This window comes from Microcaecilia unicolor, chromosome 4 (assembly GCF_901765095.1).
Source record: "Microcaecilia unicolor chromosome 4, aMicUni1.1, whole genome shotgun sequence".
Taxonomy (NCBI): domain Eukaryota; kingdom Metazoa; phylum Chordata; class Amphibia; order Gymnophiona; family Siphonopidae; genus Microcaecilia; species Microcaecilia unicolor.
The window spans coordinates 207,024,152-208,173,229 of NC_044034.1; the positions used below are offsets into that span (position 1 = coordinate 207,024,152).

At 43.3% G+C, this 1,149,078-nt stretch overlaps 2 protein-coding genes and 1 long non-coding RNA gene across 3 annotated transcripts; all 3 read right to left on the reverse strand.

Annotated features, from left to right (window-relative positions):
* Positions 1-56,384: 56,384 nt before the first annotated feature.
* On the reverse strand, positions 56,385-881,171 carry SYT7 (synaptotagmin 7). Its single transcript, XM_030201170.1, is given in 15 exon segments — positions 56,385-57,814; positions 66,831-67,030; positions 68,386-68,500; positions 71,787-71,956; positions 81,237-81,507; positions 210,285-210,420; positions 246,683-246,805; positions 297,048-297,425; positions 319,396-319,614; positions 320,275-320,406; positions 323,578-323,596; positions 325,427-325,474; positions 325,477-325,486; positions 403,346-403,449; positions 880,753-881,171. Coding segments are annotated over 15 exon segments (2,190 nt in total). The 5' UTR covers positions 880,913-881,171; the 3' UTR covers positions 56,385-57,709.
* LOC115468967 (protein canopy homolog 1-like) lies at positions 213,948-214,629 on the reverse strand. Its single transcript, XM_030201171.1, has one exon. The coding sequence runs from the start codon at positions 214,303-214,305 to the stop codon at positions 214,027-214,029; it is 279 nt and encodes a 92-aa protein (XP_030057031.1). The 5' UTR covers positions 214,306-214,629; the 3' UTR covers positions 213,948-214,026.
* Positions 881,172-1,062,217: 181,046 nt separating the features above from the next.
* LOC115468003 lies at positions 1,062,218-1,084,022 on the reverse strand. The gene is made up of 3 exons (XR_003941800.1): positions 1,083,875-1,084,022; positions 1,075,370-1,075,377; positions 1,062,218-1,062,227 (listed from the first exon to the last, which is right to left on the reverse strand). It is a non-coding gene; the product is annotated as an uncharacterized LOC115468003 (long non-coding RNA).
* Between the last annotated feature and the right edge of the window lie 65,056 nt (positions 1,084,023-1,149,078).

Sequence of the window (1,149,078 nt, forward strand, 5' to 3'; positions counted from 1 at the left end):
ACGAGTCCACACCCCATGAGTACAATTAGGAAGACAGGGAAAATGTGACCAAATGGATGAAAACACAACCAAACATTATTCAGAACACTGGAATCCCAGTGACGGGCTGCAAGAGGCATATACAAGACCAATGAAGAAAAGAAAAGAACCCATGGATTTCAGGACTATAGGAAGCAATACCATGAGAGACATGAAAAACAACTTCTGACACTCACACACACACATGCACACTACATACAAAAATCTTACCAGAGAACAGACCTGGGAGGATAACACATAAAACTGAGATCAACCTCAAAATGGCCAACATAAAGACAATAACAATATGGATAGTAGGATTAAAGGCCACCGTCCCCAATGAATGGACCAAAATCACTGTACGCATCTCGGCCAGACAAAATTCCCATCACCAACTGGAACAACCTAACTACAACCATCACAACAAACCAGAAACCAAAACAACAAACCACCACAACAGACCAAAAACCAAAACAAGAACCAAAAACAAAAAGACAAGCCTGAACAACAATAAAAATGACCACAACCCCAAAAAAGATAAACCACACAGACAAATTCAAAACATTAAGTGTATCAACACCAAACATGATACCTATGATCCCATAACCATAGGAGACATAAATGCATGATCAGTGGTAAACAAAACAGAAATAATAAGAGACTGGATTGGAACAGAACAACTAGTACTACTGTGCATGACAGAAGCATGGCTAAGTCTTAAGGACGACCCGGTATTGTTTGACATTTGCCCACCAGGATACAAAACAATGCATATCAATAGAACCAAAAAGAAAGGAGGCACAATTGCACTAATATACAAATCCTCCTTGGCAGTTGAACTCATCGCCAAACACACATCTTCAGCAATCGAAATCTTGGCATGCCAAATCACAGATACCACACTAAATGGCCAACTATGCGTCACACTGCTCTATCGCCCCCCAGGAAGCTGGACCGATGCTCAGAAGGACATCCTAGACTTCATATCAAACATCTGCACAAACCAAACAGAAGTTCTACTACTCGGAGATATCAATCTACACCTAGAAAAACAGCATGACACTAACACCAAAAGTATAATGGATTTCCTAAACCAGTAGAATTTCATAACAACACAAGCCGCGTCATCCCACACAAAACGGCACCTACTAGACATACTAGCCCACAGATTCTCAGACAACAACCACAACATACTAGAAAACCACAAATGGGAAGAAGTAATATGGTCAGACCACAGAAAACTCACACTTGCAATACAACGGAAAAAGAACAAAACAAAAAGAAAACCTAGTACACCACAAACCAGAGCAGAGGTGGACTGTCAAACCTTCTGGACAACAGTGTTAGATGAACATAAATAAATAAATAAACATAGCAAAATAGCACCACTCAAAAAGAAAATAAGAATAAAAAAATAACCACGGCCATATTTTAATGACGAGTTACTACAAATGAAAAGACTATGCAGAAAATTAGAAAGAAAATGGACCAAAGCAAAAGAGAAACAAACAAAACCATATGGAGGAAAGCAATAAGCGACAAAACAGCGAAGATGACTAACAAAAATGAAAAAAGGAAAAAAATAAAAAAGGAAAATAAAAATTGAATATATAAAAAAATATATAAAATAATAGATGGCACTTAAAATGTAAAAACTTAAAAATATTTATTAACCATAAAAAATAGGGAGAACAGGACTCGACACAGCTGTGTTTCGGCCGGTCAGGCCTGCGTCAGGAGTCTATGTAAAACAAATCAAAACACATTCCATTAAATTGTAATATTCGACAGTAAGTAGACCACATGAACGTCTAAACTAGTATTTGGTGGCAAAAACTATTCTCTATGTATATGATATTAACAGTGATAAGTCAAATACAACACAAAAGTTTCAATAAATATGATGATTAATCTGTCACGAACTTATCTACAGTGACAAAATATTCAAAATAAGACATATATGCATGGTTCAGAACATAGTAAATAACATATAGGAGTCAGGGAGGACTCATAGCAGGAGATTCCCCTTTAAGAGAAAAGGCACCCAGGAGAAGGTTCTGGACCCTTCCAGAGCTAGGAGGAGGGGCTCAGAAGGGGAGTGGTGTCCTATTAGCAGTCCTATAAAGAGCACTTCCAGGAAGAGCTCAAGCGGAGACCTCCAGGAGCAGGAAGGATGGATGATGAGTGACTTGTAAGCAAACTCCCAGGAGATGGACCAAGGTGGGCTGAAATCCCCGGGGATCTGACCCCAAAGAGAAGATCCATAAGGAATGAGAGGAAAGGACACCAGAGAGTGAGCGAGCGAGCATCCAGTCAGGCTCAAAGTTCCGGGGCACGGCCTCCGAAGGAACAGATCTCTAAGAAACAAAGTATTTACCTTGAAATTGTGATAATGAAGTAAATGATTGTTGTGAATTAAGAATTGGAGGATATGAAGTAAGAACTGGAATAACAGCCGTGGGGTGGAGGACAGGACTGTAAAGTTAAAGTAAGAGTGGAAAGTCCTTTCCAGGGGAGGAGGCTGTTGTAAATTGAGACCTAGGTCCCATATTAAGTGGGCTCAGTTGATCAGTAATTTAAGAAACTGTTTGCTGAAAGAAAAATTCCCTGCTTACATGAGTAAGGAATGCTAAGGGAATGGTAATTTGCCTAAGAGGTGGTTAATTTGCATATCCTGCTGAATCCTGATAGTAAAGCGTTGTGTTCTCCAGAAAAGGTGCAGGAGATTGAGGCACAAGTATATGGGAACTGCAACCTGTTACCAGGGAACCTCGAAAGGCAGGGGCAAGAACAGGAAGGCTGATAACTGAGGAGCAGTCACCCTAAGTTTAAAGAGGAGCCCAAACATTGAGACTGAGATTACAGCATGTTATAGAGGTGAATTGTCTCTGAGCCTTTCTTAGAAGCAAAGCTCTTGTGAGCCCTGGTGGTACATCACAAGAGCCAATAGGGGGTTTCCACACATAAGTATCCTAGGGGAAATGTGTTGACAAGTGAACTGACCATAGTCTGGACCAAGGAGAATCAGAGAACTGTGTAAAGCCTCTGTAGGATGAAAAGGTCATCGGCATCCTGAAAGAGTCTCCAGGGAGAGCAGAGATTGTACTGCTAGGGGTCAGGCTTCCATATATGGGTAACAGCAAATGCTATGGACTTCTGAAGTGAATGGTAGTTTGTCCGTTTTCATAAAATAGCCCACAATTGTGTCTGCACTGCAGTTCCATCAGTTTGGTCTGCAAACCACTATTTTTCCAGCTGAAATATTATTATCAGTGGAAAAAGTTTAGTACATAAGTATTGCCATACTGGGAAAGATCATCACGCCCCGCATCCTGTTTCCAACAGTGGCCAATACAGGTCACAAATACCTAGCAAGATCCCCAAAAAGTACAACACATTTTAAACTGCTAATTCCAGAAATAGTGGATTCTCCCCAAGTCCATTTAATAATGGTCTATGGACTTTTTCTTTAGGAAGCTGTCCAAACCTTTTTAAAACTCCGCTAAGCTAACCACCTTTACCACATTCTCAGGCAATGAATTCCAGAGTTTAATTACACGTTGAGTGAAGAAATATTTTCTCTGATTCATTTTAAATTTACTACATAGTAGCTTCATCGCATGCCCCCTAGCCCTAGTATTTTTGGAAAGTGTAAACAGATGCTTCACATCTACCCGTTCCACTCAACTCATTATTTAGACCTCTATCATATCTCCCCTCAGCCGCCTTTTCTCCAAGCTGAATAGCCCTAGCCGCTTTAGCCTTTCCCCATAAGGAAGTCATCCCATCCCCTTTATCATTTTTGTCGCCCTTCTCTGCAACTTTTCTAATTCCACTATATCTTTTTTGAGATACGGCGACCAGAAATGAACACAATATTCGAGGTGCGGTCACACCATGGTGCGATACAAAGGCATTATAACATCCTCATTTTTGTTTTCCATACCTTTCCTAATAATACCTAACATTCTGTTTGCTTTCTTAGCCGCAGCAGCACACTGGGCAGAAGGTTTCAACTTATCATCAGTGACGACACCTGGATCCCTTTCTTGGTCTAACGTGGAACCTTGCATGATGTAGCTATAATTCGGGTTCCTCTTTCCCACATGCATCACTTTGCACTTGCTCACATTAAACGTAGTCTGCCATTTAGATGCCTAGTCTCCCAGTCTCGTAAGGTCCTCTTGTAATTTTCACAATCCTCCCGCGATTTAACGACTTTGAATAACTTTGTGTCATCAGCAAATTTAATTACCTCACTAGTTACTCCCATCTCTAGGTCATTTATAAATACATTAAAAAGCAGCAGTCCCAGCACTGACCCCTGGTGAAGCCCACTAACTACTCTTCTCCACTGAGAATACTGACCATTTAATCCTATGTCATGTCCCCTACCTGAACGCAAGCGGCGTCCTCAGGCTGCGCGGGGTCATGTCGACATGCACACTTGACTGGCACTACATGTGTGTGTAGTCCTCTCTGGGTTTGTTCAAAGAGCGGTGGTTGCAGGCTCCTTAATTGCTTTGCTTCCATGTACCTGTTTCTGCTCTCTCTCTCTCTCTCTCTCTGCCTGGCTTCCAGGCTCCTTGATTGCTTTGCTTCCACCCACCTGGGTCTGCTCTTCCTCTGCCTGGCTTCTCTTGCTTCTCTCCTATTGGCTTTCCGGTTGCTGTGCCCCTTCTCCCTGCTGTTGTCAGACGCCAGCACTTTATCAGCTCAGCTCTCCCACCCAAGCACCAGGCTGGACTCCCACCCAAGCACCAGGCCGCCCTCCCTCCCTCCCACCCGGCACCAGCCCGCGCGGCCTCCATCCCTCCCTCCCTCCGAGCACGACATTTAAAAGTTTTCCCTTGTCCGAGTTAAGGCGGCATCAGCAGTAGCAGCAAAAAGCGTGCTGCTGGCTCGGCGCGCCTCCTTCAGCCTTCCGTCTCTCAAACTCTGGTCCTGCCCTCATTTCCTGTTAGGGCGGGACCAGAGTTTGAGAGACGGAAGGTTGAAGGAGGCGCGCCGAGCCAGCAGCACGCTTTTTGCTGCTACTGCTGACACCGCCTTAACTCGGACAAGGGAAAACTTTTAAATGTCGTGCTCGGAGGGAGGGAGGGATGGAGGCCGGGCGGGCTGGTGCCGGGTGGGAGGGAGGGAGGAAGGAATGCTTGACGCTGGGTGGGTGGGAGGGACGACGGAGGGCTGGAACGGGCTGAGGCGACCGGCGGCGTGCGTGCCAACAGAGAGGGCTCTGCGTGCCCTCTCTGGCACGCGTGCCATAGGTTCACCATCACCATGCTAGGATCTATTGCAATTAGCCTTTGCACTGTTTTTATGTAAGATACCCAGAATGCTTTTCAGGGCTAGGTTTTGTGCAGTATTGGTCTTATTGCTCCCAGGGTAGGGAAACAGAATTCTTGGCAGTACCAGACTCTATGTAATAAGTCAGCTCTTGAATTGTTTTTATGAGAGGTACTCAAATTGCTTTACAGTGCGAGGGTGTGCATAAAATCTGCTACATCACTCTCGGTACTGAAGGAACAGAAAAAGATTCATAGTGCCAAGGAATGATATTTGTACTGTAATCCAATCCTACATCTTCAATGGCTATCTGTACAATACTGCAGTGCCAAATCAAGCAGAGGGTCTAATCCACTGTTAAAGTAGGTACCCATAATTCTTTGCAGCATCAGTCAGATATCAGAGCAGTAAATCAGCCTCACTGACCCCAATAAACTACAAGATGTTACCTGCTCTCCAGTACATTTTTTGCCATGTTGGCACACTTTGAATGTTACAGTAGACTAACAAAGTAAAGCATTTCTGTACCCTACGAAGCAGATCACAGGAATATAAACAGAGAAGAAGAATTCTTGTGAGCCTCCGGTAGCCTTTCAAAGGTAAGGCAGAACAGGGAAAGCCCTTGACCACTCTTATCTCATGCAACAGAAGCTTGCAATATTTTAAGGAACAATGATTGCTGAGATAAAGGTGGGGGTGTGCTGAGACTCTCCATTTGATAGACTGATTGCTGTGAAGTCAGTCGACTTTTGCAGACCATATAGATTGACTTTCTCCAGAATGTCCTGTTTTCTGTTTGTATGTGGAGATTTGTTAATGGAGCATTCTTTGTTGTTGTGATTGTTTGAATCCATCGTATTGCTTGTCTTCCATACCCTCTTTTTTCCTTTTCTAGCATGATTGCCTTTTTCATGGACTCTAGCCATTGCATAATATGGTCAAAATATGATAGTTTCAGTATAGTCATCTAGTGAGGGCTGCCCCAAGTTACGATGTGATCAACGTGAGAAGACTTTTAGAAATGAATGAACATCACGGATGAATAACCGTCTCACTACAAGAACTACTACTACTACTACTACTATTTAGCATTTCTATAGCGCTCCAAGGTGTAAGCAGCGCTGCACAAACATAGAAGAAAGACAGTCCCTGCTCAAAGAGCTTACAATCTAATAGACAAAAAATAAAGTAAGCAACTCAAATCAATTAATGTGTACAGGAAGGAGGAGATGAGGGTAGGTGGAGGCGAGTGGTTACAAGAAAAGGTGGGCCTGCCTGTGAAGGGAAGCTGAAAGTTAACTGAACCCTAAGAATGAATTGTACTTTTACTGGACATTGTTGTAGGTGAGCCAATTTGGGAATAACGTCAGGAAATGCTTTTTCACAGAGAGGGTGGTAGATGCCTGGAATGCCCTCCTCCGGGAGGTGGTGGAGATAAAAACAGTAACGGAATTCAAAAATGCATGGGATAAACACAAAGGAGGCATAGAATCAAACAAGCTTAGCAGTGATTAGATGGCAACACCAGTAACTGAGAAGCAAGGCCAGTGCTGACCATACTTCTACAGTCTGTGCCCTGATCGTGGCTAGACAGTTTCAGCTTCAGTGATTAGAGAACAAGGCCAGTGCCGGGCAGATTTCTACACTCTGTGCCCTGATTGTGGCTGGACAGATTTGGATGGACTAGAGTGGGGCTGTAGACTTCTAATGTCTGTGCCCTGAAAGTGGCAAAGACAAATCAAGATCAAGTGTATGCATATGTTCTGCTCTCTCTCTTGATAGGCTCTCTGTACTCAGGAGGTTAGCGTACAGATAACCAGCGTATACAACATCACTGTGAAGACTTAGAACTCTTGAATGAAAATCTTCTATAATGAAAATTCAAACAAAGAGAAAAAACTTACAGTTAGATGTGCTGGACAAGAGTCTCTGCCTTGCAGAATAGGGAGTCTGTTCTCTACCAGCTTATCCTGTATACTAGGGGAGCCAGGAGATCTCAGCACCAAGCTGAGAGAGTAGTTGCTGTGAATACTTATATATAACAACCTGCCTCCATGAATATGGGGGCAGAACATATGTAGTACCATATCATACCTTATGCTATGATTTTATCTATTGGGCAGACTATATGGGCCTTTATCTGATATCATCTACTATGTTACTATGACTAATAGACATAAATATAAACAGATACTGCTACTACTGGAGGTATAGCCTAATGATTAGTGCAGTGGCCTGAGAAACAGGGGAACTGGATTTAATTCTCACTGTAGCCCCTTGTGACTCTTTCAAGTCACTTAACCCTGCTCTGATTGTAACCACAGAGAGGCGATATATCAAATCCCATCCACTTACTACTATTTATCATTTCTGAAGCTCTGCTAGACATACACAGAACTGCACATATACTCAAAGGGATGGGCTGTCATTTGCAATGACACTGGAAATGTCAACAACATATCCCATGTTAAAAAATGAAAATGAGCAGAAAAAACACTGATACTCTTGTTTTTCCATAGTGCACACTCTTCTTAAAATGTATGCACTATTTACAAAGAGTATGCTCTCTTTTCTTGATAATGTGCACATGTATGATCCATTATGCATGCGTGAAATATCACACATGTGTACTATGGCCCCGATGCTCAAAGCTCCAGCGCTGTACTGAACAGCACTGGAACAGCGCATCCGAACATCCCCCTAATGCTGAACACTAATGAGATGCAAATATAGGCATGCTCATAGCATTGAGCATTAGGGAGTAGTTTGGAAGTTAGGGGGAGGATGGTGCTTGGCAAATGTGCTCAAGAGCTATGCAATAAGCACAGCTCTTCAGCACATGCCCAGAACACCAGAGAGGAGGAGGAACAGGGCCAGTTGCTGGTCAGTGCAGCTGGGAGGTTCTTAATAAGGAAATCATCTATGTTAATGATATTCTTTACGGCTATTGTACCACTTGTTTTCTGGCTTCAGAACCACTCTTCCCCCCTACATGGCTCTGAATTGGAATAGAGCACAGGAATTTGTGCTTGCTTCTTGTTGGGAGCCACATGCAGTCTGCATGCCCCTACACAGTGTAGGTACAGCAGCAGCATAGTAACATAGTGAATGACGGCAGATAAAGATCTGTATGGTCCAACCAATCTGCCCTACAAGATAAACTCATTTTACATGGTATGAGATACTTTATACCCGAGTTTGATTTGTTCTTGCCATTCTCGGGGCACAGACCGTATAAGTCTGCCCAACACTGTTCTTGTACTAAGTTCTGAAGTTAACGTCGAAATCACTTAAAATTTACACTCCAGCCCATCCCTATCTATTCAATCACAATCAGGGCGTAGACTGTAGAAGTCTGCCCAGCACTGGTTTTGCTTCCCAATTACTGGCGTCGCCACCTAATCGCCGTTAAGATTCTGTGGATCCATTCCTTCTAAACAGGATTCCTTTGTGTTTATCTCACGCATGTTTGAATTCCATTACCGCTTTCATCTCCAACACCTCCTGCAGGAGGGCATTCAACATATCCACCACCCTCTCTGTGAAAAAATACTTCCTGACATTACTCCTGAGTCTGCCCCCCTTCAACCTCAATTCATGTCCTCTAGTTCTACCGCCTTCCCGTCTCCGGAAAAGGTTTGTTTGCGGATTAACACCTTTCAAATATTTGAACGTCTGTATCATGTCACCCCTGTTTCTCCTTTCCTCCAAGGTATACATGTTCAGGTCAGCAAGTCTCTCCTCGTATGGTTTGCAACGCAAATCCCATATCATTTTTGTAGCTTTTCTTTGCACCGCTTCCAGTCTTTTTACATCTTTAGCAAGATATGGCCTACTACTACTACTACTACTTAGCATTTCTATAGCGCTGCCAGGGTTACGCAGCGCTGTACAAGTTTAAACATGGGGAGGGACAGTCCGTGCTCAAGAGAGCTTACAATCTAACGGTCTCCAAAACTGAACACAAGTGGGGCCTCACCAAGGACTTGTAGAGGGGCATCAACACCTTCTTTCTTCTGCTGGTTATACCCCTCTCTATGCAGCCTAGCATCCGAGCCTGCATACCCCCTCATACAGCAGAGGTAGCCTGGAGTATAATCACAGGAGGCACTTGTGTGTTGGAATCTCCTGGTCAACTTTCTGGCTGTCTGGTAAGTGTTTATTGACATATGGCAGTCACACACATCCCCCAGAGGCAGAAAATCCTTTCTTAAACAACCCTAATGCTAACTCTGAACTGCTAGGTTCCCAGCAGTAATGGTGCGCCTGGAGTGAATCGCAAATGACCTAATTTAAATGCAATTAGCATGCTATTTGTGCTACCCTTTGGCATGCTCCTTTTTCCCCATGCTAGTGCCCTCTGAGTATTCAGCACTAGAAAATGTGGGCCTAGTCTGGTGCCAATGGCCTCTAGTGCCTGCATTTGCTTCTGAGCATCAAAGCCTATGTAAAATAGAGTGTGCATGCTTTGCAAAGAGTACGCATTCTTGACATCATAGCTCCTGTAACAAAAAGATGTTCAGCAAAAAAGAAACATTCCCAGAAAAGACAAGAAAAATGATACAAAATGAAAACTTTCTGGCTGCCAACCCTATATATAAGATGGTCACTTCTCTGTGAAGAATCTATTCAAGAGAGGCAAACAGGATAAATAAGAGAATTGGGGAGTTTTATTTATTAAAGAAATTGTTAAAAAGCTTGGGTACGAACAGGAAAATAAGGGGTTAAGATTTAAAAGCAGCCTAAAAATTGTGGACTTTTTGGCGGAATTTGAGTATGTCCAGAGAAAGAGCTTTATCTACTGATTCAGTATTTCAGGCATACGGCACAGCAAGGTAGAAAGACTGGATTCTGGAGTTGACAATGGAGGTGAAGGACACAGATAAGACAGACTAACCTAACTAGTTGAGTTCCTGAAGAGGGGTTTATAGGGAGAGAGAAAAGAGGAGAGGTAATGAGGAGCAGAAGAATGAATGTGCTTGTAGGCCAGTAAGAGACATTTAAACTGTATGTGGAAATGGATAAGGAGCCAATGAAGTGACTAGAGAAGAAGGGTTGTAGTGTAGTGATACTGGTGGAATAGAAGCTAAGCAGCAGAATGTTGTACAGATTGAAGTGGAGAGAGATGGTTCAGTGGGAGACCTGTGAGGAGCAGGTTGCAGGGCTCTGTTCTTTCATCCTTCTTATTTAATCTCTTTCTCTGTCCTTTGGATACCCTTCTCCAAGACTTTAATATTCACTTCTTTTTCTATGCAGATGATATTCTTCTTTTTCAAACTTATTTCTAATCCTTGACCTTGATCCCTTCAGGACCTTTCAGACTGGCTTTTGGTCCATACCACTACTACTATTTCTCTGCCTACTGGATTACCGGCACTCACCCCACTCCTTCCATTCCTCTGATGCTCTTCAACGCTCATCTGAAACCAGTTTCTTCCTTCCAGTACTTAGGTGTTATTATTGATTCTGCTCTGTCTTTTGAACACTAAGGGGCTTATTTTCAAAAGAGAAAAACATCCAAAAAGTGGCATAAATTTGCATTTGGATGTTTTTATCACAAAAACATCCAAATTGGTATTTTCAAAACCCATTTTTAGACCTTTTTCTATGAAGTCCATCTGAAGTGCATTCAAATCACAAGAGGGTGTATTAGGGGTGTGTTAAGGGTGGCATTTGGGCATTCCTAACACTTGGATGTTTTTCAGCCATAATTGAACAAAACAAAACTGTCCAGGACTAAAACTAAGATGTTTTGAGCTAGACCTGTTTTTATAACGAATAAGGCACAAAAAGGTGCCCTAAGTGATCACTGGAGGGAATCAAGGATGACCTCCCCTTACTTCCCCAGTGGTTACTGATCCCCTTCCACTCCCCAAAAATGTGACTAAAACATTACTTACCAGCTTCTATGCCAGCCTCAGATGTTATGCTCTAGTCTATTAGAGCAGCATGCAGGTCACTGGAGTAGTCTATTGGTGGATGCAGTGTACTGTAGACAGGTGGATCCAGGCCCATACCTCCCCCTACCTGTTACACTTGTGGTGGAAACTGTGAGCCCCCCCAAAGCTTACTAGAAGCCCACTGTACCCACATATAAGTGCCCCCTTCACCCATAAGGGCTATTGGGGGTAGTAGGTTTTGGGGGACTCAGCAGACAATATAGAGGAGCAATGGTGAGATGTGTACCTGGTAGCATTTATTTGAAGTTCAGTAGTAGTAGTGTAGTACCCCTAGGGTGCCCCATGGCTCTCCTGGGATGTCTTTGTGGCCATTTTACTAAGAAAGTTAGCTCCTCCTACATCCCAATGGCTTGATTTTGTGCATTTTCACTTGGATGTGTTTTTTTTTTTTTTTTTTTTTCCAAAAATGGACCAAAAAGATAAATGCACAAAAACATCTAGTAAATAGCCTTAAAAAAAAAGATGTTTTCCTGTTTTGAAAATGGCTATATTCCCCACTTGAATTTTGGACTTTTTTGTCATGGATTCTGGGATGGTGAGCCCTTGGACTGCAGCCAGGGCTGCATCAGACAAGTCTTCTGGAATGGCCTAGGGCACAGTGGACAAAGCAGAGGCAGGACGTAAGCTGGATCCAGACAAAACAAGGAAGCGAAGCAAAGGGTAAGAACTGAACCCAGACAGGAACCCTGCAGGACACAGGACAAGACTACAACTGGGTTCAGACATAGCAAGGCAAGGCACAAAACACAGCAAATAATGCAGTGTAAACTAAATACAAGGCAGGGACATAGCTTGGCTGTATCAGGAACCAGGAACGGAGCTTGGTTGTAACACTCAGCAAGTCAAGGGTAAAAGGGAAACTACACAGAGAGGACTCAAACAGAAACCAAACAGAGAGACAGCTCAGGGCTGGGCTAGAAGCCACAGCTAAACAGAAGAGCAGCCCACTCAGACTCAAACAGAAACCACACAGACAGGGAGCTCAGGGCTATGCTAGAAGCCACAGCTAAATGGAACAGTAGCCCACTCATGCCACACAGAGAGGCAGCTCAGGGCTGTGCTAGAAGCCACAGCTAAATGGAAGAGCAACCCACTCAAACTCAAACAGAAACCAAACAGAGAAGCTCAGACTGTGCTAGTAGCCACAGCTAAATGGAAGGGCAGCCCATCCATGCCACACACCTCAGGGCTGTGCTAGAAGCCACAGCTAAACAGAAGAGCAACCCACTCAGACTCAAACAGAAACCACACAGAGAGACAGTTCAGGGCTGAGCTAGAAGCCACAGCTAAATGGAAGAGGAGCACAGTCATGCCACACAGAGGCAGCTCAGGGCTGTGCTAGAAGCCACAGCTAAATGGAAAAGTAGCCCACTCAAACAGAAACCAAACTTAGAGGAAGCTTAGGGCTGTGCTAGTAGCCACAGCTAAATAGAAGAGCAGCCCACTCAGACCCACACAGAGAGGCAGCTCAGGGCTGTGCTAGAACCCACAGCTAAATGGAAGAGTAGCCCACTCATACAACAGACTCGAAAGTAAAGGGATAAAGGGAACCATACAGGGGAACAGCTCATGGCTGAGCTATTAAGCACAGCTAAATGGAGAAGCAAGTTCTCACAGACACTAGCAGCAAATACAGAAAGAAAAGTGTTAAAGGCTAACCACAACAAAAAAGTAAGGCTTCAGGAACAGGGTTTAGAAGCAAAGCTTACAGGTACATGGATTCAGAGGCAAGTCACACAGGAACAAAGATTCAAAGACAAGACTCACAGGAACAAAGCTAGACAGGAATCAAGATATGCAGGAATAAAGCTAAGCAGGAAGTGGATCCAAACAGAGAACATGAAAACAAGGTTAAAAGACCTGTTACAAAGGGAAAGCATGAAAGTTCCAACAAGGTGTTTTATGAGGGACTTTACTGATGATGTCACAACTAGGAATGAGGCTTGACTGCAGGAACACCAGATTAAGGCTTGACTGCAGAAACACTAGAGCGAGGCTTGGCTGCCAGGGAAACTTGCAGCAGAAGCAGCCATGCAGGAAAAAGGCAGTCTAGAGATACACAGAGCCAGATTATTGGGACAAAAATGAATCTGGATGCGGGGTATGGCCACAGCTGTGATAGTTTTGAGCAAAACGTCAAACTTGGACTTAGATGTCATATCGAAAATGCCCCTCCAAGTGTCTCAGGTTGTAAAAATGGGTTTCTAATGGCTTCGCCGGCTCTGATCCGTCAGTAAACTTCTCAACTTTGCTTCTCTTCACACCCTTATACACATTTTCATTATTTCACGTATTGATTACTGTAACACCTGTCTATGCCAGTATCTCTCCAACACCTTCAGACACTCCAAAATTCAGCTGCCCACCTTCTCTTCTGTGCTAAGAAGTTCAATCACATCACTCCACTCTTTCTACAGGTACACTGGCTTCCTATTGCTTTTAGTTCATGGTTTAAGATCCTAGTCATTACCCATAATGTTTTACATTTTGGTATTCTTTCCTATCTTTCAGCCCTTGTTATCCCCTACACATCTTCCCATTCCCTTTGGTCTCTTGATGCTCACAGGTTGGTTCTTCCCTCCTCAAAACTTGCACATTATGAATCTACTCGCTCTTCTGCTTTCTTTTTCCTTGTACCGAAACTCTGGAATGATCTTTCCCCTGAACTTAGGTCTCTGTTATCACTTCCAAAGTTTAAATCTCTTCTCAAAGCCCATCTGTTCAGACATGCCTTCAATGTACCTTTAAATTGAATTCCCTGGCAGCAAGATCCTGCTACTGGCACATTGCTTTTATTTTTTAGGTATGTGTTCAGCTCTTGTATAAGTGACGTCTTTCCTTTAAACACTTTGTAGTTCATTTCCTACCAATTAATTTTAAATTTTTTGTACACCGCTTTGACCTTCTGCCATAAAGGTGGTATATTAAATAACGAATAAACAATAGTTTAAGTGGGAGGTTAATAGTGTTCTGCTCTCCTGATAGGCTCTCTCTACTCAGGAGATTAGCATGCAGATAACCAGAGTATAGAACATCACTGTGAAGACTCAGAACTCTTGAATCAAAATCTTCTTTTATGGAAATTAAAAGGGAAATAACTTACAGTTCAATGTGCCTTGCAGACCTGTAAGTCTGTTCTCTACCAGCTCACCCTGTATACCAGGGGAGCCAGGAGATCTCAGCACCAAGCTGTGGAGTAAATGCTGTGAAGAATACTTTTAAACTGGTAGAAACTTGGTTATTTTACAGTTGCTTGAAAAGGGAGTATGCAGCAGGTACAGCAAAGTCAGCTTACAGTTCTTAAAAAAACATGCTGCAGACACACTCTCAACCCCAAACTGGAAGAGAATGGACAAGCTACAACCCAGCATACACAGGGACAAAGGGCTAGCTAATAGGAAAAGTACCGCAAGGCATGGGGAACAGGTGCTCATGAACAGCCTATCACAAGAGAACTACAATTACATCACTTTTGTAGTCCTATACTATTTAATAACAAGCACCCTGCCTCCATGAATATGGGGGCAGAAGTTAGATTGCGGATAAGAGATTTGGTAGTGTGTTCAGAAAGAAAAGGATGAATTTTTGTGATATTATACAGAAAGAAACAATAGGGCCAATATTCAGACCACGGGAGGGTGCCTGGCTAACTCCCACGGTCAGCTGTCAGCACGGATATTCAATGCTGGGCCGTTTCCTGTGACCAGAATTGAAAATCCAGTTTATTTTTAGCTGGTTTAACCAGCTAAGTTAGTATTCAAAGATAACCGGTTAACTTTAAACTATACCAGCTATTTAAGCGGCAGATTTGGCTGTTTACAATAGTTGGATATGAACTGAATAATTTGGGAATAGCCAGTTATATTGCGTGATATAGTCGGTTATCTCCTAGGCATTAATTGAGAATAATCAGCAGGGGATACCCAGCTATCCTCCTCTAAATCACGCTGGATAGTCAGTTAAGTGCTATTTAACCGGCCTAGTGCAGTTCCTGGCTGGTTAAATGTTTTTAAATACTGGGGGGAATAGGTTTCAGCAGCATGCTGGATTTGTGTAAAAGGAAGGCCGGGCAGAGGGTACTGGAGGATGCCATTGTTAGCCAGAAAAATAGAGAAAGGGAGAAGAGGAGAGGTGGGTTTAGGGGGAAACACAATTGCACCATGATTAATGACATTGCAGCTTGTGATGTCACAATTATTTTATCATATGACAGTGGTTCCCAAACCTGGTCCTGGAGGTACCCCAGCTAGTCAGGTTTTCAGGATATTCACAATGAATATTCATAAGACGGATTTGCATGCATGCACTGCACTCATGAATACTCATTGTGGATATGTTGAAAACCTGACTGGCTGGGGTACTTCCAGGACCAGGTTTTGTGTTCAGAGCAGGTTCATTTATTTACATGTATACAGTTCTTTCAGTAATAGACACTGCCTTATTGTTATGCACATCACAGTCCTTCCCCCTTCCAACCTCAGTTCTGTGATGAGGGTTATTTCTGTGGGAAGGAGGGTCAGATCTTAATGCCTCACTGAAATAGATTAATGTTTTCTTTGAGAATAGCAGGAAAATAGTGTTTCTAATATCAACATGCTTCTCTGACTCTCCTTAACATGAGGCAATTCAGAGTTTTAGCTGATTGAAATACACCAATGTATATTTTCAATGCATGATCTGGTAAAGTTAGGAGAGGAAAGGGTGAGAGACAGAACAGAGCGAGAGCGCAGGAGACAGAGTACCACAGAGCCTTTCATCTGTCAGCTTCATCTTTAAGATGAAATGAGTAATAATATTTCTAGTTATATCTTAAATTGACAAGGATCCTCAAGCTTTAATGAAGCATGACCTGGAAGACTATGGGAGGCTTCCAAGGATCAACCTCTGCCACTGTCACTCATTTCAATAAGTGAACTTGCAAAGCCGCCTCAATCTGCTTTCTGAAGTGCTGTTTAGGTTGTTTAAGAGGCCCATTACAATGTCACAGCCAGAGAATGTAATTTAGCCATCTATCACCCTGTGCAATCACCGCTGCCTCCAGGCTGCCAGAAGAAATGATACTTTAGGGGGAAGAACAATGCCATTCATTTTCATATTTTCAATATCCTTGAAATACAGAAAACTGTATCCCACTGATAACCAGAATGCCACTCCTCTCCCTCCTTCCCCTCTTTCTCTCACTCCCTCTGTTTCTCTTCTTCTTTCTTTCTTCCCCTTCACATCGAAAGGTGGGGAAATTTGCTTGGAAAAGCAGTGTTTCCTGTGAACAAGCTGTAGTCATAGAATTACAATCTTCACAGATACCTTATTTAACCTGCACTGACTTTGGTGTAAATATGCATTGTACTATCTCTCTATGTAATAACTGGTCAATCTGCGTCCCTGGATGGCTGGTTGGCTGGGTTTGTAACCGTATGCTAATGAGCTTACGTCAGCTCGCCTCCAGCGTTCCCTTCCCTCTCAGTGTTCCGCCCTCACGGAAAGACGAAATGATGTCAGAGGAGGGTGGGACACTGAGAGGGAAGGCAAGGGAAGGCTGGAGGCGACGCGAGCCGAGCCTGCCACCGCTGCGACCTCAGGTATGGAGGGGAGGGGAGGGGAGAATTGCTGGACATGGATGAGATGAGAGGGCAGAGGAGGGCAGGGGAGAATCGCTGGACATGGAGGGGAGGGCAGGGGAGAGAGACGAGAACACGCTTAGACGATACCCTTGCTAGCGCCCGTTTCATTTTTTCACGAAATGGGCTTTTTTGCTTGTGCACATAATAATTGGGGGTAATTCTCTAAAGTGAGAGCCAACATGGGTGCCAAGCATAAAGCTCATAAAGCATTACACTCTGGTTCTGATAAATAGTAGTAGTAGTTCTCCTGAATATATGTCCTCTTATGTAATACCTTACACTCTGACCCATCTTTTACATTCTATTAACGACCATAGACTGATCCTACCAGGTCCAGCCAAGGTAAGATGGAAGAGTGCTAAGAATAAGCATTCTTTTTTTCTAACCCTTTTCTTTGGAACATTCTACCAATTCTGCTCTGCTCTGAACATATTTTAAGTTGTTTTAAAGCACTGTGAAAATCTATTTTTATCAGTGTATGGGAACATTAGAGGGAGGAGGGGTCCGTGGCAGATGGTGGACTTGGTTGATGTAATTGTGTAGTAGTTTCCTTGGAGGTCCTTTTTGTTGTTGTGTACGTAGTTCTTGAGATGGATGTGTCTTTCCTGTTTTTATTGGTGTTTCATTTCATTATTTTATTATAATTTAATTTAATTTGGCATTTATAACCCGCTTTACTGACAAGTTCTAAGTGGTTTACATTTAACAGTATGTCATCAAAAGATTAGCTAACATTAATTAGTAATAACTTACAATGGAACTGTTCAGTATACATTACAGCTTATTAATTAGCTAGACATGATTGCGCATCATTGTTTATGTAAGATCATATTTAATATGAAACTTGATAGTCTTTGGAACTCATATTCTATAATGTAGACTCTTTGCTATTTTTATCAGGACAGGTTTAGGTTAGTTTTAAGTGTTAATTTTATTATTTTTTATAAACCACCTATCTGAAAAAAGATACAGCAGAATTAGAAAAGGTACAGAGAAAGGACTCGCACTTATTTACTCATATATCTCCGGTGTTGTTGTGAGCATTTACACCTGCTTTATGGCTGGTGTAACTCATGCCTAAAGAGATCTCTCTGAGAAGAAATGATATTTTCAGGCCCCTACTGTAAGACTACCTGGGTTTAGTCCCCACTATTATGTTTAGGGGGCCTCCTGGAACCTTGCATGGGGTGGTTGTAGTCGGGTAGAGGAGACTGCGTGGGAGTTGGCAAGGGCGGGCCTAACCCTCTGGGGAATAGTCAAACAACTCCTGGGAGGGGAAGAGGTTTAAAACTGAACAGCTGAGAGTTGGAAGAGACTGGACTCATTTGTATGAGATTTGCATGGATGAATTATATGAAGAACTTTGAGGGCTGACAAAACACTCTGGGAGTTTCAGAGAAAGAGACCAGGTGCTGGAGAAACTGTTGGGACTCTTGGGGGTTTCTCCCCAGCCAGAACACAAGGAACCTTGGGATTGTATCCCCCTCACCCTGAGAGTAAAGAGGGCAGTGAGACAGGACTCTCTGACATCCTGGGGTTGGATTTGGGTTGCATTTTTGGCAAGTGATGCTTGGATTGAATTCAGCTTCTACATTGGCAAGCAGAGCTGTGGATTGAATTTGGCTTGCGTTTTCAGCAAGTGGTGCTTGGATTGAATTCAACTTGCATTTTTGGCAAGTGGAACTGTGGATTGGATTCAGCTTGCATTTTCAGCAAGCAGCACTGATTGAAATCGGGTTGTACTTAGACAAGTGGAACTCTGGATATGGTAGCCCTTGGCCTATGCTTTTGAGTAGGTGGTGCAAGACGACTTCACAGTATGTAGAGGTGCCTTATTTTAACCTAAGCTGAGTTTGGTTTATGTATGTACCATACACATAATCTCCAGGATTCTATATATGGCACCCAAAGTCGGGTGTACTTCCGAGATGTGCACACAATACATGGATAATGAGCTGAGTCATTGGTGCTAACAACCAATTATTGATGTTAATTGGCACTCATTAAAATTTGCACATGCATCTAGCTGTGCGTTATTCTATAATATAGCAACATAGTAAGTGACGTCAGATAAAGGCCTGAATGGTCCATCCAGTCTGCCCAACAGTCACTCTATCAATTCTTGATTAAATCAACAATGAATGTGAAATGATATACTTCATCTTGGTCTTTCTTTGGTGTTTCTGGGATATAGACCATGGAAGTTCACCCAGCTCTATCCTTATGTTCCAACTACTGGAGTTGCTGTCAAAGCCCACTCCAGCCTATTTGAATATGTCTTGTCATTTGCAGGATCCAGACCGTAAAAGTCTGCCTAGCACTGTCCTCGGTTCCAGCTACTGAAGTTGCCATTGAAGCCCTTTCCAGCCTATCCTACACAGGATTGCCATATACAGACACAGACCTACAAAGGCACCAGCCTTAGTTCTTCACAGCCAATCGCCATCCCAGCATCACTCCCACATCCACATGCAGCCATTTACATTTTTTTTAATACTATCTATTTTCTAAATAGAGATCCTCTGTGCTCATCCCATATCTATTTGAATTCCATCACTGTTTTTATCTCTACCTCTTCCCTCATGAGGGAATTTCAGGCATTGACCACCCTTTCTGTGAAAGAATTTCCTGACATTACTCCTAAATCTACCACCTGCAAACTCAGCTCATGTCCTCTAGTTTTACTGTTTCCCCTTCTCTGGTAAAGATTTGTCTGTATATTAATACCTTTCAAGCATTTAAACACCTGTATCATATCTCCCCTGTCCCTTCTTTCCTCTAGGCTATACATATTCAGGTCTTCTAGTATCTTCTCATATGTCTTCTCATATGCCCTGTATCATTTTTGTCGCCTTCCTTTGGACTGCTTTTAGTCTTTTTACATCCTTAGCAAGATATGGCCTCCAAAACTGAACACAATACTCCAGGTGGGGCCTCATCAGTGACTTGTACAGGGGCATCAACACCTCCTTTCTTCTGCTGGTTACTCCTCTCTTGATGCAGCCTAGCATCCTTCTGGCTACAGCCACTACCTTATCACACTGTTTTGTTGCTTTAAGATCCTTGGACAACATCACCCCACGGTCCCACTCCCTGTCTGCGCATATCAGCCTCTCACCTTCTAGGACAGTGATGGCGAACCTTTCAGAGACCGAGTTCCCAAACAGCAACCCAAAATCTACTTATTTATCGCAAAGTGCCAACAGGGCAATTTAACCTGAATAACAGAACTTTAAAAGCATTTGCCATGCTTTTGAATAATTAATGTGATTTTTGCTGTTGCAAATTAAATGATCCCAGGTTCCAATCTAATTAATATTTAATGTGGGATAAAATGCCATAAATAAGTAAATAAATAAATATAAACTTTTAAGGTTGAGCACCTGATTCTCAAAGTGGACATTTTCCAAACACTATAATGAAAATAAAATGATTTTTTTTCCACCTTTGTTGACTGGTGACTTTGTTTTTCTGATCATGCTGGCCCAGTATCCAATTCTGCTGTTATCTGTCCTCTTAACTCCATTTCCAGGGCTTCCTTTCCATTTATTTCTTTATTTTCCTCCTTTCTTCTTCATTTCTTGCCCTACATCCGTAAGTAAAAGCTGGGTCCTCCGCAGACTTGACTGTCCAGTGGATCCAGCTTCTGCCTATTTTCTTCATCCATGTGCAGTTTTTCTCCTCTCTTCCTTTTCCCTCATCTCATCTCCTTCCTCACTCTTCCCTCCCCTCCATCCACCCATGTCCAGCAACCCTCCTCTCCCCTCTGCCCTCCCCTCCATCCACCCATGTCCAGCAATTCTCTTCTCTCCTCCCTGCCCCCCTCCAGCCACCCATATCCAGCGATTCTCCTGTCCCCTGCCCTCCCCTCCATCCACCCATGTCCAGCGATTCTCTTCTTTCCCCCTGCCCCCCTCCAGCCACCCATATCCAGCGATTCTCCTGTCCCCTGCCTCCCCTCTCCAGCCACCCATACCCAGCGATTCTCCTCTGTCCCCTGCCCCCCCTCCAGCCACCCAGGTTGTCCAGTGGATTCTTTGGGGCAGGCAGGAAAGATCCCCAGTCTTGCCTGCCCGCTGCTGGCGCTGACTCTCCCACGGCGCTACTGCATCGCTCTTCAAAATGGCCACCGAGACTTACAAAGGCGGCCTCCAAGACTTCAGCAGAAGTCTCGGTGGCCATTTTTAAAGAGTGATCCAGTAGCGGGGGAGGGTCAGTGCCGGCAGCGGGCAGGCAAAACTGGGGATCTTTCCTGCCTGCCCCAAAGAATGCCTTCTTCAGGTATTTGGAGGGACCCTGTAGCTCGGGGGAGGGAGGGAGGAGAGACGGCTCACTCTCAAGAACAACCGGCTCTTGCGAGCTGGTGCAAGCCGGCTCCAGCACACCACTGGGTGGAGGGGACTGTGGTGCAGGCCCGGGGAATTTTGTCCCCCCTGCACCCCACTCTCAGCGGCCCTGGCAACGACGCACATGCCAACAGAGAGGGCTCTGCGTGCCCTCTCTGGCACACGTGCCATAGGTTCGCCATCATTGTCCTAGGACATACGACTCCCTTGGATTTCTACTCTCCAAATGCATCACTTTACACTTCTTTGCATTAAAGTTTAATTGCCAAACAGACCATTCTTCTAACTTTTGCAGATCCATTTTCATGTTTTCCACTCCCTCTGGGGTGTCCATTCTTTTACAAATCTTGGTATCATCCGCAAAAAAGCAAACATTACCTTCTAATCCTTCAGCAATGTTGCTCACAAAAAATATATTGAATGGAATCAGCCCCGGCATCAATCCTTGAAGCACTCCATTACTCACTTTTCCTTCCTCTAGTTTCTAATCCAGTTCACCACTTTGGGTCCTAACTTCAACCTGTCAAGTTCATTTAAGAGCCTCCTAGGAACCTAACTCCCATGACATGTATCTCAAAGGGGGTGTGGCCACGGGCATGTTGGGGGCATTCTGAAAGTTTACATGAGGAATTACAGAATACTAAACTTGGGAACCAGCATTTACACCAGGGTTTAGCAGGTGTAAGTCTGGCGCCCAAAAGTTAGGCATGGGATTGACACTAAATGCTATTCTATATAAGGCACATGCCCTTTATGAAATAGCGCTTAGTGCTGAGTTTTTTTGGCACTTAAGTTTTGGCTCTGTTTATTGAATCTGTCCCAATGTGACTGAGCAGAAAGCATTGATCCACAGTAATACTTCTGTATAACCTATAGTGGCATTTTATAAACAAAGTCTCAAACTTGACATACTGTAACTTTGAAATCAAGAGAGATTGGATTAATAAATAAGACGTTAAACCACAGACTGAGGGTAGCTACTCAGAGGAGAGCAGGAAAGATTAATCAGAATGCACGCCAAGAATGAACACACAAATTTTCCTGAAGAAGAATTGAAAATATAAAAGATTTCCTCTTAGGCTGTACCTTTTTCATTGATATAAGCATGCAGTTAGTTGTTGTTGGCAGCAGGATGGATTAGTACCTGGAGGATGTATTGCAATGTGAGTTTGTGGTCTACACATGGAAAACACTGACCAGCTAACAAGTTGGGGAAATGAATAAATTTGTGCTGCAAGATTTCAGCCTGGCCAGGCCTGACAGAACAGCTGCTGCTGCTGCCCTCAGGATGTCTTCATGGGCTGGTAGCAAGAAATGGAAATTTTTTTTTTTTTTGGGGGGGGGGGGGGGGGTGAGGGGCAGAAGAGGGAAAGTGTGGCATGGGGGGGGGGGGGGAGGAAGCATCAGCTAAGCCACTTCAACAGGTATCTGTCCTGCCCCCACCCCTCTACAGGCACAGGATAGCCTCTCTGGGCTCCCTTTGGTGTGCATGTCCCATCTGATTGTAAGCATGCATACCTAACACATGTACAGACATGGTGGTTTAAAGATGTGTGCTTGAGGAAGAAAAGGCATCACACTTACCTCTTTTTGTGCCACATCAGGTGCCACACTGCTATGTCTGGTTGAATTAGTTTCATTTTTTGTCACAGTTTTATTTTCTATCATTGTCTTAGCATGTATATGGGACATGTACCTATTATTGCTGTGGCTCAAACAGATGAGTTAAGCTTCAAAAGCACTTATGCAGATAATAGCATCTGCTAGCTGGATAAGCACTGCTGACTGACCTAGACAGTGTCTCTGAACATCCTTACAGACTGCCTCTGGGGTAAATTCTCCAAAGGTTGATGAAGTGTAGGTGCCAGGATGATGTGTGCTAAGTACAAATTCAATACATCGCTGTCTTTATAGAATATTAGCATACCACCGCATTTATCATCTAACTTTAGGCACGATGCTTACGCCAGGTCAATGGCTGGTGTAAATGCTCATGCCAAACTGTAGGTGGTTAGGGGCATAAATGCAGGTATTCTATAACCTGTGTGTAACTTCCTGACCCACCCATGCCCTCCCAGGTCCACACCACCCTTGAAGTTGTGCACTCTGGAATTTGAGCATGGCTTAAGGCCTGGCTTTTTACCCAAGCTTTTGGTCCTGTCGGGAAGTAGCCACTAAGCTGACCATCACTATCCTGTATACTACTATCCATTCTCTCCAATCCTCCCCCCCCCCCCCCTTAGGCTTTGTACTATTTTCCTTTTTCTACTTTCTTATCTTTACTCTTTAGCATGATGTATGTTTGAATTTCTTTCCTGTCAACACAGTGTAGTTCTTTTCCTTTTCTGTGCTTTTTGATTTTGTACATGCTGTGATCTGCAAGTTAGTCTTAAGCGGTATAGCAAATCTCAATGAACTATAACTATAACTTATAGAATACTGACTGTCACAAGTGCAACAGCTAATTATTTCCAATTAGCACTAATTATGACCAATTATAGTCAATAATTGTCTATTAACGCCAATTAACATCCAGTTACTGAATTAACTTACACATGCAACTGACTGGTTATGTGGAATGCACTTCCATCAGAAATGCATCAAATTGTTTCATTATTGCCAATGTTTAAGAAACAAAGACTTTCTTGTTTTGTGAGGCATTTTGCTGATTATGTAAGTAATTTTATACTATATTTTGTTGCCAGTTTTGGGGCTGTTGTATGTTTTCCACTATCTGTTTTATTGTAGTGTGTGTTGAACGTAGGTGGGATATAAATTTGACAAATTAACTTGTGTGCATCATTTTGTGAGCTAGTCGGAAATTTGAGCGTGCAAGTTTATAGAATTAGGGAGTATGTGGTCAGTGCTGTCGCAGAGCATAAGCAGAGCCAAGAAAGTCCTGGAACTTATCTGCAGAGTGGCAATGTCCAGTTTGTTATCCAGATAACCTAGGACAGATAGAAAGCTATCCTAAGCTATCCAAATAGTAGACAAATATGACCACTCTCTGGATAAGTTCTAGTGCTGTCTGCCGTATCTGGATATTCAGGGTCAGCCACTAACTAGATAGCGGCATTGAATATCCAGATATTTTCTGACCACTGCAGTCAGCATTTTAAAAAATCCTGACCACAGCGGAAGCACTTTCAAGACAGAGGATAATGAGATTTCTGGTATCCAATGGCTTGCAGGACCCGAGGCAGTATGGTTTTGCTTGTTTTGTTAGATGAATCTGATTAAGTTCTTTGACCAGCTGTCCAGTTGGATCAAGGAAGACGCTAGATATGGTATACTTAGATTTTAGCAAAGACTTTGGCACAGTTCCACATGGACAGCTTATAAATAAACTGAGTACTTTTAGTATAGAACCTAAAGTGAGTAGGTAAGAAACTGAACGGAGGGTGGCAAAGGGTAGTGATAAATGGAGTTCACTTTGAGGAAACAGATTATCAGTAGCGTACAGCAAGGCTTGGTTCTTGGCCCAATTCTTAACATTTTTGTGATATTATGGTTTATTCAATTTGTTATACCACATAAAACTGATGAGCAGACCAGGGTGGTTTAAATAAAATATATATATATATTGGGTAGGGCTGGTAAGGTTTGTCTCTTTGTGGATAATTCCAAAATATGCAATAAGGTAGACATCCATATGGATTGGATAACATGAGGTGGAGTTTGAAGAATGGTCCAGAATTTGGCAGCTAAGATGTAATGATAAAAAATGCAAGGTCATGCATTTGGGCTGCAATAACCGAGGGAAAGCTATAGTATAGAGACTGAACACTTCAGTGCATGAAAGAAGAGTGGGGTGGGGTGATTGTGTCAATGATCTTAAGGTAGCCAAACAGAAAAGGTAACAAGAAAAGCCTGAAGGATGCTTGGGTGCATATGGAGAGGAATAGCCAGCAGGAAAAAAGGAGGTGATAATGCCTCTGAATAAGTCTCTGGTAAGACCCTATTGAGAGTACTGTGTACGATTTTAAAGACTGATGAAATTGGTCCAGAGGGTGGCTATTAAAATGGTTAGTAGTCTTCATCGTAAAGAGTATGGGAAGAGATAAAAAGATCTCAATATATATTTTGGAAGAAAGGTGGGAGAGGGGAAATATGAGAGACATGTAAATACTTCTGTGATCTAAATGCACAGGAGACAAGTCTTTCAATTGAAAGGAAGCTCTGGAATGAAAGAGTATTGGATGAAGGTGAAACAGGATAGTCTCAGGAGTAATCTAAGGAAATACTTCTTTATGGAAAGGATTGTGAATGCATGGAATGCTCTCCTGGTGCAGGTGATGGAGATATATACTATATCTGAAATCAAGAAAGTGTGGGACAAGTACATAGAATCTCTTTCAGAAAGTGGAGAAGAGAACCGACTGAAAGTAACAAGATGAAACATAAGGAATGCCAAGCCAAATGCAAAGCGGAGATAAGGAGGGCAAAAAAGGACTTTGAAAAAAATTTAGCGTTAGAAGCGAAAATACATAGTAAAAACGTTTTTAGATACATTAAAAGCAGGAAGCCGGCTAAAGAATCGGTTGGGCCGCTGGACGAAAATGGTGTTAAAGGGGCGATCAGGGAAGACCAAGCCGTAGCGGTCTTCACTGAGGAGGATTTGGGAGGGACACCGGTGCCGGAAAGCGTATTTGAAGCAGGCGAGTCGGAGAAATTAAACAAATTCTCTGTAAACTTGGAGGATGTAATGGGCCAGTTCTGCAAACTGAAGAGTAGTAAATCACCAGGACCTGATGGTATTCATCCTAGAGTATTAATAGAACTGAAAAATGAACTTGTAGAGCTACTGTTAGTAATATGCAATCTATCCCTAAAATCGAGTGTGGTACCGGAAGACTGGAGAGAAGCCAATGTTACGCCGATTTTTAAAAAAGGTTCCAGAGGAGATCCGGGAAATTATAGACCGGTGAGTCTGACGTCGGTACCGGGCAAAATGGTAGAGGCTATTATTGAGAATAAAATTACAGAGCACATACAAAAACATGGGCTGATGAGACAAAGTCAGCACGGATTTAGCGAAGGGAAGTCTTGCCTCACCAATCTACTGCACTTTTTTGAGGGGGTGAACAAACATGTGGACAATGGGGAGCCGGTGGATATTGTGTATCTGGATTTTCAAAAGGCGTTTGACAAAGTGCCTCATGAAAGACTCCTGAGGAAACTGGAGAGTCATGGAATCGGAGGTAGGGTATTACTAATGATTAAGAACTGGTTGAGAGATAGGAAGCAAAGAGTAGGTTGAATGGTCAGTATTCTCAGTGGAGAAGGGTAGTTAGTGGGGTCCCGCAGGGGTATGTGCTGGGACCGCTGCTTTTTAACATATTTATAAATGACCTAGAGATGGGAGTAACAAGTGAGGTAATTAAATTCGCAGATCACACAAAGTTATTCAGGGTCGTCAAGTTGCAGGAGGAGTGTGAAAGATTACAGGGGGACCTCGCAAGACTGGGGGATTGGGCGTCCAAGTGGCAGATGAAGTTCAATGTTGACAAGTGCAAAGTGATGCATGTGGGTAAGAGGAAGCCGAATTACAGCTATGTCATGCAAGGTTCCGCGTTAGGAGTCATGGACCTAGAAAGGGATCTGGGAGTCATCGTTGATAAGACGTTAAAAACTTCTGCTCAGTGTGCTGCGGCGGCTAAGAAAGCGCACAGAATGTTGGGTATTATTAGGAAAGGGATGGAAAACAAACACAAGAATGTTATAATGCCGTTGTATCGCTCCATGGTGCGACCGCACCTCAAGTATTGTGTCCAGTTCTGGTCGCCGCATCTCAAAAAAGATATAAAGGAATTACAGAACGTGCAGAGAAGGGCGACGAAAATGATAAAGGGAATGGAATGACTTCCCTATGAGGAAAGGCTGAGAAGTTTAGGGCTCTTCAGCTTGGAGAAAAGGCGGCTGAAGGGTGATATGATAGAAGTCTACAAGATAATGAGCAGATTAGAGCGGACAGAAGTGAAGCATTTGTTTACACTTTCAAACAACAACAAAATCAGGGGACACAAGATGAAGCTAGAATATGGTAGATTTAAAACAAATAGGAGAAAGTTTTTCTTTACTCAGCGTGCAGTTAGACTCTGGAACTCGTTGCTGGAGAATGTAGCGACAGCAGCTGGTCTTACGGAATTTAAAGGGGGTTTGGACAGATTCCTGAGGGAAAGGTCCATTGAACATTATTAATTTTTTTTTTTTTTTTTTTTTTTTGGGGGGGGGGTTTAGTACTAAAGGGATAATAAGCGGTATGGATGGGCAGACTTGATGGGCCATATGGACTTTATCTGCTCTCATTTTCCCTGTTTCTATGTTTCTATATTGACCTGAGACTCCATCCTTTTCCTCCTTTTCTGAAATCACTGATGAGGAAACAACACATCTTCTCTCCTCCTCAAAACTAACTACCTGTTCCTCTGACCCCATTTCTACCCACCTTCTTAATACCATCTCTCCTACTCACACCCCTTTTATCTACCATATCCTCAATCTTTCACTTCACACTGCGACCGTTCCTGATGCCTTCAAACATGCCGTGGTCACACCTGTCCTTCCAACTATTGACCCATCTCCCTCCCCCCCTTCTTCTCCAAGATACTTGAACGTGCCGTTCACCGCTACTGTCTTGACTTTCTTTCATCTCAGACTGTTCTTGACCCATTCCAATCTGGCTTTCGCTCTCTTCGTTCAACAGAAACTGCACTTACAAAAGTTTCCAAGGACCTGTTACTGGCCAAATCCAAAGGTCTCTATTCTATCCTTATCCTTCTCGATCTATCCGCCACTTTTGACACTGTTGACCACAGCTTACTCCTGGATACGTTGTCTTCACTTGAATTCCAAGGTTCTGTTCTTTCCTGGTTCTCCTCCTATCTCTCGCTTCACACCTTTAGTGTACACTCTGGTGGATCCTCTTCCACTTCTATCCCACTACCAATCGGTATACCTCAGGGTTCTGTTCTCGGTCCTCTCCTGTTCTCTATCTACACTTCTTCCCTTGGCTCTCTGATATCATCCCATGGCTTTCAATACCATCTCTACACTGACGACTCCCAGATCTACCTCTCTACTCCCGACATCTCAACCAGCATCCAGACCAATGTATCAGCCTGCCTATCTGATATCGCTACCTGGATGTCTCAACGTCATCTGAAACTTAACATGGCCAAAACCGAGCTTCTCATCTTTCCCCCCAAACCCACCTCTCCTCTCTCCCCTTTCTCTATTTCTGTGGATGGCACTCTCATTCTCCCTCTCATCAGCTCATAACCTTGGGGTCATCTTCGACTCCTCTCTCTCCTTCTCTGCTCACATTCAGCAGATTGCCAAAACCTGTTATTTCTTTCTCTATAACATCAACAAAATCCGTCCCTTCCTCTCTGAGCACTCTACCAGAGCCCTTATCCACACTCTTATCACCTCTCACCTTGATTATTGCAACCTGCTTCTCACCAGCCTCCCACTTAGCCATCTCTCTCCTCTTCAAACAGTCCAAAACTGTGCTGCACGACTCATTTTCCGCCAGAGTCGCTACACTCACATTAGCCCTCTCCTCAAGTCACTTCACTGGCTCCCTATCCGTTTCCGCATTCAATTCAAACTTCTCTTACTGATTTATAAGTGCCTTCACTCTACTGCTCCCCAGTACCTCTCCACTCTTGTCTCTCCCTATGCCCCCTCTCAAGTACTCCGTTCTGTGGATAAATCTCTCTTGCCTGTCCCCTTCACCTCTACTGCTAATTCCAGATTCCGTTCCTTTTATCGCGCCACACCTCACGCCTGGAATAGACTTCCCGAGCCTGTACGTCTAGCCCCGTCTCTTGCCGTTTTCAAATCCAGGCTAAAAGCCCACCTCTTTAACTCTGCTTTTGACTCCTAACCTCTACTCACTTGCCCTGTACCCTTCTATCCCCTCCTCTTTAATTCCCCTACCTCTTACTTGTTCTGTATGTTTACCTGTCCAATTTAGATTGTAAGCTCTTTGAGCAGGGACTGTCTTTTCATATATGGTGTACAGTGCTGCGTATGCCTTGTAGCACTATAGAAGTGATAAGTAGTAGTAGTAGAAAGTATACAGGGGGTTATGGTGGGAGAAGGGGGGTCAAGCAATGCGCTTTGATCTAGAGAATTGTTGTTTATTCTGATATTCTTGTATCTGACAGTTGCTTTGGTAAATGATGCTTTAGAGGGCACAGTAAATTGAATTTCCTTTTCCCTGGGAGATTTTTGGTGAAGGTGCCATGCTTAGATTGAGGCAGGACCTGGGTGATTGATCCTAGTTTTTCTGTGAAGGTGACTGTGAGAGAGTCTATAAGATGCTGCCACTTTCTCTTGATAACACTGCCTCACAGTGTCAGAACCACCTTAAGACTCATAGTCTTGCCTAGGGGAGAAGTGACACGGGAGGGGCGGAGCTAGGAGGACATGGCCCAGGAAGTATAAAAGCTAAGACCACAGCTAGGTTGAGGCACCCCACGGCATACACCTCTACCACCTATGTGTGAACTGCAACTGCTAAAGTTAAGTAGGCCAAGCTCCACCTGGAACCTTGAAGCTTTTGTATTTTGACTCAAGTAATTGCAAGAGATTTTCTTTGGAAACTTTGTGGAACCAGACCAGGGACAAGTAAAGCATGCTGCTGTACTGAGAGGCAGAAAGGTACACAGTGGCCTGCAGGCACATGGCATAGGAGGACATTTTTTCCATTTATAGACTAGTTTTATGTTGCCTTTCCTACCTATGAATAGAACACATAGGACCTGATCTAACAGGTTTAATAAATGTTAATTTCCTTTACCTGTAACTGCTGTGTGGCTCTCTTACCTGAGCTCCAGGCCCACCCTAGTTCACGTTACCACAGTGCCACTGATTGATTCTTGTTCTGTCTCCAAGAAGTGGTATATTTTGAAGACTTATTTATAGATGAAGGCCTGGATTTACTTTTTAAATTTCAAATCCTGGCTCCACCCTAGGGAAGGAGTTAATTTAACTCATCTAGTGCTGCTGGCTGTAATGCTTTCCATTAGCCTAAGGAGAGGAAACTGAGGGATGGTAATAACAGTTAAATCAATCTAGGCTCCAGCGAAAAGATATATTTATAAAACAGAAGGTTCTGAAATCTTGTTTCTCCATTTGCCAAAGTGGGAAATTAAGTCTATTTTTGTAACATTCATTTTATTAGATTACCATGTAAAGATTACAGAATTTCTCTGAAAGATCATGTTAAAATTGTTTTAAAAAACACATTTCAAACTCTCCCCATGAACACCATGGCTCCAGTTTTTCATCCTTTCCATTTCAGCAAAGCCACCTCTCAAGTTTGACCCTTCATCCTGGTAGCTAAAGAAATTCAATCTTCAAGAAAGGAATCCTCCTAAACCTTCCTATCGGCCAATTTTTTTGTGATGCCATTACAACTCATTTAAATCCTTCTTCTGCACTTCACGAGCCTTCTTAATTAATACCCTGTACAGTATATAAGCGTTCCCAGCATCCCACAGAATACTAGCTTTTGTGTCTTCCAGATCATTCATTTCTATGTACTGTGCCTACTCTTTTTCTTTTTTTCTTTTTTGACTGTTTTTAAGACTTTGCAATTGTTATCATTTATTTCTTTTGTAATAAACTAACATTAACCTGCCATCTTCTTCCCATATAGGCCACCTGTAGTTGCTTTAGCCTGTATTTCTACTGACATAGCATGATCAGAAATAATAATGGGATGAATCTTTATTGAACCAAAACATGCATTCTGATGTCTTCTTCCCAGCATGTAGTCAGTTCTTGAGTCCGTGCCATTTTTATTAGAGTAATAGGTGTAGTCTCTAATTGATTCTGCTTTCTCCACAACTACTTCCATGGCCAATTCCACCTCCTCTCTTTTTTTTTCCAGTTGGACCCCATACCCGACCTGCCCCTACAATCCATCACATAGTTAAGATTTCCCTCTTTTATCTGTGCTCCTTGAGCTTTTCCTTCAAAATCCAGAAATGATTCTTTAAAGAAATTCCTTTTCCCCGTTGGGTGTATATGGATTCCAAATGACCAACTCTGTTTGATCTACTCTTCCCATGACCCACAAAATTCATCCCAATGTGAGGTGAGGGTCTATTCTATATAGACACTTTGGCAGCCAAATGTCCTTATTGAATACTAGTGTGCTTTTGGGTGCCCATCTTAGTATACATTTAGACACTCCTATTTACACCTGCCTTAGACCTGGCATAATGGGGGTGCCTAAATGGAGCAGTTGCCATTTGAGTGCCTATTTGTAGAATACCAATTAGATGCCCACATGACACGAGAAGGGGCATTTTCAATATGATGTCCAAGACCAACTGTAGATGTTTTGCTGAAACATCTAAAATTCTCATCCTGAACATTGTACATTAGCCATTTCTATCCCACATAGCCATAAAGTTCAATGTGGTTTACAAATCAGTAAAAATTGTCATAGCATTTAGTATGACAGAACAGAGCAATTTTTGAACCAGAACGACATCTATTTTTTTGTTTCAAAAATCATTATTTTCCAGACATTTTTGTGCCCAGTTCGTATTTCTTTAGGTACCATTAAAAAAAAAAGTCCTAGGGAAAAATGCACAGAAAGTATTCCAAATTCCAACTTCTGTTCCTTTCTTGTATGCAGTGCTGTGGTTCAAACTCGGAGAGAGGCTGAGAGAGTTGATAGGAATTTTTATAGGTACCATTAAATTCTTGTGGGGACAGGTTAAATTCTTGCAGGGATGGGTAAAGTTGCTGCTGGGATGGGTGGGAATGGGTTAGATTTCTGTCCCTATGCAGCTCTTTAGTGGACAGTGCATGGGCAGAGCAAAGATGGAGAAGTTATCTGGATAACAGCAATATTCAAATCACTATTCAGATAATAAGTATCTGTACAAAGTTAGGATAAATGAGCTATGTGAACAATGGTCTGAATACCACCAGTAAGAGGACAGCTCCAGTGCTGACCACTAATTGATTATAATTAGAATTTACACGTGCATCTTGCTAGGCGCTATTGTATAAAGATGCGTATGTAAATTCTTGAGTGTGGATCTCAAAAGGGGGCGAGGCCATAGGAGGGGTATGAGTGGGTCATGGGCATTCCAAGAATTTATGTGTAGAATTATAGAATTCAGGGGATCTGTGCTTGCTTTAAGCATGGGAATTTATACCAGGTTTAAGTTTATGCAAATCCTCACACCTAAAAGTTAGGTGCGAATCCTAGCACTAAATGCTGTTCTATAAACAGCACCCAAATTGGAGCACAGTTTATAGAATAGCATTTAACGCCCATTTTTCAGCACCATATAGAATTTGGTCCTATATCTGGATATTCAGTGCTACTTGCTGTCCAGATAGTGCCACTGAATAGCTGTGTTTTATTTAGCAGGCTGAATATTTATTTAAAGGCTGAATAAGAACATAAGGATAGCCATATTTCATTAGACCATCTATCCCAGTATCCTGCTTCCAACAGACCTGAAGCAGTTTAAACACATTTTCTAAGTCACAGTATTCCTATTACAGTGTTAGGTGAGTGGGTGAGCAGTGGCTGAGGTGGGAATCAAGCCCAGTTCCCCTGGCTCCTAGGTCACAGCCCTAACCAGTAGGTCACTTCCCAGCGTGTAAGGTAACCTTCAGCTGCATGAATGATTTCACATATGCTGTACGACAAACAATTTCAGTAGCCTGGGTAATCCTTGGTGTCAGTGTGAGATATGTTGACTGTTTCAAGAGGTTGAAGTGACATTGAAAGCAGAGAATTTTATTCAATCAGCAAGTACAATGGAAAATGCTTTATGAGGTTTTGGAAAGAGCAATTTGTGTGGTGCTAAGGAAGAGCCAGTATAATTATATATGAAATGCTGCTGAGGATTGGGATAAAAGGCTTTTGTAGTGATATCATTTTAAAATAAACCCTTTACTGATGACATAAAACTGACAGTAACAACTGGATATGCTGGAATTTTGTGCTTTATGGAGTGCTTCGATGCATCAAGAGTCTATATGAATTTTTTCATTGACTGCCTGATTTTAAATAGGCAGTCAGTACTATTTGCCAATTTATGCAAACTATATTTAAGGCAATATTATAAAGAACTGAGTAGGTAAATATTAAAGAATTGATTTAAAATGTATTATTAATCACACTGGGATAATGATAGTAAAAGTTATAAAATCAGCGTGGAGTGGGACATAGTTATGCACTTTCGAAGGATGAAAATCCTGGTCTCTGATTTGGCATTTACAAACTGTTCTGATTGGATGAGTTGGCAGGAGAATATGATTGGGGTATTTGAATGACTGTTTGTATTTACTGATGCAGGTGCCATATTTTTTTTATTCAAACTATAGGCAAGAGCCAGAAGAAGTCCTTTGACTAGTAGGGCAATGTGAGTACATATAATTAAAAAGGAAAGGTTAGAAGAGCAAATGTAAATTGATTTTGTGTTTCCAGCTTATGTGCTTATTTGAAGAAATATATATGTTCCTGAAGCAGTTGTCTATAAAAATATTGACCAGTATTGGACTGTGTTGGTTTGATGGAGCTATTTGGATTGTTCTGATGAATTTTTGGAGAAAAAAAATCAGTTGCCACAGGCAGAACTGGAATATTTCATGCACTGGGGAATATTTTTGGCCTGAGCAGTTTGAGATAGATAAAAGTTTAGGAGGTTTTTATAGTCCAATGACTAAACTCTTGGAGGGTTTTGGGGTAAGGGATGTCATTCTGGGTCTTCATGGCGGGGGATGTCATTTGAGGAGGATTTGGGGCTGGGGGGATTGCATTGGGGGACCCTGAGGGGGGGAATACTTGGGGGGGGGGCTTCTGGGTGGGAAGTGGCATTTGATGTGGTCTTCTGGGTGGGAGTGATGTCATTGAAGGGGTGGGGGCAGCCCCTTTAAGATGTGCCCAGGTGCACCAGGCTATGGCTTTGTGGCCTGATGGTCCCAGTATGGAAAAATGCCACAAGTGTTTTTGAAGATGGTATTTTCCAGTAATAGTGCAGCTTCAAGCTATGTTGTTTAATTTGCATAGTAATAAGCTGTTTTGCATTCATTCGCATGCCTTGCATCTCAGTCCTATGTAACCTGCTGTATCTTATATTAATGTGTATTAATGTTCTTTAACATGTGGACTGTAACACACCTTAAGTACACCCCTAATTGTCCTACGCAAACATTCAGCCTTGTGCTGCTCACCCCCAGTTAACCTTTAGGCCCCTCCAACAATCATGATACCATCCATCCCAGAATAATCTGGGTAAGTGGGTTATTTAAAAACTGTCCACCCTTCGTCTTGGTAAAAGTGCTTCCTGTTCATTCTTTGAATTTGTCATTGTCAGGAACTATTGTTTTTCTTTGACTACACTGCTTTTTGCCCCCTCCCCCCCAAAACCGCTGCCCTTGAAGTGTGCCTAGTCTTGCCAAATGGGTGGTTGACCTGGCCCTTCCAGAGTTAATTAAGACACTGCATTTCCAACACAAAACAAATCAGCAGTGTAGAATTATGAACACAGTCATGCACTATGGAATGGGTCAAAAGGCCAGAGATTGATAAGCCTGTGTGACTCTGGAATTTATGGTCTATTATGATACCCTTATGGGCAAGCATGCTTGGGAAAGAAACTAGTGTAAACAGAAGGGAGAATGTGGTTTAACATGTTAAGGAAAGCAGATGGTGAGAACCAGATAATAATCTATGAGAAGAATGATTTGCAGGAAGTCATGTAAATCATTGTCTGAAACAAGCTATATAAGCTGCTGAATCAGAACAGTATTTCAGAGAAGCAGTCACAGTGAACAGCTTTTTATGTAACTGTACTGATCTCTCATGAGAAACTATAATTGTACCTATATTTGGTAAGAAAATAAAATAATTGACTTTCTCATATGCACGTAGCCCTGGTTTCTTTTGACTTTCTCATATGCATGTAGCCCTAGTTTCTTTTATCCCCCCAAATTATTGATGGCTGGTACATGCTAATTTGGGAGGGGTACAAGGGGCCTAAAAACAGCAGACAAGGAGAAATGAAGAAACCACTCTTGTTTTTTCTTTTTATATAAAATTATTTCTGCTTCATGAATTAACATAAATATCTTTAATCAAACACGATAAAAATGTAACAGCGGAATCTACCCGCACTGCTGCTAGGAAATATCTGCCTATAGCATTTTTAAATATTTTTTTTGTACACCATTAAATGGTCAACACATGAAAAGATACCTGAACAAGATACAATTAATAGCTTCAGTCTGTTTTTGTTGTTTTAAATGATCAGACATTTGATAGAATGAGAGAAGGCTCTCTCTTTACAAAGCAACCAAACTGCAAGTCCAGCTGGAGGGTTTGGATTGCATGCTCCCAGCCAATAATCCACTAGAATACCGGGGACCCTCACTTTGAGCAAGCCAATCGCATAATCCTTAGAAGATAAAGCTCCTGCCTTAGGAAAATGCCAATTGAACTATCAGTTCTACTGGATCACTTCTCAATGGAATGTGTGTGCTTAAAAAGACTCTTCTTATTCTACAAGTTTATTAACGCTCCTTTAAAAACAAAACAGATAAGTCAAAACAATGCATGGGTACAACATATATTTTAGTTTGAGGATTGCCTATTATTAAGTTAAAGTAATTTGTCCTTGTGTCGGATTGACTGAGAGATGCAGTAGTCCTTGTGTCGGATTGACTGAGAGATGCAGTAGGTGGAGCTCTCAAGTAAAAGGCTATGTAACCACGACCCCACTTCAATCCAATTTGAGGGCCTTTTTACTAAGGTGCGCCCAAAAGTGCCCTGCTCTGGTGTAGGCACATGTTTTGGATGTGCGCTAGTCCATTTCCTGAGCATACCTGGAAAAAAGGGGATTTTTTAATGTGCCGGAAAATGGACATGCGGCAAAATGAAAACCAGCGTGCATCCATTTTCAGCCTGAGACCTTAATGCCACCCATTGACTTAGTGGTAAGGTCTCGAATGCTAACTGAGTGGTAAGCGTGCAGCATGTGCCACCTGCCAATTACCGCCGTGTAAGGGCCCTGTGGTAGAAAATAGAAAATATTTTCTACTGCATGTTTTGGGCGTGCACCAAAAATGGAATTATTGCCCGGGGCACATGGTAGCTGGGCGGTAGTGTCAATTTGATGCACGTTGGATGCACATAGGCGCCTACATGCCTTTGTAAAAGGGATCCTTGGTTTTGATGGTTTGATGACATTCCCCTGTTAGTGATCATATGCCACTTTTTCTTTCTCTTGTTTTGTTTTCTCTCAAAACAGATAGGGAAAATATTACTTCACACTTAAGAAATGACCTGAGTGAAAAACAGTGGTGCAAGTGAGACACATTGGAACAATAAGCCTAGCATCCTCAGTTCATTATCACTACTTCATGTGTACAAAAGAAATGAATTCAGATCTTCCAGGTCCTAAGGTCATTGTAAGTCAAAATGCTTTCTGATCAGCAGTATGAACAGCAAAGGAGAAAGGGGAAGGAGAAAGCAGGAAGGGGTGTGTCCAGATGGAGTGGGAAGTTGATGGTTCACTTTTCTCTAAACACATTTATTGTTTTCTGTGCTCCCCTTTCCTGCTTTATATTTGTTAACAGCGGTCATGGTCTCATGTCTTAAGGAATAGACCACTCCGCTCTTAGTTTTAACCTACTGCATGCCTGTACTTCTTTAAAAAGAAGCAGAACTTTAAGTCCATGCAAGTAATAGAGTAAAACCAAGAGGGGAGTAGCCTATACATTATGACCTGTATCCACTGGAAAGTTTCTGAGTAGGGACAATTTTAAACCGGGATAAAACCAAACCAAACCAAAAAAACATAAAACCCAAAAGAATACAGGGCATAAACATCCTTTCTTTATAACAGGGGTCTCCAGTTACTGATATTATTTGAACACTCAGTTCCAACTATTGAGTTTCCAATTGCACACAAAAGTGATTTAACACTCATTCTTGATGTCTACTGACTCTTAATAATAAAGGTGGGTCAAAAATTGTGATAAAGATTATGTCTGCAAATGCAGGTCAGCATTTTTGGCTCATCTCTAGACCACTAGCATAGTTGCATAAAACATACGTTAAACTGCTTAATATTCATGAATGTAATATGTCATACTAGTAAAGACACAGCACATGTAAATTAATCTAGGGAGAATCTACTTTAAAATGCTGGAGGGATACAAACCTCCTTCATTGCATCCCCAAGAAATAATAATTCTGTTTCAATCACTTTTGCTTGCTTATGTCTCATGATCCTAATGTCACATGGCATTGCAGCCTCTCTTCTTGTGCATCCTATATGAGCTACTCTGAGAAATATGAAACACCTGGATCCTGTTGAGTTGACATATATAGGACTGACTTGTAACTAATCCTCTGTCAGCAGGAGATTCATTTCTATCATAATACTTGATATTTTCTTCTTATTATGATAGAGGTAATTCTTCTGCTCAGAAAAGATGAGTTGGTTACACCTTAAGTGGTTATGAACTGGTTCCATATATCTCAGCTCAATCTTATGTTACAATATGTCAGTGTCTCTATCATTTTATATGAAAATCATTACCATGATTCATAATTTGGGGAGTGGGAGAGTGCTAGATAAGATGCCTTTAGCTTGCTGATTCACCAACAAGAGAAATTGTGTGGTTTTGAATCATATTAGATAAGTTTAATTCTGGTATCAAGGAAGATATTGGTATTATCTCTGTGAAAGGGAATAGTGCTGTACCGTGAAATGAGAAAAGATTTAAAATTTTAAAATCTTCAAGATGAAGTTAATATTTAGCAGTTATGGGGAAGCATTCATAACCTCCAGTAAACTCCAGTAGTAAAATTTTGTGAATTTTGTGAATTGAAATTCTGATACTCCTGATTCTTCTCTCTCTTGATATACTGGGCCAAGAAACACATAAGAGAAAATTGAAATCTCAATCTTTCTTTTACCCATTTAAATTAATCTCTTTGTGACAAGAATTTTTCTTGAAAAGGTTAACATGCTCAGACATATCATCTTGCCAGGTCCTGTAGAAATGCATTAGCAAGCACTGCTTACCCTGGGCTATGCATAGGGATTCTTTTACAGTGACATTTTTGGAAGCCAAGCAATTTCATGGATCAAAGTTTAGAAATCAAAACTTTTGTGCATTGGAAAATAAAGAAACCCTGTGGTGTCTAAGCTCCTGCAGTGTTAATTGACAGCGCCTATACTAGGTATCCTAATTTCATGAAAGGCTTTTAACCAGACGCAGAGATGCCGTTACCTAGGTCAGTGCTGGAGATTTTTGGACAATACTGGATTTCTAACCACCCCATCCTGATCATTATGGAATTTGCAGCACTGATCTCAGTGGTTAGGATCTAGCACTACAAATTTCACACAGATTTGGGAAACAGCATCTCTGCAGACTCCTGAGGTCTGGGGCCCACTGCTGAAGTCTAAGAGTCTGGGTGTTGTGAGAGGAGCAAGATGAAATATGTTTAATAAAAATGTTCTCCCCTCTATTGTATATGTTAGCATTTGAGGAAGAAAAGAATGATGCCTTATTTTCTCATGAAAATGAATAAATGCATGCAGACTTTGAGGAGAAATGTATCAAAGCGTATTTTCATCAAATAAGTTTTCTTCTAAAGCAGTACAGCCAATCGATCATCGTAGTTAGGTCTATAGCACAGAGACTTTGCATAGTTGCCAATTCTCCTGCTTGTTGAAGATGACTTCTTTTCTGCCCATATAATTTTTCTTCTCTCTCTCTCTCTCAGGCATTAGACTGAGAAATGTAGGCATTTCCCTCAGAGACAACATTAAGGGGTGGCTGGTAGTACAACCACTCTGGACCATGGACTCAAAGGGGCCCCTTGCTTGCTGCTTCTTTGTAAAACAAAAGAGTAGGTGATGCTTAACATGCCAATCAGAGATTAACATATAATTAGACTCCACTAATTATGGGAAATCACAACAGGCTAATTAACTGGGAGAATGAAAAAGAGGAGAAAATCCTCAGCACCCACAGATGCAGTCAGAGACGAAGAAAATGAGGCAGAAAGGTACAGAAATTATCCCCATTGTATTTGCTGGCCTGATTAAAAAATTTCAAAGCATTTCTTAATATATTGCCTATGCATATTGCACCTTATGAACCCAGAAGGAAGCTTTTTTTTTTTTTTTTGGAACAATGCAAATGTTGAGATGAGCATTAGCAATGAATCTGAGACACTGAGATAAGCTCTAACATCTCCGAGCATAGAGGTGAGATTCATTTCTGTCATGGCATGTGCAAAATTAACCCATTTGGATACTATCCTGCTTATTTTCAAACGAGAAGGCCGGCAATCTTCCGACACAAATTGGGAGATGCCCGGCCATCTCCTAAACCCGGCCAAATCGGTATAATCAAAAGCCGATTTTGGCCGGCTTCAACTGCTTTCCGTCGCGGAGCCGGCCAAACTTCAAGGGGGCGTGTCGGCAGGGTACAGAAGGCGGGATGGGGGCGTGGTTATGAGATGGCCGGCTTCGCCCGATAATGAAAAAAAGAAAGCCGGCCCTGACGAGCATTTGGCCGAATTCACTTGGACCCTTTTTGTTCACGACCAAGCCTCAAAAAGGTGCCTCAACTAACCAGATGACCACCGGAGGGAATCGGGGATGACCTCCCCTTACTCCTCCAGTGGTCACCAACCCCCTCCCACCCTAAAAAAAAAATTAAAAAACATTTTTTGCCAGCCTCTGCCAGCCTCAAATGTCATACCCAGCTCCACGACAGCAGTATGCAGGTCCCTGGAGTAGTTTTTAGTGGGTGCAGTGCACTTCAGGCAGGTGGACCCAGGCCCATCCCCCCTACCTGTTACACATGTGGTGGTAAATGGGAGCCCTCCAAACCCCCCCAAAACCCACTGTATCCACATGTAGGTGCCCCCCTTCATCCCTAAGGGCTATGGTAGTGGTGTACAGTTGTGGGGAGTTGGTTTTGGGGGGATTTGGGGGGCTCAGCACACAAGGTAAGGGAGGTATGCACCTGGGAGCAATTTTTGAAGTCCACTGCAGTGCCCCCTAGGGAGCCCGGTTGGTGTCCTGGCATGTCAGGGGGACCAGTGCAGTGCAAATGCTGGCTCCTCCCATGACCAAATGCCTTGGATTTGGCCGGGTTTGAGATGGCCGCCATTAGTTTCCATTATCGCTGAAAACCAATGCCAGCCATCTCTAAAGCCGGCCCAAATGTTGAGATTTGGCCGGCTCCAACCATATTATCGAAACGAAAGATTGCCGGCCATCTTGTTTTGATAATACGGTCGGGACACCGCTTTATGTGACCGGCCTTGAAGGTGGCCGCCCTTATAGATGGCCGGCCCCGTTCATAAGTACATAAGTAATGCCATACTGGGAAAAGACCAAGGGTCCATCGAGCCCAGCATCCTGTCCATGACAGCGGCCAATCCAGGCCAAGGGCACCTGGCAAGCTTCCCAAACCTACAAACATTCTATACATGTTATTCCTGGAATTGTGGATTTTTCACAAGTCCATTTAGTAGCGGTTTATGGACTTGTCCTTTAGGAAACCGTCTAACCCCTTTTTAAACTCTGCCAAGCTAACCGCCTTCACCACGTTCTCCGGCAACGAATTCCAGAGTTTAATTACGCGTTGGGTGAAGAAAAATTTTCTCCGATTTGTTTTAAATTTACTACACTGTAGTTTCATCGCATGCCCCCTAGTCCTAGTATTTTTGGAAAGCGTGAACAGACGCTTCACATCCACTTGTTCCACTCCACTCATTATTTTATATACCTCTATCATGTCTCCCCTCAGCCTTCTCTTCTCCAAGCTGAAAAACCCTAGCCTCCTTAGTCTTTCTTCATAGGGAAGTCATCCCATCCCCGCTATCATTTTAGTCGCCCTTCGCTGCACCTTTTCCAATTCCACTATATCTTTCTGGAGATGCGGCGACCCGAATTGAACACAATACTCAAGGTGCGGTCGCACCATGGAGCGATATAACAGCATTATAACATCCTCACACTTGTTTTCCATACCTTTCCTAATAATACCCAACATTCTATTCGCTTTCCGAGCCGCAGCAGCACACTGAGCAGAAGGTTTCAGTGTATTATCGACGACGACACCCAGATCCCTTTCTTGGTCCGTAACTCCTAACGTGGAACCTTGCATGACGTAGCTATAATTCGGGTTCTTTTTCCCAACATGCATCATCTTGCACTTGCTCACATTAAACGTCATCTGCCATCTAGCCACCCAGTCTCCCAGTCTTGTAAGGTCCTTCTGTAATTTTTCACAATCCTGTCGCGAGTTAACGACTTTGAATAACTTTGTGTCATCAGCAAATGTAATTACCTTACTAGTTACTCTCATTTCTAAATCATTTATAAATATATTGAAAAGCAGCGGTCCTAGCACAGACCCCTGAGGAACCCCACTTACTACCCTTCTCCATTGTGAATACTGCCCATTTAACCCCACTCTCTGTTTCCTATCCTTCAACCAATTTTTAATCCACAATAGGACATTTCCTCCTATCCCATGACCCTCCAATTTCCTCTGTAGCCTTTCATGAGGTACCTTGTCAAACGCCTTTTGAAAATCCAGATATACAATATCAACCGGCTCCCCTTTGTCCACATGTTTGTTTACTCCTTCAAAGAATTGAAGTAAATTGGTCAGGCAAGATTTCCCCACTATATTATGCCCCTCTATATTCCATGAGAGATTTTGGCCAGAAGTTTAGAAAACACTGATGGAGTAAATCCGAAGTGGTACTCTTTGTTGAGTTCTGAAAAACATTCATGCATAATTGTTTTCCTAGCTCTAAGATATATATTGCTATGACATATATCAAATTTAGATGTGCTCTTGAGTTGAACTGACTCCTGGTGACCACACACTGGAGGACCCTGCACCTTGTGGTTTTCGTGGCATGATACATGAGTAATTTGCCATTGCTTGTTTCTGTGCAGTGTGAGGCACCACTATGTTGCTGCTGCCCAACATTGGGGGGGGGGGGGGGGTATGACCCAGATTGGCACTGCTGCTAGAGCCTGCCCAGCAAAGGACCCAAGGCAATGGAGGGTTAAATGACTTGCCTAAGGCAACAAAGAACTGCTGTGTGATTTGAACCCAGGCCTTCCAGTTTCCAGCCCACTGCACTAACCATTAGGTTACTCCTCCATTCTGTAATAACGAATATAGGACTTGCAAATGGAATGGCGCAGTTAAAGGAGCAGGGAGAATATTTTCTAAGCCAGCCACCTGGCCAGAACAAGTACACAAGCATGATTTCCCATCTCAGGAGAAGGAGAACAGTTGATAGGTACAGGTGGTAACAATCAATACTGTGGCAGAATTTAGGCATACAGTGAAACAAGGGCTGATACTTTAGTAAAAGACTTGGCTATAGGTATAAGTTTGGGAACTTGTATGCTCACCTACCCACTGGTAAAGGACTAAAGAAGGAAGTCAATAAAACTAACATGGAAAAGAATGATAGCTTACAGAAGGGCAGACTTGTATCATTGGCAGCTGGGATATACCTGTAGAAGTGGGAACAACTAGGTAAGCAAATTGATCCTTCTCTACCATCGTCAGCTATGCTGCTAAGTTTCATTTCTCTCTTACTTAAAATAAAAAATGTGGCAATATTATAAATGTTCTACCTTTTTAAAAGTTCCCTTGCATCAAAATATTTTAGTGGGAAATGAAGGTCTCATTGCCTTCCAGATCACCTAATTCTGACTTTCAAATATTGCCCTGTGTGTACAGATCCACAGGAAATAGCATGTGTAATTATATACACGGGAATGGAAGAGATCCTTCCAGAACTCCATCTCCTGGATTCTGTATAACTCACCCAAATTTGAGTGTGGATCCTAGATCCGCTGAAAAACTAATTAGTCAATTATCAATTATTGGAGTTAACAAGCACGTAATTGGCAGTAATTAGGAATTATGTACAGATCTGCCCTATGCCCTATTCTATAACATGTGTACCTGAATTTCAAAATTTCATAGTGTGCAACTCCAAATGGGGTGTGGCTATGGGAGGGGCATGGGCGGATCAAGGGCATTCCCAGAATTTAGGCGTGATGTTATAGTTGGGTGTCAGCATTTACTCCAGCCTTTGGCAGATGTAAATATTCATGCCCAAAGTTAGGCGCGAAATGAGCACTAAGCTAGTAGTCTATAAAGGATGCTTTACACAGAGTGCCCTTTACAGAATACCAGCTTAGCGTGGATCACTAAAGGGTCCTTTTACAATGTTGCACTAGCGTTTTTAGCATGTGTGTTAAATATGCATGCGCTAAATGCTAGAGATGGAATCTCTAGCATTTAGTGCATACTAAAAACTCTAGCACGCCTTTGTAAAAGGATCACAACGGGTGCCATTTATTGAATCTAGCCCTATATGAGCATCTCATTGGTACAGTAAAATGCTGTAGCATGAACAAAGACAAACTGGAAGAGTTTTTCTTTCTAAAGAAAGGATGTGTTCCATTTGGATAATTTTTAGGACGGCAATTGTGTTGTAATGTTTCATGTATGGTCACAAGTCTTTCAGACAGTGAACTGGAGAGCTCCAAAGGGCCTTTTAAGTTATTGTTATCCTGGGTCAAAGTTAAATAAGTAGTCAGCCATTATAACTGGAATACCCTAGGATGATATTGTAGCTCTGAGATCAGAACTTTCACTAGAGCCAGACTGCTGCAGAAGTCTCTTGGGGAAAAAGGGAAGTATGTTTTCTGGTTTCATGGACCTAAAAATGCTTAACTTGCTGTGAAAGGAGGGCATAGTGGAGGCTAGCAGTTGCTTCTCAGGTAACAATTGATCTCACTTAGAAACTGAACAACTCCACTAGCTTGTATAGACTTAAGCCTCATTTTTTGCAGCTTTGCTTAATTCTAAGTTGCCCTTTCCTGAATTAATCTAACCTAGTTTGGTTCTTTCCAATCATGACCTTGCTGTTTTAACTCAAAGTTTTATGCAGAATATAAAGATCTGAATTGTGCAGAATATAAAGATCTGAATTGAGACGTCCAGGTTGAAACATGTTCAGTTCCGATGGTATTTTAGAAAAGGATCTGCCAACACAGAGCCTCTTCTAAAATACCTGCAGGATCGCATGTGTATGGGAGCAGCTAATTCACAAAAATGAACTGCACAGACCCTTCCACATGGAGGTTTTGGCATTTACACACTGAAGTGGCGATTTCACAGCCCTGTTTGGGGCTGTGTAATCGGCCTATTTTATAAAGTCCACAAACACAAAGAAGAGGTGTGAAAAGTCTGCAGCAAACAGAATGTGCAGGAACAAAACAGAGTCCAGAAGAATCTTGTCCAAAAGGACCCGACGTGGCCATGTTTCACCAATAAAAGCTGTATCAGGGGTATAACAAAATACTAGCAAAATAAAAATATATGCAAATGAGTAAAGCATAAAAATGCACATATCAAATGAAACCAAACAATAAAATCAAGCAATAAAACCAAAGAATTAAAAAAAGCAAAACACATACATATACTGTAATAAAAAATCAAATCTGCATAATAACATGCTTGATTTTATTGTTTGGTTTTATTTGATATGTGTGCTTTTTATGCTTTACTCATTTTCATATGTTTTTATTTTGCTAGTATTTTGTTATACCCTGATGCTACCTTTATTGGGGAAATGTGGCCCCGTCGGGAACTTTTGAATAAAGATTGTTTGGGTCCTTTTGGAGAAGATTCTTCTGGATTCTGCTTTGTTTCTGCCCATTTTAAAAAGCTACATATAGTACCCCCCAAATTCTATAAAAGTTGCTAAAAATTGTGCACGTAAATTTAGGCGCATGCCCAATTTGCAATTTAATTCAATAACAAGCTAATTAGCACCAATAACTGGCTTGTTAACAAGCATTATTGGTAATTGAAATATGCCTAAATTTTATACGCGAGTTCAAAAAGGAGGCACAGAAACGGAAAGATCATGGGCGGAAAGGGGGGGTGGGGAATTCTTAAAATTTATGTGTATATTATAGAATAAGGGAGATACTTGCCTAATTTAGGCACAATGATTTACACCACATTTCAGTTGGTGCAAATGGCCATGCCTAAAGTTAGGCGCGATTTCCATGCGTAAGTGCTATTCTCTAAATCGTACCTAACTTTAGGTGCAGGGTTATAGAATAATGTTTTTTTGTGCTGATTTTTTTTTTTGGCGCCATATATAGAATTCACCCCATAATACCACCAATTAAGTATCGAGGCTACACTTTTTACTTGGTTTCATTTGAGGAAGAAATAAACTACATTGGGCAGATATTCAGACCGCTGGAATTAGACCGGCTATCTCTTGCATTCGGAGTTAAGCCCAGATATTCAATGCTGGGTTGTTTCCGGTGACTGGCATTGAGTTGAAAGAGATTATGTCAAATTCAGACTTAGCCAGTTATCTTTAAACTGGCCAAAGATATACCAGGTTTTCATGCGGCCAAATATGGCCATGAAACCTGGTTTAAAAATCAGCAGATAGCTAGTTATATCAGCCGATATAACCGGCTAGCTGCTAACCGGGGTTTTTCAGTGGGGGATAACTGGTTATCCCCTGCTGAATATCGGTGGATAGCCAGTTATGTGCTACTGCTCTAACCGGTTAAATAGTGCTGAATATAGGAGGGCAAGGGATTAAGGAAAATGACTTCCTTAATCTCTCATGTAAACTCCTGGTCAAAATGAGTACTTCTGTAAAACCTTTGTGTGCCATTGTGCTGCTATAAAACCCGATGTGGACATTTTCCCCCAGACATCTGTGCACTCTTTGCATAAGGGGGAATACACATGTAGTTCAAGCCAATTCACTCCCAAACCACACCCCCTTGAAATCTCTACCCCAAATTCTACAAAGGTAACCCAAAGTTGGGCATGGATTCCAGATCAGCATGCAAACTAGTTAATGAGCATGTGTGGATCTGCCTATGTGCTGCTCTATAACACTGCATGCCTAAATTGTCTCATGTGCAACTCAAAAGGGGGTGTGGTCAGGGGAGGGGCATGGGCAGATCAGGGGTGTTCCCAAAAATTTGGCCCAGTGTTATAGAATAGGTGTATGTGCCAACATTTACATCAGGTTTTAGCAGGCTTAAGTCCACATGCCCAATGTTGGGCATGGGAATCCTCATTCAGTGCTATTCTATAAGGGTTGCTTAGGGCTATAGAATTGGCAGTTGGCACGGACCTTCCCAGCGCCTAACTTTGGGCACCAATTACTGAATTCCCCCCTCTGTATGGTGTAAATCTCTACGTGTAAATAGCGGCTTTTTGAAATCAGTTATTAACACTTATGTACAATACACACATGTAAATGTAATTATTGATACGTTGATATATGTCTAACATAATGGCCAAAATCTCTTTGTTTTTGTCTGAACGTCTTGACTAGATCATAAGATCCAAGGAGCAGGAACTTTAACTTATGTTTCTCTGTGTATCACTAGATCAATGACAATAATAATATACCTATACTGAGCCACACATTCATATTAAAAACTTGAATTAATGGAAATGTAAACCACCTCTCCCTATTTAAGGAATCTGTTACAAAACAGTACTGAATACAACATTGCATGATATGTAGATGTAAGATTTGTCCATCATGTCATGTCAAGTGTGTTTCCAAACAAATTAGGTTCTCGTTGGATCAATAGCATATATAATTAATAAATTGTGCTTCTTACACATTTCTAAACTCATGGATTTTTATAGCAGTGTAAAATGGACCAGGTGATTCCTAAAGAAGCACTGAAAGCAAGTTATTCTAAAAGCAGCCTAGGTTGATATGTTGCCTGAGGATATGAGTCAGAATGATATGAAATTCAGGTCCTATTTTCTCCTAAGATGCAAGAGCTTTATAATTAAATGCTTTTTTGTAGAAAACCTGTAAAGGACAATTCCATAAGCTGGTGCCTTCATGCATAGGGTATAGAATTCTAGCATGTATGTGTATCATTGTCACCAGTAATTGGCAGTTATGTGTGTAAGTGCTTGGCGCTATTCTATAAAATATGCACCAAAATTGCTTAGTAACGGCAAGGAGGACATACATGTGGGTGGCGCATGATATGGACATGTCACCAACAGGGACATAGCCAGCCCTCCATTTTTGAAGGGTCCAGAGGTGAACTGGGATGGGGCAAGAGGGTGGCTATTCATCTCATAAACTAAAATTGAATCCTGACAAGACACAAGGCATCATATTTTCTTGGAAAGATGACCTGGAACCGATAATTCCCATTAGTATTGCAGGATCCACAGTTGCATCTCAAGTAACCATCAAAGTTCTAGGTGTTATTTTAGATCAGCACCTAAACCTCAGGCCACAAATATCCAATACTGTATGTTCTTGCTTCAATAAACTACGGATGCTGCATTCCAGAAGACATTTATTCAGTCAGGGAGTTCTTTGGGTATTAACTAACACCTTCGTGATTAGTAAAACTTGACTATTGTAACGTCCTCCTACATGGAGCCTGTACTTCTGATATTCAATGCTTACAAATTGTGCAAAACTCATCTGTTAAACTTATTATCAACTCTTCAGAGTCGACCATGGAACTCTTTTACTATTCCAGGAGCACTGGCTGCCAGTTGCCTACAGGATAACCTACAAAATTCTTGCTCTCACCCATAAAATTTACCATTCAGAATAACCATTGTATCTTTCTTGCCTACTGACTCCTTATATTCCTTCATGATCTCTTAGATCATCACAACACAAGCACTTTGTCATTCCTTTTTTCTGCATAATAGGTCTAGACACCATTTGAACAAGAATCTTCAATATAACAGCTCCCACACTTAGGAATTCCCTGCCAGTATCCTTGAGACTAGAATCTCCTCATTCAACACTCAAACTAGAATTAAAAAAAAAAAACCCCTTTTTATTCTGTGACACATTCCACAACTAAACCTTATTGGACCCAGACATATTCTTCTCCTACCTTTGACCCTCTTGAAGATTGGGGTATTAACCTCCACCAAAGCGTGTGCCTGTGTTTTTTTTCCACTCATAATTTTATAACACTTTCCATTTGGCTGTCTCTTTCCTATCAATGTTTGTAGTTCATTTTCATACCTTCATACTAGAACCTTATTAATTTAATTGTTAACCACTCAGACAGTTTGCTCTTGAGTGGTATATCAAGACATAAATAAGCTTGAAACTTAATACAGAATTCATGTCATCCAGGTGCCTAAATTTATGCATTTTATAGAGAATTATCTCCTATAAGATGGGGAAGGGGAACATCTAGGGACAGAGTTGTAGGGTTGCTAACTTCTCAGAAATCTATCTACTGTAACCTTGGGGATCATTGCCCCAGCCCTTCTGGTCAAACGTTTGAGGACCCCTTCCCTAGCTGGTAAGCACAGCCTGCAGTTCATGCAGGGAAACGTGCTGACTTCTCCAGATCCTACTGAAGCCTTTCAATCATTTCATCCCATTTGACCTTGTCTTCTCTCCTTGAAAGCTTGATAAATCTGTACCATTATTCTGTGCAAGTTGATTTTATTTCTTCTTTTTAATCTTCTTCTTATTGATTTCTGTGCTGTCCTCTGTATCTGTGCAAAAATTCTGTCCCTGTTTAATTTCTACTTTCTCTGTTAGTAGGCTGTTCCAGACATCCAGCACCCTTTAGGTAAGGAAGTATTTCTTCATATTTCCTCTAAGCCTTTCAGCTTCATATCATAACCCATTGTCTTTGAAGTTCCTTTTTTCAGACGGAAAACACTGCCTTCTGGTACATTATTGAAGTTTACTATATATTTGAATGGTTTTGCTACATATGCACTTTCCCATCTGTCTTCCAGAGAGAACATTTTGAGTTGATTAAATCTCTCTGTGTGTTGTATACCCTCTGCTATATTGATAGCCCTTAATTAAACTACTTCTACCCTACCTTGCACATGAACTGACCAGTTTTGAAAGTGGGAAGTGGGGTCTCATTTGTGACAAGGAGTAATATTTCATTCTCTTTCTTACTGATACCCACTTTTATACATCAGTGCATGTTGCTGCAGTATTTACTCTGACTGGCAACCTTTAGGTCATCCAATATCACTATACCTAGATGCCTTTCTTGTTTGATAGTTTCCAGTTCTTGTTTTGTCACTTGATAAGTTGTTAATGAATCGTTACAGATGATTGTGTCATCTGCCAACATAGGCAAGATGCCTTAAAGGGCTAGGCAGACACATAGTGCAAAATGGATTCTACTTAGTATACCTGGAAACTAAACAGGTCAAACAATGAAGTAACATGGTCAACAGGACACTTCCAAACAAACCAAGGAGATGACAGTAGCTGCAAACAGTTTATTCCATAAAATATTTTGACTCGACACAGTACCGTGTTTTGGCCAGATTGCCTGCCTCAGGAGTCTATATGTAGATTAGTTGTCACTTTTGGGTTTTTTTTTAAAGTTTCACAAAGATGCTAACAATGGATACAGTCTTTAAAGAGATTACAGATACTTAGCAATGAGATATGTTCTTGTAATTGATGTACAAATATTATGGTAAAAGAAGATGATCTGAGTAGATAAAGACTCCTGAGGCAGGCACTCTCACTGAAATATGGTGCTGTGTTGAGTCAAAATATTTTATGGAATAAATTGTCTCCTTGGTTTGTTTGGAATGTTCTGTGTACGTTACTTCATTGTTTGACTTGTTTGTGTATATAGTGGTCCAGGTTTCTCCACTTCGGTGGTTGCTTTTCACATGGAAATTAAACAGAACATGGTCTTCATTTAGAGAGGGGAAGAAGCTCCAAGTGATTTTCCTATAATATGTGAGTGAGTTGCATGCTCTGATGCCTCCCCCTCCACATTTCTTTAGGAGTATTCCTTTGAGTGATGGAGGTGAATATCAGGGATGCCAGACAAGAGCAAATTTCCTGTACAGGACAGGACAGGTAACTGTATAAACTGGCATTAGATTTTAGAGTATTTTTTTGAATTAGTACTGAATTCTGCTTTGTATGAAAACAGACATCCCTTGTTCCCCAAAACTCAAGTGAGATCAAAATAACAGATGCTTTGTTCTGAAGCGCATCCAACAATACAGAGAGGGAGAATCATAGCTTACTGAGCAGAAGGCTATGTAGGGTAAATATAGAACCAATTAACAATCAATAACGGGCTCAATCAATTACCGACATTCATTGGCTCTAATTTGGATATAGCAGAAGGCTATGCAGGGTAAATGTAGAGCCAATTAACAATCAATAATGGGCTCTTAACAATCAATTACCGACATTCATTGGCTCTAATTTGGATTTGCATGTGGATCTGGCTGTGCATGATTGTAAAAGGATCCACGCCCAAATCCTCACACCCAAAAGATTTATGCATAGTTATAGAATTTGAGGGCTGTGCACCCAAGTTGTCCACAGAATTTACACCAGGTTTCAGTTGGTGTAAGTCCTCATGCCCAAAGTTGGGTGCTAGAATGTGCACTAAGCGCTTTTCTATAAAGAGCACTCAGCCTGGAGCATGCATTTTTCCTGGCACCTACTTTTTGGTACCACGTAGTGGCTGAATGCAAGAATCTCACGGGGAATGCAACACAAAGCCAAAAAGCAGGAAATAGAAGGCCCAGCAAACAATGGGAATTAACAAGTATAAAAAAGTGCTTTTATTCATATAAAACTCTTCTTTTGCTGCTCTTAAATAAAAAGAGCATGTTCATATAAAAACATGGCACCGTGTTTCAGCTTAGAATGCCTGCCTCAGAAGTCTTGCAATTGTATAATGAATGGTACTTAACAGCTACATATATTATCAGATGGTCTTTAAAAAAAAACGTGATCAGAAACTGATATACTTTCCAACAAATCTCTGGAAGAATCATGGAGAAAAGAAAAAAATGCTCCTCTGCAGTCTATTTGAACCACTTCATATGGAAACGACAATATATGTAGCTATTTAGTACCATTCATTGGACAATCACAAGACTCCTGAGACATGCACTCTAAGCGGAAACATGGTGCTGTGTTGAGGATTTTTATATAACAGCAACAAAAGAGGAGTTTTATATATAGTAACAACAAAGAAACTCATAAGTACATAAGTAGTGCCATACTGGGAAAGACCAAAGGTCCATCTAGCCCAGCATCCTGTCACCGACAGTGGCCAATCCAGGTCAAGGGCACCTGGCACGCTCCCCAAACGTAAAAACATTCCAGACAAGTTATACCTAAAAATGAGGAATTTTTCCAGTCCATTTAATAGCGGTCTATGGACTTGTCCTTTAGGAATCTATCTAACCCCTTTTTAAACTCCGTCAAGCTAACCGCCCGTACCACGTTCTCCGGCAATGAATTCCAGAGTCTAATTACACGTTGGGTGAAGAAAAATTTTCTCCGATTCGTTTTAAATTTACCACACTGTAGCTTCAACTCATGCCCTCTAGTCCTAGTATTTTTGGATAGCGTGAACAGTCGCTTCACATCCACCCGATCCATTCCACTCATTATTTTATACACTTCTATCATATCTCCCCTCAGCCGTCTCTTCTCCAAGCTGAAAAGCCCTAGCCTTCTCAGCCTCTCTTCATAGGAAAGTCGTCCCATCCCCACTATCATTTTCGTCGCCCTTCGCTGTACCTTTTCCAATTCTACTATATCTTTTTTGAGATACGGAGACCAGTACTGAACACAATACTCCAGGTGCGGTCGCACCATGGAGCGATACAACGGCATTATAACATCCGCACACCTGGACTCCATACCCTTCCTAATAACACCCAACATTCTATTCGCTTTCCTAGCCGCAGCAGCACACTGAGCAGAAGGTTTCAGCGTATCATCGACGACGACACCCAGATCCCTTTCTTGATCCGTAACTCCTAACGCGGAACCTTGCAAGACGTAGCTATAATTCGGGTTCCTCTTACCCACATGCATTACTTTGCACTTGTCAACATTGAACTTCATCTGCCACTTGCACGCCCATTCTCCCAGTCTCGCAAGGTCCTCCTGTAATCGTTCACATTCCTCCTGCGACTTGACGACCCTGAATAATTTTGTGTCATCGGCGAATTTAATTACCTCACTAGTTATTCCCATCTCTAGGTCATTTATAAATACATTAAAAAGCAACGGACCCAGCACAGACCCCTGCGGGACCCCACTAACTACCCTCCTCCACTGAGAATACTGGCCACGCAATCCTACTCTCTGCTTCCTATCTTTCAACCAGTTCTTAATCCATAATAATACCCTACCTCCGATTCCATGACTCTGCAATTTCTTCAGGAGTCTTTCGTGCGGCACTTTGTCAAACGCCTTCTGAAAATCCAGATATACAATATCAACCGGCTCCCCATTGTCCACATGTTTGCTTACCCCCTCAAAAAAATGCATTAGATTGGTGAGGCAAGACTTCCCTTCGCTAAATCCGTGCTGACTTTGTCTCATCAGTCCATGTTTTTGTATATGCTCTGCAATTTTATTCTTAATAATAGCCTCCACCATCTTGCCCGGCACCGACGTCAGACTCACCGGTCTATAATTTCCCGGATCTCCTCTGGAACCTTTCTTAAAAATCGGAGTAACATTGGCTACCCTCCAGTCTTCCGGTATTACACTCGATTTTAGGGACAGATTGCATATTTCTAACAGTAGCTCCGCAAGTTCATTTTTTAGTTCTATTAATACTCTGGGATGAATACCATCAGGTCCCGGTGATTTACTACTCTTCAGCTTGCTGAACTGACCCATTACATCCTCCAAGGTTACAGAGAATTTGTTTAGTTTCTCCGACTCCCCCGCTTCAAATATTCTTTCCGGCACCGGTGTCCCCCCCAAATCCTCCTCGGTGAAGACCGAAGCAAAGAATTCATTTAATTTCTCCGCTACGGCTTTGTCCTCCTTGATCGCCCCTTTAACACCATTTTCGTCCAGCGGCCCAACCGACTCTTTGGCCGGTTTCCTGCTTTTAATGTATCTAAAAAAGTTTTTACTATGTATTTTTGCTTCCAACGCTAATTTCTTCTCAAAGTCCTTTTTTGCCCTCCTTATCTCCGCTTTGCATTTGGCTTGGCATTCCTTATGATCTATCCTGTTACTTTCAGTTGGTTCTCTTCTCCACTTTCTGAAGGATTGTTTTTTGGCTCTAATGATTTCCTTTATCTTACTGTTTAGCCACGCCGGCTGACGTTTAGTCTTTTTTCCCTTTTTTCTAATACGTGGAATATATTTGTCCTGAACCTCCAGGATGGTGTTTTTAAACAGCATCCACGCCTGATGCAAGTTTTTTACTCTGCGAGCTGCTCCTTTCAGTCTTTTTTTCACCATTTTTCTCATTTTGTCGTAATCACCTTTTCTATAGTTAAACGCTAGCGTACTTGATTTCCTAGTTTCACTTCCTTCAATGCCAATATCAAAACCGATCATATTATGATCACTGTTATCAAGCGGCCCTCGTATCGTTACCCCCTGCACTAGATCATGAGCACCACTAAGGACTAAGTCTAGTATTTTTCCTTCTCTTGTCGGCTCCTGAACTAGCTGTTCCATGAAGCTGTCCTTGATTTCATCAAGAAATCTTATGTCCCTTGCGTGTACAGATGTTACATTAACCCAGTCTATATGCGGGTAATTGAAATCCCCCATTATTATTGTGTTGCCCAGTTTGTTTGCGTCCCTGATTTCCTTTAACATTTTATATGTTATACGAATAGAAGTACTGTTTTATACTTTTTAAGTCCCAGCCTTCTTCTGTTTCCCGCTTTTTGACCTACATGTCAGCCCTAAGTGACAGGTTACTCACATGAGAATGTAAACATAAGACTATTTTAAAGTGAAAAATACCTTTTCATCCCCTATAATATTCATTGGGAAGTGTTAAAGCAGGACTGTACAGTCAAGAAAATTAATTTTTCATCGTAACTTGTTTGGTAGAAATCAGGGGAATTGAAACTAGCAAATATAAAATGTTCTATATAAGTATGTATATAAAAAAAAAAACAATAACAAAAATCAACCAACAAACAGCTAAGGAAAGTTTTCTATATAAAAACTGGCATAAAGATTGCAATTTCCTGCAGATGTTGATTATGTGAAAATTGCTCACACTGAAACAACCTATTTTTGTATTTTCAAAAGCAAACATGTCTTGGTTGAAAAAAGTACCTGCTGAAAAATGAGGTGCAAATGTCAGCAGGTACTTTTTCATATTGAAATACAGTACATACTTTTTCATATTGAAGTACAGTACATGCAAATTCATACTTTGAAAACTGGTGCAAAGTCTGCAGGCAGTATGAAAATTGCCCCTACATATAGTAAAAATATATTCATTATGCTAGTGGTGCTATTAATGAGATTTTTTCCCTATTTTAGTCTAAACTTTCATCTGTTACTCAGATGACTTAGCTGTGCTCAAGAGCTGAGATTTAAAGCCTGAACGAACCTTAGCATAATTTATTCTGATCTAAAAAAATGTAACCATCTCTGGCAAAAGATGGCTAAAGTCACCAGAAACAAAAAATGAGGTTTTAATTAGGGCTGTACCAAATATTCAGATTCGATTTGATTCGGCCCCAATTCAGTGAAATAGTGATTTAAATTTGAATATGAATAATCTGAGGATCCACGGTACTCGATCTTATAGAAATAAAAACTTGATCTCTGATTTCACATTGCTTCTTTTATTATTTATTATGTTAAAGCTCAGTGCTCATTATTTGTATTTTGTATTTGGCTGAATAATATTTTTCATTATTTGTATTCAGCTGAATAGTAAACTATGCTATTTGGTACAGCTCTAATTTTAATGAATTCTGTTACAGCAAACAATTTGTAATCCAACAGTCCAAACTGCATCCTTTTATATGAAAAAAATAAAATAGTTACATAAGTTCAAACGTATAACCTTTTCAGACTGCTTATGGACCCATGACGTGAAAAATCAGCCATTCTCAACATTTTGGATCTGCTACTTTAGTCACCTTTCCCCAGAGACAGTCACAAATACTGTAGGGAAGCTGATATCTCCACCAATACTATCCTCTCAGTAGGAATTACTAGACAGGTGAAGGAATGTTGTTTTGGAAGGGCTCAGGAACAACTAAGAGTAGGGTGTAGCAGGGGCGTAGCCAGACCGGCAGGAGGGTGGTCCAGAGCCCGAGGTGAGGGGGCACATTTTAGCCCCCCCCCGGCGCCGCCGACCCCCCCCCCCCGCCATTGCCGACACCCCCTGCTGCCGCCAGCACCACCACCACCAACTTTGACCCCCCCCCCGCCAACGACCCTCTCGGCCCGCCTCCCCGCCCGCCATCGCCTACCTTTGCTGGCGGGGAACCCCAACCCCCGCCAGCCGAAGTCTTCTTCCTTCATTTGGTTTCTGAGTCTGACGTCCTGCACGTACAACATGCAGGACATCAGACTCACAGAAGCAGAATGAAGCCTTGCGATCTGCAGGGCTTCATTCTGTTTCTGTGAGTCTGACGTCCTGCACGTTGTACGTGCAGGATGTCAGACTCCGAAACCAAACGAAGGAAGAAGACTTTGGCTGGCGGGGGTTGGGGTCCCCAGCCAGCAAAGGTAGCAGACAGTGACAATGGGTTGACAGCGGGTTGGCGGTGGGAGGGGAGGTTGAGAGGGTCGTTGGCAGGGGGGTCCAGGGCCAAATCTACGGGGGCCCACGCCCCCGTGGTCCCATAGTAGCTACGTCCCTGGAGTGTAGAGAGTGGTGTTGGAAAGTGAGTGCAGAAAAACATTAGCTAATGTAGTAGAAGAGTGTTCTATGAGTAAATTTATATTTACTTCACTCTAGGGGAACTGATGAGAACATGTTTTTGTTTTAATAGAAGTACATCTCTAATTGTTACTCTTTGTACATCTATCAAACTCAAAAATAAAAAAAAATTAGGGATAGGACATCTTAAGTCATTTTTGATCTTTACTCTAGAAGTTACAAATCATTTTGTGGTTGTATAATTTCCAGATAGACAGCACCAAACCAGGAATTACCATCTGTCTACCAGTTCAGATAAAAATAATCCATATTGCAGTGGGAAGATTATTTCCACCACAAACAAGATGGAGTCACTGTAATGGCTGTCCTGTTTCTCCTGCAGTGAGAAGGATGGGAGCCATGTTTGTACTACGTCTGTACAGATCCTAACAGAAGCCTCCTGGATTCCAAATACATATCCCTTCAGGACCCCTAGGGAGCTTTTTTACAATTTATATCAAGATTGCTAGATGATGCTAGGCATTTTCAAATGTTTATTTTTGCAAAAATAGTTCTTGACTATCTTCACTACTTCCTACGAGCTACTGATTCAGAATACCAGAAGTGATTAATAACTGTTTTGTAGTATAGATTTCAATCCATTGGCTGCCAGTGGGGTCAATCAGGTAAATACTGATGGGACACCAGTTGTTTTCTCTGTAGCTGCATTATGGTTGAAAACAAAAAAACTGCTTTTGCTACCCATCTCTATTGTGACATAAGCTCTCCACTAAATCTAGAAAATGCCATTTCTATTTAGATAAAAAATAATAACACAAAAAACTTTTCTTACATTAGATGACTGTACAAGAATGGGTAGCTGTACCTGACAGTCCATGGAGAGAGAAGGAGGAATAGCCAGATACAAAGAGACACTCATTCACCCACACGTGGCCAGTTACACACATATTAAACATTGGAAAACACACACACACACACACACACACACACACACACACACACACGGGAATGGACAATCTATTGACCCAGATCTTGAACCCTACCTCCATCTCTTCACTAAAATGTCATCCAGAATGGAGGTTTGTTTTTATAAACATATTATCTATATTTTTCTTATTACTGCTTTTTGAAAAATAAAAACATTTCTCTAGAAGTTCTGTCTTCTACATCTGCACCAGTGCAAGACTACAAACAACTGTCTTTACTGGAGATCCTTTTCTCCAGAGAGAACAGCAGCCAATGGTAGGTCTTCTCCACTGCCTTTCACTGGAAGAACTGGAGGGTACCTACAGTCTCTTCAGCAGAGCTGCTGCTCCTTTCCATTTCTCCTCCTACCCTGCAGGGCTGTTTGCCAGAGAGCATTGTGTCAAAGAAGCAGCTCTCATGGGTCTTGCCCTACCAAAAGGAATTTTCCAGTTGTGCCAATATTTTTTAACAAGTTGAAGGAAAGGTTAAAACAGAATTTGGCCCAGAATCTGGTAATAAAAAGCATTGCAACACTGTACTGATGGGCACAGCTGTGCAGATGCCAACCCCGAATCCGAAGACATCTGATCCACAGAATTTCAAAGCTAGAAACTATCTTCAAAACAGTCCATCTGATTAGTCCTGGCTTCATTTGTGCATAAAGTTATAGAATGGCCAATACATTAGTCTGGTTATTGAAAACCCAGAGAACAGCACACTGTGTTGGAGTCTTCTTCATTTGCTCTTCAGGCCTTCAGTTGATGCCACTGCGCTACAGCTTGCCTGGGATGGGCAATCATATCTTTCCAGTGCTTAACTTCCCCAGGGCCACTTTTCCAAGACAAATAGATCTACAAAGAAGAGCAAATGCATTTATAAATATCTGGAACATCCGAGGAGTCCTCCTTTCAGACAACGCTCCTTACCAAGCTATTCTTAAATCAGGAATTTAAAGGCTCCTTCCCATTCTAAAAACCCTCTGCTAATGAACCAGGCAGTGCAATTTGCCTTGACAAGTCTGTCTATCTATACAAGTCTGTCTCAAACAGAAAATTATGAATGCACTTAATATAACACCGTTTACTAAGGCCCTATTGCTGGGCATAACCAGCATTTTTTTTAGTATATATTGCATGTGTGTTGAAAGGTAATGTACCCATATATGGAAAACAAGGCTTAATTAGTCACTATCAAGCTATTTTTGAAGACCGAAATAGCTTTTCTAGCATATCTAATTTAGCCCATCCTTGATGCTTCAATCAACTGACAGGATGCTAATCTTGACTGGTTCAAGGATTCTCCTTCTCTGAATATATGTATTTTAGAGGAAAGGAAGGAAATGGGAGATATGATACAAACATTTAAATACAAACAAATCTTTTTCAGAGATGAGAAATCAGTAGAACTAAGGGGCATGAATTGAGGTTGCAAGATGGTACATTTAGGATTAATATCAGGAGGTACTTTTTCATGGAAAGGGAGGTGGAGGCCTGGAATGCTCTCCCTGTGGATATGGTGGCGCCAAAAACAGTGATAAAATTCAAAAATGTGTGATAGAAACACAGAGGATCCCTATATGGAAAGAGGGTCACCTAATGAATGGAACAAAATCCTCATACGCATCACTGACAAATGAAGACCCCCCCCCCCCATCAACTGGAAGAACCAACATATAACCCTCACAACAAAATATAAATTAAACCAACAACTAACAACAAAATGACAAGCCAGAACAACACACAACAAGGCCACAACATTAAAACAGACCACACAGATAACTACAGATTATCAAACACACCGTGATCAGCGGTGATACATACACCAAGATACCTATAGGATATATAAATGCATGATCAGCAGTCAACAAGACAGCCCTACTGAGAGACTGGATTGAAATGGAAAACCTAGGACTACTACTCATAACAGAAACATGGCTACACCTAGAACATGACCCAGTATGCTGAACCTATGCCCACCAGGTTACAAAACAATACACATAAATAGAAATGAAAATAATAGAAAGGAGGGGGCTGCAATTATATACAAATCCACTAAACATCACTAAACAATCGCTAAACATCTATCCCCAGTGATTGAAATATTAGCATGCAAACAGGCTCATTTTTGAAAGAGAAGGATGCCCATCTTTTGACACAAATCGGAAGATGGGCGTCCTTCTCACAGGGTCGCCCAAATTGGTATAATCGGAAGCCGATTTTGGGTGTCCCCAACTGCTTTCTGTCGCAGGGATGACCAAAGTTCATGGGGGCATGTTGGAGGCGTAGCGAAGGCGGGACTTGGGCGTGCCTAACACATGGGTGTCCTCGACCCATAATGGAAAACAAAAGGGCGTCCCTGACGAGCATTTGGATGACTTTACCTGGTCCTGTTTTTCTTATGACCAAGGCACAAAAAGGTGCCTGAACTGACCAGATAACTACCAGAATCAGGGATCACTTCCCCTTACTCCCCCAGTGGTCACTAACACCCTCCCACCCTCAAAAAATATCTTTAAAAATCTTTTGTGCCAGCCTCAAATGTCATACTCAGGTCCATCACAGCAGTATGCAGGTCCCTGGAGCAGTTTTAGTGGATGCAGTGCACTTCAGGCAGGCGGACCCAAGCCCATCCCCCCCTACCTGTTACACTTGTGGTGGTAAATGTGAGCCCTCCAAAACCCACCACAAACCCACTGTACCCACATCTAGGTGCCCCCTTCACCCATAAGGGCTATGGTAGTGGTGTACAGTTGTGGATAGTGGGTTTTGGAGGGCTCAGCACACAAGGTAAGGGACCTATATTCCTGGGAGCAATTTATGAAGTCCACTGCAGTGCCCCCTAGGGTGACCGGTTGGTGTCCTGGCATGTCAGGGGGACCAGTGCACTATGAATGCTGGCTCCTCCCATGACCACAGGGCTTGCATTTGGTCATTTCTGGGCGTCCTTGGTTTTCATTATCGCCGAAAATCAGAAATGACCAAGTCTAGGGACGACCATCTCTAAGGATAACCTAAATGTCAAGATTTGGGCATCCCCGACCATATTATCGAAACGAAAGATGGACGTCCATGTTGTTTCGATAATACGGGTTTCCCCACCCCTCCACCGGGACGTTTTGCGAGGACGTCCTCATCAAAACTTGGGCGTTCCTTTTGATTATGCCCCTCACAATCACACAACACTCGTAGACCAACTATGTATCACACTGTTCTACCAACCCCCAGGTAGCTGGACAAGACAATTTCATGAACTTCATATCAAACACCCACACAAACCAACAAAATGTCCTACTAATTGGTGATATCAATCTGCACCTAGACAAACAGAATGATAATAGCACCAAAACTCTAATGAACTTTCTAAACCAATGGAACTTCACTATAGAAAAAGGCACCTCATCCACAGAAAAGGCCACCTACTGGACATACTAACCCACAGGCTACCGGCAAACAATAGAAAACTGCAAATAGGAAGAGGTACCATGGACAGACCACAGCAAGCAAACTTTTACATTGCAATGGAAAGCAAACGGAAAGAAGAGAAAGCCAAGATCATCACACACAATTACTACCACACCTTCTGGAGAACAGTGGGAAACGAACATAGAGACCTAGAACTGAATGACATCCATTTCATGAGGAACTGGGATGAAGCATGAGCAAACACACTAGACAAAATAGCACCATTCAAAACAAAAACAAGAAATAAAAAACAACTGAGATCCTGGTTCAACGATGAGCTAATGCAAATGAAAAAACTATGCAGGAGACTACAAAGAACATGGGCCAAAAACAAAACAGAAACAAACAAAGACATATGGAGTAAAGCTATAAGAACATACAAACATAATATAAAGAAAGCAGAAGCGGAACACTACGTATACAAACCCAGAACAGATTAATGCAAAAAAAATATGCAAACTCATGAACAACCTAACGAAAACACAGGACATACTGGCATCAACTGAAACACCACCTACTGCAGATGAACTAGCTCAAAATTTTGAACAAAAAATAGCAAAGACAAAATATAACCTTGCAAAACTGCAAACCTCTATCAGTGACTTCTTACAAGACTGCAAAACCAACAACTCCTATGTCACTGCAAACAGAATCTGGACTGCATTTGAACCACCCAAAATGAGCAAAGTAAAGGCACACTGACAAAATACGCACATGTGAAATGTCTGCTAGACAAATGCCCCAACTACATGATGAAAAACCAACCAGAGTGGTTCATCGAATGCACCACCAAACATATCACATATATGCTAACAGAAGGGAATTTCCAAAAAGATAAAGGCGAAATCATACTCACTTCAATCCCCAAGAACACAACCAACAAGATCAGTGATCTTACAGACCAGTTGCCTTAATACCATTACTGACCAAAACGATGGAGGGATTGGTAACAGAACAACTAATGGAATACTTAACAAAATTCTCAATCCTACATAAATCCCAATCAGGATTCAGACCACAACACAGCACTGAAATGGTCCTAGCCACTCTGAAAACGAAGTTCAGAAGCTTAATAAGCCAAGGTAAGAACATGCTATTAATGCAATTCAAAATGTCAAGTGCGTTTGACCTAGTAGGTCTTGCAACACTGATGACCCTGCTCGATTACATAGAAATCAGTGGTGCAGTGGCTGCATGGTTCAACGGCTTCCTAAAGACCAGATCCTACATTGTTAAGATGTCCAACCAGCTATCAACATCCTGGATCTCCGATTGTGGAGTACCGCAGGGCTCTCCAATATCAATATCAATGTACTGATGGCTCCACTTGGAAAAAAACTGGAGAAAATGGGCTTCAACCCATTCTTCTATGCAGATTATGTCACTATTTACATACCTTTCAACAAGATTATCACAGAAATAATGGACAAAGACAAAACAGGATTGGACCTCATGGAAAACTGGGCAGAAACATTCAAATTCAAATTAAACAGAGACAAAACCAAATTCCTGGTTCTGTCAGTCCTGCACAACCCCACAGCCTATCAAAACTTCATAATCAACCACCAGACATACCAAATTGAAACACAGTTAAAAATACTGGGAAACATTCTCTACAAACTCCTAACACTAGATAGTCAAATATCAGCAGTAACTACAAAATGCTTCAGAACACTATGGAAACTGAGAAGGATCAGAGACTATTTTCCAAGACAATCATTCAGGTTAATAGTACAAGCGACGATACTATCACAGCTAGACTACTGCAATGCAGTATACGTTGGTTGCAAGGAAAGTGCACTGAAATCACTACAAACCGTCCAAAATATGGCAGCAAGGCTAATTTTCAAGAAGTTGAAATGCAAAAGAGCCACCCCATTACTCAAAATACTACACTGGCTGCCAGTCAAGGCAAGACTGTTCTTCAAAGTGAGCACCATCATCTACAAAACATTATTCAGTCTGTCACCAGAGTACATGCTAGACTTGATAGAACTATCACCAAGAAACATGAGCCCAGAAACCAGAAGCTACCTACTTCGCCACCTACCAAGTTGCAGAAACATAACCTACAAATCTATCTACATGGCCAGACTTAACTGCCTGGGTTCCAAATGGTGGAACTCAGTACCAAATATCACAAGAAGCATCACAAACTATCTTCAATTCAGAAAAGAACTGAAAACATACCTTTAAAAAAATTCTACAACAAATAATTTAGCCATTGACGTCCATTCTGATTACTAATCATAAACTATCATATAAATCCCAATCAAAACATAAACTGCACTTGTATACCATCACTATAAGTCACAACTAAACTGTTTAATGTAAACAAATACTGCAAATGTTAACCAGAATGTAATTTGTAAGCCACTTTGAACTGAAACTTGTTTTTGGATAACAGTGGAATACAATAATGCATAAATAAAAATAAATAAATAAAATAAGAAAAACAAAACATAAATGATCTCTTGGCTGTTGATGTGTTATGATGGCAGGAGTAGTGCTTAGACAGCTACTCCAGAAGTTGAAAAGAAAGGTCAGTGCCAGTCAGACATCAACTGAAAATGGTAAAGACAAGTTGGGATCAAATATATGCATTTTATATCACATTTATATCATATGCTATGGATGTAGGCATTACGTACCAATCTGGAGGAGGGGAATACATCTTAAGGTTGAAATTAGAGAGTAGAATGGTCGGATTGTTGGCTTAATTGTTATTGATAATATGCAACTGTGCTGAGGCCATAATAATAAAACCACTCTTCAGACTACTGGCATGGTGGTATGATGTTGCAGCATCATATAGAACTGCCTATATATGATAGGCATGGAAACATACAGAACTGCCAATATGTGATAGGCTTGGTAACATATAGAACTGCCTATATGTGATAAACTTGGTAACAAATTGCCAACTGCCCTCACTGCCACTATTCAATCATACAGGAGTGTAACAGTGCCACTCAGGCTGCCTTGTTGGGCAGACTGGATGGACCAAGCCATCATTAACTGTGTTGCATGCGTTCTGTGTTGACATGCAATCAGTTAAATATGGATGGAGAGACAGTTTATGGGGCCTTTCCACAAATGGGCCTTTCCCTTTTTAGAGCAAGACTGTCCAATGAGTAGCCAGAGACCAAATGTAGTCCTCATGACCTTGGGATGTGGCCCATTTGAGATTTTTAGAAAAACAAATGTTTAAACTAATTAGCTAGCACACAGAACTTTGAAGGATTGTAGAACTATTTGGAGGATATGAAGTCACAATTTCACAAGACAGTCACATTTTTATGAGTACAAATCTTGCTATAACAGACTAAGATATTCATGTGGCATACACACACACATGGATTTCTGATCATGTGACCCATGATTGAATACACGTGGGAGTAAATTCAATAAATGCCACCAAAATTTAGCTGTTATGCTAGTATTCTATAAGTCTCCATCTATGTGTCTAACATTAGGTGTGAGCACTTTAGCCAGCTCAAAGACTGGTGTACGAGGTTGCGCCTAATTGTAGGCATTTAGACACATAAATGATAGTATTCTGTAACCTGCATGCCAAACTGCCTGCCATGCCCCGACCCACTGATAGCCCTCCCACATCCTCACCCCCTTTAAAGTTGCATACTCTGGAATTTGAGCACACAACTTATAGAATAGCAACTAAGGACCCAATGCTCAAAAGTAAATGTGGGCGCTAGAGGCTATTAGCATCATACTAGTGCCCACATTTACCTGTGCAGAACATTCAGAGGCTCAGAGTGCAGCAACAAATGAGTACGCAGATGAATAGCATAAATGGAATGCTAATGCAGTCAAGCTCAAGTAAATTAGGTCATTTTGTATTCCTCGCCAATGCTTAGAAAAGAGAACCCGAAACAAAACTGCCTTACCGCTGTAAAAAATAACGCCAGGTCAGAAGTGTAGCCAGGTTGAGGGCACGGGGGAGCAGAGAATGGACTGCCAACAGTGCTGGCACATATTTTAAACATGACAGATTGTGTGAAAAATAGGCGCCGGTTTCATCGGAAGTCCATTTGGGGGAGCAACTGCTCCCCTGGCGACTCACCTAGCTATGTCTCTGCATCAGGTTGGAGCAGGCATTAGGGCATTAGAAGATAGGATTTCTCATGATTTTCATGCTTCTCTCATGATTCTTTCTACAAAATCTGCTGGTTTTGATTGCTTTTGGGAGCAGAAGGAAGCCCATGCAAGCTCTTAAGTGCTGGACATGAGAAACAGCAGCCCCATGCAAAAGCACATGTTGGCATCTGTTTCATGCATCTAAATTTAAAGCATTCATGTAAAAAAAAAATGAAAAATGCCCAATGAAAGCACACATTGGTGTTTATTTCCTGCATCTAAATATAACCTTCCAAGCTAAAAAAAAAATTAAAAACGCTTATATTTAGGCCACATTTGGGTTTTTACCAGGCATATGCGCACAGGAGCCGAGCTTACCGTGGAACTTTATGTGCATGCGCCAAGCATAATCCTCCCATGCCAAAGCACAGTCCTCTCGCCAAACTCCCTAATGCTCAATGCTATGAGTGCACCTATATTTGCATCTCATTAGCGTTGAGCATTAGGGCATTGTTCTGTGCTGTTTCGACAGTATTTTTATGGCGCTATTTTGTACAGCGCCAGAGTTTTGAGCATTGGGGCCTAAGTGCTTGTACTGCTAATTGTTGCCAATTAGCACCAATTTATAGCCAATGATTGACTGTTAACTACAATTAACAGCCAATTATTGAATTAAGTTGCTCACAACTGACCTTATTTTACAAATTGCATGCACAACTTTGTACGCTAAGCCTAATGTTGGACACCCAACTTTATAGAACTAGGGGGTTAGCCATCCCTGACCTATAATCAAAGCCTTTTCTGAACCAGCGAGGTGTCAGAAGAAGGGGAGAAGTCTACCTGCATCCTACCACATCACCAATCTACTTAAGAACTTTGACATGCACAGTATAGCTAGTTTTAATGTGCTCTGTATTACACAGACCCTAAAGTTATTATTGCTTGACAATAGTTTTGTACATATTGCAAAACTAGCAAGTCAAACTAATCACTGATTCACATATTTTTCTCTAACAAGGAAAACACTCTCATTTACATACCAATGAATTTAATTTGGTTTGAAATGTGGACTGCACTTGTTCCATAGTGCCCTTAGAGCAGATTTTTAATCTGCAATTATTGCTTATATGTGTTGTCTTGTGTGTATGATCTTTTGAATGTATTTTATTGTGATTTGCCTTAAATGCCTTGTTGTGGAATGGCAGAATGTAAGAAATTGCTAAGAAATATACAAAATATCCTTCAACTTCAGTGCAAAAAATGCAAGAAATACAAGGATAAACATTTTGAGCTAGTGGCCTACAACAGTGATTTATTATAGCCTGTGGTCTGAGGACCCCTGGGGGTTTGTAAGACCATTACAGGGGCTCCATAGGACACAGAGAAAAAGAAATTGTCTTTAGATGATGTGGAAGCTGGAAGCAGGAGTGCTGGAACCAGCATTTGCCCAGAGGGCTTGGGAATAGCAGTGCAGCATCAACAGGGGAGGAGAGGGAGATATTCTGAGGACTAGCTGAAATGAGAGAGGGAGACTGATTGGTAGGGACTGACCAGGGGTGGTGAGGAAGGGGGTGTGTGGAGGGAGAGAGAGAGAGAGAGAGACTGGTAGGGACTGGCTGTGGGGGGTGGGAGGGGGGGTGGGGAGGAAGAGAGACCGGTAGGGATTGGCTGGGTATGGGTGGAGGGATAGCGACACTGGTAGAAACAAGAAAGGGAAGGGAAAAAGAGGGCTGGTGTGGATGGGCTTGGTACTGAGGAGAGGGGGTCTGGAAAGAGTGGTAAGAATGACCAGTGACTCTCCTCTCTCCCCTCCCCTCCCATCCATGTCCAGCGATTCTCCTTCACCCCCATGCATCCTTCCCTCCCATTCCATTCCACCTGCTCGCCCTCTCTCTGACGGCAGCGCTTCCCGGATGCTGCCTACCGCCGCCACGATCGCACGATCTACCTCCTCCCTCTGTCTCACTCTCAACAGCAGCGGTAGCGATTCAAACACGCTACCGCCTGCTTCTAACCTGGAAGCGTCTCCGCTGCTGTTGAGAGTGAGACAGAGGGAGGAGGTAGATCGTGCGATCGTGGCGGCGGTAGGCAGCATCTGAGAAGCGCTGCCGTCAGAGAGAAGGAGGCAGATGCAGGATCAGTGCTGCCTGCTCCCTCCGCTCCGCTGCTGGGTGGGCCTGAACCCAAACTGGGTGGGCCTAGGCCCATCTAGGCCCACCCGTGGCTACGCCCCTGCCACACAACCAAAAGGCTAGGATGATGTAGACTAAGTTCAGTATGTACATCACCAGCTCCTTTGTGCTCCTACCTTCCCAATAACATCGTTTCGGCTGAGCTTGTCCTTGTCCATGACGGTAATGATGATGGTGGTCTCTCTCAGCTTTTCTGTTGGAATGTCAAAGATGAAGGACTCGTTGAAGATAGGATTTAGGCAGCGCTTCATGACCACCGTCTTCTTTTTCTCCACTCTTTTGTCTTTATACATCAGCCATACTTTTACATAAGGATCTAGGAATCAAAGAAAGAACAGAACTGGTACTGCTGCAGAATGCTTCTTGTTTATATTATTGCCTTTGAACCCAGAGGACTTTCAGGCATGCTTCATTTTCTGCTAATAATCAGCAGATATCTGGCTTATGTATTGCCCACAGGTGATAATTATCTAGTCTGTACGTATTGCAAAGAAAACACTTCTGAAAACCACCTAAGTTTGTTGTATCCTGATAACATTGGCTTGGTAGTTTACAATCAAGTGTGTATCTTCTTTGCTCTTAAAAGTGCATTGCTAGATTTGAAAATTTAAAAATCAGATGCAAGGCTGTGATTGTTCACAGACACTGAAAGGAGGGTGGACAAGGAGATGTGCTAATGGTCATGTATATAGGCAGCTCAAGGACAATATAGTCAAAGTTCTAGGTAGTCTTGTTGTATATGCACTTGACAAGTAGACAAGCTAGTTGGGATAGAAGGAATTAAAGAACCAGCAAACATTATAGGTTTGCAATGATTTTCTTCTTTTAATGGAAGGTTTAATCCTTTGGCCACAGGAGTACTGTAATTGTGTTCTCATTGAGACAGGGTTGCCCTGGACATTATACAAACTTCTCACTTAACTAAAAGGCCAAAATGGGACAGCTTCAACATACAGTTTAGACCTTACATTTGTTCTTTGGTGGAAAATTGTATCATTTGTAAACTGCTCTGAAAGAGCACGAATCGGAGAAAATGTTCTTCACTCAACTTGTAATTAAACTCTGGAATTCGTTGCCAGAGAATGTGGTAAAGGTGGTTAGCTTAGCGGAGTTTAAAAAAAGGTTTGGACGGCTTCCTAAAGGAAAAGTCCATAGACTGTTATTAAATGGACTTGGGGAAAATCCACTATTTCTGGGATAAGCAGTATAAAATGTTTTGTACATTTTTGGGATCTTGCCGGGTATTTGTGACCTGGATTGGCCTCTGTTGGAAACAGGATGCTGGGCTCGATGGACCTTTGGTCTTTCCCAGTATGGCAATACTTATGTACTTATGTACTTATTACTAAAGGATGGTCAATCAGGAACTCAATAAACTTGGAGACTTTGCATTGTTGGCTTTGTGAACTGTAATCAGCTTTGAGTTTTATTTAATAAAGCAGAAAATGAAATCAGATAAATAAATTTAAAAAAATCCTAGATGTGATCAGGTTGCAAATGAATGATATAAAGGAGTTGTTAGTGATTATTCCAGAAAGATTCCATCTTGCCATCCTAGTCCTCCTTCTCAAACAGCTACAGCTGATGAGTGAGCTGGCGATCATAATTCCTGTATTGTGAATGACTGAGCATATGGTTGACTTTTTGCCAAACCAAGTTACACTTTAGTACCTGATGTTCCTCCGATATCCATTGCTTTAAGATTCCGTGCTTTGATAATATTCACGATGATCGAATTTGCAGATGGGTTGTAGCACAGTGACAGAAGCAGCTCTCCCCGACTTCCCTAAAAATATAAAATAAAGTAGACTCAGTTTCTATCTTCTGGCCTTAGGATTTGCATTTTTTTTTGTCATTTCAAGTAACAGACAGAGCATAATCTTATTTGTCTGGTGGTCAGTATCATGCTGAGTTCCATGTACAAAATGATCTTTTTATTTCTGTTTCTTGAGCACCACACTGATAGCACTGGAGAATAACTCATCCATTTATCAACAGACCAGGTGCAGTAATGGCATCAGCAATATCTATTGTCTCCCACTGCTCTACCAATATGCCTCAAACCACTTTTGAAGCAACTGGCAGTTCAGCTTCTCTGCCTATTCTCTGTGGATCTCTTTCCCGAATCAGCTCTGCAATGCAGATTGCAGATTCCTGTCTGCCAGGGGCTAAAGGTGTACTCGGAAAAATGTTTTGCTTGGTTTTGATTTTATTAGTTTCCATTTTATTTGATGTTTATTTTGGTTTGTTCCACTTATTATAAACACAATAAACAAAACTGGAAGAACAAACAAAAAAAAAAAGAAGAAAAGAAATGAAGAGCAATTTTCAATGCATGTGAATTGACTGAAAATTGCCCATCTCTAATATGGCTAAAGGTACCACAGATGCAAGAGGAAACATTCCTGGAGAAATGCATGGAAGAAAAGACTTCATTTTCAACCCTAAATCAGTACTAGCAGGTGCAAAAGTCCATAGGTACTTTATATTCATGCCGATTTGCAAAATGCAATTATGCACATACTAACTTGCTCTTTGAAAATTGGTGCAATGTCGACAGATATAAAGTATGCTTTGTTCCAATGGGAACAATATGAAAACTGCCTTCTCACTAAAACAGTTCATTGTGCTGTAACTAATTTTCCAGTGGGGAAAAAAGATCTAACACTCATCTAAAGAAGCAGCTACTCCTGGCTGAGTGAGAAGAAGAATCTTAGTCTGTACTAAATTGAATCAGCCATCGATTAAGGTTAATGCACCAATTGTAGTACTTGCATTAGCTGTGCATTTAACACTTGATGTGGTAAAGGGAATAAAGGCTTTACTAACAGGGACTTTACAAGCAGAGTGTGATAGATGCTAATGACTTTCTATTACTGGTAACACAAAACTTCATTATACCTAGTGAGGCTAACATAACTTACAAAGGAAGGCCTCATTTCCTCTCCTGCTAACACATAAGAAAAGTGACCAGTGGAATCTGATCCCTCGATAAACCTCCTCTAGCTCATGTCCTTAGCTAAAATCCCCAGTAAGGCATCACTTTTTTTTTTTTTTTAGGAATTCCTCCCGCTGTGAAGAATTACCCCCTGAAAATAACTCCCCATGAGGCAGCAACCCCAACAGAATGCTCCTCAGGAGGCAACCCTCCTCTGAAAAAACCCTCATGAGACAGGCCTCTCTGACAGAAACAACCCCCCCCCCCCCGTGTCAGTATCTGTCTAAGCTCTATTCTTTCTAATGCCTTTTCAAAGAAGACGGAGGTGGGAGAAGCATTATAAATTATAAAAAGTACCAGCAAGGCAGGAGGGACAGTAGCTCCCTCCTTCCTCAACCTTTTTTAAGAAGACATCAAAAAAGGTTGGTCCTGGAAGGAGGAGTTTCCTTTGAGATGGTCACCTCATAGAGGGCCCCTTTTACAAAGGCGCACTAGCATTTTTAGTGCAAGGTAAAAATAAGTGTGCACTAAATGCTAGAGATGCCCATATATTCCTATGGTTGTCTCTAGTGTTTAGCACATGCTAATCATTAGCATGTGCTAAAAATGCTAGTGTGCCTTTGTAAAAGAGCCCCAGAAAGATTAGCCAGGGAAGGGGGGGGCGCTTACTCATGGGGAAATCAAGTAGGCAAAGACCTATGGGGGAGAGGCTCCTTAGAGGAGACAGTTGCCTCATTCAGGGGTTCTCTTAGGGGATGCCTCATGAAAATTTTTCTATTAATAGAGGTCTGCTTAGGAGGCAGAGCCAAGCAAAGTTGGATGAAGGCTTACTGTTCCATTTTCTGTATATCAATGGGTAGGGCTAATATAGAATCTTAAGTATATCTCCCAGAGATGTAATTAGTTTTGTATTGACCACCATGTTAGTGCAGATTGTATTACTTTACAAGATTGGTGCTAACCCTGATTATTTATTCATGAGTTGCATAGCATTCAAATACAAACAAACTAGCCAATTGCAATTTTCAATATTAGGCTGCTTCATATCTATGTTAATAGTAATGTAGACTAATGTGTTAATTTGCATGGGTTAGCATTAGCTACTAAAAGCACTGACACATCTTAGAGCTTATATTACTCTCAATGCTGTTTAATATTCCTTGACTATTTTTGGGTTCAATCACTGGCTGATTGTTAGGTTATTTGTTTGTTATTTTGTTATTAATGTTATTGTTTATAGTTTGTAATAATTTTAGTATACTAAATATTTTGGAAAGATGGTCAATACATATTGGTAGATAAATCAATACATAAATAGCACATATAGTTGACTCTATCCCTTTCCTTATTTCTCTTTCACAGAATACTCTTGGTACATGATTGAAAGCATTGCAATAATGGGCATAATATTACTCAGTTATTCAATAAAGTGTTAAGTATGATACTACTGGTTTCTTTGTTCTCCTAGGATTCTGCAGCTGGTGTTATGATTGTTGCAAGTTGTCCAGATTTTGCCACATCTGCTTAAGTCAAACAGACGTTTCGCCCATCATGCTGTAGCTTTCTTAATGGGATGCTGTGAGGTCAGAAGTTTTTGTCTTTATATATAGTGGGCTCTCAAACCTGATTGGCTGGGGTTTGAGGTGGCAGGAAGGAAGGAAATTTCAGCAGGAAATCAATGCAGAAAAGTCTGTTGGTCACAAATTTGAATTTTGGAGGGAAAGTTCATTGATCAGAATTTTAAATTCTGGCACTTGGGACAGTTCTGCTTGGGGGAGGGCGGAGGGAAGGACCTACAAAAATGTTTTTTGAAAATTAGCAAGAGGAAAGTTGAAGTGAAAAGCCTCCATATAGATTGCACCTGTTATTTGGGCAGGTACTAGTGATGGGAGGGGTAGGAGTGAAATTGAATGTACATGCTTTTCTTCCCTCATTTTAGCTTCAAGTATGTGTGGTATGGAACTTGTGCAAATGTTTTGCTGTATTTGAGATAGTCAGATGGCCTAGCTGGAAATTGCCCTGGATAAATGCTTTTCAGAAATGAATATGGAAATGGTTTGGACTACTAAAACCCTGAAAGGACAAATATAGGATTCACTTAATTAAAACAAACAAACAAACAAACACCACTTACACTTCCATCACTACATGGTTTCAGCTCTTTCCAAAATGTTTGCATCTGTGTCAGGTCCACCTTATTGAGCGGTATTGAAACTTCTCCAATGGGGTCATTGCGACTGAATCTATCATAGTCGAGGACTTGAAGATACAGGACTCGCTGTACCACTTTTTCATATGGAAAGCCTAGAAGCAGTGAAAGAAAAATATGGGAAGTTTACAATGAGACAGCATCCAGCAGGGCCAGTGCAAGGGTATAGTCGCCTTTGGCAAACCTTCATCTTGCACCCCCACCAATTAACTTTAGGGCCTTAACCCCCTCCCATCAATAATGATCACCATAACACCATCCTTCCCAGAATAATCTTAGTAAGTGGGTTATTTGGAAACTGTCCACCCTCCCTGCTGGAAAGGTGCCTCCCATCGTTTCTTTGAGTTTGTATGGTTATCAGGACCTATTGTTTTGCTTTGATTCCAGCTGCTTTTTGATGCTCCATCCAGAAGCTGCTGCCCAAGGTGATTGGTTGGGTTGGCCCTAGGATCCAGGAAAAAGTAATAAAACATGACTACATTGTGTGTCTAGTTCAATAAGGTGAATTAACAGCATCCAACAACTAATTATTAGGTGCTGACCAATTAAGCATTAAAGGGTCGATTTTATAATGGGTTCCTATTTGAAACTTATTTCATAAAGGCAACATACAGGGGAATAATCGAACAGGGGCGCCCATCTCTAAGGATGGCCCTGTAAAGGAGCGGGGCAACCCGTATTATCGAAACAAGATGGACGTCCATCTTTCGTTTTGTTAATACGGTTGGGGATGCCCAAATCATGAAATTTAGGTCAACCTTAGAGATGGTCGTCCCCGGTTTTCGGCGATAATGGAAAGCGAGGACGCCCATCTCAGAAACGACCAAATCCAAGCCATTTGGTTGTGGGAGGAGCCAGCATTCATAGTGCACTGGTCCCACTAACTGAATGGAAAAAGCCCTTCCCTTACCGATCTGGAAAGGAACGGGCATGCATGAAGGAAATTGCATGCAAATGAGCTGCTCACTGTTAGTTCATTTGTACACTATTTGCTTCCTAAGGAGGAGAAGTGACGGCAGTTGAGGATGTCCAAAATGTGGGTGTTTCTGTGAGAAGGATGTCCATGCCTTTGACACCCTCTTTATTTATTTATTTGGAGTTTGGATCACAAGTAGCAGCAGTGGGATTTGAACCAGCCACCTCTAAATTGCAAGACCAGTGCTCTAACCACAAGGCCACTCTGCCACTCCTCCATGCCACCCCCGTGAAATTTTGGCCGTCCCTGTGGGGGGCAGTTGAGGACATCCAAAATGTTTAAAAGAAGGACGTCCACGCCTTCGTTATTATTATTATTACATTTGTACCCCGCGCTTTCCCACTCAAAGCAGGTTCAATGCGGCTTACATAGTAATAGGGATTACAGGATATTGATAAAGAAAATAAAAGTTAAATATAACAGAATAACAAAAGTGATACGTAGGTAGAGAAGGACAGGGGTGAAGGAGTAGGAGATGTATGAGCAAGGGTAGAAGAGGCAGGAGGGGGATGGATTACAGGATAAGCATACGGAATTTTGGTGGGAAAGATAGTCAAGGTCATTGTCGTTGTCTCCTGGATATGTGATGGGTAGTAGAATTCATAGAATTAGTTTGGGTCATTAGGATAGGCTTGCTTGAACAGATGGGTTTTTAGTGATTTCCAGAAGGATAGATAGTCACTGATTGATCTGATAGGTCTTGGGAGGGCATTCCAGAGTTGGCTACCTTAGAAGGAGAAATTGGATCCATAATAGATTCTATATGTTCAGGTACCTTCGTTATGCCTCCGCTGACATACACATACCTCCCCACCCCCCCACCCCAGGGACCTGCATACTGCCCACCCCCATAGGGATGGCCAAATTTCAAGGGCATGGAGTGGCCTAGTGGTTAGAGCACTGGTCTTTCAATCCAGAGGTGGCCAGTTTAAATCCCACTGCTGCTACTTGTGATCCAAAATCCAAAAAAATAAATAAAGAGGGCATCAGAGTAAGTAAAGGCATGGATGTCTTTCTCACAGAAACATCCACATTTTGGACATCCTCAACTGCTGTCGCAGGGACGGAGGCATAGCGAAGGACATACTCTAAAAAAAAAAAGACAAGAGTTTTTGAAGTTGTTTTTTTTCGGGGTGAGAGGTGGTTAGTGACCACTGGGGAAATCAAGGGAGATCATCCCCGATTTCCTCCGGTGGTCATCTGGTCAGTTCAGGCACCTTTTTGATGCTTGGTTGTGAAAAGAAATGGACCAAGTAAAGTCGTCCAAATGCTCATGAGGAACGCACTTCTTTTTTCCATTATCGGCCGAGGATGCCCATCTGTTAACCATGCCCCCGTCCCGCCTTGGGCATCCAAGTGGCAGATGAAGTTCAATGTTGACAAGTGCAAAGTGATGCATGTGGGTAAGAGGAACCTGAATTACAGCTATGTCATGCAAGGTTCCGCGTTAGGAGTCATGGACCTAGAAAGGGATCTGGGAGTCATCGTTGATAAGACATTAAAAACTTCTGCTCAGTGTGCTGCGGCGGCTAAGAAAGCGCACAGAATGTTGAGTATTATTAGGAAAGGGATGGAAAACAAACACGAGGATGTTATAATGCCATTGTATCGCTCCATGGCGTGACCGCACCTCGAATATTGTGTCCAATTCTGGTCGCCGCATCTCAAAAAAGATATAAAAGAATTGGAGAAGGTGCAGAGAAGGGCGACGAAATGACAAAAGGGATGGAACGACTTCCCTATGAGGAAAGGCTAAGTCGGTTAGGGCTCTAAAGCTTGGAGAAAAGGCGGCTGAGGGGTGATATGATAGAAGTCTACAAGATAATGAGCAGAGTAGAGCGGACATATGTGAAGCATTTCTTTACACTTTCAAAAAATAATAGAACCAGGGGACACACGATGAAGCTAGAATATGGTAGATTTAAAACAAATAGGAGAAAGATTTTCTTTACTCAGCGTGTAGTTGGACTCTGGAACTCGTTACCGGAGAATATAGTGACAGCAGCTGTCCTTATGGAGTTTAAGGGGGTTTGGACAGATTCCTGAAGGAAAAGTACATTGAACATTATTAAATATATATATATATATATATATATATATATATATATATTTGGGGGGGGGGGGGGGTTGCCGGGTTTTTGAAGTCTAGATTGGCCGCTGTCGGAGACAGGATGCTGGGCTTGATGGACCCTTGGTCTTTTCCCAATATGGCGATGCTTATGTGCTTATGACACACACCCTTGAACTTCGGTCATCCCCGCGACGGAAAGCAGTTGAGGACGCCCAAAATCAGCTTTCGATTATGCCGATTTGGACGACCTTAGGAGAAGGACGCCCATCTCCCGATTTGTGTCGGAAGATGGGCGCCCTTCTCCTTCGAAAATAAGCAGGATAGGCTCCAGGTCTAAGACCATATGAATAGCCATACTGGATCAGACCAATGGCCCATCTAGCCCAGTATCCTGCTTCCAATAGTGGTCAATCCAGGTCACAAGTACCTGGCAGAAACTCAATTAGTAGCAACATTCCATGTAGCATCTCAAAGAGTAGCAATATTCCATGCTACCAATCCCAGGGCAAGCAGTGGCTTTCCCCATGTCCATCTCAACAACAGAGTATGTGCTTTTCTCCAGGAACTTGTCCAAACCTTTTTTAAAACCAGATACGCTAACCACTGTTACCACATCTTCTGGCGAGTTACAGAGCTTAACTATTCTTTGAGAGAGAAAAATATTTCCTCCTATTTGTTTTTAAATTATTTCCATGTAATTTAATTTCCCCCGATATTCAGCGCTATTTAACTGGCAAGAAATGCTGCTGAGCAGTTAAACAGAGCTTAACCGGCTATCCACTGATATTCAGCAGGGGATAACTGGCTATACCCTGCTTAATATCCCCGATTAGTGGCTAGTCAGTTATATTGTGTGATATAACCGGCTCTCTGCCAGTTTTTAAAGGGAGTTTAGCAGCCATATTTGGCCACGTGAAAACGTAGAATATCTTTGGCCAGTATTAAAATAACTGGCTAAGTCTGAATGACTTATCTTGAAAACAGCCAAAAATAAACTGGATATTCAATGCCGGGCACTGGAAATGGTTTGGCATTGAATATGCAGGCTCAGTACTGACCACAGAAATTATCTGGTATAACTCCCACAGTCTGAAAATCAGTCTCTGAGTGTCTAGTCCCAATAGGGTCCAGGTGTAAAATGTGTGTTTGTATTCTACATCTGAACTTGTGAATTGAAAAAAATAGGTTCATACAAGACAACTCCGCACCTACTTTGCCTAAACCCCTAGGAATGGCTACACATGGACGCCTTTATTTTAGAAGCCCTATTTGCATTTGCACCTGTAAATATTGGCATTTACATGTGCATACTGAATAAATGTAGAAACCTCAATTTTAGGATTTATAGGTGCAAGTCACAAATATGTGCATATGGCAAGAAGGCATAGTTTGGGCAGGGTTAGGATGAGACTAAGGTGAGGCCAAAAAATACACATGTACTCCTTGTTCAGATGAGAAATGCATGTCTGTGCTTATCATTTTAAATGTCAGGAATTACAGCTTCTTCCAGGGATGTCTAGGTTTTGTGAAAATACTTTTTATTGGGCAGCGCTCTATAGGATGGTTTAGGGGAGGTAGCTTCCTTAATCCACCTTAATGCTCCCCAAATCAATTTTGCCAGGTAAAATTGGTGGGTATGACATTTTATTTCTGTTTCCTTGTACCCCACCCCTCCCCCTCCCAAGTGAACTTAAAATTTAAATACCTTATCAGGTAGGGCCCCACCAGCCTGCTAGCCCAAGACATATACAACTCCCCAGCCCCACCCTTGAGATTGCCTTCCCTCAGTCTGGGTATGCATACAAATTTAGCTGCATATTGACTGTGAAAGCCTGTTTCTCCAGGTAAAGTGCCCTCCCTATATTAGAAGCCTGCAGTGCATGCAAAACCACCAAGCCCCAGTGACCTAATGGTTAAGGAACTGATTTCTGGAGCCAAAGCATGTGGGTTTATGTCCCACCTGGGGTGGAGTTTATTTTGTGAACATAATTTCATGAGAAGAGGAATTAATTTGTCATGTTCCAGTTGATTTGAGAGTAGACAATGTTGGAGACTGAAACAGAAGTACCAAGTCACAAGTAATCACATGCTGCCACTCTTCCAGGACAAAACGGTAGGGTTCATATTAAGCATTATTTTAAGTAGGCAGGAGATGTATCACATAATCAGATAGTGTTGCTGAGTATTGTCTCCAACCACAGTACTCTCCAGTTAGTCAGTTAGTGCTGGGAGTCATAGGGGGGGGGGGGGGGGGGGGGGGATTCAGTGAAGGCCATCAAAGTTAGGCCTCAGGATGACCTGTACATCAACAATCTTGATTGCTTAGGCCTGGTGTGCTCCAGTGAGGTGCCTCATTTTATCTGAAAATTTCTTGTAAATGCATTAGGCAATCTGAATCTAGTAAATATATTTTTTGGGAGCCATCACACCTTACTGCTTTTTTGGCATCTATAAAGACAACACTGTTGGCGAAGGATGCTTTTCTTTGTGTGTTTTATGCCTGTATTAAGTCTTATCACTGTGCATTATTCAATACCTGATAACATGTATTTGGAGAATCTTTTTTTTCTTTTCCTCGTCAATAAAGAACTTAAAAAAAAAGACAACACCGTTTGCTCCACTAGCTACAGTTGTGGAAGATCCATATTGAATGTGTGCTCTGGTACCTGTTAACATTAGGCCTTAGTTAGATTTCCTTTTGATATTTAAAGTATCCTCCAGTTGTATTGGATCCAGGTAGCTCTATAGTTGACTATTTGCAAATTTGTGTTATCATTTCTTTTTTTTACCTGGCGCAATAGGGAAAATATTTTACAGTCTCTTATTTTTTGTTATAACTTATTTTCTTCAGATTGGCAACTTTCTGTACAAGTATTATATTTGCTCGATTATATGTGTTTGAAACTTTTAAATTAAAAAAAACAAACCAGGATGATGTGTACAAAGCATGAATTCTGTAAAGCCAGTTCTGCATGGTATTGTCTGTATAGAATACTAGCCTAACACCAATTTTGCACCTAACGTGGGGTGTGAGAACTTATGTTAGCCAGAGGCTGGTGGAAATGTTTGTGCCCGACTACTGTCAGTTAGGTGCGGAAATGCAAATATTCTATAACTGCGCGCCTAAATCCTGGGAATGCCCTTGATCCACCCATGCCCATCCCCTGGCCATGCAAGCTCTGGAATTGTGCATGAGATAAGATAGGCACGCAGGTTGTAGAAAAGGGGTGTAGGACAGATCTATGCATAACTACTAATTAGCACTTGTTAATGCCAATAATAATTTTTTAACACTTATTTAGCCAATTAATGTGTACATGAATTTCTGATTTGCACCCAAAATTGCCTGCCCAACTTTGGACAGCCTATAAAGAAACCAGGGGTATGTGGGCACTGGTTAAATTCAGCGCTAGTGTCTGTATAGCTAACTGCTCAAACCTGTGTAACTGTGATGCTGCACTGATGGCTGAACCTGTATAACTTTGTGGTACTGGCCACTGATCTGGTTATTCATTGTCGGTGCTCAGATATGGCCTGCACTGAATATCCAGGTCTACATTAGCCAGCTGTAATCAGCATTTATAGAAACATCATCTACTACTGGCTCAGTGTGAGTGCAGGGCTGCCGAGAGGGGGGGCAGGGGGGACAAAATTCCCCGGGCCTCCAAGGGGGGCCTGGCACCGGGGTCTCTTTCCTTCTCCTGCTCCCAGGCTGTTGGCGCTGCAGTCCCCGGTCTTACCTGCCTGCCCTTGGCTCCGTCTACAGCACCCCTTCGTCCGCCACCGGGCCCCCTGCATTCAAATTGGCAGCGCCTCACCTCCATGTGAAAGCAGCAGATCGCCTCCCTTCGGGCCTTCCCTCACTGTGTCAAGGGCAGGGCACAGTGAGGGAGGGCTCGAAAGGGAGGCGATCTGCCGCTTTCACACGGAGGTGTGGTGCTGCCGATTTGAATGCAGGGGGCCCGGTAGCAAACGGAGGGGGACTGTCGACGGGGCTGGGGATGAGCAGGTGGAGACTGGGGACTGCGGCGCTGGCGGCCTGATTGCAGGAGAGGGAGGTGACAGTGGTAGTGATTGGGGGGTCGGCGGGGGCCCCGGGGGTGGCCTTGCCTCGGGCCCGGCTCAGTCTCTCAATGGCCCTGGTTGAGTGGAGTGTAAGGAAGCACATGGAGAGAATCAGAATGGGAGTGCTGCCATGAACTGACCAGATGGGCCAAGGAATGAGACGCTGCTGCTAGCAATGTAGCCATGTACTAAGGAGAGCCTGAAAAGCAGGGAACACCAATCTGATAGCGCACTAGTGTGATCTGGAATCAGCACTGCTGCACTTCCTCTCTGATGCTGCCTGTTCTGCAGTCATGAGTGACCTCATGCTTTCCTGCTCCAGAGAAGCATGTGGCAGTGCAAATAAAAGCTGAAGCTGGTATAAATGTTTGCACCTGGGTTGCTAGAAAAACATGTATATTATAGTATTCTATATTTTACATGTGCAATTCTGCATCCCGCCCATGCTCTGCCTGTATTCTACCCACATGTATGCCCACTTCAAAATACACACCATTGCGATTAGGTGCCATGTTATAAAATAGAGTTTAATCAAATTATTGGCATTTACATGGATTGTGCACATATACGTGTGTATATGCATTCTTGGCACGTAAATATTGGTGCCCTCCAAAGTTCCCTCTAAGATGAGCAAGTATCCTCCACCTACAGTCATGCCAGTGGGGGGTTTCACTATCACATTTTCAGTAGTGATGGAAGGCAAGCTCTATAGGACTCCAACCTGTCTGTCCCAGTGATTGAAAATGAAATATTGAAGCACTACCCATTATTGGCAGCAGTGCAGTTGGAGGGCTCTCTCTCAGCTTAGAGGGAATAGTGTTGCCCTCTTTATTTATTTATTTATTTATTTGTTTGTTGCATTTGTATCCCACATTTTCCCACCTATTTGCAGGCTCAATGTGGCTTACATAGTACCGGAGAGGCGTTTGCAGACTCCGATGTGCACAAATACAAAATGATATTGTGGTGGGATAGGTTCTCATGGAACAGTCTTATTGGGGTATCATAAGGCGGAAGGGTTGTGTAATGACCGTTGCGTACTTAGGTTTTGATTTATAGAATTACCTCCTTAGTGCTGGAGGTTGGATTTGTCTCGATACCATCTCCAGTTCCCTTGTAACTTGGCTGCATATCTCCTGATGATTTCTGTCCTGCCCTGCAGTCCCCCTTTCTCCATGAGACACTATCTGGGTCTTGTTTGGGATGCTTTCCTGTTGCCACCCTATAGTGTAATTCACTCTTCTGGTAGTTGAGGGCTTCAGGCTGCTTCCGACTTTCTGGTCATGTCTTCAGGGGTGGTGGTGCTGGAGCCACCCATGTACTCATTTCAGAAGCTCCAGTGCAGTAAGCCAGACAATGAGTACTCAGATTAGGGAGGTCACCAGGGAAGATTCCTGTTTCCTCTTACACATTAAGCAAGAGGCCTGTCTCCAGCCAACGTTACAGTGACTGATATGCAAGGAGGTAGGGGAGCACTAACAGAGGTGCATGCCAGAGCTAACTATAGTGAGAGGGCATAAGAGAATGAAGGAAGTGTGTGTGTGGGGAGGGGGAGGGGGGAGAGATGCGAGAAGGCAGAGAGATGCGTTAGCAGAGTTGTATAGATCATGCAGCTGAGAGGTCTGCTAATGCATCTCTGGTCTCATGCTCTCAGATAGGGGATGAAGCATTAGGACAGAGGTGCATTAGTAGAGTGTGGGGCCACAGATGACAGATGAGCATACACACAGCTACAGATGTATGGAGGGGTGTGCAAAACACTAAGACAAAAGGAGAAGCACATTTTTACAAGGTTTCCAGTGCCAGTCTATCCATGTTAACAATTACATTTTTATGAGTAGTAGCTATTTTATTCCATAGTGTTTTTTTCCACAGCTTTTACCTTTGTTCTTAAATGTTCTTGTGAAAAGTCATTAATAGAACACGTAGTTATAAATAATGCATGACTTACCATCACAAATGTTAATTTGACATTTTCTACAGTTTGTGTACTGACTTGACAAGCTTCTCTTTGTGTGTTTTGTATCCAATTTTCATGTGGAATTGAAGAATTACAATTTAAACACAACCAAAGACAGCTAAATATTTGTGGTACTCCTTTCATTTGCAAACCAATACAACACAGAAATTGGTCCAAATGTATACCCCTAATTCACTGTGAGAAAAGCCTCACTTGTTGGGCTTCAGTTTAACTCACTGGGATGGGTCACCCTTGGCATCTCTGGTGAAGAAAGATTAAGAGAGAAAAGATTGAGTGTCTTACCCTCAAAGAGAAAGGTCTCATTCCAGTGGGGATTGAGATTCTTCCGTTTCACCTTGGTTTCCAGTTTGTGCTTTTTATCTGGTAGCAGGTAGATCTTAACAAAGGGATCACTTGTGCCACTAAAATCCTTGGCTGGAAGTTCCTGTGCCTTTAAGATCTTGACTGTGAGTGTTGATTCTTGGAAGTTATAGCCAACACTAAACTGAATTCGTCCAAGATTCTCCCTACCAGAGCTTTCATGTCCTTCATCTTCGTCAGACCCTGGTGAAAGCTGAGGAATAAAATAAAAAGAGACCGCTTATAGCAATTCTCACTTTTTTTTGCTAAAATATACTCCCCCTGATGTTGAGCCCACAGCGGTCCTCATGTTTGTAGACACAGGCCACCACAGGTAAAATAGTTCAGATATTCCGCTGCTGCTGAATATCCAGAGTCTGCACTGAGCGGTTGTGTATCTAGTGATATTCAGACCACTAGCTGGATAACTAACTACATGGAGTTAGGACATCCTTTTTGCTGCCCTAACTTTATAAAGGTAGCTATTTGGTTAGCAATCTGAATATCACTGCTAACTGTATAACTTCAGTCTTTGCCCACAAACGGCCTTGGAACTATCCGGAAAGTGCAGAGGTGGTTAGAAAAAGTTGCCAGAAATATCAATGACACTGGCTGCTGACTATCCCTCTCATTCACACTGATCTGTGAGCTTAAAACATAGACACTCATTCCTCAGTTCAGAAGAGGATGGAACATCTATATCCGAAGAGACTGATGTGGGGTGTTAGACCTGCTACCTTGGACGTCTCTCTTAGGAATGAATAGTAAGTGTTTGCACTTACCCCATTTTTACTGCAAAAGATAATGCAGGGTAAGTGCAAAGCTTGTGCATTACATTCAGGGTATGTGCCCAGCATCTGCCCTGCATGTACTGCAAAGGGCATTTATCACACCCAATCCAGTCAAAACACCCATAAACCCAAGAGGTACACCACCCCAAACTAATACAGCTCCTCCTGACACCCTCTGGCAGGTCCAAACCTCTCCCACTCACCCCCACCAAGAATACTTGAGCCACATCTTGACACACCCATGCGCCAATCCCCTTAGAGAAAACCCCACCCTGAATGAAATAGCCACAGCTGCACTGAGCCCTACTCTCCCCCACTCTACCAGGGTTTAGATTGGGCCTATCAATGTTCTTAGGTGGCAGCAGTTTGCCTCCAATGTTGCTCAGAACGGTGTCAGTTTGCAAGATGACACTGCTGCCTCCTAGCTGTTCTAAAAGGCAGAGGTGCTGTTTTGGATCTTGGCGCCATCCCAGATAGCAGCAGAGGGGGAACACGGCAACTCAGGAACACTTGCAGGTCCAATTTAAACCCCAGGTAGGTCCCGGGGGGGGGGGGGGGGGCACAACTACTTTATCTGGGGTGGAGTTTTCTCTAGAGGGGATCGGCACTAAATAGGGTGGGAGGAGGATCAGCATATGGGGGGTGGGGCCTACTCGTGTGACAGTTGGGGCTACTATGAACATCTATCTCATAATGTGGACTAATATTTAGATTTTGTTTTTCTTGTAAGAATTGATTTTTTAAATATGCATAACTCATACTTTGTTGCTGTGTTATATGTACAATAATTAAATAATTTTAATTAAAAAAATACACATGTACATAAAGAATATTTGCACTTGACTTGGAGGCTCCAGTAGTCCAGTTGGAGCAGGAGTAGGTTTGTGTGAGATTTGTGCCACTACTGGGCTAGCTCTGGGAGTAATTTTATAAACACTTATTGTTTCCTTTCTTAGAGAAAACAAGTTTTCAGTCAGTACATAATTAAGTGCCAGAATTTATTGTTGGAGGGTGTGGTGAAAACAGAATAGTTGGGTTTAAAAAAGGATTGGATAAGTTCCTGGAAGAAAACTCCATAAATCATTATTAATAAGGTTGACTTGGGGAAAGCCACTGCTTATTTCTGGGTGTAAGTATCACCGAGCCTTGTGACCTGGACTGACCACTGCCACAAACAGGATACCGGGCTTGATGGAGCTTTTGTCTGATCCAGTATGGCAGTTATTATGTTCTTATTGGCATACACAGGAAATCTGTAAGTTACACCACTCAGCATCAGAATTACTTGGGAGAAACAACGGTACCTAAGAATGATAAAAATGATCGAGATGATGGAAACTGATGGCTACCCATGAGTGAAAGAGAACTAAATATAAGCAGGGAGAAAGGGAGAGAGAATAAAAAAAGAGTGTCTTTCAATACCATCACCAAAAAATAAGCAATAATTCAAGCCACTAGTCAATAACTCATCAACGAAGTTGTGAAGTGTGGAATATCCATCGACCTGATTTTATTAGCACAATACAGTACAGTTTTGAGAAATGTTTTGCACATTAATAAGTGCAATGGAAGGGAAGGCTTTTCACTCGGTGTCTATTTATAAATGAAACACATTTCTCTCCCTATGATGTTGGGGAAAGGTAAAAAAATAGTTCTCCATCCATTGGGAATTAAAATAACTTGGACTCAGGACTCAGCTGTTATATTAGTAATGTGGCTGTAGGATCAAGGAATATTTATGTTGAATAATTTATTAGTGGCTGCACGCATACAGAAGACTTAAAACAGCAAGCCTGACAGAACTACTTTTTACACATATGTGCATATACTCCCTAATTCTATAAAAGTCACCAATAATTGCATGCACCCAATTTGGGCATGCAATTTAATTGACTAGCAAGCCAATTAGTGCCAAAAATTGGCTTTTTAACAAGCAATTATTGGCGCTAAGTGGATTCAATTAAGATGCATACACGTAAATTTATGTTTGTGATCCGGCCCTAAATTTTACACATGAACAGAAAAGGGGGGCATAAAAATGGGAGGGCCATGGCTGGTTCGGGGCAGATTGTGGGCATGGCTTTGAGTTACACACACAATTATAGAATAAGAACATAAGAATAGCCATAATAGGTCGGACCAATGGTTCATCTAGCCCAGTATCCTGTTTACAAATGTGGCCAATCCAGGTCACAACTACTTGGCAGAAACCCAACTAGTAGCAATATTCCATGCTGCCAATCCCATGTTTGTCTCAAATGGAGACTATAGGCTTTTCCTACAGGAACTTGTCCAAATCTTTTTTTAAACCCAGATATGCTAAGTGCTGTTACCACATCCTCCAACAACGAGTTCCTCCTATTTGTTTTAAAAGTATTTCAATGTAACTTCATTGAGTGCCCCTAGTCTTTGTACTTTTGGAATGAGTAAAAAAATCGATTCACTTCTACTCATTCTACACCACTCAGGGTTTTGTAGACCTCAATCACATCTCCACAAGCTGAACAGCCCTAACCTCTTTAGCCTTTCCTCATTTGAGAGGAGTTCCGTCTCCTTTATCATCTTGGTTGTTCTTCTTTGAACCTTTTCTAATTCCGCTATATATTTTTTTAGATATGGCGACTAGAACTGAACACAATACTCAAGATGAGTTCGCACCATGGAGTGATACACAGGTATTATAGTATTCTCATCTTATTTACCATACCTTTTCTAATAATTCCTAGCATCCGGTTTGCTTTTTTGGCCACTGCCACACACTGGGTGGAAGATATCAGTGTATTGTCTACAACAACATCTAGATCTTTTTCTTGGGTGCTGAGCCTCAAAGTTGACCCTAGCATCAGGTAACTATGGTTTGGATTATTCTTCCTAATGTGCATCTCTTTGCATTTGCCTCATTAAATTTCATCTGCAATTTGGATGCTCAGTCTTCCAATTTCCCAAGGTCTTCCAGGAATTTTTTCACAGTCCACTTGTTTTAACAACCAAGGGGGTTCCGTGTGTAAATTTAGGCGGGGGCATTTGCACCATGTTTTCGTTGGTACAAATGGATGCACCTAAATTTAACCACAACCCCTGGAACTTAAGTGCTATTCTATAAACCATGCCTAAACTTTAGGCATGGCTTATAGGATACCTCTGAAGTGGGGTTTTTTGCACTGATTTTTTTAGGTGTGATTTATAGAATTCATCCCACCCGGGCAGTTCTACAACTGGGCAACTCCACTAAGGTACCCCAAGCCTTTTCCATAATGGAACCTAATTCATAATGGAACCTAATCTGGAGCGGGCGCCAGCGGTAGTTCCAACTATAGGTAGTTTGTGTGCTAGGGAAAATCAGCCTATACTTTTTAGTGTGGTACTAACCCGGTGGTAGTCAGGCAGCCCTGCACACTATCTGGTTACTGCCAGAGCCCTTACCACTACCTCAATGGGTGGTGGTAAGTACTCCCCCTCACATGGCCATGCTGTAAGATCATGGGCTCTGTTGGTATTGCCGAATGGGTACTGCTAGCGTGGCTTGATAAAAGAAGCTCTAAATGAGGCAGGGACCCATACTCCACTCCTTTGTATGTCTCCCTTGCAAATACTAGCTTTGTAAGTTAAGTGAGTATTTGCAGAATAGCGCCTAGGTGTCCTGCTAGCACTAAAGTGGTTATATGTGAAAATAAATAAAAGTACTAGTTTTCTAAACATTTACATGCACAGGGGTAAATTCAATAAATGATGACACAAGTTAGGCAGCAAAAAAACTTGCATGGCAAGTGTGAATTTACTGCATGGCCATTTCATTTTTGGCCATTTTTACCCACTGCAGTAAAAGTCGCCGAAGCGCATAGCAAAAATAGCCGCTACTGTCAGTGCAGGGCCCTTTTACCAAAGCTTAAGAAAAGGGACCCTATCTCTTTCAATAATTTGGTGTCCCTATGGTTTTTCTTTTCTGTTACTTCAGCTGTCAAACCCCATACTGTAAGGACAGCTTGGCTAAAGCCTTGGGTAGAACAAATTTAGGTTTTAGATGGAGTTTCTTTGCAGGATCACTCTCAGCTATACAAACTGAATCATATTTTTGTAGAGCTTTTTGGGAAGCAGTGCTCAGCACAGACACAGTATCATGCAAGCAGCACACCCAAGCTGATTGGTGGATCCAACGACTTTTGCTTTATTCTTATGAAAGATGCATAGGATGTTAACTCAACATCTGAGGCAGATGATGTTTATAGTCCTTTTGGTTATATTTACTCACTATTCTCTTAGTTGCCTTGAGTTAGGGTGATTTCTTTAAGCCAGAAATAGCTTCCACAATAGATATTCAATGGAAAAAATAGAGCAAAGTGCTCACGCAGACCTCCAGAGTCCTCTGACATTACTGATTATTTATTTAGATACTCTCCCACTCACAAGCAACAGACACAAGGGGCAGCAGCCAAGCAGCTTCCCACAATTTCCTTCCAGAAAACTTTCCATAAGAACATAAGCGTTGCCATACTGGGACAGACAGACTGAAGGTCCATCAAGTCCAATATCTTGTTTCCAACAGTGGCCAATCTAGGTCACAAGTACCTGGCAAGATCCCAGAAGAGAAAAGCAGGTTTTATGCTGCTTATCCTACAAATAAGCTGTGGATTTTTCCAAGTCCATCTTAGTAATGGCTTATGGACTTTTCTTTTAGGAAATTAGCCAAGCCTTTTTAAACCCTGCTAAGCTAACTGCTTTTACTACATTCTCTGGCAATGAAATTCCAGGGTTCTATTACACATTGAGTGAAGAAATATTTTCTCTGGGTTGTTTTAAATTTACTACTTAGTAGCTTCATTGCATGCCTTTTAGTCCTAGTGTTTTCGGAAAGAGTAAACATGTGATTCATGTCTACCCGTTCCACTCCACTCAATATTTTATAGACGTCTATCATATCTCCCCTGTCTCTTCTCCAAGCTGAAGAGCCCTAGCTTTAGCTTTTCCTCATAGGGAAGTTGTTCTATCCCTTGTATCATTTTGTTGCCCTTCTCTGTACCTTTTCTAATTCGGCTATATCTTTTTTTGAGATGTGGTGACCAGAATTGCACACAGTATTCAAGGTGCGGTCGAACCATGGGGCGATACAAAGGTATTATGACATTCTCATTTTTGTTTTCCATTTCTTTCCTAATAATTCCTAATATTCTCTTTGCTTTCTTAGCAGCTGCTGCACACTGAGCAGAGGGTTTCAATGTATCATCAATGATGACACCTAGATCCTTTTCCTGGGTGGTGACACCTAATGTGGAACCTTGCATCACATAGCTATAGTTTGGGTTCCTCTTTCACATATGCATCACTTTGCATTTGCTCACATTAAACATCACCTGCTATTTGGTTATCCAGTCTCCCAGTCTCCTAAAGTCCTCTTGCAATTTTTCACAATCCTCTTGTGATTGAACAACTTTGAATAACTTTGTGTCATCAGCAAATTCAGTGGCCCTTTTACTAAAGGGCAGTAGGGCTACTGCTGCATTTGTGTGTGGCAAATCGGGCTTACCACCTCTACCGTGCGCCAACTCCAGTGCTAGAAAATGCTACAAAATGCACAAGAGCTCTTGCTGCCTCCTAAATGGGTGGTGGTAAGGGTTTCCCTGGGAAGTGGCAGAGCAGCAAGTGGTTCACCTACACAGGACCATTTCCCTTTTAAAAGAACCCAACCTTTTACCTGCTGAAGTAAAAGGGGGCCTCGGTGCATGGCAAATTCATGCCCTGACGCTACAGCATGGCCTGTTTTACTGCAGCTTCGTTAAAGGAGCCATTAATTACCTGACCAGTTACTCCCATCTCTAGATCATTTATAAATATGTTAAAAAGAAGCAGTCCTAGAATAGACCACTAGGGAACCCCACTATCTACCCTTCTCCTTTGAGAATACTAACCATCTAACCCTAATCCGTTTTCTATCTTTTAACCAGTTCTTAATCCACAATAGGACATTACTTCCTATCCCATCTCTTTCTAATTTCTTTAGGAGTTGTTCATGAGGTATTTTGTCATATGCTTTTTGAAAATACAGATACACAATATCGACTGGCTCACCTTTATCCACATATTTATTCACTCCTTCAAACAAATGTAATAGATTGGTGAGGCAAGATTTCCCTTGACTAAATCCATGTTGGCTTTCAGGGGCATTTTCGAAAGAGAAGGGCGCCGATCTTCCAACACAAATCGGGAGATGGGCATCCTTCTCTCAGGGTCGCCCAAATCGGCATAATCAAAAGCCGATTTTGGGTGCCCTCAACTGCAGTCCATTGCGGGGACGACCACAGTTCACGGGGACGTGTCAGAGGTGTAGCGAAGGCGGGACTGGGGCGTGCTTAAGAGATGGGCGTCCTCGGCCGACAATGGAAAAAAGAAGGGCGTCCCTGATGAGCATTTGGTTGACTTTACTTGGTCCATTTTTTTCACGACCAAGCCTCAAAAAGGTGCCTGAACTGACCAGATGAACACTGGAATCGGAGATCACCTCCCCTTACTCCCCCAGTGGTCACCAACCCCCTCCCACCCTAAAAAAAAATTAATTTTTTTTTTGCCAGCCTCTATGCCAGCCTCAAATGTCATACCCAGCTCCATGATAGCAGTATGCAGGTCCCTGGAGCAGTTTTAGTGGGTACAGTGCACTTCAGGTAGGCAGATCCAGGCCCATCCCCCCCTACCTGTTACACTTGTGCTGGTAAATGTGAGCCCTTCAAAATGCACCCGAAACCCACTGTACCCACATGTAGGTGCCCCCCTTCACCCATTAGGGCTATGGTAGTGGTGTACAGTTGTGGGGAGTGGGTTTTTTTTGGGGGGGGGGGTTGGGGGGGCTCAGCACCGAAGGTAAGGGAGCTATGCACCTGGGAGCAATTTGTGAAGTCCACTGCAGTGCCTCCTAGGGTGCCCGGTTGGTGTCCTGGCATGTCAGGGGGACCAGTGCACTATGAATGCTGGCTCCTGCCATGACCAAATGCCTTGGATTTGGTCGTTTTTGAGATGGGTGTCCTCGGTTTCCATTATGGCCGAAAACCGGGGACGACCATCTCTAAGGTCGACCATCTCAACATTTAGGTCAACCATCTCTAAGCTTGACCTAAATGTTGAGATTTGAGCGTCCCTGATTGTATTATTGAAACAAAAGATGGATGCCCATCTTGTTTTGATAATACGGGTTTCCCCGCCCCTTCGCAGGGACATCCTTAGAGATGGGCGCCCTTAGAGATGGTAGTCCCCGTTCGATTATGCCCCTCCACGTCTCATTAATCCATGCCTATGTATATGCTCTGTAATATTGTTCTTTATAATAGTCTCTACCATTTTGCCTGGTACCAACGTCAGGTTCACTGGTCTATAATTTCCCGGATCACCTCTGGAACACTTAAAAAAACTGATTTTATGTTGACCGCTCTCCAATCTTCCAGTACCATACTAACAATAGTGCAAATGCATGTTTCAATTCTCTGAGATGTATACCATCCGGTCCAGGCGATTTGCTACTCTTCAATTTATCAAATTGCCCCATTACATCTTCCAGGTTTCTAGAGATTTGTTTCAGTTTCTCTGACTCACCAGTATTGAATACCATTTCTGGCACTGCCATCTCCTCCACATCTTCCCGAAATTTGTCCAAACCTATTTTAAAGGTAGACCTGGAAAAAGCCACTGCTTATCCCTGGGGACAAGCAGCATGGAATCTTGCTGCTTCTGGAATCCTGCAAAATACTAGTGACCTGGATTATCTGCTGTTAGAAACTGGATGCTGGGCTAGATGGATCTTTAGTCTGACCAAGTATGGCAATTCTTACATTATTATGGAGGGATGGACAGGAAAGTGGAGGTGGTGGACTGGGGAGGTGGGGGAAGGGTGCATGGCTGAATGTTCACCTATGGCAGGGGTCAGTACTCATGGTCCACAACCCAGTCTGGTTTTCAGCATTTCCACAATGAATATGTATGAGATCTATTTGCATGCAATGGAAGTAAATATATTTCATACATATTTATTCTGGAAATTCTGAAAACCAGGCTGGGTTGTAGACCTCAAGGACTGGATTTGAGGACCTCTGACCTACTATATCAGATACCCGTAGGCTTGTTCTGACCAGATGCAGATCCTTTATATTTCAATTACATAATTTTAAAGGATATAAGAATTTTATATCACCAAGGGAGGACCAAATCAATTTCCAGATGTGAATGTTCCAGTTTTATTTGGAAATAGTTAGACTGTGATTTAAAGCAAACAAACAAAAAAAAAAGATAAAGAAAAGCATCATAGAAAAGAAGTATATTATGGGCTGGGAGTCTAAACATAAACCAGGGTTACTTCTTTACTAGCCAAGAAAAACCCAAAGCAGTCTTCAATAAATTTGCTTTTCCTATCCAATAAACCCATGGTTGCTTGCTTTCAATCTTCCCTCAATCCACACTATGTTTTCTGACCTTCAATTTTCCATTAACGTCTTGCCAGCTCACTCGCCAAGTGCCAGTAATTTGACCTTTTGTTAGCAAAAGCGGTATATCAAATTCTAGAATAAGCATAAACATTAATTTAAAACCTGCACTTTTAGAGTTTGGCTCTTTTCAGCTAGTCTGCTAATTTCCTGAAGTCTTGTTTGGTAGCAAAAATAAATTTAATGTTAGTATGTCCCAAATCAAGTTTGTATTTTATATTTTCTGCGAGGGCAACCAAACAGTTGTATAATATATAAACAGCACAGCACAATCAATCATCACATCTATATGGACAAAGGGATGACCTGTGAATAGAAGCCTCAGCAGTGATTCATTTCACGCTGGGATCACTGCCCAACGGCTCACTTATCTTATCATTGCCCTCAATATTTTCACAATGATCTACCCATCAAATTTATTATTTCATAGAAAATATTCCTTTTTTGGTATACAATAATAAAACTCTTGTGAAACTTATCTTAATCTCTCTCAATCAACTTCTTAATCATCTTGGACCTACACCAGGAATATTTTCTATGAAATAATAACTTTGATGGGTAGACCATTGTGAAAATATTGAGGCTGATGATGAGATAAGTGAGCTGTTGGGCAGTGATCCCGGCATGAAACGAATCACTGCCGAGGTTTTTATTCACAGGTCATACCTTTGTCTGCATACATATGATGACTGATTGCACTGGGCTGTTTATATTCTATACAACTGGTAGCAAAAATAGTTACTTAAAACAGGGTAAATGTCCATCATTATCTAGGACCCTGTAAGGACTGTAAGCATACCTTTCCTGAATTGAAGCACCAGAAGACTTACTGAAATCCACAAAGGAAATGAGGTCAAGGGTTTGAAAGCCTGATGGAATTTGCAGTCTTCAGGTATCCTGAGCTAAGGTGATTTGGGGGAATTGTAAATAGATTTGAAAAAGCTAAAGTGCTAGGAAATGCGGAGAGCAGCAGGTGTGGTGGTGGCTAACCAAGGAATTACTCCTGAGTGTGGTGGATTTTGTTTACTTAGTTGAGAAGAAAACTGGATATCTCAGCAGCCTAAGGGAGAATTTCATTTCTGGAGGTCAGGTTAGACTGTACTTGTATTTCTATGCATCAGTTTGGAATGCCTGCTGACCTAAGCCACTGAATTGAACACTGCGCTGTAAAGATTGGATTCCTAAGTGAGAATAAACAGACAAGCCTGTGCTTAACAGTTATGTCTCACATTTCAGGAATGGATCCAACCCTAAAGACTTTACTGGGAATCAGCATTCTGTTAAAAAGCTTCAGATTCCCACAATGCCCTTTAGGAGATGATATAGAACAGTGTTGGGTATGATAAGTACATATGTCAGGCACAAAGAGAGAGAGAGAGAGAGAGCAAAAGACACAGTGAGAAGTCTTCTGAGAAATGAACAACTGATCTTGGAAGGGGATGGCTCTTGGTATCCCTTGAAACAGGAACTAATTTTGACACTGTAAAATATAGCTTCCTAGAAATGACCATCTTGAGTAAAGTGGTGTGGTAGCTGTGTTAATCCACTTTTAAAGGTAATAAAAATAAAACAAAAACAAAATAAGATGATACCTCTTTATTGGACTAGTATTAAGTTAGTCCAATAAAAAAAAGGTATCATCATATTTTCTTTTCTATGTTTTGTTTTATTTCTATTTATTACCTAGAAATGATCAGAATGTTCTGTATTCAATGAAACAATATCCAGCTAGCTGTACTGCCTCATCAAAGGTATCAAATTACCACTAATGCTTTGTGTAAGATGTAATGCAGTGAAACAGTTTAGAAAGCTTTAAACAGAAGATCATTAAGCAGAACTAAAATAAACATCCTCCTCTCCTGGGATGGATCAAATATTAAAGGAAATGGGAGACGTTCCCTTTAACAAGCTTAGTATGCCCAATTTTCTCTTGCTATTGACTGAATGATGTTAAACATCTTGTGCCTCAAATTCTTGACATTCTCATTAGGAAAGTTGCTGAATCTAAACAATATTAGAGCTGAGGTGCCGGTATGAAGTAATGTCTTTAATAACTGTGCAGCAAGACCCTCCAGGCACTTTCTCTAATCTAAGTGATTGCTAAACTAGGCATCTTTTTTTTTATTTTTACATTTTATTTCTTATGATACCATCTCAAATCAGATTCATAACTTAACCTCATTCTAATTGTTCTTCCTGGTAACAGCTGCTCAATGATTAAAGCTAAACTTATTATATACTTAATATTGCACAATAGATACTAGTGCTATTGTAAGATTCCCTTAAGGTCTACTTATTTGATTAGCACTCATTTATAACCTGTAAAATCCAAAGAAATTAATTTATTTAAGAACAGGTAGAAACTTTACTTACTTTCAAAACCAGATTAAATGGGGGATGGGGGTTGGAGGATTTTGATGGCTGCCTGACTATATTTATAAAGAGTACTGCTAGCCATTGGTTTCAGTTCATTGCCCAGTTGATAAGGTATTCACATTACTTTTAAAAATCATTCCCGTTGGGCAATAATTAGTATCCTAATTGCCTGCCTCTGCAGAGTGGCCGAAGACTAAATTATTCTCTTCTCTCTATCTGTGGTCCCTCCAGAACACAATGGCAAGGCCATGTGGCAGTTTTCATTGTTGCTGCTCTGTTCTACCTGTTCTCTGGAAAAAAGTAAATAAATAAATAAATTAAAAGTAAAATACAATACTGATTGTAGTCATGCAAAAACTAGAGGTCTTCAGTTCCAAAGTCTGTCAGTCCAGCACCTTTCACTGGCTCTAACTTTTCTAAAAAAAAGAAAAATGTAAATAAATTAATTAATTAATTAAAAGTAAAATAGAATACCAATTGTAATCAAGCAAAAACTTATCAGAAAGCAACCTAGTACCTAGATTATAAGATGGCGACCTGAGCTGCGCTCCGAAGCCTGCCTCAGATATCGGATATAAATACAAAAAGAAAGCACAGTATTTCTTCCTTAATCCGTTCTACAATACCTGTCAGCAAGGGCCACATCTGCCAAGCCATTCGTATGAACCGATAGTGCTGAACTGATAGAGCCCACTGGTCTCTCCACATGGAGAACCGACACAACAAACTCCTTGATAGCACTGAACTGACAGCAGCCACTGACCTCCGGGTCTGCTGGACCATGGCCCGCTGCCCACGCTGAGCCAGGATATGCCAAGAGCTCAGCAGGTCTCTCCACAAGGAGGGCCTTCTGAACCAATCCCCGATCATGCTCTTGGGAACTGCCATGACTCTTGGATCTACTGAACTATGACCTGCTGCCTGCTGAACACACTCCCAACCCACCCACCTCCGCTGAGAGGCTCCAGTAATCAATGGGTCGGGAGTCGCTATACCCTTACTGTGCTTCCAGCTGAGGAGACTGCGCTCTGGAGAACACAGAGCTCAACACTGTGAGGAGGCACTGAGGCACAGTACTTTTCCTGGCATAGTAAGGCATAGCAAGATGGCAGAACACCAAGGTACCAATGGGAATGAGCAGCTCACAGAAGAAAACAGGTAGCTGGCCTGAATGCACACTGCTTAAAGCAAAGAAACAGCTGACTGAACCACAGGACAGATTCCAGACTGCTGCAGATCAGACTAAAGGAATCTGCTCAAGCCCCACATCCAGCCTCTGCTGGGCATGGGACCCAAAGAGGCTGCCACTGCACCAAAACCAGCCACCACCCTCAGGGTAGCAGAAACACAGGCAGAACCAAATCATAGAAATGGGCTGCACACAATGGCTGGTCTACTATCTAATAACAACAGGGCTAATCTACCAACAGACATATTGCCTATAATGGGGGCCAAAGCATACCAATTCTAATAACATCCAGAGCCTAGCCAAGAAAAATAACCGAGATATGTCTCTTCGCACACACACGACACAAAACAACCATCGCCAATTGAAAAGTGGCCTCAAGAAATGATAATAATGGGTCAAATGTCAACTAGTTTGCATTGACTGCAAGAAATAACATATAGAACTTTCACTACTAATACCCATTGGTTACATCAACCCGAGGTCCATAGTAAACAAATCAGAAACTATCAGAGACTGGTTAGAGGAGGAACAACTGGGTCTGCTCTGTATAACCGAAACATAGCTAAGATCCCTCGATGACCTGGTGATAAGAGACATATGTCCACCAGGTTACAAAAACCTACATCAAACTAGAACCACTAAGAGAGGAGGAGGTATCGCCATCCTCTAAAAATCCTTCTTCAACCTCGAACTCACATCATACCTCATAACCCCCTCTCTGGAAATCATGACATGGAAGCTCAACGACCAAACACTCCAGGGAAACACTGTTTCACCTTATTCTATCACCCACCTGGAAAATGGACAGATTCACATGGAATTTCTCTCACACACCTGCACTCACAATGACAATGTGATTCTACTGGGTGACACAAACCTACACTTGGACTGTCAGAATGACAAAGACACCCAGAATCTAATGGACTTCCTGGAAATATGGAACTTCCAACATCAAACCACAGATATCACTCACAACAAAGGACACCAGCTAGACTTACTAGTCTACATATTAAAGAACCATCATAAGATGAAAATCAGACACACCCTATGGTCTCCAGCACCATGGTCAAACCATAATAAATTAATGTTCGTCCTGGAGTGGCCAGAATGAGATAAAGAGAGACTCTACAATGCGAGTTCCATCACATAAAAAACAAGAGGAAAAATCGACACCAAAGCCGTGTGCTGGACTGACATGACATAACTACCTTCCTGAACCTATAGGACGAGGATAGCCACAAAACACTGGACAAAATAGCACCAGAAAAGTAAAAAAAAAAATCATTGAAAAAGAACAATCCTGGTTTAAACAGGAACCAGCACAGACGAAAAAAGCCTGCAGAAGACTTGAAAGGAAATGGATACAACCACAAAATTGATGAGAGCAAAGTGCAATTATGAAGATAAGATAGGTGGTCAACAACCAAACTTAAAAAAAAAACTCTTCAGCCTAGTAAATGATCTACTGAACACACAAGATCTAACAGCAGACAACAAACCACACCCCTCAGCCCAAAAGCTGGCCAACTACTTCAAACAGAAAATCTCTACCATCAAAAGAGGCCTACCCACCCCCATGACTGATATAAGAGAATACCTAGATGTAAGAAGAAGCACAGAGGACCCCCTGCCAGCAGACAGAACATGGACAACCTTCACAACTGCCTCCACCAACATGGTCAAAAATCTTGTGAACAGATAATTTAAATCACAATGAGGGGCATAATCGAACGGGGACAACCATTTCTAAGGGCGCCCATCTCTAAGGACATCCTGGCGATGGGGTGGGGAAACCTGTATTATTGAAACAAGATGGGCGTCCATCTTTCTTTTCGATAATACAGTCAAGGACGCCCAAACCTCAACATTTAGGTCGACCTTAGAGATGGTCAGCCCTGGTTTTCAGTCATAATGGAAACCAAGGACGTCCATCTCAAAAATGACCAAATCCAAGTCATTTGGTCATGGGAGGAGCCAGCATTCGTAGTGCACTGGTCCCCCTGACATGCCAGGACAGTAACTGGGCACCCTAGAGGGCACTGCAGTGGACTAACTGATGCACTAACTGAACGGAAAAAGCCCTTCCCTTACCGATCCCTTAGCGATTCGGAAAGGAACGGGCATGCATGAAGGAAATCGTATGCAAATGAGCTGCTTGCTGTTAGCTCATTTGCACATGATTTCCTTCCTAAGGAGGGGAAGCCAGTGCCAAAGACGACTTCATACATGCAGAGAAGCTGCGTGTATAATAGCTGTCTACAACCTTAAATAAATTGCCATCTACAACCTTAGAAAAATACAAGTCCAGGTGAAAACGTCCAAGTGCTCGTCAGGGATGTCTTTTTTTTTTTTTTAGAGTATGGGTGAAGGACGTCCTTTGCTATGCCTCTGTCCCTGCAACGACAGTTGAGGATGTCCAAAATGTGATGTTTCTGTGAGAAGGATGTCCATGCCTGCTATGCCTCTGACACCCCTTTTATTTATTTGGATTCTGGATCACAAGCAGCAGTAGTGGGATTTTGAACCAGCCACTTCTGGTTTGCAAGACCAGTGCTCTAACCACTAGGCCACTCCTCCACTTAACTGCACTCCACTCCCTTGAAATTTGGCAATTCCTGTGTGTGTGGGGGGGGGGGGGGGCAGTTGAGAACGTTCAAAATGTTTGAAAGAAGGACGTCCATGCCTTCGTTATGCCTCCGCTGACACACACATACCTCCTCCCCAGGGACCTGCATACTGCCCCCCCCCCCCCCACAGGGACAGCCAAATTTCAAGGGAGTGGCATGGAGTGGAGGAGTGGCCTAGTGGTAGGAGTACTGGTCTTGCAATCCAGAGGTGGCTGGTTTAAATCCCACTGGTGCTACTTGTGATCCAAAATCCAAATAAATACAGTGGGTGTAGGAAGCATAGCAGGCATGGATGTCCTTCTCACAGAAACATCACATTTTGGACATCCTGAACTGCCGTTGCAGGGACGGAGGCTTAGCGAAGGATGTACTTCACCCATACTCTAAAAAAAAAGACAAAAGTTTTTAAAGTTGTTTTTTTCAGGGTGGGCGGTGGTTAGTGACCACTGGGGGAGTCAGGGAAGGTCATCCTTGATTCCCTCCGGTGGTCATCTGGTCAGTTCGCACACCTTTTTGAGGCTTGGTCGTGAAAAAAAATGGACCAAGTGAAGTCGGCCAAATGCTCATCAGGGACGCCCTTCTTTTTTCCATTATTGGCTGAGGACGCCCATCTCTTAAGCACGCTCTCGTCCCGCCTTCGGTACGCTGCCAACACGCCTCCTGGGAACTTTGGTCATCCCCGCGATGGAAAGCAGTTGAGGATGCCCAAAATCGGCTTTCGATTATGCCGATTTGGGCGACCCTGGGAGAAGGACGCCCATCTCCCAATTTGTGCTGGAAGATGGGCGCCCTTCTCTTTCAAAAATGCCCCTGAATGCCTACTGGACACCTGTCTGAACTAACTGCTAAAAAATGCCCCAGATGAATTCATAAACTGTTTAAGAAAATACATCACATCCATGTTTCATCAGGGCCACTTCCTAATGGAGAAACGAGGCATCGTCCTAACCCCCATCCCAAAAAATAACAAGATCACATGAAACGTAATCTCTAACTACATACCTGTAGCCCCCTACTTACCAAGGTAATGGAAGGCATAGCCACAAACAACCTCACGGAATACAAGACACACTTTTCCATACTGCACAGCTTTCAACTGGGCTTCCGCCCAGACCACAGCACAGAAACCGTTACTATGTCCATGGTGTCAGAACTGAGATCAGCATGGGAAGGAGGGTCTTTCAATTTGACATTTCTTCAGTATTTGACTTGATAGATCTTGGATTGCTATTAAACTTGCTAGGACTAGGAGGCAAGGTCCTATCCTGGTTTGAGGGATTCCTGAGCAACAAATCCTACAAATTGAAGATGCCATGATTCCTATCAAAGGCATGGATGCCAGAATGTGGAGTACCTCAAGGATCCTCCATCTCTCTGTCAATATTTAACATACTGATAGCCAGCTTGGGCCACAAAATAGAAACAAACAGTTTCAAAATCTACATAGGGAAAGAAGCAACACAATTTGCGAAAGAAGACAACAATCTCTTTAAATTATTTGATCAGCAAATGAGGAAAAATGAGTGGCAAATGTATAACAGGAAATACAAAGATATTAACAGGATAGATTCGGTCCATAGGGCAGTTACTAAAATGGTCAGTGGTCTTCATTGTAAAGCATATGGGGACAGACAGACTTAAAGATCTCAATATGTATATTTTGGAAGAAAGGTAAGAGAGGGGAGATATGATAGAGACGTTTAAATATCCCCATAGCATAAATGCAGAAGAAACAAGTCTCTTTCAATTGAGGGGGCATAGAATGAAGGAGAGGTGTGTGGAGGGTGGAGAATATGTATGAATCTAAGCAGGTATAAATGCCATCAGGTAAAACCAAAAAGGTATACATATTTCTATTCTAAAATATGATATACATATAGAAAATCCCTCCTTTTCGATAAGGAGAGCAAAGATGGCATCAGGAACAGACATGTGGTGACTCAACTCTTCCTACTTAGTCTTCTGGCTGGTGTCACACTTCCTAGGTATGGGAAAGCAAAAATGCAAGACCTATGTTTACCTTCCAAGTGGTGGCCAAATGCCTTGCTTGGCTCATACAACTTTGGCCGAAAGTGGCTCATTTGCTTGTGCAGGTGATGCTGCTGATGTGGAGGGGCATTTTTGTTAGATCATCTAAATCAGATAGATGTCTATCTTTTGTGTTTGAAAATAATATGGACGTCTTGTGATTTGGACATTTTGTGATATGGACTTTATTTTTTGGTCCATTTTCGAACAAAAAAACTTCCAAATGCAAAGCATCCAAACCAAAAGAAGAGTGGCTTAATGGTTAGTGCAGTGAGCTTTGATCCTGGCAACATGGGTTCAATTCCCACTGCTGCTCCTTGTGGCTTTGGGCAAGTCAAATGCCCAAGCAGCATTTTTGGATATGACATCTGAGTCTGAATTTGGATGTTTTTTGTAAAACGTCCAAAATCAGAACAGAAAAGGTAATTGTCTACAAAAAAGTCTATCTTTTCCTTTTGAAAATGCAGTTCGGAAAAACATTTTGTGATTTGGACGTTTTATTGTTTGGTCCATTTTCAAACAAAAAACGTCCAAATGCAAAACGTACAAAATACACAAGAAAATCTACAATAGAGTGAAACCATTCACAAGTTTTAATTGTGGTAAAAGCTTTGGTTGTAATGTAAATCTCAAAGCACATCAGAAAGTCCACACAGGAGAGAAACCACTTGCATGTATAGAGAGTCTGGTAAAAGCTTTGACCAGAAGGTAAACCTCACAATGCAGCAGAGAATACACACAGGAGTGAAACCATTTACATGTCCTGATTGTGGTAAAAGCTTTGGTTGGAAAGAAAGCCTCACACAGCATCAGAGAATCCACACAGGGATGAAACCATTTTCATGCACTGAGGAGGTAAAAGCTTCAGTTGTATTGGGACAGGTAATTAGGGAATGTACACGTTTGCTGTGAAGTAGGGAAAAATAGCACTCTGGTATTTAGATATATATAATAAGACCTTCTTTTTATCTATATATCTGAATTCAAAGCCCAAATCTACTGATAAACAATAGGCACAAGGCTAAGATGTTACAAAAAAAAAAAAAAAAATAGAAAGCTTGGAATCAGGTAGAATAGTGGAAAAGTGACATCCCAGGAATGTAATAGGGCATCCTTGGGGGCATTGCAGTGGACTTTATAAAATGCCCCCAGGTACACATCTCACCATTGCTCCCTTATCTTGTCTGCTGAGCCCCCCAAACCCACTACCCCCAACTGTACACCACTACAATAACCCTTACAGGTGAAGGGAGCACCAATATGTGGGTACAGTGAGTTTCTGGTGGGTTTTGGAGGACTCACAGTTTTCTCCACAAGTGTAACAGGTAGGGGGAGGTAGAAGCCTGGGTCCACCTGCCTGCAGTGCACTGCACCACTACTAGACTACGCCAGGGACCTGCATGCTATTCTAATGGACCTGAGTATAACATCAGAGTCTGGCAAGTAATATTTTTAATCACATTTTTGGGGGGTGGGAGGGGGTTAGTGACCACTGGGGGAGCAAGGCACCTCTTTGTGTGGAGTGGAGGAGTAGCCAGTTAGTGCAGAGGATTTTGGTCCTGGGGTAGTGGGTTCAATTCCCACTGCAGCTGTTTGTAATAAAAACAGGTCTAGCTCAAAATGTCTAAGTTTTAGTCCTGGACATTTTTGTTTTGTTCCATTATGGCTGAAAGACGTCTAAGACTTAGGAACACCCGTCCCGCCTTGAACACGCCCCTGGCACACCCCCTTGAGATTTAGACGTCCTTCAGAGAAAAACATCTAAAAAGAGGTTTCAAAAATACTGATTTGGACGTTTTTGTGAGATAAACGTCCAAATGCAGACTTATGTCACGTTTTTCTCATTTGAAAATGAGCCCCTTAGTGAAGTTGGCAGGAAAAATTGTGAACCTTAGTGCAGGTTGGGTCTCATTGAATCCTGAGCAAAGAATGGCACCTCCAAGACCTAGAAGTGATGCAAATGTTGGGGTAGTGTTTAGCTTAATGGCAGAGGAGAGTGCAGTGCTGTTGCCTGGATAAGGAGGGCTGTTGAAACCCAACAAGTTTTGGTTTGTGAGGTTTTACTGCAGGAGGGAGATCTGCTCCAGGTTGCAGGGAGGGTTCCTACTCCATTAAGGTAAACTCTGTTTTTGGGCAGATGAAGAAGCTGGCAATAGTAAATATGGATGTTTTATGAGATACCATCAGAACTTTAGATACATCTGTCAATACTGTTTTTGTTAATCTGTACGTGAATTTTGGTGAAGTGGTGACTAAAGTGGATGTGCATGAAGAGAAGTTTATAGACGGGAACTCAGATGGGAGAAGTTAGGAGATTGAAATTGGCCTTCATACAGGATAAGGAGACTATTGGGCTCATTTTCGAAAGAGAAGGACATCCATCTTTCGACATAAATCAGAAGATGGACGTCCTTCTCTCAGGGACTTCCAAATCGGTATAATCGAAGCCTGATTTAGGATGTGTCCAACTGCACTCCATTGCAAGGACGGCCAAAGTTCAAGGGGGCGTGTCGGAGGCATAGCGAAGGCGGACTAGGGCATGCCTAACACTTGGATGTCCTTGACCCACAATCGAAAAAAACAAGGACGTCCCTGATGGACACTTGGACGTTTTCACCCGGACCTGTTTTTCTTACGACTAAGGCACAAAAAGGTGCCGGAAATTACCAGATGACCACCGGAGAGAATCGGGGATGACCTCCCATTACTCCCCCAGTGGTCACTAATCCCTTTCTACCCTCAAAAAACATCTTTCAAAATATGTCATGCCAGCCTCAGAAGTCATACTCAGGTCCATGACAACGCATGCAGGTCCCTGGAGCAGTTTTAGTGGGTATTGCAGTGCACTTCAGACAGGCGGACCCAGGCCCATACCCCCCCCCTACATGTTACATTTGTGGAGGAAACAGCAAGCTCTCCAAAACCCACCACAAATCCACTGTACCCACATATAGGTGCCCCCTTCACCCGTAAGGTCTATAGTAGTGGTGTACAGTTGTGGGTAGTGGGTTTTGGGGGGCTCAGCACACAAGGTAAGGGAGCTATGTTCCTGGGAGCAATTTATGAAGTCCACTGCAGTGCCGTCTAGGGTGCACGGTTGGTGTCCTGGCATGTCAGGGGGACCAATGCACTACAAATGCTGGCTCATCCCATGACCAAATGGCTTGCATTTGGCCATTTTTGATGTGGACGTCTTTGGTTTCAAAAATTGACGAAAGTCAGAAACGTCCATGTCTAGGGACGACCAACTTTGAGGATTTGGACATCGTCTCTGATGGCATTTTTAAAACAAAAGATGGACGACCATATTGTTTCAAAAATACAGGTTTCCCCACCCCTGGATTTCGCCATTTTGCAAGGTCGTCCAAATCGCAACTTGGACGTCCCTTTCAAAAATGCCCCTCTATGGGTTGTAAGGTGGAGTATATAGAAAATCAGCAGAAAAACAATTTCAGATTTTTAAATTTCTCCAAGTCTCTATTGACACCCCTGTGGAGGATGGTCTAGAAATAACTTCAAGAAGTCCCTTTTATTCCATCTGAGACCACGCAACCTGTAGTAAGAGTGCAATATTTGTCTTGGAGAAAAGCTTTATCCTAGCCCATCAGGAAGAAATTGCCTTTGAATGTTTGGATGTCACTGCTTTTCTTGAGAGTGTCTTTAATGTTATTACTGATGGACTACTCTCCTTGTTTATTTTTTGCTCTAGAACCAGATACGCAATCTAACTCTTCATCTGTATTTTTATCATCTTCATGAACAGTTTTTCATCTCTTCTGTCCAAATATCTTCCTGATCTTGTTCAAATGTCACAAATGCGCTGTAAGGATTTTTGGGTCTTGAAATTATGAGTACTGGTGCTTGGTACAATATATATGTTGAAATTTCCTGCTCGATGTCATATTTTATATGCCAGTAAAAAATTATATTTTCTTTGAGCCCAAACAATTGTGGGAATTCTTAGTGGCTTGAGAGAGAAATGGGCGTATTGGTGATGGGGAGTTCCACAAAGGTTGGAGGCACATCTCTTTCCACTTCCTGAATGAAGATAATTTAATTTTCTTTTTTGTTTAGATTGAGATTTAGAGGCCCTTTTACTAAGCTGTGCTAATAAGTGGCCAGCTATCCTCTGTGCGGAACTTTCCCATGCGATAAGGCCACTTTTAGTGTAGTGTTAAAATACCCCCATTTTCCCTATTAATGGTCATGCGCTAATTTTCCCATTAGCACATAGCCATTAGTGCATGAGCACTTATTGACACCTATTTTCTAGGCAGTAAGGGGTCACACACTAATCATGCATTAAGGGCCTTATTTTATAAAGGGTATGCTCCTAAATTATGAGCGTAATCTATTTTGGAGCATAGATTAGGTTCATAATTTAGGAGCATACATTTTAGGAGCATAAATTTAGGAGCATAAACTTTAGGAGTGTAGATTTAGAAGCCTAAGCTTTATAGAATAAAGCCCCTAATTGGTTAGCGTGCGGTGATGTAGCTGTGCTAACCGATTAGCACAGAACATACCTACTCTCTGTCACCAGACATGTCCCCAGCAATAAAAAATAAAATCTATATTTTAACATGTGGAAAGTACATGATTATCTCAAAACTACTGCGGGACATCAGACCATGCCCTGTGGTAGTGGTTTTTAACATGTGGTATGCATTCATTAGTGCTTACTGTAGCTTAGTAAAAGGGCCCTTTACTGTCTAGTTATTTCCTGTTGGTCCCCTCATATTTTGTGTGCTAATAGGATTCTTTTCTTATTTCTAAAAATTTTTGTATTTTTTTCTGATTTCTGTTTTCAAGTGGAATTGTATAAATGAAAAATAAAACAAATCTCTCCTTTTCTTATATTTCAATTTCTGTATGCTGTCCTATAGATGTATTAGTAGCCCCTTTTCTAAAACCAATACTTACATGTATATGTTGGTTTATATGTACAAATCTGTTTTATACATGTAAACAGTACCTAAGATTTTAAAAATTAAATTCTAATTTTCTAACATGCCTTACACTACAGAGAAGAATTTCTGCAGATGAGTCAAGGAGGCCTGAATCTTTTGTGCAAAAACTTTTTCTTGGCTAAACTGGTGCATTTCTATATGGATGTAGAGCAAGCCAATAAATGCATTTTGTCAGCAGAAATATTCTTTTCTCCATTTATGTTCAACTTTCCATATGTGGTGGTTGTGGTAGAGCATCTAAGCTACTGGAGAGGGTTCATAATTCTGCCTGAGTCAAAATTCTCATTCTCTAGCAAACGTAACCAATGTATTTCAAACTTGTACAATTCACTTGGTCATGCCATAAAGAAATAGATAATACAGGAGGCTGCTTACAAAATTGCCCAGACAAATAGTTTAAACATAGTCATCAAAATGATTTAACCAGCATACTGAAGTCAGTGAGAGGCTGTCAAATTGACTCTGTAATTGAAGGAACACTTGGAGAAAAACCAAATCAAGGGTGTGCCCAGAATCATGAGTAGTTAGAGAGATCAACTAAGAAAACTCAATCAAGAACATCATCCATAGAAACTCATCTATCAGGACCTAAGATACTTGATCTACATACAAGTTGAAATCATCTAAATTGCAAGGCTCTTGTGATTTATCTATCATCACCATAAACAACTCAACTATATCCAGGGGGGGTCAATCTCTAAAACTCCTGGAGGTTGTATTGCTAAATGCAATTTTTAATTTCAGTTTTCAATTTTAAAGTACTTAAAAAGTATCACGAAAATGCAAACAATTTTGAAGTGCAGACAATAAGAAAATTAGACGTATAGGACTAAATTCTATATATGGTGCATGAAAAATTGGTGTGAACATATTTCCACCTAGGTGTATTCAGTAAACCATGCCTAGATTTAGATATAGTTTATAGAATACACCTAGTCAGTTTATAGAATATGCCTGGCAGCCATGCCTGCCCCTAACTCTAGGCGTGTAAGTTTACGCCAAGTAAAACTTGGGGTAAATACTGGCACCTAATTTAGGCACAGAGCAGGTGTATTCTATAACTATATGTGTAGATCCTCGGAACACCCATGGTACGTCCATGGCCACACCCCCTTTTTGGCAATGCACATTAGAATTTATGTGCATCACTTTACAGAATACACCTAGCAATTTGTGCATGTAAATTCTAATTAATGCCAATTAGTATCAATAATTGCTTGTTAAGTGGTGATTATTGGCACTGATTGGCTTGTTAAGTAATTAAATTGCACACGCAAATCCAGAATATGACCGAATTTGCACAAGTTCTTTTGGTCACACTACATAGAATCTGGGGGATAGTCCACATTATGAAAAAGCTCCAATTACACAATAAGCACCAAAATAAAGAAATCTAATATGAGACTGAGTGCAATAAAATATCACAGAACCCTACTACTACTATTTAGCATTTCTATAGCGCTACAAGGCGTACGCAGCGCTGCACAAACATAGAAGAAAGACAGTCCCTGCTCAAAGAGCTTACATTCTAATTGACAAAAAATAAAGTAAGCAAATCAAATCAATTAATGTGTACAGGAAGGAGGAGAGGAGGGTAGGTGGAGGTGAGTGGTTACAAGTGGTTACGAGTCAAAAGCAATGTTAAAGAGGTGGGCTAATTAGATGGTCTTATAGACAAGTGAGCTAACCCTCAATTTTGACAATTTGCAGTTTTTTTAGATCTAGTACATCAAGACATAAATATTTATCTATGGACAAGTGGACTAAGCTAAAAGCCAATGAATTTCACAGATTTTTGCACATGATTGAATGAGCTACTGGGCCAATCAACTCAGGTTTGAAAAATGGCTTAGGCCCCTTGTCCATAAGACCATCCTATTATGATTCTCATCAGTTAGAATTTAGGTAACATTTGCTTGAACAATGTTCTGTACAGAATCTTTTGCAACAAGAAAGTTCTCTAAATGACTGGGGTGAAGGAACACATATTGATTGTTTTCAAACATGACCACACAGTTACAAGGAAATTGAAGAAAAAAGGATGCTCCTGTGCCAAAACCTTAGATTTTAGCAGTAGGAAAGTCCTCCTCTTTAATTGCATAGCTGTGGCCACATCCAGAAACATTGTAGTTTGATCACAGAACAATGTCTGTTTGTAAATGAAATAAGCCTTAAGCACTGCTAATTTCTGCTCCTCAGATTACAGTTAATGTAGCTCTTTTAGCAATTAAATCCTGAAATGATGCTAGAAATTTAGGCAAATCCAAACTATCTACTGAGGCAATAGAGTCTTGAGCACCTTCATCGTTAAATACTCTAACACCCCTAGGAAGATAAAAAGTATTCATTATTCCCATAGACTCAGGGTATGAAAAAAAGTAATATTTCTTGCAAGTACAACTTCAATAAATCCATGGGTGCAAGGTAGTGAATCACAAGAAAATTCAAAATACACAAATTAGGTCCCCTAGATTTATTCTCTAAAGCCTCTAACTTCATATGAATCATTAAATTATCTTTCACAGCGGAAACAGCTACATTTTGTATTGTAGATAATTGAGACTCCAGAGATTTTACATGCCATCCCAAGGATATTACTTTCTTCTGTTCTCTCATTTTCTCCAAGGAAACCTTAGTAAATTTGCAGAGCTGGGATAAAATGCCTTGTAAACTATGTCCATCCATGTCACTGCTATCAAAATGTCTTTTATTTTCTATCAAAATGTCCTTTAAACATTTCATTTTTATCAGAAAGTAGAGTCTCAGTTCCCGACTTAGGGCAAGATGCACTAAAAACTTGTTAAAGCCCTTTCCTTACCGATTCCCTTAGTGACTCGGTAAGCAACGGGCATGCATCAAGGAATAGGAATGCAAATAAGCTGCTCGTTGTAGCTCACTTGCATTCTCTATTCTGTCGTTAAACAGTCGGATAGTCGACCGGTCGAGCATGCGCAGAGCAGCCAAGCGTTATGCTGACTGCTCTGCGCATGCTAAATACACCTCCCTGTGCTGCCCGAAGAAGCTGCGCTGCTCACCCCCTCCGATGCGGCTCGATCCATGACAGTGCAGTTGAGGACGTCCATCCGAAAAACCCGTCCATTTTGGCCCCCCCTAATAATAAAAATGTCTTTTTTTTGCAGTGCTTCAATCAGCTGAGAGACCAGGAAGTCTCTGAGCCAATCACAGCGCGTTTAGCTCGGCTGAACACGTTGTGATTGGCTCAGGGACTTCCAGGTCTCAGCTGAGTGAAGCACTGCCAAAAAAGACGTTTTTATTATTAAGGGGGCCAAAATGGACGCTTTTTTTGGATGGGCACCCATTTTGGCCTCCTTCCCCCTTTGCAATAATAAAAACGTCTTTTTTGTCAGTGCTTCACTCAGCTGAGAGACCAGGAAGTCTCTGAGCCAATCACAGCGCGCTTAGCTCGGCTGTTTTCAGGACCAAAGGTTATTATTAGCACACACGAGGGGGCAAAATCTGAGAGATTTGTTGGTTCCTTCAGCTCTCCCATAGAAAAACATTTGACAGCTATAAAATATTTTAGATGTGGCAGCTGTATTTTATGTAAACAAATGATGGTAACAAACATTTTTTCACCCATTGGTTCTTCAGTTCATGTTAAATTGCACAGTTTTTCTAATTGCAATAACATCAATATCATTTTTCTAATCCTTTGTCCTTGTAATTAGGAAAATAAAGCGCAAATTACGTACACGTTTGGCTGAACACAAATGTTTGAAAAATGGGTATCTTGATAATCCTTTGGTAACACATTGTCAAGCTGTGTTTCATATTTTTGAATACGGTAAAGTCTATGTAGTCCTTTTACTAAGGTTTGCTAATAGATTTAGCGCACGCTAAATAAGATGCCCATTATATGCCTATAGGCATCTTATCATTTATCGTGTGCTGATCAATAGCACACACTAAATCTGTTAGCGCACTTTAGTAAAAGGACTCCTGTGTGTTACATGTTTTGTCTGTGTCCTGGTGAGGAGGCAACATTGATTGCTATCTATTGCAAGAAGTACAGAGATTGATTTTTGATCTGAACACTGTACTAGCCTATTTCTTAAACCAAGAGATTGAACTTACTGTTGTTCAATGAGGTGTATTAAGGCAGGGGTGTAGCCAGACCTGACATTTTGGGGTCCCAGAGTTAACATGGGAGGGCACTAGGCATATAGGCATGAGTAGTGCTTGGCATACTCCTAAATAATGCCTTAGAGTGCACTTGATAATAGATTTCTAAGTAAACAGTCTGTCCTGCATCAACATAAACCACAAGCACACTTATGGAAATCTTGGACACACTGACATTTTAAAATGAAGTTGCATTATCACATAACTAAGGGGCCATTTTACTAAGCCGCGTAGGCATGTATGAGTGTCCTACATGTGTCCTGGGCGGTAATTTCATTTTATACGCACACCCGCTATACCCGCTGGAAAATAATTTTTATTTTCCTGCACGTGACGGATTACTGCATGGTTACCGTATGAGACCTTACCACTAAGTCAATGGGTGGCGGTAAGGTCTCAGACCCAAAATGGATGCGAGCCAATTTTTATTTTGCTGCATGTCCATTTTTGGCAAAAGTAAAAAAAAGGCCTTTTTTACAGGGGTGCTGAAAAATGGATCTGTGCGCACCCAAAACACACGCCTACACTAGCCAGCCCATTTTTCATAGAGGGGCATTTTTGAAAGGGACATCCAAGTTGCGATTTGGACGACCTTACAAAATGGCGAAATCCAGGGGTGGGGAAACCCTCAATATTTCAAAACAATATGGTCGTCCATCTTTTGTTTCAAAAATACCATCAGAGACGTCCAAATCCTTAACTTTGGTCATCCCTAGACATGGACGTTTCTGACTTTCGGTGATTTTCGAAACCAAAGACGTCCAAGTCAAAAATGTCCAAATGCAAGCCATTTGGACGTGGGAGGAGCCAGCATTTGTAGTGCACTGGTCCCCCTGACATGCCAGGACACCATCCGGGCACCCTAGGGAGCACTGCAGTGGACTTCATAAAATGCTCCCAGGTACATAGCTCCGTTAACCTTGTGTGCTGAGCCCCGCAAAACCCCCGCAAACCCCCCCAAAACCCACTACCCACAACTGTACACCACTACTGTAGCCTTTACGGGTGAAGGGGGCACCTATATGTGGGTACAGAGGGTTTCTGGTGAGTTTTGGAGGGCTCGCTGTTTCCTCCACAAATGTAACAGGTGTGGGGGGGGGGGGGGTATTTGCCTGGGTCTGCCTGTCTGAAGTACACTGCAGTACCCACTAAAACTGCTCCAGGGACCTGCATGCGCTGTCATGGACCTAAGTATGACATCTGAGGCTGGCACAAAATATTTTCAAAGATGTTTTTTGAGGGTGGGAGGGGGTTAGTGACCACTGGGGGAGTAATAGGAGGTCATCCCCGATTCCCTCTGGTGATCATTTGGTCATTTTGGGCACCTTTTTGTGCCTTATTCGTAAAAAGAAAACACGTCTGGGTGAAAACGTCCAAGTTTTACTTTAGGACATCCTTGCTTTTTTCGATTATGGCTCAAAGACATCCAAGACTTGGGCACGCCGAAGTCCCGCCTTCACCACGCCCCCATGCGATGGACTGCAGTTTGAGATGTCCAAAATCAGGTTTCGATTATACCGATTTGGACGTCCCTGGGAGATGGACGTCCATGTTCCGATTTATGTTGAAAGATGGACGTCCATCTCTTTTGAAAATGAGCCTGTGTGTGCAAGCTTAACAGCACCAATTATGAACACACAAATATCAGTAACTGTACCTTTAAAAAGGCAGCAGTGAATGTACAGAACTACAATATGCTTCCTTTTGGAAAAGTCACCAAGTCAAATTCTTATGGATCCACACATGAATTATATACCGGCAGAATCTCTCACCTTGGTCACCCACAGAACACAGACCAATCCTCACCAATTACAGAATAGAGGACCAAAATTAGAAAAGGAAACCCTGAGAAGTACAGCACAGGAGAAATAACAATAAAAAGGAATTATCTACTGTAGGGAGCAAAATACTAGATCACTTTCTACCCACAAATAAAACCCACAAATACCCTTTAAAAGTTAAAACCTGTGGGATAACAGTAAGCTACCTGTATTTTCAAAGCACTTAGACTTACAAAGTTATGGAACTTTGTAAGTCTACATGCTTTGAAAATGAGCCCCAATATCAATCGGTTCCCCTTTGTCCACATGTTTGTTTACTCCTTCAAAGAATTGAAGTAAATTGGTCAGGTAAGATTTCCCCACACAAAAGCCGTGCTGACTTGGTATCAGTAATCCATGTCCTCGGATGTGCTCTGTAATTTTGTTTTTAATAATAGCCTCTACCATTTTCGTCAGCACTGACGTCAGACTCACCGGTCTATAATTTCCCGGATCTCCCCTGGAGCCTTTTTAAAAAATCGGCGTTACATTGGCCACCCTCCAATTTTCCGGTACCACGCTCGATTTTAAGGATAAGTTTCATATCACTAGCAGTAGCTCCGCAAGCTCATTTTTCAGTTCTATCAGTACTCTAGGATGAATATCATCCAGTCCAGGAGATTTGCTACTCTTCAGTTTGCTGAACTGCCCCATTACGTCCTCCAGGTTTACCGTGAAGTCAGTAAGTTTCTCCGACTCGTCCGCTTGAAATACCATTTCCGACACCGGTATTCCACCCAAATCTTCCTCGGTGAAGACTGAAGCAAAGAATTCATTCAGTCTCTCCGCTACGTCTTTGTCTTCCTTGATCGCCCCTTTTACCCCTTGGTCATTCAGCGGCCCAACTGATTCTTTTGCCGGCTTCCTGCTTTTAATATACCGAACATTTTTTTTTTCTGTTTTTTTGCCTCTAATGCTATCTTTTTTTCGTAATCCCTCTTGGCCTTCTTTATCTGCGCTTTGCATTTGCTTTGACACTCCTTATGCTGCTTCTTGTTATTTTCAGACAGTTCCTTCTTCCATTTTCTGAAGGCGTTTCTTTTAGCCCTAATAGCTTCCTTCACCTCACTCTTCAACCAGGCCGGCTGTCTTTTGGACTTCCATCTTTCTTTTCTAATTCGCGGAATATGTATGACCTGAACCTCCAGGATGGTATTTTTGAACAGCATCCACGCCTGTTGTACAGTTTTTACTCTCTCAGTTGCCCCCCCTAAGTTTTTTTTTACCGTTCTTCTCATTTTATCATAGTCTCCTTTTTTAAAGTTAAACGCTAACGTATTTGACTTTCTGTGTACAGTTACTTCAAGGTTGATATCAAAACTGATCATATCAGGGAAGGCTTCTGGGCTGCCGAAGGCCAGTGTGCTTATCTCACTGACGCTGCTGGTGGCCTGGAAAATTGAAGCACAGTAGTGCAGGGAGCAGTGAAGGACAGCCATGCAGAGAGTGGGACAGCGGTGCAAGGAGCAGTGAAGAATAGTGGTGCAGGGAGCAGAAGGGCAGCCAATAGTGCCTAAAATACAGGCACTTGACTGGCCACTTGGGTTGGGGGGCCTGAGGCTGGACTGTGGGGGCCTTGCCCCCCCTAGCTATGCCACTGATATAAGTGGACATTGTGACCTCAAATATGCACTTTTATGTTTTGGAGCTCATTTTCAAAACAAAAAAAAAACATCCAAAAATGTCATAAGGTGGTAGATGGACATTTTTCTCTCAGACACATCCAAGTTGCAATTTTTGACACTCCAATTTTGGATGGTTTTCTCCACAATTCATCCAAATTTCAAGGGAGTGTGTTGGTGGGGGGTGTTTTGGTCGGGGCCTGGGCAGGACATGAGTGGCATCATAAGATAGACTTTTTCTGCAATAATGAAACAAACCCAAAATGTCTAGGGCCAAAATTAAGACTTGTCTAGACCTCTTTCAATCACGAATAAGTGACAAATAGGTACTCTAATTAACCAATGACCACTGGAGGGATTAAGGCATACCCTCCCTTTACGCCTGCAATGGTCACTGACCCCCTCCCACCCACCCCCTTAGAGGTGAGAGTGACAGTACATACCACGCTCTATGAAACCTTCAGATATGATGGCCATTCTTGTTAAAGCAGCAGGCATGTCCCAGGAGTAGCTAGTGGTTGGTGCCGTGGACTGTAGAGAAGGGGACCTAGGCCCATATCCCACTCTAACTTATTTGCTTGTGGTGGAATGTGTGAGCCATCCAAAACCTACTAAATACCTACTGTACCTGGGCAGACTTATACGGTCTGTGCCAGAGCCGGTGGTGGGAGGCGGGGCTGGTGGTTGGGAGGCAGAGATAGTGCTGGGCAGACTTATACGGTCTGTGCCAGAGCCGGTGGTGGGAGGTAGGGCGGGTGGTTGGGGGCGGGGATAGTGCTGGGCAGACTTATACGGTCTGTGCCCTGAAAAAGACAGGTACAAATCAAGGTAAGGTATACACAAAAAATGGCACATGTGAGTTTATCTTGTTGGGCAGACTGGATGGACCGTGCAGGTCTTTTTCTGCCGTCATCTACTATGTTACTATATAGCAGTGGAGGAGTGGCCTAGTGGTTAGAGAACCAGACTTGACATTCAGAAGTGGCCAGTTCAAATCCCACTGCTGCTCCTTGTGATCTTGGGCAAGGCACTTAACCCTCTATTTCCTCAGATCTAAAATTAGATTGTAAGCCCTCCAGGGACAGGGAAATATCCAGTGTAAATCAACTTGAGCTACTACTGAAAAAGGTGTGAGCAAAATCCAAATGAATAGGTGATACCTCATGTTTGAGGGCTACTATAGTGGTGTGCAAAGAGGTACAGTACATTTTCTCTGTTCTTGGAGGGCTCACAATACAGTATAAGGGGGTTATGATGAGATGTATACCTGGGGCCTTTTATATGAAGTCCACTGCAGTGCCCCCTAGACTGTTCCACTGCTCTATTGGGAGGTCTGTATGGGCCAGTGGTGGCCCCCACACATCTCAATGACCGGTTTTTGGGCATTTTTCTCTTGGACATTTTTTCCCCAGAATGGTCCCAAAAGACAAACACACTGAGCACAAAACATCTAGAAAAAGGTAATTTTTGAACTAAAAGACATTTTTCAGGTTTGAAAATGGTTATGTTCGCCACTTGATTTTTGGATGTTTTTAGCAAAATGTCCAAAATTGAACTTGGACATTTTATCAAAAATGCCACTCTTTATGTGTTATTTACTTCCCTTATTGGTTCTTTTAAGTATTTATTTTATATGTGTTATTTTTATTTCTGATTCAACATGGTTTTTGATATTTTGTGGCATGTAAGTTTATGATTTTTCCAATGATTTTACATATTTATATGTTTTATATTTTAATAGTATTGTTTTGATTTCACTATGATAATGAACAGAGATCTGGTGTTTTGTTTCTTCCACTATCTCATTCTCCTCTTCCCCCATTTCCCCCTTTAATTTTTTTCCCCCCTCTATCCTCTCTCCCTCTTCTCTCACTTAGGGGCCCTATTACTAAATGCATGCACTCATGGATATTAGTGCACACTAAATGCTACATGCGCGCACTAAGCTTTAGTAAAAGGGCCCCCTTAATTTTAGTATGTTGCTTTTGTTCTTAATTAATTATTATCCAATTTTTAATTTTTTAGGGCCTCTTTTACTAAACCACGCTAGCGATTCCCGGTGTGGCAAATGCACCGCAGCTCATTCAATTTGCATTTGCCATGTGGGATTCGCTAGAGTGATTTAGTAAAACAGGCCCTTAATATTTTATTATTACACTAGTAAAAAAAGGCCCGTTTCGGGAGCCAATGAAACGGGCGCTAGCAAGGCTTTCCTCTGGCCCCCCCACCCAACGCACCTTCGTTGTTAGTGATAGCATTGCCGGCGTGGTCACCGTCGATGTGTGACTCTGCCCCCCCACCTAACACACCTTTGTCGTCAGTGACACCATTGCGCCACCCTGGCCACCGTCAATGTGAATGAATTGCTGATAATCGAAAAAAAAAAAAAAAAGGCGTTTTGACCGCGATTTTGGGTCACTTTTTTGGACCCTTTTTTCTCACGAACAAATCCTAAAAAAGTGCCCCAACAGCCCAGATGACCACTGGAGGGAATCGGGGATGACCTCCCCGGACTCCCCCAGTGGTCACTAACCCCCTCCCACCAAAAAACCCCCCACTTTAAAAACTTTTTTTCCAGCCTGTATGCCAGCCTCAAATGCCGTACCCACCTCCATGACAGCAGAATGTGTTCGATCCTGTCACAGCCTTTCCCTGGGTCAGATGTGGCTCTCGGGTGCAGTACAGGGTCACATCAGCATTGCATTGTGGTGGGTGTAGGGTAATGGGCTCCATGATTTCATTAGCTTGTGTTACAGTCTCACGATGTTGGTAGTTGGTAGGCTTTTCTCCCATGGTGCTTTTCCCCCTGCCTACTGGGTCAGAGTGTGCCCTGTTGTGTTTCCTGTTGTAGTCCATGCGGTAGTGGCCATTTTTGTAAGCCAGTTTTAGTTCCCTTTCCTGTGTTAGAGAACTTAGTTCTTCCCTTGAATGTGGCTGAAATAGGGCATTGTACAGCATTCTGCCAGCTCTGACCTACTGCTAATCTCAGTACCAGGGAGACTCGTTGCCAGTGGGGCACAACCTCTGATCTGCAGTTAACTATGAGTAAACGCGGTTATTCCAATAAAGGACGTTTTCGGAGAGATTAGTCTTCAGGTGTCAACTGGTGTGCCAATGTTATACAGCAGCAACAAGTCCTAGAGGCCTGCGTGTATGCAGGTCCCTGGAGCACTTTTAGTGGGTACCGCAGTGCACTTCAGCCAGGTGGCCCCAGGGCCCCCCCCCCACCTGTAACACTTGTGCTGGTAAATGGGAGGCCTCCAAAACCCACTGTACCCACATGTAGGTGCCCCCTTCACCCCTAAGAGCTATGGTAGTGTTGTACATTTGTGGGTAGTGGGTTTTGGGGGAGGGGGGTTGGGAGCTCAGCACCTGTGGTAAGGGAGCTATGCATGTGGGAGCTTTTTCTGAAGTCCACCGCACTGACCTAGAGTGCCCAGTTGGTGTCCTGGCATATCAGGGGGGCCAGTGTACTACGAATCCTGGCCCCTCCCACGACCAAATGGCTCGGATTAGGACGTTTTTGAGCTGGGCGTTTTTAGTTTCCATTATTGCTAAAAAAACAAACAAACGCCCAGCTCAAAAATGGCCATTTTTTCGAAAATACGGTTCGGCCCGCCCCTTCACGGACCCGTTCTCGGAGATAAACGCCCATGGAGATAGGCGTTTGCGTTCGATTATGCCCCTCCACGACTCTTCAGGTGAATAATGTGCTAAGAAATTATTTTTTTGTTGTTGAAGAAGTTGAGAGCTCTTCACAAATATTTTGATCAATCAACGTTTAGACTTCTTGTCCAAGCTCTGGTGTTATTACAGCTTGATTACTGTAACTCGGTCTAAGTTGGCTGTTCATAGTCTTTGAAACAGAGGCTGCAACTGATACAGAATGCAGTCATTAAAGTTGATCTTTTCTGCAATCTAAATATGAGATACTTACACAGTTGTTTTTAGAATTACATTGGCTTCCGATAAATGTTAGACTATATTTTAAAATGTGTATTTGAACTCATAAGATGTTGTATGGTAATCTGCCTGAATATATGAAGTCTTATCCTATATAATAATTCTCACCACCAACGTTCCAATGAGCCTGCCTGTGTCCGTGGTGCCTTCAGAGTTGCTGAGCTAGGCTCCGTAGCCAGGCTGACGTCACTCACAGCTGATTTCTAGGCAGGGGGAGGAACACGCGGAGCAAGTGGCAGGGAGCGGCGCATCAAACAATGACCCTCCTCTCCCCTGCTCCCCCTACAGCCACTCATATCCTGCCACCCTCCTCTCCCCCTGCCCCCCCTGCAGCCACCCATGTCCACCGACACTACTCTCCCCCTGCCCCCCCTCTAGCCACCCATGTCCAAAGACCATGCTCTCTCACCTGCCCCTCCTTCATCCACCCAGGTTGTGTAACCAATTCTTCGGGGCAGGCAGGAAAGGTCCCCGGTCATGCCTGCCCGCTGCTGGTGCTGAGACGCTCCCCCGCTGCCAGATCACTGTTCAAAATGGCCGCCGGTACTTACAAGGGTGGCCTCCAAGACTTCAGCAGAAGTCTCACGAGTCCACCGTTGGAAGTCTCGGTGGCCATTTTGAACAGTGAACCGGCAGCGGGGGAGCATCTCAGCACCAGCAGCGGGCAGGCAGGACCGTGGATCTTTCCTGCCTGCCCCGAAGAATTGGTTACACAACCTGGGTGGATGAAGGAGGGGCAGGTGAGAGAGCAGGGTCATTAGACATGGGTGGCTGGAGGGGGGGCAGGGGGAGAGTAGGGTCGCTGGACATGGGTGGCTGCAGGGGGGGCAGGGGAACAGAAGGGTCGCAGGACATGGGTGGCTGGAGGGGGGGCAGGGGAGAGGAGGGTTGTTGGACATGGGTGGCTGGAGGGGGGCAGGGGGAAAGTAGGGACGCTGGACATGGGTGGCTGCAGAAGGGTGGGAGGGAGACCCTGAAACTCGGAGGGAGGGGAGACCCTGATATTCGGAGGGAGGGAGGGGAGACCCTGAAACTCGGAGGGAGGGGAGAGACCCTGAAACTCGGAGGGGGGGAGACCCTGAAACTGGGAGGGGAGGCAGGGGAGGGAGGAGGGGGGACTCTGGCGGGGGGGGGAGGGGGGGCTGGCACACACTCTCATTCTCACACACTCGCACCCAGTCTCAATCTCTCTCTGTCACACACATACACTCACACATTCACTCTCTCTCACACAGTCACTCTCACACACACTCTCTCAAACATACACACTCTGAGGAAAACCTTGCTAGCGCCCGTTTCATTGCTGACAGAAACGGGTCTTTTTTACTAGTTTTTAATATTTGACTGGCAATGTGGTACATGGTCTTAGGAATCAGTTATTGACTTTTCTCGCAGGCATCTGAAATCTAAAAAACAATTTTTAATGCAACTTTGTCATGTCAGGCTGCTCTGTCTTGGAATGCACTACCTTTGTCTCTTAGATCTGTCAGGAACTTTTATTAGTTCAGGAGACAACTTACGACATTTTTATTTGTTAAATTTGTAATTTGATTTGGGGTGGGTATTCTTGGTTTTTATTGTATCGTGACTTCCTAGAGCAGTGGCTCCCAAACCTGGTCCTGTAGGCACCCCAGCCAGTCAGGCTTCCAGGATATCCACAGTGAATATTCATGAGAGAGATTTGCATGCACTGCCTCCACTGTATGCAAATCTATTTCATGAATATTCATTGTGGATATACTGAAAACCTGACTGGTAGCGGTGCCTCCAGGACCAGATTTGGGAACCACTGTCCTAGAGTATGCTCTAGTGCTCTTTTGTTACCTGCATTTAACTGTATAGATATATGAGGGCTAGAAGATATAATATCATGTCATGTCATGTCATGTAATGTATCTTCTATTTTTGAGTGGAATATATTTTAGTGATATTTATTTTTACTTTTTGTGTTTGGACAATGATTAACTAACACACACACACACAGCTTTTGTTTTTTTTGAGACCTTACTATCTGATGATTTAGAACACCAGCAAAAACAATGAAGTTGATAAGGAGTGGGACACAGAAAGCAGCTTTATTGAAGACCCTATAAACAGTTTACACAGACATACATATACATGTGTGCATGTGGGAATATGTTCGTATCAAACACAAACAATGGAAATGCCTTGCTAAAGAAAAACTAGGAATACATATTCCATTTCTAGTTATAGATTTTCTGTATGCCAACCTCCTTACCACTAATGAATAAGCATAACCACTTCAATCTCTATGTCGAATATGGTCTCTCCATAGTTGATGACCTAAAGAATGATACAACCCAATTTCGTACTCAGGAACGTTCATGTATTACCAGTGCTTTTTTTGTAGAAAAAAAGGTGCCGGTACTCATTATGGGCGGGGTCACCACATATGGCTCCACCCCTATGATAGCCACACCCACATTGACCACACCCCCTATACCAGCCATGGCGCATATAAACAGACATCATTGAAAATATTATAGTACTATAGGAGAAAAAAATAACGTGATTTTTTTTCATGATAAATAATCTCTGTAAGCTCTTATAGCTCCAGTATACCCAGTGCAAAATAAGACAGCCAATGTAAATTCTCAAATTGGACTATTACAAACACTAAAATGAAAATAAAATGATTTTTTTCTACCTTTGTTGTCTGGTGCCTGTTTTTCTTTCCATATTGGTCCCAGTCTGTGATTCTGCTTTCCTTTGTTTTCGCTTAACTCTTCTGTGCCATTTGTCATTTTTGTCTCCTTTTTCTTTGCTTTCGTCAATATTTTTCAGGTTCTCTCTCTGTCCAGATTTAATTCATTCTTACTATTCATTCTTTAATTTCCTTCATCTACCTGTGGCTTTTCATCTTTTCCTCACCCTTGTTCTCCCCATGCCCCTTCCTCTTATTCTCCAGTCTTTCTCTATTCCCCTTTTCCATCCAGCAGCTCTGCTTTCTCTCCCATCCTTCCAGTGTCTCCCCTATTTCTTTCTGCATTCTTCCATCCAGCGTCTTCCCTCTTTCTCTCCCCATCCTTCCGTTTTCCCTCTCTCTCTCCCCATCCTTCCATCTGTTTTCCCCCCTCTCTCTCCCCATCCTTCCATCTGTTTTCCCTCTCCCCATCCTTCCATCTGTTTTTCCCTCTCTCCCCAATCCTTCCATCTGTGTTTTCCCTCTCTCTCCCCATCCTTCCATCTGTTTTTCCCCTCTCCCCAATCCTTCCATCTGTTTTTCCCCTCTCTCCCCAATCCTTCCATCTGTTTTTCCCTCTCTCTCCCCATCCTTCCCTCTTTTGGTTTCCCTCTCTCTCCCCAATCCTTCCCTCTGTTGGTTTCCCTCTCTCCCCAATCCTTCCCTCTGTTGGTTTCCCTCTTTCCCTCTCTCCCCAATCCTTCCCTCTGTTGGTTTCCCTCTTTCCCTCTCTCCCCAATCCTTCCCTCTGTTGGTTTCCCTCTTTCTCTCTCTCCCCAATCCTTCCCTCTGTTGGTTTCCCTCTTTCTCTCCCCAATCCTTCCCCCCCCCCCCCCGCGACACTCCGGGCGAGTCCTGCACTTAGTTTTTTTTTTTAAAGACTCAGAACGTGCGAACGATGCAGCCGGCAGCGATTGAAAGAGGCTGTCTGGGCTGGCATCTGCGTCGGAGCTTCCCTCACCCTCTGCGAGTCCCGCCTTCGTTGTTACAACTTCCTGTTTCGCGGGACTCGCAGAGGGTGAGGGAAGCTCCGACGCAGACACCAGCCCAGACAGCCTCTTTCAATCGCTGCCGGCTGCATCGTTCGCGCGTTGTGAGTCTTAAAAAAAAAAAAACTAAGTGCAGGACTCGCCCGGATTGTCGCGGGGGGGGGGGGGGGGGGCTAGCAAAAAAAGGTGCCGGTACGCCGTACCGTTGCGTACCGGCACAAAAAAAGCACTGTGTATTACCATAATTTATTCTTCCTTAACATATATATGCACATGATACAGTGGGGGAAATAAGTATTTGATCCCTTGCTGATTTTGTAAGTTTGCCCACTGACAAAGACATGAGCAGCCCATAATTGAAGGGTAGGTTATTGGTAACAGTGAGAGATAGCACATCACAAATTAAATCCGGAAAATCACATTGTGGAAAGTATATGAATTTATTTGCATTCTGCAGAGGGAAATAAGTATTTGATCCCCCACCAACCAGTAAGAGATCTGGCCCCTACAGACCAGGTAGATGCTCCAAATCAACTCGTTACCTGCATGACAGACAGCTGTCGGCAATGGTCACCTGTATGAAAGACACCTGTCCACAGACTCAGTGAATCAGTCAGACTCTAACCTCTACAAAATGGCCAAGAGCAAGGAGCTGTCTAAGGATGTCAGGGACAAGATCATACACCTGCACAAGGCTGGAATGGGCTACAAAACCATCAGTAAGACGCTGGGCGAGAAGGAGACAACTGTTGGTGCCATAGTAAGAAAATGGAAGAAGTACAAAATGACTGTCAATCGACAAAGATCTGGGGCTCCACGCAAAATCTCACCTCGTGGGGTATCCCTGATCATGAGGAAGGTTAGAAATCAGCCTACAACTACAAGGGGGGAACTTGTCAATGATCTCAAGGCAGCTGGGACCACTGTCACCACGAAAACCATTGGTAACACATTACGACATAACGGATTGCAATCCTGCAGTGCCCGCAAGGTCCCCCTGCTCCGGAAGGCACATGTGACGGCCCGTCTGAAGTTTGCCAGTGAACACCTGGATGATGCCGAGAGTGATTGGGAGAAGGTGCTGTGGTCAGATGAGACAAAAATTGAGCTCTTTGGCATGAACTCAACTCGCCGTGTTTGGAGGAAGAGAAATGCTGCCTATGACCCAAAGAACACCGTCCCCACTGTCAAGCATGGAGGTGGAAATGTTATGTTTTGGGGGTATTTCTCTGCTAAGGGCACAGGACTACTTCACCGCATCAATGGGAGAATGGATGGGGCCATGTACCGTACAATTCTGAGTGACAACCTCCTTCCCTCCGCCAGGGCCTTAAAAATGGGTCGTGGCTGGGTCTTCCAGCACGACAATGACCCAAAACATACAGCCAAGGCAACAAAGGAGTGGCTCAGGAAGAAGCACATTAGGGTCATGGAGTGGCCTAGCCAGTCACCAGACCTTAATCCCATTGAAAACTTATGGAGGGAGCTGAAGCTGCGAGTTGCCAAGCGACAGCCCAGAACTCTTAATGATTTAGAGATGATCTGCAAAGAGGAGTGGACCAAAATTCCTCCTGACATGTGTGCAAACCTCATCATCAACTACAGAAGACGTCTGACCGCTGTGCTTGCCAACAAGGGTTTTGCCACCAAGTATTAGGTCTTGTTTGCCAGAGGGATTAAATACTTATTTCCCTCTGCAGAATGCAAATAAATTCATATACTTTCCACAATGTGATTTTCCGGATTTAATTTGTGATGTGCTATCTCTCACTGTTACCAATAACCTACCCTTCAATTATGGGCTGCTCATGTCTTTGTCAGTGGGCAAACTTACATAATCAGCAAGGGATCAAATACTTATTTCCCCCACTGTATATATCTATACCATGATCTGTTCACGTATGTTATGTTACATGTATGTTACCATGTATGTATGCAACTTAACACATTACCATTTGTAATTCTGTTACCCGGAAATGGCAACCGCCATTACGGCAAATGTAAGCCACATTGAGCCTGCAAATTGTTGGGAAAATGTGGGATACAAATGCTACAAATAAATAAATAAATAAATAAAATTTTGATTGACTATTTTAATTATAGTTTAGATTGTTGTACAGTAGGCTGCGATAACTAACATTGTACCTAGTAACCTAGACTGTTCCAACTATTGATTGTCTACTCCAATTATTGCTTGTCTGCTCTTCTTGTCCGTCTTGTCCTCTAGATTGTAAGCTCCTTTGAGCAGGGACCGTCATTCTTTGTTTATTGTACAGCACTGCGTAACCCTAGTAGCGCTCTATAAATGTCAAATAGTAGTAATAGTAGTAGTAGTAGGCTGCGATAACTACATTCTTTTCCTTGTGACATCCATTATTTGCGGTTGGATTTTGCCTGTTCCTGCTTTTGAGCAATTGTGAATATCTAGTTCAAAGATTTTCCTGCATTGACAGAAGGACTTTCTGAGTTCCAGCTACTGCATGCTGTCAGTTATGGTTTTCTTATTCTTGGAATAAACGTGTCAGTGTTGGGTAAAATAGTGGAAACTATTATAAAGAATAAAATTATGGAACACATAGATAAACATGGTTTAATGGGATAGAGTCAGCATGGTTTGAGCCAAGGGAAGTCTTGCCTCATCAATTTGCTTCATTTCTTTGAAGGCGTGAATAAATATGTCAATAAAGGTGAGCCAGTAAATAAACATGGTTTAATGGGACAGAGTCAGCATGGTTTCAGCCAAGGGAAGTCTTGCCTCATCAATTTGCTTAATTTCTTTGACGATGTGAATAAACATGTCGATAAAGTTGAGCCGACTGATGTAGTGCATCTAGATTTTCAGTAAGCTTTTGACAAAGTTTCTCATGAGAGACTCCTGAGAAATTTAAAAAGTCATGAGATAAGAGGCAATGTTCTGTTGTGGATTAGGAATTGGTTATTGGACAGAAAACAGAGGGTAGGGTTAAATGGCCGTTTCTCTCAATGGAGGAGGGTGAATAGTGGAGTGCCAGAGAGATCTGGACTGGGACTGGAGCATTTAATAAATTTATAAATGATCTGGAAATCAGAAAGACAAATGAGGTGATTCAATTTGCAGATGACACAAAACTATTCAAGGTTGTTAAAACACATGCAGACTGTGAAAAATTGCAGGAAGACCTTAGGAAATTGGAAGACTGGGTATCCAAATGGCAGATGAAATTAAACGTGGATAAATGCACATTCAAATCATAGTTACTTGATGTTAGAGTCCACTTTGGGGGTCAGAACCAAAGAAAAAGATCTAAGTGACATTGTAAATAATATGTTGAAATCTTCTACCCAGTGTATGGTGGTGGTCAAAAAAGCAAACAGGATGCTAGGAATTATTAGGAAAGGGGTAGTAAACAAGACTGAGAACACTATAATGCCTCTGTATCGCTCCATGATGTGATTGACCTCACTTTGAGTATTGCATTCAATTCTTGTTGCTGTATCTCAAAAACGATATAGTGGAATTAGAAAAGATTCAAAGAAGAGTGGTCAAAATGATACAGGGGATGGAACTCCTCTCTTATGAGGAAAGGCTAACGAGGTTAGGGCTCTTCAAATTGGGAAAAAGATGACTAAGGGGATATATGATTGAGGTCTACAAAATCCGGAGTGGTGCTGAAGAAACAGAAGTGAACAAATAGAAGTGAATTGATTTTTTACTCTTTCAAAAAGTACAAAGACTAGGGAACACAATGAAGTTACATGGAAATACTTTTAAAACAAACAAGAGGCAATATTTTTTCATTCAACAAATAGTTAAGCTCTGGAACTCTTTGCTGGAGGATGTACTAACAGTGGTTAATGTATCTGGGTTTTAAAAAATGTTTGGGCAGGTTTCTGGAGGAAAAGCCCATAGTCCACTATTGAGATAGACATGGGGAAGCCACTGCTTGCCCTGGGATTGTTAGCATGAAATGGTGCTACTATTTTGGTTTATGCCAGGTACATATGACCTGGATTGGCCACTGATGGAAAAAGGATACTGGGCCAGATGGACCATTGGTCTGGCCCAGTATAGCTATTCTTATGTTCTTATGTTAAGGAAAACAAAGTCTTCCTTCTAGATGTTGAGCTGCTGGTTTAGCTGGCTATCTAATAATACAATGCATTGAAGTGGAAGAAATATTTCTGCTGGCATAGCTTTGAAGATAAGTAATCAAAAAAATATTTGGGACACGGTTTGATTTGATATTCACCAGAACACTTTTTTGGACCTATGAGTGAAATTTGAGAGTGCTTGGCAACATTTAAACTCACTGGATGTAATTTGTTGGCTGTCCTCTCTGCTGATGGTCCATAATAATTTTTTATTTGATTCTAAAAGAGTTGTTTGGTTATGTGGTGATTTTGTGGATGGTAATATTTTATTTCATTGCATGGGATTAGTTTGGTACCCTTTATAAAATAGGCATAAACTGATGTGGTAGCCATGTTTGTCCACTTTTAAAATTAATCAATAGAAGTAAAACAAAAGGAAGAAGATAAAATACCTTTTTTTATTGAACTAACAATACATTTTTTTGACTAGCTTTGGGTCAGAAATGAATAAAAGATGACAAATCTAGAATATATAAGTGAAACAAGTATTCCAATAACAGTCCCAGGGGAAAGGTAGAGTTGGGGGGGGGGGGGGGGGGGGGGGGACAGGTAGAGATGGATAGATAAGATTACAAACTGAAGTGTTTTGGAGGGGAAATTAACTTTGCCTCCTCTCTGCAGTATTGACAAAAGGGAGCACAGGGCTTCTGAGTCAGTAGTGTCTTGGGTGCTGAACAAGGCCCTGGACAAAGTAAAAGTGAGGGAGCACTGGCTTTGTCTCTTTGCCGGAAGAAATTCAAGGGTTGCCTGGAAGCCTATGACCAGTGGGACTACATTGTAAGAAGAGGACATCCAGCCTGAGAAATTTCTTTGGGCAAATCATGCAACCCTCCATTGCCTCAGGTACAAATTTTGGGGTTGATATTCAGTGTGGTTTTAGCGGGTAGCAGAAGCTCTTGCATACTTAAACCACACTGAGCTTGCCGGCTGCCAATATTCAATAGCACTTAACCAGATAGTGATACTGAATATCAGTTCTGACCACCTCAAGCACCATCTGGGATGGTCTGGGAGTAGAGTCAGGATGGGTCCAGAAGTTATGTGGGTGCTGGAAATGTTCAGGCAGATAGAACCGTTTAAAATACAGCCCTATCTTTGCCTGGTTAGGTCGGTAGCTATCAGCACTGAATAACAGCTGGCACCTGCATAACTTCTGGGTTTGCTGAAGACCCAGATATTCAATGCTAGAGCCTGAATATGGCTCAGCATTGAATATCCAGATCTAGTTTAGCTGGTGGCGGTCAGCGATTAAAACAAATACTGACTGCCTCTGGCTGAATATTAACTTACTAGACTGTATGCTCTCTAAGGACAAGAAAATACATAGAAACAGAGAAAATGTAGGCAGATAAAGACCATGTGGCCTATCCAATCTGCCCATCCATGCCAACTACTCTTCCTATCACTGCCTTAGAGATCCTATATACTTGTCCCAAACTCTCTTGAATTCAGACTATTGTTTTTGTTGCCACCACTTCCACCGGGAGGCTATTCCACGAATTCACCACCCTTTCTGTGAAGAAGTATTTCTTCAGGTTACTTCTGAGTCTGTCCTCTTTCACCTTCATCCTATGCCCCTTCTTTTCAGAGCTTTCTTTCCACTGAAACAGACTCGCCTCCTGTGCATTTATGTCATGTAGGTATTTAAATGTCTCTATCATATCTCCCCTCTTCTGCCTTTCTTCCAGTAGGAAAAAGGATTATGCTTCAGAGAAGCCTCAGCAGAAGAAAAAGGAGTTCAACAGAAAGACATCAGAAGACTCACCCTAAATACAGCCTTCTCAGTGACGTAGTAAGGGGGGGCGGGAGGGGCGGTCCACCCCGGGTGTCAGCTCGGGGGGTGGGGGTGGTCCCTGCCAGCTCCCCCCCCCCTCGGCGCATCGACACCCCCCCAGTGCCCACCCTCCTCCGTCCAACCAGCTCCCCCTACCTTTAAAAAAATATCAGAATCTGAAGCGAGGCGCAGCGCCTCGCGCCTGCATGTAAAAGAAATGTGCAGCATCTCATCAGGCCTTCTCTCGCTCTGTCTGTCCCGCCCTTGCGGAAATAAGAAGTTGCGTCAGCGGAGGGCAGGACAGATAGAGCGAGGGAAGGCCCGATGAGATGGTGCACATTTCTTTTACATGCCAATATTTTTTAAAGGTAGGGAGCTGGTTGGACGGAAGAGGGTGGGCACTGGGTCGGGGGGGTGTTGATGCGCCGAGGGGGGGGGGGGGTATGTCATCGTGCTGCACCCGGGGGGGGGGGGTGCAACGGCGAACCACCCCGCCCCGGGTGGCAGCCCCCCTCACTACGCCACTGAGCCTTCTAGTCTGGTGATATCCAGACCTGCCCTGGTGAATCCTCAGCTAGTCAGTTTCTTAGGATACCCACAATGAATATGGATGAAATAAATTTGCACATTACAGAGGCAATATATGCAAATATATCTCATGCATATTTGTTTCTGCTAATGATTAACACATTCTCTTTATAGCATCTCTAACAGTGTGCTTTCTGCTATCATTCTCTCTCAGACCACATACATACCACTCATTTCATACCACTTATTTGTATAATTATACTACAGCAAGAGGCCCTCACTGGATGCCCACCGGAAGGGTGGAAGGCCAGATTTTAGGACTCAGGCTGTAAAAATACCAGCTAGGTTTAAAAATCTATGACTGGCTGAGCAAGGACTTGCTTTTCCTGCAAGTTAATATGTGTTCTAGCTTAAGACCTATCCACTGGAATAGTGGTGGGCCAAGCTACATAGCTTTAAACAGCTGAAAAGCACTGACTAGGCCTGATAACAAGATGATGGCCTTATAGCAGAGAGCCTGCAAGAGCAAGGACTGCTTGGTGAGTTCTAATGAAACCTGGTGCAACTTCCAAATTGAGTGTAACACACATGATGTAGAAATTAAAGACAGAAATGATAAGAAGTTTGGTTCATAACACGGAGTCTGTCTTTAATAAGTTGGCACCCAGATCACAAGATGTTATGAAATTGATATATCCATATTTAGATATCTTCATAAGAACAAAGTGTTTACAAAAAAGGAAATTACACAATAGCTTGCAATAGCTAATGTTTGGATGTTTGGATGTCCGTATCTAGGGAAGTGTTTACAAAAACGGAAAGAGGGGCACCTGACCGGAGGGCATGACTCATAGATTGAGCAAGATTAGAAAAAAAAGTCCCTTCTCATAGACTTGTATTAGGACCAGATACTATATAAGAGAAGGGCATCAGATAGATCGTTGGAGGATCTAGGACGCAGAGCTCCGGTCAGCTGAATCCAGAATTTGTCTGATGAATGTATCTGATTAAAGTCTGATTGGTAAGAATAAAAAGACTATTTCTTTAACTACACTGTTTCTGTCCTTGCTTCAATTTATTCTCTATCTTCTATCTGTTTTGCAAACTAACACACACACACACACACAAGTAAGATTTCTCACTGAACATAAATAGCCAAAGATTCATTTAGATCCAAAGAGACAGAGAGCTGTGGTCATGGGTATAAGATCTGAACTGAGCCTTCTGATGCCTCCCCAACAGCGATACCCATGGGCAGGAGTGTCGCTGCAATTCAGGGAGGCGGTCCACAAGATCATAGAAGAACAGACCCTCTGTACACCTCCGTGTGGAAGGATCCCACGGGGGTCTATAGAGGGGTAATTAAACAGTGGTGACCGCCGTCCGCTTTGGTCTTATTCCTTGTTCCATACTTTCCTATCTCTTTCTTTTATTTTTCATCTTGGCCGCAAGAGGGGAGATTCTATGCGTCCAAGATCTACTTTTTCCTTTCCCCTCCTTTCCGTTCTGAGTATTCTCCTTTTCTGTTTTCTACTCTGTCCATTTTGCAGTTCTTACCTCTCCTACCTGCCCTCTCCGTCTTCTCCTGTTCTTTTCTTGTCTCTAAGGGTTCTATGATGCCCCATCTCTGTCTTCCTTTATTCTCCATCCTCCTCTCACTGCACCTGTATTAGGGCTGTGCAGTGTTTACTCTCTGTGACGCCTTCCCCATGCTTATCTGTCTGTAGATCTTGGGGAAAAACTAAGATCAAGAATTTTCTCCCCGTTGTCTCATGTCCCTTATTATAGCAGTCTGCTCTTCTCTCTCTAAGCTTTCATTCTTTCCTGTGGTTAAGCCACTTCCGTTATTCTTTCCTATCGCAGTCAGTGAACTCTGTCCGCCCTCTCGTCCTGTGCCCTCATTTACGGTTTTTGTACTCTCTGCCCCGGTTGCCCGTTTCTTTCTCCCTGTTCTCCTGTCCACCTTTATCTGTTGCTCTTGTGACAGGGTCTATCTTCCTACTTATCTGTTTTTACGTCACTTGCGTGTACTTTCTTCGTGTGCTTATCTGTTTTATTCTTAGTACACTTCTGTGCGGCGTTGCACTCACAGATTGCACTATCTGTCCTCTGTCTGTCTGTTTCTGTAGAGACTGTTCACTAGGAGGTTATCTTCAATTCCATCCTCCCTTCTGTCTCACCTGCCTATTCTGTGTATTCCCGTTATGTTTCCCTCCATTCCTATCTGTAGATTCACTGCAGTTCCCTGCATTCCTTTAAAATCATTCTGGTTTGAGTGTTTTCAGAACTATGCTTCAAAACTGACAGGCTTGCCCCCACCTCCGTTCTTGCTCGTTTTTGCCTATACACTTCTGCTTTTTTCCTCCTTTTGTTAGTGCGCCACAGTCTTTATATCTCATAAAAGGATGTTTAGGACGTGTCCCATTTTATTTTCCCCTTGCATCTTTTTGTATGTATTCTCACTCGTATATTTTAGTCCAAATCGGGCTACACTTGGTGTTAGAATGAAGTAACTTGCTCTCACTGTTGTCTGAAAGCTCCGGTTTACGGTGCTCAGCATTCTAGCCACTCACGGGCATAGTACTTCTGCCTGTTTCCTATCTATGGCTGTGGGTTTTTGTCTGCACTATTTTGTTCTTTTCTCTTGCTCTTTTTAGTGTCATTCTCCCAATTCCTCCCCCTTCCTCTATCTAGATTTCTTTTTTCTATCTTTGCATGCATTTGCGGTCCCATTTACAAGTGCGTAGCTGTTTAACTTTCTCTTTTCTTCTGTAAGTGCCTGGCTCCTTGGGTGGTGCCCACTTCCTTCCTCTTCTCTGCATTTTCTCCCTCTCGTATCTGCTAATCTCTAACTTTGGAATCTATCATTAAATCCTTTTCTAATAGTCTTCTTGAATAATGTCATGTTCGGTACTTTGTGTCAGCCTCTGTTGGTTATTACCACGGCGCCTTTCTTTCTTTCTTATTGGCTATGTTCCCCGTTCAAGCCTGTCACTCCGTTATGTCTGCACGTTTTCTTCTATGTTAGTTATTTCTCTGCCATACCATTTTGTCAGTTATTTCTTCGATTATAAATATTCCCTATGACAGGTCTGTTACCAGTTCTAAGTATTGTTAACCGGTGTCTCTATTTTGCAAGCACGCCTCATGCCTTGAGAGCTTGCTGTCCGTTCGTGCGCTGTAAATGTTTTGTGCCATTACTTTTGACAGACTGTCACCATCTTCCGCTCTGATAATTCTTTCTGCCCCCCCCCCCTTCCTTCCTGTCATACAGCTTTATACTTGATAAACCACACTTATTTCTATGCCTGCCTGCTTTGGAAACCCCCGTCTGAAATTTTCATGATATTATAAATCTCCGCTTGAGAAGTCCCGGTCTGTATTCCGTCTCTGTTCCCCGTAGCCACTTTAGCTGCACTTCTGGGTTTAATTTTCGCTGCATAGACCCCGTCTCTGCCACTTTCGGCACCTTTCTGTCATACTCACTATATATGAAACTGTTACTACGCTCTAAGTCTTCTACCTTTGTATTTTGTCTTTGCTAAAAGTCCCAAAAGTCCTGCACTAATCCTGACAGTTGTCTGCCTTAAGCTCCCGTTGTTACTGCTTCTCTGAGTAAATATGCCACTTTTTTCTGTACCCCTCTTTCCTGTCACAGCCTCGGCTGTAAGACTGTTAAATTTATCTCACTTCCACCTATACTTTCTCCTTGCAAAAGGTCTCTTGGCTACTATTTTCAGTTGTAATTTTAAATTTGTACTTGTCCTAGTAGCTGTTATCACACCCTTTTAATTTACAATTTGTTTTGGGACAATGTTATACTTTTAATTAATAATGTTTAAGGTTTGTCATTTATTTTCCCATTTGACATTTGCTTTTGGTCATTTCTAGCTTGTGTAATCGGTTCTGAATTCACTTTTATATTAAGGTTTCCTGTTGCTGACAATGCCAGCCGATGTTTCTTTCTCCCAAGCTGTGCATAATTTCATATATAATTGCTGAGGTTTTCCTGAATTTGTAGTTTGAAATGGGGCTCTATTATGACATAATTAGGAAACATGCCTTTACAGTTTGCTGTTTAGACACTATATAGATTATATCCTGCTCTCGTTATAAGCTAGGCGCTATGCTGTCCCCGCCCATCAGCTTCTATTGCTTGTACTATATATGGACATTTTACTGTTTGTATTATACTGCGCTAGATATGAGGAGATCTTATTCACTCTCGAGATAAGATTCTCATATGCATAGCATTTCCGATACTCATATAGTTCTGGTTTCTTGTGCTCTGTTTTAATGGCGTACTCGTTTAAAAGAAATATACGTTGCAGCCCCAGCACCATACTATCGTGTTAGTTAATGGTTTGACTTTAAATAATACCACAAGTCTGCTTATCTTCAGGAAACATGGGTTTTTGAATCCTGGTTTTGAACAGTATTATAGATTGTCAGAATTATAAATTGTCCTCATATTTAAGTCTCATTTGAAGGATGCTTTTTGATAATTTTAATAACCGGTGAGCCTGACTATATTATAACGTTATCTACAGGAAATACTGCACTTCCTCGCTTGCATTGTGGTTTTCGTCCTCCGAGTGCATACAGCCTGGACTGGCTTATTTTAAACACTTGCAGTAATGACTTATGTTATAAAGTTTCCTAATGAATATTTCCACGTCCTGAGAATGACCATCACTTTTAAATAATATGGTTCTATAAAGAATTAAATTGTGTAAGTCTTTATAACAAGTTTTCTGTTTTTACTCGACAGCATTGTGAACTAGGATCCAACACAGAAAGTCACATGAAATTACAATGGTTTATTGTTACATTAAGAGTTAGATAACCCCTTGTATAACTTATATGATAATAGAAGTATTATGTACTATATAGAAACATTTCTTTGCTTTTACCTTAATAGATATGTATATAAAATAAGTTTTACCTTTCCGGTTGAGAAGATGATGGCTGCGTGCCATGAGAATACAGCGTTGCTTCACTTCTTCAGTTATTTCCTGTTGGTTCTTTATAACCCAACCCACCTTCTCTTTCCTTCTAATGCTGCAGCTGTTCTGTTTGTCATCATTTAGACATATCATTTCAGTCACTGATTAGTATGTATGTTTTATGCCGTATCATTGGAAGTTCTTGGTGTAAGAATCACATGCTTTAATTTGTTTTTTTCCCTTTCACCTGTTTAGGCACAAAAGCTTCCTGCCATCGCATAAGGGTTTATTTTATTTACTATATTCCTTTTCTGAGTGTATGGGTATTAATTTGTTATATTTAGGGTATTAACTTGTCATATTTGCACCACGATTCTGGTGTCCTGTTTCACAATTTATTATAATATATGCTTCTCTTATATTTTCCTGTTTAGATGCTACCTCCAACCTATCCGGTACCCGCCCCAAAAGCATTTAATATGTATTTACCTTTATTTCATTTATTCTAGGGGTATAGCTCTGGACTACACCCGTTACAATGTCTTTCTTGCCTTTTGTTGAAATCAGTGTTTCAGTAACATATATGGTTATCCCCTGTTACTCTTATTATAGTATGTAGAAGTTTCATGTCTTGTTTAATGTCTATATTTTGTTTCCATATACAGCTCCCAACCTACCCTTACAGCTTATTTTTGCCTTACATTACAAATTGGGTAGGCCCAGTTTTTACCATATAATATGTACACTTTATTTTTATTTCGCAGCTGGATCCTTCAAGTCTTCAGAATCGGCTGCCGCCCTTAAGGTGCCCTACAGTTCGTCCCTCATATACGTAAATATACAGACATGATGCCAGGCTCTGCTGTTACAGGCTGGAGATTATTGCCAGGTCCTTGTTTACATTTTGTAATTTAAATTTGGGAAATTTTTACTCCAATTCCCTATACTCTATACCTTTTCTATTTCTATATCTTTATCTTGCAATAACTTAGAACAATTGACAATTACTGGTACTGACTGGGATTGCGGTAAACCACCCCATATTGGGACTAATATCTGCCATAGGCAGGTTAACCGTGGTTGGGGTGACAGTAACTAAAAATATAGGTTTTGTAATATACACCTGTTTTAAGGTGTCCTCTAGTGAGGTGTTTGATTTTGCGTAACTGGTATATCTGGCCCCCTTGGATATACTTATAGCTGGTGTCGATCAGTTGCTTGGGTTTCACTACTGATCTAGAGGTTAGTCGGGAGGGTGCCTGTCCTAATTCCGGCAGGGTATATCCTGGATTTCTGAGTCTAGAACGCTTAGGAACGTTAACTGGGGGTGTGTATAGGTCAATGACTAGAATGTACACTATGTATAATCCCTAATCTTCAAACTTTTTTTCTTTAACACTTTTACTAATTTTAACGCTGATATTGGGTTGTGAGCAAATGTTAGTTCTCTGTCTCTCCGAATTATGGGGATTCCTTTACCATCCATTTTGTGAGTAGTTAAATCTTGTACAAGTACTTTGATGGTGGAGTGAGTTCCTATTTCTTTGGACAGACTACATAATGTCTAGACATTAGAAGATATTTGAGTTATGGTAGATACATAAGAGTTATTGGATTTATTACTGAAGATACATAAGAGTTATTGGAGTTATTACAGAAGATACATCAGATGTTTGATATAGTGTAGAAACAGTTAGATAGAGTTCAGGGACTGATGCTCTGCGAGGCTTCCACTTGCTGAGGGGCAAATTCTTGTGTTGTCCCTATGGTAGGTGACAGTGCCTAGTTAGGGGTTTAGATACAGCTAGGGTACTAACACAAACATAGTTTTAGGGACATGTAAATACTTGGATATAGCTTAGGTACTAACCCAGATTTAGTCAGAAATAGTGTAGGGAATTTAGCGAGCATGGTTAGAGTAGTTAGGGAATGACGGAATGGACATTTGAGTCCTTTAGCATAGATTTTGCATGGTGCGTGTCCCCCGCCGTATATCTATCTGTCTACCCAGCGCAGGGTAACACAGTAGAGGGGGTGTGCCGTTAAGGTATCCCCACCGAGACGTTGGAGTGACCTTTCGGATTTCCTCCGTGTTCCTGTAGTTTATTGTCACGTTAGTTGTGATAACCTACGGAGTTGGTGATTTTTAGTTGTATTCATAGTCGGATTTCTATTGGCAATTTTATATTCGGATTTCTTGTGGCGATAATAGTAACAGATAGTAGTGTATAAGACTAGATTTGCCAGTACAATTTGACACAACCCAGATATCGGTGTTCTACCATACCAGAGTTCTGGTACCCAATTCATTATGCTGCCTCTTGAGAGAGTGATAAATCACTTCCCAGGAGACCACATAAATCTTATAAAGTTTTGCCAAATATGGCATTCCTGGAATAAGTTTCAGCCTGGACTCTCGTGGCCCCGTAAGGGCACCTTTAATACCAAAAATCTGCAAAGGTTATTAGACTTTATTTACACATACACACCCGATTCCACCCGTCATCTCCACTATCAGATTCTCAGTAGATGGGTATCGACTATCACTGATCACGTGATCCCAGACACTGTCGATCTGACATCGTTATTGATACCTGGTGAGGTCAATCTTAATCCGCGGCCTAGTAGACGGCCCCCTGCAAGAGCCGATTCATTCATTCCACATAACTCCAATGCTCCTAGTGCTAACAATCAGTGCCGGGACTATCGCTCTCAGCCTACTCCCAGCCACCGAGCTGAAGTACAGTGCAACCGTTGTTTCCAATTGGGACATTACGCCATGGAATGTCCATGCTGGCACTTTCCTCATAGTCAATACCGTCAACCTCCTTCAGACTCCCCATCGCTACGTGTCTCCCGGATGCAGATACGACAGCCACAGAGAGACCGCAGGCAACCGAGTGACCTCCCCTCGCTAGATAACCCACATCGCCAAAACTGTAGGAATGATTACCCTGATAATCGTGGCCGCCGGTCTCAACTTGAAAAAGGCCCACCCATCACTAATATACGATCTAGAGACTACCATTCTGGCCCTAGTCCTGATCGCTATGCCAATGTCCAGTGTTATCGCTGCCAGCAATATGGCCATTATGCCTTTCAGTGTTCTCAACCACCACATAATCTGCCCCGAGCTCAAGTTCGGGCAATGCGGCTATTACGCAACCGTCTGTCCACGACCACGACTACGCGTACCTATAAAACACAGATCTGATTTTGTTGCTCTCAGTTACTCATACTACTCAGCTCCTCATTTGATATCCAGAAACCATTTATCTGTATATGTGTTGGTGTGATGTTTCTGTTTCTATTACAGGTGACATGTTTTTATTTTATATTTCTCTTGGTTTAATTGCAAGTGTATATTTATGGTACCATACAAATGACCTAACTGAGTCAGCAAGTTATTTATTTGCTTTTATGCATACCTTCCCTGGGGAGTTCTTATCAACTGCAGGGATGAGCGATCCCCAGAGGATGTTCATTTTATGTTTTTTATATATACCTTAACTGACTTATTTATGCCATTTTACTTTATACGGGATCCCTTTTAAATAAAAGCTGTGTATTGCTCATTGTTAAAATGTTTGCTGCTTTTACTGTTGCTGTTTAAGGACATTATAGATTCATATTTTGTTTTATTTTTAGTTTAGCAGTAATCCTGTCTATATATTGAAAAGGTTTTATTTTTATTTTCCTATTATTTCCTTTATTGTTCTAAATGTTTTTCTAAGAGTTTCCCCGTTATTTCTGTTTATGTAATTTAAATTGAAGTTGATATTGCTCAGATACAAGGGTAACATCAAACCCTAATACTGGCTATGATATCATAATGTAGGTGTAAACCCTGTTAGTATCAACCAGTTATGCAATTGTTTAACTTTGGTGTAGGCTTACTTAAGCTGCATGTCTTTCTGTAGGTTTGACTGAGCTCCAAGTGGGGTAGCGGATATATAAAATGCTTCCCATACTTCCAGGTCATTATGCATATGTCAAGATCCATGATCCATGCATGACCTTTGTTAATATAAATTTTCTTAGGATTGACCATTTTTTTTGCTGTATAAGGCAACCACATACTTGCTATCCACTTTTTAGTGCTCATGATTGGATGCTAATGATGAGTAATAGTAAGGTCCAGGCACTCCGACCTGTTTAAGGATTCTGAATACCTACAACCTAAAACAGCCTGCAATCTGAGTACTAACCATATATTTGTTGAGCCACCATAACAATGCTTAATCAAAACCACTATTCCTTCCGAGGACCACTGAGATAGATACATTAGATTATCTCCCCATGTACTATGCAACAGATACAATAGAAGTCATAGCAAGACCTGAAAGTGTTTATTAGTATGATCCACCTGAAATTGCTATTACCTCAAGAGGGGTAACATCAGGATTAAGCCCAAGGGGTTGGGTAATATAGAGGGAATTCCATATGCCCAAAAATATACCACCTGAGAATGAAGTTTCCTGTCTTGCACCATACCTTCTAGCAATTTGTAAGACCAAAACTCCCCCTTTAGTTTGATAGCTTGCCACCTTCTGGAATGGATGATGGCAAGCTTGACGAGCTTTGTGTCACCCCTCCTCAGAGGGGGTGACAAGTGGGGAATGTATAATTATACTACAGCAAGAGGCCCTCACTGGATGCCCACCGGAAGGGTGGAAGGCCAGATTTTAGGACTCAGGCTGTAAAAATACCAGCTAGGTTTAAAAATCTATGACTGGCTGAGCAAGGACTTGCTTTTCCTGCAAGTTAATATGTGTTCTAGCTTAAGACCTATCCACTGGAATAGTGGTGGGCCAAGCTACATAGCTTTAAACAGCTGAAAAGCACTGACTAGGCCTGATAACAAGATGATGGCCTTATAGCAGAGAGCCTGCAAGAGCAAGGACTGCTTGGTGAGTTCTAATGAAACCTGGTGCAACTTCCAAATTGAGTGTAACACACATGATGTAGAAATTAAAGACAGAAATGATAAGAAGTTTGGTTCATAACACGGAGTCTGTCTTTAATAAGTTGGCACCCAGATCACAAGATGTTATGAAATTGATATATCCATATTTAGATATCTTCATAAGAACAAAGTGTTTACAAAAAAGGAAATTACACAATAGCTTGCAATAGCTAATGTTTGGATGTTTGGATGTCCGTATCTAGGGAAGTGTTTACAAAAACGGAAAGAGGGGCACCTGACCGGAGGGCATGACTCATAGATTGAGCAAGATTAGAAAAAAAAGTCCCTTCTCATAGACTTGTATTAGGACCAGATACTATATAAGAGAAGGGCATCAGATAGATCGTTGGAGGATCTAGGACGCAGAGCTCCGGTCAGCTGAATCCAGAATTTGTCTGATGAATGTATCTGATTAAAGTCTGATTGGTAAGAATAAAAAGACTATTTCTTTAACTACACTGTTTCTGTCCTTGCTTCAATTTATTCTCTATCTTCTATCTGTTTTGCAAACTAACACACACACACACACACACAAGTAAGATTTCTCACTGAACATAAATAGCCAAAGATTCATTTAGATCCAAAGAGACAGAGAGCTGTGGTCATGGGTATAAGATCTGAACTGAGCCTTCTGATGCCTCCCCAACAGCGATACCCATGGGCAGGAGTGTCGCTGCAATTCAGGGAGGCGGTCCACAAGATCATAGAAGAACAGACCCTCTGTACACCTCCGTGTGGAAGGATCCCACGGGGGTCTATAGAGGGGTAATTAAACATATTTCAACTATAAGCAAAGGTAATCACATGATACTAGACTATAGCTCCCCATATACAGATTGACAACATAAAAGATGATTCTTATCAAAATCGCTACAACACCAGCGAAATATAGTGTCACTTTTCTTCTCAAAGTTGCTAAGACGCTGGCATCATTACGTTAAGAAAACTTCAGACACATATCGCTTATTTGAAAGCCAGAGTTCTTAGCACTGTTATTGTCTCCGTCCATTTTGAATGGCAATTCTTCTAGCCTCACAGTGGGTAACTATTAGTTACTTGTATCACGGTTCCTTCTTAGAAATTCTCTGATTGGCTCATTACATCATCTTCAGTAATGGTCACAGATATACATTCAGCACCAGGTATATTCCAACTCGTCGTGCTGAATGTATATCTGTGACCATTACTGAAGGTGATGTAATGAGCCAATCAGAGAATTTCTAAGAAGGAACTGTGATACAAGTAACTAATAGTTACCCACTGTGAGGCTAGAAGAATTGCCGTTCAAGTGGACGGAGATGATAACAACGCTAAGAACTCTGGCTTTCAAATAAGCGATATGTGTCTTTGAAATTTCTTAACGTAATGATGCCAGCGTCTTAGCAACTTTGAGAAGAAAAGTGACACTATATTTCATAGACTCAATTATTATGGTCCCATGAATAAAATAAAAATACTAAAATTTAAGAATAAAAGCATCATTTTGACATTATTTGTATTCACTACTATTTTGAACATTGATGAGGATTTGGGCTTTAATCTTCGACATTTTGAACTGCTGTCCTCCAATGTTTTGTGCCACGTGAAAGATTTCTCAGTTGCTTTTCTTGCTGTAAATTTCTGAGATGAGTCGGAGGAGATAAGGGCTGGGATTAAGTGGGCTCAGAAGCTTGCAAATATGATTGAAGATGTCAAATAGAATCTATGCAGATTCCATTACTTTTACCAGCATAAACTGCTATGAAATTAGTATAGCTGGCTGTAAGTGAAGAGAAAAGAGTTGAGAAGGGTGATAGATAAAGCAAATCTGAAAACAAAGAAAGACAATCCTCAGGCAGGGCTGACCTAGCCATTAAGAGAGACTAGGCAGTCAACTAGGAAATCTGCTTTGGGGGAGGGGGAGGGGGAGAGAGGTGGGTACATTCAAAGCAAAACCATAGGCCCTCATCATTATACAAACAAAAACAGGGAGTACTTTACCAGGAAGGGTTAGTATTTGAGTGATTATGATTTTTTTTTTTGGGGGGGGGAAGAGGAGAAGGACCAAGGGGCTTGAAAGTTAATTGAGAGGGGTACAAAGCGGAAGGTTTGCCTGAGATGCCTAATACCATTGCACAGCCATGGAGTGGAGAAGTAGCCAGGGCTGTGAAGTCAGTACACGCAGGGCCATGCTAACCTGGTAAGCGAGGTAAGCATGGCAGGGGGGCGCTTCCCTCTGGGGGGCGCCGCCGCACCATGCTCACCTCGCTCGCCCTCCCGCAACATCCCTTTTCTTTTTTTTCTTTTTAAATTTACCTCCGTGGTGGCGGTTCTGGCAGCGCAGCGTCAGGAAAGGAGGCAGCGCTCCCAACGTCTCTAGCCTTCCCTTCGCTGTGTTTCGCCTTCTTCTGACGTCAAGGATGACGTCAGAAGAAGGCAGAACACAGCGAAGGGAAGGCTAGACGTCGGGAGCGCCGCCTCCTTCCCTGACGCTGCGCTGCCGGAACCGCCACGGAGGTAAATTTAAAAAGAAAAAAAAAAGAAAAGGGATGTTGGGGGGAGAGAAGAGGGTGGGCAGTTGAACAATGGGAGCGGGAGGGCAGGGGAGAAATGATAGCATGGATGCGAAGGGGGGGGAGAAGAGGGCGGGCCAGGCTGGGACATGGGAGAGAGAGGAGCATGGATGTGAGGGGGGGTTATGGAAGGGAGAGAGGGGACTTGCTGGAAAAGGATGAATGGAGGGGGCAGGGGACAGAGGAGCATGGATGGGCATGGATTGGGAGGGCAGGGCTCAGGGAGAGAGGGGAATTGCTGGAAAGGGATGAATGGAGGGGACAGAGGAGCATGGATGGGCATGGATTGGGAGGGCAGGGCTCAGGGAGAGAGGGGAATTGCTGGATAGGGATGAATGGAGGGGACAGATGGGCATGGATGGATATGGATTGCAGGGCAGGGCTCAGGGAGAGAGGGGAATTGCTGGATAGGGATGAATGGAGGGGGCAGGTGACAGAGGAGCATGGATGGGCATGGATTGGGAGGGCAGGGCTCAGGGAGAGAGGAGAAATTGCTGGACATAGAGGGGAAGGAAGAGAGATGAAGGAGATGAAATGAGGGAAAAGGAAGAGAGGAGAAAAACTGCACATGGATGAAGAAAATAGGCAGAAGCTGAGGACCAGAAATGAAGAAGAAAGGAGGAAAGGAAAGAAATAAATGGAAAGGAAGCCCTGGAAACGGAGTTAAGAGGACAGATAGCAGCAGAATCAGATACTGGGCCAGCATGATCAGAAAAAGAAAGTCACCAGACAACAAAGGTAGAAAAAAAAATCATTTTATTTTCATTTTAGTGTTTGGAATATGTCCACTTTGAGAATTTACATCTGCTATCTTATTTTGCAATGTATAGCAATTTCTTTCTAAGAATATTGCTGACAATTCCTGTCAGTGTGGCAAGTGGTGAGCGATCATTTTCACAGGGGGGGGGGGGGGGGCGCCGCCGCCGCCGCCGCCAACTGATAGTCTGCAGGGGGGGGCGCCAACTGATAGGCTGCAGGGGGGGCGCCAGAGACCCTAGGCACGGCCCTGAGTACACCAACTTTCAACTCTATTTTTCTACTGTCTGACAGATATTAGGTTTTAATTTTTTTGTTCTGGATCTAAAGTAGTGATAAATATAACTTTAAATCCAGGACAAAAATATCTATCTATCATCATAAATTTACCACATATTATAATTTTTTTTTAATTTTGAAGCTGGAGTAGGTACATTTTTACTGATTCTGACTCCATCAAAAATTGCTTTTCACTCTGACTCCATGACTCCAAATCCAACTCCATCTCCAAATCCACAGCCCTGGGAGTAGCCTAATGGTTAGCACAGTGGGCAGAGAACCTGAAGAACTAGGTTCAGTTCCCATTCTAGCTTCTTGTGATCTTGAGCAAGTCACATATCCCTCCATTGCCCCAGGTACAAAAACAGATTGTAAACCCACTAGAGATAAAGAAAATACCTGCATATAATAAATGTAAACTGATTATACTACAGAAAGACTGTATATCAAATCCATGAGCCTTTACCCTTAGCTATGTTTGCAAGTATAGAAATACATTACCACAAGTGGGTGTTTAAATTCCTAATCATGATCTATTCTTCCTAATGAAAAACTGAAGGTTATTATTCTGCCAGCTTGGAATACTCCAGCATGAACTTCTATACTGAAGTTCCCTGCTAGACTCTATCCTAGACTAGAGTTTACTTCCTCACTACCTTAGTCGCCATGATGCCAGTGATGGATCTTCTGCAACTTGGCTCCTGTACAGCACCGTGAGAAAGACTTTCAGATGCAGCATTCTATCCATGCTATAGAGATTGTCTTATGTACTCTGAATCCTGCTTTCAATAACGACTCCATCTGTCCTGCATTTGAGGGATGAAAGGTTTGCGGTTATACTGGGATTCAGAAAAAGGCTCTAATTCATTTTTCAACACCTGACTTCACAGCACTGTTCTTTCTGTAGCTCCATTAGCTCAGCTTGGCTGACCTCAGAGATCATCTTGTCAAAGCATCACCGCACCTTTATGAAGATTGAGGCAGATGGCAGGGAGGAGGGGAGTTCCTCATCCTTGTAACACCTTCTCCTCTGTATAGGAAATTTGAACAGTAATCTGAAATGCTCTCTGGAAAGTCTCAGGTGAAATAAGCCATGATTAACTCTCTCTCCCCTTCCCCCCACTGGATTTACTTTCAGTGTCAACACCGACAGATGCTGTTCCACCCATAAGGAGGCGCAGGACCTGGGACAAATCTCCCAGTACAGACCCCCCCCCCCCCCACCTGAGGTTGAAGAACAGGAGGGGCTGGTGAAAGGGTGGGCACCACGGAAATTGAAAAATGACAGGGGGCCCTCTGCCATTATACCTGGGGTCTCACTATACTGCATGGGCTGCAACTCCAGGTCCACTAGTGCTTAAAAATTGGAGTTTATTTATTTTATTTATTTGTTACATTTGTATCCCACATTTTCCCACCTATTTGCAGGCTCAATGTGGCTTACATAGTGCCGGAGATGTGATTGCAGACTCCAATGTAAACAAATACAGAGTGATGTAGAGATAAGATAGGTTCACGTGGTATAGCCACATGAGATAGGATAAGGTTCATGTGGCATGGCCACATAGGGACGTCGTACTCGGGAGAATTGTGTTGTATCCATGATATATTTTGTTATTATTGTGTCCATACTGTGTTTTGGTTTTGTTGTGCCCATACTGTATTATGATTTTGTTGTGTTGCAGAGGTCAGGTTTTTATGTTGGGTTGGTAGGGAATGCCTTTTTGAACAAATACGTTTTTAGTGTTTTCCTGAAGTGTGGGTGGTCGTATATAGTTTTTAAGGGTTTTGGAAGTGCATTCCACAGTTGTGTGCTAATGTACGGAAAGTTGGATGCATAAGTTGATTTGTATTTGAGTCCTTTGCAGCTTGGGTAGTGCAGGTTTAGGTATGTTCGTGTTGATTTTGAAGTATTTCTGGCTGGTAGGTCAGTGAGGTCTGTCATGTATCCTGGGGCTTCACCGTACATAATTTTGTGAACCATTGTGCAGATTTTGAAAGCAATATGTTCTTTGATTGGGAGCCAGTGTAGTTTTTCACAGAGAGGTTTTGCGCTATCAAATCGGGTTTTTCCGAAGATAAGTCTGGCTGCTGTGTTCTGGGCGGTTTGGAGTTTCTTTAATGTTTGCTCTTTGCATCCCGCATAGATTCCATTGCTGTAATCCATGTGACTTAATACCATTAATTGTATCAGGTTGTGAAATGTTTCCCTGGGAAGAATTGTTTCACGCGTTTAAGTTTCCACATTGAGTAAAACATTTTCTTACTTATGGATGTCACTTGTTTCTCTAGTGTTAGGTTGCGGTCTATTATAACGCCAAGGATTTTCAGGCTGTCTGAGATAGGGAGGGTGTGATCTGGGGTGTTGATAATTGTAAGGTTGTCCGCGCTGTATTGGGATGAGACAACGAGACAGTGTGTTTTTTCTTTGTTTAGTTTTAGTTGAAATGCATTTGCCCAGGAGTCCATGGTGTTCAAGCTGCTCTTGATTTCATTGGAGATTTCTGTCAGATTAGATTTGTAAGGAATGTATATTGTGATGTTGTCTGCATATATGAAAAGGTTTAGGCCTTGGTTGGATAGGGTCTTGGCTAAAGGGGTCATCATTAGGTTGAAGAGAATTGGTGATAGCGGTGATCCTTGTGGTACTCCGCAGTCTGCCTTCCACGGTGACGATACAGTTGATTTTGATTTTACTTGGTATGTTCTTGTGGTTAGGAAACCATTGATCCAGTTAAGTATGTTGCCACCAATCCCAAACTTATCTAGTAGTCTTAGTAGTATATTGTGGTTTACCATGTTGAATGCACTAGACATGTCGAATTGGAGGAGGAGGATATTGTTACCCGTTGCTATTTCCTGCTTGAATTTGGCTAGGAGAGTGAGTAGTACTGTTTCTGTGCAGTGTAGTGGGTGGAATCCTGATTGTGATTTGTGTAATATTGAGAATTTGTGTATATAGTCAGTAAGTTGTTTGGCTACCATGCTTTCCATCAGTTTGACTGACAGTGGGATGGATGCTACTGGTCGGTAATTGGTGATTTCATTTGCTTTTTTCATGATGTCTTTTGGTATCGGGGTGAGTAGAATGTTGCCATTTTCCTTTGGGAAGAGACCTTGTTGAAGCATGTAGTTTAGGTGGGATGTGAGCAGTGGCATTCCTAGCCTGGATGACACCCGAGGTGGATCGGCGATGCGCCCCCCCCCCCCCCCGCGAAATGACACCTCCCCCCGGCGAAATGACCCCCCCCCCACGGGTGCACGCCGCTGGGGGGGGGGGGTGCCGCGGCACGCGCCTGTCAGCTCCGAGTTCACTAACTTCGCTCGTTCGCTGCAGCTCCCTCTGCCCCGGAACAGGAAGTAACCTGTTCCGGGGCAGAGGGAGCTGCAGCGAACGAGCGAAGTTAGCGAACTGGGAGCTGACAGGTGCGTGCCGCGGCACCCCCCAGCGGCGTGCACCCGGGGCGGACTGCCCCCACCGCCCCCCCTTGGTACGCCACTGGATATGAGGTCTGCGATGAAGCGGTCAGGGGCGGATTTCATTAGGTAGTTGACACAGGTGTCTAAATAGCAGTGAGTGTTGAAGAACCTGCTGATTGCCTGTGCCACCGTATCGACGGTAAGGGGGGCGAAGTTTAGCCAGGTTCGGTCAGCCGGGTATTCTCCATCAGTTGGGTCCAGTTTATTGAGGAAAGTTTCTATGTCTGGGCTGACGTGAGGTAGCGTCTTGCTTAGATTTGCAATTTTTTCATTGAAATAATTGGCATTTTTATCTGCTGATGGGATGTCTGTATTCGATGAAGTGACCAAGTTGGTGCCTAGGAGTTTGTTCACAAGTTGGTATAATTTCTTTGTGTCTTTGTAGTCTGTCCCTATTTTGGTTTTATAGTAAAAAACTGACTAATTGCTAGTGAACTAAAGACACCTTCAGCAGGACGGGCGTGCCTGAGAAGGAGCCTTTTGCACTGCATTTGATCAACCGGAGAAGGCAGGCTTGTGAGGAGAGCAGATTGGAGCAACACGGTCTTAATAGAAACTACAGGAAATATATATCATAATGAATACCCTCAAACTACTCCTAATAATCTACTCCCTAACACTGATCCACTTAACACTAACCACCCCACTTGCAGAAAACAATATCATACCCATACTACACAATCATCATAGATTGATTAAATACACCACGCCTCACCAAACTGTTAACAACCTAAACAAAGGAAGAACACTTACATGCGAACAACCACAACAGAAGGGAAAGAAGGGCCCAAACAAACTCACCTCAACAAAGAAATGACAACTAACAAAAGTCCACTTAACACCAAATACAGAAGACCCATTCCAAACAATCCAAGTGGGCTACGTCAACACCAGATCTGCTGTAAATAAAACAGCAATACTAACAGACTGGATCATGTCAGAAAACCTCGACCTACTCTTCTTCACTGAAACTTGGATTCATGACCAAAAGGACCCTATAATCCTAGACCTGTGCCCTCCAGGATACAAAATCACACACTGGACCAGAAAAGAAAAGAGGCATAGCACTAATCTATTGGTCCCACTTTACCACCGAAACCACTGCCGAGTCCATAACACCTCAACTTGAAATTGCCTCAATCAGAATCCACAACAAAATCCTACGCGATCATGTGAATTGTGTCTTGTTTTACAGACCTCCAGGTAATTGAAACAAAGGCCAGACCAACTTCATTGACTTCATTTCAAACACTCGTGTAACCAACTCCAATATACTAGTATTAGGAGACATTAACCTCCACCTAGAAAACCAAAACTCTACCAACGCACGAGAATGTAAGGAATTCCTCCACTCATGGGATCTTAAATGGCCACACATGTAAGGAACCCATGTCAAAGGGCACACACTTGACCTCATCTCACACAATTTGTCCACAGACCAGAACCTAATAATACCAGAAATTAAATGGACAAAAACACCATGGACTGACCACTACAAACTAAACCTATCCCTAAAATGGCGGAAAAAGGGTTCACACTGTATACAAGAACACACAACCTACAGCACAAGAGGCCAAATAGACTTGGAAACATTCTGGCAACAGATATACAAAAACAAATGGACAGCACAAACGGACTCCATATACTACCTCTCAGAATGGGATAAAAGATGCAGAAGCATACTAGACGAAATAGCACCCTTACAAACAAGAACCTCACGTAGGCATAACTCGATACCGTGGTTTAACGAAGAACTGAAAGAAATAAAAACACAGTCCAGGAAACTCGAACGAGTTTCCATGTGTTGAGTATGTATTCATCTTTTATTTTTTTCCATGCTCTTTCAAGTTTCCTGGTTTGTGTTGTTAGTTTTTTCAGTTCGTCCTTGAACCAAGGTATCGAGTTGGGTTTGCGTAATGTTTTTGTTTGTAAGGTGCTATATCATCTAATATGCCTTTGCATCTTGTATCCCATTCCAAGAGATAGTTTATGGAGTCTGTTTGTGCTGTCCAGTCATTGTTGTATGTCATTTGCCAGAATGTTTTCGTGTCTACATGACCTCTTGTTCTGTAGGATGTGGGTTCTTCGTGTGATCCCTTCTTCCGCCATTGTAGGGAGAGGTTTAGTTTGTAGTGATCATACCAGGGTGTTTCTGTCCATTTAATATCTGTTATGAGTAAGATCTGGTTTGGTGACATTTTATGTGAGATGAGATCCAGTGTGTGCCCTTTGACGTGGGTTGCTAGCATTTGAGGCCATTTGAGATCCCATAGATGGAGTAATTCCTTATATTCTTGTTCATTGATTGAGGTTGAGTCTTCTAAGTGAAGATTGATGTCTCCTAGTATTAGTACATTTGAGTCGGCTACACATGTGTTTGAGATGGAATCCATAAAGTTTGTCTGAACCTCGTTCCAGCTACCTGGAGGTCTGTAAAACAAGATACAATTCAAATGGTCGCGCAGGCTTTTGTTGTGGATTCTGATTGAGGCTATTTCAAGCTGAGGTGTCATGGACTCGGCATTGGTTTCGGTGGTGAAGTGGGATCTATAGATTAGTGCTATGCCTCCGCCTCTCTTTTCCTTTCTGGTCCAGTGTGTGATTTTGTATCCTGGAGGGCACAGGTCCAGTGGCGTAGGAAGGGGGGGGGGGGGCGGTGGGGCGGTCCGCCCCAGGTGCACGCCGCTGGGGGGGGGGGGGGTGTTGGCTCCACTGGTTCACTGCTTTCTCTGCCCCAGAACAGGTTACTTCCTGTTCCGGGGCAGAGAGAGCAGGGAACCAGCGGAGCCGAAGCAGCTCCCAGCGACGTGCACTTGGGGCGGAGCGGCCCTCCCGCCCGCCCTCTTTGGTAAGAATGCGCTCCAGGGGTGTGTGTGTGTGTGCGCAAGTGCCGAGGGGGGATGCGTGCCTGCACCGAGGGGGGATGCACCGTGCTGCACGGGGGCGGGTGCAGAGCGGCGAACCACCCCAGGTGTCAGCCGCCCTTGCTACGGCACTGCACAGGTCTAGGATTATGGGGTCCTTTTGGTCGTGGATCCAGGTTTCGTTGAAAAAGAGCAGGTCCAGATTTTCTCTCGTGATCCAGTCTGTTAGTAATACTGTTTTGTTTACTGCGGATCTGGCATTGATGTAACCCACATGGATTGTTTGGAATGGGTCTTCTGCATTTGGTGTTGTGTGAATTTTTATTAGTTGTCGTTTCTTTGCTATGGTGGATTTATTTGAGCCCTTCTTTGCATTCTGTGGTGGTTGTCCGCATGTTGATGTTCTTCCTTTGTTTAAGTCATTATCAGTTTGAAGAGGTGTGGTGTGTCTGATTAGTCTTTCGTGAGTGTGCAGTATTCATATAGTATTACGAGGGAGGAGTGGTCTAGTGGTTAGGGTGGTGGACTTTGGTCTTGAGGAACTGAGTTCGATGCCCACCTCAGGCACAGGCAGCTCCTTGTGACTCTGGGCAAGTCACTTAACCCTCCATTGTCCCAGGTACAAATAAGTACCTATATACAATATGTAAGCCACATTGAGCCTGCCATGAGTGGGAAAGCACGGGGTACAAATGTAACCAAAAAAAAAATTATGTTTTGTGAGAGGGGTGGTTAGTGTAAACCAGATCAGTGTTAAGGAGTAGATTATAAGGAGTAAATTGAATATATTCATTCTGGTTTCTAATTATTGTGGTCCAAAGGTAGTACCTTGCAGCACTAGTGGCACCTAAAAGCCCACCTTTTTGATGCTGCTTTTAACTCCTAACCCTTATTCACTTTGTTCAGAACCCTTATTTTATCATCCTCACTTTAATATTCCCTTATCTCTTGTTCTGTCTGTCTGTCCTAATTAGATTGTAAGCTCTGTCGAGCAGGGACTGTCTCTTCATGTTCAAGTGTACAGCGCTGCTTACGTCTAGTAGCGCTTTAGAAATGATAAGTAGTAGTAGTAGTAAAGTCCCCTTGTTCTCATCCATTTTCTTCACTGTGCAGCCGCTTGTGGTCTGCTTAGAGTCAGCTGTTCCTGAGGTGCTGGGACTCTGGCTGCTTCCGTGGTGGACCGGGCTTCTCCTACCTCGGGGGCTGGCAGGTGCGGTGCGGAGCAGCGTGGATGGCCACGAGCTGGTCGGGACCCCCACGTTGCCTCGGGATTGCCGCAGTGACTGCCTCTCCTGTCTGTCCTCCCCTTGGGATCGTCACAGGGACTGCTTTCCCTGTCTGTCCCCCCCCCCCCCAGCTCCATGCCACATGTGACACTCTCCCCGCTCTCCTCCTCACCCTGTCGTCCTGGGCGGCCATCCAATCGGCCAGCGCTCCTTACAGCGATGTTGAGGCGCGAGTGGGTGCCAAGGCCCAGCAGGGCAGTGTTGTTCCGAGACGGGAGGGGGGGGGAGGGGATCCGCGTTTTCATTCGGCGGCTCTCACCGAATCGTCCAGCTGTTTCAGTCCCGGAGCAGCAGTGCGGTGAGCAGCATGGTCCAACAATATGGTGCAGCTCTGTCTGGAGGAGCTGATCCCGAGATGCCTTGGCACCGTGGAGTCCTCCACTCAGTCCTCAGTCCGCTCGGTCCACTGGCTACTGTGGCCTGCCCGGGGGTCACACGGCCCTCTGCTCGATCCTCAGGCTGGTCCTCCACTCGGCCCTCGGCCAGTCTGTTGGCCTGGATTGGCAGCGGCCAGTCCGCTGACCTCCATGGCCCGCCCGGGGGTCACATGGCCCGTTCCGAGCCGATTGATGTTAGTACAATGCTAAAATGGCAGCCCTCTTCTCCATTCCAAAATAACCATTCCAGATTCAGATGTGACCTCAAGTTGAACTGACTCCAGATGACCACATCAAGCCAACAGCTGGTATAAATGTCCATGCCTAAATGTTACAGCTGTGCGCGTAACTATCGGCATTCTGTTACCTTCGCATGTAAGTGTTGGGCACGTCCCTCACCTACCCATGCCATGTTCACATCCCTCTTGCAGTTATGCTCTAAAGAATTTGCAAGCTAAGGTTATTGAATACTGACTAATGCCTCGATGCTCAGAAGTAAATGCAGGCGATAGAGGCCATTAGCGCCAGACTAGTGCCTGCATTTACCTATGCAGCATGCTCGGAGGTCCTCACCAGGAAAATATTGAGTGCAGGAAGGGACAACTCAAATGTCATGCTAATGTATGTAGGAAACTGTAAATGGAGGTCATCACTTATTCCCTCCAGTGTTCAAAGAACAGCACAGGGGAAAAGGGTGCCTGTACCGCTGCAAACTCTATGCCTGCTCAAAACTGGCATTAGATTGTCCAGCGGTCCCTATTCCATTAAAAAAAGCCCAGCCTGGCACTGGTGGTTCTGTGGAACCCAGACCCCCACCATCCTAGAGACATAAAGCCTTGGTGGTCTGGTGGACCCTAGACCCCCCATCCCCCAAAGACCTAAAGCCCTGATGGTCCAGTGGGACCCCTGGCCATGACTCCCCTGAAGACCACCCTGGTGGCTTAATGATGGCCCACAACCCCTCATACCTTGAAGAAGGAAGGAGGAGGAGTTTTACTCTTGCCTCCTGCTGGGTGCATCATCAAAATTGCCCAGTGCATCCCGGGATGCACTGGGTGGGGCAGGGTGCCACCATTTTGATGACGCACCCAGCAGGAGGAGGGAGGACTCCTTCCCTCTTCCTTCTTCAAGGTATGAGGGGGTTAGGGGGGGCCACTTGTAAGTTACCAGGATAGTCTTTGGGGGGTCCTGGCCAGAGGTCCCACTGAACCACCAGGGCTTTAGATCTCTGGGGAGGGGGGGGTCTGGGGTCCACCAGACCACCAAGGCATTAGGTCTTTGGGGGATGGGAGTTCTGGGGACCACTGGAACACCAGGCTAGGGCAGGCCTTTTTTTTTAATTTAAGAGGGAAAGATTGGGGTTAGAGCCGTGACATGCTCTTGTGCACATGCCCAGACACTAATCTCCCACCAATCTCCCTTATGGTTAACACTATGAGCGCGCCTATATTTGCATCTCTTTATTTATTTATTTTATTTATTTATTAGGATTTATTTACCACCTTTTTGAAGGAATTCACTCAAGGCGGTGTACAGTAAGAATAGATCAAACATGAGCAATAGGCAATTACAGCAGTAAAAATATTCAACTAACAATACAAAGTATGTCATGGTATACTACTTGCAATGTTAACACAATATGTAATACAACATTATAATAGATAGTGAAGGGTAAGGAAAGTTGTAACATATAGATGGGTAAGAAAGTAGGAAGAGTTAGAAAGTAAGGTGACTGATTTGAAGAAAGTTGCACATGAGGTCAGAGAGATGGTTAAATATTATCTCTGCTAGGGTAGGAGTGGAGAAACATGTTCCGCTGCAGTATGTGCAGCCCGAGTCACTCCTTGTGTGTGTGAGACTAACAAGTTAGTTACTTCTTCCATTAAAGGCCTGGTTGAACAGCCAAGCTTTCACCTGCTTCCAGATGTAGAGATAGTCTTGTGTTAAGCAAAGCCTTTCAGGCAATGCATTCCAGAGTGTGGGGGCAACTCTGGAGAAGGCTCGCTTGCGGGTATCACATCGTGTAATGTCTTTTGGAGAGGGTGTGGTTAGTGAAAGTCCTTGGGAGGACCTTAGTGTCCTTGGTCAGGGCCTTGAAGATCAGACATAGAGTTTTAAATTTAGCCCTGTATTGTACTGGTAGCCAATGAAGTTTTTGCAAAAATGGTGTGATGTGGTCACGTCGCTTGCAACCTTCTGTGAGTCTTGCTGCTGCATTCTGAATCAGTACAGTACAGCGCCGGAGTTTTGAGCATCGGAGCCTATGTGCAGTATCGTGCCAATTAACTCCAATTATCACTGATAATTGGTAGTCAGTACCAAATAGCAGTTAATGTCAATTAACTTACACACATGACTGTGAGTATTCTATAACCTGCTGCATAATTTTACACGATAAGAATAAAATTGTGTGCACAACATTATAGAATGAGGGGGTTCATACGTATCCATTATAGATAACCTAAAAACAGATTTGGGGGAGAAGGAAAGTAGTGCTCTAAACCAAGCAGGAGTACCAGTATGCACACTTCCTGTGATTGCTCAGCTGATCCTTCCCCTATTTCTGACGCTGTTGCCCACCATAGGTAAAGTGTAGAGCTGTCAGCTCTTGTAGTCTTCTGTCTAGCACCATGCATGCTAGACACAACCTTCATGGGAAAGAGAAACCTGAGAACATAGGAGCCAACTTTTCAAAATGATTGGGGGTGCTGAAATATTTTTTACAGGTGGTGCATTCCCCGCCCCCTCCCCCTCCCTCCACATTCCAGCCCCCCCTACCTCAGAGTTCCAGTCCCTCCCACCCACCCTCCCAGTTCCAGGGGCTCGCCCTTCTTCTCTCTCCTTTCCCTCCCCCCTCTCTCTCACCTTTCCCTCCCTCCGAGTTCCAAGGCCCCCTCCCTCCGAGTTCCAAGGCCCCCCTCCCGGCCCCCGTCCGAGTTCCAAGGCCTCCCTCCGAGTTCCAAGGCCCCCCTCCCTCCCTCCCTCCGAATTCCAAGGCCCCCCTCCCTCCGTCCGAATTTTAAAAAGCCCTCTTCTTACCTTGCGTCAGTGAAAATCGTGCACTGTAGGCTCGTTGGCGCTTCAGCCTTCCCTTCTGTCTCTTGGCTCTGGTCTGGTCCCGCCCTTGCGGAAACAGGAAATGAGGGCGGGACCAGAGCTGAGAGACAGAAGGGAAGGCTGAAGCGCCGACGAGCCTGCAGTGCATGCTTTTCACTGACGCGAGGTAAGAAGAGGGCTTTTAAAATTCGGACGGATGGAGGGAGGGGGGGCCTTGGAACTAGGACGGAGGGGGGCCTTGGAACTCGGACTCGGAGGGAGGGGTGGCCTTGGAACTCGGAGGGTAGTAGAGTAGTTTTAAAATTCTGGCTGGGCTGGAAGGGAACTTCCGGTCCGTAAAATATTGGGGGTGCTCGAGCACCCACAGCACCCACGGAGTCGGCGCCTATGCCTGAGAACACAAGAGAGAGGTGCTGTTGCTGGGAGATTTCAATCTGCCGGATGTAGATTGGAAGGTTCCCTCTGCGGAATCGGAAAGAAGTAGAGGGATCGTGGATGCTTTCCAAAGTGTTTTGCTCAGACAAATGGTGATGGAACCCACGAGGGAGGGAGCGACACTGGATCTAGTGCTCACAAATGGGGATAGCGTGTCAAATATCCGAGTGGGTGCCCACCTGGGCAACAGTGACCATCAAACGGTTTGGTTTGATATGACAGCTAAAGTGGAGAGCGGCCACTCAAAACTCAAAGTCCTGGATTTCAAACGTGCTGACTTTAGTAAAATGGGGGAATACCTGAGGAAGGAGATGATGGGCTGGGAGGAAATACGAGAAGTGGAAGGACAGTGGTCCAGGCTGAAAGAAGCTATAAATAGGGCCACAAACCTTTATGTAAGGAAAGTAAATAAAAGCAAGAGAAAAAGGAAACCAATATGGTTCTCCAAGCAAGTGGTTGAGAAAATAAAGGCTAAAGAGTTGGCGTTCCAGAAATACAGAAAAACTCAAGAAAAGGAACACATGGAGGATTAACAGATGAAAATGAAAGAAGCCAAGAGAGAGATACGACTGGCAAAAGCGCAAGCGGAAGAACAAATGGCTAGAAATGTAAGGAGGGGTGACAAACATTTCTTCAGGTATATTAGTGAAAGGAGAATGACTAAAAAGGGAATTGTGAGACTAAAAGATACTGCGAACCGCTATGTGGAAAATGATGAAGAAAAAGCAAATTTGCTAAATAGATACTTTTGTTCTGTTTTCACAGAAGAAAATCCTGGAGAAGGACCGCGATGGACTGGAAATAATACAATTGAGAATGAAGTGGATACAGCACCGTTCACGGAAGAAAGTGTGTATCAACAACTTGAAAAGCTAAAGGTGGACAAAGCCATGGGACCGGACGGGATCCACCCCAGGATATTGAGGGAGCTCAGAGAGGTTTTGGCGGGTCCTCTTAAAGATTTGTTTAATATATCCTTGCAGACGGGAAAGGTTCCGAGGGATTGGAGAACGGCGAAGGTGGTCCCTCTTCACAAAAGTGGTGATAGGGAAGAAGCTGGAAACTACAGGCCGGTAAGCCTCACTTCAGTTATTGGAAAAGTAATGGAAGCGATGCTGAAGGAAAGGATAGTGAATTTTCTCGAAGCCAATAAGTTGCAAGATCCGAGACAACATGGCTTTACCAAAGGGAAATCGTGCCAAACGAATCTCATTGAGTTCTTTGATTGGGTGACAGGAGAATTGAATCAGGGACGAGCTATGGACGTAATCTACTTAGATTTCAGCAAAGCTTTTGACACGGTTCTCCACAGGAGGCTCTTAAATAAACTGGAGGGGCTGAAGATAGGACCTGAAGTGGTGAACTGGATTAGGAACTGGTTGACGGACAGACGCCAGAGGGTGGTGGTGAATGGAATTCGCTCGGAGGAAGGAAAGGTGAGTAGTGGAGTGCCTCAGGGATCGGTGCTGGGGCCGATTCTGTTCAATATATTTGTGAGTGACATTGCCGAAGGGTTAGAAGGTAAAGTTTGCCTATTTGCGGATGATACTAAGATCTGTAACAGAGTGGACACCACGGAGGGAGTGGAAAACATGAAAAAAGATCTGAGGAAGCTAGAAGAATGGTCTAAGGTTTGGCAATTAAAATTCAATGCGAAGAAATGCAAAGTGATGCACTTAGGGAATAGAAATCCACGGGAGACGTATGTGTTAGGCGGGGAGAGTCTGATAGGTACGGGCGGAGAAAGGGATCTTGGGGTGATAGTATCTGAGGATTTGAAGGCGACGAAACAGTGTGACAAGGCGGTGGCCGTAGCTAGAAGGTTGTTAGGCTGTATAGAGAGAGGTGTGACCAGCAGAAGAAAGGGGGTGTTGATGCCCCTGTATAAGTCGTTGGTGAGGCCCCACCTGGAGTATTGTGTTCAGTTTTGGAGGCCGTATCTTGTTAAGGATGTAAAAAGAATTGAAGCGGTGCAAAGAAAAGCTACGAGAATGGTATGGGATTTGCGTTACAAGACGTATGAGGAGAGACTTGCTGAACTAAACATGTATACTCTGGAGGAAAGGAGAAACAGGGGTGATATGATACAGACGTTCAAATATTTGAAAGGTATTAATCCGCAAACGAACCTTTTCCGGAGATGGGAAGGTGGTAGAACGAGAGGACATGAAATGAGATTGAAGGGGGGCAGACTCAAGAAAAATGTCAGGAAGTATTTTTTCACGGAGAGAGTAGTGGATGCTTGGAATGCCCTTCCGCGGGAGGTGGTGGAAATGAAAACGGTAACGGAATTCAAACATGCGTGGGATAAGCATAAAGGAATCCTGTGCCGAAGGAATGGATCCTCAGGAGCTTAGTCAGGATCGGGAGGCGGGGCTGGTGGTTGGGAGGCGGGGATAGTGCTGGACAGACTTGTACGGTCTGTGCCAGGGCTGGTGGTGGGCAGCGGGACTGGTGGTTGGGAGGCGGGGATAGTGCTGGACAGACTTGTACGGTCTGTGCCGGAGCCGGGGTTGGGAGGCGGGGCTGGTGGTTGGGAGGTGGGGATGGTGCTGGGCAGCCTTGTGCGGTCTGTGCCGGAGCCGGTGGTTGGGAGGAGGGGCAGGTGGTTGGGAGGCGGGGATAGTGCTGGGCAGACTTATACGGTCTGTGCCCTGAAGAGCACAGGTACAAATCAAAGTAGGGTATACACAAAAAGCAGCAAATATGAGTTATCTTGTTGGGCAGACTGGATGGACCGTGCAGGTCTTTTTCTGCCGTCATCTACTATGTTACTATGTTACTATGTGATCTACCACATTGAATGCTGCCAATATGGTGGGAGGGTTCAGTACAGAGGGAAATAGGGAGCAAATTGTACAGATGTGAGCCTACATGCCCGAAGGTAGTGTCTCTGATGATACCATACCAAATGTAAGAAGGTGGTGGGAGGATAAGCAGTGAGGCCTGGGATGAACACAATATATGAGACAGTGCATAAAGAAAAATAGATCTGCCAGATAGGAAGGGGCAGAGGTTCCACAACCTTTAAACACTAGAGTTAATATTTTAAATTTAGCAGAGATTGGGAGCTAGCTGTAAGGAGAAGGGTGACAGGATTAAATCATCTCAAGTTGTGGAGAAGCTTAACAGGAGTGGATTGAATAAGTTGAAGCTTCTTAAGAGAGGTAAGAGGGGACTGTTATAAAGAGAGTTACAGTAGTTAAGTTTGGAAATTACAGATGCAAGGATAACATTTTGACCTGTGGACAGGCAGGAGAGATTTGACGGTGTAAATATGGTGTAATGCAAAAAATCAAGAGAATGTGGTAAAGGCGGTTAGCTTAGCGGAGTTTAAAAAAAGGGTTGGACGGCTTCCTAAAGGAAAAGTCCATAGACCATTATTAAATAGACTTGGGGAAAATCCACTATTTCTGGGATAAGCAGTATAGAATGTTTTGTACTTTTTTGGGATCTTGCCAGGTATTTGTGACCTGGATTGGCCACTGTTGGAAACAGGATGCTGGGCTTGATGGACCTTTGGTCTTTCCCAGTATGGCAATACTTATGTACTTATGTGACAGACTTAATTTGTGGAATAAATGTCAATTATGAGTCAAAATACCCCCAAGGATGTGAACAGAACCCTGATAGGGGAGTAGAGAGTGCCAGATAATTAAAGCAGTGGTGTAGCTAGGTGGGGCACAGGGGGAGTGGTCGTGCCCCCAAATAGATGTTTAGAAAAAATGGCACCTATGACCCTCGTGCCAATAAGTATTTTTTTCTGCTCCCTCCCTCCCGAGTCTTTAATCTTTTCCTGTCTCTTCTGCCTGTCTCTCCCAGCCGCGTGGTCACTTATACTTCCCTGAAGCGTTCTCCCTCCGGCACCAACAATTTACAGTCAGCCTTCTGCCAGCATCGGGGCCTCTCCTCAGGCACATCCCACCTCTGCGGAAAACAGGAAGTTGCATTAGAGTAGGTGGGACGTGTCAGAGGAAAGGTCCCGACGCTGGCAGAAGGCTGACTATGAATCGCCGGTGCAGGAGGGAGAAGGCTTCATGGAAGTAAAAAGTGACCGTGTGGACAGGAGAGACGGGCAGAAGAGAGGGTGAAAGATGCAAAACTCGGGGGGGGGGGGGGGGGGTGCTGAAGAAGGGAGAAGCTGCCCAGGGAGGTTTGATTGACCGGAGTGGAAGTGAGCCTATCTAGTCCACTTTAACAAGGAAGCCAATTTGGGTAATCTGTTTCCACCTCCCCCCCCCACCGCGCAGCTGTTGTTGCCGTTCAGTTCAAAGCAAGCAAACTTATGATCTGCTGTATACACGTTGTCGTTCTTTATTGTTGGTCCATCTGTAACAATGCTAAAGCTGTTTCAGTTGGATAGGCAGGGCCTTAAAAGCTGGAGGAGTAAAGAAATAACAGTTGAATATCACTAAAACAGCGTCAAAAATTATTGTTGCTGGTAGAATATGGTAATACCAGAGCCCAGTTAAGGAACAAGTTATTTTGAGTTAGTCTTCACTGGACCAAACTTGCTTTCCTTGTGCCATCACTATCCAGCAGGATAGGCAGTGTCTTGAAAGGTGGAGGAAAAGGATTATTATCCCAAGCAAAGTCGGATTCAGTGTGGCTTACATTTGAAAATACAGTGAGACAGAATAATAGAATGGGAATAAATAGATGGATATGTCTGAAACTTTTAACAAAGTTGAGATTAGCATATATACCCAACTGGGCATTTAAAAGTTTGTCCTTTATTGATACATGGACAATACACAAGATAATACATGGAGAAGCCCCTGAATACATGCTTAACCTAATCGATCTGCCATCTAGAAATGCCCTGAGATCTGCAAGGACCTACCTCAATCTTCATTACCCCACCTGCAGGCATGTAAAATACAAGACTCTCTATTCTTCGTCCTTCCCCTACATCAGTCCACAATCCTGGAATGTTCTGCCAAGACAGCTTAAAGAGCTCATCGACCATCAACAGTTCAAGAAGTCCTTAAAAACCTTCTTATTCGCCAAGGCTTATTCCCCTGGCTCCTCCACTGTTTAACCTCTCTCTCTTGTTGGCTCTTCTCCCCTGTCATTTACCTGTGTCATTCCGTGTACCTTCCCCTCCTGTCACATTCTGTTTCTGTGCCATCTCTGTGTTGAATTGTATCCTTTTGACTTAATGTAAGCCACATTGTGCCTGCTTATGTGGGAAAATGTGGGGTAAAAATGCACCAAATAAATAAATAACACATGTTCAGAAATCATAGCCATAAGTATAAACAGTTATTCAAAGATTATCACATGCACACACCAGAGCAGGCATCCATCACATTGCAAAAGTAAACAACAACTTCTACAGAGTACATCCAAAATTAAATTTTTATTTCCTTATTTCCATCTTCCAAAATTCCAGACAGCAGATGTACAGATCAGCAGGACCCAAAGCAGTCCAAAACAAGTAAAGTCAGAAACAACACAGTTTATACCTAGTTGTTCACCACCCTTAGGATTCACCTTTGGGTTTAAAAAGCAAACCATATGTATGTAAGGTCTAGATAAACAAATTAAAACAATCAAAGTTTAAAGCAAATACCCATATATAATATGTGGTAGCAATAATGAAAGAATGATGGAATATTCACATAGCAGGCAGACAGAGCCAACAGATTTATTTTCTGCTGCACATAATTAACTTTGTCTAAACTTGGCGGCTAATAGTGTGCTGAACTGGACGATGTTGGCACATTTAGACTGACTCTGGACTTCTGCATGAAGGCAGCTCTCTCCTCATTATTCAATACCTGTCTTTTAAATAATAGTAATAAAAATATCAACTGCATTTTTATAATATACCTCTGCAATCCACAAAAAGAGCAAGTTTTCACATGCCATCCTTTTCTTTTGATGTAAGCACAGGAAAAAAAAAGAATTAAAATGCTCCCAGGTTTCAACCTAATTCATGATTAATGTGGGGTATAAATGTAATACATAAATAAATAGATAGAAAAACTGAATGTTGAGCACCTGATTCTCATAAGATGACGTCTGTTTTAGTAGCCTTTACCAGGAGAAAAAAATCTCTGCACGAATATAACATATGCTAGAGTGTCCCTATAACCAGCCCTCCAAATGACACATTGATTACGATTCATAACAAATTACTACTCTTCCTATGAAAAATTATTCTGTTGTTATACTTCTTCTGTGTACATCCGTATACTGCACAAATCAACATGTTTGAAAATATAAGTGAGATTTAATACAAATGCTACCAATAATAAAGAGTGACAATGTGGATGCAGCAACTCATAGGTTTGCTTGCTTTCTTTTGAGAGTACGGCGATGACAGCTGCGCGGGGAAGGGGAAACTGAGACTGGCCTAATTGGTTTTAACATTTTGACGTCACTTGGTCTCCTATCCATTAAAACCTCCTTGGAGCTGCCAGAGGATAGACCGTGGGAGCAGGCCAGGGAGATATGTGGCCCCAAGGAGGATGGGGAGCACTGAAAGAGACGGGGAAGAAGGTTAACATGGGGAGAGAGAAGGATATAGTAAATGCTGGAGGGAGAAGAACACAGAGTCAATACTGGACAGGGAGAAGGTAGGGACATTGGAATGCAAAGAGGCAGTGCTAGAAAAAGAAGAAATAGGGACACAGGGCACTATGGAAAAGGGGGAGAGATAGGGGCTCTACTGAAAAGGAGGGGGATAGGGACATAGGGGCACTACTGGAAAGGGGGGGAGGAGATAGGGAAACAAAGAGGGCACTATTGGAAAGGGGAGGAGGAGATAGGGACACAGAGTGGGCACTACTGGAAGGGGGAGGAGGAGACAGGGACACAGAGAGGACACTACTGGAAAGGGGGGAGTAGTAGATAGGGACACAGAGAAGGCACTATTAGAAAGGGGGAGGAGACAGGGACACAGAGAAGGCACTACTGGAAAGGGGAGGAGATAGAGACACTACTGGAAAGGGGAGGAGGAGATAGGGACACAGAGGGGCACCACTGGAAGGGGGAATGGGGATATGGGGACAATGGTGAAAAAGGGGTGAGATGGGGACAAAGAGGTAATGTTGGAAAAGGGGGAAGATGGAGACACAGGACAATGTTAGAAAAAGGGAGAGGTGGTGACACCGGGACAGCAGATGCTAGAAAGGGGGAGATGAGGAGACCAGGTGGGCTTGTGCTGGGAGATGGGGACACAGAAAGGGCAGATTCTCTTAAAAGGCATTGTCCTTGACCAACTTTCTATCTTTAAACAACAGTCTTATTGTTCACCCATGTCAATCAGGCTTCTGAGCCAAGCAGAGCACCAAAATGCCCCTTATTATCCTACATAATGAGATCAGATGCTCACTCAACCACTGCAATTCTGTCATTCTTGTTTCATTAGACTTTTCTTCAATATTTGATCTGATCAATCATGACCTTTTCCTTTCATGTCTTTTGGACATTGAGATCTTTATGCTTCTCACTCAGTTTTTATTGTGAATCACCAAGGCTGGGTAATCTCAAACTGTGCAATAAATCAAATTTACAAATAAATATAAACATAAACATCACAGGTTCAGTACACTCATGATTTCAGTGTTATCTCACTAACAGATCACTACAGGTTTCTGGTAACTTATTCTTCCTATTCTGCTCCGTATCCCTCTCACTGTGGTGTTCCTCAGGGTTTCATATTCTCCTAATCTTTTCAATGTCTTTTAAGCTCCCTGTTACTTGTCATTCGGTCTTCAGGAGGAAGTCCATTTTGTTATGCCAATATTACAGTGGGACTTAGAGAAGTGTTTCCCTAGGTGGTCCTCAGGGTACCTCCTTGCCATTCAGGTTTTCAGTCTATCCACAATGAATCTGTATGAAAAAGATTTGCATGTAATGGAGGTAGTATATGCAAATCAATGTCATGCATATTTATTGTGGATATCCTGAAAATCTGACTGGCAAGGGGGTACACCAGGACTGCCCTAGAACACAAAACTTACCACACCATAACAGCCCTAACTCACCTATCAGAAGACAGTGCTATATATATTACACTGGACTCTGGAGCGCCAATATATCTACTATTGGGAAACTGGAACAAGCGGCACTGTTACACATTCCTACACAGATACTACATGCTAGCAGAATCCTTCACCTCAGTCACACATGCAGAACATGGACAGACCCTCATCTATATAACATAAGAGTAGCCATACTGGGTCAGACCAATGGTCCATGTAGCCCAGAATCCTGTTTCCAACATGGCTAACCCAGGTCACAAGCACCTGGCAGAAACTCAAATTGTGACAACATTGCATGCTACCAATCTAATGCAGAATAGGGAGCCAAAAAAAAAACAAAAACAAAAAAAACCAACAACAAAAATTGAAATAGAGATCCCCCCCCCCCCCCGCCTAAGGAAGCCAGACTCTAAATAGTGCAATACTTGTAAAAAAGAGACATAAATGCATTTTCTCCTGTACTTTGCAAAATAAAAATAGCAAAAATTTACATTTTACAAAGCAGGTACATCCCAGTCCTTACAAAGTATTAAATAAGATAACTTTTTTCTACCTTTGTTGTCTGGGAATTTGGCTGGTCCTAGTCTTTTTTTCCATGTTCCATGACCATGAGTCAGCCTTACAAATTCTTTTCCAGTTTGGCCTTTCCATTTCTTCTCTCGCCTCTTGTCTTCTTCCTTTCCTTCTCTACATCTGTTTGGCACTGATCTTTAGTTTTATGTCCCCACTATCAAATAGCTGTGTATAGAGTTGCCAAATGATCCAGTTCTAGAAGAGAGATTTTTCAACCAGTCCTAGTGTGAACTCACATCCCAAATTAGTACATAAGTACATAAGTACATAAGTAGTGCCATACTGGGAAAGACCAAAGGTCCATCTAGCCCAGCATCCTGTCACCGACAGTGGCCAATCCAGGTCAAGGGCACCTGGCACGCTCCCCAAACGTAAAAACATTCCAGACAAGTTATACCTAAAAATGCGGAATTTTTCCAAGTCCATTTAATAGCGGTCTATGGACTTGTCCTTTAGGAATCTATCTAACCCCTTTTTAAACTCCGTCAAGCTAACCGCCCGTACCACGTTCTCCGGCAACGAATTCCAGAGTCTAATTACACGTTGGGTGAAGAAAAATTTTCTCCGATTCGTTTTAAATTTACCACACTGTAGCTTCAACTCATGCCCTCTAGTCCTAGTATTTTTGGATAGCGTGAACAGTCGCTTCACATCCACCCGATCCATTCCACTCATTATTTTATACACTTCTATCATATCTCCCCTCAGCCGTCTCTTCTCCAAGCTGAAAAGCCCTAGCCTTCTCAGCCTCTCTTCATAGGAAAGTCGTCCCATCCCCACTATCATTTTCGTCGCCCTTCGCTGTACCTTTTCCAATTCTACTATATCTTTTTTGAGATACGGAGACCAGTACTGAACACAATACTCCAGGTGCGGTCGCACCATGGAGCGATACAACGGCATTATAACATCCGCACACCTGGACTCCATACCCTTCCTAATAACACCCAACATTCTATTCGCTTTCCTAGCCGCAGCAGCACACTGAGCAGAAGGTTTCAGCGTATCATCGACGACGACACCCAGATCCCTTTCTTGATCCGTAACTCCTAACGCGGAACCTTGCAAGACGTAGCTATAATTCGGGTTCCTCTTACCCACATGCATCACTTTGCACTTGTCAACATTGAACTTCATCTGCCACTTGCACGCCCATTCTCCCAGTCTCGCAAGGTCCTCCTGTAATCGTTCACATTCCTCCTGCGACTTGACGACCCTGAATAATTTTGTGTCATCGGCGAATTTAATTACCTCACTAGTTATTCCCATCTCTAGGTCATTTATAAATACATTAAAAAGCAACGGACCCAGCACAGACCCCTGCGGGACCCCACTAACTACCCTCCTCCACTGAGAATACTGGCCACGCAATCCTACTCTCTGCTTCCTATCTTTCAACCAGTTCTTAATCCATAATAATACCCTACCTCCGATTCCATGACTCTGCAATTTCTTCAGGAGTCTTTCGTGCGGCACTTTGTCAAACGCCTTCTGAAAATCCAGATATACAATATCAACCGGCTCCCCATTGTCCACATGTTTGCTTACCCCCTCAAAAAAATGCATTAGATTGGTGAGGCAAGACTTCCCTTCACTAAATCCGTGTTGACTTTGTCTCATCAGTCCATGTTTTTGTATATGCTCTGCAATTTTATTCTTAATAATAGCCTCCACCATCTTGCCCGGCACCGACGTCAGACTCACCGGTCTATAATTTCCCGGATCTCCTCTGGAACCCTTCTTAAAAATCGGAGTAACATTGGCTACCCTCCAGTCTTCCGGTACTACACTCGATTTTAGGGACAGATTGCATATTTCTAACAGTAGCTCCGCAAGTTCATTTTTTAGTTCTATTAATACTCTGGGATGAATACCATCAGGTCCCGGTGATTTACTGAACTGACCCATTACATCCTCCAAGGTTACAGAGAATTTGTTTAGTTTCTCCGACTCCCCCGCTTCAAATATTCTTTCCGGCACCGGTGTCCCCCCCAAATCCTCCTCGGTGAAGACCGAAGCAAAGAATTCATTTAATTTCTCCGCTACGGCTTTGTCCTCCTTGATCGCCCCTTTAACACCATTTTCGTCCAGCGGCCCAACCGACTCTTTGGCCGGTTTCCTGCTTTTAATGTATCTAAAAAAATTTTTACTATGTATTTTTGCTTCCAACGCTAATTTCTTCTCAAAGTCCTTTTTTGCCCTCCTTATCTCCGCTTTGCATTTGGCTTGGCATTCCTTATGATCTATCCTGTTACTTTCAGTTGGTTCTCTTCTCCACTTTCTGAAGGATTGTTTTTTGGCTCTAATGATTTCCTTTATCTTACTGTTTAGCCACGCCGGCTGACGTTTAGTCTTTTTTCCCTTTTTTCTAATACGTGGAATATATTTGTCCTGAACCTCCAGGATGGTGTTTTTAAACAGCATCCACGCCTGATGCAAGTTTTTTACTCTGCGAGCTGCTCCTTTCAGTCTTTTTTTCACCATTTTTCTCATTTTGTCGTAATCACCTTTTCTATAGTTAAACGCTAACGTACTTGATTTCCTAGTTTCACTTCCTTCAATGCCAATATCAAAACCGATCATATTATGATCACTGTTATCAAGCGGCCCTCGTATCGTTACCCCCTGCACTAGATCATGAGCACCACTAAGGACTAAGTCTAGTATTTTTCCTTCTCTTGTCGGCTCCTGAACTAGCTGTTCCATGAAGCTGTCCTTGATTTCATCAAGAAATCTTATGTCCCTTGCGTGTACAGATGTTACATTAACCCAGTCTATATGCGGGTAATTGAAATCCCCCATTATTATTGTGTTGCCCAGTTTGTTTGCGTCCCTGATTTCCTTTAACATTTCCGCATCCGTCTGTTCGTCCTGGCCAGGCGGACGGTAGTATACTCCTATCACTATCCTTTTCCCCTTTGCACATGGAATTTCAATCCACAGTGATTCCAAGGAGTGTTTTGTTTCCTGCAGAATTTTCAATCTATTTGATTCAAGGCTCTCGTTAATATACAATGCTACCCCTCCACCAATCCGATTCACCCTATCACTACGATATAATTTGTACCCCGGTATGACAGTGTCCCACTGGTTATCCTCCTTCCACCAGGTCTCAGAGATGCCTATTATATCTAATTTTTCATTTAGTGCAATATATTCCAACTCCCCCATCTTATTTCTTAGGCTCCTGGCATTCGCATATAGACATTTCAAACTATGTTTGTTGTTCCTAAGTACATCATGCTTAGTACTTGACAGTATTAATTGGCAATCTTTTGTCTGATTTTTATTGTTATTTAAAGATACCCGATCTACTACAATCTCTTTTGCAACCTCACTATCAGGATACTCTATCTTCCCTGTTATGGTGATATCTTTGAAAGATACCTTATCCCGAACCATGCTCTTTTGAGCGACTGTCGGCCTTCCCCCCATTTCTAGTTTAAAAGCTGCTCTATCTCCTTCTTAAACGCCGATGCCAGCAGCCTGGTCCCACTCTGGTTAAGATGGAGCCCATCCTTTCGGAATAGGCTCCCCCTTCCCCAGAATGTTGCCCAGTTCCTAACAAATCTAAAGCCCTCCTCCCTGCACCATCGTCTCATCCACGCATTGAGACTCTGGAGCTCTGCCTGTCTCTTGGGCCCTGCGCGTGGCACAGGTAGCATTTCAGAAAATGCTACCCTGGAGGATCTGGATTTCAGCTTTCTACCTAAGAGCCTAAATTTTGCTTCCAGAACCTCTCTCCCACATTTTCCTATGTCATTAGTACCCACATGTACCAAGACAGCCGTCTCCTCCCCAGCACTATATAAAATCCTATCTAGGTGACGCGTGAGGTCCGCCACCTTCGCACCAGGCAGGCAAGTCACCAGGCGATCCTCACGTCCACCAGCCACCCAGCTATCTATATGCCTAATGATCGAATCACCAAGTACAACAGCTGTCCTAACTTTTCCCTCCCGGGCAACATTTGCAGTCCCTGATTCTACCCATCAAAATCTGTGCTGCAGTACGTCCAAAATGACTTAAGAAAATGCACTCGGACCCCTCTACTGTTGTTTGAACAATTTATTTTCTCATTTGCTTTGGTCCCACTGTCTCTTTTCTGTTTTTCTCTGTTTCTTCTGCCTTTACAGGGTCTCTTGCCCATCTGACATTTCTTCTGTCTCCAAGTGCACCATCCTTTTTTCCTCTGCACCACTATTTATCCTGTCCAGCATCTCCCTTCTGTGTCCCTTGCCCCTATCCTATGGTTTGTTAGCAGCCCTAGTAACATTAGCAGAAAAATGAGACTGCTTGGCCAACCTGATTCCAGCATAGTACTCATAGTAAGATCTGTGAAAAAGATGATGTGAGGAGGAAGATTGACACTTCCTCCAGATATATTCAGCATGATGCATTTGTTTTAAAGCAAGCACCAACTTGAGTGAATTCAGGGTGAATGGGAACATGAAGAGGAGACCTGGAGTACTGGAGCTAGGATATTTGAGAGTGAAGTCAATGAGTTTTGAACAGCAGAAAGATTCTGATTGAGGGAAACCTCCTTGAGAGGTAAACAGAGGTGATATGCAGTTCCAAAACTTCAGTAAACTATGATAAAATGAAGAGAATGGTAAAACAAAACAAAACAAAAAAACACTTAGAGGTGCAGCTGCAAAGGTCAAAAATTTAGATCAGGCGTGGACATAGACGGTCGGTAGCCCAACTGTTTGGGGAGGCTAAAGGGGGCGGAGCTTACCTCCATACGCTCCGTGGCAGCGACGTCAATGAAGGAAAAGACTACAGGCTCACCGCCAGCTTCTCCCTTCTTTCTGCACACAGTGTCCCACTCTCGCGGAAACAGGAAATGCATCACCGCAGAAGGCGGGACACTGTGTGCAGAGAGAAGGGAGAAGCTGGCGGCAAGCCTGTAGTCTTTTTCTTCATTGATGTCGCTGCCACGGAAATAAAAGATCAAAATGCGCGGGGCGGGAGGGTGGGCTACATCACAAGTGGAAGTCCACGATTGGGCTGGGGAGGCTTAGCCTCCCCAAGCCTCTTATACGGGGCACCTATGGGCGTGGATGCTATTCAAAAACACCATCCTGGAAACCTAGACCAGGATATATTCCAAGTATTAATAAAGGAGGAAGGAAGACTAAACGACAAATGGCATGGTTAAAAAGTGAGGTGAAGGAAGCTATTATAACTAAAAGAAAACTGTTCATAAAATGTAAGAAGGATCTGACTGAAAATAAAAGGACACAGCATAAGGAATGGCAAGTCAAATGCAAAGCGCTGATAAGGAAGGCAAAGAGGGACTTTGAAAAGAAGATTGCATTGGAGGCAAAAATGCATAGTAAAATCTTTTATGTTTCAACATTTTTTATTGATGACATTTCAAAATAAACACATCCAACACTATAAAGATACCGAATTTCAAATATCAAAATATACACAATAAAGACATAATATTAATGCAGTCATCAAACTTTTAACACTTTTATCCACCCACCCCTATCCTCTCTTTTTTACATAAATAATTTTTATTGAACACATTAACCGGTATACATTAGTACAACCTAAACATCTATTGTTCAATGGTCCTACCATTTTTAAGTACACTCTGTTTTGTTACATGAAGCAATAGCACAGATTTCAATTATTTCCATGTATTCCTAGTTAGATAGTATACTTCCATTTACATAGCAGTCTCCTATGTATTATAATTAGAACAAATTCCTTCAACATCCCTCCCCCTCGCCTTGTTCCCCCCCTAGAAGCCCCCCTCCCTCCCCATCCCCTTATAATGACATGGAGTTCAGAATTAAGCTGCGAGCTCTTCCTGACAGTGACTGGAGATATGGTTCCCACACCTCCAAAAACTCTTTTTTACGTTTAGGTGTTTTCTTAGCTCCTCTGGCTTCCAACACCAGCAAGCTATGGAATGCATTCCTCCATTCCCAATACGTTGGAGCATCCTCCTTTGTCCAATGTTGTAAAATACACTGTTTTCCCACAATCAGAGCTTTAACTATCAAAATATATGCTACCCGCCGCAACATTAGCCTACCTCTCTCCACTCCCAAACTTACATCCTGCGGTCTAAGTCGAATCTCTTTGTTAAGCAGCATCCCACAGTATCCCTGGATCCTGTTCCAAAAGGTCACCACTCGAGGGCATGTGTATAGCATATGAAGTAGCGATCCTCCCTGATCTGAACACTTGATACACGCTGGGGTGTCTAGACGCCCCGCATAATATGCCTGCTTTGGGGAAAAATATGCCCGAGTGATAGTTCTAAATTGTATTTCTCTGTGTCGTGCACTATATACCATATTGTGTATCTCCTTGAGTCTGCGTGCTACCGTTCCCTCCCGAACCGGCATTTGCAGTTCCTCAGCCCATTTCTTCTCTATGCCTTCATACATCTGATGCATGTGGAAATTCCCCAATGCTCTATGAATCCCCGAGACGGTGACCTGCTCTACCTCCGATGGTTGAAAAAATTCCTCCACCATCTGATATACTCCCCTCGAACAATTGCTCCCCATAGCCTGACGCATAAACGCCTGGGCCTGGCCATATGTGAACCAATCTACCTGCTCTTTACCTACTAAGTCCTCTAAATTCTCTCTAGTTCTTATGTCCCCTGTGTCCATCAACATGTCTGCAACATATACTATGCCATGTTTTGCCCATTCTTTAACTTTCCCCTGTATTAATCCCAAGCCAAATTCCTGATTCCCTATTAAGGGCATCATGTCTGTATTCACAGGATTGTTCCCTAGATGTCTCATCAAAAAGTGCCAAGCACGTCTCATTGGTTGCAGTAATATATGATTTTTCCACTGCTTTGGTGTGTTCGTCTGTGTAAGGTGTATCAAATAGTGTGGGTGCAGCGGATGAAATAACTCCCTTTCCAAGTCCCAAGGTGTATATTCCTCTGTACCTAGTATCCAGTCTGCCAGATGTCTTAGTAAACATGCCCAATTGTACCAACTCATATTGGGTAGTCCAAGTCCTCCCTTTTTCCCCCCTCCGTAGAGCCGCTCCAGTTTAATCTTGGGCTTTTTACCTCCCCAGCAATACCTGGTCAGCAAGGATCGGAGCTTACCCAAATCCTTCTGAGTGAGACATATTGGCAATTGTCGCATCACATATAGCCACTTAGGGAATACTATCATGCCATATAATGCTATCCGTCCACTCAACGAGAGTGGTAGGTTTTGCCATTGTCTAAGAGTTTGTCCTGTGTCTTGTATTAGAGTTGTGACGTTTTTATTATATAGATTTCTGACATCTGCTGTTAACCATACCCCTAAATATAATATTTCTTTATCTGCCCATTTTAGAGGGAAATCTCCTCTCCAATTATCTCTTAGTCGTTTGTTGATTGCTAGGCCTTCCGATTTATGGGTATTTAATTTAAAGCCAGAGAATGAACCATATTCAGTAATGCACTCCATTAACACTGACAAAGATCGCATTGGGTTAGACAGATATACTAGTAGATCGTCAGCAAATGCTGACACCTTAAATTCCCTCGTCCCTATCCTTATCCCCTCTATTTCGGGGTTCCTTAAAATCTCCCGTATTAATGGATCTAACGTTAATGCAAACAGCAACGGGGATAAAGGGCATCCCTGACGGGTGCCCCGGCATATCGGAATTGATTGCGTGTAGTTGTTATTAACCCAAATCCGTGCCTCTGGTCCATTATATAAGGTACGAATAGCTTGTTCAAAAAACCCCTCCATCCCATAGGCCTGCAATGTCTGAAATAAGAAGTCCCACTTCACCCTATCAAACGCTTTTTCAGCGTCGAAACTTATAAGTAGGGAGTCCTGCTGCGTATACTGCATATATTGCATCGATGCCAATATTTTCCTAATATTTTTAACCGGCTGTCTCCCCTGAATAAATCCCACCTGTGGGTCAGCAATTATCTCTGTTAACACCCCTGCTAGGCGGTGGGCTAAGATACCCGCAAATATCTTTGCTTCATAATTTATTAAGGATATAGGACGATATGATTCAGGTTTATTCTGATCTTTATTTGGTTTTAAAAAGACTGTTATATCTGCTACTTTTAGCGTTGCAGGAAGTTCTCCCTTTCCCACTGCCGCATTAAACAGTTCTGTCAGTGGCTGTGCTATATCTGTGACTAACAGCTTGTAAAACTCGGCCCGGTACCCATCCGGTCCTGGCGCCTTATTCAGTGCACTTCTCTTAATTTCTCTAATGACTTCCTCTATATCTATAGGCTTGTTTAATCGTCCCCGTTGACTCTCTGTAATCTTTGGCAACTCTACCCCATCTAGATACAACTGTGGATCTAAGTCCTCTTGATTATCTTCCTCATATAAGGTCCTATAGTAATCATGAAATATCTGTTGGATCTCTTCTTCCCTGTGGGTCAACCTCCCCGCAGCATCTTGCAGCGTCAGTATTTTTTGTATACCTGTCTTTTGTCTCGCTAGCCTAGCCAGCATTCTGCCCTGTTTGTCCCCATATTTATAAAGTTTATATTTAAAATATTCTGTCGATTTCACCGCCCTTTGCTGTAGTAATTCATTTAGGGCAGCTTGTGTAGCCAGAAGGCGCTCTCTACACTGTTTCGACGCTGCGGGCCCATATGCTCTCCTCAGTTGTGTGAGCTGTTTCCCCAATTGTATTATTTCTTTATCCCTACTTTTCCTCTTCCAAGCGTGATATGCAATTATCTCCCCTCTCATGACCGCTTTCGCTGCCTCCCAGTACAGTTCTATATTACGCCTATGGTATAGTAAAATCTTTTTTAGGTATATTAGAAGCAAGAAGCCAGTAAAAAAATTAGTTGGACCACTAGATGACTGAAGGGTAAAAAGGGCACTCATAACGGAGAGATTAAATGAATTCTTTGCTTCGGTTTTCACCGAGGAAGATGTGGAGGACATATCAGTGCCCAAAATGGCATTCAATGCTGATGAGTCAGAGAAAATGAAACAAATCTCTGTAAACCTGGAAGATGTAATGGGGCAATTTGACAAATTGAAGAGCAGCAAATTGCCTGGACAGATGGTATACATCCCAGAGTACTGACAGAATTGAAAATGAACTTGCAGAGCTATTGTTAGTAATATGTAATTTATCTTTAAAATCCAGCATGGTACCAGAAGACTGGAAGGTGGCCAATGTAACACCAATTTTTAAAAGGGCTTCAGGGGCTTCGATGTTAACTTCAGAAATTTTAGAACAAGGACAGTGCTGGGCAGACTTCTACAATCTATGTCCTGACAGTGGCAAGGATAAATCAAGAGCAGGTATACATATGAAGTTATCACATACCATATGTAATGAGTTTATCTTGTTGGGCAAACTGGATGGGCCCATACAGGTTTTTATCTGCTGTCATCTTACTTACATGTTACTATGTAAATTATAGACTGGTGAGCCTGACATTAGTGCCGAGGAAAATGGTAGTGACTATTATCAAGAACAAAATTACAGAGCATATACATATCCCAGGATACTGAGCGAGATCAGAGAGGTCCTGGCAGGACCTCATAAAGATTTACTTAATAGATCTTTAGAGACGGGAGAGGTTCCTCAGGATTAGAGATGAGTGGATGTGGTCCCTCTTCACAAAAGTGGAGACAGGGAAGAAGTAGGAAACTACAGACTGGTAAGTCTCACGTCAGTGGTAGGAAAAATAATGGAGTCGCTGCTGAAAGAAAGGATAGTTAACTTTCTAGAAGCCAATGGGTTACAGGACCCGAGGCAACATGGCTTTACCAAAGGAAAATCCTTCCAAATGAATCTTATTGACTTCTTTGACTGGGTGACCAAAGAACTAGATGAAGGACGTGTGGTAGATGTAATCTATTTGGATTTCAGCAAAGCCTTTGATACAGTCCCCCACAGAATAAGCTGAAAGGGCTGAACTTAGGACCGAAAGTGGTGAACTGGATAGGAAACTTGTTGACCAACAGGTGGCAGAGGGTGGTGGTAAATGGAATCTGCTCAGAGGAAAGGAAGGTGAGCAGTGGAGTTCCTCAGGGGTCGATGTTGGGGCATATTCTGTTTAATATATTTGTAGGAGATATTGCTGAAGGGTTGGAAGGAAAGGTTTGCCTTTTTGCGGATGACATGAAAATAGCCAATAGAGTGGATACCCTGGAGGGAGTAGAAAACAATGAGAAGGGATCTTCGAACATTAGAATAATGGTCGAAAGTCTGGCAGTTAAAATTTAATGACTATTGATACACTCAAGCTTACCAATACTCGTCTTCGGAGTGTAGCAAATGAGACACACAAATATGTAGAGGTCTTGTAACGGCAGCAGATGAGACTATTGGAATTAAAACTTTACAAGCAAGTGAAACCCCTGAGGCAGCAATAGGGAAACGGGGACTCCCTGTTGGGTTATGACTGAAGCTACAGACCTAGGCCCAGATGCATCAACCAAACGTTAAAAAATCAAAAACGTAAAAGTGCTTAACGAATATGAAAAAACGAAGAATGCTAAAAAAAAAACGCTACAGAAATGTTCGGTGCGGTATTGAAAAGTAGGATGTATCACACATTCGCAATCCCCGTCGTTAATCGAAGTATGCGCAGAGCAGCCAAGCGTTATGCCGGCTGCTCTGCGCATGCCGCAAATGTCAAAACAAACAAAAAAAGCCACAACACATACACGTGGCTACCCGGTCTGCACCAATATAAAAGTACAAAGAAAAAAAGGATCGGGAGGGGGGGCAAGGGTGCTCGTGTGGTGGGATTAAGATAAGTGATCGGTAGCTTCATTAGAGCACTAACTTGTAAATTGTAAAGCACACAATAGAGACATATTCTGAGAGATCGATTGATTCTGTGATCTCATGACTTTGGATATAGGCATTGGTCTAACTTTGATTTTTTTGGACATTCAACTAAGTGTGGAGTTTTTTTGGGCCACATGATGCTGCATCGGTCCCATGCCTTATAGTCCGATGAGCTTGGGCTGGCTGGATGGAGTTACTGAATTCCCTTTTTTCTCCACTTTATATGTTGATTGTTTCTTACTCAATTCGGAGTGATACTGGTTCCTATATCCATTGCTATACACAGTGAGTGTGAAGCTATGGTTTTGGAGTTTCAAGTTAAAATTTAATAACATCTACTAAAGTACACTAGTTTATATATGCTTCACATGTGAATGAATCAATTCCATCATTAAATACATGTATCGGCTACTGTATATGATATTATTAATGCTTTATCTCAGTCATTAAATACAAGTACCACAAACAAACTGTGCTTGTGGAGTGTCCGCTACTTCACTTCTCTGCAGGGACGGCTTCCAAATAAATTCTTCCCTCGGAGGCTCTCATGGGCAGTCAGTATCACATACTGGTTCATCGCTTGCTTTAATGTCCATTTCCAGCTGTATATGTCCAAAAGGAAGGGTTGACACTACTTTAAGGTATCACACTGTCACCAAGGAAGTTATGATGTTCCGTCTTCAACTAGTAGTAACTGATGTTCCATAGCACTTAAAGTAGTTTTGAACCCCCCTAGTGCTAATACTCCTAGTCTGCCACTAGGGGTCTGTGGCATCATTTTGGAGAAGGATCTAGAAGAGGGGTGTCCAAACTCAGCCCTCGCCAGGTCGGATTTTCAGGATTTGCCCAATGAATATGAATGATCTTATTGCATACAATGGTGCATGCAAATAGATCTCATGCATATTCAATGGGGAAATCCTGAAAACCTCAGTGGATTGCAGCCCTTGAGGACCGAGGTTGGACAGCACTGCTCTAGAATAGGGTTGAGCAACCTTTATACATAGAGGGCTGCATGAATATCATTGCTGTCCCTAGCAGTCCAAAAATGCACAGAGCTCCATAGACTTTCTATAATAAATAAATAAATACATAAAAATTTAGGGCTCCTTTTACCAAGCTGCGGTAAAAGGGGCTCTGCGGTAGCATCAATATGTGGGTAAAAGGCAGAAAAAGGGAAATGGTTGTGCAGTAATTCACACTTGCTGCATAGCCATTTCTGGGGGAGTCTTTACTGTCACCCATTTAGGAGGTGGTAAGGGATCCCATGCTAACCCGGCGGTAACCTTACCACTAGGTAAGCCCGTGGCAGTAAAATAACCAAAAAGTTCCTGTTGTGCCAGAAATGGAGCACGATGGGGGCAGCACTACTGCCGGCTCCTGCTGGATTGGCATGCAACAACGCTCAACCATGCATGGGCGTAGTTCAGGGGGGTAAGGGGGCATTGCCTCCCTAATGCAGGGCCAGCGCAGCACTGAAGGCAGCTCTCCCTCCGTCCCACCCTCAGCTCTCAGCTCCGCAACCATCAGCCCTCCTCTCTGTTCCTTCCCCCCCCCCCCACCCGGCACGTTTAACCTTTTATTTTCAGTGGCAGCGACGGCAGTAAAGAAGAAAGCACTGCAGGCTCGCCTCCAGCTTCTCCCATCCCTCACACAGTGTCCCGCCCTTGCTGAAACAGGAAATGCATCATTGCAGAAGGCGGGGCACTATGTGAGGGAAAGAAGAAGCTGGAGGTGAGCTCGCAGTGCTTTCTTCTTTACTGCCGTCGCTGCCACTGAAAATAAGAAGTTTAAATGCAGCGGGGGGGGGGGGGGGGAGAAATGGAGAGGAGGGCTCTCGGGGAGCTGAGGGAGGGCAGGGAAAATCACTGGACATGGATGGGAGGGGAGGGCAGGGGGAGAGAAGAGATTGTTGGACATGGAGAGAAGTGGAGGATAGGGCAGGGGGAGAGAAGAGATCACTGGACATGGAGAGGAGAGGAGGGCATGGGGAGAGAAGAGATCGCTGGACATGGAGAGGAGGGGAGGGCAGGGGGAGAGAAGAGATCGCTGAACATAGAGAGGAGGGGAGGGCAGGGGCAGAGAAGAGATCGCTGGACATGGAGAGGAGGGGAGGGCAGGGGGAGAGAAGAGATCGCTGGACATGGAGAGGAGGGGAGGACAGGGTGAGAGAAGAGATCGCTGGACATGGAGAGGAGAGGTCAGGGGGAGAGAAGAGATCGCTGGACATGGAGAGGAGGGGAGGTCAGGGGAGAGAGGAGAATTGCTGGTCATGGAAGGATGAATGGGGCAGGGGAAAGAGGAATTTTGCTGGATATGGGTGGATGGAGGAGAGGGCAGGGGAGAATGGAAATTTGCTGGACATGGATGGATGAATGGGGGCAGGTGAGAGAAGAATTTTGCTGGATATGGGTGGATGGAGGAGAGGGCAGGGGAGAATGGAGAGTTGCTGGACATGGATGGATGAATGGGGGCAGGTGAGAGAAGAATTTTGCTGGATATAGGTGGATGAAGGAGAGGGCAGCGGAGAATGGAGAGTTGCTGGACATGGATGGAGGGGAGGGCAGGGGAGAGGAGAATTGCTGGACATGGATGGATGAATGGGGGCAGGGGAATGAGGAATTTTGTTGGATATGGGTGGATGGAGGAGAGGGCAGGGGAGAATGGAGAGTTGCTGAACATGGATGGATGGAGGGGAGGGAAGTCAGGAAGGAGATGCACATGGATGGAGGGGAGGGAAGAGAGGAGAAATGCTGGACATGGATGGAGTGGAGGGTAGTTAAGAGAGGAGAAATGTTGGACAAGGATGGAGGGAAGGAAAGACAAAGGAAGGAGATGCACACAGATGGAGGGGATGGGAGAGAGGAGAAATGCTGGACATGGATGGAGGGGTGGGAAGACAGATGAAGTAGATGCATATGGATGGATGGAGGGGAGGGAAGTGAGGAGAAATGCTAGATATGGATGGAGGGAAAACTGCTGAATTTAAGGGCTGGATCGGAACACTTTGAGGGCAGATACTGAAACTCGAGGAAGGACAGGGACAGGGCTACAGATGGTAGACAGGACGCATTAGGACACAGGAGGATGGTGGACATGGTGAATGAAAAAATATAAAATGGAAAGAAGACACTGCATAAAACAGAAGACACTGGGACCAAAGCAAATAGAAAAACCAAATGCTCAGACAACAAAGGTAGAAAAAAGTATTTTATTCAGAATGTATTAATTGGAATGTCAGCTTTTGGAAATTTGCATCTGTGATATTTTGCATGTAAGTTTCAATTTTTCTAATATTGCTGTATGCCAAGTCTAACTTCTTGAGGTAACTTTCCAGTTCAGTATTTTGCCTTCATATTTTTTTATTTCTAGTTCCTTGTGTCATATCTGTTGTCATGTGTTTTTCATGTGTGATCAAGGTGCAGTATTCTGCTAGTGTGTAGTGTTTGCAGCCCTTTTTGTTTTTCATTAGGTAGTGTACTGGTGTTTTAGAGCCCGGTGTAATTACTTTATTTATTTATTTATTTATTTATTGCATTTGTATCCCACATTTTCCCACCTCTTTGCAGGCTCAATGTGGCTTACAATACATCATGAATGGTGGAAATATAGAAGAAAATAGACAATTTAGTATTACAGAAGGATCTTGGGTAACATTATAATGATAAAGCATGATAGTAGAATAACAAGTAGATATTTAAGACAATTCTGGATGTATGTGGAGGAGTTCACATTTGCTGATATTTGTGGTATACCTTGTTAAAGAGATGGGTCTTCAGTAATTTGCGGAAGTTAGTTAGTTCATAAATTGTTTTTAAGTTGCGCGGCAGCGCGTTCCAGAATTGTGTGCTCAGGTATGAAAAGGTTGACGCATGCGTTAGTTTGTATTTTAGATCTTTACAGTTGGGGAAGTGAAGATTAAGGAATGTGCGGGATGATTTTTTAGCATTCCTGTTACAGTGCTGCCTTTCCACGCATAAGGCTGTAGCTCATCGTGTCCTTGGAATTAGTTCTGTTATGGTTTGGTAAGGTTATGAGTGGGTTTTTGTATAGTGTTTGTGTATAGTGTTTTGCACTGGAGAGATTGTGTGTTGGCCTTACTGAGGTGGCACCAAAACATCAGAAAGGGTGTAGAGCCTAAATCATGACATACTACCTCTTGAAGGATCTACATATAGAGCTTATGCATTTCTAAGGTCTACACTGGCATGGTATGGGAAAGGGGGTGGGGAAATACTACTAGAGAGGAAGAGGGAGTGCTGGGTAAGGAGGAAAGGAAGGAGAAAGAGCTGGATTTTTTGGGAATAACCATAATATATATGTATGGGTTATTCCCCAAAAAGCCAGTTCTTTCTCCCTTCCTTCATTCCTCCATATTAGCATATTCACATATATATATATATATATATATATATATATATATATATATATATATATATATATATATACACACAAACTATGCCCATGCAACCAAGGCATTGTAAAAGGGACCCTTAACTAAAAACAATGGAGACAAACTGTCTCTCAACCCTCTCCCAGACCCTGTACATAAGTACATAAGTATTGCCATACTGGGACAGACCGAAAGTTCATCAAGCCCAGCATCCTGTTTCTCACAGTGGCCAATCCAGGTCACAAGTACCTGGCAAGATCCCAAAAAAGTACAATACATTTTATGCTGCTTATCCTAGAAATAAGCAGTGGATTTTCCCCAAGTCCATTTTAATAATGGTCTATGGACTTTTCCTTTAGGAAGCCATCCAAACCTTTTTAAAACCCTACAAAGCTAATTGCTTTTACTACATTCTCTGGCAACAAATTCCAGACTTTAATTGTACATTAAGTGAAGAAAGATTTTCTCTGATTTGTTTTAAATTTACTACTTTGTAGTTCATCGTGTGCCCCTAGTCCTAGTATTTTTAGAAACAGCAAACAAGTGATTCACGTCTACCTGTTCCATTCCACTCAGTATTTTATAGACCTCTATCATATCTCCCCTTAGCCATCTTTTCTCTAAGCTGAAAAGCCCTAGCCACATTAGCCTTTCCTCATAGGGAAATCTTCCCACCCCCTTTCTCATTTTTGTCGCCCTTCTCTGTACCTTTTCTAATTCCATTATATATTTTTTGAGATGCGGCGACCAGAATTGTGAACCAGTATCTCCCCCTTTCTCAAACCCCAAGGGTCCTGCAGCTTCCCCCTCCCCTGATCTGGCAGAGCCCCCTCTCTCAAGTTCCTCCAGCTTCCGTGGTCTGGCAGCTCCCCCATCTACCTTTAAATAAGTAACACTCTCTTCTCTAGTGGCGGCCAGCAGCATTAGTGATGCACCTAAGGCTGTCAGCACCATGCCCAGAGCTTTCACTTTGCCACATTCAGCCCCTGCAGAAACAGGAAATTATGTTGGGAGTGGGAGGATTTGGAAAAGTGCAAGCCCCAGACACAGGCAGCCTTAGGTGCATCACTAATGCTGCCAGCCTATGCTAGAGGAGAGGCTCTTATTTAAAGGTAGACAGGAGGAGCTGCTGGAGTGCAGGGACTTAGGTGGGAGCTTGAGAGAGGAGGTGTTACTGGATTACAGGGTGGGGTTGTGAAGAAAGAGGGTAAGCCTGAGTAGGAGTGGGTAGCCGAGGGGAGGGAAGTACAGGGGAGCAGGTGAGCAAGGCTTTTGGTACTCTTGTGGCTTGCTCACCTGATCCATATGTTCAACAGGCCCTGGTCCAGCAAAACAGACAATGACCACATCTAAATTACATGCAAATGAGTTATAATACACCAAATTTGCATGTAATTTAGTTGTGGTTATTGTCTGTTTTAGTGATTATTTTATCTGTATTTATCTGTTTCATTTATTTGTATTTATTTTTATTAAGATACCCCTGACGAACACCGTGTTTGTCGAAATCAGCCTGTGTTGGTTTATCCTATCAGCATTTATTTTGAAGAATAAAACTCTGGTCTTCTGAACATTTTGGTTGGCTTTCTTCACTTCTTTGGTTCGTTCTCCCGACATACAGTATGTTCTAAAAACTGAGAAATGAATGTCCATGTGCTGGTTAAATCCAGCTTGATTAACCAGTTTATATACTGAAACATCCAAACTATGAACAAGTAAAAGAAGGGGCATGGATGTCATTGTGGCAGCATAGGAATGTCCATGCCATAAAATGGCCACACATGCACTCATGTAGAGTGGATGAGTAGCCTAATGGTTAGGGTAGTGAGTTGAGAACCTAGAGACCCAAGTTTAAATCCCACTGTAGCACTTCGTGATTTTTGTTTTTAAATTGGGAGCCCTCCAGGGCCACAAAAGTACCTATTGTACCTGAATCTACACTGCTTCAATAGCCTTTGAGCTTGCAGGTGGTATATAAGAAATTAGTTTAAACAAATTTTGGTACCATGAGCATCCATAGTTCCTGAACCTGTCACAAAGCCCAGTATCCCTAAGGTGGTGACTTCCCTCAGTACCTCCAGTGGACAATTGCTCAATTGTAGGCATCTGGTACCAGATCTAAATACCAATGTTCATCTTTTTGGACATAGACATCCCTTCCCCTTCTGAATTCAGAGCTGGATATCCACATTGTGGCTCTTTCCTAGTCCTGCCCAAAACAAGCCCAGATCATGCCCCCTTGACATAAGGATGTATTGGTGTTCTAGACATCCCATGAATATGCATGAGATAGATTTGTGTACAGTGGAGGTACTACAGAGACATTTATCTCATGCATATTCATTGTGGATCCTGACTGGCTGTGTCTGTCCTAAGGATTGGGCTGAGAACCCCTGCTCTAGGGTATACGTATTGAGGTCTTCAAAGTCTCTTCTTATATGTCTTTTAGTCTTGTTCACACTGCAAAGGTATATTCTAGCTACCAGTCATAGAGCATGACTGATTGTAAAATTTCTTACCTTATTCCACATTGATATTGTTATGGTTCTAATTTGTACACTATTACCTTGGGCAGATGAGCATACAGATTCTCTTTTTAATTCACACCCAGTTCCTCCTCCATTCCCATGTCCAAACACCAAAATTTGCAATAGCCACCAGTACTAATGTGGCCTGCCAGATGCACCTTGCACTTCTGCTAGGACTTCTAGTTTTAATACATCACATTTTGCATTACATTCCATGTCTTATAGCCTGCAATTACCTTTCAAGTTCGATGTGGATAACAAATAAAAATAAACTAGCACATAAACTAGGTATTACAGTTTATATCAGCAGATGCCCATTAGTGCACATCTAGGAAGAATATCCCCTATCACTTAGACAGAATACATTTCTTAAATAAGAAAGATTTTAATGCTTTCCTAAGTAAAAGATAATTTCTCTGCTGTCAAATTGAGGATTGAGAGGATTCGAAATCAAAGCTGTTTGGGAAGATAAAGAAGACTTTTAAAATATAGAAGACGTAAATCTTCTTAACAGAGGGGAAACTGTAATAGAAACTGGTTTTGAGAAACTCGTAGGGTATTTCCACTCAGGAACTGAAAGGAATCAATCATATGTTCAGGAATAGTACCATGTAATGACTTGAAGATAAGCGTTTATAATTTGAAATGCACTCTTGCTTCAATAGGCAACCAATGCAATTTACAGAAAAATGGTGTAACCAAATCATATTTTTGATCAGAAAAAAATGAACTTTGCTGCTGCATTTTGAAGCATATGAGGGGCCTTCTTTAGTTAGCTACGCTAAGGGCGCACTAGTGTTTTTAGTGTACGCTAACCATTTGCACGCGCTAAATGCTAAAGACACCCATAGGAATATATGGATGTTTATAGCATTTACTACACGCTAATTTCAGCACGTGCTAAAAACGCTAGTGCGTCTTAGTAAATAGGGCCCAAAGTTTGTTAATTAAAGTTCTAGAACAACCAATATAGACAATGTTGCAATAATCTATTTGAGATAAAAATAAAGTTTGAACAATGAGTCTGAAAGTAAAGGGTTCAAAATATTTCCGAATAGTTCAGTGTTTCTTTAATGGTGTAAAATAATTTTTTATTACCTTATTTACCTGAAGGTCCATGGAAAATTGACAATTGACTTCTACTCCTAAAATCCTGGAGGAAAATTCTAATTCACAATTTACACCTCCAATAGGAGGAAGAGAATTACTCTATTGTGTATTAAGGGGTCCTTTTACAAAGCCATGGTAAAAACTGGCCTGCGGTAGTGTGGGCTTGTCTTTGGGGTGTGCACTGGGCCACTTTTTAATTTGGCTGGAAAAAAGGTAATTTTTTTAATGGGTCGGGAAAAGGGCGCATGCAAAAATTAAAACTAGTGCACACCTATTTACGGCTTGAGCCCTTACCACCACCCATTGACTTAGTGGTAAGGGCTCATGCATTACCTGTGCGGTAACCATGCAGCGTGCGCCAACGTGGCCATGCTGCTGATTACTACGAGGAACGCCCCTGCATTAGAAAATAGAAAAATATTTTCTTCTGTGGGATTTGGCATGTGCCAAACTCGGAACTACTGCTGAGCGCATGCGTTAGCCCTCTCAGAGCTTTGTAAAAGGGCTCCTAAATGACCTATCCACAAATATTTTGTTTTCTCTCTGTTTAGTTTCAACTTGTGAAAGTAAACCCAGGTTTCTATTAATTCTAGGCACCAATGAAATCTATTTAAGAAATCATTAATGCCCATTGATATCAGAATGAAAACTGTTATATTTTCTGCATATATAAATACTTTCATATTGATTTCCTCAAGAGCACCTCCCAGTGACTGCATTAATACGTTGAACAATGTAGATGAAAGTGGGCAACCTCGAGCAAAACCACAGCTGTCATTCCATGTCAGATAGAAAACTTGGCATCTTCACTTTATAAGATCTTTCGGATAAGAAACCATGGAACCAACCTAGAACTTTGTCATGAATTCCAAACTGATTTAAAGTTTGTAACAAAAGGCCATGATCTACAAAATTGAAAGCACTTGACAAATCACACTGAATAATCATGGAATTTTGCCCTTGACTTAACAGACTGGTCCCAAGCACAATCAGAGAGCCCACACAGTTTCTGTGCTAAATACTTGACAGAAACCTGATTGGGAATTATGTAAAAGTTCAAATTTGCCAAAATAACTTTCCAGTCGATTAGTGACCCAACCTTCCATTACCTTAATGAGAAGTGGAATGGAGGCCACTGATCTATAGTTAATCTCTTGAACATCTCCTTTAGAATAGCAGCTAACACTATATCACCATCCAAAAAGGTACCAGACTGTATCCAATTGGTAACTGCCTGCAAAAATGATAAGGAGGGTGCTTTCATTAAATAACCAGGGCCCATGTCCAACACATAACTTGATGTAGCATATTTTCCTAATACCTTTCTAACAGCCTCCTCTGTTATTATATCAAATTGTTCTCAGATTCTATCAACCAGAATCTCAAAGCTTTTTTTATCCCAATTTTCATCTGATTTCTAATTTCCTCAATTTTTCCTTTAAAATAAGATGCTAAATCTGAAGCACTAGGAAGATTAGATCTGTTCACTGATGTCAAATCATCCACATTACTTAAAGAGTTTACTAGACTGAAGAATTTCTTAGAATCCAATTTATCAGTTCCTATTTATAATAGTCTTTCTTTGTATGAGCTATTTGAAATTTGTAAGTTATAATTGCAGTCCTCCAGTTATTTTTATTTCTGCCAGGGGGGATTTCCTCCATTTCCTTTCTACTTTCCTACACAGTCTTTTTAACTATAATAGTTTGCTACTGAGCCACTCATCAGATTTCCTACATTTTTAAAAACATTTTCTTAGTGAGAGAAGCAATTTTATCTTATATTTTTCTACTAATATGATTCCAATTGTGAAGCAGGTCCTCTATCTGAGCTGTATCAGAAAGCAACAGCTCATCTACCTTATGTCAAAATTGAGTAGAATCCACCTTCCTCCTAAAATAGCAAGAAGACTCAGAGTTCCCTTTCTGTTTACCCCTATCCTACCAGTTAATCACAAAATGCACAAGGGAGCTATGCAAGTCTGAATAAGCCTCAACACCCTAGAACTGTACATAAATACATGGTCTTGATTTAAATGCATGCTCCACTCACAGCAATAATTTATCGCTTGGCTTTGCTTTGCTTTATACATAAGGTAACTGAACTGCTCTGTTCTAATTGTAAAGTAAGGGGAAAAAAAAGCTATATGTACTGCTTACAGCAATGATTCATATGTAGCTGCTATGCTTTGCCGCTCACAGCAATGATTTAAATGTAAATACTAGCTGTGCTTTGCACTGTTCTAATCTATGACAAATGAACTATTAAACCCCAATTTAAGGTATTGGGAATAACTGCTTAAAATAATGCTCACAGCAATGATCTATATGTAAGTGCCTTCCTCTGTCGCTCATAGCAACGATTTAAATGTAAATGCTGGCTTTGCTTTGGTTTGCTTTAATACAAGGCAAACAAGCTACTCCATCCTTGTTATAAGGTAAAGAAAAATAATTGCATGCATAGCTCACAATAATGACCCATTTGTGATTGTTCGGTCCTGCTTCCCGAACTTCCGTAAACTTAAAACAACTAAGTGATCACTTCAATTGAGTTAGTGTAAATGCTTCTAATGCTCTGTTTTACTTATCCTATACACTCCTGTTTTAGAAATTGCTACAGTGCCTACATACGGAGATGAACCCCAGCAAACCTCTCTTAATCATCTACTATCTCACCCTAACCCTACACGCATATACAACCTTCGATACGGATAACAACAACCACACAACTTACAAATCACACATCACTCACATACGCAGAATGCCCGCCCAAACAAGTAACAAAAACCAACACAGAATACCAAAAGAAGACTCCAAACCAGCTCACCAAGACAACAGACAATTGATAAAAATCACCACAAACCCGAACCCAAGAAAGAAACAACAGTTAATACAAATAGGATACACTAACGCCAGATCTATAATCAGAAAAACCACTTCGATAACCGACTGGATAACGGAAGTTCACCTTGACCTCCTTCTCATCAATGAAACTTGGATACATGACTCTAAAGACCCAATAATCCTAGAGCTTTGTCCACCAGGATACAAAATCACTCATTGGACGAGAGAAGGAAAAAGAGGCGGAGGTATAGCTATAATCTATTTACAATTACAACTACAGCCGAATCGATCCTCCCTCAACTCGAAATAGCCTCAGTCAGAGTTATACACCCTAACCTGCAGGATCAACTAAATATAATCCTATTTTATAGACCTCCGGCTAAGTGGCAAGAAGCACAGTTACACTTCACGGACTTCATATCAAAACACTTGTCTATCATCCCAAAATATCATCATAGCAGGTGACATTAATCTCCATCTTGAAGACACAAACTCAAACAATGTACACGAATGCAAGGAATTCCTCCAACTTTGGGAGTTCCACTGGCCTAACATGCAACCCACTCACAAACAATGACACACACTGGACATCATAACTCACAAATTTTCATCAGACGCGTACCTCACATTCAAGGACACAAAATGGACAATCACACCATGGATCACTACAAAGCAAATACTTCCCTCCTCTGGAAAACAAAAGAGACACAACAAAAACAGGAGAAAAGAACCTACACTACGAGAGGCAAAATTGACCCTTTAACATTTTGGCAACAAATATACACCGCCGAATGGACAACAACCACAGAATCACCCCAATTCTTACAAGAATGGGACAATAGATGCAGAACAGTCCTAGACAATATAGCTCCGCTCCAAACCAGAACTTCGCACAGGACTAACTCAATCCCATGGTTCAACGAAGAACTGAAAGAACTAAAAACAAAGGTCAGAAGGCTAGAAAGAGCATGGAGCAAAAAAAAAGACGAACACACACTTAAAGAGTGGAAACAGTTACAAAGAAAATACAAATACAGCATCAGACATACCAAAAGAACGTATTACAAAACCATAATAGGACCAGATTACAAGGACACACACAAGCTCTTTTCACTCGTAAACAATCTCCTAAACACCACACGGGTCACCTCGAATAGCACAGACACCCCATCGGCAACCAACCTAGCGAAATATTTCAATGAAAAAATTACAAAGCTCCGACGCATGATACCAAGTAACACCATTGAATATTCAACCATCCTTGAATGCCTAGACCCAATACCCGGGGAATACCCAGCTGACCGATCATGGACTAACTTTGACTTAATTTCAGTAGATGAACTCACACACTGGCTCAAAAAATATGCCAAATCTCAGTGCAAACTTGATATGTGCCCCACCAGCCTAATAAGAGCTGCACCCAAACAATTTAAAAAAGATCTCACGGACCAAGTAAACTACAGACTCTTACACGGTCTCTTCCCCACGGAAAATGGAAACATACTACTTACGCCGCTGCCAAAGGATGCCAAGAAAAGCACAATGGACTTAACCAACTACCGACCAGTTGCCTCTATCCCACTCACTACAAAGTTGATGGAAGGCATAGTGACGAAGCAGCTCACAAATTACTTGACCAAACACTCAATTCTGCACGAATCACAGTCAAGATTCCGATCGAATCACAGCACTGAAACCGTACTAGTATCCGCAATGAACTCCTTCAAAAAAACAATTGCAACCGGCAAGAACATACTTATATTACAGTTCGACATGTCCAGTGCCTTCGACATGGTGGATCATGAAATACTATTACACATACTAGAATACTTCGGAATTGGAGGCCCAGTTCTCCAATGGTTTAAAGGATTCCTCACCACTAGATCCTACTAGGTTATAACGAACAATGCCAGATCACCGCCTTGGACACTGGAATGTGGAGTCCCTCAAGGATCCCCCCTTTCATCTACAATCTTCAACCTTATGATGATACCACTAGCCAAACTCTTGGCCAATCAGAACCTTAACCCCTACATATATGCCGATGACGTCACAATCCACATTCCATTTAAGAAGGAATTAAACAAAATAACCAACGAGATCAGCCAGAGCTTCCAGATCATGCACTCATGGGCGGACTCATTCCGGCTAAAGCTCAATGCCGAAAAAACCCAATGCCTAGTTCTCACCTCTCAATTCAATGCAATTACTCCACTATAACCACACCTTACTGCACACTTCCTATATCAGAAAACCTGAAAATTCTCGGAGTCACCATTGATCGAAACCTCACACTCGATACCCACGTGAAGAACACAACAAAAAAAATGTTTCAATCGATGTGGAAACTCAAAAGAATTAAACCTTTTTTCCCAAGAAACGTCTTTTGCACCCTAGTACAGTCACTAGTCATAAGCCACCTGGACTACTGCAATGCCCTGTACGCAGGATGTAAAGAAAAGACCATTAAAAAACTCCAAACAACCTAAAACACGGCAGCCAGACTCATCTTTAGAAAACCTAAATATGAAAGCGTGAAGCCCCTAAGAGAGAAACTACATTGGCTTCCGCTCAAGGAACGAATTGAGTTCAAGATCTGCACAACCATGCACAAAATCATTCACGCAGATGCCCCACTCTACATGCTAAACCTAGTGGACCTACCACCCAGAAACGCCAAAAGATCAGCCCGCAAATTCCTTAATCTGAATTTCCCCAGCTGCAAAGGAGTGAAATACAAACAGGCTTATGCTACGACCTTTGCATACAAAAGCACACAGTTCTGGAATGCGCTACCCAAAACCCTGAAAACCATGAACAATCTAACCAGCTTCCGCAAAGCTCTGAAAACACACCTCTTTAATAGAGCCTACAAAAGTCACCCTCAATGATACAATTCATTCCCAAATCACCTGAACACACCTAAAACACTTTGCACACAATTCATTCCCCAAATCATCCGAACACACCTAAAATACTCGCACACAACCTACCCAACATCCACCCATCTACTACCTCTTTTACATCAGCTTAGGATCAACTGTATTTAAATCATGTATTGACTTGATCATAACCTTTTACATTAGCCTATGATCAACTGTATTTAAAACATGTATTGATTTTAACATAACCTCACTATGTAAGCCACATTGAGCCTGCAAAAAGGTGGGATAATGTGGGGTACAAATGCAATAAATAAATAAATAAATAAATAAATAAATAAATATAATGGTCAGACCAAGGGCCAGGCTAACAGAGATTTAATTGAAATGAAAGATTCTGAGACCAATGATTGCAAAAGATCTAAATGATGGCCCTTTCCATGCGTTTTTTGAACTTTAGGTTATTCAAATCCTAGTGACTCTAGGAACACCAGGAAGTCTGCAGATTTTGAGTCCGAATCATTTTCCAGGTGCAAACTGACATCTCTTATCAGCAAACTATAACCATAGATCACAACATTTTTTGCAATAAAATCATAAAAGCCCTCTCTTGCAGTACTCTATTTCCCTGGTTGACAATAAAATAGGATTCAACATAAAGGACTAGATTCAGTAAATGGTGCCTAAGTTTAGGCACTGAAAAAAATCTGCATGAAGCGCTATTTTATAAAAGTTGCTCTGAGTTACACACCGATTATAGAATAGTGCTTAGATCCGATTTCCACACCAAACTTTGGGCACGAGGATTTACATCATCTGAAACCTAGTATAAATCCTGGCATGTAAGTTAGGCACGAATCCCCAGCATGCATCTTTAGTAAATGCCCCTAACCCACCCATGCCCCTCCCATGGCCTTCCATACTTTTCAGTTGTGTGCTATAAAATTTGCACATGGATCTTTATAGAATAGTGCTTGGCAAGGTGCACACACAAATCTAAATTATTGCCAATTAGCACCAATAATTGATTGTTAGCACCCAATTATTTTTTTCAAGATATTTTATTAGTTTTCCAATTGCATAAGAAGAAGAAAAACAGTACAGGTAAGGAAAGAAATTAGCCAATTTAGTTGAGAGTGCACCTCAGAATAGTGTGCAATTTTGGGAACATAATTTTGAGTGTCCTTCCCAATTCTATAAATGGTGCTAAAAATTGCACATGTAAACTTGGGCACGCCTCCAATTTGCACATGCAATTTAACTGAATAACAAGCCAATTTGTGTCAATAATTGGGCCCTAGCAATGAATTATCTGTGCTAATTGGCATTAATTGAAATTTATGCATGCATATTTATGTGCCAGGATCCACATGCAAATTTTATGCATGGCTCCAAAAACAGGGCATGGCCATGAGAGGGTCATGGACAGATCAGGGGTGTTCCCGTAATTTATCATTTATTATTTATTATTCTTGCTAGCAAGCCAGAATGGATTACAATACACAATAAGGTACTAAGAGAACTCCATAAATCAAAATAAAATCAAACAGTATAGCCCAAAATACATCACAAACTTCCCTAATGGTTACTCACTGCAGGAACACTGTCCAGACAAATTAGTAAAAAGAACAATTAGTAAGAATCAAAGGGCCCTGTTTACTAAGCCATGCTATAGGCGTGCTAGAATTTTTAGAACACGCTAAAAATTAGTGTGCACTAATGCTAGAGACACCCTTAGGACTATATGAGTGTCTCTAACATTAGCCCATGCTAATTTTTAGCATGCATTATAAACGCTAGTGCACCTTGATAAACAGGGCCCAAAGGCCAATTGAAAGAAATGTGTTTTCAGAGCAGTGCAAAAAAGCGGATAGGATTTCTCTAACCTAATAGATTGAGGTAATGAATTCCACAGTGCTGGAGAAAGAAAGAAGAAAGCTGAAGCACATGCGGATTCCTAGCCTTAGAAGGATGTGGAAGAACCAATCTATTATCCGTGAGTGAATGTGAAGTGAAAGTGGTGTATAAGGAATAGTAAGAGCCGCCAGATAAGAAGGAGTAGCAGTGTAGAGAGTCTTGTGTGTCAGGCAAAGAATCTTAAATTTGATTCTATATTCTATGGGAAGCCAATGTAAATGTTGAAGATGAGAAGTAACTCTATCATACTTGGAAGGTCGACAGATGTTGCGAGCTACAGTGTTCTGAAGTGTTTGCAGTCGCTTTAAATTTGCCTTAGTAATACCTGCATAAACAGTGTTGCAGTAATCATATCCATATCGAGTACTAATATAGGCATAAGGTAAGGAGCACAAAGATTCAAAATCAGCCAAATTTCTAATGGATCTGAGCTGATGAAGAAAGAAGAAACACATCTTCAAAACCGAAGAAACCTGTAGGTCAAAGGAAAGAGCAGAATCGATTATAATCCCTAGGTATTTGAAAGATGCTACGGAATGATCTATCAAATAAGATTGGATTTAATGAAGGTGTTGGCAAAAGACCTGTAATCCAAATGCACGCTGTTATAGAAAAAGAGGGTCCGCGCCTAATTTAGTCATGAGGATTTACACTAGGGTTCAGTTGGTGTAAATGCTTGCACCTAAAGGTACTTGCAAATCCTGGCGCTAAGCGCTAGTCTAGAAATGGTGCCTAACTTTGAGCGCCACTTATAGAATAGGGCTAAGTGTTTTTTTTTTGTTCAGCACTGATGTTTTGGTGCCATTTAAAGAATTTGGTCCCAAACATAGAATCTGGGGGAAAGCACCTATAAAATCATTTTCTTTGATCTCACAGTCACAGAAAAGAATCTCATGAGAAGAAGGGCTCCTAGAATCTAGTATTTTGATGTTAAAGGAACTTTTATAATTAATTGCAATTCCTCCCCCTCGCCTATCAAGTCTTGACAAATGTAAGATTTTATCAACAGCTGGATAAAGGTCATAGTCTGGGATCATGTTTATGATATTATTGTAGAAGACACTATTTTTGATCCATCCATTTCTTCCCTCAGTATAGCTAAGTAATTGGAGAAAAAATCTGTAATCTAGCAACAAATGCCTATGTAAGCAGTAGCAATCACCTTTGTTTGCAAATTGCATTATGCAAACAGAATTCACGCTGAGGCATTAGTTAATAGAATTCCTAAAGATCTAACAATCAAAACTAATTTTTGTAATAGAAATACAGGTTCCCTGTTTTTTCAGTGAACATTTTCCTCCTAAGCAGTTAGATATTCCATGGGCTATATTACATGAGCGCCTCTGCAGTTAAAAGAAAGGACAGTCAAAAAAGGCCATTTGACCTCTCTGAAGTCTGGCTCCTTCTCAAGGCAACACAAATGTCTGATGATTATTTCAAAGTTGTTTCTTTTCAGCCAGCATTATTGGTGTGGATTAAATTTGTCAGGATGAAGGTTCTGCAACTGGTCTACAGTGGATGTATGGTGCATCCACTGTAGAGATCCAGTGAGGGTAAGTGAAGCAGAGACCAGTAAAAACAGGAAGGCACCTTTAACATAGAAGCTAATGTTTAATTCCAGAAAAGTAAATAAACCATTAATAGTTTCGGACAAAAATAAAACAATAAAGAGAGATGTCAACACAGGAATGAGCTTTAAAAAATAATAATCCATAAGACTATCTTGAGAAGAATAAAATCACTGCTGCTCTGTTTGCAGAATTTGTAATGGATTTTCTCCTTACCTGTTCTGTTAGTCACCTGGTTCATCAGCTACTTAGGGAACATGTAGAAGGGGATAAAAAGCATCTACAAAATGTAATAGAAAGCAGGAAAGCTTGTGTATTATAGTTTAGAAAGATTTTTCATGTTAACAATCTTACTAGTTAATCTAGGTAGAAGGGGAGGGGTTTGGAGGAAATCCCTTCTAACCTTCTAGAATATTACTTGGTTATTAAAGAGGCAGCCTCGCAGTACTTCAGCTGTGAGAGGTTGTGGCAACCATTTTCTAGAGGCAGCCACTAAGAGAAGGAGCGAGTGGGGTTCACTTCTGCTCCCATTGCCCCCCACTGGACCATCAGGACTTTAGGTAGGCCCAGGGGGGGGGGGGGGCTATCATGAGTGGAGGGGGTGGTGTGGGAGGGGGTATAGACCTGGGGGGCTGGGATGGGAGTCTAGCCTCATTGGAAGGGTGGCAGGGAGGGAGGGGTATTGAAAGGAGGGTTGTGTGCTTCCAGGGAATGGGGATGGGAGAGAAGGAGGTGGATGGTAACATATTTGGCCAGGACCTGGAAATTAACTGGGCACTGGCTGATATTTAGATTGGTGCTCAGTTAACTTCCTGCATAAAGTTAGGAATTTTCCCCTGGATTTTATATAGGATGATTTAAGTTGTGTGTGCAAACCCAGTAATATTCTGGATTTGTGTGAGTAGCTTAATTAGTTAACAAGCCAATCAGCAACAATAATTGACACTTAAGTGATTATTGACACTAATTGGCATTAATTGGAATTTATGTTCAGAACTGCCTAAGCGTATTCTATAACGTGATGTGTGTAAATTCTAAGTCGCATAGTTGAAAAGGGGGTGTGGCCATGGGCACGGAATGGGCAGGTTATGGGCATTTCTAAAATCTATATGCATTGCTATAGAATACATCCAGTCTGCATGTAATTTAGGCATCAGCATTTACACCAAGTTTTACTTGGCTTAACTGCCCATGACTAAATTTAGTCGCTCATATGGGCGCTTGGTATATTTTATAAATTGCATGGAAATTTAGGCTTATTCTATAAACTACGCCTAAATTTAGGTGTACTTTATAGAATACGCCTAGGCGTATTTCGTTTCAGCACCAATTTTTTAGGCATGATATACAGAATCGAGTCCTTTATGCGATTGTTCTGCCAGTTATGAGACTGCAAATTGCCACTAACTGGCTAAGCTTCCGCTCTGCCATAACTCTGCCCCTGGGCTCCCACAAACTAGCCGTTTTCAGCATGGGTTGTTAGAGGGGATATTCAGTGACAATATCTGGTTAAATAACATAGTAAGTGAGAATAGATAAAAACCTGAACGGTCCATCCAGTCTGCTCAACAGAGGTAGCCCCTCAGAAGCTATTTAAATGGCCACTGACTGGTTAGATCGCTTGATTGGGGCTAGCCACAAATTTTCAGTGGCACTTAACAGGCTAAGGGCCGCTGAAATTTGTGGTTAGAGTCTAAGTCAAAGCTGGCTATGTTGGGGATGTTCCGAGGACAGAGTCAGCACTTGGCACTTAAGGGGTCCTTTTATTAAGCTGCAGGAAAAAGGGCCCTGCAGTAGTGGCAGGGGCCATTATTCCCATGCACCAGGGCAATTTTTACTGCAGCAGGTAGAATTCCCCCCCCCCCCCAAAAAAAATAGTCATGCAGTAACATAGCTCTTACCATGTGGCTATGTGGTGGGGAGTACTTACCACCACCCACTGAGGTGGCGGTAAGGGCTTCTGCAGTAACTGGGCACGCAGCGATGCCCGATTACTGCTGGATTAGCACCGCGCTATAAAAACCTTTTTCCTGGCGCATTGGAAATGATGTGTACTGGAGCCAGAACTACCGCTGGCAGCCATGTTGGGCTGGCAGTAGTTCTGGAACAGCATGCAGTAAGCCCCTGTTGGCCTTACCGCTGTTTTATAAAAGGGCCCCTTTCTGAGAAGTTCTAAGAGAAGAGGACATTTCTCTGGTAAGTGAACGCTACTTTGCTTGTGCTTTGGGAACTTAAAGGAGGAATTGTAGGTTAGTGTTAGGCAAAATTAAAAAGCAAATTTTAACAGCTAATCTCCATAGTCTTTTCCACTTAGTTTTAAAAGCTTTGGACCACAGCATTAACAGATAGAATCTAACAGCCACTGTAGGATCTAATTTAGTATTAAGGGCGAATAAAAAGAGAGAGAGAGAGAGAGAGAGGGAAAAGCAAGCAGGACCTAGTTTTAAGGGGGGAATAAAGAGAGAGAGAGAGAGAGAGAAAAGCAAGCATCATTAACTAGTTGCCATAGTGTGTAAACCCTTTCCCCATAGTTTTAAACTGAATTTTTCTGTAGAAATAGGCATTTTCCCCATAGTTTTAAACTGAAACCTTTTCTAGAGGTAGGAACTAAACAGCCAAGAACTCCTTTGTTCTAAACGGCACTTATTTTCTTTTCCTTGGCTGCTGGAGAGTTAGCTCATCCAGTGACCTCAATTAAGTGATAATTAAGGTGTGGGGGAAGTAGAATACTTGCATAGGTTGCTGAATCAGATAAAAGAGCCTGTTCAAAAGAGGCCCCTTAGATTCAAAAGCATATAAAGAGGATAGGTCCCACTGAACTTTCTTTCTGAGAAGTTCTGAGAGAAGAGGACATTTCTCTGGTAAGTGAACGCTACTTTGCTTGTGCTTTGGGAACTTAAAGATTGGGGTTTAAAGGAGGAATTGTAGGTTAGTGTTAGGCACAATTAAAAAGCAAATTTTAACAGCTAATCTCCATAGTCTTTTCCAAATAGTTTTAAAAAGTCTTGGACTACAGCATTAACAGATAGAATCTAACAGCCACTGCAGGATCTAATTTAGTATTCCCCACCCACCCACCCCTAGGACAACTCCTCATTTATAGTCAGTTATTGTAATTAGGGTAACAAGCAAGGAGTGCTCTTACAGAGTTTTAAATACATTTCATTACCATCTAAGAAGGAAATACTAAATAAATCATACAATATACTATATAAAGTAAAAGACACTTTTATATTAGGCTAATATCCTTAATACTGTAGCAAGTTTTAAATTATTGAAAAACTCAAAAAACACTAAGATGGAGTCAGCAGTCCAGCAGCGAGAGGGGTGCTATCCAGTCTTTTGCATTGAGTGTCACATGTATGATTATCTCCCAGTTGGTGAGATGTCATATGTTTGCGCCCGATGCAAAGAGCTTGTAGCTCTTAGAGAACGTGTCCGTTCTCTTGAGGCTAGAGTAGCAGACTTGGTGGAGCTGAGGGAGACTGGGAGGGGCATAATCGAACAGAAACGCCTATCTTCATGGGCGTTTATCTCCGAGAACGGGTCCGTGAAGGGGCGGACCCAAGCGTATTTTCGAAAAAATTAGACGTCCATGTTTTATTCGCCAAGTTATGAGCTGGGCGTTTTTGCTTTTCAGCGATAATGGACAATGAAATCGCCCAGCTCAAAAACGAATAAATCGAAGGCATTTGTTCGTGGGAGGGGCCAGGAGTCGTAGTGCACTGGTCCCCCTAACATGCCAGGACACCAACCAGGCACCCTAGGGGGCACTTTTACAAAAACAGAAGAAAAGGTAAAAGAGCTCCCAGGTGCATAGCACCCTTCCCTTGTGTGTAGAGCCCCCCAAATCCCCCTCAAAACCCACTGCCCACAAGTCTACACCATTACTATAGCCCTAAGGAGTGAAGGGGGGCACCTACATGTGGGTACAGTGGGTTCGGGGGGGTTGGACGACTAAGCATTAAGCAGCACAATTGTAACAGGTAGGGGGGGGATGGGCCTGGGTCCACCTGCCTGAAGTCCACTGCACCCCCTAACAACTGCTCCAGGGACCTACATACTGCTGCCAGGGAGGTGGGTATGACATTTGAGGGTCAAAATAAAAAGTTGTGAAACATCATTTTTTGAGGTGGGAGGGGGTTTATGACCACTGGGGGAGTCAGGGGAGGTCATCCCCGATTCCCTCCAGTGGTCATCTGGTCATTTAGGGCACTTTTTGGGGCCTTATTCGTGAAAAAACAGGGTCCAGGAAAAGTGCCCTAAATTCTAGCTAAAAACGCATACTTTTGTCCCATTATCTGTGAAATGTGCCCATCTCTGTTCGGCAGATAACCACGCCCCAGTTCCGCCTTCGCCACACCTCTGACACGCCCCCATAAACTTTGTCCGCATCAGCGACGGAGTGCAGTTGAAAACGCCCAAAAATCGGCTTTCGATTATACCGCTTTATTCGTTTTTGTGAGATAAACGTCCATCTCCCGATTTAGGTCGGAACTTGGGCGTTTTTCTCGTTCGATTATAAGTTGGAGAGAGGTACATAGAGGAGAACTACAGGGCTGTTGTAGAGAAGTCCCACTTCCAGTCTAGTAGCCCTTGTGCTACCTTGGAGGAGGGAGGTCTCCTAGAAGGAGAGCATCACCCTGGTGAAATAGGAAGTACTCCTGTAGCCAGGACCTGCCCACCAAGGGATGTACTATCCTCTCGCACCGAGGATATGTCTCCAAGTGCTGCCCGGGAGGGAAAGATTAGGACAGCTGTTGTAGTTGGTGATTCGATCATTAGGCATATAGATAGCTGGGTGGCTGGTGGACGTGAGGATCGCCTGGTGACTTGCCTGCCTGGTGCGAAGGTGGCGGACCTCACGCGTCACCTAGATAGGATTCTAGATAGTGCTGGGGAGGAGTCCGCTGTCTTGGTACATGAGGGTACCAATGACATAGGAAAATGTGGGAGAGAGGTTCTGGAAGCCAAATTTAGGCTCTTAGGTAGAAAGATCAAATCCAGATCCTCTAGGTGCTACCTGTTCCACGCGCAGGGCCCAAGAGACAGGCAGAGCTCCGGAGTCTCAATGCGTGGATGAGACGATGGTGCAGGGAGGAGGGTTTTAGATTTGTTAGGAACTGGGCAACATTCTGGGGAAGGGGGAGCCTATTCCGAAAGGATGGGCTCCACCTTAACCAGGGTGGGACCAGGCTGCTGGCGTCGGCATTTAAAAAGGAGATAGAGCAGCTTTTAAACTAGAAATGGGGGCGAAGGCTGACAGTCGCTCAAAAGTGCATGGTTCGGGAAAAGGTATCTTGCAAAGATACCTCACAACCAGGGAAGATAGGGTTTCTGGATAGTGAGGTTGCACAACAGACCATGGTAGGCCAGGTGCCCTTAAATACAACTAAAGATCAGACAAAAGATGGCAAATCAATAGTGTCAGGTACTAAGCATCATGCAAATAGGAACAACAAACATACTCTGAAATGTCTATATGCAAATGCTAGGAGTCTAAGAAATAAGATGGGAGAGTTGGAATATATTGCACTAAATGAAAAATTGGATATAATAGGCATTACTGAGACCTGGTGGAAGGAGGATAACCAGTGGGACTCATACCGGGGTACAAAGTATATCGTAGTGATAGGGTGGACCGGACTGGTGGAGGGGTAGCATTGTATATTAATGAGAGCCTTGACTCAGATAAGAGTACAAATTCAGCAGGACACAAATCACACCTTTGAATCATTGTGGGTTGAAATTCCATATATAAAAGGGAAAAAAAAGGTGATAGGAGTGTACTACCGTCCGCCTCGCCAGGATGAGCAGATAGACGCAGAAATGATAAAAGAAATCAGAGACGCGAACAAAATGGGCAATGTGATAATAATGGGTGACTTCAATTATCCAAATATAGACTGGGTAAATGTAACATTGGGACATGCTACAGAGGTACAATTCCTTGATGAAATCAAGGACAGCTTTATGGAGCAGCTGGTGCAGGAGCCGACGAGAGAAAGAAAAATTCTAGACTTGGTCCTTAGTGGAGCGCATGATCTGGTGAGTAACGTTATGGTACTGGGGCCGCTTGATAACAGTGATCATAATATGATCAGTTTTGATATCGACCTTGAAGTAACTGTACACAGAAAGTCAAATACGTTAGCATTTAACTTTAAAAAAGAAGACTATGATAAAATGAGAAGAATGGTAAAAAAAAACTTAGGGGGGCAACTGAGAGAGTAAAAACTGTACAACAGGCGTGGACGCTGTTCAAAAATACCATCCTGGAGGCCCAGGCCATACATATTCTGCGAATTAGAAAAGAAAGACGGAAGTCCAAAAGACAGCCGGCCTGGTTGAAAAGTGAGGTGAAGGAAGCTATTAGGGCTAAAAGAAACGCCTTCAGAAAATGGAAGAAGGAACTGTCTGAAAATAACAAGAAGCAGCATAAGGAGTGTCAAAGCAAATGCAAGGCGCAGATAAAGAAGGCCAAGAGGGATTACGAAAAAAAGATAGCATTAGAGGCAAAAAAACATAGTAAAGATTTTTTCGGTATATTAAAAGCAGGAAGCCGGCAAAAGAATCGGTTGGGCCGCTGGATGACCGAGGGGTAAAAGGGGCGATCAAGGAAGACAAAGACGTAGCGGAGAGACGGAATGAATTCTTTGCTTCGGTCTTCACGGAGGAAGATTTGGGTGGGATACCGGTGTCGGAAATGGTATTTCAAGCGGACGAGTTGGAGAAACTTACTGACTTCACGGTAAACCTGGAGGACGTAATGGGGCAGTTCAGCAAACTGAAGAGTAGCAAATCTCCTGGACCGGATGGTATTCATCCTAGAGTACTGATAGAACTGAAAAATGAGCTTGCAGAGCTACTGCTAGTGATATGCAACTTATCCTTAAAATCGAGCGTGGTACCGGAAGATTGGAGGGTGGCCAATGTAACGCCGATTTTTAAAAAAGGCTCCAGGGGAGATCTGGGAAATTATAGACCGGTGAGTCTGACGTCAGTGCCGGGGAAAATGGTAGAGGCTATTATTAAAAACAAAATTGCAGAGCACATCCGAGGACATGGATTACTGAGACCGAGTCAGCACGGCTTTTGTGTGGGGAAATCTTGCCTGACCAATTAACTTCAGTTCTTTGAAGGAGTAAACAAACATGTGGACAAAGGGGAACCGGTTGATATTGTGTATCTGGATTTTCAAAAGGCATTTGACAAGGTACCTCATGAAAGTCTACAGAGGAAATTGGAGGGTCATGGGATAGGAGGAAATGTCCTATTGTGGATTAAAAACTGGTTGAACGATAGGAAACAGAGAGTGGGGTTAAATGGGCAGTATTCACAATGGAGAAGGGTAGTTAGTGGGGTTCCTCAGGGGTCTGTGCTAGGACCGCTGCTTTTTAATATATTTATAAATGATTTAGAGATGGGAGTAACTAGCGAAGTAATTAAATTTGCTGATGACACAAAGTTATTCAAAGTTGTTAAATCGTGACAGGATTGTGAAAAATTACAAGAGGACCTTACGAGACTGGGAGACTGGGCGGCTAAATGGCAGATGACGTTTAATGTGAGCAAGTGCAAGGTGATGATTGTGGGAAAAAAGAACCCGAATTATAGCTACATCATGCAAGGTTCCACGTTAGGAGTTACGGACCAAGAAAGGGATCTGGGTGTCATCGTCGATAATACGCTGAAACCTTCTGCTCAGTGTGCTGCTGCGACTAGGAAAGCGAATAGAATGTTGGGTATTATTAGGAAAGGTATGGAAAACAGGTGTGAGGATGTTATAATGCCGTTGTATCGCTCCATGGTGCGACCACACCTTGAGTATTGTGTTCAATTCTGGTCGCCGCATCTCAAGAAAGATATAGTAGAATTGGAAAAGGTGCAGCGAAGGGCGACTAAAATGATAGCGGGGATGGGACGACTATGAAGAAAGATTAAGGAGGCTAGGGCTATTCAGCTTGGAGAAGAGACAGCTGAGGGGAGACATGATAGAGGTATATAAAATAATGAGTGGAATGGAACAGGTGGATGTGAAGCGTCTGTTCACGCTTTCCAAAAATACTAGGACTAGGGGGCATGCGATGAAACTACAGTGTAGTAAATTTAAAACAAATCAGAGAAAAGTTTTCTTCACCCAACGTATAATTAAACTCTGGAATTCATTGCCGGAGAAAGTGGTGAAGGCGGTTAGCTTAGCAGAGTTTAAAAACGAGTTGGATGGTTTCCTAAAGGACAAGTCCATAAATCGCTACTAAATGGACTTGGGAAAAATCCACTATTCCAGGAATAACATGTATAGAATGTTTGTGCGTTTGGGAAGCTTGCCAGGTGCCCTTGGCCTGGATTGGCCCCTGCCGTGGACAGGATGCTGGGCTCGATGGACCCTTGGTCTTTTCCCAGTATGGCATTACTTATGTACTTATGTACTTATATGCATGAGATAGGTGTAGAGAATAGGGTTGCAGTTTGTTGGTGAAGCTTTGCCACCACATGCATTGTACTTGGTGTGTACAGACAGCAGCTTACTTTCTAGTATTGCTAGTTTGGCACTAAATTAAACAAAAATTTTGACAACTGAAAAAAGAGATAAATTTATAAAAAATGAAAAAGAAAAAAACCAAAAGTAAATTAATGTATCCAAAGTATCTACTTTCAAAGTTAATATTAAAAAAAAAATCTAAGATGATAGATTAAAGGTCATGTTTGAACTGAGTTCCGGAATAAGAAAACATGTCTCCCAGAAATTTATTTTGGAACTGAAAATCTGTTTGGCTTCTGGCACTCAAGGGTCACATCTACCCCTGCAATAGCTGAAAGCTTAAATGTCACTAACCTTTTGGATTCACACAGTATGCCGTGAATCTTCACTCAGAGGCATTGTGCCAAAAGCTTTCTCCAGGCATGGAGCTTGTATGGGGGGATAAACATACATCAGTCCTTTCTTTTTGGAAAACAAAACAAAAACAGAATAAGAGAAAGAAAAGAATCAGCCCAGAGCAGGCAATGACCTTTCCCTTCTTGTTCCTCACTCTTCAGACAGCAGGGCTCCAGCCGACTCCCTGAATCTGCTCCAAAACAAATTTAAAGAAAGGCTCCTGAATGTTCACCTGATTCCAGAAGACCTTTTTAAACAAATACTTCTCTCTCCTACCATCAATGAACAGTTTGCATGCAGCACATTTTAAAACATATGAACAAATGGCTCTGCGTCTATATTTATCACCATGCAGGAATACTATCTTTCATCTCCATTGAAATAGCTTTATTGGAAAAAGAAAAATCTTTAGAGAAACGTTTTAAGAACTTCTCTTGCTTATTTGATTTGGAAAAGAGCCAGAGAAAGCTCAGTTCCATCAACTCTGTCTTTCAATGGTGAACAGATCGATAGGAGGCTGGGAGTACCAAAATAGCATCAGATTCTGAGGCCAGAACAGCATTGAAATCACCCATCTGTGTGACCATTGTATGCCACATGTGAGGGGTTCTCGAATCTGGACATTGAGGTCCAGTTTTTAGAAGTTCCACAGGGAATCTAGAAACTCCAGAAAATGTGGCTATTATAGTTCTCCTAAAAACCTAACCTGTTCGTGACCTGTCAAGGTCAAAGCTAAAAAGACCTGGTTGACCTGTATCTGGTAGTATAAAATTGTCTCTGCAATGTATACATAAAGCATGCTGTCTGTAGTGGTTAAAATAATAGATAATAAATTCATGATTAATGTTGCTGCAGGCTGTATTATACTACTACTACTACTTAACATTTCTAGAGCGCTACTAGGGTTACACAGCGCTGTACAGTTTAACAAAGAAGGACAGTCCCTGCTCAAAGGAGCTTACCATCTATAGATTATAAGCTTTGGTTGTGCCACTTTTTTGATAAAATTATTATTTTTTAAATATTTCCTCCAAAATACAGGTTTTATTTTGTGGCTATGCAGAATTATGCCTTTAACTTTTTATGTTATACATGTTAACATTTCAGCACGGGTGTTTCAAAGATTATAGGGTGAGCTGACAGTATTCCAGTATTCACTTTTATCCTTATCCTGTTTCTTACATCATTAACACTAGAATTCCTATTTTGTTTCAAAGAAAAGTGCACCTTTAATACGTACCTTACTCTCCTCTTCCTAACACACACATCCCTCCCCAACTCCATACTGCTCACCTGCTTCTCTCACACATACATCTCTCTTCTCCTTCCCTTGTTTCTTTTTCATCTCTTTCCTTCCTGCCATTCTACTACTACTATTTATTATTTCTATAGCGCTACTAGACGTATGCAGCACTGTACACTCATTATGTCTATCTTCCACTCTCCCTCCTTCAGTTTTCCTCCATATTCTCCTTCATCTCTAACACTGTCCTCCACTCCTTTCCCTTCATCCCTCATCTCTCCTCCCTCACCCCATCCTCCCACCTCTTCTTCACTCCTTTCTTTCCTTCATCCTCCCTAGGGTTACCATATGGCTCCAGAAAAAGGAGGACGGATTGAGCCAGCCGGGTTTTACTTCCATTGCTTTCAATTCCTCCCACCCCTTCTTCACTCTTCCTTCCTTTCTCCTCCCATAGGAGCCAACTTTTCAAAATGCTTGGGGGTGCTGATTTTTTTTTTTACAGGGGGTGTATTCCCCCCCCCCCCCCCCCCCCCGGTACCTTAACATCCTGTCTGCTGCAGTCTTCACCTGGGCAGTGGCAGCACCACTCAAAGGCTGCCTGCAACCTGCACCAGGACATCTTCCCTGAACAGTCCCACCCCTGCACTGTGCAAACATAAAGAGATGCACATTTCAAATACTGACATATTTCAATCACTATACTATAGGTTAACAAATACAAATAAAATAAAAAAAATGGAAAATATGATAATATCATTTTATTGGACTAAATACATTTTTCAAATAGCTTTCAGAGGCCAAAACCTTTTTCCTCAGGTCAGGACAGTATACTGCTGTTATGGTATTCTGTTCTGACATGAGAAAGGAGGGTTTGGTCTCCAAACGTTAGTTAAAAATGTATTAAAATTAGTCCAATAAAGATATTTCCTTATTTCTATTTTCTGTATTTATTAACACAGCTACCACACTACTTTATCCTAAACTAAAAATAAAATTAATTTTTTCCTAACTTTGCTGTCTGGCCACCTACTGTTTCTAATTGTGTTGGTCCCAGTCTCTTGTTACTTCTTTCCTCGATCTTAACTTTCCCCCCTTTCCATCCAGCGTCTACCCCCTTTCTCTCCCCTTTCCATCTAGCATCTGCCCCCCCTCTTCCCCCTTTCCATCCAGCATCTATTTTCTCCTCTTTTCCCTTTCCCTCATCTCTGTCAGTATGCATCTCCTTCCTCTTTCTTCCCTCCCCTCCATCCATATGCATCTCTCTCTTCCCTCTCCTCCATCCATGTCCAGCATTTCTCCTCTCTCTCCGCCCCTCCATCCATGTTCATCTCACTTCCTCTCTCTTCCCTCCCCTCCATCCATGTTCATCTCACTTCCTCTCTCTTCCCTCCCCTCCATGTCCAGCATTTCTCCTCTCTCCCCTCCATCCATGTGCATCTCCTTCCTCTGTCTTCCCTCCCCTCCATCCATGTGCATCTCATCCTCTGTCTTCCCTTCCCTCCATCCATGTCCAGCATTTCTCTTCTCCCCTCCATGTGCATCTACTTCCTCTGTCTTTCCTCCACTCCATGCCCAGCATTTCTCCTCTTTCCCCTCCATCCATGTACATCTTCTTCCTCTGTCTTCCCTTCCCTCCACCCATGTCCAGAATTCCTCCCTTCCATCCATGTGCATCTCCTTCCTGTCTTCCCTCTCATCCATCCATGTCCAGCATTTCTCCTGCCCTCCCCTCCATCCATGTCCAGCAATTCTCCTCTCTCCCCTGCCCTTCCCTCCATCCATGTCCAGCAATTCTCCTCTCTCCCCTGCCTGCCTCTTCATGTCCAGAGATTTCTCCTCTCTCCCCTCCCATCCATGTCCAGCGATTCTGCTCAGCCGTCTCCTCCCATCCATGTCCAGCGATTTCTCCTCTCTCCCCTGCCCTCCCCTACCATCCATGTCCAGTGATGCCCTAAACCCCACGGCCCCCCTTTTCAGCCCCCCGAGTTCAAGTTCCAACCCCAGCCTGACCTGCCTGCCCTCTTCTCTCACAAAACAGCCTTCCTGCCACCCAGCGTTTAAAACTCATTTTACTTCAAGTTGCAGCGGCAGTGAAAGGCGCAGGCTCGCCTTCAGCCCCCCTTCCCTCTCAGCGTCCCATCCTCATTTTCTGTGTCTGCGAGGTTGGGATGCTGAGAGGGAAGGGAAGGCTGAAGGCCTGTTCCTTTCACTGCCGCCGCGACTTGAGATAAAATGAGTTTTAAATGTTGGGCGGCAGGAAGGCAAGGAGGGCTGTTTTGTGAGAGAAGAGGGTGGGCAGGTTGGACTGGGGTTGGAACCGGAACTTCCGACAATGCATTCTGTTTGGGTGACGGGTCGCAAAATATTGGGGTGCTCGAGCACCCACAGAGTCGGCGCCTATGCCTCCCCCTATCCTCTCATTCCTCCTCCACTCTTTTCTTTCTGTCATCTCTCCTCCCTCATCCTATCCTTCCACTCCTCCTTCATTCCTTCCTTTTCTTCATCCTTCATCTCTCCTCCCTCACTCTCTTCTTCCATTTCTCCTTCACTCCTTCCTTTCCTTCATCCCTCAACTCTCCTCCCTTACCCTATCCTCCACCCTCCTTGACTCTTGTCTTTTCCCCTTATTATATTCTCTTCCATTCTCCTTTTTATCCTTCCTTCCTTCCCTTTCTCCTTTTGTTCCTTCTTTTTCTCCCTCATCTTTTCTCTTCATTACTCTCACCTCTTTCTTTCTTTCTTTCTTTCCTTCTTTTCCTTACTTATCTCTGCTTGTCCCTCCTTTCCCTTAATCACTTTCTTCTCATGCATTCACCACAACCCAACATCATAACCCTTTCCTGTGGTTTTTGCACAAAAATGTAAAAGTATTACCTTCAGATAAAATCTCTGCTTTTTTTCTCAACCCGCTGAATCCCTCTTCTGGCCTCTCTCCTTCACAAAGTCCTAAAGATATCTTACTGAATTCCAGGTTCCAGCCTATGCAAATATGTGACTGAAAGGTGGTGGGGTAGCATAGCGCTTCTCTGTTTTGTTGGTGCCAAACATGTTCTCTGGGTGCTCCTTAATTCAGAGGAATTCACTGATGACCTCTATCTCATCATTCTCCCAAGATCTCTCTGCCCACCCTGACACCTCTCTGCTCTCCACACACATCCATTTCTGCCACCTTCTCCCTTCTATCATTCTTCTCATATTCATACCCTGCCGCTCTAACAAAGACTTCAAGATTCAAGGCCACCAGTAGTTTAAATAGAAGTGCTGAGATTGCATGTTAGATGCACAAATTGGGATAGCATGGACACTTAGTACACTGTTTAATATAGTAATGTAGTATGCTAAATGTTTGCATTTACCATGTGTTAGGTGCAAAGATTATGCTGGTAAATGCAAAGCCTGCAATAACTGTTGGGGGGGGGGGGGGGGAGAGGGGGAGGAGATGGCCAGCATCTGCTCTGTAGTTATTACACCGGGCAGGCATTTATTGTACTATCTGCTGATGCATTTAACATACAGTAAGTGCATCTGTGCCCTCTGCATGCAGTTACCATGGAATCTACTGTAACCCAACTGGCCCATGTAACCTCCATAACTCTCTCTCCTTCCTCCAATGAGCATCCAAACTCACTCCCCACTTCCAATCGAATCCCCAAACCCACTGATCAGCCTCCATAACCCCCCCCCCCCCCAAGGAGTGTCCATAACCCACCCCACCTCCTGGTACTTACCAATGATGTTCCTGGTGGTTTAGTGGTGGTGGGTGGGGTGGGGGGCAGGGAGGAGAGGAATAATCCCTTGACATTCTGGCCTCATCACTGGTGGTTGTAACTCTTAGTGGGGTGGGGTGGTTGGTGTCAACTCTATGAACATGTTTCAGTCTTGTGAGGATGCTTATTTGAGGAATGGGGGGAATTATGGATGCATATCTGGGGGTAGGGTGTTATGGAGATTGATCAGGGTGGGGGGGATGGGAGGTTATGGAGACTTATTAGGGTTTACTTTTACAGTTGTCACTATGGTAAATGCATGCCAATAGTGTAAGTGCAAAGAGAGTAAATGCATCTACCCTATCAGCAGCCATGACAGCTAGTGCACGGTAATATACTATGCACCCACTCAACATTCAGTCCACTCTTCTTCTCCACCCATAACCTGCCCTCTTCCCAGCCCATAACATGGCATGCAGCTAGCACATGAATTTAGCAAGTGCTGTCATGTCAGTGCAGTAACAGCTACTATGCTCATGCACTAACAGCGTGTGCTAATTCACAACTAACTGCTTAGTGCACTTTGGTCACCAGTGTGGTAGTGCAGAAAATAGACTTCCAAAGCCGAGTCTCCTACTAAATATGGAAGCCTTGGCAAGTCTGTTCCCCTCTCCTCAGCCTCTTATGCCTCTCTGGCATCTAATCCCATCCTATTGCATCTACCTCAGCATGTTCCCTCTGTCTCTCCTAGCTACATCTACTCAACTGAGGCACCTGTGTCATCGCTGCCACCATCCATTATCTGTGACAACCTCACGAGCATGTTCAGATTTTGTGGCCTCTCGTGCATTGTAAGGTCATTATACAAGAAGTGCCAGCCTGCAATTGAAAAAGATCTAATATTTTGCAGTACCATTGGGCAAAGATGTGACCCCAGCTATATACATTCCCTCTACCCTTTCTCTGTAGGCATGCATTATACAGATACAGGTATAACAAGTTTTGTTGTGAACGCAAGGCTTCAATTAATAATTATCAAAAGCCACTTTTGCTGTTATCTGCTTTTTCTTGATCTCATTATGTTCAAAGTCCGCACATTTACATTTGCTTTCAAGGCAAAGGTGTCCTTTAATGTTCTGACAGGCAAACATCAATTAATACAGCAGAACAGCAAAACACCTAGTCAGTAGTTATTGAAGCTGAATTTCTCTTTCCATAAATCACTGTTTTAAGTGGTGCTGGGAATCTTCTTAGAGGGCTGTACTGAGGCTGTGCGAGCAGCTGCACAAAGCACACGAGAGGTGGAGGTGCCAAAATTGCTCCCTGTCCACTGTTTCGATCTTGGCACATTGAGTGGGGTGGGGGCACCAGGGGGTGTGTCTCATAGGGTGTGATTCCTGCTCAGTACAGACCTTATGCCATCCTAACAGCTTTTTCTTTCATGCCTTCATTATTCGAACCTTTCAAACTTTTTCTTCTAAGAGGAAAATGAAGAAATTGCCCTTTTTGATCACTACCTTCTCCACCACCTTATAAGGCATCTCTCCTTTTTCCCATTCCCTATCTTCAAAGCAGTTCCTCTTACTTTAACAGGAGTCCCAGACATCATGCCTTCTACAAGGACAAACACTTGTCTAAATACGCTCTTTTGTTCAGGGTTCCAATCACATTACTTCCAGCCTCATTTCCCTACAGTAACAGTATCAATAATGCATTTGCTTCTGGTGTAATTTCCCTCTGGCTGATATTCAAAGCAAATTATGCATTTGCCGGCAGGTGAGATGTCCAAGTCGGGATGTTCACTTTTGCTTCCAGCATTTTACGAAAGGCTTTGCCAAACAAAGAGCCTTTTGTAAAATATGTATAAAGACATGCAGGAGTGCATATGTATTTGCTGCCTGGGGCACACAGCGAGATCGTCTAAAAACGTATATGTACAGAAAAAGAGCGGCATCACTCGGGGCTGATCTTGTAACATAGACGTGTATGAATAGTCTATTTTTTTTTCCATTTCCTCCATACATTATTATTTATAACATTGTAAACTACCTAGAAACAGTGGCGTAGCAAGGGTGGCTGCCACCCGGGGCGGGGCGGTTCGCCGTTGCACCCCCCCCGGGTGCAGCACAATGACACCCCCCCTCGGCACATCGACACCCCCCTCCCGACCCAGTGCCTACCCTCCTCCGTGCAACCAGCTCCCTACCTTAAAAAAAAATATCGGAATCCTAGGCGAGGCGCAGCGCCTCGCGCCTGCACGTAAAAGAAATGTGGACCGTCTCATCGGACCTTCTCTCGCTCTGTTTGTCCCGCCCTTGCGGAAATAGGAAGTTGCGTCAGTGGAGGGCGGGACAGATAGAGCGAGGGAAGGCCCGATAAGACGGTCCACATTTCTTTTATGTGCAGGCACGAGGCGCTGTGCCTCGCCTCGGATTCCGATATTTTTTTAAAGGTAGGGAGCTGGTTGGATGGAGGAGGGTAGGCACTGGGTCGGGGGGGGGGGTGTTATCGTGCTGCACCCAGGGGGGGGGGAGCTGGCAGGGAGCACCCCCCCTGAGCTGATACCCAGGGCGGACCGCCCCTCCCGCCCCCCCTTGCTATGCCACTGCCTAGAAAGTCCACTGATTGGGTGGTATATCAAGTACCGAATAAAACTTGAAAATTGTTTAGCACCAATTACCTGTTTACACGTATGAGAGGAGACTATTAGACAGCCAAATGAAATAACCATTTTAATGAACAGGTGAGGTGGTGTTAGGCACATTTGCTCCCTGGTCCAGATGATCAGGTAGTTTGCAATTGTACCTCCATAATGGCAGATAACACAGAAGTAGTTAACAATACCTTTCAAGGTTTAATTGAATTTTCACTTTATCTGCAGGCTTTGCAGTTAGTGTTAGCTATTGAGTGTACTCCTCATCTCTTTCCAACCCCCTTCTCTAGATGTGGAGGAGTGGCCCAGTGATTAGAGCAGTGGTTCTGATAACCAGAAGTGGCTGGTTCAAATCCCCCTGCTGCTCCTTGTGATCTTGGGCAAGTCACTTAATCCTTCCTTGCCTCAGGTACAAAATTAGGTTGTAAGCCAGATGATCAAAAGCCCTACGCTGTTCCAAACAGCGCTCTAAAATAGCACTGGAACAGCGTGGGGTGCTATTAGACCTAGGATCAGAGATAATGCATGCAAATTTAAGCAGCGCAATTATCTCTGATTATGGGGTAGAAGTGTGGGAGAATTGTGCCTGAGCACGTGCTCAGCACAATCCTCCCGCACTTGTTTGACAGGTCTGGGCTGGAGACCAATAAAAAGAGAAGGACGCCCATCTTTAAATCGGAAGATGGACGTCCTTAACTGCCCTGTTGCAGGGACGGCCAAATTTTAAGGGGGTGTCGGAGGTATAGCGACGGGGCAGTTGAGGACGTCCAAATTTTGGACGTTTCTGCACTGGGCAGTTAAGGACGTCCAAAATTGGATGTTTCTATGCTACAGCTGCCAGCTTTAGTCCCAGTTATTCATGTTCAGGCACTGGTAATGAATACCCATGTATATGAGGCCAGATAAAACCTAGGTGGTTATCCTGCTTATAATCGAACGAGAAAAACGCCCAAGTTCCGACCTAAATCGGGAGATGGACGTTTATCTCACAAAAACGAATAAAGCGGTATAATCGAAAGCCGATTTTTGGACGTTTTCAACTGCACTCCGTCGCGGATGCGGACAAAGTTGATGGAGGCGTGTCAGAGGTGTGGCGAAGGCAGAACTGGGGCGTGGTTATCTGCCGAACAAAGATGGGCGCATTTCACCGATAATGGGAAAAAAGTATGCGTTTTTAGCTAGAATTTAGGACACTTTTCCTGGACCCTGTTTTTTCACGAATAAGGCCCCAAAAAGTGCCCTAAATGACCAGATGACCACTGGAGGGAATCGGGGATGACCTCCCGACTCCCCCAGTGGTCACTAACCCCCTCCCACCACAAAAAAATGATGTTTCACAACTTTTTATTTTCACCCTCAAATGTCATACCCAGCTCCCTGGCAGCAGTATGCAGGTAACTGGAGGAGTTGTTAGGGGGTGCAGTGGACTTCAGGCAGGTGGACCCAGGCCCATCCCCCCTACCTGTTACAATTGTGCTGCTTAATGCTTATTAGTCGTCCAACCCCCCCCAAACCCACTGTACCCACATGTAGGTGCCCCCCTTCACCCCTTAGGGCTATAGTAATGGTGTAGACTTGTGGGCAGTGGGTTTTGAGGGGGATTTAGGGGGCTCAACACACAAGGGAAGGGTGCCATGCACCTGGGAGCTCTTTTACCTGTTTTTTTGGTTTTGTAAAAGTGCCCCCTAGGGTGCCCGGTTGATGTCCTGGCATGTGAGGGGGACCAGTGCACTACGAATCCTGGCCCCTCCCACGAATAAATGTCTTGGATTTATTCGTTTTTGAGCTGGGCGCTTTCATTTTCCATTATCGCTGAAAAACAAAAACGCCCAGCTCACACATTGTTGAATAAAACATGGGCGTCTATTTTTTCCCAAAATACGGTTCGGTCCACCCCTTCACGGACCCGTTCTCGGAGATAAACGCCCATGGAGATAGGTGTTTTCGTTCAATTATGCCCCTCTATGTGCAATATTCAACACTTAACTGGCTATGATGAACCACATAAAGATAGGATTGTGTTTTATGTGATCCTATTTATGCGATTATCCTAGATGGTTAAGTGCTAAGTATTGGGACTTAACCAGCTAAGTGCTGACTCCACTCCTGGAATGCCCACAAAGTAGCCGGTTTCAGCTTAGGAGCTAACCCGTATATTCAATGGCAGTATCTGATTAAATGCTGGGGAATATGCCCAGTTAGCCCTGGTCAGGCAATTTAAATGGCCAGGAGCCATTTCTGGCTGTTTAAATCACTTTGCACAGTGACCCCAAAATGTTGTGTTTTTTTTGTTCTCATCTTTGTGTATTAAGGAAATGCAATGCCATGGGATGTGCCACTGACATTTCCTATGTTATTGCAAATGACGGCCCATTCCTAGTATGTACTTCATTACAATTTTTAAAGCACATTAAGAGGATAATTTTAGAACAGGGTTATTATCTGGGTTTATAGGGCTTGAAGGCACCTATTTGTAACCTATTTGATAAAGACATTTAGAAGGGGCATTTTCAAAAGGATGTCCAAATTAGAATTAGGACATCCTGCTCATAAAGTCCAAGAAATGTCCATCTCACAGTCATTTTCGAACAGGAAAAACATTGGGGTTTCCTGTTTGAAAATATATGAGAACATCCAAAATGAACAGCCACTTTCCAAAAGAAATTGTCCAAATTATGAACCTGAAAAAGGACATCTGTCTGGTAGCATTTGTACAAAATGGCCACAGAGACATCCTTGTAGAGCAGAGGGGCAGCCCAGTGGTCAGTGCAGTGGACTTTAATCCTGGGCACCCATGCTCATATTCCAATGCAACTCTGTTATTTTAAATGGTGGTGAGTCCTCCAGAAACAGAGAAATACCTACTGTATCTGAATGTGCGCTTCCTCAATATCCCTCAGGCTTGCAGGTTTAATAATAGGTACAGTAGGTATATCTCTGTTTCTGGAGAGTCCACTGCACTGGCCACTACCCTTCAGACCTGCTTGCTGCTGTGTTCAGAATGCCCATAATACCTGATACTGTCAGGGAGTCTAGTTTCTCTTTCTGGTGTCACATTCAGAAGAATTCCCTTTCCCTTTCCTTCATGCCTTAAATCTTCCAGGGGTCAGCTACTCAATCAAGGCACCTTTTTATACCCTGCATATGACTGAAACAGGTCTAACTTAGGAAGCCCTTCTTTTTTGACTTGGACGTTTCTTTCCGCTTGATTATTACTGTTGGATGTCCTAAATTTGGGCCCTCCCTAGTTCCACCCTAAACACACCACCTTGCTGTTTGGATGAACTGCAGTGTAGGATGTCCAGATTGTGCCTTTCGAAAATCACAATTTGGAGATTTTTGGAAGATTAACATTTTTTGACCAAATTGAAATTTCCATCTGCTTTGAAAATGAGCACCTTAGGTGTATATGTATCTTCATAGAATACTAAATACTTTAGGCTATAAAGTTGACAACTTCAGCAAGGGAACAAGAACAGGCCATTCAAATCACCTTTCCCTCTGCAAAATAATATTTCAAATGGATAGTATGCACTCTTACTATTTCTATAGAATATATTTTTAAGGTTTTAAACCGCTGCAGAAATAGCTCTTAGATTGTGAGAACAGGCAAAAATGTTACCATATAAAGCAGTGGTCTTCACTCCCAGTCCTTGAGGGCTGCCAACAGGTCAGGCTTTCAGAATAGGCCTAATTAATATGCACAAGATACATTTGCATACAGTGGAGGCAGTATGCATGCAAATCTCTCTCATCCATACTCACTAGCTATATTCAGAAAAACCTAACCCATTGGTGGCTTTCAAGGACTAGGAGGAAATTTTTCTTCACTCAACGCGTAGTTAAACTCTGAAATTCGCTGCTGGAAAAAGTAGTTAAGGCGGTTAACTTAGCGGAGTTCAAAATAAGGTTGGACAGCTTCCTGGAGGAAAAGGCCATAGAATGTTATTGAATGGACAAGGGAATAATACACTATTTCTAGGAAGGGCAGGACAAATTGCTTGTTCTTTCGGTGACAGGGAGCTGGGCTCGATGGACCCTTGGTCTGTCCTAGCATGGTGATGTTTATGTACTTATGTAGGAGTAAGCACAACTGGCATAAAGTATAGAGCTGTATTTTGTACAATATGTACATACATTGCAACTCCGCCCATGCTCTATCCAAACTCTGCCCTTCAACACACCTATATCACCACATATACTTTCAAGTGTGACCTAATTTTTCAAGACATCTTTTACATTTGAAGAAGATTTATAAAATGACCTCCAATGTGTTTTAACATATGTTAGTTACCATGTCAAACTGCTAACATGGAATTTAACTGAAGTGAGGGGATGGTGGGAAAAAGTCTCCTAAACTCGGTGAATATGTTTGACAGCAATGATTCTACATCTTGAATTTGGATAACTGAAGTCTTCGGAATGTCTGGAGTCTGTTTAATATTCACACTGTTACCTAGAACAATAATAGTCTTCAGCTTACCCTGCCTGGTCTCTCTATTCCTGGCAAACTGCTTCAGACTGTCTCAGTATCATGCTTTCTTTCTTTTCCAAACCCGGGATTGCTCTATGCAATTGAAAGATTTTAAATGTAATTCTTAGCACATAATGCATCTTCTCCCTGGGTCAGGAATTCACTAAACTGGGTCTTTCTGTGTAGCATTGCTGTTAATAGTACTAGATTGGATGGTTAAGGCTTTATAAGTTGAAACAATGTTATCAACCTCCAGCCTCCAAGGATTCATTTCAGCAGGAAGACATGCTGTCCATAATTTCTTTCAAATTCTCTTTCATAACAACTTTTAGGGAAAAAAAAACCCTAATTATTCACAACTCTGTATCCTCTCTTTTTAACACACTCAATGACTTCTTAATACCCATTTCAGAACTGCTGATCTGGTTGTCACATTTCTAGCAGCACTGGTCTCACACTGGGACTAAATTTCATAGGCAGTAATGACAGTCAACTGCAGTGTGAAATTTACCTGGCAAAAGGCTGTTATCCATTAGTGTCATTTCTCATTAAGAATAAGCATCTCTACCCTAAACAACGGTAAAAGATCCTGACTGTGGATCAGTCTGTGGGACCAGCCCTAAAGGGTTTACTGTAATGAAAGTGTGGTAGGAGGTAACAGTTCATTCAGTCTCCTTGTAGCGATGGCAGGAGAGACTGGTTTGGATAAGCTGAAAGCTATACTTCTCTCAGTTTCAACACAGAGAGGGTAATTTGAAAACTAGGAGTCTGATATTCAGCCAGAGGTGATCAGTGTTTGGCTGCCACCAGCATTATACCCAGAAATTCAATGTTAGACCATGATTGTGGAGTGGAGGCATGGCCTAGTGATTAGAGAACTGGTCTTTTTTTTTTTGTTACATTTGTACCCCGCGCTTTCCCACTCATGGCAGGCTCAATGTGGCAGGCAATGGAGGGAACTGCCTGTGCCGGGAATCAAACTCAGTTCCTCAGTTCCCCAGGACCAAAGTCCACCACCCTAACCACAAGGCCACTCCTCCACTCCATCCCCTCTTGACATCCAGAGTTGCCTGGTTCACTTCCCACTGCCACTCCTTGTGATCTTGGGCAAGTCCCTTAACCCTCCATTGCCTCAGGCACAAACTTAGATTGGTAGCCCTCCTGGGACAGAGAAACACCCAGAGTACCGGAATGTAACTCACCTTGACCTACTACTGAAAAAGCATGAGCAAAATCCAAATAAATAATAAATGCAATATTCAGCACTTAACTGGCCATGGAGAACCACATAAAGATAGAACTGACTTTTATGCAATTATCTTAGCCAGTTAAATGCTGAAAATTGGCACTTAATTGGCTAAGTGTAGACTTCACCCTCAGAACACACCCAAAATAACTAATTTCAGCTTAGGCGCCATCCAAGTGCCACTGAAAATGCCCAGTTAGCCCTGGACAGGCCTGGCCATATAAATCATTTTGAATATCAGGCTGTGGGCTCCTAGGCATGGAAACCATGTAGGTGCATATTCTATATACATTTTACCAAGGCAATCAGTGTGTTCTATATGTGTTCATAGTTTACCCAAATGCTCCTACAGGAATAGCTTTGCGAGTACATGTGCCAGTAGAAATCAACACATATGCATGGGTGCTCAGCTGCTGTGGTTGGTGTTTTTTTTTTAATGCTCGCTGTGGCAGGCAAAAAAATATCTGGATACTCAGCACCAGTCACCACTGGAACTTATCCGCATAGATACAGTCTGCTATATGGATAACTTATCTGGATAACTTATAGCAGCCTTCGATCTGCCCTAAGTTACCTGGATAGGAGATCGAATTATTGCCACGATCTGGTTAAGTTTTGGGACTCCTTGGCTCCATCCACCCTCCTCCTGACTATGTGCTCAAGCAGCTTATAAATTACCCCTCAGCAGCAGCAATATAACAACACAGGGCAGTGCTTCTCAACCCAGTCCTCAGGACATATCCTGCCGGTTGGGATTTCAGAATATCCATAATGAATTTGCATGAGAGAGATTTGCATACTAAGGATGGAGTGCATGCTAATCTATCTCATGCATATTCATTGTGGATATCCTGAAAATCTGACTGTTTGGTTGTGTCCTGAGGACTTGGTTGAGAAGCATTGACATTCAATCACAGGGGCCACTCTCCTTTAATTTCATTCAACTTTACCTATAAAACATCTTTTCTATGTTAATCCTAGGGGCAAATGGATTAAGAGTTCACACACTGCTCCAGGTTTTTCACTTAGAATAACATATTGGATAATGAAGTAAATGGCCCTAAAGGCACATCTTTACTCACCATTAACATCTCACTAGTGAGGGAATTAACAAGATCAGAAACTGAAGAACGAGAGTCGGTTTTTCGGTTGGCCTCGTCATGTTGCATCTGTCCTGGCATTGCTGCTGTATTTACCATTTTGCCACTGGCTGGTAATCTGAAAGGAAGGAAGAAGGTAAGCCATAGAAATAAGACTTCTCAGCTAATGATGAAATCATATTCAATGACGTCTTTCCCATAACACAAGCGTGGATTTAAATCTGTGCAAATGAACCTGAAAAATGCAAGTCTGAGACTGAGTATTATTTTCCATTTCAGTTTCTCATTATAGAGAGACATATACAGTATGTGAAGATTACACTGGTGCTGGGGACAGCATCATCTGATCAAAATGATTTATATTCATGTGAAAGCTGAAAGGAATTCTTCTCCGCATATCTGCGTGACAGGCAATAGTGATTTGTGCCTACAATCTGCCTCTCTGAGGTCTGAATAGAATAGCTATGCAACCTGTTGCTATTTTATACAAAGGAAACTGCTGTAGCAGTTCCCATTTCTCATCCAGATTTCTAACAGTTTCACTGTGTGTCATAATACTCCAGCTCTCATAAATAGGAACGAGAGAGAGAAAAAAGAAAACTGTAGCACCGGAGCTGCATGGATTCTGCTGTGCACACATAGAGATTGATTTTCAAAGGATTTATGCTCCTAGCTTTGAGAGTTATGCTCCTAAATTGGCCTCTTTGAACATTTGCTGGGGCTAAGGAGGAGATGCACAGAACTCACAGCGCCGGAAAAAAACGAGTGGAGCACCGATATTTTTTTTTTAGAGACCAATTCTCAACACTAACAGTTTGCAAATTATATGCATGCTGTTAGTGTTGAGCATTGGTTGATAAAGGGCTTTGAACTTCCTGGTGCATGCCCACAAGAGCTGTGCAGTAGACACAGCTCTTGTGCGAATGTCCAATGAAAGGAGGAGGGGGGAAGCAAGATAACCTTTTGGCGGTGGCTAGAAGTAGGAAGCGACAGGGTAAGTGTGCGAGGGAGAGAAAAAAGCTGCTGCTGCCTCCTGAGGAGAAGTTAGGAGGCAAGCGTGGTTCTAAAAGTCACCCTGCCCTAACATGTAAAACCTACCGACAACTCAGGAGCTGTTGGTAGGTTTTAATCATTACGGCAGGGAGTTTCTGTGCACCGTTGTTCTGAGCATTGCACAGAATTGCTAATGAGCTCATTTTAATACAAGCAAGCTCATTCGCATAAGACTTTTGGTCACTGCTTCCGAGCATGGTGAAGCAGTAGCCAAAAGCCTCTGTGCATTAGCAGCAAAAGAAAAAAAAATCATTTAGCGTGACTAAAACCAGTCTAAATGAAATGATGCAAGTCTGGTTTGCTTTCAGCCCTGAGTGCCTAACTTTATACACAAATCCCCTAATTCTATAAAAGTTGCCAAAAATTGTACATGCAATTTAATTTTAATAGCGAGGTAATTAGCACCAATAATTGGCTTTCTAACAAGCAATTATTGGCACTAAGATTTAATTAGTGCGATTTGAAAAAAGGGGGCTTGGAAATGGGAGGGTCATGGGTGTAACAGGGGCATGTCTAAAATGAATGCACATTGTTATAGAATAACAGGGATACATGTCTTCAGGCACAGGAGGCTGCTGGACCCTAGAGGACTTCTGAAACAGAGAACACCTCCTGTTGCTCTGTCTCTTGAGTCATAAAAGAAGTGGTGGATCTCAGTTCCAGGCCATTGCCCCTCTTTCCTGGTTATACAGTGTGTTGTACCAAGTACAATATATAATAGTACCCACAGAGTATATGCATGTGACCCCTGAAGCAGGCGGTACACCCGCCGAAACACGGACCAGTGTTGGGTCACCATTGTTGGTGCTACAATAAAGATGTTTTCTCCAAAACTCCCTGCCTGAAGGTCATGTGTCATCCTCTACTTCTCTGGTGTCTTCCTTAGATTGTCGTAGGGGAACTTCCTATTTCTTTCTTTGCATACATTTGCACTCATGTTTCAGTTGGTACAAATGGCCATGTCTGAAGTTAAATACGATTCCCGGACATGAGCACTATTCTGTAAATTGCACCAAACTTGAAGTGTGGCTTATAGAATGTTTTTTTTTTTCGGGGGCACCAATTTTTTGGGTGCCCATAAGAGGCAATTCTGTAAAGTAGTGACTAAATATAGGTGCCTCAAGGGGGCATGCTTAGCGCAAATTCTACAATGGCATTAGGGCATGCCTAACCTGCTATGGAATAGAAACACAAAGCTGCTTTGGTGTGCCGAAAACTAGGTGCTACCACTTATGCCAGGTGAATGGCTGGCATACGTTGGTGCACCTAAGTATGCCATGCAGCATATGCAACTAATAGTATTGTATAAGTTGTGTGTGTCATACTCATGATCCTCCCATGCTTATGGCACAATTTCAGGAATACACTATGCGAGTGGCGTGCCAAGTTTATAGAACAGCGCCAAACTGTTATGGGCAAAAGTGCCAATTAATGGGGCCAAAAATCCCACTTAGGAGTACTTCTATTCTAACGGCATCTTACTGTAGGCATGCCTTATACAGTTGCCCTTAAAGGGTCCAATATTAAAAGGATTTGTGTAACTAACTTTGGGGCCCTTTAATAAGCTGCAGCAAAAAGTGGCCGTATGGGTTTTTCTTGCCCTCTAAGTCCATCATTGGTGCAACTATAAAATGGCAAATTTTCCATTTTTTGTATTAGTGGCCATACACTAATGTTACCATTAGCACACAACCCATAATAAAAATTATGGCATAAGCACTTACCACCACCCATTTTGTAGGTGGTAGAGACTCACATGGTAATCCAGCGCTAACAAGCTAGCGTGTGGTAATGCAGCTGCACTGATTAGTGTAGAAACACTTCCTGACATACCCCCTCCCAAAAATAAAAGAAAAAAAATTTTAATGCATGGATTAACGTGTGCTAAAATGACATGCTTGAGTGTCTCATAATATGCTATTTTAAGATGCATTAGGCATGTGTTAGCACCTAATACAGCTTAGTAAAAGGGCCCCTTTGAGAGTTATGCTCCTAAATTAGCCTTTGAAAATGTACTAGGGCTGAGTACCTACCTTTAAACTCAAAATATTACTAAACTTTAGGAGCATAAAAAGTGGATGGCAACAGAAGTTGATTTAGGATAGGGAAAAGAAGGTAGGAGATTAGCACTGATTTTCAGCATTAGGCTTGTAAATCTAGGCAAACATAGTAACATAGTAAATGATGACAGATAAAGATCTGAACAGTCCATCCAGTCTGCCCAACAGTCACACTCATTATCATGATAAACCAACAATGAATGTGATATATAATACTTGATCATTGTCTCTCTTTGACATTTCTGGGACATAGACCATTGAAGTCCGCCCAGCATTGTCTTTAGGTTCCAACTACTGAAGTTGCAATCAAAGCCTATCCAAATCCATCTTATCATTTGTGGGACAAAGACTATAAAAGTTTAGGTGGGCCTAAATTTATATGCATAGCTTTCAAGCTCCTAAAAATTAAGATGAATTTTCAGCTTAAAATTTACACTCTTTTTTTTTTTTTTTTTTAATATTTTAATAGGAAATTTTTCCTACAAAGACAAATGATTTTATTCACAGGAAATATAGATGTAAATACTGCACACAGAAGCATACTGTTCATATAAAATGGCAGAGATTTTTTTTTTGTTTGTTTTCATTCTTTTCACAAATTTCTTTTAGTTTTAGAGTTCAGAATGAGAAGAAACTTGGCAAAAACCTGTCTTTTCACTGCACAGCTTGCCAGCCAGAGAGTCTGCCTCCTGGGCAATAAGTGAAAGTATTTCATCTTCATGTTTCTCCACTACACTTTCACACACAAATTTCAAATAGTTAGAAGTATCAGCATTAAACTGAAAGTTGTTGAAATCTATTGCGCCAATTTGTTCACCATCCCTTGGAGCAAATCTCTTGTATGACTTCTCCTGTGTCTCTGGATCCACGTGAAGGTTATAGTCATTCATTCTATCACAAATGTTTTCCAATACCTCAGTTAAGTAGCTTTCAGACTTTGCTAAAGGAATCTTATTCTTTTCCTGTGTTCCATCAGGACTTATTCAGAATGACCCTACTTCAGTAGTCTTCTTTGGGTTCACTTTCTTAATTTCATACAGCAGTTCATCTACTAATGCCCTGCAGGCTCCACAGTAAAGCACAGGGTCTCGTTTTCCTTCCACACTGTAATCAGGTAAGAGCGCTAGCAGTAGCCCAAACTGAAGCATAAACATCTCTGTATTTACTATCTGATGCTGCCCACTTACAACAATCCCACAGCTATCCTCTTTAATCCCCCGCCCCCGTCCATGGTCCAGACAACTTTAAGTTCTCGCACTCTTCAGTTTGGAAAATTCACTGGACTGGTCTGATAGGGCAGACGAATCTCCTGTAGAATCATCACCCCTTTGGCTAGGAGCACTTCTTTGCAAGAAGACATTTCCTGTCCAAACTTTATTATGAAAATGTGCAAGAACTTCCCTTTCACACTGAAGGTAAGAAGCCTAAAGTTGATGGCTTTGGCCTCTTACAATAATAAACTGAAGCTCCTGATGATACAGTCAGGGTTCCTACTCATAGACTACTTCAGGAGCTACCTTAAATTATGGATAGTGCTGTTGTTGGCATTTTATGACATATACACTTTATTAATGTATTTCCACTATACAATAAATTTGCTGTTTAGACATCTATGATATATTGAGTGTGCCACTCCTGATGCAGTCTTTTAGCTGAAACACCATCTGTGTTGGGCCTGTCAATAAAATTTGCTGATTTCAATCAGTGGACTTTATATTTCTAGAGGCCAGCTTCACTCCTTTGGTATATTTCTGTGTTTATGTTGCTATTTCCCTCTGTTTACTGTCCTCAAACCTTTTGTTGATAATCCAGCAACGATCAGAAAATGTGATGGTCTATCAGAATCTGAGAGAAATGAAGATGATACCACTGTTTTATTATTTGTTTTTTTTTTATCAGGGTTTTAGAAATGACCGAGTCTGCCCGCCACTGGAGAAGGCTGGTTGTGCTTTCTGTTTCTATTTGCAAATAGTGATTCATCCTCTATATAGGAAATCCCTCTGATTCACTGTACTCAGAGTCCTGTAACAATACTGTACTTAAGTACATAAGTAATGCCAACTGGGAAAAGACCAAGGGTCCATCGCGCCCAGCATCCTATCCACGACAGCGGCCAATCCAGGTCAAGGGCACCTGGCAAGCTTCCCAAATGTACAAACATTCTATACATGTTATTCCTGGAATTGTGGATTTTTCCCAAGTCCATTTAGTAGTGGTTTATGGACTTGTCCTTTAGGAAACCGTCTAACCCCTGTTTAAACTCTGCCAAGCTAACCGCCTTCACCACGTTCTCCGGCAACAAATTCCAGAGTTTAATTACGTGTTGGGAGAAGAAACTTTTTCTCCGATTTGTTTTAAATTTACTACACTGTAGTTTCATCGCATTGCCCCCTAGTCCTAGTATTTTTGGAAAGCGTGAACAGATGCTTCACATCCACCTGTTCCTCTCCACTCATTATTTTATATACCTCTATCATGTCTCCCCTCAGCCATCTCTTCTCCAAGCTGAAAAGCCCTAGCCTCCTTAGTCTTTCTTCATAGGGAAGTCGTCCCATCCCCGCTATCATTTTAGTCGCCCTTCGCTGCACCTTTTCCAGTTCCACTATATCTTTCTTGAGATGCGGCGACCAGAATTGAACACAATACTCAAGGTGCGGTTGCACCATGGAGCGATATAACGGCATTATAACATCCTCACACCTGTTTTCCATACCTTTCCTAATAATACCCAACATTCTATTCACTTTCCGAGCCGCAGCAGCACACTGAGCAGAAGGTTTCAGTGTATTATCGACGTCGACACCCAGATCCCTTTCTTGGTCTGTAACTCCTAACGTGGAACCTTGCATGACATAGCTATAATTCGGGTTCTTTTTTCCTACATGCATCACCTTGCACTTGCTCACATTAAACGTCATCTGCCATCTAGCCGCCCAGTCTCGTAAGGTCCTTCTGTAATTTTTCATAATCCTGTCGCGAGTTAACGACTTTGAATAACTTTGTGTCATCAGCAAATTTAATTACCTCGTTAGTTACTCCCATCTCTAAATCATTTTTAAATATATTAAAAAGCAGCGGTCCTAGCACAGACCCCTGAGGAACCCCACTACTACCCTTCTCCATTGTGAATACTGCCCATTAACCCCCACTCTGTTTCCTATCCTTCAACCAGTTTTTAATCCACAATAGGACTTTTCCTCCTATCCCATGACCCTCCAATTTCCTCTGTACCCTTTCATGAGGTACCTTGTCAAATGCCTTTTGAAAATCCAGATACACAATATCAACCGGCTCTCCTTTGTCCACATGTTTGTTTACTCCTTCAAAGGAAGTAAATTGGTCAGGCAAGATTTCCCCACACAAAAGCCGTGCTGACTCGGTCTCAGTAATCCATGTCCTTGGATGTGCTCTGTAATTTTGTTTTTAATAATATCCTCTACCATTTTCCCCGGCACCGATGTCAGACTCACCGGTCTATAATTTCCTGGATCTCCCCTGGAACCTTTTTAAAAATGGGCATTACATTAGCCACCCTCCAATCTTTCGGTACCACGCTGTGAAATATCAATACCGTGTTCTCCCTTCCAGGCTATCAGCATTCCTGAGAGTTTTCATGAAAGTCTAGCATTGGTAACAGCAAACCTAACTAGACAATTGGTTGATATGGAAGCTCATTTTCAAAGCACATAGACTTACAAAGTTACTGTGTAACTTTATAAGGCTATGTGCTTTGAAAATGAGCACCAAAATGTCCTCCCAAGAGGCCAGACTTTCCAAGACATGACTCACCTTCTGGAATCATTGAGCTTCATCATAAAATTACCCCTAATTGAGCTTACAGTGATGTCAACACTTCCAATACATTGGAGACCAGCATGACTTTCCTTATGCTGAGCAAGCACAATCATAGATACCACCAATGTCTTAATGAGCAAAACATACTCTTTTACCATTCAGTCATAGTGCTATGTGATCATATGGCAGCCACAGTTCATGACACTCCATATGCATCATCTATAGTGGTTGCTCAATTTCCCAATGTAATCAACTGAAACAGCCACTTTCTTACAGATAGAAAAAAAATATCTGGGAACAGTATTCCTGGTATGATGGAGGGACTGGGAAAATCTGAAATAGATTCTTCCATTTCATCAATCATAACACCAAGAGGTGTTAACTACGGACATGTAAGTCATAGGATGGGGAGTGCATATAGCCTCCCTCCACATACAAGTTACATGGACTAACAGTAAAATGATATCAAATCAGTCTTCTAGAGCTAAGGGCAATCTTCAGTACTCTCAGAGCATTTGCCAGCCATCTGTGAGGAAAGAGAGTCTTAATCCAGACTGACAACTAAAGGAGGAACAGGTTCAAACATTGCAGGAAAATTCAGAATCTGGAACTGTGCAATGTCTTCAGGAATGCACCTGCCAGCAATGTACCTGCTGGGAGAGCAAAATGTGATTGCAGACAAACTCGCTCGTTATCATTAGCCTCAGAATGGTTCCTGGATCAGCAAATTCTTCAGAATGCTTTCCAACAGTGGGGAGTCCCAATGCTGAACCCATTTGCATCATAAAACAATAAAAAGCTCAAGCAGTTTTGCCCCAGAAGGCCAGCAATGCACAGAATAGCATCAGATGCTTCCAATATACATTGAGGAGCAGGGCTTATCTACACCTACCCACTTCCTCTAATTTTCAGACAAATGCAAAACATGCAACAAAACAGAACTTCTGTAACCTTCATAACCCTGTTTTGGGCTTGTCAACTCTGGTCTCCTGTATTAGCTGTCAATCAAAACTTGGATTCACCAAGAAGAATCTCCTTACCTATTAACTAAAGCTAGGTGAAAAATTCACCAGCAAAATACTTATTTGCTAGTGTTAAACAGATAGATGTTGAGCACTCATTAGTGATGTCTTTTTAACTCTGGAAGGTAGAAGTAGGAAAGAATCAACTAGGCAATCATAACATTTCAGATGGAAAAGATTTCCTTGTAGTGGGCTCAGGGGAAATTGGATCTGTTTACCCGTATTGCATAGAACCTGCTAGACTATTTGTTTCATTTGCTATCCTCCAGCCAAAGAAAATCCTCTGTGAAGGTACATTTGAGTGCGATGGCAGCCAATGTTAATGGAAATCTGGTTTTATTTCATCCATTAGTCTCCAGGTTTATCAGGGGACTCTGGTATATGAAGCTCCCAAGCAAGAAACCATTAGTACCAACAGCTTATGAAATCTAGATCTAAATCTTCTAGCTTGAAAAGTTCTCTCAGTGGCAGTAACATCAGCCTGGAGAGTAAGCAGATTCCAGAAGCTCCATATCTACAGCTCTTCTACAACAGAGTAATGTTTTAAACTCATCCCAACTTTTTACTGTGGGGGTGTCCACATTTCATATCAATCAATCCAGACTACTCAGTGGTGTAAATTCCACTGGGGCACAGGGAACGGGGAAGATGCCTTTTAGCTATTTCCATATCTTCTGAGGAGGATCCCCATGCGTTGGGAGCCATTTTTAAAATTTTGCTTGAGGGCCTTTTATTTGAATTTGCGCCACTGTTAGTGCTATCCATACCCCCTCCCCCCACCCAAGGCTCTTATGTAAAAGTTCCTACTGGTAACAGGTGTTAAATATGTGAGAAGAACATAACCGTATTGCTAGTCCACAAATCTTTCATATCCTTTGATTTTGACAGACTAAGAATTGCAGTTTGCTATAAGAACGTCATCTGATGGTCTAATGAACTTGCATTTTACACCACTATGGCCTAGAAGAATTTCAACTAACTGCTACAATGGAAGAACATCTAATCAGCATCTGTTGCCCATTTTCATTCTCTTTTCACTGAAGAAGTACATAGAGCTGGTCATTCATTCACACCTTCACTTCCCAGTACTGTCTGGATCATTTGGAGAAACAGTTTTTTTTTCCAAGGACTGTCAACTCCCTCTAAATAATGCCCAGGATTCCATGCAAAATTTCAGATCAGGTCCCAAACAGGATATCACTTCACAGTGGTGTAGCAAGGGGGGCTGCCACCCGGGGCAGTTCGCCGTTGCACCCCCCCCCCCCCGGGTGCAGCATGATGACATCCCCCCCCCTTGGCACATCAACACCCCCCCCCCGACCCAGTGCCTACCCTCCTCAACTTCATCCAACCAGCTCCCGCACCCTACCTTTAAAGAAATCTCAGAAGCCGTGGCGAGGCGAGGCGCAGCGCCTCGCGCCCGCATGTAAAAGAAGTGTGGATCGTCTCATCGGGCCTTCCCTCACTCTGTCTGTCCCGCCCTTGCGGAAATAGGAGGTTGCGTCAGCGGAGGGTGGGACAGACAGAGTGAGGGAAGGCCCAATGAGACAATCCACACTTTTTTTACATGCAGGCGTGAAGCGCTGCGCCTCGCCTCGCCATGGCTTCTGAGATTTCTTTAAAGGTAGGGTGCGGGAGCTGGTTGGACGGAGCTGAGGGTAGGCACTGGGTCTGGGGGTGTTGATGCGCTGAGGGGGGGTGTCATCGTGCTGCACCCGGGGGGGAGCTGGCAGGGAGCATCCCCCTTGAGCTGACACCCGGGGCGGACCACCCCCCCGCCCCCGCCTTGCTACGCCACTGTCACTTCATTATAGCATTCCCCACTTTCATAGCTGATTCCTCCTACTTGTCAATGAAAAAAGTTTCATTTTATAGTGCTTTTTCATGAAGAGGAAATGTTAAATTGCCAGTACTTGCCCTGCCTGAGTATCCAGTTTGCAGGACAAAAACTTGCACTCCAATAGCCATAATGTCTTTGCTTTTCATTTCATAAATACAATCTTTCACTGACCAAAAAAAGATATCTATTGAGTTTTTCTTCATACATAGAACCATATGGATCTGATTTTCAGCCATGGCAGACACCATTTAGAATTAAGTACTGGCCTTGGCATTTAACTTTATGTGATTCCATAGCACTATCACTTTAAGGAGTGCCATCCTATATAATAATTCTCACCTCCAACGTTCTATTGGTCTTGCTGCCTGTGTTCATGACTTCTTCAGAGTTGGTCTGCTAGGCTCCTTAGCACAGGCTGACGTCACCATAGCCATTATGATTTCAAATTCAGAACCCGCGAAAAAAGGCGCCCATTGGTCACGGTGACGATGGCTGAGCAGGGGAAGAAGATGAGCACCGTCAGCAGCAGCAAGTAGGGCACATTGCTGGCGTAGTCTGGGTTACAGAGCAGCGAGGCCCACAAGAAGTAGACGTGGCTCACAGGGCCCCTGGGGATGGTGATGGAAAACAGCAGGGCAGGCGGCAGCAGCCAGGCCGCAGCAATCAGGAGCCGCACCCGCTGCCAGCTCATCAGACACCCATAGAACACTCTGAGGGAGGGACCCTGAAACTCGGAGGGAGGGAGGGGACAACCCTAAAACTCGGAGGGAGACCCTGAAACTCGGCGGGAGGGAGGACCCTGAAACTTGGAGGGAGGGAGGGGATGGCCCTGAAACTCGGAGGGAGGGAGGGGATGACCCTGGAACTGGGAGGGAGGGAGGGAGGGAGGGAGGGAGGGAGGGGGACGACGACCCTGGAACTTGGAGGGATGGGGGACCCTGGAACTGGGAGGGAGGGAGAGTGGGCCCCTGACACACACTCTCATTCTCACACACATACTCTATCTCACAGACACACTCGCACCCAGTCTCACTCTCTCTCTGTCACACACACACACACTCGCACATTCACTCTCTCTCTCTCATAGTCACTCTCACACACACTCTCTCAAACATACACACTCTGAGGAAATCCTTGCTAGTGCCCGTTTCATTTGTGTCAGAAACAGGCCTTTTTTACTAGTTAAATATAAGTATAGCTAATGACTGCTTCAGTGACTATCTGTTTAATTTTGGCCTGCTATTTGGCAGACCCAAACTAAATGGACAACTTATTGGTTGAGTGGCTGAATATTGCTGCCAAAGGATAGTTGCTGGCTTCACATCTGCCCCTTGTTATCCAGTTAAAATCTGGCCATTTAGTGAGTTAAATAGTCCAGTTTTATCTGTATATAGGAAGAAAATAACTCGATAGGTGACATATGCATTTACTATGTGTCGGCAACTGAATTTTAACATTTGGGGTCGTTTATCATTTATTAAACCTTGATATATTGCCAAATCTACAATAGGTCTAGGCAGTTTATATCATCATAAAAACAGCAAGGTAGAAAAGAACTACAAAAATCAACAGGAAAGCACTGAGATACATTCACCAGAAGTACTCACATTCACTCACAGGTACCGTCATGTTGCACTGGGATCCAAAGAAGCCTCTCCAAAAGCCTTCATAAAGGAAGATGGTTTCAATGGGGTTTTACACTTTTTATAGGAAGCTTGTGCCTGAATTGAAATAGGAAGCTGATTCCAAAGAGCTGTGTCAAAGTGTCGTATGATGTATATTACAAATAGGTCCATTATTGGCCAAGGTACTGAGCTCTGGAAGAAGTTATCCAAGAAGTTTAGAGAGATCACTTGTTACCATAGTTTTAGAAAAGCAATAAAACCTTTTTTGTTTCACCAATATTTAATGGACCTGTAAGTTTTGTATGACTAATCTTTTGTAATTCGGTGGGAGTTGCTCACCTGTCTCTTGTTTATGGGATCCACCTTGAGTCATATAGGAAAAGCAGAATATAAATGCCCAGATTAGATTAGAAAGAGCTGGGGCAAGCCAGAAAAAGGCTCTCTCCCAGGTAGACATCAGACAAGTCATAGCAGAAGCAGGAATGGCCAACTTAGCTGTGAATGACCTAAGAGATCTGTCAGGCAAGATGCTAAAAAGCTGGAATCTTCTCATGCAAGACTTTATGTGCGAGAGTAAGAACCTTAAAATCTATTCTATCACAAATCTGAAGCCATTGATAGTGCACAAAGCCGTCACATGACTGAATTTATGCACACCTCCCAAGAAATATATTGTTGCGTTTTGAAGTATCTGCAAATGCTTTACTGAATATTGGCAAAGACCAGCATAAACCACATTGCCCCATTGCCATGGTCCTCATGATATCAACAAGGTACGAAGTAATGTTGGCAGAATAGCCTCATCAAAGTAGTCTTGAACGAGCATAATGATAGAATATATTGGAAGATGAGGACCATTTGGCCCATCTATTCTGCCAAATTGTATTCCTGTGGCATTGTCATAGACCCATTTCATGTCTGGCTTTCCCTTCATTTCTTCACAACTATGGATCTTCTCTGTTCTTCCCTGGCTTTCTTGAATTGAATTTGTGTTTTCTTTTTCCACCATTTCCATCAAGAGGTCACTCCATATGTCCACCATCCTTTCCACAAATAAATATTCACCAATGTTGCTCTTCATTCTTAGCCATGCATTATATCTTTGAAAAATGCTTGCTTCTTGTGCATTATTGATATCATTGAATGCCTCTGTCATCACTCTCTACCCCCCACATCTCCATTTCTCATCTCCTCAACTATATCCATATAAAGGTCCTTAAGTATCATTTCATACGGCTTTTGGTGCAGCCCATGTACCATTTTGGTAATATCTTTCTGCACTGCTTCCACCCTATTTCTTTTTGAAGGTGAAGGCACAACCTCCAGAATTGGATACAAGGTTGTTTGTTGTCCAGTATTCTTAAAGAAAACTTAACTTAGGTGCTTCGTTAATCACAAAAGAATGCTTCAGTACTCTTTATTTGCAATTCATAATATAATTCTGGGAATAATACACATTTTATATAAACTTTACCATTCCTCAGAATATTAATGAAACGCGTCATGCTGCGATGTGAATCTACGAATAAAAGCATGAATTAGCCCCTGCTCTAATGCCACACTCCTACACTTGATAGCGATTTATACTCCTTTCCCTTGAGAAAGCCTGTGATGGCGAAACAGGACACCGTCGGGCATATCAGAGTGAAGCTAAATTGCAACTGCATGGGTGGCACTAAAGATAAGTGTTTGTCAAATGTGATGTGATTGTTGTTTTGTTGATTAAAGTTATGAGGCGGTTTTTTTAGCCTATGAAGATTCTATCCTGATTTAACAGACACGAGCATGTACTGAAACGGGAATACAGAGGCTTTTTTCCTCCTCACATAAGATGAATAGCAACTGTTAAATGATTGAGCCACTTTGGTTGGTAAAATTGCATTTGTTTCAAACATAGTGGCATTGTCCTATTTTGATTTGAGATATACTTGTATACAATGGAGGCAGTGCATGAAAATATCTCTCATGAATATTAGGATGGTTTGACTATCTGACTGGTTGAAGCCCTCCAGGATTGCAGTGACACCTGTAACCTAAGGAGTTCAAGCCTTTAATTTTTTAAAACTTTATAAATCGCCTTCTTGATTCAAATGAATAGCTGAAAGTCTTTTCAGCAGCCATGCTAAGAATAGCACAAGAAGAATCATGTGTAAATAGAGAACTCACTAACTCAGCATTTCTAGAGTTGCACCTGTGATACTGACCCCTTATGAGCTACTGGCGATGGTACTGATAGAACTATACACTTAAAAATAGGCCAAGTTAAAAAAGAACTCTTAAGCCATTTGCACAGAATGCTATTTAAGAACATTTACTTTACAGGCAGTTCTGAACATGTTTGATTTCCTGTAAAAGTGTTGTCGATAAGCACACACTGTTCAAGTTCTCAGCAGAAGCCTAAGGCGGTAATATCATTAAGCTCATAAAATCAGCTGCACCTTCTTTATCCAACTGCTTAATTTGTTTCCTACTTATACAAAGCTAAGCATTTCTCTGGTGGGGGAGAAGATTACCTTTCTGGTATCTGCAAGTGCAAGTACATTTTGAGGTGTATTTTCAAAGCACTTAGGCTTACAAAGTTACATAGGGGCTTGTTTTCAAAAGAGAAAAACATCCAAAAAATGTTATAAAGCACCATTTGGATGAATTTCTTCTCGAAATGTCCAAATTGGTATTTTCAAAACCTATTTTGCAGAGGTTTATCTATGCATTTCGCCTGCAATGATTCCAAATCACACAGGGGCATGTCAGGGGCGTTTCAAAACTCACTAAAAAAAACCCACTGTACCCAAATATAGGTGCCCTCTTCATCCATAAGAGCTATTGTAGTAGTGTACAGTTGGGGGTAGTGGGCTTTGGGTGGGTTTTGGAGGGCTCAGCAGACAAGGGAGCAATGGTGAGATGAATACCTGGGAACATTTATATGAAGTCCACAGCAGTGCCCCCTAGGGTGCCTCACTGCTCTTCTAGGATGTCTGGGGGACCAGTCTGCTAAAATTGCTGGTCCCTCCTACATCCCAATGGCTTGATTTTGTGCATTTTTAACTTGTGTTTTTTTTTCTGAAAATGGCCTAAAAAGATAAATGCACAAAACCTTGTTTGAAATGGTATTTGGGGGGAAAAAAAGATATATGTTTTTCTTTTTTTGAAAATGGTTACATTTGCTATTTGGATTTGGGACAGGTAGCACAAAATGTCCAAAGTCCAACTTAGATGTCATATCGAAAATGCCCTGCCATGTAACCTATGGAACTTTGTAAGTCTAAGTGCATTGAAAATGAGCCCCTTTGACAACTGCCCACTTCATTGTTTCTCTCCGCTTTTGACTCCTGACAAATTCATGCTCAAAGTTTCTTTCTAGTTACAAAAAATCAGAGGGCCTATAAGAATATGATGCCATATTCATGGAGGCCTTGACTAGTCTATGAATTACATGTACACTGGCCTGAGAATTCCATTCTCTTTTTGAACTGGACAATAAGAACATAAATCACCAATAAAAGTGTGGACTAGTTGGGATGACAGGTAGAGATGCAGAGCAATGGTTCACTGTAAAAGAAAATATACAGTTAATTAAGTAGAAATCATTGGTATTATGGTTACTAGGTGGAGTCTTGCTTATCGAATAATTTAAGATCCCCCAGTGTTTGAGGATTTTCTTTCTTCTTGTCTCCTGGACTAGGCTTCTTCATCTACTCCTTTCCATTTTTCTCTCAATGGGTGTCCAACAGACATCCCCTTTTGATAGTCTCCTTGCTCTTTCATAGCTCTCTGGAAGGTCAAATACTCTTGTACTAAAGAAGATAGAAGCAACACCAAGGAGGTTTGATGACAGGAGATGACATGAGCCTATCTGGCTCACTATGTGGGCTGAAGCCAGTAGGTAGAGTGTGTCGCCCTATCAATTTCATTGCTTTGTGTGTACTAAGATGGTGGTGGCTGCATTGGAGAAAATTAAAACTTCCTTGGGTGGAGTGGGTGGAGACCGTCTTCAGCCTTGTGACATCATGCTGCTTGTTATCAAACCTCCTTGGGCAACACTACAAGACAGCTAATAGTGATGCTTTTGGATCATCAGCAGGTACCAGTCATGAAACTGTCGGTATTAGTAACACCTCCAGTCCCAGGACCAAGACAGCACGCTACATTGGTCTTTCCTACTTGTTCATTTTGAGTGCTGTCTAGCCAGGTATTCTGTTCTTCAGGGAATCAGTCCTTACTCAAATCTATTTCAAGGACTTATACAATTACCAAGGTTATGCAGACTAACTTGGTACTGCCTCAACCTTTCATTTGTCACAGTGCCTGTTTGTAACACTGAACTCTTACAACATGTTCACCGTTGATCTGTTGCTCTATGTGTGAAATTCTATAACTCATCAACTGTGGATTGAATCACTCAAAAGAGAGAGATCAGGTAAGTAGCATAGCAACATAATTAATGTTGGCAGATAAAGACCTGCATGGTCCATCCAGTCTGCCCATCAGGCTAGCGTTGATTCAGACACTCTGCACAGGTTCCACTTCTTTATGATTAAATACTGGTATACTTAATCTCTGTCTTTCCATGCCAATTTTGGGGCACACACCATAGAAGTCTGCCCAGCATCAGTCCTACTTCCCAACTACTAGAGTTGCTGTTGAAACCCCACTCCAGCCTTGATCCTGATCTATTTTTGACATTTACGGAACCCAGACCATAGAAGTCCGCCCAGCACTGGTCATATTTCCCAACCTCTAAAGCTGACATCAAAGCTCTCCAGTTATGAGGTCATTTAAGTTTTGCTTTAATTGGATTCCATTCCTTTTCTATATAATGTTCCTCTGTGTTTATCCCACACATTCTTGAATTCCATGGGATAAACACAGACTCAAATTTCACCATCATGTATTGATATAGCAGGACAGGAAGATTTCATGAACACTAAAGATTTTTGTAAATCAAGACCATTAGATAAATAGCAAGCTGGATATTCAAAGAGTTTTGTATATATTGGAGCAGCTGCTAAATTTATAAATCTCTTGTGCATGAATTTTGAGTGGCATTATATTGATCGTGCCAATGGACATTCACTTTAACTTCTCCAAAACTATCCGTATACCCCCAGATTCTATATAGCCTGCCTAGAGATTTGCACTGAAATCCAAGCATATTCTATACCAATGTGCATAACTTAATTGGCTTAAGTTAATCAGAATTGATAATAGCTCTTAATATGTAATAATGAGCACTAATTGGCAGTGCGCCTAAATTTTAATGCGTGCAGGCAAAAAGGGGTGTGGTTATGATTGGGGAAATGGGAATTTCATAGGCATTCTGAAATTTACGCACATAGTTATAGAATATGACTCAGTGCGCCTAAATCTATGCAACAGGATTTATACCACATTTTCATTGGTGTAAATGGAGGCACGTAGATTTAGGCACTGATATATCAACTAAGTGTATTCTATATTCTAGGTGCCGCTTATAGAATACGCTTAATCAACATTGATTTTCACACCAATTTTTTAGGCATCATATATAGAATCTCCCCCATTGTGCTAGAGCGAGGGCGTTTCACCGTACAATACAGAGAGCAGTGATATGCAGCGAAAAAAGTTGTCATAACTGAAATCACTCAACTATATGACGAACAGCTGAATATCACTGCTCTCATATCGTGGTGGTGGGTGGCACTGTCTATGTACAGCTTCTATAAATAGCAGTGGTGCACATACATGAACTATTTAAACACTGCAGCCATTGTTTTAAACATTAACCAAAAAAGGAGGAAAAACTATACACGTTCCCAAATTGGAAAACGATAATCAAGAATCAGGGAAGATCCTGGCTTCTTAAGGTTGTATCAAATCAAATAATCAGGTGTACTTTCTTTCACTTGGTCTCCTGGCTGTTGGGTCCCTCAGGGTTCCCCTCTTTCCCCCATCTTGTTTAACATTACGCTGATACCTCTTGGTCATCTTTTAGAAAATTATATCTAACCCTCACCATCCTATGAATCTTAGTAACTTTACTATTAAGACCAAAACCTATTCCCTTCAACATGGGATTAGTGCATGCTGATGGGCACACTACTGCAGAATGCCTCAGCATGTCCCCCGAAAGTGCTTTTTGTCACATGGTAGGCATGCGCTAGTGCCTACTGCAGCTTAGTAAAAGGACCCCAGAGTATTCTAGAATTTGTACATATAAGTGTGTGCCCCATCCATGTGAATGTCCACCTGCAAAGTACAAGCCATTGAAGACTGGCGTATACATACAAAATAGTACATAGTCAGATTATTGTCATGTGTAAATGACTAGAATAGCAGCATTTATACACATGCTTGCCACTGAAATCTAAATAGCTCCTTATAGAATAACCCCCCCCCCCCCCCAAATGTAATCACTCACATGTCTATTCCTTAAACATTATGGGGTGAATATTCAAAGGATTTATATTCCTAACTTTGAGAATTATGCTCATAAATTGGCTTTTTTGAAAATTTACTAGGGCTGAGAGCATAAATTTGTACTCAAAATTTCACTGAACTCTTAAATTTAGGAGCGTAAAAAGTGGGTGGCATTTAGGGTGGGGAAAAAGAGCTTAGCACTAGTTTTTGCATTAAGCCTAATATATTAGGCTCATAAATCTATGCATATGAATGGCAGGTCTAAATTTATGAGCATAATTTTTAAGCTCTTAAATTAAGATGAATTTTCAGCTGAAAAGTTACGCTTTTAAGTTTGGCTGAAAAATAGGGCACAAATTTAGGAGACTAACAGGAGCATAAATGTAGGAGCCGAGCATTTTCTGAATTTTAAGTCCTAGGTTCTTTTCCTTCTTAAAAGTGCCATGTGCTACGTAACCCTTCCCTGCCTCAGTGGTTTTCACTCTGTCCTTATGGACTGCAAACAGATCAAGTTCTCAAGATATCGCTATTGAATTTGCATGAGATATACTTGCATGCATACCATTGTATTCAAATCTCTCTCATGCATGATCATTATAGCCATTCTGAAAACCTGACCTGTTTGTGGTCCTCACGAAGTGGAAGTGAAGACCACTCCTCTACCTCCTCTTGCATTTGTTGTCATGCATGTATGAAGATTTGAAAAGTATTTTTTCTTTGAACAAGTATCTTCCCTGAGCATGGAATCTATTTCTTTGCAGGTTTGGGGCTGGTACAGCAGCAGAATTAATCTTTTAGCCATGCTGTTGTCGGTTCTAATTGTGCCATCGCCCTATTTGCACTCAGCAGAATCTCTCTTTTGGAAATGAGGTTAAAGATCTCTATTCTCTTGGGCTGAGCCACTTGTACTAATAAAGATATATTGAGGATGACAAGCAATCACATAGTCTTGATAGTGTATGCTATGGTTCCATTGCTGCCAGCACCTTCCCCTTGATTATTACACCAATCAAAACTCCCACAAGTCTGTCTCCGGAAAAGAAAAAGGAAACCTGTGGGTTTCATTTCAGCAGGCCACCACTGGGAGATATCTTTATGGGTCAGTGTTTAGGAAACATCATCTTCTGTAGATGGGCTATAATCTGTTTAATTTTCAGCTGGTCATTGATAGGATTTGATCTGTAGATAAGTGAGAAACAAAAATCTTTGAGCAGACAAGAACAGGTGAGCAGAAGCAAAACAAAACAGAACAAAAGCCCCCAAAACATCCTTCACAAGAGCTTGGAGAAAGCAGCACACTGGAAGGGCAGAGACCTGCATGCAGAGAGCCAAAACAGACTGAAATTACAAACCAACAGTGAGAACAGAGAACAAAAAAAAAGAGAAGGCATAAAAGAGTAGACAACAATTGCAGTTAGCTTAAAATTAAAGGCAGAGATGACAATAGAAAACTTGAGAAAAGGCAGTTATTAAAGAAGTCAGCACTTGGATTTATCTCCATGTAGGGCTGTGGCTGCATAGCTGGGTAGGATTTGGTCGCAACATTGAAGCTGTTAGAAGCAGAAAAGAGTGGGTGAGACGGATGAGACGGAAAACATCCTTTGCTGAAGGGAACATGAGCTGTGTCCTGTGAAAATCAGACCATACAGACGGAGAGGGGAAGGAGGGACAAGAACAGAAAAGGGAGAAGACAAAAGGAGTTAAAAGGAATGTCTCGAGATTAATTTTAAAAAACAAAGTACAAACAAGCAAATTAAGTGAACAAAACTATGCTATGGACTAGTACTGTAGCTAAGGACAGGAGCTGGAAAGTAGACAGACAAGGAGCAAGATTGACCAGTAAGCTAGAGAGGAACAAAAAATACAGGATATGGGAGGTAGGAGTTAGAGACAGATGTTCACTACAAATCCACAGAAAACAGCAAATTTCAGCTTCTGTACCCCACATCTCAAGAGTTCATCTTCTCACTCTATAAAGCACAGGCCTCCTTGCCTATTACTTTTAACACTAAAACCATATAATGAGCTTTCCTGCACTATCATCTTATAAGAGTGTCCCCAACACACATCAAGATATTTGTACAAATTGAAATAGATAAAATACCTACCTGATATCTAAAAACTCCCCACAAGGATAGGCTATGCCAAAGCGACAGCAGAACGGTGTAAATATGATGAAACATCTTTATTGCCCTAAAATTCCCTAGAAGTACAGAAATGCTATGGAACATTTTTAAAGAGCATTTGGTGAAGAAACATTGGACCTGGGTATGAACCCCAAAAAAGGAGCATGGGAAGCAGGAAGGGCTGGAGTTTTGAAAGGAGAATTCCATGCTTTGGCAAATGTTAGTTTTCTGCTTCTATCATCTTGGGTCCTGCTCTTTTCCTTTGTTCTCCATAGAAAACACATGAAAGATTTATCCACTTTGCTGGCTAAAAAGAAAGGCCATCCCTTTATGGATATTAATACACCTTTCTACCAATGCTGTTTGAACATTTTCCTTTTATAATGTTCGTGAGCCAAATAGTTCTGACCTGTGTTGCTTCTGACGCACTTTATGGGTGGATGTAAAACTTTCATTAAACTAAATATGAGGAATTTATTTCTTTTCACTGTAGACAGAACATGGAGACACCCTTTTGGAAAGTACTGGTGGTACAGTGGTGATCGCAATGCACAGCTGTACACTTGGAGACTATAATCCACTACCAATTGGTATGTTTGGAAACTTTACCTCTTCTTCTTGGGAAACTTGAGTAAAGTGGTGTGCTAGCCATTTTAGTCCACTTTTAAAGGTACTAAATAGAAATCAAACAAAACATATAACTACCACTACTACTACTACTACTTAACATTTCTAAAGCGCTACTAGGGTTACGCAGCGCTGTACAATTTAACATGGAAGGATAGTCCCTGAAAGAGCTTACAATCTAGGAGACAAGTGTACAGTCAATCTGATAGGTCAGGCAGATTGGGGCAGTCTATATGTTCAAAAACATATAAAAGAAAATAAGAAGATACCTTTTTTATTGAACGCGCGGATGGATTTTAAAGTGCCCTGTTTAGTTTATAAGATCTTCACAGGTGATTGTCTAATTTCTCACAATCAGTTATTAACTTACCCTTCTAGTAGAATGACAGTTCGTTCTACCTCTTTTTTAAGATTAGGTTTTCCTTCAGTAAAAATATGCAATATAAAATTATACATGATAGTTCTTTTGCTTATCAATCTTGTAAGATTTGGAATATTATTCCTGTCTTTATTCAAACAATTCCAAATTATTTAAAGTTTAGGAAGGCTTTGAAGTCCTATTTGTTTGATAGATATTATTTTATTAATTTAGTATATCTTTCTGTAAACCACTTTGATTCCTTGGTTGATTTAAGCGGTATATAAGCAATGGAATAGAATGGAACAATTTATTTTTTGAAAGGTAACCCTTCTTCTTATTTTCTTTTCTTTGTTTTGTTTGATTTCTATTTATTGTCTTGGAAACTTAAGACTGAAAACTCTCTGGACTGTGTATTACCTTGCACAGCATATTAATGGTCCTGTTAAGTGATAATTATGATGATTAAACTATAGTCACAGATCATCAATTCAGTCCTGCCCTGTAGCTCTATCCTTTCTTAGAATATCAGCACCGGTAAATGACAGCTATAGTTAAAGCCAACAATTTATAATGCAGCATTTAATAAAAACATCCAGTTGCGGCATGGAAAAGATTACTGCTGTCAGACCATTTTCATTATGTTTTTTTTTCTTTGTGACTCTGGAAATCAAGGCCCGGTGCTACAGTCTTCTTTGCTTTACATTGTTAGAGATCAAAGCTGGGAAGAGATAAGATAGTGTGCCACTCACAGATGAACTGCAAAGGATCCAAAGCTGTAGAGGGTATCTTTAACATATTGTTTATTTTTTGCTTCCTATCTTGAGTGGATTCACTGGAGATTCATAGGAGTCTGATCTCCTTTTGAGTCTTATGCGGATTTAAAAAATGCATAGAGCTCCTGAGTTTTGTGTAAGAGATTCTGGTATCCAAACTCAGTTATATCAGGGCTGCTGATCCCCTGCTGATGTCTCTTTGATAGAGCAAGATGAGGTCTCTAAAGGTGACAAGTAATTGAGAATACAGCTCTGCTTCATACAGAAAGCAATTGCTCCACAGAAATATTCTCCAAGTAATATCAAGGTTTCTGATTTTAAAAATGACATTTGAAGATGTGCAAATCATATGCATTCATTTATTAAGAGTAATTATGAAACATACGTTGCCAGTCTGTTTATGAGAAACAAGATTTTTGTACAGGGCAGGATTAAGGCATAGCAAACCAGGCATTTGCCTAGGACCAAAAAGTATATATATATATATATTTTTTTTTGGGGGGGGGGGGGGAGGGACCTGTCACATATGCGGATTTGGTGATTATGAAGGCAGAGCTGTGCCATGGTAGGTCAGCTGCTAACAGAAAGGGGCTGGCCAGAGTCCCTGATGCCGGCAGAATTTTCCTCACCTCCTGTGCATTATCCTTCAGTGGAAAGGAGAAGTTTGTGAGCAGAGCTTCTTATCTGCTACTTCCTTCTCTGCAGTTTTCCTATGCATTCAGAAGCACTTGGAATTCCATAGTGTGCTAAGATCTGCTGACACCCACATGCAGAAGAAAGGGAGGTAGCAGCTGATAAGAAGTGCTGCTTGTCAATTCATTCCAGCTGGAGGTGATCGGATGGGAATGAGGATGAAGGGGAAAATGGTGAAGGTGATTAGGCCAGGGGTTAGGGTGGAGACCAAGGGCCAAATATTATATATTATGCCTGAAAAATTGGTGCTGACTAAAGATACGCTTTGCGTGATTTTAAAATGAGTGCACACATCTTATTTATTTATTTATTTACATCCCACATTTTCTAATAAATATTTTCAATGCGGCTTACAGAAATAATACAGTGGTTACAATAGGGTTGAGTGTTATTTGCATATGCATGAGACCTATAGTTGGGTGTATCAATTGGATTTACAATGAGGTAGAGTGGTTCAGTAGGGGGCTATTTGCCTGTTTGTGGATAGAAGCATAGAGTGTAGACTAGTTATGAAGAATAAGTTTACAAAGTACTTTCTGATTTACTTGGCTGATGTGGAGTTCCCCCTGGAGCAGGGGCGTAGCTACGGGTGGGCCTGGGTGGGCCCAGGCCCACCCAGTTTAGCCTCAGGCCCGCCCAAAAGAAGATCCTTACCCTCTCCCACCCGTGCCGCAGAGCTTCTTTAAATGCTGTCGGCCACTGTCTCCCACCCCCGTGGCGGCGCTTACATTTCGCTATGGCACTGCCTGCCAGCAACTCTACAGATGCGTCACCGACGTCCGACGTCCTGCTCCGGGGCCTTCCGCGTCCAGCCTCCGTAAACAGGAAGTTACATCAGCGTGACAGAGGGAAGGTCCCGGAGCAGGACGTCAGATGTCGGTGACGCATCTGTAGAGTTGCTGGCAGGCAGGCAGGCAGCGCCATAGGGAAGTGTAAGCGCCGCCGCGGGGGTGGGAGACTGTGCACAGCAACCGACAGCATTAAAAGAATCGCTGCAGGGGTGGGAGAGGGTGAGGAAGTCAGGGTGCTGGCCCAGGAAGGAGAGGGAACAGAAGGGTGAAGGGTGCTGGACTTGCCAGGGGCAGAGGGTTGGGATTTGCAGAGGGGAGGTTGGAAGGAAGGGGAGAGGTTTGGGATTTGCAGAGGGGAGGTTGGAGGGAAGGGCAGAGGTTCGGGATTTGCAGAGGGGAGGATGGAGGGAAGGGCAGAGGTTTGGGATTTGCAGGGGGTGGTGGAGGGAAGGGGAGAGGTGCTGGATATGCAGGGGGGGGTGGAGGGAAAGGGGAGATGTGCTGGATACGCAGAGGGTTGAAGTGAAGGGGAGAGGTGCTGGACATGTAAGGGGGCTGGATGAAAGGGAAAGAGGTGCTGAACACGTAGTGGGGGGCTGGATGAAAGGGAGAGATATGCTGGACATGTGGGGGGGGGGGGGTGGATATGCAGATGATGGCTGAAAGGAAAGCAGACAGATGTGGACCTGCAAGGAGGGCTGGAGCAAAGGGAGAAAGGTGCTGGACCTATGGGAGGGGTTAGAGGGAAGGGAGAGAGGTGCAGGGAGAAAGAGCCAGATGCATAAGGGGAAGGAAAGAGAGGAAGAGAAGCTGGTTGGGGGGTGGGATCAGAGAGGAGAGGGACACATTAGTGTGGAGGAGGGAGAAAGGGGACATAGGGAAGTATACAGATACAGAAGGGAGATGATGGGCATTAGTTGGGAGCATGGGGACAGGGACACAAATGTGAGATGCTGTATGGGGATGGCACATGGGCACAGAGGGGTAATGCCTGACAAGGGGGGGACGGGGATATGGAATAGAGATACAATGCTGGACACTGGAGAGGGGGGTATATGGACACAGAGGTGGGGAGAGATACCAGACAAGGGGGAGAATAGGAACACAGAAGGGATATGCTGGGCATGGGGTGCATAGGTGCACAGAGGAATGATGATGGATGAGGGGATATGAACACAGGGGAGATACTGGACAAGGAAATATAGGAAAACAGAGATGGGAGATGGATGATGGACATGAAGAAAGAAGAAATGTCAAATAGGAGACACTAGCAAGTGAGTTAAGAGAAGACAGAGGGAAGCAGAAATCAGAGCCTGGGACCAATATGATTTGAGAAAAAATGACCAGACAACAAAAAGGTATAAAAAAATATTTTATTTTCAATGTTGTGAATATAACATGTTGGATTTGAAATGTACATCTTGCCAAAGTTGATGTTAAACATGGCTGGGGTCCAGGACAGAAATCTAGGAAAGGACCCCAAAGTCCATTACCAGGCTGCGCCTTCAGCTTACAGCATGCAGGCTTTCTCTAGCCAAGGAACCAAGCACAATTGCCCTAGTTCCATCCCCTAACACCATCCCTGGCATGTGCCATCTTTATTTTGCACAGGAGCAAATGCCTTTCTTTCTTGTTTCTCTGGTGTTGTACTACATGCAAGGTCTAGTTTCTTGGGGTTTCCGTTTAATTTATATTTCTAGAGTTTGTGGTCACTTATTCTGTATTTGGCATTTGTGTCTTGTGTGTGTGACTGAGGTATTCTGTTAGCATGAAGTTTCCATGTAGCATTCTGTAGTAATTTGGCTTGTTCAGCTTTCCTGATAAATGTATTTGTATTTTAGGGCCCTACTATAATATTTAAGGCACTTCTTTTTCATAGTTAGGATCTTTGTTTTTGGAAGTTAGTGTTGGCATGGTAGATTTGCTCTAGGTTCTGAGTGACTTTTGTTTTATAGATTTTTTTAAAGTTAATTTATAATATGTCTGTAATTGAGATTACACTAGAAAACAAAATTTCTTTGTATGATGAGTTTTATGGAGAATTGTCCTTGCTGTGCTCTGTATCCATTGTTGGTGGAGAGCCAGGAGGTTCTCTGGATGCAGAATGTGTGGCTCAATGGGGCTGAATAGTGCAGTCTATTGTACTTCCCTTAGCTCTCAATTGGCCTGCAGCCACTGAAGCCTGCACTGCAACCCTCATTGAAGTTATGGGGAGTGGGGTAGGGACAGAGCATGGGTGCATCAGGTTGCTATTTTTTCTCTTTCAAAAAAGTTGGCAACTTTAGTGCCCACCCATCCAACCTGTTGGCCCACCCAAAAATTGCCTTCTGGCTACGCCACTGCCCTGGAGTCTTCATAGAAGAACTTAATTGAACAAGCTAATCAGCGTTGATAATTGGAAGATAACAATCCATTATCAGCACTAATTGGCAACAATTAGGATTTAGGTACATATCCAATTCTATAATGGATTGGGTCTAAATCCTATTACACATAACAATTTAGGGGTGCTGTTAGGGGGCATTCCTGGATTTTATACAGAATCATGCCTAAGTGCACCTAACAGTTAGGTGCACCTTAGTGCTAAGCAAGAATCTATTAAGGGAGCATACTCATAATAGAATTGCGCTAAGCATATCACATTATCGATGATGATTTTTAGGCGCTACTTATAGAATTTTATTTACTACTAAAAGTGTTGGTGTTCACACACTTTGAGGGGTTAAAAAATGCATTTATGTTATGGCAGGGTGCTCAATTTCCTTGTTTGCCCTGGACCCTGCGTCAGTAGGGTCCTTCAGTATCTACTCTAAGGGCCATGAATGCAACTATAAGTGGCCTATCCAGGTCATAAATACCTGGCAAGGTCCCAAAAAAGTAAAAAACATTTTATGTTGCTTATCCCAGAAATAAGCAGTGGATTTTCCCCAAGTCCATTTTAATAATGGTCAATGGACTTTTCCTTTAGGAAGCCGTGCAAACCTTTTTTAAACCTCGCTAAGCTAACTGCTTTTACCACATTCTTTGGCAACAAAATACAGAGTTTAATTAAATGTTGCCATTGGAGGAATTAATCCCCTAATGGCTGCTGCCCCCTTTCCTCTCCCTTGAAAGAGGATATCAGGCTCTGGATAATTCATTCTTGATAGAGCCTGATTACTAAGGAGTTTTCCTATTCTATGTTAATGGAAAAACAGCTTGCACATTCAACCTATATATACACTCCCAAAGGGATTTTGTGTGCTAATGGACCTTAGCATAGTCCCCAAGATGACTGCTGACTTTGGAACTGTTTCCATCTACCCGTGTACTCTATGGTGAGTAGGTTTGATCCAGCCTTCATACTCTCCAGGAATCAAGGACGGTTAGTCATCCATGTTTGTTATGCTTCCTCAATATAACTTTAGGGCTTATTTGCATAACACCCTGCAACTGAAACTTGGGTCTCTATTTAATAGTTTGATTGAAACTTGAAAGTAAAGCACCATCTAACAGCCTCTTCTCAAGGACTTAAAGTGCTAGTGCTATACAGCCATACTAAGGATGACATTGCAAACTCAAATTAAACTGGGGTGGCCGGAGGAACTGACAACCCAGAGGTCATATCAGAATGTGTGGTCGCACCCTTGTACATCTGCAGCTCCAATCAACAGTTCCACACTAAGGTCACAGAGTTTCTGCTGAGTGTGAAAGTGGTATAATAAAATGACAGAGCAGATCCTAGGGAGAGAGGACAGAAATAGCTCATTTGTACCAGCAGGGGCTGCTCTATCCTTAAGTTGAACAACAACTTTGCTGAACTGTTGGCAGAGCCTGAGACCTGGGAATTCTATTCTGCCTGATGCAAAGGAAGTATTTTCAGCAGGCTGAGAGATATAAGGACAGAACAACGGGAAATGAGTGCTTAGTATAGAACTGTATAGGTAATGGAAATATTCCACTGGTGCCAGGTGTCTTCTCCCCGGGTTATAGCTCTGTGACACCACAATAAGCTGGTATCTCTCTCGCACAAGGCAGAAGTATGTACGTGTTTGGAGACTACTAGGAGTAGGTAGGTAGGTGTTGTGCTATATTTTGTTGAAGATCTTGCATTCTGCTCTTTTTTTTTTTCAAGAGCTTGAAAAGAACATAGCCTATGTAACTTGATGAGAGCAAAGAGAAAAGTGTTAAAATATGTAGTGAAATATAACCATAGCAAACTAAAAATAGTCCTGGGAGTGAAAATTGGGCCAGTTAATTAGCACATTGGTAATGTAAAGTCTTGATTTCAGTCACACAGCCTGCTCTTTCTTTTCACACTTTCTCCAGGCAAGGATGAATTTAGCATACTTGAGCCTTATTTACTAAGGAGTTTTACCCATTCTGTGTCCATGGGTGTGTGTGTGGGGGGGGGGGGGGGGGGGGGATGCTTAGAAGATCTGTCTCACATGTTCTTTTTCTATCTCTTTCCTTTATCTGAACCTTATAAGCTCTGTCCTAGTCACCACCACTGTCCCTTGTCATACTCAGTCTTAGCCCTGTGCCACCAGCAGCCTCTCATCCTTATCATACCCTAAGCATGAACATGTAAAATGATGACACAATCTGATGTGACCTTGAGACCTGGATGTATTCATCCTCTCTGTGGATACTCTCCATATGATATCGTGCAATATCATTGGTCCAACCAATTTGTAATGCGGTATTTCAGGCCAACACTATTTCAAAAATGATGTACCAAGTCTTCAATAGTTCCAATACGCATACAGAAAGTATCAATTATGTTTCAAAAATCTAAATTCAATCAACTTAACTTCAATGCCAAGCTGACTTGATATCATGTTTCAAGCAGACTTCACTTCAGGGTTACTTATTATTTCATATCATTCATGGTCCATAGATATTGCCACCACACTACTTACATCTCACTGCTGTTATGCCTTTATGAAACATCCTACAGGTACCCAAAAGCTCCTGCAAAAAGTTGCACCTGTTCTGAGGCAGGACTAGCATTGTACATATGTGCCAATCCTGTTTCTGCTCTGTCTATTCTCCTCCCCCGGAAACACCTATGAATATTCTGTATAAAAATAGACACCTGAGCCCAGATGCTCAAAACCTAGTGCCAGCACTAGGAGTGGTTAGTACTGGAACTGCGAGTATGTTAATATGTGCAGCATGCACAAAACCCTCCAGGGCATGTACTAATCTGTGCACTGAAGATCAGTGCAAATTGTATTTAAATGCATTAAATGGATTAAAATCAGATAATGCTCAGAAGATAGCGCAGAAATTAATGCTGGCCTTAACGCTGAAAGCACACCTCCAGGTCGGGGATAGCGTTCAGGTTTTGAGAAGAAGATTTCTTCTGCATTTTTCATGTTAAATGTCCAGTTTTTGACTTCTTTTGAAAGGAGAAAGAAGCCCTTGCAGCTTGTAGTGCTGATAGTGAGAAAAACACATAGCTGTGAGTCTGAGGAAAGCTGGGGGTGAGGGCAGGCATTGGTGCCTATTTTCCTATGCTTTGGTTTGAGCCTCTTAGGTGATTTAAACTGGGGGGGGGGGGGGGTTATATTTCATGGGGTTATATTTCATGGTGCAGTGGAAGGGTCCTCATGTGCTCTTGCACTTCCTGTTCTGCCTGGTGCAGTGCACAAGAGTTTTGTAGTAATTGCAGTAGTAATTGCAGCTCGTGTGTGGATGCATCAATCATGTTCCTCCCCCTTGCTTTCGCTTTACTAACATGCATAAAATTTGCATCCCATTTGCTTTGGGCATTGGAAGGCTAGTTTTCAGCACTGTTCTTGCACTATGGGATGTATGCTCTTGCCTCTAGTGCCAGAGTTTTGAGAATCAGGCTTTTCTCTGAACATTCCTTTTATGCCTGTATATCCCTAGCAAGTACTTATAAAATTGCACCTTTTATAAATCACTTTGGCAACACGTGTACAAACTGTCATGCCAATAAAGTTCCATGAATTTGAATCTGTGCCGGCTACTTTTATAGAAGCTCTGAGCTTAGAACATGGAGACATACTTGTGATTTATTTTGAAAATTTTATATACTGCTTATCCAAGCAAACCTTCTCTAAGCAGTTTAGAACAGTACATTCATCATCATACATTTAAAAAAAAGAAAAACAACATTAAAAAAAACTGTGAACACAAACTGCAACATCCTACTCTCTAATCTCATTATGGGAGTAGTCTTTTTGAGATTGCACACTTGGATTTTTGACCCAATGTTGGAAACAATCGATAAACCACATGTGGTAGGGGTCAGTCTATACAGAAAGAGGTAGACGTGGAGGGGCATAATCGAACGGAAACACCTATCTCCATGGGTGTTTATCTCTGAGAACGGGTCCATGAAGGGGCGGACCGAACCGAATTTTTGAAAAAAATGGACGTTTTTGAGCTGGGCGTTTGGTTTTTTTTAGCGATAATGGAAACTAAAAATGCTCAGCTCAAAAACGTCCTAATCCGAGCCATTTGGTCGTGGGAGGGGCCAGGATTGGTAGTACACCGGCCCCCCTGATATGCCAGGACACCATCTGGGCACCCTAGGTCAGTGCGGTGGACTTCAGAAAAAGCTCCCACATGCATAGCTCCCTTACCACGGGTGCTGAGCTCCCAACCCCCTCCCCCAAAACCCACTACCCACAAATGTACAACACTACCATAGCTCTTAGGGGTGAAGGGGGCACCTACATGTGGGTACAGTGGGTTTTGGAGGCCTCCCATTTACCAGCACAAGTGTTACAGGTGGGGGGGATGGGCCTGGGGCCACCTGGCTGAAGTGCACTGCGGGACCCACTAAAAGTGCTCCAGGGACCTGCATACACACAGGCCTCTAGGACTGGTTGCTGCTATATAACATTGGCACACCAGTTGACACCTGAAGACTAATCTCTCCGAAAACATCCTTTATTGGAATAACCGCCTTTACTCACAGTTAACTGCAGATCAGAAGTTGTGCCCCACTGGCAACGAGTCTCCCTGGTACTGAGATGAGCAGTAGGTCAGAGCTGGCAGAATGCTGTACAATGCCCTCTTTCAGCCACATTCAAAGGAAGAACTAAGTTGTCTAATGTGGCTAACACAGGAAAGGGAACTAAAACTGGCTTACAAAAATGGCCACTACCGCATGGACTACAACAGGAAACACAACAGGGCACACTCTGACCCAGTAGGCAGGGGGAAAAGCACCATGGGAGAAGAGCCTACCAACTACCAACATCGTGAGACTGTAACACAAGCTAATGAAATCACGGAGCCCAATACCCTACACCCACCACAATGCAATGCTGATGTGACCCTGTACTGCACCCGAGAGCCACATCTGACCCAGGGAAATGCTGTGACAGGATCGAACACATTCTGTTGTCATGGAGGTGGGTACGGCATTTGAGGCTGACATAGAGGCTGGAAAAAAAGTTTGTAAAGTGGGGTTTTTTTTGATGGGGGGGGGGTTAGTGACCACTGGGGGAGTCCGGGGAGGTCATCCCCGATTCCCTCCAGTGGTCATCTAGGAAGTTGGATCACTTTTTTGGGACTTGTTCGTGAAAAAAAGGGTCCAAAAAAAGTGACCCAAAATCGCCGTAAAAACACCTTTTTTTTCCAATTATCAGCTAAAGATGCCCCTCTCTCCTTGGCTAATAACCACGCCCCAGTTCCGCCTCCACCACGCCTCCAACACGCCCCCATCAACTTTATTCGTTTCTGCGACAGAGTGCAGTTGGAAACGCCCAAAATCGGCTTTCGATTATACCGATTTGGGCGCCTTTGCGAGAGAAACGTCTATCTCCCGATTTAGGTCGCACTATAGGCGTTTTTCTCTTTCGAAAATAAGCTGGATATTGATCACTTATTTAAAGGTTAGACATGACATTTCTGAATCACTATCCTTACTCTGGAATTGTTGCTGGACAAGGTATGAAAACAATAAAACCACATGTGGTTGGGGTCAGTTTATGGAGAAAGACGTAGACATTGATTCTGAAGACATTTTTGTAATGTTGTTTGTATGTCTTAGGTTGTTTTTATGTTATGTATGTGATTATGTAATCCAAAGAGTACTTTGGATCTAGCATAATAAAAGTTTTCAAATAAATAAAATTGATTTCAAAGTTAGACATGACATTTCTGAATCACTATCATTACTCTGGAACTGTTGCTAGACAAGGTAGTATCATATTGGTAGCAGTAAGAGTACAGGCATGAAAGCTGGGTATTTCTTCAGCTTCAAATATATTCAAGGGCTGAACCTCTCATTTTCTTATAGGATGTGGGCCTCAAAATACACCAGGGGTTATTCTTTCTTATTCCAATCCTATACCTTTTGCATCCAATAACATAACATATGGAAAGATTGTGAAGTGGTAGATAGCCAATAGGAAATTCTTCGCAAGGCTGGTTTAACCACCAGGCAACTAGGTAGTTGCCTGAGGCAACAGTTTCTCTGAGATGGCAGAGAATTGCTGAAGTCACAGCACAATATTGGGTCCTGAAAACTACATGACAGTGGACAATTTTCCAATAGTGTGCCCACCCAGGTAAATGGATTTTATACAGATATATAAAGGCAGTAAAGTTTAATATTCACAAGTCTGATGTTTGTCCAGTTTTTCATTCTAGTTATCTTGATCATGACATTAGTAAACAAAATCTTCAGGACCTATGGATCTAAAGTTTAATTGAGGGGTGGCACAAGGCTGAAGGTTCACCTAAGGTGCCTAATAGTAGCTTTGATCCCTCCCATATAGCTGCAATATAGCTCGAATTTCAGGAAGTACTTGAAGGAATGTATGGTCCAATTTATTCTGAAGCCAGAAATCTGTCCTCTTATAGTTCCATGCTTAGCTAGCATATTTCATTTTTCCTTTGCACAAAATAAAGTAAATTAGCCCTGAAGAAAGGCAGAGTGCATTGAAGCTACAGATGGCACAGAGTACATGCTTTTGCAATGTCTGAGTTCCGAACGATAATTCCCTTCCTGCTAAAGGAGCAAATGGACACATACCTGACATAAGAAATGGAAACATGCAATCAACAGGAGAACATTTCAACCTCCCAGGATGCTAGTTGACTTTAAGATTGCCATGCTCCTATAGAGAAACTTCAAAGGGTGAAACTACTGAACTAGAACTAACCAAGAAGCTAGATACCATTACCACAGACCTGAAAAAGGACAGTAGTTTCATGGCTCTCCGCAGGTATGAAATGATTTAGCTATTCTCAGATTATCATATTAATGATTTCTCTCATTTGCTACAGGAGTTTATTAGCTTAACTATGCCTGCTATACACTGCTCTGCACTCTTTAATATCCCCTCTGCACTTTGTATCCCACCAACCATCAGCCTCATCTTCAAGTATATATACCCACCTTCTCTACTACACTTCATGCATCTAAGTGAGTTCTTTTCCTCAAAAGTTCATGTCTTACTAGATCTGTTAGTATATAAGGTGCCACCATCCTCTCTGTCATTTTTTTCTCCTTTTTTGATATGATTCTTATGCCAGAAAGAGAAAGAGTCTTTACTAAGCTGCTTTCCAAATTCATAATTCATGTGTATCTCTGGGGTTTTCATTAGTCTGAAGTACCGCTTTAATTTTGCCATTGTTGTGTCCGCTCTTTAATCCCTTCACACGCCTCCTGTATTTCTTCTTGTATATATGAGATAGTGGAGTTCACTTGTTATAAAAAAATATTCTCACATCATAAGTCTAATTGGAAAAAGATATATTTTTCATAATTTATGATCTATAGTTCTGTTTCTTATTGTGTATGTGTAGCAATGTTTGAGGGTTTTCACTTTCTGACTGGATGAAACATATTTCCTAGTTTTCCTTGTGCTCTGAGACCTCTATATAGAGTCCTTGTATAGTTACATCTGATCTCTGCTCAGCTCTTGCAGCAGCAGAAAGCTTGTTTTCCACAGTCTTTCAAATGCTTTTTAATATTAAAGTCAGCACAGCATTTCTGAAGGGCTTAAGCTCCATGGTAACTGCCCAATCTTTCCCTGTAGCAAATGGCTTCAGTTCTCACCCTCAAGAGACCATCTGCAATGTTGTGGGTGGACTTCATCACTGGCACAATGAGATCATTACAATATTGACCCGAGGCTCATCAAAACAAAATGAGAAGGCCTCTGCTTCAACCAGTGTTTGAATTACATTTTCTGCATCCTAATCAAGGATTCTTTTTTCCTTAGCTTTTCCACACAATATATACAGGGCATGTATCATGTGAAACTGATGCTCTCCCATTGCATGTGCATCCAATCTTTGTTGTTGCAGTAAGTGGGAAGAACACTGGAGTTAGCACTGCTAGTTATACAAATAACTGGATAAGAGCTGGTACTTCCACACCCCAATCCTCCTCACCATTATTCATTATGATATATTCCCCCACTATTTATATACCAGCTGATTAGAAAACAGAACGCAGATGCAAAGAACACATTTTGATGCATCAGCCCCCCCAAAAGTGGGTCACTTTAAAGGGTGCTCACCATTAAGAACTATGAGCTATTGCCAGGGACAGTGTAAACAGAATAGTATAATGCATGTTACAATTAGTGATACACATATCAATAACATGCTACTGATCACACTTACAGGGTAGTAATCAGCCAGTGGCAGTCAGCAGTTTTAAAAACTCTGACTGCCACCACCAAAATTTTGCCTAAATATTCAATGCTGGGCCATGTCTGGGTACCGGCATTAAATATCCGGGTATATGCAGCTGTCCAGCACTTAACCAGATAAGTGCCAATATTCAGCCCATAGCCAGGTAAATTAAACCTGCTGTGCTATTATGTGGTCCTATTTGTCTCGTTACCTTAACCGATTACTCCCAGATTCTATAGTGAGTCTAGATATCCACGCCCAAATCTGAGAGTATTCTGTAACAATACGCATAAGTTAATTGTCTTAACAAGCCAATCAGTGTTGTTAACAGCAGTTAACAAGCAACAATGACCACCAATTGACAATAATTAGAATTTACGCACACAACCTGCTAAGTGTATTCTGTAACACACTGCGCCTATATTTTAATACACGCAGGCAAAAAGGGGTGTGTCTATGGGTCGGGAAATAGGCATTTCAAAATTTACACAAACTGTTATAGAATATGGCCCTCTACGCCTAAATCTACGTGCCAGAATTTATACCATGTTTGGTTTAAATGGAGGTGCACAGTTTTACGCACTGGGATATCAACTAAGCATATGCTATATACCGTGCCTAAATCTAGCCACCGCTTACAGAATACGCTTAGTCGGAAATGTTTTCTGCGTGGATTTTCTATACATAGAATCAGGCCGTTAAGGGCTAAACATTGGCTCTTACATAGTCAAGTGCTGACCCTGTCCCGACTCCACACCCGGACTGCCCATACACTAGCTGGTTTCAGCTTTAGTGGTTAGAAGGGACATTCAGCAGTACTATCCGGGTAAGTGCTGCTAAATGTTCCCTCAGGGCTCAGTCAATGCAAGTTAACCAGATTAAGAGCCCTTATTAACCAAATAACTCACTTTGAATATTGACCCCTTCATTTTTCCAAGTGTTCCCCCTCCCCCCCCAAACTCTTTGGAGAAGTTAGATTTGGAAGAGTCGCTAATTCCATGACACCATAGTGTTACTGATGGGATCATGCAATATGTGAAAGTATTCATAACAGCACAAGCACAATGAACCAAATTCTATACCTCCGAAGTATTTGTGACTGTTAAATATGCATCATTACTTCTTAACCAATTCAACTAAATTAGCAATCTATTTGTAATTTATAAAGGGTATACAAGACTATTTGTCATACATATTTTTAACACTGAATATTTGTCGTCTATATTAAAAAACAATATCAAGATGCTTCAGAATATCAATTTCCCTTTTTCACAGATATGTCACTTCCTTTTTGGATATGCTCCTTGGTCTTTTTTTTCCTGTTTATATCCTTATCCAGGTAGCTCCTCTTTTCCCCTTTTATTTCCAACTACTGGAATCCTGACACCTTGAACCTTCATTCACAAGTATCAGAGGATTATTTCTTCTCTCCTTACATCGCCTCCCCACTATCCCTACTCTGTTCATTATAGTAAGACCCTGAGGCCAGAATCCATGCTCAATGGCTCCTTCTGGAACCCTGTATCATGGGCTCTAAACCTAGCCATCAGGTGTATCTTTTACAGATGAATACTGCCTTCCTGCCAGTGATTGTGACTGCTACGCTGGTAACACCCTCAGCCCCAGCTAACCCAGGGGATGGAAGCCCTGATCCTGGGAATGAATCAGGGACCCATTCTGTGGCCACTTAGTCACCAGAGCCCTTCCTCCTTTCCTTTTCATCTAATGTTTCATATCTTTTATTGTCACAGTTTTTGGATTCAGGGGGGCAGAGGTGTTCTGCTATTTATATGGTATTTGGATTCTGCATGCATCAGGGAGATGCTTGGTATATTTTGTGTCAGACTTGGCTCAGCCAGTGCCCCATTTACTTAGCATTCTACTAAGAGAAGATCTTTTAAAAATGTAGAACAATGTTGCTTCAGGAATTATGCTCTTCTTGATGTTGTATTCATTAAAGGACAACTGTAGTGTGAGCAATTGTTTTGTTAACATTACAGCCCTAAATCCTTGCATCTTCACTCATAAGGAAGACATGAGTTTGACCACATTTCATAACAATGGCTGACAGCATCCTAGTCTTTTTTTTCATCTCTCTCTTTCTCACCTAATTGTTCCCTTTTCATTGTTTTTTAATCCTGCTATTGCCCAGTTTTGTTTTGTTTGTTTTTTATCTACAGTATCTCTTTCACATATTGCTTTAATTCTGGGCATCTATACTAGCCACTTGTTCATTTTCTCCCCATTTTCAAATCACCCCAGGTCTGTTTTTACCTTTAGGGACATGTCATGCACCAGTTCTGTCAAGCAATAACGGGTTAAGAGAGTAGTGCCACATGCTTACATAGATGAGGCATCATCTTCTGAAATGAAACAACGTGGAGGAAAAAAAACCTCAATATTTAGATCCTGCCAGTCCTGATGGATAAAGGCATCAAACCTAACCTCTACTGGTATTTAGATGGTATCATTGCTTAGTATCATTCTACACTTTGTTCTGGTACATACATTGTCTGGTACATACCAGGTACTTGCAACCCTTCCATAACACCTACTCTTCAAATAACGCTGCCCTCCTTAGTGTGCCCTCTCTCCTGCTCATACCTCTTGTCACCCTGACAATTCTGGTTCTGCTGGTTTCCAGTGCCTTGCAGATCAGGAATATTGGCAAAGTCGTCCTGCTCCGAGAGCCCCAGAACCAAGGACAGCACCACCATCCTGCCTTCCCTGTCCAGATGGAAGCCCGCCGGTATGAAGAGGTATATGCCCCAGATTCAAGAAGCATGTGGAAGGAAGGAAAGAAAAAGAAGAAAAAGAAAAAGCATAAGGAGCAAGCAGAAGGAAAAAAAGGAAAACAGAAGTCTAAAAGCTCACATAGAAAGAAAGACAGTTCTCAGATTTTAACAACTTTGAAAAAGATTCATCATTACTTGTTGGACTTAGACATACATATATTCCCTAACATTCTATAGTCACCCAGAGTTACAGCCAATATCATGTGTACAATATGGAAAACTAGAGAGAAAGCCCTAGGCAGATTAGACAGCCGGCACAATTTTAAGGGTAGCACAAGGAACAATTCAATTAATTTACAATTATTATTACCAGTTGCTTTGGCTTGGCAGGTTTGAGGAAGCACAGAGTGGTTCAATCAACTAGTAGCCACACACCCCTCCTTGCAAGGGTGGGACCAGATATCATACTAGAGCAGATACTGCAGGTTTGGCACCTTCTGCTTTCTTTTTAATTACGTTTTTACAAGTCCCAGCTGTGCCTTTTCTTTCAGTTTTTCCTTGGAGCTCAGTCCCTCCATCTGTACTTCTTTTGAAAGCTAATGACAGGGCAGTTTTAAGTTAATACTAAAAAGAAACATGAATGGAGAGACTGTCTGAAGCTGATAAGTTCTAGAGAGGAAAGTGTTACAGAAGGCATGCACTTAAGTTTGTCAGTGTTACATGTTGCTTATGATTTGGTTCTTCAAAATATTTCATAGATTAATAAACAAAACAAAATGAAACAAACAAGCCTACCCAAACGTCCCTACTTAATTCCCAAACCTAAGCCACACCACTAATACTTCCCATGCTCCAATCCTTTCCCCACGTCTCTTCACACTGTCCAACTTTATTTAACTGTGTTATCTCTATGATATATTGCACCATACGTTGTATTATCTCTATGATTCTTTGTATCGCACTTTTGTAAGCCGCACTGAACCTGCTATCAAGCGGGAAAGAGCGGGGTATAAATGCTACAAATAAATAAATAAAGCATATCAGTATAGCAGGACAATGGAATCCTAAACAGGGAAAAGACAAGCAAGCCTACCAGAAGCAGCAGGAAGCAAAAGCGAAGGGTGGGAATGACCAAAGCAATAAAACAGAATGTAATATAAACTCTTTTATTGTAGGCATCCACATAGAAGGTAGCACAAATTCAAAAGCAAGGACAGTCAAGCACTGAATCATGGACTCTATACAGTCCATGTTTCAGCCACGGCCTTTATCAGGAGTTCAGACAAATGATCAGAGATTTATCAGAGTAACAATCAGGTATTGACGCCAATAGTCAGCCAAAAAAGTAAGGTGCTGAACCGAAAGGGAAGATGGAATAAAACTATAAAGCATTTCCACTCAAAGCAAAGCTGGGATGTGTACAATTATGATATATTTTTAAAAAGGATCTGCTGATGTTGAGCCTTTTCTAAAATACATGAAGGGATGTATGTGTATGTTGCAGCTATGTGTGATGTCGAGCATCCATTTTACAACTGTCAGTGTAGAAAATATCAATGGAGGGAGTTCAGCGGCCAAATTAATAGGGGGAGGATTTTGGTTTGAACATGCTACCCCATTCTTGAAACATTTACACTGGTTCTCCAGTAATGCCAGGGTCAAATTTAAACTTCTGATTATGATCTTTAAAATTCTTTATGGTTTGGTCCCCTCTTATCTGCAAGATTTTACCCAATCACATCAACCAAAGAGGGCTCTTAGGAGTCCTTTTACTAAGCTGTGGGACAAATGGCCCTGCAGTAGTGTCAGGGGCTATTTTTCCCATGCACCAGGGCCCTTTTTACCACAGCAGGTAAAAAGCACCCCCTCCCCAGTTACCGCCAGGCTAACATGGTAATCCTTACCTGTGGCCATGCAGCGAGGAGCACTTACCGACACCGGTAAGGGCTCCCATATTAACCTGGCGGTAACCAGGCCGCATGTGGCGACGCCTGATTAACGCCGGGTTAGCACCACACTAGACAAAAAAATCTCCACAGTGCCAGAAATGGCATGCACTCCAGCCGGAGCATTGGACCGACAGTAGCTCTAGGTTAGTGAGTGGTAATCCTGCAATGGGCTTATCGCCGCTTCATAAAAGACCGCCTTAGATCTTTAAAGGATATTAGAGTGGTAAGCCCTGCTGTCTTGGAATACCATTTGAAAAAGGCATTTAACACTACTATACTTGGAAGAGGAGCAGAACTTTGGAATTCTTTACCTCTGGGAACTAGATTGACAATAGACTATCCCTCCTATTTCCTAAATTGCACTAGTGGGGATAGTCTATTGTCAATCTAGTCTTGCGTTTTAAGTTTACTGCAAAAAATATGACTTCTGCAACTCAGTGGAAAAATGTTAAGTGGTCTTTAAAATGACCGTGTGTAAACAAATACTGCACTCCTCAAAAGGATAGATTGTTCTGGGTTAAGTAGTCCTGAGCGAGCATGGTCAGTGCTGTGAGTGTGTAACCCAGTACAATCTATCCTTTTGAGGAGTGCATTTTTCCACTGAGCTGCAAAAGACATATTTTTTTCAGAAAACTTAAATACAAGACTCCTGAGGCAGGCACTTCTGTGCAAAAAGGCAGTGCCGTGACGAGTTTTTCATATTACAGCAATAAAATTAGTTTGTTTATCCAATTGTCTGTTCAGCCTACTTCCTTCTCCTACCTTTTAGTCTGTTCTCATTACCCCGTGGGTTTACTTCATTTCATTATCTTTCGGTTCTTGCCATTTTCAGGGCACAGACTATAGAAGTCTGCTTGGCACTGTCCTTGTTCTAAAATTTCTAACGTCATCAAAGCCCCTGAAAAGCTCCACTCCACTCCATCCAAATCTATTCAGCCACGATCACTGCACGGACCATAGAAGTCTGCCTAGCATTGGCCTTGTTCTCCAACTTCTGAAGCTGAATTTGTCCAGCCAGGATTAGAGCATAGATCACAGAAGTCTGCTCAGTACTGGCATTGTTTCCCAATTACCAGTGTTATGTCTGCCATTTCAGAATTTTACACGTTTAAATGCTCCTAATTAACTACATAGGCTGCAGTCTTTTTGTGCTTTCAATCTGACAAGAAAAAACAATGGGAGATTAAGGAGAAAACCTCCCTTAGTCTCTCTGTAAAAGACTGCCCAAAATGAGCACTTTTAGAAAACCTACATGTGCACAGGAGCAGCTATAAATCCCAAAGCTGATATATTAAGGCATCTCGTGCATTCCCTTTCTGAAATGGAAAATGCACATGTAGGTTTTGCCTCTGCTCAAACCATATCCAAGCCCCAACCCTTGCCAGCTGCATATAGGGGGTCTTTTACAAAGGTGTGGTAGTATTTGTGGCATGCATTGGAGCAACTCTGTGGGTGCTGTGGGTGCTTGAGCACCCCCAATATTATGAAAGTGGAGGAGTGGCCTAGTGGTTAGCATGGTGGACTTTGGTCCTGGGGAACTAGGTTCAATTCCCACTGAAGGCACAGGCAGCTCCTTGTGACTCTGGGCAAGTTATTTAACCCTCCATTGCCCCAGGTACAAATAAGTACCTGTATATAATATGTAAGCCACATTGAACCTGTTATGAGTGGGAAAATGTGGGGTACAAACATAACAAAAAAAAATGAAAGTTCCTTGTATGTGGCCAGGGAGGGATTATTTTCATTGGGCTTAGCACCCCCAATAATTTTGAAAAGTTGGCTCCTATGGTGGCATGCACTAAATGCTAGAGACACCCATAGGAATATATGGGCATCTCTAGCGTTTAGCACATGCTTATTTTTAGCATGCGCTAAAAACTCTAGCCCGCATTTGTAAAAGGAACCCATGATGCAACTAGACATGTGTAAATACCAGTTTTCTAAAATAGGGTTTCCCTTATGTATCTGAGATATACTTGTAAATACTGGTTTTTAAAAGTGTACATTGCAAATAGGGTCTCTAAAGTAACCAGTTTAATACAATAAATTACTTTATCTATTTATTTGGTATCCAAATAAGTGCTTAATTACAATAAACCCACTTGATAAAGCTCCCATTATAAATAAGATCTACAAAGGCGGATATGCTGGATTAAGTAATGATAATGGCAGATCCACAACAATAAACCATTGAGTGCTGCACTTTATGTATTCATGGTTTCTCTGTTTCTTTTTCTAAAAAAATGGGAGAAAATATCCATTTTCTGGAATGGTCTGGGGTTTTGCTGGATTCTAACTTAAATTTTCTGCACATATCTTGTCACTACTTAAATCTGGCTTTCTAGCTTTATGCAGGCTAAGATCTGTTAGAGGGTTCCTAGATCATGACACCCTACATACCTTATACCACACTCTTGATTATTGCAACACAATTTATGCAGGTGTATGTAAATTTGAAATAAAGCAACTACAAACTCTCCTAAATATAGGTACACTAGGAAAAAAGGCCCATTTCTGACACAAATGAAACAGGCACTAGCAAGGTTTTCCTTGGAGTATGTATGTTTGAGAGAGTGTGTGTGAGAGCATAGGCACCCGGTATAGGAGGCTTGGGGAGGCTAAGAGGCATATTTTCAAAGCACTTTGGGAGGCTAAGTTCCATATGTTTCTATGGAACTTTGGGAGGCTAAGTGCTTTGAAAATAAGCCTCATGGTCTCCCCAGCTGAGGTCTGCTCACTTGCAAGATCTTTTACCTGAAGTTGTGATTTTCCTCTCTTCCCTGCCCAAGTCGTCCTGGTGAACTGGAAGTGAAGGCAGGGCAGCAATGCTCACTGAGGCAGGCATGCTCTGCTGAAGTTGCTTAAAAGAATACAACCAGTGCTATATATGTCTTTGGTGTGGGAAGCACTTCTCATTCGGGGTGAGCTTGAAGTGAACAACATTCAAATTAAAGAGAACAGGTTTGGAGGGAGGTGTGCAAGTGAAACTGGGGAGAAATAAAAAAAATAGTGTAATTGTTAAAATATTTAAATGGTTCAAAGTTGTTATTTTTTTTTTTCTGAGCATGTACACCGAGAGGAGGGCATGACTGCAATGATGTGTGCATAATTATTAGGTAACCTGGGATATCTACAGCTAAAAGCCATTTCATTGGCTGATGGTTCCAACAGTAGGTTCAAAGAGGAATAAGGAAGGGAAGGACTGATGCCAGGCTACAAGACAATTTCTGATTTTTGGTCCTTAATTCTATAATTGATGAGGGTTGGTCTGTGTTTTGCATGTGAACCAGCAGGTGAGAGATTTTGCTGGCATGTAGTTTGTGTGGGGGATCTAGGAGTCTGACTTATCTGGCCTTTCCAATGAGATGGGTATTGCTGTTGTGTGTATTCACTGCTGCCTTTTTAAAGGTACTGTTATTGGCATTTGTATTCAGAATTGGTTAAGGTTTGCAACATAGACTCAAGAAGCTTCTTTGCAGGATTTTCTGTTACTTCACAAAGTACCTGGAGGTGAAGGGATTTTGTGTTGTTATTATTGAGGTGCTACCCGAATTTAAATACATTTTTCCTATGGAAAGCTATAAGAGGAAACATTCTAGCTATGTCCTCTATATGCGACAAATTCCATAGTAGGTAGAAAAGGAAGAAGTCTTCAAAGGTATATTTACCAAATTTTAAATGTTTGATTAATACAGCTTAATAAGGCATAAATATTTATTATAATGTAAAGTTGAAGGATATGTACCAAACCGTGGTCATTTTATTTTGCCAGCATCAGAAGGGAGATAGAGTAGAGCTAGTGGAAGTGAAAAAGACTTCAAAGTTTACTCACCGGCCTCCCACTTAGCCATCTATCCCCCCTTCAGTCTGTTCAGAACTCTGCTGCACGTCTCATATTCCGCCAGAACCGATATACTCATATCACCCCTCTCCTCAGGTCACTTCACTGGCTTCCGATCAGATACCGCATTCAATTCAAGCTTCTCCTTCTTACCTACAAATGCACTCAGTCTGCTGCCCCTCACTATCTTTCTACCCTCATCTCCCCTTACATTCCTGCCCGTAACCTCCGTTCACAGGATAAATCCCTCCTCTCAGTACCCTTCTCCACCACCGCCAACTCCAGGCTCCGCTCATTCTGCCTCGCCTCACCCTATGCTTGGAACAACCTTCCTGAACCCTTACGCCAAGCCCCCTCCCTGCCCGTCTTCAAGTCTTTGCTTAAAGCCCACCTCTTCAATGCTGCGTTCGGCACCTAACCCTTACCGTTCGGTGAATCCAGACTGCCCCAATTTGACTGCCCCTATCGGACCGACCGTTCACTTGTCTATTAGATTGTAAGCTCTTTGAGCAGGGACTGTCTCTCTTTGTTAAATTGTACAGCGCTGCGTAACCCTAGTAGCGCTCTAGAAATGTTAAGTAGTAGTAGTAGTAGTAGTAGTAATCAGGCATTTGTTATAAAGCAAAGTTTGAAGGATCTATGCTATTGCTGTAATTATATTGCAGGATCCTGTCATGTGTATTGAGATGTTTGCCATTATTGCAGACTTATGTCTGGTCAAGTTTAAGATATGGGATAATGTAACTGTATTACAAATATCTGTTTTTCTATTAAGTATATATGTGGTTTATATTGATGCAGGGCAGCTGTTGGGCAGACTACTTAGAAATCCATCATTAAGTGCTACACATACCTATATACATAGTGCCCACCCATATTAGCTCCAGGCCCACCCAAAATGTCAGGTCTGGCAACGCCACTGTCTGAGAGTAGACCAGTCGACTGACTCCAGTCCTCTCTCTTCTTTGCAGTGCTGCCGGCTCACCATCACCTGAGCGCCATGCCCATGCCCAGTTCCGCCTGCCTGGGGCTACTCGGTCTCTCACCGGCGTGCTGCGTCCCTCCTCCTCCTCTTTTTGCCTCCACACCGCCGATCCGCCTTAAACCGGCTTCGGGCTACCCAACATCACCAATTGTCATCATGATGTTCTTCTTCATCTCAGGCTCAGCCAGTCAGAGTCAGCCTTCCCTACGAGAGCTCCCGTCCCGTCATGATGCAACTTACTGTTCTGCATAGGCGGGAATGCGCGGGAGGGGCCGTCACTGAGTAGGGAAGGCTCAACTGAGTAGGGAAGGCTCAAGGCTGGTTAAGAGTGGCTGTGTGAGGTATTCCCACTTCCTTCCCAGACCCAGACCATAATAATTCAAGGAAATTGTGGCACGCAGCACACGTTGAATTTCAGGAGAGGTAGGTGCTGACTCTGAAGGGTTTAAGTCAAAATAAAAAAATTAATATTTTGTTTCATGCAGATCTCTTTTGTTTAAACATAACTAAAAGGGCTATAAGCCCCTAATGATTTTGGTTTTCCTATATTTTGTTTGTGATGACTTATACTGTGCCAAAATTGAAATTTGAAAACTCTTATCTCTATCTGGTCATTAATAAAAGGAGCTCATTGTGAACACTATCCACCCTAAAAGGGTGTTTTGTGGCTCTACATGAGAATTGTGATATTATGATCCCTTGTTTCATATTGTTGACGGTCTGCATTTTCCGTATGGGTGGTATATTGGTGTATTAAGGTCTGCTCAGTGTAATATTTATGGTACAGTAAGGTTCTGAGTGTGTTTTTGCACAAAGTTGTGCATAGTGTTTTGCAGTTGAGTGATTGTGGTTAGTATATGCTTTGAGCAACCACTTTATTCTTTGACATATGATACATATCTAATATCTAAATTTAATAAAAGGTATTAATTGTGACTATTTTATTTTTACTTATTTTTTTTTCTGTGTGTTGTCAGACAATTATGGATGTAAGCTCCGCCCCTGACCACACCCCCTAACCCCACCCCCTTTAGCCTCCCCAAACAGTTCGGCCACTGACCGCCTATGTGTGAGAGTGACTGTGTGTGAGAGAGAGAGTGAATGTGCGAGTGTGTGTGTGTGACAGAGAGAGAGTGAGACTGGGTGCGAGTGTGTCTGTGAGAGAGTGTGTGTGTTAGAATGAGTGTGTGCGAGTGCGTATGTGAGACAGAGCGAGTGTGAGAGAGAGTGTGTTTCACACAGATACACTATGTGTGAGAGAGAGTATTTGTGAGACAGAGAGAGTGTGAAAGAGTATGTGTGCGATACACAGACTCTCTGTGAGACCGAGTGTGTGAGACAGAGAGTGTACGAGACCGAGTGTGTGAGACCAAGAGTGTGTGTGAGACCGAGAGTGTGTGAGAGTGAGTGTGTGACACAGAGAGTGAATGTGATAGAGTGTGAGACATAGAGGGGCATAATCGAACAGAAACGCCTATCTCCATGGGCGTTAATCTCCGAGAACGGGTCCGTGAAGGGGCGGAGTGAACCGTATTTAAAAAAAAAAATAGACGCCCATGTTTTATTCGCCAAGGTGTGAGCTGGGCGTTTTTGCTTTTCAGCGATAATGGAAAATGAAATCGCCCAGTTCAAAAACGAATAAATCCAAGGCATTTGTTCGTGGGAGGGGCCAGGATTCATAGTGCACTGGTCCCCCTCACATGCCAGGACACCAACCAGGCACCCTAGGGGGCACTTTTACAAAAACAAAAAAAAAGGTAAAAGAGCTCCCAGGTGCATAGCACCCTTCCCTTGGGTGTTGAGCCCCCCAAATCCCCCTCAAAACCCACTGCCCACAAGTCTACACCATTACTATAGCCCTAAGAGGTGAAGGGGGGCACCTACATGTGGGTACAGTGGGTTTGGGGGGGTTGGACGACTAAGCATTAAGCAGCACAATTGTAACAGGTAGGGGGCGATGGGCCTGGGTCCACCTGCCTGACGTCCACTGCACCCCCTAACAACTGCTCCAGGGACCTGCATACTGCTGCTTGGGAGGAGGGTATGACATTTGAGGGTGAAAGTAAAAAGTTGTGAAACATCATTTTTTTGTGGTGGGAGGGGGTTAGTGACCACTGGGGGAGTCAGGGGAGGTCATCCCCGACTCCCTCTGGGGGTCATCTGGTCATTTAGGGCACTTTTTGGGGCCTTATTCGTGAAAAAACAGGGTCCAGGAAAAGTGCCCTAATTCTAGCTACAAACGCATCCATTATCGGCGAAAGGCGCCCATCTCTGTTCGGGTGATAACCACGCCCCAGTTCCGCCTTCACCACGCCTCCGACACGCCCCCGTCAACTTTGTCCGCATCCGCGACGGAGTGCAGTTGAAAGCGTCCAAGGTTCGGCTTTCGATTATACCGCTTTATTCGTTTTTGTGAGAAAAACGCCCATCTCCCGATTTAGGTCGGAACTTGGGCGTTTTTCTCGTTCGATTATAAGCTGGATAGTGTGAGAGTGAGAGAAAGACACTGACTGTGAGAGAGAGAGTGTGTGTGTGTGAGAGAGAGAGTGTGTGTGTGACAGAGATATCTCCCACCCTCCATCTGTGGTCTCAGGACTCCCTTCTCCCCCTCTGGTACGAGGACCCCCTCCCCTCTGGTCTCAGGATTCTCTCCCCCTCCCAGGTCTTGGGACCCCCTCCCCCTCCTCCCTCTCAGGTCTCGGGACCCCTCCCCCCTCTGCGTTTCCCTCCCAATAAAAAGGTATCACTTTATATATTTTTGTTTGTTAACCTTTATTTCTGTGCATTCACGTGTACTAACATGATAATAACATTGATTTGTCTATAAAAAGCCAGCATATTCCCCAAGCTAAGTGTACTGAGTATGTCAAGAACACAGAAAATGTTTTCCTCTTTTCCTGATTTGTGTCAACATATTTAATGTTTGAGGTTTATTTCCTATCCCAAGTGATTCAGTTTTATATATCTGTGTCTCTTCATCCTTCAGGTCAGCCATTCATTCTGCCAAATCCAAGTTATGTATCTCCTGCCAAAGAGAAACCCATCATAATAATAATAGTAGTAGTAATAATAATCTCTACTATAATAAAACGCACCTGCAATGTTGTGAAGCTGACACCGTGGCTTCATTGAAGGGTTCGTATCATTCGTAAGTCTGTCACATCTGTCTGTGCCCTGCCCTCGCGTCATGACGTTTTGACACGTTTCCTTCTGATAGGTCTGCCGCCCTCGACGTCATGACATTTTGATGTGAGGGCGGGGTAGACATTTTGTCCATTAGATTGTACGCTCCTTTGAGCAGGGACTGTCCTTTTTTGGTAAACTGTACAGCGCTGCGTAACCCTAGTAGCGCTTTAGAAATGTTAAGTAGTAGTAGTAGGTAGAGAGAGATGTGACATACTTATGATGTTACGAACCCTTCACCGAAGCCACAGAGTCAGCTTCAGAACGTTGGAGGTGCGTTTTATTATAGTAGAGATGACTGCTCTGTCATGCTAAGTGAAGAGATCACATTTCTTCACTACTCATTAAACTTCATTGGTTACTGAAGGGCCCTTTTACAAAGGTGCGTGAGGGCTAATGTGTGGGTAACATGTGCCAAATCGGCACTACCGCTGGGGTAGCATGTACACCCAGCAGTAATTCTGAGTTTGGTATGCGCCAAATCCCGCAATAGAAAATAATTTTCTATTTTCTATCTTGGGGGGGGGGGGTGTTCTTGGTGGTAACCAGCAGCGCATTCACATTGCGTAAGCTGCATGGTTACCACGTGGGTAGCGTGTGAGCCCTTATCTGTAGGTCAACAGGTGGCAGTAAAGGCGTAAATAGGTGCACAATAGTTTTAATATTAGCACACGCCAGATTCCCGGCCCATTAAAAAATAGCCTTTTTCCCAGATGCAGTAAAAAATGGCCCAGCATGCACCTTAAAGATGCGCCCACACTCCACAGGCTACGTTTTACTGCAGCTTTGTAAAAGGACTCTGAATGAGCAGAGAGTTCAGTTCAAAATTCTTCTGCTTTTCTATAAGGCTCTTCACATCGGTGTACCTGATTTGGCTAGGCTAACACTTCTGTATGTCCTAGTTCAATCCTTGCAATCAATGAATCAGTTATTTCTCCCCAGACCCTTCCAGGTTTATTGGGAATCCACTAGGACGAGTGCATTTTACTTTTAAGTACCATTTTTGTGGAATATCTTTCTACTTCCACTTTGCTCAGAACCATCTTTTTAGAAATTTAAGGTTGTTTTAAAATCCTGTCTCTTCACTCTGGCCTTTTAGGAGTCTGATGGGGGCAGGGTAAGGTCAGTCTGTTATGCTATGTTTGTTACACCATTAATAAGAAGCTACAGCCAATAGCACTTTGGCATGACTGTTGTACTAAATGAATGTTCTTTTACCTTTTCTATCATTATAATGGAGTTCTTTTCTGGACATTGATTTTAGTACACATCGCATTGACTTACATAGTTAACAAAGGTGGTTTGATCAAATATTAATAAACTATAACTATAAACCTGCAAATTCAATATAGTGCGACTAGAGTTGTGTATGCAACTCAACTGGTTAACAAACCAATCAGCACCGATAATTGGATGCTAAGCAATTATTGGCACTAATTGGCACTAACTAGAATTTATGTGCACTATTCGCTAAGCGTATTCTATAAAGTGGTCCATGTAAATTCTACCATGAGGATCTCAAAAGTGAGCTTGGCCATGGGAGCATGGGTGGCTCATAGGCATTCTTAAAATTTACATGCAGTGCTATAGAAGAACCTGTTCTGCTCCTAAAGGTAGGTGTGGGTGTCTACACCAGCTTTTCATTGGTATAAATAGATGTGCCTAAATTTTAGTTACATTGACGGTGCTATATGTACTCTATAAACCATGCCTAACTTTAGGCACAGTTTATAGAATACACATATGGTGCATTTTCCATTCATGCTGATTCTTTTGGCACCAAATATAGAATCAGGCCCAAAATGCATTAGCGCGCTTTGTGGTAAATGTTTTTGTACATGCTAGGTGTGTGCGTTAGGCCTTAACACCCTCTAGTGGACATACCCCTAAGTGCCAGTAAACAGAAGCCAGGAAGGTAGAACAGATCAGGGAGTCTCCTGCCTAGAGGTTTCTAGAGCTAATATGCAAAGGAGTAGATACACAAGAGATGAGAAAAGTTGCAGGAAGAGTACAGTGCTACATCACAAAGGAAGAATGGAGCTCTGAAAAAGTCTGATTTAAACCATAAGTTGAAAATAATGGACCTAAGTCCCCTTAAAGGGAAAGCAAGTTATTCAGGGAAGAGATGGAAGACAAGACTAGGTTGAGAAGATAAAAGAGGGTGAGAACAGAAAAGTCTATAACATATGCAGAATAGAGGAAGGTGTGAAACAAGAAATGAAATCAGAGATGCAGAGCAGAAGAAGTCTTTTAAAGAAAGAAGCAACTCTAACTAAACATGGAAATAGATGAGGAGCAAGTAAAAAAGATATGAAAGTAAAGCAGAGTGACTGACCCAGGGAGGAAAGCTAACTATTGAATAGGATGTTGGTATGAAGATGAAGTGGTGTGGAAAGTAGTTCAAAAATAGGCTGGTGTAAGCCAAGCAACATGGCAGGATGGTGGTTCCAGATTTGTAAACTCTCTCGTTCAGGGCTTATCAGGACTGTGTGCATAATGAATGTAGTTCACTCAGACCTACAGGAGGAAAGATGAGGGCTACCTCAGTGGCAGCTCATGTCATCCAAAGAGCAGCACTGACAGGATGTGTGGAGCAGGCAGGCACGCCTCCAGTTCTCAAACCAGCAAGCTACCAGTACATGCATCTGGGGAGGAGAGAGTGGCAGAGAAAAATGAAGAAAAAAGAGGAAAAGGGAACAAAGCTGATATAGAAGATAGAGGTATGCAGCAGTTAGGAGTGTATGTTGTTATTGCACAATGCAAATAAAGCTCATGTTGTACTGCCCACGGGTAATCAATTTTGTGCTGCAAGGCAAGTGATATTAGTTGAACAATAAAACTTGTCATGTTAAATCAGTGGTGAATGCTGCATCTTATTTAGGAACAAGGTGAAGAGGATAAGGAAAAAGAGACAAGGAGGGGAAGGCATGTGGTTTTAGGTATTAGTAATTCAGCTCATGAATGCATAGAGAATTAAAGAGCTACATGCAACTTGAAAAAGAACATGAACACACACACACACACCAAAAATATGTTGGAAATTAGCACTCAATAAAAACAATGCCTTTGGAAACTGTGTGTACTTCAGAGAAACCCTTTTCTAATTTTGTTTGTATAAGAATGAGGATTATCAAAAGGGGTGGGCAAGCACAGCAGGTACCAAGCTTAGGATGAGGGGGGATGCCGCACGTTGATTTTAAGATTCCCTTGAAAAAGAAAAATGGTGCATGAACAATATTTCCATAAATTAAAAAACCAGGCAAATTCCCACATGCTTCGGAAAATTCCTCACTAAGAGAGACAACCAAGTAAGTATATCTGAGAGCTAAGTAATATCTGAAAACAATGAAAAGTACTTAACAGTAAAACATACACAATAAAAAACATACACAAATAAAACTCAATCTTACATCAGTCCAAAAAAAAAAAAAAAGAAATCGTAGCTGTGATGGTTCATAAAGCATACACACCTGGATTCTATAAAGTTCCATGCCCAAATTTCAGACTAGTGTGAAATTTGGGCAGGCAAGTTATAGAATGGTGCTAGATGTGCACCTAACAATTGTTAAATAGGTGTCAATTGCCATTAATTGCTGCTAATTGGCACTAATTTGTTGTTACACGTGTAACTAAACTTAGGCAATCTATGAACCTAGAGGCCCTTTTACAGAGGCGCAGTAAGCCTAATGCAGACTTACAGCTCAGTATTCTGGGAATACCATCGCCCAATTTGGCTGCTGGTGGTAGTTCTGGGTTCAGCACATGCCATTTCTGGGGAAACAAAACCCCAGAAATGGTTAGCATGGTAGTAACCCGGCAGTAATTGGGCATCACTGCACACTGACCAGTTTCTGCCAGGTTACTGCAGGAGCCCTTACTGCCACCTCAATGGGCGGCAGTAAGGGCTCCCCGCCAATGGCATTGTGGAAAGAGTTTTCTTACCACATGGCCATTTTGTTTTTGCGGCTTTTTACCTGCTGCAGTAAAAAGGGCCCTGGCGCATGAGAAAAACAGTCCCCGCTACTACCGAAGGGCCCTTTTTCCTGCAGCTTGGTAAAAGGACCGCTTAGCGCCTAAATGCTACAGCACGCAACTACAAAGGGGGCATGTCTTACAGTTGTGCATATACATGATAAAATGCTATGACTTATGGGAGAAACTGCCAACTGTACACAGGATACCAAAACTAAAAATGGTGGAATAAATATCTCTTCTAACCAGAAACCTTCAATTCCATAAATATGCAAGAGGAGCAAAAAATGGAGGAAAAATAAAACCTCAGCTGGCTGTGATCCTTTCTTAACAATGTGTTTGCTGATCCTGCAACAGGACAGCCACTCCTTTCATGCACAGCCCACAGTTTCAATCATTGGTCAAAAACTTCCTTCAAATTTTCATTATAATGCTCACTCATGCATACATACTATTTATCATTGATTATCATTAATTTTCATGCTCGTCGACTGCTACAAATGTCTTCATATTTTAACATTAAGAAGAAAAACTTAGCTTCGGCAGCAGGAGCAGTCCCAACGGGGACCCATTTCACCTCCCAGGCTTGCACCATGCTGATATTGATAACTGCAGTCCTTCTATCTTGAACCTACACTGATCATGGCTGGCTAAATTAGCCCTGGATATTCAATGGCAGGCCATGTGCAGGCTCCAGAACTGAATATCCGGGGCTAATTGGCTCACTGCTAGCTGCCAGACCAACATTCGGCCACTTAGCTATGTGGCTGCAGACACTGAATATCGGTTGGCACCTGCGTAACTATTTAAAATCTTTTGGGAGCCCTCCAAGCCCCCTTCCACCCCTGAAACAGACCCTCCTTCCCTTCCCCCTCCCTGCCCCTAACCTGCCCACTTTTTTATGGATGGTCAGAACCAAAATTCAGTGCCATTGCCCAGTAAACTGCTGCTGTACATCAGTGGTTGGGTGGCACTGAGAGATTTTAACGGGCACAAACCTCTCTTGCCTGCTTATATCACTTTCAATAGCGACCCACAGATATTCAGTGCTGGTATACAGATACCAGTCAGTCCTGAATATCTGGGAATCAACACTGACCAGCGTTTCTGCCTAGTTAGTGGCTATATTCAGATCACTAACTGGCTAGCTAACCGGATCAGGTCAGGACAGCAACCCCTGGACCTGTTTTGTATTATTTTTGCACTCCTGTCTTGATCTGGTTAGCTATCTGGTTAGAGATCTGAATACTGCCGCTAACCAGATAACCTCTGGCTTCTGTTCAAGCTCTGCCCACAGACTGCCCTGGCACTATCCGCATAGAGGGAAATTCTATATATGGTGCCTAAAAAAATGGGTGCTGAAATCAGTGCCGACTAAGCGTATTCTATAATCGGTGCCTAGATTTATAGAATATGCTTAGTTGATATTTCAGCACTAAAATCTATGTGCATCCATTTACACCAATGAAAATGTGGCGTAAATCCCAGTGTGTAAATTTAGGTGCACTAGGCAATATTCTATAAATAGGTGTGTAAATTTTGGAACACCCACAAAATGCCCATTTCCCTGCACATAACCATGCCCCTTTTTGTCTGCACTCATTAGAAGTTCGGCGCACATCATTACAGAATACACTTAGCAAGTTGTGCGCCTAAATTCTAATCAGTGCCAATTAGTGCTCATTATTGCTTGTTAAGTGCTGTTATCAGCGCTCATTAGCTTGTTAAGCTTGTTGTTATGCATATTGTTATTGAATCTGCACCAATTTCAGTGTGGATTTCTAGGCACGCTATATAGAATCCAGAGGATAGCGGTGAGGCATTCACTGTGGTATATTCAGTGACACTATCCAGCTATTGCTTCTGAAAATTCCACTGGCCGGTACTTATCTGGTTAGCAGCACCTGCTAACCACATAAGTGCCTTTCAATATTGATCGGATAGTGAACATCAGAATTATTTTCATAAACATTTACATGGAAATCAAATCACCTCCAAGGTCCCTAATGAGACAGCCTCTTCCTTCATGCTAGAAATATACATTTATGCTTTTGTGTACTCCTACCCAAGTCAGGAAAGATCCAAATTGTATGATCCATAAACAAAGGCAGTATGATTATTAAGGAACAATCGTAAAATGTCATGTGGACATATGGACAAAGAACAATCTTTGGATGTTTTGAAGAGAGTTGTCTAAGCTTGATAAATGCTAAGTAAAATATACAATAGCTTTTTTTCTGAAAGCTCAACATGAACTGCTTTTGATTTAATAAGCATTTTAATGAGAGTTTTTTTTATGCTGAAGATAAGACTAGAGCTGTTTAGTAGACTTATAATATTGAGTCTGGGCTCTTTCAGGCTTTTTCCTGTTATTTGTTCCTTTTGTGATACGTTTGACACTGTTGCTGTGTTTTTGGGGTGGAGGTTTAAGTGTTGGTACAAATTTGAAAAACAAAGGTAACCAAAAATTAGCTCTGTTCTTCTCATCATCAGACCTTTTCAAGAAGGACAAAGGTCTAGACTATCAGTAAAGAGAGTTGTCATCTTCATATTCTGCTTTGATCTCAGACCTCCTCCTAGTAGGAACAGAAAAACCTTAGCAACAGGGAGAAGATTCTTATCTAGTATCTTTAACCCTGAGCTGAATAGTTCTTAAACAGGCTCATTGGACTTGATGGAAATAATTTTGTAAAGTCATTTTCATGCACAAGTGACCAACTACATACATTGTAGGCATGTACAGAGGAAAATGTTCAGGTGGAGTTCATAAGTACAATGTAGATTATAAAAATGTCACAAGATAAATAACAGTCTGATCATAGTACTGGCCAATTAAAGCCAAAAGGTATCCTTTATAACAGTGCCTCTCAACCCAGTTCTTGAGGCACACCTAGACCCATCAGGTTTTCAGGGGAGGAGCACTGCTTTAAAAAATGGAAAGCTGACCCTAACCAGGCAAGGTGGATAATACTGGCAAATTAACCTCCCTGTTTACTAAGCCACGCTACTGGCTGCCACGTAGCAATGCTGACACAGCCCAGTCAAAGTGAATGGGCTGTGTTGGCATTAGTGCACGGCAGCCGCTAGCGTGGCTTTGTAAAAGGGGGTAAATGTAAAACATTAATAAAACAGGCCAAGAGAAAATTTGAAGTGACACCAAAAGAGGCAAAACTTAATAACAAAAATATTTTCAAATACATTATCAACAAGAAATCAATGAGAAAGTCAGTAAGGCAATTAGATGATGAGGTATTAAAAAGGATGGTCAAGGATTATAAGGCCAGAGCATCAAAAATCTAAATGAATGATTTGCTTTGATCTTTACTGTGGAGGATATTGGTAAAATACCCACACTGTAGGTAATGTTTTGAAGGAACTAAAATGCATTGAAATCCTCAGCTAAGTGTCAATAAATTAAATAGAATGTCTGTGTATTGATCAATGTGGGTATTAGTGTATAAAGAACTGTGTAAAATCAAATGCTGATTTTCAAAATACTGGGTAGATAAATATATAAGCTTCATTTTCTCTTTTCTGTGGCTATGTCTGTATTTGTAAAACCAATTCTGGTTGAGTAAGAGGTTTAGCCTTTTGCACACAGTCTATAATTTGAAGTACGCAGGGCTGCCTCACATTACAGAAACCAGGCAAATGCTCTAGTCCCAGCTGGAGTATTTTTTCCACTGAATTGCATTGGGTGTATGATACACAGTCTGCACCAGTGCTCATTACAGTTCAAAGACTTAGTCGCATGGTGCCTTTAACATTTGAGAACTTGCAATGGGTCAGCGCTCTTTCCTGACTTGAAAGGGTGCAGAAGAGCTACAGGCACCATCCTTATATAATTAAAGATGAAGCCAAACCAGGCTGTCTGGTTCAGTCAATCATGTAAAAGCGGAGAAAGCATCATATGGAGCATAAAAGTTGCAAAAGAGATGTCACAGAATATGACTTCAAACACCTAACTGATCTGTGAGAACTGATTGAAAAAAATGTTAGTCTTTTCCTACCTCCCTGTAGTTTGAAATATGTCACCATTTCATTGCACACACAGATTGTTTGCCATTAACCTTGAAACCTCATGGAAAACACAGGTAGCAGACAAATTCATTTAATTAGCAGCAGAGGAGGCTAATAGTAGAGGGGATTTTATTTTGTCGTAATTCTGTATTCATTAGGGGAGACAGGCTGGTGGGGCCAACCTGGCCATTGGAATAACTTGTTTCATAGAAACAGTCTCGTAACGTACATTCTTATAATCAATTTACCCACAGAGGGCTAGATTCTATATTTGGTGCCTGAAAATTCTGCATGGAAAAAGATATGTCTAGGCCTATTCTGTAAAGTGCACCTAAATTTGATAGACTAGGCATAAATTTCTGTGCAGTATATAGAATTATGCTGAGCGCCTCTCCACATGACCAAATTTAGGCATAGAGTGGGTGTATTCTAAAACAATGTGTATAGATTTTAGAAACGTTCACTCCCCGCCCGTGCATCACATTGCAGAATATGCTTAGCGAGTTATGTGCATCTTAATGGCAATTAGTGCTGGTAATTGCTTGTTAACATCCAATTAACAGCACTGATTAGCTAGTTAAACAATTAAGTTATATGCATTGTTATAGAATATGCTTCGATTTCAGTGTGGAAATTAAGGCGCGATATATAGAATTCCAGGGTGAAGGGTAATTTTCAATGGCATTTCAGCAATTAAAACAGCATTTTACACATGAAAATGGTCTCGTCTAAAATTGTACTGGAACAATTAATAAAGGATAGCATAGGAGGTATGATCATGCAACCAAAAACACAAAGAATAGAATCAAAATATTTTATTAAAGAAGAAAAGGACCTCCTGACTTAGGAGCAATGTCAAAAAATACTTTTTCACAAAAAGGGTGGTGGATGTCTGGAATAGAGGTTGTGAAGACAAAAACGGTGACGGAATTCAAGAATACATGGGATAAACGCAGAGGATCATTATATAGGAAAAACAGTGGAATCCAATTAAAGCAAAACTTAAATGACCTCATAACTGGAGTGAGATTAGATAGCAGCTTCAGAGGTAGGGAATTAAGGCCAAAGCTAGGCAGACTTCTATAGTCTGGTTCCTGTAAATGACAAAAGAGATCAGGATCAAGGCTGGAGTGGCCTTCAATGGCAACCAGTTGTTGAGAAGCAGGACCAATGCTAGGCAGACTTCTACAGTCTGTGCCACAAAATTGGCAGAGAGAGACAGAGATTAAGTATACCAGTGTTTATTTGAGAAGAAATGAATCTGTGCAGAGTGCCAGATTCAAATCTTGCCACCTTGTTGGGCAGACTGGCTGGACCATGCAGTCCTTATCTGCTGGCATTTGTATGTTACTATCAGGCTTATTTTCAAAAGAGAAGGACGCCCATCTTTCGACACAAATTGCAAGATGGGCGTCCTTCTCACAGGGTCGCCCAAATCGGCATAATCGAAAGCCGATTTTGGGCATCCTCAACTGCTTCCCATCGCAGGGACAACCAAAGTTCACAGGGGCGTGTCGGAGGTGTAGCGAAAAGGCAGGACTGGGGCGTGCCTAACATATGCGCGTCCTCGACCGATAATGGAAAAAAGAAGGGCGTCCCTGACGAACATTTGGACGACTTTACTTGGTCCTTTTTTTATGATCAAGTCACAAAATGTGCCCTAAATGACCAGATGATCACCGGAGGGAATCGGAGATGACGTCCCCTTACTCCGCCGGTGGTCACCAACCCCCTCCCACCCTAAAAAAAATTGTAAATATATTTTTCCAGCATCTATGCCAGCTTCAAATATCACACCCAGCTCCATGACAGCAGGATGCAGGTCCCTGGAGTAGTCTTAGTGGGTGCAGTGCACTTCAGACAGGCGGAGCCAGGCCCATCCCCCCCTACCTGTTACACTTGTGGTGGTAAGTGTGAGCCCTCCAAAACCCACCACAAACCCACTGTACCCACATGTAGGTGCACCCCTTCACCCATTAGGGCTATGGTAGTGGTGTACAGTTGTGGATAGTGGGTTTTGAGGGGGGGGGGGTTGGGGGGCTCAGCACACAAGGTAAGGGAGCTATGCACTTGGGAGCAATTTCTGAAGTCCACTGCAGTGCCCCCTAGGGTGCCCGGTTGGTGTCCTGGCATGTGAGGGGGAACAGTGCACTACGAATGCTGGCTCCTCCCACGACCAAAGGGCTTGGATTTGGTCGTTTCTGAGATGGTCGTCCTCGGTTTCCATTATCGCCGAAAATCGGGGACGACCATCTCTAAGGGCGACCATCTCTAAGGTCGACCTAAATTTCCAGATTTGGGCGTCCCCGACCATATTATCGAAATGAAAGATGGGCGTCCATCTTGTTTTGATAATACAGGTTTTCCCGCCCCTGTCTGGGGACGTCCTGCGAGGACGTCCTCAGGAAACCTTGGGCGTCCCTTTCGATTGTGCCCCTCCATGGCACTCATTTTCGAGGATGTTGGATGTCTCAAAAGGCCAAAATGGATGTTCATGTGCTTGAAATGTCCAAATCCTGATTTTGCAAAGGCAGAATAGGGACATTTGAGCCAAATGATTTGACACTGCAGTATGTCCAAATAACAAGAGGGCATGTTCTGGCTGTGTTTTGGGTGGGACTAGGGAGGGCCTGAAATCTGGATGTCCAACAGCAATTGCTGAAGGGCGAGAAACGTCCGTGTCTAAAAAGAAATATGTCCTTATTTAGACCTGTTGGAACATCCAGTTAACAGAAAGGTGCTCTGATTGAGCAGCTGTCTATTGAAGGAATTAAAAATCAAAATCAAATCATCATCAAAACATAAAATCACACAAAATCTCAAAAGAAAGCATGCTGAGTCTTTCAGTTGCTTTCTAGAAAATATTTTTTAAATATTTTCACTAGCGCTGGAAATGGTGCGTGCTGGGGGTGGAACTAACATTGGCACCCACATTGGGGTGTTAGTAGTTCTGGGTTGCCACGCAGCAACCCTTTAGTAAATGGGCCCCTGAGTTTTAGCCACATTTAAACCAACCAATTTGCAGTCATCCAGGAGTGAATAGTCCTAATATTAATTTCTACAAAACCAAAAGCTACCTCAATGCTTTTGGAGGTCCTGGGAACCATTTTGATGCAGTAGTCAGCATGGGCAAGGAGAGATTTGGGATCGCTCCTGCTCCAATTAGCCATCAATGACACAGTAGGACTGGGAGGGTCGCTGATGGGTGGGGGACTCTTTTTGGTCAGGGAAGAGGGAATAGGTGCTGCTCAGGGACTGGGGTAGGCTACTTTCATTTTCAGATTTGGGTTTGGCTGAAACTGAGCAGCCAATTTGACCACAGATTTGATTTCATCCCTGGTTTTGGCTGGGCTCTATCAAAGGCATTCCTGCAGGCAGGCTTGGGTGGAGTTGGTTCCACAAGGGTCCAGATATAGACAAATAGACTGGTGTAATCACAATAACAGACAGTGAGCTAAATTCCACTAATGGCATCTAAAAAGTGCTTAGTGCTATTCTCAGTGCTTTTTTTGTGGCCGGTACGCAACAGTACGGCGTACCGGCAACCTTTCCCCCCCCCCCCCCCCCCCACGGCGAGTCCTGCACTTAGTCCCAAGTCTCCCTGCAATTAGGGTTACCCATATGGCTCCAGAAAAAGGAGGACGGATTGAGCCAGCCGGGTTTTACTTCCATTGCTTTCAAAGCAATGGAAGTAAAACCCGGCTGGCTCAATCCGTCCTCCTTTTTCTGGAGCCATATGGTACCCTACCTGCAATGGCACGGCACCGCAGACAGCCATCAGGCATTGGCTGTCGGCTCTGCAGCCGCTCCTCCTCTCACCTCCACGTCACTGCCCCTGAAGTAAGACCCCGGAGGAGCGCAGTGATGTGAGAGGCGAGATGAGGAGCGGCTGCAGAGCCAACAGCCAATGCCTGATGGCTGTCTGCGGTGCCGTGCTTGATGTTTAAAAACATGTTTGATCTTTTTCTTTTTGTAGCGGCCGCTGCTGCTCAACAGGAGAAGCAGCAGCGGCTAGAAATGGGAGCTGGTGCCATGTACTTCGCGGGAGACTTGGCAGGCAGGCATGTAGGTAGGTGGGCAGAGGGGGCTTGGATGGAAAGAAGGGGATAGAGAGAAAGACATGATGGAAGATCGGGAGGGGGTAGGACAGAAGGATGGGGAGAGAAAGAGGGAAACAGATGGAAGGATGGGGAGAGAAAGAGGGAAAAACAGATGGAAGATGGGGAGAGAGAGAAGGAAAACAGATGGAGGATGAGGAGAGAAAGGGAAACAGATGGAAGGATGGGGAGAGAAAGACACTGGATGGAAGGTTGGGGAGAGAAAGGGGAGATGATGAATGGATGCAGAGAGAAAGGGGAGAGTGGAAGGATGTGGAGAGAGAAGGGACACTGAACAGAAAAGGGTAGAGAGAGAGAGACACTGGATAGAAGGAGGGGGAGAGAGACATTAGATGGAAAGATCAGGAGAGAGGGTAGATGGGTGGAAGGATGGGGAGAGAAAGAGGGAAGATGCTGGATGGAAGGGTAGGGAGAAAGAGGAGACAATGGATGGAAGAATGCAGAAAGAAAGTGAATGATACATACCTGTAGCAGGTGTTCTCCGAGGACAGCAGGCTGATTGTTCTCACGACTGGGTAACGTCCGCGGCAGCCCCCACCAACCGGAAAAGGCTTCGCGGGACGGTCGGCACGCAGGGCACGCCCACCGCGCATGCGCGGCCGCCTTCCCGCCCGTGTGCGACCGCTCCCGCCAGTTGAATGACAAGCAATAAATATGGGAAAAAACACAACTCCAAGGGAGGAGGGAGGGTAGGTAGAACAATCAGCCTGCTGTCCTCGGAGAACACCTGCTACAGGTATGTATCATTCACTTTCTCCGAGGACAAGGCAGGCTGCTTGACTCACGACTGGGGTATCCCTAGCTTTCAGGCTCACTCAAAACAAGAACCCAGGTCAATTGAACCTCGCAACGGCGAGGGTACAACAGAAATTGACCTACGAAGAACAACTAACTGAGAGTGCAGCCTGACCAGAATAAATTCGGGTCCTGGAGGGTGGAGTTGGATTTACACCCCAAACAGATTCTGCAGCACCGACTGCCCGAACCGACTGTCGCGTCGGGTATCCTGCTGGAGGCAGTAATGTGATGTGAATGTGTGGACAGATGCCCACGTCGCAGCCTTGCAAATCTCTTCAATAGTGGCTGACTTCAAGTGGGCCACTGACGCTGCCATGGCTCTAACACTATGAGCCGTGACATGACCCTCAAGAGCCAGCCCAGCCTGGGCGTAAGTGAAGGAAATGCAATCTGCTAGCCAATTGGAGATGGTGCGTTTCCCGACAGCGACCCCTAGCCTGTTAGGGTCGAAAGAAACAAACAATTGGGCGGACTGTCTGTGGGGCTGTGTCTGCTCCAAGTAGAAGGCCAATGCTCTCTTGCAGTCCAATGTGTGCAACTGACGTTCAGCAGGGCGGGTATGCGGCCTGGGGAAGAATGTTGGCAAGACAATTGACTGGTTAAGATGGAACTCCGACACCACCTTCGGCAGGAACTTTGGGTGGGTGCGGAGCACTACTCTGTTGTGATGAAATTTGGTATACGGAGCATGAGCTACCAGGGCTTGAAGCTCACTGACCCTACGAGCTGAAGTAACTGCCACCAAGAAAATGACCTTCCAGGTCAAGTACTTCAGATGGCATGAATTCAGTGGCTCAAAAGGAGGTTTCATCAGCTGGGTGAGAACGACATTGAGATCCCATGACACTGTAGGAGGCTTGATAGGGGGCTTTGACAAAAGCAAGCCTCTCATGAATCGAACGACTAAAGGCTCTCCAGAGATGGCTTTACCTTCCACACGATAATGGAAAGCACTAATCGCACTAAGGTGATTCCTTACTGAGTTGGTCTTGAGGCCAGACTCTGATAAGTGCAGAAGGTATTCAAGCAGGTTCTGTGCAGGGCAAGAACGAGGTTCTAGGGCCTTGCTCTCACACCAAACGACATACCTCCTCCACTTGAAAAAGTAACTCTTTTTAGTGGAATCCTTCCTAGAGGCAAGCAAGACCCGGGAGACACCCTCAGACAGACCCAACGCAGCGAAGTCTATGCCCTCAACATCCAGGCCGTGAGAGCCAGGGACCGAAGGTTGGGGTGCAGCAACGCTCCGTCGTTCTGCGAAATGAGAGTCGGAAAACACTCCAATCTCCACGGTTCTTCTGAGGACAACTCCAGAAGAAGAGGGAACCAGATCTGACGGGGCCAAAAGGGCGCTATCAGAATCATGGTGCCGCGGTCTTGTTTGAGCTTCAGTAAGGTCTTCCCCACCAAAGGTATGGGAGGATAAGCATACAGGAGGCCGGTCCCCCAATGAAGGAGAAAGGCATCTGACGCTAGCCTGCCGTGTGTCTGAAGTCTGGAACAGAACAGAGGCAGCTTGTGGTTGGTCTGAGAGGCGAAAAGATCCACCGAGGGGGTGCCCCACTCTCGGAAGATCTTGCGTACCACTCTGGAATGGAGCGACCACTCGTGCGGTTGCATGACTCTGCTCAGTCTGTCGCCAGACTGTTGTTTACGCCTGCCAGGTACGTGGCTTGGAGAAGCATGCCGAACCGGCACGCCCAACGCCACATCCCGACGGCTTCCTGACACAGGGGGCGAGATCCGGTGCCCCCCTGCTTGTTGACGTAATACATTGCAACCTGATTGTCTGTCCGAATTTGGATAATTTGGTAGGACAGCCGATCTCTGAAAGCCTTCAGTGCGTTCCAGATCGCTCGGAGCTCCAGGAGGTTGATCTGCAGATCCTTTCCTGGAGGGACCACAGACCCTGGGTGTGAAGCCCATCGACATGAGCTCCCCACCCCAGGCGAGATGCATCCGTCGTCAGCACTTTCGTGGGCTGCGGAATTTGGAATGGACGTCCCAGGGTCAAATTGGTCCGGATGGTTCCACCAGAGCAGTTGAAGTGTCGGCAACTGGTGGAGAGGCGGATGACATCTTCTAGATTCCCGGTGGCTTGAAACCACTGAGAAGCTAGGGTCCATTGAGCAGATCTCATGTGAAGACGAGCCATGGGAGTCACATGAACTGTGGAGGCCATATGACCCAGAAGTCTCAACATCTGCCGAGCTGTGACCTGCTGAGACGCTCTGGTCTGCGAAGCCAGGGCCAGGAGATTGGTGGCCCTCGCTTCGGGAAGGTAGGCCTGAGCCGTCTGGGCATTCAGCAGAGCTCCTATGAATTCCAGAGACTGTGTTGGCTGGAGATGGGACTTTGGGTAATTTATCACAAACCACAGCAGCTCCAGAAGTCGAGTAGTGCACTGCATAGACCGGAGGGCTCCCGCCTCCGAGGTGTTCTTGACCAGCCAATCGTCGAGATATGGGAACACGTGCACTCCCAGCTTGCGTAGGTAGGCCGCTACCACCACGAGGCACTTGGTAAACACTCGTGGGGCAGAGGCGAGCCCAAAGGGCAGCACACAATACTGAAAGTGCCGTGCGCCCAGGCGGAATCTGAGATACTGTCTGTGAGCTGGCAGTATCGGTATGTGCGTATATGCGTCCTTTAAATCCAGGGAACATAGCCAATCGTTTTTCTGAATCATTGGCAGAAGGGTGCCCAAGGAAAGCATCCTGAACTTTTCTTTGACCAGGAATTTGTTCAGGCCTCTCAGGTCTAGGATGGGACGCATCCCCCCTGTTTTCTTTTCCACAAGGAAGTACCTGGAATAGAATCCCTGCCCTTCCTGCCCGGGTGGTACGGGCTCGACCGCATTGGCGCTGAGAAGGGCGGAGAGTTCCTCTGCAAGTACCTGCTTGTGATGGGAGCTGAAAGATTGAGCTCCCGGAGGACAATTGGAGGCAGGGAGGCCAAATTCAGGCGTATCGCACCGCCACTATTTGGAGAAACCCACTGGTCGGAGGTATGAGAGGCCACCTTGGTGAAAAAAACTTAACCTCCCCCCAACCGGCAGATCGTCCGGTACGGGACACTTTGAGGGCGGGCTATGTTCCCGTGGGATCCAGTCAAAAGCCCGTCCCGGCTTTGCTGTGGAGGCGCAGGGGGCTGCTTAGGCGCACGCTGTTGACGAAGAACAGAGCGCGCTGGGGCTGTACCTGTGCCTGGCGAGGCCTTCGGGGCCGGCTGGTTGTACCTACGCTTTGCAAAAGAATAGGGTGCAGCCTGCCGGGCCCGGAGAAAAAACGTCCACTGCTGAGGTGGATGCTGAAGGCGCCCGGTGGAGAGCTTGTACAGGGGGTTTCGCCCGCTGATGCAGTTGGTCCACCATCTGCTCGACCTTCTCACCAAAAAATGTTATCCCCCCGGCAAGGGACGTCAGCCAGTCTCTGCTGGGTGCGGTTGTCCAGGTCAGAGGCACGCAGCCATGAGAGCCTGCGCACACTATACCTTGGGCCGCAGCACGAGATGCCACGTCACAGGTTGTCATAGATACCCCTGGACAGGAACTTTCTGCACGCCTTCAGCTGCCTGACCACCTCCTGATAAGGCCTGGACTGCTCCGGCGGGAGCTTATCGACCAGGTCCGCCAGTTGTTGCACATTAGTCCGCATGTGGATGCTCATATAGAGCAGGTATGACTGGATGCGGGTCACGAGCATGGAGGATTGGTAGGCCTTCCTCCCAAACGAGTCCAGAGTGCGAGACTCCCGCCCCGGGGGCGCCGAGGCGGTATCCCTCGAACTCCGTGCCCTCTTGAGAGCAGAATCCACGACCGCCGAGTCATGGGGCAGTTGGGGCCGCATTAACTCTGGGTCAGAGTGGATCCTGTACTGGGACTCTGCTTTCTTGGGAATGGTGGGGTTAGTTAACGGTCGCACCCAGTTCCGAAGCAGTGTCTCCTTGAGGACATTGTGCAGCGGCACCGTGGAGGACTCTCTAGGTGGTGATGGATAGTCGAGGACCTCGAGCATCTCGGCCCTCGGCTCTTCCACAGAGACCACGGGAAAGGGAATGCTAATAGACATATCCCGCACAAAGGAGGCAAAGGAGAGACTCTCAGGAGGTGAGAGCTTCCTCTCCGGTGAAGGCGTGGGGTCCGAGGGAAGGCCCGTAGACTCCTCTGAGGAGAAATATCTAGGGTCCTCCTCTTCCCCCCACGAGGCCTCATCCTCGGTATCGGACATAAGCTCATGTAGCTGAGTCCTGAACCGGGCCCGGCTCGACGTCGAGGCACCGAGGTCTCGGTGTCGTCGAGCGGTGGACTCCCGCGTCGGCGGGGACGGAGCTCCCTCCATCGACGTCGACGGGGACTCCACCTGCGTGGCGGTCGAGACCGGCGCCGCAAGCGGCGGCGGTGTCGACGGCCCCGGTGCCGGGCTAGAGCTCGCCGGCGCCACAGACATCGGCGCCGAGGGCGCAAGCACCCCTGGCGCCGGCACAGCCTGGCGCATCAGCCCTTCCAGGATCCCCGGAAGGATGGCTCTGAGGCACTCGTCCAGGCCCGCTGCCGGGAAAGGCGGTGGGGCCGGTAGGGGTGTCGGTGCCAGAAGCTGATGGGGGCCAGGAGACGGCACCGAGGTGCCGGAACCCTGACGCGTCGGTACCTCCACAACCGACGGGGACCTCTCTCGACGATGACGCTTCGGCGTCGCCTCCTCTCCGATGTCCGGATGCACCGAGGGCGACCGGTGACGACGCTTCTTGTCCTTCTTTCGATGCGCGTCACCGGCGCCGGGAGGTATGGAGGAGGAGGAGGACGATCCCCCTCGGTCTCGAGGGGCCGGGTCAGACAGGGTTCGGTCCCGTGGACCACGGGCTGAGGGAGTGACCGGGGCCGACTGCCCACGCGGCCGCTCACCTCCACCCTCGCCGGCGGACCGGCGGGCCGACGGGACCTGTTCTCCTGGGGTTGATGCCATCGGTGCCGATGTCTCGGGCATCGATACCGGTACCGAAGGACCGGGCGTCGATACCGATGCCGTCGAGGTCGACGTCAAGGGGCCGGCGCAAGTTCCAAAAAGACGGTCCCGCAGAACTTGCCTCGCAACTTGAGTCCGTTTCCGGAGACCGAGACACAGGGAACACGACTTGATATTGTGCTCCGGCCTGAGGCACTGGAGGCACCAAGCGTGGGTGTCGGTCTGCGAGATCGGCTGGCCGCAGCGACCACACTTTTTAAATCCACTCGGGACCTTCGAGGACATCGACGGAAAAATCGCGTCGGCGAAGTCAAAGTCGTCAATGGTGGCGAAAATCACACCTCGAAAAAAGAAAACGACCGTGCAGCCACTAGGCCGCAACGCGGCGTCCCCGCTGGAAACGAGGGAAAAAGGGAGCGCGTGCTCCACACGCTCAGGTTTTTTATTTATTTATTTTTTTTGAAAAAGAAACCGGGCGGTAACAAAAACTAAATAGAAAAAACAACGATCCGCGTAAACGCGATCGACTTTCCGGCGGCTGAAAGCAGAGAGAGCGGCAAAGCACGACTCTCTCCAGACGCGGAAAAAAAGGAACTGGCGGGAGCGGTCGCGCACGGGCGGGAAGGCGGCCGCGCATGCGCGGTGGGCGTGCCCTGCGTGCCGACCGTCCCGCGAAGCCTTTTCCGGTTGGTGGGGGCTGCCGCGGACGTCACCCAGTCGTGAGAACAAGCAGCCTGCTTGTCCTCGGAGAAATAGGGGAGACACTGGAAGGATGGAGAGAGAAAGGAGAGCTGCTGGATGGAAAAGGGGAGTAGAGAAAGACTGGAGAATAAGAGGAAGGGGCATGGGGAGAACAAGGGTGAGAAAAAGATGAAAAGCCATAGGTAGCTGAAGGAAATTAAAGAATGGATAGTAAGAATGAATTAAATCTGGACAGAGAGAGAGGCTGAAAAATATTGAAGAAAGCAAAGAAAAAGGAGAGAAAAATGACAAATGGCGCAGAAGAGTTAAGCGAAAACGAAGGAAAGCAGAATCAGAGACTGGGACCAATATGGAAAGAAAAACAACCTCACCAGACAACAAAGGTAGAAAAAAATCATTTTATTTTCATTTTAGTGTTTGAAATATGTACAATTTGAGAACTTACATCTGCTGTCTTATTTTGCACTGGGTATACTGGAACTCTAACGGCTTACAGAAATTATCTCTAATGAAAAAAATCACGTTATTTTTTCTCCTATACTAGTATAATATTTTCAATTATGTCTGTTTATATGCGCCATAGCTGGTATAAGGGGTGTGGCTAATGTGGGTATGGCTAGCATAGGGGCGTAGCCATATGTGGTAACCCCACCCATAATGAGTACCGGCATCTTTTTTTCTACAAAAAAAGCACTGTCTATTCTATAACCAGCGCTTAAAGTTTGGGGCCATTTATAGAATAGCACTTAGTGCTGGGAACTGCGACTATATTCAGGTATGACCATTTGCATCAACAAAACCTTGGTGTAAATCCCTGTGCCAAAATTAGGCATGGATCCCTGTTATTCTACAACAATGTGCATAAATTCTGGGAAACCCCCCAATCTGCCCATGTTCCTCACATTACCATGCCCCCTTTGGACCCAGGCCTAAACTTACATGTGTAAATTTTAATTAAATCCACTAGCACCAATAATTGCTTGTTAGGAAGCCAAGTATCAGTGCTAATTAGTTCATTATTCAATTAAATTGCACATGCAAATTGGGCATGTGCCCAAATTTGTGCATGCAATTTTTAGTGGCTTATATAGAATTTGGGAGTATATGTTCCCTTAGGCTATGGGCAGGCATCAGGATCATTGTGGTTGTCTGAGGCTTGCCATGTGCAAGTAAATGGAAACACACATTTCAGCCATTTGTACCTTGGCTTTCTTCAGGGCATGCTATTGTCTCGGTCTTGCTGCATCTGAGTAAGTGGAACCAATGTTTCAGCCATCGTGCTGTGGCTTTTCTTCAGGATGTGCTGTGAGGTCTGCAGTTTGTCTTTATATAGTGGGTTCTCAAACCTGATTGGTGTTGAGATTTGATGTGGTTGATTTCCTCAGAAAGGCAGGAGATTTGGTGGAAAAATTGAGGAAGGAAAGTCCATTGATTACAAATTTGAATTTGGTGGGAAGTTGGTTGCTCACAAATTTAAAGTTTGGCAGGAAATTGAGGCGGGAAAGTTGTACTAAGCCTTTTGTCTCGCTGCAACCCTATGCCTGGAATAAACTTCCTGAGCCCTACGTCTTGCCCCATCCTTGGCCACCTTTAAATCTAGACTGAAAGCCCACCTCTTTAACATTGCTTTTGACTCGTAACCACTTGTAACCACTCGTCTCCACCTACCCTCCTTTCTTCCTTCCCGTTCACATTAATTGATTTGATTTGCTTACTTTATTTATTTTTTGTCTATTAGATTGTAAGCTCTTTGAGCAGGGACTGTCTTTCTTCTATGTTTGTGCAGCGCTGCGTATACTTTGTAGCGCTATAGAAATGCTAAATAGTAGTAGTAGTAGTAGTAGTAGTAGTAGTACATACAAGATGATATGGAGGGTCATTTTCGAAAGGTCATACAAGTATGAATTAGGGTGTCCCCGCGAAGTCGTCCAAAATCAGGTAGGTATATTCGAAAAAATAGTATGGACATCCTTAGACATTCCATTATCACAGTGCGAAATGCCCAAATCAGGGATGCCCAAAGTATAGTAAAAAGGACGCCCATCTTCCAGAACCGCGAAAGGATGTCCCTAAAACATTCACTGTACTTGCCCAATTTGTCATATCAATGTCCTTCGCTGGTTCTATGAGAAAGACGTCCTTATTACTATACTTTGGACTTCTCTGATGTACCTGGTTGTTCCACATGTAGTTGCGGACATCCAGGTGCAGGAAATATAAGGAACATTCATAAATTCAAAGTACAGTAAAAAAGACGTGTTTCTTGCAGAATCGCCAACTGACGTCCATCTTACTAGGCCCGCTGAAGGACGGCGGGCCTGTAAGAGGGACGTCCTTCGGCAGTTCTGTGAGAAACGTTATCATTATGAATTTTTTTTATATTTCCCATACCTGGATGTCCGCAACTACATGCGCTGTACTTGTGGAACATGGAGCTATGGGAAATATAAGGAACATACATATTTTATTGTGTATATATGAAGAGGTTCGCACACTTAATAATGATCCATATAAGGAAGGTTCTGCACGTGTGAATACGTACTCATCCAGATAAGACCCCGCACGCGTGACAATGGTCCATTTACGTCATGGACATCAAGCGTGATGGTTGTCCACGTGTGGACCCATTATATATGCCAGGATGTCACGTGCTGACCCGCCCATATATGGATGGTCATCCATTTATGGACATGTGCATGTAAGGACGTCCATCACGCATGGACATCCATATAAGGCGATGCACGTTTTTCCAATGGTTATTCCCTGGACAAACATGCCTGTGCGCCGGGAGGCCTAATTTCAGCCTCACGGAAAAATCTTCATTTGATTGAGCTGTGCCTAAGGCACCGACGGGTACTATTTATTGCACCACCACCACCTGCCTCCCAGGACTGTCTCTATAAGAGCCTGGAGTCATATAAGAGGACAGATTACAAGTAACTGTTTGTTTCCACCCCCCCCCCCCCCACCCCCCACCCGGATCTTGGCCTATCAGTCCCCCTCCTGTAGCTACAATATAAGAGCTCCCTCCGCATGTAAGCACTAACTGTAGTCTGCATTCAAGGGTAAACAGTATGTGCACACCCACATTCATTAATAGAATCACACAAACGGTACTCTCTGTCCTCATGTCCACCTCAATGACTTCACCTGTACCAATGTCATGTACCCCCACCCCCCCCATCATCCGTGTTGTGTGTCTCTACAATGTGGCTGCCAAATGATTTTATGTTGAGAAGGCAAGAAGGGCCATCCCCTGACTCCTGGTGTACAAACTTATCTATTTATTTAGATTTTGCTCACAGCTTTTTCAGTAGTAGCTCAAGGTGAGTTACATTCAGGTACACTGGATATTTCTCTGTCCCAGGAGGGCTCACAATCTAAGTTTCTACCTGAGGCAATGGAGGGTTAAGTGACTTGCCAAGATCATAAGGAGCAGCAGCAGGATTTGAACTGGCCACCTCTGGATTGCAAGGCTGGTCCTCTAACCACTAGGTCCAATCCTCCATAGACGTTTTGGAATCAGGAGGGACCTGGAGTCCCTGCCGGTTCCAGCGCATATGGCGGGACCACCCTGATATAATTAGGAACGTGTGACGGCGCCTCAGGGCTCGATGTAATTATTACAAACAGGGCACCTGTAGTCCTTTGCAAATGTATTTATTTAATGTTGCAAATTTCATGCTCAGTTTCCACGTGGCTAATAGGCAAATATTAAGTCATAACACCTCTATCCCAGATCAAGATCTGAGGTTGCAGCTACCCTCCCATGAGTGTGGCTGTAACTTCCAACTAACCTCCTCTGAGATGAATGAGATGACAAGCCTTACTTCTGTATCCCCCTTTCTGGGGTGCATACTGTTTCATGGTATTCTTGCCTGATGTCCTACTCTTATTGGATGTCATAACATGATTTGAAAGTAATGTAAAGAAATTATTATTATTTATTTATTTATTATATTTGTATCCCGCACTTTCCACTAAAAGCAGGCTCAATGCGGCTTACATAGTAATAGGTAACACAGAATTTTGTTATGTAAAGTAGGAAATTAAGTATAACATAATAGAAGGATGGATGGGTAGTAAATGGATGGGGTAGGTAGGTAGAGACAGGTGACAGAGAGAGGAGGGTAAGGTGGGAGATAGATTCTGGGTCAATGTCGTTTTCCTCTTCAGTATATGTAAGGTAGATGGGTTCATGAGATTAATCTGGGTCTTTTGGGTAGCTTTTGTGAATAGATGTGTTTTTAGTGCTTTTCTGAATGGTAGGTGGTCATGGATTGCTCGGATAGGTCTAGGGAGAGCGTTCCATAGACGGGCTGCCCAGGAAGGAGAAATTGGATCCATAATAAGTTTTGTACTTGAGACCTTTACAGCTGGGGTAGTGCAGGTTGAGGTACTTTGTGAGGATACAGACATGTTTCTTGCTGGAAAGTCAACCAGATTATCATATAGTTCGGAGATTCTCCGTGTATTATCTTGTGGATTAAAGTCTGGGCTTTGAAATTGATATGTTCTTTGATTGGGAGCCAGTGCAGTCTTGCACGGAGAGGAGTTGCACTCTCAAAACGTGATCTGCCAAAGATGAGTCTTGCTGCTGTATTTTGGGCGGTCTGAAGTTTTTTTAGGATATAGGCTTTGCAGCCTAAGAAAATACTGTTGCAGTAATCAGCATGGGTAAGTACCGTGGATTGCAACTAAATTCTGGAATGTTTTCTGGGGTAGATATGGTTTTACCGCGTTTCAATATCCCCCCCCCCCCCCCCGGTGAAACGACACCCCCCCCCCCGGGTGCATTTTTACCTGCTGGGGGGGGTGCCGCGCGCCTGGCGGCTTCGCTCGTTCTATGCTCCCTCTGTCCCGGAACAGGCCTGCACCCGGGGTGGACCGCACCCACCGCCCCCCCCCCCCCCCCCAGGAACGCCACTGCTGCTGTTTTCACTGCCGGTTTGCTGTGACTTCAGGTAAACAAAAGTTTTGCAATGCAGGGAGCACGGCCGGTTGCACGAATGGAAGGGAGCGGGCAGATGAGCTGGACCACACCAACAAAGAGATGCCAGTACGCCGTACCGGTGCGTACCTGGCACAAAAAAAGCACTGCCTGTAGGACTTCTGTGACCTGACTTAGCACATCAGTACACACACTAGGTTAGTGACCAATATGATTGAAAGCTGCCTGCATGTCTTGTTATCTCAGCACACTATACAGTACATAAGTATTGCCATACTGGGACAGGACCAACAGGCTCATTTTCGAAAGAGAAGGACGCTCATCTTTCGACACAAATTGGTATAATCAAAAGCCGATTTTGGGCGTCCCCAACTGCTTTCCGTTGCGGGGACGACCAAAGTTCACGTGGGCGTGTCGGAGGCGTAGCAAAGGCTGGACATGGGCATGCCGAACACAGGGGACATCCTTGACCCATAATGGAAAAAAAAAGGGCGTCCCTGATGAGCACTTGGAAGACTTTACCTGGTCCTGGTTTTTTTATTGACCAAGGCACAAAAAGGTGCCCAAACTGGCCAGATGACCACCGGAGAGCATCGGGGATGATCTCCCCTTACTTCCCCAGTGGTCACTAACCCCCCTCCCACCCTAAAAAAATCTTTAAAAATATTTTTTTGCCAGCCTCAAATGTCATACTCAGGTCTATCACAGCAGTATGCAGGTCCCTGGAGCAGTTTTAGTGGGTGCAGTGCACTTCAGGCAGGCGGACCCAGGCCCATCCCCATCCTACTTATTACACTTGTGGTGGTAATAGTGAGCCATCCAAAACCCACCATAAACCCACTGTACCCACATCTAGGTGGCCCCCTTCACCCCGTAGGGCTATGGTAGTGGTGTACAGTTGTGGGTAGGGGGATTTGGGGGGCTCAGCACACAAGGTAAGGGAGCTATGTACCTGGGAGCAATTTCTGAAGTCCACTGCAGTGCCCCCTAGGGTGCCCGGTTGGTCCTGGCATGTCAGGGAGACCAGTGCACTACGAATGCTGGCTCCTCCCACAACCATTTTCGTTGCCCTTCTCTGTGATGAGTCATCAGGAAGTACTAATGAAGATACAATCTCAGCACCAGTACCGCAATACTACAAGTAATCAGGTAAGTACTAACACAATCAGAATCTCAGCACAGAGCAAGGATCATACAAGTTATCAGGTCAGTATCAATGCAGATACAATGCCAGCACATTACAGGGATACTACAAGCATCAGGTACATAGTAACACAAGTTCAATCTCAGAAACGGGGGGAAGGCTGACAGTCGCTCAAAAATGCATGGTTTGGGGATAAGGTATCTTTCAAAGACATCACCAAAACAGGGAAGATAGGGTATCCTGAGGTTGCAAAACAGATCGTAGTAGATCAGGTGTCCTTAAATAAAAATAAAAATCAGACAAAGATTGCAAATTAATACTGTCAAGTACTAAGCATCATGTAAATAGGAACAACAAACATACTTTGAAATGTCTATATGCGAATGCCAGGAGCCTAAGTAATAAGATGGGAGAGAGAATATATTGCACTAAATGAACAATTAGATATAATAGGCATCTCTGAGACCTGGTGGAAGGAGGATAACCAGTAGGACACTGTCATACCGGGGTACAAATTATATCGTAGTGATAGGTTGGATCGAATTGGTGGAGGGGTAGCATTGTATTTTTATTTATTTTTTATTTATGTTAATTTATATACCGTATCGTATTGCATCTGCAAAACAGAACGGTTTACATATATATAAAAAAAAATTGGTATATACAAATAAACAGACATAGGAATTCCATTCATGACAGGAAAGCACAGCAATCAAGATAAACTACATAATAAATCAATACAAGTTAAAAATCTAATATCCAGTTAAGCTATCCCATTTTTCTTTGTCTTTTTGACCTTATCTCATTATGCTAAGTTCTGTTCTACGTAGCTTATAAAGAGAAAGGTTTTCAGAAGTTTTCGGTAATGGAGATAAGATTTTCTTAATCTGATCTCCTTTGGAAGGCTATTCCAAAGTGAGGGTGACAGGTAGAAAAAAGCCGATCTCCGTGTAGATTCCCACCTAGCCTTAGTAAGAGGGGGAATGACTAACCTGTTAATCTGTTAGGATCTGAGAGTTCGCATAGCGGTGTAGGGGATTGTTAAATTCGACAAGTAGCTAGGGTTTAATGTGTGAAAGGCTTTGTGTGTCAGGACAAGAGCCTTAAACTTATTTCTTGCTTCGACCGGGAGCCAGTGCAGATGATGCAATAAAGGTGTTGCTCGATCATCCCTCCGGGCCCTACAGATCAATACGTGCTGCTGTATTTGAATTCTTTGTAATCGCTTTAAGTTTGCTTGAGTAATCCCAGCATATACAATGTTACAGTAGTCTAAACGTGAAGTAATATATGCCAATGTCAGCGTTTTGAGAGAGTCCTTACTTATTGAATTCTGACTGACCGAAGCCGTCTCAGATGAAAGAAAGATTTTTTTCACATCACTCGGATACTGTTCCTCAAAGGTTCAATGCGGAATCAATAATGACCCCGAGATATCTAAAAGACTTAACTGTTGGAATATTCTGACCAAATAGCACAGGTAACCACAGAGGGATATGTGCCTTGCCCTACTATCCAAGATGTAGTAGTCTTATCCGGGTTCAGTACCAGCTGATGTGTTGTCAACCAGTCTGCTACTTTATCCAAGCATATTTGAATGGGTGTAAGATCTATGTTCGATGGTCTAACATAATGGATAAGCAAAAAATCATCTGCATATGAGTAAAAACTTATACCCATTGTTTGAATGAAGAGCGCCAGGGGACTGATGAATAGGTTGAACAGTAGTGGAGATAAGACCGAGCCCTGAGGAACTCCACATGATAAGTTGTAGGATGTAGAACAGGATTGCTGCTGAACTACTTTAAATGAACGATTCGTTAGAAAGGATATAAACCATTTCATAATTGTCCCTGAAATACCAATCTCACTCAATCTATCAATGAGTAAGTTGTGATTGATTAGGTCGAAGGCCGCAGACAAATCTAATGAAACTACCAGGGCAATATAACCGAGTTCTAATTTTGCATGGATTTCACTTAACAGTGAAGTCAGACTAGGTCTCTGTACTGTGACCTTTCCTGAAACCCCGATTGTCTGGGATGTAACAAATTTTTGAATCTACATAAGTTTGCAACTGTCTAAATACTACTGTCTCTATAACTTTGGATAGAAAAGGAAGATTAGAGACTGGTCTATAGTTAGAAGGTAATAAGGGATCCAATGAGGCTTTCTTTAGACTAGGTTTACTAGCGTTTCTTTCAAAATAGGTGGGAACTATCCCTCAGAAAAGGCTCAACATGACAATGAGTACATAAACTGCTGGACTTCTAGCGAGTGTTTTTTCAACCATGCAGAAGGTATAGGATCCAACGAACTGTAAGTAGGAGATAAACCTGCAACCAAGGTATATAATGATTCGGCAGACGGGAATTTCAAAATCCTTCCAAGGTACCAATAGTTGTGAACTTGGGGAGTTGTCAGAATGACCGAGCCTTGGTACCTTGGGAAGAGGGCTCTTAGTTTCTCGAATTTTAGAGCTAAAGAACTTGCTAGAGTTTCAGAGTCAATAGTAGGCGATTCTCTCTTTTCGTTAGTTATGTTGTCAAACGTTTCATAATTTGAAACAGTTTTTTCTGCGAACTGGCTGCTTCTTTTATCTCTTTGAGAAGAACGTAGTTTTAGCATCCTTTAATTGTGATAAATAGTATTTTTTACACTGTTTGCACTTTTCTTGTAATTCTGCGGTCTTATGCTTACGCCATTGGCGTTCAGCTCTACGTACCTGTTGTTTACATAATTTTAATTCCTGGATGGTACCAAGGTTGGGAACGTTTCATTGTTTTATTAATTGTTTTTTCCGGTGCAATATCGTCAAGGGCTGCTGAAAGAACTTGGTTCCATATTTTGATTTGGTTCATCTATTGGGGTGTATCAAAATTAGTGGGAACTTATTTGCTAAAGAAGGTTAAAGATGTCAAATCGATTTTATTTAGACTCCTGGTTTTAATTTGAGCTGGTTCAGCATTATGTAATAACTGTGGTATTATAAGTAGAATTGAAGAAGGTAATGGTCTGACCAAGATACCGGAGTTAGTACGATTTTTGAACATTTCACTTCATCCAATTGTGTGTCATTACCAAATCTAATGTATGACCCGCGATATGAGTTGATCCATTCACATGTTGTTTAGATCAATATCATGTAAAAAATTGAAAATCTAGCTGAACGCGGGTTCGATTTGTCATCTAGATGAACATTAAAATCACCTAATATTAAAAGATTTGGGAACCTGATTGCAGCATCTGCAAGTGATTGATAGATGTGGTCCCACCCCACTGCCGTAGTGGACGGAGCACATATATATACGGAGCACGTATATTAACGAGAGCCTTGAATCAAATAGATTGAAAATTCTGCAGGAAACAAAACACTTCTTGGAATCACTGTGGATTGAATTCCTGTGTAAAGGGAAAAGGAAAGTGACAGGAGTGTACTACCGTCCGCCTGGCCAGGATGAACAGATGGATACAGAAATGTTAAAGGAAATTAGGGACGCAAACAAACTAGGCAACACAATAATAATTAGTGATTTCAATTACCCCGATATTGACTGGGCAAATGTAACATTGGGGCACGCTGGGGAGGTAAAATTCCTTGATGAAATCAAGGGCAGCTTTATGGAGCAGCTGGTACAGGAGCCGACGACAGAAGGAAAAATTCTAGACCTAGTCCTTAGTGGAGCGCATGACCTGGTGCGGGAGGTAATGGTGCTGGGGCCGATTGATAACAATGATCATAATATGATCGGATTTAATATTAGTTTTGAAGTAAGTATACATAGGAAATCAAATACATTTGATTTAGAGTTTAACTTTAAAAAGAGACGATGATAAATGAGAAGAACGGTGAAAAAAACTCAGAGGAGCGACTGCGAGGGTCAAAAATTTACATCAGGCGTGGATGCTGTTCAAAAACACCATCCTGGAAGCCCAGGCCAAATATATTCCGCGTATTAAAAAAGGAGGACGGAAGACCAAATAACAGCCAGCGTGGTTAAAAAGTGAGGTGAAGGAAGATATTGACAAAGTACCTCATGAAAGACTCCAGAGGAAATTAGAGAGTCATGGGATAGGAGGTATTGTTTTATTGTGGATTAAAAACTGGTTAAAAGAAAACAGAGAGTAGGGTTAAATAGTCAGTACTGTCAATGGAGAAGGGTAGTTAGTGGGGTTCTCCAGGGGTCTGTGCTCGGACCTCTGCTTTTTAACATATTTATAAATGACCTAGAGATGGGAGTAACTAGTGAGGTAATTAAATTTGCTGATGACACAAAGTTATGCAAAGTTGTTAAATCGCGGGAGGATTGTGAAAAATTACAAGAGGACCTTACGAGACTGGGAGTCTAAATGGCAGATGATGTTTAATGTGAGCAAGTGCAAAGTGATGCATGTGGGAAAGAGGAACCCGAATTATAGCTACATCATGCAAGGTTCAACGTTAGGAGTCACGGACCAAGAAAGGGATCTAGGTATCGTCGTTGATGATGCGTTGAAACCTTTTGCTCAGTGTGCTGCTGCGGCTAAGAAAGCAAATAGAATGTTAGGTATTATTAGGAAAGGAATAGAAAACAAAAATGAGGATGTTATAATGCCTTTGTATTGCTCCATGGTGCGACTGCACCTCGAATATTGTGTTCAATTCTGGTCGCCGCATCTCAAAAAAGATATAGTGGAATTAGAAAAGGTGCAGAGAAGGGCGACGAAAATGAGGAAAGGCTAAAGCTGCTAGGGCTCTTCAGTTTGGAGAAAAGACAGCTGAGGGGAGATGTGATAGAGGTCTATAAAACAATGAGTGGAGTTGAACGGGTAGATGTGAAGCGTCTGTTTACGCTTTCCAAAAATACTAGTACTAGGGGGCATGCAATGAAGCTACAATGTAGTAAATTTAAAATGAATTTGAGAAAATGTTTCTTCACTCAACATGTAATTAAACTCTGGATTTCGTTGCCAGAGAATGTGGTAAAGGCGGTTAGCTTAACGTAGTTTTAAAAAGTTTGGACGGCTTCCTAAAGGAAAAGTCCATAGACCATTATTAAATGGGGAAAATCCACTATTTCTGGGATAAGCAGTATAAAATGTTTTGTACTTTTTTGGGATCTTGCCAGGTATTTGTGACCTGGATTGGCTACTGCTGGAAACAGGATGCTGGGCTTGATGGACCTTTGGTCTTTCCCAGTATGGCAATACTTATGTACTTATGCACAGTACATGGATACTACAAGTCATCAGGTAAGTAGCAATGCAGATACAATCTCAGCACAGGACAGGGGTACAAGTCATTAGGTAGGTTCTAATGCAGGTTTGATGAAATTGAATCTCTGTCCCCTTCGGGCGGCACAAAATAGTTTTAGCAACATTTGTATCATTCAATTAGATTGTGCTTTGAATGTTTTCTGATAGTTTTATGGTATTCTAGGAGCATAATTGATGGGTATAAATGCAGCAGTAGGGTTATACAGTGGTGGAAATAAGTATTGATCCCTTGCTGATTTTGTAAGTTTGCCACTGACAAAGACATGAGCAGCCCATAATTGAAGGGTAGGTTATTTGTAACAGTGAGAGATAGCACATCACAAATTAAATCCGGAAAATCACATTGTGGAAAGTATATGAATTTATTTGCATTCTGCAGAGGGAAATAAGTATTTGATCCCCCACCAACCAGTAAGAGATCTGGCCCCTACAGACCAGGTAGATGCTCCAATCAACTCGTTACCTGCATGACAGACAGCTGTCGGCAATGGTCACCTGTATGAAAGACACCTGTCCACAGACTCAGTGAATCAGTCAGACTCTAACCTCTACAAAATGGCCAAGAGCAAGGAGCTGTCTAAGGATGTCAGGGACAAGATCATACACCTGCACAAGGCTGGAATGGGCTACAAAACCATCAGTAAGACGCTGGGCGAGAAGGAGACAACTGTTGGTGCCATAGTAAGAAAATGGAAGAAGTACAAAATGACTGTCAATCGACAAAGATCTGGGGCTCCACGCAAAATCTCACCTCGTGGGGTATCCTTGATCATGAGGAAGGTTAGAAATCAGCCTACAACTACAAGGGGGGAACTTGTCAATGATCTCAAGGCAGCTGGGACCACTGTCACCACGAAAACCATTGGTAACACATTACAACATAACGGATTGCAATCCTGCAGTGCCCGCAAGGTCCCCCTGCCCGGAAGGCACATGTGACGGCCCGTCTGAAGTTTGCCAGTGAACACCTGGATGATGCCGAGAGTGATTGGGAGAAGGTGCTGTGGTCAGATGAGACAAAATTGAGCTCTTTGGCATGAACTCAACTCGCCGTGTTTGGAGGAAGAGAAATGCTGCCTATGACCCAAAGAACACCGTCCCCACTGTCAAGCATGGAGGTGGAAATGTTATGTTTTGGGGGTGTTTCTCTGCTAAGGGCACAGGACTACTTCACCGCATCAATGGGAGAATGGATGGGGCCATGTACCGTACAATTCTGAGTGACAACCTCCTTCCCTCCGCCAGGGCCTTAAAAATGGGTCGTGGCTGGGTCTTCCAGCACGACAATGACCCAAAACATACAGCCAAGGCAACAAAGGAGTGGCTCAGGAAGAAGCACATTAGGGTCATGGAGTGGCCTAGCCAGTCACCAGACCTTAATCCCATTGAAAACTTATGGAGGGAGCTGAAGCTGCGAGTTGCCAAGCGACAGCCCAGAACTCTTAATGATTTAGAGATGATCTGCAAAGAGGAGTGGACCAAAATTCCTCCTGACATGTGTGCAAACCTCATCATCAACTACAGAAGACGTCTGATCGCTGTGCTTGCCAACAAGGGTTTTGCCACCAAGTATTAGGTCTTGTTTGCCAGAGGGATTAAATACTTATTTCCCTCTGCAGAATGCAAATAAATTCATATACTTTCCACAATGTGATTTTCCGGATTTAATTTGTGATGTGCTATCTCTCACTGTTACCAATAACCTACCCTTCAATTATGGGCTGCTCATGTCTTTGTCAGTGGGCACACTTACAAAATCAGCAAGGGATCAAATACTTATTTCCACCACTGTATGTATACAATGTGGGTATAGGTGGTATACAGGTCTGGATTTCTCATCATTTAGACAACTTTCTACAGGTGGCAGGCTGAATCAGACAGCTTCTCTGCTCCAGAAGCACTTTCTGTGAAACGTGTCTGGCAAAAGTGCCCATGTCCTGCTGGACCTAAGCTTTTAAAGGTATAGGACTAGAATGGCAGCATTTGAGGCAGTGGTGTAGCCACAGGTGGGCCTGGGTGGGCTGGGGCCCACCCACATAGGGCTCAGGCCCACCCAACAGTAGTATACGTTTAGCGGTAGCTGGTGGGGATCCCAATCTCTGCCAGCTGAAGACTTCCCCCTGATGGTAACAAAAATGCCGCTCTCCACGATACTGGCACCTACGCATGCTCAGTTTTCAGCGCATGTCTGCTGCAGACTGCCAAGGTGGAGATAAGCATTTTTCCACCAGTTGAGATATTTTTTTTGGTGCGGTGGAGAACACTTGGTGCCCACCCACTTCTGGCCTAGGCCCACCCAAAATCTGCTGTCTGGCCATGCCCCTGATTTGAGCCACAGTACAAGCATGGCCAACCCAACCCTGCTCCTTAATGGGGGCAGATCTAATGGGATAGTTCTATTCCTGCTGGGTAGCTCTTGATTAGGGGCTACCCTGTGAAGAGGATATGCCCCTTTCACTGCCGGGGGACCTTCCCTTCTCGCAACCATGTCCTTGGAAGGGACTTGTTCCCCACCCAGAGTCATGGAGACGTTAAACCTAGTACTGTATGTATGTATGTGTGAAAGAACATTAGCTTATGTTATAAAAGAAAGTATTTTTACAGTGTGACTATTTTCCAAATATCCTTTATGCTAAATGCTGTTTGGGAAAACCTGAATATTCATGGATATTTACTTGGGGGAGGGGGGATTTAAAAATTGTGGGGGATGGGGAAAGATGCCAGTACCTTGCATCACACATTTGCATGACCTGTTCAGCTAATTTTCTGTGTGAATAAAGCAGTGAAGCGAGGGGGTCCACCTGTAATTTATGTAAACTATCTAGAACCCAAGGGGTTAGTCAAAGACTAAATATGAAACAGGAGACCAGACATTGTTTAAATTATTATGAGAGGCAAAGTATAGATGTGAGGATGCATTCCAGCAAGGCCACCTGTGAATAACACGGTGCTTTAAATAATGAAAGACAAGTAATGGCTTTTAGCATTTCTTTGTTGGGGTGAAGGGGTCACTACTTTGCTATTTCTGATGCTATGAAACACAGCAACATGAAAATAATGCTATTTGGTGAAGGGCATGCCCTGTGAACCAGTCCTATAAAAAAGGTATCATCTTACTTTTTGTATTATTTTTGTTTTATTTCTACTTATTACCTGTGAATCAGAAACATAACCTACTTTAGCAATTACCATCAGATACTCTACTGGCTGTTCTGAGAAATATCTGCACATGGATGAGAAGGCATTCTCTTTCAATGCACTGTTGGAATCACACAGTGGGGCCTCAGGGTGGACAGGATGTCCCTATTAGGTTTCCAGATTGCTTGATATAGTGATTGGAAGACTACAATTGTTATTCTGTTAAAATTTTATGATGTGTATTTTGTAGATTGTGAACCACTTCTGATCATATCATTTAAAAAAATATAAATAAATCAAATACTCACAGGTACATTAGGCTGCAGTCTTAAAATGTGTCTTTGATCTCCTTTCACTAGGCTCCCAATGTCTGTCTTGTTTATTCATAGGGTCTTTATACTCACTAAAATGTATTTATTTATTTACTTATTTATTTAAACTTTTATAGCCCCATATTAACTAGGCGGGTAACAATATACATACACAATCATTAAAACAATCACATAAAATATGCACATATAATCATCATTAAAAATTCAAAAACACTGTCTCTTCAATACTTGTAGAAAAACACAGACTAATCTAAGTCCCAAAATATGCCTGTGCAAATAAAAATGCCTTTAACTGTTTCCTGCAATAAACGCAGTCTCAACGGCATTTCATTCCACCTAATTGGATCCACATAAGAAATGCTGTCCTTGCAGTAACAGAAAAATGCAACCACCTCAATAAAGGCACAATCAATTGCTGTGGTCGCAGATCGCAACATTATTAAAATTAAAACTGCCTTTATCTGTCAGTCTTTAATGAAAATGGGCCAGATCTAGTGTTCCTGAAAAGCACTGTGGTGAAGGGCAGCACACTGATTTCTAATGACAGTCAGGTTTAAGTCATGCCAATATGTTCATAAAGTTAAACAACTTGAGAGTGAGGCCTGAAGTCCATAGATAGCAGCCCTGATTACTTAAGTTATTAATTTAACTTCAAACTGGCCAATATTCAGCCCACAGGAGCCAGGTTGGCTAAGTCCTGCAAATGGTGCTGAGCCTGGATATTCAATGCTGGGCTATTTCTGGTGACCGGCATTGAATATCTGGTTTTTTTTTTTTCCAGTTAAAATTTAACCAGACAAGTTAATATTCAGTGCTGGCCAGTTAAGTTTATGGCAGCCATAGATAGGACTACTATTTAGGCTGTCTTATTTGGCCAGTAAACTTAGATGGTGATGCACTGAATATATGAATATATCGAGTGATATAGCCGGGATAGCTGCTATGCACTAAGGTCAGATTCTATATATGGCACCTGAAAAATCCGAATGGAACAAATTTCTGCCTAAGCATATTCTATAAGCGGTGCATATTAGTCATGGTATATAGAATATTCTTAGTTGATATCCCAGCTCCTAGAACTATGCGCATTCTTTTACACCAAGGAAAACATGGCATAAATACCAGCACATAGTTTTAGGCACAGGGAAGCATATTCTATAATAGTGCACATAAATTTTGGAACACCCACAAAATGCCCATTTCCATGCCCATAACAATGCCCATTTTTGGCTGCGTGCATTAGAATTTAGGCGCTCTGCGTTACAGAATACACTTAGTAAGTTGTGTGTGTAAATTCTAATTGTTGCCAATTAGTGCTCATTATTGCTTGTTAAGTGCTGTTATCAACACTGATTAGCTTGTTAAGCCAATTAAGTAAGATACACTGTTATAGAATATGCTTGGAGTTTGGCACAGAACACTAGACATGATACATAGAACCTGAAGGTAAGCACTAATATTCAGCGAAGATAACCAGATATCTTGCACTGAATATTACCGCTTATCTCATAGGCGGTCGGTGGCCCAACTGTTTGGGGAGGCTAAAGGGGGTGGGGTTAGGGTGAGGTTGAGGGCGGGGCCATAATTGTCTGACAACACACAGAAAAAAAAATAAGTAAAATAAAATAGTCACAATTAATACCTTTTATTAAATTTAGATATTAGATTGTAAGCTCTATTCAGCAGGGACTGTCTCTTTGTGTCAGGTGTTCAGTGCTGCGTGTGTCTGGTAGCACTATACAAAAGGTTAATAATAATAATAATAATAATATTAGATATGTATCATATGTCAAAGAATAAAGTGGTTGCTCAAAGCATAAGCTAACCACAATCGCTCAACTGCAAAACACTATGCACAACTTTGTGCAAAAACACACTCAGAATCTTACTGTACCATAAATATTACACTGGACAGAACCTAATACACCAATATACCACCCATACGGAAAATGCAGACCGTCAACAATATGAAACAAAGGATCATAATATCACAATTCTCATGTAGAGCCACAAAATATCCTTTTAGGGTGGATAGTGTTCACGATGAGCTCCTTTTATTAACAACCATATGTAGATCCTTCAAGAGGTAATGTCATGATTTAGGCTCTACACCCTTTCTGATGTTTTGGTGCCACCTCAGTAAGGCCAACACACAATCTCTCCACTGCAAAACACTATGCACAAACTTGTACAAAAACACACTCATAACCTTACCAAACCATAACAGTATTAATTACAAGGACAGGACGAGCTACAACCTTAAGCGTGGAAAGGCAGCACTGTAATTACACTGGGCTCTAAAACACCAGTACACAAGCTAGTGAAAAAAATAAAAAGGGCTGCAAATACTACACGCTAGCTGAATACTGCACCTTGATCACACATGAAAAACACATGACACAACAGATATGAAGGCAAAATACTGAACTGGAAAGTTACCTCAAGAAGTTAGACTCAGCATGCAGCAATACTAGAAAAATTTAAACTTGCATGCAAAATATCACAGATGCACATTTCCAAAAGCTGACATATTCCAATTAATAAATTCTGAATAAAAAAATGTTTTCTACCTTTGCTGTCTGAGTATTTAGTTTTTCTGTTAGCTTTGGTCCCAGTTTCTTCTGTTGTATGCAGTGTTTTCTTTCCATTTGATATTTTTTCTCTCACCATGTCCACCATCCTTCTGTGTCCTTATGCGTCCTGTCTACCATCTGTAGCCCTGTTCCTATCCTTTCTCCAGTTTAAACATCTGCCCTCAAAGTGTTTCAGTCCAGCCCTTAAATTCAGCAATTTGCCCTCCATCCATATCCAGCATTTCTCCTCACTCCCTTCTGTCCCTGGATCCACAATCTCCCTCTTTTTCTCTTTCCCCTCTAGTGTATATCTATCCCTCCCTCTCATCCATCCCCATGTACAACCTCTCTTCCCTCCTTCTTCTCGCCTACTGCCCACATCACTCTCAGTATCTCCCTTCCTTGCACCCTGGGCCCAACATCTATCTCTTTCTTCCTCTTCCTTCCCCTCAGGGGCGTAGCCACGGGTGGGCCTGGGTGGGCCCAGGCCCACCCACTTTCCGTCCAGGCCCGCCCGCCCACGTCGGTCACAGAAATTCGTTCTCCTCCCCGCCAGCGCTGCATTCTTTTCTTCGATCGTCGCCGGCAGCGCTGCCATTCACACAGGCAGCTCCGCCCCCCTTTGCTGCGTCCATCTGGCCCTACGTACACAGGAAGTGCATCAGAGAGTGGGCCGGATGAACGCGGCAGAAGGGAGCGAAGCTGCCTGTGTGAATGGCAGAGCTGCCAGCGACGATCGAAGAAAAAAATGCAGGGACCGAAGCTGCCTTCTCTCTTCTGCTGCGCTGGTTCAAAGGGTTGCTGGCAGCGTGTAAGAATCACTGCTGCTGGCTGAGTCTGACCTGAAATCCGTGCAGCAGAGGGAAGGCTTCTGGGTCATCAGCAGCAGTGCAGCAATTCTCTCTTACATGCTGCCAGCAACCCTTTGAAACGTGCTGCGGTGCCGTGATGCTCCTGATGCTGCATGGAGGGGGGGTTGGAGAGGATAAAATTGTTGGGCTGCTTGGGCATGGGAGTGGAGGGGAGGGAAAGAAAAGAGATGCTACACAGGGGGTGTAGGAGTGAGGGAAATTGTTAGGGAGGGGAGGGAGAGATGCTACACAGGGGGTGTAGGAGTGAGGGAAATTGTTAGGGAGGGGAGGGAGCGATGCAGGGGGGTGTAGGAGAGGGAGACATGCATGGGAGAGTAGAAGCAAGGAGATCATTATTGGGATATGGGGGGAGAGAGAGGGATAATTGCTGGATGTAGGTTAGGGTGGGGAGGGAAGGAGGGGTGAATGACAAAAGAAGGAGAAATGTTGGACCTGGGAGGGAGGGGAGGAAAAGGTACTGCACAGGGGAGAGAGGGATGAAGGAGAAATGTTTCATGGTGGTGGAAGAGATGCTGCAAGGGAGGAAACAGATGTTAGACTTGGGATGCAAGGGTGAGAGAGAAGAGGAAAAGAGGGAACAATGTTGAACATGAGGGCGGAGGAGGGGGAAGAAGGAGGGAGATGTAGGATCCAGGGGTAGAAGACAGTGAGGGAGAAATGCTGGAATGTGGGTGGGAGGAAAGAGGGGGAGAAATGCTGGCCCCTGGGGGAAGGGGCAAGAGGAAAGAGAGAAATGACAGGAAGATGCTAGGAGGGGATAGAGGGTGGAGAGAGGAGAAAGAGGGAGCAGATGTTGGGCTAGAAGGGTTGGAAGGAGGCAGACACTGGGATGGTGGAACCATGTGGAAGGCCAAGGGGGTGGTAAGGAAATGAAAGAGAGAATGATAGTGATTACGGGGAGTAGATTAAAGATGAAGGCTGGAGAAGATGGGGAATAGGAGAGCTAGTGGGTGAAAGAAGGAGATGGAAATCAGATAGGTATCTGAAAAGTAAAAAGGAAAAGGATTAGAAGATGAAATTTGAGTGGACAGAGAGCAGGAAAGAAAGAAAAAAGATAGGAAAGAGCTAAAATGAAACAAACATCAATATGTCAGTGTAGTGAGGGAATGGAATAAGAGTGGAGAAAAGACAAATGAATAGCAGCTGCTTGAAGGAGAATTAACAGAAAGACAGGAAAGTGGAAAAGAGAAACTTGAACCAACATAGTGGAAAAATAAAATGACCAGACAACAAAGGTAGGAAAGACATTTTATTTTGAATTTATTAACTGAAATTTGTTAGCTTGAGAAATGTGCAGAGCGGATATCATTTTATTGTGTTCAGTAGAAAAAAAGAAATATATTTCTGATTTTATTTCTCCACTGTAACATACCGAGGTTCCGAGTTCAATTTTTGTAAACATATTTTTATTTCTAATTTGTGATCCCTTGTTCTGTATTTGGTGAGAGTCTGGGCCCTAGCATGTCTAACACTAGTCCCGACCCTTGCTGTAGCTGGTGGGGATCCCCAACCTACATCAGCTGAGGACCTCCTCTAAAAGCAGCTAAAACTCCCTTCTACTAAGCTTGGCAGATGGCGGCAACATCCTTGAGCCACCGATAACTAAGCATGCATGGGGTGCCAGCATTGGTGACTCAAGGCATTGTTGCTATTGCTGCCTGCCAAGCTTGGTAAAAAGGATTTGTGGCTGTCTTCGAAGGAAGCTTTCAGCTGACAGAGCTTGGGGATCTTTATGAGCTAAATTATATTTTGAATTGGGAGGTGCCAGGGAAGATGAGGAGAGTGCGGGGAGGAAGGGGGCAGAGACAGAGAAAATTTTGTGCCCACCCACTTTGGGCTCAGGCCCACCCAAAATTGGCCGTCTGGCTACGCCACTGCTTCCCCTTATAGCATCCCTCCCATCCCCATACAGCATCTCTCTCTCTCTCTGTCTCCCTCCCTCCCACTTCCATATTCAACATTTCCCCTTTTCTCTTGCTGTGCATCTGTCCCTCCCTCCTCCGTCACATCCAGCATTTCTCCCTCTCTCTCCCCATGCATCTCCCCCCACCAACATTTCCCACCTCCCTTGCTCACCTCTTCCTAGCATTACCCCATCACCCCAACAGTGCTCCTTTCTCTCCCTGTCTCCCTGCCACCAGCCAGCATGCTGCCTCGGTCTTCCCCGCCGGCGCTGCCTCGGTCCCTGACTCCCTGCAGCATTCTTGTCTTCACCCGTACCCGTCAGCGCTGCCATTCATTCTCACAGGCAGCTCCATTCCCGCTCCCCTTTGCCGCGTCCTCCGGCTCTCTCTGATGCACTTCCTGTTTAACAAGAAGTGCATCAGAGAGAGCCGAAGGAGTGGACGTTTCATCAGCCTGACCTATGCCTTTCATTTATCAGTCATTTATTTGACAGTTATCACTTTTCATTGTTTGGTGTTTCTCTGTCCACAATATCTGCTCACATAATTATAATATATTAACATTTTTTTACATAATTTATCATTATAAATTTACAAATGTGCAATACTATTATGAATGCCCGTATATGTTTGGCCATATATTTTATTAAGGCGGATATATTTTATTTGAAATCTCTTAATATTATGTTTTTAATTTGTCCTGTTTTTTTAAGAAAGTTGATTGTGACCCCTGAGGCAGGCGCTTTGGCGCCGAAACACGGACCGTGCCGGGTCCTTGATATTGATATGAATATTCTGAATAAACTGGTTTTTTATATTATCTCCCTATTGGTTTGCGCATTTGTCAGCCTCTACTTTTGCTGTTTTGCATCAACAGTAAAATAACATGTTTTAACAATAGCCCACATTGATAAATTCCCCCGTAAATGCCCTCTTTTTACACATAAATTGGGAGAGATGCTTCAAAGGGGGGCAATTTGCCCCAAACACCATCGTCAAGAAAAAGATATCTATTGTGGAATTTGGTTAAAGAAAGCCACAGTTATGAAACAAAAACATTCTTGTGATGGCAAAAACAGTTAATGAAAGAGATACTTAATTGACGTAACAAACAACCTTAGGAATTATTACATCTATATTCTTCCTCTACCCCAAACATAAGCTTTTACTGCTTATAGAAGTAATGGCTTTCTCTCAAATTTCAACAGATTTATACAGTGAATAAGATAATCAAATGGTCAAACTCCCATCCCTTCCACCAAAAAATCTACACTTTTTGAGAAACAGCTGAGGCCTGCCTGGAAAGCCTGAACCAGCTCTTTGAAATAACTAAAACAGCCCTTTGGAAATAAACTTATTAGCAACTAGGACAGAAAAAGCACAAATAGATTTGCTCTGTACATGTGTCCTGAGGAGGTTCTCTCACTGGCATGCAAACAGATATCATGATCATCAGTTTAGTAAAATGCCAAATCAGAGAAGGCAGAAAACAAAGACAAAGAAATAAAGAACAAAGAAGAAGAAAAACTTACAGGAAAGATTTCATGTCCAGCCCTCGATTCCGGATCTGCCCAACCACGTACTCCCAGCTGCCTGGGTTGGAGCGGCTTCTGCCACCAGCAGTACGGTATTTGGAGCCAGCTGAGCTTCCTTGACGTGCTGGGCCGCTGCGTTGGCCCCGAGGGTTGCCGCTGCTGGAGGAGGTAGTTTGGGATTGTGATTGAAGTTGCAGCTGGCCTAGACTCTGGCTGGTGGTTGGTTGGCTGTGGCTCTGTTTCTGATGCTGACTCAGGGGCTGCTGTAGGCTTTGCTGGCGTAGTAGGGTACGTGGGCGCTGGTATTTCGGATCTCCAACTGAGGTGGGGATATGGTCAAGGGTAGTGGCTGCAGACAAGGTAGGGTCGTCAAGACTTGGGAAGGGTAAAGAAGAGAAGTATAAGCAAAATGTGAAGAGACAAAATTGAAGGAAGGAAAGGAAGACAGTTAGAGAGAAGACAGCTAACTGCAAAGATTTCTCTCTGTATCCCTTTTGGGAATCTTTCCTTAAAAACTTCTTCAAGACTATCAGGTTCCTGCTTCAGCTGTTCTTTAAGATACAGTGTAATCCCAGCTTTGTCCAAACACCTGCCACTTGGAGTGGTACAATAGTTTTTGGAACTCAAGAGCTGTCCCCATTCCAATCTGCGCTTAGCAAATTAACTTTCTTAATAGAATTATAGAACATAAAGATTGATTGGCTATCTCCTACACAAATTAACCTACTTGAAAGTTGTCAGTGTTAAGTTCCCAACTGCATTGAACTGTGTTTTATAAAAGAAAAGATTTTTCTATTTCAATGGAAAGTAGTTTATAAACCAGTGTACCATGGGGGAAATTGATTCATTCATTCATTCATTCAAGTATTTATATACCGCTTAGGTCTAAGTGGTTTACAGTTTCATTTTACAGGTATGTACTACTGTTGAACCTAGGGCAATGGAGGGTTGAGTGACTTCCCCAGGGTCACAGAGCTACAGAGGGAATTGAACCTGGTTCAAGAAATAGCATCAAAATTTAGGTGCTGGAATGATCAATGCTCGGTGCAAATTCTATAACATCAGTTCCACCCAGAACTGCTGATATAGAGTACTAGTGTCACACCTTATCTACACACCTAATGTTAGACGCAAGCACTTATGTCAGTTCAAAGGCTGGTGTAAATGCTCACACCCAACTGTAGGGAGTTTGGTGTGTAAATGATAATACCGCTAGCCTGTGCATCTAACTGCCTGATACACTCCTGACATGCCTATGCCCCTCCCATGTCCATGCCCCCCTTGAAGTTGCATGTTTTGGGATTTTAGCATACAAACTATAGAATAGCGACCAAGGGAAACTGTGCACGTAACTACTAATTGTTGGCAATTAGCACCAATTAAGGCCAATTATAGCCAATAATTAACACCGATTAACAGCCAATTCTAGAATTAAGTTGTGTGTGCAACTGACCTTGTTCTATAAATTGTGTGTGCAACTTTGTGCGCTAACCCCCCTAATTCTATAAAAGTCACCAAAATTGTGTGTGTAAATTTAAGCATACCCCTAATTTTCACTTGCAATTTAATAGAATAGTGAGCCAATTAGTGCCAATAATTGGCTTTTTAACAAGTAATAATTAGCACTAATTAGATTTAATTGGAACTTACACGCCTAAAATTTATGCATAGCCCAAAAAGGGGGTCTGGAAATGGGAGGGTCATGGGTGTTTTGGGGCGAACCGGGGGCATGGAATATGGGTGCTCGATGCATAAATTTAGGTGTAGGCATTTGCACCACATTTTCATTGGTGCAAATGGCAGCACCTAAATTTACATGTGACCTCTCCACTTATGTGTTATACTGTAAACCACACCAAACTTTAGATGCGGATCATAAAATACCGTTTAAGCATTTTTTCGGCACTGATTTTTTTAGGTACCATTTATAGAATTCACCCCTAAGTGTAAAGTTGGGTGCCCAACTTCACAGAATTTGGGAGCAAGTGTGTACTGTATGTCTTTTATCCTTATAGTACACAGGAAAGGATAAAGAAAAAGAGGGCAGGAAGCCTAAACGACTAATCACTGATGAACCATTGAAAAGTCACCTCATGGACTTTAATTTCCTATAACAGCTGTTGTAGCAAAGAATTTTGATTCATATTTCCTGAACAACTATGACCACTTTAGCTGCAATATAAAGACAACATGAGGGCTGTTTAAAACTGATTTAATAAATTGTTGGTATTTTAATTTTTAAAACTCTTTTAATAAATGTTTGCAGCTATTGCAGTGCATGGTTAATTTGGGAGCATTTTATCAAAAAGGCTAATAAATGTTTAGCAGTTTAACTTGTTTCAGAATTGATAGACTTGCTCTATGAAAATTGAGAAGAGGTCACCACATTTCACAAAGATTTGGCAAAATCCACAATATAACTAGCTTTCACAAGGATCAGAGTCCAATCTATGGGGCCCTTTTACCAAGCCATGGTAGGCACTTGCATGGGACATGCTGAGGCATCCTGCAGTAGTGTGCTGATCAGCACATGGTAATCACATGCTGAGAAATATGGATGGAGACTAGGCATGCCCTGTGCAAATCAAGTAGTGCAGGCACATTGTCACACACTGTCCAATTACTTTGGGAGTCCTTAGTGCCTACAATATAGGTGGAGGTAAGGGCTCCCACAGCAATGGGCATGTGTTAATTAGTAAATTAGCCCATGACCATGAAAGAAAAATATACAAATGTGGCTATTTTACCACCACACTAAAAGTGGCAGCAGCATGTGGTAAACCCACATGTGAACAACAACACCGGCCACTTTTTAGCATGACTTAGTAAAAGAGCCCCTATATTTCTAAACTCATAGTCATAAATATTCACTGTCTGGGCTGTCTTACTTATCACAGAAGACCAAGAAAAGGGATATTACTGTAGAAGAACAAATTGGGATATGCATATCCATTTACAGTGATGTAATTTTCCCTACATAAATACAAACTTTCATATGAATTTGTTTCTGATCTCATAGGCCAATGATTTGACTGGAGACATATGTATCTGCTAATCCAAAACAGCTTTTCCATTCAGCTAACAGGAAATCAGTAGACCAGAATTACAAATGTTTAGTGGGAAAGAATTGGGGGGAGGGAAAGGAAGTACATTAAATCCTGTTTCATTGTTTTTCACTACTGTGGTCAGCTCCTTTGACAAACAAAAACAGTTGGGATTTGTTATACTGCCTTTCTGTGATTACAAAGGTAATCAATAGAAATAAAACAAAATAAAACATGGAAAAGAAAATAAGATGATACCGCTTTGTTTGTAATCCTGTCCGTGACGCCACTTGTAAACCCCCTAGTGGTGGAGCGGGTAATTACAATAAGTAAAGAAATAAATATATAGGAATGTCACAGTTTCAAATAGGGTTCCCAAATAAACTCCACGCAACCAAGGGATTTGACAAGAAAAATATTAAATAGTTTATTAAATGGTAAAATAAATAGAAACATTTGGATATGTTCCTAAATGTTGGTACCAATGGTTAAAGTTTGCTAGTCTCTATATATAAAACGCACCGCGAACGTTCTAATGAAGCCTCAGCCGGAAACTTGAGGTGGCATAGATATCCGTTTGGCCATGAGTGTCAGCCCTGCCCTCGCGTCACAACCTGATGACGTCGAGGGCGGAGCACTGACACTCGAGGGCCGAAACGGACAAGGCACAGGCATGGAGGCAGAGCAACAAAAACAAAACCAGCATCCCGAAAAAACCGGCGTCGCGAAAAAAAAAGTTTCATCCGTTTCATGGACAAAGCCAGCCACAACGTGCGAGGTAAGGAGGGAGGCAGGTAGGCACGCAGCCAGCCTGAACGTCAGAGGGTGGGAGAGAGGGACACAACTAGCCAGCCAGCCAGCCTCTCGAGTGCTGAAAGACACAAGGCACAGGCGCGGAGGCGGACCACCAAACATACACAGACCGTCCCCACACAAACAAGCGTCGCCAAATACATAACACTCGACCCTGGAACAATGTGCGAGGGAGGGAGGGAGGCAGGCAGCCAGACAGCCACAACGTCGGACAGTGGGAGGGAGGGAAACAGGTAGCCAGCAAGCCAGCCAACCAGCCTGAACGTGGCAGCCAGGGAGCCAGCATGAACGACGGTGGGATGAGCATTGGTGGGTGGCTGGAAGGGGGTCAATGGAAAATAGAGAACCGCTGGGTGGCTGGAGGGGGGGCAGAGGAAAAAGGACAATCGCTGGGTGGAAGGAGGGGGGCAGGGGAGAGAAGACAATCGCTGGGTGGTTGGAGTGGGGTGGGGGTGAGAGGAGAATCGCTGGGTGGCTGGAGTGGGGGCAGGGAGAAAGGAGAATCGCTGGGTGGCTGGAGGGGGGCAGGGGAGAGAGGAGCATCGCTGGTTGGCTGGAGGGTGGGCAGGGGAGAGAGGAGCATCGCTGGGTGGCTGGAAGGGGGGCAGGGGAGACAGGAGATTCACTGGGTGGTTGGAAGGGGGTCAGGGGAGAGAAGAGCATCGCTGGGTGGCTGGAAGTGGGTCAAGGGAAAATGGAGAACCACTAGGTGGCTGGAGGGGGGGGGGCAGAGGACATAGGACAATCGCTGGGTGGCTGGAGGGGGACCAGGGGAGAGAGGACAATCGCTGGGTGGCTGGAGTGGGGGCAGGCAGGGGAGAGAGGAGAATCACTGGGTGGCTGTAGGGGGAGCAGGGGACAGAGGAGACTTGCTGAGTGGCGGGAGGGGGGCAGGGGACAGAGCAGACACGCTCCCACCCAGCAATCTTACTCTCTCTCTGTCACACACACACACTCGTACATTCATTCTCTCTCACACACAGTCACTCTCACACACAATCTCTCAAACATACACACTCCAACAAAAACCCTGCTAGCGCCCATTTCATTTGTTTCAGAAATGGACCTGATTTACTAGTGTATTCTATAAGCTGAACCTAACTCTAGGCGGGATTTATAGAACAGCACTAAGCATGGTTTTTTTTCTGCACCTTACATAGATTTATCTCCTTAATGTATTTCTTTTTCAATTGTTCACATTTCTAATAAGGTACTGTAGTCCTCACGAAAATGTTAAATTAGCAGCATTAGAAATTGTGGCCTTATTGGCATAACACATACCACAACTGAATAAATTAGATTGTGATGTATATTCTGGTTTGGCTACTTTGCAAAGACTGAAGACTATACCAAATACACCTGGCAGTTTCCTTCTGAACATTTGGACTTCTAGCTCAAATGGAACCAGTGCTAGGATCCTAGTGCTATGATCTTTCATTCTTAACTACTTGGGGACTTTGTATCTATTATTCCTCCTCCACAATGTACCTAATTTGGTCATTCCATTGACAGTTCACATCTAGGGGCAATGCACTAGGGCTCCCTCCAGAGCCTGCAGTTGTGGGCCCTGAATCTGGCTACTAGGTCTCATCTTTGAATGATGACTGACTTTCTTCCTTCCTCCGCCCCTCTCCCCCCCACCCACAAGGATCATGAACACTGCCTTTGAAATAATGCCAGCCTTATTTAACTTCAGGAGTGGAAGACTCAACTCAGGGATGAAACTGGGGACCTTCTGCATTGTACAGCAGTGCCACTGGAAAGGTCTACTACTTGTTTTTCTCATTTTACTAATGTTAACTCCTGATTTTCAATTTGACAAACATTTACATTTCCATTCTGACCTGAAAATATCTTTGAGAGAACCACAAAAGTGGAAATAAGTCCCTGAAGTAAGCCAGGCAAAAACAAAGAGTGGTAACGGATCAGGCTCTTCAAAACAGACCAAAGACTCTCAATGTGAAATTAGAAACATTGATTAAAGATGACTGGACACGGTACCATGTTTCGGCACATACGTGCCTGCTTTTTTTTATTCTTCACAGTGGCATCTACAAGCAATACTGCTCCATACACCCATCAACAGTCTTTTTAAAAACCAGCTTATGTTTACATCCTAAGACATCTCGCCGTGAATACATGTGATTATCAAACACATTTATCAAGACTCCTGAAGCAGGCATGTATGTGCTAAAACACGGTACCATGTTGAGTCATCATCAATAAATGTTTCTAATTTCACATTGAGAATCCTTGGTCTGTTTTAAAGAGCCTGATCCCATTCCCACTCTTTGTTTTTGCCTGAAAATATCTTAACATGTTCATTACATGGTGGGTTGAGCCATTCCTGGTTTTTTTTTTCATGAGCTGAACTAACCAAACCTGAGAAAATAGCTTTATGAAAAATAAACCCCGACAACTCAACTCAGGTGTGTCAAAGACTAGAGTCTTAAAACAGTTCCTTATGAATTACGAATGCACTTTGTATCTCAGACAACCATAATGTACTTTGCTCATCTCATATTTTGTTTACAAAGAGGTTAAGTGAACTCTTCAAATGGTTGTCAGTTTTGCTGTTTGTTATCAGAATTGCATTTGTAATATCATTGACTGCTATGGAGCCATTTTAGTCTGGGATACTAAGCACATCTGATTGATAAGATACGGTCTGATGCACATTTCTAGCTGCAAAGTGGTATTTAAAGTTCTGAACCAAAGAGGTTGATGGAATACTTCCTGAAAGTTTATTAAATGCTCACTCAACTAAAGAATTTCTTTTTGAGCTGGATTCACTCAAATTGTTTTTGGCCTCTGGAAGGCAAATAGTAGACAAACCTGTTGACATTCCATTAGTGCCCTCCACTCTGCCCTCACCCAAATATATGTTTATTCAACTCTAGCACCCTTTGCAAATATTATTGCTGCTTGAGGCTAGTGTACAATACAGCCATCATACTCCTTCAGCCACAGTTCTCCAATTATTTCCTATGGGAGCAATTCTGACACACATAAAAAAAAAATTATATTGGGGAATTGAAAAACTAGCTGCAACAAGCACACATCTTTCACTTTATCGCAAAGGGAAAAAAAAGATTTGCAACCTTTCTCTTATTTTTAAATACTGGGTACAGTTTCCAATTTTAAAGTGGCTTTTAAAGGACCAGTACCATTTTTGCTGCCAAAAATCATAGCACTTATCTGTTAAAAATCAAATAAGCCTACCCTAATGTTACAATAGTCTTTATGATGGTCTTATCACCTCTATCATTTATGTAATTATTTCTCTTATTCTGTGTCTAGCTTTACTTGTAGTTACTCAGGGCCCCTTTTACAAAGCAGTAGTAAGCCCAATGTAGGCTTACCACTTGCTAAACAGGAAGTACCGCCGGGCTACCGCAGCATCCCGCTGGTACTTCCTACCCCTAGTGCGCCATCATATCCAGCGCTACAAAAATATATTTATTTTTGTAGTGCTGGGTGTGCCCGGCGGTAATCAGGCAGTGCCACCAGGTTAGTGCAGGAGCCCTTACTGCCACCTCAATGGGTGGCGGTAAGTGCTCCCCCTCGAAATGGCTGCGCGGCAAGTGCTTTACTTGATGCATGGCCATTTCCTGCAGAAAAAAACCTACTCTTTTACCACCTGCGGTAAAAGGAGGCCTCCACACGCATTAAAAACACATGCTGATGCCAGCGCAGACCCCCTTTTGCCGCAGCTTGGTAAAAGGGACCCTCAATTGGATAACTCACAAATGGGTCCTTTTACAGAGGTGTGCTAGTGTTTTTGGCATGCGCTAAAAATAAACGTGCACTAAATGCTCAAGATGCCCATATATTCCTATGGGTGTCTCTAGTGTTTAGTAAGCACTAATCATTAGCACACGGTAAAAACACTACCGTACATTTGCAAAAGACCCTCATAATCACACCTCATACACTCACACACTCTACAGACTTTCTATATGCATGCACCACCCTTACACATACATACTTACCCTGGGATTCTATATATCGCACCTTGATATCTGTGAGGAAATCGAAGTGTATTCTATAACAATGTGTATAACTTAGTTAACAAGCTAATCAGTGCTGATAATTGGATGTTAACAAGCAATTATCAGCACTAATTGGCATTAATTATAATTTATGCTAAGCCTATTCTGTAACATGGTGCATGTAAATTCTAAGTTGCATAGTTGAAACATGGGTGTGGTTATAGGAGTGGAATGGGCGGATCATGGGCATTTCTAAAATCTATGTGTGTTGTTATAGAATGCACCTGATCTGTGCCTAATTTACATGTCAGGATTTACACCAAGCTTTACTTGGTGTAATTCACAGTGACTAAATTTAGTCACTCAGAGCAGCACTCAGCATATTCTATAATGTAGGCCTAAATTAAAGTGTACTTTATAGAATACGCTTTGATTTCTGTATGGAAATCGAGGCTTGATATATAGAAACTAGACCTTTCCCATCCATAGGATTATAAATTGCTTTAATTTTATGCTTTGATCTGTTTACCCACATATCTGCCAGTGGCACATGTTTCTAGGGGACTTTGTGACTCTTGATGCAAGCATAATTTCTGAAATCCTTGGCATTACAATGGACCACAACTTAACAATGGAGACTCAAGTGAAATCCACAACAAAGAAAATGTTCCACTCGATGTGGAAACTCAAATGCGTGAAACAATTCTTCCCGAGGGAAACATTTCGCAACCTGACACAATCAATGGTAATAAGCCATGTAGACTACTGCAATGGAATTTATGCGTGATGCAAAGAACAAATTTTAAAGAAACTCCAGACCACTCAAAACACGGCAGCTAGACTTATATTTGGAAAAACGCGATTCGAAAGCGCAAACCCCCTCCATGAAAAACTACACTGGCTCCCAAACAAAGAACGCATTGCTTTCAAAATCTGCACCCTGGTTCACAAAATTATCTATGGTGAAGCCCCGGGATACATGACAGACTTAATCAACTTACCAACTAGAAACACATCTGAATCAACACGAACATACCCAAATCTGCACTACCCAAGCTGCAAAGGACTTAAATACAAATCAACCTACGCATCCAGTTTCTCCTATATAAGCACACAACTGTGGAATGCATTACCAAAAGTTTTGAAAACAACGTACGACCACCTAAACTTCCGGAAAACACTAAAAACTAACCTGTTTAAAAAGGCATGCCCTACCGATCCAACTTGAATGCCTGATCTCGGCAACACAACAATACTAAAGTATGTAATGGACATAACACAACTCTCCCACTGTTCGATTCCCTAATGTGGCTGTGCCACATGAACTTTATCTTACCACAACATCACTTTGTATTTGTTAACATCGGAGTCTGCAAACGCCTCACCAATACTATGTAAGCCACATTGAGCCTGCAAATAGGTGGGAAAATGTGGGATACAAATGTAAAAAGTACCAAATGCAACAAAAGGGAACACTCCGCTATAATTTGTGGATAAAAAAAAGCAGTGGGTAGCGGGTCTAATCTCACAGAGTGTGGGATGTGGAATAATATGTGGAAGGAGGGAAGAGACCTCAGACAGGTGGAATTCCAGCACAATTGCTGACAATACTCATATTAGAGTATCACCGTAAATTAATCATTGGTCTCAGCCCCACCTCCTCCCTTCATCCTATATAATAAAAAGCACCTCCAACATTCTGAAGCTGACTCCTTGGCACTGTGGCAGTGTAGGGTTCGTAAGTCTGTAGTTCAGCGTTTCATTGGCTCTCACTGTCCCCGCCCTCACGTCGAGGAAACGGAATGCTGCATAGTTGCCAAGCAAACAAACACGACATCACAGGAACGAAGAACCAATCAGACAGAATGGAACTTGGAGGAGGGAAGTGGAGTGGATTGAATCTCTAACGAACAATCATATACAGGGAGGTACGAACATCAGTGGAGGCAAGTGCACAGAACGGAAGGGAAGACAAACATTTAATCACTTTGTCACTCACACACACATACAGACATCACACACACACACACACACACACACACACACACACACACACACACACACACACACACACACTCAATCACTCTGTGTATCTCTCTCTTACACTGTCTGTAAAACACACTGTCACTCTCAGTTTCTCACATGGGCAACTGTATGTTGCATTCTCACGAGTAAGGAGCTCTTCTGATGTGATTGTTAAACTGATTGAAGGGCCTGAACAAGGAAACCTTTTACCACATTGTAACACAGTTTACACAAAAAATATTGTATATAAAGAAATCTTCCACATGTAAACAACAATTATATTCAGATTACAACCGTGGAAACATTATTAATTTATTTATTTATAGTACATTTCTACCCCACATTTTCCCACGCATGCAGGCAAAATGTGGCAAACACAGGATAAGTAAAAATGACAATACAATAAGAGAAATGGTAAGAGACAAAAATTAGGCAAGGATGGCAGGAACTCATTACATTGCTAGCGCCCATTTCATTGCGTTAAGAAACGGGCCTTTTTTACTAGTGTGGACATATATCTTTTTATGAATTTTTTAAGATCTATGCTATATCCACTGTGAGTCACACAACTTAAAAAACAGTAAAAGCATGATTTAGCTTGCTGCAGCTTCGGAAATGGGGTTCCCTGCCCAACGGACCCGTTTCGCCGGAGTGGCTTCTTCAGGGGAACACGAACACCCAATTTGACCGCACTGCTGAAGTGGCAACATAGAAATCATTTGAATGAACAGAGTGCAGCCCGACTTTGAACTTTGAGTCTGTTCGTTCAAATGATTTCTATATAGCAGTAAGATGGGTGGCTATCCCAGGGTTGGAAAGGCGATTTTATTTGATAGCAAACACCACATGCAATAGTGAAAGGGTTATATATTGTATTACATGCCCTTGTCCGCTCTACTACATAGGACACACAAAAAGGAAACTTAAGAACAGATTAGCGGAGCATTTTAGCAATATAAGAAATCATAAAAAAGAAGCTCCGTTAGTTAACCATTGGTTAAGTAAAAATCACAATATTGAAGATCTAAAATGTGTGTTTTAGTACAAACAGCACACCCCAAAGGAATATAGAACAATGATATATTTTTGAATGGGCTACGGTGGCCCCAAATGGTCTCAATCTTGAGATGGAATGGTTGTAGTGAGTACATGTCACCTGTAGGGGTGGGGCTTATAGGCTATTTAAATCTCAGTAAAGTGGACTATGGTATAGCGTTTGAGGGCATGGGTCACAACCCTGACTTGGAATAGAGTCCTGATGGTAAGCAGCCAATATTATTGTATGATGATAATGAAAATATCACAAAGTTATGCAGTATAAGGACAGTGTCCATCTTTGTTCATGCATATATGTATATTATAGAATCTGATGTATGGTTCCTCCTGATGAAGGAATGTTTTGAAATGCAGTCTCGCATTGAGGACCAGGATGATTTAAGGGCAATCAGCTGAATTGAACTTATATGAACAAGTTTTTTCGGTAGCCATTCTCTGGCCGCATAGCTCTTCCCCAGACGAGTCTCTTTGGAACTGAGAGAGGGATGCTTGTATTTATGAGCCTGGACTGGAAATACAGCATTTGAGATACTTGAACAAACAGTAATGATACCAGTATGGTTTTAACCGGTAATGGTAAAGAACTGATTTAACTGGTTTAAACTCTGCTGAAGTGAGATCTAATTGTATTAAGCAAGTAATTGTCTTTTGAATAGATCAAATGTGGTGGAATGAGTGATAATGAGTGAGCGAATATGAGTTCAGATATATTCATTATGTGATGGGCAAATGGTGTTAAATAAACGTTTTGAACAAATTATTGTTCTAAGGAGTACTATATATGAATGTAATTGTTGAGCCTGTACTCTGATTATAGATTTTGAACCCTATATTGATATAATAGTTCAAATTTAATGCCAAGAAGTGTAGAGTGCTGCATTTGGGGTGCAAAAACCCAAAAGAGAGATATCAGATAGGAGAGGAGAGATTAGTAAGCTCGACTCAGGAGAGAGACCTTGGGGTGTTGGTGTCTGAGGTGAAGAAACAATGCGACGGCCGTGGCCAGAAGGATGCTAGGCTGCATAGAGAGGGGTATAACCAGCAGAAGAAAGTCATTGGTGAGGCCCCACTTGGAGTATTGTGTTCAGTTTTGGAGGCCGTATCTTGCTAAAGATATATAAAGACTGGAAGCGGTGCAAAGAAAAACCACAAAAATGGTATAGCATTTGCGTTGCAAACCGTATGAGGAGAGACTTGCTGACCTGAACATGTATACCTCGGAGGAAAGGAGAAACAGGGGTGATACGATCCAGATGTTCAATTATTTGAAAGGTACTAATCCGCAAATGAACCTTTTCCGGAGACGGGAAGGTGGTAGAACTAGAGGACATGAATTGAGGTTGAAGGGGGGGGGGGGGGGGGGGGGGCAGACTCAGGACTAATGTCAGGAAGTATTTTTTCATGGAGAGGGTGGTGGATATGTGGAATGCCCTCCTGTGGAAGGTGGTGGAGATGAAAACGGTAATGGAATTCAAACATGCATGGAATAAACACAAAGGAATCTGGTTTAGAAGGAATGGTTCCATGGAATCTTAGCGACGCCGGTAATTGGGGAAACAAAATGGGAGCTGGGCAGACTTCTACGGTCTACACCCTGATCGTGACTGAATAGATAGGGATGGGCTGGAGTGTAAATTTTAAGGGGCTTTGACGTTAGCTTCAGAACTTAGTACAAGAAGTGCTGGGAAGACTTCTATGGTCTGTGCCCTGAGAAAGGCAAGGACAAATCAAACTCGGGTATACATATAAAGTATCACATACCATGTAAAATGAGTTTATCTTGTTGGGCAGACTGGATGGACCGCACAGGTCTTTATCTGCCGTCATTTACTATGCAATGTGAGCAAGTGATGCATGTAGGGAAGAGGAACCCAAACTATAGGTATGTGATGTAAGGTTCCACGTTAGGAGCCACTGCCAAGAAAAGGATTCAGGTGTCATTATTGATAAAACATTGAAACTCTCTGCTCAGTGTGTACTGGTAGCTAAGAAAGCAAACAGAATGTTAGGAATTATTAAGAAAGGAATGGAAAACAAGCCTTTGTATCACTCACTCCATGGTGTGACCGACACCTCAAATATTGTGTGCAATTTTGGTAATTACATCACAAAAAGATATCACGGAATTAAAAAAGCTACAGAGAAGGAAAATGAAAATGATAAAGAGGATAGGGCAACTTCCCTATGAGGAAAGGCTAAAGAGGCTAGGGCTCTTCAACGTGGAGTAGAGACAGCTGAGAGGAGATATAGATATTGGAATGGGTAGATGTAAATCGCTTGTTTACTCTTTCTAAAAAAATACTAGGGGGGCAAGCAACAAAGCTATTAAGTAATAAAATTAAAACAAATCATAGATCTTCACTGAATGTGTTATTAAACTGTGGGATTTTCTGCCAGAAAATCTGGTAAAAATCAGTTAGCTTAGCAGAGCTTAAAAAAGGTTTGGACAAGTCCCTACATTAAACTTTATAAGCCATTATGAAGTTGGACTTGGGAAAATCCATTACTTATTCCTGGGATAAGCAACATAAAATCTGTTTTTACTTTTTGAGATCTTGTCAGGTACTTGACCTGGATTGGCCACTGTTAGGATACTGGGCATCACAGACTTTCGGTCTGTCCCAGTATGGCAATGCTTATGTTCTTATGTAAAATGGGATGCAACATTCCTCGTTAATATTTCCAGAGCTGATAGTAGAAAATGGGAAGGTACTGTGTCTAGGAGGGGTAAAAGGGATGTGTACTGGCAACAAATTTTCAATTCCTTTTTTGGAAAGATTGGCATTCTGCCCCAATTTTCATTATTTTTTTCATTTCTTTTCAAGTATTTATGTTGAGAAACATTTTTTACTCAGCATTAGAACTTTATATGTGAAAATTGATTGAATATGCACTAATTTGTAGGTTAATGTGCATTAAATTGATTTTGTGTGCATTAAAATTTTACGACACTTTAATGAACCAAATGCAGGGTAATGAACACACATCCCTAGAGGGCAATTTTAATGGCATTTAAGCCACATAAACCAGCTGTCTGAAAACACTATACACAGTACAACAATGTATACAGACATTCTTAGAGGCAGGGGCTGAAACAACATGTCAATTTTTTATTTTGAACAGTACACATGTTTTTCTTTAGCTGAACAAACTATCTATGCAAAAATGCAATTTCAAAGTTGAAAATGCACACATACTTTTGCTTTGAAAATTAGTGCAAAATTTGAGGGGAGCCTATGAAGAAAAGGAACATAGGGGTCTATTTTCCTTCATAAAATGCTAACATAACTGTGAAAATACATGTCCAATGGTTAGGTCTGTGCTCTTACTTTAACCACAGAGCTGGCATAAACATGTGCACCTAAGTTTCAGAGATACATGTGTAACTTAGGAGTCCTTTTACTAAGTATGGAACTACCGCCGGGCTACCGCAGGAGCTCAGTGGTACTTTCCACCTCTAATGCACGTCATTTCCAGTGCTATAAAGCGTCATTTCCAGTGCTACAAAAATACATTCTATTTTTGTAGTGTCAGAAGTTAATTGTTGCACTGCCCTTACCGCTATCTCAATGGGTGGTGATAAGGCCTCCCCCCTGAAATCGCCGCGTGGTATTTCACATACCGCATGACCATTTCTTTTCTTAAAAAAAAAAGACTGCCTTTTACCTGCTGCGGCAAAAGGGGGCCTCAGTGTGTGTCAAAAACATGTGCTGATGCTAACACAGGCCCACTTTTACCGCAGCCTAATAAAAGGGCCCCTTAGTGTTTTATGTGAGCTTGCCCTTTCTTTACCCAGTCTCCACCTGTGTGAATGCCTACCTGTAAAAATGCGCACTGTGTAAGATACATGTGTATACCTACAACAGCGCTTAGGTACAATTTTGGCAGGTATGTGCACATGTACGTGTGTATAAAAGCAACTATTCTAGTGAAATGCACGTCTAGTCAGCGTGTAATGTGAGCATGTTCTTTATAGAATTGTCCTGATAATGAACATTCATACTTTGGAGTTATGCAGGTGGTTTGAAAATTACCAACCCCCCCTTCTTCTAATCTAATCTAACAGAGGCATTTATTAACCGCCCATTCCAAAAGGTCCTAAGCAGTATACAAAGTATCTGCTACGGATTATAATCATTCCAAAAATAATATAAAAATTAAAATATGTCTAGCCAAAAGACATATTAACTGGAGATATTATTGGTTAAAAACTTATCAAAAAGAAATGTCTTAAGTTTTTCTGGAAAACAATTTGTAGATTTCTGATTTAGCCTCAAGAGGTAAATATTTCCAAATAGTTGCCGCTTGGAAGGGGAAAGCACTATTGAAATGTTTGTTTTTTATTTAAGAAGGACAGTTTTTGTCAAAGGAAAATTTAACATTTAAAATTTCACTCTGTAAGTATGAAATGATAATCAATCCATCCTCCATATATACATATACACACCTTACACATCTCTCCCTTTGCACACATATATCTCTTTCCCCGTACACAACTTCATACGTAAGCCAAAATCTCCAACCTCATTCATATACAAAGACCACCACCCTTCATATTAGTTTTTTTAAGCAGATACTCAGGACCAATTTATGATCATTCACTATAGCTCTACTCTGCAACACAGGCTACAAAGCAGTCAGAAGATAACACAAATGTTAAGGCTTAAACAGAATCTGAATGCAACTCTCTGAGCCTTGTTTTATTGTGAGAATACTGGATGAGCAATGTGCCATTGACATATAAATACCCTCTCCTACACAGTAAAAGCTGTATCCCACCCTCCTTGGAACATTCTCTTTATGTTCAGCATATATAAAGCCCTCTCCCTATAACCCATCCAGTATTCTTCCTGTTTAAACACACCATATATTCTACATCAATATATAACTGACCTTTCATTTTAATAACACAGCATGGTATTCCTTTGGGAGAGTTATTCCTATTTCATCAATGGAGTTGGGAACCACAGCATGACAACCTTCTCAATAATTTTATAAAAATCTTCCAGGTCAAGATATACCTCTTTGGAGGGAATCTTCAACTGCAGCAGATTGGAGGTATGCAGGAATAAACAGTCAAACCAGGGACATGCAGTGTGAGCTACGATTTCTACACATGAATCTTTTCAAGGTTCTACCTGTATATTCTGAGCCCAGTTTATGTGACTGCCCAGCCCAACACATTTCTTTGCTTAAATGGTTAAGACCTCAAATTATAGTACAAGAATGGACAAACCCTAGTACAGTCCCAAAAGAGATTAAGAGAAAGCATGTTAAAATATAGCTAGGCAAAAGACTCACAGGCAGAACCCAGACCATTATAGGAGAGAAAAGGCCAGAGAAAGAGAGAGTGTGAAAGGAAGATCCGGCTTTGTGTTCATTTTCTTTTCCTGACACAGTGATTGCACTGGAGACAGTAAACCTCCTCTCTCCATCTCCCCAACCCCCATTTCAGCATCAGCTCAGCTGAACTCTTAAGATCTGCTGCCTGGGATCAACTAAGAGGCAAAGGCAGCCTGCTGGCTTTTTGTTTGTGACCTATTTTCTAAGCACTCTCAGTTCTTGAATTAGCTCAATTTATGACCTCTCAGTCAAATCAAACTCAAATTGGGTTCTCCAAGCCCAGAGTTGATAGAAGCATGCCTTCCCATAAGCTGTAATGTTTGCAGGTAAGTAGCCTCTCCGTTGGGGGGAGACTATTAAGGTGATGCAACTGCAGGGGTTGCTGTCTGGTACCAATTCCTGAGCAACAGTAATAAGATGGGATCAGAAATGTCAAAAGTCTGGTACATGCAAATGTTAGTAAGTAGGTACCTGTTTTCCTTCATTGAACCCTTTCCCTAGAAACATGACATTTTCCTTCCAGACTAAGATGCATAAATGGTCAGTGAGAGGGCAATTCTCTAGATAGCACCTAGAGGGCACTTGGTAGGCACTGTTCCCTCTAAGCTGAGCGGGAGTCTTCTACCTACAAATCTGCCAGTGGGGGTGCTATTTCACCATCACATTTTCAATACTGAAGGATAGGCAAGTTCTGCAGAGCTTTAGGGAACCCGTCTGTCCCTAGCAATTGAAAATACAATGTTGAAGCACCACCCCCTACTGGCAGCAATGCAGCTTAGTGGGAACAATGCTGGTAGGAACCTATTCTATAAAGGAATGTAGGCACCTACTTTCCTTTATAGAATACTAGTGTAACAGAGAATCGTAAAAGGAAGTGGAGCTGGGGACTGGGAAATTAACTTGTGTTTTGAGGAACAGAGCCTGAACTTTTTACTTTCACTTTATGTAGTCTTCATGGTTATTTTGAAATAGGGAAATGCATATTGACATTTCCACAAGGAGGGGGTAGTACAGAGTGTAAAGCAATAGCAATGTGAACATGATAGGTCATTTCTAATAGTTAGTGCACAACAATAGCTAAGGATGTAAAGCAGGGGCATAGCCAGACAACAAATTTTGGGTGGGCCCAGGCAAGAAGTGGGTGGGCACCAAGTGTTCTCCCCCCTCCCAACCACCACCCAATAAATATTTCAGCTGGAGGGAAAATGCTTCTTTCCACCTTGGCAGTATGCAGCAGGCATGCGTTGAAAACTGAGCATGTGCAGGTGCTACTATCGTGGAGAGTAGCATTTTTGTTACCATCAGGAAGATGTCTTCAGTTGGCCGAGCTTGAGATCCCCATCAGCTACCACTAAATATGTATTACTGTTGGGTGGGCCTGAGCACTATATGGGTGGGCCCCGGCCCACCCAGGCCCACCTGTGGCTACGCCACTGATGTAAAGAGAGGTGACAAGACCCTTTTCAGATATATTGGGGAAAATAGAAAAGATAGAAATGGAATTGTAAGACTGAAGGATGCTGAGAATAGCTATGTGGAGAGTGATGAGAATAAAGTGAACATGCTAAACAAAATACTTCTCTTCAGTGTTCATAGAATAAAATCCTGGAGAAGGACTGCAGTCAGCTGCTGAGGGAATATCTGGGAATGAAGTGGATATTGTGCCATTCATGGAAGAAAGCATTTATAAACAGCTTGAGAATCTGAAAGTGGACAAAGCTATGGGGCCAGATGGGATATATCTCAGGATACTGAGGGAGCTCAGAGAAATCCTAGCTGCACCTCTTAAGGATTTATTTAATAGATCTTTAGAGAGGAGAGAGGTTCCATGGGATTGGAGATGAGCTGATATGGTCCTTATTCATATACGCAGAGATAGGGAAGAAGTGGAAAACTACAGGCCAGTAAGCCTTAAGTCAGTGGTAGGAAAAATAATGGAATCACTGTTGAAGGAAAGGATAGTTAACTTTCTAGAAGCCAACGGGTTACAGGATTCGAGGCAACACGGCTTTACAAAAGGAAAATCCTGCCAAACAAATCTGATTAACTTCTTTGAGTCTGTTTAATATATTAGTAAGAGGCCTTGCTGAAGGGTTAGAAGGAAAAGTTTACCTTTTGCGGATGACATGAAGATAGCCAATACAGTGGATACCCTGGAGGGAGTAGAAACCATGAGAAGGGATCTCCAAACGCTGGAAGAATGGTAAGGTTCTGACAGTTAAGAACTCTGCCAAGAAGTGCAGAGTGATGCACTTGGGATGCAAAAATTTAAAAGAGATGTACCATATAGGAGGGGAGAGATTGGTAAGCTTGGCTCAGGAGAGGGACCTTGGGGTAATGGTGTCCGATGATCTCAAGGTGACAAAATAATATGACAAGGTGGTAGCCACAACCAGAAGGATGCTAGGCTGCATAGAGAGGGGTATAACCAGCAGAAGAAAGGAGGTGTTAATGGTGTTCAGTTTTGGAGGCCTTATTTTGCTAAGGATGTAAAAAGACTTGAAGCGGTTCAAAGAAAAGCAATGAAAATAGTATGGGGTTTGCGTAGCAAGACATACAGAGACTTGCTGACCTGAACATGTATACCCTGGAGGAAAGAAGAAACAGGGATGGTATAATACAGATGTTCAAATATTTGAAAGGTAGTAATCCGTAAACAAACATTTTCCAGAGACAGGAAGACGGTAGAACTAGAGGACATGAACTGAGGTTTCTGACTCAGAATAATGTCAGGAAGTATTTTTTCACCGAAAGGGTTGTAGATATCTGGAATGCTCTCCCTTGGGAGGTGGTGAAGAAGCAAATTGTAACGGAATTCAAAAATGTGTGGGATAAACACAAAGAAATCCTATTTAGAAGGAATGGATCCAAAGAAGCTTAGCAGAGATTAGGCAGCAACACCAATAATTGAGAAACAAAGCCAGTACTGGGCAGATATCTATGGTCTGTGCTCTGTTTGTGGCTGATTAGATTTGGCTGGAGTGGAGCTTTTCAGGGACTTCAATGACAACTTCAAAAATTTTAGAACAATGACAGTGCCAGGCAGACTTCTACAGTCTATGCCTTGAAAATGCCAAGGACAAATCAAGATCAGGTATATATATGAAGTATCACATACTATATGTAAAGTTTATCTTCTTGGGCAGACTGGATGGACTGTACAGGTCTTTATCTGCCATCATCTACTACGTTACTATCAGGCTCATTTTCGAAAGAGATGGACGTCCAAAAAGCGACATAAATCGGCACTTGGACGTCCATCTCACAGAGACGTCCAAATCGGTATAATCAAAACCCGGTTTTGGACGTCTTTATCTGAAGTCCGCTGTAAGGACATCCAAATCTCAAGGGGGGCGTATCAAAGGCATGGTCGAGGCGGGACTTGGGTGTTCCTAAAACTTGGACGTCTTTGAGCCATAATGGAAAAAAGCTAAGACGTCCAGGACTAAAACACAAACCCCTTCCCACCCTCAAAAAACATGATTAAAAATATTACTTGCCAGCCTCAGATGTCATACTCAGGTCCATGACAGCACATGCAGGTCCCTGGAGTAGTTTAGTAGTAGGTGAAGTACACTTCAGACAGGTGGGCCCAGGCCCACACTCCCCCTACCTGTTACATTTGTGGAGGAAACAGCGAGCCCTCCAAAACCCACTAGAAACCATCTGTACCCACATCTAGGTGCCCCCCTTCCCCCGTATGGGCTATGGTAGTGGTGTACAGTTGGGGGTACTGGGTTTTGGGGGGTTTGGGGGGCTCAACAGAAAAGGTAAGGGAGCTGTGTACCTGGCAGCAGTTTATGAAGTCCACTGCAGTGCCCCCTAGGGTGCCTGATTGCTATCCTGGCATGTCAGGGGGACCAGTGTACTAAAAATGCTGAATTTGGACATTTTAGACTTGGATGTCTTTGGTTTCGAAAATGGCTAAAAATCCAAGGTATTTTCGAACACAAAGATGGACGCCCATCTTTTTTCGAAAATGGCCTTTTCCCCACCTCCGAATTTGGACGTTCTACAAAGACGTCCAAATTCCAGCTTAGACGTTTCTTTTGAAAATGCCCCTCTATGTACTGTAGCAGGGAACATTTTATTCCTACAGGTCCTGTAGAAGATAAGGTGTGCTAATTGAATTAGTACGCAATAGCCATTATTAAATGACCCCATAAATATGTGTGTGTGTGTGTGTGTGTGCGTGTGTGTGTGTGTGTGCGTACACAGTTTTAAAAATGTTATTTATTTTATTATCCAGAATTATTGCCTCTGCTCTAATAATAAAATATTTGCAAAATTCTAAATATGTAGAGTTTACAGAAATTAATCAAGGAGTGTAAAGTAAACAAAACACCCTCTGAGGGGGATTTTTGAATTTATTATAGGCGTGGATATATTCTATGTAAGGGTTATAACCTCACCATTTGTTCTCTAAATATATCTCTCCTTTTCTTTTGTCCAGGAGCCTAATTAGGTCAGTGGGAAATAAATGTGTGAAAATAAATAAAATATGAAATCCTGAACTATGAAGAACAACATAGCCTTATTGCTATTGTTTTTTAATAGTACTCCCTCCTAACAGCCTAAGCTCTCTTTTAATAAAATATCCTTGTACAAACCTCATTCTGATCTTCAGAGGTGTAGATTTATTCTTGAAGGACTTAAATAGAGCTTCTCTAAAGGATCCTAGAGACCCCAAAGTCATCTGGATTTTCAGGCCCTCCACCATGAATACGCATGACAATAAGCATGCATTGGGTTCAATGCATACTTATTGTCATGCATATTCATGGTGGATATCCTGAAAATCCAACTAACTGTGGGATCCCCTAGGACAGGTTTGGGAAGCCCTGGTTTATACAGCATTCAGACACTATCCTTTTGTCTGTTGCTATGGTTGGTGATGGCAAACTTGCAGCATCTGGAAGGGCAAGGCATATATCAACTAGAATTTAGTAAAGGAACACTTTTGAATATATTCTGGAATATCCTGATGTGAACTCAGATATTAAGAGGTGTGTGAACCTGGCACCAAAGATTTGCAAAATCGTAGCTAATGATTTTGAACTTTTTGTATTCAGAGCTCTAGACCCTACTATACATTCAGGAGATCAGAAAAAAAGTTTGAAGATCTTAGTTGTTCCTAAAATGTGACATCATTACAGATCCTCAAATATTTGTTTATACATCTAGTACTCTGCTACAGACGATTCTAGGATCTGTTACTATACCAGTAAATTCCTAATTTTGTTCACTAGATTAAAGTCAGAACCCAGCCAGGCCAGAGCCTGCTGGTAAAAATGTTGTCTCTTTCTTTAGCTTAACTCTGAATGTTAAGACCCCAGGCATTTGATCCAAGTGTGCTATAAATGATTGGTTTCTCAAAGTGTACAGAGGTGATGAAAGGGGTTGAATATTCCAGGTAGGGTCTGATTCACTGAGCTCTTTCTTCCATTCTGTAACAAGCTTAGTGAAACATGCCCATTGTCTAACTCTTATTCTAGCAGCCCATTGACAGGACTATGGATACAGGTACTTCATCTACTTGCCAAGAGGGTGCTATGAATTCTTAAATGCTGGCAAAAGATATGGAAATATAGTACCAAGAATGAAAACCAATGCTGGTAGTTACATCAGCATTGCAAACAGTTTGTGGGCTAGCACTGAATTTGTATTTTGGACATAGGCCAACCCTAGAAAAAGATTCAGCAATAATAAATTTAAGTAGACCTGCTTTCAGGTGTGTGATAGCTGATGTGTCACTCTACCCCAACCACAGCATCATCATAATAGTCCTATGTAATAAGATTGTGCTGATAGGGTTGGGATGTATAGCACTATATGATGCTATATTAAATGAGGTGCTTAACAATGTGTTTTTAGCTTGGATGAATGAAACAAAGTATTTAATTGGCATTCAAGGAACCTTCATAATATCTATGAAACTATATTGGAGGGAAAAAAACCCTTCTTTTATTTAAACCTGTAACTTACTTTCTCCTTATAACCTTGATTTTGTCTTGTATTTTGATTCATATGGACCTCCAAAGGTCCCTGGTGCCATATGTGCCAGTAACTCACTTGCTTCGGCTGAGCTTTCCTGCTGCCAAGTGGCTTTGCACAGTATGCCAGCGACCTCTCCCCGGCTTCCCATTGATGGGCTCGCTCTGGTGACTTTGGGAAGACATGCTGCTCTTCATACTCTCCCTCCGGATCTGCTTCTCCCCTTGGCGGCCGTCCTTATCCATCAACCCCGAACTGGCACAGGCAGCTGACTTACTACCAGATAGCACCGAGCCACTGGCATGTGCCCATATACAAAAGAAAAATTAGACACAAGCACGGACATACAAGGAGAGAAAAAACAGAGATATAGAAAGACAAGACAGACGGACAGGAAAAAGAGAGAGAGAAAGACATCAGCACTGCAACCAAAAAGCCAAAGCATCTGTCACAGGAAAAGGAAAAGCAACTGCAGCCCAGATTTTGAGTTATGATGGCAGTAAGATTCATATATTTCACAGTTCAAGAAACAACAAAGGGTTAAACATGGAGAAAACTGTTAGGAGAAGCACCATACAGTCAGCCACAGGAAGAAAAAAGCCATGTTAGTGAGTTTTACCACACAGTGCAAATGCAGAGTACACTCGGAGTGACCAAAAACGGGCAACCCGTCCTTGCATTAGAAGGGGAGGATCGGGGATACATTGGGAAGGCAGAGGCATTTGGGAGAGTTCCCAAAGTTGACAAGTCTGTGAGTGGTGGAGTTTTACAGAAGAGGAGGAGAGGGCAGGAGGGGTTGCTCGTCTCCATGGTCTGTTTGCCCATGGGAGTGGAGTGTAAGGAGAAGTGCAGCGAGAGGGAAAGGAAGAGGTGGTTAACTGATAAGGGGGAGAGGTGCGTGAGAGGGTTTTACATACTCACTACATATGATCAAAACCACGGTAAAGAAAAACTCACTTGAGGGACAGCCTTGGATCGCCGTATGGCGCGTAAGGTGACATGTTTAGAATAAACTCCTTGGGAGGGTAGGAGCTCCATTTCTGGTGAGCTGTGCTGTCATTGTTATTCCAAAAGTCTTTGTCTAGATCACTAGATTGGCAGAAAGAGAGAAAACAAAAAGGAAATACAAGAAAAAAACTGAATTCCTAGAAGGGAGGGAAGAAACACAAGAACGTGTATTAGAGTGACAGAGGGCAACCGACACGGTAACCACCCACAGTAGGCAGGAGACCGAAAGAGAGATGAAAAAGAAGAAAATCCTGTGAAAGAAACTGGGTTAACATCGCCAGGATCTTGGAGGAAAAGGGCAAGACAGTTATTTCATTTCTTTGCACGTAAGAATAAGTAGAAGAATAGAATGACTCAGATCCTGTGAAGCTGTCATACAGCAAGAGAAAGAGGTGGCTTTATGTTAGAGAAGATGCACTTAGCACACCTTAGCTACAAACAGGCACTAGCCCTGTGGAGGGGCAGGGGATGAATAATTAATATATATGGTGGGGCTACTCCATCATCCTCTACCAGCGGAATCAGCTGAAAACTTCTCTCACTGCCACTTAGAGTTCCTTCCCAAAATCTTGACCTGCAAAACAAACTTTCCAGAGCCTCTTTGGCCACACAGAAATAGCACAGCTTCCCATCATTGAATATAACATTATGTTGGGATGCATTTTTGCTTTGTTCATTAGAGAAGGTTCTTCAGGTCATTAGCCAAGATGGAAGTCAACAAAGCGATGTTGCCTCTTCAATCTGTGGGTTGAATGAAAACTGCCTGAATCACAGAAGAACCCCATGGAAGGCTTTACAATACTGATAAAATATGTAATGACTCCTGCATCAAAAAGAAGCACAGATGGAGGATGTTGAAAAAGAAATGCTAGAGAAGTGTGTTACAGAATCAAGGCTCTACTATCACTTTGGTCCTGTGATAAATTAGCATCCTTAGGCTCCAAGTACTGGGTATGCAACCAAGGTTTCTTATGAATTGAAGCTTAATAGTATCATACATTAAACAATATGACCTTTATCATGTTCTGTCACAACACGTAGCATCTTGGGGGGGGGGGGGGGGGGGGGATGATATGCAGACTAATTTCATTTAGAATCTCCAGATTAGATTAGCCAACCTATGCTTTTGGATTTTAGAATCTGTCTCTTTTCCATAAATGTTCTAGACCTCATCTGATAATACAAGAGAGTGGGAGTAGGCTTAACACCTAAAAAATAAGAATGGGCACATGGATGACAGTATCATTACGTATGTAGACTTGATAGCTACCATACTGCACCAAGACTATCTGAACAAACATATAATCAAATCTTCATTTTCTGAAGGCCAGTAGAAACTAAAATCACTGCAAAGTGGTAGAATTATTAAGGCAGTTTTCTACCTAGAGGGTAATATAATCTATCTTAGGAAATAGGGCAGATGGAGATGCTTTAAATAACTCTTTGGGTTGATAGCAAGTCTGTTTCCTCTTAGTGACATGATCCACTTTTGTCTGAATGTTTCCAGAGTATGCTACTGGAAATACGAGATTGTGGCTCTATAGGACACCAGCAATCAGCATAATCGTAGACAGCGGCATTCTCTTTTGACTTACATTACTGAGTCCTTTAAATAGGTTATATAATCCCAATGAAATATCAGGTAAACAAGTACAGTCTAAGCATTAGCAGGTGGCTTTACAGAACCCACATGTTTCCCTGTGTTTATTTCCTAGGACATATGAGATCACTCAACTAGCATCTTTGAAGTCAAGTGGTACAGAAGCAAATTTATTTGAGACTTCAAAGGCTCCCACCAGGCTGAGAGGTTGTACTCCACTCCAGATTCCTAATTAATTCCATCATTCCTCCCATGGCTTCAGCATGAAAGAAGCTTGTCAAGCCCACATGAAACTGAGAAAGACAGATGAAAGGCCAGAGCGAAGGCCTGTCTGTGCATATATGTGCCTGCACTTGAGGGCTTCTTGTGCCTCACTTGATGAAATGAATCTAAGAATATGATAAGGAAAGAATCAGAATTACAATGTGAAGCAATATACCCCTATAACTTGGTGAAGTTAGCAAATATCCAAATCTCTCTTTCTGTCCCTGCCTCTTGATCCCTGGCAGGCTGTTCCTTCTCATGTCCCATGAACTATATTTACATGTTGCTCATGACAGTTTCTGTCTCACACTATTGTTTCCCAAAAGACTGAGATCGTGACTTGGGCTATATTAATTTTGGGATGAGTGAGGTCCCTGGGGTGAAACAGGCATATTAAATGTATTCTGCAGTCTGTAGAGTAATTGGCCAACAACAGCATAAACTGCATTCTGTGGAAGGGGGTAAGGGCCACATTCAGGGAGGCAGCTATCCATGTCTTTGAAACATGTTACAGCAACAGACTTACATGGATAACAACTGTAACCCTTGGGACTAACCTATAATAACATACCAAGAACATTTATTATTTAACAACATCTTTGTACACGAAACTTTAGAAAATAATTATCATGGTTATTACATCTGAAGATTTTGCATCCTGTTTGAATGTGAAGGACGGTAAATGATTTGCTCAGTGTTACACAGAGTATTGGATAGCCAGACTCTGGGTATCAGGAACAAGAATGCCAGGATTGTAGAATTACTATTGGGACTTGAAGTAGCCTCTAGATCCTCTATTGTCACAGAATTGGAACTGTATAGCTGAAGCAGGTGTTTTGTCATGCAAACAGAAATTCTAGTTGTTAGATGTTATGGATTTGGTTCTATGCATTCGATTTTCATATAGTACTGCACAAACTGCCAAAAATATTGTACTATATATGACACTTCACTGCAACTGATCTGTCACTAAAGTAGGATAATGCTATATAAAGAAAAGCTCCACAAGGATGACTTTGTGAAACACTGGCTTTCCAGTTTCAGGGGACTAGACACATCTCTCAGCAAGGAAGAGATAATTTTATGTATTCTGGTTTTAGCTATTTATTATTGCAGTTCCTTTTCTAACAAGAGTGAAGCATGTATTCTTCATGAAAGATGAGTCTTTAGCCTGTTGTACATATTTGCCACCTCACTACACTTTTCATCTTCACTCCTTCCTGTTACTAAAGATGGCCCGCCGGTATTAATAGATCAGAAAAGAACCTTGAAATCATTCCATGTTATATGCTGAAGGTGCTGAGAAATCAATAGCTAAGTTTTTATGTCCATATCCAAGAGGTCTTTTCAAGAAATTCTAAACAATGATATACACCAGAAAAGGACACTTCAGATCTTTGTGTTCTACTTTCTTCACATATACATTTTCAGAATTGGTTGTGTCTGAATCTATAGGTAAACTGGTAACTATTCTGAGCTTTCACAGCAGCACTTTCCAGCCAAAGGTCAATAGTTGATTGACTTTCACACAAAAAGTTAAAGATAACCAGAACACTTTCTGTATGACAGAATAAATTAAAAAAAAACAAACAACCATTATTCATTTCATCTTTTTTTTCAGTACGGGGGGGGGGGGGGGGGGGGGTGCATAGAAGGCAATAATTTCAACCAGAGGAGACTGGGGTGGATTACAGGAAGAGATGTGTTTAGGTAAAAGAAACAGACATTGTACCAAAGGTGGCACCTGGAAAATAAAAGTGTTTCATGCGGTTAAGAAATCCTTTAGAATATCACATGTGAAATTAACACTATTCCCTGTGGTAAAACTATGCTGTTATAACTCAGACCTAGAGGAGGTTATCTTTGGGATGATAAAATGGAGGAAAGATGAAGAAACTATTTTACAATCAGATTTTCCTTCAACAGAAGAAGGTTCAACCATGGCACAAATGTGGACTTCTCTCAGTTTCAGAGCTGGTAGACAATAACTATTTTCCCTAATAGCCCATCATCTGGAATGTACCTGACAAAGGGAAATGACTTACTAACTTTTAAATTATTACACTTCATTTGGGTTTTAGCCTTTGGTAGGACCATTTTACTCTTTCCTTCTTCATAACAGTTGACTGATAATATCTGATTTTTGATTTAAAAGGACGGTTCCTACACAGCATGGGACAAAGAAGGTTTTGTGATAACACCCTCAATAAGAAAAGGGCTGGAACAGTATCTCCTGTTCACGAATGGGAAGTCCCAGTAGCACTAGAATTTGAGATGGTGAAGGGAACCCCTCTGGGGAAAAATGATATTCAGGGATAGCATCCTTTTCATGTGAAGCTCAGGACCTAGCACTCTTCTGCAGTGAAGACAAACACAGTAGGGATGTCTAAAAAATGGGAATGGAGAAACCTGGTCTCATAAATATCTGGGAATATCCGGTCTAAGTGAATTCGACACAAGCCATGTTTTGAAAATACTGCCTACATCAGGAATCCAGTGGTTCTGCAAAGCAACACAGCTGGTATTGGATGAATACTATGATATTCTAAATCATCTGACGGGGACAATAATTGCTCCCACTGTGAAGAGCATAGCAGAACCATTGGGACTCCTGATACAGGAAGTGCTGAAACATGGCTGGTGTCCAGTCTGCTTAGGCCTGATGTTCCAAACTTCCTATTCCAGTAAAAGTTTCTCCATTCTCATTTGTTGGTCATCCTACTGAGTTTGTTTGCTTTCACATTCTATGGGTTATTTTGTTTTCAGCTTCGGTGTTTGAATCTTCTGGAGTGAGATAACACTGGAATGCTGTTAAACAATCTTTCTGCCAAGTCTGGAACTACAAAAAAAAGAAAGGGAAATCAGTTATAGTGGTAGCTGAACTAATTTGACCTGTATGTAACAATGCTGACTCCTAATAATTAATCAGCTCCCTATTCCATAGAAACATTAATTCTCATAAATGCCAGTATAAGCATTCCACTTCTAATACCATCAAGCCAGATCTCCGGCTCGGAATGACCAGATCAAGTTGTCCTGTGAGCTCTGTCTGTTTCATGATATGAGGAGATATTTTCTGGAACTAAAATGTGATCAAAGAATACATTTGCATAAGGAATCTGCATTGTTGAGGGACTGTTTCTGTTATTTGATTCCTAGTAACAGCCAGCTTCTTTCCAGTGCTGTCTCATGATTTCCCAGTTCATGGAACTACTTGATTGGTTTTCTTTTCATTACGTCCTCCTCGACTGGAATCAGGGGTTCCAACAGTCTCTAGTGAATTTTGTAGCGTTTCCCCTACAAATAAAATAAAAAACACACATTTAAAATTTCTAAATTATTATTATTATGTTTTAATAAAAATGTTGTTTTGCAGACTGTTTTAGGAAAACCCTTTGGGAGCCAAACAACTACAGCCTCTTCATTTCTAGAAAAGCCTCAGACCCATATGGAAAACATTCCATATAAGGAGAAGCAACAGAAAAAGATTAAAGACAGATAAACAAAGTGGATGCAGCTGAGGGGAGACAACAAATTGTTTGCACAATTTATAGATTAGGGTCAGTTATGTGCATAACTTAATTAAAGCCAATTAGCAGTTCATTAGCTATCAACCAATTATTGGGTGTAATTGGTGTTAATTAGTGCTAATTGACAAACATAGAAACTGAGAAAAATGTAGGCAGATAAAAACCATATGGGCTATCCAGTCTGCCAATCCATGACATTTATTCTCCCTATCACTCCCTTAGAGATCCTATGTACTTCTCCCAAGTTCTCTTGAATTCAGATACTGTTTTCATCTCTACCACTTCCACCAGGAGGCCGTTCCATGAATTCACCAGCCTTTCCATGAAGAAATATTTAGTTTGGGTTGCTTATCAAAACACAGAAAAATGTTGGCCCCTAATTGGTATTCTATAACCCACGTGAACAATTCCAGAACAAACAACTGCAAGGGGTGCATGGATCTGGGAGGTGCATGGCGGGTCAGGTGCGTACCTAGCAATTACGCAGGTGGATTATAGAATACTTGCAGTTTTGTGCCTAACTGTCTACAGTTGGGCTCGAGCATTTATACCAGCTAGTTAGTGAAGCAGTATAGTAAGTGTCTGTAAATAATTAATTAAATAATACAAATGCCACTATTAAGTAGCCTATGACGTAACACAAAACCTTGCAAAAACACCCTCTGCACATTCAGGGTGAAGCAAAAAAAGTAACCCCTAGAGTTTTTTCCTGTTTTCTCAGCAACCACTTGGAATTTCAATGTGAAATTGTATAGCTTTATTTGTTGTTACTATCTACGTTTATATGCTGAGTGGAATGAGATAATCTTTAAACACAGTGAAGTTACAGACTTTTTAGCATGACCATGGTTTTCACGCATTCAAAAATGTTTTGCACTGTAAAACTGTCACGGCCGCTGCCGTAACTCACACCCATGCCCTGACTCACCTTCCACTTTCGGGAGGGGGGTGCTAGGGTCAGGGACCATGACACCCCTGGAGCCTCAAACGTTCCTACGGGACAGCGGGTCAGCCACGTTGTTTGCTCCAACACTACACGGCTGCTGCAAGCCTCATTCTCGGTGTACGTGTTTGCTGCTATCCAAGGTTTTTAAAGGGCAAATGGTTTAAAATCCTGCAGGATGCCTAGAGATGACATCACTGGCCAGGCATATTTACAGCAGCTCTGTATACTCCAGCACTGCCTTTGCAACAGGTCTTCTTATCTCCATTGCTGCTTCAGCTTGGTCTGCCTTGTCTCTAGTCCTACCTTGTCTTCAATCCCGCCTTGTCTCCAGCCTGACCTCCACCTGTTCCTTTCTTCAATCCCAGGTCCTGGTCCTGCCAGCCCTGCTCCCAAGGGCTCTTTTCAAAGCCCCCAAGTCCCAGTCCTACCGGGCCTGCTCCCAAGGACTCTTTACAGAGCCTCCCAGGTTCCAGTCCTGCCTGGCCTGCCCCAAGGCTCTTTTCAGAACTGCCCCAGGTCCTGATTCAGTCAGGTCTGTCCCCAAGCGCTCTTCTCAGAGCCACCCGTAGCCACTACTCTTCTAGAAGTGACTTGGCCTGTCATCAGCCAGGGCATAGGCGGTCGGTTGACCCAACTGTTTGGGGAGGCAAAAAGGGGTGGGGTTAGGGGTGGGGCCAGGGGTGGAGCTTAAATCCATAATTGTCTGATCACACAGAAAAAATAAATAAATAAAAATAAAAGTCACAATTAATATCTTTTATTAAATTTAGATATTAGATATGTATCCTATGTCAAAGAATAAAGTGGTTGCTCAAAGCATATACTAACCACAATCGCTCAACTGCAAAACACTATGCACAACTTTGTGCAAAAACACACTCAGAACCATACGGTACATAATATTACACTGGGCAGAACCTAATACACCAATATACCACCCATACGGAAAATGCAGACTGTCAACAATATGAAACAAGGGATCATAATATCACAATTCTCATGTAGAGCCACAAAACATCCTAATTCATGTTTAATGTGGATAAAATGCATAAATAAGTAAATAAATATAAACTTTTAATGTTGAGCACCTGATTCTCAAAGTGGACATATTCCAAACACTATAATGAAAATAAAATTATCTTTTCTACCTTTGTTGTCGTGGTGACTTTGTTTTTTCTGATCATGCTGGCCCAGTATCCGATTCTCGCTGCTATCTGTCCTCTTAACTCCGTTCCCCAGGGCTTCCTTTCCATTATTTCCGCCTTTCTTCTTCATTTCTTGTCCTACATTCATAAGTAAAAGCTGGGTCCCTCCGCAGACTTGACTGTTCAGTGGATCCAGCTTCTGCCTATTTTCTTCATCCATGTGCAGTTTTCTCTCTTCCTTTTCCCTCATCTCATCTCCTTCCTCACTCTTCCCTCCCCTCCATCCATGTCCAGCATTCTTCTCTCTCCCTTCCCTCTCCTCCATCCATGTTCAGCAACTCTCCTCTCCCCTGCCCCCCCTCCAGCCACCCACACCCACCCAGCGATTCTCTTCGTTCCGCTGCCCCCTCCAGCCATCCATACCCACCCTCAACAATTCTCCTTGCTCCCCTGCCTCAATCGCAGCAGCCGCAGTGAAAGCCTGTCTCTAGCCTTATAAGCCTTTCCTTCATTTCCGTCAGTGTCCCGCCCTCGCGGAAAGAGGAAATGATGTCAGAAGAAGGCGGAACACTGACAGGAACAAAGAGAAGGCTTACAAGTGAAATATTCAGATCCTTTTCTCAATAGAGAAACCTCAAACTTGTAAATTTCCACCAATCTCTTTTCACATATTTTCTCATTTACCCACATAATCAGGCACTCTTTTATAATTTCAGTCAACTTAGATCAAACAACAATTCCTTTCTTTCCTTTCTTACACACGGAGCTCAAAACATGCAGATCCTGTCTCAGTCAAATCTCTCTATTACTGGGCAGATTTTCTAACAGGAGCTGCTCATCCATCAGAGAGCTCTATTTGAATGCAGATTAACATACACTCTAATGGGAATATTTAGTTAAAAACACTAGATAAATCCTTCGTTTTTTAGATCAAACTTCACATTTTTGATCAGAGCCATGCTCTAACATTAAGGCTGTAAACATTTCCAACCATTTTTAACCCATAAATATGCAAATGAGAACCGCCCAAAAAGTGGACTAACTTGCATATGGCTTGAGCAAATTTGAGTACATAGCATACCAATCTCACTTCCTAGCACCTAAATTCTGCAATTAGAATTTAATGCAAATACTTTTAAAACTTATTTTTAGCACTTTTAAAATTTCAGGGGTCAGTGCAAGTCTCTTTGGTGTGAACTGCTCATGTGCAGGAATTCATGATCCTAGTTAAATATCTCCCTGGCAACCCAGGACACACCTCCAGCCGACACCTCCAGCCAACCCCCCCTGCTCTCCCAGCAGTAAGGTAATCAAATTACACCAATTTCTACAACTGGAAGGCTAGAGACAGGCTTTCACTGCAGCTGCTGCAATCAACAATTTAAACCCCCTAGCCTCCCCAAGCCTCTTATACGGGCGCCTATGAGCCAGGGCCCTCCTGACCTTCGTGTTGGGTGGGCAGTGTTTGCCCATCTGCAGCCCATTGAGAGTCGTGACAATACCAGCTTAATGATGTTATAGAGATGTAGACTTTTGTCTGGGGAGCAATGTTGGAGGCCTATCACATGCTCCACTCAAAGCCACAAACAATTGCCGCACTCAAGGAAACACTGTAGATGATCTGGGACAGCCCACAGGCTGGTAAGTACTTCCAAAAACGACTGAAGGCTTACGTTAAAGCTGGGGGTGGACACTTTGAGCATTAACAGTGATTGTGAAATTCTGATACATTGTTAATTGTATCATTTGAATGACGTTATTTTATTGTGTTTTAGCTCAAACATTTTTAATGTGCAAAAATTGATAGGTAGTAATGCTAAAATCAGCTTAGAAAATGTTCCATTCAATGTGGAAGCTCAAATGATTCAAACCTTTTTTCCCAGAGAAATATTTCGCAACTGGTTCAATCCATGGCACTAACCAGCTTATTTTTGAAAGAGATTGCGCCATCTTCTGACAAATCGGGAGATGGCCGGCCATCTCCTGATAGCTGGCCAAATCGGTATAATCGAAAGCCGATTTTGGCGGGCTGCAACTGCTTTCCGTCGCCGGGAGAGCCAAAGTTCCGGGGGCATATCAGAAGGGTAGCAAAGGCGGGACAGGGGCGTGCTGGGGCGTGCTTAAGAGATGGGCGCCCTTGGCCGATAATGGAAAAATGAAGGGCGTCCCTGGCGAGAATTTGGTCCACTTTATATGGTCCTTTTTTTTTCAGGTCCAAGTCCCAAAAAAGTGCCCGAACTGACCAGATGACCACCGGAAGGAATCAGGTATCACCTCCCCTGACTCACCCAGTGGTTACTAACCCCCTCCTACCCTCAAAAAAACAACTTTAAACACTTTTTTTGCCAACCTCTATGCCAGCCTCAAATGTCATACTCGGTCCATCGCAGCAGTATACAGGTCCCTGGAGCAGTTTTAGTGGGTGCAGTGGGACTTCAGGCAGGCAGACCCAGGCCCATCCCCCCCCCCAACTGTTACACTTGTGGTTAAAAATGGGAGCCCTTCAAAATCCACCCCTTCACCCATGAGGGCTATGGGTAATGGTGTAGATTTGTGGGGATTGGGTTTTGGGGGGATTTCGGGGGCTCAGCACCCAAGGTAAGGGAGCTATGCACCTGGGAGCTATTTTTTTTAATTATTTTTTTGAAGTGCCACCTAGGGTGCCCGGTTGGTGCCTGGCATGTGAGGGGGACCAGTGCACTACAATGCTGGCTCCTCCCACAACCAAATGCCTTGGATTTGGCCGGGTTTCAGATGGCCGGCCTCAGTTACCATTATCAGTGAAAACCGAAGCCAGCCATCTCAAACCCGGCCATCTCTGACATTGGTCGGCCTGAACCGTATTATCGAAACAAAAGATGGCCGGCCATCTTTTTGGAAATACGGTTGGCCCCACCCCTTCGCGGCGCCGTCCTCGGAGATGGGCGCCTTTAGAGATGGGCGTCCCCATTCGAAAATGCCCCTCCAAGTCACCTAGACTACTGCAACGGAATCTATGCGGGGTGCAAAGAACAAATTATTAAAAAACTCCAAACTGCTCAAAACACAGCAGCCAGGCTATATTGGAAAAGCAAGATTCGAAGTGTCAAAACCCTATGAGAAAAACTGCACTGGCTCCCAATCAAAGAACATATTGCATTCAAAATCTGCACCCTGGTTCATAAAATCATCTATGGCGAAGTCCTGGGATACATGACAGACCTCATAGACCTACCAACCAGAAATACAACAAGATCACTAGAACATATCTAAATCTCCAACTCCCAAGCTACAAGGGCCTCAAATACAAATCATCCTATGCATCCAGCTTCTCCTATATAAGCACACAACTATGGAACGCACTACCAAACTGCCATGACAGCAACATATGACCACCTAAAATTCCAGAAACTACTAAAAACTAATCTGTTCAAAAAGGCATACCCTAACGATCCAACTTAAATGTCCTAACTCTGCAACACAACGTAACCAAAGCTCGTGCAGGACATAACTCAACCTTCCTCCCTACGATTACCCAATGTGTCTGTCACACATTACTCTACACAACATCACTCTGTATTTGTTCATACCAATATTGGTGATCACCTGAACGGTAACATGTAAGCCATAGGTGGGAAAATTGGGGATACAAATGTAACAAATAAAATAATAAATAAATGTTGTTTAATAGTAATATGTAAGTATGATGACTAAACAAGTACGTATAATTCTCATTGAAATTAAGAGAGATTGCTGAGAAAATGGCAACAAACCCTAAGGGCTTACTTTTTTTTTTTTTTTGCCTTGCTCTGTATGTACCAAACTTAACCTAGAACAGGTCTAACTTCTCTGAAACAGTAACAGCTACATTTATGAAAGACAGCTCTACAAAAATCACACCAGCCCCTAGAATACCAATATACCTCCTGCTGGGAAAACAGAACAAACCAGACTGCTGCAGAATTCCTAGCAGAAATCCTCTCACCTCAGTCACACATGCACAACACAGTCAGTACCTTACCAACTACTGAGTATGTTGGCCATAAATTAGGAATAGAAAATTGAAGTGGAAACCCCAAGGAAGCAGACTCTGCCAGCAGTACAATACCAGGGAAATAGAAACAGATATACATTTCCTTCTACACTTTAAAATACAAAGATATAAGAGATGCACATTTCTCAGAGCTTGACAGAGAAAATAAAATGCTTCCCATAAAAGAATGAGCAGGAAATATTCTGCAAAATCCTTGGGGAAATAGGAGAAAGATGTATGTGCCATATCCTGCCATCAGGATAGAAACATAATATGAACAAAGACTACTGGAGACCACTAGGATCCAGGAATTATCTTTGTTGTTTCTCTGTACTTTGTGATTACTTCACTTTACCATCTTATGTATGATTTAAGCAATACCTGCACCATTGGAATGGCAATGTATCTTGAATCTTGAGAAATGGGGGAGAAGGAGAGGGAATAGAGAGAGATGAAATGTATACTGGTTACAGAAAGAGAAAACAGATTAGCATTTCCCCCATCCCCACTTTCTACATTGACCAGTTTTTTCTAAATGGTTTCCAAGGATGGGCTAGAAAGTGTCAGTGCTGCATCCCAGACCATAAGGCACCTAGGCAGAAGATCACAGCTATTGACTTAGGTGTGCCCTGTTTGAAGGGCAATGCCGGGAAGTATGAGGGGCCCAAAAAAACAAAAGCAGTACTGAAACATTTCATTAGCAGTGAGGCACCAAAAAAACTATACACAGCACCAGAACTTTCAATAAATCCTATTTATATAATAAAGAAAATGAAAAGCTAATATACAGGGCATGCTCGCCCCTCTGGCAGACTGCATAATAATTAGCTGATCTGGTGCGGTAAAGCCAGGGATGAGTGGATCATCTGAACCACAGCAGTTCAGCAGCATGCTATCAGACTTACAGGGGCACACAAAGAATAGAATTCTCTGCTGCCAGTTTACTAAATGTTGGTACAGATTATCAGGCATTAGTACGTGTTATCTGCCACTGCACCCACAAGAATAACATGGACATGTGGTGGCAAACAGTGTGCACTAATGCCCATTAACAGACCTTTTAGTGGTACACAAAATTGTCACAGACTTTTACTTTATAGGTAAATTAATGAGGACTCGATGCACAAAGCTAACTGTGCTTGCAACGTTTGCTTTAGATCGGTTGTAGCCAGTTTTAAAGTAAACGTTATTTAGCGTCTAATGCACAAAGGAGTTCTGCGTGGCTTAAACCGCTCACTGTAGCAGCTACCGATAATTCAATGCAACTCTATTACAATGAGCTCATTAGTATTAAAATGAGCATTCCATGCAATGCACAGAGAGGAAGTACCTACCTTTAAAAGTACAACATTTTCCAGCAGGTCTGGAGCTGCCCTTGTATGACCTGATCTCTCTGCTTACCTTTACCCAGGGGGTTTCTTTCTCCTCCTTGCTGGAGAGATTCCTGGAGGAACATAATCGAAGGGACCTCCAAGTTTTGTTGAGAACATCCGCGCAAGACGTCCTGGTGGAGGGGCGTGGAAACCCGTATTAATCGAAAGAAGATGGATGTCCATCTTTCGTTTCGATAATACGGTCGGGGACGCCCAAATCTTGAAATATAGGTCGTCCTTAGAGATGGTCGTCCCTAGACTTGGTCATTTCTATTTTTGGCGATAATGGAAACCAGGATGCCCATCGCAGAAATGACCAAATGCAAGCCCTTTGGTCATGGGAGGAGCCAGCATTTGTAGTGCACTGGTCCCCCTGACATGCCAGGACACCAACCGGGCACCCTAGGGGCACTGCCGTGGACTTCATAAAATACTCCCAGGAACATAGCTCCCTTACCTTGTCTGCTGGAGCCCCCAACCCCCCCCCCCCTAAAACCCACTACCCCGAACTGTACACCACTACCATAGCCCTTATGGGTGAAGGGGGCACCTAGATGTGGATACAGTGTGTTTCTGGTGGGTTTTGGAGGGCTCGCTGTTTCCTCCACAAACGTAACAGGTAGGGAGGGGGATGGGCCTGGGTCTGCCTGCCTGAAGTGCACTGCACCCACTAAAACTGCTCCAGGGACCTGCATACTGCTGTGATGGACCTGAGTATGACATCTGAGGCTAGCAAAAAATATTTTGAAAGATGTTTTTTGAGGGTGGGAGGGGGTAAGTGACCACTGTGGGAGTAAGGGGAGGTCAGCCCCCGATTCTCTCTGGTGGTCATCTGGTCATTTCGGCCACCTTTTTGTGCCTTGGTCATAAGAAAAACAGGACCAGGTAAAGTCGTCCAAGTGCTCGTCAGGGACGCCCTGTTTTTTTTCCATTATGGGTCGAGGATGTCCTTCGCTATGCCTCCAATATGTCCCCTTGAAATTTGGCCATCCTTGCGACAGAAAGCAGATGGGGACATCCAAAATCGGCTTTTGATTATACCGATTTGGACGACCCTGTGAGAAGGACACCCATCTTCTGATTTGTGTCGAAAGATGGGCGTCCTTCTCTTTCGAAAATGAGCCTGCTGGACTCTCCTATGTATTGAGGGATCTAGGGAGAAAAGACACCCTCACACACCAGAGGGACCCTGGAGAGAGCAGCTAGAATATACAGTGGTGGAAATAAGTATTTGATCCCTTGCTGATTTTGTAAGTTTGCCCACTGACAAAGACATGAGCAGCCCATAATTGAAGGGTAGGTTATTTGTAACAGTGAGAGATAGCACATCACAAATTAAATCCGGAAAATCACATTGTGGAAAGTATATGAATTTATTTGCATTCTGCAGAGGGAAATAAGTATTTGATCCCCCACCAACCAGTAAGAGATCTGGCCCCTACAGACCAGGTAGATGCTCCAAATCAACTCGTTACCTGCATGACAGACAGCTGTCGGCAATGGTCACCTGTATGAAAGACACCTGTCCACAGACTCAGTGAATCAGTCCAGACTCTAACCTCTACAAAATGGCCAAGAGCAAGGAGCTGTCTAAGGATGTCAGGGACAAGATCATACACCTGCACAAGGCTGGAATGGGCTACAAAACCATCAGTAAGACGCTGGGCGAGAAGGAGACAACTGTTGGTGCCATAGTAAGAAAATGGAAGAAGTACAAAATGACTGTCAATCGCAAAGATCTGGGGCTCCACGCAAAAATCTCACCTCGTGGGGTATCCTGATCATGAGGAAGGTTAGAAATCAGCCTACAACTACAAGGGGGGAACTTGTCAATGATCTCAAGGCAGCTGGGACCACTGTCACCACGAAAACCATTGGTAACACATTACGACATAACGGATTGCAATCCTGCAGTGCCCGCAAGGTCCCCCTGCTCCGGAAGGCACATGTGACGGCCCGTCTGAAGTTTGCCAGTGAACACCTGGATGATGCCGAGAGTGATTGGGAGAAGGTGCTGTGGTCAGATGAGACAAAAATTGAGCTCTTTGGCATGAACTCAACTCGCCGTGTTTGGAGGAGAGAAATGCTGCCTATGACCCAAAGAACACCGTCCCCACTGTCAAGCATGGAGGTGGAAATGTTATGTTTTGGGGGTGTTTCTCTGCTAAGGGCACAGGACTACTTCACCGCATCAATGGGAGAATGGATGGGGCCATGTACCGTACAATTCTGAGTGACAACCTCCTTCCCTCCGCCAGGGCCTTAAAAATGGGTCGTGGCTGGGTCTTCCAGCACGACAATGACCCAAAACATACAAGCCAAGGCAACAAAGGAGTGGCTCAGGAAGAAGCACATTAGGGTCATGGAGTGCCTAGCCAGTCACCAGACCTTAATCCCATTGAAAACTTATGGAGGGAGCTGAAGCTGCGAGTTGCCAAGCGACAGCCCAGAACTCTTAATGATTTAGAGATGATCTGCAAAGAGGAGTGGACCAAAATTCCTCCTGACATGTGTGCAAACCTCATCATCAACTACAGAAGACGTCTGACCGCTGTGCTTGCCAACAAGGGTTTTGCCACCAAGTATTAGGTCTTGTTTGCCAGAGGGATTAAATACTTATTTCCCTCTGCAGAATGCAAATAATTCATATACTTTCCACAATGTGATTTTCCGGATTTAATTTGTGATGTGCTATCTCTCACTGTTACCAATAACCTACCCTTCAATTATGGGCTGCTCATGTCCTTTGTCAGTGGGCAAACTTACAAAATCAGCAAGGGATCAAATACTTATTTCCACCACTGTATACCTACAAATTCACATCTCAACTCTAACCCAGGATAAGGAAGCAGAATATACGGTGAGAATTTTACAGATCCCAGGGTCTGATCCTGGAAACCGATAACTCAGGATCCTATAGGCACAGGCAAGAAAGTGAACCCTGGATTTGGCAGGCACAGGCAGGATCTGAGCCCAGGTACCAGCATATCATGCAGCAGCAGGACAAAATGATTCCTGGGCATGCATAGAACATGGACACTTACTGAGAGACTGTTCTGCGCATGTGCTAGGCACTTTCTCTACCAAGCCGCATGCAGAATTTCTGTACATCTAATTTGCATGCAATTCCCTTTGAGCATCGGTTGCTGTTTACAAATTGGTAAGTTCAGCTGTGGCTGCCATATGTTACGGCGATCTTTGAGTATCGGGGCCTTAGTCTTGTACTTGTGTAAGCTTTCAGAGAATTCTTGCAACTCTTTGATCTGATTTTTCTAAACTGCAAATCTTCAATCACTCAATGTAAATATGCTTGCATGTATAAATATTTCTTTTTCAGCTTTGATTTTTTATTTTTGTTTTCATACCTGTTACTAATATAAGCTAATCCATTCAGATATATTTTTAAAACCGTGTTACGTTTGCATCAAGTTTGAAGCAGACAAATAATCTGAGCAAGTATGAGTCAAATATTTTGCAAATCCACATCTGAATGTAAACCACACTGGAAGATTTATCCTTCCCCTGTCACAACCTTTGTTCTTTCTTTCTTTGTAAATAAGACCAAGTCAGCAAGATTTATTTATGGTGCCTAGGATCTGTCTGATGCAGTAAGGAAAAAGGTTTAAGAATGGCAAAGGGCCTGTTAGTCGGGAAGGATTCAATTTCAACTTTACAGTAGAACTTACAGGGGGAAAACGTTTTAAAGAAATTTGATTCTGATAATAAGTGCAGTTAATTTAGATTTAAGATGTTCTATCCAATCTGATGGTTGGCTTCACGGCAAGCAACAAGATGATTAATGTTCATATTTAACAATTACTAGCTATGTTCACCCTCTGGAAGCAGGAGATGAGAGCAAGTTGGGGGTGGGAGCAGGGGGGGAGGTGTTGAGCAATGCACTGTGGATTAGGATTCTCTAGCTCTATCAGTGATGATTTTCTGTAATACCCAGGGAGACCAAAGAATTACCTGTTACATCATAATAGATTTATGGAACTGTTAATTCCCTGAACAAAGAAAGTTTGATTTAGTTTATTTGTATTTTTTATACTGCCTTTGCTAGCTAGCAGGTCAAAGTAGTTTACAATCTAAAACACTTGGTAATCAGAAAGGAACTACAAATTCGAGACAGAAAAGAACAGCCATACTACTACTACTACTACTTAACATTTCTAGAGCGCTACTAGAGTTACGCAGCACTGTTTTTTAGTACAGCCATACAAACAAGAACAAACTCACCATGAAAGTTTAGTAGGGATAGGTAAAATAAGAAAAGATAAGAGGAAAAAGTCAGGGAAAACAAAACAAAGCAGGAAGAGTGAGGAGGGAAAAATTAAGGGATAGGGAAAAGGTTGGTGAGAATGAAGTTCTCCAATGCCTATGAGATGACCGCTGCCCTCTTAGGCAAGGTGAAAAAGTAGGGTTTTATGGGCCGACTTAAACTTATTGAAAGATGCTTCAGCCAGGAGCTCTAATGGGAGTGAGTTCCAGGCAAAAGAGGCAGCAAAGAAAAATGCCCAGTGGTGGGTAGATTCCAAACTAGCCTGCTTGAGACCTGGGAGCACAAAATGGTGGCCATTATTTGAACAAAGTAAGTGGACTTTTAAATAAGAAGAGAGATGCTGTTAACATAAATTTTATAATGGCATCTAGGAGTGCAGATTCCGTTACAGAATACCAGCACAAGCTGCCATTAGTGTGCCAAAATGTACACACGCCACTAACAAGTCAATGGCTAGTGTGAAAGAATGCACACAAATGCAGCAAGCAATGTGCACATCTTATAGGATTTTATAAGCTGTGTGCATCAGTAGAAGACATGCCCTTATCCTATCCAAGCTCCACCCATGTGTACGCCCCCCCCCCCCCATAGATGTGTGTGATGTCATACACATCCCTCTAGATTAGTGCTTAGGGCAAATGCGTAAGTGGCAATTAAGGCGTCATTCACACGTGTATGTGACACCTAACCACTGGCACACAGTTCAAGACTTATCCTTAATGCCTTATACCTCTTATCTCCACTGTTCCCTCTAAGCTGAGTGGGAGTCCTCCATCTACAGTCCTACCAGTAGGAGGTGCTGTTTCACTATCACATTTTCAATAGTGAGGGACAGGTAAATTCTGCAGGTCTCCAGGGAACCTGCCTGTCCCTAAAGACTGAAAACATAATATTGAAGCACTGCCCCCCACTGGCAGCAATGCATTTGGAGGACTCTTGCTCAGCTTAGAGGGAACAGTGCTTATCTCTTTTTGAACTGTCTCAAGAGGTCTGATATATCCCCAGGAATTTCTCCAAAACCAGATCACAGTTTCATAGCAGTTAAGGATTCATAGATTTTCGTTACTGCAAATAGCTTCTCCTGAGACTGGAAATTTGTAATCCACCCTGAACTCTGAGGGTTGTAGCAGAATAAAAATGTGCTTTTACGTTAAATTGAATTAAATAATTGCAAAATTGAAGTTCTATTGATAAACAGGTCTTATCAAAGCAAAATCTTACCTTGTGCTTCAATATTTATGAATGTTGTGATGGAATTCACATGGATTTATCAAAAAAACACTACAAGTCTTTAATTACCCATACAGTGAAAATCAGTGTACTGCACGTCAATGTTGCTTTGGTGCAGCAGTACTGCCAATTGGTTATAAACCTCTCCCATCACTCAATTTTAAACCCTTGTGCTGTGCGATCACCTCCTGTCTTCCCTGGAACTCTGTGCTAAACTGCAGCTCTGAGCAATTACTTCCACAACACTTGAATGTAAATACCAGCACTGTATAATCATCCCCCCCCCACCACAAATATTATATTATATACCCCAACATTGTGCAGTCACCTCACTCCCATGCTCTGTTAAACCCAACAATTTGGGCTCACCTCCCCCCAAACAGCCAGTTAAAAAAAAAAGCTAACATTGCATAGTCACTTCTCCCAGACCCTCAGTTACTCAATAATAGTCTCTGTGCTCAGCGTTACTCAGTAATCTTATAAAACATCGAGTTTAAAGCCCAAATTATTGATGCCTGCACTATAGGCTAACATCCTCTACTGTGTTATAATCTCATCATTCTTCTATGTGCTATGAGTCTGCATATATTCTTAATTAAAAACTGAGTTACCACTACGAACCAGCTCAGAAGGGTCTAGACTCCAAATCCAGTGAAAATTTCCTCCTGTCACCTTCTCTGTTGCTGACTGTGAATTAATCCCAAGGATTAGTTTGCCAGCAGGGAGGCACAGCTGGGACCATGCATCTGAAGCATGAACTCTACCAGTAGGTTGTGAATTAAAATAAAGTCAGAGCTATGAATATTCAACATGTAGAGAGTTGTGAATACAGGATACGCAGATTCCGCTAACACCCAACCACTCACCCATTTTACAGTGAAGCACTATGTATTAAAAAATAATGAGACAAAGATTATATTGTAGCATAACTTGGATTTGTCATGTCATGCCCTGACCAAGACTGTATGCTAAGGAATGTGAATGTATGAGACCTGTGGGGAGAGGAAAGGGCAGAATGTTGCCAATTTACGCTCTCATTCTGCAGAACCAGTAACCCATAAGTCCACCAGATGTTACATTTACAGTGGAATTCTAGCTTTTGTCCTCACTAAACATGTACAAAAATTATAAAAGACCATTTTCAAAGCTATTTATGGGGGTGAGTAGTAATTTACTCAAGGAAACTGACCTCTGAAAATTGTGCTTTCTAAGCACAGGGGTTTTCAAGGCAATCCGTTGTCATATGTGAAGTACCTATAAGATGGCATCCCCACCAAATCACCTAAAAGAGAGGGCCCCTTAGAGCCCCGGTCAGGAAGCAACGTAGGAGAGAGTCCCCCTCACACACACACACTCTGAACACTGTTTAGGCAGTTGCTGCAACCAAAATGATAAAACCACTCTTTCAAAACTGTGTCAAATATAGCTGGTTGGTACTGTGGCAAATTGCTGACTGCCTTGTTTGTGATGCCAGCATTTGATCATGAAGGAGTGTAATCTGCACAGAGTGGTAGGTGCCTCTCTGGCCACCTTGTTGGGCAGACCAGATCAATCGTGTGGGTCTTTATCTGCTGTCATCTACTATGTTACTATTGGGCTTATTTTCAAAAGTAAAGAATGTCCAAAAGTGACATAAAAGGCACATAGACGCCTTTCTAAAAGAAAGGCGTCCAAAGCCAATAATAAAAAAAAGAGACGAAAAGACGTTCTAACCACTAGGATGTCCAAGTATAGATGTCTCCATAAGGGGCGTGTTTAGAGGCGTGTTTTGGGCGGCCTTAAGAAATAACGTCTCTAGCGTATAACGGATAGCAAAATGCTTTCACCTTGGTGGGAACGTGGACTTACCCAGTTAGACCTGATATAAGCTGTCTTTAGACCCATTAGCAATTTTGTAGAGTTGGAGAGTGGAGGAATAGTTGGTTTGAGAGTAAGTTGAGAGTTGTTCCATGCCCTGTTACCTTTGTCTGTGTGCCCTAGTCTGAACGTTTTCACCCTCACTAGCCTCTTTTGTGTTTGACCTTTTCAGCTTTCCTTACCCTTCTAGCCCCCAACCCCAGCTACTACTACTCCTTCCTCTAGCTCCCCAATCCCTTCCCCATCCTTCTCCATTCACTGTCCCAAGTTCACATTTCATTCATTACATTCCCATGCCTGTTTGTTGTCTGTGGTTCTCTCTTTGTCCTGTGTGCTGGTGCTGTGTGTGTATTTGAGAAGACTGTCGGTGGCTGCTTGGAGAGTGAGTGGCTAGAGGGTGTGGCAGGAGAGTATGCAGTGGATGAGAGTGATTGCTGTTTGACTGTGCTGTGTGTGACTGCATTGTTTGTCGGTGGTGGGAGAGCTTGTGTTTGTTGGTGGTGGGTTTCATCAGGTTGGTAGGGAGAGGTTAGCACTAGTGTCATTGTGTTGCACCTGTAGTGTGGGGAAATGGAGGCACTGAATGCACAAGTGGCTCACATGTTGGAGGAAGAGGAGAGGTGCTCCAGGAGATACTCACATCTCAGAGTTTTCAGGCCCTGAAGCAGTTTCCTAGACCTTACTGACCTGCAGTATCTCAATAAGTACCGCTTTGACAGGGCTCCCATTCAGCACCTTTGTGAGCAACTCCAACCCCTCCTGCAGGCCAGGACCTGCAGGAACAATCCTATCCCTGTGCACCTCAAGATCACTGCTTCTCTCTCTTTTTTTGGCCACTGGGAGCTTCCGGTCTGTGCTAGCTGTTAACACGGGCCTCACCTAGCCTGCCATTTCTAACTGCCTCACCCAGTTCCTTGATGCCTTTCTTACTCACACCTCAGAGTACATCACCTCCCCCCCCCCCCTCCCGGCCCTGCAGAACAATATGGCTCACTTCTAGGCTATAGCTTGCTTCTCCTCGGTCATAGGCGTCATTGACTGCACACATGTTGCAGTCAGAACCCCCCGGGCATGAGAGGCCACCTATAGGAACAGGAAAGCATTCCACTCTATGAATATGCAAGTTGTATGTGACGCCCAGGGGGAGATTGTAGATGTGTGTGCCCGATACCCAGGTTCAACCCATGATGCCTACATATTACAGCACTCAGGAATCTTCCACAGGTTTGACCGAGGGAAGATCACCAGAGGATGGTTCCTAGATAAGTGCTACATGGATCAGGCAAAACTATACCTCCTCCATCGGGCAACTCTCAGCACTGTCTTCCTCCAGGTCACTCCACAACCCACTATTCCCACCCCACCTCCACAAGGTACCCCACTCCAAACAATACACACTCATCTTTCTCATCCTGCTTCTCCCCAAAGGTGACAGAGGCTACCCACAGCGGAGTTGGCTCATGACCCCCATGGTGCAACCACAAACAGGGCCAGAGGGAAATACAACAGCAGACATTGGACCACAAGTGGCATCATAGAGTGCACCTTTGGACAACTGAAAACAGGTTCTGATGTTCTGGGGGGGGGGGGAGCTCCTGTACTGCCCCCAAAAGGTAGCTAAGATCTTTATGGCCTGCTGCATGCTACATAATTTGGCCCTGTGCAGAGGACAGGCCCTCCTAGAGGAGCCACAGCAACCAGAGCAGCAGGCCCCAGATCAAGATGATGAGGAACCCCCTCCGTACATAAGTACATAAGTATTGCCATACTGGGAAAGACCAAAGGTCCATCAAGCCCAGCATCCTGTTTCAAACAGTGGCCAATCCAGGTCACAAATAATGAGACAAAGTACCTCATGAAAGACTCCAGAGGAAATTGGAGAGTCATGGGATAGGAGGTAGTGTTCTATTGTGGATTAAAAACTAGTTAAAAGATAGAAAACCGAGAGTAGGGTTAAATGGTCAGTATTCTCAATGGAGAAGGGTAGTTAGTGGGGTTCCCCAGGGCTCTGTGCTGGGACCGCTGCTTTTTAACATATTTATAAATGACCTAGAGATGGGAGTAACTAGTGAGGTAATTAAATTTGTGACAACACAAAGTTATTCAAAGTCGTTAAATTGCGGGAGGATTGTGAAACATTACAAGAGTACCTTACGAGACAAGGAGACTGGGCGTCTAAATGGCAGATGACGTTTAATGTGTGGCAAGTGCAAAGTGATGCATGTGGGAAAGAGGAACCCGAATTATAGCTACGTCATGCAAGGTTCCACGTTAGGAGTCACGGACCAAGAAAGGGATCTAGGTGTCGTTGTTGATGATACGTTGAAACCTTCTGCTCAGTGTGCTGCTGCGGCTAAGAAAACAAATAGAATGTTAGGTATTATTAGGAAAGGAATGGAAAACAAAAATGAGGATGTTATAATGCCTTTGTATCACTCCATGGTGCGACCGCACCTCGAATACTGTGTTCAATTCTGGTCACCGCATCTCAAAAAAGATACAGTGGAATTAGAAAAGGTGAAGAGAAGGGCGATGAAAATGATAAAGGGGATGGGACGACTTCCCTATGAGGAAAGGCTAAAGCAGCTAGGGCTCTTCAGCTTGGAGAAAAGGCGGCTGAGGGGAGATATGATAGAGGTCTATAAAATAATGAGTGGAGTTGAACAGGTAGATGTGAAGCGTCTGTTTATGCTTTCCAAAAATATTAGGACTAGGGGGCATGCGATGAAGCTACAATGTAGTAAATTTAAAATGAATTGTAGAAACGTTTTCTTCACTCAACGTGTAATTAAACTCTGGAATTCGTTGCCAGAGAATGTGGTAAAGGCGGTTAGCTTAGCAGAGTTTAAAAAAGGTTTGGATGGCTTCCTAAATGAAAAGTCCATAGACCAAAGACCTTTGGTCTTTCCCAGTATGACAATACTTATGTACTTATAACACTGAAGCACAGCACTGATCAAACTGTGTCTGCAACCCCGATATCATGGATACAGAAAATGAATAATCCCCAGAGGCATAGGCTAATGATGTCTCTATGAAGGGCCTAGCCAGGGCACAACCCTAAAGGAGTCATATCTCCCAGTTTTGAAAGCACAGTTGGAGCAATTAAATCATTTAGCCTAGGACTGTAATATAAAAAAAAATACTCAACCCAAGTCTATACACTGGACCATCATAGTGTTAAATGTAAATATATATTCTCCATCCAAAGAAACCCCTCTCACCTACCAATAGGTACAGAGCAGAACCTGGACATTTGTCCATAGAATTCACCATACATAAAGAACATTTTTGATTCTGGTATCATCTCAGTAATAGCAATATAAAACTTCACTACTATTGGACATATAATGAAGTAATACAAACCCTTACAAAAGTCATTTAGGGCCTATAGAGCAAATCTAACATACCATAACAGCACTAATACCCAGAAGTCACATAAGGATCTTACCTGGGAAAAGACAACACTGTAAATTTTGCAATAAGCCCTAGAACATCAATACACCTTTTGATAAAACTGAACAAGCTAGAGTACTACAGATCCTCATATAGAAACAGGGCTGATGTTAGAAATGTAGGGGTCTGCGAGTACAACACTTCCAAGGTAAAACTTCGGTGAATAATGTGGTTCCCCAAGCACAATCAGGGAATGCTATGAACTTAACATCTTTCTTGGAATCTTTGATGGAAGTCGTTTCCCAAAGAACCACTGCTGTGGTAACATTTGCCCTGGAAATGGACAGGGATGCTGCTCTGAGACTTTTCTTTAGAAATTTGGACTCTATGTTTTTAGGCTCAAAATTAGAATATATCCTGATTTAGCTAGAGAAACGCAGAAAAGGCGTAAAGCCTTTTTGGCGCTCTGTCAAAGGACTGTGGCCCTAGGGGCCATTTTAGTACTTAAATTTCCTTGTTTATGTTGTATTTCATTTCAAGCTAAGAATTTCCAATTTTTTGACCCTAAACAACTGGAGGAATTTTTGAAATCGAAAGAGGAATGAATGTGAATATCATAGTTTGAGAATCAGATGTACACTGTTTAAGATATATTGGGAAAAGCGAGTAGGTTGTGTGCGATTCCCTTATAATAACTTTTTTCAACTATAAATATTTCATTTTCTTGGATCTTTATTTCTGGAAATTATTTTTATAGGTCGATAGAATTAGATATATTTCAAACTTATGTTTGTAAACATTTCTTATGTTTTGACTTAAAAATTACAATTGCTATATTATCTCTGATATGTGTATAATATAAAAAATCAATAAAGATAAAGAAAAAAGAAGAAATGTAGGGGTCAAAGGCAGAAATTTTAGACATCAAAACTAATTGTCAGGCAGTATCCTCTTCTGTGCTGGGCAGGATTGAAGTGCCTTGGTTACACCCCCTATCACCAGCCCTGCATAGAAACTCCATACCACCAGAATATCGTATCTCAGTCACACACACAGAACACAGAGAGACTCTCACCAAGTACAGAATAATGGATCACAAGCTAAAAAAATAGAAATATGTAGACAAAAATTAAATTGAAAGTCCAAGAAGACACACTCTGCATCAGAGAAATAGAGACACACTGCATTTCCTCTTATATTATACAACATATAAAAATAGCAAATGGAGTTCCAAAAACTGACATATTCCAGTCACAAAGGGGGAAATTATTAACATGGGCTACCATTAAAATGTGTTATTTTACTAGGTCTCATTGTATAAAATGGGGCCTGTACTAAAATACTACAGTTAGTGGTGAAATTTTAACAGCAGACCATGTTGATAACTATGCCCCTAAATTGGAAATAAAATTCTTTTTACTAACTTTGTTGTCTGGTGATTTTATTTTTTTGATCATTTTGTGGTCCCAGTCACTGGTTTCTGCTCTTCTATGTGTTTTCTCTTAAATCTACTTGCAGTGTCTCCTGTCCTTCTGCCATTCTTTTCTCTCTGTCTTGTTCACTTCCTCCCTTAAATCCACTTCTGAGAATGACTTTTCAAGTTCAGCTTTCTAATGTCTATTTTTCCTACTTTGTGCACTCAGATGTCACCACTTCCTCCTCCTCATCCAATCTTTAAGCAAACTCTTTTTAGTGTATCTACTTGCAGCTTTCCATCTCTTTCCCCAGTCTTTCACTAGCTTTTTCCTCTCTTTTCTACCCCTTTTATGTCCAGTATCTCTCCCTCCATCTCCTGCACTGACACTCCCCATATCTCCCATCCCCATGCCCAGCATTTCCCTTGTCTCTAGTGCCCTCTCCTGTGCCCAGGAACTCCTTTCTCTCTCTTGCTCTAGTAGCTGCCAAGGGTGACCCACCCCAAAGAGAGAGAGAGAGATCAGACAGTGTCCAGGCTATAAATCTAGAAAGATTTGTCATATTGCTTTGCATATGAAAACAAAATAGCTTATAAAATGATATTTACTTTACTTTGGTGCCTCTGAGAGGATATAAAAAGAGAGAAGGCAAAATGAGACAATTTTCAAAGGAATTTGTCCAGGTAACTAAACAATTGCCTGTGTAAATTTTCCAGGCTGAAAAATGTCCTTCACTCAGTAGCTAGAAGTATATGCTAAATTAGATCTGGATATTCAGAGCTGGGTTATGTCCAGGTGTTGGTATTGAATATCTGGGTCTAATTGGACATGTGCTGGCTTAAAAGCCACTGACTACCACTGGCTGAATATTGACCTGGTAGAGCTTTGGGAAGGTGGCAAACTATCCAGTCTCACCATATGTAGTTAGAGAGGATATTCAGCAACACCACCTGGTTAAGTGCCAATGAATATCCCTGGATATCCTTGCACAAGTGATTTAAATGGCCAGGAGACTCCTGGGTGTTTAATTCACTTTGAATATGCCCCCCCCCCCCCAATTTTATCCAAATAGATAACTGGACAACTGGTAATTCTGCCCTTGTTTCATCCACAGCATAAACAGTATATACACAGTGACCTGACATAACCGTGTTTTGGCACAAACATTGCCTGCGTCAGGGGTCTATACACTCTTACAGTGATTGCATTTGTGGTTTGATGCCAAAATAAACACTGGTCAAAAATCCTCAGTCAACTGGCACACTAGGATACCAGAGATATGTCCTCTTCTCCTTTCTGAGAAGTTCTGAGAGTGTGTAGACCCCTGACGCAGCAATGTTTAAAACATGGCCATGTCGGGTTGCTGAGTATATGCTATTTAAGCTGGCAATACAGTTCCTTTGGTTCCACGAGTGGCTCTTGTTCTTCATTGTTGTTTTACTCCTGTTGACCTTGGTCGTGTGTATTGTTTCCTTCTTTGACATTTCTTCTTCCACCCACAGACTGCCCTGACAGTATCCAGATAGTGCTGAGGTGGTCTCTGAGGATATTCAGTATATTGTCCTGAGCTGGGGAAGGAGATTGTGTCCTCCAAAACTGGTCAAAATATGCATTAAGTTAGTCCAATAAAAAGGTTATTGCTTTGTTTTCTTTTGTTATTGTTGTTTTCTTTTTTTTATTTAGTCACTTTTAAAGTGGACTAACACAGCAGCCACACTGCTAAATATCCTTGCTATCCAGCGAGCAGGTGCTATTAACCAGATAAGTGTTGCTGAATGTTAATGTATCCATTCTTAGATTGTTTGGAAGAGGAGATATAACAAGTTTAAAATCAATAGTTAAAGACTGTGCTATTATCTCATAGTAAAATGATGTTGGGAATGAAATTGTGCTGCCTTCATCTCATTGTGGACAAAATTATCCCTAGGAAGAAACTGGCCCCTGCAGGGGAAATATTGGTGCATCCTGAGGGGGTAATAGATTTCTTTCATAAGACTTAATTATAGTTGATAGTTATAAATCATTATTACCAAGGAGACAAGGAACTCATGAGAAGATGTAGTGAAGCGTTCTGCTGTCACTGACTCGCTGGGTGAACCTGGATAAGGCACTTTCTTTCTCTAAGCTTTCATTTATGAACCTGTAATTGGTTTTGTTGTTATTAATATTCAATCTTCCTTGTCTTGTTTCCTTTCACTGTTGGAAATGCACATGAAACTCAGGCACTGGAAATACACTGCCAAGCTTTCCTTCCCTGAATGAAGCACAGTTCAAATTGTTTATTGTTCATTGTTACAGTACGCTTAATATACCACTAGTGGTTTGCAGTCTAAATTCAGAAAAGAAAAGGAATGCCATCACATATAAGGAAAGAGAAAGAAAAGGGAGAGAGAGAGAGAGAGAGAGGGAAAAGAAAAAGCAACTCGATCAATACTTGAGCCACAGAAACCGCCGTCGCTACACCATGGGAAGGGAAGGGAGATCAAACCTAGTGCTTATGGTGTTAAAGGATAACTGGAAGAGATGAGTCTTAGGAGCAGCCTTAAATATGAGGTAGGAGGGCTCCCTATGGTGGTCAATGGGAAATGAATTCCAGAGAGCAGGGGTGACACAGAAAAAAGCTGAATGACATGTACATTTGAATTGAGAGTGGATCACTGAAGGAACACAGAGACTACTCATAGGTACAGCACATGGGGCAAACTGAACAGTGTGGGGTGATAAGAGAGAATAGGTATGCAGGGGTAGAATTGAAGAGGCTTTTATGAGTTAGTATCAGAATTTTGAATTGGACTTTATAGAGGATAGGTAGCCAATGGTGCTGGATCAGAAGTGGAATTATTCTATCAAATTTCCTTGCGCAGATGAATATGTGGATAGCAGTGGTTTGTATAGACTAAAAGCATTTCAGTTGCCTAGAGTTAAGGCCAACTTAGATCACATTGCAGTAATCAAATCTGGAGACGACAATAGAGTAGAGAATTGACATAGAAGCCTGAGGAACAAAATATTTACAGATAGCACAGAATCAGCGTATTGCGAAAAAACATGATTTCACAACCGATTTGTTGAAGAAAGTGGAGCTACAGCTAAATAATGAAAAGAAGTGATCAAAGAAATAAGCAAAATAAAGATCAAGGGGGTAGAGTTAGAGGAGATAAGCCAGCAGGCCAACAATTTAGATGGATTTAGGGCCAACTTGTTGTAGAGCTAGGAGGAGAGAGTATCTAAGCAGGACTGAATGTTAGCAAGGTCCAGACAATCAGGATCATGATAAGAGAGCAAAAGGATGTCATCTAAATAATTATAGATGGAAACGTTATGATTTTGAATTAAAGTGAGATTAGGACTTAGAAAAATGGTAGGTAATGGGAGCAAGAACAGAGCCCTGAGGGACACTATCAGGCTTATTCTCGAAAGAGATCGCCGGCGATCTTCCGACACAAATCGGGAGATGGCCGGCCATCTCCTAAAACCTGCCAAATCGGTATAATCGAAAGCCGATTTTTGGACACACTCGCCGGCATTCCGTCGCAGAGGCGGCTAAACTTCAAGGGGGCGTGTCGGCAGGGTAGTGAAGGCGGGATGTGGGCATGCTTACGAGATGGCCGGCTTCAGCTGATAATGGAAAAAAGAAAACCGGTGATGACGAGCATTTGGCCGGTTTTACTTGGTCTATTTATTTTCATGATCAAGTCTCAAAAAGATGCCCAAACTGACCAGATGACCACCGGAAGGAATTGGGGATAACCTCCCCATACTCCTCCAGTGGTCACCAACCCCCTCCCACCCAAAAAAAACCCTTTAAAACATTTCCTTCCTAGGAGGGGAAGCCAGTCGGCCAGCTCATAAAAAAAAAAAAAGGATCTTGCTGATCAGTTATGTTATGACTTACTTGTTCTGGAGTGCTGTATTTTGTGATACTGTTTTGAGAAATGTTCAAGAAAGACTTCATACAAATTTAAAAAGTCCCTGACGTGCACTTCCCTTAATAGCCGTCTTTCTCTTGATGGCCGTCTTTTTCTCCGAAAGTGCACTTCTCTTAATGGCCGGCTTTCTCCCCAAAGAGGGAAATCAAAACAATTTTTGCTTACAGTTTTTTTAGTAGTAACAGTGGGATTTGAACCAGCCACCTCTGTATTACAAGAGCCATGATGTAACCACTTGGCCACAGCTCCACTTACTTGGCTGTCCCTCCCTTTTGATTATACCCCTTCAGGTCTCTCTCAGCCAATCACAGTGATCTGGAGGGGTATAATCAAAAGAGAGGAGCACCCAAATAAGTGGGGCTGTGGCCAAGTGGTTACATCACTGGTTTTGTAATGCAGAGGTGGCTGGTTCAAATCCCACTGTTACTACAAAAAAAGCAGTGTGCAAAAACTTTTGATTTCCCTGTTCAGAGAGAAAGACGGCCATTAAGAGAAGTGCACGTCAGGGACGGCCATCAAGGGAAAATGCACGGGAGGGACTTTTTTCATTTGTATGAAGTCTTTCTTGAACATTTCTCAAAACAGTATCACAAAATACAGCACTCCTGAACAAGTAAGTCATAACATAACTGATCAGCAAGATCTAAACATCCAGAAGTACCAGTGCACTACGAATGCTGGCCCCTCCAATGGCCAAATGCCTTGGATTTGGCTGGGTTTGAGATGGCCGGTTCCAGTTTCCATTATCGCTGAAAAACAAAGTCGGCCATCTCAAACCCGGCGATCTGTGGCATTTGGCCGGCCCCAACCGTATTATCGAAACAAAAGTTGGCCGGCCATCTTTTCGATAATACGGTTCCGGCACCGTTTGATTATGCCCCTCTATAGGGAAAGGAGTAGGGTGATGAGGTGCTTGCAGATATGTTTACAGTGTAGGTGTGATTTTCTAGATAAGAGTGGAACAATCTAAGTACTACGCCAGAGAGGCCTAGAAAGGACAGTCTATAAAGAAGAAAACTATGAAAATCATAATCTTAGATTTACTAATTTTCCTCGACTTCAGAATGTAACTCCAATAGATATGTTGAAACGCTATATGCGTGAAAATTTATAATTCCGGAACAGAATCTGCTCCAATGTCTATGGTTTACTATATTCCTGGGAAAGGAACCTCTGTACCTGAAGCCCCGATTGATATTTCCTTGTTACTTGAAACTCTGATACTGAACTGGCGACTGCGGCTACGTAGTCGCCACAGTGGTATTATTACCAGATAAGAATTTGCTCTTTCGTTTGTTTTTCCGTAATAAAGATAAACCCTTTTTGGGTTTAAAGTTTTACTTTTTCCTGATGTCTCTAAGGAGACTCGGCCGACGAAGGAAACAATTCTTACTTCTTAGGCCTGAGGTGTTGCACTTGGGGGGTACTTTTTTTTTAAGGTACCCCTGCAAGTGCATAATAAGGTTTAAAGAAAGAAAATATGTATTTACACAGCCGTTGCATGTGTCTTCGCTCATAACCTCAGTGAAAATGGAAAAGCGTTAATTATATTTGTGCTCTTCTTAGCAGCTTTTGTATAATCTTTATTAATTCCTTATACTTTGTCTCCGTAATTTTCCTGGAATCTTGGATCACATTTATGGACTTGAGTATAAATTTTCCTAAGTGAAGGTTTATTTTCACGTTTCTTTTTTCCTTTTTTTATTATTATTATTTTACAATATTGTAAATTACTGTATACTATACCTGAACAAGAAATGTCTTGTAATATAATGGAAAAAGTTAATAAATATAAATTAAAAAAAAAAAAGAAGAAAACTATGATCGACCAGGTTAAACCAGAACTGAGATCTAGAGAAATGGCCAGAGCCACCTCTCCTTATTCAAAGCCAACATGTAATGCACTAATCAGAGCAGTACTGTGGAATGGGCAGAAACCAGACTGGTAAGGATGTAATAGGTGAGTTTGGTCAAGATGTTGAAGTAGCTGAGGTAGTACCCTTTTCTCAGGGAGTCTGGAAACAGTGGAAGATTGCATATTGATCTATAGTTAGAGGAGTTTAGAGAATCTACATTTTGCTTCTTTAGAGTTGGATACACAGTGGATGACTTCCAGACATCAGGGAAAGTCCCGGTAGAAAGGCTAATAGCCATCATGGACAAGTAGGCAGGAAGGAGTCAATGTTTAACATAACATAATATAACCATATAACTTATATTCTGCCTGTACTTCACGGTTCAAGGTGGATCACAATAAAATAAACTGGTCATGTCCAGGAATCTACATAAAAATTACTCCTACCTAAGTATGAGATTGAGTAACAAATTTCTGAAACAAATAAGTTTTTATAGTTTTTCAGAACTATAAATAGTTTGTTGCAGAAAGTAGTAGGGTTATAATTTCATTTTCAAGACGAGCTGCTTGAAATGAGAATAAAGTGTCAAAAGCAATAAACCTTTTTGTATTTTTAAGAAAACAAAACGTAAATAAGGTTAGTGATCTCATAGTTCTGATTTTCCTAATAAAAATAAAATGGTCTAATAAAGAAAATGTTGCTAGTCCATATAGAACTTTATAAGTGAAACAATAAAATTTAAATTGTATTCTTGCAAAGACTGGTAACCAGTGATTCCTAATAAAGAATTGAGATAATCTATAGGATTTTTTCAAAGAGTAAATCAAATGAAGTGCCATATTTTGAATAGTCTGCAAATGCTTCATTAATTGCTTAGAAACACCAAGATAAACAATATTGCAATAATCTAACATACTCAGTATCAAAGACTGCACTAATAAACAGTAATGATCCTGTTCAAAGTATTTATGTAACCGCCTAAGGTTATGCATGGTAAAAAAGGCTTTTCGTGTCAACAAATGAACATGGGGATCAAAGAATGACTTAGAGTCTAGTAGAATACCTAGAACTTTTAAAAATAGAGAAAATTGATGTGATGTCTGATTAAATCTAACATTATTCTCTTCTTTCATAACTGAGTGACTAACCAATAGAAATTTTGTTTAGTCTGTGTTTAACATAAGTTTATGCATTTTCATTCATGATTCTAAAGTAGCCATGGCAAGATGCTACCATAGAGTTCATAGGATCATGATTGTTATGTCATCCTCATAACTATAAAAGTGGACTCCCAGTTTCTCTATGACGTACCCCAATAAATACAAATAAACATTAAACAAGAGCGGAGACAATGGTGAGCCCTGTGGCACTCCACAAGGATTTGTCAGTTTCGCAGAATATGTTTCATCTATCTTAACTGTATAGATGTGATATTTCAAAAAATCAGAGAACTAGTCATACACCTTCCCTGTAATTCCCAGTTCATTCAATATCCTTAATAAGATCTCATGATCCACCAGATTGAAAGCACTCGATAGATTGAACTGCAACACCAAGGCCTTCCTACCCTCACACAATAGTTTACGAATATTATCAGTTAGAGAGCCAATTACTGTCTCAGTGCAGTATTTTGACCTAAACCCTGATTGGGAAGAGTGTTAAAATACAATGATGCTCCAAATACTCAGATAATTGATAAGCAACTATTCCCTCCATCAGTTTACAGAAGATTGGAATTGAAGCTATTGGTCTGTAATTTGTAGTTAAATCACTAGAGTCTTTAACATTTTTCATGATTGAATCTTGAAGTAGATCTTGAAGGGAAGTAGTCAGTCTGGAGGAGCAAAAAAGCTTTTTCAAGGGAAATAAGTGAAGGCAAATTAAAGTGGTCCCATTTGGACTATACGACTATAACAGAGGTGCTGGAAGATGGAGTGGGTTCAGGGTCATGGTGGGCAGTGTGGGCAGTGATGGGAAGGAACTATGGAAAAAGGGCAGCTAGTGCATCAGCAAATAGAGACAAGGGGATATTGGACTCTGTAGCCAGCAAAGAAAGTGGACAGACAAGTTTAAATACTGTTTTAGTGCAGTTGGATGATGGTGTGATTAAATGTATTTATTTTTATTTATTTGTTACATTTGTATCCCACATTTTCCCACCTATTTGCAGGCTCAATGTGGCTTACATAGTACCGTAAAGGCATTCGCCAATTCCGGTATGAACAAATACAGTAATGTTGTGGTACAATAAGGTTCGTGTGTACATACACATTAGATGATTATAAAATCACATTTGGCTTTTTTAATGGTGGAGTGAAAATGAGTGCACAGTTGCTTGACATTGAGGAGAGAGGAAGGGAAAGGATATTTGTGCTAGAGGCACCCCGCATGTCTCGCTTCTTGTTTCAAAAGGTGGAGATCTGTGTGAAACCAAAGAGAGCGGATGTGATGATGAGATGAACGGAGTAAGCATAGGCATCGGTTGCAGTGTGAAGGAATGTGATCCACTGGGCTACTTGCTCTTGTACTAGTAAGGTTAGAAAGCCTTGGGAAGAATTTGGGAAAGAGGAAGGCTAGAGATGGGGTTGATACCATGAAGAGATCTAGGTAGGCAGTCAGGGGGCTAATCTGATTGAATGGGAGGCAGAGGATGAGTAGAGGAAAGGGAAAAGGAGACCAAGAGATAATCAGACCAAGCAACAGCTTTGAGATGTGAACAAATAGAAATGGAAGAGAAAATTTCTGAAGGTAAGTACTAAGTCCAGGCTGTGACCCGCACAATGGTGGCAAAAGGGACATGCTGAATCAAGGAGAAATCAGATAATAGCTCAAGAAACTGCTAATCCTGGGCTGCCATCCTGTGGGCAGACTGAAGTATCGAAATTGAACTTAAAGTCTCCTAAGATGAGAATGTTGGGGTAGCAGGCTACAGCTTCAGAGAACATGGTATGTAGGAGATCTGAAAGACTGGTGTCAGCAGATGGAGATGATCTTGGGCAAGTCACTTAACTCTTCATTGCCTCAGGTACAAATTTAGATTGTGAGTCCTCCAGGAACAGGGAAATACGTAATGCACCTAAATGTAACTTTCTTTGAGCTACAACTGAAAAAGGCATATGCTAAATCCAAAATTCCATCCCTTCTTTCTGAAGAATTTAATGCCAATGAGTTCACTACAGTCCTCTATGGATAAAAGGCGAAGGGAGGGCAACATTCAGAAGGCCATTTACCCAGGTAAACTGGTGTTTTGAAACTTGCTCACCCTGTATGCAGGTAAAAGCAAACCATGCGTGTTGTTGCACAACATGTACATTTACCTGCACTTTCATAAAGGCATATCTAGGAAAGAGTTAGGTCAAGGGATGAAAATAGTATTATATTTTCAAAACTATGGACATTGTTCTTCAAGGAAAAGCTCTTCAGAAAACAAGCAAGTGCACATCTCTGCAGGTATTTTTTCCCTAGACAATTTCCCTTTGAGAGTTGGGTAACAAAATCTGGGGGAACATTACTTATAAACTTTTACAACTGCAGAAGTTTGAAAATTGGCTTCTATGCAAATCTAAATGATTATGTTTCCTTCAAGATGTACCAGAGAGATAGACATTAACCCCTGAATTCTATAAAAGTTGCTAAAAATTGCGCATGTAAATTTGGACGCGCATGCAATTTGCACATGCAATTTAATTGAATAATGAGCCAATTAGCGCCAATAACAGATTATTGGCACTAATTAGATTTAATTGGAATATACATGTGTAACTTTTACATGCAAGCTCAACAAGGGGATGTGGAAATGGGAGGGTCATGGGCAGAACAGGGGTGTTCTTAAAATTAACGTGCATAGTTAATAAGGGGGAAATGAAGATTTACACTATGTTTCAGTTGGTGCAAATGGCTGTGCCTAAAGTTAGGTGTGATTCCTGGGTGTAAGTGATATTCTATAAACAGCACCTAACTTTAAGTGCGGCTTATAGAATAGCGATTTTTTTTTCAGCGCCTTTTTTTGGTGCCATATAAAGAATTCACCCCTACAGTCACTAAAAGTTAGGCATCAAAAAACTAGGTGCTCATCAATTTCTATTAGGCAGAGTTGCATGCCAAATCTGTTATAGAATACTAGTGTAAGTTGTGATTACATGCCAAACTTTAGGCATGACAACTTGTGCCATGTCTATGGCTGGCTAAATGGTAGTACCTAAATACAACAGTTGGGCATGTTAATTCAACTATTCTATAAAGTATGTGCAAAATAGTTGGAACATCCCTGACACACTCATGCCCCTCTGTTAATGTCCCCCTTTGCATTAGTGCATAAGATAAGTTAGGTGCGTAGTTTATAGATTAGGAGTAAATGTCTGTTAGGTGTACAATGGCAAATTGGCACCAATTAGTGCTTGTTAATGCCTATTACTGGTATTTCTCAATTATTTGCCAATTTAGTGCCAATTAATTATATTATTTGCATAACTGGCCCTATTCTATAACTGTGCCCGATTGCGCACTTTGGGAGCCATTTATAGAATTTGTGGGTATGAGATTTATATTGAAAAGGTTTTCTGCAGCAATGAGAATAATTTTTTAAGAGGTGGTGGTGCTAAATGTACATCGAGCGCTCTTGCTGCCTGCCATTCTAAGTATAGTTACAGTTACAGTTTATTAAATTTGCTATACCGCTTAGCTTTTTACAATAAAAAGATCACAGCAGTATACAATATTAAAATCACATAAAACATAAAACACCAACAAAGGACTACAATAATCAGATAAACATACACTCAAGCAATACATTCACTGTAGGTATAGCTAGGCAGTTTAACTTAGGATGGCTTTTTCTTTCCTAAACTAAACTACTTATTTACATGGATAGTGGTTGAACACCACTGCTGTATGTATAGCTAGGCAAAATGTCTTTGCTCTGGCCCAGTGCTATACAGATAGTACTGGAATGGATGGAGGGGATTTTCAGTGCCGCTGAAAATTCATGGATGAGGGGCTTCCCAAATGTAGGTTCCTATCTCCCCAAATTGTGCCACTTATATGTCTCACTGTGCTATGCATACAAAATTCCTTTCCCTATGCTTGGAAATTAGAACGTATGGGGCTATTTTTGTTTTTTCTCTCTTATTTATAAATGTATATATATTTAATTTTTACATTTTACATAATGTTATATCAATATATCTCAAAACAGTGTAGAAAAACAAACTGAAGGCATGATACAATGAATTAAAAACAATATAAAAGACTAGATAGCCCATGTAAGCTAAAAACTCCAATCCACAGAGTCACGGATTGTCTCCATAGGCTTCCACAAATAAGCATGTTTTACAATTTTTCCAGAAACTTAAGATATCCTTAAGACTCCGCATGTCACCTGGTAACCTGTTCCACATGGCTGAACCCAGTGCCATAGCGAGGGCTAATGGCACCCGGGGCGGGTCGCCGCTGCGCACCCCCCCCCCGGGTCCAGCACGGCGCGACCCCCCCACCTCTGCGGCGCAACCCCCCCCCCCCCCGGATCGCATTCTTACCTGCGGGAGGGCCGATCCGTCCCGAGTGCACGTCACTCGGAGCTGCGTCGGCCCCGCTGGTTCCCTGCTCTCTCTGCCCCGGAACAGGAAGTAACCTGTTCCGGGGCAGAGGGAGCAGGGAACCAGCGGAGCTGGCACCTCCCGAGCGCGTGCACCTGGGGCGGACCGCCCCTCCCGCCCCCCCTTCCTACGCCACTGGCTGAACCCACAGTCCCACACATGAAAACGCTCATTTACTTGTTTCTATCAGAGACATACTTCCCACGCTATACACAACATCCTGTTCTGCTGTGCAGAGACATCTCTAAGGTGTATATTTCCTAATACAGGGGGTCTTTTACTAAAGCTTAGCTCAAGTTATCTGCAGCAGGGTCCATGTTATTCCTATGGGCTAAAAGACCCCCACATTGCACTGAGTCCTTTAATCAAGCGTCTATAAAAAGTGGCCGTAGCACATCCTTATACAGGTTTTTTCCCATGCGCTAAGACCTTTTTAACACAGCCAGAAAATGGCCAGTTTTCTATTTTTTCCTATTAATGCCATACACACTTAATGCCTGCAGTGGCCAGCTGCTCAGTCACATGTGCTATTTTTCAAAGAGCCCATTTACATAGAAACAGAGAAAATGACAGCAGATTATGACCATGTGGAGGGACATTTTCAATATGATGTCTAAATCTGACTTTGGACATTTTTCTGAAAATGTCCAGAAATCAAGTAGTGAAAATGACCATTTTCAAAGTAGAAAAACGTCTTTTTTCTTTGAAAATGACAATTTCCTAGATGTTGTTGTGCTTAGTGCATCTATCTATTTGGACCATTAAAAAAAAACTCCAAGTGAAAAATGTACAAAATCAAGCCATCGGGACGTAGGAGGATCCAGATTTCTTAGTAGACTGGCCACACAGGCATCCCAGCAGAGCAGTGGGACACCCTAGGGGACACTGCAGTGGACTTCAAATAAAAGGTTCTAGGTACACATCTCACCATTATACCCTTATATTGTATAGTAAGCCCTTCAAAACCCACAAAAAAACCCTACTTTACCCAACTGTACACCGCTACAATAGCCCTTATGGATGCAGGTATCACCTATACATGGGTATAGTAGGTTTTGAGATGTTTTTTTTGGGGGGGGGCTGACTTTTTCCACCACAAGTGTAATAGTTAGAGTGGATTGTGGGCGTGGGTCACCTTCTCTACAGTACACTACACCGACCAGTAGGCTACTCCAGGGACCTGCTTACTGCTCTAATAGGACTGGTCATAACATCTGAAGCTATAATAGAGGCTGGTATGTACTGTTTCATTTACATATTTGCAGGGTGGGAGGGGGTCATTGACCACTGAAGGAGTAAGGGGGTGTCATTCCTTTATTCCTGCAGTGGTTATCTGGTCATTTAGGGCAGAAAAAACATCCAAGTGTTGGGAACGCCCAGATCCCGCCCTTAACACATCCCTTACATTCATCCTTATAAGTACATAAGTATTGCCATAATGGGAAAGACTAAAGGTCCATCAAGTCCAGCATCCTGTTTCCAACAGTGGCCAATTCAGGTCACAAATACCTGGCAAGATCCCAAAAATGTACAAAACATTTTACACTGCTTATCCCAGAAATAGTGGATTTTCCCCATGTCCATTTAATAATGGTCTATGGACTTTTTCTATAGGAAGCCGTCCAAACCTTTTTTAAACTCCGCTAAGCTAACTGCCTTTACCACATTTTCTGGCAATGAATTCCAAAGTTTAATTACACGTTGAGTGAAGACAAATTTTCTCCGATTCATTTTAAATTTACTACATTGTAGCTTCATCGCATGCCCCCTAGTCCTAGTATTTTTGGAAAGCATAAACAGACGCTTCACATCTACCCATTCCACTCCACTCATTATTTTATAGACTTCTATCATATCTCCCCTCAACCGCCTTTTCTACAAGCTGAAGAGCCCTAGCCGCTTTAGCCTTTCCTCATAGGGAAGTCGTCCCATCCCCTTTATCATTTTTGTCGCCCTTCTCTGCACCTTTTCTAATTCCACTCTATCTTTTTTGAGATACGGTGACCAGAATTTAACACAATATTCGAGGTATGGTCGCACCATGGTGCGATACAAAGGCATTATAACATCCTCATTTTTGTTTCCCATTCCTTTCCTAATAATACCTAACATTCTATTTGCTTTCTTAGCCGCAGCAGCACACTGAGCAGAAGGTTTGATCTGAATGCACTTCTGACAAACTTCATAGAAAAACATCTAAAAATTGATTTTGAAAATACCAATTTGAATGGTTTTTTTTTGTGAGAAAAACATCCAAATGCAGATTTATCCCACTTTTTGGACATTTTTCTCTTTCAAAAATGAGCCCTATAGTCTAACAAGCCTGTCCCACAGAAAGGCAGTACATCAAATCTCATTACCCTTCAGAAGACAACTTGCACATGACCATCAGATCTGGAAGTGAGTGAAAGGCAATGCAGGAACCTATGTGCCTTCATAAAATAGAACTAACCCCATCTGGGACAGTGCAAGTACCTGAATAGTTATATATGTAAACTGCCTTGATTTGTGCTTCAATAGAAGGCGGTTTATCAAAAACTGATAGACTTAGACTTAATAGTGCTCATATTCTCTGGCACTGCTTTGAAGAATGTGTACTTTATAAAATATGATTGTACATCATGACTCCAACCCAGCTCCAACCCAAACTACACCTCCAGGAATGCTTATGCATGGGTTGTATAAAAATAGACACTTGCTTACAACCTTTATCTATTAAATTAAATATGTGTAAAACATGTTTTTAAACATGAAGCTCCTTCTGATCTTGGACAAGTTTTGGACTTAACCCTCCATTGCTCCAGGTACAAACTTGTGAGCCCTCCAGGGACAGAAAAATACCTACTGTACCTAAATGTACACCACTTTGATAACTTTTTAGCTTTACCTCTAAGACAATGGTTCACAAGCTTGTCCTTTGGGCTGTCAGGTTTTTAAGATATTTATAATGAATATTCATAAGAGAGATTTGCGAGCAGTAGAGGCAGTGTATGCAAATACCTCTCATGAATATTCATTGTGGATATCCTGAAAAACCTGACTGGCTGGGAAGTTCCCAGGATGTGTTTGGGAGCCACTGCTGTATGTGATGCTATTATTTATTTATTTTAATCTCGCAGCAGATCACAATAAAAACATACATAAATTTAATAAAACACCACAACAAACATCAAACATATATATATATATATATATATATATATATATATATATATATATATATATATATATATTCAAAACATTTGCTCTGTAGCTCAACCCCCTCCCTCCCAAAAATTGCCTACAAATATATGATTATAAGAATAAATGCACTGTGCTATTACTTCAGCCTTGATAAGCCTATTTTATTTTACTTTGATTTTGCATCCTACACTTCTAGTTAAGAAAGACCACTCAAACTGACTAACAAAAAAAATCCATTTTTAAAAATATTTACAATTCATAAAATACCATTAAAAATGGTGGCTGAAGCTTCCCTCCTCGCAAGGCTGTGCTTCCTCTGCAGCATCACTAGCTGACTCAAGAAGCCAATCTGACTCGTCCCTTTATATGGCAGCATGTAGCACTGTTGCTGAGCTTCTGGGTCAGCTTCTTATAAATTATTGAAGCCTGCTAGATATGTTAATGTTTCTATCATACCTCCTTCTCCTGTCTTTCCTCTAGAGAATACATTTTAAGTCTCTTTGCATATCGTGAGGAGCTCTTGGAATCCAAATGTAGATACAACCTTGCAGCTGCACTTCCATTTAACAGACAAAACAAATGTGAGAAATTGAATTAACAAGCTGAACAGGTCCAAAGATTTCAATAAAGTTAGCAGCTATGGTTATAGTTTAAGGACAACTCTTTTAAGGCGGAGAACCATGACATAAAAATATAAACTAGGTCAGACCTAAGGTAGCATTGGTCAGCCTTGCTAAAAACTATGAGAGTGATTTAAGTGGGCATGTGATGCTCCTGCCAGGTTTTGCAACTGGTTCGCTCAGCACGTTCACTCCCTAGTGATTTCTGAACTCAATTATTGTAACTTCCTTCTTAGAGGTATACCCCGTCAGTTGAGGAGACTGCAGATTGTTCAAAACACTGTGGTAAAACTAATTCATGGTGCGAAAAAATTTGATAGAGTCATGCCACTTCTCAATGCTGAGCATTGGCTCTCGATTTCTTTTTGTATTGCTTTCAAAAACCTATTCTTAGCCTATCAGATTATGCACACTGGCTCTCCATCTTTCTTCTGAGCCATTTAACTCCTTATACTCCACTGTGTAATCTCCATTCAGTCCATCAACATGCACTCATTATTCCTACTTTTCTTTAAATCTGGTCTCATTTTGCCAGATAAAGACTAGATAAAGTCCATCCACGACATAGGAGCCAACTTTTCAATGATTGGGGGTGCTGAATGAACGCAACCCAATATTCTCCTGCCACCTGCCACTACCAAAAAAGAAATAGTCTTAGATTACATTCACCTTTCTTTTGTTTTGGTTTTTTGAAATATATTTTATTGCAACAGTCAGATAAAACAATAACAACAGAGCAATGCCAAATCGAAAATGATGGTGTGCAAAATGAGTCTACTGTCTAAGTAGTTGCAGGGTACAAGTGTAAAAACTTGCACCACAGCATTTCTTATCATCAGCTGTGGGAGACAGTGGGACTGCTGTGCTGATAGATCTTAAGTTCAAAACAGGCCATTTCTCTCTTATTGATAAACCATAGCTGCAGATAGTGGTGGTGAATCTTCTGCCACCCAATAGGTCAGAATCAATTTCTTGATGAGCAAAAGAGCATTATAAAGGAAGTAGCACTGCGAGGCCAAGATGCCCTGTTCCACCAAGTGGTCCTAAATACCCAAAAGTAAAGAGCCGTAGTTCCACTCGGGGAAGCACTGGACAACTCATGCCAACACCAACAGTCTTGCCAAACCTGAAACAATATGTTATCAAAATCTCAGAACCTAACAAACAAATCCCTATTCAGACACTTGGCCTTGCGGTCAGGAAAGGAATGGAAAACAAAAATGAGGATGTTATAATGCCTTTGTATTGTTCCATGGTGCAACCGCACCTCGAATATTGTGTTAAATTCTGGTCCCGCATCTCAACAAAAGATATAGTGGAATTAGAAAAGGTGCAGAGAAGGGCGACGAAAATGATAAAGGGGATGGGACGACTTCCCTATGAGGAAAGGCTAAAGCAGCTAGGGCTCTTCAGCTTGGAGAAAAGGCGGTTGAGGGGAGATATGATAGAGGTCTACAAAATAATGAGTGGAGTGGAACAGGTAGATGTGAAGCGTCTGTTCACGCTTTCCAAAAATACTAGGACTAGGGGGCATGCGATGAAGCTACAATGTAGTAAATTGAAAATGAATCGGAGAAAATATTTCTTCACTCAACGTGTAATTAAACTCTGCAATTCGTTGCCAGAGAATGTGGTAAAAGCGGTTAGCTTAGCGGAGTTTAAAAAAGGTTTGGATGGCTTCCTAAAGGAAAGGTCCATAGACCGTTATTAAATGTACTTGGGGAAAATCCACTATTTCTGGGATAAGCAGTATAAAATGTTTTGTACATTTTTGGGATCTTGCCAGGTATTTGTGACCTGGATTGGCCACTGTTGGAAACAGGATGCTGGGCTCGATGGACCTTTGGTTTTTCCCAGTATGGCAATACTTATGTAATTATGTACTTATGCACATGGAGAACAGAGAGGGCCCCAGTCTACAAAAATTAACCTGAAATCCTAAGAAGCTAGACTCTGCATGCAGCACAATTCCAGAAAAACAGAAAGAAACACATTGCTATACACTGCAAAATAAGACAACAGATGTAAATTCTCAAATTGAACATATTCCAAACACTAAAATGAAAATAACATGATTTTTTTCTACCTTTGTTGTCTGGTGACTTTGTTTTTCTGATCATGTTGGTCCCAGTCTCTGATTCTGCTGCTCTCTATCTGTTCTCTTAACTCCATTCACAGGGCTTCCTTTCCATTTATTTCTTTACTTTCCTCCTTTTTTCTTCATTTCTTGCCCTACATCCATAGGTAAAAAAGCTGGGTCCTCCGCAGACTTGACTAGAGAAAGTATAGAGTGGATCCAGCTTTTGCCTATTTTCTCCATCCATGTGTAGTTTTTCTCCTCTTTTCCCTTTCCCTCATCTCCATCAGTATGTATCTCTTTCCTTTTTCTTCCCTCCCCTCCATCCATATGCATCTCCTTCCTCTCTCTTTCCTCTCCTCCATCCATGTCCAGCATTCTTCCTCTACCTCCTCCATCCATGTCCAGCATTTCTCCTCTCTCTCCACCCCTCCATGCATGTTCATCTCACTTCCTCCCTATTCCCTCCCCTCCATCCATGTCCAGCATTTCTCCTCTCTCCCCTCCATCCATGTGGCATCTCTTTCCTGTCTTCCCTTTCCTCCATTCCTGTCCAGCATTTCTCCTGCCCTCCCCTCTATCCATCCATGTTTAGTAACTCTCCTCTCTTCCCTGCTCTTCCCTCCATCCATGTCTAGCAACTCTCCTGCCCTCCCCTCCATCCATCCATGTTCAGCAACTCTGATGTAATTTCCTGTTTCCACAAGGGCGGGGCACTGAGAGGGAAGGGAAAGCTGGAGGTGAGCCTGCTGCTTTCACTGCCACCACGACTTAAAGTAAAGTAAGATTTAAATGCTGGGCAGCAGGAAGGAAAGCAGGGTTGTTGTGGGAGAAGACGGTGGGCAGGTCAGCTGGGGTTGGAACTGGAACTTCCAATGTGTTCTGGTTGGGTGATGGGTCCCAAAATATATTTGGGGTGCTCAAGCACCCACGGAGTCAGCACCTATGATCCACTCTGTCCAACAAGGTGGCCAGAGCTGTACCTACCACTCCATGTAGGTTACACAGTGGTTAATGATTAAACACTGGTATCACAAACAGGGCAGTTGGAAATTTGCCACCTTACCAACCACATATAGGCAGTTATATATGGCACAGTCTTAGAACAATATATGTTTAAACCAACAATATTTTAAAATTTAACTCACCAATTTTATTATTAAGATGTCTTTCCCTCCCCCCTTAATGCACAGCACTCATATTCATAGCATATGCTATTAATATGATATAAATATACAGACATGATCTTCATCTATTTTTTGCCATTTATAGGACACAGATCATAGAAGTCTGCCCAGCTGGAGTTGCCGTTACAGTTTACTCCAGCCCATCCTGATTGGTCCTTGCCATTTATTGAACACAGACTGTAAAAGTTTGTCCAGCTCTGGCCTTAGTTCCCAACTACTGGAGGTGCTAAACTTTCATCTGTCCTTTGCCATTTATGGGACAAAGACCACAGAAGTCTCTCTGACACTGGCCTTATTTCCCAACTACTAGAGTTCCTGAATAAGCACCACTCCTGCCATTATAACACATCAACAGTCATGATTTTTGTTCCATCCTATTTCTATTTAGGGATCCTCTGTGTTCATCCCATGCATTTTTAAATTCCATCACCGTTTAGGTCTCTATCACCTCTACCAGGAAGGCATTCCAGGCATCTAGAACCCTCGCCATGAAAAAGTGAGGGTGTTGTCTGAAACATCTGGTCACCCCATACTTGATGTTATGGTTGTAACATATCCTTTCTGTGCAGGGTACACCTACTTTGTTGTAAGCCTGATGCAATCACACCACCGTTAGAGCTGTAACTGTGGTTGCTCTGTGCAGGTGACCCTTCCCTTCTTGGAAGCTAGATACACCCATACTGTTGTTGTCTTTTCATCGTCTTCAGTCCTCTAGACATTGAGCCAACCCAGCATTACTACTGGAAACATTAAAGATGTGGGGTTACTTTCTCATATAGCCCTCATGAAATAGAACCAATTGCTGCATAATTTTTTGAGGGCCATTGTTGATGTGCTCTCATAGGGAGTCCTGGTTAATTAGCACTTGCACAATAACTTATGGAACTTCTTTGTACACAGATGTGTTGAAGCTAGGTCAGGAGATCATGTGTGTGTGTGTTTAGCAATCTCTAAGTACTGGAACTGTACAAAGATATAAGATAGTTTCAGGGAACAAGATGAAGAGTGAACGTCTTTCTAGACTAGCACTGGACCCGGTCTGGTCCTACTTACTACTTCTAAACCAAAACAAAAAAAGCACACAGGGGCCTTCAAGACTGGGACAATAAAGAAAATTTATTCAGAATGTGACCCAACATAGGCCGTATTTTGGCGTAAATACATCTGCGTCAGGGGTCTATAAAATAATAACAGAAAAAATATCATATATTGATATATCACAGATTTAAAATATATTACAATGAATTCCTATAAATAATTAACATAAAAGGATAATAACACAAATTAACATAATAAAAGAGAATACATAGAAATTTTAAAACATAATATTGCCAAATGATACTAAGATAAACAAACATATTACAATGCTGCCAATCTTACCAGAAACGTCCCAAGTTTCTTATTGTTTCTTTCATAGTAATTGGAAAAACTGGGTGAGAAAATGGAAAACTAAATAAAGAAACTGATCACATGAATAAAAATATGAAATTACCATATGCAACACAAATACCGTGTGTTACTTACACAATGAAGTGTGTGTGATGACATATTCATCAATACTACCAGCAGATCCAGAAACCTGTTCTGGTGTCAGCATCTAAACAACCCAAGTACAAGTATTTACCAAAGCTAGTATGGAAGGGATTCAGGAGCTCCTAGTTAGAATGCCTTGATATTTGACACGGCCAGGTAATGTGAGCCTATCAATCAATTCCTGGAAGCAGAAACTCAGCCCTCTGCTACAGTTACACATGAGGTAGGTGCCTGTGAGTCTGGGCTTTAAGCTGACATAGCTTCATCTAAAAAATCTACTATTAGGTAGTAATGTTTTTCTTTACTGCTGCTACAAGGCTCTGATGCTCAGAAGCAAACATGGATGCTATAGGCCATTAGTGCCAGACTAGCGCCATTAGTGAGTGCAGAATGCTCAGAGGCTCTAGCGTGGGAAATAAGTGCACCAAAGATTTGCGCAAATAGGATACTAATGTAGTCAAACAGATGTTGATGAGATTACTTCCTATTCCCTCCCAAAGTTCAGAGAACAGCACACCAAACAAAACCACCCTGAGAGATTCAAGATGACTGACTACCTCTTTTTGTTGAGATTTCTTGTGGACTCTTTAGCCTCAATTTGAATGCCTAAGAGATGGGGATGAGTGAGGATTCCCTTTCCAACCTCAACACCGACTCCAGCGGCTGTAGGACAGAACACCATCGAGCAGTGTATTGCAGCATCCTAGCCCATTTTGGCCACTCTTGCTGTGGCAGGCGGGACAGAGTCTGCCATGCTACTGGGCAGTGATGCGTCACTGAGTCCGATTTCTCTACCACTGTTGCAAGCTCTGCAGAATCTGTCTGGGAGTCTGGAGCAAGCAGGGCCTGACGTGATGGCCTCGGCTTTGGGTGAGACACCTACTCAGATGACTGTTCCAGGAGGTGTGACATCAGTAGACTCCCCGAGAAGTGGAGAACCTGTGGATTCTCTAGTTGGGAGAGGCGGTGTTGTGGTGGCTAAATTACCACCTTTGACTGCCCCCCCCCCCAGGTTAAGCCTGCAGTTGTTACCATCGAGGAGTTATGGAAGGCAATGGATTCTATGCACAAACTCTGTGGAGTTTTTGCAGAGTTTGCTTCACAATCTTTGTCTAAAGTACAGCTGGCTGAATCTGGGACAAACATACTTAAGGAAAAAGTTTTTTCGCTGGACCAGGAGGTACAAGGTATTAAAGGTACACAATCTTCTCTGGTAGTAGATAAAATGGCTATACATCAGAGATTAGAACTTATGGAAAACAAAGCTAGGCCTTTAAATTTGTGAATTTGTGTTTTCTCTATGACCCCTAGGGAAGTTTTCCATAAGTACTTAAAGGATATTTTGAAATTTCTGGGTGAGACTAAAGTACACATCCCCATTAAATAATATTTTTTTATGTTTTACCTCTTGGAAAAAACCAAGGGAGGCCTTTACAGACTGAAGATATCTCACTTGATGTTTTAAGCCTACTAGAAACTTCTGGGGAGTTTGTGTCTGGAACTGCAACTTTGCTGGTGTCATTTGCTTTTGCTCAAGATAAGGATTCAGTTATGCGCTTGCATTTTTGTTTTCAAAATGTGGATTTCCTTGGACAAGATTAGAATTTTTCCTGACGTATGTAAGCAATCTCAGGACCATAGGGTGCAGTTTCTTGATTTGAAGCAGGAGAGTTTGACCCTGGGGGCAAGATCCCTGTAAGTACAAGATTCAGCTGTGTGAGGCTTCTTATACTTTCTATGAACCATCTCAACTGCAAAGTGCTTCATTTATAGTAAGAGATCTGGTATAGGGACAATCACAATGAAGGTGTGAGTAATGGAGAAGTTAATTTCTTTTTCGGCTGAGTTCAGCGTATTTTATTGATTGTTTATTTATTCAATTATATATTCTCTGAAATTTTTCTATTCTTGGAACTCTCCCTATTGTGGACTGCAATTTCCTTTTGACTAATGTATTGATTGCTAGTTATATTTTCACTTCTATTTGATTTTTTCTTGTATTGTAAAATTTCTATTCAAGTTTGTTTTCTTGATGAAAATAAATATTTAAATATGAAAAAAGCCACCCTTACAGCTGAAAAAAAATGCCAGCTCAGAGCAGGCATGAAGAGAGGATTTCTCATGATTCTTTCTTTTAAATCTGCCAGTTTTTCTTTAATTTTGAAGCAGAAGGAAGCTCGTGCAAGCTCCTAAGTGCTGATAGTGAGAAACAAATGTGTGCGAATCTAAGCAAACCCAAAAATGAAAGCACATATTGGCACCTGTTTCCTGCGCTAAAATATAAGCCTTCCAAGTAAAAAAAAAATTTGAAAAGCTTATATTTAAAGGCACAGAGGCCAATGTGTGCTTCACGTTCAGGTTTGCCTGCTTGTAATAAGTAAAGGACGTGTCCTGAACTGATCTGACCACTAGAGGGAGTCCTGCTTCAGAGAGAACCCAGACCCAGCTAATTGGGGGGGAGGGACGTAGGATACTCTTGCTAAATGGAGAAGGGGAGGGCCCTGGTAGAGGGAAGGAAGTAGTTCCCTGTAGGAGATAAGCCCACTGGAGGCATTTCTGGACTTTTCCAGAACTTGTAGGAGGAGCCCAAGAGGGGTAGGTTTAGGCTGCCCTTTATAAAAGCACTTCCTCAGGAGGAGGTCAGAAGGGGAAGGGGCCTTCAAGAAGAAAGGACACTAGAGAGAGAGAGAGAGAGAGAGAGAGAGAGAGATCAAGTTGGACTGGAAACCCTGGGGCCCAGTCCCCAAAGGAAAAGATCCATAAACAACTGAAAGACAAGGGGGGAAAGAAGAGATGGCTCCTCAGGTGAAGATAACATGGAGCCAGCTGAACTCAGAATAATATCTGGACTAACAGTCAGGGGTGGAGGACAGGACTGTAAAGTTGAAGTGAAGTAAAAAGTCCCATCCAAGGGGTGGAGGCTGTTCTTCACTGAGATCTAGGTCTCAAGAGGACTCAGTTGAAGAAAGTTAGATGAACTGCTTGTTGAAAGAAAAATAACCCCTACAGTGTGGGAAGTGTACTCTAGTTGGAAAGTGTTTGCATATTGAAGGATTAATTTGGATATCCTGTGAAGCCTGCTCGTCAAGTAGTATTCCCCAGACAGAGAGAGTGCCAGGTGGCACAAGAAGGGTAACAGAGCTGTGACCTGTTACTGGGAGAAACTTTGGAGGGGGATGTTGGATGGAATGACAAATATTATGAAGAAGTTGCCCTGAGGGAATGGAGGACCCCTATCCCTAAGACTGAGCTGTCTCTGAGCCCTCTCTTAAAGGTGAAGTTTTCTGGATGGTTCTGGGAAGTGTCCTGACCCTGGGACTAAGGACCAGGATACCCCAAGTTGGTTTATTGTACTTTTCTACTGACTGTGTGGGTAGAAATTTCTTGATCTAGAACACCTCCTATTGGAAACAAAATAGCATTACAAGTGTGTCTCCTGTTGAAAAGGGGAGAGCATCGTACTACTGCATGCACACAGAAGTTGGGCTTACCTTGAAACTCTTCTGCGCATGCAACAAGCATATCCCCCCCCCCTCCTCCTTGCTTTCACTTTAACACCATGCATACCATTTCCTTTCAGTACTGGTGAGCTAATTTTCTGCGCTGATCTGGTGGTATAGTTTCAGGCCTGTTAGCTTATCACAGGAGTTCTGAGAATCGGGGCACAAATATTTGAAAGCATGAAGCAGATATTTATTAAGTTAGTTTGTTATACAGTCATTCGTAAAAAAACATAATAGCAGTTTACAAGACACTGGCATAAACAGATTCTAAAATTTTTAGTCCCCCCCCCCCCCCCCCCCCCCCCGTAAAACCACTACAATTAAAACAAAGTCAATAGGGGAATCACAGCAAGTTGAGGAGCCTGAATAGCACAATACAATATTATCCAAGAAACAATGCCACCACCTATACATTTATCAGAAAACAAAAGAGGGTCACGTTAAATAGCAAAATTGAACTTCCGGAAAAAAGAAAAAAGACCATTAATTGCCCAGAGATCTTAAAATCATATATCAGTCAGAACAAAAGCTTGGGAAATGATCCAAATCTTTGGGGCTGCCTTAAATTTGCCTTCAGAAGGCTCTTTCTAAATGCAAGATAGGAGGATGGGTTTTCCAGAGAGTCAGACAAACACAACAAAACACTGAAGAATGAGAAAAGTCCAGACAAAGCTTAGTATAAGGTGGGACCAGGGCTTTTTTTGAGGGGGTACTTGGGGGTACTGAGTACCGGCACCTTTTCAATTGTCTGCTAAAATTGACCCATTGTCCCCAAGTTTTAATGAAAAAGATCAGGCTCTACACAACAATTCTGCCTTGCCATAGATTCTGTGACTGGTTGCAGGGGAACTGGTTATTGGGGGGTGGGTCCCTCAGTGATCACCCCACCCCTGAAGGGTGGCCTGGCATTTGAGTACCGACACCTTTTTTACTAGAAAAAACGCACTGGGTGGGACAAAAAGATGGTTTTTATTTGAACATCTGAGCAAATGAGCAGGATTATAAGGAGAATGCATGGAAGACAGAGGAGAACAGTAGAAAAATATGCACAATGAGCAAGCCAATAACATGGAGGGGCAAAATGGAAAGATCGTCCAAGTACGAATTAGGGCGTTCTTACGATAACGTCCAAAAATAGACCTGTATAATGGAAAAATAGTGTGGGCGTTTTTCGATAATCGATTATCCCTGTAAGAAAACAATCAAATGACGAGCGCAGAAGCGTGACTAAATTGGGCGCCCTAAGATGGTCGATTATTGCAGGTGCAAATGACCAAATCACGTGGTGTGTAAAATAATGTACAAAGGTGTATCGCAAGTACAGTACATGTTGTTCAGGCCATCCGGGTACGGAAATATATGAGGAACGCATATATGTGTCAACTACAGACATATCATGCTGCTCCACCCATACTTTCATCATATGTGCCCATCTGAATGTCTGGATCTGCATGCACTGTACACCTACTGAACATGCAGTAAATGCATATTCTGTATATGTGAAAAGGGTCGGGTGGGGTGCGTCATACTCATCTATATAAGGCACGTTTCACACTCCTGCAGGCATGTGCACGTCAAAGACGTCTATGCTTACGAGGGCGTCCACGTGCTGATAGGGGCCATATATGGAATGGTCATCCATATATGGAGCTGTGCATGAAACGACGTCCCTCACGCAAGGTCGTCTATATAAGGCACTTCTTTTCCAACACGTGGAAAAATGGCACACCGGCGAGAGCCCAATTTTGGCGAGGAGGAGAGCTTGCTGCTCGTCCGGCTGTGCCTAAGGCACCGGCATCGCCTATTTATCCAGCACCACCACCTGCCCCCCAGGCTGCAGGCCATGCGAGCCTGGTCCCGCATCCGGGAACGATTAGAAAGGTAAGGTTATGGCCCAACCCCCCTCCCCTCCTGTACCTACACATATAACAGCTCCGTCATCAATGTTACCAGCAGTAACTGGAGTGTCCATGCAAGGATCATGAGTAATATAGGAACATGCACAATCACTAATAATTTGTATGTTATTGAAACGACCACCATTCCCACATCCCTACAAGAATGTATTTCGTTAGGTTAGGTATGTGACTATGCTATTAGTGTTATGTGACAATTTCGTTAGTTATGTGAAGGCCACATTTTCCAACCCCTCTTTGCAGCCAGTGGGTTACAACGTCTCCGAATAGTGGAAGCATGAGACCAATGAAACCTATACCATACTTTATAACATGGTCATGATAACACATATAAAGTAGTTTAACAAGCATACATTATAATGTATACAAACGGTACTGTCTGGCCTCATGCCCACCTCTCTGGCATCATCTGCATAGGAACCAACTCGGTGGCTGCTGTGGGTGCTTCACCACCCCACCCCCAATATCAAATATGTATGGAGGGAGGGGTCATCTCCACTGGGGGTTCCACCCCCCAAAATGGTAAAAAGGTGGCTCCTATGATTCACTACCAATGGAGGTGCCCCCCCCCCAACACTGTAGACCCTCTCTCTCTGGTATGTGAATAGCAAATGAATGTGTGCAGAGGACAAAAAGGACCAACACCCCTGACCCCTGCTCTACAAACTTATATCTTACAGACGCTTTGGAGTCCACCGGGACCTCGAGTCCCTAAGGAGGCAGTTCCGCCGGGTAAGGCGGGAGAGGCCCGACCTCATCCGGGCGGTGCGAAGGCACCTCAGGGCTCGCCGTAAGTATTCAAAAACAGGACACCTGTACACATTACTACATACATTTCATGAATAAAGCAAATGTGTTGTACAATATCACTTCCCATGTGCCTAATAGCCACCTAGTAATACCATATCTGTCCCAGATCAAGGATGCAGGTTGCAGGGGTTCTCCCATGAGCGTGCTTGCAACGTCCGACCATCCCCCCAAGATGAATGAGATGATATGCCACACTTTACTATTCCCCTTATTGTGGTGGCTGATTACTGTGTCCTGGTACAGGTGCCTGAGGCCCTACTTTTACTGCATGTTATGGCCTAAATCACATAAAAGAATTGTGCTCAACACCCTTCCCACTGCCCCCCCCCCCAATAACTCCTACAACAACTGCCCATCAACCTCTCGTTGCATCTCACAATGCAAACATGCTGGTCAGCAATGAATTTGGTATGCCCACATGTCCTGCGTGGTGTGTGTCAGAGGAGGGTCCAGGGTTCTGTTTCATGTCATCTGATGCAGCTCATTCCCCGTGGGCATAGGCTACGCCTTACCACACCCTGCCCCATCCCCTGCCTCACGCCACCCAGCTACTGCACTATGCAAGCCATGGTGTATGAACTGATCTCAATCACACTCCTTTTACATACACAGGGCTCCACCAGCAGGAAGTTGAGCGGCAGGATGAGGAGGGCCACCACCTCCAGGAGGAGGAGGAGGAGGAGGAGCAGGAGGAGCAGGAGGAGGAGCAGGAGGAGCAGGAGGAGGGGCACATGGAGGAGGAGGAGGAGCAGCAGCCAGGCCAGGAGGCGGGCCACCAGGGAGAAGAGGAGGAGGAGGACTCGGAGGAGGGAGTCCTCATCATAGACATTCCTGAGGACCCCTCCCCACCTGCAGCTCCTTATGAGGGCTCTCCCTCCCCACCTGCAGCGCCATCGCCTGGCCCACCTCCATCCCCTGGGCCAGCTTCTGTGTCCCCTGGCCCACCTCCATCCCCTGGGCCATCTTCCGTGTCCCCTGGCCCACCTCCAGCCTTTGGCCCGGCTACGGTAGTGCGCCTCCTGCAGCAGCTGGTAGATGGCCAGCACCAGTTTATAGTTGGCCAGCAACAGCTGCTGCAGGAGGTGACAGCCCTACGGCAGGGCAATGAGCAGCTCCAGGGCCCACTAAGGGTACTGCTGGGGCTGCTCATTGCCCTGCTACAGAGGGCCTTACTAAGAGGGCGTGGCCGCCCTTAATTTAAATAGGGGGGGCCTGTTGGGGTTGTGTGTGTGGGGGGAGGGAAATGTTGGGGTTGTGTGTGTGGGGGGAGGGAGGGAATTGTTGGGGTTGTGTGTGTGGGGGGAGGGAAATGTTGGGGGTTCTGTGGGGGGTGGGGGAGGGAATTGTTGGGGTGTGTGGGGAGTTGTGGGGGGGAGGAGGGCATTGTTGGGGTTATTTTGTAGGGGTGGGGGTGGGGGGGAAATAAATGTTTGTTATAATATAACTATCAGGGTGTGTGTGTGTGTTTGTCTCCCTTGTGCATTACATATCACCAAATGGTGCTGTTGAGTTGAGAGGAAGGAGGCAGCAATATGCATAGCATTAAATGTGCTGTGTGAATGAGAAGGTGATGTATGTCTGAGAATGTTGGCCAGACAGAACGCCACCTGTTCATTCCAACCTGCATGGCTATATATGTGCAGGGGGGTTGGGCCGGGGAGGCTGGCTGGATATTTGTGTTCATGAATAAAAATGGCCAGCCAGCATCTCTCTCTCCCTTCCTCCCTCCCCTCCACCATACTGACCCACAATACAGAGTGCCATCAATAAGAGATGAATATTGTACCACGTGTGATCTGCCAGGTACACACTTCCACATAACTCCAGGTACCACATACACAGTGTTTGCTGTCTGATGGACACATATCCTTACCCACAAGCCACATTGGTGGGGTGGGGGGGGGGGGGGCCCAAGAAGGACCTACAAACAGCTGGCTCATATTTTCACATTGAATACATCAGCTATGGTATATAATGCTGAGGAGCAAAAGGGAAACAATGGGAAACCCAATAGATGGATGGTTACTTCATCACAGTTGCAATGTAATACTTGTGTTAGGGTGTTAGGGAAGGGACAAATAAAAATGGTGCTCATTATTTGCAGGTGTGATCACACTTTCTCCAGTAGTTGATCAAGGTGTGCTACATTCAAGTATTCTGGGTTTGTGTCAAACTTTGTCCCTGAAGTGACTTGCCTTAGGTGGGATTTGAACCAGCAACCTTATGATTATAAGGCTGGTGCTCTAACCACTAGGCCACAGCAGCCACCAGGCTTTAGCCACCACCAGTTACTTTGGGTTGGTACCTGTACACACACCCCTCTCCCTCACCACCACGTCATAGGCCTCAGTGGCACTACCTGTAGCCACCTCGATCATTTTGTCCAGGCTACCGATTAAAAACAATGTAATGTGCATGTTCCCTACCCTACTACCTATGGAGCAATTTAGGAAGGTGTTCCATAATGTGCTATACACATCCATTGCATTAATCATTCTCCCCTCCCCCGCCTATGGACCTTGAGAATGGGTGGCCACTTCATAAATGGGGACTGGGGTACACCACATAAACAAGGAAGATGGAACCTACCGGGAACCAATACAGCACCTCCAACAGCTGGCCCACACCACTGAGGACCTGCCAACCCCACAGTACAGTGCACAGGAACCTGGTGAAAACAGAGCTACCTAACATCTGACTCCAGACTACATACATACAGTGAATGCACACTCCTTGACTATGAGCACAAAGAGAAGAGGTGGCAGACAAATGAGAGCTTACCATGAACGTCTGTTTCAAGACTGTGTAGTGCGCCTTTTATCTTCTGGAACATTAGCTGCACATCTCCCTGATTGAAATGACCGTTACCGAGGGGTGCATGATTTGGGGTGAGTGTAGCAAATTCGTGGCCCCCACACACTGCCTGCTACAACCAGGCAGAGAGAATGGGAGAAAGGAAGGGAGCATCAGGCGATGTGGAAGAGAGGAAACGGAAGGCGTGGTGGCTGAGGGCCAACAATAATTCCCCCCCCCCCTAAATACACAGGTGTACCCAAGCATGCTAAGTGAGGGTAAAACCCTGTAAATGATTATTACGAACAACCGGCAAGGTCTCAGTGCAGGAAATGGCAGGTAAAATGGCAATGAAGAAAGGGAAGGCAGGTGGAGACGCCCATACTTTACTACTCATAATCGAAACCATGTGTTCCTAATCGCTATCTGAGCTGGGCACGCTTAGGAATTATGTGTATAATGGAAAAAGAAACGCCCATATCAGAATCGCCTATTCCCCCGTCTCAATGGGCGTTCTTGGCGCCCATATAAACGCCCACTCCGTATTTTCGAAAATCCCATTGGTACAATGCCACCACGCATGCCGCCGACCCGGAAGGGTAATTTTCTCGAGGCAGAGGTGGAGCTCCTGGTGCAAGAAATTGTACAGCGGCACCGGAGTCTGTTTGCTCCCACAGGGCAGAGGCTGGCAGCAACAGTAAAGCAGCGGGAATGGGAGGCAGTACGGGACAGCCTGAATGCTGTCTTCCATGCTGGGAGAGACGTGGAGGACTGCAAGAGGAAGTGGCGGAAGCTGAGGAGGGATGTTCGGAGGAAGGCGGGGGCCAATCCCCCAGGCAATGACACTGCCAACCTTACACCCATGGAGCTGATGGTGTACTCCCTCCTACCCCAGGAGGGCATCCACGGGATTGGCTCCATGGACACCTCGGGCCAGGCTGAGGACTCAGGTAGGTGTTTCATTATGCAATTGGGGTATCTGTTGTGCTGCAGTACACTTGTGTTATAGAAGTTGGGGTCAGGGGGAGGGAGGTGAGGAGTGGGGGGCAGGAGGAGGGAGGGAGATAGGTGGGGGGGGGGGGAGTATCTCTGGCTGTCTTTATGTATATTAACAGGCCACCTTTATGATGCTGTTTTGACCTGGTAACCCCTACTCACTAGCTCTCTACCCTTACTCCCTATCCCTACCATTGTCATTGGGTTTCCTCTTACTTGTCCTGTGTGCCCATATTTATAGAATTAATTGTAAGCTCTATTTGAGTAGTGGTAGTGGTCATGTGTGTTATAGGAGCAAGCAGACAGGGTGGGTGCTGTGTGTGTGTGTGAGCACCCCCAATATTGAGGAAAGATCATGTAGCTGTGCAGGGAGGAGTGTTGGTCACTGGGCTTAGCACCCCCAATACTACTTTCCAGTTGGCTCCTATGGGTGTGTGTAGGTTACTACTGTGGCAGAACTCTGGGGGCCGTCCTTCCCTACTACTCCCTCCTATTTTCCCATTACCAAACTGTGCCTAGTTCCTCCTGTGACCTCTGTGCTCTACTGAGTGTGGGCCACATGCATTCAACTGAAGGAGCCTGTAATGGGGGTCATAAAGCAGTTCTATGCAGTTTAGCAAGTCAGTAGTAACACAACACATGCTGCAATGTTGTTCAATTTAACAATTATACAACTAACAGCTTGTGCACAACGTTGTGAGTGGTGTCCTTCTCTTGGCTGCTCATCCACCACCTCTACCCAGCTGCCTGCGGGCCTCTCTCTTTCGTACCCGTGTCAATTCCATTCCTCCTCACCATCTCTTTGCTGGGTCATCAGGTTGGGGGACATACCAATGTATATGAATGCTGAAAGACAAAAGTGGGTTATTTGCACCAACACTATTCCTCACTCTTGTGCTATACAGGTGAAGACTCAGAGGAGGCTGGCCCTAGTGGCCTGCAAGGCCAACGCCCTACACCATCCGTCCAGCCTCAACCTCCACAGCCTGCAGCACCAGCAGTCCAGCCTCCACCACCTGCACCAGCTGTGCATCCTCCGCGTCCACCACCACCTGCACCAGCTGTCCAGCCTCTACCACCTGCACCAGCTGTGCATCCTCCGCGTCCACCACCACCTGCACCAGCTGTCCAGCCTCTACCACCACCAGCTGTCCAGCCTCTGCCACCACCACCACCACCTGCACCAGCTGTCCAGCCTCTGCCACCACCTGCACCAGCTGTCCAGCCTCTGCCACCACCACCACCACCTGCACCAGCAGAGGCCGCACCTCCAGCACCGGAGGACTTTGTTGAGGAGGAGGAGGGCCCAGCTCCCCGCCAGAGGCCATCCGGCCAAAGGAGGCAACTCCTGCGGCTGGCCACGGAGCTACTCCGCCACAACGTGCGCTTGGAGGAGTACCGCCAGCAGAAACTGGAGCTGCAGCGCCAAGCACTGGAGGCACAGCAGCGAGCACACCAGGAACTCCTCCAGGCGCACCGTGAAGGCCACCAGGAGGTGCTCCAGCAACTGAGACGGCTGGAGCAGAGCATCCAACACCTGCGCCCTCAGGGCACCGCGCCTACTCCAGCCCCCGTGCTGCTGGAGCAGCCCCTGCCATCAACATCCTCCTCCACTGACCACCAGCAACCACCAGCTAAGAGGTGGGCATTGCGCTCCTCAGCCTCCGCACCCACTCCTGCAGCACCCGCGAATTCTGCTCCCATTCTGGGTCCTGTGGCCAGACCACTAGAAGCAAGAAGGTGGCCCGATTTCCACGGTGCAGCCGAAGCCGCAGGCTGCCATGGGGATAGGGAGGAGGACACTGGGAGCAGCAGCTCAGAAGAGACTTCCCATGCAGCACCAGCTGCAAAGGAAGGGCGTGGGAGGGGTAGGAGGGGACGGGGGAAGGGAAGGGGAAAATGATGGGACATGCTGTAGGGTGAGGGTTGGTGGGAGGGGGGTGGGTGTGGGAGGGGGGTGGTGGTAGTGGTGGTGGTGGGGTTGACCAAACACATATGCACTGTATGTAAAAAATAAATGTTCACTTACATTCACCTAAAACTTGTTTCAATGAGTCTTTGTCTTGCTCTTACGCCAAGCTGGTAGGCATTGAGCTCTGCTCTGTGGGCTGGGGGTGGAGGGGGCTCCTCTTCCAGCTCATCTGGGGCCTCTTCTGGTGGTGGCTGTGGCTCCTCTGGGAGAGGCTGTCCTCTGCGCTGGGCCAAATTGTGTAACATACAGCACGCCACAAAGATCTTGGCCACCTTTTCTGGACTGTAGAGCAGCTCTCCTCCAGACCGGTCCAGACAGCGGAAGCGGTTTTTCAATAAACCAAAGGTGCGCTCAATGATCCCCCGGGTGCTGCGATGTTTCCTGTTGTAGGTTTCTTCTGCCCCTGGTTGTGGGTGGATCAGGGGGGTCATGAGCCATGTCCTCTGCGGGTAGCCTCGGTCACCTTTGCAGAAAAGCAGAATGAGATAGATGAGTGTGTATCGCTTGGAGCAGGTACAGGGGGGGCGGGGGGATTTGGATAGTGGGTTGTGGTGGAGGAAGCCAGGGCGGAGGGTTGCCCAGTGGAGGAGGTCTAGTATGGGTGGTACATGCATGTTGCACTTACCTAGTAGCCATCCACCAATGAACTCCCCTCGCTCGAACCTGCGGAAGATGCCCGAGTGCTGTAGGATGTAGGCATCGTGGCTGGAGCCGGGGTACCTGGCACACACGTCTAATATCTCCCCCTGGGCATCACATACAACTTGCATGTTCATAGAATGAAATGCCTTCCTATTTCTGTAGGTGGCTTCGTGTGCCCGGGGGGGTCTGAGGGCTACGTGTGTGCAGTCTATCACACCGATGACCGAGGGGAATCTAGCAACAGCATAGAAGGCGGCCATGTTGTTGTGCAGGGCCTGGGGGGTGGTGGGGAAAGTGATGTAGTGTGAGGTGTGAGTTATGAAGGCATCCAGGAACTGGGTGAGACAGTGTGAAATAGAAGCCTGGGTGAGGCCTGTGTTAGCAGCTAATACGGATTGAAAACTGCCAGTGGCCAGGACAGAGAGAGCGGAAGTGATTTTGAGGTGGGCAGGGATGGGGTTATTCCTACGTGTCTGGGGCTGAAGGAGGGGTGTCAGCTGCTCACACAGCTGACGAATGGTGGCCCTATCAAACCTGAACCTTGTTAGACACTGCTGGTCAGTGAGTTGTAGGAAGGTGGTGCGGGGCCTAAACACTCGGGGCCGTGAATACCTCCTGCGGTGGGTGGCCTCTTCGTGTAGCATGCATGCCACAAGTGCATTAAGTGCATCCATATCCCCACCACCAGTGCAAGTATTAGGACTAGTAGTCAAACAAACAGCAACACACACAGATCTGTCACTTCCAGCCACCACGCCCTCTGGCCACTCACTCGCCAAACAGTACAGGCACACAGAGACAAACGGAGGTCAGGGAATAGAGTATACACGTGGGAAGAGTGAATGGGGAGGGATAGGGGGAGGGGAAGGGGGCGATGGAGCAAAGGAGTAGGAGTAAGGAACGGTCAAAGGGTAAGACACAAAAAGAGGCAGGGCACACAGACGACCGTCACAGGTACTGAACACGCTCGGCTTTCTCTCTGCAACCACCACTTCAGCTCTTCCACCAACAAGATCGCCACTCTCCAACTACACACAATCGCTAATGGGTCTAAAGACGCTTTCCCCCTTGCTCTGGTCGCTTTTATTTCGGGTCCATCATATTACGCCCATCTTCCCGCTCAACCAGAGCCATTTCGCTATTCGTTATACGTTGTACCCGTCCACGTCGTATCACCGCCCCTAACACGCCCCCGACACGCCTCTTATTTGGGCGTTTTTACGTCCACGTACGAGCGACACGGACGCACTGAAACATTGCTTTCGATTATATGGATTTACTCGTTTTTGTGAGATTAACGTCCATCTCCCGATTTAGGTCGGCTCTTGGGCGTTTTTTTCGTTCGATTATAAGCAGGATAGTAACATAGTAGATGACGGCAGAAAAAGACCTGCATGGTCCATCTAGTCTGCCCAAGATAAACTCATTTCTTGAATTTGTACCTGTCTTTTTCAGGGCACAGACCTTATAAGTCTGCCCAGCAGTATTTCCCGCCTCCCAACCACCAGTCCCCACCTCCCATCACCGGCTCTGGTACAGACCGTATAAGTCTGCCCTCCCCTATCCTAGCCTCCCAACCACCAACCCCTCTTCCCCCCACCTGCTCCGCCACCCAATTTCAGCTAAGCTTCTGAGGATCCATTCCTGCTGCACTGGATTCCTTTATGCATATCCCACGCATGTTTGAATTCCGTTACCGTTTTCATCTCCACCACCTCCCACGGGAGGGCATTCCAAGCATCCACCACCCTCTCCGTGAAAAAATACTTCCTGACATCTTTTTTGAGTCTGCCCCCCTTCAATCTCATTTCATGTCCTCTCGTTCTACCGCCTTCCCATCTCCGGAAAGATTTTTTTGCGGATTAATACCTTTCAAGTATTTGAACGTCTGTATCATATCACCCCTGTTCCTCCTTTCAATGTTGCTCTATCAGAGGTGGAGTGGCATAACCAAGCTTTTGCATTCTCTAATAGCTTTACATTTATTGGGAAATTTCCCTGTTAATTCTCCAGAAGAAGCTTGAGAAAAAAATAAATGAAGTCAGACAGGGATAGAGGATTCATCTCTTTTTGGCTGTTGTCAGCAGAGCAGAGAAGGTTAGAGGGCTTTTACCTTACTGGCTCCGTTTCTAATTTTAGCTGCGTGTAGCAGTTAATCGTTCATTAAAATTCCAGGCTGCATGTGCGTTATTGTATGCGCATAACAAGTAACTGCACAGTCTGCGACCTTCTGCTGCCAGCATTTATTCTTCCTCTGGGAGATTAAAAGCAGATGGCAAATATGAACCGCTGACCTAAGCCCTTGAGTGGTCATCATGGAAGCAGAAAGCAAGTCTAACACCTCCACACCCCTGTAAAATAGATCAGTTCTTAACCCAATTTTCCAGGGTTTATCTTTACCAAGATAGGGCACAAAATCACACAAACCAAGCAAATATGTTATCAATCATCAGCAAAAGTGTTTTCTCCTAGGACAAGCAGGATGCCTCAGCCACATATGGGTGATGTCATCTGACAGCCCATTGGACGGAAATGTCTCCAATAGAGCTCAAAGAGATTTTTTTTTAAATCCCTCTGAGCATGTGCAGAAGGTGCCCCTACCGGGCGAGTCCCCTCACTCCCACTCAAAGATGCTAGATGGGCAGTTTTCCCGCCCAATTGGGCGGCTTTCCATGACCCACTGCGGGAAATTTTTGCCCACTGCAGGTCGCGTTTTTTTGGGCGGCTTTCTTTTGCATTGGGCGGGGTTTTTTCCTCGCTGGCTGCGTTTTTTCCCCCCGCGGGGGGCGTGGTTAATGACGTTGGGGGTGGAGCTGTTGACATCAGGGGTGAAGCTGTTGACATCGGGGGCGGAGCTGTTGACGTCGGGGTGGAGCTGTTGACGTCAGGGGCGGGGGCGGGGTTGGTGATGGCAGGGGCGGGGTGTGCGGTTTTTGGGCGGGTTTAGAGGCTGGTTTGGGTCGGAAAAATTATTTAAATCTGGCAACCCTGCTCCCACTTCCTGCCTTAGTCTAAGTTTTCCGCCGTACCCAACGGTCGGATTTTTCAGCTCTCCACCAACAAACTTACAACATCGCTAGAACATCAAGATACAGCATCTGGGATACAGACACCGATATGAAGGTGCTAAAGCCACAAGGAGAAAGTCTGGTCTATACTTCACCTTGCCTGTTTGCTCTATGTGGCCGCTTAGCGCCCACTTGCACAGGCTGCCTGTCTGCTCTATGGCCGCACGTACTGTGCCCACATGCACAGGCAAGACTCTTTCTCCACAACACTGTCACTGCAGGAGGTGATACAAAACCCTGCATCAGCAGCAACTTTTCCCTGCTCCACAGCCAGCTCATGCCTCAGACACCAATGGTCACTCGGACAAAAATGGACATCAAGGTAAGCCCCCTGCCTTTGCCCCTCATGGTATTTTGCCAAGTACTCAGCAATAGTCCGTCTCTGAGTTGGGGTCACGTCGGGGAGGCTTGGCTGTAGCCAACATCTGCTCACACACTCTATCACCGGGAACCCGGAAACAGTCCTGGGCTGAGCGCAGCACCCATCGGCAGCCTGGAGCCGCACTGAACCCTGAAATGGACCCGGTCCAAGGACAGCGCACATGGGGGTCCTGGCGCCTGAGCTGCATCGGGCGCCTGTTCAAAGGTGCAACCAGCAGGAACTCTGAAATGGTCCCGGTCTAAGGAGCAACACAAATAAGACTCCACCACCAGGGAAACCTGAAAGGACCCGGGGCTGAGGAGCAACATACATTGGGGGACCTGTCCACACTGGCGCCATTAACAACACAGGTCCTAACTCCTGCCCAGCCCCCATGCCACTTTAGGCCTCAACACCGCTCCCTTCAGCGGCAACCCTGGGCTTCCAGGCCCCCCTCCCACTGTTTCTCGTCAGCACTGCTGCTCCTATGGGCCCCGCCCATACAAGCGCAGGAGGGAACTAGACCCAACCCTTAGGCATTCTACAGATCCCAGATACCCTAAATTACAAACATTGCGAGATTGCGCCAATGGGCACTGCCCCCCCCCCCCCACACGGACATCAGAAGGGAGATGGGACACGGCAATACAACCTACCTCACCTGGCTCCACTCTCCTCATATGGAAAATCCACTATTTCTGGGATAAGCAGTTTAAAATGTTTTGTCAAACACCAGCAAGATAAAAATTCTTTAGCTGCCCTCCTGCCTACGTTTGGTCTAAACACCAACCACACAAACAACTACAACAGAGGCACATACAAGGATTACAAAAAAAAAAAAAAAAAAAATTCTACGGTAGGGTAGAAGTTGTTTATTATTATTACTATTATTATCAATCATGCTGGCGACAGCACCACCTTGCATGAACTCTGAAGAAGGCTGCTCTGGCAATTAGGGAACAATCCCTAGCAACCCCAAGGCACAGCTTACAGCCCTCACCGGGCCCTGTCTCATCTCAACCTAAACACCACCCAAGCATCGTACATACCACTGCGACTCTGAGGAAGCCGTGCATCAACAAGCATGGCCAAACTCGAGCTCAGCCACCTTCTACCCTGCCAGTACTTGTGCTTTTGGTGGAACACTACAGAAATAGGACCCGAGACGATAGCCCCTCAGTCGGTTCCACTACGGCAAAGCTGTTGTGTATCCACACATCAGGGGAAGAAGACACTAAGGGAGACTGGCAATGAGTTGAGCACAAACTCAACAGGGTGAAAATCCCATTGCTACCCTTGCGGACCCTGCATGGATCAGTGGACCCTGCATGGATCAATTTAATTCTCCGTGACCTCAAGCACAACCTTAATTCAGACGAAGTTTCTCGCTGACCTATACCAGCCTCCCTGCCTTATAATCCCCCTGAAGTGAGGCTATTCAGGCTATTCTTGGGGACCTAACACAGTCTGTCATACTTCCAAGGCTGGGAAGCCTTCGGCATGTACCAACCTAAGGCCAAAGCATCCCTGGCCCGATATTCAAAACAGACTACCTAACAGACAAATAAAACTCTACACATATACAAGAACTCGGCTACTCACTATTACTATAACGGTGCAACTACCCTTCCATTAAGGGAATGCTAGCTCAGCTGCTACATACACAACCTAAAAAAAAAAAAAAACATTCAGGGGACCCAAATACCTAGTTCCCCAGTCAACCTTCTGTTGCAGCCTACCGTATCTAATGGCAGACCCAGCATAGGACAAACCTGAGGGCAAACCCTCGGGCTTATACCATTCACGCCCCAGGTAATTCCTATAGCCCCTTTTTTCTTTTAGCCCAGGACATGGCCTATTGAGCACATCTAAATCCTGACACACAATCCTCTGATATGATTTGCTCCCTCCAAATGGCATAGACTATGCAACTCTGCTTCCATCCATCTGCTGCACTGATCCACTTGGCTCTACACATACTAGGCCCAGTCTGCAGCAGGAGGGGACCTTCACCAGGGTGAACAAATAAATAACTTCCTAGGGGCCAAAGACAACTGTGCACACCCAGGGAAACCAAGTCCTGCTCCAGGCATTTGCAGTTCAGCTAGTATCTTAGGATTTTCCTATGCAGAGTCTGTTCTAAAATACATGGTGAAATTGATGTTCACGTGCCAGACACTTGCAGATGAACATTCATTGTAGAAAAAAGCTTCTAAAATATCAACGGAACAACATAGAAACCTGAACTTTGACAGCATATGAAGTTTATGAACATCTCTGTTATGAAATGGCAACGTAGATATTTATAGTTATTTATTTATTTGTACAATTTGGTATACCACAAAATCAGCTATCGATGTAGTTTACAGTAAACCTTTTAATAAAAGAGATACTCACATTAATTAGATAAAATTAACACAATATTAATTTTGGAATAGAAATGGAATATAAATATAAATGGACTACAAATGGTTAAGTCAGCCATTTTAGAAATATAGATGTCTTTTTCTCTGGAAGCTATCACAGACCCCAATATTCCTTGTCAGTATCACTTTCAGGGGGTGGGGGAAATCAGCCACTGGGTGATGAAGGAAGTGGCCTCCACTGTTTCCTCTAAGCTGAGCAGGAGTCCTCCAACTGCTTTGCTGCCAGTAGGGGGTGGTGATTCAATATTGTGTTTTCAATGGCTAGAGACAGGTAGGATTCACTGGAGTCCTGTAGAGCTTGCCTGTGTCTCACTAGTGATAGTGAAACAGCACCAGGGCCACAAAGAGACACAGCTGGGTCCGGGGCAGGACTAGACTGCTGTGCCCCCCCATCCCCACACCTTTTTGTATCTAAGTCACTGCTGCACTGCTCCCTCGCTCTGTCCTCCCCTGCTCCAATGCTCCTGTGGGTTGGAAGTCGGGATCCGGATGATTGCATTAACATGATATCATGTTAATGTAATCAACTGGGTCATGGGCAGCTCGCAGGATCAGGCGAGGACAGACCCGGAAGCAGGCAGGAAGAAGCTTGCTGGTGCTGGGCCGGAGCCTGCTCCCCCCCCCCCCCCTTGGAGGCTGGGCATGGGGAATTTTACTCCTACTCTCGGCGACCCAGACCAGCACCACCCACTGGCAGGACTGTAGGTGGAGGACTCCTGCTCAGCTTAGAGGGAACAGTGGTGCCTTCTCCAAACCCCTTCAGTGGAGCGCTGCTCAGTAGGAGCACTTCTATGAAACTGTCAGGGCTTCAAAGCAGGAACTAGGTTAGTGAGCCCTTGGGCCACTGCCGAGGAGCGGCAGTGGCAGGCAAAACCACCCCACACCAGGAACAAGACAGAACTCAGATAGGAACAGCAAGACTTCACCTGGCACTAGCTGCCCTTCCCCAGGAGTTGAGCCTCTGGCTGCAGGCGGCCAACAGGACTTACAGGACAGGGTAGGAACTGGAAGCTGCAAGCAGCCACTAAAACAGGGAACAAACACTGACAAACACGAGACATAACTGAAGCTGCCAAGCAGCCACTGAACAAGAAACACAGACAAACAGAAACTAAACACAAAAGACAGACAAGGAACAAGTCTAGGAAACAAACAATAACCCTAAGCTAAACTACACACAGACTAACTAGCATCAGACAAGGAACTAGAATAAAAACCAAGCTAGGCAGAAGTGCAACAAGCACCAACAAACCAGGGCCTTAGGCGATGCAAAGGCAAAGCAGAGAGTTTCCAAATGGTTAATAAGCCCAGCAGCAGCTGAGATTCACTGCAGCAATCACCAGGCAGCTACAGGTGCTGTGCAGGCTCAAACAAGACAAGCAAGTCTGGCAGGCCAGAAGAAACTTGACTTGGACTCAGCATCTTGGCTGGAACTGGAACTCGGCTTAGGCGCAGCATCTAGGCTGGAACTGTGACTCGGTCTGGACTCAGCATCCACTGGAACTCAGCCTGGACTCAGCAGCTTGACTGGAGCTGGAACTTGGCTTAGGCTCAGCATCTAGGGTAGAACTGTGACTCGGACTGGACTCAGCATCTTGGCTGGAGCTGAAACTCGGCTGGGACTCAGCATCTTGGCCAGAACTGGAACTCGGCTTGGACTCAGCATCTTGGCCGAAACGAACTCGGCTTGGACTCAGCCTCCTGGCTGAAAATACAACTCGATCCAGACTCAGCATCTTGGCTGGAACTGCAACTCGATCCAGACAGCATCTTGGCTGGAACTGAAACTCAGAGTGGGCTCAGCATCATCTTGGCTGGACTTCAAACTCGGAGTGGACTCAGCATCATCTTGGCTGGATTTCAAACTCAGCTTGGGCCCAGCGTCTCGGCTGAGACTCAGAACAGAAGCTAAACTGGGCCTCCAAAAAGGCAGCAGGCGAGCCAAAAACTCGGGACTTCTAAGATGTCTTCTTTCAATGGTAGCTTCTGGAGTATTTCGCAAGCCTGGATCGGAAATAAGTAGGTTGCGGTACTTGAAGAGCGAGGTCTTAGGATCAATGGCGGAAACTGGGTTTATACGGAAACCAAGCTCCCCCGAGGCGTTCCTTCTCAGCAGCAGCTTCAAGAGTATTTTTCAAGGCTGGATCAGAGCAAAGTCTATCACGGTCATCCTGGAGCGTTATCCCACAATAAAGGTCAGAAACTGAGTCAAGACCGGAATCCGAATTGGAACTAAGAGCTGCCCTCGGCCAGAACCCCGGAGTGCCAACAAAGGAAAAAGTCATAGGCCGGAGACCCAGCAGGTAGGGTGATTGTGCCGAGCAGCCGAGCTCATGGCCTTTGCATTCTGTCAGGGCTTCAAAGCAGGAACTAGGTTAGTGAGCCCTTGGGCCACTGCCGAGGAGCGGCAGTGGCAGGCAAAACCACCCCACACCAGGAACAAGACAGAACTCAGATAGGAACAGCAAGACTTCACCTGCACTAGCTGCCCTTCCCCAGGAGTTGAGCCCCTGGCTGCAGGTGGCTGACAGGACTTACAGGACAGGGTAGGAACTGGAAGCTGCAAGCAGCCACTAAAACAGGGAACAAACACTGACAAACACGAGACAGAACTGAAGCTGCCAAGCAGCCACTGAACAAGAAACACAGACAAACAGAAACTAAACACAAAAGACAGACAAAGGAACAAGTTTAGGAAACAAACAATAACCCTAAGCTAAACTACACACAGACTAACTAGCATCAGACAAGGAACTAGAATAAAAACCAAGCTAGGCAGAAGTGAAACAACCACCAACAAAACAGGGCCTTAGGCGATGCAAAGGCAAAGCAGAGAGTTTCCAAATGGCTAATAAGCCCAGCAGCAGCTGAGATTCACTGCAGCAATCACCAGGCAGCTAAGGGCAGGCTCAAACAAGACAAGCAAGTCTGGCAGGCTGGAAGACCCGGACTGGACTGGGCTGAAGTCTGGAACAGGAAACAGCACACAGACAATCCAATGCAGCCACTAGGTCTGGCCACCAGGGGGCGAGATGACTGAGTGCCTGAAACCTGGGCACAACCGTGACAGAAACCTTTATATCCCAAGTCACAGATCTGTTGATGTCCGGATGTTCATTCCCTTCTGAAGTGGGGAATTAATATCTATTTTTCTGGCCAGACTCCCAAAACACGCTCAAACCACTCCCCCTTGCCATTTGGATATTCTTCAGTTTTAGACATCCATATCCCAGCTTGTAAAATTGCAACTTGATGTCTATGGATGATAGACATCTAAGCGCTTTTTTATAGGCATTTAAAATACAAATGGCTCTTCTATAATAAGCACCCTAGTCACCTGAAATAAAAAAAATATATATATAATAAACATTTTTGGAAAAAGGATCAATAATGATGATGTCCTTAGGATATAAAGACCACATATGCCTGTATGTGCCTTTGTAAAACAGGCTTTTTGGATAGTCCCCAGTAGCTCACAAATGCTCCTGCTCAACTTACTACTTCTCCAAGGTAGGTGCAACTTTCTGTGTATGTAATAAAGTATGATCATACCTGGCAGCTCTGCCCCAGCTCTGTCCATATTCTGACCCCAGGAATGCACAATTTTGTATCAGCTGTTTTCTGCATGTGAAACATACTTTACATTTGAAAAATGCTGTAAAATATGACTCCCCTAAAAGTAGTTTTTAAAGGTATTTCTATATGATTACCTATTGTTTCAAGATGCCTTCCCAGGGATGAGAGAAAGATATGAGCTAATTCCAAAATGAAAAAGGATGGGGAGAGGGAGATATATATATATATATATATATATATATATATATATATATATATATATATATACACATACATTACCAACTTTCTCAGGAATAAGAACCTAGCAGGGACATGAGAGGCAGAAAAGCACCCATATGGCAGCACAGTGGTGTGGCTAGGACTGAATGGGCTCTGGTCAGAAAAATTAAGATGGACCGGGGACATCATCTCTCCCAAGGTAGTAGTGACTTGGGGGGAGGAAGGGGAACCCCTCTCCAGAGCTCCAGAAAACAAACACTACAAAAAGCAAACACATTCCAAATCTATATAGAAAACCTGTCATAATAATAGAAGAAGAAACTGAAATGCAAGGTATCAGAGATACACATTCCCAAAGCTGACATATTACAATTAATATATTTTAAAGTATGTGAGGGTTTTTATTTTTACTTTTGTTGTCTGAGCATTGCTTTAGTCCCAGTGTCTCTTTTCTGCTTTTCTCTGAACTCTCTTTTCAGAGTCTTCTAACCTTTGGACATTTCTTTTCTCTCTAAGTCCACCATCCATTTTCCCTCTGTGTCCCTTATCTGTCCTGTCTAATATCTTCTGTGTCCCTGTCTTTCCCCCATACTCAGCATCTCAGCTCCCAGTGTTCATATCCTTCCCCCATATTCATCATCTCCCCTCCATGTCCCTATCTTACTCTGTCTAGCATCTCCTCTTTGTGTTCCTATCCCTTCCCCTATGTCCAGCATCTCCCCTCTGTGTCCTTGTTTCCATGCTCAGCCATACCCAGCATCTCTTCTCTGTGTTCCTTCCCTACCCATGTCCAGCCTATTCTCTCTCTTGTCCCTTCCTTCTGCACTCGCTGTCCTTCCTGGTTCAGTATCTCTCTATTTCCCCCCCCCCCCGGGTCCAGTCTCCCCCCCCCCCCTTGCAGGTTCAGCATCTTTCTATCTCCCTCCTCGCTCCACTCTCCCCCACGTGCATCCAAAATTTGTCCTTTCCTCTCACGACCCTCCTCCCGTGTGTTTGGTATCTATTTCTAGTCCCCCCACTCCACCCCTCATGGTCCTCCAAACTTGTAATGGGTTGCCAAAAGTGGCAACAATGAAAATGTTGGTGCAGCCAGCACAAAGCAGTTTGGTTTCTATGCTGCCACTACCAGTGACATGTTGTGAGTCTGGAAGACATGGGGTGGGGGCTAGAAAGAGATACTAGATACACATGGGGGAGGGAGAGGAAGGGAGAAATGCTGGACTTATGGCGGGAGGGAAGGAGAAGACAGAGAGATGCTGGACAGTAGGGATGGAGTGCAGTATAGAAGCCAATCTGTTAGAGGGCACTTCAGTTCAACAAGAGATAGACTCAGGTTTTTTGCTGGACTCACACAATGGTAGCTATGCTTCTTTAGCAGGATTTTGATGAGACAGAGGGTGTAGAAGTGACACAGTGTCCTATCAGTCCCTTGCGTGTGTAAACTAATTGGCTCAATTGGTGCTTAATAGGTGATAACTATTAATAATTGACCTTAACAGCGTCTAAATGTATTTATTTACAGAGACTTGATATACCACCTTGTGCTAAAAATGCCAGTAGATAGGTGCAAGCATTTACGTCAACCTCTGGCTGGCGTAAATGTTTATGCCTAAAATTAGACGCAAGAACATGGACTCAAGCTAGTATTGTATAATGGTAGGTTCGTGCAAAACTGCTGTTCTAGAATTTGCACTTAGCACCCTGTTTCTTGCCATCAGGTGCCATTTAGTAAATCTACCCCACACTGTGGTATATAATCAGGGAGCCAGTTCTAGAAGATGACTGCTTCAGAGAGTTTCATCATGCTTTGATTTTGAAGATATAATGCTATATTCATCTGGTTTTCCATTTCTTTAGATGGAAGAGTTCCAGAGAATATACCCAGGGAAATGGGATGGGGAGATGGGGAAGGTTAACTGAAATAGAGCCCATCAAGGACTGGAACCCCAAGTGCTGAATGAGATTTTCAGAAAAATGGAAGATAACAAAAACGGTGATGAACTAAAGATTCTCTCGCAGGCCAATGCTCATAACTCCTGCGGTAAAGCCAACAGCATAGAACCCATACCACCAGAATAGCACAGAAAACATGCTCACCAGTGCTCAAAGGAAATGGTATTCAAATTATATGCATGCTGTAAAAGCAAAAGCAAGGGGAAAAGTGCTTGGTGCATGCACAGAAGAATTTTGTGGTCAGCTCAGCTCTTGTGTACTTGTGCCAGGCAAACCCTTAAATGAATCACTCATTTGTGCCTGTTTTCTGCACCTTTACATATAAGCTTTTCAATTTTTTTTTTTTTTTACTTGGAAGGGTTATATTTAAAAGCAGGAAACAGGCACCAATCTGTATTTTCACTTTTGAGTTTGCTCTGGCTCGTACACATTTCTCTCTCACTACCAGCGCTTATGGACTTCATGAGCTTCCTTCTGGTTCCAAATTAAATATAAACTGAAAGCTCCAAGCTGGTGTTATTTTCTCAGTGGTAAGGGTGGCTATATTTTGTGCGCTGTTCTCTGAGCATTGGGAGAGAATAGGAAATGATCTCATTAACATCCATTTGACTACATTTGCATGCTATTTGTGCTAATCTTTGGCGCACACATTGTCTCCCATGCTACAGTCCTGCGTATTCTGTACTCACTAATGCCGGCGTTAGTCCAGCGCTAATTGCCTCTAGTGCCAGCATTGTGTTTTGAGTATCGGCCCATCACTGATTTCTGTTTGCTGCAAATTCTTTGCTCTGTTTGTCTGGTCTGATTGTTTTTTTAGCATTAATTTCCTCCCTGCCCTGTTAGTCCAACAGCACCTGTGCTAGTTTGTTTGCTGTAGAACAGAGACCCACAGCTAGCATAAACCACAAAACGAAGTTATTTACCTGTAACAGGAGTTCTCCATGGACAGCAGAATAAGTCAGCCACATATGGGTGATGTCATCCGACAGCCCATTGGACGGAAATGCTCTCCAATAGCTCAGAGAGATTTTTTTTTTTTAAATCCCTCTGAGCACGTGCAGTAGGTGCCCCTACCGGGCGAGTCCCCTCACTCCCACTTCCTGCCTTAGTCAGTCCCTAGCAAGGAGCAGATCCTCCTAAGGGGAGGTGGGTGGGTTGTGTGGCTGTCCACGGAGAACTCCTGTTACAGGTAAGTTACTTTGTTTCATCCTAGGACAAGCAGGATGCGTCAGCCACATATGAGTGACTCCCGAGCCAAGGGGCGTAAAGAGGGTTAGGTGCTCCAGTAGGTTTTCAGTCCTTACGGCCCTTGATGTGCTGTGGTAGGAGGGTCCGGCCCCAGCCACAGGAGCAGGGAGTGAAAAAAGGAGTTGGTCCTACCAAGTTTGTTGGCAGTAAATGGTCATGAAGGTTTGCGGTAAACATGGTGCAGTAAGTACACTGGAGTGTCAGCGGTTTGTGGAAAAAACAAACAGCCTGAATTTAGGCAAATAGTCCATATGATGGTGACTGCCATTGATAGTGTAGGCATGAAGTCCGTATCATGGCGACCGGCAGTGATAGTGTAACATGTAAATGTGAAACAGGGATAACACGGCATTGTGGAACAGGAATACAACAGGTTATTATTCTTATTCCTATGTGACCGCTAGTGGTAGTGTAGGCACGAAGTCCATATCAGGGTGACCGGCATTGATAGTGTAACATGTAGAAGTGGAACAGGAAGAATGTGGCATTGTGGGACAGGAATACCATGGGCCATTCTTCTTCTTCTTCGTCTTAATTTTATTTATTTATTTCTTTGAATGAATGCTGGTGCAATGATGAGTACCAGAACCGTTAGACCGGAATACCCACGACACCTTAGTGTGAGGACCAACGGGATCGGTGGTGGTAATGAACTGTGGAGGAGAAGGTCAGGGAACTGCAGAGCTCTGGACGGCGTGGTATGCAGTTGATTTGGTCGTGAAGGGTTGAAAGTTGATTTTGGGGTGGGCTGTTTTTTTTTTTGGAGGTAGTCCTGAACTCTCATTAGTCAATATGAGAGCAGATGGAGCATGCGCGAGGTGCCTAGGAAATAGCACAAAAAGCCTTGAGGCATATGGAACCCAGCATGATGATTGTGTCCGCATCCAAAAATGTGGGGGCTGTGCTGTTTCGTGATCACGGTGCTGACTTGGTTGTTGTCTTTATCCCCATGTACCATGAATATGAGTTGTCTATGTATGTAAGTAGCTGGTCTGAGTGAGTCAGCGAATCAACTGCTATTTGAGGGCCAAGAAATAGCCAGAGTAGTGTGGGATAGGGTCATTCCAAACATAAAGGGTCCTGTTGGTACTGATAAGTGGTAGGTCAGTGATTTTGTGAGAATGTGGTTTCAAGAGCAAAGACCACTTTGGCATTGCTTTTTGTTATGTCGTTGACTTTGAACTATTCTAGTTGGTGTTCCAATATATTTGCTGGTATATATATATATATATATATATATATATATATATATATGTGTGTGTGTGTGTGTGTGTGTTTGTCTGTATAATCTATCTGTACTAGAACTAATTATATAGAAGGTCAGCCTTGACCCTTCATGGTAACAGGTCCATTTACTTGCAGGTGGATCCTAATTATATTTGCTTTCTGGTGGAAGGGGGGGGGGGGAGGCTCATAGCCTGCAGCCCCTTTTGTGATGAACCTAACAGGATCTATGTTTCTGTGGCCCTAAAGGAATGGGCTTAGGGTTAGCAAGGAGTTGACGCAGTGGGTCAGGCCCTTTCCTACTGGTGGTGGAATCTTTGGAATTAGGTTTGTTCTTTCTTTTAACGTCTTGGAAAGAAAACTTCCTACATTTTGGAGTAACCTATCTTTACAAATTAGGCATAAAATAAGTGTGATTTAAATTTTAGTTTATAGGCACCTTATTATAAAATTACCTCCTTTACGTGTTGGTTCCACAATATCTTATGTGAATAGAAGATGACTTCTAGATTTTTTTCTGAGAAAACAAACTCAGGCATAGCCTCATGGTTAGAACAGTGGGCAGAAACCCAAGGAAGTCAGGTTTAAATCTTACTGTCATCCTTTGTTATTTTGGGCAAGTCAATTAAATCTCCATTTCTAAACTACAAATTTAAAGGGCAATTCTATAACTTGGCACCTCCAGCTAGGTACACCAAGAAACTGTTATAGAATATTAACATAAACCCAAATTGGCATGCCTAAATTTAGGCTTGACCATTTATGCCAGGTGAATAACATAGAAATATAGAAAAATGTAGGCAGATAAAGACCATATGGTCTATCCAGTCTGCCCATATATGCCATTTACTCTCCCTTTACTCCCTTAGAGATCCTATGTGACAACCAAGCTCTCTGGAATTCAGATACTGTTTTTCTGTCCTGATTTGGATATCCTTTCTAAAACACCATGTCCACATATAAAAATGTCTTTTTAAGTGTGAAAGAGCATTTTCTATATGACGCCTAAGTCCGACTTTGAACATTTTGCTCAAAATATCCAGAATCCAAGTGGCAAATATAGTGATTTTCAAAACAGCAAAACACCTATCTTTTCTGGGTTTTTTTTCAAAAATGGCCACTTGCTAGATGTTTTTGTGCTCTGTGTGTTTATCGTTTTGGTCCATTTTCATAAACAAAGCATCCAAGTGAAAAACACACAAAATCAAGCCATTGGGATGCATGAGGAGCCAACATTCTTAGTACACTGACCACACAGACATCCCAGCAGAGCAATGGGGCCCCCTAGGGGGTACTGCAGTGGACTTCACATAGAAGCTCCCAGGTACACATCTCACCATTACCCCTTATATTGAATGGTTAGCCCTCTAAAACCCACCAAACACCTACGGTACCCAACTGTACACCACTAAAATAGCCCTTATGGCTGCAGGCAATGGCTTACCTAGGTTGGCTGCCACCCAGAGAGGGACATCACTATGCCCCCGCTGCATCGCACCTCCCTTGGCACATCACTTCCTCTCCCTGAAAAACATCACCCACCTTCACCTTGAAGTGCATCATCCTCACCATCTGGAGGAGCATGGAGCAATTGTGCTGCTTTCAGCTCCACCTGTTCTTTGCTCCAGAACAGGAAGTAACATCAGAGGAGGCAGGGAACCAGCAGAGCCGACAGCTGTGTAACTGCTCTGTGCACCCACTTGCTGCCTGCACCCAGGGTGAACTGCTTCCACCGCCCCACCCTTGGTATACTAGAGGCTACGGGTGTCATGTATATGTGGGTACAGTAGTTTTGTGGTGGATTTTGGGGGGCTCACACTTTCCACCACAAGTGTAACATTTAGTGTGATCTGAGCCTGTGTCCCCTTCTCTACAGTGCACTGCACCAACCACTAGGCTACTCCTGGAACCTGCTTGCTGCTCCAGTAGGACTGGCCATAGCATCTAAATCTGTCATAGCGGCTGGTATGTACTGTTTTTTTTCACATCTTTGGGAGGTGGGAGGGGGTCAGTAACCACTGGAGCAATAAGGGGATCGTGAATTAATCCCTTCAGTGGTCATCTGGTCATTTAGGGCACCTTTTTCTAACTTATTTGTGATAAAAACAGGTCAAGACCAAAACATTTAAATTGTAGCCCTGGACGTTTTTTCCTTGTTCTAATATGGCAGAAAAAAGTCCAAGTGTTAGGAACTGTAGGAGTATTTACCTGAGATCTCACCTTTGCTGGTGTTGGCCTATACAGCCATTATTATAACAATATGGATTACAGCTTGTGGCATGTATGCATCAGTAACCAGCTTTACTGCTGAGCATAGAAAGATGACTTCATCCAAGGACATATTCTGTGTTGCAAACTAGCCAGTTATCTCCTGGGAAGATTGGAGGAGAAAGACACCCATGGCTCCAGGAGTAAGTGAGCAGACAGGGAGGTTTGCATGCCATGGAATAAAGGCTCGCTTCTTGACCATGAAGCTGGCTGGACAGTATTGCACCATCTGTGATTGGTCCACAGGTATCATCTGACCCTTGGATACCAAAAGTTTGGACTGAAGAGGAGAAGGAGAGGAGACGACCAGAAGACTTGCAGGTGGATAGAAGGCTCGAGAATAGCCAGAAACTGATTTTCCTAAACACCGGTGAACTGCATACCTTGTAACAATCTCACAAGGTTAGCTCAGCTATAATATACGGCCTTATCTAAGACTGTGCCCTCTGCATCCAAAATACAGATCTCGGACTTTGTTCCTGGACTGAGAGACTCGCTGAGTCTTCAGCTTGAGTATAAGAGGAGGAATCCGCTTCTTTACCATTGGAAGTCTGCCACAGACTGCAGGGTGAGATAACAGAATTTACTACCTATGGTCATGGGGATAATTAGTCCTTGGCTTTTGTCTGTGACATCTGACAGCTAAGTACCTCTGGATGTATATTAGGAGTTGTCCTCCTGTATATGTATACCGACATAGTGGGGGCTCGCCCTTTCTTACAGAACACCCTGATCCTGCCCTGACACACCCCTCGTGATTTGGATGCACTGCAGGTGAAGATAAATGTCTGCAAAATAGGTTTCAAAAATAACAATTTGAATGTTTTGGCAAGCAAAATGTCCAAATGTTGCTTTATGCAACTTTTTAAACATTTTTCTCTTTCAAAAATGAACCCCAAAGTCTCCTAAAATGAAAAAAAAAAATTATAAAAGGTTTTGTTTTGGAAAAGGATCAGTGACAACTATATGGTGATGATGTCTTTAGTTTTGTTATAAGATACCTATCATCTGATGGTCCAATTAAATATTTTCCTACTGGTGGTGGAATCTTTGGAATTAGGTTTGTTCTTTCTTTTAACGTCTTGGAAAGAAAACTTCCTACATTTTGGAGTAACCTATCTTTACAAATTAGGCATAAAATAAGTGTGATTTAAATTTTAGTTTATAGGCACCTTATTATAAAATTACCTCCTTTACATGTTGGTTCCACATTATCTTATGTGAATAGAAGATGACTTCTAGATTTTTTTTCTGAGAAAACAAACTCAGGCATAGCCTCGTGGTTAGAACAGTGGGCAGAAACCCAAGGAAGTCCGGTTTAAATCTTATTGTCATCCCTTGTTATTTTGGGCAAGTCAATTAAATCTCCATTTCTAAACTACAAATTTAAAGGGCAATTCTATAACTTGGCACCTCCAGCTAGGTACACCAAGAAACTGTTATAGAATATTAACATAAACCCAAATTGGCATGCCTAAATTTAGGCTTGACCATTTATGCCAGGTGAATAACATAGAAATATAGAAAAATGTAGGCAGATAAAGACCATATGGTCTATCCAGTCTGCCCATATATGCCATTTACTCTCCCTTTACTCCCTTAGAGATCCTATGTGACAACCAAGCTCTCTGGAATTCAGATACTGTTTTTGTTTCCACCACCTCAACCGGGAGGCCGTTGCATGAATTCATCACTCTTTCCATGAAGAAGTATTTCATCAGGTTACTTTTGAGTCTATCCTCTTTCACTTTCATCCTATGCCCTCTCATTCCAGAGCTTCCTTTCAATTGAAAGAGACTCACTTCCTGTGCATTTATGCCACATAGGTATTTAAACATCTCTATATAACAAACCTAAGTGTTACATGCAAAGCTTGTTACCTATACTATTCTATAAATTGCATGCAAATGTTGAAGACACACCCATACCCCTTACATCCTCCACCCACATGTACACACCCCTTGCAGGTATGTGCTATGGCACTTATGCACTACCTTATAGAATAGTGCGTAGTACACATACACACGTACATAAGTACATAAGCATTGCCATGCTGGGACAGACCAAGGGTCCATCGAGCCCAGCACCCTGTCTCCGACAGCGGCCAAAAGAACAAACAATTTGTCCCACCCATCCCAGAAATAGTGGATTATTCCCACATCCATTTAATAACATTCTATGGCCTTTTCCTCCAGGAAGCCATCCAACCCTTTTTTAAAGTCCGCTAAGTCAACGCCTTAACCACTTTTTCCGGCAACGAATTCCAGAGTCTAACTACGCATTGAGTGAAGAAACATTTCCTCTGATTCGTTTTAAATTTACTACACTGCAGCTTCATCGCATGCCCCCTTGTCCTAGTATTTTTGGAAAACGTAAACAGACGCTCCACATCGACCCATTCCATTCCACTCATTATCTTATAGACCTCAACCGTCTTTTCTCCAAGCTGAAGAACCCCAGCCTCTTCAGCCTTTCCTCATAGGGAAGTCGTCCCATCCCCTGTATCATCTTTGTCGCCCTTCTCTGCACCTTTTCTAATTCCACTATATCTTTTTTGAGGTGCAGCAACCAGAATTGAACACAATAATCGAGGTGCAGTCGCACCATGGAGCGATACAACGGCAGAATAATATCCTCATTTTTGTTTTCCATCCCTTTCCTAATAATACCCAGCATTCTATTTGCTTTTCTAGCCGCAGCAGCACATTGAGCAGAAGATTTCAACGTATCATCAGCGATGACACCTAGATCCCTTTCTCGGGGATATCAACTGGCTCACCTTTGTCCACATGTTTGTTTACCCCTTCAAAGAAATGCAGCAGATTGGTGAGGCAAGACTTCCCGTCACTAAATCCATGTTGACTTTGTCCCATTAGTCCATGCTTTTGAATGTGCTCTGTAATTTTGTTCTTGATAATAGTCTCTACCATTTTGCCCGGCACCAACGTCAGACTCACCAGTCTATAATTTCCTGGATCTCCTCTGGAATCTTTTTAAAATATCGGCGTTACATTGGCCACCCTCCAATCTTCCGGTACCATGCTCGATCTTAAGGATAAATTACAAATCACTAACAGTAGCTCTGCCAGCTCATTTTTTAGTTCTATCAATATCCTGGGATGAATACCATCCGGTCCAGGAGATTTGCTACTCTTCAGTTTGCAGAACTGCTCCATTACATCTTCCAGGTTTACAGGTATTTCATTACGTTTTTCCGACTCATCAGCCTCAAATACCCTGTCCAGAACCGGTATCCCTCCCAAATCTTCCTCAGTGAAGACTGAGGCAAAGAACTCATTTAGTTTTTCTGCTATTTCTTTGTCTTCCTTGATCGCCCCTTTTACACCCCGGTCATCCAGCGGGCCAATCGATTCTTTTGCCGGCTTCCTGCATTTAATGTATCTATCGCTATCTTTCTTTCAAACTCCCTCTTTGCCTTTCTTATCAGCGCTTTGCATCTGACTTGACATTCCTTATGCCGCTTCTTATTTTCTTCATTCGGTTCCTTCTTCCATTTTCTGAAGGATTCCTTTTTAGCTCCAATAGCCTCCTTTACCTCATTTTTTAACCACGACAGCTGTCGTTTAGTTTTCCGTCCTCCTTTCCTGATACGTGGAATATGTTTGGCCTGTGCCTCCAGGGTGGTGTTTTTAAATAGCATCCATGCCTGTTGTAGGTTTCTTACCCTCTCAGTCACTCCTCTAAGTTTTTTTTTTACCGTTCTTCTCATTTTATCATAGCTTCCTTTTTTAAAGTTAAACGCTAACATATTTGACTTCCTATGTTTACCTTTTTGAAAGCAAATTTCAAAAGCGATCATGTTATGATCACTGTTGTCAAGCGGCCCCCGGACCGTTACCTCCCGTACCAGATCATGCGCTCCACAAATGACTGTCTAGAATTTTTCCTTCTCTCGTTGGCTCCTGTACCAGCTGCTCCATAAAGCTGTCCTTTATTTCATCAAGGAAGTTTATCTCCCTAGCGTGCCTGATGTTACATTAACCCAGTCTATATGGGCCGAGATGAGGCAGTTAACGCGGTGAAGTGAGAAGCATGGGAGGTAGCTGTCTGTGATAAAGTTTGGCCCTTGAAACAGCCTGATAGTGGCGAAACAGGGTCTCCTGTTGGGCTTCATGAGTACCGTATGAGACAGTATGGATTGACAGCAACAAGAATATTTAAGTTAAGTAACAATTGTTTCACCGGATGTATATAGTTGGTATAAGCCTCTACCATAGAGTATTGTGGAAGGTGTATGTGCATGTATTGCATGAATAAGAAGAGTGGAGTTTTTTTTGTGAAGACTAGTGATTGAAGAAGAGGAGTACTCTAAAAATTGAAAGGTTGTTCCTGCATAATGAGTATTTTCCATGGTTTCTGAAGTCTTTTTTTCTCCACATTTCATGAATAATAGTGATTATACACCTCCAATACTGGGTTGTATTGCAGTAGAATTTTGTTGCAAGTGGTAATTAAAATCACCCATTATTATTGCATTGCCTACTTTATTAGTGTAACTAATTTCCTTTAACATGACTGCGTCCGTCTGCTCATACTGGTCGGGTGGATGGTAGTATACCCCTATCACCGTCCTTTCCCCCTTAACACTTGGAATTTCGATCCACAATGATTCCAAGGGGTCTTTTGTTTCCTGCAGAATTTTCAATCTATTTGAGTCAAGGCTCTCGTTAATATACAGTGCTACTCCTCCCCCAATTCAGTCCACCCTATCACTACGATATAATTTGTACCCCGGTATGAAAGTGTCCCACTGGTTATCCTCCTTCCACCAGGTCTCAGAGATGCCTATTATGTCCAATTCTTCTTTCAGTGCAATATATTCCAATTCTCCCATCTTATGTCTTAGGCTCCTAGCATTTGCATATAGACACACGTAAGTGGTGCTTTTCATAGTAACATAGTAACACAGTAGATGACGGCAGAAAAAGACCTGCACGGTCCATCCAGACTGCCCAACAAGATAAACTCACATGTGCTACTTTTTGTGTATACCTTACCTTGATTTGTACCTGTCCTTTTCAGGGCACAGACCGTATAAGTCTGCCCAGCACTATCCCCGCCTCCCAACCACCAGCCCCGCCTCCCACCACCCACTAGGTCAGTCTGCCACTCCTCCACTTCAGTTCCTTGAAACCTGGCCGTCCACGTAGGGGGAACAGTTCAGGCTGTCCAACCCCCCCCCCCCCCCCTCACACAGTGACAGCCAAATCTCAAGGACGTGGAGTGGAGTGGAGGAGAAGAGTGACAGACTGACCTAGTGGTTGCGAAGGATATACTCTTAAAACAAAACAAAAAAATGCTGGTCATGTGCTGCCGGAAATTCCTCAGCATGTCGATATCAAAGCTCCATCCGCAGGACTCAGCACTTAGAGAATTATACCCACAAAGGGACACTCTGCCCAACTTACCACCGCCAAAGCAGGGGAGGGGAAATATTCCAGCGCACCACTGCCGGGGCGGTGGGCGGGAAACCACACCCACCGACGCGGGGGGAACTGGCTTATCCTGCTACTGCAACTGTGGGAGGAGCTGGCTTACCCTAACACCGCCGAAGCGGGAGGGATACAAAGCTACTCTACAGCTGCACGAAGCGGGAGGGAGCGCCGGCATAATTTAGTTAGCAATCCAGCCACTGCCGAAACGGGGGGAGAGGAAGCAGCAGCTCACTGTAACACAAAATCGTCTCAACTCGAAGAAACTCCAATTGGAAGAACACGACGTCCTCGTGAACAGGAACTGAAGACTGAACTTGAACCTGAAATATAACCAAACAATACAGATATCTGGGAGGGGCTATGGATTGATCGGCTATGATTAAGGGAAAGAAAATTATCAGGTATGATACATAATTTTACCTTCCCTATCATCAAGCCGATCAATCCATAGACTGGTGGGATGTACCGAAGAAGTACTCACCCAGGGCGGGACATGGAAATCTCTGAACGCAACACTGAAGCTCCAAACTGGGCCTCGGCCCGAGCCGCCACATCCAAGCGGTAATGTCGTGAGAAGGTATGAGCCGACGACCAAGTAGCCACTCTGCAAATCTCTTCCAAGGAGACAGATCTGGACTCCGCCATCGAGGCTGCTTGTGCTCTAGTAGAGTGTGCCTTCAGCTGAATAGGCGGAATCTTCCCTGCCACCACATAAGCTGCCGTGATCGTCTCCTTGACCCAACGTGCCACCATAGGCTTAGATGCCTGCAGACCCTTACGAGGGCCTGCGAACAGCACGAACAGGTGATCCGATTTCCGGAAATCATTGGTCACTTCCAAGTATCTGATGATGACCCGTCTAACATCCAGACATTTGAGCGCAGGGTACTCCTCTGGGTAATCCTCCCTACGAAAGGAGGGTAGGCAAAGCTGCTGATTCACATGGAATTGAGAAACAATCTTGGGCAGGAAGGAAGGCACTGGGTGAATCGACACTCCTGCCTCAGTGAATAGCAGGAACGGCTCTCTACACGAGAGCGCCTGGAGCTCGGAAACTCTTCTGGCTGAGGTGATAGCCACCAGGAAGACCGCTTTCAAATTCAGGTCCTTCAGCGATGCCCTTGGCAAGGGCTCGAAGGGCGGCTTCTGCAAGGTCCATAGCACCAGATTGAGATTCCACGTAGGCACTATCGAGTGCAGAGGAGGGCACAGGTGATTAACTCCTTTGAGAAAATGCACCACATCTGGCTGTGAAGCCAGGGAAGCCCCCTTCAGACGACTCCTGAAGCAAGCCAGAGCCGCCACCTGGACTTTCAGTGAACTGAGCGACAGGCTTTTCTCCAGCCCCTCTTGCAGGAATGCCAACACTGAAGATATTGGAGCAGTGAAGGGCGATACAGAGCCTGCCTCGCACCATGACGCAAAGGTACGCCAAACCCTGGCATAAGTGGTAGAAGTGGAGCGCTTCCTCGCTCTCAGCATAGTGGCGATGACCTTGTCTGAGAAGCCCTTCTTCCTCAGCCGCTTCCGCTCAAGAGCCAGGCCGTAAGACCAAAGGGGGAGGGATCCTCCATCACCACGGGACCCTGATGCAAGAGGCCCCGCTCAAGGCATGCGTAACTGCATGCATCCTCTTATAGAATTGCTCTCTTAGATTGTAAGCCCCCTAAGGACAGGAAAATACCTACAATACCTGAATGTAAACCTCCTTGAACTTTTGAGAAAGGTATGAATCCAGAGTAAAAGAAGAAGAGTAGAGGGGTTACATTTAGTACCAATCGATAGATACAGAGGAGACATTTGGGTGATATGACAACATGAGTATTATGCATGGATATGTCCTCAGCAATAAGGACCTAGTAGAGATATAAGAGGCAGAAAAAGCACCCATTTGGCAACATCTTGATGAGATAGAAGAGGTAGGAGTGACACATTAGTGTCCCATCAGTACTGAACATAGTGAGAAGACTAGATATCATATTTGTGCAACTCCTGAGAATTAACTTATGAAGAACAGAGGGGGGGGGGGGGGGGATAAATGGCAATGGAAGAAATGTGGGAGGGCAGAAATATTTATTCTCTGAGCAGTAACTCTAGCATAGGAGTGGAAGGGTATAATTTATTCAAGAGTGTACTCAACCTAGTGGCTGCAAATGGCTCTAGTTTTCAGAATATCTTTAATGAATATGCATGAAAGAGATCTGTACAAAATGGAGCTGGTATGCTTACAAATCTATTTCATATATATTCATTAGCGAAGTCCTGAAAACCTGACCCATTTGTGGCCCTGTAGGACTGGGAGCGATTACCACAGTCTATGCAAAGACAGAAAACTGTGCATTAGATGACAGTATGCTCAATATTGTGTCTTACTACTGTACTTAAAAGAAGAAGAAGGGCTTTCCATTCAGGATAAGTTCTGGGTCACACATTCACAATCTGCCTTTAGCAATGACTCTCTGTGGGGCTATCAGCAAGTTACTTTATATCTCTGTGCCTCTAGGATCCAGTTAAGAAGAATATATTTGTCTTAATTGGAATTTCCAGACGAACAAATAACATTTTATTAGAATAAAATTAATGCTGAAAAATGCTCTTGAGCTATTGGTGCTAGACCTCGAAATACTTTGGTTCCCTTAAAGTCATAGAAGTAGATCCCTAGAAATAATACAGCTGTTGTCAAAACTGAAGTCCCTCTGTAGGTGAGGGTGCTGAGGGCTGGGACATCCATACATCAAGATTAGGTAATCACACTGTACCTGCAGTTCCCCGGCACTTATTACCACAAAGCTCTGTCCCTAATCTGGACACTTTAAAACACCAGGGAATAATTCTATAACCAGTTGCCACAATTTATGTGGGCTGTGAGCCTATTCTACAATGGCAATTGCTTGTGTGTCACAGGAATCCTCTATGGTATATGCCATCAACCAAGACTCAAGGAAAAAGAGTATCTAGCCAATATTTCTCTCATTCTCTACTTTCCATCTTCCTACACACCCAGCAATTTGCTCGCACCTGCCTATCTGTGTATATATTTTCTTTCTCTCTTCACACAGACTCAAACTTTGACAATAGGCTGCAGGTGATAAATTGAAATGACCTAATGAAAAGAATACAACTTTCCAAAGTTAGCCGCTCAACCACAGAGTATCACCTTGAATGTCCTTTTTGGCGTTTATTCCTATATCTATGCTGTTGGTGGGTTGTTTTTATAGGCTACTTTAGACACCATCATTCTTCAACAGTGGTTTGGCATGGTGAGAAGTGGTAATCAGTAGAGGATCAGTGAAGGAAAAGGGAAAACATTCTGCTCTACATCTTCTTTCTGAAACTGTCACAGTCTTGACAGTTCTGATTAAGTTTTCATCCTTCTATGGTAGATACAATAAGCACAGTTGTAATTGTGTCAAGAAGAGATTTATGTAATCTATACGGCCTTTCAGAGACGAGAGCTTTAGTAAACACATTAATATTAAATTTGTCTTCATTAGCAATGAGAGATGTGCAATTTCTCTAGAACATACAACATAGCAATGCCCAGAAGAGCTGTTACTTACCAGTTTACGCTGACACCACTGGCAAATTCCACACATGAGCAAGGTGACACTAAGGCTTATGGTGAGGATGGCAGAAACCAAGACAATGTCAATGGAGGGAGCTCCTGGGAAGGCAACAACAATGAAAATAAAAAGTTAGTTTCAAGTATTACCACAGATTTAAGAACAAGACCAGGAGTTAGTAAGGAAATAAGAAAGAAATGACCTACGAATAAAGTTTATCCAGGCTATATGAGACAAATTGCCAGACAGAATCATAGAAAGAGTTCAACATAATCAGGCTATGAAGCACCTTAGCTGCAAAATATAAATATGAAAGATGGTCTAAAACAGACTGTTAGCAAGCTTGAATTTACACATAGGTCTACTAGGTCTATGCCTAGTGTGGAAATGCTGTATTTTGAGGGATGGGTTGGGGGAAGGCCTCCACTTCCCTCAGATCTCGACTCAGCCACACCTTCTGGACTCTTCTAGCCCTGCTGTACTGTATCCCCTACACCTCTAAAGCTCTTCTCTCACAAATTATTCTCTGACTGAGGTGACTATACATAGGGGTAACAGTAAGGCTTCCATGGGAGGTGGAAGCAGAGCCTAGAAACTCAGGGCAACTTAGTTCTCACATGCACTCACTACTATTAGTGGTTATATCGTTGCAGTGGAGCTCCTGAGGGTGGCAGACGGTGGAAAGGGAAAGGTTCTGAGGTCCCTGGGTAAAGGGAGAGGCATCAGCAACAACGATGGCAGCAACATCGCCTAGGGGTTGCATTTGATGAATTCTTTCAAAGACCATGAGCCTGAACTGGAAATCAGAGGCACTTTTAACACAGGCAATCATTAATGAGACACAGCATGCCTCACGCTTCAAACCTGACTGAAGAGGTCCTTTACACTATGATCCAAAAGAGATTGTGCCTGGTCCTATCAGTCATAACATATATTCATTGCTTGCAGAGGCAGAAATCTGGCAACAGTAGAACTTTTAGCAATAAATCTGAATCATACAACAACCAGATTCAGAAATTAAAAATAGATATGGAACTCTATCTTTTAAGCATTTTCCCATAGATACAAATTGAGATAAAACCTTAGTAATAGGCCCCATAGTAATATAGATGATAGCAGAAATAGATCAACTGACCCATTCAGTCTGAACAGTTATTTCTGCCCACACTGCTAAGAATATGTCCCAGCTGCCACATATAGAAGCTTCAGAGCTTGTTGGATATCATTTCTTATCCAAGTCAGTGTTGCTGTGCATATGGCAGCACAAAAGAAGATCAGTTGGATATCTGCTCTGAACCGAGAAACATACATTTCACAGATTTCTCTCCACCCCCTCACCTCTGCTAGTTCACTCATCTCTTCTACATCAAGCTCTCTGCAACTTCTCCCAAGCCAATTTTAAAACTAATTCCCATTTCCCTGGGGAGGATGAGGTTATGGTGTCTAAATATTATCCTCCTGTGCTCCAGCCTCTTCCATTCACAGAGGGGCATAAAAATACTGCTGTCCTCATGTTACCCATACTCATATTCACACTGTGCTGTACATGGTCAAAACCACAGTGCCCCAAGACTTCTGTACCCATTTATCGTTACTTAGACTCCTTCTGCCCTACTCTCTTTCACGCTTGTCTCATTGATTATATTCTGTTTGTAAATGTTCTTTTCACAAGCATGCACATCATTGCAGCATCCTATTTTGTGATCTCTGAAGAGTCAATTTGTATTTGTGGAGGAAGGAGAGGCTTCAGAACTAGTAGAATATGGGAGCTGATAGTGTATGAAGTCTGTTCCCCCTGCATGCAATTCAAAGATGGGGGGGGGGGGGGGGGGGATGTTTTTTTCTTCATTCTCACTTGGCACTAATGTTAATGAGATCAGAAATGTCATCATTTCTGTGGGCAGGGGGATGGAGGGTTGGCTGATTGATTATTCTTTAATTCTTTTTTTCTGCTTGAAGAGTTTGCTCTATTGATTTTGAATTGGAATTCCTCCTGTACTTTGTGGGCTACTAGAAGTAAGATGACTGTTTTTTTTTTTTCTTTTGAGACAATGTGATCCTTTTCTTTTGATATTGCTGGTCATTAATATTTGTTTCCTTTTTAAGAATTAGTTGTCTTGATTGAAATTGCAGGGGTTGATATTGAGCTCACACCGATCAGTGTTTTTTTTTTTAATGCTGGCTGCTGTGGGCTGGATATTCAGAACCAGGCCAAACCCTGACAGTGGCACTGAATATCCAGCACTTATACAGGTACTGGTATAGGCAGCGGAATAGGGTGGGCCATGGCTCTGCCAATATTTTGCCCAACACAGCATCAACAACTAGAGCGCTTGGGAGCAGGACCAGAGATTGGTTCTTTTGGCCCCTCCAACCATAAAGGTGTCCCACTTCCCTTGGGTACTGATGATAATCAGACCAGCACCTGGAAATTCACGCGAAAAACACAACCAAGAAGATGTTCCACTCAATGTGGAAACTAAAAAGAGTAAGACCTTTCTTCCCAAGAGCCATCTTCCGTAACCTGGTACAATCAATGGTACTCAGCCACCTAGACTATTGCAACGCACTCTATGCTGGCTGCAAAGAGCAAATAATCAAAAAACTTCAGGCAGCCCAGAACACAGCAGCTAGACTCATATTCGGTAAAACAAAATATGAAAGTGCTAAACCCCTACGAGAAAAGCTACACTGGCTACCACTCAAAGAACGCATCACGTTCAAAATATGTACCCTGGTTCACAAAATCATTCATGGAGATGCCCCAGCCTACGTCAGACCTGATAGACCTACCACCCAGGAACGCTAAAATATCATCCTGCACATTCCTTAATCTTCACTTCCCCAACTGCAAAGGTCTAAAATACAAACTAACGCATGCATCTACCTTTTCCTACTTGAGCACACAATTCTGGAACGCGCTGCCGCACAACTTAAAAACAATCTACGAACTAACCAACTTCCGCAAACTACTGAAGACCCATCTCTTTAACAAGGTATACCACAAAGACCAACAAATGTGAACTCCTACACATATAACCAGAATTGCCTTACGATATTTACTTGTTATACGAATATCATGCTTTCTCACTATCATGTTACCAAGATCCTTATGCAATACTAACTATCTATTTTCTTATGTATTTCCACTACTCATGATGTAATGTAAGCCACATTGAGCCTGCAAAGAGGTGGGAAATGTGGGATACAAATGCAATAAAATAAATAAATAAAACTACTTAAATAAGATTAGGACAACCTTTTTACTGTCCTGAGTAGTTATCCAGTTAGTGGACTGAAAATTGCTACTAACCAGATAACGCTTACCTCCACCTAAATTCTTCTACCTAGTTAAGTAATGCTGGACATTGGGCCTGTAATTCTTCACAACACTTAAATTAAAAAGAGAAATGTAATCACTTCCTTGCCAAAGATTTTGAGGGGCTGAGTATCCAGTAAGGTCAGATAATCATTTTGATGACGCTGTAAATGTGTCACTGGAAGTGAAAGGAACTTTCCTGGTCTACAATGAAAGTTTTTCTAAATAACCCTCTGAATGTATCTTAGCGCCCCCCCCCCCCCCCCCCATTATGTGTAAATACCTTTGAATCTTGAGCCCCATAATATTATTTGGATACATATAGCAGCAGACTTAACCAAATAAGTTTTGCTAAATATTTCCAAAAGAAGTTATATAAATAACTTTATCTGCTAGGTGTTTTAAAAAAAAAAAAAAATAGACCTATTTGGGATCACTTAAAAAAAATGCTTAGCACATCACTTAGGCACCTGAGTTTTAAGTGGCTCAAATTTAGGACAATATTCAATTGAACTTAAGTGCCTAGATTTCAGCTGAAAATGTGCCTACAGTTAAATACCTAACTTTAGGCCTGCAATTTGATTTGCTACAGTTGGGGTCCTTTTACTAAGCCGCAGTACCAAGCAATGTATCTGCTTTACAATGAGACCAAAGTTTCTGTGTATCAGGACATTTCTACTTACAAGCTGCAAGAACTTTGGGACCTGAAATCAGCTCTGGAGTTATTGACTGCGGCTCATATTAAGTATCGCTGGTTTCCCCTTTTGCTTTAAGTTTTGTGATAACAGGCAACTGCATGAGGTGCACAAGTTGAGGGATGCCTGGAAACTCCTATATGAAGCTGACCTGGGTACATCAATGATCTTAGTAGGAACAGTGTTGAGAGACTACAGTACTGTAAACAATCTACCCCTCACTCCCTAAACAAAGACAGAAAGAGAAGTTAAAATCAAAGAGTGGCAAAGAAACAACCTACAAATACGGCAGACCATTGGATAGCTGATTTGGTAGTAGTAGGCTACAACTTCCTAGAATCTAATTAAGATTGTGCCAGCAGATTGGCAGTGGCCAAGTATCTTCCAGTAAGGCCTCAAGGACCTAAGAGGTAGGATGTTTAAGAAACAGCCTCAGTAGTTTTGGAAGCTGGTTAGATTATTAGAAAGCTTGGAGGTAAGGAATGGGAATGGGGGCTTGGCTAAAACTGGATGAAATAGGTGCTTATATAGCCAGGTTTGTCTGACAGGCTTCACAGAGGACATCAGAGACCAGGGGTTAGATATTCAGCTGGCGGCAATCACCATTTTGCTGACAGCCACCGACATTGCTATGTCCAGGCTTCGGCATTGAATTTCTGGGTTTCCAGAGCTGGCTACACCATAGCCAGTTAAGTGTGATATTCAGAACTTAACCAGCTATGAGTCACCACATAAAGATAGGGCTGACTTTTATGCTGTCTATTTATATGGTTACCCTGGCCAGCTAAGTTCTGAATATCAGCACTTAACTGGTCAAGTGCCAACTCTACCCCCAGAATGCCCTAAATAGCTGGTTTTGCTATAAGCGCTAACTGATTATTTTCAGTGGCACTAACCAGTTAAGTGCTGTTGAAAATGACTGGTTAGCCCCGAAAAGGTGATTTTACTGGCCAGGAGCTGTTTCTTTAAATATCAACTCCCAGATGTTCCGGCAGTAACCACCTTAGTCTGCAATGACAGAAGTAAACTAGCTGTTTGATCTGTCTGGCAGGTTTTGAAGGGGACATGAGAGACCTGATGTTCAGGCAGCAGTCACAGCAGTCTGCAATGATGGAATCCAGTTATCAGTTAGGTCTGTCTACACACTATAAGTACAGTAGAAACTATGGGATCAGTATTTAAGCCCCATGGTCAGAGGGGTTTTTAAATGCTGGCCACAACATTTATATTCAGCTCCATTATCCATAGAAGCAGTAGTACTGAATACCTATCGAGTGGTGACCTTCATTGCTCTACACATAACCAGTGATATCCAGTTACTATCCATAGAGGTAAGTGGTTTAATTTCAGATAGCCTTTTCTCAGACTAAAATTAAACTGCTTAGCTAAATGAATAGTGGCTATCCATGTAGTTTGGTGGAACCATCTAGATAACACCACAGCTTACAATTAGTAAGGCTTACAAATGGATGCCCAGTGATGGAATAATACCAGTTACACATGGAGGAACATTTTCAATATAATGTCTAAATCCAATTTTGGATGCTTGGCTGAAAACATTCAAAAATCAAGAGGGGAACATCGCGATTTTTGAACCAGAAAAATGTCTATCTTTATCTTTTGAAAATGTCCATTTCCTAGACATTTTGTGCTCAGTGTGTTTTTCTTTTGTGACCATTAAAAAAAAAAGTTTAACTGAAAAACACACAAAAGCAAGCCATTGGGATGAACAGGGGGGCAGGGGCAGCATTCTTAGTAGACTGGTCACACAGACATCCCAGCAGAGAGTGGGACACCCTAGAGGGCATTGTAGTAGACCACATAAAAGCTCCCAGGAACACATCTCACCATTACCCCCTTTTATTTTATGAGGAGCCCTCTAAAACCCACCAAAAACCTACTATACCCAACTGTACACCACTACAATAGCCCTTATGGTTGCAGGTGTCACCTATATGTATGTACTGCAGGTTTTTGGCGGGTTTTGGAGGGCTCACAGTTTCCACCAAAAGTGTACTAATTAGAGTGGGATATGGACTTGGGTCCCCTTCTGTATGGTGCACTACTCCAACCACTAGGCAGGGACCTGCTGTTGTTCTAATAGGACTGGACATAACATCTGAAACTGTCATAGAGGCTGGTATGTACTATTTCTTTCACATCTTTGGGGGTGGTAGGGGGGGGGGTCAGTGACCAATGGGGGAGTAAGGGTCATGCCTTAATCCCTCTAGTGGTCATCTGGTCATTTAGTCATGCTTGAACAAGATCTAGAACAAAAGGTTTAACTTTTAGCCCTGGACATTTGTTTTGTTCCATTACGGCAGAAAAATGTCCAAGTTCTGGGAATGCCCAAATCCAGTCCCAACACGCCCCTGACACATCCCCTTGTGATTTGGATGCACTTCAGAAGACCAGCCTAGACAAATGTCTTTAAAATGACTTTTGAAAATAGCAATTTGGACTTTGTGAAGCTTTTTGGTCATTTTTCTGTTTCGAAAATAAGCCCCTTAATTAGGTAATTGGCGCTAAATTGGCACTCAATTGGTGATAAGTATCAATAATTGGCTTTAACAAGTATTAACTGGCACTAACTTGCAGTTACACACATAAAGACCCATCTCTTTAACAAGGCATACCACAAAGACAAACCAATATGAATATACGCAACTCCTCCACATAAATTCAGAACTATCTTACAATATCTGCTTGTTATAATAATATCATGTTTTATCATTATCACTGTTGCCCAAGATCCTTTTCTATTTTCTATCATATTTCCATCACTCATGATGTATTGTAAGCCACATTGAGCCTGCAAAGAGGTGGGAAAATGTGGGATACAAACAGTGGTGTGCTGGTAAATGTTTAAGAACAGGCTGTCTCCCCAGTCCCCCTCTGCGCCCCCCTTCCCCCTCTGCGCCCCCCCTTCCCCCTCTGCGCCCCCCCAAATTACAGAGCTGGCTATAGCTGGAGAGAGAGCCTGGGGGGGGGGGGGCAATGCATTACTCCAGTAAAAAACAATTAAATGATCCCAGGTTCCAATCTAATTCATGTTTAATGTGCGATAAAATGCCATAAGTAAATAAATAAATATAAACTTTTAATGTTGAGCACCTGATTCTCAAAGTGAACATATTCCAAACACTATAATGAAAATAAAATTATTTTTTTCTACCTTTGTTGTCTGGTGACTGTTTTTCTGATCATGCTAGCCCAGTATCCGATTCTGCTGCTATCTATTCTCTTAACTCTGTTTCCAGGGCTTCCTTTCCATTTATTTCTTTCCTTTCCTCCTTTCTTCTTCATTTCTGGTCCTCAGCTTCTGCCTATTTTCTTCATCCATGTGCAGTTTTTCTCCTCTCTTCCTTTTCCCTCATCTCATCTCCTTCCTCACTCTTCACTCCCCTCCATCCATGTCCAGCATTTCTTCTCTCTCCCCTCCTCTCCCCTGCCCTCCATCCACCCATGTCCAGCAGTGACCCTCCTCTCCCCTGCCCTGCATGTACCCATGTCCAGCGACCCTTCTCTTCCCTCATCCACAAATGCCCAGCGACTCCCTCCTCTCCCCTGCCACCCCCTCCTGAGTTGTTCCACGAATTCTCCTCCCTCCCTCCGGATTCGGTCCCTCACCGACTCCTTGCCCTTCGCATTCTTCAGGGCAGGCAGTCTTGCCTGCCCGCTACCAGCGCTGACTCTCCCCCGCTGCCGGTTCGCACTTCAAAATGGCCGCCGAGACTTCAGCAGAAGTCTCGCAAGGCCGCCTCTGGAAGTCTCAGCGGCCATTTTTAAAGCGCGAATCAGCAGCGGGGGAGAGTCAGCGCTGGTAGCAGGTAGGCAAGACTGCCTGTCCCGAAGAATGCGAAGGTCGGTGAGGGACGGATCCGGCGGGAGGGAGGGAGGAGAGCCGGCTCGCGGTGTTTAACAACTGGCTTGCAAGTTAGAAGGAAAATTAACAACCGGCTCTTGCGAGCCGGTGTGAGCCGGCTCCAGCACACCACTGGATACAAATGCAATAAATAAATAATAAATAACTGGCTTAAAACTTTATTCTATAAATTAGCACCTAACGTCTATAGCGCACAACTACCAAAGGGGTGTTGACATGGGCGAGTCATGGGCTGCTCACTCATGTACAATATTTATAGAATATTGAAAGTTTTGTGTGTATGTGTCAATGTTTAGGTGTACATTTATACCAGCTGAAGAAATGGCATAAGTGGTTGCACCTAAATTTAGTTGTGTTGCTGCCGAGTAATGTTAGTATTCTATAATGGACTCTGGGCTTCCTTATGCCCTTATAGCAGGGATGTCCAACCTCGACTCTCACCAGGTCAGGTTTTCAGGATTTCCACAATGAATGTGCATGAGATCTATTTGCATACAGTGGAGGCAGTCCATGCAAATGGATCTCATGCATATTCATTGGGGAAATCCTGAAAATCTGACTGGATTGTGGCCCTCGAGGTTCACAGTTGGACACCCCTGCCTTATAGAATACAAGCTCAGCACCCATTATTTTAGCACCTTAAATTTTTGCACCTTCATAGAATTATCTACTTTAAATCTTAGCAGAAATTTAAGTACTTATATAGTCAAGCCAGGTAAAAATTATAGTTGTACTGGGTGTTATTTAGATCAGTTGTTTTCAACCCAGTTAGATTTTTAGGATATCCACAATGAATATGCATGAGAGAGATTTGCATGCCCTTCCTTCTAAGTATGCAAATCTCTTCCATGCGTATTCATTGTGGCCATCCTGAAAAACCTGACTGGTCAGATGGCTCCTGAGGATTGGGGTTGAAAACCACTGATTTAGATCATTAGAAAGCCTTTTGATGAGACAAAGGAGGGGGTTAGACACAAGCCAGCTGTAGGGGGCACTGTCAGTAGGAAATGAGGTAAATTAGCAGAGCACTAGACAAGTTCTTCTTAAAGCCCATTTCTTTTGACTTGCTTTTAATGTTTCTTTAGATTCATTTCTCCAGCAGAGCAGTGACTCCTGGTATTGACTCAAAACTCAGGTCAATCTATCATTTTATTTAATCCTATTTTTATAAATTTTATTATTTTAAAGGTGTGTTTTGCTTCTTGTGTGAGCATTCTCTCTCCTATCCAATTTGTAGTTCCTTTCTGTATATTTTATTAATATTTTATTTGTACACCGCTTTGACCTTTGTTTTGTAAAGGCAGTATATTAATTAACAATAAACATACACAAGTGATTCAGTACTAGACTAGCAGGGTTACAACAAATCAGGAATGAGGTGAATTGGGAGAGTTATGTGAAAGGAATCCATTATTGCTACAACAGTAGAGGCCATAAATCAGAAATGAGGTGCATTGGCACAGGTATTAAAAATGGACAGCAGGGATGCTGCAAGTCAGGACTTAGGTCTGTGTGAGGGAGCCCAGAACTGGAATGAAATAAGGTCAGGATTTTGGAGGACAGTGATGGGGTCCTTGTATGGCACTGGGGGGGGGGGGGGGGGAGGCAGAGCTGTAAGAAGCATCTATTGTGACTCAAAACCCGGTTCTACAGTCCATCAAACAGGACTATCTCACTCAGCAGCTTGAAGAAAAGAACAAAAAAAGTGATGAGGCGACTACAAAAAGCCAATATAAAATGAAGTGAACCCAACGGAATTGAAAACACTCTGTAAATATGCTTACTGCCAACTGCTAGCAAAGCAGTCACCACCCCAGAGCCCTCAGGCCACAGCACAGCAGGGACACCTGCTTGGCACATGACTGGGGAAATATAAATAAAGAAGCAGAGAATATGACACAGATAAGGAATAAAAAGCTCTAACCTGCCGCTTGAGGCAATGGATGAGATGGTGCCCCCGACCCCCCCTCCCTTCACACTTTCTCTCTCTCTCAAGTCCTCCCCCCCCCACCCCCCCACCCCCCCCGGCCATAGTCTGGTATCTTCCCCCTTCCTTCCTCAACCCCCTTCCCTGAGTCTATATTCATTCTTGTTTTCCAAAAGGTGGCAATTGCAGCGATGCTCATATACTGCCCTGCCACTGGCACCAGCTTATTCTCTGTACTGCGACCTGCTCCTGAGCAAACAGGAAGTTACATCAGAGAGGTGGGCTACAGTACAGAGAAGAAGCCATTTCTGGTGGCAGAGCAGTGTCGGAATTGCTGCCGCAATCAACTTTTGAAAAACAAAAAAAAGAAGGTAGACTCGGGAAAGGGGTTCACAAAAGAAGAGGAGAGAAGCCAGACTGCAGCTGGTGTGGGGAGTGGAAAGGAGCAATACCATGAAGAGTGCCACCTGAGGCCCCCGCATCAGTTTGCCTAATGGTAGGGTCGCCACTGCTTATTTACAACCAATATGAACCAAAAGTCTGTGGTTCTCAACCCAGTCTCAGAGACCGACTCGTCATTCTGATTTTTACAATATGAAATATATCTGTATGCTCTACCTCCATTGTATGCAAATATATCTCATCTATATTCATTAGGGATGCTCTGAAAACCTACCAGGTGGTCCTTGAGGACTGCATTGAGAACCACTTCACACTGAGGCAGAGGTATAGAGAAGGACCCTGGAAGAAAACAATCCGCCACAGAAAAAGCATTGTGTCCCCTCTTCCCAAAGGTACCAGGACTACAAAAGAGATTATTTATGACCATTTAATAAGGACATTACTGCCTTAGAAGAAAGAGATAATACTAAATTGCAACATATACCAACAGAGTTTATTTTATTTCATTACACCTGTTCTGCCAATTTATTGATTTGGTTTCTATTTAAATTCTAGGAACTTGTGAATGCATTTGGCAGAACTAATACCTTGATCTTGCCAATAATTAATTTGGAATTGAACTGAAAAGCTGCATTAGGAGAGAAGAGGTGGGGAGGGGGTAGGAGAGAGAAGAGTGTGATGAAGAGAGGAGGGTGAGAGAGAGACAATGCTAAAGTAGAAAGAGGGAAAGTAAAATTAAACAGCAGCAGGAAAAAACAGAGAGAGAGAGATGGATAGAAAGCACTGTCCATTAGGGATTGACATTTTTAGCACACATTTAGTTTGATAGTAAATGTTTAAAGCATTAGTACATGTAAAATTTATTTATTTATTGCATTTGTATCCCACATTTTCCCACCTTTTTGCAGGCTTAATGTGGCTTACAATACATCTTGAGTGGTGGATATATATTAGAAAGTAAACATTTCATGTTACAGAAGAATCTTGGGTAACATGATAAAGGTAGAACATGATAGTAACATAACAAGCAGATATTATAAGACAGTTCTGAAAATATGTGGAGGAGTGGTGTATGTTCACATTTGTTGATCTTTGTGGTATGCCTTATTAAAGAGATGGGTCTTTAGTAGTTTGCGGAAGTTGGTTAATTCATAAGTCGTTTTTAAGTCGCGTGGCAGTGTGTTCCATAACTGTGTGCTCAAGTAGGTAAAGTTCGACGCATGCATTAGTTTGTATTTTAGACCTTTGCAGTTGGGGAAGTGTAGATTAAGGAATGTGCGGGATGATCTTTTAGCATTCCTGGGTGGTAAGTCTATCAGGTCTGACATGTAGGCTGGTGCTTCTCCGTGAATGATTTTGTGAACTAGGGAGCATATTTTGAACGTGATGCGTTCTTTAAGTGGGAGCCAGTGTAGCTTTTCTCGTAGGGGTTTAGCACTTTCATATTTTGTTTTTCCGAATATGAGTCTGGCTGCAGTGTTCTGGGCTATCTGAAGTTTCTTGATTATTTGCTCTTTACAGCCGGCAGTAGTCTAGGTGGCTTAGCACCATTGATTGTACCAGGTTACGGAAAACCGTTCTTGGGAAGAAAGGTCTTACTCTTTTTAATTTCCACATTGAGTGGAACATCTTCTTGGTTGTGTTTTTCGCGTGGTTCTCAAGTGTTTGGTGTCGATCGATGGTAACTCCAAGAATTTTTAGGGTATCCGAAATTGGAAGGTTCAGATTTGGTGTGTTGATGGTGGTGAATTTGTTCCTGTTACGTTGAGAGGTAAGTATTAGGCATTGGGTTTTTTCTGCATTAAGTTTCAGCTGAAATGCATCCGCCCATGAATACATGATATGGAGACTTTGGTTGATGTCATTGGAAATTTCCTTTAAGTCTTGTTTAAATGGGATGTAGATCGTTACGTCATCTGCGTATATGTATGGGTTGAGGTTTTGGTTTGTTAATAGTTTGGCCAAGGGTGTCATCATTAAGTTGAATAGAGTCGGTGAGAGGGGGGAACCCTGTGGGACTCTGCATTCAGGTATCCATGTGGCTGAAGTAATTGAGTTAGATGTCACTTGGTATGATCGTGTGGTTAGGAATCCCTTGAACCAATTGAGAACGTTACCTCCAATTCCGAAGTACTCAAGGATATGTAGTAGTATTCCATGATCAACCATGTTGAAAGCGCTTGACATGTCAAATTGTAGGAGTAGTATGTTTTTTCCAGTTTAAATCATTTGTTTGAATTTAGTCATGAGTGTAACTAGTACTGTTTAAGTACTGTGGTTAGACCTAAATCCTGACTGGGAGTTGTGGAGTATTGAGAATTTATTTAAATAGTTTGTGAGTTGTTTGGTCACCATTCCTTCCGTTAGTTTGGTTATTAAGGGCACACTAACTTATGAAGTGCAATGTATATAGTTAAGTTCTATGAGTTAAAATGTTGCAATGTGAATTTAAACATTTGGAATTGACAAATAAGCTTGAATCAAACTTAAAAATCTAATAATAACCATAAAAGAAACAAATAAAATACTTCTGTGAACATTCCTGCTGCCCATTCAAAAGTCACACTCAACACAAGCTATGCCAACAAATAATCCAGTGCTAGGACTCAACAGACAGTGACTGGAACTGATTTTCAAACTGAGTCAAACGAGGCTGCAAAGCCCCACTCTTCTCAAGGGACATCACATAATGACCTAAAGGCAGAGGCAGGCATCACGCTGGAAATTTGTTTTTTTAAAGTAATCTTGAAAATTACCTCTAAAATGAGCATTTTCTTTTCTTCTGTATTGCCTAAAATTAATTAGGAGAAGTCTTCCTGTATTAAGGAGCAACTATACCAGCTTAGTTCAATTAATTTTAAACAGTAGGATTAAGACTGAGAAGTTCCTTCCCCCCTCCCCCACTTCAATACACACACACACACACAGCCAAAATTGTTTACCATTGGGAACAGAACATTAGGGTGGGAGCATTTCAAGGCAGCAGATGGTAGATCATCTCCTCATCCCCACTTCTCTACCCTGGTTCTGTGTCCAGCACAGTGGCATAGCTAGGTGGGCCACAGGGGCCTGGACCCCCAAAATTTGCTCTGGGTCCCTGGTTGGCTGGTGGGGGTCCCCAACCCCCGCCAGCTGAGAGCTTGGTCCAGCATGCTCAGTTTCACTAAAAGGAGTGTGCCAGACGTGAGGGGAAGAGAGAGCAGGGCAGGCAATGCAGCGGCACTGGAGACCAGCACTGGACGAAGTCTTCAGCTGGTAGGGGTTGGGGACCCCTGCCAGCCAAGGTGTTACAGCGGCGGCAGTGGGTGGAGGAGGGGGGCGGCAAGGTGGCAGGGGGGTGGCAGCAGAGGGGGGCAGTAGGGTGGCAAAATGTGCCCCCACCTTGGGCTCTGGCCCCCTCCCACCTTGAGGTCTGCCTACGCACCTGGATGAGCATCTCCCCCCTTCTTCCCTCATCCCTACCACTGCCATTCTATCTCTTTCCAGGCTGAAGCTCAAAAGGGACTCAGTACTGGCATGGGACCATTCAACACAGGCCTGCATTCAAGCACTACTGAGTTCTGCCCTTTTCCCAACAGGAAACCCCATATCAGGGGAGAAGGCAGGATATAGCAGGATTTGAGTGAAAGCCTATGGTCCTGGAAGTAGGGCAGTGGTAGTGGAAAGCGGATGGAGGAAGGGAAGGGGAAGAGAGGATTTCAGGGGGAGGGGAAATGAAGGGTGGAAAAATGAGATACTGGACCTGGGGGGTTGTAAAGAGGGGAAGGGGAGATACTGGACTTTAAGGGAAATAGAGAGCAAATATGCTGGGCTGGGGAAGATGGGGATGGGAGAGAAGAGAGGGGAAAGGAGGTTGCCAGTCATCTGGGTGGGGGGAAGGGGATGCTGGCTACCATGGGAAGAGGAAGGAGAGATGCTGGAAAATAGTGTAGGGGTAGGCCTTCAGCTGCTTCTGCGGGGTAGGAAGAGAAAAGAAGAAAATGTTGGCTGCTGACCATCTGGGGGATGAAAGGAGGATGCTGGCTCCTTTGGGGTGAGGAAGGGGAGATGCTGGATAATGGGTTGGGGTAGAGCCCTGAGTTGCTCCTGGAGGGGGGAACACATGGCTGAAGGTTTGCCTAGGGTATAAGATACCCATGGGCTGGCTCTAAAGAGCTTCTAAAATAACTTCTCTTATCCTCCCCCCCCCAAAAAAAAAAAAATGAATTGTTTGCTTCAGTGCTGATAGCAGAGGCTGGGTTTTCTATACCAGTGATGAGAGTGCAAATCTTGTGCAACACTTTTACTGTGACAGTGTGGGGCTGGAGATATAGCAGCCAATAATGTTCTGTTTGGTTAAGCATCAGAGTTTCCTAGCATTGAGATCCAAGGCAGCAAAGATGCCACAGCCTCCTTGTAGCCCAGCACAGCAAGAAAATGATAGATTTCACAGTTTATTATAAATTAATGGGAAAAAATGATGGAAACAGCAATCCATTTATCTGGTGAAACTTAGGCGGATGGCTGAGGGATCGATATTTCATGCTGTTTTCCACTAAATGGTAAATAATTTAAATAAATGAACAGCTATGAAGTCGGATGGGAAACTTCTATTTCACAAGTGGGCTGAGCAGACCTGCCTCACGGAATAAGAATGACTAAGCTTCACTGCGCTCTCTCTCTCTCTCTCTCTCTCAGTTCACTACAGTTCTCCTCCCTCCCTACATCTCTTTCTGGCGGGCAGTACAGAAAAGCTATGAACAAAGGGTCAAGGTGTGAAATCTAAGGCTGGACAATACAATTCCTAAGACTGTAGTCCTTTATTGCAGACTTGCAGTACACCTCTCCCTTCTGTGGGCCTTGGCTACAGGGTATGTAGTCACACCTGTGGAACTGCTACCTAGCTGAACAATATCTATGGAACATAAGGTGCTAGGAAGGAGGGAGCTCAACCCAACAGGGTACAATGCACTCCAGACTCCAAAACGCTTTAATTTCCTGTACAACAGTCTGGCCCTGCCCTATATAGTGGAAATTTTCTTTGTTAATTAGACAGTGGAAACACAAACAGTAAATTGTAGTCTTCTGTGTCCCTGTTGACCAGGAGCCTGGGCAGTACAGCAGTTGCCTACACTTTTCATATCTTGTTTACGTTGACAAGCTGAACTTTCCACTGGTTTCAATCTGCTTGTAGTGCTAGAATTACTAAAGCACGCTGATGCTGTCAGCATGCATTATTAGTAAAATAGGACCTGTGGTAAAATAATGCAGATTAACACTATTAATGCAATAACTTGAAAGAAATCATATGCCTATGTTTTCTGCCAAAATAAATTGGATAATCAGCATAAAATAGAAAGAAATATGGGGAGTGTAGTAGCAAGTATACACTAAAGGCCACTGCGGGCATACAGGAGAGGGTCTGTGCAGAAAAAAATGAGATGGTCACATAGAAGTTATTTAAATAACAGGGTGTGTTATGTAAAATACATGGCACGTATAGCTGGTACAAACTAGTTTTGAGCAAAATTTGTTTTCCTCAAAAGTGTGTGAAGATGTAAGAGATCAGGTATTGACCTCCTCAAGCTACCCTTTGACTGACTTTTGCAAACTACGCACGTCTGGCCTGTATCATTTTATGCACCTTCTGCCAAAAAAATAGTGGAGGGGCATAATCGAACGGGGACACCCATCTCTAAGGACGTCCCAGCGAAGGGGCGAGGAAACCCGTATTATCGAAACAAGATGGACGTCCATCTTTCATTTCGATAATACAGTCGTGGACGCCCAAATCTCCACATTTAGGTCGACCTTAGAGATGGTCGTCCTTAGGTCATCCTTAGAGATGGTCGTCCCCGGTTTTCGGTCATAATGGAAACCGAGGACGCCCATCTCAAAAATGACCAAATCCAAGGCATTTGGTCGTGGGAGGAGCCAGCATTCGTAGTGCACTGGTCCCCCTCACATGCCAGGACACCAACCACTCTAGGAGGCACTGCAGTGGACTTCACAAATTGCTCCCAGGTGCATAGCTGGGAGCAATTTGTGTGCTGAGCCCCCCAACCCCCCCCCCCTCAAAACCCACTCCCCACAATTGTACACCACTACCATAGCCCTAAGGGGTACAGTGGGTTTCGGGTGGGTATTGAAGGGCTCACATTTACCAGCAAAAGTGTAACAGGTGGGGGGGATGGGCCTGGGTCCGCCTGCCTGAAGTGCACTGCACCCACTAAAACTGCTCCAGGGACCTGCATACTGCTGTCAGGGAGCTGGGTATTACATTTGAGGCTGGCAAAAAAAAAATTAAGTTTTTTTTTTAGGGTGGGAGGGGGTTGGTGACCACTGGGAGTAAGGCGAGGTCATCCCCGATTCCATCCGAGGTCATCTGGTCAGTTTGGGCACCTTTTTGAGGCTTGGTCGTGAAAGAAAAAGGACGAAGTAAAGTCGAACAAATGCTCATCAGGGATGCCCTTCTTTTTTCCATTATTGGCCGAGGACACCCATCTCTTACGCCTCCGACACGCCCCCGTGAACTTTGGTTGTACCCGTGATGGACTGCAGTTGGCGCCCAAAATCGGCTTTCGATTATGCCGATTTGGGCGAACCTGAGAGAAGGACGCCTATCTCCCAATTTGTGTCAGAAGATGGGCTCCCTTCTCTTTCGAAAATGCCCCTGACAGTGGAATTACAGAGAAGGGCAACAAAAGTGATAAAGGAGATGGGACGACTTCCCCATGAAGAAAGGCTGAAGCATCTAGGGATCTTCAGCTTGGAGAAAAGACAGCTGAGGGGAGATATGATAATGAGTGACGTGGAAAAGGTAGACTTGAATCATTTTACTCTTTCCAAAAATACTAGGACTAGGGAGCATGCGATGAAGCTACAAAGTAGTAAATTTAATACATTTAATTAATTTAATACGTGTAATTAAAATCTGGAATTCATTGCCAGGGAATGTGGTAAAGGCGGTTAGCTTAGTGGGGTTTAATAAAGGTCTGAAGCCTTCCTAAAGGAAAAGTCCATAGACCATTATTAAATTGACTTGGGGGAAAATCCACTGCTTATTTCTGGAATAAGCAGCAAAAAATGTATTGAACTTTTTGGGATCTTGCCAGGTATTTGTGACCTGGATTGGCCACTGTTGGAAACAAGATGCTGGGCTTGATGGACCTTTGGTCTGTCCCGGTGTGGCAATACTTATGTACTTATGTAGGTAGTGCTAGAAGGCATCATTCATTTGTGAAAGGCAGTTAGCAAGATTAGCAAGTGTTCTGTTGCTAATCATTATTCTGGAAATCACAGTATTGTAACACTATATAAGAGACAGCACAAAGTTTGTAAACAGACAGAGAATCTGATTGCTGAATCCCATATCTCTCAGCACCAGATACAATAAGCACTTTCTTATAATGCTATGAGAACTGGTCATTTAATTCTTTACCAGTTTTGAAGAATGGGAATCTGGAGACTTTGAATTAGACTGTTTTGAGTTGCTCAGAGATACCGGTTATCGCTTGGCGCCATGTAAGACAGAAACTGTGACAAGGAATTTGCCTCAATACTAGTGTTCTCGATTTCTTGGTAGCCCTCGACACCGTGGACCATAATATCATGCTTACAAGACTGGCAGAAACAGGTATCAGTGGCATAGTATTTACTTGGTTCAGATAGACAACAATCAGTTCTGTTTTGCAACAGCACATCATCACCTTGCTTAGGCACTGAACTACGGGGTTCCATAGGGATCCACTGTCTCCCATTTTTATTTAGTATCTACCTCAAGTCTCTGGCTGAGCTGTTTCAGTCAATGGGCACAAGATTCTACATCTGTGCTGATGATGTGCAACTAGTCATATCCATTGAATGAGATCTACCCACAACTCTGAGTAAACTGACTGCCTGCCTAACTGCAATTCAGGAATGGGCAAACAAGAACAAACTTTGCCTGAATCCAAATAAAACAGAGATTCTTTGGGTACCAAACAAAGTGGGAAAAAAAACCTGACTTCAAAATACCTTATGGGAAGGATGAACTCCCCCTAAAATCACAGGTCAGGAATCTTGGGATACTGCTAGACTCATCACTCACTCTGATCCCACAAATTCAAAAAACCTTCAAACATTTTCTCTATTATCTACGGCAGCTATGAAATTTCTTTCCATATATTGAAAAGACAAGTCTGACCACAGTGGTCCATGCTATGATAACATCATGACTAGACTAATATAATGCCCTGTACACTGGCCAAACCAAAAAGAGTTTGTATCAACTCCAACTAATTCAGAATGCTGCAGCACGAACGATAGAATGCTGCAAGTGGTGTGACCACATCATACCCTTCCTGCAAAAACTACACTGGCTACCAATAAATTACAGAGCTAAATTTAAAACTCTGTTTGATTTTCAAGGTCCTCAGACAAAATGGGCCAGAGTACTTAAAGAATAAGTTAGCTAAGACCTCTAAGGTCCTCTTAAGGATCATCACTGTCTGTACCTTCGTCAAAAGAAATTTTACGATGTGATACCCGCTAGCGAGCCTTCTTAGGAGTAGCACCCATGCTCTGGAATTTACTCCCAGAGGGGCTATGTATAACTTGAGACTACCTCTACTTCAGGAAGCAGGTGAAAGCCTGGCTCTTCTCCCAAGCCTTTAATACATAGGGTGACTAACTATACACTCACTCTGCACCTGGACTAGCTTGCTACACACACTGTAACCTAGATCAGTTCCTTATCTCTTGCTTAACTATACAATGAACTTGCCTTAACTTTAACTAACCATCAAATTATCCCAACTTACTCTGTACCACACATCTTCTTCCCATCAAAAAACTGCTTGTGGTTCCCCAGCTATTTGGTAAGCCATATTGTAGAAAATCTTTAGCATCATATCTATGTTAGTTGAATGTTCTAATCAGTGCATTTTTTCTAGTGAAAAAGGTGCCGGTTCTCAAATGCTAGGCCATTCTTTTAAGGGTGGGGTGATCACTGAGGAACCCACCTCACAATAGCCAGGCCCCCTGCAACCAGTCACAGAATCTATGACAAGGCAGAATTGTTGTGTAGAGCCTGAGCTCTTTCATTAAAACTTGGGGACCATGAGTCAATTTTAGCAGACAATAGAAAAGGTGCCGGTACCCCCAAGTACCCCCTCAAAAAAGCCCTGGTTCTAATGCATGTTTATTAGGTGTATCATTAGTATTATGCTAACATTGTATTATATCTCTGGTATTTGAATTCCAGTGCTGTTAAATGTGTATATTTTGATACTATTTTACGGTAGTTCTATTATTATGTTTCAATATACTGCTTTCAAGTGTACCTCATTTATTGTATTTATGTTTATTCTTGGCTATTTTACTATTGTTATGCTGTTAACAAAATTGTAAGTTTTATGTTAAAATGTACCTGTTGTACACCACTTTGGGTGAATCTCTTCATAAAAGCAGTTAATAAATCCCAATAAATAAACAGAAATGTGTTCAGGAAACCAGTACACCCCAGAATATTCAATCAACCCAGTACTAATCAACACACTAAAAATGCTTATTTTGGACATTTGCTACACACCAAGGGGTTCATCTTATAACAGGGTGTCTACAAAAGTTTCCAAAAATGTATGTATTTTATAAAGGCTCGATATGAGAGATATTTGGACTTTAAAGCTGGTGGTTGCACTTGATAATATTCCTCAGCTGCTTTAAGATAAGTTCAACTTTTTTTGTTGTGGAATAAAATGAAATATAAGGACTGATGAATGATTACTGAGTAGCTAACAGAGTGTGTAACATGGAGGGGCATAATCAAACATCGCCGGCGATCTATTTTGGCGGCGGCGTAACAGCTGGTCGGAACTGTATTATCGAAAAATATGGCCGGCCATCTTTTTTTTCGATAATACGGTTTAGCCTGGCCAAATGCCAGAGTTCGCCGGGTTTCAGATCGCCGGTTTTGTTTTTCAGCGATAATGGAAAAAAATGCTGGCCATCTCAAACCCGGCGAAATCCAAGGCATTTGGTCATGGGAGGAGCCAGAATTTGTAGTGCACTGGTCCCCCTGACATGTCAGGACACCAACCGGGCACCCTAGGGGGCACTTCTAAAAATGTTTAAAAAAACACAAATAGCTCCCAGGTGCATAGCTCCATTACCTTGGGTGTTGAGCCCCCCAAATCCCCCCCAAACCCACTCCCCACAACTCTACACCATTACCATAGCCCTTATGGGTGAAGGGGGTACCTACATGTGGGTACAGTGGGTTTTAGCATCACAAGTGTAACAGGTAGGGGAGGGATGGACCTGGGTCTGCCTGCCTGAAGTGCACTGCACCCATTAAAAACTGTTCCAGGGACCTGCATACTGCTGTCAGGGAGCTGGGTATGACATTTGAAGCTGGCATACGGGCTGGGAGGGGCACCTTTTTGAGGCTTGGTCGTGAAAATAAAAGGACCAAGTAAACCCGGCAAAATACTGCTTAACACCGCTTTTTTTTCCATTATCTGCGAAAGCCGGCCATCTGATAGCCACGCCCATGCCCGCCCATGTCCCGCCTTCGCTACACCGCCAACATGCCCCCTTGAACTTTCGCCGGCATGGCGATAGGAAAGTGGCGATGGTGTAAAAAAAGCCGCTTTCGATTATACCGATTTCGTCGCTTTTGAGAGATCGCCGGCCATCTCCCGATTTATGTCGGAAGATCGCCGGTGATCACTTTCAAAAATAAGCCTGATAGTAACATAGTAAATGACGGCAGATAAAGAGATGTACAGTACATCTAGTCTGCCCAACAAGATAAACTCATTTACATGGTATGTGATACTTTACCTGAGTTTGATTTGTCCTTGCCTTTTTCAGGGCACAGACCTTAGAAGTCTACCCAGCACTGTTCTTGTTCTAAGTTCTGAAGCTAATGTCGAAGCCCCTTAAAATTTACACTCCAGCCCATCCCTATCTATTCAGTCACAATCAGGGCATAGACTGTAGAAGTCTGCCCAGCTCCCATTTTGTTTTCAAATTTCCAGCGTCACTACCCAATCTCTGCTAAGATTCCGCAGAACCATTCCTTCTAAACAGGATTTCTTTTTTTTAATCTCACGTATATTTGAATTCCATTACCGTTTTCATCTCCACCACCTCCCGCGGGAGGGCATTCCACATATCCACCACCCTCTCCGTGAAAAAATACTTCCTGACATTAGTCCTGAGTCTGCCCCCCTTCAAGCTCAATTCATGTCCGTGTATAAGCATTTCCGTTTATAAGCTTCTCTACTGATGGTCCTCGTCTTCTTTTTCTGTACTATATTTGTGAGATTTTATTTTTATTTACATGGGGTCCCTTTTCAAAGTTGTGGCAAAAGGTGGCCTCAGGGCCGTGCCAACACAGTAAGCACGGTAAGCGCCGCAGGGGGGGCGCCTGCCTTCAAGGGCGCCGCGCCGTCGAGCTGTATTTAAAAATAAACTTACTCCTCTGCTCCATCCCCAATTCCCGGGCGCTTTAAATTTACCTGCGCAGCGTCAGTGAAAGTGCTGCCTGTCTGACGTCTCTCCACCAGCCTTCCCTTTGCTCATTTGTTCCCTCTGTGTCCCGCCATGAAGGAAATGACGTCAGAAGAAGGGGGGGCACAAGGGAATGAACGAGCGAAGGGAAGGCTGGTGGAGAGACTTCAGACAGGCAGCGCTTTCACTGACGCTGCGCAAACGTTGGAGCTGGAGAGAGGTAAATTTAAAGTGCTGGGAATCGGGGATGGAGCGGAGGAGGCTCAGGCCAAACCCAGCCATTTCCTCCATCGCACCCCAGACGTGCCTTGGAGCCAGGCAGGTCCGAAGGGGGGCGCCAACTGATGGTCTGCAGGGGGGTGCCAGAGACTCTAGGCACGGCCCTGGGTGGCCTTAGCTCGCCCTAACATGGGTCTTTCCTGTGCTAAGACCACTTTTTGCCATGGCTGGAAAAAGGCCGATTTTCCATCTTCCAATTTAATGGTTATATGCTAATGTTGCCATTAGTGCGTGGCCATTAAGAAAATTTAGCACATGAACCCTTACTCCCACCTATTTTGTAGGTGGTAAGGGCTCACACACTAATCCTGTGCTAATCAGTTAGGGACCCTTTTACTAAGCAGCGGTAGAGCTAATGTGCGGGTAGCATGCACCAAATCGACACTGTCGCTGGGGTAGCATGGGCGCCCAGTGGTGTTTTAAGTTGGCACGCACTGCTTCCTACGGTAGAAATATTTTTCTATTTCTTCCGTGGGGGCATTCTTGGCGGTATTACCCAGCACAGCCATATTGGGGTGCGCTGCAAGATTACTACATGAGTAGCATGTGAGCCCTTACAGCTAGGTCAACGGGTGGTGGTAAGGGCTCAAGCAGTAAATAGCCACGCACTACTTTTAATTTTAGCACATGGCCATTTACTGTCCCATTTTAAAAAGACTTTTTTCCCAGCCACGGTAAAAAATGACCCAGTGCATGCTAAGGGCCCCTTAGCACGCGGTAATGCAGCTACACTAACTGAATAGCTCAGAAAGGCCCATTTTTCGCTTCCAGAACCACTGTTACATCTAAGCTGAGTAGGAGTCCTCCATCTGCATTGCTGCCAATAGGGGGTAAGTGCTTCAATATTGTGTTTTCAGTTGCTAGGGACAGACAGGTTCCTTGAAGTCTTACAGAGCTTACCTGTCCCTCACTATTGAAAATGTGATAGTGAAACAGTAGCTCCTGCTGGCAGGACTGTAGGTGGAGGATTCCCACTCAGCTTAGAGGGAACAGTGCCAGACATGCCTCCTTGGCTAAAAAATAAAACAATATTTTTTAGTGCATAGGTAGTGCACGCACATTTGCAACTTACCACAGGACGCTTCAGCGCACCTCATGGTACACCATTTTAAGCTGCACTAAGCATGCGTTAGTTCGAATGCGTTAGTTCTTATAGCTTAGTAAAAGGGTCCCATGGTGTTTTATAAAGGTAATATAAGGGTCTTTGTGCCTTTGTAAAATAGGGTCTCAGAGCTGTCCCCAGTAGCACACTAGTGCTCTCATACAAATGCACACCTGCTTCAAGGCAAGTGCAAATTTGTGCATGTGCTCTATGCATTTATGTGTATGTTTTATAAAGCACCTGTTTAAATGGCAGGTCTGATTCTGCTCCATCAAACTACACTCCAAGGAACATCTATTCATATGTCACATTAAAGTAAGTGCTATGCTACTGTGCACCTATTATTTATGTGTACATAATATCCATTTTCTGCATGTAGATTATGCTTCACACAAAGAAAATACTTTTATTACATTATACTGCAAGAGCTTCTGCCCATCTCGATGATGAACAAACTGGTTACGCACTGTATCACTAGCTTTCAGCTGTTCACACTGCTGAGCAAACCAACCGACATCAGCCATCTTGAACCAGTAAATCAGTTACACAAGATCCCTGGGCTGAGCAAACAGTTATACAATTGACAGTAAACAACTCTTCCAGAGCTAAGCAGAACAATTACACAGCACTGCCCAGCAACCACCTTGGTGCACTCCTCTGTTCCACTACAACCCTTAGCTGTCACTTTATTGTCGTTTAATTGCACTGATTGATTCTGAACTTAGAGCTCTTCCAATTTGATTTTCTTTGACAAAGAATGAGCAGCTTGTCTAATGTAAACAAATTAATATACAGTGTAGACCCCCAAATAACATTGATATTGGGGTCCAAAATATTTGACTGAATTATGAGTGCATCCATGTTACATGGGGTCTACAATGTAATATTTAATAGCAAAAAAAAAGGGGGGGGGGGTTCAACCCTTGACCATATTATAAGGGATCCCACACTATATCAAGCCGTGTTATATAGGGTCTACAACATGTTAACCAAAATTTTCTTCTCATTTCTTTAGCAAAATTTGGCTGTCAATGGAAGTGGTCATTCAAAAACAGTCTTCTAAAGTCAATGTCCTTGTCCTTGATAATCCTAGAGAGGCAGTTGTCAGGCTTGTGAGTTCTTGTACCAAGTAGAGTGCTGCTGAGCCCTGTCACTCGGGACCAGGTTCTGCTTGGCGGCCGAACAACCCTGGGTTGCACCTGCGCTGACACCGTTCCCCAGAGGTTGAGCCCCTAGGTGGGGGCGACCTGCAGGACTTACGAGATGGAGCTGGAAGCGGGGTGGTGAATGTATTGGCCAGGCAGGCAGCAGGCAAGTGAGTGATCCAGGTACAGGCAAAGTCAATAGGCAGGCAGCAGGCAGGGGAGTAATCCAGGAACAGGCAATGTCACAGGCAAGCAGCAGGCAGGGGAGTATCCAGATACAGGGCAACTCAATAGGCAAACAACAGGCAAAAGTGTAATCCAGGCACAGGTAAAGTCAGTAGGCAGGCAGCAGGTCTAGAGAGTAACCCAGGTACAGGCAAAGTCAGTAGGCAGGCAGCAGGTCAAGAGAGGAATCCAGATATAGGCAAAGTCAGTAGGCAGGCAGAAGGCAAGAGAGTAATCCAGGTACAGGCAAAGTCAATAACGAGGGACAAGTAGATAAGAAACAAACTACTGAACAAGTAACACCTACCAAAGTAGAAGCCGAAGCATGGAGTCCAGGAAGAGCTCAGCTGATAAAGTGCTGGCGTCTGACATTGGCAGAAACCAGCAGGGAGAAGGAGCATAGCCATAGGACAAGAGCAGGGAAGGAGGAACCGGAAGACCCAATAGGAGAGAAGCAAGGGAAGCCAGGCAGAGTGAGAGCAAACATAGGTGGGGTGGAAGCAAAGCAATCAAGGAGCCTGGAAGCCAGACAGAGAGAGAGCAGACACAGGTACATGGAAGCAAAGCAATTAAGGAGCCTGCAACCACCGCTCTCTGAATAAACCCAGAGAAGAACTATACACACATGGCTCAGGGCAGTGCCAGTCAAGTGTGCATGTCGACAGGACCCCACGCAGCTAGGAGACATGACAACAGTAGGTTGTGGGTAAAGTGGGTTACATCTCCTTGTTTTCATGGGTGAATATCTACAGATCCTTGGGGAAAGGACTTGTTTTGCTACTGGCAAGGCCTATTTGAACTTAAAATAACAAGCAGGGCAGGCCCACCACTAGATGGAGGTGGTAAACACAAGTTGGGAGGTGGTACAAGGCTGACATCAGCTTATTAAATCCATGCATGCTCATCTCATCTCACCCCCTCCAAAACAGGAAGTTCAGAAGGGAAGGGACTCAACAGCAGACTATGATAAGGCTTCTTTAAACAAACTGACAGCGGCCTTGGTGCGACCCCAAAGGAGGTAGGAATAAGAAACTTCTGAATACTTTTTTTTTAGGGTGGGGTAATAGAAGATGCTGGACATGGAGTAGGGAGGACCTTAAGCCTCCTCTAGGTGGGAGATACATGGATGAAGGATTACCTAGCATGGCAAATACCCTTGGACCAGCTTTAATAATAATAATAATTTTAAAAAAGATGGATTCTGAAATAAAAGTGCTGCAACATAATGTTGAATATTTACTGAAGCAAAAGGAAAATAAGAAATTAAGGTAACTTCTATGTTCCCCCACCACCTAAAATATTTTTCTACCAATAGAATACAACCTATCTTTACGAATATAAGTGAAGATCCATGTTTACACCTGCACCATCGAGGTAATTCACTCTTCCTAGAGGACGTGATATAACAAACAGAGGAAATGGTCTCAGCAGAACATAAGTTCTGGAGCCACGTTACTCTTCCAAGTCTATTCCTGCTTTGTGTTGGAATCTGCAGAAGACGAGAAACAAGACAATCACCGATGGTTTCACTTTACAGATCCCCAATAAATGAATGCACTTACAGAGAAAAAGAAAAAGAACTATTCCGAAATCCCTAATCTTTACAAGAGGAACAAAAAGAAGCAGCACTACTAATTCCAACCACATAAACATCCTTATGGTTGTGTCCACAATCAGCATATAATGAATTTACCAACTCTGCCTTTCTTAATTAAACTTATTTACGTTTCTTGATTGATCAAAATAATGAGATTAATGACCTAAGCAGTGGCTAGCTATGGGAGGGGGGCTCAGGGGAGTGCGGGGCGGATTTGTCGAGAAACCTGGACAAATCAAGGAAATGCTGAAATCCGCCACGTGTCAGCGAAAATGGCACACGTGTCAATGCTGACACGCGTGTCATAGGTTCGCCATCAGGGCCCTATATGTTTCATTGGTGTTAGTATTAAAGGAAGGTGGGGGGGGGGGGGGGGATAATGTTTGATTGGCACTTTTGGGTTCCCCTACCCTTCCCCTGATTTTACCTCCGATCAGATTGATAGATCTGGTTGGGCAAGATATGCTTTATTTTTGTTACAGGTGTAAATGTTTGGAATATTAGCATATAGGTGCACATTGTGTCCACTTTCACATGCATAAGCTAATACAGCAGAAGTCCCAAAACTGGATGTCAGAAATCTGGACTTCCTGAGAACCCAGACCCTAAAAACTGTGGTATCTGGACCACTTGAGAATCTGGACTATACCTTCTCCCTCCCTCCCCCCTCCAACCATGGTCCGATGTCTCTTCCTCCGCTCCTGCTACTCTCTCTCACTATCTTTTCAGAAGTTTTCTGTGCCTCAGCACTAGTGGCAGCCTTACTCATAGGCTGCCTCTGGCCAGCACTGGGCCTTTCCCTCTGACCCGTCCTGCCGAAAACAGAAAGTTGCAACGGAGGGGGCAGGATGGTTCAGAGGAGAAAGGCCCGGTGCAGGCCGGAGGCAGTCTGTGAGTAAGGCTGCCGCTGGTGCTGCAGTATGGAAGACTTATGAAAAGGTACAGTATTGTACACCAGAGAGTGAAAGTGAGCTGCGAACAGGGCTGAGAGGGGAGGGAGAGATGCCGGACCCTGCAGAGGGGAGGGGGAAGGAGGGAGGAGGGCCATAGCCACGGGGGGGGGGGGGGGGGGGGGGTGGGAGGGAGGCCTTGGGGGCCAGGCTTCCTTCTTTTGGCATTTGATGGGGAAGAGAGACACAGACCCTCAAGGGAAAGAGAGATGCTGGATGGGGAAGAAAGACACAGATGCTGCATTGTGAAGAGCGACACAGACGCTGCATGGGGATGAGAGATGGTGGATGGAGAAGAGACACAAACGCTGAATGGGAAAGAGAGACACAGACGCTGCATGGGGAAGAGTGATGCTGGATGGGGAAGAGAGATGCTGGATTTCAATTTTAAAAGTAGTGCCTGAGAATCCAGAAAATCTGTAAATTCGGACTGACCCAATCCCGATGCAGTCCGGATTTTTTGACTTGTACTATATGCTTTCCAACTGCTACTTGCAAATACGTACATGGCACATCTTTGCAGAATATATTTAAACACTGTGGCTGGAGACACTGTGTCCCACAAGTTTTTAACATTTCATGGTATCCAGATAATTTATTTGTGGGTTTTATTTTGGGGTAGAAAGGAATCATTATTTTGCTCCCTACAGTAGATAATAGTTTTTTATTCTTATTTCTCTTGTGCTGTACTGCTCATAGAGAATGGTGATTTCTCAGTGTTTCCTTTTCTAATTTTTGGTCTTTTATTCTGTAATTGGTGAGGGCTGGTTTGCGTTCTGTGAGTGACTGAAGTAAGAGATTTAATAAGTAAGAGATTTAAATATGTCAGTGTTTCCAAAGTTTCCATAAGTGTCAATGTGGTTTATGTTGATGCTGAACAGACTGTTTACTTAGAAATCCATCATAAAGTTCACAGTGAGGTATTGTTTAGGAGCATACCAAGCACTACTCACACCTATATTTATTTATGTATTTATTTATTAGCATTTGTTTACTGCCTTTTTGAAGGAAATCACTCAAGACAGTGTACAGCAAGAATAAGTCAAACATAAGCAATAGACAATTACAGCAGTAAAAATATTCAAACAGCAATACAATGTATGATATAGAGGAGCATTTTTGCAAGAAACGTCTAAGTTGGGATTTGACGTCTTTGTAAAACGTCCAAATCCGGAGGCAGGGAAAAGCATGGAGATAAAGATGTTTGTAATCTTAGGTGCAAGGAGAGTGAGTTCCAAATATGTGGTCCTATACAGAAAAGATTGAGGCTCTAGTATGTTCATGAACTAGTCTTTGTAGGTGGGTATTGAGAACTGGTTTTGAGCGAGTGATCTGAGAGAGTGTGGGGGGAGATATTGTATGAGATGGCGTGAAAGATATGTAGGTTCACCTGAAGCAAAAGTTTTGAATACTATAAGAAGTTATTTATAAGTGATCCTGTGGGTTACAGGAAGCCAGTGGGCAGTTGTTAAAAGAAGAGTAATATGGTCAAATTTGTCTGCTTTATTGATAATATGGAGAGTAGTATTCCTGAACTAATTGAAGTCTTCACATATCTTTAAATCCTTATACCTTTGTATAGTGAGTTGCAGCAGTCTGGGAAATTACAAAGGGGATGATGAGGATATGTTAGCGCTGAGGGATGCAATAAAGATTGAATCAATCTAATCAACACAGAGCCCTATAAAAATGTCCATCAAACTACCGGTCCGCTATAGCGATAGACTGTTGGGTGTTTTAGGAAGGGTATGGAGTCCAGGTGTGCGGATGTTTATAAGGCCGTTGTATCGCTCCATGGTGCGACCCGCACCTGGAAGTATTGTGTTCAGATTACTGGGCTCCGTATCTCAAAAAAAGATATAGTAGATTGAAAGGTACAGCGCAAGGGCGACGAAAAATGATAATGGGGATGGGACGACTTTCCTATGAAGAGAGGCTGAGAAGGCTAGGCTTTTCAGCTTGGAGAAGAGACGGCTGAGGGGAGATATGATAGAAGTTTATAAAATATGAGTGGACTGGATCGGGGGGATGTGAAGCGACTGTTCACGCTATCCAAAATACTAGGACTAGAGGGCATGAGTTGAAGCTACAGGGGTGGTAAATTTAAACGAATCGGAGAAAATTTTTCTTCACCCAACGTAATTAGACTCTGGAATTCATTGCCGGAGAACGGTACGGGCGGTTAGCTTGACGGAGTTTTAAAAAGGGGTTAGATAGATTCCTAAAGACAAGTCCATAGACCGCTATTAAATGGACTTGGAAAAAATTCCGCATTTTTAGGTATAACTTGTCTGGAATGTTTTTACGTTTGGGGAGCGTGCCAGGTGCCCTCTGACCTGGAGTTGGCCACTGTCGGTGACAGGATGCGGGCTAGATGGACCTTTGGTCTTTCCCAGTATGGCACTACTTATGTACTTATGTACTTATATAGTTAAGATCCGTGTCTAATAAGACACCAAGAATACGAGTGGAAGTTAGTTGTGGGACTGGACAGTTACACAAATAAATGAGTTGGCTGAAATGTTTAACCATATAGCACCTTTTGATCCCCCAATCCTGTGATCTGATCAGACAACCCTCCAATCCCCTCTCTCTGATAAGCTCCTGCTGACTCAAGCCCCAGCATCAAGGAAACCCTCCCCTTAGCCTCCCTCACCCCCTGGTCCCTCCTACCATCCCCAGGATTTACAGGGAGGTGATCCTTGGTAGTTTAGTGAGCTGGGAAAGGAGCGGTCCCCCTCAGCTCCCACCCTGATGGCTCCAGGAATCAAAATGGCCATCTTGGCCCCGAGTGGTACTGCCTCTAAGGAGCATCTTACTTGCATTAAGCATCTAGGATCAGATTCTACAAATGGCACTGGACATTCTACACTGATAAAATTTGCAGCTCAACATTATTCTATAATGTGACTCTATAGAATAGCGTTAAGTGCTGAATTCAGTGCTCAACTTTGGGGGCTGAATTTGGCACTCAACTTTCGGTGCGAGGACTTACACCGGCTGAAACCTGATATAAACCCTGGTGCGCAAATTGTGGCAGATCCTCACTATTCTGTAATACTCTGTGTATCTTTTGTGAATACCCTTGACCTGCCCATGCCCCTCCTATAGCCACACCCCCTTTTGAGTTGCACACAATCCAATTTAGGTGCCCATTATTACAGAATAGCATGTAACTAGATTGGTGCTCAGATCATAATTAGTGCCAATTAAGTGCTTGTTAGCTCCAATAATTAAATCATTGGAGCCCATTAACTAATTGTTTTGGATGCTGATCTGGAATCTGTGCCCAAGTTTTGGTGACCTTTATAGAATCCAGGGGCTAGTGTAGCTTTTGTTCTGCACTGTAAAACCCATATTAGCTACTGAAAGAGCCCCTATGAGTCTCAAAATATATTTAGCTCAATGTGGGTCTCATTCTGGAGACTCATCTTCCACAATGTGGTCAGGGCCCCTCACGCTGGAATCAGAGAGATAGTTCAGGTCCTGTCCTTACTTTATATTTTAATGGCATTCAGACTGATGCTGGCACCTTCTGCTGGTGCCAGAAAGATAACTCTATTCTCTGAATTCATTCCTGAAGATTCTTCTTTTCACTGTTTTCTCTTTATTATTTAAAATTATATTTTCCCATAAAGAAACCCCACATTCTGTTCTTTTCTCAATGTGCCACTTCTCTTCCCATTTGTGCTTTAGTCATTACCAAGGTTGTACATTTTCCTGGAATCCTGTCACTTTATGAATTAACTTTCAGCCGTTCAATGAACACACACATACACAGCATGACCAGCTGGATGCCTCCTATGGCTCCCTCTATGCCCTTCTCAAATGGCAAATAGCTATTTGAAAACAAAGACCATTAGAGTTAATACCATAGAAATTAAAAAGCTACTGCTTGTAACATTACAAAGAATATGACATTTTTAAAGAACGGTTGTACATGTTAGCAGCACATTAGGATACAGTATGGGTCCTGTATGAAATATATATTACTTTGGCTGTGAAGTGAAGGTGGCATATGTAATTAATGTTTATATATGTGTTAAATTATACTTGCCTAGTTTGCTATGAGTAGTTAAGTGGATTATGAATATGTCCCAGTTTCTGCCTGGTCATACTGAACTCAGTTAATTTCCACCGACTGCTGCAAGCCTTGATCTTACTGCTTTGATTCAGTAATGTCTTTATACACAACCTGATGGAGGACCCACACCCTTGGCTACTATTACCTCAAAAGATGGCAGGAGCCTTTTACTATTACTCCTCACTTCTATAGCTACTAGATGTACACAGCACTGTACACATTATCCCTCAGATTCTATATAGCTGTTACCACATCCTCTGGCAATGAGTTCCACATGTTAACTATTCTTTGAGTGAAATTATATTTCCTCCTATTTATATTTTCTTCTCCTCCTATTGGTTGTTTTTTAAGAGTTTTCTCTCACCTTCCGCTGAATCTCTGACATTTATCTACTTAGGATTAAGTGAGGAAATGAAGGCTAATGGTGCTCAGGACACCAGCTCTCTCTGATTCTGAGGCAGTCAGACAAAGCCCGAGTGACTGGTAGAACAGAATGTTGCATTTGCTCAGTAAAAGGTAAATGTTTAAATTTGCTATTTTCTAAAATATCCAATTCATTTGGTGGTTTCTTCACTTCAAAATAAAAGAAAAAGTACATATCTCCTGACATTTTGAAATACAGCCTAAATTATAGTAAGCAAATGAAGACAATATTTCCCTTCTGTTATAAGAAGGCTGCCTCTTCCCACTTGGCACATTTTAGGAGATAGGAACAGACTGCAGAATATATTTCCCTCTGCTTCCATCAGATTGCTAAATGGACATTTCAAATGCAAAACAAATCTTAAAAGAAAAATTGATCTATTGGGTTTTGTATTTTACTATATATGTATGCTTCCTTTAGTATTTTAGAAAGGTAATTGTTAAATCAATCCTCATATTCCTCCTCTCTTCTTCCCCTGCAGGACTCTACTTTCTTTCCTCCTCTCCATCCCTCCTTACCAGCCCTCTCATTTTCTTTCCAGGCCCTAGATTCTTCTTCTTATCCTCCCAGGTCCCTAATTTGGAATGAAAACACTGCTATCAGCTTGCCCACTCCCAGCTCCCGCACCCAGACCTCGACCAGGGCTAAAAGGCACTTCTGAAGGCTCCCCCTGCTCCCAGGTTCACCAGCTGAGAACTTGCCTCAGGTAAGTGGGTGAGGACATTTTTTTTGAAACCTTGGCTATGTGTAAAACCCAGCAGTTCTTCCTTTCCTGTTCCTTTTTTATTTAATATACCGCTAAATGTTATGTACCATCATAGAGGTTCACAACATCAATAAATGGAAGAGCCACAGTTCCTGCCAGTGACTGTTTACATTCCTTTGTTATTCCTGCTTCTCCCTGGCCTTGACATTATCAGGCCAGCTCTCCAAGGGCCCTCTCAAGGGCCATCCACTGGTCCTGACTCCATCAGGGCAGATCCCAAGGGCCCTCTTAAGGGCCATTTCTTGGTTCTGACTCCATAAGGCCAACTCCCAAGGGCCATCTCATAAGGGCTCTACTGAGAGCCATCCCTTGGTCCCTGCTCTGCTGGGGTAAGACTCGCCTGCCACCAGTTGGGGTCTACCTAGCCTTCGGGCTGTATGGGTAGTGCAAACTCAACTGTGGCCTAAGGGCTCACCTACTTCGAGTGTGACAATATCTCACATATGAGTTTACCTTGTTGGGCAGACTGGATGGGTCATGCATGTCTTTATCTGCCATCATCTACTATGTTACTATCGGGCTCATTTTCAAAAGAGAAAAACGTCCAAAAAGTGACACAAGTCTGCAATTTTGAAACCTATTTTTAGATGTTTTTCTCTGAAGTCCGTCAGAAGTGCATCCAAATCTCAAGGGGGAGTGCCAGGGGTGTATTCAGGGCGGAACTTGGGTGTTCCTAAGACTTAGATGTTTTTCAGCCATAATGGAACAAAACAAAACCGTCCAGGACTAAAACTTAGATGTTTTGAGCTAGACCTGTTTTTATTACGAATAAGGCACAAAAAGGTGCCCTAAGTAACCAGATGACCGCTGGAGGGAATCAGGAATGACCTCCCCTTATTCCCCCAGTGGTCACTAACCCCCTCCCACCCCCTAAAAATGTGATGAAAAACATTACTTGCCAACCTGTATGCCAGCCTCAGATGTTATACTCAGGTCCATTAGAACAGCATGCAGGTCCCTGGAGTAGTCTAGTGATGGGTGCAGTGCACTGCAGACAGGTGGACCCAGGCTTCTACCTCCCCCTACCTGTTACACTTGTGGAAGAAACTGTGAGCCCTTCAAAATTCACCAGAAACCCACTGTACCCACAAATAGGTGCCCCCTTCACCTGTAAGGGCTATGGTAGTGGTGCTGGGGGTAGTGGGTTTTGATGGGCAAAGCACACAAGGTAAGGGAGCAATGGCAAGATGTGTACCTGGGAGCAGTTTATAAAGTCCACTGCAGTGCCCCCTAGGGTGCCCTATTGCTGTCCTGGGATGTCAGGGGAACCAGTCTACTAAAAATGCTGGCTCCTCCAACAGCCCAATGGCTTGATTTTGTGCGTTTTGCACTTGGACGGTTTCTCTTTTCGAAAATGGACCAAAAAACAAAACATCTAAATCACAAAACATTGTTCGGAACAGTATTTTCGAAAACAAAAGAATATTTTATAATATCAAAAATTGCTTCAATATATAAAAAATATATATATAATTTAAGTGTGATGTGCTCAGAAAATGGTCAATCAATGTACAGAATATCCACAATAGCAAGCCACTGTCTATCATTGCACATATACTGCCTGATTCTATATAGTGCACCTAGAGATCTGTGCAGAACTATACGCGTAACTTAATAAGCTTAACAAGCTGATCGCTGATAACAGCGCTTAACAAGCAATAATGAGCATTAATTTGTACTGATTAGAATTTACGTGCACAACTCATTAAGTGTATTCTGTAACAAAGTGCACCAAAGTTCTAATGTGCATAGTTCAAAAGGGGTGTGGTTATGGGCGGGGAAATGAGTATTTCATGAGCATTCCAAAATTTACGTGCCTATTTATAGAATGTGGCCCAGTACAACTAAATCTATGTGCCGGGATTTTCACCATGTTTTTGTTGGTGTAAATGGATGCGCATAGTTTTAGGCACTGAGATATCAACTAAGCGTATTCTATAGTCAGCACCTAAATCTAGGCGCAAATTATAGAATACACTTAGTCGACACTGATTTCAACACCAATTCTTTTTAGGCACCATATATAGAATCTCCCCCATAGTGTCACTTGCATATTATGTTCATAAACTTATTGCTATAAAGAGCACTTATCTTGATAGAACACTTATCTGTGCAGCTGTAACTTTATAGCTGTATCTTCCAAAATCATCACATAGAACTGTGCTCAGTATGTCCATCCATTTCCAAAAGGAATCACTCCATACTGGGATACACTTATGGAATCAAAAAATGCATAACCACCGATAACAAGGCTGACGCTCCCAATTTGGATCCAAGTTTTGCCTAAACAGGCTTCTTCAGGGGATCTCACCTAAACAGCCTGCTTGCTCTATCTGCTAAAACATGGTTGAGTATATATTCATTACTACTACTACTACTACTTAACATTAGAAATGTTAAGTAGTAGTACTACATTTACCTAGGTTTTTAACAAATAAGGCATTTATGTTGTATCTCCCAAAATTTGTTTAAGATTAAGAAAACCTTTACATCAGCAGATCCTTTTCTAAAGTCCCGCTGGAACTGGACATGTCCCGACATGGATTTCTCAATTCCAATATCTATGTTCTATGTAATCAATAGAAATAAAACAAAATAAAACATGGAAAAGAAAATAAACATTTGCTTATTTCCGATCTGACGAAGAAGGGCAACCTTCAAAAGCTAATCAAGAAATGTATTAAGTTATGTCCAATAAAAAAGGTATCATCTTATTTTCTTTTCCATGTTTTATTTGTAAAATAGGCTTCATGTGCCTTTTCAGGGTTTCTGTAGGACTGGCTTTGAAAGAAATCTTACAGTTGATCATTCCATTGTTTACAAACCTCTACGCAAAATGTTACTACAGATGGGAGAGCAAACAGAAACCCACTGTTCGCATGACACCTCTAAACTGATGTTTGTTGAGCACCAGATAGGGTTCAGTGGATTGTGATGCCAGCTCCAAATAAAGCAGTTAAAAAAAATTGGAAATAGATTTTAGATTGTAATCAATGACTACACCACAACCAAAAGAAAATAACCAAAGTGAAGAATGGAGTTCAGACATGATAAATTTTGAGCCATCTATTCTACAGGTGAAACTTGCTATTATCATACAGCTTTGAGCAGCTGGCATGCCCAGAGTATACAATAATCTAATTCTAAAGGAAAAAAAATGATTTTCAAAAATAAGAGAAAACATATGTTATCTTTAAACAAAGAAAATTGAGTAAAAGTGTCCGGCAAAAATAAGAAGTGAATTCTGCAGGTTGTGATACTTTTTACAGGAGAAACAGAAAAATTATCCAAACTGATATGGAGGGGCATAATCGACTGGGGACGTCCATCTCTAAGGATGTTCCAGCGAAGGGGCGGGGAAACCCGTATTATCGAAACAAGATGGACGTCCATCTTTCGTTTTGATAATACGGTTGGGATGCCCAAATCTCAACATTTAGGTCGACCACTGGGAAAGTAAGGGGATGTCATCTGGTCAGTTCAGGCACCTTTTCGAGGCTTGGTCATGAAAAAAAAGGGACCAAGTTGGCCAAATGCTCGTGAGGGATGCCCTTCTTTTTTCCATTATCAGTCGAGGATGCCCATCGCTTAACCACGCCCCCATCCTGCCTTCCATACACTGCCGACATGCCCCCGTGAACTTTGGTCATCCCCGCAACGGAAAGCAGTTGACGCAAAAAAATCGGCTGTCGATTATGCCAAATTGGGCGACCTTGGGAGAAGGAATGTAGCCCATGTTAGGAGTTACGGACCAAGACAGGGATCTGGGTGTCGTCGTCAATAATACACTGAAACCTTCTGCTCAGTGTGCTGCTGTGGCTAGGAAAGTGAATAGAATGTTGGGTATTATTAGGAAAGGTATGGAAAACAGGTGTGAGGATGTTATCATGCCGTTGTATCGCTCCATGGTGTGACCGCACCTTGAGTATTGTGTTCAATTCTGGTCGCCGCATCTCAAGAAAGATACAGTAGAATTGGAAAAGGTGCAGAGAAGGGCAATTAAAATGATAGCGGGGATGGGACGACTTCCCTGTGAAGAAAGACTAAGGAGGCTAGGGCTTTTCAGTTTGGAGAAGAGACAGCTGAGGGGAGACATGATAGAGGTATATAAAATAATGAGTGGAGTGGAACAGGTGGATGTGAAACGTCTGTTCATGCTTTCCAAAAATACTAGGACTATGGGGCATGCGATGAAACTACAGTGTAGTAAATATAAAACAAATCGGAGAAAATATTTCTTCACCCAACGCATAATTAAACTCTGGAATTCATTGCCAGAGAACGTGGTGAAGGCGGTTAGCTTGGCAGAGTTTAAAAGGGGGTTAGATGTTTTCCTAAAGAACAAGTCCATAAACCACTACTAAATGGACTTGGGAAAAATCCACAATTCCAGGAATAACATGTATAGAATGTTTGTACGTTTGGGAAGCTTGCCAGGTGCCCTTGGCCTGGATTGGCCGCTGTCGTGGACAGGATGCTGGGCTCGATGGACCCTTGGTCTTTTCCCAGTGTGGCATTACTTATGTACTTATATTTATTTTTGTAGTGCTGGGGTGTACCCGGCAGTAATTGGGCAGTGCTGCGTGCTGCCTGGTTGCCACTGGGTTAGCGCGGGAGCCCTTACCACCACCAAATGGCCGTGTGGCAAGTGCTTTACTTGCCAGATGGCCATTTCCTGCAGGAAAGAAAGACTTACCTTTTACCCACTGCAGTAAAAGGGGGCCTCGGTGCGCGTGAAAAACACGCGCCAACACCAGTGCAGGCCCCCATTTGCTGCAGCTTGGTAAAAGGCACCCAATGTTAGATGTGGTATATAGAATAGTACTTAAGCCTGGGAATTCAGCCTGCAAAGAGGTGGGATAAGGTGGGATACAAATGCAACAAATAAATAAATAAAATTGTGCCTAACTTTAGGCGCAGCCATTTGCACTAACTGAAACATGGTTCACACATTAGACACGTATTTTATAACAAAGCATGTTCATTTTAGGAATGCCCCCATTATGCCCATGACCCTCCCATTTCCATATCCACTTTTTCAGATCATGTGTACATTTTAGGAATGGGTCCCGTGCATAAATTTACATGTGTAAATGCCAATTAAATCTAATTAATGCCATTAACCACTTGTTAAAAAGCCAATTATTAGCACTAATTAGCTCATTATTCAATTAAATTACACGCAGAATTTTTGGCAACTTTTATAGAATTAGGGGGCATATGCGTGAAAATATGGTAACTACCAATGGCAGTAATTCATCAGTGCACACAGATGTACATTCATGCAGACTGTTGTGCATTAACATATATTAGTAAGTAGGCCCCATTATTATTATTATTAGCATTTGTATAGCGCTACCAGACGCACGCAGCGCTGAACACCTGACACAGAGAGACAATCCATGCTCCATAGAGCTTACAATCTAAAAAATACAGACAGACAAGACAATTAACATAGTAACATAGTAGATGACGGCAGAAAAAGACCTGCACGGTCCATCCAGTCTGCTCAACAAGACAAACTCATATGTGCTACTTTTTGTGTATATCTTACCTTGATTTGTAACTGTCATTTTCAGGGCACAGACCATACAAGTCTGTCCAGCACTATCCCTGCCTCCCAACCACCGGCTCTGGCACAGACCGTATAAGTCTGAAAATATTGTAACTACCAAAGGCAGTAATTCACCAGTGCACACAGATGTACATTCATGCAGACTGTTGTGCATTAACAAATATTAGTAAGTAGGCCCCATTATTATTATTATTATTAGCATTTGTATAGCGCTACCAGACGCACGCAGCGCTGAACACCTGACACAGAGAGACAGTCCCTGCTCCATAGAGCTTGCAATCTAAAAGTACAGACAGACAAGACAATTTTAGTACTGGGTGAGAAAGGAACAAGGGGAGGGCAATTGAGTAGTGGCTAGGAGCCAAAAACAGTGGTGAAAAAGTGGGTTTTCAGCATAGATTTGAAAACACGTAGAGATGGAGCTAGACGTATAGGCTCAGGAAGTCTATTCCAGGCATAAGGTGCCGCGAGGGAAAAGGAATGAAGTCTGGAGATAGCAGTGAAGGAGAAGGGGGACGACAAGAGAGATTTGTCCAGTGAGCGAAGTTCACGGGGAGGAATGTAGGGAGAGATGAGAGTGGAGAGGTAATGGGGAGCTGCAGAATGGATGCATTTAAAGGTCAGTAAGAGAAGTTTGAACTGTATGCGGAAGCGGACAGGGAGCCAGTGAAATGACTTGAGGAGTGGGCTAGTGTGGGTGTAACGATTTTGGCGGAAAATAAGTCGTGCTGCAGAATTTTGGACAGACTGAAGAGAAGAGAGATGGCTGACCAGTGAGAAGGAAATTGCAATAATCCAAGCGAGAGGTGACAAGGGTTTGGATAAGGGTTCTGGTAGCGTATTCAGAAAGGAAGGGGCGAATTTTGCTAATGTTGTAGATAAAGAAACGACAGGTTTTGGCGATCTGTTGAATATGCACAGGCTGTGTTTAAAATCAGCCCATTAGCATGTAGGTTCCAACAGTTGGTAGCAGAAAAACACCTGCGCAGATCATATATGCTGTTCTAAAATGGCTGCCGTATAGAGGACTCAAGAACCGTTAGCTCCTGACCCCCTCACTGAAACGGACCGCTGTTTGGCTGTAACTGGCCCTACCTTTTTGGCAACTGCCCCTTCAAATGTTGCGGAACTCCTTTCATCATCTGTTCGCCTCCTGTCTCTTAAATCATCCTGCAATCGTCCGTCCTCAGTGACCACCAGCATCTGGCAGGGGATTTGTGCATTGAGGGCGCGGTGGTGGGTGCCGGAGAGCACGGCCCGGCTTTGATCCACTCAGCAGGGGCCAGGTCATTGCAGGGGGCTCGATCGGGCCAGTGATTTCGGGCTTCCTTTTGTTCATCCGGGCCGCTGACTTCCTCTGCGGGTATCCCCCCAGCGTGCTCTGTCTGCGCCTACTGTCGCTCAGCCTGCCGCTCGACCTCCGACTGTTGACCACTGCCGTTGGGGCCTCTTGAGGATGCGTTTCATGGTGTGGAGCCCTGTTTCCTCTGTCTTGTCAGTTCCACTTGACGAGGTTCGCCTGCTTTAACTGCCTGCAGTTCGTTGGCTTCCACTACTTGATCAGCTGCTTGTCGTTGAAGATGCCCGATAGTGAGTGGATCGCTGCATCGGGGGCTGGAGTAGACGGATGGGTGGTGCGGATCTTGGCACCTTTTCTGCGGAGCAGGGCTGTCGTGGTCTGCTCGAACAACTCGCTTCTCTTCCTGCCAACAATGATGATTCTGATTGCAGCACGATTTTATCAACTTGTCTGGATGGGTATCATTACAACCCCGCTGAAAGCTGCTCACATCATTCCACAACATCTCAGCATCGGGAATTTACCTCAGGCATTTGCGGGAAATACAAATGCAGTCAATGTTGTTAATTGCAAGCTCCAGCATTCCATCAAAGCAAGATTCCTACGGTTTGTTCCTTCCTGGGTATTACTACAGTTCCCAATTATGGATTATCTTGCCGAGAGCTGTTCAAGCCACCCTGATCCATCTCAGCATCTGGTCTTCCACAGTCTATTTTAGAATCTCTTACCCTTTCCCTTTTACTTCCTACCCTGTTCCTTTTACCCTATCTAATGTAATTGTATTTGATTCCTGTACATTGTAAGCCACTTTGAGTCTGCTTAATGTGGAAACAAGTGGGGTATAAATGTTCATAAATAAATAAATAAAAAATAAATAAATTCTAATAATGCACATTAGTGGAAAAATGTTACCATGACCCTAATTTTAAAATATCTAACAGCAATTACTTCTTTATACTAAAACAGCTAGAGACAACAAAATATAGGCTAACACTTAAGTCTGCCTGGATGTTTCTGAACTTCTATGTTGCATGACATGCTATTTCCATTGCTATTCCAGCAGAGTTTGGGATGCTTCATGATGCATCTAAAACCCAAGGAAAGCAACACTGTAAAGTCCTTTTAAGAGTTCAGGCAACTTAGATGGCCATTTTTCAAAGATATTTCCACAGTTGTTTTATCTATGGAAATGGACTTTTAAAAGATTCTCTTCCTTGTATGCAGGCAAAATTATATGTACGCAGTCTATTTGCATGCAGTATTACCCAGATTGAGTGGAGATATCCCCAGTCATAGAAACAGCCAAGGTGTCTGGTAAAAAAAACCGCCGCCATCTTCACTGCCCCACAGTGCAGTGCAGGAACTCTGGTGTAAATTTTGCAGTCTTGCCAGACTTTCCTGCACTAACCCCTGGATTCTATATAGTGTGCTTAGATTTGGGTGCCAAAATTGGCACGGATTCTATAACACCATGCATAACTTAATTGGTTTAACAAGCTAATGAGCACTATATTAGGAATGGAGGAGTGGCCTAGTGGTTAGAGTGGTGGACTTTGGGCCTGGGGAACTGAGGAACTGAGTTTAATTCCCACTTCAGGCACAGGCAGCTCCTTGTGACTCTGGGCAAGTCACTTAACCCTCCATTGCCCCATGTAAGCCGCATTGAGCCTGCCATGAGTGGGAAATTGCAGGGTACAAATGTAACAAAAATAAAATAAATATATCAGCACTTAACAAGCAATAATGGGCAATAATTAGAATTTAGGCACTCAGCTTGCTAAGTGTACTCTGTAAAGATGTGCACCAAACTTCTAACACAAGCAGGCAAAAAGGGGCATGGTTATGGGCAGGAAAATGGGCGTTTCATGAGCATTCCAACATTTACAACCTAGTTATAGAATATGGCCTAGTGTGCCTAAACCAGTGTACAGGGATTTACTGGTATAAATGGATGCGCTCAGATTTAGGCGTTGAAATATCAACTAAGTGTATTCTATAATCGGCACCTAAATCTAGGTGCCGATTATAGAATACACTTAGCACTGATTTCAGCACTAATTTTTTAGGCACCATATATGGAATCTCCTCCTAAGGGGGAATTCTATATATGGTGTCAAAAATTGTGCATGCAAATTTGGCAGTGCGACCAAATTGCGCATGCATCTTAATTGATTAACAAGCCAATCGGTGCTGATAATTAGTCAATAACAAGCAATTATTGGCACTAATTAGAATTTACATACAACTTTCTAAGTGTATTCTGTAAAGTGATGCATGTAAATTCAAATGCATGGATCTCAAAAGGAGCATGGCCTTGGGAGGATCATGGTCCATGGACATTCCTAAAAATTACACTCACTGTTATAGATCGTGCCCGATCTGCACCTGTTAGGCGTGGGCATTTACATCATGTTTTAGTTGGTGTAAATGGCTGTGCTTAAATTTTAGTCACTAGGATGGAACTACATGTATTCTATAAACCACACATAATTTTAGGTGAGGTTTAGAGAATAGTACTAAACGCACTTTTTCCTGCACCATATATAAAATCCCCCCCCTCATGTGGATTAAAGGTAAAGAGCTGAGTAGCACCTGCAGACAGGACTAGTGCGGTAGAAGCAATAAGATGCAGTTTGTGGCTGGTTTTTGCACTGCCCAAAAGTCGCTGCCTCTCTGCTGTCCTTATCACGCACAACAGGTTATGCTGGCCTTGTTCCCAGGGCAGAATTGGGGTAGATTTTGCATTTATATGTATATGTTTGAAATTTTAATCATATGCAAATTAACCCTGAAAATTTGTGTCTGCCACAGAGCAGGAGTAAATATAAGTCGTTTTCAAAGCAGAAGTGCACCCATGCTTTGGTTTCCAAAATCAAAGACCACATAAAGCATGCATGCTGTTTTTACCTGTGCCTCATTATAAATTTACCCCTACACCCCCAGATTCTATATATTGCGCCTTAATTTCCATGCAGAAATTGAAGCATATTCTATAACAATGTGTGTAACTTATTTGGTTAACTAGCTAATCAACGCTGTTAATTGGATGTAACAAGCAATTATCAGTACTAATTCTGTAATGTAGTGTGCTTTAATTCTAAGTTGCATAGTCAAAAAGAGGGCATGGCAATGGGTGGAGGTATAGGCATTTCTAAAATCTATAAGTGTTGCTATACAATACACCCACTCTGTGCCTACTTTAGGCATCGAAATTTACACTAAGTAAAACATGGCATAAATGGCTGCAACTAAATTTGGTCACGCGGAAAGGTGCTTAGCATATTCTATATATTGCATGGAAATTTAAGCCTATTCTATAAAATATAGGTGCATTTCACAGAATATGTCTAGGCATTTTGGGATAGATTCTATATATGACACCTAAAAAATCAGTGCTGAAATCAGTGCCGACTAAGCATATTCTATAATTGGTGGCTAGATTTAGAAACCAATTTTAGAATATGCTTAGTTGATATTTGAGCGCCTAAAACTACGCACATCCATTTACACCAAAGTAGTAGCATAGAGTTAGGCGCACGTAAATTTTGGAATGCTCATGAAATGCCTATTTCCTCGTCCATAACCATGCTCCTTTTTGCCTGCACGTGTCACGATCTCTGGCTTCTCTGACACTGGGATAAATGTGAGCCCTTGGGCTACTGCCATAAAGCAGCAGCAGGCAAAACCCCCCAACCAGAACTGGATTACCAAACAAACAAAGACAGGAGCTGCAGATGCAGACAAAAAAGGCAAGAACACACAGGGCTAGAGATTGAAGTGGAACTAAGCTATAGGCAAGCAAAGCTGGAAAAACAGGACTGGACCAATTGGGCTTCACCTGCGGTGGCTGCCGTTCCCCAGAGGTTGAGCCCCTAGGTGCGGGTGGCCTGCAGGACTTCAGGATTCCACACAAGACACACGGTACAGGAACAACCTAGACTGAAGCAGTTATGGTTCAGAGGGGAAAGGAATAAACATGAGAGGCAAGGCAGAATACTAGGCTAGGATTCACAGACAAATAACACAACACTAGGCAGAAAACAGACAGACTAAGGAACAGGGACTGAAATCTGTCAAGCAGCCACTAGGAGAGATACAATCAATATGCTAAAAGCTAAACTACACACAGACTGAACAGGAACCAGGCAAGACAAACAGACAAGAAAGAAGACTAGGAAGTAATAAAACTAAGCTAACCAACACAGACTGAACAAAAACCAGACAAGGAATTCAGACAAAAAGCTAAACTAGGCAGAAGTGCAACAGAGCACACCAACTCACCCAGAGACCTTAGGCAATGCAAAGGCAAAGTAGCAAAGCCCACAGGTGCTTAATAAAGACCATCACCTGCTGAGGCTCACTGCAGGAATCCCAAGACAAGTACGGGTGCTGCTTATGGACAAACAAGGCAAGCAATTCTGGCAGACAGAAAGATCCGGCCCGGACCGGCCTCTGACACAGGCTTGGGAAACAGCAACAGCTAGTCTATAGCAGTCACTGGTACTGGCCACCAGAGGGTGAGGGGAGCACAAACCAGGAAAACAGTCATAATCATGACAGCACGTGTTAGAAGTTCGTGCTCACTTCATTATAGAATTCATTTAGCGAGTTGTGTGCCTAAATTCTAATCAGTGCCAATTAGTGCTCATTATTGCTGGTTAAGTGCCGTTATCAGCACTCATTAGCTTGTTAAGGTTGTTGAGTTATGCGCTTTGTTATAGAATCTGCTTGGATTTCAGCACGGATCTCTAGGTGCACTATATAGAATCCCCAGATCTTTGTTTCATGTGGAATTTTCAGGCACCATATTTAGAATCTAGTTCATATTGACTCATATCCCTGTTCCTCCAACATTACAAGTTGCATCTTCGTAAGTCTGATGTAAGAGAGAGCTCTGAATAGCTCATGCTATTCACACCACCTACCATGCCTTTAATACTTATTTATAGGCTAAATCGAATAGAAACCAGGCAATAAGACAGAAAAGCTCACAGAGAATTAATCCCTTATACATGCTCTGGTTTAATGGCAAAGCTATTTGGAATATTCATGTAAACTGATTTTTGATATCCTAAACAAATGCTGAATAAAACCTAAGACAAGCACATTTTAGTTAGAATATCCCTGCTGGATATAAATAAGTGATAGAAAAGGGTTAATTAGCCCACTGTGGGACTCATTTTCGAAAAAGAAAAACATCTAAAATGTGGCAAAAAGCAGCATTTGGACGGTTTTCCCACAAAAGCATCCAAATCAGTATTTTATAAAGCTATTTTTAGATGTTTTTCTATGAAATCCATCAGAAGTGTGTTCAAATCACAAAGGGGCATCTCAGGGGTGTTTTAAAGGTGGGATTAGAGCATGCCTAATACTTGGATGTTTTACAGCCATAACGGAACAAAACAAAAATGGACAGGACAAAAACCAAAACCTGTGTTCAGAATTAATAAGGCACAAAAAGGTGCCCTAAATGACCACTGGAAGGAATCAGAGGTGACCCCCCCCAATACTCCCTCAGTGATCACTGACCTCCTGTCAGTCCCCCAAAATTGAAAACAAATATGACTTACTAGCCTCTTTGACAGCTGCAGGTCTATTACAGCAGCATGCAGATCCCTAGAGAAGTGTAGTGATCAGTGCAGTGCACTATGGAGTGGGAGTTTCAGGTCCCTATCTCCCTCTACCTGTCCCACTTGTGGTGGAAACTGTTACCCCACCCAAAGTCACCACAATCCTACTGTACCCACATATAGGTGCCCCTTCATGCATAAGGGCTATTGTAGTGGGGGACAGTGGATTTTGTGTGGGTTTTGGAGTGCTCAGGGGACAAGATAAGGGAGCAAAGGTGAGATGTGTACCTGGGAGCATTTTTATGAAGTGCCCTCTAGGGCCCTGATGGCGAACCTATGACACGCGTGTCAGTACTGACACGCGTAGCCATTTTCGGTGACACGCGGCCACATGTGGCCGCATACAGAGAAGCAGCGGAGTTCCTTGCTGACACCCGGGGCGGATCGCCGATGCGCCCCCCCCCCCCCCGGTGCAGCGCGACCTCCCCCCCCCCCGGTGAAATCACCCCCCCCCCCCCCCGCTGGGGGGGTGCCGTGTGTGCTCCTATTGGCTCCCTCCCTGCTGCTCCCTCTGCCCCGGCTCCTGCACGGCCGTTAGGGGATCTTTGACCTCACTTCCGGCCGGCGGAGCAGAGAGCAGAGAGCAGCGGAATGCCGTGGGGGATGCATCTCTGAGGGCCCTGTGATCACCATTACCAGCAACCATCATCCAATCTACTGTTCTGGGGTGTCGTGGATTTGTAATTGACCATCATTACTGAGATAGGTGAGGGGGAGGCTGGGAGAGGCGAGGGCATGTGCTATGGGTGCCGTTTCCCGCCATTAGAAATAGCGGCAGCCATCTTAATTTACATAAGGTGGTCAGTTAGGCTAGTTAACCCCTAATTGCCTGCAGGGCTAACAGGCTATCTATAATTCTATCTTCTGTCACTGCCCCCCTGATGGAGAACCCAAAAAATAAAAAACCAAGGTTAAGTAAAGGAAGTGGTAGTAGCAGTAGCCGACCCTTTCAAGAGACATGGACCGAGATGTATGGCATTACAGAAAAAAATGGCAGATCATTTTGCGTTCTATGTACTGAAACGGTAGTAAGCAGAACGTGGAATATAAATAGACATTTTGAAACTAATCATTCCCAGCTCTTGAAAAAAAGTGAGGATGAAAGGAAGGAATACATTTCCAGGCAGCTACACTTTTATAAGAGCCAATCTAATTCCATCCTTAAATTTGTAAAAGGTTCTACAAATTTAACATCTGCAAGTTTGAGCATTGCTCACTCCATAGCTCAGCATGGAAAAGCACTCAGTGAGGGAGAATTTATTAAAGAAACTCTCCTAAGATGTGCACCAGTTCTATTTCACGATATGCAGAATAAAGATGCAATTATTAAGAGAATTCTGAGTTACCACTCAGTAGAATATCAATTGAAGATTGTAGCCAATGAAATTCAGCAACAAAAAGTCACTATAGGCAGATTAGCTAAAGAATTCCCCCCTCCCCCTCACTTATCTTAGTTCACGGCACCCCAACACAAGTAAATAATATCAAGACCAACAAAAGAAACCGACTGACAGATGACAAGAAGTCACTAAGTTAAGTAATTAGTTTTTGGTTTATTAAATACAGTTTTATATGACAATTATACATTTTTTTTATTTAACTATAATATCGCGAAATTATGTTTTTTTTCTCGGACGTGACACACCACCCGAGTTATGCTCGGTTTTTTGGCGAATTTTGACACACCAAGCTCAAAGGTTGCCCATCACTGCTCTAGGGTGTCCCATTGCTCTCCTGGGATGTATGGGGGGTCCATTCTTCTAAAAATGATGGCTCCTCCTACATCCCAATGGTATGAATCTCTATGTTTTGCACCTATTCTGTTTCTTTTTTAAATGGACCAAAAAACATAAACATCCAAATCACAAAACCTTGTTCAAAACAGTATTTTTTTATTTAAAGATAGACATTTTTCTTTTTTGAAAAATAACCTTCTTTCCTATTCAGATTTGGATGTTTTGTGCACAACATCAAAAATCGGACTTAGACTTCATATCAAAAATGCTCCTCAGAGTCTGTCTACTTATCTCTGATCATACTTCAAGGATATATCCCAGCTTCCAGCCATAGAATATGATTGCTTATAGGACATCACTCCTGATCAAAGACAGTTTTTATCCTCTTCCTCCTTTGTATGATACTGTGATAGAGTGTAGAGGAAGTTGAACCTTGGAGTAAGAACTGATAAAAGAGAACAAAGAAGAGGGACAAACTCCACACCTTGAAGGCACAACAAGAAAAACAGTGAAGATGACCAAAAAGATCAGAGTGTAGCCAAAGGAAACAGTTCTTTTATTGCACTCTGCTCACATCAGTATCCTAAACAAATGCAACTTGCTCAGTGGACTCAACACGTCCTGTTTTGGCTATATTGCCTGCAGCAGGAGTCCAACAAACAATCAACAGGGTGCATGTATGAGGTGTACACAAATGTACCACCTCCTCAAAACACAGGTGAACTCCATGAAAATCCCATGAAATCCATGTCTACTCTATTGATGTGGAAACAATCCAAAAAACAGACACTGTGTTAGCAGTTACAATAGCAACACTCTCCCAATGCCCCTTTAAGATATGCCTGGGAGTACTGAAGCCATGACTTAGCAGCCTGATACTCCTGGGCTGCAAAAAATCTCAGCTTTTAACTGAGGTTATTTTACCAGCTATAATGTAGCTTGCAGTGGCTTACCCACCACCAGTGTTAAACCAGATATATCAATACTGGGTCATTTCAGCATCTAGTATGAATATCCTTTTTTTTTGGCCAATAAACACTTAACCAGTTAAGCCGATATTCTTCGAATGACTGGTTAAGATATAGCGGTTATAGATAGGACTTCTACTTATGTTGTCCAATTTAACCGCTAATCTTATTCCAGTCTGGTGCTGAATATCCACACCTAATGAGAAAAGTCACATGATATAACCAGTTTAGCAATAGGCACTAACTGTGAATATTTAGTGGGAGATAAAATGCTATTTAACTTGTCAACGGCGGTTTATGACTGGTTAAATTGCAATGAATATTGGAGGCAATCTAAAGAAGAGCAGAACACATGTCTAATATGATAAAAAGGCTTTATTTGTGCCACTCTGTAAAATGTCCCGATGTGGCTACATTCCACCTCACTAGAGACCGCGACAGGGGCTAAAACAGCTGTGTGGGTGAAACATAAAAATATACATATATCATATATCATATAACTTAAAACACCAATCCAGAGTTATCAAAAACTATTAAAACATCTTCATAAAACATGAGTTAGGAACAAAACACCAAATTAGTTATTAGAGGTAGGGTCAAGCAGCATAGGTTAGTTATTACATACAACCAATAGATAATAAAGCTAACATACAGGTTAAATAAAACCTTTAGAGACATACTATTAAGCATGGCTGCTTAATAGGGCAATATTATTAAAACTTATAGGGGAAATATTAATATGTAAAACAAAATAATGTGCAAAAAGGCATAACAAAGACGGACACAAAATTATTGCATCATACCAAACTAATACAGACCAAATGTTAGAAGTGCACAGACCATCAAATCAAAGTTTAATAAAACTAATAAGAACCAATAAAAACCAGACTATACTACTAGTGGAGGAGTGGCCTAGTGGTTAGGGTGGTGGACTTTGGTCCTGGGGACCTGCGGAACTGAGTTCAATTCCCACTTCAAGCACAGGCAGCTCCTTGTGACTCTGGGCAAGTCACTTCACCCTCTATTGCCCCAGGTACAAATAAGTACCTGTATACAATATGTAAGCCGCATTGAGCCTGCCAGAGTGGGAAAGCACGGGGTACAAATGTAATAAAATTAAAAATGAAGGCAACTCACAGAAACTTGTACAAAAAGAAACAGAATGAACAAGAAAAGAGGACACATACCTATTGCAGTCCCAAAGGGCACATACATTGAATAGAACTAATTTCCAATGAAAGCAGCAAACAAACAGCCTTGCTAGAAGGATAATTAAGATAAGAGCACAAAAAACAATCAAAAACAACTAAAACCAGAACAAAATGGCCAAAAAATAAGTATCCTGTGTGAGGGCACTGAGAGAAGTAATAGAGTCCTTTAACATATGTTAAGGGCAAATAACATGGATTAGTGTCCTATAGCTTGATAACTCCCCCCCACCCCCCGCTTTAATTTGGGTCCCTACCCAAGGACATTGGAATCATAGAGAGAATGCAAAATGTATTCTGTTCCAAGTAGGGTGTTTTTTTTGGAGACTTGATGGGGTTAACTTTGAAATTTCCAAGTATTGCCCAAGAGCTCCAATCACAATTGTTATTACCATCAAATCTGTTTGCTCCAAAGTCTTTTCATTTCAGTTGTAAATCATTGGTATTTTATAAAATTTCCAGGTATTTTTCATCAGTTATAATATCACCGGGTGTTGCAATATTTATAAGCGATACATTTTTTCCTTGCTATGACAATGATTCAGGAATGCTGTCTACCAGTGCCTGTCAGTTTGTATTTTAAAGTCTCACAGCTCTTGATCTGCTCATTTCTTTAACCTTTTCAATGGGATTATTCCAATAGTTGTTTGCTACAGTAAAACCATACATTTACAGAGACTCAATGGATTAATTTAGCTACTTGATCATGGTATTGTTATAGTCAATTGGGCTATTTTCTACAGGTCTTGGTTAGATGATCTACAGTTTCATCTTTGGCTTTCCCTAATCAGCATTTGCTGTAATTTGAAAATTTTTCAATCTTAGGGCCCTGTTTACTAAGCAGTGCTAAAAATTAGTGCACACTAATGTTAGAGACACCCCATATATTCCTATGGGTGTCTCTAGCATTAGCATTTGCTAATTTTTAGTACGCGCTAAAATGTTTGTGCATCTATAGCGCAGCTAGTAAAACCGGGCCCTTAGCTTTATATCATTTGTTTGGAATGGTTGTTCATAAGCTGCCTAACATAATTCCTTCAGTTTCTTTTTTAAATGTTCCAATTTTCAGCCATTGCCATTGATAGGCTTTTATCACATTGCCATCAGTATCTTTCATTTATTGGCCAGCGGGTAGCCTCTCTTTCCAGTTGTAGAACCTACGTTCCTTTTTTTTTTTTTTGCTTTTATAATATTACTTCTATTAATTATGGAGGGCTGCAAAACTAGTCAGATTTTCAGGATATACCTAGGAACATTCATGAGATATATTTGCATACTATGGAGGCATGCAATAAAATCTAGGTATAGCTGATTTCAGTCCTCAGTTATAGGGCATTCCTCCATTTTATACCTGTGACATTCATACCTCCTATGGATTTTGGTTGTCATTGTCACAATTGAGAAAGGTAAATACAGCAAATAATCAGTACTTTTTTTAACCATCCAGTTCTGTCCCTCAGTCAATAAACTTTGAGATTTTGTATATATGATTAATGCATCTGCACTGATTTCTAGCACGAAAACAAGGACATTCTCAATTCTATTGCTAGCATATTTAGACAGACTTAAATTACTTTTCATATTGATCATTTTGTTTACAGGGTCCTTGGTATCTTTATATAGAGTTAGGTGGGTGTTGGAATTTGTCCAAACAAAAAATTAACTAGTCCATTGTTAGTTGACTCATGAGATCTGAGTCTAGAAATAAATCTGAGCATCTCAGCTGGCTGAGAGTTTTCTCTTTATAATGTGGTTATTTACAAACCATTCATTTCTACATTAAGTAGAGTCTGTTGTATGAGACCCAATAACAGTATGTTGATTTGGTATAATAACAAGATTTAAACAGTGGTTAGGACCCTTGATTCTCCTAAAACTTTACTACCAGGTTTGCAGGGGTGGAAGGAACTAGACTGCAATGATCTCTTCATTTTACTAGTTCTCAGATTGATACTTGGGAAGTTCTTGTTCTCCTCGCTGGAATAGGCTGGTCTATCCCTTTAAATAGCTTAACAGATCAGTTTCTAATCCTCTACTTACTTCCCTTTGCTCTCTCAGCTGTAAATCCCTATAATTCATCTGCACATGGCTAGCTTCTCAATAGGCAGGAAAAGGACCAATTCTCTGAACCCAGAATAATCAAGGAGCACAAATGTGCTGCATATAATTGAAAAAAAATTTAAGGCATTAACGAGTACATAAATGGAAGTGGATCAGGACTGCAGGAAGAGCAATGGTACAATAATCACTAATAGAAAAATAACTTTAAGAGCCATCTTCTGCAGGGAAGGTTATCTATGAATAAGCCTAAAGCATAAATCACTTAAAAGCTAGGGTCGTCACACCAGGGGTGAAGCTTTCAGTGCCATAGATTATGAAGAAAATGACAGCCATGTATATGATGCAAGGCAGAAATCACACTAACAGTCAATGACTGCTGAGCCGCAAGGAGAAGCGTGATCTGTATAGTTCAGCAATTTGGGGAGGGGAGAGAAACAGTGGATACAGAGAAACTGTACAACTAAGGAGAAATAAAAGAGGAATACAGACTTGATAAAAGATGGTAAACAAGCCAGGGAGAAAGCAAGGCAAGGTGTAATAATAGGGAGATTATAAAGAGAAGGGAAGTATCAGTGTGTGAGGGAGAGCAAAGAGATGGATTTATAGTAGTACCAAAAGAATGGCAATTACAATATGCTAGACCCAATGTATAAAAGCAGATTAATTACACAGAAGACCACAATGCTTTATCTGCATGCAGAAATATCTCAGATCATGTGTCCTTAGCACAGTGCAAAACCTAGTGTTCTTTTAAATAGTGAAATCTGTTTCAAAAAGCATGAATGTAAGTGGCAGCAACATATTAGCATAGCTCTGGAACTATTAAGATGATAACTGTACTGCATTCCTGGTGTTTCTATCAATGTTGCTATTTCTCCTACTAGCCAAGATGTCTACATTTAAGGAAAGCAAAACTCAATCACGTCAGCAATAACAAGTCTTAGTGTAAAACACACGTAGCAACTGTGCCTGGAAGGGAATTGGGACCAGCCCTTCATTCAAACATTCATATCCTGAAATCAATAAGCTGCTAAAATGTTGTGTAAGGCTGAACTTGCACACCGGATCAGGTTTGAAACGCCCTCAAGGGATGTGAACTTTAAACAAAGACCTGTTGTACCTGATTTCTGAACTTGTTTCTCATAGACCAGAATGGAAGCCAAAGACTTAGCAATCAAGCCAGAGACTTCATTTCTAGAACCTCATCTGCAAGCGGTGGATCTAATATTCAATAGTAGGAGGCAGTAGGAAGCAGCAAACTCTGGGGATTTCTAGTGTCTGAACTCTGTCTAAGGTGCTGAATTATAGCTAATGATTGTGAAAAAAAAACACTCCACTACTTATCCCGGCAATGGAATAGGAGGGCAGCGAAGGTCACTATCCATGGTGCTGAATTTTCGAGCTTGCCATTTAAAGATATATTTGGATTGAGCTCACATCTTTTTCTGTACGTAGTATGCTCAAACCTGAACATTCAGGTAACATGGTAACATAGTAGATGACGGCAGAAAAAGACCTGCACGGTCCATCCAGTCTGCCCACCAAGATAACTCACATGTGGCCACTTTTGTGTATACCTTACCTTGATTTGTACCCGTCTTTTTCAGGGCACAGACCGTATAAGTCTGCCCAGCACTATCCCCGCCCCCCCAACCACCAGCACCCCGCCTCCCACCACCGGCTCTGGCACAGACCGTATAAAGTCTGCCCAGGCACTGTCCCCGCCTCCAAACCACCAGCCCCGCCTCCCACCCACCGGCTCTGGCACAGACCCCCACACTCACCTCATTTGGGAATCTGCTTCCATTATACTTTGCTCTTGTATAAGCTCTTTTAATTAATGAAGAATGATACCCTCATGCACTCAATCACTCCTTCAAAATATGACTTCGATTCTTAAATTGCTTATCTGAGGAACAAATTCTTCTATATCTCACTTTGTGGCAAACTTTTGTTTAAAGAAGGAAGTATATAACATAATATTCAACTGATTAATGTCACCTGCCCTCTTGCAGCAGTAGTTCCATAGTCACTGGCATTATATTTACCATATCTATGTTATTGAATATTCTAATGCAGTGGTCTTCATTAATTTTTAAGCTGGGGGCCACTTTGAATCCAGATGAGCTGAAGGGGAGCAGCAAAACATCTTCCCATGTGGGCCAGCCTGGCCGCTGAGAGGGGAGGCAGGGGGGGGGGCCCAGTGCCGGGGTCTGTATCTCTCCTGCTCCTGCAATCACCTGGGTCCCAAGAGGAGCAGAAGAGAGACAGACCCCGGCGCCAGGCCCCCCTTAGAGGCTAGAGAGGAACAAAACAGGATTCTAAATTGAGGCCCCTGGTTTGGCCGCCGGGGGTCTGAGCAGGCAATGAACAGAGAACAGCGCTGCAGAAAGGCTTCTGCTGCCAGGGCTTGGGACCTAGCCAGCTAAGGTATTGAGTTGCAGTATTTCTCTGTCCATGGAGGCTTTACAATCTTAGGGGCCAATTAACAAAACCGACCACCAGCGTTAAGGCCAGTTAGCGCCGGAATAGTGTGCATATTAATCTGTGCAGAACTCGCTCAAAGTGCTTTGGCTCCGCAAACAAGGACATGTTGTGTGCCAGATATGGCCACAAATTGTATTTCAATGTAGTCAAACAGAATGTTAATGACGGTCATTTGCTATGCCCTCCAAATGCTGGCAGAACAGCTCTTACTGCTGGAAAACCTACTGCTAGCTCAGGAGCTTGCATGGGGTTTTGAAAAAAGGATTTCTTTTGATTTTAGTTTAAAATCTGATGATTTGATTTATTTTGGAAGCAGAAGAAAGCCTGAGCTTGAGAAGAAATGTGTGTGAATCTGAGCAACAAACTGGAGCCCGTTTTTTGCGCTTAAATACGTCTTCCAACTTACAAAACATTTGAAAAACTTATATTTAAAACACAAAGAAGAGTGACGCTGATGTGTGCTTCACTTTCGGGTTTGCTTGATGCATGAGCACAGAGCTGTGCTTACCACAAAATGCTTCTGCACATGTGTCAAGCATGTTCCCCCTTGCTTCACCTTTATAACATACATATAATTTGAATACCACTTCCCTTTATCATTGGTGAGCTAGTTTTCTGCACTGCTCTGGCAGTATGGGGTGTGCGCTGTTGGCTTGAGCATGGGAGTTGTGAGCATCGACCCCTAGGTTTGTACCTGAAGCAATGGAGAAATAAGTGATTTGCTAAGATCACAAAGAACAGCAGCATGATTTGAACAGGGTTTCTCTGATTGTCAGCCCAGTGCTGTAACCGTTATGCTAATTCTTCACACCACTCAGTTTGGATTGTATGATGCAAAGCCTACTTGAATATTATTTATCGATGTAAATCATAAATTAATGAGGAGAGAGTAAGGATTTAGGTTCAGGGTATTGTGTTTTTGGGAGCAGGGGGATTGCATTTTTATGTTTATATTTCACATATTTTTAATGTTTGATATTGATTTAATATGATATTCTATTATGTATTTGGTCATCTATTTTGTGATTTGCTATGTAATCAATAATTGTTTTATTATATTTATATATATTGATTGTGACACACTTTAAGTACTGGTTTCCTGCAGAAAGGTTTGCCTAAATTTGAATTTACATCTGCACAAATATAGCTGGTTAGATACACTACAGTGAACACTCTGTTTTGAATAAGAGGGCCTAAAAATGTATGTTATGGGAATGCATTCAGACTCTCCTTATGCATATAAAAACATAGAAAATGATGGTAGATAAAGATCATAGACCTTATCCATCTGTAAATTCACACCTAAAAAATTTGCACCCAAAAACTTAGCACTATTCTATAAACCATGCTTAAATTAGGCATGGTTTATGGAATAGCACTTAGCTCCAAGAACCATGACTACATTTAGGTGTGACCATTTATATCAATGAAAACTTGGTGTAAATCCCCTAATTCTATAATAATGTGCATAAATCACAGGAGCACCCCTTACCTGTCCATGCTCCTCCCATGACCATGCCCTCTTTTCAGGTCCATGCACTAGAATTTACATGCACCTCTTTATAGAATATGCCTAAAAAGATGCTCTCATAAATTCTAATTATTGCCAATTAGAGCCAATAATTGTTTATCTCCCAGTTATTCACACTGATTGACTTGTTGTTCGATTAAGTTGTGCATGCAAATTGTACAAGCATCTGAATTTATGTGCACAACTTAAAACACCATATATAGAATCTGGGGATAACTGCTCATCTCTACAATCCATTCCTTTCACTTAGAAGTCATGTTTTCATGAATTCAGACACTGTCTTCATCTCTACCACCTGCAATGGAAGACTGTTCCATATATCCACCAACTTTTCTGTTAAGAAATATTTCCATAGATTACACCCTTTCACCCTCATCCTTTGAAGCCTTGTTTCAGAGTTTCCTTTCCACTTTCAAAGGTTTGACTCCCATGTATTTATATTGAAGAGGTATGTAAATTTCTTTATGATATCTTCCCTATCTCACATTTCTTCCAGAGTATAAATATTTAGATTTTAATTCTGTCCTCATATGTCTTATGATGGAGACTAGACCATTTTAGTAGCCAACCCCCTGGACTGATCTCCTCTAGTTTATATCCTTCTGAAGGAGTGGTCTCCAGAATTGCACCCAGTAATCCAAATGAAGTCTCACCAGAGATTTATACAGAGGTACTATCAGTTCTCTTTTCTTGCGGGCTATTCCTTTCTCTATGCACACAAGCTTCCTTCTGGCTTTGCTATCACCTTATCTATCTGTTTGGCTACCTGTAAATCATTAGATATGATCACCATTATATACCACTCTGGTGTATAAAAGAACTTCACCCTTATATTGTATAGCTCCCTTGAGGTTTTCAAGCCCTGCAGAACTGACTCAAATGTGGTCAACTGTATTTTCTCTATATAGATGGTGACTAGATTTACCCTAGAACTGCCCATCACTCCAATGCTGTAAATACCTTAAAATGTTCAAATAGAAATATAAAAACTGCCAAACTGATTCAAGAGCAAAGGTTCACCTAGTCTAGCATCCTGTACCCAGACAGGCAAACAGAAGGTAATTAAAGGATTCTATAAATAAATTCTGTTGTCCCTGTATCAGCACACCTAGCTTCAAATGAGTTCCAATGAGTCCCTCAAGGGGTTGGGAATCTGTCATTCTGCATCACTGCATTTAAGAGCAAAACCAACAAACTTAATGCAATTGTCTAACTTGAAGATATTCTATTGGGAAGGTCAATATATTCAGTCCCTTCTACTGACAAAATATCTCAACAAAATAATTGTATTATCAAATTTGGTTTTACTGTTCTTATTAACATAAAACTTTGTGTGGACATTTTGAAAAGAGAAAATATTAATGAAACATTGTTGTAATAAACGAATGGAAGTGTCAACCTGAGAGATCTGATTGGTAGAAAATGCTGCACTACAGCAATTGACCAGAAGAGGGGAGCTGTGTTCTATTATACTACAAGCTCAGAGTGACTCACATAATCCCTTTTGCTATGGAAGCAAGCTAATACAAATGGTTATTAACTGTACCCCATTAGAATGATGGGGATTAAAGACAGAACAACAAACATTTCTAGGAATAATGAACTAGGAAAGCAGATATTACTCGGATCACCTGGGTGAATGGAAGGAAGAGCGGGAGAAAGAGGAGACAGCAGTGTGGAACTGCAAGGTGAACTGCCAATAACTGACATTTCACAATTGATCTAGAAGGGCCAAGCCAACTGATATGAATTAAAATGTAACCACTACAAAATATAAACAAAACTTATAAATTATAGGCACATTCATGACTGTTGTAAAATGCAGCTGGGAATATTAAGGTCTGGTATTAGACAAAGAAAAGAATATTACCGTACTAGTTAGAACTGAACTACAATGCTGCAGTTGAGTGGAGATATACAGTTATACAATGTCATTACACAAAGTTCTTAAACACAATTCCCATATTACATAGAACTCCCAGACATAGGACAGGTTTTATGGAAACACAAATTCCATTATTTTAACCTTTCTAAACTACCTCAGCAGTAGGTCCTTAGAAATGACAAAGGAGATAGCAAAAACTAACACTGTTCTCATAAAGAAATTGGTCTCTCAGTGGAAAAATGTTTTCATAGCCCCGAAATAGCATTCCCCTTGATCAACACCTAACACCTAAGTAGATAATCATACACAAATGATCTATTTATGCTGCAGAAACTCATTCCATTTCCTCTGAAACATATTCACATGCTGCTAGGACAACTTTCCCCAGAACCAAATTTTCCAGTTTCTACATGCTCAAGAACAGCCTTTGATGATAATAAAATCTGTACCAACTCTCAGAGAGTACCCATTTTTCCTGTTAGCTGCACTAGGGCATTGGTTTTTCAACTCTCATTCTATAAGCATTTCTATAATTTCTGGGAAGGAAGATGGAATGGAAAGTTAGGTTTTGTCTAATTTCTTCTTATGTTATAATAAGATTCCTTGAGCTAATAATGGTTGACTCCCACTTCTTTAGGGATGAATGACTCAGCTGAAAGATCCTTGTATGACTCTTTGTTGTATCTGTAAGGTATTATTTTATTTTATCTCTAATTTCTTTTTTCTAAGGGCTCCTTTTACAAAGCTGTGCTACTGATTAGCAATGCTCTGAATGCAAAGAAACCTGGTGGCTAATCAGTAGCACAGCTTTGTAAAAGGAGCCTTAAAAAAGCAGGCTAGCCCATCAGTACCTTCTTCTTGGGTTGACATGGAGGGGCATAATCGAACGGCGCCGGCCAAATAGACGGCCGGCCATTTATTTTGGCCGCGCCGCAAAGAGCTGTCCGGAACCATATTATAGAAAAAGATGGCCGGCCATCTTTTGTTTCGATAATACGGTTGGGGCCGGCCAAATGCCATAGATCGCCAGGTTTGAGATGGCCGACTTTGTTTTTCAGCGATAATGGAAACTGGAACCAGCCATCTCAAACCCAGCCAAATCCAAGGCATTTGGCCATGGGAGGGGCCAGCATTCATAGTGCACTGATACTTCTGGATATTTAGATCTTGCTGATCAATTATGTTATGACTTACTTGTTCTGGAGTGCTGTATTTTGTGATACTGTTTTGAGAAATGTTCAATAAAGACCATACAAATTAAAAAAGTCCCTGACGTGTACTTCCCTTAATGGCCGTCTTTCTCCCTGAATGGGAAAATCAAAACTGTTTTTGCTCACAGCTTTTTTAGTTGTAACAGTGGGATTTGAACCAGCCATCTCTGCATTATAAGACCAGTGATGTAACCACTTGGCCAAACGGCCACTTACTTGGATGTCCCTCCCTTTTGATTATGCCCCTCCAAGTCTCTCTCAGCCACTCACAGACAGCTAAACGCGCTGTGATTGGCTGAGAGAGACCTGAAGGGGTATAATCAAAAGGGAGGGGCATCCAACTAAGTGGAGCTGTGGCCAAGTGGTTTCATCACTGGTCTTGTAATGCAGATGTGGCCAGTTCAAATCCCCCTGTTACTACTAAAAAAGCTATGAGCAAAAACAGTTTGGATTTCCTCATTCGTGGCCATTAAGGGAAGTACACATCAGGGACGGCCATCAAGGGAAAATGCACAGCAGGGACTTTTTTAATTTGTATGAAGTCTTTATTGAACATTTCTCAAAACAGTATCACAAAATACAGCACTCCTGAACAAGTAAGTCATAACATAACTGATCAGCAAGATCCTTTTTTTTTTTTACGAGCTGGCCGACTGGCTTCCCCTCCTAGGGAAGGAAATTCGCGTGCAAATGAGAAGCTCATTTGCACGCGATTTCCTTTATGCATGCCCTTCCCTTACAGATTCACTAAGGGATCGGTAAGGGAAGGACTCTTCCGTGCAGTTTAGTGCACATGGCTTTAAATCTGCTACAGGGACCTGCATACTGCTGTCATGGAGCTGGCTGGCATAGAGGCTAGCAAAAAAATGTTTTAAAGTTTTTTTTGGGTGGGAGGGGGTTGGTGACCACTGGGGGAGTATGGGGAGGTCATCTCCGATTCCTTCTGGTGATCATCTGGTCAGTTTGGGCACCTTTTTGTGATTTGGTCGTGAAAATAAATGGTCCAAGTAAAATCGGCCAAATGCTCGTCATCGCCGGTTTTCTTTTTTCCATTATCAGCTGAAGCCGGCCATCTCGTAAGCACGCCCATGCCCCGCGTTTGCTACCCTGCCGACACACCCCCTTGAAGTTTGGCCACCTCGCGACAGAATGCTGGCGAGTGTGTCCAAAAATCGGCTTTCGATTATACCGATTTGGCGGTTTTAGGAGATGGCCGGCCATCCTCCCGATTTGTGTCGGAAGATCGCCGGCGATCTCTTTCGAAATAAGCCTGATGGTGAGTCGGCACTAGTATCACACATTGCTATGTGGAAAGTTTGTGGTTGGATCCCAGAGTCATGAAGGAACGGGATAATTGGGAGACAGCTTCTCAGACCCTGGAGGGTAGTCTTTTCATCACTGAAAGTGGCACCTGGTAGTCAGAATTAGAGCCCATAAGAAAAAAAATCCTGGTGCCTGGCTCTAGCACTCAGAAAAGTAGGAAAATTAGTCTAATGGAAAGAAGAAAAATCCCCAGGTTGATCGGAATGAAGGGCTCATACTAATAGAATCCCAACACTGGTTTCCAATTCAAATGAAGAAAATGGGGAAAGTGTGAACTACCAGAAAAAGAGAAAAAAAAATCCACAAAACTGTCATGCAATTTTGGATTTAGATTTAACTCACATTTTTTTCCCAGTAGTAGCTCAAAGTGTATTGCGTTCAGGTACACTAGGGGGCTCATTTTCAATGCACACGGCGTCTCAAATAACAATAAAAAACCCATCCATCTGTCAACAAGTTCAGATTGCAATTTGGAATGGCAGACTTTGGGGGTGTGCTGTGGCTGTGTTGGGGTGGGACTAGGGAGAGGCCCAAACCTAGGAAATCCAAGCCTAAAAAGAAGGCCATTTATTTGACCTCTTTCAGTTATATCCAGGGTACAAAAAGGTGCTCTGATTGAGCAGCTGACCATTGGAGGGATTAAGACATGTCCCCCAGTGGTTATTGTCCCTCTCCCTCGCCCCTGAAAGTGAAACCAGAAAAGAATACCAGGCTCTGTGACAGCATCAGGTACTATGGGTATTCTGAGGAGCAGCTTAGTGGTCAGTGCAGTGGACTGTACACCAGGGGACTCAGGTTCAATTCCTACTTCATCACCCTCTTTTTTTTTTCTTTAAATTGTGAGCCCTCTAGACACAGATATATACCTACACTATCTAAATATTTGATATCTGCAAGCCTGAAGGCTATTGAGGTGGTGTACAGTCAGGTACAGTAGGTATTTCCCTATTCCTGGAGGTCTCAGCATTTAAAATAAGAGTTGTAGGGGGACATTAACCTGGTTGCCCTGGTTTACTGCACTGACCATTAGGCTGCCCCTCTGCTCTGCAAGGACATCTGTGTAGCCAATTTTGTAAAAATGCTTCCAGACAGATGTCCTTGTCCATAGATTTCTGGCATTCATAATTTGCATGTTTCAGTTTGTAAAATGGCTGTTCATTTTGGACGTTTTCACATATGTTCAAACAGGAAACCCTGACATATGTAATTTCCTATTCAAAAATGGCTGTGAGATGGATTTTTTTTTAGACTTTATGAGCAGGATGTCCCAATTCTGACTTGGATGTCCATTTGAAAATGCTCCTCCATACATTTTCCTATCCCTGGAGGGCCTAATGTCATGAAGGGCAATCTGTAACTGTGCACTAGTTGTTAGATTCTACATGCACATGTGAATGGTGCCTTAATTGCCACTTCCACTTGCCCTAAGTACTAATCTATAAGAGCGTACAAAGGTGGCATTGCATATATCTGTGAGGAGGGGGCAAACCCATGGGTGCAGTTTGAGTGGGACAGGGTCATGTGTCCCACTGATCTGTGCATCTTATAGAATAGTATAAGACTGGCATGTAACTTGCTGCATTTATGCATGCCCATTTATGCCAGCCATCGACCTGTCATAAGTGGGCATGTGTACCAGTTTGAACTACTATTCTAGAGATGGTATAAATCATGCTGCATCAGGGCACACAAATGTGGCCACCAATTTATAGAATTTCCACCTAGCTTTGTACCTGAGGCAATGGAAGGTTAAGTGACTTCCCCAAAATCACAAGGAGTAGCAGCAGGATTTGAACCAGTTTTCCCTGGTTGTCAGCTCAGTGCTCTAACCATTAGGTTACTCTTCTACTCTTTGTTGCTCTGTAATTTAGTTTGTTTTCTAGATCCTTGATATCCTTCCTAATGTTGAAGTATGAAATCTAGAGTGGAGTTGAACGGGTAGATGTGAAGCGTCTGTTCACGCTTTCGAAAAATACTAGGACTAGGGGGCATGCGATGAAGCTACAATGTAGTAAATTTAAAACAAATTGGAGAAACTTTTTCTTCAATCAACATGTAATTCAACTCTGGAATTCGTTGCCAGAGAGTGTGGTAAATGCGGTTAGCTTAGCAGAGTTTAAAAAGGTTTGGACGGCTTCCTAAAGGAAGAGTCCATAGACCGTTATTAAATGGACTGGGGAAAATCCACTATTTCTGGGATAAGCAGTATAAAATGTTTTGTACATTTTGGGATCTTGCCAGGTATTTGTGACCTGGATTGGCCACTGTTGGAAACAGGATGCTGGGCTCGATGGACCTTTGGTCTTTCCCAGTATGGCAATACTTATGTACTTATGAACTTATGTAGAACTGTAGCCTATACTTCATGATTGGCCCTATAAGGCCATAAATAATGGCAGAATAGAAAATATATTTATACTTCCATTCCTCCTCTATATTTAATGCATGCTAGTACTTGTCCAGTATTACTGACCATGCTGGCTTTGCATATTGTCTTAATTTGAAATTTTAAATCATTTTCTTGGATAGGAAAAGCAGTGATAAATCCAATTTTTATTCTGTATGTTCATACTTTTGACCCTGTTTACATCATCATGTGATTGTCCATTCTGAATTTCATCTGCCACTGATTTGCCTATTCCTGTAATATTGTATGTAGGAGGAATGTACTCTGAGAAGTGGTTATAACACTGGCACCATAACTGGGCATGACATATACCCCCTAATTCTATAAAAGTTGCTAAAATGTTTGCACACGAGTTGAAAAAGGAGGCATGGAAATGGGAGGGTCATGAGTAGAACGGGGCATTTCTAACATTTACACATGTTATTATAGAATGAGGGGAGATATCCAACTTCGCCCGCCTCACTGTTGAAACAGTCACCTAGGCGATTAGAAGGTTCACCAACACGCACTGTACACTACATACCTACCCCAGCTACCTAATAAAATCCACCCCTGATGGCTTCATAGCAGACCTCACATCCCACCTAAATTACATGCTTCAGCAAGGCCTCACCCCAATACCAAAAGACACCAAGAAAAAAAACAAATGAAATCACCAACTACCGTCCAGTAGTATCTATCCCACTGATAATCAAACTAATGAAAAGCATGGTAACCAAACAACTTACTGATTTTATAGGTACATTCTAAATATTACACAAATCCCAATCAGGATTCCGCCCCCTCCACAGCACTGAAACAGTACTAATTACTCTCCTAGCCAAATTCAAGCAAGAAATAGCAACAGGCAAAGCATCCTTCTCCTCCAATTCGATATGTCTAGTGCATTTAACATGGTAAACCATAACCTACTACTAAGACTACTAGATTATTTTGGGATTTGCGGAAACATACTTAGCTGGATCAAGGGTTTCCTAACCACAAGAACATTTCAAGTGAAATCAAGCTCAAATATATCATCACCGTGGAAAGCAGACTGCGGAGTACCTCAAGGATCACCGCTATCACCGATCCTCTTCAACCTAATGATGACCCCACTAGCCAAGTCATTATCCAACCAAGGCCTGAACCCTTTCATCTATGCAGACAATGTAACAATACGCATTCCTTACAAACATGAACTGACAGAAATCACCAACGAAATCAAGCTCAGCTCTTGAACATCATGGACTCATGGGCAAATGCATTTCAATTAAAACTCAATAAAGAAAAACACACTGTCTCATCCTCTCATCCCAATACAGCACGGACAACCCCACAAGTATCAACACTCCAAACTACACCCTCCCTATATTCAGACAACCTGAAAATCATTAGACCGCAACTTAACACTAGAGAGCCAAGTGAAATCCACAACAAAGAAAATGTTTCACTCAATGTGGAAACTCAAACACGTGAAACCATTCTTCCCGAAGGCAACATTTCACAACCTGATACAATCAATGGTACTAAGCCACATAGAATACTGCAATGGAGTTTATGCGGGATGCAAAGGACAAACTTAAAAGAAACTTCAGACCGCCCAAAATACAGCAGCCAGGCTTATATTCAGAAAAACGTGATTTGAAAGCGCAAAACCTCTCCGGGAAAAACTACACTGGCTCCCAAAGAACACATTGCCTTCAAAATCTGTACCTTGGTTCACAAAATTATCTACGGTGAAGCCACCAGATACATGACAGACCTCACTGACATACCAATCAGAAACATATCCAAATCAACACAAACATATCTAAACCTGCACTACCCAAGCTGCAAAGGACTTAAATACAAATCAACTTACGCATCCAGTTTTTCTTACATAAGCACACAACTATGGCATGCATTACCAAAAGCCTTGAAAACAACATATGACCACCTAAACTTCCGGAAATCACTAAAGACTAACCTGTTCGAAAAGGCATACCCTGCAAACCCAACTTAAATGCCTGAACTCTGCAACACAACATAAGTAAAGTACGTAATGGACATACACAACTCTTTTGTTGACTGTGCCACATGAACTCTGGCTTACCACAACATCACATTGTATTTGTTCTCACCGGAGTTGCGAACGCCTCTCCGGTACCATGTAAGCCACATTGAGCCTGCAAATAGTTGGGAAAATGTGGGATACAAATGTAACAAATAAATAAAATAAATAAATAATGTAGACAAATACATTTGCGCCATGTTTCAGTTAGTGCAAATAACCACGCCTAAAGTTAGGCATGATTCCTGGGTGTAAGTGCTATTCTATAAACAGTGTCTAACTTTCAGTGTGATTCATAGAATAGCAATTTTTTCAGCACCAATTTTTACAGTACCATCTATAGAATTCTCCTATAATGCAAGCAATCTCTTCTTCTAGGCTGTTTATGAACAAGTTAAATAGCATCAACCTTTAAGGCATATCTTTGGTTACTACACATCACATGGATTAATTTGATTAAAAAAAAAAACATCTATACAAAATCAGAAAGACCCTGTTTTCTTTACCTTTTAAAATTGCTTATTAAGCAGCCCTTTGTCAAAACTTTAGCAATGTCTATATGAATTTTGTGTGTCTTCATTCTAGAAATCTACGCACATTGTTGAAAACTCTGAGGTTGGGTTTGCAGGATTTATTGATTATGCATATTTTCCCATAACTTTCAAGTTAGTTAACCAGTCTTTTATTTAATATATGCCTCCAGTACCTTTCCCAGCCTAGATAATCAAATTTACTAATCTACAATTACCTATTTTATTTTTAGAACCATAGTCATAAATAAGTATCTCATGAACTTTACAGCAGTCCATGGGTATCTCATTTGTATTCAGCAAACTCTTGAGGATTAAGTATGTGAATCTTGCAAGGACTATGAAGGATTTGAGAATCCTTTGGAAAAATGCCACCTGGCCCATATACATAATGAACTTTGATACAATTCAATCTTTCCCCTAGCCTCTCTTCATTAAAATCTATGCCCTTCAATTTTTTATCCTGTATTGTTTTTATACTGTGTTATGTCCTGTTAATGGCTTTTCCTTTAATATACAACCAATAGCATTTTTAGAAATGCACTTTTGCATTCTTTTCATCTCCCATAATCATTCACCCTCTCTCAGAACTGTGCAGCTATATACATCTGCTAAGCAATGTTTCATGCACTACATACAACTACAAAACAATTTTATAATACTATGTAGAATTAGAAATCAATGTTAGAACACTTATGATTTATAGAGCAGAACATTCCAGTACTATGAAAAAGCTATAGTATATAGAAGCCAGTTTTTGATTTTTGGGTTTTTAAAAGTAGTCTTCATATATATTTTTCTTTCACATAAGATATCAAGGGGGGGAGTTATCAATGTGGGCTACTGTTAAGACGTGTTATTTTATGGTTAACCCCAGTTATTAGTAACTAGCAGGGGCGTATCTGCTTGGGGCCTCAGGGGCCTGGGCCCCCGCAGATTTCGCCCTGGACCCCCCTACCGCTGCCAACCCTCCCCCTCCGTTGCTGTCGCCTACCTTCGCTGGCGGAGGACCCCAACCCCCGCCAGCCGAGGTCCGCGTCCTCCTTCCGCTGCCGGCTGCCTGTAAAAGAATTCCGTCAGCTGGCGGGGGACCCCCAACCCCCGCCAGCCAAGCCGAGGTCCTTTCATTTCTTCCACTAAAGCTGGCGCCGAAAGTTTCTTCTGAGTCTGATGTCGCCAGCTGACGGAATTCTTTTACAGGCAGCCGGCAGCGGCAGGAGGACACGGACCTCGGCTGGCGGAGGTTGGGGTCCCCCGCCAGCGAAGGTAGGCGACAGCAACGGCGGGGGGAGATTGGCAATGGCAGCGGCTGGGGGGAGGGGGATCGGCGGTGGCGGCGGCGGCAGGGGGGGGGCTATAATGTGCCCCCCCCACTCTGGCCCTGGCCCCCCTACCGCCGCAGTTCAGATACGCCCCGGTCTCATTGCATAAAATGGGACCTGTGCTAAAATAGCACAACTTGTAGTAAAATAACATGTTTTAACAGTAGCTCACGTTGATAACTTCCCCCCTTAGTGTGAAGAGTTTCAGTCTCTGGTAACCTCATCATTGATGTCACAATTGCTTGATTGTCCTATACTTGGCTCATTTTATTACATACTGGTAAAAAAGGCTCGTTTCTGTCAGAAATGAAATGGGCGCTAGCAAGGTTTTCCTCGGAGTGTATGTCTGAGAGAGAGTGTGTCTGAGAGATGGAGAGTGTGATAGACAGAGAGTGTGTCATAGAGAGTGTATGTGAGAGACAGAGAATGAGCGTGAGTGCCCCCCTCCACCCTCCCTTTATGGTCTGAGGCCCCCCTTCCACCCCCACTTCCTCTCCCCTGCCCCACCCTCCAGTCACCCATGTCCAGCGGACCCTCTCTCCCCCCTGTCCCCCCTCCAGCCAACCATGTCCAACGACCCTCCTCTCCCCTGCCCCCCCTCCAGCCACCCATGTCCTGTGACCCTCCTCCCCCTGCCCCTCCTCCAGTCACCCATGTCCCAGTGTCCCCACTCTCCCCCTGCACCCCCCATCCAGCCACCCATGTCCAACAACCCTGCCCTCTCACCTGCCCCTCCTTTATCCACCCAGGTTGTGTAACCAATTCTTCGCAGCAGGCAGAAAAGATCCCCAGTCCTGTCTGCCCGCTGCTGGTGCTGGTGTGGCGCTGCTACTCCCCCGCTGCCGGATCACTGTTCAAATGGCCGCCGAGACTTCCAATGGCGGACTCGCGAGACTCTGCTGAAGTCTTGGACGGCCGCCCTTGTAAGTATCAGCGGCCATTTTGAACAGCGATCCGGCCGGGGGAGCATCAGGCCAGCAATCGGGCAGGCAGGACCAGGGATTGTTTCCGCCTGCCCCGAACAATTGTTTACAAACCTGGGTGGATGAAGGAGGAGCAGCTGAGAGAGCAGGGTCGTTGGACATGGGTGGCTGGAGGGGGGGGCAGGGGGAGAATAGTATCGCTGGACATGGGTGGCTGCAGGGGGGGCAGGGGGAGAGGAGGGTCACAGGACATGAGTGGCTGGAGGGGGGCCAGGGGACAGGAGAGTCATTGTTTGACTGCGCTGCTCCCTGCCACTTGCTCATCCATGTTTCCCTATTCCTCCCCCTGCCTGGGAATCAGCTGTGAGTGACGTCAGCCTGGCTACGGACCTAGCTCAGCTGCCTGGGAATCAGCTGTGAGTGACATCAACCTGGCTACGGAGTCTAGCTCAGCAACTCCGAAGGCGCCACAGACACAGGCAGACACATTAGAACGTTGGTGGGGAGAATTATTATATAGGATAGCAGTGATCTTGATTTCTACTGATTTTTTTTTTAATTAAGGGGGGAGTTATCACCCATGGGCTACCTTTAAGATGTGTTATTTTACTGGCATTGGCATTCTTAAAAAATGAGATAGAGCAGCTTTTAAACTAGAAACTGGGGGAAGGCCAACAGTCGTTCAAAAACGCATAGTTTGGAATAAGGTACCTTTCAAAGATATCAACAAAATGGGAAAGATAGGGTATCTGGATAGCAAGGTTGCAAAACAGACCATAGTAGATCAGGTGTGCTTAAATAAAATTCAGACAAAAGATTGCAAATTAACACTGTCAACTACTGAGCAAGATGTAAATACAAGATGTAAATACAAACAACAAACACAGTCTGAAATGTGTATATGAGAATGCCAGAAGCCTAAGAAATAAGATGGGAGAGTTAGAATATATTGCATTAAATGAAAAATTAGATATAATAGGCATCTCTGAGATCTGGTAGAATGAGCATAACCAGTGGGACACTGTCATACCAGGGTACAAATTATATCTTAGTGATAGGGTGGATTGAATTGGTGGAGGGAAAGCTTTGTATGTTAAGGAAGGCCTTGAATCTAATAGATTGAAAATTCTGCAGGAAATAAAATACATTTGGAATTCCTATGGATTGAAATTCCATGTGTAAAGGGGAAAAGGATAGTAATAGAAGTGTATTACTGTCCTCCTGGCCAGGATGAACAGATGGATGTAGAAATGTTATCGGAAATTAGGGAGGCTAACAAATTAGACAACACAATAAAAATGGGTTCATAAGTACATAAGTATTGCCACACTGGGAAAGACCAAAGGTCCATCAAGCCCAGCATCCTGTCTCCAACAGTGGCCAATTCAGGTCACAAATACCTGGCAAGATCCCAAAAAAGTACAAAACATTTTATACTGCTTATCCCAGAAATAGTGGATTTTCCCCAGTCCATTTAATCATAGTCTATGGACTTTTCCTTTAGGAAGCCGTCCAAACCTTTTTTAAACTCTGCTAAGCTAACCGCCTTTACCACATTATCTGGCAACAAATTCCAGAGTTTAATTACATGTTGAGTGAAGAAAAATTTTCTCTGATTCATTTTAAATTTACTACATTGTAGCTTCATCGCATGCCCCCTAGTCCTAGTATTTTTGGAAAGCATAAGCAGACGTTTCACATCTACCCGTTCCACTCCACTCATTATTTTATAGACCTCTATCATATCTCCCCTCAGCCACCTTTCCTCCAAGCTGAAGAGCCCTAGCCGCTTTAGCCTTTCCTCATAGGGAAGTCGTCCCATCCCCTTTATCATTTTCGTCACCCTTCTCTGCACCTTTTCTAATTCCACTATATCTTTTTTGAGATGCGGCGACCAGTATTGAACACAATATTTGAGGTGCCGTGGCCCCATGGAGCGATACAAAGGCATTATAGCATCCTCATTTTTGTTTTCCATTCCTTTCCTAATAATATCTATTTGCTTTCTTAGCCGCAGCAGCACACTGAGCAGAAGGTTTCAACGTATCATCAACGACGACACCTAGATCCCTTTCTTGGTCTGTGACTCCTAACGTGGAACCTTGCATGACGTAGCTATAATTCAGGTTACTCTTTCCCGCATGCATCACTTTGCACTTGCTCACATTAAATGTCATCTGCCATTTAGACGCCCAGTCTCCCAGTCTCGTAAGGTCCTCTTGTAATTTTCACAATCCTCCCGCGATTTAACGACTTTGAATAACTTTGTGTCTTATACATATAGTAACATAGTAGATGACGGCAGAAAAAAGACCTGCACGGTCCATCCAGTCTGCCCAACAAGACAACTCATGTGTGCTACTTTTTGTGTATACCCTACTTTGACTTGTACCTGTGCTCTTCAGGGCACAGACCGTAAAAGTCTGCCCAGCACTATCCCCGACTCCCAACCACCAGCCCCGCCTCCCACCACCGGCTCTGGCACAAACCGTATAAGTCTGCCCAGCACTATCCCCGCCTCCCACCACCAGCTCTGGCACAGACCATCAGCAAATTTAATTACCTCACTAGTTACTCCCATCTCTAGGTCATTTATAAATATGTTAAAAAGCAGCGGTCCCAATACAGACCCCGGAGGAACTCCACTATCTACCCTTCTCCATTGAGAATAATGACCATTTAACCCTACTCTCTGTTTTCTGTCTTTTAACCAGTTTTTAATCCACAATAGAACACTACCTCCTATCCCATGACTTTCCAATTTCCTCTGGAGTCTTTCATGAGGTACTTTGTCAAACGCATGATAGGCTGCAAATATCGCAGGATACCAAACCCCTATTGGAATCTTTGTAGATCAAAATTCCATGTGAAAAGGGGAAAAAATAGTGATAGGAGTGTACTACCGTCTGCCTGGCCAGGACAAGCAGACGGACGCAGCAATGTCAAAGGAAATTAGGGAAGCGAATAAAATGGGCAATGTAACAATAATGGGTGATTTCAATTATCCGGATATAGACTGGGTTAATGTAACATCGGTACATGCCAGGGAGATAAAATTTCTTGATGAAATCAAGGACAGCTTCATGGAACAGCTGGTTCAGGAGCTGACAAGGGAAGGAAAAATACTAGACTTAGTCCTTAGTGAAGGTCATGATCTAGTGCAAGGGGTAACGGTGCGAGGGCCGCTTGATAACAGTGATCACAATATGATCAATTTTGAAATTGGCATTGAAGGAAATGAACTTAGGAAATCAAATACACTAGTGTTTAACTTTAGAAAAGGTGATTATGATAAAATGAGAAAAACGGTGAAAAAAAGACTAAAAGGAACAGCTCGCAGGGTAAAAAACTTGCATCAGGCGTGGATGCTGTTCAAAAACACCATCCTAGAGGTACAGGACAAATATATTCCGCGTATTAGAAAAAGAGGAAAAAAGACCAAACGTCAGCCGGCGTTGCTAAACAGTAAGGTAAAGGAAGCCATTAAAGCCAAAAAACAATCCTTCAGAAAATGGAGAAGAGAACCGACTGAAAATAATAAGATAAAACATAAGGAATGCCAAGCCAAATGCAAAGCAGAGATAAGGAGGACAAAAAAGGACTTTGAAAAAAAGTTAGCGTTAGAAGCGAAAATACATAGCAAAAGTTTTTTAGATACATTAAAAACAGGAAGCTAGCTAAAGAATCGATTGGGCCGCTGGACGAAAGTGGTGTTAAAGGGGCGTATCAGGGAAGACAAAGCCATAGCGGAGAAATTAAATTCTTTGCTTTGGTCTTCACCGAGGAGGATTTTGGGAGGGATACCGGTGCCGGAGAGGGTATTTGAAGCAGGCGAGTCGGAGAAACTAAACGAATTCACTGTAAACTTGGAGGATGTAATGGGTCAGTTCTGCAAACTGAAGAGTAGTAAATCACCAGGACCAGATGGTATTCATCCCAGAGTATTAATAGAACTGAAGAATGAACTTGTAGAGGTATTGTTAGTAATATGCAATCTATCCCTAAAATCAGGTGTGTTACTGGAAGACTGGAGGGTAGCCAATGTTACACCAATTTTTTAAAAGGTTCCAGAGGAGATCCTGGAAATTATAGACCGGTGAGTCTGACATTGGCAAAACGGTAGAGGCTATAATTAAAAACAAAATTACAGAGCATATTCAAAAGCATGGATTAATGAGACAAAGCCAACATGAATTTAGTGAAGGGAAATCTTGCCTGACGTCGGTACCGGGCAAAACGGTAGAGGCTATTATTAAGAATAAAATTACAGAGCACATACAAAAACATGGGCTGATGAGACAAAGTCAGCACGGATTTAGTGAAGGGAAGTCTTGCCTTACCAATCTACTGCATTTTTTGAGGGGGTGAACAAACATGTGGACAATGGGGAGCCAGTGGATATTGTGTATCTGGATTTTCAGAAGGTGTTTGACAAAGTACCTCATGAAAGACTCCAGAGGAAACTGGAGAGTCATGGGATTGGAGGTAGGGTATTACTATGGATTAAGAGCTGGTTGAAAGATAGGAAACAGAGAGTAGGATTGAATGGTCAGTATTCTCAGTAGAGAAGGGTAGTTAGTGGGGTCCCTCAGGGGTCTGTGCTGGAACCGCTGCTTTTTAACATATTTATAAATGATCTAGAGATGGGAGTAACTAGTGAGGTAATTAAATTTGCAGATGACACAAAGTTATTCAGGGTCGTCAAGTCGCAGGAGGAGTGTGAAAGATTACAGGAGGACCTTACGAGACTGGGAGACTGGGCGTCTAAATGGCAGATGTCGTTTAATGTGAGCAAGTGCAAAGTGATGCATGCGGGAAAGAGGAACCTGAATTATAGCTACGTCATGCAAGGTTCCACGTTAGGAGTCACAGACTGGTCGCCGCATCTCAAAAAAGATATAGTGGAATTATAAAAGGTGCAGAGAAGGGCGACGAAAATGATAAAGGGGATGGGACGACTTCCCTGCGAGGAAAGGCTAAAGCGGCTAGGGCTCTTCAGCTTGAAGAAAATGAAGCTGAGAGGAGATATGATAGAGGTCTATAAAATAATGAGTGGAGTGGAACGGGTAGATGTGAAATGTCTGCTTATGCTTTCCAAAAATACTAGGACTAGGGGGCATGCGTTGACAAGACATTGAAATTTCTGCTCAGTGTGCTGCGGCGGCCAAGAAAGCGCACAAAATGTTGAGTATAATTAGGAAAGGGATGGAAAACAAACACAAGAATGTTATAATACCATTGTATCGCTCCATGGTGCGACCGCACCTCGAATATTGTGCCCAAGTCTGGTCGCCGCATCTCAAAAAACATATAAAGGAATTGGAGAAGGTGCAGAGAAGGGCGACGAAAATGATAAAAGGGATGGAGCGACTTTCCTATGAGGAAAGGCTGAGAAGGTTAGGGCTCTTCAGCTTGGAGAAAAGGCGGCTACAAAATAATGAGCGGAGTAGAGTGGACAGATGTGAAGCATTTGTTTACACTTTCAAACAATAATAGAACTAGGGGACACAAGATGAAGCTAGAATATGGTAGATTTAAAACAAATAGGAGAAAGTTTTTCTTTATTCAGCATGTAGTTGGTCTCTGGAACTCGTTGCCGGAGAATGTGGTGACAGCAGCTGGCCTTACGGAGTTTAAGGGGGGTTTGGACAGATTCCTGAAAGAAAATTCCATTGAACATTATTAATTTTTATTTTTGAGGGGGTTTTGCCAGGTTCTTGAAGCCTGGATTGGCCGCTGTCAGAGACAGGATTCTGGGCTTGATGGACCCTTGGTCTTTTTCCAGTATGGCGGTGCTTATGTGCTTATATGCCTTCTGAAAATCCAGATACACAATATCAACCGGCTCACCTTTATCCACGTTTGTTCACCACTTCAAAGAAATGTAGTAGATTGGTGAGACAAGATTTCCTTTCACTAAATTCATGTTGGCTTTGTCTCATTAACCCATGCTTTTGAATATGCTCTGTAATTTTGTTTTTAATTATAGTCTCTACCATTTTGCCTGGCACCGACATCAGACTCACCGGTCTATAATTTCCCAGATCTCCTCTGGAACCTTTTTTAAAAATCGGCGTTACATTGTTCACCCTCCAATCTTCGAATACCACGCTCAATTTTAAGGATAAATTACATATTACTAACAATAGCTCCGCAAGCTAATTTTTCAGTTCTATCAGTACTCTGTGATGAATACCATCCGGTCCAGGAGATTTGCTACTCTTCAGTTTGTAGAACTGCCCCATTACATCCTCCAGGTTTACAGAGAATTCATTAAGTTTCTCCGACTCGTCAGCTTTGAATACCATTTCCGGCACCGGTATCCCACCCAAATCTTCCTCGGTGAAGACTGAAGCAAAGAATTCATTTAATCTCTCCATTACAGCTTTGTCATCCCCGATCGCCCCTTTTACTCCTCGGTCATCTAACAGTCCAACCGATTCTTTTGCCGGCTTCCTGCTTTTAATATACCTAAAAATAATTTTACTATGCGTTTTTGCCTCCAACACAATCTTTTTTTTCGAAGTCCCTCTTAGCCTTCCTTATCAGCGCTTTCCATTTGACTTGACATTCCTTATGCTGTTTCTTATTATTTTCAGTCGGTTCCTTCTTCCATTTTCTGAAGGATTTTCTTTTAGCTGTAATAGGTGTGGATGCTGATTAAAAATACTATCCTGGAAGCCTAGGCCAAATATATTCTGTGTATTAAAGAAGGAGGAAGGAATACCAAGCGACAGTTGGCATGGTTAAAAAGTGAGGTGAAGGAAGCTATTAGAACTAAAATAAAATCCTTCAGAAAATGGAAGAAAGAACCAACTGAAAATAATAAGAAACAGCATAAGGAATGGCAAGTCAAATGCAAAGCGATGATAAGGAAGGGTAACAGGGACTTTGAAACAAACATTGCGTTGGAGGCAAAAACACATAGTAAATTTTTTTTTAGGTATATTAAAAGCAAGAAACCGGCAAAAGAATTGGTTCGACCACTAGATTACCAAGGGGTAAAAGGGGCACTCAGGGAAGACAAAGCCATAGTGGAGAGATTAAATTAATTCTTTGCTTTTGTCTTCACCGTGGAAGATTTACTTTTTTTTCTTGATAGAAGTTTAACTTATTAACTTTAGCTCTTATCATAGGATGAACTTTCCTCTTGTAACCTAACCTAATCTGCCCTTTACCCCAACTATGTATTTCTCCTATCCGGATCTGGTAATCACCACTTACGGAATTATGTAAGCCACATTGAGCCTGCAAATAGGTGGGAAAATGTGGGATACAAATGTTTTAAATAAATAAGATTTGGGAGAGATACTGGTGCCAGAAATGGTATTCAAAGCTGACGAGCCACAGAAACTGAATGAAATCTCTATAAACCTGGAGGATGTAATGGCACAATTTGACAAATTGAAGAGTAGCAAATCTCATGGACTGGATGGTATTCATCCCAGAGTACTGATAGAATTGAAAAATGAACTAGTGGAACTATTGTTAGTAATATGTAATTTCTCTTTAAGATCAAGCATGGTACCAGAAGATTGGAGGGTGGCCAATGTAACGCTGATTTTTTAAAAAAGGTTCTAGAGGAGATCCGGGAAATTATAGACTGGTGAGCCTGACATCAATGCTGGACAAAATGGTAGAGACTATTATAAAGAACAAAATTACAGAGTATATTCAAAAGCATGGATTAATGAGACAAAACCAACATGGATTTAGTGAAGGGAAATCTTGCCTCAACAATCTACTACATTTCTTTGAAGGGGTGAACAAACATGTGGATAAAGATGAGCCGGTTGATATTGTGTATCTGGATTTTCAGATGGCGTTTGACAAAGTACCTCATGAAAGTCTCCAGAGGAAATTGGAGAGTCATGGGATAGGAGGTAGTGTCCTATTGTGGATTAAAAACTGGTTAAAGGATAGAAAACAGAGAATAGGGTTAAATGGTCAGTATTCTCAATGGAGAAGGGTAGATAGTGGAGTTCCCCAGGGGTCTGTGCTGGAACCACTGCTTTTTAACATATTTATAAATGATCTAGACATGGGAGTAACTAGTGAGGTAATTAAATTTGCTGAGAACACAAAGTTATTCAAAGTTGTTAAATTGCAAGTGGATTGTGAAAAATTACAAGAGGACCTTACAAGACTGGGAGACTGGGCATCTAAATGGCAGATGACATTTAATGTGAGCAACTGCAAAGTGATGCATATGGGAAAGAGGAACCTAAATTATTGCTATGTAATGCAAGGTTCCACATTAGGAGTCACCGACCAGGAAAGGGATCTAGGTGTCATCATTGATGATACATTGAAACCCTCTGCTCAGTGTAAACGGCGGCGGCTAAGAAAGCAAATAGAATGTTAGGTATTATTAGGAAAGGAATGGAAAACAAAAATGAGGACATTATAATGCCTTTGTATTGTTCCATGGTGTGACTGCACCTCGAATATTGTGTTCAGTTCTGGTCACCACATCTGAAAAATGATGCGGAGGGGCATAATCGAACGGGGCACCCAAGTTTTCCTGAGGACATCCTCGCAGGACGTCCCCGCGAAGGGGCGGGGAAACCCGTATTATCAAAACAAGATGGGCGTCCATCTTTCGTTTCGATAATACGGTCGGGGACGCCCAAATCTCAACATTTAGGTCGACCATAGAGATGGTCGTCCCCGATTTTCGGTGATAATGGAAACCGAGGACGCCCGTTTCAGAAACGACCAAATCCAAGCAATTTGGTCATGGGAGGAGCCAGCATTCATAGTGCACTGGTGCCCCTCACATGCCAGGACACCAACCGGGCACCCTAGGGGGCACTGCAGTGGACTTCAGAAAAAGCTCCCAGGTGCATAGCTCCCTTAGCTTGTGTGCTGAGCCCACCAACCCCCCCCCCCTCCCCACAACTGTACACTACTACCACAGCCCTTAGAGATGAAGGGCTACCCCTACATGTGGGTACAGAGGGTTTGTGGTGGGTTTTGAAGGGCTCATATTTACCACCACAAGTGTAACAGGTGGGGGGGATGGGCCTGGGTCCGCCTGCCTGAAGTGCACTGCAGCCCACTAAGACTGCTCCAGGGACCTGCATACTGCTGTCATGGAGCTGGGTATGATATATGAGGCTGGGATAGAGGCTGGAAAAAATATTTTAAAATTTGTTTTAGGGTGGAAGGGGGTTAGTGATCTCTGGGGGAGTAAGGGGAGGTCACCCCCGATTCCCTCCAGTGGTCATCTGGTCATTTAGGGCACAGTTTTGTGGCTTGGTCTAAAAAAAAAAGGACTAAGTAAAGTCGTCCAAGTGTTCGTCAGGGATAACCTTCTTTTTTTCATTATCAGCCGAGGACGCCCATGTGTTAAGCACGCTCCAGTCCTGCTTTCGCTATGCTTCCAACACGTCCCCGTGACGGAAAGCAGTTGAGGACGCCCAAAATCGGCTTTCTATTATGCCGATTTGGGCAACCCTGTGAGAAGAATGCCCATCTTCTGATTTGTGTTGAAAGATGGGCACCCTTCTCTTTCGAAAATAAGCCTGATAGTGGAATTAGAAAAGGTACAGAGAAGGGCGACAAAAATGATAAAGGGTATGGGATGACTTCCCTATGAGGAAAGGCTAAAGCAGCTAGGGCTCTTCAGCTTGGACAAAAGACAGCTAAGGGGAGATATGATAGAGATCTATAAAATATTGAGTGGAGTGGAACAGGTAGACATGAATCGCTTGTTTACTTGTTCAAAAAATACTAGGACTAGAATAGAGATCCAAGATGGCTGCACTCTACTGAGACGCTGCGAGTCTCGATCCTAACGATGCCAAAACGTCGAGGGAGATTGACGGCCAGGGCCTCGCCGCTAACCCCCTCCTTACCTGGTCCTCTCGACCGCTTTTTCAGACCGCAGGAAGTTAATCAAAATAGCGGAATGCTGCTAGCAGGGAGTACCGGCGATTTGGGAGAATCGGTCTCCCCTAGCCTTGAAACCACGCTGAGCCCGCTATGCGAACTCCACCTCCCCAGCCGGTAGGCACAAGCTCCTTCCTCGCTGACTCGACGGGGTCTCCCTGTTTAGGTGTTATGGACCCGGAAGAACGTCGAGACGAGGTCTTGCTTCCATTAGAGAAAGGAGAGATGCCGCCACAAATAGAAGGGAGAGGAGCCGAAGGACAGAGTGAGCGTGTGAAAACTTCTGAAAGGTTTGAAATACCGAAGAAATTATTAGTTAAACCGAAAGAGGTTACACTGGACACTTTATGGGACTTAGTTTCTACCCTGGGTCAAACGTTCCTGAAACAAGTTAATGAAACTGCACCTAAAATGAAACTATTAGAGATTGATTTACAAAAAACAGAGGAAAAGATTAAAGTTATAGATGAAAAAACTGAAAAAATGGAACAAAGCATTATGAAATTGGAAACGATTCAACCTTTAATGACTAATGACTTGACAAATCTTAGAAAAAAGATGGAAATGTTTGATAATTATACAAAAAAATCATAATTTAAGATTTGTTAATTTTCCTAGAATAAAAACTGTTTCTCCTCTTGATATGTTAAAACGTTACTTGCGGGACATTTTGAATATACCAGAGCAGAATTTGCCACCGTTTACCTTGGCATATTACATCCCAGGAAAAGAATTGAATCAAATGCCTGAAACTCCATTGGATATCTCTCTTTTGCTTGAAACTTCTGATTCCGAATTAGCAACTGCTGCGACTTTGGTTGCGACAGTTGCATTATTGCCTGACAAGGATTGGATCTTCTGCTTATTTTTCCGTAATAAAGATAAACCCTTTTTGGGATATAAAATATTATTATTTCCTGATGTCTCTAAGGAGACTCGTAAGCGGAGGAAACAATTCTTGCTCCTTAAGCCCGAAATATTGCACTTGGGGGGTACCTTCTTTTTAAGATACCCCTGCAAGTGCATAGTCAGACTTGAAGAGAAGAAATATGTATTTACAGAACCAACACATGCATCAGCTCTTATAGCCTCGGTGAAAAAGGATAAGCGTTAAGGAAAAGATTAACTCCTTCTAGTAGAGATTGTGCTATCCTTATTAATTTCCTTTTTTTTTCTTGCTCCCCTTGAATTCCTAATTTTGGATCTCTAATTTATGGACTTGAGTATCAATATTTACCTGTTTGATTGTTAATTTCTGTTGATATACTTTTATTTTTATGATGCTTTTCCATTCAAGAAGTTTCTTGTATATTTTTTTTAATTGAATAAAATAAAATAAAAAAATATAAAAAATACTAGGACTAGGGGCACGCGATGAAGCTACAAAGTATATTTAAAACGAATTGGAAAAAATATTTCTTCACTCAATATGTAATTAAACTCTGGAATTTGTTGCCACAGAATGTAGTAAAAGCAGTTAGGTTAACGGGGTTTAAAAAAGGTTTGGCTGGCTTCCTAAAGGAAAAGTCCATAAACCGTTTTTAAAATGGACTTGCGGAAAATCCACTGCTTATTTCTAGAATAAACAGCATAAAATTTATTATACTGTTTTGGGATCTTGCCAGGTACTTGTGACCTGGATTAGCCTCTGTTGGAAACAGGATGCTGGGCTTGATGGACCTTCTGTCTGTCCCAGTATGGTAATACTTATGTACATATGTACTGTTAACCCCAGTTATTAGTAACTAGGTCTCATTGCATAAAATGGATCCTGTGCTATAATAACGCAAGTTAATGGTAAAATAACACTACTTAACAGAAGCCCACATTGATAACTATGCTCCTAGGTAGAAATTGGAACATCCAAATCAAGGTGCTCACAATTCCTTGAGTATTTTACAAAATGCTCTGATAACTGTGGATCCTTTTGTAAAATACATATAAAAATGCTGGCAAATGCAGGTATATATTTTGGCACATATAGCTGGATCATCTATTTTGCAAAAATAACATGTTAAAATGGCATCAAACAGCACTTTACATATTTAAGTGTTTTGCTCCCACAGTTGACTATCCAGCTTATTTTCGAAAGAGAAAGACGCCCATATTTCGACCCAAATCGGGAGATGGGCGTCTTTCTCCCGTGGGCGACCAAATCGGTATAATCGAAAGCCGATTTTGGGCATCTCCAAATGCAATCTGTCACGGGAACGGACAAAGTTGACGGGGGCATGTCGGAGGCGTGGTGAAGGCGGGACTGGGGCGTGTTTATCGGCCGAGGAGAGATGGGCGCGCTCGGCCAAAAATCGAAAAAAGAAGGGCACCAGAAGCAAGAATTTGGGTGTCATGTCTGTGGCCATGACCCCTCTCAGACTCACCTTATGTCCGGCGGTCAGCTTCTGAGCTGGCTCCTGTCTGTTCCTCCTGTGTTAGTTCTGTCTCTGTCTCTGTGTGCTGGCTGCATTGGATTGTCTGTGTGCTGTTTCCCGTTCCAGACTTCAGCCCAGTCCAGTCCGAATCTTCCGGCCTGCCAGACTTGCTTGTTTTGTTTGAACCTACACAGCACCCGTAGTATCCTGGTGATTGCTGCATCTGAGCCTCAGCTGCTGCTGGGCTTATTAGCCATTGTGAAACTCTCTGCTTTGCCTTTGCATCGTCTAAGGCCCTGGTTTGTTGGTGCTTGCTGCACTTCTGCCTAGTCCAGTTTATAGTTTGTATTCTTGTCTGATTCTAGCTTAGTCCTTTGTGTAGCTTTGTGTTCGGTATTGCTTGTGCCCAGTCTTGTTTCTTGTTGTATGTCTTTGTCTAGTGCTAGGTTGTCTGTGTCTCTTGTTCAGTGGCTGCCTGGAAGCTTTCAGTCTATCTCTTATCTATCTGTGTTTGTTCCCTGTTTCAGTGGCTGTTTGCAGCTTCCAGATCTGTCCCTTGTCTGTCTGAGAGTCCTAGTCTAGTTTTCTGCCTAGCCTCCCTGTGTGCTCTAGTCTCTGTGTGTATCCTGCTGGTATCTAGTCTCTGCTCTGTCCGGTTAGCCCTGCCAGCCACCTGCACTCAGGGGCTCAACTCCTGAGGAACGGTGGCTAAGTGCAGGTGAAGGCTAGCTGGCCCTGTCTGAGTTCTGCCTTATCCCTGTGTGGGGTGGTTTTGCCTGCCACTGCCGCTCCTCGGCAGAGGCCCAAGGGCTCACAATCCGAGTTCCTGCTTTTGGAAAGCGTGACATTGGGTCACTTTTTCTGGACCCTTTTTTCTCACGAACAAGTCACCAAAAAGTGCCCCAACTGCCCAGATGACCCCGAGGGAATCGGGATGACCTCCCCTGACTCCCCCAGTGGTCACTAACCCCCTCCACCCAAAAAAAACCAACTTTAAAACTTTTTTTTTCCAGCCTGTATGCCAGCCCAAATGTCATACCCAGCTCCATCACAGCAGTATGCAGGTCCCTGAAGCAGTTGTTAGTGGGTGCAGTGGACTTCAGCCAGGTGGACCCAGGCCCATCCCCCCCCACCTGTTACACTTGTGCTGGTAAATGGGAGCGCTCCAAACCGCCCGCACAACCCACTGTACCCACATCTAGGTGCCCCTCTTCAGCCATAAGTGCTATGGAATGGTGTAGAATTGTGGGCAGTGGGTTTTGGGTGGATTTTGGGGACTCAGCACCCAAGGTAAGGGAGCTATGGACTTGGGAGGTATTTTAATTTTTTTTTAATTGTTACAAGTGCCCCCTAGGGTGCACGGGTTGGTGTCCTGGCATGTGCACTACGAATCCTGGCCCCTCCCACAACCAAATGCCTTGGATTTGTTCGTTTTTGAGCTGGGCGCCTTCGGTTTCCATTATCGCTGAAAAACGAAACCGCCCAGCTCAAATCTGCCCAAATCCGATGCATTTGCCTGGCACAAACCATATTATCAAAAAAGAAGATGGACGCCCATTTTTTTTTGAAAATACAGTCTGTCCCGCCCCTTCACTTACCCGTCCTCGGAGATAGACGCCCATGGAGATGGGCGTTCTTGTTCGATTTTGCCCCTCCATGCGTATTGTATTTGTACTATATAATGCAAAGTAGCATCAGCTTCCTGGTAGGAACCATAATCTTTGTTTGGATAGATCACCCTTTATATGTGACCCATTTCACTGTGAACATAGTAGGTTCTGGCATAATTCCCCCCCCCCCCCCCCCCAAGCACATGCTCTGACTCTATTGGTTTTTCCCTCAGCCCTTTAGTCTTATAGGTATTCTCTGCACTTCTCCCCTGCACAGCAAAATTCTCCATCTTTGGCTCAGGAGCAAGTTGTCCTCCACACTATGTTTCTCTCCCTCTTCAGGAGAAAGCATCCCTTTTTTCAGCATCCTCTCCAAAGATACTCAATGTCCTTCCCGCATTGAACCCTGCATCTATCCATTCAACAGACACCACCTTTTTCACTAAAGCTTAACATCCACCTCTGCAATAATTCAGAATCCATCTCTCCAGCCACTTAACATCTATTCTTTTGGGCTGTTTCAAGGACTCCTGTTTCAAGGGACTCATCCTGCCTGGCAGAACTCTTGCTTGTCAACTATCTGCATGCAGTAAGTTATCTGTTTAACTTATATACAATAAAGAGCTGAAAATTAAGAAAGCGACTCCTCCTTTGGGTTTTGACTTACATATATGAGGCATATTTTCAAAGCACTTGGGAGGCTAAGTTCCATAGGTTTTCTATGGAACTTTGGGAGGCTAAGTGCTTTGAAATGAGCCTGAATGTAAATAGTAGATGACGGCAGAAAAGACCTGCATGGTCCATCCAGTCTGCCCAACAAGATAAACTCATATGTGTATACCTTACCTTGATTTGTACCTGCCTTTTTCAGGGCACAGACCGTACAAGTCTGTCCAGCAGTATTTCCCGCCTCCCAACCACCAGTCCCGCCTCCTATCACTGGCTCTGGCACAGACCGTATAAGTCTAACCTCCACTATCCTCGCCTCCCAACCACCAACCTCTCTTCCACAACCTGCTCCGCTTGGTTTAGCTGGCTGTTTAAATAATGCCTGGATTATACTTTGTGAGATCAGCACAATAACACTTGAGTCGTAGTCCAAATGCCACACACAGCCATGGTATTTACATATTTACATATAATCTACTGTTATCGCCAGCTATCCATGTAGCAACACACACACACGCCTAGTGGTTAGGGTGGTGGACTCTGGTCCTGGGGAACTGAGGAACTGAGTTCGATTCCCACATCAGGCACAGGCAGCTCCTGGTTGACTCTGGGCAAGTCACTTACCCTCCATTGCCCCATGTAAGCCGCATTGAGTCTGCATGACGTGGAAAGCGCGGGGTACAAATGTAACAAATAAATTATATATATACTATATATATATATATATATATATATATATATACACACACACACACAAACCAAACACATGTTATATACACATACATACATATTCAGTCATGATGTGTATGGCTCTACAGATAAATTAGGACTCAGAACTACGGATAGTGAATGAATATCACTGGCTATCCATAGACTTAGGTGGAATGCCTACACTTCACCCTTGCTCCATCCAGCACTATCCAAATAGTGATGAGATGATCTGTAATACTTTTAGTTGTATTATCTGTATAGTGCCACTGAAAATTCATGGATAGGACACTATCCATATAGGACTCAACACTAGAAATGGTGCCCCAAATTTGGATGCCAAAAAAAGCACACTAAGTACTGTAGTATTCTATAAACAGTGCTCAAAGTTGGGTCCCCATTTATAGACTAGCACTTAGTGCCATACCCATTTTGGGTTCAAGGATTTACACCAACTGAACCCTCTTATTAAAGCCATAGAACCTGGATTCTATCCTTTTGGCTTTCATACTCTAAAGAATAATTTACAGTATCCTGACAAAGGACATAACAGTACAGTTGAAAGAGCAAGTAATCAGATAAATTGATATACTATCAGAACAGGTGCCAGGTTTACTTTCTTTGAGTTTACTGCTTTTTACAGTAGCGCTCAAGAATGAATAACAATATATTTTGTTTAAAGTGTTCTGTCATAATATCATTGCCTATCCTTGATTAGGCATCAGTTCCTGTTCCATCTTCATTCTGTATCACCACCGGGGTCCATCACCATATGTTCGAACTATCACCTTGGCTACTAATGTGAGTCTTTAATGCATGTTCCAGTGTACTTTCCCCTTGAGAGATATTTTATGTTGCTGTTGGAGCAATAAAATGATGTAACACTTGGCTTTCAAAAGAATCCAAACTTTCTTTCATCACTCTAAGAAAACAATCCATTACACCTTTTCAAAATGAAATCCACAACTATTATAGCAGGGAATGTGAGACTATTTTAAGACAGGATAAGCAAATTACAATTCATAGATGATAGTAGACACGATGGGCAATATTTGTTAAAAGTGCACAGCAAAATGTATCAATATAGTAGGTGGATTATCATATTTTTTGCTAATTGCAATCCAAACAGTCTATAACTTAGTAGCAGGAACATTTTGAGTTCTGATGCCATACAGCGCCCTTGTAGTTAAAAAAAGCTAGAGAATATATGGCAGTCAGAACAAGAAGCAATCAAAGAACACCTATCTTTCGAAAATCTTTGAAACATTCTTCTTCAACAAGGCTTACAATGAGGAACCTCTAACCTCACTAAGTCCACTCAATTATGAACGCAAACCTTCTATAACTAACCCTAACAACTCTCTTCCTTCTTCCCTCTCCCCTTCCTCAATCGCTACACATTACTAACTGTATCCGATATCCTGTTATGACAATGTTATCAAATCTATGTAAGCCAACATTGAGCCTGCAAATAGGTGGGGGAATGGTGGATTCAAATTGCATAAATAAATAAATATAATGCCCACCCCTTTCCTCCATCCTGGCAGTCATCACCACTGTGCCTGTATTTTTCTTACATCCTTGTTATCAAGATGAGGGTAACAGAAGAAGTGGTTTATTACAAGGTTACCCGACGGGGTAACCTTGTAATAAACCACTTCTTCTGTTACCCTTTTGTTCTATTTTTTTTTATCTGATTTTTTTCTTTTGGTTTGCTATTTCTGTGGCAGATCTTTGCCTTTTTTTTTTTGTTTTTGTCTCTTGTGATTTGAATGCACTGCCAATGAACTGCAAACCAAAACATTTAAAAATGGGTTTCAAAAACAATGATTTGAATGTTTTGGCAAAACAAAATGTTCAAATGCTGATTTATGCCTTTTTTTTTATTTTTTATTTTGAAAATGAGCACCTTAGTCACTGACTCTTATTAGATCCATAGAAATCTTTTTTACAAAACATATTGGATATTCAAAAGGGTTTAACCAGGCAGAAAAAGCTCCTGCCCAATTAAACCCTTCTGAGCAAGCCGGCCACTGATATTCAGTTGCACTTAACTGGTTAGTCCTGCTAAATATCACCACTGTCCAAACTTTATGCACTGAGGGGTCCTCCTTTTACCAAGCAGTGGTAAAAAGGGCCCTGCAGTAGCAGCAGGGGGCCTTTATTACCAAACAACAGGGCACTTTTTTACCGCATCGGGTAAAGAGCCTCTAAAAAAGACAAAGCCATGCTGTAAGATTATTCTTGCCATGTGGCCATGAAGGGGGGGGGGAGCACTTACTGCCACCAGGGCCGCCGAGAGGGGGGGCAGGGGGGACAAAATTCCCCAGGCTCGGACCTCCAAGGGGGGGTCCGGTGCCGCAGTCCCCTTCACCCTCCCCCCTCCATCCACCACCGGGCCCCCCTAAATTCAAATCATAGCGCCTCACCTCGACCTCGCTCCATGTGAAAGAAGTGCAGCGGCGGCAGTCTGCAGATCGCCTCCCTTCGGGCCTTCCCTCCATGTGTCCTACCCCGGGGGCGGCCTTGCCCCTGGCCCGGCCCAGTCTCTCGGTGGCCCTGACTGCCACTCATTGAGGTGACAGTAAGGGCTCCTGCAGTAACCTGGCAGTAACTAGGCAATGGCATACACATTAAGACTCCAGTGGAATGTTACTAACACACCTTTTATTATATCTGTGTGTCGTTACAAAAACGAATGACACAAAAAACTACAACATAAATGCACCACTATTCATTCACCATTCACCAATCACTCGCGATAACAACCAATAAACATCATTAATCATCAAAGATGCAATTTAACCTATCATATACTTAGAAACCTGTGCAGTATGGCTACTATAGTTCACAAATGTCCATCACAATGTCCATCAAAAGTATGTGTATGCTAATGATATAACTCTGGTGTTTCAGCAATTTCGCCCTAGTTAGTATGTTTAGTAACTAGGCATAATGTAAAAAGTGGGAGAGTGACCAAGGATACCAGAACTGGAGATGTTCGTTAATAAACAACTTTATTAATAATTTGAAGACTCTAGTAACTAGGCAATGCCAATTACTGCTGAGTTAGTGCCGCACTAAAAAATTATGTAAATGTTTTCTGTAGTGCCGGAAATGGCACGTGCTTGAGGCAGAACTACCGCCAGTGGCTATGTTGGACCGGCAGTAGCTCCAGGTTGCTGTGCGGCAACCCTTTAGTAAAAGGATGCATGAGTTAAGTGGGCAGCAATCTGAATATTGGCCGGTGCCTGGTTAAATTCTGGTTCAGTGGACATACCCACATATTCAATGCTGGCAGCTGCATGTGTTCAGGGTTAACTCAGCCTATGGCTGGAAGTGACTTGCAAGCCACTTCTGTCATGGGGCTGAATATTGACCCCTATTTTCAGGGATTTATTATCAAACTCAATTCACCAAACAGTACCATGAAACTACACATTTAATAATGCTATAAAAGTCACAGCATTTGAAGAAAGGTACAAAAAATACTCGGTAAAATGTTTGACCTGCAAATCCTGATGTATGGCATCTGCATTTTTACCTTATAAGAGGGTCTGTTTCAAGTGCAAATCATAGCTTCTCTTTGTGGCTTTCATGAGGAAAAATATTCCAGATTTCTGTTGCAGTCTCTATATCATCACCAGGTTGATCTCATCTACTCGAATACACTGCTACTCCATTTTAAATCCTTCTCATTCTTTTTGTATGATTAGCTAATCAAACAGACTGGAAACACATCATCCTCTCATCTGTAGATCTGTCTGCCAGACCTATTGTATCATTGCCCACATTTCTCGAGGCTGTCTGTGGTTTGTTGAATAGCATTCATTGTGAAGTTTACCTATCTCTTCTATGTACTTCTTGAGTGCAAAGGCAGATTTTCTTTATGTTTTGAGAAATGATCAGTCTTCATTGATATGCCATTTTGTTTCACACAGAATAAGCAAATGTGTGTTGCATGTGTGTGTGGAGGGGAGGGGGAATCTCATTTTCAGTAGGCAAGGTTTCTTCTCAAATTACTTCTTTAGCTGATTATGCCATAAATTTCACTATTACTGACCTAGAGTTGTGTGCAAAAGTTATGTGCTTTCTTTCTCTTCTCTCTGATCTCATTCTTTAGCAACATGTCCCCTTCTCCACTCACAGTGCTGGCCATACCCTTGATCTCCTCCTGTCTCTATGATAGCACTCCTCTTTCCAGATTTCTAATTTTTTATTTGTAAGAACAAATGTTTATTTCTATTTTATGTATGTATATTTTGTTAACCACCAAGAACCTTTGGATTGTGCGGTATAGAAGTTGTTGAATGAATAAATGAATGAATGAATGAATAAATAAATAATCTCTCAGCATCCCCTGTTCCCTGGTCTGATCATGTTTTCATTTCATTTTTTATCATCTTTGCTCCTCCCCTGTGGTGACTAAGACTGTACCCTCTAAGTCTATAAATCTTCATCTGCTCGCTCCTCATTCGGTTCCTCCCCCTTTTCCAATTTTCCTCTGCACTTTGTGTCCATTTCTCTTGAGAAGCAGGTTTGCACCTGGAATACCATCCTCTAGTCCTATCTAGACCAGCATGCTTCAGAACAGCTTAGAAAGCGAGCACCACATCATCCCTAGTTTCATGCCGGCCTATGATGTTTGCGCCGCTACATTAGATGGCCAGAGCATTGCTGGTACAAATTGCGTATTGACCTTTCCCTCTCACAATACAAGGAAGACTATTCCTTCTACCATTCTGCCCTGAAGCAGAAGAAGCATACTTACTTTACTGCCTTGATTAACAATGAAGCCATTAAGCCTCTGTAGTTTCCCAGTTAGCATCATCTTGGGTAGCCTCGCCCCCAACCATCACTAGTTCTGCCTCTGAGTTTGCTGATTACTTTGCTCAGAAGGTCACCTTCCTCTGCCTAGCTCTCCCTGTTTCTGCTGTCCTACCACTATCTACTAATCCCACCCCTTCTCAAGGTTCCACTTCTCTCATTGCCTCTGTCAGTCTTCACTCCTCTCTCCCTTACTCGAATAAGAAAACTAATTCAGTCTGTTTGGCTGACTACCTGTACCCTGGATTTGATTCTCTCATCTTGGTTGAAAATTCACTGCCATAGTCTTTCTCTATTAGTACTTTCAAAGATCAATACCAATCCAAGCACAGGTGTTTTCTCAGACTATGGAAGCATGCCAACATCCATTCTATTGCCAAGAAGCCCACCCCTGGCAATCCGGATTTAGGACCGGAATAGTACCAAGACTGTTGTAGTGAGTCTTCTTAGTGATCTTCATTCCACCCTCAACAGAGGCAAGATTGCACTACTAGTTTCTTTGGATCTTACTGCGGCATTTGATCTGGTCATTCACACTCTCCTTCTCTGTTGACTTCAAAATGTTTCAGTCACAGGTACCACTTTCAAATGGTTTGTTTCTTTTCTGGCTAATAGATCATTCTTGGTATCCACCATGGCATCTTCTTCATGTCCTTTTCCTCTTCCGTGTGGAGTTCCCCAGAGTTCTGTTCTTGGACCTCTGCTTTTTAACATTTTCTTGAGTCTATTAGTCCTTATTCTTCAGGACCTAGGCTTCTCAGTTTATATATATACTGATGATGTTCCTATAGCCCACTATACAGATCCATCTGCCCCTGGTATCTCTGACTCCTGCAGTCAGCATTATCTAGAGTCTGTCTTTAGCTCTCAGAAAATCTCCTTGTTCTCAATACTGATAAATCCATGGGCTGTTGGACACTGGCCAACACCCATTCTGTCTTCAGCACCATTTCTGAATGGTACCCCTCTGATCTTAGTACATACTCTCAAATATCTTGGCATCCTTATTGACAGCAGTCTTTTGTTTGAAACGCAAGTTAATGCGCTGGTTAAATCCTGCTTCTTTTCACTCAGACAATTTCATTCTATCCATTCATTTCTTGACCACTCCTAACAAATTACAGTCTTGCTTGCTCTTGTTATTTCCAAGCTTGATTACTGTAATGTTGTCTACGCCCGTCTCCTCAGTCACTGCTCCAATGACTTTAACCTTTCCAGAACTTAGCAATTTAGATCTTGTGTCTGGTGGGTCGCTTCAACCATGTTTCATCACTCCTTAAACAGCGTTGCTGGCTCCTAGTTAAATACCTCATCTAATTTAAAAGTACTAACCCTGACCCATAAGATCTTGGTATTCTGCATTATCTCTTGACTCATATCATCCCCTATACCCCTAGATGCTCACCGGCTTCATTTTCCTTTATCCTTGGCACATCTTGCTGCTATATAAGAGTCCACTTTCTTCTACCTTCCTCTGGAGCTTACTACCAAAACCTCTCTGTCTTGAGCTATCTTTCTCCAAATTTAAGGCTAGTTTAAAAATGCATCTGTTCGTGCTTGCATTTGAATCTTGATCATACCTTCCACTTCTCCACAGTTACCTGCCTTTGACTAAAGCAGTGTGTGATTTTTTTTTCTCCTCTTCTCTCAGGGGGTCTTTTACTAAAGATTAGCTCGAGTTATCTGCAGCAAGACCCATAGGAATAAAATGGGCCCTGCTGCAGATAACTCGAGCTAATCTTGAGTAAAAGACTCCCTCAGCCTCTGCTCTTCACTTTCTTATTTGAATTTTGAAGTTCATTTCATTTTTCTGTAAGTTGATATTGTGCACCACTTTGACATTTGTTCAAAAGGTGGTATATTAAAACTAGTAAACCATAAACCATATTTTAAAATCCTCAACCAACTATAAAAACAATAAACAAAGAAACTATAGTGGAGTATACAAATATGTACTGCATAAACTAGTCAATAAATTAAAAAAAATGTATTATAAATCTACATTACACAAATCTCTCCCTAGAAACATGAATATTCTATGGGACATTCAGAAGATCAAGAATTAAAATAATTCTTAATATATTAAAAATAAAACACTTTCAGATCTTCCACACATCTTTAGACCTCCTATCAATAAGAAAAACATCCATGGAAAAGGATAATCCCAATGCTTAAAACTTTAAGCAAACTGAAATGACTGAAATATAAACCGTAGCCACACTATTAAGACTGATCATTGTGATTTCAAACTACCTACTTAACACCAAAAGGGATGCGATAAGCTAAAAAAGGCCTTTAACTAAGCATAATCTTAATAACCTGAACAAAGGTGACAGAATGATTAAATCCCAAAACAAACTTTGTATGCACATGCTGGAATTACTGAAAACAGCTTAATTAGCACATGCCAGCAAGTTGACCTGGTAGATCCCAAACCACCAATTCTATCATAAGGATGTCTTATTAACATTCAACCTTAATTAATAGTACTCTGTTCACTTACTACTGCCAATATCTCTGAAATAGTAGAGACACCAACATACTTTGATGTTAGATTATTTAGTCTTTGTCACATAAACACTGCATGAGTACCAAAAGTAAAAAGATGCCATATTTAAAGGGGATATTGACTACCATTTCACTGTCAATCATGACGTAAGCAGAACTGAGGTGGAACTTAATGCTCTAGTGATTCTGAGCTGCTGTTTTTTAAGATATGAAAGCAGTAGGAAGTCAAATACATTTGACCAATAACATGTGGGGGGGGGGGGGGCATTTTGATATGACGTCCAAGTCCAATTGTAGACATTTTGGAGAAAACGTCTAAAATTCTTATACTGAACACAACAATTTTCGAACCAGAAAAATGTCTATATTTTGTTTCTAAAATCTATAATTTCTAGATATTTATGTGCTCAGTAAATATATTTCTTTAGGTACCATTGAAAAAAAAATGTCTTAAAGAAAAACACACAAAAAACTGGCCACACAGACATCCCAGCAGAGCAGATGAGCAGCCTAGTGGTCAGTGCAGTGGACTTCACAGAAAGGAGCCTAGGTACAAATCCCACCCTTATTTTGTATTGTGAGCTCTTCAGGAACAGCTAAAAACCTACTGTACCTAATTGTACACCATTACAAAAGCCCTCAGTTCTTCAAGTGTCTCCTATCTATAAGTACAATTGGTATTTTGTGGGTTTTGGAAGGCTCACAATTTCCACCATAAGTGTACCAGTTAAGAGTGAGATATGGACCTGGATCTCTTTCTCTACAGTCCACTGCACTGACCTCTAGCCTATGCCTGAAAACAGCTTGCTGCTCTAATAGGAAAAGCCATAATATTTGAAGCTGTCACAGACTCTGAGATCATAGGAGCCAACTTTTCAAAATGATTGGGGGTGCTTAATTTTTTTTTACAGGTGGTGTATTTCTCCCCCCCTCCTCCCTCCCCCTCATCCCCTTCTCCTCAGAGTTCCAGCCCCCTCTCTCCTCAGAGTTCCAGGCCCCCATGCCTCTCCTCAGAGTTCCAGACCCCAATCCCTCCCTCCCTCCTTTCTCAGAGTTCCAGACCCTCCCTCTCCTCAGAGTTCCAGACCCCAATCCCTCCCTCCCTCCTTCCTCAGAGTTCCAGACCCCTTCCTCCTTCCTCAGAGTTCCAGACCCCCTCCCTCCCTCCGAGTTCCAGACCCCTTCTGAGTTCCAGACCCCCCTCCCTCCCTCCGAGTTCCAGACCCCCCTCCGAGTTCCAGACCCCCCTCCCTCCAAGTACCAGACCCCCCTCTGAGTTCCAGACCCCCCTCTGTGTTCCAGACCCCCCTCCCTCCGATGCGAGTTGCAGCCCGACCTCTTTTCCCACTCCCACAACAGTCCTTTGCCTGCCCCTTGCCTTCCTGCATGCCGCTCATAATTTAAAAGTCATCTTACCGGGGTCCCGGCGGCAGCAGTACTGAAAGGCGAGCACAAGCAGGCTTGGCGAGTCGGCACTTCAGCTTGCCTTCCCTTCTCGTTGCTCTCAGCTTTGCCTCTGGTCCCGCCCTTGCAGAAACAGGAAATGAGGGTGGGACCAGAGGCAAAGTTGAGAGCAACGAGAAAGGAAGGCAGGCTGAAGCGCCGACTCGCCGAGCCTCTCCTGCTCACCTTTCGCCAAGGTATGGGAATTTAAAAGACATCTCTGGTTTTCCCACAAGTGTTTGAGGCAGCCTGCGGGTGGTGGAGGATAGTGAACAGCTGAAAGTACCAAAGATTTGTAGTCCTACAACCCAGTAAACCTTAAACACTGGAGGGATAGGGAATGAGAGATTGATACCAGAGATCCTTGCTTGAGTGGATGGACTGGCTGTGAAACCTTTTTCTTTAAAGGAACCCTTTGGCGATAACTGTGAGGTATTAAAAGATGCATTTAAAGGTTGTATTGCTCTGAACTGTCGAAAAGTAAAACCCTGGGCAGGGTGAAACACTATAAATTGGAATTATCTACCATGAGGACTTCATTTGCAGAATTCATTTGCATATTTTCATTGAACTGTTGCCCCAGGGGCTTTTGCTTATGCTTTGTGATAAGATGGTCTTGAGGAGTGCAGATCCCGACTGGATTATAATTGGATTACAAAACTATGTGATAAGGACTGTGCGGTTCCAAAGTTTGAATCCTGCTGTTTACTAATCCTCAGTGAGAAAGTAAGGACCATGGGAAGCTCTAATCCTATCAAACTTGTGAATCCCTTTGGATTACCCAAGAGTGAGATACTTTTCCTGACTGATGACATGCTACCTGTTATAATATACACTTTCAAAAAATTATACTAGATTAATAAGGTATAAGCTCCTTTTGCTTAATCTATAATTGTTCTTTCCATTAGATCATGCCTATTCATGAGCCCAGTAATTCCATTTTTAGAATAACTTCCACTATTATGCTTGGCTCACTGATCTATAGTTTTCTGGGTCATTCCTAGAGCCTTTATTATGATGATGATGACGATGTGTTATGCTAGCTACAGTATCTTCTAGTCCTCAGGTGCAGGGGCATATTTTTTGATGGTTAAAGATTATTTCTAGCAAGTCTGTAATTTCATATTTGAACTCTTTCAGGACTCTGGGGTGAATACCATCAGGTCCTAGTGGTTTGCTTCTATTTGGCTTGATAATTTGCCCTTGTATATCTTCCAGTTGTTCAGTGATTTACTTCAGTTCCTCTGAATTATTGCCTTCGTAAATGATTCTGATGTGGGTATTGTTCCAACATTCTTTGTGGTGAACCAATGAATTATTTTATGTCTTGACATTAAGCCCATGGTGGTCAGTGTTATTTTTTAAATGTTGGCCGCCGTTGGAAAACAACATTTGGCTATTCTGTAGAAGAATATGGATAATAGATGCAACAACTGAATATTCAGATAAGAGCAGTAAGCTGGCAGCACTATCTGGATAATGGTGATATCCAGTTGCTATCTGGATAGCTTATCCAGATATCACTTAGCTTTTTTTTTTGTCCTGTCCCAATTTCAATCCATAAAGATTGCAAAGTACAGGTTTTTTTCCCTATAACATTTTTATGCCACTTATCTCTATACCATCCTTAACATATATAGAGCAATTCTAAAAAGTCTTTGCTAACAGTAATGCACTGATTAAACATGTAATTCATTAGCATAATTGGCGCATATACATATACATTGAAAATTGTGCCTAACAGGCCAATGATCAAACATAAATGTGAGTGCTAGAGGCCACTAGGGCCGGACTAGTGCCCACATTTACCAGTGCAGCACGAGAGGGCCCTGGCACGACAAATGATGAGCACACCAGGGAATACTGCAGAGCTCATTTAAATTAGATTTAAATGAGCTCTGTGGTAGTCCATCCATATGATCAGAGAACAGTGCTCTGATCGTATGGAAGGAATAGTGCCTTAACCCTATGCCAGCTTATATGGTAGGGAAGCCCCTCCCAGCATATCCCAGGATGCATTGGGACATTTTGGAGGTGGTGCTGGAAGGAGGAGGGAGTGCTACTCCCTTCTCTGTCATCTTGAGGTACGGGGGGGGGGGTAGGGTGGGTGGGGTGGGTGGGGTAGGGGTAGGGTTGCTAGACCACCAGGGTCTCTGTAGGGGGAGTTTGGGGACTAGAAGGCCACCGATACCTCCAGCCTGCTTCGGTATACTTGACAGGTCCGGGGATTGTTTTGACAGCCCGAACCTGACAAACAACTTCTGTGGGAGGATTGTGCCTTGGGCGCATGACCAGACACAATCCTCCCGCAGAAGTACCCTGATGATAGAAGATAGTAGCATTTATAAATTAGCACAGATAAAATCCATACTGAATGCACATTTTCTCGGTGGTTTGCTCCACACTAGGAACTGATTTCTCCATTTTCAGTGCAGATTTTCTCTGTGCTGCACTTATATTTTGAATAACTACTCACGTATCTAGTGTTGCCTTGCTGAACTGACCCCCGAGGCGGGTGTTAATTTATGACAAAACACGGCCCGTGTCGGGTCATCAATAAAGCACACTTGTTCCATTCTTGAGAGCCCTTTGCGCTTGGAGTGGAGGTGTAGTCTATGGGTTAGTGCATTGGAGGTTGATCCTGGGGAACTGGGTTCAATTCCCACTGCAGCTCCTTGTGACTCTGGGCAAGTCACATAACCCTCCATTGCCCCAGATACACTACCACTACTTATTTCTATAGCATATACTATGTAAACCATTTTGAATGTAGTTGCAAAAACCACAGAAAGGCGGTATATCAAGTCCCGATTCCCTTTTTTCTGGACTGCTTGTGCTGTGTACTTTGACCTTCTCCACTGTATGTTAACTTATAGGCATACATTTTCACTATTATGCTTTATTCTATAAGGGAAGCTATGCATCTACATTCAATAACAGACTAGGCTTCTACCAATTATAGAACTGCCCACAATGTGCCACCCTACCACCAATTTGGTCTGCCCTGTCATTTTATACCAAATGGTTATCCTCTTTCCACCAGCTCTCCAAAATGCCTAAGGAACTCAATTTTCAAAAGTCATTTACTCAGCTAAATAGCGATTTTGAAAGCAAATGTACATATATACTTTTGCTTTCAAAATCCAACAAAGTCTGCTCAGGGAAAAGTGTGTGTGCACTTTTCCCTAACCAAGCAGTTATAAAATTAACTCATTGATGTCTGTTCTTTCTATTCCCTCAGGCACTGCTTACATCCCATTTCTTTCTTTTCTACTGCTGTAACACTTTATCAATTTCTCTCAATGCTTTACTTGCACAGTGTCTGAAAACATGATGAAACACCACTCCACAAATGTGAAGTATGGTTCAGTACAAGGAAATTCTCTTTCCAACAATTTATATCTACGTTTACCTTTGTTCTCCTTTTGGAATGTGTTACCTGCCAGTTTTAATGCAAGCTGCTCACTAGGCCTGAAAGTCTGTTGTACCTCACAAATGTGCAGAATGTGGGAGCATTATTGGGACAAATTTAAAGAGAGAACAGCTATGGCAATGTAGACTGTGCTCTCCATTTGAAGCTTTCTCATACTTATCAATCCAAAGTGAAACAGCACAGAGAACCTACCCAGCCCCAAGCACTGTTCCCTCTAAGCTGAGTGAGAGTCCTCCACCTACAGCCTTGCCAGTGGGAGGTGATGTTTCACTATCACATTTTCAATAGTGGGTGGCAGGCAAGCTTTGTAGAACTCCATGCATCCTGCCTGTTCCTAACAGTTAAAAACTGAATATTGAAACACCACCCCCTACTGGCAGCAATGCAGTTGGAGGACTCCCACTCAGCTTAGAGGGAACAGTGGTCCCAAGCATGTTCAAGCCATCCCTCATACACTCTGACCACCCTATCCCCTGCCAGGAGTCACAGGTGAAACAATCAGTTTAGGCACCCCAATGCCATGTAAAAAGCGCCAATTCTATAATGGCATCTTGGTGCCAATATTCTGTTACAGAAAACTAGCAAATGACATTGATGTGCCAAACGTTCGACACAACCTTGTAAGCCATGTCTATGGCAGGCGTACGTTGGCATGCCTAAGTGCACCAAGTGATGCTCACTGTAACTGGGAGACATGCCCATGGCCTGCCAGTGCTCCACCCACACATATTCCCCCCTTGGATTAGGCACTATGGCACTTGGATGCTGCCTTATAGAACAGCACCTGGAGCACATAGGCATCTGTAAATTAATGATGATTTTGACATGCGTAAGTGGTGTGTTACTTTTAGGCGCCAGTTTATAGAATTGCCCCAGTTGGCTTTTGTGATCCACAACTATTTCAATGACCCCTCAAACCCATAAATACTTTGTTCAAAGGCTCCTTGAATCTTTATCTGCAGGAGAGAGGGGCTTTCCTTCTTGATAACAGAGGTGTTGCTAGGTTTCAAAGCTTGGGCTCATAGGCAGCCTCCTGCAGCACTGTTCCCTCTAAGCTGAGCATATGCCCTTCAACTGCATTGCTACTAGTAGGGGGTGGTGCATTTCCAATCGCTATGGACAGGCAGATTCTCTAGACTCCTGCAGAACTTGTTTGTCCCATACTATTGAAAATAGGTGATAGTGAATCAGCACCCTCCAGTGGCAGGACTGTAGGTGGAGGACTCCCGCTCACTTAGATGGAACAGTGTTCTGCACCTCCTCTTCCCTAGACACACATACACACGCATGCATACACTCAAGTACATAAGTATTACCATACTGGGACAGACCAAAGGTCCATCAAGCCCAGCATCCTGTTTCCAACAGTGGCCAATCCAAGTCACAAATACCTGGCAAGATCCCAAAAAAGTACAAAACATTTTATGATGCTTATCCCAGAAATAGTGGATTTTGCCCAAGTCAAATTTAATAATGGTCTATGGACTTTTCCTTTAGGAAGCCATCCAAACCTTTTTAAAACTCTGCTACAAATTCCAGAGTTTAATTACACGTTGAGTGAAGAAACATTTTCTCCGATTCATTTTAAATTTACTACTTTGTAGCTTCATCACTTGCCCCTTAGTCCTAGTATTTCTGGAAAGCATAAACAGATGCTTCACGTCTACCCGTTCCACTCCACTCATTATTTTATAGACCTCTATCATATCTCCCCTCAGCCGTCTTTTCTCCAAGCTGAAGACCCCTAGCCTCTTTAGCCTTTCCTTATAAGGAAGTCGTCCCATCCCCTTTATCATTTTCATCCCCCTTCTCTGCACCTTTTGTAATTCCACTATATCTTTTTTGAGATGCGGCGACCAGAATTCAACACAATATTTGAGGTGCGGTTGCATGGAGCGATACAAAGGCATTATAACGTCCTCATTTTTATTTTCCATTCCTTTCCTAATAATGCCTAACATTCTATTTGCTTTCTTAGCCGCAGCAGCACACTGAGCAGAAGGTTTCAACGTATCATCAACGACGACACCTAGATCCCTTTTATGGTTGGTGACTCCTAACGTGGAGCCTTGCATGACATAGCTATAATTTGGAATCCTCTTTCCCACATGCATCACTTTGCACTGGCTCAGATTAAACGTCATCTGCCATGTAAACACCCAGTCTCCTAGTCTCTTGTAATTTTTCACAATCCTCCCTCAATTTTATTTTTGTTACATTTGTACCCCGCGCTTTCCCACTCATGGCAGGCTCAATGCGGCTTACATGGGGCAATGGAGGGTTAAGTGACTTGCCCAGAGTCACAAGGAGCTGCCTGTGCCTGAAGTGGGAATTTAAAGACTTTGAATAACTTTGTGTCATCAGCAACTTTAATTACCTCACTAGGTACTCCCATCTCTAAGTCATTTATAAATATGTTAAAAAGCAGCGGTCCCAGCACAGACCCCACTAACTACCCTTCTCCATTGAGAATACTGACCATTTAACCCTACTCTCTGTTTTCTACCTTTTAACCAGTTTTTAATAAGTTCATAAGTATTGCCACACTGGGACAGACCAAAGGTCCATCAAGCCCAGTATCCTGTTTCCAACAGTGGCCAATCCAGGTCACAAATACCTGACAAGATCCCAGAAAAGCTCAATACGTAGCTATAGTTCAGGCTCCTCTGTTCCACATGCATCACTCTCGTGAATTAACAACTTTGAATAACTTTGTGTCATCAGCAAATTTAATTACCTCACTAGTTACTCCCATCTCTAAGTCATTTATAAATATGTTAAAAAGCAGCGGTCCCAGCACAGACCCCACTAACTACCCTTCTCCATTGAGAATACTGACCATTTAACCCTACTCTCTGTTTTCTATCCTTTAACCAGCTTTTAATCCACAATAGAACACTACCTCCTATCCCATGACTCTCCAATTTCCTCTGGAGCCTTTCATGAGGTACATTGTCAAACACCTTCTGAATATCCAGATACACAATATCAACCGGCTCACCTTTATCCACATGTTTGTTCACCCCTTCAAAGAAATGTAATAGATTGGTGAGGCAAGACTTCCCTTCACTAAATCCATGTTGGTTTTGTCTCATTAATCCATGCTTATGAATATGCTCTGTAATTTTGTTCTTTATAATAGTCTCTACCATTTTGCCCAGCACCTCTCTTTCTTCCTGCTCTAAAAATATATACACAATAAAATACATAACAACTGTAACTATTCAGAGTGATAAAGGTGAGCTTCATAGTAAACATCCTCTCAAAATAGCCTACTTCCTGATTCCTACATGCCCATTTGTTACCATAACATAGACGGGCCCAATGCAAACATTCCCCAAGGATGAAAGACATATTCTGCAGAGAAGGAAACTAATTGTATGCCGGATAAAGCCAAATCTACCAATTAAATTCAGCAGCTTCCTACTTGTAAATGCTCTCTCTGGGAGATACATCCAGGTCAAGATACTTTGGATCAGGTTTCAGGATGTTTTACATTCATTAGTTCAGTTATATTCTCTTTCAGGCAATAACTTTGATTCCAATTTTTGCTGTCCATGACTTGATTTCATGGTTTAGAATATCTTTTTATATTTCATTTTCTGGTCACTTCTCTATTTCCTTGTTACTTTCTCTCTTAGATTTCTCTTCTTTTGTCTTTGTTTCCATCACCATTTTCACTAAATTTTTCTCTTCCCTTTTTTTACTTTCCAGCTCATCTTCCTGCTCCTCAGGTTTCTCCTGTGCTCTTCTTTCTTCCTCTCATCTATCTACATCTTTCTCCTGTATACTCTCTCACCTCTCTTTTAATGTTGTTCTCTCCTTTTTTTTCTCTTCTCCGTCTTCTTCCAACGCACTCTCTCTCTCACACCAGTTCTTTCCTTTCCTCTTCTGTCTCTCTTGTGCTTTTTCTCTGCACCCTCTATCCTTATTCCTATGTTTCCATTCACCCGTCCTAGCCCTTTCTCCGGCATGCTGTGTTCCCAGGAATGGTGTAAGAGTATTAGGAATCCTGGGTAAATCTTTGGTCTTGCACTCCCTTCACCAGTTTACTTTCAGATCCATAGTCCTATCCTGCTGAAATTTTGATAAATTCAATAATCATGCTGAACCCACCAACACCCCTCCCAGAACAATCCTATCAAAACACATAATAAAATACAGAGAGGGCAATTCTCAAAATCCATATACATGTTTAAATATTGATTAACTCAGGTAATAGGGCTTTTGAATATCATCCCCCACACTTTTAAATATTAAAGAGTTTTGTATATTTACACACACATAGAGACCATAGAGTTCTGCTAAGGGATATATTCTATTTGTTACCATGGGGGACTTTCTGGTAAAGGAAAGTTTCCCAAAGCCTGGATATTAATTTATTTATTTATTAGGATTTATTTACCACCTTTTTGAAGGAATTCACTCAAGGCGGTGTATAGCAAGAATAACTCAAACATAAGCAACAGACAATTACAGCAGTAAAAATACTCAAATTACAATACAGAGAATAGCATAGTATGCTATATTACAATGTCAACACAATATACAATACAACATTTTAATAGGTAGCATAGGGTTTAAGTAAAGATGGAACATACAGTGGAGGAAGAAAATAAGCTACTAATTTACAGAAAGTTACACAAGAGGTCAGAAAGGTGCTTGGAAATGATCTTAGCTAGGGTAAGAGTGGATAAACATGTCCTGCTATAGTATGTGCAGCCGGTGTCATTTCTTGTGCGTGTGTGTGTTTGTGTGACAAGCAAGTTAGTTACTTCTCCCATTTAAGTCCTGGTTGAAGAGTCAAACTTTCACCTGTTTCCTGAAGTAGAAAGCCTTTCATGGAGTGCATTCCAAAGTGTGGAGACTACTCTGGAGAAGGCTTGCTTTCGGGTATCCCATTATGTAATGTCCTTTGGAGAAGGTGTGGTTAGGTATACTCCTTGGCAAGACCTTAGTGACCTTGGAGGTGTGTAGAGGGTGATCCTGATTATTAAGTACTCGGGGACATTTTCTTTGAAGGCCTTGAAGATCAGATATAGCATTTTAAATTTAGCCCTGTATTGTACTGGTAATCAGTGAAGTTTTTACAAAAATAGTGTGATGTGGTCACATTATTTACAACTTTCTATTAGTCTTGATAGAAATTTGAAGGATGTTATAATCCATCCTCAAGGGTGGGAGCAGTGTATAAAAGGTGACTCCATGAGCCACATTGTGTGAAAAGGAGATGTGATCCAAAGTTCTGCTGATCTCCAGGCAGCCCTGGGCAATGCCTTCTGTTCTCACTGAGGAGGTGAAATGCTCACTTTTCCTCTGTTAAGGTCACCAGGAGCAATAACCAGGTGGTTTGCTATAACTGTTTTTGTGGGAGAAGAAGACTCAAGAGGTTCGAAAAAGGACTGTAGAGCAGGGGTTCTCAACCAGTCCTCGAGACACGTCCAGCCAGTCATAATTTTGTTTCGGTTCAATATTATTTTCTTTCCGTGAAGATTGTACTATGCAAAGCTACAGACTTTTCTCTACATGGTTGACTTTTCTGCAGTATTTTGCTGATTTTTTCACTTCAGTAAATTTTCTCGTTTGCAACAAAACTCGGAGTCTAGAACTTTTCCTGTTTAGAAGACTGTGTGAAAATCCACTTAGGGCCTCACAATATCTGTTCTCCATCCCAGAATAAATTCATATTCCAAATACTGCAGGGAGTTTCCAGTACACAGCAACCTCTGACAGTGAACTCTTGCCTTTTCAGGGTGTGCACTGCATACCTAATACAAGTATGTTGCAGACATCATGACACAGAGTCTGCTGAATATTATCTGTGTTTTGGGGGGAATAGAATGCAAAACAAAAAACAATTAAGAAGTACATAAAGAAGTGAATTCTATATATGGTGCCAAAAAAATTGGCGCTGAAAAAAGTGCTATTCAATAAACGCCTAAAGTTAGGCACAGTTTATAGAATAATGCCTCTAGGTCTCCAATAAATGAAAACCTCTTTCGTGCATATTCATTGTTGCTATCCTTAAAACTAAACCGATTAGATGTATTTCCAGTACAAGGTTGGGAAACACGGCCTTAACAGAATATCTCACATTGATCAGACACACAGAACATAGACAGACCCTCACCAGGTACATAATAAGTAATCAAAAACTATCGATAGATATATTATTTTATTGTGTATGTTGACTTGTGATCCACCTAGTTGTAGGCAGAATAGAAATCTTTTAAATAAATAAAAACAGAATTTTTCCTCACTTCAGCCTCACCCCAGCCTTCCTGTTCCCTGCAGGACAGAAAGGTGGGGGGTGAAATGGGAAGGAGGGGCTAGATGGGGAGCACAGTGGCTCCTCTTTTCTATGCTTTATCCATTCTAGTTTCACCCATCCCTTATTAGTCCATGCATGTCAGCCAGGGAGGGGGTAAAGAGGGATAGGGCTAGTAGAGTTATCTCATCTGTCCATTCTAGGCTCATTTCTTCCTGTCTAATTCCCTACACATCAAGAAGGGAGGGAAAACAACAGGGGAGGGGCTGGATTAGATAGGGGCTCATTCTTATTCTAGCCATACCCTTCTTCTGTATACTGCTTGGGTGTGGAAAGGCTGGAGCAAGATGCAAAAGGCTGATCTCTGCTGCCTGTGATTTGAAGCACTGCAGAGCTCTATGTGCTCATATAGAGCCAAGCCCCTGATGCTGCCCTCAAAACAGTTGTATTGTAAATGATCACGTAATTGTCTATTGGAAGAACGGGCCCTATCTGTTCCCCCATCTGCCACATATGCTTTCTGTCTATCTTGCACTCCATACTCTCTTTCCCTTTCCCTCCTAGCCATTGTCTTCACTCTCCCTTAGATATACAAGGTTTTGCAAAGGGCAAACAGTATTGGCATCTTTATTTGATAGGTTGATATGTGGGTTGGAAATGGCAGGGACTGCGTATCTGATTATTTTTCTGTACATTGTGGCCTTTGACACTATTAAGCATAATATTCTATTGCAGTGGCTGTGGCCTTTGGGAACTGAGGCAACCGTTTTATTATGGTTTCAGTTATATTTATACGGACAACTGCCACAGGTTAGATTGGGAGACTGCATCTCTGGTTGATTAGAGTTAGAGTGGGAGGTTCTTCAGGGCTCAGGACTTTCAGCCCTTTTGATAAATATTTATATTCAGCCATTATGTGATCTTATAAACAGATATAATACATTTTATCCTTTATATGCTGATGATATTGTGATTATGTCCCAGTTTTAATTTCTGATGGTTTACAATCCAAGACTATGTTTGAATGTTTTTCTGCTATTGCAAATTGGCTGTCTAGACATAGGCTGAGTATTAATTATCAGAAAACTGAGGCTATATTTGTGTTTCAGGACACTTCTTTTCTTCCCCAGTTACTATTCAGTTATATGAGATAACACCAGCAGTTAAATCTGAAAGCGTATATTTAGGAGTGACAATAGGATTAGAGAATAATATGGGGACAGATCCTGCGGGGTCAGGGTGGGGACGGGACAGATCCCGTAAGGATAGAGACAAACCTTTTCCCCATGCCACTTTCTACTTTGAAGCCTGTTAATCAACTGGCCTTATTTATGTTTGATTGATGCAGACAATATTTTTATTTTTTGGAAAAACAAGCAAACATGATGGCCACAGCTAGCAAAATTTGCATGGGGGATCCTGTACATCCTGCTACCAGCACATCTTCTAAGAAAACATCTTCTATTGCAGGGGGAACTGTGGAAGACAGGACAGCTAAAATGAAACCTGAGATTGTTGATGACTTCTTATTTATCCACAGATTAAAAAATCATAACAGTGCTTCATAAGGCATATTTTCCCCTCTAGGGCATACAGAATGGGTTGTATTTTGTACCCCTGGACATTTTAACAGGGTTCATTAGGATTCCTTGAGTAGTACAAGTCAGCTATTGTTGAAGGTATTTATTTATTTATTTGGATTTTGCTCACACCTTTTTCAGTAGTAGCTCAAGGTGAGTTACATTCAGGTACACTGGATATTTCTCTATCCCAGGAGGGCTCACAATCTGAGTTTGTACCTGAGGTAATGGAGGATTAAGTGATTTGCTCAAGACCACAAGGAGCAGCAGTGGGATTTGAACCGGCCACCTCTGGATTGCAAGACTGGTGCTTTAACCACTAGGCCACTCCTAGTGGTAGTGGGAGGGTTTATTATAGTTGCTCATTGTTATTATTGTTTTCTATTTGTAATTTATACACAACAGTTGCACAGCATATTGTTCCTTTTTATCTAATATAATAATTTGTACCGTCGACGTTCCATGGCTAGCTGGCTGGGTTCGAAACATCCTGACATTAGCAAGCCTCCAGTGTTCCAATCCCTCTCACTGTCCCGCCTTCGTGTAAAGATGAAATGAAGTCAGAGTTGCTCATTGTTATTATTGTTTTCTATTTGTAATTTATACACAACAGTTGCACAGCATATTGTTCCTTTTTATCTAATATAATAATTTGTACCGTCGACGTTCCATGGCTGGCTGGCTGGGTTCGAAACATCCTGACATTAGCAAGCCTCCAGTGTTCCAATCCCTCTCACTGTCCCGCCCTCGTGTAAAGATGAAATGAAGTCAGAGGGCGGAACAGTGAGAGGGAAGGGAACACTGGAGGCGAGCTGACATCAGGATGTTACAAACGCAAGCAAGACGAGTGAAGGCAACAGAACGCTGGACAGAGGAGGACAGAATCAAGGGACATCGAGGGGAGGGGAGGGAAGGGCAGAGGAAAATCAACATGGATGGAATGGGAGGAGAAGAGAGAATCATGGGACACGAAAATCAACATGGATGGGAGGGCAGAGCAGAGGAGAATTGCTGGACATGGAGGGGAGGGCAGAATCATGGAACACGGAGGGGAAGGCAGGGCAGAGGAGAATCGCTGGACATGGAGGGGAGGCCAGAATCATGGGACACGGAGGGGACGGCAGGGCACAGGAAAATCACTGCACATGGAGGGGAGGTCAGAATCGCGGGGTACGGAGGAGATGGGAGAGGAGGGAAGAATCGCTGGACATAGAGGGGAGGGCAGGGGAGAGAGGCAAAATCGCTTAGACGAGAGCCTTCATAGGGCCCGTTTCATTTTTGACAAAACGGGCTTGGTTCCACTAGTCCTATATAATAATTTCCACCTCCAATGCTCTGAAGCTGACTCCTGTGGCACTGAAGGATTTGTAGGCAGTTCATGGGGTTCATGCTGCCTGTAAGCATCTGTCTCACTGTCCCGCCCTCGCGTCCAAATGTAATGACGTCGAGGGCGGAACACTGAGAGGGAAGGGAATGCAGCATAGTTGCCAGTCACTCCCGAGCCGCCGCTGGACACACTGCTCTCTCCCTCGCCCCTCCCGAGTCGCGGCTGCACCCCATCCCCTGGCCACAGTCCTCACCCACCCTGCTTCATGATGGACACTACCCGCAGCCGCACGCAAGCTGTCCCGCTGACCTCCCTCTGCTCTCCCAGTTCAATCCCTCCCCCTCCCCCTCCTCCCCGACCGACTCCCTCCCGAGTCGCCGTTGGACCCCCCCACCCTCTCTCCTCTCCCGTCCCGACTTACCTCGCCGCTGGACCTGGAGGACCCCACCCTCTCCCCCCGCTCGCTCTCGAGTCACCGCTGGAGCCGCTGCTCTCTCCCTCCCCCCTCTTGAGTCGCCGCTGGACCCCGTCCCCCACCCAGAGCCCCCCTCACCCAACCTCCTCCCCGATGGACACTCGCTGCAGCTGCACGCACCCTATCCCGCTGCCCTCTCTCTCATCTCCGAGACCCCTCCCTCCCAGTTCCAGGGTCGTCGTCCCTCCCTTCCTCCCAGTTCCAGGCCCCCTCCCTCCGATGTTTAAAAGTCATCTTACCAAGTCAGGGTTACGGCGGCCAACAGCAGTGGTAAAACACATGCAGCCTCAGCCCTTTTCTCTCTCTCAGCTGTGGTCCCGCCCTCATTTCCTGTTTCCGCAAGGGCAGGACCACAGCTGAGAAAGAGAGAGAAGGGCCAAGCCTGCACGCGTTTTACCGCTGCTGCCCACCGCTCTAACCCAGACTTGGTAAGTGAAGATGACTTTTAAAAATCAGAGGGAGGGGGCCTGGAACTGGAAGGGAGGGAGGGAGGAAGGGAGGAATGACGACCCTGGAACTGGGAGGGAGGGAGGGGGAACCCTGAAACTCAGAGGGAGGGAGGTGGGGGGAACCTCGGAGGGAGGGGATGACCCTGGAACTCAGAGGGAGGGAGGGAGGGGTCAACCCTGGAACTCGGAGGGAGGAAGACCCTGGAACTCGGAGGGAGGGAGGGGGGGCGACCCTGGAACAGAGGGAGGGCGGGATGACCCTGGAACTTGGAGGGAGGGAGGGGGCAACCTTGGGAGGGAGGGAGGGGGGACAACCCTTGAACTCAGAGGGAGGGGGGACGACCCTGGAACTTGGAGGGAGGGGGAACGACCCTGGAACTCAGAGGGAGGGAGGGGGACGACAACCCTGGAACTGGGAGGGAGGGAGGGCGACGACCCTGGAACTGGGAGGGAGGGGGGCACCCCTGGCACACACTCTCAATGTCACACACACTCAATCTCACACTCACACTCTCTCTCTCACAGACACACTCGCACCCAGTCTCACTCTCTCTCTATCACACACACACACTCGCATATTCACTCTCTCTCTATCACACACACACACTCGCACACAAACTCTCTCAAACATACGCACTCCGAGGAAAACCTTGATAGCGCCCGTTTCATTTGTGTCAGAAATGGGCCTTTTTTACTAGTACTTTGATAAAAAGTGTTCAGGGCTTCTATAGATGAGAACAAAGCCCATGGGGACAAGGCAGGGACAGGAACAGAACCTGCGGGGATGGAGACGGGTCCTGCGGGGTTGGGACAGGGATGGAGACAGGGCCTGTGGGGACAGGATGAGGATGGAGACAGAATCCACGGGGACGGGGACAATTTTTATCCCCATGTCATTCTCTACATAGGATCGACATTGTAGCCTGCATCAACACATTAAGGGCTAGATTTTACATACGGCACCAAAAAAAAGCACAATTCTATAAGCTGCACTGTGGTTTATAGAATAGTGCTTATGCTCAGGAATCGCATCTAATTATAGGTGTGGCCATTTGCACCAACTGAAACGTGGTGCACATGTATGTACCTATATCGGGCACATATCCCCGTTATCTATAACAACACACATTAATTTTAGGAATGCTCCACTCTGCCCATGACACACCCATTTCCACACTCTCTTTTTCAAATCACATGTAAATTTTAGGCATGGATCCTGCGCCTAGATTTACTCCCATAAAGTTCAATTAACTTTAATTAGTGCCAATAATTGCTTGTTAAAAAGCCAATTATTGGCACTAATTAGCTTGCTATTTAATTAAATTGTGCACGCAAATTGGGTACACACCCATAAGTACATAAGTAGTGCCATACTGGGAAAGACCAAAGGTCCATCTAGCCCAGCATCCTGTCACCGACAGTGGCCAATCCAGGTCAAGGGCACCTGGCACGCTCCCCAAACGTAAAACATTCCAGACAAGTTATACCTAAAAATGCGGAATTTTTCCAAGTCCATTTAATAGCGGTCTATGGACTTGTCCTTTAGGAATCTATCTAACCCCTTTTTAAACTCCGTCAAGCTAACCGCCCGTACCACGTTCTCCGGCAACGAATTCCAGAGTCTAATTACACGTTGGGTGAAGAAAAATTTTCTCCGATTCGTTTTAAATTTACCACACTGTAGCTTCAACTCATGCCCTCTAGTCCTAGTATTTTTGGATAGCGTGAACAGTCGCTTCACATCCACCCGATCCATTCCACTCATTATTTTATACACTTCTATCATATCTCCCCTCAGCCGTCTCTTCTCCAAGCTGAAAAGCCCTAGCCTTCTCAGCCTCTCTTCATAGGAAAGTCGTCCCATCCCCACTATCATTTTCGTCGCCCTTCGCTGTACCTTTTCCAATTCTACTATATCTTTTTTGAGATACGGAGACCAGTACTGAACACAATACTCCAGGTGCGGTCGCACCATGGAGCGATACAACGGCATTATAACATCCGCACACCTGGACTCCATACCCTTCCTAATAACACCCAACATTCTATTCGCTTTCCTAGCCGCAGCAGCACACTGAGCAGAAGGTTTCAGCGTATCATCGACGACGACACCCAGATCCCTTTCTTGATCCGCAACTCCTAACGCGGAACCTTGCAAGACGTAGCTATAATTCGGGTTCCTCTTACCCACATGCATCACTTTGCACTTGTCAACATTGAACTTCATCTGCCACTTGCACGCCCATTCTCCCAGTCTCGCAAGGTCCTCCTGTAATCGTTCACATTCCTCCTGCGACTTGACGACCCTGAATAATTTTGTGTCATCGGCGAATTTAATTACCTCACTAGTTATTCCCATCTCTAGGTCATTTATGTCTACAATTTTTGGCAACTTTTACAGAATTAGGGGGTAAGGGAGCAAGTCTACAATTGGGTGCCCTAATTTAGGTGCCCTGAGGATGTTCAGTAGGAGCCCTGTCCTATAACTGTACCTGGGTACCCAGATTCTGTGATAAAGTATTAGTATAACGCCTAACATTTATGCACCTGCAGTTATACCAGCCTTTGACCTGGCATAACTGTGGGCACCTAAATGAGGGAGGTTTGCAGTATTCTATAAGTTGCTTGGGTAAGTAGGAGCCCTGCCTATGCTCAACCCATCTATATGTCCCCTTGCATTTTGGCGCTATGGAGGAGTTCTAAAAATTGGTGCCAAGAGCTGACTGCCAATTCTATAACGGGATCTGTATGCCCAGATACTTCATAGAATACTAGTGTAAGTCGACATGGATGTACCTAAATTTAGGAGTGACCATTTATGCCATGTCAATGACAGATGCAAATGGGTGAACCTAGATGCTCCAAGTGATGCGGGTAACTGACAGTATTCTATAAGCTACGTGTGTAGGTTGAAGACACAAACATGGCCCACCCATGCTTCTCCCACATATATTCCCCCATGTGGTAAGTGCTAGAGCACTTAGGCTTCACCTTATAGAATAGTGCCATTGTACATTCGCACATCGCTACCAATTATTGGTGCCTATGATTGTTACAAGAAATTATTTATTTTGGGGAAAATAGCTCGAGAGCACTCGCTACTGTTTATAATTTAAGAGCAGGTGCTGTATTTATAAGTTTTAGGATATTAATTTCTCCACCAATCACCAAAGGTGATAATTGCAATAAATTAAATAAATTAAGTATATATAAAAGATACCATATACTCAGAACACAAAGAGACCGTATTTTTAGCTTCAAAAAGGTTGATTTAATATACAATTGCACACGAGAGGTAGGTTTTAAGAGATCTTTCCAGATAATCTGTACATAAAATAGAACAAAGTAGCAGGTAGGTTAACTTACAAGTCCTTGTTACAAGCATGCTGTGGTCCAGCTGATTGATGAGCACATGTTTCAGGAGCAAGAGGGCTTCTGCAGTGAGTGGATTCCTGAGTTGCTTGCAGTTGAAGAGAATCTGACTCTTGGGAAACAGCTTGTCCTTTTATATCTTGCAAGCTGCAGGAGGATATGCCATGTGGATCTTTGTCCTGGTTTCCACACGACCCTTGGGCATTTGCAAAGCATTGTGGTATCTTGGTCTCATGTCTGCACACGACCCCTGAGTCTTGGTCTCATGTCTTATGACATCACGAGACTTACAGGGCTTCCTGCTCAGTCTCTGGAGCAGATACACATTACAAGTCCTTCCTTTCTGCACATGTCTGAAAGCTGATGGGAGGGGCAGGTATACCTTTGAAAAGCAAATGTCCTGTTTATGGTTTCCCCTCTGAAGTCTTTGTTTTCAATGGGGTATTTCACACCTTTCCCACCTGCTTGTCTCCTTGCATCCTCTGGTTAGGTCCAATCTTTGTTGTGTTGATCAGAGGAATAGAGTCAATTTAAAACTTTAAAGCAGTCTTAAGTCTTTTGTTTAAGGAATGAGAAAAGGCAAGGTGAGGTCCCTGCCACTGCAGCAGTACCTTTGTCTTGTAAATATTCCCCAAAGGGAGAGGGAAGAGGGCTTTTGGAATGAAACTATTTTCTCTGCTGCAGTGTCAAATATATATATATTTAAAAGCTGCACAAATATATTGGTGTATATATAATCCAGCAAATATGCTACATATTTCAGTAATAAACTGATACCATTACATGATGAATGTTAGTGGCATGTAAGACTAGGCATCAATTGATAGGTTGGTGAATGGAGTGATGGACTGGGAAATAAATTGTTAGGAAATGGAATGGGACTGGATTGGACTGAAAGCAAAGAGAATGTTAGGAATTATTAGGAAAAGAATGGAAAAGAAAAATGAGAATGTCATAATGCCTTTGTATCACTCCACGGTGTGAATGTACCTTGAATACTGTGTGCAATTCTGGTCACCACATCTCAAAAAAGAGATAGCCGAATTAGAAAAGGTACAGAGAAGGGCAACGAAAATGATAAAGGGGATGAGACGACTTCCCTTTGAGGAAAGGCTAAAGTGGCTAGGACTCTTCAGCTTGGAGAAGAGACAGCTGAGGAGAGATATGATAGAGGTCTATAAAATATTGAATGGAGTGGAACTGGCAGATATTAATTGCTTGTTTATTCTTTCCAAAAATACTAGCACTAGGGAGCATGCAATGATGCTACTAAAACAAACTGGAGAAAATATTTCTCCACTCAATGTGTAATTAACTCTGGAATTCACTGCCAGAGAATGATGTAAAAGCACTTAGCTTAGCAGGGTTTAAAAAAGGTTTGGATAACTTCCTAAAAGAAAATCCACAAGCCATTATTAAGATGGAGTTAGGAAATCCACTGCTTATTTCTAGGAAAAGAAGCATAGAATCTTTTTTACTGTATTGGGATCTTGCCAGGTACTTGTGACCTGGATTGACCACTGCTGGAAACAGGATACTGGGCTTGATGGACCTTCAGTCTGTCCTAGTATGGCAATGGTTATGTTTTTATGTTCTCCTGTTCAGTGATGCATGCTGTTACACAGTCAAATTAAATAGACCTTATCTTTCTAGTGTGGGGATTAATTCACTCCAAATTACTGATTGTACCCCAAACACTATTTAATCTCAAATATTCATAGATAGCATCGATCACAACAAACAGCCATTGCTATATATAACGCCACATTATTTCTTGAACGGGGATCATCAGATTTTTTGACCACCTCCACCATTTTTCTCTATATGTAAAAGTGAGTATAGTGATGCATGCCTCTTCCCTGACGAAGATTATCAAAACCTGGCCATGTTGGTAGAGGTTTGGATTAGGAGAAGCATCGCTGCTGAAAACTGTTTACACAGCTAAGTAGTATAATGAGTATTGTTTATATATAAAATCGTGTTATGAAGTTGGAATTACTGCTTTAAGAAGAAGAATATATAATTGAATTACACAAGAACTTTTGGATACAAAAAGGAAAAAAAAGGGGGAAAAAAGTACAGAAAAACAGAAAATAAGAATTAAGATCTTATGCGGGTTGATCAATGAAGAACTAGGCATCACCATTGTAATACTGGGGCTTGGTCCCCAGATGGTGGATCTGTTTGTTGTGATCGATGCTATCTATGAATATATGAGATTAAATAGTGTTTGGGATACAATTAGTAATTTGCTGTTACACAGTAGCACTTATCAGCCCTACTGACACTTTCACGGGTAAGTGTATACTTATGCACATAAGTGCTAGTGTTCTAGATATTTACACATGTAGATAGCTTATAAATATGGGTGCCTACATTATAGAATTGTCCTTTAAAATAATATTGTCAAGGGTAGACTATTGTAACGCATTACGTCTGGGAATTATAGCTTCAAGATGTCATGCACTTCAGGTGGTCAAAATGCTGCAATCTGGATGGTGATGGGAGATTTACATCACCATCCAGATATCTTTCCTGGGCTTTTGGAGGGTAACTTTAGAAATGCTTTTCTGTGTATAAAATGCTGATTGATGCATGTAAAAAGTTTCTTACAAAATTAGGCCATGCCTAAAAGTATGCAGAATGAAAGTAGGTGCATATTTGTAAAGTAGGTGTGTTTGGGGGAGAGGGGGTGGAGTTTGGGTAGCTTATGGGCAGAATTATTATTTATAGTCATGTGGACTATGGACTACATTTTTCCTGTTAAGACTTAATCAAGAATACATAAAAGTATTGGTTCAATGTGAGTCAAACTATTTTCAAAAGACTGCAAAACATTGTAAGGGTTTTTCAGTGTGTGATGATTAGCAATTTAAAACTATTGCTTTATAAGTTTATGCTACCTATGAATGCACTTTTTCCTTACAAGTTTTTGAGTTATTACTCTTTCTGCCTGGAGATTTCTTTTGGATCTTGTATAAACTATGTGCAGGCATAAATGCCTACATAGGAGCCAACTTTTCAAAATTATTGGGGGTGCTAAGCCCAATGAAAATAACCCCTCTCTGGACACATACAAGGAATTTTCTCAATATTGGGGGTGCTCAAGCACCCACAGCACACACAGAGTCGGCTCCAATGAATGCCTACACCTTCAGTACAGGCATGATTTTTGTAAGATTTTGTGCTAGCATTTTATAAAGGCATATAGGCACCTATGTATCTTTATAAAATAGACATTTTCCTGCCCAATTTACCTAGGTGTTTTGTTATAAAATAACCCTCTTGATGTATAAGATAATGATGATAATATATTGACTATGTAATGTTTATGTTTGTATGCATTGTTTGACCAACTTTTTATTGTTTATATTTCTTATAACTCATCTAGAAACATAGCAATACGGGGGGGACAGAAATATTTTAAAATAATCACATCTTCCCTTGCCTCCAGAACTCTCTTCTGTATTTGTTCTTTTCTCTCCCTCTGCAATTTATCCTCACTCCATATTCCTGCACAATCTCCTTTTTCTTCACTGTGGGTGATCTCTCTTTCTCTCTTACTTATTCTCTTTTTCACCTTTCTATTGTGGATGCTTTATCCATTCCTCTTATCCCTCCTGCCAGCTAAATCCCCAGTGCTTTCAAATAACCCCATCCCTGGCGCACGTTCTTCCTGTGTCTAGCTGAATCCCTAGTCATCTTTCTCACTTTGCTCTACTAGCATCTCCAATATTTGTGCTTACTTCATCCATGTCCATTTCTCTTCCTCCTCCTCTGCTTCTCTTTTCCTGTTCTTTTCTTCTGGTACTCCTATCCACTGGCCAATAGAAACAATGAGTGAATCTCATGAATCCCTCTCCTCGCTCTCATGAGCATGGCTTCCTTTCCCTAGCCACTGACTGACATCTTTCTCTCTCTCCCACTTCTGTATAGATCACAAGGTTCTTTCTGTCCATTCACTCTGTAACCACCCCTGTGGACACATGAGTTCCTCTTCCCATCCACATAATGTGTCAATGTTGATATCTAATGAATTGTTAAGCAGAATGAAATCCAGATTTGACAGACAAATGATGTAGAAATGGCATACACAGATGTGGCCAAAAGAGAACAAAAAGGAGGAGGAAAAAACCCTCACATGCAATGAAGGTAATAGAACAAAAAAAGTGAGGACAGCTGAAGGAGATGTCAAGAAGTCTTTAATATAACAGCTAAAAAAACCAACCCGACACGGCCGTGTTTCGGCTCCAAGGCCTGCATCTGGGGTCTATTAAACTACATGAAAAACAAAATAACTAATTACATAAAAAGTAATGCAATCAGACATAAATGACATAGATAAAATGACATAGATAAAATAGTACTATAGTACCCTAGGGTACTCTCGGAAAAAATAACATATAGGTAGTATCGGTCCTGGTTCCTTAAGATCTATTCGTAGTATTTACCAGAGACAGAGGGATTTCATTTTTGTGATTGATAAAATAGTGACATATATAAAATCAACTTGTGGAATAATCACATTCATATATATATATATATATATACAGAAATTAAAAAAGTGTAAAAAATCAAAAATAAAAGATGAGTCTAGGCTTGTAAATTATGTATTAGATTTTACATTGGTCAGAGGTAATCAGGTGGTAAACAATCCAATATGTTTAAAATCGGACAATCAAGTGTACAAACTAAAAACAAGTGAAAAATGCTAGCAATAGTGTGGACACATAGACCTGATAATAATTATCTGTAAATGTATGTGAAAAATGGTTTTTACCTTTTGTGTTTGGTTGATAACTTAGTCAAGAGAAATGTAGCTGTTAGGCTTCTGAAGAATAGAAAAAAACGATAAGGTTAAGGCATTTAAAAGTATATATCTAGACAAACCTAAATGTATCAAACTTAACATGCAGTGAAACTGTGGTGGTTGATGCCAAAGTTTTGAAAGAAAAAAACAATGTGTCTGTAAATAAAACGCTGAAAAGTGTGGCTGACAATAATTTGTGAAAGAGAAACGATGGTGACAATCTACCAAATCGGAAATATGTGACGGACTTTGAGTCACGTTTGAATGCTGCGGAGACATATGCCTAAATGTATTGGAATGGACGCAGATGCATAGTACAGTATCTATGCTAGGGAGTCAGAAGGAGAAAAAAGAATTGGCACCAAATAAAAAAGTGTCAAATAAAAAGATGGAAAACTTATCCTTAGCTGAGAAAATCCAGTACTGCTGTACACCATGACGGTAGAACGCATCTATGACGCCAATAACATAAACGGAGAGGATTCGGGAGTGGCACAAATTTAAAGCACTGATATTCAGGAAGTGACGTTTGGATAATTATTTGTAAACTGTAACTTGTAAATTTCCACTTTGTGTTTTTTATATAAAATGCAGTTGGAGAGGACAAATATTACTATCTTTTAGGAACCATATTAGAAATTGCATCTATTGTAAAAACTGAATTTTTGTATGAGAGCCTTGAATCAAATAGATTGAAAATTCTGCAGGAAACAAAACACTCCTTGGAATCACTGTGGATTGAAATTCCATGTGCAAAGGGGAAAAGGATAGTGATAGGAGTGTACTACCGTCCGCCTGGCCAGGACGAACAGACGGATGCGGAAATGTTAAAGGAAATCAGGGACGCAAACAAACTGGGCAACACAATAATAATGGGGGATTTCAATTACCCGCATATAGACTGGGTTAATGTAACATCTGTACACGCAAGGGACATAAGATTTCTTGATGAAATCAAGGACAGCTTCATGGAACAGCTAGTTCAGGAGCCGACAAGAGAAGGAAAAATACTAGACTTAGTCCTTAGTGGTGCTCATGATCTAGTGCAGGGGGTAACGATACGAGGGCCGCTTGATAACAGTGATCATAATATGATCGGTTTTGATATTGGCATTGAAGGAAGTGAAACTAGGAAATCAAGTACGCTAGCGTTTAACTATAGAAAAGGTGATTACGACAAAATGAGAAAAATGGTGAAAAAAAGACTGAAAGGAGCAGCTCGCAGAGTAAAAAACTTGCATCAGGCGTGGATGCTGTTTAAAAACACCATCCTGGAGGTTCAGGACAAATATATTCCACGTATTAGAAAAAAGGGAAAAAAGACTAAACGTCAGCCGGCGTGGCTAAACAGTAAGATAAAGGAAATCATTAGAGCCAAAAAACAATCCTTCAGAAAGTGGAGAAGAGAACCAACTGAAAGTAACAGGATAGATCATAAGGAATGCCAAGCCAAATGCAAAGCGGAGATAAGGAGGGCAAAAAAGGACTTTGAGAAGAAATTAGCGTTGGAAGCAAAAATACATAGTAAAAATTTTTTTAGATACATTAAAAGCAGGAAACCGGCCAAAGAGTCGGTTGGGCCGCTGGACGAAAATGGTGTTAAAGGGGCGATCAAGGAGGACAAAGCCGTAGCGGAGAAATTAAATAAATTCTTTGCTTCGGTCTTCACCGAGGAGGATTTGGGGGGGACACCGGTGCCGGAAAGAATATTTGAAGCGGGGGAGTCGGAGAAACTAAACAAATTCTCTGTAACCTTGGAGGATGTAATGGGTCAGTTCAGCAAGCTGAAGAGTAGTAAATCACCGGGACCTGATGGTATTCATCCCAGAGTATTAATAGAACTAAAAAATGAACTTGCGGAGCTACTGTTAGAAATATGCAATCTGTCCCTAAAATCGAGTGTAGTACCGGAAGACTGGAGGGTAGCCAATGTTACTCCGATTTTTAAGAAGGGTTCCAGAGGAGATCCGGGAAATTATAGACCGGTGAGTCTGACGTCGGTGCCGGGCAAGATGGTGGAGGCTATTATTAAGAATAAAATTGCAGAGCATATACAAAAACATGGACTGATGAGACAAAGTCAGCACGGATTTAGTGAAGGGAAGTCTTGCCTCACCAATCTAATGCATTTTTTTGAGGGGGTAAGCAAACATGTGGACAATGGGGAGCCGGTTGATATTGTATATATGGATTTTCAGAAGGCGTTTGACAAAGTGCCGCACGAAAGACTCCTGAAGAAATTGCAGAGCCATGGAATCGGAGGTAGGGTATTATTATGGATTAAGAACTGGTTGAAAGATAGGAAGCAGAGAGTAGGATTGCGTGGCCAGTATTCTCAGTGGAGGAGGGTAGTTAGTGGGGTCCCGCAGGGGTCTGTGCTGGGTCCGTTGCTTTTTAATGTATTTATAAATGACCTAGAGATGGGAATAACTAGTGAGGTAATTAAATTCGCCGATGACACAAAATTATTCAGGGTCGTCAAGTCGCAGGAGGAATGTGAACGATTACAGGAGGACCTTGCGAGACTGGGAGAATGGGCGTGCAAGTGGCAGATGAAGTTCAATGTTGACAAGTGCAAAGTGGTGCATGTGGGTAAGAGGAACCCGAATTATAGCTACGTCTGCAAGGTTCCGCGTTAGGAGTTACGGATCAAGAAAGGGATCTGGGTGTCGTCGTCGATGATACGCTGAAACCTTCTGCTCAGTGTGCTGCTGCGGCTAGGAAAGCGAATAGAATGTTGGGTGTTATTAGGAAGGGTATGGAGTCCAGGTGTGCGGATGTTATAATGCCGTTGTATCGCTCCATGGTGCGACCGCACCTGGAGTATTGTGTTCAGTACTGGTCTCCGTATCTCAAAAAAGATATAGTAGAATTGGAAAAGGTACAGCGAAGGGCGACGAAAATGATAGTGGGGATGGGACGACTTTCCTATGAAGAGAGGCTGAGAAGGCTAGGGCTTTTCAGCTTGGAGAAGAGACGGCTGAGGGGAGATATGATAGAAGTGTATAAAATAATGAGTGGAATGGATCGGGTGGATGTGAAGCGACTGTTCACGCTATCCAAAAATACTAGGACTAGAGGGCATGAGTTGAAGCTACAGTGTGGTAAATTTAAAACGAATCGGAGAAAATTTTTCTTCACTCAACGTGTAATTAGACTCTGGAATTCGTTGCCTGAGAACGTGGTACGGGCGGTTAGCTTGACGGAGTTTAAAAAGGGGTTAGATAGATTCCTAAAGGACAAGTCCATAGACCGCTATTAAATGGACTTGGAAAAATTCCGCATTTTTAGGTATAACTTGTCTGGAATGTTTTTACGTTTGGGGAGCGTGCCAGGTGCCCTTGACCTGGATTGGCCACTGTCGGTGACAGGATGCTGGGCTAGATGGACCTTTGGTCTTTCCCAGTATGGCACTACTTATGTACTTATGTACTTATGTAACTGTTTTACTGGCAATCGTGGTGGTATGGTGGCGCGCATATGTGACATGTCTAATATAATTGAGTATGTCAAATATGAATACGTCAATCTGAAAGAAATGAATTTAAACCAATTAACTTTGAAGCTGCGTCACACCGTAGAGTGTCACTGGGATCAAATTTTATGATCATGTAGCAAATAAATACCGTGAATGAATTTATGGACCTAATCACAATATTGGCTTTGTTTTGAAGGCGTCTATATAGGTGTATGTGGAAAAGATGTAGGAGAAAGAACAGGCCACATACTGATCTTCATAACTTAAAGCAAGATGAACATTACCTTTATATAGTTGGCTGGTTATCTCCTTTGAGCTATCTACAGAGTGTAAATCTGTCATCATGCTTTATTCTTATTTCCTTCTTTGTTGTCCAGAGGATGAATCATTTTGGTGCAATCTGTGTCAGGTATCTCTAATTGAAATTTAAAGATATTTGGCCTTGAAGGTTGGCTGATAAGAGAGGCTTCCTGAAAAAGCTCTGTTCATTTCTTTGAAAGCTTCTGATCAAAATCCCCACTGATTAAGGGGCTGTATCGAGTTACACAGGATGATGTTAAAAGACAAGCTCCATTCTCTACTTCTGTGTACTCCTCCCCTCATCTCACTCCTCCTCTATTTTCATGATCAATCTCTGAAATCTACAGTGTCCCCTCTCCCCTTGTTCTTTGCCCTCTTTCCTTTTCTGCATTTTCCACACTTTGTTCTTTCCTAGCATAACCTTTTATTTTCTCATTTCCCTTTTCCTCTTGACTTTCTTCAATTAACATTTAACTTCTCCTTTCTCTTTTGTTTTCTCTCTCTCTCTCTCAAGACAACTCTCCAGTCTGCCCAGTTGAGATTCACCCATTCTAGTACATGTGCACATAACTTCCACATGCAGCCTGAAACCAACTCCTCCTTCCCTTATGTCTTCTACTTGACCTGTCAATCCTTTTCCTACCACTGTCCTCCACATCTGTCCCAAGCATGTTATACCTAAGGGATTTCGAAAGATGAGTAATTAAATGAAAAATCCTGTGTGCCATCCAGTGGCGTAGCCAGACAGCTGATTTAAAGTGGGTGGGCCCATAATTTGATCTCTGCCCCCACCCAGCATCCCCCAAAAGTAAAACTAAAAATACCTTAGCTGGTAGGGATCCTAAAGCCCTGCCAGCTAAAGACCTCTGCCTGGCTGAAACATTTGTAGCCTGGTTAGCCAGTGGCATTGTCCCAAAGCCATGGTCACTGCTGGCCCCTATGCATATGCGCAAGAACTGAGTTTGCGTGGGTTGGAGCAGCAGTGTTCGGGTGGGGGGGGCGGGAATGGTGGTGGTGGTGGTGGTGGCTCAGGGATACTGCTACCAGCTGCCAATGTTGCAAGTGCTCTGGTCTTTTGCTAGCAGAGCTTGGGGGTCTCCACTAGCCACACTAAGTGAACACCAATTCTGGGTAGGTCTGGGCCCACCTGTGGCTATGCAACAGGTATCATCCTACAATCCTTTGAATTTTGTTATCATTGTTCTTATTTGTGTTTGAGGAAGTGCCTAGACAGACTCTAGTTCCCCTTAAAGCACATCCTTCCTGGTCCACCTTAACAGACCCAAACCTTGGAATTCAAGGCAGGAGGGTGTGGCCCAGATCAGGGAGATTAAACCTTATGAGTTGGGGGAAGATTTCAATGCCCTGCCAACAATGGCTGAAGCTAGCCTCCATTCTCTGTCAGTGATAGCTGAGAGATGTCTCCAAACCTGAACAGCTGTAGCTGGGAGATTGCAGCCTATAAACTGCTAGAACCCACTTTCATGTTTGATTGTCAGGCGGGCCTGTTAGAGACCAGGCCTTTGTGGTGGATGCATTGAAGGATTACTTATGTTACATAGAAGCATAGAGAAATGGAGGCAGATAATGACCATATAGCCTGTCTAGTCTTGTTATCCATACAGCGAATGCTACATACCTGTAGAAGGTATTCTCTGAGGACAGCAGGCTGATTGTTCTCACTGATGGGTGACGTCCACGGCAGCCCCTCCAATCGGAAACTTCTCTAGCAAAGTCCTTTGCTAGTCCTCGCGCGCCCGCGCGCACGCGCGGCCGTCTTCCCGCCCGAAACCGGCTCGAGCCGGCCAGTCCAGTATGTAGCAAGACAATACACTTCAAGGGAAGACACAACTCCAACGGGGAGGCGGGCGGGTTTGTGAGAACAATCAGCCTGCTGTCCTCGGAGAATACCTTCTACAGGTATGTAGCATTCGCTTTCTCCGAGGACAAGCAGGCTGCTTGTTCTCACTGATGGGGTATCCCTAGCCCCCAGGCTCACTCAAAACAACAACCATGGTCAATTGGGCCTCGCAACGGCGAGGACATAACTGAGATTGACCTAAAAAATTTACCAACTAACTGAGAGTGCAGCCTGGAACAGAACAAACAGGGCCCTCGGGGGGTGGAGTTGGATCCTAAAGCCCAAACAGGTTCTGAAGAACTGACTGCCCGAACCGACTGTCGCGTCGGGTATCCTGCTGCAGGCAGTAATGAGATGTGAATGTGTGGACAGATGACCACGTCGCAGCTTTGCAAATTTCTTCAATGGAGGCTGACTTCAAGTGGGCTACCGACGCAGCCATGGCTCTAACATTATGAGCCGTGACATGACCCTCAAGAGCCAGCCCCGCCTGGGCGTAAGTGAAGGAAATGCAATCTGCTAGCCAATTGGATATGGTGCGTTTGACTACAGCCACTCCCCTCCTATTGGGATCAAAAGAAACAAACAATTGGGCGGACTGTCTGTGGGGCTGTGTCCGCTCCAGATAGAAGGCCAATGCTCTCTTGCAGTCCAATGTGTGCAGCTGACGTTCAGCAGGGCAGGAATGAGGACGGGGAAAGAATGTTGGCAAGACAATTGACTGGTTCAGATGGAACTCCGACACAACCTTTGGCAAGAACTTAGGGTGAGTGCGGAGGACTACTCTGTTATGATGAAATTTGGTGTACGGGGCCTGGGCTACCAGGGCCTGAAGCTCACTGACTCTACGAGCTGAAGTAACTGCCACCAAGAAAATGACCTTCCAGGTCAAGTACTTCAGATGGCAGGAATTCAGTGGCTCAAAAGGAGGTTTCATCAGCTGGGTGAGAACGACATTGAGATCCCATGACACTGTAGGAGGCTTGACAGGGGGCTTTGACAAAAGCAAACCTCTCATGAAGCGAACAACTAAAGGCTGTCCTGAGATCGGCTTACCTTCCACATGGTAATGGTATGCACTGATTGCGCTAAGGTGAACTCTTACAGAGTTGGTCTTGAGACCAGACTCAGACAAGTGCAGAAGGTATTCAAGCAGGGTCTGTGTAGGACAAGAGCGAGGAGCTAGGGCCTTGCTGTCACACCAGACGGCAAACCTCCTCCATAAAAAGAAGTAACTCCTCTTAGTGGAATCTTTCCTGGAAGCAAGCAAGATGCGGGAGACACCCTCTGACAGACCCAAAGAGGCAAAGTCTACGCTCTCAACATCCAGGCCGTGAGAGCCAGAGACTGGAGGTTGGGATGCAGAAGCGCCCCTTCATCCTGTGTGATGAGGGTCGGAAAACACTCCAATCTCCACGGTTCTTCGGAGGATAACTCCAGAAGAAGAGGGAACCAGATCTGACGCGGCCAAAAAGGAGCAATCAGAATCATGGTGCCTCGGTCTTGCTTGAGTTTCAACAAAGTCTTCCCCACCAGAGGAATGGGAGGATAAGCATACAGCAGGCCCTCCCCCCAATCCAGGAGAAAGGCATCCGATGCCAGTCTGCCGGGGGCCTGAAGCCTGGAACAGAACTGAGGGACTTTGTGGTTCACTCGAGATGCGAAGAGATCCACCAAGGGGGTGCCCCACGCTTGGAAGATCTGGCGCACCACTCTGGAGTTGAGCGACCACTCGTGAGGTTGCATAATCCGGCTCAGTCTGTCGGCCAGACTGTTGTTTACGCCTGCCAGATATGTGGCTTGGAGCACCATGCCGAGACGGCGAGCCCAGAGCCACATGCTGACGGCTTCCTGACACAGGGGGCGAGATCCGGTGCCACCCTGCTTGTTGACATAGTACATGGCAACCTGGTTGTCTGTCTGAATTTGGATAATTTGATGGGACAGCCGATCTCTGAAAGCCTTCAGAGCGTTCCAGATCGCTCGCAACTCCAGGAGATTGATCTGTAGACCGCGTTCCTGGAGGGACCAGCTTCCTTGGGTGTGAAGCCCATCGACATGAGCTCCCCATCCCAGGAGAGACGCATCCGTTGTCAGCACTTTTTGTGGCTGAGGAATTTGGAAAGGATGTCCCAGAGTCAAATTGGACCAGATTGTCCACCAATACAGGGATTCGAGAAAACTCGTGGACAGGTGGATCACGTCTTCTAGACCCCCAGCAGCCTGATACCACTGGGAGGCTAGGGTCCATTGAGCAGATCTCATGTGAAGACGGGCCATGGGAGTCACATGAACTGTGGAGGCCATGTGGCCCAGCAATCTCAACATCTGCCGAGCTGTGATCTGCTGGGACGCTCGCACCCGCGAGACGAGGGACAACAAGTTGTTGGCCCTCGTCTCTGGGAGATAGGCGCGAGCCGTCCGAGAATCCAGCAGAGCTCCTATGAATTCGAGTTTCTGCACTGGGAGAAGATGGGACTATGGATAATTTATCACAAACCCCAGTAGCTCCAGGAGGCGAATAGTCATCTGCATGGACTGCAGGGCTCCTGCCTCGGATGTGTTCTTCACCAGCCAATCGTCGAGATATGGGAACACGTGCACCCTCAGCCTGCGAAGTGCCGCTGCTACCACAGCTAGGCACTTTGTGAACACCCTGGGCGCAGAGGCGAGCCCAAAGGGTAGCACACAGTACTGGAAGTGGCGTGTGCCCAACTGAAATCGCAGATACTGTCTGTGAGCTGGCAGTATCGGGATGTGTGTGTAGGCATCCTTCAAGTCCAGAGAGCATAGCCAATCGTTTTGCTGAATCATGGGGAGAAGGGTGCCCAGGGAAAGCATCCTGAACTTTTCTTTTACGAGATATTTGTTCAGGGCCCTTAGGTCTAGGATGGGACGCATCCCCCCTGTTTTCTTTTCCACAAGGAAGTACCTGGAATAGAATCCCAGCCCTTCTTGCCCGGATGGCACGGGCTCGACCGCATTGGCGCTGAGAAGGGCGGAGAGTTCCTCTGCAAGTACCTGCCTGTGCTGGAAGCTGTAAGACTGAGCTCCCGGTGGACAATTTGGAGTGTTTGAGGCCAAATTGAGGGTGTATCCTTGCCGGACTATTTGAAGAACCCACTGGTCGGAGGTTATGAGAGGCCACCTTTGGTGAAAAGCTTTCAACCTCCCCCCGACTGGCAGGTCGCCCGGCACTGACACTTGGATGTCGGCTATGCTCTGCTGGAGCCAGTCAAAAGCTCGCCCCTTGCTTTTGCTGGGGAGCCGCGGGGCCTTGCTGAGGCGCATGCTGCTGACGAGAGCGAGCGCGCTGGGGCTTAGCCTGGGCCGCAGGCTGTCGAGAAGGAGGATTGTACCTACGCTTACCAGAAGCATAGGGAACAGTCTTCCTTCCCCCCAAAAATCTTCTACCTGTAGAGGTAGATGCTGAAGGCTGCCGGCGGGAGCACTTGTCGAATGCGGTGTCCCGCTGGTGGAGATGCTCTACCACCTGTTCGACCTTCTCTCCAAAAATGTTATCCGCACGGCAAGGCGAGTCCGCAATCCGCTGCTGGAGTCTATTCTCCAGGTCGGCGGCACGCAGCCATGAGAGCCTGCGCATCACCACACCTTGAGCAGCGGCCCTGGAAGCAACATCAAAGGTGTCATACACCCCTCTGGCCAGGAATTTTCTGCACGCCTTCAGCTGCCTGACCACCTCCTGAAAAGGCTTGGCCTGCTCAGGGGGAAGAGCATCAACCAAGCCCGCCAACTGCCGCACATTGTTCCGCATATGTATGCTCGTGTAGAGCTGGTACGACTGAATTTTGGCCACGAGCATAGAAGAATGGTAGGCCTTCCTCCCAAAGGAGTCTAAGGTTCTAGGGTCTTTGCCCGGGGGCGCCGAAGCATGCTCCCTAGAACTCTTAGCCTTCTTTAGGGCCAAATCCACAACTCCAGAGTCATGAGGCAACTGGGTGCGCATCAGCTCTGGGTCCCCATGGATCCGGTACTGGGACTCGATCTTCTTGGGAATGTGGGGATTACTTAGTGGCTTGGTCCAGTTCGCAAGCAATGTCTTTTTTAGGACATGGTGCAAGGGAACAGTGGACGCTTCCTTAGGTGGAGAAGGATAGTCCAGGAGCTCAAACATTTCAGCCCTGGGCTCGTCCTCCACAACCACCGGGAAGGGGATGGCCGTAGACATCTCCCGGACAAAGGAAGCGAAAGACAGACTCTCAGGAGGAGAAAGCTGCCTTTCAGGAGAGGGAGTAGGATCAGAAGGAAGACCCTCAGACTCCTCGTCCAAGAAATATCTGGGGTCTTCCTCTTCCTCCCACGAGGCCTCACCCTCGGTGTCAGACACAAGTTCTCGAACCTGTGTCTGCAACCTCGCCCGGCTCGACTCCGTGGAGCCACGTCCACGATGGGGGCGTCGAGAGGTAGACTCCCTCGCCCGCATCGGCGAAGCTCCCTCCGCCGACGTAGTCGGGGAGCCCTCTTGGGAGGTGGCCGCAGTCGGCACCGCACGCGGTACCGACGTCGGGGACCTCACCCCGGGCGATGGGCCAGCCGGCGCCACGCTCGACGGTACCGGAGGCGCAAGCACCGCCGGTACCGGAGGGGAAGGGCGCAACAGCTCTCCCAGAATCTCTGGGAGAACGGCCCTGGAGGCTCTCGTTCAGAGCGGCTACAGAGAAAGGCAAAGAGGTCGATGCAGGCGTCGACGTCAGAACCTGTTCCGGGCGAGGAGGCTGTTCCGGGCTGTCCAGAGTGGAGCGCATCGACACCTCCTGAACAGAGGGTGAGCGGTCCTCTCGGTGCCGATGCCTGCTGGGTGCCGACTCCCTCGGCGACCCAGAGCTCTCGGTGCCGACGCGGGGAGGCGACCGGTGTCGATGCTTCTTCGACTTCTTCCGAAGCATGTCACCGGAGCTCCCCGGCACCGACGAGGAGGACGTAGAATCCAGCCGTCGCTACCTCGGGGCCGAGGCCGAAGGAGGTCGATCTCGGGGGGGCTGTACCGCAGGAGCCCTCAGGGTAGGAGGAGACCCACCCGAAGGCTCACCGCCACCAGCAGGGGAATGGACAGCCCTCACCTGCACTCCTGACGATGCACCACCGTCCGACGACATCAGCAGACGAGGTCCCAGTACCACCGACGTCGATGCAGTCGCCCGATACCTTGGCGCCGATGCAGAGGCCCGATGCCTCGATGCACTCGATACAGTGGCGGCCGAGGAAGATGGTCTGGACGCTGACGACGTCGATGCACTCAAAGATCCCGGTGCCGATGCCGACGAAGAGCCCGAGAACAACACATTCCACTGGGCTAATCTCGCTACCTGAGTCCGCCTTTGAAGCAGGGAACACAGACTACAGTTCTGAGGGCGGTGCTCGGCCCCCAGACACTGAAGACACGACGAGTGTCTATCAGTGAGCGAGATTACCCGGGCGCACTGGGTGCACTTCTTGAAGCCGCTGGAAGGCTTCGATGTCATGGGCGGAAAAATCACGCCGGCGAAATCGAAATCCGAAATGACGGAAAAAGAGCACCAAAAAATTTAGAAGGGAGAAAATCTCGACCGAGGCCGAAAAGAGGCCTACCCCGACGACGAAAGAAAACTTATCGGGGCAAAAAGCTGGGAGTACGGGAAGAGGTTGGTCTGAAACCCGGGGGGGTTTCCGAAGCACTTCCCGACACTTTAAAGACTTTTTCCGAAGAAAAAAACACGTCAAAAATAAATTTGGACGCGCGAGGTCGACTTTCCGGGGCTCGACACGGCGAAACACGACCGTACTGAGTGCGGACAAAAGAAGACTGGCCGGCTCGAGCCGGTTTCGGGCGGGAAGACGGCCGCGCATGCGCGGTGCGCGCGGGCGCGCGAGGACTAGCAAAGGACTTTGCTAGAGAAGTTTCCGATTGGAGGGGCTGCCGTGGACGTCACCCATCAGTGAGAACAAGCAGCCTGCTTGTCCTCGGAGAATGTCTATTATACTTTTCCTGTTTCTTAGAGATCCTATGTACTTGTCCCAAGCTCTCTTAAATCCAGATAGTGTTTTCATCTCCAGTACCTCCACTGGGAGGCTATTCCATGAATTCACCACCCCTTCTGTGAAGAAGTATTTCCTCAGGTTACTTCTGAGTCTATACTCTTTCACCTTCATCCTATGCCCCCTTGTTCCAAAGCTTCCTTTCATTTGAAAGAGATTCGCACCTTGCACATTTATGTTACACTAGCCGTTAAGCCCGTAAAAACGGGCGAGTATTGCAGCCCTTTTCTCTCCCCTGGCCTCACCCCGTCCACCGATCCTCCCCCCCTATATCCAGCAACCCTCCTCTTTCCCTTGGCCTCCCCCTCCACCCCATGTCCAGCAACCCTCCTCTCTGCCCTGTTCTCACCCCATGTCCAGCAACCATGCCCTCTCCCCCCTGCCCTCCCCCCATGTCCAGCTACCCTCCTCACCGCCGCTCCCTCCCCCCTCCGTGCCGGGACCCTTCCCTCAGTGACCTGACAGCGCCTCTCACCTCCGTGTGAAAGCGCTACAGGCAGCAGCAGATCGCTCTGCTGCTGCCTGCAACGCTTCCACACGGAGGTGAGGGGCGCTGTCAGGTCAGTGCAGGGGGCCCGATACAGGGGGGGGGGGGGGTGGGAGCGGCGGCGGGGATGGGGGGAGGGTGGAAGTTGGTTCGCGCGATGTTCGTTTCCAGGTGGCAGCAGCAGCGTCCGACAGTCCAACTGCGTTTCCCTCTCTGTTCTGCCCTCTGACGTCTTGACGCGAGGGCAGGACAGAGAGGGAAGTCTGTACTGCGCATTTGCAGGTGAGTTGGTCACTTGCCGTTTATATGTTTGATAAGTATTTAAATGTCTCTATCATATCTCCTCTCCCCTGCCTCCTCTCCCCTTCCAAAGTATACATATTGAGATCTTTAAGTCTGTCCCCATATGCTTTATAACAAAGATCACTGACAATTTAAGTAGGTGCCTCTGGATTGACTCCATCCCATTTATATGTATGTAATATCTTTTTGAAGGTGCAGTTTCCAGAATTGTACATAATATTCTAAATGAGGTCTCACCAGGGTCTTAGGCAGAGGCATTATCTTCCTTTTTCCTGCTGCCCATTCCTCTCCCTATCACCCAAGCATCCTTTTTGCTTTCACCGTTGCCTTTTATACCTGTGAGGACACCTTAAAATCACCAGATAGGATCACATACAAGTTCTTCATCCCCTAAACTGTACAGCTGCTTCGGGTTTTTGCAGCCCAAATGCATGACTCTGCGTGTTTTAGCATTAAGTCTTAGCTGCCAAATTCTGGATTATTCTTCAAGTTTTGTTAGGTCCCAGCTTATGTTATCATCACCATCAGAGGTGTCTACACTGTCGTTAAATTGACTTACCCAAGAGAAGACAGGCTTATGTTATGTAATGAGCCCAACTTTATGAATAAAAGCATAATACAGGTTCTTTTTCTGGTTTAGACTAGCTGGTTCCTGTAGGTGTGAGGGGTCCATGCCCACTGCAACACCTATGCTACTACACTGTGCCCTTATTATCTGTCATGATTTTTTTCCTCCATCAAACCTCCATCTTTCCAACCCAGATGGCATGCTCAAGCAACTGGCCTTGGGGGATAGAGAGATGTCTCCTTAATTGCCCTGAGGAACAGAGAGGTCTCCTTTAGGACAGTCCTTCAAAACCGTGGGGGGAGAGGGAGGAGGAAGGAGAGAAATATTTTAGGAAAAAAGAAAGGGGAGGGGAATTGAAATATACACAATGCTTATTTTTGAATAAACAGAGCAGCCAAATTACCCAGTTCCAGGCTGGAAACTTTTCCAGTCCTGGATTTGAATTTACATCACAAATCAGTGTGGGATTCTAACCAATGAAATCAATGCTACAGGTACCATAATGCACCAGCAGCCAGCCACCTTCCCTCTCTCCCTGCCTCTCTCCCCAGGGCCAGCACTGAGCATGTTTGCCCAAACCTCGCTGGACCCAGGGATTAGAAGACTCGAACCCGAACCTCCTATGCCACTGCACACAACAGCACTATGGTTAAGACAGAGGGCTAACCACGTCACTAATTTTTAAATAAAGCTAAAAGCTCAATCTTTAGTCATGTTCTTTTCCCCTAAACATAATGAATTTTTCATTGATCGCTCACCGATAACAGTGCAGAGTTCTGTTTGTACCACTTGTAATTGCAGACAAAGCTCAACAATCGCCAGTAATGGAGTTTTAGTCTCATTTATTTACAGGCATAATTAGGCCGGTGCTCCGCAGCTCTCGCATATCAATGCCTCCCATTATGCAATCGAGAGCTGCTAGCACAATAAAGCACAGATGGGTGTTAATGGGGCTGTGGCGCGACAGTAGTCAGCAAATAAATCAATTTGCAAATATAAAGAACCAAAATCAAGATGATTATGAGATTAATCCTACTGAATCATTATATAGTCAAGGTCTGATGTGCACTGCCACTGTGTAAAAAGCTTTAGTCTATGCCTCAGAGGAAGATTTCTGCTTAGAGATGCTACCAATGGAAACTCTTATGCCAGAGCCTCGGTTTTTACTACTGGCCTTGAGGGCCACCAACTTCAGGATAATCCTAATGAATATGCATGAGAGATAGTTGCAAGCCTGTTATCTTCACTGTATGCAAACCTCTTTCGTATTCATTAGGAGTACCCTGAAAACCTGACCTGTTGACACTGGGAGGGAAGGCCAAGACGTTAGAGGCTTCGCTTTCAGATCAAAATTGTCCCATTCCCAGTACTAGGTAGGTCCAAAACCCTTTTAGAAATGCAAGTGTGTCCCAAAAAGCCCTGGATAGAACCCTGTCACACTTCACAAATAAGCCTGCCACCTCTGGTGTGGAACCATTGTGTCATGCAGTTATCCAGTTAGAGAAGGGAGCTGGAAATAGTTTGTCCCGCTGGGTTCGGATGACCTATTTGTGAGATTTGTATGCCTGATGTTTCCCTAAGCGGCACGCTCTCTCCTGGGTGCAGTCATTAATTCACAAAGAAGAGCAGAAAACGGAATCAATTTTCCTATGGTGTCATGGATCTAGTTAACAGAGTGGTTAGGATCTAATCCAAACGTTGATATACGATTAACAGAACAGCTTCTCCTGTACTGACCTTCGTATCACTACAACTTCCTGCTCCTTCTGTCCCTGTTGGATCCAGATTAATACTGGTCCAAAGGTTAATTGTGCACTGTAAAATCTCATTATAGCACCTCTGCAAACTGCAGAAAAGCAGCTTTCAACCTGTGTAACTTACGCTGCCTCATCAATAACAGAGCCCTGGTTCTTTGAATGATAAGAAACATCTGGATCAACAGCATGTGTTCTTTCAGAAAGCTTGAACCTCCAGATGTGTGCACTGCTAAATGTAAATAAACAGGAAGATCAAACTTAAAGATATGAAAGTTGAACACAGAGCTAACAAGAGCCAGAATATTTCCATTCAGAGGTACGATTATGTTTCGGTAACCTTAAAAAGTGACTACACAGCTCTAATTTTATACCTCGGATTACTCTGAAAGCCTGGAGCATTACACAGCGTTGATAACAATATTCAACTCTCCATAAACCTCCCCCCACACTTAGACAATTTTAAGTCCCTAGGAAAAAAAAAGAGTTTTTTTTTCCCTGTGGGGGAGAGGGAGGATAGAAATATTTAGGAAAAAAGAAAGGGAAGGGGAATTGAAATATACACAATGCTTATTTTTGAATAAACAGAGCAGCCAAGTTACCCAGTTCCAGGCTGGAGACCTTTGTACAGATATATCCAGTGCTAGAGATTGATATGGAAGCTGTTGCAACTTCAGTATTTGATCAAGTCTGAGACTTTGTTTGTGGAAATTGGGAAGTGGAGTTGAAAATAAGAACCATCAGCACAGCAGTAAATGAAAGGTAACTTTACTGTCTGAAATTAGAAACATCTTCTTGCAGTTGGCATTATCTAGATTAGAAAACAAAAACAAAAAACATTTTCTGAACTTTTTCTTTTATAGCTGCAATCCCTCTTTTCAAAACTGCCTTCAATTCTCTGAGAAACAAAACCCTCTTACTGTCAGCTTAACATATCACAGTGGGCCTGATATTGAAAACAATTTAACCAGGCTGGAGATGATCCTGCATGGTTAAATTGCAGTGAGCGGGCCATCCCCAATGTTTCAGTGACACTTAACTTCACAGTACCATTGCTAATCCGGTGTGACCTCTTTGGTTAGTGACAGGGTGGTCTGGGTGGAGTCAAGGCAGCACTAGGATTTATTTATCCAGTTACCCCCGGATTCTGTATAGTGCGCCTAGAGATCCTCGCTGAAGTCGGCGTAGATTCTATAGCAATGCACGCAACTTAAGTTTAACAAGCTAGTGAGCGCTGATAACAGCACTTAACAAGCAATAATGAGCACTAATTGGCACTGTTTAGGATTTAGGTGCACAAGTTGCTAAGTGTATTCTGTAACTATGTGCACCAAACTTCTAAAATGTGCAGGCAAAAAGGAGTGTGGTTATAGGAGGGGAAATGGGAGTTTTATGTTCCAAAATGTATGTGCCTAGTTATAGAATATGGCCCAGTGTGCCTAAATCTATGCTGTGGGATTTACGCCACATTTTCATTGGTGTAAATGGATGTGTGTAGATTTAGGCACTGAAGTTTCAACTGAGCGTATTCTATAATTGGCACCTAAATCTAAGCACAATTATAAAATATGCTTAGTCAGCACTGATTTCAACGCCAAATCTTCCCCTTAGTGCAGATATTGTATTGGCAAATCTATGAAGATTTTAACATTTTAAGCAAGCATAAGAAGGATTAAGAAATGAAATTAGCTTAAAGTGACTGTTGCAGAATTGCTCAGAAACTTTGAAGCAAGATAGCAGAGTCAGACAGAATCTTCTAACTTCAGTTCTTTGTGTTGCATTTGTCACACCTCTGTGTTAATTACCTTGAAGGTGCTCTGACACTCCCCTCCCTTCTTCCTCCAGCCAAAGCCAGAAATCTGAGCCTTGAAGATCCTCTGGGCAAGGAGGGTGGGAAGCAATTAGTTGCTAAGAGACTGATTGAGGGAGGACCCTGACTCAGAGCTACTCTCCCCCCTCCCATCTCCTCTGCTCGTTATCTTATCACTGAAACTTGATCCAGTACTGATCTCAACAGCTTGAAAGGCAGACCCTCTTCTTAAGTCAGTGAAGAGAGGGAAGCAACTGCAAGCAAGTCCCAGCACAGCTTTCATACAGAGTAGTCTCTACACCTCTAGCCTCCCCTCATACAAGAGCAGACTCCTCACCTACTCAAGAAAACAAACAAACAAAATGGACGGGTCAGAACAGCTGGCAAGAAAATCAACGGCAGGATCTAAGGGAATTTTCGAACTGCAGATCAAATTCATCAACTGAGGAAGACAATGAAAGTGGCCCAAAACAGCCCAACCAAAAGGTAACACACAGCCACACATCACCTAACCCAAGGAAAACATACTGAGAAATAGTGCAGGCAGACAAGGTCTCAAACAGTCATACACAAACAAAAACCAAGTCATGCACTAACCTCATGCACACACACATATATAACCCCACGATATTAACCAAAGACTAAGCCTGAAATAACTCACAAGACCAGAACACCAGACCCCACACCAAAGAAAAAAAGTCTTATCACGCATCCAGTCATCAAAACTCGGTCTTATTAGTAGCCCACAGTGAAAAGAAGCCAAAATGAATACCTTCAAACTACTCCTAATAATCTACTCCTTAACACTGACCACTTAACACTAACCACACCTCTTGCAGAAAGTAACATTATACGCATACTATACAATCATCAAAGATTGATCAGATACACCACACCTCATCAAACTGACAACAACTTAAACAAAGGAAGAATACCAACATGCGGACAACCACTACAGAATGCAAAGAAGGGTCCAAACAAACTCACCTCAACAAAGAAATGACAACTAATAAAAGTCCACACAACACCAGATGCAGAAGACCCATTCCAAACAATCCAAGTGGGCTACATCAACGCCAGATCCACAGTAAACAAAACAGCAATACTAACAGACTGGATCATGGCAGAAGACCTTGACCTACTCTTCATCAATTAAACCTGGATCCACGACCAAAGGGACCCCATAATCACACACTGAACCAGAAAGGAAAAGAGAGGCGGAGGCATAGCACTAAGCTATCGATCCCACTTTACCACCGAAACCACTGCCGAGTCCATGACACCTCAACTTGAAATTGCCTCAATCAGAATCCACAACAAAACCCTACGTGATCATTTGAATTGTGTCTTGTTTTACATACCTCCAGGTAATTGGAACGAAGGCCAGACTAACTTCATGGACTTCATTTCAAACACATGTGTAACCAACTCCAATGTACTAGTATTAGGAGACATCAACCTTCACTTAGAAGACCCAAATTCAATCAACGCACCAGAATGTAAGGAATTCCTCCACCTATGGGATCTCAAATGGCCACAAATGCAAGCAACCCACGTCAAAGGGCACACACTTGATCTTATCTCACACAAACTTTCATCAGAGCAGAACCTAATAATAACAGATATTAAATGGACAGAAACACCCTGGACTGATCACTACAAATTAAATTTATCCCTACACTGGTGGAAGAAGGGATTACACCAAATACAAGAACACACATCCTACAGTACAAGCGGTCAAGTAGACACAAAACATTCTGGCAACAGATATACAACAATGAATGGACAGCACAAACAGACTCCATATATTACCTTGTGGAATGGGATAAAAGATGCAAATGCATACTAGATGAAATAGCACCCTTACGAACAAGAACTTCACATACAGTAAGCATAACTCAATACCATGGTTCAATGATGAGTGGAGGAGTGGCCTAGTGGTTAGGGTGGTGGACTTTGGTCCTGAGGAACTGAGTTTGATTCCCAGCACAGGCAGCTCCTTGTGACTCTGGGCAAATCACTTAACCCTCCATTGCCCACCGCATTGAGCCTGCCATGAGTGGGAAAGTGCGGGGTACAAATGTAACAAAAAAAAAAAAAACTGAAAAAGCTAAAAACACAATCCAGGAAACTTGAAAGAGCATAGGGAAAAACAAAAGACGAACACACACTCAACACATGGAAACAATCACAAAGAAAATACAAATACGCAATAAGACAGACCAAAAGATCATACTATAAAACTAAAATAGGGACAGATTACAAAGACACAAAGAAATTATACCAACTCGCGAGCAAACTCCCAGACACCATCTTGGTCACTACATCGAATACAGACATCCCATCTGCAGACAAACTTGCTAAGTATTTCAATGAAAAAATTGCAAACCTACGCAACACGCTACCTCAGGACAACACTGACATCGAAATCTTCCTCAATAAATTGGACCCAACCACTGGAGAATACCCGGCTGACCGAACCTGGTTAAAATTAGCCCTCCTTAGTGTCGATGCAGTTGCACAGGCGATCAGCAGGTTCTCCAACACTCACTGTAAACTAGATACCTGTCCCAACTACCTAATGAAATCTGCCCCTGACTGCTTCATAGCAGACCTCACATCCCACCTAAACTCCATGCTTCAGCAAGGTCTCTTCCCTAAGGAAAATGGCAATATCCTACTCACTCCGATACCAAAAGACACCAAGAAAAAAAACAAATGGAATCACTAACTAGCATCCATTCCGTTGTCAGTCAAACTGATGGAAAGCATGGTAGCCAAACAACTTACAGATTATATAAACAAATTCTCAATATTACACGAATCACAGTCAGGTTTTCGCCCCCTCCACAGCACAGAAACAGTACTACTCACTCTCCTAGCCAAATTCAAGCAGGAAATAGCAATAGGCAAAAACATCCTCCTCCTCCAATTAGACATGTCTAGTGCATTCGACATGGTAAACCATAATAAATTAATAAGATTACTAGATAAGTTCGGGATTAGTGGAAACATACTTAGCTGGATCAAGGGTTTCCTAACCACAAGAACATATCAAGTAAAATCAAACTCAAACATATCATCACCGTGGAAAGCAGACTGCGGAGTACCACAAGGATCACCGCTATCACCGATCCTCTTCAACCTAATGATGACCCCACTAGCCAAATCCTTATCCAACCAAGGCCTTAACCCTTTCATGTATGCAGACGATGTCACAATATTCACTCCTTACAAATCTAAACTGACAGAAATCACCAACGAAATCAAGATCAGCTTGAACATCATGGACTCTTGGGCAAATGCATTTCAACTAAAACTAAACAAAGAAAAAACACACTGTCTCATCCTCTCATCCCTACACAGCGCGGATAACCCCACAATTATCAACACCCCAGATTACACCCTCCCTATCTCAGACAGCCTGAAAATCCTCGGTGTTACAATGGACCGCAACTTAACAATAGAGAGCCAAATGACATCCACAACAAAGAAAATGTTCCACTCAATGTGGAAACTCAAACGCGTGAAACAGTTCTTCCCGAGGGGAACATTTCACAACCTGATACAATCAATGGTACTAAGCCATGTAGACTACTGCAATGGAATTTATGCGAGATGCAAAGAACAAACCTTAAAGAAACTTCAGACCGCTCAAAACACGGCAGCTAGGCTTATCTTTGGAAAAACATGATTTGAAAGTGCAAAACCCCTTCGCCAAAAACTACACTGGCTCCCAATCAAAGAACGCATTGCTTTCAAAATCTGCACTCTGGTTCACAAAATTATCTACGGTGAAGATCCGGGATACATGACAGATTTGATCGACCTACCAACTAGAAACACATCCAAATCAACACGAATGTACCTAAATCTGCACTACCCAAGCTGCAAAGGACTCAAATACAAATCAACTTATGTGTCCAGTTTTTCCTTTATAAGCACACAACTGTGGAATGCATTACCAAAAGCCTTGAAAACTACGAACGACCACCTAAACTTCCAGAAAACACTAAAAACTAACCTGTTTAAAAAGGTATTATTAGGAAAAGTATGGAAAACAGGTGTGATGATGTCATAATGCCGTTATATAGCTCCATGGTGTGACCGCAGCTTGAGTATTGTGTTCAATTCTGGTCGCCGCATCTCAAGAAAGATATAGCAGAATTGGAAAAGGTGCAGCGAAGGGCGACTAAAATGATAGCGGGGATGGGACGACTTCCCTATGAAGAAAGACTAAGGAGGCTAGGGCTTTTCAGCTTGGAGAAAAGATGGCTGAGGGGAGACATGATAGAGGTATCTAAAATAATGAGTGGAGTGGAACAGGTGGATGTGAAGCGTCTGTTCACGTTTTCCAAAAATACTAGGACTAGGGGGCATGCGATGAAACTACAGTGTAGTAAATTTAAAACAAATCAGAGAAAATGTTTCTTCACCCAACGCGTAATTAAACTCTGGAATTCGTTGCCAGAGAACGTGGTGAAGGCGGTTAGCTTGACAGAGTTTAAAAAGGGGTTAGATGGTTTCCTAAAGGACAAGTCCATAGACCGCTACTAAATGGGAAAAATCCACAATTTCGGGAATAACATGTATAGAATGTTTGTACGTTTGGGAAGCTGCCAGGTGCCCTTGACCTGGATTGGCCGCTGTCGTGGACAGGATGCTAGGCTTGATGAGCCTTTGGTCTTTTCCCAGTATGGCATTACTTATGTACTTATGTACTTATATATCAATGCCTGATCTCTGCAACACAACAAAACTAAAGAACATAATGGGCATAACACAACTCTTCCGTTGTTCGATTCCCTAGTGTGGCTGTGCCACATGGACTTTATCTTACCATGACATCACTTTATATTTGTTTACACCGGAGTCTGTAACGCCTCTCCAGTACTATGTAAGCCACATTGAGCCTTCAAATAGGTGGGGAAATGTGGGATATAAATGTAACAAATAAATAAATAAATATTCAGGCTGCTAATTGGGTAAGTGCACAGATAAGGTTAGGACAGCAAAAAGGCTGTTATACAGGCACAGTCTGAATATCTGCCAGTCACTGTTCCCTCTAAGCTGAGCAGGAGTCTTCCACTTACAGTCCTAACAGTGGGAGGCGCTGTTTCATTATCATATTTTCAATAGAAGGGGACAGGCAAACTCTGCAGGATTATAGAGGACCTGCCTGTTCCTAGTGATTGAAAACACAAGGACTCTTGCTCAGCTTAGAGGGAACAGTGCCACTAGCAACCGGCTAAATTCTGGCAGCTGTACAGACCTGGATATTCAATGCCAGGGCTTGAATTAGACCTGACATTGAATATCCCAGTCATTCACTGTCCACAGTGGTCAGCGCCTTTAAATTTGGTGACTGCCAAAGGCTGAATATCGGGCCTCATATTAACTAGCAAGAAATGTGGATATTTAATTGAATATCATAACATGGAACAATTGTGTATCATCTTATAACATGTCTTGAAAAGCTTCATGTATTATTCTAAGACAGAAAATATTTCAAAGGAAGTGTTTTCAAATTTTTGACATTTTCCATTTCTGGCCTACGGACAAAGAAAAATAGGAAAAAAAATTACTTTTCCCCAAAGTTCTTGATATTTCTGAGCATTCACATCTCTAGCCTGCTCCCAGTTTAAATTTTCTTTGGTACCAATATGAAGTGCCCTGAAAAGTCATCACTAGTTATGTGCCCAAATCCTGGGTAAGATATGAAATAACAACCTGGAGATACACAAATAAGTCCAGTTAGAAGTGATCTGCAATGAAATCTACTAGCCCCTCTATACCTATTAACTGAAACTTTAACCACTTATCGGGTCCTGGGCAAACTTTTATGGATGAGGTCCCCCAGTCCAGCGGTGCTCTTCATCCCCCACCGGGGCCAGCAGCACAGCTTCCTTAGCCCTATGTCAGCCAGACCATTTTCCGCTGAAAAAAAAATGCAGCATAAAGACACAGAGCCACTGACTAGCTGTGCAGTTGATGGGTTTGCTGGTTCTGCCCCTCGGAAAGAAGTCCACATCAGAAGGGGCTGGACTGGCAGATTCAGCAGTGTAGCCTAGACAGCGGCTCTACATCTTTAAACTTTTTTTTTTTGCTGGAAGTAGCAGGGCTGGTGTGAGGTGGGGTGAAGGAAGTTGGTGCACCAGGATAGGGAAAGGGAGGAAAGGGAAGATGCTGGACCAGAGTGCAGAGATGCCATAAAGGGCTGCTGACTATAACACCAGCTCATGGACAGTCTGAAATCAAGCAGATTCATTCATTCATTCATTCATTTCAGTTATTATATACCGCTTTAGACTTAAGCGGTTTATAGTTTCATTTTACAGAGAAGGAAATTTTTAAAACCAAGGGTTGTGATAATGATGGGTTAAATTTCTGTCCCCAAATGAGATGCCAACACATTACAATAAGACTTAGAAATAAGCCAAAAAGCACAAACAGACCTCCAGGTACAGGACAAAACAGGACAGTCTCCCTTTGTACTGTTCCTAGAGGTCCATGTGTGCTTTTTGGCTTGGTTTGGTTTCTTGGTGTACTTGGCCCCTCTCTTTTTTACACTTAGAAACAGGGCCGCCGAGAGACTGAACTGGGCCTGGGGGCTCAGCCCCCCCCCCCCCCCCCCCCCCCCCCCCCGCTGTCGCCAACCCTACACAATCCAATTACCTTCACTGGTGGGGATCCTGAGGCCCCACCAGCAGAAAACGTGTTCCTCCAGCGTTGCTTTTCTGCCGATTGCCTGCCCCTGCTTTTCCTCTCAGGTGCATGCGTGCCTGAGAGGAAAAGCAGCCACTCAGCTGGGCAGAAGAGCAGCGCTGGAGGTGCTCCTCAGGACTGCGTCCTTCCCAGCCTCCAAGGGGGGCCCGGCCGTGGCACCGGACTTTTCTCTCTCCTTCTCCTGTCAGGACGCGATCACTCGGGTCCTGTCAGGAGCAGCAGAGAGAGAGAGAGACCTCGGTGCCGTTCTCCCCCCCCCCCCCCCACCTTGGTGGCTATGCTTAGAAATAAGCCCCAGAAGAAAGCAATTGTCCAAAATACAGGGAAGACAATCTAAGAAATCAAGTTGCTCACTTGTAAAGCTATTCTCTGAAGACAGCAGTTCAGTTACACACACAGGTTGATGGGTCCATCATCTGTCCCCCTCTCTTCTCTCCCTTGATCCAGTCACTTTTTCTCTTCTCTCCTGTCCTACCCCCCACCCCAAGTCCAGCATCTCTTCCTCACTCTTTCCTTCCAGTCTGATTGTTCTCTCTCCCCCTTTCACTCCCTCCCCCTCCTCACAGGTCTAGCATCTCTTCCTGTTCAACCTTCCCATAGTCCTCCATACTTCCCTTCTGTCACTGGTGGTGGTCTCTGCCTCCATCTCTCCACAGGACTTTCTTTCTGCAGTGTCCTTCCCGTGAAGAAATAGGAAGTTGAAGCAGAGAAGGTGGTAAGCAGCAGAGGGAAGGCCCCTGTAGCCAGTTGGAGACAGACCACCTTAATTGCTTACACTGCCAGTGATAGAAGGGAAGAATGGAGGACCATGAGGAGGGGAGAGAGAGAGAGATGCTGGACCTGGCACCAGGGGGAAGTGGGGAATGGAAGGAGAGGAATATATAGAGAGAGGGGGCTAAATTTACCTATGGGCAACTGGGTGGCTGGGCCTCTTATATGCAGGTTACGAGTGTGAAGTTTACTTTGAAAGAAATATCTGAAGCTAATGGCAGTAAAATTCACATTTGCAACGTAAAAAAAGGTACCTGTTTAAATGCAGTTTCCAGGCTATGAAGTCATGAAAAGGTCTAAGGAGTCTAGACCTGTATGTTATTTTGTACTCCACTTTGGACAAGGGCAGAATATAAATTGAAATAAATGAAATGAAATATAATTTTAAGAGATAAATGGTCACCTGAATTTGAGCCACCCCTGTGACTTACACACCAGGTTTCAGTTGGGTAAATCCTGATGTCCCAAATTGGGTACGGATCCTGCCGCTAATCGCTATCCTATAAACAGTGCCCAACTCGTTGTGCTATTTGTAGAATAGCACTCGGTGCTCATTTATTTTGGTACCCAAATTTGGGGACCATTTACTGAATCTAGTCTTTAACTTACGCTGGGGTTTACTAAGCCACAGCTGGCTGTGCGCTAGTGCTGACACAGCCCATTCACTTTGAATGAATTGTGTCGGCAATGCCACACGGAAGCCACTACCATGGCTTAGTAAAAAGACCCCTTACACAATACTGTAAGTTAAGCGTGTAACTGTCACATTTAGGCGTGCATATGTACATCTGCTATTGACATGGTGGAAGCATACATGCCTAATTTAGGTGTGCGATGCCAACTTACACCAATGTTCTATAGGAGCACTTGCACATGTAAGGGTCACAACCTGTGTAATTTGGGCACCTGAGCTGTAGAACCCAGTTATAAATATTACTACTACTACTACTACTACTACTACTTATCATTTCTAAAGTGCTAATAGACGTACGCAGTGCTGTACACTTGAACATGAAGAGACAGTCCCTGCTTGACATAGCTTACAATCTAATTAGGACAGACAGACAGAACAAACAAGAGATAAGGGAATATTAAAGTGAGGATGATAAAATAAGGGTTCTGAACAAAGTGAATAAGGGTTAGGAGTTAAAAGCAGCATCAAAAAGGTGGGCTTTTAGCTTAGATTTGAAGACCGCCAGAAATGGAGCTTGACATACTGGCTCAGGAAGTCTATTCCAGGCATATGGTGCAGCAAGATAAAAGGAACGGAGTCTGCATTCTCTAGGTTCAAAGGAAGTGATTGAACAATACTCATCTCTTGTGAAAAACACTTGGCACTTCTAAACCAACAGCTTTCACTATAGACTGACTGTATGCTTAAGAACACCTCCAGCTAAAGGGCACCTGGCTATACAGACTGATTTACTACTTGCAGCATTTGATTGGCATACAATGTTTGGATGGTCAGGAAGCCGCATTCTCTATACCAGTGATTCCCAAACCTGTTCAAGGGGAGCCCCTGCCACTCAGATTTTGATTGCATACTGTCTCCTTGGTATACAAATCTATTTCATGCATATTCATTGAGGATATCCTGAAAACTTGACTGGCTGGGGTTCCCTAGGACAGGTTTGGAACCACTACTCTACACAAGTGCAGCATTTGAATGATCAGGGTAGAAGATGATCTTTCTGTGCTACTCAGAACCAGGAGTCTTCCAGGTCCTCCCAATAAAGGATTTAAGTTTTCTGGCAATAATCCTGACATGGAAGAAGGGAAGGGATTTGGGATTTTTGCCCACACCTTTTTCAGTTGTAGCTCAAAGCGAGTTACATTCAGGTACAGTAGGTATTTTCCTGTCCCCAGAGGGCTTACATGAGGCAATGGAGGGTTAAGTGACTTGCCCAGGATCACAAGGATCTGCAGTGGGAGTTTTGACTGGGCTTTGCTGGTTCTCAGCCTGCTGCTCTAACCATTAGGCTATTCTTCCACTAGCCCTAGTTAAGACCCCTTCAAAAAGGGCAAGAATGAGCTGTCTTCCTATGAGTTTAGGGTTTCAATTTGGCTTAACATTTTTTTTTCTTGCAGAGTGATTCAGTCCGGATTCTACTTTTCTCTACGCATGGGTTTAAGTCCTGCTTTTCATAAATAAATAAGAATTATAAGCCCTCTGCAGAGGGCTTTTTTTTTTTGTTTTTTTGCAATGATGCAGGCACATCTAGTCTCCGGAGTCCAGTAGCTTAAGTGTTCTCTCCTGATCAGCAGGCTGAGCCACAATGAGACTCCCTTTATGAGATGTGAGTGCTGCCTCTGCAGTGTTCCCAGTGTTAAAGAGCCAAGTTGCAGGATTTGTCTCTATAAGGTATGCAAAGAGAGGCCAAGATTTCATGAGTACAAATACATTTTCTAATTTAAAAAGGATACTTTGAATCCTCTTCTGCTTCCTCCTCCTATGGTCCAGTTTTACTGTTTATTGTTTGCGTAATATGGCCCTGTTTGAAGGAAATGGTGAGAAGGGAGAGGGCTTTGAGCGCAGTGGCGTAGCTACAGGTGGACATGGGTGGGCCATAGCCCACCCAATTTGGACTCAGGCCCACTCAAAATTGTGGCACTCTTGCTGTGGCTGGTGAGAATCCCCAAATCCCACCAGCTAAAGATTTCCTCCTCTTCAGGCATCTGATGCTCTTCCAAACGGCAGATAGCACCACACACCGGCCCCTCTGCACATGCTCAGTTGGCACCCATGCAGAAGCACTGAGCATGTACGGACTACTGGCAGCAGTGTCAGCTCAAGTTAAGTGCTGCCAGCTGCTGTTTGGAAGGAGGAGGAAATCTTCAGCTGGTGCAGTTTGGCAGTGGCGTACCAAGGGGGGGGGGGCGGTGGGGGCGGTCCGCCCGGGTGCGCGCCTGCTGCAAGAGCTCGCTAACTTCTCTCATTCGCTGCAGCTCCCTCTGCCCCAGAACAGGTTACTTCCTGTTCCGGGGCAGAGGGAGCTGCAGCGAACGAGCAAAGTTAGTAAACTCGCAGCAGGCGCGCGCTGCGGCACCCCCCCCCCCCAGCGGCATGCACCTGGGGGGAGCTCTTTCACGGGGGGATCTTTCGTTGGGGGGTCTTTCGCCGGGGGGGGTCCGCGCTGCATCGGGGGGCACCGCCCCGGGTGTCCGCCCCCCTAGGAATGCCACTGCAGTTTGGGGATCACCACCAGCTCAGGTATTTAATATTTTTATTTTATTTATTGCATTTGTATCCCACATTTTCCCACCTCTTTGCGGGCTCAGTGTGGCTTACAATAAGATATGAATAATGGAAATACAATATGTTATAAATTGGTTATGGATTACATTGTGCAGAGTTATGCAAGACAATCGAAGTATCATTAGGAATATAACAATGGGACATTGTGTTTGAGGGTAGGGGGAGAGGCAGAATGCAGAGTGTAGGGGTGCCAGGATGGGCTCAATTCCTTGCCCATCCATTTTGGGCTCAGGCCCACCCAAAATTGGCTGTCTGGCTACGCCCCTGATTGAGCGATGCAGCTGCTCAATTAGGGCCCCTTTTACAAAGCTGCGGTAAAAGGGGCCATGCGGTGGCATCAGTGACTGCATGGATTTGAAACATGCTGAGGCCCCCTTTTACTGCAGCAGGTAAAAGGAATTCTCAGCCAAGAAAAAAGAAATGGCCTTGCACTAATGCAACGCATTAGCGTTGGGCCATTTCCCGGAGCAGCCCTTACCACCTCCTATTTAGGAAGTGGTAAGGGCTCTGGCAGTAGCCCGGCATGCCCCTCCTGCTGGAAATTCAAAAGAAATATTTTTGGATCGCAGCGGGGGGGGGGGGGGGGGGGGACACTGTTGGTTATCTGCAGTAGCCCAGCAGTAATGATGAATTAAAATGCAGCAAGCAGTGGTAGGCGTACCGCGCCTTTGAAAAAGGGCTTCTTAACTATGAAACTTGCATTTAATTGCAGTACTACTAGCACATTGCCAAATAGTTAATGTTGTCTAATATACTAGGTTTGAAGACCAGAATTTGTCACAGGTCCGATACAGCAAGGTAAGAGAATATGGGGACAATATTTTTAAAAACACTTACATTGTCAGTAATAGTGCCAACCTGTATACATTTAAGCAGCAATATTTAGCCACCACAAGAATAATTCTATAATATAGGCACTAATATATATATATATATATATATATATATATATATATATATATATATATATATATATACCAATTACATACATAAATGTTTAGAATAATGGCACTTATATAGGTATGTGTGCACATATGCACTTAACTCCCAAAATTTCACCTCAGCGCTATTCTGTAAGTACCTCCTTAATTTACATAGCGTGTATTTGCAAAGAAGGTGTTCACATGGTGAAGCATGGTTCTAAGGCAAAGATCCTGCTGACTCAAACTTAACACACAACATATAGAATTTTTTAAGGTATGCACATACCTTCAGTTCTTAAGCTCTCATACTAGTTCTATAGATGGCATAAGTGCTACACGCCTTAAATCTTAAAAACATATAAAACCAGTTAGTCTAATTTTCTGTAAAGGAAAGTGGGCATTTTCCTACTTTGATGAAAAGCTAACGTGGCTAGGGCTCTTCAGCTTGGGGAAGAGAAAACTGAGGGGAGATATGATAGAGATCTATAAAATACTGAGTGAAGTGGAAATGGCAGATATGAATTGTTTACTTTTTCCAAAAATGCAAAGACTAGGGGCCACACAATGAAGCTGCTAAGTAGTATATTTAGAACAAATCAGAGAAAATATTTCTTCATTCAGGGCCAGATTCTATATAAAGCACCTAAAAAATCTGCACGGTAAACATTTCAAGCTAAGCGTATTGTATAATTAGCACCTAGGTTTAGGCACGGTATAAAGAATACGTTTAGTTGAATCCCAGCACCTAAAACTATACACCTTCATTCACACCAATGAAAATGTGGTGTAAATCCCTGCATATAGATTTTTGTGCATTGGGCCATATTGCATAACTATGTGTGTAAAGTTTGGAATGTCCATGAAACGCCCATAACCATGTCCCTTTTGAATTGAGTGCATTAGTATTTAGGCACAGATCATTACAGAATACGATTGCAAGTTGTGCACATAAATTCTAATTATTGACAATTAGTGCTCATTATTGCTTGTTAGGTGCTGTTATCAATGCTGATTAGCTTGTTAAGCCAATTAAGTTACACGTGTTACGGAATATGCTTAGATTTCAGTGTGGAATGCTTGGCACGCTATATAGAATCCAGTAGTCAATAAGTAATTAAACTCTGGAATGCGTTAGCAGAGAATGGGGTAAAAACAGTTAGCTTAGCAGGGTTTAAAAATGTTTGGATAATTTCCTAAAAGAAAAGTCCATAAGCCATTATTAAAATGAACTTGGGAAAATCCACTGCTTATTTCTAGGATAAGCAGCATAAAATCTGTTTTTACTCTTTTGGGATCTTGCCAAGTACTTGTGACCTGGATTGGACACTGTTTGAAACAGGATAATGGGCTTGATGACCTTTGGTCAGTCTTAGTATGGCAAGGCTTATGTTCTTATGGCACTTATGTACCTATATACAAAAGGCCCCTACCGGGTACCCTGTTATAGAAGTGCCCTCCACATGAATAAGTTATACATCTAAGAAACCCATATAAATAGCAGGCATAACTTGAAATGTCTAACTTGCATGGTTCGTTATACAATTCTGCAATGCCACCTGAATGGATAGCACTGCTAAAAATACATATAACTTGAAACTATGTTAGACTGTTTGCAATGATACGTTCACAATACAGTTGAATATTGACCTTCAGTAATCATGTAGAGATGGCAGAGACAAATGTTACATGTTATTAATCTGAAGTACCATATTCCTTCAGTTCTTGCACAATGTGAACGGAATTAAAAACCTGAGCAAGAGAAAAGGAGAAAGACTGAGTATAAAATGGAAAAGGGGAGAATATAAGGGCGCAGAGAAAAAGATAGTGCAGCAACAGATGTGACAAAAAAGACAAGGAGTCAGATAGAGAAAGACAGATAAAGATGAGGAAAGAAGAGAGGCCTAAAGCAACAAATCGTTTCCTTTGCCAGAAAAGAACTTTCTGATTCTAGCAATGTCCTTGAGTTATCTTCAATGTCACTGTATAAGCAGCCAAGCCCAGCCCAGCCTCTCACTGGCTGCCTCCCAACAGGTATGAAACCATAGAAACAGGCAAGGTTTCTGCTACAGACACACACATGCATCTATAGGTATACAAAAGATATTCTACACATACACATATTTACATATGTAGACACTTCATATGCAAACACACCTGCAAAACCAATATAATTCCAAGTGTATATATATATATATATACACACACACACACATATAAACACAGGCTCAGCATTTCCTTTTCCACAGATGTGGGTCCTCCCTCCCCACCTTCATCTAGGAATAATACAAATTGCAGGTCCCTCACCTATAAAATTACATCAAATGTCAAGCTGGGTCAGGCGAATGGGCAATCAAGTCCAGCATCCTGTTAGCACAGTGGTCTGGCTGAGACCCAGGAAAGCCAGTGTTCAAATCCCACTAGTGCAGCAGCCTGAGAACCAGGGAAACTGGCTTTGATTCCCACTGCAGCTGCTTGTGACTCTGGCCTTGCTTTTCTTAGGAAATCAAATGGGGAAAATCAGAACCACAAGTCCCTGCATGCAATGGGGTAAACCCAGGACTGGATCAATCCTGTTGGCCAAATCTGGATCTAGTTGGCAATCCTAGCCCTTGGTACAAAATAAGTACCTGTATACAGGGGCGTATCTGAACTGCGGCGGTAGGGGGGGCCAGGGCCAGAGTGAGGGGGCACATTATAGCCCCCCCCGCCGCCGCCATTGCCGATCCCCCTCCCCCCAGCCGCTGCCATTGTCAACCCTCCCCCTCCGTTGCTCGCCTACCTTCGCTGGCGGGGGACCCCAACCCCCGCCAGCCGAGGTCCGCGTCCTCCTGCCGCTGCCGGCTGCCTTTAAAGAATTCCGTCAGCTGGCGGGGGACCCCCAACCCCCGCCAGCCAAGCCGAGGTCCTTTCATTTTCCCACTGAAGCTGGCGCCGACGAAAGTTTCTTTTGAGTCTGACGTCGCTGCACGTTGTACGTGCAGGACGTCAGACTCAGAAACAGAATGAAGCTGTTTCTGAGTCTGACGTCCTGCACGTACAACGTGCAGCGACGTCAGACTCAAAAGAAACTTTCGTCGGCGCCAGCTTCAGTGGAAAAATGAAAGGACCTCGGCTTGGCTGGCGGGGGTTGGGGGTCCCCCGCCAGCTGACGGAATTCTTTAAAGGCAGCCGGCAGCGGCAGGAGGATGCGGACCTCGGCTGGCGGGGGTTGGGGTCCCCCGCCAGCAAAGGTAGATGAGCAACGGAGGGGGAGGGTTGGCAGCGGTAGGGGGGTCCAGGGCGAAATCTGCGGGGGCCCAGGCCCCTGAGGCCCCACGCAGATACGCCCCTGCCTGTATATAACATGTAAACTGCTTTGATTGTAACCACAAAACAGCATCCCATTCCTTACCCCCTCTGACCTCCAGCAACAGTAACCTCTCCCTCAGTTGCCTCAAGTACTAGCATTCCAAACCTGTACTCAAGAGAGGTTACCTGAAGTGTAACTTGCCTTGAGCACAAGTCTAGAAAGGTGAATAATTCTATCCAAATCCACATCTTCATTGTGTCTTGTTTGAAAAAAAAAAATCATGGCACCCAATTGGTCCACTTCCCCTCCCCATGCCCAATGCAGTCAAGTTTTCGGGATATCTGAAATGAAAATGCATGAGGCATATTAGAATGTATCACTTCCTGTCCCCCAAGGTATGCAGTTTTTCCTCCCTGTCTGAATAATCCATTTACTTATTTCTCTTCCAGAGAAAGGTTAATAAAGAAAATGTTCATATAGAGGGAAAGAGATTCACAAAACGATTCAGAAGAGAAATCAAGGATGAAAAGATGTATGATGAGAAAAGGAGCATAAGACAACCACAAACATTTAGGAGGTAATTTGTTTTGACAACATATGTAGTAGGAGCTGAGAGAGTCTTCAGTACAGCCCATTACAGAGGGAATGGCATGGAAACCTCTATGCTTTCCTCTCCCTCAGCTGAATCACATATCCCCCACCCCCACCCCAATCCAGCTTAACCATTAGGCAAACCAGGTGGTCGCCTAAGCAGCAGATTCTGAAAGGTGACAGAAAACAGCTGCAGTCAAAGCAAAACAATAATCTTGATGGCTACACAAACTTACAAGAACCCATTAGTACATACTTTTACCTGCAAGGAGGGCAAGTAATTTTCTAATTGCTCATATTATCTGAATAGCCATTTATAAACTCTAGGAATTGAAAGGACTTCCTCTCATTTGCCATACAGAAATCACTAGCGTGGCTTTGTAAAAGAAGCCCTGAATGCATGGACTTCTAGATCTGCTGCTCTTACTGCAAGTGTAGGAAGTCTATCTATGCATTTTTACAGGATTGTTCTGGAATGGATAATGTTGTGATAATCACGATGGTTGTGTTTAATGGCAAAAATCTCAGAAGGAGTCGAAGGGCATGAAAAGTAATTCTGGGGTGTGTGGGGGGGGGGGGAAGGGTTAGCAAGGCTAAATGTTTGCCTAGGACAGTGTTTCTCAGGTCAGTCCTGGAGTACCCCCTTGCCAGTCACAGTTTTCCGGATATCCACAATGAATATGCATGAAATTGATTTGCATGCACTGCCTCCATTGCATGCAAATCTCTTCATGAATATTCATTGTGGATATCCTGAAAACTTGACTGGCAAAGGGGTACTCCAGGACCGACTTGGGAAACACTGGCCTAGGACATCTAACACACTTGCATTAGCCCTGCACCTTCGCTTCCCCATCATTCCTGGTTGCTCCCTGCTCCTTTCTCCAGTGAATAAGCCTTCATTAATAATGGATAGCTTCTTGCAGCCTCACCTCCCTTTTGTAATTACATCTTAGCAATTCTTTCCCTACAAATATTTAAATTTAATTAAGCTGCCCTGCTTGCCCAATGTGTTAATTACATGCCAGCCACTCACTCTAGGGCAGGATCACTTCAGTGACCCCAGGTTATTATTCAGTGAAATTCAGGACCCTGGAGGCTTCTCTTGGGCTTTATTTAGCTTATGCCAGGACAATAAAAGGATCCATTAATTCAGGAGCCTTTTCATAGCACTGTAAAATCAGTGAGCTTTCTTAATGGACTTTTTATTCCTTCCCCCTCCCTCTTTCAACCCACTATCTAATTCCAGCTCTGTATCAGCATAGCAGATAAAAATGGAGCGTGATCATAAGAAACATCCCCAGAGACTCCTTCCTGTCCCACTACAGCAGTAATCATTGCATTGCTGTCTTAAGCTCCAGTAGCATGGAAAGCAGGATGATGATGGAGGGACTGAGCACCTTGGAAGCCCAAGGGGGAATGTCAGATGAGCTGGTTTCAGTTTTCACCACTAGGCTGATCCAGTTTTGATTTTAATCCCAATACATTCCTAAACTTGAAGTAAGAGCAACAGATCTACAAGTCCATGCATTCAGGGCTTCTTTTAGAAAGCCACACTAATGCTTCCTGTGTGGCAAATGAGAGGAAGCCCATTCAGTTCCTATGGGCTTCCTCTTAATTGCTGCAGGGGAATTGCTAATGTGGGTTTGTAAAAGAAACCCTCAGTGAGGCAAGATCAGGAGCAAATCAACCTATCAAAAAAAAGGGGGGGGGGGGGAGGAACAGCTGCTGACTCCTATATGTATCAGGGAAAACAACTTATTTATTTATTTATTTATTTTATTACAGCCCCATTTTAGAAAGGATGTAGAAGTCAGAACTGAGATGTCTAGGTCAGGAAATCTCAAGTTTCACTATCATTTTAGAACAAAATCTGCGGATGATATAGAGGCTGTTCTAAAATACAGGAGAAATGGATGTTTATGAGTTGAGTGTGTGCAATGACAGCATCCGTTGTAGGAAAGAAAGCATCAGATTTCAACAGAATGGAAACTGACATATGCAAGTCTATCTTAGCCAGTTTAGAAATATAAATGTGTATTTTCCAGGTGCTGTCACAAAGACTGGTACCCCTTGCTATTCTGTCTTTTGTGTGTGTGTGTGTGTGGGGGGGGGGGGTTAAGGAGACAACCATCCCTAATCCCTCCAGTGGGGTGCTGCTCAATAGGAGCAGTTTGCCAAAACCTAAACATATTTGGTAACAGGTGTAAATCCTGATGCTAAGCTGTTAGAACATTGACATTTATTCCCCTTTTGAAATGGGGAAAAGGGGAATAAAACATGCATCTTCTAGCAGGGCCGTGCCTAGGGTCTCTGGCGCCCCCCTGCAGACTATCAGTTGGCGCCCCCCCCCCCCCCCCCCCCCCCCCCCCCCCCCCCGTGAAAATGATCGCTCACCACTTGCCACACTGAAAGGAATTGTCAGCAATATTCTTAGAAACAAATTGCTATACATTGCAAAATAAGATAGCAGATGTAAATTCTCAAAGTGGACATATTCCAAACACTAAAATGAAAATAAAATGATTTTTTTTCTACCTTTGTTGTCTGGTGACTTTCTTTTTCTGATCATGCTGGCCCAGTATCTGATTCTGCTGCTATCTGTCCTCTTAACTCCGTTTCCAGGGCTTCCTTTCCATTTATTTCTTTACTTTTCTCCTTTCTTCTTCATTTCTTGCTCTATATCCATTTCCAGCAATTTCTCCTCTCTCCCTGGGTCCTGCCCTCCCATCCATGTCCATTCTTGTCCCTCTCTGCCCTTCCCTCCTCCATCCATAGCCAGCAATCCTCCTCTCTCCCCTCCCCTCCATTTCCAGCAATTTGTCCTCTCCCTGGGCCCCCATGTCCATCCTTGTCCCTCTCTGCCCTTCCCTCCTCCATCCATAGCCAGCAATCCTCCTCTCTCCCCTCCCCTCCATTTCCAGCAATTTGTCCTCTCCCTGGGCCCCCATGTCCATCCTTGTCCCTCTCTGCCTTCCCTCCTCCATCCATAGCCAGCAATCCTCTCTCCCCTCCCCTTCCAGCAATTTGTCCTCTCCCTGGGCCCTGCCCTCCCATCCATGCCTCTCTGCCCTCCCATCCATTCAGGGTCTGCCCTCCCTCTCACTTCCCATTCCATCCAGGATCTATCCCCCCTCTCTCACTGCCCCCTCTTTTCGGCTCCCAGTTCCCACCTGCGGCTGCCCCTAGTTCCAGATCCATTGATTCTCCCATCCACCCCTGCCCCAGGCATGACCCCATTCTCCCTCCTGCTCACTTCTCAGACCCCAGTTCCAGCTCCATGCCCCTTCTCCCATCTGTCTCCCACCCAGTCCCTTCTGCCCATCCGAGTCCCCCTCACCCCATCTGTCTCCCACCCAGTCCCTTCTGCTATCCAAGTGCCCCCCACCCTCACCCCATCTGTCTCCCACCCAGTCCCTTCTGCTATCCGAGTCCCCCCCCCACCTTCACGGTCACCCCATCTGTCCCCCACCCTCACCCTGCCTCGTCTTCTCCCTGCCACCCGTCTTTAAAAAGAAATTGCCGACGCGATAGCGAGCGCAGCACCTCGTGTGCAAGTAAAAGAAGCGAATCCGATCATCTCATTGGGCCTTCCTTCACTGTCCCGCCCTAGAGGAAATAGGAAGTTGCATCAGAGGAGGGCGGGACAGTGAGGGAAGGCCCAATGAGATGATCGGATCCGCTTCTTTTACTTGCACACGAGGTGCTGCGCTCGCTCGGCAAATAAATTTAAAGGGCTGGTGCGGGAGGGGGGGTGCCAGGATGAAGAACAGTGGGAGCGGCGGCACCCCCCTCTCTGGTGCCAAAAGATTTAAAGTCCTCGGCGGAGTGAGGGTAAGCACCGCGGCGGCGCCCTCCAGAGGTGGGCGCCCCCCTGCGGCGCTTACCTCGCTTACCGCATCGGCACGGCCCTGTCTTCTAGGCACACATTAGTCCCATCTAAAATACGTCTAGACCACACTCCCTTGTCGTTTGCATGCATTTGGGGTTTTGAAATGTATATCTCACCTTTGTAAAATGGGAGCTTAGATAAATGTTTAAGTGCCGGTTTATGCGAATGCGAATAGACCTTCTAAAATGACAGCCATCATTTATATACTGCTTTACAATGTATTTACAAATGTAAGATTTCAAAATCACTATGACTGATTTTTTTGTTCATTCATTTTTGGAAGATGTCTTTATTTAGAACTGAGCTGCTGTATCATTCCAGCATAATGGAACATGAGGTCACAATGCCTGTAACATCATCATTCCGTTTTCACATTGGTCAGAAAAAAGAGGCCCAGATTTCATGGACAGGAGTGGGCCCGATATTCAGCCACCTGAGGACAGCGCTTTTGCTGTCCGTTGCCAGCATTAATCCCAGATATTCAATGCTGGCTATTTCTGGATTTCTGGTGACCGGCATTGAATATCTGGGGGGGGGGGGGGGGGGGGGGGGAGGGTTAACTGCTAAAATGTTAACCAGCGATGCCGATATTCAATGCTAAGTGGTTAACCTTTTAGTGGTTAAGGATAGGACAGCTATTTATGTGGTCCTATTTGAACACTAAACTTAATCACGTGATATAGCCAGCTATGCACTAGGCACTATCCGGCAATATTCAGCAGAGATAACCGGTTATCTCCCACTGAAAACTAGCAGCTAGGTGCCAATATGCTATTTAACCGGTCAGTGGTCATATCTGGCTGGCTAAATAGCTTTGAATATCGGGGGGCAATTTTCTAAATTAAAATGAAGACTTTGATTCATGCTCCTCCATCTCCTTCTGTGGTTCAGTCCTACAGTTAATCATGTGACACTGTTTGAAGAAAATAGTGAAAAAGGGAAGAACATTGAGCAATGCAGCAGTTCACTAAACTGAGAACTGAATTTCATTACAATATACTAGTGCATCACCAAACAGTTTGTGTTGTCTAATGTACACTTCTTGTAACTGGATTTGAAGAATTTGAATTTGGATTTGTCAAAAGTCAATTGTGTCCAAGATTCAAGGAGGGCACATCTTGAAGTATGTACTATTCACCAAACCCCTTTTCTAAACTGGAATGCATCCATTGCAGTGAATATGATCCTGCATCCATACAGAACTTGAAAAGTCATCTGCTCATGAAGGGCAGGCTTTAGCTGACTACTTTTAAAAATCTATAGTCACCACTGGCCAGCACTATCTGGTTTCCAATTACAATTAAGAATTTCAGCTAGCACTTTGATTTTCAGCTTTCTCATTCACTCTTTCAGTACCTGAAAGAAAAGTGAAAACCTGTATAATGCTGGAAGTTGCTTGGTACTTGTGGAGGCTTTTTTGTTTGTTTAAATTTGTTGTAAGTGGGCTTGTCACTGAATTGGAAGTAGCTTGGATTCCCCTCCCCCATTGTATGTCCTGTTCCAGCCCAGTTGTTGCAGGGATAGTGTTTGGCTGGGGTGTAACATCTGGAAGATATTTTATTAATGTTAGTTTGGGCAGGAAGGGGGTAATGAGTTGATTTTAAATTATTCTTTTCTTTCATTGTACCACACATTTAGATAACATAGGGGGTAATATTTAGACCACAGTGGTAAACAGCTTGGAAGTGGCCCTCTCACAGCCACAGGCTGAACTAACTCCTAATATTCAATGCCAGGGTATACGCGGCTCCCAGCATTGCCTATCAGGGTATGGGCGCTGACCAGGAAGTTAACAGACACTGGCCAATATTCAGATCTATTCAGCAGCACTACACAGTTAAGTGCTACTGAAAATTGGTGGCTGGCCAGTTCAGTGGAGTGTAACCGGGCAGGATCCTAATGGTTAATGCAGCAGCCTGAGTACCAGGGAACTGGGTTCAATTCCAACTGCAACTCCTTGTGATTCTAGGCAAGTCACTTAACCCTCAATTGCCCAAGGTACAAAATAAATACTTGCATATAATATGTAAATTGCTTTGATTATAACCACTGAAATGCAGTATATCAAATCCAATCCTCTTTCCTGTCCTGTTAAACCTCTGAATATCAGGCCCACAGTGATTAAGGAGTTGCACCTTGAAAACTGCCTATTACTAATCAATTCTATAGTGCTACTAGACATATTAAGCACTGTACACATTATATGCAGGTACTTTCTCCACCCCTAGAGGGTTCACAATCTAAGTTTTTGGTACCTGGAGCAACAGAAAGTTAAGTGACTTGCCCAAAGTCACAAGGAGCTGCAGTGGGAATTGACCTCAGTTCTCCAAGATCAAAGTCCGCTGCACTAACCACTAGGCTACTTCTCCACAGACACACAAAAAGCACACAAACACACATACCCCCCCCCCCCCCCCCCCGCACACACACACGAGTGCACATAACATATGCAAGCATGCATGTACATGCACAGACACTCCCCCCGACACGCACATACACACATGCATTTACACACAAAGGGATTGTAAACAACTCTATCAGCCATGCTATGCTTGCTTTTCCACTTCTTTTATAAGATTAACAAGTTTCCTGTGTATTTTATAAAATTGAAATACACTATAAACCACACTGCAACTCAATCCTCAGTCTGCCCAAACTATTTCCCTGGATATGCTGGCACATGATCATATCTTTGCACGCACTTATGCAATGCATGCATTCAGCTGTGCAGTTTTAAAACAATATGTTCTGTTTGTTGATTATGCTTTACATATAGAAACATGCTTAATAAAATTACACCCTTGAAGCCGAAATTTGCACAGGTTATCTAGGTAAAAAAGGAACATCCAAGTCGGGATATTCAAAATATGCAAGGTATCTTACAAAATGTTTACTGAATGTGGCGACTTTTGTAATATACCTATAAGGACATGGGAAAACATATACAGTGGGAATAGTTATTTTACAAAGAAACATCTTCCAAAAAGTGTCACACCACTTGGGGCTTTGAATGCATACACAGTGACACTTGCACATGTAAAGAAAAGCTACAAAAATGGTTTGGGATTTGCGTTGCACACCATACGAGGAGAGACTTGCCGACCTGAACATGTATACCTTGGAGGAAAGGAGAAACAGGGGTGACGTGATACAGATGTTCAAATATTTGAAAGGTATTAATCTGCAAATGAACCTTTTCCGTAGACGGGAAGGTGGTAGAACTAGAGGACATGAATTGAGGTTGGAGGGGGGCAGACTCAGGAGTAATGTCAGGAAGTATTTTTTCACGGAAAGGGTGGTAGATACGTAGAATGCCCTCCTGCAGGATGTGGTGGAGATGAAAACGGTAATGGAATTCAAACATGCGTGGGATAAACACAAAGGAAACCTGTTTAGAAGGAATGGATCTACGGAATCTTAGCGGAGATTGGGTTGCGATGCCGGTATTTGGACAATAAAACTGGTGCAGAGCGGACTTCTACGGTCTGTGCGCTGATCGTGACTGAATAGATATGGAGGGGCTGGAGTGTAAATTTTAAGGGGCTTCGACGTTTACTTCAGAACTCAGTACAGGAACAGTGTTGGGCAGACTTTTATGGTCTGTGACCTGAGAAAGGCAGGGACAAATCAAACTTGGGTATACATTTAAAATAGCACATACCATGTAAAATGAGTTTATCTTGTTGGGCAGACTGGATGGACTGTTCAGGTCATTATCTGCTGTCATTTACTATGTTACACAGCCAATTTTGCTACCTATTGTGTCAGTGCTGAATATGAATTTCACAAAACTGCACATCCAAAGGGAGCTAATTAAGAAAATACATTCCAAAACTCTAATTTTCAGCTTTTTGAGGTCATTTTAAACACCAGAGAGAAAAGCATGATTGCTCCCTTGATCACTCCTTCAAAGCTCAGTTCCAAATGAGCAGGTAACACATGACTTGAGCGGGTGTGTAAATACCAACTGGCAATTTTTTGCGGGTGTGTAAATACCAACTGGCAATTTTTTTTAAAGGGTGCATGTATTACCCCTGTTGAAACCATGTCCAGAACAGACCCCCTTCCAAAATGTGCATGCCACAGGTAGGCACGTGTAAGTAGTAGATTTTCAAAAACTTCTGCTGACATTCATTTAAAATTTTTAATCTGCTTTTTACAAATACAAATGCCATGTAATTCTTCATGTATTACTTTGGTAACACGTGTACAAATTGTCATGCCAATAAATTTTACTGAACTGAAAAGAAAGGGCTCCGACACAAGTATATTTTCATCTCTCCTTCTCCCTCCACTTTCTCTCTCCTCTTTTCCTGTCCCTTTCCCACTGAGACCTGGAAGATAGTGATTTTTCATCTACTTCCAGTACATGCTTGTATTTTAAGTCATTTTTCTGGCCCAAAGGGGGCTTTACATCCTGGGCAGGTGGTCCTCTCACCCATCCCGAAATATGGCCCTATGTAAGTGAATGAACATCACTGAAAATTATACACTGCACACATATCTTAGAGTGAGACCGAATGAGACCATGGTAATTTTTTGAAGCCTTAATCCTGATTTCTACATGGAAATCCTGGCATTTACATGTGTAAACTATCCATGTAATAATCATGATATTGGGAAGGCCACAATTTACATGTGGATATGCTGGATACATTTATATATCCAGTTTATTAAAGAGGCATGCTGGGGCGGGCATGGACAATGCAAAGGTTTACACATACAGTATCTAATATAATAAAACGCACCGTGAACGTTCTGTGAAGCCGGAAGCTTGAAGCCGGAAGTCTGAAGCCTTGAAGCCTGAAGCCTGAAGCCGGAAGCTTGAAGCCGGAAGTCTGAAGCCTTGAAGCCTGAAGCCCTGAAGCCTTGAAGCCTTGAAGCCTTGAAGCCATCTGACGTCACTCCCAGGCTGAGGCTGAAGGGTTCGGGGATTCGTGGTGTGAAGCCTTCAAGCCAGCCAGCCGTCTCTGCCCCGCCCTCGCGACAAAACAAACAAATCCGGAAGCGAAACGTCAGGGAAGGAGGCGGCGCTCCCGACGTCTAGCCTTCCCTTCGCTGTGTTCCGCCTTCAAAACAAGGCGGAACACAGCGAAGGGAAAGCTAGACGTCGGGAGCGCCGCCTCCTTCCCTGACGCTTCGCTGCACGAACCGCCACGGAGGTAAAGTTAAAAGAATTAAAAAAAAAAAAAAGGAAGCATGGATGCGAAGGGGTGGGGGGCATGGATGCGAGGCATGGATGCGAAGGGGGGGGCATGGATGCGAAGGGGGGGGGAAGAAGAGGGCGGGCCAGGCTGGGACATGGGAGAGAGCGTAGCATGGATGCGAGGGGGGGGGGGGTCATGGAAGGGCGAGAGGGGACTTGCTGGAAAAGGATGAATGGAGGCGGCAGGGGACAGAGGAACATGGATTACAGAGCAGGCCTCAGGCAGAGAGGGGAAATGCTGGATAGGGAAAAATGGAGGGCCAGGTGACAGATGAGCATGGATGGGCATGGATTGGAAGGGCAGGACTCAGGGAGAGGGGAATTGCTGGATAGGGATGAATGGAGGGGACAGATGGGCATGGATGGATATGGATTGCAGAGCAGGCCTCAGGCAGAGAGGGAAAATGCTGGATAGGGAAAAATGGAGGGGCCAGTTGACAGAGGAGCATGGATGGGCATGGATTGGAAGGGCAGGACTCAGGGAGAGGGGAATTGCTGCATAGGGATGAATGGAGGGGACAGATGGGCAATGGATGGATATGGATTGCAGTACAGGCCTCAGGCAGAGAGGGGAAATGCTGGATAGGGAAAAATGGAGGGGCCAGGTGACAGAGGAGCATGGATTGGAAGGGCAGGACTCAGGGAGAGGGGAATTGCTGCATAGGGATGAATGGAGGGGACAGATGGGCATGGATGGATATGGATTGCAGGGCAGGCCTCAAGCAGAGAGGGGAAATGCTGGATAGGGATGAATGGAGGGGGCAGGTGACAGACAAACATGGATGGCCATGGATTGGGAGGGCAGGGCTCACGGACAGAGGGGAATTGCTGGAAAAGGATGAATGGAGGGGGCAGGGGACAGATGGCCATGGATTGGGAGGGCACGGCTCACACTCTCTCTCTCATATACAATGTCTTTCTCACTCTCACACACTCTGTCTCACACTGTATCACATTCACTCTCTATGTGCCACACAGTCACTCACACACTCGCTTGGTCTCATACACTCACTCTCACAGAGAATCTGTGTCTCACACACACTCTCTCTCTCGCCCACACACACACACTCTCACTCACACTGTGTCTCACATACACACTTGCACACACTCTCATTCTCACACACACACTCTCTCACAAACACACTCACACCCAGACTCACGCTCTCTCTCACACAATCACACTTTCACTCCGACTCTCAAACAGTCACTCTCACATACACTCTCCCAAACATACACACTCCGAGGAAAACCTTGCTAGCGCCCGTTTCATTTGTGTCAGAAACGGGCCTTTTTTACTAGTGTGAACATATTTTGCAAAGCTTATCAATGAGGAGGCATTACATTTAAACATCGGCATGCATAGCTGCTATAAGTTTTGTAAAAATGCCTCACTGTCTCTTGTCTGCGTGCATCGTTGAAGATTTGAGACAATCTGATTGAGTCTTTGCCTTGTTTGTCATCTGTGTCCATGTAGGTGTCTTTGGCTACCATTTATTCCTTTGTTCTGTTCCACCTCCTTCTCATTTACTTTTCTACCATACCCCTGCAAACCACCTGAGCTCTCCTCAAACCACCTGTGTGTGGCATTTTTTCGCCAGGGTTTGTCTTGTGTGTTTCTGCTGCTTGATAGTCAGTAGGGGTGTGTGTGTTTTTGTGTGTTTTGTTTCTCTGGATCTATGTCTGAATGTATGTGCCTCTGGGCTTCTGTAGTGTTGATGGAGGGTTTCATAGGGAACCGGTGAAGGGTTTCATTAGGTGCTGGTGGAGAAAGCCAGGATTAATGAGTGACCTGAACAGATGTGTTGTGCAGGGGAGGGCCAGGAGGAGACCTCGCACAGTATTCTGAGGTTTGGGATGGGTGTTGAAGTGAGGGTTTATAGTTTAGTTCTGTTCTTTACACAGCTTCCTGGGTGAATCCCTCACTTCCTGGCACAAGTCCAGTACCTCCTGTGCTAGGGACCACATCCCATTCACCAGCATCTTCCTGATTTCTAACTACCTTTCTTGTAGCTGCACCTTCCATTCCCCTGCATCTTTAGATGGGCCTGCACTAGCAGTAGTGGTATTGCTCCGTAAGCTTGTTTCCACAGCTTATTAGATGGTGACTGCTTCCAGGGCCGTGCCAAGGGTCTGTGGCGCCCCCCTGCAGAAGATCAGTTGGCGCCCCCAGCGCCCCCCCCCCCGCAGAGAAACAGTTGGCGTGCGCACCCCCTCGCCCCCATGAAAATGATCGCTGCCCTCCCATCCACGCTCCTCTCTCCCCTGCCCTCCCGCTCCCATGTCCCAACTGCCCGCCCTCTTCCCCCCCCCCAAGATCCCTTTTAAATTTACCTCCGTTCGGCAGTGAAGGCGCAGCGTCAGTGAAGGAGGCGGCGCTCCCGACGTCTCTACTAGTCATTTCCTTGACGTCAGAAGAAGGCAGAACACTGAGTGAAGGGAAGACTAGTAGAGACATCGGGAGCGCCACCTCCTTCACTGATGCTGCGCCTTCGCTGCCGGAGGTAAATTTAAAAGGGATCTTGTTGGGGGGGGAGAAGAGGGCGGGCAGTTGGGACATGGGAGCAGGATGGCGAGGTAAGCATGGTGCGGCGGGGCGCCCCCCCCCCCCAGAGGACGGCGCCCTCCTGCCGTGCTTACCTCGCTTACCGTGTTGACATGGCCCTGACTGCTTCTATGGCCACTATATTCCTTGGCTCCTGTTGCCACTTTGGATGGCTCTATATGGAGGTGGGATAGGCACATCATCCACCTCTTCTTCAGCCTCCAGGTTAACTGTCATGTTGGCAAGGGCAGCAGGTTCTCCTTCATGGATTTCCTTTTCTGGCTTCTCATGGACTTCCTCTGTTGCACCCTCTCTGCAGGTCTCATCTGAAGCCTCACCACCTTCTCTCTAGGCCTGGCTGCACCCAGTTTCTTCCCCATCTGAAGCGATGGGTTCATCAGCAGGAAAAGAAACAACAGCACACCATCGTTGTACATTTGTTCTCTTAGTTACCTCCTCCTCTATTCCCACACTGGCTCTATTGCAGCAAAGAAGCATGTAGCACATTATGTCATGGTTCATCTGCCTATAGGCAAATTTTGTTCAATGTGTAGGATCCTTATACAGTCCTATATTATGCATGCCACATTGCCACAGGTGTAGTACACCTGTTTTAGGATATGCTTTTGGGTGCTTTACATGCCAGAGGGTGTGGTTATGTCCTATAGGTACGTTGCTGGAGCCCTCAGACAGATGGCCATGTCAGATATGTGATATGTACCCCTCTCCAGGTTGAAAAGGTTGTCCTCTATCAACTGTAGTAGGAAACTTAGGGTTGAAGACTGAGCTCCGGATGCACAGTGAACTGTACACAGCCTTCAAAGAACTCCAGTTGGCAGTCATATCAAGTGACTTGTGTTTTGGAAGACAAAGTGCTGCACTGTAAGTCAAGCATCAGCACCGATACAGAGCAATTCTATAACTGGGTGGCTGGTAGGAGCTTATTCTATAAAGGAACATAGAAGCCTATTTTCCTTTATATAATGCTAGTATAACAGGTAAAAAAAACACACCTATAATTTAGGATCGAGCACTTATGCAAGCCATAGAACTGGTGCAAATTTGTGCCACTAAGTGCTGGAGATACACCCATAACTGTGAATCCTGCCCATACTCCGCCCATGTGTATAACTACCTGTAAAATACACACTATGTAAGATATGCACATATGTACAGAATTTTGGGATATAAGACATATATGTGCACACATAAATGCATATATATTAGCACACAACTGTTCGCACATAATTTATAGAATTGTCCTGAACAGTGATCATAATATGATCAGATTTGATACTGGCTTTGGAATAAGTACACACAGGAATTCCAATACATTAGCATTTAACTTTCAAATAGAAGACTATTATAAAATGAGAAGAATGGTGAAAAAAACGTAGACGAGTAGCTGTAAAGGTCAAACATTTACAACAGGCAAGGATGCTGTTCAAATATACTATCAAGGAAGCCCAGGCCAAATATTAAAAAAGGAGGAAGGAAGACCAAATGACAGCCGGCATGGTTAAAAAGTGAGGTGAAGGAAGCTATTAGAGCTAAAAGAAAAATCTTTCAGAAAATGGAAGAAGGACCTGCCTGAAAATAATAAGAAACAGCATAAGGAATGGCAAGTCAAATGCAAAGCGCCGATAAAGAAGGCAAAGAGGGACTTTGAAAAAAAGATTGCGTTGGAGGCAAAAACACATAGTAAAAAGAATCAGTTGGACTGCTAGATGACAAAGCTATAGCGGAGAGATTAAATGAATTCTTTGCTTTGGCCTTCACCAAGGAAGATTTGGGAGAGATACTGGTGCCAGACATGGTATTCAAAACTGACAAGTCAGAGAAACTGAATGAAATCTCTATAAACCTGGAGCATTTAATAGGGCAATTTGACAAACTGAAGAGTATCCAATTACCTCGACCGGATGGTATTCATCCCAGAGTACTGATAGAATTGAAAAATGAACTTGTGGAACTATTGTTGGTAATATGTAATTTATCTTTAAAATCAAGCATGGTACCGGAAGATTGGAGGGAGGCCAATGTAACGCCAATTTTTTAAAAAGGTTCCAGAGGTGATCCGGGTAATTATAGACTGGTGAGGCTGACATCGGTGCTGGGCAAAATGGTAGAGACTATTATAAAGAACAAAATTACAGAGCATATTCAAAAGCATAGATTAACGAGACAAAGCCCAGAACACTGCAGCTAGACTCATATTCGGTAAAACAAAATATGAAAGTGCTAAACCCCTACGAGAAAAGCTACACTGGCTCCCACTCAAAGAACGCATCACGTTCAAAATTTGTACCCTAGTTCACAAAATCATTCACGGAGATGCCCCTGCCTACATGTCAGGCCTGATAGATCTACCACCCAGGAACGCTAAAAAATCATCCCGCACATTCCTCAACCTTCACTTCCCTAACTGTAAGGGTCTAAAATACAAACTAACACATGCATCAACCTTTTCCTACTTGAGTACACATAGAGGGGCATAATCGACCAGAAACGCCTATCTCCATGGGCGTTAATCTCCGAGAACGGGTCCGTGAAGGGGCGGAGTGAACCGTATTTTTTTTAAAAAATAGACGCCCATGCTTTATTCGCCAAGGTGTGAGCTGGGCGTTTTTGCTTTTCACCGATAATGGAAAATGAAATCGCCCAGCTCAAAAACGAATAAATGCAAGGCATTTGTTCGTGGGAGGGGCCAGGATTCATAGTGCACTGGTCCCCCTCACATGCCAGGACACCAACCGGGCACCCTAGGGGGCACTTTTACAAAAACAAAAAAAAAGGTAAAAGAGCTCCCAGGTGCATAGCACCCTTCCCTTGGGTGTTGAGCCCCCCAAATCCCCCTCAAAACCCACTGCCCACAAGTCTACACCAGTACTATAGCCCTAAGCGGTGAAGGGGGGCACCTACATGTGGGTACAGGGGGTTTGGGGGGGGTTGGACGACTAGTAGCATTAAGCAGCACAATTGTAACAGGTAGGGGGGGATGGGCCTGGGTCCACCTGCCTGACGTCCACTGCACCCCCTAACAACTGTTCCAGGGACCTGCATACTGCTGCTTGGGAGGAGGGTATGACATTTGAGGGTGAAAGTAAAAAGTTGTGAAACATCATTTGTTGTGGTGGGAGGGGGTTAGTGACCACTGGGGGAGTCAGGGGAGGTCATCCCCGACTCCCTCTGGGGGTCATCTGGTCATTTAGGGCACTTTTTGGGGCCTTATTCGTCAAAAAACAGGGTCCAGGAAAAGTGCCCTAAATTCTAGCTACAAACGCATCCATTATCGGCGAAGGGCGCCCATCTCTGTTCGGGTGATAACCACGCCCCAGTTCCGCCTTCACCATGCCTCCGACACTCCCCCGTCAACTTTGTCCGCATCCGCGACGGAGTGCAGTTGAAAGCGTCCAAAGTTCGGCTTTCGATTATGCCGCTTTATTTGTTTTTGTGAGAAGAACGCCCATCTCCCGATTTAGGTCGGAACTTGGGCGTTATTCTCGTTCGATTATAAGCAGGCTGGTAACATAGTAGATGACGGCAGATAAAGACCTGCACGGTCCATCCAGTCTGCCCAAGAAGATAAATTCATATGTGCTACTTTTTTTATTTGTACTGTCCTCTTCAGTGCACAGACCGTATAAGTCTGGCCAGCCCTATCCCCGCCTCCAAACCACCAACCCCGCCTCCCAACCACCAGCTCTGGCACAGACCGTATAAGTCTGCCCAGCACTATCCCCGCCTCCCAACCACCAACCCCGCCTCCCAACCACCAGCTCTGGCACAGACCGTATAAGTCTGCCCAGTACTATCCCTGCCACCCACCACCGGCTCTGGCACAGATCGTATAAGTCTGCCCAGCACTAGTCCCCCCTCCCAACCACCAGCCCCAGCACAGACCGTATATGTCTGCCCACACTAGCCCCGCCTCCCAACCACCAGCTCTGCCACCCATTCTAGGCTAAGCTCCTGAGGATCCCTTTCTTCTGCACAGGATTCCTTTATGTTTATCCCACGCATGTTTGAATTCCGTTACCGTTTTCATCTCCACCACCTCCCGCGGGAGGGCATTCCAAGCATCCACCACCCTCTCCATGAAAAAATACTTCCTGACATTCTTCTTGAGTCTGCCCCCCTTCAATCTCATTTCATGCCCTCTCGTTCTACCGCCTTCCCATCTCCGGAAAAGGTTCGTTTGCGGATTAATACCTTTCAAATATTTGAACATCTGTATCATATCACCCCTGTTCCTCCTTTCCTCCAGGGTATACATGTTCAGGTCCGCAAGTCTCTCCTCATACGTCTTGTAACGCAAATCCCATACCATCCTCGTAGCTTTTCTTTGCACCGCTTCAATTCTTTTTACATCCTTAGCAAGATACGGCCTCCAAAACTGAACACAATACTCCAGATGGGGCCTCACCAACAACTTGTACAGGGGCATCAACACCTCTTTTCTTCTGCTGGTCACACCTCTCTCTATACAGCCTAGTAACCTTCTAGCTACGGCCACCACCTTGTCACACTGTTTCATCGCCTTCAGATCCTCAGATACTATCACCCCAAGATCCCTCTCCCCATCCGTACCTAGCAGACTCTCACCGCCTAACACATACGCCTCTCTTGGATTTCTACTCCCTAAGTGCATCACTTTGCATTTCTTCGCATTGAATTTTAATTGCCAAACCTTAGACCATTCTTCTAGCTTTTTCAGATCCTTTTTCATGTTTTCCACTCCCTCCAGGGTGTCCACTGTGTTACAAATCTTAGTATCATCCGCAAATAGGCAAACTTTACCTTCTAACCCTTCGGCAATGTCACTCACAAATATATTGAACAGAATCGGCCCCAGCACCGATCCCTGAGGCACTCCACTACTCACCTTTCCCTCCTCCAAGCGAACTCCATTCACCACCACCCTCTGGCGCCTGTCCGTCAACCAGTTCCTAATCCAGTTCACCACTTTGGGTCCTATCTTCAGCCCATCCAGTTTATTTAAGAGCCTCCTGTGGGGAACCGTGTCAAAAGCCTTGCTGAAATCTACGTAGATTACGTCTATAGCACGTCCAAGGTTCAATTCTCCGGTCACCCAATCAAAGAATTCAATGAGATTCGTTTGGCACGATTTCCCTTTGGTAAAACCATGTTGTCTGGAACGTGCTACCGCGCAACTTAAAAACAATCTATGAACTAATAAACTTCCACAAACTACTGAAGACCCATCTCTTTAACAAGGCATACCACAAAGATCAACAAATGTGAAACCCTCCACATATATCTAGTATTGCCTTGTAATATTATCATGTTTATCCAAGATCCTTTTATAATACTAAATGTCTATTGTATTATATATTTCCACTATTCATGATGTATTGTAAGCCACATTGAGCCTGCAAAGAGGTGGGAAAATGTGGGATACAAATGCAATAAATAAATAAAGTCAACATGGATTTACTGAAGGGAAATCTTGCCTCATCAATCTATTACATTTCTTGAAAGGGTGAACAAACACGTGGATAAAGGTGAGCCGGTTGATATTGTGTATCTGGATTTTTAAAAGGCGTTTGACAAAGTACCTCATGAAAGTCTCCAGAGGAAATTGAAGAGTCATGGGATAGGAGCTAGTGTTCTATTGTGGATTGAAAATGGACAGTAGGGTTAAATGGCCAGTATTCTTAACGGAGAAGAGTAAATAGTGGGGTTCCCCAGGGGTCTGTGCTGGGACTGCTGATTTTTAACATATTTATAAATGATCTAGAGATGGGAGTAACTAGTGAGGTAATTAAATTTGCTGACAACACTTAGTTATTCAAAGTTGTTAAATTGCAATAGGATTGTGAAAACTTACAAGTGGACCTTATGAGACTGGGAGACTGGGCATCCAAATGGCAGATGACGTTTAAAGTGAGCAAGTGCAAAGTGATGCTTGTGGGAAAGAGGAACCCAAATTATAATTATGTAATGCAAGGTTCCACATTAGGAGTCACCAACCAGGAAAGGGATCTAGGTGTCATCGTTGATGATACATTGAAACCCTCTGATCAGTGTGCGGTGGTGGCAGCTAAGAAAGCAAATAGAATGTTAGGCATTATTAGGAAAGAAATAGAAAACAAAAATGAGAATGTTATAATGCTTTTGTATTGCTCCATGGTGTGACTGCACCTCAAATATTGTGAGCAATTCTGGTCACCGCATCTCAAAAAAGTTATAGTGGAATTAGAAAAGCTACAGAGAAGAGCAACATAAATGATAGAGGATATGAGACAACTTCCCTATGAGGAAAGGCTAAAGCAGCTAGGGCTCTTCAGCTTGGAGAAAAGATGGCTATGATAGAGGTCTATAAAATAATGAGTGGAGTAGAACGGGTAGACATGAATCACTTGTTTACTCTTTCTAAAAATACTAGGACTAGGGGGCATGCAATCAAGCTACAAAGTAGCAAATTTAAAACAAATCAGAGAAAATATTTTTTTATTTAACATGTAATTAAACTCTGGAATTCATTGCCAGAGAATATAGTAAAAGCAGTTAGCTTAGTGGGATTTTAAAAAAGGTTTGGATAGCTTCCTAAAAGAAAAGTCCACAAGCCATTATTAAAATGGACTTGGGGAAAATCCACTGCTTATTTCTAGGATAAGCAGCATAAAATGTATTGTACTGTTTTAGGCTCATGCCAGGTACTTGTAACCTGAATTGGCCACTGTTGGAAACAGGATGCTGGGCTTGATGGACCTTCAGTCTGTCCCAGTATGGCAATACTTATGTACTTATAATGATAGGGGCCAGCATGGCAAGGCCCCTGAGGCAGGAGGATATAACTCCAAAGATTACCAGGGCATCTGGTAATTCACTTGTCAAAGCAAAGCAGTCTCTACAGGGAAGCTGACAGATTATCATTTGATTCCTTATGCAGGGAAGTGGGCCCAGACTGCACCATGCCAGTTGAAAAGAAATGATATTTTCCATTTTGCTCACACCTTTTTCAGTAGTAGCTCAAGGTGAGTTACATTCAAGTACACTGGATATTTCTCTGTCCCAGGAGGGCTCACAATCTAAGTTTGTACTTGAGGCAATGGAGGGTTAAGTGACTTGCCCAAGATCACAAGGAGCAGCAGTGGGATTTGAACTGCTGTAGCCACTCCTGCACAGAGCTGCAGGCCACACCTGAGATAAGGGATGCCAGCTGTACTAGGGCAATGCCAGGTGAGTCAGATTCTAAGAAGTAAGAGACCATATGGTTGTTTCCATAGCTGTGTGTCCTGGTGGCTGACCCCCCCCCCCCCCCCCCCCCCCCAAAGGAATCCTTATCCAGGCTCTCCAGCACTTGTTGCTCCTGTTTTGTGAGTTCCTCCACCTGCCCAGATAGGAGTTTCCATGTCTTTTCTTAGGGATGCTCCATAGTTCTCTCCATTTCCTTTTGAGATCTTCAATTCAGAGTTTCTGTTTAGTGTAGGCACTGACTCTTTTGTCTGGATACCCAAACAGAGTTCTCTGATGTTTAATGATCTCTCTGACGATCACATCAATTTCAGATTCACTGACGTTGACATTTCTTCTATGCCATGATAGACAGGATAGCAGCACAGATGTCTTGCCTTGTAAAATGGATAGGTCAACATGTAAATGGCACTTTTATCCACATGGAAAAGCTGGTACTTCTACATCAGCATTTTACACATGGTGCTTTCTGAAACTGCTGACATCTGTGCATGTGTAAACCATTTATTCCTGGTTCCCAGAAATGTTTGAAAGGGCTTTGCATGCGTATACCATTTATAAGTGATTCATGGCAATTTCAGACAAACTTTGCATGGCTATATCTGTACCACTGACCAAACTAGCCTAGGGTCCTCTGTATCCTCACTAGCTCCAACCCCCAGACCTATTCATGCATTTGTAATGGGAACAATCTGCTCTTGGATAAGGTGCCAATCTCATGTGTGTATCTCTCCTGCATGCGTATATGATAAAGCTGTGAACTTGTGATGGATCAGGGTGAGGGCCCACACTCTAATCTAGGCTAAGTGTCACATGGGGCCAATAGCACACACTGACATCCATTTTATTCAGTTTGATTAGACAGAACAGGGGCCCAAAGATGAGATCCTGTCTGCAATAATTTGTTGGGTGCAGAAGCAAGAAGTAGGAAAGGTAGGCTCTTCTAAAAACCGGAGGAGACATCTATAAAGAAACAATTCTTTATTGCAAGCAAAGTGACAACGACTCAACACAGCTGTGTTTCGGCGCTAGCTCGCGCCTTCTTCAGGAATCTTATGATGTATATATATAATGTGACACATATGTTTAAAAAGTTTAAAAGCAGCCCTGGGGTTGTGAGGAGTTAGGCAGATCCGGGCAGGATCCTCTAGAAAGGCTAACCAGTGCTGCAATGCCCCAGACTCCCAGAGAAGGCCACTAGACTCACCTAGAGAAGGTGATCTGGACTACAACTCCCAGGCTCCCAGGGGAGAGAGACAGGAAGCCTTGGAGCAAGCTCCAGATAAAGATTGTGAGCAGCTGGAGAGGAGAGGACAGATGGATCCTATGGAATGCTGCCAGAGGAGGTGATTGCAGAGGCCAAAGAGGTTGGTGAAGGGATGGGGGTAGAGCCCATGGATATTTCTGCTTTAGCCCAGGTAAAGAAGGGGCAATCTAAGGGTCTGCTAGCAACCTTGATGAACAATTTAATGCAATACATTACATAAGTACATAAGTATTGCCATACTGGGAAAGACCAAAGGTCCATCAAGCCCAGCATCCTGTTTCCAACAGTGGCCAATCCAGGTCACAAATACCCGGCAAGATCCCAAAAATTGGGAGGAAAGTCCATGGAAGTTGCTGAACAGGTTCCCTGAAAGGGTAGCTTCCCTTGGCAGTGAGCTCAAGCGTGACCCATGGGGAGGATACCAGGAGTTATTGGCTGGTATGAATGGGAGGGGGTCCACTTTCCTCAGGTTACTCTGAGAGGAGGGTTTGGATGGCTTGCGGTGGAAGTGCGAAACAGAACCTTTTTGTGAATGAATTTTGGGGAACTTTTGTGAAAGAACGTTGGGGAGACGAAGCACAGCCAAGCGGCGTGGGAAGTGCTCACTATATATATATATATATATACAGTGGTGGAAATAAGTATTTGATCCCTTGCTGATTTTGTAAGTTTGCCCACTGACAAAGACATGAGCAGCCCATAATTGAAGGGTAGGTTATTGGTAACAGTGAGAGATAGCACATCACAAATTAAATCCGGAAAATCACATTGTGGAAAGTATATGAATTTATTTGCATTCTGCAGAGGGAAATAAGTATTTGATCCCCCACCAACCAGTAAGAGATCTGGCCCCTACAGACCAGGTAGATGCTCCAAATCAACTCGTTACCTGCATGACAGACAGCTGTCGGCAATGGTCACCTGTATGAAAGACACCTGTCCACAGACTCAGTGAATCAGTCAGACTCTAACCTCTACAAAATGGCCAAGAGCAAGGAGCTGTCTAAGGATGTCAGGGACAAGATCATACACCTGCACAAGGCTGGAATGGGCTACAAAACCATCAGTAAGACGCTGGGCGAGAAGGAGACAACTGTTGCTGCCATAGTAAGAAAATGGAAGAAGTACAAAATGACTGTCAATCGACAAAGATCTGGGGCTCCACGCAAAATCTCACCTCGTGGGGTATCCTTGATCATGAGGAAGGTTAGAAATCAGCCTACAACTACAAGGGGGGAACTTGTCAATGATCTCAAGGCAGCTGGGACCACTGTCACCACGAAAACCATTGGTAACACATTACGACATAACGGATTGCAATCCTGCAGTGCCCGCAAGGTCCCCCTGCTCCGGAAGGCACATGTGATGGCCCGTCTGAAGTTTGCCAGTGAACACCTGGATGATGCCGAGAGTGATTGGGAGAAGGTGCTGTGGTCAGATGAGACAAAAATTGAGCTCTTTGGCATGAACTCAACTCGCCGTGTTTGGAGGAAGAGAAATGCTGCCTATGACCCAAAGAACACCGTCCCCACTGTCAAGCATGGAGGTGGAAATGTTATGTTTTGGGGGTGTTTCTCTGCTAAGGGCACAGGACTACTTCACCGCATCAATGGGAGAATGGATGGGGCCATGTACCGTACAATTCTGAGTGACAACCTCCTTCCCTCCGCCAGGGCCTTAAAAATGGGTCGTGGCTGGGTCTTCCAGCACGACAATGACCCAAAACATACAGCCAAGGCAACAAAGGAGTGGCTCAGGAAGAAGCACATTAGGGTCATGGAGTGGCCTAGCCAGTCACCAGACCTTAATCCCATTGAAAACTTATGGAGGGAGCTGAAGCTGCGAGTTGCCAAGCGACAGCCCAGAACTCTTAATGATTTAGAGATGATCTGCAAAGAGGAGTGGACCAAAATTCCTCCTGACATGTGTGCAAACCTCATCATCAACTACAGAAGACGTCTGACCGCTGTGCTTGCCAACAAGGGTTTTGCCACCAAGTATTAGGTCTTGTTTGCCAGAGGGATTAAATACTTATTTCCCTCTGCAGAATGCAAATAAATTCATATACTTTCCACAATGTGATTTTCCGGATTTAATTTGTGATGTGCTATCTCTCACTGTTACCAATAACCTACCCTTCAATTATGGGCTGCTCATGTCTTTGTCAGTGGGCAAACTTACAAAATCAGCAAGGGATCAAATACTTATTTCCACCACTGTATATATATATGTGTGTGTGTGAGAAAAGTAGGATAGCAGCCATGTAATTGCTATATAATTATCACCATCCCCTTCCACTTTTTTGCCCTCTGCCTCTATCAATTTCTCGACCTTTCTCTTGCCTCTTCTTATAAATGAATCTTGGATGAATGTTCCTCTTTCCAATAAATTGTAGTTCCTTTCTCTTCTCTTGTTACTTATCTCTTTCGGTAAGCTTGATGTAAACCACTATGATCTGCAAGTTAGTTAATGGCAGTATAACAAGTGTAAATAAATAAATATACATATGATATACTGATATTTTTTAATTATATCTCTGGGAAACAGAGATCCATGTAGCAGCTCTGTAATTGTAATTCATATGATACACTGATATTAATTTTTAATATATCTCGTGGGGGGAGATCACTGCTGTTTTCATCAGTGAGGGGTGCTTTGGGGGTGGGAATGGCCTCTTCCTATATGCAATTTTCCCTATGAGTGTGACAGTTCTTCTGAAGCCACTAATGAGTAGATACAGATAGATAGGGTGTCAAATCTACATTTGAATTTCATGCATATGGGGGAAACACACAGGACTGCTACCTGCACTTCTACCTTTTCAGCTGATAGTCCTTGTGGTACAAATAGCTGGAACTGTGAAAGACAGAGCACATGACTAAATGTATGTAGATGTTATTCTCTTACATATTGGTGTTAGTTTTGTGAAGCAGTGCATGAACTGAGTGTGCTGGCTGTAACACCCTGCCAGTTATCTAGGACTTGTACAAGTCGTGCGTTAAAGCAAACAACATTTTCCTCCTTGGTGTGTGCACTGATTCTTTTCCCATGACAGCAAGTCAAATGATGAGGTTGCATTCTGTGGTTCTTGCTGGCCAGTGTGGTGGAGCAGTGGTTAAGTATACACACTGGCATGTTTTGCAATGGGCTTAAAGTACCGTTGAACTTTGATCCCTGTTATTTGGCCTATTATGTAGTACAGTTGTTGGGGAATTGGCTTCTAATTCCATGCCATCCTTGCCAGTTCTTCCTGCTGACCCTGCCCCCACCCTCCATTGTGTGTCTGGCTTACTGAATGGCCACAAACAATGAAATGTGTATTGTTAAATATGTAACCAATGAGGCTCCTGATACTTTTGTACCTGCAGCATGTCCTCTGGACATGATGAAGATAGTGAAGGTGATAAATATGTAGTGCTGTTACAGGAGCAATTTGGGAGATAACCACCTAATGTCAGCTGATGGAGTTGGGGAATGTCAAGGGTCCTATATAGAGTTGCATGAGTAGTTTGGAGCACTGAGCTACAGAGTCAAATGTAGCAGAATCCCAACATCTGGCTATAGAGAATCATGCATGATGAACGCAGCTAGCACCAATAAATATATTCTCTTTCTCTCCCTTATAGATCCTGCGTGCTTGTTGCAAGCTTTCTTGAATCTGATTACAGTCTTGTTCTCTACCACCTCCACTGGGATGCCGTTCCACACATCTACCACCCTTTTTGTAAAGTAGTATTTCCTTAGATTACTCCTGAGTCTATTCCCTTGCACCTTCATCCCTTCAAATGAATACTTCAATGTGTCAACGAGAACTTCCTACAAACAACATATCAAGGTGCATTGGAAGATCTTTTTAATTGACTCAGGGGCACCCAATACAGCTGGAATTATTTATCAATCTTTCAGGCCCATTTTCTTGGTCTCCGAATGGAGGAGTGGCCTAGTGGTTAGGGTGGTGGACTTTGGACCTGGGGAACTGAGTTCAAATCCCCCTTCAGGCACAGGCAGCTCCTTGTGACTCTGGGCAAGTCACTTAACCCTCCATTGCCCCATGTAAGCCGCATTGAGCATGCGATGAGTGGGAAAGCACAGGGTACAAATGTAACAACAACAAAAAAAAATCTTCCAGTATTTGATTATCTTCTCTATCTCCATAACTGCTACAGAATTGTTACTTGGTACTGACATTACTAATTAATATATTGGCATGTATTTTAGAAGCACTATTTGCAATTTGGATGTGCATAAATCAGCATTTAAACATGTTGGGCTCGATATTCAGACAATGGCACTCAGTGTTTTCCTGACTGCCGCCAGAATTATGTCTGGAAATTCAATGCTGGGCCATGTCTGGGCTTTGGCATTGAATTTCTGGGTTTGCTGAGCCAGTTAATGCATAGCTGGCTAAGTGCAATATTCAGCACTTAACTAGCTATGGGGAGCCACACAAAGACTGATTTTTATGTGGTTAAATATAAGAACATAAGTATTGCCATACAGAACAAAGGTCTGTATGTGGTTAAACATAAGAACATAAGTATTGCCATACAGAACAAAGGTCCACCAAGCCCAGCATTCTGTTTCCAACAGTGGCCAATCCAAGTTACAAGTACCTGGCATGATCCTAATAGTACAATACATGTTATGCTGCTTATTCTAGAAATAAGCAGTGAATTTTCAAAAGTCCATCTTAATAATGGTTTATGGACTTTTCTTTCAGGAAGTTAGCAAAACCTTTTTTAAATCCTGCTAAGATAACTGCTTTTACCACATTCTCTGGCAACAAATTCCAGAGTTTAATTACACATTGAGTGAAGAAATATTTTCTCCAATTTGTTTTAAATTTATTACTTTGCAGCTTCATTGTATGCCCCCTAGTCCTAGTATTTTTGGAAAGAGTAAACAAGTGATTCATGTCAATCCGTTCCACTCCACTCATATTTTATAGGCCTCTGTCATATCTCCCCTCAGCCATCTTTTCTCCAAATTGAAGCGCCCTAGCCGCTTTAGCCTTTCCTCATAGGGAAGTTATCACATCCCCTTTATCATTTTCATTGCCCTTTTCTGTACCTTGGCATGTTAAGTCCTGTGGAGTGGAGGAGTGGCCTAGTGGTTAGGGTGGTGGACTTTGGTCCTGGGGAGCTGAGGAACTGAGTTCAATTCCCACTTCAGGCACAGGCAGCTCCTTGTGACTCTGGGCAAGTCACTTAACCCTCCATTGCCGCATTGAGCCTGCCATGAGTGGGAAAGCACGGGGTACAAATGTAACAAAAAAAAAATATTGGCACTTAACTGGCTGAGTGCTGACTCCACCCATAGAATACCCCTAAAATAGCTGGATTTGACATAAGTGCTAACCAGACATTTTCAGTGGCAGTATCCAGTTTAGTGCTGCTGAAAATGACTGGTTATCCCTGAACAGATCATTTAACCAGCCAGAAGCTATTTCTGGCTGATCTAATGTGTTACTTTGGAAGTTATTTGTGTTCGTTTTGCATTGTGAATATGTGTGTATATTTAGTACGAACTGTATGAAGATGAATAGATAGGGATGGGGATATACAGGGTATAAAATGATGACTGTCTATACGAGTTAAATTTCACTAGTGTATGAGGTGAGATAGAGAGAAAAGTATGTTTACTGTTGAGAGTATGTTTGTATTGACTTGTCATCAATAAAAACTGTTATTACTGAAAGCAGAGGAGAGGAGGGAGGGTTAGGGGGGAATGAGAGAAAATGTCAAAAAGATTGATGATGGACTTCATCATTGTATTTCTATTTTGAAAGTTTGATGGTGGCATCTATGGTTAAGCCAGATATTGGATGTAGTTATTTTTGTCTTCATCAATAAAAAATGTTGAAATATAATGTTGACCAGGTATATTGCATACACATTTAAATCACAATTTTAAATCTCTCTTTTCCTTTTAGATATCCCTCACCTTATTTGATTTTGTAAACTGCTAAGCAGCAAATGAATGTTTGCAATTGGTGATAGATCAAGCATAAAACATAAAGGAATAATAAATAAATAAATAAATAAATAAGATATACACATTCAAATCTAGAATATACAGTGGGGGAAATAAGTATTTGATCCCTTGCTGATTTTGTAAGTTTGCCCACTGACAAAGACATGAGTAGCCCATAATTGAAGGGTAGGTTATTGGTAACAGTGAGAGATAGCACATCACAAATTAAATCCGGAAAATCACATTGTGGAAAGTATATGAATTTATTTGCATTCTGCAGAGGGAAATAAGTATTTGATCCCCCACCAACCAGTAAGAGATCTGGCCCCTACAGACCAGGTAGATGCTCCAAATCAACTCGTTACCTGCATGACAGACAGCTGTCGGCAATGGTCACCTGTATGAAAGACACCTGTCCACAGACTCAGTGAATCAGTCAGACTCTAACCTCTACAAAATGGCCAAGAGCAAGGAGCTGTCTAAGGATGTCAGGGACAAGATCATACACCTGCACAAGGCTGGAATGGGCTACAAAACCATCAGTAAGACGCTGGGCGAGAAGGAGACAACTGTTGCTGCCATAGTAAGAAAATGGAAGAAGTACAAAATGACTGTCAATCGACAAAGATCTGGGGCTCCACGCAAAATCTCACCTCGTGGGGTATCCTTGATCATGAGGAAGGTTAGAAATCAGCCTACAACTACAAGGGGGGAACTTGTCAATGATCTCAAGGCAGCTGGGACCACTGTCACCACGAAAACCATTGGTAACACATTACGACATAACGGATTGCAATCCTGCAGTGCCCGCAAGGTCCCCCTGCTCCGGAAGGCACATGTGACAGCCCGTCTGAAGTTTGCCAGTGAACACCTGGATGATGCCGAGAGTGATTGGGAGAAGGTGCTGTGGTCAGATGAGACAAAAATTGAGCTCTTTGGCATGAACTCAACTCGCCGTGTTTGGAGGAAGAGAAATGCTGCCTATGACCCAAAGAACACCGTCCCCACTGTCAAGCATGGAGGTGGAAATGTTATGTTTTGGGGGTGTTTCTCTGCTAAGGGCACAGGACTACTTCACCGCATCAATGGGAGAATGGATGGGGCCATGTACCGTACAATTCTGAGTGACAACCTCCTTCCCTCCGCCAGGGCCTTAAAAATGGGTCGTGGCTGGGTCTTCCAGCACGACAATGACCCAAAACATACAGCCAAGGCAACAAAGGAGTGGCTCAGGAAGAAGCACATTAGGGTCATGGAGTGGCCTAGCCAGTCACCAGACCTTAATCCCATTGAAAACTTATGGAGGGAGCTGAAGCTGCGAGTTGCCAAGCGACAGCCCAGAACTCTTAATGATTTAGAGATGATCTGCAAAGAGGAGTGGACCAAAATTCCTCCTGACATGTGTGCAAACCTCATCATCAACTACAGAAGACGTCTGACCGCTGTGCTTGCCAACAAGGGTTTTGCCACCAAGTATTAGGTCTTGTTTGCCAGAGGGATTAAATACTTATTTCCCTCTGCAGAATGCAAATAAATTCATATACTTTCCACAATGTGATTTTCCGGATTTAATTTGTGATGTGCTATCTCTCACTGTTACCAATAACCTACCCTTCAATTATGGGCTGCTCATGTCTTTGTCAGTGGGCAAACTTACAAAATCAGCAAGGGATCAAATACTTATTTCCCCCACTGTATATATAGAAAGGGTACATTGTCTGGGCAAGACTTATGTGGGGCTAAAAAATATACAAATATTCTCCATTTCACAAGGGGAATGTGCACTTATGTCCTATGAACTGTACATTGAGATTTACAGCCATTCCCAGGGATGTCTAGGTTAAATAAAAATGCTTGTTTAGTGCAGTGCTCTACTGGAGAGATTAGGAAGGGTGCTCCTTTAATCTTGCAATGGTTTTTGTCCTTCCCCTCTCCCCTCCCAAGAAAGACACTGGGAAATGACATCAAGATGTCTGACAACTTGGGGAAACATAGATATATAGGTTTTTTAAATGGCAAACATATATGTCTATGTGCTGGCACATGTGTATGTTCTGAAATTATATGTACATGGGTATGTGCCAACACATAAAACTCTATGCAGCCAGATTCCCTCTGTTGTAGTTATCTACATAGATCTTTGTAAAATGGATGCTTCTGCTGCCTGTAACCAGTACGCACATGTCTCTTCCTGCATGTATTTTAAAACAGGTTCTAGGCTTGAGAGGAAGTGACGTCATCATCTGTGATGGTCGCGTGAAAAGCGAGCTCCGGATCCCTCTGAGCTTAATAAACAATTTTCTCCCTTAAAATCGCGAAACCACACAGCGCTTTAGACGAAGCAGTGAGGACACTTCTGGCAGCGCCGAAATATCCAGCCCTTTGCGATGAATAGACAGCCTGACCTCTCTATGTTCGGATTTTTGAATTCCGCAGCGGACCGCATGGCGGCAACGGCATCAGAGGCCCCGCAGCTTACTCAGCGCCCTGTAGATCTTTCACAGAAGGATCTTTTTGAAGCGACTGGTGAGCCGAATTCAAATGAGGTAACATCTCTTAATGAACTGAAAGAATATTTACGAGAGATAAGCAGGGATTTAAAAGTGGTCCGTTTGGATTTAACGACACTGGGGGCTGATCTACGCGGGGAAATCCGCGAACTGGGTGGCCGCATGGAGGACGCTGAAAATCATATTGAAGAACAGGCAGAAGAACTTAATAAGCTAGACCGGCGATTTTTGACTACGCAAATAGAGATCCAGCAACTCACAGAAAAGCTCGAGGACCTTGAGAATCGTAGTCGTCGGCGCAACTTACGATTTAGAGGCCTGCCTGAGGTGCCGCTCTATCAAGACTGTGAGGCCACAATTAAAAAACTGGTGGTCGCGCTACTAGCGGAGGCCGGAGTAGTGATCCCTGAGGATGAGATCAAATTGGAGCGCACGCATAGAACCTTGGGGCCCCTCAGAGGAAACTATCCTAAAGACATAATTGCTTGTTTCGAGAACTTTAAGCTCAAGGAGCAAGTGCTAAAAGCGGCGCGCACAGCACAGAATTTCAAATGGGACACCTATGAACTAGTGATCTTCCAGGATCTAGCATCGGCAACCTTAAAACGTAGGGCGGCCCTAAAGCCGGTCACTATGAAGCTTCGAGAAATGGGGATTAAGTATCGTTGGAGATACCCATTTGCATTAGCTTTCTACCACGCTGGACGCCTACATCAGGTAAAGTCGATAGAAGAGGCCCGAGAGATAATTCCAGATGGCACAGAGAAGACATCTACTTCTTCCACTTCACTTCTTCAGCAGGACGCCCACAATGGCAGCGAGTGGGAAAAGGCCCTAAACGCTTGCAGCGACAGAAGACGGATGATCCACCTGCGTAGTTGGACTCATAAAATGCTATGTTATATTTCCTATCACAACTGTGGTTTATAATGTGTATGTAATAGTTGATTACTAATGGTTCTAGATAACTGAGAGCAATACCTTTCTAATGCTGGGAGTTATCAGTGAGTGAAAAACGAGGGATCGGGGGAATGTTTCGCTTCCTCCTTTGTGTGCCTCTCTATAATGTATATGGGGAGGGGGAGGGAGGGAGGGTTCGGGGGAACAGAATGCTGAACAATATGAATGCTATCAGGTTTTAGATCATCCTTATGTCTCTATCATGAACGAATTTGCAGTGGGATATGAGCCTCTGGCTTATCTGCAAGATGGGAACCCCATAGTATGCAGTGGTATATGTTCTCTTATAGCTATAGATGGCTAGTATAAATTTTGTAAGCGTAAATGTTAGAGGCCTCAACACATCCATGAAACGCCAACTGCTATTCAGAGAATTAAACCGCTTACAGGCTGATATAGCCTTTATCCAAGAGACCCACTTGAAAACTGCCCATGAGAAATACTGTAAGCATCCCAAATATCCTCACCAATATTTTGCCTCCAATACAGATGGGACAAAAACTAGAGGGGTACTGATCTTACTTAATACATCTCAACCTTGGAGAATAGACAAAGTGGTGAGGGATAAGGAGGGCAGGTACCTGATGTTAGGCATCTCTGTAGGGACCCAACGATACACTCTGCTCAATGTATATGGGCCTAACGCCAATCATGGCCCCTTTTTTCAACATCTGGAACAGGTACTACTACAGTATAAAGTAGGGTCTCTATTAATGGGAGGGGACTTTAATCTAACCCTAAGTCCTTATTTAGATAATTCTGTTAGAAATGTGATTTATGCTAAGCGAGATCGAGAATTGTTTGGTGCGTTCCTGGAGAGGTGGCAGTTGTCTGACTATTGGAGGCAGGCTAATCCCAGTGGGCGGGAATATACATACTATTCACAAGTACATCAATCCTTCTCACGCATTGATCTCTGGATAGGAGATATTGACCTAGGACACGAGATCTTGGAACATCACATAGACAGCAGAACATGGTCAGATCATAGTCCGGTGGTTTTAAAGCTAGGCCTCCCGGTGTGGAGGAAAACCCGACCTGATTGGAGACTTGATGATTCTATTTTGTCAGAACTATCCAATATCTCTCAAATTAAGTCTCATATCAAAGAATATATCCAACACAATGATAATAATGAAGTCTCACTGGGTGTTCTGTGGGATGGGATGAAAGCAGTACTGCGCGGTCACTTCATAGCTATGAAGGTTTACCTACAGAAAGAGCGCAGAATGGTGGAGAGCACACTGAGGAGGCGATTGTTGCATATAGAGAGGCAACTGTATGATGCGGCCCAGCCACACACCCCTAGGTTGCTACAGCAATTGTGTGCCACGCAGCAAGAATTGCGAGAGCTACAACTTGCTGATATTTCAGAGCAACTGCAGCGAGTCAATCAAAGCCAGTTTGAATTTGGCAACAAAACAAGCAGGCTATTAGCCCATAAATTAAAAAAACAAGCAATGCGCACCCATATATCTAACCTCCACTTGGGAGACGGGACCATTACATCAGACCAACTGCAGATACAACAGCAATTTCAAAGCTATTATGAACATCTTTATGCCTTGGAGACTCGGTCCTCCAAAGATGAGATTTTAACATATTTAGATGGCATTGCCCTCCCAAAGCTTCCCGAGGGTGTTAGGTCTCAACTCTCTCGACCTATTGTTCTAGATGAAGTGACACAGGCAATACGCTCTCTGCCCCTGGGAAAGGCTCCAGGCCCCGATGGGTTTACCAGCAAATTCTATAAAACCTTTGCTACACTCTTGAGTCCCCTTTTGGTGTGCTTGTTTAATTCATTTGCCTTAGGCCAGCCAATTCCACAAACCTGGAATCTAGCAAATATTACCGTTATCTTAAAGCCGGGCAAGGATCCACTGAATTGTGGATCCTATCGGCCAATCTCGCTATTAGGAGTCGACTACAAAATCTTTACGAAAATCTTAGCCACTCGTCTGCAGACATACCTCCCGACTTTAGTTCATGAAGATCAAATAGGTTTCATCAGTGGTCGGCAAACGTTTGATAATATCCGCAGAGCCCTACACTTGATATATTTTGCTAAAGTAAAGCAGATACCTATGTGCTTGCTCTCCTTGGATGCGGAGAAAGCGTTTGATAGAGTCCACTGGCCATTCCTGTTTGCGGTGCTCGACAAATTCGGTTTTGCAGGGCACTTTTTAACATGGCTTACACTAATATACGCAGAGCCTTGCGCTAGGGTTAGAGTAAATGGTCAGAACTCTACTACAGTCCATCTACGTAGAGGTACGCGGCAGGGCTGCGCTCTATCGCCACTGCTCTTTGCACTGGTAGTGGAGCCCCTGGCCTGCTGTATTAGGGCACACCCGAGAATTACAGGCATAACGATGTATGGTGTGGAATCATGTGCCCTCCTATTTGTAGATGACATTCTGTTGACATTGACTAAACCAGAAGAGTCGTTGCTAGCTCTGTCATCGGCACTGGTGCAATATGAAAAGGTATCGGGCTTTTGTATCAACATGGACAAATCAGAAGCTATGAATATCAGTTTATCTGAAGCCCAATTACAATATCTTGGGGCCACTTTTCCTTTTCGCTGGGTGAAACACTTCATAAGATACTTAGGCATTAACTTAACCCCAGATATCACTAAATTATATGAGGCAAATTTTCCAGGAAAATTGACTGAGCTAATGGCGGAGGTGGAACGTTGGGAGGGCATGACTATCTCGTGGCTGGGTCGTATCAGTGCTATTAAGATGATTGTGCTGCCCAAGTTGCTCTACCTGTTTATGGCTCTCCCCATTCTTATACCAGCCCAGTTCTTTCGGAGATTGAAGCGGAAGGTTTTTTCCTTCATCTGGAGAAAGAAACCCCTAGAGTGCGTGCAAATGTGATGTTCCAAAGACGAGATCACGGTGGGATGGGGGTCCCTTCTTTTATAGAATATTACTACTACTACTACTACTTAGCATTTCTATAGCACTGCCAGGGTTACGCAGCGCTGTACAAGTTTAACATGGGGAAGGACAGTCCCTGCTCAAGAGAGCTTACAATCTAAAGGTTACAAACTATGTAGTCTGTGTAGGTAGCATGAATGGGGAAGGTGGTTAGGCGCCAAAAGCAAGGGAGAAGAGATGGGCCTTAAGTAAGGACTTGAAGATGGGCAGGGAGGGCGCTTGGCGTATGGGCTCGGGAAGTCTGTTCCAGGCATAAGGTGATGCGAGGCAGAAGGGGCGGAGTCTGGAGTTAGCGGTGTTGGAGAAGGGTACAGATAGGAGTGATTTGTCCTGAGAGCGGAGGTTACGGGCGGGAACATATGGGGAGAGGAGGGTAGAGAGGTAATGGGGGGCTGCAGATTGAGTGCATTTGAAGGTCAATAGGAGAAGCTTGAACTGAATACGGTAGCGGATCAGGAGCCAGTGAAGTGACTTGAGGAGAGGGGTGATATGAGAGTATCGGTTCACGCGGTAGATAAGACGTGCGGCGGAATTTTGGACAGCTTGAAGGGGGGATAGATGGTTAAGCGGGAGGCCAGCGAGAAGAAGGTTGCAATAGTCAAGACGAGAGGTAACGAGCGAGTGGACAAGGGTTCGGGTGGTCTGTTCAGAGAGGAATGGGCGAATTTTGCTAATATTATAGAGGAAGAAGCGACGGGTCTTAGCAGTCTGCTGGATATGGGTAGAGAAGGAGAGGGAGGAGTCGAAGATGACTCCGAGATTGCGGGCTGAAGAGACGGGGAGGATGAGGGTGTTGTCAACAGAGACGGCAAGTGGGGAAGAGGAGAAGAGGGTTTGGGTGGAAAGACAAGGAGCTCAGTCTTTGCCATGTTCAGTTTTAGATGCCGGCTGGACATCCAGGCAGCGATATCTGAGAGGCAGGCCGAAACTCTGGCCTGGGTTTCGACTGTGATGTCGGGAGTGGAGAGATAAAGCTGGGTGTCATCAGCATAGAGATGGTACTGAAAACCATGTGATGAGATCAGCGAGCCCAGCGAAGAGGTGTAGATCGAGAAAAGAAGCGGTCCAAGGACAGATCCTTGGGGAACCCCAACAGAGAGCGGGATGGGGGTGGAAGAAGAGCCATTAGAAAATACTCTGAAGGTGCGTTGGGAAAGATACGAGAAGAACCAGGAGAGGACGGAGCCCTGGAACCCGAATTAGGACAGTGTGTCAAGAAGTACATTATGATTGACGGTGTCAAAGGCGGCAGATAGGTCGAGGAGGATGAGGATGGAATAGTGTTCCTTGGATTTGGCAAGGAACAGGTCATTGCAGACTTTAGAGAGTGCTGTTTCTGTCGAGTGTAGTGGGCGAAAGCCGGATTGAAGCAGATCGAGGATGGCCTGAGAGGAGAGGAAATCAAGGCAGCGGCTGTGGACAGCGCGTTCAAGTAATTTGGAGAGGAAGGGTAGAAGAGAGATGGGGCGGTAGTTGGAGGGACAGGTGGGGTCAAGTGAAGGTTTTTTGAGAAGTGGTGCGACTACAGCGTGCTTGAAGGTGTCAGGGACAGTAGCAGTGGAGAGAGAGAGGTTGAGGAAGTGACAGATTGAGGGGATAACTGTAGGAGAGATGTTGTTAAGCAGATAGGTGGGAATGGGATCAGAGGAACAGGTGGTGCACTTAGAGGAAGAAAGAAGGCGAGCAGTGTCCTCTTCGGTGATCTCAGGGAAGGAGGAGAAGGAGGCCAGGTTAGGTTGGTTGAGGGAGTGGGTTATCAAGCATCGCACCTTCGTATTGTGGCAGATTGGTGCACGGGGGTGTCCAAACCCTGGAAGATCCTGGAGAGATCTGCGCTTGCTCCATACCCATTAGGCGCAGTTCCTTGGCTGCCAAGCCCGGCTCTGCATACTCTGCTAAACAGACTCCCACCACTCCTTAGATGGCCCTTATTGACTTGGCTGGCGATACGGAAAAAAATGTATCCGCAGAGGCAGTATTTTTTGTACACGTACATCAAATTTGCTCCACATTTTGCTCTGGGAAGGATTGACCCTTGCTTCCGCCACTGGGAGAAGCTGAGCCTTTGTACGTTGGGCCAAATCTGGGAGGAGGGGGAACTAATTGCATTCCAGGATAATAGTGAAGAATATGGTCTCTCCTCCAGTCATGCTTTTCAATATCAGCAAGTACATAATCTCATCACTAAACGAGCCAAAGACGAGCTGATGTTGAAATAATCGTCCCTAGAAAGGGCATTGGCAACTGGGGCTGGAAGGGGCAGTATCTCCCGAATATATCAGGCTCTTCTAGACGGCCAACACCCCATTCTATATTACACCTCGAAGTGGGAATCCGCATTGGGCACTTCATATAGCTATGAACAATGGAAGGTAATGTTTAAATCATTGCTTAAAGTGTCTATATCTAGCAGTTTAATGGAGAATGGTCACAAAATCTTATATCAATGGTACTATATGCCCAAGCGTCTGTCCAAAATGTTCTCTGGCCACTCAGCTTTGTGCTGGCGAGGTTGTGGACAGGAGGGGGATATGATACATATTTGGTGGGCTTGCCCTCAGGCCCAAGAATTTTGGAAGTCTGTTTTGAAGTTAGTGTTTAAAGTTTCTGGAATGTCGTATCCTTTATTGATGTCACATTGCTTGTTACACGCCAAGCCGAGAGGGGTGAAATCCTTTACGCATCAGTTGGTCTCCTCCATGTTTGTGGCGAGTAAATTGATACTAGCTGGTGCATGGAAACAAACTTCTATTCCAGGACCGCATCATATTTTAAAGAAACTGGACTATATTAACTTAATGTCTAAATTGACAGCATTACACACTGGCAAAACTCCGGCATATCACCGCATATGGGAGCCCTATATCCAATGGTCAGCTGGGCCTGACCGCTGCAACTGGCTACAATGACAGAGACTTTCTATACCTTCGTTCAGTAAGGGTGAAATTTAGAGGGGAGGGGGATATGGAAATCTTATTTGTATAAGGGTTATCTGCATTAAGCTTTGTTTCTAATTATTCTGTAAAATGGTTTCCCTAACTGTATTTTGCAACTTTAAAATAAAAGAATAAAAGAAAAAAAAAAAAAACAGGTTCTAGGCTAACAGATCCTGCTCTATAAATGCTACTGGATTTGTGCATGTCCTGATCCGGATATTTCAATTCTGATTTCTATGACCGTCTAAAGTGAGGCTCTGCAATTATAGATAAGAGACCGTGTGTCAGGTTCTCAGGTTCAGAGCCCGCGGGGCTGGGCTCTGGAGCAAACGTGAGCCCTTGGGCTGCTGACGAGGAGCGACAGCAGCAGGCAAAACCCACCAACCAACGCTGGGCAAGCACAACGACACCGGCAGGGACTGCAGGCACCGCCCAGCGAACCGGAACACATGGACTGGAATCCCCCTGACTGGAGGACACAGAACTGGAACACTGGACTGCAATCCCCCGGACTGGAACACTCGATTGGAATCCCCCGGACTGGAGGACACAGGACTGGAACACCGGACTAGAGCACACCGGACTGGTCCACACAGCTTCACCTGCACTTAGCTACTAAGTCCCCCAGGAGTTGAGCTCCTAGGTTCGAGTAGCTGACAGGACTTACTGGATACCGGATGACATAGGGACCAGGACTGGAAACAGAAGTGCTCCTAAACCTAAACTGATCTACATGCTCCCAATCCCTAAACCAGCAGGAGTGTTCCTAACAGTAAACTGACAAAAGGACTTCCTAAGCCCTATACTAAACAGGAGCTCCTAATCCCTGCTCAAGAAAGGGACTTCCTAAGCCCTAAACTAACAGAGCAGGGAACTAAACACAAAGCTAACACAGGTGCTACTAAGCACCAAGCTACAAGCAGAGCTTTACACTAATAAACTAAACACAGAACTAACCAGCTACCTAAGCACTGCTCTAGCAAGCTAGATACAACTAACAAGGTGCTTCCTAAGCACTACTCTGGCAAGCAACCAGAAGAGCTCCTAGCACTAAAAGGGAAGACAGGGGAGCCACAAGGAAAAAGCAGGGAAGCTAACACATAAGCCAAAAGTGCTTCTAAAGCACCAAACACCAACAGCAAAGACTGCAATGCTCCCAATAGCACAAACACCAGAAGTACTTCTAACAGCAAACTCTGCAGTGTTCCTAACAACACCAAACCCTGAAGTACTTCTATCAGCAACAGAGCTTCCAAAGCCCTACACACAGCAATGCTTCCAAAACCAAGAGGGAAAAGCAGGGGAACCATGAGGGAAAAGCAGGGGAACCATAAGGGAAAAGCAGGAAAGCTAAACACACAGTCACCAGTGCACACTGCATTAACACTAACCTGGACCTTAGCAAAAGCAAGCAGGGAAACTAGACACAAAGTCAGAAGTGCACACTGCACCACCCTACCTAAAGCAAACACCACTGTTGCAAAAGGCCCTGAAGGAAACAACACCACTTCCTTATCAAGGCCCTCCCTGATGATGTCACACTCCCTAGACCTAGGCAAAAGCACACTGACCCAGAGAGGCCCAACCCACACCAATGCAACACTGTGAAGCACTTGAAGCCAGTACACCCAAAGAGAGGTAGAGCAACTCAGGCAACACACACACAGGTGCAGTATAGTGAAACAATTAGAGCCATGCTGCTGGAAGCTGCCAGCACAGAGAGACAGAGCCAGCTCAGAAAGGACAGAGAAAAGAAACAGAAGCCAGCTAAGAAGCTGACCCCCAGGAAAGAGGTAAGTTTGAGAGGGGTTCTGACCCCAATCATAACACTGTGATTGAGTAGAGGGGGGGGGGGGGAGTTATCAATGTGGACTACCTTTAAGATGGGTTATTTAACCACAAAACATGCTTTTTTAGCACAGGTTCAATTTTATGCATTGAGACCTAGTTACTAATAACTGGGGTTAACAGTAAAATAAAACATCTTAATAGTAGTCCACAATGAAAACTTCCTTCCTAAATGACTTCCCAAATTAGAAAGTTGCCAAAAAGCTAGATAATTTGCATATATTAGCCAATTATTAAATACCTATTCCAGTAAGTTTACCCAAGCTGATATCTTACCAAATTCAGATGAGGACCCTGTCTTCTGTACTTAAGTCAGCAGAAGGGGATCTTTCTAAGTATGTCTGCCTCCAGAATGTCCAACTTCACTATCTCTGGGGTAGAATGGGAGGATGAAATATTCAGAAAGAAGGAAAGAGAGTAAAAGGGCATGGAAGAAGAATTCTTCTGCCTGTGAGAATGTTTTCTGCCTGAGGATTTCATACTCGGCCAAAGACAGAAGAGCACCTGATGAGACCTTTTCATTTGCCCCTGGCTCCTTCCATCATACCAGGTGCCTTTATGTTTACTGCCAAACCTTTGGACATATGCCAGACATGCTACACTGTGCCCTTTCTTTATGTAAACATTCACCCTTTGTGACAAGTGGAGTTTATTGCTGAAGGGGAAAAGGGTCTCTTCTTGAAGATATATTGAGTTCTCCCTTGTGAATATTTACAGCCTGAATAAAAACTGAGCTGCCAAATCACATTCTCTATGTCTGGCTCCAGGAATGGGAAAGCAGGCAGGAGAAAGAAATTGTAACTATCAAGCCTGAAACATGGCTGAGAGGTCAATCTTGTACAGAAACTAGAAGGGATAACAGTAAATCTAGGACTACAAGAGCTCACAAAATCAGATACCCAAGAACATCAGGAGAGGCTTCTATAAAAAGCCAACCAGATCAGAAGAGTAGAAGAGACCAGGTCAAATTTCTGTGCCAACTATGCAGCCAGATTCCCTCCAAAGACACCACTCCTACAATGAAGCAATCAAAGAATTAAATCTTACAGGAGCTCTGAGGATTCTCTCATGGGCTGTAGTCCCTCACTGGGCATGTTGGAGGAGTGGGCTAGTGGTTAGGGTGGTGGACTCTGGTACCGGGGAACTGAGGAACTGAGTTTGATTCCCACTTCAGGCACAGGCAGCTCCTTGTGACTCTGGGCAAGTCACTTAACCCTCCATTGCCCCAGGTACAAATAAGTACCTGTATATAATATGTAAGCCGCATTGAGCCTGCCATGAGTGGGAAAGCGCAGGGTACAAATGTAATAAAAATAAAATGTTATACTCTGTCATAGCATACTTCATGGGAGGCAGCACAGTCCTAATTAGGCCTACAGGATTCTTTGACGGGACCAGCTAGGCTGAGAGGCTGTTGGCCCCTGGGATCACTCTACCACTTGCTTTCATTTCCACAAACTCACCATCCAGGTCAGGTTTTGATCTGAATCATTAAAATTTACTGAAAGCAATTAAGTAATGGATCAATAAAGATGCAGAGCATGAAATAGTAAAAAAAAAAACAAAATTACAATTCACCTTTTCTCCTTCCCTAGGCTGAAAAAAAACTCCTTCTCTTACTGGGATTCTTCCACTCTTCTTTATACCTGTTCTTTTGAAACTGGTCCTGGCACACTGTGCAGACATTTCTTCCCCTGATACCTGGCTTTCTTGGATCCATCTGCTACAGTTGTCCTCTGAATCTTCTTTTTCTCTGAGGAAAAGTGATAATTCTTGATTCTCCTTCCTTCAGGAGCCTCCTTTATTCCCCTACTTCACAGTATAACTATGTAGTGTTAGTGTGTTGGCCTAGCCAGCACTCTGACCCCTGTGTGGTGCAGTGGCTTTGCCATTGGGTTGAATATTTATACCAAGCAGATCTCCATCCAATTTAAGGTATCCTTCTATCCTTATCTTACTGGTACCCCCTCCCCCACTTCTGAAATGCACTAAGTGGCAGAAAATGTCACCTAGAGCTAGATTCTATATAAGTTGCTTGAAAAATTGTCATGGATAAAAATAGCCGCTAATTGGAATTCTATAAAGGCTGCTCGCTGTTTATAGAATCCGCCTAGGCAATTTCCACTCTGGAATAACATGGTAAAGCAAGTTCTGAGACAACAGTAGGAAGGGGGACAGGTTCTGTTAAAGGTCTCTCTTATAAAGTTGGGATGCTCCACCCTCTACCTTCCAGAACAACAGAGAATGTCAGCACAGCTGTGACAAGGAAGCATCTTCAATTCTAGAAACTTCAACCTTGAATAAAAATCATCCCAGGTTTGCAAAACAAAAAATATCTCATATCCCTAAAGCACCACAACAGCAAACCACCATTTTCACACAGAGAAGGTGCCCCATTCAACAGTAGCAGAAATCAGGGGAAGATACCATTATCAAGCAGGTAGCTAACTGGGCACAGAAATCAACACTGACATCACCACCAAACTTTATGGATTACCCCTAATCAAACATAGTTTCAGGTTACTGGTTCCAGTAGTAGGATTCAAACCTGCCACCCCTTCATAATAGAGCAACTGCTCCAACCACTAGGCTATTCCATCTGCTATGTAGGCTAATCTCTCAGCCACCACTGATCCATTAGGAAAGCAGCATTCTTATGTCAGAGTGTACCAATAACTATTTCCATATATGTCCAAACCTAGAAATAATATTGCTAAAACCATCACAGCAGCCTCTTTCCCCAAGTTATGAGGCAAATATCAAGTCACCAGTATGGCGATGTACATTCCAGCAGGTAGAGGTGGAGGCAAGAGGAGTGATGCACCACAGTAATGTTACTCCCCTCTATGAATAGCAAGGCACCATTGTTAAACATCTGTCATGTATTTATTTATTTATTAGTTACATTTGTATCCCACCTTTTCCCACTTATTAGTAGGCTCAAAGTGGCTTACATAGTTCCAGAAAGGTGGTTACAGACTCCGGTATGAACAAATACAGTATAGGGGTACTATTACAGTGACAAGTACAGTAAAGAAGTATCGGTAAATAGGTTGGGGTGATTCCGATAAAATGTTAGGGTGTGATCATGCGTCGGGGTTGAAAACTGTCCGTTTCCTGATTAAAATGCCATATTTCATTATTCGGTGTTTATGTCAGATACTGTGGGGTATGCCTTCTTGAGCAGGTGAGTTTTTAGTTTTTTTTTTCAGAATTCTAGATGATTATTCATAGATTTAAGGCGTTTTGGTAGAGAATTCCAGAGCTGTGCACATAAGTAAGAGAAACGACACGTATGTTGATTTATACTTCAGGCTTTTACAACTTGGGAAGTGAAGACTTAAGTATGTTCTGGATGATTCAATTGCGTTTCTAATTGGTAAGTCGATTAGTTCAGACATATAGCTCGGAGCTAGACCATGTATTATTCTATGAACAAAGGTACAAATCTTGAAGGCAATAGACTTGATTGGTAGCCAGTATATTTTTTCCCGGAGTGGTTTTGCGCTTTCAAATTTAGGTTTTCCAAGATAAGCCTGGCTGCCGTATTCTGAGCAGTCTGTAGTTTCCTTAGGATTTGTTCCCTGCAACCCGCATATTGTCACGTCTGTGGTCGTGACCCCTCTCAGGCTTACCTTATTTCTGGTGGTCAGATTCTAAGCTGGCTTCTGTCTGGACTTTCTGAGTTAGCTCTGTCTCTGTGTGCTGGCTGCTTCCAACATGGTTCTGATTTCTCCACTACACTGCACCTGTGTGTGTTAAGCCTCTCTGTGCTTCAGTATGCTTTCTGCCTGTCTTAGTTTGTGCTCCCCTCGCCCTCTGGTGGCCAGAACCGGTAGCTGCCATAGACTGTCTTGCTGTCCCTACCCATTCCAGGCTTCAGCTTAGTCCGGTCCGGATCTTCCAGGCTGCCAGACTTGTCTTTCTTGTTTGTGCCTGCACAGCACCCGTAGCTGCCTTGTGATTGCTGCATCTGACTCTCAGCTGCTGCTGGGCTTATTAGCCATTTGGAAACTTCTGTGTTTGCCTTTGCGTCGTCTAAGGTCCCTGGTATGTTGGGGTGTGCTGTGCACTTCTGCCTAGTCCAGTTCTAGTTTGAGTTTCTTGCTTGATTCTAGTTAGCTTGTGTGTAGCTTAATTCTAGTTAGTCTGTGCGTAGCTAGTTTTGGTTCCATTGCTTATTTCCTAGTCTTGCCTCTGGTCTATATTCCTGGCTTGGGTTTCTTTCTTAGTGGCAGCTTGGCAGTTTCCAGCCATAGCCCTGCTCCCTGCCTGTATTTCTAGCTACTGGAGCTTCAGCCATAGTCCTGTTCTCTGCCTGTATTTCTCAGCTACTGGAGCTCCAGCCATAGCCCTGCTCCCTGCCTGTATTTCTAGCTACTGGAGCTTCAGCCATAGTCCTGTCCTCTGCCTGTATTTCTCAGCTACTGGAGCTCCTGCCATAGCCCTGCTCCCTGCCTGTATTTGTAGCTACTGGAGCTTCAGCCATAGTTCTGTCCTCTGCCTGTATTTCTCAGCTACTGGAGCTCCAGCCATAGCCCTGCTCCCTGCCTGTATTTCTAGCTACTGGAGCTTCAGCCATAGTCCTGCCCTCTGCCTGTATTTCTCAGCTACTGGAGCTCCTGCCATAGCCCTGCACCCCTGTCTGCCTTGCTTTTGTCTAGGTGCCTGTGGAAACTTCTGAATCCTGATTCCTGGTGTTCCTGCCTGCTAGTTCCAGTACCAGTTTCCCTCCAAGTCAAGAAGTCAGACTCAGCATGCAGCAGTACTAGAGAAATTAAAACTTAAATGCAAAATATCACAGATACACATTTCCAAAAAAATGCGCGATCTAATCAACTTTCGGAAATCACTGAAGACCTACCTCTTCAACAGAGCACACCACAACACTCCATCATATGAGCTTTAGCGCATTACCGCTTGATCTGTTATTTCAAATGTGATCTTTTTATACCTGATTATTTAATTCCACTATCAGGCTTATTTTCGAAAGGGATCGCCGGCGATCTCTCAATTCCGGCCAAATCGGTATTATCGAAAGCCGATTTTGGCCGGCCCCAATTGCGTTTTTATTGTGGCACCGGCCAACCTTCAAGGGGGTGTGTTGGTACGGTAGCAAAGGTGGGAAGGGGGGGGCAGGTGGGGCGGGGTTACGAGATGGCCGGCTTCACCTTATTATGAAAAAAAAAAAAGGCCGGCTCGAATGAGCATTTCGCCGGCCGGACTTGGTCCATGTATTTTTAGGACCAAGTCCCAAAAAAGAGCCCCAACTGACCAGATGACCACTGAAGGGAAGCGGGGATCACCTCCCCTTACTTCCCCAGTGGTCTCCAACCCCCTCCCACACTCACAATTAAAACATTTTTTGCCAGCCTGTATGCCAGCCTCAAATGTCATACCCAGCTCCCTGACAGCAGTATGCAGGTCCCTGGAGCAGTTTTTAGTGGGTGCACTGAACTTCAGGCAGGTGGACCCAGGCCCATCCCCCCCCCCCACCTGTTACACTTGTAGTGGTTAATGTTGAGCCCTCCAAAAACCCCCAAAACCCACTGTACCCACATGTAGGTGCCCCCTTCACCCCTTAGAGCTATGGTAATGGTGTAGACTTGTGGGCAGTGGGTTTTGGGGGGATTTGGGGGGCTCAGCACACAAGGGAAGGGTGCTATGCACCTGGAAGCTAATTTTTTTTTTTTTTTTTTAAAGATTTTTTAAGTGCCCCCTAGGGTGCCCGGTTGGTGTCCTGGCATGTCAGGGGGGCCAGTGCACTACAAATGCTGGCTCCTCCCACAGCCAAATGCCTTGCATTTCACTGGGTTTGAGATGGCCGGGTCCGCTTTCCATTATGGCTGGAAAACGAAGCTGGCCATCTCATCTTAACCCGGCTCCACCCACTTACCGTGTTGGCCCCGAAGATGGCCGGCCATCGATTTCGCCGGCGCCGTTCGATTATGCCCCTCTTTGTATCATTAAGCCATTCTTTTGAATATGCTCTGTAATTTTGTATTTTATAATTGTCTCTACCATTTTGCCTGGCACCGATGTTAGGATCAGCGGTTTATAATTTCATGAATCACCTCTAGAACCTTTTTTTAAAATTGGCCTTACATTGGCCACCCTCCAATCTTCTAGTACCATGCTTGATTTTAAAGATAAATTACATATTACTAACAATAGTTCCACAAGTTCATTTTTCAATTTTATCAGTACTCTGGTATGAATAGCATCCGGTTCAGACAATTTGCTACTCTTCAGTTTGTCAAATTGTGCCATTATATCCTTCATGTTTACAGAGATTTCATTCAGTTTCTCTGACTCATCAGCTTTGAATACCATTTCTGGCACCAGTATCTCTCCCAAATCTTCCTCGGTGAATACCGAAGCAAAGAATTCATTTAATTATTATTATTATTACATTTGTATCCCACGTTTTTCCACCTTTTTGCAGGCTCAATGTGGCTTACATAGTACCGTAAAGGTGTTCGCCAAGTCCGGTAGATAGACAGTTACATAGTAATGTGTGGTCGAAAGAGGTTCATGCGTTTCAGGCACAACGGGGGGCGGATAAAGGGAAGGTTATATAGTGTCCAATACGATCTTTGGTTTTGCTGTTCATTTGGTTTAAAGGGATAAAGGGAAGGTTATGTGGCGTCCAATATGATCTTTGGTTTTGCTGTTCATTCTCCACTATTCATTTAATCTCTCTGCTATGGCTTTGTCTTCCCTGAGTGCCCCTTTTACCCCTCGGTCATCTAGCGATCCAACTGGTTCTTTTGCTGGCTTCTTGCTTTTAATATACCTAAACAGAAATTTTACTATCAGACTCATTTTTGAAAGAGAAAGACGCCCATATTTCAACACAAATCGGAAGATGGGCGTCCTTCTAACAGGGTCGTCCAAATCGGTATAATCGAAGCTGATTTTGGACATCCCCAACTGCTTTCCATCTCAGAGACTGCCAAAGTTCAAGGGGGCGTATTGGAGGTGTAGCGAAGGTGGAACTTGGGCGTGCCTAACACATGGACATCCTCGACCCATAATGGAAAAAAAAAGGGTGTCCCTGACAAGCACTTGGACGACTTTACCTGGTTCTGTTTTTCTTACGACTAAGGCACAAAAAGGTGGCCTAAATGACCACCGGAGAGAATCAGGGATAACCTCCCCTTACTCCCCCAGTGTTCACTAACCCCCTCCCGCCCTCAAAAAACATCTTTAAAAATATTTTTTGCCAGCCTCAGATGTCATACTCAGCTCCATCACAGCAGTATACAGGTCCCTGGAGCAGTTTTAGTGGGTGCAGTGCACTTCAGGCAGGCGGACCCAGGCACATCCCCCTCCCTATCTTACATTTGTGGAGGAAACAGCGAACCCTCCAAAACCCACCAGAAACCCACTGTACCCACATCTAGGTGTCCCCCATCACCGGTAAGGGCTATGGTAGTGGTGTACAGTTGTGGGTAGTGGGTTTTAGGGGGCTCAGCAGACAAGGTAAGGGAGCTCTGTTCCTGGGATCATTTTATGAAGTCCACTGCAGTGCCCCCTAGGGTGCCCAGTTGGTGTCCTGGCATGTCAGGGGGACCAGTGCACTACAAATGCTGGCTCCTCCCACGACCAAAGGGCTTGCATTTGGTCGTTTCTGAGATGGGCGTCCTTGGTTTCCATTATCGCCGAAAATCAGAAACAACCAAGTCTAGGGGCGACCATCTCTAAGGACGACCTAAATTTCAGGATTTGGGCGTCCCTGACCATATTACCAAAACGAAAGATGGACGTCCATCTTGTTTTAATAATACAGGTTTCCCTGCCCCTCCATCAGGATGTTTTGCGAGGACGTCTTCAACAAAACTTGGGCGTCCCTTTCGATTATGCCCCTCTGTGCTTTTGCCTCCAATGCAGTCCCTCTTTGCCTTCTTTATCAGCGCTGTTTCTTATTATTTTCAGTCAAATATGAATATGCAGCAGCTAAGAAGTATAATTCAATTACCAAATACAGGAAAATATGGTCTCCTCTTCAAGATCAAATATGTAGTACTCTTGTGCAGATATGTTCTCTTAACTATCTGTTCTCACAGTGTGTCTACCTAACCATCGTTACAAATCTGTAACCATAATAATTGATATCTTTATCTTGTATCAGATATGTATATTGTTTGATCCTCAGTTTATTGTTCATATTTGTATACTGGCTAACATTTTAGCCATTTGTGTTTTGTTTCATTGATAAAATTAAATAAAAATATTGGAACTAAAAAAAAATTATTTTCAGTCAGATTCTTCTTGCATTTTCTGAAGGATTTTCTGTTAGCTCTGATAGCTTCCTTCACCTCACTTTTTAATCATGCCGGCTGTCATTTGGAGGGGCATAATCGAACGTGAATGCCCAACTCCAGGGGCGCCTATCTCCGAGGATGGGTACGTGAAGGGGCGGGACAGACCGTATTTTCGAAAAAGATGGGCGCCCATCTTTTGTTTCGATAATACAGTTGGTGCCGGGCAAATGCATCGGATTTGTGTGGATTTGAGCTGGGCGGTATTGGTTTTCAGCGATAATGGAACCCGAAGGCGCCCAGCTCAGAAACGAACAACTCCAGGGCATTTGGTCGTGGGAGGGGCCAGGATTCGTAGTGCACTGGTCTCCCTCACATGCCAGGACACCAACCGGGCACCCTAGGGGGCACTTGTAAAAAGTAACAAAAAAATTAAAATACCTACCAAGTCCATAGCTCCCTTACCTTAGGTGCTGAGCCCCCCAAATCCCCCCCCAAAACCCACTCCCCACAACTCTACACCATTACCATAGCACTTATGGGTGAAGGGGGGCACCTAGATGTGGGTACAGTGGGTTTTGGGGGCGGTTTGGAGGGCTCACATTTAGCACCACAAGTGTAACAGGTAGGGGAGGATGGACCTGGGTCCACCTGCCTGAAGTCCACTGCACCCACTAACAACTGCTCCAGGGACCTGCATACTGCTGTGATGGAGCTGGGTATGACATTTGAAGCTGGCATACCGGCTAGAAAAAAAAAGTTTTTAAAGTTCTTTTTTTTTGGTGGGAGGGGGTTAGTGACCACTGGAGGAGTCAGGGGAGGTCATCCCAGATTCCCTCCGGTGGTCATCTGGGCAGTTGTGGCACTTTTTGGGGACTTGTTCATGGAAAAAAGGGTCCAAAAAAAGCAGCCAAAATTCTCGCTTCTGCCGCCCTTCTTTTTTCCATTAGCGGCCGAGCGCGCTCATCTCTCCTCAGCCAATAAACACGCTCCAGTCCCGCCTTCACCATGCCTCCAACACGCCCCCGTCAACTTTGTTTGGTCCCGCAACAGACTGCAGTGGAGGCGCCCCAAAATCGACTTTCGATTATATCGATTTGGACGCCCATCTCCCAATTTGGGTCGAAATATGGGCGTCTTTCTCTTTCGAAAATAAGCTGGTTGCTCTTCTTTCCTCCTTTTTTAATACATGGAATATATTTGGCTTGGGCTTCCAGGAAAGTATTTTTGAACATCCACATCTAATGTAAATTTTTGATCTTCGCAGCTGCTCCTCTAAGTTTTTCTTTCACCAGTCTTCTCATTTTTATCATAGTCTCCTTTTTGAAAGTTAAATGTTACCATATTGGATTACCTGTGTGTACTTACTCCAGAGCTGATATTAAACCTGATCATATTATGATCACTGTTCTCAAGCTGTCCCGGCAGTGGCGTTCCTGGCCTGGATGGCACCTGGGGTGGAGCACCGATGCGCTCCCCCCCCCGCTAAATGACACCTTCGCCCCCCCCTCCGGCGAAATGACCCCCCCCGGGTGCACGCTGCTGGGGGGGGGGGTGCCGCGGCGCGTGCATGCTCCGAGTTCGCTAAACTCGCTTCGCTGCAGCTCCCTCTGCCCCGGAACAGGAAGTAACCTGTTCCGGGGCAGAGGGCGCTGCAGCGACACGAGCGACGAAGTTTAGCGAACTCGGAGCAGGCGCGCGCCGCGGCACCCCCCAGCAGCATGCACCCGGGGTGGACCACCCCCACCGCCCCCCCTTTGGTACGCCACTGTGTCCCCGGCACTATTACCTCCTGCACCAGATCATGTGCTCCACTAAGGACTAGGTCTAGAATTTTTCCTCCTCTTGTTGGCTCCTGTACCAGCTGCTCCATAAAGCAGTCCTTGATGTTGTCAAATAATTTTACCTCCCTAACATGCCCTGATGTTACATTTACCCAGTCAATATCAGGGTAATTGAAATCACCCATTATTATTGTGTTGTCCAGTGTGTTAGTCTCCCTAATTTCTGATAACATTTTTACATCTGTCTGTTCATCCTGGCCAGGTAGAGAGTGTTAGCCTCCCCCCCAAAAAACAACTACCTACTGTACCCACATATAGGTGACACCTGCAGCCATAATGGCTATTGTAGTGGTGTATAGTAGGTTTTTCATGAGTTTTGAAGGACTCCCCATACACTTTAAGGTGGTATTGGTGAGATGTGCACCTAGGATTTTTTATGTGAACCTCACTGCAGTTCCCCCTAGGGTGCCCTACTACTCTGCTGATATGCCTGTGTGGCCAGACTACTAGGAAATCTGGCTCCTCCTATGTCCCAATGCCTTGATTTTGTGTGTTTTTCACATCATCTAGGAAATGGTCATTTCAAAGAAAAAAGATAGATGTTTCTCTAGTTTGAAAATGGTCATTTTCACAACTTGATTTTTGGATGTTTTCAGTAAAATGTCCAAAGTCAGATTTAGATGTCATATCAAAAATGCCCCTCCACGTAACTTTGTAAGTTTAAGTGCTTTGAAAATATGTCTCCATATCTATTAAGAGATACTAGGGTCTCTATACTAAAAAGGAAATATAAAATCCAGGCACTAGTTTTGTAACTAACAGAACTGCTCTCCCTCCTCCACCTAAACCAGTGGCTTACACATGAAAAGAATTTCACTGGTGAATGCTATGCACCACACACTACACATGAAAAGAATTTCACTGGTGAATGCTATGCACCACACAATCCAGCAGTGCCTACTTAGAGGTAGCCAGGAATGGGGATAGATTGGACTGCTTTGTAAAAGGAACAAGGCCATTTGCAAAGATGAGTGTGAAGTTCAGAATACAAACAACAGAGAGTGTGTATCAACAACTTGGAAAGCTAAAGGTGGACAAATCCATGGGACCGGACAGGATCCACCCCAGAATTCTGAGGGAGCTCAGAGAGGTTCTGGCGGGTCCTCTTAAAGATTTGTTTAATAAATCCTTGGAGACGGGAGAGGTTCCGAGGGATTGGAGAACGGCGGAGGTGGTCCCTCTTCACAAAAGTGGTGATAGGGAAGAAGCTGGAAACTACAGGCCGGTAAGCCTCACTTCGGTTATTGGAAAGTAATGGAAGCGATGCTGAAGGAAAGGATAGTGAATTTCCTGGAAGCCAATAAGTTGCAAGATCCGAGACAACATGGTTTCACCAAGGGAAATCGTGCCAAACGAAATCTCATTGAATTCTTTGACTGGGTGACAGGAGAATTAAATCAAGGACGTGCTATTGACGTAATCTACTTAGATTTCAGCAAGGCTTTTGACACAGTTCCCCACAGGAGGCTCTTAAATAAACTAGATGGGCTGAAGATGGGACCCGAAGTGGTAAACTGGATTAGGAACTGGTTGACAGGCAGACGCCAGAGGGTGGTGGTGAATGGAGTTCGCTCCGAGGAGGGAAAGGTGAGTAGTGGAGTGCCTCAGGGATCGGTGCTGGGGCCAATTCTGTTCAATATATTTGTGAGTGACATTGCCAAAGGGTTACAAGGTAAAGTTTGCCTTTTTTGCAGATGACACCAAGATTTGCAACAGAGTGGACACCCTGGAGGGAGTGGAAAACATGAAAAAAGATCTGAAGAAGCTAGAAGAATGGTCTAACGTTTGGCAATTAAAATTCAATGCGAAGAAATGCAAAGTGATGCACTTAGGGAGTAGAAATCCAAGGGAGACGTATGTGTTAGGCAGGGAGAGTCTGATAGGCACGGACGGGGAGAGGGATCTTGGGGGATAGTATCTGAGACCTGAAGGTGACGAAACAGTGTGGACAGGGCTGGTGGCCGTAGCTAGAAGATTGCTAGGCTGTATAGAGAGAGGAGTGACCAGCAGAAGAAAGGAGGTTTTAATGCCCCTGTATAAGACGTTGGTGAGGCCCCACCTGGAGTATTGTGTTCAGTTTTGGAGACCGTGCCTTGCGAAAGATGTTAAAAAAATGGAATCGGTGCAAAGAAAAGCTACGAGGATGGTATGGGATTTGCGTTCCAAGAAGTATGAAGAGAGACTTACTGACCTGAACATGTATACCCTGGAGGAAAGGAGGAACAGGGGTGATATGATACAGACGTTCAAATATTTGAAAGGTATTAATCCGCAAACGAATCTTTTCCGGAGATGGGAAGGTGGTAGAACGAGAGGACATGAAATGAGATTGAAGGGGGGCAGACTCAGGAAAGATGTCAGGAAGTATTTTTTCACAGAGAAGGTGGTGGACGCTTGGAATGCCCTCCCGCGGGAGGTGGTGGAGATGAAAACGGTAACGGAATTCAAACATGCGTAGGATATGCATAAAGGAATCCTGTGCAGAAGGATGGATCCTCAGAAGCTTAGCTGAAACTGGGTGGCGGAGCAGGTGGGGGGAAGAGGGGTTGGTGGTTGGGAGGCTAGGATAGGGGAGGGCAGACTCATACGGTCTGTACCAGAGCCGGTGATGGGAGGCGGGACTGGTGGTTGGGAGGCGGGAAATACTGCTGGGCAGTCTTATACGGTCTGTGCCCTGAAAAAGACAGGTACAATTTCAAGGTAAGGTACAAATTCAAGGTAAGGTATACACATATGAGTTTATCTTGGGCAGACTGGATGGACCATGCAGGTCTTTTTCTGCCGTCATCTACTATGTTACTATGTAACCGTAGAAGGGTGAATGGAGCTGCACTATGTGTGCAGGTTTTAAATTTGTCACTTTTACCAAGCACATTCCCAACACCACAGAGCTTTAACTCATTAGTTTTACCTAAGCAGTGTCAGGCCTGACTGCTTTTTTCATTATTCATGTTGGTTAGACTAATTTCATATTTTTAGGTTCCCTTTCCTTATTTCTTTTTTCATTTTGACTCATGCTAAATAGATTTAATATATGTAAAAATGGAAAAGACCAAACTGGGTCGGCAAGGCCTGAGTGAATGCACTGGAGCCACATGTTTTTATTACATTTAAAGCTTCATTGGCTCCTCCCCCCCCCCACCCCCCACCCCCCACACACATCTCTAGCTCCAGTAGAGCTCCCTTAGTCTTCAAAACCAGACCTCCCTCTCCCCCTTGGCTCATAACCAGCTTCCCAGCTCCAAACTCCACGTCCCCCATTCTGTGCATTGTGTGAACCTCTCTAGCTTACCAGCAGTATCCCCCTAGTCATAAGGGGCAGAAGCAATCCCCAGTTTCTCTTACTCTGCTGTACTCCAAAATGGTGCTGCTGACTGACCAAATCAGTGCCATTTTGGAGTATGACACTGGTGAGGCAGGAGTGGCAGGGGATCACTTTCACCAAGGTGCTGGTTCAGAAATTCTGCAGGGGGGGATGGAGAACATTGGAGGAGGAAGTTTGGCAGCTTGGACAGTGGGTTTGAGAGCTAGAACACTTGTGGTATTGGAGCATTCACTTGGCTTTGCTTTTTGATAATGTTGGTTGTGACCTGCATTAAAATGAGAAGTAAATGTTGTTTTATACCATTGCATTCTGAAAATAACAGAAAATGAAGTAACAGATACCTCTGATGTTTTCATGTGATTTCAAAACAAAAGCACTTCCCTAGCTAGAACCTGAAAGGGGGACCACCAGGGAGGACCCTCAAGAAAAGGGATCACCTAACCCATAACACTCAGATATGGATTAATAAAGGGTAGGAAAAGGAAGCTCACCTTGACATGTTGTGTATTACCCAGTCTGATATAAAGAATGGCAATCTCCCAATGCACCAGTGAATGTATGTTATGCTCAAATCATGTGAACATGAGAACTTTCAGGTCCAGTGCTGAATATCTTGCATTATCACTATGAAAGAGAACAGATGCCTCCTGTTTTTCCCCTTCCATCTGATACCCTTATTAAACTTGCCCCCTCTCTTCTGACAGACACAATTTGACTGTAATGATTAGAACCATTTCAGTTTCAGTATTGACAAAAATCCAAGAGTCTCAGATGTAGAAGGTTCAGTTTTCAGAAACCCAACTTCTCCCTTAATCATTCCCTGTTTCCCCTCCTCATTGGTCTGCTTTGTCCTTGGAAATCCTCCACTTGTAACATTAGCATTCGAACAAGATTGGGGATAAGCTCTGTTACTGGTCAATGCAAGAGGTAGGGGAAAGGAAAGGCAGCTTGGGATACATCCAACTGGCTAAGCACTGCCAGACTCAATCTATTCTATTATTAAAGCAGATAACAAAAAGGTTAAGGGCACAGTTCAACAACAAAAAGCTTGAGTGCACTTAGCTACTGGATGGGAATAATTGTTTTCTTAATTAAGAGATAACTTGAAAATAAATAGCAACATCAAACACAGAATCCATCTGGTGTCAACAAACCAGGAAACTACGGATATTTATATATGTATTTTGCTCTTCAGAGAGACCCAGAGAGACTAATCACATGGAAAGAGATACAGTATAGCCAATGAAGGGCACAAGACTGAAGAAGATAGGTGAGCAAGCAGAACAAAGAGAAACAAGTGGATTTTTAGGAAAAAGTGAAGGTTGTTTATTTTGTTCAAGCTTTTGATTACATTTTTGTTTACAATTTTTAGTTTTATTTAGTTACATGTCTGTGTGTATCTTATTTCTTATGCTTCATTGCATACTGTGTGATAAAAATGCTTTTAAATAAATACAATGGTAGAATGGGAAGAAAGATATAATTGGGAGAGGGTACTGAAAGCTACCTGTCTGCAAGCACGTCTCAGAACAAACATTTCCTAAAGTAAAGGTTATTTTCCATCCTCAGCACCATCTTTTGGTACCAGGAAGACATCAAGGAGGTTAGATAAAACAGGAGATGAAGTGACGTCAAAATGTCAAAGACAATTAGGTTTATCTCTGTTTCCCTATCCCTGTGTAGCCATCATCACCGTACCCTCAAAAAAAAAGCAAGTAAACCTATGAACTGCTGCATCCATGTTGTCGCTCTTTAATTTGTTAATAGCATTTTTATTTAATCTCACGTATATTTTCAAACATACTGGCTTGTGCAGTATACAGATGTACAAAGAGGAAGTATAATAATGGAATAACTTTTCATAGGTAGAGTAGTAATTTGTTATAAATCGTAATTAGTGTGTCATTTGAAGGGGCTGGTTATAGGGACACCCTAGCACTGTTATATTCGTGCAGAGATGTTTTTTTCTCCTGGTAAGGGACCATTAAAACAGGCATTATGTTATGAGAATCAGTTGCTCAACATTAGAGTTTTTATCTATATATTTACTTATTTATGACATTTATATCACACATTAAATATGAATTAGGTTGAAACTTGAGAGCATTAAAAAAAACTTTTCTTGTGCCTACATCAAAAGAAAAAGATAGCATGTGGGAGCTTGCTCTTTAGTTTTGTGGACTGCAGTGGTATATTATAAAAATGCACTTGATATTTTTAGTACTACTATTTAAATACAGATATTCAATAATGAGGGCAGAGCTACACTCATTGCAGAAGTCCAGAGTAGTCTAAATGTGCCAACATTGTCCAGTTCAGCAAACTGTTAGCCAACCCATTCAAAGTACATAAGTATTGCCAGACTAGGACAGACTGAAGGTTCATCAAGCCCAGCATTCTGTTTCCAACATTAGCCAAATCAGGTCACAAGTACCTGCCATGATCCTAAAACAGTACAATACATTTTATGCTGCTTACCCCAGAAATAATCAGTGAATTTTCCCAAGTCCATTTTAATTATGGCTTATGGACTTTTCTTTTAGGAAGCTATCCAAACCTTTTTTTAACCCCACTAAGCTAACTGCTTTTACTACATTCTCTGGCAATGAATTTCCAGAGTTTAATTACATGTTGAGTGTAGAAATATTTTATCCAATTAATTTTAAATTTACTACTTTGTAGCTGCATTGCGTGACCCCTAGTCCTAGTATTGTTGGAAACAGTAAACAAGTGATTCATGTCTAACCATTCCAATCCATTCATTATTTTATAGACCTCCTCCCCTCAGCCATCTTTTCTCCAAGCTGAAGAGCCCTAGCCACTTTAGCCTTTCCTCATAGGGAAGTCGTCCCGTTCCCTTTATCATTTTTGTCACCCTTCTCTGCACCTTTTCTAATTCCACTATATCTTTTTTGAGATGCGGCGACCAGAATTGAACACAATACTTGAGGTGCGGTTGCACCATGGAGCAATACAAAGGCATTATACTGTCCTCATTTTTGTATTCCATTCCTTTCTTAAAAATACCTAACATTTGATTTGCTTTCTTAGCTACCACTGTACACTGAGCAGAAGGTTTCAACGTATCATCAACGATGACACCTAGATCCCTTTCCTGGTCAGTGACTCCTAATGTGGAACCTTGCATCACATATCTATAGTTCAGGTTCCTCTTTCTCACATGCTTCACTTTGCACTTTGCTCACATTAAACGTCACCTGCCATTTGGATGCCCAGTCTCCCAGTCTCTTAAGGTCCTCTTGTAATTTTTCACGAATCCACTTGTGATTTAACAACTTTGAATAACTTTTGTGTCATCAGCAAATTTAATTACCTCACTAGTTACTCCCATCTTTAGATCATTTATAAATACGTCAAAAAGCAGCGGTTCAAGCACAGACCCTGCAGAACCTCACTATCTACCCTTCTCCATTAATACTGACCATTTAACTATACTCTCTTCTTGCTTTTAACCAGTTGTTAATCCACAATAGAATACTACCTCCTGTCCCATGACTCTCCAATTTCCTCTGGAGTCTTTTATGAGGTACTTTGTTAAATGCTTTTGAAAATCCAGATACACAATATCAACTGGCTCACCTTTATCCACATGTTTGTTCACCGCTTGAAAGAAGTGTAATAGATGGTGAGGCAAGGTTTCCCTTCACTAAATCCACGTTGGCTTTGTCTCGTTAATCCATGCTTTTGAATATGCTCTGTAATTTTGTTCTTTATAATAGTCTCCACATTTTGCCAGTGTATCATTTCCCGGATCAGCTCTGGTACCTTTTTAAAAAATTGGCATTACATTGGCCAGCCTCCAATCTTCCGGTACCATGCTGGATTTTAAAGATAAATTACATATTGCTATCAATAGTTCTGTAAGTTCATTTTTCAATTCTATCAGTACACTGGGATGAATACCATACGGTCCAGGCGATTTGCTACTCTTCAAATGATCAAATTGCGCTATTACATGCTCCAGGTTTATAGAGATTTCATTCCATTTCTCTGACTTGTCAGCTTTGAATACCATGTCTGTCACTGGTATCCCTCCCAAATCTTCCTCGGTGAAGACCGACGCAAAGAATTCATTTAATCTCTCCGCTATGGCTTTGTGTTCTCTGAGTGCCTCTTTTACTCCTCAGTCATCTAGCGGTCCAAGTGATTCTTTTGCCGGCTTCTTGCTTTTAATATATCTAAAAAAAAAAATTTTACTATCTGTTTTTCAACAGCATCCACACCTGTTGTAAATTTTTGATCTTCACAGCTGCTCTTCTAAGTTTTTTTTTGTCACCATTCTTCTCATTTTATCATAGTCTCCTTTTTGAAAGTTAAATGCTAACGTATTGGTTTTCCTGTGTGTACTTACTCCAAAGCCGATATCAAATCTGATCATATTATGATCACTGTTATCAAGCAGCCACAGCACTATTATCTTCTGCACCAGATCATTCGCTCCACTAAGGACTAGGTTTAGAATTTTTTCTCCTCTTGTTGGCTCCTGTACCATCTGCTCCATAAACCAGTCCTTTGATTTTGTCATGGAATTTTATCACCCTAGCATGCCCTCAAACAAAGTTAATTACATTCAGTGGAAAATAAATCTATTGGCTCCGACTGCCTGCCTTGTGAATATTCCATCATTGTTGCATTACTGCTACTATGTATTACATATTATGGGCTTTTGCTTTAAACTTCAATTGTTTTAAGTTGTTCATCTAGATCTTACATGCAAATGGTTTTGTTTTTTAAACCCAAGGGTGAATCCTAAGGATGGTATAAACTGTGTTGTTCCTGACTTGTTTTGGAGTGCTTTGAGTCCTGCTGATCTGTACATCTGCTGTCTGGAATTTTGGAAGATGGAAAAAAAGAAAAAAATTAATTTGGGATGTACTCTGTTGTTTACTTTTGTAATGTAATGGATGCCTGTTCTGGTGTGTGCATATGATAATCTTTGAATAATTGCCTATATTCTGTTGACAAATCTCTCTTATTCGTCCCCTTCTCCTCTACTGCTAATTCCAGACTCCATTCCTTTTATCTTGCTGCACCTCACGCCTGGAATAAACTTCCCGAGCCTATACGTCTAGCCCCCTCTTTGGCCGTTTTTACCTCTTTACCACTGCTTTTGACTCCTAACCACTGCTTACCTGTCCTGTCCTTTTTCCTCATCTCTTTATTCCCTTACCTTAATTGTTCTGTCTGTCTGCCTGTCTTATCTAGATTGTAAGCTCTTTGAGCAGGGACTGTCTTTTGTGTATGGTGTACAGCACCTTGTAGCGCTATAGAAATGATAAGTAGTAGTAGTTGTATATTTATAGATATGATTTCTGAACTTGTGGCATCATTAAAGGACAAATTTTTAAATGCTCAGGTGGATATATATGCTAATCTCAACTTTGTTAAATGTTTCAGACACATTCATTTATTTGCTCCCATGATATAACCAAGTCCAAAGAAAAAAGCAACACTGGGCCTTCAGAACTAGGACAACAGGAGCTATTTTATTAATCAATGACCCGACACTGGGCCGTGTTTCGTGCGCTAACAAAGGCGCCTGCCTCAGGGTCTAAATAAACATATAAATACATATATAAAAATTATTAATACATATATAAAGACATTAATAATTGATATAATATAACATGATGGATGCATCGCATTTAAATTTAAAACATAGAAAATATGTCAAAAGTGAAAATGATGATAATAAACTATCAAAGGTATATCATATGGAAAATAAAAATGGAAATAAAATTAAAACAACAACCAGAGGAAAATTATGCCATGATATAAATCATAGAAAATTAGACATCATATAGGTAAAAATGAATTTCATTTTATAATTCAAGATATACAATTAATTTCTAATGAAAGTTATCCAGATGGGCTTTTAATGCATATAACTAAACAATTTTGTTTTAAAATTCTTTACATGTATATATATATATATACATCCACATATATAAAATTAATTTTAATTCTATAAATATATATCTCAGATCATTACTAGAAATGTATGTATTCAAGGATGTTTGCAGGAACTAGGTATATTCACTATATCGGATACGGTGTGTGTGTCTTTAAATAGAAGGCCATATATACGGTTTAAGAGATAGATAGACAGTCTTACCGATATGTTGCCGCAATAGTATGCAGATAACAAGGCACGATTGCCTATATAATAAGAATAAAAGAATAAAAAATGAGACATAGTAGAATGTTTGAGTGAGAAAATAAATAAATATATTCATTTATAAATTGGCTCATCTTAGGGGCTTTATATATTGAAACGGTGATATATAAATAAATAAATGGAGTGCCGAATTGGCCTTACAGAAATATGAGACAGTGTGATTAAGAGGCATTCGGATCCCTATTGGATGTGCAGAATAAGTAGAGGAGAAGAAGAAAAAAGGCATCGATGGTAAATGAAAAACTCATACCTTGAACCACTGGGTTTGTGATGGCGAAAAAAGCGCTAATAGCACTCGCAGTGTCTCCTGTATTCTGTTCCAGAAGGCGCTGAAGGGCGCTAACTCCGATTGAAGCTAAATCCTCTATGGAAAAAAGATAAAGCCGAAAAACGGACACACGAATATCCTGTCCTATATATTCAAAGGTCTGTGTCCAGTTGGAGGTTGTAATGTTAATCTTGTAATAGGTAGGGCAGAGGGAGCCACTATCTCCTTGATGTTTCTATTTCGTGTATGAGCTACAGTGAGATGTTTTTTCTTGAAACAATCCAAATTCTTTCTACTAACAATACATGACGTCATCACGCAAGCGTTCCGTTCTAACCATCATTCACTTTTGTACGATAGCGTCATTACATCATGCATCTTTTGGCGCCGTTTTTTTGAATATATAGGACAGGATATTCGTGTGTCCGTTTTTCGGCTTTATCTTTTTTCCATAGAGGATTTAGCTTCAATCGGAGTTAGCGCCCTTCAGCGCCTTCTGGAACAGAATACAGGAGACACTGCGAGTGCTATTAGCGCTTTTTTCGCCATCACAAACCCAGTGGTTCAAGGTATGAGTTTTTCATTTACCATCGATGCCTTTTTTCTTCTTCTCCTCTACTTATTCTGCACATCCAATAGGGATCCGAATGCCTCTTAATCACACTGTCTCATATTTCTGTAAGGCCAATTCGGCACTCATTTATTTATTTATATATCACCGTTTCAATATATAAAGCCCCTAAGATGAGCCAATTTATAAATGAATATATTTATTTATTTTCTCACTCAAACATTCTACTATGTCTCATTTTTTATTCTTTTATTCTTATATATAGGCAATCGTGCCTTGTTATCTGCATTACTATTGCGGCAACATATCGGTAAGACTGTCTATCTATCTCTTAAACCGTATATATGGCCTTCTATTTAAAGACACACACACCGTATCCGATATAGTGAATATACCTAGTTCCTGCAAACATCCTTGAATACATACATTTCTAGTAATGATCTGAGATATATATTTATAGAATTAAATTAATTTATATATGTGGATGTATATATATATATATACATGTAAAGAATTTTAAAACAAAATTGTTTAGTTATATGCATTAAAAGCCCATCTGGATAACTTTCATTAGAAATTAATTGTATATCTTGAATTATAAAATGAAATTCATTTTTACCTATATGATGTCTAATTTTCTATGATTTATATCATGCATAATTTTCCTCTGGTTGTTGTTTTATTTTTATTTTCCATTTTTATTTTCCATATGATATACCTTTGATAGTTTATTATCATCATTTTCACTTTTGACATATTTTCTATGTTTTAAATTTAAATGTGATGCATCCATCATGTTATATTATATCAATTATTAATGTCTTTTATATATGTATTAATAATTTTTTATATATGTATTTATATGTTTATTTAGACCCCTGAGGCAGGCGCCTTTGTTAGCGCCGAAACACGGCCCCGTGTCGGGTCATTGATTAATAAAATACTCCTGTTGTCCTAGTTCTGAAGGCCCAGTGTTGCTTTTTTCTTTGGACTTGTTTACTTGTATACTGTGGTGCCCTCTCTGTCTGTATTGTACTCCCATGATATAACTGAATTCTGTTATTCTGTCTCACTGTAGTGTGAAATGTAAGGGGAAAGGGAAATGGGACTTGATATACTGCCTTTCTGTGGTATTTTGCAACTACATTCAAAGCAGTTTACATATATACAGGTACTTATTTTGTACCTGGGGCAATGGAGGGTTAAGTGACTTGCCCACAGTCATAAGGAGCTGAAGTGGGAATTGAACCCAGTTCCCCAGGATCAAAGTCCACTGCACTAACGACTAGGCTACTCCTCCACATTGAACCCAAGTTTGCTTGGGATAATGTGTGATATAAATGTAAAAAAAAAATCCTTTATCATCCACCTTTTAAGACACGTCTACCCATTGGATAGTGATGGCACAAGGAAAGCAAGTTTGGTCCAATGAAGATTAACTCAAAATAACCTGTTCCTTAGCTGGGCCTAGTATTACCATATTGAAAATGCGACCATACCATGCCTCTATAGTTATATTCCACTAATAAGTTAAACAATTAACTGGATTTCTTGAAAGGATTATATAAACTTTGGATGCATGACTAGGGACACAAACATACACTTATTTATTAAATATCACAGTTTATCATATCCAGCCACAAAGTTTCCAAACAGGTAGAAAAAGTGACAGTCATAGCCAGAAGGATGCTTGGGTGTCTCAATGAAAGGAAAATTTAAATCTACTTCCATTTAATTTCAATATTTTCTATCTTCTTTATAACACCAGGCTTTCCAAGGCAGATTACAACAGTTAATATGAACCCATCAGGAAACAGGATATCCTCACTGAAATCTGGCCATCTGTAGTGTATAGAACAGTATAGAAAAATGAGCACAAAATATAGAGTTTATAACTATTTTTGCTACCAGCTGAAATAATATTTTAAGCTGTTTTAGTGATATTCAATGTTTATTTGATGATAGTTATATCTAGATATGGGAAGCTTTCGAATAAATTAAAAAGCTGTCCAATAAGTAAAAAAAAAAAAAAAACTTTTGTCCTCCATCTTTTAAGGCACTGCCTGTCCAACTGGAACAACTTTAGACTTGTTACAGATGGACCATGCATAGGCAGTCCCTTATTTCTAATATTTTGCTATTGTTTTGAAAAGTGTTTGCTATTGTTTTGGGTGTACTAAAATTGCAGCAAGCTCTTCAGCTCATACAATGTAGGCTCACTTCATCTCCTGTTTAGCCAACCTCCTTGAAAGACACTTTAATTTTTTGTTTTAATAGATATTCATGGTGAAGAGGCCAGGGCCAGCCCTAGCATTGGTTGAACTAGGCAGTCACATAGAGCACCATCATTTTGTGAGTGACTTGGCACTGTCACTAATACTGCACTGCAACAAGGATGCCAGTTTTGGGGCAAAAAACTCCTGCTGCTCCTATTTGTGGTGCCCGCATTCAAGCTGTGCCACATATTCCTGTGGGGATGGGTAGGGTGGATATAGAGACAGCTTCTGAGGGCAGGCAGAGGCAGCTAGAAAGTGACTACACATAACTGCACCAGGCAATACTCATGTGTTGAGCTTATGGCCAGTGATCCAGAAGACAGTGGCTGTAATATAGCTAGATGATAAGAGGTGGCTGAGGGAGGAAGAAAGAAAGATGTGGTTGGGGCTAGGGCTGGGAGCAGGGGATTGAAAACTGGGAGAGGTTGGGGGCTGTGAAAGAAGGGCTGCTGGGAACTGAGGGGAATGGCTAATCCAATGAATGAACTGATCTGCTCGGGGCTACAATTCAGCAGGGAGATGTTTGGCTTTTCCTGTTTCTTGGAGTTGTTGGACCCCATTGCATTCTGGCATTTGTAGATCTGCTTTTTAAATTTGCAATTAGTACTACAGTTATCAGAATGAATCAAGACTAGCATCAGCAAACCAGGACTGGTCTAAAGTCTCCCTCCAGAAACCAGATAACTTGGCGGCTCAGGGGCAGGACAATTGATTACACCAGCAACAACTAAAGCCAGACTGGGAGAGCGCCAGGAACACTCTGATCTCTGTATCCCCTGCCTGAGGGAGGAAGAGGGGAAGAATTAGTGCTGTATAGCCAAACTGAATATTGCACAGTATGTTCAGCCGTGTCCTAATACATACAGATAGGATCATTATGCTTTTTAAATAATTATATTCTGGGCAGGTAGGTACACAAGCAGTAGAGGGTCTGGTACTGCCTACTGCTGGACGCTTGGAAATGAACTGGGACACTTGACTGCAAAAGAGTAAATTCACTGCAGCAGTCTGCACAGTGAAGCTTAATCATATCACCCCTGCACACTCTCCTTCCTTCTTTTATACTCTCACAGTCTGTTCTGGTCAAATAATCACCCTTACTTTAGTGACAAAAGGTGTAACTTTATGATACAGGTAGCAAGCAAAGGGTATAAAATCAAGAGCAACTCAGTCTATCTTTTTATTTTTTATTTAAACCTTTATTCTTTATTAACCAAAAGAAACAAGTGTTGACATTTACAAGAACTAACTGCAATAACCAAATATCTCTTCTCTTGGATACATTCCCCCCTCCCAACCTTAATTTCCCTCCCCCACCCATTAGTCTCCCCTATATGTGTACATCCATGATGAGCAAAAATAAATAAAATTAAAAAGTAAATGACATATGACCTAGAGCCATCTTAAACCAAAATCTCACACAAATGCAAAACAATCCTCTGGTTCAATGAAGAGCTAAAAATATTTAAAACACAATCCAGAAGACTCGAACAAACCTGGAGGAAAAACAAAAATGAACAAACACTAAAGACATGGAAAGAGACTCAAAAGAAATATAAATACAAAATAAGACAATCCAAAAGAAAACACTATAAAGAACAAATAGGTACAGATTACAAAGACACGAAGAAACTATACAAATTCGCAGACAACATACTCAATGCCAAAACAGTAACAACACCGAATGAAAACCTCCCACCTGCAGAACAACTAGCCAGACACTTCGAAGAAAAGATTATCAACCTATGCAAAAGCCTGCATCAGGAAAACACTAACCTTGAAACCTTTATTAACAAACTAGATCCAAACCTATGGGAATACCCAGTGGACTGAACCTGAACAAACTTCACCCATCTAACCACTGAAACAGTGGTTCATGCTATTAGAAAGTTCTCCTGCACTCACTGCCAACTAGATACCTGTCCCAACTATATTATGAAAGGTCCCCCTGATCGCTTCATCACCGAACTCACAGACCACCTTAATTTCATGTTCCAAGAAGGCCTATTTCTACGGGACAAAGGAAATATCTTACTTACACCCATCCCAAAAAACACCAAGAAAAAATCCAACAAAATCACAAACTACAGGCCATTTGCAACTATACATCTAACAACCAAGATGATGGAATGTATAATGGCCAAACAACTAACAGAATACCTCATCAAATTCACCATACTGCACGAATCCCAATCTGGCTTCAGACCCCACCATAGTACAGAAACAGTACTAGCCATACTCCTATCCAGATTCAAGCAGGAAATAGCAAACGGCAAAAATATCCTCCTTCTCCAATTCGACCTGTCAAGCGCATTTGACATGGTAGACCACCACACACCGTTAAGAATTCTCAACAAGATAGGAATTGCAGGGAAAGTACTTACTTGGATCAAGGGATTTCTGGCCACTGGGACTTACCAAGTAAAATCAAACTTGGATATCTCCCCACCTTGGAAAGCAGAATGCGGGGTACCACAGGAATCACTACTCTCGCCTATACTATTCAACCTAATGATGACCCCACTAGCCAGATTTCTATCCAAAGAAGACATTAACCCATTTCTATATGTGGATGACATCACAATCTACATACCCTTCAAAAAGAATCCATCAGAAATCACCAATGAAATCATGAACAGCATGACCATCATGGAATCCTGGGCATCAGCATTCAAGTTAAATCTCAATAAAGAAAAAAACACAATGTTTCATTCTCTCATCCCAACACAACACTAAACACCCCACAACCATCAGTGCCTTGGGCTCATCTCTCCCAATCTCAGACAACCTGAAAATCCTAAGCAATTTGTCATTCGAGAACCAAACCAAGGCCACGACAAAATGTTCTACACAATGTGGAAACTCAAACGCATAAAACTATACACCCCTAGGGACATATTCGTAACATGATCCAAACAATGGTGCTAGCCCACATAGACTACTGCAATGGAATCTACGCAGGATGCAAAGATCAAATCATAAGAAAACTACAAACTGCATAAAACACAGCAGCCAGACGTATCCATGGAAAAAGATGATTTGAAAGTTTGAAAACCCTCCTACAAAGACTACACTGGCTTCCAAATAAAGCGCACATAGCCTTTCTCTAGCACCAGAATTATCTACAGACTAGTACCGGGCTATATGGCCAAACTAATTGATTTACCAATTAGAAACACAATGAAAGCAACGAGATCATACCTAACCCTCCACTACCCCAGATGTAAGGGCCTGAAATACAAATCATCATACGCCTTCAGTTTCTCCTTTATAGGCACCCAACTGTGGAACTATGGCAAAAGACCTGAAACTCACGAACAATTACCTGAACTTCTGAAAAAACCTAAAGACCCACCTTTTCAGGAAGTTCTTCCCCTTAGCACCAACTTAATAATCCAGACCACCGAAACACAACCTAAATACTCACAAAGATGGACAAGAAAACAAACCTCATTCGTCAATTCAGCCTAACCTGCCTGATACATACTGTAAATGATCAATTGTACTAAGTACTCTGCATCAAACTATGCTGAAATCTGTAACCTCTGTAGTGGAGGAGTGGCTTAGTGGTTAGGGTGGTGGACTTTGGTCCTGAGGAACTGAGTTCAATTCCCAGCACAGGCAGCTCCTTGTGACTCTGGGCAAGTCACTTAACCCTCCATTGCCCGCCGCATTGAGCCTGCCATGAGTGGGAAAGTGTGGGGTACAAATGTAACAAAAAAAAAAAATAACTGTCTCTCTTGAAACATGTAAGCCACATTGAGCCTACCAATAGGTGGGAAAATGTGGGATACAAATGCAATAGATAGATAGAAAGAAAAGAAAACAGGAAAATGAGGAAGGAGAAGCTAGATAATAAAAGGAAGAGGACAATATAATGCGGGGAATAAAGAGAAAGGAACTGTATCTTGCTATTTGGGCCCCTACAGGTTTGTTGCTAAGGAATGCTCTCCAAACTACTGGTTTATCAATAATTTACCAGAATGAACATTTGTGAATTTGTGATAATAATTTAAAAATAATACACACACACCCTCAGTAGAGCTGATCATATGGTCGAGAGAAACATAGCACTGTAATTTGATGGATATCACATGAGCATGCATTGCAGTCCTGCATGGGTGAGAACACAGCTTAGCTGTAAATAAAGACCTGCTCATTATCCCCTGAATTCAATAAATGGTGCTAAAAATTGCATGTGCAATGAACTATCAGCGCTAAATTAAATCAAAAGTTAGGCAGATCGGGGGCATTCCTGTAATGTATGCACTGTGTTATCGAATAAAGGGATCCACGCCTAATTTAGGCGCAAGAGTGCTTAGTGTATTTTTCAGGTGGCATTGATTTTTCAGTGTTATTTATAGAATTCAGTCCTTTCTGTTTTTGTTGTAAGGATACAGACCTTACATGATCTCCATCTTTTTCCTCCCCAGCATATAATATCCTTGTCTGTACTTACCCAAGACTATAGAATCCAGAAACTGTTTTTGCCTCCTTGGCAGGGGGGGTGCTGTTTCATACCCTTTTCTATGCTAGTTACTACTTAAGTGTGATTGACAGCATAAATTGTGTTCACCTCTCAGTAAACTAATGAACTACTGTATAAAAAATCACCCAGCTTTCCCTATGTAGGCCACAGGGTAAGAAAATAGCCTAGAAAACAGGGTTTAGTGTTCAAATCCCAGCTCCCCAATAGCCTTCCCTATGATCTTCAGCAAATCACTACATCTCCTGCTACCCCATTGGCTTGTAAGCTTTTCAAGGCACAGTGCACATTTGAGGAGCTAAGCGGATATATTAGCTGTAGAGGTCACCATCGGGGGCATATATCAGAAGGAACAAAGGATTGGCAAGAGGTATCAGCAGAGAGGGAGAAGAGGAGATTGGGCAATATTAACGGGTGAGGAGGGAGAAAGAGGAAGGTATCATCCATAGTGATGTTGCTGGGGGGGCAGCTGGAAACCTTGCACCATTTCTATCATTATATCACCCACCCTTTCAATTATTCAATAATACAGGGAACTTTGTATTCAAGCATCCCCTCCAGAGCACTCCCTGACACCTTCTACAGGACATCCAATCACACATGTTGGAAAAATGTTCTATGTGGTAGGAAGCCCCGACCTCTTTCCCTTTATAGGGATGGATGCAGCATGACTCAAGACATGCTTGAAACATATTTTGTTCAAAGGAAGAGATGGATCTGCATGTTAAAGTGTGATGGCCTTGCAGTACAAAAATCTTCCCTATTCTCAGAAGAGGGATTGCTACAGATATCCACACTCCCACAAGTAACCTGAAATCGGTTCCCCAACTGTTTGGTAAAAGAGAATCACCACTAGAAATAACTGAGTGTGTCCACTATATCATTTTCTGCTTCCAGTATGTCTCACAAAATCCACATTATCTCTCAGGCACTCCAGCCCTATCACTCTTAAAAGTGTACATGACTCTCTGATTATCCCACCAGAATATTAACTTTTATTAAAGCTCCTCTCCTAAATTGCCAGAACCACTTGACTATAAATAATTCTTACTTTTTAAATTTGAAAGCATAGTAATAAAATGAAGATAGAGCATTCATAAAATACAAAAACCCAACAAGCACCCTCTGAACATTTCCATCAAATTGTTTAAATTCTCTATTTTATGTGGAGTTTCTCTTCACTTAGCAAGCACGGTTGAGGAGCACATTCTGCATAGGTAGGGCAGGCAGGTTTTTCCTGTTTCCCAAGTGAAAGAAATGTTTTACGAGGCTTGGGGCTTCTGAGGCATGTCTGGTATAAGCCCCAGTCCAGTAAACAAGCACATCACATACCTGGTTAGTATTGTTCAAAAATAAAACGTGTATTGGAAATGTGACACAAGTAGAAAACACTACAGGCAATATACATTTTGTCCTGGTACATTCAGTACAGACAGGTTACAGAGTCCAGAAATCCAAAATTCATCTCAATCACCATCCAACTGGAAAAAGACAAAGCAAAATAATTTCAAAGTATCCATTTTACATCCATTGTTACACCGGCTCCAGGTGTAGCCTAGCTAGAGTTAGGTGCCGTCAGGGCTGTCTCAAGGGATAGTTGGCCATGGCCAGTTAAGTCTGAATATCATCTAAACCGGTCATGTGTTAGCCAGTGTTGAAACACCCAGATATTCAATGATGGTTGGCAGTAATAGCCCAGTTGGATTGAATATCCAGGTTGAACGCTGGCAGTGGGCAGTCAAAGCAAAGTTCAGAAGAAATGTGTTTTTATTATTGTAAACCACTTAGTTACCTGTTTAGACTCAATTTGCGGTATATCAAATGCCTGGACATAAATAAACTGCATGGAAAAATGCCATTCTAGAATAGAGTATAAATCGGCATGAGCGAGCCTAACTTTAGTCATAAGCACTTACATCATGTCAAAGGTTGGTGTACATGGTCGCACCTAAGGCAATTGCAAGACGCCCCTGATCCTTCCATGTGCACACCACCTTTGTAGTTGTGTGCTATTGCATTTAGACACTAGGGGGCCGATATTCAGACCATGGGAGGGAGCTCAGCTAACTCCTGCAGTGACCTGGATATTCAATGCCGGGTCGTTTCTTTAAACCGGCTAAAGATATACCAGCTATTTAAGCAGCCAGATGTGGCCACTTACAATAGCTGGATAGGGATTGAATATTCAGGGATAGCTGGCTATCCAGCTCATTTTCGAAAGTGATCGCCGGCCATCTTCCAACACAAATCAAGAGATGGCTGGCAATCTCCTGAACCCGGCCAAATCAGTATAATCGAAAGCCGATTTTGGCCGGGTTCAACTGCTTTCCGTCGCGGAGCTGGCGAAACATCAAGGGGGCATGTCAGTAGGGTAGTGAAGGCGGGACGGGGGCGTGCTCACGAGATGGCCGGCTTCGCCCAATAATGAAAAAAAAAGCCAGGCTTGTAGAGCATATCGCTGGCTGTACTTGGTCCCTTTTTTTCACGACCAAGCTTCAAAAAGGAGACCCAACTCACCAAATGACCACCGGAGGGAATCGGGTATGACCTCCCCTTACTCCTTCAGTGGTCACCAACCCCCTCCCACCCAAAAAAAAAATTAAAAAACATTTTTTTGCCAGCCTCTGTGCCAGCCTGAAATGTCATACCCAGCTCCATGATAGCAGGTCATGCAGGTCCCTGGAGCAGTTTTTAGTGGGTGCAATGCACTTCAGACAGGTGGACCCAGGCCCATCCCCGCCCCCCACCTGTTACACTTCTGGTGGTAAATGGGAGCTCTCCAAAACCCCCCAAAACCCACTGTACCCACATGTAGGTGCCCCCTTCACCCATAAGGGCTATGGTAATGCTGTAAAGTTGTGGGGAGTGGGTTTTGGGGGGGATTTGGGGGGGCTCAGCACCCGAGGTAAGGGAGCTATGCACCTGGGAGCTAGTTTTTTTTTTTTTTTTAATTTTTAGAAGTGCCCCCTAGGGTGCCTGGTTGGTGTCCTGGCATGTGAGGAGGACCAGTGCACTACAAATGCTGGCTCCTCCCACGACCAAATGCCTTGGATTTGGCCGGGTTTGAGATCGCCGGCATTATTTTCCATTATGGCCGAAAACCAATGCCAGCCATCTCAAACCCGGCGAACTCTGATATTTGGCCGGGCCCAACCGTATTAGCGAAAAAAAAGATGGCCAGCCATCTTTTTCGAAAATATGGTTGGCTCCGCCCACTTAAGGCACAAGACCCGAAGATGGCTGGCCAGCTACTTGGCCGGCGCCATTCGATTATGCCCCTCCACATTGCACAATATAGCCAGCCATGTCCTAGGCATGTACCTGGAATATTCAACAGGGGATAACTGGCTATTACCCGCTAAATATCGCTGGATAGCCAGTTAAGTGCCATTTAACCAATAACCGGCCAGGTGCCATTCCTGACTGGTTAAATGGTTTTGAATATCGTGGGGTAGGTTTATAGAATAGTACCTTAGTGCAATTACATCGTTTCATGATGTTCGTTTACAGGCAGTTCGCTCTCTGATTTTTTTTTCTGTTGTTGATCCTAGATTGTGGAATGCTCTTTCTTTAACCTTGTGCCAAATTTTCTCCTTGCCTTTTTTAGAAAACAATTGAAGGTTTTTTTGTTTTGTAAGGCTTTTTCTGGGTTTTAGATGGGAGGTTTGGGATTATGGTGTTTTCTGTGATTGGGTATGTTGTTGTTTTAATTGTGTTTATGATTATGTTTGTTTTATTTATTTATTTATTTATTATTTATTTGTTGCATTTGTATCCCACATTTTTCCACCTATTTGCAGACTCAATGTGGCTTACAATAATACATCATGACAAGCGCCAATCAAGAGTAGATAAACAATTGGTTACATAAAGAATAAGTGTAACAAAATGGATAGAATCAATTCAATAAAGCATACAGATTATCAAGTAATTAGTGATGTGTTGGAATTCCTATTATTGATTATTATGGTAAATCTTGTTAAAAAGGAAAGTTTTTAAAGATTTTCGAAAGTTGATAAGGTCGTGAATATTTTTCAGATCCAGTGGTAATGCATTCCACAGCTGCGTGCCAATGTAAGAAAAACAAGACGCATGTATTAGTTTGTACTTTAGACCTTTGTAGCTAGGGAAGTGAAGTCCCACGAATGTGCGTGCTGATCTTTTAGCGTTCCTGGGTGGTTAATCAATAAGGTCTGACATGTATGCTGGAGCATTTCCATGAATGATTTTATGAATCAGAGAGATGTTTGATGTGTGGGCTATAATTTTGTTAAATACATGCGTAACTACAAATTAGTGCCTATTAATACCAATTACTGCCACATAAGGCCTATTATTGGTACTTAAGGCCAAATGGCACCTAATTTAACAATTAAGTTAGGAACACAACTGGCACCATTCTATAAATTGCACACCCAAATTTGTACGCTAGTCAGAAACTGTCTATCCTTACAGACCACATTGTCACTATGCAGGGAGTGCTAGGATGGAGCATGGGTGCCCCCGAACACCAATATTCAATCTTCTATCTGATTAACTTTGGACAGTCTAATATTGGTGTTCGGGGGCACCCATGCTCCATCCCAGCACAAGCCACTCACTGCATACAGCGACTAAGGACTCACGGTGGGCAACTGAAATCTCAACTAAGGCACGGGAGGCTCTGGACTCAAAGGCCTGGCAGCAGGCTTCTCTGGACCCAAGCAAAAGTGAAAGCTGTAGGTAGAGCTTTTACTCATCTGGACTAACAAGCTTGAAAGCAGGCTTTACAGGAACACAGCAATAGGTGAAAGCTGTAAGCAAAGCTTTTACTCCTCAGGACTCCCTGGCTTGGAGGCAGACTTCCACTGGAACACAGCATAAGGAGAAAGCTGTAGGCAAAGCTTCAGGCCATGGCCTTGCAAAGAAACAGAAGTAGGAACTAGCAGGGCCCATGCATCAAGGATAATTGCCAGAACCCTGAGCACTCTCAGAAGCCAATTTAAGAAGTGCTCAGTGCTGATGACATCACCAGCTTGGCCTCCACCACTCTACAGTGACCCCACAGGTCACTGACTGGAACTGCAGATAATTTTAGAAGGTTTAGAAGGAGGAACAGGGCACTGAAGAGTAAGGCATGGAAGTCACCGATGACGACCGTGACAGTAATATGGAGAAAAAAGATCTCAGTGACAAAAGCAAAATCTTAAGTCTCAATTCCCTAAGAAAAGTCACCATTATAGGTCAAAACAACTCCATATGGTCCCTAAAGATTGTTTACCAAGGGGCATTGAAAGATTGGCCTTCTGAAAGTAATTTATGATGATTGGGTCAGAACACCCTAGGATTTGTTTTTTGTACCACTCCAGGTACTGAAACTATCATGTTCTCTTTGGCAGATGTATCAACTGACCCAGTGCAATAATGAACCTTAGGGTTCCTGCTAAGCAGCTTTGAGCTGCACAGGAGTCTTCCACTGGTGTTCCTTCCAGGGGGGAGGGGGAGCATGATATCGTGCTTTCAGTTCCATGTGATCTACCTGTCCCTTGTGACTGAAAGTTTGATATCACACTCACCAGCTGCACATACTGTAACAGAACTTGCTTATCCATTCCTACTCTACCTGAGATCATTTTCTTGCACATTTTCTGACTTCATGTGCAATTTTTCCTTAAGTTAGTCACCTTTATTTCTAGTTAACTTCTGTATCTGTCTATATGTTCCACCTCTGCTTACACCTAGGCTGTCTATTAAGACGTTTCAATGCATATTGTGTTAACATTGTAAGTAGAATATTATGGGGCTCATTTTCAAAAGAGAAAAACATCCAAAAAGTGTCAGAAATCATCATTTGGACGGATTTCTTCTCAAAACGTCCAAATCAGTATTTTCAAAACCTGTTTTGCAAACGTCTATCAATGCATTTTGTCTGCAGTGTGTCCAAAACACAAGGAGGCTTGTCGGTGGCGTTTCAAAGGCGGGATTAGGGTATGCCTAACACTTGGACACAGGCCCATACCTCCTCCTACCTGTTACACTTGTGGTGGAAACTGTGAGCCCTCCAAAACTGACCAAAAACCCACTGTATCCACATATAGGTGCCCCCTTCAACCATAGTGGCGTACAGTTGTGGGGCAATGGGTTTTAGGTCGGTTTTGGAGCATCGGCGAGATGTGTACCTGGTAGCATTTATATGAAGCCCACAGCAGTGCCCACTAGGGTGCTCCATTGCTCTCCTGGGATGTCTGGTGAACCAGTCTGCTAAAAATGCTGCCCCCCCCCCCCCCCCCCCACATCCAATGGCTTGATTTTCTATGGTTTTTACTTGTCTATTTTTTTTTTTTTTTTCAAAAATGGCCTGAAAAGATAAACGCACAGACTACAAAACCTTGTTACAAATGCTATTTTCAAACAAAAAGGTAGACATTTTGCTTTTTCGAAAATTATTCCATTTGCTTTCAGATTTGGGACGTTTAGCACAAAATATCCAAAGTCCGACTTAGGTGTCATACCAAAAATGCCCCTCCACGTCATAATGTATACTGTTATTTAAATATTTTTACTGCTACAATTTTCCATTGCCTATGTCCAACTGTACAGCACCTTGGGTGAACAAAAAGGTGGTAAATAAAGCCTAATAAAATAAATAAATATTATTACGCCTTAACTTCCATGCAGTTCAAAGCTACTTAACAGGAACCCTGATAGACTTCTTATCTCTAAGGGCCTTTCCCTTCTGCTCCCACCATCATTATCTAGTGCTCTTTTCTGTCCTTTCCCTTGGTGCTAGTAGTCTTACCTTACTGATCATGGTCAGCAATAACCCAATACTACCCTACTCCTCTGTCCTTCCCTTGCTTATGTGTACAGGAGATTATGGGCCTAGTTAAACACCTTTGGTCCTATGTGGTAGAGAATGACATGGGGACAAAGTTTGTCCCCATCCCTGTGGGTTCTGTCTCTGTCCCCGCCCTGTCCCTGTAGGCTGTTATGATTTTTTAATCTGTGCATGAATAAGAAGTCATCAACAATCTCAGGATTCAGTCTAGCTCTAATGTGTTCCACAGTCCTTCCTGCAATAGAAGATGTCTTCTTAGAAGATGTGCTGGTAGCAGGATGTACAGGATCCCCCATGCAAATTTTGTAGCTGTGGCCAGCATGTTTGCTTATTTTTCCAAAAAATCAAAATATCTTCTGCATCTCTCAACCATAAATAACAGTCTAGTTCATTAACAGGCTTCAAAATAGAAAATGACACAGGGACAAAGTTTGTCCCCATCCCCGTGGACTCTGACCCTGTCCCCACCCTGACCCTGTGGTGTCTGTCCCCACCCCGTCCCTACAAGCTCTGTCCCCGTCCCCATCCCTGTGGTTACTATGGGTCCCCGCCTCCGAGTCATTCTCTACTATGTGGGCCACAACTCCCATTCTAGCTGTTTATCCAAAAGGCACTACAGAAGTGCCAGTCAGACAACAGCTGTTACCATTCACTGCCTCCATCCAGCTCTGCTGATCACTCGACCTTGTCCAAGCTTCAGGTGACAAATGATAGGCTGCAACTAATTAAAATCCAAACAAAAGGAAATAAACAAAGGAAAAACAAAGAGAGAGGGGATGTCATTTGTTGAACAATGTGGTCTCTTCCCCAGCGCTGGCACCCTTCCTGGGAAATGACTTTTATTACCTCCGTGACAGGCACAGGTAGAAGCATACACCAAATCAGCTAAAAAAATAAGCCAACTTCAAAAAAGGCTCTGCAAAAACTAAATGATAATTTACTAAGTACAAAATATTCAGTTCTTTCATTTCAAATTGGTTCTAATAATTGGCCAAGTTAGCAACTTTTGAAGGTTCTTTTTGTTTAAATATAGAGAGGTGCAAAGTGAGAAGTGTTTTCAAGCCCCAGAGGGATACACTAGACCCAATCATTTCCCTATAGGACAAAAAGCCAGAGGTGTGATCCTGTTGCAGTAATAAAAGATGTACATAATTATGATGGACACTTTGATCATGTGTTCTCAGTGCTGACAGTATTAAATAGGAGTTCTAATTCTTCCTGCTGATCAATTTCAGGAGGCCCAGTAAGCTAACAGTCCATCTCTCTTTCTAGCTACAACTGTGCAGGCTGTGATCAGGGTTGGTTTCACTATCATTTTCAGAGGGGACAGTTCCACTGCAGCAACTAATTAGAATTTTCCACCTAAACAGAAATAGAAAAATTCCTTTAGCATATTAGACTCATAGAATGAACTGTCAAAACTTCTTCATATTACTACTTGGTGAGGTCTATGCAAAGAATCAGAGTAACCTCTATTTCTGCTAGGTCGGATAAAACACATGATGCTGTTCTTTCACACATATTCTAAACATAGGTCTTGAGTACTGATCTGCTACAATGCTAGGGTGGCAGATCTTTATTTTGATTAAAACCATGCAAACAGCTTTAAATGTGGGCTACTCTGAGGCTCAAATGTCCAACTTCCCCTTTCGCTGGGCAAAAAAGTTTATTCGGTATCTGGGGGTTAATTTGACTAGCGACAAAGCAGATTTATAGGATGTGAATTTCCCGGGGAAGCTGCGAGAACTGTTCTCAGAGTTAGATCGCTGGGAAGGTTTAACGATCTCTTGGATGGGCCGCGTCAATGCGATTACAATGATAATACTTCCCAAGTTGTTATATTTATTTATGGTCTAAGGTTTGGCAATTAAAATTCAATGCGAAGAAATGCAAAGTGATGCACTTAGGGAATAGAAATCCACGGGAGACGTATGTGTTAGGCGGGGAGAGTCTGATAGGTACGGATGGAGAGAGGGATCTTGGGGTGATAGTATCTGAGGATTTGAAGGCAATGAAACAGTGTGACAAGGCGGTGGCCATAGCTAGAAGGTTGTTAGGCTGTATAGAGAGAGGTGTGACCAGCAGAAGAAAGGGGGTGTTGATGCCCCTGTATAAGTCATTGGTGAGGCCCCACCTGGAGTATTGTGTTCAGTTTTGGAGGCTGTATCTTGTTGAGGATGTAAAAAGAATTGAAGCGGTGCAAAGAAAAGCTACGAGAATGGCATGGGATTTGCGTTAAAAGACGTATGAGGAGAGACTTGCTGAACTAAACATGTATACTCTGGAGGAAAGGAGAAACAGGGGTGATATGATACAGACGTTCAAATATTTGAAAGGTATTAATCCGCAAACGAACCTTTTCCGGAGATGGGAAGGTGGTAGAACGAGAGAACATGAAATGAGATTGAAGGGGGGCAGACTCAAGAAAAATGTTAGGAAGTATTTTTTCACGGAGAGAGTAGTGGAATGCCCTCCCGCGGGAGGTGGTGGAAATGAAAACGGTAACGGAATTCAAACATGCGTGGGGTAAGCATAAAGGAATCCTGTGCAGAAGGAATGGATCCTCAGGAGCTTAGTCAAGATCGGGAGGCAGGGCTGGTGGTTGGGAGGCGGGGATAGTGCTGGGCAGACTTATACGGTCTGTGCTCTGAAGAGCACAGGTACAAATCAAAGTAGGGTATACACAAAAAGTATCACATATGAGTTATCTTGTTGGGCAGACTGGATGGACCGTGCAGGTCTTTTTCTGCCGTCATCTAATATGTTACTATGTTACTATCTCTCTGCCAGATCAATTCTTTAGAAGCCTAAAAAAAAAGGTGTTCTCATACATTTGGAAAAAGAAACCCCCAAGAGTGAAGGCGGCAGTGATGTTCCAGAAGCGTGAGCATGGGGGTATGGGGGTTCCTTCTTTTGTAGAATATTACCATGCTGCACATCTCCGGGTCTTAGCGGAGTGGCTCAGTGGGTCTGGAAAATTTTGGCAGTCTCTTGAACAGGCTGAGCTAGCTTCTTATCTGCTGAAGGCCATTCCCTGGTTGCCGGATCAGCTAGTGTGAAGGATTGCTCACGTGGCCTCCCCACTAATAAGATGGCCTTTGATAACTTGGATTGCAATCCGAAACAGGTTTTTCCCGGGATGAAAATATTTTTTGCATATGTATATTAGATTTGCTCCGTCTTTTATGCCAGGGACTATTGATCCCTGTTTTCGTTCCTGGGAAAAGATGGGTTTGTGTATGTTGGGACAAATTTGGGAAGAGGGTGTGTCGGTATCATTTCCAGTTAACCAAGAAAAGTTTGGCCTCCCGCTCACGCATGAGTTTCAATATCAGCAGATGCGGGACTTTGTGAATCGGAGAGCCAAAAGCGAGTGGGATATAGCTGAAGCGCCCCTGGAGAGGGCAATGATGAGTGGAGCAACTAGGGGATGTATTTCAAGAATATATAGAGCTCTTTTGACCTATCAAAAACCGCTCATATACTATTTGTCTAAGTGGGAGGCTGCATTGGGTGTATCTTATGACTCTAATCAATGGGAACGTATTTTTAAATCCTTGCTTAAAGTGTCGATCTCTAGTAATTTGATGGAGAATGGTCATAAGATCCTATATAGCTGGTACTACACGCCAAAAAGGCTTTCCAAGATGTTCCCTACCAGCTCAGCCTTATGTTGGCACCATTGTGGATTAGAGGCTGATAAGGTGCACATTTGGTGGACCTGCCCAAGGGCGCAGGAATTCTGGACTACTATCCTGGATTTAGTGCTTGCTCTCATAGGAATACAATATGGGGTGAAATCCTATACTCACCAGCTAATTGCATATGTGTTTGTAGCTAGTAAATTGTTGCTAGTAGCGGCTTGGAAGCAGCCAACCCTTCCGAGTCTTTGAGAAGTTTTGCGAAAGGTGGACTATATTAATCTAATGTCCAAGTTGACAGCCTTGCGCACAGGGCAGTTGGGGCCCTACTATCGCATTTGGGAACCATATATCCATTGGTCTGCAGGATCTGGTCCCTCTTTGTTGACACAGTAACCGCGATCCCTAAAGACAATGGCAGGGGAGGGGGGAGGGGAGGGAGGGAAGAGGGGAGTGGGACGGAGAGAAATGATTGTAATGTTATCTTATTGTGTATGATTAGCACTGGAGATGTTTTCCAGCTGATTGTTTTGTTGTATCTTGCTAAAATTCAAAAATAAAGGTTAAAAAAATACCATGCAAACAGTAAGTGTAGGAGGTGGCCCTCCTCTAGCCCTTTGGCAGAGAGGTTACTTCAGTGGTCTAGGAATGCCGAACAGGTGGGGGTGGAGTGAAGAGGAGAGGATGGTCGGAATAAATGGATTTATTTATTTTAAAAAATTTATAATCCGCACCATCTACCATTAAAAAATAAGAAATAGCTATTTGCCCTGCAAGGAAAGGATGATCCTTATTATGAATGTTGAAGGGGCATTGAGAGATTTATTTTGGTCTCATCACACCATCAGAAAAGCTTTGGAAAGTCAGTTACTTATTCCACCCTATAAAATGTAAAAAAAGAAGTGTGGTGCAAACTGTCAGTTTGTTCAACACAAAGCAGATGCTTGTATAGAGAGGTACCTAATTTTAGGCACTAAGAATGCACATAATGGCAGTATTTTAGTCATTTTCTCACTAACTCCCTAATTCTAGAAAGTTGCATGCCCAAATTTGCAACTAGCGTGAAAATATGCACACACAACTTATAGAAAATGTTTGTAACTTAATTTAATAATCAGATAATTGGTATTAACAAGGAATAATAATTGGTGCTAATTGTCACCAATTTGCAGTCACATGTGTAATTGCCCTTAGTAATCAGTAAGTTACGTATTCAAATTCCAGAGCATGCAGCTTCAAAGGGGGGGGGGGGTGCATGGGCAGGACAGGGGTGTGTCAGGCAGTATGGGCTCCTCAGCCTGGAAAAGAGATGGCTGAGGAGGAATATGATTGAGGTGTACAAAATCCTGAGTGGTGTAGAACAAGGAGAAGTAAATCAATTCTTTACTCATTCCAAAAATATAAAAACTAGGGTACACTCAAGGAAGTTACATAGAAATATTTTTAAACACACATAGGAAGAAATATTTTTTCACTCAACGAATAGTTAAGCTCTGGAACTCTTTGCTGGAGGATGTAGTAACAGCGGTTAGCATATCTGGGTTTTAAAAATGTTTGGACAAGTTCCTGATATTGAGATAGATTTGGAGAAGCCATTGCTTGCCCTGGGATTGGTAGCATGGAATGTTGCTACTATTTGGGTTTCTGGATTGGCCACTGTTGAAAACAGGATACTGGGCTAGATGGAACATTGGTCTGACCCAGTATGGCTATTTTTATGTTCTTATGTTCTCATGAATATTATCATTTACATGCCTACTTCCAGTTAGGTGAGAGCATTTACCCTAGCCATTGAGCTGGCGTAAGTGTTCACATCTAAAGTTAGGCACGTAAATGCGCAGTTTCACTAGTTGCGTACACAACTGCTGTTAAGAGCAGCATACACCATTTCCAGCGCTAGTAAAAATATTGAAAAAATATTTCCCAGCTGTAATCAGGTAGCTCCTTCTTGTTTTCTTCAGTCTTTTAATGACAATAGATTAGTCGTCCCGCATCCCTCCAAGGCTAGATGAGAGTAGACATGTTCCAAAGCCTTCTACTATCTTGCACCTGCTCTCTGGAATTCCTTCCCTGATCCCCTCCGTTTGGAGGGATCATACTCTGCCTTTCGGACTTCGTTGAAAACTCACCTTTTTGCCTCAGCATTTGACAGCTGAGGCTCTTCTGTGACCCTGCTTTCAGGAGTGCATGCCTGGAGATCAGTTTAATCCAACCATAAGATTTACTGTTTAGTCTTTGAGTTATAGGATTGTTCTTTCTTACTATGAAATGTATTGCTTACTCTTCAATTGTATGAGTGCTCTGTCTTATCAAACAATGGAGTTCCTTTTCTACTTTCTATTTTGTGTTTTTTGTAGATAATTATGACTATTTGTAAATGGTTTTGACTTGGTACAAATGAAGTGGTATAGGAAATCAATAACTATAGAAGGCATCTAATGGAATTAGCATGTGCTAAATGCTGAGAAGCCCATTTTATGCCTACTGACTTCTTAGCACTTAGCACCTGCTAATTTGGGCCCCTAAGTCATTTACTGAAACTTTGAATTTCTTCTAGATCTTCCAAGAGTGACCTAGAACTAAGCTATCATCCTCACTTTCAAAAACTCGTCCTCTTCCAAACACTCAACCATTTAGATGTCACTGCCCAGATTTGCCCTCAGAAAGATCAGAATAAGCCTAGAGAAATAGAAACAAAATGTTGGCTTTCTGTCCAAGATATCAATAGAAATCAAACAAAATAAAACATGGAAAAGAAAATAAGATGATACCTTTTTTATTGGACATAACTAAATACATTTCTTGATTAGCTTGTCCAAGATATTAACCTCAGCCAGCAGCAGGCTGGAAGGTACATACAACCTCACTGCAAGAAAGAAATGGCTTTCTTTTGCTGAAACATTTGAAGAGAGGATTCTGTTACTGTTAGAATGGGAAACATTTAGTATTTGTTCCCACAGCCTATGTCTTGCTATAATGAGCCAATTTTGTTCTGTGCTTTCATCAGTTGCCTTGTTCATACTGTAAATAGCCACTCTAATGAATTCTTCTCCTGCATTACAAAGCAAGCCAAATAAAGAGGACATCAATATGTGTGCAGGAATGGGAAGCCAGAGGAACTGTTTTCATGCCACACACTCACTGATACCAAATATCTTTCTGGAGGACTGAGGCACTCTCTTTTTTTCTGTGGGGCAGGAAGAAATGGAGAAGAAATGATCTACTCATTTCCTCCTGCTTGTTTTGGGCTTCTAGATCAATTGGAAGCAGCCTCTGTTGAGATATTATTTATTTAGATTTTGCTCACACCTTTTTCAGTAGTAGCTCAAGGTGAGTCACATTCAGGTACTCTGGATATTTCTCTGTCCCAGAAGGGCTCACAATCTAAGTTTGTACCTGAGGCAATGGAAGGTTAAGTGACTTGCCCAAGATCACGAGGAGCAGTAGGATTTGAACTGGCCACCTCTGGATTGCAAGACTGGTGCTCTAAACACTAGGCCACTCCTCCATATACGATGACATAGGGAAGGAATTCCCCTCCCTTCTCATATCACCAGCTCATCACAGTGACAGGCCTTGGCCAAGGGACATGCAGTCCTATCCATGTGTTATCACGTTTAATGTATTATGTTGCTGTGTTTATTGTATTATTGAGTTTTTTTGTAAGCAACTCTTGATTTTTTTTTTTTTTTGAAGGAACAAATAATCAACCTTATGATAATAAATCTATCCTGCAATCATCAGCTCAGAATCTAGCCATGAAGAAGTGACTGGAATTCCCTCATCCCTAATGCTGCCTCTGTGGCACCTCAAGCTCTAGGCCAGACTCTATCACACCCTATGTTTTGGCCAACAGTCAACTATTATTGCAAATTCTTCATGTTCAAAATTTCCACCAATTCACTAATGTCATTTCTCCATGCTATCTTCTCCAGTCATCAATCAATACCATCACATAGACAATTGAAATCCACTAGAAATTATGTAAGTTCTATAATATTGCTATGGCAGAAAACACTGGGATCAAAACCTCACAGAATTGTGGAGAATGACGAAGTTATGATTATCTGGGAACATTCCTGTTCCCACCGATATAAACCTTGATGCAAGATAAATCAGACATTGTGGTAAAAGCACAAGAACAGCATTCCCAATAGAAGAGCCAGTGACAAATGACTATTTGGTACTATGCATAGTGAAAGACAAGGTCCCACAGTACCAACAAATGCAATCAAATACCAAGAAAATGTGGTAGAAAAATACAGACATCCCCATTCTATTGGTTGCCACTGGCTCAAATATAATTTCCAAGCTCATCTTATTATGGTGCCCTTCTATATTATATTGTTTGAGTTCCAGAAGGCAGCTGTCTTTGGAACAACAGAAGTGCCGAGACCAGCATTAGCAGTACATTTGAGAGACTGAGATTATCTCCAACATATCCTGGCTTAGGAGTGAGGTTTATTCCAGCTGTGGTATTGGGAGACACTACCAGAGTGAAACACTTTGCTCCATATACAGCCCCTAAACCATTCAGTCATCACATCAAAGGTCTGTAGTGCTTAATGAGCAGAGATAAAATGAACTTGCACTGTAGGATTCTCACAGTTAATCAGGGCCACCGAGAGGGGGGGACAGGGAGGACAAAATTCCCCGGGCCTCCAGGGGGGGGAGGCCCGGCGCCACCGCCACAATCCGACCCACCCACCCTTCGTTGCTCCCTGGCATTGAACTTAAGTGCCTCACCTTCGAAAGCGCAGCAAGCAGCGGCAGACCACTCCTTCCTTCCCTGTCCCACCCTCACCTGACGTAACTTCTGTGAGGGCGGGACACGGAAGGAAGGAGTGGTCTGCAGCTGCTTGCTGTGCTTTCGAAGGTGAGGCGCTTAAGGTCAGTGCAGAGGGCCCGGGGGTGGAGAGAGGGCCCGGTGGCGGGTGGAGGGGGGCCCGGCGACCTCGGGTGGGGGGGCCTGGGGGCGGCCTTATCCCGGGCCTGGCCCAGTCTCTTGGCGGCCCTGCAGATAATAATGCCTAGTCCAGGGCTTCCCAACCTGTTCTGGGGACCCTTCATCCAGTCGGATTTTCAGGATCTTTGTAATGAATATGCATGAGATAAATTTACACATGTTGGGCATAGAGAGGTGTAATCTGCAGGGGGTGGCAAGTACAACCCTAAATAAAGGCACAGAAGGCTGTAACCTGCTTGGAGCAGAAGGTACAATTGTCAGCTCTACAACTTTTAGCCACCTTACTGGGCAGGCCAAATGGACCACACAGGTCTTTATTTGTAAAACATGCATATTTATTGCGGAGAACCTAAATGTTGAACCAGTTAGATGTCACTGACTTATTTGTGGAACATCAAATAACATGAAGCATGAGCAATATGAACTACAATGACTGGCTATGTAGTCCCCAAGACACGTTTGGGAAGCTGTAGGCTATAGACCAAAGCATTTTGCATTATTTCACGGCTTCAGGTAAAGCAATCATAGGAGGGCTTGTCCTATATTAGGTATGCCAGCCATGTCTTACAGCAAATGAATTGTATTTTTGCACATTAGATGTGACTGACTGGTGATCTGATTAATTCTCCACGCAAGGTCCAGCTTGTGTTTGGCAGTAGATGTTTTATGCATTCCAAAACATCTTCCTTGTTCTGCCCCATTATCCAGAGCTTTGAAATATAAGGACGCTTTCATATTGTGCACCCCACACATTATTTTTCCAGACTGGCCCTGAGTCCTGAGACTGAAGAACTCGCTGCACAGGGTCCAAATGAGGATCAGGACTAGTGTGACAGAGACATAGGAAAAGACAGCTCCAAAATGTCACGTCTCACCTTATCCCATAAGCTGTCAGTCACTGGAAAAGCAATACTAAAAGGGAAAGAAAGGGGCTTTAAAAAAAAAACAACAGTGCAAGAGAATGGAAATTCTGCAGCTCGACAAGAGTGTCAGCTTTAATTTCTTCCTGCCCCTACTTCGTTTGCAGCCCGTGCAGCACTTGGAGAAACAGCAGCTGATGGGAGCGGCATGCCAGCCTTCATTTGCCAAACTGCTCTTTCCCCTCGCCTGTGCTTTCTCTCACCGCCAGTAATTGTTTTCGGCTGCAGCTCAGAGGAACCTGACTCTCAGTTAAATAAGGCGCTTGTTTATTCTTCCCTCTCTCTTTACCTGCCTCCTCTCTCCATAAATCTACTTTATCTATTTGAACAGACAGAGCGTGTGAGAGAGTGTGAAAGAGGGCTTGACGGGGACCTATGGGAAAAGAAGCAGAGGGACAAAGTTCTCCCAGGTGGCTGAGTGGCAGGGGCCATGATTTGCTCCCAGTGTCCTTCTCCCATGCTCAAAAGTTAATTGTAATGATGAGCATTTAGAGGGCTTTGGCAGCAGAGGCCATGACAAGTCTTTCATAGATCCACTTTTCCACTGCAGGGCTCCTGCCCACACAATACTACACTGCTTTGGGATGTAAGTGTAACACCAGAACCGGCCAAAACATCTTCCTCCTAGAATAGGTAATTTAGTAGCTCTGTCTCTATCTTACCCCCACCCCAGAAATCTCTGTGCACCAAAAGATTATGGATTTTTCTTTTAGGAAGTTATCCAAACCTTTTTTTAAACCCTGCTAAGCTAACGGCTTTTACCACATTCTCTGACAATAAATTCAAGAGTTTAATTACATGCTGAGTGAAGAAATATTTTCTCTGATTTGTTTTAAATTTACTATTTAATAGCTTCATTGTGTGCTCCCTAATCCTAGTATTTTTGGAAAGAGTACACAAGCGATTCACATCCACCCATTTTTGGAAAGAGTAAACAAGCAATTCACATCCACCCATTCCATTTTCCAAGTTGAAAATCCCTAGCCACTTTAGCCTTTCCTTATAGGGAGTCGTCCCATCCCCTTTATCATTTTGCTTGCCCTTCTCTGTATCCTTTTTAATTTCACTATATCTTTTCTGAGATGCAGTGACCAGAATTGCACACAGTATTCAAGGTGTGGTCGCACCATAGAGCAATATTAAGGCATTATATCATTCTCATTTTTGCTTTCCATTCCTTTCCTAATAATACCTAACATTCTATTTGCTTTCATAGCTACCACTGCACACACTGAGCAGAGGGTTTCAAAGTATCATCAACGATGGCACCTAAATCCTTTTCCTGGTCGGTGACACCTAATGTGAAACCTTGCATCACGTAGCTATAGTTTGGGTTCCTCTTCCCCACATGCATCACTTTGCACTTGCTCACATTAAATGGCATCTGCTTTTGGATGCCCAGTCTCCCAATCTCGTAAGTTCCTCTTGTAATTTTTCACAATCCTCTTGCGATTTAAAACTTTGAATAACGTGGTGTCATCAACAAATTTAATTACCTCACTAGTTATTCCCGTCTCTAGATCATTTATAAATATATTAAAAAGCAATGGTCCTAGTACAGACCCCTGGGGAACCCCACTATCTACCCTTCTCCATTGAGAATACTGATCATTTAACCTTACTTTCTGTTTTCTCTCTTTTAACCAGTTTTTAATCCACAATAGGACATTACCTTCTATTCCATGACTCTCTAATTTCCTCAGGAGTCTTTCATGAGGTACTTTGTCAAATGCCTTTTGAAAATACAGATATACAATATCAACTGGCTCACGTGTTTGTTTACCCCTTCAAAGAAATGTAGATTGGTGAGGAAACATTTCCCTTCACTAAATCCATGTTGGCTTTTTCTTATTAATCTATGCTTATGTATATGCTCTGTGATTTTGTTCTTTATATAGTCTCTACCATTTTGCCCGGCACTGACATCAGGCTCATCAATCTATAATTTTCCGGATCACCTCTGGAACCCTTTAAAAAAATTGGCGTTATATTGGCCACCCTACAATCTTCCAGTACCATGCATCTCTTTGCACTTGCTCACTTTGTGTTATCTGCCATTTGGATGCCCAGTCTGTAAGTCTCATAAGATCCTCTTGCAATTTTTCACTTCACAATTTAGCATAACTCAAAAAGGAAGCTCAAAACTCCAAATATTGTTATGGTCATTCTTTCACTTCCCAACTAATTTCCTCCTTACTTGCTATCTCACACACCTTTTGTAATCATTCTGCATTAGTAGTAAGGGAAATACTTTGCTAATATACTTCTGGTTGCTAACAGCACACCATGGTGGAAGCAGCTAGTTTTGTTTTGGTAAGGACTACTGGGAGCCCTCTCACAGGAGATAACTATATATAAATGACCAGTAACTATAGTCTTTTAACAATAACAAACTTTAAATATCTGATTGTTTGATCTCATTTTTAAACATTCTTAACACCTCAGAATTAATGCACACCAGCACTAGACATACCCATAGGAATACAATGGGTGTCTCTATTGTGAGTGCACGCTAATTTTTAGCAAGCCTACAGCAGGGCTTAGTGAACAGGGCCCTAGCTAGATCTCAATATAACTGGTAAAGAAAGCCCATAGACTTAGCTATGGGCAGATAACATTGGCTTTGGGGGGGGGGGGGGGGTAAATGGTTAGAATAGGGTGGGGGAAAAAGGGCTAAATGTATTTCCAAAGGTAAAAGAAATTAATCACTAAAATAATGTATTTTAAAGGTCAAGAATTGGGAGTGAATTAACTTAATGTTAGAAAATAATTATATATATTTATTTTATTAACTGCGGGGAATAAGGAGAGGGGTGGGGGAAGGGATAGAACAAGTTAAATTGCAAAGGCATTAATCAATATCGGGTGAATGTAGTGAATGTCTGGTGAAAAGTCTCAGTTGTAGGGTTTAGTGATTGGATGTTTTCTAGAGCTAGGAGAGAGGTAAAAGGGGTGTACAGGACTACAGGTTTTGGTGGGCAGGTTGTGATATTTTTATTTATTTATTTCATTTATATCCCACATTTTCCCAATCAAATCAGGTTCAATAGGGCTAACCGATTATTATTTTAACAATACAAATCAAGTTCAATGTATTTAACATATTAAACTAAAAACACAAATTAGTCAGTGAATACATTGTTTAAAAGACTTGCAGGGTTGAATGATTAAATAGAATGCGATAATTAATTTGAAAGAATAACATTATGAAGTGAAAAAGAATGGAAATGGACACTTTGCGCTAGGATTTTTCCTTAAAGGGGGGGGGCTATCAGTAAAAACTTTATTAAAAAGAAAGATTTTCGGAATTTCAAATAATTATGCTCCCATTTTACTAATTTCAGGAGGGAGTTCAACTATTTGGCACAATGGTAAGTAAATCCTGCCATGAAAGCTGATTTATATACCACTTTTTTGCAACTAGGATAGAGAGTTAAATAATCTCTGGAACCAGGAAGAGTGTTACGTAAGGGTAGATTAATTAAGGGTTGCATATAATCCGGGGTTAACCCATATAGAGTTTTGAAAATGAATACGCAGAGTTTAAAAGCTGTTGTGGCTTTTATAGGGAGCCAGTGTAGTTTCCTGAGCAGAGGAGATGCTTTCTCAAAACACGCGACCTTGTAAGCAAGTCTGGCTGCAGGCGGGTGGGAGTTTAGCTGTGGAAAAGATTGAGGAATTGGGAATTTTACCCACCCAATCACTCCCATAGCTTTTTGGAGAACTGTGAGTCGATGAAGGTTAATATTTTAGTTTGTGTGGTTCAGGTAGTAGTATAGTTTTGGTAATTGGAGAGTAAGTCGCAGCAGCAGAAAATTGGAATGGGAATTTTAAGCAACCTTCTCATACTGTTATTCCTTCCTATTACCCTTTCCTGATCCCCCTCTCCACTTTGGCCAATTTTTGGCAATCAAAAATCTCTTTACTTCATCAGTCACATCCTTTCTCTCCCTCTGCCTCTTCTTTGCTGCCTGTTCACTCTCTTGCATCAGCTTTGCCTATTCACTCTACATCCTCCTGTGTATTATGTGCTTCTTGGCACTCTTTTAATCTCCCATCTCAAACACTCTGAATCCCACTTCTTCTCAAACAGATCCATGGCCTGCTCGTCTGGTTGTTTGCCTCTTTCCAACATTGGTTTCTCATGTCCTTCCACTGCTATGTAACAGCCTTCTAATTGGTACTGTTCCTTCTGTTTGGAAATATGCTCTTGTTCATCCACTGCTTAAGAAACCGCATCTTGATCCAACGTCCACAGCTAATTACAGTCCTATATCTAATCTGCCATTCATCTCCAAAATGTTAGAAATATTAGTACAATTTCCTAGAACAGACCAATACTCTTCATCCGTACCAAGCTGGTTTCCGTCGGTCTCATAGACCTTTCTTCTGCCTTTGACATTGTGGACCACACTCTTCTTCTTTCCTATCTTCAATCTCTTGGTATCCATGAGACTGTCCTGTCTTGGTTTTCAGATTATCTTTCAGAGCGCACATTTTAGGTTGTTCACGAAAATGTCCACTCTCCTACCTATTATTTGCTCTCTGGGGTACCTCGGGGCTCTATCCTAGAACCCAGTCTATTTAATCTTTTTCTTTAAACCCTCTTCACTCTTGTTCAAGAGCGGAGCTGTATAACTTTTAATTATGCAGATGATATTCAGATCCTCTATTGTTCCTCTGATTTTCTTTCAGCCCCCATGGCTCTCAACACGTCTGTCTAAGGTTTCATCTTGGCTTAAGGAAAACAGTCTTTTTCTCAATAGCTCTAAATGCGAGGCCATCGCTTTCACGTGGCCTCATTCTTCATTGCTACCATGTCCCATTCTAGATGGTGTTCCAATTCCTTTTCGTGATACTATCAAGATTCTTGGTGTCACTTATGACTCCCATCTAACCTTTAAGCCACACATTGACTCAGTACTCCATTCATCCTTCTTCACTCTTCATCGTATCTTTCCACTACATTCCTTGTTGGAGCCTTCCCTGGTCCATACTTTACTTCCTTCTCTCGTTATCTCCCACATAGATTGCTGTAATTCTCTGTTTTTTTGGTCTACCTTGTTCTTCTCTCAAATGCCTCCTACTTGTTCAAAATACTCCTGTCAAATTACTTCATTCTGCACAACGCTTTGATCACATCACCCTTCTTCTCTGCTTTGAACACTGGCTTCTGGTTTCTGCTCGTGTAAAATTTAAGCTACTCTGTCTCATTTTCAAATCCCATCTTCCTTCAGCCCCTGCTTACCTCTTCTCTCTCCTTATCCCATATGTTCCCTCATATGCTTTTTGCTCAACCTCAGGTAACCTACTTACTATCCCTGCTCTTCCTTCTTTTCATCTGTCGATTTCTTTTGAGACCAGCTTCAGCTTTCTGGGACCTTTCTCTGGAATTCTCTATCATTTTGCACCTGTTCTGAACCATCATACCCCAGATTTAAGATTTTAATCAAAACACATCTGTTTCAAGAATTCTTTGGTACCGCTGCATGATTGTCGTTTCCTTTTGTGTCTGTACCCTGATTACTATTTTATATTGTAAACCATATAGTCGCCATATGTACACCTTGCGGTATATCAAGCACTGGAAAATAAAATAAATAAATAAATGACAATGAATTACTTGGATTTATGGAGTGTTATGGCGTAATCTGCTGGTGGGTGAAACCGCCATATGTGAAAGTGAGTCCTTAACGTCACCGTAGGTCTCACTTGGCAAGTGGGTTATGGAGTACAATTCAATTAATGAAATAAGAATTTGCAGCTAAGGTCGGCACCGACTAGCTTGATAAGGTTAAAAGAAAGTGAAAGTCATTTTGCAATATTTAAAAGAATTATTATCTGTGTTGGTTATAAATTTTTGGTTTGTTTATAAAGCTGCAGCCAAAGTATTTATCCAACAAAATACATGTCACGAAAACGGATGTAATGCAAAGGCCAATGTTATGCAGTTCATAAAGATGGCACAGCAACTGAGAATACTTTTGCTCTGGTGTCACACAATTTAGCATACTTCACATTAGAAATATCCATCAAACATTGACATATTGATCTTATAAATCGAGGGGGTCAATACAACCTTAACATACAGTGGTGGAAATAAGTATTTGATCCCTTGCTGATTTTGTAAGTTTGCCCACTGACAAAGACATGAGCAGCCCATAATTGAAGGGTAGGTTATTGGTAACAGTGAGAGATAGCACATCACAAATTAAATCCAGAAAATCACATTGTGGAAAGTATATGAATTTATTTGCATTCTGCAGAGGGAAATAAGTATTTGATCCCCCACCAACCAGTAAGAGATCTGGCCCCTACAGACCAGGTAGATGCTCCAAATCAACTCATTACCTGCATGACAGACAGCTGTCGGCAATGGTCACCTGTATGAAAGACACCTGTCCACAGACTCAGTGAATCAGTCAGACTCTAACCTCTACAAAATGGCCAAGAGCAAGGAGCTGTCTAAGGATGTCAGGGACAAGATCATACACCTGCACAAGGCTGGAATGGGCTACAAAACCATCAGTAAGACGCTGGGCGAGAAGGAGACAACTGTTGGTGCCATAGTAAGAAAATGGAAGAAGTACAAAATGACTGTCAATCGACAAAGATCTGGGGCTCCACGCAAAATCTCACCTCGTGGGGTATCCTTGATCATGAGGAAGGTTAGAAATCAGCCTACAACTACAAGGGGGGAACTTGTCAATGATCTCAAGGCAGCTGGGACCACTGTCACCACGAAAACCATTGGTAACACATTACGACATAACGGATTGCAATCCTGCAGTGCCCGCAAGGTCCCCCTGCTCCGGAAGGCACATGTGACGGCCCGTCTGAAGTTTGCCAGTGAACACCTGGATGATGCCGAGAGTGATTGGGAGAAGGTGCTGTGGTCAGATGAGACAAAAATTGAGCTCTTTGGCATGAACTCAACTCGCCGTGTTTGGAGGAAGAGAAATGCTGCCTATGACCCAAAGAACACCGTCCCCACTGTCAAGCATGGAGGTGGAAATGTTATGTTTTGGGGGTGTTTCTCTGCTAAGGGCACAGGACTACTTCACCGCATCAATGGGAGAATGGATGGGGCCATGTACCGTACAATTCTGAGTGACAACCTCCTTCCCTCCGCCAGGGCCTTAAAAATGGGTCGTGGCTGGGTCTTCCAGCACGACAATGACCCAAAACATACAGCCAAGGCAACAAAGGAGTGGCTCAGGAAGAAGCACATTAGGGTCATGGAGTGGCCTAGCCAGTCACCAGACCTTAATCCCATTGAAAACTTATGGAGGGAGCTGAAGCTGCGAGTTGCCAAGCGACAGCCCAGAACTCTTAATGATTTAGAGATGATCTGCAAAGAGGAGTGGACCAAAATTCCTCCTGACATGTGTGCAAACCTCATCATCAACTACAGAAGACGTCTGACCGCTGTGCTTGCCAACAAGGGTTTGCCACCAAGTATTAGGTCTTGTTTGCCAGAGGGATTAAATACTTATTTCCCTCTGCAGAATGCAAATAAATTCATATACTTTCCACAATGTGATTTTCCGGATTTAATTTGTGATGTGCTATCTCTCACTGTTACCAATAACCTACCCTTCAATTATGGGCTGCTCATGTCTTTGTCAGTGGGCAAACTTACAAAATCAGCAAGGGATCAAATACTTATTTCCACCACTGTAGATGCCAATGTGACAGGAATTAATGCATATAAAATCAATCTGCATGTTTAAATAAGTTCTGGTGCAAATATAATGCATGTGCAAAGAATAAATAAGTGAAACAAACATGAAAAAATCCCTGAAAATTAGGAAAAGTTTCTTTTAAAATGAACAATGAGGATGATCAGACCTTTTCTTTTGGCCCTCCATGCTCCCAGATCTGGGAAGATTTCAATTGCCTACTTAAATACTCCAATATCTTAAAACAAATGAAGCAGAGAAAGGGACTCCATGTCAACCTTCACTTATGTTAAAAAGAAGCGCCCACCAAGCTCAGCAGTAGGAGGAAAGACTGGTGGGCTGAAAATTAATAGCTTTAGCTAGCACTTAATATTCATGTCCTCAGAATGATTGTGCTTTCACTGTCTCTCCTCTTTCCTATCAAACAATGGAGTTCTTTTTCTAATTCTTAGGTTTCATTGTTCACTGCCTTGCCATGCCCCCATAAAAGGGCAATATATTAAATAAATTAAACCATAAACCATAAACCCATTTATTCACCGTTCCTCACCAATGATTGACCCCTGGTCAATGAAGGAGCCAATCCCCTTCAGTTTTTAATACTGAACAGGGATTGGCTCCTTCATTGATAAAGGTGCCAACCTCTGAGATGCAGTGAATAAATTAAAATCTGTGAGCAGAAAGCTTCAATGCAGAAAACTGTGTGCATATTACCATGGTTTTGCACACATGTTTTTCTGTTTGCACACTTTTTTAATGACAGTAATTTGCACAGCACTAATTTACTGCCTCAAGAGTAAAGTAGTTTTTTTTAAACCACTGCATTCAGTCTTGTCGATCATGACATACTGTTGTCTCGGTTGAGTACTATAGGACTGAACAAGAATGTACTGAGTTGTTTTAATAGCTTTCTCATTACTCAGAGTTATAAAGGAGGAGATTCTATATATGGCGCCTAAAAAATCAGTGCTGAAATCGGTGCCGACCAAGCATATTCTATCATCGGCACTTAGATTTAGGCACCGATTATAGAATATGATTAGTTGATATTTCAGTGCCGATATCTGCGCACATCCATTTATGCCAATAAAAACCTGGTCTAAATCTCTGTGCGTAGATTTAGGCACACTGGGTCATATTCTATAACTAGGCGCCTAAATTTTGGAATGCCTATGAAATGCCCATTTCCCTGCCCATAACCATGCCCCTTTTAGCCTCCGCGCATTAGAAGTTCAGCACACATTGTTACAGAATACGCTTAGCGAATTGTGCATCTAATCAGTGCCAATTAGTGCTCATTATTGCTTGTTGAGCCAATTAAGTTACGTGCGGTGTTACAGAATCTGTGCCGATTTTGGCACCTAAATCTAAGTGCACTATATAGAATCTGGGGGAAGTGCACAAAGCAGAAAATCTATCAGAGAGGACCCTGGGCTGTGGGGTCCTGCAGGGCTCCCCACTGCCCCCATCACTGTTTAATGTGCTGCTACAACTCTGGGCTTAGTGTTGGAGAGGTTTAGAATGCCATTTTCTATTTATGCAGATGAGATCACCTTACTTCCCCTGATAACAGGAAACTGAAGTTGCACATTGTCATATATTGGGAACTATGTAAAGGACATTGAGGATTGGACTATAATTCACAGACAAATTAAATTCAGAAAAAACTATGCCCCCCCCCCCCCCCATCACCACCTTTTACAAAGCCACGCAAGGGCGATGAAAATGATAAAGGGGATGGGACCACTTCCCTATGAGGAAAGGCTAAAGCGGCTAGGGCTCTTCAGCTTGGAGAAAAGGCAGCTGAGGGGAGATATGATAGAGGCCTATAAAATAATGAGTGGAGTTGAACAGGTAGATGTGAAGCGTCTGTTTACGCTTTCCAAAAATACTAGGACTAGGGAGCATGCGATGAAGCTACAATGTAGTAAATTTAAAACGAATCAGAGAAATATTTCTTCACTCAACTGGAATTCGTTGCCATAGAATGTGGTAAAGGCGGTTAGCTTAGCGGAGTTTTAAAAAGGTTTGGATGGCTTCCTAAAGGAAAAATCCATAGACCATTATTAAATGGACTTGGGGACAATCCACTATTTCTGGGGTAAGCAGTATAAAATGTTTTGTACTTTTTTGGGATCTTGCCAGGTATTTGTGACCTGGATTGGCCACTGTTGGAAACAGGATGCTGGGCTTGATGGACCTTTGGTCTTTCCCAGTATGGCAACACTTATGTATTTATGGCTGCCGGTGCGGTAATGCTGACATAGCCCATTCAAAGTGAATGGGCTATATCAGCATTGCCGCATGATAGCTGCTAGTGCAGCTTTGTAAAAAGGGGGGGGGGGGAGGTAAGTTTCTTTGGCTGGATTCATTTGATTCTTCAAAATTTCCCTCACATTTTTCCATTGGAGCAAATACTTTTCTTTTGATATTTGTTTTAGTTTTGGGGGTGAAGTTTACTAACTTTATCCACTTATGTAAAATCCCTAATTAGGAAGTCCTTCCACAAATTGAGAAAATTGATAACGATCCAAAATTATTTTGAACCTGATAAATATAGATCACTGGTTAAAGCTTTGATCCTATCCAGAGTGGACTACTGCAATATTATTTCAAATGGTTGCACAAAGGCACTCATTAGACATCTCCAGCTCATTCAGTACACAGCAGCAGGTTTGATTTTCTCAGTTGGCAAATTTGCATCAGCCACTTTGCTGTTGATGAGGTTGCACTGGCTACCAGTTGAGGCCAGGGCACAGTTTAAATTGTTCACTATTGCATTCCAGATTATTTATGGTATTGCACCACCCTATTTATGTGATTTGGCCTATTTATGTGATTTGGTGGAACTTTTACATCATACTTCTATTAATACTATGAAAACTCGCAATCAAATGTTGTTAAAATTTCCTTCAGTCCATTCTGTTAGATTAAGGAAACTATTTGATTCTTCCTTGTATTATCAGATTGTCTCATTGTGGAACTCTCTTCATTTAGAGATCTATCTGCTAAGAAATTATCAAGTAATTTGAAAAGTTCTTAAAACATTTCTATTTCAAACATTTCTTGGATAATGAGTAGCAAGTTGTCTAGGCTCTCGTTTTTGTATTCCTAATAATGTTATGAGTTTTTCTTGCGTATTACGAAAATGTTAAGGTTTCAGTGTATTTTCTAGAGTTATAACTCTTTGATTGTTATTGTTATTCACAATGAACTAAAAGCATTGGTATTTGCGGACAAGAAGTCCTGTATAACATAACATAACTGTGTTAAGGAGCCATGTGACAGAGGGGTAGCCTAATGTTTAGAGCAGCAGGCTAAGAACCAAGGAAGCCAGGGTCCAAATCCCACTGCCATTCTGTGATTTTAGGTGTGTCACGTAACTCTCCATTGCTTCAGATACAAACTTAAGATTGTAAGCTTTCTAGGAGTAGGAAAATACCTGCTGTACCTGACTGTAACTTGTCTTGAACCACGGACAAAGGTATAAGCTACATCCAAATTGCAGTGCACATTCTTAAAACACAGCTTATTACACCAGCCTCGGAATAACAACTGTTCCTCTGAAGTTCTAAAACTCAGTGTCAGCATGCAACTTAAAATCAATTCTCTGACCAACAAGCAATGCAGCATTTTAAAAACAGATTTATGATCTGGTAATTTCAGACCTCATAAAATACCTGCTATCATGCTATACATAAATTGCAATTGGTCTAGCTGATTTTTCTTCAGCCCACAACACAAGTGATTTTTAATAGTCTAATATAGTCCAGCTCATAGTTAATGCCAAATTACAATAACAAGATTATCCTGTATCAGATATGTATGAAATTACCAAAACATGAAGTTTGCCATATTGCAGTTCTAGTCAAATTGTTAATTTGTACTTGCATTTTTAATTCTGAATCTAGTACAATTCCCAAGACCTTCACTGCAGTCAATATACCAATAAAGAAATTATGCGCAGAACAAAATCAAACAAGGCTCTTTTAACCCAAAACAACTCAGCTTTTTGCCAAGTCCAAAATAGATGATTATCTACCACCTGTTTTTGCAGAGAAAGAAAACGCTGCTTCAAATAAACTAATTGCTCAGAACTCTGTGCCCTGAATTCACAGGCGATTCACATGTCATCTGTATATGTCATGTAATTAAATCTATATTTTTTTAAAAGAGGGGAAAGGATAGATCCTTGAGGTACCCCTCTTTTCAACCTCCATGTAATTGATAATTCCTCACTAGTTGTACCTGAGAAGGCCTATTATTTAGAAAAGAAATCAGCCAGTCTTTATTATGGCAAAAATGTTCAGCTTGTTTTTGGTTTGTGACACATATTTATTTATTTTTTTTTTTTTTGTTACATTTGTACCCTGTGCTTTCCCACTCATGGCAGGCAATGGAGGCTTAAGTGACTTGCCCAGAGTCACAAGGAGCTGCCTGTGCTGGGAATTGAACTCAGTTCCTCAGGACCAAAGTCCACCACCCTAACCACTAGGCCACTCCTCCACTCTTGTTTTAATAAAAGTTTTTCCATGCACATTAAGGGCCTCTTTTACCAAACCATGCTAGCAATCCTGGCACGGTAATACCGACAAAACCCATTCACTTTGAATGGGTGTTGTCTGCATTGCTGCGCAAGAATCACTAGTGCGGTTTGGTAAAAGAGGCCCTAAAACTTTTTAACATGCACTAATTGACTTACAATGTGCTAATTCATAAATTCATGTACATTAAATCAAATTGGCATCACTAAATATTATAAGCAACACTAGCAAACTGAGGGTCCTTCTACCAAAGTATGGTAAAATCCAAGCTTAGTGGGTTCTAACATGGGACATTACTGCACACTAAGCCCAGATTTAATGTAGCATTTTAGTAAGGCTTTTTATTTTCTCTTTTTTTCAAGTCGTATGCTAATGTTCCCATTAGTATGTGGTACCTGCAAAAATTAACACAGGAGCACTTACCACCTCCTATTTAAGAGGCGCTAAGTGCCCTCACATTAACCCTGCATTATCCAGTTATTGTGCATTAATCATGGTGTGCTAGTTGGATAACGCAAGAATACCTATATATGGCACCTAAAAAAAGGGGCACCGAAAAACCCACTTAAGCGGTATTCTATAAGTTTGGCACGGTTTACAGAATTAACATTTAAGCAGAGCGGTCACATGTACATTTAGGCACCGCCATTTGTGCCAATGAAATTATGGTGCAGATGCCCATGCCTAAATTTACGCATGGAGCACCGTTATTTTACAATTACACATATAACTCAAAACCATGCCCCTGATCTGCCCTTGACCCTCCCATCTCCACACCCTCTTTTTCAGGCCAGGCATGCATTTTAGGTGCAGATCCCATTGGCTCACTATTCCATTAAATTGTGCGTGTAAATCGGGGACATGCCTAAATTTGCATGTGCAATTTTTGGCAACCTTTATAGAATCAGGGGGTTTCTGCCCATGACACTCCCCCTAAAGATATTTTTTTTAAGTTAATACATGGGTTACCAAACACACAGCCAAAATACTGCAAAATGATTTCATGCAGTGGTGCTCAATGTCGGTATTCGAGGGCCACAACCCAGTCAGGTTTTCAGGATTTCCCCAATGAATATGCATCAGATCTGATTGCATGTGCTGCCTCCATTGTATACAAATAAATCTCATACATATTCATTATAGAAATCCTGAAAACCCGATTGGGTTGCAGCCATCAAGGACCTACATTGAGCACCCCAGTTTTAATGCATCCTGTGTAGCCTGTTAGCATGTGTTAATCGTGTGTTAAGGGCTTAACACCATTTAGTAAAAGAGCCACTGACCCCCTGATTGTATAATGGTCAGGAAAATTTGTGCGTGCAAATTTAGGCATGTTCTCAATTTGCGGCATGTAATTTAATAGAATAATGAGCCAATTAGTGTCAATAATTGACTTTTTAAATAAAAAATTATTGGCAATAACTAGATTTAATTGGGATTAAAGTGCATAAAATTAGGCAAAGGATCCATGTCTAAAATTTACATGGGGTCCAAAAAAGGTGGTGCAGAAATGGGAGGGTCATGGGCATTTTGGGGTGGAATGGGAGCGTGGTTTTGAATTATGTGTGTAATTACAGAATATGGGTGCTCCGTGCATAAATTTAGGTGCAGCCATTTGCACCACATTTTCTTTGGTGCAAATGGCAGAGCCTAAATTTATGCATGATCTCTCTTAAGTGGTTATTCTATTCTAACTTTAGGCATGGCTTATAGAATACCATTTATGTGGGTAATTTTCAGTGCTGCTTTATTTGGTTCCATATATAGAATCTAGCCCTGAATGTGCACTGATGAATATACATCTTTAGTCTTTGATCTTTCCTCCAACACCTATTCATGTTAATCAACCACAATTAACAATTTTGATGAAGAGAAAAGATCAACTGAACAACTGAATCTAACTAACTAAAGATCTCCAAAGATCCTCAATAAGAAACAGCAAGACAATCTCCATCCCTCCACCCCACTTCTTAGCTGAAATCCAATCTGATAGGAATGAAAGCATTTATTCCTTTTTAACAGATGGGTCAACGGTATAGCCATTACTCTCTCAACAATCTTATGTAAAAAAGGCAAACTGAAAAATGGCCTATGATGTGCCACAATCAAATTCAAATGATCTAAATTGGCCTTTTAAAAAAATAGGTTTCACAGTCAGTCTTGTCAATTGTTCAGGAAATTGACCAACTTCTAAAGAAGCATTAATAATCTACCTAAGAATAGGGAGCAACGAGGATCCACAATCCTTTATAAGTCCAGTTGGTACTAGGTCTAGTATACAATTTGTAGATTTAGCAGTTCTAACCACATTATATTTCTTCCAAGCTAAGAGATTCAAGGTTAAAATTGTGACAATGACCTTCACTATGATCAATGCGCCAATATTCAAAGGATTTATCTCTTAACTTTGAGAGTTATGCCAATAAGTTGGCTTCTTTGAAAACTTATTAGAGCTAAGTGCATAACTTTATACTCAAAATTTTACCAAATGCTAAATTTAAGAGCATAAAAAGTGGCAAATTTAGGATGGGGAAAAAAGTTGGGAACAAGTGCATGCTCAAAAGGGCATGACCAAACGGTCACAAAGCAACCTTTTGGAACCCCTTCAGAACTATCTCAGGAGCCAAAATGATCTGTGAGTAATCTGGTGACTAGTCTCTGTTATATACGTCATCATGCTACTTGGGTAAACGAAAAGGGAAGTTGAAGGATGTGATTACAACACAGAGTGGAGTAGTACAAGGTCCTATGTACTCCTTTGAGGTAACTTAAAATCCTTTGGTGATCGGCAGATCTATAGACTCCAAGAGGGTTAAGAAAGGCAGTGCTGAAGTTTCCTCCTTTAGGCCAAATCCTTGCTCAGCCCATAACCACAAGCTGTGGACCTGACTGGGTCTCCCCTAGCCTCCAGCCCATTGATTACTGAGCTGGGACAGGGGTTCCATTACCCAACTTAGGGAATGCAATCAAGGGTTCTGCTGTTGCTAAGGCTCTACAGAAAGATGTTCCTGCTGTGAATATTGTTATTGGGGGAGGAAGAGATAATGCTTGTTTAGAAGTGGTTAATTAATTTATGTTCTTTAAAACTAGTAACCTTTCCTGGGATACTTGATGGGAGTGGGTCTTTGCCCTTAAATTATCCTAAGGAGAGTAGAAATCTCAAAATCTGGAGACTTGTGGCTAAGATGGAAATGGTTCTTTCTGGATGTTGGTCACAGCTCTGTAGATTACATATAAAAGGAAAGTAGGATGCTATAACACCAGCAGCAAAATCAAAACAGAACAACACCAACAACCAGAAAAACCAGAAGTAACTTGAACAAAGTTTATTCTACTTAGGAAAAACAATTGCACCCGATGTGGTTACATTTCACCTAAGAGGGCTGCATCAGGGGTCATATAACAAATATAAATGTACATAAGAAAATTAAAACCACAAATCTAAAACATACACAGAGAAATCATATACAGCTTGTCATATAGGTCAGGTGATACCTGTATTAAATTTGTGTAAAAAATCTAACATTTTAAAGCTGGCCTGGAAGCCTTGTCATTGCCGTGTTCACTGATGAAATGGGAAGTTGTGTCAGAGGGGGCAGGATTGGCAGAGGCAAGGCCTCTGGGTCAGCAGCATGCAAAATATATGGGAACCACTGCCACTGCTAGAGACTCCATGGAGAGGAGGTCTGTAAAGGTAAACATGAGGGGCAGGCAGGGGAGTGTTAAAAATAGGGTTAACATTTTAACAAATTAATTGCATTTATAACATGATAATTGCCCCTCCCCCCTAAAAAAAGTTATTTTGGCTCTATATACAATACACTTAAAACAAATCACACCAGAATGGATAGCGTTAAGTCACAGCAACAAGATCAAGGAACAATTGACACTTCCTGCAATTTTTTTTTATCACTACACTGCACAAATAACCATTACAATTACATTGTACATATTGTACACAATTCCATGGTTATTTTTCCTCTCTGCAGGAAGTGGCAATTGTGTATTAGTCTTTTAGTTAAATGAGTAATCAAAATACATCCTTTTTGTCTGTTATTTATTCCATGGGGTTATCTTTCATTCTTATTAAGCTATAGATTAGGAGATAATCATGTTTTACGCATAACTTGTGCAAAAATACAGCCCAAACAAGGGGATTCACATTTTTTTTTCTCAGCATTGTACATGGACTGCAAAAAAAGCCAACTGCTTGCAGATAAACAATGTATTCATGGTCCCACAATAGGCCCACTGTCCTGGCATTAGAGGATATCAAGTGACTATTCACCATGTGAGTTTTTGCCATCAGATCAGTGCTTGATCTAATATCTAATTTAATATGAATTTTATTAGCCTGCTAAATCCAAACAGTTCAAAGTAGGTAACACAAGAAAGAAATTCAGTCAGAAATGAGGAAACTTACAGAACAAAACTAACCACAGATTTAAAATCTTATATACAGAATTCAATTCAAGGCTGTCCCTAGGAATTTATGAAATAAAAACATCTTAGTAATGTGGTGAAAGACAGTGTGAGCCTACACTCTGCTGGTAGATTATTCCATTCAAAAATGCTATATATGAATAAAATCTTTCAAATGATTTCTTTCGTTGAATTCCATTTAGAGTAGGAAAATGCAAGCTTAACCATTCAGTAGACCTTTCAGAACTCATAAATTGTAACATATGAATTATATACCGGGGTCAACCCCTCCAGAATTTTAAACATAAAGCAGAGCAATTTAAAAATGATCCAAACATGAACTGGAAGCCAATGAAGTTTAGAAAGCAATGGTGCAATCAAGAGATGATGGAGCTTTTTCTTTGCAACTGAAGAGTCACTTGCAGAAACACTGCCAGTTCACAACACAAGACAGCTTTTCTCTTCCTGCCACAGATCTACTTACAGTCAGCCAGCCATTATTGCATCTCTCCACCATGTGCACGGAGGTGAATTGGGGTCAATTACTCATTTCCCTGTCCAGTGATAGGACATCTGATTCTACTCAGCAGTGCTGTGAACTGTGAAGCTTAGGAGTTTGCACATTGTCCATAGTCAGATACCAGTAGATTTGCTAAGTTTATATATATTTTTCTTCTAGTTCGATTCAGCTGGAATCACCATCAAAATTGAAGAAGCATCAGCTTTAAAGGAGTTCATACCTTCTATAATCTCTGCAGGAGATGCCACAGGTTATATATGGAAAGACTAGCTTGAAATAAATAAGAACATAAGAATAGCTATACTGGGTCAGGCCAATGGTCCGTCTAGCCCAGTATCCTGTTTCAAACAGTGGCCAATCCAGGTCACAAGTACCTGGCAGAAACCCAAATAGCTGCAGCATTCCATGCTACTAATCCCAGGGCAAGCAGTAGCTTCCCCATGTCTGTCTCAATAGCAGATTATGGACTTTTCCTCCAGGAACTTGTCCAAACCTTTTTAAACCCAGATACGCTAACTACTGTTATTACATCTTCCAGCAAAGAGTTTCAGAACTTAACTATTCGCTGAGTGAAAAAATATTATTGTCTTTCCCAGTTGGAGGTACTGTAAGAAATGTAGGCATTATGATTGTGGGACTGCAAAAGTTTTTCAATTCTGGATTCTTATTACAGGAGATACGCTAGGCCATAACCATGTAAGGAATGGGCAAGAAGCAGATACCCTAGGTCAGTGTTTCCCAAGTAGGTCCTGGAGTACCCCCTTGCAAATCAGGTTTTCTGGATATCCACAATGAATATGCATGCCATTGATTTTCATGCACTGCCTCCATTATATGCAAATCTTTCATGCATATTGATGTGGATATCCTGAAAACCTGACTGGCAAGAAGGTACTCCAGGACCTACTTGGGAAACAGTGCCCCACTTTCAATTAGCTTTCAGCCCTCCAGCTCCCCCACTCCCCTGAGATTTAGATAAACTCAACAATCATGATCATCCTAAGAGCAGCCATCTCACAACAATCCTGTAAAAATGCATAATTGGACATGCCAGGTACTTCATATTTTAAAGTTATGTGGCCAAATAAGTGTATAAATAACCTCTTATGGAACACTGACTGGCATAAAAGTACACACACTGGCATGAATGGGCAGTAGGCATTGCCAGGAACATGATCCTGGCAGGGTCTGGATGGAGTTTGCAAGAACACACTATGTATAAAGCAGCTTAATCTACTTGTACACTTTATACATGTTCATTTACAGGCTATGGAGCAGGTGCAAACATCTGTGCCTGCAATGTTGTCACAATCTCTGCCACTTACATTACTATTTTAAAAAGACAAGTAGGTACCTACTTGTCATTATAAAAAGCACCTAAGAAGGCACCTACATGCCCTCTTAAACTAGGTACCCCCTCATACAATTACCCTTCTTATGGGCTAATTGTTAATTGTACATTTTCGCTGCAGGTAAAAAAAATGTGTTGATGGTTATTTGCATTTGTTTTGCTGTCAGGATCTATTGTTTTTCTTTGGCTGCCCCTCAGAAGCTTCCACACTAGGTGACTGCCTAGCCTTGCCTAATAGTTAAACTGGCCTTGTCAAGAAGGTGACTGCTTTGGGTACCACCCAGAAAAAAAGGACTGGTGCTGAAAGTAACCATTGCCTGGGATGCCATTTTCTCCAGTGATTGTCCTACTATAAAGTGATCGTGTAGAAATATTGACTAAGAAAGATGGGTTTCCCTGTTACAGTCTCTCATAGCAGGAGGCACTGTGGAGAATGATGTATATTTTCTAGTTTTGAGTAGAATGTTTTGTCTCCTCCTCCACCCCCACACCTCCACCCCAGGAGGAGATGCTGCCAGAAACGATAGAAGAATGCAAAGACTTTGAATATAAAACACCCAATATTTCTAACAATAGCCAAGTACCCCATACAGCTCAATCTGGTTCTCATTAGCCTTATAACTCCACATGACCTACATGGTATCTTTTCCCTTCTGAGAAAGATTTGGTAGCATTGAATTGTATATTCAGTCTTGAGCTCAGCTGGTTCTCACTACAATGAACACCCAAATGAAGCAGCTTCCCATTAGCACAGGAAGTGGCACAAGTTGCAGGCACCTCTGCCTATCATTTCTTAAGGAAATAAAAAATATAAAAAATAGATGAACATTAAAAGTGAAGGTATCAAACATCCATTCACATTGCTTCAGTATTAAAAAAAGGAGAGGCTAGAATACCTGCTTTTCTCTTAAGAGGTGCCATGTTCCCTTGTTTTCCTATTTAGTCAATGTCATTCACTTCATTGGCAACTTTCAGTATATCATATGCTCTGCCCTCTTCTGAGTATTTTGTTTAGCTACTTTTAACTCCAGTTCCAGTGTATTTCCTCGCTAGCAAGCTCAAGTCATTCCCAATTATATATAACCTTTCCAAGTATCAAGATGTCTCCATTTGGCTCACTGCAAACAGCACAGTGACACTTCAGTGTTCCATTAATGCTATGTGGAAAGTGAAGACACACAAGGATCCTGAAAACTTTCATACTTCCTGTAGCTATAAAGTCTACAGACCATGGACAGAGATACAATTTAATCACCAGGGCTTTGACATGACAAACAGAAAGATGTGAATTGGCTGGTTCTTTGCCAAGCAATGATCCTGCATGATCGTAACTATACTGTAACTACTAAGCGTGTACAGTGCACACTGAGAAAACACACTAGCTTACATAAGTACATAAGTATTGCCATACTGGGATAGACCAAAGGTCCATCAAGCCCAGCATCCTGTTTCCACCAGTGGTCAATCTAGGTCACAAATACCTGGCAAGATCCCAAAAAAGTACAAAACATTTTATGCTGCTTATCCCAGAAATAGTGGATTTTCTCCAAGTCCAATTTAATAATGGTCTATGGACTTTTCCTTTAGGAAGCCGTCCAAACCTTTTTTAAACTCTGCTAAGCTATTTGCCTTTACCACATTTTCTGGCAACGAATTCTAGAGTTGAATTACACGTTGAGTGAAGAAACAACTTCTCCAATTCGTTTTAAATTCACTACTTTATAGCTTCATTGCATGCCCCTAGCCCTAGTATTTTTGGAAAGCGTAAACAGATGCTTCACATCTACCCGTTCCACTCCACTCCATTATTTTATAGACCTCTATCATATCTTCCCTCAGCCGTCTTTTCTCCAAGCTGAAGAGCCCCAGCCGCTTTAGCCTTTCCTCATAGGGAATTCATCTCATCCTCTTTATCATTTTCGTTGCCCTTCTCTGCACCTTTTCTAATTCCACTATATCTTTTTTGAGATGCAGTGACCAGAATTGAACACAATATTCGAGGTGCAGTCGCACCATGGAGCAATACAAGGGCATTATAACATTCTCATTTTTGTTTTCCATTCCTTTCCTAATAATACCTAACATTCTATTTGCTTTCTTAGCCGCCGCAGCAGCACACTGAGCAGAAGGTTTCAACGTATCATCGACGACACCTAGATCCCTTTCTTGATCGGTGATGCCTAACGTGGAACCTTGCATGACGTAGCTATAATTCGGGTTCCTCTTTCCCACATGCATCACTTTGCACTTGCTCACATTAAACGTCTCCCAGTCTCGTAAGGTCCTCTTGTAATTTTTCACAATCCTTCCGTGATTTAACTACTTTGAATAACTTTGTGTCATCAGCAAATTTAATTACCTCACTAGTTACTCCCATCTCTAGGTCATTTATAAATATGTTACAACCCAACTTTTTCCAAAATTAGGAGTAATTTTAAAAACATTTTCTACATGTCCAACATCATTCACACAGGGGAAATGGCTATTATAAAATACATGGGAGAATACACATGTACAAGTGTGTGTGTCAACAACAATATTTTTACTTTGTCCCTGGGGGCAGTACAAGACTGGAGTTGTAAAGCAAGTACATACTTTGTAAAATAAATGCTTATATGAATTGAGGGTAATCCTATAAGGTGCTGCCTAGTTTTAGGTGGCAAGAATGTTTATAAATAGTAGTATTCTAGTCATTTACATGTAAAGCCAAACAAAAATAGGATTCTCGGTTTCAACTAAAACCAAACCAGCAACCGAAATTTGCAGTTCACTTTTGGCTGAAACCAAAGCTGAACCCCTTCCCACCATGATCGCTATTGGTGGCCTCACCCCCCACAATCAGTCTCATCACTGCTGACCCCCTCCCCACTGTGATCATTCTCGGTGACCCCCTCCTTTTCTCCCATCACCCACCACCCAAAGGCCCTCGCTAGGCCTACCTTTAAACCTCTTCATGGTCTAGTGGGTCTTCAGGGCACGAACGGTCCCCAGTCACTCTTACCCCTTCCAGTTCTGCAGCCAAAGTGGCTGCCAGGAAAACCAGCGGCAGCCTCACGAGTGGTGGGAGGGTGGAGGGGCACCAGGCAGAACCTGGATTTCGGGTTGGTTTCAGGGGCAAAACCATAAGTACATAAGTAATGCCACACTGGGAAAAGACCAAGGGTCCATCAAGCCCAGCATCCTGTCCACAACAGCGGCCAATCCAGGCCAAGGGCACCTGGCAAGCTTCCCAAACGTACAAACATTCTATACATGTTATTCCTGGAATTGTGGATTTTTCCCAAGTCCATTTAGTAGCGGTTTATGGACTTGTCCTTTAGGAAACCGTCCAACCCCTTTTTAAACTCTGCTAAGCTAACCGCCTTCACCACTTTCTCCGGCAACGAATTCCAGAGTTTAATTATACGTTGGGTGAAGAAGAATTTTCTCCGATTTGTTTTAAATTTACTACACTGTAGTTTCATCGCATGCCCCCTAGTCCTAGTATTTTTGGAAAGCGTGAACAGACGCTTCACATCCACCTGTTCCACTCCACTCATTTGTTCTGGCTCTACTTACGTGCCTAAGTGCATGGGCAGACTGAGAGTGGTCTGGGCCTCCCGCCTGGCCGCTGCCCAACGCCATCCCTACTACTGCACTGCTGTACCCCCTACCACCACAGCAGATACCCTCGCCATCACGGCCCTGGTGGTCTAGTGGCCTCTGTGAGGGTGAGCATATTCTTTCGTGTCTGCTGCACTGCCGCTATTTTCCTGTCTGCCAGTGCCACTGTGTTTTCAAAGTGGTGGCTGAGACTTCCTGTGGTAGTCTTGTGAGTCTCAACAGCAGATGCAAATTTCAAAAACTGACATATTTCAATCACTATACTAAAGGTTAACAAATACAACAAAAAATGGAAAATATGATGATACCACTTTATTGGACTAAATACATTTTTCAATTAGCTTTCAGAGGCCAAAACCTCTTTTCTCAGATCAGGACAGTATACTGCTATTAAGGTATTCTGTTCTGACATGAGAAAGGAGGGTTGGGTCTCCAAACATTAGTCAAAAATGTATAAAAATTAGTCCAATAAAGATATCACCACATTACTTTATCCTAAACTAAAAATAAAAATCATTTTCCTACCTTTGTTGTCTGGCCATTTAATTTTACTAATTGTGTTGGTCCCAGTCTCTTGTTTCTTCTTTCCTCAATCTCTCACCAGTGTCTGCGCCTCTCTACCCCCACTTTCCATCCAGCATCTGCTCCCTCTCTCTCTCTCCCCTTTCCATCCAGCGTCTGCCCCTTTCTCCCCTTTTCATCCAGCATCTGCCCCCTCTCTCCTTTTTCATCCAGTTTCTGCCCCCCTTCTTTCTCCCCCCTTTCCATCCAGCATCTGACCCTTCTCTCTCCTCACTTCCATCCAGAGTCTCTCCTCTATTTCTCCCTCCTCCATCCAGCATATGGCCCCCCTCTCTCCTCACTTCCATCCACTCAGGCCCTCTCTTTCCTCAGTTCAATCCAACATCTGCATCCGCTCTCCCCCTTCCATCCGGCATTTATTCCCTCTCTTCCCCCCTCCATCCATTGTCTGCCTTCCTCTCCCCATTTCCATCTGTAATATGTCTCTTCTCTCCCCCTCATCCAGTGTCTGTCCCTCTTCTCCCTCTTTCCATCTGACACCTGTCCCCCCTGTCCCTATCATCCAGCATATGGCCCTCCCCTTCTCCCTACATGCAGTGTCTGACCCTCCTCTTCTCCCTACAACCATTGTCTACCACCTCTCTCTCCCCTTCTATCCAGCATCAGTAGGAACATAGATTACACTCGTAATTTAGAAGCATACATTTAGGAGCATAAACTTTGTAGAAGTTCCTGAGCAGAACATAACACTCTAGAAGGGGAATAAACAAAAATTATATCTTGAAGATAGATCATATGGAATCTTAAAGACAAACGACAGCAATTTAAAATGTATCCTAGCCTTTACTGGCAACCAATGCAATTCAATGAGCAATGGGGTAACATAATCTTTATAATTTCCTCCCAGAATCATTTTTGCAGTCACATTCTGTATAATTTGGATTTGGACTAATTGTCTTGGTAATCCTAAAAGGACGATATTGCAGCAATCAATTTGGCTCTCAATACTATAGATTGCATAATTGTCCTAAATTGAGACATCTCTAAAAATGGTTTTAAATTGGTGAAGTTTCAGTTTAAAGAAAGATCTCTTAACAATTGTTTTTCCATAGAGTTGAATCCAGAATTATTCCTAAGATTTTTATATTTATTTGAACCAAGGCAAATTTTATTTTCTCTTGTGGCAACTTAACATCTTTACCTGCTACCCATAAAATATTTGTTTTATCTGGGTTAATTTTCAGACCATTTGCAAGCACCCATGTCAAAATGTAATCAAATACATCTGCAGTATAGTCTCCTGAAAACTCCTCAAATAGGGCAGGCGTCACCATGGTACTCACATTACATCACACGCAAACACTGCATAAGTCAACACTTAACAAGTTATCTGATAAAATAGTTTAATTTATTATGGCCACAGCATTCTATTACTTACATATGCAAAATAGTTACAGTATCATGCAATTACATTCAAGTATGTAGCTTACAATATCAATCAATTAAATATATGAATCTAAATTCCTACCTAGAGCCTTTAGGCAGGGTGTATAGCCTTTTGATTCATACAGCTCCCACTGTTTCAGCCTTACATTAGCGCGCCACCTTAGACATACTGAGGTGCTGGCATCACATTCTTGATAGGGAGTTAGCCATAAAAGCACATTCCCCCTCTTAAACACTGACTCTCTCTTGATGCCTTCAGCCTCCCCATTCTGTCCAAGTCTGAGGAGACACCGCTGACTTTCTTTTACTTTGTCACTGGCCCCGCACCATACAAGAGGGGGACCGCCCGTGGTGGTTTTGCCATCAACGATGCAACTGTTATCATGTGCCAACACAGCTTGTTGAAGCTTAATTTGGTTTGAAACCTCCTGCTGTGTGCTCTCTTAGACTAGGACCCACTGTCAAGGACCACGACAGCGAAACCTCACTTGTCGTGGTCCCCCCACCATGTAGGAGTTTTAGCTATGGCCAATTCTTAAACTCCATTACCTTACCTCTCAGATACACCCATAATAATTACTGTAATAAGGAGGACTTCATTTCTAGATTGCCACATTCCAATCACCACATTCCAACTATGGGGCGCAGGGAACCAAATTACATGTCAAGTGAGGAATACCCATACCAAAACCACAGCAGAAAATAATATAAATAGCTCAGCATTCAGAAAGCCTGTGACTCTCCCATCAAGGATGACAGTAGTCCTCTACATAGTTTTAGCCCTATTAAGAGGCAGTCAGAGCTGCTCGGAAGAATCTGAAATGATTTGTAGTTGGGTTAGAAATTAACTTGTGGAGTACAATCTGGAGTTTATGATCTGTAAGAAAAATTGGTGTCCACATGCTGTTATGGTAGGGTACCTTCATATGCTAGTGGCATATCATAACAACTGCCAGCCAAAGGTTATTGCAATAGTATAGGTTCAGATGCTGAACCTGCTGGCCCACCACCTTATTGTAGCTGAGTAATTTCAGAAAACTGCGAGCCAATGGCAACTTGTAGTGTGATTATGTAACAATCTGCAATGCTCTTCGGCTATTATTGTCACGTGCATCTGTTATATATGAGACCCACAGGCCAACAGTGAAGTGGTGTAAGAGACCTGGCATGCCAAATGCATGGACGTAGCCCAGCAACCCAAATGTACTGCGTTATACATGCTGAATGGAAGATTCAAAGCCCTCATATGTGAGTGCTGGAAAACAAGCAATGTGTGTCTCGCAATGCCATAATGAAAACACCTATGTATGAATATAGAAAGCAGTATGTTTCCACAATGGCATTACTGCATGCCTGTATCTTTATTATGCAAAAGGTGTTTTATTGTAAAGGCCTAAATGTAACTTTGTGAAATGGCGACTTTTTGTTCCGCCTGGTTGTAAGTATTTGTGCAATGTGTGCATTGCATGGCATCTAGCTCCCAATTTTGAGCCAATACTGCCAAGGTAACCAAGAGAAAGGAGATCAGTGTTCGCATACTCGGGGTCTTCCCTTGTGTAGTGTCAGCTAATGATTTGAACGTGAGTTGTCTACACCAATTGATGCGGAACGAGGAAGAGTAAAGCACATGTCTAGAGGAAAATGTTTTTGAGGCAGAAGCAGCCGTTTATACAAAGAGTAACATGTTTATGGTGGTCAGCACAAGGCCAGCGCCCACATTCTGATGTTCTGTAATCGCTATGACATACAGCTGCCGCCGAATAGGATGTGGAGCAGTATTCCATGCTTCATCAAAATCTCTAATAACGGTTGTGTGCAGGTTAATGTGACATGCTTGTGTCAAAGTGTGTACATTTTGTTAATGGTTGAAGTAAAGCTGATATGGAAGGTCAGCAAATGAAGCAAATTTGGCATGGAATGCCTGTTAGCAATCAGATCTGATACTTATGGAAGTAAAGTTGACCTGTAAGGCCAGCCCATAAACTTTGCAGCAGCCTTTTAGTGCCAGCAATCACAAACCGGTGGGGCATTCTGCCCTAGCAATATAAGCTTGACTGCTGACACAATGGAAGGTCCTTGTAAACCCATAGTATCTAGCCCGTGTCAATATGTTCCTATTAATGGAATCAGAACTGGCCCTGAAAACCGATTCCCCGATAAAGTACCCTGGTGGATAATCCCACTCAAATGTAAGTAGTTTCCCAATACTCTCGGGTTGCTATCTAACTGTCCTGAGGTATTGGAATTCTATGTTTCCATAGATATTCAGTATTTTGCTAATCAGAAATACCTGCCGCAAAACTGAGGGGTGGCAAGATGGCCATGACTTTTATGTGTGCCAATGCATGAGATACATATTGTGACGAATAATCCTAATCCTAGTTACCTGCTGCTAGGGTTCGCCGTGAGATGTTGCTGAGTGAAAGCTCTAGATATAATGGTAGAGTCTTCTATGCAGCTGCGGTGTTCACAACCCCTCTGTGAGCACTGCGCCCAACTCTGGTCGCCACTTTCCCAACAGAGATAGAGCAGACTTAGACAAGGTTCTCAGAAGAGCGACCAAGATGATAAGGAGGGGAGTGGAATCATCCCATTTTGTGGAAAAGGAGGTATGCATTGCAACAGGAGGAACACGTGTCCAGCGAATGACCACAATGCGATGGTCTGCATTAAGCATTGCTCAGGAAATGCTGCTATTACTGATATGGGGTCTGTTATAATGATAACCTCAGAAAGGATACTGTGCCAACTATTCACCATATGATGTGCTATGGAGGAACCATAATGGGGGTGCCCAAGCTTTGCAAACATAGTGCGGAAGTGGACTTTATCCAGCGCCAGTGCAGAGGTAGAATAGATCCAGAGCCCTTTGCTCTGTCACGGTCTCACTGACAATTATTAGTATAACCAGCAGCGACATTCATCTGCATGTCAGAATATACCATTGCAGCTGAATATATGGAGTCACTTAGCTTTCACTCTGCCCGACAGGGCTCTCCATTTCACTCTTTATAAAGCTTCATCAGGGACTAAGTGCTTCAGGAATTCATCTATCCTTGTGAGCTGAATTTAAAGATGGCACCATCTAGAAAAGTTCTGTTTGCGGATTAATATCTGTCAAATATTTGAATGTCTGTATCATATCACCCCTGGTTCTCCTTTCCTCCAGGGTATACATATTCAGGTAATCAAGTCTCTCCTCATACATCTTTCTACGGAAGCCGCATACCATTTTCATAGCTTTTCTTTGAACAGCCTCCAAAACCAAACACAATACTCCAAGTGTAAATTTTAAAACCTTTTTCTGCAAATAAAACAGGGTTTAATAAGTGGGATAAACACAGAGAAACACTATATAGAAAAAGGATGGAATCCAATTAAGGCAAAACTTAAATGACATCATAATTGGAGTGAGCTTTTCTTTTAAGTTCACTTAATTTTATTGTATTTTTGACAAATAAATAGAAAAATCTCCTATATAATAATTCGTCAATCTGCGTCCCTGGCTGGCTGGGTTTGTAACTGTATGCTCGCCTTCAGCCTTACCTTCCCTCTCAGTGTTCTGCCCTCGCAGAAAGAGGAAATTACGTCAGAGGATGGTGGGACACTGAGAGAGAAGGAAAGGGAAGCTGGAGGCGAGCCGAGCTGACCTGCCGCTTTCACTGATACCGCTACGACTTCAGGTAAAATAAAAGTTTTAAAGGAAAGGCGACATTAAGGAAAGGAGGGCTGTTGTGGGAGAAGAGGGCGGGCATGTGAGGGCTGGGGTTGAACTGGAACTCGAGTGCTTAAAAGGGGGGCTGGGACGAGTCACTGAACATGGAGGGGAGGGGAGAATCACTGGACATGGATGGGATGGATAGAATGGGATGGGAGGGGAGAATCGCTGGACATGAATGTGATGAGATGGGAGGAGAAGGCAGGGCAGGGGAGAATCACTGGACATGGAGGGGAGGGCAAGGGAGAGACGAGAAATCGCTTAGACGATAGCTTTCCTAGGGCCCGTTTCACTTTTGGAGAAATGGGCTTTTTTTGACTGTACAATATAAACAATACTTAACAGTATAAAACAAGAACTGTCATTAACAATATAAACAATAACCATTACAATAAAATGATGGGAAATATGCAAGTATTGCTATACTACTACTTATCAGTTCTAAAGTGCTACTAGACGTATGCAGCGCTGTACACTTGAACATAAAGAGACAGTCCCTGCTTGACAGAGCTTACAATCTAATTAGGACAGACAAAGAGGACAAACAAGAGATTACAAATCAATATATAGTATCAAAAGAAAGGGAGGTTTATGAGTACAAATAGTACTTTTGTAGAAATGAAAAATTGTAAAATGAAAATAAAACTGAAAATGAAATAACCTAATACGGGTGTCCATGGAATGTCAAGATACACATTGGAAAGAGGCAATTGGTAACCAGAGTTTTTCACTTGATTTAAACCTATTGGTACATTCAGTGTCTTTGCATTCATATCTATGAATCATAGCAATAGTATGCCACCAAATGGTAGCATTAAGCAAGGATACAGTTTTCCAGTTTGAGAAGATCGTCTGTATTGTAATAGCTAAGACAATATCTAGTAATCAAGATTGCCATTTATCTAATGGCTGTTGATCTACATAAAATTATAGGGAAAGTAAAATCTTTATTTAAAGGGAGAAAGCTGTTTAATTTCTGCCCATAAAGACATCCAAAAAGACAAAATCAAGGGGCAATAATATATCATGTGATTTACATCCCCTTGTGATGAGGTGCAATGCCAACATTTTGTCATCCTGTGAAAGACTAGCCGTAAACATTTTATGTGGGGTCCAAGGTGCTCTATAGATTAAAAAGTACAATGTTTGAGTGAGACAGGTAGAAGGAGTGGGTCTGTTAACACAATGAAAATAATGTTGTCATTCTGTGTCAGCATCAATCCAATTGGAATCCGCTTCCCATTTTGTTTTTAAAGATGAACTAAGAGAAAACAATTTATTTCTCATTTTCTTAGAAAAGAATGAGGTAGTATAACCAAGTATAATGGCCAAATTACAATCTTTTTCTAGATTGGAATTTGGTTAAAGTCTGATATAATACAAACCTTTTTATACTGTGTTGTAATTGTATCCAATTATAAAATTGTGTGGTAGGAAGGTTGTATTTCTCCATTAAAAACTGAAAAGATACAAATTAATTTTCAATAATAATTTGATTTAAGGATCATATTCCAAGTTGATACCAAGATTGCCAATATAGGGTTTTATTATCTATCATTATTTTGGTGTTTTGCCAAATGGGTGCAGTCATAGACTGCCAACAAGGAGTAGGTAAGGTCTTATCTAAAGCAAGTAAAGCAATGAGTGTAGATCTTACAGGTTCTATATCAAGGGAAATAGTTGAGACTTTATTTTTATTACATTTGTACCCTGCACTTTCCCACTCATGGCAGGCTCAATGCAGCAGGCAATGGAGGATTAAGTGACTTGCCCAGAGTCACAAGGAGCTACCTGTGCCAGAAATTGAACTCAGTTCCTCAGGACCAAAGTCCACCACCCTAACCACTAGGCCACTCCTCCATTCCACTTTATTGTAAGGCAGACATTTAAGAGGCATATTATAAAGAAATGCCTTTTCTCTCAGGAGCCAATCATGACTGTAAAATTGGTCAGTTTGATTAGATAACCATTCGGCTCCATAACATAAAAGACTAGCAAGGTGATAAGTATAAAAATCAGGAAAGCCAACATTTCTGTCCTCTTTAGAATCTTTGAGAGTCTTTAATGCATAATAACCCTCTCTGTGTATGATTATTCAGAGAAAAGTTAAGAAAGAATTATTGAAGACAACAATACTGCTGCAAAGAGACAAGCTGACCCTGTCCTTGGATGCAATTGCTGTAAAACCAGTAATGATACATCCTGTCCCTACTGACAGAGCTACAGGATCACCCTGTGAAAGAGAGAGAGGCAAAAGAAAGAGGCAATTCTTATCAATCACCACAGGAGATCAGGAGCAGTTCTGTATGGAAATCCAACCTAGCACATAGGACTGACTGTTTTCCAGCAAGCTGTGTTCCAATCGTGCTATACTCCATAAAAGATATTTATGACTTCTTAGTATAAATTTCAGTCAGCAACTATCCCTCCAATATGAGAAAAATATTTATATGTTTATTTTTCACACCTTGTAATCTCTTATCCCTTTGAGTTAATATCAGGTAAACGCCTGGACTCTCTGTTAGTTACAAGGTAATTTCAACAAAGTAGCAAAGCAAAGCCCAGGTTTCCATAGCTACGAAGAACTGCCCTGCAGATGCAGTCTGAAAGCCATGTTATGAAGCTTCATTACTTTCCCCAAAACTCTTTGTTCAACCCAGTGCACATTTTCTATTCAATTTGATCCAAGTGTCTATTCTGCTTTTCTGTTCTTCTTGTCTTTCCAGGTCTCCTGTACATTTGACATTTCTTCTTTCTCCATGTACACTCTCTATCTTCTATGTCCCTATCTGTCCTGTCCAGGATCTCTCCTCTGTGTCCCTGTCCTATCCTCCCCACATGTTCAGCATCTGATCTCTTAGTGTCCCTCCCTCATCTTATATTCAGCATCACCCCTCTCTCTCCCTATCCCACTCCTTTTCCATCATTGCCCCTCTGTATCCCTGTCCCTATGCCCAGCTTCTCTTCTCTGTACCTTGTCTCTCCCTTTTCTCCTCCTGCACCCTCCACCCTGGATCCAGCATTTCTCCCCTTCTCTCTCTCTCCTGTCCTCCCCCCACCCCAACACACAATCTGGCATATTTCTCTCTTTCCCTCCATGGGTCTCTCCTCCTTTGTTCTACCCCTTCCCAAAAAAAATCCAGTCTCTGTCTATTCCCTCCAGGCCCCCCTCCCTGGATCTATTATCTCTCCCCCTCCTCCAGTCTGGTCTCTCTCCCTCTCTCTCTCCCCCCCCCCCTCTCTCCTCTTGTCCCCACCTTCCTAGCAGGTCTAGCATATCTCCATCTGCTTCATCTCCTCCATGCCCAGCACATCTCCATCTCCCTAGTCCTCCCTCCCCCCCGGGCCAGCACTTCTCCGTCTCCCTAGCTCCTCCCCAGGGCCAGCACATCTCCATCACCCTCAACCCCCACCCCCCCCCCCCAGTCCATCACACCTCCATCTCCTAACTTCCTAATGTCCAGCACATCTCCATCTCCCTACCCCACCCCCATATCTAGCACATCTCTCCCTTCCACTCACCTACCCCTCAATAATTCCAGTGTCTCTCCCTCTCCCTAACCACATAAATGGGTCCAGCATTTCTCCCCTCTTCCCAAGTCCAGCACTATTTTCCCTGAACACTCCCGAGTGAGTCTACTCTATCCGTCACTTCCTTGGGTCCCGCCACCTGAACTGATTACTAGGGCAGCAGCTGTGATTATGGCAGACTACCTTTGCTGACATCAGGGTTTTCCCTGTAAGGTGTCCTACCCATGCAGAAACAGGAAGTTGCATCATAGGAGGCGGGGCATCGCACAGGGAAAGTTTCGATGTTAATCTTCTGTAATCACAGCCTCTGCCAGTGATCAAGCCAGGTGGGAGGACCCGGGGGAGTGATGGATAGACTGGACGCTGGGGGGCTTGGGGGAGAGAAGCACTGGACTCTGGAGAAGAATTGTGGGAAGAGGAAAAAGACAAGAGAATAATGCCAGCCTGGCCTTTATCTCTTGCTGCTGGTGGGATGTTCAGTGTGCAGTGAGGAGGATGAGAGAGCATGTGATTGTGAGTCTGTGCTCAGTTGCCCTGGCACAAAAGAGTTGGGAGGCTGCTGAGTGGGAGATCTTCACTCCCCAGCAGAAGTGCGGGAGATGACCTATGAAAGCAAGAGTCTTAGCAGGTCTAATTTAGACCTGCCAAAAATTCTCCATTAGGAGCCATAATTCATAGCTGGAGTAATATTGGATACTTCCCAAGTCTGCTGTAAATCCATCTGGCAGCTTGCCCACAGTCCATGATGTTACCATGGCAGGTTACTACTGTTGATATAAATTCTGTCTTCCTATGGAAAAGTGCAGTTTGCACTGTGATAATCTCAAGACTACTCCAACTCAGTTTTTGTTGTTGTTGTTGCTTGTCAGACCAATCTTGCTCTGCACCTCAGCTTCCAAACTGGTTGGATCTTCTTTCAGTCCCATTCACTGTCACTTCTAATGCAAGTCTGAAGTTGAGACGTTACTAGAGTGGTCTTCCCCAGTCATGTCTCATTCTCTCCCAACCACAGTAGTGACACAGATTGTAGCTCCTTTCAAAACGTGGTATGTATACACCCCAAATCCTGTCTCTGGGTATTGCTGGGAAAAAACATGATTGGGATTTCCTTCTTCTGTGGTGCTATGAATGTCATCTTTGAAGCAACCCTAACCCCTATTGCCTGAGCAGAATCCAGTTTTAGGAACTGCATCTACCCACCACCATCAGGGGTTTTGGGGAGGGGCTCATGCCTGGAGAACCAATCTAAAATTTCAGAGATGAAGTGGAGTAGCATAAATGTCGTATCTTCGTAGGAGCTGCAGGGAGGGTAGAGCTGTCTATTAATGGCCTCTCCCATTTTCCTTACACTGGGTCCCCTAAAGCAGGGTTCTCAACTCAGTCTTCAGGATACACCAAGCTAGTCTGGTTTTCAAAATTTCCACAGTGAATATGCATTAGATAGATTGCATATAATGGAGGCAATGTATATAAATGTATCTTATTCATACTTATGCATGTTCTTTGTGGGTGTCCAGGGGGCCTGGCTGACTGGGTGTGCCCTGAGGACTGGGTTGAGAACCCCTGTTGTGGACCCTTTTTCAACCCAAATGGATAAAACTGGGACATTGGGTAACATTTTTTTGGTGCCTAAATTTCCAAAGAACTGGGTTGAGAACCCCTGCCCTACAGCCTGCAGTCACCAGCCTTTTATCCCTAGGGTCAGTTAAGGCAAGGCCAGTTGGCACTTAATTTACCGCCTTGTCCTTCTGCTAGTAAAGAAATGGGTGATGTGTGAGAGATGGCGCTGTGAATACAGCCATCCTCATAGTAATGCTAACACACATGTAATCCCACAGACCACATTTTGGACTTTCACCATCCATATAAAAAGAGATGAGTGATGTAAATGACTCACGTTACCAACCCTAGTGCATGGATGTTAAAAATGTCTAGCAAGCACTGGTGTTAAAGCTATTAAGAGTGTGTATTCATAAATGCACATTCAGTTCATACAGGCGCCTAACAATTTAAAGTGTGCACAAGTTGCTTGGACATACTTATACCTGTGAATTAACTTGCATGCAATTGATTTTTGTGTGCAAAAAAGTTTTTCTGTGCATACAATGTATGCAAAAACACATGAAAATTGTAAAAACTTAATTTGAAACAAAGTCTAAGCAAACATTTTATTTTATTTTTTGGCTGTTCACACCCTTAGTAGCTAATGCCTGTTGCTAAAATGCTTTGTAAAAGTCATCACACACTGGGGCATTTTTCATATTCTACAATTTAAAATGTATTGAAGTAAGAATTTTTTCCCTGATCTACACAACATACTCAACTCTTTTAACATGACAAAATTATAAAAAAAATTCAAAAAGTAATTAAGAATAAGAATCCAAAATGTCTGGATTGCATAAGCTTTTGCACCCCTTGACAGTGGCAAGCTCCTTCTGCAACAGCAGCCATGAGTCATTTAAGATGTGTCTACTAACTTTGAATAGTAGGATGGTTCTGTTTTTGTCCATTTTATTGGCAGATTAACTCAAGGTCTTTAAAGTTTGTTATGATCATCTGTAGACTGCAGTCTTCAGGTCTTGCCACAGATTTTCTGTTGGATTCAGGTCTGAATTTGACACACTGATCTACAACATATTCTACACTTTCAATGTGAGAGAACTCAAGGACATTCACTTTCATCTTGCTGAGCAGCTCTCTTTGTTTTTGCTTTAGGCGAAGATCATTATTCTGCTAGAAGGTATATTTCCTCCCCAGGTTCATGGCAGACTGGAAAAGGAAAAACCAGCTGAACTTTGCACCAAACTTCTTCTCTTGATCTTCCCAAGCCTTCTTGCCCCCACTGCTGCAAAGCATCCCTACAACATAATGCTGTCACAACCACACTTTACAGTATGGACAGTGTTAGCAAGAGGTTTATTTTATGCCACACATGTTGCTTAGCATTGAGACTAAAACAGTCCACTTTGGTCTTATCAGACTACAAATCATTCTCTTACATATGTACACTATGTATGTTTCTGTACAAATGCTATGCAGCACATCATCCCACAGATTCTGTATATGGCATCCAACTAAATTGGCTAAGGAGCCATTAAGTACCAATAATTAGGTGCTAATTGACACCTATTTGCAATTATACACAAATTTTGCTACGTGCTATTCTATAACAATATTCTCCCAAATCCCATAATGTGCAACCCATTTGTGTGCAGTGTTACAGAATACCAGGGATGTGCACCCAACTTGGGCTCCAGGAATTATACCTGGTTTCAGCAAACGTAAGTCCTGGCATCCAAATTTGAGCACCAAACTCAGCACCCAATGCTAATTCTATAATGAGTGTTCATCTTCAAGTGCCCATTATAGAATAGCATTGAATGTTGATTTTTTTTTCAGTGCTGATTTTTGAGTGCCATTTACTGAATCTAGCCCCATATGGCTTTTCTTCAGCAATGGCTTCCTTCTTGCTACCCTCCCACATGTTTAAATGGTAAACTTGCAATTGTTGAACAGAGACCTCTGATCAAGGCAGTATCTTGATGGTGCAAAACTGTATCCACTGCATTTTGATGGACCCGGCAGTGCACCACAGGATATATTGAAATGTTTTTACAGCCTTCTCCCAATCTGTAGCTTTGAATAGCTTTATCCTGGAGCTCTTCTGGAGGCTCTGTGCTTGGCATATTTAGACCTTCTGTTTCATTTAGCACAAGAGAAACTGATTTATTCTCCTTCTAGGTTTATTCAAATCAGCTGGACTACTGTGATTGGACACAGGTAGGCTCTCCTTACCTTATTGTGAGCCTTGTTAAGTCAGTTTTGAGAAGCAGTACTAATTTGGTTTCTTATTTTTAATTGCTGTTTGAATATTTCTATTAGCTAGTTATTTATTTATTGGAATTTCTTACCCGCCTTTATGAAGAGATTCACCCAAGAGTATTGGGTATGTTGCGTAGATCAGTAAGGCAAACTTCCAAATGAATGCACTTTGAATTATATTTTTCTAGACAGTAGAATGTGAAAATGTATATACAGTCACTAGTCATTTGTAGCATAGAAATACAACAGGAGGAACAGATTCATTCAGGGTCAACCCTATCATTAGGTGGACATGATATGGGCAAAGGGCACAGCCCAGTGATGGCGGCTTTTAAGGGTTTCCTTGCTGCTGTCTCTGCCAGCTGTGCTGCCCCCACCCCATGGTAGTAGGGTGAAATGAAGGAGAAAAGTGTTAGATATCTTGGGGGGGGGGAAGGGGGAGGAGAGAGATGTGGGACACCTGTGGGGGGTGGGGGAAGAAAGGAGAGATGCTGATTACAGGTGGTGGAGGGAGTAGGGAAGAGGAGATGCTGATTACAGAGGGAGGAAGGAGTAGGGACGAAGAGATACTGGATAGGCTGGGCTAGTTCAGGGGATGCATGCCTGATTTGCCTAGAGCATCCAATACCCTTGGGATGGACCAGGATTCACTGTTCTATTATGACCCAGTGCCAATCCTTGTACATGTTTGATTGCATTTGATATACCACCTTTCAGGGAATGTTAATCAATGTGATATACATGACATTAAAGAAGGAAGAAAGGAATGCCAGCTAATTTGACAAGAAAGAGCCAATATAGAAGGGAACAGGTGAAATGCCAGGAAGGGGAAAGGGATGAAAATAAGACAAGGGGAGTAGGCAGAAAAGTGTATCACCTCAAGTGTCCATAGCCCCCAAAGGCCTGCCTGAAAAGATGAGATTTTAAGCCTGGGCAAAACTTAGAATAGACAGGTTAAGGTGGGAGGTGTGATGTTGGTGCTGCCAAGTCCCTCTTATTGTTTAATTTATTTGCTGAATGTCCCTCACATGTCCCCCTTTTGAGTTACACACTGGTAGACTTAGACACCATGCCTTATAGAATAGCTCATAGCCAAATGCATGCGCAAATCGTAATTGATGCCAATTAAATTCAATAATTGGTTGTTAGCACCCAATTATTGGTAGCTAAGGGACGTTAATTTGCACACTCATTTTGAATGCGGCAAATCTGGGCACCATATATAGAATCCAGGGGATAGTGTACACTCTTTAAGAACAGAGTGCACACTTGTAACAACATTTATTCTGGAAAGAACCCCCCCCCCCCCCCCCCAAAAAAATGCAAAACTTTTCTGTCTGCCCCTTCCTAGAAATAACTTGTAAACATGTATGTTGTCTTGAACTTCGATTTGGAAAGGCAAGCAATTGAATTCAAATCCAGTCTTCATCTGGTGATAGTCATAGCCGAACTTGTGCTCTCAGTGACACAGATGCACAATCATACTTACATGGTGAAGGTGACAGGTGCATTTTCACTTCCACAGGCTCACCCATCACACTTGCACTCTCAATGTGGTTACACAGTCATGCTGACACTTATATTCACAGCCATATTTGTATTCATTGCAGTAGTCACAGCCTTATGCTCAGTGACTCATTTGCGTCCTCATGTCTGTATTCCACTTTCTCACAGCTGGCATTCTTCCATGTGCATCCTTGTTCACAGTTCGATCATATACACAGGTTTCTTCTCATAGCTATACTTTTGAATACGTGAACACTCTTACACATTAATGCTTACAATCAAAGCTATGTTTTCACAGATATGCTTACACATAAGTGCAGTGCATGCATGTCTACTTGTAAGAACACAAGAATAGCCATCAGACCAATGGTCCACCTAGCTCAGTATCCTGTTTCCAACAGTGGCCAAGTCAGGTCACAAGTATCTGGCAGAAACCCAAATAGTCATACACACGTCAGAGCTAACCTAGTGCTCAAGCATGCATACTTCAAAACACAGGTATCTTTACACAGTTTGTCACATGTACATCATACAGTCATAGCTACACGGGGAGGAGCATTTTTGATATGTCGTCTAAGTCCGACTTTGGATGTTTTGCAAAAATCCGAATAGGAATGAAGGTCATTTTTGAAAAAGAAAACCATCTATCTTTTGTTTTTGGAAATACTGTTTCGAACAACACTTTGTGATTTGGACATTTTGTTTTTTTGGTCCATTTAAAAAAAATGTACAAGTGCAACACGCACAAAATCAAATGTAGGAGGAGCCAGCTTTTTTTAGTAGACTGGTCCCCCTGATATCCCAGGACAGCAATAGGGCACCCTAAGAGGCACTGCAGTGGACTTCATAAAATGCTCCCAGGTATACATCTCATCTTTGCTCCCTTACCTTGTGTGCTGAGCCCCCCAAAACCAACCCCAAACCCACTACCCCGAACTGTAGACCACTACCATAGCCCTTACAGGTGAAGGGGGTACCTATATGTGGGTACAGTGGGTTTCTGGTGAGTTTTGATGGGCTCACAGTTTCCACCACAAGTGTAACAGGTAGGGGAAGGTAGGAGCCTGGGTCTACCTGTCTGCAGTGCAATGCATCCACCACTAGACTACTCCAGGGACCTGCATGCTGTTCTAGTGGACCCGAGTATAACATCTGAGGCTGAAATAGAGGTTGGTAAGTAATGTTTTTAATCACATTTTTTGGGAGTGGAAGGAGGTTAGTGACCACTAGCGGAATAAGGGGAGGCATTCCTGATTCCCTCCAGTGGTCATCTGGTTATTTAGGGCACCTTTTTGTGCCTTATTCGTAATAAAAACAGGTCTAGCTGAAAACATCTGTTTTAGTCCTGGACGGTTTTGTTTTGTTCCATTATGGCTGAAAAACATCTAAGTCTTAGGAACGCCCAAGTTTCGACCTGAACATGCCCCTGGCACTCCCCCTTGAGATTTGGACGCACTTCTGGTGGACTTCAGAGAAAAATGTCTAAAAATAGGTATTAAAAATGCTGATTTGGACGTTTTGTGAGAAAAACATCCAAATGCAGACTTATGCCACTTTTTGGACATTTTTCTCTTCTGAAAATGAGCTCAACAGTAACATAGTAGATGACAGCAGATAAAGACCTACATGGTTCATCCAGTCTGCCCAATCAGATAAACTCATAGCATATGATGACATACTAGTAACAAAACATGAACTTCCCTGACACAACGAAACATGGCCCATGTCAGTTGGCCTGTGGTCATCAAATGAGTGCTTTAAAATTTGCACATTACACATGGTTGTTTGAATTGAGTGAAAAATGACATTATAACCACTTTTAATATGAGTGAATTTTAATAAGATATTTAATTGAATTGATATTTACAAAAGGAACCCATTACTAGTTTGAGCCAATGACAAGTACTTGTTGGCTCATGTGAAACAAGTTGCCACTGATGGCTCATTGAGTGGTTTGACTACAAATCATTTTGATCTAATCTGTGATAAATGATGGAATAAGCACTTGGATTTCAATGTGGCTTGTCATTTTCAAAGCACAGATCCTCAATTACTGGAGTTACCATTAAAGTCCACTCCAGCCCATCTAGATCTGTCTAGCCATAATTAGGACACAGACCATAGAAGTCTGCCTGGCAGTGGTCATATTTCCCAATCACTGGAGCTACTGTCTAAGTGCTGCTAAGTTTTATTTTGATTCCATTCTCTTTCCATATAGGAACCCTTTGTGTTTATCCCATGCATTTTTGAATTGTTATCGTTTTTGTCTCTACCACCTTCCAAAGGAGGGTGCACCAGGCATCCACCACCCTCTCCATGAAAAAGCAGCTAACATTACTCCTAAGTCAACCCCTCTTTGCAACCTCAGTTCATGTCCTCTAATTCTACCACTTCCCCTTCTCATGCAGGAAGGTGGCACACACACTCATGTACACTGTTATCAATTTTCAATAATTCTTGTGTTGGCCAAAGAACATGTATCACCATGTGCCCAGATGCAAGCTCTGAGGATGCTGTAGGTGCTTGAGCACCCACAATATTGAGCAATTGCCTTCATATTGTCCAAGGAGGGGTAATTTATGATGGGTTTAGCATCCCCAATCATTCTATGGATATCACAGCCTGCCAGGGTTCCATTTCCTTCATGACAACTTTGCCTAGCAGCACTATACAGCCATGTAATAACAGAGAATAGAGAGGCTTGCATTTATTCATTCATCAACACACACACATACACAATACTCAGGGGAATGATAAATGTAGAGACTGGATTCTCTTTTCACTGCAGAGAGTGAACTCATCCTCTGGTCAGGTTCAGGACAGATGTGACATTGGCAATGTCCTTGAGCCTATGCAAAAAAAAAAAAAAAAAGTTACCCAGTAGACACAGGGCCTTCATTCAGCTCCAGCAGCTTACCAAAAAAAACCTTCAGAGCAAATAGAGAGAAGCCTACAAAGAAGCTGTGATTGGCAGCTCATTGCCTCAGGAGCTCCCTCAGCACTAAGGTAGAAGCATCCATGAATTGTACATATTCTGTTTGAGGCAGAGGATTGGATTCCGAACACTGAGGAATGGAGCAGAAAGAGTAGTAAGACTGTAAACCAGCAGTAATCTTCTATGATCAGGAAATCAATTTCTCTCCCTTCTTACACACTAGCAGAGGCTAGGATGGATGAACAGAGGCTGCCTTTAGAGCCAGAGGGGAATCATCCTTTTTGTCCATCAGAGGTAATGAGATAGCGAGTGCTTGGGCTGGCAGGCAATGAATGGAGGTTTCACAGGGAAGGAGAGATCCAAGCTAACAGTCGGTGCTCTTATTTTGGCTGCTAGCAGTTGGTGCACAGATTACTGTTGAGATGATTTTGTATGACATTGATGCATTTTGGACCACAGCAGTTCCAGCAGCAGTCTGGAATCAGGGATGTGAGAATGTGGGCTGGAGTCTGATATATGTTACATAGGGTGATTCTCTAATAGGGCATTTGGATAAGAGGGTAAACAGGCACCTATTTCAAGCCTATTCTATACAGAAATGTAGGTGCCTACCTTTCTTTATTGAAAACTAGTGCAAGTAACAGAAAATGTATCTACATTTATGGTGCTATCACATTCAGCCGCACTATAACTGGTATATGCCTTAGCCTAAATGTTAACCAGAACACATGTAAATTATGGAATACCATAATTTACATGCATGATTGCTCGCTCTACCCATGTTCTGCCCAGACTCCAGCCATGTGCAAAGTATGCAACATCAAAACATGGCATGTACTTTTCCGTTAGTTGATATTCTATAAAGGTTATTTACGTACATAAGTAGCTAATTAACATGTGCAAATGACTAGAATAGACAAGTGGAGAAAATCGGTGACAACTCAGAGAAGGATATCCATACCATCAAAAATAGCTTTAATTCAAATTCGCAGTTGAATCAAGCCTGACTGTATCTAAGGTAAAATTAGGTCCTACCTGATAATTTTCTTTCCTTTAGTTGCAGCAGATGAATCCAGGAACTAGTGGGTTGTATCCGCCTACCAGCAGGTGGAGTTAGAGACACTGAAAGAAGGATCCTGGATGTCCAGCTCCTCAGCCTTTCAATATATGTCGTATCACAAAGCAGAAGAGAAGAAACAAACCAAACGGCAACAGCCACCCAAAGCCACGTGTTCACTTCTTGTCTCTTTTGTGTGGTTTATTTTTTTGAGAAAACACTACATCGGAAAAGAAACTCATCCTAAGGAAAATCCCTAGGAGCACAACAGATCGGGGGGGGGGGGGGGGGGGGGGGGAGGGGAGAATCCTGGATTCATTTGCTGTGATTAAAGGAAAGAAAATGAACAGGTAGGACCTAACTTTACCTTCCTTAGCCTCAGCAGCAGATGAATCCAGGAACTGGTGGGATGTACCAAAATAATCCCTTAAAGTGGGCGGGAAGCCACTGCTCCCTGTGACCGCACCTCCGTTCCAAACTGCACATTGCTTTGCGCAGCTACATCGATTCTATAATGCCTAAAAAAGGATTGCCTCAACGCCCAAGAAGCTGCCCGACAAATCTCCTCTAGGCACAGCACACTAGTCTCCATCCATGACGGAGACTGCGTATTCATTTAATAAGTCCGCAACGCCTCAGGTTGGAACCAACCCACCAAGAGATACATCAAAGTGACTGCCTCCTGAGTTATAGATGCTGCAGATGCAGGCAAGCCCCACCGAGGTCCAGACAGAACAACGAAGAAGATCCAAACAATGGAAGTCATCGACATCTGTAAATACCTGAGCAGCACTCGACTAACATCCACCAGCCTCAGCTGAGCAAAATCCTTCAGAAACCCTCCCTCCAAAAAAAGGGTTAACAGAAATGCAAAAGAACCTACGGCAGAAAGGACAACACTGTCCGCAAGTCATACCTGAATCTGAATACTGAAGAAAATTATCCCTGCACAGCAGAGCTTGGAACTCAGACACCTGATGAGTGGAAGAAATTGCCCCTAGCAACACTGTCTTCAGGGTAAGATCCTAAACGGATGCAAGATGGAATGGCTCAAATAGAGCTTTCTGGATTGCACCCAGCACCAAGTCCAAGTTCCCAGGTAAGCAGGAACAGCGAAGCGGAGGCCGGAGAAGAAGCGTGCCTCTCAAAAATCGTGCAACATCAGAATGCACCACCAGGGACAAACCTGATATTTGCCCCGCCACAACCTGAACCCAGAAGGAGTTGTAGGCCAAACCCTTCTGCAAACCTTCCAGCGGAAAGGCCAAAATTTGCGCTACTGACACCTTCAAGGGTGACCACATGCAAACCGCACACCATGCCTCAGAAAGTCTGCCACACTCGGACATATGCCGCAGTAGAAGACCATCTGTGCGCCTGATGCAAAGTGGCCATCACCGCATCTGAATAGCCCTTTTTCTCAATCCTGACTGCTCAAGGGCCAGGCTGACAGACCAAAATGGAAGGGATCCTCCATAAGAACTGGTCCCTGAAGCAGGAGCTCCAGCACTACCGGAATCTGAAAGGGCACCTCCATCAACAGTCACCCCAAGTCCACACACCAAGGATGGTATGGCTATTCCAGAGCCACCCGAACATCCGGCTGCGGGTGATGCCCTATTCTGTGAAGGACCCACCCGATAAGGGCCATGGTGGAAAGGCATAAAGAAGTGCTGACTCCGGTCAAAGGTGCAGGGGGGCATACAAACCTGTGGACCCGAACTCCTTCCACTGAAGAACTTGTCCACCTTGAAATTTTCCTTAGTCACCATGCGGTTGATCTCCGGCGAGACCCACTTCTGACAGAGCAGAAGAAACGCATTTGTTGCCAACTGCCATTCCGCTGGATTGAAAAGATGACGACTGAGAAAATCCACCTGAACATTGCTTTGACCTGCAATGTGCATTGCTGACAGACAGATAATATGGATCTCTGTCCACTCCACCAGACCGATCACTTCTGCGGCCAGCGCAATGCTCTGTGTACCATGCTGATGGTAGAAGTAAGCCACTGCCATAGTGTTGTACGAGAGAACGAGTACCACTTGACTTGTCAGCATCCTCTGAAAGGCCCGCAACACATACATAACCACCCGCAACTCCAGTTGATTGAAGTGCCACGCTGCTTTCATCACGTACCAATGCCCCAGTGCATACCGGTGGAGACAAAGAGCTCCCCACCCTGCGAGGCCGGCATCTGTGACAACTACCCCCACTGCGGAGATGCCAATGACATTCCCCGCTGAAGGTTGTCGGCACAAAGCCACCAGCGCCTGGTTCACCTCGCCCACGGTAGCCATGGGAGATTTCGCTGGTACTCCTGTAATACTAGCAACCATCTGCACAACAGAGAAAGTTGCAAGGGATGCATAAGAGCTCTCGTCCACGGCACCAGCTCCAAAGTGGCCACCATGGATCCTAGTAGCTGCAAGCTAAACCAGGCCCTCAGACTCAGGATGCTCAACAGACTTCGCACCTGACAGCGGAGTCTGATCCTTCTGTCCTCTGGCAAGAACATGCACCCCTGCCTGTTGAAGCATACCCCCAGAAACTCCAGTGTCCAGGAAGGAACTAGGTGACTGTTCAGAAAGTCGAACCCCCAACCTAGAGATAGCAAAAAAAGGCCAGAATGCTGACAGTGGTCAGGCGGCTATCTTACACCGATTTCGCATGAATTAACCAATTGTTGAGAAAGGGGTGAACTCTGACTGCTTCCCTCCGAAGGAATACCACTACTACCACCATCACCTTGGAAAACATGCGAGGTGCTGTAGTGAGTCCAAAAGGGCAGGGCGCAAAACTGAAAATGGCACCCCAGGATCGCCAATCGCAGATACTGCTGAAGTAGAGAGCAGAAAGGGAAGAGCAAATAGGCCTTTTCAGGTCCAGCTAGGAAGAAACCCTCCCAGCTACACTGCTGTCACCATGGACTTCAACGTCTCCATCTGGAAGTTCCAGACCCGCAGGGACTCATTCATTTCCCAGAGATCTAGAACCGGTCTGAAGAAACCCCCTAACTGAGGGACCCCAAAGTAAATGGAAAACTGATCTGAGCACACCTCGAACAGTGGAACCGGTTCCACCACCACTCTATGGAGGAAGGCCACAACGTGCTGGCAATTTCCACACGTTTGTTGGAAGTGGTGCTTCGAGACTCCAAAAAGGAATCTGTAATGGGAGAGGAGAACTCTAGCCTGTAAGCACCTCTGAAGAGACCAAGAACCCAGTGGTCCAAAGTGACCTTGGCCCACTTCTCATAGAAAAGGGTCAGCCGACCTCTTATAAGAGAGACAAAAAAGTGGACCATCCTCTGGAAGCCGCTGGGATTTGGATTCCCCTGAATCCTTCACAATCCTCTCTAGATCTTCACAAAGAGAAGCTTCCCTCTAAAGGGTAGCCCAGGAAAATGCAGCTTGGATGCCATGTCTGCCGCGCAAAGGCAAAGCCAAAGCAAGCAGCACGAAGTCATTGCCAAAGCCATGTGTTAGGCCGAGGCCTACATCAAATATTATACAGGGCATCAGCCACATAATTCAGACCCGACTCCATGCAGGGTGCCATGGCTGCCAACGCTTCGAGGAACTCCAGATTCCACTCTAGTGCCTGCTGTATCCAACTAAGGAATGCTCTGGCTGTACGAGCAACAAATAGAGGCCTGCAATGCCAGCGTTGACACTTCAAATGAATGTTTGTTTCAAAGAGGCCTCCAGCCGCCATGCAATCCTTCAGCATCACCACTCCTTCTTCCAGAAAAGTGGTCTTCTTGTTGACAGCCGTCACCAAAGCGTCGACTTAGAAGAAAGAAAATGAGCCAAAATGATCAGCGCCCACTGGGTAGAGGTGAGCCATAGCTCTCGCCACCTAAGGACTCCCAAGGATAGGACCACAGCTCCAAAATAGATCCTGGATGGCTTCATGTACCAGAAGATTAGATGGCCTCCAAATGTTCACCATCTTTGGACTGACCATAGAAGACACCTGTGTCTCAGGGTCTGAAAAATCAAGTATCTCCAAGGCCCCTGAAATGAGGGCAGCTGCTTGTCCGGGTGAAAAATCTGGATGGTCGAGGGGTCATCCTGTTCCACCTGGAGGAGCTCACTCTCCTCCACTTCCCTCAGTCTAGACTGCCTAGAGGAGTCCCCGAATCTGCCAGAAGGAAAAGGGGGGAAGTTGAAGGGGATCCAATGACCCCCACCTCAGACATAGCCTCAATGTCTCAATGTCTGAGGGAGCTGTCCCAGTTCCTCAGAAGAATCCCCTGAGGTTTCTGACAAGAGAGCTGGCTGCTCTGAGTGAGACCACTTCACAAGATAAGCTTGAAGCATAATCAAAACAAAATCTGGAGATAAAAATTCTCCAATCAGCTCTGACCTCGCAGCCATCAGTTTCCCCTTAGGCCACTGTGACCTCACCAGCGCTGCCGCTGAGCAGAGGTTGAAACTGCATCCGCATCCACAATGGCAGGCAAAATGGTGCACATGCCAAAAACATCCATGCGAGAAGTCCCACAATACAGAGACACAGATGCGCCCTCAGCACTAACCTCTCCATGCAACCAGTGCTGCAAATACCTGCTGCGTAGTGAAATCTACTGCAGCAGGAACAGCGCTACACTGCCTCTGCAGCCCTTGTGCTGCCTGAAAAGTATGACCCGCGGCAACCGCCAAACAAAAGTTAGCGCTCACCACTGGACCACCATGGCCCTCCAATCACTGCGGGGCCTCCCAGGAGAAGTCTATAAAGGCACTCACTGCTCTCCAGAGAAAATCTCGTCAGGTACAGGGTCCTATATATATATATATATATATTTTATTATTTTTTTCTTTTACTGCAGAAGCTCTTTCCTTTTTTTTTTTTGTGAGGAAGGTCAGAGCAGTACAGCCAGGAAACCCTTAGAAAGCCCTGGGAGGAGGAGAACTGCGGGTTAAGGCAGGAACCTGGAGACCAATTATGCTCTCAAAGCTGGCTTCTCTGGCCATACACACTCAGGCTCAACTGGCCAACATGGCCCAGGAGCCTCCCCCAGTAGAATCCAGGAGCTGGAAGGAATCCGTCCACCACCTGCTGCAGATAGAGATATACTGAAGGGCTGAGGGGCTGGATGTCAAGGATCACTGCCTTCTTTCAGTGTTCTCTATCTCCACCTGCTGATAGGCGGATGGATACAAGGCTAAGGACTGGATGGTTGACTTGACACAGCCATGTTTTGACTAAAAAGCCTGCCTAAGTGATCCATCACTAAATATAATATAAAAGTCTCAAACAAATTTTGCCAAACCAAATATAAGTACATAAGGACATAAGTATTGCCATACTGGGACAGACCGAAGGTCCATCAAGCCCAGCATCCTGTTTCCAACAAGTACCTGGCAAGATCCCAAAAAAGTACAATGCATTTTATGCTGCTTATCCTAGAAATAAGCAGTGGATTTTCCCCAAGTCCATTTTTAATAATGGTCTATGGACTTTTCCTTTAGGAAGCCATCTAAACTTTTTTAAACCCCGCAAAGCTAACTGATTTTACTACATTCTCTGGCAACAAATTCCAAAGTTTGTTTGAAGAAAAAATTTCTCCGATGCATTTTAAATTTACTACTTTGTAGTTTCATTGCATGCCCCCTAGTCCTAGTATTTTTGGAAAGAGAAAACAAGCGATTCAAGTCTACTCCACTCATTAGTTTATAGACTTCTATCATATTACCCCTCAGCCGTCTTTTCTCCAAGCTGAAGAGCCCTAGATGCTTTAGCCTTTCCTCATAGAGAAGTCATCCCATCCCCTTTATCATTTTCATTGCCTTTCTCTACCTTTTCTAATCCACTATATCTTTTTTAAGATGCGGTGACCAGAACTGAACAAAATATTCAAGGTTTGGTCACACCATGGAGCAATACAAAGACATTATAACGTCCTCATTTTTGTTTTCCTTTCCTAATAATACCTAACATTCTCTTTGCTTTCTTAGCCGCTGCCGCATACTGAGCAGAGGGTTTCAACATATCAATGACGACGCCTAGATCCCTTTCCTGGTCGGTGCCTCCTAATGTGGAACCTTGTATTATGTAGCTATAATTTGGGTTCCTCTTTCCCTAAATCCATGTTGGCTTTCTTTCATTAATCCATGCTTTTGAATATGCTCTGTAATTTTGTTTTTTTATAATAGTCTCTACCATTTTCCCTGGCACTGATGCGTCAGGCTCATCGGTCTATAATTTCCCAGATCTCCTCTGGAACCTTTTTTAAAAATTGGCGTTACATTGGCCACCCTCCAATTTCTGGTACCATGCTTGATTTTAATATATAAATTTAAAAACAATTTAAATCAAGAAATCATTGCCACATAATTACACCATTCAAAACATATGAATCACATATATAAAAATGGTAAGTAACGCATGTATAAAACATAGGGCCTGTTTACTAACATCTATAGTCCAGCATCTCCCTTCTCCATCCCCCAACGGTCTAGCATCTCCCCTTTGTTTCCCCCCAACCAGCATTTCCCCTCTCTGCTTCCCCCCACCAACAGTCCAGTATTTCACCTCTCTGTTTCCCCCCCACCTACAGTTGCATCTCCCCTCTGCGCATTCCTCCATGAGCAGTCCACTGTTTCCTCTCTCTGCTTCCCCCTAGCAACAGTCTAGCATTTCACATTTATGCTCCCCCCCACCCCAACAAGTATAATCTAGAAGTGAAACTATAATAAGCATAGCTCAGAAAAAATGGGGCTACTACCGCTGCTCCTCTTGCTGCTGGACTTTTCCTGTGCTGCTGCATCTCCTGTGCTTCATGCTGCTGCTGGCCTATCAGAGCTGGCACTAGGTTGCATCGCATTGAACAGGCCTGTGTCCCTGCGCCCCTCCCCTCATGATTACACCTCTGCTTCTACTCACTTGAGCACTCAGCTGTAACTGGGTTTCTCTTTCCTGCTTTACTCATGAAACCAGTCCTGCTAAGCATTGAGACCCCCCCCCCCCCCTCAATGCTCAAAAATAAACATGGGCACTAGAGGCCATTAGCCCTGTACCAGTGCCCACATTTACTTGCGCAGAATATTCAGAGGCCTGGAGCACGGGAACAAATGAGCACGCAGACAAACAACGTAAGCAGCTTGCTAATGTAGTCAAGCTCATGTTAATAAGGTAATTTTGGATTCCTCCCCAATGCTCAGAAAAGAGTGCCCAAAACAAAACTGCCTTATTGGTACAAAAAATAACACCAGGTCGGAGCAGGTGTTAGGCTGTTGGAAGAGAGGATTTCTGATGATTCTCATGCTTTTCACATGTGTCGTTCTGCAAAATCTACCGGTTTTGATTGCTTTTGAAAGCAGAAGGAAATCCGTTGAAGCCCTTAAGCACTGGCCATAAGAAGCAGCAGACCCAAGTGAAAGCACATATTAGCATCTGTTTCCTGCATCTAAATTTAAAGCATCCATGTTAAAAAGAAATTAAAAATGCCCAAAGTGAAAACACACATTGGCATCTGTTTCCTGCATTTAAATATAAGCATCCAAGCTAAGAAAAAATAAAAATGCTTATATTTAGACCACAGAAAACAGACAGCAATGTGCACTTCATGTTTGGGTTTTATCAGGCACATACGCACAGGAGCTGAGCTTACAGTGGAACTCTTCTGTGCATGCGCCAAGCACAATCTTTCCACTGAACTCCCTAATGCTCAACACTATAAGTGTGCCCATATTTGCATCTCATTAGGATTGAGCATTAGGGCATTGTTCTTCTGCGCTGTTCTGGCGGTATTTTTACAGCGTTATTTGGCACAGCACTGGAGTTTTGAGCATTGGGGCCTGACTTTGTCCTTTCTCAGACTCCCTTTTCTCAATAGTAAGCCAGGCCCTCTTAAGCTTCCCAATGACCTGCTTAATTGAGCACAGGTGGCTAATTAAACCCTCCTGTGCTCTGAGCTCTGTCTGCCTCAATGATTGCATTTCCCAGCCTGATTAGGGGCTCTGCTTTTGTGTAGCTTTCTTGTTTTCAAGCGTTCCCTCTTGTGACTGGTGGGCCTAAATATAATGGTGTGTTACCTAGCACACCACAGGGTACACACATAGTGGAAAGGAAATGCCAAGTAGCTCAGTTCTTGGAGGGAGATTTTGGACCAGAGTCCTGGATTTCTCATAATCCCATCCTAATGCATTATGGGACCTGCAGCACTGTTTTCAATGGGTGGAATCAGGGACTACAAATCCCACACTACTTTGGGAGGTAAATTCACAGCCAGGACTGGGACAAAAAGTCTCCCTTCTGGAACTAGGTAACTTGGCAGCTCTCATACAGAAGTTAATTTTACAAACTATTTTTCATGCATAAAATCCAGTTTTATATGGATATAAGAACCTTTATAAAATGACCCCAGGTGGTACATATATAAAAGTATGCATGGTGCCAAGAAAGTGTGTACTTTCATGTAACTCACGTGCAAACATGTTTTGCGGAAGCATTTGGGTGAAGTGCAGGCAGAGTCATGAATTAAATGCCTACATTATAACATATAGGGACCCTTTTACTAAGCCACATAGCACCTACGCTCACCCAACCGCTCGGCTACCACGTAGCCCTTGTGGTAATTTCATTTTTTATGCGTGTCCGCTAGGTGCGCCGGAAAATATTTTTATTTTCTGGCACATGGGCGGTAATCGTCATTCTACGTGCGTAGATGATTACTGCCCAATTAACACGCAAGACCTTATCGCTAGGTCAATGGCTGGTGGTAAGGTTGCACACCCAAAATGGATGTGCAGCAATTTTCATTTTGCTGCACGTCTCTTTTCAGCAAAAATGTAAAAAAGGCATTTTTTACAGGTGCGCCAAAAAATGATTTGGCACATACCCAAAACATGCATCTACACTATCGCAGGCCATTTTTCAGCGTGCCTTTGTAAAAGGGCCTCCTAGACTCCAAGGCAATAGCAGTTCCAGAAGAGCTAAACATATCCACTCTATATATAATCAACTCTTCTCTCTGTTACTTTATCATGGACCTCAGTGGTGTCGCTCAAAGGCTCAATACTTCATTCCCCTTTACACACCCACCTCATTACAGGTTCCCTATATTCCTTAATTATTCAAATGCTTGAGACTTTTTATTGTATACAGCTTATGATGACTCTGTTTGAAGGACTGGTGTAGTTTGATTGGACTCCCTGATGGAACTGTATTTTCATGGATGTTTTTTGTAATTGTAATTAATCTGGTTTTGTGTGTTTTATTATTTGATTTTATGCATGTATGTTTGTACTCCACCCTGAATGAGGGCGGACTAAAAATAATAAATTCAAAATCAACTATATCTTATCTCCACTAGAATTTTTCATAGCAAATATAACTTTATATAAAATAACAAAGAATACTCATCTTATTATGAAGATTTCTATCATCTTTCTCAGTCAGCCAAGGGAATAACATCAGACCAGGGGGGTGCCAGGGGAGCGGCCGCTCCCCCAAACGGAGTTCTGCCAGCTCTGGCGCCTATTTTTTTCTCAATATATTGCATTGAAAATGTGTGCCAGCACCGGCAGAAGTCCGCTCTCGCTCTCCCCGCGTCATCACCCTGGCTCCGCTTCTGCATCAGACATGTTTCACCCACCAGGATGTATCAAGGAAAACCCTTAAGTTGCTAACTGTACCCTCCCGGCTTGATCCCACAATCACTCCAAGATCCAAGATGTGGACTTTATAAAATATGCAAGCACATATGTCACGGCTAGGCTTTGGCCTAGCCATGATTACTGCTGATATACCCCTAATATTTTATAAACACACATCCTCATTGGCAATGTTCCTTCTATGCTGTGCGGGAGTCCTTCTCCTACATTCCTGCCACTGGAGGGTGCTGTTTCAGTACCACATTTTTAATAGTGAGGGACATGCAGGCTCTACAGGACTCCAAGGAATCTGCCTGTTCCTTGCTATTGAAAACATGATATTAAAGCATCACCGCCCACTGGCAGGAATGTGGTTAGAGGACTCCTGCACAGCTTAGAGGAAACATCGCTTATTGGTCCAATTTACTAGCTCATAACATTTTGTTAATCAATGTCTTAAATGTAAACTTCAAATTTACTGCCATTATATAGAATATGCGAGAGTTATCTTAAAGGTGACCATCTTCCCTGAAGCAGAGCTATTGAAACATGATTCATGTCAGTAGTTGGTCCTTGAATGTTTCTTAAGATAAGTTCTTAATGACTAAAACAATTTTTATACAAATACTTTTTTTAATTTGAAATTTAAAAATTTAAAGATACAGATTAATATAACATTAGGAGTTAGTAAATTGAACCGATGAGGATGTGTGGTGATAGGCACATTTTTAGTGTGAAGATATACACTTCTGAAGTTGCAAGTACTTTTGGATGGCCCACATTAATACTTTGTTGATCTAAGTGGAGGTAGAAAGTTTTATATCACACTGGGACACTTGTGTGTTTGCTTGCTATATACCTCATGTTACATTTAATTTTTGGACTAGATTTTTGAGTTTATGTATTTGATTGTCCGACTAGCAACTTAAAGTAGCACAGGGTGATCTTGAGCCTTTATAAAATAAACACAAAATAGGAATCTGGTTGGTGGCTGTAATTGGGCTAATTGTACTTTTTGGGTTGCCTTGTTTGAAGGTTTGTAATTGTAAAAGTGGCAGGGTGTGTGCCCTGCAGTTCATAGTATTGTCTCTCATTATATTAAATAAAGTCTTCTTTAAATTTAAAAAAAATAGCACCTTTTTGTTACATTGATTTATGGGCCCACTTATAAAATTATCTCTATAATAAGCAGCTTGTTTTAATGTCATACATATAGCCTGAGCACAAGATGTATGTTCAAAGATTCTTTTTGATAGGGAGCGCCATATTCTTCACAGCCATACTGACAGGGAATGTTCTGATTCAAATTATTATCCTTCTCCAATAAGCAAGGTACTGCAAGTTTATGGTTTATAGTTTATTTGGTATACCATTGATGTTCTCAAGGTCTTTTCTCCTCAAACAATGATTTTCAAACTTTCATAACATCAACAGTGCATGAACTTTCTGTCCAATGCAATTTGACTGAAATGTTCATCACAGTTTATATTACAGCAGCACAGTGGTGTTGGAAAGATTATCGCCACATCCAATCTCAGCCCTAGACTACCCTCCAGACAATAGGTTGTTACAGCATAGCATTTTGCCTGTTGCAAGTACTTTTTACTTTCCTCCAGTCCAATCAGTTAGTTTAAGAGCTTGGTGATTTCCTGACCAGTCCAAGAACACCCATGGATTGCCTCCTTTCCCTCAGCAGACCTTAACTTCTGGAAGGTCCAATTTAAGTCTTTCAAACTGATAATAGCCTGGGGAGAGCAATACAACAGCTAAGTGATTCACAATCTTTTACTGAATTAGTTAAGGGAGTACAAATGCATTCATTTATTTTATTGAATTTGTTACCTACTTTTACAAGGCAAACTTTCAAACCAAGGTGTCAAAACAATATCATTAAACACATTAAGCTATCAAAACTAAAGTCTAAATACAACAAGAACAACCAAATAACCATCACAGCCTTGATCCCCTAAGAACACTGTTCTAGCTCTTCTCTCTCTTTCAATCTTAGAGGTAATGTGGAGGGGCATAATTGAACGGGGGCGCCCATCTATAAGAGTGCCCATCTCTAAGGACGGCCCCATAAAGCGGCGTCCCCGACCGTATTATCGAAACAAGATGGGCGGCCATCTTTCGTTTCGATAATACAGTCGAGGACGGCCAAATCTCAACATTTAGGTCGACCTTAGAGATGGCTGCCCTTAGAGATGGCCGACCTCGGTTTTCACATATAATGGAAACTAAGGGCGCCCATCTCGAAACCGTCCAAATACAAGCCATTTGGTCATGGGAGGAGTCAGCATTTGTAGTGCACTGGTCCCCCTCACATGCCAGGATACCAACCGGGCACCCTAGGGGGCACTGCACTGGACTTCACAAATTGCTCCCAGGTGCATAGCTCCCGTACCTTGTGTGCTGAGCCCCCCAAAACCCACTCCCCACAACTATACAACACTACCATAGCCCTTAAAGGGTAACGGGGGGCACATAGATGTGGGTACAGTGGGTTTCAAGTGGGTTTTGGAGGGCTCCCATTTACCACCACAAGTGTAACAGGTGGGGGGGGGATGGGCCTGGGTCAGCCTGCCTAAAGTGCACTGCAGTACCCACTAAAAATTGCTCCAGGGACCTGCATAGTGCTGTGATGGAGCTGGGTATGACATTTGAGGCTGGCATAGAGGCTGGCAAAAAAATGTTTTTTAATTTGTTTTTTTTTGGGTGGGAGGGGGTTGGTGACCACTGGGGGAATAAGTGGAGGTGATCCCCGATTCCCTCCGGTGGTGATCTGGTCAGTTTGGGCACCTTTTCAAGGTTTGGTTGTGAACAAAAAGGAACCAAGTAAAGTCGGCCAAATGCTCGTCAGGGACGCCCTTCTTTTTTCCATTATCAGCCAAGGATGGCCATCTCTTAACCACGCCCCCGTCCCACCTTTGGTACACTGCCGACACGCCCCCTTGAACTTTGGCCATCCCTGCGATGGAAAGCAGTTGAAGTCGCCCAAAATCAGCTTTTGATTATACCAATTTGGGCGGCCTTGCAAGAAGGGCGCCCATCTCACGATTTGTGTCGGAAGATGGCCGCCCTTCTCCTTCAAAAATAAGCTGGATTAGCTCCTCTGGCTCTTATCCCAGTGGTGACGTCTGCACATATTTCCCCAGATTCTACAAAGATTGCCCAAATTTCGGCACAGATCCAAGATCTGCATGCAAACTAATTAGTTAACAAGGTGTTAACATCAATTATTGATGGTAATTGGCACTGATTTGGACTTACGTGCAGATCTGCCTATGTGCCATTAAAACAAACCTGTTCAGGAAAGCATATCCCACCGACCCAACATAAAAGCCTGAGTACCTGCAACACAACAAAACCAAAGATCGTAATGGACACACCCAACTTCCCTCTTCCTCCCTAAGTTCCCTAATATATCTACCATACATGAATTTATGCTGCCACAGCAACACCTTGTATTTGTTCATACCGGAACTGGTGAACTCGATTACGGTACTATGTAAGCCACATTGAGCCTGCAAATAGGTGGGAAAATGTGGGATACAAATGTAACAAATACTACTACTACTACTACTAATAATGCTGTGCACCGAGTCTCTCACACACAACCCGAAAGGGGGCGTGGCCATGGGAGGGGCATGGGCGGATCAGAGGCAGTCCAAAATTTTTGGCACAATGTTATATTATACTGAGGTTATGCGCCCAACGTGAGTGTCAGGATTTACACCAGGTTTCAGCAGGCATAAGTCCTCGTGCCCAAAGCTGGGTGTGGGAATCTGTGCTATGCACTATTTGAAATGTGAATTTTTTCCAGCACCTCACTTTGAACACCATTTACTGAATCTGGCCTTCAATGGCTTTTATAAAATTATACTCTCCCCCCCCCCCCCCAACAAACACACACACCACATACAGAGACACTATACAATCATACTCACATGGCGATAGTCACAGTCTCATCTTCACTTATAAGAAGCACACCAGTATCACACTCATGTAAATTGAGACATTCTCCCACAATCCCCACTGTCACTTTTCACATATGCAAAAGAAAAGATACACAGAATTGTAGCATTTCCTTCCTGAAGCTGGGACATGATCCAATCATCATGAGGATAATTTATAACAGGGCCATTGGAGTAAGAGGACAAATAGGCACTGAGGGGCCCTTTTACTAAGCTGGGGTAAAAAGGGCCCTGTGCTAGGGACAGCAGCTGTTTATGCTGCATGATGAGGCCCTTTTAACCGCAGCAGGTATAAAGGCTGAAAAAAGAAATAGCCATGTGGTAACACTGAACTTACTGTGTAGCCATGCGTGTGTGTGTGTGTGGGGGGGGTACATACCACTACCTAATGAGGTGGCAGTAAGGGCTCACACGCTAACCTGGCGGTAACCGGGCAGCACATGACACTGCCCGATTACCACAGGGTAACCCCCTGAGGAAATATTTTTCATTTCCACTAGCACCGGAAATGCTGCATGTTGGGCTAGCGGCATTTCCAGATTGGTACATTGTAAACCCACGTTGGGCTTACCACCGCTTAGTAAAAGGGCCCCTTACTTAGGTAGCATAAGCAGCAGCAATCTCATCTGCAAGGTAATAGCCATACTGGGTCAGATCAATGGTCCATCCAGCCCAGTATCCTGCTTCCAAGAGAGGCCAATCCAAGTCACAAGTACCTGGCTGAAACCCAGATAGTAGCAACATTCCATGCTACCAATCCCAGGGCAAGTAGTGGCTTCCCCATGTCTATCTCAATAGCAGACAATGGACTTTCGAGCAGGTATAAATGTCCACATCTACATTATTCAAGTACCCGCAGCTGAGGAGGGATATGATTGAGGTCTATAAAATCCTGAGTGGTGTAGAACAGGTAGAAGTGAATCGATTTTTCACTCTTTCAAAAAATGTAAAGACTAGGAGACACTCACTGAAATTATATGGAAATACTTTTAAAACAAATAGGAGGAAATATTTTTTCACGCAAAGAATAGTTAAGCTCTGGAACTCACAACTGGAGGACGTGGTAACAGTGGTTAACATATCTGGGGTTAAAAAAGGTTTGGACACGTTCCTGGAGGAAAAGTCCATAGTCCGCTATTGAGATAGACATGGGAGAAGCCACTGCTTGACCTGGGTTTGGTAGCATGGAATGTTGCTGCTATTTGGATTTCTGTCAGGTACTTGTGCCCTGGATTGGCTATTGCTGGAAGCAGGACACTGGGCTAGATGGGCCTTTGGTCTCACCCAATATGGCTATTCTTATGTTTTTATATATATATATTCTGTCAAAAAAAAAGTACAAAGATTAAGAGGCAGGTTATGAAGTTACTTAGTAATACTTTTAAAACAAATGTTTTCTTCACTCAGTGCATATATAAGCACTGGAACTCATTGCCAGAGGAGGTGTTAACAGCAGTTAGCATAGATTGATTTAAAAAGGTTTAGATAAATTCCTGGAGGGGAAATCCATAAACCATTATTAAGATAGATTGGGGGGGGGGGGGGGAGCCACTGCTTATCCCTGGGGGTCAGTAGCATGGAATCTTGCTACTTATTGGGATTCTCCCAGGTACTTGTGACCTGGATTGCCCACTGTTGGAAGCAGGATACTAGGCTAGATTAACATTTGGTCTGTCCCAGTATGGCAACTCTTATGTCTTATGTTATGAAGCTGGAATTAATGAGATGGGAAAAAGTCTAAGAGTTAAGAGTCCTTGTTTTTGTGGCTGACCTTTTACTGTCACAAGAATACACATAAAAGCCAGGAACCAGTTGAATTGCTCTGATTTAATCTGACCGCCCTGGCAGCAAGTCTTTATTCTGTGCCACCTCAATAAATAAATACCACAAAGAAAGCACATGCCGCCAGTCCCCAGGGAGTCAGGTATCCCATTCACAGCCAGTGGGATGGGAAGATGATGAAAAGGACACCAGAGTGACACAGCAAGATGTACAAATGATTAGAGGCAGCAGATGGGGCTCCCAGGCAGGAAAGAGCAGAAGGGAAAAGAACTAAAGACTTGTGCAAACAGCTACTGAAGATCCTGTAGCTCTTCTGACATTAGAAACAAGTTTTCATGCATCTGGGGGCTACTCACCAGCTGGTACACAAACAGGTGGATGCAATTCAGCACTAATCTAGAGACAGGTGGTTCTAGTACAAAGCAATATCTGACACCAAAGCATCTGAGCAAAGCACAAGGCAGGCCCTGCCTCTGCCAGTTCAGTTGGGGACATTTTGCACAGATTTGGATGATAGAAGTGTTGCAGCCAAATGGATTTCTAGCTTTGTCTTGTCTAGGCAGTGGCAATTTTAAAGGGGAAAGGGCTTCTGTTGGTGCCTGTGGGCATCCTTGCCTTCAAATGTGCTTCTGCAAAAGCCTTAACAATGCCTTGTGCTGTGTGCCCTCTGTCTGCACACACATTGCTTTGTGCTTTTCTATTTGAATATACTTGGGTTTCTGTGTATTTCTGTGACTGCCTTTGTTTGATTGTGTAGGTCATTATTTGTGCATAGGTGTGAATTTTCTATATGGATCTGGAACTCTTCTGAGGAAGCAGCAGGGAGTATTTTTTTCAGGGAGAGAGTGGTGGATGCTTGGAATGCTCTCCCATGGGAGGTGGTGGAGAAGAAAACGGTAACGGAATTCAAACATGCGTGGGATAAACATAAAGGAATCCTGTTCCGAGGGAATGGATTCTCACTCAGAAGCTTAGCCGAGATTGGGTGGCAGAGACGGTGGTGGGAGGCGGGGATAGTGCTGGGCAGACTTATATGGTCTGTGCCCTGAAAATCACAGATACAAATCAAGGTAAGGTATACACAAAAAGTAGCACATATGAGTTTATCTTGTTGGGCAGACTGGATGGACCGTGCAGGTCTTTTTCTGCCGTCATCTACTATGCTACTATGTAAAGTTACTGAAAGGAGGCAAACTTTAGGACTTCTTAGAAAGATTTTATAAAATACTTTACATAATATCCTTTTCAGTCCATGTTTCAAAGGTAAAGAGGTTTTATTTGATCACTATGTGTTTTTAATTGTTTTGGTGGTGTTCTAACCTCATCAAACATTTAGGCTTTCAGAAAGCCATAAACAAAAGCAGCTCTCTCAGAGTCCTTCTCAATTAACGCATACTCTCAGACCACATGTGCAGATTTATTTTAAAAATATATAGTCTGTCTACAACCGTTAAGCTCTGTCACTCTGCTCAACGCTTTCACCACGTTATCCCCCTCTTTCTTTCGGAACTCTGGCTTCCGGTATCAGCCCACATTAAATTCAAAACCCTTTGTCTGGTCTTCAAATTATGTCTCCCTTCTGCTCCAGCATATCTCAACTCTCTTTATTCCCTATGCCCCAACATTTATTTATTTAGGCTTGAAGTACTGCCTTTGCTAACAAGTAGTTCAAAGCGGTGTACAATAAAGTATAAAAATATAGTAAACAGAGTAAAGAAAGGAACTACAATGGTGGATAGGAAAGAGCAATTGAAGCCATGCATACTAGAGAGACCATCATAACAACAGGGGGAAGGGGGGAAGTTATTCAAAGTCGTTAAATCGTGGGAGGATTTTGAAAAATTACAAGCAAACCTTACGAGACTGGGAGACTGGGCGTCTAAATGGCAGATGACGTTTAATGTGAGCAAGTGCAAAGTGATCCATGTGGGAAAGAGGAACCCAAATTATAGCTATGTCATGCAAGGTTCCACATTAGGAGTCACGGACCAATATAGGGATCTAGGTGTCGTCATTGATGATACGTTGAAACCTTCTGCTCAGTGTGCTGCTGCAGCTAAAAAAGCAAATAGAATGTTAGGTATTATTAGGAAAGGAATGGAAAACAAAAATTAGGATGTTATAATGCCTTTGCATCGCTCCATGGTGCAACCGCACATCGAATATTGTGTTCAATTCTGGTCGCCGCATCTCAAAAAAGATACAGTGGAATTAGAAAAGGTGCAGAGAAGGGCAACGAAAATGATAAAGGGGATGGGATGACTTCCCTATGAGGAAAGGCTAAAGCGGCTAGGGCTCTTCAGCTTGGAGACAAGGCAGCTGAGGGGAGATATGATAGAGGTCTATAAAATAATGAGTGGAGTTGAACAGGTAGATGTGAAGCGTCTGTTCACGCTTTCCAAAAATACTAGGACTAGGGGGCTTGCGATGAAGCTACAATATAGTAAATTTTAAACGAATCGGAGAAAATATTTCTTCACTCAACGTGTAATTAAACTCTGGAATTCGTTGCCAGAGAATGTGGTAAAGGTGGTTAGCTTAGCAGAGTTTAAAAAAGGTTTTAAAAAGGTTTGGGCGGCTTCCTAAAGGAAAAGTCCATAGACTGTTATTAAATGGACTTGGGGAAAATCCACTATTTCTGGGATAAGCAGTACAAAATGTTTTGAACATTTTTGGGGATCTTGCCGGGTATCTGTGACCTGGATTGGCCACTGTTGGAAACAGGATGCTGGGCTCGATGGATCTTTGGTCTTTCCCAGTATGGCAATACTTATGTACTTAAGATAGGGGGAGGGAGAAAGGTTATGAAGCAAGATAGGAGCCACTCAGACAGCGACAGACAAAACTGCACCTAACTAGATGGAGTTGAAAATGCTTCATGGAAAAGCCAGGTCTTGACCATGGACTTAAAGTTTTTCAAGGAAAGTTCAGAATGAATAGTGAGGGACAAGGAGTTCTGTCAGGTCTCAAAGCAGCAACTAGGTTTGTGAGCCCTTGGGCTGCTGCCAAGGAGCGGCAGTGGCAGGCAAAAACACCCCAACCAGCACTGGGCTAACACACACACAAAGCAGGAACTGCAGACAGGGATGAGCAAAGCAGGAACACACTGGACAAGAACACTTGGACTTTAACACAGGACTGGAGCAAGGCTTCACCTGCACTTGACCACCCTTCCCCAGGAGTTGAGCCCCTGGGTGCAGGCGGCCGGCAGGACTTACCGGACTGGGCAGGAACTGGATACCAGCAGGAAACATACAACAGAGTCAGGACTAAAAGCTACCTAGCAGCCACTAATAAAGAACACAGACACAAGACAAGGAAATGCAGACCAGAAACAAGACTAGGAACTAAACAATAAAACCAAAGCTAACTACACACAAACAAACAAGAACCAGGCAAGAACTCAGAATAAAACTGGACTAGGCAGAAGTGCACAGAGCACACCCACATACCAGGGACCTTAGACGATGCAAAGGCAAACACAGAAGTTTCTAGGTGATTAATAAAGCCCATCAGCTGCTAAAGCTCAGCTGCAGGAATCACAAGGCAACTACGGGTGCTGTTCAGGTACAAACAAGGAAAGCAATTCTGACAGCCCGGAAGATCTGGACTGAACTGGGCTGAAGTCTGGAACGGGTGACAGTAAACAGACTGTCCATTGCAGCCACCAGGTCTGGCCACCAGAGAGCGAGGTGAGCACAGACAAGGAAACGGTCACAAACGTGACAAGTTCCATAGGGCTGGAGTGGCAAAGAAAAAAGCTTGATGCCTGGTAAATTCAAGATATGCACGTTTTGGACCATGTTCCTTCCGTTCTTCTACCGTTAATCTACTTACAGTCCCTTCCTGCCTTCTGTTTAACTATTTCTCATGAGACCAGTTTCAGCTACCTTGGTCCAACCCTCTATAATCTCTCTGCCTCTCAGCTCACATCCATATGGAGCCTTCTTATCCAAAGTTCAAAGCACTACTCAAAACTCATCTTTCATTGAGTGCTTTGGTTCTTCTAACCTTCCTTGACCTCGTCTCACTTTCCCTCTTGGTCCCTTCCCTGATTACCTTTTTTTTATTATTATTATTATTGTTAACCGCATAGTCACCTTTATGGACTCCTTGTGGTATGTCAAGAACTGTAAATAAATAAATAAATAATAAATAGGCAGATTACAAAAGAACACAGATAATGTAAAAATAAACAAGACAACACAATATTAAATCCATAATCTGTCTTAACAACTGTCCACTCCTTAAACTGCTCACAAAGAAAAAGAATACAACAAATGTGTTTTCCCTACATGCTGTTCCAGATGTTCTGCAATGTAGGTTCTTGGGTGGAATACGTTTATCTTTACAGGTCCAAAATTTAAACCATTTAACTGGATAGCAGCACCTGTTGTCCAGATAAGTGCCACTGATCAGGATATTCGGAGGTACTATCCAGATAGTTTCTCTGAATAGCCTTACAGACCACCTTGGCACTATCAGATAGGGGTAGTGTAGAGCATCGGTGGAGTCAGGGTAGTGCAAGAGCATAACTGGACAATAGCAGTAGTGAGTCTGCTACCCAGAAAACTTAGGACAGTCTTTTTGAATATCACTGGATAGATAAGTTCCAGTACTGAAGTGGCGTAGTCACCGGAGGGGCCTGGGCCCCCCTAAACTGGATTTGGGCCCCCCACAGTCTGCTGGTTTGGTTGGTTGGGGTCACCAAGCCCCACTTGTAGAAGCCTTCCTCCAGCACTGTTTGCCAAAATGCTGTTTGATCCCCCCTCCACATGCCTGCTTGGTTTTAGTGAAATTGAGCACGCTTGAGGCTTCACAAATGCTCAATTTCATTAAAACTGAGCATGCGCGCCGTGGGGGGAAGCACGGCAGGTGGCATGGCATTGAACAGCACTGGAGGAAGGCTTCTACTGGTGGGGCTTGGGGACCTCCGCCAGCCCAGGGAGGTGAGATTGCAGCAGGGAGGTGAGGCAAAATGTGCCCTCTCCACATATTCTGGGCTCGGCCCCACCCCCCTCAAAATTGAGGTCTGGCTATGTGCCTGAAGATGGCCACTTTTCCAACAGTAGCACTGAACATCTGGATATTTTTCAACCATTGTGGCTGGCAATAAAAAACACATTGACTATGGCAACTGAATATTGACCCATTATTTTAGATCTGGATCGTGGGACTTACAATCAGCATTTTTAGTCTTAGGATGAACATAAGACTAGCTATACTGAGTCAGACCAATATTCCATCTAGCCCAGTATCCTGCTTCCAGCAGTGGCCAATCCAGGTCACAAGTACCTGGCAGAAACCCAGTTAGTAGCACCATTCCATGCTACCAATCCCAGGGCAAGCAGCGACTTCCCCCATGTCCATCTCAATAACTATGGACTTTTCTTCCAAGAACTTGTCCAAACCTTTTTTAAACCCAAATAAACTAACCACCATTACCACATCCTCCGTTTCATTCTTTGAGTGAAAAAATATTTCCTCCTATTTGTTTTAAAAGTATTCCATGTAATTTCATTTCAAATCGATTCACCTCCATCTGCCCCATACCACTCAGGATTTTGTAGACCTCTTTATCCTTTCCTCATATGGAAGCAGTTCCATCCCCTCATGTTAAGGCTCATTGCAACACATTAACAAGTGTTATTGGTGATTTAAGACAAGCCTCATCATTGTCAAGAGGACCTATTCACTATAATTTGCATTAATCGCATTAACATGCATTAAATGCAAACGAACATGTTAATGAATTAAAAACAGGTGAATAAATCTAGCCCTTAGCTTATACCTGAGGTAATAGAGGGTGATGTGACTTGCCCAAAGCCACAAGGAGGCATCAGTAGATTGTTGAATGTGCCTGACAAGCATTTATGCAGTGGTTTAGAATATCAGTCTAGAGCCACAATAGCTTTTCTTAGAATGGAACCGATTCAGGTTAAACTTCATGTGAAAGGCAACCACAGTCTTGGAGACTCTTCCATTGAAAATAACTTGAGTCAATCAGTGGGTCACTGCAAAATGGTACAAAATCAATACGACTTTGCTTTTATCCAAGTTTCTAATTTCCATAGATTAGAAGCCCTGCCTATTCCCATATCTACTTCCATCACTTCTTCTCTCTACCGCTCCCATTCCTGTTTGCCTCTCTGATCAGAATGACACCTGGGTCCTGGTACAGATACAGTGCTCCAAACTCAGTGTGCCTTGTACTGCATAAATACTGCATATGTTTGAGGGCTGCCTGGCTTTTCTGTTCTCAGCACACATGATTAGAGGGTAGCTGCAGGATACCATGCTTAGACCCTCCAAGTTATGTGCAAAAGAAATGACAAACTTACAATTAGAAAATCTTTTATTGAAATGACAAAACACAGTTAGAAAATCTTTTTTTTTTTTTATTGAAATGACAAAACATTCAACAATTATACCACAGTTGAACAGTTTTGCAAATAACCAAATAAACACAAGAACCTCAATATAGGATACAATCATACCCCCCCCCCCCCAAAAAAAAAAAAAAAAAAAAAAAAAACAACAACAATCCCACAAGAAGCATTCAGGGCACCATAGCTGAAAAGAATAATAATAACCAAAGGTCTGAACACTTATGACCTCAGGCCATCTTAAAGTTAGCCTAAGCTCACCCAACACCCCCTCCCCTGAGGCCTGAAGATCTAAAGGTGCCTCCTTCTGTGTATCCTAAACCTGTTCAAACTTGACTACGCGGCTGTGGGGAAATCAATTGTATATAAGGGTCCCATATTGTCAAAAATCTCTTTTGCCTTTTTGGGTGGCAATGAATGGTAAACACTCCCACAACATTAAGGCACAGAGTTTATTCCTCCAGTGCCAAAACACACGAAGGTTGAGTCTACAACCAGCTAGTAAGTTAGCATTTTTTCACTACACTATAAGCCTTACCCAGGAATCACTTTTCTCCCTTATCCCGAGCTCCATATAATTTGATTTGTTTAAAGAGGCACCCTTAAATTGTCAAATTCAAATGATTGCCAGCAACATTTTTAAATAAGTTAAGTGCGCTTCCCAAAAGGATTTTATCAGTCTACATCGCCACAAGCCATGAAAGAGTGTTGTCATATGACTTACATTTCAGATATTGAGGGGTGTTGGCACATTCCGCATGAAAAGCTTGTTTCTGAGAGAAGTATGCACTATGTACTACCCAAAATTGACACTCCTGTAATTCAGTTCTATGTACCACCCCAGGTATCGATTTAAGCAAATCCAGAAGTGACAGAACCTGTAAGGCCACTGTATATCCTTAACCCATGTCTCCAATAAAGGAGTGTATATTTTAGAGTTTGGAACTTACACAATTCCCTATGAACCAAGAAACAGAAACTCAGCCCATCACATCACCCTCCAGAAAGTCCCAAACTTTAAAGCTAAACTCCCCGGACTCAAGCAAGCCAGATAATGAGATAGTTGCAAATATGCATATCAAATCAGCAGGACCAAAAGATAACCACCGAAATAAATCAGGTCAGGTAAAGATAGATCCATCTGGCCTGCAGTAAGTGTTCAATAAGTGAGATACCCTGAGTGTGCCAATGACAGAACATCGCATTTTCCATCCCAGGGGAGAAAAATCAGCATTCCCCACAAGCGGTAATAATGCACTATTACTAGGGTCTTGCTGCCAGGTGCGGAGCAATTCTCTCTATTTATTTATTTGTTGCATTTGTATCCCACATTTTCCCACCTATTCGCAGGCTCAATGTGGCTTACAATTGTTCCGTAATGGCGATCGCCATTTCCGGATTGGAGAGATAGATGTGGTATTACATTAAAGATCATGATTGACATGGAGAGGCATAATCGAACGTCGCCAGCCAAAAAGGTCGCCGCGATCTATTGTGCGGCGGCGCTACAGCTGGCCGGAACCGTATTATCGAAAAAGATGGCCGGCCATTTTTTTTTCGATATACGGTTTAGCCCGGCCAAATGGCTTGGATTTCGCCAGGTTTGAGATGGCCGGGGTTTGTTTTTCAGCGATAATGGAAAAAAATACCGGCGATCTCCAACCCGGAGAAATCCAAGCCATTTGGTCATGGGAGGAGCCAGCATTTGTAGCGCACTGATCCCCCTGACATGCCAGGACACCAACTGGGCACCCTAGACATAGTAAAATAGTAACATAGTAGATGATGGCAGAAAAAGACCTGCATGGTCCATCCAGTCTGCCCAAGACAAACTCATATGTGTATACCTTACCTTGAATTTGTACCTGTCCTTTTCAGGGCACAGACCATATAAGTCTGCCCAGCAGTATTTCCCGCCTCCCAACCACCAGTCCCACCTCCCATCACTGGCTCTGGTACAGACCGTATAAGTCTGCCCTCCCCTATCCTCCGCGTCCAACCACCACCCCCTCTTCCCCCCAACTGCTGCCGCCACCCAATTTCAGCTAAGCTTCTGAGGATCCATTCCTTCTGCACAGGATTCCTCTATGCATGTCCCACGCATGTTTGAACTCCGTTACCGTTTTCATCTCCACCACCTCCCGCGGGAGGGCATTCCAAGCGTCCACCACCCTCTCCGTGAAGAAATACTTCCTGACATCTTTCCTGAGTCTGCCCCCCTTCAATCTCATTTCATGTCCTCATCGTTCTACCGCCTTCCCATCTCCGGAAAAGATTCGTTTGCGGATTAATACCTTTCAAATATTTGAATGTCTGTATCATATCACCCCTGTTCCTCCTTTCCTCCAGGGTGTACATGTTCAGGTCAGCAAGCCTCTCTTCATACGTCTTGGAACGTAAATTCCCATACCATCCTCGTAGCTTTTCTTTGCACCGCTTCCATTTTTTTAACATCCTTCGCAAGATACGGCCCTCCAAAACTGAACACAATACTCCAGGTGGGGCCTCACCAACATCTTATACAGGGGCATTAAAACCTCCGTTCTTCTGCTGTCACTCCTCTCTCTATACAGCCTAGCATCTTCTAGCTACTGCCACCGCCTTGTCGCACTGTTTCGTCGCCTTCAGGTCCTCCGATACTATCACCCCAAGATCCCTCTCCCCGTCCGTGCCTATCAGACTCTCCCCGCCTAACACATACGTCTCCCTTGGATTTCTACTCCCTAAGTGCATCACTTTGCATTTCTTCGCATTGATTTTAATTGCCAAACGTTAGACCATTCTTCTAGCTCTTCAGATCTTTTTTCATGTTTTCCACACCCTCCGGGGTGTCCACTCTGTTGGAAATCTTGGTGTCATCCGCAAAAGGCAAACTTTACCTTGTAACCCTTCGGCAATGTCACTCACAAATATATTGAACAGAATCGGCCCAGCACCGATCCATGAGGCACTCCACTACTCACCTTTCCTTCCTCCGAGCGAACTCCATTCCACACCACCCTCTGGCGTCTGTCCGTCAACCAGTTCTAATCCATTTCACCACTTCGGGTCCTATCTTCAGGCCATCGAGTTTATTTAAGAGCCTCCTGTGGGGAACCGTGTCGAAAGCCTTGCTGAAATCTAAGTAGATGACGTCCATAATCACAGCCTTGATTTAATTCTCCCGTCACCACAGTCAAGATTCATGAGATTCGTTTGCATAGACATGTGGGTACAGTGGGTTTTGGAGGGCTCCCATTACCAGCAGCAAGTGTTACAGGTAGGGGGGAGGGGTGGGTCTGGGTCCGCCTGCCTTAAGTGCACTCCGGTACCCACTAAAAGTGCGCAAGGGACAGGACTTGTTGCTGCTGTATAAGCTGCCACAACCATTGAGACCTGAAGACTAATCGCTTTGAAAAAGTCCTTTATTTGAATAAGCACGTTTACTCACAGTTAACTGCAGATCAGAGGTTGTGTCCCACTGGCAAAGAGTCTCACCTGGTACCTGAGATTAGTAGTAGGTCAGAGCTGGCAGAATGGTGTACAATGGCCCTCTTTCAGCCACATTCAAGGTAATAACTAGTTCTCTAACGTGCTAACACATGAAAGGGATCTAAACTGGCTTACAAAACATGGCCACTACCTTATGGACTAACGGAATAAAACAGGGCACACTCTGACCCAGTTAGCAGGGGGAAAGCAGCATGGGAGTACAGCCCAGTACCCTAACCCACCACAATGCATTGCTGATGTGACTCTGCAGTGCAACCTAACAGAAAAGTGTCACACTCACAACCAGGGAAAGGCTGTCGGAGGATAGAACCATTCATGCTGTCTGGGAGGTGGGTACAGCATTTGAGGCTTGCATACAGGCGGGCAAAAAAAAAGTTTTTTTAATTTTATTTTTTTAGTGTGGGAGGGTGTTGGTGACCACTGGTGGAGTATCGTAGGTCAATCCCCCATTCCCCTCCGGTGGTCATCTGGTCAGTTGGGGCACCTTTTTGGAGGCTTGGGGCGTGAAAATAAAAGGAACCAAGTAACCCGGCGAAATACTGCTTATTGCCGGTTTTTTTTCCCATTATCGTCGAAAGCCGGCCATCTGTAGCCACGCCCACACCCGCCCATGTCCCGCCTTCACTTAGCCGGCGACACGCCCCTTTGAACTTTCAACCGGTGAGGCGACGGGAAGCGGCGATGCTGTCAAAAACGCAGCTTTCGATTATGGCCGATTTCGCTGCCTTTCCGTGATCGCCGGCCATCTCCCGATTTATGGTCGGGAAATGGCCGGCGATCACTTCGATTATAAGCTGGATAGTAGATTAAGTAGTTAAGTATAAAGAGTTCATATTCGGAATACGAGATAAAGTGGTATTGCTTTAAAGTTCATTCGTGGTAGAGTAGACCTTGGTAGTCGAGTATAGAGTTAGGTTTTATCCATTCAGGCTTGAGTTTCGTTGTCCTGGTAATTAGTGATGGATTGTCATTATAAATACTATAAGGGCCCACAGCAATAAACTACATTGAAATGGCAAGCACTGGAATCAGGGAGAGTCAAATGTGAAATAAATAAAGAAACCAGGGCTTAAAATATTCCTGTTCAAATAAGAATCAGTGTGAAGATTAGTTTCCAATACCCTGTCTCTGAGATGCTGTAACAAACATGCTTGGTCGTATAGCTTTATATCTGGTATGCCCCCACTCCATGACCCCAGCTACCCCCCCCCCCCCCCCCCATGTAATGCTACCATATCTTAGGCTTCTCCCCTCACCAACAGAAAATGCTCATAGCTTCCGCAAAACCTTAATGTCTTTACCTAGAAGGCGAAGTGGGAGGGATTGTAACACATACAACCACCGGGGGGGTGGGGGGGGGCGGGGAATAACGATGCCAAAAGAGAAACGAAGTAAACTAAATCAACACTCAAGCTCATGTTTCATATCATTAAGTAGTTCAAGGTAAGGAAAAGAAACATTTACCCACTTGAGAGGAAAGGACTCCCCCCACGGCCCTCTTTAAGGAGTCAGCCCCTGCTAAAGCTTCAAATTTCGTAAAAATTTAACTAAAAAAAACAGAAAAAATATCATACTCCCGAATACTTTCCAAAAGTACTGGGAGTGAAGCCTTGGGATCAATTAGGTATACCAACAAATCATCCGCAAATGCAGCTAATTTGAAAACATTACGGCCCACGTGAAATTCCTTAATTTCCAGGTTACTCTGAATTTCTCTAATTAAGAGATCCAAAGTTAAAACAAATAATAACAGGGATAATGACATCCCTGATGTGTTCCTCGGGAAATGGATTTGACACCAAACCATTTGCCCTAGCAAGTGCCGCAATGGCTCTGGAAAAGAGACCACTAATCCCATAAGCCACTAGCGTGCCACAGAGAAACGCCGACACCACTCTATCAAAGGACCTTTTGGCAATAAAACTAATAGTACTGAGTGGGGTCCGACCCTCGCACCACACAGACTCCAAAGCTGCTAATATTTCTGCAGTTTTTTAAATATTGCATGACCGTACAGAAAACCAACCTGCAGCTCTGCATTAGTGAAGGTAGAACTCTCCATAATCTATTAGCCAAAATTTTGGCCAACAATTTGGACTTTAATTCAATAATAGTATTGGATGTAGGATTCAGGGTGTTTCTGGTCCTTAGCTGGTTTCAAGAAGACAAATAATTTGAGCAATATGGAGCAAATGATGACAGAAACCTTGCTCAATGATAGTATTAACATACTGACGTGAGAGTGGGTACAATGTCATCCTTAATGAGTGATAAAATTCACATCCTAAAACCCATCTGGGCCAGGGGCTTTATTCAAAGGACTCTGTGAAATAGCCAAACTCTTCTGATTGAACACCAGCATTGCGCATATCCAATCTGTAGCTAATATGTTGTGATAAATCTAAACTAGACAAGTAAATGATATCAATATCCATTGGAGGACCATCAGGCATGGAATAAAAAGAAGCAAAAAATGATGACAAACATACAAAAGATAAAGAAGGCTTGAGTTCCTTGAGTTTCATGTACACTGATAATACAGCACTGTGTCAACCTTTGCAGAGATTACAATCTAGAATAACAATAATCACAGCAATCACTCATACAAAGAAGCTAAGCTTTGCTTGGTGCTTCTCATATTAAAGGGCACAACTGAGACACCAGTAAAGATAAAGTGGAGGAGCAATCTAGTTGTTAGAGCAAGGGGCTGACAACCCCAGGGAAGCCTGGTTCAAATCCTGCTGCTGCTCGTTGCGATGTTGGATGAGTCACTAATGGGCCTTTTACAAAGGCGCGCTAGCATTTCGATGGAACACTAAAATAAGGCTGTGTTAAATGCTAGAGATGCCCACATATTCCTATGCACTTCCACGGTATCCCAAATATCCTAAAGGAGGGGGTTCCTCATATATAACTCTTTCAATCACCCAACTCCACTTATATTTTTAACAGTACTTATATAGTCTTTAAGGGACATACAGATTAGGATCTATCAGATTTGCATGTTACCACCAATTTTGGCTTTGTATTGTGAGCCATGCAACTATCTTATGGTGGGCCTGGTATTGTCATTCGATCCATATTTTGTATATTTTAAAAGACATTTTTTAGCTTAAGTAACTTAATTCAATATTCAAAATTTGCAAATTGTACTTAGCTTAGCTTTTTGAAATGAACTCTTTTCTTTTTAAATTCTATTAAGTTTCATTCATGACAAACAATCATCTCGGAGACATCTAATCCCGACATGAATTCATGTTTCGCACATAGTGCTGTATCAAGGTTCCGTCTCCCTCAATTAAAGCAGGAAACATGTCCGTCGCTCTCTCAGTGTTTCAAACGCTCTCTCAGCGTTATTCTATAACTATATGTGTTAATTGTAGGAAATGCCCTCGTTCCAACCCATGACACTCCCATATCCGTGCCCCCTTTTTGAACTCACATGTAAAATTAGGTGCAGATGCTGCACCTAAATTTGCAAGCATAAATTACAATTAAAATCTATTTAGTGCCAATAATTGCTTGTTAAGCCAATTATCAGTAGATCGTTATTCAATTAAATTGCATGCAAAAATTGGACGAATACCCAAATTTGTGCGCAACAATTTTTTAGTGACTTATATAGAATTAAGGGAATACTGTTCCATTAGAGAATATTAGCTCAGCGCTCTAATTTTAGGCAACTAAGTTTGAGCACTCTTATTGAATTGACCCCCTTACCCCAGATTCTATATAGTGCACTTATATTTATGTGCCAAAATTGGCGTGGATTCTATAACATCACTGGTAACTTAATTGGCTTACAAGCTAATGAGCACTGATAACAGCACTTAACAAGCATAAAGCAAAGATACTTACCTGTAGCAGGTATTCTCCGAGGCCAGCAGGCTTCATATTCTCACGAGTGGAGGATGCCGATCTGCATCGCCCAGTCCCAGCATTCGCCATAGTAAAAAACAGAGCATTCTGGTGCACAAGCCACGCTCCACCACACATGCACGAGTGCCTTCCCACCCATCGTGCGAACATGGTCTCTTCAGTTTAATATTAAAGCAAAAATAACCAAGGAGACAACTCCAAGGGGAGGTGGGAGGGACTGTGAGAATATGAAGCTTGCTGTCCTCAGAGAATACCTGCTACAGGTAAGCATCTTCGCTTTCTTGTGAGGACAAGCAGGCTTCTATCTTCTCACAAGTGGGGAATCCCTAGCATCCGGCTCACCAAAAAACAACAAACAATTGGTCAACTGGGCCTCGCAACAGCGAGGACATAATACAGATTAACCTGAAACTATATACAATCTGAACGAGAGTGCAGCCTGAAACTGAATAAAACAGCTTAGGTGGGTGGAGGTTGGATTTAGACCCCAAACAGATTCCTGCAACATTGATTACCCAAACCCACTGTTGCATTGGGCATCCTGCTCAAGGCAGTAGTGAGATGTGAATGTGTGGACTGAAGACCACACTGGCAGCCTTGCAAATTTCTTCAATGGAGGCTGACCTCAAGTGGGCTAACAATGCGGCCATGGCTCTGACATTATGAGTCATGACATAACCCTCCAAGGCAAGCCCAGCCTGGGCATAAGTGAAGGAAATACAATCTGCCAGTCAAATTGAAATGGTGAGTTTCCCAATGGTGACCCCCCATCCTGGTGTGGACTGTCTGTGGGCCTTGTCTGCTTCATGTAGTAAGCCAATGCTCTCTTGCATCCAAAGTGTGCAAGCTGCTTTCACCAGGATGGGCATGAGGTCGGGGAAAGAATGTTGGCAAGACAATCGATTGGTTCAGAAGGAACTCTGACACCACTTTCAGCAGGAACTTAGAGTGCGTGCAGAGGACTACTCTGTTGTGATGAAACTTAGTATAAGGTGCATCAACCACTAAGGCCTGAAGCTCACTGATGCTATGAGCTGAAGCAACAGCCACCAAGAAAACAACCTCCCAGGTCAAGTACTGCAGATGGCAGGAATTCAGTGGCTCAAAAGGAGCTTTCATCAGCTGGGTGAGAACAACGTTGAGATCCCATGACACTGGTGGATGTTTGACAGGGGACTTTGACAAAAGCAAACCTCTCATGAAGCGAACAACTAAAGACTGTCCAGAGATTGATTTACCTTCTACACATTGATAAGCACTAATTGCACTAAGGTGAACCCTTATGGAGTTGGCCTTCAGACCAGACTCTGATAGGTGTAGAAGGTATTCAAACAGGGTCTGTGTAGGGCAAGTAAGGGGGATCTATGGCCTTGCTGTCACACCAAGCAGCAAACCTCCTCCATTAAAAGAGTAACACTTCTGGAAGCCAGCAAGACGCGGGAGACACCCTCCGAGAGACCTAAGGTAGCAAATTCTAGGCTCTCAACATCCAAGCTGTGAAAGCCAGAGAGTGGAGGTTGGGATGTAGAAGTGACCCCTTGTTCTGAATAATGGGGGTCAGAAAACACTTCAATTTCCAAGGTTCTTTGGAGGATAACTCCAGAAGAAGAGGGAACCATATCTGCCATGGCCTCTACAGCACGATCAGAATCATGGTTCCGCGGTCTTGCTTGAGTTTCAACAAAGATTTTCCCACTAGAGGTATTGGAGGATACGCACACAGAAGATCTGTCCCAATATTGAGGAAGAAGGCATCTGATGCTAGTCTGTTGTGGAACTGAAGCATGGAACAGAACTGAGGGACCTTGTGGCTGATCTGAGTGGCAAAAAGATCTACAAAGGGGGTACCCCCACGTTCAGAAGATCTTGCAGGCTATGCCCATATTAAGAGACCACTCGTGCAGTTGCATTATCCTGCTCATCTATCATCCAGGTATTGTTTGTGCCTGCCAGATAACATGCAGCGTTGGCAAGCCCAATGCCACATCCGAATGGCCCTCCTGACACAGAGGGCATGATCCGGACCCCCCTGCTTGTTGGTGTAATACATTGCAACTGGATTGTCTGTTTGGATGAGAACAATTTGGTGAGATAGCTGATCTCTGAAAGCCTTTAGAGTGTTCCAGATCACCCAAAGCTCCAGGAGATTGATCTGAAGATTCATGTCCTAGGCGGACCAAGCACCTTGTGTGTGAAGCCCATCTACATGAGCTCCACATCCCAAGAGAGATGCATCCGTCATCAGCAATTTTTGTGGCTGAGGAATTTGGAATGGAAGTCCCAGAGTCAACTTGGATCAAATTGTCCACCACTGAAGAGAGTATACAAGCTCTGGGAACACTTGGATGACATTGTCTAGACTCCCTGTGGCTTGGTGCCACTGAGAAGCCAGGGTCCATTGAGCTGATCTCATGTGAAGACGTGTCATGGGTGTAACATATACAGTGGAAGCCGTGTGACCCAACAACCTCAACATCTGCCAAGCTGTGACCTGCTGAGAGGCATGAACCTTGGATGCAAGCGAGACAAGATTGTCTGCTCACGTTCCCGGGAGGTGGGCTCGAACCCTCTGTGTGTCGAGCAGGGTTCCTAGGAACTCTAATCTCTGAACAGGGTGATGGGACTTGGGGTAGTTTAAAACAAACCCTAGTAGCTCGAGCACCCGAATAGTCATTCACATGGACTCTTGAGCACCAACCTCTGAGGTGCTCTTCACCAGCCAATCATTGAGATATGGGATCACATGGACTTCCAATCTGTGTAGCGATGCTGCAACTACCGTTAGACACTTAGTGAAGACCCTGGGACTGACACAAGGCCAAAAAGCAACACACGATACCAGGGGCAGCAGAACGCCTTTTTGTTTGGGAGTGGCAAAACCCCAAACCCCACCCCCAGCTCCACCCTAGACCCTGCCCCATAATACTACTAATTGTAATATCATTTATTCTATTCATTCTTCATATACATGAAATGTAAAATATCAGAGATGTGCATTTCAAAAGTTGATATATTCCAATTAATACATTCAGAATAAAATACTTTTTCTACCTTTGTTGTCTAAGCACTTTATATTTCTGTTTGCATTGGTCCTGGTGTCTCTTTTCTGATTTCCTGTCTTTGCAGGGTCTCCTGTCCATTTGACTTTTCTTCTCTCTCCATGTTCACCATCCATCTTCCCTCTGCGTTCCTATCTGTCCTGTCCAGCATTTCCCTGCTGTATTCCTGTATCTTTCCCTATCCCTCATCTGTCCTCTGTGACTTTATCTTCCTCTATTTTCAGCATCTCTCCTCTGAATCCCTATCCTGACCTGTCCTGCAGTCCATATCCCTTCCCCTGTGATCAGCATCCCACCCACCCCATGTCCCCTATGTCCTCTCTGTCCAGCATTGCTCTTCTGTGTCCCTGTCCCTAGGCTCCCTCCATGCCCAATATCTCATCTCGTTCCTCTCTTTTTTCCCTTCCTCTCACATCTCTCACCCTACTCTCTACCAGTGGCGTACCAAGGGGGGAGGGCGGTGGGGTCGGTCCGCCCTGGGTGCACGCCGCTGGGGGGGGGGGTGCCGCGCGCCTGTCGGCTCTTCGTTTTCATGCTCCCTTTGCCCCGGAACAGGTTACTTCCTGTTCCGGGGCAGAGGGAGCATGAAAACGAAGAGCCGGCAGGCGTGCACCCGGGGGGGGGGGGGTCTTTCGCCGGGGGGGGGGGTGTCGCGCTGTTCCGGGGGGGTGCTGCACCCGGGGGGGCGGGGCGTATCGGCGACCCGCCCCGGATGTCAGCCCCCCTAGGAACGCCACTGCTCTCTACCCTGGGGCCAATATCTCTCTCCTTCTCTCTTCCTCTCTCCCCCAGCTCACTAAATCTCCTTCTTGAGTCCAGTGTACCTTTCTCACATCAGTCCTCTGTATGCACCCTACTCCCCACTCACATCAGTCCTCTGTGTGCACCCCACTTCCCACCCCACCTGAACTCCATTTACATCAGTCCTCTATGAGAACCCCATTCACACCAGTCACCCTACTCCCCACCTTTCAATGTACCCCCTCTCACATCAGTCCTCTGTAGGCACTCTACTCCCCACCCCCATGCACCCCACTCACATCAGTCCTCTGCATGCAGCCCACTTCCAACCTCTGTGTACCCCACTCACATCAGTCCTCTGCATGCACCCTACTCCCCACCCCTATGCACCCCATTCATATCAGTCCTCTATGTGTACCCTATTCTTCACCCCATGCACCCCACTCCCTTCCGTCCTCTACATGAATCACACTCCTCATCCCCATTCAAATTGCTCCTCCATGTGCATCTCTCACCCTGCTGTCCACCCCCCCCCCCCCCCCCCCCACAATGTATCATGCCAGATCTCCCCAGAACACCTGCAATCTGCCTGGCAGGCACTCATGCAATCCTGAAGAAAGATCTCTCTGTGCGCGCCATTGGCCTCAGGATCCAGTGGCACAGCAGGAGCCTGCAGCAGAGGCAACAACAGCAAAAGGCGGCTGCTGAGAACGCTAAAGAGGCTAAAGATGGAAATAAAAGGCTCTCAGGAGGAGACCTCCTTTCAGATGGAGGGAAGGGTTCAGAGGGAATCCCATAAGGCTCATCTGAGGAAACGTATATGGGATCCTCCTCTGAATCCCATGAGCGCTCCTCTTCGGTGCTGGACAGTATCTCCCTATGGGATTGCCGAGACCGAACCTGCCTCAGTGCCGAGGAACCATGTCCTCGAGAACAGCGTTGAGAGGTTGACTCCCATCTCGATTCCAGCAAAGCTTCCTCCACCAATTCCGAGGGGGTGCTGGCTTGGGTGGTAGTCAACACTGGGGCCGCAAGTGGCGCGATCGTCAGAGGCTGCACCACAGGCTGAGGGCCAGATGTGGCCACAACGGGAGGTAAGGTAGGTGCAAACACCCCAATACTGATGCACACCATTGCATAAGGCCATCCAGCAGCTCAGGGAGCAAGGCCCAGATGCACTCATTGAGGACTGATACTGGGAAAAGCTGGGGTGCCAGCTGAGGAGCAGGTTGCAGAACTTCTGGGGTCGACGGCGGAGCAGGATCTCGGCTGCTTGGAGACAGGAGAATCAGCCGACGTTTCTTGGGTGCCAAATCTTTCAACGCCCCAGAGCTCCCGGCACCATGCATCATAGGTGACAGATGACGATGATTCTTGGCCTTCACCCGAAGCGTGTCACCAAGGCTCCTTGGTGCTGACGAGGACAACGTTGAATCCTCACTTTCCTTGGGGTTGGGTCTGACAATGGATGGTCCAGGAGGGCCTGCACAGCAGGAGGTTTTGAGAGTGTCTAATTGTCTAGAAGCAGCATACTTACCGTCACTCCCGATGCTGGTGCAATGCTCGACATCAATACTGATTCCTGCAACCTCGATGCCAATGCCGACGTCGAGGAACCAGACTTGGCTCCAAAACTCCTCTCTCATTGAGCCACTGCAGACACCAAGAACGGGTGTCTTTTCCCGAGATATTCTGATTGCACCTGGTACAGTACTTGAAGCGACTGGGAATTTTTTTGGACATGGACATGGACAGAAAAACTTCATTGGCTAAATTAAACAACTCAATGGTGCCTGAAAAAAAGGGCAAGGCACAGAGAAAAACAAAGGGAGAGATCTGACCAAAGTCAGGGCCTAAAATCAGCCTGATGATGATGGAAAAGATAATAAAACTTAAAAACGGGCAAAACGATTTTTAAGAAATTAAAGAAAGGGTTAAAAAGGGTTCAAATAAAAGGAGCAAAAGAGAAGATGTTAGAAAAATAGCTGGAAGACACAAAATAGCTCTCAAAGAGCCTGGCGTGTGAGGAGAGGACAAGAACCTTCTCCTCATGTGGAAAAAAGAGAATTGAGGAGACCATATTCGCACAACAGGTGAGAAGGCAGTCGGGCACGTGAGGTGGAGCGTGGCTCGCGCTCCACAAAGCTCTCTTTTTTTTTACTATGGCAAATGCCAGACCAGGCATCACCCACTTGTGAGAAGATAGAAGCCTGCTTGTCCTCGGAGAATGAGAAATAATTGACACATTAGAATTTAGGCACACAACTTACTAAGCGTATTCTGTAATGAAGTGCACAGAATTTCTAACGCATGGAGGCAAAAGGAGGCATGGTTATGGGCGAGGAAATGGGCATTTCATGGGAGTTCCAAAATTTAGGCACCTAGTTATAGGAGTGTGGTAGCCGTGTTAGTCCACTCTTAAGGTTATCAATAGAAATCAAACAAAATAAAACATGGAAAAGAAAATAAGATGATACCTTTTTTATTGGACATAACTTTATTGGACATAAAATATCAAGCAACTACCACCTAACACCCTTCTGGTCACAATGGATGTAGAATCACTATACAGCAACATTCCACATGCGGATGGCATAGCTGCATGTGGAAGACTCCTAAAAAAATCCACACTGGACCATCAATACTCACCAGAAATGATTACAAAATTAATCAAATTCATTTTAACTCTCAACTACTTCCGCTTTAACAATGATATCTATCTACAAATAATGGGCACTGCGATGGGCACCAGGACAGCACCCCAATATGCCAACCTTTTTATGGCTGAGCTGGAAGAGACATTTCTGAATACACACCAGGCCAAACCTCTAAAATACTACCGGTACATCGATGACATTTTTATGATTTGGACGGAGGGTGAAGAAACTCTGAAACAATTTTATTCTGCCTTCAATACATACCATCCTACAATCAGATTCAAAATTGACTACTCCCCAGAAAGAGTCAATTTTTGGACACCACGGTCTCAATCAGTGATGGCTGTATACAAACATCTATATACAAGAAACCCACAGACAGATGCAGCTACCTCCACAACTCCAGCTTCCATCCTTCACATACAAAAGATCCATCATTTACAGCCAAGCCACAAGATACCACCGTATCTGCTCTGACCCAGGGGACAGAGACAGACACCTTAAAAGCCTGACTGCATCCTTCAAACAGAAAGGCTACAACCCCAAAATAATCTCCAAGAATATTGCCTCCTCCCTCAAAACACCCAGGGAGAATCTGCTACAGTACAAGGAGAAAAAATCCACAGACAGAATCCCCCTTGTAGTGACATACAATCCAGTGCTGGAAAAACTGAGGAAAATCATAAGAGATCTACAACCTATACTCCAGGAGGATGAATTACTGAAAGAGATATTCCCATCCCCACCAGTACTGGCCTTCCGACAGCCACCCAACTTAAAACACAAGCTAATCAGAAGTAAACTTCCATCACAAACTGAAAAGGAACAGAAAGGCACATTTCCCTGTAATTTATCCAGTTGCAAACTATGCCAAAATATTTCACAGGACCCCAAAGTCATCCACAAAGGAAAGATATTTAACATAAAGGGATCTTTCACTTGCTCATCTTCCAATGTGGTATATATCATTCAGTGTAAAAAATGTAATGAAGGATGCTATATTGGAGAAACAGGTCAGATGCTTAAGACAAGATTCAATTTACATAGACATCACATGAACAATACAGCCAGTAGGGCCCCCACCCCGGTGGGACAGCACTTCACAGAACCAGGACACTGTACCAGTGATTTCACAGTGAGAATACTGAAAGGTAACTTTAAAACCATACAAGAACGTAAGACCTTTGAAGTCAGAATGATTGAATATTTTAACACCCAACAGAAAGGACTTAACAAGGATCTGGGGTTCCTAACCCATTATAAACCATAAAGCTGTATGTCTCTGTTGATCACTCCACCCCTCACCTATCCACACCCATCCTGTTAGAATATCAATGATATGCTTTGATGTCCCCATGCATACCTCCTACCCACCCCCATCCTCCCATTGGAGTAAATGGATGTACGCAGATATCAGCACTGAAATATCAACTAAGAATATTCTATAATTGGTGCCTAAATCTAGGTGCCAATTATTGAATACTCTTAGCACTGATTTCAGTGCCAATTTTTTAGGCGCCGTATATAGAACCTCCTCCTTAGTGTGCAAAGTTATGTGTGTAACTTAATTTAATATTTAACTGCTAATTGGTGTTAATAAACAATTACTGGTTACAAGTCATGTTAATTGGTACTAATAAACAGTTATGCACAAACTATGTGTGCAAAATCCACAGTGTGCAACTGCAAGGGGGTACGGATGGGTCAGGGGTGTGCTTAGCACTTAAACACATGGGTTACAGAATACTACCAGTTATGCGCCTGACAGCAGTTAGGCATGAGCATTTACACCAGCCTTTGAGCTAGAGTAAGTGTTCACACCTAAGTTAGGGGCATAAATTAGGACTTTTGCTAGTATTCTGTAAGCAATTATGCTTGAAATTGCTGATATAGAATTCGTACTTAGGGCACATCATCCTAGCGCCTAATTTTAGGTTACTGTGACAATACCTAGTTTGTACTCACAAATATGGGTTTATGCCTGTATTCTATAATGGCATCTATAGAACTGGTACTCAGGTACCTAACACATGATGCCCAGTTACAGAATTGCTCCCTTAGATTATGAGTCCTCCAGAACCATGGAAATACCTAGTACTGAATACCTAAAGGTGACTCACCTTGAGATACTACTGAAAAAATTGTAAACTAAATCCAAATGAATACATTTAAAATACAAAAGTAGAGTGGAGTCTCACTGTATGCTGTTTATATGCAATTAGTCAAGGAAGTAAGCGATACTAAAAAGGAACTGTCTCACTTTCAGAAGCTGGATACAAAGAAGACAAAGGATTTGCTTTTCTGGATATCCTCAGACAAATAAGACACGAGTAAGCTGTGAATGTGCTTTTCCTGAGGGGAGAGGCTGTACCAAGGCTGACTGATGGAGCTCATTTCTAAAAATCCAAATATGTGCTCTGGGTAGAAGAGGTCAGAGCTGAGCAAGAGATATATAGCTGGATAGATCACCCTTTTTCATCTTAATGCTATCAACTAAGTTGGGCTGGGCAGTAGTCCCCCCAAGATATTAGAATGAACCTACTTGCACAAATCGGGTCTCTTGCAGATTGCAGTCACTTCCTATTTCATACACTCGCATGAAGAACGGGCTGAATGTATGCTGAAGGATGTCATACAAGAACCATTTAAATTACATTCAGCCAGCAAATAGGCTTATATAAAAAAATGTAGTACAGTTTGAGGGGTAGATTAAAGAAAGGGTGCCAAAAGTTAGGTGCAAAAAAAAAATCAAGCGCTAAGCAAGTTTTCTATAATGGCAAAGCTGGGCACTGAAGCTGTTACAGAATACTAGTGTAAGTTGGTATTTGGGCGCCTAACTTTAGATGTGAACATTTATGCCATGTCAAAGGCTGATGTAAACACTTGCTCCTAAATACCATCAGTTGCAGGTGCAACTGACAGCACTCTATAAACTTAGCGCATACATGTGTCCCTGACCCACCCATGCCTCTCCCATGTTAATGCCCCCTTTGCAGTTACGCACTATAGAAGTTAAGTGCTAAGGCCCCGATGCTCATAAGCAAATGTGGACGCTAGAGGGCATTAGTGCCAGACTAGCACCCACATTTGCTACCGCAAAATGCTAAGAGGACTTAAGCGTGGGGAACGAACACGCCAGCTCACAGCACAAATGGCATGCAAATGTATGCTGATAAGGTCTTTCATTATTCCTCCAAAATGCTCAGTGGTGAGCGTGCCAAACAAGGGTGGCTCCTTGGAGCTGGTATTGTGGTGTCTGGGCATCGGAGCCACTTATTTGAGAAAAGTAGAAAGTGTTATTTCGTTTGGATGCTGTAATCATAAATCCAGCCCTGCCTGCACTTCTGGCACAAAAGCTAAGAAATAAAAATCACTCATCATCCATGTAACAGCCTAATAATCGCACTCCAGCAAGGAGACCACTAACCAATGCATGTGGAATGCCAGCTGTCTGTGTGGAGGGTGTTGCAGGCTCTGTCCCAGGGTGAAGGTAGCAACAAGTAGCTCTTGGCATCTCTTCTTCCTCCTTCCCTCTCCTCCTCAGGTGCTCTGGGCATGTGCTCAAGAGCTGTGCTTAACGCACAATTCGAGAACATGTGCCAGGCACCATCCTCCCACTATCAGTATGCTTAAATTTGCATCTCATCAGCGTTGAGCATTAGGGAGTTCCTTCACCAAGCTGATCCGGTGCTGTTCTTATTCTGCGTATAAGTATCTCTCTATATAAAACGCACCTCCAATATTCTAATGAAGCCTCAAGTCTCCAAACGTTCTAAATTTGTAGTTGTGTAGATCGCTGTTCCTCCATGTGTCTGCCCCGCCCTTGTGTCACAACGCGATGACGTCGAGGGCGGAGCACTGACACTCAACGATTCGCATCGCTCATCCAAAACACGCTTCCTAGCTACTCTAAAAGCAAGAAGGGCTCCTTCTCCCTCCCCGCCTGACTCTTTCTCTTACCCTCATGGACAGACCAGTGTGAGCTTTTGCAAAAAGCAGCAGACCACAAACAAAGGCAGGCAGGCAGCTTGAATGTCGGAGGGTGGGAGGGAGGGAGCCAGCCAGCCAGCCTGAACATGGGAGGGAGGGAGCCAGCCTGAACATGGGAGTGGGAGGGAGGGACCCTGAACGTGGGAGGGAGAGAGGGGGAGCCACGACCCTGAAGCTGGGAGGGGGGAGGGGAGGAAAAAGGGGAGGGAGAGGGGAAAGGGGGAGGGGAAGACAGGGGGGAGGGGGGAGGAGAGTGGGAGACGGAGGGGGGCCCCTGCCGCACACTCTCATTCTCTCACACACATACACTCTCATTCTCACACACACACTCTCACACAGACAGCCTCACTCTATGTCATATACACACTCGCACATTCACTCTTTCTCTGTCTCACACAGTCACTCTCACATACACTAGCGCCTATTTCATTTGTCTCAGAAACGGGCCTTTTTTGCTAGTACAGAATAAAGCCTAAGAGGCAGATGCACTAAAGCTTAATGAGCCTTTAATGACCCTCCAACGAGGAAAATTTGATCCGTTGCATGCATCAAAGGGCTTTTACCGAGGAAGCCAGCAGCTAACGAAAACGGAATGGAGATGAGCAATTAGTGTGAAAACCCCATTGAAACGAGATGCACTAACCTTTTCCGATTGCCTTTACGCAGGAAAAAGGCAGGAAATCTAACAAGAGGTCTGGACCTCTCGTTAGGACAGCTTTGTGCCAGGAAAAATAGTAAAGTGAAAAACCAAACAAACTGTGAGCCAATCCCAGCGCATTAGCAGAGCTAATAGCGCTGTGATTGGTCAAAAGGAAACTGAAAGGCACAATCCATAAACAGAAGCCTCTACAAGCCCCAAGGAGTTCAAAAATATTTTTTTTCTAGGCATGCATCCCCATCCTCAGACTGCAAACAAAACACACGTTGCTTAGAAGGAGAAAAAATAAAGGCTTCATCATCTGTCTCTCGATCAGCAACAGAGAACATTTTTCATGGCAATAAATCCAGGGGCAGGAGGAAGAAATGGTCCCCAGAACTTCATGCCACTCTTTGCAAGATCTTTCAACCCTGTTTTCGCACAACCCCGGCCCCCCTCCCTTCCTCACTACTCTGTCTCCCTTCAGCTCCGCCTCCCGACATCCTCCGCCCTGTGCCCCGCCCCCTCTTGGGGTCGTCACCGCCATTCCCCTCCTCCACCGGGCCCCCCTCCCTGTTACTAGGCCCGTGCAGCACCTCTCTCCTCTGTCCGAAGGCGCTGCACGGGCAAGAAGAAAAGCTGATGCCTGTCTTCGCACAGCTTCGGTCGCGCGTCTCTCTCCTCCTGCGCCAGCCCCTGTCTGACGTCAGTAACCTACGTTTGCTTTTTAATTTAGAATGCAGGGGGAAGTGGGGCAGGGGGGAACGGCGACCTCGGGTGGGGGGGGCAAGGACGGCCATACAGGACGCTCCTGACGAGCGCCTTTGCCCCCTCCCAGCCCTTTTTTAATTTTTGTTTTGATTTGGGAGCCATGTGCTTGTGTTTTGACTGTGTTTTGACTGTTTGTGGCATGCGCAGAGCAGCTAACATAACGCTTGGCTGCTCTGCACATGATTTGGGGGCCGATTAATGATGTGTATTGTGATTCTTTGATACATTGTACATTTCAATACCGATCTCAGCATGTGTGACTTTTTTTTTTGGTGCATTCTTCGTTATTTTAAAATCGTTAGGGACTTTAACGATTTAGATTTTTTTACGTTTGGTTGCTGCATCTGCCTCTAAGTGCAGTTACACACGTAACTGCAAATTGGTGCCAATTAATGCCACTTAAGGTTCATTGTTGGTCGTTAAAGTCAACAAGCGCCCACTTAAACAATTAAGTTAGGTACTATTATATAATTTGCACATGCAATTTTGTGCTCCAGTTACAAAATTGTGCACCCAGTTTTATAGAATTAGGGGATGAACAAACCACACTGAGTTCTTCTGTTTTCTATTGTAATCAGGAACTGATTTTCCCTTGAGTTCAGACAGACCAGCCCAGGGTTGAAACATAACATTTGTCATAGGTCCAACAGCTGTTGTTCCACTTACAATTAAAATTTCTACTGAATAACATATGCCTGTGTTCGGTCTTCTTTCTTAAGAATATGAGAACCGCCAAACTGAGTGAAACCAAAGTGCCCCCTAATCCAGCATCCTGTCCTTGAAAGTGACAAACTGCAAGATTTAGGCCCCGATGCTCAAAACTCTAGCACTGTTCCGAATAGCGCCGTAAAAATACCACTGGAAACGTTTAGAAGAAAAACGCCCTAATGCTCAATGCTAATGAGATGCAAATAAAAGCATGCTCATACTAGGGAACTCGACAGGAGGACTGTACTTTGATATGGGAGGATTGTGCTTGGCATATACTCAGAAGAGTTCCGGAGTAAGTTCGACTCCTGTATGCATACGCCTGGCAAAACCTGAATGTGAAGCACACATTGCCATCTGTTTCTACGGCATAAATATAAACATTTTAAATTTTTTTTTTAGCTTGGACGCTTATATTTAGATGCAGGAAGCAGACACCAATGTGTGCTTTCACTAGGCATTTTTATTTTTAGCACGGATGCTTTTAATTTAGATGCAGGAAACATACACCAATGTGTGCTTTCGCATGAGGCTGCTGTTTCTCATGACCAGCGCTTAAGGGCTTGCACAGGTTTCCTGCTGCTTCCAAAAGCAATCAAAATCAGTAGATTTTGCAGACAGATTCACGAGAGAAGCATGAGAATCATGGGAAATCCTCTCTTCCAACACCCTAACGCCTACTCCAACCTGGTGTTATTTTTTGCAGCGGTGAGGCAGTTTTGTTTTGGGCAGTCTTTTCTGAGCATTAGGGGGGAATACAAAATGATCTCATTAACACGAGCTTGACTACATTTACTACATTTGCATGCTATCTATGCTGGTGCCCGGCCACTCGTTTGGGCCGATGGTCAGAAGCAAATGCAGGCGCTAGAGGCTGTTAGCACCATACTAGCGTCTGCATTTGCTACCATCCCATGAAACAACGTGCTCGTGGGCTCTGAACACAACTAGCATGCAAAACAGGACTCTTAGCACAAGTAGCATGCAAATGCATGCTAAACCTATTCATCCCCAATGATCAGTGACCAGCGTGCCAAAGACTGTCTCGCTGTCCGTGGCAAACCCTACGCCAACTCAGAGCTGGCGCTAGGGTTTGCAGACCATTGGGGAGGAATGGTGAGCCCTGTCCAGCTTGTATTTGCATGTTAGCTGGACCCCATTCCCACCAATGTAGCAGCCCCGGCAGGAACCCTGATCCGACCCATCCACCCCCTCCCCCCAGCAACAGGAGGCTGGAGGTCTGGCGGACACAGGTTCAGTACACCATACAGACTCTCCAAGGGGGTTGGGCTGGTTCAAGTCAGAGTTCCTTACCCGCAGTCCACTGGGCCATCAGGGACATCGGAGGGATGCTGGGGGGAGGGATAAGGGGGGCTGGAGACCGGTGGATCTCCAGCTCCCATGAACCTGTGTTGGGGGGGTCGGAGGGACCGGAGGTCCACCTGACCTCCAGCCCCCCATTTCACTTCTCTTCTCGGGTGGGGGTAGTTGGGGTCTGGTGGTCCCATGCAATCATAGGTCCGGTAAAGCACCGCGCTGTTCCAGCGCTATTTTTAAAGCACTGTTTGGAACAGCGCAGGGCTTTTGATCATCTGCTTATTAGTCAATGCGTACGTAACATATGGAATGTGTAGACATAGTCCACCTCCTTTTTGATCCTTCCAGTTTCCAGCAGTCATAGTTTAGAGATGCATTGAACTCAACGTGATGGCTCCTACTGTGTTAAATTTCAAGATTTTTTGTGTTTTCAAAGTGGTTATACCTCAGCTGAGCAAATGTAATGCACATGATTTTGTGCTTTGATTTTATCTTATCCTTCTTAAGCTCTTTCAGTCTTCTTTCTTTTTATTGGACTCTCTGAAGTTTGGGCTGACAAATCCAAATTTGAGCTTTCTCCGCATTTATCCATAAAACAAAACAGATATCTTGGCAAAACAGAGGCTCTCTCTACAGGGTTTCTATACTGCAGGTGAAGATTCAGGTACATTGGCTAAGTTGTATGTGTTCATGTTTATTTCTGCATTTGTTTTACTGCCCTTCATACATACACCAGAGCAATAAAAAATAAAGACACAAAAGAAATAAGATTACAAAGAAAAAGTAAAACAACACAAAGTTATAGAAAAAGTAAAAGTAAGCATTAAAAAAGTAAGCAGAGAAAATAAGCAAAAGAATCCAGTGCTGGCCTCCCTTTTCTCCAACCCCAAGAGCTTCAGTCCAGGTCAAACATCAACGCAAAGTATACCTCCTTACTATTTGCTTTACATTTTTATGGGATGTTTCTAACCTGAGAAATTGAGGGAGAAAATTCCACAGTAGGGGGCCAGGACATAAAAAAAACAATTCCTGAGTACAGTTTAGATGAGCATGTAATGGAGGAGAGACAGTGTGCAACCAATCTTCTTGGAAAAATAGGGTTTGAGCAGGCACAAACCGCTCGATCTTTAAAGTCATTTAACTGGCCAGGAACAGCTCCTGGCCGGTTAAATAGTACTTAACTGGCTATTCAGCAATATTCAGCAGGAGATGGCCTGCTATCTCCTGCTGAATATTGCCGGCTAGCACTTGGCAGATAGCTAGTTAAATCGCGTGATATAACTGGCTATCCGCCATTATGCAAGTGCCTCGCCAGCTACGTTTGGCAGCCAAATTAGGCCGCCAAAATAGCAGATATATCTTTGGCTGGTTTAAACTTAACTGGCCAGTGCTGAACACTTGCTTGGCCAGTTAAATTTAAAAACACTCAGGTATTCAATGCCAGTCAACGGAAATGGCCTCTCGTGGAATATCCTTGCTAGCGCTGACCACAGGAGGCAGTCCAGCTACCTCTCACAGTGTGAATATCAGGCCTATAGAGAATGAAAGAACCTGAGTATCCTACTGGTGCACCTGTGCTCAAAATGTTAAAGGTCAAACTAAGAATTCTGAATTTAATTTGATAGCCAATTAGCAGCCAGTAGTTTTCCAAAACCTATAAATATTATCAAACTTCTAGGCTCAGTAGATAAGTCTCCTGTGTCATGCCAAGAATATTAAAAAAAGGCAGGATCCCTCTGTGTGGTCACCAGGATTCAACCCTGACTCAGGAGCACATTTGGAACCTAAAAAAAAGACCCCCAGGTACTTGTAGGAATAAGATTCAAATCATGACCCAGCCCCCTAATATGGAGTCTGAAGAAATATTACATTACATCTTTATTTGATATACCACTAAATCAATTAATATATCAAAGTGGCTAACATGTTAAAATGAGACAAAGGGCTAAACAGTAACAATGCGCAACAAGAGGAGGCCTAGGTTACAAAAAGTGCATAAGAACAGGTCATGAAAGATAGTTATAGTAATAAAGCACAATAGGAGGGTACTGAACACATAACACAATTACAAGACATGACATTGCTGGAAGTTGCTAGGTCTGATGGTGATTATCTGATCAGGAAGAGCTTGGTCAAAGTTACTTTGAAATTTTTTTTAGTGAGGGCGACTCTCTGTATGGGGGACCCTGCCAGTAGCTTGAGAGACTGGCATAGGGCCACAATTTTAGTACCAAAAAAATCTGTTAATCTGCAGTCAGACAAGTGTTGTTGTGTCAAGTGGCATGGTACAGAAGGGTGGTATTGTGAGATTGGGCAATATTGCAAACCGTGTTTTGGAAGGCTTGTTGCTGGTCTTGACAAGATTGGAGAAAATAGTTTTCTTTGCAGGTTGGGCTGGTGGAGAGGAAGTGAAGGTCTCACCACTGGAAAAGCAGGATAATAACACAGGTTAGGGATCAGGTGTACCAAGAGAACTACAGAAGGAAGATAGTGACGGAACAGCAGGTGAATCGTCCCTTTAATATCTTTACACCTCCTTATAATGTGATAAACTACACCTTTAACAGCAGGTCACATTAGCAGTTGACTGGATTATACAGCTGGCCTGGATATGCCAGAGAGGTGTTCAGACTCATGTGTAATCATGCCTAGCAGTTCCAGGAATTTTAGTGTTCTTTAAACTGAAAATGTAAAGGAAAAAAACGCCTTGAAAAAAAAGAAAAGAGAAGAGGGATGTTCAATGTATGTCATATCCTGGGAGGCAATAAACTGCTGTAAACATTACCACTCTTTCAGTATCAACCTACACTTATTTAAATGAACCTTAATCTGCCTCCATCTAATTTTAGAATTTAGATTATTTTTCTACAGTCTGAAGCAGTACAAGCTGAAGCTAATTCCCCTTTGGATATAAAGGGGACATAAAATGGGACAAGGATAAAAATGAGCGACAATCAAAACATAGAAATGATTGGGGAAGAGACACAGAGAAAGACGGAGAAAAAGAAATAGACAAAGATGTAGATGGCTAAATAACATGTGGGTTTTCACCAGCAGTGGCAGTATTCCAGTCCAGATTATACCTACCTTTACATTAGTGGTTCCTGCTTCCAAGATTCCAGCTGCTGGTATTCCTGTTCAGGGGCTACACCTACCCTTACTTCAGTGCAATGGTGTTGGCAGTGAAGGTGAATTGTTCCTGCCCTGACACTATACCACCAATATCCTGGTGAGTGCCGGGGGGGGGGGGGGGTGGGGGGGATTGGCTGCCTCTTGGGTGAGGGGTGATACATTGACTGATGTTTGTGTCAACAGGGGTCAGGGATGGGTTGGCTATCAGTTACAGTTTTACAATTTGTATACTGCTAATACCAAAATTGGTTTGAAGCGATTTATAGAAAATAGTCTAATCTTTGCATCATAAAAGAAAAAAAAATGTTAGAACAAAAACAGAGAAAAGTTTAAACAGAAATAGTTAAGAAGTTCTTAAAAAGAGTTGTTTTAAGCATCTTTCTAAAATACATATACTCTTGAGTTAAGATGAAAACAAGGAGAGCATAGATGCCTAATTTTAGGGGCATGGTAAGCAAGAAGCATATCACAGATCTTCAACCTCTTTACACCTTTAGCGGTGTTCTTCTACTTCTAGAAGAGCTTAAAATTCAAAATGGAACAGCAAATATTCAGGGCAAACCCCATGAAGAAAATGGAACGGTAAACCAGAAAACTGAAACAGAATTCTGGCTTCAATAGGTAGCCAGTGAAGATTGACATAAAATTGAGAGATCATATAATATTTATGTAGGGAGTAAATTAGAATTACTGCAGTATTCTGTATCATCTGTAAACGTAAAAGGTTGAGCCTAGATGTTCCTAAAAAGATCAAGTTATAATAATCTAATTTTGACTAAAGTAAAGCCTGAACAAGTAACCTGAATTGTTCTAATTCAAAGAATTTCCTAATTCTTCTTAGATTCTTCATAAGGAAAAAAAGAACTGAGGTTATGACAAAGATTGATCCAAAAATATTTCCCAATATCTTAATATATGGGGAGAGGGGATATGTAACTTGTCCATCAATAATGTTATCAGTCAATGTAGGTTGTCATTGTGGGTTATGTTTAGGGGTGTTGGGATGATTTGCTGCAAGCTGTTTTTGTTTGCTTGGGGCAACAACTGCAGTCACCTCTTCAATACCAAAAACTGCCTTGAAACAAAACTGTATAAAAATACCACGAAACAAAACAAAAGTTTATAAAGATAAAAAGGAAAAAAAAACTGCAATTGACATAGGAAACTAAGCAAACCAAGAACTTTGAAGACACAAGAAAGTTGAGCACCTGGCAGTAGGCTGCCTATTCGAATACTACTGAAAGGAAGGCTGGGTTGGAGGCTTGTAGCTCATGAGGGAACAAGAATCTAGGGAAGTTTTCTCACAATGGGGCAGACGATAGCAAAATTGAAGAGGTTAAGGAAGATGCCCAGAGAAAGGGAGCAACTGAGTACCAACAGGATGATATTGAGAAGCTGTGATGGATGGTTTAAGAGTGTATAATTTCACAGAGAGTCAAATCAGAAGAATATAGGATTTGTAGTAGAAAGGACATCCAAAGTGTTCTGGAGGTGTAGAGAAAGGAGGAGGACAGCAGATAAATTGTTTTGGAAAAGGCAGAAAGAGAAAGGTACAGCAGAAGAACTCATCTTGAATTATTACTGAAAAGGAATGGGCTAAATCCCAAACAAAAGAAAAAAAGAAAAAAAACTGGAATAGATGACTGAAATCTTGTGAAGAAATTCATAAAAACTTTGACATTGAGTGACAAAGGGATGAGGAGAAAAGGAATGTAGGAGATAAAGACAATATGGATAATCAGCGAATGGATCAGTTTGAAAAAATGTTAGTATGAACAAGTACAGAGTAATAGGTGAATCAAAGAGACGGTGATCAGGTGGACAATTGAAATTTCTTCCTAGTGGTTAGCGTGGTGGACTTTGGTCCTGGGGAACTGGGTTTGATTCCCACTGCAGGCACAGGCAGCTCCTTGTGACTCTGGGCAAGTCACTTAACCCTCCATTGCCCCAGGTACAAATAAGTACCTGTATATAATATGTAAGCCGCATTGAACCTGCTATGAGTGGGAAAGCGCGGGGTACAAATGTAACAAAAAAAAAAAAATACATCACTTCTGCAATCTCCCTCTCAATTCAAGTCTACCTTAAGACAATCACTTCAAGCTTACAAATCACTGTAAAATACAAAAGCCATAGTCACATTGTATCCAAAATACAAATAACCCAAATATGCAGAGTACGTTTGTCAAAAAAAGAAAGTGAAAAGAACAAAAACCTCAAGCTGTTTATTCGCTTGGCAAGAAATCAGTCTCTCCATGGCAATATTTTCTACCAACAATTAAAATTCTTCTAGAAAAGCATATTCTCAAAGAAACCAGAATCTTTCCATGCATAGAAACAGGATTACAAAGAGATCTGCAGAGACATACAAAGAGGAGAAAAGGGGAGGGGGAAAAGAAAAGGTCTGCAGAAAGAACAAAGAGGAAAAAAAAGAGAAGAAAATAGAAAGGAATAGTAAAAGGTCTGCAGATAGACCCAGAGAGAGGGAAAAGAGAGGGGGAAAGGAAAAGATCTGCAAAGAGATACAGAGAGAGGAGGAAAGAGAAATGGATAGGAAAAGGTCTGGAGAGAGATACAAAGAGAGGAGAGAGGAGCACAAGAATAACCATATTGGGTCAGACCAATGGTCCATCTAGCCCAGTATCCTGTTTCCAACAGTGGCCAATCCAGGTCACAAGTACCTGACAGAAACTCAGATAGCTGCAACATTCCATGTGGAATCTCAAATAGTAGCAACGTTCTATGCTACCAATCTCAGGGCAAGCAGTTGCTTCTCCATGTCTGTCTCAATAGCAGACTATTGACTTTTCCTCCAGGAACATGTCCAAACCTTTTTTAAATCCGGATACGCTAACAGATGTTACCACATCTTCTGGCAATGAGTTCCAGAGCTTAACTATTCATTGAGTGAAAAAAATATTTCCTCCTATTTGTTTTAAAAGTATTTCCATGTAACTTCATTGAGTGTCCCCTAGTCTTTGTACTTTTTGAAAGAGTAAAAAATCAATTCACTTTTACCAATTCTACACCATTCAGGATTTTGTAGACCTCAATCATATCTCCCCTCAGCTGTCTCCTTCCCAAGCTGAAGAGCCCTAACCTCTTTAGCCTTTCCTCATATGAGGAGTTCCAGACCCTTTATCATTTTGGTCACTCTTCTTTGAATCTTTTCTAATTCTGCTATATCTTTTTTTTTTTTTTAGATATGGTGACCAGAATTGAATGCAATGTTCAAGGTGAAGTCGCACCATGTAGTGATACAGAGGAATTATTGTATTCTTGGTCTTATTTATCATTCATTTCCTAGTAATTCCAATTATCCTGTTTGCTTTTTTGCCTGCCACCACATACTGGGCAGAAGATTTCAGCATATTGTCTACAATGACATCTAGATCTTTTTGTTGGGTGCTGACTCTCAAGGTGGAACCTAGTATCAGGAAACTATGATTTGGATTATTCTTCCCAATGTGCACCATTTTGCATTTGTCCACATTAATTTGTCATTTGGATACCCAGTCTTCCAATTTTCTAAGGTCTTCCTGCAATTTTTCGCAGTCTGCAAATTTTTTAACAACTTTGAATAGTTTTGTGTTATCTGCAAATTTAATCACCTCACTCGTCATTCTGATTTCCAGAAGAATATGTTAAATAGCACTGGTCCCAGTACAGATCTATGTGGCATTCCACTGTTCACCCTCCTCCATTGAGAAAAATGGCAGTTTAACCCTACCCTCTGTCTTCTGTCCTATAACCAATTCCTAATCCACAACAGAACATTGCCTCCTATCTCATGACTCTTTAATTTTCTCAGGAGTCTCTCATGAGAAACTTTGTTAAAAGCTTTCTGAAAACCTAGATACACTAAATTCACCGACTCACCTTTATCCACATGTTTATTCACATCTTCAAAGAAATGAAGTAAATTGGTGAGGAAAGATTTCTTTTGGCTGAATCCATGCTGACTCTGTCCATTAAACTATGTTTATCTATGTGTTTCATCATTTTATTCTTTATCATAGTTTCCACTATTTTGCCCAGCACTGAAGTCAGACTTACGGGTCTGTAATATCCCAGATCACCCCTAGAACCCTTATTAAAAAGTCGGCATTACATTGACCACACTCCAATCTTCAGATACTATGGACAATTTTAACAATAAATTTGTTGATTTCTTTCAGTTCATTTCTTTCAGTTCCTCTGCGTCGTCACCCTTGAAAACCATTTCTGGTACAGGTAGATCTGTTACATCTTCCTTAAAGACCAAAGCAAAGAACTCATTCAGTCTTTCCGCTATGGCTTTGTCCTCCCTGAGTGCCCCTTTTGTTCATGATCTAACGGTCTCACAGATTCCCTCATAGACTTTGTGTTTCTGATGTACCTGAAAAGGTTGTTATTAGTTTTTGCCTCTGCGGAAAGATTCTCTTCATATTCTCTTTTAACTTTCTTTATCAATGCTTTGCATCTAACTTGCCAACGCTTATGTTGCTTATTACTTTCTTCATTTAAGTCCTTTTTCCATCCTTTGAAGAATGTTGTTTTGGCTCTAATAGCCTCTTTCACTTCACTTTTTAACCATGCTGGCTGTCATTTGCTCTTCTTTCCACCTTTGTAAATACGTAGAATACATCTGGTCTGCACTTCCAAGATGATATTTTTAAACAACGTCCATGCCTGATTTAAAGTTCTAACCTTTGCTGCTGATCCTTTTAGCTTCTTTTTAAAAATGTTCCTGATTTTATTATAGTCGCCCTTTTGAAAATTAAATGCTGCTATAGTAGATTTCCTTTGTGACTTCAGTTTAGATATTAGCTCAAATTTGATCATGTTATGATCACTGTTTACGAGCGAACCCAACACCATTACCTCTTATACTATGCTCTGCATTCCACTAAGAAATTTACCTCTCTAGCACTCCCTGATATAACTTTATCCAGTCAATACTGGGGTAATTGAAATCACCTATTATTATACTGTTGTCCAGTTTGGTAGCTTTCCTAACTTCTGTAAACATTTATCAGTTTGTTCATTCTGTCCTGGCAGATGGTAGTACAGCCCTACCAGTATACTCCTTCCCTTCACACATGGAATTTCTATCCATGCTGTTTCATGTAGAATGTTTATTTTGTTTGACTCAATTCCCTCTTAACATATAGTGCAACCCCCCCCCTCCCCAAATTAATCCATTCTATCATTGTGATATAATTTGTACCCTGATAACACAGTGTCCCATTGATTGTCCTCCTTCCACCAGGTCTCTGAGATGCCTATTATATCTTCCTCTTCATTTAGTACTATACACTTTAACACATTTTATTTTTTAGGCTTCTAGCATTTGTATTAAGACTCTTCAAATTGTGTTTTTTCCCTGCATCTACAAGCTGTTTAGAAGTTGATGGGGATAATTCAGGGCCACTGAGAGGGGAGAGCAAGGGGGGCAATATCTCCCCCGGGTCCAGCCTCCAAGGGGGGCCAGCGCTGGGTCTCTCTCTCTCTCCTGCTCCTGATTGAACCTGGGTGATTGAATCCCGACAGGAGCAGGTGAGAGAAAACTCCGGCACTGGCCCCCCTTAGAAGCTGGGGAGGAGTAGACACAGGGCTTTAGGGCCTTTTCTGTCTGGCAGGGGTCCTCAGGCCCCACCAGCAGAAGAAACCTTCCTCCAGTGCTGTTCTTCACTCCACCACATTGCCTGTCCTGCGGCTGCTTTTCCCCTCACTTCGCACATGCTCGGTTTTGATGAAATTGAGCATGTGCGATGTGAGGGAAAAAGCAGCCCCAAGGCAGGGAATATGGCGGAGTGAAGAACAGTGCTGGAGGAAGGCTTCTTCTGCTGGTGAGCCCTGAGAACCCCCACCAGCCAAGGTATGTGGAATTGCAGTGGCAATCCTGGGGGGACAGCAGCAGCAGATGTGGCTCTTCCCTGGGCCCAGCTCAGTCCCTTGGCAGCCCTGGGATAATTTGCATCATTTACTCTGTTCTTTCACCATTGCTGAAACTTCTCTATTGGGATTTTCTAAATATCCTGTTTTAATCAAAAAACCTAGGTGCATTTTGAAAGTGATAAAAAATATGAAGCATTATTAGCTGTTCATTTCATACAGGAGTAATTTTCTGTACCCATCATTTACTGTCAAACAAATTGACATTTTGCATTAATTTATGAACCTGTACTTCATGTTTAATAATACTTTAAAAACAGTAAAAAGACCACCATCCCTCCACTCTTTATTTCCTCATATCTTCTTTACCAGTTCAGAAGAAAATTAGCCAACTAATCAAAAATAAGAGAAAATGAAATTTGTAAAATATAGTAATGACATAAGTACATAAGCATCGCCATGCCGGGACAGACCAAGGGTCCATCAAGCCCAGCACCCTGTCTCCGACAGCGGCTAAAAGAACAATTTGTCCCACCCATCCCAGAAATAGTGGATTATTCCCACATCCATTCAATAACATTCTATGGCCTTTCTATGACCTTAATGTAAAACACAGCAAGCAATGAACTGGCTTCTTAACAGGAACATAAACATCTGAAAATTCAGGATTTATCTGATTTATAAAATTAGCAGCAGCCTCACACTGCAGTTACTCTAGCCCTGTTACTAATCTCTGTAAAGAACTTAGCTACCAGCACATGTGCATACAGAATGGGAGCCTTTTTACAATCTATGTTAGGCAAGAAATGCATGAATCTGCATGCACTGCTACTGCATAAGTGTGAAAAATGCAGTGAAATGACAGAATGCAGGGGGGGGGGCAGGAACAGGTCATGACATGGGTGGGTCAGAGGTGTAGCCAGCTGTAACAGCTAGCACATGGGTCTGTTTTATATGCTAGCTGTCATGATAGCCAATAGCACAACTTCAATTACGGTAACCTCAGAAGCAGGCGGTAAATTCAGTTGTGCTACCGGCAATCCAGTAGGACAGGCATGACCTTAAACCCAATCAGCTTTCTTGCTCTGATCCCGTCTCCATGCTCCCTGATCAGAGTTCTCTCACTCCCAATGCTCCCCCACCCTCGATCCAATTCTTCTACTCTGGGCTCACCAGATCAGATCATCATACCCCTCCTGATCATATTCCCCTTCTGATCCCCCCAGATCATTTCCTCCCATCCCCATCCCCAATCCCCCTCTGCTAAACCCTTCCTATAAAGCACAGCCCCCCTCCTTTCCCCAACTCAACCCTACCCCTATCTGCTGGATTCCCCCCAGGAGGACCCACCCACCTCCAGGAATAACCTGGAGGTAAGGCCTGGTGGACCAGTGGCTAGGAGTGGGCATGGTCCCCTTCTGCTCCTGCTCCATCCAGTCCTGGGATCAAATGGTGTCATCAACCCCTAGTGGTAGTCTTGTGGTACTACTGCTAGGGGCCAGTCTTCTATACAGGATCTCATCCAGAAGATCAGAGGATGAGATTGTTTGAGCAGGAGGAATTGAGGGGTGGGATATCAGAACAGAAGGATGAGTAAGGCGTTGATCAGAGGATTGGAAGATTGCATAGGGGGGATCGGAGGATAAGGGGGTTGTCTGAAGGATTTGCAGACTCATCGGGGGAGCCAGGAATAGGTGGCATGTTGACAATTGGCATGTCCTCCTGTATTTATTGCACAAGCTTTGCAATTCTTGTATGTTAGTTTTCACTATTAACATACAATCAGTGTAGAAGCCTATCACACTTGTAAAAGAGCTCTATAATAATGTAATTCTCACATAAGATTTTGATTTTAAATCAATGCTGAAGGTATTAACCTTCATGGACTTATTAACCTGTTCATTAGGCATTTCCCTGCCCAAGAGAGAGCTTTCAACCTCAGTTTGTAGATGACAAATGGAGAGTTAAAAGATTTAGCTGAAGTCACAGGGAGTGTCTGCAGAGAAGCAGGATTTGAAACCCTGCCTTCCTTGATTCTCAGCCTGCTGCTTTAACCACTGCACTACCACTTGAAGTAAAGGCGCTTATCAATAAGCTTCTGGGAACTCCTGTAAGTGCTGGAGATATCGGTGCCCATTACCTGGGGTATGGCGCAAATGCCTGAGAAAGAAAAAGAAGAAAAACTAGGCAACAGCCAAAGCGATCCAACAAGAGAGACAATGGAAGACAACAGAAATGACAGCAGGAGAGAGAGAGAGAGAGGAAGACAAAAAGGGAGAATGGGTAGGAAAAGGCATACAGAGTACAATGAATTAAAAAAACAAAGGAGATATTGAAGGAGTTAACCTTCATGCAGAAGCAATCAAACTGTTTGCAAACATTACAACTCCTAGGAGGCACATTATCTCCAAGAGATTATTCCGATCTTGTTTTAATACATCTGAATTCAATAGTAGCCCCAGCTCTGATATATCTGCCAGACTCAGAGGCATACACTGCCGAGCAGGGGAATTATTATCAGACTTCAGCTGACACTCTGGGAGGTGTATATTGACTTTATCAATATGGTCATGATTCATAATCAAAGTCACAGAACCCCATATACTATAGAGTACAGCACAGTGGACAGAGACCCACACAGTGCAGTAGACACACACAATGGAGAGCACGGAAACACACATAGGAGACAGCCAAAGTGCTCCATACAGAGATGTACACACATCCTGCAGCAGAGACACACACTCACAGTATATACACCAACTGCAAAGTACAGACATACACTCAGATACACGTGGAGGGGCATAATCGAACGGGGCGCCCACGTTTTCCTGAGGACGTCCTTGCAGGATGTCACCGCAAAGGGGCGGGGAAACCCATATTATCGAAACAAGATGGGCGTCCATCTTTCGTCTCGATAATACGATCGTGGACGCCCAAATCTCAACATTTAGGTCGACCTTAGAGATGGTCATCCCTGTTTTTCGGCGATAATGGAAACCAAGGGCACCATCTCATAAATGACCAAATGCATGCCATTTGGTCGTGGGAGGAGCCAGCATTCGTAGTGCACTGGTCCCCCTGACATGCCAGGACACCAACAGGGCACCCTAGGGGGCACTGCAGTGGACTTCACAAATTGCTCCCAGGTCCTTTACCTTGGGTGCTGAGCCCCCCAAACCCCCCCAACCCCCCCAAAACCCACTACCCACAACTGTATACCACTACCATAGCCATTACGGGTGAAGGGGAGCACCTACATGTGGGTACAGTGGATTTGTGGTGGGTTTTAAAGGGCTCACATTTACCACCACAAGTGTAATACGTAGGGGGGGGTGGGCATGGGTCCGCCTGCCTGAAGTGCACTGCACCCACTAAAACTGCTCCAGGGACCTGCATACTGCTGCCAGGGAGCTGGGTATGACATTTGAGGCTGGCATAGAGGCTGGCAAAAAAAATAGTTTATTTTTAGGGTGGGAGGGGGCTAGTGACCACTGAGGGAGTAAGGGGAGGTCATCACCGATTCCCTTCAGTGAATCATCTGTCAGTTCGGGCACCTTTTTCAGGCTTGGTCATAAGAAAAAATAAACCAAGTAAAGGCGCACAAGTGCTCATCAGGGACGCCCCTTCTTTTTTCCATTATGGGTCAAGGACGCCCATGTGTTAGGCATGCCCCAGTCCCGCCTTCGCTATGCTTCTGACATGACCCCGTGAACTTTGGTCATCCCCGCGACGGAAAGCAGTTGAGGACGCCCAAAATCGTCTTTCAATTATGCCGATTTGGGTGACCCTGTGAGAAGGATGCCCATCTTCCAATTTGTGTCGAAAGATGGGCGCCCTTCTCTTTCGAAAATAAGCCCGATAGAGTACAAAATACAGAATGCACACCAGTGTACAAATCCACATACAGAGCAAATGGAAAAGATTAAAACATATACCAAACAACATACAGACACACAGAGCACAGTACAGAGATCCACGTATACAGCTTACTGGTTTATACATACAGTAGACACACGGTACACATTCAGCATACAGATTCGCACAGAGATATGCATACAGCATACAGATATAGGCCACAGACTGCAATCTAATGATGCAAACACAGCACAGGAATAGAAATAGATGCAATACAGCAGAGCAGATTGTCTCTGCAGGAATCTATCAGGACACACAAAGGGGACAAGGGGGCTGGACAGGAATCTTCTGCCTAGTAAGAAAACAACTGCATCTATTTCTGGCTTTTTCCTCTAGTTACTGGTTTCTAGGCAGAGGGTTGTGCCAGTCCCTGAGTGAGCAGTATCTGTGTGCATTGTCCCAGAGGCCAGACCATGTCACTCCTTTTCTGATCGATTTACACTGGCTACCGGTTGAGTACCAATGCCAGCTTATCTTCTTAATGATGATGTTCAAGGTCAAACATGGTTTAGAACCACAGGATTGAACTAAGAAATTACCAGTCTGGCACTTGAGATCCATTTAGGATGACCTGATTATTATTCCAACAAAATACGTTGCTCTTCATAGGTAGCAAGGGGGAAGGCATTTTCAATTGGACGCCTTTACCTTTGGAAGAACATATGGAGGGAGATTAGGTAACAGGAAAATAATATTGGTACATAACAATAAAATCATGCCTATTTTATGAAGCTTTTAATGTAGTGTAGTTTTTACAGGATAGGTGTTGACCGGGGAGCCTGTAGGCTTTGAGATTTGTTGTCTGTTTAAAACTGGGCTACAACAGGGTTGTTGTTTTTTTTTTTGGGGGGGGGGGGGTTGCCATTTTGTGGAAGCTATCAAACAATTGCTGTCTAAATCAACTTTTTACCCACAAAATTTACATCTGTTTTCAAAGTGAAAAACTTATCTTTCAAAATTGATTGCTATCCATGTACATACAAAGCTTTGCACCTATTTGTGTGGGTATTTTTCAGAGTAAAGATGTGTGTCTACTTTTGGAAATCCATAAAATATGCCTATAAGTGCAGCCTCTGTCCCAATCTCCACCCCCCCAGGAATGTGTCAGAGCATTTATATTAAGCAACTTTGAAAAGACCTATCTCTACCCATAAAACCCTATAGTGCTTTAAAAAATTGCACTCCTGGAGAATCATTCTATAAGGGGTGCCTAGTTTAAAGATACATGTATTGTAAGCTGCAGAAATTGCTCCACATTACAGGCACAGACATTTACACTTCTTGGAGAGCAGGTGTAAATACCCACAGCTAGATTATTTGAATACATATGTAAATTAGTGTTTTTTTTAAAAATCCATGTATGTACTGGCAAACTTTGCCCATGCTCTGTCCAAACTCTGCCTACCAGTAAAATATTTGTCATCATGTCAATGTGTGTTCTTTTACACCAGCTGGAGTTTATAGCAGGCTATTTATATTTTAAAACTTTATAAAATTTTCCCCATATGTTATTCAGTGATATGCTGCAGAGTTTTAATATTAGACAATCTGAAGATGAATTATAGTTTACAATATGAGATTTTGTAAATCACCATGAGCTAATGAGTGGTGGTGGTTAATGCATGTGTAGTGAAGTAAAATGTCTTTTCTATCCAGTGGTGACAGTAAAGTAGCTAGAGATCTGACAAGCAAGAGAGCACTGGGTAATTATTGATTATCCCTGTCATTTGGTTTTCCTTCTCTCCTTGGTCCTGCAGTTCCCTTAAGGTCCTCCTCAGTTCTTTCTTTTTCCAAAGTGTGCATCTAAGTCACTTTCCAAAGGCTTAGCAGGCACAGCCTCAGTGCATGCATGTAACCTGTAAATGATAATGAGGGGCAAGGAATCTTGCGAAAGCAGATGTTTCTCATTCTGGGGCCCCTGATTGGAGTTCCTTTGAGCCTCATTACACTAAAGAAAATCCAGGTGACACAGAGAGTAGGCAAGCCATGTGACTTGGAGAATAAATTTCTTAATCTCAGGTCTATCAGGGCCAGGGGCGTAGCCAGACAACAAATTTTGGGTGGGCCTAGGCAAGAAGTGGGTGGGCACCAAGTGTTCTCTCTCTCCCCCGCCCAGATCAAAAATCTATCTCAGCTGGCAGAAAAATGCTTCTTTCCACCTTGGCAGTCTGCAGCAGGCATGCACTGAAAACTGAGCATGCACAGGTGCCAGTATCATGGAGAGTATCATTTTCGTTACCATCGGGGGAAGTCTTCAGCTGACGGAGCTTGGGATCCCCACTAACTACCACTAAACGTGTGCTACTGCTGGGTGGGCCTTAGCTCTAAACGGGTGGCTACGCCACTGATCAGGGCTCACTTCTGACATACGGTCAGTTCACTTATGTGACCAGGATCCAGGGCAAAGGGAGGATAATACAGAGCACAAACTAGTCCCGCTGTTTCCATAGTTATACCATGTGGATCAGCACTGGAAGAAGTCTCCTTTCTAGCCTTCAAGCAGCAGAAGAAACTAGCTTACCCAACTGCCTATCATCTAAGAAAGCAGGATAACTCTATGGCAGATCAGCATCACATTCTGGGAAAAGGGCCCAGGGCACTTGCCTCTACCTGGCCATGCCCTCCTTCCACAAAGAGATGGCTCCCTCTGATGCATCCTCTACAGACAGAAGGGGTAGGTGGAGTCAGTTGTGGGCTGTGTAGCACTGCAGGTTTGCACATGCTCAGTACAAATGGGGCAGGTTGGGCCAGCAGAAGACCATGCGGAGCTCTGAGACTGCCCTTCATAGCCCATCATAAAGGTAGCCTTGTAAGACATGCCCAGGATCCAACTTCATTAGCCCCCTTCTACTATCAGCATTCGCAAACAAGGAGAGCCACTACTTATCCCTGGGGTCGGTAGCATGGAATCTTGTTATTTTGGGGGATTCTGCCAGGTACCTGGATTAGCCACTCTCAGAAGCAGGATACTGGGATAGATGGACCATCAGTCTGACTCAGTATAGCTATTCTTATGTTCTTCCTATAGTACGAATGCTGGTGGAAGACTTCAACACACCTTAGAGGGAATGATTGCCCTCAAGTAACACACACCAGTTGTGTTTTCAAAATATCCACACTGAATATGCATGAGCTACATTTGCAGGCAATAGATGCAGTATATGCAAATGTATCTTATGTATATTTATAATGGATATCCTGAAAATCCTACCAGCTTGTGCCTCTCAAGGTCCAGAGTTGCTTTCCCCTGCTCTACATCATGACCCTGCTTCATGATGCTTCATGATGGATGGAGGAGTAGCCTAGAGGTTAGTGCAGTGGACTTTGATCCTGGGGAACTGAGTTCAATTCCCAATGCAGCTCCTTGTGACTCTGGGCAAGTCACTTAACCCTCCATTGCCCCTGGTACAAAATAAGTGCCTGAATACATGTAAACCGCTTTGAAAGTAGTTGCAAAAACCTCAGAAGGCAGTATATCATTTCCCTTCCCTTCTATTTCCTGTGTTTTCTTATACTCTGCATCTTATTCCTTATGTCTTAAACTGATCCCTATGTACCCCAATTAATTCCCTACATCCTTGAATCACACCTCAATACCTTTCTAGATCAATTTGTTAATTAACAATAACAAAATCAAGCTCATGCCTGACTCAAACAACAACTAATATTCAAAGTCATACAGGCCCAATTGCTAAACCCAAGAGACAAAAAACAAAACACAAACCAGAAGCAATTTCCATTATTCCTTTCAGATTTTAAATGCTTATCTGCTGCTGAGCCAATCACTGCTTAACATCAGGGTCCATGTTAGATATCCTAGGACAGGGAGAAATTTGGGGAAGAGGCTCTGTATTGCAACAGGCTCTGTTTTAGGCAGGCTTGAGGTGCCTTGTGACATGGGGGTAGGGTTACCAACTAGATCCAGATTTGCCTGATAGGGTTGATCCAGTTCTGGGCTTACCCCATTGCATGCAGGGATTTGTGGTTCTGATTTCCCCTTTGGATTCCCTAAGTAAGGCTACAAGTCCTTGCATGCATTGGGGTAAACCCAGGACTGGATCAACCCTGTCGGGTAAATATGGATCTAGTTGTCAACCCAAAATGGGGACTCAGGGCATTGACCTGATTGCACCCCCTAATGTGAGCTCTACTTAACTCCTTCTCAAGACTCACACTGCAGGAATTTGTGTTCCACAACACTTTCAGGATATATATGTTTCTTTCTTTCAACCTTGCAGTCACATCAAAACAGTCTTTGAGGGGCATAATCGAAGGGGACGCCCAAATTTTGCTGAGGCCGTCCTCGCAAAACCTCCCGGTGGAGGGGCGGGGAAGCCACCTTTTTGTGGCTTGGTCGTAAGAAAAAATGGACCAGGTAAAGTCTTCCAAATGCTCGTCAGGGACACCCTTCTTTTTTCCATTATGGGTTGAGGACGCCTATGTGTTAGGCATGCCGAAGTCCCACCTTCGCTACGACTCCAACACGCCCCCATGAACTTTGGTTGTCCCCACAACAGAAAGCAGTTGGGGACACCTAAAATCGGCTTTCAATTATGCCGATTTAGGCGACCCTGTGAGAAGGATGCCCATCTTCCAATTTGTATTGAAAGATGGGCATTCTTCTGTTTCAACAATAAGCCTGTTTGTGATCCAGAAAGCCCATATACAACTTAACTTCTGGATAATTTTTCTACTGGTCCAATAACATGTATCGGAACCTATACAGAATCCTTGTACTGAAAGAAAATTATTTAAGCACGAAACCTCCCTCTCTCTCCCACAATATTTTCTGCCAACATTAAAAATCCTTTAAAGCAAAGATATTTCCTATGAAACAAGAATATCATTGAGGAAATGAAATAATGGTTTCAGACATTTATATTCAGAAAATTTGATACCTTGTCTATAGAACAGAGTTAGGCAGGGAAAGATGCAGACAAAATCATCACACACAGCTCAAGATAAATTCATTAGGGGTGTGCGGCCAAAAATTTCCATTCCATATTATTTCCCATGTCATGTAAAGGAATTTTCATTTTGTTCGGGGCTTTTTTTTTTTTGTTATTATGGGAGCACTATTGTTAACAGTGTGAAGTTTTTTTGTGAACAGTATGCAATATTTGCAAAGAGGATGTACTTTTTCTTGATAGTGTGCTCATGCACACACTATTCGTACATGTGTATTGGTTTACACATGCAAATTGTGTACTTTTTTCTGAAAGAATGTGGCCTCTTTGCAAATAGTGCACACTCTTTACTTTCCAAAGAGTGCACACTACTAATGACACACAAAAACTGAAATTGGGGGGGGGGGGGGGGTGGGGTCCTGTTATTTTGGGGAAAATGAATGAAATGTCATTGATGTTTCCCATGTCATCTTCAACAAATGCTCATCCTTACTAGACACATCAAACACTTCTCAGCTACAGTGATAGGGAATACGGAGAAACAAAGGCAGAGAAATCATGATCTCCATGTCTAGAAGAGAACAGACACTCATTGGCTACATTTGGAAATCGAAGCCCAAATTTGATTTATAGACTCTATGGACACATCAACCCCAACATTTGCTTTTATTTCCATTTTGTACAGAAACATGTCAGCAGAGAAGGACCATTTTGATGCACCCAATTTTCCATTTGTACTTGCCTATGGTGCTGTCACAGGTAGTAGTAGTTGATCTGGGGAATTTTCTTCCCCATGCCACTAAGGGGGAAAGTTATCAAAGTTAACACAGGCTATTTTACCACAAGTCATGCTATTTTAGCACAGGGGTCCCTTTTTATACATCAGTACTAGCCAATATTAAACTCTCTAAATTAAGACACTTTAATTCACATTATCATTACTGAACATTATACCTTGTCTTACCCCCACTCACATATTCCGAATTACTTACTTATTACTTCTAATTTACCTGTTTTTCTTTGTACCTTATCTGCAACAATATTTTTTATTCTGTTAATGATGTCCGCCTTTGCGACATAATGTAAGCCACATTGAGCCTGCAAATAGGTGGGAAAATGTGGGATACAAATGCAGCAAATAAATAAATAAATAAATAAAAATTGAGACCTAGTCTAATCTAATAATTTGCTCCTCCAACATTCCAGTGAGGCTACCTGCGTTCGTAACCATCTCCTGACGTCATTTGCCCACAGTAGAAGCCTGCGTACCTGACGTCAGGAGATGTTACTGTGGTCGCCTCTCTCTCGCTGTCTTCGGACTCTGTATCGCTGCCACTCTCCTCCACAGCCCCACGTCCCTCTCGCTTCCCGCTCAGGTACTGGTGCCGGTCATTTTATTTTCACTTACCAAGTCAGGCTTACAGCGGCCGCCAGCAGCGGTAAAAAGCATGCAGCCTAGGCCCTTTTCTCTCTCTCAGCTGTGGTCCCGCCCTTGCGGAAACAGGAAATGAGGGCGGGACCACAGCTGAGAGAAAAGGACTGAGCCTGCACGCCTTTTACCGCTGCTGGCGGTTGCCGTAACCCCAATGAGGTAAGTCAAGATGACTTTCAAACTTCGTAGGGAAGGGGCCTGGAACTGGAAGGGAGGGACGACACTGGAACTGGGAGAGAAGAGGGGGACCCTGGAACTGGGAGAGAGGAGGGAGGGAGGGGACGACCATGGAACTCGGAGGGAGGGAGGGGATGACCCTGAAACTCAAAGGGAGGGAGGGGATGACCTTGGAACTCGAAGGGAGGGGGTGGCACACACTCTCAATCTTACACACACACTCTCTCTCTCACAGACACACTCGCACCCAGTCTCACTCTCTCTCTGTCACACACACTCGCACATTCACTCTCTCGCTCTCTCACACAGTCACTCTCATACACACTCCGAGGTAAACCTTGCTAGTGCCCATTTCATTTCTTTCAGAAACGGGTCTTTTTTACTAGTTACTAATAATTGGGGTTACCAGTAGCCCATGTTATTAACTTCGCCCCTTATGTGAAGAGTTTCAGTCTCTGGTAACCAGAGCTGATATTGTGATGTCATAATGGTTCATCCACCAATGCCTAAGAGCCAACCTCATCAGTGATGTCACAATGACTCAATTGCCCTGTCCTCATTTTTATTACATACTAGTAAAAAAGGCCCGTTTCTGTATGAAATGAAACGGGCGCTAGCAAGGTTCTCCCCCTCCCTCGCTCTATCCCCTCCAAGTCCCACGGCCCCCTTTCCTCCCCTCCGATTTCCTTTCCAGGCCGTCCCCACTCCCCTCTCTCACTCCCCTGCAACTCACCACTTTGTCCATGAGTTTCCAGGTGTTCTCTACAGGCCTGATTGGGGGTGCTGTTTTCTTTTTTTTTTTTTAAAGGTGGCACATTCTCCCCCCCCCCTCCGAGTTCCAGGCCCCCCTCCCCTCTACTCTGAGTTCCAGCCCCCCCTCCCTCCCTCCTTCCCTCTCTCTCTCCTTCCCTCTGTCCGTCCTCCGAGTTCCAGTCCCCAAAATCGCTGCCCCCCTCCAAAATCACCAACCCCCCTCTCTCGGTCTCACAGACACGTCCTTGCGATGCCTCCCCTACACTGGCCCCGCCAATCCCCCTATATGCACGTCGCCAACCCCCCTCTACTATCCTCCCCTCCCCCCTCTTACCGGGGTCCCGGCGGCAGCAGTGAAGAGCGAGCAGGCTCGGCGAGTCTGCTGCCTTCCCTTCTGTTCGCTCTCAGCTCTGACTCTGGTCCTGCCCTCATTTCCTGTTTCCGCAAGGGCAGGACCAGAGTCAGAGCTAAGAGCAAACACAAGGGAAGGCAGCAGACTCGCTGAGCCTGCTCGCTCTTCACTGCTGCCGCCGGGACCCCGGTAAGAGGGGGGGAGGGGAGGGTAGCAGAGGGGGGTTGGCGATTTTGGAGGGGGGGCGATGTGCACGTATGGACGTCTCTGCCCGCTCCTGCTGTTCTTCACCTGTCCGCTCCCGGTGTTCTTCAACTTTCCGCTGTTCTTTTTGCTGGTTGCGCGCTTCCCGCGCTCTCACTGGGATCGTAACCACCTCATGAGTCCTGACATCAGGCAAGCAGGGTTCTAGTGCTGGCCAGTGACGTCAGCAGGTGGTTATGATCCCAGTGAGACACATTCGAATGTTCAAGTAGCAAATTATTATATTAGATAGCAATGATTTTGATTTCTAGAGACTTTTCTTTAAGAAGATAATTTATCAACATGGGCTACCTTTAAGTCATGTTATTTTTCTGTTAACCCCAGTTATTAGTAACTAGGTCTCATTGCATAAAAAGGGGCTTGTGGTAAAATAACACAAGTATTGGTAAAAATAACCTGTCTTAACAGCATTCCACATTGATAACTGCCCCCCCCCCCCCCCCCCACCCCAAGGTTCCTTTATGTCTCTCATGCATGCTTGAAATTTTATCACATTTTTGGCTTGTATAGCTTCTACTGGAAGTTTCTCCAGTTGTCTACCACCCTCTCACTGAAAAAGTATTTTCTCACATTCCTTTTGAACTTCTTTATTTTATCTCGATATGATGACCTCTTGTTCTCTGAGCTCTCTATCCTGTAGAAAATCATATGCCCACCTAACTATTTGAATGTCATTGTATATCGCTTCTTTTTCTTCTTTATCCTATATAAATTTTGTTCCTTTTTTGTATATAGTATACAGTGAGGGGCATAATCGAACAGAAACGCCTATCTCCATGGGCGTTTATCTCCGAGAACGGGTCCGTGAAGGGGCGGACCGAATCATATTTTCGAAAAAACATGGACGTTTATCTTTTTTTGAGCTGGGCGTTTTTGTTTTTCAGCGATAATGGAAACCGAAAACGCCCAGCTCAAAAACAAATAACTCCAAGACATTTATTCGTGGGAGGGGCCAGGATTCGTACTGCACCGGTCCACCTCACATGCCAGGACACCAACCGGGCACCCTAGGGGGCACTTTTACAAAAAAAAAAAAAAGGTAAAACAGCTCCCAGGTGCATAGCACCCTTCCCTTGGGTGTTGAGCCCCCAAAATCCCCCTCAAAACCCACTGCTCACAAGTCTACACCATTACTATAGCCCTAAGGGGTGAAGGGGGGCACCTACACGTGGGTACAGTGGGTTTGGGGGGCGGTTTGGAGGGCTCCCATTTACCAGCACAAGTGTAACAGTGGGGGGGGGGGGGGGGGGATGAGCCTGGGTCCACCTGCCTGAAGTCCACTGCTTCAGTGACCTACATACTGCTGCCAGGGAGGTGGGTATGACATTTGAGGGTGAAAATAAAAAGTTGTGAAACGGCATATTTTGTGGTGGGAGGGGGTTCGTGACCACTGGGGGAGTCAGGGGAGGTCATCCCCGATTCCCTCCAGTGGTCATCTGGTCATTTAGGGCACTTTTTGGGGCCTTATTCGTGGAAAAACAGGGTCCAGGAAAAGTGCCCTAAATTCTCGCTAAAAACGCATATTTTTTTCCCATTATCGGCGAAAGGCGCCCATCTCTGATCGGCAGATAACCACGCCCCAGTTCCGCCTTCACAACGCCTTTCGACACGCCCCCATCAACGTTGTCCGCATCCACGACGGAGTGCAGTTGAAAACGTCCAAATTCGGCTTTTGATTATACCGCTTTATTCGTTTTTGGGAGATAAACGTCTATCTCCCGATTTGGGTCACAATATAGGCGTTTTTCTCTTTCAATTATAAGCAGGAGTGTATTCCAGGCACTATTTTAGTGACTCTCCTTTGAATTGCCTCTACTTTGTCAAGGTCCCTTGGTAGACTTGGTCTCTAGAACTAAGCAGTATTTAAAATAAGGTCTCACCTGATACCTGTAGAGAGGTGAGATTACTTCTCTTTTTTCTACTAGTGATATCCTTTATATACTGGCAAACTATTTTGAGGTCATCAGAACCATTAACCCTTAGGACTTTTTCTTGTTTAGTGACTGCTAGTTCTTCATCTCCAAAGTGCTATTTGATCCTTGGATTCTGCATTCCAGATAGTCGATTTTATAGTTTTTCAATTAAATCATAGTTATTACATATATGATCATATTTCCGTGTTTGTAAAACCATCTTTCATCTTATTTGCCCTGTCTGGCATATCTACTCTATTGCAGATTTTCATTATCACCTGCAAACAGGCAAATTTTCATTTTTAGCACTTCCCAAGTGTTTTTTATGGTATAAAGATATTGAAGAGGAATGGGCCTACCAGAGATCCTTGGAGCACCTCGCTGACTATTTTTCCTTTGCCCCTTTGAGTTGTGTTGCTCAGCTAGTATTTATCTACTTTATACATTTTTATTTCATGTCCCAGAATTGCTGAATTGGATCAGGGTTGAAGATCTTACTGAAATCCAGATCAAATGCATCAACCGCAGCTTCCCGAACTGCTATTCTGATCACTATCAAAGAGGTCAATCAAGTTTGGCAAAATTTTCATCTGATACAATCATGTTGCTTGTGATCCTGTAATCCCATTGGCTTTAAAGTATCACATACTCTATCCTTCAGTTATGCTTCCATTACATAGATCACCATGTAAAACAAACTGTCCCATACGAAGATACTGGATGAAATTCGCTTTGTGCCTGTACTTTAAAACAGTGTGTGCTGATGCAAATCCCAAATACAATTACAAAATTCTGTCTTTTTCCTGCTCAAAGAAAAAGAACACCTAAAATTTACAATTTTTAGACATCTAAGAATCTCTCTTTTGTCCCTGCTGTAATGCTTTCGATGGCAGGCCCTAAACTGAGTGAAGTTGCCAGTGCCACCCCCTAGCCATCGCCATCCCAAAGCAATAGAGGATTAAGTGGCTTGCCCAAGGCCATGACGAGCCACTGTGGATTTGAACCTGAACCCATGCTTCCCAGCCCACTGCTCTAACCATATCACACTCTTACCCTTCCCCAATATACTATATGAACCAGTCCATCAGACACTTGCATACATAATATTTTCAGACAAATGTTCAATGGCCAGTAATGGAGATGATGATGACCTTGTGGCTTCATGTATTATTTAACAATGTTTATATGCTGTGAATACAATCAGGGTGACTCACAAATGTTACTTAGTAACAGTAAATACAATACAACAACACAAATAATACCAAATTAAAATGTGCATGCACTCATTGCAGAGGAAAAACCACAGGCTATTCTGATTGGGGTATCTATCTAATGGTTATGAATTTGAACAACTTGGCCATGCCAAATCACTCCATCAGGCATCTTGTGATATGACAGTAACTGGCACCCATTTTGCTTTAGAGCTCTAGTTGTACTTTACTGTGGATAAATGTGACTCAATCGCAGAGTCTCTCTTCTTTTTAAGATCTGCAGGCCCATGCTTATGCAAGCTAGCATGTGACATCTCTCTTTTTGCTTCAGCAATGTCCTTGGTTTTCCTACAATTATGAGCTGCAGTCCACATCCCACTTGGGGCCCCTAGATTCAGGGAGATTCTTTCCCATCATATTAGAAACAATTTCCTTTTTGTGTACAGTCTAGCAGCACACATCGCTGCACTCCTGAGCATGTGTTGCAGGAGCAAACTGGAATTACAGATGGAAGCCCTGTCATGCCGTTTTGAACTGTGGGTAATCTCACATGATTGGCCTATTGCCTGAAACTGCAGGCAGCATGTATTTCATGGGACGGTAGTATCAGGCAGGGCCGGTGTTAAGGGGTGGCAAATAGGGCAGTTGCCCTGGGCCCCCATGCCACAAGAGACTCCAAGCCTGTCTGAAGCTGAAGGAGGAATAGTTTGCAGGTAGGCTCTGGGGCTATCTCCTTTGAAGGAGAAGGCGAGGGATTGTTTGTACCATGAGTTTATGCCAGGGAGCTAATGAAATAAACCACTGTGAAAAGTATAAGGACTTCCTAAGGAGGTGTATAAGGATCCTAGTAAGCAGTGATATCTGAGAGCAGAGTTAGAAATTGTACCACTGCAATTACCATTTTTTTATAGCTCTGATTAGCAGCTAAAATTCAAAATGCCCTCCCGCGGAAGGTGGTGGAAATGAAAACGGTAACGGAATTCAAACATGCATAAGCATAAAGGAATCCTGTGCTGAAGGAATGGATCCTCAGGAGCTTAATCAAGATCGGGAGGCGTGGCTGATGGTTGGGAGGCGGGGATAGTGCTGGACAGACTTGTACGGTCTGTGCCAGAGCCGGTGGTTGGGAGGTGGGGCTGGTGGTTGGGAGGCGGGGATAGTGCGGGGCAGACTTATACGGTCTGTGCCAGAGCCGGTGGTTGGGAGGCGGGGATAGTGCTGGGCAGACTTATACGGTCTGTGCCCTGAAGAGCACAGGTACAAATCAAAGTAGGGTATACACAAAAAGCAGTAAATATGAGTTATCTTGTTGGGCCGACTGGATGGACCGTGCAGGTCTTTTTCTACCGTCATCTACTATGTTACTATGTTACTATGTAAGTACATAAGTAATGCCATACTGGGAAAAGACCAAGGGTCCATTGAGCCCAGCATCCTGTCCACGACAGCAGCCAATCCAGGCCAAGGGCACCTGGCAAGCTTCCCAAACGTACAAACATTCTATACATGTTATTCCTGGAATTGTGGATTTTTCCCAAGTCCATTTAGTAGCGGTTTATGGACTTGTCCTTTAGGAAACCGTCTAACCCCTTTTTAAACTCTGCCAAGCTAACCGCCTTCACCAGGTTCTCCGGCAACGAATTCCAGAGTTTAGTTACGCGTTGGGTGAAGAAAACTTTTCTCCGATTTGTTTTAAATTTATTACACTGTAGTTTCATCGCATGCCCCCTAGTCCTAGTATTTTTGGAAAGCGTGAACAAACGCTTCACATCCACCTGTTCCACTCCACTCATTATTTTATATACCTCTATCAGGTCTCCCCTCAGCCGTCTCTTCGCCAAGCTGAAAAGCCCTAACCTCCTTAGTCTTTCTTCATAGGGAAGTCGTCCCATCCCCGCTATCATTTTTGTCGCCCTTCGCTGCACCTTTTCCAATTCCACTATATCTTTCTTGAGATGCGGCGACCAGAATTGAACACAATACTCAAGGTGCGGTCGCACCATGGAGTGATATAACGGCATTATAACATCCTCACACCTGTTTTCCATACCTTTCCTAATAATACCCAACATTCTATTCGCTTTCCTAGCCGCAGCAGCACACTGAGCAGAAGGTTTCAGTGTATTATCGACGACGACAACACCCAGATCCCTTTCTTGGTCCGTAACTCCTAACATGGAACCTTGCATGACGTAGCTATAATTCAGGTTCTTTTTTCCCACATGCATCACCTTGCACTTGGTCACATTAAACGTAATCTGCCTTCTAGCCGCTCAGTCTCCCAGTCTCGTAAGGTCCTCTTGTAATTTTTCACAATCCTGTCATGAGTTAACGACTTTGAATAACTTTGTGTCATCAGCAAATTTAATTACCTCGCTAGTTACTCCCATCTCTAAATCATTTATAAATATATTAAAAAGCAACGGTCCTAGCACAGACCCCTGAGGAACCCCACTAACTACCCTTCTCCATTGTGAATACTGCCCATTTAACCCCACTCTCTGTTTCCTATCTTTCAACCAGGTTTTAATCCATAATAGGACTTTTCCTCCTATCCCATGACCCTCCAATTTCCTCTGTAGCCTTTCATGAGGAACCTTGTCAAACGCCTTTTGAAAATCCAGATATACAATATCAACCGGCTCCCCTTTGTCCACATGTTTGTTTACTCGTTCAAAGAATTATGATGTTGGCAAAATCCCATAGGTTCTCCACTTTAGCCTACTAACATAAAATGCAGAAAGATTCAATCTTGCCTACTAACTTCAGGTACTACGGTAACAGTCTATTTATACACAGGAATTGGAAGGCAAGATATTAACTAGGGAAGCATTTTTTTTCCTTCTGTTAACATGAGAAACTGCTTCCTCCTTTCCCCCTCTGAATCTGAGCCCTGGAAGAAGTTATCTTGACAGGAACAACTCCTAACCACTTGGAGAACGTCAATGATAATGATGAACACTTATACTTGGAACAGAACCAAAATGTGATGTGTAGTCTCAACTGCAGTCTCACTGTGACTTCTCACAGAAGTAAGTCTGCCTTCAGCAGCATATTGCATGTAATTTAACACAAGTGGCATTTCTTCATTTCAGCATCTATTCCTGAACAAAAGATGCAACGTGATTATAGTTTTCACATGCATAATACCTGGATGTGAATTTTGCACATATCCAAAATACACACCCTTCCTTCTTTTGGTATGATGACACAACTTCTCCATAAAACACATCCTGCAATGGTGTTTTCTCAAGCAAGTGCAAACATTAGGTTAGTCTTACAGGAAGTGACATTACAGAGCTTCATTACAGACTCCACAGCTCAGCTTTACAAAAGTTACAAGTTTCACCAGATGCAAAATTCACAAAATTCAGCCATGTAAGCTGTGATATATTCTTGGAGCTGTTGCTTCCTCTTATATATGTAACAACCCTCTTCCTCCCTGCTTCTGTTTCTGTCTCTTTACTATGAAGGTGGGCTCTGGATATAAGTTCTAAGCCTTTGGAATGTATTCATTTGGACTTGAATAAAATCGTCTCTACAGATGGACTGGTATTCCAACCGGTGGCGTAGGAAGGGGGGGGCGGTAGGGGCGGTCCGCCCCAGGTGCACGCGCTCGGGGAGTGCCGGCCCTGCTGGTTCCCTGCTCTCTCTGCCCCGGAACAGGTTACTTCCTGTTCCGGGGCAGAGAGAGCAGGGAACCAGCGGGGCTGACGCAGCTCCGAGTGACGTGCCCTCGGGGCGGATCGGCCCTCCCACAGGTAAGAATGCGGAGAGGGGGTGCGCTGCAGAAGGGGGGGGGTGCGCAGCGGCGACCCGCCCCGGGTGTCATTAGCCCTCTCTACGGCACTGATTCCAACTATAAGCGTTACCGAAATAAAACTATTTTCATTGTGCCAATCTGACAAACAGTATGTTTACAAAGAGATAAAAATCTATTTCTACAGGTTTGCACATTCACAAGCCACATAAGCACAAGACACAGAAGCATCCGCCCGCACAAGTGTTGCCACTACAAAATTCTTTTGCTCCACTACAGCACTCTGATGTTCCTGAAACTAAAATTGAAGCAGAAAAAGCAAGGAAGAGGCAACAAAAAGAGGAGAAGGTACCCAAAGAGAAAAGACACTCACAAATCACTAAACTCAAAACACATACTAGGAAATGTAGTTGGAAAGCAATGACCACAAATGCTCACAGTCTAAGCAATAAAATTCATGACCTTCAAGCCCTGATGTTGGAGACTGACTTGGACATAGTTGCAGTCACAGAGACATGGCTCCATGGTTCCCATGAATGGGATGTAAACATACCAGGCTATGATAGGGAGGGACGTAAAGGTGGAGGAGTAGCTCTGTATGTGAGAGATGATATCGCAGCAACTGAAATGACAGGGAAGTGGGGAAAGGAAGAAGCGATATGGATCACCTTAAAAAGAGAGGATAGAACCTTGGTCCACGTGGGTGTTGTCTATAGACCCCCGACACATTTGGAAGAACTAGATAAAGATCTGATCGCTGATATTCAAAAGTTGGGGAAGAAAAGAGAGGTGCTGTTGTTGGGAGATTTTAATCTGCCGGATGTAGATTGGAAAGTTCCGTCTGCAAAATCGGAAAGAAGTAGAGAGATTGTGGATGCTTTCCAAAGTGCTCTGCTCAGACAAATGGTGAACGAACCCACGAGGGAGGGAGCCACGTTGGATCTGGTGCTCACGAATGGGGATAGTGTGTCAAATGTCCGAGTGGCTGCGCACCTGGGAAACAGTGACCATCAAACGGTTTGTTTTGATGTAACGGCTCATGTGGATGGCAGCCACTCTAAACTCAAAGTCCTGGATTTCAAGCGAGCTGACTTTAACAAAATGGAAGAATACCTAAGGAAGGAGCTGATGGGCTGGGAGGACATACGAGAAGTGGAAGGACAGTGGTCCAGGCTAAAAGAAGTAATAAACAGGGCCACAGACCTTTATGTAAGGAGGGTAAATAAAAGCAAGAAAAAAAGGAAACCGATATGGTTTTCAAAGCAAGTGGCTGAGAAAATAAAGGCTAAAGAGTTAGCGTTCCAGAAATACAAAAAATCTCAAGTAGAGGAACACGGGGAGGAATACTGGATGAAACTGAAAGAAGCCAAGAGAGAGGTACATCTGGCGAAGGCGCAAGCGGAAGAACAAATGGCTAGAAATGTACGGAGGGGAGACAAAAACTTCTTCAGGTATATTAGTGAAAGGAGAAAGACTAAAAAGGGGATTGTGAGACTAAAAGATACAGCAAAACGCTATATAGAAAATGATGAAGAAAAAGCCAATTTGCTAAATAGATACTTTTGTTCTGTTTTTACTGAAGAAAATCCTGGGGAAGGACCGAGAGGGACTGGCAAAAGTACACCTGAAAACGAACTGGATAGAGCACCGTTCACGGAAGAGAGTGTATATGAACAACTTGGAAAGCTAAAAGTGGACAAAGCCATGGGGCCGGACGGGATCCACCCCAGAATACTGAGGGAACTCAGAGAGGTTCTGGCGGGTCCTCTTAAAGATTTGTTTAATAAATCCTTGGAGACGGGAGAGGTTCCGAGGGATTGGAGAACGGCGGAGGTGGTCCCTCTTCACAAAAGTGGGGATAGGGAAGAAGCTGGAAACTACAGGCCGGTAAGCCTCACTTCGGTTATTGGAAAAGTAATGGAAGCCATGCTGAAGGAAAGGATAGTGAATTTCCTGGAAGCCAATAAGTTGCAAGATCCGAGACAACATGGTTTCACCAAAGGGAAGTCGTGCCAAACGAATCTCATTGAATTCTTTGACTGGGTGACGGGAGAATTAAATCAAGGACATGCTATGGACGTCATCTACTTAGATTTCAGCAAGGCTTTTGACACGGTTCCCCACAGGAGGCTCTTGAATAAAGTAGAAGGGCTGAAGATAGGACCCGAAGTGGTGAACTGGATTAGGAACTGGTTGACGGGCAGACGCCAGAGGGTGGTAGTGAATGGAGTTCGCTCGGAGGAGGGAAAGGTGAGTAGTGGAGTGCCTCAGGGATCGGTGCTGGGGCCCATTCTGTTCAATATATTTGTGAGTGACATTGCCGAAGAGTTACAAGGTAAAGTTTGCCTTTTTGCGGATGACACCAAGATTTGCAACAGAGTGGACACCCCGGAGGGAGTGGAAAACATGAAAAAAGATCTGAAGAAGCTGGAAAAATGGTCTAACGTTTGGCAATTAAAATTCAATGTGAAGAAATGCAAAGTGATGCACTTAGGGAGTAGAAATCCAAGGGAGGCGTATGTGTTAGGTGGGGAGAGCCTGATAGACACGGACGGGGAGAGGGATCTTGGGGTGATAGTATCTGAGGACCTGAAGGCGATGAAACAGTGCGACAAGGCGGTGGCCGTAGCGAGAAGGTTGCTAGGCTGTATAGAGAGAGGTGTGACCAGCAGAAAAAAGGAGGTTTTAATGCCCCTGTATAAGACGTTGGTGAGGCCCCACCTGGAGTATTGTGTTCAGTTTTGGAGGCCGTACCTTGCGAAGGATGTTAAAAAAATGGAAGCGGTACAAAGAAAAGCTACGAGGATGGTATGGGAGTTGCGTTCCAAGACGTATGAAGAGAGACTTGCTGACCTGAACATGTATACTCTGGAGGAAAGGAGGAACAGGGGTGATATGATACAGACGTTCAAATATTTGAAAGGTATTAATCCGCAAACGAATCTTTTCCGGAGATGGGAAGGCGGTAGAACGAGAGGACATGAAATGAGATTGAAGGGGGGCAGACTCAGGAAAGATGTCAGGAAGTATTTCTTCACGGAGAGGGTGGTGAACGCTTGGAATGCCCTCCCGCGGGAGGTGGTGGAGATGAAAACGGTAACGGAATTCAAGCATGCATGGGACAGGCATAAAGGAATCCTGTGCAGAAGGAATGGATCCACAGAAGCTTAGCTGAAATTGGGTGGCGGGGGGAAGAGGGGTTGGTGGTTGAGAGGCTAGGATGGGGGAGGGCAGACTTTTATACGGGGTCTGTGCCGGAGCCGGTGATGGGAGGCGGGACTGGTGGTTGGGAGGCGGGAAATACTGCTGCACAGATTTATACAGTCTGTGCCCTGAAAAAAGACAGGTACAAATCAAGGTAAGGTATACACATATGAGTTTATCGTGGGCAGACTAGATGGACCGTGCAGGTCTTTTTCTGCCGTCATCTACTATGTTACTATGTTACTATAATTACGATCCCCCTTGCTTCTCTATTGTAGAATCTCCTTAGCGGCAGGATCTGGGTAGGCCTATGGATCATGGAATTCCCTTCAGTACCTGAAATCCAATGGCTTTGTTCTGTTCCTTAGCTGGGCAGCCTCCTTTTCTCCCTTCTCTTCCGTGCTCCAGTTTAGTACTGACTCGATTCTCCCTTGGTGTGTATCTTTTTGTTGGCATTACGTACACTGGCGGCAGTGGCGGTGGGGTGGGGTCCGAAAGTGGCAAGGGAGGGTCGGCGGCGGGGGGTTGGCGGCTGGGGGAGGTGTGCTAAAATGTGCCCCCTCACCTTGGGCTCTGCCCCCCCCCCCCCCCCCCCCCCCCGCCGAGGTCTGGCTATGCCTCTGATTAGTAGCAACTTTCAGTGCTACCAATCCCAGGGCAAGCAGTGACTTCCCCCATGCCCATCTCATAACTATGGACTTTTCCTCCAGGAACTTGTCCAAACCTCTTTTAAACCCAGATATGCTAACCGCTGTTACCACATTCTCCGGCAATGAGTTCCAGAGCTTAACTATTCTTTGAGTTGAAAAATATTTCCTCCTATTTGTTGTAAAAGTATGTCCATGTAATTTCATTGAGTGTCCCCTGGCCTTTGTACTTTTTGAAAGAGTGAAAAATCTATTTACTTCTACCTGTTCTACACCACTCAAGATTTTATAGACCTCAATCATATCCCACCTCAGCTGTCTCTTTTCCAAGCTGAAGAGCCCTAACCCTAACATTGAGCCTGCAAATGGGTGGGAAAATGTGGGATACAAATGCAATAAATAATAATAAATATGGGAGGAGTTCCATCCTCTTTATCATTTTGGTCGCTCTTCTTTGAACCTTTTCTAATTCTGTAGGTAATACTAGAAGTGCCATCCCTCCCACCATCATATGTTATGTTATTCTACTCATTTTCAGCTTAATATACAAAGCAAGGTTTGATTCCTAAATTCCAAACATCTCTCTATATAAAACGCACCTCCAACGTTCGAATGAAGCCTCTGTTAGCCAAAAGTGAAGGGGGTGAGATCGCATTGTGTCTGCCCCGCCCACGCGTCAAACGTGATGACGTCGAGGGCGGAGCAATGACACTCAACCAATCGCAACGCTCGGCAGCGAAGCGTCAGGGAAGGAGGCGGCGCTCTCAACGTCTAGCCTTCCCTTCGCTGTGTTCCGCCTTCTTCTGACGTCAAGGATGACGTCAAAAGAAGGCGGAACACAGCGAAGGGAAACCTAGACGTCGGGAGCACCGCCTCCTTCCCTGACGCTTTGCTGCCGGAACCGCCACGGAGGTACATTTAAAAACAAGAAAAAAAAAAAAAAAACATGTTGGGGGGAGCGAAGAGGGTGGCCACAAAATAAAAACAATGGGAGCGGGAGGGCAAGGGGAGAAACGACACCATGGATGCGAAGGGGGGGGGGAAGAGGGCGGCCCAGGCTGGGAGTGGGACATGGGAGAGAGAGGAGCATGGATGCAAGGGGGGGTCATGGAAGGGAGACAGGGGACTTGCTGGAAAAGGATGAATGGAGGCGGCAGGGGACAGAGGAGCATGGATGGGCATGGATTGGGAGGGCAGGACTAAGGGAGACAGGGAAATTGCTGGATAGGGATGAATAGAGGGGACAGATGGGCATGGATGGATATGGATTGCAGGGCAGGCCTCAGGGAGAGAGGGCAATTGCTGGATAGGGAAAAATGGAGGGGCCAGGTGACAGATGAGCATGGATTGGAAGGGCAGGACTCAGGGAGAGGGGAATTGCTGGATAGGGATGAATGGAGGGGACAGATGGGCATGGATGGATATGGATTGCAGGGCAGGCCTCAGGCAGAGAGGGGAAATGCTGGATAGGGAAAAATGGAGGGGCCAGGTGACAGAGGAGCATGGATGGGCATGGATTGGAAGGGCAGGACTCAGGGAGAGGGGAATTGCTGGATAGGGATGAATGGAGGGGACAGATGGGCATGGATGGATATGGATTGCAGGGCAGGCCTCAGGCAGAGAGGGGAAATGCTGGATAGGGAAAAATGGAGGGGCCAGGTGACAAACGAGCATGGATGGGCATGGATTGGAAGGGCAGGACTCAGGGAGAGGGGAATTGCTGGATAGGGATGAATGGAGGGGACAGATGGCCATGGATGGATATGGATTGCAGGGCAGGCCTCAGGCAGAGAGGGGAATTGCTGGATAGGGATGAATGGAGGGGCCAGGTGAAAGAGGACCATGGATTGGAAGGGCAGGACTCAGGGAGAGGGGAATTGCTGGATAGGGATGAATGGAGGGGACAGATGGCCATGGATGCATATGGATTGCAGGGCAGGCCTCAGGGAGACAGCAGAATTGCTGGATAGGGATGAATGGAGGGGCCAGGTGACAGAGGAGCATGGATTGGACTCACATTTTCACTCTGACTCTCAAACACTCACTCTCACATACACTCTCTCAAACACACACACTCCGAGGAAAACCTTGCTAGCGCCCGTTTCATTTGTGTCAGAAACGGGCCTTTTTTACTAGTTTATTAAGAAAAGAAAACTGGAAACAGAGAACTGAATAATAAAAAGGAAATAATTGTCAAGTAGGCCTGATTATTTAACAGGATGCCTATGTGAGAAATCTGAAAAAGGCACTTATTTGAAGCCTGCTTTCATACGCACCTATGCACAAAGTTACACCTGTTCTAAAGAAGTTGTATCTATGTGTGTGTGTACTCAATACATGTACATGAGTATTTAATAAAATATATCACATCCTCATCTCTGCTCTGCCTAAGTTAAGTGCGCCCCCTCCCAAAAAAAATGGCCACATGGCAAGTGCTTCACTTGCTTCATGGCCATTTCTTTTAAAAAAGACCTACCTTTTACCCGTTGCAGTAAAAGGGGGCCTCAGCATGCATCAAAAACACACATGACACCAGCACAGGCCTCCTTTTGCCGCAGCTTGATAAAAGGACTCCCAAGTCCTTAGCTATGTCATCCTGTAAAAAATGTTTTCCACTTCAGTGAAAAGTTTGGTAAAACAAATAAGCCTTCACTAATTTATGAAACTTAAATTGTCCTTTATACTGTGTAAATATCCAGGAAGAGCACTCCACAATTTAGCACCCTCCACGTAAAACATCCTAGACCTACAATTGTCCAATCGATTTTATGTAAAAGAGGGAACGTCTAATAAAAAATTTCCCTGCTGATTGTAAAACACAAAAGGAGTAATAGATTCTCAGGGATGCTGCCAAAGGAGGGGGACAACTAGGTGCAGACTATATAGAAGTAGATGCACACTTCCCATATGTGTACTCTTTACATGGGTACGTTGTTGCACAATGCATGTGAAAAAAGCTTCACAGAAATAAAGTGCCCCCATAGAGTCTACAATTGTTATGAAGCCTTCTTTGAATTGTTTGACAAAATTCAGAGTAAAAACTAATAAGTCAATTCTATAAATTGGCATCTCAGTCTAGGTGCCCCAATGACATGCACTTCTAGAATGGCATCCTGGTGCCAAGATTCCATTATAGAATACTAGCATAAGGTCATCATTGTGTAAGTTTGTGCTCCCAGATGCACTAAGTGATATGCATGTATAGTATTCTATAAACTACACGCCTAACTGGGAGACATTCCCATGGCATGCCCATCTTCCGCCCATGTGTATGCTTCCCCCGTAATGGCACTTAGATGCTACCTTATAAATTAGCACTTAATGCACACAGAGATTTATTTTCAAAGCACTTAGACTTACACTAGGACACACACACTTAACTGTCAATTTAATGGAGTCTTTACACATGTAAGTGGCATCTACCACTAGGTGAATGTTATAGAATTGCCCCCAATATTGTGTTTTGTCCTTCCGAGGATGGACATGCATGTATATGTCAACGCTACAGGCAGAAAACGGAGGGTCCTGATGTAGTATAGATAACATTGCTTTTATGGTCAATCAGAGCAAAGTCTGCAAATTTCAAAGTTAAAAACAAAAAACCCATATGGGGAAATTCTATAAGTGGTGCCTTAGAAATTGGCGCCGTAAAACCATGTGGTTAGTGTAATTCTATAAACTAGTAACATAGTAACATAGTAGATGACGGCAGAAAAAGACCTGCACGGTCCATCCAGTCTGCCCAACAAGATAAACTCACATGTGCTATTTTTTGTGTATACCTTACCTTACATTGTGTATACCTTACCTGTCTTTTTCAGGGCACAGTCCGTATAAGTCTGCCCAGCACTATCCCCGCCCCCAACTACCCACCCCGCCTCCCACCACCGGCTCTGGCACAGACCGTATAAGTCTGCCCAGCACTATCCCCGCCTCCCAACCACCAGCCCTGCCTCCCAACACTGGCTCTGGCATAGACTGTACAAGTCTGCCCAGCACTATCCCCACCTCCCAACCACCAGCCCTGCCTCCCACCACCAGCTACGCTTCTTGGGATCACTTCCTTCTGAGCAGGATTCCTTTATGTTTATCCCACGCATGTTCGAATTCCGTTACCGTTTTCCTCTCCACCACCTGCTGCGGGAGGGCATTCCAAGCATCCACCACTCTCTCCGTGAAAAAATACTTCCTGGCATTTTTCTTGAGTCTGCCCCCCTTCAATCTCATTTCATGTCCTCTAGTTCTACCGCCTTCCCCTCTCCGGAAAAGGTTCGTTTGTGGATTAATACCTTTCAAATATTTGAACATCTGTATCATATCACCCCTGTTTCTCCTTTCCTCCAGGGTATACATGTTCAGGTCAACAAGTCTCTCCTCATACGTCTTGCAATGCAAATCCCATACCATTCTCGTAGCTTTTCTTTGCACAGCTTCCATTTTTTTAACATCCTTTGCAAGATATGGCCTCCAAAATTGAACACAATACTCCAGGTGGGGCCTCACCAACGTCTTATACAGGGGTATTAAAACCTCTTTTCTTCTGCTGGTCACACCTCTCTCTATAGTTAGGCGTAGTTTATAGAACATGCTCATGCACTGTTCTTACGACTAAAATTTAGGTGTACCCATTTAGGCCTAAAACCAGGCCTAAATACCTACACCTATGTTAGGTGCAGATTGGGTGAATTCTATAATTCTATTAGATTGTAAGCTCTTTGAGCAGGGACTGTCTTTCTTCTATGTTTGTGCAGCGCTGCGTATGCCTTGTAGCGCTATAGAAATGCTAAATAGTAGTAGTAGTAGTATAATAGTGTGTATAGTTTTTGAAATGTCCACAACTGCCCATTCCACACCCATGGCCATGCCCCCTTTTTGATTGTGCGCATTAGAATTTACAAGCACCATGTTATAGAATACTCCTAGAAAGTTGTGAGCATAAATTCTAATTAAAGCTAATTAGTGATGTTAATTGGTTGTTAAATATCAGTGCTTATTGACTTGTTTATCAATTAAGTTGTGCACGCAGCTTGGCCATGCAGTTAAATTAGTACGCACAACTTAAGGCACCATATATAGAATTTGGGGGATAGTAAATGACAATGCAATTTTTTTTGACAATCACCAGGTGGGAGAATAACATAGAAGTCTGAGCAGGCAAAAACCATGAAAATACAGAACACCAATATAACTGAAAATTAAGGGCACTGCTGAGTTTAACACGTTGTCCATCTCACACCACTGAGCAGAGCAAGTTCCATTTAGAGTTTTGTCTTTTAGAGTGATGTTATTTGATTTGATACAGAAAAAATACATGTTCTGCATATGTGGCATATGGGTTTCACAGTGCCAGGTCTGACACATTAATTATGGCCCAATATTACTGTCTCTGGAAAGCCAAATCAACTGATTTAAGGGAACTAGAGACTCTATAAGAGAACAGATAGCAACAGATGGCACTGTATGCTCTGTTAGAATAAACTTCACTGCCACCTAGTGACTAGAGCTAACATTTACATACGAACCCCCCCCCCCCCCCCCCCCCCCCATTTTTCAAAAGCATTTAACCGACCAGGATCGGCACCTGACCAGTTAAATGCCCCATGAAAGGCTATCCGTGAATTTACAGCTATAAATGTCTATTTGCCACTTTTCAGAACATCGCTGGCTAAGTTTGGCAGCCGTATCTGCGTGATTACCAGGCCTAATTTTGGACAGTTCAAACTTAACCGGCCAGTGCTAATATTGGCTTGGCCGATTAAGTTTGAACAAGCCAAAAATAAACTGAATATTCAATGCTGGTCACCGGAAACAGCCCAGCATTGAATATCCAGGCTCAGAGCTGACCGCAGGAGTTAGCCAGGCTATCTTCTGAGGTCTGAATATCTGGCCCAAAGAAAACTATAATAAGGGAAATATGATAACAAATATCAGAAAATCAAAAGGTGAATGTGATGAAACAGTGGATTTTCAAGCCTGTGAACTCAAACGCATAAAAAAACTACTTTCCACGAGAAGTGCTTCGCTCCCTCATCCAAACCATGGTCCTTGCACATGCAGACTTCTGTGCAGGATGTAAGAAACAGACTTTAAAGAAGTTACAAACTGCACAAACTACAGCAACAAGACTTATCTATGGCAAAAATTGATTCAAAAGTGCAAGACCTCTGCTTCGAAACCTACACTGGCTACCCATTAAATCGCACATATCATAGGCGTAGTTTGACTGTTTCATTTGGGGGGGGGGGCAAAAAAAAAATGGGCGGAGCATATTAGCATATCATTTGCATATATACATATGCAAATGAATATGCTAATATGGAGGAAGGAAATGAAATTTACAGGCAAAATATCACAGATGCACATTTCAAAAAGCTGACACATTTCAATTAATAAATTATGAATAAAATAAACTTTTATTTACCTTTGTTGTCTGATCATGTAGTTTTTCTATTCGCTTTGATCCCAGTGTCTTCTGTTTTATGCAGTGTCTTCTTTCCAGTAGGCTTCCCTCTGCTCCCCACCCTCCCAGTTCCATCCATCTCTTGCTCCTTCCCTCTGCTCACCATCCCTCCGTCCCATCCATCTTCTGTTCCTTCCCTCTGCTCACCATCCCTCCGTCCCATCCATCTTCTGCTCCTTCCCTCTGCTGTGCCTGACCTCTCCCAATCCCATCCATCTCCTGGTCCATCCCTCTGCTCCCCACCCCTCGCAGTCCCATCCATCTCTTGCTCCTTCCCTCTGCTCCCCACCCCTCCCAGTCCCAACCATCTCTTGCTCCTTCCCGCTGCTCCCCACCCCTCCCAGTCCCATCCATCTCTTGCTCCTTCCCTCTGCTTCCCACCCCTCCCAGTCCCATCCATCTCCTGCTCCTTCCCTCTGCTCACCTCCTTTCCCAGTCCAATCCAATTCCTGGTCCTTCCCTCTGCTCCCCACCCACCCCTCCCAGTCCCATCCATCTCTTGCTCCTTCCCTCTGCTCCCCACCCCTCCCAGTCCCATCCATCTCCTGCTCCTTCCCTCTGCTCCCCACCCACCCCTCCCAGTCCCATCCATCTCCTGCTCCTTCCCTCTGCTCACCTCCTTTCCCAGTCCAATCCAATTCCTGGTCCTTCCCTCTGCTCCCCACCCACCCCTCCCAGTCCCATCCATCTCTTGCTCCTTCCCTCTGCTCCCCACCCCTCCCAGTCCCATCCATCTTCTGTTCCTTCCCTCTGCTCACCATCCCTCCATCCCATCCATCTCTTGCTCCTTCCCTCTGCTGTGCCTGACCTCTCCAAATCCCATCCATCACCTGGTCCATCCCTCTGCTCCCCACCCCTCGCAGTCCCATCCATCTTCTGTTCCTTCCCTCTGCTCACCTCCTTTCCCAGTCCAATCCAATTCCTGGTCCTTCCCTCTGCTCCCCACCCACCCCTCCCAGTCCCATCCATCTCTTGCTCCTTCCCTCTGCTTCCCACCCCTCCCAGTCCCATCCATCTCCTGCTCCTTCCCACTGCTTCCCACCCTCCCAGTCCCATCCATCTCCTGCTCCTTCACTCTGCTTCCCACCCTCCCAGTCCCATCCATCTCTTACTCCTTCCCTCTGCTCTCCACCCTCCCAGTCCCATTCATCTTCCCTCTGCTGCCCCCCCAACCCGCGGGGTCCAGGATCGTGACTCCGTTTACCCCCTCTCTTCCTCCCTCCCTCCAGTGCAGGCAGCAGTCTTCTTCAACCTTTCTGTGCTCCTGGCAGCGGTAGCGACGTATACACGCTGCCTTCGGTCTGCCCCGGAAGCCTTCTCTTCAAGTTCCTGTTCCCACCTATGCGGGAACAGGAACTTGAAGAGAAGGCTTCGGGGCAGAGCTGAAGGCAGCGTGTACGTCGCTACCGCTGCCAGGAACAAGAAAGGCTTAGAGAAGATTGGTGCTGCCTGCGCCGGAGGGTAGGAAGAGAGGGGGTAGATAGACGCGCTCGTCTCCGTCCGCTTCGCTGCTTCCCTGCCCTCTCTGTTTGCGTCCCGCCCGAAAGGAAATGACATCAGAGGAAGGCGGGACGCAGACAGAGAGGGCAGGGAAGCAGCGAAGCGGATGGAGACGAGCGCGTGCCTGCTTGTTTTTTTTTTTTTTCATTCTAGCGCCAGTCCACGTCCTCGTCGTTTGGGGGGGGGCGTTGCCCCCCCTCGCCCCCCCCAGTCTACGCCTATGGCACATATCATTCAAGATCTGCAGGGCCGGTCTTAGCAAGTGCGGGGCCCTGTGCAGACCATTTGGTGGGGCCCCATCCTAGCCCCGCCCCACCCTAGCCCCACCCCCACCCCAGCTCCACCCCATTGATAAGATTATTAAATTTTTAGAAACAATATATCACTTTTTAAGAATATATATGACAAAGTTGAAAACCAAAAAGCAATAGAAATGCTGGCATTGAAAAGATGCAAAATATTGAAATATGTTAACAACTGTAAAAGCATAACCTTTTATAAAAATATGTTCATCTACCAAGGTGTGAGGTGAATCACAGAATATTGGACCTAAGAGAAATCTGATCATTTCTATAGATCACCTATTAGGGAATCTATAAAGCACCTAGGGAATCATATAAATATAACAAATGAGAAATATTGAAGTAAAATAAACAAGGAAAAAAATTTCTATATTGCAATAAAAATTGAACAAAATAACACAAATGCATACAAAAAGAATCCAGAGCCTGGACTTCTCTTAATCCTTACTCCTATTAACTATTGGGCTATTCCTTCACTCCATAAAAAAAAGGAAACCAAATAAATAGCAAAAGCATTATAAGATTCATTAAAATTGTGAAACAGTATAGAAAAACTATCATTACCTTGCCTTTGAATGGAACTGTAGCCCTGTTGCTCCTGCTCCACTTTATTTTAAGAGTTAAGACACACACACTCTCACCAGCAATGGCTCACCTCCGACCAGGCTCCAGCTTTTCCCACTCAGTGACTCCCGCCCTCGTGGAAACAGGAAATACATCATCAGAAGGCGGGAAAAAGCTGGAGGTGAGCCGTTGCTGCAACTGTCACTGTTGGGGCCATGACGCCGTCGCTTGCTGCAACTGTTGGGGTCCGGGGAGCTGACAGCGGGCCCAGGCGGGGGGTGGGCACCGGAGGTGGCGGGAGCGGAGCGGCTGAGCGGGATCATTGATACGGTCCGAGCACAAGCAGAGGTCGGAGGCAGAGTTGAGAGGCGCGCCACGCGGGGCCCCCTTAGGCGCGAGGCCCTATGCGGCCGCCTTGGTCACCTCTGCCTAAGACCGGCCCTAAAGATCTGCACCATGGCTTATAAAATAATCTTTGGCCTCAAACCAGCCTACAGGTCTGATCTAATCACCCTTCCACTACGCAACACAACCAAGAGTGCGAGATCCTATCTAACCCTTCACTTCCCCAAATGTCAAGAAATGAAATGCAAAACTGCCTACACAACATGTTTCTCCTACATCTGCACCAAAGTCTGGAACTCCATACTGAAAAACATAAAATCCATAAATACCTAAAATTCAAAAAACAACTGAAAGCACACCTCTTCAAATCACTCCTATGAGAAGACAACACGTGGAGGAGCATAATTGAAAGGGACGCCCAAGTTTTTCTGAGGTTGTCCTCGCAGGACATCCCCATGAAGGGGCGGGGAAACCCGTGTTATCGAAACAAGATGGACGTTCATCTTTTGTTTTGATAATACGGTCGGGGACACCCAAATCTGGAAATTTAGGTCAACCTTAGAGATGGTTGTCCTTAGACTTGGTTGTTTATGATTTTCGGCGATAATGGAAACTGAGGACATCCATCTCAGAAACGACCAAATCCAAGTCCTTTGGTTGTGGGAGGAGCCAGCATTCGTAGTGCACTGGTCCCCCTCACATGCCAGGACACCAACCGGGCACCGTAGGGGGCACTGCAGTGGACTTCAGAAATTGCTTCCAGGTGAATAGCTCCCTTACCGTGTGTGCTGAGCCCCCAAAACCTACTACCCCCAACTGTACACCACTACCATAGCCCTTATGGGTGAAGGGGGCACCTAGATATGGGTACAGTGGGTTTCTGGTGAGTTTTGGAGGGCTCACATTTACCACCACAAGTGTGACTGATGGGGGGGGGGGATGGGCCTGGGTCCGCCTGTCTGAAGTGCATTGCACCCACTAAAACTGCTCCAGGGACTTGCATACTGCTGCGATGGACTTGAGTATAACATTTGAGGCTGGCAAAAAATATTTTTAAATAATTTTTTTGAGGGTGGGAGGGGGTTAGTGACCACTAGGTGAGTAAGGTGAGGTCATCCCCGATTCCCTCCGGTGAATCATCTGGTCAGTTCGGGCACCTTTTTGTGGCTTCGTTTTAACAAAAAAGGACCAAGTAAAGTCAATCAAGTGCTCGTCAGGGACGCCCTTCTTTTTTTGATTATGGGTCGAGGACACCCATGTGTTAGGCACACCCAAGTCCCACCTTTGCTACGCCTCCAACATGCCCCCGTGAACTTTGGTCATCCCCGCAACAGAAAGCAGTTGGGGACGCCCAAAATCGGCTTTCGATTAGGTCAATTTGGGCGACCCTGTGAGAAGGATGCCCATCTTGCGATTTGTGTCGAAAGATGGGCGTCCTTCTCTTTCAAAAATAAGCCTGTTAGTCATAAGTACATAAGTATTGCCAAACTGGGACAGACCAAAGGTCCATCAAGCCTAGTATCCTATTTCCAACAGTGGCCAATCCAGGTCACAAATACCTGGCAAGATCCCAGAAAAGCTCAATACATTTTATGATGCTTATCTGAGAAATAAGCAGTGGATTTTCCCAAGTCAATTTAATAATGGTCTATGGACTTTTCCTATAGGAAGCCATCCAGACCCTTTTTAAACCCCACTAAGCTAACCACCTTTACCACATTCTCTGGCAACAAATTCCAGAGTTTAATTACACATTGAGTGAAGAAAAAATTTCTCCAATTCATATTAAATTTACTACTTTGTTGCTTCATCGCATGCCCCCTAGTCCTAGTATTTTTGGAAAGAGTAAACAAACGATTCACATCTACTTGTTCCACTCCACTCATTATTTTATAGACCTCTATCATATCCCCCCTCAGCCATCTCTTCTCCAAGCTGAAGAGCCCTAGAAACATCTCTGCCCTGAGACCCTATTCAAGACTTGTGAGCAGTTAATTTCCTGAAACTCCCCAGGTGCTACCCAGGTAGTAACAACTGTTAAATAGTTTTAATGTTGGAGGAGTGGCCTAGTGGTTAGGGTGGTGGACTTTGGTCCTGAGGAAATGAGTTCAATTCCCACTTCAGGCACAGGCAGCTCCTTGTGACTCTGGGCAAGTCACTTAACCCTCCATTGCCCCATGTAAGCCGCATTGAGCCTTCCATGAGTGGGAAAGCATGGGGTACAAATGTAACAAAAATAAAAATCCTTGTTTTGGTTATCTGTTATTGCTTGCTGTACTTTTTTCACCTGGTTTTTCAAGCGTTCACTGTTCTACTGTGACAATAAACCTGTTAGTTTATTGGTTCTGTTGTCCTGGACAAAGAATCCTTGTAGTTTATGTGTTGGGTCAAAGGACCCCTGAGGGCGTGGCCCCAGTACCTAGAAATGACTGGGAAATAACTTTAGAATGGGAGACACGCCCAGAGGCAAATGGGACCCAGTCAGTGGGAGGAGGGTGCTAGCATAGAGTACATGCCCAGGTACAGGCAGGCCTGAACAGTGCAGGGGACAGACTTTCCAGGTGGCCACAGGGTTAACACCAGGGAGGTGCGAGGCGTTCCATGACAGTGAATGAGAATGCAGAAAGAAATAAGGAGCTCAAGAAACATAGGAAAGAGAAGGAAAGGAGCAAGACAGAATGGCAATAACAGATTTGGGATTTGAAACATAACTGTAAGCCTAAAGTTAAGGCAGAGAAAGACTAATATGAGGGAGAGAGAAAACACAAAGGGAATTATGAGCAACAATAAAGACAGAAAGTTTGAAGAAAATGAAGAAATTACTCTGAGAAAGCTCTTTCCTCGAGGGAAAGGAGAGTGTGGAATGTTGATCAGCTTTGCATAATTTATAATACAATACAGCTAGTACTAGAATTACTTTACAAAAATTTCCAGGGAGAATTGAGAAAAAGTCATTAATGAGTCACCAAAACCAATCTGAACATAGGCCACCCGGTCACCACAATGTGTCAAGGCCTGCCTGCACACAAACTATTCTTTCAGGCCTTATGTACTACAGGCCATTAGCACCACACTAGCGCCCGCATTTACCTGCACAAAATGTTCAGAGTCTCAGAGAGAAGGAAGAAATGAGAATGTAGATGAACAGTGCATGTAGCATGCTAATGTAGTCAAGCACATTAACAAGGTTATTTTGAATTCCTCCCCAATGCTCAGAAAAGAGCACCCAAAACAAAACTGCCTTACTGCTGCAGGTATTAGGGTGTTGGAAAATCTGCAAGTTTTGATTGCTTTTGGAAGCAGAAGGAGGTCATGAGAAACAGCAGACCCAAATGAAAGAACACGTTGGCATCTGTTTCCAGCGGCTAAATTTATAACGACCATGCTAAAATATTTTTAAATGACCAAAGCGAAAACACACATTGATGTGTTTCCTGTGTCTAAATATAAGTGTCCAAGCTAAAAAAAGAAAAAAGAATTAAAAACAATGCTTATACTTAGGCTGCAGAAAACAGACGCCAACGTGTGCTTCACGTTCGGATTTTACCATGTGCACAGGAGCCTAGCTTACCGTGGAACTCTTATGCATATGCACCAAGCACCATCCACCCACACCAAAGCACAGTCCTCCCACCGAACTCCCTAATGCTCAGTGCTATGAGTGCACCTATATTTCCATCTCATTAGCGTCGAGCATTAGGATGTTGTTCTGTGCTGTTCCAGTGGTATTTTTACGGCACTATTTGAAACAGCGCTGGAGTTTTGAGCATCACTGCTATAGGCAAGAACTTGTATTTATATTCTGACCTCCCCATTACTGCAGTATGCAAGGGCCTGTTTGCACACAGATGGCAATGTCTCAGCAGTATGTCAGGCAGTGGTGTGCTGGAGCAGGCTCTCACAGGCTCGCAAGAACCGGTTGTTAAGTTTTTAAGAATTTTGGGAGCTGGTTGTTAAAGTAGGGCCCTCCATGGCTACTTTAACAACTGGCTCCCAAAATGTGGGCTTGGGCCCCCTGCTGAATTTTACTTTGCTGGTGGGGATGCTGAGCCCTGCCAGCCAAGTAAATAGACTACTGCTGCTCCCCGCTCCTTGTTTCCAGCTCTGGGCAGCATGCTGCTCAGAGCAAGACATTGGGAGTGGTGGCAGTCCATTTATTGGCTGCCAGCAAAGGTATGCCTAGCGTGCCCGCATGAAGGGAGGGAGAAGAGAGAGGCAAGTGCTGTTCCCCCACCCCCCCCCCACCCCGGCCACCCCTGGCCCTTCCAACTGCACAGCTAGCTACGTCTGGAGAAAGAGCCTGTTGTTAAAAATTTACCAGCACACCCCTGATGTCAGGGTGTGTCTGTATAAGTTGATGCATCAAAGGAGTTGAGAAATAGTCTGGTGGTTAGAGCACTAGGCTTACCAGCCAGAGGTACCTGGTTCAAATCCCACTGCTGCTTCTTGTGAGCTTGGGCAAGTCACTTAACCCTCCATTGCCTTATTGTACAAAAATTAGATTGTGAGTTCTCCTGCAATAGGAAAAACACTTTAAAATGTGTGAGCAACTTCCCTAATTAGAAATAAAATGATTATCACATAGAGCCCACCTCATCTCTATGATGTGGCATGTCCATATGCAGATTGCCGCATCTATAGACTAATAACAAACTAAAACATTGATAGGACACCAGAATCCATAATTGGCAACAAATTTCCCCAGGGCCACTGCAAGTTTATTAGGCACCCTAGAAAAGCATCTTTTCACCTCTTCAATTAACTTTCTCTCCCTATAATGATAACAATATCATCCCAAAACCATCTCCCAGAATGACAATCCTGTGGAAAAAAAAACACATAACGATGACATCATACTCTAGATAAAGATATATTAAATATTTAAAACTCTGTGTGTGTGTATGTGTATATATATATATATACACACACAGTGCTTTTTTTGTGCCAGTACAGCATACCGGCACCTTTTTTGTGAGCTCCGGCTCACCTGCCTGCTCCCTTCTGTTCGTGCACTCGTGCTCTCTGCTTTGAAATCTTTAATTTACCTGAAGTCGTGGCGAACTGGCAGTAAAAGCAGCAGGCAGGCAGGTTCGTCTCCTCGTCACTTCCCTTCCCTCTCAGCGCGTCCCGCCTTCCTCTGATGTAATTTCCTTTCCGCAAGGGCGGGACGCACTGAGAGCGAAGGCAAGCGACGAGAAGGCAAGCCTGCCTACTGCTTTTACTGCCAGTTTGCCGTGAATTCAGGTAAACTAAAGATTTCAAGGCAGGGAGCACGGATGCACAAACGGAAAGTCGGGGAGCTGAGGGAGGGAGGGAAAGAGGGCGGTGGGGGGGTGCCTGGGGTTTGAACAAATTGCTGGACATGGAGGGGAGGGGAGGAGAATTGCTGGACATGGAGGGGTCAGGAGGGCAGGGGACAGAGGATAATTGCTGGACATGGAGGGGAGGGCAGAGGAAAGAGGAGACATGCTGGATATGGATGGGAGGAGAGGGCAGGGAAGACAGAATTGCTGGACATGGATGGGAGGCGAGGGCAGGGGAGAGAGGAGAATCGCTGGACATGTAGTGGAGGGCAGGGGAGAAGAGAATCGCTGGACATGGATGGCAGGGGAGGACAGGGGGAAGAGGAAAATCGCTGGACATGGATGAGAGGGGAGGGCAGGGGAGAGAGGAGAATCGCTGGACATGGATGGGAGGGGAGGGCAGGGGACAGGAGAATCGCTGGACATAGTAACATACTAGATGAGGGCAGAGAAAGACCTGTACGGTCCATCCAGTCTGGCAGGGGAGGGCAGGTGAGAGAGGAGAATCATTGGACATGGATGAGAGGGGAGGGAAGGGGAGAGAGGAGAATCACTGGACATGGATGGCAGGGGAGGACAGGGGAGAATTGTTGGACATGGATGAGAGGGGAGGGCAGGGGAAAGAGGAATGAGGGGAGGGCAGGGGAGAGAGGAGACATACTGAACATGGATGGGAGGGGAGGTCAGCGAAAAGAGATTCGCTGGACATGGATGGAAGGGGAGGGCAAGGGAGAGAGGAGAATCGTTGGACATGGATGAGAGGGGAGGGAAGGGGAGAGAGGAGAATCGCTGGACATGGATGAGAGGGGAGGGGAGAGAAGAGACATGCTGGACATGGATGGAGGGGAGGGAAGACAGGAAGGAGATGCACATGGATGGGAGGGGAGGGCAGGGGAGATGAGAAATGCTGGAAATGGATGGAGAGGAGAGCAGGAGATACAGGAGAATTCCTGGACATGGATGGATGGATGGAGGAGGTGGCAGGGGGAGAGGAGAAATGCTGGACTTGGATGGAGGAGAGGGGAGAGAGAATTATTGCTTTATATGAATACAGGGGAGGGAAGAGAGAGGAGAAATGCTGGACGTGGATGGAAGGGAGGAGAGAGAGAAGTGCTGGACATGGATGGAGGGGAGGAAAGAAAAAAGAAGAAGATGCACATGGATGGAGATGAGGGGAAAAGAGGAGAGGAAAAAAACTGCACATGGATGGAGAAAATAGGCAAAAGCTGGATCCACGTTATACCTCCTCCAGTCAATTCCACGGAGGAGGATCCAGCTTTTACTTATGGATGTAGGGCAAGAAATGAAGAAGAAAGGAGGAAAGTAAAGAAATAAATGGAAATGAAGCCCTGGAAACGGAGTTAAGAGAACAGGTAGAGAGCAGCAGAATCAGAGACTGGGACCAATATGGATAGAAAAACAAAGTCATATCTCCACTGAATGAAAAATAAAACACGTATCAAGTAGTGTTACAGCTGAGAGTGTAATAATAATTTTTTTATAGGAAAAAAGGCCTCACAGAGCTCATAGATGATACACATCTAACAGAGCTAAAACGGGTCTTGAAAAAGATCCTCTGTTCATCATTGGCCAAAAACCTGAAGTGTACATAAGTACATAAGTACATAAGTAGTGCCAAACTGGGAAAGACCAAAGGTCCATCTAGCCCAGCATCCTGTCACCGACAGTGGCCAATCCAGGTCAAGGGCACCTGGCACGCTCCCCAAACGTAAAAACATTCCAGACAAGTTATACCTAAAAATGAGGAATTTTTCCAAGTCCATTTAATAGCGGTCTATGGACTTGTCCTTTAGGAATCTATCTAACCCCTTTTTAAACTCCGTCAAGCTAACCGCCCGTACCACGTTCTCCGGCAACGAATTCCAGAGTCTAATTACACGTTGGGTGAAGAAAAATTTTCTCCGATTCGTTTTAAATTTACCACACTGTAGCTTCAACTCATGCCCTCTAGTCCTAGTATTTTTGGATAGCGTGAACAGTCGCTTCACATCCACCCGATCCATTCCACTCATTATTTTATACACTTCTATCATATCTCCCCTCAGCCGTCTCTTCTCCAAGCTGAAAAGCCCTAGCCTTCTCAGCCTCTCTTCGTAGGAAAGTCGTCCCATCCCCACTATCATTTTCGTCGCCCTTCGCTGTACCTTTTCCAATTCTACTATATCTTTTTTGAGATACGGAGACCAGTACTGAACACAATACTCCAGGTGCGGTCGCACCATGGAGCGATACAACGGCATTATAACATCCGCACACCTGGACTCCATACCCTTCCTAATAACACCCAACATTCTATTCGCTTTCCTAGCCGCAGCAGCACACTGAGCAGAAGGTTTCAGCGTATCATCGACGACGACACCTAGATCCCTTTCTTGATCCGTAACTCCTAACGCGGAACCTTGCAAGACGTAGCCATAATTCGGGTTCCTCTTACCCACATGCATCACTTTGCACTTGTCAACATTGAACTTCATCTGCCACTTGCACGCCCATTCTCCCAGTCTCGCAAGGTCCTCCTGTAATCGTTCACATTCCTCATGCGACTTGACGACCCTGAATAATTTTGTGTCATCGGCGAATTTAATTACCTCACTAGTTATTCCCATCTCTAGGTCATTTATAAATACATTAAAAAGCAACGGACCCAGCACAGACCCCTGCGGGACCCCACTAACTACCCTCCTCCACTGAGAATACTGGCCACGCAATCCTACTCTCTGCTTCCTATCTTTCAACCAGTTCTTAATCCATAATAATACCCTACCTCCGATTCCATGACTCTGCAATTTCTTCAGGAGTCTTTCGTGCGGCACTTTGTCAAACGCCTTCTGAAAATCCAGATATACAATATCAACCGGCTCCCCATTGTCCACATGTTTGCTTACCCCCTCAAAAAAATGCATTAGATTGGTGAGGCAAGACTTCCCTTCACTAAATCCGTGCTGACTTTGTCTCATCAGTCCATGTTTTTGTATATGCTCTGCAATTTTATTCTTAATAATAGCCTCCACCATCTTGCCCGGCACCGACGTCAGACTCACCGGTCTATAATTTCCCGGATCTCCTCTGGAACCCTTCTTAAAAATCGGAGTAACATTGGCTACCCTCCAGTCTTCCGGTACTACACTCGATTTTAGGGACAGATTGCATATTTCTAACAGTAGTTCCGCAAGTTCATTTTTTAGTTCTATTAATACTCTGGGATGAATACCATCAGGTCCCGGTGATTTACTACTCTTCAGCTTGCTGAACTGACCCATTACATCCTCCAAGGTTACAGAGAATTTGTTTAGTTTCTCCGACTCCCCCGCTTCAAATATTCTTTCCGGCACCGGTGTCCCCCCCAAATCCTCCTCGGTGAAGACCGAAGCAAAGAATTCATTTAATTTCTCCGCTACGGCTTTGTCCTCCTTGATCGCCCCTTTAACACCATTTTCGTCCAGCGGCCCAACCGACTCTTTGGCCGGTTTCCTGCTTTTAATGTATCTAAAAAGGTTTTACTATGTATTTTTGCTTCCAACGCTAATTTCTTCTCAAAGTCCTTTTTTGCCCTCCTTATCTCCGCTTTGCATTTGGCTTGGCATTCCTTATGATCTATCCTGTTACTTTCAGTTGGTTCTCTTCTCCACTTTCTGAAGGATTGTTTTTTGGCTCTAATGATTTCCTTTATCTTACTGTTTAGCCACGCCGGCTGACGTTTAGTCTTTTTTCCCTTTTTTCTAATACGTGGAATATATTTGTCCTGAACCTCCAGGATGGTGTTTTTAAACAGCATCCACGCCTAATGCAAGTTTTTTACTCTGCGAGCTGCTCCTTTCAGTCTTTTTTTCACCATTTTTCTCATTTTGTCGTAATCACCTTTTCTATAGTTAAACGCTAGCGTACTTGATTTCCTAGTTTCACTTCCTTCAATGCCAATATCAAAACCGATCATATTATGATCACTGTTATCAAGCGGCCCTCGTATCGTTACCCCCTGCACTAGATCATGAGCACCACTAAGGATTAAGTCTAGTATTTTTCCTTCTCTTGTCGGCTCCTGAACTAGCTGTTCCATGAAGCTGTCCTTGATTTCATCAAGAAATCTTATGTCCCTTGCGTGTACAGATGTTACATTAACCCAGTCTATATGCGGGTAATTGAAATCCCCCATTATTATTGTGTTGCCCAGTTTGTTTGCGTCCCTGATTTCCTTTAACATTTCCGCATCCGTCTGTTCGTCCTGGCCAGGCGGACGGTAGTACACTCCTATCACTATCCTTTTCCCCTTTGCACATGGAATTTCAATCCACAGTGATTCCAAGGAGTGTTTTGTTTCCTGCAGAATTTTCAATCTATTTGATTCAAGGCTCTCGTTAATATACAATGCTACCCCTCCACCAATCCGATTCACCCTATCACTACGATATAATTTGTACCCCGGTATGACAGTGTCCCACTGGTTATCCTCCTTCCACCAGGTCTCAGAGATGCCTATTATATCTAATTTTTCATTTAGTGCAATATATTCCAACTCCCCCATCTTATTGTATTGCGATAACTACAACGTTCTTCACACACTGGTCAAGACTGATCAAAAACATACCACAGCAAAAACACTATGAATATGTGTATAAGGTTTGAAAGAGATACTTAGCTTTCAAACAAACAACACTCAGGTGAATCTAGGAGCTCTGTGAGGCCTTTTTTTCCTATGAAAAAATTATTATTATACTCACAGCTGTAACACTACTTGATACGTGTTTTATTTTTCATTCAGTGGAGATATCTCTTAGTTTTTTAGCTATTATCTCACGATCTCACATCTCCACATCCTATTTGATTGTATTTAGAAAAACAGGTCACCAGACAACAAAGGTAGAAGAAATCATTTTATTTTCATTTTAGTGTTTGGAATATGCCCAATTTGAGAATTTACATCTGCTGTCTTATTTTGCACTGGGTATACTGGAGCTGTAACAGCTTACAGAAATTATTTAGAATGAAAAAAAAATCACGCTATTTTTTTCTCCTATACTAGTAAAATATTTTCAATATAACCACCCTAGGTTTATCCGTTGTTGGGTGGCGCGGTCCTATCCGATGGGCCCTCTCAATTCGCAACGGATCTTGTAAATTATTTAATTGCAGGGTCTCTGTGAGCCAGCGCTCTAAGAAACTCACCAGCTTTGCATCTTTCCGGCTCTCAGGCAATCCGACGAGACGTAGATTATTTCTTCTTGCCCGATTTTCTAGATCATCTATCTTTGTTCCATCTCCTTCATTTTCTTTTGAAGCGTTTCTCTGGGCTCCTCAGTTTCTTGCATGCGATCTTCAATGTCGCTGATTCGTTGTTGAATATGGTCCAGATCTAAGTGAAAGCCGTCTAATCGCTCGTGAGCGGCTTCTGCTCTATCATATAGAGCCTGCAGTTTTTTATCTAGCGCCGCTTCTACCGCCGCTGTTACCTCTGCAGTGATTTCAGCGGTCCACGCGGAACATACTGAAGCGCTCTGCGGTGGCGGGCTGTCCGCCATTTTAGGATCTGGGACCTTGCCCTTTTCTTTTTCCTTTTTCTGAATTCTAGAGGTCATTCCGCTACGATGATGTGAGTACGGATTCTTATTTCGTTCACTCTTCGTTCCAGTGTGCCATAGGAAGTTAATATTAGCAAAATGCTGTATCAGGTACCGATTTTGCAGATTAGAATCCAGGAAGTGTGGGAGCTCCGCTTTTCAGCGACCACTCTCCTCCATGGTACCATGTGACCCCCCCACTAGTAAAATATTTTCAATGATGTCTGTTTATATGCGCCATGGCTGGTATAATGGGTGTGGCTAATGTGGGTGTGGCTATAATAGGGGTGGAGCCATATGTGGTGACCCTGCCCATAATGAGTACTGGCACCTTTTTTACTACAAATAATTTATTTACTGCATTTTTATCCCGCATTTTCCCACCTTTTTGCAGGCTCAATGTGGCTTACAATATGTCGTTATTGGTAGATAATAGATTGGGAGATACAGTTTGTGTTACATACAGAATAGATAATTGGGAGATACAGTTTGTATTACATAAAGGATAGCGTAGTCGAAATTTAAACAAGTAGATAAAAGCAGAAAACAGTACTGATACTAGGTGAGGTGGAGATGCCATAGAGAATAGCGTGGTCGAAATTTAAACAAGTAGATGTGAGCAGAGACAGTGCTGATAATAGGTAAGTTGGCGGTATATTGCATTTATAGTTGCTGATCTTATTGGTATGCCTTGTTGAAGAGGTGGGTCTTCAGGGATTTGCGAAAGTTGGCTAGTTCATAAGTAGTTTTTAAGTTGCGCGGCAGTGCGTTCCATAACTGTGTACTCGGGTAAGAAAAGTTTGACGCATGCATTTGTTTGTATTTTAGGCCTTTACTACTGGGGAAATGAAGATTGAGAAAAGTGCGGGATGACCTTCTTGTGTTCCTGGGTGGCAGGTCCACCAGATCTGACATGTAGGCCTGGGCATCTCCGTGAATGATTCTATGGACCAGAGAACACACTTTGAACACGATTCGTTCTTTAAGTGGAAGCCAGTGTAATTTTTCCCTCAGCGGTTTAGCCCTCTCATATTTTGTTTTTCCGAATATGAGTCTGGCTGCGGTGTTCTGAGCGGTTTGAAGTTTCTTGATGATTTGCTCTTTACAGCCAGCGTAGAGTGCATTGCAGTAGTCTAGGTGACTAAGCACTAATGACTGTACCAGGTTACGGAAGATGGTCCTTGGGAAGAAAGGTCTTATTCTTTTTAGTTTCCACATCGAATTAAACATCTTCTTACTCTATTTAAGTGCACGTCGGATAAGCGCATGCTCCGTTTAACTTCGGTCCCATTTTTGGCACCATCAATTTCTATGAGGACAAACTTCAGTTTAGCGCACCACTGATAAGTGCAAGATTCACTTATATGCATGGTTTAAGACCGCTCCTCTGCAGGAAAGACTCCGCATAAGCGCACGCATGGAATATGGATGCCAATTGGCACGTGACAACCAACGAGATTTCAAATTTACCGCCCCTTTAACTGCCACAGGCAGAATAAGTGAAAGAATGTTGTTAGAGTTTACACTGGGGTCGTCATCGCGGCAGAACTGTAAGACTTTAACACTGGCTGAACGAATAGAAGGTCTTAAAAAATTAGAAAACAAACAAAGTCAAGCATCTATTGCTAAAGAATATGGTGTCAATCCCACTCAAATTTCACGAGTCTTGAAGCAGAAAGATCAGATTCTGGAAGACTGGCAAAACAATGTAAATCCACAACGGAAACGAAAACGGGCGGGAAAAGCTAAGCAGGTAGAAGATGCTCTTCTTTGGTGGTTTTCTCAAGTCAGGAACAGACAGTTTTCTGTCAGTGGTCCACTGCTTATGGAGAAAGCTAACTAGCTAGCTGAAAGTCTTGGACTAACTGAATTCAAAGCCACTGTTGGATGGTTGGAAAGATGGAAGGAGAGGAACAGCATAAAATTCAAGAAACAGCATGGTGAGAAACAAGACGCTGATGATTTTGGTGCTGAAAATTGGGTTGTTTCAGTTCTTCCTACCATTTTGAACGAGTTTGCACCTCATGACATTTTCAATGCTGACGAAAACGGTCTCTGTTGACGAGCGATTCCTGATAGAACACTTGCATTCAAACATGCCGAAACTACTAGAGGTAAAACGTAGAAGGACCGACTGACGATCCTCCTTTGCTGCAATATGGATAGGAGTGATAAGTTGGAACCTGTCTATTAGATTGTAAGCTCTTTGAGCAGGGACTGTCTTTCTTCTATGTTTGTGCAGCGCTGCGTACGCCTTGTAGCGCTATAGAAATGCTAAATAGTAGTAGTAGTAGTAGGAACCCCTCGTCATTGGAAAGAGCAAACAGCCCCGTTGCTTCAAGAAAGTTAAGCGACTTCCTGTGTCATACGAGGCTAACGCAAATTCATGGATGACTGGGGAAATTTGAAAGCAGTGGCTAAAGAAGTTAGATGCTAGAATGCGGTCACAAAAGCATCAGATTTTGTTGCTTTGTGATAATTGTGCTGCACACAGGGATGATGTCAGGCTGTCTAACATCAAGGTGGTCTTCCTGCCACCAAACACTACCTCTCTGATCCAACCTACGGATCAGGGCATAACAGCCAATTTCAAACAACATTATCGGGCTCTTGTGCTACATCGTCTGATGAGCGTTATGGATGACCAGACTGGCAAGGATAAATGTGCTGTTGAACTGGCTCGTAATCAATCACTGTTGGATTCCCTACAAATGCTGAAAGAAGCCTGTAATCATGTTACACAGGCAACCATTGTGAACTGCTACAAGCAGGCAAGCTTTGTTAAGGATGTGGAGAGGGACGAAACAGATGCAGCTGTTGCAAACGCGTCAGATGAACAGGTTATTGACATCCCAGCCAGTGTTACTGAAGAGGAGTTTCATCGATACTTGGCTGTTGATTACGATCTGCAAACAACTGAAGACAGCACTGATGTCGAAATATGCGCCTAAACGCAGGCAACAACGGCTGATGATGAAACAGATGATGAAAGCACATGCTGATGAAATTCAACAACCTCCTCCTGTCACTTTTGCAAGAGTGCTGGAGAGTCTCAACACCGTGCGGGCCTATCTGGAGGCCACTGGATGTCAGTGCTATGACAGTTTTTACCGTCTGGCAGACATAGTCTATGGAACTCACAGACCCAATAGTGTACAGAGGACTATAACTGATTACTTCAAGTAAGCCTAACGTCAGTTAATGGAGACTGTATACTGTATGTATAATAATAAACAATACTATACATATGGTTAACAGATGTCAAGCTTCTTTGGGTCACAACGGTTAATTGCACGCTCCGGTTAACTGCATGCATTTCTTTGGTTCCAGACCCTTGCACTTAAGCGGATTGCACTGTGTGTGTGTGTCTATATATATATATATATATACAGTGGGGGAAATAAGTATTTGATCCCTTGCTGATTTTGTAAGTTTGCCCACTGACAAAGACATGAGCAGCCCATAATTGAAGGGTAGGTTATTGGTAACAGTGAGAGATAGCACATCACAAATTAAATCCGGAAAATCACATTGTGGAAAGTATATGAATTTATTTGCATTCTGCAGAGGGAAATAAGTATTTAATCCCTCTGGCAAACAAGACCTAATACTTGGTGGCAAAACCCTTGTTGGCAAGCACAGCGGTCAGACGTCTTCTGTAGTTGATGATGAGGTTTGCACACATGTCAGGAGGAATTTTGGTCCACTCCTCTTTGCAGATCATCTCTAAATCATTAAGAGTTCTGGGCTGTCGCTTGGCAACTCACAGCTTCAGCTCCCTCCATAAGTTTTCAATGGGATTAAGGTCTGGTGACTGGCTAGGCCACTCCATGACCCTAATGTGCTTCTTCCTGAGCCACTCCTTTGTTGCCTTGGCTGTATGTTTTGGGTCATTGTCGTGCTGGAAGACCCAGCCACGACCCATTTTTAAGGCCCTGGCGGAGGGAAGGAGGTTGTCACTCAGAATTGTACGGTACATGGCCCCATCCATTCTCCCATTGATGCGGTGAAGTAGTCCTGTGCCCTTAGCAGAGAAACACCCCCAAAACATAACATTTCCACCTCCATGCTTGACAGTGGGGACGGTGTTCTTTGGGTCATAGGCAGCATTTCTCTTCCTCCAAACACGGCGAGTTGAGTTCATGCCAAAGAGCTCAATTTTTGTCTCATCTGACCACAGCACCTTCTCCCAATCACTCTCGGCATCATCCAGGTGTTCACTGGCAAACTTCAGACGGGCCGTCACATGTGCCTTCCGGAGCAGGGGGACCTTGCGGGCACTGCAGGATTGCAATCCGTTATGTCGTAATGTGTTACCAATGGTTTTCGTGGTGACAGTGGTCCCAGCTGCCTTGAGATCATTGACAAGTTCCCCCCTTGTAGTTGTAGGCTGATTTCTAACCTTCCTCATGATCAAGGATACCCCACGAGGTGAGATTTTGCGTGGAGCCCCAGATCTTTGTCGATTGACAGTCATTTTGTACTTCTTCCATTTTCTTACTATGGCACCAACAGTTGTCTCCTTCTTGCCCAGCGTCTTACTGATGGTTTTGTAGCCCATTCCAGCCTTGTGCAGGTGTATGATCTTGTCCCTGACATCCTTAGACAGCTCCTTGCTCTTGGCCATTTTGTAGAGGTTAGAGTCTGACTGATTCACTGAGTCTGTGGACAGGTGTCTTTCATACAGGTGACCATTGCCGACAGCTGTCTGTCATGCAGGTAACGAGTTGATTTGGAGCATCTACCTGGTCTGTAGGGGCCAGATCTCTTACTGGTTGGTGGGGGATCAAATACTTATTTCCCTCTGCAGAATGCAAATAAATTCATATACTTTCCACAATGTGATTTTCCGGATTTAATTTGTGATGTGCTATCTCTCACTGTTACCAATAACCTACCCTTCAATTATGGGCTGCTCATGTCTTTGTCAGTGGGCAAACTTACAAAATCAGCAAGGGATCAAATACTTATTTCCCCCACTGTATATATATATAGACACACACACACACACACACACAGAAAAGTCCTTAGCACTTCAGGTTTGGGGAACAAGCTAGTCACTAGCTCTTCCATGCAGAGGACAGGGCCTTGACTTTCACTTAGAGTGAATTCTTTTCAACCACTCATATGGCCTCTCCCACCAGTGATTACTGCTCTTCCTTGTCAATGCATGTACTTCCCTGAATCAACTCCCATGCTTTCAGGGTCATGTTCTTCTTTGGCAGACTGTGGGTCCTTCTTTCAGCTCCCCATTCCTCTTCTTCCATCTTTTCTTTTCTATCGAGCTATTCATGAGTCTTTAGTCTCTAAACCCCTCCATTCTTTTTAACTGTCCTACCTATCGGTGAGCTTGTCTCCTTCCCCCACCCTTCTAGCTCTCTTTTGGCTTGGGCCAGAACTTTCTTAATTGCCTTCCCCTTTTTTGCGCTCTGGAAGTGTTATGTCCTAGCGACGCTTCCTGGGATTTGTAGTTTTCCTACCCTTCCCTTTCTGAAAAGGCAATAATCATTTTCCCCCATGATTTGTCCTATACCTGTCATACCTTAAAGGGGAAACACCATTTCTTTCTATAGCCCTCGACATTAATCAGGGTCCCATAACACTTCCCAAGGGTCCCCCCATAAAAGGACACACCTGTATCTGTCACGATAGATAGATAGATAGATAGATAGATAGATAGATAGATAGATAGATAGATAGATAGATAGATAGATAGATAGATAGATAGATAGATAGATAGATAGATAGATAGATAGATAGATAGGGTTGCCAACTGGATCCAGATTTGCCCGACAGGGTTGATCCAGTCCTGGGTTTAACCTATTGCATACAGGGTAGTTCTGCTTGCTCTATTGCATTATCTAAGAAAAGGCAAGACCAAGTCATTGCATGCAATAGGACCCAAGACTGGATTAATCCTGTTGGGCGAATCTGGATCCAGTTGGAAACCTTAAGATAGATAGATAGATCAGTGGCGTAGCCAAGGGTGAGCTTGGGTGGGCTTTGAGCTCAGGCCCACCAGTAGCAGCACACCTATGATGTGGCTGGCAAAGATTCCCAAGCTGAAAACTCCCAACAACTATCCCTCCTGCATACCTTACAAATAGCAGATCTTTGCCTGCAGGAAGCAGCGACTGATACATACTGCTCACACCGGCCCCAAAGCCTTCCCCTCTGACTTATTCCTTCCTATGCAGAAACAGGAAGCTGCAACAGTGGGAAGGATGTGGGGCCAACATGAGTACTGTATATTAGTTGCTGCTTACTGCCGGTGAAAATCTGCTATTTAAAAGGTGTGCAGGAGAGGGGGGATATTTGAGAGACCATATGGCATACAGGCGAGAGAAGGAGAGACCAAATCACCTGTGGGATGGGGTAGGGTTCTTCTGCCCACCCATCCTGGGCCCAGGCCCATCCAAAATTGGGTGTCTGGCTACGCCCGAGATATATAGATAGATAAATCGATAGATACAATGATAAATAGATAAAGGAGAGCAATATGCAAGAGCTTTCTGCTTTCCTAATCTGCATCTTCCCTTTTGCCTAGCCCTCATCTATACTCTTCCTCTCATTAATAAAGGTCAGACTGTGACATCATTTACATTCGGGTCAGCGATTTCTCACCTTCTTCCACTCCAGAATGAACTTTCCTGCAGAGCTAAAGTAGAGAAGTGGCTAAGACATGTTTGCAAATCACCAGAGATTTGTCCATCCATCTTTATAAAATATTAAATGTGGTTTTAGTTCCTGTTAGAAAGTTTAGAAACTCCCAAGTGCCACCCTATAAGCAGTGCTAATTCACTTCTTTAAGTTCCTGGCTCTCTTTTCCTCCTCCTACCATTATTGTAGTCTATTTATAACTTTATATCTGTCTGAATGCTCTCATTCTGCTTTTACTTTCTCCTGTTCAATGAGTTTTTTTTATTTTCTATCTATGTTTACAGTGCTTCTCATCTCTCCCATTCTGTTCCTGAATCTCTTCTTTTTTTTCTCTCACTCTGTTAATCTCTTCTTTTTCTCTATCCAGCCTAATCACTCATTTTCTGCTTTCTTCTCCTTTCTCTATCCCTCTTTCCAGTCTCCTCAACACTCATTTTCTCACCAATCTCATTTTCTGTCTTTTTTATTCTCCTTTCCCTGTCCCTCTGTTCATTTTCCTCAATTCTTTTTTTTTTTTAATCACATTTCTTTGCTAGTAGAGAATCACTATAAAGGATACCCCAGTTCACTGTCTGCACTGCACAGAGCACCAAGTTTGCCAGGGCTTCAATCTTAATGTCTATCTGTAGACTCTCCCCAGGCTGAATTGTTGTTGTTTTAAATAGCCCAAGATACCTACAGTGAGAGAGAAAAGGGAGCCCATGACCTTTGCTTTGAGTTGTCAGCTGAGCCTTTGTAAAACATAATTCAATTGCAACAGGCCATGAAGTGGCTGTGAGTGGTAAGCCCACTGAAATCAATTTACTCACACAACATTGGCAAGCAGTAATTACAGAATAATAACGAAAATACACACAGTCATCCTGCTCCACTCCCACCCCAAATGCATGGAAAACCTACAACACACACCACAAGACCATCACTCTCCCTCCCTGTCTTCTGTGTATATTTACAAGTGCTCTCCTATCACTCTCTCCCCTCCCCTCCCCCCCCCAACTCCTCTTGTTTTCTGTGCCCTACTTTTGCATATGTGCATAAGGATACACAGATTCTGATTTAAGTGTAGCCTCACACCTCTGCTAGTCTCTTGTATGTATAACCTCAAGTGCTCTCATGTCACATGCATGTCGTCTTCTGCCTACAAATTGTTGTTTTATATATTGGCAGGTCTATAATCACATTCAGACACATTTAGCTACCTAGAACTGGTAACTGGTTTACTCTGTACAATCCAGCCCCTATCCAGCGTTTTGTACAATGATTTGCTTTGAAAGGATTGGAATGCGATTGTAGTAGCAGTTTGTTCTCATTTTGGCATTTTCAAGAGATATCAGACTTGATAGACATGGGGAATGCCAGGAGCCTAAGAAATAAGTTGGGAGAGTTAGAATATATTGCACTAAATGAAAAATTAGATATAATAGGCATCTCAGAGACCTTGTGGAAGGAGGCTAACCAGTGGGACACTGTCATACCGGGGTACAAATTATATCGTAGTGATAGGGTGGATCGAATTGGTGGAGGGGTAGCATTGTATATTAACGAGAGCCTTGAATCAAATAGATTGAAAATTCTGCAGGAAACAAAACACTTCTTGGAATCACTGTGGATTGCAATTCCATGTGTAAAGGGGAAAAGGATAATGATAGGAGTGTACTACCATCCGCCTAGCCAGGATGAACAGACGGATGCAGAAATGTTAAAGGAAATTAGGGAATCAAACAAACTGGGCAACACAATAATAATGGGTGATTTCAATAATGGGTAAATGTAACATCGGGACATGCTAGGGAGATAAAATTCCTTGATGAAATCAAGGACAGCTTTATGGAGCAGCTAGTACAGGAGCCGACAAGAGAAGGAAAAATTCTAGACCTAGTCCTTAGTGGAGCACATGATCTGGTGCGGGAGGTAATGGTGCTGGGCCCGCTTGATAACAGTGATCATAATATGATCGGATTTGATATTAGCTTTGAAGTAAGTATACATAGGAAATCAAATACGTTAGCGTTTAACTTTAAAAAAGGAGACTATGATAAAATGAGGAGAACAGTGAAAAGAAAACTTAGAAGAGCAACTGCGAGGGTCAAAAATTTACATCAGGCGTAGATGCTGTTCAAAAACACCATCCTGGAAGCCCAGGCCAAATATATTCCGCATATTAAAAAAGGAGGACAGAAGACCAAACGACAGCTGGCGTGGTTAAATAGTGAGGTGAAGGAAGCTATTAGAGTCAAAAGAAAATCCTTCAGAAAATGGAAGAAGGAACCGACTGAAAATAATAAGAAACGGCATAAGGAATGTCAAGTCAAATGCAAAGCGCTGATAAGGAAAGCTAAGAGGGACTTCGAAAAAAAGATTACGTTGGAGACAAAAACACATAGTAAAATTTTTTTTTAGGTATATTAAAAGCAGGAAGCCGGCAAAAGAATCAGTTGGACCACTAGATGACCAAGGAGTAAAAGGGGCGATCAGGGAAGATGAAGCCACAGCGGAGAGATTAAATGAATTCTTTGCTTCTGTTTTCACCATGGAAGTTTTGGGTGGGATACCGGTGCCGGAAATGGTATTCGAAGCTGATGAGTCGGAGAAACTTAATGAATTCTCTGTAAACCTGGAGGATGTAATGGGGCAGTTCTACAAACTGAAGAGTAGCAAATCTCCTGGACCAGATGGTATTCATCCCAGAGTACTGAGAGAACTGAAAAATGAGCTTGCGAAGCTGTTGTTAGAAATATGTAATTTATTCTTAAAATCGAGTGTGGTACCAAAAGATTGGAGGGTGACCAATGTAACGCCGATTTTTAAAAAAGGTTCCAGAGGAGATCCGGGAAATTATAGACCGGTGAGTCTGACGTCAGTGCCGGGCAAAATGGTAGAGACTATTATTAAGAACAAAATTACAGAGCATATTCAAAAGCATGGATTAATGAGACAAAGTCAACATGGATTTAGTGAAGGGAAATCTTGCCTCACCAATCTACTACATTTCTTTGAAGGGGTGAACAAACATGTGGATAAAGTGGAGCTGGTTGATATTGTGTATCTGGATTTTCAGAAGGCATTTGACAAAGTACCTCATGAAAGACTCCAGAGGAAATTGGAAATTCATGGGATAGGAAGTAGTGCTCTATTGTGGATTAAAAACTGGTTAAAAGATAGAAAACAGAGAGTAGGGTTAAATGGACAGTATTCTCAATGGAGAAGGGTAGTTAGTGGGGTTCCCCAGGGCTCTGTGCTGGGACCGCTGCTTTTTAACATATTTATAAATGACCTAGAGATGGGAGTAACTAGTGAGGTAATTAAATTTGCCGATGACACAAAGTTATTCAAAGTCGTTAAATCGCAGGAAAATTGTAAAAAATTACAAGAGGACCTTACGAGACTGGGAGACTGGGCGTCTAAATGGCAGATGACATTCAATGTGAGCAAGAGCAAAGTGATGCATGTGGGAAAGAGGAACCCGAATTATAGCTACGTCATGCAAGGTTCCATGTTAGGAGTCACGGACCAAGAAAGGGATCTAGGTGTCGTCATTGATAATACATTGAAACCTTCTGCTCAGTGTGCTGCTGCTGCGTCTAAGAAAGCAAATAGTTAGGTATTATTAGGAAAGGAATGGAAAACAAAAATGAGGATGTTATAATGCCCTTGTATCGCTCCATGGTGCGACCGCACCTCGAATATTGTGTTCAATTCTGGTCGCCGCATCTCAAAAAAGATATATTGGAATTAGAAAAGGTGCAGAGAAAGGCAACGAAAATGATAAAGGGGATAGGACGACTTCCCTATGAGGAAAGGCTAAAGCGGCTAGGGCTCTTCAGCTTGGAGAAAAGGCGGTTGAGGTTAGATATGATAGAGGTCTATAAAATAATGATGGAGTTGAACGGGTAGATGTGAAGTGTCTGTTCACGCTTTCCAAAAATACTAGGACTAGGGGGCATGCGATGAAGCTAAAATGTAGTAAATTTAAAACGAATCGGAGAAACGTTTTCACCACTCAATGTGTAATTAAACTCTAGAATTCGTTGCCAGAGAATGTGGTAAAGCGGTTAGCTTAGCGGAGTTTAAAAAAGGTTTGGACAGCTTCCTAAAGGAAAAGTCCATAGACCGTTATTAAATGACCTTGGGGAAAATCCACTATTTCTGGGATAAGCAGTATAAAATGTTTTGTATATTTTGGGGATTTTGCCGGGTATTTGTGACCTGGATTGGCCACTGTTGGAAACAGGATGCTGGGCTCGATGGACCTTTGGTCTTTCCCAGTATGGCAATACTTATGCACTTATAAATTCAGACACAGACCTTGTCTCCACAACCTCTACCAGCAGATCATTCCACGTGGCTACCACCCCTTCCATAAAAGAGTATTTTCTTATATTATTCCTGAACCTATTTCCTCTTAACTTCATCCTATGCCCTCTCATTCCAGAGTTTTCCTTCATTTGAAAAAGGTTTACCTCCTGTAAATTAATGCTATGGAGGTATTTAAACATCTATATCTTATTCTCTCTCTCTCCCGCCTTTCTTCCAGAGTATACATGACCAATTTTGTAGTCACTCTGACTGACTCCATCCTGTGTATATCTTTTTGTCGGTGTGGTCTTCAGAACTGAAAACCGTATTCTAAATGGGGCCTCACCAGAGACTTATACAAGGGCACTATCACCTCTTTTTTTTTCCTGCTGGTCATCCTTCTCCCTATGCACCTGCGCATCCTTCTAGCTTTGACCATCGCTTTTTCTACCTGTTTGGCTACCTTAAGATCATCAGATACAATCACCCCCAAGTCCAGCTCTTCTTTTGTACACATAAGTACTTCACCCCCTATACTGTGCAGTTCTCTTGGATTTTTGTAACCCAAGTGCATGGCCCTGCATTTTTAGCATTAAATCTTAGTTGCCAATTATTGGACCATTCTCAGATCTTTTAACAGATCCCCTGTGTTCATGGTATCCACACCCTCTGGGGTGTCCAACCTATTACAGAGCTTGGTATCATCCACAAAGAGACAAACCTTACCAGACAGTCCTTCCTTAGTGACATGCAAACATAAATACAATAAATAAGGTAAACTTGAAAACAGGAAATTGAAGCCTAATAATAGAACTACCATGAAACACTATCAAAAAAATACACATTTAACAGCACTAAAATTCAAATAACAGAAAGATAATACAATGTCAGCATAATGCTAATGAAACCTCTAATAAGCACACATTAGAACATTCAAATAACATAGCTATAATACTAATGCTTTTCTAAAATATAGCTTACCATATAGCTGAGGGGCCAAATGCAGATATATAGATAGGGACAAGATACATGATACAGTGGGGTGGCTAAACTCAAGGCAAGTTCTTTGTACAGTTAATCAGTGTGTGTGTAGCCAGCTAGTCCAGGTAAGAATGATGAATTGATCTATCAGCCTACTTCCAGTCTATTATTTTGGGTAAATCAGTTAAAAAGCTGTTCTGGTACAATTGGATGAGTTCTTGGAAGAACATAGCATTCTGGATCACTACTAATATTTCTTTAGGGCAGGTCATAGCATTGAGACCTGCTTGATCTCTGTGTTTGTCTAAGTGTGAAATGTATTGTTATGCATATTGTATAATGGGTCTGCTATGATTATGACATTTTTTATATCTCCTCAGCTTCTGACACTGTTTGCCATGATATTTTGCCAATGCGGCTCCAAGCCTTGAATATTTCAGGTGTAATTCTTCAATTGTTCCCTTCTTTCCTTTTGGGAATGCAACAGAAAGGTTATTGGAGGCAGGTGCTTCTAGATGGAAACCCATGGATATGGATGTTCCCAGGGATCTGCACTATCTGCAGGCTTTTTTAATATCCACTTGCAGCCTTTGAGGCAAACCTTATGTAATCTGGGTCTAGATTTCCATATGTACACTGATATTCAACTATTATTTCCAGTGCAGGCTGATATGGCTGCAGCTCAAGCTATTTTAATGAAATATATGTCTGTGGTACAGTAGTGGATGGCCCAAAATAGATTGGTTCTGAATTTTAATAAGACTTTCTCTTTTGGATTGAATGATCAGCTATTCCACAAGTTGGTTTTCAGTTGGATGCTAATCTTTCTGCTAACTTCAAGGTTCCACACCTCTGAAAGTAGTGAGTCTAACCAGATTCCAAGCTTATCATGCATGACCAGGCAAGGGCAGTAATGCAACAACCTTTTAATAAGCTGTACTTTGTAGGCCCTTTAAAATATATTTTGCTGCCTACTGACTGTTGAACTTGTTACAATCTTTAGATCTCATTAATTTGGATTATCATTATTCCATATGTTCCGTGCCTCCACTGTCTGCGCATGCATGCATAGGGCAGCAGAACATGGATAAACATCACCTGAACAATGAACTGCAATTTACATATGGTAGGATTTTGTTGAGTAATATTTTATTTATATTTAGCAAAACATCTGTGCCATATGATTGAGGCAATTTACAGCATTTTAAAATCAATCAGCATTGCAGTATATCAATATAATAATGCCAAAATATAAACTTTTCAATGTGAATAATACAGTTCATCCAACATCCACAGATCCATAATGTAGAAATGCCTAACACAATCACAATTTTATTCTATTATGTAACAAAGTTCCAATAGAATACACAAGTGGATGCACAAGGGTCAGACTTGACACAGCTGTGTTTCAGCAATAATGCCTATGCCAGGAGTCAACAAGTCAGAGAGTAATAATCTTCAAACTTGTAATCAGTTAAATATACAATGTTGTGAGCAGCAACCAACAGTGAAGCAGCACTTTGGTATATGTGCTGGCAGCTTCATCCACTTGTGTATTTTATTGGAACTCTGTTTAATAAAGGCTCTTCCTGAAGTACAAGGCCCTTGTGTTCCTTTTCTCCCCACTATTCTGGTTCCCATTTTAAACCCCATCCTAACGCAATGACCTGTCTGGAAATCAGCTCTCTTTAGTCACTGCCATAACACTTGGTTTGTGCCCTTCACTATTTGAGACCCTTGAAATAGGTCAGAGGATCTCAACCCAGTATTTGTAACACACCCAGCCAGTCAGGTTTTCAGGATACCCACAATGAATATGCATGAGATAGATTTACATATAATGGAGGCAGTGCATGCAAATTTATCTCATGCATATTTATTGTGGATATCTCGAAAACTAGACTGGCTTGGTGCGTCCAGAGGACTGCGTTGAGAACCCATGAAATAGACCTTTCAGGGTCAAACAGGCATGAAGATCAGTCATGCTGCAATTCCTGTGACTCAGTGCTTAATGTTGAGTCCTGATAGGCAGTACCCATGGGCAGTTATTAAAGCTGAGTTTGATATAGAAACACCCAGGGATAGCTACTTAAGAGTTTTTGCCCTGGGCAGCAGTGCCCAGAGATGGTTACTAATGCCTGAGCATAAGATAAAAGGTCATACATTTCAGTTACCCTCACTAAACTGTGCTTGCTAATTCAATACATAAAAGGCTGGAATTGTCAGCAACCAAGCAACCCATTTTGGGCCAGTTTATTTCTAGATTCTGTAACACCTCTAATCATTAGGTAGATTTTAAGTTTTAATCCTGGTGCACAAGGCTAAATTTAAACAGCATGGTATGAATATCTAAATACTAATAGTGTGATAACACCTTGAACAACACAATTACGAACGTGAAAATCCAAGCATACGTCATAAACACCTGCATCCATGCGATCTACATCTCATCTCTAACTCTCTGCTGAGGAACAGAGCAAACTGGGGATAGGATAACTGAGCACCAGAAAAGCATGTAGAGGCCTCAGGTTTCCCATATTTATTGCTATCTCTTTTGATTAACCTAAGGCATTGTAGAAAACTGCAGGAATGGTACAATCCATTTGGTAAATACCACCCCATGGGAGGTGCCGGAATGGACTTTGTTGAAAAAATAGAAGAGACCACTAGTGAGATCTAGAGGGTTCAACTGAAGGGAGGTAGCAGGCATAGGCAGTCGGTGGCCCAACTGTTTGGGGAGGCTAAAGGGGGCGGGGTTAGGGGTGGGGCCAGGGGTGGAGCTTAATTCCATAATTGTCTGATAACACACAGAAAAAAATAAATAAATAAAAATAAAAGTCACAATTAATACCTTTTATTAAATTTAGATATTAGATATGTATCATGTCAAAGAATAAAGTGGTTGCTCAACTGCAAAACACTATGCACAACTTTGTGCAAAAACACACTCAGAACCTTACTGTACCATAAATATTACACTGGGCAGAACTTAATACACCAATATACCACCCATACGGAAAATGCAGACCGTCAACAATATGAAACAAGGGATCATATCATCACAATTCTCATGTAGAGCCACAAACACCCTAATTCATGTTTAATGTGGGATAAAATGCCATAAATCAGTAAATAAATATAAACTTTGAATGTTGAGCACCTGATTCTCAAAGTGGACATATTCCAAACACTACAATGAAAATAAAATGATCTTTTCTACCTTTGTCTGATCATGCTGGCCCACTGTAACATCTTCCAAGATCAGGATGTTCTCCTTGTTGGTCTGGATAGCCTGTGTTGTCCAATTAAGAGAGCCCGTGATGAGAACAGTTTTGTCAACCACTGCAAATTTGTGATGCATGTACCCCGTGTGCTGGTCATGCCGCACTGCGATACCTGCTTTCCGCAACACTCCGACCTGCGAACCTTTCACCGCCATGTAATCGGAGTCGGCGATGAGGCGGACCCGCACGCCCCGCCTGTGCAGCAGCAGCACGGTCCGCGCCAGCTGCGGGTTGGAGAAGGAGAAGATGCAGAGCTCGAGGCTGCGGCAGGCCGACAACAGGCGCAGCATGAGGCGGCTCAGCGAGCTCTCGGCGTGGGGCAAGCCGCAGGCGCAGCGCAGGGGCCGGCTTGGCCGCAGCAGCGCTTCGGTGCATGTGGGTGGTGCCGGAAAGAAGAGCACTTCGGACACCGAACGCCGCTCTTGCCGCCCCCGCAGTACAAACAGCAGGAACCGAGTGACGCTCTCCAGCCCCGGCACCAGCAGCAGCGATGCCAGGCCCAGCGCCTTCCACGAGGCCGCAGTAGCCCACATGATCAAGATTGGGCTGGGGAGGCTTAGCCTCCCCAAGCCTCTTATACAAGGCGCCTATGGTAGCAGGGGTTCCACCCCCCACCCATCTCTCTCTCTCTCCTCCCCTCCCCCTTGCAAGGATCTGCAGAAAGTATACCAAGAGTGATTTGATCTCACTGTGGCAAAGCCAATTGGGTGGGTCCAGGGAATCTGAGCACCATAGGTCAACAAAGAATCCAGAACTGGAGAAAATGGAGAGCTAGCAGGGAGCCCACTGAATGAAAAAAAGAGACTTAGAAGAGAAAGAAAAATGCTGGCAGAGACCCCCAGATCTCTGAAGAAAAGACTCAGAGAAGCCACAACCATGTAGAAAAGTGCCAGCACATATTTTCAGGCCCCACCAGCAAAGATCCCAAGGAACCATGGCATTCTATGCTGTACAGTCCTTAGCTGCTTCTGCTGTCAGCCCTGAAGCCTCTCTGTGGCTACCAACTGTGCTATCTGCTGTGCAATTAGCAGTGGACCATGGAGGAAATGAGAATACAATGAGGGCGAGTGAATATGTAAGTGGGAGAAATGACAGTGGATAGTGGACAAGCGAGTGGGAGAATGAGGGTGGAATGGGGTGGCAAGAGAGAGAACTTAGAGAGAAGGGGAGTGTGGAATCAGGTGGGGAAGGGAAGAATATGAATTTGATGGACTAATCATGGGGACAACTGGAAGAGTGCAAGAGAATATGGGTTAGATTATAATTCCTATCCTCCTAAAACACCCCGCCACACATCTATCTATCTATCTATCTATCTATCTATATATATATATATATATATATACAGGTCATAGAGTCATCAAATGTGGTTGTTGAAGTTGCTATTCAGGTCTAAATTTGTTTTGTATGGAACACTGTAAGGGGAAATTTCCTAACTGTATGCTGGGGAATTGGGAATTTGTGTTACAAAACTGGAGACAGGATTCTGCTGAGATTCTGTCTCATTCTGTATAGACTTCAGATTTCACTCCCATATATAAAAATGAGTTCAATGATACTATCAAATCATCTGAACGGTACTTCAGGATGGTGAAGGCTATACTCTATGGAAGGTGTCATGCGGGATGTATGGAAATGACACCTAATTTGCCACCCCAAATTCTGTTGTCTAGAGACACCATGGTAACACAGGACCAACATTCAGATTGTAATTTAGGGTTAGGAAATTGTTACTTCTGGGGTGGGAAGAGGAAGGGAGAGAGAGAGCGAGAGAGAGAGAGAGCTCGAGCAGGTAGCAGAGAGTGAAATGTGTGAGTTAGACAGGTGTAAAATCTCCCCCCCCCCCCCCCCCCCACTACTAATCCCTGCCATGAACTGAGAGAGTGGGGATCATCAATTATGATTTTTACCTAGGATGCCATTTTCCCTAGAAATGAACCTGAAAAAAAAACTACTTTCCTAAGAAGAAGGGGCAAACTCCTTCTTTGTGTCTTGAAAGGTGGTAATTTGTGTTCAGTTTAGCATTCCTGATAAGTTTTATTTATTTGGATTTTGATTTTTGCTCACACCTTTTTCAGTAGTAGCTCAGGGTGAGTTACATTCAGGTATGCTGGGTATTTCTCTTTTGGAGGGCTCACAATCTAATTTTGTACCTGAGGCAATGAAGGGTAAGTGACTTCCCAAGAAGCAGCAACTATTACTACTAACCATTTCTAGGTGCTATTAGATGTACACAGCACTGTACACATTATATGAAGGTACTTTATCCCTAGAGGGCTCACAACCAAAGCTTTTTGTACCTGGGGGCAACAGAGGGCTAGGTGATTTGTCCAAAGTCACAAGGAGCTACAGTGGGAACTGAACTCTGGTTGCCAGGATCAAAGTCTTCTACACTAACCATTAGGCTACTCCTCCACTCCGGATGGAGTAGCCTAATGGTTAGTGACTTGCCCAAGATCACAAGGCACAGCAGTGGGATTTGAACCGGCCACCTCTGGATATCACCACTATGCTGATTTTTGAGAACGTGGAAGGGCATTTTCAAAATGACATCTAAGTTGGACATCAGATGTTTTGCGCCAAACCATTTTAAAATCCATAAAACGTCTATCTTTTTTTCTGAAAATACCATTTATAACAAGGTTTTGTGATCTGTGTGTTTATATTTTCAGGCCACTTTTGAAAAAAAAAAAAGTACAAATTAAAAACATAGGAAATCAAGCCATTAGGATGTAGGAGGGGCCAGCATTTTTTTTTGTTACATTTGTACCCCATGCTTTCCCACTCATGGCAGGCTCAATGCAGCTTACATGGGGCAATGGAGGGTTAAGTAACTTGCCCAGAGTCACAAGGAGCTGCCTATGCCTGAAGTGGGAATTGAACTCAGTTCCTCAGTTCCCCAGGACCAAAGTCCACCACCCTAACCACTAGGCCACTCCTCCATGTTTTAGCAGACTGGCCCCAAGACATCCCAGGGGAACAATGGGGCACCCTAGGGGGCACTGCTGTAGACTTCACATAAATAATTCCAGGCACACATCTCACCCTTGCTCCAATATCTTGTCTGCTGAGCCCTCCAAAACCCACTATCCCCAACTGTACACCACTATAATAGCCCTTATGGGTGAAGGGGGCACCTATATGTGGGTACAGTGGGTTGCTGGTGAGTTTTGGAGGGCTCACAGTTTCCACCACAAGTGTAAGAGGTAGGAAAGGGAAAGGGAAATGGGACTTGATATACCGCCTTTCTGAGGTTTTTGCAACTACATTCAAAGCGGTTTACATATATTCAGGTACTTATTTTGTACCAGGGCCACTGGAGGGTTAAGTGACTTGCCCAGAGTCACAAGGAACTGCAGTGGGAATTTAACTCAGTTCCCCAGGATCAAAGTCCACTGCACTAACCACTAGGCTACTCCTCCAGGTATGGGCCTGGGTCCACCTGTCTATAGTGCACTGCACCCACCACTACATTACTGCAGGGACCTGCATGGTGCTCTAATGGACCTGGCTATAACATCTGAGGCTGTCATAGAGGCTGGTGAGTACTATTTTTAGTCACATTTTTTGAGGGTGGGAGGGTGTCAGTGACCATTGAGGGAGTGAGGAGGGTTATCCCTGATTCCCTCCAGTAGTCATCTGGTCAGTCATTTATGATTTATGTTCAAGTTTTTGCCCTAGACATTTTTGTTTTGTTCCATTATGGCTGTAAAACATCCAAGTGCTAGACACGCCTTAAGCCCACCCTAATCCTGCTTTTGAAACACCCCCAACACGTCCCCTTGTCATTTGGACGCTCTGCAGACAAAATGTATAGACGTCTGCAAAATAGGTTTTGAAAATACCAATTTGGACATTTTGAGAAGAAATCCATCCATATAGTGCTTTATGACATTTTTGGATGTTTTTCTCTTTAAAAAATGAGCCCTAAAGCTGCAGAAACTAATGTTGAGCTTTCTTACTTTCTTTCTCTCTTGGTTGGAGGTTGAAGACTAGAACAGGAGTGCAGTTTCCCCTTTCTGGAAAGATAGCTCTCAATGCAAAATTTGCCTCCAGTGTGGAGAAAGTACTATGTTTTGTATAATTTTAGTTCTTCAGAAAAGGTTCTGGGGATCAGAAGCAGCCCACTGCATTTTACTGATGAGGAGAAGAGGAGGATTTTTTTTCACATATCTTAACCCAATTTTATGAGGAAGCGTAAAAGTGCAGGGCAATCTGGTACTCAATAAACAGGAGAGGAAGAGAAGACAGTTTTGGAAAGCAGCAGTTCATATTCACTGATGTCATATACTGTGAGGTAACCTGAAGAAAATAGAAGTCCGTAAACCCCATTCCAAGAGGAATTCCTAACAGTACAAAAAAGGATCCTGGAGTCTGTGGCTAGTAAGTGCAAGATACAGATCCATCTCCTAAGAAATGTGCATTGTATCAAATTATTTCCACTGAAGAAGTTACATAAAGTATTAAAGTCTCAAGCTTGTAAAGGTCTATAAGGAACAATGCAATATCAGATCCAATAGGGGGCACTCCTTGGGGCTCTAGATACAAAACATAATATTTATTTTTGTTACATTTGTACCCCGCGCTTTCCCACTCATAGCAGGTTCAATGTGGCTTACATATTATATACAGGTACTTATTTGTACCTGGGGCAATGGAGGGTTAAGTGACTTGCCCAGAGTCACAAGGAGCTGCCCATGCCTGCAGTGGGAATTGAACCCAGTTCCCCAAGGCCAAAGTCCACCACGCTAACCACTAGGCTATTCCTCCACTATCACATGGCCAAAGGGTTTGAAGTTTATGAAAAAGGTTTTCTTCCATCTTATGTCTATGGAAATCTAATATTTATAAATCAAATCCTAAGAGAAAAAAATGAAAATAACTCTGATTAAAACATAAAATCCCCAGTGCCAGCTAAAAGAGGAGATGTTGCAGTCCCAAAAGACTAACCTCACTTCCAGAGATTTGTCATGCCTCCAAATCACAGAACCAGGGAAAGGTTAAAGATATACTTTTTTCACTCAAGTCTAAATCAAATACAAGCTCTCAGGACTAGGAGAGAACAATCAAACAGAGACAAGCCCCAACATGTATTTCACTGTTGCTGCTTCCTGGAAGGGGCACATTTCCAAGTCTTGTCAGTAGTGAAACCAGTTCAACTCATACACACTTATTCATATGCAAAGCTTTAAAAAAAAACACATGTAATCATCACAGTATATATATTACACCTTGAATCTCTGAGCAAGGCATTCTGTGACTACAGTGAAGTGTTAGTTCTCTGTTTCAAAATATAGAAGGAAGAAGTAATTTTTTAGGGTTTTATATCAATATTCAATTCAGCAAGCTTATCTTCTGCTTTGACTGTATTATAACATCTGATGGACTACTTACTCAGATCCATTCCTTCCATAATTATGTTTTTAGATTTGATTGCATATGTATAAATATGCATAAGTTGAGCTGGTTTAAAACTACATTTTTAAACTCTTTTGATGGTTCTTCCTGAATGGCTACTCTAGAGCATGGACATATCCCCTTAGTTGGGGGGGGGGGGGGGGGATGTTCTTCTGTTTAAATTCAGTTAGTCTTCAATCCTCTGAAGTCAGGATGGTGAAGAAATAAACCCAGAAGTTAATTCCAGCACATTAGCCAGCTGTGAAGTTGGTGCATTAAACCATTGACCCATGATGTGTCTATGGTACATATATGCACTGTGCCCCTCAGTCCATTAATATTCCACACTAATTAAATCTTTTAGACTGCTTTGTATTTAAAACTTGGTGGTAGCAAGCTAGAATTCATAATCGCCTTAGAAAATTTAGTCTTCACTTTTCACTACTGATCCTGGTGTGTTAGCAACTTCTCAACTTTGGCTAAGCTTAGAAAGTTAATTCAATTTAAAATAGCCTGTCTGGTCTATAAATATGTTTATGGTGCTAATTCCATTATGGTAGGAAACTTTCTTATATACCCAAGTCAGAGGGCATCTAAGTAGTTCTAAAAATCTGTCTCTCAATGTCCCTTCTGTAAAAAAACATGCGATTGAAGTCTGGTTGGGAACATTATTTTGCCTTTCAATGCACAAAAATATGGACTCGTATAGTAGTTTAACTACTCCTTACAGTTTTTTAAAGGTCTTAAGAACTTATTTGTTCCTTTCTTAATGTTATGTTTTATAAAAATGGCTTAGATGGATTTTTTTAAAATAATAATAGATTATTGATTTTAATGCAATTCTATCCAGTTGGGATCTCTTTGCTCTGTGATCTGCTTTGAACCGCAAGTTAAAAGTGAAATAAAAATCGCTGAATAGAATAGAACTCTCTGTTAAAAAGTGAGAGTTGGAAAGGGAGGGCAGGAGGATGGAGTGAGAGAGAGAGACAGAGCTTCCTGCACTGATTCAATTTTGTGAGAGAAGGGGGGGAAGGGAAGAAAGGTAGAATAAACAGAAATAAAAGAAGGGAATAAAAGGATGAGAGATGGAAGGGAAAGGAAGAATAAAAGAGAAAAAAAAAAGAGGAAAATAAAGTTTGGGAAGAAGTAGAAAACTCTGAACAGCCCTAGACCGGTTGTTAGCTTCAGAGGCTCCATCATTTCCTCCTGCACCTCTTTAGACTTCAATTATTGATGTGCAATTAAAAAGGCAGAATTAGCAAGGAAGAAAGTGCCTCAATTTACACTGCCATCTGGGGATACCAGGAGAAGTGTTGACTGTTTACTGAGGTTGAAACTACTCCAGTCGCAAAAATCATGTACTATGGACTGGAGCTGGAGTGCTTGCTGTAGAGGAGCTCACTGCTCCCATAGTCCCGGACTCCCAACTAAAGACACTGTACAGAATGATGTGTATGTGTTGTGTATGCAAGTCTGGAGATGGAAGGGTGAGCTAATAAATAATTCCTTACCTTCCAGTAATATTTACAGGGGTTTGTACCTTTAGCAGAAGCTGCTGAATATATAAACCCCCTATCCAAGAATTTTTAACGACACTATACAGATAATGCTGGTGCAGGCTGAGGGCAGAGCATAAGTGCTCCACCCAGCTGTACAGATAGCCAGCCATATTCAGTCACTGTCAGTGCTTTTTTTCTAGAAAAAAAAAAAAAGATAGCAGTACTCAAATAAGAACAACTTTGCATGTAGTACAACACCAGAAAAACAGAAAGATGTATTTCCCCCTGTACTGTGCAATAAACAAAGATAGAAGATTCTAGAGATGGTGTTAGAGAATGTGAAACTAGGAAAATTGCCCTTGGTCCACTAGCCAAGCCTGCCCAAAACTGAAGCTTTGGGGTCCCCTCTCAAATTCGTGCCCTAGGTCCCACCCAGCCATGCCTAACACCAGCTGTAGCAGATGTATATTCCAAAAATTGAAATATTCAAAATAAGTTTTTTTTCTAACTTTATTGTATGGTCATTTTACTTTTCTAATTGTGTTGGTCCTAGTCTCTGGTTTCTGATTTTCTCTGTCTTCTCTTCTCTTCTCTTGCCAGGACTCCTGTCTATTTGACTTTTCTTCTATGTCCACCATCCATCTCCCCTCTCTGTCCCTATCCTCCCCTCTTGTCCAGCATTTTCCTTCTCTGCTCCAACATCTCCCCTCTATGCCCCTATCCTCTCCTTCTATGTCCCTGTCCTCCCCTTCTATCCAGTAACTTTTCTCTATGTCCCTATCCTCCCCTTTCTATATCTCTATCTTCCCTGTCCAGAATTGCCTCTTCCTATGTCCAACATTTCCTCTGTGTTCAGCATCTTCTGTGTTCCTATCCCTCCCATGTCCAACATTTCTCTTCTGTGTCCCTGTATCCAGCTTCTCCCCACCTTCCCCCTCCTCTTGCCTCCTGCTGCTGTGGTCCAAAAATACCACCTTGTCCCCCTTTCCCTGGCAGGCCAGCCTCTTCCTTCAAACCTCTACACTCAAGTGGTATCTCAGGCTCTGCCTGTCCCACCCCCTCTGCAGCAGGAAATGTGCATCAGAGGGGGCAGAGCAGAACCAGCAGGCCTGTTTCCATTCATTATAGTATAGAAGTGGTAGGGTAGGGGCTGTACTGGCAGGGAAGGAGGAAAGAGGCGGTGTTAGTGGACTATTGTGGATGGAAAGCAAGAGCAGGATATGCAGAACCATTGGGTGGGGGGATAAACTGTATCTGGGAAAGGATAGGGACACAGAGAGCTGCTTTGCCTTGTCTATCCTATAAGATTGGGGCTTTTTTTGCAGTCAATAAAAAAAGGATACCAGTAGGCTGCACCAGCACATACCACCTGAAAAAAAGCCCTGGCTTAAATTAGAACAACAAAAAAGCTACACTAACTTAAAGCTATAAAGAGAGCAGCTGAATATTGCCAACATCCATATAAGCTGGCTAAGGCCCTTATTGTAGAAGCATCTCCCTATGTAGCTAGCAGTATTTACACAAATAGAAAATACATATGTGAAAATGGCTATTTCAGAAAGCCACTATTTACAAATAAAGGTCCACATTCTGCAAACATTTCAAGGGAGCATGTTCCGGGCAGGGCTTGGAGAGGTCAAAATCTACCCAGCCAATATTCATGAGAACATAAGAATAGCCATACTGGGTCAGACCAATGGTCCATCTAGCCCAGTATCCTGCTTCCAACAGTGACCAATTTAGGTCACAAGTACCTAACAGAATCCCAAATAGTACCAAGGTTCATGCTACTGATCCCAGGGAGAAGCAGTGGCTTCCCCCATGTCTATCTCAATAGCAGACAATGGGTTTTTCCTCCAGGAACTTGTCCAAACCTTTTTTAAACCCAGATACACTAACCGCTGATACCACATCTTCTGGCAATGAGTTCCAGAGCTTATCTATTTATTGAGTAAAAAAATATTTTCTCCTGTTCATTTTAAAAGTAGTACCATGTCCCCTAGTCTTTGTACTTTTTGACAAACCAAAAAAATCGATTTACGTTTGCCTGCTCTACATCACTCAGTATTTTATAGACGTCTATCATATCCCCCTTCAGCCATCTCTTTTCCAAACTGAAAAGCCCTAACCTCTTTAGCCTTTACTCATATGAGAGGACTTCCATCCCCTTAATCATTTTAGTCACCCTTCTTAGAACCTTTTCTAATTCTCCTAAGTCTTTTTAAAGATACAGCAACTAGAATTGAACACAATACTCAAGGTGAGGTCATATCGTGAAGCGATATGGAGGCATTATAATATTCTTGGTCTTATTATCTATCTCTTTCCTGGTAATTCCTAGCATCTTGTTTGCTTTTTTTGGCCATCACCACACACTGGGCAGAATATTTCACTGTATTGTCCACGATGACATCTAGATCCTTCTCCTGGGTGCTGACTCCTAGGGTGGAACCTAGTATCAAACAACTATGATTTGGATAGTTCTTCCCAATATGCATCACTTTGCATTTGTCCACATTAAATTTCATCTGCCATTTGGATGCCCAGTTTTCCAGCTTCTTAAGATCTTCCTGCAATTTTACACAATCCGCAAGCGTTTTAACAACTTTGGATAGTTTTGTTCATCTGCAAATTTAATCACTTAACGCGTCGTTCTGATTTCCAGATCTTTTATAAGTAAGTTAAATAGCACTGGTCCCAATACAGATCCCTGTGGCTGTCCACTGTTCAACCTCCTTCATTGAGATAATTGGCCATTTAACCCTACCTTCTGCTTTCTATCCATCAACCAATTTCAAATCCACGCCAGAAGGTTCTTTTCCGATTAGCAGGTGCTACTAACTAGATAAGTGACAGCCAGCAGAATATTCAACTAACCAGATGGTGCCACTGAATATTTTCTCTGACCTCCTTGTTCCAATCCAGACAGTGTCAGCATTTTGTGGGAGGAGATTGGGTGGAGTCTGAGATTATCCAGTTAGTGGCGATATTCAGACCACTAACCACATATGGTTAGAAATGCAAAAAAACGGTTTATCCAGTTAGCAGTCTGAATTATCACTGCTAACTGGATTACACTGCTGGTCAGAACTGACTCACGAATATTCAGTGCCAGCCAGTATTCGATACCAGTGCTGATTATCTGGTGCTTTTTTACCTACAGCAGCTAGCTTCTTAAAAAAATGCTGACTGCCACAGGCTTAATATCTGCCTGGCAGGGCACAGGCCCACCCATTTTTGGCTCAGCCCCACCCAAGTCTGGTGGCCAATCAGGCGTGGTTTTTTTCCTTAGGCACCATTACTGGCCCCTCTACTGGTGTGCAAGTATAAAACTGTGTTACGTTTTGGCATCTCTCCTTCTTTCCCCAATGCCCCTGGTCCTGTTCTGTCCCTCACCCTCGGACCTGCAAATTTGCATGTCTTTCGTCAGCAGCAATGAAGCCAGGATGCCTCCAGCCAGCCTGAGGCCTTCCTTCGGCTACAACCCACCTCCTCTGATGCAATTTCATGTTGCCAGGTGGGCAGGATGCAGCAGAGGGAAGGTGAGTGAGTTGGTTGGGGGCAGCCTGGCTTTATCACTGCCAGAGTAACACATGCAAGCTTGGAAGACCGAGGTTTAGAGGTCCAATGGAGCAATCCTGGACCTGTGGGGGGATTGGGAGAGGGAGAGAAACATGCTGGGCCTGCAGGGAGAGTTGAGGAGAGAGAGATTCCTAGTGCCCACACATGTTGATTCTGGGCCCACCCAAAATGTCAGGTCTGGCTACACTACTGCAATGTGCATATTTGTAAAATGGCTACTCCCACTGAACATGTCAGCAGAGACTTTACTAAAATATTGCCAGAACTGAGCACATCTCTCTGTACTTACATTTAGCACTGCTGCTTCTACAGATAGCAATGATGAACATATATAAAGTATCTGAACACCATAGCTATTTTTTTTTAAATGCTGACCATGGGGTTTCAATGATGATTAGATAGCACATATTAATAGAAAAAGACCAAAATGCCCATCTGGTCAGCCCAATGTACTTCTGATGCAATGCCATAGACCCCAGTTGTTCTCTGTCTTCTACATTTCAAATTGTGATAGGGATCTTCTGTGCTTATTCCATGTTTTTCTGAATTCTGATACTAGTTTTGTCTCCACTAGATGGCCTATTCCATGCATCCACCATTGTTTGTGTGAAGGCATTTTCTGATTCTACTCTTAAATCCACATCCTTGAAGTCTCAAATCTTGTTCTAGAATTTCCTTCTTAATGAAATATATTTTGTTTCCTGTGTATTCTTTATACCTTTGTGATACTAGAATGTTCTTTTCATATTCTCCTTTAGGGAATATGCATTCTGGTCCTTCAGGTCTCTTTTGGCCTTTGGTGCCTTTTGATAACTCATCTCTGGAGCATTTCTATTCTACCTCAGAGCTTCCCAAACCAGTGTCAGGGACCCCTCAGCTAGGCGGGTTGCCAGGATATCTACAATAAACGATAACTATTAGTATATACTGGGTTTCCAATGTATGCAATTTTATCTCATACATATTCATTTTGATACCCCAAAAACCCAGTTGACTATGACATCCCCAGGAATGTTTGAACAACCCTCATCTATATCCTTCTGGAGGTAGGGCTTCCATGATGAGCCACAATATTCCAGGTGAGGTCTCACCAGCAGCATGTACATATATAGGGGTATTATCACCTCTTTTATTCTACTGGTTATGTCTCTTCCTTTGAACCCTAGTATACCTCTTAGTCTAGCCATTGCCTTGCTGCACCTTGATATTATCAGATATGATCACTCCATGGTATTTCTCCTTGTTTGAGCAATCATATACTGTTCTCTTGGATTCCTGCACCCTCTATGCATGGACTCACTTTCTTGCAATGGAACTTAGCTGTGAAGCAGTTGACTACTCAACTTTCTAGATTTCATCTCATTATGCCTAATCTCTAATGAGCATCCAGAAGGCCAAATATTTTTCACCTAACCCTTCTGCAATATCATTCATGACAATATTGAACATAATTGGCCTTGGATGGATCCCTGATGCATTCCGGTAGTGTATGCAAGAAAAGAAGAGCATTTGATAAGTAGAAAAGAGAAAAAATTAATGAACTTTTTCTCCTACCATTAAATCAGCAATGTGAAAGACATATCCATCTGTTTTCCCTCTGTCATTTGTTTTTATCTTTCTGATCATTCACAATAGCAAAGCTGCTTACCTGTAACAGATGTTCTCCAAGGACAGCAGGATATTAATCCTCAAGCATGGATGACATCATCCAAAGACCTAGGCTTGAAAAATGTAAACATGCCTCGTCAAGCTGGTAAAGATTTCTAGCACACTGAACCATGCATGTGCATGTTGCCCAGTGCTGTCACATAGGTCCACCTCAGTTCCACACATAGGTATCACAGGAGAAGTCAACTCCTTGGAGAGATAGATAGATTTCGCGAGAAATAATATTTTGCTGTCCTCAGAAAATATCTGTTATAGGTAAGCAACTTTGCTTTCTCCAAGGGCAAACAGGATATAATAGTCCTCACAAATAGGAATCCATGGCTACAAGCTGCTTTTAACAAAAAAAAAAGGAAAAAAACAGAATAACCAGATTGCTGACATGCAACAACAAACATCTTTTTGTTGGCAACAGGCCATGTCTGCTGTTTGTTTTTAAAGCAAAGGTAATCTGAAATACTACAAATGAGTTCCAGAGGGAAGGCATTGGATTCTAAACCTCAAAGAGATTCCACAGGTCAGACTGGCCAAACCTAACGCATCAGGAATCCATCTCCAAACAGGAATGTGATATGAACAGAAGTCTATGTCACAGCCTTTCAAATCTCTTCCATGGAGGTAGACTGCAGGTGGGCTACTGATACTGCCATGGCTTTGATGTTATGAGCTTTGACATGTCCTGATGTCCTGTATTATTGCTTAACTTCCAGGAGGATTGATGATTCCTCTATGCTGATGTATCTCCACTGACTGATGCAACTTCACATTCCTTGATCATCAATGCTTCCAATGCCAATGCACTTGGGTCAGGCTTGTGCAAACCAAAGAGCTTCTCCTTCTGCCACAAAAATCCCTATGCATCATCTTCTGCCAGTCACGAAAGACACACATTTTGGGCATCGGTCACCAATATCATTCTGCTGCAGTGTCCAGTTCTTGAAGCTTCTGGAAGTCTTTGGTTTCTGGGAAATTAGGTGAAAAATAGCCATGATGAAATCAAATGGATCAATGTTTAAAAATATAACCCTGGATTGTATATACCATGCTGAGATTTCTGCATGGAAATCAAAGCGTATTCCATAACAATGTATGTAACCTAATTGGTTAACAAGCCAATCAGTGCTGATACTTGCCAATTAACATACAATTGACACTAATTGGCATTAATTAGAATTTATACGCAGAACTGTGTAAGCGTATTGCACGTAAATTCTAAGTCACAGAGTTGAAAAGGGGGCGTGGCATGGGCATTTCTAAAATCTGTGTGTGTGATTATAGAATACATGCGGTCTGTACGTAATTTAGGTGTTGGCATTTAGACTAGGTTTTACTTGGCATAACTGCCCGCGGTAAATTTAGTCACGCGGACCGGTGCTCAGCATATATTATAAACTGTGCAGAAAGTTAGGCTTATTCTATAAACTACGCCTAAATTAAGGCATACTTTTTAGAATGTGAAATTCATTTTGGAACTGAATTTTTAGGTGTGATATACAGAATCTAGTCCATACTGTCCAATGAGCCTCCATGCAAGGATACCAGCGAAGTCACAACCATACCAAAAATCAAGAAAACAGTAAAAGATGATAACAAACCTATCCATGACTCTTCTAAGAAGAAAAGGAGTGAAACTAAGGTAGTCCTGATGTGAAAGAAACAGACTTTAAATGTGTGAAAATAATATTCACTGAACCAATGGGAAAATGTGACCATTAGTTTCCATAGGAGTGAGGTGGTCCTATGCAATAATGCCAATTTGAGAGTGCCCACACATGTGGTTCACTGTGCTAGAAACTGTAATGTACCAGCTTGGAGTGATTTGTTTACATTTTTTCTGGCTCGGGCTCCATTGAATGATGTCACCCACACATGAGGCTTATATATCCGGCCTGTCCTTGGAGAATTACCTTTTCTTTTTCTCTCCCATCCCATTATTCTCATCTCTCTCCCTTTCTTCCCAACTGCACTGTTTACATCTGCTTGTCCTTGAGCAGACTTAGCAAGTGTGCATTCATCAATCCACGAGGCCTTGTCCCATACATGGGGAAAGGCAGTGGTGGCTGTTGCCACAGCAACCACACATCTCTGGATGAAACCAACCCCCAGCGTACAACTCTGCAAAGAACAAGCTGAGCTGACTAACCAGTCACCCACCCATTGTGTCTACTATCCAGCTCTCCCCACAGCCCCCTCAGGTCTCATTTATTTCTTCATTCCACACTCTGTGCATTTTCAGGTCTCACTGTGCTCTTCTTTCCAATAATTCACCTCAAACCACTATCAGATTTCACCCAGTTCTATTCTCTTAAGCATATTCTCCACACAGTTCTCCCCATAATACCCTTTAGGTTTCATCCCATTCTCCAATTCATTACTCAACCCACACTCAGGCCTATTCTATTCTTTGTGCTAATATCTCACCAAATCCCTATTGGTTTAGGGCAGCTTACAACACCCTGCCCTCCACTTTTGTTTCTCTTCTACACACAGCTCTTCCCACAGCACCTTCACTTTCCACTCTGCCTCAGAGATCTCCCCATTACACCACTGAGGTGCACTCTGCCAGCTCCTCAGCAAATGCTGACTAATATGATAGACTTTACTCACCATGTGGTGAACAGCCCAAGCCACAGTATGAAGGTGGAAAGCTGGTTTTGCTGATGATTAAAGCCTAGGAGCGACTACCCTTACAGAGATTTGGATGTAATTGTGTACCTCATGTATACTTCTGAAGAGGAGAAATTCACTGTGTGGCAGTAACATCATTCAGGGTAAGAAGGAAAAGATTCATACCCCCTAACTGAGTTACACCAGAAGAACCCAGACTATGGGTTGTCCTCCCATCCAGTAAGTGGAAACAAAACAAAATCCAGTCACAGAGGTACCCTTACCATAAAGAGTTTTTAATTTATTTACATCAGATCTATGACTGGTGGAACTGCAGGTGCATAAATATAAGATGTGCCAGGTCTAGATTACCCAGAAGCCTTTGTAGAACAGGTGCTCCCTATATAGCATTAGGGCACCAAAAAGAAGGCACCCATTTATGGAATTTGCCATCTAAGCAAATAAAATATACATGGGCAATATTCAGCCACCATGGCTAGTGAGTTTTTTTTTTTTTTATATTTTTTAATGCCAATTGTGGCATTTTTAGCATCCTTTATAGAATTATCCCCTATATGTATGTATAGTACTGCTAAAAATCCCTCTATATTCTTCAGCACTATCCACATATGTATAATGCCACTAAAAATGAAAACATGCTAACAATCCTAAAAAGAACAGGAACCATGGATATTTGTGCCAAGCCAAGTGCACAATCTGAATGCTTGATTTAAAAAGAAAGGCGTCAAGTTCTTTCTAAAAGATAAATAATTTGGCTCCTTTCTGAAGCCTGTGTGTGATTCTGAGTTCCATAAAATTGGACCAGCTAATGCAAAGCCCATGCGTGAGTTTGATCATCCCAACGTAAAACCCATGGAGGCCTATACATTTTCAATACTACATTAGTACACTGAGGCATCAGTCTTTGGATCAGGGTTGACATTTAACTTTGACCTGCCACTAATTGGTAACCTATACAAATCAAAACTGTCAAAATATGTTCACAGCAATATACGCCACTTAAAATCGAGCTATGGCATTCTGCGCTACCTTCACCATGGGGCCCTTTTAGTAAAATATGTTAAGCCCTAACATAAACTTAGCATGTGAAAAAAGGCTTACCAAATAATGCACTAAAGCATTTTGTAGCAATTTGCCTCTCAGAATGCGCTATTTGTTTTTCAGGAATTTTTTCAGGAGTGGCATGTCATAGGCAGAGAATGGGCATGGAAACATTATCCAGCTAGTGGCATTAGCACATGCTAACTGGATAATACAGACTTAATATGGGAGCATTTAAGGTTGGATTATATAGAAGGCATGGTGAGTAGTGTGCGCTAAATTGTGTGTGTGGCCAATTTACGCACACTACTCAGTTGAGTAATGAGTCAATTAGCAGTGACTGGCCGATAACCATCACTAATTGGCAATAATTGGAATTTATATACGCTTCTTTTTAGGCATAACTGAAAAGAGGGTGTAGCCATGGGTGGAATGTAGGCGTGTCAGGAGCATCAATCAAATTTACATGCATTGCTACAGAATTTGGGGAAACACACGTACATTTAGGTGCAGGTATTTACACCAGGTTTTCAGCGACATAATGGCTGTATCTAAATGTATGCACATTCCCCAGCCACACTAAATTGTGTGTGCGTAAATTGGCCACACACACAATTTAGCGCACACTACTCGCCGCGCCTTCCATTTAATCCAACTCTAAATGCTCCCACATTAGGTCTGCGTTATCCAGTTAGCATGTGCTAATGCAAATGCACTAGCTGGATAATGTCTTACTGTAGAGAATAGCGCTTATGCACATCATTCTGGTGTACCTACATTTTAGATGCCACTTACTGAATCCGGCCCTTAGGGTCTCCTAAACTGGAGATAGTAAGTGCTGCCTGTTAATATTTTTGCAGGTCTCGCATGCTAATGTAAAAATTATCTCAGAATCTGCTAAAAGAAAAAAGCCCTGTTCTAGGGATGTATTAGAAATGGGCTTAGTGCATCTTAATAAAAGAGGCCCAACATTAGGTAAGGCAAAAAACCAAGAGTCGCTGTAATCCAATCCTGAAACCCTGTGCAACAAGAGTAGTCAGGATACAAAAAAAGATTAATCATGTGAACTATTTGTTAATTTTAAGAAAGACTTCCTCATAACACTCTTTGCCTGCAGATCATGAATCTAAAATAATGACCAAATTACAAACTTGTAGAGATACTGGAATTGGCCTCTAGTTGAAACTGAGTGTGATGTCTATCAGCATAGTAGGGGCAAATACCCTGATCTTGGTTTTATTTGCTCCTGTTTCAGCTGTGACCTCTTCTGAGGCTGAGAACCATGACTTTCACCACTCAATTAGCCACCAAATTACAAAATGCATGTTGATATGCTTCATATTTAAGCCTATTCCAAACAAGAAGAATTTGGACATGAAAGATAGCAATATGTCATGACTAACATGAAAGACAGCTGCTGCTTTTGGAGTGAAGCGTACGTGTCAGAGTCAAATCCGGGCAAGAACACAGCAGAGAAGTTCTCTTCTGTTCATGGTTATGGCTTCCGTCAGACTCTGTGGCATGCCCACCATGATCACAGTCACTCTGCTCCATATGCAGATGAACAATTCCCCTTCCACATAATCCTATTACTTCAAACTGTACGAATTTTAACACTCCAGTTATAATTAAGTGTACTTCTACCCTTACCTTACTCTGCATTGCTCACTAGAAGCTGTAGTCCCGTCCCCGGAGACTTATCAGCCTCATTGGGATTACTTCTCTCTATATTACTACTATATAGTCGTCCCAGAGTTGTATTGTCTTTTCCAGAACCTTATCAGCTTCCTTGCACCTACTCTGTATATATTCCCGATGTTGGTACTCTCCTCTCCGGAACCTGTAAGCCACATTGAGCCTACTGCTATGCGGGAAAATGTGGGATACAAATGTAATAAATAAATATGCCTGCTGCGAGGGTTGTTGTTTGATGGAGGACCTTCCACTGCCACCACGGCTCCTCTGACTTTCCAGACTTTCCTATCAGCAGATAGTTATTCTGCTATTACTTTCAGCCTTTGGATACTGGACCAACAGAGCTGAACCACATCTTTTCAATTATTTTATCCATGTTTTAATTGTTTTGTAATTGTTGCTTTGTTGTTTATAGTTTTTTCTTTTATTACTTTTTGGAATGGTCCTATCAGTTGATGTAGTTCTTTTCTAAGTTCTAGTGAACTTTCATTGGATTGTAACTGCTTTGCTACTGGCTGTAAAAGGTGGTTAAGCAAATAACAAGAAACATAAACTTCCCAGATGTTAGCTGTTGTTTGAGGGTCTGGTGCTATTGGGCTGGTTTTCCAGAAACACTGGCTAGATGTTATTTCTACTGACTCACTGGTTTGTTGTTGAGCCACTCAACTGAGGGTCAGCTATTGGCCACTGCACCATACGCTGCAGACAGAATACAACCAAGCAAGATAATGCAGTTCACTATGCTAAAAGGGGTCACTTTGTTTAAATTTGGTTCTGTCTCCACTTACTGAATGTGAGGACGCCACATGCTCTGAGCTAGTCTCCTTCAGATTGTCTGAGAAGGAACAAGATAATGGAAGACTCTTCACCTTCCAATCCATGAAGTTCAGTTGGTTCTTATATAAGAAACTAGTAAAAATGGCCCGTTTCTGGCGCCGATGAAACGGGCGCTAGCGGGCACGGGACTCCCTTCCCCTCCCCTTCCGGTACCTGTTCCGTCGGCCCAGGAAAGAAAGAGCCCCCTCTTTCCTCCCGTAGCGGTGGCTTCCTTGCTGCATGGTGTGGGAGTCCGGCTCTCGGCATTTCAGAATGGCCGCCGAGAGTTGAAGTCTCGCGAGGCAGCTTGAACTCTCGGCGGCCATTTTGAAACGCCGAGAGCCGGACTCCCACACCATGCAGCAAGGAAGCCACCGCTACGGGAGGAAAGAGGGGGCTCTTTCTTTCTTGGGCCAACGGAACAGGTACCTCTAGACCACCAGGGAGACACGCGTAAGGGGAGGGGAGGTGACAGGGAGGGAGGGAGGTTGGTGAGGTTAAGCGTGTGCTAATGTGGGCGGGGCTATGTGGCAAAAGGGGCGGGGTTCATGTGCACGTCAGCGGCGGCTGGGATTTGTTGGAAGGGGAGGAGTAGGGAAACACGCTCCGCGTGTTTCCCTACTGCTCCCCATGCGTAAATTTGTTTTCGTGTTCCGCCCTCGACGTCATCACGTGTGACGCGAGGGCGGGGCATGAAGATGTTGTGGTGGCTTCACCACCATGAAACCACGAACCGGTGTGTGAGTGACTTCAGTGACGTCAGTGTCCTCAGAACGTTGAGGCTGCGTTTTATTATACTGTAGTAGATGAACACATAAATGAATTCTGATTGCATGTCTGCATGCTGAAGATTCAAACTGATGTGACATGTCTAGGGGCAGCTTAACCATTAGACCTGTGATTCCCAAGCCTGTCCTAGGGGAACCCCAGCCAGTCAAGTTTTCAGGATATCCATAAGGAGGCAGTTTATGCAAATCAAATTCATGACTGTTCATTATAGATATCCTGAAAACCTGACTGACTGGGGTTCCCCCAGGACAATTTTGGGAACATCTTTATTAGGCAGACTACAACAGGTGGTTTCCTAGGGCAGTGCTTCTTAACCCTCTCCTGGAGACATACCTAGCCAGTTGGATTTTCAGGATTATAATAATGAATATTCATAGATACATTTGCATACAATTGATCTTCAATATATGAAAATATATCTCATGCTTATTCATTGTGGTAATCCTGAAAACCTGACTGGTTAGGTATGCCTTCAGGAGATGCTTGAGAAGCCCTGCCCTAGGGCAGCAGATTTGGGGAGGAGAGGGGAAGGTCAAGAGAGGGGCAGCAAAGAACAGGTCCAATCAAAGCAAAACAATAAGTTCTGAGCATTGCAAAAATGCAAAGAATCACCAGTGTTTACATTTAACCACAGAAAAGTGGGCAATTTTCAAATAGCCATTCAACCTGGTAAATGATTTTGGAATTTGCTCTCAGTATGTGTATATTTATAATGAAATGAAGCTTAATAGTCAAACATATGATATCCAATTATCCATTCTTACAGGACTGTTCTAGGAAGCTTGGTGTTGGAGCAATCATGATTATTGAGTTGGGGCCTCAGGGCCTGAAAGTTAAGTGAGCAGGGAGCAAGCCTGAAAGTTTGCAGATACCTCTCACCAATAATGGAGAGAACTCACTTTCTTTTCTCTCACTGCATGTATGAACTTGTCTTGCTTTTCTTAGGAAAATCAGAACTGCAAGAATGCACATACAACAAGACAAAATTAGGTTCAGTTTGTCCCTTATGATTTGGTGCCATCTGGAAACTCACCATGTAGCACTTTGGCAAGGGGAAAGCTGGGCCAGGTCTGGCACTGAAACAAAACCAAACGATTCCAGTATGCCAGAGCTGAGGGAAATTCAGCCTGTCATCGAGGTAAAGTCAACAGCTTTCAGTCCTCTGTAACCATATGAAGACGTGTATAAGCCTGGCACTGAGGCAGGTTTTCAATAGGTTACAGCAACCCTGTGAAGGATTGGATATAGTCTGGCACTGACATAAAATCAGAAGCTTTCAAATTCGCCTTATCACTACTCTTTCACTGTATATATTAAGAAGAACAAGAAATAGTATATCTGCAAACTGCAGTGCTTAGAGATGTACATTTTCATTTAGTTTTGCAGCGTTTCATTTTAGTGTGTGCTAAAAATTTTAACATGCTCTAAAATTAGTGTACATAAGCCCCGCAAAGCCCATCTTTTTACAATGGACTTTAAGGCAGGCAACAGACAGTAGTTAGAACGTAAGGACAATGCCGGGTGAACTTCTAAGGTCTGTGTCACACTATATGACAAGACAGAGCAGGATAACCTGGAGCAGACTTTGACAGCAACTCCAGTAGTTGGGATAAAAGGACAATGCCAAGTGGACTTCTAGAAGTCTATGTCCCAAAAACGGCAAGGAAAGATCAGGATCAAGTATACATATTTTATACCACATTCATTGCTGGTTTAATCATGAATTGATAATGACTGTGATTGTTGGGTAGACTGGATGCATCATTTAGGTTTTTATCTGCCATCATCTACTAGGTTACGACTCTTATTTTCGTAGCATATGAACATCTCAAAATTCCCAAATGGATGTCCATGTGCGTGAAATTTCCAAATATTGATTTTGAAAAGACAGAAAAGGGATGTCCAACACTGCAGCACATCCAAATAGCAAGGGGGGTGGTGTTGTGGATAAGTTTTGGGTGGGACTAGAGAGGGCCCAAAATCAGGACGTCGAACAGCAATTACCAAACGGGAAGAAACATCCAAGTCTAAAAAGAAGGACATCCTAAATTAGACCTGTTTCAGTCACATCCAGGGTACAAAAGGGTGCTCTGATTGAGCAGCTGACCATTGGAGGGATTAAAGCATGACCCCTTCTTAATGCTGCAATGGTTGCTGTCCCCTTTCCACTCCCATGAAAGTGAAACTAAAAGGGGATACTAGGTTCTATGACAGCTTCACATAGGCAGTTGGTGACTCAACTGTTTGGGGAGGCTATGATGGGTGGGGCTAAATAGTGGGTGGGGTTAAGGCAGGGCCAAGGTGTGGTTGAATGGAGTGTGATTGGGAAGGAAAGTTAAAATCCTTAGTGTAGGGAGTAGCCCTTAGATTGTAAACTCTCCAGGGACAGGAAAATACTACTACTACTACTACTACTAACTAGCATTTCTAAAGCGCTACTAGGGTTACGCAGCGCTGTACAATTTAGACATAGAAGGACGGTCCCTGCTCAAAGAGCTTACAATCTAAAAGACAAGAGAACAATCTAAAGACAAGTGAACAATCTAGAGGACGAGTGAACAGTTAATCTGATAGAGTGGATAGATAGGGGCATTCTGTCTATCTAGAGCGGTTAGGCGCCGAAGGCAGCATAGAAGAGGTGAGTTTTAAGCAGAGATTTGAAGATGGGTAGGGAGGGGGCATGGCGTATGGGTAAAGGAAGATTGTTCCAGGCATAGGGTGAAGCAAGGCAGAATGAGCGGAGCCTGGAGTTGGCAGTGGTGGAGAAGGGTACTGAGAGAAGGGCTTTGTCCTGTGAGCGGAGGTTACGGGCGGGAACATAGGGGGAGATGAGGGTGGAGAGGTAGTGAGGAGCCGCAGACTGAGTGCACTTGTAGGTAAGGAGGAGGAGCTTGAATTGTATGCGATATCTGATTGGAAGCCAATGAAGTGACTTGAGGAGAGGGGTGATATGAGTATATCGGTTTTGGCGGAATATAAGACGTGCAGCAGCGTACTGAACTGATTGAAGGGGGAATAGATGGCTGAGTGGGAGGCCGGTGAGGAGTAAGTTGCAGTAATCAAGGCGAGAGGTAATGAGAGCGTGGACGAGAGTTCTGGTGGTGTGCTCAGAGAGGAAAGGGCGAATTTTGCTGATGTTGAAGAGGAAGAAGCGACAGGTCTTGGCAGTCTGTTGGATATGCGCAGAGAAGGAGAGGGAGGAGTCAAAGATGACTCCGAGGTTGCGGGCAGATGGGACGGGGAGGATGAGGGTGTTATCAACAGAGATAGAGAGTGGAGGAAGAGGAGAAGTGGGTTTGGGAGGAAAGACGAGGAGCTCGGTCTTGGACATGTTCAGCTTCAGGTGGCGGTTGGACATCCATGCCGCGATGTCGGATAAACAGGCCGATACCTTGGCCTGGGTCACCGCGGTGATGTCAGGTGTGGAGAGGTATAGCTGAGTGTCATCGGCATAAAGATGATACTGGAAACCATGAGACGAGATCAGCGAGCCCAGGGAAGAGGTGTAGATTGAGAAGAGAAGGGGTCCAAGGACAGATCCCTGGGGAACTCCAACACATAGTGGGATGGGAGTGGAGGAAGATCCATGGGAGTGTACCCTGAAGGTGCGGTGGGAGAGATAAGATGAGAACCAGGAGAGGACAGGGCCTTGGAATCCAAAAGAGGATAACGTGGCAAGAAGTAAATCATGGTTGACAGTGTCAAACGCGGCGGAAAGATCGAGGAGGATGAGGATGGAGTAATGACCTCTGGATTTGGCCAGGAGCAGGTCATTGCAAACTTTAGAGAGTGCTGTTTCTGTTGAGTGCAGAGGGCGAAAACCGGATTGAAGTGGATCGAGGATGTCATGAGAGGAGAGAAAATCAAGGCAGCGGCTGTGAACGGCGCGCTCAAGTAATTTGGAAAGGAAGGGTAAAAGAGAGATGGGGCGGTAGTTAGAGGGGCAGGTAGGGTCAAGTGAAGGTTTTTTTAGGAGAGGTGTGACAACAGCGTGTTTGAAGGTGTCAGGGACAGTCGCCGTGGAGAGAGAGAGGTTGAGGATGCGACAGATGGCGGGGGTGACAGTATGGGAGATAGTGTTGAGTAGGTTGGTGGGGATGGGATCAGAGGAACAGGTGGTGCATTTCGAGGAGGAATCTGAATGTAACTCACCTTGAGCTACTGCTGAGAAAGGCGTGATCTAAAATCACATCCCGAAGACTAGTACCACCCATAATAAAGTGATATAAAACACAAAAAATGTCACTTAGGACCTAAAGAACAACTCTACAATACCATAGTAGCACTAACTTCCAGGAGTCACACAGCAAGGGCAGCAAACAAGCCAGATTAGAACAGATCAGCCCTACATAGACATTCAATGTTAACAGAATACCTAGTCTTTCACACAGACAGATAGACCCTCACCAGGTATAGAATAAGTAACCATGAACTAAAAATAGAAATATGTAGACAAAATTACAAATGCTTATGGATTACAGCAATGTAACTAGGCATACCTCAGATGTACAGTCATGTGTAAAGTATTTAAATTTTCTTCAACCCATATTCTTAAAAATACACTAATATGATTTTAAGAACTTCTGAAATTAAACCAAACCCCAAGAAACTAGACTCTCCAATGCAACACTAAAATATATGCCAAATGTAAAGATAGCAGATGTAAATTTTAAAATATGACATATTCCAATCACATTACAAATTAACAAATAAAAATAAAGCAAAAAAAATGGAAATGAGGCAATATCTTTTTATTGGACTAACGTAATACATTTTTCAACTAGCTTTCAGAGGACAAAACTTCCTTCCTCAGATCAGGACAATATACTGCTATTATGGCATACTGTTCTGACCTGACGAAGGAGGCTTCAATCTCCAAAAACTAGTAACAAAAAAAAAAAGTATTAGGTTAGTCCAATAAATGGTATCATCTTATTTTCCATTTTTTTGTTTTATAAGAGTAGAATAACATTACTACCACACTACTTTATCCTAAATTAAAAATAAATATTTTCTAACTTTGTTGTTTGGCCATCTAATTTTTCTAATTGTGTTGGTCGCAATTTCTGCATTCTGCTTTCCTCTATCAAGGGTTTTTTGTCCATTTGTCCTTTTTCTCTCTTCTCTTGTCTTCTTCACATCTTCCACTACATCCATCTCCAACACTGATATTTTCCTCTCAGCTTCCTTCCATTTATTTTTATCCATTTTTCATTCATTCTTACTAGAGTCTTCAATTTTCCTCTTTTTACTGAATCTAGCTAGAGCTTTCCATCTTTTCCTTTCCTTTTATTTTCCAGTCTCATTAACTCTATTCTCTCCCCTTCCATCCAGCATTTCCTATTTCCCCCTTCCATCTAGCATATACCCCTTTCCCCATTCATCCAGTGCCCCCCAATCTCCCATTCCAACCAATGTGTCTCCTCTCTCCCCCTTCCGAGTCTCCCCCTTCCATCTAGCATGTCCCCACTCCTCCCCTTCCATCCAGCATGTCCCCTCTCTCCTCCATTCAGCTTCTCCCCTTCTCTATCTCTACTTACATCCAGCTTTTCCCACCTCTCCCATCTTCTATCCAGCATGTCCTCTTTGTCTCCCCATTTCAACCAGCATGTCCTCTCTCTCCTCTCCTTTCAGCTTCTCCCCTGTCACATCTTTCATCTAGTGTTCCTCTCTATCCAACATCTCCCACTCCCTCCCTCTTCCATTCAGTGTTCTCTCTCTCTCTCTTTTTATCCTTCCATCCAGTCTCTCCCCTGTCTCTCTCTCTGCTTGTATTTCCTCTTCCCCTTCACTCTACCGGAACTTAAGTGGCTGCTGCATTTTGGGACCAGCCGCGGAACAGGCATTCTGCATAGGCGCGCCTTCGGACTCTGCTGCTGTCAGTTGCTGAGAGAGGAAATGACGTTGGGGAGAGGGAGAGGCTGACAAAGTCAGCAGATGCATGAATACAGGATGTGAGTGCACCCCGAGGCTCTCTTTTACTGTTGCTCGTACTTCTAAACCGGCAGCAGTGGCAGTCAGAGTTAGCAATGGGAGGAAGGTAGAAGTCATGGTTGGGGCTGGGGAGGCTTACCTGCTTATAAATCAAAAGAGAAAAACGCCTATATTGTGACCCAAATCGGGAGATGAGCATCTTTCTCCCGTGGGCGCCCAAATTGGTATAATCGAAAGCCAATTTTGGGCGTTTCCAACTGCAATCCGTCGCAGAAACGGGTAAAGTTGACGGGGGCGTGTTGGAGGCGTGGTAAAGGCAGAACTGGGGTGTGGTTATCAGCCAAGGAAAGATGGGCATCTTTAGCTGATAATCGAAAAAAAAATGCATTTTTACCGCGATTTTGGGTCACTTTTTGTGGACCCTTTTTTTTCACGAACAAGTCCCAAAAAAGTGCCCCAACTGACCAGATGACCACTAGAGGGAATCGGGGATGACCTCCCCGGACTCCCCCAGTGGTCACTAACCCCCTCCCACCAAAAAAAACCCACTTTAAAAACTTTTTTCCAGCCTGTATGCCAGCCTCAAATGCCGTACCCACCTCCATGACAGCAGAATGTGTTCTATCCTGTGACAGCCTTTCCCTGGTTCTGATGTGGCTCTCGGGTGAGTGTGACACCTTTTCTGTTATGCGCACTGCAGAGTCACATCAGCAATGCATTGTGGTGGGTGTAGGGTATTGGGCTCCATGATTCCACTAGCTTGTGGCAAATGCTCACGATGTTGGTAGTTGGTAGGCTCTACTCCCATGGTGCTTTTCCCCCTGCTTACTGGGTCAGAGTGTGCCCTGTTTTGTTTCCGGTAGTCCATGAGGTAGTGGCCATTTTTGTAAGCCAGTTTTAGATCCCTTTCACATGTTAGCCACGTTACAGAATTTAGTTCTTACATTGAATGTGGCTGAAAGAGGGCATTGTACACCATTCTGCCAGCTCTGACCTACTGCTAATCTCAGTACCAGGGAGACTCTTTGCCAGTGGGGCACAACCTCTGATCTGCAGTTAACTGTGAGTAAGCATGCTTATTCCAATAAAGGACGTTTTCGGAGAGATTAGTCTTCAGGTGTCAACTGGCGTGCCAATGTTATATAGCAGCAACAAGTCCTAGAGGCCTGCCTGTATGCAGGTCTCTGGAGCACTTTTAGTGGGTACCGCAGTGCACTTCAGCCAGGTGGACCCAGGCCCATACCCCCTACCTGTAACACTTGTGCTGGTAAATGGGAGGCCTCCAAAACCTACTGTACCCACATGTAGGTACCCCCTTCACCCCTAAGAGCTATGGTAGTGTTGTACATTTGTGGGTAGTGGGTTTTGGGGGAGGGGGTTGGGTGTTCAGCACCCGTGGTAAGGGAGCTATGCATATGGGAGCGTTGTCTGAAGTCCACCGCACTGACCTCTAGGGTGCCCAGTTGGTGTCCTGGCATGTCAGGGGGGCAAGTGTACTATGAATCGTGGCCCCTCCCACGACCAAATGGCTCGGATTAGGACGTTTTTGAGCTGGGCATTTTTACTTTCCATTATCGCTAAAAAAAAACAAACGCCCAGCTGAAAAACGTCCATTTTTTTTCGAAAATACGGTCTGTCCCGCCTCTTCAGGTACCCGTTTTCAGACATAGACGCCCATGGAGATAAGCATTCGCGTTCGATTATGCCCCTCTTAGCCTCCCCAAGCCTCTTATACCAGGCGCCTATGCAGCTTCACATATTACAGGCATTCTTAACAAAGTAGGAAGTAAAATCTGAGGAGTAGCCTAGTGGTTAGTGAAGTGTACTCTGAAGCAAGGGACTCAGATTCTAGTCCCACTTTAACTCTTTCTTTCTTTCTTTTAAATTGTGAGCCCTCCAGAAACAGAAAAATACTGACTGTACTGAATATATAAGTCACTTGCAAGCCTGAAAGCTATTAAAGTGGTGTATATTCAGGTACAGTAGGTATTTTTGTGTTCCTGGAGGGCTCACAGTAACAAAATAAAACAGTTAAAATGGGATTTGAACCCAAGTCCCTTGGTTCATAGTCCACTGCACTAACCACTAGGCTATCCCTCTGTTCTAGGTAGTTATCTCTGTGGCTATTTGCTAAGAATGCTACCATACTGACAACCATGTCCCTTCTTTCTTGGTGTTCATAATTTGAAAATTCCAATTTGTAAAATGGCTATTCATGCTGGATATGCCATACTTTGTATTGTTGTTTGAATATTTTTACTGCTGTAATTGTCTATTGCTTATGTATGACTTATTCCTGCAGTATACTGCCTTCAGTGAATTCCTTCACAAAGGCTGTAAATAAATTCTAATAAATAATAAAAATAAATATCTCCAGCACATAGATGTCCATCTCACATATTTTCAAACAAGAAATCTTGACATATTTCCCATTAAAAAATACCTGTGAGATGGGCGTCCATTTTCAACATTATAACCTGGCCATCCCTATTCTGACTTAGATGTCCTTTTGAAAATATCCCTCTATGTTACTATGAGGTTTTTTGTGTGAGTTGGGGGCTAAATGAAATAGCTGTTTTGTGTCAATATTTTAAAATGGTGTATAATAAAACAAAATGAAAGTGAAACAACAAAGCACAAACTAATTTTTCTGCCTGATCATCCCAAATACAGTTTTGGTCCACAGTCCTTCACAGACAAATTGACAAAACAGACCTAGAAAAAAAGTGGAAGAGAACAATAAGGCTTGCACAGAAAATAATAATTGTTCAGTCTATCTATCTGCTATGCTCAAATACTTCAACCATTATTAATCAAAGCAGTTTTATTCACTGGGAAAGAGAAGAAATGGCAGCAAAATATGTAATATCCTGCTACCATGCCAAAAACAATGCTGCACATCACTAGAATCCTCTAATTATGTTTATTCCTCATCTGTACTTTGTAATTATTTCCCTTGAACACAACACATTATTTGGCAGCACATATAGGAACTGTCATGCCAATAAAGTTTCTTAAATCTCAGACCATAGCCACCAGACAATTTTAGGTGATTAGGGAGAGAGAGAGGAAAGGCCAGCTTAACATTCTAACTGGATTCAAGTTTTCCTCCTTGCTCTTCATCTGTCCTCAGTAACCATCTGTCAACTAGATTTGAAGCTGCCCTGAGCAGGGTTTGTCCCTTCTATGTGTTTGCAAGGGCAGTGTAACTATCAGGCAAGTCTAGGTGGTTGCTTAGGGTGGCAGCTTCTGAGGGGCAGCAAAGTGCAGCTGCGGATAAAGCAAAACAATAGGTCCTGACAGCTACACAAACTCAACGAGTCATCAGCACATTCTTTAACTGTAAAGAAAGTAGGCAGTTTTCAAATAACTCACTTACCTTGGTAAACACAAATCCGTTGTTTACTCTTTCAAAAAGTACAAAGACTAGGGGTCACACCCAAGAGTTACATAGTAATACTTTTCAAACAAATAGGAGAAAATATTTTCTCACTTAACATATAGTTAAGCTCTGGAACTCTTTGCCAGAGGATGTGGTAAAAGGAATTAGCATAACTGGGTTTTAAAAAGTTTGGACAAGTTTCTGGAAGAAGAGTCCATAGAAAGTTATTAAGGTAGACCAGGGAGAGACACAGTTTATCCTTGGGGGTAAGTAGCAGGGAATCTTGTTATTTTTTGGGACTCTACCAGGTACTTGTGACCTGGACTGACCACTGGTTGATACAGAATATTGGGTTAGATGAACTATTGGGCCAGATGAACCCTTAGTCTGACTCGGTATGGCACCTGCTTTCATTTCAAACATACACAGCAAAGTGATATTTAAAAGCACAATGTCCAATTATGGACTGTTCTGGGAGGGCTGACATTGGGGTAATCATCTTGAGTTTAATTATCAAAATCTCAGAAGGATCTTAAAGATGAACTGCCTACACTTCACTCTCTTTGTTCCAAAGTAACCATCATGAAGAATGAGGCAGCCAACTGGTATACAATTTAAAATTATAATCCTTACTGTATAGAACTACTAAGCTTATATAATATATGAGCATCGGAATTAAAAATGTAATCTTACCGAAGACTTGCGGTCCTACTTTTGGTTACGAGGTATAAAATATACTCCATCTGCTTCACTCACAGAAACTTTATACTTTATTGGACACAGATCAGTATGGACACAAGTAAGACTACACAGATTGGACCATTCCATATCTAATAAATGACTTGGGGAAAATCCACTGCTTATTTCTGGGATATAACAAAATATTTAAACACACATGAATACAAGTGTATTGCTTCTTCAGCTTATTGAGAGTGGAGTAGTCTCATATATAACACACGAAAAAGATTATTTGATTTTTCACCCAATGACTGGGTGTATTATCTGTGTGTATTGTCTAATCATTGACTTAACCTCCACCACCCTTTGCTAATCTTATATATGAAAATATATTTCTGTTTATCAATATGCTATCATCTAATTTTATGCAGCACTTAGCTTGAACAAGTTGGTGCTCTTAAAACCCCGACAGGTCCCCGTTTCGTGGCTACTTTTTCAAGGGGGAGTCACCAGTTCAAGTAACTGTCTCAAGTGCAACTGCAGCATTACTCTGTAAAAAATCAAATAATCTTTATCGTGTGTTATATATGAGACTACTCCACTCTCAATAAGCTGAAGAAGCAATACACTTGTATTCATGTGTGTTTAAATATTTTGTTATATTTTGATGCTCGACAGAGCACAGGCACAATTGTTTATTTCTGGGATAAGCAGCATAAAATGTATTGAACCTTTTTGGGACCTTGCCAGGTACTTGTGACCTGGATTGGCCACTGTTAGAAATGCTGAGCTTGATGGACCTTTGGTCTGTCCCAGTGTGGCAATACTTATGTACTTACGTACATATTGGACACACAAACCCATCCAGGCATGCTGGAACACCTGCTATATGAATGTGCAACAGTATGTCCATTTTGGTCTGATGTCTGGACATATATCAAAAACATCTTTAATACAGACATCCCTTTATCATATTGAACTGCAATTTTTAATATCCATTTTACCATATCTCTATTGGATGAGAATGTGATACGTTTTATATACATAGTAACAGCAGTGGCTATACAACAAGTTATGAAGAATCTCAAAAATCTGAATATGCTCAACATTCACTTCTGGTGGAACTCAATTCTTCTAATATATAAATTTGAAACTAATGTTCTGAATCATTGCAATTTTCGCAACAAACTTCAAATTTGGTCTTACATCAAGAAATATATCACCGAGCATGATTGCATTAAAACATAACTGCATACAGGATGTGAGTAGGCCCATTATCAACAACTTGGAAAGCTAAAGGTGGACAAAGCCATGGGACCGGACGGGATCCACCCCAGGATATTGAGGGAGCTCAGAGAGGTTCTGGCGGGTCCTCTTAAAGATTTGTTTAATAAATCCTTGGAGACGGGAGAGGTTCCGAGGGACTGGAGAACGGCGGAGGTGGTCCCTCTTCACAAAAGTGGTGATAGGGAAGAGGCTGGAAACTACAGGCCGGTAAGCCTCACTTCGGTTATTGGTAAAGTAATGGAAGCGATGCTGAAGGAAAGGATAGTGAATTTCCTGGAAGCAAATAAGTTGCAAGATCCGAGACAACATGGTTTCACCAAAGGGAAATCGTGCCAAACGAATCTCATTGAATTCTTTGACTGGGTGACGGGAGAATTAAATCAAGGACGTGCTATGGACGTAATCTATTTAGATTTCAGCAAAGCTTTCGACACGGTTCCCCACAGGAGGCTCTTGAATAAACTAGATGGGCTGAAGATAGGACCCGAAGTGGTGAACTGGATTAGGAACTGGTTGACGGGCAGACGCCAGAGGGTGGTGGTGAATGGAGTTTGCTCGGAGGAGGGAAAGGTGAGTAGTGGAGTGCCTCAGGGATCGGTGCTGGGGCCGATTCTGTTCAATATATTTGTGAGTGACATTGCCGAAGAGTTACGAGGTAAAGTTTGCCTTTTTGCGGATGACACTAAGATTTGCAACAGAGTGGACACCCCGGAGGGGGTGGAAAACATGAAAAAAGATCTGAAGAAGCTAGAAGAATGGTCTAACGTTTGGCAATTAAAATTCAATGTGAAGAAATGCAAAGTGATGCACTTGGGGAGTAGAAATCCAAGGGAGACGTATGTGTTAGGCGGGGAGAGTCTGATTGGCACGGACGGGGAGAGGGATCTTGGGGTGATAGTATCCGAGGACCTGAAGGCGGTGGCCGTAGCTAGAAGATTGCTAGGCTGTATAGGGAGAGGTGTGACCAGCAGAAGAAGGGAGGTTTTATTGCCCCTGTATAAGACGTTGGTGAGGCCCCACCTGGAGTAGTATTCAGTTTTGGAGGCCGTACCTTGTGAAGGATGTCAAAAAAATGGAAGCGGTGCAAAGAAAAGCTACGAGGATGGTATGGGATTTGCGTTCCAAAACGTATGAAGAGAGACTTGCTGACCTGAACATGTATACCCTGGAGGAAAGGAGGAACAGGGGTGATATGATACAGACGTTCAAATATTTGAAAGGTATTAATCCGCAAACGAATCTTTTCCGGAGATGGGAAGGCGGTAGAACGAGAGGACATGAAATGAGATTGAAGGGGGGCAGACTCAGAAAAGATGTCAGGAAGTATTTTTTCACGGAGAGGGTGGTGGATGCTTGGAATGCCCTCCCGCGGGAGGTGGTGGCGATGAAAACAGTAACGGAATTCAAACATGCATGGGATGTGCATAAAGGAATCCTATGCAGAAGGAATGGATCCTCAGAAGCTTAGCTACAATTGGGTGGCAGAGCAGGTGGGGGGAAGAGGGGTTGGTGGTTGGGAGGCGAGGATAGGGGAGGGCAGACTTTTATACGGTCTGTGCCACAGCCGGTGATGGAAGGCGGGACAGGTGGTTGGGAGGCAGGAAAAACTGCTGGGCAGACTTATACGGTCTGTGCCCTGAGAAAGACAGGTACAAATCAAGGTAAGGTATACACATGAGTTTATCTTGGGCAAACTGGATGGACCGTGCAGGTCTTTTTCTGCCGTCATCTACTATGTTACTATGTTACTATTCTCAGATTACTTTATAAGTGAATAATACTTTTACTGTAGCATGTCTATTATTCATTTTGTTTCTGAATTTATGATGAAAGCGCTGTTTTATGTGTTAATATTTGAATGATCTCTCTATCTGCATATTGATCCTCAACTTAGTTATATACACTTATTCCTGTTAGAATTGTTATTTTGTATAATCTTTAATATTAAAACAATAAAAAATATAGTTGGACTTAAAAACAAATCTGAAAGGGGGGGCTGAAAGTTAATTGAAGGAGATGCAAGCCTGAATGTCCACCTAGGGCATCCAGTTCCATTGCACAAGCAGCCTTGTGTGTTCCTAGAGCTGTTTATTATGCCACGTGGCAATGATGACACATAAGTACATAAGTAATGCCATACTGGGAAAAGACCAAGGGTCCATCGAGCCCAGCATCCTGTCCACGACAGCGGCCAATCCAGGCCAAGGGCACCTGGCAAGCTTCCCAAACGTACAAACATTCTATACATGTTATTCCTGGAAATTTGTAGTTTTCCAAGTCCGTTTAGTAGCGGTTTATGGACTTGTCCTTTAGGAAACCGTCCAACCCCTTTTTAAACTCTGCTAAGCTAACCGCCTTCACCACTTTCTCCGGCAACAAATTCCAGAGTTTAATTACACGTTGGGTGAAGAAAAATTTTCTCCGATTTGTTTTAAATTTACTACACTGTAGTTTCATCGCATGCCCCCTAGTCCTAGTATTTTTGGAAAGTGTGAACAGACGCTTCACATCCACCTGTTCCACTCCACTCATTATTTTATATACCTCTATCATGTCTCCCCTCAGCCGTCTCTTCTCCAAGCTGTATAGCCCTAGCCTCCTTAGTCTTTCTTCATAGGGAAGTCGTCCCATCCCCGCTATCATTTTAGTCGCCCTTCGCTGCACCTTTTCTTGAGATGCGGCGACCAGAATTGAACACAATACTCAAGGTGCGGTCGCACCATGGAGCGATACAACGGCATTATAACATCCTCACACCTGTTTTCCATACCTTTCCTGATAATACCCAACATTCTATTCGCTTTCTTAGCCGCAGCAGCACACTGAGCAGAAGGTTTCAGTGTGTTATCGACGACGACACCCAGATCCCTTTCTTGGTTCGTAACTCCTAACGTGGAACCTTGCATGACGTAGCTATAATTCGGGTTCTTTTTTCCCACATGCATCACCTTGCACTTGCTCACATTAAACATCATCTGCCATTTAGACGCCCAGTCTCCCAGTCTCGTAAGGTCCTCTTGTAATTTTTCACAATCCTGTCGCGATTTAATGACTTTGAATAACTTTGTGTCATCAGCAAATTTAATTACCTCGCTAGTTACTCCCATCTCTAAATCATTTATAAATATATTAAAAAGCAGCGGTCCTAGCACGGACCCCTGAGGAACCCCACTAACTACCCTTCTCCATTGTGAATACTGCCCATTTAACCCCACTCTCTGTTTCCTATCCTTCAACCAGTTTTTAATCCACAATAGGACATTTCCTCCTATCCCATGACCCTCCAATTTCCTCTGCAGCCTTTCATGAGGTACCTTGTCAAACGCCTTTTGAAAATCCAGATACACAATATCAACCGACTCCCCTTTGTCCACATGTTTGTTCACTCCTTCAAAGAATTGAAGTAAATTGGTCAGGCAAGATTTCCCCACACAAAAGCCATGCTGACTTGGTCTCAGTAATCCATGTCCTCGGATGTGCTCTGTAATTTTGTTTTTGGTAATAGCCTCTACCATTTTCCCCGGCACCGACGTCAGACTCACCGGTCTATAATTTCCCGGATCTCCCCTGGAGCCTTTTTTAAAAATGGGCGTTACATTGGCCACCCTCCAATCTTCCGGTACCACGCTCGATTTTAAGGATAAGTTGCATATCACTAGCAGTAGCTCCGCAAGCTCGTTTTTCAGTTCTATCAGTACTCTAGGATGAATACCATCTGGTCCAGGAGATTTGCTACTCTTCAGTTTGCCGAACTGCCCCATTACGTCCTCCAGGTTTACCGTGAAGTCAGTAAGTTTCTCCGACTCGTCCACTTGAAATACCATTTCCGACACCGGTATCCCACCCAAATCTTCCTCGGTGAATGGGCTGTGTCGGCATTAGTGCACGGCAGCTTAGTAAACAGGGGGGTATGTATGCCTTGTAGCACTATACAAATGTATAGCAGTAGTGGTAGCAGGGAGAGACCCAGATCTGAGCTTCTTCTACTGTTGTATGTAGTAATTTATTAACATTTTTCCAAATAACATGAAACATTGCAGGAGGAAGTGACATCAGCGCATGGAGATGGACGCCTGATGGTAGAGCTCCGATCTCGATGAGGCTGAAATTTAAGTAACTTCCCCAAAAAACGAAGCACAGAACCCTCAGAACAGCACACGAAGGTAGCTACACAGCATGGCAGCGAGAAAGCGGCTCGCTAAGTTTAAATACATAGCACAGAAAGACGGAGCAGGAAAAATCGCTGCTCCGCGATCGGTGCCATGAGGTGGCAAAATGGCGGCGGGAGAATCAGAATCTGAACCCGACCCCGAGGAGCTGACAGTGAGTGGTGCCAAAATTGATAAATCGGAGATAGCCAGATGGATTAAAAAATTAAAGGCTGAGATGATAGCTACCAGAAGGAGCATACAGTCCTCTGTGGCACAGCTCCACAAAGAGCTAAAGGAGATGGGGTCCAGGGTTGCTGAGACAGAGGAGAGAATGGACACGATGGGAGAGGAAATGCAAGCCTTGCAGGAGGCTCTTTAAAAAGAACAGCAAAGGAGAATGGACTTGGAATATACAGTAGAGGATTTGGAAAATCGCTCACGGAGATGCAGCCTTCCATTTAAAGGCATACCTGAAGAAGAGCAGTTCAGAGATGCAGCGAAAGTAGTGCAAGACCTGTGTTCCCACTTACTCAAAGAAAGACCAGGGGGTGGAGACTATAGTGCTAACGAACACCTTGTTATAGACAGAGCACACTGGAGTCTTGGGCCGCAAAGAGGGGGCCAACCCCGGGACATAATAGCCTGCTTCCATGAATATGGAGTGAAGGAAGCCATGTGGAAAGCAGCTCGAGCTCTGGGGGATTTGCAAACCCAGAGTATTTCAAGACTTGGCTAAACTCACTCTCCAGAGGCGGCAGGAATTTAAAGAAGTGATTCGATATCTACAGAAGGCAGGTCTGTGATACCGGTGGCTGTACCCGTTTGGGTTACTAGTTACAGTTGGAGATAAACACAGGAAATTACAAACATCTAAAGGGGCTTGGAAAATCCTGAAAGATCTAGGATGTGCAGATCTGCCGGCAGAGGCTGGAATAGAGCATCATCAACAGCAAGGAACGGCGAGGTCAAAGCAGCAAGGAGGAGCGAAAACATCTGGAGGGAACGGAACATCTCCCCTGAAAGAGACGAGGACAGGAGATGGAGCTGAGGGAGAGGACTGAGCAAGACAAGATAAGAGACTTTGAGGGGACCTTTTCCAACAGGCATTGAAGGTCGCTGTCATGAGCAGAGACAATGTATGGTATCCGGTATGAGGGTTGAATGATGATGGAGATGAGGGAAGGGGAGGGAAATGTAAGGGAGTATACTGTCGGGAAGATATCTCTCGTGGGGACCTACTTCCTTCGGGAGTACACTGGCGAGAAGGGCGGAAGGCCAGTTGAGGGGGAGGGGAGGGGAGGAGTTGAGGGTAGGGTCTTGGAATGTGAATGGCCTAAATAATCCAGGAAAGAGAAGCATTATATTTAGAAAGCTACGAAAATTAAATTGGGATGTGACCATGCTGCAAGAAACCCATATCCAGAAAAGAGATGAAGTACTGATTCGGCACAGGGGACTCGGCGAGGGGTACCCATGTGCAAATCCTAAGGGGGGTAAAACTGGAGGGCTGGTAATTTATGTTAAAGAGTACCTACAATTCACTAAAGAACATGAATACATAGCGAAGGATGGTAGATGTATAGCACTCAAGGGAAAGATAAAGAATCAACCTATCACATTCATTAACATATGCGCACCAAACGACGGACGGGGGGCATTTTATGATAGGATTAGATCCGATTTGGTGCCTTTTGCCCAGGGCCAGATAATCCTCGGGGGAGATTTTAACTTCTCTGTAGGGGGGTTGGACCACTCTAAAGGGAAGGAGCATGGGGCGAAGTATATGAGGGGGAAATTCCTTAGACTGATGCGGGATTTAGATCTGTTGGATACCTGGAGGTTGGAACATCCAAATCAAAAGACATTTTCCCATTACTCACATGCTCAACAGACCTATGCTAGAATAGATGCGGTTTGGTGTAGTCAATCTCTATGGGGAGCAGTAAAGGGGTCAGAGATAGGAAGTATACACGCATCAGATCATGCCCCAGTTTGGGTAAGGTTGGGGAGGCTGGGAAAGGCAAGAGGGGAGACGGTTTGGTGATTAAATGAATCCTTACTATATAAGGAGCAAGATTGTCAGGAGATATGAAATGTCATTACAGAGTATATGAAATTCAATGATAATGGCGAGGTATCCGATGGAATGCTGTGGGATGCCCTTAAAACAGTTGCCAGGGGACATCTTATTAAAAAAGGAGCACAGCAAAAAAGAGAGAGGGAGACCCAAGAAGTGTTGCTTCGGCAAAAGCTGGTAACACTTGAATCCACGGGTATTTCAGGAATTGGTATCATGTAGAAGTGAGCTGCAAAAGCTGCAGTTGGGGAAGATGGAATATCAAAGGAAGTTATTGCAACAGAAATTTTTTGAACATAGTAATAAAGCAGGTAATATGTTGGCTAGGAAACTCCGACATAGACAAACACAAAATACGATAACAAAATTAAAACAGGGGGGGTGGACATATAGTACACCAGGATGCAGATATTAGGGCAGAATTTGTGCACTATTATACTCAATTATATGCAAGAGAAGAAGGGGGCTCCTGGGAAGCGGTGCGGGAATATTTACAGGATATAGGCCTGAACAAAGTATCAGATAATCAAAGAGTTGAACTGGAGGCCCAGATTTCAGTGTCGGAAGTGCTAGGTGTCATTAAAGGACTAAAAGGAGGGAAAGCCCCGGGATTGGACGGGTTCACGGGAAAATATTATAAAACTAGTAAAAAAAAAAAGGCCCGTTTCTGACACATATGAAACTACTACTACTACTACTACTATTTAGCATTTCTATAGCGCTACAAGGCATACACAGCGCTGCACAAACATAGAAGAAAGACAGTCCCTGCTCAAAGAGCTTACAATCTAATAGACAAAAAATAAATAAAGTAAGCAAATCAAATCAATTAATGTGAACGGGAAGGAAGAGAGGAGGGTAGGTGGAGGCGAGTGGTTACAAGTGGTTACGAGTCAAAAGCAATGTTAAAGAGGTGGGCTTTCAGTCTAGATTTAAAGGTGGCCAAGGATGGGGCAAGACGTAGGGGCTCAGGAAGTTTATTCCAGGCGTAGGGTGCAGCGAGACAGAAGGCGCGAAGTCTGGAGTTGGCAGTAGTGGAGAAGGGAACAGATAAGAAGGATTTATCCATGGAGCGGAGTGCACAGGAAGGGGTGTAGGGAAGGACGAGTGTGGAGAGATACTGGGGAACAGCAGAGTGAGTACATTTACAGGTTAGTAGAAGAAGTATGAACAGGATGCGAAAACGGATAGGGAGCCAGTGAAGGGTCTTGAGGAGAGGAGAGGAAACGGGCGCTAGCAAGGTTTTCCTCATAGTGTGTATGTTTTGGAGAGTGTATGTGAGAGTGACTGTGTGTGATAGAGAGAGTGAAAGTGCGAGTGTGTGTGTGTGTGTGAGAGAGAGTGAGTCTGGGTGTGAGTGTGTCTGTGAGAGAGTGTGTGTGTGAGAATGAGAGTGTGTGCAATTGCGTATGGGAGACACAGTGTGATAGAGAGAGAGAGAGTGTGTGTTTCACACAGACAGTGTGTGCGAGAGTGAGAGTGTGTGTGAGGCACAGATTGTCTGTGAGACTGAGTGTATGAGACCAAGCGAGTATGTAAGTGACTGTGTGACACATAGAGAGTGAATGTGATACACTGTGAGTCATAGAGTGTGTGAGAGTGAGAGACAGAAAGACATTGTCTGTGAGAGAGAGAGTGTGTGAGAGAGAGAGAGAGAGTGTGTGTGTGTGTGACAGAGATACCTCCCTCCCTCTCTCTCAATGGTGTCAGGCCCCCCTCTTTCTCTGGTGTCTTAGATTGCTGCCACTGCACCTAAGCAATTGGTGTGCTGGAGGAGAGGAAGAGAGAGAGAGTGTGTGTGGGGGGAGGGGGTATGGGGGGGATGTGTTGGAGGGGTTCAGCTTGGAAGAAGAGGGGTGTGGGGGATTCAGGATGCGCTGCCAGATGAAAGTGAGTGAGTGTGTGTGTGTGTGTGGGGGGGGGGGGGTTCAGGAAGCAATGCCAGATGACAGAGTGAGGGAGTGTGTGTATGGGGGGGGGGCAGGGGGTTCAGGAAGCGCTGCCAGATGAGAGAGAGAGAGTGAGTGTGTGTGTATGGGGTTTCATGAAGCGCTGCCAGATGAGAGAGAGTGAGTGTGTGTGGGGGGGGGGGTAGGGGGGGTTCAGGAAGCGCTGCCAGATGAGAGATAGAGTGAGTGCGTGTATGTGTATGGGGTTTCTGGAAGCGCTGTCAGATGAGAGTGTGGGTGTGTGTGTTTTGGGGGTGTGGGGGTGTGTTGGGGGGGTTCAGCTTGGAAAAAGAGGGGTGTGGGTGGTTCAGGAAGCGCTGCCAGATGAGTGAGTGAGTGTGTGTGTGGGGGGGGGCGGTTTTTCAAGTTTTGCCAGATGATAGTGAGTGTTTGTGTTTGTGGCGTGTGTTCAGGAAGCACTGGCAGATGAGAGAGTGAGTGAGTGTGTGTGTGTTTGGGGGGGGGGGGGTTCAGGAAGCGGGGCTAAATGAGAGTGAGTGAGTAAGTGTGTGTGTGTGTTGGGGGGGGGTTCAGGTACGGCTGCCAGATTACTACTACTACTACTACTACTATTTAGCATTTCTATAGCGCTACAAGGCATACGCAGCGCTGCACAAACATAGAAGAAAGACAGTCCATGCTCAAAGAGCTTACAATCTAATAGACAAAAAATAAATAAAGTAAGCAAATCAAATCAATTAATGTGAACGGGAAGGAAGAGAGGAGGGTAGGTGGAGGCGAGTGGTTACAAGTGGTTACGAGTCAAAAGCAATGTTAAAGAGGTGGGCTTTCAGTCTAGATTTAAAGGTGGCAAAGGATGGGGCAAGACGTAGGGGCTCAGGAAGTTTATTCCAGGCGTAGGGTGAAGCGAGACAGAAGGCGCGAAGTCTGGAGTTGGCAGTAGTGGAGAAGGGAACAGATAAGAAGGATTTATCCATGGAGCGGAGTGCACGGGAAGGGGTGTAGGGAAGGACGAGTGTGGAGAGATACTGGGGAGCAGCAGAATGAGTACATTTATAGGTTAGTAGAAGAAGTTTGAACAGGATGTGAAAACGGATAGGGAGCCAGTGAAGGGTCTTGAGGAGAGGGGTAGTATGAGTAAAGCGACCCTGGCGGAAGATGAGACGGGCAGCAGAGTTTTGAACTGACTGGAGAGGGGAGAGGTGACTAAGTGGGAGGCCAGCAAAAAGCAGATTGCAGTAGTCTAAACGAGAGGTGACAAGGGTGTGGATGAGGGTTTTGGTAGAGTGCTCGGAAAGAAAGGGGCGGATTTTACGGATGTTGTAAAGAAAGAAACGACAGGTCTTGGCAATCTGCTGGATATGAGCAGAGAAGGAGAGAGAAGAGTCAAAGATGACCAAGGTTTTGAGCTGAGGAGACAGGGAGAATGAGAGAGCCATCAACAGAAATAGAAAACGGGGGGAGCGGGGAGGTGTGTTTGGGGGGGAAAATGAGAAGCTCGGTTTTGGTCATATTTAATTTCAGGTGGCGTTGAGACATCCAGACAGCAATGTCAGACAAGCACGCTGAAACTTTGGTTTGGATGCAAGGTGAGATATCAGGGGTAGAAAGGTAGATTTGGGAGTCATCAGCATAGAGATGGTAGGAAAAGCCATGGGATGAGATTAATGAACCAAGGGAAGAAGTGTAGATAGAAAAGAGGAGGGGACCAAGAACAGAACCCTGAGGTACGCCGACAGGCAGAGGGATAGAAGTAGAAGAGGATCCACCAGAGTGAACACTAAAGGTGCGGAGGGAGAGGTAGGAAGAGAACCAGGAAAGGACAGAGCCCTGGAATCCAAGTGAGGACAGGGTATCGAGAAGTATGCTGTGATCGACAGTGTCAAAAGCAGCGGAAAGATCAAGAAGAATGAGGATAGAATATTGACCTCTGGATTTAGCCAGTAATAGGTCATTGGAGACTTTAGTAAGCGCAGTTAGTGAGTGACTGTGTGTGGGGGGTGGCAGGGGTTTCAGGAAGCGCTGCCAGATGAGAGAGAGTGTGTGTGTGTGTACGGGGTTTCAGGAAGCACTGCCAGATGAGACAGAGTGATTGTGTGGGGGTGGGGTGCGTGGAGGGGGGGTTCAGGAAGCGTTGGCAGATGAGATTTTGTGAGAGTGTGTATGTTGGAGGGGTGTGGGGGGTGTGTTGGGTGGTTCAGTTTGGAAGAAGAGGGGTGTGTGGGGGGTCTGGAAGGGCTGCCAGATGAGTGTGGGAGGGGGGCGGTTTATCAAGCGTTTGCAGATGAGAGTGAGTTTGTGTGTGTGTGTGGGGGGGGGGGGGGGTTCAGGTAGCGCTGCCAGATGAGATAGAGTGTGTGTGTGTGTGTGTGGTGGTGGTGGGGTGGTTCAGGATGTGTGGCTAAATGAGAGTGAGTGAGTGAGTGAGTGAGTGAGTGAGTGAGTGAGTGAGTGTGTGTGTGTGTGTGTGTGTGTGTGTGTGTGTGTGTGTGTGTGTGGCAGGGGTTTTAGGAAGCGCTGCCAGATGAGAGTGAGTGTGTGTGTATATGTGTGTGTGTGTGTACGTGGTTTCCGGAAGCGCTGCCATATGAGACAGAGTGTGTGTGGGGTGGGGGGGGGGGGGGGTTCAGGATGTGCTGGCAGATGAGATTTTTAGAGAGAGAGTGTGTGTGTTGTAGGGTTGTGGGGGGTGTGTTGGAGGGTTGTGGGGGGTGTGTTATGGTGTTCAACTTGGAAGAAGAGGGGTGGGGGGGGGGGTCTGGTAGCGCTGCCAGATGAGTGAGTGAGTGTGTGTGTGGGGGCAGGGGTTTCTGGAAGCGGTGCTTTGAAGATGAGTGAAGGAAGCGCTGCCAGATTGCAGGGGTTTGTTTTTTGCCGTCACTGCCTCCTCCGCGCGATGTTCTCCCCCCCCCCCCCCCCCCCGCTGCCATCCCACCCACCGCGATGGCCCCCCTCCGCTGCCATCCCACCCACCGCAATGGCCCCGCTGCCGCCGCCATCCCACCCACCGTTGCGTAGTTTTGCTGGCGGGGGACCCAAAATCCCGCCAGCAGAAGTCCTGTGTTGTCTGCTGACTCAGCATGTTCTTCAGCATTGCTAGCCTCTGCTAGGCGGGGTTATGTGCATCTGACGTCCTGCACGTGCATGACGACAGACGCACAGAAGCCCTGCCTGCAGAGGCTAATAATGCTGAAGATCACGCCGGAGTCTGAAGACAGGACTTGTGCTGGCGGGGTTTCGTGTCCCCCACCAGCAAAGCTACGCGACGGTGGGTGGCTTGGGGGGTTGGGTGGCTTGGGGGGGGGGGGTGATGCACCTCCTGGTTTTTGTGGGATTGTCTTCTTTTCTTCTGTTGAGCTTTGTGGTTGTTTTGGGGGGGGCGTTGCGCGAGGGGGGGGCGGGGGGTGTTGGACCTCAGTCATTCTGTTGGCGGGGTTTCATTTTATCTACATAGCTTTCGGGTGGTTTTCGAGGTTGGTGGCCAGCGTTTCCTTGGCAGGGGGAGTACTCCTCCCCCTTCCTTGATACGGTCCCTTCTTTCATTTTTCTGTTGGTTTTCTGCCCTCGACGTCATGACGTTTGACGCGAGGGTGGGGCAGCAAGTGGTACAGTGGCTTCACCACCATGAACTTACGAACCGTTCTGGGAGTCTGAGTGACTTCAGAACGTTGTCCTCAGAACGTTGAGGGTGAGTTTTATTATATTAGATATTTGGTCAAGAATTAGCTCCCATATTGGTCAGGGTTGGCAATGCTTGCTTTTGGGGGGAAGACATGCCTCCTAGTATGAGAGCGGCAGGGATATCGGTCCTTTTAATACATAAGTACATAAGTAATGCCATACTGGGAAAAGACCAAGGGTCCATCGAGCCCAGCATCCTGTCCATGACAGCGGCCAATCCAGGCCAAGGGCACCTGGCAAGCTTCCCAAACGTACAAACATTCTATACATGTTATTCCTGGAATTTTGGATTTTTCCAAGTCCGTTTAGTAGCGGTTTATGGACTTGTCCTTTAGGAATCCGTCCAACCCCTTTTTAAACTCTGCTAAGCTAACCGCCTTCACCACTTTCTCCGGCAACGAATTCCAGAGTTTAATTACACGTTAGGTGAAGAAAAAGTTTCTCCGATTTGTTTTAAATTTACTACACTGTAGTTTCATCGCATGCCCCCTAGTCCTAGTATTTTTGGAAAGCGTGAACAGACGCTTCACATCCACCTGTTCCACTCCACTCATTATTTTATATACCTCTATCATGTCTCCCCTCAGCCGTCTCTTCTCCAAGCTGTATAGCCCTAGCCTCCTTAGTCTTTCTTCATAGGGAAGTCGTCCCATCCCCGCTATCATTTTAGTCGCCCTTCGCTGCACCTTTTCCAGTTCTACTATATCTTTCTTGAGATGCGGCGACCAGAATTGAACACAATACTCAAGGTGCGGTCGCACCATGGAGCGATACAACGGCATTATAACATCCTCACACCTGTTTTCCATACCTTTCCTAATAATACCCAACATTCTATTCGCTTTCTTAGCCGCAGCAGCACACTGAGCAGAAGGTTTCAGTGTGTTATCGACGACGACACCCAGATCCCTTTCTTGATCCGTAACTCCTAACGTAGAGCCTTGCATGACGTAGCTATAATTCGGGTTCTTTTTTCCCACATGCATCACCTTGCACTTGCTCACATTAAACATCATCTGCCATTTAGCCGCCCAGTCTCCCAGTCTCGTAAGGTCCTCTTGTAATTTTTCACAATCCTGTCGTGATTTAACGACTTTGAATAACTTTGTGTCATCAGCAAATTTAATTACCTCGCTAGTTACTCCCATCTCTAAATCATTTATAAATATATTAAAAAGCAGCGGTCCTAGCACGGACCCCTGAGGAACCCCACTAACTACCCTTCTCCATTGTGAATACTGCCCATTTAACCCCACTCTCTGTTTCCTATCCTTCAACCAGTTTTTAATCCACAATAGGACATTTCCTCCTATCCCATGACCCTCCAATTTCCTCTGTAGCCTTTCATGAGGTACCTTGTCAAACGCCTTTTCAAAATCCAGATACACAATATCAACCGACTCCCCTTTGTCCACATGTTTGTTCACTCCTTCAAAGAATTGAAGTAAATTGGTCAGGCAAGATTTCCCCACACAAAAGCCATGCTGACTTGGTCTCAGTAATCCATGTCCTCGGATGTGCTCTGTAATTTTGTTTTTAATAATAGCCTCTACCATTTTCCCCGGCACCGACGTCAGACTCACCGGTCTATAATTTCCCGGATCTCCCCTGGAGCCTTTTTTAAAAATGGGCGTTACATTGGCCACCTTCCAATCTTCCGGTACCACGCTCGATTTTAAGGATAAGTTGCATATCACTAGCAGTAGCTCCGCAAGCTCGTTTTTCAGTTCTATCAGTACTCTAGGATGAATACCATCCGGTCCAGGAGATTTGCTACTCTTCAGTTTGCCGAACTGCCCCATTACGTCCTCCAGGTTTACCGTGAAGTCAGTAAGTTTCTCCGACTCATCCGCTTGAAATACCATTTCCGACACCGGTATCCCACCCAAATCTTCCTCGGTGAAGACCGAAGCAAAGAATTCATTCAGTCTCTCCGCTACGTCTTTGTCTTCCTTGCTCGCCCCTTTTACCCCTCGGTCATCCAGCGGCCCAACCGATTCTTTTGCGGGCTTCCTGCTTTTAATATACTGAAAAAAAGTTTTACTATGTTTTTTTGCCTCTAATGCTATCTTTTTTTCATACTCCCTCATGGCCTTCTTAATCTGCGCCTTGCATTTGCTTTGACACTCCTTATGCTGTTTCTTGTTATTTTCAGACGGTTCCTTCTTCCATTTTCTGAAGGCGTTTCTTTTAGCCCTAATAGCTTCCTTCACCTCACTTTTCAACCAGGCCGGCTGTCTTTTGGACTTCCGTCTTTCTTTTCTAATTTGCGGAATATGTATGGCCTGGGCCTCCAGGATGGCGGACCCAGCACTATGCGGATCCTATAGGCCGATATCCCTGTTAAATATAGATGTTAAAATTTTAGCTAAAGTAATAGCCAACCGCTTAAGTAAAATACTGCCCCTCTTGGTCCATGAAGACCAGGCTGGATTTGTAGCGAATAGGCAAGTAGCGGACAATATACGACGGACTCTGAATATTATGTGGGGGGCTCAAAGAAGAGGGAACTCCTTGACACTGCTCACAATTGACGCAGAGAAGGCTTTCGATAGGGTGGAGTGGGGTTTCCTGTGGGAGGTTATGACACAAATGGGGATGGGAAGAAGCTTTATAGAATGGATGAAGAGGTTGTACGCAAACCCGGTAGCCAGAATAAAGGTTAATGGGGGGTACTCTGAGCAATTTTGTATACAAAGGGGTACACGTCAGGGGTGCCCGCTATCCCCACTGCTCTTTGCCCTAGTTATAGAACCATTGGCCCAACAGATACGTTCTCTTAAAGATATTCAGGGGGTCCAGATGGGAGGACGGAAGCACAAGATTGCACTTTTTGCGGATGACATTCTATTTTACATCTCCGCCCCCATGTCGACTCTACCCATAGTAATTAAGGAATTAAAATCTTATGGGGTAGTCTCGGGGTTTAAGGTAAATTATGACAAGTCTGAAGTAATGGGGGTTACTATATCAGACTCGGAGCAGGAAAGGATAAGGAGGGCCTTTAAATTTAAAATCAAGGATGATAGCTTTAAGCATCTAGGAATATGGATCCCCCGGAACCTGGATAAATTATTTCAATTAAATTACTTACCTTTACTGCGGGAAATCAGAGGAGATCTAAACAGATGGAAGAAAGGGTGGCTATCTTGATGGGGCCGTATAGCCTCTGTGAAAATGAATGTCTTACCCAGGCTACTATTCCTATTTCAGACGTTGCCAATTTCAGTACCAAAACGGGAATTGATACGGTTGCAATCGGATCTGGGAGCATTTGTCTGGGGGGGGGGGGGCATCAGCAAGATTGGCTCGAAAGATTCTGTGGGGGACTCCCGAACAAGGGGGGAGGGGAATGCCAAATATAGTTTGGTATTACTGGGCTTCACAGTTTAAGCAAATTGCAGTTTGGAGCAAGGTAGATCTATCCCCTATAGCTAGATTGGAACAGATCTTCGTACAGGAGGGGCACTTAGAGGGGTTATTATGGGCCTCAATCCCGAACAATATGTATAAGCGATTATCCTTAAATCCATTTGTCTCACACTTGCTGAGACTATGGGGCACTCTTAAATACAAGTTGAGAGGGTCCAGGAGTAAATCCACATACGCCTGGATTTCCCAGGAACCTGGATTTCCAGCAGGAGCACAAGGTGGGATTTTCGATGCGTGGTTCCACAAAGGGCTGATTCGTTTTAGAGATTTTATTACGGAGGGGGGTATCAAGCCTTTTGCTGAACTACAGGAAGCCTACGAGCTGCCAGACACTGACAAATATGCTTATACACAAGTCATACACTATGTACATTCGGTGAGGTGGGTTAGAGACAAATTAGTTGAAAAGGAAGGGTTAGAGAACATATGGAGCAAGATAGATTTATGGGGGAAGGGGATTTCAAGGCTTTACGACCACATTAGAGGGGCACAATTTGTTAAACATGCGTACATGCAGGCCTGGGAAAAGGATCTGAAGCAGGAACTGACTGATACTGAATGGGGCCGGGTGTGTAGGGAAGTTAAGAAAGCATCTATATGCGTTTTAATTAAGGAGAATACTTACAAAATACTAAGCAGATGGTATTATACGCCTGAGAGAGTGAAAGCAATGTTCCCTGGCTCCTCAGATCTATGTTGGCGATGTGGGGAGGAAAAGGGCACTTTCTATCATGTGTGGTGGGAATGCACTCCAATTTGGGACTTTTGGGGGGGAGTAACGGGGTTATTGACCGAGGTATTGAAAATTCCATTCCCATGTGACCCTAAATGGTGCTTATTAGGCTGGGGTAATCAAAGAGGGGAGAAATGGGAACGAAGGCTCAAGAGGATAGGCTTGGCGGCAGCAAAAACTACGATTGCTGCATTTTGGAAACAGGAGGGTGGGCCCACGGTGAAGAATTGGATTTGGAGAATTAGAGGAATATCCATGTTGGAGGAATTAACAGATAAACGAAGGGGGAGGTACAATTCTGAAGCAGAGGAATGGAAGCGTTTGGAACAGATATTTAGGCACGAATAGATGGGAGGTTTGAGGGGGAGGGAGGGGAGGGGGAGGAAAGGGTCAATTAAAGGGTGGAATGGGGGGGGGGGGGGAATGAAAAGAGATTTTGTTATGCATTCAAGTTTTCATGTACAATTCCCAAGGGTGGGTTCGGAGAATATTGGAGGGTTATTGTACAAAATGGTTTTGATTTGTACTGCTGTTTGAGATATATTTTAATAAACTTTACAAATATAAAAAAAAACATGAAACATTGCAACAGCTAACACATAATGAACTGCAACTCTTGTGCATAAATAGAAATAAAACAAAAGTAGATAAGATGATACCTTTTTATTGGACTAAATATAGTTTATGGCTAGCTTTTGAAGGCAATACCTTCTTCAAATCAGAAAAAAAGAAGGCATTACCTTCGAAAGCTAGTCACAAAATGCATTAAGTTACTCCAATAAAAAAGGTATCATCTTATCTTCTTTGTATTTTATTTCTTTTTAAAACCTTTAAAAGTGGACTAACTTGGCTACCACACTATATTACCTTCAGTGCATGGCAACACTGATTGCGTACAGCTCAACTACAGTAAGAAAATCCTTATACAATCATCACTCCCCAACAATAATTCCACTCCCCTATCCTCTCTTCTTCCCCATCTCTATCTAACACCCTCCCCTTATCCCACCTTTACACTTACAGAAGGTCAAATTTAGCTGGTGTGACTCTCAAGTCTTCAACTTCAAATGTTAAAGTCAATATTATCCCTCTATATCCAGCCCTCACCATTGCAACAGTTTCCAAATTTTTACAAAATGTTTCCACATGATTCAATGCAGCACTGTCAAATTTTGTCCTCAAGTATACACATAGTCCAGTTTATTCAGCACCTGCTGTGTGGAAGGGACTTCAGTTTTGTTGTTGTTTAGGTTTGTTTTTTTTTAACAAGCAACTAATACTATCTGGGCTGCTGGGCTGTTGCTACACTAGTTATCAGTCTCAACACATTCTGCATAAGTCCCACTATGTTAGAATGTAAACTCAAAAGCTCTAAGTTATGCAATACCTGCATATATAGCATTTCTTCTATCAGTGTATCCACGTCTTCCCAATATCTCTGCGCCCTGGGACATGTCCACCAAATATGCTTAAACGCCCCCCTTAACCACACTTTCTCCAACAGTGCTCATCAGCAGTTCCATACATTCGCTTCAATTTCTCAGTGCTATAATACCACTGGTAAAGCAGCTTATATCCATTCTCTGTCAAACTACTCACCACTGAGTTCTTCAGTGATCACCTATATATGTTTTCCCAATCCTTCCTATCAAGATTCTGTCCCAGATCTCCCTCCCAATGGGTTACGTGCTTAGAAGTTTGATAAAATTGTTTCAACATGACCCTATAAATATATGTGATTGTCCCTTAACCACCACCCAGTCTCAAAGCTGCTTTCCAGTGAGTTTTCCATCTGCTCAAGTTCCCTCAGCCCTTTACATTTCAAAAAGTTCTTTACTTGGGTGTACTGAAACTTGGTTCTGTTTTTTAGACTACACTCCTCTGTTAAGTCCTCAAAACATAAACTCTCCTCATCTTCTAAAAAGTAACCCAAGGTACACTCCTGGGAGAAACTCTGAGAGATTAGTCAAAAGGGTTTGTCTGAAAAACTTACAGGTGGTTAACATTATTTTTACTACCATGTTCCAAAACTCCACAGTCAATCTCGTAAATGGATTTAACCACTGCAGTATTCATTACCCTCTGTAATACCCCTCTCATCTGCATTTTGAGAGGATGAGTTGTGAGCACGGAAAAACTACTCCTTCCAGTACCACTTTTCACCTGGTCAAAACATTCCTACAGGTTCACCACCTTGTTCCTCAATTCCATGCAGGGCCAGTGCAAGTATTAACTGCCATAGATGAACCTCAAGCTCTGTTCTGTTCAATAGTCATGTGCAGCACAGATCCCCTTCCACTGCTGCCCAAAGTCAGCACCTGCATCAAAAATGGTACCTCTGTCCTCTATGGTAGTCTCATGGCTACCACCACTAGGTGTCATCCTTCATTATATGGAAGGATGATGACCCCTAGTGATAGTAATGTGACATTACTGCTAGAGGGCAAAGGCACCATTTTGGATGCAGGCACAGACCCATCTGACATCCATGACTGCTAAACTGACCACTGCTGACTCCCAAGTAGGTTCAGGGAAGGGGAAGGCTTTGGTGGGGCAGGGTTATTCTGTAGGGGAAGGAGAATGTGAGCGTTTGCAACTGCAGATAACATGGTGCCTTTGCAGAAGTGGCTATCTGTGTCATAAATGCAGGGTAGATGCTGGGCATGCCCCCTGCATTTACCGCAAAGGCTTAGTAGTAGTAGTTTGCACTTAATCTTAGTATCATGTTCAGCATGTTACAAGCTGCCTGGCAAATCAGCCTGGTAAAGGACTGCTTTTATTTTAAAGGCTGGGAAGATATGAAATTCTAAAGAAAAAGTCTATGGCAAAAAGTTTAGACAGAAAAGCCAATTGCACAGAAAATAAATCTTTTAACACAAAATATTGTATTGAAACTAAAAGCAACATTATTGCTGAGATTTTATTGCTAGTTAAGGCTGGGCATGAAAGCCATCTTTTGCCTCTTTCACCCTCTGCAATTCAAATTCCCAATAGGCACATTGGTGGACACAGACATAGATGCAAAAACTTTGCATCTAGTTGGAACAATTCTGTTCTGACATTAGGAAGTAGTCACTTAGACCAAGGTACCAATAAATATGGGTGTATCTATATCTATATATCAACAACCTTTTATTTCTGCTCATTGAGTGGATTAGAATGCAACCTTATTGCTTTATCAATTTCAAATTGAGCCTGTTTTTCTGTGCTTTTGGAAACAAATAGCCCACTTTTAAACAGCCCTTCAGGTGTCCTGGATATACATATATGTGGCTGCTTTCTGACAGCCAGTTTACACCTATTGCTCAGATTAGCCAAAGCACTCCATCACAACACAATGACAACAAACATGTATATTTTCTGTGGTTTTGCAACAACAGTGGCTCTGCATAATAAGGTCAGACATTTAATGACATCTGATTCAGACTCAGGATAGGATATTGGCATGGCCCATGTTATATGCCTCTGAAAGAATAGAGTATGTCTTAAACTCTGTATTCTATTTCCTCTATGCTCTGTGTAAAAAAAAAAAGGTAAGTTAACATTAAAGAGGTCAGATGTGAGTTGGCAGTGACCCAGCATCACATACATGGAAAAGTGACAGATGAAAGTCTAAGGTTGAGGCTGAAGGAGTCTGTTTCCCTGCTTCCCCATCCCAGTGGTGTTTTTTTTCAGACTGTCTCTTACCGATTATAAAAGGTAATAACTGAACTCTGCTCTTAGAAAGCAGTTCCCTGCTGAATTCATACATAATAGATATTGTAGCAAAGCAACCCTGGGGGAGGTGGAAGGGAGAAAAGACGCATGCATCTGTCTTCATTTTTGCCCAGAAAGTCAAAAGCAGCAGCTGCAGTCCCTGGCAGTACCTGCCGGAACCTGGCATCCTCCCCTTCGCCCCCTGCACTGCCATCGGCACCCATTAGATGCCTGGAGATCCCAGTGCTCCATCCAGCAGCCTTGCACACAGCTAGCTGGCACTGTAGCATTTTATCAAGTAAAAAGAGCTCTCTGCTCTGCCTGGGTCATAAGCAACCTGTTTTCCTCTTTCTCTCTTTCTTGGATCTATAATTCTTGGCTCACTGGCACTCCTTGTTCAGCATCATCTGGCTTCTTCTCCTATTAATTAAGCACGTCGGGCTGAGTAAGTGGAATTAGAAGCCAGGCAGAGTAGCTGACAGGTATGGGCTGTGTCTGTTTCACCAGTCTTTCTCCTCCTCCTTCCCCTAGTCCTTTGATTTGCCTCTCCTGTAAGATCAGACTCTGAAATCATGTTTATTTTTAGTCAGTAGATGTGTGTCAAACTCTCAGAATGGATGGCTTCTCTCAGTAAACATATCTGGAGCTTTCCCCTATGGTATCAATTTCAAGGCAGCCGATGAGGAATTGCTGGACTAGTAAAACTGGAAGTCAGGGGCAGGGAAATAAGTCGGTAACTGGCACCGATGCCTCCAGCTGTATCTGCCAGGAGGAGAGAGGGGAGCTGGCAGGAAAGATACATGCAACAAGATCTCTAAAAGACGGGCCTCAAAAAGCAGTTTATGAGGACTAGTAGGAGGGTCTCCAAGTAGAGGTGTGACCAAGGCCCAATTGAGCCATGCATTCTGTCTCTGTTAGTGGTGGCCCAAGCCACAATTACCCAGCAGATCCCCAAAGGTAGATCTGTTTCTCAAGGTCTTCCCAAGCCTACCTGGCCAGCTGCGTGAGCGCAGTGAAATAATGTCACTGTTCCCCTCTAAGCTGAGCAGGAGTCCTCCACCAATTAGTCCAGCCAGTGGGTGGTGCTGTTTCACTTTCACAGTTTCAATAGTGAGGGACAGGCATGCTCTGCAGGATTCCAGGGAACCTGCCATTGGGATGATCAAAGGAGTAGTGTGAAGGAATGAGCTTCCAAGATGTCATATACAGAATTTACTCTTAAAAAAAACAACCTGTAGACTCAATATTGTCTAGCCATTGACAACACAATATTGAAACATCACCTCCCTCTGGCAGCAATGCAGTTGGAGGACTTCCACTCAGCTTAAAGGGAACAGTGACAGTGATGCTTGAGTGCCCTTTAGATTGAGCAATTTCCTTCACTCTGTCTTGTGAGTAGTAATTTATGTAGTTTAGCACCCCCAATCATTTCCTCTGTACCTGGCTAATTTTTTTTTTTTTTTTTTTTTAAGAGGCTTGTCCAATCCTCTTTTGAATCCTGCCAAGTTAGTTGCCTTGACCATGTCCTCCAGCATCAAATGCCACAGCTTCATTCTGTGCTGCATGTTAAAATGTTTTCTATGATTTTCAGTCTGCTGGTTGTTGGTGTCATGGAGTGACCTCTTATTTTAGTGTAGTTTGAAAGGTTAAACAACTATTCCATCCCACTCCTGATATCATAAACTTCTATCATATCTCTTCTCAATCATCTTTTTTTTCCCCCAAGCTGAATAGCTGTTCAGACTCTCTTCATAAGGGAGACGTCCCATCCCCTTCATCACTTTTTATGCCCTTCTCTGAATCTTTTCCTGCTCTGCTATATCTTTTCTGAGATGGGGTGATAAAACTGCACATAATACTCAAGGTATGGTTACATCCAGTGGCATACCAAGGGCGGGGCAGTGGGGGCGGTCCGCCCCGGGTGTCAGCAGGTGGGGAGGGGGTGTTCCGCTGGCACCCCAGTCCCCACCTCCCTACCAGCTCCGTCGCCAGACGACCTTCTTCTCCTGCCACCCGTCACCTGATCCAGCCTTTAAAAAAAAATCTATGAAGTGGCGGCACAGTGCCTCACGTCTGCTCTGCATGTAAAGGAAGAAAAATCGCCTCGTCGGCCGGCCTTCCTTCACTGTGTCCCGCCCTTGTGGAAATAGGAAGTTACATCAGAGGGCGGGACCAAGTGAGGGAAGGCCGGCCGACGAGGCGATATTTCTTCCTTTACACGCACAGCAGACGCGAGGCGCCGCGCCACCGCTTCATAGATTTTTTTTAAGGCTGGGTCAGGTGCCAGGTGGCAGGAGAAGAGGGTCGTCTGGCGACGGAGCTGGTAGGGACTGGGTTGGGGAGGAGGGCTCAGATGGGAGGAGGGGGCTCAGATGGGAGAAGGGGACTGGGTCGGGGAGAGGGGACTCAGATGGGAGAAGGGGGCTGGAACTGGGGTCTGAGAAGGGGACAGGAGGGAGAATGGGACTATGCCTGGGACAGGTGGGAGAATGGTTCTGGGGCTGAAAAGGGGGGCCCTAATGCAAAGCATGTAGATGAAGGGGACTGGAACTGAGGGCTGAAAAGGGGCAGGGGCTGAAACTGTGTGGACTGGGGGCTGAAAAGGGGACAGGGAGAAGTGGCTGGGGCTGAAGCTCGGCACTGGTGGGAGAAAAGGGCTGGGGATGAAACTGGGGACTGATGGGATAGTGGGGCTGAAAAGGGAGGCAGGTGGGAGATGTGGGCTGGGGCTAGAACTGGGGGCCGAAAAGAGGGGGCAGAGAGAGAGAGGGGGGACAGATCATGGATGGAAGGGGGGCGAGAGGGAGGGCAGACCCTGGATGGATGGGAGAGGGAGGACAAATGGTAGATTGAAGGGGCAGAGAGAAAGGGCAGATAGTGGATGGAAGGGATAGAAAAGGCAGACAGTGGATGGAAGGGGGAGAGAGAGAGGGCAGACAGGCAGATGGTGGATGGAAGGGGCAGAGATAGAGGGCAGATGTGGATGGAAGGAGGAGAGAGAGCAGACAGTGGATGTGGAAAGGGCAGGGAGAAAGGGCAGACATTGGATGGAGGGGACAGCAGAGAGGGAAGACACTGGATGACAGAGAGAGAGCGAAGACAGATGCTGGATGGAAGGAAGACAGTGAAAAGAAGATGAGGAAAAGCAGAAACCAGAGACAACAAACTGTAAATAAAATATACATTTTTAATTTTTTTGCTTTAGGATAAAGTAGTATTGTAGCTGTGTTAATAAATGTTTATAAATAGAACATGTAAATAAGGCAATCTTTTTATTGCACTAATTTTAATACATTTTACTTTCGGAGAACAAAACCCCCTTCCTCAGGTCAGGATAGGACACTGTAACAGTACTACACTGAATTGACCTGAGGAAGGAGGTTTTGGCCTCTGAAAGCTAAATGTATTAGTCCAATAAAATGATATTATTTGTTTTATTTCTATTTGTTAATTTGTAAAGTGGTGATTGGTATTTGTTAGTTTTTTCAAATTTACATCTGCTGTCTTTATATTTTGCACAGTACTAGGGGACATTTTTGGTTTCTGTAGTGTTGCATTGTATGCAGAGTCTGGCATCTTGGGGGTTCAGTTTAATTTTTGTCTAAATAGAAACTTTATGATTACTTATTCTATGGTGGATTAGGGTGTATCTGTGTTTGTGAAAACGACATGGCTTTCAGTTGGCATTGACTGTACAGGATCGACGATCTGTATTATTCTGTCTGGTTTCGCTTTACAATAGGTGAATTGATGTTCTAGTGCTCACTGTAGTGTTTAAGATGCTTTCCTTTTCCTTGTGTGATTTGTAGAAATGACTGCTTATGGTATGGTAGAATTACTCTATAGGTCCTGAGTGTTTTGTATTTTCGGTATGCCTAGTACTGGATTTTGGAGGGGGGTGTTAAAAAATGACCAGCCCCGGGTGTCAACTACCCTAGGTACGCCACTGGTTACCTCATGACACTATACAAAAGCATAATGATAGTCTCTATTTTTGAAATAATCCCTAATATTCTATTTGCATTTTTAACTGCAGGCTTATACCTGCTTAACTGCAGTACACCTATTTGACTTTGGCAAAGACATATTCAATGCTGACCTGCAAGAAAGAATTACATTGGCACTCACAGTGCATACCAAAGGGCTGGAGCAGAATATTTACAATGTAGGAGGCAGAAGACAAGTGGGATCTGCTACCAATTATCTGTGGCAGTATACGCAAGCTGATAAAGATAGCTGAGGTGGCAATTTGTTGTAGTAGCCAGCAGGGTGAACTAATAGGCAGATGATCAAAAGCCCTGCACTGTTCCAAACAGCGCTCTAAAAATAGCGCTGGAACAGCACGGGACTTTACCAGACCTATGATCAGAGATAACTGCAAGCAAATTTAAGCACGCAATTCTCTCTGATTATGGAGTTTCTACATAATCCTCCCGCACTTGTTTGACAGGAGTTTCTCCCTTATTTGGTGTGAAGCCCCACCCTTCACATCCCAGTATGCACTGGGAGCCACCATTTTGCAGGCGACACTGATTGGAAGAGGAGGGAGGCCACCTCCCTCTTCCAACTGTAGGTAGGGGGGTTGGGAAGGGCCCCTAGACCACCAGGTAGGGGGGGATTTACCCGTGGCCCACCGGATTGCCAGCCCCCATGAACCTGTGTTGGGGGCATCGGGGGGCCCGGAGGCGCTAGTATGGTGTTAATAGCCTCTAGCGACTACATTTGCTTCTTATCATCGGCCCATGAATGACTGCACCCACAAAGACCATCCCCCTCCTCAAGTCATTTAACACATTAAAGATCAAGGAGTTGGAGTGATACTGTATCTCTCACTGCCTCACCAGCTGGCAGAGGGTTTTAAAGGCTGGATCCTCAGGAGGGCACCATGTGCAAGGGAATCACACCCAGTTGCTGATTAAGCTGAAGCAGGAGGGAGACAGAAGATATGGGGGTAATGTTTTCAAATCAGTTTGTTTAGCATGTACCCATGACAGAAATGAACCTCACTCTGAAACCAGTGTTTCCAATTTACTAATAGCTCACTTTTTAGCGCTTACATCAAATCAAAAATAGCCTCCTTCTGGAGCTTATGGGGTGTATTATGCACAGGCAATACATCAAGGTGTGCTTGGAGGTTCTTTTTAATCCGGTTGGTAGCACAAAATACAACTGGAATTCTGTTTTGTTTTGTTTTTATCTTTCAGCCATATTTTATTGGCCTCTGATTGCATTCATAAGTGCTTAAGGATTTTCTCGTGCTTTATATGTTGCCACTGACATTTCTATTACCTTGGGGTGGGGTGCAGGAGAAAGAGAAGCTGTACATAGAGAGGGAGAAGAGGGGTAATATTGGACACAGGAGGAGGGATGGGGACAGAGAGGGTAGATGGTGAATATGGGGAGGGGGACAGGGACACAGAGTGGAGATGCTTTACAGAAAAGATAAGGTACACAGAGGGAATGATGGTGGATATCGAGAAAGAAAAAAATGTCAACTGGACAGGGGACCCTGGAAAGAGCAGAAGACGGATACCCACCCCCACCCCCACCTAAAAAAGCCAGGAACAATGCCCACTGGCTCCTGCCTCCGGCACCACCATCTTGGAAAATGGCAGCGCTTGACCCCCATCTGGGGGGTTTCCACACTTGGGGTGCAGAAACCCAAAAGAGAGATACTGGATAGGAGGGGAGAGATTAGTAAGCTCAACTCAGAAGAGAGACCTTGGGGTGTTGGTGTCAGAGGATCTGAAGGTGAAGAAACAGTGCGACAAGGCAACGGCTATGGCCAGAAGGATGCTAGGATGCATAGAGAGGGGCCTAACCAGCAGAAGAAAGGAGGTGTTGATGCCCCTCTACAAGTCGTTGGTGAGGCCACACTCGGAGTATTGTGTTCAGTTTTGGAGGCCGTATCTTGCTAAAGATGTAAAAAGACTGGAAGCGGTGCAAAGAAAAGCTACAAAAAAGGTATGGGATTTGCGTTGCAAACCGTACGAGGAGAGACTTGCTGACCTGAACATGTATACCTTGGAGGAAAGGAGAAACAGGGGTGATATGATACAGACGTTCAAATATTTGAAAGGTATTAATCCGCAAATGAACCTTTTCCGGAGAAGGGAAGGCGGTAGAACTAGAGGACATGAATTGAAGTTGAAGGGGGGCAGACTCAGGAGTAATGTCAGGAAGTATTTTTTCACGGAGAGGGTGGTGGATATGTAGAATGCCCTCCCGCGGGAGGTGGTGGAGATAAAAACGGTAATGGAATTCAAACATGCGTGGGATAAACACAAAGGAATCCTGTTTAGAAGCAATGGTTCTATGGAATATTAGCGGAGATTGGGTGGTGACGCCGGTAATTGTAAAAAGAAAAACGGGAGCTGGGCAGACTTCTACGGTCTACGCCCTGATCGTGACTGAATAGATATGGATGGGCTGGAGTGTAAATTTTAAGGAGCTTCGATGTTAGCTTCAGAAGTTAGTACAAGAACAGTGCTGGGCAGACTTCTACGGTCTGTGCCCTGAGAAAGGCAAAGACAAATCAAACTCGAGTATACATATATAAAGTATCACATACCATGTAAAATGAGTTTAGCTTGTTGGCCAGACTGGATGGGCTGTTCAGGTCTTTATCTGCCATCATTTATTATGTTACTATGTTACTATGGAGCCTTTATGTTTTTCTTTACCACTATGCACTTTTTTTTTATTGTGATCACAGCAACTGTATTCTCTGCAGTCCTGTCTATGGAAGAGACTCCATAGAGGAGTGGCCTAGTGGTTAGGGTGGTGGACTTTGGTCCTGGGGAACTGAGTTCAATTCCCACTTCAGGCACAGGCAGCTCCTTGTGACTCTGGGCAAGTCACTTAACCCTCCATTGCCTCAGGTACAAATATGTACCAGTATATGTAAGCCGCATTGAGCCTGCCATGAGTGGGAAAGTGCGGGGTACAAATGTAATAAAAATAAAATGATGCCCAGCCAGAAGCGCTCCAAATGGAATCAAGTCCTGTGTGGCATGCCTTCTAGTGCTCCTGCCCCGTCTATTGTGCCATATCCAAGCAGAAGCAGCAACGGAGGAAGAGATTTTTGCACCCCTGTTCCCTTGTGCCCTCTGTAGCTGCACCACTGGTTCACCCCTTGAGACAGCCCTGCCACCAGCTGAAGTAGTGTGAACTGGAGATGAAACCCAGTGACCACACTTACTGCTCTCATTGGGTATCGGACTACTTTTGGGAGGCAGACAGCCCCAGACATTTTCAAATGAAAAGCCTGGGCAAAAGTTTATTTTGTATTTCATCTGTTGTAGTTAGTAAAGCTCCAGGACCTGTACATTCCAATTCTCTGCTTTATTAAAAAAAAAAAAAAAAACTGTGTGTCTCCTTATTTGCAGGTTTACTAGTGGTTGTAAGGGAGCAGAGGTAGATAACAGGACTGTCAAAGTTACCGCCTGTGTAAAGAGGAGGCTAAATTATTGACCCTAAAAACTGGACTCAACTGCATGATGAGAATGCAAGCAGATGGCAAGCAAGGCAGTAGATCAGGTGTGAACCCAGCTGTAAGAGAGGCTTAGGTTCATGTTAGCTCTGTTATCTTGATTTTCTTCTCTTTGACACAGAACAAACAGCTTATATGTCTGGCACTTTGTAAGTGGTTGACTGAGGGAAAGTGTGCAGCATGGACCTGCTCTTAAAATGGAATAGCTGTATTTCCTGAAGCCACTGATATTTCTGACAATCACAGCTTCAGACCTCAGCAGCTGAACAGCATTAATTTCTAGGACAGTGAGCGTAATGCAATGGGAAGTTTCAAAGCAGAGAGCAGGAGCCTAGGATTTTAAGTTAAGCTTTTTTTTTTTCTTTTATGGAAGTTTATATTATTCTGCTTAAATATAAGTTTAAACTGGATCATGCCAAATGTAATGCAGTTCCTGGTATAAGTGCTTGAGGGTGCCAAGCAGAATACAAATTACCCCTCCTTCCCTAGGCATAGTAAAGGAACTTGCTCAATTTTGCAGTTGTTCAGCACCCACTGACACTCACGGAGCTGGCTCCTATGGCTGAAGGTAGACTTCTTCACCTCTGAACTCAACAGAAAGTGCAGGGATAGGAGAACTGCTCCACTCCTGGTATTGCCTGCTCCTTACTATCACAACAAGTGACAAGGTCTTACAGTAAACCTTCACTGCTGAGTCGAAGCCCCTTGGCAATTCATCAGTGAGCCCTTATTCTCAAACTTCTTCTGTACTGAAAAATGCATGCCTCTTCTGATGTCTGTCATATCTCTCCTTGCCTCCAGACTCTACTTCATTTGTATGTCCCCCTCTGCTTTATTTATAGCCCTCTAGAGAAGCAGCTTTTAGCAGAGCGAAAACTCCAGAGGAGCTCTCACCAATGATTTGCACTGAAGGATTACCACCTCCTCCATTCTGATACACAAACCACAGCTCCATATGTCCCACTATTCCATGGCTAAGGCTGCAAAATCTGGTCCCAGCTGTAGGATTTGCTGTCAACTATGCAATCACGGGAAAGCAGGAACAAAGTAGTGAACTGATTATGAGAGAAGGGATCCAAGCTGGAGGGACACACAGAAACACATAAGGCATTTATTCTGGTTCCCCTCATACAAAGCTTCATTGTTCCTTGCTGAAATCTTTCAAAGAAGTACCATATTACTCTGGCATCACAGTATTGACAGAGGCAAATGGCAACTTACAGACTAATCAATATATTGAGGCATGAGCTTTTGAGGGCTAAGTGAAGAAGTGGATTCTGGTCCTCAAAAGCTCATGTATCAATAAATTGATTGGTCCATAATGTGACACCTGCCTTTGTCAATATTGTTCTCTGCCATACTCATCCTCCCAATCTGCCTGGTGATTCATCTTCTTGTCCAACCGCCCTTTCCACTGTTAAGTTCCCCACCTAATCACTGCTCCCTGAGTAGGCCAACCCTACTCTCACTTTTCTGGCAGAATGGTGCTTCTTGCTCTGTCTTCTCTTTCCATCATGTTTTGGCCTGCACATGGCTCCATGGTATGGCTTGTGTCCCTTATGACTCAGACTAATCTGAGCCAGGTGATGAGTGGAGGCAGATGAAGATGCAGGATGAAGTCCCATTTTCCTCTTCTTTCTACTGGTGAGAGGGAGGGTAGAATCAGGCAGGTGACAGGAAGAGAGGAAAAGAAGGTGAGGGGGGGAAATGAGGGAAATAAAAAGAGAATGTGAATAAGAGTGAATCAGGAATGGGGAAGGAGTAGGAAGGGGAAGAGAGATCTGGAGATGGGGATCAAAAGAAGAAGACATGGAAAAAGCACAGGAGAGGGTGGGCGAAAATTGAGATGAGAGGTTTCACGATAAGGCTTGAGGAAATGAAGGGGTGGAACTGAGAGACAGGAGGACAAGAAACTGGAGAGAGAGAAAATTACAGGACAGTGAAGGAAGAAAAGAATAGTAGAGCAGTAGACAAAGAGCAAAAATGGAACCTTTAAGAGGGAAAAATCAGGCTGTAATATGAGAAAAAAACAGAAAAGGAAGAAAAAGTTTAAAAAAAAAAAAAAGGGGGGGGGGGTAAAAGTCAAATGAAGAAAGAAAAATTTAAAAATGATACCCAGATGTACAAGAAAGGTTGGGAAACAACTGCATTTCTGCAATATAAAAGAGTCATGAATGTTCAAATAAGGTGCATTTCATGAAAATATATACAAACATGAAAACTTATCTTCTTACTAAGTGTTATTAGTTTTAATTAAATGTTATCTGTATTTTGTAAATCAAAATGAACCTTAATCAGGGGATATAGCAATTAAGAAGCATAACACTGACAGAATTTCAAAACTTTTACCACATCATTTTCTAACTCTTCTACAGAATTTATCCTGGTGGACAGATGCTACGGGGTCCATGGGACTCCAGCTGCAACTCTCCCTTTACAACCCAGCACTCCATTGCCTCTCCTCATTACTATATCATACTCTTCGAGGACCTTCATACCATCAGCTATGATTTCTTTACATCCTTCTCGTGTACAGTTCCCCTGGGTTTCTGCATCACAGATACATGACATAAATTAAATCTCTCCTTAGACTATAAAATAATGAGTGGAGTGGAACAGGTAGATGTGAAGCGTCTTTTTACGCTTTCCAAAAATACTAGGACTAGGGGACATGCGATGAAGCTTCAATCTAGTATATTTAAAATGAATTGGAGAAAATCTTTCTTCACTCAACGTGTAATTAAACTCTGGAATTCGTTGCCAGAGAATGTGGTAAAGGCGGTTAGCTTAGCGGAGTTTAAAAAATGTTTGGACAGCTTCCTAAAGAAAAAGTTCATAGACCATTATTAAATGGACTTGGGGGAAATCCACTATTTCTGGGATAAGCAGTATAGAATGTTTTGTACTTTTTTGGGATCTTGCCAGGTATTTGTGACCTGGATTGGCCACTGTTGGAAACAGGATGCTGGGCTTGATGGACCTTTGGTCTTTCCCAGTATGGCAATACTTATGTACTATTTCTTAAGAATGGATAAATGAAGGCAGAGAAAGGACATATGGCCTTTCCAGTCTGCCCAAAGTCTGCACCCTGGTCCACAAAATCATTCACAGGGAAGCCACGACCTATATGTCAGACCTTATAGACTTGCCTCCTAGGAACGCAAAAAGATCAGCACGCTCATTCCTCAATCTCCACTACCCTATGTGTAAAGGGCTAAAATATAAATCCACATACGCGACCAGTTTCTCATTCATCTGCACGCAGCTCTGGAACGCACTACCGAAGATCATAAAAACAACGCAAGACCTAACTATGTTCAAAAAGGCATACCATAAACATCTATCTTAAATATTAAATAATAAGACTTTACACGAACTAGACATAACCGAAATCTTAGCACATGACTGACTAACCTCTTCGCCATTAATAAACAAATATTATCACTTCAAACCTTACGTCGAATATGGCATCTCCATAGTCGATGATATACTATGTGTTACAATCCAATCTATGACTCAGGAACCTCCTGCAATACCATATTGTATTCTTCTTTACCATATATGTACGCACATGGTATATATATACATATCTTGATCTGTTCCATATATGTTATGTTCCATTTAAGTTACCATGAATGTATGCAACTAAACGCACTACCATTTGTAATTCTGTTACCCGGAAATGACAACCGTCATTACGCCAAATGTAAGCCACATTGAGCCTGCAAATTGGTGGGAAAATGTGGGATACAAATGCTACAAATAATAATAATAATATATGCCCTCTACTATCCCTTCATCTCTCTTAGAGATTCTATGTACTTGTCCCAAACTTTCTTAAATTCAGATAGTTTTCGTCTTCACCACTGTTTCCATGAAGGTGTATTTCCTCAGGTTACTTCCGAGTCTATCTCCTTTCACCTTCGTGCTATGCCCCCTCTTTCCAGAGCTTCCTTTCAATTGAAAAAGACTTGCCTCCTCTGCATTTATGCCATATGGGTATTTAAACATCTGTATTATATCTCCCCTCTCCTGCCTTTCTTCCAAAGTAAACATATTGAGATCTTTAAGTCTGTCCGCACACACTTTATGACAAAGACAACTGACCAGTGTAGTAGCTGCCCTCTAGACCAACTTCATCCTGTTTCTATCTTTTTGAAGGTACAATCTCCATAATTGTACACAATATTCTAAATGAGGTCTCACCAGAGTCTTTTATAGGGGCATCATCACCTCCTTTTTCCTACTGGCCATTCCTCTCCCTATACACCTAAGCATCATTCTAGTTTTCACCCCTCATCATCACCTTCTCTACCTGTTTGGCCACTTTAAGATCATCACATACAATCACACCCAACTCCTGCTCCTCTATCATGCACAAAGGTTCTTCACCCCCTAAACTGCAATTTCCTCAGGTTTTTGCATCCAAAATGCATAACTCGGTATTTTTTAGCATTAAGTCTTAGCCGCCAAATTCCACACCATTCTTATTTTCTTCACAGTCCCTTTGCATACCTTAGTGTCACTTACAATGAAACATGGCAACCACATAGATGCTTACAAAAACAAAATCTTGGCCAATGGGGAACCCAAATTCTGGCCATCCAAGTCCCATGAAGAGCAATTCTGTAACCTAAGTGCCCCCAGGTATATGTATGTTATGCATGTATATGGTTAGAATACTAACACTTCCATTGGTATGAGTGCACATAAGCACATTGGCAGTGGGTCTTCAGTAATTTTTAAGTCAGGGCCACTTTGGATCCAATGAGCTGAAGGAGAGCCACCAATTATCTTCCTATGTGAGGTCACGACACTGCTGACCAGTGTGTGTCAATGACATCCATCCCACCAGCCCCCTTCAAACTGTTTATTGGGCATATCTTCAAAGAAGTGGCCATTTCCAAATGCATTCTCTTCACCTATTGAGAAATGCCTTGTCCTTCAGGAATGTGGCTCTTCCTCTCATCTACTTTCCTCTTTCTGTCATGAACAGTTCGACATGGGAGGAGTGCTAGATGTGGTGTACTTAGATTTTAGCAAAGCCTTTGACACGGTTCCGCACAGGCGACTGATAAGTAAATTGAGTGCCCTCGGTATGGGACCTAAAGTGACTGGGTTAAAAACTGGTTAAAAGGAAAGAAGGTAGTGGTAAATAGAGCTTGCTCTAAGGAAAGGGATGTTACAAGGGACAGTATAGGGGGTGAAGAACTTCTATGTATGAAAGAAGAACAGGACTTGGGGGTGATTGTGTCAGATGACCTTAAGGTGGCCAAACAGGTAGAAAAGGCGATGCTCAAAGCCAGAAGGATGCTTGGGTGCATAAGGAGAGGGATGACCAGCAGGAAAAAAGAGGCGATAGTGCCCCTGTACAAGTCTCTGGTGAAGCCCCATTTAGAATATTGTGTGCAATTCTGGGGACCGCACTTATAGAAAGATATAAACAGGATGGAATCAGTCCAGAGGGTGGTACATAATTGGTCAGCGGTCTTGGGTATAAAACATATAGGGCAGGCTCATGAACCTCATCAAAAATATGCTGGAAGAGAGGCGGAAGAGAAGGGATATAATAAGAGCGTTTAAATACCTCAGTGACATTAATGTACAGCAAATGAAGAAAACCTCTGGAATGAGAGGGCATAAGATGAAGTGGAAATAGGCTTAGGACGAATCTGAGGAAATACTCTTCCATTGAAATGGTGGTGATGCGTGGATTGGCTTCCCAGTGGAGGTCGTGGAGACGAAGACTGTGTCAGAGTTTAAGATGGCATGGGACAGACATGTGGGATCTCTTAGAAAAAGGAGGAGTTAGTGGTTGCTGAGGATGGGCAGACTGGATGGGTCATACATCCCTTATCTGCCGTCATGTTTCTATGTTTCTAGAGAGGCAGTGAATAGCAGAAAAAAAAACAGAATGATGATGAGGGCTGCCTCAGAGATCTCTAAGAGTTGCCAATGGCTCCTGGGCTTTGCATTGAAGAACATTGACATAGGGCGTGGCAGGGTACTGAGGAACTATCTGCAAATATCTGCTTAACTTACACAGCATGTATTTGTAAAAGGGGCATATGCAGGGGCGGAGCATGGGTGAGACATAGATAAGACTCCCACTTATCTGCATAACTTTCAGGATACTGTTAAGTTATGTGCATCCCTGCACATACATCAACTCTATGGCTGGTGTAAATGTGGCACCTAAACGTTAAGAGTGTTAATATCAGATTATGTTGTGTTATGGATTGGGCTCCTACCATGTGGCCCAGGGTGCCTAAATGGAGGCTCCCTAATTCAGTGGCTTTGAAACCTGCTTCTGGAGGTATTCCAGCCAGTTAGGTTCTCAGGATATCCACAATGAATATTCATGAGAGGGTTTGCATACAGTGGTGGCAGTGCATGCAAATATCTCTCATTGATATTCATTGTGGATATCCTGAAGACCTGATTGGCTGGAGTGCCTCCAGGACCATGTTTGGGAATCACTGTCCTAAATGACCAGAAGGTGGGATTAGGGAGTTTTCGAGCAGGGTTTCAGAGAAATTCAGCTGTTCTTTGTATAACATACTGTATGTGTTCAAGTTTGAACACAGGAATAACAGGTATAACTTTATACAGATAACTTATTCATAGAAAGTTGTATATGTTTCTTCAGTGATAGCCCCCACACTCTGGAATGCATTGCCTGAAAGGCTCTGCTTAACACAAGACTACCTCTACTTCAGAAAGCAGGTGAAAGCTTGGCTCTTCAACCAAACCTTTAATGGAAGAAGTAACTAACTTGTTAGTCTCACTCACACACACAAGGATTGACTTGGGCTGCACATACTGCAGCGGGACATGTTTATCCACTCCTACCATATATTTGACCATCTCTGATCTCACATGCAACTTTCTTCAAATCAATCACCTAACTTTCTAATTCTTCCTACTTTCTTACTCATCTATATGTTACAACTTTGCCTTACCCTTCACTACCAATTATAATGTTCTAGTACATATTGTGTTGTCATGCCATACTTTGTATTGTTGTCCGAATATTTTTACTGCTCTAATTGCCTATTGCTCATGTTTTATCTATTCTTACTGTATACCACCTTGAGTGAATTCCTTCAAAAGGCAGTAAATAAATCCTAATAAATAAATTTACCATTGCTGTTATCTGTATAAAGTTGGACAGCTGCTGTTCCCTTAACTATTGAGCGCATCTTAAAACTAGCTGCCCAATCCTGTCCTGGTGATCCTAGAGCTGATTTGGTTTACCAGATATCCACAGTGAATATGTATGAGATACATTTCTACACACTGGGAACCCATTACACATACATTTATCTTAAGTATATCACTGTGGATGTCCTCAGAATCTGACTGAGTGTGGGTCACCAGCACAAGTTTGGGAAGTTCTGTTCTAGCTCCTCTGTAATGTTGCTTTGAAAAAATTTAAATAAAACTAGCCCCAGGACTGATCCCTACAGCATAGTCTACTCTTCTGAACACTCACTGTACTTAATGCAATCTAAGTAGGTCAGGGGGCCCCAATTCTGGTTCTTGCAAGCCTCAAACTGAAGGATTTCCATAGGCAATATCTATGACACAAATTTGCCTGCCTTCTCGATTGTATACAAGCATATCTCATTGATATTTATGAAAATCCTGAAAACAAGCTTGGTTTGAGACCCTTTCGGACTGCATATGGGGACCTCTGAAACAATCAGTATCCAGCAGTCTTCCCCATTGAATTCCCTGATCATCCAGTCCAAGAAATCAATCAATTAGATTTGCTTTACAGGTCCTCCAACTAGTGAAACCTTGCTGCTTTGGATCCTGTAATCTGGTAGATTCAAGATATTGTTGTTCCTTTCCTTTAGAAAGGTTGCCATTCCATTCACCAACACTGAGAATCATCACTACCAGCCTTCTACCTGCTTCCATGTTTGCATTAATAGATGACTCCAGCCACTTTCCAGCTTATGAAGTGCTTCTGTCCCATGTGAATATTCAAATAATATCAGTAGTATTTTCAGCATCTCCTTACATTTCCTTAATTTCTAAAATGTATATAATACTTGATCCAGTTGTTCACTATCAGTTCTGTTAGTTCCATATGGACTTTGTTTTGTAAATGGCCTAACCCTTCCTTACATTTGCACTCTGCTACTTTGTCATGTCCCCTCACTACTCTCTTCTTCCAGGAACCATGCACTATTCAGTATCCCTGCTTTATTCAGTCTTCTTGTGCACATTCTAAGATTCTGAACAGTCACTAAACCTCAGTGGCTTAATGGATAAGATATTGTCCTCTTAAGCTGGGCAGTGTTGGTTCAATTAACCCCTGGAAGCTCTTTGGTGTAAACAACTTCATGCCAGTATTCTCTCATACTAGAGACCAGCTATCGAGGTCAGAGACAAACCCCTTATAAATAACTTTCATGTGCAACAACAGAAAATATTTCTTCACAGAAAAGGCTGAGGGTCCATGGAGTGGCTTTCTAGGAGAGGTACTGGAGACAAAAATGATAATGCAATTCCAAAAAGCATGGAATAGGAACCTATGATCCTTAGTAGAAAAGAAGTGAGGAGAAAGCCACATATCAACTGAGGTTAATGACATTGCTCAAGGAATGAAAATCAACAAACTAGATGGGCTGAATGGTCCTTATCTATTATTATCCCTTCTCAGACTCTACCTTTTACTAACATACCTAACAAAGTCCTTATCTCCTCATTTAACTTTCGTTTTTGCTCTTTTTCCCGCTTCACTCTTTTTTCATATAAGCATCCTTGTACCTTCTAAATCAGGGGTGTCCAATCTCAGTCCTCGAGGGCTGCAACCCAGTCAGGTTTCCAGGATTTTCCCAATAAATGTGCATGAGATCTATTGTATGCCCTGCTTCCATTGTATGCACATTGATCTCATACACATTCATTGTTGAAATCCTAAAAACCCGATTGGGTGAGGAACAAGGTTGTACACCCCTGTTCTAAATGCTTTGTGCTGTTGCTCTTGGCCATAACACTTCTACCATGCCTTCTGAAACCGCAAATCGTCTCTCCTCTCTTAGGGGTCCTTTCACTAAGCTGTGTTAGGCACTAATGCATGCCTAGTCCAGCATAAAAAAGCCTAACATGGGACGCCATGTGTGCTGTTTGGGATGTGCACGCATTAACCACAGGCTAATATTGGTTTTATATTTTGTTAGGGTATCTGTCAGGAGAAGAGAGTGGGTGTACCTGCACTAACCAGTGAGTGCATTTATGTTACTGTGCCCTAATTGGTTTGCCTATAGATAACACAGGAGCCCTTACTGCCTACAAAATAGGTGCCAGACCACCCTCAGTGCCTGGGGGCCCAGACCACTCTCAGTCCGCCCTCCTTTCATCCCTTTCAGTATAGGAAACACAATTACATAATTGTCAAAGTTCTGGAGCAAGACAAATTCTTCTAGACCACTGCCTAGATATCATATCCACTAGTTGTTGCCAGAAATGTTGTGCAACCTGGCACCTGAGGTAATTTTTTAAATGGGCACGTGCTAATGGCAACATTAATGCACGGACATTAATAAAATAAATAGAAAATCGGGGGATTTACAACTAAAAATGGCCACTGCACAGGAATGGCCCACTTAATAGCATGCAAAGGACCCCTTACTTTGATTTACTTTTCTAAGATAGAGGTTCATTGCCCTTACTGTGGCTTCATTTAGTTGAACCTTTTTCCTCTATTCCATACAGACCCCCATTGCTACTCGTCCATATTAACAAAACAAAGTCATCTACAGTTCAGGACACTCTGCTCCATTTCAGTTGCTGCAACATTTAACCACATTGTCTGCAGGGATGTCTTAACCGCCATTCAGACTAGGCAGTTGCCTAGGGCAGCAGCTTTTGTGCAAAGCAAACAGCAGGTGTAGTCAAAGGAACACAATAGACCTTGACAGACACAGAAAGAGCTCTTATTGTATACTTTTACCCACAGGGAGGATTGGGAATTTTCAAACAGCCCATTTATCTAGGCTTTAGGAAATTGCCCTCAGTAAACATATTAAAAAATCATTATGTATATATGAAACAAAGTTTAATATTTAAAAGTATGACATCTAATTATTCATTTGTATAGAATCATTCTGGAGGTTGGGGTTGGGATGAGAATGGTTGCTATTTATCAAAATCTTGAGGGGGAGGGAGGAAACCCTAGGGGACTGAAAACTAATTTGGGAGGGAGAAGACAGAAGCCCAGGACACCTAATATCCTCACACAGGCCCTGCTGTCTGGCTATGCTCCCTCTAAGCCAGTGGTTCGGAAACCTGGTCCTAGAGGCTTCCCAACCAGTCAGGTTTTCAGGATATCCACAATTCATGACAGAGCTGCGTGCAGTGGAGGCAGTACATGTGAATATCTCTTATGAATATTCATTGTGGATATCCTGAAAACCTGTCTGGCTAGGATGCCTCCAGGACCAGGTTTGGGAACCACTGCTCTAAGCTGGAAGGGAGTCCTCCACCTACAAGTCCTGCCAGTGGGATGTGTTGTTTTCTACCACAATTTCAATAATGAGGAACAAGCAAGCTCTGCAGGACTTCAGGGAACCTGCATGCCATTGAAAACACAATATTGAAGCACCACGATCCAAAGGCAGGAATGCAGTTAGAGGACTCCCACTCAACATAGATGGAACACTGATGTATCATTAGACCCCAGACAGTCAGCCACCCACCACTACATTAGTAACATGTTCGTCATTTGTTCATACTAGATTCTATATTGTCAAATGTGGGCTCTCATAAGAAGAGTCCAAGATCTTCCTCCTATTTCTAGCTCAAATAAGTGCCATGAGCAAAACAAAGTAAGGCAATACCTCTTTATTGGGCTAGCTGTTGTTGACTGTACTCTCTTTGCGGCTAAGCCATTCCCTACCAGATGTAAGACATTTAGCTGCTTTGTACAAACACTTTGGAATTCTGCCTCACTTGTATTACAGTGAGATATAAAACTATTTGAGCTTCAGAAAGAAGGCCAAGATCTGACTATTTGATCAACTGTTCACTGCACTTTAGATCATTTGATTGATTTATGTGAGGCCCTTTTTTAATTGTGTTGAAATCCAGTTGCAGAGTTGTATTATTTTTTGTGCTTTGTAATATAATACATACTTACATATTATTATTATTATTATTATTTATTAGGATTTATTTGCCGCCTTTTTGAAGGAATTCACTCAAAGCGGTGTACAGTAAGAATAGATCAAACATGAGCAATAGGCAATTACAAGAATAAAAATATTCAAATAACAATACAAAGTATGGCATAGTTCAGTGATGGGCAACCTTTTGAGCTTGGTGTGTCAAAATTCGCCAAAAAACCGAGCATAACTCGGGTGGTGTGTCACTTCGAGAAAAAAACCATAATTTCACGATATTTATAGTTTAAATAACAAAAATGTATAATTGTAATATATAACTGTATTTAATAAACCAAAACCTAATTATTTAACTTACCTGCTTAGTGACTTCTTTGTTCATCTGTCAGTCGGTTTCTTTTGTTGGTCTTGATATTATTTAACTTGTGTGGGGTGCCGTGAACTAAGATAAGTGAGGGGGAGGGGAATTCTTTAACTAATCTGCCTATTAGTGACTTTTTTGTTGCTGAATTTCATTGGCTAAATCTTCAATTGAAGGTTGGTATTTTGTACACTTCAAGCCCACGTAAGCGCTACTAACTTCATCTTTCAATCTGTTTCTTTTGTTGGTTTTGATATTATTTAACGCTGAGAATAAGGTTTCACAAAAGTACGTAGAGGGAAAAATTGTGAGTAAAGCCATTGCTATATTTTTCAGGGTGCTAAAAGTGTCTGGTAATCGGATCCAGGCACTCCAAATTTCCTGGTAATTCAGATATTCTCTTAATAATTGCATCTTTATTCTGCATATCGTGAAATAGAACTGGTGCACATCTTAGGAGAGTTTCTTTAATAAATCCTCCCTCACTGAGTGCTTTTCCATGCTGAGCTATGGAGTGAGCAATGCTCAAACTTGCAGATGTTAAATTTGTAGAACCTTTTACAAATGTAAGGATGGAATTAGATTGGCTCTTATAAAAGTGTAGCTGCCTGGAAATGTATTCCTTCCTTTCATCCTCACTTTTTTTTCAAGAGCTGGGAATGATTAGTTTCAAAATGTCTATTTATATTCCACGTTCTGCTTACTACCGTTTCAGTACATAGAACGCAAAATGATCTGCCATTTTTTTCTATAATGCCATACATCTCGGTCCATGTCTCTTGAAAGGGTCGGCTACTGCTACTACCACTTCCTTTACTTAACCTTGGTTTTTTATTTTTTGGGTTCTCCATCAGGGGGGCAGTGACAGAAGATAGAATTATAGATAGCCTGTTAGCCCTGCAGGCAATTAGGGGTTAACTAGCCTAACTGACCACCTCATGTAAATTAAGATGGCTACCGCTATTTCTAATGGCAGGAAACGGCACCCATAGCACATGCCCTCGCCTCTCCCAGCCTCCCCCTCACCTAGCTCAGTAATGATGGTCAATTAGAAATCCACGACACCCCAGAACAGTAGATTGGATGATGGTTGCTGTGGTTATGTGGTTGCTGGTAATGGCGATCACAGGGCCCTCAGAGATGTGTCCCCCACGGCATTCCACTGCTCTCTGCTCCGCCGGCCGGAAGTGAGGTCAAACGGCCGTGCAGGAGCCGGGCCAGAGGGAGCAGCAGGGAGGGAACGAGCGGAGGACTCGGAGGGAGCCAATAGGAGCGCACACGGATAAACATGCACCGGGGGGGGGTGATTTCACCGGGGGGGGGGAGGTCGCGCTGCACCTTGGGGGGGGCGCATTGGCGATCCGCCCGGGTGTCAGCAAGGAACGCCGCTGCTCTGTATGCGGCCACATGTCATCGAAAATGGCTATGCGTGTCAGTACTGACACGCGTGTCATAGGTTCACCATCAGGGGCATAGTTACTACTTACAATATCAATGCTATACGTAAAAGAACATTTTAATTGATAGTGAAGGGTATAAGCAAAGATGTAACACGTGGAGGAGCATAATCGAACAGGGCACCCAAGTTTTCATGAAGGCATCCTCGCAGGACTGCCCCGCAAAGGGGCGGGGAAACCCATATTATCGAAACAAGATGGGCATCCATCTTTTGTTTCAATAATATAGTAGGGGATGCCCAAATCTCAACATTTAGGTCGACCTTAGAGATGGTCGTCCCCGGTTTTTGGCCATAATGGAAACCGAGGACGCCCATCTCAAAAACAACCAAATCAAAGCCCTTTGGTCATGGGAGGAGCCAGAATTCATAGTGCACTGTTCCCCCTGACATGCCAGGACACCAACTGGGCACCCTAGGGGGCACTGCAGTGAACTTCAGAAATTGCTCCCAGGTGCATAGCTCTCTTACCTTGGGTGCTGAGCCCCCCAACCCCACTACCCACAACTGTACAACACTACCATAGCCCTAAGGGGTGAAGGGGGGCACCTACATGTGGGTACAGTGGGGTTTGGGTGGGTTTTGGAGGGCTCACATTTACCACCACAAGTGTAACAGGTAGGGGGGATGGGCCTGGGTCCGCCTGCCTGAAGTGCACTGCATCCACTAAAACTGCTCCAGGGACCTGCATACTGCTGTCATGGAGCTGGCATAGAGGCTGGCAAAAAAAAAAATTTAAGTTTTTTTTTAGGGTGGGAGAGGGTTGGTGACCACTGGGGGAGTAAGGGAAGGTCATCCCTGATTCCCTCCGGTGGTCATCTGTTCAGTTCGGGCACCTTTTTGAGGCTATGGTAGTGGTGTACAGTTGTGGGGATTGGGTTTGGGGGGTTGGGGGGGCTCAGCACCCAAGGTAAGGGAGCTATGCACCTGGGAGCAATTTGTGAAGTCCACTGCAGTGCCCCCTAGGGTGCCCGACTGGTGTCCTGGCATGTCAGGGGGACCAGTGCACTACGAATGCTGGCTCCTCCCACGGCCAAATGCCTTGGATTTGGTCGTTTTTGAGATGGGCATCCTCGGTTTCCGTTATCGCCGAAAAGGTTTAACCTCTAAGGTCGACCTAAATGTTGAGATTTGGGCGTCTCCGACTGTATTATCAAAACGAAAGATGGACGTCCATCTTGTTTCGATAATAGTGGTTTTCCCGCCCCTTCACTGGTACGTCCTTAGAGATGGGCGCCCTTAGAGATGATCGTACCCATTCGATTATGCCCCTCCAAGTAATTCATGCAACCGATAGAATTCTGTAATTGTGCATGTTGCTTGGTGACATGTCCATGCTCTGCCCACATGTACAGTTGGAGGCTAAGAGCCAGATTCAGTAAATGACACCCAAAGTTATGTGTCGTTAAGATCCACACCAAGCGCCAATTCTATAAAGGTCATTTAGTGCTAAGCAACCTTTATAGAAAAGCGCATAGCGCAGATTCCGGTGCCCAATTTTGGTTGCAAGGACCTACACCTGCTGAACCTGGTATAAATGCTGGTGCACAACCAATGACAGTTTGGCACATAAATGACCCTATTCCAGTGGTTACCAAACCTGGTCCTGGAGGCACCCAGCCAGTTAAGTCTTCAGGATACCCACATGTAAATCTCATGAATATTCATTGTGGATATACTGAAAACTTGACTGGATGGGGTGACTCCAGGACCAGGTTGGGGAACCACTGTCCTATTCTATAACACTGCACCTAAATATTGAGAATGCCCCTGACCCGCCCATGTCCCTCCCCTGGACATACCTCCTTTGTAGTTTCACACGAGATAATTTAAGTGCACAGTGTTATAGAATAGCAAATAGGCAAATCCATACGTAACTCCTAATTAGTGCCAATTAACATCAATAATTGTTAAAGGCTCATTAACTATGTGTAGATCTGGGATCTGTACCCAAATTTGGATGATCTTGATAGAATCCAGGGGTAAGTGATTTAGGTGCACTGTTTATAGAATAGTGCCTAGTACTGTTCCCTCTAAGCTGAGCAGGAGTCCTCCATCTAGAGTCTTGCCGGTGGGGGGGGGGGGGGTGCTGTTTCACTATCATATTCAATAGTGAGAGACAGGCAAGTTCTGCAGGACTCCAGGGAACTTGCCTGTCCCTAGAGATTGAAAACACAACATTGAAGCACCACCCCCTACTGTTGACTGGAGAACACCAACTCAGCTTAGAGGGAACAGTGGACCTAACATTTACACACATAACTGCCAATTACTGATGCCAATCACTCACATAAACTCTACTCTTCTATAAACTAAATGCAGTATTGATACTTCTATTTAGGTGCCAGCTTATAGCATTGCCTTATTAATGTTTAGTTTTGATAGCAGTTGATGACCACTAAGTACATTTGGTGCCACAATTAAATTAAGCCATTCACCACCGCTGCTGAAAATTACCCCATTAATATTACTTGTACTGTGATTTGATATCAATGAGGAACATGGATAATTAGATTTGAATAAATAAAAATACTTTCCCTGTCTAACTTTCAGGAATTAGTCTCCTTTCATCGGGTCAAACCAAAATGAGAAAAAGAATGACATTGCCTCAATATACAAGTGAATCATAGATTACATTGCAATGGTCATGTGAGATGAGTGACAAGGTCATAGAGCGGCAGGAGAATTCTGTCTGGCAGCAAGTTAAAAAAAAAAAACCAAGTCTGAGTTAAGACCTTTTATGTTAGCACTAAAGTGTTTGATTGGGAGTAACCTAGTTGTTAGAACACTGGGCTAACCACCAGGGAAAACCAGTTCAAATCCTGCTGCTGCTCCTTGTAATCTTGGGCAGATCACTTACCCCTCCATTGCCTCGGATGCAAAATTAGATTGTAAGCCTTCCAGGCCAGGAAAATATCTAGTGTACCTGAATGTAACTCACTTTGAGCTACTATTAAAATGGACGTGAGCTAAACTCAAATAAAATATCTTTGCGGGATAGATGAGAATTTCCCCTTTAAGTATCCTAATCAAAAGATGCCAAAAAATGCTCCTTCCCACAATGGTATTGTCTTGCTCTTCTTTGTGATGTTTTCATAGTTCTACCGTGACTCCTGTCCTGACCCACTCCCCAACACTTACCACTCCATCTCGGGGCTTCCGTGGGATGACGTCTACCCTGCCCATCAGCTGGGTACCACCTTAGGAGTCAGCACTCAAGAAACAGATCTCGGTGCCCAGTTTGTGACGGTGGCCAGAAAAGCAAACAGGATACTAGGAATTATTAGGAAAAGGATTCAAAATAAGACCAAAACTATCATAATGCCTCTGTATTGCTTCATGGTGTGACCTCACCTTCAGTACTGTGTTCAATTCTGGTCACCATATCTCAAAAAAGTTATAGCAGAATTAGAACAGATTCATAGAAGAGCGACCAACATAATAAAGGACATGGAACCCTTCTCATACCTGGAATGGCTAAAGAAGTTAGGGCTCTTCAGCTTGGAAAAGCGATGGCTGAAGAGAGATATGATTGATATCTATGAAATCCTGAGAGGTGTAGAATAGGTAGAAGGAAATTGATTTTTCACTTTTCAAAAAGTATAAAGACCAGGGGACACTCAATGAAATTACATGGAAATGCTTTTAAAACATAAAGGAGGAAATATTTTTTTCACTCAAAGATTAGCTAAGCTCTGGAACTCACTGCCAGATGATATGATAACAGACATTAGCGCATCTGGGTTTAAAAAAGGTTTGGACAAGTTCCTGGAGGAAAGGTCCATAGTCTGTTATTGAGATGGACATGGGAGAAGTCACTGCTTGCCCTGGGATTAGTAGCATGGAATGTTGCTACTAAGTGGGTTTCTGCAAGGCAGTGGCGTAGCCAGACCTGACTTTTTGGGTGGGCCCAGAGCTAATATGGGTGGGCACTATGTATATAGGTATGAGTAGTGCAAAATAATGCCTTAGAGTGCTGCCCTGCATCAATATAAACCACATACATACTTAAAAAAACGATATTTGTAAATATAACTACATTATGCCATATCAAACTTGACCAGACATAAGTCTACTATAATGGCAAACATCTCAACACACATGACAGGATCCTGCATTATAATTACAGCAATGACATATAACCATGTATTCAAATTCTGGTAGCACCTCAATAATAGCAACAAACTCCCGTCACTGCCAGGTACTTTGTGAAATAACACTAAATCCTTCAAAGAGGCTTCTTAGAGCCTATATTGCAAACCATAACACCAGTTCCAATAAAAGTACCTTTAAAAAGGCAGCAGTGAATATACATAACAGTAATACGCATCCCATTGGAAAAGCCAGACAAGTCAGACTCATAGATCCCCATACAAACCACATGCCAGCAGAAACTCTCCCTTGCTCGGTCACATGCAGACCAACCCTCATCAATTACAGAATAAAGGACCAAAAATTAGAAATGTATTGATTTAATTTTCTAAATTTCTATGCCGATCTCTCCAGTTCTAAGCAGATCACAATTCAACACACATAATTTTAAAACATATAAAACATAAAGACCTTCCCTTCCCTACCCCCCCCCCCCCCCCAATCCATCCCAGCAGCCTGGCATCAACCTTCTCTACCTTACCCCCACCCCACCCATCCCTGTAGTCCAGTATCAATCCTTCCCTTCCCCACCATCCATCCCATAGCTAAGCACTAGCTCTATCCTACCACCCCACTCCTCCCTGTAGCCTACCATCAGCCTTCCCTATCCTCCCCCCATGGCATTAAATATAAGGCGTTTTTTTAATGTCCTGGGCACTGCAGAGCCCACCTCCACCGCATCAGTCCACCCTGAGAAAACTGCCTGCACTTTTTTTTTTTAATTTAACCTAGGTACTTACTCCACCCAGAAGCCCACCACCATCAGCCAGTATTTTGAGTACAATTACACGTTAAAAATTTGTTAAAAATAAATATACGTTACCTGCTAGGCAGCTGCTTGTAGTTGCACATGGTGCAGACTGCAGAGCACCCCCTGGCTCCAGTCCTGTACCAGTGTTGAGTGGCACTGGGCTGGGGAGTGTTGTTGCTGCTGCTGTGATGATGATGATGTGTGATGATCAACTGAAGAACTGCACCAGCACTGAGAGACTAAATCTAGAACTGGCCAGCAGGCAGGCACTGTGGAGGAGGTGAGCCTGTGGCATAGCTGGGCCAGCAGCACCATTTCCCATGCTGCACTGCGTGTGGCTGCATCACCATTGTGCCATGCGCATTGCAGGGAGTAGGCAGCATAGGCGGTTGGTGGCCCACCTGTTTGGGGAGGCTAAAGGGGGCAGGGCTTACATCCATAACTTATACAGAGATCCAAAACTAATTTTTATTTTCTCATTTCCATCTTCCAAAATTCCAGACAGCAGATGTACAGAGCAGGGCCCAAAGCAGTCCAAAACAAGTAAAATCAGAAACGGTATAGTTTACACCTCATTGCTTAACCAACCTTAGGCTTTACCCTTACATTTAAAAAGCAAAACCATGTGCATGTAAGGACTGGATAAACAAAACTAAGTTTAAAGCAAGTGCCCTAATACTTGATAGCAGTAATGAAACAGTGATGGAATATTCACATAGCAAGCAACTTGAGCCAACAGATTCTCATAACATTATATCTGTTTCAGAGGCCTTTTATTAAGTGAAAACATCTCTACAGGGAGTCCCTATAGCCAGCACCTCCAAATGACACAATGAATTAAAATTTAGAACAAATTGCATACTCTAAACAATAAAATACTTCCTCTATGTACATCCTCATACTACACAAGCTGCCTGGCATGTTTAAAAATATAAGTGAGATGCTACCAATGATGAAGAATGACAGTGGGGATAGAGCAGGCTCTCTCCCTCAGTCCCACGCCTTGCTCCTTCCTCCCTCCTTGATTCCAATCTCTCCCTCTGTGCCGCTCCTCCCCAACCCCTCCCCCAAGGAAGCAGTCGGGCTGACGGGCTCGCCGGATACTTGCCTTCGCTTCGTTTCTACGATCACGGCACCGGGTCCGTCCTACCGCTACGCTGCTGCCCTCCGGCTCTGTTGTCATCTTTGTCTGTTCTACTGCTTATCTGCAGCGGAGCGGATCCGCGCGCTGCCAAGCCTGTCTGTATGCTGCGACTGCTTCCTTCCGGCCAGCCTCAACTTCTCCGATACTCTGAGAGGTGGGGCTAGCGCAGAGGAAGCAATCGCAGGCAGCATACAGACAGCCCTGGCAGCGCGCGGGGAGGTGCAGCAGCGTAGCGGCAGGACGAACCCGGTGCCGTGCAGCGCTGCTCGAAGGGCAGGGAGGGGAAAGGCCTGCAGCGTGCCGGACCGGTGGCGGATCTTCTAATTCTTTTGGCGTCTCTGCGCCGTTGCTGGGTGGGCCTGAGCCCAAAGTGGGTGGGCCTAGGCCCGCCCAGGCCCACCCGTGGCTACGCCCCTGCTGCAAGGTGCTTGTGACCTGAATTAGCCACTGTTGGAAGAAGGATACTGGGCTAGACAGACAATTGGTCTGACCTAGTATAGCTATTCTTATGTTCTTATGAGTTTCAGCCTTGCTAGTTCCTGAGTTCCTGCCTTGCCAAGTCCGGAGTCCCAGTCTTGCCAAGCGCCTGAGATCCTGCCTTGTCTAGCCCTGAGTCCCCAACTTACCAGGGTTTTGAGCCACTGCCTTATCTCCTTTTCTTTTGGCTTCAGAGGTGACCTGTCTCCCAAAGTTGGGCCTACAGCTGTGGTCCAAGGGCTCACTAGCTTCTATCATAACAGATGTGTACCCTTGAATTAAGGGCAGGAGAGATGGGTGACCACCTGTCAGTGATCCTCATCACAGGGTTGGCCATCACTGCTCTGTACTGCTGCTGCAACAAGCAGCTCTAGGAGCAGAAGTCAGATTACAGCTATATCATTGAAGGAACATCATCCTAAGGGGCCCTGCCCCTCTGCCATCCTTGCTGCCCCCCCCCTCCCAAAAGAACGCTACCCAGAGTTCCACTAGACTCAATGATAGACCTGTTTGTTTCTGTGTAACTCTATTTCTATCGTTAATGTCTAGCCTTTTGTCAATGTAGTGTACTTCTTCACATTATCTGAAATGAATAATACATATGATGTTAGGAAGGAGCATGAGTAAGTTCCCATTAAGCTGAGTGTCTTTCCCATGTGGGCAATTGGATGGGTCCTTTGTAATGTGCTGGCACAGTTTGCAGATTGGTGACTTGCAAGGTTTCGTGCCATTTTCTTTTCAGAGTTGAACACTGGAAAAGTCTGTGGTTTGTTTTTTTATTTCATTTTGTTTTGTTTTTTTAATGTTTTTAAAAATGAAACAAAACATTTTAAAGCTAGAAGGAGAAAGTCCAGACCACCTCTCAACCTCGTTGGCAAATTTTAAAACAAAAATCCTTCCACACTTGCCTACATCTTCCCAAACCCTCCTCCCTGTCTCTTATCCCATCAATGGGTGGAAAAGGGGAAGAAGTGATCTGCACAGTCACTCCTATCCCATCAGTGTCGCAATCTACAATGAAGCTAAAGTACAAAACCCCTCAGCCCATATCCCCATTCTTCCCATACCCCACCAGGTATTTACCCTATCCATGGGCCAAAGGGGGACAGGAGGGATCCCACCTCCCTCATGCCCTAGTGCTGTACTTCAAAAGTGCCAGTTTGAGAGTCTCTTCTTTCTTAATTCACATCATAAAAATAATGTGTACCAGTAACAATTGAAAGGTCTAGTCTGGCATCTATTCAAGCAGGTCTTCTCCAGTTCTACTATTTGAAAAGTTGGCACACTGTGGTGTGCAAATAGTATGCCAAACTTTTAATGGCAGGAGTGGGAGAGACATTCTTGAATGGATGCTATAGTAGACCTTTCAAATACTATTGTATACTAATGACATTTTAATGATCTGGACTAAGACTGAAGACACTCTCAAGCTATTTTATCATCCTTTTAATGCATTCCATTATTGCTGTATCTCCCCAAAGCTAGTCATGAAATGTATAAAGTTGGTCCCATAGAAAGGTATCATCTTATATTTTTTAATGGCCATTAATTGAAATTCCTAATGTATGAATGTGTATTTTAGTGATTTTTATTACAAGGTCAGTTATTATAAACTTTTCTCTTAAGAACGGTGTTTTATGATTGCATGTGAAGTATTTTAAAAGGAACATTTCCAAGAAGATAAATTTCCACATATTCAAGAGAACTTTGCAACCACAAGGCTTATCCGACCTGTGACCAGAATACCGCCATAGACGTGTGAAAGTGAAATCTCCCAGAAGCAGAACCTTCCCTTTCTTTGATATATTGGAATTTCCTGGCCTGAATGTATGTATCTCACACAAATGCAACTAGCAGCTGTATTTCCATTTTCTAGAGAAAGTCACAAAGCTTCCTCCCCCCCCCCCCCCCCCCACAATGTTCCAAGCACTTCCTTTGCAAGTGTTACACTATCCTCCTTTCCTATCTCCCATCTCAGTTCTGGACAGACTATATAGCCTGGCATGACTTTTAATTACATTTAATTAGTTTCTGAGAAGCAAACATTAAATAAATTACAAATTACACTAATCTTAAGGCTCTTTATATTCATCTGATATCCCTAGTATCTTAAGAACGTTTAATTAATCAACTCTATGATACTAAGATGCAGATGGTAGTCCAGCAGCGAGAGGGGTGCTATCCAGTTGGTGAGACGTCATATGTGTGTGCTTGATGCAAAGAGTTCAAAGCTGTCAGAGAATGTTCTCTTGAGGCTACAGTAGTGGAGGAGCTGAGGGAGACAGAGAGGTACTTAGAGGAGGCCTACAGGGACATTGTAGAGAAGTCCCATCTCCAATATGACAGCTCCTGTGCTGCCTTGAAGGAGAGAAGTCTTCTAAAAGGAGAGCATCACCCTAGTACAGCTGGAACTAATCCTGTAGCCAGGAACAGCACACCAGGGGATGCAATATGCTCTCGCACCGAGGATGTGTCTCCAGGAGCTACTGCCCATGAGGAAAGGGTTAGGATGGCTGTTGTAGTGTAGTTAGTGATTCAATTATTAGGCATGTAGATAGCTGAGTGGCTGGTGGATGTGAGGATCCCCTGGTCACTTGCCTGCCTGGTGCAAAGGTGGCAGACCTCACACGTCACCTAGATTGGATTTTAGATAGTGCTGGGGAGTAGCTGACTATCTTGGTACATGTGGGTACCAATGACATAGGAAAATGTGATAGATTATGGAAGCAAAATTTAGGCTCTTATGTATAAAGCTCAAATCCAGAACCTCTAGAGTAGCATTTTCTGAAGTGCTACCTGCTCCACGTGAAGGGCCCAAGAGACAGACAGAGCTCTGGAGTCTCAATACGTGGATGAGATGATGATGCAGGGAAGGAAGGTTTTAGACTTGTAAGGAACTGGGCAACCAAGGTGTGACCAGGTTGTTGGCACTGGCATTTAAAAAGGAGATAGAGCAGCTTTAAAATTATAACCTGAGGGAAGGCCAACAGCCGTTCTAAAAATGCATGATTTGGAACAAGGTATCTTTCAAAGATATCACCAAAACAGGGAAGATAGGGTATCCTGATAGCGAGGTTACAAAACACAGCATAGTAGATCAGATGTCCCTAAATAAAAATCAGACAAAAAACTGTAAATTAACACTGTCAACTACTGAGCAAGATATAAATAAGAACAACAAAGATAGTTTGAAATGTTTATATGCAAATGCCAGAAGCCTAAGAAATAAGATGGAACAGTTAGAATATATTGCACTAAATGAAAAATTAGATATAATAGGCATCTCTGAGACCTGGTGGAAGGAGGATAACCAGTGGGACACTGTCATACCAGGATACAAATTATATCATAGTGATAGGGTGGATCGAATTGGTGGAGGGGTAGCTTTGTGTGCTAAGGAGGGCCTTGAATCAAATAGACTGAAAATTCTACAGGAAACAAAACATATCTTGGAATCCCTATGGATTGAAATTCTATGTGTAAAGGGGAAAAGGATAGTGATAGGAGTGCACTACCGTCCACCTGGCCAGGATGAACAGACGGATGTAAAAATTAGGGAGGTTAACAAACTGGGCAACACAACAATAATGGATGATTTCAATTACCCCTATATTGACTGGGTAAATGTAACATCAGGCATGCTAGGGAGGTAAAAGTCCTTGATGAAATCAAGGACTGCTTTATGGAGCAGCTGGTACAGAAGCCAACAAGAGAAGGAAAAATTCTAGACCTAGTCCTTAGTAGAGTGCATGATCTGGTACAGGAGGTAATGGTGCTGGGACCGCTTGATAACAGCGATCATAACTGATCAGATTTGATATCAGCTTTGGAATAAGTACACACAGGAAATCCAATATGTTAGCATTTAACTTTCAAAAAGGAGACTATGATAAAATGAGAATAACAGTGAAAAAAAAATTAGAGGAGCAGCTGCGAAGGTTAAAAATTTACATCAGGCGTGGATGCTGTTCAAAAATACCATCCTGGCCAAATATATTCCATGTATTAAAAATGGAGGAAGGAAGACCAAACAACAGCCAGCACAGTTAAAAAGTGAGGTGCAGGGAGTTATTAGAGCTAAAAGAAAATCCTTTAGAAAATGGAAGAAGGAACTGACTAAAAATAATAAGAAACAGCATAAGGAATGGCAAGTCAAATGCAAAGCGCTGATAAGGAAAGCAAAGAAAAAAAGATTGCGTTGGAGGCAAAAACACATGGAGGGGCATAATCGAAGGGATGCCCAAGTTTTGTTGAGGACGTCCTCGCAAAACATCCCGATGGAGGGGCGGGGAAACCAATATTATCAAAACAAGATGGACGTCCATCTCTCATTTCGATAATACGGTCGGAGACACCCAAATCTGGAAATTTTGGTCCCCCTTAGAGATGGTCGTCCCTAGACTTGGTCGTTTCTGATTTTCGGCAATAATGGAAACCAAGGACGCCCATCTCAGAAACAACCAAATGCAAGTCCTTTGGTCCTGGGAGGAGCCAGCTTTTGTAGTGCACTGGTCCCCCTGACATGCCAGGACACCCACCGGGCACTCTAGGGGACACTGCAGTGGAGTTCATAAAATGCTCCCAGGAACATAGCTCCCTTACCTTGTGTGCTGAGCCCACCAAAACGCCCCTAAAACCCACTACCCCCAACTGTACACACTATCATAGCCCTTATGGGTGGAGGGCACCTAGATGTGGGTACAGTGGGTTTCTGGTGGGTTTTGGAGGGCTCGCTGTTTCCTCCACAAATGTAACAGGTAGAGAGGGGATGGGCCTGGGTCCGCCTGCCTGAAGTGCACTGCACCCACTAAAACTGCTCCAGGTACCTACACACTGCAGTCATGGACCTGAGTATGACATCTGAGGCTGGCATAGAGGCAGCAAAAAATATTTTGAAAGATATTTTTTGAGGATGGGAGGGGGCTAGTGACCACTGGGGGAGAAAGGGGAGGTCATCCCCGATTCTCTCTGGTGGTCATCTGGTCATTTTGGGCACTTTTTTGTGCCTTGGTCGTAAGAAAAACAGGACCAGGTAAAGTCATCCAAGTGCTTGTCAGGGACACCCTTTTTTTTCCATTATGGGTGGAGGACGTCCATGTGTTAGGCACGCCCAAGTCCCGCCTTCGCTATGCCTCCGATACACCGCCTTGAACTTTGGCCATCCCTGCGACGGAAAGCAGTTGGGGACGTCCAAAGTTGACTTTCAATTATACCGATTTGGACGACCCTGGGAGAAGGACGCCCATCTTCCGATTTGTTTCGAAAGATGGGCATCCTTCTCTTTTGAAAATGAGCTTGATAGTAAATTGTTTTTAGGTATATTAAAAGCAAGAAGCCGGCAAAAGAATTGGTTGGACTGCTAGATGACTGAGGGGTAAAAGGGGCACTCAGGGAAGACAAAGCCATAGTGGAGAGATTAAATGAATTCTTTGCTTTGGACTTCACCGAGGAAGATTTGGGAGAGATCTTGGTGCCAGAAATGGTATTCAAATCTGACGAGTCAGAGAAACTGAATGAAATCTCTGTAATCCTGGAAGATGTAATGGTGCAATTTAACAAACTGAAGGGTAGCAAATCTCCTGGACCAAATGGTATTCATCCCAGAGTATCGATAGAATTGAAAAATGAGCTTGTGGAACTATTGTTAGTAATATGCAATTTATCTTTAAAATCAAGTGTGATTATGGAAGATTGGAGGGTGGCCAATGTAACGCCGATTTTTAAAAAAAGTTCCAGGGGAGATCCGTGAAATTATAGACCGGTGAGCCTGATGTCGGTGCCGGGCAAAATGATAAAGACTATTATAAAGAACAAAATTACAGAGCATATTCAAAAGCATAGATTAATGAGACAAAGCCAACATGGATTTAGTGAAGGGAAATCTTGCCTCATCGATCTATTACATTTCTTTGAAGGGGTGAACAAACATTTGGATAAAGGTGAGCCGGTCGATATTGTGTATCTGGATTTTCAAAAGGCATTTGACAAAAACTCATGAAAGACTCCGGAAGAAATTGGAGAGTCATTGCTTAGGAGGTAGTGGATTAAAAACTAGTTAAAAGATATTCTCAATGGAGAAGGGTAAATAGTGGGGTTTCCCGGGGGTCTGTGCTGGGACCACTGTTTTTAAACATATTTATAAATGATCTAGAGATGGGAGTAACTAGTGAGGTAATTCAATTTGCTGACTATACAAAGTTATTCAAAGTTGTTAAATCGCAAAAGGATTGTGAAAACTTACAAGAGGTCCTTATGAGACTGGGAGACTGGGCATCTAAATGGCAGATGACGTTTAATGTGAGCAAGCGCAAAGTGATGCATGTGGGAAAGAGGAACCCGAATTATAGTTAAGTAATGCAAGGTTTCAAGTTAGGAGTCACCGACCAGGAAAGGGATCCAGGCATCATCGTTAAAGATATGTTGAAACCCTCTGCTCAGTGTGCGGCAGCAGATAAGAAAGCAAATAGAATGTTAGGTATTATTAGGAAAGGAATTGAAAACAAAAATGAGGATGTTATAGTGCCTTTGTATCGCGCCATGGTGCGAATGCACCTTGAATATTGTGTTCATTTCTGGTCACTGCATCTCAAAAAAGATACAGTGGAATTAAAAAAGGTACAGAGAAGGGCAACGAAAATGATAAAGGGGATGAGACGACTTCTCTGTGAGGAAAGGCTAAAGCTCTTCAGCTTGGAGAAAAGACAATTCAGGAGAGATATGATAGAGGTCTATAAAATAATGAGTGGAGTGGAACAGGTAGACTTGAATCGCTTGTTTTTCCCAAAATACTAGGATTAAGGGACATGCAATGAAGCTATAAAGTAGTAAATTTAAAACAATTTGGAGAAAATATTTCTTCACTCAATGTGTAATTAAACTCTGGAATTTGTTGTTGGACAATGTAGTAAAAGCAGTTAGATTAGCAGGTTTATAAAACGTTTGGATGGCTTCCTAAAGGAAAAGTCTATAGACCATTATTAAAATGGACTTGAGGACGACTGGAGAGCCTGAGACGCTGCCCCTGCTGGATGTGGCACTCATCCCTAACCGGCGAACTCTGCCCCCGCAACCCCAGAGCGATCCCTCCCCAGTGATGGCGTCGTCCCCGCAGCTTCTAGATAGTGCTACGAGTGAGTTGACGGGAGCTGGTAATCTGATCCTGGAGAGTGGAGGAGCACAGGGTGGAAGTTCCCCTCTGCTCGCTCTGGAGCGTCCAACTCAGTTTGCGGGAGGAACAATGGCTGTTGTGAACTCGGGAGTGGAGGAAACCCAACCCGACCGTACACGAGGTCAAGGTACTTTGAATTTTCTTAACGAGAAACCCACAGATATTACCTTAGAAAGCCTTTGGGCATTAATTGCGAATTTGGGAAAAGTGTTGTGTCCACAAATACAGTCTATTGAAACTTGGGTTAAACAACTAGAAGAAACTGTTGTGGTAGCAGAGTCAAAAAGGAAGGATATGACTCTTAAGACTAAATCTTTATCTGAGAACTTTGAGAAAGTTCAAGACTTGCAAAGAGTTACTATTAAAAATGTAACTAATATGAGGAGAAAAATTGAAAACTTAGAGAATGCTCAAAGATCAAATAATTTAAGATTTTTAAACTTCCCGAGAACAGTAACAACTGCTCCAAGAGAAATGTTAAACAGATATTTAAAAGAAATATTAGGATTCTCAGATAATACTCTTCCTCCTATTGTACAATCCTATTACCTACCAATTAAAACGTTGGATACTATAGCACAGCAACCTGACCAATCCCTTGATGTCTCTGCACTATTAGAAACCCCAACAGAGGACTTAGGCCCAGATGCACAAAACTTTAATGACTCTTTAACGACCCTTTAAGGAGGAAATTTTAAACCGTAGCATGCATTAAAGGCCATTTTCCGACAAGGCTAGCAGCTAACGAAAACGGAATGCAAACGAGAAACTACCATTGAAATGTGGTCAATTCGGAATGCACTAACCATACCAACGACTGCAATGAACCATTTACCGTCAGAAATTTAACGTCAGCTCAGACCTGTTGTTAAGGCCTGAGCTGTCATCTCCCCGCTGCCCCCTGCACCATAAAAATCATGTGTAGTAGTAGTTTAAAAAGAAAAGTGAGCTCCCCGCTTTCCCCTGCATGAAAAATGTCTCCACAAACATTAGCAAAGGATCGGGAGGGGGCAAAGGCGCTCATCAGGAGCGTCCTGTGTGGACGGCCTTGCCCCCCCCCCCCCCCCCGAGATCACCGCTGCTCCCTGTTTCTCCGTTCATGAAATACAAAATGTTAAAAATCTAAACTTCTGCATCGCCGGGCCCCCGCCCTTCCTGTCTCTCTCTTCTGCTACTGTCGGCAATGCTCCACCTCCCGCCATCCTCCACCTCCGGCCCCGCCCCCCTGAGTTTGTCACCACCGCTCCCCCCTCCACCGGACCCCCCTCTCTGCCATAATGGCCGGTGCAGCGCCTCTCACCTGTGTGTGAAGGCGCTGCACGGGTTGGATCAGCTGTTCTCGATCACTTCTGTCTCCTCCGACGTCATTCCTTCTTCCTGTGCCCGCCCTCCTCTGACGTCAGTTATCTACGTCAGAGGAGGGCGGGCACAGGAAGAAGGAAAGAGATGTCGGAGGAGGCAGAGGATGGCGAAGGACGGCGGGAGACGGACCATTGCCGACAGTAGCAGAAGAGAGAGACAGGAAGGGCGGGGGGCCCGGTGATGCAGAAGTTTAGATTTTTAACATTTTGTATTTCATGAACGGAGAAGCGGGGAGCAGCGGCGATCTCGGGCGGGGGGGCAAGGCCGACCACACAGGACGCTCCTGATGAGCACCTTTGCCCCCTCCCGATCCTTTGTTAATGTTTGTGGAGACATTTTTTTATGCAGGGGAAAGCGGGAGCCACGTGTTTGTATTGTTTTCTTTTTTTTTTTTTGGTTTTGACGTTTCTGGCATGCACAGAGCAGCCAGCATAACGCTTGACTGCTCTGCGCATGCTTTAGGAGCCTATTACCGACGGGGACTGATGCATGGTTCTTTACAATACCGCACCGAACTTGTGCGACTTGTTTTTTTGGAGCATTGTTCGTTTTTTAAAATTCAGTAATGGCTTTTATGATTTTGCTTTTTTTACGTTTGGTTGATGCATCTGGGCCTCAGTGACCGCTTCAACCTTGTTAGTTACTTTAGCTTTATCTTTGGATAAAGTTTTAATTATGAAAAAAATTTTTAGAAACAGAGATAATGATTTCCTGGGTTTCAAAGTACGCATATTTCCGGATGTGTCTAAAGATACCCAAAAAAGACACAGACAGTTTCTTCTATTAAAACCAGGGGTTCTCCAAATGGGAGCTACTTTTATTTTACGTTATCCTTGCAAGTGTATTGTTTGTTATCAGTTGGTTAAGTATGCCTTTTTTGATTCTGTGCAGCTCTCTGAATTTATATCAGACAGAAGTTCTCATCGGTAATAGCCTTGAATGTAAATAAGAACCATGAAAACCGGTTATTATTACCTCTGAGGAATTTCTTGTTCATTCTCCATAAATGTTAATCTTGGATCTTAAATGTGGACTGGAAGTACTAGTCAAATAACATTAATATTAATATGTTTATATTTCCCTATTAGTAATTTCTGATGAATGTACTTTTTCTGTTTCAAGTGTAATACTTGTTGATATTTGAAACAAATAAATATATAAATGATAAGAAAAAAATGGACTTGAGGAAAATCCACTGCTGATTTCTAGAATAAGCAGCATAAAATGTATTGTACTGTTTTGGGATCTTGCCAGTTACTTGTGACCTGGATTGGCCACTGTTGGAAACAGGATGCTGGGCTTGATGGACCTTCAGTCTGTCCCAGTATGGCAATACTTATGTACTACGACTTTAGTCCAGTTATGGCTCTCTCTGTACCCATAGATTTCAACATTTCAAAATGATTGGGGTGCCAGACATGATACAGATTATTCCTCATTGGACACAGTGAAGGAACTTGCTTAATATTGGAGATGCAGCACCCACAGAGCTGGCTCCTATTACTTCATTGGGATAGCTTCAGTATTTAAGCCATCTTAGGGATGTCATTTCAAGCATTTTATTGTCCAGACACTGAATATTTGTGCACATGGCCTTCCAATGAGACTACTGTATTTATAACCTACAAGCTTTTTTTCTCATGTACTCTGTGATCTTTGTAAGTAGTGTAATATTGTTCCATTTATGAAACAAGTCATCACTGGGGAATTTAAATTTTGAACTTCAGCCAGTTGGCTTGCTTGTGAAGGGAGTGAAAAATCTATTTAACTGATAAACAAACCACTTCTTTAGGAGCAAGAAAGTGGGAGGATTGTGAATGGTGTGCACTATCTTACACTCAGCTGGGTGAACCACACCTGCTTAGCACACCACTTGGGTGTACTGGAGAATTTCCAAGAGACAACAGGAACAAGAGAGCCTGACATAGTGTTTGTGCTAAATTAAGCAGATAAGAGGCAATGACCAGGTCACATTAAATAGGAAGGAAACAAAACTATAAGATGGAGAGAAGAAAACACCTATGTCAAACTGACCACACCTGGTTGTTCTAGGTGGTAGATAGATTACACTATCAAATTTACCAGGCAGAAGACAATACCCAAATAAACTAGACGGGGGGGGGGGGGGGAGGGGATCGTAGCTGTCAACTTGATGAGTTCCTGTATGCATATCTTATGCCAATCTTTGGTTTCACCTTACATACCCACATCAGTAATGAATGTGAAGGCAGCGAGCCATGGTCAAGGTAGCTGATGATAGCATCATGTCATGCCGCCTTTGCCTTGCCCTTCTCACCTGTGCAGCTCCCAAAAATGCAGGAGCTGCAATGCTGGATGATGGCGTTGGGCTCCCTACCCCCTTGGCAGGGAAGCTGTGAGCAAGGTAGACAATAGGAGTCAGTTGTGGCTGTTCTGGGCCTTTTTCTACCACACTTTCAGCACCTCACTCATCCACCTTAGGACTGGCATGATTTCAGCACATCAGCTGTTGCAGTGGCAGGTGTACCCAAGCCAGAGGGTAAACTTGAGGGACTACAGAGATTAACTGTAAAGTGGACTGGTGCTGCTGGACAGAGCCGGTGTACCCCATGAACAACACATGGCTCACGCTGGGGCCTGTTTGCATGCAAGATGGGGCTACCTTGCTTCATGGTAGTTGCCACCCCAACATACCACTGGTTGGAGATGATGAAGACCTTGTTGGGTCACATGGGGGGGGGGGGAGAGTGGAAACCAGTAAAGTACTGTTGAAGTCAATGTACGCGCTGTCTTGGATACTAAGCCTGATTTTGTGATTAATAATATTCTGTAGCCTAATGTTATTACAAATAAGAAACTTCATGTCTGTGTCAATTATTTGGGTAAAACTATGCTTTCTCCCATCAAAGAGAAAGGGGTGAGGCATTAGTACAAGGTGGTGGGGCAAAGGAGGGTCATAGCTACCTATGTTATTTGTAGCCCCTGATTCTACCCACTGAAATCAGTGCTGCCATTCCTATAATGGGCCCTGTTACATTCCCATCCCCTCCTTCAGTATGGACATCTTATTAATACAGGAAGTCCATGCCAAAGGAGGGGAGCAGGAAAGCAACAGTGCCTTGAGCCCAACAGTGGCTCAGAAGGTCCATGCTCTTATTTTTTCATTTTTGCTTCTTTAGCCTCAGCGCAGCTTTATAGTGCATGCTGCTGGTAGTTCCTTATCACATGGCCCATCAGGGCATGCTCAAATGCTCAATAAAACAATCCACCCCTACTTAAAATGTGGCTACTGGAAGTGGTAAGTTGGCAGCCATGAGCAATGTCCATGTAAAATTAGACAGGTAAATGTTTAGCCTAAATACATGGTGTAATTCTCATGCCACATCAAGTAGACGTGTACAGAAAGTAGTGTCTTGGGACAGGTCAACCAGTTGATCAAGAAAAGATGACCATGTAGTAAAGACTATGCCTAACTTATATCAGGAGGAGCTAGAAACATTATCCTTAACTTGTTTCTTGAATAGAGAAGGATGCTAGTGTTTTGTCACTCAGATCTTAATGACCTTTTTTATGGCTCACAGCTGTGATGGGTTACTAAGATATTGGTAGAAAAACATTATCTTGATATAAGGTGAGTTTCTGGAGCTACAAGAGTATCCCATACAATTTTGGAGCCTGACATTTCTCTTTACCCATAACAAAGGTACTAAAGTAGGGTGCCTGGTGAACACTGAGGAGGGACTACACATAGAAAGTCAGAGTCACATATTTAAAGCTTAGACCTTGCCAGGTTGGCTTTTCAGGATTTCCCCAAAGACTATACATGAGATCTATTTGCATACAATGGAGGCAGTGTATGCAAATAGATCTCTTACATATTCATTGATGAAAGCCTGATTATATTGCAGCTCTCAAGGACCGATGTTGGACACTCCTGTACTAAAGAATATCACTGTGTCTAGTCTAATTTGGGGAATGTAAGAAATGTTAAATTTTAACAGGCTACTTGAAATGTATGGAAAATCAGAATGAACTGATGCTACCTTGACAACGTTCAGAATATGATACTAAGGAAAGATGTCTTAATGCTGCCTGTAATGATAACAAGGACAGGGAGACTAGTAGGGTAGGACAGACAATTGTATCGCCCTAAATTAACTGCATCTCTCATTTAGTTACTTCATACACAATATATTTTTATGTTGCCTGATTAATATCATTTACTTCCAGCTCTGTGGCTCTTTTTGTTGGTTATCCGGGTATCACAAATAACAATAAGGGGGTATAGCTTAGTGCAAGGCTGCCCAACCATAGGCAAGACTAGACAGCCACCTAGTGCAGCTGCTTCTAGGGTGCTGCATAGCTGCAGTCAAAACAAATCCCGACAGTTACACAAACATTACTGTGTACTTTTACCTGCAGGAAAGACGGCATTTTTCAGATAGACCATTTACTTGGGTAAATAACTTTTAGAAATTGCCCTTATTTGTGTGTATGATATATACACACAAATGCAACAAAGTTTAATATTTAAACGTCTATCCTGCTTATTTTCGAAGCAGAAGGGCGGCCATCTTCCAACACAAATCGGGAGATGGGTGCCCTTCTCCTAAGGGCAGCCAAGTTGGTATAATCGAAAGCCGATTTTGGCCACCCTCAACTGCTTTTTGTAGCAGTGCTGGACAAAGTTCAAGGGGGTGTGTCAGCAGTGTACCGAAGGCAGGACGGGGGCGTGGTTAAGAGATGGCTGTCCTCGGCCAATAATGGAAAAAAGAAGGGCCGCCCTGACGAGCATTTGGCCGACTTTACTTGGTCCATTTATTTTCAGGACCAAGCCTCAAAAAGGTGTCCGAACTGACCAGATGACCACCGGAGGGAATCGGGGATCACCTCCCCATACTCCCCCAGTGGTCACCAACCCCCTCCCACCCTAAAAAAAAAAAAATTAAAAACATATTTTTGCCAGCCTCAAATGCCATACCCAGCTCCATGACAGCAGTATGCAGGTCCCTGGAGCAGTTTTGGGTGCAGTGCACTTCAGGTAGGCGGACCCAGTCCCATCCCCCCCCCCCCCACCTGTTACACTTGTGTAAATGGGAGCCCTCCAAGACCCACACAATACTCACTGTACCTACATGTAGGTGCCCCTTCACTATGGTAGTGGTGTACAGTTGTGGGAGTGGGTGTTGGGGGCTCAGCACACAAGGTAAGGGAGCTATGCACCTGGGAGCAATTTCTGAAGTCCACTGCAGTGCCCCCTAGGGTACCCGGTTGGTGTCCTGCCATGTGAAGGGGACCAGTGCACTACAAATGCTGGCTCCTCCCACGACCAAATGGCTTGGATTTGGCCAGTTTTGAGATGGCCAGCCTCGGGTTCCATTATCGGCGAAAACCAGTGCCGGCCATCTCTAAGGGCAGCCATCTCTGGGTTGAACCCAAATGTTGAGATTTGGTCATCCCCGACCGTATTATCGAAACAAAAGATGGCCACCCATCTTCTTTCAATAATACGGTCGGGGACGCCTCTTTTATGGTGCCGTCCTTAGAGATGGGCGCCCTTATAGATGGGCGTCCCCATTTGATTATGCCCCCTCCACGTCATCTAGAGGGGGCACAATTAGGGGCCTGAAAGTTAAGTGAGAAGAAAGAGGAGTATATGTTAGAAGGTTTGCCTAAGCTACCTATATGGAACTCATTTTGAAACAGAAAAATGTCCAAAAAGCAGTACAAAGCGGCAGCTGGACTTTTTTTTTTTTGCAAAAATGTCCAAATCGCTATTTTCAAAAAATATTTTAAAGATATTTTTCTATGCAATTCATCTGCAGTGCATCCAAATCACAAGGAGGTTATGTCAGGGAGGATTTGGGCATTCCCACAACTTGGATGTTTTTCTGCCATAATGGAACAAAACAAAAACGAAAAGTTGAACGCCTTGGTCTGGACCTGTTTCATTCATGACTAAGTCATAAAAAGGTACCCTAAATGTGGAGAAATTAAGACATGACCTTCCTCACTGTTCACCGAGACAGAGACAGAGTTCTTCCAAAGAGACAGTGTTCTTTGGTTTTTCAGCGTTATTTTGTCTGTGCTTGTTTTAGCACTCTACTTTCTGACTGAGTTGTACTGACGTTTCATATTATCCGACCCCTGAAGAAGGCATTTTTGCTGAAACATGGACCATGTCGGGTCCCCTCCCAATAAAACCTTATTTTGAAACCCCTGCCTCAGCTGTTTGGTTGTCATTTGGATTTTGACCTCTTCCACCCTTGTTTTGTTTTACTTGTGTTTTGTGGAAGGTGTGGACCTCTTTTTCTCTTGAGGAAAATGCAACCAGTCAGGTTTTCCAGATATCTGCAATGAATACTCATGAGATTGATTTGCATGCACTGCTTCTACTGCATGCCAATTTCTCTCAGGCATATTCAGTGTTGGATACCTAGAAATAATGATTGACTGGGATTCCCCCAGGACAGTTTTAGGAACCCTTCATCAACCCTCTCTCCTTGCTTTACCTCTCATCTCCCATTGATGAGGGCAGCAGCATTGCAGTAACCCTGGAAATAGCAGGTGTTACTAACATCAGACTGCTTCAGTCTTTCTTAAGTTTACTGGCTGTTTATTCAGGAGCATCAATCAGCAGTAGGAGGCAGGAGTAGAAGCAACAGTAGCAAGCTTGTCTTTGGCACAAAGTTTGGTGCTCTGCTGAGCCACATTAGCAGCCCATCTCTCTGGCCCTCTTCAATAGTAGATAGCAGACATCTTTGGCTGGTAGCACTTTCATTGGGTGGTGAATATCTTTTTTGGGAGGAAGTGGGAGTAGAATGGCCTCAATCATAAAAGAAGATAGATTTTATTACATAGAAGCTCTTTGGGCACGAATTGATACCAATATTGTTTAAAACAAATTACAAGTTTTATACAATCTCTCCAAACAAATAAAATCCCATCTAATCCTGTAACACTGGAATATATCTATCAAGACAACAACTAACACAGTTTGCCAGTGGCACAATCAAGACTAGACCCAGTAATTTGCTCTTCTTTTTTTGCACTTCAGATGATTCACTCCATCATATCTTTCCTCTCCTCGGCTTCTATTCATACTTAATCCTCTCTTTAGTCATTACACAACTACTGTAATGCTTTATATGCTGGCCTACCACTATTCTCTCTTAAACACCTGCAATTAGTACAGTCTATGTATGGTATAATGGGACAGAGCCAGCATGGTTTCAACAAAGGGAAGTCTTGCTTCAACAATTTGCTTCATTTCTTTGAAGGTGTGAATAAACAGATTGATAAAGATGAGCCAGTTGATGTAGTGCATCTAGATTTTCAGACTCCTGATAAAATTAAGGAGTCATGGGATAGGAGGCAATGTCTTTCTGTGGAATTAGGAATTGCTTATTGGACAAAAAACAGAGGGTAAGGTTTAAATGGTCATTTCTCAATGGAGGGTAATTGTAGAGTGGTGTAAGGATCTGTACTGGGACCAGTGCTATTTAACATATTTATAAATGGTCTGGAAATCGGAATGACGAACGAGGGTAATTAAACTTGCAGATGACACAAAAGTATTCAAAGTTGTGAAAAACCGTGTGGATTGTGAAAATTGCAGGAAGACCTTAGGAAACTGGAAAAGTGGACATCCAAATGGCAGATGAGATTAATGTAGACAAATGCAAAGTGATGCATATTGGGTTAGAACAATCCAAATCATAGGTTACCTGATGCTAGGATCCACCTTGGGGGTCAGCACTCAAGAAAAAGATCTACCAATGTGTGGCAGTGGCCAAAAAGAAAACAGGATGCTAGGAATTTTAGGAAGGGATGGTGAATAGACCGAAAATACTATAATGCCTCTGTATCGCTCCATGGTGCGACCATAACCTTGAGTATTGCGTTCAGTTCTGTTTGTCGTATCTGAAAAAGATATGCAGAGAATTAGAAAAGGTTCGAAGAAGAGCAAACAAAATGATAAAGGGGACAGAACTCCTCTCATATGAGAAAAAGCTAAAGAGGTTAGGGCTCTTCAGTCTGGAAAAGAGAAGGCTGAGGGGAAATATGATTGAGATGTACAAAATCCTGAGTGATGTAGAACAAGTAGAAGTGAATCAATTTTTTTTACTCTTTCAAAAATACAAAGGACTAGGGGAAACTCAATGAAATTACGTAGAAATACTTTTAAAACAAATAGGAGGAAATATTTTCCCACTCAACGAATAGCTAAGCTCTGGAACTCTTTGCCAGAGGATGTATTAACAGCGGTTAGCGTATCTGGGTTAAAAAAGATTTGGACAAGTTTCCTGGAGGAAATCCATAGTCTGCTATTGAGACAGTATTGAGGAAACTGCTGCTTGCCCTGGGGATTGGTTGCATGCAATGTTGCTACTATTTGGGTTTCTGCCAGGTATATGTGACCTGGATTGGTCACTGTTGGAAACAGGATTACTGGGCTGGATGGACCATTGGTCTGACCAGAAATGGCTATTCGTATATTCTCATGTTCTTCACAATTCTTGTGATTTTACCATGTCTCCCTTGTATTAATTACTGAATACTGGCTCCAACAGGCCACATTTTTGAAAGAGAAAGACATCCGTCTTTCGACATAAAACAGAAGATGGACCATCCTTCTCACAGAGCAGTTTTAGTGGGTACTGTAGATCTCACAGAGCATTTAGTGGGTACTGCAGTGCACTTCAGACAGGCATACCCCCCCCCCCACCTGTTACATTTGTGGAGGAAACAGCGAGCCCTCCAAACCTACCACAAATCCACTGTACCCCTATATAGGTGCCCCCCTTTCACCCGTAAGGGCTATGGTTAGTACAGTTGTGGGTAGTGAGTTTTGGGGGGCTCAGCACACAAGGTAAGGGAGCTATGTTCCTGGGAGCAATTTTATGAAGTCCACTGCAGTGCCCCTAGGGTGCCCAGTTGGTGTCCTGGCATGTCAGGGGGACCAGTGCACTACAAATGCTGGCTCCTCCCACGTCCAAATGTTGCATTTGGACGTTTTTGGACACAGACATCTTTGGTTCAAAAAGCACCATAAGTCAGAAACGTCCAGATCTAGGACGTCCAAAATTAAGGATTTGGACGTCTCTGATGGTATTTTCGAAACAAAAGATGGACATCCATCTTTTTTTGAAAACACAGGTTTCCCTGCCCCTGGATTTCGATGTGTTTGCAAAGACGTCCAAATCGCAACTGGATGTTTCTTTCAAAATGCCCTCCAAGTCTCTGCAAACATCAAATTTAAACTCCTCATCATAGCCACAAGAGATACCTTCTTTCTGCGCTAGACTATATTACAAACTTACTGGTTCCATGCAACTTCAGCACGAACCTTGCGATCATCTCAAACTGCCCCTTTTACACCTCCTCACCCTCCCTTCTATTCTAGACTATATTGCAAACTTACTGGTTCCATACAACTTGACACGAACCTTGTGATCATCTCAATCCAGTGGCGTACCAAGTGGGGGCGGTCCGCGCCTTGTGGGCTCCGACTTCGCTAACTTCGCTCGTTCGCTGCAGTCCCTCTGCCCCGGAACAGGAAGTAACCTGTTCCCGGGGCAGAGGGAGCTGCAGCGAACGATGAAGTTAATGAAGTCGGAGCCCAAAGGCGCGCACCGTGGCACCCCCCCCCCCCCCAGCGGCGTGCACCCGGGGGGGGGGGGCATCGGCGATCCTCCCCGGGTGCCATCCAGGCTAGGAACGCCACTGTCTCAATCTGCTCTTTTACACCCTCCCTCCACCTTTATGCCTACAACTAGGTAACGCATGAGAAACTGCTTTTAGTTACACATGCCTCCAAATTCTGGAATGCCCCTGTCATTGGCTGTCAGATTAGAAATCCCACACCAAGCATTTAAGAAACATATGAAGACCTGGCTCTTTCAATAGGCCTTTCCTTCTCACACCCTCCCCTAAAGATCTTGTCCTCATATGCTCTTCCCGTAACTATTCCTTCTTGTCTTCTCCATTGCCTCTGTCTTTTCTTCTCCTTACTTGAACCCCTCAGCTCCTTGATTTTGTTTTATTGAAAACCGCTTCATTGCACATTGAGTGTGATAGGCAGTATATCAAGCCAATGTAAACAAACAAACCAATGTGTGAGCCAGTATGATTACAGTTTACTGCTTCTCATTTTACACCCTCAGGTGCCCATATACCCCACTATTATCCCAAACAAGTTCAGGTTCAATGTGGCTTACATCAAAATGTAAAACAAATTACAATAAGAGAGCTATAACAAAAATACATCAAAGGTTAAAACATCCAAGCATCAAGATGACTTATTTTGAAAATAAATTAACCAACAAGAACAGCAATACCAATAGTGGGAGGAATTCACTAAAAATCCTGCCAAATGAATCTGATTGACTTCTTTGACTGGGTGACCAAAGAACTGGATAAAGGACAGTGCAAGGCAGACTTCTACAGTCTATGCCCTGACACAGCGACGACAAATCAAAGATCAGGTATGCATATGACGTATCACGTCATACCTTATGTAATGAGTTATATTGTTGGAAGACTGAATGGACCCATACAGGTCTTTATCTGCTGTTATCTACTACGTTACTAGGTAAATAAGAATGTTTTCAACAATTTATGAAATTTCAAGTAGTCATTAACATATCTGAGCAACTTTGGTAGGTAATTCCATTTCCTAGTAGTGAAGCTTGCATAATGAATTGATCTGTAATGAAGATTTTTACAACACAGAAAATGGAGTAGAAGATAGTCTCTCAATGTCGAATGCGCATTACTTAAAGGTAATTCTAACAATACGTAACAGAGAGAGGGAACCAAGTACAGAAAAAGTCCCAGCAAAAAAACAGCACAAAGGGCCTTTAAAAACAGAAGGGAACAACGTTCTTTCATCAAAAAACTTTTAATAGTGAACTTTGATTGAAAGGAAAGACGACACGGGCGTGAGTGTGAGAGCTCTGCATTTTAATTGGACGGAAACACATCACACACAATTTCGGAAATCATCATCCTTTTGACATTAGTCTGTTGAAGCCCCCTTTGTCATTGGTTGTGACCCCTGACGCTAGGTGCGGTAGGCACCCAAAACACGGCCTGTGTCGGGTCTTCTTCAACAAAGTTCACTATTAAATGTTTTTTTGATGAACGAATGTTGTCCCTTCTGAATTCTAACATTACTACATGTGAGTCAGGTTAAAAAACAAATACAATTTGATAAACAAGTACACATAGTTTAAGATACCTCTTGCATATATTGGAAGCCAATGACTTGGCGAATCAGGGGCTTTACATATGAGATGAGCCACAGTATTCTCAGCTGTTTGAAGTTTTTTGCTAAGAGAGACTTTAGGCTGAATAAACCGTATTATGCAGTAATCAAATGTATTCATCACTCTAGTCTCTCTGTAGTTTTACCCTTTCGTAGCACAGAACATCCTGCTTTGAATGATGAAACTGGTAGAAGTGCCACGAAATGGAATAAAAGGGTAGGTGTTGCCATCTAAATTCACAGATCAATATAGGGAACAGGTATAAACCAAATGCTGCTCTCATAAAACCAAAAAAAAAAATTAAAGGACCCATAATTGGACAGTCTTTTATTAAAGTATTCAAAACAAGATAATATCAACAATAGGAGAGCATGACCTCAGGAAAAAGAGATTCAACCACGGCCATGTTTCAGCTGGAATGCCTGCATTCAGGAGCCATTAGCATCCTGTAAAGTTGCTCTCACATTCCTAGCTCACTGCCTCAGTGTCAGTAGAGAGTATGCAAAGCTGCCTAGCGTATAATGTGAGAGGACTTCAGCCTGGGATGCTTCTGCCACGCTACCTAGGGAGTTTAATGGGTCTCTCTCCTCACACGCCAATTAGTGAGTTCTTTGGTTTTTTATTCCCACTCCATTATTTCCTGATCATTTTTGTCATGGGATTTTGTCCTTTTTATCTCTTTGCTCTCATAAACGCACTCACACCACATTCACCAGAATGGCCAGAATCCAACTTCTGTATTTGTCAATACATCAGATATACAGAATAAAAAGTCTTCCTTATTCAAATAAAGAACCTGTGTATACAAAAAGGCTAACTCACAGAACTAATAAACAAAAGAGAAAAAAATCCTGCTGCAATGTGTTTTGGCTGCCAAAATGGCATATGTCAAAGGCAAACATGAATGCTTGCAAAACATGGAACAATATTCTTACTGAAAAAGAAAAAACACCTAATAAAAGAAATCCTGGCACTGCAAAAGGCCCATATCCCAGAAGAAAGCCACTGTGTGAGCCCCATGTTCTTCAATAGCAGCTTATTTCACTGGGAATATTTTCCAGGATTTGTATGCATGTGCATGTATGCCCTTGAGATAGATGATGGGAGATGGGAAACAAAACACAATCACCTTGAATTTTTATTATTTTCTTCTTTGGATGAATACTTTCGCCATTTTGTGTTCATAATAATGAAGTGCTTGAAAATGTTCTATTCATACAAGTATATAAAACTTTTTAATATCTGATAGGGTTTGATAAATGTAGAAATTCTTTCAGCCCATTCCAACACAGCCATAACATTCAGAACAGTGTTTTCTGACCGGTCCTAGAGACACACCTAGACAGTTGGGTTTTCAGAATTGCCACAATAAATATGCATGAGATAGATTTGGCATACAATGAGACTCCAATAACTATCTTGTGATAAACCTGAAAACCTATCTAGCAAGGTCTGCCTTCATATTACATGTCTGGAAACACAGTTTCAAAGGGATTAACAATGCAAACCTCCATTAAGATCTACTGATGGGAAGCTGTTCAGGCAGCCATACTCTAGCGCTAGGAAAATGCTCCTCCCTCTAAGCTAGCACCTAGACGATGAATGTATGATATTTGCAGGGACAGAAAATGTGTGCATGATATATGCTTAGCTGTGAAAGGGGACAAAAATAAGAATTCAGAGACAACATTTTCCATCTGTTCTATCTCCACTTACCCCCTGCATATTAAGATGTTTTTAATATGTTATGTTGACATTATAAGTAAGATACTATACCATAATGTGTACTGTTTTTTGAAACTTTTACTGCTGTAATTGTCTATTGCCTATGTCTGGCTTATTCTTATGTACAACGCCTTGGGTGAATTTTTTCAAAAGGCATAAAATAAATCCTAATAAATAAATAAGCAGATCTCTTAAGGAGCTAGCAGTCCCCCACTCCCACCTGAAAACAAGGGACCTGAGGTCCAGTAGGTAGTTCACTGACTCTGATGGTGGCCAGTCCTGGTCACTTATTTTTAAAAAGTGTATAAAATGTCTCCCCAGTTGCATATACTGTTCAAAGTGGCATACAATAAATAAAAACCACTACATTAATCCATAACAATTCACACATTATAAAAGCAATGTACTCCCCTTATCTTTTCTGACAGGAAATAGCTTCCTAAAGGGCAAATCCTCAACGCAATGGGAAAAGTCAGGTCTTCAGTCCCTTTGGGAAGATCTTATAATCTACTTCCTGTCTCAGCAGCTCGGCGAGACCATTCCATAATTTAGGGGCAACACAAAGAAAGCTGTTCCCTGCTCACCCCACCCCCCCCCCCCACCCCCCCACACACCTGATATTCTTCATTGAGGACACAGTCAGCTACAATTCATAACAGGAGGCCTAATAATCTAACTGACTTAAATCACTCCCCTTTATGTCCCAGATACTGCAGACCATATCCACACATGGCTTGGAAAACCAGGACAGTTTCTTAAAAATTGCATACAGCCTTTATGGGAAGCCACTGCAGTGCCCATCTCCAAACACTATCTCCCTGAAAGGCCCAGGTATAGTATAGTCTAATAAGGGGACCACTAGAGCTTATATAATCCAACAAAGGAATCCTTGCCCAGGATGCACTTCCAGTTTCCAAACCAGTTTACGCATAAGTATCCAGCAAATCCTAATGGGAAGATTGGTTTCCTGTTCATCAGCTCTAGAAGTAAGTAGCAATCTCCAATCCCATCAGCCTAATAATTAAAGGACCTGTTCTCTAAAAAATACTCGTGCAAACTGTTTTCAAAATCCAGCTACACTACTAGCTTTGAACACATCCTTCAGCAACAAACTTCTCAGCTGAATCACGTTTATGAAATATAATTTCTTCTATTTATTTTGCCACTGATTGGTTTCTGCTGTAAATGTACAGCCTACTTTCATTTGGCCTAGGTTCAGAGAAGTTTGTTCCACCCTTTTTTCAATTGAATAACACCATCTTTATATTGAGAGTTTCATCCATTCATCCAGCGTTGCAGGACAATAAGGGTGAATGGCTATCCCCCCCTTATTGGGGGACAAGCTAACCCAACTTTTCCAGCACTCTGACTCAGGCCAAGTCTTCCATTGGTTAGGAAGGGAAGGAGCGCAGGACCGTGGTTAGCCCCTTATTGGGCTGTCGTGTTCAAAATCTTGCTGGCAGGAATCACCTTCCAATGGGGATACAACTCATTAGGGGAGGGCGGGTTTAGCAGCACCAATATAAGGCCAGCCCAGCCCTCTGAGGACCGGGATCCTTCTTGCTCCTCGGAGGTGGCTTGCTTACCCGGCCCATCCCATCTTTTGCTTTCCTAGGAACATGCAAGAATTAGAGTGTTTAGCTTTGTCATGGCTTAAGGGGGTCCCCAAGCTCGAGCCTGTGCAGATGGAGGTCCTTCTGGAGAGAGCCTCAATGTTCACCCAGTGGTGTACATTGGGCCACAGTGCAATACCGACATAAAGGTTCATGTCTTGATGGTTTAGCCTAGCTGACAAGGGAGTTAAGGCAGGACCTCAAGGTTCACTGGGTGGTTGTACATTGTGCCCCAACTCAATTCAGACATGGAGGGAGATGTTTTGAGGGTTTAAACCTTGCTGATATTAAAACCCATAATTCCTTAAGCACTATGATTTGGCTATGACTCCTAGTTGTTAAGTGGCGGTAGTCAAGTGTTGTAACTGAAATAAACAATGTTGTCTGTTCTTTATTAGCTCACCAATAATACCCAAGCAAGTTTCTGGTCTTAATTATGATGTACTGGCATTACATTTAATTGCATGTTATATAATTATATCTGCCAAAAACACACTTTAAGAGAATTGCTCTTGTTTAAACCATCATAGTTGGGGGGGGAGGGGGGATGTGCTTCTTAAAACTAGCATGCAACAGCATTTCTGATAACTGCTTAAGGTGGTGCAACAAAAGCCATCATTGCCCTCAAAGAATCAAGGTCATAGGAGTTGAGGACAGAAACAAATTAACACAGTAAAAGACGGCAGAATAAAAAGACTAGAACGAGCAGGTTCTATCTAGGCAGGAGCGATTTGTCCACTTCGGCTACAGGCACATCAGATCATACACCGGCCGTGGCCACTCTAACGCCTCCTGTAAACCAAGCAGTCTAGGTAATGCTGAGCTGGGCAAGTCAGTGTGCTAGGTGGGCACATCTGATGGCACGGTTTTAATCAAACAGTGTTCTGAAAAATGAATTAATGTAGATGTCCCTGCTTTCAGCAAGGGAAGTGTTTTTTTGTTGGTTTTTTTTTCTCCATAGAACAAGATAAAATGGGAAGTGCGAAATAAGCTGAGGATATAGAAAAGGAGAAAAAGTAATGAAAGCCCAAATGGAAGGGAGGAAAAGCGAATCAAGAGAAACACCTAGCATAAGAAAGAGACAAAAGCAAATGGCATTTTTACAAACATTTCTTCTGTAAGGCAAGTCCGATCTCCATAATTTACGAGGAAAACGTTGTGAGCGGTAGGAGAAGTTGCTGTCAGAAAGGGGGCCGGGCTTGGGAAGGCGCCAAACTCCTCTGCAGGAGCTCGCTGGCCTTACCTGAGAGACAACAGCGCCAGGTGCATGGCAGGAGGCGCAAAGCGAGACAGGGCAGCTGGGAGAGACACCCCCACCATCCAACAAGTTCTACCGCGCCGGGGCACATCCGCCTGTCCTGCACACACCCTGCACCGTGCCTTGCAGCTCCCAAATACTGTCCCTCTGATCTGTCCCATCCCTACCAGATCCTCGATCACCACCAAGAAAAGCAAACCACTGAGCTAATTGCCCTCCTGCCCCGACGGTGCCCACTGGCTGAGGGTGCATAGGGCGAGCCGCTCCTCCCTTCAGTTTTCTAGCCTACTGAAGCGATCTGGCCCCGGGGAAGCAAACAGCACGAGATCTCGCCTCTACCTTTGCTGTTGGGAGTCGCTAGATCTATGTACATTTTCCTTTCTGCCCGGGCTCTGCTACTCTTCAGGAGATTCTTAGGAAGAAGAGGTGGACGGCTTCCTTGCTGTTTTTGTATGCTCCCCAAAATCGCGATGAGAATCCAAAATAGCGAAACGATCATAGGAATGACCGACTCCTTCCAGCAGTCCCAACAGCTCCCACGTTTTCTTTTCTGCTTCCTTTAAAGTGAAAAGAAAGAATAGTCTCAACTGATAGAACTAGACATGCAGCCGCTGCAAGTGACCAGTGACAGCCCACAGGTCCGATGGGGAAGGATGTGAGTGTGCGCGACCGAGACTGAATAATGTGATCAGAGGAGGAGAGAGAGTGAATGAATGAGCTGCGTTAGGAGGAGGTCTCCTTTCTCTTTCCTCGATCAGTCTCTGAGTCCGATTTTTTACTAAACATAGGGTTCTCTCTTTTGTCTCCCTCCCTCCTGCCTCTTCGTGAGCGTGTGTGTGTGTCTTTCTTTCATTTCACACATCCAGATGCTGCATGCTGCTGGCAGAAACAAGAAACTGCACACAGCTGAAACACAGCTTACAGCTCTTATTATCATTAGCACCTGGAAGGAATGTATTTACACCAACTGCACGGCCCCTATAAAGTCCGCTCCAGGTAGACACATAAATCCAATTCAGGCTCCCCACCATTGTGTCTAAAGTTCATCAAACATAGAAAAGATAGCCCAGGTCCTACCAGACACTATACAGTATATTTCCATAGTGACCGGAGGTCTTCTGATCCTGAGGATTAATCATATTGATCTAGTAAAATGGCTGCAAAAAAATCGCAATCATGTATCATGCATATATTACCTCCATGACTTTCTCACCATTATTTTTCATACTAGTCAGATTGGTTGAGGTGTGTGACCTGTGCAGCCACAATTGACACCATGCCTGTGGGGGTGCCACCCCAGCTGCAACCAATCAAGAACCACCATGCACGTGCACATGTAGGAGGTTCGAGCCAGCTGTTCCGTCATGCTGCCTTAATTGTGAAGAGCACTTTAAAGTGGAGGCTGCCCCTGCCATGGAGGTTGAAGCCACAGGTAGTAGTTATTAGTAAGAACCCGTAAGTTGAGGAATTGTTGCACCCTGCATAGGAGTTTCTGCTAAACTGAAGGACTAAGGAGCCACAGGTAAAGGAAGGCAGGATTCTGGAAGGGACACAGTAACTTAACAACAGCCTGCTGAGAGGAAGGGATGAAAGAGAGAGAGAGGGGGGGGGGGGTCTTTGAAGCTGGTGGGGGGCTGAAGCTGCTGTATTTGCTGAGCATCAAGGGATGGGGGTTGGTATGAGGAGCACTGTGAGAGGTCAAAGGCCACTGATGATGGTAGGGGATGAGGAGGGTGAGAAACTGCTCAGTGGTATGAAAGAAGCAGCGATTTGAGAAGTTGAATACTGGAGGGGAAACCTACAGAGTTGGGCATCAATTTCTTTTTTTCCCTGCAGGGTACCAGTTAGCCTAGAGTTGGTCCTGATCTCAGCTGCTGAACCTTAAGATAGTAACATAGTAGCAGAGTAGATGACAGCAGATAAAGACTTGTATGGTCCATCCAGTCTGCCCAACAAGATAAACTCATATGTGCTACTTTATATGTACACCTGATCTTGATATGTCCTTGCCATTTTCAGGGCACAGACCTTAGAAGTCTGCCCAACACTAGCTTTGCTTCCAATTACTGGTGTTGCCACCAGTGGTGTGCTGGTAAATTTTTAACAGGCTCTCTCCCCGGTCCACCTCTGCGCCCCCCCCCCCCCCATCCACCTCTGCCCCCCCCCCCAAAGAATTGCAGAGCTGGCTATAGCGGGGGGGGGGGGGGGTCAATGCATTACTCTCCAGGAAAAGAAAATTAAATGATCCCAGGTTCCAATCTAATTCATATTTAATATGGGATAAAATGCCATAAATAAGTAAATAAATATAAACTTTTAACGTTCAGCACCTGATTCTCAAAGTGGACATATTCCAAACACTATAATGAAAATAAAATTATTTTTTTCTACCGTTGTTGTTTCTCTGATCATGCTGGCCCAGTAACTGATTCTGCTGCTCTCTATCTGTTCCCTTGACTCCGTTTCCAGGGCTTCCTTTCCATTTATTTCTTTTCTTTCCTCCTTTCTTCTTCTTCATTTCTGGTCCTCCGCAGACTTGACTGTACAGTGGAGCCAGCTTCTGCCTATTTTCTCCATCCATGTGCAGTTTCTCTCCTCACTTCGTTTTCCCTCATCTAATCTCCTTCCTCTATCTTCCCTCCATGTCCAGCATTTCTTCTCTCTCTGTTCCCGCCCCTCCATCCATGTCCTGAAACTCTCCTCTCTCCCCTGTTCTCCTCCATCCATACCCAGCAATTGTCTTCTCTCCTCTGCCCCCCTCTATCCATCCGTGCCCAGCAATTGTTTTCTCTCCCCCTCCCCCCCTCTACCCATCCATGCCGAGCGATTCTCCTCACTCCCCTGCCCTTCCCTCCCGCTCCCATCCATGTTCAGTGATTCTCCTCCCTCCCCTGCCCTCCCCTCCCGCTCCCATCGATGTCCAACGATTCTCCTCCCTCCCCTGCCCTTCCCTCCCGCTCCCATCCATGTCCAGCGATTCTCCTCCCTCCCCTTCCCTCCTGCTCCCATCCATGTCCAGCGATTCTCCTCCCTCCCCTGCCTTCTCATCCCGCTCCCATCCATGTCCAATGATTTTCCTCCCTCCCCTGCCCTCCCCTCCCGCTCCCATCTCATGTCCAGCGATTTTCCTCCCTCCCCTGCCCTCCCCTCCCGCTCCCATCTCATGTCCAGCGATTCTCCTCCCTCCCCTGCCCTCCCCTCCCGCTCCCAAACATGCCCATCGATTGCCCTTCGCCCCCACCATCCCCTCCCGCTCCCATCCATCTTTTTTAAATTCCTCCTCGCCGTTGAAGCGCCATGTTAAAGCCCTGCTGCCCAAGCTTTTCCTCCCTGTTTGCTGCAGTTCGCGTGAACTTCGTGCCCTTAGTCCGGCCTTCTGACGTCAGCAGCAGGAGGAGGGGACAGTGGGGGTGAAGGGCAATCGCTGGGCATGTTTGGGAATGGGAGGGGAGGTAAGCATGGCCCCCTCCTACCATGCTTACCTCCTGCAATGGATCCGGCTTGCCTCGAACAACAACCGGCTTGCAAGAGCTGTCAAAATTTAACAAGCGGCTCTTGCGAGCCGGAGCAAGCCAGCTCCAGCACACCACTGGTTGCCACCCAATCTCCGTTAAGCTTTTGAGGATCCATTCCTTTGTGTTTATCCCACGCATTTTTGAATTCCGTTACTGTTTTCATCTCCACCACCTTTCGCGGGAGGGTATTCCAATACTTCCTGACATTTTTCCTGAGTCTGTCCTCCTTCAACTTCATTGCATATCCTCTAGTTCCCGTCAGACGTTTACCGCCTAACACATAAGTCTCTCGTGGATCTCTACTCCCTAAATGCATCACTTTGCACTTCTTTGCATTGAATTTTAATTGCCAAACATTAGACCATTCTTCTAGCTTCTGCAGATCCTTTTCCATGTTTTCCACTCCCTTTGGGGTGTGCACTCTATTACAAATCTTGGTATTATCCACAAAAAGGCAAACTTTACCTTCTAACTCTTCAGCAATGTCACTCACAAATATATTGAACAGAATCGGCCCCAGCACCGATCCCTGAGGCACTCCACTACTCACCTTTCCCTCCTCTGAGTGAATTCCATTAACCACCACTCTCTGAAGTCTGTCCATCAACCAGTTCCTAATCCAGTTCACCATGTTGGGTCCTATCTTCAGCCTGTCAAGTTTATTCAAGAGCCTCCTGTGAGGAACCGTGTCAAAGGCTTTGCTGAAATTTATCGCACATCGATTCAATTCTCTGGTCACCCAGTCAAGAATTCAATGAGATTCGTTTGCCATGATTTACCTTTGGCAACACCATGTTGTCTTGGATCTTGCAACTTATTGGATTCCAGGAAATTCACTATCCTTTCCTTCAGCATCGCTTCCATTACTTTTCCAATAACCGAAGTGAGACTTACTGGCCTGTAGTTTCCAACTTCTTCTCTGTCACCATTTTTGTTAAGAGGAACCACATCCGCTCTTCTCCAATCCCACAGAACCTCCCACATCTCCAAGGATTTATTAAACCAATCTTTAAGAGGACCCGCCAGAACCTCTCTGAGCTCCCTCAATATCCTGGGATGGATCCCCTCCGGTCCCATGGCTTTGTCCACCTTTACATTTTCAAGTTTTTCATAAACACTCTTTCTGTGAAAGGTGCTGTATCTGCTCCGCTCCATTCTCATATGTACTTTTTCCAGAAAATCATGGTCCTTCTCCAGGATTTTCTTCTATGAAAACAGAAGTATTTGTTTAGCACATTTGCTTTTTCTTCATCATTTTCCACATAGCGGTTCGCAGCATCTTTCAGTCTCACAATTCCATTTTTAGTCTTCCTCCTTTCACTAATATACCTGAATAAATTTTTGTCGCCCCTCCTTACATTTCTAGCCATTTGTTCTTCTGCGTGCGCTTTCACCAGACGTATCTCTCTCTTGGCTTTTTTCAGTTTCATCCGGTATTCCTCTCTATGTTCCTCTTCTTTAGTTTTTCTGTATTTCATGAACACCAACTCTTTAGCCTTTATTTTCTCAGCCACTTGCTTGGAGAACCATATCGGTTTCCTTTTTCTCTTGCTTTTATTTACTTTCCTTACATAATGGTTTGTATCCATATTTATAACTTCTTTCAGCCTGGACCACTGCCCTTCCACTTCTCATATGTCCTCCCAGCCCATCAGCTCCTTCCTCAAGTATTCCCCCATTTTACTAAAGTCAGCATGCTTGAAATCCAGGACTTTGGGTTGTGAGTGGCTGCCCTCCAACTTCAGCTGTTACATCAAACCGAACTGTTTGATGGTCACTGCTGCCCAGGTGATCACCCACTTGGACATTTGACACACTTTCTCCATTTGTGAGCACCAGATCCAGCATCGCTCCCTCCCTGTGGGTTCCATCACCATTTGTCTGAGCAGAGCACTTTGAAAAGCATCCACAATCTCTCTACTTCTTTCCGATTCCGCAAATAGAACTTTCCAGTCTGCATCCGTCAGATTGACATTGGCCAGCAACAGCACCTCTCTTTTCTTTCCCAACTTTTGGATATCTGTAGCCAGATCTTTATCTAGTTCCTCCAATTGTGTCAGAGGTCTGTAGACAACACCCATGTGGACAAAGGTTCCATCATCTCTTTTAAGGTGATCCATATTGCTTCTTCCTTTCCCTAGGCCCCTGTCATTTCAGTTGCTGTGATATCGTTTCTCAGATATAGAGCTACTCCTCCACATTTACGACCATCTCTCTCCTTCCTAAATAGATTATAACCTGGTATGTTTGCATCCCATTCAGGGGATTCATTGAGCCATGTCTTCGTGATTGCAACAATGTCTAAGTCTGCCTCCAACATAAGGGCTTGCAGATCAGTGGCGTAGCCAGACCTGACATTTTGGGTGAGCCCAGAGCTAATATGGGTGGACACTATATATATATAGTGCTTACCGCCTTACCCCACCCAAAAACCCACCAAAATAAGGGAAAGTCAACTTTTTTTAAATTAAGCTAGCTTGGCACTATTAAAATGTATTGTTGGGGAATTTTTAGGTGGGGATGGGCTCCTCATTGCCCTAGGGCGGCACTGGCAGTGAAACATCTACTCCCCCCCCATCCAGAAGCCCACCAGACCACAGCCATCATTTTGATTACAAAAGAGTAATCAAATGCTGGCAGGTCATGGTGGTGGGCTTCTGGGTGGTGTGGGCTCTTCACTGCAGGGCAAAAAAAAAAGGTATATTTTAATAATTAAATATATACATTTTTTGCCCTAGGCAGTAAAGTGCTTACCGCCTTACCCCACCCAGAAATTCCACAACAGTACATTTTAATAGTGCCCAGACCCCAGCTAGCTTAATTAAAAAAAAAATACAAGATGATGTTAATTATATGATGTAAAAAAAAAAAAAGCATTTACAATTTATTACCTGCTGCTGGGCTCTGCTAACTTGATTCTGGAACTGGAATTATCTCGATTCCAACTAGAAGTAGAACCTTCTTCTTTCCCTTTCCCAAATTCCCACGTTTCAGGGCAGGGCCAGGCTGAGGCTCGCACTAATAGTCAACCCCCTGCGTGCACGTGCAGTTATGCCCGAGCAAACCGACGACAGAGCCGATGCGTGAGGCTGAGCACGCCCCCCGCTGCGCACAGCCATGTCTGTATAGGATGGATAGAAAACAGCATTGCGACGTGCCTGTGGAGAGATCAGCTGAGCCTGCCCGGCTCGCGACGTGGTAGTAGTAGTACGCTTTACGGCGGGCAGGGCCAGGCTGCTGCAGTCAGTGAGTATGCTTGCTTGGGTGGCGTGGTGGGCGGCCCAATCGGGCTGGACGCAGGAAGGAACCTCCTCGAGAGATCAGCTGAGCCAGACCGTGAGCGATTGCCGTCTCTGCTGTACGCTAGGCTGCTGCTGCAGTGTGCGACGTGCGTGCGCTTGGGTGGTCAGGCCTGGGCCGAAATTGGGTGGGCCTGGGCCCACCCAGGCCCACCCGTAGCTACGCCCCTGTTGCAGATAATGAACTTTGTTGCTTAGACTTTGAGCATTTGTGGTCATCGCTTTCCATCTACATTTCAGTGACATTTTTGTCTTCTGTTTAGTTTTTTGATTAGTCTAACTTCCTGCTGTGTTGGTAAGAAGTGATTTCCTAAGATTGTTGTTTTCATTCCTTTCTTTTCTACTGTCACATCTTATCTTTAGCTTTAGTTGATGGTGATCACTTGAAGTGACCTGCCTCCATATGCCACCCCTGCCTTCTGGTTTAAATGCCTAGAAACATATTGTCTAACTTTCTCCTGTGTTAATGAAGGTTTCAGAACTAGAAACTTCTGAGCATTATGTAGGAAAAGTAAAGGTCCACAAGGCTAAATCTGCCCTATCTACAGTAGAATATCCATTCAAGATGCTTGTGTTGCATATGCACCCCCTGTCAGTCCTTACTTTCTGCTATATCTCTCTCTTTCAAGCCCCACAAAGCTCTCACAATTCCCTCCCTCCCCTGCTGCTCCCTACCCCCCCTCCCCATGCTTTAAAATCACCTCCGGTCTTTGCACAGATAGCGCCAGTGGTAGCGGCACACATAGGTTGCCTGTGACCTGCACTGGGGCTTTCTCGCTGAACCACTCCGCCCCATTGCCTGGGCGAAGACTGGAGGAGATTTTAAGGTATGAGGAGGGGGAGAGGGAGGAAGGGAACTGTGTGAGCCCTCTTCTATAACATTTGGGTGCCCAAATTCCATTATAGAATACTAACATTAGCTGATATCATAAACATAAGAACAGAAGAGTAGCCATATTGTGTCAGACCAATGGTCCATGTAGCCCAGTATTCTGCTTCCAACAGCAGCCAAGCCAGCTCACAAGTACTTGGCAGAAACCCAAATCATGGCAACATTCCATGCTACAAATCCCAGGGCAAGCAGTTGCTTCCCCATGTCTGTCTCACTAGCAGACTATGGACTTTTCCTCCAGGATTTTGTACAAACCTTTTTTTAAACCCAGATACGCTAACTGCTATTACCACAACCTCTGGCAACGAATTCCAGAGCTTAACTATTCGTTGAGTGAAAAAATATTTCCTCCTATTTGTTTTAAAAGTACTTCCATGTAACTTTGAGTGTCCCCTAGTCTTTGTACTTTTGGAACGAGTAAAAAATTGATTTACTTCTACTTTTTCTACACCACGCAGGGTTTTGTAGACTTCAACCATATCTCCCCTCATCCATCTCTTTTCCAAGCTGAACAGTCCTAATCTCTTTAGGCTTTCCTCATACGAGAGGAGTTCTATCCCCTTTATCATTTTGGTCGCTCTTCTTTGAACCTTTTCTAATTCCACTATATCTTTTTTCAGATACGGCAAACAGAACTTACCACAATACTCGAGGTGTGGTCGCACCATGGAGCGATACAGAGGAATTATAGTATTTTCGGTCTTATTCACCATCCCTTTCCTAAAATTCCTAGCATCCTGTTTGCTTTTTTGGCTGCCACCGCACACTGAGCAGAAGATTTCAGTGTATCATCTACAACGAGACCTAGATCTTTTTCTTGAGTGCTGACTCCCAAGGTGGATCCTAGCATCAGGTAACTATGATTCGGCTTATTCTTTCCAATGTGCATCACCTTGCATTTGTCCACATTAAATTTCATCTGCCATTTGGATGCTCAGTTTTCCAATTTCCTAAGGTCTTCCTGCAATATTTCACAGTCTGCACGTGTTTTAACAACATTGAATAGTTTTCTGTCATCTGCAAATTTAATCATCTAATTCATTGTTCCGATTTCCATATCATTTATAAATATGTTAAATAGCACCAGTCCCAGTACAGATCCCTGTGGCACTCCACTGTTCACCCTCCTCAATTGAGACAAATGACCACAACGCTACCCTCTGTTTTCTGTCCAATAACCAATTCCTAATCCACACCAGAACATTGCCTCCTATGTCATGCCTGTTTAATTTTCTCAGGAGTCTCTCATGAGGAAATTTATCAAAAACTTTCTGAAAATCTAGATACACTACATCAACCGTCTCACCTTTATCTGCATGTTTATTCACGCCTTCAAAGAAATGAAGCAAATTGGTGAGGCATGACTTCCCTTGGCTGAACCCATGCTGACTCTGTCCCATTAAATAATGCTTGTCTACGTGTTCTGTAATTTTATTCTTTATAATAGTTTCCACTATTTTGCCCAGCACCAGTGTCAGGCTTACTGGTCTGTAATTTCCTGGATCACCCCTGGAATCCTTTTTAAAAATCGGCATCATATTGGCCACCCTCCAATCTTCAGGTACTTACGGATGATTTTAAAGACAGGTTACGTGTTATTAACAGCAGATCAGCAATTGCATGCTTGAGTTCTTTGAGTACCCTTAGATGTATGCCATTCGGACCAGGTGATTTACTACTTAACATTTACACACTGCACTAGCACCAGCTGTAGACTTAGCATAACATGTAACACATAACACATTGCTACTCGAACACCTGGATCAGATAAGAATAACAGGGACTATGTTCAAATGGTTCAGCAAATCAAAGTTATTCTATTAAGCAAAACAACCAACTTTCCAACTTCTGGTCTCCTAACTGTGGGGTCCCGTTGGGATCTCCCCTCTCATCTATTCTGTTGAATCTTTTTATGTCATCCCTTACCTCAATATACCTGGGACTTAATGAACTACTATTATCCTAAGCGGATGACATCCTGCTTCTCTTACCAGTGACAGCATCAAATATAGATCCTACTCAGTTTGTAGCAAATGGTATGACAGCACCGGACCCTGACCAATAAACCGAAATTGAATGCACAAAAAGCCAAGGGCCTATGGTTCTGAAATCAGGGAATTGAGGTCCCATCATCAATATCTTTGACCAGTGATCAAATCTTTACAATCAAATCCGAAACCAGAGTACTAGGGGTCTTGCTTGATTCTTCATTCACCTTCTCTTTCCATGTTAACCAGCTATGGAAGAAAACACTATTCAAAATGAAACAGCTACATCTAGTCAGATCATTCTTCGACCAAAAGACCTTCACACTACTACAGAAGAGAGAACCCATGTAGCCCCGTGCAGGATGTAAGGCGTCAGAAACAGCTGATCACACCAGGAACTTAGTTGAACGAAGGCGCTACTCCGGCACTCAAGAAGACTCTCTTCAGCTGGCGGGGTTCGAGGACCCCAGCCAGCAAACAAGGTATCTGATGCGGCAGCGGGGCGGGCGGCAACGGTGGGGGAGGGTTGGTGGTGGGAGGGGGGTTCAAGGGGATCGTCGGCAGGGGGGCCAGGGCCTAATCTATGGGGGGCACAGGCCCCCTCAGGCCCCACGTAGCTAAGCCATTGGTATGTGGGTTTCTGATGATTGATTTTCAAGGTCTCATATTATGAAAAAGTATCCCCGCTTACTCTAGAAATACACACCAGATAACATAGTACCAAGCATCAAGTGAACCAACTAGATAATCAAGAAAAATACTCAGTCCTCCTTAGACCACAAAAATAGGGGGAATGCTCAATTATGAATAAGGAGATTTTTAAAAAGTAGCAATAAAGAAAAAAGCTTAACATGAATCCTACATCACAGATCACTCCCGACGTTATTAGAGGCAGGACCAGATCGACCCTGCTGGGCAAATCAAGAGCCAGCACGCAGACGATCCCACCGGGACAGTCACCTGAGGGCACGTCGGCAGCTCAGCAAGACTGGAGAGGCTGTAGGCAGCAGCAGTGGTTCTCTCTCCTTATACTTGCTCCTGTCAGCCCTCCAATTTTTGCCTTTAGCTCTGCAGCTATGAAGCCATGCTGTTCCTTTCAGCTGCTCGAAGCCTTTCTAGCATCCTGCCTCTTCTGACAGAACTTCCTGTTTCTGGGCAGGACCCTACAGCGGTTTTGGGCGATTGAAAGGAAAAGCATGCCTGCGCACTAAAGACGAAGTCGGAGGGCAGAGAGGAGCAGGTATAAGAAGAGAGAGAATGTGGACTGGTGGGGGGGGGGGGAGGAGTGAGGGTTCAGGAGTGAACAGAGAGAGAGAAAGGGGACCACGGGGAGGGGTAGGAATTCAGGAGAGCAGGGAAAAATTGCTGGTAGAAGGAGGGCAGAGAGAGAGAGAGATGTTTGAGAGGGACAGATGCTAAAATAGGGGATGAAAAAAACAAGGGAGACTGTGGTCATGGAGTGGAAGGGAGAAATGGTGATCATGGAGGACAGGGGAGAGCTGGTGCCCATGGAGGGGAAGTAAAGGGAAAAGAGGAGAAAACAGGAGGAGACTGTGATTGAGAAGGGAAGAAATGGTGCCCATGGAGGGGAAGGGACCTGGAGAGAAGAGAGCCAGGAGGAGATGGTCATACACATATACATACTCTCTCTCTCTCTCTCTCTCTCTCTCTCTCTCTCTCTCTCTCTCTCTCTCTCTCTCTCTCTCTCAGACAGGCGCACACTCTCTCTCTCTCTCTCTCTCTCTCTCTCTCACACACACACACAAAATATTACCTCCTGTACATTTACAAGACAAACAGAAGCAGGGAGAAATTTATCTCCTCCTTCCTTGACTCTCTCTCTTTCAGACAGACGCACACACACACTTTCTCTCTCTCTCTCTCTCTCTCTCTCTCTCTCTCAGACAGACGCACACACACACTTTCTCTCTCTCTCTCTCTCAGACAGGCACACACACACACTCTCTCTCTCTCTCTCTCTCTCTCTCTCTCTCTCTCTCTCAAACACACACACACTCACAAAATATTACCTCCTGTACTTTTACAAGACAAACAGAAGCAGGGAGAAATGTATCTTCTCCTTCCTTGACTCTCTCTCTCTTTCAGACAGACGCATACACACACACTTTCTCTGTCTCTCTCACATACACTCTCTCTCTCTCTCTCTCTGAACTCTCTCTCACACTCTCTCTCTCTCTTTCAGACAGGCGCACACACACTTTCTCTCTCACACATTCTCTCTCTCACACACACACAAAATATTACCTCCTGTACTTTTACAAGACAAATAGAAGCAGGGAGAAATTTATCTTCTCCTTCCTTGACTCTATCTCTCTTTCAGACAGACGCACACACACACACTTAGTCTCTCTCTCTCTCACACACACTCACTGTCTCTCTCTCTCTCTCACACACACACACACACACACTATCTCTGAACTCACTCTCACACTCTCTCTCTTTCAGACAGGTGCACATACACTTACTCTCTCTCTCTCTCTCTCTCTCTCTCTCTCACACACACACACTCTTTCTGAACTCACTCTCACACTCTCTCTCTTTCAGACAGGCTCACACACACACACTCTTTCTGAACTCACTCTCACACTCTCTCTCTTTCAGACAGGCGCACACACACACACACTTACTCTCTCTCACACATTCACTGTCTCCCAGATTCACTGTCTCTCTCTCTCTCTCTCTCTCTCTCTCTCTCTCTCTCACTCACTCTCACACACACACACACAAAATATTACAACAATAAGGGAATTACATTTCACCCAAAAAAAATGTTGCCCGTTTTAATGGGCTTAACGGCTTGCATTATCATATAGGAATCGATGGTAACTCATCTTGAAGATTACCAAAAAATCTTGCCCATTTTAATGGGCTTAACGGCTTGTATATCCAAAAGCTACAAGCACGGCTTAGTAAACAGTGGAGTAATATACTTAAACCCAAGTTACATGATCTTCTTCATATCAATAAAAGCTTTAAGTTGCTCTGGGACAAAGAAAACATATTTAGTTCCACCTAGCTTGACTAAACATTTGCAAGGGTTTGTAAGAAGTAATGTGGCTCCCAGATTCTTTGTTTCTTTTTGTAATACCAATAATGCCTTCCTTCTCTCTTGTTTAGTCTTAGTAACATCAGGGTAAATCCAGATATTCTGACCACAAAGTAATGCTTTAGAGTTTCAAAAGTAAAGTTTCACCACCAATTTTAAATCCTGCTCAATAACAAAGCTAACTGTGGCCTGCTGTGATATTTCAGACATATAAGGCCTCTTTTACAAAGCCGTGCTACTGATTCTCAGTGCGGCAAATGAGAGGAAGCCCATTCAATTCCTATGGGCTTCCTCTCATTTGCCGTGCAGGAATCACAAGTGTGGCTTTGTAAAAGAAGTCCTGAGTCTTCTATAATTGCAGAAAATTGTCTAAATCCACTTGAGCATTTTGAACCCCTTGAACTGTTATCACACCCTTGGAATCTTTTGAGGCAACAGGCAAATAATAAGTTTTATCTAGGGGTTGAATAGAGGATTGAGGCATTTTTAAAATTTCCAAAAGGTATTTTATGAACAAATCCAAGGTGGGTATAGCTGAATAAATCAGAAAATTTAACAAACAGAGGTTAAGTCTTCTGTTATAATTCTCAATTTGTTCGATTCTCCTTTGGACTAAAAGTCTATCTTTTGTCATAATTATTTGAAAATCCTGGAGTCCTTTCACATTCTCCTATATTTGTTGAATCTTTCCAGAATGGTCTTTTTGAATTCCTTCAACAGTTCAAGTTAAAGAATCAACTTTAGCAACAAGCATTGTTACCTCCTGTGAAGTTTTAGTAGTTGTCTGTCTCAAGCCCTTGGGCTATCCCCACTTTTGCATAGATTGCATTGGCTACCTATGAAGGCCAAATACATTTTTAAATTGTATACATTTATTCATGAGATTGTGTATGTTTTGGCACCTGATTATATGCAGGTTATGGTGGACCTTCCCACCTTCAAAGCGGTTGTGAGTGTCAAAGATTATCTTATTCTTCACTTTCCTAGTGCAGGAAAATAGTTTATAAATCAGTATATATTGCAGGGTTTGCATATCGAGGCTCTAAATTTATTTATTCATTGGGATTTATTAACCGCCTTTATGAAGAGATTCACGCAAGGCGGTATACAGCAGATACAGTTTAACATAAACTTACAATTTTGTTAACAGTATAATAATAGTAAAATAACCAAGAATAAACATAAATATAATAAGAGGTAAACTTGAAAACAGTAAATTGAAACTTAATAATAGAACTACCATGAAACAGTATCAAATACATACATATTTAACAGTACTGGAATTCAAATACCAGAGATATAATGCAATGTTAGCATAATACTAATAAATATGTTTAAGTTTATGTTTATTTAAAATTTGATATACCAACTTTACACAATAAAGAGACATATATTTCTATGGATGTCTTTAGCGTTAGCGCACCCTAATTTTTAGTGCGTTTTAGGGCTTAGTAAGCAGGGCCTAAATCTGTACTGTTTATATTGTTGATAAATGTAAGCCACATTGAACTGATATTATTTCAGATAATGTGGCATATAAATGTCGATAAATAAAGTGAAATATACAGTGCTGGTGCCAAATACCTAACTAGCCAGACAGAACCTCACAAAAAAGCTTTTCTGTCCTTGCCTAGTTAGGTATGTGATATTGGCACTGAATATCAGCTGGCACCTGCATAACTACTGTGTTCATTAAGGACCCAGATAATCAATGCTGAAGCTCAAACACAAGGAGGGGTTTGATAACAGGAGATGGCATGAACCTATCTGGCCCATTATGTGGAGACTGGCTTCAGCCATGTGACATCATGCCGACTCCTGTCATAAAACCTCCTTGTTCAAACATCATCCATTCCAGGGTTGATTATCCAGCTCTAATTCAGCCTGTGGCTGTCAAAGGCTTTACAACAGCAGGCTGAATATTGAACAGTGAGCTCCAAAATTTTGAATCCTAAATTTGTGTCCTATTTTTAGTTAAACTTAGGAGACAAGGGGGCTTGTTTTCAAAGCACTTAGACTTACAACCTATGGATCTTTGTAAGTCTAAGTGATTTGAAAATACACCTCAAGGTTTTCAACTGAAAATTCATCATCATTTAGGAGCTTAACAGTATTGGGATAAATATTCAACTGATGGTGATCACTATTTTTTTGGCTACTCCCAGCATTATGCCCCAGTATTCAATTCTGGGACACATCCAGGCACCATTATTGAATATCCAGGATTATGCGACCAGATATCCCTTATCCAGTTAATACCCCGATGCTCAGAACCAAGTGCGGGTACTAGAGGCAATTAGCACCAGACTAGCACCCACATTAGTGAATGCAGCATGCTCAGAGGCTCTAGCGTAGGAGACAATGATCTCGCCAAACATTAGAACAAATAGCATGTAATGCAAACAGATGATAATGAGATCATTTCCTATTCCCTCCCAATGCTCAGTGAACAGCGCACAAAACAAGGCCACGTTACTGATGAAACAAATAACTCTAGCTCGAAGCAGGCATTAGGGTGTTTGAAGAGAGGATTTCTTATGATTCTTTCTTTAAAATCAGCAGTTTTTTTTATATAATTTGGAAGCAAGGAAGCCCATGAAAGCCCTTAAGCACTGGTAATAAGAAACGAATGTGTGTGAGTCAGAGCAACCCAAAAGTGAAAACACACATTTGCGCCGGTTTCCTGTGTTTAAGTATGTGTTCCAAGTTTTAAAAAATTGAAACACTTATATTTAAAAGCGCAGAAAACAGACGCCAATGTGTGCTTCACATTCGGGTTTGCCAGGCATATGCACACTGGAATTGAGCTTAGTGCGAAACTCTTCTGCACATGCGCCAAGCACGTCCTCCCTCCTTGCTTTCACTTTTACAGCATGGAAATAATTTGAATATCATTTCCTTTGAGCATTGGTGAGCTAGGTTTCAGCACTGTTACAGCAGTAAGGTTTCTGCGCTGTTGGCTTATCGAGGCAGTTCTGTGCATCGGCCTGTAAGTGCGACATTCAGCACTTAACCGTCTAAGCGAAACCAGATGAAGATAGGATTGAGTTTTATGCAGTACAGTTTGTACAGTTAACTTAGGCAGTCAAGTACTGATTATCGACACTTAACTGTATAAGTGGTGACGCAGCCCCAGAACCGACCACAAAATAGCTGGCTGCGACTTTAGCAGTCAATGCTTATATTCAGTGTCACTGAATATCAACAGATAGCCCCACAAAAGAACGGACCACAAAATCGCTTTGAATATCGACCGCTTTGCTTATAAATTAGGCCTGCCATTCATTTATGAGTTTAATGCTTGAACCTAATGCTAAAAATTAGTGCTAAGCAGCAAATGGGTCGATTATTCAAAGCAATTTAACTGGCCAGAAATAGGTCCTGGCTAGTTAAAGCACTTGTTTGGGGCTAGCCAGTCATTTTTAGTGGCACCTAACTAGTTGGTGCGCTGAAAATGTCTATTTAGCGCCTATCTCAAAACTGGCTGTTTTGGGGATGTTCTGGGAGTGGAATCAGCACTTGGCCGGTTAAGATAACTGCATAAATGGGATGGCATAAAAGTCATAACCTGTTAAGTGCTGAATATCTGACTTAAAACGACTATCTTTTAGCTGGTTTTGCAAACCCAGAAATGCAATGTCGAAGTCCAGACGCGACCTGCCATTGAATTTCTAGGCATAACACCAGCAGCAGTCAGCAAAATACTGAGCACCACCGGCTGAATGTCAACCCCTACATTTTTATCCCTGCCCTCAATTCACCCCTGTTACCACTCACGTTTTGTGCTTCTAAATTTAGGAGTTTAATAAAAGTTTGATTACAAACAGGGCCGGTCTTAGGCAGAGGCGACCGAGGCGGCCGCATAGGGCCCCGCGCCTAAGGGGGCCCCGCGTGGCGCGCCTCTGCCTCGCCTCTCCGACCACGCTCGCCTGCCCTCCACCCATGCGAGTCTCCTCGTTCCCCTGCTGCTCCCCCACCCTCCAGCCACCCCAGACCCCTCCCGTCTGAGCCCCCCGTCCCCGACCCGCCAAACGACCCTCTTCTGCCACCTGACCCGCCCGCACCTCACCTGACCCGACCCAGCATTTTAAAAAAACCTCCAAGCGGCGGTGCCCGTGCCTCGCGTCTGAGAGGAGAAAACTTGCTTCGTCGTTGGCCAGCCTTCCCTCAACTCCCGCCCTCTGATGTAACTTCCGCAAGGGCGGGACTTGAGGGAAGGCCGGCCAATGACAAAGCGAGTTTTCTCCTCTCAGACGCGAGGCACGGGCATCACCGCTTGGAGGTTTTTTTAAAAATGCTGGGTCGGGTCAGGTGAGGTGCAGGCGGGTCGGGTGGCAGAAGAGGGTCGTTTGGCGGGTCGGGGAGGGGGGGCTCAGATGGGAGGGGTCTGGGGTGGCTGGAGGGAGGGGGAGCAGCAGGGGAATGAGGAGACTCACGTCGCTGGACATGGGTGGATGGCAGTTGGCAGGGGGGACAGGATGGTCACTGGACATGGGGTGGATGGAGGGGAGGGGGGCTTCTGGACATAGGTGGATGGCAGGGCGGGCAGGGAGGACAGGAGGGTCGCTGGACATTGGGTGGATGGAGGGGAGGGGGCTTCTGGACATAGGTGGATGGTAGGGGCGGGCATAGGGGACGGGGAGGTTGCTGGACATGGATGGCAGAGGGCACAGGAGGGTCACTGGACATGGGTGGATGGCAGGGGAGGGGGGTTTCTGGACATAGGTGGAGGGCAGGGGGCACAAGAGGGTCACTGGACATGGGTGGATGGCAGGGGAGGGGGTTTCTGGACATAAGTGGATGGCAGGGGAGGGCAGAGGGGACGGGGGGGTTGCTGGACATAGATGGATGGCAGGGGGGACAGGAGGGTCGCTGGACATGGGTGGATGGAGGAGAGAGAAGAAATGCTGGACATGGATGGAGGCGAGGGAAGAGTGAGGAAGGAGATGAGGTGAGGGAGGGAAAAGGAAGAGAGGAGAAAAAGTGCACATGGATATAGAAAATAGGCAGAAGCTGGATCCACTGGACAGTCAAGTCTGCGGAGGACCCAGCTTTTACTTACGGATGTAGGGCAAGAAATGAAGAAGAAAGGCGGAAAGTAAAGAAATAAATGGAAAGGAAGCCCTGGAAACGGAGTTAAGAGGACAGATAGCAGCACAATTGGATACTGAGCCAGCATGATCAGAAAAACAAGGTCACCAGACAACAAAGATAGAAAAAACTATTTTATTCAGGATTTATTAATTGGAATATGTCAGTTTTTGGAAATGTGCATCTGTGATATTTTTCATGTAAGTTTTAATTTTTGTAGTATTGCTGCATGCTGAGTCTGACTTCTTGAGGTAACTTTCCAGTTCAGTATTTTGCCTTCATGTGTTTTTCAGGTGTGATCAAGGAAGGTGCAATATTCTGCTAGCGTATAGTTTGCAGCCCTTTTTGTTTTGTTTTTTTTCACTAGGTTGTGCACTGGTGTTTTAGAGCCCGGTGTAATTACAGTTGCCTTTCCACGCCACGCATAAGGTTGTAGCTCGTCCTGTCCTTGGAATTAGTGCTGTTTATGGTTTGTTAAGGTTATGAGTGTGTTTTTGCACGCGTTTGTGTATAGTGTTTTGCAGTGGAGAGATTGTGTGTTGGCCTTACTAAGGTGGAACCAAACATCGGAAAGGGTGTAGAGCCTAAATCATGACACACTATCTCTAAAAGGGTGTTTTGTGGCTCTACATGAGAATTGTGATATTATGATCCCTTGCTAGCTTCATATTGTTGATAATCTGCATTTTCCGTATGGTTGGTATATTGGTGTATAATGTATTAATTGTGACTTTTTTTTTTACTTATTTTTTTTCTGTGTGTTGTCAGACAATTATGGATGACAGAGTCGGAGTCTTCTTGAGTCAGAGAGTTGTGGTATATATTTTTAAACAATTTCAATACCTTGGTGGTCTATATGTTTTTATATTGTACATTATATTTTACATATCACTTTATTTTATTGTATATCTTTTCATTTCATTTTTATTTTATTGCATATATGGGTTACAGAGTAATAGGGGAATTTGAAAGTACTGAATCTTTTCTTAATATTTTTCCTTTATTCTCCTTTGTTATGAGAATTGGAACTACTAATTGTAGTGGACTTGAACTGAATAATTTCTGGGGAGGGGAGGTTTCATGATAGCATTGTGCTTATTATTTCAATCAGTTTTTTGTACAAGTTTAGCTTCATTTGTCTTTATTTGAAATTTCATAAATAAAAAAATGTTCTAAAAATGGAATAATCTTATCAATGGGGTGGAGCTAGGGTAGGGGCGGGGCTACAGTGGGGGTGGGGCTATGGTAGGGTGGGGCTAGGATGGGGCCCCACCAAATTGGTCTGCATAGGGCCCCGCACTTGCTAAGACCGGCCCTGATTACAAATGTAGACACTAAGGTCTATTAAATTTTCAAACAGGTCAATTTAAGAGAATATTCTCAAAATTATGAGCATAAATCCTTTGGATATAATAGGACAAAACCAGGACTGGATCAGCTTATTCCTGGCATCATCCGGTAGCACTACAAAGTGGTGTTAAATATAGAAATGAAAAGAGAGGAAACCAATGTTAACTATATGAGCTTACAAAGTGGTGCAACATAATCAACTTGATTTAATAATGAGAGCTAATTTAGTGGATGCTTTAAGGATACCCTTCTGGGCATGGGATACTACCAAATTCCTGAGTTTATAGTAATTAAATTTCCTCATTCACAAAACTGTGTGCTTTCTCTGGCACATTCTTATACGCCACTCTTCCCTGTCATTGCCACATGGCTGTTGGGACAGGATGTGGCTGCTGGCTCATTTCTCAGACCTAATTCTGAGAGTTCAGTCCATGACAAAAACAAGTGATAAGACCAGAGATCAGATTCATGCGCTTCTGTGCTTCCATTTCTCTATGGAGCCAAGCTCTGTTGCTTCAGTACACTGAGAGTCCAAAGTGGATGTTTAAACAGAGCAGTGAGTAAAAGGGTGGCAGGAGGAAAAGCAAATGGGACTTGCTAATGACAAGATCTGTCTAGATAGCTCAAAACACAGGTAAGAAAATAATACTGTTATGTTTCTTCTGCATCACTAGTATTCCAATTGAGAATTTTGTTGCTTCACTAAGGATCATCAAAAAATGTCTGTGTGAAAATGTATAATGTCACATTTCAAGATACAGACTTTGAGGTAAGCAGTCATAGACAGAGACATGCAGAGCCTCAGTGTGTGCAGTCACACAGAAGCACACAGAGACATACACTATATGCGATGTGCAGAAACACAGGGAGACACACTGGGGTGTACAGTCATTTCCATTTTCATTATTGGTTGATAAATCACTCTTCTCTGTGACTCTGCCAGGTACTGGAGACCTGGATTGGACACTGTTGGAGGCAGGATACTTAGGGTTACCATATGGCTCCAGAAAAAGGAGACGATGACACAGACCCAGACCCGGGGGTATATAACAGGGTTCACAGATAGACTAGGTCCTCATAATATTCTGAGCCAGTCCTGGTTTTCCCCTTTGACCTTGGTTTAGAGTTCTCTTTTTCTTAGGAAAATCAGAACAAAAAGGATAGCATACAGTAAAATCAGGACTGGCTCTGTCTGCCCTGAAGATCTGGAGTCAGTACTTCTAATGTACATTGACACACAGACTCAGGGTGTAGTTACATGAACAGACTCCTGTCTTTTCTCAAGAAATTATTATCAGATGTATTCTACTTTCTCAGAACAATCACTGACAGAGGTCAAACGCCTATACTAGAGTGTGAAAAAATTCCATACAACCCAGAAGAAAACACGCCTAGAACTGCATACCAATTTAAAACTCATATTTTATGATTCCATGATTTAAATGTGTGTATTATGGTTGCTCTTGTGTGTCATTTTCAGAAACTTGGTTTGTATGCTTGTGTGCTGTCCTGTTGATCTGGGTGTGGGGAGGTGAGTGTGTGGGAGAGGGTGTGGGTCAGAAGTATGTGTGTGAGTATGAGAGACAGAGGGTGGATAGCTGTGGTTGGTAGTAGGTAGGGCAGTGGCGTTCCTAGGGGGGCTGACACCTGGGGTGGATCGCCGATGCGCCCCACCTCCCGGGTGCAGCGCCCCCCCGGAATAGCGTGACGCCCCCCTCACCGGTGAACCCCCCCCCCGATCCCCCGGTGAAAGAACCCCCCCTGGGTGCACGCCGCAGGGGGGGGTGCCGTGCGCCTGCCGGCTCTTCGTTTTCATGCTCCCTCTGCCCCGGAACAGGAAGTAACCTGTTCCGGGGCAAAGGGAGCATGAAAACGAAGAGCCGACAGGCGCGCGGCACCCCCCCAGCGGCGTGCACCCAGGGTGGACCGCTCCCACCCCCCTTTGGTACGCCACTGGGGTAGGGTGTTTATAGGATGGGGGTGTGGAAGCTGATGTTAGGTTGAGGGGTGTAAGGGAATGTGATTAGTACATGGTTTTCTGTTCACACTCTTGCACTATCTCTACTCCCCTATGTTTTCTCCCCCTCCTTCCAAACTTATCTCCCTCTTCTTCACTTCCGTTCCCTCCCATTCTTTCTCTCACCAACCCTCCTCCTCCTTCTGTCCGCCCTCTTTTTTCACCTTGGCTGCATGTTCCATCTCATCTTTTGCTGGAGTCACCTGAGAACCCTTACCCCACCAGACCTACTGCTTCTATTGGCAACATCTCTTCAGATAGTAATGTTTGGGACCTTCCCCACCACCATCACCAATCAACCTTACTGCTTCAGCCATCAGTTGCTTTCACACTTGTCTGCCTGTCTACTGCTACCCTCTGCATATGATGTCAGCCAGCCAGCCAGATGGCTGGTTGGCCATCCAGATGGGCAAATCCAAAACATAAGCCCATTTGTTTCTTATAACATGCTATAAAGGCATAAAAGTGAGGGAGAAATGAAGGGTTATCCAAATACTGCTGAGAACAATAGCAGAATCATTCACAGAACAGATGATGTAAACAAACCATGAGTCCACAGGAGTGGGAATATACACTGAATGAGGAAGTGATGGATGGGGTGTGGTAGCCACAGTGTCAACAGTAAAGGATTTCTCTCCAGCCTGGCAAACAGAGCATTAAACCTCTTTTCCTTACTAAAGATTTCCTCTGGTATTCACTCTCAGCAGCAGGTCAGAGGACACCTCTGTAACCTTTATCATTCAACCTGAGGTGCAGCGGGCCATGAATTAACCGTTAAGCAAAATAAGCACATCCTTAGGGCACCAAGGGAAGGGAGCATCACACAGTTTTTTTCCCCTAGCTATCATGTCCTTAACTCTCTCACTGCCATCTGCCACACCCATTATCCAACATATTTCTGTAATCATTATAAATATATATGATGTTTTGTTTCATACAATAATGATATTTCTCAGTACTTATTGGGTCTTAATGTCTTGTCAGTTAAGCAATTGAAGGGCCAAGGGGCACCATTGTTGGATGTGCTTAGGGCATCAGTTGGCCTTAATCTGGCCTTGGGTGCAACTCGCCCACATCTGCAATCTATGAAGTGCTTTCCATAGGCGCCAGTGCCCAGATCGTATGCATCCGCTATTCCGCTCCTTATGTGGCATTCATGGGAGTTTAGAATTTACACAGAAACTCTTTCTTCCTACTTCATATTCCAAAATCTAAATCCCCAGGTGTGTTAATAAGGCATAGTTTTCTAATTTCTTTAAAAGTGTGCAGCCAATCTGATTGCCTTTTTCAGTGTTATACACATCCCAGGATGCTCTGAGCAAAGATATGTGACAAGCAGAGCAGATCAAGTTTACGTCTTCCATCCTACTAGTATTGGAAAATTTTATTTGTTTCATTTGTATCCCACATTTTCCCACCTATTTGCAGGCTCAATGTGGCTTACATTATGCCGTAGTGGCGATCGCTATTTCCGGAATGAGAAATACAAAGTTCATACCTGATAAAATAAATTACAGAGTAAGTTAGACAGTAATTTATAGAGTAAGTTAAACAATCAAATACAGAGAGTTCATTTCAACATGAGAAGTAGTATGATAGTTCGTAAACTTTCATAAGTGATAGAGTGGTTGAAGCAATCACAAGTAAAAAGGTTCGATTTTGTCAAGTTTTAGTAGAGTTTCGTTTCCTAGTGTTTAGGATGGATCTTTGTGGTGTGCCTTTTTGAACAAGTTGACATCATTGACCTGATTCAGATGGATTTTCTCACAAATAAAGGGAATGTGGTAACAGGACACCTTAACAAGGGGTTTAATGCACTTATATTATGCCTATGTTATTTTAAAGTGAACCTATGAAGAAGTTGATGTTATATACATCGCCAAAATGATTTTATATTGTTGACGGTGAACATCACTGAGGTCACTGGGAAGTGTATTGAAGTATATTTAAAGTGATCAAAAAGCTAAATTATTGAATAAGATAGATGTGAACAAGCTTTACTGAGTACACATGGTATCTGTGGATACCAGGAAGCTTCATATTAGATATTTATATGGTTTCAGATTGAATATTGTTAGTTTGCCTCAAATTTAGTATGTTATAAAGGCAACATATGAGTATATATGTCTTTTTAAAATAGCCTCCCAAAACTAACTAGCATGCAAATTCAAAAACATAGATTTGTAGCTGCACCAGGGCAGAATCCCCTAGATTCTGTATAGGTCACCCAAATTTTGGTGTGGATCCCAGATATTCAAAGCATTTGTTGGATGGCTGAATTTTTAGAGTTCTTAGTGAATGAACAACTTCAAAAGTTTTTTGAGACTCATAATATATTCCATAAATTGCAACGCAGTTTCATACCACAGCATAGTACAGAAACATTGCTTCTGTCCTTAATACAAAAATAAGACATAGTCTTAGTGAGGGAAAAAAGGCTTTTCTGTTACAGTTTGACATATCAGCAATATTTGATGCTGTGGATCATTCGATTGTTCTTTTTACATTGAATGAATTAGGTATTTCTGGAAATGTATTAGGATGGTTTTGAACAGTTTTAAAAAATAGGTTATACAGAGGGACATTTTTGAAAGAAACGTCCAAGTTGGGATTTGGACATTTTTGTAAAACATCCAAATCTGGAGGTGGGGAAAAGTGTATTTTCGAAAAAAAAGATGGACGGCCATCTTTCGTTTCAAAAATACCAAGGACGTCCTTGGATTTGGACATCACTAGAGATGGACGTCTTTGACTTTCAACGATTTTCGAAACCAAAGACGTCCCATGTCTAAAACGTCCAAATGCAAGCCACTTGGACATGGGAGGAGCCAGCATTTGTAGTGCACTGGTCCTCCTGACATTCCAGGCCAGCAATTGAGCACCCTAGGGGCACTGCAGTGGACTTCATAAAATGCTCCCAGGTACATAGCTCCCTTACCTTGTGTGCTGAACGCCCCAACCCCCCCCCCCCCAAACCCACTACCCCCAACTGTACACCACTACCATAGCCCTTATGGGTGAAGGGGGGCACCTATATGTGGGTATAGAGGGTTTCTGGAGGGTTTTGGAGGGCTCACTGTTTCCTCTACAAATGTAACAGGGGGGTATGGGCCTGGGTCCGCCTGTCTGAAGTGCACTGCACCCACTAAAACTGTTCCAGGGACCTGCATGCGCTGTCATGGACCTGAGTATGACATCTGAGGCTCGCATAGAGACTGGCAAGTAATATTTTAATGATGTTTCTTGAGGGTGGGAGGGGGTTAGGGACCACTGGGGGAGTAAGGGGAGCTCATCCCCGTTTCCCTCCAGTGGTCATCTGGTCATTTCGGGCACCTTTTGTGCCTTATTCGTAATAAAAACACGTCCGGATGAAAATGTCCAAGTGTTAGACATGGACATCTCTGCTTTTTTCAATTATGGGTCAAACACATCCAAGTCCCGCCTTCAACACACCTCCAATATGCCCCCTTGAAATTTGGACGGCCTTGCGACGGACTTCAGTTAGAAACGTCCAAAATTGGGTTTGGATTATACCGATTTGGATGTCTCTGAGAGATGGACATCCATTTATGTCGAAAAATGGACGTCCATCTCTTTTGAAAATGTACCTATAAGTCAGTGATGTTCCTAGGGGGGGGGCGGTGGGGGCGGTCCGCCCCGGGTGCACGCCGCCGGGGGGGTGCTGCGCGCACCTGCCCTCCGTTGTTCCATGCTTCTTCTCTGCCCCGGAACAGGTTACTTCCTGTTCCGGGGCAGAGAAGAAGCATGGAACAACGGAGGACAGACACGCACGGCACACCCCCCCCCCCCCCCCCGGCGGCGTGCACCCAGCGGGAGGGTCCTTCGCAGGGGTGTCCTTTCGCCGGGGGTCCTCGCTGCATCGGGGGGGCGCTGTACCCGGGGGGCGGGGCGAATCAGCGATCCGCCCCGGGTGCCAGCCCCCCTAGGAACGCCACTGCTATAAGTGTTAAAGGAAGGAGTAGAAGATCATCTAGTTGGAATCCAGGTTACAGGGTTCCGTAGGGTTCTCTTTTGTCTTCTGTTTGTTTCGGTCTTCACCAAGGAAGATTTGAGTGGGATACCGGTGCCAGAAATGGTATTCAAAGCTGACGAGTCGGAAAAACTTAATGAATTCTCTGTACACCTGGAGGATGTAATGGGGCAGTTCTACAAACTGAAGAGTACCAAATCTCCTGGACCGGATGGTATTCGTCCCAGAGTATTGATAGAAATAAAAAATGAGCTTGCAGAGCTATTGTTAGAAATATGTAATTTATCCTTAAAATCGAGCGTGGCACCGTAGATTGGAGGGTGGCCAATGTAATGCCGATTTTTTAAAAAGGTTCCAGAGGAGATCCGGGAAATTATAGACCGGTGAGTCTGACGTCAGTGCCGGACAAAATGGTAGAGACTATTATTAAGAACAAAATTACAGAGCATATTCAAAAGCATGGATTAATGAGACAAAGTCAACATGGATTTAGTGAAGGGAACTCTTGCCTCACCAATCTACTACATTTCTTTGCAGGGGTGAACAAACATGTGGATAAAGGGGAGCCGTTTGATATTGTGTATCTGGATTTTCAGAAGGCGTTTGACTTATGTCACCCGCCCTGCTTGTGAACCTCACACAGTTCAATTATCCTTCTAGTTTGTAGTCGTGTGAGCCGAGGTTTACTGTGTGTAGCTCACAAAAAGGCAAAGTGAACATAAACAAACATTACCGGATGAATGCATTAAAATTAAGTATTAATTTCTATGAATAGAATCAATTTGATTTACATCAAATTCAAAACCACACACTTTAGTAAAGAATAAATATATTATTTATTTTAGTGCAAATTAAGAATTATATTGCACGTGCTAATTTATAACCATTTGTAAAAGTTAAATAGTATAAATGTTATCAATGTTTCAGTATCCTACTGGATCCAGTTATCATACTCTAAACTATTTTTCTTTTCAGTAAGAATAAACAAAATCGCAAATAAGTATTACCCAACTACTGACACATTTTGCATAAATTTTCCTAATATAACTATTTTAGATTTTTTTCTTTCCTCAGATTCTCAGTCACTTAAGATAAGTATATAAAGCAGTGCCAATGCAAAGTGTCTCTCTCTCTCTGTCCAGAGTCCAGTTATCCTTATTTTTCCTGTAGTACTTAGCTAGATTCCTGCTTTCTTGACCTTGGGATCAATTCTTCTTTCTTGATTGACTTTACTTTGGTCTTCTTCCTAAACCTAAACCACACACACACACACACACACACACACACACACACACACACACACACACACGCACACACATGCGCACGCACACACACGCGCACGCACACGCGCACACACACGCGCACACACACGCGCACACACGCGCACACACGCACACACACGCACACACGCACACGCACACGTAAAAGAGACCCGTTTCTGGAGCAAATGAAACGGGCGCTAGCAAGGTTTTCCTCCCCAACACCCCCCTTCTCCCTCCCTACCTACCTGCCGACCCCTTCGTCATTCTGAGTTTTATTATATAGGATAGGATTCCAACTATCTTTCAGCTTAATTAATACCAATATCCCAATTAAAGCCTATGACGCAGCAGCTTTCCTTTTTAAAGAACTAAATCAAAACTGCTTAACTCACAGTACAAACCTATTATCCCTTTAGTACTCCCAATCAGTATATTCCCAGTCAGTCTTTTATTATTACTCTCAATGTTTGTCAGCTATTCCTTCCTCACAGACCTGTCACATACAGACACACTAAAGCAGGTCTTCTCTCATGGAAATCTTCTGTTGCTCTCTCCAAACTGTCACTAAGCAGATCTCTAACAACAGTAGTACAGCCAATCAGGAATCTCTATTTGAGACCATATTTCCATACAAGAATTCCATCAGGTATTTTAGGATAAAAACAATATATAAACCCTTCGATTTGGACTCAAACCTCACAATTTAGGTCATAGCCATGGCCTAATGTTTATTCTCTAAAAATTCCTAAGAAAATTGAACCTTAAATACCCAAACTAGAACCCTTCAAAAACGGACTCATTTGAATGAATTCTAAGCTTCAAAAACCTTACAGCTAATAAGTAAAAGTTTCCAGCATCTGAATTCTAAACTTGAAATGCATGCAATCCCCTTTTAAAATATATTTTCAGTATTTTTAAACTTGCCAGTGTCAGTGCAGGTCTCCATTGACACTACTGCACATGCGTCCCAGAGCCTCCCTCAGCTCCCAGATGCCAGTTACTAAATAAATAAAAACAATTCTTCCACTGGCTACACAAAGTACCTCATGAAAGACTCCAGAGGAAATTGCAGAGTAGTGTTCTATTGTGGATTAAAAACTGGTTAAAAGATAGAAAACAGAGAATAGGGTTAAATGGACAGTATTCTCAATGGAGAAGGGTAGTTAGTGGGGTTCCCCAGGGCTCTGTGCTGGGACCGCTGCTTTTTAACATATTTATAAATGACCTAGAGATGGGAGTAACTAGTGAGGTAATTAAATTTACTGATGACACAAAGTTATTCAAAGTCATTAAATCGCAGGAGGATTGTGAAAAATTACAAGAGGACCTTACGAGACTGGGCGTCTAAATGGCAGATGACATTTAATGTAAGCAAGTGCAAAGTGATGCATGTGGGAAAGAGGAACCCGAATTATAGCTACGTCATGCAAGGTTCCAAGATAGAAGTCACGGACCAAGAAAGGGATCTAGGGGTCATCGTTGATGATACGTTGAAACCTTCTGCTCAGTGTGCTGCTGTGGCTAAGAAAGCAAATAGAATGTTAGGTATTATTAGGAAAGAAATGGAAAACAAAAATGAGGATGTTATAATGCCTTTGTATCGCTCCATGGTGCGACCGCACCTCAAATATTGTGTTCAATTCTGGTCGCCGCATCTCAAAAAAGATATAATGGAATTAGAAAAGGTGCAGAGAAGGGCGACGAAAATGATAAAGGGGGTGGAACAACTTCCCTATGAGGAAAGGCTAAAGCGGCTAGGGCTCTTCAGCTTGGAGAAAAGGTGGCTGAGGGGAGATATGATAGAGGTCTATAAAATAATGAGTGGAGTTGAATGGGTAGATGTGAAGTGTCTGTTCACGCTTTTCAAAAATACTAGGACTAGGGGGCATGCGATGAAGCTACAATGTAGTAAATTTAAAACGAATCTGGAATTCGTTGCCAGAGAATGCGATAAAGGCGGTTAGCTTAGCAGAGTTTTAAAAAGATTTGGACGGCTTCCTAAAGGAAAAGTCCATAGACCGTTATTAAATGAGCTTGGGGAAAATGCACTATTTCTGGAATAAGCAGTGTAAAATGTTTTGTACATTTTTGGGATCTTGCCGGGTATTTGTGACCTGGATTGGCCACTGTTGGAAACAGGATGCTGGGCTCGATGGACCTTTGGTCTTTCCCAGTATTGCAATACTTATAATGTATATTTGAACTCTTTGGGTGGTTTCCTTTTGGATAATGAAACTGTTATGTTATCTTATGCAGACGATATATTTCTTTTAGGTACTGTTTTGTTTAGCTGGGATAATACTTTGAATTCTATCAAATATTATTTCTCTCTGATAGATAATTGGGCTACAAGTCATTTTCTAAAGTTGAATAAACAGAAAATGAAGACACTTTGGTTCGGAGATATAGCTAAATTGCCAAATACAACAATTACACTGGCATCAGGGGAGAAGTTAAACACTGAGGATCATTCCAGAGTGCTAGATGAAATTCTAGACTCTGTCTTGTCTTATGAAAAACAGATTAATGCTGTTTGTAGAAGATTCTTCTTTAAGCTTTGATAACTTTGGGCAATACGATCCATAATAATGAAAGAAGATTTTAGATTGGTAGCCCAGGCTGTCTTGTTACCACAACTGTAGTACTGCAACTCACTTTACTCTCATATTTCAGTGAAACAGTTAAAACACAGTTGAAGCAAAACACAGCCATTAGATTGATTAGTGGCACTGGATGTTTTGAAAGTGTATCTCTTATCTTTTGAGAACACCATTGGTTCACGATAAATAAAAACTGATTTTAAGGTTTTTTATCAAATTTGAAATCAATATTTGGTTTAAATTCTGAAGGCTTATGTGAGCTGCTGGTTTTTCCATTTGTAGAAAGAACCTTGGATTTCTTGAGAACTTTAAAGTTAGGTTTTTCCTCATTAAAGAATATCCATTTTAAGTCTGTTTTTGAGGCTCCTTTTCCTTTTGCTGGGGCCAGAATATGGAATAGATTGCCTCTGGAGTTAAGAATTGGCACCTTATTTTTCTTTTAGGAAAATGCTAAAAACTTACTCATTTGAACAATAATTTTTTTTAGTTAATGTTTGTTTCAGATTTTAAATTTTTGTCAATGTAATTTCATTAGATTGCTATTCTCTCCTGATTTGTGGAATTTCTTTTATAAATTGTAAACCGCTTTGAATCCTTTGGAATAACAGTGGTATAGAAAACTCCAATAGTATATTATAGTATAGTATGTGTAAACTAGTCAATTATTGGAGTTAACAATAATTTAATAGTCTGAAACACAGAGGGCCATGTTTACTAAGCTGCTCTGTAGGCACGCTAGCTTTTTAGTGCACGCAAATCCTAATGCTAGAGACACCCATAGGAATATATGGGTGTTTCTTGCATTAGAAAGCGCTAGTGTACCTTAGTAAACAGGGCATTTAATATACACTATCCTTTTTGTCAGACAAGTCAGAGTGTTATCTCGGCATTCAAGCTCACAATCCTTCGCTCTCACAATTTAAGCAAATTGTGAGAGTAGGGGATTGTGAACTTCAATGCCAAGATAATTGTTGGTCCCAAACACCCTGAAACAGCTTTTTTTGCAAAACGCTGGCCAGCATCAGTGGGACCTTATGAAACTGCTCTTATTGATGATTTATTTACAATCTGCAAACACACTTGAGAGTTTAAAAGTTCAAAGATTGAGAAGTTCAGTATCTTAACTTTAATATTATATATTATTTTTATGTGACTAGCAAAGTATCTGTGTATTTTTGTGGAAGATTTTTATGCCTATGAGGTTTTCCCACTTGAAGTCTGTGAGAAGATCTAAGGTTCCAGACTGGAGTCTGGGGCTTTTCCTTCCATTCTTTAAAGTTTTCTGACATCAATTAAAATTTAGACCGATATTGAATAACAACTAGTAAGCTGTTATAAGCACTATTATATGCTTATGTGGTTCATTCACAGTGGTTTCTTGTTTTTAAGTGACATGGGTGTTCCCAGAATTTAGGAGCGATGTTATACCTGGATTTATGTACCTAACTGCCATCAGTTGGGTGCGATAGCACGTAATAAACTATGTTGTTTAATCATTCTACATATTTATAAATAAGTTTTTCAGAGGATCCTTAGAATAACGGTCATACTCAAAGCACAGAATATTTATTTAAGGCACCTTTTTGTGCATTATTTGTTATAAAAACAGGTCTAGCTCTCAACATCTTAGTTTTAGTCCTGGGCGTTTTTGTTTTGTTCCATTATGGCTGAAAAACGTCTAAGTCTTAGGAACACCCAAGTCATACACTGAACATGTGCCTGAACATGCCCCTGACACGCCCCTTGAGATTTGGATGGACTTCTGATGGACTTCATAGAAAAACGTCTAAAAATAGGTTTCGAAAATACTGAGTTGGACGTTTTTGTGAGAAAAACGCCCAAATGCTGCTTTATGTCACTTTTTAGATGTTTTTCTGTTTTGAAAATGAACCCGATAGTTTATTACATGCTATTGCTCTAGATTACTGGGTTACATTTCTATTTTGATCTACATATCCTGCTGCATGAATATTTGTCCTCTAGCTTGTGGATTTATCAGTTGGGTACAAGCATTTACACCAGCTTTTGGTAGGCATAAGTGCTCATACCCAAAGTTAGGTGCAAGAAGCACACCAAGGTAGTATTATATAAAGGGCATTCTGCACAGAATACTATCTTAGTGCAGATCATAACGGTGTCTAAGTTTGGGCACCATTTACTGAATCTGGCCCTATATGTTTTCTTATTTTAATAAAGAATATATATACATTGCAATTCTGACTCAGTTCCACCCCCACTGCACACATTTAAGTACACATGTAAATGCATGTATATAGTCCTATGCTTTTAGAAACGCCCTCTTCAGCATGGTAAAGAGGCTTAACATATACCGGCCAATATCCAGCTGGCAAAAGTCAGCATTTCTATGTCCGCCATTGGCTATATTCCTGGATATTCAATGCTGAGCCATGTCCAGGGCACTGGAGTTGAATATCTGGTTCTAGGTTGGTAGCTAAAGCTTATGTAGTTAAGTGTAATATTCAGCCCCTGACAGCATAAGTTGAACCGCTTAAAGATAGAACTGCTATTTATGTGGCCCAGTTTAAGAGATCATCTTATAAGGTCAAGGGCTGAACAGCAGCACTTAACCATAGAACTGTCAACTCTGCCCCTGGAACTCCCACAAGTTAGCTGGTTTTGGCACAGGTGCTAACCGTAAATATTCAGCAGAGTTAATAGGTTAAGTTCTGCTGAATATTAGCCACAGACAATTGCCTTCACCCTGTGGGGAGTGTCAACAAACTATGCTATGCTGTGCACAATGCCCATGAAGAGCTGGTAAGATGCTATGCAGGATGTTAGCATTGTTTTCTGGAAAAGGTTTTCTTCCAAAAGACTCTAATGTTCAAGCTTCCCTCTCAGGTGGCACCAAGGACCTAGATTGGAGCTTTTGGCTCTTTTGAGAACAGATTTGACCAGGAAATAGTGAGGAAGCTGATGCTTCTTGAATCTGGGAGCCCTCTGGACTTTCTATATAGTTGACTTTCCTATTAATAGGAGAAGTATGGGGGGGGGGGGGGGGGAGTCTCCCTGAATCTCCTTCCTGTGAACAAGCACTGTCACAGCCTTCTTAAGTTGGTCAAGAAATTGGAGTGCCAATGTCAAGACTTTAGGATAATCCCCTTGAAAACAAGCTGAAACATTTTACTGTGCAACATCTCTAAAACAGATATGAGATGCATTTGCATTTGCATGCACTGCTTCTCATTTATGAAAATACCTCTCATACATATTCATTGTGATGTCTCATAAAACCCAACTGGATTGCAGCACTCTAGGACTAGAGTTGCTTATTCCTGTCCTATTCGATCCTTTTTTTTATGGTGTCTCATTCCTGTCTCTCTGTTTCACTCCTTCCTGGGAATGTGCTATCATTTAAAACAACATTCAAACATCAATAATGACCTTCTTCTCCTGGTTCCCTCCCCCCCCCCCCCCAACAAAAAAAATGATGGTGAAGCTTTACTTCTTCTTGAAAATCTGCCCCACCCCAAAGATCCTCCAAGCAGCTGTACCTCCATCCCCTGACTCCCCTTTTCTTAAATCAAAAAAACCTGAGTTCCAGGAAGAACCTTCTTACTAAGCTAGACAGAAGTCCTCCATGCATATCCCTAGCAGTAGAGGTGATGCTTGCCCTTCCAATTTTAATCACATGAGGCAATCAGGACCCCTGGGAGTTCTGCAGAACCTGCCTGCCCCTTGTGATTAAAGTTGCAAGTTTGCTCACCACCCCTGCTGGCAGGAGCAGGCATTGGGGCTCCCAAAAATCTTAGATTAGTGGGAATGTTGTCCAGAAGCAGAAGAAATCCTTAGTGACATTGTTCAGAATGCTAAAGGCTTATGATATTAACTTTCACCATTCTGAATAAGGGCACCAGCAGGGCAGAACTGATCTAGGATCACTCCTGCCCATGGGGCATGAGGCATTCAGCAATGGGGAAATGGAGTGTAGCAGAGGAGCTATTTTAGGCTTTTTGATTATGGATGGGGTTTTCAAGTATGGGTGTGCATTTCTGAGCAACTAACTAGCTAATCACATATACAAGGAATTGCACCAGCTGTATGTACTGTAGCAGGACTTATTTTTCCACTCCTACTGAGGCCCCTCCTGAGGCTCCCTCTCCCAAATAAGGGCCCCCATAACAAGCCCCCCAACATATATTCCCCCATCCTGAATCCCCCCAAGTCAAGTGCTCCCTAGAAGTCCCATCCTTCACCCAAAAACCCCTCCAAGAATAGGACCTAACCCATACAAGTCCACCCCTACCCTCCTGAAGGCCCTCCCTCCAGCCCACCTTAACAATTCCTTGGTCCCTAGAAGGTTCAGTCAGGAGCTATCCCTAATCACTCTTGCTCTTGCCTTCACCATTATCCAAAGTGATGCCAGTGACCCCTTTTGGTAGTCTTACATTACTACCACTAGGGGATTATGTTTCCATATGACAAAGATGCTATATGTAATGTGTGAGCCGTTTAAGATATGGCCCAGAAGCATTGGGCTGCTGCTGTGCGAACCGATTCTCCCGGAATGGTAACCCCAATTTGAGTTGTGCATCCAATGTTCACTGCAAGCTGAATTATAGGATTTACTTAGAAATGCGCTGCTTTAGAAAAAGGGTTAATGGGAGGTGGAGACAAGGGTAGTATATCAAGGATATATAGAGCTCTACTGGCCCACTCCCAACCGGTGGAACACTACACAGAAAAATGGGAAAAAGCAATGGGGGTCACTTATGACCCCAAACAGTGGGCACAAGCTTTTAGATCCCTATTAAGAGTATCAATATCCAGTGCAATGATGGAGAATGGACACAAGATTTTGTATAATTGGTACTACACCCCTAGCCGCCTGGTCAGTATGTTTAAATCGGGCTCTGATCTCTGTTGGCGACAATGTGGGGAGGTGGGAGATATGCATCACATATGGTGGACATGTAAACATGCACAAAGGTATTGGGAAAACATAATGGACTTGGTGCATAAAGTGACAGATATAGAATACCCTATGAAACTAGACACCTGCCTGCTACACTTTAAGCCGCCAGGAACTAAAAATCATATCCATCGGTTTGCCACCCAGGTGTTTGTAGCGGGAAAGATGGTCCTAGCAGCGTCGTGGAAAAAACCATGACTACCTGAACTACCCATGGTTATAGAAAAATTGAGATCCATTCAGCTAATGTCTAAACTCACTGCATTGCACAGTGGCCAAATTGCTCAATACCATAAAATTTGGGACTTGTATAATACATGGTTGTCCAATAACAAGGCCACAAATAACTCAGACACACAGACGTAGGGGTGGGGAGGGGGTGGGGGAGGAGGAAAAGAGAATGAGGTTTCTATATTTGATTGCAAATGAAGATTTTGAATGTTCAAGTTAAAGTTTATGGTTGATAGGTTACAACAAATTCAAAATGGAACTGAACAATGTTGTAAATGGCTCTGTATTGTATTGAAAAATGAATAAATAAAAAATTAAAAAAAAAAAGAAATGCGCTGCTTTACATGTAGTTGCACGTTTTGCATTTCATTACTAAGTACTGCAAGATAAACTAAATATTGCTGCATTAGGGCACCAAAACCAGCATTAGAACCCTTTAACACAAGTAAGGGGGAAATAATGCAAGTTAGTGTCCTAACGCAGCTTGATAAATACCCTTCTAAATATCTACCCCCAGGAGGAGTGGCCTAGTGGTTAGAGCACCAGTCTTGCAATCCAAGGTGGCCAGTTCAAATCCCACTGCTGGTCCTTGTGATCTTGGGCAAGTCACTTAACCCTCCACTGCCTCAGGTGCAAACTTAGATTATGAGCTCTCCTAGGACAGAGAAACATCCAGTGTACTTGAATGTAACTCACCTTGAGCTACTACTGAAAAAGGTGTGAGCAAATCTTAATAAATAATTATGAGGCCTAAGCTAGAAGGGCTAGACAGTGAAAATAAGAAAGATTTTGGGAAGCAAAAAGATGTGCATTTTAGAAAAAGCAACAACACTGCATATTGCAAACAATGACACCAGTTAACTAGAAATATATGCACATAAGCAGACCCACAGGCATGAATGTGAATCACACCTTCTCTGGTTTCTTCTTTCATGCAAATATGTCCAGGTGCAAACAGGTACATGTTCCTTGTCTCTCCTCCCTCTCCTCTGCAAACAGACACAGATCCACAAAAATGTTTGCAGGGATTTCTTAAATCTGGTCTCTGGGAAATTTACTTGAACTGGCATTTCATATTTTAGCAAGCTGTTTTTCACTCATAGTATATATGCATTTGTCAAAAATCATTTGGCAGTAATGGCTATTTTTTTTATGAATGTGACTTGAGGCTCTATACAGCAAATGAGACTCTCTAGAGCATCCATCAAAAACAGTCTGTTTCCTTCCAGACTCCACTGTTGTTTGCTAACTGATGACCAAACCCAGAGGCAGAGATCGCAGATGCTTTCCTCTAAGAGTGGGGTACAGAATTAGGATATGCATGTCCTCCATCCACAGTAATAATGCTGCCAGCAATGTGTATGAAAAGACAAGATACATCAATAATACCATTCCTTCCAAGGACCAATTATTAGACCTACAATTATTAATAGCCTCTTCTACCAATGTACAGGAAATTCTCCTAGAATGCATCAATCAAGTGATCCACACCATCTGCAGTTCAATATAATTAGGTTATTAACCTGACAATTTTTAGCACCTTCTGAGAAAACACTCAAGTTCTAACGCTTCCTTGGAAACAATGAGAAGACATTTATTCAGCTCAGAGCTCAAGAGTAGGATGGGATGCATCTAGACTAGGGGTTCTCTACTCAGTTCTCGGCACACATCCAGCCAGTCAAGTTTTCTCCATAATAGATGTGTATGAAATAGATTTGCATACCATGGAGGGAGTGCATGCAAACTGGGAAGAATAATCTGAATCATACTTACCTGATGCTAAAGTCCACCTTAGGAGTTAGCACCCAAGAAAAAGATCTAGGTGTCATTGTAGACAATATGCTGATATCTTCTGCCAAGTGTGCTGCAGTGGCCAAAAAGCAAACAGGATACTAAGAATTATTAGGAAATGGTTGATAGATAAGACCAAGAATATTATAATGCCTCTGTATTGCTTCATGATGCTACCTCACCTTGAGTATTACATTCAATTCTGGTTGCTGTATCTCAAAAAAGATAGAGTGGAATTAGAAAAGGTTCAAACAAGAGCGACCAAAATTATAAAGGGGATGGAACTCCTCTCATATGAGGAAAGGCTAAAGAAGTTAGGGCTCTTCAGCTTGGAAAAGAGAAAGCTGAGGGGAGATACGATTGAGGTCTACAAATCCTTAGTGGAGTAGAACGGGTAAAAATGAATTGATTTTTCACGCTTTCATAAAGTACAAAGACTAGGGAATACTCAATGAAATTACATGGAAATACTTTTAAAACAAATAGGAGGAAATATTTTTTCACTCAAAGAATAGTTAAGCTCTGGAACTTGTTGCCGGAGGATGTGGTAACAGCGATTAGTGAATCTAGGTTTAATAAAGGGTTGGACAAGTTCCTGGAGGCAAACTCCATAGTCTGCTGTTGAGATAGAAATGGGGGAGGCCACTGCTTGCCCTGGAATTGGTGGAATGGAATGTTGCTACTAATTGGTTTTCTGCCAGGTACTTGTGGCCTGGATTGACCACTATTAGAAGCAGAATACTGGGCTAGATGGACCATTGGTCTGACCCAGTAAGACTATTCCTATGTTCTTATCTCATGCATATTTATTGTGGATATCCTGAGAACCTGACTAGCTGGATGTGTCCAAAGGACTGGGTTGAGAATTCCTGATCTAGATGATTGGACACCATGACAAGCTCTGTAAGTGAAGTGATTTGAGTTCCTTTGTGAATTAGGGGCTTCAGTTTTTCTCTGTTTTCATGGTTCTATGTCAAGACTTTAGGATGATCCCCTTGGTATGTCACTAGCTTAAAGGTATACAATAGTCTAGATACCTTTTAAAACATTCACACCATGAAGGACTTAGATTAGGTTTTTAGATTTTCAGACATTCCATTTATGAATCTGGCCTGTCTTTTGTGTTTACTCTTCTTTAAAACCATTATGGATATTCATAGACTGGAAGCCTCTGTAGCAGAGCCCTTAGACGAGTTTCTTTTATTATATTAGAAAAACTGAAATAGCATCTATTTTAAATGTTCTTGTACAGATTCAAGACAGAACCACTGTTAAGTGTTCTTGAAGTCTGAAGTCACATCTAGAAAACACTGCAGAACCAATATCAACATTGATTAAGTACTTGCTACTATCCTTTCTAAAAACCAGATTACTAATTTCTGCCTCTAGTGTAGCTATGGCTCAGATGGGTTATGGAATGAGCATGCTCAGATTTATTGTCCTCTGAGTATGTGGGGCTGCCAAGTCCATGTTATCCAGTGGGCACAAGGGTCAACTGTCCAAGGATTATCAAAGTCAGGCTCGTCTGTAACTGGATTCAGTTGCAGGATACATGCAGGAAAATGATAATGACTCTTTTTACAAAGAGACTGTACATCAGTGTGCATTGATAACAAGGTTAGAAGGAAGCTTCTTGGTCAAGATAAATACAGGCAAATCTCTTGATCTGTGGAGAAACAATTAATTTGATGTAGGAAGGTAAAGCAGCAGAATATTGTTAAGTGTATGTGAATGGCATGCCCTGCACAAGTCATGCTGACCACTTGACTATCACAATTTGTTGTATTGATGAAATTATTGGTGAAACCATTGGAAAGGTTTTTGAAATATATGCCAATATAGTAACAGCAAGCACAAAACAATGGAGGTGACAAAAAACAAAACCTTGCACAAATGGTGTCCAAAAAAAGCTAAGATACTTACCTGTAGCAGGTGTTTTCTGGGGACAGCAGGTTTTATATTTTCACAAATGGGTGATGGCGACCTGCGTCGCCCATAGCCGCCGAGAGGGGGGGCAGGGGGGACAATTTTCCCTGGGCCTGGGCCTCCAAGGGAGGCCCGGCGCCGCAGTCCCACCTGCCCTCTGTAGTTGACCGTCTGCCCCCTGCATTGAAATCGCAGTCTCACCTCCGTGAAAGCAGCGCTGAAGGCAGCAGAACACCTCCCTTCGGCCCTTCTTCCCTCCCTGTGCCCCGCCCTCGTCTGATGTAACTTCTGCGAGGGCAGGACACAAGGAGGGAAGGAGGGCCGAAGGGAGACGTTCTGCTGCCTGCAGCGTTGCTTTCACGGAGGTGAGACTGCGATTTCAATGCAGGGGGCTCGGCCTGGTGGCGGACGGAGGGGGGGAACGGCAGCGACCTTGGGGGGGGTGGAAGGGGGAGCAGTGGCTGTGGCGATCTCGGAGGGGTGGAGGGGGGAGCAGCGGCGGTGACCTTGGGGGCGGTGACGAGGGCAGCAGGGGCAGGGCCGGCGGCCTTGCCCCGGGCCCGGCCCAGTCTCTCGGTGGCCCTGGCGTCGCCCGGTCCAGGATTTACAAAAGTATAAACAGAGCTTTGTGGAGCATGGGACACGCTCCACCACGCATGTGCGAGTGCCTTCCTGCCTGCCTGCCGTGCAAACGTGGTCTCCTCTGTTTTATACTACAGCAAATATAAAGTAAAAATAACAAAAGGAGAAAACTTCAAGGGGAGGTGGGAGGGATTGTGAGAATATAAAGCCTTCTGTCCTTGGAGAACACCTGCTACAGGTATATCAGCTTTCTCAAAGGACAAGAAGGCTTATTAATTCTCACAAGTGGGGAATCCCTAGCATACAGGCTCAACAAACACAACAAACATTGGTCAATTGGGCCTTGCAGTGGCGAGGACATAACACAGATTAACCTGAACTTATATACAATCTGAATGAGAGTGTGGTCTGGAACAGAATAAAATGTGCCTAGGAGGGTGGAGCTGGATTCTAGATCCCAAACAGATTCTGCAACACTGCCCGAACCGACTATCGCATCGGGTATCCTGCTCAAGGCAGTAATGAGATGTGAATGTGTGGACTGAAGACCACGTCACAGCCTTGCAAATTTCTTCAATGGAGGCTGACCGCACGTGAACTACTGACGCAGCCATGGCTCTGACACTGTGAGCCGTGACATGACCCTCTAGGTCCAGCCCAGCCTGGGCATAAGTGAAGAAAATGTAGTCTGCCAGCCAATGAGATGGTGCATTTCCCGATGGCGACCCCCATCCTGTTGGGATCAAAGAACAAAAAGTTGGGCGGACTGTCTGTGGAGCCTGGTCCACTCCACGTAATACGTCAATGCTCTCTTGCAATCCAAAGTGTGCGAGCTGCTTTCGCCAGGATGGGCATGAGGTCGGGAAAGAATGTTGACAAGACAATCGACTGGTTTAGATGGAATTCCAACACCACTTTCGGTAAGAATGTAGTGTGAGTGCAGAGGTCTACTCTGTTGCGATGAAACTTAGTATAAGGTGCATCCGACACTAAGGCCTGAAGCTCACTGACTCTATGAGCTGAAGTAACAGCCAACAAAAAAAACAATCTTCCAGGTCAAGTACTTTAGATGGCAGGAATTCAGTGGCTCAAAAGGAGTTTTCATCAGCTCGGTGAGAATGGCACTGAGATCCCATGACAGTGGTGGAGGTTTGACAGGGGACTTTGACAAAAGCAAACCTCTCATGAAGCGAACAACTAGTCTCACTCACACACACAAAGATTGACTCGGGCTGCACATACTGCAGCAGGACATGTTTTTCCACTCCTAGCCTAACTGAGATAATATTTAACCATCCCTCTGATCTCATGTGCAACTTTCTTCAAATCATCAACTTACTTTCAAATTCTTCCTACTTTCTTACTCATCTATATGTTACAACTTTGCCTTACCCTTCACTACCAATTATAACGTTCTATTACGTATTGTGTTGTCATTGCAAGTAGTATACCATGCCATATTTTGTATTGTTACTTGAATATTTTTACTGCTGTAATTGCCTATTGCTCATGTTTGATCTATTCTTGCTGTACACCGCCTTGAGTGAATTCCTTCAAAAAGGCGGTAAATAAATCCTAATAAATAAACTGGAGACTGTCCAGAGATGAGCTTACTTCTACATGCTGATGATAAGCACTAATTGCACTAAGGTGAACCCTTATGGAGTTGATCTTTAGACCAGATCCTGAAAGGTGTAGAAGGTATTCAAGCAGGGTCTGTGTAGGGCAACCAAGGGGATATAGGGCCCTCTCTCATACCACATGGCAAACCTCCTCCATTTGAAAGAATAATACCTCTTAGTGGAGTCTTTTCTTGGAAGCCAGCATGACCCAGGAGACACCCTCCGAAAAACCCAAAGGAGCGAATTCTAGGCTCTCAACATCCAAGCTGCGAGAGCCAGAGAATGGAGGTTAGGATATAGAAGTGACCCCTCATTCTGCTTGATGAGGGTTAGAAAACACTCCAATCTCCACAGCTCTTCAGAGGATATCTCCAGAAGTAGAGAGAACCATATCTGCCGCTGCAAGTACGGCACGTTCATAATCATAGTTCCACGGTCTTGCTTGAGTTTCAAACTGATCCCCACTAGAGGTATGGGAGGATACACATACAGAAGACCTGTCCCTCAATCAGTGGCGTAGCCATGGGTGGGCCGGGGCCCACCTACTTAGGGCTCAGGCCCACCCAACAGTAGCACACATTTAGCGGTAGCTGGTGGGGATCCCAAGCTCTGCCAGCTGAAGACTTCCCCCTGATGGTAACAAAAATGCTACTCCTCATGATACTGGCATCTGCACATGCTCAGTTTTCAGTGCATGCCTGCTGAAGATTGCCAGGATGGAAAGAAGCATTTTCCCACCAACTGAGATATTCTTTCGTGGGGGGGGGGGGGGGTTAGAACACTTGGTGCCCACCCATTTCTTACCTAGGCCCACCCAAAATCTGTTGTCTAGCTACGCCCCTGCCCCCAATTTAGAAGGAAGGCATCCGACGCTAAGCTGTAGAGGGCCTGAAGCCTGGAACAGAATTGAGGGACCTTGTGGTTGATCTGGGTGGCAAAGAGATCCATCAAGGGGGTGTCCCCCGCTCATAAGATCTTGCGGGCTATGCCCATATCGAGACACCACTTGTGTGGTTGATTTTCCTGCTCAATCTGTCGACCAGGGTATTATTTTTGCCCGCCAGATAAGTGGCTCAAAGGAACATGCCATATTGGTGAGCCCAATGAAACATCCAGAGGGCCTCCTGAAACAGAAGGCATGATCCTGTGCCCCCCTGCTTGTTGGTGTAATACATTGCAACCTGATTGTCTGTTTGAATGCGTACAATTTGATGAGACAGCCGATCTTTGAAAGCCTTTAGAGGATTCTAGATCGCCAAGAGCTCCAAGAGATTGATCTGAAGATTTGTTTCCTGGGTGGATCAAAAACCTTGGGTGTGAAGCCCATCTACATGAGCCCCCCATCCCAGGAGATATGCATCCATCATCAGCACTTTTTGTGGCTGAGGAATTTGGAATGGAAGTCCCAGAGTCAAATTGGAGTGAACTGTCCACAACTGAAGAGAGCGTACAAGCTCTGGGAACACTTGGATGACATCTTCCAGGCTCCCCATGGCTTGATTCCACTGAGAAGCCAGGGTCCATTGAGCTGATCTCATGTGAAGACTTGTAATGGGTGTAACATATACACATAACCCATGGGTATAACATACACTCATACATATCTGCTGAGCTGTGACCTGCTGATATATATATATATATGTATACTCTTTACATGTATTATATTATTTTATTGTATTTTTATCTTGTATGTTTATTTTTCTATGTTTACTGTATATTTTGTAGACTCCTGAGGCAGGCGCTGTGTCGAGTCGATTTTGATATTTTGCAATAAAGACCTTTATCCATCTATACGTCTCCTTCGTTGTTTGAGAAGAGCCAACTCTCCCTACTGCTTGGGTTTTCTTACACACATCAGGAGAGATTCTAATCTTATAACCAAGAAAATCCACATTTTGAAAATGACACCAACAAAGTTGTAGTCCCAGTCTCAAAATCTCCAGAAGTCTCCAATAGGCCTGAAACATCAAGTGTAGAAAATTTGGCTTGCTTAGGTCTCCCTTGATCTTTCACAGCAGGAGAAATATAATATATTATAATAATAATAATAATATAGTGTTCAATGGGAGCTTAGTATTTTCCGGAAATTTAAAAATATAATTTAAGTACTTATGGAAAACTAAGGAGCCATTGAAAAAACTTGAGAAAAATGTAATATTCATAAGTTTACAGCCCTTGCTTTGTTTTCCATAAGTTCTAATCTCTGATGCATAGCCATTTTGTCCACCACCAGGAAAGATTGTGTACTTTTTTTTTAATTTAATTTTTATTATTTTACAATATATTTTCAGGCATAACATCCTGACAGAAAGTGAAATATTCCATAATATAAAAGGAAAACCTCACATATTATATTCATAATATTTCAAAATTCACTCAAGTCCAACAACAAGGGGATCCAAAACTTAAACCAGAGGAATCTACAAAGAAATCATTAATACAAAAAAGAAAATAGCTATCCGTGCAGGACTAGGTGATTAACTAAATTACTCCCGTTGTTGTCTTAGAAGCGATTAGTTTGGAGAGTTGAAGTGGATCGGTAAAGGTATATTTTACATTGTCAAGCTTAATAATACACTTGCAGGGGTACCTAAAAAAAAAGGTCCCCCCTGCTTGAGTAACAGCAGTTTTCATCATGAGAAATTGTTTCCTTTTCTGCTGAGTTTCTCTGGAGAAGTCAGGGAACAGTGAAATTCGTAAACCAAGAAATGGCTTCTCTCTATGCCGAAAAAACATTTGGAAGAGCCACTGCTTATCAGGAAATAGGGCCACTGTGGCAACCAAAGTTGCTGGCGTGGCCTGTTGAGTATCTGAGGTCTCCAGAAAAGCAGAAATATCTGATATTTGTTGCACATTTTGATTCAATACTTTTTGAGGAAGATAAAAGACCTTCGAAAACGGAGGTAGATTAACTTCAGGTATATTTAAATTCTCTATCAGATATCTCTTCAACATATCACCAGGCTTTACCATTGGTACACTAGGAAAATTAATAAAATGTAAAAAAAAGATTGTGTACTTTTAATATCTTTTACCTCTTGGTCCAAAGAGGAAACTTTTTCCTTGAATGTACTTGCCTCAGAATCAAAGATTGAGAGGCAAACTGTGCAGAGTCCACAGAGATTGTACATAGATCCACTGCCTTCCATAGCTCTTCTAAAGTGACAACTGCAGGCTTTAGCAGGGGAGGAATGTTCAGAGATGATAGGAGAGTCTCCGCGGTCACTCCTCCTCCGCCATCTGGGGAGTCATCCAACCCCCCCTGTCTCCAAGGACTCCAGCACCATCCTACCAACTGGAATAGCCACCTGGCTGGGTGTTTCCCCCGAAGCTGAGGCCATCAGACCAGGCCGCCCTTGCTCCTGATGCCCAGCTGGCGGTAGTGGTGGAGAAATCAGGCACAGTGAAGCATCACTGCCCAGTAGCATGGCAATCTCCATCCCAGCCACCACAGCTGAAATGCCTGAAGCTGGCTGAGTCACTGCTATACACTGCTCAATATTATGCTGCCCCAGAGCCGTCAGGATCAGTGTTGAGGTCAGTGGGAGATTCCTCACTCTTTCCAGCCTCTTAGACATCAGAATTCAGGTACAGGGTCTATGAAAGTAATGCTATGAGGAGAGATGCTCAGAGCAGAGCTACAGTATGTCAGCTTTGGTAGCCATCTTGGATCCTTCCTTGTGTGCACTGTTTTTTAAATAATATTTTTATTAAGTTGCCAGTATGATACAATTGAAGATATTGAAATAACCATGCTTCTGACAGCAACATCACAAGTGAGTTAATGGATATTGTATTTTAAACTTCCCTCCACCACATGTAACCCTCCCCTCCCAAATGATCCAATAATCCATATCTCATCAAGTCTGATTGACTTCTTATACCAGACTCGGATAAAATTTATTTATACCTCCCTTCCCTTTGAACACCATTTTAATCTAATCTAATCTAATGTAATCCAAAGTTTTATATACCACAGAATCAAAAAAGGACCTTAGTGGTTTATAATAAAGATAACTAACTTTACAAAATCAATACATTAAAATACAGTAAATAAAATTATTAAAATAAAGAAAAATTAACAAATTGTATTTCAATTACACAATCAAATATTTCTCAAACAAATGAGTCTTCAGTCTTTTCCAAAAAGAAATATTTGATGAATCCAACCTAAATGCCAAAGGAAGACCATTCCAAATTGAAACAGAAAAAGACACTTTCCAATGCTTACTGTATCTTAAACCTACAATAGTATTTAATAATTTGGCCCAACTGCATGCTCGATTAGCTATAGATAAACACACTGGCTCTCAGATGTTTTGAAACAGCCCAAGTACATGAGTTCCACCTTGCTTAGGTGTGCCAACTTACAACCGCTGTAGACTGTGGCAAAGTGGGGGTGCTTAAATGTAAGCACAGCAACTCATACTACTATTCTATAATAGAATCTTGGTGTCAAGATATCATCTTAAAATTGGAAGACTCAAATCTTGTTCTAAAAGACAGTTATTTTCTGTTCTTTGGTTGCTGGAGAGGTAGCACTGCTACTGACCTCAATTAGGTGTTAATTAAGGTGTGAGGAAGTAGAAAATTTGCAGAGGTTATTAACAGCAATCTGATTACTGCATTAGCTTGAAAGGGTCTGTTTGAAATAGTCCCCTTAGATTCAAAACTAAATAAAGAGGAAAGATTTCACTTAACTTTCTTTCTGATAAGTTCTGCGAGAAGAGGACATTTCTCTGTTAAGTGAACATTATTTTGCTTTGTGCTTTGGAAACTTAATGATTGGGGTTTAAAGGAGGAATTGTAGGTTAGTGATAGGCAGAATAAAAATATAAAAAAGCAAAATTTAGCAACTAATCTCCATACTCTTTCCCCCCTAGTTTTAAAACAAACTTTGTACGACAGTAGGCACAGCACAGCAAATCCAACACACCCTCCCCAACACCCACTCACCCCTAGCACAACTCTTCATTTATAGTCAGTTATTGTAATTAGGATAACAAATGAGGAGTGCTCTTACAGAGTTTTAATTACATTTCATTACTTTCTAAGAAGAAACCATTAAATAAATCACACAATATACCATATAAGCTGAAGACATATTTATATTAAACTAATATCCTTAATACCTTAGCAAGTTTTAAATGATTGAAAAACTCAAAAATGCTAAGATGGAGACAGCAGTACAGCAGCAAGAGGGGTGCTATCCAGTCTTTTGCATTGAGTATCACATGTATAATTATCTCCCAGTTGGTGAGCGGTTATATGTGTGTGCCCGATGCAAACAGCCCCTAGCTCTCAGAGAACAGGTCCGTTCTCTTGAGGCTAGAGTAGCAGACTTGGTGGAGTTGAGGGAAACAGAGAGGTACATAGAGTAGACCTACAGGGATGTTGTAGAGAAGTCCTACCTCCAGTCTGGCAGTCCCTGTGCTGCCTTGGAGGAGGGAGGTCACCTAGAAGGAGAGCATAACCAGGACCTGCCCACCAAGGGATGTACTACCCTCTCACACTGAGGATATGTCTCAAGAATTTCTGCCCAGGGGGGAAGAGTTAGGACAGCTGTTGTAGTTGATGATTTGAACATTAGGCATATAGACAGCTGGGTGGCTAGTGAACTTGAGGATCACCTGGTGACTTGCCTGCCTGGTGCGAAGGTGGCGGACCTCACACATCACCTAGACAGGATCTTAGATAGTGCTGGGGAGGAGCTGGCTGTCTTGGTACATGTGGGTACCAATGACATAGGAACATGTGGGAGGGAAGTTCTGGAAGCCAAATTTAGGATCTTAGCATTTTCAGAGATGCTCCCCGCATAGGGCCCAAAAGGCACGCAGAGCTCTGAAGTCTCAATGGTGCAAGGATGAGGGATTTAGATTTGTTATGAACTGGGCAACATTCTGGGAAACGGGGAGACTGTTCCGAAAGGATGGGCTCCACCTTAAACAGGATGGAACCAGGCTGCTGGTGCTAACTTTAAAAAGGAACTAGAGCAGCTTTAAACTAGAATGGGGGGGGGGGGGAGCCTACAGTCACCCAGGAGCACATAGTTCAGTGTGGAGTATCCTTGAAGGATACTATTGAAACAGGACATATAGAGATTCCCAGTAGAGAGGTTTCAACAATGCTGAAAGTAAGCCAGGTGTGCTTAGAGAGCCTGATAAATCCCCTTCAACTTCTAAGCAGCTTGTAGATCAAAGGAAAAAATACAATTTGAAGCGCCTGTATACAAATGCTAGAAGCCTAAAAAATAAGATAGGAGAGTTAGAATATATAGCACTAAATGATGAGGTAAATATAATAGGCATCTCTGAGACGTAGTGGAATGTTGCGTTCTCAAGGGCCTTGGCATTCTGTCAGGTCCTCGAGGCAGGACTGGAGTTCGAGAGCCCTTGGGCCACTGCCCAGGAGCGGCAGCAGCAGGCAAGACCACCTCGGGACTGGAAACACAGAAGAGCAGTACTGGAACTCTGGACTGGAGTAGTACAAGGCAGGCAACTAGAACAGATGAAACAGGAACAGCTTCACTGCACCTAGCCACCGTTCCTCCGGAGTTGAGCTCCGAAGTGCAGGCGGTCGGCAGGACTTGCAGGATAAGGCAGGAACTGAAGATCCAGAGGACCCACCCCAGGTCTGGGATACACGAGGGCGACAGGGCACGGAACTAGACTCAGACAGTGTGCTGCTGCACAGCCACTAGCAAGACCCAGAAGACAGACCAAGGAACACAAGGTGTACAGAAGCTAGCAGGAGCAAGGACTAGGGCAGCAACACACTAGGCAGAACGGGGATCCGGGAATACCCACAGGGTAAACCCTCTAGCTAGGTGGAGAAAGGATACAGGAATAATCACCCAGGAAAAACACACTAGCCAGACAGATACAGGATTCAGGATATACCCTCAGGATATACAAGCAGGGTAGGCACACAGGCTAGGCAAGGCAGGGTTCTTGGTAAAGAGAGCAAACCAGGAATAACAGGCCAAGGGTCTGAAGCCACAGCCATTCCACACACTGACTGGGGAACCCACAAAGGCTGAGGCTTCGCATACAGACAGAGAATAAACCCGGAAAAAAGGCTTCACCCCAACCCAGGGTAAGCCAGGAACAGAGGCTTCACCCCAACACAGGGTAAGCCAGGAAGGACCCGCAGTCCACAGACAGAGGCTTCACCCCAACTCAGGGTAAGCCAGGAAGGACCGCAGTCCACAGACAGACAGTGGCAGGGAAGACCCCCCCACAGAAGGACAACAGAGACACAGACACAGAAAGAAGCTGGGCTGGAACCCAGAGAGAGGCTAAGCAGTAGTGCAGCAGACACTTACTAACCTGACCTGGCCTAAGAGCATAACACTTATGCAAAGGCCCTGACTGCAAGCACAGCACTTCCTTATGAAGGCTCTCACTGATGAGTCACCAGCAGTAGGACAGAAGCAGGAAGTACACTGACCTCAAATAGAGGCTTGACACACATAGGAAGTGAGCCCACAGGAAAGACAAGCAGGAGCCATCTTGGAAACTGGCACAGAGCCGGTGGCAGCCATCTTAGATGCTGGCTCCCTAGAGAGGCATAGCCCACACAGGTGAGGTCTAGTGAAGCAATCAGCACAGAGACTAGAGACAAGACAAACACAAAGACAGACAGAAGCCAGCAGAGCTGCTGACCCCCAGAAAGAAGGTAAGACTGAGGGTGGTCACGGCCACAGACGTGACATGGAAAGAGGACAATCAATGGAACATTGTGTTAACAGGGTACAAATTGTATTGCAATGATAAAGAGAATCAAATTAGAAGGGGGATTGTGCTAAATATTAAAAAGGGAACTGAGTCCAATAACATAAACATTCCACATAACACAGATAGCACCGTGGAATCATTATGAATAGAAATTCCATGTGTGAGGAGAAGTTGTATTCTTGTAGGGCTGTACTACCGTCCACAGGGACAGAACAAACATATGGATGAAGAAATATTTACAGAGATTAGGAAAACTGGCAAACTGGGAAATGCTATAATAATGGGTGACTTCAGTTACCCCAATATTGACTAAATAAATGTTGCATTAGAGAGTGCCAGAGAGATAAAATTTCTAGATGTAATAAATGATTGGTCCAGGAACCGACAAGAGGGGGAGCCATTTTGGATCTGGTCTTTGGTAGCATGCAGGGCATAGTGTGAGAGGTGGCGGTGATGGGTACCCTGGGAAACAGTGATCTATAACAAGATCAAGTTTGAGCTACTATCTGGGATGAACCCGCAAAGGAAATCTACTGTAGCTGCATTTAATTGTCAAAAGGGCAAATATAATACAATGAGGAAAATGGTTAAAAAGAATCTAAAAGGATTGACTGCAAAGGTTAGGACTCTAAATCAGGCATGGACAGTATTCAAAAATACCATCTTGGAAACCCAGTCCAGATGCATTCCACATATTTCCAAAGGTGGAAAGAAGAGAAAATGTCAGCGAGCATGGTTAAAAGGTGAAGTAAAAGAGGCCATTACAGCCGAAGGATTGTCCTTCAAAGAATGGAGAAAGGACCCAAATGAAGAAAATAAGAAGCAACATAAGCACTGACAAGTCAGATGCAAATAATTAATAAAGAAGGCTAAAAGAGAATATGAAGAGAAACTTTCTGCAGAGACTAAAACTCACAGTAAAAACTTTTTCAGGCACATCAGAAGCAGAAAGCCTGTGAGGGAATCCATGGAATCAGATCATGAAGGAGCAAAAGGGGCGCTCAGGGAGGACAAGGTCATAGCAGGGAAACTGAATGAATTCTTTGCTTCTGTCTTTACAGAAGAAGATGTAAGAGATCTGCCTGTACCGGAAGTAATTTTCAAGGGTGGTGATGCGGAGGAACCTGGAAGATGTACTAAGCCAAATTGACAAATTAAAGAGTGGTAAATCACCTGGACCGGATGGCATACATCCAAGGGTATTCAAAGAACTCAAACATGAAATTGCTGATCTGCTGTCATTAAAATTGTCCATAGTGTACCTGAAGATTGGAGGGTGTCCAATGTGACGCCGATTTTTAAAAGGGGTTCTAGGGATGATCCGGGAAATTACAGACCGGTAAGCCTGACATCAGTGTTGGGCAAAATAGTGGAAACTATTATAAAAAATAAAATTACAGAACACTTAGACAAACATGGTTTAATGGGACAGAGTCAGCATGAGTTCAGCCAAGGGAAGTCTTGCCTCACCAATTTGCTTCATTTCTTTGAAGGCGTGAATAAACATGTGGATAAAGGTGAGCTGGTTGATGTAGTGTATCTAGATTTTCAGAAAGCTTTTGATAAAGTCCCTCATGAGAGACTCCTGAGAAAATTAAAGAGTCATGGGATGGGAGGCAAGGTTCTGGTGTGGATTAGGAATTGGTTACTAGGCAGAAAACAGAGTGTATGGTTAAATGGTCATTTCTCTCAAAGGATGAGGGTGGAGTGCCACAGGGATCTGTACAGGGACTAGTGCTGTTTAACATATTTATAAATGATATGGAAATCAGAATGACGAGTGAGGTGATCAATTTTGCACATGATACAGAACTATTCAAGGTTGTTAAAACATGTGCGGACTGTGAAATATTGCAGGAAGACCTTAGGAAATTAGAAGACTGGGCATCCAAATGGCAGATGAAAATTAATGTGGACAAATGCAAGTTGATGCACATTGGAAAGAATAATCCGAATCATAGTTACCTGATGCTAGGGTTCACCTTGTGAGTCAGCACTCAACACCTTGGGTGTCGTTGTAGAGAATACGCTGAAATCTTCTGTTCAGTGTACAGCAGCAGCCAAAAAAGCAAACAGAATGTTAGGAGTTATTAGGAAAGAGATGGTGAATAACACCAAAAATACTTTAATGCCTTTATATCTCGCTCTATGGTGCGTATTGCGTTCAGTTCTGTTTGCTATATCTCAAAAAAGATATAGTGGAATTAGAAAAGGTTCAAAGAAGAGCAACTAAAATAATAAAGGGGATGGAACTCCTCTCGTATGAGGAAAGGCTAAAGAGGTTAGGGCTCTTCATCCTGGAAAAGAGACAGATTAGGGGAAATATGACTGAGGTCTACAAAATCCTGAGTGATGTAGAACAAGTAGATGTACATTGATTTTTTACTTGTTCTAAAAGTACAAAGACTAGATGACACTCAAGGAAGTTACATGGAAATAGTTTTAAAACAAATAGGAGGAAATATTTTTTCACTCAACAAATAGTTAAGCTCTGGAACTCTTTGACAGAGGATGTGGTAACAGCAGTCATTGTATCTGGGTTTTAAAAAGGTTTGAACAAATTCCTGGAGGAAAAGTCCATAGTCTGCTATTGAGACAGACATGGGAAGCAACTGCTTGCTCTGGGATTTGTAGTATGGCGTGGGCTAGATGGACCATTGGTCTGACCCAGTATGGCTACTCTTATGTTCTGATGTATGTTCTTATGTTCTAAATACCAGGCACCAAGATACATGAGGCTGGTGCCAGTAAATGGACACTTCCTCTGAGTAAAATTGTGCACTGATAGCTCTTTGAGTTTATGTGACCGTCAGGACATATTGTGTTGTGTTGATTGCAGCTGCTGTTTGCCACCCCTCAGAAGATGATGCCCTAGGTAACAATCTCGTTTGTCTATTGGTTAAACTACCTAATCACTAGTTTATAGCTCACCAAGGGCCCACCACTGCCTTAACATATCCCTGGAGACTTTAGTTATCCTAATAGGTTTTGTGAGTGACAAAGAGGTCATGCTATCAAGGCAGCAGCTAAGTATGCAAAATGAAAATAGTTTATAAAATAGTTTGATTGCCACTTATCCAAAGCAAATGACATTCCTTATTTGTTCTGATTTGTATTGCACTCTCAAGAGAGATTTGCTTTCAAAGTTATTGAACATTCCACCTATTTAGTCATGTCAACTGTTGTGAAGCTTAATAAATGAGGGGACTGCTGTCCTGATCCCTATCAGAAATACATTCCAGTTATCACACTGACAAATGTAAAACATGAATCCTATATATAATTGGCAAGGAGTTCTCTGTCACTCTGTAAGTCAGACTGAAAAAAAAAATCACCTTTCTTGCACAATTTGTCACTTTCTCATGGCTCATCTATCCCCTTTCACATCATCTCACACTAGGCCTAACATTATTTTCACCCCAAAACGTCTAGTCTTTTCCTCATCAGAGAGCAAACAGTATTTACACATACATTCAAATCTCTCTCACTGTGCTCTCTCTCTCTCTCTCTGCCTTGGTACCTTCTTCAATGCACTCCCTAGATGTCAGTGCCTTCAGGCTACTGCGAGCTGATGTGTGCATGTTAATCCATGGCCTGTCACACACAACGATGCACAGCAAGAAAGTGCCAGGGCATCCTGCAATGGGATTCAAAAGCCCAGTGGGACTGGAGACATATCCAGAGCATGAACAGAAGGTGATTGGGTTGGGTTGGTGAGGCAGAGGGCTGGTTCAGACTAGAGAATGCAGAGAAAGTGTTGAAGGGGACTGAGTGCTAGGACTCAGCTGAAGGAGAAAGTGCTGAAATCAGATTGAGGAGGGGAGAGTACTGTGGTGGAGTTGGTGAGGTCAGGACGGGGAGGGGGAAATTTGAACTGAGTTTTAGCGAGGGGATATCTTTTTTTATACATTATTTTTGACAAGCAGCTTCACTAATATAATATGAAAAACAAAAGCATGAACCAAGGGTAGGACATTTTTCAAAGCCATAATAAAACATAAACATATTTTATTAAAGAGTATGAAATGTAAGTCAAATATTTCAGCCAAAAAGAAAGGAAACCTCAGAGTGAGAATAAAAGGAAAATAATATAGCCAAGAAAAGAGAAAGCTGATATTTTGAAAAATAAAGCTATTGTCATTTTAAAGCAGAGGAATGCTTCAAAGACTAGTCACTAATCTGATTTAGCAGGGATTCTTTTACAGACACAATCTGTGAGAAAATCAGATAAGTGAGGGAGGGCTTACATGTATTGTTGAGTTTTACTAGGTATAGTGCAATGCTGCCTATATCAGAGGCTTAAACTTACAACATAATAAGACTCCAGGGGAATGACACACAAGTTAGATCTTCCTAGTTCAATGAAGGGCAGAGTTGATTTTATTAAGGATGGGAAATGAATATTATAGTTCTCCATAGCACAGCCCATTCTCTTCACCCTCTGATAGAGACATTAATAATGGCACATTTATCTTTCAGTCTAACACATGGTTTGTGGAAGGTCAAATCTTATGGACAAAATACAACTCCTTAGATCCTGAAAGCTCTTCCAGGACTACATACAGGATCCAAATTCATTACAATTATCATTATTATTATTATTTGTTACATTTGTATCCCACATTTTCCCAATTACACCATCACAGTATAAAAATAATATGAAGGAAAAGTAATATCTATTAATCTGCCAAAGATGACATTATAGCCTGGTTCTGGTGCAGACGTAATTGGACAGACAGGAAGGGAAGTGTTCAAGAAAGTGTTATTTCAGTTTTAATCAAGCTGATTTCACTTTCTTTAATTTAAAAATGTTGCTTTTCAACCATTCTGGAACAATACAGAAAGTCAAGTCTGGGATGGGGCGTGTCTTATGTGTCTTTTCTAAAATCTAACTATTCCATCAGTGTATGGGGAACACATAAATATATGTCTAAACTGTGCTAGGATAACAGAAAGAGGAGTGGATGGAGAGAAGAATACAGGAGAAGAAGAGAGAGAGAGAGAGAGAGAGAGAGGCAGCAGAAGGAGGGCAGGAGATAAAGGAGAGATCAAACAAGAAAGAAATGTGTAAAGGAAGAGAGATGACAGGAAAGAAAATGAAAGGTCAGGTGGTACACAAATGTAATTATGAACATAAAACAGCACCTACTACCATCTATATATATAAAACTCACCCTCAACGTTCTATTGGCTGCTGACGTAACTGAAGCCAAGGTTCGTATGTTCGAAGCTCTGAAGCCTCGAAAATCACAGTCTCTGGGCCCTGCCCTCGTGTCAAACGTTATGACGTTGAGGGCGGAGGCGGAGCAATTCACCGCCCTCGCGTCAAACGTTATGACGTTGAGGGCGGAGGCGGAGCAATTCACCAACATCGACGACGGGTGGGGGGGGCCACAGGAAAGCCATGCTAGCGCCCGTTTCATTGGCTCCAGAAACGGGCCTTTTTTTTACTAGTATGCCATAAAATATGTTCATTAGAAAGAAAAAGAAGTCTACAAGGGATCAAAGAACATTCAAGAATAAAACCTTACATGGCCATGTTTTGGCTCACAACTTCATCGGAGGTAACAAGACTCAAAATTGCCCAATAGAAACTTTATTATGTTGGGTCATCTATTCCAGGCTGATCAAAAATACTCATATGCGCTATATGACCTAAAGTGATTATTCTAATAAGCATTAATACTTATTTCCAATCAGTTTCAATGTCACATTGGCAATCCAGCCAACAAGTTTCTCTCACCAAGAAATATCAGCCTCAGAGTTGGTGCCATAGTGAGATATGCTGGATACCAGTTCTTTAACAGCACTTGGGCTCATCCAAGTCATTATAGAATACTAGTGCAAACCCGCTTTGGCAAACCAAACGTTAGGCACAATCATTTATGCCAGGTCAATGGCTGGTATAAGTTAGCACCTAGTTGCGTCAGTCAACATGTGCAATTAATAATATTCTATCCCCCCAATATTCAATGCTACTTAACCGGCCAGAAATGGCTCCTGGCCAGTTAAATACTTAAGCCAGCTAAGCACTAATATTCACTTAGCAGCTATGTCACGTGACATAGCCTGTTAGCACCAATATTCATCAGCTGACTGGCTAAGTTTAGCAGCCAGATAGACCCACATAAATAGCAGGTCTATCTTTGGCCTCTATAACTTAATCGGTCAGCCGATGAATATTGGCTTAACAGGCTAAGCTCATAGCAGCCAAGAACAAAACGGAAATTCAATGTCGGTCGCTGGATATGGCCCAGCACTGAATTTCCAGGTTTGTTGCCAACTGCAGGAGTTAGTTGGGCTCCTATATGTTGTGGGTATTTTTTGGTGACACACTCATGTTCGCCCATGTTTCACCCACAAGTACCCCCCCCCCTCCCCTTGCAGTTACACGCAATAGCACTTAGCTGCTACCTTATGTAATAGCAATAAGAAGAAAAGGGGAAAAGACTAACCTGCTTATAATCGAAAGAGAAAAATGCCTATATTGCGACCCAAATGGGGAGATGGGCGTCTTTCTCCCGTGGGCGCCCAAATCGGTATAATTGAAAGCCGATTTTGGGCGTTTCCAACTGCAATCCGTCGCGGAAACGGGTAAAGTTGACGGGGGCATGTCGGAGACGTGGTGAAGGCGGAACTGGGGGGTGGTTATCAGCAAAGGAGAGATGGGCATCTTTAGCTGATAATCGAAAAAAAGGCGTTTTTACCGCGATTTTGGGTCACTTTTTTTTTTACCCTTTTTTTTCACGAACAGGTCCCAAAAAAGTGCCCCAACTGACCAGATGACCACTGGAGGGAATCGGGGATGACCTCCCCGGACTCCCCCAGTGGTCACTAACCCCCTCCCACCAAAAAAAACCCACTTAAAAAAAATTTTCCAGCCTGTATGCCAGCCTCAAATGCCGTACCCACCTCCATGACAGCAGAATGTGTTCTATCCTGTGACAGCCTTTCCCTGGTTCTGATGTGGCTCTCAGGTGAGTGTGACACCTTTTCTGTTATGCACACTGCAGAGTCACATCAGCAATGCATTGTGGTGGGTGTAGGGTATTGGGCTCTGTGATTCCACTAGCTTGTGGCAAATGCTCACGATGTTGGTAGTTGGTAGGCTCTACTCCCATGGTGCTTTTCCCCCTGCTTACTGGGTCAGAGTGTGCCCTGTTTTGTTTCCGGTAGTCCATGAGGTAGTGGCCATTTTTGTAAGCCAGTTTTAGATCCCTTTCACGTGTTAGCCACGTTACAGAATTTAGTTCTTACCTTGAATGTGGCTGAAAGAGGGCATTGTACACCATTCTGCCAGCTCTGACCTACTGCTAATCTCAGTACCAGGGAGACTCGTTGCCAGTGGGGCACAACCTCTGATCTGCAGTTAACTGTGAGTAAGCTTGCTTATTCCAATAAAGGATGTTTTCGGAGAGATTAGGCTTCAGGAATCAACTGGTGTGCCCATGTTATATAGCAGCAACAAGTCCTAGAGGACTGCGTGTATGCAGGTCCCTGGAGCACTTTTAGTGGGTACCGTAGTGCACTTCAGCCAGGTGGCCCCAGGCCCATCCCCCCTACCTGTAACACTTGTGCTGGTAAATGGGAGGCCTCCAAAACCCACTGTACCCACATGTAGGTGCCCCCTTCACCCCTAAGAGCTATGGTAGTGTTGTACATTTGTGGGTAGTGGGTTTTGGGGGAGGGGGGTTGGGGGCTCAGCACTCATGGTAAGGGAGCTATGCATGTGGGAGCGTTGTCTGAAGTCCACCGCACTGACCTCTAGGGTGCCCAGTTGGTGTCCTGGCATGTCAGTGGGGCGAATGTACTACAAATCGTGGCCCCTCCCACGACCAAATGGCTCGGATTAGGACGTTTTTGAGCTGGGCGTTTTTAGTTTCCATTATCGCTAAAAAAAAACAAACGCCCAGCTGCAAAACGTCTATTTTTTTTCGTAAATACGGTCTGTCCCGCCTCTTCACGTACCGTTTTCGGACATAGATGCCCATGGAGATAGGCGTTCGCGTTCGATTATGCCCCTCCACATCTACCAAATAATTAATAGATAAGAAGCCAGGGAGAAATATGACAAGCGGCAGACCCTGACACTGCCAAAAACAAAATTAAATATGTCAATATAATGACTATAATAAAAGGACAACAGCATCAGATATTTATGTAAAAAAATCTATAATGTCTCTTATAGTGCACAGCTAGTCCAGATCAAAGCTTAAATCAATTCATCAATCACTTGCCATTGTGCCCCACCTTGCTGTATCAAAAGGGTAAGGGTGTTCCTTTTTGTCCATGTTGCTAGCATGGAGTTCGAGGAGCACATTCAAGCTAAGTAGTCGCAGATTTTCTTTCCATTTTGAAGAAATGTTTGTAGTGCCTAATAAAAATTCACTACAGCAAGGTGGGGCACAATGGCAAGTGATTGATGAATTGATTTAAGCGTTGGACTAGCTGTGCACTATAAGAGACATTATAGTTTTTTACATAAATATCTGATGCTGTTGTCCTTTTATTATAGTCATTATATTGACATATTTAATTTTGTTTTCTGCAGTGTCAGGGTCTGCCCCTTGTCATATTTCTCCCTAGTTTCATACCTTATATAATAGTGCCTGGTGAATATACACACGTCACTGCTGATTATTGGGGTAACGATGGGCACAAGTGTTACATAATTTTAGGTACCCATTTTGAGAATTGCCTCCTATGTCGAGATTGAGTGGCAGAGCCGGTGGTGGGAGGCGGGGCTGGTGGTTGGGAGGCAGGGATCGTGCTGGGCAGACTTATACAGTCTGTGCCAGAGCCGGTGGTGGGAGGCGGGGCTGGTGGTTGGGAGGCGGGGATAGTGCTGGGCAGACTTATACGGTCTGTGCCCTGAAGAGGACAGGTACAAATCAAGGTAGGGTATACACAAAAAGTAGCACATAAGAGTATATCTTGTTGGGCAGACTGGATGGACCGTGCAGGTCTTTTTCTGCCATCATCTACTATGTTACTATTTAAGATGCCTTTTCATTTTATAAACTATTCCAATTTAGAGACTGGAAGCATTGAGGCTGAAATTCAGCCCGCGGGAAGCAACCCACCTAAGTGCTGTGATTGGCACTTGCCCCAGATATTCAATGTTATAAGTACATTATTACATAAGTACTGCCATACTGGGACAGATCGAAATTCTATCAAGCCCAGCATCCTTTTTCCAACAGTGGTCAATCCAGGTCAAAAGTACCTGGCAAGATCCCAAAAAAGTACAATACATTTTATGCTGCTTATACTAGAAATATAGCTGCTTTTCATTTCGGTGCTAATCGATTCAGTGGAGATAATCTGAGTGGAGGAATAACCTAATGATTACTGCAATGCCATGAGAACCAAGGGAACTGCTTTTGATTCCTACTGCAGCTCCTTGTGACTCTGGGCAAGTCACTTAACCCTCCATTGCCCCAGATACAAAATAAGTACCTGTATATAATATGTAAACTGCTTTTATTATAATCAAAGGTGGTATATCAAATCCTCAACCCTTTTCCCCCATGAATATTAGCTGTTAGGCACTGAAATACTATTTAACCGCTCAGCGGCCAGTAATATAGCACTGAATATGGGGGGGGGGGGGGGGGGGGAATTGTATTCAATGAGTATGAGAGCAAATATTTGGAGACACTCAGCAGTGGATTCAGTTCTGGTTACAAGGTCCCTGTTCATCTTTATCATCTTCTCTGACACAATCCTAAAATGTATTATATCACTGCTCCTTGTGGACACCACTTAAATCACATAAAGTGGTCTGGCAGCCAAGTTATGCTGGTCTTCTAAGCTAAGTACTGGTACCCGTAGGGTTACCATATGGCTCCAGAAAAAGGAGGACGGATTAAACCAGCCTGGTTTTACTTCCATTGCTTTCCATTGAAAGCAATGGAAGGTAAAACCCTGCTGGCTCAATTACTTCCATTGAAAGCAATGGGAGTAAAACCCGGCTGGCTCAATCCATCCTCCTTTTTCTGGAGCCATATGGTAACCCGGCTTTCCCAAATGCACTTACCCCTGGATTCTATAAATGGCGCACACATTTTTGTGCACAAAATTCTGTCTGATCCTGAGATGTGTGTGCAACTAAATTGACTAACAAACCAATTATCACCAAGGGAGATGAGGGTGCTAGCAATCGATTATTGGCACTAATTGCAACAATTTAGATTTGTGCATGTATCTTGCTATGTGCAAACCTTTTAGCAAACAACTCAAAATGGGTGCGGCTATGGAAGGAGCATCAGCAGGTCAGGGGTGTTTGCTAAAGATGCATGCAGTATTACAGAATATTGGGGATCTGCACCTAACTTACATGCCAGGATTTATACCAGGTTTAATTTGGCGTGGAAATCTGCTCTAAGCACTATATTATAAACAGCACACAAGTTGGAGCGCTGATTATAGAATAGCATTCCATGTGGAGTTTTTTTCTGCGGTAGCTCGGTGGTACTTACGGTTTAGTGGGCGGTAAGCCCATGTTGGGCTTGCCACCGTTTAGTAAAAAAAAACCAGGTGAGTTGCCCAGGGTCACAAGGAGCTGCACTGGGAATCAAACCCAGGTAGAAAAGGAAGATAAGGGAACAGAACAAGCATGCAGGGCAAAGGGAAAGTGGAAAGCAGGAAGCATGGCCATCCTTAGGGGTTGGGTAACTTGGAGCAAGCCATAGACCTCACAGCACTGCAGAACCAGCTAATAAAAATCCTGCTGAGGCTGGCTTGGTGCATGTGTATGTGTAGAGGATTGCTGCCCATGTTTGTCTAACAGCCCCCTAGGAAGAAGTTGAGAAATAATGTAAAAAGAGAGAGGAATGTGGAAGGGATGAGAGAATGTGAAAATAGGACTGGGAATGAGTTGAAAGAGAGAGAATAGGATGCCAGGAAAGAAGAAAGGGACTGGATGCCAGGAAGGTTTGTGTGACAGGAATGATGCTGGAGCTGGTGAGGAAATGAGAGCCAGAGGAAGGGAGATGAGAGCTTCTGAGACACAAGTACAGAGGATGGAAATGAGAGACTAGGGAGTGAGTGAAAGACAGAGGGGTAATAGGAGGCTAGAAAGGGAGAAAAAACAGCAGGCAATGATAGCGCTGGGAAGAGAGTGAGAGTGAATGATAGCTGGTAGGTAAGTGCAAAGTGAAAAGAGGGAGACTGGGAACTGGATGATGAGAGAAAGGTAGAATGAGGTGTAAAATCTAGATATGAGTGCAAAAGCAGAGATAAAAATGAAAGGGAAAAATCAATGTTAGACAGATGCAAAGAAGAAAACTCACAGAAGGAGAGAGAAGAAATAGAAAAGAGACTCTGAGAAAGAGCATAGAAGAAGATCAACACAGGGAAAGTAGAAGAAAGAGACTGGCACCACCAAATAAATTTCCCAGTCAGTAAAGGAAGAAAGAAAAAATATATACAGTGCACTCCATTTAAGTGCACATCGGATAAGCGCATGCTCTGTTTAACTGCATGCCGTACTTCGGTCCCATTTTTGGTGCCATAAATATCTATGGGGACAAACTTCAGTTTAGCGCACCACTGATAAGTGCAAGATTCGCTTATATGCATGGTTTAAGCCCGCTTCTCTGCAGGAAAGACTCCGCATAAGCGCATGCATGAAACATGGAAGCCGATTGGCACGTGACAAAAGGGCGGTAAATTTGAAATCTCGTTGGTTAACTGCCACAGGCAGAAGAAACGAAAGAATGTTGTTAGAGTGTACACTGGGGTCGTCATCGTCATCGCGGCAGAACTGTAAGACTTTAACACTGGCTGAACGAATAGAAGTTCTTAAAAAATTAGAAAACAAACAAAGTCAAGCATCTATTGCTAAAGAATATGATGTCAATCCCAGTCAAATTTCACGTGTCTTGAAGCAGAAAGACCAGCTTCTGGAAGACTGGCAAAACAACACAAATCCACATCGGAAACGAAAACGGGTGGGAAAAGCTGAGGAGGTAGAAGATGCTCTTCTTCGGTGGTTTTCTCAAGTCATGAGCAGACAGTTTCCTGTCAGTGGTCCACTGCCTATGGAGAAAGCTAATCAGCTAGCTGAAAGTCTTGGACTAACTGAATTCAAAGTCACTGTTGGATGGTTGGAAAGATGGAAGGAGAGGAACAACATAAAATTCAAGAAACAGCATGGTGAAAAACAAGACACTGATGAATTTGGTGCTGTAAATTGGGTTGTTTCAGTTCTTCCTACCATCTTGAACGTGTTTGCACCTTGTGACATTTTCAATGCTGACGAAAATGGACTCTACTGGCGAGCGATTCCTGATGGAACACTTGAATTCAAACAAGCTGAAACTACAGGAAGTAAAACGTCGAAGGACCAACTGACTACCCTCCTTTGTTGCAATATGGATGGGAGTAAGAAGTTGGAACCACTCACCATTGGAAAGAGCAAACAGCCCCGTTGCTTCAAGAATGTTAAGCGACTTCCTGTGTCATATGAGGCTAATGCAAATTCATGGATGACTGGGGAAATTTGGAAGCACTGGCTAAAGAAGTTATACACTAGAATGCGGGCACAAAAGTGTCAGATTTTGTTGCTTTGTGATAATTGTGCTGCACACAGGGATGATGTCAGGCTGTCTAACATCAAGGTGGTCTTCCTGTCACCAAACACTACCTCTCTGATCCAACCTACGGATCAGGGCATAACAGCCAATTTCAAACAACATTATTGGGCTCTTGTGCTACGTCATCTGATGAGCGTTATGGATGACCAGACTGGCAAGGATAAACGTGCTGTTGAACTGGCTCATAATCTATCACTGTTGGATTCCCGACATATGCAGAAAGAAGCCTGGAATCATTTACACAGGCAACCATTGTGAACTGCTACAAGCGGGCAAGCTATGTTAGGGATGTGGAGAGGGATGGAACAGATGCAGCTGTTGCAAACGCGTCAGATGAACAGGCTATTGACATCCCAGCTGGTGTTACTGAAGAGGAGTTTCATCACTATGTAGCTGTTGAATACGATCTACAAACAGCTGACAACAGCACTGATGTCCAGATATGCACCTACATGCAGGCAACGGCTGATGATGAAACAGATGATGAAATGAGCAGCGAGGCACATGCTGACGAAATTCAACAACCTCCTGTCACTTTTGCAAGAGCACTGGATAGTCTCAACACAGTGCGGACCTATCTGGAGGCCACTGAATGTCAGTGCTATGACAGTTTTTACCGTCTGGCAGCCATAGTCTATGGAACTCCCAGACACAAGAGTGTACAGAGGACTATGACTGATTACTTCAAATAAGCCTAATGTCAGTTAACGGAGACTGTACACTGTATGTATAAAAACAGTACTGTACATATGTTCATCAGATGTCAAGCTTCTTTTTTGTGTCACAACGGTTAAGTGCACGCTCCGGTTAACTGCATGTATTTCTTTGGTCCCAGACCCTTGTACTTAAGCGGATTGCACTGTACATTTAACATTTTTAAGGATTGGAATATGTCAGCTTTGGGAAATGTGTTATATCACAAGAGGAAATACATTTTTGTTTCCCTTTTTCTGTATACTCATGCTTTTGGGGGAGAAGAGGTTCTATTTCAGTATTTATCTACATGCTTCTGTTTCTGTGATCACATATTCTGTGTTAGGTGAGGATCTGTCCATGTTCTACATTCAGCTAGTATATAGTTTCCATGAAGGGATCAGTGGCAGTCTGGTTTGTTGTGTTTTCTCAATAGAAGGTGAATAGGGCTCAGGCTGATGCTGAAATTCTCTCCCATACTGTGCAGAATTCAGACTTCATTCCAAAATAGAAGAATTTGTTGAATGTTGCTATTAATTAGTTATATTGATGGTCATACTGTGTGGATGAAATTAGCCTGGAGGAGGGTACTTTATACAAAGAAGGCTTTTGACTTTTTTTGATAGTCTCTTTTATTGGTAATTTAAAAGGCAAGGAAAAGAAATTATGATGTGGTGGGCTTGCCCCCTTCCATACCAAGTTTGTACTTCCATTGCCACCCCAAACACTTCTATGTAAAGATGCCTCTGCTCTGCAGAATCACTAGCAGGTATTATCTGATAACTGGGAGGGCAGAAGATAAGTTCTAATTTACAATTCTGGTAATGGAGTAGGGGAACAAATCCCCTTCTCTATTCTCTTTCCCATCCCTAGTAAATCTAGTCATTAAGGCAGATGTAAGGGAATCTCCTAAGTATAGGATTGATGGCACAGACAAATGTACCATTTATGAGTAAGAGGAAAAATTTTGGAGAGACTTATAGGACAAGATACAGCTAAGATTGGCCTTAGAAACAATCAGGAAGATCTCTATGGTGATTCCGAATATATATTTGGTTTACTGAAGCAACAACCATTCCCCTTGCATAATTTTACCAAACTTTATGCAACATAGTGGAAAGTGTACTTCATTACTGGACAAGGTTAAACAAGACAGTGGACCTCATGAATGAGTATCAACAGCAGCAGGGAAGGAGCACTGATGACCCAAAACATGAAGTTACAACAGTAGTTCTCCACCTAGTCCTCAGGACACATCTAGCCAGTTAGGATTTCAAGATGCCTACAATGAATATACATGAGATAGATTTTTATAAGATAGAGAGTGCATGCAGATTTATCTCATGCATATTCATTGTGAATATCATGACTAGTGGGCTCATTTTTGAAAGAGAAGGACGCCCATCTTTCGACATAAATCGGAAGATAGGCGTCCTTCTCACAGGGTCGTCCAAATCAGTATAATCGAAAGCCAATTTTGGACGTCCCTATCTGCTTTCCATCGCAGGCACAGCCAAAGTTCAAGGGGGTGTATTGGAGGTGTAGCGAAGGCGGGACTTTGGCGTGCCTAACACTAGGATGTCCTCGACCCATAATAGAAAGAAACAAGGACGTCCCTGATGAACACTTGGACGACATTACCTGGTCATGTTTTTCTTACGACCAAGGCACAAAAAGGTGCCGAAATGACCAGATGACCACTGGAGAGAATCGGGAATGACCTCCCCTTACTCCCCCAGTGTTCACTAACCCCCTCCTACCCTCAAAAAACATCTTTAAAAATATGTCATGCCAGCCTCTATGCCAGCCTCAGATGTCATACTCAGGTCTATGACAGCAGTATGCAGGTCCATGGAGCAGTTTTAGTGGGTGCAGGTGGACCGAGGCCTCCCCCCCCCCCCCCCCACCTGTTACATTTGTGGAGGAAACAGCGAGCCATCTAAAACCCACCACAAACCCACTGTACCCACATCTAGGTGCCCCCCTTCACCTGTAAGGGCTATGGTAGTGGTGTACAGTTGTGGGTAGTGGGTTTTAGGGGGGGTTGGGGATTAAATTTAATAAAAGGTATTAATTGTGACTTTTATTTTTATTTATTTATTTTTTCTGTGTGTTATCAGACAATTATGGATTTAAGCTCCACCCCTGGCCCCACTCCTAACCCCGCCCCCTTTAGCCTCCCCAAACAGTTGGGCCACCGACCGCCTATGCTCTCAGTAACAATCCTCTCTGCTTCCTACACTCCATCTTTATGCTTGGTTCAGTTCTCCTTCCCTCCCTCCTTTTCTTCCGTCCCCTTCTCTTGATCCTCGGTCCCCTTGGCCACAACTTTTCTCTTTCTTACTCATCTTACATATCTAGCCAAGCCTGACTTTTTCAATGGCTGCAGCTTCTGAGAGTCGTACTGCTTTCAGAGAATTACACAGCCTCAGGGGCATTGATAGCCTGGGAATCCACTTCTGGCCTTCAGTTTGCTGATGCATGCTTTCAGTTATAAAGGGAGTGGCCTATACAGGTGCATGGGGGAGGGGGGTGAAGGAAGCTGAACACCACCAGGTCAGTCACACATGGCCTCTTCTTGGTCTCCTCTCTTTTCTATTAGTTGATCCATGGGAATCTTTCTCCTCTTTGTCTGCCATAAAGTTACCCAACTTTTAAATCAGATCAAAAGCCCATCTATCCCAGCATCTTGGTTCCAGCAGTGGCCAATTCAGGTCATAAGTACCTCACAGGATCTCAAAAACAAGCAAGATTCCATGCTACTTCCACCTAGGAATAACCAATGGCTTTCCGTAGGACAGGTCTACCATAATAAGGATTTATTGACTTTTCTTCCATGAATTTGTCCAAACCTTTTTTAAACCCAGGCTATGCTAATTGCTTTTACCACATCCACATCAAGAGCTTAACTATGCACTGAGGGGGTAATTCTTGACAGGTTGCCTAGAATTAGGTGCTGGGAAGCTGTGTGCTAAGCATGTAATATAGATAAAGACCTGAACGGTCCATCCAGTCTGCCCAACAGTCACACTCATTATCAACTCATGATTAAATCAACAATGAATGTGATATTATAGACTTTATCATGAGTCTTTCTTTGGCATTTCGGGGACATAGACCATAGAAGTCCGCCCAGCTCTGTCCTTACATTCCACCTACTGGAGTTGCTGTCAAAGCTCACTCCAGCCTATCCAAATCCATCTTGTCATTTGCGGGATCCAGACTGTAAAAGTCTGCCCAGCACTGTCTTCTGTTCCAGCTACTGAAGTTGCCATTGATGCCCTTTCCAGCCTATCCTAAACTGGATTGCCATGTACAGACATAGACTTACAAAGTCTGCCTGGCACCAGCCTTAGTTCTTCACAGCCAGAGAAGCCATCCAAATGTCACTCACACATCCACCCACTACAGCCATTTAATGTTTTTTTTTGTTTTGTTTTTGTTTTCTACCATCTATTTTCTAAACAGGATACCTTTGTGTTCATCACACACCGTTTTGAATTCCCTCACTGTTTTTGTCTCTACCACATCCCTCAAGAGGGCATTCCAGGCATTGACCACCCTCTCCATAAAAAAGAATTTCCTGACATTATTCCTAAGTCTAAATAGAATAAAAGTGGGAGAGCGACCAAGGATACCAAAGTCTGAGAAGATGTATAATAGTAGAAATGTTTATTGAAGTATACAGACTCGACACAACGTTGTGTTTCGGCCTTTAGGCCTGCATCAGGAGTCTAAAATAAAATTTAATACACAGGTAATAAAAAATGATAAAAATACAAATAAGTTACCTACATACATTTATAGTGTGTAAAAATAGAATATATAGATATGAAAAATGGAATATACAGATATCTAAAAATTAAAAAAATTTTGAAATATACCTATATTTTACTTAAAATAAATTTAAACACATGTATATAAAATAATAAATAGATATCAGAAAGTGAATGCATAGACATACAACCTGTATCCTATATATTAAAATGACATCATATACTTTTAAAACATATTGAAAAAAATATATTAAGAACATAACAAATAGATTGGTGTGCATGTGTAAGTTTTGAAGTGTATATTATTTTGGTATTTTAATAAAGATAAAAACAATTACATTCAAAGATAAATTTAAAAGTAGTCATATTAGATAAATGAATAATGTTTATCTAATACAAAAAGAACCATATAAAATAAAAAAATAATAATAAATAAAATATAAATAAATAATTACGAATTTTGGTAAAAGAGGACGATAAATGGCAAACAATGGTGTATTTATGGATGAGGCAGACTTGGGTGTAAATATGATAACACTGACCTTATTTTTCAAAAAACCTTCTTAGACAGAAATAATGTAAAACCTTATTGAAGCAGGGATGGTCTAGTCAAAAGATAAATTGATGAGCAGGCATGAAATGGGTATAGATAGGAGATATATAATTATATGATAAAAATGATTGATAGTAAATAATTATGATGTCATTTTAATATATAGGATACAGGTTGTATGTCTCTTTATGCATTCACTTTCTGATATCTATTTATTATTTTATATACATGTGTTTAAATTTATTTTAAGTAAAATATAGGTATATTTCAAAAAAATTTAAATTTTTAGATATCTATGTATTCCATTTTCATATCTGTATATTCTATTTTTACACACTATAAATGTATGTAAGTAACTTATTTGTATTTTTATCATTTTTTATTACCTGTGTATTAAATTTTATTTTAGACTCCTGATGCAGGCCTAAAGGCTGAAACACAACGTTGTGTCGAGTCTATATACTTCAATAAACATTTCTACTATTATACATCTTCTCAGACATTGGTATCCTTGGTTGCTCTCCCACTTTTATTCTATTTTGTTGTTTTCCGTGGGGTGTTTTGAGTTCTCCGTCTTCTGGCGGATTCTACTCCTCCTATTACTCCTAAGTCTACCACCCCGCAACCTCAGCTCATGTCCTCTGGTTTTACCATTTCCCCTTCTCTGGAAGAGATTTGTTTCTATATTAATACCTTTCAAGTATTTAAATGTCTGTATCATATCTCCCCTGTCCCTTTTTTCTTCTAGTCTACACATATTCAGGTCATCCAGTCTCTTCTCATATTTCTTATGGTGCAGGCCCCATATCATTTTTGTCGCTTCCTCTGGACCACATCTAGTCTTTTTATATCGTTAGCAAGATACAGTCTCTAAAACTGAACATAATACTCCAGGTGAGGCCTCACCAATAACTTGTACAGGGGCATCAACACCTCCTTTCTTCGTCTGGTTACTCCTCTCTTGGTGCAACTTAGCATCCTTTTGGCTACAGCCATCACATTGTCACACTGTTTTTTCACTTTAAGGTCCTTGGACACCGTCACCTCAAGGTCCCTCTCCCCATCTGTGCATATCAGCCTCTCACTTCCTAGGACATACAGCTCCCTTGGGTTTCTACTCCCCAAATGCATCACTTTGCACTTTTTTGCATTAAAGTTTAATTGTCAAATGTTAGACCATTCTTCTAACTTTTTCAGTTCCCTTTTCATGTTTTCCACTCCCTCCGGGGTGTCCACTGTGTTACAAATCTTGGTATCATCTGCAAAAAGGCAAACCTTACCTTTTAATCGTTTGGCAATGTCACTCACAAATATATTGAACAGAATCAGCCCCAGCACCAATCCCTGAGGTACTCCGCTACTCATCTTTTCTTCCTCCGAGTGAATTCCATTGACCAGACCATCACCCTCTGGCATCTGTCTGTCAACCAGTTTCTAATCCTTTGGGTCCTAACTTCAGCTTTTCAAGTTTATTTAAGAGTCTTCTATGAGGGATCATGTCAAATGCTTTGCTGAAATCCAAGTAGATTACATCTAGCTTACGTCCTTGATCCAGTTCTCTGTTGCCTCAGATCTTGTAACTCATTGGATTCCAGAAAATTCACTGTCCTTCCCTTCAGCAACGCTTTCATTACTTTTCCAATAACCGAAGTGAGGCTTACCGGCCTGTAGTTTCCCACTTCTTCTCTATCACCACTTTTGTAAAGAGGGACCAGATCCGTTCTTCTCCAGTTCCTCAGAACCTCTCCTGTCTCCAAGGGTTTATTAAACAAATCTTTAAGAGGACCTTCCAGAATCTCTCTAACTTTCCTCAATATCCTGGGATGGATCCCATCCGGTCCCATGAATTTGTCCACCTTCAATTTTTCAAGTTGTTCATAAACACATTCTTCTGTGAATGGTGTGATATCCACTCCATTCTTATATGTACTTTTACCAGCCAATCGTGGTCCATCTCCAGGATTTTCTTCCGTGAACACAGAACAGAAGTATTTGTTTAGTGTATTCGCTTTTTTATCATGACTGTCCACGTAGCTGTCCATAGCATCTTTCAGTCTCACAATTCCATTTCTAACCTTCCTTCTTTCACTAATATATCAGAAAAAAATTTTGTCTCCCTTCCTTGCATTCCTAGCTGTTTATTTGTTTATATGTTTGTTTGCTCTTCCACCTCTGCTTTCGCTAGATGTATCTCCCTCTTGGCTTCTTTCAGCTTCTCCAAGTATACTTTCCTGTGCTCCTCTCCTTGAGTTTTCCTGTATTTCACGAACACCACCTCTTTTGCCTTTATTTTCTCAGCCACTTGTTTGGAGAACCATATTGGTTTCTTTTTCTTCTTGTTTTTATTTATTCTCCTCACGTAAAGGTCAGTAGCCATTTTAATAGCTCCTTTCAGCCTGGACCACTGTCTTTCCACTTCTCGTATATCTTCCCATTCCCTCAGCTCTTTCTTCAGGTACGCCCCCATTTCGTTAAAGTCAGTATGTTTGAATCCAGAACTGAGTTTTGATTGGCTGGCTGCCCTCCGCTATAGCTGTTATATCAAACCAAACCATTTGATGATCACTACTGCCCAGGTGGACACCTACTCTGACATTTTTTTTTTTTATTTTGCTCACACCTTTTTCAGTAGTAGCTCAAGGTGAGTTACATTCAAGTACACTGGATATTTCTCTGTCCCAGGAGGGCTCACAATCTACGTTTGTACCTGAAGCAATGGAGGGTTAAGTGACTTGCCCAAGATCACAAGGAGCAGCAGTGAGATTTGAACTGGCCACCTCTGGATTGCAAGACTGGTGCTCTAACCACTAGGCCACTCCTCCACTCCAATGGGGACATTAGACACAATTTCCCCATTTGTGAGCACCAGATCTAGCATTGCTCCTTCCCTCATGGGATCTATCTCCATTTGTCTCAGCAGAGCACTTTGAAAGGCATTCACTATCTCCCTACTTGTTTCCAATTCTTCAGATGGAAAGTTTCCAGTTCACATCCACCAAGTTGAAATCACCCCATAACAGCGCTTTCCTTTTCTTTCCCAACTTTTGGACATCTGCAATCAGATCCTTATTAAGCTACTCCGTTTGTGTCGGAGGTCTGTAGACAACACCCATGTGGATAGAGGTTCCATCTTCTCTTTCCAAGGCAATCTATATTGCTTCTTCCTTTCCCCCAGATCCCCAGTATTTCAGTTGCTTTAATATTGTTTCTGACATATAGAGCTACTCCTCCACCTTTTCGACCATCTCTATCCTTCCAAAATAGATTATAGCACAGTATGTTTGTGTCCTATTCATGGGAATCATTGAACTATGTCTCCGTGATAGCGACAACATCTAAATCTGCCTCTGTTATCTGGGCTTGCAGATCATGAACTTTGTTGCTTGGACTGTGAGCATTTGTGGTCTTCGCTTTCCTGCAATCTAAGTAACAAAGTTCATGTGTAGTTTTTTGTTTATTTATTTAGATTTAGATTTTGCTCACACCTTTTTATTTATTTATTTATTTATTTAGTTTCACCTACTGTGGTATTGCTAAGAAGTGAATTGCTAAGATCATTGTTTTCATTCCTTTCTTTACTACTGTTGTAGCTTGTCTTTTGCAGGGGGTGACTACCTGAATTTACCTGCTTCCAACTGCCACCCCCAGCTTCTAGTTTAAATGCCTAGACATATATTGTCTGAATCTCTCACCAAGGATTCTTTTTCCTGCCATAGTGAGATGCAACCCATCATTACAACATAGTCTTTTGTTTTTCCATGTATTGCCCCATCCTCCTATGTACCTAAAACCTTCTTGGTAACACCAGGCTTTGAGCCACTTATTGAAGTTCTCAGTATTTTGTAGTCTTTCCTCTCCCTTTTCACAAGTAGGTAGAACTTCAGAAAATGCTACAGAATGTACCAACTCCTGAAAAGCTCTCAGTGCTACAAGCAGGATATTATTGGCCAGATCATTTGTGCCCAGGTGGATAACAACATCAGTATCAGAACCCTTATTCTCTTCTCTGATTATAGTCAATATTTGCCTGGTACTCCTGCTAGCTGAGGATCCTGGAAGGCATTTTACTTAGCTGGGCCCTTTGAACTGTGTTCCAAAATTAATACCTCTTATAATGGAATCCCCTAAAATTAACAATTTTCTGGTTTCAGTTTTATTTGTGCTTTGGGAGTGTCTTTTCTCTTGAGTTATCTTCATTGGTTCTGGTTCCAACTCAAGCATGAATTCTATATTGGCAATTACATGCGAATTTGCCATTATAAAATACTAGTGTAAGTCCATAGTTATGTAGCTAACTTTAGGCATGAGTACTAATGCCAACTAAAGGCTGGTGTAAATATTGGCGCCTAACTGTTGGTAATTAGGCATGTAAGTGCTAGTATTCTACAACTGGGTGCATATGTGCTAGGCATACCCCTGACCTGCCCTTGCCCCTCCCAGATCCAACACCCCCTTGCAGTTGCAAGCTTTAGATTTTGCATGCACAATTTGTAGAATCCTAAGGACAGTTACAAGCATACCAATTTACCCCAATTATCGGTTGTTAACCCCTCTTTTGAGACATCTAGATTGGCTGCCAATTCAGCCAAGCATGATTTTTAAAACATGTTCTTTAGTCTTTTTGATATTACGAGCCCCTTGCTATTTGCTACCATTGATTTATCAGTTAGAAATGCCAATCCTGCTTCGCAAGAGTTTCCAATTCGGCACTATCCTAATCCTAAAAGGATGGTTTATAAAAAGCTATTTTCTGCAATATTTGCCTATCAGGCAGCTAGTTGCTGGAACGATCTTCCATATAAGATTAGAACACAGACTATGGACAGTTTCGCAAAATATTAAAGACCTGCAGGTTTAAGAAGTTCCTAGGAATGTAATTCATTTTAATGGATTTCAGAATATTATGCTGTAATTTTATCCTGGGTATGCCCAGTTTCTTGTGTCTGTAAGCCACACTGAACCAGATATGGTATGTGGGGGTATATAAATACTATAACATAATGTAATTAGCAACTAATTAAGCAATAATTACACAAGCAACTGACTATTCTATAACTTTGCATACTAAGCATAAAATTGTGCATGCAACGTTATAGGATTAGGGGATGAGTGAATAAATTTTTTCTCTAATCTGTTTTAAATGTACCACTTAGCAACTTCATGGCATGTCCCCTAACTGTTGCCTGAAATGGCTCCTCCAGTTTGCTCAGTAAGACAGTTAGAGCTATAACAGCACTTTGTTCTCAGTTTCTTGCACTGTCCTGCGGTTCTGGTTCCTAGAATCAGTGACGCCTCCAAGCTCTTTCTCAGGGTAACAGTCTCTGAGCTCTCTCTAATAGGGGAGTACACTCATTAAAGTTCGTAATTTGAGGTTGTTTTAGATATGGGTCTTCCTTTTAAACAGTAATAGCAATGAAATTCTACTAAGATACAACCTAGTATTGGAGGTGTACAATCGCTAGTAAACATGAAATGTGGAGAAAAAAAGACTTCAGAAACCCTGGAGAATACTCCTTGTGTAAGAATCACCTTTCAATTTTCGAGTACTCCTGTTCTTCAATCATTAGTCTTCACAAAAAAACTCCACTCTTCTTATTCATGAAATACATGCACATACACCTTCCACAATACTCAATGGTAAAGGCTTATACCAATTATACGCATTCGGTGAATCAAATGTTACTTAGCTTGAATGTTCATAAAGCTGTCAATCCAAACTGTCTTCAACCGTATACAGCGTTCACAAAGCCCAACAGGAGACCCTGTTTCGCCACAATTAGGCTTTGTGAACGCTGTATGCGGTTGAAGACAGTTTGGATTGACAGCTTTATGAACATTCAAGCTAAGTAACATTTGATTCACCAAATGCGTATAATTGGTATAAGCCTTTACCATTGAGTATTGTGGAAGGTGTATGTGCATGTATTTCATGAATAAGAAGAGTGGAGTTTTTTTGTGAAGAACAGGAGTACTCGAAAATTGAAAGGTGATTCTTACACAAGGAGTATTCTCCAGGGTTTCTGAAGTCTTTTTTTCTCCACATTTCATGTTTACTAGCGATTGTACACCTCCAATACTAGGTTGTATCTTAGTAAAATTTCATTGCTATTACTGTTGATTATATTCTACTATCCCTTTGGGGACAATCAGTCTTACTTTTAAACCCCATATTCGAATGTTGGTTAGAAGATTTTTTTTTTTAAATTATGGATGTTAAGTAAGTTGAAAAGCTGTATTTCAGTTTCATCAGAGGATCTCAAACTGCTTATTCAGAGTGAAGTAGTTAGTGGGCTAGACTACTGTAATACTCTATTCTTGGATTTGCCAAGGACCAGTATTTGGGCTTTGCAGATTGCTCAGAATACAGCAACTAGACTAATATCAGGATGTTCTCTATTTCAGCATATTAGCCCCATTTTGAAAGAATTTGGTTGCCTGTTGAGAAAATAATTATTTTTAAATATTACTCTTGATACATAAGGCATTGAAGCCAGATTCTGATCATTATTTGTTTACAGTTTTGAACATTTACCATCCAAATCGAGGTCTGAGGTCAGAAGGTACACAACATTTGACCACACCAGCATTGAGGAAAATATATTTTGAGTAAACTAAGCAAAGAGCTTTTTCAATTGCAGGTCCTATAATTTGGAATCAGTTTCCTCCACAGATCAGACTATGAGAGACACTGAAAAATTCAAAAAACTTTTAAAAGCACATCTGTTTATTGAGGCTAATGAAAAGGTGACCTAGATGAGAAAGTACAGGCATGTATTCGTAACTGTTTGAAAATTTTCTGGGAGTCATCTCTGGGTTCTGTTTTTATTGTCAATTTCTATTGTATGACTATATATGTTGATTATGTGATCTGCTTAGGAATAAGGGGAACACATATTATTAAACTAAACATTCATTTGGGTATCGAAAAAGGTGTGTGCAAATAGCTTGTTAATGCATATACCTATTAACTCACATGTAATCAATTTATGCACATAAAAATGTTTTGGAGTGCATTTTAAAATAAATGTGTAAAACAAAACTTTAAAAAATCAGGAAATATGAAAATTCGCAGACACTGTTTTTCGGTCATGCACATCCTTACTCTGTATGTAGAACAGTGGATGAGCACTTCAGTACCTGCCTCTAGGTTATGATCCCAGCATCCTTCTGATCAGAGTCAATCACTTGAGTTTTGCTTTCACATTCTGACACCAGTAGACCATCCAGACACCAGTACTGAGAAGTTATAAATCACAACCCACCCTTCATGTCCATGTTACTGGAATCATATGTGGAACCCACTGCATAGGAATCAAGGCTCCAGATTCAGAATCACCACCCTTCTCCCATCCCGTATTTTATCCCCTTTTATTCCTCCCACCTTATCTCTTCCTCTTGTTCCATCATTCACTCTTTCTCGACTTTTCACAAACCCATCACTCTTTATCCCTCATTTGTTCCCTCTTTTTCTCTGGCCCACAGCCAGTAACAGCAGTAACTCATTGTACATCTGATCTTCTCAATTAACACGTCTTGTGGAAGGCTGGAAAAACTCATTCTCACTGTCAGCTTGGTATATTCAGCCCTCTTACTCCCCCCACAATACATACACACAGAGATAAACATACACTCCTTCTCTCTCTGCTCCCTCCAACCTCTCGCCTCTCCTCTCAGCCTGCCTGTTACACAGCTGCGTTCTGCCCTCAGAAAAAGCAATCTTACACTTTCCTAATTATTTTTCTTCCAGACACTAAGTGATTAATGGACGTTTTCAAGTCTCTTCATGGAATAATGTCAGTTCTTCCAAATAGATTCATTTCCTTGTTTCTCTGTTGCCCTCCTTCCTCCCCCTTTCCTTTTGCAATATCTCACTTTTCTTTTGTTCTCCTTCACTGTCCACCTCCCTTTGTTATTTGTCCATGAGCATGATTGCTCTCCTCTACCTATGATGAGGGAGGTGGGGGGGGGGGGGGGGGGGGGAAAGGAAAGTGTTTGGATGGCAGTCTGTAGACAGTGTTGTTGAATTAAATGCAGCTGCGGAACAGGCTCACAAAGCAGCTTGTTTCCAGCTAATTATTTATGTACTAGAACATAGGCAAGACGTTGATAGCCCCCCAAGGGAGAAAATAGCAACAGCTGCATGCCCTTTCTTCTCTCCTGCCCCTCCCCCCTTATATAGAGAGAATATACCTCTGGTTGTGTTCTTCCCCACATTCTAGAATCACCACCATCACATACACTAATACAGTGTAACAAAAGCACTATGAATAACATGTGAAATATATAAACAACAAGCAAAAAGAAATGCATACAGACATGCACATGCATGCACTTAGGCCCTCATGATTAAAAGCAAACTCTGGCGCTAGAGGCTGTTAACGCTATACTAGCGCCGGAGTTTGCTCCTGACCCATGATCACAGCCTTCGAGCGCCTGAAACAACGCACTCAAGAGCTCTTAGCGCAAGTAGCATGCAAATGCATGCTAAACAGGGCTTCTAGCGCAATTAGCTTGCAAATGCATGCTAATCAGCGCTTAACGCATTCATCCCCAATGATCAGCGGCCAGCGCGCCAAAGATTGGGTCGCTGGCCGCGGCAAAATCAACACCAGCTCTCAGCTGGTGTTAGACTTTGCGGATCATTGGGGAGGAATGGTGAGCCCTGTCCAGCATGCAGTTGCATGCTGGCAGGCCCCCGTTCCCCCCCAAAGCAAACGCAAACAGGGGACCGGAGGTCCGGTGGATCTCCGGTCCCCCCCCCCCCCGATGATCCAAACCCCCCCCCTGAACCCCCAGAAATCGTGGTGGCCACCTCCGGCCAAACGCTGTCCCACCCTCCCACCCAGCGACGGGGGGGGGGGGGCTGGAGGTTCGGTGGGTCTCCAGTCCCCCAAACCCCCAGAAATCGTTGTGGCCGCCTCCGGCCAAAGGCTATCACACACTGTTATCCATCGACGGGGGGGTGGTGACCCTCCCTCCCTCCCGGCCGGGCCCCCTACCTTTCGTTGGAGGAGGGACGCAGCCTGCATGCCTCCCTCCTCTTCCTGTCGATGCCGCTGCAAAATGGCGGCACCCAGCCCCACCCATTGCATCCTGGGATGAGCTGGGCGGGGCTACAGACCATGTAAGGGAGCGAGGGCCGGCCGGGAGAGAGCGAGGGTCACCACGGACCACGGACCACCAGGGATTCAATGGAGAACACTGGGGGGGGGGTGTTGGGGTGGGCTGGAGGTCCACCGGACCTCCAGCCCCCACCCCCCCGTCGATGGATAACAGTGTGTGATAGCCTTTGGCCGGAGGCAGCCACAATGATTTCTGGGGGTTTGGGGGGCTGGAGACCCACCAAACCTCCAGCCCCCCCCCCCCCCCGTCGCTGGGTGGGAGGGTGGGACAGCATTTGGCCGGAGGCGGCCACCACGATTTCTGGGGGTTCGGGGGGGGGGGCTGGAGACCCACCGGATCTCCAACCTTCCCTGGGCATAGAGGGGGTCGGATCGTCGGGGGGACCGGAGGTCCACCGGACCTCCAGCCCCACCCCACCCCCGTCACTGGGTGGGAGGGTGGGAGAGAGTTTGGCCGGCGGCGGCGGCCTCGACGTTTTCTGGGGGTTTGGGGGGCTAGAGACACACGTTGTTCGGTCCTCCAGCCCTTGTTGTTCGGGCCTCGGCAGGCTGTTTGACAGGTTTGGGCTTTTGACAGCCCAGACCTGTCAAACAAGTGAGGGAGGATTGTGCTGAGCGCATGCTCAGGTGCAATTCTCCCACACTTAAACATGATAATCAAAGATAATAGCACTGCTTAGATTTGCATGCATTATCTTTGCTCATCGATGCAGAAATGTCCTGCGCTGTCCCGGCGCTATTTTTAGGGCGCTGTTTGGAACAGCACAGGGCTTTTGATCATCGGGGCCTTAGACATGTACCCTCTTCTAAGTGCTTAAAAGGGGAACAGTATCTGAACAGAGATTAATCACGGGGGTGGGTCCATCTCCTGGTTCTGGGGATCAGAAAGTTTGTAGAATATTACTGTAGTTGTATGCTTACTTGGGGGCATGAATGGTTATATACAAGTTTCAAGTTTATTATTAATCTTGATATACCGCTTAGGAGAAGCATCAATCAAAGCGATTTACATAAACAGTCAAAATTTAAAATCAATAACATGAAAAGAATTACAATAAAAATAGGAAAGGAAGCACAGATAGAAAAGAAATATAGAAGAGTCCAGCAAAGCAGAGAGAGACGCCGTCATAAGACCACAACTGAACCAGCAGGCAATGAAGTATGGCCCGGGTCAAAGATCATAGAAAATAAGTAGGCTTTGAGTCTTAAAAGTGGACAAAGAGGTCTCCAACCAGAGTGTTAGAGGAGCAGCATTACAAAGAAGGAGGCCAATCGAGCTGTAGATGCAAAAGCACACGTGTGAAGAGGTGGAACCTGGAACAAACTGAAAAACAAATTACAAAATAGTATTGGGCTGCAGTATTCCTACTAAACCTTGTATGGGGTACACCTCCCATGTTCTGTTGAGTGTGGCGCAACTGGTTTGCATTGCATTGCATTGCAATCAGTGTCTGAAGAGCACAGCAGTGTCAGCTAGGGAGTGGATCACTCAACCAACTGCATGGATGGAAGGGGGCTGCACTCTGATAAGTGTGTTAGGGTGTGATGTTAGGGCACATGGCTCATTTAGGGACTATGGTAAAAAATGTCCTGCACTAGTTTTGAAGTATGAAATTGACATGTGCTGGTCCATATTTTACCACCTGAGCCCTTACCATAACCCATTTACTTGGTGGTAAGGGCTCATGCACTACTCATGCAGTAGTCAGCGGCAATGTGACCACGCTGCTGATTACCACTGGGAACACCTCCCACGGTAGAAAATAGAAAATTATTTTCTACCACAGGAAACAGCGTGTGCCAACTTTGGAATTACTGCTGGGTACCCGCACTACCCCAGTGGTACTGTTGATTTGGCACAAACTACCCATGTGATAGCTCTACTGTGACTTAGTAAAAGGACCCCTTAATTTCTATAGGCTGTGCAGCACTTAGCATACACTAAGCTTTGGTAAACAAGGCCCTATCTACCTTAATACAAATCAGAGAACATTTTTCTTCAAGCAACGTGTAATTAAACTCTGGAATTCGTTGCCAGAGAATGTGGTAAAGGTGGTTAGCTTAGCAGGGTTTAAAAAAAGGTCTGGATGGCTTTCTAAAGGAAAAGTCCATAAACCATTATTAAATTGACTTGGTTGGAAAATCCACTGCTTATTTCTAGGATAAGCAGCATAAAATGTATTGAATTTTTTCAGGATCTTGCCAGGTATTTGTGACCTGGATTGGCCACTGTTGGAAACAGGATGCTGGGCTTGATAGACCTTTGGTTTCTCCCAGTATGGTAATACTTATGTACTTATGTAGCCAGTTATATTACACGATATCAGGGCTGACGAAGGGGGGGGCAGGGGGCAAGATCTCTCTGGGTCCAGCCTCTAAGGGAGGCCCAGCGCTGGGGTTTGTCTCTCTCCTGCTCCTTACGGGACCCGGGTCCCGACAGGTGCAGGAAAGAGACAGACTCTAGCACCAGGCCCCCCTTAGAGGCTGAGGAGGAGCAGATACAGGATTCCAAATTGGGTTTGGCTTCGGGGCTTCTGGTCCCGAAGCCCCACCAGCAGAAGCCTTCCTCCAGAACTGTTCTCCGCCGCATTGCCTGCCTTGCTTCCCCTCTTGTCACACATGCTCAGTTTTGATGAAATTGAGCATGCACGATGTAAGGGGAAGCAGCCACAGGGCAGGAAATGCAGCGGAGAACAGCACTGAAGGAAGGCTTCTGCTTGCGGGGCTTGGGGACCAGGGCCGGTCTTAGCAAGTGTGGGGCCCTGTGCAGACCAATTTGAGTTTAGCTAGCATATGAATCCATGATGCTGGATCAAAAGGCATTTCCCTGCACTGAGTCTATGGAAGAAATGTTTATTATGCCTGGTCAATAGTTTACTTCACTGCCAATTCCTTCGTTCCTTTAAAAAGATGGAGGACCTACTTCTCTTATTTACGATCGGCAGAATTGGGTATTCCTGAGAATAGGGCATGGACCTTTCCGTTCTATTAATTTAGAAGGGACTAAAAGGTTATTGTTAAAACACCCCTCTTCGCATTGCAGTTTGGATATTTGCCCTACTTATCTATTTTAAAAAATACTCATGGCTTTTCTAAAATGCTTTACAGCCTGGTTGAATCTGTGTTTAAAATTAGGGCACTATCTCGGTTATCTGGGGCATATCATTCTTACACCAATTCTGAAGAACAATTCGGGGCCCATTTCACAAGTTCACAATTACAGACTGGTAGCGTTGGCTCAGCGTTTAAACATTTAACCTTTTTAGTTTTTATTTTAAGTCACACCAGCGGCGGCTTACCTCCAGGCTCCAGCTTTTCCCTTCCCGCTCAGTGACTCCCGCCTCGCGGTCCGGAAACAGGAAATACCTCATCAGAAGGCGGGACATTGAGCGGGAAGTGAAAAGCTGGAGGTGAGCCGTCGCTGCAACTGTCGGGGTCCAGGGAGCTGATGGCGGGCTCAGCGGGGGGTGGGCGCCGGTGGCAGGAGCGGAGCAGCCAAGTGGTATCATGATGGAGCGGAGGTCAGAGGCAGAGTTGAGGCGCGCCGCACGGGGCCCCCTTATGCGCGAAGCCCTATGCGGCCGCCTCAGTCGCCTCTGCCTAAGACCGGCCCTGTTGGGGACCCCTACCAGCCAAGGTATGTGGAGTTTCAGTGGGGGGCAGGGAGGTGGGGCAAAATGTGCCCCCCACTTTGGGCTCTGGCCCACCCAATTTTTTAAGGCTGACTACGTGGCATCCTAGGGGGCAGCAGTGGCGGTCCTGCCCGGGGGGTGGGTGGGTGGGTGGGTGGCACTGCAGCAGCAGCGGTCCTGCACCGGGCCCGACTCAGTGTGTTGGTGGCCCTGCATGATACAACCAGTTATCCGCTAAGCACTGACCAGGAATATTCAGCGGGAGATAACCAGATATCTCCCACTGAATATTTGTGGATAGTTGGTTAAGCGTTATTTAACCGGCCAAGAGCCATTCCTGGCCGGTTAAGTAGCGCTGAATATCAGGGGGATAAAGTTTAGAATACCAGTATTTACATGTGCTCTGCAAATACTTGCTTACCTTTTATAGAGACCACTAAGGTTCTGCCCTTAGAGTAGTGCTGGAGCCTTAAGTTGCTTCCCCGGAATAAAGGAGTTCTGGAAGTTGTGGGGTTAGCAAAAGGTCATAACAGGGGCTCTGCCTTCCTTCCTGAGAGGATAGGAGGATACATACCTTTGAGGGAAAACTGAGCTCATATAAATACCCAGCCCAGGGGAAGGGTCTTTGTCTTTGATTCAGATCTCTGGCCAAAGCATCTTAAAGCAAGAGAACTGGAGTCCCTGCCATTCCATTTACAACAATACAAAGGGACTAAAATTGCTTTTAACCTCCAAATTGCAGCATCCTTTTTACCATTGGACAAATAGGTCTGGCACTAGCACCGTCACGGACCTAGAACTACAAGTAATGGGAATCAGCCTCAGAGCCTGCTAAGCTGCTGAACTTCCAGGGTGGACAAGGGACTCTGTATTACAGCACTGCCTGCATAGAGCAGAAGGAGAAGGGCAAGCGGTGCTACTTCTTCCAGCTGGTACAGCAGAAGGACACCCAAGGTGAAGCCTCTTTACAACCCAAACATCCCTCTTGAAGAACCCCCCTTTACTTTGAGAACTATGAATAAGAAAGGAAAAGTATGAAAAAAAGAATATAGGGGTGTTTTAAGAAGCGGTAGTAAGCCCAACGTGGGTTTACCACTCACTAATCCAGAACTAGCGCAGCAGCCCAGCGGTAGTTCCCATCCCCAGCACATGACACTTCTGGTGCTACAAAAGTATTTTTATGTTTGTAGCACCGGTGTTTACCCGGCGGTAAGCAGGCAGTGCCGTGCACTGCCCATTTACTGCTGGGTTAGCATGGAAACCCTTACTGCCACCTCAATGGGTGGCAGTAAGTGCTTCCCCCAAAATGGCCACGGGGCAAGTGGTTCACCACAGCTTGGTAAAAGGAGCCCTAGAGTGTTACCTTTTCATGTACTAATCTTTACTAGCATTACACAAATGGGAGGCACCTCTTTTACTTGGTACCCAAATTTCAGCGCCAGTACGGAATAAACTAATATTAAGTTTCTCAATGACTAAAAAGATCAGGTCTTCCAATTTCTTGTCAATCTCGCTGTCTTACCAGGCTGCTTTAGTTTGGAACTTACTCTCGACTTCTATTAAGCTTTTAAGAAACTGTTTTATGTTTAGAAAAGAGTTTAAAACATTTTTATTCTAAAAATATGTTCTATCTGATTTATAGTGGGAAAATGATTACTGGAAATTGATTTGGAGCATCATTTTGAAAATCCTAGATTTTGGTTCTAGTTTCTTTGGTTCTTAGTGTCACAATGTCAGGAGTAGAAATGAGCCCTTGTGCTGATCAAAGCTCCAGCAGTCAGAAACCCAGCACTTCACCTGCGGCGACCACCGTTCCCCAGCGGTTGAGCCCCTGGGTTCAGGTGGCCAACAGGACTTAGGAAGTCAGGCGAGGAAGAGGACTTGGCTCAGACAGAACGAGGCTCAGACAGAGCAGAGCAGAAGTCAGTTCCAGGCAGTGGTCAAGGCAGGCGGTGATCCAGCAGTAGTTGGTTCCAGGCAGTAGTCAGGTCAGACAGAACAACAACAACAAGATAAACACACCAGTCACCAAGAAGGTTGTAGCTGAGGCAATGAAGTAGGGAGAAGTTCCTAGTTTTAAAGTAAAGGCATCTGACGTCAGAGTAGGTGCACCCAAAGTATATGCGCGCCCAAAGCGTAGACACGCTAACATGTAGGCGCACCCAAAGTTTAGGCGCACTCAAAGTGTAGGCGCACCCAGTCAGTTGGGAAGTATACAGTTCGTTTGAGGGGAGAAGGCTTGGCTCCAACCTTGATGTCTCAGGAACATGACAGTACCCCCCCTTCACGGGCCCCCCTCAGGACTGGCCCAAACTTGGATGGGTAACGCACATGGAATTCTCGGAGCAGGTCGGGGGCATTCATGTTGGTAGTGGGTTCCCAGGAATTATCTTCTGGTCCATAATGTTTCCAGGAAATTAAGTAGTATATTTTACCAGCACGGTGCTTAGAGTCCAAGATCTCTGCTACCTCAAATTCAGGATCCAGGATGGCTTCAAGACGAGTAGGTCATATAGGTTTGGCATGCCACTTGGAAGATACAAAAGACTTTAAGAGTGACACATGAAAAGCATTATGAATCCGAGATGTGGAGGGTAAGTGTAAACGATATGTAAGGGTTCCAACTCAGAACTGAAGAGTGAAAGGTCCAATCTTGGAGCAAATTTATAGGAAGGCAGACGAAGCCGCAAATATTTGGAATTTAGCCAGACCTTTTGCCCAGGTTGAAATAATGGAGCTGGTCTACTTTGTCGATCCACAAATCGTTTATACTGGGCTGAGGCTCATTGAAGGTGGGCCTAGACTTGCTTCCATATGTCATGAATGTTCTGAAGTGTCTGATGGACCGCTGTAAGTTCCGAGGTTTTGGGAATGGGCATAAGTACACGTGGATGGTGACCATTAACCACCAAGAACGGAGACATTTGAGAAGATTCATGTACGTTGTTGTTGTACGCAAATTCTGCCCAGGGAAGAAGAGCAGACCAGTTATCTTGTCTTTGATTCACGTGCATACGGAGAAAGGTTTTGAGGGTTTGGTTGGTCCACTCCACCAATCCGTTTGTCTGAGGATGATAGGCAAAGGAATAGTGTGTGGTGATTCTGAAGGTACAGCACAAAAACCTCCAAAATTGAGAGCTAAACTGAGGTCCTCGATCTCTCACTATCCATTGAGGTAGCCCATGAAGATGGAAAATGTGTAAGATGAAGGCCTGAGCCAAGCTGGTGGCAGAGGGAAGAGAGGGCATGGGGACAAAATGGCCATTCTGGAGAGACGATCCATCACCACCCAGATAACGGTTTTGCCATCAGAGATAAGCAAGTCTGTGATGAAATCCATGGTGATGTCCTGCCAAGGGGCACTGGGGTCGGTCAAAGGTTGAAGAAATACCCAAAGTTTAGCTGGAGAGGTCTTGTTGTGTGCACAAGTAGGGCAGGTAGTGACAAAATGTTGGATGTCCTGAGTTATCCTAGGCCATCGGTAGTACCATTGATTGAGATGCAGAGTCTTCTGGAAACCAGGGTGCCCCGCCAGACATGGAGTGTCCCCATCGCATGACAGACCAATGAAGTCTGGAAGGAACCAGAGTGATTCCAGGAGAGTGGGAAGGTTAGCGGATGCTACTATGCATGCGGGATTCAACATGGGCTGAGGCTCGTCAGTGTCCTACTGGGGTTCAAAGGCTCTGAATAGGGCATCGGCGCGAGTGTTCTTCTCCGCCGGCTGAAAGGTCAGGCAGAAATTAAAATGGGCGAAAAACAGGGGCCATCGAGCCTGTCTAGGGTTTAGGAGTTTGGATGTTCCCGAGGCGATGAGCAAAACATAAGTATTTCATCCAGGTACACAATAACAGAAGAGTACAGGAGGTTGCAAAAAATGTGGTTGATAAAATTTTGGAAGACTGCAGGTGCATTGCATAGGCCAAAAGACATGACCCAATACTCATAGTGCCCGTCGTATGTATTAAAGGCCGTCTTCCATTCGTCACCACTGCGTATGCGAATTAAATTGTAGGCACCACATAGATTCAATTTGGTAAAGATGGTGGCACCTTGCAGACAATCAAACAGTTCTGGTATGAGGGGCAATGGGTAGCGATTCTTTACTATGATGTCGTTCAATCCCCAATAATCTATGCAGGGTCGGAGGGTGCCATCCTTTTAGCCGACAAAAAAGAAGCCCACCCCCGCTGGTGAAGAAGATGGTCTGATAAATCCCCTTTTCAAGTTTTCATGAATGTAATCCTTCATAGCCTGGGTCTCATTGCGAGAAAAGGTATAGAGTCTTCCACGAGGTGGCATCTTCCCAGGAAGTAAATCGATCGCACAATCAAATTCCCTGTGGGTAGGATGCTGATCGGCCTCCTTCTTGTTGAAGACGTCAGAAAAGTCAACGTACTATGGAGGTAACTGAAATCCTTGGGCAGCATAGGGAAGAGTAACAGAAGTCTTCAGCTTAGGTAAGGGCTGAACAGTGTCCAGGCAAGAAAAGAAGCATTGTGAACCCCATTTGACAATGTCACAGGTTCCCCAGTTAAAGCTAGGTGAATGCAGGCAGAGCCATGGATACCCCAGCACTACTGGATGAATGGCTTGAGGCAAGACCAGAAGCTGGATAGTCTCATGGCGTAGAGCTCCCAGTTGAACACAAAGAGGAACAGAGTCCTGAGAGACCACCCCAGGGAGTGTTTCTCCTTGAATGGAGGTGACTCGTAGAACTGGGTCCACCAGTAGTGTGGGAATGTCAAACTGTCTCAGCAGTTCAATACTGATAAAATTCCCTGCAGCCCTCGAGTCAATGAGGGCGACAGTTTCAATTGTAATCCCAGCTAACCGAAGGGTGACTGGGAATGTCAGCAATTACTACTACTACTACTTAGCATTTCTATAGCGCTACCAGGGTTACGTAGCGCTGTACAAGTTTAAACATGGGAAAGGACAGTCCCTGCTCAAGAGAGCTTACAATCTAAAGGTAACAAACTATGTAGTCAGTGTAGGTATCATGAATGGGGAAGGTGGTTAGGCGCCAAAAGCAAGGGAGAAGAGATGGGCTTTGAGTAAGGACTTGAAAATGGGCAGGGAGGGCGCATGGCGTATGGGCTCGGGAAGTCTGTTCCAGGCATAAGGTGATGCGAGGCAGAAGGGGCAGAGTCTGGAGTTAGCGGTGGTGGAGAAGGGTACAGATAGGAGTGATTTGTCCTGAGAGCGGAGGTTACGGGTGGGAACATAGGGGGAGAGGAGGGTAGAGAGGTAATGGGGGGCTGTAGATTGAGTGCACTTGAAGGTCAATAGGAGAAGCTTGAACTGTATACGGTAGCGGATCGGGAGCCAGTGAAGCGACTTGAGGAGAGGGGTGATATGAGAGTATCGGTTCACGCGGTAGATAAGACGTGCGGCGGAATTTTGGACAGATTGAAGGGGGGATAGGTGGCTAAGCGGGAGACCAGCGAGGAGAAGGTTGCAATAGTCAAGACGAGAGGTAACGAGTGAGTGGACGAGGGTTCGGGTGGTCTGTTCAGAGAGGAATGGGCGAATTTTGCTAATATTATAGAGGAAGAAGCGACAGGTCTTAGCTGTCTGCTGGATATGGGCAGAGAAGGAGAGGGAGGAGTCGAAAATGACTCCGAGATTGCGGGCTGAAGAGACGGGGAGGATGAGGGCATTGTCAACAGAGACAGAGAGTGGGGGAAGAGGAGAGGAGGGTTTGGGTGGAAAGACAAGGAGCTCAGTCTTTGCCATGTTCAGTTTCAGATGCCGGTTGGACATCCAGGCGGCGATGTCTGAAAGGCAGGCCGAAACTTTGGCCTGGGTTTCGACTGTGATGTCGGGAGTGGAGAGGTAGAGCTGGGTGTCATCGGCATAGAGATGGTACTGGAAACCATGTGATGAGGTCAGCGAGCCCAGGGAAGAGGTGTATATCGAGAAAAGAAGCAGTCCAAGGACAGATCCTTGAGGAACCCCAACAGAGAGCGGGACGGGGGTGGAAGAAGAGCCATTAGAAAATACTCTGAAGGTGCGTTGGGAAAGATACGAGGAGAACCAGGAGAGGACGGAGCCCTGGGACCCGAATGAAGACAGTGTGTCAAGAAGTAAATTATGATTGACGGTGTCAAAGGCGGCAGATAGGTCGAGGAGGATAAGGATGGAATAGTGACCTTTGGATTTGGAAAGGAACAGGTCATTGCAGACTTTAGAGAGTGTTGTTTCTGTTGAGTGTAGTGGGCGAAAGCCGGATTGAAGCGGATCGAGGACGGCCTGAGAGGAGAGGAAATCAAGGCAGCGTCTGTGGACAGCGCGTTCAAGTAATTTGGAGAGGAAGGGTAGAAGGGAGATGGGGCGGTAATTGGAGGGACAGGTGGGGTCAAGTGATGGTTTTTTGAGAAGTGGTGTGACTACAGCATGCTTGAAGGTGTCAGGGACAGTAGCAGTGGAGAGAGAGAGGTTGAGGATGTGACAGATTGAGGGGTTAACTGTAGGAGAGATGTTGGTAAGCAGATTGGTGGGAGTGGGATCAGAGGAACAGGTGGTGCACTTAGAGGAAGAAAGAAGGCGAGCAGTTTCCTCTTCGGTGATCTCAGGGAAGGAGGAGAAGGAGGCCAGGTTAGGTTGGTTGAGGGAGTGGGTTAAGAAGTCACAGGGAGGAGTTGGGGAGGTTAGATGATAGGCCCAGGAGCACCTTCACTGATGATCCCAGGCCTAGTCGTTTTCCCCACTTCTGTGGGCGTTTACTAAGGAAGTGACCGGCTTGCCCACAGTATAAGCAGAGACTATTAAGACGAGAATGGGACCTTTCCTTCTGTGATAAGCGATAGCGTCCCACCACCATGGGTTCATCAGTTCTCTCTGCTGAAGGAGCTGGATTAGGCAGTGGACACAGCAGTTGCAGAAAATGAGGAGACAGCTGAGGAGACCGCCACTGAGCAGTGCGTTCTTGGGCTCTCTCCTGAAACTGTACTTCAGGATTCGGCTCAGACAGAAGGAGGCGAAGACAAAGCAGAGCAGAAGTTAGTACCAGGCAGTGGTAAAGGCAGGTGCAAATCCAGCAGTAGTCGGTTCCAGGCAGTGGTCAGGTCAGGCAGCAATCCAGCAGTGGTCAGGTCCAGGCAATAGTCAGGTCAGGCAGCGATCCAGCAGTGGTCAGGTCCAGGCAGAAGTCAGGTTCGGCAGAACAGCAACAAGATAAACACACCAGTCACCAAGAACATTGTAGCTGAGGCAATGAAGTAGGGAGAAGTTCCTGGTTTTAAAGTGAAGGTGTCTGACGTCAGAGTAGGCACACCCAAAGTGTAGTCACGTCCAAAGTGTAGGCATGCTAACGTGTAGGCACGTCCAAAGTGTAGGCACGCCCAACATGTGGAAGTCAGAAGGGAAGTATACAGTTCATTTGAGGGGAGAAGGCTTGGCTCCAACCTTGATTTCTCAGGTAGATGACACTTAGCTTTATATGATCTGCACTGAACTGTGAAGGTAGTTGCAGAATATAAGACTTATATGTACTGTAATATTAGACATATGTAATGTAATAGCCAACTGGTTGGAAAAGACCTGTGTTCATACCAATACTGAAGAAAGATGATATGACTGACTGTGGAAATTATCACACAATTGCTCTCTTCCCACATACTAGCAAGATTCTACTCAAGATCTTTCAGTGGAGACTACAGATATAACTAGAACAAGAACAATGCAAGCAGGGTTTGGTAAAAAAAAAAGACAACAAATACCAAAAGTATACCTACTTGTGTTTCATTGACTACAGCAAGGTCTTTGACTATCAGGCTCATTTTTGAAAGAGATGGACGTCTAAAAAGTGGCATAAATCGACACTTGGACGTCCATCTCACAGAGACATCCAAATCGGTATAATCGAAAACCGATTTTGGACGTCTTTCTCAGAAGTCCATCGCAAGGACTTCCAAATCTCAAGGGGACGTATCAGAGGCATGGTCGACGTGGGACTTGGGCATTCCTAAGTCTTGGACGTCTTTGAGCCATAATGGAAAAAAGCAAAGACGCCCAGGACTAAAACGTGGACGTTTTCACCCAGACCTGTTTTTATTATGAATAAGGCACAAAAAGGTGCCCAAAATGACCAGATGACCACTGGAGGGAATCGGGGATGACCTCCCGTTACTCTCCCAGTGGCCATTAACCCTCTCCCACCCTTAAAAAAACTTGATTAAAAATATTACTTGCCAGCCTCTATGTCAGCCTCAGATGTCATACTCAGGTCCATGACAGTGCATGCAGGTCCCTGAAGTAGTTTAATAGTAGGTGCAGTGCACTTCAGACAGGTGGACCCAGGCCCCCCCTACCTGTTACATTTGTGGAGGAAACAGTGAGCCCTCCAAAACCCACCAGAAACCCTCTGTACCCACATATAGGTGCCCTCCTTCACCCATAAGGGCTATGATAGTGGTGTATAGTTGGGGGTAGTGGGTTTTGGGGGGGGTTGGAGAGCTCAACAGACAGGGTAAGGGAGCTGTGTACCTGGGAGCAGTTTATGAAGTCCACTGCAGTGCCCCTAGGGTGCCCGATTGCTGTCTTGGCATATCAGGGGGGCCAGCGTACTAATCCAAGGACGTCCAAGGTATTTTCGAGCACAAAGATGGACGTCCATCTTTTTTCAAAAATGACCTTTCCCCGCCTCCGAATTTGGACATTCTACAAAGACATCCACATTCTAACTTAGATGTTTCTTTTGAAAATGCCCATCTATGTAAATCATGAAAATCTCTGTGTCACATTAGCAAGTATGGATGAACCAGAACATCTGATAGTTCTCATGCACATCCTTTATATTGATAAAAAAACAACAGTTTGTCTAGAACAAGGAGAAACAGGATGGTTTAAAATAAGCAAATGTGTACAACAAGGCTGCATGCATTCCCCATACCTGTTCAATTTATATGCAGAACAAATTATCAAAGAAGCAGTACTGCATGAACAAATCCAAGGAGTGAAAACTGGTCAAAGACTCAACCTTTGCCATGCTGACAATACCACAAAACTGAAGATGACCTGAAACACCTACTTATCAGAATCAAAATGGGCCTGTACCTTAATGTGACGAAAACAAAAATCCTGACAACTGGTAAAATCAATAATTTCATCCTTGACAGAGAATCATTAGAAATAGTAGACAACTTCATCCTGCTTGGATCAATAGTCAATAATAAAACAACAAGCAGTCAAGAAATTCAAAGAGTTCTTGGCAGAATGGCTACAAGGACCTAGACAAGATCTTCAAGTACAGACAGGTATCTCTGAGTACAAGGATTCAACTTGTCCAAACAATGGTGTTTTCAATAATGTCATATGGATTTGTTTGTTGAACAATGAAGAAGCAAGACAGGAAGAAAACTGGTGCTTTCAAATTATGGTACCGAGAAAGAATACTGTGTGTACATGGACTGCCTGAAGAACAAATTGATTAGTATTGGAGGAGATTAAAATTAAACTTTCCTGGAAGCTCAAATGATAAGACTTTGACTTTCATATTTTGGGCAGATCATGAGAAGAGAAAGATCATTAGAGAAAGACATTATGCTTGGCAAGGTTGAAGATCAACACAATAGAGAAAGACTGGCAAAGTGATATGAATTGATGCAATAACGAACTGTTACAGATGCCCCTCTATCAACAATTAGCCACTTGATTGAAGACCAAACATAGCTCAGGACAGTTATCCATAGAGCTGCAACGAGTCAACATTGACTCAATGGTATGTTACAATGACAGCCTAAGCATTAGTGGAGTTTTTGTGCTGGTATGTAGGGGATACTACTTGCCTCAGCACCAGGCTGAAGACATAACACGGTAGGAATTTTCTAGCTGGTTTCCCAGTATCGAACAGAGAAGCAGCTAAAAGGATAAAAGGGATTATAAAAAGAGTGTGTTTTTGAAGGAATATGTATTTATGTCTTCCCTTTTTCTGCCCAGCTGACAACTAGGAGGCAGGACTTCACAAGTATCAGTGGGGTTTGGGTGCTGACCAAGGCCCCCACAAAATGAAGAGGAGTCCTAAGTCAAGAGAAGAAAGGGAGTGCAGTTCTTATCTCCTTGGAGAACTAGGTTGAGACTGGAGGAGTAGAGCCAAGAGGCCTATGAAAGGACAGAGGAACCCAAGATGTTGTGTTTATGGGAGAATGATATTTAACTGGGCTGTAGGAGGATCCCTTCATGCCATCCACCTGGTGTGTGGCCCAGAGAGAGATCTGTCTCTGAATATGTAAAGCTACATAGGATAATGAATTAACTGGGAAGCTGAGGATCCTGCAGACAGAATATTGAGAATACAAAGGAGGACAGCCTTACTGATAAGGAACCAGGAGTTAAGCTTGTGTCTACTGTGAGTGGAGTCTTTCAGAATACCAGGAAAAGGATAAGATCCAGGAAGGAACCCATGGGATGAAAAGGAGTGACTCTGAATCCAGGAATTGGATCAACACAGAGAGAGGAGCATAAGGAAGAAAACGTTTCAGCCAGTAGTACAAAATTTCTGAAATTTGGATTTTTTTTCCTTTAATTTTTGTCTCCTACTTTAAAGTGACTGTGAGTTAATAGGTGAAATTATATTGGGCTCAATATTTAAAAGCACTTAAACCTGCTGTTAGTTGGGTCTATCCAGTGATTTACAGCAGTACTATCTGAATAGTGCTATTGAAAATACTTACTCACTGCTCTAGCATTATCCAGGTCGTGACAGAGCAGAGTGTGGACAGAGCATGGGTGGTGTCAAGAATTATCCGGATAGACATGATTTTCAGTCTGCTATGCAGATCATTTAGGGCTGCTTTTACAAAGCCATGCTAGCAGTTCCCACATGGCAAATGAGAGGAAGCCTATAGGAATTGAATGGGCTTCCTCTCATTTGCTGCACTGAGAATCGGTAGCATGACTTTTTAAAAGAGCCCCCTATTAAGATAACCTAGGACAGGTCTTTCTGCAAGCATTAAAAACATTGTCGACCATGGCAACTGAATATTGACCCACAAATTTTTTAACAGAGCTCCTGGGGTTGTGAACAGTTTATGGAGATAAATAGTCAAGACAGAAGAATGCAGAGGAGTGAGATTGGCTTCTAACAAGGGTCTTGAAGACTAATTCTTTCCCCAGTCTTCAGGATACTAAAAATTAAACTTTCTCCCCCCCCCCCCCCCCCCCATATTCAGTTGGCAGCAGTGAGCGTCTTGCTCCCGCCACTGACATTATTCCTGGATATTCAATGCCAAGCTCTGTCCGGGCTTTGGCATTGAATATCCGTTTTTTTTTTTTTTTGAGCCAGCTACTAGTTAGCCAGCTAAGACAATATTCAGCCCTTGCCTGCATAAGCCAAACTGCTTAAAGATACGACTACTATTTAGGTGGTTTACTTATGCGGTAAGAGGCTGAATATTGACACTTCACCCAACTCCGTGCCTGGAATGCCCATGTTAGCCACTTTTGAACCCAGTGCTAACTGCTTATTTTCAGTGAAGATAACCAGGTGCCATTGGAAATGATTGGATAGCCACGAACAAGCGATTTAATTGGTCTCTGGCTGGTTTGAATATTGGCCAGTCTGTAACCTATGCAGCCATCAACAAAGAGGCCAGCTACATGTGACACTTTAGCATTTATGTGCAGGATGTCCCATTTCTGATTTGGTCATTCTTTTGAAAATGCCCCTCTTAGTGTCTTTATAAAGCAACATAAATGGAAAATATCCACACCTAAAATATTCATAGATGTGTGTACTCCACTGTTGTACATGCCTTCCAGCAAAATACACAATATCATGTCCTGGTGCATGCTTTTATGCTGTTCATTATTTTATAAAATACTGTTTATGTGTGTAAGCAGTCACAAACATGCAAACAAAGATATAAAATTAACCCCGCCCCATGCTGAAATTTTGCCATTTTTGTGTGTTTCTTTTTCCACATTTTTTCATAGGTTAGATCCTTTAGTAAAACAATTTTGCCTTTTAGTTACATAAACCTATATGTCTTTAGACAGTGACAGATATATCATCAGGATGAACTTAAGAATCAAGGCAGTGTGGGCCAGGGATCCGTGTACAACCAATGGGCTGATGCTCAGAACCTAACGCCGGCGGTAGACTGGGCCACCGAGAGGGGGGCAAGGGGGGGCAAAATTCCCCGGGCCTCCAAGAGGGGCCCAGCGTCGGGGTCAAGCCGCCGGCGCTGCAGTCCCCAGTCTCACCTGCCTGCCTCCTCGGCTCCAGGCCCCCTGCATTCAAAGCGGCAATCACAGATCGCCTCCCTTTGGGCCTTCCCTCCCTGTGTCCCACCCTCGTGGAAACTGGAAGTTACATCAGACAAGGGCAGGATACAGGGAGGGAAGGCCAGAAGAGAGGCGATCTGCGACTGCAGCTTTGAATGCAGGGGGCCCGGAGCTGTGGAGGCAGGCAGGTGAGACCGCGGACTGCAGCAGCGGGGGGAGCGATGGGGGGTGGCAGCGACGGGGAAGGGGTGTGGAGGCGGGGTGGCCTTGCCCCGGGCCCGGCCTTGGCGGTAGAACTGATTAGTGCTGGACTAGAGCCAGCGTTAATCTGTGCAGAATGTTTAGAGGACTCTAGCGCAGGAAACAGTGTGTGTACCAAAGATTAGCACAAATAGTATTTAAATGTAGTCAAATGGATATTAATGAGCTCATTTCCTATTCCCTCCCAATGCTCAGAGAACAGCACACAAAACAAAGCCGCCCTTACCACTGAAAACCTAACACAAGCTTGAGGCTGGTATTAGGGTGTGTGAAGAGAGGATTTCCCATGATTTTGTTTCTTTAAAATCTTCCAGTTTTTATTTCATTTGGAAGCAAAAGGAAGCCCGTGAAAGCCCCTAAGTGCTGGTAGTGAGAGAAGAATGTGTGTGAGTCAAAGCAAACCTAAACGTGAACACACATATTGGCACCTGTTTTCTGCACTTAAATATAAGCTTTTCAGGTGAACAAATTTTGAAAAGCTTATAATTAAAGGCCCAGGAGAATGGCGCCAATGTGTGCTTTGCTTCCAGGTTTGCCTGGTGCATGCGTACAAGAGCTCTGCTAACCACAAAACTCCTGTGCGCATGCACCAGACATGTTCCTCCCCTGCTTCTGATTAAACAGCACCCATATCTTTTGTGTGTTTTTACGGTTGAGCTTTGGGAAGCTATTTTCTGCGCTGCTTCTGTGGTATTGGTTGGGTGTTGTTCCATATAGCGCCAGACTTCTGAGCATCGGCCTGCAAGTGTTTTTTAGTGACTCACAGTGGAATTGCTACCTGAACACAAGATTAGTTAGAACTTTGGTTTTTGCTTGTCTGTAGATCAGAGCAGAAAAACTGTAAATATATTACCAGCAGATACAGTATAAAGGGAGCTGAACCTGATGGATTTTACAACTGTTTAGTGGTAAAATTGTATATTGCTAAAAGTAAAAAGTGTAAGGTTACGCAGAAGAGGAGTCAAAATATAAAACAGAGACATGCAGTCTATACAAATAAAGGTCAAGAGTTAGTCAAATTCCTCAGGATACTGGTATGCACAAGTGTCATGTTGATGACTCAGTGCACTGTAGCAGCCAAAATAATTCAATTCAATTCAAATCAATTCTTGTATACCGCGAATATCCCCTTTCCAGGGTTCAGTGCGGTTTACATTCTAGATAAGACAAAAGCAAATTGTGTTAATGTGAGGTCTGAGAAACGTTAGAGACCACTGGATTAATGCCCGAGACTAAAACATTATGGAAAGGATAATGGATAATACTAGGAGGTAAAAGTCATGATGGATTGTTATGAAGCAGTATTTGGGAAGAGAAAGGTTTTTAGCCTCTTCCTGAAGTTGAGATAGCTGTTTTCTGTTTTGATGGGGATAGGTAGAGAGTTCAATATTTTGACTCCAAGAACGGGAAATAGAGAGCTGAAAATCTTCTGATTAAAATAACAAACTGGATTCTTAGCTCCTTTAAAAAGAATTCATTAGTCAACACGACAGTGTCTGTCATCTAAATTTCATGTATGGTGGAATACGTGGCTCAGAGAATTGACACAGAACTACTTTTAACTGGCCAGCTGAAATTCAGTTCATTGCCTGCAGAAATCAATTTGTTCAGTAGATAAAGTACGAGTTTGAAAAGCTTGCGGTGTCTGCTGCCACATGGAGCTCTGCAGAGTTACTGAGACACATTAGTGTCTCACTGCTTTTTCATGGCAGCTGTGCAGTCCATTGATGGTCTAAATCTAGGTTCAAGTGGATGGATCCAGATCACTGTTCTATTACTGTCATGAAAGTATATATTCCAACTGTAGCAATTTGTTGAGTGCAGTCCCTAATTTTTAGATGCTGTACTTAATCCAGACCACAAAACCCTTGATCCTGATTACAGATTCTTTATGTGTGAACTTTAACTTAGCTAAAGAAGCACTGGAAATGCTATTAAAGAAAGCCTGTCGAAGGAAGTAGTGTCTTTGTCCATAATAACTAGTATTCTTCTCTTTCTTTTTCATTGCCTGTCAAAGTCACAGCAATAAAGAAGCTTGCACCCCACCCCTCTCAGCACCGTGAGCATCTGGATTCTGCAGCCTTCTTATCAAACTTTATTTGCTTAACCTACATAATTTTACTTATTTCAGAATCTCAAGTGTTGCAGGGTATGTAATTGGCACTGTCATCCTAGTTGGTACTCTTAGAAGACACTGAGGATAAAAGCCGGAATTAACATACTTAGATTTCAGCAAAGCCTTTGTCAGTATTCCACATAGGCAACTTATGTAACCCATATATCCCCGAAACCAGAGAGTATTCCGGAGCGGGTTTTACAGTTATAAATAAACTGAGTGCCCTTGGTATGGGCACTGAGTCACTTTGAAAACAGTGGTCTCCTGAAAGACTGTTTGACTCTCACCCCAGTCTGCTCTGCTGTTCTAACCTCTAGTTGTCAACCACTGAGCACTCTGAGGAAACCCAGTGTAAATATGGGCTTACATTTGTAAGACCCCACCCACCCAGTACATTCTTTTCCTTTTATGTCCAGAGGATTATCTAAATGCCGATGATGAATATTGCTGTTCTCTGTATAAATGCAGGTTCAACCCAGGCTCCTCCCCCAAACCACCCTGGATAGCATCAGGACAATCTGCAGTGATTTTCAGTGTTTTATCTGGAAATGCTACTGAAAATCAGCAGATGGTTCTGGTCAGTTACTATTACTCAGAAAAGTAGCTTTGAATATTGAGCTCTGTCACAAAATGCCTAGAGGGGCATAATCAAAAGGGACATCCATGTTTTGATGAGGATATCCTCGCAAAATGTCCCCAGCCAGGGGCAGGGAAACCCATATTTTCGAAACAAGATGGACATCCATCTTTCATTTCGATAATACAGTCAGGGACAACCAAATCCTGAAATTTGGTTGTCCTTAGAGATGGTTGTCCCTAGACTTGGTCGTTTCTGATTTTCGGCGATAATAGAAACCAAGGATGTCCATCTCAGAAACAACCAAATGCAAGCCCTTTGGTCGTGGGAGGAGCCAGCATTTGTAGTGCACTGGTCCCCCTCACATGCCAGGACACCAACCGGGCCCCCTAGGGGGCACTGTAGTGGACTTCATAAATTGCTCCTAGGAACATAGCTCCCTTACCTTGTGTGCTGAGCCCCCCCCCCCCCCCACACCCACTACCCACAACTGTACACCATTACCATAGCCCTTATGGGTGAAGGGGACACCTAGATGTGGGTACAGTGGGTTTGTGGTGGGTTTTGGAGGGCTTGATGTTTCCTCCACAAACGTAACAGGTAGGGGGGATGGGCCTCGGCCCGCCTGCCTGAAGTACACTGCACCTACTAAAACTGCTCCAGGTACCTGCATACTGCTGTCATGGACCTGAGTATGACATCAGAGGCTGGCAATCAATATTTTTAAAAATATTGTTTGAGGGTGGGAGGGCTGTTAGTGACCACTGGGGGAGTAAGGGGAGGTCATCCCCGATTCTCTCTGGTGGTGATCTGGTCATTTCAGGCACCTTTTTGTGGCTTGGTTGTAAGAAAAACACAACCAGGTAAAGTCATCCAAGTGTTCATCAAGGACGTCCTTGTTTCATTCGATTATGGGTTGAGGACATCCTAGTGTTAGGCACGCCTAAGTCCTGCCTTCGTTACGCCTCCGATACGCCCCCTTGAACTTTGGCTGTTCCTGCGACGGAGTGCAGTTGGGGACGTCCAAAATTGGCTTTCGATTATACCGATTTGGACAACCCTGTGAGAAGGACGCCCATCTTCCGATTTACGTCAAAAGATGGGCGTCCTTCTCTTTCGAAAATGAGCCCACTAGTCACCTGCCTGGGCTACCCTGCAGCCACTTAGAGGGTCTATCCCCAGCACAGCTCAGGTCTGCCTGCACTTGCTGCTTGTGCTCTACACTAGCACTCTCCAACCCACCGACTGGGTCTCATTTGCCTCTGGGTGAGTTTCCCACTCTTAAATTATCCCCAGTGATTTCTGGGTTACTGGAGACCACACTCCTAGAGGTCTCACAGTTCCCAGAAAGCACTCATAGACCCAACACACAAACCACTAGGATTCTTAATCAGTCCAGACAAGCATATGCAATAAATTAAATTGTTTGTTGTCATGTAAAAAAAATTAGAACAATGAACTGAAAAGGTGCAATCAGCAAACAGTAACAAGTAACTGAAATATGGATCAATTATAAAACTAAACATTTGTTTACTATCTAAATAGTACCTGGGGAGATCAGGACATATAGCTATTCACAAGTTATCAAATGTAACGTTTCACAGGGCTTCAGCAAAGATATCTCTCTCTCTCTCTTTTTTTTTTTTCCTCCTGGGCTGAAACTGAAGGCAAAATCAGTAACTCATGGGTAACTTCAAACTCCAGCCCAATCAGAGCCCAGAACAACAATATTTGAAAATAGTTGGCCACATCACTGCAGACACTTCCTCGCTGTACTTAAACTAAATCATTCACTTATCTGCAACAGCTTAAAACATAACATGCACCACCTGCTGGCCAAACTAAAGAAAAACATTGCAGGAATTGCAGGAAATGATTATCACAGGCTTCAAACCCACTGTTATGTCACAGGCCCTAAATGTATAATTTATAAACACCTAAAAATAGAAGATCTGTTTATAAATAAGAATGACAACTTCTAAAATTTTCATAAGGATACTATTTGCAGATTCAAAAAGCAAAATATATAAGGTGGTACCTTTTTATTGGACTAAACAATATATTCCATTTGAGAGGAGGTGTTAGCTCTGGAAAGGTCAAGGAATAAATTAATTCCCCCTTTTACAAAGCCATGCTAGCAGCTGCCGTGTGGCAATGCCAACACAGTCCATTCACTTTGACTGGGCTGTGCCGGCATTACCGCACCAGCAGCCGCTAATGCAGCTTTGTAAAAGGGGGAGGGGTAAGTTAGTTAACTTTTGTTGTTTTTATTTATTGACCTTTATTTCTATGTATTCAAGTGGACCAGCACAGGAACCACACTAATTTATCCAATATTTGAAAATACGTTCATAGGTAAAATGGTAAAATAAATAAAACATCAGTCAAAAAAAAAAAAGGAAACAGTACATCCGGTATGCTTTTCACATTATTGCCAGACACTGGAATGGATCAGCAGAATAAAGATCTGCTGTGTAATCCACTTTCTAAGTAGCTTCCTCTAATATGCTGCTAAATCTCAACTTGAATTGAAGTCACACTGGGATGCTCTGCCACATTACATTGATAAGGGTCTTAAACAAATCTAGTGTTCAAGCTAACAAAGCTGAGTAAATGAGTCTTATTAGAACATAAGAAAATTAGAGTAGCCATAGTGGGTCAGACTAATGGTCCATCTAGTCCAGTATCCCGTTTCCAAACAGTGGCCAAGCCAGGTCACAAATACCTGGAAGAAACCCAATTATTATCAACATTCCATGCCACCAATCCTGGGGCAAGCAGCTGCCTCCCCATGTCTGTCTCAATAGCAAACTATGGACGTCCTCCAGGATGTTATGATTCTGCTAAATAGGCAGGGGAATGGCTGGAACTTGCTTCTCATTGGCCTGTCAGGGATTGAGCTGACGTCTGTAGCTGCAGATGTCAGAAGCCAAGATTTACTTAACCTTACCTTTCCCAGCAACCTTTGCTTTAGCGTTGATTGCTGTCTGCTAAAGCCTGCTTACTCTCGCTCTCTGTTGTGCAAGGCACTTTGTGTATACATTGGAGTGAGCTTCTCTCCTCATAGCTGGTTGATTCTGTGTGTGTGTGCTGGGTATTCCCAGCATGAGCTTGATTGCCTCACTACACTTCACCTGCGTTTCTTCCTTGCTTGTCTAGTGATTGTGCCATCTGTGGTAAGCTTGTCCCTTGTATCGTTCCAGTTTGTTTGTTTAAGTTTCCCTTTCCTCTGTGTTAACCCTTTCTCTGCAGTGTATGTCCTGCTACTGGCAGGTTGTGTTTTGAAGCAGTCTTTTCCTTTTGCCTGCTTTTATTCATTCTTTGCTGTGTCTGTCTCCTGTTCAGTGGCGTAGCTAGGTGGGGCGCAGGGGGAGCGGTCGCTCCCCTAAACAGATATTTTGAAAAAATGGCACCTATGCGCCACATGGAAAATCTTTCTCTCCCCCGTCCTGCTCGAGTCATCTGTTCTATTGTCTCTTCTCCTGCCCGCTCTCTCCCGTCCGTAGTTGTTTTTACTTTCCTGAAGCCTTTTCCCTCCTGCTGCACCGGCGATTCTCAGTCAGCTGTTTGCCAGCGTCGGGGCTTCTCCTCAGACGGGTCCCCGCCTACTCTAAGCAACTAGAGGTGGGACGCGTCTGAGGAGATGCCCCCCCCCCCCCCCCCCCCCCCCGCTGGCAAACAGCTGACTGTGAATCGCTGGTGCAGCAGGAGGGAAAAGGCTTCAGGAAAGTAAAAATAACTATGCAGAAGGGAGAGAGCTGGCTGAAGAGAGGAAGATAGGGGGTGGAGAAGTTAGAAAAAGCTTAATAGCAGTGGAAGTGAGCCATCTAGTCCACTGTAAGCATGGAACCCAGTTTGGTTTGTTTACACTCCCCTGCTCAGCCTTCACTGCTGTTCACAAAGGTATGAGCAGCTGTGTATCCATGTTGTCGTTCTTTATTCTTGGTCCATGTCTGTAACAAGTCTAAAGTTGTTTTAGTTGGATAGGCAGTGCTTTAAAAGCTGGAGGAGAAATGTAGATGTGGTAACAATTGAATATCACTAAAACAGCTTCAAAAAACTGCAATTATAAACTGTATAGTTTGATTTTTCTTCACTGTGCTTCTATGCAATACAGATATCCAGATTTCAGTGAGGATATCCTGTTTTCTGATGGGTTCATTGTCTTAACTGTTGTAATCTGCCATGGGAAGATACAATATATTGAAATTAAATGGAGGTAAAATTAAACTCTCCTTTCACTGGGGCACATGAAATCACATTTTCATCTATTTTGTAGTTTACCTTTTAGGTACACAAATGGATTATTCCGTTTTGAACATGTTTCAGGGGCAAGTGGTTTTATAAGTCAAAATAAAAATAAATATTTTGTTTCATGCAGATCTCTTTTGCTTAAACATAAATGGGTTATAAATCCCTAATGCAGCCCATTGGTTTTCTTATATTTTGTTCTTGTGATGACTTATACGGTGTCAAAACTAAAAACTGTTTATTGGTTGATAATAAAAGGAATACCATCCACTCTAAAAAGTTGTTTTGTGGCTTACATGAGGAATTGTGGTATTGAATAAATAAGTGTATGCTTGTGTCCCTAGTCAAGAAATCCAGTTAATCGTTTAACATTAGTGGAACATAGCCACAGAGGCATGGTATGGTCGCATTTTTAATATAGTACTACTAGGGCCCAGCTAAGGAACAGGTTATTTTGAGTTAGTCTTCACTGGACCAAACTTGCTTCCCTTGTGCCATCACTATCTAGCAGGATATACAGTGTCTTAAAAGATGGAGGATAAAGGATTTTTGTTGTTGTAATCTGCCATGGGAAGATAGAATATATTGAAATTAAATGAAAGTAGAATTAAACTCTCCTTTCATTGGGGCACATGAAATCACATTTTCATCTGTTTTGTGATTTACCTTTTAGGTACACAAATGGATTATTCTGTTTTATTTCAACCTAATTCATGTATAATGTAGGGTATTAATGTAATAAATAAATAGAGAGAAACTCTGAATTTTGAGCACCTGATTCTCATAACATGATGTCTGTTTTAGTGGCCTTGACCAGGAGAAAAAAAATCTCTGCACAAATATAACACGTTCTAGAGTGTCCCTATAACCAGCCCCTTCAAATGAAACACTGGGGAGCGCTGAAAGAGACAGGGAAAAAGGTTAACACGGGGAGAGAGAAGGATATAGTAAATGCTGGACAGGGATGGAGAAGGACACAGAGTCAATACTGGACAGGGAGAGGGTAGGGGCATTGAAACACAAAGAGGCAGTGCTGGAGAAAGAAGAAATAGGGACACAGGGGCACTTCTGAAAAGGGGGGAGATAGGTGCTCTACTGAAAAGGAGGGGGATAGGGACACAGGGGCACTACTGGAAAAGGGGAGGAGGTAGGGTCACAGAGTAGAAAACAGTAGAAAAAGGTATTTTATTTTCAATTTGATATTAGGAATATGACAGTATTTGAAAATGCACATCTCCGATACCTTCAAATTAGCAACCCTGCAGGGGTCTGAGTGCATTTTCTTAAGTCAGTATTCCACTATTTATAGAGTCTAGCTTCCTTGGGCAGAGAGGAGGGGGTTCTCTATTTCAATTTTTGTTGCTGGTGGTGGTTTCTTTTTTTTTTCTTTTTTTTTTGTGGCTCCCTATTCTGTATTAGATTGGAATATTGTCACAATTTGGGTTTCTGCCAGGTGCTTGTGACCTGGGTTGGCCACTGTTGGAAACAGGATACTCGGCTAGATGAACCATTGGTTTGACCCAGCATGACTACTCTTATGTTATATAGATGAGGATCTGTCCATGTTCTGCATGTGTGCCTGAGGTGAAGGATTCTGCTAGCACATAGCATCTGTGTAGGAATGTGTAACAGTGCAGCTTGTTCCAGTTTCCCAATAGTAGGTTAATTGGTGCTCTAGAACCCAGTGTAATATATATAGCACTTCAAAGGTGGGTTAGGGCTGTTATGGTGTGGCAAGTTTTGTGTTCTAGAGCAGTGTTTCCCAAGTTGGTCCTGGAGTACCCTCTTGCCAGTCAGGATTTCAGGATATCCACAGTAAATATGCATGACATTGAGTTGTATATATTGCCTCCATTACATGCAAATCTTTTTCATGCAGATTCATTGTGGATAACCTGAATGGCAAGGGGGTACTCCAGGACCAATAGGGAAACACTTCTCTAGGTCCCACTGTAATATTTATAGCACTGTCTTTTTGTAGGTGGATTAGGGCTGTTATGGTGTAGTAAATTTTCAGTATAGGTGGGTGTCTTTTTGCAGGGGTTTGTGTTATTTCACAAAATGTCTAGCCCTATTTGAAAGTAGGCTCTGGGGCAAGGGCCCTTGTCACCTAAAATAAAAATGTTCAGGACTAGTGTTCTTCACATCCTGTAGAATCAACACACAAACACCCGTCTGATTTAAACAAGGTGTCTAGCAGTGGAAGGAATGTGTGTACTATTCCTGAGGTGATGGTCACGATTTGAATATTTTTACTTTGCAGTTAAGAAGACAAGTTACCTGCTCTGGTCAGTCCAGGGATCTCTTCTGCATCCTGCCTCTTGATGTAACTTACTGTTTCTTGTAGGCAGGACGCAACAGAGACCGCCTGTATTAATCAGTGCCCGCTACAGCCCCTGAGCAACAACACAGTCACTGCTGTGTAACTGACACCAACCGGCGCCTATTTTATAAAAGTCTGCTCCCCCTGAGATCAAAACCTGGCTACGCCTCTGCTCCTGTTTCTGATGAGCGCTGCTCCTTATCTGATCTGTGTGTGTTAAGGCAACGTTCCCTGTTTGCTTACCTCTCCCTTACCTTTGAGTGCTGTGTGGCACAGCCTTGTTTATTCCTATATAGCTATTCCCTTTATTACTGTGTGTTGTGAGGTTAGCATTGTGTATTCTTAGGTGACTTTCCCTTTCCCTTGTGTGCTGTATGGTACAGCCTAGTGTGTTTTCTTGTGTGGCTTCCTTTATCCTTGACTGCCGGTGGCAAAGCCTTGTGTTTCCTATAGGAATGTCTGTCAGTCCCTTTTCCCTTGCGTTCTTAGTTAGCGCTGTGTGCGTTGTTGGTGCTCCTATCCCTTTGGGGACCCCTCATTGCTCTTTCTCCCCTTCCCAGTGTATGACTCGGTTCCTGTTCGGCCGTGAGGCCCGCATGCTTGGACTCTGTGCGAGTGGGTTCCCAATAGAGCATTCAGGTGGGCCTCACGGCCTATCTTCCATTTTCTAGTGGTGCTAGTTGGTTATTGTGTGAGTGCGGGGCTTGGTGGCTGGGGTGGTGAGTAGGACCTGTTCGGTCTACCCTAGACCTCGGCCTGGGCTCAAGGGCTCACGACCAGATTAACACAGGAACTTTTCCAAATCTTTTTTAAACCCAGACATGCTAACCACTGTTACCACATCCTCCAGCAAAGAATTCCAGAACTTAACTATTCGTTGAGTGAAAAAATATTTCCTCCTATTTGTTCTTAGACTCACATGCATACTAATACATCTGATGAATATTCATGATGAATAGCCTGAAAACTCAACCTTTGTGGTTCCCTGTTGAGAATCCCTGGATCTCAATAGATCCCTAGGAGCTCTTCCAACCCTATATTTTAGCTTTTCTATGATTTCAATACTCTTTTCATAATCAGCTTGTTAGACTTCTTAGAGTGGAGGAGTAGCCTCCAATGCCCCAAGTATAAGATAAGTACCTGTATATAATATGTAAGCCTCTTTGATTGTAATCACAGAAAGGCGATCTATCAAATCCATTCCATTTCCCTATGAAGACATGCTAATATTTAGGTGCCAGGAACGCTGTAAATGAGCAGAACACTGACATATAAACACATATATACTCAATTATACAATTTTTCTATGAAGGAAAGTAGGCTCCTAATTTCCTTTATAGGACAGGCTTCACCTAGGTGCTACAAAAATCTGCTCCCAACCCAGTAAGCATGGTTTAACTAGGTATGAGCCTCTCCTACCCAGTTAAACAATGCCGAATATCAACCTTGTCAAGTTTAGCTATCAAACCATAGGAACTGGGGGGTGGGGAGAAGACCCTAGAGTACAGAGTTGCGTGGGGACAGAAATTTCTCCCATCGCCGTCCATCCCCACTTGAATCAACCCCATCCCTGCCCATCCCCAATGGATTCTCCTCCATCCCTGCCTATCCCCCCCCCCCCCCAAGTAATCTCCTCCATCCCAACCAGTCCCCTGCACTAAAATAACCCAACTTGTGGTAAAATAACCCAACTTAACAGTAGCCCATGTTGATAACTTCCCTTCTTAGTGTTTATGTGGATTTCAATGCTATCAATCATATCCATTAATTTTTTAAATGCTATTATAATTTTTAAGCTATCTTAGAAACATAAGAAAAGGATAGGTAGGCTGGTTGGCACTACACTTCCAAGGCAACCCAACAGGACGTGCATCTATCTCCATAGGATTCTCACAGACCTGTAGGGGATCCCACAGGAAGCCCATGGACCTTAAAGGGATCTAAGCGGGAGTCCCACAGAAACTGCGGGATTCCCGCTAACCCCGTTCCCATGCAGCTCTCTAGCCTAGAGGCCTAAAAAGAAAACTGAGGTGATGCAAGGCTTAAGGTTTATCTAGAACACCTAATACCCTTTTACCAGCACTGTTAACACCATCTCCTGCTGCACCCAGTGCTCCTTGCAGATCTCACATTCATTTACATGTCTTGTCTGATGTTGCTTAGTTTCTAACAACTTACAGATTTCATGCCCAGAACAGTAAGATTATAAATTATCCACATATTATCCAGATCCATGAGAAAACACATTGAAAACATCGTGATCTTCACTGATTTCTTGGGGATTCATGGGTTTAAACAAAGGAACTTCTTACCTTCATTTTCCAATGGATATGCCTGTGGCTATTCACCAGTATAAGCAAACAGTAAAGAAGCAGTTAGTGCTATACTATTACAGTATCCTGGTAGTGTTGTAGAAGTGATGTAGTTTAAATACTTAAACAAAAACCAGTCCAAATAACCCCATGGTTACCAGTCCAAGTATTGTTTGCATTCCCTTTTTTTGTCATATCAAAAAAAACAACAACAACAAAAAAACTTTGAGAATGCTTTGAAGCACAAATTGGAAAACCAGGACTGGTTCAGGGTGCCTCATGACGTGAAACATATTCTCAAAAGAGTTTCATTTCAGAATGCAAGTTAGAATTTAAATGACAACATACTTAGGATAAAAGGCAGAAGAATAAAGGGATTGCTGTAAAGCAACTCATTGGTTAGCCTGTCTGTGATTTTACAAGAAATTGTGGAAAATTGCAAGTAATATGTCTTTATAAAAATTAGCCTTTGGAACATGCTGCCACTTTGAAAGAGGTAAGTGAAGGATTATGTATGGCCTTACACACAGTCGCAAAGTTATATTTTGGAGCAGAGCAGGGAGAAACTATAATTGCACCTTTAGTTAAATAGCTATGTGCAATAGCAACATTTTCTTGTTGGCAGCCTAAAGGAAGTTTGCTAGGATTTGGTATGCGGAGGCTCTTTTTAAAAACGCCCTTTTATCTTATTGTTTGTTTACTGAATCCTGGCAGCCTGGCCTGTAGACTCAGATGGAGTGTAAGCCCAGTTTCTCACGTCATCACGTTGGTGCAGTGCGCCAGGCAACATGAGAGTGTCATTATAGTTTATTAAAACTTGCTAAACTGCCCATATTGACTCTCAGAACTGAGCAAAGTCTAAAACATAGAAACAGTATGGAAAGAAACTACACTATTTCAATAAGAAAGGATATGAATCACTCAAACCAGGTCAATTACAACAGGGCAAAAGGTAGCAAAGGAGGGGGGGGGGGGGAAGAGATGCACGGGTAGACAAGGAGAGGGAGGGTAGGATAGGGAGTAGTAACACTGACGCAAAACTTCTACTTGTTCATTCTGTTTAAAAAGCCAAGTTTTCAGTGCTGTTTTGAAATTTTTAAAAGATAATTCAGCCTGAAGAGCAAGAAAGAGAGAGTTCCAAAAAACGGAAGCTGCAAAAAAGAAAGCATGGAGACATGTAAATTCGAACTGAGCAGATTTAGGATTTGGAAGAACTAGACAGTGATCGTTAACAGAGCGAAGAAGTCAGACAGGAGGATAAAGAATGGCCAGTGTGGTAAGGTAGTCTGGGAGACCAACTCTGTGGGCTTTAAATGTGAGGGCGAGTAGCTTAAAGATAATACACTGTTCAATGGGAAGCCAATTGGATTTTTGTAGATAATACACTGAAATCTTCAGCCCAGTGTGCGGCAGCAGCAAAAAAAGGAAACAGGATGCTAGGAATTATTAAGAAAGAGATGGTAATTAAGACCAAGAATATAATGCCTCTGTATCACTCCATGGTGCGACCTCACCTTGAGTATTGCATTCAGTTCTGGTTGCCAAATCTCAAAAAAGATATATCGGAATTAGAAAAGGTTCAAAGAAGAGCAACCAAAATGAAAAAGGGAATGGAACTCCTCTCATATGAAGAAAAGCTTGAAAAGAGATGGCTTAGGGGAGATATGATTGAGGTCTGCAAAATTCTGAACGGTGTAGAACAAGTAAAAGTGAATTGATTTTTTTACTCTTTCAAAAAAAAAAGTACAAAGTTATGAAGTTATGTGGAAATACTTTTAAAACAAATGGGAGGAAATATTTTTTCACTCAACGAATAGTTAAGCTCTGGAATACGTTGTCGAAATACTATGTTACTATCCAGCTTATAATCGAAAGAAAAAAACGCCTATATTGCGACCTAAATCGGGAGATAGACGTTTATCTCCCAAAAACGATTAAATCAATATAATAGAAACAAAAGTTTCAGTGCGTCCATGTCGCTCCTACGTTCACTTAAAAACGCCCAAATAAGGGGCGTGTCAGGGGCGTGTTAGGGGCGGTGATACGACGTGGTCGTGTACAACGTATAACGGATAGCGAAATGGCTCTGGTTGAGCGGGAACACGGGCGTAATATGTTGGACCCGAAATAAAAGCGACCAGAGCAAGGGGGAAATCGTCTTTAGACCCATTAGAGATTGTGTGTAGTTGGAGAGTGGCGAGAACATTGGTGGAAGAGCTGAATTGGTGGTTGCAGAGAGAAAGCCGAGCGTGTTGAGTACCTGTTACGGTCGTCTGTGTGCCCTGCCTCTTTTGTGTCTTACCCTTTGACCTTTCCCTATTCCTACGCCTTTGCTCCATCGCCCCTTCCCCTCCCCCTATCCCTCCCCATTCACTGTTCCCACGTGTATACTCTATTCCCTGACCTCCGTTTGTCTCTGTGTTCTTGTACTGTTTGGCGAGTGAGTGGCCAGAGGGAGTGGTGGCTGGAAGTGAGAGATCTGTGTGTGTTGGTGTTTGACTACTAGTACTAATACTTGCACTGGTGGTGGGGATATGGATGCACTTAATGCACGTGGCATGCATGCTACAGGAAGAGGCCACCCACAGCAGGAGGTATTCACGGCCCCGAGTGTTTAGGCCCCGCACCACCTTCCTACAACTCACTGACCAGCAGTGTCTAACAAGGTTCAGGTTTGATAGGGCCACCATTCCTCAGCTGAGTGAGCAGCTGAAACCCCTCCTTCAGCCCCAGACACGTAGGAATAACCCCATCCCTGCCCACCTCAAAATCACTTCCTCTCTCTCTGTCCTGGCCACTGGGAGTTTTCAATCAGTATTAGCTGCTAACACAGGGCTCACCCAGGCTTCTATTTCACACTGTCTCACCCAGTTCCTGGATGCCTTTCTAACTCACACCTCACACTACATCACTTTCCCCACCACCCCCCAGGCCCTGCACAACAACATGGCTGCCTTCTATGCTCTTGCTAGATTCCCCTCAGTCATCGGTGTGATAGACTGCACACACGTAGCCGTCAGACCCCCTCCCCCCCGGGCACACGAAGCCACCTACAGAAATAGGAAGGCATTTCATTCTATGAACATGCAAGTTGTATGTGATGCCCAGGGGGAGATATTAGACGTGTGTGCCAGGTACCCCGGATCCACCCACGATGCCTACATCCTACAGCACTCGGGCATCTTCCGCAGGTTCGAGCGAGGGGAGTTCATTGGTGGATGGGTACTAGGTAAGTGCAACATGCATGTACCCTTACTATACCTCCTCCACTAGGCAACCCTCCGCCCTGGCTTCCTCCACCTCACTCCACAACCCACTATCCAAATCCCCCCCTCCCCCCCCTGTACCTGCTCCAAGCAATACACACTCATCTATCTCATTCTGCTTCTCTCCAAAGGTGACCGAGGCTACCCGCAGAGGACATGGCTCATGACCCCCCTGATCCACCCACAACCAGGGGCAGAAGAAACCTACAACAGGAGACATCGCAGCACCCGGGGGATCATTGAGCGGACCTTTGGTTTGTTGAAAAACCGGTTCCGCTGTCTGGACCGGTCTGGAGGAGAGCTGCTCTACAGTCCAGAAAAGGTGGCCAAGATCTTTGTGGCGTGCTGCATGTTGCACAATTTGGCCCAGCGCAGAGGACAGCCTCTCCCAGAGGAGCCACAGCCACCACCAGAAGAGGCCCCAGATGAGCAGGAAGAGGAGCCCCCTCCACCCCCAGCCCACAGAGCAGAGCTCAATGCGTACCAGCTTGGCGTAAGAGCAAGACAAAGACTCATTGAAACAAGTTTTCGGTGAAAGTAAGTGTACATTTATTGATATTAATTGCATGTGTCCTGTGTTCACCCCCACCCCCACCACCCCCCCTCCCACCAACCCTCTCCCTACAGCATGTGCCATCACTTCCCCTTCCCTTCCCCCGTCCCCTTCTACCCCTCCCACGGCCTTCCTTTGCAGCTGGTGCTGCACGGGAAGTCTGATCACACTCTTCTGAGGTGCTGCTCCCAGTGTCCTCCTCCGTATCCCCACAGCAGCCTGCGGCTTCGGCTGCGCTGTGGAAATCGGGCCACCTTGTTGGCTGTAGGCTGGCCACAGGACCCAGAATGGGAGCAGGTTTGGTGGGTGCTGCAGGAGTGGGTGCGGAGGTGGACGATCGCAACGCCCACCTCTTAGCTGGTGGTTGGTGGTCAGTGGAGGAGGAAGTTGAAGGCAGGCCCTGCTCCAGCAGCACGGCTGGAGTAGGTGCTGTGACCTGAGGGCGCAGGCGTTCAATGCTCTGCTCCAGCCGTTTGAGTTGCTAGAGCACCTCCTGGTGGCCTTCGCGTTGTGCCTGGAGGAGTTCCTGGTGGCCTTGCTGCTGTGCCTCCAGTGCTTGCCGCTGCAGGTCTAGTTTCTGCTGCCGGTACTCCTCCAAGCGCACGTTGTGGCGTAGCAACTCTGTGGCCAGCTGCAGGAGTTGCCTCCTTTGGCTGGATGGCCTCTGGCGAGGAGCTGGCCCCCTATATGCATCCTCCTCCTCACCAAAGTCATCCGGTGCTGGAGGTGCGGCCTCTGCTGGTGGTGCTGGTGGAGGATGAGCCTGGACTGGTGCAGGTGGTGGAGGCAGAGGCTGGACTGCTGGTGCTGCAGGGGGTGGATGCAGAGGCTGGACTGCTGGTGCTGCAGGGGGTGGAGGCAGAGGCTGGACTGCTGGTGCTGCAGGGGGTGGATGTAGAGGCTGGACTGCTGCTACAGGCGGTGGAGGTTGAGGCAGCCCTGCTGGTGTAGGGCGTTGACCTTGCAGGCCACTAGGGCCAGCCTCCTCTGAGTAATCACCTGTATAGCACAAGAGTGAGGAACTGTGTTGGTGCAAATAACCCACTTTTGTCTTTCAGCATTCATATACATTGGCATGGCCCCCAACCTGATGACCCAGCAAAGAGATGGTGAGGAGGAATGGAATTGACACCGGTGCGAAAGAGAGAGCCCCACAGGCAGCTGGGTAGAGGTGGTGGACGATCAGCCAAGAGAAGGACACCGCTCACAACTTTGTGGACAAACTGTTTGTTGTATAATTGTTAAATTGAAGAACATTTCAGCATGTGTTGTGTTACTACTGACTTGCTAGACTGCGTAGAACTGCTTTATGACCCCCATTACAGGCTCCTTCAGTTGAATGCATGTGGCCCACACTCACTAGAGCACAGAGGTGACAGAAGAAATAGGCACAGTTTGGTGATGGGAAAATAGGAGGGAATAAGCACAGTTTGGTGATGGGAAAATAGGAGGGAGTAGTAGGGAAGGAAAGGAAGGCCCCCAAAGTTGTGCCACAGTAGTAACCTACACACACCCATAGGAGCCAACTGTAAAGTATTATTAGGGGTGCTAAGGCCAGTGCACAAAACTCCTCCCTGGACAGCTACATGATCTTTCCTCAATAAAGGGGGTGCTCAAACACCCACAGCACCCACCGAGTCTGCTCCTATAACACACATGAACACTACCACTACTCAAATAGAGCTTACAATTAAATTAAGATGCGCACACAGGACAAGTAAGAGGAAAGCCAATGACAACGGTAGGGATAGGGAGTAAGGGTACAGAGCAAGTGAGTAGGGGTTAGCAGGTCACAACACCATCATAAAGGTGGCCTGTTATTGTACATAAAGACAGCCAGAGACACTCCCCCCCACCTCCCTCCTCCTGCCCCCCACTCCTCACCTCCCTCCCCCTGGCCCCAACTTCTATAACACAAGTGTACTGCAGCACAACAGATACCCCAACTTCATAATGAAAAACCTACCTGAGTCCTCAGGCTGGGCCGAGGTGTCGAGGGAGCCAATCCCGTGGATGCCCTCCTGGGGTAGGAGGGAGTGAACCATCAGCTCCATGGGGGTGAGGTTGGCTGTGTCATGTCCTGGGGGATTCGCCCCCGCCTTCCTCCTGACATCCCTCCTCAGCTTCCGCCACTTTCTCTTACAGTCCTCCACGTCTCTCCCACAATGGTACACAGCATTCAGGCTGTCCCGTACTGCCTCCCATTCCCGCTGCTTCGTGGTTGCAGCCAGCCTCTGCCCTGTGGGAGCAAACAGATATCGGTGCCGTTGTTGTATCTCCTGCACCAGGAGCTCCACTTCACCATTGGAAAAATTACCCTTCCGGGTTGGGGGCTGACGCGGCGGCATTGTACCAATGGGGTTTTTGAAAATACGGAGTGGGTATTTATATAGTCACCAGGAACGCCCATTGAGACGGGGGATAGGCGTGTCTGATATGGGCGTTTTTTTGTCGATTATACACATATTTCCTAAGCGTGCCCAGCTCAGATAGCGATTTGGAGCACATGATTTCGATTATGGGTAGATAATTATGGGCGTCCCCACCTGCCTTCCCTTTCTTCATTGCCATTTAACCCGCCATTTCCTGCACTGGGACCTTTCCGGTTGTTCTTAAGAATCGTCTACAGGGTTTTACCCTCACTTATAATAAGGTTTGTGTTTGGCAATGTATGCTTGGGTACACCTGTGTATTTGGGGGGGGGGGATTATTGCTGGCCTTCAGCCACCACGCCTTCCGTTTCCACTCTTCCACATGCCGTGAGGCTCCCTTCCTTTCTCCCATTCTCTCTGCCTGGTTGTAGCAGGCAGTCTGTGGGGGCGACGAAATTGCTACACTCGCTCCAAATCAAGCACCCCTCGGTAAGGGTCATTTCAATGAGGGAGATGTGCAGCTAATGTTCCAGAAGTTAAAAGGCGCACTACACATTCTTGAAACAGACGTTCATGGTAAGCTCTCATTTGTCTGCCACCTTTTCTCTTTGTGCTCATAGTCAAGGAGTGTGCATTCACTGTATGTAGTCTGGAGTCAACTCTTAGCTAGCTCTCTTTTCACCAGGTTCCTGTGCACTGTACTGTGGGGTTGGCAGGTCCTCAGTGGTGTGGGCCAACTTTTGGAGCTGCTGTATTGGTTCCCGGTAGGTTCCATCTTCCTTGTTTAATGGTGAACCCCAGTCCCCATTTATGAAGTGTCCACTCATTCTCAAGGTCCATAGGAGGGGGAGGGGGAATGACATATGCAATGGATGTGTTTAGCACATTATGGAACACCTTCCTAAATTCCTCCATAGGTAGGGAACAAGAACATTTTTTATAATTGGTAGCCTGGAAAGTAGGCTCAAGGTGGCTACAGGTACTGCCACTGAGGCCTTAAGACATGGTGGTGAGGGAGAGGGTTCTGTGTACAGGTCCCAACCCAAAGTACCTGCAGGTGGCTACAGCCTGGTGGCTGCTGTGGCCTTGTGGTTAGAGCACCAGTCTTATAATCACAAGGTTGCCAGTTCAATTCCCACCTAAGGCAAGTCACTTCACTGTCCCACCTAAGGCAAGTCACTTCACTGTCGGTTGGAATACCTGAATGTAACACACCTTGATCTACTACTGGAGAAAGTGTGATCACAGCTGCAAATAATGAGCACCATTTTTATTTGTGCCCTTCTGTAACTCAAGTATTACATTGCAACTGTGATGAAGTAATCATCCATCTAATGGGTTTCCCATTGTTTCCCCCTTTTCTCCTCAGCACTATATACCATAGCTGATGTATTGAATGTGAAAATATGAGCCTGCTGTTTGTAGGTCCTTCTTGGGCCCCCCCACCAATGTGGCTTGTGGGTAAGGATGTCTGGCCATCAGACAGCAAACACTGTGTATGTGCTACCTGGGGTTATGTGGAAGTGTCTACTTGGCAGATCACACGTGCTACACAATTAATCTCTTATTGATGGCACTCTGTGTTGTGGGTCAGTATGGTGGAGGGGAGGGAGAGAGAGAGGCTGGCTGGCCATTTGTGTTCATGAACACTAATATCCATCCAGCCTCCCCGGCCCACCCCCCCTGCACATATGGCCATGCAGGTTGGAATGAACAGGTGGCCTTCTGTATGGCCAACATTCTCACACATACATCAACTTTCTCATTCACACTGCACATTTCATGCTATGCATATTGCTGCCTCCTTGCTCTCAACTCTACAGCACCATTTGCTTATATGTAATGCACAAGGGAGAGAAACACACAGACACCCTGATAGTTAAAGTGTAACAAAAACATTTATTTCCCCCCCACCCACCCCCCCCCTACAAAACAACCCCCAACAATTCCCTCCCCCCACACACACAGAACCCCAACAATTCCCTCCCCCCCACTCCCCACACCCCCAACAATCCCCCCCCCCCAATGTAAGTCAAGGGCGGGCACGCCCTCTGAGTAAGGCCCTCTGTATCAGGGCAATGAGCAGCCCCAGCAGTACCCTTAGTGGGCCCTGGAGCTGCTCATTGCCCTGCCGTAGGGCTCGAACCTCCTGCAGCAGCTGGTGCTGGATATCTACCAGCTGCTGCTGGCAATCAACCAGCTGCTGCAGGAGCCGCATCATGGCACCAGCGCCTAGGGCTGCTGGAGGTGGGCCACAGGCTGGAGCTGGCCCAGGGGTTGAAGCAGGCCCAGGGGATGGAGCAGACCCAGGGGAAGGCGGTGGGGCAGGTGATGGAGCTGCCGCAGGGGATGGGGATGTCCGAGGGGAGGGAGAGGGCTCTGCTGGTGATACAGGTGGGGAGGGGGGCCTCCATATAGTCCTCATCTATTATGAGGACCCCCTCCTCCGAGCTCGATGACTCCTCCTCCTCCTCCGCCTCCTGGGCTGGCGCCGCCGCCTCCTCCTCCTCCTCCGCCTCCTTGGCTGGTGCCACCGCCTCCTCCTCCTCCTCCTCCTCCAGGTGGCTTTCCTGGCCGGGAACCTGCTCCTGCTCCTCCTCCTCCTCCTCCAGGTGGCTTTCCTGGCCTGGATCCTGCTCCTGCTCCTCCTCCTGCAGGTGGTGGCCCTCCTCATCAGCGTGCTCGGCTTGCTGGTGGTGGAGCCCTGTGTATGTAAAAGGAGTGTGATTGAGATCAGCACATACAACATGGCTTGCATAGTGCAGTAGCTGGGTGGCCTGAGGCGGGGGATGGGCCACGGTGTGGTAAGGCGTGACCTATGCCCATGGGGAATGAGATGCATCAGATGACATGACAAAGAACCCTGGAACCTCCTCTGACACACACCACACAGGACATGTTGCCATACCACATTCTTTGCTGACCAGCATGTTTGCATTGTGAGATGCGACAAGGGGTTGATGGGCAGTTGTTGTTGGTTTTATTGGTGGGGGGGGGGGGCAGTGGGAAGGGTGTTGAGCACAAAACTTTTATGAGAGTTAGGCCATGACATCCACTAAAAGTAGGGCCTCAGGCAGGTCTACCAGGACACACTATTCAGCCACCCCAGAAAGGGGAATAGTAAAGTGAGACATGTCATCTCATTCATCTTGGGGGGATGGTCGTTGGAAGTTGCAGCCACACTCATGGGAGGACCCCTGCAACCTGCATCCTTGATCTGGGACAGATATGTTATTACTTACTAGTTGGCTATTAGCCACATGGGAATTGATATTGTACAGCACATTCGCATTATTCAAGAAGTGTATTTACAAATCTGTACAGGTGTCCTGTTTTTGAATACTTACGCCGAGCCCTGAGGTGCCGTCGCACCGCCCGGATGAGCTCGGGCCTCTCCCGCCTCACACGGCGGAACCGCCTCCTCAGGGACTCAAGGTCCCGATGCACTCCGAAGCGTCTGTAAGATATAAGTTTGTAGAGCAGGGGTCGGGGGGGATGGTCCTTTTTGTCCTCTGCACACATTGATTTGTTATTCAAATAGCAGAGAGAGAGGGTCAACAGTGTTGGGGGGGGGGGGGGGAACACCTCCATTGGTACTGAATCATAGGAGCCACCTTTTTACCATTTTGGGGGGTACAACCCCCAGTGGAGATCACCACTCCCTCCATACATACAAGGCATTTATTTTATATTGGGGGTGCTCAAGCACCCACAGCAGCCACCGAGTTGGTTCCTATGCAGATGATGCCATAGAGGTGGCCATGAGGCCAGAAAGTACCGTTTGTATGCATTATAATTTATGGTTGTAAAACTACTTTATATGTTTTATCATTACCATGTTATAAAGTATGGTATACGTTTAATTGGTATCATGTTTCCACTATTCGGATGTGTTGTAAGCCACATAGAGGCTGCAAAGAGGGGTTGGAAAATGTGGGGTTCACAGGCAAGAAATAAATAAATAACGAAATACATTCTTGTAGGGATGTGGGAATGGTCGTCCTTTCAAGAACATACATTTTATTGGTGATTGATTGTGCATGTTCCTATATTACTCATTATCCTTGCATGCACACTCCAGTTACTGGTGGTAACATTGATGACGGAGCTGTTATATGTGTAGGTACAGGAGGGGGGGCCCAAAACCTTACCTTTCAAGCCTGTCCCTAATGCGGGACCAGGCTCGCATGGCCTGGAGCCTGGGGGTAGGTGGTGATGCTGGATGAAGAGCCTGTGCCGGTGCCTTAGGCACAGGCGCACCAGCAGCAGGCTCTCCTCCTGGCCGAAGTTCGGCTCACGTCGCTGCGCCATTTTTCCACGTGTTGGAAAACAAGTGCCTTATATAGACCTTGCATGAGGGACATCGTTTCATGCACAGCTCCATATATGGATGACCATCCCATATATGGCCCTATCAGCACGTGGACGCCGTCGTAAGCATAGACGTCTTTGACGTGCACATGCCTGGTTGTTATGCGTGCGGAACGTGCCTTATATAGATGAGTATGAAGCACCCGACCCTTTTCACATATACACAATATGCATATAGCTGCATGTTCAGTAGGTGTACAGTGCAAGCAGGTCCGGACATGCAGATGGGCACATATGAGGAATATATGGGTGGAGCAGCATGATTTTTCTGTAGTTGACGCATATAAGCGTTCCTCATATTTTCCCGTACCTGGATGGCCAGAACAACATGTACTGTACTTGCGGTACACCTATGTACATTCTTTTACACACTTTCTGATTTGGTCGTTTGCACCTGCAATAATCGACCGTGTTAGGGCGCCCAATTTAGTCACGCTTATGCGCTCCTCATTTGATTGTTTTGCTACAGGGATAATCGATTATCGAAAAACGCCCATACTATTTTTCGATTTTACATGTCTAATTTTGAACGGTTTCGTAAGAACGTCCTAATTCGTACTTGGACGATCTTTCGATTATGCCCCTCCATGTTACTCCTTAGTATTGAGAACTTAACATTATCAGATTGGCTCAATGGTCCTACTTTTTAAACTTCTGTTTTGTGTTTCATGTGGCGAAACTCTCAAAATACAGTGAATATCAGAGTTGAAAACCTAGGACAAAATCAGCTATTCCTCTGAGCCATGAGGGCAGGACACAGTGAGAGAAGGCTCGAAGTGACCTGCTTGTTTTACAGATGCGAGGCACTGCACCGCCATTTCAGAGATTTTAAAAATGCAGGGGGCTGGGTGGGAGAGAGAATGGGTCTGTCGAGGGAGCTGAGGGTAGGCAGGTAGGGACTGGGTTGGGGGGGGGCTGAAAAGGGGGGTATCAGATGGGAGAAGGGGGTTGGAGCTGAAACCGGGGTCTGAGAATGGGGCAGGAGGGAGAATGGGGTCATTCCTGGTGCATGGGCAAGTGTGAGAATTGATCTGGGGCTAAAAAGGGGGGCAGATAAGAGAATGAGGTTGGGGCTGAAAAGGGGAGCTGTAATGCAAGGCAGGTAACATAGTAACATAGTAGATAATGGCAGAAAAAGACCTGCACGGTCCATCCAGTCTGCCCAACAAGATAAAATCATATGTGCTACTTTTTGTGTATACCTTACCTTGATTTGTATCTGTCATTTTCAGGGCACAGACCGTATATGTCTGCCCAGCACTATCCCTGCCTCCCAACCATCGGCTCTGGCACAGACTGTATAAGTCTGCCCAGCACTATTAAAAGTCCACCTAGTATCCTTATCCGCCTCACAAAGGGAAGAGAGATGAAGCCAAACTAGAGAATGATCCAAAATAGTAATAGATCCAATACCAGAAGTGTTGTCACTCTGGACCAAGGCTATATCAAGTAGAAGATCAATACGAGAATAAGAATCCTGAGAGTGAGAATAAAAAGAATAATCTCTTTCTCTGGGATGTTGTAACATAGTAGATGACGGCAGAAAAAGACCTGCACGGTCCATCCAGTCTGCCCAACAAGATAAAATCATATGTGCTAATTTTGTGTATACCTTACCTTGATTTGTGTCTGTCATTTTCAGGGCACAGACCGTATAAGTCTGCCCAGCACTATCCCTGCCTCCTAACCACCGGCTCTGGCACAGACCATATAAGTCTGTCCAGCACTATCCCCGCCTCCCAACCACCAGCCCCGCCTCCCACCACCAGCTCTGCCACCCAATCTCAGCTAAGCTTCTGAGGATCCATTCCCTCGGAACAGGATTCCTTTATGTTTATCCCATGCATGTAGACGCCACACATCATACACAGCCAAGGTGCGAGCTAGTGCAGCCAAGGCCTTAGAGATTTTAACGTCATTCTTGGAGACGGGACCAGACTTATCCATATCTGAAACAAACTTAGCGTTGAAGTCACCTCCCAGTACAATCTTACCAAAAGGATCAGCTTGTACAATCTTTCCGTGGATGAAGGGGACTGGAACTGGGGGGCCAAAAAGGAGGGTAGATGGGATAAGGGGGTCAGTACTGGAACTGGGGGCTGAAAAGGGGCAGGGGCTGAAACTGTGGGGACTGGGTGCTGAAAAGGGGACAGGGAGAAAGTGACTGGGGCTGAAGCTTGGGACTGATGGGAGAAAAGGGCTGAGGCTGAAACTAGGAGGGGTCAATGCTGAAAGAGAGGTAGATTGGCACACAGAGGGAAATGCTGAAAAAGGGAATGGGTGATAGGGACATGGGGCAGTGCTAAAAGGGGGTAGCTAGGCACACAGAGGAGGGCAATGCTGAAAAAGGGGACATGAGATAGAGACACAGAGGAGCAATACTGAAAAGGGGGGGGGGGTAGAAATAGGGACACAGAGGAGTAATGCTGAAAAAGGGGAGGGAGATAAGGACACTGAGAGGGCAGATGGTGAACATGGGGGGAGGATAGGGACACAGCCGGAGATGCTGGAAAAGAGGTGAGAGAAGGACATAGAGGAGATAGGCACCCAGAGGGCAATGCTAGAAAAGGGGGGGGGGGGCGATTTGAACACAGAAGGGTGATACTGGAAAAGAGGTGGAATGGTAACACTGAAAACACAGAAGGGAATGCAGAGGGAAGATGGATGGTGGACACAGAGAAGAAATGTCAAATGGACAGAGACCCTGCAAAGACAGGAAAAAACAGAAGAAAGCAGAAGGGAGGCACTGGGACCAAAGTGAATGGGAAAAAAATGCTCAGACAACAAAGGTAGAAAAAATAATTTTATTTTTATTTTATGGTAAAGTAGTATGGTAGCTGTGTTAATTTTTTGTTTTATTTGTTGTTAATTTGTAATGTAGTGAATGGAATATGTCAGTTTCTGAAATTTATTTCTGCTATCTTTACAGTAGTACAAGGGGAAAATATTTTTGTTTTTCTGGTGTTGTCCTTCATGCCAGAGTCTGTTTTTTGGGGGGGGTTTCAGCTGGATTTTTTTCTATGTATTTTATTAATTTATGGTCACTCTTAGGGGTTCTTTTGTTGGACCTAGAGAGTTGTGTACTATTTTCAACGATGCCTTTTTATATGCGCCATGGCTGGTAAAATGGGTGTGGCTACTGTGGGGTGTGGCTAAGGGTCGTTGCTACGTGGGGCATAACACTTGCATCAGGGGTACATAAATTATAAATACACCAAAACTGGAAGTGCTGTCCAAAGCCATAGTATAACATAGCACCCATGTGCTTAGACTGGCTCCTTGTGCTCTGGCATTTGACCTGTTGACAGCAGAGACACCCTTACAAGCAGGATTGGGTTTTCAGTGGTTGTATTTTATACCATGACAGTAATGAACCTCACTCCTAAGCCAGGAGATGTGGAGTATGATCTCAGTCTCTCAAATGTACTGGTAAAGCTCACTATAGCACTTTCATTATGCCAAAGAGAACTTCCTTGTGGAGCTCATAAAATGTGAATATTGTGATAAACACAGTGCCTGCCCTTACATGAGGAGGCCGCCAGAGGGCGCTCTCCCATGGAAAACCTAAAAATGCCCATTCTGGCCACTAGAGGGAGCCCAAGGGTATATAGTCCATGGTAGTGACCAGAAGGAACAGCAAGGGGGCGCTCGTGGCATAGGACCTGTACTTCCCTGGGGAGGCCACCAGGGGGACTCTCTGAGTGGAAGCTGGAAAGGTGGAGAGAGTTCTGGGTGCAGACCTTTCTGGAAGCAGGGGGAGAGGCCTAAAGAGAGGTGGGATGGATTATTGGGCACCCTATAAAAGCATCCTCTAAGCCTAGGGAGGAGAGAGAAGATGGGGGAACCTGCAACACCCAGAGCCTGAGGATTACTCGCAGGAAGACTGAGGAAAGAGGCCTGCTGAAGTAGAGCTCAAGAGAAAGGTTAGGAGAAGGTTCCCTCCAAACCCAATGAGGTACTTACCTGGTGGGGACCAGGCACTGGGTACTAGGGGTATGAACAATTGCTACTGAAGTGTTTAAAAGAACAAACAGCCGTGGGGTGGAGGATAGGACCGTAAGGTTAATGTGAATAAAGAAGGTCCTATCCAGGGGAGGAGGCTGTTACACCCTGAGACCCAGATGTCCCCAGTAAATGGTCTCAGGGGTGAATCGCAGTAACAGATTAATAGTGGGCAAGCCAGGTTCCCACAAGACTGTAACCTAGCTAATAAACTGAATTTACATGCAACCAGCTAATTTGCATATTTTTGCAAGCAGAGGAAGCTGTGAGATCTTCCAGAGAAGGGTGACCTGGGGGCCCCACCAGAAGAACTGGTAAGGTGGGTCGGTTACCAGGTGATACAGCGGGGAGGCCGGGCCAGGACTGCAGGTTAAGGAAGAGGTCACCCTGAGGGAAAGGGGAGGACCAAACCTAGAGGCCTGAATGAATGTAGTCACAGAGAAGTCTGGTTTCAAGGTGGTTCCCTGAGGCAAAAGGCTGGTGAGGCCAGGCAGGAGCCACTAGAGGGCCAATGCACACCAGAGAGCGCCCCTGTGGGGGTTACAAAGGGCACTATCCCAGATGGGACCTTGTTGTTGAATAACCCCCTGAAGACAAGGACACCAGAGAATCCCTGCTACCCTTGACAGTTGAATAACAGTGACTGAAAGTTGAAACCAAGGGAAGAGCAGAGGGTTGGTGGGACCCAGGCAATAATTGTATCCCCAGGGAAGGGTGCAGAAAGGCCCACTGACTACAGGCGGGTTCTGGGGGACTAGAGAACTCTAAGTGAAGCTGAGTGGAAAAGGCGTCAGTCTCCAGAGGAGGTTTCCTGAGTGGGGATAGTGGGAGCGGTCGAGTTCCAGAGGCAAGTCAGCAGAGTGCCACGAGGTCTCCTGTGTCATGCTCACAAGCTCTTGTGTGGGTGAAGACAGACAGCACGGAGAGGTGCAGGTCGAGAGCAGACAGCACGGAGAGGTGCTTGCTGACAAGTTCTTACAATATATATAAGCCACCAGTAGCGTATTTATTCAAGGTGTATGTGTTGCATATGCAACCCCTGTCAGATCCCCCCACCCCACCCCGTGCTTTAAAATCATCTCTGCTCCAGTCTTCACCTAGGCAGTGGCACTCATAGGCTGCTTGCAGCTTGCACCAGGACTTTCTCTCTGACCTGTCCTGCCCCTTGTGACCCAATGTCCTGTTTTGTGAAGGGCAGGACAGTTCAGAGAGAAAGCCCCAGTGCAGGTCACAGGCAGTCTATGAATGACGCTGCTGCTGCCTGGGCCAAGACTGGAGTGAAGGTGATTTTAAGGTACAAGGGGTCAGGAGATGCTCCCCTGTTAAAAATTCCTGGCTATGCCACTGTAAGCAACTTATCAAGATGTGCATGGAAATGTCTTTTAATCAAGTCTGTAGCGCCCAATATGATGGGAATTATTTCTTTTTTTTTTAATTCTTTATTTATCATTTTAACATTCATAATATATACTTATGAGTGATAATACACCAAATTGAAATTAAACATTCAAATAAAATAAGCAAATATACAATCCACAGTATTTTTCCAAACTAACGACCACAAGTTAAGGTAATCGATCCAAGACATAGAAATAAGTCTCCATACTTAAACATTAAGCACACAAATAAAATTAAATCAAAAAGAACAGCATTAATTTCGAGCAGGTAACTCTAATCTGCTATACAGTGTTGCACATGTGACTAAACTTGTACATCAACCTCTTCTCTGCTTAATAAAAAGTCTTCGAATTGTTTTGGGTCAAAAAATTGAAATTGCTTAGACTGAAATTTTATTCTACACACACATGGAAATCTTAAGAGAAAATCTGCGCCTATAGCAGTTACACGAGGACGTAAGGATAAGAACCTCCTACATCTGTTGAGTCTCACGAGCCAGGTCAGGAAAAACTCTAATTTTTGAACCCAAACATTGGGAGTCCAAATGTCTCAGAGAGAGTCTAAGGACAGTGTCCCTGTCCATCTCCATTGCAAAAGTTACCAAAAGTGTAGTTCTTTGAGTACCAAAAGTGTAGTTCCTGAGCCCTTACGCCAAGCTCCCTCCCTGCCCGTCTTCAAGTCTTTGCTTAAAGCCCACCTCTTCAATGCTGCGTTCGGCACCTAACCCTTACCGTTCAGTGAATCCAGACTGCCCCTATCGGACCGACCATTCACTTGTCTATTAGATTGTAAGCTCTTTGAGCAGGGACTGTCTCTCTTTGTTAAATTGTACAGCGCTGCGTAACCCTAGTAGCGCTCTAGAAATGTTAAGTAGTAGTAGTAGTAATAACCTCAAGGAAGGATTCCAGGAATGCCGTGAGATTCAGTGCGTCTTGTTGTAAATTACTTGATGGTTTCCCATCAATTTGAATATAATAAGCACAAGTTATAGGCGGCAGAGAATTCTCTGGCATTCCCAGAATTTCCATTAGATATTTTCTAACCATTTGGATTGGTACCACCAAAGGAGACCTAGGAAAATTTATAAACCGCAAAGTTAGTCTTTTAGATTGATTTTCCAAGTACTCCAAGCGTCGCAAAGTATAGTTTCTGTCTTTAATTAGGGATTGTCCCACAAGATCCAATTTTTCAGTTTTTTCTGATGGGAATTATTTCTGTATCTTTCTGCCACACTTTCTCAGTCTCTGGCTGCATTTCTTGATACTTAAAGATCTTCACTCTCTCCACACAATGTATAGGATAATAACTCAGTACTGACACACTTCTATTACTAATGCTGACCTCATGTTTTTCTCCTTTACAATAATGCAGTTGGAATGGGAATGTCTCAAGTGATCACGACCTCTTCATTCTCCAGAATTCTCTCAGATTCCTGATCCCAGTTCTTTTCTGGTACAGCAATATTGTAATGTTGACAAAGATTCTACTGGATGAGATGTGCCACTTATGTCTTTCTGTTTACATATTTTTTCTCATCAGAACTTTGCTGCCACCTATAAGATAAGAAACCTTTACCAGCTTTTCTCTACAGAACCTACATATCTGTCTTAACAGGGGTTTTTTTCTAGTTGTTGAGAACCATCTCATCTGTAATCTACTGTCCTGGGCTGCAGCTATCAGTCTGTGCTCCTTAGGTTTAAGGTCACTTCTCCATAACTATTTGTATATCCAATTTTGATCCATTTATGGTTCTTGGAATAAACTTTATATTTCACATTGTATTTATACATTTGCCATTTGTTTTTCCTTGTTTGCTGACCTAATTCTTTAAAGGGATTTTTCCCCTTGCTTTGCAAACTCTGTTGCTTCCTTCCCCATGGAGTCCTTTTACTAAAGTGCCTTAAGCACTTAGGGTCAAATTCTATAAGAAGCATCTAAAAATCAACACTGGAAATTTAACGCACTTAGCGCGATTCTATAAGGGGTATGCATCCTTTATAGAATCATGCGTAGTGCATAACTGTGCCTAACTGTAGGCACCTGCAGTTAGGTCTGCTATGAGCAGGCCTAGTTGTAGGTGCCTATAGTTAGATACGATTCTATATATATGCACATAAAATTTAGGAACACCCCAGAATGCCCCTAAAATGCCCCTAGCCATGCCCCTAAATAGTTACACGCATTAGAATTAACATGCAGATCATTATAGAATATGATATGTACATAAATCCTAATTAGGGTCAATTAGTGCTGATAATTGATTATTGCTACCAATTATTAGGGCTGATTGGCTTGTTATTCAATTAAGTTGAATATATTAAATTGGGCATATGCCCAATTTAATGCACATATCTCTAGGCAGCATATATAGAAGTTGCAAGCATTAAATTGGGCATCAACGCATGGTTATCACGTAGAAACAGGCTAAAAGCCATATTAAGGGCTTTTGCAGTAATGGGCCTGTTTCCACACATTAAACCATACTTTATTGGATTTGTTTGGAAATTTCTGTCAGGAGGAATGGTATGAAAGGAGAGTGGGCGTGGAAGTGATAGCCGACTAGTATACAGTTAATGCAAGAGCATTAAGTGCCTCCTGAATAGGAGGCAGTAAGTATTCCCATGAGTAGAAGTAAATCGATTTTTTACTTGTTCCAAAAGTACAAAGACTAGGGGACACTCAAGGAAGTTACATGGAAATACTTTTAAAATAAATAGGAGGAAATATTCTTTTCACTCAATGAATAGTTAAGCTCTGGAACTCTTTGTCGGAGGATGTGGTAACAGCGGTTAGCGTATCTGGGTTTAAAAAACGTTTGGACAAGTTCCCAGAGGAAAACTGCTTGCCCCGGGATTTGTAGCATGGAATGTTGCCATGATTTAGGTTTCTGCCAGGTACTTGTGGCCTGCCTTGGCCACTGTTGGAAGCAGGGTATTGGGTTAGATGGGCCATTGTTCTGGCTACTTTTATATTCTTATGTTAAAATCACATTAGGGCCTCACATTAATGTCAACATTAATGCATTTCTTAAATAGGAAAATCTAAGGTATACCCTCTTCCAATTAGATGTGGGATTTTACCACTGTTCCCCTGAGTGGGAGTCCTCCAACTGTATTTCTGCCAGCAGGGGGTGGTGTTTCAACATTGTGTTTTCAATTTATTATGGAGTAGATCCAGGGATGGATTATTCAAGTTTGTTGAGAGGTTGAATTTATGCAGTCCAGCCATACAGTTGACCATGTCCTGTTCTTTTGACAATATACATTTTTTAGATGTTCATATCTATCAATGAGATCACACCTTTATTACCAAGGTTTACAAGAAGTCCACTGATTGTAACACTTTGCTAGAATATAAGAGTTGCCATCCTGCGTCATTATGAAATAGCTAACCTTTTTCGCAATTTTTACATTATTGAAGAATTTGTACCAGCATTGAAGATTTTAAACATCATGCAAAGATTCCTTTTAACGACTTGTTAAAGAGGGGCTATCTACTTAAAGTTCTGAAAACTGCTTATAGACAGGCAAGATATATTAACCGTGATTTGTTATTGTTGACTAAGAACTCAGATTCTGATGAGTCCCAAATGGTTTATATGATAAGATATTCGAAGGGCAGGAATGTGGTGGCTAACGAATTACACAAACATTGGGACATTATGAGAACTCACACATTATTTGCAGACCAGCAATTGATGATCTCCTTTTCTAGAGGCAGGAATGTAAAAGAAATTTTTAGCCCAGCAATGTTACCTCAATCTAATCAGGTTCCAGCTGTCCAACAATCTACTGGTCATTTCAAGTCCGGGCATTGTAAAACCTGTCAAATCCAGTGAATGATAGAATTTACTATTCCACTAAAAGGACTGATTGTAAATCAACCTTTGTCATTTATATTTTAGTGTCCTTGCCGTAAATTATATGTCAGCAAGACCACTAGAAAACTTAACATCAGGATGAATGAACACAGACACAGTGTTACTCAACAACGTGCAGGAGCGCCTTTAGTCTCTTAATGTCTAAAGAAATGTTATTCTTTTGATGATTTCACAGTTTGGGTAATTGACAACATGTCCCCCCATATCTGGGGAGGTAATTTGGATAAGAGGTTACTTCAACTTGAACAACGTTGGATTCATCACCTCAAGAATGTGGAACCCACTGGCTTGAACGCATCCATTGAATGGTCAGTGTTTTTTGAAAATTGCACATGCGTTAGTGTTTTCTTTAAAAGCAGTCACCATCATGTTTCTGATGTGATAGATTGAATCTTTGACAGGATGGAGGTATGTTGTGTTACAAGCTCTAATATGCTGTGTAGTTTCTCACTATTGTTTTTTTTCCAGTTTTTATCCATTTTTGAAAGTATTCATTTTGTTTCATCTACAGTTGCTACGCTGGCAGTAAATTAAATCCCCTTAGGAAGCTGGGAGGTGAAACAAGTGGACTGCCTTAAACTAAGTTCAGTTGTTTAGCAACACTTCATGTATAAGTAAAAACCGTTTTTGTGTGAGCATGTTTAAATTAACACAAATTCAACAAAATATGAACTAAAATCAACAAAAAATTAGTATTATTTCCATGGCGATTTTTTAGATCGATGATAGAAACGGTGAACTGTGGCTCAATCATTATTACAATACCCTCATATAGAGTTTGTTTGATTGGTTTACCACAGTCATCTGAGGTCTTTTTCCGCCATTATTTCATTTTTATTTTTCTGGTTTGCTTTAAAGTGAGTTTATTTCTTCCACTCTTTTTTGGGAGGGTTAATTGTGAGTACATATTTTGAGTGGTTTTTCTCCTGGTATATAGTTGTTTTCAATTACTACACAATATATAATTTGTTGATAATTATTTTAACAAAATATCTATAAAATCTTATAAAATCACCTTTTAGTAAACATTTTAAACTTTATAAAATTTGATCACAACGTGACCCCATAAAAGTTATACAAAAGCATCCACTAGGTATATAATGAGTCTAATACACCATATATGTTACCTATCAGTATTAGAATACTTATAAATACTCAAATATTACGCAAGGAAGCATTAAAACTACCCCAATAAACCCCAAAGTCAGAAAGCAGTTCAACTGTGAGAGCATCAATGATGACACTAATCACTCAATTTAATTATTGAAATCCTCTTGAGGAATCTTTGCATCTGCAGTAAAATTCCAAAAGGAATCCAAACAGCAGTTCTGCTTTACCTTTTAGTAAAATTGTTTTTTTGAATATCTGACACTCGGGGTCTGAGATAGGAACCAAACCATGTTCTTTCTTCCAGAGGGACATAAATCGTTATTCTGATTTCTCAAGCAGTACCTCACTAAGCATGTGTGATAGCATGAACCATGTTTCACAAGCACTTAATCAGGAGACCATCACAGAATAGGAACCCACAGACACCTCTGCAATGGCATCCTGCTATGCAAAGGACGCTAACTACTAGGGACTGAGAGGTTCCCTGGAGTCTTACAGAGCTTGCTTGTCCCTCACTATTGAAAAGTGATAGTGAAACAGCACCCCCCACTGGCAGGAATGTAAGTGGTGGACTCCTGCATAGCTTAGAGGGAACAGTGGATTTTACCACCCACAAAGCCCATGTTACTGCACATTAAGCCCAGATCTTAGTGCACTTTAGTAAAAGTGCCTATGTCTATTGGGAAAAAAAGAGGAAGAGGAGGAAAAGAAAAACCAGGACAGAGTTATCTGTTTCTCATGACCTGGAGACAAGTGCTCACTCTTTTGTATTTCAAAAATAATTTGCCCATTTATTTTTGAAAATGGTTTTTTTAGAGCACATCTTATTTTAAGAGCATTTTCAGAGTGAGCCTCTGGTAGAAGTGTCGCAGTGGCAGCCCTACCATTAGGCCACCTGAGGCAGGGACCTCAGGCGGCACTCGGAGGCATCTCCCCTGCCCTTCATTCCTCGACCCCCATCCTCAAACTTACCTTTTCTTTTCTTGTTTTTTAAAAGGTGGCAGCGACAGCGGCAGCAATGACTCCCATTGGCTGCCCTGCCGGTCCCGGCCCCTTCTCTCTCCTGTGGCCCGTCTCTCTGACATAACTTCCTGTTTCCTTGGAGGCAGGCCACAGTAGAAAGAAGGGGCTGGAGGCTGGGACTGGCGGCAGGGCAACCCATGGGAATCGCTGCCGCCGCCTCTACCTTTTAAAAAACAAGAAAATAAATTTGGGAAGGGGTTGGGGAAGGAAAGGGAAGATGTCAGATTGTGGTGGGGGTGGTGGAGGAGGAGCCGGGGTGGCAGCTCATTCCTCACCTCAGATGTCATATTGTCTTGGGCCACCTTTGAGTGTTGCATAGAAATGGGCCGGGGGCTGAGTCTTGTTTCACAGAGTTTAATGGTCAGAAACTTGCACAAGGTTTGAAACAGGAGCTTGAAAACTAGCTGTGACTCAGCTATTTCTTCTGAGCTGGAAAGATGGATTCCGGCCTGCAGCTGTCCTCCTTGGGATATATTACTGGATCGAGCATTACCCAAAAGTAAGGTAGCAGAGCACTAACCCCCACATCCTGTACAGGTTGTCCAAAGTTAGGTGCAGATTTCTAATACATGCATAAAGTAATTCGTTGAATTGTTGATAATCAATAATTGGCCTTAATCACTAATTGGAAGTAATTAGTGGTTACACGTGTATCTGCTCTGTGTCCCTATTCTATAATCTGCACACCTGATTCATCTTGCGCAACACTGCAAAGAGGGTGTGGCCAAGGGAAGAGCATGGGCAGGTCATAGGCATTCCCAAGGTTTAGGGGTGGAGTTTTAGAATACTTTTTCTGCACCTAACAGTAGTTAGGTGTGAGCATTTACCCCAGCTTTTAGATGTAAATGCCAACGTCTAAAGTTAGAAGCAAAAATGACTTAAATTAACTGCCTTTATAGAATTCAATCTTAGCGCACATTATCCCAGTGCCTAACTTTGGGCACCATTTACTGAATTTACTCCCAAATGTAATTCACTGTGAAAAGGAAATGTAGATTTCAGAAATATGTATAATAGAGATTGATAAAGGATACATATGTTAATACTAATACATATTAAGAACAATTAAGCAAATATTTTTAACTCAACTCCTGAGTAGCCACAGGACAGAGATGATCTATTGAACTACTGATTTCGGTTTCCAAAGCAGTGCATTAGGTTCCAAATGAGGAACTGTAACAAATCATTCCTGAACTGAAAGTGTGCCTCATATTTGGTCAAATAATTTTTCAGGTGCTGTTATTACACATCCATCTCTATTATAGGTTGACACATGCCCTGGATGTAGGAGGTCATGGGAACAATGTCTTCGGCATCTGAGAAATTCTTTTAACGTACATGGCATTTCTCTTTCTCAAGCTTTCTCTTTGTTGTTTCTTTCTCCTACTGGCCCAGAAGCAGAGGAAGGTCAGTTGCATAGGATAAAGGACAGCAAACCTGCCCAGCAGGTGATGTGCCTGTGGCCCCAGACAGATCTTGGCTGGTGTTAGCTAGAGGCAGAAGTCTTTCCCTTCAGCTCTGCCTCAACACAGCCTGGGGGAGTTACACATAGAATCTTGTTTGTTTTCTCTCTCTAAATGTCATGCTTCAGAGCAGTGCTAGCCAGGCAGATCAGAGTCATGTAGAAAGAATGACTGTGGCAGAATACTTGGCTATGTAAACAGCACTGAGACATGGAGTTATGTGTGCTGTGAACAAAGCTTTGGGAATAGGGATCTGCAGGTGAGCAAGATACACGTTGCACCTGCACACAATCCCAATCTGTTTGTGTGTGTTTAAGAGGGAACTATGAAATACCTTTGGCTTATATTTACAAATCTGGATTAACTTGTTCCTTATTAAAGGTGAAAGCTTCACCAGTACTGTAGCCATCTATCATACATATAGCCATCACGTTTTCTAATTCACATCAGCCAGCCGTGACCCATGAACTCCATGTTTATGATATGTCTGGTTTCTGTATCATTTGCAAAATGGAAATGATAACATACATATATCCAGTCACATTGTTCAGTTACCCAGCTGTTTGAAGTTCACTTTTCACTGAAGAAGTCATTTCTGTATGCTCTCATCAGGACTTCCTACTTGGGTAGCCATTCCAACAGCTCTTATGGGGGACACAACCCTGTAATTATGCTGAAAATTACACAGTCTCCTCATGTAATCATGTAGAGGAACCCTGGAGAGAATTTACATCCTGTCTCTTTCCTTGTTGCTCCTACTGCCCCATACCTTTTGCTTTCCACAGAGCTACAGAACAGAGAGGGGAGGCATGTGGGAATCAGTCAAACAAGTGAAGAACCAGTCCCATACAAGCTTCCCCTTTCTTTTCATTCGTGCCAGGCCTTAATTAGCAGGTGAGGTGATGCAGAATTTGTTATTGCTACCTGGTGCTGTCACCCCTCCTAAGTCTCAACAAGCTGATGCCCTTGAATTTGCCTTTGCCTTGTGCCAGTCCTGATGAGATCAGTCAGGGGATTGTTGTCTTAGCCTTGGAATTTTACGCTCTCAAGTAGGTACTCATAAAATGGACCCAACATATGCATGCTTAGAAGTAGGTACAGTAGTAACAAAGAATAGCTCTTACTTTTATGTGACAAATATGTAGTTGTTCTTGGAGGAAAAGAAATGGCAGAAGAAGGAAGGGGGTGGGGAGGAATCAACACGTATACATACATCTTAGAACAAACAAGTACAAAGTTGCTCCTGCCTCGGATGTAACTGTGGGAGCTGTTGGGGAGGTGGTTTAATAACTGCACATAGGTACATCTGTTGCCTTGACAAAATATGTGCAACATAAATGTCTATGTTCCTGGAGGAAAATCACATACAATTATTATCCAGGTAAACTTGGGATAGTCATTGCTCAATTCTATATTTATCTTATTTAAAAGATTTCTAAACTGAGGAGTTAAGATGGCGGCAGGGAGAGTTCTGTGAGTCAGATGTTCTGTTTATGCTGTTGAATTTTTCCTCTTACCATTATGCCTTGTATGAAGAGGAAGAAGATTGTTAGAGCTGCTCCCTCCTTAGCTTTGGTGCTACCACCTGGACAGCAACAAGTGGATCGCTTCACAGCTAGACAAGCCACAAAAAGCGAGGTTGAGCGCCTGGCTTCGGAGACAGGAGAGAGAACGACTTCCTCCTTCGGGCTGAATATTTCTTTGTCTACTACTACTACTACTACTTAACATTTCTAGAGCGCTACTAGGGTTATGCAGCGCTGTAGAAAATAAACAAAGAAGGACGGTCCCTGCTCAAATGAGCTTACAATCTAAAGAATGAAATGTCAAGTTGGGCAGTCTAGATTTCCTGGGTAGAGGTGTAGAGGTTAGGTGCCGAAGGCGACATTGAAACATTGAAGAGGTGGGCTTTAAGCAGAGATTTGAAGATGGGGAGGGAGGGGGCCTGACGTATGGGCTCGGGGAGTTTGTTCCATGCGTGGGGTGAGGCGAGGCAGAAAGGGCGGAGCCTGGAGTTGGTGGTGGTGGAGAAGGGTACTGAAAGGAGGGATTTGTCTTGAGAGTGGAGGTTACGGGTATGAATGTAAGGGGAGATGAGGGTTGAGAGGTAAGGAGGGGCTGCAGATTGAGTACATTTGTAGGTTAGTAGCAGAAGCTTGAATTGAATGCGGTACCTGATCGGAAGCCAATGAAGTGACTTGAGGAGAGGGGTGATGTGAGTGTATCGGTTCAGGCGGAAGATAAGACGTGCAGCAGAGTTCTGAACGGACTGAAGGGGGGATAGGTGGCTAAGTGGGAGACCAGTGAGGAGTAGGTTGCAGTAGTCAAGGCGAGAGGTAACGCGAGAGTGGATGAGAGTTCGGGTGGTGTGCTCAGAGAGGAAAGGGCGGATTTTGCTAATGTTATAGAGGAAGAAGCGACAGGTCTTGGCTCTCTGCTGAATGTGCGCAGAGAAGGAGAGGGAGGAGTCGAAGATGACACCGAGGTTGCGGGCAGATGAGACGGGGACGATGAGGGTGTTATTTCTTTGTCTCCCCCGAAGCAGCATGCCCTGCCCTGTCCAGTGCTTGAGCCAGACTCCGCTAGCAAGGTCCAAACTGCCGAAGTGGCAGGGAGTCCAAGCCTGCAGGAGGGTGTCAGTTTTAGCATTGGTCAACCATCACTGGAGTTGGCTATAGCAGCAGGCTGTTCACCGAAAGTTCCCAGGGCGGTTACATTGGATACTATCTGGGAAGTTCTGCAGCAATTACAAGGTACACTCTCCAAGTCCACAAATAAGGTACCATCATTGACTGTTAAAATGGATCAAGTGATTAAAGTGGTGGAAGAACTCAAATTGGATTTTTCTAATCAAAAGGTATGCTTAAATGATGTGGCGGGGGATAATCAAATGGGGACGACCATCTCTAAGGGCGCCCATCTCTGAGGACGTACCCACGAAGGGGCAGGGCATCCCGTATTATCGAAACAAGATGGACGTACATCTTTCGTTTCGATAATACAATTGGGGATGCCCAAATCTTAACATTTAGGTCGACCTAAGAGATAGGTCGACCTCACATGCCAGGACACCAACCGGGCACCCTAGAGGACACTGCAGTGGACTTCACAAATTGCTCCCAGGTGCATAGCTCCCTTACTTTGGGTGCTGAGCCCCCCAAAACCCACTCCCCACAACTGTACACCACTACCATAGCCCTTACGGGTGAAGGGGGGCACCTACATGTGGGTACAGTGGGTTTGTGGTGGGTTTTGGAGGGCTCACATTTGCCACCACAAGTGTAACAGGTAGGGGGGGATGGGCCTGGGTCCTCCTGCCTGAAGTGCATTGCACCCACTAAAAACTGCTCCAGGGACCTGCATACTGCTGTGATGGAGCTGGGTATGACATTTGAGGCTGGCATAGAGGCTGGAAAAAATGTTTTTTAATTTTTTGGGGGGGTAGGAGGGGGTCCCTCTATGTCAAATTGTACAGCGCTGCGTAACCCTAGTAGCGCTTTAGAAATGTTAAGTAGTAGTAGTAGTAGTAGTGGTTGGTGACCACTGGGGGAGTAAGGGGAGGTCATCCCCGATTCCCTCTGGTGGTCATCTGGTCAGTTCGGGCACCTTTTTGAGACTTGGTCATGAAAAAAAGGGACCAAGTAAAGTCGGCCAAATGCTCGTCAGGGACGACCTTCTTTTTTCCATTATCGGCTGAGAACGCCCATCTCTTAAGCACACCTCTGGCGACATGCCCCCAGGAGCTTTGGTCATCCCCATGACGGAAAGCATTTGAGGATGCCCAAAATCGACTTTCAATTATGCCGATTTGGGCGACCCTGAGAGAAGGACGCCCTTCTCCTGATTTGTGTCGAAAGATGGGCACCCTTCTGTTTCAAAAATGCCCCTGAAAGTGAAAGATTTACAAAATTTACCAGTGTGACAGCAAAAGATAAAATTTTGATACATAGAAGACTGGAGCAAATTGAAAATTATAACCATAGGCTTAATTTACGGATTTTGAACTTTCCAAAAACCCCTGGTATTCTACCGATTGACTTATTCGAGAATAATTTAGTGGAAATACATGTTTTTTCCTCTGATAATATTCCTCCATAAAATAAGATATACTACTGACCTCTTTCTTCAAAGGAAACCCAGGGAATTGGATATGAATATTGCCCAGGAATTATCTTTAGATCTTAGAAATATATCAGAAATATTGGAGGAATTTACCACAGAGGTGACAAATAGAGCAACTTTGTTGGTATCCTACATATTTGAGAAAGATTTAAATGCTACTTTAAGATTATATTTTAGAAATTCGCAGGAAACATTTTCTGGATATCACTTAACACAGGATAGAAGAAAAAGTTCCTGACAATGAGGAAAGAAGTGAAGGACCTGGGTGCCACTTTTCTATTATCATAGCCATGCAAATGTCTTGTGTTACTTGGAGAGACTAAATATATATTTTTTCTTCCTGAACAATTACATTCTTTCATAGATATGAAGAAGATCAGCCATAGTTGAAACATGTGGTTTTATAACTAATGATGGCTGTCACCTGCTATGCCTTTCCACATTATAATGTTTTCAGTTCTTTTTCCTTTAATTTTTTTTTACTCCTCCCTCAAATCCAATTGTGGTCTAAGAAGAGGAAAAATGTTTTCTTTAATAATTGAATAATTCCTAAATTGATTATCATATAGTATGTTTCTTGTTCAAGAGTTAATCTTGTAAAACATTTTAATGCATAAATAAATAATTAAGAATAAAATAAAATATTTCTAACATCCTATTCACAGGTCTGGGTGGGACATAGACACACAAGCAAATATAACAATCGAACAAAGCATGCAAATCATAAGACTTTATTTATCCATGGAAATGAGCTATAAGAAAGAAATCTACATTTGGGAATCTGCCTGGTGCTGGTGACTTAGTGCTCTTGATAGACTTTGATCTGACTTTAGCATGACTTATCATATGTGCCTTCCTTGCCTAGGCACCCTGTCATAAAACAACCATTTTATTGCCTACATTTTGCTCCTTGGTTGATCTTCATTATGAAGTTTAACCTTGAACAGAACTTCCCTTTCTTTCTACTCCTTACACCTCATAAGTTCTGCCTGGTTTATGGTTTATTTAAACTTTCTATACTGCGCAAACTAACTATTAGAACAGAGCATGTACAAATAAAATATAGGAAATCAAAAGATGGGAAAGAACTACAATATGTGATAGTACTGAAGACATGCATACAAGGAAAAAAATGTTGAACACATCCAAAACCACAAAATTACATTAACAAGAAACTGAAGGGTCCTTTTACTAAGGTGCACTGAAAAATAGCTTGTGGTAGTGTAGGTGCATGTTTTGGGTGCACGCAGATCTATTTTTCAGTGGGCCTTCAAAAAAAAATGCCTTTTTAAATTTTTGCTGAAAATGGACGTGCGGCAAAATCAAAATTAGCTTCTGACAATTTTGAGTCTGAGAGCTTACTACCAGCCATTGATCTAGCGGTAAAGTTTCATGCAGTAACTGGGCAGTAATGACCCATGTGCATCAAATGCCACTTGGTGCACAGAAAATAAAAATTATTTTTCAGACGCGCGTATCAGACGCGTAACAAAAAGAAGTACTTAAGTTTAAATTGGGAGCGAGAATACAGAATTTATTTACGGAAATCTCAGAGGAGGCGCCAGCCATATCCAAGCTACAGAAGAAAATCTGGTCTTTGGCACCTGGGAAGGAGCTGACCCAGCTTCGGAGAAGATGGGAGTTGGATGTGGGATGTGATCTTGCTTTCTGGGATATTGCAGCTCATCTTAAGGGCATTCCCCAATTAATTAGCGGGGCAGGATACCGAGAATGTGCATATAGAATTGTTCACAGAGCCTATTTTTCACAGGTCCAGCTATTTCGAGCGGGGGGAATTGAAACACCTACTTGCCCGAAATGTAAAGCTGCTGATAATTCTCTATACCATGGGCTCTGGGAATGTCCGGTTATAAGATGTTTTTGGAGGAGGGTGGCAGCTTTCCTCTCCCTTTTGATGTCAAGCCATGTTCAGGGGACATCTATTCAAGTGGTGCTTGATTGCCTGGGTTCCTTTGGGGGGCTCAGAGCGGGAGAGGTGCTGTTGTGCCATAAGCTATGTTTGATTGCAAGAAAATGTATATTGCAACAGTGGACTTCATCGGACGCACCAGAATTCTGGCACTGGCATAACCAAATACATCAAGTACTTACATGGGAAGCACAAGAGGTTAGAGGCTCATTTAAACGTAAAACCCGATTTTTGAAGTTCTGGAATCCTTATTTAGCCAAGCTATCACATCAGGGGAGAAGCCTAATCCTTAATAAATTATGAATATAGGGGGTAAATGTTTTGATGTTTATTTAGAGAATTTATATGAGGTATAAGGGGGGGTGATGTGGGCTGTACCCCTCTTGCTCTGGCACAAGATGTCATCAGAAATAGAGCTCCAAATTTTCAGATGTCAGTAGTCGTGACCTTGGGCTCTACACCAGAATGAAAAGGGTAAGCTACAAAAACTAACCTCTCCTCATAATCCCTGGGACCATGAGGGGAAAAAAAAACTAATTCAGGATTGTCCCTTATTTGAAGGAGTCAATAAAACTCTATACTGTGTACTATAAATAGAACAATTTTATTTAACACATTCTGGTAATAATAAAAAATATGAACAATAACATTTTAATTTCTAACCAAATTCCCTCCTATTCTTATCACAATACTATCTAAACAATTTCTCAACTCAGGTTTAATATATTAACTTGTATTCTCTTATCTTTTCCTTTACAGGAATCACGTTTAAACTCAAGAACTTTCAGATAAGTATCTTAAAAAAACATTTCTCAATTTCTTTTAAATTAAATTAGATAACACATAAGATATACAGTACACTACTAGAATTGATACTTTGTGTGCTATTTGTGTTTATTTTCACAGGTACCTGTCTTCACTCTAGAGAAGCAAGCAAGGTAAGTATATTTAGTATTGTCTTTGTTTTTCTCTATCTTTTCTTTTCTATCTTTTTCTCTATTCCCTCAATAGTCACTTAGCTGATAACAGTTCACTGGACGTGTAGTCTGTCTTGCGGAGGGGCCCTTGTTGGTTCTCCAACTTCCAGGTTCTTCTTCCAGGTCTTCTCACTAAACCTATCTCTTAAAAACTTAATAGGAAGAAAAACCCTATCTATTCTCACACGTTGTTGATATTTTTAGTTCTAGTGAATTATTAGCTAATACTTAGGGCCAATTAAACTATTGAAATAAAATTACATAAAAATCCCTGTTCTGCTTCAAGCCTATACTAATCACTTAATTCCCTAAACTGAAGAGGCTGATAACCCTTTCAGTCCCTTGCATCCCAACATTTCTTAATCACTTTCTTATTCTCACATGTAATCATACCCTTTCTCCTATCATCCATACACTTCACTACCAAAACCAATCACACTTCATACCCCCCAAGTTTATTATAATTAATCAAAAATCAATTAAAACCCCTTTACAGACTTTTCCTTTAATTCACTATCACTCTCACACTTTTTACTATCACACTAAACTCACTTTCTAACTTCCAATCATCAATAATCTCACACTTTCTCTCCTACACTGAGCTGCGCTTCCGCTCTCTTCAGTCACCAGCCTCTCACTGCCACTGTCAGTTAGCCTCATCTCCTAGGAGACCAAGCTTTGGCTTGGGATTCCGAGCATTGCTGACCAATCCCAAGCCTTTTCCAACATTCTAAACCCTCAAGCTGACCAGCGGAATCTTGAGAAGCACAGCAAAATCTCCATTTTATTTTATAATTTCTCATAGAGTTTAATGGGAAATTATAAAATTAAACTATAACTCCTTCCAATTTTCCCCAAAATACCCCAAATTTTCCCTGCCACTAAAACCCCGAATCCTCCATCTAACCATACTTTTAAATTTTAAAAATACCCCAATTTTCCTATCCACCGCACACTATCCCCTCTAACACCCCTCCAAAACTACCTAAATTTGTAAAACCCATCTCAAAAATTAATATATCCCTTCCTTAATCTACCCTGTCGAATTTAAGAATTTAACCCTTTATTAACCCCTTCAAACTAGCACCCCTCCAAAAAAACCCCTAAAAATATTTAAATTCAAAAAACTAATCCGATAGAAAAATCAAGAAAAATCCCCTGATCATGAATCTAAAAACCAAATTTAAAAAACTTAAACCCCTGATTTTTTAAAAATCAAAAACCGAACTTATACAATTTAAAAATAAATAAATGAAAATTTTAGGTTAAAAAACCCCTTACCTTGTTGTAGATTTTCAGCACACTCGATGCCTACCCTCGGTTCCGGTCCCGGACGTCCTGGGGCGAAAACGGATCCAAAAATAAAAAAGCTCCGAAGCCGGCCCAAAATTTAGGCCCCGGCTTCGGCCTAGTCACGAAGACGAGCGTTCGCGATTCGTGCATGAGGCGCGGCGCCTCATGCACACTCGCGCCGACGTTCTTTACTCGCCGGCCATCTTTTTTTCTTAAAAAAACAATTCTCGGCGCCCTCCCCCAGCCGGCAAACTTCCGTGCTGCCTCCTGCAGCGCTCCTCCGGTTTCCCTCTTCGGGCCCGGGAACATGCTCCATTGCTCCCGGGCCCCGAAACTCACCATTTGGCCTCCGAATCCGGCCCAACTCGCCCCGAACCTCCTCTTCACTCCCGGGGAAGCGGTCCATCGGTCCCCAGGAGTTAAAACTTCAGCGCTGCCTCCCTGCAGCGCTTTCAACCCCACACCGGCCCAAACCAGGGCCCCAAAACCCCGCGAACCGCCGGAACCGGCTTTTATTTTATTTTAAAAACCTCCCGCTGCTCCTTGCAGCACAGCCCCATGAACTCTCCCAGCACGGCCCCGAACATCCCCACCAGCACTCCTGTCACCCAAAAACGACCCCCAAAATGACTCCGGAGCCCCAGGTAAGTATATATTTTTATTTCCTAACCCCAGGTTACAGTGAGGGGAGGGGGGATATAGAGAAAGTTAAGAAGGAGAATATGAGAATGGATCTGAACGATGAGTTGCTGTATAATTTGAAGGTATGACAATAAATACTTGCTGAAGACTGTAATACTGAGAATTTTTGATCTCAATAAAAAAGTTGAAATATATTTTAAAAAAATGAAATTACCGCAAGAGCCACACGGTAGCCGGGCAGTAACACCATTCTGGTACGTGATGGGCACACATAGATACTTACACAGCTTAGTAAAAGGGTCCCTAAAAATCACAGGAATGCTGTAACCCAAAAGTGAAAGACCTCACCCAACTCCCTGGTCAGTGGCAAATGCCTGCCCAAAAAGCCAGGTTTTTAGTGCATTTTTTGGTCTCCTCTTTGCACTTCCTTTGAGGTCCTTGTCCATTCTATTAGCATTAATAGACAGGGACAAGAAGAAAAAGTGAGAAATCAGGGTTCCAAAAGAAACTGCTGCGTGAGTTGGCCGCTACACAAATTAACAAAGTGAAATAATTAGGGGATGACTTTGTAAAACAACCCCACAAGACATTCACATAAACCAGACTTTTAACATTGCTACAATTTTTGGTAATGTTTGGTTTAAAAGCAGTTGGAAATGTTACTTTAAGGTGTGGAAAAGAACTAATAGTAAAGAGGCTAAAGGACAAGTCCATAAACCGCTACTAAATGGACTTGGGAAAAATCCACAATTCCAGGAATAACATGTATAGAATGTTTGTACGTTTGGGAAGCTCGCCAGGTGCCCTTGGCCTGGATTGGCCACTGTCGTGGACAGGATGCTGGGCTCGATGGACCCTTGGTCTTTTCCCAGTAAGACATTACTTATGTACTTATGTAAGGCAGCTTGGGAGTCTCATTGTGAAAGACCGGCAGAAGAACTTTGAATTCTAGTCTCTTCATAGAAGTGCTGACTCCAAGATTAAAGGCTGCTGCTACCTTTTTTGCTGCCCTGTACAAACAATAATTCTTCTACCCCTTTCAGAGGTAGTAGTGGTGAGAGTCACAGAGCAAGAGCATACTCGGTTCAACAGAGGTCCTCCTCTTGGACGGGTATTCTTATTGAACATTACTGGCTCAAAGGTCCCAGGCTTAATATGTTCAGTGGAACTGTGCTCTCCAAGGTACTGTTTTAAATTGGGATCTTCAGGCATGGAAGCTTGAGATAAGCAGGTGCCCAGATCCAGTTCACTGGATCTGAAGCTACGACAGGTGCACAACTTGAGCCCAGTAAATTCAGCCAAATCCAGCTACTGGTTTGCCAAACCTGGTTTCACAAACACGAAGAGATCAACACACAAAAATATGAGATTTAATATATAAATCACGTTGCTAATTTTTAACTCATAACCAATTATAGATATTGTATTTTATTAAAAATCCATGGCTAGGTCAGTGCTGTCCACTGCCCTCTAGAGAGACCTAATTTACAAAGATAAAAATATAAGAGATGCCATGCTGGGTCATTGAGTGCAATACCCTTCTCCGACAATGGCCAGAATGGGTCAAAGGTGCCAGCAGGTTCCCAAAGAGGAGGATCAGTTCCCAGATCAGGTCTTTTGCTCTTTAGGTGAGCCATGGTTAGAGATGTTGGAAGGCAGCATTCAACCCTACCCCCCCCCCCCCCCCCACCCCCATTCACACAAATATACACATTCAGGAGGAAGGATTGTGTAATGGTGACACCTAGTGGCCAAATTAAGCCCATGATTTCAGTTCCAGATGTAACCCTGGTGCATGGCCCCCAGCCAAGGACTGTCACTGCAGTACTGGTCCAAAGCATATTATGAGGGGATAAACATAGGGGGGAAATACCAGGTAATTATGATAAAGGCTTATGGCACCAGATCACAGCCTTGGCTTCAGCTGAGCTGGAAACCCAAAAGAACAGCAGGGACAAGCTGCCAGGTTTAAGAGATTGTAGCATTTTTTTTAGTTTAGGCATCTTTATTGGAATTCATGTCTAAAACAAACAAACAACAGAAGAAATGTATCTAACAATGCTATGTACAAGTCAAAGTACACTGAAATCATTATAACATACTGGAACTTATGTGAGTGTCCAAGAGTCCAACTGCTTTCAGTTTTTCAATATGTCACATCATTCTGCTACTACTTTTTCATATTTGTGAGTTAAACAGGCAAGGTTTCACCAATTATGCAGAGAAATATTGGTATTATCTTTCCAGTGTCTTAATTGTATAAGAGTGTTCCACGATTTGTTTTTCCAGAAAATCAATTTTACTGGCATGAGCCACAAATTGCTCTTAAATTTGCACCATGTCTGTTTTTACCTCTTTTAGTGATAACTTTTCTTTCACCAAGTCTTTCATCTGAAAGAACGTGCACATTAACACTGGCAAGGTCTCTTCATCTTTTACAGTGGCCATTTTGCTACGGAAAGGTTGGATCAGCTTTCAATTGTTTCACTGCTTTGGAAGAGGAGCCACTAAAATCAAGCTTATCAGATTTGCTTGATGTCACTGCAGCATCAACTGGATCCCAAAAATTAAAAACAGGATCTGAGGATAGGAGAAAATTATTCTTTTAAGCAATCCCCAGTGAAGCATCTACCTCACATAGCCATCTTGCATTAAGCCCTCTAGTGCCCCCAAAGAGAAAATAGTATTTATGTATTTATTTACAAAGTCTTTCATATCACAGGCCATGAGGGTATTTCCTTCAACAGTTAACAACAAAAAAAAAAACATCTGGATACATAAAACAGAAATATATACTGACAGATCAAATAATATGAGCAAAAACAAAAAGATGAAACACTGCCCACCACTCAGAGCCTCACTTTCTCCCTCTCAACCCAACTCATTTTAAAGTTTCTTCCAAAAGGTCAGGTAATTTTCTTTCCCTCCTTAATTCTAAGTTATCTTTTACCACCAAAGTGGGCCCACCACTAAAAACATTTTTAAGATTGTAAGCAAGGGTGAGTCTGACCTCAGGGAATGTCGGGAGACAAATTTCTCCAGAATCTACTATACATTTCTATAGTCTTACATTCTGCTTATTTATTTAAAAATTCTAAATGGATTACAAAAAAGAGAACCTCAACAATAGAGAGAAGTACAAAATACAATAATCAGACTGCTATCAGTTGAACATTATTAATTAAAATATTGATTTTGAAAACAAATATGGAGTGAAGGAGTGGCCTAGTGGTTAGAGCACCAGTCTTGCAATTCAGAGATGACTGGTTCAAATCCTACTGCTGCTCCTTGTGATCTTGGGCAAGTCACTTAACACTCCATTGCCTCAGGTGCAAACTTAGAGCCCTCCTAGGACTGAGAAATATCCAGAGTACCTGAATGTAACTCACCTTGAGCTACTACTGAAAAAAAGGTGTGAGCAAAATCTAAATAAATAAAAAATTAATTAAGAAATTTCAAAAATAGAGAGTAAGAGGATAGTTCTCTAATCTGTCTTGGGAGGCTATTCCAAAACCTGGCCCCTTGAAAGGGAAAAGACAATTCTATCTGCCTCATTTCAAACTCCTTTCAACGATGGGAAATTGAGTTTCATTTTTATAATTTCACACACAGGAGACAGATTATTCGGAATATTTAAAATGTCTGGTAATTCTTACACAATTTAAACCATCAAAAGATTTAAAAATCAAACAGGCAATTTTAATCATTATTCGCGAATTAACTAGAAGTCAATGTAAGGATTCCAGCAAAGGAGAAGTCATCTTAAATTTGCCCAAACAAAAATAAGTCTAGTAGCAGTATTCTGCAAAAGTTGGAGGTTTTTTTTTGTTTGTTTGGCTTTTTTTGTTTTGTTTTTTTGCAATTTGAAAGATAAAGTACAATATAAGGAAAAAGATTTAGATGGGGCAATGGAGGGTTGAGGGACTTGCCCAGAATCACAAAGAGCCACCATGGGAATCAAACCTAGTCCCCCCCCCCCACCCCCCGCCACCCAGTTCTCAGCCCACTGTGTTAACCATTAGGCTACTTTTAATGTGGATTTGTTGGCTCAGTAATGGGTAGTAGCTATTGTAGATTTTGATTTAAAACAAATTGTGCAAGACCAAACCCATAGGCAGGACATACCTTGGATTTAGTAACTGGATCTATGACCTTGATGGAGGTGGGTCTATTGGAAACAGTTGGTATACAGACATTCCTTGGCCAGACCATAAGGTAGTGAAGTTTACTTTTTCAGCTGAGGTAGAGATTGAGATGGGAGGCCCTCAGTAATTGGCAAAATTGGATTGTATAATCTAGTTTTACTATTTTGGAGATTCTGTCCCAGATATCTAACAAGAATGATTCAACATATGACAAGAAAAAAATGAATGAGATAAAGACCCCTCTGGGGCAGAGCAGGACCAGCATTTAGGTAGGAGATAGGATCTTGTGACTCTTAACAGATTGTTTGGAGTCCAGTATGCTTTATGAGCTATAAAGAAAGAGGACTGTGTAATACTTGCAGATAGAGAAGACCTATTCATTTTAGACCAAAAAAGTTTCCAATCCAGTGGCGTAGCCAGACAGCCAATTTTGGGTGGGCCTGAGCTTAAAGTGGGTGGGCACAAAATTATCTCTGCCCCGCCATTCCTCCACCTCAAAATATAAATACTTTAGCTAATGAGGATCCTCAAGCTCTGTTAGCTGAAGACTTTCTCCAAAGGCAGCCAGAACTCCCTTTTACCAAGCTTGGTAGGCAGCAGCAATGTCCCTAAGCCACTAATGCCAGCACCACATGCTTGCTTAGTAGTCAGTGGCTCAAAGATGCTGTCACTGACTGGAGAGTTTGGTAGAAGGGAATTCTGGCTACCTTTGGAGGAGATTCTCAGCTGGGGATGCTTGGGGTTCCCCACCAGTTATAAAGCAAGGGTCAGGGCCAGTGTTAGACATGCTATGGCCCAGGTCAGAAAATAAAGGAGGGCACTTTCTCTGATCCCCTTTCCTCCCTGCCTCCCCTCCAATTTCCCCACCTGCCAATACTAATCACACTGACAGACCTTCACCAAATACAGACCAAGGGATCACAAATTAGAAATTAAAATATTTACACAAAAATTGAATTGAGAATCCCAAGAAGTTAAACTTAACATATACTACAACACTGGAGAAATAACAACAGAAATGTATTTCCTTTCTATTGAACACAATGCAAAGACAATTGCTATGCACATTTCCGAAAGCTAATATATTCCATTTAAAACATTCAAAATAAAATGCTTTTTTCTACCTTTGTTGTCTGGATGTTTTATTTTTCCATTATGTTGGTTCCATTTTCCTGTCATCTACTAATTCTCCTTCAAGCGGCTGCTGTACATTTGTCTTCTCTCTGCTGTCTATTCCCTCACTACACCTACCTCTGATATAATGATCATTCCTTTTTAGTTCTGTCCTCTCATTTTTTTCTTTTCCGCCTCTGTCAACTCAAATTTCACCCTCTTTCCCATCCTTCTCCTCCTTTTTACTTTTCAGCTACCTATCAGATTTCTATCTTCTTCTTTCGCCCACTAGCTCTCTCATTCCCCATCTCACTCCTTCCCCAGGCTTCCATTCCCTTCCATCTTTAATCTATTCTCCATTACCATATTTCTACCCTCTGTAATCACTATCATCTCATCCATTTTCTTGCCACCCTTCTCCTCCCCTTCCTGTCCTCTCCCACATGGTTCCACCATTCCCAGCACCTTCCGCCCGCCACCTTTCTAGCCCAGCATCTGCTCTCTCTTTCTTCCATCCCCACCTTTGTAGCCTGATATATCTTGTCCTCTCTTCCCTCCTGTCCTGTTCCCCATGGTCCAGCATATCTCCTTCTCTCTTCCCTCAATCCCATTGTCTGGCATCTCTCCATCATTTTCATCTGCTCCTGGAAACATCTTCTTCTTTCCCCCTCTCCACCTGTGCATCTCTTCCTGCCTCTCATCCAATCCCATGTCCTACATCTCTCTATCCCCCTCCCTTGTACCCCAGAGCCAACTTCTCTCTTCCCCCTCCCTCCTTCCCACCCACCCACCCATGCAGCAGCATTCATGCCCTTCCTCCGCAATGTCCAATATTTTTGCCTCAATCTCACTGTCCACCACTTCTCTATCTCCCTCTCCTTTGTGCCCCAGGTCCAACATTTCTCTCTTCCACCCCCCCCCCCCCCGCCCCCACCCATGCAGCATCTCTCCCTTCTTCACTTCCAGTGCCCCCCGGTCCAGCACTTTTCTCCCCTTCCCCTCCTCCAACCGGTCCAGGGATCATGGGTGGTCGGGGTGCGCTATTCCTGGGTGGGCCTTGGGCCTTGGGCTTAAGTGGGTGGGCTTGTGCCCACCCAGGCTCACCCGTGGCTACGCCCCTGTTCCAATCAATCAAATTTGGAATGATATCAAATTCCTGCTCCTTGGACTGAGTCTCCTGTAAGCAAGGATTTGATAGTTGCTCATGCAATTTCTTATAAATCTTAGATGCTTTTTTATTACCATTGCACAAAAGATGACACAGAGAAGATACGTCTGAGGTAGAGGAAGCGTTAGATAGTGTGATAGGGCGACTAAAATGAAAAGTTAGATAGGGCGACTAAAATGATAGTGGGGATGGGACGACCTATGAAGAAAGACTAAGGAGGCTAGGGATTTTCAGCTTGGAGAAGAGACGGCTGAGGGGAGACATGATAAAGGTATATAAAATAATGAGTGGAGTGGAACAGGTGGATGTGAAGCGTCTGTTCACGCTTTCTAAAAATACTAGGACTAGGGGGCATGCAATGAAACTACAGTGTAGTAAATTTAAAACAAATCAAAGAAAATGTTTCTTCACCCAACACGTAATTAAACTCTGGAATTCGTTGCCAGAGAACGTGGTGGAGGCGGTTAGCTTGGCAGAGTTTAAAAAGGGGTTAGACGGTTTCCTAAAGGACAAGTCCATAAACCGCTACTAAATGGACTTGGGAAAATTCCATAATTCTAGGAATAACATGTATAGAATATTTGTACGTTTGGGAAGCTTGCCAGGTGCCCTTGGCCTGGATTGGCCGCTGTCGTGGACAGGATGCTGGGCTCAATGGACCCTTGGTCTTTTCCCAGTGTGGCATTACTTATGTACTTATGTGTGATTTGGGACTAAACATGGTTTTAATTGAGATCATGCATCTACTGAATGGAGAGGGATCCCATACGTCAAATGTAAATCTGAAAAAGAGGTATCATATTGTCATTGGAGAAAACTTGAGAAACTGACCAAATATTACAATTATATCAAGATGGCCAGTCTAAAGGAGAGTTTTTCATTTTTATTTTAGAATTAAACCACAGGAAGGTTTCTGAAAGAGAGTGAGATGTGAGTTTAAGAGCAGAGCAAAACAATCTGAGAGTTAATGTTGTTGCTTTGATAACTTGAAATTGGTTTGAGAAACAGTATTTGTCCATAGACAAAAAAAGAATTAGGGGACATGGATGAGCCAGTTGTCTCAAAAGCCAACCATCTAGGGGGATCCATGGAGCTGGTACTTTGATACCAATAAATAGCTTGAGACATATGGAAAACTAAGTGATATGACTTAGTATAACGGGGACCACTTATCTAATATGTCCGAAGTGATATTGAGCAAAGAATTGGAGTTAAGTTATTTATTTATTTATTTGGTTCACTTGTATCCCACATTTTCCCAACTTATGCAGGCTCAATGTGGCTAACAAAGTTACTAGAAAATTACATAATACAACAAGATAAAATTGTTCCAGAAGAAAGAGACAAATACAAGTACAGAAGCAGCAGAAAAAGAGGATACGGATGGGAATACAGGACCAACAAAAGGGAAGCAGACAGAAGGGAAAAAAACGGGAAAACAAACAAAACGGAAAAAAAGGGGTTTAAAGAGCATTGTGGACTTCGGGGTAGGCTTTACTAAACAAATAAGTTTTTTGTAATTTTTTTAATGTTTGATGATCCGGAGTCTCTTTCAGGAGTCTCGGCAAAGCATTCCAGGTTCGTGGGCTGATGAATGAAAAGGAAGAAGCGTAGATCGTCTTGTATTTTAGATTCCTGCAGGAAGGATAGTGCAGATTAAGATAAGTTTGAGATAACGTCAATGAATTTCTAGGAAGTAAATCATGCAAATCACACATATAGACTGGTGCTTCTCCATAAATGATCTTATGAGTTAAGGCGCAGATCTTGAAATCAATATGGTCTTTAATGGGAAGCCAGTGAAGATTCTCACGGAGAGGCCGCGCACTGTCGAAACAAGATTTTCCAAAGAATACTCTGGCTGCGGTGTTTTGAACCGTCTGAAGCTTCTTCAGAATATAGTGTGTACAACCAGTGTAAATTCCACTGCAGTAATTGATGTGGCTGTATGGAATGTATCAGGGTTCGAAATATATCTTTTGGCAGGAGTTGTTTGATGCGTTTAAGCTTCCACAAAGAAAAGAACATTTTTTTCGTAATCTGCTTAACATGACAATCAAGTGACAGATGGTTGTCCAGAGTGACCCCAAGAATTTTCAAACTGTTCAAGATTGGGAGGGTATAATCAGGAGTAACCAAAGCTTTGGGAATAGACTTGGTATGCTGTGAAGAAAAAACAATACATTGAGTTTTATCCTTATTGAGTTTAAATTGAAACACTTTAGCCCAGGATTCCATAATGGAAAAACTGGCTTGGATTGTGCTAGAAATTTCAGACAGTGTGGACTTAAAAGGGATGGATATGGTTACATCATCCACATAAATAAAAGGATGGAGGCCATGTTTGGATAATGCATTAGCGAGAGGAATCAGCATAATGTTGAAGAGCATCGGAGATAGAGGAGACCCTTGTGGAACTCCACAGACGGGTTTCCAAGGTGGTGATATAATGGAATTCACTTTGACTTGATAAGACCTAGATGATAGGAAACCCTTGAGCCAATTTAACACATTGCCACCGATACCAAATTTATCTAATATGCTGAGAAGGATAGTATGGTCAACCATGTCGAACGCACTGGACAAATCAAATTGCAGTAGAAGTATATTTTTGCCCAAAGAGATTTCCCTTTTAAAATTGGACAACAGAGTAATCAGAACTGTTTCAGTGCTATGTTGAGTGCGGAAACCTGATTGAGATTCATGAAGAATATTGAATTTGTTCAAGTAACATGTAAGCTGATTAGTGACCATACTTTCCATTAGTTTTATTAATAGCGGGATAGAAGTTGGATAGTTATGTCTATTGAATGACTGTACCTTATAGCTAAACATTTAATCTTTTGTGGTTTCCAAGCGAAGGGAAAAAGCGAGACATGAGACCGGTAAGTATGTGGATTAATGGGCATAATTGCAGATTTGTTCCAATTTATTTTATACCCAGAGATTCCTGAGAAGGATTCTATACAATTCAGGATTGAAGGGATTGAATCTATGGTGGTGTAGAGTAGGATGTCATCTGCATAGATGGAAAGTTTAAAGTTGTCATTATGTAATTGTACCCCCACCCCATGTATAGAACGATTAGCCATAGCAAGTGGCTCTAAGGATAAATTATATATAAGTGAAACATCAAAGCATTCTAGTAACAGTCTAACAGGGTGGGGGTGGATAGGTGAGAGACAGGAAGAGTCAGGTGGATGAGGGACAGGGAAATATGCATGGAGACAGGAGGGTGACAAAGCAGTACAATTTTATGGTTTACAATGGGCTAGAAAACCCAGATCTTTAAGTCCTGTCTGGTGGGTGTCAAAATATTTAATCATTCTGACTTCAAAGGTCTTACATTCCAACATTTGCTTATTTCTGATCTGACGAAGAAGGGCAACCTTTGAAAGCTAATCAAGAAATGTATTAAGTTATGTCCAATAAAAAGGTATCATCTTATTTTCTTTTCCATGTTTTATTTTGTTTTATTTCTATTGATTACCTTTAAAAGTGGTCTAACATGGCTACCACACCTCTCTACTCAAGGATAAATTAAAAAGTAGAGGGGATAATGGACACTCCTGTTTCATCCCCCTTAGAAGTGAAAAGGAAGGTGAAATGGTTCCATTAACTGAGATAGAGGTCAGGGGGTTTTGATATAATATTTTTATCATATGAAGAAAATTATTCCCAAAACCAAACCATTTCATGAAATAGATAATACCATTCTATTCTATCGAATGCTTTTTCAGCATCTAGTGAAATAGTAATACATTGCTCTGACACCAAATTAGTGTACGATAGGATATTCCAAAATAGTCTAGAGTTATCATTAGGGAGACGATTGGGTGTACAATTCTAAACTTTTATAAATAGTGGAATCATTTATGTGCCATACAAAATTATGAAGAAGCTATAGCTATCAAAAATCGTCAACTCTCCAACTATAAAAAAGTATGGTCACTGGCGTACCAAGGTGGGGGCGGTCCGCCCCGGGTGCACGCCGCTGGGGGGGGGTGCTGCGCGCCTGTCGGCTCTTCGTTTTCATGCTCCCTCTGCCCCGGAACAGGTTACTTCCTGTTCCGGGGCAGAGGGAGCATGAAAACGAAGAGCCGGCAGGCACGCGGCACCCCCCCCACCCCCAGCGGCATGCACCCGGGGGGGGGGTTTGCCGGGGGATCAGGGTTTTTTTCGCTGGGGGGGGGGCGTCGTGCTGTTCCGGGGGGCACTGCACCCGGGGGGCGGGGCGCATCAGCGATCCACCCCGGGTGTCAGCCCCTGTAGGAACGCCACTGAGTATGGTTATCTTATTTAAATACTTTTATAATGTTACTAAATCTATAGTGTTCCTATATATATATCCTAATCCAGCTAATAGCAGTACTAAACTTTTCAGCTTTTACTTTTCTTAAAATTGGCATTTGCAGCAGTTCAGTTCTGTATATATGTTTCTGCTTATGTTATTTTTATAGTTAACTGGTAGTTTCTACATGACTTTTTTCTATTATCATTTATCATGATTTTATAAAAAACAGAAAAACTCAATAAATAATATTTGAAAAAATGGTTTTGGTTATGAGGGGATCTGACAAAGCTCAGGCTAGATTCAGACAAGAACACAGTACAGAGAAGGAGTTAGTGGCTCTCTCAGATAATATTCTGAGGTTATCAGATCAAGGACCAATGGGATGTCTAGTTTTATTGGATATGTCTAGCGCTTTTTAGTCAAATTCATCATGGGTTTTGGTTTGGTCAGTGTGTCCAGTGACTATGGGAGTACCTTTGGCATAGATTTGATGTTTTTTATTGGAGCGGTACTATGCAAGAGATGTGAGCGAAACTCTGTATTTAAAGTTTCAGAAAGCTTTTAACAAAGTTCCTTATGAGAGACTCCTGAGAAAATTAAAGAGTCATGGAATAAGTGGTAGTGTTCTGTTGTGGATTAGGAATTGGTTATTGGACAGAATGCAGGGGGTAGGTTTAAATAGCTTTTTCTTTCAATAGAGGAGGGTGAATAGTGGAGTGCCACAGGGATCTGTACTAGGACTGGTGCTATTTAATATATTTAAAAATGATCTGGAAATCAAAACGACAAGTGAGGTGATCAGACTAGCAGTTGACACAAAGCTAGTCAAGGTTGTTAAAAAAAATGTGGGACTGTGAAAAATTGCAGGAAGATCTTAGGAAATTGAAAGACTGGACATCCAAATAGCAGATGAAATGTAATGTGGACAAATACAAAGTGATACACATTGGAAGGAATAATCCAAATCATAGTATCCTGATGCTAGGGTGGGGTCAGCACTCAAGAAAAAGATCAAGGTGTCATTGTAGACAATACACTGAAATCTTCTGCCCAGTGAGCACCGATGGCCACAAAAGTAAACAGGATGCTAGGAACTATTAGGAAAGGGATGGTAAAGAAGACCGAGAATACTATAATGCTTCTGTATTGTTCTATAGTATGACCTCACCTTGAGTATTAACTAGTGCATTCAAATATGGAGGAGATATAAGGATAATAGCATCGGCTTACTTCTCTGACAAAAGTCAATATATATAGTTCATTTAAGGAGATGTTGCCTCAAGAAGCCCCCTGCTAGATCATATTACAAGCTCATGGGGGCTGGACCGCTTCATCATTGGCAACACCCCTACGTTGTTAGAGCAGCCTATCCCAATCATATGTATTAATACTCTTTTTTTCTTTTTATATAAATTTTTTTTTTTAAGCATATGATGGGCAAACGTCAAGTTAAACGTGACATAAGAGTTACTTAGCTTTTGCAAGGTCCAAACCTTCTTTAGTTAGTGCATGCTGAACGCGACCAGGTCTGGGTCGCGTTCAGCATGCACTAACTAAAGAAGGTTTGGACCTTGCAAAAGCTAAGTAACTCTTATGTCACGTTTAACTTGACGTTTGCCCATCATATGCTTTAAAAAAAAAAAAAAAAAAAAATTATATAAAAAGAAAAAAAGAGTATTAATACATATGATTGGGATAGGCTGCTCTAACAACGTAGGGGTGTTGCCAATGATGAAGCAGTCCAGCCCCCATGAGCTTGTAATATGATCTAGCCGGGGGCTTCTTGAGGATATGTTTTATGTTCTATGGCTTTCTCTATGTGAGGACCAGAGATGTTGAATATACATATACAATAAAAAAGACTACAATAAACTACTATAGAAATCTAATATCAACTGATTCTTTCAATACCAAACGTATTTCAATATAGTCAACATCTTTTCAAATACCAGGCTATTACTACCTCCAATGAATCTTCTCCATCTGCTACCCAATTAGCTACATATTTGGAGCAGAAAATCATAAAAAGTTGAGATAACATTATAATGTTTAAAGGAGACCCTATGATATTCATGACTGAACTGACACATAACCTCACTGGTATCAAATGATAGAGACTAAAGGGGGAGAGAATGATGACCAGTATCTGTGATGAAATCTTTTCTGTTGAAATATTCATCTTCTGTGTACTGGATTCCTGCCCTAGCTTTCTATTATAAGCTGCACCTGACCTGTTTATAGAATCTCTAAGATCACATATCTATCTTTGCTATCCTTAGGTCAATTTCCCACAGAAAAACGGTCCATAATGTTAACCCTCATCCCTTAAAACCCCCTGGCAAAATAAGCAATGTAACAAATTACATGCCAGTGGCCTTTATCCCTTTACTAGTAAAGGTGATTGAGGGCATAGTTGCTCATCCACTTATAAATTTTCTGCCCTCCTTTTCCCTTCTTCACCATACACAATCTGGCTTCAGACTCAATTTCAACATGGAAACAGGCCTAACCACATTAATTACTAACTTCAGGAAAGAAATTAGCCTAGGCAGGAAAATCATCCTTATGCAATTTGATATGTCAAGTGCATTCAATGTGGTAGGCCATAATTTGCTGCTTGCATTAATGGACAGCTTAGGTATAGGAGGATCTGTCCTAAATTGGTTCCGAGGATTTTTAAAATCTAGGTCCTATCATCAAATCTCCTAATTCCATCTCCCTCCAATGGGCTCCAAACTGTGGAGTCCCAAAGAGATCCCCCCCCCCCTTTTACCCATCTTATTCAATATTATGATGTCCCCCTTAGTGCTGGATGCCCATAGTTATAATCATTTTATTTATGCAGTTGACATAACTATCTATATGCTTTTCAAAGATTCTACTGAAGAAGTGCTATCTATCATCATATCTGGTCTAGACCTGATGAAGATTTGGGCCTCCACCTTTAAACTAAAATTGAATACAAAGAAAACAAAATTTCTGTTATTATCTAACCCTCACCATGTCATAAACTGTCAAAACATCACAATTGATATTTTAACTTATCCATTAGAATCCAAACTAAAGATACTTGGTATAATAATTGATTCCTACATAAACCATAAACCATGTTAGTCGACAACCAAGTCCAAGCAGTCATCACAAAAATCTTTAAAGCAATGTGGAAACTAAAAGGAATCAGGCATCTCTTCCCTAATGATATGTTTAGAACCTTAATACAAACATTAGTATTACCACGCTTCGATTATTGCAATGTCATTTACGCTGGCTGTAAGGAATCTTCCTTGAAAAAACTGCAGACAGCTCAAAATACAGCAACCAGATTAGCCTACAAGGCTACGAGATTCAAAAACGCAGCCCCTTTTATTGTAAAGTTACACTGGCTCCCAATCAAAGCCAGAATGATATGCAAACTATGTACATTTGTTTTCAAAACTCTATATGGCTTAATCCCTGATTATATGCAACCTTTAATTGATCTCCCCTTTCGCAACGCTCTCCCTGGTTCAAGAGATTATGTAATGCTCCACTATCCCAGTTGCAAAAATGTGATCTATAATCTACATGTCAGGATTCCCTTACTTCTGTACCAAATGTTGGCATTCCTTCCCGAAATTCATCAGATTTGAACCTGATTATTTGATATTCTGGAAATACCTTAAATCCTCTCTCTTTAAGCAATTTCTCTAGGATGTCCATAATTAATTTAAACCCCTAATTGTACAATTATTCCAATTTCTCAGTTCCATCCTAATTATTACTATACATGGATGACAATAATGTGTTATCTTTTTGTGTCTAGCATTCATTTCCATATTACTTATTGTAATACTCAATCCTCATTTACTTTGTTATTACTACTTAATGTATACTATCCCACATCACTTTTTGTACTGTTAATTACGATAATTTGTTAGCCACATGAACCTGATCTATTGGAATAATGTGGGATATAAATGAAAGAACTAAAAAAATAAATAAATGTATCTGGAGTTGAACTGACTGCTATTTTGCAGTTTCAGTGACTGGTTAACAAGCCATTCCTGATATCCATCATTTGTTCCTATTTCATTAGATTCTCCAGTGACACTGGTTGAAAGTTTTATGTACCTGGGTGTTTTATCTTTTGTGAAGCAGGTTTCTCAGGTAGTCAAGAAGGGATTTTATGTGTTGTACTAGCCGTTAAGCCCGTAAAAATGAACGAGATTTCCAGCTACCCTCCTCGCCGCCGCACCCTCCCCCCTCCGTGCCGGGCCCCCTACACAGACCTGACAGCGCCTCTCACCTCCATGTGAAAGCGCTGCAGGCAGCAGCAGATCGCTGTGCTGCTGCCTGCAGTGCTTCCACACGGAGGTGAGATGCGCTGTCAGGTCAGAGCAGGGGGCCCGATGCGGAGGAGGGCGGGAGCTGCGGTGGGGATGGGGGGAGGGTGGAGGTTGGTGCGTGCGATGTTCGTTTCCAGGCGGCAGCGTCCGACAGTGACTCCGACTCCGTTTCCCTCTCTGTTCCTCCCTCTGACATGATGTTTATAGAATCTCTTGACGCAAGGGCGGGACAGAGAAGGAAGTCTCTACTGTGCATTTGCAGGTGAGTCGGTCACTTGCCATTTATATGTTTGATTGTCTTTGGTTGTCGCAGCATTTCTTTGAGGCTGCCATGCACACATTGACTCATGGTTAGACTATGGGAATGTTGTTTATGCAGGTACTTTTTCTTTGAATTTGCAGTTTCTGATGACCTTACAAGATGTGGTTATATGTTTGCTAGGCAAGACCCATAGATACGATCATGTGACTCCTTTGAATCAACACTTCTATTGTGTAATTTTGGATGCATCTAAAACTGCTAATGTTAGTGCACAGAGGGGTCCTTTTACTAAGGTGCACCAAAACGTGGCCTGCACTGGTGTAGATGCATGTATTGGACGCGTGCAGGTCCATTTTCCAATGCACCTGCAAAAAAAAGCCCTTTTTTTGGTTGAAAATGAACATACAGCAAAATAAAAATTGGTGAACGTCCATTTTGGGGCTAAGTCCTTACCGCCACCCATTGACTTAGTGGTAAGGTCTCACGCATTAACCGAGTAGTAATCATCAGTGCGCCTAAATTGCCGATTATGCCAAGTTAACGCCATGCAGTAGAAAAAATATATATTTTCTGCCATGTGTATCAGACACACATAAAAAATGTAATTACTGCCCGGTGTTCGCAATAGCCAGGTGGTAGTTCCAAATTGACGTGGGTTGGACGCACGTAGGCGCCTACGTGCCTTAGTATAAGGGCCCCAGAGCCTTTTATCATAAAACACTTTCTTGTTTAGCTGATTTAACAGGGCCTTATGTGCCAGAGACAGCTTTTCACTCTTTGTGACTCCTCCTATTTATCATGTTCACTGAGTTTTAGATACATAGGAGCATGGTGTTATATGTGGAAAGATAGCAGGCTGTACTGCAATGATGGGCTACATCTTTCTGTGATGAGAAAAAGGATCCTTGGGAAGAAATTCAGGCAATATGTTTCTAGACATTTAAACTAGAGGATGGGGGTGACAAAAGAAAACAAGGGATTTCAGAAAGTCACCCCCAGAATAAACATGATGGCAGAGGGAAATGTCATGTAAATATAGTAAACCACCTAAACTCACTAAGCACATTGAAAGCTATGTGCACAAATGCTCGTAGTCTAAGTAAAAAGGTTCAAGACTTGCAAGCCCTGATGTTTGAAGAAAACTTGGATATTGTTGCTAGTACAGAGACGTGGTTCAACGATTCCCATGAATGGGATGTGACCGTACCGGGCTATAATCTTTTTTGGAAGGATAGAGAGGGCCGAAGAGGTGGAGGAGTGGCTCTGTATGTGAGAGACAATATCAGAGTGACTGAAATGCGGGGAACCTGGGGAAAGGAAGAAGCTTTATGGATCGGCCTGGAAAGAGAACATGGAACCTGTATCCACATGGAGGTTATCTACAGACCTCCTGCGCAAACGGAGAATTTAGACAAGGATCTGATAGAAGATATTCAAAAGATTGGTGTGAAAGGGGAGGTGCTACTGTTGGGAGATTTCAGTTTGTCTGACGTGGATTGGACCGTCTCATCTGCAGAATCGGAAAGAAGTAGGGAGATTGTGAATGCCTGTTAAAGTGCCTAGCTCAGACAAATGGTGACGGAACCCATGAGGGAAGGGTCGATGCTGGATCTAGTGCTCACAAATGGGGTTAGTGTTTCCAATATCCGGGTGGGTGCCCACCTATGTAAAAGTGATCATCACATCGTATGGTTAGTGTTTCCAATATCCGGGTGGGTGCCCACCTATGTAAAAGTGATCATCACATCGTATGGTTTGATATAAGGGCAAATGCGGAGTGCAGACACACAAAACTCAAAGTACTGGATTTCAGATGTACTGATTTTGATAAAATGGGGGAATACCTTAAGAAGGAGCTGTTGGTGTGGGAAGACGCAGGAGATGTGGAAAAACAGTGGTCCAAGCTAAAAGCTGCTATAAATATGGCGACTGATCTTTTTGTGAGAAAAGTAAACAAAATCAAGAGAAGCAGGAAGCCTGTATGGTTGACCAAGCAAGTAGCTGAAAAAATAAGAGCAAAAGAGGCTTTGTTCAAGATATACAAAAGAACGCAACAAGAGGATAACAGAAAAGATTATCGGATTAAACTCAAAGAAGCAAAGAAGGAAATGCGGCTAGTGAAAGCGCGAGCAGAAGAAAAACTGGCTAAAGATCTAAAGAGAGGTGACAAGATCTTTTTTAGATATAGGAGAAAGGAGAAGCGATAGGAATGGAATTGCGAGACTGAAAGATAATGAGAATGGCTATGTGGAGAGTGATGAAGATAAAGCGAACATGCTAAACAATTATTTCTCTTCAGTGTTCAAGGAGGAAAATCCTGAAGAAGGACCGCGGTAGGCTGCTGAGGGTATGTCTGGGAATGGAGTGGATACTGTGCCATTTACGGAAGAAAGAGTTTATAAACAGCTTGAGAATCTGAAGGTGGACAAAGCTATGGGGCCAGATGGGATACATCCCAGGATACTGAGGGAGCTCAGAGAGGTCCTGGTGGGACCGCTTAATGATTTATATAATAGATCTTTACAGACGGGAGAGGTTCTGCGGGATTGGAGACAAGTGGATGTGGTCCCTCTTCACAAAAGTGGAGACAGAGAAGAAGTGGGAAACTATAGACCGCTAAGTCTCACGTCAGTGGTAGGAAAAACAATGGAGTCGCTGCTGAAAGAAAGGATAGTTAACTTTCTAGAAGCCAATGGGTTAAAGGACCCGAGGCAACATAGCTTTACCAAAGGAAAATCCTGCCAAACGAATCTTATTGACTTCTTTGACTGGGTGACCAAAGAACTGGATGAAGGACATGCACTAGATGTAATCTACTTGGACTTCAGCAAAGCCTTTGATATGGTCTTCCACAGAAGACTCGTGAATAAGCTGAAAAGGGTTGAACTTAGGACTGAAAGTGGTGAACTGGATAAGAAACTGGTTGACCAACAGGTGGCAGAGGGTGGTGGTAAATGGAATCCGCTCAGAGGAAAGAAAGGTGAGCAGTGGAGTTCCTCAGGGGTCGGTGCTGGGGCCTATTCTGTTTAATATATTTGTGGGAGATATTGCTGAAGGGTTGAAAGGAAAGGTGTGCCTTTTTGCGGATGACACAAAAATAGCCAATAGAGTGGATACCCTGGAGGGAGTAGAAACGATGAGAAGGGATCTCCGAACCTTAGAAGAATGGTCGAGGGTCTGGCAGTTAAAATTTAATAAATATATATATAGACGGAAAGTCAAAAGCAAATACTATTATTAAACCTTAGGTCAAATACAATAATCCATATACACCGCGGAGACAGAAAGTCACCGCTACCTCATTAACCTTAAACACCAATTCATAATGTGTTATAAATGTGCTCAGTCCGTACTCATTACAATCATTATATGCCCCATCCGTGGCATGTCTTTATATGACCATTTTTGAAAACAGGCGTGTGTATCCAGCTCCCATGATGAGTAAAGTCTTGATATGGAAGAGATATATTGATAATATTCTCCTCGGATGGGATGGTACTGTGGAAGAATTACAGCAATTTGTGTCTTTCATTAACAATATTAATGCCCACATGAGTTTCACAGTTACATGGCATCCGAACAGGATTAATTTTTTGGATGTTACCATTATGATCCAGGAAGGAAGATTAAGAACCTCAATCCATAGAAAAGAAACTGTTAGCAATATGGTGCTCCACTACTCGAGTTTTCACCCAAAACACTTACGGAACAATATTCCATCTGGACAGTTTTTGTGACTGAAACGAATATGCTCTGCTAAGGAGGATTTCAGAAAACAAGTTGCTGTCATGTATCAGCGGTTCAGTCAGCGCGGCTATCCGGGAAGAGTTGTCCGAAGGGCGTACAAGAGAGTGTCCAATGCAGATCGTCAGTGGCTTTTGCGCCCCAAAATTAAAGAGGATGTGAAATCTCTGGTTTGTGTACTCCCCTTCTCCATTATGTCCAGATTCATCAGACAATCAATCTATAGGCACTGGCATGTTCTTCAGGTACATGCTCCCTTTGAAGATTTGACCTGCTTTGCATATAGGACACACAATTTAGGGGAGATTTTATCCAGTCGAAAATCTGACTACCATGAGCAACCTGGTCATTTCAGATGCGGGATGTGTATGTACTGCCGATACAGTTATGAAGGGAATATGATTCGTCGGCCTAATAACTAGCTGGAGTTTTACATGCTTAAAAGAACTAACTGTAACTCACATGGTGTTATGTACTGTATATGGTGCCCGTGTAAATTGTTCTATATTGGTCACATGACCAGAAAAATCAAGACTCGTATTGGGGAGCATGTGAGTAACATTTCTACATGCAAAAGGGAAGCTCCCCTGTCAGAACACTGGAGTGAATTCCAGAGCCTGCAAATAGGTGGGAAAATGTGGGATACAAATGCAACAAATAAATCATCAAATAACGGACTTAAAATACACTGTGCTTCTCCATATCGAATTGCAGAGGGGGGGGGGGGGCAATCTGAGTGAAATCCTCCTTCAAAAGGAACAATGCTTTATTTTTATGTGGGACACGGTTTATCCTCGTGGACTGAATAGAGAGGTTGAGTGAGTATGACTTGGGGGTGATTTCCAACCAACAAACTTGTTTATGGAGTTTAGGGCTTTAAGAGAATATGGTTATCAGTTGTTCAACGTTAAGATGTCCCATTCATGAGCCAATAGTAAAGCTCGATTGGGCATTTAAACAGAGCATTGGTCTTTGACGTCACACGCTCTAAATTGTGAGGGAGGCATCCAGACGCGAACCTGCTCAGGGTTCTGTGTCTGCAGTTTGTTTTGTAAGTAATCATATTTTGTATATTCTGTTTATTCTACAATATGTTTAAGTATACCCTAGTATGTGGGGAAAAAATGATTATTAACTAGCGGTGTTTGCAGTTCCCTTTCTGATGAAGACATTCGAAACTCGGCCAGAGTCGAAGGGATTTCTGATTAAGTTGGAGAGAATGAAGAGTATGAATGGATTTGTTATGGTATAATCCAATCATCAGAATTAAATGTGTAGCATGATGTTGTGTTGGATCAGATACATATATATACACACCAATATATTTGTGCAGCTTTTAAATATATATATTTGACACTGCAGCAGAGAAAATAGTTTCATTTCAAGCCCCTCTCTCCCCATCCCTTTTTCTGGGAACTTCTGATAGCAGGGATAGTCAATTACAAACACTTAACAAAGACAAAAGAGAGATACAGTGGGGGAAATAAGTATTTGATCCCTTGCTGATTTTGTAAGTTTGCCCACTGACAAAGACATGAGCAGCCCATAATTGAACGGTAGGTTATTGGTAACAGTGAGAGATAGCACATCACAAATTAAATCCGGAAAATCACATTGTGGAAAGTATATGAATTTATTTGCATTCTGCAGAGGGAAATAAGTATTTGATCCCCCACCAACCAGTAAGAGATCTGGCCCCTACAGACCAGGTAGATGCTCCAAATCAACTCGTTACCTGCATGACAGACAGCTGTCGGCAATGGTCACCTGTATGAAAGACACCTGTCCACAGACTCAGTGAATCAGTCAGACTCTAACCTCTACAAAATGGCCAAGAGCAAGGAGCTGTCTAAGGATGTCAGGGACAAGATCATACACCTGCACAAGGCTGGAATGGGCTACAAAACCATCAGTAAGACGCTGGGCGAGAAGGAGACAACTGTTGGTGCCATAGTAAGAAAATGGAAGAAGTACAAAATGACTGTCAATCGACAAAGATCTGGGGCTCCACGCAAAATCTCACCTCGTGGGGTATCCTTGATCATGAGGAAGGTTAGAAATCAGCCTACAACTACAAGGGGGGAACTTGTCAATGATCTCAAGGCAGCTGGGACCACTGTCACCACGAAAACCATTGGTAACACATTACGACATAACGGATTGCAATCCTGCAGTGCCCGCAAGGTCCCCCTGCTCCGGAAGGCACATGTGACGGCCCGTCTGAAGTTTGCCAGTGAACACCTGGATGATGCCGAGAGTGATTGGGAGAAGGTGCTGTGGTCAGATGAGACAAAAATTGAGCTCTTTGGCATGAACTCAACTCGCCGTGTTTGGAGGAAGAGAAATGCTGCCTATGACCCAAAGAACACCGTCCCCACTGTCAAGCATGGAGGTGGAAATGTTATGTTTTGGGGGTGTTTCTCTGCTAAGGGCACAGGACTACTTCACCGCATCAATGGGAGAATGGATGGGGCCATGTACCGTACAATTCTGAGTGACAACCTCCTTCCCTCCGCCAGGGCCTTAAAAATGGGTCGTGGCTGGGTCTTCCAGCACGACAATGACCCAAAACATACAGCCAAGGCAACAAAGGAGTGGCTCAGGAAGAAGCACATTAGGGTCATGGAGTGGCCTAGCCAGTCACCAGACCTTAATCCCATTGAAAACTTATGGAGGGAGCTGAAGCTGTGAGTTGCCAAGCGACAGCCCAGAACTCTTAATGATTTAGAGATGATCTGCAAAGAGGAGTGGACCAAAATTCCTCCTGACATGTGTGCAAACCTCATCATCAACTACAGAAGACGTCTGACCGCTGTGCTTGCCAACAAGGGTTTTGCCACCAAGTATTAGGTCTTGTTTGCCAGAGGGATTAAATACTTATTTCCCTCTGCAGAATGCAAATAAATTCATATACTTTCCACAATGTGATTTTCCGGATTTAATTTGTGATGTGCTATCTCTCACTGTTACCAATAACCTACCCTTCAATTATGGGCTGCTCATGTCTTTGTCAGTGGGCAAACTTACAAATCAGCAAGGGATCAAATACTTATTTCCCCCACTGTATATAGCTTCCTCTGCCCTCCCACCTAACAAAAGCTTGACTAAGGTGGGTACCTGGACGCTCATCAGGACATCTCTGAAAACCAAAGACCCAAGAGACCGAAAGTCTGGAGAACTCATTGAAGACAAAGAACTCAGAGAAAAAGCATAAACAGGACATTTGCTTGTCAAAGGTATACCTGCCCCTCCCATCAACTATCAGACAAATGGACGCCAGGACATCTGCAGATCATGTGAACAGACTACAATAACCATAATGCCTTGCAAGTTATCCAGTGCAAACCAGGAAACAGGTGCTGGGACTCTGTGATCATATCCTCCTGCAGCTTGCAAGATATAAAAGCAAAAGCTGTTTCCCCAAGAAGCAGACTCTCTTCTCTCTTCAAGACTCTCCCTCCAGGAGATTCTCTCTTCAGCACCAATCCAGATGCCTTGCTCCTGATCTGCAGTCCACCTGCCTCATGGCTCTTCAATGGACCACAAAATGCTTTGCAACAGACTGCTTTGTAAGTTATAACTTTTGATCTAGACCTGCTACTCTACTTTACCTTACTTAAGCACAGATTATCTGTAAAGATCTCTTTAAAAAAAACCTACCTCTCGTGTGCAATTGTATATTAAATCAACCTTTTTGAAGCTAAAAATACGGTCTCTTTGTGTTCTGAGTATATGGTATCTTTTATATATACTTAATTTATTTAATTTATTGCAATTATCACCTTTGGTGATTGGTGGAGAAATTAATATCCTAAAACTTATAAATACAGTGCCTGCTCTTAAATTATAAACAGTAGCGAGTGCTCTAGAGCTCTTTCCCCCAAGATAAATCATTTCTTGTAACATTTTTATTCTTGTAACAGATTAAGAGTGGACTTTTCAATCACACGCACGGGCACGTTTGTGTCCTCAAGGGAAGTGACCATAATATACTATGTTATAGTGACATTTCATCCGGGTCATATATATGTGGAATCACAGAACCTGTAGCATGGATTAGCATTATATTCCTCCCTATATTTTGTTCCTAGGCAGCTATGGATGTACTAACTTGCGTATGTGACTACACTGAGATTTTGATTAGGAGGGTGGAACAATATATGCATATATTTAAAATCAAGTATTTGTTAACGCAATATTTAGTATGCTGTATTGAGATTTTTCACACTAAGAACGCTCAGCTGGTTTAGATGTATGTACATACACCATAAGGAGGCAGAACATTCAATATGCTATGATGGTTCCATCTGTGACACTACCACATATTCCAAAATTCTGCAGCACGGCTTATTTTCCGCCAAAATCGTTATACCCACACTAGCCCACTCCTCAAGTCACTTCACTGGCTCCCTGTCCGCTTCCGTATACAGTTCAAACTTCTCTTACTGACCTTTAAAAGCATCCATTCTGCAGCCCCCCCATTACCTCTCCACTCTCATCTCTCCCTACATTCCTCCCTGTGACCTCCGCTCTCTGGACAAATCTCTCTTGTCGTCCCCCTTCTCCTCCACTGCTAACTCCAGGCTTCGTTCTTTTTCTCTCTCGGCACCTTATGCCTGGAATAAGCTTCCTGAGCCTGTACGTCTAGCTCCATCTGTACCTGTTTTCAAATCTATGCTGAAAACCCACCTTTTCACTGCTGCTTTTGGCTTCTAGCCACTACTCATTTGCCTCCCCCCCTCCCTGTTCCTTCTCATCCAGTACTTCCCTCGCCCTTAATTGTCTTGTCTGTCTGTTATTTTAGATTGTAAGCTCTATTGAGCAGGGACTGTCTCTCTGTGTCAGGTGTTCAGCGCTGCGTGCGTCTGGTAGCGCTATACAAATAATAATGGTTGTAATGGGTACGGACTGAGCACATTTATAACACATTTATGAATTGGTGTTTAAGGTTAATGAGGTAGCGGTGACTTTCTGTCTCCACGGTGTGTATGGATTATTGTATTTGATCTAAGGTTTAATAATAGTAGTTAAAATTTAATGCCAAGAAGTGTAGAATGATGCACTTGGGGTGCAAAAACACAAAAGAGAGATACCGAATAAGAGGGGAGAAATTAGTAAGCTCGACTCAGGAGAGAAACCTTAGGGTGTTGGTGTCCGAGGATTTGAAGTTGAAGAAACAATGCGACAAGGCGACAGCCGTGGCCAGAAGGATGCTAGACTGCATAGAGAGGAGCATAACCAGCAGAAGAAAGGAGGTGGTGTTGACCCTCTACAAGTCGTTGGTGAGGCCCCACTTGGAGCATTGTGTTCAGTTTTGGAGGCCATATCTTGCTAAAGATGTAAGAAGACTGGAAGCGGTGCAAAGAAAAACTACAAAAATGGTATGAAAGGTATTAATCCGCAAAAAAATCTTTTCCAGAGATGGGAAGGCGGTAGAACGAGAGGACATGAAATGAGATTGAAGGGGGGCAGACTCAAAAAAGATGTCAGGAAGTATTTTTTCACGGAGAGGGTGGTGGATGCTTGGAATGCCCTCCCGCGGGAGGTGGTTGAGATGAAAACGGTAACGGAATTCAAACAAGCGTGGGAAATGCATAAAGGAATCCTATGCAGTAGGAATGGATCCTCAGAAGCTTAGACGAAATTGGGTGGCGGAGCAGGTGGGGGAAGAGAGGTTGGTAGTTGGGAGGCGAGGATTGTGGAGGGCAGACTTATACGGTCTGTGCCAGAGCCGGTGATGGGAGGCGGGACTGGTGGTTGGGAGGCAGGAAATACTGCTGGGCAGACTTGTACGGTCTGTGCCCTGAAAAAGGCAGGTACAAATCAAGGTAAGGTATACACATATGAGTTTATCTTGTTGGGCAGACTGGATGGACCATGCAGGTCTTTTTCTGCCGTCATCTACTATGTTACTATGTTACTATATGTATCTAGAAATGTTATCTCCCTGGCACTCCCTGATGTAACATTTATCCAGTCAATATCAGGTTAATTGAAATCTCCCATTATTATAGCATTGCCCAATTTGCCAGCTTTCCTAATCTCGGTAAACATTTCTTCATCTGTCTGTTCATCCTGTCCCGGCGAACGGTAGTACAGCCCTACCAGAACACTCCTTCCCTTCATGGCCTAGTGGTTAGGGTGGTGGACTTTGGTCCTGGGGAACTGAGGAACTGAGTTCAATTCCCGGCACATTGAGCCTGCCATGAGTGGGAAAGCGCGGGGTACAAATGTAACAACAACAAAAAAAACCCATATGGAATTTCTGTCCATAATGATTCCACACTGCTATCTGTGTCATGTGGAATATTTATTTTATTTGACTCAATTCCCTCTTTAACATATAGTGCAACCCCCCCCCCCCCTCCCAATTTGATTTTCTCTATCATTGCGATACAATTTGTACCCTGTTAACACAGTGTCCCATTGAGTGTCCTTGTTCCACCAAGTCTCTGAGATGCCTATTATATCTACCTCATCATTTAGTGCTATATATTCTAACTCTCCCATCTTATTTTTTAGGCTTCTAGCATTTGTATACAGGCACTTCAAATTGTGTTTTTTTCCTTTGATCTACAAGTTGCTTAGAAGTTGAAGGGGGATAATGTGCATCCTTTATCTTGCTCTCTCATTAAGCACACCTGCCTTACTCTCTACTGGGATTCCCTAAATGTCCTGTATCAGTAGTATTCTTCAAGGATAGGCCACATCAAATCATGTGCTCCTGGGCGACTGTCGGCTTCCCCTCTCCCCCATTCTAGTTTAAAAGCTGCTCTATCTCCTTTTTAAAAGTTAGTGCCAGCAGCCTGGTTTCGTCCCGGTTAAGTTGGAGCCCATCCTTTCGAAACAGTCTCCCCCTTTCCCAGAATGTTGCCCAGTTCCTAACAAATCTAAATCCCTCATCCCTGCACCATCATCTCAACCATGCATAGAGACTTCAGAGCTCTGCCTGCCTTTTGGGTCCTGCATGTGGAACGGGGAGCATCTCTGAAAATGCTACCCTGGAGAATCTGGACTTCAGCTTTCTACCTAATAGCCTAAATTTGGCTTCCAGAACCTCTGTCCCACATTTTCCTATGTCATTGGTACCCACCTGGCATAGGAAATTGTTTTATTCTTTTTTTGTTTTCAAATTAAAACTCTGAGTTGATTATAGGAGACTGTCACTGCGAGTGTGCTAGAACAGTGTTTCCCATGTCGGTCCTGGCATACCCCCTTGGCAGTCAGGTTTTCAGCATATCCACATGTTCATGATCCTTCTGGATCAGGGCTCCGGCATTCGTACATTCACTTGTTATGTGTACTGCAACAAATTTACTGTCTTCTAGGTGAGCTGCATAATTTCTTTTCTTTCCTCCCCCAAACTGGCTAAGGGATTAGTGTGCAAACTGTTACTTTGGGGGGGAAAGGGCCTTAAAGAAAATGAACATTCAGGTGAGAGAAATACAAACTGACAAGGTCTAAATTGAAATTCCTGCTAGGGAAGAAAGTAATCTAATTTTTATCTTTGCATGTGAAGAAGAGGACAAGGAGAGAAGAAATGACAGAGAGAGGAGCTAGAGACAGGGGGAAAGATAGAGAGTGGAAACATGGGTTTAAGAAAGAAAAGATGAATGTAGATGATGAGAGGGAGAAGGATGGAAAAAGCAAAAGTCTGGGAAGAAAATGGAGCACTGTAAACGAGAATGAGAGAGATGAAGATCCAGAGGAAGGAATAAGATGCACTGCGTAGTGCTGGGGGGGGGGGGGGAGACCCGGCACCGCAGTCCCCTTAACCTGCCCCCCTCCGTCCACCATCGGGCCGGGCCCCCCTGAATTCAAATCATAGGGCCTCACCTCGACCTCGCTCAGTGTGAAAGAAGCGCAGCAGCGGCAGTCTGCAGATCGCCTCCCTTCGGGCCTTCCCTTCCTGTATCCCGCCCTCGTCTGACGTAACTTGCGCGAGGGGGGGGACACAGGGAAGGAAGGCCCGAAGGGAGGCGTTCTGTAGACTGCCGTTGCTGCGCTTCTTTCACACGGAGCGAGGTCAAGGTAAGGCGCTATGATTTGAATTCAGGGTGGCCTGGCTCGGTGGTGGGCGGAAGGGGGTGGCGATGACGACGACCTCGGGGGTGGGGGCGGGGCCCCAGGGGCGGCATTGCTCCGGGCCCAGCCCAGTCTCTCGGCGGACCTGGTGCTGGGTGCCACCATTTTTGAAGATGATGGTGCTGGAGGTAGGAGCAAGTGGGCATCATTCCTGCCTCATTTAAGGTTTGGGGTCTGGAGGCCTGTGTGAGGGGTTCAGGGACATAGGTATCCCACCAGACATGAGGAAGGATTTTTTAAAAGTCAATTTGGGTCGAGGGGAGGGGGGAGAAAAGGATCACTAGACTACCAGGAAACATTGCAGAAAGCTATCAGGGGCAGGCTGATCTGGTTGAGGAGAAGAGGGGGGGGCGGGTACCACAAGACACCCACACCTCTCAACCAACCCTTCTATGTTGACCCAGACCTGTGCATGAGTCAAAAGCTTTTTTTTTTAAATTGCACATCCCTCAGCTACCATTTACTTTTCTTCCTCTAGCTCCCTCCTTATATCACCCTGCCCCATCACACATGTGATAATTCCCTCCAGCCTACACATCATCCCCTACCACCACATCGTCTCACTCTTTGCAACCTAAAACTGACCAAATACAAACTAATGAAAAACTAATAATAACTACACCAGACCATAATGGCTTCTTCAAGTGGCTCCTCAAGGAGTTCATTAAGGGGCATATCCCTTAAATATACCCCTTCGGTGCTCCACTGCCATGCACCACCGCACAACTGATATAGTTCTTGAATAGTTCCTTGTGACTCTGGGCAAGTCACTTAACCCTCCATTGCCCCATGTAAGCCGCATTGAGCCTGCCATGAGTGGGAAAGTGCGGGGTGCAAATGTAACAACAACAACAAAAAATAGGCAGATAGTTCTGATGAGGTTGGGAAAAGGGCAGAGCAGATGATACAGCAATCATGAATTGGATCAAGCCACACTGTCCTCAGCTTTCCTGAAGCTGGAACACCTGACTTTAAATATAACATAGTAACATAGAAGATGATGGCAGAAATATACATCAGAATATTTATTTATGAATTTATACATTTACATTCATTTAATTTTCTACCTTTTCCTAGGGTAAGGCACAAGGCAGATTGCACACAAGCTATGAAGTACATGATGCACAATCAGGTATAAATACACTGAGTACAGGAATGAAACAAGAACACTGGGCACACTGCTGGAACATTAAGGATGAGGAGTACACTGGGTTCAAGAATGATGCAAGAAACAATTAGTGTGACAAGGGAAGAGCAAGCTAGAATAAAGACAAACTGGAACTCAAGGACAAAACATTTGGGGGCAGATAGGATAATATGTCATTTCTATAAAGAGCATAGGGAAGGCCTGGCTGACCAGCCAAATTTGGATATTTTTGTTTTGTTTTGCTTTTCAGTACTTAATATGGCCTATAAGATTATCCTTTTGATGTCCAGAGCAACCAAAAGACAAGTACAATATGGGCTCTTTATGTTTGAATATATTTTTACTGAAGTCACTAAGCACAAAACACAAACAGCAATATCACTTTCATAAGCAATGACATCACACAGGATACACTTCCATCCATGTGACAATACAGTGTTTTAGAAGATAACCACCCCCTGTCAATGTATACCCCCTCCCTAAGAGGGTCTTTTACTAAAGCTTTGCTCAAGTTATCTGCAACAGTGCCCATTTTATTCCTGAGGGCTCTTAAGAAGATAACTCGAGCTAAGCTTTAGCAAAGAAAACCCTAACTACCTGAACCCTCTACCTCTCCCACACCAACCTAACCCCCAACCCCCCCCCCCCCCCCCATTCCAACAACCCTGGTGTCTCACACTCCCTAATAACATTAATATCTAGTGTAAACAGTCAACGAAAAATTACATCTCCAGTGTATTCAGAAAGGTGGAACACATTCATATTGACAAGATGGCCAAATACGCTGTCCATATTTTAAGGAATCGTTTTTTTCTTGAGGTCCTCTTACATCAACCATATAACACTCATTAAGCAGGAGTTCATACATCCGATTCCTCCATTGCATTATGGTAGGGGCCTGAGCCCTTATCCATTGAAGTATAATACAACTCTTAGGAATCAAGACAGCCTTGTGAAGAAATAATACTGAAACTTGGGTGCCCTCTTCTAAATTAGCCATAGTGATCAGGAGGCAACACTGCAGGGTTGAGTCCCACTGATGATCATACATACGTCCAAGATGCTGCCTTAGTAAATCCAAAAAACAACGAATAGGGGAAATAGGTAAGCTTCTGATAATACACTACGTTTTCTTTGTTTTGTGTGTGTGTGTGTGTGTGTATGTGTGTGTGTGTGTGTGTATGTGTGTGTGTGTGTGTGTGTGTGTGTGTGTGTGTGTGTGTGTGTTTACACACATAATTATGATTGCTCTGTGAGAATGTTTGAGATACTTTCCTATTGGATTTTATAGTTCCTTTCTTTTAAATATTTTCTTTGTATTTTAACTGTAAACCACTGAGATCTATATAAGCTAAGCGGTATATCAAGTTTTAATAAACATAAACAAATATTTTGTTCCTCATGTATATTAATTTTGCTGATGCCTGTAGTAGGACTTGGATCTTAGACTTAATTACTTGTGTATTCTAAAGAAAGTTATAATCAAATACACAAGTCATATGCCTAATAGGCTTACAATCTAAATTGTACCAGAAACAAAAGGATTTACTCAGGGGCTAACCCTGGTGAGGTAGTTAGATGAAATGAAAGTGGTCCCCCTCCACTCCCTTTCTTTTGGGCTCCAGCAATAAAATGGTGCCTACTGACCACTAGTGGTAGTCTCTTGGTACTACCAATAGGGGTCAACCTTCCATATAAAGGTATGTACCTGGTGACCGTGCTTTAAGTGTGTGTGGTAAATGCAGGTCAGTCTTCTTGCTTACCATGTGCTAGATTTGCACCTAACACATGGTTGGTGCAAAAACTTGCTGAAATTTAATAATCCTTTTACTGCAGTAGTATGGGAGTGGGGAAAGATTGGGCTGTGTCAACACCCACAATAATTTTGAAAAGTTGGCTTCTATGATGGGCAGACTGGATAAACCATATGGTCTTTATTTGCTGTCATTTCTGTTTCTATATATTTTTTTAATTTTCCATCACATTTTTGCATCTTTTCCTTTTGCCTTCTCTTCTTCTTTCACCTCTTCTGTCATGTCATTATGGCTCCCCAGTTCCTCTCCACTCTTGTCTCTCCCTACGTCCCCCCTCGAGTACTCCGTTCTGTAGATAAATCTCTCTCATCTGTCCCTTTCTCCTCTACTGCTAATTCAAGACTCCGTTCCTTTTATCTCGCTGCACCTCACGCCTGGAATAGACTTGCCGAGCCTATAGTCTAGCCCCATCTGTAGCCGTTTTCAAGTCCAAACTCAAAACCCACCTCTTTACCACTGCTTTTGATTCCTAACTTACTTGCCCTGTCCTTTATCCTAACCTCTTTATTCCCTTACCCTTAATTGTTCTGTCTGTTTACCTGTCTTATCTAGATTGTAAGCTCTTTGAGCAGGGACTGTCTTTTGTGTATGGTGTACAGCGTTCCGTATGCCTTGTAGTGCTAAAGAAATGATAAGTAGTAGTAGTAGTATTTCCCCTCCTAAATGGTTCCTTCTTTCTTGCCTTCTTCAATCCTGCTAATAGTAGTTTCTCTATTTTTCCCAGACTCCTTCCCTCTCTATCCTATCTGATCCTCCTGCATTTTCCCTCCCTCCAATCTCTCTTCCCTCTTTCTTCAAGTCTACCCTTGCATTTCCTCTATTGCACCTTCACCATAAAAAAAATCTCATCCCTCTTACATTTCTCCTTCTCTGCTCTGTCTGCCTCCAGATCTTCCCCCTCCTTCATCTGTGATTCTTTCTCCCTCTTTCCTTATCCTCTCTTTCTCTTTCCTCCCTCCCTATATTCTTTCCTCTTTTCCCGCTCTCATCCTCTCGCTCCCTCTTCCACATTCTCTCTCTGTATACTTTCTCTCTCACCCTCTCTCTATTCCCCTGAGCTGATCCTTTCCCAATTCCCTCTTCCTTTCCCTCCTCCTCCCCCGCCCCCAAGGATGATCCTCTCCTCTTTGCACACCACTCCCAGGAAGGACATGGTGGTGAGCTGGTTCCCCATTCCAACTATCACCTGTGATCAGTGAGACAGCTTAAGCAGCTCTGGTACTGCTCTCCATTCCTTCTCTCGCCAAGTACAGTGACTGTATTAGCCAGAGATCCTCTTCTCTATACACTAATGGTTCAATGGCCAGGAAACCAGGGGTCAAAGACAAAGGAATTTATTTTATTTATGTTTATTCATAACATTTATACCCCACATTAGCCCAAAATAGACTCAAGTTCAATGTGGCTTACAAACAAACAATAAAGTGAACAGAATGATGTATAGAATATAACAAAAATTAAAATAAGTTCAAGAAGCAAATTAATACATATGCAGTAAGTAACCAGGGATTTAGACTATCTCAAGGACAAACAAATAATTAAGGGTGGATAGGGGAGAGCATAATTAGCCATATTTTTCTTTTGCTCTAGGTACAGGGGAAAAAAAAGAATTCAAATGCTCCCAAGTTTCAACCTAATTCATGTTTGATGTGGGATATAAATGTCATAAATAAATAGAAACCCTGAATGTTGAGCACCCAATTCTCATAACATGATATCTGTTTTGGTGGCCCTTTCCCAAGGGGAAAAAAAATCTCTGCACAAATATAACACACGCTAGGGTGTCCTTATAACCAGCCCCTCCAAATGACACACTGATTATGATTTATAACAAATTACTACTCTACCAATGAAAAGTTATTCCATTATTATACATCTGTATGCTGCACAAGCTGGTATGTTTGAAAATATAAGTGAAATTAAACAAAAATGCTACCAATAATAAAGAACAACAATGTGGATGCAGCAGCTCATAGGTTTGTTTGCTTTGTTTTGAGTGTACTGGGATGACGGCTGCATAGGACAGGGGAAACAGAAGCTGAATTGGCTTCAATTTTTTGACATCATCCCATCTCCTGTTTTCATCCAGCCTCCTTGTTCTTCATATGAAACATACGAACTCAGGGACAGACACACTCACAGACCATATGCTTTCAAGTCTGGTAGAATTAGCAGCCCACATGTTCCCACAGAAATCTGTATGTGTCTGCTCATAAGAGACACTGGGCTGAAACTAATGAAGATTATGTTTCAGCTGTTTGAAATGTAACTTGGAAAGGGGCTTGGGATAAGATAGCAAAATATAGTTATATAGTAGGCGTTATTAAGTTTGGGAATCTTTAGACCTGTTTTGCAATACTCTTGATAAATAATGCTTTCTTATCTAACTTATGTCTAGTACACATATAAAGAATATTACTTTATGCAAATGATATACTATAATGTACAGAGTTTTGTTCTGTATTACAAAAAAATATATAAAGATTGAACTTAAAAATAAATAAATACTAGGTTAAAACAGAAAGCTTGAAATCTTGGCCTCTTTTCACCCAGCTTGTGTTAGTAATTTATCATTTGTTCCTATGTTTTAACTGTTTCCATTTTCTTTTCGTTCACTGCAGAGCTTCCAAGTTAACCAGTTCCAGGAGGATGACTTTTTGGCCAATCCTGCTTTTGATCGTACATCTCACCGCAGTGCATTATTTGTAGACCCTGATTCTTTCCATTGAATAAATGCTGCGGATACCACAGTACATCATGATGGGGTTGTTAGAAAACTAAGACTGGCCTAAAATAAATTGGGTAACTAGCATGGCTGCTCTGCACCAGTAGTTAATTGACCTTGATAAAACTTTGATAATCAGCCTCTCCTCTGCTTGTTCTGGGGGCTTGGCATTTAATCATAGCTTCAGAAAGAGAGGGAAATCTTTCCCTTATCAGATTTATACCAGTAGCATGTTCTCACTTGTGCTTGGATTGAGCTAATTTTGTTTACATTTCCTGTGAGTACAAAGAGGCTTTTTTTTCTCACTGGCCCTTTTTTTTTCATGATTGTTCTTGGTACATGAAGAACTTTCAGTCTTTGCCCTGGAAATACTTGGCATATCCCTTCAAAGTAAAATGTATAACTAAGGCTACCAACTGGATCCAGATTTGCAGCTTGATGATTCAGGCCTCTGAGTTTACCCCAGGGCATGCTAGGACTTGTAGTCTTGCTTTTCAAAGGAAAATGCAATAAGGAAATCAGAACTACAAGTCCCTGCATGCAACTGGGGTAAAACCAGAACTGTATCAACCCTGTCCTTAAAATCTGGATCCAGTTAGCAGCCTTATGTACAACTCAAAATAAAAGCAAAAATTCTCACACTGCCAAATCAGTGTTGGTTGCCATAGAAACCAGGCCTAGCATTGATTCTAGTTATATCAACATTTGCTGAACTGAGGCCCCATCTCATCTATTTTGTATCTAGGTGCCTCATTATTATCCGATTATAGGGAGGTCCAGTTTGAGTGAGGAATAGCCACCGTCTTTAAGAGGTAGTGAAAGAGTATTAATTTAATGGAGAAAATCATGACCACTGACACCCATTGTAACCTTTGGCAAATCATTATCTTCCATTACCTCCAGGATACAGTTAGGCTGTATGCTTTATAGGGCAGTGATGTGTTAACACCCGAGTACCTCAGTTCTTAATGACCCTTCTCCCCAGGGGTTTTGGGGAGATGAAAGATTAATTTGCTGGAATAAACTGTGGAGATGATGGAATAGGCACAGCAGAGCAAAAGGTACAAACTGTAATCTGAGACATCAGTGAGTAATTAAGCAAATGGTTCTATCCAGACTAGAGGGATGCAGGGAGGGAGAGGATCATGCAAATTGCTGATTTACACTGATGGGAAGATATCACATACCATTATAAATACCAATATATTTTGTAAGGAGGAGGCAATAATGTATTCATGAGGAAAGTAGACTCTTCACCAGAAAGGGTAGGATTTCACCCTAGTACCTGACTTCAGAGCAGATTTCAGGTTGGGTTAGTTGAACTCATTAAAAGCTAGAGCTGATGAGCCTTGGACCTAACAGATGGAAGAAGGCCCTGTCAGATTTTGAGTTACAGCTGGAGCAGACAGCCCCAGAGAAGAGACTACAGCAACTGACAGACAACAGACAGCCAGAGATAGCTGGGAGGTCCCACTGGAGTTGTGACTCTTCCAGATGTGAGAGATGTTGGGCAGCACAGACCTTTCAAGGTGGGAGGGAGGTTCAGCAGTGTAGAGGCAGAAGAGGTTCAGTCGCTGAAAAGGTAGAGCTCTGAAACCAAACATCAGAGCAGCAAAGCTGCGACTTTCTGTATCAAGTCTGTATTAAGATGGGTCCCTGCTGCTCCCTCGTAGCCTCCACCACCTGGTGTAAAGCCTGCTGTGAGTCTTCCTGTTGCTTCTGAAATTGGGCTGCTATCCAATGCAGCAACTCCTTGTCACGTCTGTGGCCGTGACCACCCTCAGACTTACCCTGTTTCTGGGAGTCAGTGGCTGTGCTGGCTTCTGCTTGTCTCTGTGTCTGTGTCTGTCTTAGTTTCTCTCTGGCTCTGTGTGCTGATTGCCTTACTGGACCTCACCTGTGTGGGCTATGCCTCTTCCAAGATGGCTGCCGCCGCCGCCTCCTCCTCTATGCCAGTATCCAAGATGGCTCCTGTTTGTCCTTCCTGTGGGCTCACTTCCTCTGTGTGTCAAGCCTCTGTTTGGAGGCAAGGAACTTCCTGCTTCTGTCCTGCTGGTGGTGACTCATCAGTGAGTTCCTTTATAAGGAAGGCCTGTGCTTGCAGTCAGTGCCTTCGCATGGTGTCATTTGTCTGGTGTCATGCCCAGAGGCCGACAGGTTAGTTAGTGTGTTGCTGCGCTGCTTCTTGCCCTTCTGTGTGGGCTAGTGCCCTTCGGTTCCCAGTACCTATGGGCTGCTTGCCCTTCTGCGTGGGCCGCTAGCCTTCTGCCTTTAGTCTGTGTTTAGAGCCTGCTGTTCAGGCCTGGTTTCCCCGTTCGTGTTTGCAGCCTGCCCTACTCCTTGCTTGTATATTCTGTGTGCACATCCTGAACCTTGTATATCCTGTTTGCACATCCTGGTCCCTGCTTGTTCGTCCTGAGTCCTGGTTTTGGCTAGCTAGTGTTATCCGGTTTCCCGCTCTGCCTAGCTACCTTCTGTCCCATGTGTCTACCTTGTACCTTGCTGGTATATCCTGTGTGCTTATCCGGATCCCTGCTTATGTATCCTGATTCCTGTATCTGTCTAGCTAGCGTATATCTTCTGGGGGATTTATCCTGTTACCTGCCTCGACCTAGCTAGTGGGTTTGCCCAAGGGGTATTCCCAGTCTCCCCTTCTTCCTTGCTTGCATGTCTGCCCTAGTTCCTGCTCCTGATAAGCTTCTGTCTGTCTAGTCTGTCTGGTGTGTCTGGCTTAGCGGCTGCGTGCAGCGCTTAGTGCAGTCTAGTATTGTTCCCCTGTGTTTCCTAGACCTGAAGGGGGTCCTCTGGATCTTCAGTTCCGGCCTTGCCCTACAAGTCCTGTCGGCCGCCCGCACGCTAGAGCTCAACTCTAGCGGAAAGGTGGCTAAGTACAGGTGAAGCGGTTCCTGTTCTGCCGGTTCAGTTGCCTACTTCCAGTCCAGAGTTTCCGGTCCGGTCCTTCCGGACGTCCAGTTCCAAGACGGTCTTGCCTGCCTCTGCTGCTCCGCGGCAGGGGCCCAAGGGCTCACGATTCCCAGTGCTGCCTTGAGGACCTGACTATGCCAAGGCCCTCGAGAACGCGACAGGATGCGAAGGCCATGAGTCCGGCAAGATCATCGGTCCAGGTGGGCTTCCTGCCCATGACTTCGTTCCCTATGGACAATCCGGGTTCCTACCCCGGTGTAGCTCCTGATTCCAGTTCAGATCCCAATTCCGACCCGATTTTTTTTTTGGATTTGTTTATGACCCGCCAGGATTACCGGGTACAACTTTTGTCTGATCCAGCCCTGAAAGATACTCCTGAGGCAGCAGCGGAGAGAGAGCACGTTTCTGGGCGAGGAATTTTTGAAGACCCAGTTTCTGCTATGGATCCCTCTACCAAGCTCTCTTCCTTTACCGCTTCCAACTTCTCTCGGATCCAGCTCTGCGGAATACTCCTGAGGCCCATGCTGTAAGGAGGTGGATGAGTGGTCCCAGTCCAGCTCCGGGTCAGAGTTCCAGTTCCAGTCCAGCTCCTGAGGCTAAGGCCGAAAGAGGGCGCGGTGGGATTTCTCCGATCAGGGCTCCTCAGCAGTCTCGGAGGTCAGGCCGAGTGAGACGTCGGACCAAGCCGCTGATTCCAGTCCCAGTAGTGCGGCTACCTAGGCACCCGAGTCCAGTCCAGGGGGTGCTTCATTCTGAGTCCCCGCTTCCAGCTCAAGTAACGCTTCCGAGTCCCGTCCGAGGGAAGCTTTCGATGGAGCCTCTGATTCCTGCTCGAGTGGCGCTTCGGGCCGAGCCTCCAGTCCTTGTTCAAATGGCACGTCCTTTGAAACCCCTGAGTCCAGTCCGAGGGGTGCTTGTGACAGAGTCTCCGAGGCCTATGCAAGTGGTACTCCAGGTTGAGCCTCCGGTTCTTGTCCAAGTGACCCGTCCAATCAAGCCACTGAGTCAAGTTCGAGGGGGGCGTCTAACCAAGCCTCTGGTGCCAGTCCGAAGGGTGCTTCAAACTGCCCCTTCGCTTCTAGTCCAGAGGGCACCTCCAGTCAAGCTCCTAAGGCCAGTTCGAGTGACACTTCAGATCGAGCCTCAGATCCCTGTCCAAAGGGTGTTTTCTGCCAAGCCTCAGTTAAGGTTCCGTCCCTGCCAGGAGGCAGAGGGCACCTCGAGTTCCTGTGCCAGTCAAGACTCCGATTCCAGTCCGGGTCCCAGTCCCGGTTCGACTCCTGTTCAGAGTTCCCGCTCCAGTCCAGACTCTGATTCCAGTCCGGGTCCCAGTCCCGGTTCAGCTCCTGTCCAGAGTTCCTGCTCCAGTTCCACTTCAGACTTGGATGCCAACCCGGGTCCTAGCCCCGGTTCCGTTCCTGATACCAGTGTGGGAGCCCGGCCCATAAATTTTGCTGCAGCTACTGCCTTTAATGATGGGATGATGCTCCAAGGGCACCGTGATAAACTTTGTTCTGATCCTGCCCTGGAGAATATTCCTGAAGCTATAGCTGAGAGAAGACATGTTCAACGGCTTGGGGTTTGGAGAAACCCATTTTCTGCATTTCATCCTGCTAGCATGCTCTGGGGTTACCAGGGCCGTCTCCTCTTGAACCCTGCTCGGCGGACGCCTCCTGAAGCTAATGCTAGAGAGACGTTCCAGTCCGGCCAGAGGGGTGCGTTCAGCCCTGCAGCTGAATCTCTTCCAAGTTCCAGCCAAGATGCTGAGCCTGCTCCGAGTTCCAGTTCCAGCCAAGATGCGGAGTCCGTTCCAAGATCCAGTGTTAGCCAAGAGGCTAAATCTCTTCTGAGTTCCAGGATCAGCCAGGAGGCTGAGTCCGTTTCCAGTTCCAGTGTCCGTCAGGAAGCTGACCTCCGGCTGAGTTCTAGTTCCAGTCAAGCTCCTGAATCCAGTTCCAGTTACAGTCAAGGGGTTGATTCCAGTCCGGGTCCCAATCCCGGCTCCGTGTTGGATGCCAACCCAGGTTCCAGTTCTAGATCTGCTTCTGTTCAGACTTCTAGTTCCTGTCAAGACTGGGATGCCACTTCGGGCCCCAGCCCAGCTGTTGATGTTAGCGGGGGTAGTGGCTCCAGCCTTGTTCTTGCCATTACATGGAATTGCCAAGAGGTCCAGGACATTGTGGGTTCCCTCAGGGAAGGGTTACTTTTGAATTTTGTTCCTCTTGATGCATCCATGTTCCTGAGGTTGCCCCGTGGTGATTCGAAGGAGCCTCCTGGTCACAAGTTCTACTTTTGTCTACCAGTTTTGAACTTCCTTGTGACTTTCAGTCCAGTGATCTATGTCTGGCTTTTGAGACCCATCAGGAAGTTTCACCATAGTTACCCCTGGATACCTGAACTCCTCAGGGAGACCAAGAGGGGGGTCTTGAGGAGGGGGTACTGTCACGTCTGTGGCCGTGACCACCCTCAGACTTACCCTGTTTCTGGGAGTCAGTGGCTGTGCTGGCTTCTGCTTGTCTCTGTCTTAGTTTCTCTCTGGCTCTGTGTGCTGATTGCCTTACTGGACCTCACCTGTGTGGGCTATGCCTCTTCCAAGATGGCTGCCGCCTCCTCCTCTATGCCAGTATCCAAGATGGCTCCTGCTTGTCCTTCCTGTGGGCTCACTTCCTCTGTGTGTCAAGCCTCTGTTTGGAGGCAAGGAACTTCCTGCTTCTGTCCTGCTGGTGGTGACTCATCAATGAGTTCCTTTATAAGGAAGGCCTGTGCTTGCAGTCAGTGCCTTCGCATGGTGTCATTTGTCTGGTGTCATGCCCAGAGGCCGACAGGTTAGTTAGTGTGTTGCTGCGCTGCTTCTTGCCCTTCTGTGTAGGCTAGTGCCCTTCGGTTCCCAGTACCTGTGGGCTGCTTGCCCTTCTGCGTGGGCCGCTAGCGTTCTGCCTTTAGTCTGTGTTTAGAGCCTGCTGTTCAGGCCTGGTTTCCCCGTCCGTGTTTGCAGCCTGCCCTACTCCTTGCTTGTATATTCTGTGTGCACATCCTGAACCTTGTATATCCTGTGTGCACATCCTGGCTGCTAGCCTTCTGCCTTTAGTCAGTGTTTAGAGCCTGCTGTTCAGGCCTGGTTTCCCTGTCCGTGTTTGCAGCCTGCCCTACTCCTTGCTTGTATATTCTGTGTGCACATCCTGAACCTTGTATATCCTGTGTGCACATCCTGATCCTTGTATATCCTGTGTGCACATCCTGGTCCCTGCTTGTTCGTCCTGAGTCCTGGTTTTGGCTAGCTAGTGTTATCCGGTTTCCCGCTCTGCCTAGCTACCTTCTGTCCCATGTGTCTACCTTGTACCTTGCTGGTATATCCTGTGTGCTTATCCGGATCCCTGCTTATGTATCCTGATTCCTGTATCTGTCTAGCTAGCGTATATCTTCTGGGGGATTTATCCTGTTACCTGCCTCGACCTAGCTAGTGGGTTTGCCCAAGGGGTATTCCCAGTCTCCCCTTCTTCCTTGCTTGCATGTCTGCCCTAGTTCCTGCTCCTGATAAGCTTCTGTCTGTCTAGTCTGTCTGGTGTGTCTGGCTTAGCGGCTGCGTGCAGCGCTTAGTGCAGTCTAGTATTGTTCCCCTGTGTTTCCTAGACCCGAAGGGGGTCCTCTGGATCTTCAGTTCCGGCCTTGCCCTACAAGTCCTGTCGGCCGCCCGCACGCTAGAGCTCAACTCTAGCGGAAAGGTGGCTAAGTACAGGTGAAGCGGTAACTGTTCTGCCGGTTCAGTTGCCTACTTCCAGTCCAGAGTTTCCGGTCCGGTCCTTCCGGACGTCCAGTTCCAAGACGGTCTTGCCTGCCTCTGCCGCTCCGCGGCAGGGGCCCAAGGGCTCACGATTCTCAGTGCTGCCTTGAGGACCTGACAGTATGCCAAGGCCCTCGAGAACGCGACACTCCTTCTGTTCCATCTTCGGTGGCGAAGATCCTGTAAAGCAAACAAAGGAAAAAAACCCAAGTGCGATACTTTTTTTTCCCCTTAACCTCCACGGGGCCCCTTTAAGAATACAGCTTGGGTCCTATACCTCCTGGCTTTTGCTCCCTTAGCTACTCTCCTTATCCAGCACACTTCCAATATAGCACAACAGTTCAGAACAAATCTTCATGGACAGTCTTTGCACATCAAACCAGTACCACAAATCACCTGCCTTTTCACAGCACAGAGGAAACCCAGTAAGGAGCAGGGTTGGCAGTTTCTCCCACCTCTCAGCACCACGCCCGATGTGGCCTCCTCCACTGCCTTCAAGTGCTGGGCAGGACAACCTTTGAATTCTCCCACTCCATGGTAGCTGGCTCCTCTCCCTTGGGCAGCTCTAGTGCCAGACTCCTTCCTTCATCCACATACTCCATGGAATCTCTCTCTCCCTGTGTCTCTCCTCCCTCCTGGTGACTGAGAGCCTCCAGGAAATCTGCTCTCCCCTTTTCACAGCTGGGGGGAATTATACACTGATGGCGAAGCCAGGGAAACTGAGCTTCATCCTTCCCTTGTCCTCTAGTGGGGAAGGGAGTAACAGGCTCACCCTGGCTCGAGCTATTGCTCCCCCTGCTGGGGCTGGGAATCCATTCCATCTTTTTAGGACTACTCTCCTCATTCTTGCAACGACTTCTGGGACCCGCAGTTCTGGGCTCAACTGCTTCACTGGGAAATCTCTGGGGCTTGCCTTGTCACAGTATATATATATACATGCATTACCTTGCACTTGCTCACATTAAACATCATATGCCATTTAGCCGCCCAGTCTCCCAGTCTCGTAAGGTCCTTCTGTAATTTTTCACAATCCTGTCGCGAGTTAACGACTTTGAATAACTTTGTGTCATCAGCAAATTTAATTACCTCGCTAGTTACTCCCATCTCTAAATCATTTATAAATATATTAAAAAGCAGCGGTCCTAGCACAGACCCCTGAGGAACCCCACTAACTACCCTTCTCCATTGTGAATACTGCCCATTTAACCCCACTCTCTGTTTCCTATCTTTCAACCAGTTTTTAATCCGCAATAGGATCAATTAATTTGGAATAAGAACATAACATTAATAACTAATTAGCACATATTTCCTAAATAAGTTCATCTTTAACATTTTGCAGAAAGATAAATAATGTGATTCACTAAGATTGGTAGAGATTTTCAAATCTGAGAAGCTTGATAAGAAGAGCTGTAAAATATTTCTTTGAACATAGACTCCTATAAGAAGGGGTAGATAAATTTAGATTATTACAGGTACCATACTTAGAAATCAATACATTTAACATAGAATACATATAGCAAGAAGCCACTCCCTGCAGTATCTTATGGACAAGATAACAGAGCTTAAAAAGGACCCTAGCCACATTTTTCATAACATGAGGAAACTCTAGCAAATCTAAACCACAGATAAGATGGATTGCAGTATTCTGGATGGTTCTAAACTTTCTCAACAAGTATTTCGAACAAACAAGGTATATGATATTACAAATAATCAATTTTCAAAAGAATCAGCATTTGTACTAACTGTTGGAAAGATTCCAAAGAAAAATATTTCCCAATACATCTCAAATTACTAATCATCCAGAAACGTTTTTTTACAAGACAATTAATTTGAGAATCACGACATATATTATGTTCTAGCAATAGTCCCTTTCTTTCACCAAGGAGACCAAGGTATAAATACATATTGATAAAGTCTCTTCATTACACAAATTGACTTCCCAAGCCTTCACTATATACTGCTAATTAACCCTCTAGCAATTCCTGGTGTTGTTTTTCAAAAAAAAAAAAACATCTTTAAAAGCAATGAGGCTTCCTCTTCACACTGTGCTGAGCCAGCCTTTAACAGCCACCACCTTGGATGATACCAAGCCCTCAACAACTTTCCAGTATCATCCTCCACCCCCAGATGTTATAAAAATAAAAGGAAAATGCTAGAAAAGACATTCTGCTGGCTTTCACCTTCAGCTCTGTTTTCAGGCTTACACAAAAACAGTGCCTTGTTCTTTCCCATCTGACACTCTTTGGTCCTAGTTCAACAGTCTTCTCTTACAGAGTTTCTCCAGTCACAGTCTTCCCAGGTCACAGGTTGAGGCTCTTGTTCCTCCTTCTCTCATCCCAGGGAGGTTTATATGGTCTCAGGGTAACTAAGATCTCCCCTCCCTTCCCCCAGTGATTGGACCAGCCCACATCATCAATACAAGAGCTGGGGAGTCTGCCTAAGAATTTCCACTTTTCATCCTTTAAAATGATATGAAGGGGCATAATCGAATGGCGCTGGCCAAATAGATGGCCGGCCATCTTCGCGGCCGGCTCCGCAAAGGGGCGGAGCAAACCGTATTATTGAAAAAGATGGCCGGCCATCTTTTCTTTCGGTAATACGGTTGGGGCCGGCTAAATCTCAACATTTAGGTCAAATGTTGAGATCGCCGGGTTTAGAGATGGCCGGCTTCAGTTTTCGGCCATAATGGAAACCGGGCCCGGCCATGTCAAACCCGGCCAAATCCAAGGCATTTGGTCATGGGAGGAGCCAGCATTTGTAGTGCACTGGTCTCCCTCACATGCCAGGACACCAACCGGGCACCCTAGGGGGCACTTCTAAAAATAAAAAAAAATAAAATAACAATTGCTCCCAGGTGCATAGCTCCCTTCCCTTGGGTACTAAGCCACCCCAAAACCCACTCCCCACAACTCTAGACCACTACCATAGCCCTAAGGAGCGAAGGGGGGCACCTACATGTGGGTACAGTAGGTTTTGTGGGGGTTTGGAGGCTCACTTTTACCACCACAAGTGTAACAGGTGGGAAGGGATGGTCCTGTGTCCACCTGCCTGAAGTGCACTGCACCCACAAAAAACTGCTCCAGGTACCTGCATACTGCTGTCAGGGAGCTGGGTATGACATTTGAGGCTGGTAAAAAAATGTGTTAAAAAATGTTGTTTTTTTGGATGGGAAGGGGTTGGTGACCACTGGGGGAGTAAGGGGAGGTGATCCCCGATTCCCTCCAGTGGTCATCTGGTCAATTGGGGCACTTTTTTGAGGCTTGGTCGTAAAAATAAATGGACCTAGTGAAGCCGGCGAAATGCTCATTAGAGCCGGCCATATTTTTTCCATTATCGGGTGAAGCTGGCAATCTCGTAACCATGCCCCCGTCCCGCCCCCATCCTGCCTTCTGTACCCTGCTGAAACGCCCCCTTGAAATTTCGCCAGCTCCGCGATGGAAAGCAGTTGGCGCCGGCCACAATCTGCTTTCGATTATACCGATTTGGCCAAGTTCAGGAGATAGCCGGCGATCTCTTTCGAAAATAAGCTGGATAGCTACTCTCTTCCCTCCAATACCTCCTGTGAATAATGACTTCTCCTCTCAGGTTCTAGCACTACCCTGTGGCCAGTCACAATCAATGCAACAGGGAGAGGACAAAGTAAATGTCAGGGGATTATCCCAGACCTCTATTTTTAAGACATGTCAACTGTGGAACAGGGACACTTAACTGGCTCAGGGCTCTGTTCCCTGCCCCAACAGACATGTTTATATTATTATTATTTATTACATTTGTATCCCGCGCTTTCCCACTCAAAGCAGGCTCAATGCAGCTTACACAGTAGAAGGAATACAGAATATTATATGTATGGTCAGTATGTATTGCTGTTGTTTAAATGTACATTTTTATGTACTGAACGTATATTGACATTTTCAATTCTCCTGGATTTTGTCTCTTGGGGCAATGTCTCCAACTGGGTTAGTTTTGTTCCTCTCTTTTTTCAGGGCAATATAATTTAGCAAAAATACTTGAAAACGAAAATACTTTTTAACTCATCTTAAACAAATTCTTAAAACATGTTTTTATTATCCTCAAAAAATGTGTAATTTGGTCACTCAGCTGAGTAACTCCAACCTTCAATCCCTGCACACAAGCTTGTGATCAAAAGCATGCTGTATATCTGTGACACATCACAATGTTACATGAAAAAAGTTTTTGCTTATTTTCAGCAATATAAGTAATTGTTAGTTTTGACTTTGGGTTTTTTGTTTTTTCCCCTATATATATTCTTACAGTGCCTCTAGTGATTTGACACATGGACCTTGTCTTGATCGAGATTTATTTATAAAGAAAAAGAAAATCTTCCATGCTGCCCATCTAAGGGGTCAGGCGACCCTCGGGGGGAGGAATGCTGGCTTTGGCCTAACCCCTGGTAAGCCTTTCCTCAGCTGAGAGGTACCCAGCTCTACCACCGGCTGCCTTTCAGGTGCTGTGGAGGACTTGCAGCTCATCTGCATATCCTTTTCAGCCTTCTTCGGGGTGACTACCAGGTCCACTCCGATCCACTCAGGGTCTCCGCTCTAGGTGACCCACCAACTTACTTAACACCATCTCTCCTACTATCACCCCCTCCATCTGTCATATCCTCAACCTCTCTCTCTCCACTGCAACTGTCCCCGACACCTTCAAGCATGCTGTAGTTACGCCACTCCTCAAAAAACCATCACTAGACCCTACCTGTCCCTCCAACTACCGCCCCATCTCCCTCCTACCCTTCCTCTCCAAGACACTTGAGCGCGCAGTCCACAGCCGCTGCCTTGATTTTCTCTCCTCTCATGCCATCCTTGATCCGCTTCAATCCGGTTTTCGCCCTCTTCACTCGACAGAAACAGCACTTTCTAAAGTCTGTAATGACCTGTTCCTTGCCAAATCCAGAGGCCACTACTCCATCCTCATCCTCCTGGATCTATCCGCCGCTTTTGACACTGTCAATCATGACTTACTTCTTGCCACACTGTCCTCATTTGGGTTCCAGGGCTCTGTCCTCTCCTGGTTCTCCTCCTATCTCTCCCACCGCACCTTCAAAGTTCACTCTCATGGATCTTCCTCCACCCCCATCCCCTTATCTGTTGGTGTTCCCCAGGGATCGGTCCTTGGACCCCTTCTCTTCTCAATCTACACCTCTTCCCTGGGCTCCCTGATCTCATCTCATGGTTTCCAATATCATCTCTATGCTGATGACACCCAACTGTATCTCTCCACACCAGACATCACCGCGGAGACCCAGGCAAAGGTATCGGCCTGCTTATCCGACATTGCTGCCTGGATGTCCAACCGCCACCTGAAACTGAACATGTCCAAGACCGAGCTTATCGTCTTTCCACCAAAACCCACTTCTCCTCTTCCTCCACTTTCTATCTCAGTTGATAACACCCTCATCCTCCCCGTCTCATCTGCCCGCAACCTCGGAGTTATCTTTGACTCCTCTCTCTCCTTCTCTGCGCATATCCAGCAGATAGCCAAGACCTGTCGCTTCTTCCTCTTTAACATCAGCAAAATTCGCCCTTTCCTCTCTGAACACACCACCCGAACTCTCGTCCACGCTCTCATTACCTCTCGCCTGGACTACTGCAACTTACTCCTCACCGGCCTCCCACTTAGCCATCTATCCCCCCTTCAGTCTGTTCAGAACTCTGCTGCACGTCTCATATTCCGCCAGAACCGATATACTCATATCACCCCTCTCCTCAGGTCACTTCACTGGCTTCCGATCGGATACCGCATTCAATTCAAGCTTCTCCTTCTTACCTACAAATGCACTCAGTCTGCTGCCCCTCACTACCTCTCTACCCTCATCTCCCCTTACGTTCCCGCCCGTAACCTCCGTTCACAGGATAAATCCCTCCTCTCAGTGCCCTTCTCCACCACCGCCAACTCCAGGCTCCGCTCATTCTGCCTCGCCTCACCCTATGCTTGGAACAACCTTCCTGAACCCTTACGCCAAGCCCCCTCCCTGCCCGTCTTCAAGTCTTTGCTTAAAGCCCACCTCTTCAATGCTGCGTTCGGCACCTAACCCTTACCGTTCAGTGAATCCAGACTGCCCCATTTTGACTGCCCCTATCGGACCGACCGTTCACTTGTCTATTAGATTGTAAGCTCTTTGAGCAGGGACTGTCTCTCTTTGTTAAATTGTACAGCGCTGCGTAACCCTAGTAGCGCTCTAGAAATGTTAAGTAGTAGTAGTAGGTGCCGCACGCCATCAGGCGCGCGGGGCATTTTTCTCTTTACATTTATTTTTCTCCCAGTTACTACTTATGGCTCCAGTACACTTTTTCTTATTGGTACTATCCCTTCCTAATCTGTTTCTCCATCTGAAACCACTGTACACTGCAGGAACACATTGTCCACCCTCTGTATTCATCATCTCACCATCTCTTTTTTCCTCTTCCTTTTTCTCAGCTCTCAACCTTCAACATTTCCTTTCTTCCATTCATCCATCTCCTTTCTGAGCACATCTCACCTTCATCGCTGTCGTCATACGTCTCCTACTGTTCTCCGTACTCTCTTGCTCCTTCTCCTGCTCTCCGCTGGGGACCTTAATCCTAATCCTGGTCCTCCACATCAGCTCTAATCCTATTTGTACAGGTTACACCATGATATCTCCAATCTAATTTCTGTTCCTCTCCTCCCCCCTTCTTCCCTGCCTTTCTCTTGCGCTCTGTGGAATGCCCGCTCTGTCTGTAACAAACTTTCCTACATCTCTCGTACTCTCCATCTGCTTGCCCTAACTGAAACTTGGCTTTACCCTGAAGACTCTGCTTCAGTCACGGCCCTATGCCATGGAGGTTATCTTTTCTCCCATACTCCTCGCCCGGTTGGCCATAGAGGTGGTGTCGGGCTACTACTTTCACCCTCTTGTAGATTTCAACCTCTTCTTCGACCTCAGTCTCACTGCTTTTCTTCCTTCGAAGTCCACTCCATCCGTCTATTTGCTCCTCTGCCTCTCCGAGTAGCAGTCATTTGTCGACCCCCTGATAAGTCCCTTTCTTCCTTTCTCAATGACTTTGATGCCTGGCTTTCCTTCTTTCTTGAACCTTCATCTCCTTCCCTTATTCTTGGGGATTTTAACATTCATGCTAATGATCCTTCTGACTCTTATGCTTCTCAGTTTCTCGCTTTAACTTCCTCTTTCAATCTCCAACTGTGCTCCACTGCCCCCACTCACCAGAATGGCCACTGTCTTGATCTTATCCTCTTCTCAAACTACTCACTCTCCAGTTTCTGTGCCTCAACTCTTCCCCTCTCTGACCATCATCTGATAACTTTCACACTTAAACACCCTCCTCCCCAGTCCCGTACAATCTTACCCAATACATTTAGGAATCTTCAGGCTATTGACCCTTCTACTCTGTCCTCCAGTGTTTCAAATCTCTTCTCTACTACTATGTGATCCAAGTCTGTCAATGAGGCTGTCTCTTCCTATAATACTATTCTCTCCTCTGCTCTGGATACTCTTGCTCCTCCCATTCCCCATTCTGTAAAACGCACCAAACCCCAGCCTTGGCTGACCTCTAGAATCCGCTACCTATGTACCTGTGCCCGCTCTGCCGAACGCCTTTGGCTGAAATCCCGTGCCCATGCTGACTTCATACATTTCAAATTCTTGCTGACCTCCTTCCAGTCTGCTCTTTTACTTGCCAAACAGGACTATTACATCCAGTTGACATATTCTCTTGGTGCAAACCCTCAACGTCTCTTTGCCACACTGAACTCTCTCCTCAAAGTGCCTTCACCTCCACCCCCCCCCCCCTTCACTTTCCCCCCAGACTCTGGCTGAGTTCTTTCATGATAAGGTTCACAAGATTAAACTTGAATTCTCAACTAGGTCACCGCCACCTCTCCTTCCCTTAGTCCATTCACTCAACCCTCCAACCCCTGCCTCCTTTTCTTCCTTTTCTGAAATCACTGAAGAGGAAACTACACATCTTCTTTCCTCCTCAAAACTAACTACCTGTTCCTCTGATCCTATTCCCACCCATCTACTTAAAAGGGATGACAGTAGGAGAGATAGTGTTATCTGTCATATCCTCAATCTTTCACTGTCCACTGCGACTGTTCCTGATGCCTTCAAACATGCTGTAGTCACACCACTCCTTAAAAAACCTTCATTGGACCCTATCTCTCCTTCCAACTATCGCTCCATCTCCCTCCTCCCTTTCCTATCCAAGATACTTGAACGTGCTGTTCACTGCCTTGACTTTCTTTCATCTCCAGCTATTCTTGATCCACTTCAATCTGGCTTTCGCCCCCTTCTTTCAAGTGAAACAGCACTTGCTAAAGTCTTCAATGATCTGTTCCTGACCAGATCCAAAGGTCTATCCTCATCCTTCTCGATCTATCAGCTGCTTTTGACACTGTTGATCACAGCCTACTCCTTAATACGCTGTCCTCACTTGGATTTCAGGGCTCTGTTCTTTCCTGGTTTTCTTCTTCTCTCTCCCACTCTTCAGTGTATACTCTAGTGGATCCTCCTCTACTTCTATCCCACTGTCAGTTGGTGTAACTCAGGGATCTATCCTGGGACCTCTTCTTTTCTCCATCTATACTTCTTTCCTTGGTACTCTGATCTCATCCCATGGTTTTCAGTATCATCTTTACCCTGATGACTCCCAGATCTACCTCTCCACACCAGAAATCTCAGCCGAAATTCAGGCCAAAGTATCAGCCTGCCTGTCTGACATTGCTGCCTGGATGTCTCAGCACCATCTGAAACTAAACATGACCAAGACTGAGCGTCTCATCTTTCCCCCTAAACCAACCTCTCCTCCTCCCCCATTCTCTATTTCTATGGATAACACTCTTCATCCTTCCTGTCTCATCAGCCCATAACCTTGGGGTCATCTTCGACTCCTCCCTCTCCTTCTCTGCACATATTCAGCAGACTGCTAAAACCTGTCGTTTCTTTCTCTATAATATCACCAAAATTCACCCTTTCCTTTCTGAGCACACTACCAGAACCCTCATCCACGCTCTTATCACTTCTCACTGAGACTATGGCAACTTGCTTCTCACAGGTCTCCCACTTTAGCCATCTCTCTCCTCTTCAATCTGTTCAAAATTCTGCTGCACGACTAATATTCCGCCAGTGTCGTTATGCTCATATTAGCCCTCTCCTCAAGTCACTTCACTGGCTTCCTATCCATTTCCACATACAGTTCAAACTCCTCTTATTGACCTATAAGTGCATTCACTCTGCAGCTCCTCAGTACCTCTCCTCTCTCATCTCTCCCTACATTCCTCCCCGGGAACTCTTATCTGCACCCTTCTCCTCCACTGCTAACTCCAGACTCCGTTCCTTTTATCTTGCTGCACCATATGCCTGGAATAGACTTCCTGAGCTGGTACGTCAAGCTTCATCTCTGGCCGTCTTCAAATCTAAACTAAAAGCCCACCTTTTTGATGCTGCTTTTAACTTCTAACCCTTATTCACTTGTTCAGAACCCTTATTTTATCATCCTCAAATTAATAATCCCTTATCTCTTGTTTGTCCTGTTTGTCTGTCCTAATTAGAATGTAAGCTCTGTCAAGCAGGGACTGTCTCTTCATGTTCAAGTGTACAGCACTGCGTACATCTAGTTGCGCTTTAGAAATGATAAGTAGTATTAGTAGTACATATCAAGCTCATGAGATCCAGGTCCCTGTCTGCTTCTATGCTGTTGTTGCAAAGAACAAACACCAACCTTAAAAAACATTTTGTATTTTGTATAGTTAGGAAGTTTGGTTCTTACAAAAAAATCCTTTTTCTCAGCTGAAGGCTCATCCTACCATCAGATTAAGTGCACAACCATTGGTGCCACTATGACACTGCACATTGCCAACACAGATTACATTTTATTTTCAATATATATCCTGCTTTTTATTATGATTAAGCCCAAGTGGTTTAAAACATAATAAATACACAATTAAATGGTGAGTACAAACAGAAAATCACGAAGCTCAGAATTACAGCATAGAAATAGCAGTTCACAAATACCTAATTATCCCCAAAGTTCCACTTTTCCTTCCCTTTCCTGTCAGTTCTTAACCATCTTCCTTGTCTCACAGTGGGTTTGGAAAAAGACTAAACTCTTTTACGGAACAATGTGTATATAATTCTCTTTTGTAATTTGTTAAAGCATATTGGACAAGATTAATTGATGATACATTTTTCAGATGAGAAAAGAGACCAGAGCTTATATCCTTTGTTTCATGGATCAATATTTAGGATTGAAAGTCTGCAATTTACATATGCTTATGATATAAATGTGGTACCATTTTTGGATCTGAAAGCATTTGTTGTTCAAGAACATTTGGATATTAGCATTTTCATAAGACTACAGATGTCAACTTCTATGTTAAGATACAAGAGTTTCCATATTCAAATATGCCATCAAAATCTACCTTATAGTCAATATCTCCATTTAAAGTACAAATTTGATGAAAATTTGTTTTTTTAGCTAGCGGTCACCCTCATAAAGTATAAATCAAGTGAAGAAAAGAGCTCTCGGTGCTGACAGTGCTCATTTGTGCCAAGAATTAAAATAATAATCAGAATAGTATCTGCAATTAGCAGTTTATAAATACATGTTACATATATGATTTTGCATCATTGAGGTACACTTTGCGACTGGCAGAAGCAGTTAGCTCCCCAGGACAGGGAAGAGAGAAGGCAAAGTAGCCAGGAGACCCCTTCTAAAATCAGGTCTTTGTGGAGATAGTAAGACTGGGAATAAGATAAAACTTGGAGGCAAAAGTTCCCACCTTGCTTCCTCACTAAAAAGTAAGGTAAATGCTAGTGCTCGTCAGGAGTTCTCAACCCAGTCCTCAGGACACACTTAGCCAGTCAGGTTTTCAGGATAACCACAATGAATATGCATGAGATAAATCTGCATACAATGGAGGTAGGGCATGAAAATCTATGCATATTCATTGTGAGTATCCTGAAAACCTAACTGGCTAGGTGTGTCCCGAGAACTTGGTTGAGAACCCCTGCCCTAGTGGATACAGACACTAGCATTTGCCTGCATTTTAGTAACCCACATGCCTCTCCTGGCAATAAAAATGTCTCTGCATATCAGGCCTATCATGGCCATGACAGAATTCCTCCTTATCTTTCCACTCAAACCCACTTTCCCTCTTCCACCTTTTTCTGTCTCTAGGGATGGCAGCCTCATCCTTCTCAGCTGATTTCCTTATGGAGCTAACCACAATAGCACTGTGTAACAATTTTTTTTTAATTTCAAGATAAGATCTATGTACAGAAATCTGGGGTTGCCATGGGGGCTACTTTTGCCCCTACTTTGGCCAACCTATTTATGGCAATGTTTGAAAAGAAATAGCTCGGAGTTTCACCATACAACACTAAAATTAAAATCTGGCGTTGATATATCGTCGACGTCTTTGTATTGTGGTCTGGAGATGTGCAGGAACTGATGGAATTCTATGATTGGCTGAATCAATGCCATTCTAGAATTCAATTTACAATATCTTGGTCTGTTAAGATGATACATTTTTTAGATGTGGAAGTACATCGTATACATGATCGTTTCATCACTAAAGTTTTTTCGAAACCAACGGATAGGAATACATTTTTGGACTTTAACAGTTGCCATCCTAGGGCGCTGAAACAGAGTTTACCGTTTTCCCAGTTTCTCAGGTTCAAAAGAATCTGTACAGATGATAGCGATTATAAGACATATGCGGAAAATCTTGGAGCCAGACTAGTACAAAGACATTATCCATATAAGATCTTGAAAAAAGCATACACACGAGCCAAATTTAATAACAGAGACCTGTTACTGCAACCGAGACAGCGTACAGAACAAACAGATGATGTTATGACGTGTGTGTTACGTTATGTCCCAGGGGGAGAAGCAATAGCTGGCATCATGAGGCATCACTGGGACATAATGAGGTCCCATCCCATTTTTATGAATCACACATTGAGGACAGCATTTTCACGTTCTCAGAATCTGAAGGAGATTCTTAGTCCGGCTCAGTTACCAGTGGTTATGAACAAGAGTGAGCAGAGTGATTCGTTAGATTGAGAATGACATTTTATATGCAAGAAACCACATTGTAAAACATGTGAGATCACAGAAGAAGGGGTGGATTTCACACATGAGGGGAAACATTATAAGCTGAAAGAACATACTACATGTCGTACATCTGGGATAGTGTACTACATTAAATGTCCATGTGGTAAGCTTTATATAGGTAAATCTACGCAATCATTGCATGCAAGAATGATAGAACATAAGTCAAGGATTATGGCACGCAGTTTTGGAGCCCCTGTGGTACAGCATTGTGTGGTCAAGAATCATTTATTTGATGACTTAAAATGTAAAGTCATAGAATGGGTACACCCGTCAAATAGAGGAGGTGACTTCAATAGGAAGTTATTGCAACACGAGACCTTCTGGATACACCGGTTGGATACAGTGGAACCAAAAGGTCTCAACACTTACTTGCAGTGGGGTTGTTTTTTGTAACACACCAGCCTCCGTGAATAATCACAGAAGGGATGGCTGGTGGTTTCCAGACACTCTGTTAGGCATAAAAGAACACGATCGTCATTTTGAGTAGACAGTAAGAAGCTGCGTGCAGACACATAATAGTAAGTCCGTTTCTTTGGGATAGAATTATATAAGAACACTTGTTGATAAGTAAGATTATTCACTTTTGACATGTAACTAGGGTGTGTCTTAGTCAGCTGATTGAGGCTGGATATGGTGTCTCAGAAAGGACTTGCTTATGTGTGTGTTAATCAACTAGTGAAATCTTTAAAGACATTACGGGATGTTGTATTATACAGCAGGTGGAACCTCCCTCTCGAGGGGGGCGATCATGATAGGAAGTTGACTCAATGTGCACAATGATGGATACATGCCCTACAATCATTTGCACCGAAGGGGCTAAATTCCACTATCGAATGGACTGCATTCTTTTAAGATCCTATAGAGGGGGCTGAGGAGTTTCATCAATGATTTGGACTAAGTACATAAGTGTGTCCTCTCAGAAACACCATATCTAGCCTCAACTAGTTGATTAACACACACATAAGCAAGTCCTTTCTGAGACACCATATCCAGCCTCAATCAGCTAAGACACACCCTAGTTTCCAAGGTATTTAAATAGGAAGCCATTTTGTAGAAACTGTTGGTCTTGCTGTACACAGAGAGACACATCAATAAGTGTGTTGGAGAGTTGATTATGCTATAAAATAGTAAGTTTAAATTTTGGGCTTTGACTTACTTTGTTTTTTAGGCACATCTATGTCCCTCCCTTGAGAAAGCGGTGGAGCGAAACGGGTCCCCATCGGGAGATAAGAAAGTAGACGTGAGACCATCCAGCACACAAAAGCTAAGTCAAAGAAAATTTCTTTTTGTGAAAAGTCATTTGAATAAAATTGAAGGATGTTTTTTTAGGTCGATGATGTGTTCAGCCTAAGATATGCCTTATGATATACTCATATATATGGGCAAACTGGTATTTTGAGACCTTTTTCCTCCATAATTAAGTGAACCTCCCAACACATAATATATATAATTGCAGTCACTCCATTTGCGTTACATACGAGTAATATCTGCAATTCGGGTTGTTTAATTTGAAGTAATCTGAGGTTATATTGGGCCAATGATTTGTGTAAAACCTCTGCCTTCCTCTGCAGGAAGTTTCTGTGGAACAAACACTGAGTGTGTCTCCCAGGTTGTGTTTGGCTGGGGTACCAATTGTGAATTGTGGGCCCTCAGTTGTTTGGTTGAGTGGGTCTTTGTTACTTCCCTCTGGGCCTACCCTAAGATTTTATACTTCCTGGACCATGCCCTCCTTGCTGCACTCCTATCATGTCATTTTCCCCTTTGGGCGGGATTATAAGTATTAAGGTGGCTCTGACACTGTGAAGGAGTATCCTTACAAGGAAATGGCAGCATCCTATAGATTCCCTCACATAGCTTAATACATAAATAAAATCAAACACAACCAGAGCTTCCATTTCCTCCCTCCAAATTTTTCTAAAAAAAGGGAGAGGGAGGTGCTAATAAGGAATCTGTGGAAAGTATATTTGAGCTGATTACTGTTATTAGTGCTCACTGTTCCTTGCAAATCTTACTTTTACCCAACAAATCTGAATCATATTATTAGTGTTTAATGATATTAACCATGCATAACGCATGCAGCACTGCCCCATAAAATGATTCCTTTTTTCAAAGGGAAAAGGAAGAGAGTACTACAAATACATATCATTATCTAGTTCCTCTACAATACATGCAACAAATGATGCATAGCAACAATAATTGCAGAGCTTTGATGGTAAGCAAAGCAAATGGAAATGTCGGTAATTAATTTAGAAAATGAAGCAATAAATTCTTTTATTGAGCATATACAGAACTTCCAGCTGGTAATGAAAATATATCAGATCATTTGCTAGTTTCTCCTTTTCCCTTTTTATCTCTTGAACAACTGTGGTGGATCGCAGGAAATCTATGGGCCTGATACTGAAAAAGTCCATGTACTGTACTGGTGCTTAATATTCACAGTGCTCGGAGGCCAAACAAATCAGACCACCCCCAAGCTCTCTAGTTGTTGGAGACATGATGGGCAAAATACTGGTTAGGCTGTGGTCCCAGTGGCCCACTCCATTCAGCTGCCTATGACAGTGCTGGCCATTGAGTCAATACTGTTGAATATACTGATAAGTAGTGACTGTGGCAAGGCTCATAGACAAAAACTAGGTTTGCTTCTTCACTGGTCTAACATTCATATAGGGGGTCGATATTCAATGAGGTTTAAGTGGGCAGGAGAGGCTCCTACCCACTTAAATGCCATTCAATGGCCAGTCCTGGATATTAAGCCAGGGAAGGAGTAACAACTCCACACAAGCACAGAGCTAATAGCTCAGACAGAGCAAAGGTAAGGCTTCAGCAGAACTGGAGAAAACGCCAAAGCAGGGGTTGGCGGGAGAGGTGAGCTTAAGTAGATCAGACTGACATCAGCTCATCCCTGACGGACCAATCAGGAGAGGTTCCAAGCATTCCCCTGTCTGACTAACAGAATTCTAACAGAATCATAACACAGGGAAAGCTGCCTTTACATACACCAATCAGATAAGGAGCAATGCTCACATGAATCAGGAGACAAACACAACAGACAAAAAGTTAAAGCAGGCTAAACGGAAGGGCTGCTTTTAACACACAAGTCAGGAAGAACTACTACTACTACTTATCATTTCTAAAGCGCTACTAGACGTACGCAGCGCTGTACACTTGAACATGAAGAGACATCCCTGCTCGACAGAGCTTACAATCTAATTAGGACAGACAAATAGGACAAACAAGAGATAAGGGAATATTAAATGGAGGATGATAAAATAAGGGTTCTGAACAAGAGAATAAGGGTTAGGAATTAAAAGCAGCATCAAAAAGGTGAGCTTTTAGCTTAGATTTGAAGACGGCCAGAGATGAAGCTTGACGTACCGGCTCAGGAAGTCTATTCCAGGCATATGGTGCAGCAAGATAAAAGGAACGGTGTCTGGAGTTAACGGTGGAGGAGAAGGGTGCAGATAAGAGAGATTTACCCAGTGAATGGAGTTCCCGGGGAGGAATGTAGGGAGAGATGAGAGTGGAGAGGTACTGAGGAGCTGCAGAGTGAATGTACTTATAGGTCAATAAGAGGAGTAACAACTCCACACAAGCACAGAGCTAATAGCTCAGACAGAGCAAAGGTAAGGCTTCAGCAGGACTGGAGAAAACGCTGAAGCAGGGGTTGGCAGGAGAGGTGAGATTAAGCAGATCAGACTTACATCAGCTCAGCCCCAATCAGGAGAGGTTCCAAGCATTCCCCTGTCTGACTAGCAGAATTCTAACAGAATCATAACACAGGGAAAGCTGCCTGTTCTATATGGACTGTAATTCCCTGCCATAATGCAGATTACTATTAACAATCTCACTAGATTGTTTGAAGATCTGTTAGCTTTACAGATCCATAAGCTTTACAGAGTCTTTTGGAGGAGCAGGGCTATTCTGAAATAGAACCAGTATAAGTAACTTTTCCATTGTTTTCCTATTGCACTGTTAGAAATTTTATTTCTCGACAGAGGTGGACCTGAGTTCTCATTTTCTCATCTTCAATGAGGCAAGCGTATTTACACCATGCCAACTGGGTAACACATTTGTGAATCAGGCTGATTTCAACTGTGATAGCCTCTCACAGCTGATATTATGCATTCGGTGTTGAATGAAGCAGAAACTAGTTTTCTATGATTATACTGTTCATGTCTAAAAATAGATTCTAATTTAAGTAGTAAGGATTCCTATTTGTGTGCAAACAAATTGCGCTTCTGATTAACACTATCTGTTATAAGTAGGGTGGGACTCCTTTAATTGCATTCTTTGGGGTAGTGCTTGGGTAACATTACCTAAGAACAGTGTATTCTTTCTCAGCCACAAAACTTCAGTGGGTTTGGACCATGCCACACATTACTCACTCACTACTGCTCAATGGAATCAGGTTTACTTGAGTTTGGGTTTTTTTTTGTTTGGTTTCCTACAGCATGGCCATTCTATAATAGCATAGGCGCCCGGTATAAGAGGCTTGGACAGGCTAAGCCTGCCCTGCTGTGCTCTGAGAGGTTTAAATTGTTGATTTACATCCATCCTCACAGCAGGAGCTGCAGTGAAAGCCCTCTAGCCTTGTGTAACCAATTGTAGAAATTGGTTTATGGTTTGTTTACCTTACTGCTGGGAGAGCAGGGGAGGGGGGGGGGGGGGTTGGCTGGGTTGCCAGGGAGATATTTAACGAGGATGCCTTCCTGACCTGCACTGAGAACAGATAGCAGCAGAATCGGACAACCAGACAACAAAGGTAGAAAAGATCATTTTATTTTCATTATAGTGTTTGGAATATGCCCACTTTGAGAATCAGGTGCTCAACATTAAAAGTTTATATTTATTTACTTATTTATGGCATTTTATCCCACATTAAACATGAATTAGGGTGTTTTGTGGCTCTACATGAGAATTGTGATGATATGATCCCTTGTTTCATATTGTTGACGGTCTGCATTTTCCGTATGGGTGGTATATTGGTGTATTAGGTTCTGCCCAGTGTAATATTTATGGTACAGTAAGGTTCTGAGTGTGTTTTTGCACAAAGTTGTGCATAGTGTTTTGCAGTTGAGTGATTGTGCTTAGAATATGCTTTGAGCAACCACTTTATTCTTTGACATATGATACATATCTAATATCTAAATTTAATAAAAGGTATTAATTGTGACTTTTATTTTTATTTATTTATTTTTTTCTGTGTGTTATCAGACAATTATGGATTTAAGCTCCACCCCCTGGCCCCACCCCCTAACCCCGCCCCCTTTAGCCTCCCCAAACAGTTGTGCCACCAACCGCCTATGTATAATAGTAAATATAACCTGAAGATGAGATGAGGAGGGATCTAGTTGGTACTAGTCTACCTGAAATTTGTAACCACTGTTAATGTCCCTATTTTCTAGTTTCTATTGTTGTAGTGCTGAAAACTTTACACGCACATCTTTATAGAATAGTACCATGCACATTAGTGCTTATAATTGATTCTTAGCACCCAATTATTGGCACTAATTGGCTCATTACTCAAATTGTGTGCACAAATTGGGCATGCATCCAAATTCATGTGCACAATTTTGTGCACCATTTATAGAATTTAGGGGGTAAAATGCTGAATAGGTTGCTAAAATGGCATAAGTTTAAGGAGTATTTCAAACATCAGCCAGTGTATTTGCAAGAAATTCATCATAACTATAATGGAATCACAATTTGAATCTGCTGTTCTGTCCTCCATTCTGTAAATCATCAAGCATCAGAGATGGAAGGGAGATGTGTTAAAATTAATATGATTTTGGTAGATTAAAATCTTTTTTAAATTTTAGTTATTAATTTAACATAATATTACAAATATTCCCTTTTTTAGTTTATACTTATTATTTTTCAGCAGGCAGCTCCATCTGTACCATGAAACTACCACTTGAGGTTGTGGCAGCCATTTTACAGATGGAGTTGTCAGGGGCAGGAGCAAGTGAGGTTCATTCTTGCCTGACCAGCCCCACAAGCTAGGCCCAGGGGTGCCTATAGGTGGCTGGGTGAGGGGGAGTCTCTTCTTAAGGGATGCTGGGAGAAGGATTTGCTATTGGGGGAGTTTGGGCAGAGAGTCTTGGGTGGGTTGATGGGGAGAGCTTGGAATCATGGGGGGGGGGGGGGGGGGGAGGGGAGGAGACCCACATAGGTTCTTGTGGCTATCACATATCCAGTGAGAGTCAGATCACCAGATATTCAATCCCAGTGCCCATACATGGCCCGGCATTGAATATCTGGGGCAATTTAGTCAGTAGCAGTCAAAGCATTAAAAAAAAAAAACACTGACCAGTGCCAGCTGATTATTGAGTGGTTAACTTTATATCTAGTGCTGAAATATAAATACAACATGCTGCAGAGTAAGACAGCTGGCATCATTTTAGCTTCATGGGGTGCCAAACACTATGCTGATAACAATAATAGCAGTAGAGCCCTAGCTCAATACCTGAAAGGCAGGAGATCCAGAGAAACAGTATCATACTACATAGGGGAAAGGTTCTGTCTGGCACAGATATTTTGTGTCAGCTCCAGGAATTTTATACAGCATCATACTCCTCAGACTCCTCCACTGTGTCCATTCAGCTCACATCCTTTTTAGCTTTTCTGAATTATTCTATATTGTCCCCCATACAAAAAAACCTGTTAAGTTATTTTTCTCAGTGATATCTTTATCACTTCTCTTCTTAAATTAAGACCCAGGCCCAGATGGGTTCTCTGCTGAAATCTACAGGACTTTTTCAGACCACCTCCTCCCAAAGTTAAGGGTATTGATGCCGTTTTTGGATGAGATGATGGTAAAGGTATTTTTGCGAAGACTAAGAAAGTGGTCATTAAGAGGTCAGGCAAGGACTCCAAGATAACTTCCACTTACAGGCTCATCTCCCTTTTAAATGTGGAAAGTAAGATCTATTCAAAGGTTCTAGCTAACAGACTTTTCAAGGTTTCTAACTGCATCATGCACTGTGATCAAAATGCCTGTTAGGATGGCCTCTAAGAATGCTAGTACCTTGTATCCTGCAGTCCATTACTTCTACACAGAAAGAACCATTTGTACCTATTTCAACGGACGGTAAAAAAGCTTTTGACCATGTTGAGTGGCTTTATGTCTTCTACATTCTGGGGTGGTTTGGCTTCAGTCAGAGGTTCATTAGGATGATCTAAATTTTATGTACGCAACCTTTAGCCAGAATTTTTGTTAACAATCTCCTATCCCCTCCCCTTTTCTGAGCGGCACTCATCAAGGATGCCCACTTTCTCTCTTATAGTTTAACACTGAATTGGAAATATTGGTGATTGCCAAAAAAAAATGTGATGCTATAAAGGGGATTTGCTGTTGGAAATTTGCTGATGATTTAATGCCCTTTGCTATGGGTGACTCAGTTTTTCACTTGTTAAATCTTAAAGACAGATCTGCACTGATTTCAGAATACACGATAAACTGGGACAAAATTGAGTGTTTACCTCAATGAGCAGGTTAATGAATCAGATTTAACTGACATGTGGAGTGTAGGAGTGGCCTGATGTTTAGTGCAGAGGGTTGTGACCTGTGGAACAGGGTTCAATTCCCACTGCTGCCTAACAGTCAGCACTGGGGAGTTGTAATCCTGGGGAATCAGTTTCAATTCCCTCTGCAGCTCTGTGTGACCCTGGGCAAGCCGCTTAACCCTTCATTGGCCCAGGTACAATACAGTACTAGATTGTGAGCCCATTAGGGACAGTACCAGTACCTGACAAAGAAAAATTGTAAACCACTTAGGTCTAGGCAGTATGTAAATACTGAAAATAAATAAATGTCTCCACTGGATCCATGACTATGGTAAATATCATGATGTTTGCTATGGCAGAATAGGGAACCAGAGTGGAGGAGTGGCCTAGTGGTTAGGGTGGTGGACTTTGGTCCTGAGGAACTGAGTTCAATTCCCACTTCAGGCACAGGCAGCTCCTTGTGACTCTGGGCAAGTCACTTAACCCTCCATTGCCTCATGTAAGCCACACTGAGCCTGCCATGAGTGGGAAAGCGCGGGGTACAAATGTAACAAAATAGAAAAGAACATACATATAGTAACATCAATGGGATAGAGGCTTGACATCCACCTGGTTCTCCCTTTATCTTTCTTGGTGGGGGAAGTTAGCGACAGGGTCTTGGTCCTGATTGGCTATGTCAGGGATTGGACTGACGTCTGAGGCAGATGATGTCAGATGCCAGAACCTATTTAAGCCTACCTCTACTTGTATAGGATGCTGTAGTGTTAATTCCCTCAGCTGTGAGCTTCCTTCTGATCCTCTATTTGTGCTTCAGGTGCATTGTGAGTTCTCTCTCTGTGTGGTTAGCATTTAACTCTCTACTTTCTATATTTGCTGTTTGAGTCTGTGAGAACTTGCTCCTCAGTTTAGCTGTGCTTTTTAGCTCAGCTGTGAGCTGTTCTTCTGTGTGGTTAGTCTTTAACCCTTTACTTTCTGAATCTGTCTGCATCTGTTTGGGCTGCTCTTCCATTTAGCTGTGGGTTCTAGCACAGCCTTGAGCTGCCTGTCTTTGTGGTTTCCCTTTAACACTTTACTTGCTGAATCTGTTGCTTGAATCTGTTTGGGCTGCTCTTACGTTTAGCTGTGGGTTCTAGACAGTGCTTTTTTTGTTGGAAAAAAAGTACCAATACTCATTATGGGTGGGATCACCTACATAAGCCACACCTCTTATACCAGCCATGGCGCATATAAACAGGCATCATTGAAGATATTATACCAGTATAGGAGAAAAAAATAACGTGGGTGTTTCTTTCATTATAAATAATTTCTGTAAGCAGTTACAGCTCCAGTATACCCAATGCAAAATAAGACAGCAGATGTAAATTCTCAAATTGGACATATTCCAAACACTAAAATGAAAATAAAATGATTTTTTTCTACCTTTGTTGTCTGGTGACTTTGTTTTTCTGATCATGTTGGTCCCAGTCTCTGATTCTGCTGCTGGCTATCTGTTCCCTTAACTCCATTTCCAGGGCTTCCTTTCCATTTATTTCTTTACTTTCCTCCTTTCTTCTTCATTTCTTGCACTACATCCATAAGTAAAAGCTGGATCCTCCGTGGAATTGACTGGAGGAGGTATAACGTTGATCCAGCTTTTGCCTATTTTCTCCATCCATGTGTAGTTTTTCCTCCTCTCTTTCCTTTCCCTCATCTCCATCCATGTGCATCTTCTTCTTTTCTCTATTTTTCCCTCCATCCATGTCCAGCATTTCCCCCTCTCTCCTCCCTTCCATGTATCTATATCCAGCAATAATTCTCTCTCCCCTCTCCTCCATCCAAGTCCAGCATTTCTCCTCTCTCCCCTGTCCACCCCTCCATCCTTCCATGTCCAACAATTCTCCTGCTCTCCTCTCCATCCATTTCCAGCATTTCTCCTCTCTCCCCTGGCTTCCTCTTCCATCCATGTCCAGTATTTCTCCTCTCTTCCCTGCCCTCCCCTGCCATCCATGTCCAGCGATTCTTCCTCCCCGCCCATCCTCCCTCCCGCTGCCTACCTGTGAGTCCAGACCCCAGCATCAGCCAGTGCAACAATTAAAAAAGGCTGCCAGCATTGAGGCCTTCCCTCTGCGAGTCCCGCCTACTTTGTTTCAACTTCCTGTTTCCGCATAGGCAGGACTCTTAGAGAGAAAGCCCCGAGGATGCCGGCAGCCTCTCTTAATTGCTGCCAAGTTGCTAAAGAAAAGGAGGGTCACAGGGAAGAAGGGAGTGAGAGGAGGGGTGCAGGCCAGCTGCAGGGGAAAAAAGTGCCTATACAAAAGGGCGTTTTTTTGGGCATTTTTGGCGACTGAGGGCTGAGCTCCCGATGAAGCATTTGGGAAACAGAAGCTTTCTGTCGAGCATATCCTCCATGCAACGCTACAGCCCAGATAGGTGTATTTATTGCCTTTATAGTTTGTAGATAATAGAATATAATATAATCTGCTACAAGACAAATTTTGATTTTGATAACATGGGAGGTTTTTGACTAATGAGGAACCTGTATCATAGTCTCTAATATCAAGTATGTATGAGATCTATGACAGTCTGTAATTCACATTAATGATATAGTGAATACAGAGTTTCTGAAGTCTTTTCCTCCTGGTAGATAACACTCAGAGTATTCTATCTTGCCAATGTATATATAGCAGGAAAATTTTATAAAACAATTTACATAATCCTAACCTTCTTCCTGTGGCATCACAAACCACCATAAATAGCACTGGCTAATTTAAAATTGCCAAAGAATAAAGGAGGGATCAACTTTCCAGACTTTCAAGCATATCATTTCTCCTTTTTGCTGCAACAAGGTGGGAGATGGTACAGTGAAATCCCTGATACTTATAAACTAATTTGGTTTTGTCTAGAGAAGACCATCATTTATTACATACCACTTAATCTTCTTCTGGTATGGTAGTTATGCATCAGTGCAGGCAGTCTGTGATGATGGTTACCACTATACATGCTTTATTTATTTATTTTAGTTATATTTGTACCCCATGCTTTCCCACTCATGGCAGGCTCAATGCGTCTTACATATACAGGTACTTATTTGTACCTGGGGCAATGGAGGGTTAAGTGCCTGAAGTGGGAATTGAACTCAGTTCCTCAGGACCAGAGTCCACCACCCTAACCATTAGGCCACTCCTCCACTCCTTTAAAGCTTTGGAAAAGAAGACTCTAGAAACACAAAGTTATTCATTGAGAAAACCTATTGGAAATAATCCTGCAATACTCAATGGCAACAAAACAGTCAATTGGAAAGTCTGGTCGATCCAACAGTTTTGGTGACCACAATATGTTTATATGAATGGTCATCTTAAAGACTTCAGCACTTTACAGCAAGAATTTAGATTACCTACTCAGCAATACTTTGCAGGGTCCAGCTCCAGCACTCAACACACCATGCAATCTTTCCTAGGATGATATAATGGAAGGACTGCAACTTGGAAGTATTAACCATGAAAATAGCCTGCATCCTGAAGGCAGCTTCCAGATTTTATCTGCTATTGAAACTTTGCAGTTGGAATGCATGCCTTGGTAATAAGAAGGTTTGGTAATTCAATAAGGATGAGTTCCTTCCATCCAAACTTTGGAAGAAGATTTGGCTGTAATGGAAATGTTTCTTTATCAGCATCGCCTTGTCGACTCCTGTTTAGGCAGCAAAGTGCTACTTACAAGCAAACAATCTATGCTGATCATGCAATAAAGTTGAAGAAATCTTTACTCATCTCTTATTCAATTGCTCTAACCTATTGCAGGAATATCAGAAGATGAATTGATGAAATTTTGCAACTAGAAGAGAAGTTTATACTTAAACTGATAGTTTGGAAAACCCTTGCCTTGGAAAACTCACTTGCTCTGCAAGAAACCTTTTTGCTTGATTTTGTTTCTTTAGGAGGAAAGGATTTGCTTCTTTTTAAAAACAACCCCAATCATAGAAATTGCTCTTTACTTCCCAATCCAGCCTCCCAGGCAAGTTAGACATCTGGTGTGGATCAGACTAGCCATTACATTCCTTTCAGATGCATCTCAGGGGATGTCAGCCCTGTAATCTTCTCAAAGACCAGCTGCCTGAACCCACCTCAGTTGGGTCAGCAAGTACCATTAATTTTGATAACAAAAGATGGTCACCACTGCTCAGAACTTTACATAAGTACATAAGTAATGCCACACTGGGAAAAGACCAAGGGTCCATCGAGCCCAGCATCCTGTCCACGACAGCGGTCAATCCAGGCCAAGGGCACCTAGCAAGCTTCCCAAATGTACAAACATTCTATACATGTTATTCCTGGAATTGTGGATTTTTCCCAAGTCCATTTAGTAGTGGTTTATGGACTTGTCCTTTAGGAAACCGTCTAACCCCTTTTTAAACTCTTCTCCAAGCTGAAAAGCCCTAGCCTCCTTAGTCTTTCTTCATAGGGAAGCCGTCCCATCCCCACTATCATTTTAGTTGCCCTTCGCTGCACCTTTTCCAATTCTACTATAGCTTTCTTGAGTTGTGGCGACCAGAATTGAACACAATATTTAAGGTGCGGTCGCACCATGGAGCGATACAACGGCATTATAACATCCTCACACCTGTTTTCCATACCTTTCCTAATAATACCCAACATTCTATTCGCATTCCTAGCTGCAGCAGCACACTGAGCAGCAGGTTTCAGTGTATTATCGGCGACGACACCCAGATCCCTTTCTTGGTCCGTAACTCCTAACGTGGAACCTTGCATGATGTAGCTATAATTCGGGTTCTTTTTTCCCACATGCATCACCTTGCACTTGCTCACATTAAACGTCATCTGCCATTTAGCCACCCAGTCTCATAAGGTCCTTCTGTAATTTTTCACAATCCTGTCACGAGTTAACGACTTTGAATAACTTTGTGCCATCAGCAAATTTAATTACCTCGCTAGTTACTCCCATCTCTAAATCATTTATAAATATATTAAAAAGCAGCGGTCCTAGCACAGACCCCTGAGGAACCCCACTAACTACCCTTCTCCATTGTGAATACTGCCCATTTAACCCCACTCTCTTGTTTCCTATCCTTCAACCAGTTTTTAATCCACAATAGGACAATTCCTCCTATCCCATGACCCTCCAATTTCCTCTGTAGCCTTTCATGAGGTACCTTGTCAAACACCTTTGAAAATCCAGATACACAATATCAACTGGCTCCCTTTTGTCCACATGTTTGTTTACTCCTTCAAAGAACTGAAGTAAATTGGTCAGGCAAGTTTTCCCCAGACAAAAGCCGTGCTGGCTTGGTCTCAATAATCCATGTCCTTGGATGTGCTCTGTAATTTTGTTTTTGATAATAGCCTCTACCATAGTCCCCGGCACCGACGTCAGACTCACCGGTCTATAATTTCCCGGATCTCCCCTGGAACCTTTTTTAAAAATCGCCATTACATTGTCCACCCTCCAATCTTCCGGTACCACGCTCGATTTTAAGGATAAATTGCATATCACTAATAGTAGCTCCGCAAGCTCATTTTTCAGTTCTATCAGTACTCTAGGATGAATACCATCCGGTCCAGGAGATTTGCTACTCTTCAGTTTGCTGAACTGCCCCATTACGTCCTCCAGGTTTACCGTGAAGTCAGTAAGTTTCTCCGACTCGTCCGCTTGAAATACCATTACCGACACCGGTATCCCACCCAAATCTTCCTCAGTGAAGACCGAAGCAAAGAATTCGTTCAATCTCTCTGCTACGTCTTTATCTTCCTTGATCACCCCTTGTACCCCTCGGTCATCCAGCGGCCCAACTGATTCTTTTGCCGGCTCCCTGCTTTTAATATACCAAACAAAATTTTTGCTATGTTTTTTTGCCTCTAATGCTATCTTTTTTTCATAATCCCTCTTGGCCTTCTTTATCTGCATCCTTGCATTTGCTTTGACACTCCTTATGCTGCTGCTTGTTATTTTCAGACGGTTCCTTCTTCCATTTTCTGAAGGCGTTTCTTTTAGCCCTAATAGCTTCCTTCACCTCACTTTTCAACCATGCCATCTGTCTTTTGGACTTCCGTCTTTCTTTTCTAATTTGCAGAATGTGTTTGGCCTGGGCCTCTAGGATGGTATGTTTGAACAGCGTCCATGCCTGTTGTACAGTTTTTACCCTCTCAGTTGTCCCCTTACGTTTTTTTTAACCGTTCTTCTCATTTTATCATAGTCTCCTTTTTTAAACTTAAACACTAATGTATTTTACTTCCTGTGTATAGTTACTTCAAGGTTGATATCAAAACTGATCATATTAGGATCACTGTTATCAAGCGGCCCCAGAACCATAATGTCCCTCACCAGATCATGCACTCCACTAAGAACCAAGTCTAGAATTTTTCCTTCTCTCGTCGGCTCCTGCACTAGCTGCTCCATAAAGCTGTCCTTGATTTCATCAAGGAATTGTACCTCTCTAACGTGTCCCGATGTTACATTTACCCAGTCTATATTTGGATAATTGAAGTCACCCATTATTATCACATTGCCCATTTTGTTTGCGTCTCTGATTTCTTTTATCATTTCTGTGTCTACCTGCTCATCCTGGCGAGGTGGACGGTAATACACTCCTATCACCGTCCTTTTCCCTTTCATACATGGAATTTCAACCCACAATGATTCAAAGGTGTGATTTGTGTCCTGCTGAATTTGTAATCTATCTGAGTCAAGGCTCTCATTAATATACAATGCTACCTCTCCACCAGTCCTGTCCACCCTATCACTACAATATACTTTGTACCCCGGTATGACAGTGTCCCACTGGTTATCCTCCTTCCACCAGGTCTCAGTAATGCCTATTATATCCAATTTTTCATTTAGTGCAATATATTCCAACTCTCCCATCTTATTTCTTAGACTCCTAGCATTTGCATATAGACATTTCAGAGTATGTTTGTTGTTCCTATTTGCATGATGCTTAGTACTTGACACTATTGATTTGCCATCTTTTGTCTGATCTTTAGTTGTATTTAAGGGCACCTGGCCTACCACGGTCTATTGTGCAACCTCTCTATCCAGAAACCCTATCTTCCCTGTTTGTGAGGTATCCTTGCAAGATACCTTATCCCGAACCATGCGCTTTTGAGCAACTGTCGGCCTTCCCCCCATTTCTAGTTTAAAAGCTGCTCTAGCTCCTTTTTAAATGCCGATGCCAGCAGCCTGGTCCCACCCTGGTTAAGGTGGAGCCCATCCTTTCGGAATAGGCTCCCCCTTCTGCAGAATGTTGCCCAGTTCCTAACGAATCTAAAGCCCTCCTCCCTGCACCATCGTCTCATCTCATTCTGGAGCTCTGCCTGTCTCTTTGGCCCTGCGCGTGGAACAGGTAGCATTTCAGAAAATGCTACCCTAGAGGATCTGGATTTGAGCTTTCTACTTAAGAGCCTAAATTTGGCTACCAGAACCTCTCTCCCACATTTTCCTATGTCATTGGTACCCACATGTACCAAGACAGCCGACTCCTCCCCAGGACTATCTAAAATCCTATCTAGGTGATGCATGAGGTCCGCCACCTTCACACCAGGCAGGCAAGTCACCAGGCACCCAGCTATCTATATGCCTAATGATCGAATCACCAACTACAACGGCTGTCCTAACCTTTCCCTCCCGGGCAGCACTTGGAGACATATCCTCGGTGCGAGAGGATAGTACATCCCCTGGTGGGCAGGTCCTGGCTACAGGAGTACTTCCTACTTCACCAGGGTGATGCTCTCCTTCTAGGAGACCTCCCTCCTCCTAGGTAGCACAAGGGCTACCAGACTGGAGGTGGGACTTCTCTACAACATCCCTGTAGGTCTGCTCTATGTACCTCTCTGTCTCCCTCAGCTCCACCAAGTCTGCTAAGAGCTAGGAGCTCTCTAAGACACGTTCTCTAAGAGCTAGGAGCACTTTGCATCGGGCACACACATATGACATCTCACCAACTGGGAGATAATCATACATGTAACACTCAATGCAAAAGACTGGATAGCACCTCTCTCGCTGCTGGACTGCTGACTCCATCTTAGTGTTTTTGAGTTTTTCAATAATTTAAAACTTGCTACAGTATTAAGGATATTAGCCTAATATAAAAGTGTCTTTAGCACCGTTCTTCCATGCTACGATCAAAGTAAAAATTGGCGGAATGATACTATGGTGCTGAAAATTACACAGAGGTGCAGGAGTTGAAATTGTGTTTTCTTATGGAATGTCTGGCCTATTACACTCCTTGAAGAGATGTACACAATCTGGCAGATATTCGGCTGGTGACAGTGTTGTTTTTTTAATGCTGTCAATGGCTAAATTAGCCCCGGATAATCAGTACCGGACTATGTGCAGGCACTAGTCCTGAATATCTGGGGCTAATTCTGGAAGAGTGGTCACCGGAGATTTTGTGGGGTCCCAGCTGATATTCAGCCAGGGCCTATACAAGACAATTATTCAGATCCTGGCTGAATATCGGCTGGGCCCACATAACTTTTTAAAACCCCTCTGAGCACCTTCCAACACCCCATAACAGCCCCTCCTTCCTTCCCCCTCACTCTAGATCGGGACTTTGAGAACCTCCTCCCATCTCCTGGAATAGCCCCCAACCCCACCACCACCACCAATATTCTGGGGACATGGAGGTGGAAGGTAGTTCTCAAAGTTGCGGCCATGGGGGGAAAGGAAACAGATCAGAGGGTTTTTTTTTAAAGTTTTGCAGATCCTGGATGATATTCAGTGCCAAGACCTACATAGCTAACTGGCCTACTTAGGACAGTAAATACCTAAAAAAAACCAAAAACCTAGGACAGTAAAAACCTAGTAAATACAAGCAACCTCAATCATCTTTGATGCCAACAGCTTGATCAATGACAGCTTTTGAGCTATTCTAACTTGGCTGATTTAGCTATGCGAGTCCCAGCACTGAATATTGCTAGCACCCGCATAACCACCAGCTCCTCCCCAATTCTGCCCCTTGTACCATCCCTGATCTGACCATTTTTTTAATGGCCAATCAGAGCCACAATTAATTGCCACTGACTATCATAGTAATGTGTAGTAACATAACATAGTAGATGGCGGCAGAAAAAGACCAGTATGGTCCATCCAATCTGCCCAACAAGATAAACTCATTACATATAGTATGAAGTGATTCATCAAATGTATACCTGATCTTGATTTATCCTTGTCTTTTTTAGGGCCTTGTTCTGACATTTCTGAAGTTGTTGTCACAGCCCCTGAAAAGCTCCACTCCAGCCCATCCAAATTTGTTCAGTCTCGATCAGGGCACAGACCATAGAAGTCTGCCTAGTACTGGCTTTCCTACCTAATCTCCCCTAAGCTTCTTTGGATCCAATCCTTCTAAACAGGATTCCTTTGTGTTTATCCCATGCCTTTTTGAATTCTATTACCATTTTCACCTCTACTATCTCCCACAGGAAGGTATTCCAGGTATGTACCATCCTCTCAGTGAAAAAATACTTCCTGACATTTTTCCTGATTCAGCCCCCTTTCAACTTCAATTCATACCCTTTATTTCTACCACCTTCCTGACTCTGGAAAAGGTTTGTTTGCAGATTAATACCTTTCAAATATTTGAACATCTGTATCACATCACCCCTGTTTCTCCTTTCCTACAGAGCATACATGTTTAGGGCAGCAAGTCTCTCCATGCATGTCTTGCAACGTAAACCCCCTACTATTTTTGTTGCTTTTCTCTGAACTGCTTCAAGTCTTTTTACATCCTTAGCAAGATAAGGTCTCCAAAACTGAATGCGAAACTCCAAGGGGGCCTCAGCCAGGAATGATTTAAGCAGGCCAGAGCCTCTCCTGCCCACTTAAATTGCTTTGAATATCAGGCAGAATGGTTCTAAACATTGCTTTTTCTGCAGACAGAATTTTGCTGAACAAGTACATACTAAGCTTGGATAATGCAATCTGTGGTTGCACTTTTCCCTCCTCCCCTCAACCTGACAATGTTTCCAAAATGCCTCCTTTCAATGTGGCTAACAAGCAAACATGTTGTGGACCCCCCCCCCCCCCCCCCACCCCACAAACTTTAGTTGCTTTGAAGGAGGGTGGCCTAGTGCTTAGAGCACTGGTCTTGCAATCCAGAGGTGGCCGGTTCAAATCCCACTGCTGCTCCTTGTGATCTTGGGCAAGTCACTTAACCCTCCATTGCCTCAGGTACAAACTTAGATTGTGAGCCCTCCTGGGACAGAGAAATATCCAGAGTACCTGAATGTAACTCACCTTGAGCTACTACTGGAAAAGTTGTGAGGAAAAATCTAAATAAATAAAACAGCTGATTAAACATAAGTAAAATGCTTCCTACCTGGATAAACTGATTTGAAAATTGACTTCACCATAGAAATATCATAGTTCGTTAAAATGTACTATTTCATACTAGATGCACATTCATAAACAAGTTAACTTAACTGGAGTGTCAAGGTATGATATCTTCAGCAGAAATTTAAACTGTTCACAAGATAGTTTTCATCATCTTCCTTGTCAGTGCTATTTTCACCTTCCAACTGGTAGAAAGAAGTGCATAATTATTGCCATACTGGGACAGACCGAAGGTCCATCAAGCCCAGCATCCTGTTTCCAACAGTGGCCAATCCAGGTCCCAAGTACCTAGCAAGGTCCCAAAACAGTACAATATATTTTATGCTGCTTATCCTAGAAATACAGGCCTCTTTTATCAAGCTGTGCTAGCGGCTCCGGTGCGGTAATGCCGACAAAGCCCATTCACTTTCAATGGGCTCTGTCTGCATTGCCACGTGGGAACCACTAGCAGGGCTTGATATAAGAGGCCCACAATCTGTCACCTGCTTCACAGCTGGCTCACACTTGTAGACTACCATAAAGTAGTTAAACAAACACACTCCACTAAAATGCTTTTAGTTGCACATTTTATCTATAGAAATTTCCTGCGGGGAGCTAACCTGATATGGGAAATGAGGGGAGACTTCTAAAATTGAAGATGGGAATAGCTTTATTTTTGCACTCTTTCTGGGTAGCAATGGCTAGAAAATAACAGGTGAAAACAAGAGAGGCCAGGGAATACAAAACAATGTAACAATAGAAAAGAGTATTACCACATAGATTCCTTACAGAAAGCCAGTGTCTTGGATGGTAGTTTGCAAGATTGTCCAGTTGTCAAAGTATGGTCATGCTGAGGGTCCCCCCGTTTGCCCCTGAAGAAGCCCTGTGGTGGTGAATCAGGTCCGTTGGGCAGGGAAGCCCGATGGCGACCGCTTTGCAGCTAAGTGATGTTTAACATTATGGGCAATGTAGCTTTTGATATTTAATATTTGATATTTAATATTTGATTTGTTTGTTACAAAATTTGAGCACATAGGAGGATGGTGAGAATGTGACCAGTGATTGATTTGTAGTGACGCTCATGTAGAGCACAATTTGTTCAGCATTATTGCTGTATGTCACTTATCTGAGGTCCTTTCCACTTTTCCTTATCACTGTTTTTGAACAGGGTTCCCATTCATATAAACCCGCTCTTTTCTTGTTTGGTATATAATCATCATCATATTAACTATTTTTTAGATTGTTCTTTATTAAATTGCAAATATCAAACTTTCTAAAACCATTGAATCAACAATAACTCAGATACATACACTCTCTCTCACACCCCGCATTCATCCAAGCCTTGTACCAGATCTTACTAGTACATCATATAGCTTACCACAACAGTGACCCCACTCAGCACTTCTTTTTTTACAAATGACAATTGTTTTAGCACATTCATTTAAATCATTCACAGCATGCTTTTTTTTGTCAACCACGCCATGTTATGCCAACTTCTTAAACAGCTGTCTTATTAAGCGCTTTGTTGATTATCCAAATTGTACAGATTGTCCTGACAGCATTCTTATCTAATCAACCACGCTGTACTTGATACCGACTTCTTAAAGAACAATCCTAATGAGCGTCGTGTTGTTTATCCATATTGTCCATTAGTCAATCATTGAGCTCATATAGTTTCCAGAGTGTTCTCCTCCACTCCACTATTCACTTTCCACAACCAACGAACTTCACTGTTAATGGTAGTATCCACTGTTGCATTTGGATCCTCAAGGCTGATCTTCACAACAACTCCCTCTATCACACACAGTGCCCCGCACCCTACACAGCCTGTGTTTCACTACTTGAGCCTCATCAGTCTACAACATCAGGGGTTGTTACTTGTCATTTGTAAAAAAAAAGAAGTGCTGAGTGGGGTCACTGTAGTAGTAAGGTATATGATGTATTAGTAAGATCTGGTACAAGGCCTCGATGAATAAGGGGTATGAGAGAGAGTGTGTGTATATCTGAGTTATTGTTGATTCAATGGTTTTAGAAAGTTTGATATTTGCAATTTAATAAAGAACAATCTAAAAAAATAGTTAATATGATGATGATTATATAATATATAGAGAGTATAACTATTGGAAAATTTGTTACCCAGTAAAGACGTTTGTGGCTATATGTAGGTATGGTAGGATTTTTGGTGGGCTTTGAAGGGCTCACACTTTCCACCACAAATGCACCAGTTAGAATGAGATATGGGCCTGGGTCCCCTTCTCTACAGTCCACTGCACAGACCACTAGGCTCTAATAGTTTAAGTCCACCCAATCATTTTAAAATAGAAGTGGGGAGGTAGTCTGGCAGGTGAGATAGTAGTTGAGGTGCTGTTGGGTCAAGGGAGGTTGGAATGTTGTGGCTCTAATGGTAGCTGGGAAGTTATAGGGAAATTTAGCATACTTTTGACTCCCAGATTGGCTGGCTAGTGTGTGAAGGCAGGAACACCACAATCTAGTTACTAGGAATAAGTCTGGAAGGTTCCTAAGTTATCTCCTGTGGTATGAGGCCATCTGGCAACACCACAGGTCAGATGATTATGAAAGGTGGAGAGTAGGATGGCACCATCTAATCTCAAATTGAAGCCAACTGGAGGTGTGTTTGTGTTATGCTTTATTATAATAAAGGTGTGACCTGGTTTGACTTTTTTTTTTTTTGCCAGTGCTTAAGGAAGTTAAACAGTATGTATGTTATAGTGGAGGACGTGATGATGTAAAGCCTATGTTAATCAATTTTCCATGCATTTATTCATAGGTTTTATGCACATACAGTAATTTTATAAATGGACACCTAATTTAAGGCACCAAAAATTCACCTATTTCAAGCCTATTTTATAAAGAAAGTCAGTGCCTACTTTTCTCTATAAAATATTAGCATCAGTGGCCGAAAACATGCCTTCATTGAAGGCACAATCACTTACACCAGCCAGTGGAGGAGTGGCCTAGTGGTTAGAGTGGTGGATTTTGGTCCTGGGGAACTAGGTTCGATTCCCAGTGCAGGCACAGGCAGCTCCTTGTGACTCTGGGCAAGTCACTTAACCTTCCATTGCCCCAGGTCAAATAAGTACCTAAGTCGCATTGAGCCTGCCATGAGTGGGAAAGCGCGGGGTACAAATAAAAAAAATAAATAAATAACTATAAATGACAACACCTACATCCTGCAAGAATATGCATTCATTAAAGGATTCTATAATCCATGCATGTACTTCTTGTACCACCCACATTTCACCCCAAACTCCGCCCACATACATACCCACAGTGAAAAAACAATGCATGTACTTTTATGCTGGCTGATATTTTGTGAAACCATCTAAATTGTCAGGTATCCACCTATGTTGTTAATAAACTCAAACAAATTAATATTGATTTTAAAAAACTCTTATTAAATTTGTTTTCAGCACTCAGAACCAGGTGCACACTGTAGAGAAGAGGCAATCATCCATCTCATTATAGCACGTTTAAGCCCCAAAATGTATTTTCATGCTAAAGTCCATCATGTGATAAACAGAACTTATCTTACTTGAACTTCTTCTCGGGCATGATGAACAAAAATTATTGCAGATAGTCATCCTCTTCCACCAATATCTTGTACACTTGACTGCTTAATTTACTTTATCATGTACGAACTATAATACCACTATGTATTTCTTGATCTGGAATTGGCGATCGCCATTACGGTACAATGTAAGCCACATTGAACCTGCAAATAGGTGGGATAATGTGGGATACAAATGCAACAAAATAAATATCCTATTCAAACATGTTGTGCTTCAAATCCATCTCCCCAACACAGAGGATGCCTGATAATTTAGATGGTTTTAGTAAATTGAGGGGGGTCTTTTACTAAGCCACAGTAGTGTTTTTTGCTCGTGGTAGAAATCAGCTAGTGATAAAAGTCGAGATGCCCATGAGCGTCTCAGCATTTAGCTCCACCTAAAAATGCTTGCGCATTTTAGTAAAAGCCCTCCTAAGTCAAGAATATAAGATTAACCCCATTTACTGTTTGATATTATATTGTCATTTATGCAAGTATGTTGCCATTTATGCAGATAAATTGCTAAAATACTGACATTTACATGCATTGTTCATGCCTAAAATAGGTGCCTCCTAATAAAATTATCCCTTTTATGTCAATTTTGTGCATGTTCTATAGGCACAGAAAAATTCCCATACTGAAACCACAAACTGAATGCACATCCTTAGTGCAGAGAGAGAGAGCAGAAATAGAAAAGAGAAACCCAGAAACATATCTTGTCTGTTACAGGGCAGCCAACAGCAGCACAATCCCAATCAGTTCAAGGTGATTTGTAGAACTCTATCTAATGAAACTTGCATACCTAGGGAAAATGAAAAATCATCCACTTCCACTATCATTCTGCATAAGGTACTAAACTACTGTATGCAAATGCAAGAAGCATGAAAGATAAAATTGAAGCTTTAGAACTAATAGCTGACATATGTGTTCAACAATATTAGAATCACAGACAATAGAAACCATTTCATGTCTTGAACGTAAATATAACAAATTGTACATTATTCAGAAAAGATTAAATAGATAAAAAGGGGGAAAGATCCACCATAGATGGCCCAAGTTACATCTCATCCTAGGGGAAGCATATTAGGGGAGAAGCAATTGAGGAAGTGGATGCTTTATTCAATGGAAATTAGGAGATGAAGAATAATGTATAAAAATGAACTAAAATTACTTAACCATATGGTAAGAACATTCATTCTGGAAAACATAATAATAGGTGACTCTAATTATTCAGAAATTGACTTGACTAATGGAAAAAGTAAATCAACAAGATACCGTTTCTGAATATCCCTTAAGACAGTTACCTCTCTTTGCTAGTAAAAGCTCCCATTAAATTTAAGGTTGTTTTTCATAAATCCTATGTGATTCAATCAAGCAGTAAAAGACAAATATCTTTAAAAACTATATTTTCCAGACAATGAAAGGAAAATAAATAGAGGGAGCCTTACAGAACTACAAAGCATATAACAAGCTAAAATGTATTATGAAAAAAAATGACTTCTAGATAGGAGAAGAGTATTTAAATATATTAATAATAAATAGGAAAGGGGACTGTGATAGGAAATGGAGCAGAAAAGGTTACTAGGGACAGAGACATAGCAGAAATAGTGATTCCTTTAGCTTCTGAATTTATAGTAGAAAGGCATAAAAAGAAAAGGAAAAGTGGTTAGTAAACCCAAATGTTAGGCACATTTAAGGCTGGTATGTTAGCCCAAAAGCAGGCAGAAAAAGAATTGGGCTATGCCAACTTAGAAACCAGTACCAGATGGATGGCAACTGGACCTAATACTTCAGGAATCAGTGAAAGCAGAGGAGGTTAGGAGTGGCAATGTCTGTGTGTATTTCCTATATTCAGACCAAGGAAAGAACAGACACATTAAGCTAAGATCAAGCATGAGGAACATAATATCAGCAGTCAGGTAATGAAATGAAAGATGCAATGAAAAGCTTCATTTTGTTAGTAAACAAAATAAAAAAATTATTTCAAAAATGTTTTTATGTTTTTGTTTCTGTTCACTTCAGAAACAAAAATGAGCACTACCTACATTAAATCTTGATACACTATCCCCCTTCTTCCCCGGGCCTTTCCCTCTGCCCCCCTATCCAGCCTTCTGGAATTCATCCACTCCTTATTTGGGATACCTGTAGTCATACTAGGGCAGAAATAATTCCCAGTTGTTCCCGCCTCATTATGTCCTGTTTCCAAAATCTCAGCAACCAGCATGGAAGGCCCCCCTATCCAGCTTTCTGGAATTTGCCTACTCCTTATTTGGGATATCTGTAGTCAAACTAGGGCAGAAACAATTCCCAGTTGTTCCTGCCTCATTAAGTCCTGTTTCCAAAATCTCAGCAGCCAGCATGGAGATTACTGCTAGTTTGTTCTATGGCTGTATTCTGTAATAAGGCCAACACCATCTTGAAAACAGAAAGTAACCGGGGTCACTTCTGCACTAATTGTAGTATGATGATCTCATAGGGATAAGAAGGATAAGGTAAGCCCTGGGGAGGGGAGTTTCAATTTTTAAATGGTGCCGCTTACAGGGGAGGGAAGGGGCGGTAAGAGCTCTTCCTTTTCTTTTTTTCTTTTCACTTTCACTTATTATAAATTAAATTATCATTAAATAAACTGGAAAAGGCCCCTTAGAAAATGATCCAAACCTTTTTTTAAACCCTGCTAAGCTAACTGCTTTTATCCCATTCTCTGGCAACAAATTCCAGAGTTTAATTACATGTTGAGTGAAGGATGCTATATTGGAGAAACAGGCCGGATGCTTAAGACAAGATTTAATTTACATAGACATAACATGAAGAAAGCTGGTGCCAGTCAGGTTCCCACCCCTGTGGGCCAGCACTTTACAAGACCAGAACACTGCACCAGTGATTTCACAGTAAGAATCCTGAAAGGTAACTTTAAAACAATACAGGAATGTAAGACCTTTGAAGTCAGAATGATTGAATATTTTGACAGACAGGACTTAACAAGGATCTGGGTTTTCTAGCCCATTATAAACCATAAAGTTGTATTTCTCTGTTTATCACCCTCCTCTCACCTACCCACACCCATCCTGTTAGACTATCAATGAAATGCTTTGATGTCCCCATGCATACCTCCTACCCACCCCCACTCTGCTAGACTGTCAATGAAATGCTTGGATGTTTCACTTATATATATACTGTCAGCTACCACATTTGCTTATTTCCGATCTGACGAAGAAGGGCAATCTTTGAAAGCTAATCAAGAAATGTATTAAGTTATGTCCAATAAAAAAGGTATCATCTTATTTTCTTTTCCATGTTTTATTTTGTTTGATTTTTATTGATAACCTTTAAGAGTGGACTAACACGGCTACCACACCTCTCTACATGTTGAGTGAAAAAATATTTCCGTTGATTTGTTTTAAATTTACTACCTAGTAGCTTCATTGTGTGTCCCTTAGTCCCTGTATTTTTGGAAAGAGTAAACAAGTTATTCACATCTACCTGTTCAGTCCACTCTGTATTTTATAGACCTCTGTCTTATCTCCCCTCAGCCATCTTTTCTCCATGCTGAAGAGCCCTAGCCACTTTAGCCTTTCCTGTTAAGGAAGTTGTCCCATCTCCTTTATCATTTTTGTTACCCTTCTCTGCACCTTTTCTAATTCTGCTATATCTTTTTTGAGATGCGGCGACCAGAATTGCACACAGTATTCGAGTTGTGGTCACACCATGAAGTGATACAAAAGCCGAACCTGAGCAGAGAGTGGGTCATGCAACAACAACTCTAAACATTCAAGTAAATCTACTTTAGAATGGTTGAGGAAGAAGAGGTTTTGTGTTTTGGACTGGCAAAGTTAAAGGGCCAGATTGAATTCTATTGAAATGTTGTGGCAGGACTTGAAGCAGGGGCGTAGCCAGACAACAGATTTTGGGTGGGCCTACACAAGAAGTGGGTGGGCACCAAGTGTTCTCCCCTACCACCACCACCAAAAAAATATCTCAGCTGGCGTGAAAACGCTTCTTTTCACCTTAGCACTCTGCAGCAGGCATGTGCTGAAAACTGAGAAAGCGCAGGTGCCGGTATCGCTTGGAATCCCCACCAGCTACTGCTAAACGTGTGTTACTGTTGGGTGGGCTTGAGCCCTAAGTGGGTGGGCCCTGGCCCACCCAGGCCCACCTGTGGCTACGCCACTGACTTGAAGTGAGCTGTTTTGTACATGAAGTATTTTAATATCACAGAGGTGAAATAGTACTGTATGAGGACAAAAGGCCAGAATTCATGAAGGCACTATGAAATAGTAATCAATTGTTATAGAAAATGTTTGGCTGAAGTTACTGTCGCACAATGAAGAACTTACATGCTTTTTCACTTAAGGATATTATGAAATCTGTTTGCTAAAGTGTGATATATTTTTGCACTTGCTGCACATTAGGTGCAAAAATAAACATGTGAGAAGTGCAAATTCTTTGCAGTAACTGCTGAGGGTCTCTAGCATCTGATCTGAATGTGCCGCACAGAACAGACACTTACCGCACAGTAAATGCATTGGCAGGCAGTGCAGTAAGTGAATCCATGCTATCAGCAGGTATTTATTGTGCTCTGATGATAGCCAATTCCCCCCCCCCCCCCCCCACACACACACAACAAGCAGCATCCCTAACCCCCACAATATTCCCAAACAGCATCTCAACTCATTCACCCCTCCTAACAATGTCCCGAATAGCATTCCCACAAGAAGCATCTCCACCTCTTCTCCCCCTCAATCTACCCTCCCCCATCCTCGGGACAATAGGGATGTTCCCGATGGGCTAGATGAGGGACATGGGCAATCCCCAGAAGCTCCCACTCCATTGCCAGTTTGGGTTCAAAATTGTGGCTCTGACCCCAATCTGTAGTGACAGTGGGATACAGGGTGAGGTGTGGAAGTGTGGATTCAGGAGCTAGGGGTTTGAGATGTTGCTTGAGGGGGGTGGGGAGATTGGATATGCTGCTTGGGAGGTACAAGGCAGGCTGGGAATGCTGCTCATGGGGGGGGGGGGGGGACTAAGTTTTAAAAGCTGCAGGCCATGGTAACTGCATGCAAATAAAACAGGTGCTCTTACTGTCTCCCCTTCAGTAACCCCTGCTTTCTATATAGGTTGACAAAATTTGGATGCCCAAATTTGAGCATAGATCCCAGATCCACGTGCAAACTAATTGGCACTCATTTGGGTTTACGAGTGGATCTGCCCTGCACCCTATTCTATAAAATGCACACCTAGATTTTATAGTGTGCAACTCAAAAGGGGGCATGGCCATGGGAGGAGCATGGGTAAATCAGAGGCATTCTCAGAAATTAGGTGTGTGATGTTATGGAATAGGGTCATTTAGGCACCCAACTGCCATTAGTTTCATGCCAACATTTACACCAGGTTTCAGCGGGCATAAGTGTCACACTCAATGTTAGGCATGAGATACACGCTAAGCTAGTATTCTATTCAGAGCACTTCATACAGAGCGCTCTTTGCAGAATACTAGTTTAGTGCGGATCTTCCCGGTGCCTAGGTCGCCACTTATAGACTTCCCTCCTAAGTACGCCTGTGCTATCTGCAGTGATGACCGTAGCACTGCAATAACTGCAGCACTTTCCATGCCCATAACTCACCTATTATCCACCCCCTGCTGCAAAAACAGTTACTACTTGAATTAGCATAGAGTGTCATAGAGGTGCTGTAACTGTTCCTGTGTGTTAATTAATGCAGTAAGTGCTTACAACATCTTATTAAAGCAGCCCCTTATTGTTTAATCTTCTTTCTGCATAAATAATCAAAATATATCTTCTTTTTTTGTCTGAGTTATCAATTCAATGGGAGTTTTCTCTTGTCATCATTTAAATTAGGATATAATCATGTCTGAATATAAATTGTGCTAAAATACAAAGCATTCACAAATTTTTTTTCTCTACAGTCTAGATCTAGAAACCAGCAGGATAAATTGACCTGATTAATGTTTCCACTGTTTTCCTTCTGAGAATGATGAGGGAGGGTGAGGATTCACCAATATTAAATCATATAAATACTGGTATTCTCCTTCCCCATGACCTGGGCAAGCCACTCAGCTGATCCTCCTTTGAGCTCATATGTCAATCACTTTCACCTTGTGAGATCAGGCTTATGGCACCTACAGCAAGATAAGAGTGTATGCCTCTTTGTACAGTTTGATCTTATCACTCATACTAGCAAAACAGCTGGTTTTGTCCTGATTGTATGTTCATAAAAACAGTAAAAGAAATAGATTACGCAGGCTAAAACAAACTACCATGCTGGGTCAGACAAAAAGTCCATGGAGTCCAGTATCCTGTTTCCAACAGAGGCCAAGCCAGGTCACAAGTACCTGGCAGGACCTTAGACAGATTCCATGCTGTCTCTCCTCAAGCATTAGCAGTGGCTTTCCCAAGTCCACCTGGTTAATCAGACTTTTTCTGTCTTTTCCTCCAGATACCCAGCAGCCTGGTATTTGCCCCATCTCTGAACCCCCTCCCCAATGTACCATAGAGGCTGCCGCAGTGATTAATTTTCGCTGCCTGCGCCAGCCCAGCAGGCTGCCCTCTGATGCATCCTGCCCTTGCTAACATCACTTCCTGTTTTCTTACGGGCAGGATGCAGCAGAGGTACCCCAGGGAGGGAGTTCAGAGACAGGGGAGGTGCCAGTCCGCAGGTGGGGTACTGGGGAGAGAGGGAGCAATGCTGGATGCAGGGGGAGGAGGAAGCTGAAGGGATAGTAACAAAACCCCTATTTTATATATCTATGGCGGGGAGGGACGTGGAAGAGTCCATCCGTGTTAACTCTTGGCCCACTCAAAATAGGTCTGACTACGCCACTAGTCCAGCCCTTTTTTAAACTCAGCCGTATTAACTGCTTTGACCACACCTTCTAGCAACAAAGTCCACATTTTACACTAAGGGGTTGATACAGAAACTCATGCAGAAACTCACGCAGAAACCCAATTAGTAGCAACATTGCATGCTACCAATCCCGGGGCAAGCAGTGGCCCCTTTTACAGATCATTTATAAATATGTTAAAAAGCATTGGTTCCATTACAGATCCCTAGGGTGTTCCACTATTTACATTTCTCCATTAAGAATGGTTCTTATCCTAGTTACATCCCACAACTGATAGGAAGAGGAGTGAGAATTGCAGTTGTTGCAAGCAACCAAACTTTCACTTTGTCAAGAGCAGAGGCAAAGGGACAATGGAAGCACAAACAAGTTATACTGTAGGTCATGGAATACCAAGGTGTTACGAGAAAGTAACACCTCTCTGGAAATCAACCAGGATAGCACCCTCAGATGGAGGTGGCTAGGTGCTGTGTGATAAGTCTTCAGGGACTTAGGAGCCTAATATTTGGGTGATGACCTTAGTAGGTTTGGTAACTGTTGTCACGTCTGTGGTCGTGACCACCCTCAGACTTACCTTATTTCTGGGGGTCAGCATCTGTGCTGGCTCCTGTCTGTTTCTGTGTTAGTCTTGTCTCTGTCTCTGTGTGCTGGCTGCTTCCAGCATGACTCTAATTGCTTCACTATACTGCACCTGTGTGTGTGGAGCCTCCCTGTGCTTCAGTGTACTTTCTGCCTAGGGAGGGCCTTCATAAGGAAGTGCTGGACTTGCAGTCAAGGCCTTTGCATAGTGTCATGCTATGCTTATAGGTCATCAGGTTAGTGAGTGTGCTTGCGCTGCCACTTATCCTGTCTCTGGGGCCTTGCCCATCTGCTTATTGTGTCTGTGGACTGCTAGTCCTTCTGTGTGGGCTCTTGCCCTTCTGCTTGTGTGTCTGTGGACTGCTAGTCCTTCTGGTGCTCCATGCTGTCTTTGGAGCCACTGTTTCTTCCAGCCTTTGTTTGTTTCCTGTTGGTGGTTGTTAGCTCCTGAGCTTCAGCCACCGCCCTGACCTCTGCCTGTAACCGGTTATTCTCTGCTTGCGGACTATCTCTGACTCTTGCCTGAACCCTGATATTCTCTGCCTGCTGCCCGTGCTTGACTACAGCCTGTACCCGGATATTCTCTGCTTGCTGCCCGTCCCTGACTACAGCCTGAACCCAGATATTCTCTGTCTGCTGCCTGTCCCTGACTATTGCCTGAACCTTGATATTCGCTGCTTGCTGCCCGTCCCTGACTACAGCCTGAATCCAGATATTCTCTGCCTGCTGCCGGTCCCTGATTATAGTCTGAATCCTGATACTCTCTGTGTGCCTCTGCCCAGCTTATGTGTATACCCTGTTTCCTGCCTCTGGCTAGCTAGTGTATTTCCTGAGTGTTTATCCTGAGTCCTGTTTATGTCCAGCTTGCTGGTATATTCTGAGTCCTGTTTCTGCCCAGCTTTCTGGTATATCCTGAGGCCTGTTTCTGCCAAGCCTGCTTGTATGTCCTGAGTCTTGCTTCTGCCTAGCTAGAGTGTGTATCCTGAGTGTTCATCCTGAATCCTGTTTCTATCTAGCTAGTAAGTATATCCTGAGTGTACATCCTGAATCCTGCTGCCGCCTAGCTAGTGTGGATATCCTGAGTGTGTACCCTGAACCCCGCTTATGCCAAGCTTGCATGTATATCCTGAATCTCGTATATCCTGAAACCCATCTCTACCAAGCTTGTATGTATACCCAAGCCCCTGTTTCTGCCTAACCTTTGTGTACATCTTGTCTCCTTGGGTTGTCTTGTGGTTCTGGCTTAGTGGCTGCGTAGCAGCTCTCAGTGTTAGTCTAGTTCTATGCCTAGCCTTCCTCATGTTCTTAGACCCAGGGCGGGTCCTCTGGATCTTCAGTTCCTGCCCTGTCCTGCAAGTCCTGCCGGCCGCCCGCACTCCGGCGCTCAACGCCGGAGGAACGGTGGTCAAGCGCAGGTGAAGCCGTTCCTGTTTGCCTGTTCCAGTTTGCCTGCCTCTGTTGCCTCTCCAGTCCCGAGTTCCAGTCCTGCTCTTCGGTGTTTCCAGTTCCAGGGTGGTCTTGCCTGCCTCTGCCGCTCCTTGGCAGTGGTCCAAGGGCTCACGAATTCCGGTCCTGCTTCGAGGACCTGACAGAATGCAAAGGCCCTCGAGGACCTGACAACTGTTTAGGTTACTGCAAAGGTTGGTGGTAAGGCATGAGAAAAAGGCTAATGGCATTTTACTAGAGGGTGTTAAGCCCGTAATGTGCGGTTAACACAAGCTAACAGGCTACTGCAGAATGCATTAAAGCGTTTTGCAATATTTTGTCTGTTAAAGACTGATATTATACACATTACCTATATTTGGAAAATATTTTTAGGAGGGAGTGTGTCATACAAAGAGTGTTCCCACATTATTCAGCTAGTGCATTAGGATTAGTGCACATTAACCCCCAGATTCTACCGCAACTTAAGTTGCATGTGCAAATCCAGTCATATTCTAGATTTGCGCATGCAACTCAATTAGTTAACAAGCCAATCAGTGCCAATAATTGCCACTTAACAAGCAATTATTGACACTAATTGGCATAAATTAGAATTTACATGCACAACTGTCTAAGCGTATTCTATAATATGATGTGCGTAAGTTATTAGTCGCTTAGATGAAAAGGGGGCATGACCATGGGCATGAATGGGCGGGTTGTAGGCGTTTCTAAAATCTATGTGAATTGTTAGAAAACACCCGGTGCTGGACAGACTTATACAGTCTGTGCCAGAGCCAGTGGTTGGGAGGCAGGGCTGGTGGTTGGGAGGTGAGGATAGTGCTGGGCAGACTTATACAGTCTGTACCCTGAAGAGCACAGGTACAAATCAAAGTAGGGTATACACAAAAAGCAGCAAATATGAGTTATCTTGTTGGGCAGACTGGATGGACCGTGCAGGTCTTTTTCTGCCGTCATCTACTATGTATATTACGTGTCGGCATTTATTTATTTACTTATTAGGAGGAAAAGTCCATAGTCTGCTATTGAGACATACATGGGAAGCAACTGCTTGCCCCGGGATTTGTAGTATGGAGTGTTGCCACGATTTGGGTTTCTGCCAGGTACTTCTGACCTGGCTTGGCCACGGTTTGGAAAAGAGGATACTGGGCTAGATGGAACATTGGTCTGAACCAGTATGGCTACTCTTATGTTCTTATGTAGGAATTCACAAGGTGGTGTACAGCAAGAATAACTCAAAATTAAGCAATAGACAATTACAGCAGTAAAAATATTCAATTAACAGTACAAGTATAGCATACATTACAATGTCAACACAATACACAATAAAACATTTTAATAGACAGCATAGGGTGTAAGCAAAGCTGGAACATTTAGACAGGTAAGATAGAGTAACAGGAGTAAGAAAATAAGGGACTGATTTAAAGAAAGTTGCAAATGAGGTCAAACGGTGTTTGAACATTAGCTAAGGTAGGAGTGGGTAAACATGTCCTGCATTAATATATGCAGCCGTTGTCATTCCTTGTTTGTGTGTGTGTGATATGCAAATTAATTACTTCTCCCATTAAATGCCTGGTTGAAGATCCAAGCTTTCACCTGCTTCCTGAAGTAGAGATAGTCTTGGGTTAAGTGAAGCCTTTCAGGAAGTGCATTTCAGAGTGTGGGGGCTACTCCAGAGAAAGCTCGTTTGCAATATCACATCATGCGATGTCCTTTGGAAAGAATATGGTTAGGAATACTCCTTGGGAGGACCTTAGTGATCTTGGAGGTGTGTAGATGGAGATCCTGTTCTTCAGGTACTCTGAGCCATTTCCTCTAAGGGCCTTCAAGGTCAAACAAAGAATTTTAAATTTGGCCCTGTGTTGTATTGGTGGCCAGTGAAGTTTTTGCAAAAATGGTGTGATGTTGTCACGTCGCTTACAACCTTCTGTTAGTCTTGCTGCAGCATTCTGAATTAATTGGAACTGGTGCAAACCCTTTGTAGTCATACCAGTGTAGAGTGCATTAAAGTAATCTAGTCTTGATGTTATCATGGCATGCACAACTGAGACAAGATTTGCCTTCTCAATGTAAGGAGAGAGGCAGCATAGTTGTTGCAAGTGATAGAAGCTGCTCTTGAAGGTTGTTTGGATTTGGGTGATCAGAATAAGTATTGAATCGAGCTGTGTTCCAAGGTTCCTAACTTGTGATTTGAGGGGGAGTTTGTATTTTCCAAAAGAGATTTTGATATTAGGTATGTGCGCACTTATGCTAGGGACCCATAGAAGCTCAGTTTTACTTGGGTTTAGGCAAATTTTGTTTTTTTAGCTCATTCTTGAATTGATGTTAGCCAGGTAGTCAGTTTATTCAATATCTATCTCAAGCCACTCATTGTCACAAGGATTTTTATTTATTTATTGCATTTGTACCCCACATTTTCCCACCTATTTGCAGGCTCAATGTGGCTTACATTGTTCCATCATGGCGATCGCCATTTCCGGCATGAGGAAATACAAGTTGGTAATGCATACATGTTCATAAGAGAAAGCAGATTATGCATTATCAAAATCAAAGATATAGTGTAGCAGTTCTAACGTTCGTTCGTAATCACTGTTAAGGCAAGCAGGTATCTGGGGTTTGGTTATGTCCAATTCTGGTATAAATTTTGTTGGTTGAAATTTAGGATGGGTCATTGTGGTGCTTTCGATTTTTGTTTTTCCAAATATGAGTCTGGCTGCTGTGTTTTGGGCTGTCTGGAGTTTTTTGATGATTTGCTCTTTGCATCCGGCATAAATTGCATTGCAGTAGTCTAGGTGGCTTAACACCGTTGATTGTACCAAGCTGCGGAATACTTCCCTTGGGAAGAACGGTTTTATTCTTTTGAGTTTCCACATTGTGTGGAACATTTTCTTTGTTGTGTTTTTCGCATGGTTTTCCAGTGTGAGATTTCAGTCAATTGCTACTCCTAGAATTTTCAGGTTGTCTGAGACAGGGAGGGAGAAGTCTGGGGTGTTTATAGTGGTGGGTTTATACATGTTGTATTGTGATGAGAGGATGAGACATTGTGTTTTTTCTGCGTTGAGTTTTAGTTTGAATGCGTCCGCCCATGAATTCATGATTTGGAAACTGTGGTTAATTTCCTCTGTGATTTCTGTTAGGTCATATTTGAATGGGATGTAGATCGTAACATCATCTGCGTAGATGTAAGGGTTTAGGCCTTGGTTGGATAGTGATTTGGCTAGAGGTATCATCATTAGGTTGAACAAGGTTGGTGAGAGCGGTGATCCTTGGGGCACTCAGCATTTTGGCTTCCATGGTGAGGATATGGTCGACTTGGCTGTTACTTGATATGTTCTTGTGGTCAGGAAGCCTTTGAAACAATTGAGTATGTTTCCCCCGATCCCGAAGTATTCTAGGATGTTTAGTAGTATTTTATGGTTTACCATATCGAACGCGCTCGACATGTCAAATTGTAGGAGTAGTATATTGTTGCCAGTTGCTATTGCTTGCTTGAATTTGGATAGGAAGGTGATTAGTACTGTTTCGGTGCTGTGGTTGGACCGGAATCCTGATTGTGATTCATGTAGCATAGAGAATTTGTTTAAGTAGTCGGTGAGTTGTTTAGTTACCATGCTTTCCGTTATTTTGGTTGTTAGGGGAATCGATGCTACTGGGCGGTAGTTGGTTATGTTGTCTGTTTTTTTCTTTGAATCCTTGGGTATTGGTGTGAGCAGTATATTTCCTTTATCATTGGGGAAGAACCCATGTTGTAACGTGTAGTTTAGGTGCAGTGTGAGGTCTGTTATGAAGCGCTGGGGGGGCAGATTTTATTAGGGTGGTAGGGCATATGTCCAATTTGCAGTGGGATTTTGTGAACCTGTTGATCGCTTGGGTGATGGTTTCATCGGTGAGTGGCGCAAAGTTTGTCCAGGTTCAGTCTGCTGGATATTCATCGGAGGTTGGGTCCAGGCAGTCAATAAAATTTTCGTGGTCAGAGGTATTGGTTGGTAGTGTGGCTAGGAGCTTTATAATTTTTTCATTGAAGTATTTAGCAAGGTTGTCTGCTGATGGGGTGTCTGTGTTAGTTGTGGTGACTGGTGTGGTGTCAAGTAGTTTATTCACGAGTTGAAAAAGTTTATGCGTGTCTTTGCAATCTGGTCCTATTTTTGTTTTGTAGTATGATATTTTGGTTTGTCTTATTGTATATTTGTATTTTCTCTGTGTTTGTTTCCATGCGTTGAGTGTGTGTTCGTCTTTCACTTTTCTCCATGCTCTCTCGAGCCTTCTGGTTTGTGCTTTGAGTTCTTTTAGTTCATCCTTAAACCATGGGATCGAGTTGTGTCTTTTTGTGGTTCTTCTTTTTAAGGGCGCTATATCGTCAAGTACACTTCTGCATTTGTCCTCCCAGTCAGGGAGGTAGTATGTGGAGTTCGTTCATGCTGTCCATTCATTCTCATATATCTTTTGCCAGAACACTGCTGGGTCTATTTGGCCTCTTGTGCTGTATGTTGTGGGTTTTTGTGTGCATTGTGATCCCTTCTTCCGCCAAGTAAGCGATAGGTTTAGTTTGTAGTGGTCGGTCCAAGGTGTTGCTGACCATTTGGTGTCTGTTATTAGTATGTTGTGATCTGAGGACAGTTTGTGTGAGAAGAGGTCCAGTGTATGTCCTTTGATGTGGGTAGCATGCATGTGTGGCCATATGAGATCCCAGGAGTGGAAAAATTCTTTGCATTCTCGCGCGTTGGCAGAATTTGGGTCTTCTAGGTGCAGGTTTATGTCCCCTAGTATTAGTATGTTTATACTGGTTACAGAGGAGTTTGAGATGAAGTCCATGAAGTGAGATTGGCATTCGTTCCAGTTACCGGGTGGTCAATAGAACAGGATGCAGTCCAGGTGATCAAGTAGGGATTTATTGGATATTCTGATTGAGGCTATTTCAAGTTGGGTTGTTATAGATTCGGCTGTGATTTCTGCAGTGAAGTGGGAGCGATAGATTAGTGCTAAGCCTCCACCTCTCTTTCCCTGCCTGGTCCGGTGAGTGATTTTATATCCTGGAAGGCATAGATCTAGATTAACTGTTCACTCGTCCTCTAGATTGTTCACTTGTCTTTAGTTTGTTCTCTTGTCTTTTAGATTGTAAGCTCTTTGAGCAGGGACTGTCCTTCTATGTTTAAATTGTACAGCGCTGCGTAACCCTAGTAGCGCTTTAGAAATGTTAGTTAGTAGTAGTAGTAGTATTATGGGATCTTTTTGATTGTGGATCCAGGTTTCGTTGATGAAAGTTAGATCAAGGTTTTCTGACATGATCCAGTCTGTAATTGTTGTTGTCTTATTAACTGCGGATCTGGCGTTGATGTAACCCACTTGAATATTTTGGTGTGGGGTTATTACATTCAGTGATGTGTGAATTTCAGTTAGTTGTCGTTCTTTGGTTAGTGTGTGTTTGCTGTGGTTCTTCATTCTGTGTTGATGAAACTCCTTGTATGTAGGTGTTTTTTTCTTTGGTTTGGTAGCTGTTGGTTTGGTGAGGTGAGGATTGCCTGATCATCTTTTTTTGGTTTTGCAGGATAGGTGTGGTATTGTTGTCTGCGAATGGGGTGGGTAGGGTTGGGTGGCTCAGTGGTATGGAGTATGTTTCTAGGGTGGTTGTGGTGTTATTATTTGCGATTGGGGTGGACCGTGTTAGGTGAATGAGTGATAGGGAGTATGTTGCTAGGAGTAATAGTTGAGATGTGTTCATTTCGCTGTAGTTTGGGGGTGGGAGATGGTCGGTGGTGATGTCCTTGGGTGTAGTGTCTTTTATGTAGTGGTAATGTCGGTTATATGTATTAGGTGTTGTCGCAGGATCCAGTGGTTCCGTGGATCAGGGGTTGTGGTGTTGGTTATATGTATAGTGTAGTGTAGTGTAGTGTGGTGGTAGTATGTCAGTATCTCTGAGGTAGGTAGGTAGGCTTGATTGTAGATGAAGCATTGGTGAGTTTTCATTATTAAGAGTACCTTTCTGGGTGATGTCTGTTGGGTCCGGGTCATGCTTGTCATCCTTCCTCTCTTTCCTAGTTGTCCGTAGCACGACTGCAAAATTTTGTCGCGTTATCTGGCCAGGGTTCGTTTTTCTGCTTCTCGTAGCTTTGGGCCTGGGGCTCACGTAGGCAGTCGCGTCGAGTGCTGGTTCGGGCCAGCCGCTGATCTTTTGTTTTATTCCTGGCAGTGGTCTCCCGACAGGTTGCTGCCGCGGACGTCCCGGCGGCTTCCTTGGGTTGAGTTTATCGACGGCGGCCTCCTAGTGCGGCTGTGCCCAGATGACAGAGGTCAGTCTCGGCTGTCGGTAGCAGTCTCCTTTGGCAGGATGCCCGCGTGGGGCTTTGGTCTGGTCTCTCTTTTATTCAGCGCTCGACTGCCCGTCTCAACAGTGGCTATGGCTCTGGACAGGGCAGTGCAGAGCGGGTGATATTCGTCTTCGGTCCTCGGTGAGACGTCTGCAGGTGCTGGTTACCCTCGTGATCACTCTGCCTCGAGGGGGGAACTTCCGCGACAGGCGATGGGTTCCTTGGGATCCGTTTGCCTTGGCGAATTGCTCGCGGAGGTTATGGTTCACTTTCAGTTCTCCGAGGCAGAGTCCTCGTTCGTGGGATCGAGCGACCGCTCTTTTGATCGGTTTCTGACCTGGGTCGTCGGAGCTGGTGGTTCTCAGCCCTCTGGGTAGTGGTTCACATCTGCTGGGGAGTCTGGTCTCTTGTCTGGCGGGCGGGGGTCGGGCTAGCGCCTGTTCAGGACCGGCGGATCCACGTGGGCTTGGTATTTCTCAGCCAGGAGCAGTTCTCGGTTAGACCGGACTCGTCCTTTGGACCGCCGTTCTCGTCCTTGGTTCCGCTGTCTCGCCAGGTGAGTGCGATGTCGAGGGAGTGTGGGTGCCGTAATCGGGGCCTGGTCGACGCCACTGACCTGAGGTGGTGGGAAGATGTGGACGGTTTCCAGGTGTGGGCCCTCTTGAGTGAAGTGTCCCGGGGACGTCCTGGGTCTATCGGCGTCCCTTTAGTTTCATCCACCGGTAGGGCTCTCTATACGGACCAAGCAACACTCGGCTGTTTTGTTGCAGTCTTCCGTGGTCCTGTTTTTCGGCCGATTTCCAACCTGGGTTCTTGGAGCTGCCTGTCTCCGTACCTTATAGTCAGCGGCCATCTTGAGTTTAATACTGTCACCTAGTTTATTCAATATCTACCTCAAGCCACTAGCCAAGCTGATTCGGTCACTTGACACTCAGCTCTACATCTACACAGATGACATGCAGCTACTCATAACGATTGAGCCTGACTTACCCACAGCCAAGTCATGTTCAATGGGTATGAATAGCTGCACATCATCTGTGTAGATATAGAGCTGAGTGTCAATTGACCGAATCAGCTTGGCTATACCCATAGCCAAGTGTAATGGAAGATTTAAAGCATTGCTTTTCAATCCTGCTTTGATCGATAATGAACTCTGAAATCTTCTGTCTTTGACCGAAAGTAACTTTTCTTGTAAATACAAAAACAAGTTGCAGAAGATAAGACACAGCTCTAATTAATTTGGTATGCAAAGGGGAGGATGGTGCTTGTTGACGCATGCATTAGTTTGTATTATTGCTTCTTTTCCTGGTCTAAGAACTCCTAGCATTGCTTAGATGTAGGGACCAGTGATGTAATGATTGTTTATATAGCTAACCATTGTATATATCTTAATCATTGTAGATTTTAGCACCTCTAATAAAGGTTTCATTTATGTAATACGAATCCAAAAGAATCCACGGTAATTATTGAGTAGTCTGTGTCAGTGAGACAGGCTGTAAATTCATAACAGTACACCAAGTCAGGTTCAATGGGTATGAGTAGCTGCATGTCATCTGTGTAGATAAAGGCTGAGTGTCAATTGACTGAATCAGCTTGGCTAGTGGCTTAAGGTAGATACTGAACAGAATAGGTGACAGTATCGATGCTTGTGGTACCTTGTGACAATGAGGTGCTGCTGAACACTACGGAATGTTGCCTGTCTGATAGATAGGATCTCACCTAGGCAAGTACTATTCCACTGATACCTGTTTCTGCCAGTCATGCTAGCATAATATCATAATCCACACAGTTTTACTTGACATAACTGCCTAGGCAAATTTCGTTTCAGTGCTGATTTTTTTTAGGCATAATATATAGGATCTAGTCTTAAATGCATAATGCAGGGTTAATGTGGGAACACTTAGCACCTCCTAAACAAAAGGTGGTAAGTGCTCCTGCATTAATTTTTCCCAATTGCACTTGTTGGATGTGCGACGAGTTCTTTTGCATTACTTGGAGATTATGAATAAATTCCGTCACTCAGATCTTTTTGTCCTGTTTTCTGGACAGCGCAAAGGTGAAGCGGCTTCTAAAATGACGACATTAGCACACAATCTGCAAAAAAAAAGAAATGCCCTATGAGGTGCTGTGTTAAATTTGGGCTTAGCATGTGGGAAAGTCCCATGTTAGAACATGTAAACCCAGATTTACTGCACTTTAAAAAAAGGGCCCCAAGGTGTTGGATTAAATGTGCAATCTTGTATAGTCATCTGCATGGGATGGAATCTGGCTACCTGGAAGACAAACTAAGGGCACTGTTTCCAAAGGTGCGCTAGCATTTTTAGCGTGTACAGAAAATTAGCATAGGAATATTGTGGGCGCCTACATAGTTAGCGCATGCTAATGGTTAGCGCATGTTAAAAATGATAGTGCACCTACAGCACGACTTAGTAAACAAGGCCCTAAGGCTTTTATCTACTAAGATTTGTTATGCAAATAATAAGCTGTGGTAAATGCTAGCACGTGCTCACTGCAGCTTTAAATGGCTTACCATGGGACACGCCCAGGCGTGCTACCTGTGCACTAAAGTTTTGGGGGGTTTTGCATACAGGCAGGGTGTCTGGGGGTGAAGAATGGGAGTGAAGAATGGGCGTATCTGTGCTAATCGATTAGCACAGCCACATTACTGTGTTATTAGCATAGGACAATTTATTTATTTATTTAATGGCATTTGTATCCCGCATTATCCCAAACAAGTTTGGGCTCAATGTGGCTTATATCAAACTTTTAAAGCAAATTACAATAAGAGAACTACAACAAAAATACAAAACAATAAAAGGTAAAAGCATCCAACTGTAAGATGACTCATTTTGAAATAACAAATTTAATCACCAGCAGTAGCAAGGAATTCACTAAATAACAATGCTTTCAACAATTTATGAAATTTCAAGTAGTCAGTAACAAATCTGAGTGACTTTGGTAGGGAATTCCATTCCCACATGAGCCCTTACCGTCTATAAAATAGATGTTGATAAGTGCTAACACAGTAATTTTTTTAAAAGCCATTTTACTGCTGTGGCCTTAGTGCATGGGAAAAACCCACATAAGGGTGCACTAAGACCACTTTATATTGTAGCTTAGTAAAAGGGGTTCTAGGTCAGTTCCCACCTGGACAGTTCTCACCTAGGACAATAACCATTGAACCAATTCCCACCACACCAGTGAGGACAATTCCCACCCATTACTCCAAAAAAAATCCCCCACAATTAATCTCCTTCCCTTCCCCCCCCCCCCCCCCCCAAACATTACCTTTTACACATCCCTTTCCCCTTCCAGGCATACAGTTCATATGGGAGAGCAATGTCCCCCCAAACTGCACTCTCGCTAACCTAAGCCTCCTAGGCACAGGAAAAAAAAGATTTTTAAATGCTCCTAGATTTCAACCTAATTCATGTTTAATGTGGGAGATAAATGTTATAAACAAGTAGATAAATACATAGATAGAAATTCTGAATGCTGAGCACGACACATGATAACTTTTCTTAGGTAGAGTAGTAATTGGTTATTTCATTATTATACTTCTGTGTACATCTGTATGCTGCAGAAACAAAATGGGGATGAAAGCTGAGTAGAGTGCCATCAAAAAATTATGCCTTACCTGATAATCTTCTTTCCTTTAGTCGCAGCAGATGAATCTAGAGACAGGTGGATTGTGACCATCTACCAGTAGGTGGAGATAGAGAGCACTGATTTGCACTCTGCCTTATTGGACATTGTGCTCCTGGAATCCTCAGTACTGCTCATAACAAAGCAAAGGAAATAAACTGTGAAACACCACAGCTCCTTCCACATAGAACCCCCAAACAGACATGTAACAGAACCTGAAAAGCAGCAGACAACAAAGAAAATTTTATTTTTGTTACATTTGTACCCCGTGCTTTCCCACTCATGGCAGGCTCAATGCGGCAGGCAATGGAGGGTTAAGTGACTTGCCCAGAGTCACAAGGAGCTGCCTGTGCCGGGAATTGAACTCAGTTCCTCAGTTCCCCAGGACCAAAGTCCACCACCCTAACCACTAGGCCACTCCTCCATCACTAAAATGAACAACCATGCAGACTATACTTCCGTGGACACCCAATTCCACCCAAAAAGGTGACCCTCAGCTCAGGCGAGACTCTGGATTCATCTGCTGCGACTAAAAGAAAAAAATAATCAGGTAAGGCATAATTTTTCATTCCGTAGTGTCAGCAACAGATGAATCCAAAGACAGATGGGATGTATAAAAGCAGTACCTACACAAGGCCATTAGGTGAGACTCTGCCCATGATGCAGACAGAGCCCGAGTTGAATGTGTGCGAAGACTCGCCGGAGGCGAGTGGCCCACTAGAACATAAGCTGAAGAAATAGCCCCTTTAACCCAACACAAAATCGTCACTTTAGAAGCCACTTCACCTTTGCGCTGTCCAGAAAACAGGACAAAAAGATGATCTGAGTGACGGAATTCATTCACAATCTCCAAGTAATGCAAAAGAACCCGCCGCACATCCAACAAGCGCAACTGGGAAAAATCTTCCAGATACTGGTCTCTGTGAAACGAAGGCAGAAACAAACGCTGGTTAAGATGAAACGCCGAGATCACTTTGGGAAGAAAGGATGGTACGGTACGCACCATAAACCCCACTTCAGAAAAACACAAGAAGGGCTCCCTGCAAGAGAGAGCCTGAATTTCAGACACTCTACATGCAGACAAAAGAGCTACCAGTGTGGTCTTCCGCAATGGCTCGAAGGGCAGGCCCTGCAAAGATGGAAGCACCAAACGAAGGTTCCATGCAGGACTAGGCTGAGACAATGGGTGGCGCAGTCATGAAACCCCCCTCAATAATCCACAGTATAACAGCCCCCTACACCCTAGTAAAATAAATATGGCAGCATGGCATTCCAAAGAGTAGATGCTACAAAAAAGAAGGTATTCTGTAGGCCAGTTTCGAGAAGGACACAAAATGTAACATGAATTAAATAATAATGAGCTGAAGCATGCAAATGCATACAATCAGCTCATTATTACACCAAATGAATAATACAGTTTGTGTTAAAATTTGCAAGCTGTATTATTCACTGAAAGTTAACATCACCTCAAGAATGTTCCTTTATTTGCAGCGTGAATCCCAGTAATAGTATCACAATACTACAACTAGGAGCCTGTACTACCATTTTGGAAGCAGCAGCTACTGGGGCAGGAGTGATTGAGGATCATTCCTGCTCCCCGATACCCACCAGGATGCCTGATATGTGCTACAGGGGCTGGGAGTGTAGGCCCAGGAGCATTGGGGAAGAGGTCACATTTTCAAAACAAGGACTGATGGGTAAGAGGGCCCCATCATAGATGTCTAAGTAATTGGGAGGGGGGATACAAGGGGTAGTGGTTTCAGGGAGTTGCCACTTGTAGCTTTTATGATGGAAGGGGGTGAAGAGTGTAGGTTTGTTTGTGGAAGCTCGCATATGCGCGCTGCTATCATCGCATTGCTACAGCTGGGAATGCATAAATAATCCTGGATGCAGCAATGCAAAACCAATGACACTGTGGGTCAGTGAACCTTGTGATAAAGGTTAAATTATGTCTTACCTGATCATTTTCTTTCCTTTAGTCCTGCCAAATTAGTCCAGACTAGAGGGTAGCTATACTCATCCACCAGCGGATGGAGACAGAAACAAAAAGTAGATCCATGTGATTTGCCCTCTTAAGGCCCTGCGTAGAATGCTCAGTATACTGTCTAGTCAAACCAAGGTGCTTGACTCCGAACAATCAGGCAAATGAAGAAAGGAGAGTGAAACTTAATCTTCGCCAGTATATGAATGCAGACAGCATGCAAATCCTCAACTGACCATAGATATTTCCATGTCAGGAGTGGCGCAATCAACCCACATGATACTGAATCAGGCAGACTTATCCTCCACTGATAGATATTTCACAGAGTCAGGAGGTATGTCTTTAACCAAAATGTGACTGAAGGAAACAGGCAAACTCTTTACTGACAGACAAATATTCCACCAGGTCAGGAGATATGCCCTCTGCACAAATGTGACTTGAGACACCCACTCAGGCCCTTATTGAAAAAGTAGGCCTTCATTCAACTAACATGGCACCATTCCTCAGAGTGATAAGTTACCCCAGAAACAGAGCATAAAAACAGATGTCCAAGAAAGGAAACATCTGAAAAATAGTGAGACAAACAGGGAGGGTTCTGGACTGGTCTGGCAGGACTAAAGGAAAGAAAATCACCAAGTAAGACATAATTTAAGTTTCCTTTATGTCCTTGCCAGACCAGTCCAGACTAATGGGATGTGACAAAGCAGTCCCTAATACTGGAATAACTGGAGAAACATCTGTCCTTGATTCTAGACTGGGGATCCCAGAAATAAGCAGATTGGACCCCCCCCCCCCCCCAGAAGCTGCTAACAGCTGCCACAAACATGACAAAGAATCTCCACCTAACATCTACCAGCAACCGAGCTTGACCAAGATACCACCAGACAAAAGCAACCTACCCTCCAACTAGCATGGAGGTGTACCCTAGAGGAAACAGAATGAATTGTGGACCCCTGAAAAGTCCTACCAACCCCGACAGCTAAGCCACATAGGACAGACCTGCAGTCAAGCACATAGCCAAACTGCCACCAAGAAAAAGAACATCCAACTGGATCCCTTTTGCCTGTGTTTTTTTTTAATCAACAAGGTGAAGGAAACAAAAGAGCTGCTGCTCAGCAAGGGGAGAGAGTGGTGAGCCAACCCAACTGAGCTGGTCCACATAGCAACTCAGCCGACAGACTGACAAGAAGGAGCTCTGTCCACAGAAGTCCCAAAAGAGTCAAACCAGGAACTCAGAAAGACAGAGGAAGTCCACCCCCTGAGAAAATCAGGACAACCCCAAGAACTGGCAGATAGCCGACAATATAGTGGCTAGAACTGAACCATTGGGCTGAAAACACCTGTAGCATAGCAAAGACCCCCGCCAGGAGGGAAAGTCTAGATGAAAACCCAAAGCTCACATATCGCCAGATAGAGCACTGGTCCAAATGAAACACATGGACAGTGACAGAGGTGTCCATGCCAACCCCCAGCAAGAGGAGGCAGAGCCCAACCAAGAGCAGTTAGCATAGAGTTCTTCAGAGATGAAGCCAAACAGACATCTGCCAACCCAAATTAGGCTTGCCCAAGGAAGAAAACAAAAGAAAAAGGCTGCCATACATTGGCTCCAAAGGAACAGGCTCCTGCACAGTAGGCTCCAAACATCCCTCCCATGGCAGGTATGAACAACAGCTGCCCTGCACTGATCAGGGAAAAAGAGACAGAGCATAAAAAGCTGCAAGCTAGACAGCTCCTCATAGCCCAGACTATAGCAGATACCCATCACACAAGTAGTTGGCCTGGGGAGCTCCAAACCCAAACCCAGTTTGTTACTGTGAAAAGACGAATAAGTCGTGAGCTAGAAGTATACTGGAGGACCACCACTCCAAAGAAAGAAGGCATCTGGACAAGGAAGAGCAGACAATGCACACAATCCAATTGGATCATCAGGGGCAGTAATTCTTCCACCACCTGCAACTCAGAGACAGAGTGGGGACCACTGTAGCCGTAACAGATTGGACACCTGTGCAGCCTGAAGAGAGAGCTCTGACCCGCTGATCCCTAGAAGGTCACTGCAGCATCCAACCTAAAGGGACACCAACAGAGAAGACCCAGAGCCAAAGACTGCCACTCTGAAGGCAATGAGACTGCCGCAGCACTTGACCAGAGGAGACAGCTGTACTCCTAAAACAGAGGCACTTGTAGCTATGAAATACTGGAGGAGTCCACCCACAGCAAGCATCCACGGAATACAGTCGATAGCTGTGTACTGAATAGATGTCTGAGCCCCAAACAGAGAAACTGCTGTGGCCATGACATACAGGAGACGTCTGCAACTCAGAAGAGAGTAGACTGGTGCAGCTGTGATTAGATGTGATGTCTGCAACCCAGAAGAGAGGATACCGCTGTGGCAGAGACTCAGAGGAGATGTCCGCAACCCAGAACAGAGAAGAATGTTACAACTGACACCTAAAGGAGATGTTGGCACAGCAAAAGAGAAGAGATTGCTACAGCTGTGACATACCGGAGGTGTCTGCAATACAGAATAGGAGAGACTGCTGCAGGTACGAAACCCCAGAGATGCTGACATGTAGAAGAGAGGCGACTGTGGCAACTGAGGAATCTTGGAGGTGCCTTCCACTCAGAAGACAGAAAACTGCTGCAGCTGAGAAATACCAGATATGTCCGCAACACAAAAGAGTAGCTGTGAAATAGAAGAGGCATCGGCCACTCTGAAGAGACCGCCACAGATAGCACAGAGGAGATGCCTGCAACTCAAACGAGGAGACTGCTGTATATTAAAGATACTGGAGATTATTCTAACCCCGAAGCGAAGAGACAGCCGCAACTGTGGCATACTGGAGACATCTGCCACTCAGAAGCAAGCTGACTGCTTCAACTGCATCTGTGAAATACTGGAGACATCTGCAACTCAGCAGCAATGAGACTGCTGCAGCTGTGAATCACCGGCGATGTCATCAACTCAGAAGAGCAGAGATTGCTGGAGCTGTGACATACTGGAAAGGGTTGCAACTCTGAAGAGAGGGGACCACTGCAGTGGTGTAATACAGGAGATGCCTGCAACTCCATAAAGAAGAGACTGCTGAAGCTGAGACCTACAGGAGAAGTCTCCAACTCAGGAGACTGCTAAAGGTGAGAACCACAAGAGCTGTCTGCAACCCTCAAGAGTAGACTACTGTAGATGTGAACCACACATGCTGTCTGCCACTCAAGGAGAGGAGACTGCTGAAGTTGTGAACCACAGGTGTCATCCACAGCTCCAAAGAGAATACCACTGTAGATGTGCACTTATCTGTCTGCAACTCCAGAGAGGAGACTGCTGAGGCCATGGACTACCGGAGTAGTCTGCCACTCGGAAGAGAGTAGACTGCCGTAGCTGTGAAATCCAGGAGGCATCTGCAACTCCGAAGAGAGGAGAATGCCGTAGCTATGAAATCCAGGAGACTAATGTTGGTGTGCAACATAGGAGAAATCTGCCATGCAGAATAACAGCAGCTGGGTTAGCTGAGACATACAGTAGAAGAACACCCCTCAGAAAAGAAAAGACTGCTGATATGCTCCAAAACACAGCGGAGGTCTGCAACCCAAATGAGAAGAGACTGCTGCAGCTTTGACAAACATGCAATGCCCACCCCTGAGAAGAGATGAGACAGCTGTAGCTGTGAAATTCAAGAGATGTATCCAACATAGAATAGAGGAGACTGCCAGTGTTCTGAGACCCCAACAACTCAGAAGAGAATTTCCACCACTGGCAAGAGGAAGACTGCAGTGGTGAAGAGACTGCAAGGACACAGGATAGCAGAAGCCTGAACCTCTGGGCAACAACTGAAGCCCTAATAGTGTGCCTACTTTGAACGAGGGAACTCGGGAAGGCACAGACACCCTAAGAGAGGGAGGAAAAGATTCTAACTTAAAGGCCAGGCAACTCCCGCAGCCCAAACTGCCAGAAAACCTAGACAATCCCAAAGAAACACACAAGAAATGGCCGGGAAGAGCCACACAGCTCAGTTCATGTCACTGCCTTTTTTTTTTTTTTTGATAACTGGAGAATATGCTTTCAGTAAAGAAATAAAAAACGGTGCAACCAGGAGCCGAATGAAGCAGGGAACATGCCCTGCCCAAAGAAACCCGCTAGAAGAAACAAAGGATGCCATATGAAGTGCTTCTCAGGCAGGAAACCACTGACCCCGCAGTTACCGCAGCACCATCAAGCAAGAAAGAAAACAGGGCACCAGAACCCAGACGTGCAATGGCGTACAGCACAACTAAAAATGAAACAGCAACCCCAGAGCAGTCAACCACACTCTCTCTATACATGCTGGCTAGGTTTACATGGGATAGCCAACCGCCAAGAAAATGGAGCATGGCAACTTACCCCCAGGTTTTTAATAGAATTGGAGGCATGCAGACCCTCTAAATCACACATAGGATCAGTACTGTTGCACCTCCACAGTCTGACCCAGACCAAAAGAAGGAAGTAGGGGTTTAAAGCATGCACTACATAACAAAAGGCAGCCTCTGTCATTTTGAAAAGTTTCTGCTCAGTTGCCACCTAGAACTCCCCCGGGACAGGAGCTGACTGAGAAGCACCAGATGGGAGCTGCACATACATCCACCATCCGCTGAAGACAGAACATACTGAGCATTATACAGCTGCGCAGGGCCTTAAGAGGGCAAATAATATGGATCTACTTTCTGTTTCTGTCTCCATCCGCTGATGGATGAGCACAACAATCCATTAGGCTGGACTGGTCTAGCAAGGACTTAAAGAAATAATACTGTTCTCTCTTTACTCCCCTCAACACACTTCTGTTTTTCTCCCTATTTTCCCACTAGTGATTTTGGCTACAAAGGAGGCACCAGCATTATCAGAATTCAGTTTAGCTCAGGCCTTTTCATTGGTGACTCAAAGTGAGTTATATTCATGTATAGGGCTGGTGTTAAATATGCTGGGGCCCAGGGCAGAAATTTGGAAGGGGATCCCAAATTCCACTAGCAGGTTGAATCTCCTTCAGATTTAGGTAAGTTTGGGGCCCCCTTTAGCATAAGAGCCCAGGGAAACTGCCCTGTTTGCAGCCCCCTAATACTGATCCTGGGTGTTTCCTTATTTCAGAGGACTTATAGTCTGTTTGTATCCAAAGAAATAGAGAGTCAGGGCCAGATGCATCAAACTTACCATGCCGGGAGCGATCGTTTTGAGCCAGTTTGAACCAGCTTAGCAATCATAGTATCTAGCGACGAATGCGTAAAAGCCTACAGCAACCTGTTTACCACACTCGCAAACGTGCAACAAAAATGCTATGCAAATGTATTGTAATTATGTGGTTCTCGTTTAAATAAAGGCAGCGCACAATGGACAGCCATTTACGGGCAATGCACAGAAAGGTCCACACACATTTAACCTGATATATTTAACGGGTGCTCAGAGGCTGCCGGTAATCCCCAAGAGCTGTCATCTGCCATCAACATAAGCACGTCCATAAAGTGCATGCATAAGTGCTGTCATCGACGTGCATATCCAGGATCCCTATCCAAAGTTAGGAACCCCCCCTCAAAAAAATTTGTGCAGCCCACAGAAAAGACAACAGTCACCTCTCTCCTTCCTGCCCCTCTACCAATGCAAAAAATGAAAATAGGAGAAATTGAGAAATGAGAAACGTCTCACACTCACCAACGAAAATGTGAAAGCACCACAAAAAAATGGGATGCAAGCAACGTGGCACAGCACATGGTAACCATCTGCAGAACAATTAAAAAATTGCGCGCTGATCAGGGCTTAAAAGGCTCTGCTTACGAGTGACGTCTATCTCACATGTCCAGGGCGCAAGTCTATTATGCAATCTTTTTAGACATGCTTACAACAGCTTACCATTGTAAGCGCTTACCGTTTGCTTAGCAAATGACTATTGTGCGCATGTGTTTGCTACACAGCTACTGTGGATTTCAACAGGTTAACGAGACTTTCATGCATCAACCTTTGTATTACCATACGGCTGATTTTTTTTTGAGCATCCATCATTTTTTCATAATCGGTATCTTGAAACGTGGACCTTTACGTTTTCGGTTCTTCTATGTTTTGTTCATGCATCTGCCTCTCAGTGACTTGCCCACGGTCACAAGGAGGGGCAGTGAGATTTGAACTTGGCTTCTCTGTTATGCACTACAGCTCAGTGCTCTAACCATAGTCTGCTCCCTCCACTCCACCAGATAAAAATAGTGCTCTGAAGCCTCTTGCCCGTGACAGCAAAGACGTGAAGAGGAAGAATCACATTGTGACTGAGCTCCATATCTGAGTTCATGACTGGGGTTCCCCAAAATGTAGAACCCTGGGTAGTCATTCCAATTCCTCTCTCCACCTAAGAACTTCTGAATACTGGCACCTTTCTCATTAAAAAAAATAAACACTGATGTAACCACTTACACATCATGCAGCTGAAAGGAGCAGTCTCAATATACTTTTCACCTACTCTTGGGTCACAGTACTCTATGGCTTTTATCAAGCTAAGAACAGAAACTGGATTTTAACAAGCTGGAATGGCATGCCTGTTGGTTTGCTTGCTTTCTGTAGAATTTTGGCTGTGGGCCCACATTCAAGCCTTCCATGGTGCTATATTTTGTGTGCGTACTTGAGAACAGTGTGGGAAAACTACCACTGGCACTGTCCATGCTGGATCTGTTCTGTGGATCACTGCCACCTTCAATGAATGTCAAATTCACTAGCAAAAAATAAATAGACCATCAAATTAAAAACTGTACTGACAGAAAAATCGTTCAGCTTGTTTTTACAAAACACATGACCATGCCAGACAAAACAGAAAGCATTCATTATTTACTCTGCAGCATGAAGTTAGTGAAAAGGAAAAGGGACTGTCTGTTAAGCACATTGTAAAGAATCATGGGGGTAATTTTATAACTGTGAGTAAAAACAGCTGACCTTTCAAAGCAAAAATGCATGCATACTACTGTACTTCCACTTTGGAAATAATCCCAGGACACCCAAGCACTTGCAGTAGCACCTACTGTTTCAAATATACAACTTTTCTGAGTTAAAATAAGCATATTAAGGGGTGCAGTTATCAATGTGGACTATTGTTAAGGTATGCTATTTTACCACAAGTCATGCTATTTTAGCACAGGTCTCATTTATTCAATGAGACCTAGTTACTAATAACACGGGTTAACAGTAAAATATCTTAATGGTGACCCACATTGATAACTTCCCCCCTTAATGAAAGAAAAGAGCACAGTCTCTAGAAATCAAAATCACTGCTAAATGTAATAAAAATGAGCCATGTATAGGGAAATCAAGCTATTGTGATAACAAAGATGAGGTTGACTCTTACGCACTGGAGGAATGAGGCATTATGACATCACAATATCAGCTCTGGTTACCAGAGAATGAAAGACTTCATACTAAGGGGGAAGTTATCAATGTGGGTCTATTTAAGAAGGATTATTTTACCACTAATTCATGCCATTTTAGCAAAGGTCCTATTTTATGCAACAAAACCTAGTTACTAATAACTGGGGTTAATAATAAACTTTAACAATAGCCCACATTGATACATTTCTCCCTACAATGTTCCAAATTATATGCATAAGTGCATACCCCTCCCCAGCACTGTCCTCAAGAACACATCCTCAAAAAGTGGATATACTTAAATGTATGTAGGCTGTATGTGCATTAAGTTTATCTCCATTATCAAGCAAGCAATTTTGTGACAGATCTTTGAAAATTACCCTTCATATGAGGCAAAACACTGTTTTGTGCTCTGCCCTGAATATTCAAACATGTGAGGGCCATTCTTCATTCGTGAAATTTCATCAACAGCAGAGACAATAAGATCCAATTTGCTGGAATCAACATTTAAAATATTCCAAGAAGTACATTTATGTTTAACCTAAAAGTTGGAGCACATCTGTTATAACAGTGATGTGCAGCAAGCAATAAATGAGCTTTTTATTTACGATGTATATTCTAAAACATATCCACTAGGACTAGCTTATTATACCAGAGATCAAAATATTCTAAAGCCAGTGGGTTGATTCCCAGTTTCTCCATATATCTCCATATTCATGAGCACTCTGCTTGCCTGACTCATGTCAAGAGATTCAGTAAGTGGAATGTTCAAGGGCCCAGAGCCATTATAGGTTCCCAGCTAAAGAACAAAGCCTTGAATCCAGTTTACATGATGGATGTGTTCAAAGGAGAACACCATGGCAAAGCAAGAGAGTTAGTTGCCTCTAGCTCCCATCCATCTTAACGAAATAAAGAAGAAAGAATTAATAAAGAATGTAAGTGCTTGATTGCTTGGATAGAGAAGAAAATATAAAATGAAGTGGGAGCCCAGCCCACCTTTTCATTGTCCTGCTTAGAAAGGGAGATGCCCTCTTCTTCCTGATCCTTCTGAGGGAACAGTAGATGGTACAATCAGTTAGCTCTTTAGTATTGCATTTTGTGCATTATTAAATGTATTTGTCCATTTCTATTGCAATCTCATTTCTTCCAGCAGCTTCATCTTTTTTTAATATCTCAGCTCTTATTCTAATCTTCTACATAAATTTCAGTCATCCAGCTTGTATTTGAGACTTTCACACCTGCTCATTTGGCAAATCTTAAAATACTGTACACTTCTGCTACAGATCACCTTAGCACATCTGACTCTGAACTCTGTCCCATTTCTCTTCTGTGTCTTACCCATAGCATGTTTATATTTACATATATTTCTAGCTTTTGCTATTTGTCTGTCTGCAATCACTGTTGTTCATAACAACTGCTGATTCTTCCATTCTATGCCCATAGGAAAAAAAATTCTTCATGAGATTAGAGCCCTTGTGTTCACCAAGTTCATCTCTCTCTCTCTCTCTCGGCAAGTCACTTAACCCTCCATTGCCCCTGGTACAAAATAAGTACCTGAATATATGTAAACCGCTTTGAATGTAGTTGCAAAAACCTCAGAAAGGCAGTATATCAAGTCTCATTTCCCTTTCCCCCCCCCCCCCCCCTCTCTCTCTCCATCTTTTATTCAGTTTGGTAGATTCCATTATTACCAGTGTCAAGAGCCTGGTCATTGTAGTAATGGTCTTTAGAACAGAACCTATGCACCAGAACTCCTTCCAGGAACCTGGATTCTAAATGTGGTTGCAAAGTGCCAACCCTTTATTGATCATCACAACCTCAGGAAACTGAATTCTAATGTGGTTGCTACATGTCACCCCTCTATTCATCATTGCAACGAACCTGGATACTAATGTGGTTGCTGTCACCCCTGTATTGATCATCACAACCTTACTCCTTCCCAGGAGATGCGAGTGCTATTTTTGTAGCATCTCTATTCCTAGCCAATTCAAGGTGCAGAAGACCAAATCCAGGAATTGAACTGGGGACTAGAGATATGTATTCATTTGAAACAACATACCCCATGTCATTTCATATTGCTGGCAAATGAAAATGAGCAACAAAAAAACATTACATTTTGTGTGCCATCCGAAAGAGGGTGCACTGTTTCAAAGGAGCACTCACTATTCACAAAGAGAGCACACTATATATAAAGAGTGTGCAATCTTTCCCAAAAGTGTGCTCATGCACAAATCATAACACATGTGAGCACAATCAGTGCATCTCATCTTCATCACTGTCATCAAGCCTCTCTTACTCTTCTCTGTACTCTCTTGTTCCTTCTCCTGCTCTCTGCTGGGGATATCAATACCAATCCTGGTCCTCCAAATCAGCTCTCACCCTACTCATGCAGGTCACACTGCAATGTCTCCAATCTAATTTCTATTCCTCTCCTCTTCCCTTCTTCTCTGCCTTTCTCATGTGCCCTGTGGAATGCCCACTCTGTCTTCAACAAGCTTTCTTACATCCATGTCCTCTTGATCTCTCATACTCTCCATCTGCTTGCACTAACTGAGACTTGGCTTTGCCCTGAAGATTCTGCTTCAGCTGCTGCCCTGTGTAATGGAGGTAACCTTTTCTCCCATACACATCACCAGGTTGGCCGCGGAGGTGGTGTTGGGCTACTACTCTCACCCTCTTGTAGATTTCAACTTCTTCTTCCACCTCAGTTTCACTGCTTTTCTTCCTTCGAAGTCCACTCCATCCATCTATTCACTCCTCTATCTCCTCAAGTAGCAGTCATTTATTGACCTCTTGATAAGTCCCTTTCTTCCTTTCTCATTGATTTTGACTCCTGGCTTTCCTTCTTTCTAGAACCCTCATCGCCTTCCCTCATTCCTGGGGATTTTAACGTTCATGTTAATGATCCTTCTGACTCTTATGCCTCTCAGTTTCTTGCTTTAACATCCTCTTTCAATCTTCAACTGTACTCCACTAACCCTTCTTACCAGAATGGCCACTGTCTTCATCTTGCCTTCTTTTCCAACTACTCACTCTCCAGTTTCTGCAGCTCAGTTCTTCCCCTCTCTGATTATCCTCTGATAACCTTCACACTTAAACAGCACTCCCCCCAGTCCCGTGCAGTCTCCACCTATACATTTAGGAATCTTCAGGCTATTGACTTTGCCCTCTCTCCACCAGCGTTTCATCCCTCTTCTCAACCACTATGTTATCCAAGTCTGTCAATGAGGCTGTCTCATCCTATAATACTATTCTCTCCTTTGCTTTGGATACCCTCACCCCTCCTATTCCCCGCTCTATAAGGCGTACCAAACCCCAGCCTTAGCTGACCTCTAGAATCTGCTACCTACATCCCTGTGCCCAATCTGTTGAACGCCTTTGGCTGAAATCCTGTGCCCATGCTGACCTCCTTCCAGTCTGCTCTTTCACTTGAAAACAAGACTACTATATTCACTTGACAAATTCTCTGGGCTCAAATCCTCTACACCTCTTTGTTACAATGAACTCTCTCTTTAAAGTGACTTCACCTCCAACCCCTCCTTCACTTTCTCTCCAGACTATGGCTGAGTACTTTCATGATAAGGTTCATAAGATTAATACTGAGTTCTCAACCAAGTCACCTTCACCTCTCCTTCCCCCAATCCATTCTGTCAACCCTCTTTCAACCTCTGCCTCCTTTTCTTTCTTTTCTGAAATCACTGAAGAGGAAACTGTACATTTTTTCCTCCTCCAAACTGACTTCCTGTTCCTCTGATCATATTCCCACCCATCTACTCAACACTATCTCTCCTACTGACATCCCTTCTATCTGTCATATCCTCAATCTTTTACTTTCCACTGCAATTGCTCCTGATGCCTTCAAACATGTTGATGTAGTTACACCACTCCTCATAAAATCTTCATTGGACCCTACCTGCCCTTACAACTATTGCCCCATTTCCCTCCTCCTTTTCTTATCCAAGATATTTGAATGTACTGTTCACCACAATTGTCTTGACTTTCTTTCATCTCAAGCTATTCTTGATCCACTTCAATCCAGCTTTCGCCCTCTACATTCAACTGAAACAGCCCTTGCTAAAGTCTCCAATGACCTGTTCCTGGCCAGATCCAAATGTCTCTATTCTCTCCTCTTCCTTCTCAATCTATCTGCTGCTTTTGACACTATTGATCACCACCTACTTGATATGCTGTGCTCGCTTGGATTTCAGGGCTCTGTTCTTTCTTGGTTTTTTTCCTATCTCTCCCATTGAACTTTTAGTGTATGCTCTGGTGGATCCTCCTCCACTTCTATCCCACTATCAGTTGGTGTATCTCACGGCTCTGTCTTGGAACCTCTTCTTTTCTCCATCTATACTTCTTCCCCTGTTGCTCTGATCTCGTCCCAAGGTTTTTAGTATCCCCTTTATGCTGATGACACCCAGATCTACCTCTCCACCCCAGAAATTTCAGCAGGAATACAAGCCCAAGTCTCAGCCTGCCTGTCTGACATTGCTGCCTAGATGTCACTGCCATCTGAAACTAAACATGGCCAAGGCTGAGCTTCTTATCGTTCCCCCTATACCCATCTCTCCTCTTCCCCTATTCTCTATATCTGTGGATAACACTCTCATCCTCCCTGTCTTATCAGCTCATAAACTTGGGGCCATCTTTCACTCCTCTGTCTCTCTTTCTCTGCACATATCCAACAGACTTCTAAAACCTGTTGTTTCTTTCTCTATAAAATCACCAAAATTCATCCCTTCCTTTCTCAGCACACTACCAAAACCCTTATCCACACTCTTATCACCTCTTGCTTAGACTACTGCAACTTGCTTCTCACAGGTCTCCCACTAAGCCATCTCTCTCCCCTTCAAAACTCTGCTGCACGACTTATATTCCGCCTGTGTCACTATGCTCATATTAGCCCACTCCTCAAGTCACTTCATTGGCTCCTCATCCATTTCCACATACAATCCAAACACCTCTTATTGACTTAGAAGTGCATTCACTCTGCAGCTCCTCGGTACCTCTCCATTCTTATCTCTCCCTAAACTCCTCCCCGGGAACACTGTTCATCAGGTAAATCTCTCTTATCTGTACCCTTATTCACTGCAAACTCCAGACTCTGTTCCTTTTATGCTGCTGCACCATATGCCTGGAATAGACTTCCTGAATCAGTACGTCAAGCTGCAGCTCTGGCCATCTTCAAATCTAGGATAAAAGCCCACCTTTTTGAGGCTGCTTTTAACTTCTAACTCCTAATCACTTGTACAGCACCCATGTTTGTTTTATAATTCCCACCTTAAGTAATTCCCTTATCCCTTTTTTGTCCTGTTTTTTCTGTCTTTAGACTGTAAGCTCTGTCAAGCAGGGACTGTCTCTGACATGTTCGGTGTACAGCTCTGCATAATCTAGTAGCGCTACACAAATGATAAGTAGTAGTAGTAGTATCAGTAAAGAGTGTTCACCCTTTGTGAACAGTAGACACACTTTGCAAATAGTGCATACTCTTAAAAGAATGCACGTGCTTTTGAAAGAGTGCCTACTTTTCCAAAAGAGTGTGTACTCAACGACGTTGATCCTGTACATAAGCACATAAGTAATGACATACTGGGAAAAGGCCAAAGGTCCATCGAGCCCAGCATCTTGTCCCCGACAGCGGACAATCCAGGTCAAGGGCACCTGGCAAGCTACCCAAATGTACAAACATTTTATACAAGTTATTTCTGAAATTGTGGATTTTTCCCAAGTCCATTTAGTAGCGGTCTATGGACTTCTCCTTTAGGAAACCGTCCAACCCCTTTTTAAACTCTGCCAAGCTAACCGCCTTCACTACGTTCTCTGGCAACGAATTTCAGAGTTTAATTTTGCGTTGGGTGAAGAAAATTTTCTCCTATTTGTTTTAAATTTACTACACTGTAGTTTCATCGCATGCCCCCTAGTCCTAGTATTTTTGGAAAGCGTGGACAGATGCTTCACATCCACACCAGTCATTATTTTATATACCTCTATCATGTCTCCCCTCAGCCATCTCTTCTTCAAGCTGAAAAGCCCTAGCCTCCTTAGTTTTTCCTCTTAGGGAAGTCGTCCCATCCCCTCTATCATTTTTGTCGCCCTTCGCTGCACCTTTTCCAGTTCTACTATATCTTTCTTGAGATGCGGCGACCAGAATTGAACATAATACTCAAGGTGCAGTCGCACCATGGAGCGATACAACGTCATTATAACATCCTCACATCTGTTCTCCATACCTTTCCTAATAATACCCAGCATTCTATTCACTTTCCTAGCCGCAGCAGCACACTGAGCAGAAGGTTTCAGTGTATTATCAACGATGACACCCAGATCCCTTTCTTGGTCTGTAACTCCTAACATGGAACCTTGCATGACGTAGCTATAATTCGGGTTCTTTTTTCCCACATGCATCACCTTGCACTTGTTCACATTAAATGTCATCTGCCATTTAGCTGCCCAGTCTCCCAGTCTCGTGAGGTCCTTCTGTAATTTTTCACAATCCTCCCGCGATTTAACGACTTTGAATAACATTGTGTCATCAGCAAATTTAATTACCTCGCTGGTTACTCCCATCTCTAAATCATTTATAAATATATTAAAAAGCAGCGGTCCTAGCACAGACCCCTGAGGAACCCCACTAACTATCCTTCTCCATTGTGAATACTGCCCATTTAACCCCACTCTGTTTCCTATCCTTCAAACAGTTTTTAATCCACAATAGGACATTTCCGCCTATCCCATGACCCTCCAATTTCCTCTGTAGCCTTACATGAGGTACCTTATCAAACGCCTTTTGAAAATCCAGATACACAATATCAACCGGCTCCCCTTTGTCCACATGTTTGTTTACTCCTTCAAAGAATTGAAGTAAATTGGTCAGGCAAGATTTCCCCACACTAAAGCCGTGCTGACTTGGTCTCAGTAATCCATGTCCTTGGATGTGCTCTGCAATTTTGTTTTTAATAATAGCCTCTACCATTTTCCCTAGCACCGACGTCAGACTCACCGGTCTATAATTTCCCGGATCTACCCTGGAACCTTTTTTAAAAATCGGCGTTACATTGTCCACCCTCCAATCTTCCAGTCCACGCTCGATTTTAAGGATAAATTGCATATCACTAACAGAAGCTCCGCAAGCTAATTTTTCAGTTCTATCAGTACTCTTGGATGTATACCATCTGGTCCAGGAGATTTGCTACTCTTCTGTTTGCTGAACTGCCCCATTACGTCCTCCAAGTTTACCGTGAATTTAGTAAGTTTCTCTGACTCGTCCGCTTGAAATACCATTTCCGACACCGGTATCCCACCCAAATCTTCCTTGGTGAAGACTGAAGCAAAGAATTCATTCAATCTCTCCGATATGTCTTTGTCATCCTTGATCGCCCCTTTTACCCCTCGGTCGTCCAGCAGCCCAACCGATTCTGTGATGACATAATGGGGAAAAAATGAAGATGCCACAAAGTAACTAACTCCTTAGTCTCACTCACACACACAAGGAGTACTCAGGCAGCATATACTGCAGCAGGACATGTTTATCCACTCCTACTCTAGCTGAGATAACATTTAACCATTTCTCTGACCTCATGAGCAACTACTACTACTACTACTACTACTATTTAGCATTTCTATAGCGCTACAAGGCATACGCAGTGCTGCACAAACATAGAAGAAAGACAGTCCCTGCTCAAAGAGCTTACAATCTAATAGACAAAAAATAAATAAAGTAAGCAAATCAAATCAATTAATGTGAACGGGAAGGAAGAGAGGAGGGTAGGTGGAGGCGAGTGGTTACAAGTGATTACGAGTCAAAAGCAATGTTAAAGAGGTGGGTTTTCAGTCTAGATTTAAAGGTGGCCAAGGATGGGGCAAGACATAGGGGCTCAGGAAGTTTATTCCAGGCGTAGGGTGCAGCGAGACAGAAGGCGCGAAGTCTGGAGTTGGCAGTAGTGGAGAAGGAAACAGATAAGAAGGATTTATCCATGGAGCAGAGTGCACGGGAAGGGGTGTAGGGAAGGACGAGTGTGGAGAGATACTGGGGAGCAGCAGAGTGAGTACATATATAGGTTAGTAGAAGAAGTTTGAACAGGATGCGAAAACGGATAGGGAGCCAGTGAAGGGTCTTGAGGAGAGGGGTAGTATGAGTAAAGCGACCCTGGCAGAAGATGAGACGGGCAGCAGAGTTTTGAACCGACTGGAGAAGGGAGAGGTGACTAAGTGGGAGGCCAGCAAGAAGCAGATTGCAGTAGTCTAAATGAGAGGTGACAAGGGTGTGGATGAGGGTTTTGGTAGAGTGCTCGGAAAGAAAGGGGCGGATTTTACGGATGTTGCAAACAAAGAAACGACAGGTCTTGGCAATCTGCTGGATATGAGCAGAGAAGGAGAGAGAAGAGTCAAAGATGACCCCAAGGTTTCGAGCTGAGGAGACAGGGAGAATGAGAGAGCCATCAACAGAAATAGAAAACGGGGGGAGCGGGGAGGTGGGTTTGGGGGGGGAAAATGAGAAGCTCGGTTTTGGTCATATTTAATTTCAGGTGGCGTTGAGACATCCAGACAGCAATGTCAGACAAGCACGCTGAAACTTTGGTTTGGATGCAAGGTGAGATATCAGGGGTAGAAAGGTAGATTTGGGAGTCATCAGCATAGAGATGGTAGGAAAAGCCATGGGATGAGATTAATGAACCAAGGGAAGAAGTGTGGATAGAAAAGAGGAGGGGACCAAGAACAGAACCCTGAGGTACGCCGACAGGCAGAGGGATAGAAGTAGAAGAGGATCCACCAGAGTGAACACTAAAGGTGCGGAGGAAGAGGTAGGAAGAGAACCAGGAAAGGACAGAGCCCTGGAATCCAAGTGAGGACAGGGTATCGAGAAGTATGCTGTGATCGACAGTGTCAAAAGCAGCGGAAAGATCAAGAAGAATGAGGATGGAATATTGACCTCTGGATTTAGCCAGTAATAGGTCATTGGAGACTTTAGACACCTTACTTTCTAACTCTTCTATATGTTACATCTTTGCTTTACCCTTCGCTATCACATATAATGCTCTATTACGTATTGTGTTGACATTGTAAATAGTATTAATCTAAATACAACTTAGAGGGACAACCTAACTTAGTGAGCAATTAGTGGGCGGATCCTTGAATGCTCCCGGGGAGGGAGAGGCCAAATGGTATCGTTTAGTAGTTCCTCCTGAAGAAGAACATCGCAAAATGCGGTTGCGCATATCGAAATGCGGTCACGCATAGGGGAACTAGAGGAACTGAAGTGAGCAGAACATCGAAAGAGGCGGATGGTGTTTTGGCGAACACACACGCTAGCCTTTCTAGTGTCCGACACTCCACCCACTTGGACTGGTGACAGTACCCCGAATGGGGTGATGTATAAAAACATACATTGAATATATATTTATGCAACGATGGAGACCTGAGTAGATCTAGAGACAGTGTTAATTTGTTGAACTGATCAAACAGTTGTGCGGCGCTGGAGCCGTACTCTAGAGAGCTATTGCTAAAGAGAGTTTTGGTGAATTAAATGGACACTAAAGATTCAAATATATATCAGGACCAAAATTATATATCTATGTATACATATGATTATTAGTTACCGTATGTAACAGGTTAAACAGCATGTGTTCAAGTGAGTTGCTGGAGTAGGAGGCATTCGATTGTGAGTGGCGTGAGTGTTAGCAGCATGAATGGTAATTAGAAGGTATTGAATGTAATAAAATGGTTCGAAAAGTAAAAAATTAGTAGTGGAGTACGTTTTTGCATTATTGTAAATAGTAGATCCATGCCATACTTTGTATTGTTTTTGAATATTTTTACTGCTGTAATTGTCTATTGCTCATGCTTGATCTATTCTCACTCTACACCACTTTGAGTGAATTCCTTCAAAAAGGCGGTAAATAAATCCTAATAAATAAATAAAATAAACACTGGAAATAACACAAAATGAAAATTTTCTGGCTGCACACTCCTAATAGGGATCTTCTGTATAGCAGTGTACAGCGCCTTCCTCTCTGCTGCCAGGCCAGTCCAAGTGCATTTTGTGATTTCTAGTAGCAGCCTCACTACTCCTGTCACTGCTGCAATACATTCTCCTAATCAGGAATCCCCCTGTACTGAAGAAGAGGTCAGTAAATGTCTGGGGCACGTTTTAGAAGAAAAGCTTAAAACATTAATGTAAAGGGTGCATATAGGGTTGCTGTCATTATGACTGAATAATAAGGGAATGTAAAACAGGCCAATTTTATTCCAAATACAGGATGGCTCTTATAATAAGGGACTCTTGGTGACCTTGTCTGTGAGAGATAAGTCTGAGAAATTTCCTCCTAAAATGTACTACAGTGCCTGCGGTTTTTTTGAACAGAATAGAGATGGCCTCCTTTCCCTTTATCTAAAATGGAGAACTATTCCACCATATTCAGGACAGTTACCCCACCCCCACCTCACCCCCCAGCCTTATGAAATTACTCATGAGAACACTATGATTTTATTACTACAGAGAACGCTATGATTTTATTACTACACAGTGAGCACTGGTATGCCAGTTAAAAGTGTTAGAATGAACTATATTACTGAACAAGATGAGGGAGTCTTTCTATTTTTAATTAAAAATATAAACCTTTAAGAATGACTATGAATGTGAAATTCATATTGGCTCTGAAGCAACTTAATAAGATCTGCTAATAATGCTGTATTTCAGCTTGTCTTAGTTGGGGTAATCAAAGCTGCTCAGCTTGGGGTTGGGATACTCTTACTAGCATTAGATTACTTTTCCACTCCTCTACTCCCTAATGTTGCCAGACTGTCAGGCCTCAGTTTATAGTCTGCTACCCTAAAAGGGGATTTGGTTGTCTGGGGACAAATAAACCTTCCTTCAACTATTAAACTAAAACTAACAGGGCAGTTTTCAAATCTGTGTGGGCAGGTGCAAACACATGAGATACTTCTGCCTGATAATTCTACGCCAGTCCTTTGCAGTGACTTTCCTTTCCTGTGGGTTCTTTTGCAGACAAAAATAATTGTTCATAGTTCTGAAAATGCAAAAAGGTCTGTATCATTGCATCCTCCTACTTAACCCTGGCATGGGAACGTTTCTCTGAAAACAGAAATAAAAGTATGTGTGCTGTAGAACAATGTGTTTTGTTTTTTTTCACCCACATGCAAGATGGCCAACTTTCAAAAATCACTTTTACACAAGTAAATTATTTTCCAAAATGTACTCTCAGGCTAGATATTCAGCCAGTGGCATTCAGCGGTTTTTGGCCATGACCTGCTTTATTCCTTGATATTCAATACAGGGCTATATCCAGGCACTGGCATTGAATGTCCAGACTTAAGTGGCCAGTTAAAATTTATGCAGCTAAGTGCAACATTCAGCACTTAACTGCATAAGATGAATCACACAAATATAGGACTGTGTTTTATGTGGTCCTATTTATGTGGTTAAGCACTGAATATCAACACTTAGCTGTGTAAGTGTTGACTCTGCCCCCAGAGCTCCCACAAAATAGCTAATTTCAGCTTAGGCACTAACTGGACACATTGAGCAGCACTATGTGGTTAAGTGCCACTGAATATCCGTGGTTAGACCCAGATAAGCGTTTAAATTGCTTTGAATATCAATATCAATGTCTTTTTTCCTATTTTTGCTTTCCAGGATTTTTGTTTCCTAGTTTTACATTTCTGCCTGTCTTTTCCTAACTCGTACAAGGTCCTGAGGAATCCTTACAACTTTGTGTGTCTGTAGGAGGCACATGCTAAACAAAATAGATCAAAGAAATGTGCTACTTTTCAGAGCATCCCCACTGTTGCAATGAGTCTTTTTCCCACTTTTTGATAGAGAGACCCCTAGTGCTTGCAAGAAGCAGAGCAGAAACATATTGAGAAGGGATGTGAGAACTCAAGAGGAGGAGAGTGATCTAGGAAATTACAGACCGGTAAGCCTGATGTCAGTGTCGGGCAAACTAGTGGAAACTATTATACAGAATAAAAATACAGAACACATAAATAAACATAGTTTAATGGGACAAAGTCAGCATGGTTTCAGCAAAGGGAAGTCTTGCCGCCCCAATTTGCTTCATTTCTCTCAGTGGAGGAAGGTGAATAGGGGAGTGCCGCAGGAATCTGTACTGGGTCTGGTGCTTTTTAACATATTTATAAATGATCTGAAAATCAGAACGATGAGTAAGGTGATTAAATTTGCAAATGACACAAAACTGTTCACAGTTGTTAAAATACATGAGGCCCCACCTGGAGTATTGTGTTCAGTTTTGGAGGCCGTATCTTGCTAAGGATGTAAAAAGAATTGAAGTGGTGCAAAGAAAAGCTACGAGAATGGTATGGGATTTGTGTTACAAGATGTATGAGGAGAGACTTGCTGACCTGAACATGTATACCCTGGAGGAAAGGAGAAACAGGGGTGATATGATAGACGTTCAAATATTTGAAAGGTATTAATCCGCAAACGAACCTTTTCCATAGATGGGAAGGTGGTAGAACTAGAGAACATGAAATGAGATTGAAGGGGGGCAGACTCAAGAAAAATGGCAGGAAGTATTTTCTCACAGAGAGAGTGGTGGATACTTGGAATGCCCTCCCGCGGGAGGTGGTGATGAAAACAGTAACGGAATTCAAACATGTGTGGGATAAACATAAAGAAATCCTGTTCAGAAGGAATGGATCCTCAGAAGCTTAACCGAGATTGGGAGGCAGGGCTAGTGCTGGGCAAGACTTCTACGGTCTGTGGCCTGAAAATGGCAGATACAAATCAAGGTAAGGTATACACAAAAAGTAGCACATATGAGTTTATCTTGCTGGGCAGACTGGATGGACCATGCAGGTCTTTTTCTGCCATCATCTACTATGTTACTATGTTACTATGACTGTGAAATATTGCAGGAAAACCATAGGAAATTTGAAGACTAGGCATCCAAATGGCAGATGAAATTTATTGTGGACAAATGCAAAGTGATTCATATTGGGAAGAATAATCCAAATCATTGTTACCTGATGCTAGGGTCTACCTTGGGTTCAGCACCCAAGAAAAATATCTAGGCGTCATTGTAGACAATATGCTGAAATCTTCTGCCCAGTGTGTGGCAGCGGCCAAGAAAGCAAACAGGATATTAGGAATTATTAGGAAAGGAATAGTAAATAAGGCCGAGAATGCCTCTTTATCGCGCCATGGTGTGACCTCACCTTGAGTATTGTGTTCAGTTCTGGTTGCCATATCTCAAAAAACAAACAGTGGAATTAGAAAAGGTTCAAAGAAGAGTGATCAAAATGATAAAGGAGATGGAATTCCTCTCATATGAGGAAAAGCTAAAGAGATTAGAGCTCTTCAGCTTGGAAAGAGACGGCTGTGATGAGATATGACTGAGGTCTACAAAATCTTAAGCGGTGTAGAACGAATAGAAGTGAATTGATTTTTTTACTCTTTCAAAAAGTACAAAGACTAGGGGACAGTCACAAACTAGTATGGTGGTTACCTTAAATACTCCTACTGATTTGGATAATAAGTCACCAAATCAAAGCTTATGAAGAACTCCATATTATTCCAGTCACTTACAATCTAATACATCAACTAAGTTGGTCTCTACATAAGGGAAAACAGATTCACTAATATCATATATGCTAAACGAATGGAGTAGTAATCCCAACTCATCACAATCTGAGAATCATTCCCATAATCATAGGGCACATACTCTTAAAATCAAACGTCAACTGATCAGCATAACACCTCTGACAAACACAACTGACCCATATTTGCCAATACCTATAGGCTACAACAATATCGGATCAATTGTTAACAAATCTGAAATTATTAAAGACTGGATTGAAGAGAAACAGTTTGGTCTCAACTTGGTTACATTCTAAAGACAATTCCATTATTCACGATATCTGATCACCAGGTTACCACGTATCAAGCTTAACGAATTAAAAAGAAAAAAAAAAGACGAGGAGGCATTGCTATAATTTATAAATCTTTTTTCCAAGTGAAAGTGTTCTCAGAACAATTATCAACTTATCTTGAAATCCTTGCCTGTGGCATTTCAGATGAATCTCTATCAAAACAAAGCTAAGGTACTTACCTGTACCAGGTGTTCTCCACGGACAGCAGGCTTTGTATTCTCACAAGTGTGTAATACTAACTCGCGTCACCTGATCCGGGACTTATAGAAAGTATAAGTAGAGCTTTGTGGAACAAGAGACAAGCTCTACCACGCATGTGCACGAGCCTTCCCGCCCAGCACAAGAACACTGTCTCCTTAGTTTAATATTATAGCAAAATTAAAATAAAAAGAACAAAGGAGACAACTCCAAGGGGAGGTGGGAGGGATTGTGAGAATATAAAGCCTGCTGTCCTCGGAGAACACCTGCTACAAGTAAGTACCTTAGCTTTCTTCAAGGACAAGCAGGCTTATTTATTCTCACAAGTGGGGAATCGCTAGCATCCAGGTTCACCAAAAACAACAAACAGTGATCAATTGGGCCTCGCAACACAGATTAACCTGAAACTATATACAATCTGACTGGGAATGCAGCCTGGAACAGAATAAAATGGGCCTATGAGGGTGGAGTTGAATTCTAGACCCCAAACAGATTCTGCAACACTGTCTGCCTGAACCGACTGTTGTGTCGGGTATCCTGTTCAAGGGGGAAATGGGACTTGATATACTGCCTTTCTGAGATTTTTGCAACTACATTCAAAGCAGTTTACATGTATTCAGGTACTTATTTTGTACCAGGGGCAATGGAGGGTTAAGTGACTTGCTCAGAGTCACAAGGAGCTGCAGTGGGAACTGAATTCAATTCCCTATGATCAAAGTCCACTGCACTAACCACTAGGCTACTCCTCCACTCCACCGATACTATGATGTGAATGTGTGGACTGAAGACCACGTCACAGCCTTGCAAATTTCTTCAACGGAGGCTGACCTCAAGTGGTCTATCGACGCAGCCATGGCTCTGACATTATGAGCCATGACATGACCCTCTAGGGCCAGCCTAGCCTGAGCATAAGTGTACATAAGTACATAAGCACCGCCATACTGGGAAAAGACCAAGGGTCCATCAAGCCCAGCATTCTGTCTCCGACAGTGGCCAATCCAGGCTTCAAGAACCCGGCAACCCCCCCCCCCCTAAAAAAAATTAATAATGTTCAATGGACTTTTCCCTCAGGAATCTGTCCAAACCCCCTTTAAATTCCGTAAGGCCAGCTGCTGTCACTACATTCTCCGGCAATGAGTTCCAGAGTCTAACTATATGCTGAGTAAAGAAAAACTTTCTCCTATTTGTTTTAAATCTACCTTATTCTAGCTTCATCTTGTGTCCCCTGGTTTTGTTGTTGTTTGAAAGTGTAAACAAATGCTTCACATCTGTCCGCTCTACTCCGCTCATTATCTTGTAGACTTCTATCATATCACCCCTCAGCCGCCTTTTCTCCAAGCTGAAGAGCCCTAACCTTCTCAGCCTTTCCTCATAGGGAAGTCGTTCCATTCCCTTTATCATTTTTGTCGCCCTTCTCTGCACCTTTTCTAATTCCTTTATATCTTTTTTGAGATGCGGCGACCAGAATTGGACACAATACTCGAGGTGCGGTTGCACCATGGAGCGATACAAGAAATACAATCTGCCTGCCAATTAGAAATGGTGCATTTCCTGATGGCGACTCCCATTCTGTTGGGATCAAAAGAAACAAAAAGTTGGGTGGACTGTCTGTGGGGCCTGATCCATTCCATGTACTAGACAAATGATCTCTTGCAATTCAAGGTGTGTAAGTTGCTTTCGCCAGGATGGGCATGAGGTTGGGGAAAGAATGCTGGCAAGACAATCGACTGGTTCAAATGGAATTCCGACACCACCTTTGGTGAGTGCAGAGGACTACTCTGTTGTGATGAAACTTAGTATAATGTGCATCAACTACTAAGGTACTACTACTACTACTACTATTTAGCATTTCTATAGCGCTACAAGGCATACGCAGCGCTGCACAAACATAGATGAAAGACAGTCCCTGCTCAAAGAGCTTACAATCTAATAGACAAAAAATAAATAAAGTAAGCAAATCAAATCAATTAATGTGAACGGGAAGGAAGAGAGGAGGGTAGGTGGAGGCGAGTGGTTACAAGTGGTTACGAGTCAAAAGCAATGTTAAAGAGGTGGGCTTTCAGTCTAGATTTAAAGGTGGCCAAGGATGGGGCAAGACGTAGGGGCTCAGGAAGTTTATTCCAGGTGTAGGGTGCAGCGAGACAGAAGGCGCGAAGTCTGGAGTTGGCAGTAGTAGAGAAGGGAACAGATAAGAAGGATTTATCCATGGAGCGGAGTGCACAGGAAGGGGTGTAGGGAAAGACGAGTGTGGAGAGATACTGGGGAGCAGCAGAGTGAGTACATTTATAGGTTAGTAGAAGAAGTTTGAACAGGAAGCGAAAACGGATAGGGAGCCAGTGAAGGGTCTTGAGGAGAGGGGTAGTATGAGTAAAGCGACCCTGGCGGAAGATGAGATGGGCAGCAGAGTTTTGAACCGACTGGAGAGGGGAGAGGTGACTAAGTGGGAGGCCAGCAAGAAGCAGATTGCAGTAGTCAAAACGAGAGGTGACAAGGGTGTGGATGAGGGTTTTGGTAGAGTGCTCGGAAAGAAAGGGGCGGATTTTACGGATGTTGTAAAGAAAGAAACGACAGGTCTTGGCAATCTGCTGGATATGAGCAGAGAAGGAGAGAGAAGAGTCAAAGATGACCCCAAGGTTTTGAACTGAGGAGACAGGGAGAATGAGAGAGCCATCAACAGAAATAGAAAACGGGGGGAGCGGGGAGGTGGGTTTGGGGGGGAAAATAAGAAGCTCGGTTTTGGTCATATTTAATTTCAGGTGGCGTTGAGACATCCAGACAGCAATGTCAGACAAGCACGCTGAAACTTTGGTTTGGATGCAAGGTGAGATATCAGTTTGCTGACTCTATAAGCCTGAAGTAACAGCCAGCAAAAAACTGACCTTCCAGGTCAAGTACTTCAGATCAGAGGCGTAGCTAGGTTTTGATCTCAGGGGGAGCAGACTTTTAGAAAATAGGCGCCGGTTGGTGTCAGTTAGACAGCAGTGTCTGTGTTGTTGCCAGGGGCGTGGCGGACAATGATTAATACAGGCTGTCTCTGTTGCGTCCTGCCTACAAGGAAACAGTAAGTTACATCAGTAGGCAGGACGCAGAAGAGGTCCCTGGACTGGCCAGAGCAGGCAACCTGTCTTCTTAACTTCAAATAAAAATATTCAAATCATGACCATCACCTCAGGAATAGCACACCCAGTCCTTCCACTGCTAGACACCTTGTTTAAATCAACATGGGCTTTTGTTTGTGTGGTGACTACAGGATGTGAAGAACACTAGTCTTGAGCATTTTTATTTTGGGTGACAAGGGCCCTTGCCCCAGAGCTTACTTTCAAATTTGGCTAGACACTTTGTGAAATAACATAAACCTCTGCAAAAAGACACCCAAAACCTATACTGAAAACTTACCACACCAAAACAGCCCTAACCCTCCTATGAAAAGACAATGCTATAAATATTACAGTGGGACTTAGAGTGTTTCCCTAGGTGGTCCTGGAGTACCCCCTTGCCATTCAGGTTTTCAGGCTGTCCACAATGAATCTGCATGAAAAAGATTTGCATGTAATGGAGGCAGTATATGCAAATCAATGTCATGCATATTGTGGATATCCTGAAAACCTGAATGGCAAGGGGGTACTCCAGGACCACCTAGGGAAACACTCTAGGTCCCACTGTAATATTTATAGCAATGTCGATGCCAGCAGCCTGGTACCCACCCTGATTAAGGTGGAGTCCATCCTTTCGGAATAGGCTCACCCTTCCTCAGAATGTTGCCCAGTTCCTAACAAATCTAAAACCCTTCTTGCACCATTGTGTCATCCACGCATTGAGACTCCGGAGCTCTGCCTGTCTCTTGGGCCCTGCGCGTGGAACGGGTAGCATTTCAGAAAATGCTACTCTAGAGGATCTGGATTTGAGCTTTCTACCTAAGAGCTTAAATTTGGCTTCCACAAAAATTCTCTCCCACATTTCTCTCTGTCATTGGTGCCCACATGTACCAAGACAGCCAGCTCCTCCCCAGCACTATCTAAAATCCTATATAGGTGACGCGTGAGGTCCGCCACCTTCACACCAGGCAGGCAAGTCACCAGGCGATCCTCACGTCCACCAGCCACCCAGCTATCTATATGCCTAATGATCAAATCACCAACTACAACAGCACTTGGAGACATATCCTCGGTGCAAGCTTTTCCTATCAAAGTACCAAGACATGCAACTCATTACCCAAGAATATAAGACTTATAGCAGATTATATGTCATTATGCAGAATGTTGAAAATTTTTCTGGTGACTGCCTCGCTCATCAATAAGCCATTACGACTCTTTCATTGCCACTTGATGTTATCTTAATGTATGCCTCAAACGTGTAACCAATAATACCTGTATTACTTACTATGTTCATCTATGATCTTTGAAAGAGTGGCCTAGTGGTTAGAACTCCTGTCTTCACATCCAGAGGTGGCTGGTTCAAATCACACTGCTGCTCCTTGTGATCTTAGGCAAGTCACTTAAACCTCCATTGCCTCAGGTACAAGCTTAGATTATGAGCTCGCCAGGGACAGGGAAATACCCAGTGTACCTGAATGTAACTCACCTTGAACTACTACTGAAAAAAGTGTGAATAAAATCAAAATAAATAAATATTATCTTACATTGTTAAACTAACTACAATTAATTGTTTGTAAGCCACATTGAACCTGAACCTACCTGAGATAATGTGGGTATAAATAAATAAATAAATAAAGTTATATGGAAATACTTTTAAAACAAATTGGAGGAAATATTTTTTCACTCAGTGAATAGTTAAGCTTTGGAACTCTTTGCCGGAGGATGTAATAATAGTGGCTAGCGTATTTGGGTTTAAAAAAATGTTTGGACAAGTTCCTGGAGGAAAAGTCCATAGTTTGCTTTTGAGACAGTCATGGGGAAGCCACTGCTTGCCCTGGGATTAGTAACATGGAATGTTGCTATTATTTGGGTTTCTGCCAGGTACTTATGGCCTGGATTGGCCACTGTTGGAAACAGGATACTGGGCTAAATGGACCATTGGTCTGACCCAGTATGGCTATTCTTATATTTTCATGTTAATCATGATGTTTTACATCCATTTGTAATCAACCTTGCTTAAAACATGCTGGCAGGTATCTGACACAAATGGAACAGCATTTCTAGCCACGAATATCCCATAGCACCAAAAGAGGGGAAAAGAACACTACACTAACAGTCGACTGAAGACCCCCCCCCCCCCCCCCCCCACCAAAGCAGGGAGGCAAAGTAGCACCAACCTTGGCAAAAAAAAAAAACCTCCAAGGCACTAAAGAGGTTTAAATTGGCATCAACACTAGCACCAAGAAAGGAACAAAGCAGAACAAAGACACCAAATCTTTTGGGCTTGAGGAAAAGAAACACCAAGAGGTTTAGGCCAGGATCAGAGTTTAGTGGGAAAAAGGTTGTTTGAAGGATGTAGTGAATATCAGAGGGTTTATATAGACAGGTATGCTAAGGGGAATTTGTTGGCAAGAGCATGCTTTCTCTTACACTACCAGAAAGATCACATGAGAAGATCTGGACCCTTTCTTTGAAAGGCAGATTGGAAAACAGCCTGGAAGAGGAGAGAATCTAAGTAGGAGCTGGGGGGGCTGGGAGGGGGGGGGGAACTTCACCTTTCCCTTGCCTATAGTACCACAAATTTAAATCTGGTCCTGCAGACAGAGTATTTTTGAATCTTTTCACCTGCTTGTCCAGTATTGGAAAAAGTAGGGCTTCTAACTCAAACACTGTTTGTTAGGAGATTAAAAGGTGATACCAAGGAGATGAGAAGACAAAAAAAACAATCATGAAAAACTCTTCTTAGTGGCTTAAATTAAACAATATCAGAGCACCAAAACAGAGCAATTATAATGGTTTTGGCATCTAAATAAAATTACATTTTGAGTATAGTGCCTTTCCCTTATTCGTAAGTCAAGATCTTGTGTATCTGGATTTTCAAAAGGCGTTTGACAAGGTACCTCATGAAAGGCTACAGAGGAAATTGGAGGGTCATGGGATAGGAGGAAAAGTCCTATTGTGGATTAAAAACTGGTTGAAGGATAGGAAACAGAGAGTGGGTTAAATGGGCAGTATTCACAATGGAGAAGGGTAGTTAGTGGGGTTCCTCAGGGGTCTGTGCTAGGACTGCTGCTTTTTAATATATTTATAAATGATTTAGAGATGGGAGTAACTAGCTGATGGCACAAAGTTATTCAAAGTCTTTAACTCGCGACAGGATTGTGAAAAATTACAGAAGGAGACTGGGAGACTGGGCGGCTAAATGGCAGATGACGTTTAATGTGAGCAAGTGCAAGGTGATGCATGTGGGAAAAAAGAACCCGAATTATAGCTACGTCATGCAAGGTTCCACGTTAGGAGTTACGGACCAAGAAAGGGATCTGGGTGTCGTTGTCGATAATACACTGAAACCTTCTGCTCAGTGTGCTGCTGCGGCTTGGAAAGCGAATAGAATGTGGGGTATTATTAGGAAAGGTATGGAAAACAGGTGTGAAGATGTTATAATGCTGTTATATCGCTCCATGGTGCGACCGCACCTTGAGTATTGTGTTCAATTCTGGTCGCCGCATCTCAAGAAAGATATAGTGGAATTGGAAAAGGTGCAGCGAAGGGCGACTAAAATGATAGCGGGGATGGGACGACTTCCCTATGAGGAAAGGCTAAGGAGGATAGGGCTTTTCAGCTTGGAGAAGAGACGGCTGAGGGGAGACATGATAAGAGGATAATGAGTGGAGTGGAACAGGTGGATGTGAAGCGTCTGTTCACGCTTTCCAAAAATACTAGGACTAGGGGGTATGCAATGAAACTACAGTGTAGTAAATTTAAAACAAATCTGAGAAAATGTTTCTTCACCCAACGCGTAATTAAGCTCTGGAATTCATTGCCGGAGAATGTGGTGAAGGCGGTTAGCTTGGCGGAGTTTAAAAAGGGGTTAGACGGTTTCCTAAAGGACAAGTCCATAAACCGCTACTAAATGGACTTGGGAAGAATCCACAATTCCAGGAATAGCATGTGTAGAGTGTTTGTATGTTTGGGAAGCTTGCCAGGTGCCCTTGGCCTGGATTGGCCGCTGTCGTGGACAGGATGCTGGGCTCGATGGACCCTTGGTCTTTTCCCAGTGTGGCATTACTTATGTACTTACCTTGTGGTTTCTGTGACAAAGTAAACCTCTGAGAATGGTGGTAAGAAAGTTAGAGTTGCTAAAGTCTAGAGGGGGAGTTGATTTCCATGATTTTAAGCTTTGTCGTTATGCAAACATGGCTGCTGCTGTTGGTTTTTGGATAAAATTGTGATTGAGGTCCACAGATAGCTAGAAGTGGAGAGGGCAATAGCAGCTCCATTTTCCTTAGTTAATTTGTTTATGTCATGGGTCAACAGTGTTGTCTCTTCTGATTCATTGTTGGCAGGAGTGCCAAAAGTTTTAAAAAGCATACAGCATAGGCCAGGGTTAGAATATATTTTTATTTAGTATCATTACAATTCTAGGATGCTGGACAGGAATTTAGTTGGCCAGAATGACAGAGTAGGGGTATTTAGTTTATGCATAAGCTTGTTCAGGATGGGAATTTTAAAGCTTTTGATGAGATCAAGAATGAGTATAGATTGGAAGTGAGGCACTATTTTCAGTGGTTGTAGGTGAAACATTGTTTGCAGTGTTCCAGTTTGATTTTGCAGGTAGCAAGTAAAGACATAGAGAGGAAGAATTGGTGTTTAAAGTAGAGAGCTGCATGGGAATGCAGATTGCAGGATTCCTATAGATATAGAAGAAGTTGCGACAGGATTCTTGCAGGGATGAAAGAAGTTGCCATGGGATTCCTGCGGGAGTGTAGTCAAAATACCTGTTGACTCCAGAATGAGGCTTGGAATACACTGAGAGAGGCATCTGGAGCACCAGAATGATGCTTGGAATGTATGGAGAGAGACAGTTGGCGCACTAGAATGAGGCTTGGAATGCCCAGAGAGGCAGCCAGAACACCAGACTGAGGCTTGGAACACTCATTGGTTGAATAGTGAATACTGTCCAAAACACCACAGGAGGCTGTTGGGATTGGGAGGAAACAGAGGGCTGTGAGCAAGTAAATAATAGCGTTGAATCATGTGGGCACGCGTGGGGACGGAGTAGATTAATTGTGGGGATGGAATGAATCTTAGTGGGTACGGGTGGGTGGGTATGGGTTAGATTACATTGGGGATGGGCAGGGATAGGTGAAATTTCTGTCCCTATGCAACTCTCTAGATTAAAGCTTGTGGGTATGATCAGGAGAGTATCTACTATATATGGGTTGGTTAAGCTTAGGAGTGCAGTTAGGTGTGAAATTGTAAACCACATAGTCGCCTCAGGGATCTCTTGCGGTATATCAAGTGCTGAAAGTAAATAAATAATGTGTTGGAAGGGGTTTAGGAGAATGATTTTGGGAGGAGGGAGGAATTTTTCCAGTTCATTGTGGGAGTATTTTTGGATACGGTATGCAGACCTTCCTTGTCTGCTTCAATTACACAGTCCCTCTTTTATATGGCTCATAGAGCACTCTGGACAACTTTAAAAGCATCCAAATTATCTGACCGTGGGTCTGATGTTTGCTGGTCTTGCAAGTCTGCTGTGGGAACCTTATATGTTATTTGAGTGTTCTAATTTGAAGCAGTTCTGGAACCCAGTTTGGAAATGAATTCTATGTATGTTGAAAACTGAGGTCGACCTTACGTATAGAATTATTATTTCAAAATCAGCAGGATAGCATTAACTCATCTTTTGCATGGGAGCAGGGCTAAGTTGTTTGATGTGCTTATGGTTTAGCTCTTCACTCTAAACTATCGAAATGGAGTATGAGTGCAAAGTGGAATGTTGTATGTCTTGTGAGAAAGTATGAGGAAGTGGCTGCTATTAAGCTATTCATACTTTAAGGAAATGTGGGCACCTTTGGATGGTTGGGGGTGTGTAGTTTGTATAGAATCTCAGCAAATGTGGCTGTCGGGGTAGTTTTGTTCTCTTATTTATTTCTGTTTGTTCTTAAAACTAATAAAAATATTAAACTTAAAAAAAAACAATAAGCACAAAAACAGAGCAGCATCAAATCACAAAAGTACAGCTGGGTTTAAGAAAGGGTTGTAGAGTTTTCTGAAGGACAAATCCATTAACAATTATTATCCAGACAGGCATGAGTGTTGCCACCTCTTCCTTCTAGGAGTGGGCAGTAGGGAGGGGCTTCCACTGGGATCTACAGGGCGATTCCAGTTGATCCAAACTGGCCAGTGCCAGAAGCAGGATGCTGGGCTCAGTGGACCATTAGTCTGACCCACCATGGCACTTCTTATTTTCTTGATCTATAAGTATGTATTCATGAAAAGGAGAGGGATGGATTTATTCAGGATAAAACAGTCACATATAGCTCATGTCTGGACACTTCCATGGGTACTTATATAAGAACATAAGCGTTGCCATACTTGGACAGACCAAAGGTCCATCAAGCCCCATATCCTGTTTCCAACAGTGGCCAATCTAGGTCACACCTACCTGGCAAGACTCCAAAGGAAGAAAATAGATTTTATGCTGTTTATCCCAGGAATAATCAGTGGATTTTCCCGTCCATCTTAACAATGGTTTATGGTCTTTTAGGAACTGCTCCAAGCCTTTTTTAAATCCTGCTAAGCAAACTGCTTTTACCACATTCCCCAGAAACAAATTCCAGAGTTTAAATTACATGCTGAGGGAAGAAATATTTTCTCTAATTTGTTTTAAATGTACTACTTAGTACTTTCATTGCATGCCCCCTAGTTCTGGTGTCTTTAAACAGCAGAATGAACTGTGTAAGTGTTGCAGGAATTGATGCATGAATTACCCCTATTGTTAGCAGAATCTGTGGTACTTCAGGAGTCAAACAGCACACACCAGAATGAGGGAGAAATCTTCTTTATTTGCCAGCAAACAAAGTAGGACATCAGTTCTAGCTCTCTTCTTCCCTTTCTCAGCTCTCTGGATGTTATGGCTTCTGTCTCAGCTTCTTCTCTTCTTCTGCTGTCTGTCTTCCTTCAGCTCTCCTTCTTCTGTCTGTTCCTTCTGACGTAAGCTGCTTCTGCTCCCACTTATATACCGTTCTATCTCCCTCCTAGCCCCCCTTACTCTCCAGATGGTAAAGAATAGATTGATCACCCTGCCTTGAACTAATTATTACCATACATATATTCCAAATATCAGTTACATAGGTTTAATATTTCTCAAACTGACCTATGACCTGGGGCCCCTCACATTACACAATATGGCACCAGTCTCTTGCATTTTATTATGATTAACTTAGGTTCATTGAGGGGCTAATGGGCCAATCTGACATTTATTATTCTCATATTCCTAGTCAACTTCATACTAACTGCTAACTGAACTCTGGCATTCATTAAGGGGTCAAGGGCCAGTCTTACTTAATAGCATACAGCTATAGTTTGTTATTTCTTTCAGAAAGCCCAGTCCTACATTTACCTATAATTAATCAAGGAGAAGAGAGTTGACTTCTCTTTCACCTAGCCAGGACTGCAGCTAACTCAAACCATATGCTGACCTTTTCAACTACAGTCTTACTTAGAAAGTCAGACAAAGAGTTGGACAGACATTAGATTTAAAAAGGTATTCTACATATTAACTACACAGAATACACATATTCTAAAATAAGCAAAATCAGTATTCCTTATAAGACATATTCTAAATATCAAGAACTTCTAAAATCTAACTATTTTCTTCTAAACAGTATTTCAGCCTAATCTTAAAACTACAGTATGCCTGGCTCATGCCTTGTCCATAATAGTATACAGATGTGCTAGCATTAACAATCCATCACTCACAAGGGGTCAAAGAAGTTTCTCTCTCTGACCTTTTTAACCTTTAGCTTAGCCAAAGCTAGACTTTCTAAGTAATTAAATCCAGCTGGCATTCCTTCACCTTACTTGCAAGGTGAAAAGTTGAAATAGTATTTGACCACCTTTAAACAGAATTAACACTTAATATAATTTCTTATATATGTATAATTATGCCCATGCTGTCTCATTCCCCCCTTTGAGACTAAAATCAGCTTATGCAGAGATAAGTCTCACAACTCAAACTCTGGAGATTATACTAATCCTAACTAGGAATAGGCTTGTGAATCACCATTACCCTACTTGTTAAGGTCCGACGGCATACTGCCGAAGCACATGAGGCCAGGAAACAAAACAACAACCCTGCTAAAACTAAGACTATTAGGGAAATGAACAAAGGACGTATCCAGGAGGTCAATGACCACCACCAGGAGGTAAGGTCTAATCCTCCTCGGTAATCCTCCACATTAAGGCTGGCCAACTGTAGGACTTTATCCATAGCATGCCTAACTACATGCGTCCTATTTATGACAATAGTACAGCACTCTGAAGAATTTAGCACTGTGCAGAGGCCACCCTGGGCTGCAAAGAGGTAGTCAAGGCCCATACGGTTATACCGAGAAACTATACTTAATTCATTAATTTGATCCTGCAATGCATTGACTACCACGTTCAGCTCATGAACTAAAACATGGAGTAGGGACTGAAGTCTCCGGGTAGCCATGCCTAGTTCAGTAATACCCGCTACTGGGCCCCCAATTGGAATCCAGGCCGTGGCAGAAAGGGCTACAAGTCTCTTTTTAGTCAGAGGATAAGTAGAATTGATGTACTGGAGGGCTAATTCAATCGCCTCATCCTCTGTGGCAACGGAGGAAGGTAAGGACAAGGCCTCTCGCTTAGAGCAGTGCGGGGATGGTGGCTTGAGGAGAGGAATAACTTTAGGAAAATAATTCAAGGTTACCAATACACAAAAATCATATGTGGGGGGAAGAATCATGTGGAGGACATTATCACAGAGCCAGTAATGACCAAGGAGAGGGCGAGGAAAGTTCCCAATAAATGTTGGCACAGGATGGACATTAGGATGCCCATAATGCGAGCCCCTATCCCAGGGGGAACGAAGAAGAAATGGAGACTTTGTACACCATAGGTGCCAATCCCCAATTGTGACAAGCTGCTCATATGTTGTAAACCTTTCATACCCCGGGGACTTATGAAAGTAGAAAATAGGCCGGGACACTATAGTCTTCTCAGTAGTACGGTTAGGAGCCAGATAATCACCTTGGTCATAATCTGCAGGTATGGTAGTAGGGCACATAGGAGTACCTGGAGAAACTACCCACACAGATTCCCCTTTTTCTGGGAGAACATTAGTATAGTTACAGGGAATGGGAAGAACAGTTGAGATGTTTCTTGTTAAACAAAACACTCCAGAAGCTGGATAGGGAGATGTAAAGACTGGCCTTAGAGAAGATTCAGAGGGGGAAGTAGCATTATAAAAGGACCACCAAGTATAATCCTGGCTCCAAGGGCCTGAACTCGAAAAGTAGGGAGGTATAAGAGCTGGGAGCTGCACAGGGACAGGAACAGCTGGGACATCTGTGGTATAAGGAGAAAATCGGGAACACACAATACAAGGGGAAGTAATCTTTGCCTGGCTAATTAGTTCCTGGACAGAGTGTAACCAAAGGTTGGAGCGAGTTGGGGTATTAGGAAAAAGGAGGCAAGGAGTAGAAAACAACAAAAGCATCCAAACTACTAACATTTTCTTTCTTCCTAATCTAAAACAAATACAGCAAACTAATTAAGCAATAATATTTCAACAGTCTGTGCTAATCACAGATTACTCTAATATAATGTTCTCAGTCTTTGAGTTCTTATACCAGTTGGGATAGACCCTCAACTGACAAGGATCAAGCTCTCAAATTCCAAGAAAGCCAGAATCAGGGCAAGAAAGAGTCTCAGTGTGAAGCCGAAGTTCAGCAGCTCCTGCAGTATGCAGTTGACCCTTCTTTCAGCTAGTAGATTCTTTGGTTCGGGTCAAGCGCAACTTCAATGGCTCCGCTGGATCACTTTCTGCTCTCCACTGTTTAGGCTCCGTCTGATCCGTGCTGGGCTCAGTCTGGTCAGCAGACTTAATTCGAGACCAATGGACCCATGGAGTTATCCCTGCGACCTTCACAGCTGTAGGGGTAGAAAGCAAAACAGTAAAAGGTCCTTTCCATCGGGGCCCCAGAGGCTGGAGCCTCCAGTCTTTCACCCAAACTCTATCCCCTGGCAGGAAGGAATGTACCTGAGCCTGGAAGGGGACAGGGTTTATTTCTCTCACATAAGACTGAAGCTCAGAAATTATCCTGCCCAAGAGGGCTACCTGCTCCTGCACCTGGGCAGACCCTAAAATCCCTATGTCTCCCTTAATTCCCTGCAAAATGGCTGGGGGCTTCCCATACACAATTTCAAAGGGAGAGAGGGCTGTTCCTTTAGTTGGGGTGCATCGGAGGCGGGCTAATGGCAGTGCCTGTGGCCATTTCAGTTGGGTTTCCTGACAAATCTTTGCTAGGCTATTTTTCAAGGTTCTGTTTGCCCGCTCAACCTGCCCTGAACTCTGGGGACGATAGGCACAATGCAATTTCCAGGTAATGCGCAATGCGCGGGACAGGGCCTGAAGTGTAGCTTCAACAAAGGCGGGACCATTATCTGAACCTATGGCAAGGGGCAGTCCATACCTGGGGATGACATCCCTAAGGAGGGCTCGAGCTACTTCTGTGGCTTTCTCAGTGACTGTAGGATATGCTTCCACCCACCCAGAAAAGGTACAGACCATGACCAAGAGGTATCGGAGCCTACCGCTCCTGGGCATTTCTGTGAAGTCTATAACTAGAGACTCAAAGGGTGTTAGTCCTCTAGACTGAACTCCTGGTGGAATACAGGGTCCCTGACGAGCATTATTCTGGGCACAGAGAGTACATCGGGCAGAGGCAGTAGCAACCAGACTATCCAATCCTTCCAAGACCACTACTCGACTGAGTAGGCGGGCTAGTGCTGTTTTCCCTAAGTGTGATAGGTCATGAGCTTGAGACACTACAGGCCAAGCTAGGTGGCGTGGCACCAGAACTCTGGTATCAGGGAGATGTAACCAGCCATCAGGTCTCCTTACTGCACCTTCCTCTTGAGCCCATTTCTCTTCCATTTGGGTGTACATAGGCGATCATTCTTGCAATCGGATTTGGAACAGGGGGGTCACAGTACTTGCTGGGGGTCCTCGAGCAGCTTCCTTGGCCACCCGATCAGCATGGCGATTCCCTCGGGCCACTGGAGTATCTATCCTTTGATGTCCCCTGCAGTGAATGACAGCTACCTTCTTAGGGGCCCAAACAGCCTCTAGCAGCTGAAGTATTTCGGGTCCATACTTAACAGGTTGGCCTGCAGCATTTATGAGTCCCTTTTCCTTATACAAAGCTCCATGAGCATGTAGAGTTGTGAAGGCATACTTGGAATCAGTATAAATGTTGGTTACCAGTCCTGCTGCTAGCTCCAGAGCTCGTTTGAGGGCCACAAGTTCTGCTTTCTGGGCTGAAGTTCCTTGGGGCAGGGCTCTTGCTTCTATCACCTTGTCCTCTGTCACCACAGCATAGCCTGCCAATCGCTTGGAGTTCTCCACGTAACTGCTTCCATCTGTGAAATAAATTACATCTGGGTCCCTCCAAGGAACATCTTTAAGATCTGGTCGACTGGAGTACACTTCATCCATGGTTTGGATACAGTCATGATCCGGTGGTCCCTCAGATGCTGGCAAAAGAGTGGCAGGATTGAATGTAGCCACTGTTTCCAGGTGTATCCGTGGATTCTCACACAAGCTAGCTTGGTACTTAACCATACGGTTATTTGTAAACCAGTGGTTGCCCTTATACTCCATGAGGGTGAGAACTGCGTGGGGGACTTTAACAACCAGTTCTTGCCCCAAGGTCAGCTTATCAGCTTCATGGACCAGTAAGGCTGTTGCTGCAATGGCCCTCATGCAGGCTGGCCATCCTTTAGCCACTCCATCCAGCTGTTTAGACAGGTATGCAACAGGCCTCTGCCAGGATCCCATCATCTGGGTCAGCACACCCAGAGCAACCCCCTGTCGCTCATGGACATACAATGAGAAAGGTTTCTCCACATCAGGAAGGCCTAACGCAGGGGCTTGGAGTAGGGCTTTCTTTATGGCAATGAAGGATTGTTGAGCAGTAGGTCCCCATTCAAATGGTTCCTTTTCACCCCCCTTTGTGGCCTGGTAAAGGGGTTTCGCCATCAATGCAAAATTTGGAATCCAAATTCTGCAGAATCCGGCTGCTCCCAGAAATTCCCTAACTTCCCTTCTGGACTTGGGTTGGGGAATTGCAGCAACTGCTTGCTTCCTACTGACATCCAGTCTCCGACTTCCCTGGGAAATGCAAAAGCCCAGATACTTCACTTCTGACTGACAGAGTTGGGCCTTTGAGCGTGAGACCTTATAGCCTGCATCCAAGAGTAGCTCCAGCAATTCTCTGGTAGCCTCAAAACACTCTTCCTGGGTCACTGCTGCAATCAGGAGGTCATCTACATACTGGAGTAAAACTCGCCTGGAAGGCTCAGATTTAAAAGTCTTAAGGTCTTGTCCTAGGGCTGTCCCAAAAATGGTGGGGGAGTTCTTGAACCCCTGTGGCAGGCGGGTCCATGTATACTGAAGCTTCCTTCCTGTTACTGGGTTTTCCCATTGAAAGGCGAAAAGCAGTTGACTAGCGGGGGCCACCCGAATACAAAAGAAAGCATCTTTTAGATCTAGTGTCGTGAAATGGGTAGCTCCAGAAGGTATCAATCCTAGCAGGACATATGGATTAGGCACTACAGGGTGTAATGAGATAGTGGATTTGTTGACCACTCGTAAGTCTTGGACTGGCCGGTAGTCCTCAGTCCCTGGCTTCTGAACTGGCAACAGTGGCGTATTCCATGGAGACTGGCAAGGACGAATAATCCCATGGGATAACAAACGATTCAGATGTGCTTGAATCCCTTCCAGAGCCTTTCGGGGAATTGGGTATTGGCGAAGATGGATTGGCCGGGCACTTGGAAGTAAATCTACATGAACAGGAGGAATATTTCGGGCCAACCCTGGGGGATTATCTTCTGCCCATACCCCACTGACCTGAAAGCTGTCTGCCAGGGGTAGGTCAACTTGGCCCTGCGACTGATGCAGCCGCCATTCTTCTTCAAGGGGGCAGCAGAAACTCAATATACCCTTAGGGCTGGATGTCGGGGGCCAAAAGGAGACTGAAGTCTGGCCATCAGAATCAAAGGAAATTTGGGCCCTAAGCTTGGACAGCAGGTCCCGGCCTTAGAAAGTGTATAAAAGGATGCCGCCACTTTTGTAGAGAAGGCCAGACGAATTTCATATTTAATATAAACAGTTTACTCATTTGTTTAGTGTACAAGCTGATTACCATCAATAGGGGTAGTCAGGAAGCATTTCTATACTCAAAGCATATCTACACACACAAGCAATTTACAGCAAGCTTAAGGCAAATCAAAATGCTATACACAGACAAAGAAAAATTCAAAAATGCTTACTACCTCTTTGTTCCCCTCTAGTTTTATACCGGGCCTCTGACTAATTCTCTCATACAACATTCCTGTGCAAGTCTCTGAATACCACAAACTGTTAATCATGTGCAGAACATCTGCTTTCTATTACCCCCCTACCTTTTAGCCCACAGACTTTCTGGAGCCTGCCTTTGGCTAATGTTTAATGTCCGTCAAATTTCTCATGCCTCAGGAGATTTGGTTTAGTGTTGAAACAGCTAGCTCTGCATGTTCTTTGAAGCTTTCCACTCCTATTTTTCATGCTTTTATTCAACAAATCTTTCATACTTTTGTTCAACAAATCCTCCCTTTTGAGGCCTGGTATTCCAGGACTCAAACATCTGTTTTAGCTCCAGTCTGTTTCCTTACCTCCCTTCTAAATTTCCTCCCCCCTTTGTTTGTGGCATTCAGTTTCTGCACGCTTTTTCAATATTTTTGGCTGACATATTAAAGTTTTATTTATTCTTGATTTCAGTTATCATTGTTATTTTAAAAGCATCCTGGCACATCTTTGCAAACATGCTAATACACATGTTACACAGCATTAAACAGATTCAATTGTACTAGGGTACAAAATTTATATCTCTTGAGGTATATAATTTATAGGACAGTGAGCTTCATCACAGGGGAATACACTGTCATTCATTCTTACTTTTCATTAGCTGATGTGGCATTAAAAATTACACAAATTAAAAGCATAACATTCATTAAATCAGTTGTTACAACATTCTGTATGTAAGTGCACTTTATCAGGGGAATGTGTTCAGTTGTCATACTATTAATCAGACACCAAAATGATGTCTGTGGATACTTGTCCGTAAGCAAGGCTTGCTTATAAATAGTCTCATTTGTCCAATGAAGTCCCTTACACAGGTATTATTGGGATAACAGACATGATTTTATCATTGTAGTCCCATATATCATAGCTGGCAAGGACAAGGATGATGTCAGTCAGTGGGCACATATGATACAATCAGTCAAATTCAACATCTTGGCCGCTGCAACAAGTCTATTATCATATGTGTTCATTGTCCATTAACAAACAACAACAGTCCAATACCATCATGTTTATTCTTTGTCCATTTCAGTGTTATTAATTCGTCGAATATCTGCTAAATGTATCCAAGAAGTATGACCTTCCAGACGGGCAGCGGTCTGAGTAAGGGCCGTGATAGCAAAAGGCCCTACATACACAGGATCTTTCCATGTTTTATGTGTAAAGTTCTTTCGCAGTACTAGATCACCTACTTTAAAAGCACAAACATCATTAGTAGTCCCTGCCTGTGATGCTACATTTGTTCGGATCATATCACTTGTCAGGTTCAACATAGGTTGTAGCTTTTGCCAGTACTGAGCTGTGCTATCAGTACTTGCTGTCTGCATCGGGAAGAAATGACGTCCTGTCTGAATTTGGAATGGGGTCAATTTAGTACGCCCATTAGGTTGGGCCCTTATAACCATCAAAGCTAATGGTAACAAATCAAGCCAGGTATATGGTTTACCTGCTGTTTCCTTGTTTAAAGCCTTCAGTAATACTCTCAATTTAGTTTTTAAAATACCATTGTAGCGCTCCACCAAACCATTGGAGGTGGGGCGATACACTGATACTTTTCTGTGTGTTAAACCCATAATCGTTTCCATTTCTTTCAAAACACTGTTATTAAAATGTGTCCCGTTATCAGAAATTATTCTAGACGGACACCCATGTCTTGGCATAATATGAGTTATCAGGCATTGTACCACTTCATGTGCTGTCTCCCTTTTACATGGAAATGCTTCTATCCACCTTGAAAAAGCATCCACCCAAACTAACAAATATCTTTTTCCCTGCACTGGAACAATCATATCAGTGAAATCCATATACCATTCTTTTGCTGGGCCTTCTGGTATTGGAAGTGTCCCAGGTGATATTTTAGGACCTCGTTTAGGTATGTTAATATTGCATACCATGCAATTTTGCACAACCTGTTGAATCAAGTTATCAATTTTCAAGGTCCAAAACCTTTGTTCAAACTGTTGTCTCATTGTTTCCTTATTCCAATGCATGGTTGCATGCCAACCAGCCAATACCTTAATCGCCTGGCTCATTGGCATACAAGGTAATCCTTCTTCTGCATTAAACCATTCACTTCCCAATTTCATACATCCTCTCTTCAACCATTT

Excerpts from the sequence above, each read along its gene's own strand:
- LOC115468967 (XM_030201171.1), bottom strand. The coding sequence starts at position 214,305 with ATGAATGACTATAACCTTCACGTGGATCCAGAGACACAGGAGAAGTCA.